General features: G+C 37.8%; 35 protein-coding genes, 15 long non-coding RNA genes and 3 other non-coding genes across 103 annotated transcripts; 22 read left to right on the forward strand and 31 right to left on the reverse strand.

The window, feature by feature from the left end:
- Nucleotides 1-480: 480 nt before the first annotated feature.
- LOC122415308 (sodium-independent sulfate anion transporter-like) lies at nucleotides 481-14,510 on the reverse strand. 4 transcript variants are annotated; one of them, XM_043427325.1, is made up of 9 exons: nucleotides 14,385-14,510; nucleotides 9,107-9,297; nucleotides 8,754-8,891; nucleotides 7,679-7,957; nucleotides 7,192-7,501; nucleotides 6,274-6,576; nucleotides 5,944-6,178; nucleotides 4,817-5,049; nucleotides 481-1,196 (listed from the first exon to the last, which is right to left on the reverse strand). In XM_043427325.1, exons 1-9 carry the CDS (start codon nucleotides 14,431-14,433, stop codon nucleotides 1,147-1,149), a joined length of 1,788 nt encoding a protein of 595 aa, XP_043283260.1. In that variant the 5' UTR covers nucleotides 14,434-14,510; the 3' UTR covers nucleotides 481-1,146. The 4 variants fall into 4 exon arrangements, with proteins under 4 accessions (XP_043283260.1, XP_043283284.1, XP_043283275.1 ...); XM_043427349.1 differs by lacking the exon at nucleotides 14,385-14,510 and adding an exon at nucleotides 11,495-11,625; XM_043427340.1 differs by lacking the exon at nucleotides 14,385-14,510 and adding an exon at nucleotides 10,853-11,232.
- Nucleotides 14,135-14,216, reverse strand: TRNAS-AGA (transfer RNA serine (anticodon AGA)). Its single transcript has one exon. It is a non-coding gene; the product is annotated as a tRNA-Ser (tRNA).
- A 1,148-nt stretch (nucleotides 14,511-15,658) lies between the features above and the next one.
- Nucleotides 15,659-15,740, reverse strand: TRNAS-GCU (transfer RNA serine (anticodon GCU)). Its single transcript has one exon. It is a non-coding gene; the product is annotated as a tRNA-Ser (tRNA).
- Nucleotides 15,741-15,859: 119 nt separating this feature from the next.
- Nucleotides 15,860-20,055, reverse strand: LOC122411191 (uncharacterized). Its single transcript, XR_006261107.1, has 2 exons — nucleotides 19,607-20,055; nucleotides 15,860-16,145 (listed from the first exon to the last, which is right to left on the reverse strand). It is a non-coding gene; the product is annotated as an uncharacterized lncRNA (long non-coding RNA).
- Nucleotides 20,056-20,416: 361 nt separating this feature from the next.
- TRNAT-AGU (transfer RNA threonine (anticodon AGU)) lies at nucleotides 20,417-20,490 on the forward strand. The gene has a single exon. It is a non-coding gene; the product is annotated as a tRNA-Thr (tRNA).
- A 5,298-nt stretch (nucleotides 20,491-25,788) lies between these two features.
- LOC122411192 (uncharacterized) lies at nucleotides 25,789-35,267 on the reverse strand. Of its 2 annotated transcripts, XR_006261112.1 has the most exons (6): nucleotides 34,269-35,267; nucleotides 33,408-34,162; nucleotides 29,113-29,354; nucleotides 27,646-28,848; nucleotides 27,283-27,365; nucleotides 25,789-25,912 (listed from the first exon to the last, which is right to left on the reverse strand). It is a non-coding gene; the product is annotated as an uncharacterized lncRNA (long non-coding RNA). The 2 variants fall into 2 exon arrangements; XR_006261114.1 differs by lacking the exons at nucleotides 25,789-25,912; nucleotides 27,283-27,365; nucleotides 27,646-28,848; nucleotides 29,113-29,354 and adding an exon at nucleotides 32,179-33,082 and having other exon boundaries at nucleotides 33,223-34,162.
- Nucleotides 26,317-39,506, forward strand: LOC122411162 (sodium-independent sulfate anion transporter-like). Of its 4 annotated transcripts, none has more exons than XM_043419756.1 (11): nucleotides 26,317-26,776; nucleotides 31,053-31,437; nucleotides 35,262-35,497; nucleotides 35,602-35,803; nucleotides 37,090-37,310; nucleotides 37,428-37,773; nucleotides 37,959-38,261; nucleotides 38,447-38,592; nucleotides 38,831-39,001; nucleotides 39,112-39,265; nucleotides 39,455-39,506. In XM_043419756.1, exons 2-11 carry the CDS (start codon nucleotides 31,245-31,247, stop codon nucleotides 39,493-39,495), a joined length of 2,013 nt encoding a protein of 670 aa, XP_043275691.1. In that variant the 5' UTR covers nucleotides 26,317-26,776; nucleotides 31,053-31,244; the 3' UTR covers nucleotides 39,496-39,506. The 4 variants fall into 4 exon arrangements, with proteins under 4 accessions (XP_043275691.1, XP_043275699.1, XP_043275717.1 ...); XM_043419764.1 differs by having other exon boundaries at nucleotides 26,317-26,646; XM_043419772.1 differs by lacking the exon at nucleotides 26,317-26,776 and adding an exon at nucleotides 28,759-28,866.
- LOC122411186 (uncharacterized) lies at nucleotides 35,799-37,539 on the reverse strand. The gene is made up of 4 exons (XR_006261106.1): nucleotides 37,402-37,539; nucleotides 37,071-37,302; nucleotides 36,540-36,674; nucleotides 35,799-35,936 (listed from the first exon to the last, which is right to left on the reverse strand). It is a non-coding gene; the product is annotated as an uncharacterized lncRNA (long non-coding RNA).
- LOC122411180 (uncharacterized) lies at nucleotides 38,104-41,711 on the reverse strand. 2 transcript variants are annotated; one of them, XR_006261105.1, is made up of 6 exons: nucleotides 41,570-41,711; nucleotides 40,792-41,177; nucleotides 40,401-40,677; nucleotides 39,992-40,157; nucleotides 38,437-38,665; nucleotides 38,104-38,243 (listed from the first exon to the last, which is right to left on the reverse strand). It is a non-coding gene; the product is annotated as an uncharacterized lncRNA (long non-coding RNA). The 2 variants fall into 2 exon arrangements; XR_006261104.1 differs by having other exon boundaries at nucleotides 39,992-40,170.
- Nucleotides 41,712-46,224: 4,513 nt separating this feature from the next.
- Nucleotides 46,225-48,376, reverse strand: LOC122419053 (piggyBac transposable element-derived protein 4-like). 3 transcript variants are annotated; one of them, XM_043433309.1, is made up of 3 exons: nucleotides 48,209-48,376; nucleotides 47,958-48,048; nucleotides 46,225-47,886 (listed from the first exon to the last, which is right to left on the reverse strand). In XM_043433309.1, the coding sequence occupies exons 2-3, from the start codon at nucleotides 47,994-47,996 to the stop codon at nucleotides 46,288-46,290; spliced, it is 1,638 nt and encodes a 545-aa protein (XP_043289244.1). In that variant the 5' UTR covers nucleotides 47,997-48,048; nucleotides 48,209-48,376; the 3' UTR covers nucleotides 46,225-46,287. The 3 variants fall into 3 exon arrangements, with proteins under 3 accessions (XP_043289244.1, XP_043289242.1, XP_043289243.1); XM_043433307.1 differs by having other exon boundaries at nucleotides 46,225-48,048; XM_043433308.1 differs by having other exon boundaries at nucleotides 47,958-48,376.
- Nucleotides 48,377-48,520: 144 nt separating this feature from the next.
- LOC122419055 (galactokinase-like) lies at nucleotides 48,521-51,407 on the reverse strand. Its single transcript, XM_043433311.1, has 6 exons — nucleotides 51,096-51,407; nucleotides 50,539-50,722; nucleotides 49,914-50,056; nucleotides 49,386-49,680; nucleotides 48,801-49,122; nucleotides 48,521-48,676 (listed from the first exon to the last, which is right to left on the reverse strand). The coding sequence occupies exons 1-6, from the start codon at nucleotides 51,255-51,257 to the stop codon at nucleotides 48,604-48,606; spliced, it is 1,179 nt and encodes a 392-aa protein (XP_043289246.1). The 5' UTR covers nucleotides 51,258-51,407; the 3' UTR covers nucleotides 48,521-48,603.
- On the forward strand, nucleotides 50,611-52,106 carry LOC122419063 (uncharacterized). The gene is made up of 3 exons (XR_006262804.1): nucleotides 50,611-50,735; nucleotides 50,829-51,080; nucleotides 51,394-52,106. It is a non-coding gene; the product is annotated as an uncharacterized lncRNA (long non-coding RNA).
- A 287-nt stretch (nucleotides 52,107-52,393) lies between these two features.
- On the reverse strand, nucleotides 52,394-65,791 carry LOC122419052 (transcription factor Sp4-like). 4 transcript variants are annotated; one of them, XM_043433304.1, is made up of 4 exons: nucleotides 65,191-65,791; nucleotides 64,166-65,097; nucleotides 56,563-57,051; nucleotides 52,394-56,090 (listed from the first exon to the last, which is right to left on the reverse strand). In XM_043433304.1, exons 3-4 carry the CDS (start codon nucleotides 57,030-57,032, stop codon nucleotides 54,788-54,790), a joined length of 1,773 nt encoding a protein of 590 aa, XP_043289239.1. In that variant the 5' UTR covers nucleotides 57,033-57,051; nucleotides 64,166-65,097; nucleotides 65,191-65,791; the 3' UTR covers nucleotides 52,394-54,787. The 4 variants fall into 4 exon arrangements, with proteins under 4 accessions (XP_043289239.1, XP_043289238.1, XP_043289241.1 ...); XM_043433303.1 differs by having other exon boundaries at nucleotides 64,166-65,791; XM_043433306.1 differs by having other exon boundaries at nucleotides 63,762-65,791.
- A 471-nt stretch (nucleotides 65,792-66,262) lies between these two features.
- On the reverse strand, nucleotides 66,263-67,467 carry LOC122419060 (uncharacterized). Its single transcript, XM_043433324.1, has one exon. The coding sequence runs from the start codon at nucleotides 67,465-67,467 to the stop codon at nucleotides 67,096-67,098; it is 372 nt and encodes a 123-aa protein (XP_043289259.1). The 3' UTR covers nucleotides 66,263-67,095.
- Nucleotides 67,468-69,527: 2,060 nt separating this feature from the next.
- Nucleotides 69,528-72,180, forward strand: LOC122419062 (uncharacterized). The gene is made up of 3 exons (XR_006262803.1): nucleotides 69,528-69,762; nucleotides 69,911-71,103; nucleotides 71,198-72,180. It is a non-coding gene; the product is annotated as an uncharacterized lncRNA (long non-coding RNA).
- Nucleotides 72,181-74,828: 2,648 nt separating this feature from the next.
- LOC122419064 (uncharacterized) lies at nucleotides 74,829-77,155 on the reverse strand. The gene is made up of 2 exons (XR_006262805.1): nucleotides 76,114-77,155; nucleotides 74,829-75,365 (listed from the first exon to the last, which is right to left on the reverse strand). It is a non-coding gene; the product is annotated as an uncharacterized lncRNA (long non-coding RNA).
- A 12,862-nt stretch (nucleotides 77,156-90,017) lies between these two features.
- Nucleotides 90,018-90,778, reverse strand: LOC122419066 (uncharacterized). Its single transcript, XR_006262807.1, has 2 exons — nucleotides 90,670-90,778; nucleotides 90,018-90,493 (listed from the first exon to the last, which is right to left on the reverse strand). It is a non-coding gene; the product is annotated as an uncharacterized lncRNA (long non-coding RNA).
- A 183-nt stretch (nucleotides 90,779-90,961) lies between these two features.
- LOC122419065 (uncharacterized) lies at nucleotides 90,962-94,703 on the forward strand. The gene is made up of 2 exons (XR_006262806.1): nucleotides 90,962-91,087; nucleotides 93,769-94,703. It is a non-coding gene; the product is annotated as an uncharacterized lncRNA (long non-coding RNA).
- A 4,377-nt stretch (nucleotides 94,704-99,080) lies between these two features.
- On the forward strand, nucleotides 99,081-105,097 carry LOC122419057 (actin-5C). Of its 2 annotated transcripts, none has more exons than XM_043433312.1 (2): nucleotides 99,081-99,308; nucleotides 102,940-105,097. In XM_043433312.1, the coding sequence occupies exon 2, from the start codon at nucleotides 102,962-102,964 to the stop codon at nucleotides 104,090-104,092; it is 1,131 nt and encodes a 376-aa protein (XP_043289247.1). In that variant the 5' UTR covers nucleotides 99,081-99,308; nucleotides 102,940-102,961; the 3' UTR covers nucleotides 104,093-105,097. The 2 variants fall into 2 exon arrangements, with proteins under 2 accessions (XP_043289247.1, XP_043289248.1); XM_043433313.1 differs by lacking the exon at nucleotides 99,081-99,308 and adding an exon at nucleotides 101,538-101,677.
- A 145-nt stretch (nucleotides 105,098-105,242) lies between these two features.
- Nucleotides 105,243-112,012, forward strand: LOC122419054 (transmembrane protein 104 homolog). Its single transcript, XM_043433310.1, has 6 exons — nucleotides 105,243-107,626; nucleotides 107,797-107,918; nucleotides 108,397-108,481; nucleotides 108,760-109,125; nucleotides 109,314-109,491; nucleotides 109,809-112,012. The coding sequence occupies exons 1-6, from the start codon at nucleotides 107,588-107,590 to the stop codon at nucleotides 110,510-110,512; spliced, it is 1,494 nt and encodes a 497-aa protein (XP_043289245.1). The 5' UTR covers nucleotides 105,243-107,587; the 3' UTR covers nucleotides 110,513-112,012.
- Nucleotides 112,013-112,414: 402 nt separating this feature from the next.
- TBC1D16 (TBC1 domain family member 16) lies at nucleotides 112,415-120,802 on the reverse strand. Of its 2 annotated transcripts, none has more exons than XM_043433299.1 (5): nucleotides 118,570-120,802; nucleotides 117,470-117,809; nucleotides 116,374-116,799; nucleotides 115,414-115,707; nucleotides 112,415-115,120 (listed from the first exon to the last, which is right to left on the reverse strand). In XM_043433299.1, exons 1-5 carry the CDS (start codon nucleotides 119,405-119,407, stop codon nucleotides 114,724-114,726), a joined length of 2,295 nt encoding a protein of 764 aa, XP_043289234.1. In that variant the 5' UTR covers nucleotides 119,408-120,802; the 3' UTR covers nucleotides 112,415-114,723. The 2 variants fall into 2 exon arrangements, with proteins under 2 accessions (XP_043289234.1, XP_043289233.1); XM_043433298.1 differs by having other exon boundaries at nucleotides 118,561-120,802.
- Nucleotides 119,161-127,694, forward strand: tzn (tenzing norgay). 5 transcript variants are annotated; one of them, XM_043433319.1, is made up of 5 exons: nucleotides 119,161-119,277; nucleotides 125,413-125,528; nucleotides 125,754-126,099; nucleotides 126,328-126,431; nucleotides 126,759-127,694. In XM_043433319.1, the coding sequence occupies exons 2-5, from the start codon at nucleotides 125,445-125,447 to the stop codon at nucleotides 127,029-127,031; spliced, it is 807 nt and encodes a 268-aa protein (XP_043289254.1). In that variant the 5' UTR covers nucleotides 119,161-119,277; nucleotides 125,413-125,444; the 3' UTR covers nucleotides 127,032-127,694. The 5 variants fall into 5 exon arrangements, with proteins under 5 accessions (XP_043289254.1, XP_043289251.1, XP_043289252.1 ...); XM_043433316.1 differs by having other exon boundaries at nucleotides 119,165-119,186; XM_043433317.1 differs by lacking the exon at nucleotides 119,161-119,277 and adding an exon at nucleotides 124,957-125,082.
- LOC122419051 (ATP-dependent DNA helicase Q1-like) lies at nucleotides 121,240-124,806 on the reverse strand. 2 transcript variants are annotated; one of them, XM_043433301.1, is made up of 3 exons: nucleotides 124,666-124,806; nucleotides 124,259-124,337; nucleotides 121,240-124,017 (listed from the first exon to the last, which is right to left on the reverse strand). In XM_043433301.1, exons 2-3 carry the CDS (start codon nucleotides 124,314-124,316, stop codon nucleotides 122,267-122,269), a joined length of 1,809 nt encoding a protein of 602 aa, XP_043289236.1. In that variant the 5' UTR covers nucleotides 124,317-124,337; nucleotides 124,666-124,806; the 3' UTR covers nucleotides 121,240-122,266. The 2 variants fall into 2 exon arrangements, with proteins under 2 accessions (XP_043289236.1, XP_043289235.1); XM_043433300.1 differs by lacking the exon at nucleotides 124,666-124,806 and adding an exon at nucleotides 124,519-124,660.
- Nucleotides 127,135-137,218, reverse strand: LOC122419059 (high mobility group B protein 6). Of its 4 annotated transcripts, none has more exons than XM_043433322.1 (5): nucleotides 136,923-137,218; nucleotides 128,447-128,738; nucleotides 128,282-128,352; nucleotides 127,842-128,187; nucleotides 127,135-127,373 (listed from the first exon to the last, which is right to left on the reverse strand). In XM_043433322.1, the coding sequence occupies exons 2-5, from the start codon at nucleotides 128,588-128,590 to the stop codon at nucleotides 127,263-127,265; spliced, it is 672 nt and encodes a 223-aa protein (XP_043289257.1). In that variant the 5' UTR covers nucleotides 128,591-128,738; nucleotides 136,923-137,218; the 3' UTR covers nucleotides 127,135-127,262. The 4 variants fall into 4 exon arrangements, with proteins under 4 accessions (XP_043289257.1, XP_043289258.1, XP_043289255.1 ...); XM_043433323.1 differs by lacking the exon at nucleotides 136,923-137,218 and adding an exon at nucleotides 129,311-129,465; XM_043433320.1 differs by lacking the exon at nucleotides 136,923-137,218 and adding an exon at nucleotides 129,165-129,465.
- LOC122419048 (uncharacterized) lies at nucleotides 130,502-161,373 on the forward strand. 2 transcript variants are annotated; one of them, XM_043433296.1, is made up of 4 exons: nucleotides 130,502-130,967; nucleotides 152,327-155,548; nucleotides 155,921-156,206; nucleotides 156,991-161,373. In XM_043433296.1, the coding sequence occupies exons 2-4, from the start codon at nucleotides 153,140-153,142 to the stop codon at nucleotides 157,173-157,175; spliced, it is 2,880 nt and encodes a 959-aa protein (XP_043289231.1). In that variant the 5' UTR covers nucleotides 130,502-130,967; nucleotides 152,327-153,139; the 3' UTR covers nucleotides 157,176-161,373. The 2 variants fall into 2 exon arrangements, with proteins under 2 accessions (XP_043289231.1, XP_043289232.1); XM_043433297.1 differs by lacking the exon at nucleotides 130,502-130,967 and adding an exon at nucleotides 145,168-146,793.
- A 502-nt stretch (nucleotides 161,374-161,875) lies between these two features.
- Nucleotides 161,876-179,610, forward strand: LOC122405666 (uncharacterized). Of its 3 annotated transcripts, none has more exons than XM_043410585.1 (8): nucleotides 161,876-162,304; nucleotides 170,259-170,600; nucleotides 170,682-172,409; nucleotides 173,344-173,510; nucleotides 174,368-174,530; nucleotides 174,606-174,869; nucleotides 175,163-175,384; nucleotides 176,591-179,610. In XM_043410585.1, the coding sequence occupies exons 2-8, from the start codon at nucleotides 170,472-170,474 to the stop codon at nucleotides 177,041-177,043; spliced, it is 3,126 nt and encodes a 1,041-aa protein (XP_043266520.1). In that variant the 5' UTR covers nucleotides 161,876-162,304; nucleotides 170,259-170,471; the 3' UTR covers nucleotides 177,044-179,610. The 3 variants fall into 3 exon arrangements, with proteins under 3 accessions (XP_043266520.1, XP_043266521.1, XP_043266519.1); XM_043410586.1 differs by adding an exon at nucleotides 176,100-176,121 and having other exon boundaries at nucleotides 170,259-172,409; nucleotides 176,591-176,742; XM_043410584.1 differs by having other exon boundaries at nucleotides 170,259-172,409.
- Nucleotides 179,611-179,677: 67 nt separating this feature from the next.
- On the reverse strand, nucleotides 179,678-185,299 carry LOC122405699 (uncharacterized). Of its 4 annotated transcripts, XM_043410595.1 has the most exons (8): nucleotides 184,305-184,876; nucleotides 184,116-184,211; nucleotides 183,874-183,986; nucleotides 183,582-183,778; nucleotides 182,513-182,931; nucleotides 180,907-181,612; nucleotides 180,307-180,541; nucleotides 179,678-179,939 (listed from the first exon to the last, which is right to left on the reverse strand). In XM_043410595.1, the coding sequence occupies exons 1-8, from the start codon at nucleotides 184,340-184,342 to the stop codon at nucleotides 179,734-179,736; spliced, it is 2,010 nt and encodes a 669-aa protein (XP_043266530.1). In that variant the 5' UTR covers nucleotides 184,343-184,876; the 3' UTR covers nucleotides 179,678-179,733. The 4 variants fall into 4 exon arrangements, with proteins under 4 accessions (XP_043266530.1, XP_043266539.1, XP_043266556.1 ...); XM_043410604.1 differs by lacking the exons at nucleotides 184,116-184,211; nucleotides 184,305-184,876 and adding an exon at nucleotides 184,913-185,299 and having other exon boundaries at nucleotides 180,907-181,618; nucleotides 183,582-183,800; XM_043410621.1 differs by lacking the exons at nucleotides 184,116-184,211; nucleotides 184,305-184,876 and adding an exon at nucleotides 184,913-185,298 and having other exon boundaries at nucleotides 180,907-181,618.
- A 1,811-nt stretch (nucleotides 185,300-187,110) lies between these two features.
- LOC122405718 (lactosylceramide 4-alpha-galactosyltransferase-like) lies at nucleotides 187,111-194,420 on the reverse strand. Of its 2 annotated transcripts, none has more exons than XM_043410634.1 (4): nucleotides 192,884-194,420; nucleotides 191,112-191,508; nucleotides 188,811-189,021; nucleotides 187,111-188,580 (listed from the first exon to the last, which is right to left on the reverse strand). In XM_043410634.1, the coding sequence occupies exons 1-4, from the start codon at nucleotides 193,074-193,076 to the stop codon at nucleotides 188,311-188,313; spliced, it is 1,071 nt and encodes a 356-aa protein (XP_043266569.1). In that variant the 5' UTR covers nucleotides 193,077-194,420; the 3' UTR covers nucleotides 187,111-188,310. The 2 variants fall into 2 exon arrangements, with proteins under 2 accessions (XP_043266569.1, XP_043266578.1); XM_043410643.1 differs by lacking the exon at nucleotides 192,884-194,420 and adding an exon at nucleotides 191,583-192,793.
- A 6,074-nt stretch (nucleotides 194,421-200,494) lies between these two features.
- Nucleotides 200,495-659,473, forward strand: twin (CCR4-NOT transcription complex subunit 6-like twin). 2 transcript variants are annotated; one of them, XM_043433500.1, is made up of 10 exons: nucleotides 200,495-200,663; nucleotides 202,183-202,498; nucleotides 202,821-202,996; nucleotides 617,973-618,041; nucleotides 639,371-639,683; nucleotides 646,247-646,398; nucleotides 652,856-653,086; nucleotides 653,327-653,504; nucleotides 653,740-653,879; nucleotides 653,997-659,473. In XM_043433500.1, exons 2-10 carry the CDS (start codon nucleotides 202,191-202,193, stop codon nucleotides 654,071-654,073), a joined length of 1,644 nt encoding a protein of 547 aa, XP_043289435.1. In that variant the 5' UTR covers nucleotides 200,495-200,663; nucleotides 202,183-202,190; the 3' UTR covers nucleotides 654,074-659,473. The 2 variants fall into 2 exon arrangements, with proteins under 2 accessions (XP_043289435.1, XP_043289436.1); XM_043433501.1 differs by lacking the exon at nucleotides 200,495-200,663 and adding an exon at nucleotides 201,250-201,446.
- LOC122419185 (uncharacterized) lies at nucleotides 234,845-330,841 on the forward strand. Its single transcript, XR_006262843.1, has 3 exons — nucleotides 234,845-234,904; nucleotides 311,953-311,992; nucleotides 330,705-330,841. It is a non-coding gene; the product is annotated as an uncharacterized lncRNA (long non-coding RNA).
- Nucleotides 264,392-272,862, forward strand: LOC122419176 (putative uncharacterized protein DDB_G0271606). Its single transcript, XM_043433499.1, has one exon. The coding sequence runs from the start codon at nucleotides 264,875-264,877 to the stop codon at nucleotides 267,350-267,352; it is 2,478 nt and encodes an 825-aa protein (XP_043289434.1). The 5' UTR covers nucleotides 264,392-264,874; the 3' UTR covers nucleotides 267,353-272,862.
- Nucleotides 306,524-307,664, reverse strand: LOC122419184 (uncharacterized). The gene is made up of 3 exons (XR_006262842.1): nucleotides 307,310-307,664; nucleotides 306,919-307,208; nucleotides 306,524-306,653 (listed from the first exon to the last, which is right to left on the reverse strand). It is a non-coding gene; the product is annotated as an uncharacterized lncRNA (long non-coding RNA).
- LOC122419183 (uncharacterized) lies at nucleotides 442,309-445,297 on the reverse strand. Its single transcript, XR_006262841.1, has 4 exons — nucleotides 444,788-445,297; nucleotides 443,628-443,771; nucleotides 442,816-442,923; nucleotides 442,309-442,709 (listed from the first exon to the last, which is right to left on the reverse strand). It is a non-coding gene; the product is annotated as an uncharacterized lncRNA (long non-coding RNA).
- LOC122419182 (uncharacterized) lies at nucleotides 549,831-597,921 on the reverse strand. Its single transcript, XR_006262840.1, has 3 exons — nucleotides 597,242-597,921; nucleotides 550,058-550,171; nucleotides 549,831-549,966 (listed from the first exon to the last, which is right to left on the reverse strand). It is a non-coding gene; the product is annotated as an uncharacterized lncRNA (long non-coding RNA).
- Nucleotides 640,330-650,669, reverse strand: LOC122419181 (uncharacterized). 2 transcript variants are annotated; one of them, XR_006262838.1, is made up of 6 exons: nucleotides 650,413-650,669; nucleotides 650,152-650,277; nucleotides 649,622-649,826; nucleotides 648,433-648,694; nucleotides 640,829-640,935; nucleotides 640,330-640,421 (listed from the first exon to the last, which is right to left on the reverse strand). It is a non-coding gene; the product is annotated as an uncharacterized lncRNA (long non-coding RNA). The 2 variants fall into 2 exon arrangements; XR_006262839.1 differs by lacking the exon at nucleotides 650,152-650,277.
- On the forward strand, nucleotides 650,684-652,377 carry Yip1d1 (Yip1 domain-containing 1). The gene is made up of 2 exons (XM_043433502.1): nucleotides 650,684-651,101; nucleotides 651,596-652,377. The coding sequence occupies exons 1-2, from the start codon at nucleotides 650,879-650,881 to the stop codon at nucleotides 652,150-652,152; spliced, it is 780 nt and encodes a 259-aa protein (XP_043289437.1). The 5' UTR covers nucleotides 650,684-650,878; the 3' UTR covers nucleotides 652,153-652,377.
- Nucleotides 659,474-659,729: 256 nt separating the features above from the next.
- Nucleotides 659,730-661,878, reverse strand: mRpS24 (mitochondrial ribosomal protein S24). The gene is made up of 3 exons (XM_043433503.1): nucleotides 661,618-661,878; nucleotides 660,549-660,735; nucleotides 659,730-660,100 (listed from the first exon to the last, which is right to left on the reverse strand). Exons 1-3 carry the CDS (start codon nucleotides 661,636-661,638, stop codon nucleotides 659,811-659,813), a joined length of 498 nt encoding a protein of 165 aa, XP_043289438.1. The 5' UTR covers nucleotides 661,639-661,878; the 3' UTR covers nucleotides 659,730-659,810.
- Nucleotides 661,879-664,981: 3,103 nt separating this feature from the next.
- On the forward strand, nucleotides 664,982-671,165 carry Gnptab (N-acetylglucosamine-1-phosphate transferase subunits alpha and beta). Its single transcript, XM_043417677.1, has 7 exons — nucleotides 664,982-665,257; nucleotides 665,988-666,409; nucleotides 666,643-666,854; nucleotides 667,058-667,793; nucleotides 668,114-668,285; nucleotides 668,593-668,780; nucleotides 669,465-671,165. The coding sequence occupies exons 1-7, from the start codon at nucleotides 665,105-665,107 to the stop codon at nucleotides 669,772-669,774; spliced, it is 2,193 nt and encodes a 730-aa protein (XP_043273612.1). The 5' UTR covers nucleotides 664,982-665,104; the 3' UTR covers nucleotides 669,775-671,165.
- Nucleotides 671,166-671,750: 585 nt separating this feature from the next.
- Nucleotides 671,751-676,596, reverse strand: LOC122409820 (uncharacterized). Its single transcript, XM_043417664.1, has 4 exons — nucleotides 676,290-676,596; nucleotides 674,902-675,650; nucleotides 674,648-674,803; nucleotides 671,751-672,836 (listed from the first exon to the last, which is right to left on the reverse strand). The coding sequence occupies exons 1-4, from the start codon at nucleotides 676,417-676,419 to the stop codon at nucleotides 671,826-671,828; spliced, it is 2,046 nt and encodes a 681-aa protein (XP_043273599.1). The 5' UTR covers nucleotides 676,420-676,596; the 3' UTR covers nucleotides 671,751-671,825.
- Nucleotides 676,597-677,127: 531 nt separating this feature from the next.
- LOC122409832 (uncharacterized) lies at nucleotides 677,128-680,631 on the reverse strand. The gene is made up of 5 exons (XM_043417690.1): nucleotides 680,250-680,631; nucleotides 678,950-679,208; nucleotides 678,350-678,597; nucleotides 677,889-678,242; nucleotides 677,128-677,684 (listed from the first exon to the last, which is right to left on the reverse strand). Exons 1-5 carry the CDS (start codon nucleotides 680,503-680,505, stop codon nucleotides 677,533-677,535), a joined length of 1,269 nt encoding a protein of 422 aa, XP_043273625.1. The 5' UTR covers nucleotides 680,506-680,631; the 3' UTR covers nucleotides 677,128-677,532.
- A 2,532-nt stretch (nucleotides 680,632-683,163) lies between these two features.
- LOC122414692 (hsp70-binding protein 1) lies at nucleotides 683,164-686,394 on the forward strand. Its single transcript, XM_043426226.1, has 5 exons — nucleotides 683,164-683,399; nucleotides 683,525-683,756; nucleotides 684,239-684,641; nucleotides 684,808-685,045; nucleotides 685,601-686,394. The coding sequence occupies exons 1-5, from the start codon at nucleotides 683,356-683,358 to the stop codon at nucleotides 685,809-685,811; spliced, it is 1,128 nt and encodes a 375-aa protein (XP_043282161.1). The 5' UTR covers nucleotides 683,164-683,355; the 3' UTR covers nucleotides 685,812-686,394.
- Nucleotides 686,395-690,213: 3,819 nt separating this feature from the next.
- Syn (synapsin) lies at nucleotides 690,214-799,445 on the forward strand. Of its 4 annotated transcripts, none has more exons than XM_043433767.1 (11): nucleotides 690,214-690,249; nucleotides 707,078-707,559; nucleotides 707,775-707,786; nucleotides 709,885-710,239; nucleotides 713,949-714,202; nucleotides 715,628-715,763; nucleotides 715,876-715,980; nucleotides 786,787-786,992; nucleotides 788,487-788,751; nucleotides 788,909-789,161; nucleotides 792,073-799,445. In XM_043433767.1, the coding sequence occupies exons 4-11, from the start codon at nucleotides 709,952-709,954 to the stop codon at nucleotides 792,264-792,266; spliced, it is 1,701 nt and encodes a 566-aa protein (XP_043289702.1). In that variant the 5' UTR covers nucleotides 690,214-690,249; nucleotides 707,078-707,559; nucleotides 707,775-707,786; nucleotides 709,885-709,951; the 3' UTR covers nucleotides 792,267-799,445. The 4 variants fall into 4 exon arrangements, with proteins under 4 accessions (XP_043289702.1, XP_043289700.1, XP_043289701.1 ...); XM_043433765.1 differs by lacking the exon at nucleotides 690,214-690,249 and adding an exon at nucleotides 690,483-690,903; XM_043433766.1 differs by lacking the exons at nucleotides 690,214-690,249; nucleotides 707,775-707,786 and adding an exon at nucleotides 690,484-690,903.
- LOC122419330 (uncharacterized) lies at nucleotides 701,416-704,172 on the reverse strand. Of its 4 annotated transcripts, none has more exons than XR_006262872.1 (5): nucleotides 704,064-704,172; nucleotides 702,748-702,822; nucleotides 702,462-702,630; nucleotides 701,945-702,352; nucleotides 701,416-701,578 (listed from the first exon to the last, which is right to left on the reverse strand). XR_006262872.1 is itself a non-coding variant. In XM_043433776.1 (5 exons), exons 1-4 carry the CDS (start codon nucleotides 704,137-704,139, stop codon nucleotides 702,313-702,315), a joined length of 360 nt encoding a protein of 119 aa, XP_043289711.1. In that variant the 5' UTR covers nucleotides 704,140-704,172; the 3' UTR covers nucleotides 701,416-702,126; nucleotides 702,285-702,312. The 4 variants fall into 4 exon arrangements, 3 of the variants coding, with proteins under 3 accessions (XP_043289711.1, XP_043289710.1, XP_043289709.1); XM_043433776.1 differs by having other exon boundaries at nucleotides 701,416-702,126; nucleotides 702,285-702,352; XM_043433775.1 differs by having other exon boundaries at nucleotides 701,416-702,178; nucleotides 702,285-702,352.
- Timp (Tissue inhibitor of metalloproteases) lies at nucleotides 716,379-766,066 on the reverse strand. Of its 3 annotated transcripts, none has more exons than XM_043433772.1 (5): nucleotides 765,354-766,066; nucleotides 727,840-727,969; nucleotides 723,987-724,069; nucleotides 719,955-720,194; nucleotides 716,379-718,161 (listed from the first exon to the last, which is right to left on the reverse strand). In XM_043433772.1, exons 2-5 carry the CDS (start codon nucleotides 727,967-727,969, stop codon nucleotides 717,940-717,942), a joined length of 675 nt encoding a protein of 224 aa, XP_043289707.1. In that variant the 5' UTR covers nucleotides 765,354-766,066; the 3' UTR covers nucleotides 716,379-717,939. The 3 variants fall into 3 exon arrangements, with proteins under 3 accessions (XP_043289707.1, XP_043289706.1, XP_043289708.1); XM_043433771.1 differs by lacking the exon at nucleotides 765,354-766,066 and adding an exon at nucleotides 747,779-748,337; XM_043433773.1 differs by lacking the exon at nucleotides 765,354-766,066 and adding an exon at nucleotides 728,643-728,767.
- Nucleotides 738,193-744,234, reverse strand: LOC122419331 (uncharacterized). The gene is made up of 3 exons (XM_043433777.1): nucleotides 743,809-744,234; nucleotides 738,361-738,540; nucleotides 738,193-738,269 (listed from the first exon to the last, which is right to left on the reverse strand). The coding sequence occupies exons 1-3, from the start codon at nucleotides 743,973-743,975 to the stop codon at nucleotides 738,257-738,259; spliced, it is 360 nt and encodes a 119-aa protein (XP_043289712.1). The 5' UTR covers nucleotides 743,976-744,234; the 3' UTR covers nucleotides 738,193-738,256.
- Nucleotides 799,446-799,694: 249 nt separating the features above from the next.
- Nucleotides 799,695-801,950, reverse strand: LOC122419328 (leucine-rich repeat-containing protein 15-like). The gene is made up of 2 exons (XM_043433769.1): nucleotides 800,885-801,950; nucleotides 799,695-799,833 (listed from the first exon to the last, which is right to left on the reverse strand). The coding sequence occupies exon 1, from the start codon at nucleotides 801,933-801,935 to the stop codon at nucleotides 800,922-800,924; it is 1,014 nt and encodes a 337-aa protein (XP_043289704.1). The 5' UTR covers nucleotides 801,936-801,950; the 3' UTR covers nucleotides 799,695-799,833; nucleotides 800,885-800,921.
- A 6,985-nt stretch (nucleotides 801,951-808,935) lies between these two features.
- On the forward strand, nucleotides 808,936-814,628 carry LOC122410039 (POC1 centriolar protein homolog). Its single transcript, XM_043418070.1, has 6 exons — nucleotides 808,936-809,645; nucleotides 810,496-810,645; nucleotides 810,762-810,980; nucleotides 811,165-811,372; nucleotides 811,679-811,933; nucleotides 812,388-814,628. Exons 1-6 carry the CDS (start codon nucleotides 809,571-809,573, stop codon nucleotides 812,477-812,479), a joined length of 999 nt encoding a protein of 332 aa, XP_043274005.1. The 5' UTR covers nucleotides 808,936-809,570; the 3' UTR covers nucleotides 812,480-814,628.
- Nucleotides 814,629-818,120: 3,492 nt separating this feature from the next.
- On the forward strand, nucleotides 818,121-860,481 carry LOC122409626 (uncharacterized). Of its 8 annotated transcripts, none has more exons than XM_043417388.1 (12): nucleotides 818,121-818,483; nucleotides 819,016-819,211; nucleotides 822,761-822,925; nucleotides 841,576-841,703; nucleotides 842,093-842,218; nucleotides 844,666-845,020; nucleotides 845,368-845,539; nucleotides 845,648-845,747; nucleotides 845,896-846,070; nucleotides 846,902-847,045; nucleotides 847,224-847,469; nucleotides 853,740-860,481. In XM_043417388.1, exons 1-12 carry the CDS (start codon nucleotides 818,127-818,129, stop codon nucleotides 858,926-858,928), a joined length of 7,353 nt encoding a protein of 2,450 aa, XP_043273323.1. In that variant the 5' UTR covers nucleotides 818,121-818,126; the 3' UTR covers nucleotides 858,929-860,481. The 8 variants fall into 8 exon arrangements, with proteins under 8 accessions (XP_043273323.1, XP_043273799.1, XP_043273402.1 ...); XM_043417864.1 differs by lacking the exons at nucleotides 818,121-818,483; nucleotides 819,016-819,211; nucleotides 822,761-822,925 and adding exons at nucleotides 833,407-833,839; nucleotides 834,032-834,377; nucleotides 836,380-836,891; XM_043417467.1 differs by lacking the exons at nucleotides 818,121-818,483; nucleotides 819,016-819,211; nucleotides 822,761-822,925 and adding exons at nucleotides 833,407-834,377; nucleotides 836,432-836,891.
- Nucleotides 849,012-853,262, forward strand: LOC122410111 (uncharacterized). Its single transcript, XR_006260854.1, has 5 exons — nucleotides 849,012-851,483; nucleotides 851,962-852,194; nucleotides 852,279-852,550; nucleotides 852,627-852,804; nucleotides 852,888-853,262. It is a non-coding gene; the product is annotated as an uncharacterized lncRNA (long non-coding RNA).
- Nucleotides 860,482-977,094: 116,613 nt separating the features above from the next.
- Nucleotides 977,095-977,965, reverse strand: LOC122419325 (trypsin-3-like). The gene is made up of 2 exons (XM_043433763.1): nucleotides 977,917-977,965; nucleotides 977,095-977,837 (listed from the first exon to the last, which is right to left on the reverse strand). Exons 1-2 carry the CDS (start codon nucleotides 977,963-977,965, stop codon nucleotides 977,095-977,097), a joined length of 792 nt encoding a protein of 263 aa, XP_043289698.1.
- Nucleotides 977,966-979,077: 1,112 nt separating this feature from the next.
- LOC122419326 (trypsin-like) lies at nucleotides 979,078-979,818 on the reverse strand. The gene has a single exon (XM_043433764.1). The coding sequence runs from the start codon at nucleotides 979,816-979,818 to the stop codon at nucleotides 979,078-979,080; it is 741 nt and encodes a 246-aa protein (XP_043289699.1).
- Nucleotides 979,819-1,133,184: 153,366 nt separating this feature from the next.
- Nucleotides 1,133,185-1,136,118, forward strand: LOC122415332 (uncharacterized). Its single transcript, XM_043427376.1, has 2 exons — nucleotides 1,133,185-1,133,786; nucleotides 1,133,973-1,136,118. Exons 1-2 carry the CDS (start codon nucleotides 1,133,708-1,133,710, stop codon nucleotides 1,136,111-1,136,113), a joined length of 2,220 nt encoding a protein of 739 aa, XP_043283311.1. The 5' UTR covers nucleotides 1,133,185-1,133,707; the 3' UTR covers nucleotides 1,136,114-1,136,118.
- A 57-nt stretch (nucleotides 1,136,119-1,136,175) lies between these two features.
- Nucleotides 1,136,176-1,139,577, forward strand: LOC122415336 (uncharacterized). 4 transcript variants are annotated; one of them, XM_043427391.1, is made up of 10 exons: nucleotides 1,136,176-1,136,422; nucleotides 1,136,899-1,137,139; nucleotides 1,137,230-1,137,415; nucleotides 1,137,629-1,137,706; nucleotides 1,137,781-1,137,903; nucleotides 1,138,218-1,138,298; nucleotides 1,138,373-1,138,495; nucleotides 1,138,599-1,138,840; nucleotides 1,138,978-1,139,146; nucleotides 1,139,293-1,139,577. In XM_043427391.1, the coding sequence occupies exons 2-10, from the start codon at nucleotides 1,136,899-1,136,901 to the stop codon at nucleotides 1,139,430-1,139,432; spliced, it is 1,383 nt and encodes a 460-aa protein (XP_043283326.1). In that variant the 5' UTR covers nucleotides 1,136,176-1,136,422; the 3' UTR covers nucleotides 1,139,433-1,139,577. The 4 variants fall into 4 exon arrangements, with proteins under 4 accessions (XP_043283326.1, XP_043283342.1, XP_043283350.1 ...); XM_043427407.1 differs by lacking the exon at nucleotides 1,137,629-1,137,706; XM_043427399.1 differs by lacking the exon at nucleotides 1,136,176-1,136,422 and having other exon boundaries at nucleotides 1,136,874-1,137,139.
- The last annotated feature ends 13,856 nt before the right edge of the window (nucleotides 1,139,578-1,153,433 follow it).

The raw sequence follows: 1,153,433 nt of genomic DNA on the forward strand, positions 1-1,153,433 counted from the left end.
TTCTAACTGAAGCGTTGAGTTTTTCAAACAGAAATTTTTCTATTGATTTCCGAAAAAAACTCGACTAATCTCGCATCATAGTCGGGCTTTATTTCGGATTCGTTTCATAAAAAATCTTGATAAGGTGTCCGTACCAAAACATATGAAGATAAGAACACACGCGCAGTATCGATCTGGTGACGAATGCGTATGTTTCAGCAAACAATCTCTTCTAACAAATGGTTTAACTGCATTTTTTGTCACTTTTTTCATTTCTGTTCTATATCCCCTTTCGACACCCCCAAAATTTTTTATCTTTCGATAAAGCAACCACTTTTTCACACTCTGAACACTTTACTTACTTCCATCGCTAGGGTGCAGTTATGTTTTGAAAATTTTTAACTCTCTTTTTCATCTCCAAATATTCCTCCCACATTTACTGTCAATTTCAAGAATGTTTGAATATTGTTTTGAAATTGAACAGATCGGGTATAAAAAAAATTATAACGAACACTGTACATTTATTTCGAAAATAAGTTTGTAGGATTGTGAATACGTAAACGGTTTGTACATATATGTATATCGATGTAAAAATAAATGCTAATACAATGCTTGGAAAACAGAAGAATGCAAAAACCTTACGATTGGTTTCTTCCTTAAAAAAACTATATTCTATAAAACTTGTTCAACTTCCATCGACAGATTATTATTTAAGACATGGCTATGAACGGACAGAAACAAAAAAAATGTATCACAACTTTTGGGAAAAACCACAATTCTGTGTATTTACGTTCAAGATCTTGTTTTCAAAAAACAAAAGCCTAATTTGACGAATACCTGCACATTTATTTCGTGCCTCATTTCATAGCGGTGATGCTCAGAAAATATAAAATTTGTTTTTTTCATCTTTCACGAATTAGTGAAATGACATCGCAAGTCATTGGCTTAACAAAATATGCAAACTTAATCTATGTGAACGTCAGCTTTTGACTATTTTCATGGGTTCTTTTACAATTCAGAAATATTTACAATGAACTTTGATGTTTTTCGACACCAATCGAGAACACCAAAACAGCTGTTCGTATAATCGTATTACAACGATCTTCGTTTCACGAACAATTCGATCAGGAGCGAAGATATTTTACCAAATAAACGGAGGCTGCTGCTTCACATGGTCCTCACCTCGCAAATCTCCTTCGGCTGGCTGCAGCTTTCGTCTGTAAAATGAAACGGTATAATCCGTAGAAGTCAATTTAGTATGAAAGCATTGGACGTATTTCTTTCGTAGGATAAACGTCTCTTCGAGGCAACAAATATTCATGGAACCTTCGTTGCAGTTTGGTACAAAGGGTAAATGAAAATAAAATAAAAAACCCGGGCACACAATACTCTTTTACTATTTATGTATGTACCGTGGACGATTTTGTGCCTCATAACTCTCAACAGGAATATCCGAAAATATCCGGGCGCAGCTTTTCCTCAACTGCGTTGGTGAGTATCAATTTTAACAATTCCGCACTTCGAAAGCGAAAAAAAATAGTACGGTGTGAGACAGAGAGAAAAATAGAGAAAGAAGACCATAAATATTCGATTGGTGGGCGACTCTCCAGTAAAGAATCGACTATAAATGCATCGGGAAATCCATGTAGAATTGACATGGAATGTTTTTCTTCATTCTATTCTATATACTGGAAATTTTTTCCACGAAAAAAAATACCACAAAATGATTTACACTGTATTTTTTATGTTTACTAGATTCTTGCGAGATCAAAGGCCAACTGCATAAATTCACTGGATTTCTATGATTTTTTTTTAATAAGTTTGTAGCCTACTGCAGGGATCAAATTCTAAGGCTACTGTTTCAGAAATGTTTGCCTGGCATTGTACACAATCACCTCCGATACACCGATGAAAAAAATTGGTTTTTTCGAGTGTTCACAATCGTCAACGATGTCAGAATCGAAATATTTTTTACAAAAGTGAAAAATGCTGTCATGCTGAACTTCGAAATTAGCTTACTTAAGGAAGTTCACTTGAATCTAATCGAAATCGAAAATTTCGACTTGAATAACGACACAGACATTAAAATGTAGATGTGCATACACATATAAATAGAAAATGGCTGTTGTCACATTTTTCTTGACGATTTTACTAGGAAAGTATTTTAATCGCTATCATGTCACACTATCATCGCTATCAATTCACACGAAACATGTTCGAAACATGTTTGACGTGATTCTGAGTCGAATGAGACGAAGTTGTAATGACAGAAAAAAAAAAATTTCGAAGGTAGTAGACTTCGAAAAAAATCGAAAATTTTCGAAAACTTCAAAAATCGAAAAATCGACCTCCAACGATGGGTTTGAAACATGTTTCACGCGATTCTGAGTCGAATGGGACAAAGTTGTAATGACCGAAAAAAAAAAATTTCGAAAGCAGTAGACTTCGAAAAAATTCGAAAGTTCGAAAGTTTTGAAAATTTTCGAAAACTTCAAAAATCGAAAAATCGACCTCCCACGATGGATCCGAAACGTGTTTCACGTGATTCTGAGTCGAATGAGACGAAGATGTAATGACCGAAAAAAAAAAATTTCGAAGGCAATAAACTATGAAAAATTGGCAAGATTCGAAAATTTTGAAAAATTTCAAAAATTGAATAAATGACCTCCAACGATGGGTTTGAAACGTATTTCACGTGATTCTGAGGCGGATGAGACGATGTTGTAATGACCGAAAAAAAAAAAAATTTCAAAGGCAGTAGACTTCGAAAAAAATCGAAAATTTTCGAAAATTTCAAAAATTGAAAAATCGACCTCTCACGATGGGTCCGAAACATGTTTCACGTGATTCTGAGTCGAATGAGACGAAGTTGTAATGTCCGAAAAAAAAAAATTTGGAAGGCAATAGACTATGAAAAATTGCCAAGGTTCGAAAATTTTTTAAATTTTCGAAAATTTCAAAAATCGAAAAAATGACCTCCAACGATGGGTTTGAAACATGTTTCACGCGATTCTGAGTCGAATGAGACAAAGTTGTAATAATAAAAAATTTCCGAAGGCAATAGACTATGAAAAATTGCCAAGGTAATCATAATATTAAAAATTTATCAATCTCAACAAATAAGTTACACATTATTTCAATAATTGCGAGAATAAATTTTAATCATTTCTTTGATCATGAAAAGAGCAAAAACGTTTAGTTGCTTTTTCGAATCACAAGTAACGAATGATCTTCCTTAATGCACGAGTAGACCTTCCGGATCGAGAATCCCTATTCGGTAATATCGCGAGAGATGATTCAAACGAAAATCTGCAATTTATGTTTTTTCATAAAAGAAAAACAAAGTGAAAAATGCAACATTTTCTTTCTCGCCAGTGATTTTCAGCAAGGTTTTGTTAAATTCGCCTGGAGTTCCCCGTGTCAACGAAAGCTCGAGGGTGCTTTTCAAACTTAAGTAGTCGAAGCGGATTCTCCGCCGGTTTCCCAGAACGAAATGCATACGTTAACCGTTCGTATCAATACTGCAAGCATGAAAACGATTCTAGCCTTTAAAATCGTTTCACTTGCTTCACCCGTCTGTAGTCCGTATAAATTTTATAGCCATTTCAAGTATCGAGGGATCGTCTCGTCCATAATAAATAGAATTTATCCACAATGAAAAAAATCGAAGACAATATTCATCCGGAGATTTTCTCTTTTTACCCAAGAAATTTATCATGTAAAACGTTTCCTAAAACTCACCTAATGAAATGAATCAAAAACTCAAACTCCACGAAAGCTCGTCGAGCACGAAGTCATGCACGAGAACCGTTGAATTACATCGTCATCACAGATTCCATTAAGTTTTCTGTATGCCCGTACGAACGAGTCCATAGACATAAGAAACCGTCGAGCCCGCGCTTTCATATATGAAGTACTTTAGTTAAGTTTCGCCGCCTTCAATCCACAAGCTCGAGGTTACTAAAGCTGCAACGGTGTGACCCAAACTTTACAGGAGTTCGATAGTGGCTCGAATGTTACACAGACAAAATGCTGCAAAGCCAAGAGAGTCACGTATCGGACCAAAGTCTGCTGGATCTCGCGATCGCCTTTACTGCCCTTTCGACCGTGTACCTTAAGGTTTGAGAGAGACTTTCTCAGACCACCGAAGACTGTGACCATATTGGGCTTGTAATATCGTGCCCGATTCCAGCCAGCTGTCACCGTACACATATGTTTATATGGGGCTACATGGTAAGTGCTGCGCACTACGTTCGCTTTTACATTGCACCCGTCCTCGAGGTACTCGCATACGAAGCATTGTTCAATAGATTGAGTCTATCGGCTAACCCCAACGGACCGTAACCATTTTCGAGTGTGGTCTACCTGTTAGAGTTACGGACCACTGGATAACCGCACGTATCGAGTAGTCCAACTATATTCACGAATTGTTAGCCTTTATTATTATTGTTCTACTTGTTCGGATCGTTATTCGTATTGATATTGTTATTTTTAATGGGCATAAGTGGTGCGGTTGCTGGAAGGGATAAAATGAGTATTATCGACGGTATACCACGTGGGAAAAAACATTTGTTGCTTCAACAAAACTGTGTTGGATGAATCGATGGTTGGATAAACTTTGGTTGATTTAATGATGTTTTAACCGCGTTGTCGGGAGTACTTATTCGGACTAGAGAAGCGATTGATCGGATGATTGAAATTTCGGTTGGAAAGGACGATTTGTTCGGCACGATTTGTTGATGGAACAGAAATTTATCTTGAATCAACAATTATTTTTTTCTATGTTAAAAATAAGTGTGAAAAATTGACGTGTAAAACGAAAGAAGAAATGAATTACCGGTGAAAATAGTTTCAAGACTTTCGCTCGTGACGAAGCTCCGGGACAGCGAATTGTCGTATCTGGTCAACGTCGCTTTTGCCTCCTCGCCCCAATTCCAAAACACCAGTCTTTGACTCCGACTTTCCAAGTCGAGTTGAAGGATCCTCAAATTTTTAGCGACTGTGGCGTCTATACTGTGCACGTGAGCTCCTTCGACGACAACTGGTATCGCGCCTTCTCGTCCATCGCACCTTGAAAAAGAAAAACTTTTTTCATTCCTCGTACTTTCTTTTTTTTCCTTCGGAAAGATCATTTTAAGGTTTTCCTTTCACGAACCCGAATATTCTACAAACAACTGATTTTAAATCACAGTAAAGTAAAAGTGCATGTGAATATTTAATAAAGAATTAAAACTTTAAAAAATCGTAAAATTTATACGGGCGCTTAAGGATATATTGCACAGGCGATACAATGTTGCCATGCTAAACCATGCTAAAAACATAAAAAAATTCAAAATGATCAGAATTTTATAAAATTTGGTGAACATATTCTTTAGTGCCAAATTTGACAATACAAATTTTTTAAGATTTTTCTTCTGTACAGTTATCGAGTAATTGATCACTAAAGTTCACGTGTATAAGCATAGCGTTTCCATATATATAGGTATACATTCCGGGCATAAGAAATCTGCTTTAATGCGTAATTACTTGATAACTAAACAGAAGAAAATTTTGAAAAAAATTGTGTTTTCGCACTTGATGTTGAAGAACATTATCACCAAATTTGATCAATTTCTAATTATTTCGACTTTTGTATCATTCACCCTTAACGAGATTCCATCATCGCCACATTTCTATATAATTAATATACTAAATAATTCTTAATTCCTCATGCAAATGTCTCACAGATAGAAAAAAATATATAAGAAATCCATAGCGACTATAAAAATGAAGGGTTACCGAACGCTTAACAGAGATATCAACGATAGAAGTTGGAAAAATAGCAGAAGCTTTTCCTACATAACCGCGACTTCTCAGAGGTTAGCGATCAGTCCAAATTTCGAGCGCCCCAATTTGCGCCACCAAAAGATACCCTCATGCGAAAGGAATACCTTAACAGAACGTAAAGTAAATTTGATTTCGTACCAGGACATAACAGTTTCTCTTAAATACTCGGCAGCGGGAAAGCTCAACGATTGTTGCGGCGAGACCAACAATAGGTTTGTCCGAGCAACTGTTTTCTCTTCTATTTTAAGTCCGGGCTTTGCGGTGGAATAGAGTAATAATAGAAGATTCAGCACAATACCGACTGCCATTCCGTAATCCAAACTCCATACGAGGCACGTTACGAGTGTTACAGCGAATGGGAGAACGTCGATTTCTGGAAAATAATTCATGAAAAGTTACAACCATTGACAATAGATCGTCAATATTGTCGTTCTTTTCCAGAGTATTTTTAATGCCGAGAAAACTCACTTTTCGTACGCCACAACACTCCGAAAATATGAAATTCGAGCATGTAGAACATGGCCACGATGATGACAGCGGCAAGCGACGTTTTCGGTATGAATTTGAACGTCGACGTCAGAAGTCCACAAGCAAGAAGTACGAGCCCACCTGTCACTATGCCCCCCATAGGAGTTTTAACGCCGGAAGCATAGTTCACGGCTGTTCTAGTGAAACTTCCGGTAGTGGGCATCGATCTTACGAAACTTCCGGCCAAATTGCAAAAGCCCAATGCCAGCATCTCCTGATTAGCATCCACCGACCTTCCTTTGGCTGCAATAATTACGTGCACTCGAAATACGTGGGATATCGAGGGGAAAGTTATATCTTAGGATTGGAAAAAGCGGAGGAGACTGTACCTTTAAAAAATCAAGTGAAAAATCAAAACAAAATCATAATGACACGATTGACGTTCAGCCAGACTTTAGAATGTGAGGCAGTCATGCGAGAACGATATAAGAACATGATCCGATAAGTTACGTTTCACTAACCCTGATCAAACTGAATACCAAATTCACTGGAAGACAAAATTGTTTCAAGGTTTGTCGGTTCGATTGCAAAAATAAGAAATCTTTCAAGCGAAAATAATAAAAGTGGAATTTTCATCGAATGGAAATATTTCATTTCGAAAATATTGATTTCACTCATCCCACTTTACTGCATCTTTAAAATCATTTTCATCCTCGAATATATGAAAAAAAAAGAATCGAATAGAGAAATACATAACGAAAGTGGAAATAGAAATCACTGTCGAGTTTTTGTCACCAAAAGTCAAAACCCCACATTCTTCTGCATCTTTTTAATTTCAACGAATCACAAGGGTCATGAGAATCTGTTACAACCAATCAAGCACCACGAATTACAGTAATATTTAAATTTCTGACTTACCAAAAGATTTCGCTATCGCTATGCTCTCGAGTATCGAAATCAGTGGTACTGTTGCCAAACTTGCCCCAAGTTCGTCGAACATGTCTTTGAAATTGTATGTAGCATTACCGATAACGGTAGAAAATGGTGGTGGTGTGAATGGTGGTAAGCCTCCAGTTATGTTTCCGATTATCGTGAAAGGCGCGTGTCCGTTAATTGAAAGTAGGTAAGCCAACAGTATTCCTGTAACGACGACGATTGCGTTCCGTCCGAGTGAAATTAGCCACATGCACTTTTGTAACAATGTGCCATTCCGATTTTGGGGCAAATGCTAAATTTCAGTGGAAACGAAAATGATTGAACGAAAATTTTCGAATGAAATCTTCACACTCGTTTCAAATGCAGTTTGAACAAAAATTGAGAAAATTGAGAAATGAAAGTTCTGTAAATTCGTCACAGTCCATCAACGCCAATAAAATAGTGAATAATTTACTTTCATTTTACGTACTTTGAAGATAACCAGAATAACCATGCAAAAGACACCGAGAACACTGTCCCAAAGAGCCACATTTTTGATATTGTGAAAAAGCTTTATAATGGCATCGATGAAAGTCTCGCTGCGACCTTTAATGCCCAACAGCGTGCCAATTTGCGACGACGCTATTATCAACGCGGCTGCATTTGTGAAGCCACAAATAACTGGCATACTAATAAAATCGACTAAAAAACCAAGCCGAACTATTCCCATCGCTGTGATCACACAGCCGCTCAGAAAGGACATGAGCACCTGAAAAATTCAATAGCAACGTTAATTTTTTTTACAAATTCCATCGACGAAAGCTCCAGCACAATTAAGGAGGGTGGATCACGAAATCAAAATAATCAGAATATTATAAAATTTGGTGATAACATTCTTTAGTATCAAGTATACAAATACCATTTTTTCAAATTTTTTTACCACACGGTTATCGCATAATTGGACGTTAAATCGAAGTTCTTATGCACGAGATGTATAACTGTATATATGTAAACTGTATGCTTATACGCGTGAACTTTAGTGTTCAATTACTCGAGAGCTATGTGGTAGAAAAATCTAAAAAAAATTATATTGTCTTACATGTTTTAAAGAATGCATTTATCAAATTTTATGAAATTCTTATCATTATGAAATTCTTAATATTTTTAGCATGGCATGGCAACATTGTATCGTTGCGATCCACTCTCCTTAAGATGATCGATCAATCGGTAATCACAACCGTGAGGGCAAATTTTGAAAAGGAAATTTTTCCACATCGTTCGTCTGATCGAAAAAATAAAAATGTCATCGGATTTTTGCAATCGTGCTGCGTACGATGACATTTTTATTATTTTAATCGGAGGAACGATGTCAAAGAGTTTCAATTTCAAAAATTCGAGGTGTGATTACCGACTGATCCATCATCTTAATTAGACATGCAATGATCCAATCACACATTTCATTATTCGTGAAAATATCTTATTGGACATACTTTTTCGATGATTTTAGTTCAGTCACAACATTTTTTTGCATTTAGTTCTGTAAATGAAATCGTCAAATGTTTTACCGCGAAATCCTCGTTATTCTTCGTGACGTAGGGCTGTACCAGTAATGCCATTATCGCTGTCGGTCCTACCGTTACGTCCTTACAACTACCGAATATCAAGTAGACGAAGCAGCCCATGAATCCACTGTACAGCCCATACTGAGAAAGTTTTCAAATGCTTCAATTAAGGAAGTTCAAGCGATATATATTTTATAATTCCAAGTTAATTAATTGAATATTTGCGTGAATTATAATATTTCCACAGTTTCAAATCGTGTTTTTAACCACCGATGTGAGGCTTTCCGATTTACAAGCTGACATTTTCGCAAGTTTTCAAAAATTTTGACACAACATTTGGATTTGTATTTCTATACCTGTGGAGGCAATCCTGCGACAACGGCATAAGCGATGCCCTGAGGAATCGCGGTTAGACCGACGGTGAGTCCGGCGAGAGCATCTTGAAGGCATTGGCTCCATGTGTAGAGCGGCAACCATGCGATGATTGGTATTCTACGACGAAAAAAATCTTTCTTCTTTTCTCGTGGTACGACGATCATGTCTCTCCCTGCGTTTAAGGTGTTTATTGGAATGAGAACAAGCATAAATAACCCTCGCATGAGCTAAGAAAACTCCATTTCGTAATGAATTTAAGGCGCTTTTGTCACATTGTGAGTAACACGCAAACACTTGATGAAAAACCATATAAATTTTCCATGAAAATTTACATTTTTTTGGATGTCTATTGAAAATAAAGAAAGAAGGGGAATTTCGCTTATAAAGGTGTGATACGAAGAGTTCACTGACACGGAAGATTCTATAGACAAAGACTCATTGAATACCCGGTTATCGATTGGTGTTTCAGCGAATGAAGTATATTTAATTTCTGCACAAACCACATTCAATCAACCCACTGTATTTGAACATTCGCATATGTGAATGCGAATAAAAATTTTCCAATTGAAACGAAAAATAAAAACATTGCAAATATTCACTTGCCCACCTGATGATCCGGGTCGTGTGGACCCAGATCGCTACGCACTGAGAAAAAAAGTCATTGCAACAACGAAATCTGTTACGTGTTTAAATTTAAAAAATTTACCAAATTCAACATAAAGTGCAAAAGCACCATTATTTTTTTCCAAATTTTCTTCTACATAGTTATCGAGTAATTAAGCATTGAAAGCAAAGTTCTTATACCCGGAATGATACTTATAAAATATATATTGAAACGCTAAGCTTATACACGTGATCTTTCGTGCTTAATTACTCGATAACTGTACAGAAGAATAATCTAAAAAAAAACGTATCGTTGAGTTTGGTATTAAGGAATGTGATGACCAAATTTTATAAAATTCTGAACTTTTTGAAATCTTTTGTTCTTAACGTGGCTTAGCGTGACAACATTTAACGACTGTACCGAAACTCCTTAAATGGAGAAAACTCTTCCAATAACATCGATTGCTATTGAATCAAGAATTTTTGTTCTCAGTGTACGAATTCTCAAAATCAAAACGATAGAACTTACGTCTAGTGACAGGTGCGTAGTTAACGTTTTTCATCTTCGTAAAATGATATTAAAAGTTCGAGAGCGTGCCGTAAAAAGTGACCTTTTAGCTCCGTATAGAATGAGAAAACTAAGTATGTGCTATGAAAATAACGAGAATGTGATATCGAATTGACGAGGGCACGTAATGTCTCATAATGCAGTTGCTGCATCGAACATGCAGTTATTCTTCACAATTCGTGTCATCAAGTTATGTTTTTTATTATTATCACTTTTTTTACGTAACCACAGGAACTTATGAGTTTGTATCGTAACTTTTTCAATTACAAAGTAAATCGATTATAGCATAAACAGAGTTTGTTATCCAAGGAAAATGGACGCGCAGGGATAATTATTGTCTCCAAGTCCCATAAATGGCCCATGGAGCTGCAAATGTCACAGTTTCACAGCCAATTTTCGAGCCTCACAATTAACGGCACGAGAAACTGTTCGAGCACAATTAAACCATGTGATGCCTTGTTTCTAAAAAATGCTTTGTCATCATACTCGAAATTAAGCAAAACAGGATATCAAAGAGAAGGAAGATAGGCGCAGAGTGGGGCACTTTGATACGAACCAGTATTATCGAATATTTCGATTATTTTCTCTACGAATCAGAAGCTCGTCTCTTCACTTATCATTCATGGAGTATCCATCGTTTTCGGCTTAATGTAAAGTCCACTCGCAGTGCTCGATACCGCAAAACCGGTAAACTTTACACAAATCAGGCCGATTGAGCATCGGGCCAGAGAAAATATTTGCTTTTATCTGTTGACCCTCTGGATCATTAAAAATGAATCACTGTACACTTGATTTTCTATCATAATTAACGCATAGTCCTATATTTTTGGCAATAACGAATCGTGGATAGTGTTTACGTGTTTACAGTGAAAGGACAACTATCGTTGCTAGGTAGAGCCGAAGTGAATAAACCGACCGGGTGCTCGCGGATAAAGAAACGGGGAAGGTATTTCAAGTGGATGATTAACCGGCTATGATAAGCCCTATAAATCCCTCATTCCGATAACACACTCGCGCACGTATCCACGCGCTCGTGCTTTTCGCGGTTACTCGAAAAGAAAAATAACTATCTCCGAAATTTAGTGCCTCGCGTGAACGGCCTGTGAATTATTTCCACGTTTCATCACAACGTCGAAAAGTACGCGTTGGATGTGAAAGCGAAAATAAATAAACAGTTGTAATTTACAACTTTTCTCACCGTTTATCGAAGACGTAGGAAAAACACAACACTTTTTTGTTCAATATCAATATCGAATCACACGCTGTCCGTTTTAGTAAGGATCTCAAAATAGATAAAAATTCATTTACCAATGACAAATATTGTCTGTGTGAAATAAATGTTTTTCTCAAACGATCAAATTTTCGGAGACCGCACGACGATAAACGATAAGCTTGCGATTTTCAAATTCAAGGAAAAAAGTTAGGCTCCAGTCCCAGACGATTCAGGATGCAATTAGCGCGACAAAAGAATACTCTCTGAAGTATAAATTGTTTTATCTGTGAAAAATAAATCGGGAAGTGTAACGACGACTGTTCGTCACGAGACGAAATGAGTTTATTGAAGTCAATCGAGATAAATATCTCAACAAATAATACCATTTGTTCTCGTTCTCAACGAAAAATGCATTTAGCTATTCTCGTGAGCAGACGTCACATGAGTTGTCACGAGGAGGCATGTGTTCGATCGGTTAACGATTTACTTTATCTCTTCGTGTACAATATACGCTTATATTTACATATCGAATAAAAAACCCAAAAAAACGAGTTATAACTTGAAAATGTATCACGTTTTATCGCATCATGTGATAATCCATCTGAGCTAACAAAAAAACGATCAGATAATTTGTATAATCAACGAGCCTTGATGTCGACGATTTTATATGTTTTTATATGAATTGAGTATAACTCTGGCAATCGCTGGTCAATAAAGGGACTTAAAGGTACAAAATAAAATTCCCAATAGTTATACAACACAAACATTATCGTTCCCTCGCTTAAGAGCAGCGGAAATTAGTGAATATTATAATGCACTTTGATGTGTCGAATGAAAACGCAAATGGAATGAATTGAACGAAAAGCACGCGCAAAACTTTATTTCGGAATAAAACGAGCTTCTGGACAAACAGCGTGTTTGAATTTTTATCGTTTTCTTGGATAGATCAATCAGCACGGTCGTTGACTTTCACTTACGAGACTCTTGACTGCATACCAATGAATCTTATCTCGTCGACGCTTTGAAAATGGAAGAATTGTTAAGCAGTGTGCGGTCAAAATAGTCGCAGGATCGTAGTTTTTATTTTTTCATTGAATTTTTTTTATAATCGTTCAGGAGAAAAGTATTTCCATGGGTTTCATACTGGAAATGACGATTTCCACTTCTTCGGTATACCCTAATATCGAAATACTGCAATGACGAAGATGTTTTGGCGATGAGGAAAAACGTCCGAATTTCATGCGTCTGAGTAATCGCCTTGAATAATAACACTTGAACACATAAATGCATGCAAAATGCAAATTGTTTCTCTTGGACTGTGCTTACACGGAGGGAATTAAACGGCAATATTTAGCGTGATATTCGCTGTAAAATTTACCGGATACATTTTACTATGGGGACAAGTTGACGAAAAATATTTATTCCAGTAACGCACTGTTAAATTTTCAATATTTTGCCGAATTTTCAGCTTTGTCATAGTAAATATTGCAAATAGTGAAATTTACGGTACGTATACTAAAATTTACAAACCGTTTAGTGAACTTTACCGTGCATTACGGTAAAATGTCTTTGTCCCAATGTAGCTATCGATCACCCGCTTCCAAATTCCGTAGCACACTAAATCAGTGATTTGCACACTTCTATAAAGGGCTGAGCATATAAAAAGAATGGGGAAATAGGCCGATATAGCGACCACATACCCCTGTCATGTTCCTATTATTGCCGCATCCTGCCATAAACATTCGTACGGAAATTTTTACGGTGCAGCGCAGTAAAATTCACCTTGACGCTCATGTAATATTGCGACATAAATATTGAAATAATCTTCAAAAGTATACGGCACCTTTAACCGGACATCTCCTTTAGACATACTTTTAAACATATTCCGGTAAAAGTTCCTACTTTGAAGAATGAATGTTATTTAATGTATATAGGAAAATTCAATTTTTTCCCCATCATAATATCATGAATTGCAGCTCGTCACCGCTCTGTCGTTATTGGACGGTAATTTTTCAAATTCGTGTATTTCGTGACTTTTTTCAAAATAGAAAATATTTAGTTCGTCATTCGATATAAAAAGGATGAACAATTGTGACCGAACTAACAATGCAAATTTCTACAATCGATACCGATGAGAGTCGAGTTTAATTTTATTAACGTTTTTTTTTGCTAATTCGAGCAAAAAAGTGCGGATTCAAATCGTGGAAGATTCAATTATGGAGAATCAATTTTCCAAAGTATTGTTTCTATTTGCCAGTTTGTCATTTACTTCGTCAGATATTTTCATCTTTGAAATTGCATTGCACAGGGTCGTATTTGTGACCAACCAAATTGAGGAGACAAACGCAGGTGGTAACAGCGAGCCTGCAGATTGTGGATATAAATTAAAATATTGCTTTATCGTAAACGCCTGAGTATGAATCATCAGACCTTTCAAAAATGTCTGAGAGGTCTCGCTAAATTGCTATAGAATCTAAAAACTGAATACGTTCGAAAATAAAAAAATTGAGCATTCACAGCTTTCGTGCTCTTTCGATTCTATAAAAATTAAAAAAAAAAATTCACCTGATTTTGAAATTGACGTTTGACAATTTGTAAAAAAAAAAAAAAAAAAAAAATTTGCTCCGCAGTCGGTAGGACTCGAACCTACGCTCCCAGAGGGAATCTGATTTCTAGTCAGACGCCTTAACCACTCGGCCACGACTGCCTTGAAATGTAATACGCTGTATAACACATAAAGGCGTGCAATTCAGTAAAGAAACATTACACGATCGAAATTAATAACTCGAATGAACACGTGACGCATTAAACTGTCATAGTTTCTCGACATATAAGATAATTTTGAAAAAATACTGATAACATTGTTGAAACTTACTTTCGAAAAAATGAGTACGTTCGTTGACTTCGGCATGTCGATTTGACATTATTAAAATTTATTCACCTCATAAAATAACGTCTCCATCTAAACACAGAACTAGAACTGCGCGGCATTGAGCTATTGAATGTAACTATGCAATGTTTTTTTTCCCGATTTTCCATTGAATCTTTGATGGAAGAACGCCACGCAATTTAATGATAAGGAAGAAACTTATTTTATCGAACGAAGTTATTTTATCGTGAGCGATTCGACCGTCGGTCATGTAGCGAGCCGAGCCGATATTCTTGTAGTTAGATGTCCGTCCATGCTTCTGAGCGCTGTGAATGTTTTTCTGTAGTTTGTTTATAGTTAGTATTAAAAAAACAACAATCGTAACGTATCGATTTTTTAGAAATACTGGTAAACTATTAGCACAAAAAAAAGAATAATTGCGAAAGATTGAATTTACGGTGGTGGTGCGCTAAAGAGATTTCCAAAGCGGATAAGAATAGCACACGTCGTGTATAGTTAACCTACTTGGCGTTGAGAGCCAACGTTCAATCTTCATTAAACGCTGAATAATACCGATTGAACGCGATATATCAGAGTAAAAGGACGAGGTGCTTCATGATCTCTTACGTCCTTGAGTGCTGTCAGACAAAATATATGTATGGAAATAATGCTTTCCCTTCATCCTTTATCTCGAATGTCCTATGAATATTTTACGACGCGGAATCTCTTCGTTCTAATAATAGAGGCTCGTGAACACTTTTTTTATCCGCGACAGCAACATATTTTTCTTTCAATAAGTAAAAGAAGACTGAACTTATCTCGGCTGCTATAATTTATAATCGATTAGAAATTAGAACTCCAAATACGTTTTTTCCTCCAGTTGTTTCTCATCATATGGGGAAAACGTTGGCAAGTATAAACAGTGCGTTTGTAATTTATTGTAGCCCCGTGCTGTCCACGTATATCATCTTTCTCGTATGACCAAATGCAAAACATTTGCAGCTACTTATCATTTTTGGAAAATATGAGAAAATGAGGAAAAAACGAAGAAAATTATACGATACGAGGAAACGGTGATCTCGAGGATAGACAATTTCTAAAGATTTTCTTTCCTAGGTGTTTTTTTCCGACGAACTTTAACCTTCAAAGTTTTTGCGCGCCTGGAATGCTAGAAACCGAAATAGTTGAAAAAGCATGATGAACTAACGCGAGGAAACTTGGAAGTCTATTTTTATCTCAACGTTTTGTTTTTTTTTTCTCGCGACGATAAAAAATGCAGTCGACGAGGATGGGATTCGAACCCACGCGTGCAGAGCACATTGGATTAGCAGTCCAACGCCTTAACCACTCGGCCACCTCGTCCTACGGTGGCTCCTCTTCACGGTGCGCTTCTTCATTCTGAGCGGGGCTCTGTACTCTTCATTATACGTTTTCACGAACATTGTATTTCGACTTTGGCAATCAATTCATAACAAATCCAATTTGTATCTTCATGCTCTTGAATCTTAATTTATTTTTTCATTAACTCAATGAAATATTTTCGAAATTATCTGATTGCTAACAGTTTTTCCATCAACTTCTATCTTACAAATGAGTCCATTTGACGTTCCAATTTTTCAAGTTGGATTTCTGCATCTTTCTCATTCCATTGAACTCATCTGTGCCAAATTTTGGATTTGACTATCTTTCAGCCTTGCGGACACGCTTCCGAGTCAATACACGCCCCCGACTCCTCCCCTAAAGTTGCCATTTCTCACGTTGTAAGTTCTGAAAGAAATATCGATGAAATGCTGTTAAAAAAATGCCCAACAAAAACTTTTTAAAGGTCAAAAAAATTACTTCCTCTAATATATTTATTCTGTTTCTTTACTAAAATATTATCGTATCAATTCAATCAAGCCAAGTACGGATGATGTTTGTTTTTATTTTTTTCTTTCACAATTTAGAATGAAAATTCAAGCTTTTGAATGAAAACTTGGCGTGCATGGTTTTTCAAAATAACCTAAGTAAACCATGCACGCTAGTTTATCAAATTTTACTATTTTACGTTCTTCTTGCTCCTTCTATTAAAAATGAGTTCGGTAAGCTCTCCATCGCCCTGTATCAGCAGCAAATTGAAAGAAACTTGAATTCAGCTACATACATAGGTACGTGTGTATACATGCATAATATTGTGTCTATGATTTTTGAAATCTAAGGACTAAACAGTACGCCGGTTAAAATATTTTTATTACTTTTATATGGTGTAACGGTACGCTTTTAGACGTCACCCGCTACGCGTAAGTTCGAGCTACTAAATTTTTAGGAGCAGGCATGAAAATGAGCGAGAGATTAAGAGTTTGTGTATGAAAATATAATAATCGTGTTTATTCACAGTAATTTTATTAAACAAATGAGAATGTGATGCAAATCGTTGGTGTTTCGTGGTATAAATGAAAATATTTCCCTAATTTCAATAAACTTGTCCAAATGTATGATTTCTTCCTCTAATGTCAAGAAACTTGCCCAATTCCGAGTTTCGCTCTATTATTTCAAGAATTGTGTCCAGTTTTAATTATTTCTGCTCTCTTTTGCTAATTCTCGTAAATTCTTATCTGTGAGCTCAGAAATTAATTCCTAATTTTCTCGATTTTCAAATTTAATCAATCCAAATAATCCCTTGACTCTATACAAATTTAAACCGGAATTTATGGTTGGACTCGATATAAATCGACTGAGATTGATTAAATCAAAATAATTTTTTTTTGTCAAATAATTTTCTGAATAATCGAAATATTTTGATAGAATTGAAACAGGTCTCGCTTCAAACAAGATAGTGAGCCTCTGTGCTTTTAAAATGAACTATTTGTGCTCACAACAAGAAAATCAAAATAGGTCAAAGATAAGGGCCCTATGCCAAGAATCTCCCTCTCAATAAGGAATGGAAAGGTTATCACCCTCGAATCTTTGAACTGCACGGAATCGCACAGTCCCCCTCCCTCTCGGTGTGATCGGAAAGGAATTTCACCCTCGAATCTTTGGCCTGAACGGAATCGCTCAGTCCCCTCCCTCTCGGCGTGAAATTTGGAATATTACGGGTTGGTTGGTTCGTTGGAGCTTGTTTTCCAGAGTCACTACCTCTGTACTTGAAGCGAAAGCTGATTCGAGAATGAGCTGCCGCGTGGCTGCTCCGCACGGTCTTTTATACTCGTTCAGACAAAGAAATAATAATGATAATTCAGTCCAAAAATAACTCAAACTTTGATTCGTTGAGAAAAATAATCTCCAACCAGAATTTTGCTCGCTAAATTCACTGATTGGCCAACTGATTTCTATTCGTACGTGGGTGGACAAGCTTGAGGCTGATTTCCCTCGCTTTTGAGGGAATAATGATCTCTAAATAAAAATAAGTGTTTTTAACATCTAAAAATCATATTTTACTTTTTTAAGCTTAACTAAATCAAATTTTCTTGTTGCAATTGTTAAATTAATAAATTACGATTAATTTGGATCTTTTTCCTGGAACCAAACGCTTCTTCATGACTGGCTATTTCCGTTGGATCCAGCACGCAATAGGATTTTTCTGGACAAGTTTTATCTAGACTTTCTTAATTGTCTTTTAAACTGAGTTTTTTATTTATTTTGTTTGGTTGAATCTTGCCTCGTGTAAAATGAAATTAATTGTGTCATTGGAACATAAAATGAATGTAAATGTCAAGGAAAAGAGTTTTTCTTTATAAAGCAATAGCCTTCACGCCAAGCCACAGAGAGTCGCATCGAGCGGCTAAGTGCGAGCTCGCTCGGCGCGAGGTTCAAATGTCATATTTGGTTCGAATAAAAGGGAGTGCCGTTTCAATGGATATTCAAACTTCTACTTATATTTTGAGGAACCTTTTTTTATCAAATTTATCAGACTATTACATCTGTGAAAATTAATTCGGTTACTTTCCTTTTTACTATTTTGACATTTACTTTTATTTTCCTGAATTCAGTGTTCTTTTTAATGAAATAGAAAGCTCAATAAAGTCGCTGCTGGCACAGGCCTACGAGGAGTTTATTCACCGAAAATATTTTCAACACTAATTAATTTAAAAAACCATCAATACATTTTTAATGTCGATTTTAATATTTTACACGCTTTTTTTTATCGTTATTCTTGGCGATATGTGAGTAATCATCGAACCGTTGGTTACGTAGGAAAACGGAAGAGAAGAAAACAATTACTATTCGCATCGTATCACTGGACGTGTTCAAGAATGAGGAATAAGAGGCCACGCGCGTACATCCGTGTCTGACGATCGTTCGTCGTGCAGCTTCTGCAATTCCGGGATTTCAGTCCGCTCAGCGACCTCGGCACCACGGCTTACACAACTTTTCGTTATTTATTGTTTCTCCAATCACACTTCGTTCTCGAGAAGGTTGGGGCGATCGGAAACTCGGCGGGAGGCGAGGGGGCGGGGCGCAAAACTGAACGAAAAGAGTGCTAGTGAGACGACCCGGTGTCATTTGAGCGTCCCTTCGAAAAACAATGAATTTACTTTCACCTGTTTTGTCACAATGTCTGAGGAGAAAAAACTTCGCAGAGTCGACCGAACAACTCTGATGCGTATGATCGCAAATGCTATTCCCGTCACCTATTCACCAATATTATCGTTTCCTTCTGATCTTGAAGGCACGACACTGTTTTAAAAGGAATTTCACGATTTTCTTTGAAATTTTAAGGTAGTTCATGCACGAAACGATTTTATTAAGAAAATCTTAAAATCAATGCAGAGTTTAAATGGGTAGTCGACTGACACGCATATCAAATTCGTCTTATTGACGAACCCCTTAAACAAAATTGGTAATGAGCACTCGTAAAACCTCACATTTGCTTATTTCGGCATTTTGTTTCTTCTTAGCTTGGCCCATCCCTGTCACAGCCTTCTGTCTATTTATTAATACTTTTTTCTTGATCCATTTCCCTTTGTGTTTACCCTTCGCGCTCTCTAATGCAATTTTTTACATAAAAAACTATAGTATTTTCGCCAGGGACGAATGGAATTTCGGGTTCGGTCAGTGATGGATCCCCGATTAATGAATGCCTTATAAATAAATATCTTCATACTAAAAATAAGTTGAAAAAATTTATTTACAATTTCGAATTAATAACTCTGACATTAATTAAAAGTGATGTTATCTTTCGTTAGACAGTAAAAATCGATGCAATTTAGACACCCAGAAAATACAATCCTTCAGGCATAATCTACCTTAAACGACGAAAAACGTGGCGAAATTCTACGTCTCTGAGCATTCTGTAGCACAGAATGCGGAGCGTCGCCGTAAGCATTCGAAATTCGTTTCATCCCAGTGGACACGAATAATCATACGGTGGGAAAGAGAAAGAGGGAGACACACAAAGACGACAACGCTGAAACCGAATCCACAATAAAGTTACTTTGGGTTCAACATAATCCCCCACTACGTTTTTTTATATTTTTACTAACTGGTCTACCGCACTAAATATATACCATCGAAACATAGATATAGATTTAACTTATCTATAGATAAATACTCGTGTATATGGATCACGAGCATGTATATATATATAACATTATGTAACGCGATCGTCGTGACCTCTTTGTTTATTACAACGGAACGATTTTGTTTGTTTAATTAATTTAATTGGATTATCCCATAAATAGTTTTTTTTTCTCAATTCGGCAATATATCAAATTCAGGAAACATTGATAAAAAAACTTTTATACGCTGACGAACTTGCAAAAATTTCGTTGTTCCGTTCAACGTGCATTCTTTGTTACTCTCTCACGTAAGTATGCATTGGATTTTTTTAGCTTTCCAATGATTTTCAAGTTACCATACTATCTTAAATTATTCGATCCTTCTCGTGAGGAAACAGTCTGGCTCGAACACGTACGGAAGTTAATCGTGTGTGACGAGGTTCTTGAGGCATAGAGTTACGTTTTCGAGGCATGCTCGAAAGGAATTTCATTAAACTCGAACGACGCGAATTTTGTTGCGCAAACTCATGAGATTCCCTTTGACTTATAAACTCAACAGGCGCCGTGGCTTAGTTGGTTAAAGCGCCTGTCTAGTAAACAGGAGATCGGGGGTTCGAATCCCCCCGGGGCCTTCCCAGTGGAATTGAATTTTTTTCAAAACTCGTTCCATTTTTTCCTGCCTCGGTTTCGATTTTATAATCGAACTCTTTATTCACTGACTGTATAATAAAAAATATTGATTGCCGTTTTAGTGTAAAAATGCCGTACATCGGACAGCTGGCAACGGCATCTATGAGGTTTCCATCGCACTGAACACATACGCCTTAACACTGGATTCGATTCATTCAGTTTCGGGGAAAATTCTTCACAATTGTTGCAATGCGAACGCGTATCTTAAAGCTTCGAGCTCCAACACAATAATGCTTCTCGAGGAGATTCCATTCTGGATGCAAATGACCGAAAACAGATTAGCATCGTCTATATGACCGAATTGAAAAGCATGACGAACCTTCTGAAAATCTATGAAAGCAGAAAAAATTGATAGGTAGACTTCGAAAAAATGTTCTCTTGTTCAAAATCTCTCGATTTTTTCAAGTTCGCACACTGGAAAAAATAATAAAGAGGATTAAAATTGCAGATTTCTATGAAAAGCTGCAGTGGATTTTAAGGCCTCCCTCAGCAGAAAATTCAGACTATTTTATTGGGTTCCATGGACGCTCCAAGGATCGTGATGAAATAAAACTTTTACGTCAGTTTCAACAACTCATTTCTATTTAAATATGAAATACCGACTCGCCTGATTCAGCGTCGTTTAGTTGCTCGGATTTAAACATTCCATCAATTCTGCTGAATCCACAAAAAATACGTTTTTTCTCATCACTAAAAAAATCCTAACGATTTTTCAGGCCATTTTCGTGATGAAAATGTCTAGTGCGGAACGTTTACGAGATCATCCATCAAATGGTATAATACTTTGGGGCCTTATCAGCGCACGAGTGCAGTGTAACCAGACGTCAGCTGTTCGAGGATTACGTAGTCGTTCAGGAATTACGAGCAAAATGCACGAAGTGTATTAAGTCGGAGCTATCGCGATACTCTGCAGATTGTCCATGTACCTGCGATTTACGATCCGCGCACCAAGTTGAACGAATAACAGCAAGAATTTTTATTTCGTTTTTCCATTTACGTCGAAATAAGTGTTTACACGAAAGTATTGCCAGACAAATTTCAGCGAAGCGCAAGGCTCGTCACGCGATTATAATACCACAGAATTTTATTGACGATTTCCAGTCATGCGTTTTGTATATTCGACTTTCGACGATCGCTGTTTTTTTTCCTTTTAACTCGTCAGTCATTTTCACACGCAGAATAGCCACGATACGAGCGAGTTAATAATGATTGACAGTTACAAGAGCGGGAAGTAAAAGACGGAAACGCCTCGAATACTTTTTCTGCATTTTTTCAAATGTTGGAAAAAAGGAATTACAAATAATACGAGAAATTACAGAAAAATAGTATCAGGAGCAAACGAAGAATAATAAAAATCACAAAACAAATTTAAATCAAAAAAGTCAGTCAATTCCCAACGAGAAATAGAGAAACTAAAAAAAAATTCTACTCGCATCAACAAAATGCCTTCAAAAGATTCGAATCTCCGCATAATCCGAGTGAGAAATAACGAACGGAATGCCGAAAAAATAAAAACAAACAAACGCAGAAAAAAATTCGACGGAAATTGAGCAAACGAAGAAAACAACATTTTCTCAGGCAGAATACATTGCGACACTTTCCAATGAATGATTAATCGATCGTCGCCATAAGAGTGTTTTTACTATGTGCTTTGGAAAGCGATACTGTAGAGGTATCTATAAAATAAAACGTCTCTCAACGCATATAATGTTGAGCAAGCCTTTTGTGCCAGGATCAATACAAAAATTCGTCGTGATAACTTGCAGCGATTTGGTAATAGTAAAGCACCTGTGACTTAAGGAAAAATGGAGTGAAAGGAAAACTTTCGATCGGGGTTCTCACACTCACGCACAACATCTCAGCACTTCGTGGTTCGTCACACTTCGAGCGTCGATGCTCGACACCCTCGACGGACAGTCGGATCTCTTCGGGTCGGAAAAATCGAAAAAATTGATTAATCAATAACTCTGATAATGAGAAGATACCGGGAACTCGAAAAAACGGAGGCTTCTAATTACAACGAAATGATGATGAATTTATGGAACATACCAGAATAACAGTGAATGAGAACAAATAAACGGCGAGAATATTTTCCCTGACAAGGCAAGTGTTCAGGTGACGACGATGCGCGTGAAGAGTAAACACGAACAGAAAATTCGTAATATTTCACGACTCGTATGCACGTTGGCAAACAGTAGCGAAATGCGGGATGAGGCTCAACGCTGATTGTAAACAAATCACCAAGCGGCAAGGGTACCTTCGTCGCTGTGGAAGGGTTCGTGATACATAGTTTTACAGCGAAGCGTTAGTTCACACATTGGTGCGTTGCCAACGTTTATTGGAGGCCGCTGAAAGTGGTATTAACCTGGGATCACAGGAAAAATCGTACAGACAATTCGTAATAATTAAGAAAGCGAAATTACGGAAAATACCAAGATTGCTGAGTCACTAAAAAAATCATCTTACCGTACCCCCGCAACCTGGCTCGAAAAAGTTACATTTAGTGGTTTACATGAAAGTGTAAACTCTCACAAAAAATGAGCTGCCCGCTCGCATATTCGAGGGGTGGAATGAATTCCTAAAAATCGATGGTTTTCTCTCGTTTTTCGCTGATATCTTTGAAACTAAAATAGATACGGCAAAAGTTTAAATGGCAAATTTATTCATTTTTTAGTGCTCTGCAACAATATGTAATCATTTTATTTTCATAAAAAACGCGTTTTTGTGCAGCTCATTTTTCGTCAGAGTTTACATTTTGGTGTGAACTACAAAACGTAATTTTTTCGACCTTCCTCGTCGATGGAATAAACACGAAGAATAAGACTCAACAATGTGATGGAAAGAATCCGAGGAATCGCCGAACGATGCACAGGATTCATGGTAACGATTTCGTAGGTTCCTCAACAATTTTCTAGCGCAAACGATCGTGTCGGAACAACAGTCGTTCAGGCCTCTTGGAACACTCATTCTCTGTTTTGTTCCACTCGAATGTCTTTACAAATTTTCGCGAAAGGCAAAGCCGATGAGCCATGAAAAATCTTCACCACTCAATTGTTTTTTTTTTTTACGAAAAACGTAATCGGTGGCGCGTGTAGATGCATCGCACCGAGACTGCGAGATGAAAAGAGCCACGAGGAGGAAACCAAGGTCTCCAGAAAGTCAAGGTCAAAAGGGGGCTCCCCAGAAGAGAGCGACGCAACGGACGAGATTTTTTCGCTTTTTTCTCTCCTGGCCCCTTGCACGACAGAGTGTAAACAGAACGACGGGACACGCGGTGACGCAGTTTATACGGCAACCCGCTTCTTCTTTCTCCTTTTCGTTTCCTCTCGCTCATCAACATCGTTACAAAGGGTCAGAGATCCCGCGACGCAAAATTTCAAGTACAAAGGTTTGCCCTGCAGGTTGCCCCTCAGTTCGCACATGCGATCAAACTTTTCTGCACGCGCATCGGGTACGGGAACCCACGGGCCTGTAAACCGTAAAAACATTGCTCGATTGTGCCACGGCATGGTTAATAAGAACGAGAACAAGCCCAGCTTGAGAGAAGTTCGAATTGAAACGGAGTTCTGCTTCTTCCAGCGCTTATGCTCCAATGAACTCGCTACCAGTTTTGCATTCACTCGCTTTTTTTTCTCTCCTCGCTCTCGGCCCGGAAGCCCATCTCCGTCCCGATAATAATGCCGGTACCCAAACGGGTTTCAGTACAGATGGCGTTATTACGGTTGTCATAAAATTTATCATACGTCACACGCTTCTTATTTATTAGCAAGCGAAAAAGTACAGATGCATTTGCGAAATTCTCCGTTGCCGCCTATTAATGAAACCGGATTATTTTCTATCCTTGCGACCTTTCGCTCGATTTATTTTTATTTTCCCACTATCCGATCCATTCGTTTTGGTTTACTTCTCTAAACAGCTTCGAGCTCTTTCGTCAATGCTTTCGAGCTGTTCGGTTTTCAACGTTTCCTTTCCTTTCGTTTTTACTTGAAAAGAAATCATTTAGACGCGATGACGAACAATTTCGGTAAATTTTTCCGTTCAATTTATCGATTCTTCGAAAAAAAGCCAGTTTTTAGTCAAGTGGAAAATATGTTTGTCATTAGAATAGTGAGACTATTAGCTCTAAGCGCGAAAAATAAAGTGTGTTCAAATGTAGTCTAATCAGTTACACAACGTTTTTGTAGACTATCGCACCCTACATTGTGGTCACTGATGTTTCGTAAGGAAAAAAAGAAATGATAAAAAAACACTGACAACCGAATACGCGATTCGTTTTTATCTTCATCTTCCTTGTTTACGTTCACGTCGGTCTGTTATAGAAAGGATGCAGAAAACTAAGGAGCAGTGAAAGGAGATACCTGCTGTCGTTACAAGTTTCTGGCCGTATAATGCGCAGGAAAAACAGCCCATGCACGTGTGACGTCCATGACGTCGTTATATCTATCGAACTAAGCTGGATATCCTGTATACCTTCGAGGCTAACAATAAGACACAGAAACTCAATTCTCTCCCGTCTCTAGAAGATGAGATAGAAGCTGGGCGAAGTTTTCAAAATGAATTTCCGAGTTAAGGGGCTCACCTGGTGCGGCAGCCGAATTTCTTGGGGTATTTTCGCGATTTTTTTGCGGCGAGGGAAACAAAAATAGACCTTTGAAAGTCGAAGGGTTCGTTTATTGGTTTTTCAACTCTGTGATAGAATCTTTTAACTCTGATATCTCGGGTTAATTCGGTGTAAAACTACTCCACAGGAACCCATGTGTTTCTCCATGGTCTTCACGATTCCGGGGGATTGGTTAATCTGAGATGAAAATACCAAAGAACGTTTCGATTTGTAAAGTAGTTAATATCGCCTGAACTAAAATCATGCAGAGATAAATATTGAAGGATTATTGAGCTAGGAAAGATTTTTGAGAATTGAAATTTTGTATATTTCGAAGCGCGAAAATCCCTTAATTTTTAAAATTCCTGTACGATTTTAGTTCAGATAGAAAAACCAATAAATGAAGCCTTCGAATTTCAAAAGTCTATTATTCTTTCCTCGCCGCTAAAAATTGCGAGAACGCCCCAAAAAATCCGGCTGCCACACACAGTGACCCTTCTTGTAATTTCACGAAATGTGCTCATTTTATTCGTCATTCAAATTTCATAGTTCCAATTGACAGTTGAAAGTACAGAGAATAAAATTGTCCGCATTATTTTGATGACGAATACCGAAACCGAAAATCCATGAACATTCCGGTCGAGCGATTTTGGTTTCATGAGAGAAACGAGCCTGTGCTCGAATGTTCGAAAATCAGGTTAACGCTCGAGTCCCCACGGCTAATTCTTTTGTGCTTGTCCACAACTCGAAATCTTTGAACACTCCTATAGAGGACATACGAACCCATGAAACTACGACTAATCTCCATATCGCTGTTACAATCATGTTTACAAATAAATGTAAATAAATTGTTGAAAAACGAGATTCTCACTAAAAATTAAAGGACCTTGGATCTCAAACTGAGAAAATGCGACACTTTTTACAGACCATGTGTACAAAAATTATTGAACTTTTAAATATAACGACAAGGCGTCGAGTAAAATATGTTGTCGAGCTCAATACAGTGAATCACAGTAGTCGATTTTCCCCGAAACGGTTAACAAAAATATTCAATAACACGGAACGAATTGCAATGGAAGAAAAAAAAATGCTTAACGCGAAGAGTCGTTGTTCAGAGGTAAAAAGAGCACGTGGCGATGTTTTGAAGCATTCACATTGCAACGTTCGTACGCATAAAACAGAGAGGCGTTCAACCGATGCGCATGCGCGGTCGATCTGTTCAGCAAGCTTGCTCGCAGGATCTGTCAGAGAACGAACTTGTACACTGTGCCATACGAGAAGTCTTGATTGAAACCGCCGGTGACTTTAGACTCGTTCGGACGTTCTGTAAGGACGTTGATAATTCGTCGAGCTGATTCCGAATCGCGGTGCGAGAGAAATATACTTTAAAGTTTAAACAGAATCGCGACGCTACTTAATTATTGGATACGAATGAAAAAGTTTGGATAAAAGTGCAAATCACGGTCCTTAATGTCTTCGGTACACGAGTGATTTGAAGGTACGAAAAAAACTGTTTCCACGATTTAATCACGACGAAATGGACCGAATTTTCACAAACATGGACTATCGAAAACCACCGCAGTGATTACACGAAACAAAGTTCTTAAAAAATCCGTTGAAATCCCATGGTACGTTAGAAATACACTAAACTTGTCTACAATAGATTTTATTACCTCGATATTCCCAATTTATCGTCACGTTATAGATGCAATCGAAAAAATTACGGAATCGTAATGGACAAGGTTGTTGGAATCGAAGTTGCTAAGATCGAGGCTTGCTACCATTGAGATTGTCAAGGTCGCCAATGCTCCGATCGTAATAGCTAAAATTGCCATTGTTTAAATCGAAATTGCTAAAGATTTCATTCTTCAACCATCCAAATGTTCGATTCGAAAATTATTACTTCATTATACATTCACAGCACGAACTGGAGGGAGCCATATTTTATTTAAAAAAAACGAATGCAATTTTCAAATTATCGAACCCCAACGCTTCGAACGTGAACAATTCAAAATTAATAGGATAAATGAAAAAAAAAAAAAAAAATTAAATCCAACAAATTTAGCCTTTTTAATCAAGGTTGTAATCCGTATCTACCGAATAACTGAAAATTCTCTCAGTCGCGATACTTAACCTTGCTTCTATCACACTCATTTTTTGCTTGAATATTTATTCCACCGGGACTATAAAGACCTCACTCTGCATTACGGATCAAATCTGCAACAAGCAAAATGATTTTCAACCTGACATCGAAAAATATTACGAAACACAGTTTATTGTGGATTTATCAACAAAAGTCGCAGAAAAAATATAATTTCCCGTGTTTACGAATATATATATTCAACAATGAAATGAAAACTTTTTAAGGTAGAAAGTGAGTCATCAATTTTATTCGAGTGGAAATTATAAAAAGATTCATTGCAATTCTTCAAAGCATCGAATTTACGAAGCATTTTTGAAAATTCCAAATTTTCAAATCCCCTTCAACTTGACTTACCACGAATCGGCTCGAAATTTTTAGTCTCAATACCGAAACTCAACGGGAAAAAATCCTGTGGACTGACTTCCATATCGACTCAATAATAATTCGTGTTGACTCTTTGAAATCTGAGCTCGTGTGACACTCACGTGCTCATAGAGAAAGCAACAGAACGTCCGGCGATTATACACGCTGGCATTATTATTATCGTTATAGAGACGCGATATAAGTTGCAACAAAAGCGTGGCACCGACTTAACCCAAGCACTTGGATTGGAAACATTGCTTTTAATGCTTCTCCACGAGGGTCGTAGGATGCGTTGATAAACTTTCAATACTAATGTTTTTATTTGAAGAAAGAAACGTTTCCGTTCGTCCATAGCAATATTACGCGGGGGAAAGGAATGAGAAGATGCGTGGGTGTGATTCAGTGGCTGACAATGCGCGTGATCGAAAGGCAGACTCGTGATTGACGTTTGCACCATCGCACCTGTTGATTCGAAAACTAAAGTTCCCATTTGGTAACGACGACCCAATACGCAATGTTTATTGTCAATATTTCATTTTCGAAGACCGGAAAGTCTCGTGACATTTAACTAAATATTTTCTTTATCATTACGTTTTTCAACTCATTTACTAACGTATTCAGCTCGCATATTAATGTCGAAGCTGGCCATTTATTCTGACAGAGAATAAATCGATTGGTCAAAGTTTCAAATGTTTTTCCAGATTTTCAAGTTTATCGAACCGTCTGCGACGAATCCAGGGTCGAGTGATCATTCGAAATTGAGACGGTCGATGGAATATTATAACACGATATATAAATAAATTAAATAAATAATATAAATATAATAAATTAAATAAAGATAATATCAATAAATTCTTGGAATGTTTCGTTCGTCTGATCCATCAGCGATTGGTCGATCAATCTTCTCATGTCCTTGCGTGCCTATCCTTGCTTGTCGTTTGAGTCGTCAATTGTTTAGCCGTGTCGAATCAAAAATGACGATCGCCCGAGACGACTCGTGATCTTCCTGTTATCTATTTGTTTTTCACATGATTTCACGAGTCAGGGAATCTCTGCGTATCGTATTGGTATAAGAAAGAGGTTTTAGTCTCATCCGGCCACATTTCCGTCTGTATTGTGTAACACGGAACATCCTGCATCGCACATTAGTCTGATTTTTGCTTTTGCGAACCGAGTGACGCCGATTGGTATAAACTGCGCAAATATTCAAAGGTACATTAGATTATTTAATGTTTTACAATATTTTTCACATTCGCTATTAATTTAGTTACAACTTTGCAGTTCGCCGATACATTGAATTGACAAAATTTCGAAAACGATTGTTCATAATAATCCACTGAATAATCCAATCCTTGAAATATTTTCGTGCATTAAACATTTTGTTGGAAATTTGTCTGCACATAATTATGAAAAATTCTTCGTTCAAATATTCAAAAATAATTAAATTTGGGCCTTTACCGTTGATGTATACTGTCGAATAAATATTGCTCAACTAATCTCAATTCTCATTGCTTTTCCATCCTCGTGAATAGTCCGCTTTCAATAGTTGTTGAGTGGTCGCCGAGAGCGAGCACTTCGACAGGTAGTCGTGTGCATAATCTTCCGACAGTCATCGCGCTATCACATGCGCTATGAAGTAGTGTACCCAACGCTGCATTTCATTGTAAACGTATCTTTTACCGGACGGTTCAATAGATCCGCTGAAACCAAAGAAGCAACGTACGATTTAACACAATTATTGAGTCGGTTATTACGTAGAAAAATGTGAGGAATTTATTTAACGTAGAAAAAACGAATTTTTTGTTCGCTTCGAAATGGCAACGATTCGAACGATTTCGTTGAGCGCCCGTCACTTCGAGAATTTAAAAGTTGAATGAATTTTTCCTAATCATGAAGACACAAATTTCGCGTGTTTTCCCTAAAGCGAAAAATGAATTTTAAAACAGCATTCATGATGTTTATTTATTGAAAGTTTTATCAGAACTTCGTTGCTTGATAATTTCACAATAATTTTCTTAATGTGTGTTATCGACCGGTGCCGAATGATAATTTCACACACAACAAACTACTTCGATACGTTAGTGATCAATCATACTCCAGCTCCAGTGGAAAATCATATTTTTTTCTGATTCATTAAAAACGAATTTTCGACGAATTGTTTTCGCATAAAAAAACCCCTTTCCGCGTAATGAGATGCTAAAATTTGTCTAGATCACCTTCGAGTAAAATCACGGTGGCTCGTTCATAAAATCGTTTTAAACACGCGCACGCTTGAATAAAAGTACAAACAAACAAAAATTGCATTACAATGTGCAAACATGAATGCTACATTTCCAACAATTAATCTGAAGGCAGAGCCTTCTTGCAAAACAAGCGTGTCAGTGTTGAGGTATGCTAAGTCATTATTAACGGGATAAAATGAATATCGATAAGGCTTTTGTCTACATGAATAATGAATGGAAATCAATAATAATGTGCATAAAAACGTGGAAGTTCCATTTGCTTCTTTTTCAATACCATTTGAAGCACTTTCTCTACTCATCTCTCCACATCTAATTGTTCTCATTTAATGGGTTCTCATTTATCAGCCACAAAAATAGAATCATTTTACTCCTCTTAAGGGGTCTACTCTAATTAGATGGGCAAAAAAAAGACTGTTTTCACGAATTTTTTTGAACGGTATAAATCATAAATATGGATATAAAAAGTGTTAGACCTGAAAATTACACTTTTAAGATACACAAAAATTTTTTTTCATTTTTATTTCACTCAGTTTTCGTACGGAAAAATGGGGCGAAGACGAGTCGAAAAAAAAGATGGGTGTACGCTATTGATAAAACCTCTGGAATGGATGATCGGGGAAAAAAAAATTGGTTTAAGATTCTGTAGGGAAATGGCTATAACGCGTAACATACGATTTTTTATTTTCTTAAAAATGACAAAGTGACGATCATTTTTCCAAAAAATACGAAAAAGCACGTTTTTATTCATCGTTTTTTGCAAAAACAAATAGTTCGCTATAGCTATGACCATAAAGAACATGTGGTAAAAATTTGGTAAGGATTGGTTGAATAGTTTCGGAGATTTTATCAACGAGCCGTCCAAAAACGTAATTTTGAGAAAAAAGTATTTAAACACAGGCAGGTACGCGGTGCCGCTCTCGGCAGTGCGTTTTAGCGCTCAGACAGCCGAGTAAACGTCGCTCAAAAGTACACTTAGACTGCTCGGATATTTATAAAATTTTAGTATGATACTTTTAAATATGTATACTTTCGAAGGATGCAATAAAAAAATTGATTTTTCGAAAATTCTATTTAGGGTGGACCCCTTAATATTTATTTTGGCTTCCACAAATTTTCTCTACAAAATTCATTGACAGTTATCTCTGTTGTTCACAGGGTGGCAACCCAACTCATAAGTGGAAATGGAAATCACCTTTTCTTGAAGGAGCAACAGCGAGGTCTTGCCCAAAGAGTCAATTTTTCTTTACGAGTATTTTAAAAGTCGTCATCCTACGCATTCTAACTTGATCGATCATTCCAATATTTGCATAAACGTTAGAAAGTATTTATTTTTAAAAAAACGGGACAATGGCGAGATACGAGATAAAAAATGATTACGATCGTGAAAATCGGCGGGAGGTCAGACTCACTGGTTACAGCGTACACGGTGAGCCGGTGCACAATGGCAAATCGAGAACTCTAGATTTAACTAGAGACATCGAGGATAGACTCGGTAATGCAGAAGATCCTGAGCGTCGAACGAAATCGACTAACGGAAACGGTGAGTTTGATCAAGAAAATTATGGAGATCAATTCCGTTTGCAATTGTCAATTTCTCGATTCATTCGAATATTAACCCTTAGTGTGCATCTGGGGTCAGGTTGACCCCAACATTTTTTTCTCCCATAATGAATAGCATTTACAGATGAGCATCTCATAAGTAAAACCCCCAATATTAAGAAATCGTTATCCCCTCTCTAAAAGTAGGGAGCATAGCCACTTTATACTCCAAAATAAATACACTTTTTGGAACGGTTGCAAAGTGAACTATTTTTTCCTTAAAGCATGAACCCTTGTCTGTAAAACTCTGTAAGGATTTTTTTCAAAACTCAAAATTTAATTTTTTACGAGAGATTTAACCGAAAAAGTGCCGTTTATGCGCACTATCAACTTTGAGCACGTTTTTGAACAATGAAAAAAGATTTTTTTGGAAATCCGACTTTGCAGCCTCAAAGTTGGATCAATTCACTGCAAAAAGTGACTAAACCTTTTATTCCGAAAAGCGCATAGTTACCGAGATATTCGATGTCAAAAATGCCCTGGGGTCACAGTGACCCCGTGTGCACGAAATGTCTCGCTGTGAAGGTGTGCACACTAAGAATTAAAACATTGTATTATTTCGTAATTTCTCTTGAAGACAGAACATTTCTATAGATAAAAACACTCGTGGAAATAAAATTCTCGAAGAAAATTGAAAAAAAAAAACGTACACACAATCGCTGTTTTAACATCAATAGAAATAGTTGATTTTCTCTCATAACTAAGAAATTGCATGACCATCGACAGGATCTGGAGAGAAAAATCGAGCTACAGAATGCAAAGTACGATCGGATCCTGATACCAAGTAATGATAAGCGAGCGTTGTTTGTATCGACGTGAATGACGTACGCTACATGTAATTCATGATATTTTATAATTGGCATCAAGAGCGACATGCATGGTCGTTTTAATTGGACCGCAATTTTCAAACACTCGTTTGTTCATCCGTGCAGGTTTATTCCATTGTTGTCTTGCACGAAGAATTTATCAAAAAATATAAATCGTGCTACTGGACTTCATATTACAGCACTGCAAGAAAATAATGACTCGTTTATTACGAATTTCGATCGACAACGTTCAAGAGATAAATACATTTTTAAAGGTAGTAACGATCTCCTCAAATTACGAAAGAGATTCTATTCAATGGGATCGTACAGTGCTCCATTTCTTTGAAGGTCGCGTAGCGAATAATGAATTATTTTCTGACATAGGACATGCATAAACGGAGATAGGCATGGTGTACGCTTGCAGACCATTTGTATAATTTGAAACCACACGTCGAGTCTCATTTTTCCAAGAGATGTAAACGACACAACGAGACCAAATGAAATATTCAATTGCTGTCGTGCACTCGTGCGAATGAAAAAATTCAAATCACATGATTTTGCCCTCTGGCTGTGTATTATTTACTAGTTTTATACGGTGATTGACCCAAGCAAAGAGACTCGACGTTGAGATAATGGCGTTAAAGTACTCTTCCAATTACGACGTTTTAATCAATTCCCAAGAGATCAACGTCCTTTAAAGAAGACGCTTGTTCCGACGTTAATATTATGTCAGCAGTGTCAGAGCGTGTGTAGTCAAGGGGGCCAATTAAAATCGCGTATCTGTAAACGTAAATGTGAGCACGTCATAAAAGTGTAATTTATGAATTGGTCAAGGCATTTCTCGGAGCAGTCACCTGCGTCCGAGGCTGACCTAGAGACGCAAAGCCTTCATTACTGATACTTATTATAACCATACTTACTCCGGACTAATATGAACGAACGAGCTGAGCAATTTTTCAATCGACCCTGCATAAACAACGCGTGCAATCTCCTACAATTGAATACTGAAATCGGCATCTGTTTCGGGCTCAATTATTATTTTTTAATTACCCCTGGACCAAGGACACGGATGGAACGAAGTATCATTTTTTATTATTCTACTCACGAGAGCAGAGTCCGAGTAGCCAAAAACATACATCAGGCATTCCGGTCTTGCTCTTGTCAGAAGCTTCCGTCACTCTTCGCCTTTTCTCTCTCTCTCTCTCTCTCTCTTCTTCCCTTTCCCATCGGATCTCTCCTTCCTCTATCTCACGAGTTTGCAAATTCGTCGACCCTCTTTGCTCAGTGGTAAAGTGATTTATATTTCCATGTAGAAAAAGTCTGGCAGCCGGAGCTACTAGTTTGCGTAGGATTGCTTGAGACCTCGTGAGTAAACGCGTGAAGCGTTTCATCTTTCACCTATTGGATTTCTCCTTTCTCTTTGCTTAATATCAACGCATCTCAATTACGAAATGAATCTTCTCGTGAAAACCGCACGAATCAACGGGGTCTCATTTGTAATGAGGCAAACTATGTACGAGAATTCAAAGTTTTTGAAAATTATGCCATGTTTCAGAGTCGCTCCATCTTATTGGTTTACTCAATCAATTCCGTTCACTCCTTCTCATCAAATTTTTGTGTTTCTAGCCTCCGATTCAACTTTCATGATCAGCCTTTAATTCGTGCATCAAAAGTTCTTAAGATGAGCCCGTTGATTAACTCTGCTCGGTGATTTTTCGATTTTACTGGCTGGCTCTGGATCACTGCGTTACTCTTGTTTTGTCCAAACCTCTTTCCATTCGTCTCTGAATTCTGAATCACATTCTCGAATCTGCCAACGTTCTCGCTCACTTTCTGCAGTGAATCATCCCAAATCCTCGGCTGCAAAAGTTCAACGGATTCAATTAGTCTCTTTGGGAATACAAGAAAAATGATCTCGTTTTTTGGTCATTGCACAAAAGAGAAGTGGGACCAATCGCAACATTACCAAATTACGAAGCGCGAACGGATGACACTCGTAAGAAGTACTGATTGTTGCGACAGCGTATTGCCTCCGATCGACGTATGCGACACACTTTACTCAATGTCGTTGAAACCGAATTTTGACACAAGGAAGGTCGAAAATCCTTTTTCATTATTGTAGCCTTGCAGTGGATTGTATCAACGACATTTGCTGCCATTGAATTCAAATTCTGATGGCCTACGAGTGAAGCTACGTATATCAATGAAAATTTAAATGCTGCAAGAAAAAACTCGCCAATGTGGGACTGTCGGATGCGCTCCCAATTCACGTGACGCTGCTGCGAACCCATTTAGTGATTAATATCTCAAATTTTAGGATTTTCCTAAAATTCCGATTTCGTTCGATGAATCCGGAACGCCGATTGGGCAAGCAATTTTTGTGGACTATTAAATTGCGCCAGAAAGTTTAATCGAATCGTTTGCATTCTGTGGGTCAATTAGCATCGCGGAAATACGTAAACGTCCTGGACATCGTAGCAGGTGTGTCTCGACGTACGAAAAAGTCGATTCGGTCTGTGGTAGATTCCACGTGACGGCACAACAGCTTGAAATACACATTCGCTAAGTGAAAAGTTTGCCAATCGATTTTTCGGAACGTCGTAAATCAATAAGATTTCCTGAACTTTTATTTCACCACTCGCATACCATCTGGCACGCGCGACTTCATCTTCTTTGCATCAACTTTCTAAATGGGCTGTGTATTGAAAAACGGATTTTATTTAGACTCCAGCGAAATCCAGCGATTCTAAGTATTAATAAGAAATTTAACGTTGAATCCAAATTTTAAAATGCATTTTTTAAGCATCTTTCAATACCATTCGACTTCGAATAACTAGTTAAGAATAGTTCACCACAAGTATCAATGAAAAATACGGAGATTTCAGTCCCGTTAAAAAAAAAAAAAAAAAAAAACAAAATTGCTATGGATAAAAAGGTTGTTATTTCTAATGAATTTCAGCGCAATTCGACGTCGAAGGAGGGACCACAAAATCACCAGCCGTAAGATGGTTGAATCGAAAAATCAAGAGATCGTGTCAAATGAAATTATTGTACAAGAGAATACCGATACTCGATTGGTTACCAAAGTATCGGAAAGATTATATAGCCAACGATTTAGTGGCCGGTTTCACGGTCGGTCTAACGGTTATTCCTCAAGCTATTGCGTATGCAAACGTCGCAGGACTTCCTTTGCAGGTATTCATGCGATTTGCATACTAATGAGTCCAAGTGATAGCTTCAGAAAATTTGAACGAATCTGCTTTAAGCTGAAAACTGATTTTTGACGAACAAAATTGCAGTACGGCCTTTATTCGTCGTTCATGGCATGTTTCGTCTACACCATCCTTGGTTCCTGTAAAGATGTACCCGTGGGTCCAACAGCCATAGCGGCAATATTAACACGAGAAACTCTTGCAAAAGCGCATCTCGGTCCAGATTTTGCGGTTCTTCTGACTTTTATTTCGGGCTGCGTATCGTTGCTCATGGGAATTTTACAATTAGGTAAGTTACCAAATGGCAATTCTCCCATTACGGTAGAGCAGAATAGAACGAAGAATTCCTTGAATAAATTATGCAATCCCTCGCGCCAAATTGATTTTTATTCGGTACCAGCACGTACGGAAGTTACGCAATCCTAGAAAAAAAAATCATAAGTCAGTTTGGTGTTATAAATCACGATGAACGGAAATTCCAGCTGTTCAGGTCGTGCTTGCACAACAAATTCCTCAGCGTAATCGTTTTGTTAAACCGAAATTACTACATCACGAAAGCAATCACGCAGTTTTTCACGTTTCACAAATGAGTTAACGAAACGCACTAATCGCACCTCGATGCAGCTTCTAATGACAAAATTCACAAATGATCATTAACCGGCCAATGCGAACACAAAATTCATTTCAAATTTACGTTTTTTTTTTCCAAACGCTTGAAAATTATATATTTCTTCTACGTTTTCGACTCCAATATTTCAACCTTTACACTTTACCCTTTTACCCTATTAGTTGTGGTTATACAATGAAAAAAATCGTCCAAAAAATCCTATTGAAAAGTCAACGCTAAATTCAGATAAAAGAAAGAATATTTGCAAAAATTAGTGAGTTATAATTGAACAGTAAAAAAAAGTAGAGGCAACGGTCAATTTTGCAGCCTCTAATTATGCTGAATAAGAATACATTTTACTGTGGAAAAAGTGCAGTTGATCAGTTCGAGGTATTCGCCTTTTAAAAAATAATTTTACCGTTACCGAGCCTCAGATGACTAAACACGAGTCGAGGCGGTTTTAAGACCGAATGGTATCCGACACACTTCGACGATCTGCAATCGTCACTCTTTTGTTCGAGATTCGTCGATTCTTGAAACGCTTTAAGAATAACTGCAAATAAAAACAAAAGCTATTCAAATGTTCGTCGATAATGAACGCAATTTTATTGGGAATATTAATATTCGTAATGGAATAATATTCATGAATGAATTTTTTTAATTGCAATAGCTTTTTCTTTGCAATAATTATCTATAATTATTCCGTCGTAAAATAATTGTTTACGACGTTTTTAATCATCTAGCCTGTTCAATTCAACGTATGAAAAAGTATAGCGCTATTTATAAACGAGGAAAATAGGTTGCATCGTGTTAGCATGCACTTAAGTTTATCGTGTAAAATTATCTCGTTATCATAACTCCAAAACGACTGGAAAATTAGTTCAGTCGATCCGTCAATGTGGGCCATAATGAATAACTCAACGATGCAATATTCTACTAAGAAGTTTACCATTTTTCTGCCCACTAAGGTTTTTTGATCGATTTCATCTCTGGGCCGGTCTCAGTCGGATTCACTTCAGCTGGAGCAATAATTATAGCGACAAGCCAGGTAAAGGACATTTTGGGAATCGAATTCACAGCTGGAAAATTCCTCCAGGTCTGGCGACTGGTATTCGAGCACATCGGCGAGATAAAGCTTTGGGATACTTTGCTAGGCGTCGTTTGCATGATCGTGCTCTTCGCTTTGAGGGTCAGTTTTGTCGAATAAGTATTCAATCGCCATGAAATATTCTCATGCGTGTTGAACGATTTATTGAACATTAACGATTGTAATAACTCACGACGAATTTTATTGGCGATCGAACAGAAAGTCAAGGACATTCCGGTGATATCGAAAGACACAAAAAAACCAACGATTCTACAGATCATAGTTTCCAAAAGTCTTTGGTTCTTGTCGACCGCACGTAACATAATAGTTGTTGTCATCTGCGGTGTAATTTGCTGGATTTTGGAGAAACAGCTCGGCTCATCACCGGTCCGACTCACCGGTCACGTAAAAGAGGGTTTTCCAACATTCGAAATTCCTCCCTTCGAGGCTCGTATCGGTAATCAAACTTATGAATTTCTCGATATGATCTCGGTGATAGGATCCGGCTGTTTCGTTATACCGTTGCTCAGTCTCCTTGAAGGCATCGCACTCGCCAAAGCATTCTGTAAGTAGAAGACATTGATAACAAAACAAATTTCAATTTTTCCCAGGGAATTATGTTGCTATTTAACTAACGCAAATTCATTTATCACTTTCCATAACCGATATTTGTCAAATCTATCACAAACCTCTTCAAGCTTATTGTACCAATAAAAAATCTTGGAACTGCAATATAATTATTGCTTGCAGCGGATGGCAAGCCCGTCGACGCGACTCAAGAGATGCTTGCGATAGGAGCGTGTAACATTGTATCTTCATTCGTACATTCAATGCCAGTCAGTGGTGGCCTCAGTCGAGGAGCAGTGAATCACTCCTCTGGCGTTAAAACAACCCTCGGCGGTGTTTATACGGGAATTCTCGTTCTCGTATCTCTACAATTCCTCACACCTTATCTCTATTACATTCCCAAAGCTGCCCTTGCAGCTGTTATCATCGCTGCGGTTGTCTTCATGGTTGAGCTCCAAGTTGTTAAACCTATGTGGAGAACAAAGAGTGAGTTACAACAAACTTTTTTCAGAGTTAAAAAAATAGATTTTTTCGTCTCGAAAGAAGACAACTTTTGCCATCCTTTGCATGGTCTCTTGCATAACCATGAATCTAACCAATAAGAATTCCTACTTTGTTTTGAAATACTGAACTGTATACGATAGAACCGAGACTGACTCACCTTTTTTCAGAAATTGATTTGATCCCTGCTCTTGTAACTTTTCTCTGCTGCCTCTTCGTGCGACTAGAGGTTGGCATAATGATTGGAATCGGTATAAATCTTCTGTTCCTCCTTTATGCATCAGCGAGGCCTTCGTTACGAGTGCGCAAAATAACGGTGAGTTGAGAAACATTGCTTTCCTCATTTCGAAAACAGGTCCATAGGAATTTTCATATGCGTCCGAAAAATTCTGGAATCATGAGTGTTGTTATTCAAACGTTCCATGAAAAAAAAAAACGTAGAAACATTAAACGAGGGATTTTCTAATTTAGTTGGAAGAATAATTTCAATTTCTTTCGTTCAATTTCAATCACTCGATCTAGTTAAAAATAATTTTTCATCACTGTTATTGAAGAGTACCAATGGTTGCGAGTATTTGGCCATAACTCCGGACAGGAGTATCTCATTCCCAAGTGTCGAATACGTCCGTGCAATTATAAGTAAACAGGGAACAAAACAGGGAAACGCAGTGCCTGTTGTGATTGATTCAACCCACATACAAGCTGCTGATTTCACTGCTGCTAAAGTGAGTATGAAATATTTTGAAATGCAAAATCAACTTACAAGAAAATTTTATCAAATAGAAAATACAGGACAAGTAAGTGAAAAGAATTAACAGATATCTGTTGTTTTCAGGGAATAAAAAACTTGATTGAAGACTTTACAAGTAGGGGACAACCACTCATTTTTCACAATCTCAAACCGAGCATTGCAGCGATATTTAAAGGTGTCAAACCATCCGCTTTAAGACATTCTTCTAACGACAGTGAATTGAATGATATTCTCAAAGGTAAATGAATGATTAATATTTTTTTGTAATTCACTTTTTTTTGCACAAACAATAATTGTATTTTCTCAATAGCTACTGGTTAGTCATTAATTTTGTAACGTTAAGTTCATGTAACAATGCAAAGTTCATTTGACTCAAGACTTTTCCATCTTCTTCAACTGTTTTGTGTATCGATTCATTTCTCGGCAGAAGTTTCAACTATATCGACAATATCAGGGAGTAGACACTGAAGAGATGAAGAGAAAAAGAACAAAGCATCGCAAATAATCAATAAGAGAAACAGTATTAGAGACGAATGGTATTTTGCTGGATTCGAAGTGCCGAAAAGTCTCCAATGATTATGATAAACGGTAGAAGCCAAATGAAGAAAACGACGGAACAGAGTTGCGGCATCGATGGTACGATATAACTAGACGATAATCGATACATGGAAAAGACAAATCTACCATTGACACGTGTACTTGATTTTCTTAAATTTTAACGGAAATACATTGTTGTCGCTTAAAAAACTGAGTTTCATTCATTTTCCATTATTCACTAACGTACTCAGAGAACGGTGCTTACTGACTTTATCTTAGATGGAAGTTGTGTTTACTCAACATGATATAAATATGGAAGAAAAAGAATTTTTATTTCATCAAGAATGAATACACTCTCAACATTTATTCAGTATCATTCGCTCAAATTTCTAACTAGCTGACATGTTTGTCATTTTTATTTTATTACCATTGCTTCTATTCTTGGTAATTATAAAGAAATGAGGCTTCACCTCAATGCAGCTTATTATCGTTCATTATTAGTTGGAAATTATCTTTGTTACAATAGTTGGTAAAATTTCTTTCCTGGACTCAGCGCCATTGTGCCGGAAGCCATCCAAAATTGCAACGAAAAACTGAAAGCATGATCTTCCCAGTGTAGATTGTAATATGTGCCATATATTTTTATCCAAATTATGAATTCCTACAGAAGCTTTGCTCACGTGTGAACGGCTACTGATCAAAACTGTCTAGTTTAATTTTATATTAACTAGAAACACTTTCAAGTTCTTGAGAATTGAATCATCTTGTTGAATACTTATGCAGTGATCGATCTTCTCTAAAATTAGTTTAGTAATTGAATAATGATTAATTATTACCTCCAATATTACATCATTGGCAGTTTCGATAGTGACTTCTATACCTGCAGCGGAAGCAATGCTGCACCAGTTTGGCCATTTATTAAACCACAACAACATTGTCTGATGCAAATGCAGGTATGATTGAATAAAAGATTATTTAGTTTATCATCATTGATCGACCCATTTTATAACAGGAAGGGCTATTTTCCTCTGGTTAACATAAGACTAACAGTGATCTTCCTCTCAATCCACAAGCCTGTACCACAGATCTGCAAGGTTCTGCATTTGGCATTTTCTGGAAAAACAAGTAGCAAACTTTGTTATCTTTCATTATCGTAGAGTTTATTGTAAAAATAAAAATAAAATTTCTTATGAAACATCTTATACAAAATATTAAAAACATAGATACTTCATTTCCATGCAACGCAAAGTCTCACACAACCACAGTGAACGACGCTGAAGTTTCCAACGTTGGAGTCCAACGAAATGAATGAAAATAAAATGATTTATCCATCAGTTTTTTATTTCACGAATCATAATTGTGTAGATTGAAAAAATACAAAGTACAAATTCGACAGGAAATAAATTGGAGAATTACTGGAATTATTGGACAGTTTTTTAGATCATTTCGTTGGACTCCAACGTTGGAAACTTCAGCATCGTCCACAGTGACGTGTAGCATAATTCGATGTTTTGCACACGCATCCTTTCCTTGTTTTATGGTTCTTATTTGCAGGTTGCCGCAAAAATATATTCGTCCTTATCTGCACAAACAGTGTACGGTCCACACCAATCCTGTATTTTATGGAAAGTCCATCACTTAAAAAAATTGATATTTGCAAAATCAAAAAAAAAAGATCTACGAAATTGGACATGTAAATATTGAGGTGCCCTATGACAGACACATCCAGTTGCCTTTTCAAAAATTAGATAGGGAACAAACTGCAGAAAAGTTACAAGCACCACCAAAAGTGTGAAATTCTCTACCTCTGCCCGTGAAAACTATTAAACTGTGTAGAATTTTTAATTTTCTCGAGTATGGAAAAATCAGTTCTTTTAAAATTTTGCACGTTTTTACATGGCATTGTTGTAAATGAGTTTTCGAATGAAAAAAATTCTGTAGAAAACGCCTTAGCAAGCCGACTATCATAACCTATTTTTATGTTTTTTTTTCAAATGAAACTTACATAGTTGGCGAGATTTTCGCCATCCCGGATGATTCTTTGATAGCACACACGATATACATACAATTTAAATAAAATTACAGAACAATAAACAACAAAACAGAACACTGCAAACAATACAATTAACAACAAGGCGGGAATCGCCGTGAGATATACGTGTTTTATTTGAACTGGCGCAGCTCTGCTGCGATCGATTTGTTGATCAATCAGGGTACATTCTACTTGGACGCTGACAGCGTTAATAGCGCTATTTTGCGCTCGACTTGGCGTTGTAAACGCTACAAGCGTTTAGATGGGTGCGTTTATGGCCGTTTTCTCCGACACGGTTCGAATTCAGTTCAATTTTTTTCATACAGTTTCGAGATAGGATGAACCGAGTTTAAACTCAAATTAACGTCGGAGAAAAACTGTCAGCGTCCAAGTAGAATGTACCCAAAAATTTAACCTAACGTCCAAGTCTAGTTCAAAATAAATTAACACAGATGTGACTACGGTCGTTTTCTTCGATAAAGAAAAAAGATACGACAGAGATTCTCCACTTTGTTGACAGTCTAGTAAGACACATTTACATCTTTACCAGAAACATTTCAACCGAAATTTGATTGCACAACTACCACATATCAACTCTGCAGAACATTTTATTCGTAAATCTATAAATCGCAACTACTGTATCATAAAAATAAATAATATGAAAATATTATATCTAACGGTTCATTGTTTGAAAAAAATACTTCCATGAAATATCCAAACGTCATCCTGACGTTCACGTGTTTTGATCATTCAATGGGCAGAATGTCTACATTTGTAATATGAAAATCATTTTTCATATTTCGCGCACTCATATTTTTAAAAAAATCGTTGGTGCAGTTACTCACGGTTACAGGAACGGGCCTCGATCTTCTTCCTACCTTTTTCTCCCGCGATCCTTGCGATCTCCGTTTTCCTCGACGATCCTCTCCCTCTCTGTCTTCCTCTACGATCCTTTCGCTCTCCCTCTGCCTCTACGATTCTCTTGTCCTGCTCCATGGTTCTGATCATAAAAAACTTTCCACATATTTTCAACACACTTTTCTTCCAATGTTTTTTCGTCCTCCCATGTTTGGAATTTATCATTTCACCTTTAACTTTTGTTATCACTTCACCGTATCGCAGAAAATCGTAATCGCGATTCATTATCACAAAGTTATATTTCCGCTGGACTTTTTTTCGAGAACGAACTTGGGTTTTTATTCACCAAAAATTTAACTTTATACCGACGCGAGAGAAAAAATTCGTTATAATTGTACGACCGATTAAATACGAAGATTAACATAAACGAAAAAATATCCTCATTTGCCTACCCTTCCCTAGGTTTTTTCCCCAGAAAACCGTTTTTGCGCAAATGGATAAGCCAATATGTCGAGTAACAGAAACAATTGTAGTGACAAAACCTGTACCACCGTTTCATAGAGAATCGAGTGTGCCCGCGTGCGTGCACGCGTGGTCGGTTGCTCGCGTTCTATTGTTAGCATTTGACTAGTAAAAACTATTCGTAATGCTGTACATAGCTGCGGTTATACGCGTTGCGTGCATTGCTTAGCGTGCAGCGTTTGCAACTCCGACTTATCTGCATGGAATCTTGCCTGCGCGACTTCAAAGTGATACAGAAACTGTATCGAGCTCGGAACTGTATCAAACTATCCACTATGGAGTAGAATTACTGACTGTCCGTCTTCGCTTGCCGACAACCCCATGGCTTTAGGACCGTGCGTTAGGTGCTTTGCTTTGCGTTGCGTTGCTCGGGGTATGCTTGCATCTTAGCTCGCTTGCGAACACGCGCGCGTGCGAGCATACACAAGACTCTCGAAGCTATGTTACAGGCGTCACTAAACTCTTTCTGTTACTGGCCCTTGCCTCGATACTATTTTTCATGAATTACCAAAATTTTATAAATAATCATTCATGTGCAAATTTTTTAATAATAATAACATCGAGTGCGAGGACTTCTTTATCGGCTTATCTATAGTTGCGTCAAAAAAAGGAATCTCAGAAATTAAAAAAAAAATGTATGACAAGGAGCGAATCATTATTTTTTATTAAATTTCAACTTTAATATTCGTTACGTTGTGTTTTCGTGACTTTTATCGATTCGCACGATCTTAAGTTCTTTTATTTTGTAATTTAGATGATCGATCAGTTGCTTCAGCGAGATTGAATTTACTATTAAAATTATGAAATAACTGTTAAAGTTAAAATAATTGATAAAATTATGATTGCTACCAATTTTTATTGATTTCTATTTTATTTGTTTATCGATTGATTGAAAAAAATTAAATCGTAAAAAACGATTATTTTAGTCATTCACGATAAAGTAGGATTCCACGTGTCGTATTTCGTGCCCCGTTTTCTCAATGCACTGGAGAATGTACAATGCGTAGCGATAACAGCGCGCTCACGTTCCACGCCAGTCCTCACCCTACCCCCGCCGGGCGGTGAGTGAAGCGAAAAGCGAAACGTGTTGTGCCTCTCTCCTGTCTCCTGTCCGGCCCTCAGGCCGGAGCTCCCCCTCCCAGTGCGCGCCGAGCGACGTGAGTGAAGCGAATCATGTTGCGCCTGCGCCTCTCCCCTTTTTCGAGCTCCGCCCGGTGTCCGCCCGTCTCCCCTCTCTCCCGCTGGCTGACCGAACGCCTCTATCCCCACTCCGCTCTGCTACTACGCTATAGCGAATATTCCAAACACGACCAAGCGTAAACGCGTGAAACGTAAACACGTGAAGAACAAAAACAAACCGAACGAATTATCCAAAATCCATTCGAAAATATTCACCCATTAATTGCCATATTATCAATACACAAAATTGTATGTCCCGAACCGTTGAATAAATTATGATCATCCATTAAAATTATACATTATTTGTGGCGCTCTAATATTTATATATTAAGGTATTTTTATCAAATTTTAATTAATATTTTTTTATTTTTAACCTGGAAAACTACTTCACCAAAAGAATTGAGGTAGTGACGCAATATGATAGAACATTTTTGGAGTAGAAATATTTTCTGGTGGACATTTTTTAAATTATTTATTTTCATGATACAGTCGTTACAGTTTATACATTTACGAATAGAAATGTTCTGATAGAGTTGATATGTGGTAGTTGTGCAACCAAAATTAAATTCATGGTGTAGTTGTTAAGAGGTAGTATTTGGTCATGGTAGAAATATGAAACTTAATTTGTTGGATGTAGATGAATTTTGGTATAGATGTTTCTGGTAGAATTAAATTTTGGTAGAAATGTTTCTAGTCGAACTGTAATGAAAATCGATCTCATATATCAACAATCTTTGTGCTACCTCCGTCGACAATCGCGGCGCCACTAGTCAGTCTGCGAGAAGAGGGAATAAGGGGTACATTCTACTTGGATGCTGACAGCGTTTTCGACTTGGCGTTGTAAACGCTACAAGCGTTTAGATGGGTGCGTTTAGAATTGTGTTCTCAACACGCTCCCGACTGCTCCCGACGTTCAAGTGGTTGAACGCATCCACAGAGAGAATCGTCTGTTATCTCTGTTATCGTACTACTGCTTGTTTCGCTGTCTTCACTTTTCGATGAATCCAGTGTTATTTCGTCGAGTAATTGAAAAAGAACAAGATCACTTGTTGATTTTGCCATTTTGTAATCGCACCAAGTCGAACATGACGTGAACGCAACCAGCGTCACCGCGTTCACTTCAAATAGCGTTATTAACGCTATTAACGCTGTCAGCGTCCAAGTAGAATGTACCCTCAGTTGCTTGAGTGCGAGAGAGTAATAACTGCACACGGTTCCTCGACATCCTTGATATTTCGAGAAAAATAAGAGTTACATCATCTTTTCTAATAAACTGAGAATATATAGTGTGTAACTTATACTTGATTTAAACATCAAGCCTCTGAATACATTGCCTGATTGCCTTAAGGTGGTCTATCAGTATTGTGGTCGGTATAAAAAATAGATGAATTATTTTTGTTACGAATATATACTTGGTACGGCGTACAAAGGAGAGCTACACGCGCCAGCGTGTGATTTTCGAAAAACGCGTAACCTTTTTCTGTTCAAGACAAAAAACCTTTTGGTTATTTCGCTCGCACTCGTACTGTCATGGTAAAGTCCCAATAAAACATTCAATTTTCACCCTATAGCAAATAAATGATGTGGGTATGTGAGAAGATACTACGAAAGCATGGTATAAGTTGAGAGTTTAAAAGCACACATCTAAACGGTATACCTCTTTAGGCACTGAGGGTGAAAAGTACCCAACACAATTCATTTTCAAATATCTTGGTCCCTAATAAAGTTACAGTATTTTTTTTTTTTCAAATTAAAGCTCAAAAAATTCTGCGTAAAATAGACCCAAGATTGAATTGATTGGTGTTAATTGAAATAGATAAAAATATCATCGAAGCTGAAAAAAGTGCCTTTTTGTGAATTTTTTGTTTTCATTCCGTATCTTCAATTTTAATAGACTGAAATAAAAAAAAATTATAGTGTTTTAGAAAGCTAAAAAAGCGCTTTAAATAATGGTACGATCAGTTTTTTGATCCGCTTCAAAAATTATAGTTATTTTACAACTTGAATGCATTGAAGTGGCGTATTCTACAAAGTAGATAAATGACAGGTGTTTAAAGAAATCAGAGATCTATTATTCATTGTAATCTTTATTTTTCAGCATCAAAAATGCAAATAAACACAAAACATGTATTTTAAGTAGAATTTTCATTACAACACTCTATGCACATAGGGCATCGATGTCTTTTGCACATAGGTTTTTCACACTGCGGACACATTATCGTTGTTTTAACTCCTAATGAATAATGACAATATGAACATCTTGTTTTGGGTATTGGTATGACTTCAGAATAATTAACAGTAGGTGTTTCGTAATTAAGAAGTTGAGCTATTGCGCTTTTAATATTTCTTCGTAGCTGTGGAATCCTATGACGCCTAATTAGTAAAGGCTTTATTAATTCAAACGACAAATCTTTCATGAAAGTCAATCTGGTCTTCTTTTCGTCTACATGATTTAAATTGTATAAAATTGTTGAATTAACATTAGCCATGTTTAACATTCCGTAAAAAACTTTTAAGGGCCACCTTCTTGTCCGACGTGCAACTGTATATAATTTGCAAGCTTGATCGAATGAATCCGTTCCACTTTTGTGTTGATTATACTGTAATATTAATTTTGGTTTTTTTGTTTTTGGATCAATTTTGGTATTTGTACTATTGCTTGAAAGGATCAAAACTATTTTATTTCGTTTTGGAGCATAGGATAATAAAGTTTGATTATTTGCGAAACAGTATTTAGTTGTTGATGGTGGTGCCTTTTCTGTAAAACTACGCGGAATTGCTTTTTTATTTTTACGAATAGTACCGATTGCTTTCAAATTATATTCATTCAGGAGTATCTGAAATAAACCAATTGACGTAAACCAATTATTCATTACAACTGTCCGATTCGAATCCCGAATTGGTTCTACTAATTCTCTTACAAAAAAATGTGCAAGTGGTTCATTACGTTGTTGCGTTGTTTTTCCTAGATATGGCACAGCTTTCATCATGTAACACGTTTTAGAATCATTCAACATAAAAAATTTAATACCATAACGATCAGGTTTGCTCGGTAAATACATTCTGAAAATGCATCTACCTTTGAATCCTACCATTTGTTCGTCTAGGGTACAAATTTCATAGGGTCTGTAATACTTTTGACAATTTGTAATAAATTTATCCCAAATTTCTCGTATCAGAGCAAACCTATCAAGTTTCCGATGATTTTTACGGGTATTTTTGTCATCAAATCTGAGACATTTTGATAGAAATTGAAATCTGTGAGAAGACATTGTAGCTTTGAATATTGTAACTGAAAATTCTTCACCCCACAACTCGTTTACATTTACTGCAGGTTGTTTCCTGTATCCTGATATATACAGCAAGCCAATCAAAGCTTTAATCTCAACAATATCAGTTTTATTATGATAACTCAAAAGTTTTTCCATATTAGCACATACGCGATCTATTTGTTCATTAGTATGGACAACTATTATATCGAAAATATCTTCTGAAAAAAGATAAGACCACGTATCAATAGGTGTTTTAGCTTGACAGGCTTCTCCAATAACTCCGGGTAAATGTAGTGTTTTCTTAGTTTGTGAGAGACGACGTACGGCAGGTTTTAGGCTCCATTTGATTTTATTGTCCCCTTGTCCCCTCAGAACCGAAACTGGACGACCGCCGCTCGGCTTTTGTTCATTGTCAATTCGACATCTCTTTCTAGTACGTCGTAGATTACTAGTAGATAGCTGGAAAATATCGTGATCCGAATCGTCGTCATCTTCACTTTCTGACAGAGATGAAATTTCATAATTTTCACCTTCACTTTCCCCGTGGTCTTCATCAGTAATCTCGTCATCCGTTGTTTCGTCGTCAATAAGTACAGTAGAATTTCTCCTTCGTTTATTCATCTAAAACAAATATTACAATTTACAACACTATCTAAAACGTCTCTAAAAATATTTTATATAAATCAATATATACATGAGATATACATGCATATAAATACATAAATATACATATGCATGTAAATATTTTGTGATACAATTGTAATCATAATTTATTACTTACTATAAATTTCAAAAAAAACTCTCATATGATCCGAGAAAACACTCTTAAGCACTTAACTGACTACACTTAACTGGCAAACTGGGTTAAAAGTACCCACAAGGTTCCGCGCTTACTGCGTAGTAATAACTGAATTTCACCAACGGCTATTGAACATGCCTCAACAGGCCTCAATGGAATATCGGTGGAGGGGAAAGCCCTTTGTTGAATACCTACAGAGCATTATAAGAAAGTAAAATTTTGGGATGGGTACTTTGTACCCAGTGTGCTTGTCAGGGGATAAGGAAATGTTCAAAGTTGCGATTACACATCAAATTTTCAATGGAATCGGGTACATTTCAGATTCAACTTGAATTTTCTTAACATTCAAATTTATATAATTGCGGGTATTTCGATCTTTACGTATTAATATCCAATCGTCGAGCTCCGTTTGCAGGTTTTGCAATATAAAAACTGGGGTTTCCGGGATATCTGTAAAAAATATAATTTATCAATCACATGTTTGATTTTTCTAGCTCGTTCCTCTACACCAAATTTCTTAACATAAATTGTCTGTATATTCGAGTCTCCACCTTTTTTTCTTTTAAGAGCATACTTTTCTTTAATTCGTTGGATGACAACGTCGACAGAATCTTCTCGAAGTAAAGTTACGGTGCATCCGCCGAAGCCAGCGCCGGTTAATCGACTGCCCAGAACTCCGTCGACTTCTCGTGCTGTCGATACCAACGCGTCGAGCTCTTTCGAAGACACTTCGTAATCGTCGCGCAGCGAATCGTGACTTTGATTCATCAAAGCACCGAATTTCGTGAAGTCACTGGCCTGCAGCGCCGCAGCTGCCAATTGAGTTCTTTCGATTTCACTGATAACGTGACGGGCCCGTTTTATCATAATTTCCGATGCATTTTGAGCCTTTAGTACTGAAATCGATAAAAAGTTTATAAATTCAATGTAAATTACCCAAATTTATAAAACCAGTACGAAATGAGGAGATTGAAAAAAGCTTTGATCACGAATGACACTTTTGAAAAATTATGAAACAATTACATCGATTTACGTTTTTTACAAAACCAATGTTCGCGGATAACTTTGCGATTAATAATCTAAATTATTATTCGTCAGATAAACGTTGTTTTTGTTTCAAAAATAATTCACAGAAAGTCTGAAAATTGAATAAAATTACCTGCCACGTCGTTCATGGTTGCTTCTCTTAAACTTTTCTTCCCGAGTTTTTTAGCCGCTTCGTAGCAAGCGTCCCGTCGCTCGCAATACGCGCTCGAGCTCAACTTGTGCGGAGCGTTCGAGTTTGTTATCAAAACAACGTTATTCCCTATTTCCATGGGTATTTGTACCGTAGACAAATCGCGACAGTCCAAGAGAAGGGCGTGACCTTGTTGGCCCATTGCGGATATAAACTGATCCATTATACCACACGGAACACCGGCGAATTCGTGTTCAGCTTTTTGACAAACCAAAGCCTGAAATTAACCAAAAAAAAACATGTGCAAAATATTTTTAATAGTTCTTCCACAGCAATAATGGTAATAGTAATGACAAGAGAAATGTTTTTCGTCCTTCGAATCTTCTTATTTACTGTTCAACATCATTCAACTTTTCCTCGAAGCGTCACTCTGTTCTTATTACTGCCTTTTTTATTCTTTTTCCACTATTCATGACAAATTGAAGTGAAAATACTAAAAAAAATTCGTACTTTTTCGTGAGGGTCCGTTGAACTGTTCCCTGTCAAAGCTTCGAGAAAAGTGTACGTTGCGACTTCGAGCGCGGCTGAACTGCTGAGACCAGCGCCAACGGGTACGGTTGAAACAACGACCGCATCGAATCCTGACGGAAGACCTGATTGCAATGGATTCATCTTTATCTGAGATATGAATGAATCTGGCTCGAATGTGAAGTTAACAAGCTTTTTCCGAGTCCATGAAACTATTAATTGTCAATTGAAAAGGGAAAAAAAATATGCCATTGAAAATTTTTTTTTTGAATAGAGAATTTTCATTTTTTTTGTAATAATGCGATTTTTGTATTTTTTTTTTCTTCCAATACGATTAGATATCTGTCAAAAAATGTTTGACAAATTGTCGACTCTTGTGCGAGTTTTCCAGCACTGAGCAAAACGCATTTAGCACTAACTTTAAAAAATTCAGTCGTTTGTTTCGATTTTTCGAAGCAAACAAACTATTTCGATCGGTGATAACATTTTTTATTATCATTGGACATAATTCTTGAAATAATGGTTTTCTCTGCAGGTTTTAGCAAAATATTGGCACTTTTTGAGTGTTATTCGCGGCAATAATCAAAGGAATTATTGGAGATCTTACAATGAAAGTTCGCAATGCATCCTTTGACGTAATTCGCCCACTTGGGCTCACCAGGTTTCACCGCTTCTCGGCTGCTAACGTCGAACTCCGCTTTACTCGTCGCTATAGCGCCGCTGACAGAGATGATGGTACATTTTTTATGATCATTTGGTTTGCCAGCTATGACGGTAACCATCGGAAGAGCCTGAAGGAAAAAAGTAAGAATGGCAATCGCCAATTATTAAAGTAGCTTCACCTTCCTTCGATTCGCTGATTCACAAAACGAAAAACGTTTTTTTGTTTTCACAAAGTTTGGAAAAGAACCAAGGAACTGGGGGACGAGAAAGCAGACGACAAAAGGGATGGTCGTTAAGGCAGAAATCTTTTGGCAAGTCTGTAATAAAGAGAAGAAAAAAGTCAAGAAGATTTCGTAACGAGCGAAATCGACACTTTGACCTTGGCAAGGTCGTTCGAATGGCTGAAAAGTTGAACGATTGTGTTGGAACGATTTGTTGTGAATATCGCATCGAGTTTTCGATTGGAGCTGTATAAATGAGTTTAAGGTGTGTAGTTTTTACCATCGGCAGTACGAAACCTTCGTTATAGTCGGTGTGTTCGCCGATGAGATTTACACGACCCGGCGCACAAGCACACAGCGTTGCATTTTCGCCGAATTCTCGGGCGAATGTTTGCAGAGCCTTTATTCTAACATCGTTAACGTCCATTGTTTTCTCAGCCATGGTCAAGATTTATGATTTTTTCAACAAACTTTCGAGTACTTCGAGCCCACGAAGGCAGCGAGTGAAAATCGAAATTGCAATAGATCCGCAAGAAAACCTTTATTATCGACTTGAATGTTTTTCCCCCCAACTGAAGCAAGGCTCGTCGCGACGTCTCATTCCACACTGGACTCGATAAACGCACGGAGCCCCGAGCCTAATGAACGCTGATTGAGTCAAAAAGGCGATTAAACTTCGTATCGCTCTACCACAAAGAAGCTACTGCCAACTACTACTAACATAAGCATCGAGGCAAAACAGTCTGCAATCATCTTTAAATGGACTTCGCCACGGAATCAAGTTCTGTAAATATTAACCGATTTCCATCAACTAAAATCGAAATAAATTTCAAAATTAAAGTACCGCTCCATGTCTCAAAATCAATTAGAATTGCCGAAATTAATTCATTAAATTCTTTGAGAGTTTATGCTCGAAATTATAAACCCAATTTTCTTCATTCAAGAAACGCAAGCTTAATAAATAAATAGTAAAATTACTACGCTACGACGTTAATTCAAATATTTGTCAAAATATCTCGATTACCAAAAGGATTAATATTACTGGAAGGTATTTTACGACTTTGACGGTAAAACTCAATCATGCTGAATATTGAGGGAACTATTTCACGTTCTAATGAGCATTCAGTTCATTATTTTTATATTAAATGTACGTTTTTATTTTAGGTTCTTCTGTTTCTTTTTTTCATCCAATATTTATGTAAGTAACAATGAAAATGTCTTATGAACTATCCATAAGGACTACAATAATATCTATATATTAATAATAATAATAATAATAATAATAATAAAATAATTATATATTTCTCGTAGTTATACCCACTGCCTTAAATGTGATTCTTATAATAAAAAATGATTTTTTCAAATTATTTTCGTTCACCGCCGCTTTCTCTCTCGTAAGTGTTTTGTGTAATGGATGCAAATATTGATAGAATTTTTCCGAACAAGTAATAATATCATGAAAATGTTTCGTCGCTTTATTCTCAAACGCTCGGACTCACCGAAACGACAAAACATTTCTCCAGAAGTTTTTATTGTTCAACTTTACCGGTATGCTATTCATTTGTTCTTTTTTTTTTCTTTTAATCACTTCGTCTTTTCGAATCGAGGAAACTCGATGGATATAAACTTGTCCAGATTATTTATAGGAGGCGATAAAGAATTACGTTAATTATCGCGAGTTTGTGTTAATTTAATGGAGAAAAAAATTAGGAAAAAAAAAGAAAAAAAATAGTGTGGAAGTAATAGAAATAGTTGCAAAAACAAACCAAACAAAAATAAGGTGCAGCGAAATATAGGATAATCGCGCGACACGAGAGGCACGCGATATGTGCAATTTTCTTTAGCAACTTTTTCTCACGAAAAAATTGAGCGTAATTATCGTCCGTTTCGGATGTAGATCGTCGTTCACGTCTCCATTTATCATTCATAATTATATTATCGAAAAATGTGATGATGATAATCGAGCCTTTCTCAAGGTCCTCTAAATCCATAACGACTTGGAATAAATATGCTATTACCCTATATTTGCTCGTTAGAGAAAAAAACGATTTGATCAACGCTATAGACGATTCGCATAATCGTATACACGTTATTTTGGATATTTATATATATATTTTTCTTTTTCTAATCATTTCAGAGCTCTTCCGTACGGGTATAATCATGAGCTTTTGCAAAAATATACATCAGATCATCCCGCAGTTTTTTCTCTCTTACTTTTTTTATCTCTCCCTCTGTAAAAAGGTTTTCCAACTATTCGTAGACACCGAGATCACAACTCTCGATTTCTGGAAACGGTTACTTGTACTCGGGTAATTTCGTAATTTATTTTAAAAATTCTAATTGTTGGAATTAGAGACAAGAGGAGAATAAGAGAGAGAGAGAGAGAAAAAAAAGGGAGAGATTGATAGACAGGGCGAAAGAAAAACCCTTTCGTACTTCGCTATTTACCACGAGGCAATATCCCACGGAGGATTTTCTTTACAAACAAATTCGTTCTTCACATATTTACATAACGCGATCGCACATAACTTTTCTTTTCATCGCGCATCATTCTTTTCCCTTCAACATACTCTGCTATATATTTTTTGTTTTCCTCGAATTCGCGCTCCGCTCCATTTGCGTATATCGTCAGGTTAAGAATCGACTTTCTTTTAACTCCGATTTTCCGAGGTTTTTGCAAGATCGAAATGGAGAAAACGCACTATCGTAATACGAGATTTGTCGCTCGGCTTCTCAACCACTCAGTGTGTCCCGTTTGCAGAATCCAAAAAAAATGTACAATTTTATATATAAATATTTGTATTTATATACCAATTTATCAATTTTCATATATAAATGTTGTATTTATATATTCATTGTAAATTGCATATTGTATGTATTTGTGTCAAATTTTATCGTTCAGTATAAAAGCAACCAATTCGATTCAACGGCAAAAAAAAAATTATTTATCGAACATTTTTGCAATTGGAATGAATGATGTTTGTTTAAAAATAATGAACTTTCTTTTAATCTCGTGAGAACGAAATTTAAGACTGTGAGATTTGATTTTGTGGATAGCTTTGAACCTTTCGACTAGATGAGAGACCCGTATGGAACGAGGGATATTCTTCAGCTGTGTGAACTCCAGTTGTCGAATGTAGAACACGAATAATTAGAAGCAAACATGAGGCAAATCACACACTTCGTTTCTGAGCTCCCAGCACAGTCAAGGAGTCAATAATATTTGGGAATGTGAAATATTTTCTGTACAGTTGAATTTCTCAAGATATTGAACACGTTCGAAGGAATGACGAAGCGTGATTTGCAATAATTCGATTAGTGTGCAGCAGGAAAAATGGCAATTTTCCAAAATTTTTCGGATGCGTATTTATGAAATAAGAAATCGCTTGAATTTGATGAACGAAGCGTTTCTCGATTTCGTGTTCGTTTTAATGAATGATTCTATGCTCAAAAATAGTCTTTATATTAAAACAATTATCTTGATTACAAATGACAATCGTTCTCTTAATTTCGAATGGCGAAAAGTGGTCAAAATATTGCACGAAATGCTACTCAATATTGATATCGAGTCCTCGTTTGAAAAGCAGGATTTACATGAAACAGCCGTTAAATAGAAAAAGCTGCTGAACGAAAGCCAGTTAACACAAATATTTCAATATTCACATACGCGTCACAAAGAAAGATGGAAGTATTTGAAAACTCGTTTTTTCGGCATTTGCCTCGTCGGAGTTTCACCATAGAGATCGAAGAAAATATAATATTCAATGTGTATGAGCACGACGAGTGAACGTGGTTGGAGCGCAACGAGCGCGCACGCTACAACGCGTACGCGTTCAATTATTCGTTTTCCTTCTTAATTCGTTACCCTCAAACTTTCAAAATCGATCGAGACAATATTCTCGAAGTTTCAAATTGTCGACGATCGTAACGACAAAAACGTCCAAGTTGAGCATCGAAGCCTCGAAGCGGTCGCTAATGTTGTTGCTGTTGATGATGCAACATTGCCATCGCCCCGGTTTCAGCGGCAGTCGGTAGGACGACGGTCGATTGTTCGCTGACAGCGATTTGATGTATTTGCGCTTGGGAGCCTTGGCCAACTTGAATCTGTATTTGAGTCAATTCGGGGACCGTTGTCTGTTGAAGTTCCGTTTGTTGTTGCTGCTGTTGTTGCTGCTGTTGCTGCTGTTGTTGTTGTTGTTGCTGCTGTTGTTGTTGCTGCTGCTGCTGCTGTTGTTGCTGCTGTTGTTGATCAGTTTGTTGTCCTTGAGAATTATCAGCGATCGCAAGAGGGTCCTCCTTCGCTCTCTTCGCGAGATGCGATTTAGCGTGTTTTCTCAAATGATCCTTCCGGTAAAAGGCCTTGCCGCATTCCGTGCATACCTCGGTCTTCTGTCCCGAGTGTATGACAAAGTGTAAATTAAGATGTTCTTTCCGTTTGAAACCTTTCATACAAACTGTACAAATAAAAGGCCGGTCTGGATTATGTCCGAGTTTATGACGCTCCAAATGTTCCTTACGCTTGAGGCCGGCGCCACATATGTCGCATATAAACCTCCTCTCGATCTTGTGACCGATTAAATGTTGCTCGAGTAATTCTTTTTGCGGATAAGCCATGTTGCACTGCGGACAGCAGAAGAGCGTTGTACCGTCCAACGCTGAAACTATGCTGACTTGACCGGGCTTCGGTTTTTTAGGCTTTGGTGGTTTTTTCTTATACTTCTTCTTGCGTTTCGGCTTTACTCCGGGTTCCTGATCTTCCGGTACGTCTGGTATTATCTCGGTTTCACCACTGGCGACCGCCATTTGTACAGATTGATCACCCGAACCTGCGCTGCCCGATGCATCCATACCATCAGCACCCAAAGGTGATGATTCTATCGTTGCCTCGCGTTTTATCGTTTCCGCTGAGAACTTCAAAAAATGATGCAAACTCAGGGGTAACGTACTGGCCGGTAATCGCGAGAGATAATCCGCAACGGTCGAACCGGGTGCAGCAAGACTTTGCCACGTTGCAGGCATCGACGTTATGAACTCTTCCGTACTTGGATTACCCTGATTCTTAACCGTACCCCGCTTTATCAATGCCACCGGTGTTGTGCCCTCTTTAACATCCTCCTTCGAATCCTCAATTGTCTCCCGTAGTATGAGATCTTGAGGAATCTGAGCGACCACTGTCAAACCCTCCGGGGCTCCTGGCAATTGGACAGTTTGTTGAATCGTTTGCTGAGCTGTCGTTGTTACCGCTGTCGATGTGCTCTGAGTCGTTTGATCCGATCTGTAATCCATGTTACGAAAAATTTTAAATAACGGTATTGTTTATTCAATAAATACTGCGTTGAAACTCGTTTAACGGGCTCGCATCGTCTGATATTTTCGCTAAAAGCTCATTGCAATTGCTTCATGACTCTAAAATCAAATCCATTGCATAAGCCATCACTGAATACTCGCGATTCAGGGTTATCGTGAGTAGCTGAAGATCCGAGCCATGTTAAAACACGTAATTTGCAATGAAAAAATTTCATAAAATTCCCGAACATTTTTCAATATTTCTGTTTTAAGGGCATGAAGGTTGCAAAAAATTTTTTTTAATCCTTCTTTTTTCGTCATAAACATGCCCACTTGGCAAAATTCACGTAAAATTACTCGGATCTCCAGCCACCCACGATACCCTAATCGAGTTAACGTTAACATTTTCATAAGAATCGAATGAATCTATCCATCGAGACTCGGAAACAAATGATTCTTACGTTTGGGTTGTCGCAACGGTGTTTTGAGGTTGAACTTGAATTTGAACACCATCGGCTCCTTGCTGACTGTAAGCTACGGTAAGTACCGTAGCACCTCCCTGCGGAAATTGTCCGAGGGATATGGGCGCCAATTGATACTTTGGCTGATCACCGTTGTTTCCGCTCTGAGTAACGTTTGGATTGACCACCTGAATCTGTACGGTCTGTTGCTGCTGAGTGCCATCTTTGCCAGGTACAGTTATCGGCAGTGTTATTATCTGGTGCTGCTGGTTGTTACCACTCTGAGCGACGGTAAACCCATTCGGGTCTACGGGTCTCAGATAATGAACTCCGCCCTCGCCACCGGATAATACACCGACCACTTGACCTCCCGTCGTCAAATTTTGGGCGAATTTTGCAGTTGCGAACTGGTGAACCGTGCCCGTTGGCAACGACCCAGTCGTGAAGCCCGGGAACGGTGTAAAATTCATTTTTCTCTATTCCTCAAATCTGTAACACAAAAAATTACAAATTAGATCATCGAAGGAGCACCTTTCTGGCGTTTTCCGTATTACTATGCTAAAAATGATTCTTCTCCTGTGATGCAACACATTCAGTCATTGCAGGGTAGAAATCTATTTGCACTAATTTCGTTAAACATTTTTCCTGTTCTAGATATTCGAAGGACAGTTTTCTGACTCCTGGAAAAGTCCCAGCTGAAGCATGACAGTGAACCAAAAACTTGATGGAATTGTAATTCCTTCGTATTACGTTCATAATTGAACATAGAGAATAATCAGATTGAGAGCTTTCCAATAATCGAATAATTGGATATCGCAGCGATAACTAAAGATCACGTCGTTGAAACAGCCTCAGCGATCTTCAATACCAAATTGCAGTTTAATTTGAGGGTGACAAGGTCAATGTCACCAGCTAGTATTTAAGAAGCTCATTGTATCGAAGGGTAAGGGAAAGCTGTTTCTCTCCCTACCCCAACCCTCGGCGCGCGCGTCATCGCGCCCCCTTTCCCTTTCCACGCTTTTAATCCATCCGAGTCAGAAAGAGAGAGAGAGGCAGAGAGAAAGGGAAGGAGAAATAGGAAGAGAGCTGAAGAACAGAATACAGGAGACCAACTCTCCACGCGGTAGTTGAGAGGAAGGGGTTTTCGTAGATTCACAAAAGAGGAGGGGCAAGAGAGCGGGCGTGTGTATGCGTCTGTGTGTAAGCGAGAGAGAGAGAGAGCCGGAGAAAGAAAGAAGACGTTGATACTTCGCGCTGTTCACCCACCACTAGGACACATCGCGAGGCGAACGACAAACGGCGACGGTTTGTCCCGCCAAGAAGTAGAGGGAGGATGCAATGTCCAAGGAAGGGAAACCAGTGGAGGAACAAGAGAGGGAGGCTTCGTACGAGAATCCGGTGCTTCGGCTCAAACTTGAGGAAGAAGCTAGTAGAAGAATAACTCCGTGCAACACTCGACGGGCTGACAGTGAAGCAGATTCCCCGGAAGCCTCCGGAACTCGGATCTTCGAGCGAAGTCGACAAAGCTTGTCACCATTCTTCTCGGAAGCTCCTTCGGATTTCGTCCGAAGAAAAAAAAAAGAATTTTCGATTTCGAACATCGACAGACCCCTGGCTTTTTTTTCAACGAGAGACTCGCGTGCCAAAACGAGGGATTTATCGCCTCCTTCTCTTCCTCCCCCTCCCACCCCAGGGCACCAAGTCACGGTGCGTGAGCAACCCACCATCTCGTTCGACGGCTCGGACAGGAAGAGGGAGGAAGAAGGGAGCGAATGATGAAGAGAATGAGAGGGAGTAGAGGAGAGAGAGGAAATAACTGGCAGGAAGGGCAGGAGAGAAACTCGCGGGTGGTGGTTGTGTCGACAGAAGTGGTGGTGGTGGTGTGAGAAATACCGCGTGTGGAGGAACCGAACTCCCCCACCCCGCAATTTGCCCTACCTCTCTGCTGCTCGCTACTACTGCTGCCCTGGGCTCGCATTTCTACCTCCTGCCGCTGCTCTCTTTCTCTTCTCTCTCTCTCTCTCTCTCTGCCTCTGAGCTTGTTCCGGGAACAGTGCAGGGAGGAAAAACCTCCGATTCAACGGATCTCTTTCGCTTCGAGCTTCTCTAAGACTCTCTAAAACAAGCGCGAAGCGACTGTGCTCAGGAGTTACGAATTCGCGGCGAAATCCGGACGTGCACGTGTAAATAAACACTCGGCATATTTATATGTGCATGGACGAATATATTTGTGCGTTCCGGAGAGCGAATCGACGGGTAGATTACCCACGCCTCTCGGACACTCAAAAGATTCGATTTCGAAGCGTGATCGGAGGAATTTCATGGGCGAAAATTGTGAGGCGTCTTCGTCGAGGCTTTTTCACAATTCCGACGAAATTCCCAAACAGCTTTAATCGCAGTTCGATTCGCTTTAGGAAATAACTCGTCACAGTGAGTTTTTGAGCCTCGTTGGTTTGTCGGGGGAAAAAAGCAACGAAGGCTCCAACGTGCAAGTCGGTTTGTTTTGGCGAGGCTCTTCCGATGTCGATGTATCTTGGCTCTTCCGCGGCAGTAAAATGGTCAGGGCGAAGAAGTCAGAGGCGCGGGGATAAGAGAAGCAACCCCACTCCATAGAAAAGCTGAAGCAGACAGGAATGAAAAGAGAGAGAATATCTGCCACCACCGCGAACAAGAAATTCTCTCTTCAGGGGTAGGAGTCGGGGGTTTATAGCCAGAGCGTTTGCCACGTGCTGGGGAAGATGTGATCGGAGAGGAGGAAGTGCCGTGTGTCGACGGTGGTGTTGTATTCCACCACCGGGGCGAATAGTGCTTCGGGTGGGAAAAGCGGGTAAACCATCAAGGGAGGGAGGAGGGCGGAGGGGGCTCACGAGATAGAGAGGATCGGGCAGCAAGCGACCGGCTGACGGAGGTTGCTCAAGTGTGGCAGTGGCCCGTCAGACGCCGCGCTTTCTCTCTTGGGGGTCGCGCGCGGGCGCGCGCGTGTCTCCGATTATCCTAAGAAAAGCTCCAGTCACGTGGGTACAATAAAGAAAATGAGATCGTTGTAGTTCGTAAACGCGACTTTTGTTTCGGTCAGAATGGAGCCACCGTTGCGGCTCCTCGCTTTTTATTGCGATCCATTTTATCGAAACTTGAAATACTTTGAACTCGTGAGTCTTTCGAAAGGATTCGAGCCGGGCAGAAATTTTGTATTTGCTTTTTTATGAAAGGAATCTTCAAACCAAGCTTGTTCGTGATCATTATTGAAATTCTGTCGATGAAATAATGTCAGTTTTTCGGGAACCACATTGCTGGGACTTGTCAAAATGATTTTTCTCGACAAGATTTATTCTTCGTTAAGAAAGTTTCTGAAGAAATTATTCCACTTTCATGCTCGAGTGTATAATTATATGTTTTGATGAATCTGGAACGTTTTCAAAAGCAGAAAAGCCACGAGGCAAAGTTTGGTCACGAAACATCAAAACAAAAATGGGGGCGACGAAGTTTGTAACCAACTTAAAACGAATAAAAAGCACGTGAAAGAACAGAACGAGAAGCAAGTGTCTCCGAACGTTCCGGGAGTGCAGAGTTGAGAGGTGACAAGGGTGCGAAACGTCTTACAAGTGTCCTCGGTTAGCATCGAGTTAAACTCATTTATTTGATTTTTTTTCCCGTCCCTGCTCTACGAGAGCGCTTCCCTCTCTCGTGGATCTTCCCCACAAAACCCCCAGAGAAGAAGAGAGAGGACACGAGGGAATATCCACCACTACGATCGCGACGTCGAGGTTTGCCACCGCCAAGCGTACCGCGAGGGACGCCAACGTCGCCGTAGGAAAAGCCTCGCCGCGCCGGGACGCCTCGTTGGGAAGGGTACAAAAGCACATATACACGCCACGTACTTCTGCTGCCCAACGGTGGGACTTTCTCGTGCCGCTCTCTTTCTCTTCAGGGGGGCAACACAGGCGTTAGTGCTTTGCGGAGGCGGTTGGAGCGAGAAAATCCAAGATAGAAAGAGAAAGAGAGAAATTCTGAGGCTCGAGAACTCGCGCTGTGAAGTAGGGGTAGGGGCAAAACGCCAAGAAAGAAGGGAGAATGCAACGGTCGACGCTGTCCTATATACGTGGTTGAGCGTTTTTCCCTCGTCCCTCTTCTCGACGACGAATAATACTCGTCTCGCTCACTCTTACGAAATCATCACTACGCTCTAGTCAAGTTTTACTACCGTATTCACTCTCCCTCTCCCTTTCTCTCTCCCACACCACACAGACACACACACACACACACACGCACGCACGCACCCATGCACATAAACGAGGAAGCGCACACTTTGGGTCGCTGGGAGTAAGCCCCGGATAAGGGGGAGGGGAGAGGGTTTCGAATCGGGAGAGGACACACCGTGGGAGCACACAAGCTTCAACGGGGGTAAAAGCCGAGAGAGAGAGAGAGAGAGAACATTTCTGCGAGTGGGAAACACCGAGACAACCGACGAACGTATAGAGAGACGAGGAACGATTACGACGAGATAGAGGAGCCCTTGGCATGTTGTCGCGAACACACCAGGCTCGGCAAAAGTCCCTCGGAGCAGATCTCTTTACTCCTCAGTCTTTTTTACTCACTCGAAAACCTCGCGAAGTGTGCAACGTCGGGCAAAAAGAGCGGAAACAACTAAATCTACGTTCGCGGATACTTTTCTCTTCTCGTACGAACGGTTCGAAGTAAAACTCGTCGAGACTTACGGAATTCATTGATCGACGAATTAATGTGGTTTTCTTCGTTCTTTTTTCGTGCCATGCATTCTCAGTTTTGCGTTATCTCTCTTCTAGAAGCATTTTTTTGACTAGATCTGTTCGCTATGTACAATGTTACTGTGGACTAGATATTTTGCTTTTGTTTTTTCTTCTCGGACTTTTAGACTCTACTACGAAATATTATTATTGGTCGTGATTTAATGTGACGAATGACGCGTTAAAACCGAGGACTCTCGTATCGAGTCTTCGGTTGCTTGCCGCGGCCACGTAGCTACCCGAATAACTGAGGGAGCGTCGAGAAAGAGCGTCACTGGCCTTAGCCATACACCGCAGACACGCGCGCATGTCGTCATGATGGCGGCCGAGGCCGCGTTTTCTCTCGGGCTGCTAAACGATATGCGGGTTTCCAATTTCTGTAGAGACACTTGCGAAATAATGGGACTGGTGCACAAACGTGCCAACAATTCAACGAACTCAATTACTTTTTCACTACTTTCCAACCGTACAATTGTTTATTCTCATAAATTTACACAATTTACATGTCAAATATTGAAAACATAATTTACAACACACTACGTGACGAACGTGATCACCATTTTCAACGAATCACGTTTTAAAAGTCGAATCGGGGAATGTAGGCCGAATAGAAAGTATCAGAGACGTTAAAGTAACCGTTCGTCTGCATCCACGGTGTGACGTAATGAACGAGAAACTGCGCAGTTATGGGTAATAAATATATGTGTAAAGGAGTATGGATTGAAATACCTAGCAAGTAGAAAATTTGATTGAAAATGGCGTTGGATGACGCTCGGAGAAAGAGAATACACCCCTTCAATATAACTGCGAAATCTGTTCAGCGTATTTGTGTTTTTTTTTTTTCAAAATTTACATGTCGCCAAACTATACTGCTAATTCGTCAAAGCCCGTTAGGACGCTCGATGATTCATTAAGCAACTGCGTCACCGGATACGCGGGGCGTTGGTCGTAAGGTAGGAAAGATGTGTTGAAACAAAAAAATACACACGCAGTGGACACGTCCATGCTTTTGAGATTGGAGATACGGGCGGCGGCCATGTTGGCCGAACGAGATTCGTGTAAGAGCGGCCGCGTCGCACCGTACAACGTGGCGCACAGCAACAGCTGCGCCACGACAAAGTAGTCCCAACTTCAACAGCTACGCTCTCTCCCTTCGCCTACGAGCGAAAGCTAACGAATGATTCAAATGTGGAACAAAACTCAAAAAATAGGAGCTCCCGAGATTTTTCTTGCGGGGATAGATGGATCATAATAAGTTTGTACAGATGGTATTATCGCGACTCCCACTCTTGATTGTCCGACTCTGGGAGCGGGCTTCTCGCATGTTCCCAACCGTTTCTCGGCAAAACGGAGAAGTCGAGCCAGAAGCGAGAAAGAGAGAGACGCGCGGATATAGCGGGAGAAATGCGAACGTTGGAGAAGGCGACGCTACGTGTAGGAAGGGACGCTCAAAATGGCGGACGATTTTTTCACAGACAGAGTTTGATGAAAATGCTGCGGACTAGCAGCCAATAAATGACAATGAATCAGATGGATTTCCGACTTGAATAATTCAAACGAAAATAAGTTAGATTTACGAGCGTATTTAGAGATAAATCAAGCCAACACGAGATCAGGGAGCGTCCATTCTCTCATCTTGACAAATACTCTGTTTCACAATCGAATATCAGAACGTAGATAATGCGCGAGGATAAACAATATGGGCGGTGAATGATTGGAAACCGAGGTCCCGTGAAGAGACACAATGTGCGTATAACTCAGATTGAAGAGTTGCGAATGACAGACGGGTCGTGGTACGTCGCTGCTCTGACGCAGAGACTTGGAAGCCCCCAAAAGCACGCAGGAGGACCAAAAGACGAAAAAATCATCACGAAGCAGAGGAGAGAAACACTGAGGATGACTGAAGCGGAGAGGGGCCGAGGCAAAATACTGAGGAGAGATTCAGAGAGAGAGAGAGAGAGAGAAAGAGAGAGAAACCTCGGAAACACGGGGGCACCCACCACCACGCAATTTCCAACCCCACCAGACCCTCAACCACTGTCCGCACCTCCAACCACCCCACCAAAGAGCCCGGTTGGGATCTCCCCCGAGCTCGCCCGTGTTTGTACCCGGAGCCAGCAGCACGTCGAGGGCCCCGCGACGATTTTAGTATCTTGGGGTGGGTGCTCTCTGCTCTGTGACCAACGTGTTTCGCGTTTTCTCTGTACAATATCGCCCGAACGAACTTGTCGACCATTCACTTCCTTCTTCTCAATCACACAAATTCCGCGGATAGAAATAACATTACGAATTCCCGTGTACCGACGTTCGAACCGAGGAAAAGATAAACGACGCTTCTCCGCAATAACAGTTAACAAACGGATTACGGAGAGAAACAAAAACGGAACACAATCGTGACGAAATTCGAAGAAACGCGTACAACACTCGCGTACACACCTGGTGATAAAACACTTGTGCAATACAGAACTGCGAAAAAACGTGAAATTTGCTTTTTTCGTTCCTTTTTACGAATCCGGGATCCGAGCTTGACAAAGGCTTGTCACGGAATAACCAAGTGTACACGGGTTAACTGTCTTGTCGAACGAGTATAGAACAGCGGCGACGTCGGCGGCGTCAACGACGACTTGTGCGACTGTCTAACCATTCGTACTTTCGTACGAAAAATATTCAAAACAACGCAAAGAAACTACCAAACACATTTTATTTAACACTCGTACTGTTTATTCTCAATTATTCAATCGTGAAGTACCTTATGAATCCACGAAAAAACAAAACAAAACAGAAGGGAATACATACAGAATAATATTCATGAGAAACTTTTATGTATACGTCCTACTTACAGAGACTTTGCCGTGGCACTGTGGACTCCGTCCGTCCGCGTACTACTGCCGCGAACTCTCGTGTGTCCGCCGCCTCGTTGTATCTCTTTCTTTCTTTCACCGGAGCGCTGTCTCGTTCGCTCTCCTCGCGTCTCTCTTACACTCACCGAGTAGCAGGCTTTTATTCTCCGTTTCCCTCGCACTTTTCGACGACGCGCTTCTAGCTCACAGAAGCCCACTCGCTACGAAATCTCTTCGCGCTTATTTCCTTTCAATATTCTTCTGCTTTACTAATCGAGTGTACTCGAATTGAAAAAATACAATTTTTATAATAAAATTCATTAAACGTTCCGAGTCATTTTATCAGCAACATTGACTACAATAAATGGTTTTCATCACAAAAGTAATAATAATGAGGTATCGAGGATATTGGAATCTTCTGTGACAAACTTGCTGTCTCGTTTCATGCTCCCGATAAGACTGAGTGTCTTACTTTCCCATTTCTCTATGCGTGGATATGACTCTTTCTCTTTTTCACTCTTTAAGTCAGTTTTTTTTCAAAGCTTAAACACGTAGGAACGCTGAACATTTTATATGCTTTTCTCTATCGCGCTCTCGTACTTTGCTTGACGGCCGTCAATGTTCTAATGGCGCTGTTTCTTCTCCCACTCTCTTCCTTTTTGCTTCACTCTTTTTTCTCGCTTCCACTCGTTCGCCTAGAGATGCTAACGCTCTTCTGGGATTCTCGTCACGCGTGTGTTGTGTGCCTCCGGTTTGAGGTACTTCCTCTCTCCACTATCTCGAAGCCGCCACCACCACAAGTTTTCAGTTTTTCCGAGTACGCTATGCTTGGAACCGCACGTACATGATTTAGTATTCTCCGCTGCTTTATCAACTGATGATCACTAAGAATGTCCTTCCGTTTTATCCGGTCCCCGGGCCACGCCGTCCGACTATGTGATTGTTAAAAAAAATGTTGTTTTTCGTTAGAAATTTATTAATAATCGTAAATACAAATATCTTGAAATGGAATTTGGAAAGCGCACTTCTCGCGTCCCGACACTCGTGGACTGTGGCGAACAACTCCTCGAGTCTCGCCGACAACGGGGAATGAATTCACCTAACGGTATATGACCACCAGGCGCGTTACACACGCGCGCGTCTTCGGGTAACCTGGAGTTCGAGTTCTCTCTCGCTCTCTCTCCATCTCTGGCTTGCAATCGTTTTCGCTTCGTCTCGCTCGACTCGTTTTCTTTCCGGCCATTCGCCGCACTTGGGAATGAGAGCGAGGTGGACACGGAGTAAGAGAACGTGAGGTAAACTCAACAATGTCGAGGACGCGAAGAGCGATTGTACTAAGAACCGTTAATGCGTTAATAATTATGAGTTTCGTGGTCATCCGTTCTCTCAACACGTAAAAAATAATACATTTTTTTCTTTAATACTAATTGTCAATTTAGCTTGTGGTACACGTATCAGTGAAATATTACAAATTCCTGTGCTACAATAGATTTAACCATTACGTTTTATGTTGAGTGCGCACGCGCACGAATCTATTGAATCTAGTGAAATCATCAGAGAAATTGAGACGCCAAATTGAATTGTCGAAAAACAAAGCGAAGTTAAACTTCCACGTAGACTACCGTTCCATTATGAAAGATCGTGGAGTACTGGGGCCAGAGTAACGGGAAGTTTGCAAAGAATGAATCGGTGAGGAACATCTGTTTCTTGCTCGTTCGTTTCGGATCCCCTCTTCGACGACACCTCTCACTCGAACCGGTGGTAACCACGGCGACTGTTTTACCGTCGACAGTGGCGCTCCAGTGGCCAGTAAACGAACTAGTTGACGCGCCAAAATTGAAAATCGTAATGATCGCTCGTATTATAGCAGAGCCGTGAAAAATATATCGAAAATGATAAAAATTGTGGAAACAAAAAGAATTTTTCATGTTCTGCTATTTCTATCCTTTCAATCGTAAAAACATGAATGTGTTCTGTTTCTTTTGCTTTCAATGAGACTTCAAATTTCCTTTGCAGCTTTTCACGAGCACAATCACTTGGCCAATTTTTTAAAATTCTACTTGAATCGCTCAGGACAATTAATCTCACCAACTCCCGTCTTGCTTACCATGTTTATTCAATCTTTGTACATTTCGGATAGATTTTCAGTACGATTGTCTTTTCGTTTCTTTTTTACCACCTCTGAATAGGTGGTTACTTTTATCACAAAGAAATATGATAAATTATGCAGATTCCTATGAACACATGCATATTGCAAAAAGAAAAAAATCGACGATACGAAGGAAGTCGTTCACTGTAATAACGTGAGCCATTATTAAAAAGTGTATAAAACAATTTCAATAAAGAGATCATTGCGTAATCAATACTTCGTTTTCATTTTATTCGCGTGACATCATATCGAGACAAAAACGTTTACCTATTGGACAGCTCTTCATAGTCCCCATAGCAGGTCCTATCAATAATTAATGGAAAAATATTTATAATTCATCTTAATAAAAATAATTATAATAATAATAGCTAAATATACTATTCATTTGCTCATCCATGAAAAGAGAATGGGAAATATTACGATGTTTTCAGACGTGAACTTGGCCTCTAATATATCCAGATCGAATTATTCAGTTCTATAAATAATAATAATAACAATTTCAATTTATTGATCTTCAGAGACCACTAAGAAATTGTCTCGGCAGATTATGATCGAACTTTGTTATGTACAAAATAATATGAAGACGATTGAGCCTTAAATATAAGATTTTCCGATGAAAAAAGGGAGAGGAGCACCGCGAGTATGACATTGAGAAAAAATATCAAGAATATATGGCATACAGAAATTTCTCAACCGCATAATGGAACACGCTTGCTTCTGGAGCGGAATAAATGCTCAGGAACGATAATAAGGCTTGCAGGAAATATTCTCAAAAACACGATTATTGTAGTTCACTAAAATTTGGATGTCGTTGCATTCTCTCGACATATAGAGAATACAGGAGCTTGTTGTTTTCATAGTAGAAAGGATTGTCATTAGCATCCAGGTCTGGCCTGTACTCTGCACTGAACGTGCTGCTACCAGAAGCACATCCGTCACACGATGAGGAACTCTGCGACGGCTCCGAATGATTTGGCGATGGCATGAAGTTTCGATTCCGCCATTCGGCATCTATGTTCTCAGGATTTGATGGAGCTTCTCGTAGCCCTGATAAACCATTTATATGCAAATTGTTTATTCTTTTGCTTAACGGTGCAAATTCACTGATTTCCTCGTCCGCATTTCGCCCTCGCTTTCTGTAAAAGCAAAGCATTTTCCAATCAGTCTTTCTTACATTTGAAAGAGAAGGATTTCTCTTACTATTCTGTTTTTCATTAGACATTTTTGAAGTAATGAATTCGATACTGAAATAGTTGGAATTTTATTTGTTAGTCAAACTACAAAAATGTCAATGGAGCTGAAAATGTGAGAAATCATTCATTAGAATTAATTAAAGCTCACAATGATAAAGGTTAGAACTAATATAAATAAGAAATTTGAAAGAATTTGTGTTTTTTCAACCGCTTTACGAAAATGGGGTGACATTAAAAAATTATGGTGGATTCGTTGCTTATTTTCAAAGAAAATGAAACAAAAATTACGACAATATCGATAAGTTAGAATAAAAGGTGAAAAATCGACTGAAGAAATTATGAACCATAGTTTATAGTGTAAAATATTTTTCCATTCGACCATTATATCATTGGAAGAGGATGTAAACAAAGCATACTGACCTGTTAGCTTGTGTCATAATTGTATATGGATTCTAAAGCCCTGGAGGGCTTACGACGTCAGTCCTTTATCTTTTTCAGCATTCTCGTTTCTATTCGTCTTTTTCTCGGTAGTACACGTTTAGCCCACAAGCTTCCAAAAATTGACTTCCATAGGTTTTTACCGTTTTTTGTTTTTCGCTTTGCCTTGGGCGACACAGAAATAATATATCATCAATTTCACACGATAGCCCAGCCAAAAGCCTTTAGTAGTAATGTTTGTGCTGTTATGAATCCACCAGTCACTCACTGAATTGCCTGAAAAGTATCTATTCCATACACCGCAGTGTGCTAGCACAAGAGAGAGGACTGACACTCCAAAATCACTGAATGATCGACAGAACTTTTCTCACTGCACGGTTTACGCCTTGCATCAACGGAGATTATTTGCGTTTCGCATTTTACTGTTTCGTACAATTCAACCACATCTGTCTGTTGTTAGATGACAGCACACGATGCAATCGAATGGGGTATCGGGTCCCACAGTTCAGGGGGTTCAGGGCAATAGGCAGCTCGAAGCCCAGAAAATAAAAATAAAAAAACAATTCAATTTCTTCATTTTACAGCCTCGCGGCCTAAACCGTTTTGGCCGCTGTTCTCGACGCTCAAGAAATGAATCAATTATTAGCTCTTCGTGTGGGATTCGTTTTTTTTCCATAACTCAAATTATTTGGGTGGACGCAAGGATACCAGTGACCGGCAAGAGAACAACGTATGTCTTATATTCACAGTCGGTGCAGTCGGAATCGAAACTTTTAACATTGAAGGATCACGCGCAAATTGCCGTAGATTTTTCAAAAAAACACATCGTATAGATTCACACACGAAATAATGTATGGAGACGTTTTTTCTTTTTTTGACAGCTCCGTGAACTTGAGCTAATTTGGGTTTTTTGAGATTTTTAGTGTGTAAATCTTGTCGGGCTTTCTCGGTAGTTCGCGTATCAAAATTGACGCTTGTCGGAAATTCGTTATATAATTATAAAAATCAAAAACAAAAATTCATGCGAAGTCAGCTGATTTGCGCGCTCGTGTCGTTAGTCGATCGCAACGAAATTTGTAAACCGGAGTGCTACATGAGAGCAGCAAAACTCTATTTGATCTGCAGTGGACACAAAAAATTTTAAATAAAATATTTTCAATCAGTTTTCATTGTTTTGTTGTACAAAATAGAAACCATTTATTGAAGCAGAAATTAAAACTTTCGTTAATTAGAATTACAAATTATACGCAATTTCTCAAAAACAAATTAATAGAAAAAAACAAAAAAAAAAAAAAAAATCAAACGAAGAACTTTTGTCGAATTCGCGATGCACGAGCGACTAAACTTGCATGAAAGGGGCCGACTTGCCCTTTTTTCTCTTAATAAACTCATCTTAAACTAGCGTCGCTTTTGATCCGACAAGTGCCCAACGAACGATTTATACTAAAAAATAATAAAGCAAATCCAAAATGAATTGGCCGAGTTCACGGAGGTCAATTTGACTCGCGATTACTAACCGCCTTTCCAGCACACAGATGGCGCTCGAGCAGCGGGCTGCTGGATCACTTTGCTTGCCTGTAAGTGTTGTCAGCTGGGAAAATAAAGTGTCAGAGTTTCTCTTTTCTTCGAACTACTGATCGTTCAATTTTCGTATCCTCCCAATTATCATTTTTGAAAACGTCCGAACAATGATATACCAGACTGAACGAGAGGAGAAAATACGAGATGAAATGAGGCAGAACGTTTCTAAACGGCAGGCACAAGTTTATTAGAAGTAATACACTTTGGAAATTCAATCTAAACATTGAAAATAAAAGGTAATATTGATTCCCCTTCCAATTATTCGTCAAAAGACATCTGCGATGAATTTCTCACCAATTTATATGAGTTTTTGAACAAAAATAATAATCGAGAAAATTCACCGCAAATTTTCGTAAAAAATTGCTCCTGTGCCTATGGCAAAAGATCAGCGACCTCGAGAGCGATTGCTGTAAAGGAAACAATGGGGAGAGATAAGCCCACATCAGTTGTCTTTGGAACGGTGAAACTTATTGACAAAGTGAAAGAGAAAAACACTTGGTCAGGAAAAAACTTCGAGGCCGTGGGTTGTGACTGCGCTCGACCATTATTTCGTCTTTGTTAAACGAGACAAAAAATGCATTTGGTATTCACTTTGAAATATTTCATTTTTAAGAAAAGCCTTTTTCATTGTGGCTCGTTAACCGAGGCGACTGAAAACCCGCTCGTTTCGTCTTGCTTTTTCGTTCTTTAGACAGTCAATTTTTTCTTCCGCACACCAAGTCCGCTACAATAAAAACGTGCACCTTCAGTGGAACTGTGATTCGCAACAGTATCGCTCAGTAATGCGATACGAATAGTGAATCATCGGGGGAGCCATACTCCTTAGATATTGCGTTCGTTTTAAATATGTAACATACTTTCGTGTGCGCGGATTGAGAAGGATGATAATGGAGGTTCGCGGAGCGAAGTGAAAACATGACGACGAGAGATCGCTTCTCAGCATCGTGATTCATCTGTGCGTTAAAATCACGCGTGTTGAACTACGATAAGGACTACTGCAAGATGGCCAGAACGACGAGAATTTGTAATATGTATTTTTTGCATGTACGAGGAATTCAGAACCGAAAAAATCTTTTATTTACGAATTATTATCCAAACTTATCGCTCTGTGAATATAAAAAAAGCCTAAATGCAAAATAGTGATTTGCGGATGAGAAAAAACTGACGGAAAATTCATTTCGATTCTCATGATTTTTGGTTTTGAAAAATTTGAGGTTACGGTTCAACAGAATCGACGGGGAACCCCATACATGTACTCACAGATGTGCTCTGCGAGTATATTCTCAGTAACGCTGGTGGAATACGCGGAGGAGTCATTCCCGATGACTCACACTCGTGTGTAAGCTTCTAGTTTGGTTCATTCATCGCACGAGCCAAGGAAGTACTACAACAAACTGATCGATTCAACTTCGCACTACGTTTCAATCAATTTTCCATTTTTTTTTCGTTCTTTCTCATTTCATCACCGTCCGCCTACGGCAAAGTTTAGAAAAATTCACTTCGCACGGAAATATCGTCAATTATGTTTTAAAAAATACGAAAAAAGCATCGAGGAAACGAATTTCTCGACTCGAGACGTACGTAATTCATTTTTTTCGATCGAGCCTTAAATCTTCTCGGTGGCAGAAGATGCTTCTTCAAAAAATATTCATGCAGCATTTTTGTTTTCAGATAAAGAGAAAATAATGGCGGATGATGAAAGTGAATAATGTAAATGTCCGATGACAGGAACCGTACGAATCGAGAAAACGTACAAAGAAATATTTTAAATATTGGTTACTCAAAAAATTTGCATTTATTTGTACATTTCTAGAGTTCAATCTAGCGACTGAAAACTTTTTGTTATCGAGTATTATTTTTTCTTATACCGTGTGGTCTTCCGGGACGTGTGGTCTCGGAGTTTATTCCTGTTTCCTCTGAATCACAGTCAATTTACATCACGAGAAACCGAATGAATCACATTTTCTGATTTACTGAATGAAAAATTTTCATTTCGAACTGTCTACGCATTCGGACGTAAACATTCATACGTATTTTCATAAACGGATCAATTATGACAGCAAATTTGTAGCGTTATCCTGTGATCTTCCATAGTAAGTGAAATATATGAAGCCCCTGATACGCATCGCGAATGCGCGATTCTCACGCATCGTCTGTGCGAGTTTACGCACAGTCGCCGAAAGAGGCAGCACCGTCGTCAAGGCTCCGAGGCGCAGCACACGCACACGACTCGTCCTTTGTCGAGCGCGTGTGGAGCTGTTACAAAATTGAGTCTCTGAGAAACTTCGTAACCGTGGATTATTCGAATTTGTGACAATAAAAAATTCAATTACATTTAACGACTTGTTTTTATTCATGAGCTTTATTCCCATGGTGCATTGACGAAAATCGAATGCTCGTCCATGCAGAAAGGAGGTTAGGTCGCGGTCAGAATTACAGTCGCGATCATAATGAAGAGGGAAGTATTCGAGAATGCATTTGAATGGTGAAGGAAACCCTGTTCGAAGCTCAACAGCAGTCACGGTGGGCGAAATAATTAGCATATCAATGCATCTTTGTTTTTCCTTGTCATGTGCGTCGTGCCAATATATATTTTTTGATAAACATGTATATTTACTCTCATTGATGATAAACCTTAAAAGGCTGGACCTCGAACGATGCCAAGTGTCTGGAACGTGAAGCGACACGATACCATATTCGGTGCTATCCCGCACCTACTCTTTTGCGCGTTTTTTTCTATGCTATATACATGTGTATTCTCACAAGCTGGCTACTTAGTCCCAGCGTGGAAGCTTGTGTGAATGCCATTTGTTTTTTTTAGTCCTCTCCAACGAAACGGGAACGTGGGTGTGCAGATGCTCTCTATCGCTAAACAAGCTACTATACGCCTCATTATGAAGCGTTTAACCATAGATATCGAGAGTCTCGCCGGCAGTCGCTCTATATATACAGATATAGTCACGTACGCATACGTTCGGTTTTCCTCCTATAGATGTAACGAGTACGCACCCTCCGTGACACTATAAACAGCAGCGCTCCAGTTACGTTAATTCAAAAAAGGGCTGCTGTGTACTCACCGACAGACATCGATCAAATGAACCGGAAGGACCTGTTCGGTAAAAATCGTGTCAAACGGTCCCGTGACAACTTGCGAAGGTTTCGAAAGTCATAAGAGCCGTGCCAACATATAGAAGCTTGTGGGCATTCGGGAAATTATTCGCCTCGCAAAATCGATGTTTTTTCGTGCTGCCGTTCTTTCGGGACGGTTTATAACGCTGCTTTTTCGACACGTAACGTGTTATTAGTGCTCGAAACCCATGATTTTTTGGTGTTACTCAGTTTCGTTGTTTCAATTATGTTTTTTGTTCTAATTTTTTTTTCGTCCGGAAAGATATTATCGTGAGTGGGGGTTATGAATTCTAGGCGATAACGCGTCATTCCCGAAACTATAAGATTATAGTTTTTTTTTATCGCTCAATAAATACGCAAGCATCTGGCGAAAGGACGGGATGATACGAGGCTCGCTTTTCTTCTTTTTATTTTTTTCTCACTCCGGTATACTCGAGCATTCGACAGGAAGTAAACGCCCAGTTTAGTATTCTTTCGGGCTACGCCCTGCACAAGAGTTACGGAGTACGAATATCCAATCTTTTGTTGTTTCCTTGTCCACAGTATATTAGTAAATTACATGCTACAGTACTTAATTATGTTTGTACGAAGTTCGTGCTTGCATCACGATCGCTTTGTTGTATGATCGAGATTTAGGCTTTTCCTCGTCACCGAAATATCGTGGTTTTTTTTCGAAGACACCGTGGCGCCATCTGCGTCAAACTTCGCTGTGTAGATTCGCGTGAAATTTTTATTGTTTCACGTCTGATGCAGGGCTGTCCGTGACATTAGTCAGTGAAACAAGTTTTTAACGAGTCGAGAGCGGAGAAAGGACTTCAATAAATTCATCGAACAATTCGAAGTATAGGGAACGAGCACGGGAGAAGAGCGTTTAGTGGCATATGATAAATATAACCTCAAAATAGGGCGATCGAAAAGTTTCCCCTGGTGGCCGTGACGCGCAACCGTACGTTGGTTTATCGCGTGTTGAAAGTTTTGTTTTCGCTTCGTTGACAACTGAAAAAGCTGCAATTACAAAAAAGAAGAAAGTAATTCGAGTCTCGACGAATATTCTTCGATCCCCGTAAAACGATAAATTGCGATGAGAATTTTTTTTGAAAAAATTAATGCAACGATTTCCCAGCATTCCGTGGATCGAACTCGGCGCATCGTCGTTTCACCTCCGTCAACAAAAAAGGAAAAATTCAAAAAGAAACGAAGAATCTGCTCGCTTTTATTTCAAATGACAAACAATGCACGTCGACGAAGGCCCGCAGCAGACACGAGTAATAAGAACGACGAATCAACGAAGCCGGAAGTCGAACACGTCAGCAAAGAGGGGCGTGTGACTCCAACTCGGCAACGAGATCGCATGTACGCCGATGTTTCAGAGCAGGAGCCACACGACACGCGTTGCACTCAAGTAACGATGACGAAGAGCTCGCGAAGCATAAATCGAGTTGGAGAGACAGGCTCACACACCGATGAAGGGCGAAAACGAATGAGGAGATTTTTCGAATTGATTATATTGCCAGACCCGAAATTGGCCTAGGTCGTTACGCTGGCTCTAGTCACGTGACAAATAGCATAATATGTATAAATATAGTTGATGCTGCGATTCGGTCTAGCGAATAGGAAAATATACGGGGCGATCGATGCGAAGTGGATATTTTTCTGTGAGTATTTTCAACCACTAATTTCAATCATCCTCGATTTATCTGACTCCCTTCAGACTGCATTGACACGACGAGGAAGAGAATTGATTGATCGATCCCATCCACGAACCTGCTGAACCGTTATTTTTTATTTATTTTCGTTCCTCCAGCACTTTCGATCGGTGAAAAAACGTCGCAAAATCACTATTGAAAGAAAACGAATAAAAATTCGGCACAAAGTAGTAAAAGCATTGAAATTAATCGGTAAATAAAATCAGAGGTTGAAGGTTATAAAAGCGTGTGCGTTTGGCACGGAACGGTTTGCGACCACGATCATTATTATTGTTACGAGAGCGAGCATGGGACGACTTAGTGCTCCGCACCCCCACGATGCTCCTACGTCGCTTCTGTCGCTTTCTCATCGGTTATTCGTCGCAGCTTATTCGGGCATTGCGGGCTAATGAGGGTCAAATATCAATCCAAACGTTGTCGGAAACTTTCACCGATTGGGGAGAAAAAAATGTATAACTGCACGCGAATAAAACGTATGAATATTTTTCAACACGAATTATTCACAATTTTCTACGATTACATCAATTAGTGAGTGTCAATCATCGCAAAAGTAGCCACATAACCCAGTTTTTTCACAATTTTCACAACCTTCTCTCGAAATCATTCGCCTGAGTGAAAAAGTGAGGAAAAATAAAAAATCGTCCATCTTTTTCCACAAACTTTCAGCAATCACGCATCCGTCTTACGCGACTCGCATTACCCCGCTCCCTCCATTGTCGAGTCTCGTGTTGCCAAGCTCCGCTCTCTCCCCATCATCATGGGGGTTCCCTCAGCATCTGTATATACGTATATATGGCATGTAGTTGGACAGTACAGCGCAGACTAAGCATGGGGTGAGTCATGGTGGCGGGCCATGAGCACCCCCAACTTGGGCGTGGTGCAGACTCCTATGCGGACGTCTCCCATCGATCCCTCTCGAGCTACGAGCTCCCACGTTTCCCGGAACCCCATTGCCGTTTGCATTTCGTCTATTCAGCCTGATAGAACGGAAGTGCAATGATAACCTAAAAAACAAGCGTTCGTATAAATCGCTGTTTTGGCGTTTCATTAATTTGCTACGTTATTTGCGTCGAGCATTTATTTCTCCATTGACGAAGCATTTTGGGGCCATTTTGGTTTTTTTTTTTTTTTTATTCATAACCTCGCCTTAGATCGTTCACGCTCGCTCGCGTCTCCAATTTTCAGGCTTGCGAAATTTTTTTCTTCGTTTCATTATTTTTTTATTCCTCGCTTCACTTGCCCGAGAGTCTTGTGACAATGACTGAAATAAAAATGGGTGAGTTTTGCTCGGGCATTTCCGTAATTTGAGTGTTTGAATAATTGAGCTTTGAGAATACGATCGAATCGGCTGCTTCAAGTGTGAAGCACATAAATTGCTAAATGGGACGGTTGTAACGTTTTTGTATCGACAGTCAAGAAACCACCGAGGATTTGAACTTTCCGCATTGTTCTATCGTGTCGTCTTAAAATCGAATCTACAATTTTTTTAAATGTCTTTTTTAACGCTTAGTAATAAAAAAAAATTGTCAAAATTTTTAGAAAATTTATTTTGTTGAGAATTGCATGCTCCGCGTCCGCGAAAAAATTCGCAGTGAAATCTCTTCAGCAGAGTTCCCGAGATTTAAATACTCGGTCAAAATACCTCCAGACGGGGAGGTAAACATATTCGTTTTCCTTGAAAATTTCAGTGTCGATATTCGCATGCTCGATTTGGTAATAACAAAATATTACGAAACACCGAATTCACGTTACTCGTTGATTTTCCGCAAAGATATTGCTGATGAGCGATAAATTGAATTCCTCGAATAGCCACGTGTCGTCGAAGTGACAAGATACGGCGACAAGGTTGTGTTGAACATTTTTCGTCGTCTCTTTCCTCAAAAATGATCATAGAAGCTTGTAAGAAAAAACGAAGGTCTCCGTCAATTACACGGTACGATCGTGCCTTATCGTCGTTTCGCGTCACAATAAAAATGTTCGCTGATAAGTGCACCATCTCACGTCGAATTGTTCAGCCGTCCAAAAAACAGCGTTGAAAAAGAGTCTAAACCGCGGTTAATAAGAAACGAGGCTGGTGACTCAAGTGTATTTTGCTGAATTGCATAAATAAGCATCGAAGAAACGATATGTCGTATAATGTTTGGTAAACGGAAACAGCCACCACATTTGTATACGTTAAACTTTACAGCCATTATATGTTTGAAGTTTATTGAAAAAAAAAAAATAAAATAAATCAAAATGGTTAAATGATTTCACAATTCGTTTATCATTTTAAATGCTGATAATCGATTCACAGATCAAAAAATACTGAGGATCACACGTTCGTGACGATAAATAGTTTAGAATAATTTTGAAGATTTTTCAAACTTACAGATAAACATTTTGAAAAGTGTTGAAAATATTTAGTTTCAATATAGTTAAAAATCATCTTTCCGATCGTGGAGGTTCTGCGATGACAAGTCAAAAATAAGTAGCACGAGATTGAAAAAAACCTTGAGATTGTGAGTATTCCATGAAAAAATAATTTCCAAGCCACCTTTATTCAAATTCAGCCTTCAAGAAGTAGTAAGCAGTAATTCATTCGTCTTTTATATTATTTCTGGAGGCTGCTGATAAACTTTTCAGGTTATAGTAAGCGCAATAAATTCAATTGACAGTTGTGGTTATGTAACGTAGTTTCAACGACGGATAAAAGCAACAGAGGGCGCTGTGCCCGCGCTTGCGGAGGAAAATAACACTCATCATTTCGATGAGTGTGGACATCGAAAATTCTTTTCGTACATTATCATAAAATCACTGACAAGGAACATCACTTTGGTGTCCCCCTCCGATTTTCTTGAAACTGCTGTATGTGAAAGAGCATTCGAAAGTAAGAGACACGTATTTTTTTTTATCGGCGGAAAAACGGTTTTAAGGGGTGAAACCACCCTTGAAAGTAAGGCATGTCAGGGGGTGATTTTGCAGTTTCACCAGCAAGCACTCAACAGATTTTGATAAAACCAAAACCAAAATGTTTCTTATCTGAAGTGATGAAAAGTTCACCCTGTGCACGAAAAAAAAAAAAAAAAACAGGGGGTTAACCACCCTTACATTCTTATATTTCTCACGCCACAATGAAAAGGAACGAATATGATGGAATGAAACGGGTTCTATTTCCATGAAAACATGAAAATAAAGTTCACATGTTTTTGCATTTTTGCAAAATAGCAGTCTTAAGGGGGTAAACTACCCCTTTTTTGAATTTTCGTACTGTATGTGGCTTATTTCTGTTTTACATGTTTTTGCTGATTCGAAATATTATAATAATTTCGAATCAAGATTTTCTGAGGTATCAAAGTCAATACAAGACTCTGAAAGTGTGAATCTCCCCCACTCGATTTTCCTCTTTATTCGCTATTTCAAAATTTCTCCCTGCATTTCGTTCAATTTGGTTGCTCTGCATCGAAATTACGAATTCAATAATTTTAGGAACGTATAATGATCGTATTGACCTCAATCTTGGCGGGCAAGGGAAGGAGGAGGGGAGCCATTTGATATTTACTACGATTCAACTTTGAAGTCTGAATAAGTCTATGCTGTTGATCTTGTTTACTAACGAACATTTTTTAAATGAAACTTCAATACACATTAACAATTCATTAACCGTCTCATAGTATAGAATCGGATTTTATTAGATAAGTACATATATCGAAATAAAATATAATAAAACCTATCATTTCCAGCAATTATGGCTCATACGTTGTACAATAATGATATTCATCAAAAAAATGTTTCAAACACAAAGATTTTTTGCACCATGCACATTTTATAATCGCTATATTATTGCAACCAGGTATTTCACAGTGTGTTTTTGATTGACCGAACCCAAAATCAACAGGATTTTCGAAATATTCCGGTTTTTCCGTAATATAATTACTTTTAAACCATGAATATTTGAAAAGATTGATATAGCGTGGAGATGACAATTGATTGTGGGCCAAAGATTGCAGTTTGATTATATTATTCCTCAAATGTAAATTTATATCAGCATCCACTAATAGAACACTATCTGAAAAATGTCGTACAAAATTTTTCCATATCCTGAATCCAAATACATCAAGCGGTTGAATTTTTCCAGTTGTACCTTTTGGGATAATCATTGTGATGATTTTTTTATCATGAGGGGTGGCTTCACGTACAACTTTGGGGCAGTGTCCACTCCAGGAATCAATCAGTAATACATTGTCACTTCCAACATTCGGAAAAAAAACTTTTTCCATCCAAATTTTAAAATGATCTGTAAACATATAACAAATTATATATTTATAACTATATTTTGGAAAAAGTTGATGCACCCTTAACGATAATACGCACCGGAAGTAAGTTTCCCAGATTTCGATGCTGTTACTATGACGTTATCTGGCTTAAACAATTCGTTCGTTACTCTCGGTCCAAATTCACCTTTTGCCTCCTTTAATACTATGAAAAGTGGAGAAAGTAGTTTCCCGTTGGCATTTATTGTTGGCTGAATCGTGTAGCTATGGGTCGTTGAAGACACTGATTGTACAACGCATTCAACTTTTTTCGATCCTTCCATCGCTAAAGTTCGTGCTGAATGGATTTCCAGTTGAAAACCGCTTTGGTCCGAATTATATACATTACTTGACCCATACTTTTCTATTAGTAATTTAACATCTTGAACAAATTTGTCCGCATTTGTTTGCAGAAGCGCTTCTTCCTCCACAGTTTTTCTCGTTATAAATTTATTAATTTTTCTGGAAACAATGCGATGCGATTTCTTAAATTTCCATAGCCAGTTATGAGAAGCTTTGAATCGTATATCTTCATGGCCTATTTCTTTCTGTGCCTGTAGAGCCCACTTTCGAAGGTCAATATCATGAACAATGACACCCGCGTCTACAGCAGTTTTCATATTCCGTAATGTGTATTCAGAAATTCGAGCAAGTTTTTCTTTATATGTACCACCCTTGTTCAGTTGTTGTGCCCAGCGTCGTAACTGCCGTATGGATTTTACAGATTTGTATTTTTGTTTGACGGTTTCAACACTGTAATTCTTTTTTTTACCAGATCTCCAATATTCAACAGCTTTTTTTTTATAATCATAGCTCAGCTCATCGTCACCAGAACAAGCGTCGGAATCGACATCATCATCCTTTTGCCATATCATATCTTCAACAGCAATTGCTTCGAACTCTTTAAATGGTTCTTGAAAATCAAGAGTTTCTTCCTGTATCATCTCAATCCCGTTGTAATCTTGCATAGAATCGATTAAAATTTTTTCGAAATTCTCCTTCATCTCTATTTCTGCATTATTAACAGGAGTTTGTGCAATGTTCATAGCTTCAAATGTAGCCAGTAACAATTTGATAACGTTGATTGGGTTGACTTTCATGCTGGTAAAAGTAGTAGGCACAATACACCAAAAGCACAGAAAAAGCACGCACGATTTGGAGCTCACTCAAAAATGCACTAGTACAATGCTAATGGTTACCGCCTTCGAAAATAAGTATCGAAAGAAAAAAATATTTATTAATCTCACGATGCCTGATAACGTTTTTATCTGATGCATGACTCAAGAATATTCGGAATGACTAATGTTATTCGGTGTGTGAGAATGCCAAAAATATCAGGTGATCATAACTACTTGATAACATTTTTATCTAGCACAAACACCGGGATCATATGTCTACGCCTCTATTTTTCCGCCAAAGTTATGAAAGTGTTTTATAGAGGCATTTTTATCTGTAGCATGGTACCTATTCATTTACGTGCAGTTTACAAGCTTTCTATGATCACCGAAAAAGTAGTTGTGAGAACTTCCCCCCCCCCCCCCCCCCCCCCCCCGCCAAACCGACACCATCCAGGTCAATACGAGTTTTATATGTTCCTAAAATTATTAAATTTGTAATTTCGATGCAGAGCAACCAAATTGAACGAAATGCAGGGAGAAATTTTGAAATAGCGAATAAAGAGGAAAATCGAGTGGGGGAGATTCACCCATTCAGAGTCTTGTATTGACTTCGATACGTCAGAAAATCTTGATTCGAAACTATTATAATATTTCGAATCAGCAAAAACATGTAAAACAGAAATAAACCACCTACGGTACGAAAATTCAAAAAAGGGGTAGTTCACCCCCTTAAGACTGCTATTTTGCAAAAATGCAAAAACACGTGAACTTTATTTTCATGTTTTCATGGAAATAGAACCCGTTTCATTCCTTCATATTCGTTCCTTTTTATTGTGGCGTGAGATATATAAGAATGTAAGGGTGGTTAACCCCCTGTTTTTTTTTTTTTTTTTCGTGCACAGGGTGAACTTTTCATCACTTCAGATAAGAAACATTTTGGTTTTGGTTTTATCAAAATCAGTTGAGTGCTTGCTGGTGAAACTGCAAAATCACCCCCTGACATGCCTTACTTTCAAGGGTGGTTTCACCCCTTAAAACCGTTTTTTCCGCCGATAAAAAAAAATACGTGTCTCTTACTTTCGAATGCTCTTTCACATACAGCAGTTTCAAGAAAATCGGAGGGGGACACCAAAGTGATGTTCCTTGTGAGTCACGTTTAAGCTGAAGAGCGAAAAATCTAAGAGCACAAACTGATAGCTGTCTCGATTATTGTGAAATAGCGTTTATAAAACTGCTGTTAGATTGACTGGGCTAATGCGCGTTATCGTAGCATGTAGTTGCTCTTGTAAAGGCGATTCTGTGACTGACGTTGACTCACCCGAGTCGTCGTTTCGTGGACGAGGTATAATCTTCGTGAAACTATGTCCGTACTATATTATTATAACAAACTCTTCGCACAAGCTCGTTGCTATTTCAATTTATACGAGATATCGAAAGAAATATGATATGTGATGACACTGCGCTACCAGAAACAGAGCGAGTATCTTTGTGTCATTCGCCTCAAGCTGCTCAACGCTGCAAATGAAAGAATCGTAGACTGCAGCACGAAATTTCTTCAGGACAGCGAAGTTGTTTTCAACAGAGTGGAATATTGATCTTTTGTGAATATTTGGCGAGAGTTGCGTTGAATTTCGTTTCGATCAGTCGAGCCATCTGGGGAAATATTTCCCTCGAAATTACACAGTCGAAAGGCGCGTGTGCTGCGCGAACAATTTCGAGTCGTCAGCGGAGTGACACAGTCTGCTTCTGATTCATTCGATGTCTGCGCTGTGTCGCCCCTCTGTGACTAATTACGGTAACCGAATACGCCTGAAGGCAAACAAAATTCGGTAATTAAGGAGTCTCGACTACTTTTGAGGAGGGTGTAATGGGATATTTTTCATGATTCTCCGGATTAATGAAACGATGAGTGTCCTAATAATGGGTGAAAGTGATCACAGACATTGTTTGATCATCACGTGGATATACGAATAAATTTTCAGTTTTTTCAACCACTCTTGCTCTGTTTGCCTTTTTATTTTCATTTTTATTGCTCCTGCGTACATCCTTTTCAGTTTTATGAGCCCTTTCCATCACTTGACCCTCACTTTTCCCTTCACTTTTGTGTGCTCGTTCACGTGAACGCCCCCCCCCCCCCCTCTCCCCGTGCAGTGTTGCTCGCAGGACTCTCGTTGAGTGTATACACGAGAGCCAAGTAAAATTGCTTACGAAAAACACGACATGGACAAAGTAAAATTGTACGATAGAAAAGAAAAGATCGTTATCGTATTCTCGTTTTTAATCCAAATGATGAAAGTCTCAAATTTATATGAATCGTAGTTCAGTTGTATAATGCAACGATAATTTTCACAGTTACACTTGTACCAAACATAGTGGATGGGTTTTCGTATTGCGCGTTGCAGAAAAAAGATTTTTGTTGGATTAAAATTTTGAAAAAGCGGTGAATCACTCCTGCGGAAGTATAAAACTATTGGGCATTTTTTTGACAACAAAACTCTCGTACAGAGAAACGTAAAAGGTTACAGAATAAATAGGAGACACGATTCGGAATACAACGAAGCCATAACGGCCATTTTTATGCGTCCGTTTGAGGAAATCGTAATGTTTTCTACGTAGACGTTACTTCTTGGAGAGCTGCGCGTAAAGGCAACGAAACCCGAAAAAAAACCATGTAAAAAGTCGAGGTGCCAAGATGTCAGCGTTACTACACCCCTGGCACGTTGCCGAAATGTCCGGATGCTATATCCCCGCGGACTTTATAAGCTGCGAGACACGCCATATCGATGTGTGCGTACGTATTTAAGTGTTTATATGTAGGAAGTTTGCACGTAAAAATGAATCTTCCGAGGGTGACAAGATCCATGCCTGCACGCGTCCCCGGAGCCTTTTTTGGTATCTCTTCACGAGTGCTCCATACCTGCGATTAGGGATGCCGATCTAAGGATCGATTTTTCCCAAAATCGATTATTAACCAACGATTAATCGATTTTTCAGATCGATTCTCTCCGACTAATTAATTATTCGAATTGATCTTTCAATTGTGAGATCGATTTTTTAATACTGTTTTATTGATGATTCGGAAAATTTTTCCCGTGAGTCGTGAATCGTGAATTGAAGAGACGCGAGAGTACGAGACCCGTGCCTGTGAGAGAAGTGGCGCTACTAACTACTAGCTAGCTATTCAATCTCCCCTTCCATTCACACTTCACAGTTACAGTTTTATCACACTTATTTCTCATTTTTTATTGATATTCACAAAATCGATTCTGGGTGAATCGATCTCTGAGTGCTCAATTTATTATGGAATTGATTTGTTGTACCTCAATTCGATTCGATTTAATGAATCGATTTTCTTTCAACAATCCGACATCCCTACCTGCGATACCGTACACAAGCTCTCGTCGTCGTAAGTCAGCATAATCTTGAAACGCAAAAGAACGAAGCACCCGAATCGGTGGAAGACGCTTTCGAGTCTTTATAACGGGCCGACAGGTGGCAGACTGAGCGAGCCGGTTCTTGTCTGTTGTTTAACCTCATACCATCGCGGGGACGCTGTTTCGTTTTGCCGGTTCGTGATTCTTCACTCGCCTTTTACCAAGTTTTCTCGTTTTCCAAGCAAACGATTTTTTTATTCTCGGACAATAATTCATCATTACGTTTTTTTATTGGAGCAGTAGGATTATTTATAACTTTATTTCGTGCGTAAAACTGGCGAAAGTTAGCAATAATAGAAATAGTATGAAAACAGTTTCTACAATAAAAACGAGAGAATCTCGAAACGTCTGTGCTTAGTTTCCAGCTTAAAAGTGTGATGAATCGTGAAAGTGTGCACGCGATTTGATTACAATGTTTCTGTGGGAAAAAAGAAACTTGGAGAAATTGTCGAAGCATAGATACTCAACACGAAAGAGTATTTCTATAGCTATATACATATGTCAAAATACACAGGAATATACATAAGCGTACATTGGGCTTGCACAAAACGCACTATTTTATAGAATTCGCACATATCATAAATTTTATTACCATAATGAATACACGTAACGTAAAACGGTGTCGTAGCTACGTAAAAGCTCTTCAACCAATATCGCCCCAGCTGTCTTTAATAATTCTTTAACCTTCCCTTTTATCGCGATGGACGTAGGATTTGCGAGTGAGAAGAAATTTCGTGATTTACATTGCAAATCGTTAATTACGGCATGCATATCCGCCCTTTGAGTTCCCGCTTCGTTGGGAACTTTATATACGTATATATAATAATGATAACAACATACGTGAAGAGAAACGGAGATTGGGTATTGCGAGGGAACACGCGGTGAAACCGTCGTACGATTCTCTCAGGCCATTACTTACTTGCTTCTTGTTCCCCTGCTGTTATTCACGTCAGATCCCATGACTCTTATGCACGTTGAAAATATACGTATATTTGTGTGTACTAAGAACATAATATACATATCTGCAGTATTTATACACGAGTATTAAACTGTGAGAGATCGTACATCAACTTTGCCATTCCGCAGAGTCAATCGTTTCTAACCTCTAAAGATCTTGAACTTGTAAGTAAAAATGTAGAGCGCCACGCGCACACTCTGCATGTTAAACAGTGAACTAGTACAGCCACATATTTTCGTACTGGAATGAACGTCTTCGATGTTCGATTTATGGGAGCAATAAAAAAGTTTCGTGAATTTCGATAAAATATTTGTTCTTATTACGTGTAACTGCATAATTAGCTAGTAGATTTAAATTTTAAATTTCGTTTGTTCGATGCATCGGAATAAATGAAAAGGAAAGTCACAGAAATTGTATTGGGGTTCAAAGTGTCATGAAGTGTTTTTATCGACGCCCTAAAACTAATCACGGCTGTGCTAAAGTTGTAATGAAACGGAAATGTTAACTCGAAAGGTCGATTATTATGTGCGGCGGTCTTTACCACGGTGCATCTCGAGTAGGCTCGGGAATTTACTTCTATAGATATAGCGAATGTGTAAACAACTGTTCGGAATATTAATCGGACTGAGTTAAACGAAAGTGCTGCCTCCAACGGCGAACAATGGAAAGTAATTACTTGAAATTCTCAATTTCAATGTTTACTGTCGAGACAATTGTATCAAAGAATAAATAAGTCAAAATTGAGAACACAGGGGTAGCGTGGACATTTGACATTCAGAGAGCATCCTATGAAACTTACCATGAATATTTAATAACGGATGCTATACGAAGGAGATGTATATAAAAGAATAAAAATAAAAAATGTACTAAGCAGATCTGTAATTTTTTCATTGTCGATTCTCCCAACGTCCCTACATCAACGTTGTCACATACGCTCGACGAGACGCCTGGCGTCTCCATCCCACAACTCCAAGTATACTTCAAGTTTTTATTTGTTCTTTATTCTTTCCGGTTTTCCGTCCCATGCTCTCTCTCTTTTCGTTTTATGCTCTTTTTTGCGATATTAAACTCCCTCCCTTTTTTTTCTGCACTCATTTTCTCTCTGTCTCGCAGTTCTCACATCTTTCGTTTCTTTTTCACTGTCTTGTTTTCGATTCGCTTTTCTCCTTTTCTCATTCCTACTCGATGCATTTAATCGTCTTCTCTCGTTCTCTTGCTCGTGTGCGCTCGCTTCCTCAATTTCTTCGACGAGTTCCATCACCACGCGGAACTTGGCAAGTAGAAAACAGCAAAAAACATGAAACGCGGAATTCGCAGCTCCATTCACCAGCACCCTTTTATAACCTCTATCTTTCAGTCCTCAAACTCAAGCTAACTCTCTTGTTGACGCACGCGCGAGGACAACCGGATCGGATGCACGCGTTTCATTCAAGCACAAGTATTTTTATTTTGTTTTCCTCTGATCTCTTCTCGTCGTGTTCTTCGAATAAGCGGCGAGTATATCTATCTGGCAAATCAAGACAAGGAAGGAGCGAGGTTGAGGGAAAAGAAAGACGACGACGGCTCCGAGATTCTCGCACGAGGAATCTCACTCATAATCTTTTCAAGGGAATTCGTGAGAGAGAGTCATGCACATAAACGCGGTCACAACGAGATGTCGTTAACGGGCGGGACTTCATTTTACCGTTACTCTACCGAAGCGACTCGATAATTCCCGGCAAATCGATGTTTACGCATAACCTTAAATCTTGAGATTGACGATTTTTATGAGACAATAATTATAGTTGACTTTTAGTGTACATTATTCAGCTCAAATCGATTTGTAAACGATAATTAATCGATAATTTTATTAAATGTCAGTATTTATAAAGAATATGGACATTGAGCGAAAACAAATATTCCAAAATAACTGCCATCCTTTATCGTTGGTTTTCAAAAATAAAAGGAATCCATCACGCACATTTCGACACTTGATTGACGACTGACATGTCAAGGGTCCGTAATAGTACTGAGAATCGCGTTTATAGAGTCGTCGTTCCTAATTTCCGGCAGAAAGAGGAGAGAGAGTTTCGTAGCATATACCTGCGCACATTCGTCCTTGGCGACACGAACGCCCCGAGAATTTACGGCGAGCGGATAGACTTCCCTTCCATCCCAGCTACCACCAACGGAAATAGCTATTATTTTTCTCTTGCACGACTGAGAAACGACATCTTGAATACAAAGTATCGTAATATCGAAAACTTGCGTTAATTTTTCGAATGTTCCTTTCCAATGTGTTTTTCTTACCCTTCGTCTGACGGTTGAGAGCGACGGTTATAAAATATATTTGAAAAAAATACTTGACGATCGATCTTCGACCGATGAGTTATCGATGTCAACAAATTTCGTGCCCCTCTGCATGAGGATTTCCACGCAATTTTTGTAAAATAATTAAACTAAAATCGCAATCGGCCAAAATGTTTGATTTTAACGGATTTTTCACTTTTCGCCCGAAAGAACTCGCACTTGGAAGGCACTGCGCGCGTGCATTTTCATTAGTGAAATTCCTTTTCGGCTGAATGAAAACTCGGCCAACAAACGTGGTTGAGCATTAGCATAGACCAGCAATTTCGTTCGTAATTTTATGCAAGAGAGTCTAAAGCTCGTGTCGAGCTAACAACTTGCCCATATCACCGTAACTGTGCTTCTCACTGCTACCTCGTACGCGCTTGTCTACGTTAGATATGCATATTACACATGCCTATCTGCATGCGTGTGTAATACTTCTTTTTTCGTATCTCGGGAACGGAGGAAATTTCCGTTTTCCATTTGAGTCTACCTTTCTTTCACGACTCTGAGCTAGCCTACTTTCATGCGTTTATGTAGCTCAACGAGACCTCGGCACTCGCCGAACCGATCAGTGTGAAACTCCAATGTGTAACAGGTATTGAGAGCATTGATAAAATTTCGTTTGTATTTTTCATTTTTTCTTCTCCAATTAATCACCGAATTTCTCATGGAAATTCATCGGGAGCTGCACTGGGTAAAATTATTACACTTTTTTTCTGGATTCAGTCGGTCAAAAAAGGTTATAAAAGTCTTTGACTTTATTCATATATTCGAAGGATTGTCCCGTGAAAAAAAGAGAATATGTCATTTTTGTATAAAACTTTTAGTTAGTACTAATTACATTGGGAAATGATGACGTTGTTTTCTCGAAGACTAAAAAATAAGTTGACCTAACCTATAAATTTCCCGAAAAAGCAAATTCCTTCAATTGCGGAAATCCAGCGAGAGCCGTGAGCACAAAGTGCCACTTTCGAGAAGAGGAACGTTAGTGCAAAGTGAAAGAGGACGCACGAGGAAGAGTTATTACACAATTTTCAATTTGCACCTTTTTATCATCGTATGGTGTGCATTCTTCTCGCGGTGAAGTGATTTTCCATGCGAATGGATATCGCTCAAAGTCACGTATTATTAACCGATGTCTTTCATGGGTGATCAACTTTTCTCGGGACGAGGCGCAGAGAAGAACGAAGAGCGGGAGAGACACGACGGTGAACGATAAGTCTCGTACGAGACGTCGGTCGTTCAACTATCGCGTGGGTTCACGACATTGAACTTGTATTGCCATGGACGCGAAAGAGAGAAAGAGGGTGGGGAGTAAAAAATCGATTTACCCTATTTATTTTTGACGAACGTGCAAAAAACATTCTCCGAGTGAAGATGTTTTTGGTGAGATATACGCGAGGAGATTGAAATTTCAGTAATGTCGAGATTACCGTTGGTGTATTCTCGACTCTCGTCTTCGTTAATTACGCCGGCGACTGTGCAGTCATGGTCTCTTGAAGCACACTCCGAATCCAAATGTTTTGTATATCTATATTCGCATTTACATTAGCGCACCATCTGTGAGGTATTCTCGAGCTTTTGAGAGGCTCCCTTCAATATTCCTGACGTGTTTTTTTCATCGGTTCGATCTCGGGCGAACTCTTCACGAGTGTCAGTTTTATCATTTCTGAACGGGTTCCGTGTATATAAAGGATCGCCGAAGTAGGTATAAATAAACAAATGAGTCGAAGAACAACCATCCATCCGATATTCTGCTGCGATCGTTCACATACGGGGAGATAGGATAACGAATCGAGAATAAAAATTTTAACTACGCTCAACGGTCCGCTTTAGATGCGCCGGCGCACGACGCACAAGGGATAGAAAATGGAGAGGGTCGACGCCAGCGCCCGTGGTGGCGAGTTTCGGACTACAGATTTCGTCTCTTTTTTTACCTTTCCCGTCCCGTGTCAGAGATATTCTACACACGAGATCGCACCTTTCTCAATAATCGATGGACTTGACTGCATCTTAAAACTAATTGTTTAAAATAATCGTCATTTCTTTTCGTGAGATATTTTCTTTCAATCCATATTATTATTCGAAATCCGGTATACGAAAAAATGTACTACAGCGCCGATCTTGTTGATCAGTATTTGTGGTACAGTAACGGTGAATTGTGCCATATTGATATCGCGTTTTTAGCACGTGCATGCATTATCAGAAATGTCAGAGAATAAACGCGCGACCAGTTTTGCCTCCTGAAATTTCGCGAAATACATCTCCGTTTTGGTAAAAAAAAGTGATTCCCGCGAATGCTCGACACACGTGTATGTAAACTCTTTTTTTTTCATACACACACGCGCACTTGTTTGAAGCAAGTTGTGTTTCGCCGCTTGAAAATGAAGAGACTCTCGATCGAGATTATGGGATGCATTAAGGTCGAATTGAGATACACGCATATATTTTTGAAACGAGAAAAAAGGAAGTCCCTGAAGACGACATGTACGACGCCATGTTTGGCAAACATGAAAGATTTTTCTTTTTTTTTTGGCGATGCGATCTCTGCGACCGTGTGCCGAATCCTTGACACGCACGTGGATACAATATGTATATAGGAGGCTTTCACACGGAACACACACGTCGGGAGGCGATGGTCGCCGAGAAACGAAGTCAAGATCGCATTCGATTTATGACAGGGAAAAATATATGGCCAACCCCCTGCACTTAAAACTCCAACGGGGTGATTCAGCAAACGTCCAATAGTTTCGGCGACAATGTCATCGTATGTGAAATTCCATTAGAGAACATTTTGACATTATCGGAGAGGCGATGTCGGGTCATGAAAAATAGTGAAGAATGTGATAAATATTTAAACGGACGACGACGTGATTTTAGCCAGTAAAGCGGCTAAAATCACGTCGTACGGAGGAATTTATTGGGAGACAGTTATTTATCTATAAAAATCGACTCCATAGCAAATAAATTCGTCACTTTGCTTTGTCCGAGTTAGTTCCTCTATGAATCGAAGAATTTTTCGATTTTCGTCTACCGAATAAAATGAGAGAATCCGTACTTTCTGGTAATGGAGTTTTCACGACTTGTAGGGGAATAACAGTCGCACATGCCACGTTGAAATAAGAAACACGATTTCCTCATATTGATCTTACGTCAAGAGGTTAAAAAATACGAGTCTGAACAAAGTTGAACTCTGAGTTACAGCGAGTTGTCGAAAATAAAAAAGTCGAATGTCTCGACGCATAATATTCGTCTTTTTTGTGTCGCTATTGTAATAATTCCTCGGAGAAAAATAGCATTGTAGCATGTAACAGCAGAATATGTATGCATATATGTGTGCTTTCTTAGCGGATGCTCCGCGGTGACGTCGACGACTGCAATCGCGAGTGACACACCCAAAAAAACCGGATTTTCGTTGAGACCTCGCGTCCGGGGGAACAAATAAAGTGAGAAAACTGATAGGACCCGGTAATAATCTTGGGGAATTCGACGTAATAGTTTGGGCGTAATAATAACGCATGTGGACGTTTGAAGAACTGAGTCGAGTCTTCAGCTTTATTTCGGCATGAAAAAAACACTTCGGGGAAAAAATTCGCGGTTATACATTGAGATATATGAAATGTCATCGAGAAACGATAGAAAAAAGCAGAAGAAAATTGGGAAGAGGGTTGGAATTGGAAAGAATCTCGTTCGTAGATTCACAACGTTACAAAAAAACGTCTGACGAGACTAATCGTTTCGTCCTGCCGTGAAAAACTGACTTACTAACGGTTACACGCCTCCGCCTGGTGGCCGCTCCCAAAACTACAGTACCGTAGCTCCATCTCGCTAAATTTTTTATCGTTTTTCAAACGTGTATGCACAAGTGTCGATATACGTATTTATCCGTCAACGACATTTTCAAATTTGGCTCGATCGAGACGATATTCCGGATTGTCGAAAACTGCAGATTTCCACCGTTCGTTGTGCGAAAGAGATTAATGACTTTTCTCGTCGAGACTGAAAATTTAACAAGTTAGAGAAAAGTATACTCTCAGTTACGCTCTAGCTAACGTGCGCGCATGTCTCAAGGCTGGACGCGCAGTGACCTCACTCAATGACGAAAGACGTTGGAGAATTCTTGGCGTGCCTCTCTCGTACACGTTGAACGATGAAAAAAAAAATGCGACACTTACGCTGGAAGAATAATTCTCTCATTGAATCATCGGTTCGTGACGTGGAAATTCTCGTATTAGTATAAGCGAACCGGTCGCCTAAAGGACGAGCCAACAAAACGACGACTTATCAGAGAGCCTCCCCGTCGTTTGTTTCTCGCTCTTCGTCTCGGAACTTCTTCTCGTTTATTGCGCATGCGCCCACAAATTCGCAGATCAGCACTAAATATAGCCACGTCGGAGAGCGAAGTGTTATTGAATTCCAATGCTGGTGCGTTTATAATGAAAATACAGTTTTCGTGCGTAAGCCTATCGAACCTCGACGTGGCTCTGTATTCACTGCGTCTTCAGATATCATCGATTAAAATGCCTCGATTGCCAATCATGAGAGAAGGATAAGTGGATTATTGGAACGAGGTCTTCAATTTTATGACTCACGGTACAAATACGTCGCGCTTGAATAGGTTATCAATTTAATCTTTATCGTACCCGTAGATTTTTAATCCCCAAAGTCCCTCGTGTTATAAATTAACAATACTTTTATCAACAATAAATTCCTCCTTAATATATACAAAATTGACAATTTTCCAAATAACTTTCCACAATTTCTGACTTTCTGATCCGATTATCTCAAAGTAAAGTCTAAAGGAAACGAAAAAAATAAAGCCAGAAATTCCGATCGATTTAATCACTCGGTCATCCGCGTTCGAACGTTAACGAATCGAAAAAAAACGTTTTCGATCCTCAAGGCGTCCGCAGAGTTGATTCTGCCACAGGAACGAATAGATGCATTACGAATATGCACATTAACGTAGGCTCACGCACACGCTGCTGTGCCTGACTGATTGTGAGTGTCTCCCAGTCGCAATCAACCTGTCCTGAAAACCCAATGGCCCGCGCGACGTATACAAATACGTATATACAGAATACAGAGATAGGAATATATGAGCGGAGAAAATACGGTCGGGTGTGTATAGAGGAGCTCGCCTCGACCTTGACGACCGAATAAGGACTCTTCAAGGTCTTAGCGGCCTTGCGTAAGGCCCCCTTGATCGTGCCATTGGCACAGCGATTAATCGATTACATGTGCGCGATCATTCGAGTCTATTATTTTTTTTCCCGTCACAGCTGTAATCCTCCGACTCCTATTTCGGATTTGGTCTATCTTCGCTATCAAAATTTCCCCTTTTATCGCGGAGCGACGATTGAAAGAAATACAAAAACTGAAATTATCTCATTTCATCTACGGTTTCGAGCGATTGCAAATCCCAGAAATGACACCGAATCATAGTGAAATTTAGTTTTCTGGTTTTTCTGTATTTTCATAAAAACTCGAAAACACCTGAAATTTTAACACAAAAACGTGGACTAATCGTCGTAACTTCGAGATTAAACACGGAGACGCGAACGATTACGGGAAATAATATAAACATCCGAGTATGTACAGCCACAGGTTTTTACGCTAATTAAGGGTGCATAAGCGCCATGGCATTCTAATTTTTTTGTATATTATAGTCCAAGCTTAAAACTTAATCTCTGTGAAATTTCAAGGTCTCTTAACGACTCTTTGATCGAAATATTTTAAGTCAAAAGAACCCAATTTTACGTGTCATATGTAGCGACAATTACTTCAAAAGCCTGTATAACTTAAAATTTGATGTATTTTTATATCAGATGTTAATCATAAAAAACGTCCATTATATGCATTGAACCCTGAGGATTTTAACGGTTCGTTAAAAAAGGGTTCAACGGACATCTGAATTAGAAATATAAAGTTAAAGACGACAAATGCTCACGGAACCTCAGGATTTCGTGACCCCGTGAAGTTTTGGCAACGTCGCGCAACCTATAAATGTAAACATTTGTACAATGCTCTATGGAACTTTTTTGTCGTTATGGTAAGCTCGAACCTCGGCTGTCAACTGACTACGTCTGATGTTGTCAGACGTAAACATTTCACGCTGCACTACCGAGTCGTGTTAAATTGTACCTGATCGGAATTTCCGTACTTCGTGATGCAATAAAAATCTGAAAAAATTCAGCAACATTTGGAAAGTTATGAACTACAATTATCAACAATAATATTGCCCAAAAGTTATTAATAAATTGTTTAACTAAATAATTTTTTAACAATTTTACGGTAAACCCTTGTTTTTTTTTTACGAATCGAATGTGCGCATTTTTTTGAATGCTCATGATTTTTTTCAGAATTTTCGTGGATTTTTGAAGTTGCCTTTTTAAAATTTTTTAAGTGGCTCTATTTGTACATTTTTGATCCAGTAACCTTGAGACTTTTCAAAACTGATGGTAAATATGTCTTCTAAAACATATCCAAAATTCAAATAAAAAAAAATTTTTTTCAACATTTTTTCAAGAAATTTCAAAAATCCACGAAAATTCGTAAAAAATTCATGAGCATTCGGAAAAATGCACACGTTTGATTAGTAAAAAAAACAATAGGTCACCGCAAAATTATTGAATAATTAATTGTTTAAACAATTTGTCATTAACTTTTGGGCAATATTATAATTAACAATTGTTGTTCATGCCTTTCCAAATGTTGTTGAATTTTTTCAGATTTTTATTGCATCACGAAGTACGGAAATTCCAATCAGTTATAATTTTTGGTCGAGCTATCCATCCAGTTATACCTTAATAACTCCGCATAAAATCCTTTTCGTAATGAAATGAACTTGAATATTATTTAGCATTAAAAAATCATTACAAGATTTCTTAATAATATTGTGCTATACACGATTGCCCGTGGCAATTTCTTTGAAAAAAATATGCTCAAAGACTGTCAATTGACTAGTACGAACCGCTTTTACGTCCTTAAATCACAGGTACATCCACGTCGGAAATGATATTATGCACCAGGCAGCGCGGCGACGCGGTCCAGTAAAAGGCTTGAAAACTGTAAAAACAGAGCGTCCCTGCAAACGTCAAAGCTCCTCGTTACTTTTTATTCATTTCGTGATATCCATTAATTCGCTCCGACAAGGGCGTGTCCATTCATCGATCTATGCACTGTATATTTATCTATATACTGTGTACACGTATATAAATACAATCGAATCTCTATATTGCACTACTATAGAGAAATCATCCGCGTATCTATAGGTTGGTTACGTCTGGCTCCTTGCTCCTTCCTCGTTTCTCTCTCTCTCTCTCTCGCTCTTTTTCTATCTCGCGAATGAGGAGCTGTATATACCGTTGAAATCAATACGGAATACGCGAGGCGCAAGTTCAACGCACCGAGGGCGACCGCGGCAGGAGACGAGAGATACGGACTCCGGGGATGGAAAAAATAAAGAGATACCGAGAGAAGTACTCGGGAGCTTCGTCCGGGAAGACTCAGACTCTCAGGAGATCCATCCCACAGGACGTGTACGTATGTTTGTGACTGTGGGAGAGCACGAAGAAGAAGAAGAAGAGGAAGAACGCAGCGAAATGTTTAAATGTTCACGTGATTTACTGTAAATTCGAGGGTTATTATCTAGCGTGAATATGCCCGGTTTATAATAATTGATTCTTTACTAAAACGTGAGAAACTAGAATAAATAAGTGAAATAGAGTTCGATGGATAGTTTGTTTCGTTGCTCAATTTTTATCGATCAAAAAATCAGTCGAGTGAGCTCACTTGTAATTTTCGAAATCGAAAGTCTTTGAGATTAAAAAAAAGACCGATTAAAAAAGGCTCAGCCCACGTAGGACGATGGCAAAAATCGAATGACAGCGCTTTTTTGTTTTTTTAGATTTTTAGAATTTTGATTTAGAATTTTGCAGCTGGAAATTTTGAAAGTTACATTTTTCCACACCCCGATCGAAATAATATAAATATCAGCCCACTTTTTCCATCGCCCTGCATGGGCTAACGAGCCTTTTTTTAATCGGTTGATCTGTGTCAAAGAATTTCGATTTCGAAAAAACACTCACAAAATTCTAGGTGGAGTTCGTACGTCGATTTTGTGAGACCTTGTCGGATGTATAATTCTCATGTTTACTCGCTGTCACGAATCTACAATTTATTCGAAATAAACAACTATTTATTGTGACTCCTGGTTTCAATCTTAATATTAAATTAACTTGAATTTCAATTTTTTCAGATAAAAGAACCTTAAATATTCTTCGTCAATCAAGATCAACGAATAACATAAAATTCGTAGGTGCGAGAATAATTGAGAGAAAAGTTCCACAGAAACTTTATCATGTACTGGCTCATGTCAATTTATCTGCCTCAACGATTCATTCGAATCCCTTTCCCTCCGTCATCATTTTTCTCTGAACAAATATTTTCATTAAAACTCGTGGAGGCTCTGAGAACGGCGCAGTCCTACAATAAGGTTAATACTAGACTGGAGTTTTCTTGCTCGAAAAACAAAGTTTCATTTTTTCAATGTCGAAGGTTAAGAAAATAATGGGAAAATCATGTTCCCTAGAAAAGTGTTTATTTTTATTCGAGTATCGAGAACGTGAATCACTCGTGGTATCGACTAGGTGTAAGTCATGAACGTTGACTTGTGACTCATGCGATGTGACATGTGCTCGATCGAGGCATCGGAATTTTCGGAACACTCGTTATTGCCGATTCTCAAGCACTTATTTCAGCCTCGTAAAAAGAAATGTTCAAGTTCAGTTTGCCAGTTGAAATTTGGTGCTTTCAAATGCTTCGAGCAGTAACGAGAATCAGTCGAAAAGAAATGTGATTAATTTCTGGTAGAAAATTGGTAAAAATTGTTTTTTTATCGTGAAACAGAAAAGTTTTCAGGTTAGGTTTGCTTTAGAAGATTCAAAGTACGAAGCAAAATGGAGACGCTTTTATTCTTCCGAGCTCTGGTTACACTGAGTTCATTAATCCGATATGCAGAATAGGAAACTTGTCATTTATCAGCTAGCTCGTGACTGGATTCACACATGTTTAGTCAGACACGAGAGCGACTCGATATCTAGGGATATTGATCGTTTTGTTGCGAAAGCCCAGTCTCACGTCCTCCCAGCACAGTGAACGCCCTTTAAAGCGCATTGTGCGACTGGCTATATAGTTGTCTACGGTTCGGCATTTCCGTCGCCACGTGATTTCAGCATGGGAGTTCACTCGATGTCTGCCGCAGCAGGACCTCCCGAAAAAATCGATTGCTCGGTGGTGCCCTCTACGCTCAAAGTTTTTCGTGGCAACCGCCCTCGAATGACATTCTTGCGTGTCTGGATAGTGAGCATTGGCACACGTATTTTCGGGAAGATTTGCCACTCAAATATATCGCCGAGAATCCATCTTTTTTTCGTTCTTTTACAATTTTACATTCTCGAATTTGAGGTTATGCGGATTTGCAGATAATGTGCAGTCGCACAATCCGTTTTTTTATTTCTGGAAAGAACTAAACGATGCAGTCGAAGAAAATAAATATATGAACAGTGATCGAGAAAGAAGGAAAAAAAGAAAACGGAGCTCGTACGATCGTTCTCACGGAGAAGCGTGATTCCGATCTCGCACGCCCTCGAATCATTTCTTGACAACTAGCGCCGCCGTCGTCAATTTCACCAACACCCTCAATTCACACAATTATAGGCCCTTTCGTGACGTAGCAGCTTGATAGCCCACTGTCACTTTTGCGTCGCCCTTGAAATTCTATTTTTAGGCCTTTAGTCGGGAGACTCTTGCGCGTCTTAGTCTCGGACTTTGGCCAACACGAATGCAGTCGCTTAAGCTCCTCGCGAATATCACCAAAGTGCACGGGTCACTCGATCCTTTGTCTATTTTTATAAAACTATACAATCTTTATTTTTTGGTCAAATTTCATTCGGAGTTGACCTCGAAAAGATCAGAATTTACACAATCACTGTACACTCAATTAACTAAATTTTATTAGCTGCGATGATGATATACTAATGTGTTAAAAAAAACCACTTATCACTTGCAAATTGGTAGTCCAACAAGAGTAGATTTATTTGGAATACACGGGACATGTAATTTTTAAAGAAAAATAATGTCGCATCACTTCTATCGCTTGCGCGTCCTCGAACTCTGACGCCCTCTACGTAACATCGGCTTACGAAGCAGTTTTATTTTCGACTGTATACTGTCATGTACTTTAGTTCTACGGCTACAAGCGGGTTCGTGAAGAGACCGCAGTGGTACACGAAGCGTCGTTAAAAGTATGCTTTAGGTTATATCCTCTTGAAGCCTCGACGAGTTTTTTCCTTCGTTTTCTCTTTCCTCTCGTGCGAAGGGCTCGGAAGGCTCGCACTCAGGGTGCCCCTAGTCGAGTTCACTTGCCTCCTGTATATGTGCTACAGAACCAAAAGGGAGAGAGGATCATCGCTCGTGAAACTCTTTCTCTTCGATCCTCTTGGTCTTTCGGACTCGAGGTAGAGTAGACGAAATTCCGAGAACGATTTGGGCTCCGTTGCGGCCACGAAGCAGCATCTTCGTCTCAACAGTCTTTTTCGATATATTCTGAATGGCCAATGCGTCACAAAGGTCCCCTATGCACTCGTATAATGAGATTTTCACGCCAGATTCCGTAACACTCACTGAACGTATTAATTTAGCACTGCGTGAAGCTTAAAACTGTTTCGTTTTCACCACTTCGCCGGATTTTTCACTTTTGTCACTTGTGTTTTTACAGTCCTTGTTTTTGGTTAGAACGTACAAATATAAGTTTTGCTCACTGTTTCATTCGTTGAAAAAAATCCAGATCGGTATTGATAAGACCACGCAGGGTGGAATTCTCGCAGCGATATAGCGCTGTCAAGTGCGATGATTCGTTATTGAAAAATTCCAATGAGTTTCCTGGATCCGTTTCGAAGCAAACGCATGATTCACGCACACACCCCGCGGTATCACTTATGTCGTCTCCCTCTTTTCGCAAACACCCAATGCTTCGTTTTCCACGAGCTTATCGAAGGCTTTCGAAGAGTTCAGTAGCGTGACGATAACGTCTGGCTTTCTACTTTCTACGCGGAATTTGGCATGAGGATTTTTTCCCAATATTGAATGCGATAACTAATGACAGAGAGCTGGAGGTTAAATTTGTCTCAAAAAATGTACTCTGTGGTATTGATTTTTAAATAAAACCAAGCAGCAGTCAGATTTTAAAAATTACTTCCTCACGGGTAGCTCATTGTGAAGGATCATCCATTGAAAAGTGAAAAAAATAAAAATCTGTCACGTTTCTGAAACGAGCCCCATCAATTGAAAGAGAAGCTTTGACCATCTCATCGGAGTATGCACGAGTTTATCAGTTTTTACGGCCCCACAAAGAATGAAATGTGTAAATGGCTCAGAGGCTAATTGGGATTGCGAAAGTTACAGCAGTTTTTTTTAGATACATGTTATCTGGGCTATCGCTCGAGGTCTTTTATGTATTCATCATAGACTTGCCTGAGAAATGGATGCAAATTTGACCCCCGACGCGTCAGACATCGCGAGTTACGCCCTTTAATTTTTCCTAGGTCAATATTTGGTGTGGAATATTTTCTTAAAAAAAGGGGCGTCGATTGAATGCTCGGCTACGCGAGTTGCGACTTTTCCATTCCAACCTATCGATGGGTGCATTTCCAACAAACAAATGGACGCAATTCCGAAATTTCACGAGTCGACCGACAGAACTTACGTCTTTGTGTTTCCAAATCCGAAAATACGTTTATCAATATCCTTACAACGAAAAGGACTCCGATTAAAGTCTCGCGAGCGATCATTACGCTCTTTCGATCATGAGTCATCGATATATACACGGTGTACCGTATCAAAGCGTCGGTTCACTGGTCTCACGGCTCGGACATTCGTATCGGGGTGTTTGCGTAAGTAAAACTGGGTTCTCATGTATACGTTTACGAGGCAGAATCCTCACAAACACATTCTCGTACGAGCTCTGACGGTTAGTCAGGACTCCCCTCGACAACAACGTGTATATACGCTTTCCAGGAGGGCGCATTATGACTTTTCTCTCTCACTCTTTCGTGCTCGATCACGATAGACTTCTCACGATCGTTTTCCGTCTCGCTCGCACTCCGGTAAGCGTACACTTTGAAGCGGCATTTGGAGAATCTAGCCGGCAGCCGGTCGCTCGACCAATCGGAGCACGTCTCTCGTTTTATGCCCATATATGGCAAGAGAGACGTGGTGGGGTCCCTGGTGGGGGTACAGACCGGCCTGGACGATTCCATTCGCTATCACCAAAGAGGGGTGTTAGGTAAGGCGTTCACTCAGATATTTATGTTAAAAATATTTTTTCCGGCACTTAGACACAAACAAATACGATTTGCAGTCGTGTCAGAAATTTTGCTACCCTCCTCGAACCCCATTGACAATTTTATTTCAATTGAGTTAGGGTTTATTTACAAAAAACTGATGACGGGTTTGAAAATTGTTCGCGGGTATGCCTACCATACCCACGGGCAAGTCCACTGGTCACGGTGCCGGCCTGCGATCTTGCTCACAGTGCTCGCAGCTCGCGTCCGACCTCGACTTACACGAGAGTTCTCTTCACCTCGTTCAACGTTTCATTGCTACAATTATTATACCGAGACTTGCAAATAGCATTTAAAATTCGTGCTAATAACTCACGAATCTTTTGTATTTATATTAATTAGAAACAAAAAGCAAATCAAACACTCGTGCAACCGTTAGCTCGAGATCTTATTCATCGTTTCGTGAAGAGGTGAGTCCGATTTCAAATTCACGATTTTCTCTCTGTACCTCGTTTTTTTTTCTTTCAACTGAAAGTTAGTGGTTAGTTCGCGGATAAAAAAATATTTGACCGTCGAAAATTGGGAAAATTTCGAGTGGATAGAGCATGACGAAAATGAAGGGAGATTGCGGTTTTTTTGTTGATGTCGAATCGTTCGTATAATGATGGGAGAAAAATTGCCGGGTTAACGCGAACGCCGGTTACGGCAGCCATGATGGCAGGGCGTTGCTCCAAACCTCGTGGATTCGAGAAATCATTTGTACTATCATTTCCAATATCATCGATTGGCTCATTGTAGCTGATCGCATCGTTGACACATAATTTAACAAGAAAAGTACGACATTTTGCGTAACGTGTTTATCGTAAAATTAAGTGTTGAAGAACTTTTGCTCGTGTAATCGTCATGTTATTAATGATACAACGACGTACTGATATTAAGTAAAGTTTAGCGAAAAACACCATTCTTGGGTAACTTTGTTGATTTTTAGACATAAATCGTTGACACCCACGCCGGAAATTGAGCCGGCTTTTCAACGCCACCGCCATGATGGCTGGGGCGTTGCTCTGACAACTTAACCTCGTCCTCTAGCTCGTCAATTATTGCAATGCCTGTTTAAGGCTTCCCATCAGTTACTTCCCTTTTTTGCGTTTTTTTTCTCGAGAGAATTCGTTGCTTCGAGTTTTCTCAACTTGACGTCAGGCTGTCGTGAAGGTCAGCAGGTGGTTAGTAGTACGAGAGCAAGTTCCATGGCTGCAAGGTGGTCGAAGACGTGGCAAACCTATTATTAGAAACACGTCGCTTTCCTTGTCTTTCTCTCTTCTCCTTTGCCTAGTACGCTTTTCATGCTTGTAACTAATACAACCTTGCCATCGCTATACAAGTGTTCCATTTATAAATTCGAAAGAAAACAACAAATCCGAGCCTCAGGCGCCTTGAACTTGGAATTTTTAGGTTGCGGACGAAATTAGATTTCATTCAGCAACGTTGATCATTGCAGCCACGTTCTCTAAAACCGTAGTTTTTTTTTTTAAATTCCTCTGGCACACGTAATTTCTGGATCTTTGCCCAGTTCTTGGGGACGGTGAAAGACGTCTTCTGAGAAATTCCTCAGGAGGTCGTTGTTCCGTTAGTCTCATCTGTCTTTGTTTTTTTAATAACCCTGTAAAATTCTTGGTTTTCGGATAGCGTTTGAATAATCGAAAAAATAGGTTATGATCGAAAATTTGACTCGGTGGTAAATTGGTGGAGTCACTCGTAATTATTTTCGACAGTTGAACTTTCAATTTCACTCAAATCGTTACACGACTCTTCATTTTTAATTAGACAAATGATATTTTGAATATTGGTAGCAGTGGTCTGTCGATATATCTCGGGATCGTGGAACGCGTGACACGTGTTCTTCTCACGTACGACGACATGGGCGCTTATATCACAAAAATCTCGTTAATGAAAAAGAAACAGACATTTTCCTATTTTTTTCACGGAATTTTGGAATCGCTATCTTATCACGATAAGCTTGAAAATTTCACAACTGCTTTGATACGGCAATACCTCGTTGAAATGTCGGTCACAACGGTGATAAAAAAAATAGACTTTCGATCGAATTATCTGCGTAATTACCTAGAAAAAATATTCGGTATTTTTTTTTCTTCATTATCTCTGAAAAACTCGTGCAATTTTGACGGAAAGTGCATTACGAAGTATTTAAATCAGCCGTTAGGAATTAAATCGAAAGAGTAATTTTCGTGTGGGTTTTACAATCTCTTTTACAAGAGCGGAAGTTCAGAATATAAATTGTTCACCGCCGCAAAAATATGAGAAATCAGTGAAATGAGAAGAAAGGAGAGAAAAAAAAGATTCATTGATACTGACAACCGGCGTTTTTGCGGGCTCCAAGGGGAAGAACGCGGAGGAAAGTTTCGGTCAATTTAGTGGAGATGCACTCGAACTACAGTGACGTTTAGAGGGGATGAGTCGCGACGCGGGGGGAGTAGTAACGTATGTGTTGGACAGGGACAAGGGGGGAGTTGATACCGTGTGGGGTATCTTCCTTCCCTCTCCTCTCTCCCCACTAGAAAAGCCGCGTTACCATATATGGTAAAGAAAGACGGGATTGGTCGAGGGTGTCTTGCCCTTATTGGTTGAATCGACGACGTCTCGTGGTGGGGATAGAGCACCAAAAAGCGTTGGTACTTTTTTCGTATAATACACTGCTCGCCGGTTCGAGAAGCTACACTCTGTGTTCGGTGCTAACCAAAGCTCCTACTGTGTGCGCGACAGTCTGTAGTGTTACGTCTCTTAAGCTTGTACATAAATTTTTTACGCTCGAAAGCAAAACGTAAGTTCCCTACGACGAGTAAAGTTGAGAAAAATACGATTAAACTCATATTAATAAAACATCGCGAAAAAAAGGCAGAGCGAACGGATTGATAGTACAGCGAGCTCCTCAAGTGTTTGTTTCTTCGAAATTCTCATGTTAAATACGTAGTTTGACAAGTCGAGAGTGAAAATACTCCGGAGGTCCTGAACGTGGGCGAGAATTCCGTATAACTCGGCACGCCATTCATTCATCGGGCTTCTTTACTACGTTTGCACGTTCCGTGAGATTAGTCAGTGTGGTTGGTTGGAGAATTTCTGTACGGACTCGCATCGATAATCGTGAACGTTATTTTACCTTTTTTTCACCAACACTTCGTAACTACAGTGCGCCTTATTCGAAGTGTTTCGTACTGTCGTTGGAACGTACAAGTTCGCCTGCTTGCCGTTAGGTGTTTTTATCTCGTGACGGTAACCACCACCGTTGCCATGTTTGTGCTGGATCTATAAATTACGTTATCTATGTGAAAAACCAAGGAAATTACGAAATTCTACGAGTCAGGATTTTCTCGGGCGTTACTTCAATCGTGTTTTAATGGTTTACCGTATGCGTGGAAAATATCAGTTTTTCAGTGGGAAGGGAGGGGGAAGAGTTCGAGGAGTATCGACCGTTAAACCGCGCCGGGGCTGGGCGGGGCAGGGTGCGGTCCTCGACGACGCTTGCCGATTTATCCGATCATTTTCACTCTTTCAAAACGAATCCAAATAAAAAATCACTTTTCTCGATGGAGTAGCTTTTTTTTGTGAGATCGATTTAATCTAGAAATAACAACGACGATTCACTCGAAATGAAATCGTGGTGTTCACGGCCGCCATTTCGAAGAAGTCGTGTAGTAGCGTCACGTGGATGAAATGATTATCGGTCCATGCTCAATCCCGAGACTTCGGATCATTTTCGAACCTCGTGTATTTTTAAAACCATTCCTGCGGAAAAGTACTTGAATTTGTAGCCCGTCGAGATTTTCCAAATTCAGTCAAAACGCATACGTCATTCACCAAAATGCACATTTTCAGTAAAATAATCTGAATGTACTTGTCGGATGATGAAAGAAAAAATATTTTTAGGAAATGTTTAAAATCTTGAAACTCTGCGCGACGTGTCCCTTCGGAAGATAAATTTATTTGGAAAATCTCAGCTTTCTTTCAATTGTGGAAAGCATATTGATATTGAACAGGGTAATAATTTTAAATATCGTAAATAAAATGATTGTTATTTGTTTACAGATAAAATCACCACAGACCAAAAATGTGTGACGAAGAAGTAGCCGCACTCGTCGTTGACAATGGATCCGGTATGTGTAAGGCCGGTTTTGCGGGTGACGATGCCCCAAGGGCGGTATTCCCGTCGATCGTTGGTAGGCCACGTCATCAAGGTGTGATGGTGGGTATGGGTCAGAAGGACAGTTACGTAGGTGACGAGGCTCAGTCAAAGAGAGGAATATTGACCCTGAAATACCCGATCGAGCACGGAATAGTGACGAATTGGGACGACATGGAGAAAATTTGGCATCATACTTTCTACAACGAGCTCCGTGTAGCGCCGGAGGAACATCCGGTATTGTTGACCGAAGCGCCATTGAATCCAAAAGCGAATCGTGAGAAGATGACGCAAATAATGTTCGAGACATTCAACACCCCGGCGATGTACGTCGCGATCCAGGCAGTTTTGTCGCTGTACGCGTCCGGTCGTACGACCGGTATCGTATTGGATTCGGGTGACGGTGTATCCCACACCGTGCCGATCTACGAGGGTTACGCGTTGCCCCACGCTATTTTGCGTCTCGATCTTGCCGGTCGCGATCTCACCGACTATCTCATGAAGATTCTCACCGAGAGAGGATACTCGTTCACGACCACCGCCGAGCGAGAAATCGTCCGCGACATAAAAGAGAAGCTCTGTTACGTTGCTCTCGACTTCGAGCAGGAAATGGCCACCGCCGCATCTTCCTCCAGTCTCGAGAAGAGTTACGAACTTCCGGACGGACAAGTTATCACCATTGGTAACGAGAGATTCCGCTGTCCCGAGGCGCTCTTCCAGCCGTCGTTCCTCGGCATGGAAGCCTGCGGCATTCACGAGACAACTTACAATTCCATCATGAAATGCGACGTCGATATCCGTAAGGATCTCTACGCCAACACCGTACTCTCCGGAGGTACCACCATGTATCCTGGCATCGCCGATAGGATGCAGAAGGAAATAACCGCTCTTGCACCTTCGACCATGAAGATCAAGATCATCGCGCCGCCCGAGAGAAAATACTCCGTATGGATCGGTGGATCCATCCTCGCTTCTCTCTCGACCTTCCAACAGATGTGGATCTCCAAGCAGGAATACGACGAGTCCGGCCCATCCATCGTACACAGGAAGTGCTTCTAAGCGCTCATCCACCTCTCTTTTTTTTTTACTCTACTCTCTCCTGCTCTATTTTCTCGACATTATTTCATCCGTGTAGATGGTCGATTTACGCTAACCGAGAACAACAACCCGGCGGCGGAGAGAGATAGGTACACACGTACACACAAACGATCCACACACATACACATTCACACTCGAAACATTCGAATTTTTCGCATATTGATAAGTAAAGAGCGGCACTCCGACATCTGGTGATGTATTTCGTGAACCAAACATTCCGTTTTTATTGGCCTCCCGTACACGCGCAACTTTTACCCCGAGTATTGTCGCCGCACGCTTTTTCGATCTCTCGAGCGCGCGCCCGTGTGTACGACTCCGCCATTTTGCCAACTCTTTACCGAACCAGTATTGCGTCGTGATTAAACCTGCGAGCGATTCCCGATTATTTTATGTCTTGGGCCTTTTTTCCTTTCTCGTTAAAACAAATACGCATCTTTTTGAGAAAGAGAAATTGAGAGAGAAAGAGAGAAAATAACTAAGCGCCGCTCCGATATTCCAAGGCGGACGTAACATCAACTTCCGCGTTCCCGGTCGCGTCGCACGAAAACGGACATACTCGAAACGAGTTTTATTCCAATAATTAACTGAACGAAAGGAAGGAAAGAAAAAAATGATAAGTAAACCGGGACAAACCTCGCGCATCCTCATTCTCTTCATCGTTCACCATCGAGAACACGCGCTGATTTTTTTTTTTTTGTTTTTTTTTGTCAACATCCGAATGTCGAGCCTCCCGGCTCAGTCCGCGCGATTCTTTCATTATATTAATATTATTATATACTTTATGATTCCAAAAAGACGAAATGCATTACAAGATAGAACGAAAAAAAAACAATAAATGAAAAAAAAAATGAAAGAACGATTATCTTGGATTTGTGACCTCGCGAAACACGAGAGCCAGTTTGTATTATATACTGTAATTGGAACAACAATGCCAGTTCACAGTGTGAACTAATCTATTTCTACGAATTGTGCTTTTTTTTGAATCTTCAGTTTGGCTACATTTACCTCGCGACGTTTTCCCTTTTCCCTCATCATTTTACTTTTTTATTCCTTGATCCAAACACGAACACTATCGAATCTCGTTTTATTCGTTGATCAACGATTCCGCGAGGTGCGCTTGAGATTTTTTTCGTTGCTTTGTCGATCGTAGTTCGAGGTCAAGATGCATGTGGGTCTGGAGAAGACGAGACCGACGCGGAGCTGCTTCCGATATAATCGAATTATCGTTTGAGGTCAATCTCGTCTTGTCTTCGTGCGCAGGTTTATAAATATTTGAAAAAAAAAAAGGAAAACTGAATCGATGCATTCCAATATCGATCGTAAAAATAAATTCTCGAATCGTCTGTGCCACTTTTTCATGTTCAGTATCGAGGGTGAGAATTTTTTGAATAAAAGAAAAAAAACGAGTCACGCGAAGTCAATTTCGTTCGATCGCGGACTCTCATTTCGTACATTCCGGGCTGAAATTTAATGGGAAAAGCCAAATAATACGAAGAGTTTTTTCTAGTTTTCATTTCCCTTCATATTTTGTACAACGTTACCGAACAACGTCGAAGAATAAATAAGCTAAGATGAAACAAAAAAACCAAGTCGGGAATACTACTCTTTGTAATAAGATAAAATGAAAAAAGGACGCCAAACTGCGAGGGCTCGAATATGCGAAAAAAAATGAATAAAAAGTACCCTCTTCCGGTTCTTGCGCCAAGGACAAACCAACAAATGCTCTTGAGGGTATTTTTTGTTTAGAAAGAACACACGCCAATGAAACGAGTTCATTATGTCTGCAAAAGATTTGATGAACGTTCGCTCAAGTTTGATATGGAAATATGCTGATAAAACGCGATGGCAAATATACGCGTATCGGTGAACAAGGATATGTGAGAATATGCATTGAAGATTTCGAACCCCCTGCAAGCGTAGCCAAAGTATTATAATTTATTCCCATTGTATTGTGCAAAATCTTTCACGTACACAATTTTAAAAACTATAGACTTATGGGATTAATAAACATCTTTGAAAAAAAACAACAACAACAAAAAACACAAAGGTCAACTGATTTCCGGCATATACGATCTCTCCGCGATTCATTTTGTGAGTTTCCGTCTTCGAGTCCTCGGATGTACATCGAACCTAAAATTTCCGACATCTGCATTTTATTCTACGCTCTAAAATTTTGCTGATCAATTTAACGTAACGTTATTCCGCGAGTAACTATAACCTCAATAACAATTTCAAAGAAAAATGATTATTCGAACACGATCATCTCCGTAGCTGGGCATCGATTATTTCGGGTTGCTTATTGGTTGAATCGAAGAAGGAGAACGAAAAATAACCGTAGCTTTTGTACCGTTCAACGTCATTGGATATTGTAACCTAAGATCTGTGGTATTCACCTACGAATAATTATTCTAAGTAATTAGGTTTATATTTTCAATTCAATAATAAAAATTATTTTCAATGAACGAACATTACTAGAACGCGAAGTCTGCGTGCCCTTCGTCTTTGTCTCCTCTTCAGCACCGTCTTTTAGGTTTGTATGCATAAATTTAATATTTTTTCAATACAAAATATCGACGTTTCAGGCGTCTAGCACACATTTTGGAATCAATGAATTTATAAATAATGACGCGTTAAAGCGAATGCACTAGAACGAAGTCATTTTTTTCTGATCGTTTGAAAGACAACTCTGATTCCACGGATCAAATTATTTTGCCACGTAACGAAGTTGAACATATTGGCAACATCATTATGGTCGTCATAGGATTCTAGATACCTGTGGTTCATGATATATATTCGAATTTCGAAAAATACCAGACTCTGGAATATCAGCATCGATCGTCAGCAAAAAAGTTCAAACACTAAGTCAAAATCGTTGATAAAAATAATGAATTAGTGCGCATGGACAGTATCGCCGCATGTGGTAAAAATTGGAAGCTACCCGATAAATAAAACTGTGCCATATGGGAATGTCAAATCAAATTATTATGTTTTAGTTATTGATAAATCTCCTGAAAGTTAATGTTTCTTGAGAGAAGGAAAAATAGATGATGAACAGTGTTTTCAAAAGGATCTTTCAATCATCTATAAATGATCGAATGAATCTCTTTTAACCGTGATATCTGTGATTTTTTTATAAAGCAACGTTCTGTCAGAATGCGCGTGAATTTTTGAACATGCGCCACGTCAAATTCACGCAAACTCCCCGTCCGTAAAAAAATTTGAGGTGGACTTTATTCAAGTGCTTTTGCGCACAATGGCTGCCACATGTAACGAACCACTATAATAATAATATACAGTCTCTTTGTGTAACACAAAGAATATCACTCATGTGTCCGTAAAGTTTGATGTTTTTCGGATGAAACGCGAGCGAATGTCATTGTTTGAGCTTTGGCTCTCGTGAATTAAACACATTTTTTTTTCTCGGTTGATCAAAATATCTGGTCAAGTGACAATAACATGCCTGAACAAAATCCAGCTGATCAGTACTCGACCTCGGTGAGTTTTATATTGTGACAATTCGACTCGACATTGACAGATGGTTGACATAACCTCAAAATAATAATAAACAAACTATGAGTACTTGATTTACACTGTGGAGGAAAAATTCGATGGTAGCTTGTTTTTTATTTAGTTTGAAAACTATTCATCATCGTTTTGGCTCACAGGTTGGACTTATATATATTTTTAATCTCATCGTTGGAACTGGAGCTCTTACTCTTCCAGCTGTCTTCAGCAGAGCAGGATGGGTTCTTGGACTTTTGGTTATTTTGATCCTAGCTTTCATAAGGTTCGAATAAAATTTTCTGGTTCCATCACATTATTATTGTTTGTCCTTCAAAAATGCTGGATGCGTATGCTCTCAGAGAAAAACTATGTTGAATTTCAATTATGGTACTCTGTGATGAGATGAATATGTGGAAAAAATTAGTTGTTTTTTGAGATTTAGTACAAATGGATTTTTATAAGTAACAATGCTAAAATGGTAAAAAATTTAGTGCCATAAACTGTCTATCAAAGTAAGGACTGCTAAAGACCTGCAGAGAATTTTTTTTTAATTTGAAAAAAATGTTTGTACCAAAAGCTTGTGGGTAACTTTTTAATGGATAATTTGTGGTGGAACAATTCTGGTGGATTCACAATATCTCTGGAAGTATTCAATTTCAAAGACTTTATCAAGTTACTCGTTTTCAATGGAACCAAATTGTTAAGTAGAGATACATATTTTTACAATATTTTATATAATTGAAATATTCTCTTTTATCAAGCTTTATCACAGTGACCTTTGTGATCGAAACAATGGCATCGGCCAATGCAATTCTCACCTGGCGAAACATACAGAATCGAAAACGAGTAAGCACTATTGATTATGGATATCCATATTGGTTCAAGTGTTTTTCATTTCTGTTGCAGCAATGGTAAAGATTTCTTGTAATCATTTTCAGTAAATTTTATATAATATAGAAAATGTTTGTTCAATGATTCATCTGATATGAGTTTTTTTGAGTGTACAGTAAAATAATTTTTCATCAGTAATATCAAATAAATGAAGTTCATTTCATGAAAGTTGATTTTTTAACAGAAATTAAACTCTTTGAATATACCATATTAGTACTTATTTTTTTTGTCAGACTACGGGAGATTCTTGCGGCTCCAATTCGGATTCAGAAGATACTCCATTGGTACCGCAGGCATCGGGAAGTCCAGAAAAAGCCGATCCAGCCTATCGATACTATGTGATAAACGATAAAATTGAGTTGGGAGAAATGGCTTCGATATTTTTCGACAAAACTGGGGTTACGCTTTTTTACGTTTGCCTGGTTGTTTATTTGTACGGAGATTTAAGTATTTATGGTGCAGCTGTGGCTAAATCCCTTGCCGATGTTGCTTGCACTTATCAAGCTCCAAATTTTACCTGCAACAGTACAATACCTGATACGGAAATCTGCTGGGAAGGCTCACCACTCAATCGTCTTGATGCCTACAGAATATTTCTCGTAATTATTGATCGATCAATATTTTTTTCCAGTAATAAATATTAATAATAATTTCCCGGGCCTTAGAGGTCTCGATTCTTAAAATATTCGAATTCAGGTTTCAAATGACAAAAAAATCTCTGTATACAGCCAAATTTTTTCAAATCGTCCCTGATATTTCCTTTAATTTATATTTTTTTCAATTTCAGACCATTTTCGTACTCACTCTTGGCCCATTCGTTTTCTTCAACATTCAAAAAACAAAGTATCTTCAGCTTTTGACGTCGCTGATGCGTTGGCTCGCATTCGCAATAATGATCGTTTATGCATCAAGAATTCTCATAGTCGAAGGTCCCCAAGGATCACCTCCTGCGGCGAATATACTTGGTAAGTTGAACACTTGAATCTGAATGTTTTACGTTGGAATAAAATTGTGCAATAAATTATCGGCCATTTAAAGTTTAGCATTCGAAGCCGAGCATTATTACGATTCGTGTATTTTTTACTATTGTATTTTAATATTTACACAAGAAACGTTTGAGAGGAAGAACCTGAAGAAATATTCTTCTATGAAATCTATGAAAGGAATGTGCAGTCATTTATCTCTTCTACGCAAATGCTGATGTCATAAGCTATAAGAAAGAAAAAACAACTTGACTCTTTGATCACATCATGAATATTGTAAATTGGTCTTTTTTTCACAGGAATTCCGGCGCTGTTCGGTGCGTGTGTTTACTCGTTCATGTGTCATCATTCACTGCCAGCTCTGGTGGCTCCGATCACGAACAAAGCAACGTTGAATCGTTCGCTATCGGTCGACTACATTCTGATAGCAATTTTTTATCTTCTGCTCGCTTTGACCGGTGCATTTGCTTTCCAACATCTGGACGATCTTTACACTCTGGATTTTGGTCCTCGTGGATCGGGCGATTGTTCAAAAAGTACGAATTTTTTCATGGTTATAACGGAATACTTTTTAGCTCTATTTCCAGTGTTCACGTTGTCTACAAGTTTTCCAATAATAGCGATAACCCTGAGAAACAATTTAGAGTCGTTGTTTCTCGACAAAGAAAAAGTTTACAATATTTTTCTGCGCAAACTTCTCTTTCCCATTGTCGCCGTTATTCCACCATACACGATTGCTATGATAACGAAAGACTTGTCGATTCTGGTTGGAATAACCGGATCTTACGCCGGTGCCGGTATACAATATTTGATACCAACTTTTCTTGTTTATTACGCAAGAAAAAAGACCGATCGTGTAATCGGTCTCGGGGTTATTAATAAATTTTCAAGTCCATTTTCCGGTAATTGTTGGCTCGGTTTCGTTATCGTTTGGGCGTCCGCTTGCATGGTCCTCGTCTCGGTGAACTTGATAGAAACGCATTTTTGGGATCGATCGACCTGACGAAACTTCGATCAAGTTTAAAGATTTTAACAATCTTTCATTTCGTGATGAATTTCTTCGAATTAGATATAAATAACTTCGTATTTTGAAGTTTTGAAGATTTTCGTTGGCGTTGTAAGGTCTGATAGAAGTATCCAAAAAGTCAAATCGTACAACACGTAATACTTTCCAAATTAATTGTATTTGATAAGTTATTTACACTGTTTTTTTTTTTTCATACATGCAAATGAATATCTCAGTGATTGCTCAGTGGCATAGATTACATTCATCTTTTTAATAACACAATGTTTGAGAAATATTATCTTTTGATTTTCGTACAAAATGGGATTGTGAGTTGGCTCCATTGGCCAACTGGTCAGTTGATGTGATTCGATCGAATGGGCTATGATTCGTGATTCAACGAAAATTAATGCTACATTTCTCTCGAAGATAAACCCCTAACTAGCACCTGTAGTTTTCAATTAGAACCTAAATGCACTGAGGGCATATAAAATTCAAATGCAATTGATTTCAGACATTTTCTTATTGAATCGAGCTAGAGGACCATCTTCAAGAAAAAAGTCCACCTCTATTTGGTAACATGAAACTTTGTTAATCTCGGTTCAACTCGGAACCGATACACCTAACCAATAAGGGTGGAAAATTTTTAAAAATCAATATTTTCTCAATGATCAGGAAACTGAAACATGAAAATTTGGCAGGGTGTCGCTGAGATATTGCATTTCTTAAAAACTAAATCAAAGATATCGGTCATTTTCAGAATAAAATGATAACTGCAATTGTCTTCAGTGCTTGTTATGAGCAGAAATCGTGTTTAGGTATATGCAGAGATACGTATTTATTAAGGAGTTGTCCCATCGAAAAATGGCTGTATTTTGTTTGTTTGCTTCTATAGAAAATATGTTTCCTTCAGAAACAGAATAAGAATCTCGTGATCGACAATATATTATAGAAGAGATATATTAAACTGTACAGTAATAAAATAGCTTTGTATCTTTGAAATGTATAATTTCTCCATAACTTTCAAATAGTCATTTCGATGTTTCAACGTCGAATTACGTAGACGATTAAATGAAAATATTGAAAACTCATTTATTTTCATTGAAAGTGAGTTAAAGATGAATTCCTTTAAAGTTCAGGATACAAAGTTCTTCAAAGCCAAACCTGCTGCTGTGCCAGTGATACAATTTTATAGATCCCTTTTCCGACTGCGGTTATGGTCGAATTTGTTTTTCGTTCTAGAAAAAAGTGCGACGACCCGGTTTTTTATGAGCTTTTTTCTCGCCATCGGAACGTATTTGGTTCTTTGAAGATTTTTCTTATTTTCAACTGTCAATAATGTAGCTCGTGGAACGAAAAACGTAACAAATAAACAGAAATAACAGATACTCGTATAAGTCTGACGTATGAATATGTATAACAAAAAATGTTGAAAATATGTATATACATAATGTTTAACTGTCAAAAGTATATAATAAAATGTATATTTTCGAGTGGAAATTTTTTAAGTGTTATTTGGAAAAAAACTTTCAATCGTTTCCATTCATTTCATATTTTCAATCTTAATTTAACTTTGAATTAATGGAATTCATAATTTTATTTAATTATTTAATTTCGATCAATCTAATTATCGATCAAATTTCATATGATAAATAATTACGATTAATTTACTAATGTCAAGCATGAAAAGTTGAAATGTTTTCAGTCTCGAAATTCTTCGTCTTGAATATTCTCATTGGCGTTGAGACATACATACCTGTTTGTTCTCCTGATATTCGATCGACTTTTATTTCATTTCTGTATAAATTCAACAAAGAAAATCACTCGTAGCTTATTATTTGATCATATAATTTGTTTTATTTTCAATATCTATATATATATTCATATATATATATATATATATATACTCTTATATCGTTTTATTACTCTTATACTGATAGATTTGAGGCGTAAAAGATCGTAACACGAATAGATTTCTCTCCAAGACTTTAACAACAGAAGGTAGCACAGTAAAAGCGCCGGTCTCTTAGTTTATCCTTTTGTTCCATTTTACTTTTTTTCATCTCTTTTCTATCACATCGCTCCATTAACTTCCTTTCCAAAACGACATAGTTCATGTTTGATATTATCGTTGATCGAAGAGTAACGAAAATTGGCGAGTGTCAATAATAATAACCGAAACTTGGACCGTACTTAAAAAAAAGTTTTACAAAAATTGACATTATAATTCACGTACATCGACTGCGAAACTTATGTATCATATTTAGCTGAGATTTAAGCGAGTGAGATCTAAAATAAGACTTTTCATCCTTTTCTTTCTTACATAAAATTCAAATTTACTAAAGTACAGTTTAATTATATCGCTATGATGATGATGATTACATGGCGAAAATGTTTCGGCGAAAATTCATAATATATATGTAACATGCTCTCCGCTTTTGTGTATTCAGTTGAGTGTAATATTTTGGCAGGCACATGTGCAGAGATATCGTGGAAGGAAAAATCTTTCGATTCATCCCTAATGTTGCGTTCTCTTTTTACTCTCGTTATTATTTTTTTCAGTTTTGTTTATACTATTTTGTATATCTTTGGAACTGAGAACTCCAGTGTCGTTAATTGACCAAAGCGATTCCAAATAATTGATTGATTAATTGGTAGCGTTTCTTCGTTCGAAATATTCCTTCCTAGGGCAAGTTTGATTTCACTTCGATCTCCATAAATACATATTTCTATTTGTATGTGTATTAATCCTACACTTACTTTTTCTACATTTATCGTTATCATTTGTTTAATTCTATCTTAATAGGTCCTGGTGATTGGTTAGAATTTAGTGCCAAACCAGTATTGGCACTTTGTGTCGAGCAATTTTCCCGCACCGTTTGGTAATAATTAAAAATGTTTTTGTTTCTTCTGCCCAAATTCTCAGCTGTTAGAAGGATTTTTCTTCGCATCGTAATTCGAGCTGATTTTACAAGATCTCAGCAAAATCGTTTTTTTTTAATGAATTTTTAATGATATTTGCCCAATTATCATCCTTCATTGATCTTTTCGTAAAATAAAAATTGTTACGAAGTTTCTTCACGATTTTTGTTTTCGTGAAACATCAAAATTGTCAACTTCTGTTTATTCTCATTAAGAGTGCAATTTTCATTCAATTTTCCATGGAAAGTTTTCAGTGCCAAATACCTCGAAGGATGGAAACTTGAACCATCGATAACGAATACAATCATACCGTAGCCCGCGGAACTCGTCGCATCATTTTAATACAACTGAATAATAAAATAAAGTAAAATTGGAAAATTCAAATTTTGCGAAATCTCGTTTAGAGCTCTTTGGTCGCTTCAGTCTTATCTCGTACTTGCTAATGTTTTTCCTTCTTCTTTTTGTTTACCGTACGATCGACTTTCAATATGATGAACTACTCTGAGGTGTATCTTTTGTTGTTCGTATATTAATCGCTGTTCGCGACTGTTTTTAGGACTAGCAAGGTACAAAATCGGCTAGTGCGATATGTGTTTGATGGATTTTCGTTGATAAACGATCGTTCTATTTTTATTTTTATGCGATAAAATTTCAATCCCATTATTTCAGTGCCAAAAGTACAGAGCACACTGATCGTCGTGGTGTTATTTTGACTCAATCTCGCAAAATGTATCTGTCGTTGCCAAACAGTTTGAGCTAAAAGTTTTTTTCTTCACAAGTCAGTAATGGACTGAAAAAAAACCATCATTGAAGTGTCACGATCGATTATTTGAAATGCAATCCTTTCAAAGGGATGGACAGACCGTTCCAACAGAAAGAGTTGGGTGAATGTCAAAACAATCCTCTTTTTTCTTGATCTTTCAATAAATTTCTCAAAAAATTCCTTGAAATGTGCATACACAGTGTCCATAGAAATCGATAAATTTATTCCTCAAGTTGGGAAGAAATTTCTCAACAGTTTTTCAATCAATTCACTGTGCCAACAGTTCGCTGAGGACTCTTCGCTATCGCTAATGCTGAAAATCAATATTCACAATACCTCAGCGACAGTGGAATCGTTTTCTCTCAATTATTGTCAATTGGCTGAAGACTCCAAGTTTATTAGAAATCTCGGTGTGCGTGAAATGTTTTAAAAAAGCTCGTTTGGACATAAAGACGTATTTTTACGTTTAAGACAAAGTAACACCGAACTCTCCAAAATACTCTGAACTCGTGGCAGCGCTGGTGTTTTAGTACTTAGACGATTGGTAATTTTCGACGTACGGGCATGGCGAGTCTTCGTGACCAATGCACTCGATAACCGGATCGTGACTACTGTCCCACATACCCGGACCGCACTGACGACACAAGCCCGCCAAAGTGCAAGGTAACCGATCCAAAAGGCGGAAATGATAAAGCAGACCACGAGCTTTCCTTATTATGACATTTCCGTCCATGTACATCGCCAATGAACTGAAGTGCAACAACATCTCGTCCGTTCGTAAATCTTGGGCTATTACGTCGTCCGCGTAAACGCACATTATCGCGAGACAGAGAAATAAGTGGAAGTAGTCCGTGAGGTAATTAACCCAACAGGCTTCCCACATTACTAATGCAACTTCCGTCGGGAATTCGCGTTTGAGGCATCTGAAAGCATAGCAGGTCAATTAACGCTTAAACTCGATGGCGAAGCTTGATAATCAACAGTTTTTCTCAAACTTATCATCTTTTTCTAATAAATTTATTCAATTGTCTGATCCATGAAAAGAATTTCTTTTGATGCGTGTTTTTTTCAAATTGGTTGATTCGCTTGATTAAAAATAGTCATTTTGATGATTGTGCTGACTCTTTTCTTCTTAGGAATGTTGAAATGGGAGAATTTCGGTGCAGTGGAAGGAGGGTGAAAGGATTGAGTAACTTTAACGTCTAGAAATACTCACAAAAGTATCCAACGATGACAGAAAAGCAGCTCGAGCGCATCCGCGTGTTTTTCGAGATGGGAATAAAAATCGGGCACCATGACTCTTATCAATTCTCTGAGATAGCATAAATTGCGATCCATATCTGTGTCAGTCGGTGTACAAACGGCCACGGATCTCTGCATCAGACCGGCGAAACACCAGAAGGCATCGATCTCTGAATTTAATTCGGCTAAAAGCGGTGCAAGCAGGTCGGACATTCCCTGTGTATAGCCGAGACGACAGTTGTAAACCGCGTAATTGAGCAGTATGTTCCTATGAGAAAAGTAAACACGATCGACCGTCGTAAAAATTACTGTTGTTGGGAAATTCGTGGTTTCCACATCGTGACAATGAAGAATAATTTTAAATTACAAATGTCTCAAGACAAAAACTTTGACATAACGTCATCTGTATTTTTTGTCCGTTAACTGCGTGAAAATATGTTTTCGATTTTCACCAATGTTACCAACTGAAAAAGACTGTCGAGAAGTAAAAAGATCATTTTTCTTCAATGCGCATTTAAATTCAAAGAAAAAAGTATTTTTCCCATGGCAGCAATGACGAAAAAACAGTTTATTTTTATTCATCATAGAGTAGAACCCAAACGTGAACCAATGGACCAAAGAACTTGAAAGCATCGAATAAAAGTTTTTTTATAGAAGCACGAAAAATTCTGCTTCTATAAAATTCTGCTTCTTCGGATGTTTGTGAAAGCAACGAACTTTCGTTTTGGGAACTCCACTATTCGATCGAAAAACAATGTTTTTTTTTTTTTTTCATATTGAGCAAGTATTTTATCGAGTTTTTCTTTCAGTTGGTCACATAAATTCACTTGAATCCATTTTTTTTAATCCACTTCTACTGTTTGGAGTTCAACTGCATTTAATTATTGTCTAGCTCACGATATAACGTATCGATGGATGATTTAAAAATGTTTACTTCATTATTTCGATGTTAGGATTGTCCTCTCCAGCGTAATAAGGATTTCCTCGATCAGTTCGAACGACGTCTTTCTCAACGATGCAAACGACATTGCGCCAAAAGCGTTCAGCCTCTTCGGGGCTCATTCCGTATCTCTGTCTCTCAATTTCATCGTATTCTTGCCTCCTTATAGCATCGATTTGTTCTCGGTCGTCGTAGGTGCTTTGGTACGAGTAACAATGCAGCAAAAAAGGCCAAACTATTTTTCTCAAGCCCGGTTCGAGACCACCAAAGAAAATGCCTTTTCGGAGCGCAAGATCCTCCTCCACTTGACCACGTTCGTTGAGCAAATCTTGCCAAGCCAGAGAAGTTATCATCGGTACTTGACCCTCCTCAGGATGCAACTCGTCTCTGCTCACTTCCGGTCTGCACACCATGAAGTGCCTTCGCATAGAGAAATTGTTCATCGTTTACCACCAAATTTATCACTCCTTCGATTCACTTTTAACAGGAAAAAATTTTTGAAAAAATTACAAGAATCTAAGCTCGCAGCGAGCAATTGAACATTTCAACTTTACTAATATTGGGATTAAAAATGGCTCGTTGTGTAAATATAGCATTAGTTATAAATATTTAGGATAGATAATGCTAGTTTTAACAATAAGTTATATTTGCTGATGGTTCGGTCCAACTTGTAGTCATCGAAACTTCTTTTTTCTTTTATTTCTTCTCTTTTTGTTATTTTATTTTATTTTTTTTAATTTTTCGCCAGCTGCAAAACGCAACTACTTCAATTTTTTGTTTAATTTTACGCAAAAACACTAATGATAATTGATATGCATTAATGAAGAATGTACCCCCCGGTTTGAAAATTCAACACCAGATGTCTCACAAATTTTGTCAGATCCCAATTGATGGTCAGTCATCGATCAATTTCACGGTTCATTATCGATGTTTAAAAATTGAAAAAAACTCGAAAAACGTTGAAAAATTAGTAATATTCCAAAAAAATGGTGAAGAAAGTTTTTTAGTAGAAACAGTAATTTATGAGAAAAAAATGTAAATAATTGTCAACTGTGATTGATGGAGAAAAAAACGGAATTTCATATCGAACCGATAAGGCAATATTTCTTCTTGATCCGTGTCTTGTCGAGGGTAAAGAAGTTGATGCCATTGATGCAACGTCGCGGCTAATCTGTCCAATCCACCGTGATGAAAGTGGAGAATTTTGTACTGACTTTCACGACTCGCCACTACCAATTGTCCACTGGTACACGCAGGATCGGCGAAGAACAATCTCAGCGATCTCATTTGACTGAGATCAACGGAGAAACGTCGACATCGATGTGCACGACGCAGTGTGACGGGAGACGCGGTTGCGCTCTCGGGAAACGTGAGATTGTGCTGGAGAGCCAACAACTCTGGGGATCGCATCCACGTGGGAAATTCTTCAGCTGCATGGAAAAATTTTATCTGTACGTTTTTTTCGAATTCCTTTTTAACCCTTAATAGTCACACGGGGTATATCGGACCCCAGCCGTTTTTCGACCGACGATACCAAATAGAAACGTGCGAGGATCTGGGGTCCGATCCATCCCAACGTGACAAATTTAACTAATACTACCTGAAAGCGTGATTTCTCAGGTTTATAGAACGAGTTGATTTTTTTTTTATTATAAATTACGATTTCTGCATCAATTTTTGTGAAAAATGTCATTTTTCCTGCATTCTTTTCTTTGAAATTTTTTTTAATATTAAAAATAACACGAATAGAATAAAATTGTTATGGTCGTTTCTTAAAGGTTCAAAATACATTGCAGTATTTTTATTTTTTATTTTTTTTTACAGTTTTCCAATTATTTATCGTAAGGGTTAATGTGGTTAAATTAACGATGCATGGTACAAAAGTCTAAATAATTATAAATTGATCAAATTTGGCGATAATGTTCTTCAACATCAAGTGCGAAAACACAATTTTTTTCAAAATTTTCTTCTGCTTAGTTATCGAGTAATTACGCATTAAAGCAGATTTCTTATGCCTGGAATGTATACCTAAATATATGGAAACGCTATGCTTATACATGTGAACTTTAGTGATCAATTACTTGAGCTCCATAGTGGTGTCATTCATGAGAAAAAACTAAGTTTGTATTCAGGAGTTATCTTAGATATAAAAAGAAAATGAGAATAGAAAGCATTATTTACAATGATTACCATCCGTTGATCCCCCAATGGAAAGGCTACAGGTCGATGTCAGAGACATGCTGCGACTTTTGACACTGATATCGTCGCGCAAAGAATTTTTCAAGTCCCCAGTATCCACATTTCGACGATCCCCGGAACAGCCATTTTCGAAAATTCTTGAATCTAGTGAATCCGATCGCAAACGATGAGCTCTGGTATTGCATAGTTTATCGTCATTCGAAACTTTTTCATCGGTCTCGCAATTCGATTCACTATGCTTATCCGTTTGTTCCGAGTCTACTTTCGATACGGGGTTATCAATTTCCGATATACCAGGGACGCCCGGTTTTTCCGTGTCTTCCGTCTCCGGTTTGTCAGAGGACTCAGCAGTGGCGCCACTCTCGATGCTTGGTTTCCTCGATTTACCGCCAGAACATACCCTCTCGCAATCGCTGCAGCTTATCGGCTCTTTAACCTCCAAACAAACGTCCAATCGTTCGTCCTCGTTTTCGTACTTTCCGCCGTTCGTTTCTTCTGGTATTTTACCGTGTGGATTATTACAGTGTTGATTTTTTTTAGGCGTCAGATTTTCCAATGTCGTTGGATGTTTTCTTAGTGTACTGTTCGGTATCCAACTCAGATGAAGTGTAGGTACATTCGTGTTTTTATCCAGTTTGCACGTCAATGTCATGTAACCGGGATGATGTACGACGTCGCAGTGTTGTCTCAACAGCGTTGGTGGGTGCACACAGACATTGTTTTTACAAAAAAGGGCTTCACCATCCTGATACAATAACCTACGACAGTCTTGATTACCGTCACCTAATATGTAACTGCTAGCTTTTTTCAAAATACTTGGTAGAGGCATTGTTGCTAATTGTGTCACTGTCCCTTTGAAATCGACTCGAGTTTTCAGCTTATCAATAAACTACGCCATATCCGATTCTCATCTTTCCAAATGAATCCATTTAACGTCGTTTCGAAATTCCACTTGCCTCCCCCCTTCGTGAGACTATCTGCTAGAATTGTTTGGTCCTCGCAAAAATATTGCAAACGTAAATTCGGGCACGTTGAATTTGATGGGAACACGAGAAAATATTCAGTTGATTATTCACAAATATTTTAGTTCATCGGAGAGTGGTTTTCATTATTAAAAAATATTTTTGAGCGATAATTCAATAGTTTTGTAAAATTCCTTCGCTTTCGAATATTTATCGATGGCAAATTTTTCGTTAACGTGCTCGCCACTGCTCTTCCGTTGATTTTTAGGCAACTGGGCAGTTTATCCACTTTAAATAAGTTCTTATTTTATCAATTGATTATCTTTTTTTCGTGCACGATAAAATTTTATTGTTGCACGACGTTTTCCGAGCGAGAGCACCGGTCGACTGAGCTCCAATTATTTCTTTCGGTTCTATTGTGAACGAATTTTCGTACTTTCAGCCATCACGTATATACATACACTCGTATATTTGATGTTACAATCGCATATGTTTCATGCGTTATCGGTGTCTATTAGCCTCGTTGCATATGCATATAGTTGATAAAGTCTGAGGCTACGAAAAGAAAGAATCGTTGGCGACATCTGTGTCAACCCTTAAGCACGCGTCGATTATTCGTTAGACCCGAAATTTTTTTGCGACGTTACCAAATCGTGAACACAATTCATGTTTTTATGTAATTCCGGTCCGAACCGAACCTTTTGAAGACCCATTTGTTTGCGAATTTATTTTGTGAAAATTCAACGAAAAAATAAACAAATCGTTGAAGCTAGTCGACTCTTTTTTCGCTCGAATGTGAGAAACGAGTTCGATAAAATGGTCACGTTAATTACAACCCATAAAATTTTAGGAAGAGCCTGAAGGTTTCACTTTCGTACACAAGGCAGATAAAACCAGTCCGATGCTTATTCAAACGTAATCGACGTCACGATTATATTTATTTATATGACATCCGAGCTTGTTTTAAACACAAAATTCTTATCAAGATCATCGTAACGCGTTTAAAAATATTTCTAAAAAGAACTATCAAGTTTCTTTGCTTTTTTTTTGACACGTCTGTTTGAGGAAATGAAACAGACAATGTGCTCGTCCCGAGACTCTACCGAGTCTTCGATAATTTATTGTTTACGTCGGCGAAAGAAGAGACTTTTCTCGGCCAATGGTTGTGAAGGTACTGACGCTCGTTGCTGCGCGCTTTGACAACATACGAACGAGAAACACGTAAACACACCCACACTGAGCAGCGGTGCTACACGCTATCCAGGATCAATATTTCCATCTGATCCCGTAGGGTTATATAGTTACGTGTTGCCCTACTACCCGATCAAACAACCTTTCTCTCATACCCCGTCGCGCATCCACGCAAAAACCACATCCTCCTCTTTTTTATTGATCCCTTTGCTCTTTCCTCCATTTCCTATTTATTTTTCAATCATTTCTGTCCTCTCGTCAAATCTCCAAGGTTTCTTCGTCCGCGTTTACACTGGGTTGAATTGTGGATACGAGTTTTTCCATTAACTACTTTTACCTTGAAAAAATACTTGAAAGAATTCATCCCACCAGAACTGTGGAGCAACTGGTTGGCATGTTTTCCTCGTTCGCCCTCCTCCACATCATTCTTTTACCCTCTTATTTTATTTCTTCGTACAGGGACAGGTATCGAAGGACATTTTAATACCTAAACGTTTCAGTCTCTAAATTTAAGTTGGAAATATTTTTTATTTCACTTATGACTATGAACAAAAAACTGAATGTATATCATTAAAAGTACATGGCGTCAAGTATCAGACGGAAATTTTCAACCGACCGAGGCAAGACGTGTATTTTCGAAATCGGGCGATTTCCCCTCATTCTTGAACGTCAAGTCGTCGCCATTTTTTCAATATATTCATATTTAATCCCTCCAAGAAATATTGACTCTAGATTCCGTTTACTCAAATTTTCTTTTCAGCATAAAAGTTCTATCGTAGGTGATTATGGCGTTTAATTTAAGCCATTCTCTCTCTTTTTTGACAACTAAGAGAACGATATATGATAAAGTTACTTTCGATGAAAATTGAATATAAAAAATCTAAAACAATGAGAAAGTTTTTAAAAAACGTCAAAATTACGTTTGCTTTCTCAACAACGTGGGGTGATTAATTATCCTGGTGTTGGAGTCTAGGGTCGAATCGTCGTCGGATGGTTGCTGCACACTGCACACGTCATTGACGTCACTTCCTGCTGCCGCGAAATCAGGCGGTACTACTCTAAAATCTGCTGCCGGCAGCGCTGCAAGCGTGTTACCGTTGAAGCACGTTGCGACTTGATGATTGAAAATGACCATCGTACAAAGACATTCAAAAGAAAAAAATATTGAAAATACGAATTACATTTATGAAAGTAGCCTTTTGATAAATAAATTTTAAAAATAATTTTATAAAAGTATAAAATAATCTTGAAATTACAAGTGTCGTGATGAGTCGACATCGTGGAGAATTGGATCACATTTTTTTCAAAGGCTCTTCAGGCAGAAGAAATCCGACGACGAATAAAATAAGAATTATTCCTTTCCTACTGAAAAACATTTTTCAATGTACCTTTCCGAATGATGAAGCTTAACATTTTTCCATTCGCTCTATTGCTTCTCTTGTATTAAAAAATGACGTTTGATTAGAAAAAGCTATATTTCAAATAACTTATAATACTGTAAATCAAATGTACATTATTTCACGTCCAGAAAGAGTTTACAGTTTAACATTTTCATCGCAATCGAACATGATTACGTGGCTGTTGTTAAGTGCAAGTCCGGATTTGGGTCCTCGTTTGAGATAAGTTATAGTAGAGTAAGCGGCAAAGTGAAAGTCTTCCTGAAGATATCCATTAACAAGAAGATGACCGACGATGGACTCACCAGTTTCTCTACTGAATTTTGGTACCGGAACTGAAGAGACTCTGGAAGTCGTAGCACCCTTTCCGTACCAAGCATCAATGAGTTTGAGAGGTGTGAGTCTCGTTTCGCTTTGGACAGCTTTAGTCATTATTTGATACAATTGTCGACAATAAGGTGCAACATCAACAGATTTTTTTTTACAACTGTGTCTGCAATGGTCGCACATTTGAGAGCAATCGCTCGGAGACCATTTCTCTTCGAAATGGGTCGCAATGAGACTCCTGCGACACGTGGTCGGATCGAGACAATATTCGAGAACTTTGTAGAGATTCTGAAGGCCAACTTTGTCTTGAAAAACCATAGTACTGAGACGAAATATATCAGGCAACCGATAAAGTACTATACATGCTGCTTTTCTTCCATCTCTCCCTGCTCGTCCGCTCTCTTGGTAGAAATTTTCCATAGATTTGGAGATACAGTGATGAATGACGAATCGCACATCGGGCTTATCGATACCAAGGCCAAAGGCGATTGTCGCTACGATTGCTTGATATTCGCCGTTGATCCACTTGTTGTAAACTTTCGTTCTAACGTCAGCCTCGAGAATCGCGTGGTAACAACCCAATTTCAATCCCTTGCTTCGAAGATCCGAGGTCAGTTGTTCTGCTTCTTTTATGGTGGTCGTATAAATTATACCGGATTTACCCTCGAAACGAGTTTTCAAGAGATTTTCAATCATCGAAAGACAATTTGCTTTGTCGGATGGTTTTCGTCGTACTTCGTAGTACAAATTCGGTCTGTTGAATGATGCTCGAAGTACCAGGCAGCCTTGAATATCCAGCATTTTCTGAACATCCACGATTATTTTTGCTGGCGCTGTGGCAGTCAAACCTAAAATAGGAACGCCTGGGAACATTGATTTGAGAATGCCGAGAAATTTGTAATCTGGGCGGAAGTCATGACCCCACTGACTGCAACAGTGAACCTCGTCGATGGCAAATCTATTGAGTCTATTGAGCTCAAATGCTTTTTGCAGTTTGCCCATGAAACGATTCGACTTTGCCATGTATTCAGGAGTCACGTAAACTAATTTCAAAGTCGAATTTTTATCAATTAAACCGTTCATTACAGATTTCACATCGTCTTTATGAGCCTTCGAGCTCAGCATTAATGCATTCACTTTGTTTTTATGCAAACCTCGAAGCTGATCTTCCATCAGAGCTACGAGCGGGGAAACTACTATGGTTACCCCTTTTCCTATCACAGCTGGCAATTGGTAACACAACGATTTTCCCCCTCCTGTTGGCATAACCAAAATAACATCTTCCCCTGACATTGTAGCGTTCATAGTCGGTAACTGTAATTCTCTGAGCTCCTTTATCTTGAAGGTGTCGGTGAGAGTTTTTTTCAGATTCATTGACCATGAGAAATCTGATTTTTCCCAATTTTTCTTTGACACGGACAGACTTTTTTTGAGTAAAGCGTCATCACGAAGCTTCTGCTTTCGTTGGATTAAAATGCTTTTTCTGTCTTCCAGCTTTTGTAGGTCTCGCTCAATTTGACGAAGCTCAAAGTCTATCGCATTTATTTCATCTTCTTCTGTCGCTATTGGGAATAGAGAAATTAATTAATATATATGATAGGAAGGTGACTCGCTGTCTTTTTAACAAAGTAATTTAAATCAAGTGGAGTATAGTGAATAAGTATGCAGGAAAGCCATCACAAGAATTGTGAGTTGAAGAAATTGATTAAATTATCTTCAGGGAAATTTAAAAAACATTTTTTAGTATGTGGCTTTGAAGCAAAATTTTGCAGTCTGATAAATAAAAAAAAAAGTAATACAAACCATGATATTCGTCATCATCGTCATCAATAACCATAACATCCTTTGATGAGCTTGACATGTTGCAGTACAAAACTTTATCCTGTGAACCAATCAATCATAGCTAACCTTAAATGGTATGTTCAATTGCTGTCCGATTTCATCCAAGATTGAGGAAAATGTAGAATCATTATTTTCATGCACATTCGGATGATGAATCATTTATTGATGAAAAAAAAAATGATTCATAAAAAGGGGAAATAACAAATGCCAAAGTAAACTACCTCTTTTAACTTTTATTCACACTGTGAATACACGTTTGTTTCTTAATGTAATTCACATAACAAAATAACGATGTAGTTCAATTTTTTAATACAAAAGACGCTATTTGCTTCGCAAAAAAGAATAAAATCAAAAGCGAAGTCAATCACCTCGAAATGTTTGAAAATATACTTTTCGCCGGTTCGTCCTCTGTAGTGCCGTTGTTCCGATCAGCTGTTCATTGAGTCAAGAGGTTTTATTGACACCTGGGAATTAAAAGTATGAAGCACACTTCAAATGACAACTAGAATTTGTTTCGGTGATAAATAGTGTTCACAGTATTTTTATTTGAATATTAATGTTCGATAAAATGTGGCATAAAAATATTTATATAACAGGGAATTCGTCGTTCTAATTTGAGGTCTGACCGGCTCAGTCAGATGAGACGACGGCCATTTTCATCTTCTCCACCGTCCCCACTTTCTTGTTGTGTTGTTATGATTTTCATTCTGCACTCAGTCTGGTAACGAGCGAAGCAGAGGTCAGTGTTCCTTTGCCAAGCAGTAGCAGTCGTTACCCGGTACCAGGCAAGTAACGATACGAAAAATTTTCCATCGCTCCATCCACACGTCAATCATTACTTTTTTGTTCTCCTTATCACGATGCACAATCATTCGTGACATATATAAGCAATAGTAGTCGCGTCGAAGTGTAAAGTCATTGAAAACTTCGTAGAGTTTCTTTAGGAACAAAACGAATATGTTTAACGCTGCATTACGTGCTTGCCCAACCTGGCTCGAGAAACAACTCACGTGCGCATATTTTAAGGGTAAACATATTGTTTACCTTATTCATCGAATTTCCGAAGCTCTGGTATATTTATTTATGTTGGGTGTGTGTTTAATTGATTGTTACAGCAAAAAGTATCAGTACTAACGGTTTTGGCAGGATGCATAGTCAAACTACAGAAATCAAGTCAAAGGATGCGACAATTCATGTTCTTTCTGCGTTGCAAGACAATTTCATGTACCTGGTACGCAATCTAGTATTCTAATAATGTTTTTAGTATTTGAAATGTTGAGAGGATAAGAAAATTTAGAAGTGACGAAAAATCACTCAATTCAAAATCACAAATGATCTTTTTGATACTTGGTATCGAGACTCTGCTGCGTCACTAAATACTTTTAAATTATAATTTTTTCTTCTAATTTGAATTTTTCATTTAAAATGAAATGTTTTTATTATAATTTTTTTTTAGATCGTTGATCCAAAAACAAATGAAGCTGCAGTCGTCGATCCCGTTGATGCAAATGTTATAGATTCTGTTGTTAAAGAACACAATGTTAATTTAACAAAAATTCTTACTACCCATCACCACTGGGACCATGCTGGTGGAAATCAGAATATGTGCAGGAAATTCAAAAATTTAAATGTATATGGTGGGGATGATAGAATCGAAGCAATAAATTGCAGAGTGAAGCACGGTGATATAATCAATGTCGGAGAATTGAAAGTGGAGTGTTTAGAGACACCTTGTCATACAACGAGTCACATATGTTATTATGTCACTGGACCAGAGAAAGACACACCTTCTGTATTTACAGGTACAACATTTAATTATTAGAATTAAGGAAATGAAGATTATTCAGTTGTTTCGCCATTATCTAAAAAAAAAAGTAAAAGTATTATCATTACTGAATTACTACTTTTCAACTTTTTCATTTACACTTTGTGTACAGATGTCAAGAGACATGCCCAATTTGTGCATTTTAAGCTTTTTTCTGTCATTGCTCAGAATTTTTTTTTACTAGAATTATTAAATTATTTTCAAGGTGACACTCTCTTCATTGGTGGTTGTGGAAGATTTTTCGAAGGAACTCCTGAGCAAATGCACAAAGCTCTCAACAAAGTTCTCGGTTCTCTACCTGGCGAGACGGTGAGAGGCTTACAGAAAAAGATTGCTATAATTTGTTGACCTGTGACCTACAATGTATAAGACCTCAAGCGTAGTAGAGGGTTGAAATTCAAATGGACTTGAAAAGATGAAACAATGAACGATGTATTGTAGCATATCCGAAACGTTCGAATGACTGAAGAAGTACTTCTATGGATTTTCTAATAAATTTTTTTTCCATTGGTTTTTATTTTTATGGGTCTACAAATAAGAATTAAAACCATGTCAGGATTGAATTATGCATCATGAAGTGAAAAGTACGAACGTATTATACGGTGATTTAAGATCGCGTGTTTTTTTTTGTTATAGAGAGTGTTTTGTGGTCACGAATACACGTGCGCGAATTTGAAGTACGGCCTCGCGGTCGAACCGAACAACGAAGCGATCCAGAAAAAGTTGGAGTGGGCGATAAAAGAGCGTGAAACACAAACTCCGACTGTACCAAGTTCGATTGCTGAAGAGAAACTCACAAATCCGTTTATGCGTGTTAACGAGGCGAGTGTGATGGAACATGCACAGACAACCGATCCAATTGAAACCATGAGATCTTTGCGCAAGGAAAAGGATAGTTTCAAAGCATAATGGAATTTCGTCTTGACTTCAAATTTTTTGTTTTTTTTTTGTTTTTTTTTTTTATATGCCTAAAACGCACAATGTCCAGAGAATAATAAATAATTTGCTTCCATTTTTAAAAACAATCAAATCGATTCGTATAGCTATTCTTTTTAATCGGTATATCACTCAAAAATCCGTGATTATAGAATTGAGAGATAAAATAATTCCTTTTCGTATTTACAGATATGTTTCCATTATTTAAGTTATGTTTAATGTTGGCTGGGAAGGCACGTCTTCCACTTTTTTATTGTATATTTGCATTTCCGCCACGTATTTTTCCTTGGAACGTTCATACATGTCGTAATAAACCTGAAATACAAAAAAAAAATGTTTATCCAAATTTCGAATGTGTGCGTAAACGAATTGCTTGATTAATATATTGTACAAATAACATCTGAAAATTTTTGTCAATGTTGGGGTGAGTTTAAATCTTTAGCTTTTCGAATAAGCGATTACAAGTACTTCCGAGTAATTATTATCTCATAATGGACAACCAATATACGAAGAATCCACATATTTTCATTTTATCTGAAAAAATAATTTACAAATGGTGATCAGATCTTTGAATTTTTTGGAGTACCTCAGAATTTTTACTCTGTAATGAAACGCAATAAAAAAATGAAAAGCCCATTTATAAGCGTTATGTTTAAATATCAATACATTTTTTTTGGAGGGTATATGAAATGGCTTGGATGAAAACTGTTTCTAAATCAGTTTTAATTACAATACTTCAGCTCTCCATTGAATTAATATCGTGATATCGCAATGAGTACAAACTTTTTTGTCTTCGGAGGTGAGTGATTTCCATGTAGTGGCGAGTTGTCTCGTCAATTCTTGTTTACTTGGTTCAGGTTCACCGGCGAGTCTTTCCATAACCCTGGGTCTCTGCTCTTGACAGAATTGGAAGAAAGGATTGGCCGGTCTCTTGGGAGCATTCGGATCAGCCTTCCCGCTTTTCCGTTTTGCTCCTTTCTTTGGTTTTTCTTCTTTCACGGCCTGTATGCTAGATTTTGTTGGTTTTTCAGGTTTTAAGGCAGTCTGAAAGACACTATTTTCTTCTAATACCCCCATTGGTGCTTCTCGCCATCGATCACCATGAGAATCCAAACGGTCGATCAAAAATCTACTCGGAAATAATAAGTAAATTGAAACTGACTCTATAAATTGTAAACATAACCTAGAAAACAGGTTTTCAAACATAACCTATGGAACATTACTTTTTTTCTTTTCTCGTTCGTTTCAACAGTTTTCTGACTCTTTGAATTCGATAAACCAGTCTCTCGTTGTCCTGCGTTGGACATAACATTGAGTTAAGGATAATTAAATTGTGAAATTGATCGTAGAGGTGAGAAAGTTTGTGACACATGACTGTATTAGCTAACCTGCTGCAAAACTTCGCATCTGTCTAGCAAAAGTTGATATTTTTTTTTGTAAATGTTGAATTCCTCAGGTTCGGCATCGTACTCGGATTCGTCAGAAATTTCACTTTTCACCATTGGCGGTATGTACATATTGTTTTCTGTCATTTTTGCCGATTATTTTTGTTTGGTTTATGCCTGTGTTGTAGTCGTGTGTCACAAAATAAAATATATCCGAAAAGATGCTGCACGGCTTCGGTTGGTTTGTGTCACTGAGATAAGGCTAGGTTGCCATGTATACTCGATAGAATAGGATCTGCGATCAATGCAATTATTTTTATTCATGAAATTATAGCATTGTTTCATAGGACCTTGGACGGATCAAGTATTCTGTGGAAATTCTGATCTATTATTATTTCTTTTCATACACTGTTTCATTCTAGAAATTCCAGAAAAAAACACCGCAAACATTACTGTTTATTAGAAAATGTTCATGGTTACGATCGCCACCTACAATTTATAGAAAATAAGTGACGCGCATCAATTTTTTAAGAATTTAAGAATTTTTTTTTAACAATTGATTGTACTAGCCAACTTTGCAGGAGAATCCATGTTTAATTAATATCCGTGATTAATGTCCAAAATTTGGATTTCCGCATGCAGATATATTTTTCTAAGTAAATTCTGAGGGTTATCGTGAAGTAACTTCTTATCTCATGAATGATTTTATTTAAATTCATACCTTGAAATTGAGCAAACTCCTTTTCCTCTATTTAATTTTATGATCATTATTACACAAATTGTGACCTACTTTGTACCCGCGGAAGAACTCATAAATTGTCAAAAAATATATAGACAGTACGAAGTCTGTAACGATTAAAGTATTACCAGTTTCCAGGTTTATGACGACACAAGTCAGCTGGAGCTGAGCTCGAAATAATTCATGAGCAAGAACTTCCGTACATATAATTAAATGTGTATATAACGTGAAGTTGGTTCGAATGCAGTTGTGAAAACGCCCGTACAACATCGAAATCGTAAAGACTGGTAAAGACATATTTAAGACGTCTTTTAGACGTGAAAACATCGTATAGACGTCTTGAATACGTCTTTACGATTTCGGTGCTGTACGGGCGTCATCATATATTATTCAAGAATAAATATACAAGAATACATATATGAGACGAAGAGTAGTCTATATATATATACTGCTCCTTCCGGTGATTAACAATGGAGCCAAGGGAATTACGTTATTAAATTATTATTCAGTTATTAGACGGTTTAATGTGGATTCACAAGAACGAAAGAAGCGTACAGGAAAAAAGATGAAGAATGAAAAAGACAAAGAGAGTTTTTTTCTTCGTTGAACTTTAGGGCAGTGTGTTGTACTTGATCGTACTATAGATGGCTCGAAGCAATTATGCACCCTGAAATCTGCGAAGTTGGATTTTTTTACTGACAGGGAGGAGGACGGAACAAGTCTTGTAGGACGACCGTGCAATGAATATTTTCTGTGCAACTACATAGGAGTAGAAAATGCGACTCGTTTTTGTAATTTCTATTATCGTTGTTGTAGCCATATTCAAGAAATAGTGTGTTCAATGGCGTAGTTGAGAATTCATGTGCATATCACGAATATATAATTCTTCCCGGTGATTGTTCAACGATACATGCTTGTGAAAGATTTACGTATTCCTGAACGATCGGCTATCCGGAGGGTTAATTTATTGAGGAACATTCTTACACGTTTCGGAGATAACGTTGCATGTTCGTACATTTTGTTTGATATGCGTGATGAATCTTTGGATAAACGAAGGAATTCAGTTGCTTGAAAACGAAAAAGGTTGGTTACTTATTAGCGAAATATTTCGTTGCGAATGCAATCGTTTCAATCACTTTTAGGTAAGGTCGGTCAAAGTTCAAAATTATCCGCGGGAAAATAGTTCGACTCTGAAAATTCCGACAGAGCGCGTTCGAGAGTAACCGAGGGTTGCTGCAGTGGCGCATGCGCAGAGTCTAAAAATTCACCCCTTGGCCACTCGTGTCTCGCTGGTAGAACCAAAAAACCCATACGTACTTGTATTCATCTGCGAGAGTTCGTACTCGACTGTCGTGCTTCGTTCCTCGCGTATTTTTTTCCTTCGCTCATTCATTCGAGAATTCTTTTCGAATTGTTTTCTATCAATCACTCGTGATAGTTTCTAGAAGCCGGGTTTATCGTCGTCGCACTGTCATACAACAGAGTTTTTCGTCGTATCTAGAAACCGAGTGTCGCGACTATTTTTCCAACGATAAATAATAAAACGTTAAAAACACACGCACACTTGCTGTAGAATTGAAGCTCGAGAGTGTGTTAAGCGACTCGAATACAGTTTATTTTCCCACAGTAATACGTACTACTTCGATCGCTCATTGTTGCCGTTTCAATTTATTGTTTTCTTTTTTCACTCTATTAATCTTGGTAAATGATCGTCATTTAAACATCACACATAATGCAGTGCATCGCAGTTTTTTAGCATCTACTTACGAGTGGCCGAGCCCTTTGGTAAGTCGAGATTTTATACTTCATTTTTTATTGTCTGCAAATACGCAAAAACTTTTCGTAATTTTCGCTCATGGATAGCTCGTTTTGCTGTGAGTCGAAACGAGTCTTTTGTTTACTTGTTTCTTTTTTAACGTTTATGTTATTCGCACTGAAGTTATTCACAGTCACGGTGCACAGTCAGTTTGGTCCTACTGATGCACGTCCAAATTCTGAAATCTTTTTAACCCAAATTGTGTTCGATAAAATACTTCGACCCAATAACTGATGGGCAGTTTGTTTACGGTTACTTTTCGAACTTACGGTCATCGGAGTGATAAATTATTATTATAAAAAAATACATCGTTGGGATGAAAATAAATTGACTCATCTTTTAATAGCGTTTTTTTTCAAAACTGTCAACAGTCACTGCACAAATGGTTCCTGAACAAATACCGTTGAGAAATAAGTTTCTGACAATCCCTTTCGGAAAGTAATCATTGATGAAAATATTCTCAGAACCGTAGTCAAATAAATTTACACAAGCACATGGGACTCCGGTTCGAATGGAATGATGGGAAAAGTATAGTGACGGAGAATTTTTTACCGGCGCTATTTTATACGAATCGCAACCGCAGATCGCACGTTTCGTACCTTTTGTTTCTTCTCCTCTAGCCCCGTTGCGTGACCACGAAGTGAATCTCTACTTTCAACGTTACAGCTGTTCCTCGTACTTTGTTATTGTTTACACTTTTGGTTTCGTTCATCACTATAGACATTTCAAAACTTTACATCCATTTCTTTCTTTCTCAATTCAGATTTCAATGAATCAATACGCGAATGAAAAATTGATTGATTCAATATCAATAAAAATAAATACCGACCCCACCGAGGATGGAACCTTTCATTTTCTCTAGAGCTCAAACAAACTTCGATTTCGGAAATTCGTACGAGAAGTGTCGAAGATTAGGCTTTCGCGAAAAAAAGCTTGAATGGGTCCGATTCACAGGATACTTTTGCACAACAAAAACTAAAAACTTAGAAACCTCTAAATTGAGAAAATGTCAAAAATAATGATAAAAATAAAAACCGCAAAGATGCGGGTTCCAGCTTCGGAAATTCATCCGAACTGAGTGATACTCAATAAAGAATTTTTTTCCAAAATAATCATCAACTCGAAAGACCTCGTTGAATATGCAGATCGAACAGCTCAAGCCTCTGTCCACAAAATCTTAACAATACAAAGTTGGAACATAATGAAAGATCGATCGAAAGGGAAAACCTTTCACGCGTACAGTTTCACGTATTGTAATAACCGTTATGCATTCGTACTATCTTATCAGAGAATACGATACGAACGCGATACATGTTACAATTCAGAATCACATAACTTCTATATGGGTCGTCCCATTTGAAGTAGTTTTATCACAAACTCATTGATAAATTTTTCTTTCCAACTTCACTGTCAATTTACTTCCTGAAAACTTCCTCAATTCTCACTGAGACACTCGTAATTCATTCGGTTTTTACACGACGCTGAAGTTTCCAACGTTGGAGTCCAATGAAATGAACGAAAAAAACGTTTGTAATTCACGAATTTTTTATTTCACGAATCGTTGGTGCAGCTTGAAAAACTACGAATCGCAAATTTGTCAGGGAACAAAATAGGGGAATTACTGGAATTATTGGAGAGTTTTTTTCGATCATTTCGTTGGACTCCAACGTTGGAAACTTCAGCGTCATATTTTTACTCGTCCCAATAATTCTCACAATTCGCAAAAATCGTTTCACTTGAAAAATGGTATGTTTCTTAAAATTCCGTCTCCGTTGCTCACGCATCTTTATTTCGTAATGTGAAAACATAAAATTGCTTGTTTCATTCGAAACGGAGCCTTCCGGACGTTTTGAAAGTTCCGTTTGACATGGAATGATCGATACGTCACAGCAGCTACAAAAACGGCCGAGCTTCCTCGTTGATCTGATTACGAACATACGTAAGTTACATACGAGTGGCTCAGGCATATCGAATTAACGATCGCTCGAGGCGCGAGATCGTATTCGTGACGTGCGTTTTATGTTCAAGGTCGATGCAAGGGTTCCTTTATTCTTTGGAAGTTGAATGAAAAGTTCTCTTCGATTTCTCGCGCTGTGGAGGTGCATTTATCTCGACTCTGAGCTTAGGGCTCGGCAGCAAAAGGACAAGCGAATGTCCGCAATGCAGAAGTCGTCGTGCTGTTTTGCTCAGGACGCTCCCTACACTCTGTAAACAATTCTATACCCTTCCGTTCCGTTTACCACACGAGCTTTTGCTCGCGTATATAAACACGCGCGCACACGGGCATGTACATCGCTACGATTCTCAAGGTCGTCTGGCACACGTTATGGCGCATAGATGAAAGGAGCTAATCGATCGCCTTTTTTTCTGCAACCCCCTGATCCTTAAACTCATAACTGCCACTAGTCGCTTGTTTATTGTGTGTTCTTCGGTTTCGTATTTGACTTTCAAATTTTCTGCTTTACATTATTTGTTTATTTTTTTTTTCATATTCCAACGACGACACTGTAGCCGCGGTTCAAACATCGTTTTTTTCTGATCCGACAGGTAAAAGGAAGCACTTGCTTGTACGGTTCAACTTGTCACTGATAAATTAATAACGACTGCATTCGCAGTACTTTGATCATGAAAATTTTTCAGCTTCAAAATTCTAGTAAAGGGAATTTGAAAATTCGTGAAATTTCTCGTTGAGTCGACTCACAAGATGAGTAAATAAAATAAATCTTGACGATAAATGCGAGGTCGGCAGGGCTTTGGCGATCGGCGAAGCGGCCCGAAGGGAGGTCAATACTCGGTTGGGGAACCGCACATTGACTGCCGAGTGCGCGGGTAACAACAGCAGTTATTCTGAGCTCTTGGTAACGTTAAATTATTGTGAAAATGTGGCAGCCTGTGTCGTGCTCGTTCCTTGGGCTGTTGCTTTGGCTCTGTGCGACAATTCGATACAGCAGTGCGCTAGTAAAGCCCGACTGTAGGCAACACTCTTGAAGGGTTTCTTGGAAACATGGCACTTATGAAAATCGTTAAAATGGAGTTTAAGTGAGCGGAGGACGATCGAAATGAAATAATCCCCGACATGCGATCTTACAGTGGGCAAAAGTCATTCGAAATCTCATATTTAAGGAAGATCGTGGGTTACTTGTGATATGAAGCTGAAGTTTGTAACGTTGGAGTTCAACGAAATGATGTAAAAAAACCCCTAATGATTCCAGTAATTCTCCAATTTTGTTGCCTGTCGAATTTGAAATTCGTAGTTCTTCAAGCTGCACCGATATTTCGTGAAATAAAAAATAATTGGTGAATTACAAATGTTTTTTTCCTTCGTTGGACTCCAACGTTGCGAACTTCAGCGTCGTCTTGTGATTAAAAAAACAACTGAACTTTTTTGCTCTTTTCATCATCAAATAAACCGATTAAAATTTATTCTCGCAATTATTAAAATAATTAGCGGTTAAAATACTTTCGTAGTAAAATCGTTAAGAAAAATGTGACAACAGCCATTTTCTGTTTATATGCGCATTAGGGTGTGTCGAAAAAAATAGATATTTTTTTTTCGGGCTCCACAAGCATTTTTCTTCTTATTATGCCAAACGATGAAGCTAGCCGAAAGGACAGCCCGAAATAAAATTATTTCGGCCGGCCCACCGGATACTTCAATTTTTCATAAGAATAACACGTGAAAAAAAAACGTTGGTGAACATTGTTCCATATAATCTGTAAAAAAAATGGTACAGATATTCTACTTACGTATTTTTCTAGAGAATCGAATTCCCTACAAAAAAGTCCTTAGAGTCATTGGCCTAGAACCAACCATTTAACGGCTATAGCAGTTTGAAGTTTCTAACGTCACCTAGCCAGATTTCGCATGTATCATTTTCTATTTTCGAGGTCGCTTCTTTTAACGGTGCTGTTTAAATTGGGCTGAAGCCTATGTTTTTTTATATTTTTTAAAAACTAAGCAACAAAGTAGCAATTTTAGACTGAAACGGTTTGGCATTACGCCAAGGTGTGCGCTTACAGTGCTCAAACGGTTCGGTATTACGTCAACATGTAGTTATAATAATTCAATCAATTCAATTGTAAGCACGGGAAATAAATTGAACTGTTTTCTCTCTCTCTCTCTCTCTCTTCCTATGTATATTTGTATCTGTGCATTTGGTTTGGTTAATTGAATTTCATAATTTATTCAAAAAAATAATGGAAAGACAAACAATTTATGTCGTTCATTCAAACAAATGAGAACAGTATGTACCCGATATTTTTGCCTAGATAACAATCCTAGAAGCTATTTTAGAAAAACTATACTTAAAAATAGTTTTCAATCCATTTTAAGCAGCAGCATTAAAAGGAGCGACCTCGAAAATAGAAAATGATACATGCGAAATCTGGCTAGGTGACGTTAGAAACTTCAAACCGCTGCACCCGTTGAACGGTTGGTTTTAGGCCAAAGACTCTAAGGACTTTTTTTGTAGGGAATTCAATTCTCTACAAAAATACATGAGTAGAATATCTGTGCAATTTTTTTTACAGATTATATGGAACAATGTTTACCGAAGTTTTTTTTTTACGTGTTATTCTTATGGAAAATTGAAGTATGGGGTGGGCCGGCCGAATAATTTAATTTCGCGCTGTCCTTCCGGCTAGCTTCATCGTTTGGCATAATAAGAAGAAAAATGCTTGTGGAGCCCGAAAAAAAAATATCGATTATTTTCGACACACCCTAATGCGCATGCATATCTATATTTCAAACCAGCTGGCTCATGATGTCGTCAAACCTTCCACCGTTTGTGTCGTTATTACTCGCTATCCTCAAATAAGTGTTTTTCTTTTTCCATTCCAAAGTCATTTTCAAATGTTTTTGGCTCTTCAAAGTTGGGAGGGTCCTGTTTCATTGGGTCCAAAACTTTGCACAGGAAGTGTGTCTGCCGTAAGGGTCTGTAAAACCCTTAAAAAAATGTGATTTTCGTTAATTGTTTTCTCGATAACTAGACGGTAGGCTCTACGATAATTCCGGAAGTAGATGCACGCTGTATATTTCTAGGATATTTCCAAATTTCAACTCTTAAAGTTGGAATTTTCGATTTCCATTATATTCTCGTGAACTTCCTTAATGGTGCGTTAATGAGCATATAATTTCAAAGTAAAGTCTCGATGGGTATTTTATGGGTTAAATCTAATAAGCATTTAGTAATGGCAAAGAGAAAAATGTCAAGAGTTATTTTTATTGTTGATTGAATCGATGAGGTTGATTTTTATTCTCTACAAATAAAGGCTGTTTTTTCTCGGTTTTTTTAATTCAGTGATTGAGTCGTTTTTTGTTCCGCAAAACAATTAACCAATAGCACTGACAACTGTTTGATCGTTTATTCAACGTTCGACGATGATCCATTATTGAAACTTTGCTTCGGGCGTCACGAGGAAAATGTAATATTTTTCCCCCGTTGTCAGCTTCGTGGAAATTTTTCTACCTTTTCATTAAACGAGAAATACAGCGTTTTATTCTTCGAATAAATCTGCGTATCGAGACTTTGGATAACTGGATAAGAAGTCGGTTTTTTCGCTACGGTTTCTCCGGGAATTTCCCGTCTCAAAAGTGCGCCCAATAGTTCCACGAAATTATTAGTTAATATTTCTCCGATTGCTTTCTCGTTTCATTATTCGATTCGGTATAATTCGACGACGCTGAAGTTTGCAAAGTTGGAGTTTAACGAAATGAAAGAAAAAACGATTTGTAATTGACCAATTTTTTATTTCACGAAGTATCAGTTGCAAGTGGAAAAACTACGAATTGGAAATTCGTCAGGGAACGAAATTGGAGAATACTGGAATTATTGGAGGCTTTTTTTCGATCATTTCGTTGGACTCGAACGTTGGAAACTTCAGCGTCATTATAATTCGAAAAATATCCAATCACATTTACTCACAAGTCGAAATAACAATAAAAATCCTTGATTCGTTCGTTTTACCACTTCACGGTGTTCAGAGCATTCTGGATTTTTGTTTTTATCACAGTTTTGTCACGAGCAGGTAATTCAATGACTCTAATGACGTTGAACCACCGGAAGTGGATATTCGCGCGTTGCAAATCGTGTCGAGATTTTTTACGGAGAGGAAGGTGATACCGAGAGGAGTTGATAAAGATCGCAAAATATGGAATGCGCACAATAGCTCAAAGGTGGAAATTTTCATGAAACAACTTGCCATTCGTGACAGCGTACCATCGTACGCAGCGACTGCGCAATGGTTGTGTAAATCAGGGCTTCCTTCGATTTTATAACAACGAGGAAAATTGCGATAGAGAGGAAAAAAATGTGAAATTCCAGGTAAATCTCGGTCGTGATCACTTTGCAGCTCGATAATTAATGATCAACTATTGCACAACTATCGATCTGGAATCGCTCCGCGACTGTTTTTTCTCCGCATACTAAGTAAAGATTAATATTTCTATTTGTGGATGCATTCCTTGATCGTTCGAGTGTCGTTGGTGCCTGGATACGAGTTCGAGCCCGAAAGGCATCCGAATAAATTTTTCTGCTATTCATTAAAATCAAGGACGCTGAAGTTTGCAACGAAATGAACGAAAATAACGTTTGTAATTGACCAATTTTTGATTTCACGAATCATTGGAGTAGAATGAAAAACTACGAATTGCAAATTAGGCGGGTAACAGAATTGGAGAATTACTGGAATTGTTGAAGAGTTTCCCCGACCGTCATATACGTAGCATGCATGAAAATATTCGTTGTATTCGACCACCGCGGACTCCAATGTCACGTTGAATGAAATAAAAAACAAAACTCGATAAATCAATGTCCCTCACTGCTTTTTCGAACGCCTTTGCACCGAAAACGAAAAGGTCAGTTTTAAATCGCCCTTTGTTCTTGTTGCTGAATCTGTTGTGCCCTAGATTTGCACACTTGAAATAACGCACTCATTAGTAAGCGTTTTCAACGTAAATGTAGAATGATGAGGAAATAATCGAACGTTTGTGAAGATCCTCGCAAAGGGACGAGTTATCAAGGACGAATATTTAAGGGATTAAGGCCAAAAGAGCTGAACTCCGACTCGATACTTTTACAACAAGTAAACAATAAGATTGTTTAAAAAAGTTACGAATTCGAGGTTTATTTGCCTCAAGGCCAATCGTTCAAGACAATGGATCTTCCTCGGAGAAGTAGAGAGAAAAACGACGCTGAAGTTTGCAACGTTGGAGTCCAACGAAATGAACGAAAAAAGCGATTTACAATCCACTCATTTTTTATTTCACGAATCATTGGTGTAGGTTGAAAAACTACGAATTGCAAATTCAGCGGGGGACAAAATTGATGGCGCTGAAGTTTGCAGCGTTGGAGCGCAACGAGATGAATTTCCCATTCTGTTACTCGCCTAATTTGCAATTCATAGTTTTTCAGTCTATACCCTAATGATTGGTGAAATAAAAAATTGCTCAATTACAAATGTTCTGTTCATTAATTTCGTTGGACTCCAAAGTGGCAAGCTTCAGAGTTTCCAAAATTGGAGATTTACTGGAATTATTCGAGACTTTTTTTACATCATTTCGTTGGACTCGAACGTTGCAAAATTCAGCGTCACAGAGAAAAACAGGTCGTGAGAAGGAGTTGTCGGACAGGCACAAAGTCAATTGTTTACTTCGATCTTCCTTTGTGTACCTACTGGGCCATTTAACGCCAGGACGATTGTTCGCTGACGCAGCCCGAGAATGCAAATCATTCTGAGCCCGTTTCTACACACACACATATTTCACACTTTACGAACAATAGCGAAGGACTGAAGCGACCTGGAATCTCTGGATATCGATTGCCCGTATGGAAACAGTGATGACCGAGGGCAAGAGGAGGAAGAGGGGCACGAAGCGAGACTTTTGATTATACTTAATCGACCCCGATAAACTCAAGGAATTGGATACGATGGTCGCTTGCAAAAGTCTTCATTTTATTCCGCTCTTCGAACACTTTGTGTACTCGATTTTATAACGAGCATCGAACAAGCGAAATGATTCGAACATTTGAAAACTCTTTTTTCATGAACGACGCTGAAGTTTCCAACGTTGGAGTCCAACGAAATGAACGAAAAAAACGTTTTTAATTCACCAGCTTTTTATTTCACGAATCGTTGGTGCAGCTTGAAAAACTACGAATCGCAAATTTGGCAGGGAACAAAATAGGAGAATTACTGGAATTATTGAAGAGTTTTTTTCGATCATTCCGTTGGACTCCAACGTTGGGAACTTCAGCGTCATTTTCATGAATTTTCCTATGTTATTGGAAGACGGAAAATTCTCAACGTTTTTTTACAAACGTTTTACTCGGAGCAAACGATTCCGCGGTCGCTCCAACCGCATCTCTCGATCCGTGATCACATCTTGACGTCAAGAATTTGACAATGTCCAAGCGCCGTCTCCAAATGTGTCATTTCTCGAGGTTCCTTCATTTTTATCTTGCTGTCAAACTTTAACGCCCCGACAAAACGCGACGATTTATTCGCCGTTCGGGGATGCGTTTTTGCCGCCGCTCTGTTTGGGCTCTCAATCGCGCAGTTGTGTCTCGTTGCGCAATCATTTCGCAATCCTGCATCCATCGCATATTTGTTTGAATCTTTTAAAAATATCACAATTCCCAAGCCATTTCTTGTTTGGCTCTGAGACCGCATGAATTGTTGAATAGAAGTTTTATCTGGGATCACACTTCTGCCCACGTGCGATTTTATGCTTAAAAATGCTAGAAATACTGAACCTGCAAGGAAATGAGCATCGTGGGAGACTCCAACTTATGAAATCCGTCGGAATGGTAAATAAATCTGCATTTTCGTAGAACAATTCGTCGTTAAATATTGCTCGTTAGAAATAGACATTGATTGAAAGCCAATTTTCGAGTCATACTCAAAAACTTACGAAAACTTACGAAAAGAGCTTCAGGAGTTGAAATTTCGCTAGTATTAGCAGGACCATCGATTGGACAAGTGATCCGATTCCGCTTCAAATCCTATAGCTATGCGCCATTGTAAGCTGGAGAACGAGTTATTTAAAGACCCTGCGCAACCGTGATCGACTGTTCTGTACGAATTTTCACGTTCTTGCGAAGCAGAGAGGGTGCGCTGAGGTTCACCGGAGGGAAACCGCTGGCAACAGCTGATATTGATTAAAAAGTGGGAAATTATTGAAAAAGTGAGAGACGAAGGCGAAAGGGGTCGGAAGATGTGTCAATTAATAGACACAGATGCGACGGAACTCGGTGGCACCTTTTATCGAAATTCGATTGCATCAATAAAGCTCGCGGTCGCAACTTTTAATTAATTACCAGCATCTCTCGCGATGACGCACATCGTTCGAGCTTCGGTATCGCACGTACGTATACACAGTGAAACTTTGCACCGCGTCCCGACAGACAATATATAGAATGGAGAGTCACGTGCAAGTGTGCTCCGCGTCCGTGATTTGTTGGCTCGTTCGAGCGTAAGTGCATCTCTGAAACTCTCTGGCCCCGAAAATCGAATGAATCCCATTCCGTATATGTATATACGTAGGAATATTCGGCCATGCAGAGTTATGGAGCTCATATTCGCTATCCGCGTATAAATATATCATAAGGAAGATGCGCATGTATGTGAAGCTCGCTCGTGTCTTCTCTTTGGCATAAATTTCGGTCTGATTCTCTGTCGGTGATTCTGACACACTGTGCAAGCGAGTTTGGAGTCTCCTTCATCGTCCCGTGGCACACAGTCGACATGAGTTTTCTCACAGATCGCTTTCTTCCTTTCACTGTTATACAAGATACTTGAAAATACGAAAGGATTATTTTTCTTGTTCTTTCAAAAGTTGAGATGTCTGAGCAAATTTGTGCTGTCGAATCGATCACGATTCTGTGTGCAAATAATATTTTTGCAATCGTTTTTTTAGGTAGTTCGTGCACGAAACTATTTTATTAAGAAAGTTTTGAAATTTAGACAGAGTTTAAATGGGTAGGCGACTGACACGCGTATCAAATTTTAAAGGGTTCGTCTTATTGTTTATTGAGATAAACGTGTTTAAATATAAAGAAAAATTCACAGAGTTATAGGGACTATGTGTAAAAAATTTAAAAAAAAATTATGAAAATGTACACAATAAGAATTAAGCATACAATGAAGGTTTGGGAAAAAATTCGAGAACGTTAAAGATTGAACGATATTGGTAAAATGAGCACTCGTAGCCTCACATTTGCTCATTTCGGCATTTTTTTTCTTCATAGCCTTCTCTCTTATTCTTATTAAAACTTTTATCTTGATCCATTTCCCTTTGCGCTTTCTAAAGCGATTTTTAACATAAAAAACCATAGTATTTTAGCCAGGGACGAATGAAATTTTGGGCTCAGTCAGTAATGGAACCCCGTTCCATTAATGGCTTGTAATTTCATTCGCCAAAAGATAAATTGAAAAAATTTATTTACAATTTCGAATTAATAACTTTGACATTAATTGAGAGTGATAATATATTTAATTAGGAAGTAAAAATCGAGCCAATTTAGACGCACAAATTACGATCCTACGGACACGATCTACCTCAACCATTTCCGTACTTGGCATCGAGCTTGCGACGGGTCTTTTGAATTTAGGTCCATAATCCTTTCAAAACCTATTTTTAGAAGATTATAGAATCAAGCGATACAGAAGGATTGTTACGAATAATTGTATTCGTCGAATCCTGTGAGACATAAGAGCTTGCAATAATTTACAGTCACGTTGCCGCACGTCTGGGGCTATGCTAATTATGAAAATGGAGTGATGCAATAATCGTTGAATATCTATTTATCTGTTCACAAAGCGATAATTCGGAGTTAAAATAGAAATTGAGTCGAAAGAAAGAGTAGCGCCGTGGAGCAGTCGACCAGCGAGTCATCCGCTTGATATTTACTGGGGCAGACAGCATTATTGTACCGGAGCTTCCTCCTCACCGTCAAGTCTCGACGTGTGTCTCGTATAAACACTTTGGGTTGTCGACTTTTGTCTCTTTCAAGTGGCGGTAAATCAATAGAAGGTGTGTGTGTGTGGATATAAATATTTGCAAACATCGATGCGTACTGTTAGAAAGGCCGCATTGGCGTCTTAGATCGATCACTTGGATCAACGTTTCAATGCAGCACGTGAGGTTTTATGACGTTTAATAAAAACAGCATTTTCGCCAAACGCCTATTGTGACCGGAGGAAGAAAATTCGTTAACTGCATTTATTCGATCGTTCGAATCAACGATTCTGTGCATATATTTTTCCGAAGATATCCATGTCCTTGACCTTTTTTTCTCTCTCGATTTTTTGAATATTTATTTCCAGCGGTATTTCGAGAAACCAAGTTCATCTATTTCATGATCGACCTGAAAGCCTCTCAATTATTCATTTAACCTGAGACTCCTTCGTGTGAGTAAAACGTTTTTATTTTTATTACATCGCGACACGTGTCAAGATGAGTCGCTGCAATGTTCGTTCGTGATAGTAATGATTCTCCGGGCTGATGCTTACAAAGTAATCGCATTTTATCAACGCGAATAGAATCGATTTAAACTTAAGTTTTTGGAGCACCGAAATAGTTCGGGAGTAGCAAAAATTTGGTGGAGGAGCAAAGAATTTGCAATTCGTAGCTTTTCAAGCTGCATCGATGCTTGGTGAACAATTGTTAAATGGCAATATGTTTTTTTCGTTCATTTCGTTGGACTTCAATGTTGCAAACTTCAGCCTCGTTTCGTCCGTTCCTTTCGTTTGGAACAAAATCCCAATAATTTTTCTGCGTAAAGACACATGTGAGAATTGGAAAACGCTTTTTACCTTTCATTCGATCTAAAAAATTTCCGTACACAGCTGAGATAAAGCAATGAGTAAAACTGTGCGCTGATTTCAGACTTTACAACGCCTTTTCATTCCTTATCTCACTTCTTTGATGCATGCTCGCCTGCTCCAGCTGATCAACTGTGTCGTAAAAGCCCGCGGGGATGGATATTTCGATCGGTATCTTCAAATCGATATCGAAATGTAAGAGAACAAGCTTAGAAAAAGATGTTGACAGTCAAAAAACAATGCGACTGAATATCAAGAAATAAAAACAATTTCATGGATGATTAGCTTACGTATTTTTTTTTATATATGAAAAATATTCCGATTCACTTAACTTTCGGGAGTATATCGCAACCAAAAATCGACCTTAAGATCGATTCGAAATATTTAACGACGCTCGTGGAATAAATAATTCTGCTTTCTAAATTCCTGTTGTTTCGAATGTCACAAACAATTTTTCAGTATGGACGTGCCTGAGTTTACGTCCGCAGGGAAATCTCGTGAAACATGTTTTATCAGAAACGAAATACAAGGACGTTGTCGAGGTCTTGAGTCTGGCGATTAAGCAATTCCGAAACGACAAAAAAAAAAAAACAATTCTCCCGTTGCATCTCAACGATGCAATGCCACGGCATCAATATATTGGATGATCCCTGTGTTTACGTAAATCACTCGAGAAATATGAGTTGATCGCACGTCCGTTGCCTCACGTTCACGAAAATTGACAATTGATACCTCAATCAATGCTAATGATCGTGCGAACTCCCATTATCATCCAGTTTCTCTCTTTCTCTCGCTCTTCCTTTTCCGTTCAACCGCAGCACACAAATACCAAACGTCTTCTCGACTGTGTATTGAATCAAAGTGATTAGGGAAACGTCCTCGTCTCGTCAATCATTTTATGATGACATTATTTCCGTCATTAAAAAAATGACTTTCAAAACTACCGGTCTGTCGTAATATGGATATTTCACGATTATCTCTGGCGGATCTTTAAAGAAAAAGCTGTTTATTCCGGAATCCTTACAGGAAGTATTTTATGTTCGGGTGCAGCAGCATTAGCGCACCGCCTTTGGAGACAATTTTGGAAATGAATTGTGACAGGAGCATGAAGATGTTTAGGGAAGCGCGTGAACTCAATGGCCTGGAAACCGAGATTGATGGAAACTTTAGAATTCGAACATACAGAAATTCTGAGGGATCAGTTGCTATTACTTCGTCCGACATTACGTCGACTATAACTCACGCACGTTTTATCGTTCGATTGTACCTGAGTAATTAAGGTCCCAAAAAATAGATATAAACCAATTAAATCGTCATATCTCTTGCCGAGGATCATTTTTTCGCTGATAAATCCCTGTTCGGAATGAGTTCATAATCTGTGCTCTAAAGCTTATCGAATCTTATCAAAAAAATGTTCGTTACATCGCTCCGTAACAGCAGAGCGTTTGATTAATCGTGTGAACATTTTTCTATTTCGGTCATTCATGGGTTTCTTATTTTTTGTAAGATCTGAAATTGGTTCAATACAAAAAACGCAGCTTTTTTTATTAGGATTGCACGAAATACCGAGAAAAAACTCACTCACTCGAATCGGGTTCACTGAATTCTTTATTTGACAGAAATTTTTTTACCTTTTCGAATATATCCAGAGCATTTAAGGGGGGTCCTGCTTTAAAAAGTCAACAAAATCGATTGTTTTCAGGAATGTTTTTGTATAGACGGAAATATTACCATTTTCATATATTCCTTCCATACGAACTTATGAAAACTCGAAAAAATTGCGAAATTCTGTATTTTTAGTGAGTTTGAAAAAAAACGCATCTAAAGAAGAAAAATGTCGCTTCATCGTCCTGTAAATATAGAATTTCGCAATATTTTCGTGTAAATATATGAAATTGGAAAAAAAAATTGGAATTTTTGTTCCAAATAATAATTACTCAATCGACTATCTAAAGCAGGACCCCCCTTAAAAATTGTAATGTTTAAATAATGAAAATATGAAGAAGGAGCAGAGAACCATTTTAAAAATTCTTCCACACATAAAATGTCCCATTTATTATATTCCCGTTGTAAATACGAAACATTAATTTTTCAATATTTTCCTCCTTTTCTCAAGTGGTGTTAAATGTAACACTGAAACTATGAAAGTATACACGAGATATCGAGATTGAAGAAGATCGTTCCAATGAATCGTCTCGGAGTATCGCACCTCTTTATAATCCCGAGCTTACATTGAAAGACACGACGAGTGTATGAAAAAGCTTGTTACGAGAAAGAGAGAGGAGGATAGATTCGTATATGAAAGAGGACGCAGAGCGGAGCCGACTATCAGTATTAGCCAGGCAATCCTCTCGTGAAGCCGTCAAAAGACAACTCCACTGAGTGTCGGTCTCGCGAGTTCTCGCTTACAAATCTCGCGTTATTAAGTTTTTCTTTATATTCACACGAATTATGTATTTCTAACCGGAGAAAATATACATTCGAGTTTTTCGTGTGACTGGCATCGCGGATCGTTGACACAGTCGTTGTAGCCTTTGATCCGAAGCACCATAAATATTCAAGACAAAAAACCGAATATCAGAGTCGAGAAATCCCGCTAATCCGACTGGATGAGAGCTCGATTTTCGTTAACCTTTTTTTGTTTTTTTTTTCTTTTTTTTTCCATAAAATAATTATTCTTAAGAAAATTGTGTGGGAGTCGCGTTTTGTTGGGTCAAAGTTCGAGAGTCCGTCGCATTCTTCTCTTTCTCTCTCTCTCTATTTCTGTTTGTTTCTTCATTTTCTCTCTCTCTCTCTCTCTCTTTCGCTCTCGAATACTTCGTTTCGTCTACTTCTCGAGGAAATTTCTCTTTATTCGACGAATCTAATCGCAATGAGCGACGAGTAGTCTCGATAAGGTCGAGAAATCCATCCTGCTGGGCCATATTATAAACACATTAAGCGATGTGGCCAGTCTTCGTTGAGGCGTTAAACGAGAAAGCATAGTTCGCCATTTTCGGAAGAAACATCTCCGGACATTAGCATTTAAAAAATCTGGCGAGTTTCCAGTGAACGAGAATAAATTTGAATAAAAACTTGATAGAAAAAAGAAAAAGACTAGGGAGCCGTGTGATAACGTGATGTCCGTGCTTTTGGCCAATAATCTCGTCGTGAGGCGATTTCGCAGGACGTCGAATCGTGGATCGACCGGATTTAAATCGGTATGACCAAAATAAAACGTAAACAAAACGAGAATAACACAATTTTGTAAATCATCGATACACTAAATATTTATAGAAAATTAGTGAGGCGATCGTTCAGATCATAAATCGCGAACACGCGCGTCCCTTCGGTTCTCGTCTCGGTGATATAATAATCGACTTTACGTAACTCGTTAAAGAACAATCGTTTAAATTTTATAATTCGTCAGTCCAATCGAGTTTGAACTGCATTTGTGCTTTTATTCCACCGAAGGATACAGCTCGACCACGTGACAAATTTTATTGGGTGGTGCGTGATTGAAAACCTCAACAGGCCGAGCATCTGAAGCCGGAAACAAACATCCATTGAGATCTACTGAAATTTGAAGCAGGAGAAAAACAAAAGCACGCTCAACTGGTGTCACGAATAATAAATTCATCGAGATTCATTCGGTTCGATTGTCCTATCACGTGTTTAGACACTCGACGATACTTTTCACGCGCAACTGCAGGCTCTTGGATTAATAAGTCAACTCGCGGAGTGCTGCATACGACCGAGGCTTCAATTTATCAATTTTCTTTCCATTCGATTAAACTCACGAACGAAGTGCTTTTTTATTTCTGGACCTCATCATTCTGGCGAGAAACAAAATATTTCAACGAACACAAAACTATATTTTGGAGGTCGAAGGTGATCGAGTCGAGCAACGTGATCGAGAAGTTTGGAGGAATGTTCGAATTGCAGCGCTCAAGAACCGGAAATGTACTGGCGTCATGCGGAAATTTCGTAATGGTTTGTTGTCAATGTTACTATTGTTAAACGGATTAATAGCGACGAAATAATTGTTTTAATTGTCCGCGAACTTGGCGCTTCTCGCGATGACAACCGCGTGCTATTAAGCAGCCTTTCGTTTCCTCTTTTTTGTTCCCACTTTTTTCATGTCATTCCCCTCTTCGTTGTTTGCCAACCGATAAGAAAGTGCCGCAAGATTAAACGCACTCTTGTGGACTCTCTTCTCGTTCCTCCCACTCTCGTTCTCTCTTTTCACGTATACATACGTGTCGTCAAAGTGCTTCTGTACTCATTAGAATCATGCGAGTCCATCCGAGATGAGTAATGAAAAGAAAAACGTAAAGATTAAAAGAAATTCGAAAACAGTTCCAAGAACATCTGATCTCGAAGGGAGACAGCCGAATTAGAAATTATTCTGTCGCTACGATGGGATCAGAATGCGAAACGAGTTTAATTAATCAATCAGTATGAAAATAATGCTCTATTGAGTTCAAGTATGAAGCTGTTTATCGTCAAATAAAGTCGCATCGAGAATACATTCGAAGCTCCAAATAGGAGGGCATTTGGAACAGTGATGGAAAGAAAATCATTTTTTTCGGCGTGTTACGCGCTCGCTGTATTCAAGCTTTTGTTTTCAAGAACCTTCGAGTCGAGTAAGAGCGTGAGCAGCGCTTTTTATATTCGTTTTTAAACTCTTCTGAGAAGTTGCGAACCAACGTAAGCGAGTGTTCTGAAGCACGGGCGTAATTATTTCGCATTGACTTTCTACATCGAGTCTCTCTTTGGGAAAAATGAAAAAAGTTGGAGTTTGAAAAAAACTTTGGGTGAAAAATGGAGCGAGACTTTGGGAAGTTAGTTCAGCATTGAAGGACGTAAAAGTCGGTTGTAAAAAGCAGATCCGTGGCGTCTGACTGGCGCCTTTTCAAGCCTGCCCTCAACACCGCTGCGTGGACCCTACGAAAATCCCATTCCATTTTCCCTCTCATATCCATTTTCTCGTCGTCAAGCTCTCTTTTTCTTTGCTTTCCTTTCGAACCGAAACTTCTAACTCGCAAAAAAATTCAATGACTCGTATCCACCTGATTTTTTTTCTCAACAGTTTCGACAATCAATTTTCAAGACAATCGTTGATTCTCTTATTAATGATCGAGCTACATTCTTATCGATAAAATATTGAAGTATTCAACGAAGAGCTTAATAGTTACCTCTTCCTCTGGGATGAACGCCGACGCTCTTTCGATTCCCTAAATCGTTTGTTCCCATTGTTTCCTTCGAGAACTTTGGAAGGAAGTTGAAGCGATATATATATAGGACATCATACGAAAAATACATTAGATTTTATTATTCCAAATTAATGAATTGAAAATTTACGTGAATCTTCTTGAACAGCGCTTAATTATATGTGAAAAATTTGGAGAGGTTTCACCGCCTGGTTATCGAGATATTCATTGTTGAAAATGACAAGGTTAAACATGGGCTCTTATATGGAAGCTTTCAAAAAATTGCTAACTTCAAAAATAAATATCTCAATTTCACGACGGTGAATCATCGGCATATCCCGCCAGAAGTTTAATACTGTCTTAAGCTTTCTGTTTAAAAAATTTTAATGTGCAACGTTGGAAAATAGTTTTAACATAAGATACGCTTCAACCTCCTTAACTGATTCTTTTTACCTCTCACAATTTTGTCTCGGTGTGCACCGTTGTCAATCTCTTTGTAGGAGTTCCCACGGGGAGTTTATCTTCAACGTTTCTTACGAAGTTTATTCGAAACGTACACAATAACAACGGAGCATATAATGAAGGATTGGGAAAAAATTCGAGACGATTGTCTTACTAGTAACAAAAATATATTACGTTAAAGATTAAACGAAATTGGTAATGAGCACTCGTGTAACTTCACATTTGCTTATTTCGGCATTTTGTTTCCTCTTGGCTTGGCCCATTCCTGTCACAGCCTTCTGTCATTTTATTAATACTTTTTCTCGATCCATTTCCCGTCGTGTTGTCCCTTTGCGCTCTCTAAAGCGATTTTTTATATAAAAAACTATAGTATTTTAGCCAGGGACGAAGGAAATTTGGGGTTCAGTCAGTGATGGATCCCCGATTAATTAATGGCTTGTAATTTCATTCGCCAAAAGATAAGTTGAAAAAATTTATTTGCAATTTCGAATGGATGACTCTGACATTGATTTAAAGTGATTGTATCCTTAATTTAATGATCCTTCGAGCACCTTAATTGGCGTCATCGTTCACCTTCATCGTTCTTCAAACCGGCTTTACTGACCAAAACTTGTGTCGTGAGAGTCGAGTCGCTAGTCTCATGAGATTGTACACACACACACACACACACATACACAGAGCGAGAGCTTGCAAAAAGAACAGTGACTCCACGTGTGCATGCTCCGAAAAAGAACTCCGTGTATGCACTGAACGCGCGAATCAGAGAAACTCGATATAAAACGAAACGTCGATAGAGCTTCGTGGGTTCAAACGTTATCTCGCGGTATTTCCTTCTCTCGATCTCTTTATTCATAACGTTATATTAGCGCACGGTCGTGATCCGTCACTAGCGCGATCGGAGCCACGTGGTCCGGAGAAAAATGTTTCCTTTTGGAAGAAAACATGGAAACATTCGTTGTTCGTTGTTGTGGAAAATAAATTTTGCATTACTAAAATGGAATTTGAATAGCTCAAGAAACTGAAAAATACATGAGTCGTTCCCTTGCTCGAAATCGATTTATAATCAGACTGGATCAAGAAAATTATCGTAAAGTCAATCCATGCACGAAGTGCGCTTGGATTTGAGACTTACTTGAAATTTCATGGTTCATGGAGTTCAGAAAAAGTCAACATCGATATTGACAATATTCGAAGATGAACGAGACGAAAAAAGGGAAACGCTCGTTTCGTTGATGGCTAATTCAGCGACACAGAATTTTTCGGGTATCGATGGCCACGCGCCAGTGGCCGTGTATACGTTACGTAAAAAAAGACACACTTCCAAAGTCTCGCTCTGCGAGTTTACCACACGAAAACAGGCCTGAAGTCAGTGATTTACAACCGCCTTCGTTATCTCCGTCGCCCATTTTCAATCTTATTATCACGAATCGTTTTTCCCCCTCGATACATTACTTTGATATATTTTAGTTGGTTTTTTAAAAAAAAATTCGTGACGCAATCGAACCTATTTTTCACAGGTATGCACATCTCCGAATAACTCAAAATCGCGTTAGTCGACGTTGAGACACGTCGAACTTGCGAGTGAAAAAAGTTCGTAGCCTGGTATTGTCTTGCCCATTTTATTGCGGTCGAAGTAGTGTCCACCTCAGTGCCTCTGATGATTAACCACGAGTGCGTGTTCTCACATTGCTGTCCGGGGGATTAGCTAATTATCCGCTGTATCATCGGAGTTTATTGCAGTTCCACTTAACCCTCGGCTAATGGATAAAACGCGAGGGAAGTCGAAAGAAAGTATGACAGTAATCTAGCGAACTAGTCCAAATTCGAATTCCCATTTTGATTTTAGTCGCAAATGAAGAATAAACATTGAAGTTGATCGCTGTTTCGAACGATTGTCCGACGACGACGCCGAAGTTTGCAACGTTGGAGTACAACGAAATGAGCGAAAAAAATCATCAATTTTTTATTTCAAGACAAAGAATACGATGAAGGTTGGAAAACTACGAATTGCAAATTAGGCGGGAAACGAAAATGGAAAATTGCAGATTGTGTTTTAGTTTATTTAGTTGTACTCGAACGTTGAAAAATTCAGTTTAATATCGAGAGCGTAAAAGATCGTTTAACGTGAACGCTGTTTTCAAACTGTTGCGACCGTTTCGTTGAATTTATTAATCGATGAAAATTTTCAGAGCAATATTATTTGCGTATCTCAGCCAACGTTAATATTTTTTCGTCACCGAATTGGACTCGCTAGACAGAAGAATGAGGAAAATTGTTGGAGGAATTTTGCGAGTCGTGGTGTTCGTTTCCCATCAATTTTCATCAGGATTGATAATCCCGCCCGACACCAAAACGGCTATTATTTTTACAAGTTGGCTCGAAGAAGAGCGACCAAAAAAGTAACCACCAAAGATAAAGTATTCGATATTCTGAGCACTGGAATTACATTTTCATTCGAGTGACGAACGACCAAGAAATTTTGAATTTAATGTTAAAAAAACCGTTGATTTATTGAAGAACGTTGAAAACAAGCTGGCGGTTAGAAAAACACCCCTTAACATGTATAATATCCCACATCGGTCTGTGTACGTATGTGTATATGCTTTTTGGTAGCTCCTCCACGTGGCTTGGCTACGTCATCGGTCGAGAGGTCGACGCGGATCGATATCGCGACGTTGAATAGTCTTACTCTCGCGCTTTTATTCTCCGTCATACGACGAGGTTTGATAAACGAGCGATTTGATATCGTGATAGGAAAAGAAAAGGTTCAGGGACAGGGAACAGAGCTCCGCTGATTTTTCAGCGTATTTTTATCGTTGTACTCTTAACTAAATCAGATTATAAAGTTATGAACGAACAGCGCTAAACATCGATCGGTCCCTACTATTCCATGCATTAGACATTTTCATCGCGGGATTTGAATTTCTCATGAAACGTGAAAAAATATTGAAATTTTAACGTTACGAATGAGTGTCTTTATCATTGAATTTGAATAAAAATGTCTGTTCAAATGAATATGAAATGTTGTGACGGAGGGCGAACTCCCTCGGAAACACCCTTAAAAAGCAAAGCACTTAGCGCGAACGACGGCATCACGGTGGAGAGGCGCAAATCAACTTGAAAGTACGAGAAACAAGCTCTATATTTGTCCGCCTGTAAAAATGTATTTCTAGTTAAATAAGTGAATTATGAATGCACGAGCATGATTATTGGAATGTCAACTAAATGGAATACTCATAAATTAGGGAGGAACGCGGGGCGACTGCGTGAGGGGAAATTCGATAAGAAAAAGAGACAGAAAAGGAGTTAGTGCGTCTCACGATATTGTACATGGTCACAGTTAAACTCGTAAATTGATAGCAACTCAGGCACAATGAAGTTCATTTATAATCGCCAGTCGTACTAACTCGAAGCAGCGCTATTCGACGGTTACGAAGTGCCACGTAGATGGCTCTTCGCGATCAATTTCTCGGTGTATTCTACGATGCTATTGCTCCACAGGCGCATTCTGAGTTTATCTAAAAAATATCACTTTTCTCGTTTTCGGCGGCTACTACGACAAAAAACTCGATTTTTTCTTTACTATGTCGTTTTTTGTCGACTTTACTGGTGTCGTTGATCCATGAAATATTCGACAAAATTTTCCCAAATTTTTCGTCATTGCGTTATTGTGTCACGTTGCTTTTCTCGGTACAAGGAATGTCCGCACGATGGTCATTGAACCACCGTTTCGGTGCATCTCCACTAATTGATTTTCACTATTTCGAGTGAAGCGCATTAGAAAGAATCGAACTTGGAAGAGTACTTTCCCACAGTCAATAATTGGAGCATTTATTTTTGTTAATTTGCAGTGTAAACCGCAGAATCTGAAGAAGTATCGTTCGCCGCATGGGTGCCTGGGTTAACGATCGTTACGTGGAGGCGGGAGCGGTCCTGAGGAAGCGTTACTCAAGGACAACGAGAACGACCAAGACAACGAGGATAAAGAAGCGGTGTACAAGGTGCGATGGTGGTGGCATCAGTGAAAAAGCCTCGGCTACGTGCGCTTCTTCGTCGTCCCTTCAGCCGTTACGACGTCAGTTTACAAGACAGCTTTACGGCTGGCCAGTTTTACCGTTGTATAAATCAAGGACGAAACCAATAATAATAATACGAACGCGATCTGCTACAAAAAATTAAATTAAAACGTCCCTACACACACACACACACACTCACACACTCACATTTACACACACCCACACACACACGCGCGCGCGCACACACACACACACGCGCGCACACACGTACACGCTCACGCACACAGGCACACACGTAAATGTACGTTGAACCTTTTCACTCATACGATAAAAGCATAATTGTGTAAACGTAAAGCGGAAAAAAGTACTGCGAGTGCGAATCGGAGCGTATAAAAGAAAAGAAAAAGGGAATTTGGAAAATTGTGCTTCGCGCGAATGAATGAAATGATTAGTTTCCGTAAATTTTCGATTATAACGTAATAATTTGCGCGTAGTCTCGTAAGACAAGATCCTCTTCCGGCATTATGATCTTGGGGGCTTCCTCGGCACGAGGGCGCGTGTAAAACTTGAAGAGCTTCATCCGGAGGTAAAGAAAGAGAAATAATAAAATAGTTGTGCGATAGAAAGAGCCAGACGTTTTAAACGAACATGGCGAGCTGGGCGAAATTCAACGGCGACGAGAGACCGATGATCGAGCCTGTTGTTGGCCTTGAGGCCAAGATCGAATGGCCCGAAGACTCGACGAGAAACCTTCGGGAACAAAAACCTCCGCAGCCCTCATCAGTCTCGTTGAATAATTCGAACAACGCTAAAACTGTTCGAGAAAAGATTGCACTGCAAAATGTGAAAGATGAACGAAAATCAATGAAAAAAAAGGAATTAGCGGAAAAACTCGAGGTTGATTCGAAAAACGAGAGTAACGGGGGCGAAAATGGTTTCGTTGGGAAGGCGGATTCACCGATCACGGAAGAGGAGCCTTTGGAGTTGACGAACATTGACGAAGGGACGAGAATACTGAAGGACGAGGAATCACCGAGAGAAAATTTGAAAGATTCGGTACTTTTGATACGACGCGAAGCTAAGGAAGAATTAAGTCGTGAAAGTTTGAAACAACAAACACCGAAGCGACCCAACAGCCTCCACGGATCTGGGCCACCGAGTCCTCAAAAGTTCAAACAACACTATCCAGAAACAATGACGAGCACCTTGTTGAACGTCACCAGCGGGAAAACATCGTCGAGAGTAAAAAATTCACCGAGCTCGAACGGAGACAACTGCATCGAGACCGAAAACAGTACAGAAAAATTGGTCAACGGTAAAACAACTGGCGAATCAACGTCCAATAAGAGCGTACTTCATGTACAATTCAATAAAGATTCGAATAAACCATTGGGAACAACGAACAACGAAAAACAACAGGAACATCCTAGTCCATCGATATCGACTTCTACCTCGAGCAGTTCCGAGGATAATTCTAGTCTCGGACAATTTTCCGAAGCACGACCACCCGACGGTGGCTGGGGTTGGGTCGTCGTCGCTGCCTCTTTCATGGTAAATCTCATCGCGGATGGTATAACGTTTTCCTTCGGTGTTATATTTGTCGAATTTTTAAATTACTTTGGCGAAGGAAAATCGAAGACGGCGTGGATCGGAAGTTTGTTCATGGCGATGCCATTGTTGAGCGGACCAGTGGCAAGCTTTTTGACGGACCGATATGGCTGTCGAAGAGTATCCATAGCCGGAAGTATTCTGGCAACTGCCGGCTTTGTCATAAGTTCATTCGCCAGTTCCATGGAATTGTTGATATTTACGTTTGGCATTGTCGCCGGTTTTGGTCTCTCGCTCTGTTTCGTTGCTGCGGTTGTTATCGTTGCTTATTATTTTGACAAAAGACGCTCATTCGCCACTGGTCTGTCCGTATGTGGCAGTGGCATCGGCACTTTTATATTCGCTCCGGTGACGCAATATTTATTGGAGGAATACGGCTGGCGCGGGACGACCCTCATACTTGCCGGCTTGTTTCTCAACCTCGCTGTTTGTGGCTGCCTCATGAGAGACCTCGAATGGACCACGATCAGAGCTAAAGCTAAGACCGCCGAACGCCGAGCGAATCGAGAACGCAAAAGAACCACGAGGGTACAAAGTTCCAGCGCTGATTCATTCTCAGCCGCGAGCAGCTCTGCGAACGCAATGATTATCGAAAGTCTGCGACTTCAGGACGAGGAGGACGGTGGAAAATTGTTTTCGAGCCTCGTTTCTCTGCCCACTTTCGTGAAAAATGGCGAAAAAGTGCCTCTCGAAGTTCTTGAACTTTTGAGCACGAGGAAAAATGTTTATAACGTTTTACTTCAAAATTATCCTAGCCTGCTCATTTCTTCCCGAAGCTTTAGCGACTCCGAGGCCATCAACGAGACCCCAGCGAACAATCAATCCGTCGAGAGACCCAACGAATCCCATCCAGACACCAAAGACGACATCAAAAAGAATGCTGTCAATGAAATCATCCTCGAAGTTCCATCCACAGAGGCGAAGCAGGACCTTTCGACGAAAGAAAAGAAAGAAAATTCTGATAAAAATTGGCAACATCAGGATGCCGCCTACTTATGGTGGCTCAAAAAAATCAACCCCGATAGTCCTCTCAAAAGATCGGCCACCTTGGAACCACAAAGACGTTTACCGACTGCTTATCTCAAAGATATTCGCGTTCACAGGCACAGCTTGACTTATCGCGGTGCCATGCTGAATATCAACAGATACAGGCTCAGAGCTTCGAGTTGTCCTGATATTTATCGTAATTCGATGACCACCATCGCTAAAACGAAACTCGTATGGTATGCCGGACTATGGGAATTTTGGGATCTCGTCGTTGATATGCTCGACTTTTCTCACTTTGCTGATCTGCGCTTCTTATTGTTTTCCATCAGTAATTTTTTGCTCCACACGTGGTACGATGTGCCTTACGTTTATCTCACCGACAACGCCATAGAAATGGGATTCAGCGAGACCGATGCCTCGATACTCATTTCTGTTATTGGAATCATGAATATGACCGGTGAGGTGAGTAACTATCGTCATAACAAAACAGTCTGGAAAACAATTATTTTCGTTCAATTATAGAAATTTTGGAACCGCAATATTTTGAATTCGTGTTTCTTGCTACGTTCGAGTCTTAAAATTGCCATGATGCCAGTCAAATATTTTCGCAATCGTATTTATGCTACAACGCAATTTTAATGACATCCAAAATAGATAATCAAGCAAAAAAATACATTGATGCTCGATGAAGTTTCATTTAATTTTTATCAAGAGTGGAAATTATTTTTTTTCGACAAACTTGAAAATATCGTGCTCGTTATTACCACTGTAATTTTCAGAATCTAATGCTTTTTATATAATTCAAATGAGAATGTACGTTTTTTTTGTTTCAAGATATTTCTCGGATGGGCAGGTGACAGAGCTTGGGTAAACGCTTCGCTCGTTTATGCCGTTTGTATGATACTGTGCGGCGCGGTAACAGGCCTCATACCATTGGTAATGACGAACTACTGGGGCCTGTGCACAGTTTCCGGTGCTTTCGGTCTCTTCATAGCCGCGAATTACAGTCTTACGAGTATTATCCTGGTCGAAGTCATAACTCTGGAAAGATTCACAAACGCCTACGGACTTTTGCTTCTCGTGCAAGGAATCGCCAACCTCATGGGGCCTCCGCTTGCTGGTGAGAAAAAGAGAGATACAATTTTATGCAAACATTCTTCAAAATGTTTGTAGAACTCGAATGACATATGACAATAGAACATTTCCAGTCGAATTATTGTCCACCAAAAATAGTAATTTTTTCACTTCCAATTCAGAATTTCTATTCCGTATTATCCCATCGTAAAATAATTTTAAAAGAAAATTCATGCGAGCCTCAGGATCAAGTCGATTTTACGAGAAAGGCTCTTATGTCTGTGAGATATATCTGTATAATGAACAAATTAGTATGGCACGCATCAAGGGCCGCAAATAGCAAGATCAATTAGCGTTCCAACCACCCACGGGATATCTCTTGAAACCGCATTCGTTTATGAAGCCTCACAATGCCATCCATCGACATTCCTGCGGTATACAAACCTTGAATGAGGAGGAGCTACCAAAGCTCAATTCACGAATTATACCATTCCAATTCTTATTTGAGTTTGCGAAACCCACTTAATTGGACACGGCTCATTAATCGTTCAATTATCGTATATCAGCGAAGACGGTTATTCATATTTTAGTTAAAAAATTTACGTTGATGTTTATTAAACTATGGTAGAAAAATTGATTTTATGTTCTTTTCGATAAACAATTATCATTATCGATATACGTCCAGTATCCAGTTCTCTATTTCGTATCAAAATAATTGTCAACCATTCACTGGTGCTGAAAAATACTGTGGAATTAATAAGTTATTCTAGTAGTTTAAGATCGTCATAACCGAAAGATGATTGGTAAAAAATAATATTTTGGTATTTCAGGATGGCTGTACGACATCACAGGAACGTACGACCTGTCGTTCTACTTGGCAGGTTTTTTCATCGCCTTGAGTGGCTTTTTGATGCTGGTAATGCCGATAATAGAATTTTACAGAAAATGTAAATCACGAACGAACAACGAGAAGCCATCGACGAACAGGGAATTCGTCGAAATAAACAGCGTCTGAACAGACTTCCGACAAACTGCCTCTCCGAGCCTAGCAATTGAAAACAATAATGCTTGCGAATGACTCTGAACGAAAAACCATACTTTGGTTCAGAGCCAAAAAGAAGAAGCAAAGAAAAAAAATATAGAAATGGCAAAACGTCGAACACGAACAAACGACGATCGCCGATTTTCAAAGGAATTAAAAAGAAGCAACAAACAAAAGATGCTTGAAACATTTGTACGATTGTCTTCATTGAGGAATTGTCACATATAGGATTTTAGCGTAATTCTTCGTGACATCACGATTTTCGTCAACATTCTTACGAGTATTTGAGCTTTACGAAGATCCTTTCTCACGCTATTTGCGCAAAAAACAACCTCGTTATTCAATCGTAGAGGTAGCGTGTGTTATTGAAAAGCGTTTACCACACTCGAAATCTTCACTAGTATAATTCATATCGAATTATCGATATGATCATAATAATAGTACTGTTAATACTACTATTAATAACAGTGATGCTAATGAAACGAGAAGGAGCGAGGTGAGCGTGCTCTATGGAATTGTCGTACGATAAATATTATAATAAAGGTACAATAATATCATAGTCGACCAATTATCTCGTTTTCTCGTTGACGAGATTTACCATACTCTCTCGTATGTCTAACATCGATTAATGAAAAAACTCAATAGATGAAGATAAAAAAAACCAAAAATACAAATTAAGTAATAAACGCGTTTTTTGCGTCGCATTAACGAGGACAATGCGAAGAGTTATATGACAATTTAGGAAGGGTTACTAACAGCGACCTCGATACTCGTCTTTCCTCAATTTTTGAAGGTCCTTAAAGGAAATAAAAACAGGACGATAATCATAAAACCAGGAACCAGCGATTTCAAATCTAGTATTAGTCGATACTCGATAGCGTTGTTGTACAAATATAGAACGAAAATGCTTGCGTACGAGAAGATTCAAAGCTCGCGAGAAAAACAAATAAAATCGTGGCGAATGTCATGAACGATCTTTACGAAACGTTGTTCACCGTTACTTTGTGCCCTTTGAATCTGTCGACGATCAAGATATTTCGAATCTCAGGATATTGAATGCTATATATTCCGTTAAATATATATATATATATATAATATAAATATATATTCATTGAACGAACGCCGTCGAAATTACTATGACTTTGATAAAGATTCATTAATCAGTCATAATTTCGGGCATAGCACATCCTTATTCTTGTTCTCGTCTACCTATTCTATGTGTTGAGAATGTTGTATGCGGTCTTCATAAATTATCTTATTTTATCAGAATTTCCGTGCTCTTATATTGTCAAAATATTGTAAAAATCCACGATTTTGCAAAGAATTGGAATCAGCTGATTGATCGTTTTCTTATTAAAATAACAAAGCATTTCAAATATTCAGTTTGGTTTTGGTCAATCTTCGAGATAACTGCTTACAAATTTGAAGAATCCTGTAGTACCGAAATCCCGATGGAATAATGTACTGGACGGGAGAGATACTTTTCGCATGCTTGATCGATGAATGCTATTTCATTTTTTAACATCATATTCGACAAATTATATTATCTAACAAACAAATATTTTTTTCGTCCCGCGTGCCATTTGTATAAACAAAATGGTCAATTGACAAATAACGATGTTGAGAATGGTGTAAAAAAAGAACAAGTGAACACGCTATACTTTCTTCCACTCGTCTTGTAATAATTCAACATTTCGATGTGAACCGATCTAACCACGAAAATACAAGCCCACACACATGTACCCAAACAAACCCAAACACAATATTCATGTAAATAGGCATACATGTATATATAGCTTTTCTGTGATGACACCAAGATAAACCAATATAAATTTTATGAATCTTGCAAAAAAAAAGCCCATAGAACTTATAAACACATCTATTTCAATTACTACCGTAGCGTATGCGCGCGCGCTCTTTTTCACTGTAGCCGCATCATCCGATGACTCGGAGGGAGAAGAAAAATGTTGGAGAAAAAGCAGTATATTTCTATAAAACTTCTCTTTAAGACTAATGAAACGTCATCGGGAAGGGAAACGTTGAGAAGAAAAAAATATTTCAGTATTTCATTTTATCGTTAGAGCGTAGATACCAATTTTGTTTTTAATTTTTATCGTTATTTGTTTGTTTTTTTTTTTAATTGGGAAGACGAATATACGCACGCACGTTCCACGACGGTGGCAAATTATTCGAGAGCGGCCTTATCGGCGTCTTTAAAATTTACGGAGTCATATTTTACTATAAAATGAGGAAAAAAAATGAAAAAAAAACTGAAAGAAACAATAGCACTGAAAGCGGTGAGCTTGAAAGATTTCGGTTTATTTAAACAAAGTTAATTTTTCAACGATCACGGAAAAGTGATAGAAAAAATTGTTTCTTTGGTAGATCCAATTATTTACTGATGCGACTAAAGATCCTGTCGCGATCGGTGTGTGGAGATTGCAAACAAAAAACGGCGGAAAGACACATTTTAACATGTTGGAAATTGGAGTAGAAACACATTATGCAAACATGCTCGTTAGAGCGAGAAACATTCATAATCTTTGTTGAATCGTTTACTTCTATCATTTATTTGGGTACAAGATTAGCATTTGTAGAATAATTTCGTAAGAAAAAAGGCAAATACAGTATCGGACAAGATGATTGCCTAAATTGGAAATTCACTCGATTTTTGAGTGTCGTCGTAGGTTTTGACGAATCGGATTATCCGGAAAAAGTAGCTGGAACATCAGACTCACGACTATTAACGATTCGGGTAAAATTTTCTCATCGCACTCCAAAATTGAATATTTCAAGATTTGCATATACCTGCGACAACAATTCCGCCGTTGTAATCTGTTCCGCGAATAGTTATTCCGAATTTATTTATTATCATCTTAAAAATAACGAAAAAGCCAAAAAGTAATGAAAATTACGTATGTACAGTTATTTAAACACGAGAACAAAAATCGTGGGAATCTCTCGAAAGTGGCTTAATTAGGAATATTCATTCAGCATGCGACCCTGGTGGCGAGAGTTAGTCAGCGACTCAATGAATTGACTCAATTATATGCGCAACTTCTGGGCCTGAGAGGCCCGAGAAAAGTGTGCAATTCGCTATTTTATTATCGATAGAATCTTTGTATTGTGTTTCAAGTCAAAAAATGAAGAAGAAAAACAAACTTTGAAGAAAATCTTAACTCGGAGGCTCAACGTGTTCGACTAGACAGCCACGAATACGTGTGTGCTCTTAGGGTCGAGCGATTAAAATAATGTGAAAAGTATGATAGACCAAGGATGGAAAAAATATGCATGCATTAAATCAAACAATCATTCAATTACGATATTTATGGGATTATATAAGTCTGCGATTTTCAGTTAATGATAAACATTGTAGACTTGTTGACCAAGGCTCCTGTCACTGCGACGCCAGGGCCGATGTTTTTAATGAATTATCCCAATACCTTAGATTATGGATATCATTATTACGTCTGTAGACTTACTTTTTCGACTAGTACACACTACACCACAGAGACATGTGAGCAGCAGACACACGTGAACATACAAAAATACACGAAACATGTAAAAAAAAAAAGAAAACTTGTATTATCAAACCCACGTGAAATGGCGTTGATTGTTAATCGCCTCGTCTTAATTCATCAAATCGAGATTAATTCCTCATTAGATCAGGTTTTATCGATAATTATATATATGAAAAATAAATATAAAAAGAGAGAGTTTGAATGATTATAGTAATTATGATATATAAGAAAAAAAAAAACAAACCATTTTCGAATTGTATACATACGTACGTAGTAGTGATACGCGATACATAAATACGAGAAAGAAATCTATTTCAATTAAAATATATAGAACATATTTTGCCTATGTGATTTTTAATACCATTAAAGCCGAAATATCCTTATTTATTGAAGAATCAGGGGAGCAGCACGCGTGGCCCATGCGTCTCAAACTTTCATCCCATCCGATACGCGATGGTAAACACGAGATCTTCGATACAAAGTACTGTGACAAATCCTTATCTCACCTAATGATGTAGAAATATTGCGTCATCGTTCCAATTCGTTTTGAGCAACGACTATAAACGTTTTTTTTTTGTTTTCTTTCGATAATTCGTGTATGCGATATAAAATACAAGAAATAAATGATTTTCCAAACTTTCTTCACTCAATGAATTCGAGTTTACTGAAATTCTCTCGAGCGGAAGTCGCCATAAAATTCACGATTTTCTCCCATTCTTGACCGCACTTTGCGTCATCGTTTCCCTTTTTTTTTTTTTCAGCCGATACGAGGCTGCTTTTCATCCGATTTCTCTCGCATAAAATCCAGTCCCGAATATTGTTCGAGTCTGAAAAAAACCTGTGGAAAGGATTACGTCTTACCGTTTTTTTTCTTCTCCAGACGCGTGTAAATCTTTGGACTCTTATTTACATAGATGAGCGTTACACTGAGATCAGAGAGGAAACGTTATTTTCGAACGAGTAATATAATAAATCAAAGTGTCAACGGGACTTTTGACATAATTTGCGAGATCGTCTGTCGCGGTCATGGAACGCGAGGATTTCGGTATTACAAGTGCGCAAGACCGTGTGCTAGACACGAGAGACATGCGCTACGAGTTCAGGTGTTAGAGCGTACGCATCTTCACAGGGATTCCCAGTGTACGATTCGTACTCTCACGGCATAGACGCGTGTGTGGCGCTCCGAGCGTTTTTCAATAGCCGATCATCGGTTTGAAATAATAATAAATATAGAAATATTCGATTTAATGAAAAACGTAAAGGAGGATAAAAGGAGAGCCATCGACGGATCGGAACGCCCGCGTACCACGCCGGAATTTCAATAGTTTTTTCTTCATCGGTAACCATCGATCGATCGTTTTGTATATTGAGTTACGAAAGAAACGAAAATAATCAAACTTCGAGTCCTGGACCACCGGTGACGTGAGCTTGGAGCTTGCAAGGAGAAAACAAGGGAAACAGTTCAATAAAATTAGGCCGGGAGAGTATCATTCAACATAATATCTGTGAATGACGTGAGAGAAAGTCCTGCCTCGAGGACTCGAGAATAAAAAAGCACACCGAGGACTCGGGTTTCCAGTGGTGAGTTATTAGCTCCCCCTCTTCGTTGGTCCCTTGAATATGTACGTGTGTTAACAAGTGACGAATTAAAAGAAGCGTGTTGTTAGAAATATTACAAGAAACGTTACACACATACGCGCAAACACGAACGCATCGACACTAAATGTTTTATGCACGATTTTGTTTTAGCATCGAAATCCTTTTGTATTGCAGTTGGCACTGTGAGATCACTTTAGATTTCCTCCCTTCTCTCATTCTCCATCTCCATCCTCTGTACACGTAGTGGCACACCCACTGCACAATGAAGAGGTGATTATTATTTGTTTATACACCACAATAAATATCATTTTTACGTTTGTAATCTTCGGCATGTGCATTTTTTGTTTCATCAGTCGCTATCAATCTTTTAGTTGACTCCTTTTTTCTGCCTTTATAATTCAATGATAATGCGTGAATCGAGACTTTCATCGCGCTTTGTTCAATCGGAGCGAATAAGCTCACAAACGTTTCGTCAAACATTTACATGGGTGAACTTGTCGCGACATTAAGATTATTTTCTACTTATCTCAAACCCTCGAGCCTCCCTTTCTCAAAGACGGAATAAGACACGTGTGAGAGAGAGAGAGAGAGGGAGAGATATAAAGAGAGCAGGAGAGGAACGGAAATAGTTGAGCAAATTGATTTATACGAACGTGTGCCTCGAGACTGTCAATCATTTTTTTACATTCACGAATATTTCTTTCGAATCTCTCGCTTGTGTGTACAGATATAGAAATAGATTGTATATTTTCCAGCAACGATATCTTAACGAGACACGATGATCGACGCGATAACTCCCCGCTCGATCACACTTTCATGAAAGTCATTTCATGAAAATACGTATCGACATTTTGCTACGATTAGTCAAGCATATCACCTCGCTTTTTAATGTGTCAGGGACGCCATTGCTCAATGATTTTGGACGGATTTCAATTTTGCCAATGAAAGGAATCTCTGATTTCAGGAATGATTTTCTCCCTTTGTTCATTCATTCGATTTCGCATACATTTCACATTTTGTCTATGGCTCCCTCTGGCATTATTCGAATTTTGAAATATTCTCGATAGGACGAAGCTTGCAAATATTTCTGTCCGATACAATAACCCTTGGGGCCGTCGACGTTGAAGTTTGCAACGCTGGAGTCCAACGAAACGGACGAAAAAAGATTTGTAATTCACCAATTTTTTATTTCACGAATCATTGGTGTAGGTTGGAAAACGACAAATTTCAAATCCGGGAGGAAACAAAATTGGAGACTTACTGGAATTATTCGAGACTTTTTTCAGAGCATTTCGTTGGACTCATTTCGTGCAGTGCTCATCCCATTCGTCTCGTTACTTCCGTTCGTATCGCATCGATATCTTCGAAATGATCATTTATTTCGAAAGAGCTCGCTCCATTCTTGGTTCTTGAAACTTCGTGTAAATAATATCCTCAAACTTTCACGCACTCCATCAGACCATCAACGATTTCGTTCATCATGAAGTTCCTTATTCTCACACGATAGTCCGAGGAACAAAAATGGAAAACGCGTCTCTTGAGTGGAAAAGGACACGAAGACGACCTTCGAGGTTTTCCCACAGGACAATGACTCTTGTACCGTGTGCTATCGGTTTCGCCCGATATCGCACCGGATTCTTCGCTCCGTCAATTGACATTTACTCATGTTTATCTCCAGCGTGCTGATAAAAGGTTTCGCATCTGTGCGTCGAAGCACAGACGAAAATAAAAAGCGAGAAAAGGAGGGAGAGAGCCCTTTCGATTCTTGACACGTCAACTCGAAAGAAAGACTTGCATACACACGGAGCTTTTTTCGCACAAAAGATTACGAGCGAGTGACCCTGGTCATCAGAAATCTCCTGCTTAAAGTATATAGTACGACGCTGAAATTGGTATAACGAGATTAGTGTCGTGCAGTGCAACTCATTGATTAGTCAGCGCGAGCCTCGTTAACATACACTCGAAATAAAATGTAGCATTCTCAACGTCACTTATATACTTTGATAGAAGAATGTGAGTATTTATTTTCGAGCGTGTCGTGATCCGAGAATTTTTCAAGGCCACATAAAAAGTAATCAATTAGACACGCGTTGGCGCACACAGACGCACAACGAATGAAAATAAAAAATTTTCTTTATCATCCCCTCCGGGCATGATTGATCACCGAGAGAAACGTATGTATACGTTTGTCGACATTTACAAGTACTCAAGAAATTTCTCATGATTATACTGCTTGATTATAAGGGAGAAACACTTCGACTGGGGAATCGTGAAGTAACGATTGGATAATAGATTTTTATTAGTTCGTTAGCAGGTTGTAAACCGAGAAAAAAAGTCAGAGGGTGCCAATGAAATGTATGATCATCACGAGGTTAAACATGATTGAACGAAAGGTTTTAGATCAAACTGCAGATACATTCTCTCCGAAAACATTGCGGTTAAATGAAGAAACCTTTTTCAATAACATCAAGTGCTATTGAATCAACAATTTTTTTTTCCAGTGCACTACCAACTTTTTTCAATTTTTTTATTTAAGTGTAACTTTTATGAATTAATGGGCTGGAATAATGAATGACGGAAGGTAATCCAATAAACTCCAAGTTTATTGAATTGACGTAACTACATTCTCCGAGGCTACAAAGAATTATAAAAAAATGCAGATGAGAAGATGCTAGTTTGATATATTTCTGTGGACGTATGTGCCGAGAATATGGTTGTCGTAAATCAAACTCGCGCGCTTCGAAGGAAACCCGTTGTATGTGGAATTTTTATAGTCGTGTCTACAGTAGCGTGGGTTTTGCGTACTTAATTCACTGGGATTGCCTCATTTACAGGCGTCCCTGTAAATGTACGTACGTTCACTGTACGATGAATTGGTATGAAATTTTAACGAATTAAAACTGCTTACTTCCGGACGTTCGACAGAACGAAATAACGTTGAGGACGCGTCAACGCGTTCACAACATTTTATCTTACATTCGGTTTAATAGCATTCCTTCCTTCGATAAGAGAAACAAAATTCAAGTTGTGCATGATAATTATTGACGTTGAGGAGATACGATCTCGTATTCGAGTTACGATATTATGGTGAGCGTCTCGAAAACAAAATTATCGATATTCCAGTCGATCGTACGGAGAATCATTGCTCGGATTGCCGTTCCTCAAAACTCACGACACCGAAGTTTGCAACTCGAATTCAACGAAATGAAGGAAAAAAAAGATAATTCATTCGCCAATTATTTATTCCACGAATCATTGGTGTAGGTTGAAAAACTAAAAATTGCAAATTCAGCAGAGAAACAAATTGGAGATTTACTGGAATTATTAGAGAATTTTAAAACATCTCTTCGTTGGACTCCAACGTTGCAAAGTTCAGTGTCATCAAAACTCTACTTATCGAAATAAAAAAGGCAACGCGTACGGTTCGAAATTCCGATGAAATGTTTCCTAAATTTATTTATCCACTCGAAGCAAAAATATATCGATTAATAACGGTGCACTCATGCCGAGTGTGTTGTACCATTCGCGTGCTCACACTACTTATTCATCTCTCAATCGACGCTTCAGACGCTATATGCCTGACGTATCGATTACCTTTACTACTTGAGTGAAGCGACGCTGAAATAGGCGCGTTTCAGTCGCCTCCCATGTACTTTACCTCCCGTCGTAAATACTACTTCGATCATATAGTAAAAGCTATTTTTATAAAAGGCTTTGTATCATCGCAGGATCGAACTGTGATTGATCCTTTTTCTTTTCCAGCGAGATGTTCTCCTGACTAAATATTTGCTGCAAGCAAACCTGGAGCATTTCGATTTGTTTTATGTCTGGGGTTTATTTATTAATCACGTTAATGACTTTCGCGTTTACTGAAGCTCGCGATTCGATCAACTTCATTTCACATGCTATTGATTATCTCGAATATCCATTTACTGAAACGGTAATAAACAATCAAGTTGAATTTCACATAGTTTCGATTGTGCGATGACAATCGTAAAGAAAAACGTTGCTCGATGGGTTGCACGATAAATCAGTATTTCAACGGAGATTCATGAACACCGATGAATTTAGCTAGCTCAAAAACATTGTAAGAAACTCCATTAATCAGTGCGACCAAATCTGCATGAACCGACGAAATTATTCTCGAATCGATACTTTCGTCGGCTGAAAAATCCCACAACTCGACAAATTAGTATAATCGAGTTTGCGCACAGTGTTTATGCAATCGACTGATTCGTGAGCTCGAAAACAGCAAAAACATTTTTTCAATGACTCGGCCAAGTTTCGTCTCGACGCTAAAAATCTCTTGGGGAGCGACTGCGTCGGAATCGTCTCGTTTCACCCAAAGTCTTTTTGCGGCTCGTTCGATGTTGACGCTAAACTACGGGCTCTGCGAGCAAAAGTTTCTCCTCCCATCCACGAATCTTCCCTCTCGAAGAAAAAAGCTCTTGCGTCACTGTTTCTTGAGGCAAGAGAAACGACGAAGGTTACGAAGGAGCCAAAGACTCGGGAATCGGAGGGCAGACGTCGGCGAAATCGCCTGAAATTTATTCACATTCACAAAAAGCATGCTTTTTTTCTTTTTCAAATATACATACTTTTTGTTATTCCCTCTCTCGTGCTAACCAAGGCTCTCGTATGGCGGTCCGGAGACTTGAAAATCGACCGGTCGGTAGTCATGGCAACACCCTTTTCAAAGCCACCCATTTACCCTCGCATCAACCCCCATCCATTTTATTCGTATACGTGTATATATACGGAGCGTTTCATCCCTCTTTACTTTTCTTTCCGTCTCTCTTATCCTTCTCTCTGACGCATGTTATGCTTGGTGGTACGTCATAAGTAGCCTCGTGATCCGTCCTCGCATGTAGTTACAGTTATACGTTCGTGGAACAGTACTAACTCGAAAAAATAAGAGTTTCAATTTTCAGCTGATTTTTCATCCCTGCTGCGATTTATTACTCGATATCTCCAGTTCTGACTGGGCACAATGAATTCTGAGAAAAAAGACATTCGTTCGTAACCACGCTCTAGACATCGGGATCGATTTTCATGTTTCTTTGCACTCGCTGTTTCCCGATATTTTTTTAATCAATTCTACTCGATAAGGTCCCTCCGAGATATAGCGACATAGTGCAATTCATTATTGATTAGCTGCATTCGTTGTACTCGCCGGTACGAACGTGATAAAAAGCAAGAGAAATCTTTCGCTTGTTTTATTGGGTCAGGGTCCCAAGATAAGATTTTTTGGACGTCCAATTAACTTACTTGACTTGAGAAAGTTGTGGAAAGTTTGTGAATAATTCAGGGTTCTTCTGTGCTTTTAGATTCTCAATTATATAATCGAATGCGGTTGTGAATTTACGATGATTTTGTTGTAATCGTTTTTTCGGCATTGAAGTTTCATACGTTGTCATACAGTGATGGAGTTTTGTTTTTTAATCGCAGAAGAAAAGTAATTCAATCTCATCGTCCGGATCCTTGGTGACGCTTTCGAGGAGCGATGACTCTTTTGTGTCCTAGTAGCTTCGACATGCTTAATAAAACGTTACGAACGTTCCAACTTATTTCCGCGCGTCGGTAGATTGATGATGCTCCTGTAACAATTAGCTGAGCAATCATCGTCGAGCAGCCAATGTGTACCTCGACGAGTAAGAAGATTGCACTCGTTTTAGTACCGATGTAATCTTCTGTAGATTCGTTTGAAGAGTGTTCATGGAGCTTCATCCAAAGTAAATCGAGGGTTAATGATCGAGGCATATATTTACCTCCTCGAAGATTGGCGGAGTCCTAATCGAGGGTTCAAATCGCAATTATTTTGTTTTTACATTAGTCGCGCACGTGTTCGGCACTTGACTAACGGTCGAGAGATCGTTCGCATACGGTTTTTTCTACTGAGAAGTGCCCTCGTCCATCGTCAGCTATTTCGTCAGTGAATACTAATTGGGCTTAGAGCAATCAAGGCTAGATGGTAGATAGCGTGGCATAGAACAATCGTAAAAACGACTGTGAACTTAAACTTAAAGACGTCCCTCCCTGCGACGCAGATCGATGACCCACTGGCACAAATCGCATTGACCTTTCGTTCATTTCGTGCATGTTTACGTAACATGTATACATACAGGATGTATAGGAATCCAGCACGTTTTTCTATGTTTTCACATTTAATTTCATAATTACACGAACGTATTGGGTAAATTGTATGAATATATTCATGAGTCATGGGGAGGGCGTTTTTTGCGTTGGGGAATGGAGCTCCGGTGCTTGGAAGGGAGTGAAATGAAATTTCAACAGTCGTAGGATTAGAGCGACTAAAAATAGATTTTTATGCTTCGTTGTCAAATTAAAATCCTTCTTATTTGAGAATTAAATATGACGCAGGTGAAATTACGAGAGTAAAACGAAGATCATGACAATAGCCACAAAACTTGGAACTACAATTCTTTATTCTTTTTTTTTGTCTGAGTGTGTATTAAAGTAGTTCATGCATGAAACGATTTTCTTAAGAAAGTCTTGATATTCGCACAGAGTTTCAATGGGTAGTAGACTGACGAGCATATCAAATTTTAAAGGGCTCGCGTCTTATTGGTTATTTGGATAACCGTATTTAAATATGAAGAAAAATACACAGGAGTATAAAAAATCGTTTACCTTTCCATATAACGAATGAACACTTCTTATGAAAGGTTGGGGAAAAAATCGAGACGATTGATTTACAAGTAATAAAGATATATTACGTTAAAGATTGAACGAAATTGGTAATGAGCTCTCGTGTAACCTCACATCTGCTTATTTTGGTACTTTGTGTCTTCTTGGCTTGGGCCATTCCTGCCATAGCCTTCGGTCTTTTCATTGATATTTTTTTATTGATCCATTTCTCTTTGTGTTTTCCCTTTGCGCTCTCTAAAGCGATTTTTTACATAAAAAAAACTATAGTATTTTAGCCAGGGACGAATGAAATTTGGGGTTCAGTCAGTGATGGATTCCCGATTAATTAATGGCTTGTAATAAAAAATTTATTTACAATTTCGAATTAATAACTCTGACATTAATTTAAAGTGATGTCGTAAATATCGATCCAATTTAGACACCCATAAAATACAATCCTTCGGGCACCTTAATTGCAAAGTTTGAAAAAAGTTGTTCCAAATTCCTCCATGTCGGTTCATCACTTAAGATTTTGAGGCGGATTCGAGAAAAATAATTCATCGATAATCTCGATTTACGCATATCATATTTGAATTCCAAACACTTTCATTTGTGTTAATATTTCATTATTTTCAGCCTCATTTTTTGTTTTACTTTCAGGATATTTGTATAATTTTATTTTCGCTATTTTTATGCGTACATATTGCGTAGGTTATTGACTTAATTAGTATTGTAATGTTTTTGTAATATTTACGGTATATTTGCTCACGTCCAGTTTCGCATGCACCTTCCTACGCCTAATCTCGCATGTTTGCCCGATATGGTTATTTAACATTACATCGATGGTAAGTGGACAAAAAACGCAACGAGTACAAGTTTTTCGCTATCATTGACACTCGTCCGGTGGAATAGTAATTTTTTTTTTTTTTCTATTGCATGTTGCACTCGAAAAAGCTTTACCAAAAAATACAATAAAATTTTGCAGTTTTACCGACAATCACTAATTTATTAATGGCGAAAAATTTTTATGCGCTGATAATAATCGATACATTTTTTGCAGTACTTTGCCTTCGTATGATTTAAAGATTTTCATCAACAACATTGTATTTTTATTCGACAAGCATTGTACAAATTAAGCCAATGAAAAAAAATGATGCATCACATTCATTGTCAAGTTTCATCAATTTAAAATCACATCATCATCATCAGCGATTGTGAGTCATGAACTAAAATAAATTGTATTTTTTCTTTTTTCGAAAAAAAAAATGAAAAAAAAAAAAAAAAATAGGCCACGAGACCGCAAGGAGCGTGTATGCTGAGGCATCCGACAATCAAGGGCCCGTCAACGACCGGTTGGGAGGTCCTTATGGTAGCTGAAGATTCGACGAGAGGCATCAAGTGCAAGAATCAAGAGCTCAAGGGCTGGCCCCGTCGTTGGAGTCACACGTCGGCAAGCAACAGTTATATTTAGAAAAGCGAAGATTAGCCGACATATAATATAATGTCGGAGAGGAAGAAAAACTTGCTAAGTGAAAAAAGCACGAGGGCGACTTCGACGAGTTCGGGGCCATCGGAACTGACGAAATTGGAATCGATCGCCGGTGGAACGATCGGCAAGCATAACACGGGGGTATGTGTCACTTTGCCCAATCACTGTAACAACAATTGCAACAATAATAACAACAACAACAATAACATCAGTACGAATCAGAACAATAGTTTGACGAGCCCAACGAGAAAGGAGGGTCTGTACGCGAAGAAGGGAGAAAGTAATCAGAGACCGAGCATATACGCGAGCAGAGATCACGGGATATCGAGAAGGGACAACGATTCGTTTAATTCGATAACGAACGAGGCTAGAGACCAGCTGAAGAGGGGACCGGCGCCGATCGTCGTTTGGCAAAATGGAAGCCCAACCGTGTTCCCAAGCTCGCCGATCAAAACACCCGAAACGATGGATTCGTCGTCACGAACGAATCACGAAAACGAGGAAACGACGAGCAGAACAACAACGCTGTCGAAGAGTTCAGGAATCGGGCAGGATTACATAAACACCGAGGATCTGAGCAGTCTCGGGGACGAACGTTTGCTGCCATCGACACCGGCCCTAACGATCGATCGCAGTGTCGAATCTCTCTCAGCCGATAAGGAAACTTATCTCGACACGAGCCCCGAGCCCTTGTCCATACGCTGCAAGGATCTCAGCCTCGGAGATGATCTACGAGATCGCATCGAGCTCTTGAGTCCTGGAACGGATTGCACCGAGGATCGCATACCGGCAACCCCCGCTGACAGTTATCTGACATCGCCGAACTTGACGGTCGGCCCAAGTCCGACCGGCAAGAGTTATACGACCATCGACAAATCATCGATCGACTCAACGAGGCCACTGAGCTCCGAAAAAACCCACGGCATTCTGGTACACCGGAAATATAACGAGCCCGAAACAACCATTACCTCAAATTACAATTACAACGATAATCATCCTTGCGAGGTCAGATACAAAGATTCGATAGATGGCTCGGAGAGCGTGCTCAATGGATACGCCGCCGGTGACGACGTCGAGGAAAACGAGGAAGACGTCAGACTCCCGAACGGAAGAAAAAAACCTAAAATTCCTGACGGTGGATGGGGCTGGATGGTCGTACTCGCCTCCCTCGTTATATCGATGATCGCCGACGGTGTCTCATTCAGCTTTGGTCTTTTGTACATAGAATTTCTGCAGGCGTTTGGCGCATCCAAGTCAAAAACCGCGTGGATCGGCTCGTTGTTCATGGCTGTACCGCTCCTCTCGGGTCCGGTTATGTCCGCGCTGGTTGATCGCTACGGTTGTCGAAACATGACTATTTTAGGTGGTCTCGTTTCGGGACTTGGCTTCGTACTTAGCTCGTTCAGCAATAGCATCGAGGTAATGTACCTGACCTTTGGTGTCATTGCGGGACTCGGTCTGGGTCTGTGTTACGTAACTGCCGTCGTGAGCATAGCATACTGGTTCGACAAGAAGAGAACTCTAGCTGTAGGTTTAGGAGCATGCGGTACAGGCGTTGGAACGTTTCTTTACGCTCCAATGACGACCTTCTTCATAAACGAATACGGCTGGCGCGGCACCTGCTTACTGCTGGCTGGCACCTTCTTCAATCTCATCGTTTGCGGCACCGTCATGAGAGATCCCGAATGGTGGGTTCTTGAACAAGAGAAACAGGCACTCGGATCACCGAGGAAATCCATGGCGAGATCCGAAGGCGGAAGATCCTCGACCAGTCAGTTGGAAGAGTTTCCTGGCGTCGAGGAACTTAGGAGATTACTCAAGAGTGGAAAAGCACCGGAATATTTGTTACAGAGTCTCAGAACTAGCACCGAAGCTCCGAGCAACGGCGAGGGTGGTACAACTTTCAGAAGCGTCGTCAATTTACCAACCTTCGTCAGACAGAGCGAAAAAGTACGTTTCGTCTTTCTCAAACAATGCTTATTAAGGTGGAACGGTAGCATGTTTCGAAAAAAAAGAGATTTTTATGCAAATTGGTAGATACGTTCGAAGGTGTGTAAACTATTTGCTCGCGAAATTTTAACGGATTCGACCGTAACGATTCTGAGAAAATTGAATTAATTTTTTACATTGGATCTCATGGAAAAGCGAAAAAACAACGGAAAAAAACATTGAAAACCTACTGTTAAAAAAGCCACGTTTTCATGCACCAATTGTCAAGATATAACTCTCGTGGAATTTGCAACGATTTCACCGTACCGTTTATCTGCAATGTGCAAAAGAATATGAACAAACGAAGTTTGTCTCTTTCTTCTGGCGGAGACAGCTTCAAACGCGGCAACGTCGCATCCATCAACGCATTCTCGCATAGCTATATATAAACAGTGCGACTTACAGCTTGCCCTTGAGCAGAGCAGCCAACAGTCAAAAACTGAAGTCATAACCCTGCGTTGCTGCTGTCAATGCAAATGTTTGATATTTTGAAATATAAAACAAGAAGTTTTTTCGCCAAAATGGTTGAAATTTTTCATCTAAAAATACACGATTATCATTTTTTTCATGTAAATTGAAAACCAGAAACTAAATTCACTCGCAGTTGGTAAGACGAGAGACTTTCCATGTTAAAGCATAGGTTAAAGCTCTCTCTCTCTCTCTCTACCGTTCTACCTTAATCTTCCTTGCTGGTATTGCAGTTGTTAGAACAAGAGTCTTCGTGCATTTTTACAATCTTTCGAATGGATAGTCGAATTTGAGACAATTGAGAACTGAAAATGAAGCATCTCTTGTACTGCATTACTGACCAACAATTTTATACTACTTTCAATTCTTTGCTCAAGCTCATCGCAATTAATGGAACCGTTCTTTTTTTGCCTTTTCCTACTATTAGGTTCCTCTGGAAGTTCTAGAATCACTCTCGGGCAATTCGAGATTGTATAACGTCATTTTGGAGAATTATCCGAGTCTTCTTTTATGCAGAAGTATTTCGGATAAAAACCTCGATGACTCAACACCAGAAGTATGCAACAATAAGAGCGGCGTTACAATGTCCATGAGGTTACAAAACTGGTCTGCTATCTGCATCCTGCACTTTTTTCGTTTATTTTTTAGTATTATTATTTGAGCTAACAAAATACGAGGATAAGACAAATCGTGTTTTCTATTCAGCACTAACAAATGGAGTATTTTATGTTTTATTATTTTTTACCGCCCTCCGTAGATGTTTCATTATTATTTGATATTTTGTTTTTTTACGAATGTAATTATTTCCGTTTTCGAGATATTTTCAAATAAACTCTCCAAGGTTTTATTTAGTTTCATTTTGCGTGTTGCACAAGCTGCATATAAAAAAAGTGCATGGAAAAAATTAGAGCTGAGTAAATTTTTCTGTGAAAATTATGCCAAACATCACCATAAAATACTTTGGAACGTGCACAAACAGTTTTATTATTTTCTCGATAAAAGTTGAAGTACGAATTCTTATTTTCATGGAATGAAAAAAATGTTGTTTATCGAACAGAATTCAATGATTTCAATGAAAATATGTGAATTCGGTTATATTTTTTTTTTATCAATGGCAAACGATTCAATTCATTCAACGCAAGGGGATCAAATGTTTTTTTTTTTTCAAAACGTTAATATCCATAAATTTTATAATGCTGCAAAATTTTTCAATTCATGTAAAACATATTTGACTAAGCATCAAAATTGCTAAGTTCGATTGGGAAAGTTGATTTCACGATCCATGAAATTTTGGTGCATTCGATTGGGTTTCGCGAGTGATGAAGCTTGCAGGTCTGCTAGCGTTTCCTATGTTTGCCTTAGTGATTTTCTAAATAGAGATTTTCCTGTGTACTTCGGATTGATCGAATTCTCTTCGGAATATGCCTGATCAAACGATTTATGCAATTCAGGATCAAGCAAGCTACGGATCAAGCAAAGCAGCCTATGATGATTGGAAAAGATTCTCATCCTGATTCCCATCATGCATCCACGAAAGTTCTCGCTACTCGTAGAATGTCGAAGAAGGATCTCGAGCAGATCAACCCACTTCTTGCAAAAGAAGTTGCCCAAGCTGTGAGTAGGATGATTATTTATGAACGTGGAGCTTTGGAAGATGGTACAAACGAATGATTTTTTTACTTGATACAGGTTGCCGAAGCTGAAAAAATCAAAACTCATTCGAGGCACCATCTCCCGGGCATCGGAGTTGGAGTCGTGAGGACTGATTCGCTTCCATGGCTCAGACGACAATTCAATACGAATACTCACTATTTCAAGGATATTAGAGTTCATAGAAATTCGGTGATGTACCGGGGTGCAGTTTTGAATCTTCACAAGTACAGATTACGAGCGAGCAGCTGTCCTGATATTTACAGGAACAGCATGACTACTTTGGCAAAGGAAAATGAAGAGGTTCGTTTATTAAATTCATTTTACCATTTTTCTTGTGATTTTTCAGCCAAACGTTGTTCAACTATGAAAAATTGGTTTTTTTTCGAGACGCTCAGGCTTCGGAAATTCAAATTTATTGGTTACGATAATCGTTGAACTGAAAGGAGAGTATTTTAACATTATTTCTTTCAGCAGAAACGAATTTTCGTTTTCGGAATTGAAAAAAATGTTTTTCATCTTTAAGTTCTCTTGTGCTTCGTACCTTTTACAGTTTGATGAATATTTAGTAAGTAACGATGAATGAATTTTGACAGAAATGGTATAGCGAATTGGTGGATTTGCTGGAGGGCATGATGGACTTTTCGATGTTTCTTGAACTTCATTTTCTCCTGTTATCGTTATCGACGATTCTCTTATTCACCTGGTTCATCGTGCCTTACTTCTATCTTGCCGAACACCTTACCCGCAACGGTTATTCCGAGTCCGACGGGGCTAATTTGCTAAGCATCATCGGCATTACAAACACGATTGGAATGGTGAGTTGCAAATATTCCGGTGCATTTTGCCACTTCATTTGAATAATTGAATACTTGACAATCCATTTAAAATCCAATTTAAAAATAGCCATTCTATCCCCATAACGGGAGATAATCGGTTGGATAATCTCTACATAATAAACTGATACTTTTCGAAAGATTATTTTCTAAACATCGTATTCATAAAAGGGAAAAATGTTGGTAAAAATCCTGATTTGAAGGGTTTTTTTTATCTCAAATTCGAGAAAAATTTATTTCATTTTTGGACACAAAGCTTTCTTCATCCAAAAACTATGGTCACAGCCAATCTAATTAGTCTAATTTCGTTAAATGATTCGCGATCCCAATGACAGCAATGTGCTAGAAAGAAAAATGCAATTTTTTCTTCAATTCGATTTTTTCAAAGCAAAAAAAACGAGTAAATTGTAACGTATTTCAACACTTCGAGAAGTAAGGCCTGAAGCATTTGAATAATTCATTTGGCCAGAATAACAACCGTTCTCTTCACAACTCTACTCAAAAACAACGCTGCTCCAAGCAGCCCTACTCTCAAATTTGCAAAATCAATACAACCCCATGTCTCCTCTCGTCATTAATAATCTGTGTTATCCGCCTAGACACGTTAAAGAATAGAGACATTATTCGCGCATAAAATAAAAATCTTTAGAGTAGAAATGTTATCAAGTAGATTTATAAGAGTAGATTTATGTTGCAGCAAGTCAACAATTCTACTCTCAGTAAGTGTATCCAACAACAGTTCTCCTCTAAATACATGTTTAAAGAGCGGAATTTTTATCGAGTAGAGCTGTGATGAGTATACTTATAAATAGCTGCTAGTCAACAACTCTATCGGTAGCCATTCTCGATAACTCCGCTCCTTAATAACTGCGGATCTACGTAGAGAACGTCTACCCTCCTTAATATATCTACTCCAGTGTGATATTTAATCCCCAATATCTCTGCTCACGATGATTTCAGAACATATCTTATCTTGATCAGAAATATTGAAGATTATGGATTATACATGAATAGACGTAGAGATGTTATGAATTTCGGAGTAAATATTTGAGCAGCAGAGTTTTTTTCGAGTAGAGTCGTTAAGAGGGTGGTTCTTATTCTGCCATTTGTTTGCTCTAGCAATTTTTCCAGTAATGTTTTCTCGAATCCTCCTTCCTGTGAAATAACAATTGTCCTTTTATTTCGTAGATCGGTCTCGGTTGGGCAGGTGATCAGCCCTGGATGAATGTCAGCAAGACGTACACGTGGTGTTTGATAGCATGTGGTATAGCGACGATTCTGATGTCGATATTTACGCATCATTACGTGCTGCTAATGATAACGTCAGCCGCGTTTGGGTTATTTTTCGCGAGTAATTTTAGTTTTACGCCGGTAATACTAGTCGAGCTTATACCATTGGAAAGATTTACAACGGCGTACGGTTTGAGTCTGCTGTGTCAGGGTATAGGAAATTTGTTGGGTCCGCCATTGGCTGGTTGGTTATTTGACGTGACGGGCTCATGGGAGTTGTCGTTTTTGATGGCCGGTGGTTGGATAATACTGTCGGGTTTGTTAATGGGTATTATACCGTACACGAAGAATCGTAAGATCTGGGGATCGGGTCCTGTCGAAATGGAACGAGATAGAGACTGCATGGCGTAGATTTTTATGAGATTTCAACTCACTCAGTTATAGTCTTATTCGTATATAGCAATGTAAAGAGGGGAGAGAAAAAACGAATAACCAGGTAAATTTGCGATCCGAATGATTCTGTACCATAAGTGTGTTATTTTTATTCGGTCGAAATTTACACGGGATTGAAACGAGAGTATCAGAGAATTCGTTGAACATTCTCTCACTCGAATTTCGTTCGATGATACGTTATTGCTGTTAAGTTTCAATTCGATCAATATTTTCACGTTATTTCTAGCCAAGCCGCTAGAATCTCTTAGAAGAAAACAAATAATAATGAATGTATATTAGCAAGTGAAATTGTACAGTTTGAATTTGGAGGAAATTATATACTTGCCAGCGTCCAGGATTCATGTTGTAATTAATTAAAAATATTGAATTATGTCGCGTTATGATCTCTCCGGGAGCCTTCGTTTCCTTCGAGGCTTCTTGCGTTTGCCATGGAATTATGTAATAATATCAAGGAATTCATTTGATTTATTGGAACATAGCACGAGAGTTGCGTGAAAATATAAGTGAAATTGGTGCTACTTTAATAACATGCTTCTTGACGGTAGTGTCGTTGAATTTTATCGCTGATGCCCTCTGTATTGATTCTGGCCATTAAAAACTCTGTTCAAACCACGAAATTTACATTTCGGTGGAAAATTTGAAAGTTTGTTTTTTCTTCACAACATTTTCGATCGTTTTCGGCACGATTGTCGTGGAATAAAACGTCTATAAATGAGTCGCAATAATTCACCGTATTGAAGTTTCGTTAAAAAACGTACTTGAAAATATATATATTTTTTTTCAAATAGCAAAACCAGTATCCCGTACAGTTTCCTCCACTTAGATTCATAATTATAAATTTCGAAATTAGTATTTATTCATCTTTCGTGCAATAAAAAAAGAAATGTTTTTCATCTCGAATAAAGGGCGTTGGTGTTAAAATTCTTTGATACTCTTATATAAAGGACCACCTTGTTGAACGAAGAGTCGATCGAAAAGATGTAGCTGTACTACATACGCTTATTATGTTTTACGAACAATGAGAATAAATTTATTCATCGAACTGTCCGTACATACGTATTACATAAATGAAATATATTTACAAGGAATAAAAACAAAAAATAAGGATAAGAGAACGAAAACAATCCTGTCGTCAAAGCGGATCGTAGACAATCCGTGAGCGCGTTTAACGCAATGCATTTTTTGGAGGTTCAATTTTTTCGCGTCGATTGATAGAATAGAAACTCAATGACCCAAGAAAACAAACAAACAACAACAAACTATGAAAATAAATTGAGCAAAACGAATAAAAAATAAAAAATAAATAAAAAAAAAAGAAAATTAAAAAAATGACGAGAATTTTGGAAGTTTTACAACCGACCGTATGCCTTCAATTAACCAAGAAACTAGAAATAACGAAAAAGAAGGATTAGAAAAGGGAGAACTGTAAAGAATTTTAGTCAATACAATATAAACTCGATAGCTAGTATCGTATGTCCAATGTGTAAACTTTCAAAGTTGGAATTATTATATATATATATTATATATGTATATATATACATATACTGATGGTATATATACAAGTCGGATCTGTGATGAACGTCGACTCTGAACACTTGAGACTGCCAAGTCCTAGTATACTGGGCCTATATGTAGTTCAATAATTAAACAAAAAGAAAACCCAGCCATAGAAAAAATAAAAAAATTATGTGAAGAAAAAAAAGGAAAAATTAGTCGAGCAATGAATTGCACTATCTCGCGAGAATTTTCTGAAAATTTATCGCTCGGACGACTCAATTGGTGGTAAACTAAAAATGTTGGCAATTTATGATATGATCCAGGACACTCCAAGTGGAATATCAATATTTTTTAACTCAATAATAAAAACGATATCGTAGTGTAACAACAACAATTTTATTACACAAAAGTGTAACGAGCAAGTATATTTTTGCTGGAAGTCCCAAACATTGGTCACCGACTCATAAACCTGATCGAATGAAATTGTAGTTGTTCAGTGATTATTTTCATGCGTCGCAACGTTCACAGTCATCCCCTCGCCAGGACTAAACGAAAAATGATGATATCGCGGAGTAACAAAGTGGCGAGTAATAAACGCAGTGGTCGATTCTTGACTGTGAATAAACTTTCGGACCAACGAATATGTTCGTTCGAAAGTTAATGGAATGACTTTTTTATATATCTTCTTTACTTAATTAGTAATTCGTAAGAAACTTTTTTTACTTACGGAGCTGACAATTTTCAAGAGGGAATTAATGAATTGTTGATTCTCCCACTAGCTATGATTGGTCACGAAATTTCAGAATGGAGAGGCCGACTGAGGCCGACTATTCGAAAAATAATAAAGCAAAGAGATGTTCTATTGTGAAAATTGAAAACTCATTCGTTATCTCAGATAAGAGGGATCTTCGCAGGTTCTTCTGTCGAACGAATTGATCGATTCATCATTAAATTCTATTAGAAATATATACACCTATTATATTTGATGTAATATCCTGCATCGGAAAATAAAAAAAAAAACAAACAAACAATTTTCGAAATTTGTAATCAGACGTCCATCGCTAACTCTACTTTTCGAATATTCATAAAACCAAATTTCTTTTCGAATTCACTTCCTTTATTCATAAATATCATTTTCACAATCTCGTATCTCAGTAACCAGGAGAAGTTGTCGGGCTGGCTGGTCCCGGACTCGGACTTCCGCTCGGCGTTTCCGGTACACCGAGCGTTCTCGCCAAACTCTTCAAGCTTCTTGGGAAACATTTCGTTATTATCGAGTGTTCAGGCCCGAGTATCGCGTCAGCCATGACACCGAGGCGTGCCCCACTCGCGTGCCTGTGAAGTGTCATTGACATATCTGTAAAGAAGGAGCTCGATCATTTTCCTGTCTTCTCGTTCCACTCGTCAAAAATCTCACGTCGAGGTCGATTGTTTTTAAAGTTTTGTTCGATTGGTATACGAAACTTTAAAATACAGTCGAAAAAGCTTTTTAATGTTGAAACCGGCAGTAATTTATAAAATATTTCAATCATTCCCAAGAAAAAACTTGTGCCTGAATAATTGACGTCTCGATTATTCGACGATAGCGAGGCCTCGCACGCTCGTTTCCATCTAATTAGCCAAGTTTTACAGTCTGCCAGCTGTTTTCACAAATTCGTTATTCTCGATCCGCTAGATTATTCAAATCAATAACAAAGTGTGATGACAGACTGTGGCAAACTTACTACAATTTCCCTGGGGAGGACTCCAATAGACAACGGCATCAATGCCCTCGACGGGCATATCGCCTTCCACGTGGGTGAGCGACAGAGAGTATCTTCTCGACAAATGATTGAGCGCTATTTTGAGAAACACGGAGGGCAAGCAGGCCGTTAAAAGTCCTCTCGAACTTTCCGCAGCTGTTATTGCGTAAATAGCGCTCTGTCGGGATCGAGCTTCTTGCAAATTTTTCTTTGTCACCTGAAATATTAAATTGCTGTTATTGTGCTCAGCGCGTATGATAAGAAGTTTTAATGTGATACGTTTATCATTTTATGTTTCCAATGAGGGTTCAATGAGCGTACAAGAGGAGTTGAAAAAAATGTTTGAAAGAAAAAAATTTTTAGTTTTGAAAAACCGGAAAACGTACACGGAGAACAATTGAAAATGAACGACGAATCATTGATTCGAAAAAATGATTAATAAAAATGTTTCATTTCGATCGGAGAATTCTTTGATTTTGTAATTAAAATGATCACCGAATCGAAGGAATTTCGTAGTAAAACTTCATCCTCGATTTTGGAATTTGACAAGCTGCCGGAAAGAGTTTAAAATTTCTATAAAACCTGTAAAATCTCAACAAGGTCGTCCTCGAAGAGTGGCGTTCTCGTGGGCAGTGCAAGACAGAGCATGCCTCTGGGCGTGTGATTTTTGACGAAAAGTGCTCTCTGACTGACGAAATTAGCAGTCGCGAGAACATTCTCTGGCATCTCGACCCCCGAAGATTTGAAATATTCTTTCAACGAGCCCACGACCGCCGTCAATAATATTTCGGTTTCGGTGGCTCCCGTGAGGTTGGAGATTTTTCCTAAAATATCCCCGTCGATTTGGTCCGACCACGCGACCACTTTACGACCGCATGGCGAAATTGTTTGCAAGCTGTTCGACTGAGCGTGTTTCAGAAAAATTTCGTCGACGATGGCCCGCGGGGCTCCAATCGCTATCCACGTTATCGAGAGTACTTCAATGCTCGCTTCCATCATGAGTGGCAAGTAGAAAAACAGCAGCGATGTCAACGTTTCTGGATACTGGTGCTTCTGACTGGATCTCAGGGCTCTCAACTCTCGTAATATCAAAATCGGGGTTTTGAGAGTAAACGTTACGATTATGTAACAAGCCCATTCCATCATCGAATAAACCATGTTGAAGGGATTCAGTACCCTGATTATCGCACCGATCAATATGGTGAGACTCAAATTGCGTTTCGTCGATTCTCTTTTAAATATTGGCCACACTTCTGGAACGGTGAATCTCTCAGATTTTCTGTAATTTCTAAACCAGTCTTTGTCATTGTCAATATACTTTCTTCGGAACACTCAAATAGTATATTGAATCATTTGCTTTTAAGCTGAGTAATTTATGTTAAGGTAGTTCATGCACGAAACGATTTTCCTAGAAAAGTCTTGATATTTACACAGAATTTCAATGAGCAGTCGACTGACGAGCATGTCAAATTCTAAAGGGATCGTCTTATTGGTTATTTAGATAAAAAAATACGCAGGGTTATTGAAACTATGCGTTAAAAATCGTTTATCTTTTCACATAACGAATGAACGCTTCTTTTGAAGTTTATGAAAAAATACACAACAACAATGAAGTATATAACGAAGGTCTGGAAAAAAGTTGGAGACGATTGTCTTACTAATAACAACAATATGTTACGTTAAAGATTGAACGAAATTGGTGAAATGAGCACTCGTAACCTCACATTTGCTCATTTCGGCATTTTGTTTCTTCTTGGCTTGGGCTATTTCTGTCATACTTTTTTCTTGATCCATTTTTCTTTGTGTTTTCCCTTTGCGCTCTGTGAAGTGAATTTTTACATAAAAACTAAAGTATTTCAGTCAGGGACGAATGAAATTTTGGGCTCTGTCAATCATGGATCCCCGTTTAATTAACGGCTTGTATAATTTCATTCGCCAAAAAATAAAATGAAAAAATGTATTTACAATTTCGAACGAATAACTCTGACATTAATTTAGAGTGGTAATATCTTTAATTAGAAAGTAAAAATCGACCGAATTAGGACACCCATAAAATACGATCGTACGGGCATGATCTACCTTAACAGGATCGATGTTTATTTTATTGAAAATTTCAGTGTCAAGATTATTCGTGTGGATTCAATGTTTTGCGATGGAAATATTAGTAAAAAATTCATTCGATATTCACCTTCCGCACTCTTTGAGAGTCGAAACAACAGCGATAACGAAAATTTTGAGAAACTGGAAAAGACCCGGCGGCTTTTTGAGGATCTCAGGTTTTTCGATGGGATCGTTGTTGCACAAAAATTCGTTCCAATAATTACTGAAGCTCTCGGTCAGCTTCTGATGGAGTTTTGGCAAAGCCGACGGCTCGGTGTACAAGTTCGTGAATGGAGAATCGATCTCCTGACATGCCCAGTTACCGGGGGAGTATTTTAGTGGCAAAAAATCGGCGAGGCTGAGATGCTCTTGGTCTAAGAGCAAGTGGTGTGCTCGAACGAGGCAAACTTGGCTCTCTTGTCCACTCACCAGGCAATTTATCACGTGAACTTGCCAGGGCGATTGAGCCGAGGGTAGAAACTTCGAAGTAACGTCACTCACAAAGTCCTAAGAGTCATTTTCTTTCAACTCAAGCTATTTCGTAGATAATGAGTATTAAGGAGGTTGAACCGTATCTTATGTTAAAACTATTTTCCAACTTTGCACATTAAAATTTTTTAAACAGAAAGCTTAAGACAGTATTAAACTTCTGGCGGGATATTTATTGTTGAAGTTAGCAATTTTTTGAAAGCTTCCATAAGAGCCCATGTTTAACCTTGTCATTTTCAACAATGAATATCTCGATTACCAGGCGGTGAAACCTCTCCAAATTTTTCATACATAATTAAGCGCTGTTCAAGAAGATTCGCGTAAATTTTCAATTCATTAATTTAGAATAATAAAATCTAATGTATTTTTCTTATGATGTCCTATATATATCGCTTCAACTTCCTTAAGTAACGAGAGAAAAAAAACATTCGTTAATAAAAAATGCTACAATTTTTCATCATTCAAGTGATCATCACTCATTCGACTGTTGAAACTTCTCACCCTGATAAAATTTCAGAAAAAAAAGCAACCATTTCAACAGCGATTATGAACCACCACCATGATACAGATTAAAAAACTCATAATTTATGAAAAGTCTGGAGTCATTGATTTGGAACTGCTTTAAAATGACACTCTTGGAAAGAATTCTCAATGAAAATAATATTTACCTGGATATTTGTATCAGAAATTTGACGTCCCCTGTAATAACATGGCGAACTAATGAGATGATCATCCATAGAAAAATCATCGAGATTTTTCCAAGCATAAAAACCGAATTTAGTGGTCAAACCCATCCTCATGAATGGTCTCGTCGTTACTAAATGGGAGAGATGGGATCTCACGTTGTCTCCAATCGTCTTCCCTTCTATGAGTAACGTGTAAACGCCCTGAGATAATAAAATAAACGTTTCAAAAGGATTCTCGAAGGGTAATGGAATGTAGGGAAAACTGATCGTTCACCTGATTTCGTCCATGGTCGAGGATACTCTGAATACTGTTGCTCTCGACGAAAACGTACAGAGGATGTCTCCATTTGGCAAAACGTAGCCAACACCTTTTCGACCACTTGACAACTGAAATTTCAACTCGTACAGTTTCCATTTATTATTTAGGGATTCTCTCTATCGTTGGATTGCATCGAATCTTAACACACAACTCTAACAATATTACTTTTATAATATTAATTACAATATTACACATACAAATATCCAAGACGTTCAGTCTTATATGAGTGTAAGATATTTTCAAATCGAGGATATTTTGTCTCAGGATCTTTTGACCGTACACTCAATTTTGGGCTGGAAAGTTGAAAAAATTTTTTTTTACCAAGACCTCGTTTTATTTGAACAAGTTTCCATCATTTGAAAAATGGGAAATCTTATGAGGCGTACGAGTTAGTTAATGATGCAAATTGAAGGAAAAATCTCATGAAAATTTAGCGTTTCGCGGCTTAACTGGGTCAGCGAGATTTCTCTTTGTTTCCAGTAATAATGCAATCGCTGTTCTTTTCAGTGTTTTATACGAATGATACTGCGTAGACTCTTCGAAGCCGAGATAAATTTTTTGAACGAGTTCTTCCGAGCTCCCCGTTTTTCAGAGCGAACAGATCGCACCAATATTTTAAATTAATTGTGCAGTAAAATGCCACCTTTTTTGTCACTTTTGAAATTTTTCTTTAAAAAAGCATACAACTTGGCTGATTTGCAATGAAATTTTCACTCGGAAGCAACGACGATTAGGATCGATAAATGTGTTTGATGTCAGAGACGAATTTATCGGTGATTATCAGTGATTGAGAGCGAGAGAGAGTTTTATCATCGAGACAAAAACGTCATCATAAAACGAAGAGTTGAATGAAAGAAAAACAAGTTATTGGAAGATGCAAGCTTCATCGAGGACAACAATAAAAGACCCTGATTGTCAAGAGTGACGTTGAAACGTTCTGCAAAAAAACCATCTAAAACTATCGCGAACGAGTCGTTACTTCGGAGCAATGTACCTGCGTAACTGGTCAAAAGTAATGGAGCGAATATGAGGCCGAAAAAAGCGCTGGCGACGACATCGATGACGAACTTTAAACCGAATAAATTGGACATTTCGAGGTTCGATCTCGCTAGAGATTTATCAACAGATTACTTATCATCACACTCTAGTTCCATTGAGATTCGTAGTCGAAAAGAATTTTTGCAATGCACTATTTCTCTTACACTATGGGAAATGAGGTCAATACGATCGAAGGGTGAAATTACAATTTTTGAGATACATGAGTGCACATATGTTTACATATCTCGAATATGACAGTCAAGGATCGCGCACGAGATAAAATTACGTAATTATAGCAGCGAGTATACAAGACACGCGAGCACGAAGCTTCGAGACTGAAAGCGTCGTCTCGAGAGAACGATCGTCTTCGTGGATGTTGATCAGTGACCTGTGACCCCACTTCCCAAAGGAGGATTCGGACGCATGTATCGGAGATAGAGGAAGCTCGTTCAGAAACAAAAAACTGTGGAGACGTTCTCTTGGAACTGAGGGAGGGAATGCCTCATTTTTTTCTCCTTTCATCTGTTCCGAGAGGGAGGGAGAACAAGATAGAGATCGAGTAAGAGAGGGAGAAAGAGAGAGAGAGTGACAGACTCACGTCGATTACGAATCTTTGTACAAGACTTGGAGAGATTTGCTCGAAATTGTTACCAAGTCTTAAGATTGCATTGTTATCGACGGCCTTTTCTGTCTTCCTCCTCGCGGCCTTTGATCGCTCTTTATACGTCCTATATTTACATTTTTTTTCATTCGATTTGCCAGCGTAGACGGAACAATTCTTTAATCTGCCACATCCCACTCGAATTATTCATTTGAAATAGTTATTTCAAGTCAGTTATGATTTTGGACGATGAATGGGTCGTTGAACATAATATATTATTTCTAATATCGATACTTTCATGTTTTGGCTTATTTTAGGTTGCATGTGAAACGGAAGTTCAATTCTCCAAAAGTAGAGTTATCTTCGTACTTCCATATCTCGCCCGCTTAATTTTCCAATTTCAAACATAATTTTCAAGGTTTCCTGTCGACGGAATTTCCAAAAAAAGAAATTATTTTGTCACTTTCGATCATTTTTATAAAATTGCTGCAATTTTTTTCTATACAGAATTACTGAACCAGTCACCACTTTTTTCTCGTTTATGAATTTGCTTTTAACTGGCAATTCATGTATGTTCAACATGAAAGATTATCAAAATATTCAAACTATTATGCGACACCACTTTCGTGAATAAAAAAACACTTAATTATCGTATTTCATCCCTCGAACGGTTCGTTATCATCGGTTCAATGGTTTTCGAGTGAAAAGTAATCAAACTATCTTTAGCAAACGGATCTAGGGAGATGAAGATTTTAAGGATGATCGACCTAAATGACAGAATTAAAATAGCTTTTAAGAAAATCTGCAAAAATAGAAAAATCATTCGAAATAATGACGTAATGTCACAGTCATTATTTGTGGGTTTCTTTGACAAATAAGATAACATCAATAGTAAAAAAAAGTTATTTCAACGGAACCTCGCAACTTTTGTTTTGTATCTTTGAAAATAATTTTTATATCGAAAGAAGTGATGCCTGAATCACTTTTGTTTTTACTAATTGTTCGTTGATTATCGTCACATTAACGTCTTTTTTATTGTCCCCGTTGAATGGTTCCGATGACCTGGTCGCTTCGAGATTCAGGATCATCGCAAAGATCACACAGTCAAAAAAATAAAATATGCTTTCGATTGTGGACTTTGAATTCTTTGTTGTCTTCGTATCAAAGAACTGTGAACTTTATTGATATGGGAATGTCTTCGATTAACGTCGATAAGTAGAGACGAGTTATTTCTCAATCGATAGTTCATTCATACTTTTGTATAATATTTCGTGTTTTTTTGTCTACACCATTAGTGCTTAAATAAAATAAAAGATGACGGTTTTTGTGCTCATTAACCTCACTGAAAAATAATTCGTTTTTAGCAAAAAATATTGAAGTACTCTGAACAATGGATACTTTCTTAGCAAAGAACTTTCTTATTATGACGAGGAAATGTTGACCTCCATGTTCCATCTAATTCAATGTTGAACGACATTTAAGCATATTTTACGTGTTCGCCGATGTTGGTCATTGGCATTATTGCTATTTCGAAACAATTAAGAACGAAAGACTCAAGATATTTAATAAATTTTTATTTGTTCAGATAGAAACCTACATCTCATTTCATGACAGTGATGGGCTTTTTTGTTATTATTCTTTCTATGAGCGACGTACATCACTTCTGGCGGGTTCGGTAAAACTACGTTTTGCAAAACAAAAGTTGATCCACACTTGTGGCAATTTTGTTTCTTCCAGTCACTGTAGTCATGAACTTTGAAACAATCTAGTTGTCTATAATTTTTCGTAGATAAATAATTATGTAGAGGGGTGACCTGAGCTCGAAAATACGTACACAAAAAATACGTACTTTAATACTAAAAAATGCTTATTGAATATTACAATTAACATTGAAATAAGTAGTTAAAGATTTTGATGACACATTGTAACGAATCGTTGGCATGTTTTCCAAAGATATCGATTCCATTTATTCTTATTGCTATTTAAAAAAAATTCTCACTTTCAGTGTAAGAGTTTAATCGATAGTATTCGCAGTCTTAAATTTTCATTTAAAATATATACTTTATACCATTTGTATCGACCTTTTTGTTTGAGATCAACTTCACAGCTTCGATTAACGAAATGACAGTTCTCTCGAAACAGCTATCTTTGTTATGAGCAAGTGTTTCGGAGCCTTTAGAAAACACTAAAAAAACTATACGCGTCAAATTTGATAAAAAAATTAACCGATAAAAAAGTTTTTGTTACCAAAAGTGAATTTTCTGCCAACACAGTATCAGTTAAGGTTTATATAGGCCTGAGTTTTTTCGTTAGTTCAAATTCCTTTGGTAGATATCGTCCGAGTAGATTTTATACGTAGGCATTTATTCAACTTTTAGAGGTGCCCCTCGTATTAATTTAAATGACGACAGATAAATTAATGACATGAAAAAATGAACGCGAGTATTTAAAGATTCCGAAAATTTGTATTTTGACGGAGGATTGTTTTGATATTTTTTTACTTCATTTTTCTCTCAGTGATATTCATTGTGCCAGCATTGAAAATTTTGCACGCTCTTCTCAAATGGCACTGCCATAGTATAAAAGTCGATTTTCGACCGAACGTTTCTGTAGTCACTTACTTAGTACTAATGAAAGAGCTGACAAGTTCACGAATGTATAAACGGTGAGAAACGATAATCACGTCGGACCAGCTGACATTAATTGTTTCATCGTTTGAAATACTTTTTGTACGTTTTTTTGTTTCTCTCGACTTACAATGTACTTCCACTGTGTTTGTAAACTTTAGGACAATAGTTTTTGGCAACAATATCATACGGAACTCCGCTGCCGATTTTGACACTCTCTTTGGTACTGAATTGGTTCCACACGTGTATTGCTTTGGCTTTGTTTATTTTCTTCATAGTTTCGTTTTTATTGTCTTTTTCAAAATACTGCTTCCACTTTTTGTACTCAATTGGATAAAAAGCTGATGGGGAAAATACTGTGAAACCGTGACAACGGGATTTCGTCATGTCCTTGGCCTGTGAAACAAAATTTTCAGAAATATTATTTACAACTGCAAATTTCATATTCCAAATATTGAAAAAAGCTATCAAAGGTGCTCGAAGATCCAAGTTTGGAGCAGCAATGGCAGTTCAGAATATTTCTTGATTCGACAAAGAATTAAAACTCAATTTAAATAGTGACATTTTCATTAAACTCCTTTTCTCTCAATGAGCCGATAAAGCGTTTGATTTGATTTGACCCTTACATATTTAATGGCGCAAATTTTTTGAAGAGTCCTCGTTATAACGCCAGGTCCATTGTTGCCCCAAACGTCACCGCGAAAGTTTGTTTTGAGATCGCGAATGCAAGCATCAGCGAATTGCCGCCCGAGGCCATTGGTCCCAAAGCTCAAAACTCCTGCAGCAACGTCCTCCGAGTCCTCGGCACCGGCAAAGTTTGTTAACCCATCCAGAGATCTGTGTACCAAAAAAAAAAAAAAACGTTCAAATTTCCGTTTATATTCAGCAGTCAAAAATATTCGATGTTTACTCGACGACGATAAAAATAAAAATTTTCGAAATGTCACTTTTTATTCAAAGAAAATTACAGATAAAACTTTTAATGCGGTCAACAGGGAGCTTTCACTGCATTGAAATGCAGAAATAGATTTCAGCACTCCACACAATTGAGAAAACATTTATTCACGGTTTGTAGCTTCGACTCACATCACAACTGTCAAAATCTTCCTTTCAAATTATCCTGTTCTATCAGACATCGAGGTACGAGGCTGAAGTTTGCAACGTTCGAGTCCAACGAAATGTACGAAAAAGAGTACCAATTGCAAATTTGGCAGGGATTAAAATTGAAGATTTATTGAAAGATCAAACGAGTCCGCCGAGGGCGGGCGAAGTTCGATCACAATTATATTCCGAGCCTCGTTCTCGAGATTACGACAGTAATCGAGAATATCTTACGATGTAGTTACCCTCGTAGTACGCTAGATGTCACAAACGTTTAGAGTCCCGAAAAAAGAAATCCCTCTGTAAAGAATATTGATACGTTGGCTGTGAACCTTGAAGAGGGCTGTGAATAGACTTAGCATAAGAGGACACCTAGTGGCTTTTACTTGTACTTTATAGATATTTGATAAAATCAAAGATTAAGGTTAAGGAAATTTGTATACAACTACTAGTGGCTAGATGGGAAATTACTACTCCCAAGGCCTTCCTCATTTATTTTTGTACTTTTTCTCAATAAAAAAAAAAAAAGAAAGAAATCCCCACCCTTCTCCGACGGGTGCCTACTACGCACCTCATATTCTTCAGAGTAAGTGAAATTATCTTTTTTTTTTTTTTAAAACTGTTCGGTCAACTCAAGGGATATAGGGAAGGGGAATAAAATTGAAGAATTTTCCTTGGGCGGGATTGTAATGGGAAAGAAAATGCGGGAACGCATTTATCTGTTCCCGCATTTTCTTTAACTGCTTTTCTAAAGAGGCTATTATTACCTCCTTATTCTTCCTTTTGGGCATTTTTATGCTGTAAAAGCACCCTGTCGAAATTTTGTATAAACTAATCCGAATAATTCAATTACAGTGGATATACTCTTGATCGCTCTTAACACGTCTTTACTCTAGCGCACAACGAAAAGATATGAGGTGCGTAGTAGGCCAACGGTCGGAGAAGGGTGGGGATTTCTTTTGTCGGGACTCTAAACGTTTGTGACATCTAGCGTACTACGAGGGTAACTACATCGTAAGATATTCTCGATTACTGTCGTAATCTCGAGAACGAGGCTCGGAATATAACTTAAATTATTCGAGATTTTTTTTTAGATCATTTTGTTGTACAGCGTCATCGTCAAAGTTCTACGTACTTTAGCTTCACAAACAGTAACAGAATTAACCCTTAATAGTCACACGGGGTATATTGGACCCCAGCCGTTTTTCGACCGACGATACCAAATAGAAATTTCGAGAAAATGGGACTTGTGGTGCCCTCGGTCGATAATTTGACCCTTGAGAAGAGAGCCTCATCGTTGTTATTTGAAAGGGCCCGTTAGTTTAGTTTTGGTAGTCGATCAAGTCAGACCGTGCGAAGATCCGGGGTCCGATCCACCCCAGCGTGACAAATTTAACTAATACTATCTGAAAGCGTGATTTCTCAGGTTTATAGAACGAGTTGATTTTTTTTTTTATTGAAAATTACGATTTCTACATCAATTTTTGTGAAAAAAGTCATTTTTCCTGCATTATTTTCTTTGACATTTTTTTTAATATTAAAAATAACACGAATAGAATAAAATCGTTATGGTCGTTTCTTAAAGGTTCAAAATACATTGCAGTATTTTTATTTTATTCTTTTTTTACAGTTTTTCAATTATTCATCGTCCCCCAATGTGAGTGGGGTACTTTGGACCCCGTGTGACTATTACGCCAGAAACTTGAGGTGTGACTAGTAAGGGTTAAGAGAGTTTATTTCTCAACACTTTATTCGTTCAAATTTGTGCTGCTGATACTCAATCCATCGTCAGAACAAAGAAATTGAAGACGATCGTGAGAACTTACGTGGTTACGACAACGTCGAGGTCCAAATAAATTCCTCCGAATTTCCAAAGTGTGAGATATCTGAGTATATCGGACATGTGGTTTTTGGGCCATCTACTGGCTCTGAGAACACCGCTGCTGTACCAGTCCTCGAGGGGCGTATTTCGGACGTAATCGTCCATGAGTATTCTTCGTACTCTTACATTTTCGTAACTCGTCAACTGTTGTACGATTTCTCTAGTCCCATTGGACAATTTCGATGGGGATAAGATCAATAAATAAACCATCATTTGCGGGTTCATTAGCGCTGCTGACTCGACAGCACACGCTTCACGCGACGTCAGTGATATTCCTTCGTCACCGAAACACGATGTTTCGTGAAAAAATATGCTCCTCCCGGGCTTCGGCATCTCTGGCTCTGAAATCAATTTTTCCAAGGATGAATACAAACAACATCGACTCTTCTCGAAAAAACAAACCTTGCCTGCTTACAGAGCATAACAATGTTTACGTGGTATCAGTTCGTTTGAGAAATTTATTCGATCAAAAAATTCGCAGTGAGCACAGACGAAGCATAATTTCTTCAATTCGTTTTATATTCTTAACCAGCCTTCCTATACAACTGTCTTGACCTTTGACTTATTTCTTAGGAAGAATTGCCATCCGAAGAGGAGAAGGAGGCCACATTTTCTCAGGTCACCCTGAGAAATCGATAAAAACAGGCTGGAAAGTACTCAGAAGCTTTATGCAGAATATTTTATGTTTCGTTTGATAGCTCGAATTCGCATGGAAGCTGCGTGAACTAAAAACGTTCCAATACGAACGAGTATTATCAGGGTCGCAAACAAAAATGATTTTTGTAATTATGTTATGCTACTTATTTGCCAGTTTCCTTCACTGTTTGGTATTGATCCCTTTCCCATTATTTCCGAGGCCATTTTACGCCGACGGTTGTTAAGGCTGAGCCTAAAGTTCCGACTCATGAAGAGGCGTTGAAAAATACAGCAGGTTATTCGAGAATTCGTATGCGCAACTTGTTTTATAAAATGCTAATAATAAAATTCTGAATATTCTAAGTTTCTAGGAATAAAATATAAAAACGACGAATAATTTATCCTGAAATTCTAAGAATTTGTATAAGTAACGAGGTACATTTGAACGTCGATGAACTTCTGGATAATTTTTTACTGCTGGTCAAGTGCTTTGAGCATCGAACTCGCAGCTATTTTTCATGTTCGTCGTTCATCATCTGGTATAGCATTTTATGTAGCGCGTACCATAGCTTCTTTCTTTACCGACCTTTACTTGCATTGATTTAAAACGTTTGCGCCATAGGCCGCTATGACTTTGAAGCGCTCCCGTCGTTTTGTTGTCGCCTGAACAAGGTTATTCTTTTCATTGCATTGTGATTTTTTCTGTCGATTTCATCTTTTTTTCCAACGTTCTAAAATAGCACTTGCCCTTTTTTTCAATCAACTTTGTTATCTTCCGTAAATCCAACAGTTGCTACGTCGATCTTCGAAGGGCCTGCTTCCTTTCAAAATCTACGAGTGCCTAATTACAATCTAAAAGTCAATCTTTTCGAAGTAATGTGTGGTTCGGGAGGAATTCGAATTCGACTCGGTTTCGAATGGAAAATTTGAAGCTTCTTGGTTACTGACAAACTACAGTACAGAATCAATTTTTCTTTGAATTTTTAAGCTTCCCTGAATCCGAGTTCTTCAAATGATAAAAAAAAAAATGTTCAGCCGAGTAGAAACATCAGTAGAGTTCGCATATAAAAATGAACATACCTCCCTTGGAGTTGCTTGCATAAAAGTCTTGGACTCCGTGCATCGTGGATGCCTCGACATAGCAGGATATTTCGTGGCCGTTGGAGAAGCCAAAAAAGGGTGCGACCCGCGTTACGAATTCGTGACTCGTTACGAATATAAACACAAATGCAAGGGTAGCACACAAAAATACATAAACGGGTCGTTTCCTCATTTTTTAAATGTTTTCCTCCCGGTTACGATTGTTTCTACTTTATTCCCACGGCAGTCATTAATATTGCTTCTCACTTTAGTACTTGTTTCAATGGATATCCATCGAAATTATTCGTGTTCAATTTCGTAGTTGTCGCGGTTATTTCCTTCGGAAATTCAATTCGAAAGATGCTCTAAAAGTCAATCACGTGTTTATACAATTTTATGGTGATGGCGATCCGATGATAACCCTTATTCATCAAATCGTTTAAAGATATCATCCGAAATTCGCAACTTGACTATTCACAATCTCGATTATGATTTCGGTCAATCTTTTCATTCATTCCGTCGTGTGTTTGCACAGTCGAGCACGCAACATTATATCCAACGTGGAACATGAGCTTGGTCAATCTATTTCATTCGTTCCGTTGCGTGTTTTCACAGTCGAGCACGCAACATTGTATGTAGAAAAAATCTTTATTTCGTCGTATCCATTGATTCCGATCGAGTCTCTCATGAGTACATCCGCTTGAGAATTTAATTGATGGAATGATTCATAAAGTTTAAATCCACCACGACATCTCGAAATTCCCAAGTTCGTGGAGTCCGTAGAGTCGAAAGTTCAGTCAACGTTTCCTTTCATATTCAATCACCAGTTATAATGAAAACGAATAAAACAATTAGAGGCTTAAAACACGAGTGACCTGCTATGACCTTCATATCTAAGGAAGGACTAAGCGGCATGTAACACTCTCGAAACACGCCGGCGAGGTTTTTTAACCCACAAAACGAAACAGTTCGTTTTCTAAGACGGTAAACAAAAAACTTTCGCGTTCACTGTTTTGAAAAATAATTTAGATGAGCAAATGGTTGACGTTTTTTTTTTACTGCATGATTTTATGAAAACAAAGAATGCTGTTGTAAATTAAAAATACGAATCACTTCAATTTGATGAACGTGTATCCATTCGTTCAAAACGTTACTTTACACCGCACTGGTGTTTATCACAAAACATTGAAAATCGAAACAAAACAAATCACAACACCGAACAATCCATGACTACGGACATCAGCGGCGATCAACAAAGTCCTCTGTTACAGATTTTTCAGAATGCCTCGTAGAATATATGTAGTAACACTCCTGTCAGTAGTATCCAGTTCACTTTCCTTCTCATGTCGTGTTTTCTTGTTTTTTATTACTGCTCTCTATGACGCGATTCGCCACCGAATGATCTCTCTGGTCTACAGTAGACCGAGTGACTGCTCCTCCATCCCTTTCCCACTACGATGGCTCTCTCTCGCTCTTTTTCCGTAGATGCGCGTTTGTCCGCAGTCGGCTCTCCCTTTCGCGCCACAACAAAATCCGAGCGATCGAACCTCTCTAACACGACGCATGCGTCTTTATTCCGAAGTGATGATTTGAGCTCTTACTGTCAACGAAAAGCCTTTTTACATGTTTTTCTTACTTCTTACTCTTCGATTGACGAAACAATTGGGCTATTTTTTATATCCATAAGCAGCTGATGAATATTTGTAAATTGAGGTTATTAACTGCACCGTTGAGAGCTTCTACGTTCGTGAGGGTCACGAAAATCGACTTTTCGTAAATATTTTTATTCTCTGCAGTGTTGCCCTCCGTATGAAATCAACAAAAACATAATTCTTCTAGCTCTTTGTCCATCCAAATTTTGTATTCCCAGGAATAAAACAAAATATTTTTTGCTATGAAAAAAATTGTATTTCTCTTCAGTCTTAAAAAATGTTCGAAAACGAGTCTACTTCATATGCAGCTCGAAGTGAATTAACCTCAAAAAAAAATGAGCAGTTTACAATTGCAAATATCTCTTCGCAATGTTGATGCAACGTTAAAGTTTACTGTGATAAGAATATATTCGTAACAGTCGGACTATAGAGGCGTTTTCACAAAAAGTCTATACGATGATTGATCGACTTAGCTTACTGAACGGCATAAATAAAAGATTCGATCACATTTCGCTATACATACTGATACACGGTATAAATACGAAGAACGTCGGCTTCGCTTTAAACGCGCGTGGCTCAACGCGTCTTCCGACCCCCACCCTATCTTAGTGTCGATTTCGAACCCCCTGGTGCTTTATCTTATTATATCTCGAATGTAACGAACGTTCACAATCTCGCTCTCGGTTCCATCAATGCTGTACAACATTCAACAAAGAAGCTATCGAATCGGTGCTTCGGAAATTCCGAGTCGCTGAATGATGGTGAATTTAAACCGCTCGCAGTTCCATTGAAACTAAACATAAAATGCTTCAATTATTAATAAAGCGAGCGAGTACGAAAAAAAGTGTCGACCAGTTGAAAAAAAATGGTCACGATTGAAGCATCGACGAGTTTCCTGCCAACAATAAATTCTCCAGGTTCGTAACGGCCGTGCCTGCGGAAAATGAAACGACGATAATTCTGACGTTGCTAATGAGTCTGAACTGCGTAGGCACAGATAAATAAAAAAAATGGAACGAAAGATTACGCACAGGAAGTTTCTTTACGGTTGAAGCGCATATCGTTTTCTATTTGCTCACGTGGCCTCCCGAGCCTGTTCACCGTGGAAGGAATGACGTCAGACATCGCGCATAGTATTTTCAATTCGGAGACGTATCGCTCCGAGGAGCAACCTACCGACGGGAGAAGGCGCTTAAACGTTTCTGATAATCAATTGCATCAACTCCGTACCTCGTTAACCGTTTGGTCATGGACGTTTCGCTATTGCGATTACGATAGAATTATGAACCGTCGACCGGTGGGGATGAGAAACACGAAGAGGAAGAAAACTCAGTTACGACGATTTTGAGACTGAATATTCGACACTGGACGAAGAATAAACTGCGCGATGTTTTGATTTTTTTTTCTATGCTACTAAAACATAGTCCCCCGTGCCCTTGAAGGAGCTCTGTTGAGAGACTAACGGGTGCTGGCGACAGCGTAGAGGTTCCTCGCAGGGGTCACCCAAAAAAATCGATATTCCATTGTGTAGTAGGAAACGAACTGAATTTCTCGGGACAGATGGTTTCGACGGGTAAGTGCAATGTGACAGGGCGGAAATGGTAAGGAAAATGTTACGTCGGTGAATGTGGCAATCGAGGAATGTCTGTTTTCATCGTCTGACTGATTTTGTTTACTTTTTCAAGCAATTTCGATTCTGCTCGTTGTTCACTCACATTCGTCGCAGTGTTCGCGTTAATTAAATCGTGTCACGCTACATGGCAAATACAGTGAATAATTGTACTGCAGGAAATCTTATCGAACGAATAGTTGGAGCGTGCCGTCTGAAAATAGGACGGTTGGCATGCCATTTTTAGGCCCCTAAACGAAGCAGGGAAAATTTTCTTCGCATTCGACGAACAACGTTTCACTGCAGACAAAAATGATACCTAAGTCTCGCCAGGAATAAACATGGACTGCGCTCAGATTTCTTAAGGGGAATGAAGCCCTGCCGACTTCGAAAACGTTCGTAATGTACTCGCATTGTTTCTCCGGCAGTTTTCCTTCAAAGGGCAGCGGACTTACTCGCAGCTCCTCTGAAAATGTGATCGCGTTGCCTCATGAAAACTGCTCGCGTCGCACAGGACGTTTCGCTTCCCGAAGTTTCGTTACAACGTACTCTGCGGCGATGTTATCACTCTTTTGTTGTGTTATGGAAAGCGTTTTGGGACTTTCATCTACGTACAGGGACAAGCACATTCGAAAGTGCTTCGGACTCTTGCCGATTATTCTGACTAAACGATTGGCGATGAAGGTCCCTTAAGTTCTATGACTGCAGGAAATTGAATGACGTGGGAGGCATCTGGCAAGTGGCGAAGAAAACTCTGAGCCGACGAGCCATTTTTATTACACCTTCAATCGCAGCACATTTCGTTGCTGTCAAAAACTCTACCGTGGGTCACGATTATTTTTTATTAGACAACGATAAATTTCAAAGGATAGTCCATTATACATTTCAATTTGATGATATCAATTAAAATTCATTTCGTTAAAATGCTTGTGAACGCTCAGATACGTCACACGGTCTCATGAATACTTCATTGAAAATGAAAGAGCCACGTGCGAAGGCGCGTGGTCGTCTTATTTTTATACTGCTTGAAAATTCCATTTGTAAAGGTTCATCATAAACACTGTGCGAGCACCCTCGAAATTATCCCTTCTCGAAAAACATTGACCGGAATATATATAAAATCTTCGATATTTTCGACCTCTGATGAAATCCACAAATTCCTTTTCCGCCAAATTTCAGTAAACACGTAGGAGATTATGTGCATGTTGAATCACTTCTCCCTTAGATTCTCGACGTGAGCACAGTTGCATGTGTTCGGGATCGATTACGCGAACGCCTACAGCACGACTTAACGGGGTGTAGGAAATTTGTTTAATAAATGAAATCGGGCTGTTTATTACAACCTTCTAAAATTTATTTTAATCTTAAAACTAGTCTTGACAAATCTTTAACATGAAAAGGTAGATTATATAAACTTGTGAAGACTATTGTTCGAGTGACGCGAAGGAAGAAGAAGGATTACAAATTCGCGGAGTGTTGCACGATGCGTTGGGTTCGAAGATTCGTGAACTACTGGTTATTTTAATGGTGGATAATGAACTCGAAGAAAAATGTAGAAAGGGAAGGAGGGTTACAAAAAATATGGGAAAAAACTTGGAAAAATCCGCTAAATGGTTAGACAAAGATAGACTCTTGTAAGCCGGACCAAATGTCGCGACTTACCGTAGAAAAATGTGTTTCGGCTTCAAAGGTAATGCTTAAATGACAAATCGAAATGGGTAAAAATTATAAAACTTAAGGTGATCTATCACTTGCGCGAGTGTGAGAGAGATAACTGCAAAATGGTTGTACGGTTTACTCGGACACCCTTGATTTTTTGAGAAAAATAAAAGTTACACCTTGTTCTCTGATAAAATGAGAATAGCGTGTAACTCATATTTTCTTTCAAATATCAAGCTACACGGAATAAACCGTGCAACAGGATTTTCACCGACTGAACAAGTGACAGAGCACCTTAATAAGATGCTGCGTAGGCGCGATTTTTATGAGGGTCGGTTCGGAAGGATTCTCGGCTCGAGGATTATCGCGCGTACGCTCTAGCATTTTTTCTGACCAGGGCTGGTCAATACGTGTTGAGACCGAACAGCATGTGTCTTCGGTGAGATGAATAACCTCAATCGAAACGGTCAAATGTGTACGAAATAGTGCCAAACATTATAATTCTTACCGGCGTTTTACATCCGTCTCTCGATTTTCCATATTTTTTCTTGATCAAAACTGTATTTGCAAACAAAAGGAGGAAGAAAAATATCGCAGGCGTTTTTATTTCATGTCAATTATCACTCGGCTAGTATTTGGGACATTGTGGATATGGTTAACGCGTTAAATGATGGATGTCAGCCGATATAAAATACGTGCATCGGTGCGGAACAAATGCAGTAATTAGTTTTCCCATATGAAGGACGTTTCGCTTCTTCGACTCCGCCTCATTTTGTACATTCCCGAGAAAATACTGATACACGTATAGCTTGGATACAGAGAGGAATTAAAAATGAGAATGTGATTGAGTTATTACTTGACCGGACATCCATAATGACAGTTCGGACGAGCGATTGTATAGGGAAAATGAACGATTCAGTGCAGATAAGGCAGCACGCAATGCTGTTTTGTTGTCGCCTGATGTTGAATTGACGAAGAGTGTAATTGAGAGCAATAATCGTTGGTTTGAAACGAACACGTAAGTTTCTGACCAGGAAAATTCATTATTGTTACGTCTGACGCATACACTGAATGTCACGAGGTGACGGAAAAACTGTGTCGGGATTCATGTATTCCTTTAAATGTTACACGAAAAAAGAAAACGTCATCGTAATAACGAGCGAATTTCGTATTGTTCATCGAGCAATAAAGTAGGAGGTTATGGTTGGTTTTCGAAATCACACAAGTAATTTTCGTTGACATGGTTTCTTTTACCGGTTTATGGTAATTTTTTGTTAGCAACCTATTTGACCGGCGGGAACAACTGTTATCAACGGTCGATAAAAAAGTCAATTTGGCACACGTACGTCTCTATCGGAAAACATCTACCCGAAGTCAATTCTACCAGAAACATCTCTACCAAAATTAATTTCTACCCAAGAAAATATTTACCTTTCACCTTAAATTTATTTATAATACATTTTTACCGATAGAAACGAGCTTTTACACATTCGATAGAGTTGTTATGGGGTAGTGTTCGATCAAGGTAAAAATGGATAAAATTTAAAAGATTTCGGCAAACACGTAACGCTCGTTTAATTCGGTTGTCTTACATAAAATACTCCGAAAGAAAAGTTTTAATTAATCGAAACCCACGAACTAATGACAAAATGTTCAAGATATTGAAAAATAGTAAAAGTTGATAGAAAGGAATGGATTTGGTACAGTTGGATCAACAGTCGACTGTTTCCCAAGCAAGTTGAAGCGTCCCAAGCATATCGACCACAAGCGTTGGATGCTTGTATGAAAGCCATTGGACAATTTTTCATCTTTTCGACTCGGCCGTTATGGAAGAGTGCTGGATTTAAAGTCGAAGTGGCGCAGAGGCTTTTGCCCGTTTTCTCCAACTTTAATCTGAGTTTAAACTCGGTTCATCTTATCTCGAAACTATATGAAAAAAATTGAACCAAGTTTGAACTGCGTCGGAGAAAACGGCCATTTGAGAGGCAAATTTGGCGGATGCTTTGAATTCATTGCTTACAATAGGCTCTTCTAAACAGATATGCCTCATCAATTTCGATTTATGACATGTTTACATGACTCCTAGACTCCTACAACAAGGTAATTATGCACTTAACGCTGTAAATTAGAAAACGTAATTTTTGCGTTTCTTCGAAACTATTATTCTTTCTTATTTTTTTTAAATTTTCATCGGAAGCAATTTCATCATGTATTTTATTCTTGATGAATCTCTTCGTTATCATTGAACGAAAAAAATGTGAGAAGTTTTACAAGATTACGAGTCCGAAATATGTAATGGAAAATTTTAAAACGTGAGCTGGAAAACACTCTTATATCTAATGTATTAGTGAATTTTCGATACAAAACAGCGCTTGAATCCGTAAAGCTGCTGTTTATCAACATTGCATGCATAAAGAATATACCCATTGAGTTTAAAAAATACGGAGGTTTAAAGTCGTTTGTGGAATAAAGATACAGATCTCTAACTCGATACCTGAAAACCCGAAACGTGATAGAAGCGTGTAACGTTGGCGATAATGCGCGTCAACGTGTGGTCAGCGTTCGCGACCCCCCCCCCCCCCCCCCCCCGCTCGCTTGCCGCACAAATGTAATCCGGTAGTTGGTTGGTTGATGCTGCGTATGTCCAGGCAACGATTCGCGAATTCGTCGAGTGTCGGCTGCTTCGGGAAGTTCCGTGCTACTAACATTCCTATCACAAGTTTGTATGATACGTGATCGGTGCAGTTGATAAATGGAGGATTTGTGTTTGTCAAGGTAGTTTTTGTTTACGCGTTTCATTTACACTCGGAAAAACAAACTCCCCGTGCGGTCTTGTGTGTGCGTTGAGAAGTAGATGAAGGTGCGTAAAATAAATCATTTGTTTTGCAATTACTTTGAAATTTCAAATTTTATTATTATATTTTATTGCTTGAATGAAAAAAGCATTATCCCCAGAGTTAACTGTGTGTTCGAACGATATATCGTTCAACGCTTACTGTGGGAAAAAATCATCCTTTTTCCAAACATCCATAAAACGTCTCGATGTCCTGACATAAAACATAAATATTTCATGGTGAAACTTGTTGTTCCCAGTACTCCGACTGACAGACTGCTTTGTTGTAATTTCGAAAATCGAGAGTATGTGGCGAGTTTGAGTATTTTAGTCGCCGGTAAAGCTCGTGTGACGAAAGTCAAAGTTTTTCAGTGATAAACCGCGAGAAATCTATTTCTTTGTAAAAACAATCGGTGGTATTTTTTTAGGCATTTTTTTATAGCCATGAAAATCCACAAATCGTAATTATTGTGACATAACCTTACAAGTTAACGGGCCTTATTTATCGTTACGACACGATTTCGTAGCGACGAAAATAATACTTACGTCGCGGTTTTCCGTAATTGTGCTGAAACTCGTACATCTAACCTAAAATGCAGTGGAACAGTAGAGTTGTGAAACTAATTACGAAATAAAATCGTCGCTCCTTCGAGAATCTGATCCATCGAACTGTGAAAACACCCACTATTCTCAAAAGTACAGATGTTATCCATTACTTTTTCTGCAAAGTCAGAAAACAAACTGTCGCATTCCTCCGTAATCATTTCAGGGTTAGGACACAGCCTCTAAACAAACCGTTTCAGTAAACAGGTATCAGGCCAAAGTTGTACTACAGCCGTAACCAAGTGAACTAAAGTTACCTTCATGCGGATTTTGTCGATTGAAAGCAGAATCTTTCCTGAAAATTTCAACGATAAATTTTAGTATTTACGCCAAAAAAGACACTTGTTGATAGATCTAGAATAGAGCAGAAAAATTTGAATTCCTTTTCCGATTCTTACTTATTTTTCTGGGCAATGAAACTAAATGATAATTTCATTAATGTGAATTGACTAGCTTAATTTTTCTCCAGAATTTTTTGGAGTACAAACGTTTGCGGTGATTCAAGATTCAATGATATGAAGATTCTCCAATGTTTTTTTTGGACTCCTCCGTCAACATGGCCCTTCCTCCAATTGTGGTTCGTTGCGAGAATTCCTTTATGTGGGAGATTCCCGTGTTTAGAATCACGGTAAACCAAACACAAGATTTCCTTGCTCCTGTTTTCCCTGTATGCTCCTTCTCATCAAATCATATGGGTTGGTGTCAACGAACATTGCCAGTTTCTTCTTCAGGAAATTTTCTCCCCTTCCTTTCTGAAAGGAAGAGTTACTGTTTTTCAAATCAAAACTCCTGTCCATTTTCCTGCCTATCCCATGATATTTTATTTAAGCAATAATCTCAAACTTTGAAACCATCCCTCGACTCCTGGAAAACCACCAGAAATTTGTTGTAGCAAACGTGTTCTCTATTCGTTTCTAATTTTCTTTATTCTTTGTACCAAAAGGATTTAAGATGTCCCGCAATAATAAGGACAAGTATGAGAACTCCAATCCGCGCCGAATGCACACTATCATGTCAACGGAAGATGCGAATTCGGGAAAGAAATCTTATTGGCCGGAGCTGGAGATAACAGGAAGCATAAGGAATCTTAGTCCGAATATGTGGCAATTGACTCATTTGACTGCTTTGTATCTCAATGACAATAGTCTTCAAAGGATACCATCTGAAATTGGACGTCTTATACATCTGAGAACTCTAGATCTTAGTAACAACAAACTTCGTAGTTTGCCTGCTGAGCTGGGGGATCTCATCTATCTTAGGTACTAATATACGTCTTCTATTGATATTCATTTTTCTAAATCTACAACATTTGATAATTTTATCACGAGTTCATCGCATTTGGTTGTTAAAATAGATGATGTCACCGCTCATTAAAACATATTTTGCAATAGCAATTTACATTCCTATCTTGAAGGTTTGAAAAGACCTTATGGGACTTTGGAGTTCTAAGTGATTATTTTTTATTGATATGTAATCTAGTATTCATTTTTTTACATGGCAACTATGCTGTAAGATAAAAGAAATAATCGATCTTGCAATTAATGTAGTTTTTAATGAATTTCGTGTTTTTTTATTTCACAGGGAGTTGTTATTGAATCAAAACTATCTTCGCGTGTTACCGTATGAAATCGGAAAGTTATTCCAGTTACAAGTGTTAGGCCTTCAAGGAAATCCACTGAGCAAGGAAATGATGGCGTTGTATGGAGAACCATCGGGGACCTACAAGCTGCTGTCTTACATGCTCGACAACTTACAAGGTCAGACGAATTTTACGTTATCAAGAATTTTTATTAACGGGCTCAATCATACCATTTTACGATTTTTTTAAAATTCAACCCTGCCATACTGTTTTACCGATCGAGTAAACAATTTGGCAAAATATTCTTCAGATGGCGTTACTAATGCCATGAAGAATTGGACTACAAGAGGAGCTACATTTCCATGGATCTTACCACTAATCGCTTCATTCACAATTTTCGAAAGTCCACAATGGCCTTCTTGTTGTCTCTTTTCGGGCCATTGTTAGGGGTTAAGAGATTGCGCTTCAGTTGACTTGGAGAAATAATGAAATTTTCAACTGCTGCGACACGATTTTATCGAGGCTTCTTGAACATATTTCTGCGATACTTCTATTCATCGATATAGCAATTAATAGTAGAGTCCTACCAATGAAGATTTTGTAATGTCCGTTATTTGTAGATTACCACTGAAGATTTGTGTAAGATTATTTTCGATTCGCGTAAAATTATTTGAGAAGAATATCATCTTCTGAAAAGTGAAAGGTCTGCAGAGTTAGAAACAATGCTTTGAGATGAATTTCAGTTACATTGAATCTACGTGGTTAAACTTCACGATTCCACGTTCCCCGTTCATAACTTCCGGTTTGTGTTTTCTATGTGAATAATAATTTTCACGATTTTGTTGCGAGAATATTTTTTCATATTAAAGGTGTAATTAATATTCAGAATTGTAGCAATTACATTTACTACTTAATCTCAGAATGAAGGACGGATAAAATTTGAAAAAATTCGAACACTTTGGATATTGAATGGCCAGATGATCGTGCAAAAGGGCACTTAACTCGACGATAAGAAATCGACATTTACTTGGAGGAATATCGATGAAATTTGCTAAATGATCGACTACCTCGCCCTTCGTTGGGTCGTGTTCTTGATAACAGTAGATTTTATCCACTTATAAGAGAAAGGGGGAAAAGAGCATTAGAGCAATGCTGGATAGGAGCGAAGAAAAGAGAGAGAAAGAGAGCAGAAACGAGAGGGAGAGTGTTAAAGGATGAGAAAGACAGAGAGACACGCCCGCTTAGCACGGAGCACATTAGTGCCTACATAATTTCATTTCTTTTGACATCGGGGTCGAGTGGGTGTGCCAAGACGCGCGCAGGCGCTTGTTCCTCTTGCTTGGGTGGGTGGATAAATTGCGCGGGACCCAATGTTTCGCGGGTACACTTTCAGACAGGATGTGGCCTAGGCAAAGGAAAAAGAAAGATGAAAGAAAAGACAAAAGTATCGAGCACAAACAAGGAAGCGGGTTAAATGATCACGTGGCGCTTTATCGAAAGGGATACGAATAAGATGGATACATACATTGAAATGGAAAGCGAGATACTTCGAGACGGTAAAAGGGCGTTGCGGGCTTCGGGCCATTGTGTACAATATTTTTTCCGCAATTTATTCACCGATTGCCTGAAAGGTCGCCGCTGTACACGATTCTTATTCTTTTTGTGCCTTTTATTCATTTTCATATTTTTCATCTCTACCGATTTTTCACCTTTTTTCTTTATCATCTCTTTCCTCTCCATTGTTCCCTGACTTTTACCATTCATTTGTAAAGCACCGACCGACTGTGGCCCATCATCTTCTCGCCGGATTGCTACGGTCAGACACGACTTATGACGTTCGGATAATCCTAAGTCCTCGTGCCCAACACATACACTTCCCTGTGGTACCCATATTTTCCCTTAGTCATCCTACATCTTCACAACGCTTTACGCCCTTCGTATACGTATAACGTCTTCTCTGCTGCATACAAACGCCCCTCTCAAACACGCAGGCTCATCGATTATTTATAAAATTGACATACTGCAATTTGTATCCCTTGCACAGTGACAGGCATTCGTTGTTCAAGTTCGTATTGAATTATTAAATTGAGGACACTCAATTTATAAGTAAAATTCAATACGTTTTTCGGGTTATTTCTTCTGCACTCTTTTACGTTGTCGGTCGCGTCTCGTGCCTTGTGTCACTTATAGTCTTGGCCCTTCATCCGTCGAATCACTTTTTTGTATAAAATTCTTCACATCCTCTGTCATTCCTCGCATCACAAATCTTTTTATAATACTTTTTTTTTTCTATACACACTTCAGGTAAACTACTTTTCTCTCCTACCTTCCTCTACACGAGTTCTCAATGCCTGCCCCCTCCCTCCCCTTCTTCCCTTGAGTTCAAAGCACTAAGCTGAATTTAACTCTTGTCCTCGAGATCTTGACTTTGTATTTGTGAACGGAAGTTAAGCGGCTCGAGTGCACGCCTGCATGGTTATCCCAACTCTGCACTATTATGTGTGCATATACATATTTTCGTGTGTAAAGGTGTCCGTATATATCTCGGTATGTGCAGGTACCTAAACTTATGTCACTGCATATACAACCCACTAGAATTTCGGTTTACTACATGAATGCTTAACCTATTTTCCTTACGTACTTGTATTTATACTAATGTCGTATACGTACTCGAATGTTTTTCTCTTATGGATGGTTTTTCTCTCAAGTTTTGATTCGGATTCAATCGCAGATTTGGCAATTTACAGAGGTTATTTGATGACTGCTCTCTGAATAATATTTTGCAACTGTGATATTTACTCACAAACATAAACTTCATTTTGGGGCGATATTTGTTAACCATTTGGAAATTTTGCTGGACTGTAACGAATGCTATTTTAACCCTTAATAGTCACACGGGGTATATTGGACCCCAGTCGTTTTTCGACCGACGATACGAAATAGGAATTTCGAAAAAATGAGACTTGTGGTGCCCTCGGTCGATAGTTCGAACCTTTGAGAAGAGAGCCTCATCGTTGTTATTTGAAAGGACCCGTTAGCTTAGTAGAAGATCTGGGGTCCGATCCACCCCAGCGTGACAAATTTAAGTAATACTACCTGAAAGCGTGATTTTTCAGGTTTATAGAACGAGCTGATCTTTTTTTTTAAATTGAAAATTACGATTTCTACATCAATTTTTGTGAAAAAAGTCATTTTTTCTGCATTCTTTTCTTTGACGTTTTTTTAAATATTAAAAATAACACGAATAGAATAAAATCGTTATGGTCGTTTCTTAAAGGTTCAAAATACATTGCCGTATTTTTATTTTATTTTTTTTTTTCAGTTTTTCAATTATTTATCGTCCCCCAAAGTGAGTGGGGTGCTTTGGACCCCGTGTGACTATTACGCCAGAAACTTGAGGTGTGATTAGTAAGGGTTAAATAGTAGATTATAAAAGTTGATTTATAGTCGATACCGAGCCGATGAGCTATTGAATTTCATTTTTTTTACGTTATATTATTCTTTATTTATTTTTTCTTCTTTTCGCGCAGTGTTGGATTGGAAACTTTCCAAAAACCGAGCTAGCTCTTCAATTTCCGAGGAAGCCTACTACTGTATGCTCCGTTCCGCTTTCCCTTCTCTCGTGCCGCCAGCTCTCGGTACATGTATATATAAATACAAACATTAGTGGATACGTAAATCGATCGCCTCGAGCGTTCGTCTGGTGTTCGTCGTTGCATGCGATTCGCTCTCTTTTGAGTAACGTTTTTCTTTTTTCTTCTTCTTTTTTTTTTTTTTTTTTCATTCTCCTCTTAAGCAAGAAAAAGAAGTCTTTCTCGTCGAAATTTATCGAAATATCCCTTCCGGCGGTGGATTGAAACGTACCGAGGAGTGCACCTCTTTTAGCTCGTTCATTCAACCCCCGCATTCCTTCGGTTTTCAGGCTCTTCTATCAATACGTAAACTACATACGAGCATCCTATAATCGACAAAAGCCATTGGCAAAAAAATACTGCATGCTTCGCGAACTAACAACTTTTCGACACATAGACGTCAGTTTCATACTAAATCTTGATCGCATCTTTTTCCTTCTCAGTGTCGATAAATTCGGTCGTGTTATTGCTCATTTAAATTTGAAAGATATGGCTTTTGGGAAAATGGAAAACACGTTGCACGTGTCAATTGGATTAATCACTTAGGTCTTACGAGTATTGATAGCTTCGTTAGAAATAGGGACGCACTATGGCCGTTCAAGTTATTTTCAATTTTACTTTTTTTTTTTTCTTTCAGGAACGAAATTTCGAAAATAAGTTTCCATTCTATGACGTTCAATTTATTGAAGGTTGCTGAGTATTGAAGGATGCGTTGTTCGTTATTAAAATGAGACAAAATAATATCGACTTTTGACAATCGAGTGACCACACATTTTTTACAATCTCTAGAGAGACGTGGCGTCGTCTTGATGCCAAGTATCAAAAAGATAGTTTTCAAATGACAAAGGCAAACGTTGTACAGCACATCAATATATGTGATTCCTCAATCAGCCATGCTCGATCAATTGGAAGTTGAAAATTAAATTTTGAACTCTCAATAAATTCACCGACGTCACGTTTCTCGTGTTTTCAGCTCCCTTTCAGTTGTGACAAGATAACACGATCGTTTTTCGTCGTACTTTATATTTTAAGTAGCAATAAAAACTAGCTTCGAGTTTCTTCGTAACTATGTAGATATTCTCGAGTAGTGTGTACATAATATTGTCTAATAGTTCGCAGGCTTCTAAGCTGTGGTGAAATATTCAGCACCCTCTGTGCTGCAGTTGATGATTCGTTCAAATAGATGATTGAGTTTGTGTACTTATGTATAAACAGCAAGACTTTAAGCTTGAGTAGTTTTTCGTCAACAGATTCATGCAAAATGTTATTTATTATTCATGAATACACGATAAATGAATATTGTGCACTTTGGGCTGGGCACATTTTAACAACGTAAAACTCCACGATAGTTTTATCCATGAATCATGCAAATATTAAAGGTTCTGAAAGAATTATGGTGAATTAACTCTTGCAAAATTATTTCCGAGCGGGGTTGCGAATGATCCATTATTTTTCGTAATTTCTCATGAAATTCTGCTGGCTGATATTTTTAAAGGTAGAAACTTAGGGATGCCAAGTAACTAGCATTTTTTCTTGAAATTCAATTGAACAGCAGTTCAGATAAGCCTCAATACGGTTGTGATATCAAAAAAATAATGCATTTTGGTAGCAACCGAGTGTCACTCGATTTCTTATTGCAGTGACGTTTATGACCCTCGTAAATCGTAATAAGTAAGCATTATTCAGTGGTTTTGGTCTCGGTTGTAATAAACAAATGTTGGTGTCAAAGATATTGTGAACGGGTCGAAATTATTATTACTATTTAATTAACACCATTTGAGCAATCTAACCCAACGAGAATTATTGATTGAGGTTCGAGTGCTACCACCAATATTATCAGGCATAAAAATGTCACGTGTAATGGCACTTCTTTCTATCGGCTATTGCCATTACATTGTTTCGTCTAAGGTAATCAATAAGGCTTTGTCGTATAGGAATTTGCAGTTTATCTCGATGTATTTTGATCGCTTTAGCCACTTTTTGGAAATATAAAATCCCCAATTTACCTCAAGAAACCACGAAAGCGTCTATTGTATAGCAGACTCAGAAATCTCCATATCGTTTGTTTTCAAGAGAATTTGAGGGAAAATTGAGATTTTTATCGTCTTGGATCGAGGTTACGATCAAAAGTGATCAATAGTTTACTGTATCCGCGTTGAAAATATATTCAAATGTAATTGAACCAGGATCACTATAAGATTCTCTACGTTTGATTCATTTCAACGAAAATTTTCGAGTATCATACAAAAGTGTAATATTTTGTACCCTTTCTGCGTACAAACGTTGATAAAATCATTATTTGATTTGTTTTTTAAAAAAATTTTAAACAATATTTATTTAATTGATCACTGTAATGAAAATTCTTAACTATTATTGTGCACAGTAATTTTGTAACCTTTTAAATTTGTTACAGAATTCCTTGTACATATACGTTTTGAAAGATACAGTGATTCGCGTAGGAACCTCTGAGTATTGGCAAACCCTCCGTCTCGTTCACGTTTGTTTATTCCTAGTGGGAGGAACTGCTGAGAGTAGAAAGCTAATTATGATCGTGGGGCCGACTTATTAGCTCAAAAATAAAATTGCTCATATATATTTATACAAAGATACGGTGCTGGGTATGGATGTGCGAGGAAAAGCGTGGTGGCCGCGATCTCGATGATAGAAGATTAATACGCGATGAATGCCTGCAATGTGGAATGATCTAGTGTGGAGCATGAGCACTACTGCGCTTGTTCCCCATCCTCTTCTCCTTGCGAAGGCGCAAAGTTGTCTTTTTATTCGTTCCCGCTTCTCGTAGAAAGCTGCGAGAGTTCTACTGATGGATCTTTAATCAAGAACCTTCCGCGCACCTCTCGCGGTCTTAACCGCATGAAAATATACTTTATTTCTGAAGAGGGAGCATCGAGGAAGAGAGATGGACAGATTGACAGAGGCAGACGGTGAGCGAAAAAGACAATGAGAGAGACGAAGCGAAAAGAGAGAGCTCGAGCGTTTCCGCAGATTAAGGTAGTGTCTGGAAAATTGTTTTGTCGTGTATTTACGCCTGTAACGTTATTCTCTTCACTCGGTTATTCGAAAGCGTATTTTTTAGGGCCAGGAAACGTGAATATGAGGATTTCTCTTATTAAACTCATCGCTGATGATTGCACGTTACACGCACTCATTAGGGTATAATTAAATTTTCATTTCTCAACATTTCGTTTTGTATTTTTTGCAAATCGCTTGTAATCAAGATCTTCAAATCTTCAACTCATGAGCTTTCGTTGCTTTTATATTCTAAATAATATATCGAGAAATGAAAAAATTACCATTCTTGTTCTGTATTTAACTCTGGACAGAAGCTAATCGAAAGACAATGTCTTTAAGGCAGATATTAATTCCCCGTAATTCACAATACAAGAGCAGTAATTTTTAGTTTGCGGATAAACTTTTCTAGCAATTGAATGGTTCGCTGAACAGAGCGAATTAATTATCGCAAAGACACACAAGGAAAAAGTTCATTCTGTGATAAAACTGTATTGATCTTCGGTAAAAAGGAAAGTGTGCCCGACAGTTTTTTCGTCAATTCGGCCAGTGAGGTCAGTAGGATAACTGGACAATCTCCACCGTCGCTGCTTGAACATCCAGGTCTCCATGTCGATTCTTCCGGTCTTTTCATCGTGCGATCCACGATCGTCGTATCTTTTTATTTACTCGTTTTTTGTCATTATGACTTCCGATCACGTTACACTACGGTAGGTTGCTGCATATATACATGAATAGGTAGAGTTCTGCGGAGGTGAAAGGATTTTCGCCAGAAATATATGAGGCGAGATTCACTGCCGGCAAATGCCCGCTACAACCAACACAGGCGGTTCGGGTGGTAGTATCTCAGCCGTGTAATTACGGGGCCCCATGGCGTTTCGCTTCAAGTAATATGGAACAAAAGGTTCCTGGGTTGCGTCGAAAAGGAGGTAAAAAGTAGGTGAGAGGGCAGACAAAGGGAAAGTACTGCGAGCCATTAGACCCAAACCTTTTGTCGATATTTATTTTTCCGAATAAACGCGATGAGAAATGTCTATCGTTACAGATGGCCATCGAAATTTTCCAATTCCCGAATTTTTAGAGCCCTTATACGCAACATATTATTTCCAAACTCTTTTTCGTCCGCTGTTCGTATACAAAGAGAATTGCCAACTTTCCAAGTGCACATTCATCATGGAATCCACGCGTGCTACTTCGAGCATCATACATTAGAGTGGCATATTGCCGGGAGGTTTTGGAATCCTCATGGCAATGTCGATCCAAGCCATTAATGCGAGAGAGTCATGGCTTCGAAATACATAGATCGCAGGCAACCGTATATAATGAAATGTACTCACGTTTGAAACCTCTCTTATGGCTCACTTTCTACTCACATCTATAATACAATTAATACATACGTACGAACGACCCGTAATACTCGCGAGAGTACTTTCCGCGTTTCTCTCTCTTTCTTTCGAATTGGAGTTAAAACTGACGCGAGTAGTTACAAACGCTGCTCTTGAATGAAAACGGGGATCATCCGTTTTCGCAGAGCTTGTGATTCGATGGTGGTGGAAATTGCTTCGAGTGAAGATTTCAATAGATTAAACTAACGAACTCTTAAACTTTTACACTATTCACGATCGCATTCATGCAACGAGATCGTGCAGTACAATTTTTTTATTCCAAACATCTCAGGATCTGATTCTCAGTATTGAATCGATTCGGATCATCGTTCAGACCGATAATATTGTGGTTATAGGTATTTTACTGAGAAGTCTTTCCATTTACTTTCGCGTATTGCTTCATTTATATATAACTCATCTTGGTATTCTAATAAGGGTCATTGATGCCGACTCCTATGCAATTTCATCCGCTTCCTCTCATTTATTCTTCATTTCATACGTAAAATCAATTGTTACGTTCTCAGTATCGAGAACTTTGTTCCTAGTATTGCGTGGAGAATAAAAATAATGAGTGAGTCTCAGCCTCTCTCCTCTTTCGGTATGAATTTAGAATAAATATCATGATTCTTGGTTGAAAATATATAATGGCCGAGCATTTTCATCACAGGTGTAATTATACTCGGCTAAGACCGTTGATCGGGGAATTTGATTAGTTCATAGAATCCGCATCTGTCTTGGTATTGGTAAAATTGAATTTCGTTCATGGAGTGGAGAGCAAAATAGCGATTTTCAGCAGTCTCCGAAGTTGGTTTGTAATCAGATTTTATCGACGAGGTAGCACGAAAGTACTAAAGATTTGCCACCTGACTTCTGACTTCACACGGAGATTCTAAAATAGCCTGTTCGAGGATCCAAACATTAATTGACCTCGTACATGTTTTTCCATCCCAAATAAAGCTGGCGTGACATCCAAAATTAGAAAATTCAATTTGAACGTGAATTCTTGAAGCGTTTCGTTGAAATTACTAATAATACGGATACGGACTTCACAAATGCACTTTTATTTCACAGTCTTATATCAACTGAACTTGAACTACTTTCGTTTTTCTTTGCCACGGACAGGATTCTGTGCAGGCATTGCTAGACGTATGGCTACACTATTCTTTGGATTGTTTGTGTACACGCGACGCGTATATGTGTGTATGCATAATCGATATATATAGTTGTGGAAGAAGGAACATTAGCGAGGAATTCCGAGAAGATATAACTCCTGATCGTTTCATCTTGTTACCACAAGCGGAAACCTTGGCCTCGGTTTCGCTAATTCGCTTTGAATGCTGCCTTCCATTTTTTCCTTGCTATTTCACTCTCCATGTATTTCTCTCTGTTTTGACGTACCGATGATACTCTCGCGAGTAACCTCGAAATTCCGTACAATCATCGGCTATCGGTACACAGTCATACGTGGGATCTTGGAGAACGAATTTCTCGCTGCTTGTTATTCACATTTTCGCGTAAATCAAAATGATGTTTGCCAAAAAAACTTTTTTGAACCTGCTTCCGAGACGTTCTATGAGTTTTCTATCGAATGAAAACAAATGAAAGCTCGGATAGGGTTCGAATTCATATTTTTCAATGAATTTTTTTCACGAGCATGGTTACAACGATGAAACTAATATTCAGTGGAGAATTTTGGTTATGGCAATAATAATTTTAGCTGGTATCCAATGGCTTTCGTAGCTCAATGTTATATCAGCCATGACACAAATAGACATGCGCATATATAGGATTTGTTTGCGGATTTATCACTCTCGTGTGACAAGGAACACATTTGTGAGAGCTGAAGGAATTCGAGTGTAGTCGAGAGGCAATCGATTCTGAATTTATCGGCGTTTGCGAGGTACACAAAGTTCTTGTCTTCGTATAGATTTATACATATATAGAGTGGAATGTATTTGTGTGTTACATATGTATATATAACGTTTTTCCTCCATTTACTCTGCAAAGAGTGACCGTAATACTTTTCCTATACGTGCTTCCGGGAGTTCTCCATTCGCCTCTTCTCATATGTAATCGACTCTCGTTCATCGTTGTCGTTTCGAGACTTTCGCTTCACAATGTTCGCTCAAAAATTGGCCCGTTTTCCCTCTTACCCATTTAAATATAGAGTCGCAATTAACGTATTCGAAGCGATCTCTGAGCACACAGAGAACCACCATATTATTCCCGAGCACGTTCTTCTCATTGAAATAGAAACATCATTTATCTGTACCAACACACTCGCAAATATGAGACGATTAACGAAAACGAATATTTTGTGAAGCCCCGATATCGCTTCTGCAATTCCGCAATTCATTCTCTCCTTATGATTTTTCTTACCCATTTTTTCGTCTTGGCTCGTTTTCCAAAGTGACTTTCCAATTACTACAGATCACTCTTGATCACAAATCGTTCGTCACATCCCGAGTGCACGCGTTCGCGAAATCGGTACGCATTTGCAGACAACACACTTTATCTTATCGCCAAACTAATTAGATCCATTGTACGATTGATGACATTCGCGATAGCCTGCAAGAGCCACCGTCTGTATATCAGAATGACGAGTTTGATTAGAACCACCGAGCGGAATTGCAATAATATCAGAATCCTCGTGTACACGCAGTTACAGTTTAATCACTGTTACGCCAAGTCCATAATTATAAAGACTTGGTGTTAGTCGAATAGGTCATGCAAACTTGATGATAAATTTCCTCGCGATTGTATGACATTCAACGACGTTATGCACGAATGATCAATTAGTAGACGAACAATAACAACAAACGTGAAAATAAAAAAAAAAAAAAAAAAAAAACATCACTCTAAAGATTTACATGCAAATAAGCCATTTTGAATTTTCTCATTACGCTTCCGCGCAGAAAGAAGTGTGTGGATATTTATATTTGTTATGTCCATACATTCGTATAAAAACCCGACGAAGTCACCGATCTTTTCTTATCTCTCATCCTCTCCCGGAAACGGGTGTACGTTATTTTCGTCCTTCGAAATTCAACATTCAGAGCAGCAACGTTGATATTCCACGCTTCTTCTCCCCTCTCGCGTACTGTGAACCCACTGTTATGCACATACATCAAGACGTCGACCCATTTCCGTGCCACTTTCACACATCTGCTGGCACAGATTTGTCCGACGCCTTTCCTCTCCGTGTGATCTCGCCCCACGGGTATTATATGAATCTCTATTCCACGTTCGCTATAGTCTTTGAGACACCAAACTGCTTGAAGAAATTCTAAACCAAAGACGTACATTGAGACACTGTAATTGTGTTTCAACAACGTCCTGATCGGTCCCCAGTTTTTTGTACGCTGTTCAGTAAAGTATTTATCTATATTTTATTCAATTTTACATACTTTCAGCGTCGATTGTTCTTATTGAGCAAAAAACAAACCGGAAATTACGGTAATTCGTTTCTTGAGTGCTGTGTTATAGTTTCGAGGGTTCCTGGTGAAAACTTTGCAATTTCTGATCCAATTTTATCTTCAATGCTGTGATTGTATTCCTGGAAAGTTTCGAAATTACAATACCGAACACGATTATTATGTTATCGTAAAAATGATTTTTACAAGTGTGTTCAAATGTACTTTTGCGCTGGAGGTATAGCAAAAGCAATTCCTAATAAGGGTATACGCGGAGGGAAATGAGAAAAAGTGAATTTCACTGCGCCGTAAAAGCGCAGACCCACGACACTTTTCAATATATTTTTTTTTTCAACGTACTTAGAAGATTTGACTTCCTCGTGTTCGAATATATTATTTTTTTAATAGTCATATGCGTTTACGATACTCGTGAACGTTGATCCATTTCCTAGAGCCCCGAAGAGGACTCTCTCTTTCTCTCCCTCTCTCTTCCTCTTGTTTGGCCCCGATCGTGGTACTCTGTGCCGCTCTCGCATTCGTCCGCTCATTGTAGAAAGTTTATTAAATGTCGTTTTGAGGTCAGATCACGTTTACACTGCACTAACACTAACCTCCGTTTCATTGACGGTTCGAGTCCTTTCGGAGGGGTATTTGTGATTATTTGGATCATTTTACTTGATTGATCTTCGTATGACGCCCACCGCAGGTTTCATCATGGATGCATTGACAACTCCAATTTTCAAACACGGACGCAAAAAACTGTGAAAATTGACAGGATTTTTATTAAAAATGCAGCATTCGGTTATTTTTTTCCCGACTCGAATGATACAGCCGAATAGTGCTTTATACGTGTGCCAAAAAAGATCGGTGTATAAATATAAAATAAATAAAATACTGCATACTCTTCCCAGTAAAAATTTTAGCGCGAAAGTACAACACGCCATCAGCGTGCACACTTACTCGCGTCGTCTTTTTGTTAGTGCCACATCCACCCACTCACATTATCCTATAAATATAGAAATAGATGGATGAAGGAAGAGAGAAAGGCGAGACACAGTTGTTGGCGGGTGAGCAAGGCAAATGCTGTACGTACAATTTTCTACCTTTCTCCGGAGGCAGTTTGGTAAACGAGGCGAATCAAACGATAAGGCATTCACTCGGTACACACACGATATTATTTTAACCGTTTATGCTTATATATACCTCGAGATGTGTGCGCGCGCGTGTGTGTGTGTGTGTGTGTGTGTATAGAATACACATTTATATGTATATTTTTATATTACGAGACTAGAAGAATCGAAAGATGGGAACAGAGGCGGTGAGAGTGAGGTATGAATGTTCTGAACAGAGAAAGAGAGCACACGCGGATGGGCAAATGTGGGTAGTGGGCAGCCACCCATTATAAATCGGAGAAAAAGACTTGTTATCGTCGAGAATTAACTGGCTCGACTCTTTCCCACGTCTTGTTGTTTCACGGACTTTTATCGCACTCTCGTGAAAAACGCAATAGAGCGCGAATAAAATAACTTTCGCAGTCACGTTTCCAACACGCATATATATGTACATATTTCGATGTATATGCGTTTTCGTATGCATATATATGTATGGGAGAGAACTGGAGAAAACTAATCGCTAACGTACCCGCGAGGGCGTTTTTCTACTCCTCCTTGTGCTAGTTTGTCTCACTCACTCTAATGCCTTTATTCTTTCTTCGTGTTCTTTTCATCTTAATCGCAGCTGAACCGTGTACTCGGGCCAGCAGATAATTCGAATGAATTTCATATCGATCGGATAATAGTTAGCTTTTTCATTCGAATTTATCGTCACGATTATGTTTTGAGGTGCGTTTTGGAATGAGTATTTTCAAGAGTTTCTGCCAAATTCTCTTCGTTTCATGATAATTTGCCTCAATTTGTTAATTTGAGACTTTATTATGGAATATGAAATCCTCGGACACCCTTGCAGCTGACGAGCCTTCTGATCTCAACCCCAAAATTACATTCCTTAATATCGAAATAGCATTCATGCTCACGTGTAAATAACGAGGCCTGTGTCTTCGCTAAAATGTCAATTTTTCAAATTTACAAATTTTGTGTTTCATGGTGTAAATGTTCCTTCTAGTCTCTTCTATTATCCGTAATTAATATTGGATATCATATACCGGTAAGGCGTGTGCGTAAAATATCGTTAAACGAATGTCTGAGTCAAACAGGAGAAAGAAAAATTGATACTCAATACAAGCGTCGGCGATAGCTCGCATATAATTGTAACATCAACGCATGCGATTCTATAAAGTGTGGGAATGTAATTCGTAAATGGGAATATACATTTATATGGGTTGTCGATCGGCCAGGATATGCGGTAACCAATCACGAAATTACAGTAAATGCGGTATGCAGTGCAGACAAGAATCGTTTTTCAAACTGGATTCTCATAATCCTTACAGCTGGTTAGCCACGAAGCTATTTCTAATACAGAGTCCTCCGGCTTGATTCGACGGTAAAAGGTTACGAATGGGAGTGAGAGAGTACAAGAGAATAAAGAAGTAGAGAAGAAAAAGGAATGAAAAAAGCATCATACAGAAGACTCTCGTGGCAAACCGACCGCTCCCAGTTGTCACGAGCCTCGCTTTAAAATCCATGTAATTGATTAGGATGCCTGGGAACCAGAAAACAGTCGTGAATTTATTTAAAACTCTTGTGATTTCAAGTAAATGCGCTGCGAATGGATGGGGGGTCTTGTTTTATTACTTAGTTTTTCTACCATTGTTGATTCTGCAATCCCATAATGTCGAAATCACGTTTGAACCAACAGACTCGAGTATGATTGTAACGTGAAAGGGCAACAACAGATTTCGTTTATCACGTACACTTATTTCTCAATTTAGATGTGATTATATTTTTCTATGAAAAAAAAAAACACGAATAATAAAATAAATAATAATTATAAAAAAAAAACAAAACTAATAAAAAAAGGAATTTCATGTTCGCAAAGAAAAATTGTTATTTAAGACACGTAAAAAAATAATGTTTGGAGAAGTGGCAGGTTCGATCGGAAAGGAAAAATAATTAAAGAAGCAATATAAAATGAAGTGTATTCACAAAAAACGTTTCGATATACACATTCGTCACAAGGTTTGTTTGAATTATCTTTGTATTACAAAATAATGGATGGAACAGGACATCATTAGCGGTGAATATCGATTGCCAATGATCCGTATAGTTACGGTATCTTTAATTATCCTACCCTTGTAAATGAGACACTTAGACGGAAGCGAATGGCTCTTTCATTTCGAAACTCGGTTTCAACAGCCTCCTCAACTTGCGCAGCCTGTTTGACACGCCTGTATATCTATATGTGTATAATCCAGAAGTACTATTAACAATAGAATGTAGCCTCTCGGTGTGAACAATCTCGGAAGTACGGCCTACTTGCTCGCCGACTGTCAGCATCACCAGCAGCAGCACAATCGCACCAGCATTGCCCGAGCGTATTTTCCACTTCGACGAACAACAAACAGGAACGCCCGGCAAACCTTGTTCTCCTTCTCTGCTTTCCTCCAGCTGGAGCTCGTGCCCTCTTTACCGAAAGACCATTTCGAGAAACTTTAATGTAGTTTTCGTGGCAGCACGAGACTCTAGCTGCTCCCAACGCCCTCTCGCGGTCCTCGAATGTACGAAAAACGTGTACATTGTGGTAGCACTGTAGCGATGAGAGCCACGTCAAGCTAGGCAGGATGGGCTTTTGTTCTTAGTTTCGGAATTTTCTTAAAAAGTTGCATTCTACTGGATCTTGCATGTCGAGGCGTTGCGCTCCGCGCCCTTATGTTTGCCAGTGTGAATCGGAGTTACTGTATACGTCCATAAATATACAAGTTTTGGTTGCCTTTGCCTCGGAGTTCTTCGAGTGGCTACCTGTCAATTTAGGTCAGTCGTTCTCTTCAATTAGGTTTACCGAACTTGGCAATTGCAAGATGCGGCGCTTTCTTTACGGGGGGGCTTGTTCGTGAAAAGAGACGGGAAAAGTTTCAGGAACCCCGAGGAAGAAGATAGGAGATAATAAGAGAAAGAGAGGAAGGAAAGAGGAGAGGGGTAATGCAGAGAAAGGCAGATTTGGCTTTGATTCTCATGTCGTTCGCGTGCTCATTTCTCTTGCTCTTTCTTCAGCCAGAGGCAGCTCTCCGTATAGAGAAACTGCTTTGCTACACCAGGAACAGCCAACATTTCGCAGATTCCTTCAATTACACACTTTATTCTCTTTTAGTTTTATTGCATTCCTAGATCCGTATGTCACAAAACTTGGAGAAATTTGAGAATATTTCAACTAAACTCTTAACTTGGAATCTATATTCAGAAAGTTAAGAAATGTTTACGTATATTTCGACGCTTGTCTACTCATGTTCAAACTAATGTTGAACAGGCATTTCTTTTTTTATTCATAGCCTCGAGTCTTATTCGATAATAAAAATTTAGACACGAGCACACAGTTCAATAACCGTTTCCGCATTCGTATCGAATAGGCTGATTAGTTGAAAACTTCATCCAAAATGTATGTGCCAGTGAATAATATTCACGAATTTGATTCACGTGTCGCAGATTCGCACATGTTTTTTGTTACTCTGCGTATTGCAAGCATGTATGAGGCAACGATTCTTTCTCCACCGTTCTAAATTAAATTCAATGCGTAGAGTGCAGTCTCTCTATTGTTTCGCTTAATCCCTTCTCTAATCTTGTTACCTCGTCGAGCCACGCCTCGACGACTCGTCCAGTTATATATATACGTTTTGCACATACACGCATTGTACCACCCCCGGTCTCGCTTTACCCCGATGAATAGACGTTAACGCGAAAACCCTGCAATGTGTGGTAAGTAACATCACCTCTCTCTCGTTCTCTTTCCTCATCGAACGAATAACAGCATAATGCACGGCAAGAGCGAGTTGACTAAATCAGCATTAATCGGTAGACGTATCGGAGCGTGCCTGTGGTAAGCTCAAATTTACACTCCCCTGTTATTTCATTTAGTTTAATTCAGACAAAATTCGCTCGTATAAGAAGCATACAGGAGAGTCGTCTTTAATATTGCGTAGCAAGCGAATTTTTCTATTCTGCTCCCCCCGGCTCTTTCTTGCGAACTTCAGCTCAATTCATACCCTCATGATTGGATTCCACGTGAGAGATGTTGTTCTGATGTAGCCAACGAAGAAGACATTTTGTAAGATTCGCTTTAATAGCTTAGTAGTCTGACTTCTATAGTTTTGTTTCGTAACATTCGATTTGATGTTCGTCCACAGGAATTTTTGTCGTTGAATCAAACTGACTTCGAGGATCAAAATTGACCGCATTATCATTCTTCTAAGTACTGTGAGCAATGTCTGTAAATATTCGCATTAGTACGCGAGTGAAACTAGCATTTCCAAGTCCGTGGGATAGTAATCGAAATTTTCGAATTATCCCCCCTCCCCCGCCTCTAAATATCCAATTCTTCTCTTGTTCGGCAGAAGGGGAAAAAAGGAAGCATGGAATCAAATTAATTTTTACGGATTTCGCGTACATTAGAATTTTAATAATTCTGTTCGTTTTACACTTTATCTCTCTTTCGTTCTTTTTATGTTATCAATGAGAGTTTATCATTTTTAGCCTCCCCTAATATACTAGCAGCAGTAATTTAGGTTTTATCGCCACAGTATTGAGCTTCATTTATTCACGTGTGTGTGCACTGATGTGATAACGAAGAAAATTAGCGAGGTTGAGAATGCCACAGTTTTGGATCTACATATCCGTCGCATTTCGTATGAATTTATGTATATCCGACTTATAATATGAGTTTGAAAAATTCACTTTATCATTAAAGTATTTCAGAAGTTGAATCGTTACACAATATTTTTCCATTTAATTCAGAAAAGTTATCTGACTTTTTCGATGGGTTTTCCCCCCGACGTTTTTGAATGTAAAAATTGTGCACTTGGTAATATATCGTTCAATTAATCGAAATGAACAAAATTTCAAATCAGCTCATAGAAAAATGGCTAAAATGAGCGATGATCTGTGTTTATATATAAGAAACCCTCGTAACGACATCGAACGTTGAGTTATCATGCCATAAATACACATCTGCAGCCATCTGGTGTGCACATACGCAAAACCTGAGCTCTTTCTGCTCGACTTTTCTCACCATGAGATCGTATTAGCGATGCAAATTGTAGTGCCCGAGAACAAATCCCGCCTGGAGCAAAGCGGCGCCCATGCATACTCGTGTGTGCACATAAGAGAGAGAAGCACATATAAATAAATGTATTTGTAGTACAGAGTATATATGGCGAATAGTAGAACAAGAGAAACGGAAACCTCGTGCGGCACTATTCCGTACGACTGGCGACCGTACTGCGGTTTGCTGATATTAATAACGGAAGCGGTACCATATCATTGGAAACTTCCCGCCCTTCCCTCTCTTTCCTCTCGGCTCTGTTTCACTACCCTTTTTCATAAATCCTCCACACCTATTCCTTGGTATAACCAAGACTCATTTGTGAAGTGGGCTATGTGCGCTTGCGTACTGGATCCTCGTTGCAATATGTAAGTCGTATGCACCCAGCCAGAGATTTGGGGTTAAACGAAGAGGGTGCAAGCTTTTGGTGAACTTGCGTACCCTTTCAGTTCTCCTCATCCTGTGTGTTTCCTGTTCTCGAGTTCGCCCATGTAGCTGTGTGTGTGTGGGTGCGTATTTCTATTGCATCGTACACACGGAGATACATATACTTTAATTCTCCGCATACCAACGGAATTAGCTCGAATCACACCCCGGAAGTCGACCTGTTATTCTAATACTATGTCTGTGAAATCTTAGCTCGAGATGCTGGTTCAAATTGTAGCTCAACTCTCCTCTCACCGCCCTTCTCTTACATTTAAAGCCTTTAACGTTATGCTCCTTTCCTACTAGGCGTCTTATTGCTATACAGCTCATCATGCTACCCAGTCATTTGACAGGTTCTAGTTAATGATCCAATAATAAAAGGATTTGGTCCATTGGGTGAAACGAATGAGGTTATTTCCAAGAAAGGAAAAAATGTTAAGGGGCCCAGCATTTGCAGGAATGATACGATTTATCGGGGTCGGAGGAATTGATATGAATCTATCGAAGCTCAGAGTTCACGCGACGGTTGGTCAATAAAAAAAGGAAAAAAAAAAAATCGATTAAGAAAAAGAACCACTTTATGTTTACGGATTGAGAATTTTTACGTTTTGAGATTGAAAGGATGAAAAATTCTGAATATTTTAAGCGCGTGTTCAACACTGAGAAGGGCCAGTCCCGTACGCGTGACCTCCTTTTCGCGAGGTTCTCTTGGGCTTCTCACTCGACCGAATCCTCTTTTCCCGTGGGGTGAGTGGAAAGGACCGGTATTTGATAGCCGCACGTGCTGCATACGGGCTCATTCGAATATACAAAACACAACGGAGCAACAGCATTCTCAGTACCGTACACAGGCACATAACGCTCGTTGAAATTCAAGGATCCTTCGGGAAGAGAAGAGGTTCTGTAAATACCGTATAATAGTTCTTCCATTGTATTCTCTTCAAACAGATCTCACAACGTGAAGAAGCATTGACCTAACAATAATGTCCTCCCTGGGCATCGTGGATTAGAAGGAATACAAAAACTCCACGAGGGAGTATAAAAAAATAATTAAAAAATCGTACTTCAAAAAAATACGCGCCGTTGTGATAGTTTTATCGAAAATATAAGGACACGTGTGACCTTTGGCGGTGTGTCTGGGCCATTGGTCCGAGATTTACAACTTTTAATTAGTGCAGACTGATAACGAATTGTACGATTAACGAAAATTTTAACTCACACACACGCTCTCCTGGATTTTCGATTTTCATATCAAATTTTCTCGGTTCACGTTGCATTTCAATGGTTCGGAGTTTTGTCCAGATAAAACCGTGTCAAGTGGTACTGAAATACATGTTAATGCGAACCCATATTATCCTCGAATTTAGCCTGAGCGAATCTAAGTGACAACGTGTCGTTCGTGATGGGAAAAAAAATATACAATGAATATCGGAATATGAAATATAGAAAACTAGGGCAAAACGTGGTACTTTCCAGAAAGTTAGTTTGAGTAGCTGTGCCTGTTTCGACGACCAAGATCAGGTATTATTCGTGACGTAATTCTATGCGATTTTCGGGGAAAAACATTTCTTTTCAATTCTTTCAATTTTTTATTTTCACTACAAGTTTCATTGATTTATAAAAATATTGATAAAATTATTCTCTAGTTTATAAATAGTTGAGGGGCTAAAGAAATATGATGGTCGAATTTTGATGCATTTTGTCTACCTCGTTACACGTGTAATCGATAAATCCATCACATTTTCTCTCAACTTTGAATAAACAAACAAATATAAAATTTGCAAAAATAGAGAAAAAAATTCGTAATTTCCCATGTACCCCGTTCTGTTATGGTTTCCACGACCTCGGCATTTTTCTGCCTCGATGATCAATTGATCTGCTTTTTTCGCTTGTCAAATGACGCCCTTATACGCATTTCTCTTGCTTTCCCTCCCTTTTTCTGGTCTTGAATTTTCCGCCTTTTTTCTATAGCGTGCCAGGGCATAATGAACAACCATATCGATCAGCAACAATCTCTCTCTCTCTCTCTCTCTCTCTCTCTCTCTTTGGCGTTACTTCAGAGCTGTGATTTATTGAATCATCGCTTTACTTCGCGAACAATTTGCTATCCAGGTGTTTTTGATCTACATATTTCGCTCTCGTCTTTTTTTATTTCAACAATCGACGATGATTGCCTCCGAAATTTCTCACCTTCGTGACCATTCATCTTTATTAATTCAACGAATACGTTCGTGTTGACAGAAGATTTAAGATAATACAATATTCCCCCACAAGTAAAGCAGTAATTATGAGCCACCTTAACAGAGCTGTAGAGACCCAGAAAGCCGAAATATAGGGGCGACCTGTTACGCACGAGGTTCGGAGGACTCTGTATATAATAATAGCAGTGCAATATACGCTACTTCTGGAAATTTTCATTTGCACTGCCAAATCGCTCGGATCTTGGCTATCCGGATCTTAATAACCTAGCTGAATATTTAGAAGATACATATTCCCTCTGAAGTGATATTTTCATTAGGAGCGAGTGTCAAAACTAATTTTTTTTTGCACCATGTCTGATATCTTTGAAAATATTCTGTCTTTTTTGCGTCTTCGGATCATCGTTTTTTTATTAATACTTCCTGGTACAAAGACTCCCTGGCCCTGACCCAATGACCGTTGTAAATCACTCTAGTTGCTCGCAGTGTGTGCGATTCGCCGCTCTTCGGGATCGTAAACTTGGCACTGGAAACACTCGTTAGCCAGTCCGCTCTTTGCTGTACCATCGAGTCTAGTGCGGCACTCAGATCTTCTTTCATGTCTGCCTTGTGTATCGGCCCCGTCCATGTACACATCCGAGTCGAAGCCAACTGCTTCATTGCATTTTGCGCAAACCCATGCGAGTTTTTCAGAAGAACGTTCTTCGGCAAGCCTCATTTCTAGAATCACCGCTACGAATCGATAGCCTTGCAGAGGCCGTAGATCTACTCTTGTAGATCGTTAGTGTTGATGTTTTGCCGTAGCAAAAGATGCAGATAAACGAGAGGATGGACGTGGATAGATCGAAGTTGAAGGAATACACGGCCTTGGAGGAAACCGCCCAGCTAAATTCCGAAAACTTCAGTTACTGAAGTGAACTCGGAGATCAAGAAAGATTTTCTGGTTCCTCCCCATCTCGGCTCGTTTTTATGTGGTAACACGCGCACTAAAAGCGTAATCTATCAAAGTCCACTCGGAGGCATGTGCTGTGAGAAAATGTTTGCTTTCAATTTTACTTTGTTTACTACTATCATTCCGATTTCATATGAATTGATGGATTTTAATGTTGATGATTTGCCTTAGATTTTCTTCATTGTTCAAAATCGAATCTAATATTCAACATGAAAGTGATTTCCCCGTTCACGGATGAGCTTTGACTAGCGTCCTGACGAAGTTAGATAGTTGAAGATAGCTGCTCCCCCTTCGTACTATTTTTCACGAGAGCCCTGGAAGGTTTGGTAATCTTGTAGGGCTCATGTACCACCGCTACGAACTTTTTTCTCCAACAGTGTTGCGGACCAGTTGACTTTATCACGCGATATCGTTCACGTGATAAAAGTTTTTTTTACCTGTTGGTATGAGAGTGCGGCACACCACAAGGGTGACTGTGTTTTACGAGATTGCATAAATCTTTCGTGTCCAGCTGAGCGAATTCAAGAGTTACGGAAGGAAAAGGGAGAGAGAAAACCATTGACTTGCTCGATCTCGAACGTTCGAAAGTACTTTTGGGTTGGGTTTTCGTGGACCATCCCAGCAGCGAGGAGGAAAGACCGTACAGCTCCGAGTAGTATGTCGCTTAAGATTTATCTCTTCTGGGCACGTTTGAACAGCAAGCTTGAGAGCGAGAGAGTGTGCGTGCATATGTGTATGTGTGCGCGCGTGTGTGTGTGTGTGTGTGTGTGTGTGTGATATTGAGAGAGGGAGAAAGCGGGACAAGTGAGTAGTGGGGAAGAGAAAGAGTGAAGTGAAGGGTATGAGAGTAAGTACCTAAGTGACAGAGGAGTCGCAGCAAAGTACCCACGGTAGTTGTGGGGTTACACGAACGTCAGCTTTTCGATGCTTCTATGTTGAGCTTCTTCCACGAAAACTTGCCTCAGTATACACCTACTATCGACCTTTTGATCTTGATATCTAGTACTGGCTCACCAGTTTTATTGTAAGTTGTAGACTGCAGTGAAGCTACGCCAAGTATTCGTCCTTTTTAGAATGGAAGCAGCGCGATTTGTTGAATGTATGTAAGCGAAGGTACCCTAGCTACGGCGAATATCTGGAAGGGGCCGAAGAGCTGGGACAGCACCATCACCCTAAAAGCTTCATAAACCTGTCGGGAAACTTCCAATCGTTACGTAACTTTGAAGTAACCTTGAATGCTGTGACGAGAGTTGCTCGTTCTCTCTCAACGATATCTGTATACACCGCTTACCCAGGTTCAATGACGAACGCTATAAGTTTTGGCGTTTTACTTCGTTTGGAATTATTCAAACGTAGTACATCACGGAAATACACAAACAGAAGTGGAAAGTTGACACGTTTGTATGAAAGAAAATATTCGATGATGGAATCGAAGCACCTTATTTTATTCAATGCTAAATCCGCCCATTTTCGGAAGTCAGGGAAAAAGTGATATCAAAAGCGCTTTGGTCACTTCATTTTTTTATGAGTCAAATCATCTACTAATGACGACGTTTCAGGTTGGGGAAAAATTCACAAATCAAGGGAAATCAATCAACCTCGAGCATAGATACGCCTGCGCACCTCTTGCTTTGCCTCGTCAAACATTTCAAGTTTTTAATACTTGGGCTCGAGATTCTGCTGTCCGTATCTCTTGATAATTTTACTATAAAAATTCACTGTTTTGTGTCGTTGAGCCACCATATCACCGAGATTTTCGGAGGAAAAAAAAATTCCGAAAATATATTTTTCTCATTTCAGGAGAATTAATTTCAAGAATCTATTTTGACCTTAGAAAGAGAAGTTTTAAAATATTTTCACCGATTTTCACCCATGTCCCATAAAAGTAAAATCGAAGTGTAAATCCATCAGTGTTTTTTCTAAATGGTCTATGACCGTAGCAAAAAACGAGAAAAAATCGATGAGTTTCTCCGCATCAAAACTCGTATGTTTGCTTGAACTTTCGACGTGAAGCGAGTGGTCCGGAGTTTCTCCAGGAGTGTACATTTTATATGTATATAGAGAAGTCGTGCATTGGAGAAATAGGATCGTCCTGCAGTTAAGTGCTATGGGTGTTGAGCAATGTCCTGGTGTCTCCAGCTATTTGTTCTGCATACGATTTTGACACGGTGCCCTGGTGAATAAAGTTACTCTTGTGTTGAGTGTTTCCAGGGAGCTCATTGGCCCAGTGACAAAGTGGTGGCCCATGTGGTCCGCGGTAGTCGAGCGATAAAGTATCTGACCTAAAATAAAGTGAGATAACGTCACAACCACCGTTCGACTTGCTTCAGAAAATATGGAAATTTGTATCGAGTAATTAGGTTAGGCAATAACATTCTTTTGGTTATCATCCAGCCAGAATTTTTGTCGTTCCTGATGGGATTGTTGCTGATGATAATGGCGTTGCAGTGTCGTAATTAAGCCGAGAAACCAGTGGAAAAAGTGACTCTGGGAATATAGGCTTTCTAGACTATGCACTTCTCTCTGTTACTGTATAAACAATAAACGCTTTTGTTTTTTGATGATGAGCCTCATCCTAATGACATCGAGACAACAGACGCCTTGGCGAAAAACAGCCAGTCATTTAGGAACGCAAATGAGTCGCTTATTCACACAGTTATTCTCATTTCTGACGACCTAGATTCACGAGATGATGATGCTTTTCGCACTTTCAAAGTTACAAAGTAACACGACACGAATTATTTTCAAAATGTAGAAACTCGAGTCTTTCCATCTCATCATAAAACGAATTGAAAATTATTGGTTTATCAGGTGTTATAGGCCTTTTCTGGCAACACCGTGTAATATGATAAAACATTATGAGCAATTGACTAAAATTTTTCGTAAACATTAATAATTCGTTTGTTAGAACACGTGCTCTATAGTACGTTGAATGTTCGTTCGGGGTATCTGTTGCTCACAAAATTAAAACAATATAACTAATCTGATTTCTAAACAGATAAAAAACCTCGGCGAGAGGACATGTCTTTGTGGGTTAGTAGGACAGTGCGTATGTTTTTCTTTAAATTAATCAATACATTTTTTCTCATACTCCATAACCATTTATTGACTTGGGTTCAGTTCAACTTTCACATTTTTATCGTTCAAATATGTACAAACTTGTGTCGAAGCCTCAAAGCATCCTATTGCTGACCTGAATTTACGATTGAATTTCTCTCTGTAGCGAGCAGTTGGTTTTTCGTCCTTACATTAGGTAAATTCATCCAGGATTTTTCGCTGATTATTGCTACTACGACGCAGTTGAATGTTACATCGTTGATCATTGAAATTCACTTGATAATTTGGGGCCTTTTTCTGTGCCCATCTACGTGTAGCTTAACCATGATTTTTGTGTCTTAAGAAAATTACAAAACTTATTCGTCTTCTCTAGTCGCGTACGAGCATGATTTATGATACATTATTTTGGCACAACGTTCCGCGCAAACTTTTTCGTGATGCTCGTAGAGCACAGATACACACTAACACGCGCGAAGAAAACATTGGTGTATGTGTTGGTGGATACGCAGAGTCCGCGTTTTATATCTCGTTTACTGACCCTCGCGAAAGTCGCCTCTGGGTTCGCTGATCGTTAAGCCCATTCCGGCAATGTCAAGGTGATTTGAGCGGTCATAAGCAGAGTCGACGAGTGAGATAAAACGGCCCGGAGCTATTTTACGTCTAGCGTAACCAATAAGCGAAGCCTGGCGTTTCACCTGAGTATACATCCTGCTCCAGGCTATATTCTATTTGCATCTGATTATTCTTGGCCATATAATAGGCTATCGTCGCTTCGCATCTTCTTTGTGCCTATCGCTCGCTTATTTATTTTAACTCCTTTTTTTCCGTATCTTTTATATTTTCCTTCTTCCTCTTCGTCTCTTTCTTCAATGGCGTACGAATTTCAAACGAAGAAATTCGGGACGTGAACTCTTAGAAGCCTACGTTTTCTATCCTGTGTACGATGCGGATGTCACTGTTTACCGAGTCCTTCCTAATCGTTTTGAAATTCGAAGATAAAAACGCCCATCTTTTTCTCGCTTTTGTGATCAGTTGGCTCTGCGACGCGCTAGATAAATTTACGTTTGTGCCGCGTCTCGTATGTATGTCTCTAATTAGTGATAAAGTATGCATATATAATAATATTTATGCTTCGAGTATTCTGAAAGGCTCTACCTAATCCTGTGGTGAGTTTCAATTTATTCATGAGACATTAGGCCGCGTCAAATGAATTGGGGAACCGAAAGTGGGCGTCCTACTTCAAATGTGTCTACACCAAGATTCAGCCTCGTCAGCATAGAACCTAGAGACTATATATAGAATCATGGATATTTTTGTCTTGGCATCATTTTTTATTTGTAGCAATTTTGTCGATCATCGTAACCACCTGTCAGACACTTATGTTTGTCTTACATCTAAAACTTTTGTACTCAGACACGTGTACATGTGAACTATCGTGAAGCGAAATCCGTAAGCAAGTATAGATTGTGAACGATGTCTAATGACATTTTTATTGTTTTAACGATGATTTCGAACATCGCAGCAACGTTCACGATCCAATAACTTATTTTTTTCTGTTCTTTTTTCCCAGTCTTATTATATCTCATAAAAGGTATTACATGACTGTTTTTTTAACTCTCCCTCTGACAAGTAACATTTCGCGTATACTTTTTATATATACATGCCACGTATCATCGGCCGGTGAACTATACACGTCCTATAAAAGTGGAGGATAAATTTTCCTCTCAGTTTTTTCCTATACTATATCTATACACAATGAGGGAGAAAGGAAGGTGGCTACGTGCCCGGAAATTTGGAATCTTGGTATCGACAGTTCGGACTTTTCCAATTAGAACGGACGGAGATTCATGACCGGGCGTTGGGCCGTGAAAGCCTCACTGCGTTGCCGAGAATAGCGGAACGAGTGAAAGAGTGCCCGTACTTTTTCTTCTCGCGCTCAATTTTGGAAATTGTCTCTCTCGCCCCCACGATCGTTTCCGGAATCTAAAATCGCAAGAGTTTTTCTTCATGTTCTTTGTCACATTGCTCTAAATGGCAAATCGCTGAATTTCGAACACTTTATTTTGCGACAAACATTTTATATGTGTATATGCATCGACTCCTGGCATACGGAATAATATAATTCAAGTTTCCATGTAGGTCGACACCTACGAGTTAAGCCTTTTTGATCAAAAGTTTTGCAAACAAAATTTATGGTAGTTGAATTCCGGTGGGAAACGGGATGAAGTGAACATGTCGTCGTCATTCGCTTTGTAATCAAATTCCCGAACACGTTCCAAGGGGACCGAAACATTCTTGCCCACTCGTTTGATCGAGCTCTCTCTCTCTCTCTCTCTTTCTCTCTCTATCTCTCTTTCTATCTTTCTCACTATATTTTACGATATTCTGTGCTTGTGGTTTACGTGTTGTGGCCCCTCAAGATTTCTTCATGTTCCAAAATTCGAAGTTATTCAGTCTTCGATCGTTTCACCCTCGAGGTCTAAAGCTCGAGTCTTCGGGTCTATAATATTTTAGTGGAATCTACGTCCGCGTTGGGAAACCAGGTCTTCTAAAAAATGAACTTGTTTTTCAATATCAATACTGATATTGAAAATACTGATCCTCAAAGCTTTCACATTATTTATTAATTTTAACTCGACATGCAACATTTTATCAGGTTCAGATTTGTGGGTGAAAAACTTTATTTACAACTTTGTTTATTGTATATCACGAATGTGGTGTGAAAATATTGATTGAATCGTATGAATGAATCAGATAAATTAAAGCCTTGTTCCATAAATTACTCGTTTCCATCAATTTCATATGATGCAGTTTTCATTTCGCGAAACGAGGCCACCGCGTATGGAAGTTCACGTAGTCCTGCGTATGGACGGAAATCACGAAGAACTTGTATCTTCATCACGATCCTCCATGATGGGCCATTTCGTACTATTGTTAAAACTCAACGGTTCTAGAGCCGGTGTGATGCAAGAGTGCTTAAGTTATCAGATTCTGCAATGTTAATCTTCATTCGCAGGATAATAATAAAGATGATATTTGATAAAAAGGTTACATATTGTCGTAAGAATTTTTACTGCTTTTTCATATTCGGGAAATGGACGATAAAATCAAATTATCTAAAAACTGATGGTTGATTCGAAATTTTGATTTTGATACACAGTAAATTACATTTCAAAATCAATTTTATGAATAAATCAAGAGTTTTATGAATCCAAACTTATCCAGGCAAAAGTCCATCATAAAATATTGAAATGTGCGACAGTGTTGGCTGCGGAAACAACCTGTTTACTGAGAGGAGACGAGACGAGAGGGGAAATAAGAGGGTAACTTTCTCCGGTGATTGCCCCACTAACCGCAATATAACCGAGCCGAAGATTTCTACGCCGGCGTCTCACATACATCATAGGCTCTGGCGTAAAACCTTGTTGAATTCCGTCCTTTATCCTCGACAGTTTTCACTCTCTCTCTCTCTCTCTCTCTCTCTCTCTCTCTTTTCGCTTCCATCCTTTTATTATTTCCCGGGATTGTTTGTTGTTCCTGTCCCCTTCATCACAGTTCAGCGATTCTCTCTACTTTTCTTCACAATTTTACTCCAACGATCTCATCCATCAATCTAATCTGATTTTTTGACGCATTCTCCATTCGAGCTCCATTCTATTTTTAGTAACACAAAAAATGATTTTGGTGTCGATGATAAATTTTCACGTTGAAGTGAAGTAGTGTCGAGTTTTGAAATATTAAAAAATGTATTATATTGTAATAATACTGTCACGGTTCCCCCCTCTTGCATGTGCATGCAGTCGTCTTATTGCTAAAATGAAGATCTTATGTTCCTTGTTGACAACGATCGTCCTCTGTGATAAACAAGATCAAAGACACAGAAGACGTACGGACAAAACGAGACGTACGAGATAAATACAAAAGTGGACTTTTGTACTTATCTGTACATTAAATACTGTTTTTTTAATTACGAAAAAAGAGTTTTATGGGTTGAATATATTTCGCAGCAAATCATATCTATGAAATTCTAAATAAAAATATATCTTATGTTAAGATAAATAAATTGCAGTAACGTGAAGATTGAGAAATTCGATTTCTCTGGCGTGCTTCGTTAATATAAATCACCAGGAACGAAGCTCCTAAAGAATTGAAAATTGATAGACACATCACTTTTAATTTACGATAAAATACAAAATTGAACAATTGTTCCAATGTAGAACGTAGTTACATCTGCTCAGGAGCCACTTGTTATTTGTAAATTCGTCTAACCGAGACGAGTAAAACGTTCTTTTTTTTTTGAACTTCCTTAAAGTTCTTCTGTTTTTTTTCTTCTTACGATGGTATCGTGCACCTCGCTTCATCTGAAACCCAGGCTTCTTCCATCGTGCTCTTTTCTCTCGTCTCGAATTTTCATTTTTCGTGTTTTGAGCTTCGGGGCTCTTCTCAGTTGTAGAATATTTCCAGCATTCGACTCTGCCAAGTTCTTTTAATGTATATACACGTACATGGAAAGATTGTAGATATATACTACTTGCTTGTTTTCCATTCGTGCACGAGTGATCTTTTCTATTTTCTTTCCAGTTTTCGTACTTTCACAGAGAGCAGAAGACTCTAGCACATAAAATGAAATATCCTTTTTATTTTTTTATTTTCCTTTCCCTTGTCGTCTATACACAAACGGTGAGTTTCATTCGTCAACACTTATTTCCGTAACTGCGTTTGCTTCCATTATCTTTACCATCTCCGACGGTCTACTATATGCATCAGTCCGGAGGGCAGTTTTACGAACGTTAGTCGATAAAAATCCGTCTGATGAATTCCATCCAAATTTACTTACAACTATTTAGTATATGTTCGATGAATTAATATGTTCACCGGTCCGTTAATATTGACATTTATTTATAATGAAGAAACCAAAACTTTTGTTCTTAAGTACATAAACTTCTAGGGGAATCCAAATTTTTCTATTCATACTTTTATTTGTGATGCTTTTGAATATCTTTCTCTCGAGTATCTTTCTCTCTTCTCTCCTGTCCAACATGAATCCATTTTCCAACATATTCCTGTGTGTTCTCGATCGTTCAAACACGACTCCTGAGACGCTGGCTAATGATTTGAAAATAAGAGAAGAAAAGTAATTGTAGGTAACTTTCATATGTTTATATCCATATACGTACGACGGAGCAGTTTTACTAGTATTGACTTTTTTTATATCCACCACTCGTGTCGTCGTGAAAGTCACCTCAACGTATCTTTTCGTAGGATTTTTCATAAACACTTTTGCTCACTTTTGATCATTATTTTTTTGCCACGTTTGAATGTTAGACATTTATCCCCAAAAGCGGAATCGCAAAATTTTGAGTGTAATTTAGTGTAATTTAGTGCACAGGGTATCTTTTGATGAAGAAACAGCTGGAGAAATAAATCAGGCAAAGTCTGAATTATTGAAGTGCTTTTTTCCACTCGAAATCTCAGAGTAGTATGAAAAATGTCGTGGTTGAAAATAGAACCGTTAAAAAAAAAAAAAAAAAAAAAACCAATTAAAATTGATCGATTCATTGCTACAACAGCGTGATATTAAGATGTATAACTGTGATATTGTTGAGGAAATTACTTTCAGCGGTGTGGCGAATTGTTGAAAAAAAAATTTGACTGCATTCCTATTTCTGCTGAGTTTTTTCCCGAGTCTTTGACCGCCCGGCACTCTGGAAAATTGCTCCACCTCAAAGATGGACCTCCAACAGAAATCGATTCTATGTACATAAGTCTAAAATTTCCCTCCGATTGAAAAAGTTGGAAAGGTACATTTGTTGACCTCCGTTTCCAAGTTTTTTTTTTCTCACAAATATAGAATACTCCCGGTGGCTCGCTTGTAAAAATAGCTGAAATCAATATCAGCTATTAGGATTCGTTACCATTGAATAACCGCAACGAAATGGGAAAAGATACTACTCGTCGGAACGAGAAATTCGGAACGAAATTCTTTTCCTCGGCACAAATTTGGGGAAGCAAAAGAAACAGTACGAAAGCGTCCGCGGCGATGAAGAAATTTTTTAATTTATCTATTTCTTCATTTATGAATGCACATTCGAAGCCAAAAGTGGAAAAACTTCCCATAGGCTGATCTGATGGGAAGTACCAAATAATGATAAACAGTGCATGATTTTCTGACATCCTACTTGATGGTCATTGATTCAATTATCTCTGGGTCATGATAACATTCACCGAAAGTAATATTCGGTAACCGTGTGTGAAAGTCTCATCGAGTTTCCATGTTTACAAATTTTGTCTCAATTTGTTACATTTAATAGAAATATGTCGAGTTATGAGGAGCCTCTTACAACATGCTTAATCCAAAAATAATATCTTTGATGGCTAATACAACTACGGTGGATTTCGATACGACTATAGTGCGCGTGTAAGAACTTTAGAGTTCTTGCTCGTGCAGAAATAATCATTTCAGTTTTGCTAAGAGAAGTTCCATTACAAGTGATGGGTAATCACGATTCAGCTAGAAACTCAACAGAACTTCGATTATTAAATGGTAACTGTAGCTCTAACGTGTCTGCATTTCGTGCTTGGATGTTTATATAATCCAGCTATTTATTGCTAATAATTCGACGTATACACACCTGCCTATTCGTCAGCTTATAATTCTTTGCAATAAGTTAAGTGCTCGAAACATCTCTAAGAATAGTTTTCCGAGAATTCGAGGCAGATACGTTTTTCTTCGCATTCTTATAGTCACTGATTGATTGAAGTGCGAAAAGTTTCAAAGCTTCTTAATATTATAATAATTGGAGAATTAGCAATTTTTCGAACGCCGAAACGATGGGTAGAGTGAACCTCGAATACATTCATTCCTATCAGTCATTGTAAATCTCATGGTATGAGAAAATAGCAAGAGTCATTGGACTCGGGCGATATTCGAGGTTGGTGTGCATCGGAGTGGTTCTCCTCTTTAATTACGAAAAATAGAGGTGAAGAGGTCATTTTAGAAATGGGTTACACCCGCACAAGGTCTTGGGTCTCTTGGCATAATTCGAATCGTTGTGCGATGTAGAATCCAATAGAGAAGTTGGTAACCAGGGTTTTTGTCCATCCCAGTCATGCTCTCACGATATGATCCGAGTACCGTCCTCTCTTTCCTTTATTTCCACTCGTTATCTATACGTACATACATTTGTTAACGAACAATATAGTAGCTCTGTGGGTGCTCTTAGATATCTGAAATTTTACATTATATCTACGTGCCAGCTCGTCTCGTCGCGTTTTGCACTGTTGAATTTTCCATCCCCGCACACAAAACGAATCCTGCTAGTCCTCTCGCCAACCCGATCTCATGTGAAAACATTTTTTTGATTACATTAGCGAGAGTAATAGTAAAATAAACCATACTGGAAATATATTAAGCTTCGTAAAGCTCATGATTATATTGGACGATAAAAAAAATGAACAACCAATATCCATTTAAATAATTTTTTTGTTTTCATTGTTCGAATATTTTCAATAGAATTTGAGATTTGAATCGGATTCATTGTAATGAGTAATCGGTAGGTTTAATTAAAGTGCTGAACAGAAAAGTTTGACACTTCAAATACCAAATCACAATGATTTGTCAGAGTTTTTTTTTTTTACGTATATTAAATGTTTTTATATATTCTCCATAAATTTTATTCAAGCTACTTTGTTACCTTTATTTCTATTTTGCTTTTTTACAGGTAAGCAACTTTGACCCAAAGCTTCGTGCTCAAGTTTTTTTGTCGACTCGGTTAATTCTTCCGATTCTGTGAGTATCTCTTGTTTCATTTATGAATAGATGAGTATTAGGGTGTCATTTCGTGGCGATATATTTTTTTTTAACGGTGGTGCCTCAAAAATCTTCAGTTTGTACCCAAAAATCAAACTGTGCAAGAGGAGGAGGGGGCTGTCGAAGAATATTTAGAGGTCGTGTTTTGCTATTGAAGATTTCCATTTAAATAACTCGGAATTTTTTTTTTTTTTTTTACTATTTCTATTACCCTTTTGCGATTTGCCTTGCTGCAGTTAATTTCGAAACGGCTATTCATAACAAAGTAGATGCTCTACAAAAAAGTCCATTGAACCAAGTCCGTAAATTGAATAATTTTGCAGATTTCGTCGGTTAAAATCAATTTTACATGAAAGTTTGTATTCAAATGGCTCTACCACGTGGACTAATGATTGTACAGGAAAAATTCAAATGCCAAATTTGTAGACAAATTGGAATTCTAAAAAACCAGTCATGTGAAAGAAACTCGTAGTCACTCCTTTCAGAAATGTGGACGAAATACTGCTATACTTGGTGGCCAACGCTACTGCTCGTTACATACAAATTTTCTTACAAATATAAATTTCTTTAAATACAAATTTTCATGTAAAATTGATTTTAACCGATGGAATCTGCAAAATTTTTCAATTTACGGACTTGGTTCAGTGGACTTTTTTTTGTAGAGCATCTACTCTGTTATGAAAAGCCGTTTCGAAATTAACTGCAGCAAAAGGCAAATCACAAAAGGGTAATAGAAAGAGTGAAAAAAAATTCCCGAGTTGTTTAAATGGAAATCTTCAATAGCAAAGCGCGACCTTTAAATATTCTTCGACAGGCCCTTTCTTTTGCACAGTTTCATTTTTGGGTGCAAATTGAAGTTTTTTGAGGCCCCACCGATAAAAAAATATTGAATAAATGTTTATAAAATTGAAATGCCTACGTGGATGCTAGCAATGATTCCCGTAACCCAATTGATTTTCGGACCCTTTGAGAAACACTTTTTCGTACATTTTCAATGTAAAAAGTCGAAAAATTAATTTTTATTACTATTCATTGATGTAAGGTGTGCAAAGAATAACGCTGCAAAAAGTTACAGCTCTACGAATGCACTTTCGCTAAAAATAAGGAAAAGGCTCTTTTGGTAAAGACATTTTTCCCACCGGCTATAAACCAGCTTTTAAAGTATTTCCGCGTATGACGAGTAGTCCAAGCGTGAGGTTCATCCTACTTGAATTGTCTCTTTTCTTTTTTCTCTTTCTGTTTTTGTTCCATTTACAGCAAAAAAGAAAACGCGAGAAAAATATAGCCAGAGAATATTGTGTGAGTGTGCTGCGTGTGTATCCGAGTGTGTATGTTTCAACTTCTGCTTTCATTCCCCTCTCGCGAATTTATGCACGTCACAGCGCGTTGTAAATTTTAACGCATGCTCAACGCTAACATAACTTTACCTACGGGAATTGCTTAGGTTCGGTCTTGCAGAGCGTTACTCGCTATACGCGTGGGAATAGTGACGATGAGTTGCGACGGTCTATGAATTTTTGAAGAAATTAATGATACCTCATCGGAGTCCCAACTTTACGTAATTTGGAACGAACTTCATAAAAGTTCTTTCGAAAATGTTTATTTCGAGAAGTCCGTAGGGTTATGAATGAAGTATTTATCTATGTAATGAACTGCGCAGTGTCGTTCGATGGTCAAAATGACTATTTACTCTAGCAAATTTAATCTAAGAATGGTAACACTTTATATTTCAATAGGAATTTAAATTCCTATTGAAATTTCCTATTGAAATTAGTAGCGATTTTATATGATTTATTTCATTGTACTCAAGAAAAAGCAATAATTGATCAAGTGAATTTGTAGAATTTTCATGTACTACTTCAGTCGTTATTATCATCTCAATGAACATTCATCTTGCTATTTTTTTTTGTATATAGTTCTTTTTTTTCTGAATGTCTATCTCCCAATAAGTGCATGTGCCATGTCTCATTGGATAAATTCATGGGAGAGGGGAAGACCTCTGTAGGAAATTAAATAAGAAAAAGGCATATGGACATGTATAGCTGTGAAGGACAGACTAAATTAGATTGGGAGGCTTTAATTAGTCGTGAAGGAACTCCTCCTTTCGATTAGGAAAACAATGAGGTAATCTTGGTCATCTTGTGCCATCGTCATTTATCAGCCTAGTTCCTCTCTCAGAATTAGCAAGTAAAAAAAAAGAAAAGATAAAGAAAAAAACAAACAAATTTATTTGTATTTTATTATAATTACTTTTTTTTATTGTTATACTTATTTATTTATATATTGATGTGTTGACTGAAAATAGCATGTTCCCTGTCGAACCAAGGAAATAAATATCGTTACAAATGATATTATAGTTTGTAATGGAAAATAGGATATTTGGTTTAAGCCAAGACTTTTGAAGAATCGTAATGTCAATTTTGGTTGGTACTAAAGAAGGAAGGATACTTCGACAATATCATTGGAAAGAGAAGGAGATTTCGAACTAGAGACCATTGTTATAACGACTCTAAGAATTGCTCCTCCGTAGCAATAATGGTTTCCAAAATATCTTGGGATTCAGAGAATTTTAGAGAGATGACACTATTAACCGTTTGATTAAACATCAGAATAAATCTAGAGATTTCAGATCGGTCAATATCTTGAATATTAATCACTTGAGGAATGAATGGAACAGCACTGTGTTCGGAGGAGGCGTCGTCAGAGTCCATTTCAACTTGATTAGTGATAGTAGGAGAGGTAGGAGAACGGGGAGCTTTGGTTTGAGTAGACAACAATTTAGCAGAATTTGAGTGCATACGAGCTTTTAGATTGGATTGGGAAAGAGCTCGGGAAGGGGCGAAAGAAATGCCAGGCTTATTGGGCTTGGGACTTTCATAAGTTTGAAAACATAGGTTGTTGTCTTTTTTAGAGGAAAAAGTTTTCGATAATGGATGAGAAAAACGAAAATTTGCTTCAGTCTGGTTTGTAGGGACCCAGGAAGAGGTGATAGATCTCAATCGAGCATGAGAATTTGACTTAAGGTGGATTATTGAGACTGAGAGGCTAATAACCTTCTCTTTAGCGTGAAGCTGACTTTTGGCTTCTTTGAAGGAGAGTTTGCTTATGAATTGGAAGTTGTTTATCTTTTTGTATGAAAGGAAAGTTGGACATTGTTTGAACAGAAGAGAATGGACTTTAAGAGAATTTCGCCAGAAGAAGTTTTTTTCTGTACAGTCTGATAAACTGTGGGAACCAGAACATTTAAAGCATCTTTCGCTCTTAGATCTGCAATGTTCTCTCGTGTGACCAAATATAAAACAGTTGAAACAGATTTTAGGTGATATGATAAATGGGATGACTTTACGTCTGTTAAACCAGATCGAGATCCATTTCGGAAGGGTCGGTCGTTCAAAGTAGATTTTTAATGCGTAGGTGGGAATACGTGCAGGAGAACCCTTCAGAGAGGATTGAAAGTTCGATTCGTTAGCTTCTTTGGCAATACGCTCGATGTGAGTGACTAATGTCAGAGGGAAAACTTTTAAACCTTCTTCGATTTTCTCGATGAACATATCAGGGTCGATCCCTCTAATTATGCCCGGAGAGAAAATTCTGTAATCTAGAATGAAAGCAATCCAATTGGAGTTGAGTTTTTAAATCCCAAACTCGATTAGAGAATTAGCCGAATCAGTATTGTCAAAGATCATCCAATTCTCATTGGATGGAGGTTGCCGATGTTATTATCCGCTCAGGTGTCCATGACCCGGACGAGAAAAAGAGCAATAAAGTTGGAATTGTAGCGATTATTTATTTGTCTAATGATTTGGTCGGGAATCTGGTTATCAATTAAGGCCGGCTTTTTTCTATCGAGAACGCAAGTATCAGAGGTGATCTCGTCCGGGGAAGAAGTGATTTCACGATCTCTTTTCTTCCTATTAGAAGGGGATATCATTGTAGAAATAGGGGATTTGTGCGGTGGAGAGTATCGTAGATTGGAGGATTATATTACAGAACCACAAATAAAAATTCATTTAGTTTATTTATTGTGATAATTGTTCTATGCAAAAAGGTTGTAAGTTAGAACAGATGAGAAGAGCATGGAACCGATGATGTTATTGCATAGGATGAATATGTTTCCGTTTAATGTTATTTATACGAATGGGAGACGAGTTCAAAAGTTCTAGAGTTAAAGAACTGCGCGCGAACGGAGAATTTCAAAGAAAATAGATGGCGAGATATAATTTAAAAATTAAGACAATTGGAGGAATTTAATGCTAGCTTACAAGTTAAATGCTTAAATAAAGAGAGGAACAGGCAAAGGAAATAACAGTCAAATTTGCAAAGAAAGCAAAGACATATTTTAACTAATATTAAATAAGTGGAAAGAACATAAGTGAAAAGAGAAAGGAGCAAGCAGCGATTGAGTGCTCGGAATTATTTAAAATAAAATGCTTGAGCTCAGAGAACGAGGGGGTATGATAATAATTTTACAATGTTTTTTACAATAGAGTATGAGCCCCTTGTAATAATAAGAAAAGAAGGAGAAGCAAAAACTTACGAATTAAGGTAAAATTAATGCACTGGAGTGTAATAAAGGAATAAAGATTTCACCTGTTTTGTGAAAAGACAAGAAATTGGACTGGTAGATCAGGATCGATGGAAACGATTCACGAGACAAGAAATAAAGAAGTCACTTATATCAGAGAGAAAACATTCGAGTATATCGATACTGATAATGTAAATGGTATAAGAATTGAATAGTCAACCACACGGCAGCAGAGTCTGCTTTCGAATCTTAGAGTACAGTTTCTTCATTATTCAAATGTTGCGTGTTGCGTCCCGCAAGCAGGGAAGACGGCTTGTTGAGCCATTTCGCATCACCGCGGGAATTTTGAACGAGACGGGAATTTTGAGTTGACACAAGGTCGACGTATTGCACTTAGCGGGATTCCGTAAATCCATGCTGTTGTATTCCGTAAATGGAATTAATGTTGTCCCTCGGCCACATACTGGTGCCGTTTTCCTCTTTTTTTCTGTGTCGTTTCGTTCTGTGCTCCTCAGGCCTCTCCAGTTTTTCTTTTGGTCGTACACACATACAAGCACACCCACACATCTGTACATTATTTCTCGACTTAACGCGAGTGTTAGGTCTTTCACGTTATATTAAAAAAGAATCCACGAATGGATACCGCGATGGCTATGTACAATAACAACAAGCAACGATCGTGACGAGAATGAAAAATGTCTGATGCGTTTCGTGCATCCTTGGATAATATGCGGCGCAATGCCGAATGCCAACACGAACATGAACAGGCCTCCCCTGGACCTTTTTACACGACGTGTTTTGTAAGTGTATGCGCATGTGTATATTGCATATGTTTTTGCTGCTTGCACGATCTGTATTTTAGAATAGCCATATTATATACATATATTTAAAGATCGTGCGATGCAACTGTTACCCACCTTGCTTACATGTCCCTCTGTTAGCCCCGGCTGTCTTCTCCTTCCTTCTTTCCTTCCTCGTTTTCAGGCCTCTCTCTTTCTTCCTTGTCAACTTTTACCTCTTCCTTTACCACTGTTACGTATCTCAGGTGCCTCATGTGTGTAGAGAAAGTACTCCTGCGACCTATACAACCAAGTAAAGTTTGCACCCGTCGTACGTGCGTGCACCACAAATATAAATAAAGAAGAACTATTCATACGAAACTTGGGGGCTTACGAGTGTCAAACTTGAAGCTATAGTCGAACAATTTGTGACTCCACGACACGAAGATTTGTGGTTAACTTTATCGATGTAGTCCATAAAACGTAATTGAATAAAGTTTTCAATTATGAATTTTTAACAGTTGTTAATAAGGAAATTGGAAACGGGTTCGTGTTTTTCCGCTTAGCTATGGTCTCATGGAAAAAGCCAGAATAAGTGAGCTTGCACCAATTTATTTTGTTCCAGTTGAAATTCTCATTATTGACAAGTCTTATCCATTCAGATTATTTTTTTAAAGTTAGTTTGATCACTCGCCCACACACACATTGCTCACGCTCACATGCACATACAATTTCGTTTCCTTCATTGCGGGACTAATTTAAACTTTACAGTACCTTCGGATCCGTTGGTCCCGCGTAGGCTCTTTCAGATATCTCGAGATCTTTTTTCATAATTTTCAAACTCTAGTAGACAGGTCTTAACCATCTCCCCTTTGTGCCTTTTTTTCTTATTTCCCGAATAATCTGTTCTCAGCGGCGTACGTCTCTTAATTCTCGTTTTCAAGACTTGTTACACATTGGCAATATTTTGTATCTTGGTGACTTATATATACAAAATAGGGGAAAAAGTGCAATACGCTTGTACAACAGCATTCTATTTTTGAGAAATGGTTTTTTCATCTGCGTGCCTTTATATTTCCGAAAACCAACCGGGACTATGTTACAAAATTACGCCTTTCTTTATATGCATACCATATTGCGTATGCTTATTTTGTATTTCCACGTTATTCATCCCCCACCAATCCTATGTATTGATTCGAACACCAGCTGGGACCCTCCTTGTGTTGCTGGATCACAGCTGCCATTTACCCGTGTTCCACATATTTTCAATGTGTCTTTATTATTCCTCATGTTTTTGGATCGTTTTTTTTCTATCACTTTTTTGCTTAATATTCTTCTTGTTTATCAGACCTTGCATGCAATGACTATAATAGCGCTCGACACAAGCTGCTTTCTTTTCCATTCTTTTCTTCATGTTTGAATTGAGTTTTTGATTTGCTTCCCGGGTTAGTGTTAGATATGATGAGCAATTAGTAGAAAAAATTTCATAAATGCAAATTCGCTAGGTTGGTTGTACCGTTACTAAAAGTACGAAAGTATAATGAGGTCATATCTCTTGCTCAAAATTGATTAAGGATAGAGTCTATTTTTCTTAATATCAACCATTCGAATTGGTTGTTTTAAGGCCACTGTAAAAGCAACTATCAGAATCAAGTTATAAGTTTGACTAGATGTTAATAAATTTATTTTTTGTTCGAAATGCATCGGCTAGTTTTCCTTTGAATAATTCCTTTGAATCCTAAAGGTAAGGCTTAGGTATAATAAACATTCCCGATATCTCTCTCTCTCTCTCTCTCTCTCTCTCTCTCTCTCTCTCTCTCTCTCTCTCTCTCTCTATCTACAGTCGTCTATTTTCTACATTGTCCGCCTGACCACCTCGTTGTATCAATAGATCTTTATGCCCGGGTTGCGAGACCTACCTTGAAACGTCTGCTATCCGAATTTCTCTTCTCAGCAATGAAGCGAATAATCTCCATGCCATACAAAAATAGCATTCTATAAATGCCGGGGCGTTCGTTTGCACGATGGAGGGATGTAAGTTTGAAACGCAAAGATATACTTGCCCAGGTTTCCAAGGTGGCCCACTTCGATCAGGCTCCTTCAGGGTACAAATCAGTCATTTTATGCATCTCAAATTTTAAAACTGAAAGTTTTTGCTACACTCAGACTGATAATACTGACTAGTAATCAGACTAATAATCACTCGTGATGACAAAATACTAATCGGATCATATCCTTCGGATTGTTAAATTTGTATGTTAAAGATGAGTGCTGTATTGGCATTATTTTAATAGATCTCATTTATCGAACTTGCTTTACTACTTTGACTGAAGAACGTTTATTCAATTCCGTTAAATTCGTCGTGTAAGGGTCATTGGATCCTGTGGCATGGTACAAATCATTAAAGCTCCTTGGATTCGACCTTTTTCTTGAATCGAATTAAACGTTCCTTAAAAAAACTATAACTAGTCGTAAGATTATTTTGCAGCATTCTGATTTCTTTATTCGACCGAGAAGCAAAGCTTTGACACATTTTACACCGTCGTCAAGCGTGAAATTGGAAAGAGTCCTTGGCAATAACGATGCATGGCCCATGTAATAAAAACTAATGGCTATTAAAATGGGTGTACGTTCAAAGAGTGAATCGCTGTCTTATAGTACAGAGAAGAAAACAAAGAAAAATAGAAAACGAGAATGCTTAAACACAGTGCTAGAACTGGATCTAGACGATTAGTAGGACAACTAGAAAGAAATCCTGGGGGTTCGACACAATCTGAGAAACTAGAATTTTTGGTTTCCGATTTCTTTGCATAATCGCTATATCCTTACTTGAGGCTTCCTTTTCTTTAGTCTTTCTCGATCATTTATTTTATATTCTTTTTATGTTTTATTATTTTTTTTATGATCTATCCGGTTACACTTAATTCTATGTGGGTCACGTGAATACTCTACTTGTAAACATTGTAGAGTCACTCGGATACCGATCTCGAAAGCTCCCTAATTGAAAACGCAGTCCTTATATCGTTGCCTCTACCTAAAACTCAACATCTGATATGACTTGGGCTAGGAGAGAATTAATCGATTGGCTCTGGGGACCGTAAAAAAGGGTGGTGCACTTTTTCACGAAGTTGTTGAGTAGTCGAAAAAAAAGTATAGTCATGGTTAGAGAAACGTCTTTAGAAAGATGAACCATGTTATTATCACCGGCTGTAGCTTAAATTCCAATTAAAACAATGCGATTCGGTAGTCAGTGAGAATTTATGAAAATTAGTTGATTCAATGTTTCGAAAAAAGTTCTCGCTTCCTCATATTCAGAATGCGCTTTGGAACAGGAAAATCTACGAGTATTCGTTTATGCTCTTCCTGTGGATTTTGCGAAACTATCGGAAGAATAATCTTAGCTGTGCCTTTTCCTCTTGAAAGGCAGACTTCTCAACAATCTCATACCCTTAAGTTCAGCATTACTTCACGGACCTTAGTGCCAATCGGTTAAGGCTCGTTCAATATGAAAAGAATCAGCCTTATCCAGGAGCTGATAGAACTTGCTACAACATTCGATTTTACTGATCTTGAATGGGCTAATTTACGCCTGGAATCGACATTACGATAAGTCTTGCGATTCCAGTACACACGATTGCATGTTTAGACTTTATATATATATTGCACTTACGAGAATGATCGTCCGTTCCGCCACTAGTCGTTGAAATCCGTCTCGAGTGCAATCTTCACGAGTGCACAGTCATCATCGTCGTCGCTTTTATTCTCCTCTCCTTCTCAAGAAACTTGAAAAGAGCCAACTTTTCAGCTTTGATTTAACTCACGCTCTTGTTTGATTATATTCTTCTTCACTTCCTTTTTCACCTCTCATTTACGTACGTTCACACGTATACACGTTGAAGCGTTGCTCACTCACACATTGCAAGCTTATAACTTTTCGCAGATCTCTCTCTTTCATAGCAAGTGCGTCTTCTTCTATATGCACGATAAACTTTTCTTAACACTCGATAGTGGTGGACTGAAGGCGTCCCTGATAAGTAAGGTTCAAAAAGGAAAATTTTCTTTCAACGATCACAATCACGACAACGAGAAAGATGAGATTTTTGTGACGTATTCTTCGACTACCAAGTTTCATTGATTGCTTCATAGTGTTCGACGTTCGGTTATTGAAAGTGTTGAAGGAGTTGAGGACGATGCCAACCGGCAAAAATATATTTCTTAGAGCATTGCCACTACTATTTACGACCACTACCGTCAACCAGTTTCTTCTGCACTTGGTCGCTCAGTGAACGAACGATTATTAGGGCACTGTGTGCTTAATCCGCTCTACCGATGCAGTAGTATATATACCCGATGGTGTTTTATTTCATTGTGTATGGCGATCCTCTTTCTTCTCTTTTGTATAAAATTTTGCCCAAGTCACTCCGGTGAACGTATAGTCCCGTACGATCACGTTATAGGCAAATACCTATTCTATATGCCAGTCGACTTTACTCATCTCATTTTTTCTCGTCTGATCGATCCCACAATATGAAGTATTTACGCGGAATGTAGGAATTGAGTGGAGCCATTTGAAAAAGTTATTTCTCATTGCCATGTTTCATTTAAGCAACAATGTGTACTTCGTCCTCGCATAAACGTAGTTCATAACTTGTAATATGGACCTTTTTTTCTATGTTTCACCTCGTTAGAGGCTGACTGAAAAAACTGGCAGTTAGGGCGACGAGTGGCTTTAGAATTTGTAAGTGAACGCGCTGAAAGAAAAGAGATGAAGTAGACATATGCACAATATCAGCCGCTCCAGATCTCTGCGGGCAGAGAATTCTATACCTTTTCCCTTCTGCATATTATCTTCAGCCAGGAAACTTTCCAGCGTACACTCTGAAAAGACCTCCTACATGAAGTGCCCACTACCACTGGCTATAAAAATACGCGTTTCCTATTTTCGCATATATATTTTTGTGCGAAACGAATCCCTGAGATATTTGTATGAAATTCGTAAAACGAAAGAGAGCGAGAGAGAGAAAGAAAATAAGAGAGAAGGCAGAACGAAAAAATGTATGCCCGATGCCCAGGCGCAGGTTTACAACCCTCTCGGAACATCCCACTCTTTACATGTACATCGGTCATGATTTTTTTTTTGGTACGTGCACTCATCGCATCTTGTTGGCTGTCCTCTTTTCATCGTTTCGTATTCTGCCTCATCCTACGCTTCGGAGCTCCCGTGTCCTCTTTCCTGTCCTATCTCTTATATCTATAGAAAAAAATAATTCCTGAAGCAGATAAATTATGATCTTTAGGAGAATTTCATTTCCCATAAAAATGTAGTACAGCTACTTGATAAGTATGAAATTCATCATGTTGAAGTTCGTATGAAAATAATGATGAAGATTAGTTATTACAATCGTAATTTTCATTATCATTGCATTCGTAATTCTATAAAAGCAAATGCACGAGGTGCCCTTCATTTTTGGTTTAATTTCTTCCTTAGTTTGCTCCCGTTTACATTTATATCTTACGAACACAGAAGTATTTTTATACATTGAAAATCATTTCAGGACTACACGTCGGTGAACTTAAGCGGATCATCCGTAAAGTATTTTAGATCAGTGTTTTTTGGTTCTCCTCTTTACATATTAGCGAACACTAATCATAAACATTTTTTTGTATAAAGACACAAAATGGTGGGTTTCGACCTCATAGAATTGGTTTTCTTATTTTTTCGAAGATGATTAATGATTACGAAATATCCAATATTAAATAGTTACCGAAAATTTGAATACGTAAATATTAATTAGTCGAAGGTAGCACTTGTGCTTGACGTATTCAGTTGATCTTGGATTTATCGTTTAAATGGTAAATTGCACATACCACTTGGTCGAGAACCGAAATTTCGAATAATATATTCGGCCTATGTACATCTTCTTGCTGCAAATACATCGTATTAGTAGACCGTTTCGATTTCGTGCTTTCACGTGTTTTATCTTTTTATTCCTTCGCTATTTTCCTTTTCTCTCTCTCCTCCTCCTCTTCCGTTTCTCTCTCTGTCTCTGCGTTTAACTTTCTCCAGACGAGAAACTTGGGATTTGTTCAGACGTCCGACGAAATCGAGATATACATGAGCTGTACAGTGAAATGAGAGGCGTGGGAACTACCGGATGGATACACCGAATCCTCCCATTACCCTTCTCTGTCTCCCTCAGTTTCTATACCGATAGCACCTATTCAGAATTCGATACGCTCACACGATAGGTTTCTTTAACGAGATCTTTTCACGTTATCACTTGTTTTTTTTTGTTCTTTTTCGTTCAATTTGTAAAAAGAATGAAAACATTTTACGTGGACGTATATCTTATTTGGCGAACGGTGTTTGTCAGTCACTTTTGAGCGAATTCTAAGTAACTCATTCGTATTGGAATCACGTCGTATTTGATGGGAAGAGGGCTCTACGTCATTCTCCTTCTCTCCTGTCTTTGTCTTAGACTTCTGCCAGAATACTATTTCTCCGTCTCTTCTTAGTAGCTTCTGTGCACTCCCGTCCTTATTCAGTACTGCTTCTCCTAGTCGCGAGATCGGAGATCTTGTCGAATACATGTGACCCACAATTCTCATGTCGTATGTCGTATCGAAACTATGGCCAGTGTATGAAAAAATGAAAGGGAAAAACAAACCGACAACGCGATCAGTCAGGGGCGAAGGAGAGAAGAAAACGTCTCGTGATATCTTCCTTTCGTATAGTAAAGTTGTTGTTTACGGAGAACCGTGATGCAAAGGTCTAACGTACAATACGTCTCCGGTATGATACTTAGTAAGCACAAGTTAGGAAGGCTTTGATGATGTAGATATTGGAGAATGATTTGTAGATAAATTGTACAAATTGATTTCGTTAACGACAAAATTTGATTCATCAGATTCATGGTGTCGGTTGATTCACAAAATAATCTGTTTGCATTTATTGAGCGTTATGCGAAGTATTTTTTATGTCACTGGAATAAATTGCGTCAAGGAAGAAAACGTTTTAAGACAAGTTAGGATTATTATTAGGATGCTTTTTTTTTTTAGAGATGACTGTATTTAGTGGGCTGAGTGTAAATGGTCGTTTCTGGAAAAATTCCTTTTTAACGAAACGAAAAATGGTGATCTCTGTCACCAATCGCTCGCGCAATCGTTATTTCAATGACCCTGGGTTTTCCTTTTTTCTGTCCCCTCCCTTTCATTCACCGAATCTATTTTACCTTCCATTTAGTCTAAATGTGAATGCAATTGACTTTTCCTGCTGTTCGCATTCAGGGAAAGTGCAGAAAAACTACAAATAACCTTGCCGAATCAGCTCGTATCTGATGAACGCTTTCAGGTAGCAATGTGGCCATGCTTCAGTACGGCAACCAGGGGTGCATCAGTTGTGATATTCCAAGTCAATTGAAACACGACTGGAGTGCCTCCATCCCCCAGATGCGAAGCATCTATGGGACGATTAAAAATGTTTTCAGCACTTGAAAATGTTTTCAAGTGTTTGAAAGTTCTATTGCAAACGCACACATTCTTGGAACTATCGAAAATGGTCATTAACTCCGGATTCGTTTTTACGTTGCAACTACTAAGCGAAAAAACTGAAGTATCGATCATTAATGCACTTTTATTATCGTCCTATGCGCGAAAACTTCCCGGCTGCACGATGTGGGAGATTATCTTTTCATTGTACAGGGTCATATACACCACTCTGATTTTTATCTCAAATATTGAGATTGAATGGTCTTTGAATTATTTTGGGCAATCGTAGCGAAGAAAACTTTCTTCAAATGTGAACTGAAATTTTCTCTGAAGTTACTCCCAACTCAATTATTTATGTTTGAAGAGCAATATCGGAAGCTCCCACTCGTTAAAATATTCCGTAAAATCGTTTGATCCCCGAAAGCTACTGCACTTAATCTTTCTCAAACACTATTCGGTCCATAATGTGTGAACCGGGTTTCTATGATTAGTTTCATTACTTATCCAATTTATTTAATGTTTCTTGGCAACACTTTTTGCTCATGATATGCTCGTGGTTATTACTTGACGATGTACAAATTTATCTTCGATCCTTGAATAAACTAGCCACTGTCATCCATCGAAACCAGCATCTGCGTATACAGAGGCATCACAAAAAAATGTTTTCAAACTGGCATATGCGGAAAGGACTGCCTGAGACTTCTTTGCCTGTTAACTTTGTGATGTGGGAGTCTGAGTGATGGAAAATGATTGATGGTCTTTACTTCCACATGACGAACAATACCGGTGAGAACGCTGCCTACCGCCAGCCATATTACATTCATGTGCATTGGAGTGTATTGCAAAAAATAATATCTTTTTCGGGTTCCTCCAACCGAAATAGTTAAAGAACTTTAAAAAAGTAGCCATCTAGGCGGAGAGCTGGGAAATGATTTGAGTTACACTTTCATAAATACACATTTTCATAAATATTCAAAAATGCGATGATTCGATAAAGATTGTATATCACTATTTGTAAAAAAATCTTGTGGATATGTTGCTCACATGTTGTTGCTGAGAAATGAGAGCCAATTACTTTTGATGATCCGTATCAAAGCAATTGTTGTTTGAAGTTCAACGTATGTGAGAAAATTAACGATTTTGGAATAAAATAATTTTTCTCAGGACCGAATCGTTGAGTTGTAATTTGTAGAAATCTTTCTATTCCCTCAAAAATATAGCTCGCATTTAAAAGTAGCTGAAATTTTGTGTTTGTGAACACAGATGTTGCGATTTTAATCGAACTCTGAGCAAGAATTTTTTTTCCCATTTTATCAACATTCGAACATTGATATCGAATTAGTTATAACTTGAAATTCAAGATAAGACATTTATTTCAAAGTGAGCGCATGCAATTCCACACGCACGCAAACATATTACATAAGAAAGTTCTATTGACTCATCAAAGGATGCATTCTACTGTGAGCTTTTCACCACCCTATATCTCCCACACTTTTTTGGTATTATTATTTTTTCCTAATTTTTTCCTAACTATGTTTCTACCTTTCCATGGTCTCTATTTTCTTGCCTTCACTTTCATCTCGTATAAAATTACTCTGGATTTATAATCCTTTTATTGCTAACCAGTCGTTAAGTTTGAGAGCTCGGTGTACATACTTCGGTCTTTATACCGCTGTCGAGCTCGGAGATGATCGTCGCTTCCCATCGAGTTCACCTTTTTTTTATCTTTCTCAAAAAAATGTACGATTTATGGGTCCAGGTCCGAGAACATTCCGTCGAAGTTACATTTACAAATATGTATATTATTGTATATAGTCCAAGTTAAATACTGTTAATATAACCTGTCCCAAGAAGAAAAAGGGAATATCAATGTGAACAGCTTTTTCGCGTAGTTAGGTATATACGCAAAGAATACCATATCATTTCGAATGGTTGTGTCCTACTATTTGTGATTTTCTTGAAACTTTTCGACTTCGAAAATTTTTCCATGTAAGAGGTATTTGAATCGATTTATAGAACTTTATCACGTTTTCAAAGAGTTAAAATTAAAAAAAAAATGAGTATTTTAAGAAGTTCGGAAACGTTCTCATTGTCAAGTTCTCAGTGGCAAGTCAGTTAGGACCTTGGTTAAGTCTCGATTATTTCCCCCTTCATTCCAGTTGAGATTCCAATATGGAAGTACGAAAGGCCCCGGAAAATTGTGCATTGATTTCAAGTCAAAATTCCCTCTAAGATGTTCTTTATTCAGGCAAAATGATATACATAACTCGTGTGGAATTCTAACTTGGCAATGAGAGCGAAGCCGTGGGTAGAAGCTAGTGAACTATGAAACTGTAAGTTTTGCGATTTTGTAACGCGCATTACTGAGATTCCATATGCCAATCTTCATAAGACCGTATTGCAGGAATCTAAGAACCTCCTCACGTATACTGGCGAGTATTCACGAATGCAGGCTGAGCATCAACCGTACAGTCGAAGAGTTATGTGTTTGATAGTATATACAGTCGCGTTCAATTGAAATGCAACACTTGGTTTCAACCCGATCTCCTGCGCGAATTGACAGATTCGGAAACAACATGATCACGTTTTTTTAGCAGTTTTCCGGTTTTCAAACGAGTCTAGTCTCGTTTGAACCGCCCCTTTTTCGTGCCGTAGTCCTTGACTGATGTGAGTTATTAGCCCTTGTAGAAAAAACTGTTTTTCGGAAATTTCTCGGAATCTCATCGGTATATTTTTGTCTAATTTCAAAAAGAACCTTTGATATAAATTTCTCGTAACCTCAGGAGTTTACATATTCTAGAATGAGCTTCTGAAATATGGTTCTGATAGACTTCGCAAAAGATAAAAAATAAAAAAAGATTTGTTTTGTAAAAAAAAATCGTTCCGTTGTTCTCGAATCGGCAAGTCTGCGCCTGACATCGGGTTAAGGAGGGTGGCTACATTCGTCAAAATGATAAGAAATCGATCAAATTTGGTGATAATGTTCTTCAACATTAAGTGCGAAGACAATTTTTTTCAAAATTTTCTTCTGCTTAGTTATCGAGTAATTACGCATTAAAGCGGACTTCTTATGTCCGGAATGTATACCTATATATATGGAAACGCTATGCTTATACACGTGAACTTTAGCGATCAATTACTCGATAACTGTACAGAAGAAAAATCTTAAAAAATTTGTGTTATCAAATTTGGCACTAAAGAATATGTTGACCAAATTTTATTAAATTCTTATCATTTTGAAATATTTAATGTATTTAACATGGTTTAGCATGACAACATTGTATCGTCGCTAGCCACCCTCCTTAAAGCCGCGTGTTTGTTTCAATTGTATGTGACTGTATGTTAAGGTGTGTCATTCCAGAGCAACATGGTTTTACGATTCCACTGCAAAAATCATTCGTCTGTACCCATAAACAAATTGCAGTAAAAGACAGATCTTGTAAAAAAAACATTCCGAGTTTTTCAAGTGGATCAGAGTTCTTTGCCGTTCTTTTGATAATGAATAAAAAAAATATTTCAACCGATATCGAGAAAATTTGGATTATCTATAAAATATAATATTGCCATTTATTTGACCTCTAGACGAATAATGAATCTCTTGAAAGTTAAAATCGCCCTTCAAGAGTCGAAGGGTGAATTCACGATTTGAGTTCGTAAGGCGAGTACATCGGTTTGTGAATCCTCTCGCTGTTAGGAAATAAATATGACCTTGGCAAAGTAGAAAGTAAGCTCCCTACAGGAGAAGTCGAAGCGACGGTATACATGCAAACTGTCATTCAAAAAATCTCAAGCTCCAGGATTTAACAGATGCCGTCGACAATCCACGGTAGTTCGTATCTCAGTTAAGTAGAAAGTATCATCCATGCCTGCTATATTGTGCGTCTATAAGTTGCCTTCGTTGACCATGCAACAAGATTATAAATATCGGCCGACTGGACGACAAGGCGGCGGCGGATAGAAAGCTTCAATCTTTTCTCAACAGGAAAAACGTATATACATATGGGACATTCCACGCTGATTCGACCGGGGTCTGACCTCTCGACCCTTCCGATTTTGTCTGCAATTTTCCATGACTTCTGAAAAGCAGTCAGGATTTTTTTTAGATTTTTCCGGTGCAATTTCATTCACATATCATTTTTTGAAAAAAAAAAAAAAAAAAAAAAAAAAAAAAAAAAAAAAAAAAAGTTTAGCTCAAATTCAAAAATCGGAAAAAATTCACATAAATCTCATTTTTCATATGAAAAATATTGAGCATTGAATCAAAGTGGGTACAAGTGTTCTTCCATTGTAAAAAAGCTTTTTCAACAAAAAAAGTCGAAAAATATAGAAAAAACAGGGCTGGACTGTTGTTCAATCATATTCCTATCGAGTAAACCTAAAAAAATTCCTGAGTGCTTTTCAGACGTAATATTAACTCATAAAAAAATTGCGAATAAAATCGGAGGGGTTGAGGTCGAAACCCGGTCGAATCGGCGTGGAATGCCCCATGTGCATATGTAGATGTGGTCATATATACCATAAAGAGTAAAACAAGACGAGAAATAGTCACGGGAGACGGGAAGTCGAGGACCATCGTTCATCAATCACTCGTTCTTCTTCCTTCTTTCTCTCTCTCTCTTTCTAGCTTGGACTATAGTAATGCCGAATAATCTTACAGAAAAGAACTTGGTCGATTATGTTACACGCGTATGTATTTATATTCGAATTAAGATAGATTCAGAGTGAGACAATAAACGAATGAGAAAAAGTGTTGTAATAAACATCGCACATTCACAACAAATATATATCGATATTTTTTGAAAGTTTCTCTTATCCGATGATGAGAGGAGTTTAGACATGGCAAATCCTCCATCGACAATTATATTTTTCTCTTTACTTGTACATGACTTGCATCGTTGCTTAGCGAAAGAAATTCACTGAAACCTATTTCTCTGCGAGATTCTTGAGTCGCTCGATACATAAAACCTGTTGCGTGCCCTTGCCTATCTTAGTTAAGTTTTCATTTATATAATGTATAGTTTTTATTTTAGGGGAGATAAAGGTGTTTTTTTAAATTGTATTTTACTCATAAATAAGTGTGTTGGATTGAACACGTAAAAAAATATCCTGAGAATTTTTATTAGTAAAAAAAAATGTTTGCGTTTCGGACATTCGATTTCCTTCGAATCCCATCACTTGGGTGTCATAATCAAGTTATGAGATCGAACGGACCCCGCATCGATTGAACGACCTATCTAGTGAGAAAATGACCTTTTTGAGCACTGAGATCACTCAAATGAGGGTTGGGCGATAATAATTGGGATGGTTTGTCGCTACCGAGGTTATTTAATATACGAATAGTTTCACAGTCCTGTCCGTGGGCGAGCAATTATACCTTTAAGCTACCCTAATACGGTTTCAGCTCTGCCGTTAAATCCTCATTTTCCGTGGGAACTAGGGGCATATAGACTTATGCCGCAGTACTCGGGTTGAAGGTTTATTGCGACTCATATTAGATCGTACACGAATGAGTTTTCATTAGTAACCCACACCGAGAAAAGAGCGAGGGAGCCATATCTATTTAAACATTGACGCAGCGTTCAAAATACTCGTTTTTGGGTAGATCGATCTGTATTAAGCTTTTAAAAGTTGAATATTATATGTTTTTCTATATATACCAAGTATAGCTTTTCGAAGCATTCGAAGTCGTCGACTCTTGTTGGATTACTCTATTCAATCGAAAGTGCACAATTGGCCATCGGTATCGCTACTTTGCTTGGAAAACGTTAGGTGAATATTTAACGTCAGCATCCTGGGTAAGGAGAAATTTTCTGTGAGTGCACGGGAGTTATAAACGGAAAAGTTTAACCATCTCGAGGAGAACTCTTTGATTTGTCTCTTCCGAGTAAGCCGTCCAAGAGTGGAGGTGGGTTTTAATGAAATTGCTTAATCTACCATTATTTACTGTGCTCTGCACACTGGACTACGATATTTATTCTCTTGCAGCTCGTATAAATACCGGGAGTAAGGGTTCTTCTCTTGGTAGTGGTGGTGGGGCCAACATAACCGAAGCTAAGCGTCGACGATATAGTACCTTTCTCTCTTATTTTCCCTTTCATACATACAGATATACGTATGTCTGACGATAAGTGTATATCGACTTTTAACTTGGTACTCTTTTACATTTAACAATGTAGGAATAGAATGAAGCATACCGAAAATATATAGAGACGTTGATAAAATGAACCTAACGTGAGACCGAAAATCATAATAAAAATAACAATGTCGTGGGTTATTTTTTCTCTCTTTTTTTTTTTTTTTAATTTGAATCCGTTTTATTTTTTCGTTTTTAGGATAGCGATTTAATATACGTAACTTTTACATTCAGCTTAGTTTAAACTGAGAACGCACAGAACAATACTCTGTACCCTCTTGTTCCTCAGGGAAATACGTCGAGAAGCACGGGAGGTGTTGAGAGAATCAGAAGAACAGCTCCACCGCGTCGCGCTACATGCTTTGCGAACTTTTATTTTCTACCCCCTTTTTTACTTCTGTCCTCTATTCGCTGGTTTTCTTTCATCGCTATGGCACCGTCATGTATATTTCCATTTGATAGATTAATCCGGTATAACGGTGAGGACGTGTCTTACTTTCGAACAATTCTGATCCATATATTAGTGACGCTATCAGGAAAAAGTTATCTTTGAAAAATATACAAAAATAACGATATTTTCATATGGTTAGGGAAGCAAGCTTTTATGCCCTTTAGGAAATTTCCCTTGTGGGGCAGACGCAGTTGCGAGAACGACGGGCGAACCTCGGAAGCTTTTTCATTGCTGTATCACAGCGACTTTCGTGTGCGACTCGTTTGCACGTTTCGTGAACCTTTTTCATCTTTTTTCTTTTGTGATAATAGAAAAACTGAACTATTTTATTTTAATCTACCTTACAAGGTGCGTATCTACCTGAAAAAGTTGCGAATGAAGCTCGAAATACTATATCTTATTGAAGTTGATTTAAAAAATTACATTTAACCTAACGGAATGGACTGCCAGTTACCCTTGCATATTTTTTCACGATTTGGTATACGTAATCCGTGTTTCTGTCTTTCATGATGACGCTGAAGTTTGCAACATTGGAGTCCAACGAAATGATGTTAAAAAACCCCTAATGATTCCAGTAATTCTCCAATTTTGTTACCTGTCGAATTTGAAATTCATAGTTTTTCAAGCTGCATCGATATTTCGTGAAATAAAAAATAATTGGTGAATTACAAATGTTTTTTTTCTTCATTTCGTTGGACTCCAACGTTGCGATCTTCAGCGTCGTCTTTCATGATACATTTGATGACATTAATGACTAGGCAAATGTAGACTTGACCTGTAAAGAGCGTAGGCCCAATATGAAAAAAATGTTAATAATATTCTTCTGTCTCAAGAAAATTTAACATTGAAATGAATTTAGGAATTTAATACCGTCTTTATTCAGTCTATTTAATTTCAGAAACTTCACCTATTGAATTGAACCCAAAACTTGAACGCCAAGTTTTTGTATTGTTTCTGACCAAATTCGTATAAATGTATATCGTTAACTAATAATGAAAATGTCAATTTGTAATTGGAGTAGGGATGTTAAACTTTTGCATTATTTTTTTACTCCTGAAAAGTCTGTGTCGGAATAATAAATACGATTTGATCTTGCAGTGTGCGATGTGCAGATTGAATACATTATACACAATTTTTATCGTATGTATATAATTTGTGTTTTCTTCTCGTAACAGCACGCGCAGCCTTTTCATAAGTTCGTGTGCACTTTTTAACAAGATAATTTGCAATTATTCTTCTCTCTTCTCTATTCTTCTAAAAGGGTATGAGATACAAGAGTACGTTCCCACGCGATCGTGTACACGATGTGAGCATATTATGACGATAGTCCTTCTCATTCTCTACGAGCAAGTTACGAAAGAAGAGAAAAAAAACGTGGAGAACGAGAGACAGACGTAGCGAGGGGTTGAAGAAGTAAAAATTTCAGGAGGACCTTTTGAAGTACACTTACGCTTGTACTATTGCAATGTAAGCACGAGCTTACATTGGACAAAGTTTTAGGGTAGTTTCATACACCGTCCGCGTCGTTAAAAGTTGAATGGATCTACTTTCGTATCGCATCATGGAGTGTGCCCATGACTTTTCTAAAGTACTCTGAGGAATTCGATTGCATTGCATACTTGGCAGTACTCAATGTGTACTTCAGAGCGATTTTTATGAATAAAACGTCATGAATGTGCGCAACAAACGAGACTACAACTTGAACGATAACAAAAAAAAAAGATAATTATTTAGTATCACGGCACCAGTTGTAACCGGCTTGTAAATTTTTTTATGCCTTCTTTATGACCTAAAAAAAATATAATTAATCTAAGATGTTGGCGCATGACCTTTTTTGAAAAAAATGCAACTTTTTTCATCACGATCAATCTTAGTGAGAGAAAAAGGAAAAGAAAACATGATAGGAAGGTAAAAATAATAAATACTAAATAAGGAAAATGTTCTAGACTCGGTCAACAATACCACTCACACATCGAAAATGCTCCAAACCCACACAACGATTCCGTACACACATCGAAGGTGCTCTAAATTCACCCAACGATTCCGCACACGGACATATTCACAAATTTATGATATTTCGTCCAAAAAAAAAAATTTTTCTTAAAAAAAATCATGCGTCAACATGACATAACTATTAATGACTTTTTCAGGCCATAAAGAAGTCATAAAAAAATTTACAAGCCAATTACAGTTGGTACCGCGATATTAAATATTTAACGGCTCCCAACCTTTCCAAGTTTCTTGTCTTTATATTTCGACCAAAAAGGTACTCGAATATGAGAAAAATGTCGATCTCCAACTGACAGTCGGTGAGATAACCTAAAACCCAAATCGAAAAATCAAGTCGAATGTTTCCGTTCTAGGCAAAACCCGCCGGTTAATATATGAACTAAAAATCTTTATTCCGATAAATAAATGTTAATTGACTGTTTGAAAATCGAAACATTTCAGTACATTTTCAAATAACGCTGCCTTGAAGTCAGAGTGCAACGGAAAATAAGCAAATCCTAGTGCAGTACAGAAACCTAGTGCAGCTTGTTTTCAATTTTGAAATGAATTTTGAACAAAGTTAATACCCTCTTTCTCTCTCCAAGAGTTCCCCTCATTCATCCTCTGGACAATCGGGAGCACGTGTTATTTCAAAAGTTTTTTCACCATGTGTTTCAGCACGTTAGATTACATTTATAGCAAGTATTTCTGTCGGACCGTTATTGTCGATCTTCTCGAATGCGATTTCGTTGGAGATCTCATCATTCGGATATTGAGGCCTTGCGCAACTACCATAAACTTTATGAACAAGCAATTCTCGGATTTTATTCGCAATACTCGATTTCCTGACCACTTTCTCATGTGCTCCATCAGTTCATTTTAGGAATTTAAGGATAGATTGTGCTTTTCTGTTTATGTCAGCCAGTTTGTCGGTGATTTATTTTTCACAGAATTATTCGTCATTTTTTTTCGTCTATTTAAACTATTTGGCTGCAGTTCGTTTCTCAGAACAATCACGAGTCCCAGTTTTTTTTCTTACGCAACACTTTGAGAAAAAACGCTTACATGGTGTTGAAATCTGAAATGTCGGAGCCCAACGAAATGAAGGAAAAAAATGAATTATAATTTTTTAATTTTGTTCCCTCCTCAATTTATAAATCATAGTTTTCTAACTTACATCAGTGATGATTGAGATAAAAAAGTGAAAAATAACAAGTGTGCTTTTTAATTTATTTGGTTGGACTCTATCGTTGCAAAGTTCAGCGCGGCAAACGTTTACGGTTTCCTTCAAACGTGAGGGAAACAAAAATAAGATGGAATTTTATCACAGATTTCAGTATTCAGGCCTCGTTGGGCATGTTCTGTAAGCATCTAAGTGAAAAAAATAGCTGGCATAAGGATTGAAGTGAAAGTCATAGGATTCGCAAGTCATATATAGGATCAGTTAAACTCCAGATGTTCTGCTTGAATATATATTGTTCTTTTCAGCGGCTTGGTATACCTTGAATGCCCTCGCAAAGGAGAGAACTTTCAAACGGAAAGACGTATTATTCATCATCTTCGATATTCTTGTAGGACCTTTCTGGCTTGATTCAATTCCTATAGAAATCAAACTGGAATCACCGCGCGTGTACCGTTACCATTTCCACGGGTGTATCTGAGGCTGAGGATATTTATAGCCTAGACTGCCAACACATAGTGCACAGTACGGGAAAAAAGAAAGTGAGAGTGGTAAAAAAAATACATACTGTAAAATCGTGCTTAGGAGAGAGCCCATTGAACTTTCCCTTCGGTTTTCAATGATACCCGTAACGATCGTTTTCTATCTGAGTTTAATTCGTTCTCACCCGTCGTTTCTATATATGTATTTTTTAATACATCAACCAACGTATGTGCTCATAAATATTTGTAGGTACCCTTCCGGTGCCTATTTTTACAAGTACAATAAATGAACATAAAATTCCGGGATGCTTTTTTCCAGTTCATCCTTTAAGTTTGATTTTGGTAAATATCATTTTTTCCATATTCATCAACGGTCAAAAATTTTGTTTAACATGCTGATATATCTTCTGGTTTTCCGACGATTGAGACCTGCTGTATTTGACTCGAGTCTAACGATTGCCTATAAACAATGAATTAAAAACTCCTCGTTTGGATGATATAATTGAATTTTTTCCACTCCATACAACGCTAAAGCCACTCTAACGTTATCGAAAGATGCCCTTTTTCGACAATCTTTATCAGGTGGTAGAAAAGGTAATGAACTAATAAAATTTCGAGAGTTATTAAGCACATATTTAACTGTAAAACCAACAATTATGATTGAAGCATTATTGACGCGTGTTTGAATAACGAGGTTCAGTTTTCGACGAAAAAAAAGAGATAATTAGTTGTTGATGAAAAATGTTGAAATGAACTCACTGCAAATTCCGTATGTATTTCACCTTGGAATGTTAGTTACAAGATATAGTCAAAAAATTAATAAAATATTTTGTCTCTTCAAAGTAAAATTACCAGCTATTGCAAAGTGCAACATCCATTAGTTTTGATGAACCGTAGATAGTGCGGAAATAGAGAGAATACGATGCACGCTGTTCGATTTTTCTCCTTTGACTTTTTTCGTCCTGGGTGGTTAAATTGTACGGAATCTTTCTTGCGATCCATTAGTTTGAATTTTTTTACTCTTCTTTCGATGAGTTCTCCATCTAAGAGGCTGGGTGCCAGCGCGTGTGGGTGCTTTCGGACTAGCTTTTCGTAATTGGTGCATAGCTCATGCGCTGTGTTCTTGACCGTGCCAATCCCTAGATCTTTATGCAGAGTGGCATTAGAGACGTACCATGGAGTATAGGATTCTCAGCGTCTTGGACTGGAATCTTTGCAGGATCTTGATGTTGGAATTACTGGCCGTAAATCAGATATTTTTTTTAGTTGTTGATATTATGAAATGATGCAAAATTTTGATAACTTTTTATTAAAAATGAATCTAAGAAAACGAGTCCTTCGAAAAATTAAATTTCTACTATCGATAATTTACTTGTTCTCCTATTGTATTGGCGACATTTCTGACTTGCTAAATGTGTTGATGTTTCTCGTCGTTGGTGATATTGTCGACGTTATGGCATAAAGCCGAGGGCAACTGGAGGAACGAATGAAAAAAGGTGAATAGGGTCGAAGTTTAAGCCTCGTATTGGAAATGAATGAACGGAAAAATGGAGAAGGTTGAACGAGCGAAATTCTGCCTGGAACACGTTACAATACAAATGTCTGGTTATGTGTACGTGTGAGTGAGCGAAACGTGGAAGGGATAAGATACTATAGTCGTTCCGTTCATTCGATATTTGGACTCTGAACAGTCGCCGGAAACTAGTGCACACTACAAGTTTAGCTATTTATCCACTGTCACGCGCGCTATCCACAGGCTTTCTACCTTCTCTGCAACGACGAAAACGACCACCGCGCACTTCCTTCTTAAGTTCGCCAACGTCACTTCCTTGCTCGCAATGTTGTATAACATATCGCCAAATTGGATATTCTATTTCTACGAGTGTATGCTTATACACGTGATTGTGTAGGTACATGGATGTGAGGAAGGGTTCCTTGGGTATATTGGTGCTGTTGCAAGAGAACTTGCCGACTCTTTGCCAATCGCTTGAGTAATATCTTTTTCTCTTTCTCCCGCGCTCTCCCCTCCTCCTTTAATCTTGGAAGGAGAGACAACGATTGTTCTCCGAGACTTTAGAATACGGCATCGTCGAAGAAGTAGAGAGCGCATAAGAGAACCAGGGGATCTCAAGTCTCAGACAAAATTTTCCTGAATTTGGCACGACTTGTACCTTACCGAATTTTGTATACATGTATATCCTGTTTCCCCGAGATTGGATATGGATCTGGTTTATTTCCTGTCTTCAATTCACTTCTAGTCGTATTTCTAACAGCCAGTGAATTCAATGCTAAAGAAATCAAGATTAAAACTGAACGAAGAAGAACAGAACTGTCGAGACTTTTCAATTTATGTAAAATTACCCAGCATGCATTTGTTTAGATTGAAGTTTTTCGGTAAATGACGAAATCGTTTCCTCGTGTTTATGAAATAATCGTGCAGAAATTTTACTCTCTATTGACATTCAGTTTCAATATTGAAAAATCATCAGCGTTGTTGTGAAACTTGCATTTGAATAAACTAAATAATTTCCTATCACATCGGAGTTGCTTGATTCACATTTTTTCTCGAATGTGAAGGCTCTAAAATAACTTCATTTCAAAAAATCTGTTTTCCCTTGAACGACAACTTTTTCTTATCATTCTTTTAAAAAGCAATTTTGACATTCAGTATGCAGCACTCTTTGGAAGGATGAATTGATGTTATACTAAATCATCTTCGACGTTATATCACGCACGGGCTTCCGAGTTACCTTTCTTTCCCTTCTGCCTTCTTGGTTCCCTTAAACCGTATCGATTCTCTTGTTTTGCTTCTATATTTCTCCCCCTACTTCTTGTAAGTTTTGACATGCGTATAAATCGCGTACTTTTCTGGACGCTCCGCATTCTCACTTTTACACAACGTGTCATGCCTCCGTAAACACTTCATGGCCTCGTTCGCCCTAATGTTACGTAATCTGATTTTCACGCTTTTTTCTACTTTCCCCTCGCATAAAACCAACCTTATTTTTTCCATTTCCAAGTCCAAGTAATCTTTCCTTGTCATAGACTTTTCTTCACTTTTGAATGAAATATATTCAAGTCATCGAATATCTTTTATGTTCCGAAATCTTGACCCGGTTTTACTTGGAATCTTTTTTTATATTTCTGTACAAAAAATACTTACGTGATATATGACGTGTTGTTTTATTTTAGCCAGTTTCTTGATTTTGACATGAGCTTGAATCGTTGAAATCCCGTTTATACCATCCCAAATATGTTTTTCACATATTTTTCAAGTGGCAAAAAAGTCAAATCTTTTAGGAAAAAGTGTTAAGACGTTGTCGCATCTTCGAAGTCTCATAGTTTACGAGTATATATAAATTTGTTGTCTTGTACTCATTTTACCCCGTAGATATCTTATTGTATAAATAAGATTATTGTAAAAATATAACATATTGCATGGGACAGCGTAATTTGTTTTCAAACATCCCAATTTATTCAGAATAGAAATATTTTCCGATAAGAAATATTTTGGAGTAGGATATTTCAGTATGTAAGAATAACAATTTATCACAATAGGGTTAATTGCCACGAATAGAGAAATGTAGAATCAGCTTTTGACGTTCTGTGCAGACTGTTGCAGCGGGGTGTCTAATATCTTTACCCATGACTTGATGTTACTTTTTGTATCGTAGGGCGAATACTGTGTCGTGTCCAACTACTGTAGCATTATGATCAGAATTCAAGCACTGATCGGTAATTTCGATTTATGTCCTGTTATCGCGAAGCATGTACATGCTGAGAACAACCTAATTCGGTCCGCGCTTAGAGATTAAGCCAATACATGTCGAGTAATGTATTTGAGTTTGTATACGTACACTCGCTCCAGCATCACGGTCGATGGGAGTAGAAGTTTACGCTCTCTCCCTTTCTCTAGGTTCATCTTTCATTCCTATTGGCTCTCTAGTGAATGGATATCGGAAACATTAACATTGGCCATAGATGAACGATATTCTGCTCAGTATGGGTTGACATAAATTTACTTGAAATTCATTGAATTCGTGGGGCAGGAGTAATGGGTTTCTCTCTCTCTCTCTCTCTCTCTCTCGCTTTTAGATTTGTTGGGTAACGACTCTTTGTCATTATACCCAACTTTTCGCGAACGTGTATAAACAGTATGGATGCGCTTGAGTCTGATAATTCTTCCATGGCGTATTTTATCATGAGCCTTTGATTGTTGGAAGAATTCGTCTCATCACACGCTTCTCAATTTTTGCTCTTATTAATTCCTTCATCAAAATAATATCACAGACACTCTATGTTAAAATGTCACTCGTCCTCTACCATTTAGGTTTGACAAAAAAACGTTTGTTTCTCGATCTGACGCGTCTTGTAGCCATAAAATTCAGAATCAAATAGGACATTTCGTGCCCGATTCATCAGCTAGAATTTATATTTATTAATTCCTAGTCTACAGTCTTATCGAAAATTGCATGGACACATCAGAAACAGAAAAACAAAAGCAAGTAGTATTCTCCATCCTTTGCGTGTGTAGATAATCGTTATCATCGAAAAACAGGAGACAGAGGAAACTGATGTCCCGTCTTAACGCACGCGATGAGTGAGTACAGTGATGATGAGTAGGTATAATGATACGGTGCATTCAGAGGTGGTAGTCCAAGAGTAAGCGTATACTTAGGTATACACATTCAGCCAGTCCTTCTCTGTACATACAAAGTAACAGTGGTAGAAGAAGAGAAAAGGAGAGAGAGGGAGAGAGAGGGAGAGAGAGAGAGAGAGAAGAGAAAGATAGAAAAGCAGCAACAGTAGTAGTTTCGCGGCCAGGAACTCGTCGAGCGTGGCATCGTGCTTCGGGCGATCGACGACTTGTGACCCACTTCCGACCGGTCGCCCTAGATGCGGGGGTGCACAGTCGGTCGCTGCACTCTCTTTTTTATTTTCTCTATCTCCTCGTTCTCACCGTCTTTGTCGGTGATTCAAGATACAGTGAACGTCCACCCGGACGTATACCGAAGCATCGTGTACACAAAGACACCCATACACTGTTTCGTAGATCTTTTGGTATGGTTCTTTTTTCCAGTCGCTTTCTCCTGACTCGGTGGGCGCCTTTCTTCCTCCCACTTCGCGACGAAACGAGTGGGGTCCGTTACACACGGAGCTACCTCAGTTAACTTATTTTTTCACTTCCTACTTTGACCGCATTCTCTTTCATCCGTGTGTGTAGGAATTGGAAACTAATCGAAGTCTGATTGTAACTGATTGGAATCAATTATAGGTACGTCTTCGACAAAACTATTAAATAATAAAAGATTCACAAAATAAATACTTGTTTTTCTGATTCAATGTATATTTTAATCTATATCGGTACATCCTCTGAGAAATTTCCATCAAAATTATACGATGAATTACACCGGTATTTTTACAACCCTGGGAAGATCAACACTTCAAGGGCTCTACTGTTTTTCCTGCGATTCCCTGCAAAATCATCTCAGTTAAAAGGAACATAGACATTATTAATATGTATAATAGTGATTATCGTGCTGATTAAAAATGACAACTGTAAACTTTATTGCCTGTTTTTGATTTACAGTTCGAAGATAAAGTCGCACAACTGGGTTTTCTTGAAAATGCACATGAAAATATTGTAGGCAATCGAATCTGTAAAAAAAGGGCTTGAAAAAAGATTTATTTCGTGATTGCAGATTTTCTTTATGTGGACTCTGTAAAGAATGAAAGGGTTGTGTTGAGTTTCCGAAGTCAGTTGCTGTTGCTTTTTTTCCAATTCTTCATGTTAGGTCTATACACCAGTTGAAGGCGTCTGAAAATCGAACAAGCTTGATGTGGATATCCAGAGTAAAACGGGGATAGACAGACAGATACGTGCTTCTGTCACTATCTGTTCTGTATGTTGCACTGGGATGGATAGAAAGAGATTGAATATCCGAAAACTCTCGAGGTACACAGTGCCATAGACTACCGGGCGAGTTTCGACATTTGGCTCTCTGGTAAATTGTGGTTGGACTCCGGAAGGAAGAACGCGTTGTACGTAACGGGTAGGAAAGTCCTCCCTTTTGGGAACGTCGAGTCGCTCTATCTCCGCCGGATCGCGGAGAAGCTTTTTGGTTGGGAGAAGGGCTGAAATTCAACGTACCATAGAGTACTACTCTGTGCAAAGTTTACCAGCGATGTTCGGACCACAGTGAAAGAGGTGGATGTATAGACGAAGAGAGGAGGGAAGAACCGAGGACCAGGCAGTGCAACGAGAGGGTTTGATAGTATAAAGGACGCCGGAACATTGGCGTCGGCTTTGGAAGTGGAGGCGTCGGTGTACAGGCAGAAGCGCACAGCAAAGGTTTTGCTGCAGTGTGCATGCCAACGGTCGTAGCGGTGGTGGTGACAGTAGCGTGGTGGTGGTAGCAAGAGTTAAATGGAGGGGGATTCGATTCTCCACGTCGCGCAGAGCTAGAGTAGTCAGAGACGGTGCGCGCAACCAAAGAAGCTTTAGTGTCGCTCGGTCCGCGGCTACGTTCGGTAGCGAGGCCATCCCGCGCGTTCACGGTTCCGTATCGATGTTTCATCATAGTCATCGGTAGCCGGAGTAGTCTAGTTTGTACTTTGAATTCGAGTATCGAACTATAGCGACAAATCACTATCAGAAACCATGTATTTTCAAAGGCCTGATATCCATGAACACGAAGAAAAAAGATAGTATAACGAAATGAAAATTAAGTGATGTGATACCGAAACATTCCTAGGATCGTATGTGATGTGACAATTTCATCAGTGAATTAACACATTAAAGTTGATTATCTCAGTTCTCATCAAGAAATTTTGTCCTATATCAATTGTTATTAGAAGAATTATATAGACCACGTTTAAAAGGAAGCGAGCGGGCGGTGAACGTTTGTAGTTCATTTGTAAGATGAGCCCGGCTTCTCAGGGTGCATTGGAAGTAGAGCGTTATATCGGCAGTTGTTTGATATCGTCAAGTGTAAGAACGGCAGCCGGTGGAAAAACGTTGATCCCTGGTATAACTAAGAAGCAGCAAGAAAGTTCATCACTGCGTGTTAAGCATCAACGGGATTACACTCCACAGGGAAATTATTTGCCGGGAACCGAAAAATGTCAATACGGTACTTGGACAGGTGCTCCATTGATCTCAATGACGTCGAGTCCACGTAGATGTAATCAGCAATCTTCGCCACCTCCCTGTCAAAATAATCATCAGTCGGTGCAACAGCAGCAAGGACAACAAGTACAAACGCACATGCAAAACCAAAGTCCACTCTCAAGGCTCGCCATTCACACGCAAGGAGCCCCACTTATACTTGCCGGTAGATTTCACAATCGTGGAAAGATTCAGTCTTGCACCGGGATGAATGGAGCTTCGATGAATAATTCTGTAGCCAATATCTTAAATGCTAATATCAACGTAAATGTAACCAATTACTGTAATGGTAATGGTATCGGTGTTGAATCGGGAACCGGTAATTCAATTATCAATCCCGCTGGGAAATACATTTCTTCGCGGAGTTCAAGATTCTCTGAACCGGTGAGAAAACCTCAACAACAGCAACAACAAGCGCAACAACAGGCTCATCCAAAAACGGAATGTATCAATGGTAAAGTTGACGGTACTAACATAGCTAATATCGATTCGCTAAGTATAGCGAGTGACGAAAGTTCAGGCTCAAACCATTCAGAGAACAGTCTTCCAAGAATCATAAAACCACGAAAACGAAGAAAGAAGGACAGAAAACCAACTGGCGTGACAGTTACAGAAGTATCTTCGAAGATTGAGGATCAACAACAGCAATCATCGCCGCAACAACAAATACAGCACAATAATCAGCTACAGCATCAGAACCATCCAAATGGCACTGGTATTTCCGAACAATCAAGTATTGTGACTCTGAAACCTTACGTGCCCATATCTTATGAAAATAGATACGAGCATAATCGGGGTCACAGAAGATCACAGCCAATGATTAAAGAAAGTTATACACGTAGTCAAAATCAAAACGTTTCTTGTAACGGCCCAATGCAGTTGAATCAACAGCAAATGAATCACCAGCAACAAGATATTATTGATACCAGGCAGCATCACCAGCAGCATCAACATCACCAACAACACCATCAGCAGCAGCAGCAGCAACAACAACAACAACAACAACAACAACAACAACAGAGGTATACGCAACGACATGTGCAAGTGAAAGTGCTTGATGACAACAAAAATGTGATTATGCCGATTTTACCAGCGAACACATTAGCACGATCAATGGCATTGCCTTCGAAAGGAAATATCGTCGGTACCAGTAATTACCATCATCGAAATCACTATCACATGGCCCATCATCATCATCACCATCACCATCACCACCACCAGCGCAACGAGGGTAGAAACGGGAACAGTAATAATTCTGCTACGATTGTCGGCAACGGAAATGGAATTATCAATACGGTCCCGCGTCATCGTTATGCGCAGCATCAATTATCTCATCCGCAGCATTTGCAAGCATCGCAACACGATTTTGAGCCAATGTTAATGGGTTGCGATGATAGTGCCGCACTTATCGACAGTCCATCTGGCTCTTTGAATTCGGCTGGTTGTCAATGCCGTTACTGCGATCCATCGGGACTTATTTGGGACGTAGATCAAAATGTTTATTCCCCGTTTTTGACACCTCCTCATGCTAGTGAATTTCCTGTCACTGCAGACTATGGAGGCTCCCAGCATCATCATTTTAACCATTCACCACTGTTCCTATCGTGCACAGAATCTGCTATCACCTGCCACGAGCAAGTTGCACCAAAAGGTTGTGAATTCTATGAGCTCCCTGACTCCCCAACAATTGCGCAACGGGGTCCTAATAATAATAATTGTCATCGAGTCTCGCGATGCGTCGAGACCGGCGGCGCTAGTACGTGCTCCAACTCATTAACTGGTAATGCCCAAGTAACGTCTGCCGTTACGATGCTTAGACGAAGCTGGAGCGACCCTTCGAGTTATTTCAGTGAAGAGATAACCGTGCCTAGTCGGGATGTTGGCGTGATAGGTGATCGAGGACAAGCTGAGATCACGCGAGGTCGAAGTTCGTGGTCTGGTAGTTCCGCTCCTGGTTTGTCTTCGAGTAGCGCAGCAAATTCACCTTGTGGAAATCACGTGAATTTGCCGATCTCGTCGCAAGGGCTCGAAGTTTCGACTGAAATAGTCACATCACCTAATGGTCATCGAGATTTGGAAATCAAATTTTACTCCTCATCCCCAAGCGCCCAACCGATTGAAGATGATAAATCGGCATTTCCTGACGATGGTGAGGACTTCAGCGATATATGGAGCTACCATGAGTCAAAACTTCAACAGGATTTTCGAACATTGCTTCAAGCTGAAGAATGATATTTAGTGTGAAGAAAACTACGTACTCAGAACGCTTGACACGTTCCAAGCAATAGTGTCTAATACTTATCTCAACGACCTGTTCAAATTCAACGAAATCTGTCGAAAAAGTAGTACGTGTCGAGAATATAACTACAACAAATGGGACATACTTGTGAAAAAGCAATTGACGGGATGAGGGAACAAATAAAAACATTGGACTTGATTGTACAGTTCTACAGGTTGATTTTCGATGCGAACATTGAGTGATCATTGACACGTCCAATAAAAGCGACTGGAAATTGGAGATTGTTCTTGCAAAGTGCTTCAGTGAAAAAAAAAACTATTTGGGAACGCTCCTGTGCATTGAGACGATTACCTATGTCGTTGTTTGCATGCCAGTTGAAAAATACCAGGCTTTTATTATTGGTTATTTCGTAATTCCAAAGTGGCTATAGGGTCTTCCAAATACCCATGTAACGGTACATAAGAGCATTAAGTATCTAACAATGGTACGAGAAACGTGTTAAGAATTCAAAACGAAAGACAAACTTGGTCACAATGGTCAAGTTCCGAAAATTAGTGTATGTGTATATGCACGAGGTGGTAAAGCGAGCTATTACGATCATGAGAGGATCGTCATTCCGTTTTTTCCCGCTGAAGCTGTGGCAAGTGTTCAAGTATTTATTCGTGTGTATAAGAGCGCGATATATGTCAGTTCTGATAATCGAATCGTAGGGTTGTGTCGGACCTGGGATTGCTGTTAGTCGCGGAGTGAACTGTGGTTTTACAAATTCTTCTTTTGCGTCGGACCCGTGACGCCTGGTGAAAAAAATCCGAGTGTATGCTAATTCTCGGCGCACAAAACGACATGAGCCAGATGTTAAGTTGAGAACGATGCGATCTATAAACGTGATTGTGATGATTCTCAGATGTTTCGCTGTTTGAATATGCGTGAGCTCTCTATCACACGTTGCGTCATTTTTTCGAGCGGGTCTCGAAATTTGTGCAGACTTGAGTATCAATGGTACACGCTAATTTCATTCAAGGTCCATTCGTCGTTAAATCTAGAACAGCAATGCTGGTGGTTTTTCTCTTTATCACCACAATCGTGGAGATGCTATCGACGCGATAACGATATTGCAATTCAATAAATTGTTAACACCAGCATCAAGGATCAACGCAATTATCGAGGATCATCATCGTAACATCGCCGTCGACAATGACTAAACGGACAAACAAGCACTTGGTCGCAATTAGCGGTCACTAAGGGCATATCGATATGTCTTGTAAAAATTGAATTAAGATTGTAAATGATAAAACCAAACCTAAACAATGTAAGCATGTATCTCTCTGAGAAAATGGAACGAATGAATGGTAGGATGTTGCAAGAGTTCAATCGAGTTTAACGAGATACTCAAAAATTCGTGTTAACTCGGTATGTTGTTGACTAAACTGACGACGGTGTCTTATTCTTTGTATAACGTTACAAAGGGTGGGATTATGGACCCTGGCACACTAACCCTTCGTTCCTCTCGTTTTTTTCGTTCCACGTAGTTCTGTTCTGAAGACTGTTCCCTTATCAAGCTCCAACTAAGAAAGTAGCCTCTCTCGAGTAAGTGCATGGCACATTGTAGCAACGCGTTTCCGCCTCGGGCATAAACGTGTTCTACATTAATTGCAGCAGCTCTTGTGTTTAAACTCTTATAGTTTTCTTTTTATTACCCGTTCTCCCACTTGCCCAGCCTTGTATACCTTTTCTGGTTTCCTTTTGCATTTTTTTCTCGCTGAACGCCAAGCGTATTGTACCTACCGCATCGCTCTTCCGTCCGATATTCGTTCGTTTTATCCTACTTTTATATCTACGTACTTGAGTGCATACACAACATTCGGATCCTTTAAATGCAGTAAAGTATTCTCGAACGTGGTCGTCGCAAACGTGTCATCGATTGATTAATTTTGTGGTTAACGATGGGATCTCGCTGATCTGGGTGGAGTCTTCTGAAACCAAAGAGCTATGTATGCAGCTCTATCCAACCCGGTACACCTGGTATAAGAGGTTTACCATCGACGAAAATTAGATCGAACTCTTCCGATTATAAAATATCTTCCGAGCGAAATTCAACAATAAACTTTTCACGGTGATCGAAAATGTTGCTCGTGGTGTGTGATTTTACGTAAATCATTCATAAATCGGGCTCGAATACAGTACGGAAAAATTGAATGGATAATCAAGGTGGGCATTGAAACGTATGAACCATCTTGCGTATTTATTAACGGCTTTGTCTACAGGTATAGAAGCGTAAAACTTTGGTTTGGATAACTCACTTAGTCGAGTCGGCGTCAAAGACTTCATTGTCTTATCTTCAGGCCGTCCATTGATTAATGGCACCAGCATGGTAGTCCCGCCTGTTGTGGGTCATGCAACTGTGATAGTTCCTTTACGTCGTAACTTTTGAATTTTCCATGAGCTGATGAAACAACGTAATGTTTTGTGAGTTTTTTATTTAAAATTGAAAATTGGAGTTTAAGATCTCTCTCTTGCTTTCTTTATTTCGATTAAAATTCTCGATACTTTATCTGGTTCAATCGACCTCTTTTTTCAGTACTTTGCTTTCTTGTTAGTATATCTTTGAATTTGTCTTTTAAACGCACGCCAGTGCTGTTAACTCCAGAGGGGGCGACTGCATGGTATACGGAGATTTCATTTCAAGCATTTGAGCATCGCGATTCCAATTACGGTATGAAACATTTGGAAGGACTTTGAGGAATCTATAAAAAGGGTTTTATTGGTTAACCTGTTTGTTCAGAAACGCTTTCATTGCAATGATTTATTTACGGTAATTAACACAATTTATTAATATTCAATTGTGATAGATGATAAAACAATTCATTTTTTTTATATTCCTTTAGTTCACTCTCTTTGTAGGAGACGTGTACCATGGTCCTAAATTTTCACATACCGTTTCTACGTTCATGAATACGAAGAAGGAATGTAAGCTAAAGCAAAATATAAAGATACACCGTTCATTTAGCCCGATTTCAGATCCAAAAGTTTTAGGACAATTTCGATTGTGTTGAATTGATGTGAATAATGAATCAATCGAGCTATTGGAACTGAGCAATCATCTAATAATGACGTTGTGTGACGCAGTGGAGACATTCGCACCTTCTGACATTCGTAAAAATTCGTGAAAAGTAAGAGAAAATACGTAATCGCGAAGTAGGTTGACGAACCTCAAAATGTTGAATTAATGGGTAACGAAATGTCTAGGATTCCGTCGTCCGTTGTCCGTTTGTTCTTGCAAATGTGTGGCTGCCATTATATATGTGAATATAAGATAATTACTATTACTCATATCGTCGACTAATGAAAGGCTTCTTTTGTCCTCGCACCGAATAATTACACTGCGTGATGACAGTATTCGATGGCGAATCGCACGTTTTGTCTTGATTGCAAAAATGAAATGCAAGAAAGCTGAAAAATAGCAAAATGAGTATGTTTTAATGATGTTTTATCGTATAATACGTACGATGTAATCTCATACTTTCGCTTATTTTTCGTCCAAAATTGTAAAAGAGATGCGAAATACAGTGAGTGCCAGAAAAATTATGCTATCCAAGGACGCGAAAGGGCAAAAAGAAATCTCCAGTTTGGGTCAATCGATTTGTGATAACTTCACTTGCAACAAGTAAATTAAATTTCTCAAAGAAAACAAGGAAAAACTTAAAGTTCAATTTTTAAGTTCGATCAGGAAAAACTCAAAAATTTTTGTCTTTGGAGATTTTTTTGCGGCGGAGAGGCGAGGCAGAAGGAACTCGTTAAATAGAGGATATCGTGATTGAGACATCGTAGTCAATGAATGATAAGTAAAGTAGCTATAAACCGAGAGGATGAAAAATTCCTTCTTGAAGAGCGAAATAAGATCTTAGAATGACGTGAGACATTAATCTGGGGGATATCGAAAATCATTTCTATCCTGCTTTCTTGCTCGAGTCCCATTTTCCATTCGTTTAAAAAGAGTTTCCAGTTTCTGATTAAAACTATCTATTGGAGGAAACAAACGAATCACGATGGTAATGATTTTATCTCGCAGTTACGAAACTTATGTTTGTGGGTTTACAACAATCCGATCGTCCGGATTCGACGCTTGTCGAAATTGATTGAGAAGATGAGAAAACTGTGGTTCCAATATCATCGAGTCACTTTGTTAAGAAAAAATAAACGAACATCTTCGCATATGGCAGAACAATTGATTGGTTGATTATTAACAAATTTGTAGCGTGGCAAAAAATCAGCGTTTCAATTTTGTAATGTTGTATATCAGTATTGGAACACCAGTCAAACTTGAGATTTCTTTTAGTTTCAACGACTCGACATTGTTGACATGATAATCTCTTTTATATTCAATCAGCGTATGTTCTTTCATTATTCCGTTTTATTTTGATCTCTTCCCGAGCATTTGCAATTGCTGCAGGCTCATATATGTGCGATTGGGGACACATTGTTTTGTAATATATTTGAATGTTTGCGAGTGGGTCTGGCATTTACGCGATGATTTTCAATCCCGAACGATATCAGGGTGAGCGCAATACTCGCCCTCCTCACGTCCGGGCATGCGCACTTTGCAAGTGTAGTGATACGTAATGATATCCATAAAATTAGCAGTTAACTAAAGACATTGCAGGAGGAGAGGTTTCGTTGTATTCGACTCATTTACATCGATACAACAGACATGGACATATATTTTATATTTGCTCTTTGTCACTCAATGCAATGCGACTGCGCAGTTACGGAGGGTTACACAAATTGTATCTAAACGGGGCATGGATACGGGGCGAATTATGAATAATTGCACAGAGTCATCAAAATATTGGTTCTGTGAAATACATTATTGAAAAGACGTTGAGAAAATAAATCTAAAAATTTGTCATGATTCAACAATTGTCAAATGAGAAACAAAATTGGGCGACGGTCTTAAGGGTGTTTGTATAGATTATTGACTGAAATGATAATTATACATATAATCATCAAACAAGTGAGTGAGTGCAAACGGGAATGTATGCGTGTGTGGACCACGAGCGAATTCTAGAAAAAGACTTCGATCGGGGCCCAATTATTATTACAATTATTAAGTATGTTTCGATGATCGTTAAAATGATTATAACAATAACGATGTTTAGCATTTTAAAGACCAACTTGAAGCTATGATCGAATCTCGTTATAAACGAGATCTTTCTGATCCACCACCGCTGAAGACGAATGAATAGAAAATATCCAAATAAAAACAAGTTTAAACAAATGTGATTCAAATAAAATGAAATATAAAAATCTATTCGGTGGAACTATTCATTGCGATCATACATAAACATCCGTGTTTTTTACTTATTTTATGTCTAGTAATATCTTGTCGCAGCCAGTATAGTGAAAAAAGAGTGAATCACGTCGTAATGAAAAAATAAAACGACAATTGACACAAGTGAAATAATGGAATACACCAAGAATAAAAAGTCACATTTACTGTTTGTAACTATGAAATTATCTTGATTTTGAGTACCCAACTCCCAAAAGCCTTTAGAGATTTATCTTCTTGGACCGCTGTTCGCTTTTTTTACACAACCCTCCAATGGGCAAGTTCATTTCAATTTTCGGAAGTAACTGAATTCACAGTGCTCGTTGAAGAAGGATCTTTCAACATCATCATTATCAGAGAATGAAAAATGGATTGAGTTGATGATGATCAACAACTCGAATCATATGATACGTTAGTCTAATGCTAGTTGACCAAATTTACATTTTTTTTTGTAAATTAAAGTGATAAGTATTCGAAGGATGAAAAATCCAAACAAAGACCACGGCTAATACCGCAGCGAACAAAGGAGCAGTCGAAAAGTTCGGTCCAGGGCTTTTTCTCGGATAGCCCGTAATTTCCGGCGTAGAAAAATAAAGTAAAAAAAAGTTTCAACCCCCGGGCCACAAGCCTCGAAACAAAGGTGTCGACGTAATTGGAAACTTTACACCTCGTTTTCGCGTTGTCCAACTATCCTTCTGCTGGAGAAAAAGAGCAGGTAAAAAAAGGCCGGGAGGTGGTGAGCAGCGGTAGATAAAATGAGTGAGAGCCTTCAGAGTATGTTCACGCAATTTCATTTTACCTTCAAGTATTTTATCCCGCTCGTCCTCTTATCTTTCTCGCTCTTCCTCTGTTTTGACCTCTCTAAATGTGTATACATTCACCACTTGCTATTCTTTTTTTTCTACAAAGTTTTCGGAATCGTTATAAGACCTCCGCCTGACCACGTCTAAACACTTTTTTTTTTTTTTTTTTTTTTTTAATTAACCGTCTCATTCTCATTGCATTTGCGCGAGCACAATAAGTTTTCCAAATTGCTGCAGCAAAATTCCATTCTATATGTAGCCAGCTTCTTACAGCGGCATCCGGAAAATCGTACTATAAAAAAATAATTGCAAAGATAACAGAAATGAAGGGGTAATAAAAGTAAATAAACATATTTCCTGGATGATTTGACTTCCAACCACACAAAACTTTGGAATTTCTGCGCTACTTTGTTCTTCATATAATAATTTCTCTTCATCTCACTCAGTACACTTCGCTTAATTTCGCGTTTCTTGGAATGATGTCGGATGATGAGAAAAAAATTTCTGCTCACCTTTACAGTCACCAGGGGTTAAAATAATCCCAAGAGAAACTTTAACCTAGAATTTTTAAATTATAGGCTCCCGAGGAAGTCGGTTAAATCATTGCCAAACTTGGGATTTTTTTTAGTAAAAAATAGTTTTTTCTTAAACATGGCCTCATTGATTTTTTTCCGCCATTTTGAATATTAAATAAAATTTTTTTCTCAATTTTTATGATATTCTTCTCGAATGTTCATATGTCGTACGGAACGATACTAGGAACGCGGCAAGCGTTTAAACATGGCTGGGGTCATTCCGACCCCGTGTGACCAGCGGGTTTTTCCTAGAATGTGCGACTACGGAAGGTACAAAAAAATATTTTCCAATAAAAATTAACAATAGTATCTTCACTTGGTTCTATACGTGCTTTTCTGAAGAAGCAGATCGATTGTATCTGCTCTAATAACATTCTTATTAAGTATCCAAAAAACAATGAATATTATTGTTTCTCAAAAAAATTTTTTATCAATTCGTAAAACATAATAAAGTTCACTTTTAAATTTATTACATTACCATAGATACGATTGATAGTAGAAAATTAGCTGTAACGCTTCAAGTTTCTTTCTAGACCGTCGTTTCTTTCTCAAATCTTCACCAGAGTGAGTCATCGGTGAATACGATGCTGCGTTATCTCTGATGCAGTGAGTCGATACATTTATTGCAACAATAACTTGACTTTGGATTCATTTTCACATAAAGACTGAGAGGATATTTTATTCATAATTATAAAAAAAATTGATGGATACAGATTGTTTAACAAAGTTGAAGAAATTCAATCTCGAGTATTCAGCGTCACACCCTCCTTTCTTATAACGTAATTGAGCCCACGTGAACCCGTGAAATGACTTATTCGATTTTTTAAAACGCTCCCATCACGTTAAAGTCTTCTCGAAAGAAGGCACAAGGTAGTGAAAAATGAGTAGGGAAAAAATAGTCATAAAGTGTGCTTTCTAGCGTGTCAAGCGAGGATGCCCCTCGACTCTGTATTCGCTCTCATTGTTCGCTTTATCTATATAATACTCCTTCCGCACAGAGTTCCGGTAACAAATCGCTTTCTTAACACGAAACTCTTTTAAAATAAAGCCTCACAAAAAATTATTAAACAAATTGTGATCTCAGAAAGAATGTGACTCTAAATTCTATCTGAAATTTAATTCAAACATCACGAAAAGTCATTCGATTAATGTTTTAAAATGACTTAAGGGACTTTCGTAGCAATCCAACTTTCTATAAAAAACCAACTCTTACAAAAGCCCACAATAGGTAAGAGAGTTGAAAGCTACCAGTAACAATCAAAGGGAATCCATTTTTAGTTTTCTTCAAGTGAGAAAGGTGCAATGCTAATGATGATGAGCTTCGAATTATTTCTTACTAGCGTTTCTCCTTTCCTCTTTCATAGGAGAGAGAGCAGGCTCGGAAAAATCCCAAAAGTCCGATATTTGAAAAAATTCTTCGTTTTGCGGAGTGAATGTCTATCGTACAATAAATGTACGCTGACACGATCTCGGGGTCTCGCCTCATAGTATTGCGCTAGACAATCCGGAGCGTAAGTGGCTCATGGTGAGGGTATTCGTTCTTGAATGCAGAGTCGCGCTATCTCTTTGGAGCGTAAGATAGGGTGATTTTGGCTCCAGGCGAAAACCCACCGACCAGTGCACGAACCTGCACAATAACTTCTTTTAAGAAAGGGAGGAGAATCCAAAAAATCTTCAAGTTCTGCTATTTGAATAATTCACTATTATTCAAATAACGAAACATTTCGAAATAAACTGGAGACTCTTGAGTGAGCACCGGAAAAAATAAAATGCTGTCGTGAAATGACTCACCCTAACATATCGCGTACATAATTTTCAAACAAGAAAAACTGGATTTTAAAAATCATTCCGAAAAAAAAAATAATTTTTATTTAAAAAATCCAGTGTATTTACAAGTACTGTGTTATACATTTTTTTTCCAAAATTATACATTTTTTCTGACTTCCATTTTTCGACTGGTTTTTGTGTTACCGATATACCTATTATAGAGGACAAATTGAAGGTACAAAATGAAGGATCAAGAGACGCGGTAGCGGCTCGACGCCAAGTATTAAAAGGAAAATCAGCAGCGCGTAAAGAAAAAGCCAGCGCCAGCCCTGCCGCACTCTTATATACGCGAATATGCCGATTTTTGACGTCACAGAGTTTTCAAACGGCGCTTGCGGACAAACCATATTATTAAAAATTCACAATTTACTGTATTCTATAGAATGTCATAACAGAGAGGGAAAATACGATACACAAGTCGACTGTTTTCATGTAAAGCTTGGACAATAATTCAGGTATACATTGTTCTTCAGTCGCTTGTATTTTGCGTATATTTCATGTGACTCAATTTTTTTTTGTGACATCCATCAGCTCCCTCTGCTAGCCTCACTTTTCTTTTTCACTTTATAACTCTTTGGCTCTTGCTATAGCTTTCGCTCCTCATTATCCATCCATTCATATCCATGGCTCGTCTCAGTGTCAGAACCATCATTGGATTTTTTCTGACGGAGAGATGGGTAAAAGTTTAAGGTTTTTAGAGATCAAGAGCCGCGGTGGAGACTTGACGCTAAGTAAAAAAAAGCTAGCGCGAATCCTGCCAAACGTATATGTAAAATTCTCAAACACGATGGTTTTTGGGAAATAATTAGTCATCGATCGTGACATTGTTTGAAACAACTTTTATTTCAAACTTATTAGTTATCTCATGTCCAACATGACAAAAAATTTGGTAAATATTTACTACCTTTTTTCTCTACTGCACCACGTTTCTGAAATTTTTTCCTCGAACTCATATATGAAATTATTATGTAGAAAATCGGATTAGGGTGCTTCAAAAAAAATCGATATTTTTTTTTTTTCGTGGGCCGAAGAGGGGTGTTAGTATATGTAAAAAAAATGACTTACTCAAATTTTCAGATCTTTTGAAAAATATATAAGGGTCCCTCAAACGACTTTTGTATTTTTTTTCCTGTTTTGGGGACAAACGTCATGAAAAAAATCATAAATCGTTATGCAAACATAAAATGCACTTCTCCCTTGAATACATGAAACTTTACCTTTGTGTTGAAAAAAAAAATCATTAATTAAACGGTCCCTCAAATGACTTTTCTGTTCGTATGACATTTTTGTTCGTACTAGTGCACTTGTACTTGTTACATTGTAGACCGTAAAGCAATATAAACAGAGCTACTATGACCACGACAAGGACGAAGCTCAACAGCTACATGAGCTAGTGGCTTCGCAAAAAACATGGGAAAAATATGCTTCATATTCAGCGCAGAGAAAAATTATTTCCGAGCTAAATATTCAAAAAACATATAACATAATTTTGCAATGAATTTGCGTAGTATACTGGAATACACATGTTCAGCGCATTATTCCAATGTATTTTATGCTCACAATATTTCACTTATTCAACAAAGAAAGTGCATTTTATGTTTGCATAACGTTTCATGACATTTTAAGACTTTTTCCATGACGATTTTCCTCAAAATAGGAAAAAACATAGAAAAGTCGTTTGAGGGACGGCTAAATATTTTTTTTTTAATCTCAAATTTTGGGAAAGTCACTTTTTTTACATGTACTAACATCCCTCTTCGGCCCACGAAAAAAAAAAATCGATTTTTTTTGAAGCACCCTAATATATATATATATAGAACAGTTACAAGATGGATGTACTGAGTTTATTTCAGGCCATTTTTGGTATAATTTTTTTTTCATATAGATCACCATAAAAAATATGGTCCATATATTAGCAAAGTCTTGGATACTAAAAAAAGTTGAAAGTTATTTCAATAATAATTTTTCTTGTATTAGGCTCATTTCCATAGATCATTCCGAATTTACTTTGCCACCTCGTTGATAAAAAAACTTGTGTTGTAAAGATTAAAGTCTTTGCGTATGGATATTTATGTGTAGTCTTTTTATTTGAATTTATAGTTTTTAGTGGAAGCCGGAAGACTTTATGGATCGTGAATTCTATCGTGAATGCATTACGAAATTAACACGTCAACGTCTATTTGTAATTTTTTACAGCGGAAGATTATTGTGTATAATTGAAATTCCAAATTACTTCCATTCAAATTAATCGATGCTGAGACTTAACACCAAACCAACGATGGATTTTCTCGTTGTACGAGACCTCTTGAGCGACATTTTTCAAGCTTTGCACTCAAGATGTAGCAATGCCCGGGTGCATTGAAGATTAGTTTCTCCTCCCTTCACAAAGTAAAAGCATCTTCAAAGTTTCACGAAATAGAAAAAGCTTTTCACCTTTATTTTGGAGTATGTTTCCAGAAAAATTGTTGAACTTCTTGCTCATTGGTTTTGTCTCATTGTTCGGTTTGCCCCATTGGTTTTGTTCAGAAATAACTATTGAAAAAAATACAAATCGCCGTTATCTAAAAAACTTCGGATTCTGAATTCAGAATGAGGTACTTTTTTTAAAATCATTCTTACCCACCAGAATATTAAACAGGTTTGAAAAATTAAATAGAGAATGAAAAATGTACTTGGAATTCTGAAAAAGAAATATTCTTATATAAAATACTTTACAGTTGTTAGTGTAAAACATTACTGTGAAATAACTGTTGGTGAAATTCAGTTACTTGTTAGAATGGAAAATGTAATTGCTGAATATATATCAATCGATCCATTATTTATCTTTTAAATGAAATTTCTTAAAATAATATGTTTCTGGAAAACTTCTTTAAAAGTTCAATTTTTTGTCAAAGGATTAGTCAACGCTGCAGTCGTGACAGTAAATACTTGCGTAAATTTAAAGGTTAGCTAAGGCAGCACGGTTCTATCCGGTTTTAACATAAGGAAAGGTTTTGGACTAATCTCTTTTGTATATGTATATAATATTAGTATTCTCGTCCACTGGATAAAGGTAAATGGCAGTCGAGCGTCTTATCAAACTGGGTTTTAATCCGTTCGTGACTGCTTTGCATAAAGCTGCATGCTTTGGTCCTATATTGCAGTGCCACAACAGTTTTCACAATGCCCTCTGATGCAGTCGCGGTCCCGCGTGCCTTCAGGACGGTAGATTTTATTCCGTTCCCCTTTTTTCATCCCGTTGAAAAGAAGTCAAGAACGTTTTTCCATTTTTGAATTCATTGCTTCCGACCTCTCGCTTTTTCAGGATCTGATTTTTTCTTTTTGTCCCTCTCACACAATTCTTTGCTCATTCATCCATTCGCTATTTGCAGATCTGGGTTTACCTTTAATGAAATCTTTATTATATAAGAAACGACTCGAATATTATTGTTTATTCAAAAAAAAACCTTTAAATACCCGCAAAATGGTTCAGGAGCTCCGGCTTCCGTAAATCCGACTACAGCTTTCCTCAAAAAATCATTATCGAAACATGTATCTCAGTCAGTTCATCAGCAAGGGGCGAGTAGCTTGGAGACTCTTCTCTATAGAATAAAATTATTTCAATAACTGTTCATGGTTGGAATTTGCATTCACTTATTTTACCATGTCGAAAATTACTTGAAACTAAATTCTTCACAGCAGGGTATTTAAAAATTTTTGGAAATATAAATTGTTATTAATATTAAATTTCCATATATTTTTTGTGGAGATTGCTTTATGAAAGGTCGAGGGACATCGAGAGGTGCACTCGAAAATGTCAAAAAATCGTCCTACAATCGAGTACGAGTTAGAAGAATATAGTTTAACGTTGACACAAAGAAGTCACAGAAACTGAAACAACCGTATGTGTGGTCAATAAAAATACGTGTTTATAAGTTTTTTTCAGTTAGATTTCTAAATTTCATATTTTTAATCTCTTCAAAGTTGAATCAGGCCTCGTACGCTGAATGGTTTTCGTCTCGTGTGCGGTCAATTATATTAATGGAAACAATATCAGTGGACAATGTCACTATCACATTTCTTGTTCTTCAAACAGGAGAAAATATAAAGCCTCATCGAGGAACGCAGGTTGAAATTCTCGTAAAAAAATCATTGAATGTCAATGAAAAAAAATGCGAATTAAAAAGAACATTTAAATACAATTATTTCATGATAAGCACGATTAGCCATGAGTAAATTAGAAGTAATATTTTACTTTTACAATAGAGACATCGTTATTATAATAACACGCATGCATCTAAAAGTTTCGTAAATTCCATCGCGAGGTTGATGTAGGTACGCAAACAAATAAGCACCTTTCGCATTAGCTGCAACGCCAGATGTTTTCGCGCGCGGTGATTAATTTTCCCGCCGGGCAAAAACTGATCGTGCATTTGTGCCAGTCAGCAGATCAGACCTAAGCCAAGGGCATTATGTAACACGCTCGTCGTCACGCAACTTTCCGTCCAGTTCACGCAAAACCCGCCCAATCTCGGGTGATACGATGAATTACGTACTTGGTTCTTTCGGTACTGTATCTTGAAAATAAAGTACGTTTACACGAAAGAAAGTGATTGCGACGCGTTCGTTATTGAGCTGTTTTCGTAAAAAAAAATTGTTTGCATATCAAAGATCCTTGACCGCACGCTAATTGTCAGAATACTACCTTTGTCATGAAGAATAGATATATCGAAAATGAAAAGTGCTCTTTGATCTGGATGGTATAGCAATAGAAACTACACGAAAACCACGAACTCGCTTTGTCAAGATATTACCATCGTTACGAGTGTTCACTACTAGCACAATTCTATCCATTAATAAATATAGCCTGTTATATTCAACGGATTATAAAATAATCAATGATGTTCATAATTAGCACAGAATGTACAAAGATTCTATTGGTTAAATTCTTAGAATAGTTTGAATAAAGTTTCATAAAGCGAAGAAGCCGTAAATTTCAATGTTGGATCGTATTGGAATAAAACGATTTTCGTGAAACTAAGCGAGTACGTAAGATTCCGAATTTGTTTAGCGCGCAGCAAAAACCAAATGAAGTGTTTTATCAGAGCTACGTGAGTATTTTTTGATGAAAGAGGATAAAACGGTGTAGAATACGACCACCGAGTGACACGCGAACGTACACTGTGCCGATCCTACGGAATTGTTGGTTGGTAGTGTTAGAAAACCAGAGCTAATTAAAACGTGATGGGCTGGCTCGAGATAGGCCGAACAAGTTTAGCGAGCATCAGGACTGAGAAAAATAGTAAGATAAAGGAAGGGAGATGGATTATGGTGTTGAGCATTGCAGAGGATTCTTCGCCGTCTCTGAGCCCCTTTGGGTCAAGGGAATTAGAGGGGCTGTCTGGGTGCGCACAATGTTGGAACAAGGGTTAGAGAAATTGGCGGCGCATGCAGCAGGGTTTATGTGGGAGAGCTAAATAAAAGCTCAGTAATTTAATGCTCAGGGGCTTGCACTGCGGCTGCTTGGTTAAATATCAGTCATCTTCGTGGTACACTACCGGTTCCGACCAAAACGCTTCATGCAATTATAACCGGGGGATCAAGTCTTCGTCAATCTATGCTAGGGAAAAACATTTCATATACGAAATATCCTAATGGGAAATATGGCTTACACGTATAATATGCCAAATGATTCATATTGAATGTAACAATACTAATTACACAAATTTTATATAATTCCTTTCTTAAAAAAGACATTTTGATATATCGAAATGTGAAGCCTCTATTTGTTGCCATGGTTTTGTTTATTCGTTGTCATGGCTAGTCATATTAAATACTTATTGAATTTAACAATGATGATTAAGGGTAACAATACGATGATTATAAAATTTGAAAGCTTCTGGATCGATACTGTGTAATGTTTTAGCGATTGTTGACGTTTAATTAACGTTACAGTTTGCATCGTCTGGACTGCATTTGTAACAATAATGTCTGCAAAAACTTTAAGTGCAGATCAATATTTTAGGTATATGTAGATATGCTATTATGTAATTTGTTTCTGAGTATGGCTATATTGTGCGTGAACATATGAGTAATCATTATTGATCTTCAATTTTCTTCGATTGATACTACGAATCGTACTACGGTTCATGTAAATCTTTGATGTATCATTGTATTAGTTTGATATGAGCCTGTTCTGATTAATGTATTTGTTGTAGATGTATCTCTCAGGTTCATGCGCTTTGTCTTATCACACGAGTGATGAGGACTTGCTTGACATTTGACACGGATGAGGGTACCATGTAGGTATCGGTATTCGTGTTTAGGTATGCTTTGCGTGTGTTTGTTTTATTCGTCGTACGGTTGTTCTTGTGAGTAACTTACCCCTGTTACTTTTTATTTAAATTATAAAACCATTTTTAGTGACCGGATTTTTTTGCGAACTTGATACAGTATTGCTTCAGCAAAAAATGGGTACACCCAAAACTCTCAGGAAAGGGGGCGGTCACAGAAACATGGAAATCAGTAAAGTGCGTGGGACCGAAGATAGATTGTGAAAATTGGAAAAGGCATTGTCCGACATGGGAAATAACCGAAAACTTTTTTCCTAATCATTTTTATTAATTGTCTTGATGATTTATTGCGGAATTTTTTATATATTAAGAAACAAAAGAGCAAAAATCATCCACGAAATATAAGGTATTTTTAGTTACAACGATTTCCATATATAGAAATTGATTGTCATCAGTGTTTCATTTTTCGAGGCATACACTTATTACAACGAGTAAATAACGACCATAGCTCAATCTTGATAAAGATCTTTGAAAGGGTTGAGAAAATGTTGTACTTTGTAGACGTGACTGTAGTTTGAACACATTCTTAAAACTCTGTGGGGCGTCGTCCAGGCTCCCGTTCACGAGCCAGCAAACGTCCCTTGAGAGCTTTACCGCCGAGAAGGAGTTAGATCTCCCAGTCGAAGGCAGGCAGACTCACTTAATTGTACTACACAGAGTAATCTAACAAACTACATGCGCTGTATACATTGTATCCGGTGATTAACTTCTGCACGATTCAAGCACTCGGCACATCGCGGTTTCTGATAGTTCTATCTTCTTCCTGTGTCAAGGGAAACTGGCTCAGCTTGAAATGTAAAAATTAAAAACAAAAATTTTTTTTTTTCTGTCGAATGTACGTAATTCATACTCGTAGCTGCAATGAATTTTGAATGAACTGTTTCAGAAAGTATCACTTTACGTTATTGTCTCAATGAAAAAAAAATAAAAAAAAAAAAATAAAAATCTTTTTTTCGTTTCGAATTCATGGGAAACAGAGAACAAACGGACATTGCCAAGAAAATTGGTTCCATTGATTCACTTGTTAGCAGCTCTTGCTATATTTCCATATAGTTGAGTTGAGTTCGAATATAAATTATTTCTTTTCCTTTGTATTAAGTTTTCTCGAACGCTTCTCTAAACTACCTGAAGCTCTAACGAAATTGTTAATTTTGTAATTCACAAACTAATGAAGCTCTTTGAAAGAACAAAGGATTTACAATAAGATGAATGGAATCTATGTTATAATAATGAAGACAAATAGTTATTAGACTCCTTACCTTACGGCAGTCAAGGTGGAACGGTTTCGGAGGGTTTTCGAACTTTCTCGAAAATTGTTTCCTCCGTATATTAATTCATTGATTATAGCATTTTGCAAAATTTTGCCGGGTCACATATTTTTCATTCATTCCTTCATCCGCTTGTGGCTGTTCAACACTTTGTAGTCCAAAGTATACTAGAAATTGCAATATTTAAGGAGGTTAGATCACGAAATAAAAATAAGAATTGGCTGAAAAAATATTAAGTTCACGTATAACAACAAAAGACTTGTGCAAAATTTTAGATGTTTTGACCTCGTAGTTTTTTAGTAATTGTTGAAATTCCGCTGTTACGCATTAGCGCTTATGGCAATCGCAATACGATCACTAATATTTCAAGAGAATGGAATTAAAAAATAACAAGATGTTCGTGCAAAATTTAACGAAGGAAGAATGGACTTTTAGAAATGATTTGATGTTGGATTTATCTTTCTCTGCCTCATAGTTATTGAGGAATGAATGAAAACTCGATAAAATTTGAAACTTGATGCTTACATTTCCATATCGTAAGAAATGTGGCATCGCTGCGCGGGAATTTGAATGTGTAGTGTGTGCTTGTGAAAGCAAGAGCACGAAACTCGGTTGAAGCTGACGTGAGCCGAGTTAACCCGAGTGACCAAAAGTATAGTATAGATAAAACTTGAGCAAGTGCGCCCCCATAACCTCTAAATCCACGACTCGCTGCTTCGTTTCCGGACTACCATCGTTTTCTTGCCTTTCTTCTGTACTCACTTCTTTCTTCCTTGTTTTACCTAATTCCACTTGTTTCAATTTTAACTTGTATTGTTTTTCTGTCATGAATTGTTCTTTCCACCGAAACTTCGATATTTTCTCTCAATTTCTTGCGTACTCAAGATGTGGAAGATACACACCTAATATATAGTCAGTCTTGGCAACATCAGAAAATGGATTTGCCCGTTGCCGCGTTTCGACAAGTCATATACAAATGAATTGAAATATCTTTATGATTGATTTTTCAAAATAATTTGCAATCTAATTCATCTCATATAGCTAAATTATTATCGATATTTAATCGGTGCAGAAAATTGGCTTTACAACTCAAAAAATTTAGATCTTAGCAGTTGGTAATAAGCTTGGGCTAGCGTGCATAAGCATAACCGTTTCCGTCTCACCGCCTGCCCCGCAAACTCGTGATCCAACCTCCTTAATTTTTAATGGCATTAAATGGAGGTGGCGATCGCTACAACCATTTCTTTATCATTTCGCAATCGTCTTTAGAGTAACCGACGAAGAAACTTTTTTGTTTTTATTATATAAATCCTACCTAAAAGTGAATAATTCATGTAAAGATCGACGGAGTGATAAGTGAAATTATATCATGAGAATTATCGAATGCCCATTTTTTGAAGTCATTTTCATTAAGGAAACACTACGATACAATAGTGCATTTACCAAAAGCGTTATATTGAAATCGTTACGAGCACGTGAGCTGCATGTATACTCGTATATTTTTGTGCAGAGTATTTCATACGGTGACGTGAACCATACAGGGTAGCCGATCAGAACGAAGAGACGGTTTTTCAATGAAACAAGGAAGGTAAAAGCTTTTGCATTGTGCCTATATCCATAATCGATATTTTCACCTCAAATATATCGGTATACAGATAGATTTTTGGGAACGAATATACTCTTTACCGTCGTTCTATGCTTTTCTACCCTTTTTACACGTATCGATACCAGTGGATATAACTTTTTATGCGCTCGCTCTCGCCATCATAGAAAACCGCGCTCCATCCAAGAGTACATATATATGATACCGATAGAACCCGTTCGCAAAGCTTTTGGCTCTTCTACTTTTTGGCGCTTTGTCTTTCTCTCATTTTTCATTCTGCTTCGTCTCATTCACTCTCCGGTGGTCTCGTGGTCGGATGTCTGGACTGAGTGACGATAAAAACTTGGAACACTCTATCCTCTATACAAAATCAGCATTCACAAATATAAATAGGAGCCACACATGGACGCACACAGGATGTTTCCCCTTCATTTATGAGTATGAGTGAATTACGCTGCCAATTATTCGCTAAACATTCTAAGGTGCTATTACATCCTGCTGTCGCGTAAACTTGTATATATAACTTCCGATGAACATCCACAGGTATGCTTAATGAATTTCATTTTAATATGTAGGTATATGCCTCCATGTTACACTCCCAACCAAAAGTATGGATATGTTAGATGGAAAATCAAGCCACGCTGAATGTCTGAAAGCTCTATAAAAAAGATATTTTAATTTCTCGAATCGTGTTGTTTTCGTGAGAATAAATTTTGTCTTTTTTAAATAGTTTTTGCCTTTTTTTTTCTAACCCATTACGCATTATCAATGAGAAATGTTTTCCACCTTTTTAGAATTGGATTCATTACTTGTGAAAAATATTTATCATTAACATATGAGTTTGTTCAGTCTATTCATACTTTCGGTTGTGAGTGTATAGCTCTGGCACAAGTGTGCGAAGATATTGCATGTGAAGATATACCAGATTATATACAATTATTCCCAATCTATACCTTAACTCCTTTTTTCATCATTTCCTTTTCTACTGTATATATGTAGAGAGTCGCGACAAAAGCAGTAACTTACGCGCATCAAGCGTCCTAATAATATCCCTCACTCGAACGATTATCATCCGCTGAAAGGTCCTTGATGTTGTATTTTCAATCTCATGATCGTTACCTCACATCAGCTTATATCAACGAAACGGAAATATCCAAACTGTCGTACGGAAAGGGAATTAAGCCTGAAATTGTACCTCTTCTAATTACTGGTGAGGCTGCGGACTCACCATTGTTTACACCAATTAATAGAACCTTTTTCTATACAATGATTCGTTTTTCAAATGCGTCTGACACACGGAACAAAATTCTGTTGATTTTTTTTCTTCAATACACAGTTGCTCACTATTCTGCTTGAACGTGCATGTTTTCTGGAGTTGCTATGTATAAAAATAACACATTTTTATCTTTTCCAAGCCATGGGTACATTTGTAAATACAGCTATAGATATTCAATCCGCGTTCTCAATGACGACATTGGGTTACGTTCAACCGACGAATAAAGTACGGCGCCCTTCCTCACTTTTTTTTGTAGCCCATGATCCAATATACGCACCGGACGCGCACGTACAAGGTACACCATGAGAACGTACATGACAACGATGGGACTCGATCATTTCTCCCCTTTTAGGCCTTTGTCTCCCTCTTCTTTTTGTACTTCTCTCCTAGGATTTTTGTTCAAACTGTGAACATGTCCCGAATTTCAAATATGGAAAATCGGGGCTTGATAAGAACTTAACTTTATTTTCTTGTAAGGCTGTTTATATTTTATAATGCAAGACAATTGAAGGATTTTGCAAGTGATTTTACAAAACGAGAATGCGGATAAAAATTATCGTATTTTGAACGATTAGAAAAAAAAAAACATCGCCGTCCATATCGTTTCACTATTTTATATGGAAATTTATTATCAATCAGCAACCCAAAAAGTTTACCAGAAGCGTCATCCTCTTCCTTAATTGTATGACTTTCTTGAGTTATAAGAAGTTTTTTTTACTCAAATGAAGGTGAGAAAAATCTCTGGTAAAGGACATCAAATTCGACGGAACAAATGAAGTAGAACAAAATAAGGACTTTTTCATTCATGTGTCAGCACTTTTATTCCGAAAATCATAAACATTTTCTTTCTTAGCGTTATTTAAAGTATTTTAATGAGAAATCTATTCTTTTTTATCATGAATATAATTCACGATTAGCCCGAATCGCCATATCGCTGAAAAACTAACAAACTCTATTCATGTACTCTCTATTTATGCGCTGTCGAAAGTTTTGCATGCACCATTTTAATCGGGCTTTCTGGTGATATTTTGGAAAGTCTGAAGATAAGTGCATACTGGTATACAGCTCACTTAGATTCCGACCGAAGTGAAATGTTGAACTTACAATGTTGATAAGTAACGTAGAACTTTCTAAATACCATAAATTCCCGAAGAACACCATGGATATATTTTCAGACTTCTTTGCGTTGATACTTGGTCAATGCGAGCGTTATACTTAGGGGTGTTTTCATCGAAAGCATTAAAAGGTAGTTTTCAAATGACTATGGCAAGTCGTGCCACGTATCTGAATATAATATTATATACACGTTTTTGTTTGGCATTCGACATAACACCAGAATGCTTCATTTTATGTACCCACAAGGTATTACGCGCTTTGCATATAATGACGTGTAATAACGCATCGGGTGCGGGTCAACCAGGTACCAGCAGGATACCTGGAAGCATTTTACATGCTGATATCTATATGTATCATACGTAAACAGTTATATGGAGTTTCTGGTCGCACGTCTCAAGCATGATTCGTATAAAAAACGATTCAAAACAACGCTCCTAAACAGAATAAGCAAAATCAGGAACGGAATTGTATATGGAATTTGTAATAAATTTCATGAAACACAGTTCTTGAGAACCTTATACAATTCTTTTGAACGAATTCAGTATCGTGGTAGTTTAAACGTACATAAAATATATTTCTCGCAATATATTGAATGATCATATTTGGCTTTGAGTACGAAAACTAAAAAAACATTGGCGTTCTGATGAAGAAAATGTCTGGTTTTTTTTTCTAGATTGATGCGATCAATCGTTAGAATCCTCTCTGTGTCGAGTCCATTGCACTTATTGGTTTTTCTCTCCCGTCACTTTGCTCGTTTTATAGCATTTCCTACCTGTATTATTTTTCTAGGATCAAACATTTTCCTTACTGTATATTTGTGAAATTCATTGAGTTCGGAGGAAGCTCGAGTCTTCATAATTCTAACGTTGTTCCAAACGTTTTCCGTATTATTTTCTCAGTGTTTGTGTAGTAGAACAAAATGCATATGCCCAATAATACATTTCGTATCTGAACTCGTGCAGGGATTAATCGAAAAGAATATTCGAAATAGGTATTCATTCGCGCTTCATAAAAATATAGATATGATTTGAAAGCTTTTTTGTTTATTTGTTTTACGACTTGTAGCAAAAAATTCTACTTAACCGAGCGTTGTACAAACAAGTACGGGGAAGCATAAATCTTCTCTTTGATGCTGTATGTGTTTCGTGTTCCTGCATTTTTATTGCTTATGCTATGAATACATAGACAAGTTATCATGATCAAAGCGTTAACGAGCACCCCGAGGCATTTATTTTTTCACTGTTCTGTCAAACGCCCCCTTAAAAAGTTCTCCGATGCTTGTTTGCTTGTGCGTATACATATCGTCTAATAGTACGAGCATCCGCATATAAATCATAAACCTACAACTTAATATTTGGGTGATTTTAGGTGTAGTTTGTATCTGTATATGTATTATTTCTTTTTTTCAATGTCCAGAATTTATTTCGTGAATTTTCTTTCTTTTTTTGGACGTTCATGAAGTTTTGCCAATCTGTTCGTTATATATCCCCGGATTGGTTTAGTTTTTTGTACATTTGTTAATTCGATATCGTTAGCCAAGGTGAGCCCTATTTTTGATCAGGAATCACAGCCAGAGTTGTCATATTGATAAAAAAGTAGATAAAACATCGTCAGTGAACGTGATATCTTTGGTGTTAGAAACTTTTACTGTGGAGTTGAAATTTATGTCTAGTGATTAAAAAAATAGGAAAATGATCAATACAATAATTCGATTCCACGAAGCATTTTTAACAGAATATGGTCATCGAACTTTCATGATTTTGACTACCGTTGAATCACTGGAAAATATTGTAACGAACGAGTATACCCTTGTCTTCATTGTGAATCAACGACGTTGCTAAACGCACTCCATAGAAATTCTGTGACGAGTTTGAAACGGTTCGAGCCGGGCGCACTTCGTTCGATTGTAACGATTATATCAAAGTGGTCAGAGAAAACGAGTGAAAAGTTGGCTGCTTTTCCTTACATCACAGGTTTCGGGTCTTATATATTTTCCTCCAAATAACAAGTTCGAATTTTGCAACTGCTCTCGTGACCTCCGCTGTGAATTACGTGGATCGATTTGTTAGTGGACAGGATAGTTTTTATAAAAAGTCATTTTTTCCTTAAAACGGTTTTCCATATCTTATGTTGAATCAATTTTTGACGAGGACTCTTCTGCAGAGAGCAATTAAAGTCGGGTTTTTCAATGATCACACGCACTATAACTTTGTAGCGATTGGAGAATGCTTATATTTTCGAGGTTACTTATATTGTAAAATATACGATTTAACTTGTTTCAAAATAACCCTTACGATCCATCGTAACGGAATCGATTGAAATATTTTGCATGCAGTCTGATATTTCTGGAGATCTGCGTACCTATGAACTTGCTGGACGTATAGTCTGATAGACGAACTTTTTCAAAATCAGTCTTTTATAACTTTTCGAAAATTCTTATCGATATGAGACACGAGTGCATGTAAGGTTCTGAACACAAGAGAAGAAAAATGTCTAACAGAATCTGGACAAGTACAGACGTGAATATTCGATATCGATATCGAAATTCCTTCAATGCATCATCTGGATCGCCGTGATCTTATAATCAGAGAAAACGGAATTGCTGGTTTCTACACCCGTTGCGAGGACGTGAATAGTTGCTGACACGTAACCCAGATACGTACGCGACAAGTTACTGCATATCCTTTCTTTCCCTGATCACCCTTGTCTCCATCCCTTTTGTATCTCCTTGCGTGTTCTCGTCAATTTTTTTTTACAAAAACCATACTTTTCGAACAACCGGTTTTTGGGAATTAACCGTTACAAACTGATACTATCGTCGCTAACGAACTCCATTGAAATACGGAATATTGTTTCAAAATAGTACAAACTGCCACGGCTTAATAAGCTCAATGTGTGCTTCGTAACTGTCCAGTCTGGTATAACTGCACTAAACTTTGTGTTGTGGCTTGAATCTCCTGTCAGAAAGACCACAATCCCGTCCTCTCACGAGCATTCTATCTATCTCTACATTTCCAGTGGATACGAAGTGCAACCAATAACAGTATGGTTGGTCTGATTTCATACAGACACGTTCGGATATGTATGTATGTAAGTATGGACTATGTGCAGATATATCTTCCAGGGTAGGGGTAGTTATATGCCCTTTGAAATACTTCTCTAGTAAGGAATAATAGCCGCGAAAGACAACACAATATTTGTGTATACGTTGTCAGATACATGCTTGACTTATAAGCCAAGCATATTTCGGTGGATATATTAACTATCTGTATTATATACTATATACAGAATTATGGCGAAACTTTCATCGCTTTCCCTCTTCGCAATCCGCTTCATAAATCTGATGTAATTTATATTCTGATATATACACTACTGCACTTATAGATATCTCCGAGTCTCCCTCCGTCGTGATATGTCACGAACGATAATGTGGATACGATAGCGCTCCAATGGAAGATTCTTACCAGGAATGAAATTTGTAGACTTACATTAGACGCGCAGTGAACGTTGTTAGTCTACAGTGTACCAATATATACATCGTATAACTCACAAGCGAGTGACCGAGCAAGCAGTAACGCTGTACAGCGCGACGAGTAAGTTTGATTGTTCCAAGGATTCTCCATTATTTTGATTCATGTATGCTCGTTTTCAGCGAATCGGTTATATTATTTTTTTTTTAAATATAACCTGACAATTAATGGAGTGGAGCTTCCTGATGAAAAGATCGTGGGAATTAGGCATCGATGACAGATTATTTCGACATGAACTATCATCGGGTTTATCTGTAGAGGAAAAATTGAATGTGACTGTTGCTTGGATGTGTCTTGCGCTGATTAAAATATTTGCTTTCGTTCCATTGTCTCATTTTATTCGTCACATAACTGTTCGCTTGAGTACATTCAATCCTTCTGACGACGTTAATCTTGTAACTAGTATTTCTTTTTCAAAGCTCTGTACGATCATGCACTGCTTTGTTTTGTTTTACTAATCGATGGCATTATTTTCAATGTATAAATATGCAACGACAAATAACTTTCATTAAACTACTTGTAGGGCCACTTATTTTTAAGAATTTGTTTCAAATGTCCTCATGGGGTATATTGTTTTTTAAATTCATTGCAATGAGCTGAAGGAGTGGCCACAGAATTAAGGAGTTTCGGTACAAAAGTTTAAATATTAAGAAATTGATCAAACTTGGTGATAATGTTGTTCAACATCAAGTGCAAAAACACAATTTTTTTCAAAATTTTCTTCTACTTAGTTATCGATTAATTACGCATTAAAGCAGATTTCTTATGCCCGGAATGTATACCTATATATATATGAAAACGCTATGCTTATACACGTGAACTTTAGTGATCAATTACTCGATAACTGTGTAGAAGAAAAATCTTAAAAAATTTGTATTTCCAAATTTGGCACTAAAGAATATGTTCACCAAATTTTATAAAATTCTGAACTTTTTGAAATTTTTTATGTTTTTAGCATGCTTTAGCATGGCAACATTGTATTGCCTGTACCGAAACTCCTTAAGTCCCACCATACTCTAAAATTGCAGAAGTATTTTTCAAAGCCACTATATTTCCCTATGCGCTAATAGATACATTGTATTTTTACGAGTGTGAGAGAAGAATTTTTTTTGCTGAGTTATAAGTTATTAGCATCGTTATAGAGACTTGTGAGTCTCGATTTGACTAAGCGGTCACTCATGACCTATATAGTGATCTATGTAGTGATCCCTAGTGTTAGTTTTCGTGAAATTTTTTATGATGTTACCCGATAGAAGAAATATCCAAACTACGTACAATGTAACTTCATGTACAATCAATATCCCAAAATCGTTTCACTGCGTACGTTGCCTTTTTTGCAAATGTTTGAATCCGTACGTTTTCAAATTTGTTCATACTTGTCAAATGGTCACATGGTTAAAGTTAAAGAATGTTTGTTGACGGTGAACTGGAGTTCAGCTTTTACTGTAGAATACTATTACGCGTGGTTAATGAATGGCATGCGCTTGTGATGGATAAGCTTGATATGCATGTAGTTCAATTTTATGCTTCCAGCACAGTTTTCATCAAAGAGCTAGCTCTAAAACCCGCGTGTCCATTTGGTCGTAGCTTTACTTCTATCGCAACTAATTCTGAGTTTGGCGCGCACTTCATTCTTCAATACAAACGTATCACTGAATGATCTCATTTAATCAAAGAGGAATTGACACTCAAAATACAGATCGTAATGTGACTCATTCGTGAATTATCTCACTTTCAAAGCTTTCAACAAAAATACCCATGGGGTCCTTTCTTTTTTTATCTTGTTCTCATTCTCTCTTTCTTCTCATCTCTCTCGTTAAACCACTCGAGAGAAATCTCAATCGTGTCGGCTATTTTCTTGAATTGTCTCAATCTTTGAAAAGTTCTGGAACACTTTGCGAGCTTGCTATACATGATTTGACATAACCCACATATATAAAACTCATGTCTACCGGAAAATCCAAGTAAAAATAAATACGCATAGAAGTTTTTTCACAGTCTTTTTATGGAAAATGTTAAAAAATGGAATTCTTAAGGTTTGAGGTAGCTTGACACAGTATGCAGTCCTCCTATGTGCGGTATTCTAAATTGATATACTTTGAAGGAAAAGATAAGCGTCTCTGAAAAAGTTATTCCACCATTGGTTATAAAAGTCTAAATGTTCAAAATGATGGCTATTGCTCTCGACCACATTAAATCCTAAAAGTGAAGAAGAGTTGTTGAATGTATGATAAGTTCATTTCAAATGTCTCAATTGTAACGATCGCTTCAAAGTATGGCTGTCTCCATCAAATGATGATTTCAGATTGAGAACCGCCCGTTCTGTGTTAGCCAAGTGTGAAAGGTAGTTTATTTTGTGACATTAGTTCCGACTTCTCTCTTAAGAAGTCCGGATATTGATTATTCCTTTTAAATTTACCGTCGTTTCAGAGCTTGTCAGTAGACCGGAAGCAGTATAAAAATAGGAATACGAGAGACAACATTCAGAAAATGTGACCAAAATAATAGCGCTATAGATGAATTTTACGTTTTTTTTTATTTCTAAATACCAATAAGTAATTATAGTTCGGAGCTGACGAAAATGATGATTTTAGAAATAATCAAGAGACGCGGTAGCGTCTCGACACCAAGTATAAAGCTACCAACAAGTTGGAATATAAAGCCGGAATGTTGAGGTTGTTGTGGGGTCTAGCCCGCCGGGGGTGAAGTAAGAGGGGGGGCGCCCTATGCTTATACATGGGGTCGACTGATTGTTACCAACTATCACTATAAAATAATCGTCATAATTAATATATGCTTTTGGACAGTTTTTTTCACGTCTAATCATTAAAAAATGCATTTTTAACAAATTGACGATCTCAGGAAATATTCTTATTAATTTAGAAAATTATTTTCGATAATTTTTTATACCTCAATTTGTGTCATACGAATTGGCAATGGCGCAAATCACGTTATGCAATAGCGGTCAGACACACAGAAAAACAGAACACACAGAAAAAAATTCAGCTTGGTGGTAGCATTTTGAGCTGGCCCCATAACAACCTTAATCACCTTTTTTCAAATGTGAAGCACATAGTGCAATATGAAAGATCACACATTGTTTTGATGAAAGAACGCCAGGTTATAGATATACATCGATATAAACAAAACTTGTGTAAGACCGAGCGAAACGCTGTTCGTTTAGTCGTTAAACGTGACGGTACTATGAAAATTGGCGTCGATAAAGTTTAAAGGGTGTTTATGAAGGGCGACGACGTGTCGAGAGAATGTACACAAAATATTGAACTTTCACGATTATATGTGTAGCCATAGGTTACACAAAGTTATAAAAAAACACAATGCGTACCATATGTGCACACAAGTATACTTACTCGTGTACCTACATGTGTAGAAATTGGAGCATTTTAATTGGCTGTATTGTCATCATCTCTAAGTTCAAAATCAAATATTTTGAATAATCAAATATTTGAGTGAGCATACAAGTTGAATGGCAAACTTTTTAGACTCACAATCAGTGCTACAGAACGATTTGATTCATAATGCGTAAAATTCGAATAAGATATGACAGGATTATGAAAAAGGTGACATTTTTGCTTTGGTTCCTGTGTCGCAAGACCCAATCCCTAACTTAGAGGACAATGAGCATTAAAATATCGGTTTCCTCTTGTTGATAATTTCTGCATGTGTAAAGCAGCATGAAAAGGCACTACCAATGAATATTTCAAATACTTGCAAATATCTAATAACGGTCATTACTTTATAGGTTTCTTGATAATTAACAAGATATATAAGCGTATATTTTTTAGTAAAATGTTATTACCAATAAACAGCTCTATATCCATTGAATACTGGAGAAGTGATGATAGCGATAAAATGCCCGTTAGTTCGACAGTCAGGATGTTATTATTTTTTAAATTTTCGCACCTTGGTGCAAGTGTTTGTCAGCGTACGCGAGTATAAAAATACAAGAGATAAATTTAAGAACGGAGTAATTTTCAAATCCAAGGGTTTATCGTTCAGGTATCTCTTGTGGCCTCAGGGGATAAAAAGACTTTAATACGCAGTAAATGTGCTCGCACCATGGCCATCATTGATCGTATGCCCGACGTCGACCTTAACAGCGAAGGAATATTAAATATCCCGTACGTTGTCACGACTGAAGGTGGCGTGTGCTCGTCTCTTCGAATGGACGATATATATATACACGTATGCATATATGTATATATGGCATTCCATATCAAGTACGCTCTTACAAATACACCGTAGTACATCGAGATACTATGGTAACACTTTGAACGAGAGGTCGTTCGTTGACCCTGCGACATGAGACTGTTGTTGCGTGTGGTCGTTTCTCACATCTCCCTCACATATTTTACATATAAAAAAATGTAGACATATTATTTCGTTTCGACGAATTTGAGACCCTACAGAGTTTTGGTTCGAGATTCAAAAAAAAAAAAAAACATGACGTGACTAGAATTAAATATCCAATTCCTTCGTCTAGTGATGTATTTTTGTTACTGAAATTTTCCCAGATGAATTTGTAAGAACAATCTGCGGATGGAGGACATCGGACGAAACCAGCAACAATCGACTTGAAATATTTTTATTTCATTTCGAGTCCGCATCCATGTAGTAGAAGCTCGTGTAGTTCTGCATCTGTTCAAATATATCAGCAGTGTACGCAACTTGAGGATGTTTAATTTGATATTTTTTTCGGCTTTGTTACGTCTTTTTCGTTCACCAGATGTGAAAATGGATACTTGAAAATTCGCGACCGTTAAAGATATACTTCATGCTGGTAATGAAACTACGCATATCATTAAAAAAAATGCAAGTGCGCGAGACAGAGGAGAGGTGAGCTTGTCGATGAATTATTGCATGTAAATTGAGTCATGATGGCGCGCAGTGTCGTATGGGACACGCAGATTTTCTCATAACCGAAAAGTGTTTTTACCAAGGAGGAATAGACATGAAATTGTGATGAACGAAAACCTAGTGGTGGTATATGCATTTTCAATTCCATTAGGAAAATTATGTATTCTGCTAGTCGTCTCACCTGTGTGCTATTTGAACTGTGGGGAAATTACACGGAGCATATCCAAGATAGAATGCGAAATATTTGACCTACAAATGCGAGGAGAAATGAAATTGATCTCGAAGCAAAAGGTTCGAAAATAAATTGCGGCTAGAAATTTCGGAGTGAGAATCAAGAGGTAGGCAAGTATCGAAAGTGAGGAGGGATTTGATGGTAAAAACATAATGAGCGAGAGGCGCAAAAATGAAAAAAATATTTCAATTCGAATTTTTATGATCTATATAGTTTTTTGCTTTTACCTATTTCAAGAGCCAGGATCTATTCACCGGAAATTCTCGTTAGGGATTAGTGTACCGGTTTTATAATGACGTCATTCCGCGATGATCGACTCCACCGAGTGCATAAGTACATAGCAGAGCTATGCGTACATACACACTCGAGAGAGATATAAATATTTACGGGCTCGTTTCCTCTTCTTCAATATAAAATCATCGATTTTGAAACACGTTTTCCTGTCGATCATATCATGCATATATATAATATTATATCGAGGCAAATACCCACTTAAAGTGTAGAACCTGGTCAGTAGGGTGGTCCGTGCATCAACGACAACTGATTTGCATTATTTACACTTTCACTGCGATCGTCTTTGCGTTCCATATGAATAATAAAAAATTTACGCGAGTTGTAAATACATATCGTCATGAATATGTATCACTTTCCTCATGTCCTTTTTCTTTTGCTTGTGCCATTTGAAAGATTATAAACATGACCTGTCGGTATTAGCAGAATCCGGCTCAAGACATTTGCTTCGCTCATTTGATAAGGACAGCATCCTTATCATATTTCGTGCTACTATTTTTTTTTTACCGCTATATCGACTGAGACACAGACTAGATTTGTAAGAAATCTTTATTATTTCATCATTACCCAAACGTGCACGATGAAAGTGTATGCATAGTAAAAATTCAAAGAGTTCATAAAAATTTTTCATGGAGTGAAAGATGTGTTGAATCTCTTCGTGCGTAAATTTATATTCAACTCGGTTGTCGTACGGGCAATGACGGAAATCCCACTGGGAAATTACTCAACATGCAGGAATTCTTGTGGTCTTGATCCTCTTATGAGAATATTCGTACAAGTTACATGTACAGACATATATGACGTCGAAAAAGTAAGAGTAAACAGCAGAAGAGCAAGTTAATATGTGTGGGCGAACAAGTTATTATTAATAACGTTTGACGGTTCTCATCTGCCAGTGCACATGATAGTACCTATGCTTTCATCCCTTGAAGCACACAGCTTAAAATTCCTGTACATTGTACACTATTCCTGTACATGTGTACATACTATATTTCCTATAAGTCTAGTTTTGGCTTGCCACGAAATTTCTAGCCCTACTAGATAGTCTTATAATCCGCATAAACCAATGTTAATCATTCACGTAATCAAGGTTGTCTCAGGAAATCATAATAGGAAGAACGAAACATGGAATAAAGTTGATTCAATTTATTTTTTAACTTATTTATCTCCACAGGAAGGTACCTTGATTAATTTCTCTTGCAGCTTTACGGATTGCGTTGTTATGTGAATGAACTTGCTAAAGCGGCATCTACTTTGCATAACAATATTTTTCAATTGACCATGTTATCTAGACTCGCTAATTATTGGCATAAGATAATCATACTATGAGGTCGAAGTAGAGTACTTGGGGATAAATTTTGTGAAGTAAGCTCAAAATTTCGACAAATATTTTATAGTCGAATTTTGTAATTTTCGAAATTCTTCGATCGTAATTTTTTAAAGGTTTGGCTATTTAAATTCTCAACTCTATTCATCGACTTTTTGTAAATTCTAGACTCAATTTTTTTTCATCCAGAACCACGATTTGGAGAGAGTAAAGGTTGAATAAAAATGATAGTACATCAAAGGGTTAATTTGAGTTTTTAATTGATGTCACAACGATCAAGCAACCGGATTGCTGTTCAAAGTTTCAATGCATGAATATAGTGAACTGGACTCAAAAGATATGACACGAGTATGTTGAACAATTTATAAAATCCGAGTACTGTGATGTTCTGTGGAATAGTCAAGTCACACGTAAGTGTGAATCGGCAGGCCGGAAAATGGCTTTGATTACGAACATCGTTATTTTCATTAATATCATGCGAAGATACCAAGCTATGTCTGCTAACACGGCTATAGTTCACTGATGTGAAAATGACAGAGACCCAGCGATTTGAGGCATTCCTGGCATTGTGCCGATTTCAATGAAGATTGAAATGTCGTATTGCACTGTCATTTTATTGCTATCTGCTACATTATTGTTCCATATTCACTGAGCAGTCACCCTTGTCAGCAGTATGTCAAATGGAGAATGGAGATCGAGTGCGTTTGATCATAATATCTCAAAATATACACACAATCAGACATAGTCAAATTCGCAAATCGTTAAGGAAAAAATATAAATATGTAGCCGACTGCATTAAATATTCGAGATTTAGTTATTGAACGGGACTCACTGACATATTTCTTACTGTCGTATTAAAAAAAATATCTCTAAAATTTGTCGCCATTGAATTGGTTTCGTGACTGAAGACACTTTATTTTTGTACCCCCGCATCGATTTAATCATTGGTAAAAGAATGGTCCGTGCATTATTAGCACGACCGCAAATAAATTGATCATTCTTATTCACATCGATATGGGAATGTCTTATCGAGGCCTAATATTAATTTATGCTGAAAACTCATTAATACGGTACGATAGGAAGGGTTGAGACTCAGGAGCGTTAATTACTTATGGAAATTGTAATTAATTTTCTAACGATCACACACGTGGTGCGCCCTATCATGAAGCTCTGTGGTGATAAAATTAATTAATTTCTCATAGGTGGGCTGTTCATGTTATTGATCTAGTCCATTGCTATCTTATGCATAGTAATGCTGACTTACGAAGACTTGTATTGCACATACCGAAGTTTCCGAATTATTAAGGAACGTGATTTTTCATTTGTCAATTCACAGATATTATATAATAACTTAAAATATTAACAATCTTGGAATAACGAGAGTTATTATAATTATTTAAAAATCACAAAAATGTGCTCTCCCATTGTATGGAAATCCGGACATTTTACTAAAGTGAAAACTTTCACTTCGCACGATATTATTATTGGGGAAAAGTTTACTTCATACAATAGTGCGGCTTTATATGCGTGGAGGCTTTTGGGCACTAAACGGCAGCCAAAGGACACATGAACTCCCCGTGTACGAGCTTGCAAACACATTACAATTCCGACGATTATATTTTTCATTAAAGCGCTTTCAAATTCATTTACGAATTTTGAACCGGAAACTCTAAATAAAAAAGTATCTTAGGTAAATTTCAGGGTAGCGATCACGGTCCTGGGCAAATGATTCGGAGGTGCATGGAAAACCTCAAGAGTCCGCGCTCAACGAGTATGTGTAGTGTGCGGATGAACACGGGACATTGCAAATTTCCCGTTCTGCCTTACTGCACTCGTAGCTACCACTTCCATCCCGTGTTCCACTCAGTGGCCCACTGAGGATTTCCACACTTAAACTACGACGAAACGTGTGTGGAGTGATGGTCTGTGCTTTCGTTCGTTCTGCGCTGTGTGTTCAGCTTCTTGACAAGCTAGTAGCTACACAATAACGCTTCACTAATGTATACGTATACATGCCTTAATATATACAGCATTTAAGTACGTATATAAATCTATATATACATTTATGTGGCATTCAAATAGATCGCCCAACAGTCCGTAGTGAGGAATCGCCACTTGCTCCATGCCATACTTCAACTCGTCCTGTATTCAGCGTCCTTATTATTTTGATGGTCAATTGTAACAGAAATATAATTTTTTTCGAACAAATGAATTTCAAAGCATTTTGAAAGCAAGCTAATCGCGGTGGCAACGCTAATGCTGAGGAAAAATTTTGGGAAGAATTTATTATAATGATATGGGAATAAAAATAAATTGTTACGCTGGCATGAAGGTGTTGCCCAGCACATTTGCGCTATACATGCCCTTTGTCACTTTTAATCTGATGAATATCGACCGTTTATTTCCCAAGAATCGCGTTTAGTTTTTAAAGGACATCAATCGGTCTAGGATAACGTACGAAACACTGTGCAGTAGACTCTTCACGTTAAAAGGTATTTTTTCTGATGTGCCGTTGCTCAATGTGCTAATGTGTTTGAAACATGGATTTTTTGCCACCATCGCAGTGATACATTTCACACTTTGCTACATGTCTCTTTGTCTATTGGTCATTTTGCGTCTGATCGCGGAACTAACATAAATTATGATTTTTTTTATTACGCGGAACACACAACGTTCCATGGAATTTGATTATCGTTTTAATATTTGCCGTTACGTTATTACCGCATTCTTCTTTTCCATTACATGTAGCCAACATCATTTTCCTTCATAAAATCTTATCTTAAATTCAGTTTGCGTTCACAGTAGAGTTCAGAACTTCACTACGTCAAAGTTAGATAATTTAAATATAAATTCTTCGCATGTCCGTGAATTCTCAATCTATTCACGAAACTAGTCATGTATAAGACTTAAAAACGGAATCTAACCCAATCATTATAATTTTTAGAGATGACTTTTGTTTGATTGATGAGAAATAGAAATGAATGAAAATGAGAGAGCATTCATGATTTTCTGAATGCTCGATTACTCTGTTTCCTCTTTATTTTGACTGTGATGTAATTTTTACTATGAGCACGTGCGAAATTGTTATCTTTCACGATTCTTTCATTCTGCCATTACTCCACGATTACTCTTTCAAGCAGTTTCTTTCAACTAAATCGATATTGCACATGTCGACTTCACTTGAGCCCCGTTTCCTACACCAATCTCACTTGCTCTTTCAAGCTCTTTCTTTTCCCCTTTTTCTTTTCTACTTTGCTGACATACTTGATCACAGTGGCTGACTTCCCTTTTGGGAAAAACCGAACGTCAATATGGCTGGTGTATACTCTACCCTGGCGCTTGAACGAGCGAGGAACGGTCGGGAACATACGAATATGTGCACACATCTTTACACCCATGAACGAGACAAATACATATGATGAAAAGCTGAGTAAATGGGAAGCTCCACTCAAAATCCGCCTTGGGCTGTAATAAAATTTAAGCTCATATAGAAAAAGGGGCGTTTGAGGAACGTCATTGACGATCAAATTCTCACTCCAACTACATCAATAACTACGAATAGATATAACGATGCATGTACATTGGAACTTCAGGCTGAATTTGAGAGGTGACTGTGTTGGTGACTAGATAGCTCAATTTCCTGAACGCCATCGCCACACCATCCCATCTGGCTCATGACGTTAGCCACAGGTCACTGGGATCCACCAACGTGAAACTCCCAGAGCTTCTACCGATATTACGTCTCGCCGTTAAAATCACTTCCTATTTCCAATGCTACACATGTCCATATATATCTCCATCTCGCCCTCCGGATATCACTAGACGTCGTCGTTGTTCTGCGTCCACCGGTGGTAGATGTTCGAGCCGAGAACTTAATTTGGATCACCCCGGAGCAAATTACATGTTGGATCACGTGTGAATCTTACGTTTGCTTTCCAAAATGGAAGATTTAAGAAGTGAGCACGATCGAAAGAGCTAGGAAAATTGTTTTCTTGTTGCGTTTGCAAAAAAAAAAAAACAGTTGCAAATGGACTTGCACTAATCAAAAGATGTTTTAATTCCCATAAATATCCAAATATTTAGTGGAAATCAAAACAGACATACGAAATGCTTTTTGGAAATAATTACTTCGAACTTCATAAATTTTGTGAGAGAACTAATTCCTGTGAAGGTTTTGTGTTGTACATTGATTGATTTGTTCTTGAATGTGAGCAATTTATATATTTTTAAAAATTTATTTATTAAAATATTTGTTTACAATCAGTTTTTCTCAGCAGCTTGTTTTCAACCAGCTCAATATACTGGATAATCCATCAGTTCAATCGCTGTAATTTTCTTTTGACGAGCATGCACGCACGTATCCATTGGAATTGGGATCGTATACATCTCGAGGCAAGAAACTTACGATTTAAACTCCAATGTTGAAGTCCACGAGTCAAGTCAACATGATAAATACATATACCAGCTACGATTAAAGAGGGATGTTCAATTCATCTTGAGTGACTTGCAAAAGTTCAATGCACGATTTCGGCATCTATCTTTGCTGTCTGTTTATAAGAACTTAATCCGTTCCACATCGGTGAAAGTGATTAGAAATCAACAAAAAACTGGTTTCGCATTGATTACTGCATACAAAAGACGTCTTCAATGTATGCTTCTGCAAAATTCTTGGTGAATAAATAAATGTTAAGGGGATGAATCAATCGTAGTGTGCCAACACTGGTTTTACTGCTATCAAGCGCGAACCATGTGCTCCGACAACGATGTACTCTGTGTGATAGTAAATTGTGACAAGAAAGCCCCAGAACTTGAAAATCAAGCCAAGGAAAATTGGTGTTTTCTCCAGTTGAAGAGCATAACGTACGAACACGCGTGCATGCACATATACACACGTCTCCAATTACGTTGGACTGTCTTAGAGGACGCCCGAAGGTTCAAAAGATCCACACGAGAGTCGCTGGTTCTGTTTTTCAATCCCCCGGAGGGTTACACACTGTAATTGAGCGGTTTGCATCCCAGAAACGCTGCGGATATTGAGAATAGCTAGTACTCCCGCTGTTGGCTGAAGGCAGGAAGGTTTCTGTCTACAAGCATTCACAGACTTTGCTTTATATCGATAAGCTCATCCTAGCTATATACATTCCTGTATAATCCATAGCAAATATACGTAACTCGTGTTGGTGTGGTACAATAAAATCAGAGCGGTCTCGACATGTTCGCGACTCTATGCAGTACACCGAAGTATCAGGGGCACGCAAGCATCGCGATCTTCGCGTACCACCCCGTGAATACCTTGCGATCCAGTAAATTGTCGGAAAAATAGTTCGTTCCGTCACTATATATAAAAGGCATCAAATTACTTGCCTGAGATGTTACTTTATTTTACTGAATGTATACTTATTTATAAATGTACATCAATTTGTTATTAACTTTTGGGCAATATTATTATTGATAATTGTTGTTCATAGCTTTCCAAATGTTGTTGAATTTTTTCAGATTTTTATTGCATCACGAAGTACGGAAATTCCAATCAGATATAATTTTTGGTCGAGCTATCCATCCAGTTATACCTTAAGCTAGGCCTCTGATACTTCACATTTTTCTATTTTATAAGGATACTATGAGGAAGTATACCGTTTTATAATAAAAGTGTAGACTCGCATAGGTAGCCGGTCCATGCTCATCGTCACCTTGCTTCGATGATTCCGTACAAGAAAGTTTCCTAGTATAGCATCGTCCGATGTTTTGACATAGGTACTTGACAATACGTTCCACGTTCTTTTGCAGTTATTCTAGAAGACATGCTTATTTTTTCTAGTTTTTGTTTAAAGAAGTAAAATTGTATCAAACTAATTGTGTTATCGATAGCAATGAGAGTACGGAGAAATAAATTAATTGTGAACCAATGTCGTATGTGCACAAAAGTACGTTTTTATTTCTTCATTCCGATCGTGAAAAGATTAAATTATGAATGTAGTTAAACTACACTTGATTATCGCGCAGTGCATCGAATCAAATTGGTAATACCAATTAAGTGAGCAAACTCCGATATCAGTTGATTGAAGTGTCTTCAACAATGCTGTGGTCAGGCCAGTACTACTACTTCGTTATTATAAAAAAAGATCGTCGATAAGAATATCGGAAATAAATCATAAGGACATTTATTAATAACTTTAGTATGAATTTACGTCGAAATATGTCACAGACGTGAAGCAAAGCTATATAAGTTAATTAAAATGGACATTGGGGTATACTTATTATTTTCTGAGGACAATTTTTCATTCGTAGCAATTCCTTTCATTGTGCTTCCTCGAGTCTGATATTTTCTCTTTTCCTGAAATTTCCTTTCGATCCTCTTTTTACAATTTATCAAGCTCTCATGAGCAATTACGTCGCATTGAAGGTTTCAACAGAACTTATCTGAGCGGAATGAGCTTTCCTCTCATGCTGTTCTCTCGTGCTATCATGTATTTCCGCAGAATCGACTGAAGACAATTATACTTTTGTCTTTTTTTCATCTTTTGTCATCGAAGTTTCGTAAAAGGTCCCGGCGCGCTACGGACGTAATGAACTCCGAGATTGCGACCTATACCTCATTCTATAAACGTATCTCCGTCTTGTTTCAAACCCAAAAAAAGAACTCTTGCTTGGAGAAAATTTTCAAAGGATGCGATTATCTCGTCTAAATCCCATTTCCTAGTAGTGTGTTATGTTGCACAGTTGTATTGTTAACGGTTCGAAACACACTCACGGTGATAAATCTTCTTGAAGGTAAATTGAACGGTTCCGTACGCCTGTTCTATTGTAATTTTTTTACCTACACTCTCTCTCTCTCTCTCTCTCACTCACTCTCTCTCTCTCTCATCACATTTTCTCGGTTGAGCAATATTGAACATCCATAATACCAGATCATTCATTTGCATTCTAATGCTGTGAACTGCAGTGTCCAATCATGCTCTATTTCACATACGTGTCTTCATTGCTTGTAATATCATTTCTCTCTAAGGATCCTCGAGATTCCAATTGAGTCGAAAATTACCGAGCACTTGTTTCTTTACGTTTCTCTAAAGATTTTTTTGGTAAAACAGTTCGTGTTGATGTATATTATGCAGTCGATGTAATATCAGGAAAAAGTCTTCCCATTCAACCTTGTTGTACTTTCGGGCAGAGATATTTATTATTCATTCATGGCTGCAAATAGCATAAAGTCGTTATCATGATTTTTAAATGACAAAGAAAGTTGGTGCATATGGGAATAGTGAGACTTACAGTTCGAATTTTAAGTATGTATGTGTGCAGCTTGGGATTTTGCGTCTAAGGCATCGAAATTGTTGGCTCTCATTATAATAGGACAAAAAAGGAGGTCAGAAAATTAGTTAATTTGTAGCAGCGCAGGTTGCTGATTGCATCACTCACTGATCTTCAAGTTTTTCCATCTCCATCGTTCGTATGAAGTTTCATATTGCGATGAGAAGTCACTGGGGAAAGAAAAAATCCAGCGTAATTCTATATCTTCACTCGTTATTATTTATTCCTGTTCTTCATTATACAGCTTTTCTTGCTCTATATTCGACTCGGCATTTCCGTTATGCGTATACTTTATATTTTTTCAAGACTGCACAATACACTACTTTCTGACTTTCGTATATAAATGCAGAACATATGGTAATGAATAGTGAATACTCGTGATAGTTAAGACGCACACGAGTTATACTGGAGTTCTGTAAGTGAACGATGTTCTCCGAATTCTACCTCAATTCATGCGTCGAGCTTTATTCATTTTTCAGCAGGAAAATCTTCATTTATTTGACCCAATCAATGATTATAAACTTTATTCTAATTTCAACTGACACCTCCTATGACATACCCTGTAAGTCGTTCCACCAATATTTTGAGTCGTACCTGTTGAAAGGTTATGTATGTAGCAGTGTGTTTTCGAGTTTGGCATATTCTCAATATCTTATATTTCTATGTGCTATTATTTTTTGCGCTTCAAATCAAATCAGCCCCGGTAGCGAGATTGGTCGGCAATCTTGCTGGATGCGGATAGCAGCAGCTTCCGTCGTCGTGTGCTTGCATAGTCGAAATCCTAGTTTACACGATGTTGAGCTTTCCTGCATTAGCTTAACTTTCTGCACGTGAGACAAAGTCACATTGCGTGAGGAACGATACAACTATAAAGCCATTTCAGTCCAACTCGTGCTAACAGAAGTGACTTCAGTGACTTAGGACTTGAGTGTCACGATAATCTAGCGCACTTGCTTCGAAATTTATAAAGTTTAAGCGATCCAAAGTATCCGCATAAAAGCGCGTGCGAATACATTTCAACGAAATATTCAAGTTTTATGTGGCATTGAACGGCACTTGAATAATAACTATAATATATTTATTCTGTTCTTGCTACATATAGATCTTGTCTCTCAACCTCCAACGATATCTTCACGCTGCAGTCCTTTTTCATAAGGGCTGTTGAGGTAGTGGTAGGAAATATCAATTTTCAGAATCCAGATATTTAATCTTAGCTCAAATTCGGAAACCTACAAGTTCATGACTGCATTTTATTCAAATGTTGTTTCTCTTTTCTGGATTGAAAACGATTCACCAAGGCTAGAATATGCTCCGCGTACACTGAGTTTCTTAGTGGTTCTGGACCTCGAGAAAGGCGCCACGTCTGGAGTAGAATTCGCCACATTGCGTCCCATTGGCAGAATTGCACTATTCATGCATGGCGTCGTGACGCCCAATAACTCTTTGGCTCAGCGCCTGCCTGCTTTACCCGTGCGTCGCATATTTATGTGCACCCTGTATGACCTATACACGCACGAGGGTCCGGGATGTAATAGAGCTGTGCGCCATTGCAAAATCCTTTGGAAGTGAGATGTCGAATCTTCCAAGAATATGATTCAGCGTCTGTTTATTAGAATTTGAGTGAAGTGAGAGGACTGAAGTTAAGTTTTAACAAGAGCTAAGCAAAACCTTTAAAATAAAGTTTCGACCTTCAGCAAAAATTCATATACTAATTAGGTTGGTGTATACTGGTGAATTGATGAAATAATCATGTAAAGCCAACCCTATAGATAAGAGAAATAAGAAGAAAAGACTTTCAATTTATTGACCTGCCCACGACATAAAAAATATGTAATAGTCAAAAATGTATCAAAACTTTGAGGCTTACTGTTTTGTACGTTGGAACGGTTTTCTATCGTTGTGATCAGATCTGAAGGTGGATTCCACGCGTTCCGGTAGGTTGATATTTTCCAATCCCTTGCACAGCGCGTTCGATGTAGATCTTGCTTTCTCTTTCGTATTAGATGTGCGTATTGGATTTCACAAGGTTTCTCCGATGAGTCTGCGGGGAATATACAGGTTGACACATTGACGTCGACCAGTGATATGATTTTACTTGAGCCTCCGACTCACAGCTTGATCTCGTTTTCCCTATTTCTCTTCCTACCGGGTATGTGTCTATGTATACAAAAGAATAGTCTTTATATGGATATACAAGTACTCCTTACATCCTCACATTCTATTTTTTGCTTTTCTGACTGGTTCAAACATTTACATACCGACTCGTTTTCATGTGTTTTTCCACGTGATCCCATAGAATCGAAACTTCTGTTAGATTGCGTTATACGTCCAAGCCAAAGCTATCTTTGGTCCTCGTATAAACGTGTTCTGGGCCTGCTGCCGATGCAGCTTCTACTTTGCAACTACGTACAGAGTACCATTGCTACGAATCGATCGACCCATTTTCGAAGTGATTGATGCAACTCCCTGCCAACGTACACGCTACTTCGTCAGTCGTCTCTTCATCCCTCTAAAGAGGGATGGCGTAAACGCCATTTTGGTCCGCTCTCTGGGATTTATAGAATAAACCGAGAATCTTGAATCCTCTTTCCAAACTTCTCTTATCCCGTCTATCCCAATTTGATGGATCAAATTTTTTCTTTCTAATTGAATTTGTTTATCGCACAAAATGTTTTGTGTACACGAAGTGCTGTTGAAATGGTCAATATGAATCATCCATTTATGCATAGTATTACTAGAGAATACCTTATCTCAAATTAATCTGTTTTTAATTAGTAATGTCGGTGATGAAGCGTGAAGTTATTCAAGTCCTTTCTGGTACAACGTGAAAACTCCCGAGCGAGTCGACAAGCTCGATCGCGTTGCTTAGATATTCTCAGTGTGAGCTGAGAGTTCACTCGAGATTCACTCGACCTACTAACTTCGATCGTTAACTACCTCTTTGGTATATACCCATATGGACACTTCACACCCACGTCACTATTGACCGATTTTCTATAATAGAGGTAGCTCGGAAAGATTGCTAAGATCTTGTCTTTCTCACCTCGATGAAATACATCGTGACTCGCCATCACGCGACAAACCCGGATAAATATATAACTTTGTACCCGGCACTGAAGTAAAAGCATATCGGCGTGTATAATGACGAGAGGTCTAAGTTTACGTAGACAAGGAGAGTTTCTCCTTGTGCGGTCAGCAATAAAGTGCTGAGATGTGCGAGAGTCAACGTTCCCCCGAACGAGAGGTGCCGCTCTCGCGCATAGCCAAAACGGGAAAAAGTTGCACAAGGGTCAAACGTACATCGTCTCGCTGAAACTACAAATTACAAAACCCGTTACTATACACTTAGACATGTTGCATCGCGAAATGTACACACAGTTAAGATAGTGAAGAAAGCGTACGAGCTATTTTGTGGATTCCAAAGTGCGGATAAGGCTAAGTGTGAAGGAAAAAAAAATAATAAGATAGATCCGTATAGATAGGGAGAACGAGAACCCAAATGGGAGGGAGGGAGGGGGGGGGGGGGAGAGATGCTGTTCGCAAGGACATGGACGAAAAGCAGTGAACTTTCGCGTATTCCGTTTCTTCCCGATTGCTCATGAAGATCGATCCCTAATCACTTTTTTGACTCTTTCTAAACGCCCGAGGGGGATCCACGAAGAGGGAAAGATAGCAGAATAGACGGAAACAGAATGAACATACTATACCGTTTCATCTGTGAAGGTGTATCGGAGAGAACTCCGTATTCTGGGTCCGTTGGAAGCGACGAAAAAATTACGATAGAGACATTTTTGTTGAGTCTTGACTAGATGGTCGTCCAGAAGTGGAAGAATGAATGAAAAATACGTTGAAACGACTTGGGTTGATCTAAATAAAGCCAAACAGTTGATCTGGGAACTTGGGACTCTGGAACGGTTCATCGTCTAGCCCATCACACAGTAGTACTCCAAGAGAAGTGTAGATCTCTCCAATTAGCCTCTGCGTAGCTTTACATCCCCATATAGCTACAGACCTTATCTCACACGAATATATCTATGGCGTCTTTTGCTTCGAACAATAATCTGATCATCGTATCGACGGCTTATTATCCAATTTTCAACATATAATTTTCACGTTGGTTTTTAACATTCAAATTCAAATTTCTACATTAACGTACTGGTGCCTGGGTGGTGACCTACATATTGTAAGGTTATTACTGAGCTAACACATATTTTTATGGAAATTTAATAATATTCCTCGTTTAGAGTGGGTAATTTTTTCCACATCGTCTAATAAAATATACAGGACATAAATTAAAAAAATTTTATTAACTTCAGGTTTGAGATATGTATTTCGTCGTCTTAATTACCTTTTGAAGCGTTTCAATTATTTACCGAAGCGTCGTAGTTGATGTCAAATAATGAGCGACTAATTCATTATTTATTTCGAAATAATGAATGAGCGCCAACGTTTATTTTCTAAAGACTAGGGCGCATCCCGCCCGCTGAGGCGCGCGAGCGGTTTTCTGGTAGCATTGCAGCGCTCCTTTAAGGAGGGTGGCTATATTCGTCAAAATGATAAGAAATTCATCAAATTTGGTGATAATGTTCTTCAACATTAAGTGCGAAGACACAATTTTTTTCAAAATTTTCTTCTGCTTAGTTATCGAGTAATTACGTATCAAAGCAGATTTCTTATGCCCAGAATGTATACCTATATATATATATTAGGGTGTGTCGAAAAAAATCGATATTTTTTTTTCGGGCCCCACAAGCATTTTTCTTCTTATTATGCCAAACGATGAAGCTAGCCGAAAGGACAGCCCGAAATAAAATTATTTCGGCCGGCCCATCGCATACTTCAATTTTCCATAAGAATAACACGTGAAAAAAAAACTTTCTATATATATTTAATATATTGAATAAAAAGAAGTTCAAAAAGGTTTAGGATCGATGTTTTATATTCGCTGTCACAATTGTTTGCTTACCAATTTGGTGCTTTCTGGATTACAATATATTAGACAAACACCAAAAAATATTCGACGTGAACAGCAAAGTTGCTCTGAGTAAGTGTCAAACAACTTGATGTACGTGATGAAATTCTTTGATTTTCTTATGTAACATACCATTTCTCCAACTTCATATTTCGAATATAAATATTAATAATAATAATCAATATTTGAAATTTTTTAAATACGTATGATATTTGTCAACAGGCGTTCTGCATGCTGGTTTGGGATACACTTCGACCAACAAGCTCTTTCAAGAATTCAACCTGCCTTTTATGACTGCCTTCACGTTCAAACGATATGAGAGAGAAATTGGTGCTTCCATGGAAGACATTGCTAAAGACAGTTGTAAAGAGGCTACGGAGTTAAAAAGATTATTGACGGTTGAAAACTTGGAGAGTTTACAAAAAACAAGCAGTGTTTATTGTCGAAAATGGAATCTGTATATATAATTTTGCGACTGAATTATCGAGTTCGACGAAAAATTGTTCGACGGAGGATTCATGATGACGAATGTTATCCGTGTGAATGAAACAATAAATATGACTTCAACAATATTTTATATTCTTACTAATATTCACTTATCATTGCTCTCATTGTTTCAATTTCATTGCTCATTTATTCCTTCTTTTACTTTTACTTCTATGCAGGCCTCAATAATTGCAGGGTGATTTTTTAATCAAGAAATCGGCTTACTTGCTAAAAACTTGCAATTTAATCGTGAACATGTATTGATTCAGGAAACGGCACATGGACGCTCAAACTACTGCGATTATTCGTTTCCTACGATACGGCGTATAGTAAGAGGCTCCGGGCATCAATACGATAGTCTAAACGGCTATGCTGCAATAATTTGTTCCGAATCTGGACGCATTTTAGATTATACGACTTGAAATAGAAAAATCGTCTATGTGAGTTGAGACGACAAATGATTGTCGTCTCAACTTTCATGGCAGTGCCAAAACTGCCCCGGCGATGGAGGCAGGTACTGCTGTTAAATTGGCCACCGGTAGTCGTATATTGCGCGAAAAAAATGTACATCTTAGAGTTTTCATAAGGGACAATGATAGTAACAGTATTCGAGGAGTTAGAGATACGAGCGCTCACACCGTCATAATACAGTCGGATAGAAATTATACGACCAAAGGAGTTAAAAGTTTGCTATACAAAACCGTCAGTAAAAAAGAGATTAGAGGCTTTACTACCCATGCAATCAGCTATTTACATCGCTGTTTCGTTTATGCATTTGCAAAGAACAAAGGAAATAGCGATAAAATGTAAGGAGCTGTGAAAAACATTCCATATCGTGCATTCAATATGCATGACAATTATGAAGAATGATGTGAATATGGAGAAGATGCTGAAAATTATCAACTCATAACTATTCTCAGCAAACAATTAAAAAATGACAATTTGTTCAAAGAATTGGTCTCAATTTTTGAGAATTTGGGAAACAACGCGGAAATATATTTTCGTGTCCAGCATCAAGTCAAGCTATTGAAAAAAGCTGTATGATGTTTCTCGTCAGAGTCATCCGACTTCCGATTAGCATGTGCCATGGGCCAAAAAAATCAAGGAGAGGGTTATGTGCAACATGCCTTGAAAAAGGTCGGAATGAGTCCTGGCTTCTAATTATCAAAGCATACTATGAGCGTACTATGAAGTCTCATTTCAGGGCAAAAAAAAGTAAAACAACCATCGCTCATGGTGAACGAATCGATTCACACAGATCTTCGGCTATAATTTAGAGACGAAGATATTGATAGTACCAGAAGTATTTACCGGCGAATGTTTGATTCTACCATTCGCGTTCCCACTATTTGCTTTGTACCTAATTTCCAAGACCGCTTTTGATGTCACGACCGAATAAAATGTAATTTCCTTCGACTAACCAATTATTTTCTGTTGTTTCAGGTAAGGATCAAATACTCAAACTGACTCGCCGGAAATAGGTGTGAGTAATTATCAGCCATTATATTTCCTATTTGCTTGCCGTTTGGTATGTTCTTTGCGAAACGTATAACACGAACTGTGGCTGAGCTACCAAGCGAGGTTTCTACTCTCTAGGAGAAAGCTAACTAAAACTGTGTAATCGTCGACGATTACCATCTACCCTCTCACTTTGGCTCGTTCTTGCGCTTATATGCCCGTTGCGGTTAATCCAATGATTCGTTATATGGCGAACAAATATTACGTATAATTAGTCTTTTTGACGAGTACACATTGCACTTACAATTCGTCAGGAAATGATCATTCGTACCTCCTCTACCGGGAAAAATTCATTTTTACTGCCTCTTCTTCTCTGCCATTGAGTTCCAGATTAAAAATTCACCATTCTCCAGAAAATAGAGCCCTCAACTGTTTGTTTGAACTCGATGATGCTGTTCAGAGTTAGTGTGGGGTCTCTTATTTTATTTTTTCATTTTAATTGAGCTTAGCTCAATGCATCTTATAAGTTCACCGAGTTCACCAAACCTTCATAGATTTACATGTCCGCCATTGTTCTGACCTAATTTTCTTACCATGCTATTTATCTTTCATTAACCAAGTTATTGGACCGTAACTCGCATATTGAAAATTTCCCTGATCCACGCATTGATTTTTGTAGCATCAGTAATATTTTAAATGTTTTTCTTATTAAATATTAAAAACATTTGTTTTAGGGTTTCATATTTAGGCACGTAGATCTTGATAGAATTTTTGACAAATTCAATGAATTTATTTTCCCCACGTCACATGTGCGAGTTTATATCTCAAGAAAGAATTTTTTTCAACCATATATTCTTTTGGTATTCACCGTTGAAAAAGGTTGAACCTAAAAGCGCGAATTCTTAGCATTCTTGAATAAACTGAATATAGGATAGAAATTTCCATTTGCGACGATTTGCATGAATGAGTCGATTTTCGGCTCTGGCCTTTGATCTTATCGTACCGTAGTACTTGTGTAATATGATTCGTTATTTCGGCGAGACGTTTGTGACTATTTCAAACAAAAATCGAAAATTCATGACCATTGCTGGGAATAAATTTTACTCAGTTAGTTATCGGGAATGTAACGAATCATCAAAGAGTGATAGTTCTGCGTTTTCCATGTCTATCCTTGGCGATGGCCCACACACCTTGTCACATTTGGAGCACATCGATCTATCAGCATTGAATTTGATAAAATTCCTATCCAATAATTACGATATATAAAAAAGTATGAATTCATGTCAACAAACTAATAGTCTCCAGTTCGGCGAAGCTCATTTTCAAACAATCGATCAAATTCGTTAGTTCTGTTTTTTAATGCAGCTGATCAAAAAAAAGAAACGAGAAATCAAAAGTCGAAATTGAAAGTATGAGTGTTTTATTCTGTATTTTTTGCACCGCCTTTTTCATCTTCCGTTAACTTTTTCAAGATATTGAGTTGGTAAATTCGTTGCAACATTTGCTATTCCGACATCGTCGAGAGCGGATAATCAAATATCCATATTGGATTTAATAACGGTGTTAACATTCACCTGGTGCGAGAGAGTACCGGTATCGTATCGAAATCTGTAGGTCTCTGTCTCTCCTCATTCTCCTTCCCGTCCCTTCTTTCTCTCCATCGGTGAGATGTCTGGGTACACACGATTTTTCTATGCTGCTTCGTATATATTCTTATCTACACTTCTAGTTCAAGATACAAATCTGTATATCTATATATATTATTTATTCACATAAATATAAATGTATACTGACCAACCATTGCTCATCTCTTGGCGTTGGTAGTTGACCTAGTTCAGACGTTATTGCACCTGTAACCTCGGTCCACCATTGATGCGCGAAAGACGGTGATTTTGCTTATTGCACTATCACTGCAACTCTTTTACTGCACTTTCTCTGTCCACGTCTTTTTCCCGTGACCATATCAGAACTCTTTTTACGATTGTTTGACGAAAAAAAATGACGTAAATGTGTTTTAATATTTTTTAAGATTTCCTCATTAAAAATGCCGTGATACTGACTTTGATATTAAATTCTGGAACGTATAAAACCTCCATAACAAAATAACACTGGTAAGAACGTCAACTATACGATTCGCGATATGTTCCCTGCGGTTTTAAAATAAATTGATATAAACCTTTTAAAATATCGGTATGTTACTGGACATGTAATAATTTAATTTACAAACTCTAGCATTCGTCTATGAATAGAAGCAACACTCACGTCTGTCAAATGTTTTTTCACCAAAGATGCATCGAAAATTCAACTTTCCGATTTCCGTGTACTTGTTAGCCTTGCCTTCGCCTAAGATAACAATTCTGCCCGCGATTTGAAGTAGTCTAGTTTCTCTTCCTGTGTGCGTAATGTATTATTGCTACAATTGCACTCGATTTCGTTAAATTCATTAAAATTACGCCACAAACCGGAAAACTGAAGATTGAATTTTTATTTTTATTAAAAAATTAAAAAAATATCGGATATATTTTCACGACTGATTTCCTTTATCGAGATTCTTGTTGGTTAACACTCTCACATATATATATATAATATGACAGACCAATAGTTTTTTATAGTATGAGTGTGCTAAACATGGGGGTTAGACCACAGGAAAACCGTCGATTGCATGTAGCTATAGCCGAAGTCGTTGTAGATGCACGAACGTATGTCAATAGTATATAGTTCGGTTCGACTACGATGCTAATTAGAAGCTGTAATCGTGCTTGGCATTTCTCCTTCTGGCCACTCATTCAGTCAGAAAATTATCGCCCACCCTCCATCGAAGTACGTGGCGCAACTTCGTCCCACGCTCGCTTTTACGGACATGATTATCAATGATCGTTACCTGCCGTCTCTCTGTGCCTATCTCTCGTTCGTTCTATTCATATACAGAAAGCTGCTCTCCTGCTGTACGGCTCATACTGTAATGTTGCGCCTCATGTGTGCCCTGGCTTGTAGCCAAGAGACTGATAATGTAATATCTGCCAGGGTCCACGTCAAAACGGACCTGCCCCACACACTGGCACATCACGCTTCAGGGCACTGGGTATATGCGAATCGAACGTGCTGCCCTCACGACACCGCAATTACCTCGTCAAATATTCACGATCCATCTAGGTCTCGTGCGCTCAGAACTAAAAAAAAAAATAAAAAAAAAAAACAATGCGTTATTACGTGGATCAATCACAATTTCCATGTGGTCGTGAATCATAACTTTTGTCATCCCTATGGGTCTTTGATGCTTTCCGCGTACGGATTGAGGAAAAAATGCTAGCAAAAAAAATGTTGCATGATTAATTTTCACTTTGGACGGCAACTAGTAGAAATTTCACTCATTTCTGATCGTATTGGAATGACTGATAGATAATCGATATGGAAGCGATAAATTCCGAAGGTAACGGTTGCACTTTTATCAAGGGAATTTCTATACGAACGGCGGAAAGAGACGATGGAAAAAGAAGAACATGCATAGTTCGGTAAAACCCTGAAAATAAATTTCGCAATGTTTTGGTTCAGCTCACGTTTAAAGTTAGTTCTCCTCAAATGGTAACATATGTCAGCCTGCTCTCATATTTTTTCTCTAGTTTGTAAGATTTCGAAATGAATTTATGTCAATTTACGCTGAGATTTTACAGTTATTGTCGTATTATTCAGAATTTCTTTTACATATAAATAGAATCCGGTGAGCGTACCTCTTTCAATTGTGATGGTCGGAAAGGGTTTACTCACCGTTGTTTACAGAGGGCTCGTATAATCGACAATATTTGTTATAACAATATAAATGACTTATCTAGTTAGCGCTTGAATCCCTCGGTGGCTCTTACCCTGGGACTAAGGCGGACTTCGATGTGGGAGAGACGTCAGGTTGAATATTCTCAGAGACTGGCCAGTCAATTAATTGATGATTTCTTCGACAGTTCCTCTTATTGTCCAGCCTAGTCGACGTCCCAGAGCGAAGACAGCGAGCGCGTGTTCCCAAGCGGCGATGAGAGGGCGATTCCCCTTCTCCGCGGATAATGATTTATTAAAATTTAGCATTTGGGCGCTGTGCGCCAAAGATACCCGCGAAAATTTGGATCGCAATTAACGACGAGCTCACAAGTTGTACCGATGTACTGATGTAACTGATACAACTCTTACTATAGAAATAATTTGAAGTTGTCGGTGTATTATAGAAAAATCCGAACAGAGTCTGAAGCATTTCAATAAAATTAAGGGATAAACATTGTAAGGAAACTCGGTAGTCAGCTTAATATTGAACTATCGAGAAAATCATGATAAATATTGAATCAATATAAAATACATTCGTACCGCTATTCATTATTTCTTACTACGTTTTGTTATTACTCTAGGGAAAAAATCCATTTTTTTTTCCAGTCAGTGACAACTAAAATACGTTGTTTTTCATTGTACGCTCTTTAATGTTATATAAAATGACCAATTTAGACTAGTTTTACGTGCCTCGATGATTAAATTTCACTTGCACATATCAGTCTGATACGAATGTATAGGAAACTGATGATGAAGGGTTCTATCAATATCAGTATACAGGGAAGGACAGGAGTGCTAATGGGTATACATACTTGTGGTATTCACGAATGCATAATTGTAGTACCTTCAACATTCAATACTGGAGTATATATTCCGCCGCACATCGCATACGAGGTGGCGATCACCGGCATGTGCCCAAGCCACGAAATATGTCTGTAATTAAACCCCATAATCCATGCGATCGCATGGCCATGTAGATGTCGCGCACATACGCTACACTTGAAGAGAGCTTAATAAATTTGCTGGATGCTCGTGAACGTATATATCTCACTTTTGCAGTTTCCTTAAAACCTTGTTATTAGCTTATGGTAAAAGGTTTAAAGTTCAGTTAAAACATAGTCTCTACTAGCCACTTCTTCATAAAGTTTCACTTCGTACCCGTTGACTATCGACAGTCTTGTTAAAATTGATTGAGGTAGCTGTTAGGGGTTCGGTCCAAAGAAAATTAGGTCCAAGTGGAGTTAAGATTTCCCCGTAAATGTTTTCCAACTAGAGCAACTATCGTAACAAGATTCATATCGAAAGGCACATGGCTGTTTGGCGATGCTTCTATATACTATTCCCACAGTTTTGGACCACGTGCACAGCTTCTGGATAACTGTCATCTAGATGCTTGCCTAAGTTCTCTTTCGGTTCAAGTTTTAATCATAGTTTACTCCACGTTTCGATTCATCGTAAGGTAGAATGTTGAAGTTTGACCTGGTTTCGAGCATTTTCCCAAATTTGATTACAGTGTACTATGACACCTAACATTTGATCATCTATCTAGCGTCAATATGTTTCCACTCATAACACTTCCAATATACACAGTCGTCTCATTCCAATCAACAAATGACCATACGATTTCAAAATGTCCTTAATCATGATAGAAATCATAAGATTCTATGATAATCCAAGACATGTCACTGAAAGGTGAACCGGAATTTGTAATAGGTCTGCTGACATGTTGCGAAAGTATCTGAATCCCATGCAGAATCAAGGTAGCCCCAGAAAACATTTCTCCGGTCTTAGTGGAGTCTCGACCTAAATTATAAGATTTTGAAGTATCTGACAGCGACGAAATAGATCAGACTGAAAGAAGTTACGTTGGATGGCTATTACTTTAATTACAAGATGAAGATCTACCTATGACGGAGAAATGTAATTCAAAGTTACGGAACCCCTTCGAGTTCTTCCTTTGGCACGCCTGTCCTTTTGTACGACGTTAACGGACTACATGCGGAAGGTTCATATATAGAGAAAATATTGTGTAGCGGAACACAATCAAACGCTATTTTAACACCGATGACCCTGAGTTTCTTCGATATATTGATGTAACACTGAGACAAATTGACCCAAGCCACTTTGCAATCTACTTATAATTGTTAATGGAGTTCGTTCAACAATTGTATGTCCATGGCAAAATAACCATCGAGCTACGATATCGAAAGCTACATGGTTCATTCCTGGTGAACAAATAAATTTTTCTCGTTGGCCTGTAAAGAATAGAATTAGAATTCAGTTTCTGCGGAACTGTACGCAGCTTGAATTTTATTTTTCCAAAACTTTGGTTTTTTCATGAATTCAAGGTAAGATATTCTAAAAAATATACAGGAAAATAATTCAAACATTTCACGTGTCAATCATTTCACGAACAATTCAAGTTGTTGTGTTCAAATTTTACAGTTTACAATGCTTCTGATTGCAGAATACATTATTAAAGATTTCTACTAAAGGCGTTGGTTTTAATAATTTTTCATGATTTGAAAATAATGTTCACACCTTTGTTACACATTCAAGATATGATCACGAATAGTGCGAATGACGAAGGGTATTTTGCAGTGGGGACAGGGTCTTGCCATTTCTGGTCGTTTTCCAACGAATAGTACGAGTGACTTGGCCGTTTGTGAATCTTGTAATCCATACGTTCCATGGTATAACCAGAATCATTGATACTGACCACGACTCCCACGAAATGGTATCGACAGTCAGCTTAAACTTATCGCAACAAACAGTGTGACTGGATGTCTCAACGGCTCAATTAGAAAGTTGTATCCGTTGTATGCCACGTCGTTGGTCAAAGGATTGAAGATAGAGCTGTAGTTTCCCGTCCGGTCGAGTACCCGATAGAAGACTCGGCTACGCCGCTTCGTGGCACGCGCCATTCAATATTCCAAACACATATATGATCAAACGCTTCTGTCTTTTAGTTGGTTTTGTTGTAGAACTCGATTATCTTGAATTTTTAGGCATCGCTAATGCTGGTCTTTTCTTTTTGCCAACAATATTATTAGAACGATTCTTTTCCGCTTCGGGCAATGTGGCAATAAAACTAACTCATCTGAATGATGAAATCGGAATAAGCTGGCGACGTGAATTTCGTTATGAAATCCCTCGAAAGATATTGACGCCGTGCTAATACGAAAGTGATTTTCTAAAGACTTCAGACCGAAAGAAAAGTACAATTAGGATTATAAACGATGTTTCTCTCCGTTGTGAATTACTCTATCCATATGTCGCAGCTTATACGACCCAGGCCAATATTCAGTCTACTCGCGGATAGACCTAGCCAGATCGATCTCTACAAAACCTCCGATTGGTATCATGGCGGCTGTTAAAACGGCTCCTCTCCTCAACTCCACGTCCATGACCCGTAAAACAGATAGCGTGCTCACGAGCATTTACGACCCCAAACACATATAGTTATATGTAAATTAGGCTTTGCACTCATCATATAGATATGGTTTTACGCGCATCTACATTATACTGCTTATAACATACATATATGTAGTTGAGTGCTTGGATGAGGTAGATATGGGTGTGGGTTATGGTACTTTCAAATAGGGATGCTATGTTATGTGAGATACCATGTTCGAATCCAGGAAACTATAGTGGTATATAAGATATGTCATGCTAGTGCTATGGTGCATGAGTAGGAAGTCTATTGCGAAAGATGGAGCGACTGTAAAATTTGCAAACAGCATCCTGATGCTTCTGGTGATGTTTAGGAAAGACGTCGTGTTCTCCTAAGCTCGTCATCGTTTAAATGGGAGTCATGAAAATTTCTATTTTCGCTATGCATTTCGATAACGGTTGCTTTATGATGGCGTGTTACACTCGAAAGATGAAGGTACATCGATGTTAACACGTCCAAGTAAGATCGGGGCAGCTTTTTTAGAGTGTCCAGAAGAAGCAGCGACGTAAAACTAAAAAAAAAAGCTGAATTTGTGATGGATGCGAATGCCTCTAGTCTTGCAAGATCCTATCAATGGAAATGCGTAGTACGTATGACAGTGCAGTCACATATCTTGTAACCGTATTTCTGTATAGATATTATATATATGTATATAGCGCGATATAATGTATTCACGCACGCGCAATGTTCATAGAGTGTTCATCAGCTAAAGTGCCCGAGAGCGGCCTCGTATCCGATTGAGCGCCGAGCGTGTTATGATTTAATTACCGGCGTATTATATCACGTTATTCAATTAAGCTCAGCTTCAATATATCGTCTGAACGTACGAGATGGGTAGACACAAGGAGAAGAGACGAAGAAGGATCCATACAGAGCGGATAAAGCAAAGTGGGAGAGAGACACGAGGGACCGGTTCCAGAAATTTCATTGGTATATGTTTGTATTCTCTTCTGAGCCGTTTCCTCGGGAATTAATTGAACAGATAATCCACGAACTAAGCTCTCACGGGCGACCACTTTTTATCGTTCATTGTTCAAATACACAATCGGTTACTTCTCATTTCTGATGAATCAACTATCTCATAATCGTCTCTATTCGCACAGAAGATGGAAATGTATGATATTGAAAAAAAATTACGTGTGCCGGAACGTTGACAGAAATTAAAGTGAAATGAAAAGCTGACCTTCTACTGAAAAAACGTCAACGTTAGAAAGTTCTTCTCATTACGATTTTTATAGCGACGACATTTCTCATTACGTTCATACCGAAACATCTGAGCCATGACACCTGAAGTAGTCAGCACGGAATGAAGCGGCTGTCCAAACTTTGTACGAGGCAATTTTTTCGCCTTCTTGGATAAACATTTGACGAGGATGTCGTAAGACAGGAGCTCAACCCTAGAACAATGGCAGGTGACCTACATAGCTCGCGGAATTTAACACAGCAATAACACTTGGAAAGGAGACATATGTATGTACACGTATAGGATGCAAAACAAATATCTACATATCGTGCGATGAGTTTTGAGTTCACGTCATTCACCGAGTATGCTCTGAATTAGGCAGAGGCGCAGCCTCCCTTGGTATCGCCTCATCCAGCTGCCTCATGGTCACTGTTATTTTGTGAACTGTTCTGAAAAATATATATGAAATTTGAAAGGTCAACCGTCATCGCACACAAAAACATCCTTACGCATCGTACTCTCGTACCATAGTTTTAGTATTTCTTTCGACTCTCGCCCAATTTACATTTGTATTCATCAAGTTATTCCATATATCGACACATACAGATATGAATGTATACTTGTACGTGTACATGGCGTAAAAATCTTTCTGCACGTATCATACTCGGACGTATGTGAAAATCATCCACCATACCAACCGTATCTATTTCGTATAAAAAATATTCCCAACATCTCGCTACGCTGTCACTACGTATCTACTGCAATCTTCCACCTGTCGTTACCTCTCACGTGAGCTACGTACCATCGTTTTATTTGCCATAACAAACAAAAATCACGCTCCACCAGCTTTGTCGATTGTATATACAGTACGAATGAATATCGACAGGTATCTGAAGTCAAACGCATTTTGAAAAGGGTTGAAAAATTGTATGTTCAAATGATAGAATGCACAATACAAAAAGTCAAATTGTCATATTATTTTCAGGCATAACTCTGATAAGAAAAATGCCAAATCATGATTAACGTTAAGGTACCTCTAATTGATTGGCTATGAACAATGTTTGCCTACCGTTTATTGATTATATCTCCCACCGGTAAATTGTTTTCAAACTATTAGATCTGGAAACACGAGATGCGATTAAACAGTATAATCGGTTGGTATTTAATGATAAAAATTTTCTAATGCATGGGTTTACACGCACTCCCTGTGCGTCCCTTATTCAGCCAGGTAAAAATTCCCTAGAGGGTTTACTACAACGACGCCAGTCATATATGTGCAATCGAGATAGATAATACATAGTTCGACGCAAGTTAAATCGATTACTATTAACTGACTGAAATATAGGGCATTGTGCAAAATTACACAAGCGCACTGGATGCACGACAGAAGAATTTTTTTTTCAATGTCGTTGTATTAAGAAATCATAGCAGGTGATTAACGATTCCACCGTCTACACCGATTATAAATGATGTAGAGCTGAGAAGTTGATAAATTCGATGAACTTGGTGAGTTTTCGGCAAAAGTCTCGCTGAAATTTTGATGAGATTTTCTCGCTTTTCGAAATACAGGAGACGTCTAACAATTTGCTAAGCTAAGCGGATTGATTGGATCATACTTGAGGAAAATACTCGTCGTTAAAAAGTTTTTCGTTGAAAATTATTCATCCATTCCGAGTAATAATATACATCAAATCAGCTTTCTCGCTTTTTTAGAACAAAAAGAAAAAAAATCAATTGTTTTTCAAATATCATGGAATTTAAAAAAAAATAGTAAAAATTTCCAAAGTCTTGAAAGCATTCTTTTTAGCTGTTTGTGTGCAGATGTATGTGCGCACGCCCGTGTGCCTCCAAACATAGAGTTGAATGATAATTGAAATAATGAATACTGAAAATTTTTCGTGTTTTGTGACCCTTTTACCTTCCTTCTGACACTCATAAAAATAGAAACAGTTGGTTTGAACAAAATCGTGCTTTATAGGAAATCAATCCTTGGAGAGCAATATCAGAAACTCCTCGAGAATGAGCGAAAGAGGTTCACGAGAAAGAGAGATCAATAGTGGTTATCGATTAGTACCATGATCCTTCCTCCTCCGGGTGTTCTGACTAAATAGCCTGGAACTTATCTCTTCCGAGGTCGCTCCATTCGACTCACCCGGCGAACATGTATATACCTTCATATCGTTCTCGTTACCCTTGCTTTCTCCTTCTTTCCTTCGCAAGCCGTGGGGTGTCCGCCAATTCGATTACGAAAACTCTCGTCCCGGACTTTCCAATTTTTGAATCGAGAAGAGCCTCCGATCCACGGTGGAATGGAATTGTGCCATATTGCATTTCCCAAATGTAAAGGAACTCCGTGATCTCCCTGAAGCACAAAACCCCATTGCACTTGTACCATGTATGCTGTCAATATTGTCCCCTCACTTTTGCCGTGTATATCTCTGCGCGTGATATGTGCCTTAAATCCCAGTATGCAAGCCTAGCCCTTACGGCTGGGTTCAAGGACGGTATTGGGGGTCGGAGAAGAGAAGGAGAGAAGACGGTACCGTCGCCTGACGTCCATTGTACGTGGCATGATTTATGAGAAGATCTCCGGAGAGTACGGGGAGACCGAGAAGGGAATACGAGCTATATGAGTACGCGGTAGTTGTCTGTACACAGGTAACTCTAGCACGTAAGCTAAGGCAGCTTACGTGCACATCACGTGTATTCCCCAAGCTCAGCAGTCGTCGCTGAAAATGTGCTAGGAAACGGCGGAACTGCGCGCGTGTTAGCGGGGGTGCGAGCGCTCTGTGTATCTACGTGTAATACGCGTTGTGCGATACTTTGTTGATATTGCCTCCGACAGAAAACTCGAGAATCCGTCAGGTACTGTTATGTATCTTGATACCACCACGAGCTCACCGAGACTTCAGAATACAATATTCGATGCACCTTTTCTGTAACGTGGCGCTGGTGAGTCTGATGGAATTAGATTATGGTCAGGTTGAAATAAGCAAGGAGCTCTATTCAGCGATAGAACCGCAACGCCATGTTTCGTGTAGGCGACTTAGATTTTATTTGAAAGATAACCATTTTCGTATTTCACGGCGTTACTCAAATTATTTTTTTTTATTAAACAGAAAATTGAACAAAATGACATGTCAATTTTACTCCCACTACAGCGAATTGTTTTATTCAGAGAAAATATAGTCTTGGCGAAGGCCTCGGGCCAGCAGACAACAGGGCTGTCAATGTACCTATCCCGAGACTCTAGCGAATCTCTTCATATCTTTGTGTTTAAAATATCATTGGATGTAAGAAATCTTGGACAAGCTAATTGGTTAAGTTTCTGACTTTATTCTATTAACAGAACTATTGCACAGTGCTATTAGAGGGGTGTAGTGAGATGGCGTATTCTACTCCACGTCTCGTCCAAATCTGCCCCAACCCTTCTCGCCAAATCCCTTGCCCTTGGACATAGGGCCCCATTGTACTCCCTGAACGAGGCGATGTGTCCTTAGGCATCTTCTCAAGTGTAGGTGATGACGTCACCAAATCTCTCGCCTTACGAGATAGCATCGAGTATTGCTTTCATGATGTAAATTTTCTTTATAAAATGTACATGTTCACTTTGAATCGATTTGAATGTTTGCGAGATTTTTTCATTTCCCGAATACTTTTATACGTGTTATTCGAGCATACTCGATCGATACTTCAAATGGTGACAAAAGCTGATTCTAGCGATATCGAGAAGATTTCTACAAAATCCAGATTTTTATAAGAAATAAAAAATAAATTCAATGCGATCTATGAATTTGATCCGTTTTTTTTTTGGTAGGGGAAAATAAAAATTAGGGGATTAAAAAAGTGACAGGAAATGAAACGAATCACGAAAATCAAAATAGAGAATTCCGATCACGATAGACAGAAATATCTCATTTCTGCCTTCAATATACACATACAGGTAATATCTGGTTCCCTACGAACTTGCATTGTTATCTTTTAATTACGAACAAAAGTTCTCTTTACAATAAACTTTAAAAAAAAAAAATCTAAAGCTCAAGTTGCCGAGTTCACGATGTTAGTCAGAGAAACACTTAGAAAAAATTTCTCTTGAGAACACAATCCGACTGGGAAGGGAAAAAAGTCGTTTTGGAAACAACGTACTCTGGGTTATAAGACACTCGTAAAAAGAAAATTCAAGATTAACGGAATAAAACTGAAGGACATCCTTCTAAAATTCCGTTGATTAAATTCGTTAATATCTGCTGTGCCAGCCCAGTGGTATAAAAAAACAACTCTGAAACTTTTTCAAACTTTAAAAACTTTTCGTGTATATAAGTCTAGACATGTCGAGTTTCTAGACCCTCTAAGAATTGATTCTTATGGGTGATAGATGAACTTTCAAGGAATACGTTGATAAATAATCGATGACTGACAGAGAAGACCGAATGGATAATCATTGCCCATTTCCGGTCTCCCTTTACATTAACGACGTCCATGATTTTTCATGGTAACTATTTTCTATAGGATGTTACATGGAGCACGAATTCTGTACGAAGCATTCCCTGATGAATTCCAGTATACGAAAAAAAATCGCATTTGCACGATGGTTTTTGACGGTTAAAAAAGTTTTTTATATTTTTGCTCGAATTCAAAGGTACGTTTCTGGAGGTCCAAATTTCTTATAAAAAGAATTGATCATTGAATCTTTTTGTTTTTCCTCATGTCAATACGTTCTGACCAAATTACTGTTATTGGGTAGAAAATAGCGATCTGTTGTATTGTATAATCTTTCAACGATTGAGTAAATTGCTTGCAAAAATCGCACAATGATCGCTGGAATTGTACTAGAAATCGGTAATGCAATAATGAGGAGAATTAATTCAATGATTAACTATGTTTTGTGGCTGTTAGGATTGGGTGAAAATAAACGGAGCAAAGCTTTAGAACATGCTTATCGATTCCTCAGGCGAGATAATACACGAGACCATTGTACGCTATACATGAATTTTCTTCACTGGTGGTAAGTGGACTATGTGTTTTTACCTCGCAGCACGGGAGCACGCGATGCAGCATTTTTGACCCTCCTTTTCTCTTCACTTCTCTACGTCCACGAGTTCTGCTTTCACAAGGATATTCTTTCGTATGGGCATTGAATACAAACAGTATATCTATAGATAAATGTATAGATTCACGTTTGGCAGAGCAATGCTCGACCTCCCAGTTTATCTGCTCTCTTCGTTCGCCCTCTTCCCCGTGTTCTGCACCATGCGCCTCATCGGTAACGGCCCAAACTCTCTTACGGCTGTTCACCACCCGCTACTTTCGATCTAACGGACCTCTCCGAGGGTTTATGCAGATCAAGCGAGCGTGACGTCCGTACACGGCACGAAAGCGCCTGTGTTAATTTATACATACACATACACGTTTATATTGGGGTACGCATACACGCATATACATTATACATCTAGAGAATGGAGCATCACTGCAAACAAAATAAATACTCATACGAACATTCCAATCTTACTTATAGAGCACAACAAAATGACGATCACTATCACACACTTGATCTAGAATTCTCACATTGAATTTCAATGTGAGTCAATGAAAAAGTTTTATTTACCGCATAAAAAAATAAAAATTCTCACATCCAATCATCAAATCGTGATGCCGAAACATCCTAAAATTAGTAAGTCAGTTTCTTTTATACCAGTAACATGGGGAGTCACAATGTCGGATTAGATCGCAAATTCATAGTTCGGATATGAGTCTCCTGGACGAGGAATGCTCTCCGATATTGTGAAGCTCGGGTAAGTTGAGATATAAAAAATACTCCGCTATGCATTAATTGCCCCGAATAGCTGTGCATACTAGAAGTTTTTACTTTCGGTCATACGTAGTGCAATACCGTATAGATTACCGAGTGAAGGCGATCGCCTTCTATGTACGATCGGCTATGTACGCACTCTTAAGAATGCAAATAAAACGAGTAAGCGTCGCAGAGACTAGCGGGAGCTGTGGTAATATCGAATCATGTAATTAGAATCGCTTGGTGAACGAGCATGCCGGCACTCAAGTTCTTTTCGATAAGCCCGAGGAATTAATTCACAAGAAATAATCTCATCGTCGTCATCGCGTTTCTCTGTACCTGAATAAAAACAGAGAACATTTGAGCACTTTTCAGCAGTATTCAACGTCTATATATTTATATAGTGAAAATTCACGATCCACATACCATATATTCACTAGTCTACAACAGATATAACGATGATAACGTATCGAGCGGGCGTGGCTGTGCTGTGGTTTGAGATTATACGACGGACCTTATGTGCGCCGAAGTAATGCTTTTCTTACACAAGAATGAAAAGCTCGAGGCGATGTTAGGGCACGCGTCTTGCTTGGTAGCTTATACCTTTGGCTTCTACTTGCATTCTACCGTACGTCAACGACCACCAATATTGGCAAATGCCACTCCTCGACAACGATCTAGGAAAATGATTTCTTTGCCAGCTGTTTTCTCTTTGTTAACGTTTTGGGTAGCAAGGGATCAAGAGAGAATCAAGTTTGTCCTGGGTGAATGTGATTCTCGAACGAAAATGAGAATAAAACTGTTGATAGTAGGAAAATTTTATCAAATAATTAACTGCACGTGGCTGTCAGTAACATCTTTCCATCGTATCAAATAGTATCTCGTGATGTAGAGAATCGTTCCCTGGTTAGTTCGCTTCTCGTTTTTAATTGGCAGTTCTATGCGCACTGCTGTTACTCGGACTGCACATGTTGCATAAGGAAAGTATTTCAACTTAGCTTCACGTCTAACGTTGCTCCTGTTCCACCCAAGCATCGTATGTGTGAAATTCTTATGCTTGAGTGGAACACTTGCGCAGAGAGGAAAAAACCAGTGCCGACATTGAAGAGGAGGAAAGTCGACTGGAAGGGCTCGACAGTGGAAGAGAGTGATTTACCGCAAATTGCCCGTACCGCCAGACGCATTAAGGTATTGGGAAATCGAATGTTCATGTGGCAACGTCATGTGCAACGTAAAGAGCACATGATTCTCATGCTCACGCAGTTTTTTACATAGTGGATACTGACTTTTCCGATCATACATATGTGCCCAGCATGTTCGCAAATTGTGAATATTGCTCATATGTACACGATGGAAGAGCTTTGTCTAGAATCATTTTTTATGCTAGTTATGTATTTGTGCCTCGCCTATAGTGGCATTCTCGATGCTCAGAGAAACTGACATAAGACTGCAACCGCTTTTGTTGGTCACGTCGTAGTCGTCGCCGCAAAGCGTGATCGTGCCGGGCCGCCTTTCTCGTCGATTCATCACTTACGTGCTTTGAGTATTCATCTTCGATTCGTAGTCGAAACCCTGCGCGTTCTTTCATTCTTTTTCTCCCGCTCTATCTAGCGTCCGGACGTGTCGCTCATAAATTAATCTGTCAATCATTTTGAAAAAATAGTGCGTGAAAGATTGATTTTACGTACTTAAAAAGAAGTATTACTCCGTAATGAAAAAAGCTGTAACACGGAAATAATTACTCTTTAACACAGCGAATTTCACCTCAATCCTGTTTGCCCGATTTCAGTTCAGTAAATCATGAAACTAGTGAATGAAAAATGTGAAAAAACCTAATCTGTCAATTCGAGGATGGGGTTTCCCCGTTGAAAATTCACATTACGCGCTGTTATAACAAATTTTATCTTTAAAAGCCCCAGTCAGACTTTTTATTTTCTATTTTACTCCAATTTTATTCTGTTTTCATAGTCATCAATAACGTACCTACCTAAATTTCATGATTACGAGAGAAGGGAAAAACAAGAATTCGAACGACGTGCTTTTGTTTTATGTTACGATATTCTCTTTTTAATGAATTCACTAATTTATATCGAACAGTTATTGCGTCGAAGACAGTATGTTATCGCTCTCGTAATAGGTTTGCCATACCGCAAAACGTTGTGGTTTGTGAAGTAATGTGACATCCGACGTGTAAACATCATGCAGAAACATAGGAATGAACCGTCCACTAACTCCCAAATAGTTTTGCATTTCGTTATCCATGCAAAGTCCTTTAGCGTCGCAATAAGCGAGTACGGTTGTTTTTCTTTTTTACTTTTCATTCAACAAACCACAAAGCTCGTCGAATACTGCGGCAGTGGAATGACGCATGACGAAAATCTATCTGAAAACTCATTGTCGTAACCGTCTCTGAGATTAATGAGTTTTATGAAATAAACCACGCTACATACATATTGTGGTCATTGATAGTTTCAAAACCTGGATACAGTTGCTATGTGGACTTAGGTATCCCACTTTCCTCGATGGTGCAGTCATCGAGAGATATTATGACATTATCCCATCATTTTGGGATAGTGTCATAATAGCGTTTTCAAGAGCTGGCATCGATGTCTTCATTTATCGCTATTTAAGTGGTGTATTAAATTCTTTGTGTGCCCAAAATATGGAACTTTTTCTGAAATCAAAAATTCTACAAAATCGTGTACGCCTTTGAAAAAATCAGTCATGACTCGAGTAACACTCGCTGAAACTGCATTATTTGCAAGATACCTACAGTTTCGAATAATCAGAAACGTTCTGTTACGATTTTTTTCTAGGGTTATTATGTTAAAAGTTGCAGAGTCGCATGAAAGCTAAGGAAAGTTTTTTTGTATAAGGAAACTTTGTTTGTACGGAAGCCTTTCACGGGAAAAGAGTAGTGTGAGCTTGAGCGGTTCGAACGAAAAAATCGAAATTTCATTGTTGACCAAAATGGATATTTAAAATATAATGCCGATAACTTAATTGGTCTACTGTATTTTTTATTAATAACCTTTACATGTTTCCAAAATCAGTTTGTCTGTAGAATAAAGGATATACCGTGTACTTTTTCAATTTACATGATGTTTCAACTACGTTAACCCTCATTTAAAAAAAAAGCAAGAACGACGACTGATTCAGTCACGTTATCGACGTTGTTGATTAATTAGAAGACTTGATTCGAGAATTAGTACTTTTCGAAAATCAATACTGTATAAGTGGGAAGCATTGCTCGTTGTTTTACGAATTTTCATAGAAAAACGTAGTAGATCGAATTGAGTTCCACATTGTCGGTTACTTTTGCCAAAATGTAATCATAGTTTATTCCCCCACCGATTTTTACTCCAGACCATAGTGAAATTTATTTACACATAATAGGAGATGAAGCAATTCGGTTTTCATCGCGTAAAAACACAAGTGTACATAGAAAGGCTTCGAGCGAGGCTGGGTTTGTTCATGAGCGGCCTTTGTACCCACGGACTTATACCATTCATCAAACATTATTTAATGATAGTCGTAAGACATATTTGTGATCAAGAATGTTAATGAAGGCCGAGTTTCGGTTACATTGCACTCGGAAACGGCCTTACTAAATTAACTAACTACAGAAAAGTTCGTTGCAAAAATCGTGTGAAATTCTCTGCGCCGAGAATGCTTACTGCTTCGGTACTTAATATTAAAAAATTGACACATGATAAGGGTAACCTACTTTTCAGCAAAGAGATACAAATAAGCTCGTTTGTTTTTTCTTAGACTCACCAAAATTAACCCCTAAGCTCGAGGAAAGCACTCCTCTGTTGTAATTTCAGTAAAGTACAGTGCAATACTTGTATTTCTATGGGCAAAAGTTAAATCAGTGAAGAAAATTTCAGTGAGAGTGCACGCCCTCTTTCCTCTCAATGAACGGTGCTTGGACACGAATCAACGGCGGGCTCTACTTGCACTTCAGATTTTATCGAGTGGTATATGCTATAATGTTTACTACTCTACGAAGCACTGCCGGTCGTTGTTTATACGAGTATACCTCTCTCAGGTGTCTACGAGCGTTAAATACACACATCAGCGAAGTAGCCGTTTGACCCGCAAAATTCTATTGAAGGTTTATCCCTGTACGATATACTGAGTAATCTCGCACATAGTCTCAAAAGAGATCAAGTAAGTAGGATTTTGTGGCTTTTGAGAATCCATGATAACCAGTTTCCTGGGCTGGGCGTACCGTATATTTGTGGCGGGATGATGCTCTTTCCTTTTAAAACCACTGGTATACGCGTTGCAAAGACGTCTCTTTATTTGTGTTAACATTGCAAAAGGAGATAAAAGTAGAGCGGAAGAAAAAAAGCTAGAGCTGGGGAGAGAGAGAGAGAGAGATCATAGCTGAGGGTAGGATTGGTAAATATTAAAATTCGAGAAGAACCGTTAATCGCCCTATTTTATTACTTCTTTCCATACCTAAGATTTGACGTAAAATAATTTTCTGTTTTCAGGTATGTGAAGAAAATGAGTCATTTCTGCTACTATTGCGGTGTCATAAAAGTAAGACAAACAGTTTTTATCAAATTTGGTATAAAATTATCAATGAAATCAATAAAGCAATCGGTATTGATGATTCCCGTGGGTTTCATTGCGCATTGCTATTTTTGATCGAAGCTGCAAATGAAAATCTCGTATATCGGAAACGGTTGGTTTACCGCTAATTTACTCTAATGATGCGGCAAGTAATAATTGATCTACGAATAGATAAAAAAGGAGAAAATCTCGGGGATGAACATGCTTCGGTTCACATTACCTTGTGCAGAAAATTCGATAATATTCATGTTTCGCATCAGTCATGAAGAATGTGTCAGGGATGTGAGAAATAAAAAAACAAAGACATAAGTGTTCTGATTTGGGAATAGTCCGACGTTTTTGATGTTTGTGAATCATGTAAAAACCAAAAGACATCGAAGCTGATTACGAGAGGAGGAAGAGTATGCGTTTCGAGGTACCGTTTTTAGATGAGCTCGTTCTCTTCTGCCAGTCGAAGCCAAAGATGCTAGTCAAATTGCCATGGGATCGGCTAAAGTGCTCCTTTTTCCCTTTTTTTTTCTTCATACTATTATTTTTCATGCCGTCTGTAATTTCATTCTCGCCTTTACTCTGAAATCTATACTTTCAGTGTCTTTAAGTTCTTTTCTTGCTGATAGCTATACGTCTATCTTGGCTCCTCTATAGACTCAACGATCGCATTGCATGCGAGAACTGATCGCGTTGAATAATATTTCGATCAAGATGAAGCAAAAAGAAAGTGTAATCAGGTTGGCAAGCACAAGCTCACTGTGCTCGACATAGTTACTTCGACTACTTGTATTCCATGAACTTTTACGAGGCTCTCAAATTGTGCATTGTATGAATGCTTTGGATATAGGTTTTCAACCCGCCCAATCGATCTTCGCCGGAAAGGTGTGTTTGATGGTTTCCCGTACTAGGTCTGCCATTTTTTTTTATCGCACAACGACGAAGGCTGCTTCGATCGAATCGACTTTTCGCATTACCCAATAACGATACATACACCTAGGAGAATGTATGTTCCAGGTCTCTAAGCATACACATTTCTTATCTCACCTACGTTGAGCTAGAAAAGAGTAGATGTTTCACAAGATACTGAATACTGAATGTGCTTGGTGGACATTGGATCGGAATTTTCTGAGTGGTCCTTAACACTTTTTTTCACAATAAGATTTTAAGGGGAGGTTTCTGAGAAATTGAATAGAAATGAAGGTGGAAAATACAGAGAATCTAGCAGATCGTTAGGTCTAACTGAGATTGTTATCCATGCTCTTCGAGATTTATATTTTTTGTAGAAACCTCTATTTGCTTGCTAACGTAATAAAATATCACAATTGGATTGATCTTAAGAATACTATTATTGAAGCCTTATCAACTACACAGTACTCGTGATTTATTGTTGCTAGTGTTATTTCCATTATGATTGTTGTTATAATCATTATCTTCTATTATAATCGAGTCGAGAATGAAACTAGTGGTCGAAATATCGACCACTAATTTGGTCTGGCACTCCACTTGAAAAATTCATCGATATAAAGCACCGAAATCGTATAAAAAAGATCGATTTCAACGTAAAAATCCTCCTCCTTAAAAGTTTAATGATGTTTTCTAACATTATGGAATGGATCATGATCATAAATCATGGATTATAAAATTTATCACTATTTTTTTCATGTAAGGTCTCGTTTATGCTCTAGGAAATTTTGACATATTTTCAAATTGAACACACCACACCGTTGTGCAATTTTATAAGTCTTGATCAAGATATTTAACATGGAACATTGCTCAATATAACATCAATTATTCTTATCATCTTTAAAAATCAATATGCCCCGGTTGGAGCTTCATAATAGGAGTGAAGGCTTAAACTTGTCCTAGTGATATGTGCATGACGGATAATTTAGGGCTAGAAAAAAAAATCACTAGACCAGGTAGCCGTCTGGGTGGAAAATATGCTTGAAGGCCGCCATCGCATGAGCTTCGACATCATCATCAATGGGTCTGCTCGAAGTCGTGACCAACGTAACTCAAAGGCGTAACTTACGACACTAAAGAAGCTATATATATGCAAAGGAAAGAAAGAGAAAAGAAAGGCTCCCGCGAGCAGCAACCACGGTCAACGAGTTTCTCGACATAGCGAGGTCGGGCCCGCATAGCCCACCAGTCTAGCCGGGTTTCACCGGCACTCGGCTTATTGCTAATTATGCCTGAGATCGTGGAACCCCTCTGTGATTTACACCGAGAATCACCAGGGAACTTTGGATCGTCCCAAGTTGATATAGTGTAAAACCTTAAGATTCGAAACCACCGACATGCCTCGAACACTATTTTCGACAGTTGAGGTAATGTCCCCATTGTGCATTCTAAGTGTTCTTCCAATTCAGCATTCTGTTATTTATACGATTTATTAATATACCAAAGAAAAATACGGATTGGAAGTTTGCAGCTATTGGTAGTTTTTACGATTGTATAAACTTATACATGCCTTACATCAGAAGCAGCAACGCCTCTTTGGGAATCTCTTCTGCATTGCCTTCGTTAAAACCTGCTTGGAGGCTTCGTGCTATGTGTGGAATAACTTATTCGGTAATTGCCCTGAAGGGTTTCACATCAAGTCATCGTCAAATATTTCTTTTTGTTAAACTTCGTCGTTAGAAGATAGCTGATGCACATTGATGATGTTGCACGTTGAGTTGTGTTCTCTTTGGTTATACGGCGGCATGCTCAAGTGATCGACAGGCATGCTTGCTCGCTCATACACTCTCTCTCTCTCTCTCTCTCTCTCTCTCTCTCTCTCTCTCTCTCTCTCTCTCTCTCTCTCTCTCTCGTAACACAAGTCTAATCACGGGCAATGAGTGTCCAGGGGCGAACGAGATGAGAGAAACGAGAACCACGAGAACCGCGCTATAATCACACGGTACGACACTTTAAGTATACCGCGTCACACTTCATTGGCGTACAAGGGCATTAGTTTCACAGCAAGAGCTACAGAGATTAAAGCCGCAGTTTTCATTGAAGTAAACTCTTTCGGTAGACACATATACGAGATGGTAATCTTCTATCGGTGATAATATTATGTGTGAGCAAGGTGAAAGGGCAATAGGTGCTTTTTTAATCTTTGATAACTTGATCTTGCTCATAATGGATACTCAATATGGGTATACTTGAAAATTAAATCATACTGCACTATCTTAATAGCAATATTACAGAAAAGTTTATGGTTTTCAATTTATTTCAAATCGTAACTTCATAATATGAGAAGTGAAAATTGTATTTCCCTTGTATTGAACTTTGTTGTTAGATAAAAATGTCAGTTTAACTATCTATTTTATTTCTTCATGTACGTCATACAGAAAGCTTTCTAAAGAACGTTAAATTTATTGCAGTTCTGAATATTTTATAGCATTAATTAAGGAAGGGCAGATGTAAATTACTTACAGATACTTGAATCGATTTTTGGCCACAAGTTAGATTGCATTGCATTCTCTTACAGGCAAAGTAATTTTGTTTCAAGTAAAATTTTTCTGAAGATATTAGTTCCAATGTGAGTTGCTCTATTCGTCTCTAGTTTACAATTTCACCTACACATCGTGTTATGTCTGTATACGCATGAATGCAATTTGCATACGTATGTACGTGCTCGTAAACCTCATGCATATTCGCGTAGGAAGATAGATTATGTGGAATGCAGGGTGTTTTAAGTTTGCCACACATGATGTTTCAACTTGAAATCATTGGGCTCGCAGTCGAGGAAAAAGCCGGATGATCGCCGCTTCTGTCCAGGAGACGGGCTACTCCGAGTTCCCTTTCATCTTGTGCTATCCTCGAGCATCTTTATCGCCGACAAATTCTCGCGCTCAAGAAACTATACAGAATAGGGCGCAACTTGTATATAGATGCACGTGTTCAAGTTGGAGTTTCTCTTCTTTCTATTTTCCGTGGCGTGGAAAGTCAAGAGCAGACCACTTGGCGCTGATAGTACAACTCATTCGTCTGGGGAACATCAACGACTTGCATATATATAGCATCGTATAGCAACAGCACTTCATCCACACAGCTCAAGATATGTTAATTCTCCCAAGTCATTTCTTGCATCTTGTTTTTACTTCCTTCTACACCAGAGTATGTATACCGAGTAATAGAGGCAGTCAGGTGCATCCTTATCAATTAATTCAAAGCCCGGTATTACTCTTTAAGTACACCTTGATCGATGTCCGGTAGCGGATACTCAACAGGCCTGGCTGCAAGAATCTCAATTCCTCAGTATCGCATGACGTATCGTATGGTGTCGTTAATTCACGACACGTGGACAGCTCCATTCGTCACTATCGTACTGCAATAACAAGATGCCTTCGACTGAGGGTGGTGCACTGCGCAATTCAACGACAGCTATCGAGGAACGAAAGATCTGCTGGTCCAGTAATAGATTTTCTCATTCTTCGAGGGCGAACCCCAACAGTCATTGGCATTTCATAGATAACGCCTCCGATATTGGAACCTTTATAGAACGTCGAATGGCAGTGTATTTATATCATATAAATTAAAATTTGTCTGCTTGAGGATCATGTTTTGCTGTAGTCGACTACCGGAATTGACAGAAATCTTCAAATATATCGATGGCAGCCAGTTGAGTTTGTTAAACATCTTGCCTTGAATTCTGGAACTGAAGTAGAGCTAAAACAATATTACTATTCATTTTGGGAAATATCAAATGCTACCAGTGCAGATTGTTGTGTAAATTAGGTAAATATCCGATTAATTGCTTCAATCCAAATGTTAATGACAATTAAGTCATCTCTGATGATCTTAACTAACATTGGCAGGAGTTTCTTGAAAATTATACGATGATAGTTGGTATCAGTGTCTTTATCCTGCTTACAACCCAGGGTTTTGTAGCATTCAGCTTTTTTTATCTTCCCTCTTTTTTCGCATTTCACTTTTTTCACCGCTCAGATATTGTTTTAGCTACCAATCACTGCACTGCTTACCATGAAGTATAAGTATTTTCCAGCTGAAGTATGGAGTTATCTCTTTCCTGATTCTCGAAAGCCGACTACCTGTGTGAAGCGGCACGAGTCGCTTGTGCCTCCGCTGTTGCAAGTATATAAGAGATGAGAGTGCGTTCATCACTTGTACGTATCCACGAAGGAATATAGAGGCCTTTTTCTCGCTATATTTCTTCTTACTTAAACGGGCAGGAGAGCAGAATTCTCGGTAGCCTTGGAAGCTGCTGAAGTGGTCTGAGGTACAGTAGTAAAGAGGAAAGTATATAGCCTGGACGATCATCTAAACGCGATATGTCAGGATCGTGACGCAAGACGACTCACCTATGTATCGAGCAGGGTCTCTTGGGTCCCGTGCGACTCAGAGCACATTCGTCTTTCTCTACGTTGTGATTCCTATCACTGATAAGTATATATTATACTACGACATCAGTTAAATCTACACACATAACGCATCGACGATTTCTCTAGAGAGGAAGGGACGAAAACACCGACTAGAAAACATAACAAGTTAGTAGACTGTCGTTGCAGCTTTTTAAACGACCATATTTTATTTTTCATCATGTTTTTTCAGATTATTGGAGGACTTTGTTTTTTCAATGGACCCCATGTAATTGCCATTTCGGCATTACGTAGTCCGAATCTTTTTAAGGACAAGGTCCATTACCAGAATGCTCAAATTATTTTGGCATATGACTTTGACTATGTCATCTTCGTTAGTTGGTGCGCGAAAATTGTTTATACACATATAATATGCAATTATTGCAACAAAAGCCGTGCTGGATCCAATTTATGAATGTGCGTTGTTATGAGCGAAGAGGTGAACCAGCCAAAGGACATTGCGAGAACGATTCATGATATGTACTGCAAATATGAATATAGTCAATTTATATACCCAACAGAACAAAGCTAAATGCGTCATGTCGTATGTGACTTAATAGTTCGAGGCTTGATTGACAATCAAGTAGTGCACTTTACTGCGAATGGCAAAAATAACCAGCCAATCTCATTATTCAAACGGAAATATAATTACATACTGCGAATGTGAATTGTACTCATCTCATATGATGCGTTAATCTCGAACTGTTTGTTCTGTCCGGCTTAATCTGCATGTGCTGTTCATGCGTACAATGCATCATGTGCGGCGTGTTATAGACGATCTTTATGAAATGATTATCGTGATCGTTTCGCCCTTCCAATTACAGATATTGGAAGATTTCCGTCGGTTTGTACTCATCTGCTATCTGTTCTCATTTTCACACCGTGTGACGCTGCGATTCTACGAAATTGGAAATCAAGTTACTCCAGTTTCCATTAAAAATCGCTTATGTTTTTTCTCATTACTGCAAGGATGGATAAACGATTGATATGTTTTCAGTAGACGCCATCGCATTTGATTACTCTGTGAACTTGCTCAACGGTCACGTTTTTAAGTGTCATTTGATCAAGCTTCATCAATGGTTTCGATAGACTTCGTTTGTAATATCGAAACCCCTAACAAGACGCTTATGGGCGATGTCAGGACTCATTGAAATGTGCTTCTGCTTCCATCCACTTTCTCGTCTGTTAAAAATGATTCAGATGCTTCATCCATCATTTTGTGATTGCTGATTAAAGTCATTTGCACAAATCTAAAAACTCAGATTGTGTTTGCTTTAGAAATGATGCAAGTGTATCACCCACGTGGATATAGAAAATCGATTATGCAATATCCAGGTACCTGAGAAGGTTCTCGTGTGCCCAATGATAGGCTTGTGAGTGCCTATCCATACGTATTTACGTATGCTCGCACACAGAAGAGTTGAACGCGCGTTACGGTAGCCGCATTCCTTCGCGTATCTAATAATGTTCAGTGAAAGTTCCTCTTATGCATGGTCGAGCGTGTTTTGCACACTCTCATATATACATGTATTCATGTATACATGTATACGTACAGTCGCGAGCTAGTCTACTCCAAGAGCCAGGAAATGGTTGAGGTTCGTTGAAGGTATATACGCATACTTGTACTCTATGTACTGAGTGGAGTTGGCGCAGCTCATATACCGGGACATACTTCACTTCGTGCCAGTCCAGATAGTCACGCCGGTTATTTCCTCCACTTTACTGTTCCATAGATCTGCCTGCATTCGCATCATATACATATACAGATATCCATATATGCAATCGTGAACTCTCATCCCAGGCTTTGCACATGTCAGCAATGAGTACGTCTGTGACGGCACTTGCCATCGTCACGATATATCATTTCATCCATGAGACGATCAACGCTTCGCGTATTGTTCTACTTCTACAGAGGCAGGTGACAGTTCTGAAACATAATTTCTATGCTGATGTATTGCCCATGTACACGGAAAATGATAACATTGTGAACTGTAAGCTTATGTGTGATTCTTGCCATGAAACTTCGGCGGATCATTGTTGTTTTCGCTCAGATTGATAGATAAAAAAAGCAGCAGCAACCTTTTTTCCTTTTATAACTTGTGAAAAAGGCAGAAAAATTCGCAAGTGTTTATGATTCGAACCGCTATGTTGATGCACGAAAGACGAGAATGTTATGCTTGAAATTTTATAGTCAAAACGATAAGTATACTCGTTGGCCATAATTATGGAATTTAAAGTATAACTACAAGAATTCATTTCCTCAAAAGTAAAAAACATCAATGATAATTTGGGCCACATTATTCGAAATAAAATGTCTGGGACGCAACCTTCAAGCATATGTACGATACCACGGAGTGCGTTGGATATAACAATACGAGTGAGTCCACGAATTGCAGATGAATCCTCCAAGTCCGAGACTATTCGAGCATGCATGACCAAAACATGACACACATGCATACCAGTTGTTTGGTATGTGAGTCGTGGGCATGGTTTAATTTGTATGTATAGGCAACCACCTGAAACAGACATACAACAAGCAGATTCTGGGGTCGGGATCGCGGAGGAGAATTCTCTATTGACCAACGTTGCACTGTTTTCCAATGACTATCCAATCTTCACAGAAATTTGAGCATTGTATCGCAGTCTACTTCTATTTCTGTGTTCCTTTCAAAATACGAAGCTGCACGGTCCAGTGCTAGAATTGATTGCGAACAAAAAGGTCAATGAGGCCAAATTTCTGTTGGAAGAGAGAATGTTAGGACGCCAAGAATCTTTAGCATTGTAGTATACCGTCTCATATTTCATCACAGTACTGTTTAAAGGCATAAAGGATAACATTTGATTTTCAATGGGAAGTGATTCACGGAGCATGGAATAGTTTGTCTGACTATCATCCTCTGTTTATCAATTCATGAGATAAGTTTGATGAAAATCATTGAACTGATCTCTAATTGTTGTCGTTCTCCATTTATTCTGTGAATTTTTTTTTTTAACTGGATATTCATGTCGTAACTGTAATGTTTTTTTTTTTTTTTTTTTCTATGAATTCAATAGATTTGAAGGCAAAGCAGGAAGCTAACTAATAAACTATTTTATGAATAAATGTAGAAGAAAGTTAGAACATCTAGAACAAAACTCATTGCTGAAATATATTGGTAAGGTTGGTGGACGCAACAAGTGCAACGGCTCCATCAATCTCTGTGTGTACAACAACACATGGTGTACGTTGTACCGAAGGCTGAGAGTCTGTGCAACTACATGCGTGGGCACTCTCTACTGGCGTGAGAAACGACGAGCTTCGACTCTCGGGAACGAGCTCTCGTTTAAAAGGTCACATATCTAAGATTTTCTTGAGCCCCACTGAGTTCTTGCGGACACTATGCAGGTTGAGATAGAATGAATGTATACATAAGTGTACGTGCATACGTGTTTCTGTGTATGTATGAACTTTGCAACGTTGGATAAAGCTTGAGAAAAGTAAGTCGAAGAGACAGAAAAACAATAGAAAGTGAGTTGTGACATTCAGTGTTTTTCATAAGATATCACAGTCAAGTTAAGGGTGAAAAGAATACAAGAAGTGAAAGGCACATTCAACAGGACCGAAAAAACCATGTGAGATGACCTGATTTTATGATGCTATTTCCAGGTTGGTCGAGGTTTCGAAAGAGACTTCAAGTCTGTATCAGTAACATGAGATTTAGGAGTCCAACTACATCATTCATAAAACCGTTTGCTGAAAATAACCTTCAAATCTTCTGATCCAATTTTCATAGTTTTTTCACGATCCGCTGTCTCTCCATTGTAAAAACACGATTGTTTTTCGTATTGTTTCGTAAGATCAATGATAAAGATCAAGGCCTAGGATCAGCGGCTACGTAACGAAAAATGAGACAACGCACGAACCGCTGATGGGAAAAAACACATTTTGTCTATCGGTCGATGAAAAGTTTGCGATATGCCATTGGTACGTGACCTCGTTTCGGTGACATTTATGAGAATGACAAAATGGCTTTATGCCATACCGTGGGATGTACTAACTGTATTGTTTTCACACCCCACCATGTTTACCACTCTAGAATATTCTATGCAACATCACACCATTGTGTTAGTGGGCATATATTTATATTTTTCATGATAGGACCTTGGCGTTCTTTACCAGGCAGGTGCTTTTCCACAGTTTCAGATTACAACTCTTTTTACGGACCACTAAACACAGATGTGACTTTACCATGCACCCACTTATAATTCATCCCTGGTTTCTTTCTTTCCTCCTTGTCTGTCGCTTCTTCCTTTTCTCTCCTTTCAACTTGATGGCAAATCTAACACTGACACGATGAATGTGCTGCAGCAAAGCTGCTCACTCATAAAAACAACGAAAATAGACAACATATGGAAGAAATCAATCTCTCCAGAGTTCAACGATCGTCGGGTAATACCTCGCAGTCCATCGAAACTTAACTGTTACCGAGAAATTTGGTTGAGTTTCACGACGAGTTCACTTGAAGTTACGTTCCGAGAACTCACCTACTATATTTTCTCCGTATACTGTTTTTTTTTAATTCACATTTTTTTCATTGTCGCACCTGCACCCTTTGTGATGTAGTTATATTCTAACGAAAATTCAGTTTCCATACTATTGTATTGTGTATAAAGTTTTGTTACATTTTTATATAAATTTCAAGAGTGTACCTACAACTGCAAATACCGACTACTCAAATCGGTCAACAGTGTTTTGAGGACGTAACGTTTATACTGAAATTATTATAGATTTACATGGAACTATTACAGGCAAAACTAAACAATAATCCGTGTATAAAAAAATAGTTCAACTTGTTACAAGCACAGCCACACGGATACTGATAAATGAAGAAATATATTAAAATTCATTTGATAAATTTGAAACACATTTCATACAGAAATATGCACAGGAGAAAAGAAAGAAAACAGTTCTATTACATTTTACAATGCCAATACCTTCTACGTGTCGGCTTTTCGCAGAATTGTTCGTATAAAAAAGTTCCGCAGTTATAAACCATGTTTATACGTACGCGTGTGTACTTTGACATTTCCTGCTTCACACATTTTGACTGAGCGAGTACGACAGGAATGGTGGTAATACGTTTGAAAAAAGCTACAAATTGACGTGACCCAAATCTGCCACGTAGATATTTGTAACCAATAAAATTTGAACAACGTGTGGAGAAGAACATATTGGTTGCGGAAGCCCAAGGGAATGTATGCATAGATATGGAAACTGTAACTTCACTGGATGGGCCACCAAATTTTTGTTCTGTTTGCACAAATAGCAAGGATCAAATATAGACGTGGTTGCGAGAAATATATATACAACCAGTTCCTCGTTCCTACCTTTTAACTCGATTCTCATACTCTCCCTCCCAAATGACGATTTATATAGTATATTCCGAACTTGTGAACGCGGATAATAAAATAAAAAAGGAGAAAAAGAGTGGCAAGGGCATAAAAAGAGAGAAAAATGATGCCCAGCCAGAAATTCACTGGACGATCAACAGATTAACGAAGAATTAATCATTCGTTAACGTGGTCTGTTGAGGATTTTTCATTCTTCAACCTTTTATTAAATCCCCAGTTATTCACATATGCAACCTCATGTGTAAATAATACATTAGGGTCAAACAATGGAAGAAAAGAAGACATGGAAACACAGTAAGATTCACACAGTGCTGATCAGACACTGGATTTTTTTGCGTTGGATTATTCTCCATCTCTTTCGTGTTCATAGATATTCACGTGTAAATTTGTGATGATCTGAGAGGGGAATAGGAAACATAAGTTTCTTCTTTCTTCTTATGATCTTTTTTGGTTTGACGACGGTTTACCCACGGGGAATTTTGAAACTGGTAGACAAACACGAGAGAATCTTGGGTTCGAGTCCATTGGGATAGCGGTAGTACTATCACCATTGTATAATGGATTTTTACACTGATGCTTCGTCACTTAGATTTTTTGTTTTGGTTTCCTGACTTTCCCTGCGAAAAATAAAAGAATGACAAAAATTCCATAAAAGTTCTGCTAAAAAGAAGGTCTCTACAAAATTTTTAGAGAGGCAGAATATTTTGTGCAACTTTTGCGGATTCCTCGAGAGAATAGGTTCATATATTTTCTGATACGTTAACATATACAGTTGATGTGTATCAATGGCACATATATTTGGTTCGTTGGATGAATCTCAAGAGGAAGAAAATCCATGTTTATCAAAGTTTTTTTATTATGTACTGTCACAAGGCCTTCATGAAAGAAAAAAGAGCTTAAGTGACGGCTTTTCTACCATCTAAAATATCTCACAAATCCAATTTCATTGTAGCCACCATTCTTGCCTTTACGCATATAAATACTTTCATATCTATATGGGTGGAAATATTTTTCCCCTACTTGGTTATAGCGAAGAATAAATAAAGGCTCTCGTCAAGGACCCAGGTGCTACCCAGCCATCCACATCTCGTTGGAAGAAGGTAATATAAAAAGAATAAGAACGGATAGCAACCCTTCGCGGGCGATGAGCTGCGTAGGCGGGCACAGAAATGTTTACCGCGCGTCGTTCATCCTGTTCAAGTAAATGCGAGATTGAAAAGGAACTTCATCTATTATGTATAACCCTCCAGACTTGCCACGCGCAGATTTATACGAATTCGATGTTCATCCATGTCGAATACAATAGCAGATTATATACATGTATATCTGTCTATGTGTGTATGTATATATACACTGCAGTGTTAAATTTACACCAACTGAACCACGAGAGCTTTGCGTTCCTATCACGTTGCAATAAATATTGGAATATCGAGGGCATGCTCCGATGCTCCTCGTGCCATCCCACTTACTCCAAGCCAAGTTATACATATACAGTATATTTACATGAGCGCAAGGTAGAGTAGATCTACGCTGTACTTATCGTTTCTCCTTCCTCCAATAATGGGAAAATCTACAGTAGTGTAAACCTCATAGCCACGGGCGATGTACTGCAATACAATGCAATATTCTGTGTGCTAGATACAAGGAGGAAGTATCATTGTGTACTCTGCCACTCTCTCCTTCTCCTTCTCGCTCTCGCTTTCACAGAGAATATGCGTTGCTCCTTGCCACGACGGACAGAGTGTTTCCTTTCTCGATAAATGCTCGTTTTTAGACGCTGAATACCATCAGCAGTGTATCAACTGATACAAATGTACCGGAGCACTCTGTCTGGATTAAAATTTATCTCTAAACCCTGCACGATAAGTATCCTTGTGGATCCATTTTTATATTTCATCATGCAAATTCACTCGCACATGGTACGGAGTATTCACGAAATAGAGCAACCCCCCATTATCAAGGATGGAACTATGTGTAGCTCATCGATCACGTTGCCTCGTAGCTAACCGCAATACTTGTGTTGTTTTCCTTTTTTTTTCGCGAATCCGACATCTTATACGAAAGTATGCTTGGATTTTGTGTATTGGCATTCGTATTTTTACAATGCTATTTAGTATGGTTCGAAAAATGAGTTTCCTCGGGCTGTTGATGCGTGTTGTATTTTCGGTCCATCCTACTTTCTTTATTTTCTTGAGTTTGTACTTATCGGACGCAAATAATTTTTGTCTCGTTCTCCAAAATTCTTCCGTCCACATTCATTCATTTTTGTCTAAATTTTTGGTTACTGTTTCATCTTTATACTGTACAGAAACTTAAGTTATTGTTTTTGATCCCCTAAAGAGTATGAGCAGCTATTCCGTATTGATTTTCAATTATTACTATCAATTTATTGCAATGAACTTTATAAGACTTGATCTAGGAATGAGACACCCTCATGTCTTTCAGTCGGAATTCTTGTTGATTGTCTAGTATGAGAGCGTATACCCGTTCCTCAGCGGTGGAGTGTTTTGCATCACAAAGCTCGTGAAGAATAATCCGAAAGACGTCAGCTACTTGACTTCCTTTTTCGTCCCTGTAACTTATATTCATATAATCCAGAGCTACCTCCTGTCGACGATATATATTTTCACACCCGGGTACATTCGGCCTCGAGCGTTCTAACATCGATGAACTATCGATCGATTATAATCTGTCGGTTTGCGTCAGCTTGGAGTCGATACTAGTTTATGTTTCCTTCTGCTTCTGGATGAGAGAATCCTTCAGCCTGTTCAACGTGTCAATTAATATTCTCGCAAAAATGATTTTACAAAAATAAGAAAAACCGTAAAAAATAAAATTGAAAAACTTCAGGGTGATTGCAAAAAAAAAAGCAGATAGTGAGAAATAATCGCAGCCAGGAGCGCCAAGTAGAACGCGTGTCTCAGTGTCGTTGGTTGTTGGGCGTGCAACTTCAAGCGCAACCGCAGAAAGTGTTAGTGTGCCGTGCAGCAGTACTTACCCGGCGATCCGAAAACACTTTCGCTCGATGACTATCCCCGTCTCTTTCTACGGCAAGGAACCTGCTCCGCTGGTTGCCACGTTGGGTCTGCCCCTTCCGTCTTTCCCTTTCCTTACCTTTGTTACAAAAGGAAAAAAAATCTTTTTCAGCGTTGCCACAGACCTATAGCAAAGTGACTGGAACTGATGTAACCGCTATGGCGCTGGAATTTTGCGTAATTCATTATAATTTGATATCCTTTGAAAACTTTTAAAGTAGTCTTTTCGTATTGGGTTTCTCGTAAATATTTCGTTTGTAAAGGACAGTGGACTCGAGAAAGCTTAGAATCGCCAGGAGTAATGTTTGACCCATAACATTAGATATCTCGGGACAAAATAATGCAGATCGATATTTATAAAATGTTTTTATCGAAGACCCAGGAATCTAGTTCCCAGGAATCGCATGTTGTTGAAGTGTTAAGGAGTTCTCTGAAAGAGGATTGTGGTATTTCACGATGAAAGGTACCAGACGGGTCAAAGATATAGCGACTATGTTTTTCTAATTTCCATAAATCTAGGGGAATATACGACCTCACGATGATTTAGCCAATGTCCAAATATACCAGCTTCACAATAAAACAAAAAATAAAAAATAGTGTGAGGTGTTATCCAATTTTAGTAATGTTCATTCATTTCGCTTTCTTTATTGTGGGATGTCAATTTTGAGTTTTTTTTCCATTTATCCCCCCTTGAATCAAACTTCGTTTATTACGTTGGGCACCAATAGTGGTAAGCAGCAATCACGTTGGGACACCGAGTTTCATAAGTTTGTTACGTGCGCCAAAAGGTGTCAAGAGACTAGCAACGGTAAGTGTGACTAAGTACTTGATGAATATTTTGCTCCGTTGTGCATAGCACCTGCAGGTTATTTTCGTATTACTTGAGATGCAATTGATCACAGTCGTGACGCCAGTGTACCACCACGTAATGCATCATTGTATTTTGTAATGTTAAACGTCACCGTTTAAATTTCACCTAATTTGTGTACAGTAAGAAATGTGACCGGAAAAGTTGAACGAACTGAAGTGAGAAACATTACTTTATGCAATTTGAGACTCAACACTTTACCAGAGCAATGCTGAGTTAACGTTTTTACATAATACAGGCCAAACGTAGACGCAAACAAATTGCTTCGAATAAGGAAGGTTTGAACTGATCCGCCTCAAACAATTGTCTAAAGAATGTTGGTTCCTTCATATCAAGTAAAAGATTCTTCAAGGTGAACAGTTGTCCTCGTTATATCTTGAGAGCTCCTGATTTTTATACGAGCATCACAAATGTTCGTGAAGAACGACGTAATAAAATGTATCTCATTATCAGAAAAAAACAGCCATTCGGAATAATGGCTACAGGAGTCTAATGCTTGTCTGGGACAGAGGATCTACAAATTTTTGTTTTAAAAAGATTTACATTGCCGATGATATAGAATTGAATATCGCGACCTACATTGTAAAATGACCATTTTACATCGTCATTATTTCATACTTACTTAACTCTCAACCAAGAAAGACAGTCTTTGATTGGTGAGAAATGGAAAAATGTTTGTTTTCGTTTTGCAAATATCTGCCAACAATTGCATAGATCATTAATTTCCTAAATAGTACGTACTAAAGAATTTTATTATATTCATTATACGATATTTTATTCAACTCATCTCTTTATGAAGGCCCCTCTTTTTCATTATAAAAAAAAAGATAAAGTAAGAGTGCGTGAGGGCTCGCACGACCTCTTTATTTTGATACTTGCATTGAGCGGCTACCACAGCCCTTAATGAGCAACTGTGCAGCCCTCATCTGGATTCCAATCTTGTAATCACGATAGGATTGACTAGGTCATTTGAAGTTTATTTCAGTTTACTTCAGGCCAAATTCTCTTACGTTGCCATCGCCGTCCGATTATATAAGCTCTACGAATCCAAAAATACGAAGACAAAGAAGATACGTGGCTAATGTACGCCTTTCAATTTAGAGTGTATATACTGACTAATGATAAGCATACTGCAATTTTCAGTAATGAAAGATCGTGACCCATCGAGAAAAAATCTCGATTTCGCAATCCCAAACAAAAAGAAGACCATGACTGGCGTTGATGGATCTTAAATTTCGCTGACATCAAAGGGTTCGGTGAACATTCTCGCCGTATAATTGTCAAACCCTGCCACAGACCGCCAGGGCTACCCTGTTATGTGTACATATACAGGCGACCATCAGTACCGTTACAGGGTTGACATCGACCACTTTGTTAAACGGGTTTTCCTTTTGGCTTACAGCTCACTCTATGTTTTCCTCTTGCGTTTTACCCTACCAAAGACCGTTTGTTCGAACTACAAGTTGAATCGTTCAGTTAAATTCGCTTGATATACCACATTAACGTAGTTTCACACCTCAGTTTACAAAGCTTAATTGCTTTGATGTTTTTTGCCTGATCATTTGATTTCTCGGCTAAGGTTCATCAGTCTGTTTTTGGGGTGATCACCGATCGCTGATACTCCCAAAAAATGAATCAATTCTAGTTATATATTTGATTGAATTCAAATGATAAACAATTATTTAGCAACAGAATAGATGAGTCATGGGAAGGGTAATCAGCGAGTGTTTTTTTCTATGGTTTGTTTCTACTAAAAATCGTTTGATTTAGTAGATCAATGTTTGGTACTTTTATTCGAAAGTTCCGGTTTATCTTTCACAGATATGAACTCGTCATTGGAAGGGTCTCTTTACCTTTCGATCACCGACCGAGTTGTTCATACCAAATATCAAAAAAATAAAATATTGTACGTCACGAACATATGCAGCTAATGTCTCTTCGATCCTGTTTTCAAGAAAACATTACCATTTCGGCTTATTATCAAAGCTATTGTATTATTGACTGTTTCTATGAGCAAAACGGGTCTTGTAATGATCCAAGTATATACATTCGCATCAGCCCTACTGACATCTTTTTCCTGCTTCTTTTGACTGTTCTATTTTTATAAGGTTACAGGTTCGCGAGCAATTTGACGGAAACCAACTAGGTATTTTTACCGACTACTGAAATGGGAGTGGTACCTAGAAACGCTCATACATTGGTTGTTGCCAACCGGACGTGAACAAATTGCTTGACATTCACGCCTCGAATAACTCTCAAGGGTTGTTAGCATACGAGTTCTCGACGCTCGTATCTTCCCAGTTTGGTTAGAGGTATCTAGCTTAAGTGAGGAGCGTGCGACACTAGAACGAAGGCACTGAAGTCAAAAGTTTTAGTGTGACTGGGGAAGCTTCATCCACCTATGGTGGGAGGTATCAGGTTTTCCTGGTCCAATTGGCATAAAGAAGACAGTAGCATCTGTTAGTATATACGCCCCTGGAGAAATCAAATTCGTTTACATGAGAGACAATCTATGGTGCACGAAGGAGCAAACGACGTCCGTTCTCAGGTTGCTTTGACACTATGAGCTGACTGATCTGCTAGTCTACACAAGCACTCACTTGTTCCCGTTCTCACTCAGTTACACTTTTCTTTTTACCTCTACATTTTTTCTACGACTATTTTTCACTGTGTTGTTCAAATGTTTTGCTTTTTCTGGCAGTGTACACCTCCGATTCTAGAGCTCGAAATCTCACAGGTTTATATTTTCGTTTTTATTTGACTTTGCTCTCAGAAATATTCAGAAGGATGAGATTTTGTTACGGTGGTACGGTCGAATATAGAGATACACGCTTGTTTTTGCATATAACATTGCTCCAATATTTATTCGTAGCATTGTCGTTCTTATTTGCTCAAATATCCAATTACATTGACACATTGCAGATTCTCGCTTATAATTTACCCACCTGCATTTATTTACGCAACTGTGGTTCTGAAACTAATATTTCCTTGTATTATTCGCGGTGCGCCGGGTGGAGAATTATGAATTCGAGAGCCCTGTTAGGTAACTGGTTTAAATGTATTTGAAATATTTCATTACTGATAGCTATTTTTAAACATTAACTATGTGCATTCGCTTCGATCGGATTTTACAAACACACAAATGGTACATGGATATCGGAAAAGCTTTTATACTCTCTGCAACATCATATAGAATACTGAAAAATGCAACATTGGCGGCCACCGTAGTGGCTCAGCGCCAAACAATAAAATAGAAAATGAGAAAACTGCAAAACCGGCATAAGCCCGAGTCCTGCTGTACCTCGTTATAATTCAATGTAAAGTTTTCCAAATATTTTCGAAATTACATGTTATGAGAATAACCATTGAATGATGTTCAGTTTAAAGCACTTGAGACACCGTTGCTCTATGCCATATTGTCATTCTAACCTTACGGGCAGATCAACCAAATGGTATTGGAAAGATGAACCTAAAAACTGGATTCGCAGGGGTCGGAAGAAAAGCGTCGTACCGATGCAAAGCATTTATTGTGTAATCTCTTCCCACGAGATGCTTATAGCTTGAGCATCATCGGAAATTCACTGAGTATTATATCTGGACTTGCAACCTTCAAAAGGTAGCGACTACGCGACCGACAAAAGATCTTGTGATCTCAGTGTTTTACGATTGTCGCGTGAGTGAGAGAGCACGATGATGATGTTCCACAGTGCCAGTTCTCTTCACTTGGCTCACAGAAAGAGAGCTCGTAGGTTTGCTCGTGGTAATTGAGAAAGAGGTGCATTCATTGCGCAGCTGTAGCATGACTGGAGAGAGAGAAAGGACTGGAAAAAATGAACGGTGCGGCGAGAGGATAGAAACCATAGTATAAAACTCGCTGAAATTATATAGAAAAAGAGGTGGTTTTGCTTTTGCCTTTGGAGGTTAGATGCTTTCTACCCCTTGTTCTTTCAGACTCACGTCTAACAGTCGTTGGCCCTTTCTTGATCCTATATACGCTCTTTCTTTTATTATTTCTTTCTGCATCCTCAAAGAGTATGTATAGTTATCTGAGCGAGACTTCATTGCAGGGAAGGTGGAAATATCACCCTCGTCCTCCCTCATATATCTCGCACTCGAGAATTTTCGCACGCCTGATGAGTTCCCGTCACGATTCTGCGGTTGCTGAGAAAGATACCGACTTATACCACCTTTCGTTTCACCTGTGAGGGAGCTTATTTTCTAAGACGGTTGTTGAATAGCGTTGTAAATTTGCTCTCGCACTTTCTTTAGCTCCTCCGCTCTTCGCGTACTCCAATCTTCACTTATACATTTTTTGTATCGTGAACCCTTTTTGATGTCGCTTATTTTTGTCCAATTTGAGTACTTATAGTACCGTACAAAAAAGCTTTGACCTTTGTATCAACACCCACACACGTTTATTTCTTGAATTTTGGCCTGGCATTTGGCCTTTTTAAAATATTTTTTCTTTCCGTATTCAGGTTTTGTGGTTCGGAATAATAATGGCGCAGGATAACGTACGAATGCATGTGCCAACGTGTGACAGGAAACGGTTGTTTCCGGCATTTCACAGCAAGCATACTTTCATATTGCTGTCATAATAAAAAAAAAAACTCACACATCTTTCATTATAAACAGAGAAGAATGCTGGTGTTCTGAATAATAATCATCTCGATAGTAAATGTAATTTTATATATTAATCCATTGTAAAACTAGTCAAAGTTTACGTGGATTTCAGTTAATAACTTCCTTGGAAAGCACCCTCATAATAAGCGTTCAAAATGGCTCTTCATAGCGTGCTGTCAGTTTTAGCGTTGTACTCTGCTGCTGCAAAAGCCGCTCATCTAATCTGCACATCCCAGAACATTGCCGCTTTCGCTTGCTGTGTTTTACAACCGCAAAGGACTGTCCACTGTGTTCGTACGATGAGAATCCTGACGCAAACGTTCTCCCGGAGGCTACACGAGCTGACCAAACGACCAGTTTTACCTTCAGCTGCCATGTAACTCGAGTGTGAAATAGTTGATTGCTACTAAGTACCAGTAGGACACTCGTATATCCAGAGACTATCGTTATGAGTTATTTTACCGTGAATGGTATACATTCGTACTGCTAAACCCTACGCCATTACACTGTAAGCAGGCTCACTTACAGAATACCGTTCTTCAGTGCTATCGTTATAGATGACTGATTTGTCGCTGATTTTCAATATAAAGGAAAGTTTTCCCTTATCAGACACTATGATGCGTTTGCAAGATTGAATGTTCATATTTTTCATGCGGTATTAACTGTATAAAGCACGCATGTAAAAAAAAATCTCATAGCACATGTTTGATGATCAGATCGAATAACGTGGTAGCGAGGTTGAAGCCAAGTATTGAAAAAGAATTTCATATTCATGTTTCATATTATCCTTCCTTATTAGGATAATGAAAAAGCATGTGGACCTCTTCGAAAATTTGTAATCAATTAAATTTTGCGAAAATAATGTTTACATGATTTTGTAAAAAAGTTGGAAACGCGGTTTTCGTCGCAGCCTGAAATGATCTCTATCGACTACGCTCTTTTGTAAATATACTTATTGAGTTCCAACAGCATTTTTTTGTCGTTACCGTTTGAGTTGCCTCGACTGAGGCGCAATGAAGCATTAAATCGACTGCTCGACTATTTCATTGGTACAGTATGCCAAAATCCACTGTGTTACTTGCATCATTTATAGAGTTCCGAATCTTATCTGAAAATGAAGAAAACAGATTAGCTTGCGTCCAATCATTAACGATAACCATTGTATCTGCAACAGTTAGTTCCACCTGACACAAGGTTTATGCAACACAGTGACAATGTATCGCTGTGGTGCTTTACCAACAGCTCTACTCCCATAAATCTGGGCGTCGTCACCCTTAATTGCAATTTGGCTCGACACTGAAGCTGTCTCGAAGCTGCTGCGGTAGTTACAGTCCCGTTATTACTTCTCCTCAGTGAATGAGAGTAAGTTTACGCGAGAAGCCTCTCCTCCATATCCGTACTGCTGACGTATACTGAGACTTTTAAGTATGTGCATTGTGCATCAGTATTTTCTTCAACGCGAAAGTCTTTTCTGATCTTGCTGTTTCTTATTTTATAGACCATCAAGCTCTAGATGAAGCTTACGACGCGTGCGCAGCTCTCGTATAATTATAAATTGAAGGGTGTTCGTATTTTAAACGTACAGTATTGAATTTTAACTGGACTGCTTGCACAAATAAAATCAATCAGTTATACTGAAATGCCATTTTGACTGATTTTCCAATGACCAAGAAATATTTTGTTTCGAATTTGTCGTTTGAGTCTGTAGAGTCAATCGTTACATTTTCAAAAATAGTTGATATTCCCTCTATATATCCTCTTTCCACCGTGTATGCTCTTCTCGATAACTTTAAAAGTGTATTCAAATCGTTTTTTGCGGTTGCAATGAACTGATTTTATATTTGTAGTAAAATTTGTTCGCTGCTGGGTTTTTTTTGTACGGTCTAATGGTATGTTGGAACAGGAAACGTTAAATATCCATGAATCGTGGTAGCGTATAATATTATGGTGTACTTGAATTATGTGTATACAATATATTTCAACTCTATAAAATGATACGGGAGATCTACTTGTAAAAACAATGCATGCAACTACATCTATTTCAAGATTAAGCCTTGAGGGGGCTTCACCCACGACTGGAGAAAATTCCGACGCAGGCAGCTGAGCGTGTTGGGCGGTTAGAAATGTCAGTGTTTCTTGATTGAAATGTTTCTTATGAAGGCCTTTTATGCTTAGGGGATTTGTATGAAAGCCAGTCGATCTTTTCAGCTGCATATGAGAAACAACAATGTTTTCATCAGTCAAAGACTTCCATTAGAAAATCTAGTATCTTGACTGAATTGTCGCTCGAATTATTATAATAACGATCCACTGATATCTTTTTAACACAATTCAATGAATAAGATTCGTAAATCTTTCATTCACGAATATAATACGTTGAAAATATTGTATTTTTGGGAAAAGTTTTAAACGTGAAATTCATGGGGTCAGCCTGCAACAGGCAAGCTCTGTTTTTCTGTTCTCTCCTCGGTAGTATTATTGTTTGTACAAACCATCGTCAAATTGCCTTTCCACTGCCGGTAAAACCCTGAACTTTTACATTCGTTGTGCAGAGTTCGGTGGTTGAAAAAATTCTATTCATATAACACTGTTTGCAGACATTGGTTCTTTGTCGTATTCCTTATAGTATTGCGAGAAATAAAAGGTATTACGGATCCTATTTACTTCTGTTTCTTATCATCCTCCTTTGGTTCTTTTTTTTTATTTTATATATAGAGAAAGACCAGGCAGTACGTAGTTCTCTCCGCAAGTCTTAGCAAGTCTCAGGCGGATACAAGATTCGAACTTTCTGTTGAAAGTTTGACCCGTCGTCGTAATTCCGAACATAATACTTACGTAATATCCTGATAGTAGGGTGGTCCACGGAGTGAGCTTAGCTTCTTCAAAGTTAGAGGGCACCCTCCGTTATGTATACTATGATTGTTATTTATTGCGGTATATGGAGGAGACTCCTGTAGGGTTGCTGAGTTGAACGAAGGCCAATTGAAGACAAAGCATCAAAATAATCGTGAATGGAGCCTGACCTGTTCTAGCATTTAGAGTGTCCACCCCTCGGAATGTTATCTTTGCTACTATTAAAACATGATGTACTACGCCGGACTAAAAATTTTTCTCCAAAATGCGTCACAAAGATGAGCTTTGATCCTTCTGCTTTCGTGCGCCAGCTTCTTCTTCCCAAGCTTACAAATAACACTTATCTCGTTTATTTTGTATTCGTTATTGTTATGTCCACGAAAACAGTCATCATTGCATCCATCCAGACTGTACGACGCCATGAAAACCACATTTTTCTTCTCTGCCTCTTGTAAATGCCAGACTCTCCTTCCTCAAACTCAACCCGTTGCAGTTGAGCCATAATTGTAGTGGATAAGAAAAGATAATAAGAGGAATCTCTGAAACTTTTCTGTTTCTCGTGTTCTCATTTCGGACCCGTTGCCAGCATACACAACTCTACACTCTACTGACGTCTCTGTAGCTTGGCAACGATCTTTGCGCGCACAGTTTTTGTTGGTCCATATACTGTGCGGCTTCCGGTATTTTATAAAATCCGTCAGTATACGCTATTATCATCTTTTGAGATTGGTGCTACCGATTTAATCTCGAATACAACTATTTCTTTGTAGCAGTTGTATAACTGAAATATTCCTATTGTTTATTGTACTAATCCACTGGCGAAGCTTGTTATACCATTTTTTTTACTCCGAATTGATTTTGGAATTTTTATCAAACGCTGCTGCTTTCTTTGTCGTTTGATTTCCCTGGTTGTTAGTTATTGGGTTAATTCTACGAGGATTAACTTATTTTGCGATATAAATATTGTCGTGCGCAATCTATATGATACTTTTGATGCGTTTGAGTCCATAGATGAATAAATGATTTGTTAAAGGGCGTGTATTGAACATCCGTTAGATGACTACTTCAATTAGCGTACTGGAATTGAATGGACGAACAATTCGGATCATTCAGGAGCATGTTGGAGCCGCGTGGGTTCCGAGAATTTTGTTGAATGCTTTGTAATCGTCAGGTCTCGAACGCCTCACTCGCGCACGAACGGAGAAAACAAAGTATGAAGAGATCAAACCATGGAGCCCCGTATAGGTTTAGAACTAACAGCCGGGCATTGCGGTGAAAAATATTTTCATTCCGAATATTTCACTCGTAAGCGGGAATAATGGGAAGGGGGAGACGTGGGACGTGTGAGAGGTACGGAAAGCGCGCGCGGGGTTATGGAGAGAAAAGGAAGACGTCGAGAGGAAACTAGCTCTGTGTAGTTTGTGAACGAGGATTTCGCGCAGGTATGTGCGAAAATCAGACAGGGAACAATGGCACCGTGAAAGCGGCAAGCGAGCGTGGCATACGCGTTTGAAAACAGAACAACAAAAACAATTGATTGAAAATCCGGAGTTCGGTGCAAGGCGTGCTTGCTGGTGCGAAATATTTTTTTCCCCTTTCTCTGCATCTCTTTCCTTCCCTGTCGCTCTTTCTGTTCGACTATTTTTCGCTTTCCGTTCAGCCTTCTTCCGTATGCCGAAAACCTTCTCATCGTCGCCATGAATTCGGGCTCAATACCTCTCTGTGCCTACATTTTTTTCGTTCTCCTTTTTTCTCCGTCACTTCTGCCACCTCCGTCGTTTCGTCATTTGTTCGTTCGTTTATTCTGGCGTCTCAATTATCGCTCTGCTGCTGTGGAAAAACGAGCGCTTATTTTTTTTATAGGCACGCCCACCGCATAGACGACACCCTCTCATCTGCGATCCACAATTCTGTGCATCACGAATTTTTCATACTCGTCATTATTCAAGGGAAGTTGAGACAACGAAACGTCCCTGTCAGGTCTGTCTGATATTTTATAGGAGAGTACTACATATTTGCTTTTTGTCACGTTTCCTCTCTCTTTCTATGTATACGTACACGCGATATGTATACGATCTCGTCACAGTTGTCACATTCGTCTTTTTCATTTGGAAACAAAAAAAAGCTTATCCCTTCGTCACTGCGTACCGCAATGGCGCATATGCACACGTGCGTACAAGCATAACTGGGCATCGTAAACGTCCCACACGTTCATTTTGCAACGCAATGTCACACACGGGGTTAGTGGGCGATCTGTTACCAGGCTCGGGGTGGAGTTTGAACGGAGCAGAGAGAAACCCATCTGGCCGAAATGTCGCACACTAACGGCTCACTAAATTCCATTCGTTACGACATACCACCACCCCCGGTACGATCCCCTTCCACTTCTCACTGCTGTTTTTTTTCTCACTTAGGGTTTTCACTTCTATCATAAGCGTCTCGTTCACATTTGATATTTCGTCTTCCTTTTTTCTTTCATTGCTAATATTGGTGTTTTTGGAATAACTCGTCGTCGATTAATTATGCGGTTTTCGTGCTTTTTTTCGTTATTCACATTTTCTCACGCGAAATCATCCAGACTACTCCAGTGTCATTGCAATCCAAAACTCAGCCGCTGTATCTGTTTCGTCTATCACTAAAAACTGCAATCGTCCGATTATTATCGCAACCTTTACGTGCGTTCAGGGTCCTCGCGTTCCGTACCAATCGTCAATTTGGTTAACCTTTGTCCACAATCAAGTCTGTTCCGTTTCCAGCTTAGATGTTTTACCGTTTTTTTTTAGTTGTTGCTCACCATTTGTAGTTATGCCTGAGCTCAATACAAGTGGGTATGTCGCGATGATGTGCACTACCTTCACCTCTATCAACTATTCGCTCGCCTCGTCATCAGTCCGATTATGTAGCAAAGAACTTTGGATACGCATCTTTGAAAATCTCACTTCCTGCAATTGAGAATTTATAGAAAGATTTATCGCTCAAGGTCCTTTTTACATCCGTCGCTGTGCTTTTTCTTAGCGTTTTTGACTCACGTCGATATCCCGTGAGACTCAAGAACTTGAGTCACAATAAAGAAAAAGACAGCGAGGGTAAGGATGAATCTCGAAAGATAATCGCCATTCAGAATCTACAACATTTTAAATCCCGTCTCTTAACGGCAACGGCGCTACCAGGGCATAAAAGACCGCAGAACCCCGACTTCTCCTTTACGAAGCTCCGACGGTTAATACTCTACGGAGGGTCACCGGAACACACTCGTTTTCTTTAATACATCAGTGCCCACTAAAGTGGACCGCTCGTTGCACAAGCACTGAAACAATGAGAATGATATTCTGGCACTGGTCGGGGAAATATTTTTTCTTTTATTTTAAGTTGAAAAGAGAAGATGAGAATACGAAAGCGTTTTAATGAGTTTCTAAACGGGCGAATTAAATCCTATGAAACGAGGAAGGCTGTCGTGTCAGCAGCAGCCATTTAATTAAGTCCGTCTCGGTATATCTCGCTTGCCATTGATAATCCACATAATTATAAAGTAAATCGTCTTTTGGGATTAGCACAGGGAACCCTACGATATACTTTTGTATTTTGCCTCTTCTATTTGACACATTTCGACGGAGCTGTATCATAGAAACAAAATATTTAAATGGGACGAAATTTTCAAATGGAAGTTAGGAGAACATTCAAAGATCGTAGAGCTTTTATTCAGTGCGATGTTAGTGATTTAAAAAAATAATTAACATGCCAACCATTTAATTTGAGTAATGTGGGATGAAATTTTGTGTGTCGTGTGAATGTAATTTCTATATTTTATCATATTCATTCTGATTTAACAGTCCGAAAAAACGTATTCAAATAAAAATTCCATTAAAATTTCCATTTAATTTCATACGTCGACCAGATGCGATGAATGTTCTGTGAATAAATGACATTTCAAACACTATTTTCGTGTGGAAACGAGTGACGATGTTTAACTGTTCTATTTTCCCTTAACATTTCATCAACGATAACCGACATGGTAGCTGAAATAATATATGCGATCGAACCCTATGAAACGATGAATACCGCTTTCCCGTCTATACGTTCGTATGTGCTCTGTCAATCACGTAGCGAAGGGCGACGAAAAGAATCAAATCTGAAATAGTGAAACATTCGCCAAAACTCGAGTGGGATCGATCGCAAGATTCCCTCTCGTCCTCTCTCGCAGCAACCATCAATGGCCTAGTAATGAAACAATACAACGCAATGCATCGCTGCAAGAAAATCAATTTATTGTCAAACATTTTTCCATTTCGAGCGCTACAGCGATTCAAGAATTACCGACCTTTGTCTCCGGCCGTTGAGGCTGCTTTCGCAATTCATTTTATATTTTATCCTTCCGGCAATATACTCGAGACCTTTTTCCCTATGAAAAACTGTTCTAAAATTGCTGGGTAAGAAATTCCGACCCACCATCAATCTTTAAATTGCATTTTTTTTATTTCTCTGGGCATCTGATTTGTAAGCAAACGAGCGCAGCGGTTTGTACGCATGAACTCTTCTGCTATTGACTTTTTTCATCGTACATAATCGCGGCATTAAATTTAACATCAACTGATGGTTTTCGTATGGAAACGAATTAAAGAAGCGGGTATAAAAAAAAAATTAAAATCTAAATATACGCAGGTGTAAGACTATAATTTTAGATCGCCCGTTTCATGTTCTAAATGTACTATTAATTTTTATTTATTATTAAGCAACAATAGACTGGTAAAAATTTAATCATTTCTAATATAACGATTTTTATGTGACATAGCGAGCGCTTTGTGCCAGCGTTAGCTCCGAGGCAAGTGATTTTATAGCCTGGTCAATCTGTCGCTCACACAGGTATTTGCTCGTTTGCATCAACATTGTTATTTTTTGCTCTTTGTAGCTTTATTTGAATTCGTTGTGACCGGTAACCTGTGCTGTTACTCGACGCACGTGCAGACTACCTACACCACTGATAATAGTCATACATACATGTCGTAACAAATGACTTTATTGTAACCGGTTCGATAGTAGAGGGCACCCGATTTAGCCACCTGGTTAAGTAAGCCCACGAAGCGTTTATCACATCAACATGGTAAGAGCACTTTTCGAATGGATCAGTGGAGTGATTGAGGGAGACACTAAACCTAATTATCATAAATAATAATAATTGGCCGATAAAAATTTGAGTCTTTAAATGAACGATCGGATTTAACTCGATTTTTATTCGAATACCGAAAGTTCTGTAGGAATTCGTCGGAATTATTTTCAACGCAAGGACTTTTACGTCATTATAAGCTTTTATACGACAATTTTGGTTGCATATAAGCGTCATTAGTTAACTGGTTAAATTAACCCTGCCTTTATTAACACGATCCTTCCCGACTCCATGCGTTATTATTCTAAGAGGAAAACGGTAGAAAAAACGAGTGTTGTGAATTTTTCAACCGAGACTCAAAACGTTCTAAAGGGACGAATATATCCCTCGAGAAGAAAGTGCCCCATTTTCCGAGCTTCAGTTGTTCAAAACATAATGAAACTCAATTCACAATGTATTCACGAGTGTGGAAAGAATGTTTTGTTAACATGAATGTAAACCGAGCTTTGAAAAATAACATTAGAACTTACTCTCTCCTCGCTGCGTACATACGGTGACTTGACCGTAGAACAACAAAATTCATTACTATTATTGTGCAAAAAACCGTTTATGTGATCAGTCGTTTTATCGTTGCCAGTAATTACGAAAGCTTTGAATAAAAAATTCTTGGATAATAGTGGGCTTTTGTTTTTGTCTGAATAACGGTGCAATGGAACGCTGCGGTTTCATTCATCAATAAAAATGTCAAAATGGAACAGAAAAAAAGTTTATAAATTAAAATTTTTCAGAATTTTTCATGCATGTTTTCTCCTCGACTTTATAATAAATATTAATTTTCGTATTTTTTCATACCAAATCCAAACACGCTCGTGAGCAGATTGATCAAACCGAAAGAGAATTTGCTTCGATGGATATTCACCATCTCGTTGGAAAGTCCTCAACATTGAGGATCAGATACTTGCTCGTTTTTGTCTCAGCATACGGTAGAAGTCCTTAAACGCCGATCGGATCCTCAGAGGTGGCGTTTTTTTATAATAGCACACAGCGACGGCGAAACTCTTTTACGCGGCAACCGTTCGCGCGTCTCTCTGAATAATAAGTGCATTTTGTACGTTTTATCGTTTGACAATCGAACGATCGGTGCCGAGGCCGTCTGAATATAAACTAAGGAATCTGGAGCACCATGGATTTGTTCTCAACTCCTCCTTTTTCCCCTGCTGATATACCGGGGATTGTTCTTGTGCCTGTAATAGCCACAAATATTTATCATGTTCTCTCCAACAAATGCCGTGAATTTTCTTCGACTTCGTATCACTCACCGAGTAATCCGAACTATTCTGAGGAAAACCATCAAAAAAAGTGAAAAGTGAAAGTATCGGAGTCGGAAATAACGAAAGCTACTCCACTGTGAGCAGGACGCCGCAAATGTCATCTGTCACATTGTATATGACAATGTTGAAAAAGTTTATTCGATACTCAGTCCTGATAACCGAAAATTACACAGCGCTGCATTTCGAACACTGGAGTAACACTTAGGCTCAGTTTTTACATTGTTTACAATATAAATATGACTTTTAAATGATGAAGCTCCCATCGAAGATGTTTTTCATGTTGGTTCTCTTCATTTTTACCAACGAAACGGGATTTTGTGCACAGCTGACGGGGAGAACAAATTCGAGAAGTTTTTTTGAAAATTCACAAGTAACACGATTAAATAATGGCTAAAATGTATTAACATCATGCATATGCATGATGAGCTATGATACTTTAGCAATTGAACGAAAAACGTTCAAGGATTCCGCAGCTTATTGAGATTGAAAAGTCCAAAATTTTACCGATAGTTCTCAACGTACTACTTCCCATGGTATACCACCTGTTGCGATAACGTAACTAGAATATCGCACAATATTGAAAAAAAGAGTGAATAACAACAAATAAAGAAAACAAGTGAAGTAATTTATAGGTATCAGCACATGTATGTTTGGAATAGTCCATTAACACCAACTCTGAATGTGTTTACGAGTATGTGTATGTGCGAGAGTGTGTGGATGTACGAATCGTTTGCCAAGAGCTGAGAACACACGCGGCAATTGCAGAATCATGCACGTGCGGAAATATTTGAACAGTCTGTATGTACATAGAGCATGAGATGGAGAAACATAAGTATATGATGGGGAAGACTACGGAGAGTACAAGCTGTTGGTTTCACAGCGGGAATACTATTAACTTGAGTTGCTTGACTCGGCAATGAACAGTTCGCGGTTTCGCGTTAGCATGAAGAACGTCGAATTGTCTTTGGTATCTAGAGAGGCAGCAAAGTCTCAACGCCAGGTTACACATATTGTCTCAGGATTTGTGAGGTTCGAATACGGTGGTCCACCCTTGCACTCCAATTCAACCGAACCCAAAATCCTCGGCTCATTCGCATTATCCTATTCCCAGTTCTTGCATTCGACATCGATAGTAGCTGTCTCAAATGTATCAGGTATGCAATTGAAAAGAAAATCCTTTTATGAATTTAATTCACGAAAGATTTTGGGTCACTGTGAAATAATTTTGGAGGGAAGGATCCGTTGCTTTGTCAGTATACAGATAACACGAAATTTACTGTTTCATTCGTACTCATAAAATTAAATGTATGAAATTGATCTCGATCCGATGGTCCATTCTACTAGTTTTGGTAAAAAAAAGTAATAAAGTCCAAATGAAAATAAGAATCCTAGAAGTATTCTTATTAACTCGACAACTAACCGACACAGTTCGTTGTCGTCGCGGTCCGGAAACGATGTAGGGAATTTAAGATCCGGTCAGTGAACAAGGTTAGCACTGTTTCCGCGGTGTACGTAATTTCTTCAACGGCATCGGCAGGTAACCCAGAAAAATAATTAGCTTTTTCTACTCAATATCTTCTCACCGCCACGAAATAGCCTTATAATAATTGTGAATAATTAGCTTGGAGAAACAGTTTTTGAACGGTCATTACAGAGACGATTACTGAGGTCGAAAATGCAAATCGAGAACAGTCATATAAAAAATCTAGGTAAAACCACATTGTGCAATGAATTATCAGTGGCTGTTGTATTTGGTATTAATCATAGGATTATCATTGATTCTACCAGAGGGACTAAATTTTTAGTCGAGTTGATCTCATTGCTGCTTGGAGCTACGGAAAATACTCCAGCTTGCAAAGTAAAACTACTTAAACGAACACCCAAATATTCAATTTCCGAAAAATTGATATTTTCCTGTTAAAATAGTGTAAACAATTATAATAATCATTCACGGAACATTTATTCACTCATAATTTGGGCCTTATAAAGCAGTTTTTGGTCTTTGTAGCAATAAGATTTAGATATGTTTCGTCCGTATAAAAATATTTGATTTTCATGGTTAGCTAAGAATTATGATACTCAAATATGATTCGATCATTTGTTAAGTAGAGGTTTTAGCAGCAGTAGTCAAAGTAATTTTTGCGAAATTTCGATCTTCTAAAAAATTTCTTAGATAAAACCCCAGTGGCTTTGGAATGGCTTTTATTTTAAATTCAAATGAGATAAGGGTTGTGACACAGAGCACGAGGAGAAAAAGTGAGAAAGGGAGTTCCGTTTACGTACATATATACAAGAAGCAATGGGCCTGTCACCCATCCACGATTCAAATAATAAACTCCAAGACTCTGTGGGGAAAAATTAATATAAGTTGGCCGCGTTCTTGAGAGCATTCAAGCGAGTGGTTCCTGCAACAACGAGAGAAGAAGAATTGAGAGAGGGAATAAGGGAAAGAGATCGCGCGGCCAACTTATTATACTCGATCAATCATCAGCTTTCTTCTACGGATGAAATATAATGGCTCCCACGAGTGGCACCGAGCATAGGCGTCGTGGTTCACCCGCTACAGCAGCCTACAATCGCGTCCTCCTTCATTTTTTCCTTTCTTTCTTGTTTCTTATCCTGCTTACAAGTAAGTTTGAGAATGTGCTCTTTCCTCGTGTACACTTTCATGTAAAACAGAAGATATGATATTGATTCCTTTGCTTTCTATGTCGCACGACAAATAGACAAACAAATAATCAAATACTTTCTGCACCCACGTCACAAAGACTTTCTTTTTGGTAGTTTTGAATGGACACTCCACCCATACAATGATTATCTTGTGAAAATTCTGAATAAAATTTCATGAACATACGAATGATTAAAATCTAAAATCATGACGCTAATTTGCATTTAAAATCATTCAACTTTGATTAATAACTTCAACAGTGCCGCTACACGAAAAATGAGAATTCGAATGCACGTGATACGTTTGCTCATGCCTGTTTGCCTATGAATGGATTATTCAATTCCACTTCAACGGAAGTGAACTACTTCCGTTCTCCTACTTAGCACCTGGTAGGACTGACATACATTGTAGGTTGAATCAGCTCACAACAAATAGCTCCATAATTCCTGACCAATTTATCATTCACTCATGTATGATAATTCTCCGCTCTCGACGATGTTATTTATACTAAGCGGTATCCACGACTGAAGAAAAAAAAAAGCAGTGCCCAGGCTGATTACAGTTATTGCGAAAGCTTTAAATCTCTCATACTATTACTATCTTTATATATCGTTTGCGTCCATGTGTCTTACGCCACTGACTGAATTACCTTGTAGAAGTTACACGAACGTTGTTTAATATCCGGTAATCGTAGAGTTAGCTTCATGATTGACGTGCTCATTGATCGACGCCCTCTTTAAAAATAGTAATAATAGTTAATCTATTCTAACTCGCCAATTAGTAGCAGAAAGTAATCGGATGTATTAGCGTCATTACTTCATGCCACTTATTACGATAAATGCTAGCGTAAAATGCCTATGTTGAATGAGAATCCGATCTTTGCTAATCTCAAATTCTTTCGCGCAGGTGAAATAACAGTCCAGAGGGAAACGAAAATAAGAGATTGATATTCATGTATCCATGGTGGAGCAGATGTAATGGTGCCCCGTGGGGGAGTCGAGTTTTACGCGTGTGTATATAATCTATGTAATACATACAAGCGGTATATCCAGGTCGCGGCCTCGCCGGACTTCCAACTATCCAGTTTACGATTTACCATCCTAATTGGATGTCTCGTACAATTTATAAGATCGCTTTACAAGTGAAGACCGTTTTGCGCAGAGCCTGGATCTAATTCTTTCTGGCACAGCAGGAGTGTTCCTTTCCTTACTTTTTCCTCATCCGCCTGTCCTTTCTTGCGTATATTTTCTATGCATTTTTGTAAGTTTCTGTTCCACCTTTTCTTTTAAGCTTAAAGTTCCTCAAACCGTCTCGAATATTTCATTTTTAAACGTGAACGTACATCTTCCTATTTCTTTCCATGACGGAAGCGTTGTAGTCTGTGCTCGTATTTTCCTTCGCATCGAAATAACAGCTCGGAAGTATTCCAATATTTATTTCCCAAATGTTTTAATGAACTCTTAATAATATAAAGGGTAATAATCTTCTGAAAATTCTTTTGAAAATCGTTTCTCATTTTGATTGAAACGTCATTATAAAAACTGTGTAGTTCAACATATTTTTTGGTTTGAAACAGAAGAAGAGAAAGATCTCAGAAAACTATCGTATTCGAATACATGAGCGGAAGGGCTCACGCTCGTTTTCTTTTAATTCTAATCGTTGAGTCGCTACTGCGACACGTGATACTTTATCGCAAGAAGGCTCGATCCATGGCGCATTGAAAGATTTGCTCCAATTACTGAGTACACTTTATTATTACGTCCGGTTCGAGAATGTAAAGAAAATGAGCTTTCCACTGTTGATCTATTTAACAGCAAAAGAAACTGGTCTAATCGTAGCTTCGGATAATTTCCGCGCAGTAACTATTTGGAGTAGAATGTATCAATTGATGACCTTCCGGTCTGGCATCACAACGAGAGTATAGCTTCCGGTGATTGTCTAGTGGATCACGGGGCATGCTCCACATCGGGGCGTTACCGAGTTGCCTCAGTCTCCATCTCTTTCTGTTAGAGTCAAACGAAACGGCAGCTCGCACGTAACGATGCATTGTACGCATGCATTTATGTGAAAACGATATAGAGCGCACGGATATACTGTTATAAGCGACTGCCATTACCGCAACTTGTCCGTGAATATCGTGTACCGCGCTTTCATCTCTGCTCTTTCGCATCAGATGTCCAAACATTCATTCATCGCGAGATCCTATAATTTGCATCCCAATATACTCGTTCAACAATAATTGTATTTCGTGCCTCTTCCTCGAGATCACTTGGTAGTCCTCCACTCTGTGCCGATCTTACCACCTGTTTAAAGCTAAAAAACGAGACAGTGGCTCCCTCGCGCCCCCGCGGCGGCCACTCTCGGACACTATTCTCATTCTTCATTTTGGTGCCGAAGGAACCACACACTCGTGAAGGGAAAAAGGAGTTTTAGTTTCAGAAGAAGGAGAAAAAAGAGAATGGGAAAGAAAAGTGACGAAGAAAAAGATCTTCGTGACCGTATAAAACGGCTCGAGAAGAAGATGCGGAAAACGAAAAGACGAAAACACCATAAGAAACGTAAGTTAGCCTATATTTTGTTCCAGATCAACTCGACGCCGTTACAACGGAGGCTCGTGAAGCATCCTAGTCGCACTCGATATCTCTCTCAGGCTCAATGGTTAAAGAAAAAAAAAAAAAAAGATAAAAAATCTACGTCAGGCGTAGTATGTCGCAAAGGAGGGTGGGTCAGGCCCGCTCTTCTAGCAGTTCAGGACTGCTAAATGCGAAAAATGCTATATTAGTATCCAAGGGATATTGATATACATTTGGAATGAACGAAACTTTTTTCCTTGTTTCTGGCCGTAGATTATGAATATTCATCGTCAAGCAGCGGGGCGACAGAGTACGAGGAGAAAAATGAGATTGAGAGAGAGAGACGATCACGTTCACGTGTGTCAAGACGACACAGAGCTTCACGCTCACATTCTCGTTATCGTTCTCGCTCCCGCGACAGCGTACGTTCACGCGTGTCGGGGCGACAGAGAGTTTCACACTCACACTCTCGTTATCGCTCTCACTCACGCGACAGTTCACGGTCACGTTTACGCACCAGGTCGTACGAGCATGAAGGAAGCTTACACTCGGTCCAGGAGCATAACCTTAATCAGGAGCCTAGAAATGACACAAACGAGGCGACAGATAATGTGAGCGCAACGGATAACACGAGCGGCCAGGCCACTCGGTCCTCGACTCGGTCGGTAGAAAAAACAATAGAAAACCCGTGCGGCAAGGCCACACAGTCGGTAGAAGAGGACATAACGCTGGACGAGGAAACATTACTCGTTATTGGCAAACGACTGCGTTCAGACAAAAAACTAACAGAGCCCGTGCACAAAGACATACAAATTCGTTGGGAGGAAATTTATAAAGACGGCTTGCCAAAGGATATAAAAGCCGAATTGTTAAGCAAGCATCCCCAACCGGTCAACATCGCATTCTTAGAGGCGCCGAAGCTCAATATAGAATTAAAGTCTTCAGTGCATGAATCAGCTGCGAACCGAGACAACCGACTGGCTGAAAAACAAGAAAAAGTGACCGTTTGTTTATCGGTATTGGGCTCGATTCTATCCCAACTTTTGAAAAAAGAGGAAATAAAATCGATTGAGCTAATCGAAAAAATAAGCGATAGCTGTAGAATTCTTGTCGATTTACAAAGAGACGAAACCTTAACACGACGCTCACTGATCATGTCCAACATTCGAGCTTCATTAAGGGAGACGCTCAAGACTGCGGAGGTTGATGAATTTCTGTTCGGCAAACAGCTTGAAGAGCAAGTGAAAGCGGCGAAGCTCCTCGAAAAATCGACCAAGGAATTGAAACTACCAGAAAAAACCGCTACCAAACACGTGACAAAAAACTCGAGGGGCCCGCCTCAGCAGACGAGCAGGAAATTCATACAAACACGACCACCACAGAGAAAGTCGTGGGGCGGGCATTACAAGCAACGCCAGTTTTCTCCCCGCAAGTCTTACTCAACGAGTCACAGGTCGCACAGGAAGCGGAACTAGAGGAGGTGAGTAGTTCGGCTGGTCGGCTGAAGTTCTTTACCGAAAATTGGAGATCAATCACATCCGATGAATTTATATTAAACACTATAAAAGGATTTAAAATACCATTCAAATCAGAGATTCGTCAAAAGCAGCAGCCCTGCGAACTCTCGTGGTCAAATAAAGAAATTAAGGACATAACAGAGCAAATAGATAAACTGCTGCAAAAGGGAGCAATTCGAAAATGCGATGCGGAAGACGATCAATTCATATCGAGAATTTTTCTAACGCCTAAACCCGATGGATCTAATCGGCTAATATTAAATCTTAAACCTCTTAATGAGTTTATAGACACGTCACATTTTAAAATGGAAGACAGTAGAACGGCACAGAGACTTATGTATCGCGATTGTTACATGGTAACGATAGACCTTAAAGATGCGTATTACCTCGTGCCTATTGCGAGCGAGCATAGAAAATATTTACGCTTTTCGTTCCAAGGTCAAATTTTTGAATTCATGGTGCTACCATTCGGCTTGAACTGCGCTCCGTTAATTTTTACAAAGATTATGAAACCTACTGTTACATTTTTAAGGAAAAAAGGACTCATGTCCGTTATATATCTCGACGATATATTACTGTTCGGTCACTCGGTAACAAATTGTTTAGACAACGCCAATCAAACAATAGAACTTTTAGAAAAGCTTGGGTTCGTGATTAATTATGAAAAAAGCAGGTTATCCCCATCGAAAAAATGTATATTTCTAGGCTTGTGTCTAAATTCCGAAAAAATGCAGGTCGAATTACCTCCGGACAAACGGCTAAGCGTATTGAAACTAATTCGTAAATATCAAAAGACCAAAAGATGTAAAATTCGGGATTTTGCTTCATTTATTGGATCTCTTGGATTTTGTTGTCAAGCAGCGACATATGGTTGGGCATATTTGAAAAATTTCGAGAGAGAAAAGGTTAGAGCACTAGAAAAAAATCATGGCAATTACGAATTCGTTATCGAAATTAACCCCGAGTTACAAGCTGACTTCAAATGGTGGAAAAACAATATACTCAAAATAGTTAAACCAATACGTAATTCCAAATTTTCGTTGGAAATTTTTTCGGATTCATCGTTGACGGGATGGGGGGCGTATTGCAAAGAAGAAAAAATTCACGGTTTTTGGTCTCAAGAGGAACGTAGACTTCACATAAATTGCCTAGGGTTGCTTGCAGCCTTTTTTGCGCTGAAAAGTTTCGCAAAAAACTTGAGCGACTGCAATTTACTGTTAAGAATTGACAATACAACAGCAATTTCTTACATCAATCACATGGGTGGTATGGGCAGTAAGAAATTAAGTGAAGTAGCAAAAAAGATATGGTTATGGTGCGAACGTCGCAATATTTGGCTTTTCGCTTCATATATTCAGTCAAAAAGTAACGGTGAAGCGGACTTTGAATCTAGACGATTAGAGCCTGAGACGGAATACGCACTATCGGAACAAGCCTTTCGGAGAATTCGGAAAGTATTGGGCAACCCGGATATCGATTTATTTGCTAGTCGGACTAACAAAAAATGTAGCAGTTACATTTCATGGAAAAAGGATCCAGGGTCAATTGCCGTTGACGCGTTTACAGTTGACTGGACGCGTTATTTCTTTTATGCTTTCCCCCCTTTCTCGGTGATTACTAAAACGCTAAGAAAAATAGAGCAGGAAAACTCACGGGGTATTTTAATAGTACCGGACTGGCCGTCACAACCCTGGTACCCGTTGTTTATGAGTATGACAGAATCGAAACCTTTAAGATTTAAACCAGACATTGATCTACTTCGTTCGTCTAACAGAGAACCCCATCCACTGTGGCCACAGTTGTCGTTGATAGCAGGGATTTTATCAAGAAAGCATTAGCGAGGAGAGGAATATCTGATAGGGCAGCAACAATCGCCTTGGCCTCAGTCTCTAAGTCAACGTTGAAGCAATACGAATGCCCGATTAAAAAAATGGCGTCAATTTTGTGTTCGAGAGAAGTTGGACCCCTTATTGATAAATTTTACAGCACTTCAAGATTTCCTCGCCGAAGAATTCTTTAACGGAGCTTCGTACACGACGATCAATTGTTATAGATCGGCTATGTCATTTGTATTTGGCCCGAACGTTGCAGAGGATCCAGGGATAAAAAGAATTTGCAAAGGCGCATATAAGATTCGTCCACAAAAACCCAAGTATAATTCTACATGGGACCCGAAAGTGGTACTCGAACGTCTGGCCAAATGGACACCAAATAACGATATTTCATTGAAACAGCTGTCTAGCAAACTAGCGACACTGTTAGCGTTAGTGACGGGACATAGAATACAGACATTGTCACTGATAAACATTAATGATATAAATGTATCAAACGACAGGATAGAAATTAAGATCCCTGCGCAAATAAAAACCTCAGGGCCAAAGAGAAAGCAGCCCGTACTAATCCTGCCGTTTTTCGATAAAAAAGAGATTTGCGCTGCGCAAACGTTACTCGACTACCTAAAAGTAACACAAGAAATTCGCGGAGAAACGGAAATTTTATTTATATCATTCAAAAAACCGCATAAAGCAGTGGGTACGCAGACTCTAAGTAAATGGATCAAAAAAGTATTAAAAGAGAGCGGAATTGATACGGACTGTTTTGGAGCATATAGCACCCGGCACGCTTCGACATCTGCGGCAAAACGCGTGGGTGTCAACATTGATACGATTAGGGCAACAGCGGGCTGGACTAACGAATCCAAAACATTTACGAGGTTTTACGATTTAAACATAGTACAAGATAAAACAGAATTTGCCAAGGCTATTTTGAATTTATAAGATTACTATGTAAACGTTACTATAATAAACACGATCCGGTGAGTTATAATATCAAAAAAAAAAAAAAAAAAAGAATTAACTCGTACATGCTAAGAGTTAAATAGGAATAAAGTTTCGGTTCAAACGTGAAGTGTAATAACCGAAACAGGGAGTGTGTTGAGTCGTAACGTAACTTTAAACATCTACCAAGTGATCTCGAGGAAGAGGCACGAAATACAATTGACCGATTAAACGAACTTACCTGTAAGTGAAGTTCAATCGTAATTGTATGAAGGGCCTCTTCCGAAGAGATCAGTCCCGCCCATAAAAATAAGGCAAAATTTTTCCTTTGATCCCATAGCTGATTTAAATCAGCCCCATACACGTTACGACAGACTTTGAATAATGAGAATAGTGTCCGAGAGTGGCCGCCGCGGGGGCGCGAGGGAGCCACTGTCTCGTTTTTTAGCTTTAAACAGGTGGTAAGATCGGCACAGAGTGGAGGACTACCAAGTGATCTCTTCGGAAGAGGCCCTTCATACAATTACGATTGAACTTCACTTACAGGTAAGTTCGTTTAATCGGTCAATTTTTCTTTCATGCATCAGTCCGTCTTAATTAATGTTCATCGCTCATTTCGAAACTTTATTGAAGTAAAAATGAAGCGTATCGAGTATGTTTAATTGTAAATTCAAAAAATTCTATTTCGCTTAATAGAGTTGTTCTCTTTTTCTGTGTCTGATAATCCTTATAGTAATACTCTATAGAATACTTGAAAACAATGACTTGTTTTCTCCAGAAAGGTTTTATTTCTCTGGTTGTGAAGCTGAATTAAGATTCGTCGCAAAGTGTCCTGGCACTGATGAACAAAAACTCGGAGGGACGAGAGCGTCCAATCAGTGTTAGTGACGCTCGTTGATGTTTTTCAACGAGAATATTGTACGGCGGTCTCGTTTCATCAAAAGCTCCTTGGTAATTAGTTTCGTAACAAACATTGCCTCGTTATTCGCCTCTGCGACCCATGCACGATAGCAAAGGAAACACCTTTGTCCGTTTCTCTGCCGCTATCTCTGGGTCCGCCTTCATCTAGTATTCGAGCGTGTGGTTCGCAACGGTGGTGAAATGTGAAGTCTGAATGGTTCTAGAGAAGAAAATGAATCGGTGAAGCATAACAATGATGAAAAACGGTAGAGTGGAGCTCATTTCGTTGATCCTACTGACACGCGGCTTCGATTAAATCCGTTCTTTGTTGATCCCCATTTTTCGCAGATGTTGGAAAATCGTTGCTTAATCTCTGTATGTGACACTTCAGGTCATCGAATAAAAAATTGACCCTGGAGTAACTCCATCAAGGAATCTTTTTCCTATACGCCTCTTCGTCGACTTCTGAAAGAGTAGTCCATACTAAACGAGCTGTCTCAACGACCCAGAAAATGGCTCTGGTCATAATTAAAGCTGGAAAAGGCTTTTCATCCACTTCCTCGTACGTTTCCCTTATTCTGCTCTTTCGTTTGGATCTTCTGAACGAAAGAGAGTGAGAGAGAACGTTGGCCGGATGAACAAGCATCCGCTGGGGACAAGCCCATTCAGGCGTGCTGATTCGTTATAGCGCATGAAACGGAGCTTCTCGATTGAGGATTGAGAAACAACGTGCTGAAGCTCGTCGACGATGATGAGAAAAATTCGGGTGGAGCCATACATGCCCAAGCATTTATGAACCCTGGTTTGTAACTTTGTAAGGAGGCATATCATTAGCGAAATTTTGTGTGTAATCAATGTGAGAGCGAAAACTAAATCTATAAAATAGTCAAGAGAACGCGAAGTTGTCTTTTTATTGGCCGGCAGGTGTATTGGATATCGCTTATTTCACGAATTAGTTTTTCATCCAGTGTAAATATATTAACCAGTCACTTGACAAATTCTCGCATCTTCCGGTAATATGTATGTCGGATGAATGTCGGTTACCCATGATGGTTGGACTGGTCTTGTACCTTCGGAAGTGCACCGATGTATTTACAGCCTGATGCTTTCGCTTTTGCCTGCTCTTGGAAAAAGACACGTGCTTGTGTCAAAAGACACAGCTTTGTCACAAAAGACACACACACATACACACACACAATTCTTTTCCTTGAAATGCGGGTTGTTAAAAAAAAATTTTGAGCATCAATTGTAAGAAATTATTACAAAGAATGACCGTTCCTAAAATTTTAACGACGCGAGTTCTTTTAAGGGTGGAATACTTCGTTGTAGTTTCCGAAAGCCTCAGAAAACATTTATTTTCTTTCCTCTGGTCTCTGATCACTTTGACGGCAAATGATATTCCAATATTCGCTAATGGAAGCACGCAGTATCGTGGATCGTTGCGAACGTGAAACGATTACGTATAGGAAACATATTAAACTGTAATATGGTAACGTAATAAATGGCATAAATAGATGTATCTGCCACACATATAGAATCGAAATCGAAAAGTGAAGTAAAGATATCGGAAGTTCCGAAGTTTGCTAGCCGGGCTATTAGATCAAAGTTGGCCTCTTCTCGTGGTACTCGTCAGTGGATTATTGCCGGATTTCCTCACAGTTCGCCAAGTTTGATTAGGTCGAGCTGCACCTATAGCAGAGCCCATCCGAGGGAACGTCTACTGATCGCTCTCTACCTCGCTTTCTCTTTTCCTCGCTCCCTCTTTCTCTCTCTCTCTCTCTTAGTATCCATCTATCGGTCTTCTCCCTATCACTCTCGATACTACCAATTCATTGGAAGCAATATTCAGAGCAGCGGGAAAGCGAAAAGATAGATTCTTTCAATTTTCGTCGATCCATCTCCGAATGCGAAACTCTATTCTCCTTTTCACGAAGGATAAAAGCATTTGTGATTAAAACAAAATTCGAATTTTGTTCTTTTTTTACTTTGAAAATCTGCCACATTTCAAATAAACCATAATACGAGTGCTGGAACACCACTTCATTCGTTTTTTTCTCGATCTCACAAGATGCTTCAATCCAAAAGTTTTCAATTCTTTGCAGGTATTCAAATTCATCAATAATGAAAATACGTATGCTTCTATACGTGAGCAGAATATTTTTCTTCAGTTTTAGAAATGTGTTACTATATTGTGCTGCTGACTCTTCCACCTTGCCCCTTTCATAATGTCATCCGTTTATCATAGTGTGGTGGCAATGAATATGCTGGTCGCGTATGAGAGCTAATGACTCCGAGCACCACTTTAGCTTTCTTTTCATCATATTCTCGAAAAGATCGGGTACTTTTCTTGTTCAAGTCTTGAATCAAAACGCATAAAAACTCATAGTGCCTACGCGTAGTGAAAACTTTGTTGTGGAAACTCATGCATACACTCGGTCCATGTTTCAGTCTCAACGACATATTTTATAATATTTTCTATTTCTCATACAACCTTTTGAGCTGTAGCGATTATAAGGTGAAGTTAGACAGTTCAAAACATAATATCAGCTTTCTGACCAAAATAGGAAACAAATGGTTTCAGCTTTCCTATCATGCCCCGAAGGCAATTTGAACGGAAATTTGTGAATATGAAAATAACTTTGAAATTTTCAAACAGTTTCTACTTGAAAATGATTCAGTTGACCTTGAATAGTGATTTTGCATTCGGCTACTTCCGTTGTCGATATTTTTTCTATCATACATTAGAAGATACTTATGACGTTAATAATTGTTATTCCTCCTGCATAGGCATAAAAATTCTCATTTCAAGAGATAATTTAATCATATATTCAATGCGAAAATCATAAATAATTGTTTGTTTTGCTGGAAAATTCCACTCCAAATCCAGACGAACGTCACCAAGCGAATTCACTGAATCGAAAGAGTAAAAATCAACTTTCGTTCTCTTTGTGCCACGCTGAAGTTTTATCGTGATTCAAAGAAGAAAGAGATTCTTGTATATATACTTAGCACTTGAAACGGTAATTCGAGTGTGCGGACTGTTTCTCGAGCCGTTGGCGATTTTTTTTTCTTTTCCCTCCGACATCCTGTTATGAAAAACGAAGAAGTAGTTTCTGCTCCTTGCGGAAGCGTTTCTTTGCCTTGACGAAGAACGACGGAAGTCGAAGAGAGCTCTCAGCGGTCCGTCTTGTGTACCGTTTCATATTTCATTCGGAATCTTTGCAAAGTCCTCCCGCGTGGTTTACGAAACGCTCCAGTTCTATCCTCATCAGATATCTGTTTTTTCCCTCCACTCCATAGATTTTTAATTGTTCCGTAATTAATAAATTTCTAACTTTCTTCGCCAGTAATAACGTCACAAGGGCAGCTTTATTTGTCATCGAGCCACATTGATGATACTATGCATTATTTAAGTAGAAAAAGTTGGACCGTCTAGAATCTAGTCGATTGTATATTTTTTTCATACCCTTCAAAATTGCAAGAAAGTTAATCACATTAGTTTCACCCTACATGTATCTTCGGAGGGTACTAAAAGTTTGTTTCCTCTCCTAAAAGTGTTGAAAATGTGTCAATCGATTTTGAGAAATTATTTATTTCGTTGTAATTTTGCTCATTTATATTTTGTTTGGTTAATATTGCTGTTAACTTTACACATGAAATGTATTTTGATGTAACACACGAGGAAAATTATTCAAGTTTTGTTTGCTGGATTTTAATTAATACAGATTAGTTTGAGTTTTGACTTTTTTTACAATTATAGGAAATATCAAGTTATATTCGATATTACGACCAAGCACTTTTCTAACGTATATTTCGACAATAATTTATCATGTCACATCATTGTGAAGAAGGGAAGAGATTAAAAGAGTGGAAGACCATATTATTGGAACACATGCATGCTCAAAAAATAGAAAGATGACCGATGTTCGGATACATTCCGAGCAATATTGGTGTTCAAAGTAAAATATTTCGGAAGCAAAATGTGTCGCACGTTAACAATGATAGGCCGATGAAGAGGCGAAATTAGTTACCTCTCAAGCATTCGAAAACAGTAACAATAGCAAGAGCGACCCCGACCGGGAGCGAACACGAGTTGCGTGATTTGTATGTGCTCGGTGTGTGCCCGAGGCCGGAATTAGTAGGGTGATCTATGCCCCGCGTTTCGAATTAAATCAGGTGCATATTTCGCTTGATAAATGGACGTGTTTAAAACCTACCGCGGCAATAGAGCACACAGTCCAGACTCTGCTGTCGCTCCTCATACCCGTCCTACGGTGTATATATTTATTTATGTACGCATACTCTCTTCTCTACAATGATTAAACATGCTCGGTGATTGTCGTTATTTTTCAATGCCCTCGACAATTGTTGTAGAGCATCAACATGGAACCGGCACACACATGAAAAGGCTCCAAGAGCGTGAACGATTCGGGAATTTAATGATTTATTGTTCGGCAAAAATTGACCCGGATCCACGAAAAACGATAGAATGTTCAACAGAAAACAACGATGTAACGGAGGGGAAATTTCAATTTGCTTTGCACCTAAATCCATCTGTCAGGATTGCCATGTGTTTATCAATCAACATCATTTTGAATGATGGGTAATCCGTATTTATTCTATGAGAACGTCAGAGATTTTGCCAAGTCAAATATAACTAAAATTCGAACTGATTGAAAATCGGGCTGTGCTGCGAAATTCTTTTGGTCATTCTGTAGGGATAACTGGAATTTGATCCAGATGTTTATATCGACAAAACAAAAACACGTAGTCGCTGAATTTTAGAAGGAAATCGTCGTTCAAATAATTTTTTGATTAATTTCGAAATCCCTCTCGGCTAGTGATTGCGTAGATTTACCGCGAGTATCTCTCTCTTGAAAATAGCTATTGTGCCATATTAATGGAAGAGTCTTGTTGAAATTTTTTTATTTATTGGTATCGAGCTGGGATCCGTATTTACCCCAGTAGCCTTGATTTCAACATTTTGTTGTTTTGTTGGCGTTATAACTCATTTTCACCCCGAAAAGTATCAATGACTCATGCATGTTCGTAGATCCGAACAAAACACAAATACCAGTTTGCAAATCCTCTCGGTGGTGACATAAATATGCTGGATTCATAATTTCACCGTAAAAGTTATCGATTAACTTCATAAATAATAAAGAACAAAAGGTTCGCTCGGTTCACGCGAAAACAGGATCGTTATTATTTTCAATACTTTCATGTCTTTATCATAGCAGCTGCACATCGGGCATATTTGTACGTCCCCGAAAACAGCAATTGAAATATTGAGCCATATGGAACAACGCTACAGTTAATCTCATCATAGTTATCGATACGAGTACGCACTCAAACAGCCGTATTTATTTCCAGTCATGAATAGCTGCCATTCGCTCCTTCACAGAAATAACGAGAGTTCTGGAGTTTGAAGGATCGAGAATCATACTTTTTTGTATTATACGATACACTTTTTTTTACGTATAACAAAACCAGCCGTATTTCGACGCCACGTACTACACGATAAGAGCAAAACGTTTTTCCATGATTGCATTTCATGTCCGATTGTCACATCGAGTTGTAGATATTTTATGTTGTTCAATTTTTTTTTAATAAGAATACCCAGCAGATGTTGGTTCAATGCCTCATGCTTCTCGTTACGTACCTGCGCTCTTCTTCTTTTTAACAACATCAGAGTAACCATAATTTCGCTAGTTCAAATTTCCACTGTGAATTCATCAGATACCAAACAACTCTGCCATTGAATGTGGCGAGCTACGAATCACCGTTGATATTAAATCTCTGGAAAATTATAAAAGATAAAAAAATCATTGAAATCTAATAACATTGATCGGACGCGTGAAAATTCATATTTTTTTCTATTGTTTCATTCGTAGTATCGTAAACCGATTGTACGTCAGATATCGATCCGATTTATTTGCAGCCACATGATAAGAACGTTTTTGGCACGATTAATGAAACTGGGTTGCAGGAATTCTTTCTAAAGAAGTACAAGTTACAGATAGAGTTGCTCATCAACGAGACGTATAAATAAGGAGTAAGAGATGAGTTTTTATCGATTGGAAACGAGGCTAGGTCGAGCGAGCAAACCCGATGCAACGAGTAGCCATAAAACATCGATCCTGTGTTCGGAGACCAAGACGATAACGGGAATATAACGTATGAGAAACAGGTAGTTATACGTCTCACGTCTTGAGTCTCCAATACGATTTCACGAAATGTCCAGACAGTCGCATGCACTCTGATTATGGTATATGTCACGCTTGTATAACATGTTCTCTCTGTTATCTCGGAGATTTTCCATTCTTCTCGAATTTCCCCATCGCAACTAGATAAGCATTTTATATGCATAATAAAGTAGTCGTGATATTGAAGTATTCGCGTTCTGTCGTCGAAGTTAGTACCTCGTATAAAAAGCGTTTAATGGGCATAAAAGCATATGCGCCGGTGTAAGATTAACCCGCTTTAAATTTATTTTACGAGAACAAACATTTTTATATACTCGTGTGGCCATAAATGGATTATTGTTTAAGAAATAAAAAAATAAAAAAAAAATTATTTATCGTGTTTGTAGATAAACCTATGTCCAAAAACAGTTTCTACTCCTTCAAAGAGGTGCTAGGTACTTGTTAATTATTCAACAAAGTTTGCATTGAGCAAGTAAGTTGAATGGGATCGAAAATAAAAAGTATCCACCTCAGTATGTAAAATCCTGTTAACGAAAAAATATTTCGTTAACAAAAATTCAACTGAGATATTTTTTTTTACTGTAAAATATGAATAAATTGTAAAAGCTTCTCGTCAACAATTCTCTCTGGCATGCTCAAACGAGTATTGCAAATATATCTGTCATTATCTTGAGATCGTTAAAAGCTTTTCTCGAAGACGAACCACAGCAGGAAAGAGAGAAAGATAGAAAAGTGGAAACATAAAATCCCGGGGGAGTGAAAAGCAAAATCGAGGAAACGAAGAAAATGAGAAAGGAGATTCGTACACCGACACAAAACCTTTCATTCGATAAATCATCTTGAAGTTACGTCACAAGCAATTTCATTTCCCGAGAAGGTAGATATTATTATAAAGTGAACGGCTCCGGCGCTGGAAAGCGGACACGAATAAGGTAGACGTGAGAACACTCGACGTCGAGACGAATCTTTTCGCTCTCTCTTCACCGCTTTCTTTCCCTCTTATTTATTTTTTCTTTTTCTATACCAACTGCTCGTCTTTTTCCTGGCGTCTCCTCCGCGAATTTCGTGGTCGCGAGATAAGAGCAACCCCACCGTCGTTTTCTTTTCCATTTTGTGCCGTAGGGCTCTGCGGAGGCTCGAAGATTTTTGTGAGAGCTTTGCTCACTCCTCTAGCTAGAACCGAAAACTCGAGGCATTTACAGATATCACTCGTGCATATTAATGTATAGATTGTTACTCAGCATGGCGTATCGGAAAAATTCGTGTCACTGAAAAACGTTTCATATAAAAAATAGCATCCGATCCACGGTTTCCGATTTTGTATAGTGTCAGAACGTCCCGTCGAGGAAAATTCAATATTGCCGTGACATTTCATCACATAAACTATTCACCAAAGATCACCTAAATTATATCACTAGCAATTTTATATTGACGTTTGAGCTTTCGGTATGTTAATTGAATCTTATAATTCGTGCAAGCTGTCTCATCACTGCAAATTGATAAATATTCATTCACTGCAATCTGCAGAATAAAAATACCATAGAAAAATACTGTTTGTCTCTGAAGATGCTGAGAAACGTGAAAAAAAAATCACAAAGTTACTGTGAGTCTTTCTGGAAGATGTAAGATTCTTGTAGTGTGTTATTTTTATTACTCGTATTGCTGTATGTTTTCATATGTTTTTTTCGAAAACATATCAAAAAAGCTAGTCCTATTCTCCATGTTAGCGCCGCTAAAAAAATCACCTTACAATTCAAAAATTGTCAAAGCGATGTTTCGGTCCCAAAGAAACCTTTCATGCAAATCTTTCGATATGTTAACATGAAAAAACTTGAACTGTAAGCAAATAATTCATGTGAAACATCCGAAAAAGGAACCAGTAACTTTTCGTAGAATTTTCGGCTTGCACTGGGCGCGTTCTAACAATCATGTTTTCCGATTTTGCAATTTCATTTGTTATGAGTAACGTAAAAGAATATAATTCATTCTCACACGATTTGTGTTGACACAACATTTATCTTCTGCGATAAAATCTATAAATCAGCTATAACTTTGGAGTTCTGTACGTTCGATCTATCTATAAAGTTTTTTGTCGTCAATATGAACAGGTAACCGGTGTGCAGTCTGTAAAGGTATTTATCTTGCTTCAGAGTCTTGGAATGGAATTTCCGTTGACCAAGTCAAGAGTTGGGAAGTTGAGAAATTTTAGAAAGCTTAATATTTTCGGGTGTTTATTTTCCCGTGATTGCATTTTCCGTACATTCATGAATGGATATCATTCAAAATAAATTTTGCTGTTTCCTTCAATGCAACCGAGACAAGTGCTTTTCATGAAATCCACCACAAAGCTTGGACTATTTTGAAAATCAAGATTTTTCGTTGCGTTTTAACGACGTGAATTCCAGACTTATGAAAAAATAAGTGGAAAATTGTGAGGAAATAAGCTGAGCAGATTTGATGAAGCAAGCCTAATACATTAATGAATGTCTAGCTGGCCCGTGTCCAGAGAACTGGATAATGTCGTGTCCGCATTCTGACCCGTTGACTGGAATGCTCAAACACAATATATATAGAAACACGAGACAATGTAAAAAGAAAAAAGCCATGCAGGATGGCTGGAATAGACTGGTGGAATACACGCCATGGAGGAAAATTGAGCCAGTGAAACGAGAGCATCAGTAGCGAGTGCTGGTACATTCAACCCTATATAGAACAGACAGAGGGCAATTAATCTTGGCAACGATGCTGGCCTCGAATACCGTTGTCACAACAGCCTCTCAATCTTCTCCGTCGCTGTCTCTTTTAAAAATTTTTTTGCACTCTGAGAAACAGACGTTAATTGATCCAGGAGTATTGATGTTATAACTAGATCCCCTTCGGATAGGCAGTCATGTCGTCCTATTTTTTGGATTGTTTTAGTATGCAAATATCTTGAAATGAGCATGTCCAGCTGATCGAATTCCATGGCGCTTCATTCGAGTACCAAAAACTGCAAGGTCACATTGTTCGGATTGTTCATTACACAGAGCTTCGTTGACTGATTTAAGGGCATTCTCAGACAACCGTACTTGTGTTTAATCCGTTTAAAGCCCCATTCGGTACGATCGCGGGAACAGTTGCTTGAAAGATTCAACATCGAAGGCTCTTCATCGCGTCTTAGAACTTTAGATGAAACTTTTATTTGAATTGCCGCGTTGATGGGAAAAGGGGGGAGGCTGGATGCTTACATTTCCTACCTTAGAAGATTACAGCCACCTTATCATTATTAAAATTGGTTATTTATGATAAATTTCATGATTATTCATGATATCAGAAGAGAAAACTCTTCAATACCATTTTAAGTTGAAATTATATATTCGATGAAGTGGAGCAGTACAACAACTCTGAAATCGGTTGAAAACATTATTTTTCCGAAATATCTCTAATAGATCTTTAGAATCTCTATGACGAAACTACTCCATTCCGGAATTTCTGTATTTTGAAAAACTTCATTCATGGAAAGCAATCGACTATCACAATATCAGCTACATTGGTTTTGGTTTTTTTTTGTTCACGAATAAAGATGTTTTCGAATACAGAAAGTCCGGAATAGAGTTGTTTCGTCGTAGAAATTTCCAAGATGACAAATGTTTCAGAAAAAGGATGTTTTCAACCGATTTAAGAATAACTTATTTATTTCAGAATAATGTTATCGAAACACCTTTCCTAATAAAGACTTTTCCTAACAAACAGTTTATTCAGGAATAGAATTTTTTCGGAATGGAGTTGTTTCGGAATGGAAATATTTATCGTTGAGTTATTCCAGAAGAGAGAAATAAAGAGTTGAGAACCGTCGACGTTCGCCATTCTTGAGACTCTTTTCGTTTATGCATAATCGGATTGTTCGAGTTCTTTTTTAAATACACACCACTTTACGTGAGCGATGTTGAACGCCCGAATCGTCTACCCAGAAGATTTAACTCCGAATGAATTTAGAAGTAGCCTCAGATGACTGTGAAAAGTAGACAAACAAACTAAACAGAGTGTTAGAAGAGGTAGAGGGGACCTGAACTCAAACATGGAATGGTTCGAAGCCAGTAGGTCGAATCAGCGTATAGATCGAGACATAAAGGGTTTACCGTGTATATACGGCAAACGACATTCTGTTCGTCCTCAACGCGATTGACCGTGTGCTGTACCTCAACGGGGACCCATTGACCCACTCGGTCCACCAGCTTGACCAAACGTCCAGCAGCTGCACGTGTGCATCTCATCCTCATCTCCGTTCCTCTCGTCCGCACATGTACACGAAGCGTTTTCCTTCTCTCTTTCTCTTCTCTTTCTCTCTCTTTTTCTGTCGAGCCCGAGCCATCGTCAGCACTCAATGTTATACCCTCTTGTACAATATATACAGTGCTTTCGAGCTTTGCCACGCAACCCTATATACATATTCATCTAATTTGAATCAGTCGGGATGACTGGCTGCGAATCGCTTCCGTTCGGATCATGAGGAAATCTCCTTTACTGTTTTTTCTCCTCGTATCAAAAACTTTCTCTCAGGCTAAACTTTGGGTATTTCCCCTCAGTTTTTCTTGACAAATTCTGTCTTACCGAACTTTGGTACCAAATGAAGGTTTATATGATAACTCCATCTTGTTCGATCATCGTTATTAGATTGAAATGAAAAAATGATTAGAAGCAAGTATTATCAATTTCTTTGATACTTCTTTGTCGGAGTCAGAGATCATCGTGTCACAATTATTTGTGAGCTTACAAGAGATGTGGAAAATGAAAAAAATGGAATTTAGTAATAACTTGGAAAATATGCATTGATAAGATTGTTTCTTATGTGAACATTAGCACACCGCACTTAGAGAACCAGGTTCTGAGACTTGACACCATTTTATCTTTTCATAATCTTGAACGAATTCAAAGTTATATTCAAACGAACCAATTCGTTTGATCCCCGTTGGATATCTGAAACAATGTAACGGTGTCGTCACATCGAGGTACACATAAATAAATATCGAAACTTTTTAGCTGTTTGACTTTCAAATATTTTCCGTGGAAAACAGTCTATGAGTTATTTTTTTCAAGAAACGCGTTCGTTGACTATGCATAGAGAAAAAGTCTCACGAGGGTGAAGCGGTAGGATATCACCGTACGACTTTGAATTTATTGGACTCCACGGTGGACTAATGGACGCTAAACGCTACAATTTAACGAACCGCTCGAGCGTAAGCCAGCAGGTAGTTGCGCACTCTTTTCCACTCGTAGCGTATTTTCCAGGGACCAATGCTGCAAGAGGACTTTTTCATTCCATGTTTTTTACGGTAGCTCGCTGTCTCTTGCTGCCGGGTCTTCTATCGAGACGGAAGCGATAGCGGAATACCTCACAGAGCTGAGATATTGATGGAAATGAGATTTCCAATTTTGCCATGGACCCTCCCTTTACCTCGCTATTTTCTTTCGATTTCAAGAAGTCTGTTAATGCATTTATATATTACTCCTGCACTCTCATTTTTTCTGTAATACTCGCAAGACTCATTTACTCTTTCGCTTTTGATTTTGTTAAATTTCAAAAGATAGAAGAAAAATAGTGATGAAAAGCGCACGTAAAAGCGCAGCGGATAAATCCATGCACGAATTACTTCGTTATTACGCCTCAGTTGACTCTCAATGTTGATGCTTTGGATGCTTCCTGCAGACAATTTGCAAACGGTCACCCGTTAGTTTTGACTCCTTAGGGATCAGGCGTCTGCATAGGTACTTTTGGTAGTGGCTTTTTAAGGTGTTTTCTTCCGCTCTCTGCACATGCGATGAACTTTCGGACAAGTTGGGCGGAGTATAATAGCAATGGGGTGTGTTAGAGGCGTGGAACAAAAGGCGTGGATACGCAAAAGTATCCAACAAGAAAATATAGAAATCAAGAGCATGGGTGAGAGGAAACTTGAAGAGAGGACAAAATAGAAGGGAAAGTAACTTTTTTCCTTTTCCCTCTTCCTATTACTTCTTTTGTGCCTTTTCGTTCTGTCTGCATGTCTGTCTGCCTCTCCCTCTCTCACCCTCTCTCATTGCGCCTCTTTCTTTTCTTTTTTTATCTTTCTCATTCTCAATTTTGCTAGCCATCGGAAGTGAAACATTGGTTCCCTTCGTGAGCAGATGGAATAGCGCCAAACTATCTACGTATAGCTACGTATAGTTTCTCTCTCTCTCTCTCTCTCTCTCTCTCTCTCTCTCTCTTGCTTTCTCTCTTTTTCTCCCGCCCAGTGAGCCCGATTCGTCTCTATCGACTGAAGATATATCCTTAATTCTAGAGTTCACGGAAACCACACGGATAGAAAATGCGTCAGTAGCTTTCCTTCATTTCTTTTCTTTCTCTATGTGACCTTTTATACCTTTTCTTGCGTGAAATGAAAGCAGAACGAATAAATGGTAGAGTTCTTGAGAGAAACTAAGAAAGAATGAGGAAAAGAAAAAACGAAACTGAAAGACGAGTAAAGAAGTACGAAATGGAGGATGAAGCCCGTAAAGCTCGAAGCTGCATTATTTGCTCTCGTACGATGAGGTTACCGACGAGTGAATGGTTTCTTCAGTGCTTCTTATTGGCCCATAATTCTTCTCCGTAGCGTTAGATTAATTGTTTGAATTTACTTGCCTAGGCCTCTGCCCTTCTCGAAGTTATGCGCTTCTAGAATGGTATATTTCATGTTGACTGATAATTCAATTTGTAGAAAATTCTCTGTTGGATACAGATGTTTCATATCCGATTATTCGATAATCCATATATTCGAAATTATTTCAAAATCATTTGTACCTTTCTAGTATCAGACCGTAGTTTGTTGTTTTGAGCGAAAAAAAGGAATATTTTAAAACGGTAGATATAGCTAAATCGAAAATAATGATTTTAAATAATGATTGACAAAGTTACACTAAAAATTTATGTTTCATATGAAGAAATAATCGGTTTCCATAATAATTATAATAAATGGTAAACAATATCGAAGGAAATCCTTATTCAATGATTGTTATACAATTCGTTAAATATTCCGTGAGCGTGAATTCTCTGTGAGCACTATCGTACGGTGAAAATTTGGGCACACCCGAATAGCTCCACATATACGTGCAGGACGGACTTCAATCCAATGTAACTCGAAATCGGAGCTCGGTAAAAAGTAATTTCGAACAATGGTAAACTCGAAGCTCTGTCTTTCACAGATAAGAGAAGCTCGACAAACGCGGGGGTGAGGAAATACGCGTAAACGAGTAAATGTCCGAAGAGTTGAATCACGAATTTTTTTGCCAACTGACGCAAAATCATTTGTCAGTGTACAAAGAGTTTGACGTTTACTTTTTTTCGCTCCTGGTTTTTTGGCTGAACATTCAAACCGGGCTCTGCGATCGAAGCTTCGGGGCCCCTCTTTTATCCTCCGCGTACGTGGCTTTGCTCACTGAATGTGAATTGATTGCACTCAAACGTCGAACTTGCACGGAGCATCGGCAATCGAACTCTCTTCTATTTTTTACGTTTATCTTTTTATTTTTGCTTCTTCCATTATTTTTATTTTCTTTCACAATCTCCCCGGTGCATTTGCAGTTGAACGATTAATAGTTCTTTTCTCTTGAATGCATTTTGTATTCTTGCACACGTACTTGACATCGTAATATAAAGCGAATGAAATACAAGAGATATCGATCAAGCTTATACTATTTTTTTCGATGAATATCATTGACCAAGAATCGTTGATTTATTGGCTCGTTGAATTTATTTTTATACCTACAAATCCAACTCTCTTCGAATCGTCGTCTCTCAAAAAAGAACTTTCGTGTTTCAAGTTTATACAATACACTTTTTATTGATTGAAAGTTGCTTTGATATAACACTTTGTGTAACAATTATTATATATTGAGAAATTATACATATTTTTTGTTGAACACGATGATTGTGAGATGGCTGATTGTTCAATTGAGATGAAACTCCGCAATTACGGTTCAGTAAACCAATTGTCATTTTTAAAATCAATGTAATTTAAAAAAAAAAAAAATCAACGACGATATTGATGCGATTTTTCATATTTTTAAACTTCAAACAACATCGGGACGAAAATATTTGAAGAAATTGAAAAAAACAATAAATTAAAAATAATCAGAGATCACATTTTGGTCAATTCATCCTGCGGTATCAGGCTTGAATGTAAAATTCAGAAAACTATTAGTGAACATTCAAAAAAGGTAATCACAGGGGAGCGCGAAAAGCAATGAAATAAAAAAATCAACAGTATTATGCTGCAGGTTAAAACATTCCCGAAACTTTTTCACGTGCACTATCCGCGTAAATTTTCGATCCTCCACGCGTATAGGAAGTTTTTAATATTGTGGAAAATTCATTCACTTCAATCTGCATCTGGTAGCTTTTGTTACTTTTTTAATGTTAAAAAACTTTGAACAGAATTGGCACGTATAACGAAATGGAAAAAATATATAGCACGTAGTATAAAAGTCGATAGAAATTCCGCATTTGTTCGGGAGAACACGTATAGCCACTAAATAAAACCGGGTAATGGATACATTTGATCGGTTTTTGCTGCGTCTGCTGTTCCATTTGAAAAAGCTCACCTCGTCGATTGTTCAGGGTGTTGCATGCACTCAAACGCGTGACATAGAAGTCTGTGTATGGTATTATCTGTAATATGAGGGTGAATCGTCCCGTGCTGTGAGCACTTTCGGAGTCGTTGAGGATGTACGTGAATCGCTTTCACTGCCCATATCGTGATGATGAGAAAGGAATTGTCTGTCTCCCTCTCTCGGGCTATCACCATTTCTCTCGATTCGCAATATCATTGCGTGAGTGACGCCACTTGGTTAACGCGTTGCACAAGTTTGCTGACGCATGAAAGCGCTTCAATCACCGTTAATTGAAGCATTCCTCGGATATGCTAGAACCCCCAGAAGAATTTCTGCTGCGTGATTTGACTATTCAATCGGGGGGTGTTAAATGAACACGAATGTGATCTGAAAGATAAATATCGAGAGAAGTAAACGTGGAAGAAAATTATACAAACTTTTCAAGATTTTAGCAGTTGATTTTTCGAAAGTTCATAGAAACGTTTTATTTGGTCGAACTTGTTCTAATATTATTTGACGCACTCACTATTTATAGTTTCGAGTTTTCATGAACAGTGATAAAATAATGAAACTGTCAATTCGTTTCTTCTTCATTTGTCCAAGAAAAGGTTCGTTTCGACCGGGAAGAGTTGAGAGAATTCCATAGGGAAGTGTACAGGCGACGGAAAATGTTCGATGCTCGTACTCCAACAAACATGAGAGTTATTGCCAATTATTATAACTAGGGCGGTTCGATTCCGGGACTGATAAAAAAAATCCAACAATATCTCATTGTTGGAAACACCAGCGCTGGTTACCAGTTACTGCTACGTTTGCCCGTCCGTATCGTGTCATCGAGCAAATAATATTTTCATGATTCATCGTTTCAGTAATTAAAAAATTCAACGCAATAATTGAAGTACAATTTCCATGGAGTTATTCGTGGAAGGTTAACAACCAGAGCTCTCTTTTTATGAGATCCACCGCGGATATACTTGAACAATATCCAGTTTTTTGTCCTATTTAATGTATTTTTAAGCTGATGCCAAGTCATCAACTACTGATGAATCATCTGTTTTTTTAGTATCTTATCTGACCACACAATTTTCTAGTCCGTGAGTGTTAATTGTTTTCGATCGTCTTATCCCTCGAAATGTCTGCTGAAAATGGTCAGAATGGGAGTGAAAAAAGAAAAATGATATGAAAAACCCAAAACCCTTATATATGGTGCTTATATATGAATGCCTTTCTCAAGAACAAAAGAAAAATGACGCATTGGAGACGCAGGTTAACCCTGTACTCGGTGTCTTTATGCTTCATGCATAACAAGAAGGAATATACTCGACGTGTTTGGCTCTTGGGACTCGTGAATGCAAGACATAAATTCTGATGTATGCGTCGTTCTAGATTAAACTGATACACGCGTCTCTAGCAGCGTTTATTTTGTTTTTATTATGCTGAACAGTAGAAATTCTTGTAATAACGTTTTTATTCAGCATTTCATCGTCAAATAATGAAATCAGTATATATTCGAGAGTGAATAACGGGAATAAAGGAAAATTTCATAAACTTCTTGTTTCGAGTAAATGTCTAACTGTTCGACTTTATTTTTTTCTGCAAAATTCGATCCGTATCTCAAGTTTCCCATTTCTCTTCATTTTATCGTTGAATATATAACATTTTTCGATATTTCCGACACAATTTTTTCAAGAAATTTAAAACGTAAAAAGAGATCCCTCTTTTGCATTGTTTTGGCAATAAGAGAATACAATTCAGGGAATACGGAGAATAAGATAAAGAAGATTGCGGACCACGATCTTTTATATTCCGTTCTATACGTTCTACGTACACTCGATATGTTTCCATGTTTGTTCTTATTTATCCGCTTCTTCGTATGTGCAAACACAAATCAAAAATTTCTTGAGCGTTGCCAAGTTTTCCTATTTTCCTTTTCAACGTGAAGAGTCATCAAAATACAAATGGAGTACATTCCTCAAAGACATATCAACTTTCAATACAATTTGTATGATACAATTTCGATGAGGTGGAATTGACCGGCGCCTATTCGAATGTCGATTATGAAAAAAAAAACTACAAATTTTGGAAAGTAGTCGATGAAATATAATTGACGTTGCGTATAGGTTGGAAAATATGCACATCAATTGAACGTTCCGATACAATGAAAAAATAAGGGGTGGAAAAAATTTCAAAAATAAAAAGGAACTGAAAAGTTTTAATTTATTAATTGCAGATGAACATTTATCGACTGAAAATGAAAAAAAAAAAATTCATTGCGATTAAAATTTTTCGAGTAATCATCATTCCCATATAAGAGTGAGAACTGGTTTCATACCGTATCTACTGACAGATCGAGCCTCCATAGTGTTTTAAGCCGTGAAGCAATTAAAGTTAATGAGCCCCTAAGGAAGGGTATAACCTTTTTTATCTATATATTTATGTTAATAGTGAATCTTCGTAATTATTTTCAATGATTTGAAGGTTGAATGAAGTTTCTGGATTCATTGCCTATTGGACCCGAACTGATTCACTTTAAGTGGTGATTACGAGCTTTAACTCCCAGCAGGATAAGTAACATCGACCGTAATGACATTATTCCACTTGTACAATGCTATAATGATGGTCGATTGCGTGGGTGCCGCGGCAGAGAATGACCGTTTGTTTTATCCGGTACAACGGAGCTGTATCTCCTCTACCTCGATTTGCGGCTCTGTGTTTCATCCTGTGGATGCAGAATTAACGGTGAACTTGGAGCTCTACGTAGATTCTAACATCGTCATTGGCACGTTTAATTGTGCATCTGACCAACATGAATTATATTATTTACAATAGCAATTGAAACAATCTCTGCGCCAACTGAATTTTAAGTAACATTTCATACCTTATATGAAATATTGGATTCCTCAATTTGGAGAACAAAAAAGTAGAAGTTTATGAAACTTGTAGTTTCCGGCTTTGGTCAACGATAATATTTTATTTAAAGTAGATCATGCCCGAAGGATCGTATTTTATGGGTGTCTAAATTGGATCGATTTTCACTTCCTAATTAAAAATATAATCACTTTAAATTTTTATCTCCGAGTTATTCATTCTAAAATGTAAGGAAATTTTTTTAACTTATCTTTTGGCGAATGAAATTACAAGCTATTAATTAATTGGGGATCCATCACTGACTGAACCCAAAATTTCATTCATCCCTCGGGGAAATACTATAGTTTTTATGTAAAAAATCGCATTACAGAACCCAAAGGGGAAACGCATAGGGAAATGGATCAAAAAATAAGTATTAATAAAAAGACAGAAGGTTATGACAGGAATGGCCCAAGCCCAGATGAAAAAAAATGACGAAATAAGCAAATGTGAGGTTATACGAGTGTTCATTTTACCAATTTCGTTAAATTTTTAACGTAATATATCTTCATTACTAGTAAGACAATCGTCTCGAATTTTTTCCCAGACCTTCGTTACATACTTCATTGTTGTTGTGTACTTTTCACAAACTTCGTAGTCCCTGTGTATTCTTCTTCATATTTAAAAACGTTTATCTCAATAACCGATAAGACGAACCCTTCAAAATTTGTTGTGCTTGTTAGTCGACTACTCATTTAAACTCTGTGTAAATTTCAAGACTTTCTTAATAAAAGATCGTTTCATGCATGAATTAAGGTTGGCAGGTGACCAAAATCGTTGTTTTTCATTCAGCTTTGCTACAAATTTCTTAAAATTTATATTCCATGATGATACAAAGTGCTGGACAACGATGTGAATCTTCACCGAATGCACCGCTACGTTTCTGGACCAAGAGCAAACTATAACGAAGTTGAGGATAGGTTATTTCAGTTGTTTTCTTCAAGTACACGTCTCTTACGTGGTAGGTACACGAGTCGTGACTGTCCTCGCCCACGTGTCTTCTCATACATGTCTCTTTTCTTATTTTGCGTGATCTACAGTCTATAGCACACATAGCGTTCGTTTGGTCATCTTTTTTCATATCCCCGTTTCACGGTCTTTGCTTTTCCTCTCAATGCTCGTTTTATGCTCGTCTGTTGCATTCTGATTCGAAGTCACGCCGTTTCGATTGCCCTAGAGCGATCAGTGTCCGATCTTTACCGAGTTTACCTCCCCCTCAGTCTTCTATAAATATTTCCTCCCCCCCCCGTCCTTGCTATTACACAAGCTCCACGATACGATGAGGCCTCTACACGCATCCATCCTAGTTAGAGCATACCACCGGGTACTCGGGCATCTCTTCTATTATGTATCACAACTGATTTGAATTTAACGGTTGCCAAGCAGTGCATTGTACGTTGCCGAGCTCTAGTAACTCTGCGTATATGAAACACACCGGGTATACTCCGAAAGAAAACGTCGACATGATCTACGGTTATTGGACAATATTCACCCGACTCCCTGGAGTCGAATAAAGCAAGTCGATCGGGGTATCGCCACTGGTACGGACATGATATACAAATGGCAGAAATATCATAAATAACAAAAAGTGCTGTAACAGCTGACGATTGTGGAGACGATGACGATTTTTTATTCTGGAAAAAAAAACCAATCGAAATAGAATCTATAAACTTTCGATCAATGACTCTTATGAACTTTTATAAAGTTTTATTTCGCACATGTGAGGGAAAGAGGGGCAAAGTGGACCCCCTCCCCTTGGAAAATTGGACCTTTTTCCATATATATTTTCATAATAAATATTTTGAAAATACCATTTCTACTTTTTCAGGAAGAAGAAAGCGACTGCTGTGCACTCCTTTTCCTTTCATATGCAGTTTTTCAATGCATATGTCCTCATACTGACTATTTTTTTGCCTTATATGATCATGTTGATTTCCTCTTATATTTTTTGCACATATACTAAATGTTTTGGATCGTGGCTACGAAGACAGGTGCAAAGACGAGAGTTTTAAATTTAATGTGCATATTTTTCGTTTGTGCCTGAATTCTTGTATACAGTGAACTCGTGAATGCCCAAGAGGATGATGATTATTTCGAAGAAGTAACGCTGACCCGGTAATCCAGGATGCGTAGCAGACTCGTAAGAAATAAAGGTATAGTTCAGTCTTTGGTGTTACGTCGACCAGACTCACGACTCCCCCTGCAGTAAAGTTGCATACCGTTTTCTGAATACGTACATACTACGACGGTTTTTTTCGAGCACCGTAACTTGGAGTGCTCAGGTACAAAGAATGCAGCTTCCTCCCTCTTGCCCGTTACTTCGGCCACACTACACTCGTGTCGGGCCTGCCAGCGACGAGAGTTTGAAAAATTAATATTAATTTACATCCCGAATAGGGCAGGCCTGGGTTAGTAGGCCAACTTTTGAGACTTTTACTCGTGAAAGAAGGTAAAAAAAAAATGAAAAACACTCCTCTGAACAGTAGGTTCATTTCATCTTCTCATGGAAAACTAGATGCGTAACGTAATTTTTCGTTTTTTTTTCGGTGATTCATTTTTTAAGCAATTAGCTCTGCGCGGGAGTTATCAAAGGTTCGTAGGATAAATCACGAATTTATTAAAAACATGTAAAAGTATCGGTTTGACTAGAAATAACGCGAAAGGGTCGTGGTAATGAGACCCCCATGCAAATATTTCATTAGATTTTATCATCTGTTGGCAACAAAATTGTAATACGGATATTGAAATGAAATATGCTTTCAAAGTTTGATTTTGACATTGCTTCGTTTGGAAACAGAACATTGTACTCCTCCGATGACAGAATAATTCGTCTTCATTCATTCTGTTAATTCGATTCGAATTTTTTGGATTTTCGAAGAAAATCTCCAGTCCTGAGTACGCAGTCGTAATATTCAATGATCTAGAGGCTTTACGCTGCATAAATGTTGAGATATCCAAATACTACTGGAATAAAGAAGTTCCGAAGTGTACCCCATTCCCTGATTATCATTTTCTAGATGGGAAAAGATATTCTGGTGAAATACTAAAAGGTGGTGTTTCTGGAAGTACGCGATCGTTCTGAACAGTTGACACACTCATAATTTTTAATGTATAAGTAAGTAAGATGTTAAAACTTTGAGGGAATAGCCCTTTGGAGTGTAATAAAAAAAAAGTTTGGTAAATTGGCTTTACAGTGCACCTCTTATTACTCGGTAGTTTAAATGCATTGATATAAATATGTATATAAAGTCTGTAATTCGAATCAGCAGTTTCGGGGAAGTTCGAGTCGTTTGTTCGTGCAAACACATTCAAGGTGAAGAAAGTCTTGCCGAAAGTAGCGACACTTTAATAGAATTTCCGGAGTAAAACGGGGTTGGAGAATCTATATAAATATAGAAATACATGTACATAAAGAAGTAGCAAACGTGCCCGAGCAAATAATTCGTTCGGCTTGGTTATAAATTATGTAACTGGTCCACTAGAAAAGACTTCATGTAGGGAGTAGTCGTGACGATAGCTGCTCGACGTATTGGATCTCAAGGATGCCCATTTGTATGTGTGAAAGTCGTGCGTTTACTTTTCGTTACACAGTGCATAGAAAAGTATGCCTCTTGATGTACGGGAATAAGAAAGAAAAAAAAGACGAAGCTTGAAAGAAGCAGAAAGTTTTTCAGCTTCGAAGAACATAAAATTCGTCCCGGGCGCGAAAGTAGCGCGGCGAGATGAGGAAGAGGGAGGAAAACTTTGGGATAGGATAATGCGCGTGAGGCCTTTAGCAGTGCTTTCCTTATACGCGGTGGGTCTACGTGGGGTTCGCAGTTATATAACGGTGACGGGTAGCCTTGAGGGAAGCTCGGAGGGTATTATATAACCCCAACCTCGAACGGTTTTACTGCTCGGGCGCGAAAAGCGGCGCCAGTAGGAAATTCGAGTGGTGAGAGTTGTCTCTGATTCCCAAGTTGCCATCGCTACGTGGATATGCTCCTATTTCTTCCTTTTTTACCAACTAGTACATACTGCATTCAAAAGAAAATAAAACTTTGACCACCGTGAAAACTTAATTGAATTAACGACCGCAGAAACGTCGTGGAACTTGAGCGACGAGGGCTTCCTCGTTACTAAGAGTTTTTTCAGTTCATCACTCTCATGAAAACGATGAAAGTGGGAGTAAAATGGGAAAGATTTATATGTCTTCGTTTCTTCTTTCACCAAATGAAGTGCATTTTCATGGCCAGACGTCGACATCACTTGAGAAGCCGTGTTAAAAGAATCAGTTGAAAAATGTAATACCTTTCGAATTTTCGGGCTCCTTTACTCATCGTTTCGTTCAATATCAGTAGTTTATTTATCTCGGTAAACTGTAAAATAAAGGAACCCGCGCATCTTATTTTTCCTGTTTATTTTCTTAAAAGTCATTCAACTTTTTTAACAAAATTACTGAATGAACGAGCGTTTCGTAAATTACACCCTGGTACCAGCGTATTTTTTTTTTTTTTTTTTTTATCAACTTGTTGATTCGTCGAACATATTATTTCCCTAACGTAGTTTCCCCTGATGTACATCATTAGGGAATTTGTTCTCTAGCATGCAACAAGTAATCATTGCTAACGAATAACTAATGAACGAGTAGCTGCATGAAACACGTCCTGCACCACTTTTTGCCATACGTACGACATACTTTTCGCTGCCGAAGCATTATTATTACTTGAAATTGAAATTGGGGAAAAAAAAACGAAACCCAATCTTTATTCCGAATTCCGCCACTGTATCATTTTGCGCATGCACACTAGCGGTACACGCTCCCCCACTCTCGATCAATCCCTGGCACTCGAGTATAAAAAATCGTGAGGTGTGACAAATTGTGCCACTTGCCAAAGTCACTCCGGCCAACAACTTTCTGGGTGCAGAGTTTTATTCAGTCAAGATTGAACTTGAATGTTTCTCATTTTTTTACCGTAGAGCTCAATAACTTTAGTCATATTCAAATTTGTCTCTCGAATCATTTACCGCTGATGCCATTTTTTTAAGCTTACTTTTGTTTTCTTTCGATCCTTCGAAAATATCTCCTCTTGCCTGGTTGACAAAAAATTATAGTTTGTTGAAACCGAAACGATAATTCTTCCACGAGTGATTATTTTGTTCTCAAATGATGATTCGAAAGATTTCTTCAACCCTCGTTGTGATGTTTTCTTTATCACTGATCGCAAAGGTTCTTATCGTTAATCTTTGCTGACCGCAGAGATAGTTTCTTGATAACTTCTGAACTACCCTGTCCAATACTTTCGAAATGTTTGCATCATCAAAGTGCCTTAATTACTTTTTACTTTAATATTCTTCACGAAATAAATTCTGGCTAGAAGCGTAAACGCTCTTCAATACTGCGCAATAATCGTTTTTTTAATTCATCTGACTCGAATTTGACGACAATCGTTGAGCGGCAACCGTAAAAATAATGATCTTAAATCTTCTCTTAATTTTTCAGAAAAAGGAATAGAAAACGAATAGTTTCCTTTCGTCTTGAGACGTTTTCCACTCTTTCTCACCGGAAAACAGCCTACGGACGATTATTTTAAACAACCGGTCGACTCAGGAATACAAAGTGGGTTCTTAGGTAAATGCTCGAGTTTCTCCAACCCTCTCAAAGCCGAGCAGGCAAACCTGCCGCCTAAAGGTTTTCCCATTGCTGTTCTTGCTAAGTACTTCCTTGAAGATCTTGAATGGATAGGATATTCTACATTGGGTAAAATGATTCTCGAAAAATTCGAGAAAAAATCATGAAGAGAGTACGCGTGCAGGGATATTTAAACCAAAAAATTCCTTGGTTTCGCTTGTCTAATGAATTCCGAAACTTGCAAAGTATTTGATTTTGAAATGGATCGTAAAATAAAAAATTATTATTTCACCCACTCGCGAAGGGTAAAATGTATTCAATGACACGTTCTACGCTGTTACGAGAATATTTTCTATTACAAAGTGAAATTGATAGCAGATGGTTGCCGTCTATGTTATACTACAGCATTTCCGCCGAACGTTTGTTCTTCCGGTCAAGTTCTCATTCATTGCACTGTCTTCTGGTCTATGTAATATAAAACGCATTTAAATGAACGTATCGTGGTCATCGACTCGTGTCATCAGCGTTCTATTTTCTCACATTAGCGATTTGTTGCATGCTCAGCAAGCTCTTATTTGTTAATGTCATAAATTTCATTGAGGCACTCTCAAGTCGATAGAATTCATCGACGAATCAATCAATTTTCATATGTTAACGGCAGTTCGTGAATTCGGTCGAAATATTGTATTAACGTCAAAAACAATATCCAGCACTAAATACTAATAATAACAAAACCTGCTCCAACGTCTCGCTGGTTTCAACAATTTTAAATGAAATATCAAATCTTCCTGTGAAAACCAAATAACGTTGGTGTTTCTGGACCGCTGCCAGAACAAAATAACAATTCCGGTGTTGGCTGGATCTCTTATATTTTATGCTCTTTTGCGGTTCTCCTGTAAATGTTGTGCGGTGTAAGAAACAATGACAGAGGTGCGCGACTTCTACGGGATAAGAGTCTTTAGGTTTCATTCGCGCTCTTCGAAACACATGGAAGGCCTATCTTGAAGAACGTTTTAGTAAAATTTTGTACCAGGCAAAATGGCTGCGGAAGCCTCGGTTATACCGGAAGTATGCTCTGGTATGAGAGAAAGTCAAGCATATACAGTACATTGTGTAATATATGGCGGATCTGCGTCAGAAGCGACGCACTCATACGAATGCACGGAAGTTGGGGCTAGAACGAAAGAGAGAGAGAGACTCTTGGGCAGTTTTCTCTGCAAAGACCTTAGCAATTGAGTACGAGATGGCAAGTTTGCCCAGAGCTCTTAAAGTTGAGGGGAGGGGGCGCTTGAATGCGTTCGAAGATTATATATATATGTACGTATGTGTATATACTATACATATAAGTACACAATGAGGTCTATGTACAGAGAATATACATACGGACGCGTAACGAGCCTTTTAACGGTTTTACTGCTGGCACGTGGTTTTACGAGCAACGCGCTGGGGTTAATAGCCACCTTTTGCGCCGTCTCCCGATCTCTTTTTCTCTTTCGCCCTTCCGTTCTTTTTTATTCTTTATTTTTCAACCTCTTTTCTCTCCGATTCCTCGGAGACCTTCCGTTTCTCATTCACAAGTTTCTCGTGCACGAATCTTATAGTGAAAAAAAAACACACACACACGCGCGCACAATGAGATGGATAGATATGGCGAATGAAATTAACATCACAACGATGAACCAGCTTCGGAATTAAAAAGCGAGTTTTGATGAAAGCCGTTTCGCGAAATTGATTTTTTTCTCCAATGGTAAATGGTGTTCTGAAAGTTTCTTAACTTACTAACTATTCAATATTTTACGCACAGACTAAATGGGTTTTAGCATAGGGTGTATTTGATATTCATCAGAACAGTGTTTAGTCATTTTTAACGTGTCGCTGAATTTGTTATGAAGTGGCTAACTGTTCATCCTGAGCTTTTCGTGATTATTCTGATCTGCAAATGAAGTAGAAACTTGTTCCGGCGTGTTAAATTTTTACAATCTTTCAACACATAAAATCTCGTTTTACAGTGCGATCGTGATTGTCAGCAATGGAATGACGCACCGGTGAATTAATTGCTAAATTATCGTTATCTTAGGTGAATAAATTCGAAAGTTTATCGAAGGCTGAAACACTGCAGAAGACACACGATATTCAGTTTCCTCCATCCGTACTTGCAGTCTTCCTCTCCCTTCCTCCTTCGCGCTTTTACGTTATAACTTGCGAGTATGCATCGGTCTCACTCTTCTTTCCCATTGAGACGGATTTCACGGCTACGCGTAATTACACGTTCGAACGGCTCTTAATGGCTCTCGAGGATTCAAGCCGGTAATTGAATCCAGATTCTACCGGGGTGCCACTCTCGCCCTCCCCCTTACTCGCTCGGGCTTTTACTCGCTCTCTTTCTCTCATCTCTGAGCACATTTACCGGATTCTCAGGGGATATCGTAGCGGGTACTCGCTTAAAACTTGCCCTTAGTAGTTTGCCCCCTTTCCGGCAAACCTTTACTCTTTTGGGAGCATGCATCGCCACTTTATAGTTGATATAGAACGTAACTATTGTATATGTACTCATAGTTTACAGGTCACAGTGTAGCTTCATTTTATGTGAATGGATGCTCATGATAGCTTCTCCAAACTTGGCAAGTGCAAATAATCCTGTTGATTTGGTAGAACGAACAACAGCTATGTTACAAAAACAAATACTCGCCATTAATGTAGTAAATTTTAAATCAACTCCGCAAAATCATTATTGACCCTTTTCTTTTTGTTCGAACGGTGCTCTCCCTGGGTTTATGGTTGATGATCTCTGAGTACTGGTAACGGAGGTGCATTTACAGCTCACCAATCGGGAGTGGTTGCCTTTAGGCAACTTCAAGAAATACAAAAGAAGTGAGTAAGTGCCCTGGGTGCGGTGAGGACTAAACAGTTCCACTCGGTACTCCACAATTTTTCTCCGGTTCAAGGATCTTTGGGGATCCCAGAGCGACAATACTGACGAAGTTTGCAATATTAACGCTAGAGAACTGCATTGTCTAATAAACTCTCTTAGTCAAGAGAAACGAAAAAGAAAGAAATCGTTGTAGCTTCTTCTGTTAGTACCGTTAATAGCTTACACAGTGGCGCTATTCTTCGCTCTTGTTCAGCGGTGATTCTTTAAGCTCTTGATGGTTTTTCCAATTCACGACGCTGAAGTTTCCAACGTTGGAGTCCAACGAAATGAACGAAAAAAACGTTTGTAATTCACCAATTTTTTATTTCACGAATCGTTGGTGCAGCTTGAAAAACTACGAATCGCAAATTTGGCAGGGAACAAAATAGGGGAATTACTGGAATTATTGGAGAGTTTTTTTTCGATCATTTCGTTGGACTCCAACGTTGGAAACTTCAGCGTCATTCCAATTCGGTATTTACACGGATAGTCTGGTGCGAATTTGGACCACCCGGCTTGTCAGGCATTGACATATCTTCACGCAATAAACAAATTTCATGGAAATTTTCATATATCCAAATATTTTTTTACCACGTCATCAAAATAACCGAAATTTCGGGAAAAAAATTAACTCTATTCAAATGGAAGGTAAAACTAGTTCCAAATTTCAATAAATGAAATTCACGATTTCACGAAATACGCCACTTGTTCCTGCTAGTCGGGACTTATCCACGTGAGATGTGCAAGAACCAACGTATTGGTTTTAATTCACACCAACTTGTGTACATATCTAAATGAACTAGTATTTATCCTGGAAACGGACTTGGTTATTTCTACGTTTGTATGGTTGAAAGATGATCCTGTGCCCTGCAGCGTTACGGAGCCGCACCATCTGTTGACCAATGAGCCGCGACAACATCGAGCATTGTGTAAGCTATGAAAATAACTGTTCCTAGGGTTTGCCAATGACTTCAATTGGCAACAGCGATAAGAAACGTGTGAGCGGAAACCCGTAGTATAGAAAAAACACTTTCCACTGAAACGATTCTAGTCTCGAAATTGTTCAAATTTTTCTTAACATTTATCAATAAAAGTGATGGATCGATAGTGTTAGGAGTTGAGGTTAGAAGCGAGCAGAAAATTTGTTGTGAAATAGAAAAACTGAAAAAAAAAGAAAAAAAAACGGAAACGAATTAACATTAAATCATTGAAGGTGAATTATAAATTAATAAGAAAAATATCAAGGTGGAGTAATTTTATTCATAGTCAATATGAAGTTAGTTAGGTTTGATTGGATTGGGAAATTCGTTAAAATCCACCAGTTTGAATTGTAAAGATTCGAGGATTCAAGACAAGTCGTAGAACAAAACGGAAGAGAATGAAACCAGTTGTACGACGCGATTGCACTCGGTCTTGAATCAACATTTAAGGAGAAATTATCCATGAATTCGATTCATAGGACTCAATAGAAATGATGCACGACGGGTCTCATCGAAGCGTTAATATGACCCAAAGAGTTCGTTTGACGCGAGTTTTCCTGGTCGTGCATCCGAAAAAATGTAAAAGATGCAAATAAATATACCTGGAGTTGAGAGCGAAGGACAATTGATGATTAGTTTCGGTTGAAAGAGTCAATTAGGAGACGAATTCTTTAATGTGCGGACGATTGTCTCAAATCCAACTTCTTTTATGGCTTATTAAATCTCATTTTATTTATTTTGTGATATAACCGAATCACGAAATTGTTATTCAGCGAACGGAACTCGATTTTTTTTTATATTCTGGTAGGCACATCGAGAAAATCTCCTCTCCTTGTTTTTTTTCCGTTGCTAAGCGACTAAACATTCATCAAAAGCGAATCTGTGATCGAGGTCGGCCGAATTATCTGAAGTTATCGATGTGATGAAAATTCAGAGATAACGTGGGAAATAGATATTTCTTTATTCAAACATGATTTTAGTTTACATATTTTAAACAGATAGCGAGAATCGTTCGTGACCGCACATTCCATCGTACCATTTAATATTCTCAATTTTTATTTCACTCGACCACATTCTTCGTTTAACGTATTGAATTACAAATTATTTTCCTGGCAAACGGTAAAATAGCTGGCTTAATTTTTGATGAATATCATATTGTAATAAATCAAAATCTCCGTTCCAGAGATGTTCATCCCTTTATAGTACAAATTCATGAATTTTTCGATCTCAGGGATCCAATACGTGCAATTAATGTTTCATGCTCAAGTACTTGAAAGTTTAATGCCTGAACCACGGATTTCCATCGTGTGATATGAGTTTTATATGGTTATATCAACTTCATTGACATGATTTGGTTGTAATTAGAGTCAAAATAAATCGGAAGCTTTGCAATCAAACATTAATAACTTAATCGTTTATACGCATATTCGTTGAAGTGAATTCTCAGTGATTTTGTCCCGTGAAATGGATTGAAATACATTGTATAGCAGGCGTTGCGGTTGAGAGCCATGATATTGTAATCTAGAATTGTAATTTTGTGAAGCATGTCAAAAGTACGATTGAATATCTCCTGCTTTATTTTCATCCCAATGTTGTCCCTCCCTATTTTCTCTTGGACCTTTGACTAAGTTTTTTTACTCTTCATTTTCATTCATCATATACATAAATCTTCAGTTATTTTAGATCTTTATTCATTTTAGATTGAACAGAACATGAAAAACATGTGCTTGTTTATCGATGTATAGGCATAGGGAAGAGTGTGGCAAAGCTGAACAGCCGAGCAAAGCAGAACACTGCCTCGAAAAAGCGGAAACTTTTATCTTCAAAACTTTAAAGCAGAATTTCATCATTGCACTCAAAATGATCATATACTGCTTTCAAAGTATCGAAAAAAAAATTTCTTTTTGCTTTTTCGAGGTAGTGTTTCGCTTTGTCTGGCTGTTCTGCGTTGTCCCACTCTTCTCTGTATGCATAATTTACAGAAACTCGACTTGTGGTTTCAAAAGACGAATCTACCGAAATTCCATTATAAAAAATTTTCCAGGCCGAATCTATTTTCTGTAGTCTCATAGAACCTTCCGTCGAGTTGACTATACTATAGCTGTTCAAAGCGCCCAGGTTTTTTCTTTTCCTGCATTTTTACTTTTGCATGACAGCAAGCAGATCCATTGTTACCGGGTTTTCTGCTTAGCTCGTCAGGCTTAGTTTCATTTGGTTGTGCGTTTACTCGACACGACAATTCGACATGATGGCCAAAGAGCGAAAAAGAGAGGAGAAATATAAATAACGGGCAACCAATGCTGGACAAGCGAGAGGACCGTCGTGTATGGATGCGATCCTTTGTGAATCTTCCCATTTCCCGATAATGGTTGGTGCATCCAATTTTTCCGGATATTTGTCGAACGAAACTCTGCAGCTTGTAACCATTATTCTATGCTCCTGTTGCGAAAGTCGACATTTTATTCCTCTTCCATTTCTATTTCATTTTCTATTCGGTTTTTTTGTAACGGAAGTGCCTATTCTATTCGTTGGAGTACGAGATTTACGATTGGATGTACAAAAAACGATGATAAAAGTCCTCCAAACTAAATCGTGGTTTTTTATTGCGATTTTAAATGCTAGCATTAAGAACGTATATAACTGCTCTGATTATCACCCGAAATTCCATCTGGTTCCTCATAATTTGCTCAACCGATTTTGCTATTACCATAAATTATTACATTCCAATCACTCTTTTATTCGATTGATTAGAGCTTTGGAAATTGCAAGTAGCCACTTCCCCACGAATGATGTTAAAAAATTCCAATCGTTTACATTCCATTGTTTCGACTAACCGTCAGTATTTTGACAGTGTGATGTAATTCATTTTTGAAAAGTTGAAAAATCAGGTTATAACTGTGTCTGTAAGTTGACATATAGCCTTTTGGACATATGAATTATGCGATGAGAAATCGCATGGCTCACGACGCCTTAACTCGTCGCAAAATCCCTTTGTGACAGACACATCCGTTGTTGGAGTTCCGGTTTAGATTCCAGGAATATGCGGGCTTTCAGAACTTGGTAGCATCTGTTGTCTCTGTATATGTTACACAATCATAGGAACTGAGTCATATAAGACCGTATGCCCACGTATCCTTCTGGAAAGACGTGTGCGTGTGTGTTAGATAGCTCTTGTTTCCGAATAGAACGTCCGAATCTCGGATGGAAACTGAATCTCAGTCCCATGACTAGAAAGCCTGATGTCTACTGTTCCAACCGAGCAATTCACTAAAATAGAATATTCTCTGGAGATCCAGTGTCTCTCTTATCCTAGATGCACCGAGAGGAGTTATATTTCCTGGATATCTCATGTGTTTCTTCAACTTGTATCTGGATGGAATAGCATATCAATTAGATATTGTGCTAGACAAAGCAGATCCACTTTTTGACGATAATGCGGAAAGATTGACCGAAGGAATATTTTTTTTCAATAGAATCCGTATTATGTGAACTTAACCACTTACTATTCGATAACTGTTGTATTTTTGAACCGTTTATTTTTGATGGAACAACTTTTCTGATAAACGCTCTGCGCATAGTATATGAAAATTTTAATTACACGTTCATATGCAAGGTGACACAGCAAACCACGAGGCAAAGGAGCAGGATATCCGCGCTTACACGAGTCTCACCATGCATACAATCGTTCTTTTTGGATGTCGTGCGCCCCAAAACTCTCAAGGCTGCACGGTTGTCACATATGATTTCAAACCCTGGGGCTGTGTCTCTCAACGACGTCATTTCCAAACTGGCTGGCAACAGAACAAGTCACATCGTAGATATACATGTGGGGGTACATGAAGCAGCAAGGATAAGATGAGGAGAAAGCTTCGTCGCTTCGCTTTCAGAACATTACAAATTATTTGCGACCTAGCTGACGTTGCTGTCGCTGCCGCTGTTGCCTCTGCTGCTGGTGGGTGCATCTACCCTGGCAAGATTGGCCTCCTTGCTCTTCTGCGGACCACAAGAACTTTCACAGGAAGGCAAGGAAATAACGAGAATAGATGGCTAGACTGGGAGAGAAGGATGAGTGAAATAATGAAAAAGGAACCTTGGAACGGGTAGCAAAGTCAAGGCTTCAATGAAACCTTAGATCCTTGTTACTCCAGTTACCACCAAGCGCGATCCTGCATTTATTGTACTGCTGATTTAACTTTCTAGTGGCACCAGCAGTGTGTATTTCTTAGGAATTTATACTCAAATTGGGCTACTTATAGCAAACCATTTCACTACCATGCTGGAAGGGTGATTCGGTGATTCGCCGACTGGAAAATTATTAAACATTACAACGCATTGCAATCCTTTTATCTCCCATAAAGGGATCTTTTATACACAACATTCATCATTGAATATTGATGATCGATACGACCCCTGATAGAATAGTACCGTTTGCTCAGTATGCCGAGACACACAGCAGAACATTTCGTTCTCTTATCTCATGTGTGAATAGAACCGCTGTACTGGTAAGATTCATGCGCTCTGCTCCAACGTACCAACTGCTATAACGAAAGAGTAAGAAAATTAGAAGAGAGGAAAGACCGAGAGAGAGAGAGAGATCCGGGGATGGCTGCTCACATCTTCCTCTAGGCGGCTCATGCACTGCTCAAGAAGGCCCATATACATATAAAATCCAAGGGGAAGAACGCTTAACCCCGGAGTAGAAGGTTTTTTCCTTTCTAGTTAGCCGTACGTGCTTGAGGGAACTCTTCTCACAACGTGGACCCCAAGTAGCCGAGCGCCTCCTCTCGAGCACATACAATGCGTGGACTTCTAACGCTCCTGTATGCATGTGAATGTCTGTGTGTGTCAGCCCCGAGGATTGTGGATAGCCAAAGGTCTTTCCTCTTAGGTTCTGTCTTTCTTGCACCGCAGCGTTGTCCAGCAGCGTGCATAGCCGCGACGGGATCCACTTTGCGTTTGCTCGGCCTGCAACGGTGAAGTGACCCGTCAGACACCCATCAACGCCTCGGAAATGTTGAACAACCGCGCGGACCCCAGCGGCTCTTATTCGACTTTTTTTTCACTGTCATTTTCTCATATACCTCGATTTTTCTTTTTATCCGTCCTTTTCCCCCAGCGTTTCGTTTTTAAGAGTAGTCCTGTTGATTGTTTGATACTTCTATTAAACGTGCTTGCATTTTATAACCAATTGTATTTAGATAAAACAAGTTCCAAAGCCGTTTCTACGAAATTAATAAACTTCAAAATTATACTCTAATTTATTTAATTTAGGGATCGAACGGTAATTTAAATGTATTAAACGACTACGTGTTACTTAAATCGAGTAGTTTCAATGATAATGATGAGAAGAGGTGAATGAAGTTCTGTAAAAAATTATTCTTCGCTGAAATCCAGTCTCCAGTGTCGGTCGCAATTATCCAAGAACGGCTTATCGTTAGTGAGAAAAAGATGCTCATTAATGGGGTGAAAAAATATGTTGGTGATCGCGTTCGTGAACTCTCTGACCGGAGTCTCGTGCACTTTAACTGATTTCTTGAAAGGTTCAGCCATATACACGAGGAAAAACTTCCCTCCCATGGTGAGATGTACGATCGGCATGCATATATTCCATGTTGCGAATCTCCCCGAAAGGCACGGTCACCCACGTCTTTTCTCCAGGGTCAGTTTACCAGTTTCCAGGCCCGTCCATTCGTTAGCTATACGTACGCGTGAGCTTTTCGCGTGGTGGTTGGTAGCGTTTCTCGTTCCTCCGTCATACGCAGCTTGTACACGGTTATATACATACAGAGCAATATGAATTATTCCCACAACAACCTACAATTTCATTCATTCGTCGACGAGCCATGCTTCAACCCGTTACATAGAAATATTTCACAGGACTCAGCTGCAGAGAAACGTTAATTTTCCGAGTTAATGTTTAAGTTTGTGTCCGTATGTATTTTCTACACGACTGACATACTCCAAAGTTTCTGTATTCCTAACTTTTTTTTCCATGAAAAAACACGGATCAGTTCGCGCGTCAAGAACGAACAGATTATATGGTTTACGTGTCTGTATGCGTCTCCGTGTGTTGTATAAGTGTACACATCATTCGTCGCTGTCGCGGACCGTCTGTTGCACGGATTGCGGATGTCAGCGATCAAGTACAGGACACACTGAGCCATTAGCTGTCTTTTTCACGGGTATATAATCTCTCATCCAGCGAAGGCCCACGAGCCTCTACAGAACGTATATTATAACATATGTAATCGTATAGAAGAAGCTTTTCTTCCATGTTTAGTTATAAACGTGTGAATATAGATATATGCGAGTTAATGGCTTATCATCCTTAAGCCAGACTTGCACACATACCTGTAATACGGAACATCGTCTCACCGATCTCGCCAAACGCAAGTTTCTTTTCTTTTCAGAATTTAACTTAAAAAACTTTCGCACCTTGGATGACTTTTTTGTTTTTTTAATTATATTCATAACCATGTGAATCTCTGCAACGATAAAATAATCGTCCGGATTCAAAATTGAGCTTCCACGCACTTGCATAGTACATTGCAATCATGCACGCTTGAAACTGGAGTGAATGCACTCGAGGTCCAATTGGGAAAGAGTTTATTTACGAAATGGCGATAATTTATTAAGAAACTCCGATTCGAGAGTTATTAAAACTTATACGAGAATTGTATTTATAGAGGACACTGCAATGCCATAATTTTAAATATTTCTTTTTCATATGTGAACTGGGATTGTTCAAATTCAAGAGAGCCATTTGAATAATGATACTGTGAATTCATAAGTTTCTTTTAAATACATTTGACATTTGAAGTTGTAAATGTATGATAAACATATTTGGACAACGAATTTAGAGAATTCCTAGTGAATCATTGATGTCTCATAAATATGTGCAGAAATTCTTGTGTGAAAATCGAGTCGCCGGTGGAGAATGTAGCATACATGAATGACTATCAAACAGATATTTGAAAAATTCAAAGTTGGCACGGTACACCCTTGGGTATGTTCGTATATATAGACATAGTCGTTGATAAATTTATATCTATAGCGAAAGAGCAACGGGTTATGGCTTCTTTGTTAGTTCAACATTTCAACTTTCTGGAATACTCTGCTTGCAATATTGAGTCTTGATGTTGGATCCCTAGAGAGGTTATTTTGGCTTTCATAATATAACAGAAAGAGAGCGAGAGAGAGAGAGAGAGAGAGCTAAGAAGCTTCCTATGAAGAAATAAAGTGGAAGAAGGAGAAGAAGAAAAAAAGAGTCTACGAGCTCTCTTTAAAGTTGCTCTCTCTGACTTGACTCACCTACACAAATATATGTATATATGCATATTACAATACACTCTGTCGCTCTAGCGGGTTTGACTATGACGAAGAATAATATTAACTGGACCACAGCATCTTCTGTTTCCACCTTTCTTATTCGCTCTATCTTTCTCGATATTTCTTATACTTCCTGTCCTTCTTTCCTTCTCATTTCGCAGGCACTAAACTCGCAGGCAATTTCATGAACCACGCGCCGAGCAGCAAAAGTTTTTAATTTCTTTTCTTCTTTGTTCAACTCATGTATTATAACCACATGGTTATATATACTTTTCCTAGTGACGGAGTCAACGTTCAGAGATGAAAGCTGAACTTCATGAATCTTATACACAAGGAAATACTCTTTTTACGGCACTTTTATGGGTTGAGTTCTAAATGTTTTTATTCCTTTTTTTTAATTACGCGAATTTTTTAACATCAGAATCATGAAACTGTGTCAATTTGAGTAAGTGCATTGCTTTCTCACTATCATTCGCTTTGCATTTATCATCATTTCCATTTTAACATCAAATCTTTTTTTTAGATACCGCTCAAATTTCTATAAAAAAAGTTTGGAAATAAAATTAAGATCCAAGATGGGAGGGGCCATCTTTTCCAACTTCTTGATACGAACCTCCATCAGGCTGCTTAATTAATGATATAAATATCGTCGTACTGCTAATGCCAAATTGATGTTGATTTATTGATGTACAAGAGGTCTCATGATATACGGTCGATCCGGTAATGAGCTAAAGGAAAATGCCGGCAGGTTTTTGATGTTCCTCGCATATATGGGGCAGTGTGTCTTCACGCCTCGTTGCTTTTGATGCTCTCTCAACACCCCAATGGCCTAATTAGTTATAATATTTTATAATTGAGCTCACGTATAAGACCGAGAGTTAATTATCCGAAGCCGTTAGATTTTCTCGGCTAGGCTAATCGCTCATGAGTCTCTCGAAAGAGGACTCGTGTATGCGTGCAACACTGTATACTGCATAATAGGTAGTTGGGTTTGTAATAGCCATTTATCTACATATACGGATCTGAAATGATGCATATATTAGAGCGTTTCGATGGAGATTTACATTTGCTTAAATTTGCCAAAATATTTCGACCAATTTGGTCAAAAGTCCCTTCGAATGGAGGTTTGCTCGTGTGATTGATTCAAAGCTACTTTTCCAATTGTCATTTGATTTTTTTCATGAACTCAGACGATCAACGCAGTTAAAAGTTATAGTGAGAATGAAATAAGATCGTGTTTTAGAAATCCAAAGTTTTTAATCCTTTCTTATATTGAAAATGGATGGAGGAGTAGAAAATTTCAGTGCGCATTATAACGAAAAACATATTATTTTCTTTTTCATTAGTTTTTCAGGAAAGAAAATGGGCACAAATAATCGTCGATCATTGGATTCCCATCATTGGAATCGATCGTTTCTCAAACACTTGTCATTTAAAAAACGGAAATTTACATTGGAATATTTCCCGTGCAAGTGCTAAACGTTTATATATCCTGACGTCAAGCGAGACATTGAACGGCGATTTTCTTTATCGGAAAAGTTAAGAGGAACTATATGTGTGCTCTCTTCTGTCTGCCCCTTCTTTTTGCTGACCGCTAATTTTCTCTTGAGTTTTTTTTCTCGTTTTGATAAAAATAAGATAAATAATTTTCATAACGGCTTCATCCATAAACCACGTAATTTAAAAAAGAACATGATTATAAATAAGAATTCTTGAAGCAGTCGTGTAATCAAAAATTTACCAGGGGAAAACGATCATTGATAATCTATTTGAATATCAATTTTACTAGAATACAGCAAAATATTTCTGATCGTCTCCCCTATTTTTACGATATTTTCGGTGCTGAATCTTTGGAATGCTTGCTAAGGAACTGATTTTATTTGATGAAGAAGCTTGCAATGCTCAAACCCAAATGAATAATCAAAGTCTCTTAATTATTCATTATTTTTTTCTAATCAATGATATTTCTATTACCAAGAAAGTCCGTTATATATGTATTTTCGCCGAAGAACGGAAATCATCTTTCTAATGTCGAGAGTGTCTCTTTTATTTATATTGCGTAGTCGTACTTTTCATATTCGTGTCATTATTAATATAGAATATTCACGCGTGCTTTTCTTTTAAACGACACAGATTACGTCTACCTTGATAATCCGTTTGCATGCGGATCAACTGAAACATGGCGCAATAATTGATTGATGCTCGGTAATTAGTGATTCCGCCACCTCATGACTATATTCGCATTCATAAAATGAGATACGAGCCCAACGACCGTTTATAAAACTTGCGTTAATTCGTGTAAAAATATTTGCCTCTCTTGAAGTTCTGCTTATTACAGATACGGCGGAAACATGAGAGAATATCTGTTGAGCTCAATACGAAATAATTACTTTGAAATGAGCATCTTTATGGGAGAATGTTCGAATGAGAACACGATAGCGTAATGAATGAGAGATTTGCACGCAATGAATTTCTTGCTACTTCAATGTTTTTCTCTTATCATATGATTTTTCAGCAGACAGAATTATGGAAAATGAAATAAATCGAAGAATTCATTGTTGAAAAGTTATATTTGAGCTCCATCCCATGTGGGTTTATTTCGTATCTCAATTATCTTTTATTTACTGGTCTTTATTCTGCAAACGTGTGCCTTATTTTGCCGACTTACGAGGATGCAAAATTCAACGAATAATGATACGTTGTTTAAACCCTTATTTATTAACAAATGGTCTACATAAAAGTTTCTTTTTCTGTTTTTACAGGTAAGCGGTGTTCAATTACAATGACCAAATTCACGATAATACATGTAACTTCACCATCTGGAAGCTGACGGTACGTAGCATAATTATATTTTATGCAATCTGAAAGAGGATTGGAGCGGTCGAACGAAAAAATATTGAAAAATAGGAAAAAAATGCAAAATAATGAGAATCCTATTTCTACTTATGAATTTCGTGATTGTGAACATTTTTGAAAGAATTTGTTCAAGTGATCTTTTCTGTTCCGTGCAGAATTCACAGTCAATAATAGTCCAAGCGTTGCATTACGCCCCAATGGATATTATGAGATCGTTAGCGAGTTCTTGAAGCAGGTTTTCGAATAAAGCTTCGAATTTTTTTCTCGGGGACGCTACATCTCGATAATACGCGCATACACACACACACACACAAACACACAAACACACAGCGATAGTACACATTCTTGAAGAAAAGATTGTGGAGGATTTTCGAGAGGGCATCCCCTGGCCGTACTCCGTATAATTATTGCTCATTTGTCTGATTTGTGTCATTAGCGCGCAACGAGTTCATTGATTAAACCGGTCAACGGGGCGGTCCGCAGGATTTATTTCGTGCCGTAATTACATTAATCCAACAGCTAGACAGGAGTGCAGGTTCGCGCGCTTGCGCCATCGCTGTCGCGTCATATCGTTCGGTCATTTAATTACGGTGCCGTTTTAATTGGTGTACCTTTTCCTCATTAGACATGTGGCCTCGCAGCAGACTCCTTCGTCGTTCTCCCCTTCTTTATATATCTATATATACAATATATAGGTATCAGAGCGTACGAAACGGATGAGAAAACCTGCCTCCCAGGTCGAGTTTTCTCTCGCGCTTGATTATCCATTTCTGCTTTGGCACTCGAAGCCTCATTTTTTATCTGATATACTGGCGCCCTTGTCACCGTGATTATAACAATAATAATCATATACCGCGCTTGTTATTATGATTATGAAACGCGCGTTATTGCTCGATGAACTTGTAGCAATTGATTGAACGCGAGGACGAATGGTTATCGGAACAGGAACGTGACGCGACCGACAGGCCATCCTTTCCTATTTTAATGATATCCATTACATGGATTTTCTCACGATCACCACTTTTACTCAATACTGCAAAACTTGTAAGCCATCGTTCCAGGATGTAATCTACTTAGTACAATATTACATTTCTTATAGTTATTTTACTTTTACATCGTACAATTTTTCCAAGTATTTTGCGACTACTTTACGGTTCATGATTTAGCTCACATCGCACAATATTTTTATCGTAATTTCGTTTCATATCTATATATTATTCATCCCTCTGTACGTACTATATACATAGAGACATCATCGTGCTTACTGTAGATAGAACGTGCTGAGTGTACCATGGATTTGCCAGGAGATAATTGTACCGAGTACTCTTCTCGTTTCTCGGCAGCTTCTCATATACTATTTTACTTGTATACATATATGTGTATATACATAAAAGAGCAAATTGCAGTTCGGGCTCACAGATGAGCCTACAATACTGAGACGCTCTAACGGGATTTCACGGGCGCAACAAGCAAGTGTCGTCGGCAAAAGAGCATCATCTTGTTTCGGCGAATATTAGCTTGTCATTAGCAACGCGCAATTCTCACTTCTTGCTTCTCTCGTTTTTTCATCTAAATGCGTCAACATTTTCCATTCCTTCTTTAATTATTTCATGAAAATCTCAATGAAATCTGATTTATACCTCTTTCTTCTTAACGAATTAAATCTTTTTAATGGTGTTACAAGTTACGGGAAAATCAACGAATCAAGGGATACAAAAGCAGAGACGGAACAGCTACTTACACTTTTAAGTGTGTCGTTTCGTGACACTGACCCATGCTTAAGCTTAACAGGCTCTATAACTCGTGAGCTAAAGCCCGTGACTTTAAGCTACTACATATATGTCTTGAAGCACGAGATCAGGAGAAGAGAGAGAAGCGTGATGATCGCGGGTAAAAGAATTGTTGCGGAGGAGCGAGAAAAGGCCCTCTCGGGATACCCGTTAAAGTCGTGGCCTTTTTCACGTCTCATATATCTCTTCCGGACTCCGACTCACGTACATATCACACACACTATATGTACGAGAGATCCTCCATGATCTTTCCCATTTTTCTCCATCGAGCAATTACATTTTCTTTACTTGGTAGATTCCACTAGTGCTTGAAAGTGTTTTGAAACATCAATAAACCGAAGCATGCAGAAAGTAGACATTTTTTACCATAAGCTTTCCTCGGGTCTCCGATTGTCTGATAAAAAATGAATTTACGTTAAATCGACGAATCAAAGATATCCCTACGATCTGTCTTGACGTATAACCTGCTCCGAATAAGAATGATGTTGGTCAATCGAAATTTTCGCGATTTTTTCTGCTTCCATTCACTAAAAATTATTGGTCAATAATGACGGAAGTACTGAAACAACGGAAGAGGTTACTGGGAGCAGCCAAGGGGAATGAGGAAGAAAAGGAATCAAAGAAACTGAGAGACTCGGGAATTGGCAACAACTTTGCGGTTCAGCGCGTACTGATACTGTTTGAATCGTTGGATGATTTATGTTTTATCCTGCGTGTGTATGTTCGTATATATCCGTGTTAGTATATGCTTTGATTTATCGATCTCACGCGCAGGCTTCTCTCCAGGAGGGGTCAGCAATGATTGTGAGCTTGAGAACTTTTCATTTCCGGAGACTCGGCAGGTGAACCTTCCGCTCTGAGCGAGTTTTACAAGAGTCGAGTCTAAGTTAATTTTGCCGTTATATATTACAAGCCCGGTGTTAACCCTTCGCTGTCAAACCCGCTGGAGCGTAAAATCTCCCGTCGAACACGATTCGCTAGTTTTCTCGCAAAGGGTTAATAATTTCAATAATGCGTCTCAGTTCAGTTGGGTTCATTCTCGAAATTCCCAGAACGATGAAATTCTTATTAATACGAGCAAAACCCAGTGGACCCAATGAATCAATAATAAAAATCAAACTTTCCTAAAAATTATGAAAAAAACCCGTTTTGTTGTTCCACGAATTATTTATATCGCGTGGTTGTACAGAAAATTTTGAAGCAAGAGAAAGTGTCTCACTGATGATCGTTCACGAAGGTGCAACAGAAAAGCTATGCCAAAAACGGATCGAAGACGATTATCATCTCCCGCCTTCCGTTTCATTGGTTTCTGATTCTTCGGTGACAAGCTGTTGAGACGTCGATTTCCGGAATATATAGGGCTGAACTGTAGACTTGAACATCCATGGACTCGTGAGCTTTATTCATAGAGTTTTCTCGAGCACACCGGATGCACAGACGGTATCTTTTCGCAGGTATGTAAGTCGTAGTATGAAATACATGACGTTGCTAGATGCCGGTGGTGCTACTTCAGACTTCCCGTCTTTTTCAAAACGACCGCGGTAGGGTAAAGTACCCAGTCGCCAGCCGCGTACCACTAGGCCGTCTCGCATGTGTGCGAAAAGCTTCTTCCATGCTCCTTCCACTCGTCCAGAGCAAGGAAAGGGGCCGACTACTGGTGCACCGCTGGTAACTAGGCACTTTGCCCTATCGTCAAAATATATCTATACATGAGAACCGTGAATGGCTGACAACGCTTGTCAGGTACAATCGATGAACCGGCAGCTGCTTCTCGCGAGGAACGTTTCCGCCTACGACGGATTATTGGCAATACGTCTCTCGTATCGCTTCCATACGTGTATAGTAATATGCACTTACGCTTGAAGCCAATGTTCGTAGTGATATGAGTATAGGCGTATACACAAAAAAAAATATATCAACGGCATATAAAGCATGGACGCGGTTAAATTGTACAGTACGTGCTCGAAATATCTAGCTGTAACATCATCGCTTTTCTTAGTTTTTTTTTCTCATAATTGAACGCTGCTACGAATTCGGGTCATGTGACTGAAAATGAGAGAAAAAAATGGTCCAAGAACCGCATGTCTCTCGGCAGGGCACTTTTAGAAAATGATTCGTACTCACATGACGACTCGTTTGCATGATATTTTGGGAAATAGTAATACCGATGAAAATTTGGAATTTGAGGGTATACCGAAACGGGCGAAGGTCAGTCGAAGATAAGATTTTATAATTCATCAACCGCTCTTTGCTCGTCTATTTGTCGGTAATTCTGGGTTCGCTATCGGCCAACGTTTGATTTCATAATGTTTTCAGTCTGTGAAAGATATCAGCGAAAATAGGGTCGTTTTGTAATGATGAAGGAATAAAGGCTGGGTCTGTTAGGGTTGAAGGGAGAATAGGCAGGAGAAATAGAAGTGAAAAGTGGCCGGGAAGAGACAGGAAACGTTGCTCGACTGCAAGTGCAGCGATCGCAGTTCCGGGTTCTCGTACATAGTCTCGAGGTTCACACGACTGCCATTTTGCAATGTTGCACGGCTTACGCGAATCCCTTTGTCCCCGTGAGAGAAGTCTGGACCTCTTTTCTGAATCGTTGAGATGTTCTCAATGGGCGTTTACGAGCGCTGAGCGAAAATACCCAGTGAAACGTGCAGCCCTTTTTTCATTTTGTCGCCGATCCCTTCCGTTTTTGTTCCTTTTTCCTGAGTTCCTTCCTCTTTTCTTGTCTGCAAATGAACCCAGCAGCTCGACAATTCTCCTGTATTTTAGGTCACATACTCCTGAGACTGTAACTAATAAAACTCCGCTTTCACGTTTATACGGCTTGAAGTTACCTAATCGAGTTCGCAATGAAAATAAAACAAGTTGTCTAACTTCCGTACCCGGAACAACTCGCGTGTATCATTTCATACTTTTACGACCGTTGATATTGATACTTGATTGCGCCTTGACCCTCGTAACTATTCATTGATCATGACAAGGCTCCGTTGAACGCAAATATAATTTCACTCTCGTTGACTTATGAATTGTTGTATCTTTACCAAAATAGCACCCAATTTCGTGTAGTGGGACGAAGTCTTGAGAAAGTCACTAACGTGTACGGTCAATCCAACTAATCCAGATGATATACATGCAGCTTAATACTCAAGTTTCAGAGTTTTATCTATTGAAGTTCATCTCATAAAAGCTGATCTCAGGGTACTACCGTTACGTCTCATTCCCTTAATATAATCGTCTACAATGATTATACTATTTTCAGCAAAAGAGAGAAAGAATGCACGAAAGAACTATGTGACCTGAGAGTCTTATAGGAAAAACGATGATGATGAAAAACTCCAAGAAATCCGTTTAAAAACATTTAACGATCCCCTTGAATAGCGAGCCTGCTCATGTACGAGATAGCTCGAACGTGTGGCATGATTATGCAGGCAATAAATACATCTGAATGTGTAGAATTATATGAGCATGCAATATCGAACACGTGCTTTGTATGCTTGTCGTAATTTTGTATTCTAAAAATTTTTTTGCATTCAAAAGTTTTAGCTGTCGTGAACTTTCCTTAACGAAAAGAAATTACGTCGTGCATTTAGGTAAGCTCATTATATAGTTATTCTTACCTGAGGCAACAATTTCCTCGCTTCATCTTTGAAATGGTTTCAGATTCATCAGCAGTTTTTTTATTTATCGGGGAAATGTGTTTATTTTACTAACATCGTGATCATAACTGTAATTTTTCTCATAATTTATGGTGGAACACGTAATGAGAGAGATTTAACGAATATGATTTATAGAAATCATGACATGGTTTTTCAGTATTTAAAAAGTGAATTAGACGAAGGCAGATTTAATAGCAACTCGAGAGGAAATGGTTAAATTCAAAAGAGACTCCGCATATGCTTCGCGTAACATATTCAGAAAAATGAACCATATTGCCCTTCAAAAAGATCTCATTACATCGGGCCCGAGTCTCCTCGTGTACTACCTCGTAACATTCGCGTCATTACGTCGCTTCTCAGACTCATACGTCTATTTTCTCTTTTCCCTCTTTCTTTTGAAAGTACCCTGGCGTTCTCTCGTTATCCACGGTTCGCCGGCCTTGGCACCGTTCGAATAAAAAGCTGACAGAGACGTGTTCGCTATGCGACCGAGCCATTATATTGCGTTGTAACGGGGGTGATGACAAGACGATCATAACGGAGTAATGTTGGACCAACGGAATAGTTTTTGTCGCATATTTAGCCAACCTGCCATTACTCCACTGTTTTTAGACCATTTTTAAGTCATTTATCAGCGTTCGTAACAAGTGTTCACTATTTTTCATTTGTTAAAACGAACGTAGCGATTTATCTATTACTGTTCAACGACGAGTGTGCTCTTTTATTAGTTAATTGGAGTTTTCTGAAGTTTGTGAGCTTTATTTAGTAACGTTTACTGGAGCCAATGCGAAACTAATTAATTTACTGTAGATCCGTGATCAAACATTCTTAGTAGCTAGTATTTAAATATTGATCCGTGTTCTATCGTGCCTTTTGCATAAACTGGAGCTTACTCTAACTGAAGTTAACTCGACCGGAATCGATTCTCTGACCTAAATATTATAGTGGAACTTTGCATAGCTTAAACAAAGCAGCAATTTTAAGGATGTTTGCAGTGCCAATCAACGAGCGTTGCCCTCCTCTCCTTTTCTCTTGGTTGAATGAATGTGAATTTCAAATGGACCCATTGCCATTATCCTTGCAAGTTGAGTTTATCGTAGGTTTCCAAGGATCTATAGTTTTATAAATTCAACAATAGCAGCTGTGGGGCTTCAATATTAAATAATTTTGGTACTTTCATCACCTGCATGTTTTACAAAACTTTCGTCAGGTTTGACTTCAGTTGTTGGAGTGGTCCAATCATGGGTCTCTTTATGTTTTAAATCTGAATGGAACTCGACAGGAAATCTCACTTCATTTTTTATTTCTACGTGTACTACGTCAACGATCGATAATCATTAAATTCGTGAAGTATTTCATGTCTGACCTCAACTACTCCGGAACAAAAGTTTCGTGAATATCGCAAAGATTGATTTGCTCGGTTCGCTTTTTGAACTAGTAGCCAATGGAATTCCAGTCCGATCGGAAAATGCGTTTTCTCTATTCATTAAACGTCTATGTACAGTTGCTCTCTATCGTTCTCGAGTTACTAATTGTATTTCACCCTCACCTGTTCAAGGAACACAGTCCTTTTTTCTTGTTAAAAAGTCTTTTCATTTTCTCATGTTACGTCTTAATCTCGAGTTTACAGCACCAAACAATTTTGCCTTCTCTTAGTTCGAATGAGTTATCAGCCGATGACAAAGCAATCGGGAAGTGAAAAGAGGATGACTTTATTGGTTAACCGAGATGTAATTTCTTTTAAGAACCAGGAAGAAGTGCAAGCGCAAACGACGAGAAGATGACACGAAAAACTTTCCCTCGGTTTAACCGCGAAGGCACTCGCTCAAATCTATCCGCTCTCAAATGTATATCATTTTCTCGCGCAAATCAATCGAAACTCTATTCGGTGAAGGTATATAACGATTTTGCTAATGCTTAGCTGAAACCAGACAAAATAGAAACTTTATCCTTCACCGTCATTATTTTTCCATCGAGATTCACGGAGTTTTTAACAAAATAATCCGCCAACATCAGTTTGATATTCACCGCATTTTTCCATCAGATTTTTACCTACTTCGCTTTATGGAAACTGAAAAGGGGTTAGGAACTTTGAGACCCTTCCATCACATCGCAGTCTTACTCTTATCCGCTGTTTCGTTACCGATTCGTGCTTGTAATATAGCCACAACACGTGTCTTTGTACGGTCAGAAGCGTTTGTTGCATAAAATAACAAGCTGGCCGGTGTGTCGCGGTCATTATGCAAGGTATCGACGCGTGAGTCCCAATGGCTCGAGGCCTTCTATATATGTCGATGGTAATCCCGCAGTCTCCTCTCGCTTTTGCTCGACAACACATCCACCGCGCGGTTTCCGCTAACGATGCGGTACGGACACGTGCGTTGTACTCACCCACGTCTCAAGTGTCATGTGCACCTTATCCACTAGATCGTACATTTATATCTATCTGTATACGTGTACAGTTGAGAGTGCACACCTTAAAGGGCCTTGTAACATCACCGAACGGTGTATCTATATTTATACTTTTGAGACAAGTTGATATTGTTACGTCTCCTTAGAAATGAGGGTAATATTAGAGAGCACTCTATCATGGTCTGGAAATGTGTAGTGAAGGCGAATTAGGGAGGTTTCTATTCGAAAAAATCTGTGATATCAAAAAATTTCATTACTTTGAACGTTGAACGAGTTGAGATTAGTCGAAGTACGGTTAATTCTTTGAGAATCAGTAGTAGCATGGAAGACATTATCGAAAAGAATTTCACCATTACTTTTCCACTGAAAATTTCTCTCACGTCGTAGTTCGTTTTATAAAAGACGTGGCTTTGCATATTTTCCCTACTGGATCGCCAGTCTGATTGTATGAATTTACTTTTAATTATGATAATTAACGCAAAGGGCACTGGGGCTTATGTCTCTCAGTCTGTACCCACTGCGCGTCGGTGAAACGACAGATGGTGAATGAGAGAGAAAAGCTCAACGGGGGATTTGGATTACGGTAATGAAGAGATTAAATATACAGGTACATAATTAGTCAGGCGGCAGAATGGATAGTAGAACTGGATGTCTGCATTCGCCGCTTTAAGGGCTCGAATACACTGACGAAGAGGTTGTTCCATTTTCGGGCCAGAAACACAGAGTTACTTTCTTTTGCTGTTCAGGTTTTTATTCCACCCCTTTCGAAGCACGACAGTTAAAGCTGAACGTCGTTTGTATTCGTCCTATTGTTTTTTAAGTAAATAGTAAGAAATGCACATCTCGAGTATTTCCACTGGACAAATAAAACGATGGTGGAAAAATTAAGTAAAATGAAAATTATAGGTCTATTCCACTGAGTATGCAATCCATCTCCCGATGGTGCGATGGATCCCCGATTAATTAATGGCTTATAATTTAATTCGCTAAAAGATAAGTTGAAAAAATTTATTTACAATTTCGAATTAATAACTCTGACATGAATTTAAAGTGATTATATCTTTAATTAGAAAGTAAAAATCGATGCAATTTAGACACCCATAAAATACAATCCTTTGGACATGATCTACCTTAAATGCGACTTGGGATTAGAGTCTCGCGCCGAAAATCTCATGTCACTTCCTCATACTGACATATTTTCAACAATTTTTTTTCTAGTTATGGAAATGCATGTTCATCTCTGTAATTAATGCAGGGGGAAGGAAATATAAGGAATTGCATGACCCCTGACGATATTGTATCTCATAAAGATGTTATCGATTGAATTATACGTGCGTGGTACGAAGTCAATGTAATCGAAAGCTGATTATGTTAAGTGTTTATATTGTCTTAAAATATAAATCCATGATTGCATTTTGTTGAACGTTCACATAAAATACACGAAATCATTATCGAAATGATAGTTAATAATTTTGATATTGCGTATAGTCGTTTTAGCCCAGTATTATAAATAAAGATTGCTCTTGCAGCTTTTCAGCTAATGCGTATTTCAGGAAAATAATTCCAGTAAGCGCAGCAATTGTTTATTGTTTTCCTTAACTCAGTTCGTGACGCATAACGTATCGAGATCAGTACTCCAATATTGTTAGCGAAGTAGAACAAAGTCGAAACGAAGATCCCAAAACAGCACTTCTTCCTTTATGTGACGTTAGCTCCCAACTTCCCTATTAAATTAAATGTCTTTTTGTTCTGCACAATACCAAGGAATCTTCTCGTAAAGGAGAGGATCGGGGCTTGTTCCATCTAAAACCAGTATGTACAGTGACCGCACGGGCATAAGGGAGTACTTTTTCCTTGAGCCAAATTCCCCTTGGGGATCGTTATCGGAATGCTCAATGGACGGCGAGAGATACTTGCGGTTTCAACCATGACGTTATTTTTCCCGAAATGTTGAGTTTCTCAAAACAGGATTTTCCGATATTTTACGGTTGCAAATATTCAAAAGATTTTTCCTAAGATGCACTTTCATGGGAGGATAAACCTGACGATTCAGTGACGAACTGCTGACTGGGCTGTTGTTTGAATCGAGTATTTTTAGTAACATACGAAAAATAAGAGAAGAGGCATACTTTTTGAAACTCTGTTGATTTTTGTAGCAAAATCGAAGCATAAATATAGCACACCCATCGCGTAATGCAGTTAGAGAGTTCAACTGTTTTTAATGTAAATTTAGAGCGCACGCGCATATTTACGTTTTTTCATATTGACCTAGCATGTAACGATGCAAATTCGTCATAAATTTTTCGACGAAAAAGTCTGCACAAGAATTCTTGTTTTTCCCCGGATTCTAAAGCAATCTCGAAGCTTGGTGTATACGTCGACCGAGTTAAATTTACAGCTCGACGTATTTATGAGAATCGCGTGTGCTTGTCGCGAGAAGTAGAATTTTTGCCCCAGCACCGGCTGTTTTATTCGAAATCCCATTATATGTGAATAGAAGACATTTTACTGGACAAACGCCGTTATATTTTCGCATTATTCCTCTATGAGACGACCGTACAGAATACAGAAAATACTTTTGAACACACACATTTACGAATCACGAAGCCAACAAAATTCCCCTAGCTTCGTTTATACCGCGAATCGTTTGACAAAGTTGGACTCATGTCTGTCTAAAAATATCGTTGATTTTTGCTGCTCAAAAAAGCCTCATTATTTCATCATAAAACTCACGTTTTCGCAAACAATTGCGTGATGAGTCGTTATTAACGGCGAAGCAACAGTGCTTTTTTTCTCATTCGATTTCGTGGTTGCGTCGACATTTCTGTCATTTTATGACAATATGAGGATATGAAAAAAAAAAAAATGACGAATGCAAAGAATAGCCAGAGATAAATACACACTCGAAAATCGTTTTCGACCCATAACAACGTGATCGAGCGAGGTCAGCGTTATTATATTTAATTAAATAATGAATCGCAAAATGGGACGAGCTTCAATATCTTTGTCCATCATTTTTTCTGGATCACAACGAAACAAATTTTCTGTTAAAAAACGAAAAATCATAAATCTCTTATATCTCAATGTATAAAAGTGCATGTCGCAAGATTCGCACTGGATTTATGTACATCATTGGTGCTTTTCTTGAGTCTTGGAACGGAATTATATTTTTTCTAAATTAAGGTATTGATGTCGTATGATTTAGGTTCGAAATGATCCTAGTTCCACTTATACGGTATTTTTTTATGTTTCTCACAGGCGTACAAGTTTCATATAGTTTGCATGTGCACAGGAGAATTGCTCCCTATGGCCCTATCGCTATTCCCTTTCAGAAGCGATCAGTATGTCTCTGGCCAGCATCCAAACCGCTAGGAATTAGAAAGTTTGTCATCTCGAATGGTTGAAACCTCTGAGGTCGAAGATAGTGACGCTTCGAGGAAGGATGAAGCCGCGAGAGGGTGCAATTCGAATGACCATTTTGCGCAGGGTCGTTGAAAGTGACGATAGGAGAGTTTGGTGAGGAAGGAAAGCTGGTGAGAGAGTTGCATTATGCAAAGCATTCCATTCGACGAAACGGACATGTGGAATTCACGAATGTAGTGGAGGGAAGAGAACTCGACAGTTAACTATTTGCATACAAGCTATCTCGAAAGTTTCATTCAAATTATCAATAATTAGATCGCAAATTCCTGTGGGTAAGTGTGTCATCTAACATTTCCCTCTCGAATGCACCATCAATGAGACAATTACTAACGAAGAACGAAACACGATAGTCCCGAGATATTGCTCTAAAACAATTGAAATACACACTCACAATTCAGGTGACAAAGATAGAAAATTCAACGACAGAAATAACTCTACGGTTTCGAGTCTTTAGCAGTCCAAGCGTGAAAAATTTGCCACTCATCTTTTGAGAATTCGCTGTAGCGATATTATGAGTAATAGCGAAACAAGCCGCCCTACATCTTGAATGCGTAGAGAAGCGAAGGCAGCTACTGGGTGGGTATTGTCCCATCCTCACCTTTACTCAGCTGATGCCTTTCAGCTTCTGCGTTTCACCGTTACATTGTCAACAAGTTCCCCCTCTTCCAATCCAATTCCTCCATTTTTTCACATACACAAGTGCGTGCGTCGATCTTCCGGTTGGTGTGAGAATGCTTGACAGTTTATGCTTTTGTTCCGCTTGCTCATACGTCCTCTGGATCGCTTCTCGTTCATTATACATATATATGAATGCGTGTATATGACGGCGTCTATGGAATCGCAGCGTCCTCGTCAGCAGCTTGTAATTATCGTGTGCGAACTCCGTATAATGGATGTCTGGGCCGGGAGCAATGAGCGCGTATACAAAGGGGGCCTCATACACGTGTGAGACGTGAACGTTGGCGCGAGAGTAGTGCTGTAGGTCAGTGTACCGGTTTGACGTAGTATACGATAGAGCCGTTGGCTATTTCCATCATGCGGGACCCCGCCAGTCAGCAGCAGCCTTACTGGACATAGAACCATGAAGCATCAAGATTCGTATACACTACAGCTCTATCTATAGCCCGTAAAGTATTTAGCGTTATAGAATCTATGATATATTTACTTATCAACTTGGAGTGAGAGGGAAAAGGGTAAAATATGAGACGAATGCCCTGAGAGTATCGAGTGGGGGGGATAGAGAACTGACTAAAATCTAACACGAAGACAGTTGTAATACACCATTCAGAATGAGAATAATGTTGTAAGTTTCTCTTTGATTTCAGCCGTTACGACTGTCGTCACCTTTTCTGTTTATCGAGGTTGTTCGATTATGCGGGACACTTGAGATCATTAGATCAAACTTGTCGTGGCAACGAGATGCGTTCAGAAATGTTGTTTCGTATCAATTAAAATTATCGAACGTGCACGTGGCGATACCCTATTTATCAGATAAAGCTTGAGGGGAGAAATAACAGTTGTTCTAATATTTTCAGTGGGAGAAAAAAAAATAGTCCAGCATCTACTTTTTGAGAAATAAAAAAACTGCGGCATTACGGACCAATGTAATTTTATGCCCGATTTCTCTCTGAATCGTCGTTTTTGTTATTAGATCTAAATATCCAGTTAATATTGAGATTTTGAATAAAGTTAAGTGTTGACGTTCAAACTGGATGACTTCTACAACAAAAATATTGGTAATCATATCTTTCATGGATCATCAATATTTGAAGTGGTAGAAGAAAATGCCTTTCTTATATTCTGTAAAAAAATATGTTTCTTATCAGACTCGCGTTATGATTGAGTAGGAAAGATACACATTTGTGGCAGCTTTTTCAGTATTCAAATCTTACAGAATTGTAAACAGCATCAAGAGCGCTAGATAACCAAAACGTTTGAATTGAATTTCACGTAATAAACTAATCTGTCGGTGTTCGTCCTGCATATTCTGTCAAGGATCCAAACAACGGATCCTCAATGCCTTTTTACCCTTCGCTGTCGAGACAGTGAGTCAATGAAATTTTAATATGGATAGATGTTTTGTATTTCATAAAGCGTATCGAATCAATTGCCAATGATGATTCGGAACTGTGAAGCACACTGGGATGTCATTTTAAATCGATAATAGGTACTGATATGCAGCTTGTAATAAATAAGTGCATGACTTTCGGTATTATTTCAATGCTTCTCGATGAGTACTCATTGTATTCAAAATATCATGTAATTCATCCGATCCCATTCGTACATGGGACGTTTCGAGGCCACTGGTTTAACGGACGTGACTTTATATAGCTGTACATTTATCGTTGAAATTAATTTGAACACGATTAAATGAATTTTCATCGAATTACTTGTTATTATTATTGTTAGAGTTCCAATAATCCCAGTGATTAATTGGTAAATCAAATTTGCATTATACCTCTACCTGACAGTACACACCGATATGAATTTATTTTGATGATCTTTAATCAATAATACTGCAACGAAAGAGCACCTCACAGACTTTCAAACAAATTTCTCTACTCCAATAGAGACTGCCATATGTAGGACATACTTTTCCGAAACAATACCCAAGATAAATCGTCGTGCTGACGTATGAACTCACGGGCACTGTTATATGAGGAAGGAAGCGAAGGAAATTTCATCACATTTTAAAACGTGACTTAATAAACAGAATATTGTTGATAAACTTATTGATAAAATAATTTCGTATTATTTTGAAAGAACGTGAGTTCTATACATTTCTCAATCGATTTGGCGCAGCGTATGTGAAATTGTAACTGTACGAGTGTATTTACTTTATCTATGTATTAAATTGTATTATAAATTTGCGTTTAAGCATCCGTACTAACATTTTGTCCGTGGTAACTTAATCTACCGAAAATTTACTAGCGAGGCAAAAGCATCCGCCAGATCTTCGCTTAAGCTTGCGTGGATTCAGCCCACTGAGATATATATAGGGGTGTGTGTTTGGATGAGGAAGAGAGAGAGAGAGAGAGAGAGCGTGAAAGAGGCACTGGCTCGTTCAGTACTAGGGAGCACAGCGGCGGTATTAGCTTTTAATCCGGGATTCTTGCATTAACGTTGCTCCGAGGATTTCAACCAGATGTATATTTATATCCAAAAGATGTGCAGATTTTGCATTTCTTATAACCACATTAAAACACGGAACGAGAGACTCATTGGATAAAAGAACGACTAGAAAATCGGATTTACGGTAAGTGAGTGTAATGCGGTCAAATATTACAATTGAAACACATTGCTAGAACAATTCGAGGAAAGTCGATGAAGTTCATTTGATTATTTCAATTCTTAGTGTCCAATTAAATTCCATGTTTCGGACGATTTTAATGTCACACATGTCGAATGAATTCAATAAATTTATGAGCACGAGGAAATGGCCGTTAACGTTAAAACTAAATGATTTTGGTTACGTAATGTTGAGATGGCAAGAATGAAAGGAAGAGTCGTTAATTATTTCCTGGATTTTCAGTAATTCGTAAATGTAAGCAAATATTTTATAGATAACCCGTTATGCGGTGTCGCGCTGGTGAAATGTAACTCTGTTTCGCTTCTTTTGCCTGACAGTAAACCTCAATTCACTTCCACTTCCTTCTTCCTCGCTCCGCGCAGCGTTTCCGTTTACTTAACATGAAAAACCGGTGCGGAAAGTCAGACAGAAAAGTCTCCCGCAACGATGCAGTCTCCTGAAGTTCATGGCAGGGGATCTTTTTAAGAAGGAACGAGAATAAAAAGCAGCGTGGAATGTTTCCGGCTCTCGAAGCTTCAAACGCATCGAAATGTCTCTGAACTTTTTGTCGGAAAGTTGTCGCGCTCGCAATTCCAAGAAAAGCCTGCAGCCCCGATGAGAATAAAAAAGGGTCGGCTAAAAATCAGCCGCAGAGTGATTACTTGTCTGTTATCCGTAGACGTGTGCGAAGACTCGGCTCGTAACGTTAATTGAGGCTGGTGTGTCTTCTGGAATTTTCTGACGTATTCATAGGGGTTCTCCGCGTTTCGCTAATAATCCTAACGGTGCACACGGCCGCTCCGCGTTCCGTCAAGTATATATCTCGAAAGTAATTCCAGCTGTGGCCTCTAGAAAGTCCAGACCGACAGGGCCAATGCAAGCAGCGCAGCAGAAGCAGCCACAATATAATCCCCGTCAGCATAGCACGGATGTCTCGCGAGATGATCACCACCATTATGGTACGAGAGATAGCCATCGGCTATCTTGTTTCGAGGAAATAACGACGCGTCTCGATTCATCACCCGTTCTGTGCGCCCACGCCATAGATTCCATATATTACGATTCGATAAGGAAGTAACGACGTGCGAGAAGCCATTGGCCTATCCTCGTCAAATGGGATGTGCTGGGTTCCTTTCTTCTCTCTTGAACTCTTCAACATATGGGTAAATCGATCTCGTCGTGCATATACGCAGGCTTGATCACTATCTATCAAAAGGTGTTATCTCAGTTCACCAAACACAAAACAAATCATTCATTTTTCACCAGTTTCATCTGAAACTCGTGAATAAGGATACGACAAAAGTTTTCGGCAGTCGACTGCACTGTTATCACCTAAATATGTTTTCAACGTCAGCTCAGGGCTTCTCATCTCCTAATATCATTCAAATGTTTCGATTAAAGTGGCATGACTTAGAAGAAATGATTAGCGCGATTATGACCGAAGTTAACTCTTCTGAATAACTTGTTGTTGATTGTGTTTTATAGCTCAATTTCTAAAGCGACTGAAATCACTTTTATAGTGTCAGTATAAGATCGTTCAAACTCATTTGCGCTTACATTGAGCGACGAGTTCAAGCGATTCTCTGATGCGGTAAGGAGCCGCTTTCTTCGACGAGACCATTAAAAGTATGAGAAGGCAAATCATCTCTAATAATATCTTATTTTCAAAACCCTTTATCTAGAAAAGACTTGACAATTGTACGATATTTCTGTTTTCTGATTGGAGGCTCTGCATACATGAGCATTGATTACATTCCTAATGAGACTAAACAGAACAAAATGTCATTATCACGCACCTGTGTTTTCCCTAAACTTCACATTACACGTTTATTATTAGCGAGGTTGAAGTATAGGTAACATGTGAATTAAATTCCACAAAGGCCGAAACGGATTGCGGTCCTCGCACGCAATTGGGACTCTGTTTATCTGGAGGCACTTTCATTAGATTCCGAACCAAACAGAGAATTATTCGGCAAGTTCTCTCTGTAGAATTTTAAACGACTAGTTGGCTAAAATGTAATTTGAGCACCGGCTTGATTAGATCGGGAATTAAATCTAAATAATGCCATTCTTTGGTCGTTTGCTTCATCAGTTGTATCGTCGAAAATGGTTTGAAATATAATCAACACCCTCAAACAAGCGTGTACGTCGTTTGAAGAATGAGGCATTTGGGCAACGACAACAGCTTTTATCCTGAAAACTGCCTCGTCATCGAGGACTCGATGAACACTTGATGAAACTGATCTTCCAAAAAGAAAGAGTGGACCCAATAAGAAGTCCGCTTTGACGAAGATAATCACCTTTTTTTACTGGCCAAGACGATGAAGGAGGTACGACGCATGACTTTTATTAAAAGTCTTGCTTCATTGAGGCTTAGAAACGAAAAACTGTTTTTCCCTTCACGATTCAGGCTCACTCAAATACTGCGCTGTTGCCTTTAGCCTTCTCTGCGCTTAAGGTGCTTTCGGAACGGCTTGTTATCGACGATTATCGTGAACATTACCAGCAATGGTTTCAGACCTTGTGTCCATCTTGGTCGTCTCGTAACGCAATAATTGATTAATCGATTCGTATGTGTGCGACTTACAGCCCAGTCAGCCAATCAAAATGATTACACACCGAAGATGATACCGTAAATATTAACGATTAACCGCAATCCGGTGTTATTCTCACACGTATGTTATACCCATATAGGTACACCCATAACTTCCCATACGATGATATAAAATGAGCCCATATAGTTGAACGCAATATATGAAGTTAAAGGTGGTTGTAATACCAGTGTGGGCGGAGCTTATATCAGCTCAGTATTTCGAATAAATGACGTTGCTCTTTTCGTGTACGAGGCTTTTCTCCTCTTTAACAGATAATCATTTATCCGTTAAGCACGAAAGTCGACGATGTACAACGTTTTTTTAATATATTAAACTCCTACTTCGGTGCTGTCTTGTCAGTACAGAGATTTTGTACGAGGCACGTTTTATTTATCGACCCATATGACACGTCATCTTTTATGTTTATGATAGTTTATTATTGACTCGATTTGAAAGCACAAGCCCAGTAAGGATCTTTTGAATTGTATAATGGGAACGGATTTCACATTGAAACGGTCTTACAAACACGCTCTAATTAACCAACGAAATATCAGTGTGCAAACAAATCCTCAATCACAATCTCCCGAACGTGTATTGATGGATCTATGTTTTTTTTGGGTATTGTACTCTAGTTACAATGGCGCTTGTTTGCAAATGAATGTACAGTCGGTTATACATTCGAGAATGAAATGAAAAATCCGAAGATCTCATTTGCATGGCCCATAGCCCTGGTGCCGGCTCACTGACGTTTAGACTGACGTTACTATATTTTCAAATGTTCCCTATGTATGCATGGGATGGATCGTAAGGGAAGCGGATTTCTGGCAAAATAATAGCATCGGTGCATTGATTTTCGCTCTAATTTCTCGTACTTTAAACCTAATGAATGTACAATATGTATATGGATGTGGATTTATACGAGTATATACGTAAACGCGAAACGGGCGAGAGCTTCCAGATCTGCTTTTCATTCGTTGGTTATCTATATAAACTTGCCCTTCAGCACCGCTATTAAACCTTCATCCATTTTCAGTCTTGTATTAGCCACATAGACCGCGAAACGATAATTAATGCGTCGAGAGTGCATCCGTTCTGTCTCTTCCTCCCTTTTGTATATAACTATATTTAGTATATTCTGGTATAAATTATCCATGTCTCTCACGCGAACCGGTGGCACATATATTGATAAACGAGCTTCCCCAGCGATCTTTCCCGGGCTTACTATAACGTCGTTCCAACACTGTGCGTTTGATTTCGTAACATGCGCTACGGCTCTCTCTTTCTTTCTCTACCTTCCTCCCTCTCTGTCTTTTTTCTTTCTGTATGCAAGCGATCTTGAACTTCGCATCTTCTTCAATTCCCGAGACGATCCCGAACGATGCACGGTCGTATGCACTTCCGGTTCACGCAGCACGTCATCGTTCCGCACCATCGCTTTTTCATCTGCAAATATACTGGTTGTTCCAACTTAGAGGACCGCGTTGCTTGAGTTATAAGTTTAGGACTGGCTTCCTGAGATCATAATATATAATGTTATTTAATCAAACCTCCTATTGATGAATTATCGGTTAAGCGTGTACGGCTCCGTCCACTTGAATAGTTACCACCTCATTAGAGGAGCGAATCTCATTAAAAAAAACATATTCGATTTTAAAAGTTTACGTTTAAGCATTGGTTGCTGAAGAACGTTATTTTAGACGTTACTAGAACTGCTTTAGGACTGATCGATCTTCTTAAGGAAGTTGAGGCTGTACAGTCATTTTTTTTACCCAAAAGTTATGACCTGTACCTTTCAAAAGTTAGGCCAGTTTACAATTTGGCAATGTTGCATTCACTTTAAAGAAAAGTTGGGGAAAAAAGACGAAAAACTGGTGAAAGCTCAGTCGAAAACACGAATGGTGACAATCCTAGACTCAAAAAACTGCACGGGAAACAGATTATTATTAATATAATCTCAGCAAATCTCCTAATAAATCTGAAAAAAATTGACATTATTCAGCAAGCCTTGCTCATGTTGCCCAAAAAATTTCATATTTTTAGCATCATTTTTAACGGAGATATCACTGAATGTGTCTTGACTTCCATAAGATTACATGTTATTTGGCCCAAATTGTTATTGATTTTTCTCAGCAACAACGCTCCTAAACTGTCTGAAAATTTAACTGAGTTTTTTTTACACTTCACTTTATAAGATGTAATCGGTTTAAAAGTGATGACATCATTTTCATTCTAATGCCTCAACTTCCTTAAGTACAATTATCTACACAAATTGTCACATGCATGTACCTATTTTTTTAGTTTGAATATATTTCTTTGTTAGTTTGGAAAAATTTTTCCACTCTCCAAAGGACCTTTAGACTCTCGTTCAATACTTCCGTGGCTTTTGTACTCATTTCTTTCTCCCAACCAGCCTTTCTCTTTCTCTTTTTGCTCGTTATACTTTGTCCTTGATGTGAAATTAAAAAAAAATAAAAATGGTAAAAATGGTTGTCCTAGCTATATTTCATCCAGCGAGAGAAAGAGCCACGCAGCTGCGCGTGAGCGTGATCATTGAGGCGTGGCGATAACGATGCTTCGATGTAACGATATCGATAACACGGATTATCTTCCTCCTCGTCTAGTTATACCTGTGGGACTCCTTTCTCGTTCGCTATATATATATTTTTTAGCATCAATTCGGGCCAATGGAATTTCCGGATTCTACAATTTTGCATTATCTTTCGTTATTTAAGTTGGCGCAACAAATGATTATGTTAATTTTAAAATACAAAGCTAATGAGCAGAAAACAAAAATTAAATGTTGGCAGAATTTAAATTGATTAATTATGCTTGAATCATTTGTTTTGACTACGGCTAAGTACTAAGTTTCAGGGCTTAGCAAATTTTCTCGGCAGTTGAAAATATAGCCAATACGAATTCTATTCAAATAAAAGGCATGTCTGGCCTCGCTAGCGTCCTTTCGTATTGACTTTTAGACCCCAGCTTCTTCAGGGTGTTCTTTTTATTCATTCGAAGTCGAACTCAGATGAAAACTTGGAAAATAAAACATTTTTTTCTCATAATGAGGGTTCGTTCGTTAAGAACATAATATTGCATAACTTTATTTCACTGATTCAATGATACTTCAATTTCACCACCATTTGTTAGTCGACTACTTAGAGAAGTATCCGTAAAAAGTTTTCTCCATATACAAATTGCCGGAAAAATGATGACAAAAGAATGTGAATAAATCTACCACCATTAATTTAATAATCTTGCGTCGATGGAGTTGAAGTAGTTGGGTAACGGAGATCGTTCAGGCATCTATTCTGCCGGGGGAGAGAGCTTTGGGTAAACAGCATTGAAAAGAATACGAGAACAGGATAAGGATGTTTTGAGACACTGTTGAAAACGTTAAAAAATAGTCGCTGAGAGCACCTGCATATTTTATTGACAAAAGCGTCATCATTATTTTACTCGTTTTCAGAGCTTGCAATAACGAAACTAGTAAATGTCAATACCACGGTATAGACAAAATAAAAAATAAAATATGCGAATGTTAAGCATTCTTTTTTCTCTGGTTTCAATCGGTCTGATTCTTTTAACTTGATATTGTACCATGGAAAATTAACTTCGTCGTGCTTATAAGCGTAATTATTTTGTCTTCATGGCCCGTGTTCGCCTGTCATTATTCCAGAAAATAATTAGATACGCCAACGCGTTGTTTCTCTAAAGCGAAAGGAGAGAGAGGTCAACAAGAAAAAAAACCACTCAATCCTAGTCGTGAACCTGTTTTTGCTCTTCAGTAATACTGCCATTTTGCGTATAAGCTTGCATATGTGGATATACAGGGATTTACAATTAAGAGATTTTTTGGTTTCGTTGAACTACATTTAAGCGAAAAGCTTTTCCGCTCGTTGACTTTTCTAAAGAACCCATTTTCTTGCTTCCATTCTCATGGTCGACCTTTCCCTTTATTCTGCACAAAATTCCACGTGTACGCGTGGCCCTTTAAAAATAATCAGCTAACCGTAGTTCCTTGAATAAAGAAGTACTTTCCTGTTGAAAAATGGCTCTCGACGCTTCCATTTTCCTCCATTTCCCAAGAAGTCATTACTCTACCGTATGAAGCGGTTCTTCCTATCACATTTGATTTTTGTAATAAAAATGGCATTTCAGAAGGTTGACAAAAAACCTTATTAACGATGATGGTTCGTCGCAAAAATTCTTCGTTGGCTGTTACTGATCTGAACGGCATTTATGGTAAAAACATATTTGAAAAAAAAAAAAAAAGAAAAAGATTGTCAATTCATTCAATTATAATCAGTTTCGATCTTGGGAAATTCTAATGTAACAAGGTTGATTGACTTTTATATTTCTATATCCTTTGGGTGAAAGGGTGATTTCATGAATTTCTTTTAGCTGGTATTGAAGTTTCTCACCGGCACACGGGTGTTATCGTCGTTTCCGGTTGCACAGGGGAAAATGCAACGGCAATTGAGGAAGAGAAATGGAAATGAGATCGTTCGGAGTGAAATTGAATGTAGAAATTTTACTGGAGCAGAGCCGAGTACTGCAGCAGGCAGAGTTTTCGTGCGCTCGGTCGAACATTGTGGTCTTTTCGCCGACTGGCTGGTCTCTGTTCCACCTCAACAGCCTCAATTAGTCTACCTCCGTCACGGCAGGAAATAGAGAAAGAGCTTTCTCGTTCATGTTCGAACCCTAAAACCACCCTTCAACTCCACAGGGGCTCCATTGCTCCGTCGCGTTTCAAATTATTTCAACAATTACTCCTTCTCGTTCTTGACGAATTTAGTTTTCTGTTACTTTAAGAAGTATATAATATGTTCATCCCTCTGTGTTTCAGGAAATCTGGATTTCTTGTTCTTTCAATTTATTAGTTTGAAACATCAATATATCTATAAACTTATTAAACCCAACTATCAGCATCTTGAAAAGTTACTTCTTCAAAATAATCTTCCGGACGAAACGCCAACTTCACGTCTTGGTTCGTGTCTGGTACGGACACAAACAGAAGTACGAATAGGTAAATTGAAGGATAAATTAAAAAAAATAATAATAATTAGGAATAGAACATTTTTTCTAGGTTCAGAAACGTCTAAAACGATAATTGAATGTTGTTATAATTTTTTATGCCTTTTACTCACGTGTCTACAGATGATGTTCTAGTGTGTGAAGAACGATTCACTCGAATTGATAATTGACTCGGCTTAATGACGACATCTCAATTCCATTTTCTCTGTGCCGGTCCAGACGATAAAATCCCACTGGAATTTTGTAGAGCTTGAATTCTCGTTCTCCCGTTGATCGGCGAATACAGTCACCTCATCCGTCGACAAATACCTTGTCGAATCAGTGCTCGTTCGGCCGTTGGTATACAACACAGAGTGCAAATTCGTTACATGGAAACGTATGACATATAGAGTGAGGATAGATGGTGAAATCCGGAGAGTGTGCAGAAGGTAGCCGGGGATCGTTTAGCAAACGTTTATTTTCACGTTCCCTCGCAGACTCGATCGGTAGCGCCCTGTGTGGCTTATGCAGTTGTGATAATTGAGGAGTCACCTTTTTTTTCGCTACATCGCTACGAAATAACGATACAAACCGATTGACCATTCAATTTCGTTCGTCAAGCACGGTCAAAAAAGCTGTGTACTCCAATATCCACAGTGTACAAGTTTGCACACGTACACAAAGACACCATTTCAGCTCCAAAATTTCATCCCCGATGTACCAGGATTCTACTACCGTCCCGATAAAATTAATTGAATGAACGCGATATGGAATTTTGCTCTCCGTTGCGTTCTTATCGGACTACGAATCCGAATCAAATCTTCGCTGCAGAAACTCCGCCGGATGTACATACATATATTCATATATATAGCCAGTTCCAGACCATTGGCTTCTTCCACGAGATCTCCATTTACCTTCGTCCTTCAAACGATATCTGGAAATTGAATTTATCCATACAGCTGTACGTTGTGCATTAGCAATCATTGCGTTGAGATGTACAAGCCGGTTTCATGACTTTCCACCAGTTTACATGATCCCCCGTTTCTCGAATCATTTACAAAATCTCGTGATCATCCATTCCTCGATTATGGCGCTTATCCGGAATTAAGTCCTACGATATCAGATGACTACAATGAGAAATAAAACAGAGAAGTCTTTTATTCATATACGAAGAAATTCTTGATAAGAGCAAACATGATCTGAAAAAGTAAATAATGCGTAAAATGATTCTCACAATTGCTTCGCTATCTTCGAATCAATGAGTTCATTTGAATCGAGTCTCAAGCGTTGGATTTATATACAGTGATGTGATATCATCACGAGTATGCAATTTGCTGGTAGCCTTTGGCGCGCGTATGTCCATGTCTCGTCGTTTGATATCGCGTTGGGAGTAAACGCGGTCGCAAGGAAAGAGGAAACCCGCATCAACAACGTCGAGTACTATGACGACAACGAGTACACGAGACTAAGGCAGCCATACAAGTGCGAGCCCGTTAATCCAGCAATTCCATTAGGTTGAATCCCATGACGGGGTCTCGTAAAGTTTCAACCCCTCGCCAGACAAAAGAGGAGCTCTTTGGTCTCACCATAATTAAATACCGTCGAATGACTCTTCCTACGTCCCAACATTTACCAGAGCTTTGATTAAGAGAGATTTCCGGACGATCGATCGTTCGAATAATGCAGAAGACAACTCGTCAAATCTTTTAGTACTTCGTTCTTACCGAGCAGCCTTTTGTTTTTATCAGCCTACTCAAATGTTTACCATTCAATTTGTAAGTTTACAATAAAAATCTGTTGGTTTCGTAACTTAGAATTTCCCAAACTTAGCATAAAATAGTTTCATTCATCAATTGAAATACGTATTTGGGTTCGTAATCTTAGAGACTATAATTATTTCAAGAATGCATACCTTTTCCTGTTGAATTCTCTGGCTTAGGAATGAAAGTGTGGACATGTGTTCGGGTGAAGTAAAAACATGTTTGACTACTACTTTCTTGGCAGCTATTGGGTACAGATTAGCCAATCAACGTATCCAATGCCATTATAACGTAGGTTACGTTATGCAGTCGTCAGATTGTCTTATCATTTGTATTTTCTTGAAACGTTTGCTTGGAATTTCTTTCATTGTACTGTAATGTTCTTAACGAGTATGTAAACGATAAGTTCTAAATATCTTATCTATGTGCACATTAGAATTTCACTAAAAGCCATAGCTGCAGTGTATTCGAAAGAACCCACTCTGAAGCTTTGAAAAACCTGTAAGTGACCGGACTACAATGGAAACTAGGATTCTTCAGCGGATTGAAAAGTGCTGGTGCACGCTAGCTGGACAGCTCGAGCGAGCTGAGCAACATCCATCGACATATAGACATATAAGCTGTTCCAAGAGTACGGTCGTAGCTGCAAAGGATTTTTCCGTGCAGCATCATCGATTTGTTTGCCCTGTGAATTTCGGGGGCAACTTGTAGAAGCTTCCTATATCTGTAGGTGAGCTCAATCTCTGGGCGAAGTACAAAAATCGAAAGAGCACACTCTCTTCTCCATGAACTCTCGTGGAGAATAGCAACCATCGATGGGAGAAAATTCCTGTGAAGAATTCCCGTACACAATGTAGCTGCATGTGTGCTGCGAAGAGAGGATCCCGAGCGTATCAACGTGTGCGAACGTGACAGGATTCATAGCTAAAGCTCCAAGAGTTCGTATATACTATGACCGTTGGATTGTTCGAGAGGTCCCAGGGATTTATCGAGTCGGACTTGCAGTGAAAATTCATCCGTGCTTGTTTGAGTTCTGAGGAAAAAAGAATGATTAAACGGGGCAGATTCGGGCTCTGCACATGGTCGTAGGAAAAAATAGCTTGCAGCTATTCCATACCGCATTCGTGGAAACCTGCTTGCTCCCCGATACGGATGAATGAACATTCTCCCTGTTTTAGCAGCCGAGGAATCATTAAAATATCGATGAAAAGCTCTGTGGGATGATTAACTGTCGACGCATCAACGATGAATTCTACAATCTTACTAATGCTGGCAAATGTGGCGTAGCTAAACCACTTGTAGCGACGATAATAATGGGAATTGGTGGAATAGCCAGATTTTTTTTCAAAACGTTTTTTCTTGGCTTTACTAGCTGCAGCCAGTTGATCTAGTCATGAAGCTGTTTTGATCAAACCATTTTTAAAAGATCTGCAATTAAGATGAGAGCACGAAACAACGACGTGAGTAATAACTACGCGTTCTTGGCTTCAGTGCTAACTTCAGTTACAACGAGTTCATCTTCCATAAAAAATTACCTTCACCTTCGCAACATTGGCATTTGCCTTCCATCGCTATTTTAGGGATTTGGATTCCGCTGACGACATTGCTAATTTTTCTCTTTACTCGCAGTATGATGATTATCCAAGTGGTTTATCCAAGTTCGTTTCGGTCCTACAGCCTAACCGAAGCCGGTGCGATTACACGTCATCCGTCGCTGTACGTAAATCGCTGACCCGAAGACGCACGCATGTGCGCCTCGGGCATGCCCCTACAGCAAAAAGGAGGCGCAACGAAGCTGAGACTAACCGATGTGCGAACGTTTTTTGCTTCGCGGGGCGCTCTCGTGGCCTCAGAGCTTCTCATAATTCACGATAAAGGAGCGTGAAGTACGGCCTGCTGCTGCCGCTGCTCACCGGTAGCCCGCAGAGAGCAGCTCTCATGATCTTCGCGTTCTTCTACCACCGGTGTGTTATATGTAACAAGCCCTTGCCTCGCCCTTCCTTTTTCCGTTCGCACAAACATACGTATATTAATGCCCATAGGCACCGGTACTCCTAGCTGCAGAGAAGCCAACTACCCGAGGGACTATCGGGGAGGAATAACCCCTGGCCTTGCCCCCATTAAACTCAACGTGGCAGTGTTGCCAAGTTTGTTCGTGTTTCTCAGTGTACAAGAGTGCGAATATGTGCAAGAAAACAGAACTTTTCTGTAGCTCTGCCTCCCATTTTTTCCCCTCGTACAAAATTCTTCCTACGTCGTTTCCTACCATCCCCAATATATGCCACTCACCCTATTCAGATATACGTATACACACGTGCAAACTAAGGTATAAATGTATATATCACATGCATTGCCTATGTGCTCTATATCTCACGCATAAAAAATGAGACGTGTAAAAAATATATGAATTTTGTGGAAGGTACATATAACACAGATGGAAAATATAGGTGACACATATTTTAACGATGAAACGTTCCGTATCCTCATCTATATTGCTCTATATATCTTACAACAACTTTTATCTTTTCTTCTTGGACAGCAATCGGCGATCTCATATTTACGTTGTTTTGTACTGTACGCCATTGATGCATGTTTTTCCACAAGGAATGAAACAGGGTTACAACAGAAAGTCCAATATTCCGGTGCCAATTTCTATTTGGGACTCGTTTGAATTCACAACATACGTTTTTATGGCGGGTTAGTTTTTGTTCGAGTAGAAGATACGTTTCAGAGAATAGTGAAATCTTGGAAGAGTCTATAGAACCTCTGGAATACTCGGCCACGTTCCATCCGCTATGTTGAGAAAATAAATGAAGGGGGGGAAAAAGAAAAAGCATTAAAAAGGATGAAGAAGGTTACAACGTTGCAGCGGAAGCTGTAACGTTCCACTATCTTTGCCATGGCATTTCCTTCCTTATTTTCCTACTTCATCCCACCTGCTTTCCCCTATTTTTATTTTCATTTTCTACCCGCTCTTGTATTCCCTTCCTACTGCTTGTGAGGGATTTCTCATCGTTTTGCATTTTGCGCATTTCACCCTATTTGCTTCTCTGTGCGGTAGTGAGCGCGTATGTACGAGCAACTGTCTCGTTGGCATTATAGATTATGACCGAGAGTGGCCAACCGTAGCGGCGTTTCAGAATGAAACTTCCCATCCGGTTTTTGCATATTAGTTAATGTACTTTGCAATTTAACTGAGATCCAATTAAAGAAACGACTATTAACGTTTCTTTCTCTCATTTTTTGTCTTCATCTCTTTGTTTTGCTAGCTCTCTTTCACTCCTTTCACGCTCTCTGTAATGTTCGAGCTCGATATTTCTATTTTGCTTCCTATACATCTTTAAGGAGTTTTTTCTGCTCCTCTTCACCTCTCTAAGGCTAGTACGTATACAACGTAAGACAATTGCCTTTTCGAAATAATCACATACTCGTAAAGGACTGAGAAAACTCTCGGAAAATCCAATGCCACTTTTGTGACCACGAGTCCTGATTATTTTTACAATCAGGAGCTGCTGTTCATTTGTCAGCTAACCTTCATTCACTGCTTGAAATTTATCTGTGTGCAACGATTTATAGATTTCTTTAGATGATTCATTCATAGTTTCTCATCAATTAAAAAAAAAATATTCAGCTTCGACCGGTTTGATGGGCGTTCCCCTTTCAACTTTTCATTTTTTTAAATGATTTTTATATATGATGAGAATTTCAGGGTGGAAAAACTGCTGGAGGTGCACAATCGATCGAACGTCCTCTTTCTCAGTGCGAAATCTCTCGATTTCTGTGCCTTTGTTTGGTATTCCAACGATGCGTTGATAAGCACATTTTTTCACAAAATATGAAAGTGTTTGTATTCCTCTCGGACGACATCGAAGCGCTACGTGGCGGAGACACGTATCTCGGCGGGAAAATTCGTGCTCAATGTTTACGTGAACTTATGACCAAATTATCCAAAGCGTTCAATTACCAAGATATTCATGCTCCCATCTTCCATCCCCCCTACTTCGCTTTCTCTCTTTCTCTCGCATTCTCGAACTTCGTGAATAATTCATAAACTCGCATTTGGTAGCGCAAAATGTGAGTATGAATAACAATAGGACGCGAAGCGAAAAGCTTGGATAATGTGAAAAGCACAATAGCCGGAATCAGGGAGACGCTCGGCTTTGGATTTTATAACACAGTGAGTGGATCATTGTATATCGGTGTTGAATGAAAAAAGGCAATATCCTATATGGGAATGCCTTTTTTCAAATTCTTCCATCATCGACGTCACTAGTGACATTGTTTGACTATATAACTTGGAATTTCATACAGATGAAATATCTCCACATTAGGATATAAAAATGTGCATCATAAAAACGGTGTATCAACTTCCTTTTCTACTTTTAATGTCAATACATCATTACGCGGAGATTCATTGAGCCTTTCAATTTCCATGTACTTTCCCTCCGAGTTATTGCGATATCGGAAATGTATCATTTTCTTTTGATACGCCATGCATCGAAGTGAGTTTTTTTTCATAAATACTTTTATTATTCATAAATATATGAAACGTGTCTTTATAATACATAAGACCGTAACGTATATTTTCTGCATGCACGGACAATACACGATGCAAGCGCGTCCGTATATACGCATTATAAATACTGCGCAGAGAGCTCTTCTGTTTTTAATGAATTTTTTTGTTTCCCTGCATCGTTCTCTTCTCCGTCGTAGGCGGCGTCTCCTTTTGGATCCCTTGGGCGGTGACAAGATCTAGATATGTAGATATATCCACCAACCCTACGCGTCATGTTAGCGTCGTAGTAAATAATTCATCGGGTTCAAAGTACCTGAAGGCTTTTGCTGCGGATATGAGTACAGTATATACATAACGATGGGAGCTTGTCTCAACTGAATCTCGGTTGGCTCAATGCAGCAGCGAGTGAAACCAACTTTAATGTATCTATACGTGCATTTACAATAGTATGGTGCACTTTATTGCAATTAAGGAATGTTTCCTTTTTTACATATACCAGAGGATGGATGGGAAACAGCTAATACCGATCTTTAAATGATTATTCAATGAAGAAAGAAAAGAGAATTGATTTGCTCTCAAGGGTAGACGAGGGATTTCTAGAATAATGAGGCTTACGTGAGATATTTAAGCTCCAACAATTACCAGGTTGAGATCTTATTGATTATATTATATGCGCGCATCACATACATAGGATGGAAAAAAATCCAGGGAATTTTTGAATTCCTATCATCAACGATGGCCCAGAACCTTGGCAAAAACTTTCGAAAAATGGCACCGCCGTGCACTTGTTTACGTTTGTGAAGTAACTTTTTGGTACCTTCTGAAAGCTTTTCTGATGTTGTACATCACGAAAAGTGCGTAAAATTTCTATGAAATGTTTGCAAAAAATCAGCAAGCACATATCGGGATATCCGTTGCTGCCAAGACACTGCTGCATATTAAACGTGTAGCCGGAAACTGAAGAGGTTCGTGAGCATATATCGATCGTGTTCAAGCGTGTGTTATAATTATATCGAGTTAGAATTTTTAACTAAAAATTACATAAGACCACGATTTTGTTTTTTTTTCTAACTCCCATTGTCACACTTTTGCACTGACGGAAAGTGGACAAACGAAACCAAGGTTTTTGGCACTTCGAAAAACATGACAGAAAGTAATAGGTCGGACCGACGTCTGGTGTTGTAGCGAGGAAGTATACTCGGTGTTCTTTGTCTCTTTCCATTTTTTTTTCTCTCCTTCTTTCTCTCTGACTGCATCGGCGCCAAGGAACAAGTTTCCCTATTCCGTTGCCAAGTCACGTCGTGAGATCTGGTAGCTTGATTCGAAAAAAGGAGGCTGCGCTATTTCCTCCTATCCCTGTATCCTTCTCTCTTTCTCATTCTCACGGAAATCGAACTTCCCTTTCCTCACTCTTGATCTATCTTCAGTATTTGTTGTTCCAGGATTGTTTCTAGATGATATTGATGATAAAGTAGTTTGTGTATCAACAACTGACTGAGTGTAATCAGATTCCAGAACGTTTCCGCTTTGTGAGAAATTTCGTGAAGTTTATTTTTCATTTCAATTTCTTCTTTACGGAAGAAAGAAAGCAATTTTCATTCGACTTGACAAACAACTCCGAAATTAAGTGAGTTTTCGTTTTCGCAAAAGGTTCTATATTCTTTTTCGCATTTCGAGCTCGAGAACTCCGTCTTTTTTCGATCGTTTATCTTTCGGTAATTTTGAGAAGAAAACTTCATAAGTCTATATTGGAATGAAATGTTGAACTTTTCAAAGAAAACCGTGAAATCTTCAGAATATGACGATCTCATCGCTCCGTCTCACTTTGCCGCAAATTTGATCCAGTTATGGAACGTCGAGCTCTGAGTGTTTACCCTATTTCTCTGTGGTCCAGAAAACGATGAAACCTCTCCAAGCCAACCGACCCGATGAGGGTAACGAAAACAATATTTACGGAAGAAATAACAACACCAGTGAAAAAGAGAGAAAGAGAGAGGTACAAACGCTACGTATACGGTCCTTCCAATTTCCTGGAATGGAACGAACGAGCCAGCAGGTGTTTCAGCACGTGACTCGTGCACATTATCCCTTTCCCGACTCAACGAGTACGATATTCCGATTTGACAGCGCAAAGGGAAAATCTCCCCGTCACGCGTCACTTTCAGATATGAAAAACGAGTTATTCAGTGTAAAGGCTCATGATTTCGAAGTGGAAACATTCACTGTGAGCAAATCACGAATTGTGGTAACTCCAGTCTTCCATTTCACTTGAAAAATTATGCAGCAACAGTTTTCAATTGTTACATGTGATTGGAGAGCTTACGTTGTCGATAATGGAAGTTAATGAGAAATGAAATTGCCGGGATGGAGCTGAATCGAAGAAAACCGGAAGGAGTTATCTGGATGAGAATTTAATTATTGCATCGTTCACGTAATCGAGCGATGTTTCTTTCGTGACAGTAAATAAATCATTATTGATAATTTCGAGCTTGAATTGTGCTTCTGTTGATCAATTTCGATGAAATCAACTCGTTCTGACAATCATGATTAATGTGGAATTTTGTAATTTCGCTGTCGATAAAATTTATTATTTGATTATTACTGAATATTAAGATTACTCTCTTATCGCGTTGATATATGTAAATTTTACAACGTGGAATGTGTAAAATTACGGATTATTCTACGTAATCCAAAAAGAAGAAAAAATTCTACGTTCACGAATGAATAAAATGTCTTATCGTCCCTGCTATCCCAACGCTTCAGTCCATCATAACACATTGTACCACAAATTTCGCAGCGAAAGTTTACCTTTGATTCCCGTATGGGGAATAGAAAATGGATGATACTCGGCGTATCATCAATTTTCAGATACGTTCAATAACCGATTCATCTTCCAGGTTTGAATGTACAAAAACAGATCGATAAGTACAATCCTCTGTGTTTTGTATCCTGGCCAAGACAAAAATTGTACCAAAAGAGAAGAAAAAAAAACAATCATTCATGTGAAATTTGAACGTTATGGAATATCGGATGAGCGATTTTTATCGAGAAAAAACAAATTCCGTAAAAATCCATTGGATAAAACCGACTCTTACAAATATTCTATCGGAAAATTTTACATATTTCATAAAAGTATAAAGTCTCTCCAAAGCTTTCCTTCAAATCGGATCCCTTATTCCGAACGTCGCGGTTGGAATTGCCAAATCGATTTCTCCCCAAGTGCAAACTCGTCTAACACCATTCTGACGGAATTGATCCCTTGTAATAGCCGTGACGATGATTTTGTGCCGCCGATATGAAGGACTTGATGTGCAGCGCACGAAGGTGCGTGCAGTCTCGATAATTAATCCTGTCTGCGTGAATTTTCTCTCGTACCAGGTGTTCTATTCACTTGTTCAAAGTACGAGCGTACAGTGAGGTCTACCCATGCTGGATATCGCCAATGTATATAGTACACGTGCAAAGAGCTTTGACGGATTTACTCTCGAGCGACAGCACACGCGATAAGAACGCCTGCAGCTCTCCTCGGATATATGCAGCCTAACAACATTTAACCCATTCACAGTATAACTTATGTCATCCATACACATACATAAGTTTAATCACATACGTGTATGGATGCGTGCTGGATGCAAGGAAATTTCTGGTGAAGGTGCTTCACTGGAGGTGCATTTGCTCGCAAGCATCTCCGGAGTCTAACGAATATGCTGTTTCTCGTTGCGACGAGCTGCTATATGCGCTTGTAAACGTCGTCATCCTTTATTCGTATAGGTATAAATTCATTACGACCAAGTTGAGTGTCTTCAAATACTCCCATCAAACCTGATAATTCCTCTTCGGTCACGAGGACCACCTGCCTCGCGTGAATGATCATGGCCCGCATTGGAAAATCACTGCAATTTATGTTCAGTAAAACGATTAGTCCTGTAGTGAGAATAAAAAAAAAGAAATCATTTGCAAATATCTGTAATATTTAACGACTCGCCATTTATCGCCTTTTTCCAATTTTTCCTCGCTGAAACTTGTTTCAGGTTTTGTAGGTCTATGGTATAGGAAAGGAGGTAACACGATCAGTATTACTTCAACGTGGGACCTTTTTTTACGTTCAATATAAGCCCAGTATAACTTTTCGACACGACCTTGTTTTATTCCTGTTATTCGTGTCTTTTTATTTGTTCTTTTCGCACCGAATATAATTTGGCCCAACTGTTTTACTCCGTATATAAAAGGGGGAGAAACGAATGAAAAAGACTCGGTGGAGCTGTTAGGAGATAGGAGAGGCTTCGAACCAAACACAATGAAGGTTGAACTAGGAGGAAATAATAGTCCCTTGAGAAAAAGATAGAGCTGATCACCCAAGCTTCAAGCTTTTGAAGAGGAAAACTCTCTCGAACTCTGGGGACTTGTCCATCATTTCTTTTCTTACCTTTTTCCCTTCCTGATTTTACCTTCTGAAGCTTGTGAGGATGCCAGACTCCAAGGAGGAACGTTATATCCATTATTGTCATTGTACACGTAATTCGACACACACATACACACGCATATACCGATATCTATCAAATGATAACTCTATGTATGCGCAAGACAAAAGGAGCATTATACGCCCCACTCAGTTTTATATTATGTGCTATAGAACACCCCTAGTACCTTGTTTTCCGTCTTTTATGTTTCTGATGATGTGCCTTGGAAGCCAATATCAAGAAGACTGCCAAGTTCACTTTTTCCAATGTCTGCAACTAGGACCGTTCTTCCTCTTTTGTCTGATTACGTTTTTTTCTTTTTTCTCTTCGGAAAACTCGCTTGCTTCTTTTTCTCCTCGTTAATGGCCCATTCTTTTATAAAATCCTTTTAGCATCCCGTATAGTCAGTGGCCGGAAGGTCAAAACAATTATGTAAATTCACCACGAAAATGAGAAGCATTTCAATCTCTGTTCCTATATCAGAAACGTGACTGCCACACACCAAACTTTGAACGAATTAAATCGATTTGGTTATTTCCACTAATTATTTGGGGCGGTCTTTTTGTACGGTCTTTTCCATGAAATTCACCAATATAATCAAAGGAACAAAAGAGCCTTATTACAGAGAAATATTGAAACGCAAAATATTGTTAAAATAGTGTGTATAGTCTTTAAATGAATATTGTATTACTACTAACACGGATACCGTCGTAAGACTGTTGAGATGTGATAAAGAATTGATGTAATAAAAGAAAGATGAAGAAGAATTTGCGAAAAAAGAGCATCAGGAGAAAAATTCTAACGCTCAGACAATTTCTTGAGAATCCTACAAATCATTGTGAATCAGATGTTAATATATTCAGCGATTTCACGTCTCGTCGAAGGACGTATAACCCTGAGGTTCGGTTGTTCGAAGCAAAAGAAAAAACGTCTGGTGAAATATTTCATTCGGTTTGAAATCGTTAGCTCCGTGTCTCACCTTGATAAATTCTCACAAGGTTGTACTGACCCACATATCTTATTATAGATCATTGATTGATCGTGATCCAGGAGGTGTTCGGATGACTGCGCAATTCTGGTGGACCAAGCTGGGTAAATGGAATAAAAAACTGACCACGGTTATACGTGAAATGAGACTGTAGTATTATAATACCTTTTGCAAGAGGATTTTATGTAGTAGCGAATCGAAACGGCAGAAGCTTTGATCCTATTGGATTCGTTCTCTTGCTCGCTCGCCTTCGACTCTCAATCCATAAGACCTGAAGATTTTTATCCCTGTTGAAATCTCGTCGAGATAAATCACGAGAATCTCATTCGGCCCAGTAAGCTCCCCCTTCTTTTCCTCTTTCCTCCTTTTCCCACTCCATCTTTCTCTACAGAACGATTTATCGCTCAGCGTGCACGCATTTACGAAGAATGTTCTTCTCTCGGGTATGGAATTTTCTCGCATCGTTGCCACACACCGCCGATCTCATATTGTTCGGCTTTATTAGTGCGAATGGGTTTCTCTTGCCTCTGATATAAGGTACCCACGCGATATAGCAGGAAAATGAGAAAAAGAGCTGAACTTTTCCAGTTCAACCGTCTTTTTTCCATCTTTTATTACCACTCGTTATTTTTATCTCGCTCTAATTTGATTATTTCACGGAATCAAAAAAATTTCTAAGAACAATGCTGCTCTCTGATCTGCACATGTAGAAATATCATGATTGATTGCTTACTATAAAGTGACAATATTTTTTAATCGAAACACGCACCTCCTACAGTTTGATGGAAATGAAGAAGATCCAGGTGAATTTAAGTGAGTTTTAGCTATTTTGTTCCAATTATGTGACAAACTTTTACTCTTTTATTCGATTTTTATATTTGATAAAATTAATGAAGTTTAATAACTTCACAAGAAAGGGGAAATCGACCAATCTCGAGTAACGGTACACTCTCGACTCACTCTGCCTACAAAATTTTTCTTTTTAGAACTTGGCGTCAAGACACTGCACCGCGTCTCTAGATAATTTCATTAATTTTTATATCCCATTCAATGTCCAAATCTATAACTTCACTTTCCATTGCTATATCCCTAAAACTCAATATTTAATGTACCAGTTATTTTTTGTAATTCACGTTATTGTACTTCAAAATGAAGAATTTATATTAGAAAACTGCGTAAACGTTTCAGGGGTATCGTGAGAAGTGGAAAAATTACCGAATGAATTGATTTTTTATTTATATTTGGTATCTGGGTCAGCAAACTATTATCAAATATTTCCACGTCATACCGTATAACAGTATCTTGAGTATATTGTTTGACAGAAAAGAGGAAATTGTAAAAAAAACATTATCGGTACAAGTATTGCAATATCATCTGATGTCGGCTTTACTAAATTTGATGAAACCTTAAAATATATCAATCTGATGTCAGTATCCCGTGCAGAATTTTCTACCTTCCTTCCTTCCATCTCAGTGAAGAAAGTTTTCTGGAAACACACTCTCAGGACATCGATCAAGCCGTTTTTTCTTAGCTCCAATGAACTTGATTCGATCCGATCTTTTGTCCGTTAGAAGCCATCGAGAACCTCATTGGCTCGAGGTTAACATATATGGATGCTCTACAAAGGGTGAATAGATTCAATGTACAGGAGCAACATTTTTCACACGAAAGTTTCACGTTGCTTTTGTATTTTGTGTACGTGAATAGGAAAATAAATTACATACTCCATTGCGAATTTGTTGGTGTCACAGGGCGGAATGATTGCACGCGGGCTGGATTCCAACCTCTGTAGAGTCCGGGACACATTCCTCTGTACTAAACGATTCACTAACCTGTTTGTCCACAGAAGATCCATTTAGCATTTAGCATACCTACAACTGTGTGGTTATTCGTTCGAATATACAGGAACGCATGCAATCGTTATATCACAGATCGAATAATACTTGATTTTAGATTCATTAAGGAGATTAACGAAACACGTGATGAAAAATGATGTATACGCTACAGCATGTGAACGATGGCCAGAAATTGAATACGTGCAAGTTGAAACCAACGCGTATGTAAGTGCGATTAAGTGAGCACGTTTGTTGCACTGTGCACGATACAAGTAGAAATTGCAGTAGTGCATTATGTAGTTTTGGACTTTTTTGAAAAATTGAAAAACTGAGATTCACATAATTTTGACCACGTGAAACTTCCTCACACTTGAGATTTTTTTATTTTTCAAGTATAAAAGATCAAATTATTATCAATAAATGATTGTTGTGCACATGCTCATACATTCTAGTATTTGAACATAAAACTTCCAACGTGAATTTGAACGGAATATTAACCTTTCAATACTCTTCATAAGGATTTAATGATTTCCAACGACTCCAATGCAATAATGAGACACTCCTGATCGACAAATTAGCAATTTATTACCATTTCTGTTATACACCCGTCATTGATATTCGTACAATAGAATGATAATACATATTTAAAAACTATAGTAACGCCCTAAATGGAAAATATGTGTAAAGTGCTTTATACGTACGTTCAGATTCATAATGAAACGACGCGAATACTGAGTTGGAGTTCTTCTGTGTACACACTTCACATCCATGCCATTGGTTTGACAAACCGTATTGATTTAGCGCTACATATCGCTCAGTATAAATTAAACGATGATTGAATTACTCTGGAATCAAAATTTGATTGGAAAATTGTTGATGCAGTAATTCACTCTTCCATGTAGTATAGTATGTGCTTCGAAAAATGCGAGTAACCAAAGATTCTGACCATAGATTTCCACGTGTTGCAAAATCGGATTCAATTACAATGCAATAAAATAATTATGCTTCTATACCCTCGTTGGCTCATTATAAATGCAGAATAATGGAGCAACGTTGGTTTAACTTGAGAAAAAATTCGAGGTTTACTTTTCCACGGGTAAATATTTTTCTCACAGGAGCCGATTTATACATTTCGGTCCTACCTTTGCATTTCGTTATCTTTGCTGGGGTATATACATACATTCGGGCGAATGGATGGTACGTTCATGCAGACACAGTGTTATCGTGACAAATATTGCAGATGGTTAGCAAATGGAATAGGTGAGTTTCGTCTTTTGAAAGCGCAAACTGATGTTGGAGCATAGCTAAGAGGACGTTGACGTTGACCAAGAAAACGATGAGTATGATGACGGTAAAGATACGCGGTTTCCACGTGTTATACCGACTCTTTAAATTGGATTATACGGCATCCGACGCTTGTGTGTTGACCGTGCCGATACGATGTTCGAGCTTGAGTCAAAAGAAATCTCTGTCATTGTATATTTAACGTGCACATGTACGTGGTACGATAATTCAAAGTAACTAGGATGACACACTCATTTGAAAGACCATAAAAAATTATAAAATGAATTACATTGCGAGCTTCTGAAACCAGAATATATTAAACGTAACGCGCAACTGAGCATCGATCGAGCAATACAGAAATGAAAGTAGCGAATGGCGCTTGGGGAGCGATTCTCGAAAAAGTTTCCTCAACGTTCAACCCCTTTTCACCCCGGAAGCAATTTTCCGTGCCTAGCCACATGATTTCTTTTCTTCGTTTTTTACTGTCCCTCGCCATGCCTCATTGTTCTTTTTTTCAATCTCATTCTCTTCAATTGGAGTTGTTGAAGGGCGCAGGAGCTTTTCAGCATGTACTCACCCTGGTTACTTTGTGATTGTTATTTCGCCTTGAAATGTACGAGTATTTTGAACAGGCTCATTGTCGTAAGTATTTGACACTGGCATTGCAGGAGAGCTCATTCTTAGTAATTTCGCTTTTTACGCCAAATAGCGACAAAGATGAATACTAAAGATTCCAGTAACTAAATTGATCGTCAGTTATCGCGCGAAAGCCTCTTTATATTTAAAGCTTCACGTGCAAAATGGCGCTTGTATATTGCATACGACTATCAGGACTATATGTGCACCGAGAGAGAGAGAAAGAGAGGGAAAGAGAGCGAAAGAGAGAGAAAAGCGAGATCGCAGGACGCTCACGTGATTCATGGCTACCCCGCCGGTACTCTCGGTTCGTACGATAACGAAAGTTATTACGCGACTCGGTCGTGCATGTCGACAAACCGTCGGCGATTTAACCTCGGTCGAACGATAGCAGGGTGGCAAGCGGGGTGGGGAGAGAAACACGAGGAATTATTACGACATTGCCTAAGCGTAAACTCTCCTACATCCGTTGGTGCTTCGCTTCGTGCCGCGCGCGCACTATCCCGGTGATGCACACACTGGTCGTCTTCATCGTTGTTGCCAACGTTTTGCTCTTTTCAAACCGGCGCAGCAGCAACAACAACGAAATAAGATGGAAGGGTAAAAGACAGACCTGAACGCGCAAGAGCTTCGTTAAACGAAACCTGTTGCCTTGAATCCCGTCTTATTCAACGGGGGAGAGTGAGATATCGTCACATAAACTTTCATATCCTTAAGAGTCTCCTTTCTGCTGCACATCTCTGCATCTAAGTTACCTCACATAAAAATCTCATGAAGAGCCAATTGATTATAATCCTACTGCGGCCTCGAGTATTCTTTCATACGAGTACGAGAGCACCGTGTACCAAGAATGAGAGCGATGCATGAATATGCTCTGAGGTGATTGCGTTTACAGGATAACAAAGATATGTTTCGTGTTAGTATGTCAGTATGCTTCCCAACGAATCCAAAGAAAGTGCCCTGAAAAACAATGCACATGTCGGCCACTTACTAGACACTTTGAGCTCAAACTATGAAACAACGTTTTGGACATTGACCCATGTACGACAACAGCTGCCCAGTCAGATGTAAATTCAAGTCTGTAATAGCAGCCACCAGTTACCTGGGCATATACGAAAATCTCTACAAAGTCAGAACACTGCGAGTCCAGTATGGATTTTCAACAAGACCAAGCAATGTTGTTCAATCTCCATGATGGTGCAATATATTTGTGAAAGAATATAAAGTTCACGCTAAACCCCGGTACTGATAAAAAGGATGGTTCGACATACGGAATCACGGGGGCGTTTCAACGTTACTATACTCCATAGACCAGTCCAAGTTTCTTGAAGGAGTTCCGCTGTTAGCAGTTTGCTTTCAATATCCATTTCGTCGTTCTCTGGTTTGGGACGCTTGCGACTGAAAGGGGAAGCGACCGCGTGAATATTGCGAAGCACACGTCCAAATAAAAGAAGAGAGAAGCTCAGAATGTACAAGCATGGAAAGCTATACGGGGATTTCAAGTGGGAGGAGAGACGAAAAACGCACGAGAGACGAATGAATGAAACCATTCAGGTAACATGTTTATGCGCTCTCTGTGCGACAGCAACAGCGGTCGTGACGGTATACACAAGATACACGCTCGTCGCCGTTCCTTCGTTGGCTCGTGTTCAAGCATTTCAGCGCGAATGTGTACACATATACAGCAGTGTACGGACTCCAGTCGTGAAACGAAAGGGATGCTGGAACGGCGAGAAACCACTCGACACACCCGCTGCTCATTGAAACACGTGATATTTTTTTCATTTTCACTCATTACGTGAACGCTCTTCAACTATATCATTTATATACAGATTGCATGCGTTATGAAACGAAAAACATGAAATGGTCAGAAAAACTTGTTCTGACCAATTTTCCATAGTGATTCGGGGCACCAATTTTCAGACGACCGCGAATAGAATTGAGAATTTCAACTTGACACAAATCTGTGGGCAAAAAATTGTACTAAAAGAATACCAAAAATGAAAAATGACGGAGATCACTCTTTCACGTTTGTGGCAGTCAAGTTGGTAGGAAACTAAGCTTCCATACCAGGAGCAAAGTTTTTACACTGTGCAACAAATTACAATAACCGATGTTGAATAGAGCTCATAGTCTAATGAATAACTCATCGACGTTATAAAAATATTCAACACTGTTGCGGTATGTTTTAAGTGCAAAACATCGCCCTGGGATCTAAAAAGGAACTGCCGGTAACGTTTATAGTCGAGCGAGGCTAATAGCTAATGTACATATGCATATTATATAGACATACATCGATAAAAATTGAAAGCCGATGATATCTTGGGGCGGACAACACGAGCACCGTCGAAGCAGCAGTCATGTTCCTGTTAGGCGGGGTGACAAGATCGCAGGTAGATTCTGAATGGATAATGAGCTCAAGATAGAAGAAGGAAAGGGTGGCCCGATGAAGATCTCGTCAGTTCCGCGTAATTACCTCCCACACACGTGGCTTCTCGAGCGCGGATAGTACGTTCGCTCGGTAGTGTTAAGTCGCCCCGGGACCACATCGACGGTATACGATGAGTGCATGGACTCTCTTTCACCTTGACGTTCCTTAGTAACGATTCACAAGGAGGTGATTTCTTATACGTATGTATATACTATCATAGCTTGGCATACGTTGTACCACGAGCTCGTATACGAGAAACCTTCGTGTTCTTACAACGAGAGAGCCTTATATTCACCGGGGGGACTGTGACGTCTCTATGCGCGCGTGCCACGTACTACGTATACTCTTGAAGGGAGAATTCTATGAGATGGGTTCTGGCCTCTTTGTATTTAACTGATGATTATGCTTCTCGTTTGCGTCCGTTTCGAGATCACGCGCTATCGCGCTTTCGCATTTCCGGTTGACTGTGCTCTGTACAACATTTTATAAAATTTATCGATTCCAAATTTTCGGTGGAAATAGAACGAATAACTGCGAAATTTTTAGCAGATAAACTCGCACAACGTATCATGTTTTTTACCTATAAGTCGTTTTGTGCATCAGAAGCATACTGAAAGAGGAAGAGACAGGAGAGTCGATGCTATGTAATGTGCTACACTTCTACTAGGTTCTTAAGAATTATTTTCCCAGAAATTTCTAAGAGTAATGCAACCCTTGCGTCAGACCGTAGCGAGATACCGAGCGCAGAGATATTCCAGCTTGGTACTCCAGATAAATTGGTAGCAATAAATCCTCAAGTTGGATCATGACTTTTTATCTACTCATATCTTTATATAAGTGGAAATTATCCCATGCTATGATTTAATAGGGCAAAATCAGGTTGGTTCTTTCGCTGCTAGTCCTGTTGGTCCACGCGACCCTCGAAGCAGGAGCAGAATCTCCAAAATATGCGGTGCTCATCTCTTGTCCGGACTCAACTCTTATAAAAATGCGTGCATCAATGTCAGGTAATTGGAAGACTGAGAGAATTCTTGTTCAGGTTTACTGCATACGTATGATTCCATTGCATAGATCTTTGCGTCGGCGGCTATATTCCCTAGTGCAGTGTAGATCGGCACCACAGACACCCTACTGCTACTAAGTCACCGTGGTGAGCTCTCACTGCACGAATCACGTCGTTGAGCGTTCTGAGCTGCGGCGCTACTCGACTAATTGCAGAGGTGGATTCTCGAGGGTTAACGATAAGACGACCCTCTCTGTACCCCCGTGCTTCGCTCTACCATCCATCGTTAGCTCGTGGCGCATTTCCGGCGTGTATCTACATCCCCAGTAAGCCCGTTAAGAGAGGGCGCCCAGGATGTTAGAGCCGTCTGTAAGGGCGACGATGACGAGAGAGTCAGAGAAGGTCTCGCAATAACGCGAGGAAATTGCGTTCTCCACCATGTTGTACCGATAATTCACAGTTTACATAGTACCCCATGCTAGAAACCTCGTAGCTACGGGCAAGGGCGAGTAATTACGTTGGAAAATAATTCATATATGACGAGTTTATATTTCATTATCTTCACGCACAATCTTGAACCAAAAATGGATGCGACATTAAGATTAATTTTTTAAATGTGGCCCTAACTGCATGAAAACTTGTATCCAAATCGAAAAAGTTCTAACAGTACAGTATTGCTAGCATAGCCTTTATAAAAATAATAGTGGATGAGCATTACAAAAGATCATATGATGTAAGACCTTTTCCGGAAGCTCATAGTCACAGAGAAGAATCGCAGCCTCTCTAACTGGACATCATTACATTGATGCTCACTTAGCTATTGAGCTCTGAAGCCGCTGTATTATGAAAAATGGGCAGTCGCTTGGCACTGACGTGCACAAATCTTCCCAGTGGCAAGTAGGTTCATAGGGTCTCAACTTTTACTGTTCTACCTCAGCTAGAGTTACAACGTTAGCAATTTGAAAAATTGAAGCGATCAAAGTGAGACTACTTCTTTGCGGTTTTTTCCTCCCATTTTCATGATCCTACCCTTGTTTATAGTATTTTTCTCCGATTTCTTGCCGTGTAAAATACCAGTAAAAGCATCTCTCCTGGTTTCTAAATTAATACAATATAAATGCAAATTAAACTGCACCACAAGTCTACCATGCCATGAATAACAAGCGCACTCTGTTACGCGAAAGAGTTTTGGGCTAAAAAGGAACGAAAATAATCCAGTGAACTCGTTCCACGTTGGTGCTTCGAGTCAAGGTTCGTGCTCTAAGCAGATTCGAAATAATTGGCCGAATGTGTTGAAGATTCATCCCGTCACTTGCCAATTTATTTAAAGACAACAATTGACAAACTTAGGCTTTATTGATTGCAGTACTTTGCAACTTGCGGTAGAGAATCAACTTATTCATGTTGAAAGCTTGATTTCATCCATCACATGGCCGAGAGCCATAACATCATGATGCAACGAAATACTTCAGAACAAACTCATTGAATTTTAGAGTTTTGTAATAATAAAAACACAAACTAAGATCGTACACCTGCACCTCTTGACGTTGAAGCATGAAAGCTTGAACCCTGCGGCCCAACATGTATCCACATAGGCACACACTTGGCTCGAAGTGGTCGTAAACTCCACTCTGAACGCGCAGAAGCTTTTAGCAGGGCTCATCACATTTTTCCGCTCAGGTCGTTCGGAAGTGGTACTTGGCTATATACACCGGTGTAGTTCATGCGGCTCTAGTTTCCGTGGTGCCCGAAATTGCTCTGCTGTAGCGAAAGATACACACCTTCGTCGTGAAAGACGGAAAACTGTAATCTAGGTTGGCCTGTTTTACGACCGTCCAAGAGCATAATGTGAGTCCAAACGAACAAGCACGTGGGATTCTTCGCTTAATGAAAGTGAAGTCTATATCCATGATTGTACGGTGAATGTGTACGAATTGGAAGCCAAATTATTTCGAGCTATACAGTTTGTGTCAACAAGTGACCTGTTTTTAAAAATCTCGTTTTGAAATGCCACGTACCTAAATGAGCTTTCGATCTAACATATGTCGAGACGATTGTAAAATGATGTACCGACAAGTTCTAATATAAATCTGCTAATATAGATTTTTAATATAGCTTTCGCTACTTCAATTACCTCGTTTTGACTGCAAAACATAATCAACGTTAGATTTGTGATATATTTTTAGTAGTCTGCGTTGTATTTGTTCTTTCATATCTACGTAGACACGATACACTTCACGGTATTTCAAGTAAATCAAGTCGATCAGTTGAAAGACGACGGTATAATCTTCGTATAAACCAAGCGGTCCTTTTTTCAAATTTCAGTGGCCACGATTTTAACCGGACCAGGACCGGAGTGGCCGAGTCCAATTAACGAAGTCAAAGTGCTAGAGATCGTGAGCTTTCACGAAACTGCTATTTATGATCTGGAGAGGTTTTACAGAAGTTGGCGCGCGAAGAAACCTCTCGAGGATGAAAAAAAAGGGTGCTGCCAGTGACAGGAGAAAGCTGATGATAGTATAACAGGACTTAGAGAGTGCCACACTTCAGAACCCTCGGGCATAATATCGGATGAAAACTTCAGACCAAGATAAATGCCGAGTTCAGCATGGCGTATGTATACGCATTGGGATATGCTGCTCCATGTTATATCTTCAAGTACCTATATCTGTATCTGTGTCACATAGACGATACCCTTTATCCTGCATGGGAAGCTATAAGACATAGACATTTTTCATACTCTACTGGTCCAGCACTCGACTCCAGCCTGTATAAATATTCTCTTGTCACTTTTTCTTTCTTCTTATTTATCTCCGTATTCACCCCTCTGCAGTTGAACCCATATAAATAGAGCCCCTAGATGCGTGACTTGTTCAAAGACGTTAGACCGCTGTCTCCTGCGCTCTAGAAGTCTTTTCATCTTAGATCAAATGAGTAATCGACTTGTCGAGGGACTGTAAAGCTCATTTTCAAATGGGCATAAAATACTGCTTTACCTATGGACTCTCCCTCATGGTATATGGACTATTATGCGTGATCTCACTGTGATCGAGCATGATAGATAATCTGGCAAGTGCCAGATAGGGAGACGCTGCTATTGGCAGTGACCATTTTTGATGGCGATGGAATAGCAGCCTACATGCACTCTGACATTTCCATGTATGATTCCTGAAACCTGCAAGTGCAATTATTCACACTTTAAGAAGGTTGAAGCGTATCTTATGTTAAAACTATTTTTCAACTTTGCACATAAAAATTTTTTAAACAGAAAGCTTAAGACAGTATTAGACTTCTGGCGGGATATGTCGATGATTCACCGTCGTGAAATTGAGATATCTATTGTTGAAGTTAGCAATTTTTTGAAAGCTTTCATAAGAGCCCGTGTTTAACCTTGTCATTTTCAACAATGAATATCTCGATTACCAGGCGGTGAAACCTCTCCAAATTTTTCACACATAATTAAGCGCTGTTCAAGAAGATTCACGTAAATTTTCAATTCATTAATTTGGAATAATAAAATCTAATGTATTTTTCGTATGATGTCCTATATATATCGCTTCAACTTCCTTAAAGATAGCCAGAATCTTCTTTGAAGCGCGTTTCCCAATACTTGAGTTGTTTCTTTTTTCATTGACATTATTTTTATTCGTGATATTCATCGATTTAGCAAAATCTTTTCTATTTTCGCTGATTGACGCGGTGGAGCGCATTAGTGAACACGTGTCCGGGATGAATTATCGAAACCATCGACTCCTTGCACAGATGAGACGGAGTGAGATGAGTGTTTTTGCCGTTCTTTTAACACAGAGAACCATTGACTATAATCCTCGTAGCAGCTCTTAGTCTTCTTATTCCGTTCTTCCTTCGTCTTTGTCGATCCCTGAACTCGAGGCGCGTTTGGATACACAGTGCAATTAAAGCGTCCGCTAACGCCAGTGCCGATTGAGCAATCGATCCTGGATAAAATGAACGTGGATATACCTCGTTGGAAAAAAGAACCTGAAAGAAAAAAAAATGTGAGAAGGTCCCGGCATCCCATTAGAGTAGGTGCTATAGGGCTCCTGAACGAACAAGCGGAAAGGGAGTCTCTTATCGACCGGGCATTTATTCTCGCTGCTGCTCCTTTAATGGAGAGGCCGTAATCGCGATTCAGCGCAATGGCAAAAACTTGGAGTGGTACAAATCGAATTTAAAAGCAAAAAAAAGAGAAAAAAGAAAAACGTAATTTATTCATGCAGCGATCAGCACGTATAAAAAGGCTCGACTGAATTACAAATAGACGGAAATTTACAATCCTGCTGGTGTTGAACGCTTTCTCAAACTAATCTCACGAATTTTAGTCTTGCTCTACTCCGTTATAACTGCATAAAATTCTAGTCAGAAGTAGTTCTAAAATGAGCCAGCATCCCGCGTCAATTTAAGGTTTGTAGCAACTCTGTTGCATACTTCGACACAATCATATTCTATCATCATGTAATTATATTGCAGCACAGAACGAATAATATCTGTACATTAATGTTCACTAGCGCTATTGGATAGTGATCCGTATTAGAAATTGATACGTCGAACACGACAAAGATCGCGACGTCGTTCACTTCACTCGTAGTTTATATATACGTTAAGCACTGCTTTCTCGTCTGACAGCATATGAAGCAAGCAGACTCCTTGATGCCATTTTTTCCTCCAACTTCGTAATACTTCCCTTTCTCATTTCTTTAACTGGTGTTTGCGCGAACATTCGGCCTGAATATCTCGCAGTGATGCGAGCGGTTCGGCACGCTATGCTACACTCTAGGGACACTGCGGAGGTTGTCCTCCCGTTAGGTGACCGGCGTCCGTCTTCTCGCGGCGATCATGTCGACGAGAGAAACCCTCTTTGTCTCTCTCCCTCTCTCTCTCTCTCTCTCTCTCTTTGGATATAGTAGACAAGGCACCCTTTTGAGTTGTCGGTTGCCGCTCATTGCCATATAGTATACGGTGACCACGATTGCATACCGTCCTTCCCTCGGTATACATACGGGAGAGCATGAGCATTGACCACCGCATGTAAGTGATTTCCGCGTGGAACCAAGCGACACAAATGTCCAACGGTTGAAAAATACTCGTCGACGACGACCCTCATCCGCGTGCCCTCAGCGGGCTCTCGGGGCCCACGTATACGTGCTCTCTAATTCGTAAGCTCACGACTTTGTATGCATGATCACCACAGGTTTTTTACGACGTCGACACCATAATCATGTTTCAACGATATCGATGTTAAGTTGGTCGTTGCTAATATACGGAACAAATCATCATCATTCATTTTTGATGTTTGTCATAAAAATATATTCTCATTGATTGCTCAGTTGGTAATTGATTCGGTAGCCTACCATTCGAGGTTGATATACCTCTTAAACCACATTTCAGTTAATTATACTCTACGTTGAGAATCAGAAGCACTCATTTCGTTTTATATACGAATAAATACTTTTATTACGCCGAATCAATATCACGATTCATTTCCGGTGAGGATGATAAATGAGTGAGAATCAGGATTAGCGATCATTCGCAGTTTGCGAGTCTCACACTGCGCAACGCTTCTTCAATATTCCAGATAGAGGAAAGATAGTGTAACATAAACAGCATGAAAATATATAACTACGCGGAATTGCTGCAGAGCTTGCCGGAAATGTACCTTATTAGCCCACACTGCCGTTTGCCGACTATGAACTATTGCGAAAGGGTGCTCAGAAATTATATTACGGAATAAGCGTGCGCAGTAGCGTACCGTCGATCGTCGAACTCATATATACGAGAGTATATCTTTATCCGTTATATATATATGTATACAGAGACACAAACACAGTACGGAATATCCCACGTGAATTCCCAGCAGTGCCTAACCATTGAACACCGCCGTCTTGTATGGCTATTAAGCTGCCAGATGGGAAGCAGCGTTAATTATCAAGGGGTTCACTGGACGTGGCAAGAAACCGATCGGTACAACGAAGAAAGCAGCGAGCCCCGCGAATCCACAGAGTGCGCGATTGCCCTTACACTCTCGCGGGATATCGGAGATCTCAGAGCACTGCGCAAACTTAACTCCCGGTTCAATATACATAGAAGCATATACATGCGCGGATAAGACATTGGCGCGAGCTCACTTCGACGCTTATTCCGTATCTTTTTTCGATAGCATTGATATATCGACATCGATTGGATTCTGCGATACTGCTCCATGCCTCCCAGGCGAAAGGAGAATCAAGAAACCAACAAGGAGACAACCTGTCGATGTCATTTGTAAGGTAAATCGAATTCTCGGTAATAAGTCGATCCGGCACACTTTATATATACCTGATCCTCACCACTCGATCTGGTCAGCCATACGGGGCGATGCTAAGTTGATCTTGTAACTTCTTGTTTCCCATGAAACGTTCTATTTATCGGAGCACCCGCGGGTGAAGTTGATGTTGATTGAACCAGCTTCTACCATGCCGTTTACGCTCTTCATTCGATTCGAAGTATCAAATATTGAGAATATATCAAGTATCCGGACAAAGCACAAAACTTTCATAAACTGCCATATATGTGAGATGGTCTGTCGTCCGGTTATATTATTGATTTTTATTTCTTCTAAAAATACCAATCCGAATATCACGCTGTAGGAACATATTCGATTAACTTTTAGAGAACTGGAAAGCCGATATACCGACTCGCCCTGTGATATGAACTTTGTATGTAGTTGATACGTGACACCAGACACTAATTTGAGCACTTTTTAAGGGCGATTTCAACTCTCAAATCCCGGCCGTCTAAAGGATAAAAAGTCAATAATTATCTGCACAAACAATTGGATGTAGGACCTCAGGATTTATACTCAAGTGAGTTGCATTCTGAAGTTGTTTCAATTCTTCATCAAATTTTTTTTATCGCTAATACATAGGCTCTTCCAATAATTTTATGTCAGTTGAAAAGAATCTAATTAACGGGGTAGATTCATGCAAAGCTCTTTACGTGAAAGTCCTCTATGGGTTTCCTCGGAACAATTTATTTAGTGCACTGAGACAACCATTTGTATCACTAATCTAGCAAGACGAGCTAAATTCAGCGTGAATATGAATCGAGAAAGACGAGAATCTAAAGGAAAACGTGGAAAGCTTAGAATTTCGAATGAAGCTGTTCATCAGATGCCAGGAGCCGTAATAGGATCGCAAAGGATTTACATTGACTTTGATACCTATAAGGGTATCAAACGCTTCCCTCGATATCATTAGTTCCTGTTTTCCGATTAATTGCTGAACAGTCCAATGGCACAGTCTCAGGGGTTCAAGTCTCACCGACGCTTTCCAACAAACACCAACGAATCGCATTAGGGAGCAGCATTTGCGGTAGCCAAACTTTTTTTGACTCGTCATTCCCTGGCATGTTACATACTTACTATTACTAGAAATTAACTGTTTACTTCTTCTCTATCGCTTTCTATACATTTTCCTTGACGCCTGATGTTTTCCTTGCACATATTCTCTCCGTGAGAGAACCTCTGGGGTTGTTATTATTCAAGTCGGCGTGGATCCTTGAGATGCTATTAACGATCGACTATAAAACGTGAGAGGGAAGGAACAAGAAAAGAAGAAGAAAGCAAGGTGGGAGAGCGTGTGTTCAACCACTTCGTAGACGTTTAATACGCACGCTTCTTTTTCTCGTATTGTTCCTCAACTAGTAAAACGTAGCAACATGCTCTAATCTTGCTGGAGCTCCCGCGCGCTCTTTGAGAAATCAAAAGCTGGCATGCAAAAAATCGTATATGTTTTTTTCTGCGCTTCGGGCGCAATGAAAGTACACAATAGCGCCGACATCGTGAGTCTGGAGGACTAAAAAACTCTTCCCTCGGTATTCAGCTTTTGCTTTTTTTTCCTGTGCTACTCCATTCCATATCGTAATTTTTTTTTCAAATTTACGACTTCAACTGCCGTTTGGATTCATCGAATGATGAAAAAATCCACAGAAAATCTAATTCGAAAAAAATCCTTACCCTGTAAATCGATAAAACTGACCTTTCATTTTATTTCTCCGGTGCACTGAATGAGTGTCCGTATCAGCGAGCAATAATCTCAATGGCACACGTACAGTAATGAGAATGATAGTGGAAGGAAGCAGTATTCGAAGTTGAGGTCGCAATCCATTCTCCTCGTTCGTGGTGGAATTCAATGGGCGCAACGATCGTCATCCACACTAAGTTCGTAACGGATGCCCAACTCCGTTCGTGTTTGCTCGTCGATGACGCCCTCGTTACGACTTCGTGCTCGTGGTAAGAAGTCACCGGAAAATGTAAGCTCACGTTGTTTGCCCATTGTGGATAATGCGGCTTACCGTCCACTTCATTCGAGCACCGTTACGAAGTGGTCTGGACCCCGCCGTAAATGGTCCTACATCCTTTTGAGCACAGGCTGCGACATTGTACGATGTGCCACTTCAGTTCAGTCGCTTCTGTCCTGTAAAAAAAGAAGCTTCTGGCTCCTGGTCTTGAAACGAGGCACGTGGCAAAATTGATGTCCACAAAGACAAAATGATTTTAACTCTTTTTATTAGTGCTCAGCAAATTTTTTATAAGTTTATTCATAAAATTTGAAAAACTATCAGTGCCCCTTGAAGTTGTAGCTTGTCTCGAAACTTTTCAGTTTAATATACAGCTTCACACTTGTTCGCCTCGCTGCAGAAATTTAATCGATACGATCTAGAAAGCGCCTGGTTAGTTAAACAATGATGCAAGCAGTTGGAAACATTTTTAGGCGATGCATAAAAATATCGAGATCACCTCCATGTGTTTTGCCTCGTGCATAGAAAATACGTGCATTAATAGTTGCTGTAAATATATGGAGGAATATGGCAAGGGGGGATAGTCGATGCGGGACCGGGATGCTATACATCGTTCTTGTAACTCGTCCCTTTCCCGCATAACTTAGCCAGGTGCTCTACCTCGTGTTCGATACAGGGTATCGTAACATTACTATAAGTAACTTGAGTCACGTTCGAGCACGAAACTGCACAAATCGTTTATTGGTATAACTGTACAAACACGAAGCTCTCGTTCTGTCTCCCTCATTCTCTGTTGATATTATGCGAAAGAGCTCTGCATCGTGTTTATTCGAACGTGAATTTATTACAGGACGTGCACTACGAGCCAAACGCAACAATGGTATCAACGCTCGGTCGATATTTAACGTAACAGATAGACGTGCCCCTTGTTCGGACATGATCTCATTTTCTGACAGCTCACGATTATACGATCGTAGTGATATTTCATATGAATATCGATATCACATTTGCATTATACTAATCGACTTCAAGCTGGAGAAATTATATCGCTAAAATGGAGCAGGACATTTTTCTGAAAAGTACAAATATCGTTTCGATTATAATTTGAGTAATTTTCGAAAATCGTACTGTACAGCGAAAGTTTTCCTCGATAAAATATAGGTTTGATTAATCCATGCGTGATGTAACGCTTTAGGCAATCTCTTAGGGATTGCACCATTCGTACATTATTCTTCATTGAAGCCAGAAAAATCTTGCCGTTCACTGCTTTTTACAAACAGAAAGAATTTTCCGAATTTCGTTCCACACTTATACACTTTATTTATAGATCAATTAAATTAATGAAAGCGGACCCCGGTGCCTGAAAATTGGTTTACCGAGTTTCGTTCATACATAACCGACATAAATCATATGCTGTGCATGCCGTAAAGCAAGGCGTGTGCGCGCGCTGTGCCAAATGGTAAACATCAAAGTGGTTTAGTTCACACATCAACGTGCCTCAGTAGGCCTCGCTGAATTCAACCATTGAACGAAGAGATTTCTCGCAGCTTGTGGGATATTGCAAGTAAAGAGTATTAACATCTGGAAGCGCAGAACTTATACTTCCTGAAATAACAAGCACGCATTATATATTGCCTACCGTGGATGAATATTTCGAGGTTACACTGCCTATTTCATATGAGGAAAATACCACACGAGCATCCATGAGAGCCAACACAGCACGTAGAGTTTCATTTGAGAAATGTTGGTAGGTACGGTAAACCACGGATCTCGGTATGCTTTGCGGCTCTGTTCCTATGAACGATGGTTGAGTTTGCGAGTAGTCAATATTGATCGTAGCATGCAAAATAGCTTATGTGTAGAATTTCGGGCCCGGCGATACGTCATTCGCTCTGAACAATTTCAACTTTTTTCATAACGACCACATCTTATTGCAATGGAAAAAAGTGGCAACGGTGGTGCGCCTTTCGAATAGCTGAACAATCGAGATCCAATGGAAAAGGGAAACATGCTTTTTACTTTTCTGACAGGACAATGAAAGTAAACACTCCCGTCCACTTACAATGTTGCTCTACAGTTCTGAGCGAACGAACAATAATTCATTCGGTGATTCACAAATTATAGTAATCGCAGGGATGTTGTTAAATACATATATAGAAAGAATACTGGATTCGCGGCATGCTCGAAGCTGTTGTTTTCTTCGGTATTTCCCAACGTACTTCACATTGGTCACGAGCTTCTTAATCGCCCATAAATTTCTGACTTTATTTTCTTCTACTCCAGCTTTGTCTCAAGCTTTTAGGATTCAAGTTTCTTAAACTGCATCACGTGAATATGAATTAATTCTCCGATTGCACAAAACAGAAGATCTGCGTGAAAAAAAAAGAGTTAAGTGCATAGAATGAGTCTCATAGGGACGAAATGGCCGACTCGGCAAATACAACTCGTACTTTCGTACTTCATGGTTGAAAACTGGCGGCGCTTAAGCTAAATGAACTAATAACCCTGAGTGTTTATGCCGTACATTCCAATTCCTATTAACATATTTGAACTCTCCTCATTTATTTGATCAAGAAAGCGAACTTAATTGAATCCGGATAATATTCGCCTCTTGTTTGCATTATAGGATGACGAGGAAACTATTATGGCTTTGAGAAAGAAAATGACACAAACAACCAGAAGCAATAAAAAGTCTTGGAAACCTTGACTATAAACTGCAACAAACTGTACTATTAACACAGTATAATTAAAGACACACAACTTGCGGTTGCGGTTGCGAGGTATTTTGCAGCAAAGTGCTTTTTACACATGCTGTATATTTGTATACATGTACGTGTAGATAACAGCCACAGTCTTCCTTGGCATTAAATTTTATTAAATACTCTTTGTTTTTCTTCGCTCAAGCTAGATTTCCCTCAATGTTTCCTTCTTAAAACTCTCGCCTGTTAAAACATAATCATCGTCATCAAGCAGCGAATTTTCAAACCTCCCATTGTCGCGGCTTTTTTTCCACTATCTGAAATTGCATAATTTATACCTTCATTAGTTTTTTCGCCCCTTTTAAAAGTACCTTTCACAAACATCTAACTCAAAGTACGTAACGAGCCTCGTCTGCCTGGGTATATAGTGATTCCGATTTGTTTCTTTCGATGTGAACACAGGTCTTGTTATTTGTCAATTATTACAACAGTCGTTCATGGAGAAAATCTGAAATAAATCATACTTTCTGTCTCTGTCTCTCTTCGATTGCAACCCCTTTCTCGCATCGTTTTGTCCGGTCCAACCTCATCTTGCAGTTTGCATACATACCAATCGAAGGAATTTACAAGGAACCCAGACAGCCCTTGCCATTAAATCGTTCTCCCTTGCATTATTTTATTTTCGTACGATCGTCTGAATCGAGTATTTGGATTTACAAGAATGCATTCACTTCGTGCGTGCAAGAGTTCATGCGCACATAAGAGCGCACGTTCACAAGCAGGTGGTGGCTACGAAAACATTGCACGTCGGCGCGTAAGAAAGTGGTAACAAACGAAAAAGAAAGGGACGTGGATACAGCGAGAGAAGAGAAGGGACGAGAGAACGAACCATTAGTCACGTTTACGGAGATCTTGGAGCAGGAAAATAAAATCGTTTAACTTGGAAAGCGTAAAATTGGTATACCTCCTGCTACAGAAAGGATCTTGGGAAGATCTCGTGTATTGCTTTTACCAAGAAAATCGTAATAAGATCGGGGCTCTGTACCCACACACAAAAGCGACTCTATGAGAATACGCATACACATTGGATGAGGTAAAGTCTACTGCATATACGATGTAGTTGAGCTGATTGTGCAACGTCGATTCACGTAACTTCTCGCTCAGAAATTTACCACTTTCGTATCGAATAGCCCTTTTCGCCGCCGCACCCTGACAAAACCTCCATCGTCTGAGTCAGATTATCGTACAAAGCTATACTATGTGGAATCACGTCGCAGATTACCTTTTCCCAAGACAAACAATATTAATACTGGAACGACGAGCGAGAGTTCGTCGATCATTCTTTGCTCTGGAGAACTTGCGCACACGCGTGTGTAGAAGTTTGTTGGTTTAGCCCTGTCTAGCGGAGGATGTGAAGCCCAAAAGTTGATAGATCGATATTTTAAATAGCTTACAAACGAGTTTCTAATCTTTCAACGCATGAATATCAGATTTCATAAAAAATCATGAAAAAATCGTAAATCTTTGTTACAATTCGGTATAGAAACATAGATATTGAAGAGTATCAAGTTTAATGCATTAAAGGCCTGAAAACGACGTTATTAGATCAATAATAACGGTTTGATTTCTTTTAGTATTATGGGAATATAAAAATATTACACTGCGACCCCGATTCCATAAATCCTGGTTGATGAAATTTTTCCCCACATTCTACCAAATATCGATCAGTTTGCGCTCGATGAGGGGCGCATCTGGTCCAATCCAACCGCCCGTCTAATCCGCAAAGAGTAAAAAATAAACCGTGCGCATCTCTTCGATCTTTGTTTCAAGTTCGATGCGAAACTATTTCCGCACCACTGTTTACAAAATCGGGGTCCCAACGTATAAGAAAATAGAAGAAATGGAAGATTTTTTTGGTGACGTGATTGATGAGAATATATGAAACATAAATTGTTTCGCATTTTAATTGGGTTTCTTACTTTTTCTCGTTTGATCGTAGCCTTCCATTAATATTGCCATTTTGTCATACTTTCTCGTTACATTCTTTGCAATTGAAACGTTAACGATGAAAAAAAGAATGACGCAAATTATACGCTACAACGATTTAACCATTAACATTTCCTACTTATTCGGTCAATTCATTATATATGATCGTCGATTTCTCGAATGTCGCGTTTCGTACACACACTCATTGACAATTGTTTAATGAATAAAATTGCTTTGTTTCTATCACAGAACAATCATAACAATGTTGTTTGCCGGGAGGCATTAATGAGAGAACGAACACTAAAATCTGCGACCACTGGCACATTTCGCTGGGAAAAAGTCTTTTAACGTATACCTTGATGAATGCTCAGACAGAAATAGTATATTAGCCATTGAAAACATAAACAAAAAGTAAAAAAACACACAAATATATCACACAATAATACAACAATATTATTTGTACAAATAAATAATTCATTGATAAATGTCTGATTTAAAGTCTCATGATAGTTAACAATTTCTATATATGAATATTTCCCGCTATGCTTGACAATTTATATGAATATGTGCTTTCCTATGAACCTGGAATCTCGAAATACATATAGGAAATACCTGGTATAGCGGGAAATATTCATATATAGAAATTGTTAACTATCATGGGACTTTAAGGTCGATCCCCTGCGACAGCCCCAACCAAACGTTATGTACCGTCTGCATATTAAAAGGGGGTTGATAATTCGTTCGGATCGTAATCAATAACTTTGTAAAGAGCCTATATACGTACTCGGTGCCAGCAGATATAGTACAAATATCATTTGCTTTCGTAAAATTTATTCTAAAAGTATTTTTGATCTGACATCGCGAGTAAATTTTTTGACGGAACTATCCGGGATACGCTTCAACACGCAGAAAAGGTTGACTGCACAGACGACATTCGCTTGTTCGCTTGCAAAATATATCGTATGCAGCCTAAACCTTCGTACTTCTCGAAACTATATCTGTCAAACTAGATGGTCAATCACCTTGATTTTTTTTTCACAATATCTGTGATATCCTGCTCTAGCTCCTCCTCGTTTTTTATAAACTTCCTAATTTTAGTACTAGCGGTAGTAATAATGTGCTGTTTGCCTATGCATGGTCCATATGTTGCGTGTTAATTGAGTCAACTTCAATTACATATATCTCGGGTTCGGGATGGTGAAACTTGTTAAAATTTTATAGAGGTGTTGTGCATATGTTAAACAATACGTATGCCAAATTTAAATAATTTCCTAATTTAACTGTCTCGTGGAGGAACCACCTTAAATCAGACATTAATCAACGAATTATTTATTTGTACTAATAATATTGTTGTATTATTGTGTGATATTTTTGTCTGTTTTTTTACTTTTTGTTTATGTTTTCAATGCCCATCGCCCCTCCTCACGATTGCTAGTAATTATTATTGAACGTACTTTTGGCTACGGGATCAAGAAAAATATAGTATACAACCCGCGGCCCAAATGTTGGATGTCAGGAAATCCAACTTTCGGGCCTAGGGTCGTAATATACTATTTCGAGAATACTTTGACGTATACAAATTAAAGTCAATAAGCTGACTACAGTTTCCCTTCAAGTAGCCGGAAATGTTTGCAAAATACTGAAATACCGTTTGAAACTGGCCAAAGATATGCAATGCTCTTGAGAGTAAAATTTATGTGGAACCGACGGAAAGTCTATATACATTAAATAGCCAGAAGGTTCGCCTACATCCTCTGCTTTGCTTTACCTTATTACCGAATTCAAAGTGCTTTCCATCGTCCTTGCAAATACGTGACAAGTACAGGCATATATAGATTATGGACCAGCGCACACTCGGCACATTTCTTTCTCACGATCTTGCCAAGTTCTCTTCACTTGACTTCTTATACTCACAAACTGTTAGAAAAAGTGTGTGTGTGAGAGAGAGAGAGAAAGAGAAAAAAACGTACTCTCGTTTACCACGAATCAGCACCTTTGGATGCTGCTGCAGCAGCGCCATCGAGAGGACATGCACATTTCTCTTTTCCACTCTCACTGGCTCGCGCACGTACACACAAGAACAAACGAACCCCTGGCGTGTGTTAGCATGCCGCTTCGGGGTGATAAATAGCGAATAGCCACGAGAGTGAGAGTGAGAATTCGTACCCTCTCATGCCTCGTGCTTCCCCTCTCTCTCTTTTTCTCTGTCTTTATTGAAGCTTTTCTCGCGAAGAGCGGATTGCTTGCGAGGCGATTATCGAGTTATCGGGGCTCGACCACCACAGCCCGTCGATCCCATTCTCTTTTCATCCTCATCTCCCTTTCCCTTGTAGTTTCTCACTCACACGATAATACTCACACACATACATGCACAAGTACGAGCACAAATCTTCATTCTCGCATTCCTATTTTCCCAGGGCAGCCAGCCTGTGACGCTCGATCGGCTCGATGCGATTGCTTCGAGATTTCATTAATTTTCCTGCCGCTCATCCGCACCAACACTACATTGCTGTTTTTCTCGGTGTATATCCTTGTCATTTTTACCATCGCTCTATCCACGGATACGCGGGGCTCTCACTCTAATCCATTTCCAATATTTTCAGCCACAAATCGCGCTTTATCGGAACTAAATTTGACAATTTATTCATTTTTTCAATCCATCGCGATTAAACAACTCAAGCTATTCGAAACTCATGACGAAGGACTGTAATTAGAAGATATATCGCGTTGAATAATTTGAGCATTTGTCCATGCTTGGACGTTTTTTCGAAGGATACAACGAGAATAAGGATTCATCGACGTCATTCTCAGTTTATAATTTACATCAATGATCGTTAGGATTGAATGGAAATGGATGGAAAAATTACTCGAAACGAGTAAAGTAAACGAGCGATGCTTGGGAGCTTCCGCCTTCGAAAAATTCCATCCTTTTCTCGTTTACTAAAAGTGTTTTGATTGCTAAACTCGATTATTATCCTTCATCCGAAACTCGTGCAGAAAAATGTTTAAACTCTAAGCAGAACATTTGAGGACCCAAAGTCCATCACCGAAGTTACTCACTGGCTGGCCTGATTTTCTTTTTCGTATTCAGAATTTCTTCTCTTTACTAATTTTCAATTTCCGATCATTCGACACGAAATTATTATCCTACTTTGTGTAACGTTGCCCACACGGAGGTTACGAGTTTTAGTAATCAATCTTAAAAATCCCAGAGACTGATCCGTTGCAAAAAAGTTGCAACACTGAGAGATGTCACGAGAAACGGAGCGTTAATTGGTAGCGGGAGTGATAAAACGAAAACCCCGAGAGATTAAAAGGTCTCAATCGAAGAGGAATGAAATAGAACATTGATGAGCGCCAGGGATATTGAGTGAGCTCGAGCTTCATAAAATCGTCTGATTAACGAAAGTGCACTGATAGAACCAGCGACGGTTAACTTTATGATTATAAGCTCTCTGCGTTCGGTTATTGTCAAAGAATTTTTTCTAACTCCGAAGAAGTTGAGCATAATGTATCATTATACAGGGGAAGTCGCATCAACCTCCCTAACAATTGATGGAATTTTTTTCGACAGTTTAATTTTTTTAATTGTTCAAACTGTTTTTTTTTTTTTTTTCATTCTGCCATGTACTCACGCTATGATTGGTTCTATTTTCTGTTGTAGGTAAGAATCATTTTGAATGGACCAGATTTTCTTCAGGATTTCGTTAACCTGATACAAAACAATGACGCACTGTGATTTTTCGACAAAGTAGCATCAATGAGAAATAAATTGTTGATTCCGGTAAGGTAAAATTAATCAAACTGGATCTTCGCAAGAATCACTTTGATGCATTTTATCGTGAAATCATTTTGTATATTTATCGGGACATTGTTCAGGCCTGATTCTGCATTCTTGGCGATTAATGACTTCATTCAGTGAGTATGAACTATATAACATTCAATAGCAAAACTTTTTGAAACGACTTTAATGGTTAGAGCCGTCAGAACGGTGGACTACATTTGTTGGCCTTTCGCTGGTACGCGGTTCCACACCTTACTTCCAAACGCTTCTTTCTCTGGCTCGAATCGTCCAATTTAAATCTGTCTCAGATGGTTCTCAAACCTCCAATTGTTTTCAAATGATTGTTCATTATTAAATAACGAAAAGAACAATCTATTTATACAGGATCCAAACAAATCCATGTGCTTCATAAGATGAAGTTTCATAAAGATGAAAAAATATCTTTCTTCGTGTTAAAAAATAATGTGTTTAAAGAGAAGAATTGATGGTGACACGTGAAAATAACATTGAGTCAAAATAACATAAAGATAAAATAACATCCGATAAAATAACACAAATGAAACAAAAAAATAACGTTCGAAAGAATAAGTTCAGAGCACACTCGCTTCCGCACATACATCGAAAGGTGTTCCGAACACACGCGCGCGCGATCGAGTGTGTGTATCGATTCCATTTTTATCGATTATTGAACACGAGAATGGATCTATAATATTGACGATGATGATATCGATAATGGTGATGAGATTAATGTTATTTTGACATCATGTTAATCTTAACACATTATGTTATATCGGTGCTGTGTTATTTTTGCTTCTGATGTTTTGACACTGTGTTATTTTTACATTTTGACGTTATGTTTTATTGACATAGTACTGAATTGATAGAAGTCAAATGTACCGCCATATCTGCTTTAATTCAATTTGATATTTTACGTAAATGAAGTTTTCGTTTCGGAAAGTCTTTTATTTTCAATTCGGTTCGCGGATGTTATAGGCATTGCGCAAGATTTCCAGCGTTTATTATTCCGCGTTTCCATCCAATGGTTAATTATTTTCGTGATAATGTTGTCAGAGAATATTGCTCTTTTAGGGAACATTGCAATATTCTCGGCGACTTTATACGTTGCCGACAAAGAATTATTAATTGCAAACGAAACTCGACTTCGCGTTTGCACATACATAATAATTGTAGCTAAAATTCAAATATTCCGACGTTTTGCTGTGTCAGTGATTTTCCAAACACATTTACGCACGGGCTTATCCTTTCGAATGCAAAATTGAACATATCGCGCTCGACTGTAACTGACGCGTGGTATTTTCAAACAGTACGCAACGAGTAAGTGCGACACCGTAACGATGTAACCGATAAAACCCGGTGGTCATTTTCCCACGATATTCCAATAATTATCAAGCAAATTTGATCTGCATATCCATTTTCCTCTTGACTCTTGATGCAAAATCGTTAATAACGGGTGACATTAAATAGGGGATAAAAGCATTAGAAATTCGGTGGATGAAAAAAAGAAAATCGGCGATGCAGTGGAAGAATGATTTGGCAATAATTGTCGATGAACACTTTTTCCTAGCTAAATTAAAATTTCCGTTAGAATCAGATCAATGCCATTCACAATTTTAAGGATGGTGCATGCCGACGATCAAGCACAGAATAAAATAAATTCTGAATGGTCTCTTTTGAATTTCCTACGAAGAAAATATCCTTGAATTCGGTAGAAATCTATAGTGACTCCAGATATCTTTAGAATATAACGAGAATTCTGAGACGTGAAACGGAGATGCGAGGACGGAGCGTGGTGTATATTGAGGAAAATGCTATAGAAGAAAATAGGAAAGAGGAACAAGGTAAGGTTAACGTTCCTGGCAGAACCTGGTATCTCCTCCACTTCTAATTAAACCGAGGGTTGACTCATTACCAAAGACGAGATTAAGTTAGTGGAAAAGCTGGATGCAAACGTGAGGAAAAGAGAGAGAGAGAGAGAGAGAGAGAGCTGGGGTGGCTCCAGTTCTCAGACGAGAACGCTTCCTGTCTGCCTCATACGCGTCTTTGTGTACACGGTATTACTTTATGTGCACACATATTCGAGCGAATATATCAAGTCGTCTATATAAAATATGTATACGAGGTATTTCAGCCAGTATTCATATTCGTTCAGTCAAAAAATGTTATCACTAACTGCCTCGTTTCGAACTCAGTAACTCGATATCGATCGATGTCGTAAAAATAAGTCGAATTAGTACATGATTTTAGCCCAATAAGATTTCGAATGGAGGAACCATTTATGTGGAACATTAAAACGAGGTTGATGATTCTTGTCACAAAAAGCTTGGCCATAGCGCGGAAAAAAGTTCGAGTGAATCATCTTTATCACGTGCCAAAGAAACCGTGGATGTAGGTATTTCTGTTGAAAGCCAAAAATATACGAGGCGACTAAACAACTAAAGTTTATGCGAGAACAAGATCGATGACACATTTAGAAGTTTTCTTTCCACATTTGCCCTCACTAAAACTAGCTAAGTCTAAGCCACATCAAAGAAAAACGTTGGTAAAAAGTGTATCAGTTGGTAAAGAATAACCCATACGTATTCGAGCGAGCAATGTGAATGTAAGCCTTGATGACTCTTCACTGAGGTACTCGTACACGTCACTTCCTCGTGCGTAATTGCATTCGTAGGGTTGCATCGAGAACTCGTGTTCTCCCTTTAGAACGCTCAACTTCTTCGACGCTACATGTGCATCGTGTATGCGTAAGCCACCCTCGATTTACTCCAAATAAACCCGACAGATCCTAATGAAAATACAGTCATTGGCATAACAGTTTGGTTATTTCTGTCTCCTTCAAACCCCTTGATGTGCCTTGGGGACTGGCCAATCTCTGCAATTTGGCTCAAAATTGTTGCTCTTTGGAATCGTCGTCTCGCTGAATTGACGAAAGGGGGATGAGAGAGCCACGTTGATTTCTAACTTGACACTTTACTGAATGGCAAGTAAATACTCCCTTCATGTACAGCCAGGATGCTTACTTCCGGCTTATATCGTTGTTCGCAAATTAATCACAACCATGGAAAACATAGTCGCGACTCTTGCCAATACGGTTCAAAGGAAATCTTTCGCTAAATATCATCTGTCAACCATTCAAAGCGTGTTATATTCAAGAAATTATCTATTCACCCCTGAATATGCCTTTAAATAAAAAAATAACGTACCACTTCTTGTAGTATCAATTCCAAATGATTTTTAAGTTTTTATGAGCTCGCCGTTGCTACGATCAAAAGTTGGCGGGTATTTTTGTCGCATAGCGCCGCAATTGCCCGATTTTTCCAAATTTGTATCTGTGGAGAGAGGGGAATCGCCCTCTCATCGCGGCTCGATTTCACGCGCTCTCTCCCTTCGCTCGGGTACGTTATCGAGGTGGATCGTCAATAATCATTATCAAGGAGTCTCAGGATTATTTCTAAAGTCGACTGGCCCGTCATACCGTACGAGATCCGATCTTTTCTCCATTTTATCACCGATTGACCCCCTCCACAGTTTTCTTTATTGTACATGTGACGAGCATCGGATGTATGAGTGCGTGAGGATTGATAAATGAAAAGAAAAATCGAAAATAATAAATGAAATTGAAAAATTTTGAAAAGAGGAACCTAAATTTTTGACGAATTTGAATAATTATTATTTGAGTCAATGAATTATCAGTGACGGGTGTGAATAAAGAAAATTACATACTGTCCAAAACCATAAGTTCAATAAACCTCAACAAACATTTCCTTGACGCGATACTGTATGCTTTGAATCGTTGATTCTGCATCTATATTAATTAAAGAACAAAAATAACGAGAAATGCAACGAAGGAGCGAAATTTCGATTGTTTTTTGGTGTTCAACCAATAGAAAAGTTTGTAGAAAACACATCGTATACGTAGAAAATTCTACAGAGGGCGCGACCTGCAGGGCAACATGACTACCTCGCAGCTGGGAGGATTCATGTCCTAATTAATCCACGAACCATTAATAACGCTTTAATACCGTCCTGAGACCAACTTCGAAGTTTACCCGCCATTGGTAGCACATATCTATGGATATCTACGCATATATGTGCATACGTATATGTATTACGTGTAAAATCGTTGGACGCGAGTGTATGCTGGCTGACTACATAGAAGCAGAAATCGAGAACCACGGCAGCACACGCTTGCGAAAGAGATCCATGGATCCGAGAGCACAGCGATATTATGCCCGGTATAAACCGATCGTTCGTCACGATGAGCCGACTATTTACGAGACTCGTGGGAGAGAAAGAGAGAACGAGAAAGAAAACGAACGATTCTTCTCTCCTTCGTACTTTTATTTTATCGTCCGACAACTCTGAACCGTTATATAGCCTTTTCATCTTTATTCTACTCTCATCCTCCATATTATTTGTTTTTATCATTCGTCATGAAGCTCGCCGTATAAACAATACTATGCTAAAATCGCGGAGAGACGCGGTACTTATTTTTACATTTTTTGTTACGTTATCTTCGAACGCGACTTAAATTTATTTGTCTTGTTTTTTAAGAATTATGGATGAAGGAAGAAATGATAGAAAAATGAATGAGGTCGAGCGGGACAGGTGCCTGCGATCGTCATCATTTTTATTTCTTTCAAAGCAATTCTTTTTTTGGAAATTAACGTTTCCGCTTGGCTCCAATATTGTAGTTATAGGACGATTTAGTCTTCTTTCGATGGAACCTTTTCATAGAGCGTGTGAAAATTAGAGCCGCAATCGTTGTGTTTTTTTACAGTTTTCTTACTCTACGAAACGGGCTCGTTCTCGGACCGTTCATTTGCTCGTTCCCTGATGCAATAAATTCTATAACCGTATATTCGACGAGAAGGTACGGTGCAGATATTTCCACGATTTATCCCGTCGATAATTATTAATGATGCGCCAATTTTATTCAACGGTCAAATTAGCTGATGTCGATTCAAAGATTCATTGACGAAACGTCGCGTTATTCGTTTAGAAAAAATTAGGGATTTCTCATTTGAAGATTGATTCCTCACCTTGACGTGCCGGAAGCAAAATTCAACAATTGGAAGTGCAGTGATTTTTTTTCATGAGCGTACCAAAACCAAAAATGGGGGTCCAAATTCCCACAAAAATTTTTCAGTACCGTAGACAAACAATTTTTCTCTGGACGCTGGTAGTTGCAGAATTAATGAACCGAGACAACAGTTCAATCGGTGGATGACCGGTAATAGTAAGGCGTCAAAGATCCCGAGAGAGCATCGAGAGCAGGCTGCGAGCAGGTTCGCGTTGTTATTGTTATTAACACAGAAAAATAGAAAGGGAGGTTTCCGTCGCGGATGAGTGCAGAATTTATCAGTTTTCCTCGCCGTATAATATTTCTCAGAGGGCGATCCTTCATCTACCGATATTCGTAGAACGATTGTGCACAATGGATTTTGTAACCGAAAATAAAGTATGAAGATAAAAAAGGGAAAAAAGCCAGCAGCAACGTTATTATTCCACCGATAGAAAAACACGATTTACATATAATTGACGAAGAATCTGTGGGTGCAAAAATTTCCACGAAAGATCCCGGATTTAAAGGGAAAATCGTTTAACCGATGGTTTTCTCGTTTTGAAGGAGCCGACAGTGGCTGAACTCACCGCTCGAAAGTAAGTGCTATAAAATCGAACGATGAGTAAAATTGCTACACGATAGGAAGGTGCGAACAAGATGCATTGATTACCAAGAAATAAAGATGCCCTGAGGTAAATATGAGGTGGCAGAGAAACGTGGTTTGTTTTCTTCGTACAATCGTGGTTATCAGTAACTACGTCGAAGGTGGAAACTTTGTAAGACTCAACAGGCGTAATTCAATAGGCCAGAAAAGCTCAGCTACGCCTTCTTGTACCTTAGAACTCGATGAATAACGAAATAAATTCATCGAAAATATATGTATTCTCTATACACCGACTGTGTTCACTCTCAAAAGGTTGTCGTTGAAAAAATACCCTTGTTAAATTCCGTTCTCTACGCCTTTATGACAGCCAAGTCCCAATATATTTATGTGTGTAGCTTGTATATATAATTTATAGTATGCTGATGCAGCACGGCAAGCTTCGTTTATGGCGCACCTTCGAATAAGTCTGGTGGATAACAGAGTCTTTTTGATTGCTCGTTCGTTCGTTCTTCCTGGCTTGAATGAGATACGCAACGAGGCGTATCGACCGTCGATGTTAGTGATGCTAATTACGCGTCATTTCTCGTAACATTCATGCATACCACTCCCTCGTGATGAAAAAAAAATCAACAGCTGAAAAGTATTCACAGCAACATAGAATATCGTTGCATTGAATTTGAGATGACGAACGTGACTTACGCCCGATTCGATTCGAGCTAAAAGTATCCTTCAAATGTCAATTTTTATCGACACAGTTGCCGCTATTCTCCATCCACATAACATTTGTACTCGGATCAAAATATTATTCTGAGAATGAGAGTCTTATTTACAACTCGGTATGAGTTAAAAAATATTGACATAATGATTCAGTAAACACTTCCGTTTTAAACAATCGTAGCTCAAGATCCCAACTCCTTAAACATTGAACCTCCTTCGTTCCTGGGAGATGAAGAAAAATGTAAAAATAATAATAATTTGATGAAGGTATAACATTTATGGATATAAGTGAATCGTAACGCTTGAGTGTTTCTTCTTGGATTTTCCCCCGGCATTGGTGAATTTTTCTCCACAAAACATCGAGGAGATCAGCGGGTCGAGATTGCTTTCATCATTGTATGCCTGTTACGTGCCCTGCCACCAGTGTCGTTATACCGTCGACGATGTCGACCTGCAAGACGACGAGAATGAAAGAACGGCACGGCGAGGAGTTTCATCCCAGTCGCTAAACTTCGACAGCGGGAAATAGTATATCCCCTTTCGCTATACATAGACAGAATGTTACGATCCGTGGAACATATAAATCATTTACAAACTGAAGGGCTCAACTCATGAAATTTTGAACTTAAAATCCACAGCGGTTATGCCCTTTTAGTTCGAAATTGCAGATTTATATATACGCTATTCGTGCTCGACGTCTTGGCAATATACCATCTCAGTGCGGTGCAGCGAGAACTACCGGAAAAGAATCGAAAGAACGTTGTTATTGGCATCGGATAGCGAAGGGCGGGTCGTGGATAACGTCGAGCTTTAATTGCCTCGAAGGCCCGCGGGCTTGCGGTTTTACTTGATTTATTGTTTTCTTTTTTTTCTTCCCCATCCTTTTCCTCCTCCTCTTCCACCTCCACCGCTCGTTCTTAGGGTTTTTAATCGTAAACTTTTTCCCGAGATATTAACAGTTCCGTGCTAGACAGGATCGATAAATAAGGGAGATAACTTTTTAAACTTTTGCGAAAAAGGTACTTTTGTGCTTATTTTCTCATGGCCAAGCATTTCTATCTTGGTTTAGGCTATGTTCGTTTAAGTTTTTCCAGTTATATTGCCTTTATCGAGAAATACGCGGAAAATGCAGCTCGAGTTTCTTCCGAAATATATTGGTGGAAGCCGCAGTTATTGGACTGTTAATATTATTTTTTATTTGCAATCCCATCGTAATCATCGTTCTTGATTAAATATTTAAAGAAAGTAAAACCTCTTATTCTCGGACCGGCTCGGACTATTTTATTGTCAACATCGTCACGTTTGTCAAACCCTTTACGGCTTAATTATTCTTATGCAAACAATAAATGAGAATATAATATCGCACGATACCGTTAAATATTCTACGGAATTTCAATCCATGTATTCGTCTGCAAATTCTTTGACAGCCCTCCCATTATTTTCCGAATTGACATCAGCGCTTTGCTGACCCATCGTCGTTATCGACGCTTGAATTTTCGGCTTTCCCACGGACATTGGAGCGTACGTCCTCTTCGACCGTGGCTGCGTTGTCTGTCGAATTTCTCACGTCGTACGTGCCGTAATCGTATCCGCAAAGCGGGCAAACCATACGTAAGCTCTTATCGCGGTTAATCATTAACGGTATGAAGCACAGTGGCCAACATCTGAAAAGTCGTATCGCACGTTACGTAAACACATACCCTCATATGAACACACGTACTCAAGTTATTTGAACAACTTAGTATACTACAAACGCCGCGTTAAATGGACATGCGTTTGCCTGGGATTCCGTAAACGTAGGGAATTTCAGCTTGAAATGTCACATTCGTCGGATATTTTCATTCGCTTTTTTTGCCCTTAAAATGCCGGACAGCCAAAGAATCACGTGAAACTTTTTTTTCATTGTATTTTTCACTGTGACGTCAGAAAATAAGTTTTTCAACAAACTCGTCGTAATGAAATACCAATTTTGTCATTTCGAATCTACTCATATCATTTTTTTATGGAATCCAAATATGGAGTCGCTAAGGGTGTGTTCCGGAAGTTCAACTACCGCAAAATTTCGGCTACCTTATATTCTATTAGCCAACAAAACCGATCCCTGAAATAAAAAACCTGGTTATTTATATTTAAATTTTTCTTTTTTTTCCATATTATTCTGCTAATTTTTTTCATAATATTCTGCTCGTGAAAAGTAACAAGCATTTTTCTCGTACACCTAATAAAGTTGGCCATATTTTTCAATAATGCGATTCAACTTTTTTTAAAACGATATTTTTGGAGAGACCCTTAACATATGTTACATCTACATAGTTTTATGCTTCTTTTTCCTTGAATACATGTATGTTTAAGCTTTTCTCTCGAGCACGTTCATCCGAGGCGATTCTTATCTCGAGAACGGAGATCCTACCGAGGGTATTTTCTGTAGCCGTATGTAACTGTGATTGCTCTGTAATGGCAGTGGGATGTCGATCGTCGGCGAGAACAAGTTTCTATGTCTCGTGGGAAAAAAATGTACAAATTTTCACGAGCTGTGATAGGAGAATGGATGGTGTTATAACTACGTTTTTTATAACTTTTAGGCACGCGTTTGAACTTTGTAATGAGAGTAAAAATTCAGTCGACGAGCGTAGATGAATAAGAAAAAAACATTACTCTGAAGATTGGAGAGATCTTTGGAGGTACTGGGAGGACCGTGAGAAAAAAAATAGTACGAAACTTTAAAAAGATTCATTCACTGACCCCAAGAAACAAATTGCACCAAGAGTGTCGTCCTCGAATTCGGGCCAACTCTTCGAGAATATGATGGGCACGATATCTTGGTTGCAAACTGGGCAGAACATCTTCTCTCGGATATAATTCTTTCGAATATTATCCGCAACTCTTTTCCTTGCTGTTTTCGTCGACGATTTCGATTTTTTTCCTGTCAGTTGGAATTTATTTGCGATATTCTTCAAAAGTTGAAAACGTTCTGTCTGTAAACGATTCAAGTGCTACATCACGGTTCAACGCACTAAAAACCAAAATCTCTTACGAGCTAAATGCATCAAGTTTGTCAGCTACTATTGCTGTAATCCAATAAACAAATATAATGAACGTTAATGGAACGTCAATCAAATATACAACGAAATTAAACGCTCGTAGTAATCAAGTGTTTCGTGGAGAATCCCGAGACTTTTCAACTACATGTATCCATCCTTTGTATAAATTAAAACGTATACAGATAGCAACTGCCGTCTTCGCTTTCGAAACTAAGTTGACGTATACCGTCGTGTTCTTGAACCGAAGCAGTACAATTCATCACAAAAGAGGGTGAGAGGCATGAAAGCTTTCGCGATTCAAGTTTTCCCTTACAGTTTCGTAAGCACTGTGTTTCACGTATATATATCTGTACACTGTGCTGGGTTTCTCGGTCTTGCGACTTTTAATAATGCAAGCGCGAGTGTTCGTACTCGCATTACAGAAATCTTCCGCAGCCGAAAACCCCTGAGTGGATTAAGTTCGCGGTAAGACGATTATCCACTGAGGATGAGAGCATGTGGTGTCTATATATATGTATATACTTTCACTAATATATATGTATATACAGTTGGAAACGATCTTATGGAACACCAAGAATCGTACAAGTGCGACAGAGAGAGCCTGAGTCACGGATGAACACGCGAGACGTCCATTCGTTTCGGCGGATTAACCCGGCGCAAACCAAGTTTGGCCTCTTGCTTTCGGTCCTCTCCTCTTGTAGACATTTATGCACAGATATAGGTACATTTGGGAACGCAATTCTCTCGATAGAAAAGAGCCAACCGACCGGAAAAGCTCATGAAAAAAAGGCTGCTAATGAAAATTTGTCTTCGAAGCAATGTCTGGTTAAGAAGTTAAAAAAATTTGCAGAGGTAGGAATTTCAGACGATGCCAAAATATCTGATTTCTGATATTTTAATAAAACGTTCAAATTTTTTATTTTCGAGAAGAATTAAGGTTGATCATGTATTTTGATATTCTTATCGAATTTCGATTTTAAGTTCCAGTCAATCTGACGTTGATCGTAGCCACGCGGAGAGAATCACATTTGAAAAATTACCGTCGAGTAACGATAGTGCGGTGACGAGCTGCAATTCATGATTTTATTGTGGGAACGAAATCGAATTTTCCTATTGAAAAAATAATATTCACTGTTCACAGTAGGAACTTTTACCGAAGTATTATTTAGTAAAAATTGACGTCACGGTGAATTTTACCGCGCTGCACTGTAAACATTTCGTCGCTATATCGGCTTATTTCCCCATTCTTTTTATATGCTCAGTCCTTTGTTGCAGTGTGTAAATCACCGTTCCAGTGTGCTACAAAATTCAGAAACGAGTGATCGATACCTACGTTAGGGCAAAGACATTTTACCGTGATGCACCGTAAAATTCACTAAAAGTTTTGTAAATTTTAGTTTACGTACCATAAATTTCACTATCTGCAATATTCACTATTATAAAATTGAAAATTCGGCAAGATATTGAAAATTTTGCAGTGCGTTACTGGAATAAATATTTTCCGTTAACTTATCCTCGCAGTCAAATATATCTGGCAAATTTTACAGTTAATGTCACGCTAAATATTACCGTTTAATTCTCTCCGTGCAGGAAAATTAATGATCACCGATTTTCCTCGATTCGAGGATTCGTCCGAAAGCACTTCTCAGATTTGATGCAGTGTTTGGACGCGGACGTAGCGGTTGTTCGGGTCGAAATGAGAAACATTTTCGAAAAACGTGTGCTCCCGTATTCTTTCTAATTATCATTATTATTATTTTTGTTCTTTTTAGAAGCAAGTGCATTCTCACATTTACAATTTTACTCTCCCTTTGAAACAACTCGTGGTCTAGTCGACTGACAGACTCACGTTTCGCTGTACCCTCTTCGTTGTGTATCTTTCTCTACTTTTTAAAAATTCTCATCACTGAACATTTGGTTTAATTCAAAAACTCCAGCAAGCTCGCTTTGGGATATTTCGGACGAGAGTTTTTTTCCTCCTCGCCTTTGTATTTCAGTTTCGCGTACATACTCCGCGCGGGGGAGCTCGAATATACCATTCTCTAAGTGCTCCCTTGCAAAAGTGAATCACAAAGAATGTTCCAAAGCGTTTTTCAAATCCCTTTCCATTTCAAGATTTAAATGCAAAAGCGCGAATGTGTTCTACTGTTAAGCACACCTCCCTCCGAGCATTGTTTCGTTGAAATTTTTTCAAAAGTACCTGGTTAACGTTCGAACGTTGTTCCTGAATTACCGGTGGGTGTTCTCTACCTATGTGATCCAACAGCTTTTCGGTATCTTTGTACTTTTCGCTGACCTGATTCTCACATATGGGACACCACGTTATGGTACCATTATCCCGTATCGTCTGCTCTTTATCTTCCATGTTGGAACGCGGACTTTGTTATGACATTATTATACGTTTTTAAATTTAATTTTTTCATGTTACTTTCTTTTGAATTTAATCATTTTGAAGATAATTTGGTTCATTCTAAACCACTTAATCGGTGTTCATTAAAAAGTCTATAAACTCTGACTTGTCATTTTGTTGACTACATTGACACGTTTATTAAGTGCAGGGAAAACGTGACATTCGACTCGGGTGAATGTAGCGGCGTCCAGCAATCGCTTCGGAGCTAAAAATCTCTTTTGTTTTCATTTTCGAGCCCATTTGCGACAGCCATCATTGCAATGGTCGTATATTGTATAAAATATTGTAATAATATGTAATTTTTTAAATTAAAATCGATAAAATCGACCTGTTACAATATACGTACTGTAGTAATAGCACTTTGAAGATTGATACGCGAGTTGTGAGTGTCATTTGAATCATTAAAAGAATAGTGACATTAGAAGTCGTATTGAATGACAAAAGTAACGGTAGAACATTCCAATGCAGGTTGCTGCTTTTTTAAATTTCGCGAACGACTCAGTGAAATCACAGCAGAGGAAACTTTTATCTTTTCACATACTTATATGGCCGGAGTCTTTATTTCGTCGAGGGTTGGGTAGCAATAACTTAGAGCTCTCGGTGTTGCACAGTCAGCACATTCGAGTTGAGTTTGTGAAACTTGAGGGTTATATATTTATATTACCTAAGAGTTTTATATGAAGAACGAAGGAATTTTAGAAGATAGAATAGATTTTAGTGCTGGCATTCATGGCTGGTAGGTAAAAAGGAGATATAAAACGTGAGACTTCATTTTCAAAGTGCTCGCAGTTTTATCTATTTGTTTCTGGAAATATGTCTGACAAATTAGACGAATCTAACAAATAACGCGAAATGTAAAACCCCCGAATCTTTGTTGAACGCCCTATTTTCGGCAAATCGAGAACGGTTCTTCAGGGAAATATAATTCCCTACGCCGAGAGCAGAGGGAAATTCAACCGGAGTTTCTCTCGCGTCGTTTCGTAACTCACCTGAATACAGGATAACTATGTGTGTCTCTAGAGGTGTGCGGAGTTTGAAGTCTCTCATATACTGTTATCTCAGTCTGTTTCTTTCGCTTTCTCTGCCTCTATATCCCTCCACTTTGCTTCTTTTACGTCCATTCCTATATTCCCTCACGATCCTCGCGTCACCTCTTCTCTGATTTTCGCCCCACTTGAGCTTTTCCCTTTTGTTTTCCGGTATTACGCTCGTCATTCTGCCTTTCCCGTTGTTTATTCTGTGCTTTCTGATACCAATCAAATGTTCTTGAAACGTGCGTGAATGATTTTTGCGACATTCGCATCATCTACAAACCCACGCTTTTTTATATTGTTCAGAGACCAGGGACACTACAAAGACAAAAAGAGACGGAGTATGTTGGTTTAGGATTACCATTCATCGTGTACGTCCAATTATCGGGATTTCCATTCGGTGCGATAATAATTAGAGTAATGCCGATATGTCTGTAGCGCATCGTTCTGGTGCAAGTGCAGGCGTGACAATGCGCAGGATATGACGTTTCAACGAGATGGACTTTGAAACATCGCACAATTCTCACCAATCTCGTGTTTTGTTGTTTATTTTAGTTCAATGTGTGTCATCAGCGTCGATATGACCGCGATTCGCCAAACAAATTTGTTTCAGTTACAAGTTTTAGTTACAGTTTTAGTGGTCTGATCAATGTATGAAAAAAAATTCGGAGCTCTTTCGTAAAAATAAAAGCAAACGAAATCAAAATGTTTATTTCATCTTCTCGCGAATTGCTATATAAAGAGGCAAAAGTGGGTTAAACAAATAATTTAAACTTCTTGCGAAATCGCATAAATGAAATGACAATCGCGCAGTAGCATATAAAATCCATAGAAAAAAAAATGTGATGTTCCATAATGAATGTGACTTTGAGAAAAGTACAATCAAACCATTATCGAGTTAATAAAAAGTAATACATTGTTTTAGCAACAGTGCATGCATATTGAATTTACTCTTAGAAGGACGCTTTCTTTTTATTTTTTTTTTATTTCTTTTTTTTTTTTTCAAACTCGTTCCATTAGTCGAGCACCCCTATAGCTGTGGTGCTATAAGAGGAGAGGAAGTTGGAGGAAACTCGGCAGTGGCGAGCAGTTATTTCAGCAGAAATCGTAATTGGTGCATATAGCTGGTAGCCACTGGTCAGTATTTCATTGTCAACGAGCACAAGGGTTTTCCACGAGGCGAGATGCTTGTACAGAAACTCCTACCTACCGCACGACCATTACTTCTTGTTACATGCGTCTATATATATGTTTCCCGCACAGCCGTGTCCCAAAGTACGCATAGTTGTTCACATCTACTAACAACTTCTTGTGTGTGTACATATGCGAGAGACTATTTAACTAGAACAGTAAAATTTCCACCTTCGGTGATTTGTTGGTGTACTAAGCCAAGTCAAATCGTATTTGTGTCACTAAACGCGGCGTTCGGTATTCGCCCACGAAATTTCACTAGAAGAAAACGAGGACTTCGTTAGACTCTTGTCGAAACGTAAAAAAAACGTAATGCTTGCCCGCATTCGAGAAATATCGATGGCAAAGAAAAATACAAAAATCAATAACGATTTAATTAGGGATCATGATCCAGTGGTTAATGTTTTTCACATATTCAGACAGAAATCATGGAAATTTTGATATTTTTTCTATCTGATAGCTGCATCACGTTTGTCTACGAGCGATGAAATCTTTTTTCATTGGGTACCAACGTACATACGTGATGTGAGTCTCATTTCCTCCCACATATACTCATGCATTTACACACTCTTCTGTATATAAACGTACGTATGTACATAATGTACGGGTATTTATATATACGCAACAAAACGCTCGTGTATATATAATATGTATATAAAGGCATTGCATTTGGAAGCTATTCTCGGCTAGCACAAGCACGTGCTTCACGTACAACATTCTACGCCCGCTGGAAACTAATTGGTAAGTATTTAACTTGCTCAAACGTAATTAGAAACTCGCCGAAGCTATTTGCACGTTGGCTGTTGTCGTCGTACTCATTTCGACGTTGAAGCTCTACAAAGGTGGCCTGGGGAGGGAGGGAGAGAGAGAAAAAGATGGAGGGTGGGAGCGTAAAATTTTACGTGCGATTCCCGGAATACGGAACGTTGTAGCCCGACGGGCGTCTCGCGACTCTTTTGTTCCTAGAGACTATTACATATAGATATAACACGAATGTATATAAATATGAGCTTTTTATAGTTCAGTTGCCATTGGGTAAGGAAGAGTTTGTAAAGTGCCCTTCGCACTTCTCGACATAATAGAAAGTAGCAGCGTGGTGGAGAGAATCGCACGAGCGAAGCACCCCTACGAGAAAACGAAAAACGTAGGATGGAGGAGAGTTGCGGAGCGGAAAAGATTTTGCAAGAAAGAGGAAGAAATCAGGCGAGAAAAGGGTTGACGAGCGAGTGAAAGTTTATCGTTATTGTGGCTCTTCACGTAATGGAATAAATGTGTACACGCGAAATCGGGAGCCTCTACTGAAACGCCCCTTCTTTGTGTTCAAAGCTATATATAGTTCTCGATGTACATATATACGTATATGAAGTACACAGACAGCTACACACTTTTGTTCCCGTGAACGGAATTGGAAATGAGGGGCGGACTGAACATTTCACGAATTCCATAGAAATCCACTTGTGACCTCACTGCATCGTGGTCAAAGATGGACGCGCTATCGCCAACGATGCTTATATACATATTTTCCTACAGGTATAAGCAATTTATGTGCTTGTAAAAAAAAAATAAAGGCGTTGACAAAATTTCGTGAGCAGATCACGCCACAGACTCGTCGGAGAATAATGAATCAGCCTATCCCTCGCACCGATATATATGACGCATTTTAATTTCACTGTTTAGAATTGCTGAATATTATTCACGCCAATTTGTAGGCTCCTGTATTTGCCTACTGTCTGGTGTCGACCGGCCATCGCTAAAAACCGCTATGAAATAAGCAATTCGAATCGTGTGATGTTTCAGTTTCTACTACTCATCAGATATCGCGATGCATATTGAGTATCAAAATCATTTCTCTCAAACTGATACTTCTATTGATAAATATTCATTTATAAAAAAGATTCAACTTCATAGGCGTACGTTATTGCTTCCGCCATAAAATAAAATTGCAAAGGACTACTCTAGCTGATCTAATATCAGTCTGAAAAAATTTCGGTTTTTAATTTTACACGAAGAACACGGCGACAAACTTTTCTACTCGCAGGATTCGGAGCCTCGAGTCTGTCAGGATGAGTTTTTTGCTATGGGTCTGTCACAGTCGATTTTCTCTGTACTCAACAGAAATATCGAGCTGACTTCGACATCCAGAGTCGTTCTTAAAAAAAAAACTCTGTTTTTGCTACATTAATAATCAGCATCATATTGTTCGTTATGAAAAACGATACAAAAGTTGCGATACTTTCACGAACACAACTTGCCTATTTTAGCTATTTTTCCTTACGAACAGGTCAACGAACGAGCGATCGAAAAGTTGGAAGATGTGATGGATATAAAAATGGACCAGCGGCCATTGAAATGCTTGAATAAACGATTCGTGAAAAAACAAAGTGGGAACAACATGCGGTTAATGGCACGGAACGTTCAAAGTGCGAGGACAATTTGCACTTATCTCTGTTTTCCTGTATTCCAATGGATTATTTCTTTCGTTACTTAACTCTATGAACTCCCATGAAAAATAATTATGATTACATCGGTTTTCTAACCGGAAGGGTTAAGCTTTCGGGATTTTTTTCGTGCTCAAACATTTTTTCATTTTTTATTTGCATAACAGTTAGAAATCATGAAAAAAAAAATATTGTGGAAAATTTAGCGATATCGAAAAAATCGGCAAGTTTTATTCACATTCTTGTGTATTTTTGAGTTTCCTAAAAATTTGCCTCTCATTGTGATTGACAATAGAAAATCCATGATACAAAAATTGGGCGCTCTCAGTAACATTTAAAAACAGGAAGAAACCGTGACAGAAACGTAGACACAAATCTGCGTTCAGCACCGAAATAGTTCGTGATCATATATCAATGAAATAAAATGATTTGTGAAAGCTCGAGATGAAGAAAACAAATGGTCGAGGTCTGAGAGTGACGCTGGTGGTGAACGAGAGAGGCGATGTCAGTAGGTCAAGAAATCGGGTCGGCCATTCAGTAGTGAAGGCGAGTAAAGAACGGACAAGGAGAACGGCGGGGGTGAGAGACGGAGGGAGAGAGATAGAGATGCACAGAAGAAAATGCGAGCGCGGAAGAAGAGAGAGTGAGAGAGACAACTCGATAGCTGCGTCTGTGTACCAGTGAGTAGAGAGGGCGGGGTACCGTTAGCTCGTCTGCAGCTCCTCTCGCAAAGCCTTTTTCTTTGCTTCGCTTCTCCTCGGTGAAGCTGCCCCGTCTCCGTCATCGTCGTCGTGCTCTCTCTAGCGTGTCATCACGCTCGTGCGTTTCCTCTTTGTTGACTATAAGTGTCTCTTTCCATCACAGACGGTGAACAAAAAAACAAGAACGTTTTCGTACGAACACAACCGCATAACCGCATTAGCAAAACGCCACGACGAGATCTTTTTCTCATCCTGACTGTCTAGTCTGTCGTTGTTATTATTATAGAATGAATAATAAAAATAAAATTGTATGCAACCAAAGACACAAAGCGCCTCACTACTGTACGTATATACATGAGTTCTGCACAACTCTAGTGGATTTCAATTCTTGAAACTGCATTACGTGCTCTGAAAAATAATTATCCGAATGAATAATCTCTTCTATGCTAGAACGCTTTTTCTCAATACTTTCTCAATATACTTATCAAAGCTGTTAACACATTTTTTGTAATAAAATCTACGGTTATATCATTGTTAAATAAAATTTAACGTCTCGGAGACGTGTTTTTTTTTTTTTTTTCATTCTCACAAAAAATATTGTGCTGATTGTAAAGGTAAAGTATCTCGGTGACGCGCAGTCACAGCTATTTCGAGTCCATTATCCGACAGCTTAAGGTAAATCATGTCCGTAGGATCGTATTTTATGGGTGCCTAAATTGGGTTGATCTTTACAATTAAAGATGTTATCACTCTAAATTAATGTTAGAGTTATTAATTCGAAATTGTAAATACATTTTGTCAACTTATTTTTTGGTGAATGAAATTACAAGCCATGAATTGAACGGGGGGATCCATCACTGACTGAACCCAAAATTTCATTCGTCCCTAGCTAAAATACTATAGTTTTTTTTTTATATAAAGAATCGCATTAGAGAGCGCAAAGGGAAATGGATCAAGAAGAAAGTATTAGTAAACAGACAGAAGCCTGTGACAGGAATGGCCCAAACGAAAAAGAAACAGAATTCCGAAATAAGCAAATGTGAGGTTACAAGTGCTCATTTTATCAATTTCTTCCAATCTTTAACGTTATGTATCTTTATTACTAGTTAATCGTTCATTATATGCTTCATTGTTACAGTGTACTTTTTCATAGACTTCACAATAAGCGTTTATTCGTAATATAGAAAGATAAACGATTTTTTACGCATAGTCCCTTTGCCCCTGTGTGTTTTTCTTTATAATCAAACCCGTTTAATCTAAATAATCAATAAGACGAACCCTTAAAAATTTGATATGCGTGTGAGTCGACTGCCCGTTTAAACTCTATGTAAATTCCAAGACTTTTTTAATAAAATCGTTTCGTGCATGAACTACCTTAAATCATTAATGATCTTGTCTTGTACAAACCCAAGGGACAAGGTGACTCGAATGAAATGATAAAAATACCAATGAAAAAGAATAATTGCATTAAAAGAAGAAAAAATATGTCAAAAATCAATTAATACAAGTGCAAAAGCGATCTGACACGTGGAAATAATCATGCCTACTCCGTAACGATCGAGACAATTAGCGCAGCCAAAGTTTCCAATGATCCTGAACCGTAGTACTCTCACTCACATGGGGATCTCGTTAACGAAAGCCAGACGCTGGTAGAGAAATACATTACTGATGCTGTCAATCCAATCAGTTTTGTATTTTCATTCGTTCGGGGTTCCACTAGAAGCACGCGAACAAATTTAAACCTGCAAACGAGAATGATCCTTTCCCACATATATATGTATGTATATAAACTTTGAATGGGGCATTTAGACTTATAAACCAGTAACGCACGAACGAACGCGAGTGAAATTCGTTTCGCGTCCGAGCTCAGTGATTGATTCCACGGATTCAATGACCGCGAGCCCACGAACAAGCACTTCATATATCTATATATACCTAGATCTATATACTCATAAAGACACTACTTTTATATACATATATACGTAATAAAAGCATATAATAAACGCGCAATGATCTTTGTCATGATGATGGGAATCAGGCAGTAGAATGATCTGGGGAATAACGCGGCCACCGCACCAGTCCCGATTGTAAATCTGACCACAGAGCAGAGTGCATAGCATAGTACACGTTTCGTATATACAGGAGGTGGGAGCGATCACGCGGGTAATAAGCCCCCGGTGAACAGTGGCTGGCATTTCTCACCACCGCATGGGAAAACATATCCCTTCGACAGACGTCTCTTATATATCCATTGCCTGGTTTATTTAACCATAATGATACACATTATTATTATCATCAATTTGGTTATGACATGATAGAATTTATATTTCACGTGGGATGATTGCTCACTTACAAAATATCGTTGCTGTTGATGGGAATATTTGGAAAAGTTTTTGAAACGCTTTCACTTTGGATGTACAAAAAGGACAAGGAATTTTTAATTAAAATCCACTACTCGCTACCCATACATCCATGTGCAAAAAGAAATTTTTGTGGAAACATTGTCACTGAGCTTAGGATACCAACTGAACTCGTCTTACTTATTGTGGTTTATTTGTTGTGGCTTATTCGAATTCTCCGAAGACTCTTTTGACGTTCGATCCGATGTTGAAGACGAATCGGATTCGATCACCACATTTCAGCCGTTGGATTACAGTGACGACGATGTTGGAAATACCCACTAAAGCTCCAAAGCGAATCCAGGGAACGTTGTTCCGAATATTTGAGGCGAATTTGATTTTCCTTTTTACGATTGTTAATCTGATATTTTCACGAACTTGTTGATCAGTCGTCTCATTGTCTCCTTTGATTATAAACAATAATGATCCAGAAACTGTGAGGAATTCTCAATGAATTATAAACAAATTTTAGAGTCAGGGTAGTTAATGTTGGGAGCCACATCAACGGAAAGACAGTATTCAGACAGATTTCTTCAAGGCCATAGTTCATATCCGAAAACACAATAATATCGAGCGACGTAAAACCAGGAAAAATGTGAACAAAATTTCATTCATCCACAATCTTGAAGCTCTTGACTTCTCTCAAACCATTAGCGTCATCTTTTAACGGTATTTTGATTCTGTATTCGACATTTACACGAATGAGAACTAGTTCGATTCGGGAAAGTTAACATCAACGTATCAAGTTCTAGCAAACAGAAGACCAAAATCCAAAGGACTCAGTACGGTCGGCACGTATATAGCTCAATGGTACATACGTTAATTTGTTGACTGTGGATCGACATACATGTGCACTTGAAAGGCTCAAACTGCAAAGGGCTTTTCCCACGGCCACTCGAACATTACACATTGTTAAGATACGCCTTTATTACGTCTTGCCGTTAGAACGCGTATATTTAGCAATGCTCCGATGCGAGGGCGGATGCAGTCTCTGCTCAGTTTGCCGCAACTATCGACCGCAGGCATAACACGCCGTTTCGACTATTAACGTCGAACGTATTGGCAATAATACGTGGTTAGACGTTTTACGCTACCACCGCGAGGTCTCACGTCAAAGCCAGCGTCACGTTCAGTAAAACACATACATATACGTACTACATTACAAAGGGGATTTTATGTGAAACTGTACCATTGGAAAATCATTTCTTTCGATTCATTGAAATAATACCTGCTTCGTTTTTCTCACTGATATCCCTGGCTGCACGAGACTTGTTTCTTACGTGATCCTGTTCATTTTTTTTCAAACATGTTCATGGGTTTTCACTATTTTGCTATCACATTTCGATCATTCTGACAGTCGCTCCAGGTTTCGGCACTTTCAATGTTCAACTCAAATTTTTTTGAGATCCAATTCAATGAATAGTCTCAACGTTATATATAAAAATGTTTCATCATAGGAAGCGCATAATTCATATTATCATGTCGCACTGCGTTATTGTTTTCATCCGAAAAATTTGCAACAAATCGCAGCCCCTTCATTTTCACGAGTAAGGGAAAATCGACCGATCTCGAGTAAAAATACACGGCCCCTCTTAACTCGCTCTGCCTACAAAATTTGTCTTTTTAATACTTGGCGTCAAGATGCTGCCGCGTCTCTAGATCTGGAGAGCTGACAATGGTAGTGCTAATCACTATTTATATCTGTGTTATGCAATTATTCAAAATATTGTTGAACTATCAACAAAAAAGTATGAACCATCGACAAAAGTATCGATGCATTTATTTTTGGCGATCAAAAGTTTGCGGTTTTCCAAAAATTGCTCAATCTCAGCAAATGCATGGTAGATCGGATTGGAATGGGATCGGGAGAATGTGATCAACGAATGGATGAGAAATAAAATCAACATTTCGACGACTTTGAAAACTCATCGACATTTTCAGCTAAAAATAATTCGAAAACAATGAGAAAATATAATAGTAATCGAACAGTGAAAAGTTTTCCAGCAGAAATTCTCTTTTTCATTATATACCAAAGAAGTTTCATTCGAGGTGAAAAAGCGCATACACGTGGTGTGTATAAGGAACAGCAATCATCCGAGCTCGTTCCATATTCGTAGGGCCCTGTGGGCGAACACAATCAAACGCAAACTCTATGCAGTATCATTTTGCAGGTCTCTCTCTTGCTCTCACGATCACACACGTGACCTACTATCGCGAATCTGACTCGTCAAATACACCATCACCATTGCCGAACCATCGTCGTCGTTCTGCACCGATGATTCGACCAGTAATCGACCTGAGCTTAAACCGATTCCCATAGACAAAAATTTCGTTTTATATTCCCGAGTAACTCAGGTAAATATTTACTGGGAATAAACGTTGCGGAAGTTATGACAGAATTTTTTGCTTTCGAACCGATTCACCGAACTTTTTATCGGATTCCTAGTTTCACTGATTTCACCGATTGATACGTCGGGAATTCATTTCCCGATGTTTCTACAAATTTATCGATGATTCCATTCGACAGATATCGAAAATTATTCCCCAACTAACAACAATATAATGAAAAGTACAAAATAGAAGCACAAAACACACTCGAATAAATTGAATATCAAAAAGCCTGCTGAACTATCACTGTAATCTGATAAACTGTCACATCAATTTTCAGTCGAATCTCGGTCAAACCTTTTGTACAGATCAATATCTAAAAACAAAACACGATAATGACGTCATACGAGCTAGAAAAAATATTCATCGCATTCTTATTCATGATGAAGCAATTACAAGAGGGTTTCAATGATTCCATACTAAAGACTGGACGGTGAAACATCGCTATCAGTTACTAAACTGATCAGAGATACCTACGTCTCCCCATTGTTCGCCGTAAAGGACAATTTGTACCGTACGACAGGCAGACAGGATCGAGACGGCGATTCTCTGTTCTTCCTCTCTTCTTACTCTTTCTTTAGTAGATGACCACGAGCATGATACGAAAAACCATACCCAGCCAGCTTGTACGATCAGAGTCGTTGATTAGAACACACTGATTGCAAGTGTGTCGCGATTGACCAACGGTACTCTCTGATCCCACTTCCCCTCGAGATGTTGAAGTGAAATACATTTAAGTTAAGATATATATAGATATAGACTTTAAGGAGAGTGGTGATCTGTACGAGTGGTGAGACCCTGTCATTGCTTCTGCCACGGATTATCTCAGACCAGACGCTCTCCTCTATCTTTCTCAATCTAGATGCCGTAGCTTGTCCGGGGTCATACGACCAAGCTGTGTAATACTATTCTCAAGATCGTTGCACTTATTCCCATTCGTGAAAGAGCGTCGTCGTCTCCCCTTCGCTCTCCGCAGGCTGCAAGATGACTCAATCTCTTTTCTCAGCCGATCCTGCAACTTCTCGTTGACCATTTGACTCCGTAGTTCTCGAGCTTACTATCGTATTGATCTTCTCATATTTCCGGCACATCATTTCCAACGATACCAAGTTTCCCATAACATTCAAAGATCAACAGATTTCGTTTAGAAAAGTTTTTCTCGTTATTCACGCACGAACGCTACGAGCACTTTCTATGCTTCCGCATCAAATTATGCGACCGACACTTTCTGTCGACGAACTATAAGCGGTGAAAAAATTATGCAATGAATTATCTAGCGCATAAGGAAGCTGGACTCAAACGCTTTTCGGTCATCTTTTTATCGCGTACATTGAACTATTATGTTGATTTTATTTCTCAGTTGCATATTTTTGACCAATTTTATAATAGATATTGGTAATGAAACTCGAATAACTGACTTTCGTATTCAACAACACACTTAAGCAATATTTGTACGATTATGGCTCGAAAATTACTGATCTGATTTTAATGATACTGTAGAAAGAAATTTATTTTTAGACCAAGTGATATTCTGACTCGTTTAAGGGCTTATTTTTTACCACTTTCTTTGTTTGGAGATACGGAACCGTCCATTTCGATTCAATCCGATTAAGGTAGTTTGTAGTTAGTATTCGTTGTGAAATATGTTCAAAAAATCATTCAAATTATCGTTAATGATTATTAAAAAAATATTTGGTTACGATATTTTATTAAAATCTCATAATTGCTCGTGATTTTTGAATTTTTATATTTTTTCTTTTGCGTACGCCCCTACAGGAATACAGGATCTTCATGTCGTATGCACATTAGGGTGTGTCGAAAAAATCGATATTTTTTTTCGAGTTCGACAAGCATTTTTCTTTTTATTATGCCAAACGATGAAGCTAGCCGAAAGGAGTGCTCGAAATAAAATTATTTCGGCCGGCTCACCCCATACTTCAGTTTTCCATAAGAATAACACGTAAAAAAAAAACGTCGGTGAATATTGTTCCATGTAATCTGTAAAGTATAATGATAATCATGGCTTGTTTCACGCGACAGGGTTGCCACGCAGCGATCCTTAAAATTCTCCCACTCAAATTCTCATACGATTTTTATTACAATAATTTTTTTTTTCAAACCAGACTGTAGATCATGTATTTTTAATTCATTTTCTTGAGAAGATACTTTAACACTGTGTTTTTTTTTTAGTTAAAATCGTAAGAACCACTCTCAAGTTATTTCGATACATATTTTTCCTTTGACGATTACCATGTGTTCAGATGGAGACACCATAGAACTTTAACCTGCAACATCTGAAAAACTTTTTTTTTTTGGTGGACTACTTTTTTTTTTTTTTTTTTATCGATTCGTTAGATTTTTCTGCGCGACATATACTTTTTTCAAAATTTCCCTAAGAAATCGTATTTTGCTGTTGAGCAACCTCAACACGAGCAGTATTAATGTTTTATGTCTCTGAAATTTTCGAGCTAATCGGAGAAAGTTGAAGAATTGAATTTCAACGCTTGTGCAAAAGCCCCAATGAAAGGAGAAGTTGAAATAGCACATTCGTGTTTTGAGATTGCAAACAATAACGAAACGAGTGAGTGGAAGATGCACTCGGACATAGGGATTCTAGGTCAGTCGAACGATCTGGGTCTAACTGGACATCGCGTTTATTTTCGCGTGTGTATATATGCGTTGAGCTGTCTGAGCAAGACTCTGTGTGACACGTTTTTAAAGTAGCGAAGCATTACGAGGCTTGTAATGGTGAGTAAACCTGCCGCGTCGCGTGCGAGGAAGTAAAAAAGTGAAACCCACGAGGTCTCGGGTCGTCGTGAGTCACGCGAGGATCGTACAATGCCCGAGGATTATTTCTCCAAACACTGAGCAAGTTTACAAGCGTAAATTCGACTCATAAATCGTACTGTGTGAATTTCTATTCCCGTCATATCAAATCATCGTTCCTCGTTTGTTCTCCTCATTCGACTATTTTTTTCTAATAAGTCAATTATTGTACAGCTAAGTATCCGAGCGGTTGATACATATTATCAACGTTATCAATAACGGCTTTCATACCCATCAAATTCCCATCTTCATTTCAATATATACAAATCGTACATTTCTTACTCTTTCACATTTTATTCATTCTTGAGCTCGGTTTTATAATTTTATCAAATTTATTAAAGTTTTTTCCATTCGGCTCAAAGATGGAATTAAATTTCATCTTTGAGATGACTCACAAGTCGAGTCAGAGCATACGCTTGGTATTCTACAGTCTGTAGAGCTTAAGAAGTAAAATATCGAACGTTGCCTCTGTGTGAAAATTGATGAACGACCAAGTGGTTAAACTGACGCTGTCAAATTATGGGATCGGAGAGGGATGTGAGGTAAATAGTAGTCAGTATATATGTACAAATATGCATGTATAGAAGATTATTACGAGCAGCCACCACCTCTAGATACACATCCATATTATATACCTGCATACATTTTTCCTTCATTTCCGTTCTATTATGCGATACGAGAATAATAGCTGTTCAAAGTTCTTTCACATTGAGAACGCGTCTCCTGCTCCAGAAGCAGTTTGTTGATATGTCGTTCTTCTTTTTCAAACTTTCTGGTGTTTCTCGTGTGCCACGATTACGCGAGTAAGCCCTTGACGGGCTAAATCTAAAATCGATCCGATGACGAATGGCTTCGATTTCCGCGACTATTCACTCGACGTACCTTGTTTTTTTTTTTTTTTTTTTTTTATTTTATTTATTTCCTCTTTTTCAACCTATAAATCGTTCATATATTTTTTTCACGACGAGTAAGCGTAGTTTTAAACGAATTTCTGTAAATAAAATATTGCGGAATATCGAAAAATGTTGAACGCATCATTCAATTTAACTTCTACCAATATCAAACGGTTCATCGCATCTCACGATGAATATCATCAGGGTTCTAATGGTTCAACGGAAAAATATTACATAAATCGATATTTGTTTAATCCATCGCGAACGGTATTCAAATCCAGGGCTCACATTACACTTAAAAAAATCATAAAATTGATGGTTATTTCATAGAATTAGCAATCGTTAACGTTCTGCAAACAGAATAGTGAAATTTGATGTTATTCTGTAAAGTGCGGAGAACTCAAAAAAATTTTATCTCAAAATGTGGTTTCTGAAGAAAACAATAACTATTATGAGTAATTGATTTGCATCAAATATATTACAACGAATCTATGCGAAAATTTAGTTTACTAATTTACGAAAAATTAACTGCAGCAAAGACTCGTTGCTATTGACTCTGTTAACTTGTTAACTTTCTGAAAGAGAGTTGTTTTATTCTTACAAGTGATGAATGACTCACATCCCCTTATATCACTTAGTGCCGCCGTCCCTGTTCGTTCGCCGAGTTTCCTCATTTTCCCTGAACATCTTAGCATCTACATCAACCTACTGACGGAGTAATCCTTATCGAACACACGAAGTCCATTAGCTAAGGCACCAAATAACTTAGAAAGAGCTATACGTTTAATTAAATGAAACTACAAAGTCGTACATTTGAACTATTTCGATATCATAAAATGAGAATCATACGTTTAAACCGGTTTGGCAGAATAACAACTGTCCTCTTTACGGCTTTACTCGAAAACAACCCTGCTTCAAATGGCCCTACTCTTAAATTTGCAAAATCAATACGATGCAATAAGTCTCCCCTTTTGTCATTAAGGAGGGTGGCTACCGACGATACAATGTTGCCATGCTAAACCATGTTAAATACATTAAAAATTTCAAAATGATAAGAATTTAATAAAATTTGGTGAACATATTCTTTAAGGCCAAATTTGGCAATACAAATTTTTTAAGATTTTTCTTCTGTACAGTTATCGAGTAATTGATCAGTAAAGTTCACGCGTATAAGCATAGCGTTTCCATATACATAGGTATACATTCCGGGCATAAGAAATCTGCTTTAATGCGCAATTACTCGATAACTAAGAAGAAGAAAATTTTGAAGAAAATTGTGTCTTCGCATTCGATGTTGAAGAACATTATCACCAAATTTGATCAATTTCTTATCATTTTGACGAATGTAGCCACCCTCCTTAATAATCTGTGCTTATCCGCCTAGACACGTTAAAGAATAGAGACTGTAACAATTTTATTTATTTTTCGGTATTTCTTCAGCATAAAATTTGAAAAGAAACTAAGGATGGCGAATGACAGTTTTGATTCAATTATATTTTCGTATTGTCCTCGATCAAATATTCCAAGCGATCTCACATAAGTTAACCGTCGCGCTCACACTCTCACTCTCACTCCTCACACACACATATAGACACGCCTCACAATATTCGTGTTCGGGATCAAGTTTACAATTCGGAGAGAAACTTATCTTAATGTATCGCTCTCGGTGAATCGTTGGCTCCTTCCACTCCGGGACTCGGAAAAACCTCGATGACAGTAAAAATAGGCAGGATCTCGGAAGGATCGATCTCCGTTGATTTTATAGGCTGGCCACACCCGATGTCTTACGTCTTGGATATTTCGTCCTTCGTCAGACAATCCTGTATTGTACACGTTAGTCCGATGACGGTCCCGGAGCGAAAGAGGACGAACGCTCGCTTATTCTCATTTTCTCGATGGGAGAGGAGCGCTAGCTTCCCCACTCTCATCTCAATGACGAGAACAAGATCAATACGATCGATGTCACAAACATCGATCAAGTTCAATGGGTCGAAACGTCGTCTGGCGCGAATACAAAATTTTCACATCTCACAAGACGTTATTCATGCATAAAATAAAAATCTCTAGAGTGGAAATGTTATAGAGTAGATTTATAAGAGTAGATTTATGTTGCAGCAAGTCAACAATCCTACTCTCAGTAAATGTATTCAACAACAGTTCTCCTCTAAATACAAGTTTAAAGAGCGAAGTTGTTATCGAGTAGAGCTGTGATGAGTATAGTTATGAATAGCTGTTAGTTAACAAAACTCTATCGGTAGCCGTCCTCGATAACAACTCCGCTCCTTAATAACTGCGGATCTACGTAGAGAACGTCTATTCTCCTTAACATATCTACTCCGGTGTGATATTTAATCCCCAATATCTCTACTCATGATGATTTCAGAACATATCTCATCGTGAGTAGAGATGTTGAAGATTATGGATTATACATGAGTAGACGTAAAGATGTTATGAATTTTGGAGTAAAGATTTTAGAAGGAGAGTTGTTTTCGAGTAGAGGCGTAAAGAGGATGATTCTTATTCTGCCACCGGTTCGATGATATGGCAAAAACATGTGAATCGTGTGAATTAATGGAAGATGTTCTCTGATAATTCGAGTCGCGAGGTTAATCAGTCAAGGATGATTCTTCGTAATTTTTTCCACTCATTCGGTAGACTTATTCCGCGTGACTAATATTCAATGGTATTCCGCACAGGGCACATTTGAAGGATTCAAATGCGTCACTACTCAGAATTATAACATTTTCGAAAACCGTGCTGGATAAAATGGAACGTGAAAATTGATTGCAAGTGGTTTCACTTGCAATGAAGGAGTGATGTTAGCCTGGAGCTTGTTAGTCGTCCGGTTGCGAAAAAAAAGTATGTCACCGAGTCAATGCACCTTTTTCCTCCATTGATGGGCCTGCCACCCGTTTTCAACTTCAAACTCGGCGATTAACTGCTCTCAAACATTCCAGTATAGATATGCACATGGGAAGCCGGTAAAATATAACGAGATCGAAAACTGGCTGTTAACTCGAAATATTGAATCCATTATTACTAGGGTCATAATAAGCGGAAACGAAAATTGGGGTCAAATCTCATTATTATTAAGTAATATCCATGATTTTTTAAAAAGATGAAAAAAAATCTTCAACTGTAATAGAATTGAAATTCTGTTACAATCAAAGAAAATCAATTTTGATTTAATCACAAAAATTTCTTTAAAATTCGAACGGAATTCACAATGATAATTTTCAATTGAGCAATCACTGAGAAATAGAATTCACCCAGTAAAGGTGACGGATATAGAACGCGCAAAAAAAATGGAGCGATGACTACAGGAAAATTTTTCCCGGCGGAAATGAGCGAGTAATTTTGTTTCATCCATTATAATTCTATTATTTTTTCTTACCATATTAACCGATAATATTTCGGACCACTATTGGACCTTTCAAATTACATTCCTTGTCACATTAAGCTGATATTCCACTAGGGTCCGACGGAATTTCACTTACTCTTTTCCTTCACGCTACCGGTTCATCGAGAGCGATTTTTTTTCGTAACACTCGGAAGATGAAAGAAGGTAAAAAGAGAGAAAAATAGGGCGAATTTCCGTGACGTGACCACGCGGTCTGCTGGTACACGAACAGGCAATCATATAAGGAGAAGTGTGCTTTTATTTCTTTTTGTTTCCTTACCTCGTAGAAACCTGTAGGTAACGATAGGTAATTGCTTTCCTATCCAACTCTTTCTCTATTTCTCAACCCCTATGCTTCCTTGCCGATAAATCGCGTTCTGTGGCTCAGCTCGGCATTTACCGGCTACTCAATAAATCTTTAAGATCTCTTTTTCTCGGCTTAAGCTCTGTGTAAATTAATTTTTCATCGGAGTTCAAATCGTCAATTGAAAAAAAAAATGAGAGGGACCGAATGTTGAAATCGAGGAGCGAAAAAGAAAAAAATCGAGGATACCCAAGAAAAAATAGTATTTCCAGCATCGGATTGAGTAAACTCGGCATCGATTTCCTCTTTCTGGCGATTGAAAAATCCGCTGCAATTTTTATTTTCGTGTTTTTCATATAAAATCTGTTTTTCCGTTATTCACCGAGTCTCGTGAATCGGGAAAAATGTTTCAGTGAAAAAAGAAAAAAGACACACACGAGGTAGCAGGACTGACAAATTCTCTATGTCATGATGAACTAGCAAGACAATGGTACGAACGTGGCAGTATTGAGTTCTCATCGTTGAAACACAATACACCATATTTGTTTTGTCAATTGGTTTTTTTCTTCATTTTTTTCATTTTTTTTCAAATAAACTTCGCTTTTTTTGGCAGAAATAGTTTTTTCATCCGATTGTGCCACTGTTGTAACCAAACAGTGTGTGTAAATTTTAGACTCCACCAAACAACGAAAAAAAAATCCATCATATTCCAATAATGGGGGACTTCCAATACCATTACTGCATACCAATTTCTAGGCTCTGTAGAATACTGAAAAAGCTTTTTTCAATCGGACTTGAAAAACCTCTGAAAAGTAAAACGAGCGTGGTGTTCTGAATCAATACTGTGAATGATTGGAACGTAAAAGAATTGAAGTCGATTCCATATACGAATGAAACGGAAACTTCACCTCGGACCGACAGTCTGTATATGCGTAAGCGCGTTCTCTTCCGATCATTGCAGTCTTTATGGTTTCAAATTCGTTCATCACCGGCGCCGAATTTTTCCGTTATCGCAATGATTCCACGCTACTGTGGGTTTACCAAGAACATTTCTTTTCCCTTCTGAAAATCTTTCTGAAATCGGTTCTCTTTGTTCAACATTTTTCATATTTTTATTTTCGATTTTATTTTGTATTCGGAGCATTTTACCAATTATTTTATTCATAGAAAAAAATTATTTTCGTCCTTGTATACTTTCCAATATCCACAACGATGCATTCCCTAATTACCATTCTGAAAAATAACGTTTCCAGTAAAATTTATCCAAAAATATCCAAGTTATTATCACATCGGCGCTAAATTCGAGTCCGAGTCCGTCTCCTTTCGAAAAAAAGATTGATCAGCATCGGATACTTTCATTAAAAGATTATGCGCGTGTAAAAAATAAACATGCCGATTCCACAACACTCTATCGCTCCACGTTTTAGCGCCGTTTAATTCGATAAACCGGCAACTCTAATGTGGTACCATACCAAGCTACCGCAAAGTCCATTAACGCGTGGATCATAGTGCACTTTATGTCTGTTCCGAAATAAGGAAGCTGAAATGAAAAACAATCGAATTTTGGGTTCGGGTGTTAAGCCGCACTGAGTGGGCCCATGCATAGTCAAAATTATTGCAAGATGTCGTTCGCGCGACAAAGTTTCGATTGTGTTGTAACATATTTTGTAAATAATACGAACAAATTGATTATTGCATGTGACTTTATGATGAAATATTTCATTGAACCAAATGCGGTTTGAAATTCATTTTTCTGTTCTTCTGAATAATTACCAAAGAAAAATAATTCAGTTAACTAACTGTACTGAACTTTTTAACAGGTCCATTCTGTTGTTCAGACCAAAAATTCGTATGTATTTTACGAATATTTGGTGGTACAAAATCTTAATCAGCTGATTAAATATCCTGAGAAATTAACCAAATGTCGATAGTTATAGCAACAAAATGATTTTTTGAGCCATTTTCTCAATATACAATCAAAGATCTGTAAACCTTAACTGTGTAAAACTAAAAATAGTCAATGGTTGATTCAACAAAATAAATTTTGACCAAATGAATTTTGTTGGATCAATAAAATCCCGTTTTCAATATGGCATCTGCGCTGTCATATAAGAAAAATACATTCAATTTCCCCTTCCAAGTCATAGTCGTTGGAAAATATTTGCTCATTTTTTTTAACAACTTCACAAACCGTTTTATTCCTATTTTCCATTAGACTCGTCAGTAGCATCAAAGTTTATTTGAATTTTAAACTCGACGTCAGGCTGTTGCCGCAGCTCTTGATTTCAACGTCGAATCTTCAGTATTGGCGAGAAACGATGCTGTCTAAAAGACAAAACGAAATTCCGAGTATCCCCCTATAATATATCGCCGATAGAGCACATTCGAAAATAGGGACCTTATTTGGTCGTAAAAAACATATTTCATTGAAGATTGAAAAAGTCGAATTCCGATAAAATATTGAAAACCGTAAAAATAAAATTTGGGTGAATGATTTATGAACTTACTAGGGTCGCGTCATAAATGGTCGAGGAAGGCATGGACTGTGAGTCATCGATGATCAAGACGAACGATGCCAAATTATAATTTGCGAGGGAAAACTGAGATGAGAAAGTCTGACGTGATCACTTCTCGCGTCCCTCCTGTGACCCAGAAACACACTTATATCGCTGTTCATCCGATCTTTTTCTACTCTTTCTCTCTCTTTTTGTTTCTGTTTCTGCCTCTCACTTCGTCTAGGCCCCTCTCATTTTCAGTCACCGCCTTTCGTAGTTATCACCCCATCAAACTAGTTCTGTAGGAATTTATAGTCGTACGAACATAGAATACGAGGATTAGTTGAAGCAGGCTATAGTGAATTCAACTTTCCAAACCAGTTGAGCAAATTGAGCGTGAAATAGTCACGGATTTTCTGCTTCCATCCAATTGAAATATTCCTCGATTTTACTTGCGACCTCTTCTCTATAATGTTCATAAATGGTTAACCAAAAAATTTGATATTTTTAGATTATTTGCATATTATTATTTTTCAATTCTTCACTAGGAACCGCAATAAATTCGATGTGGTCGGGATATCTAACTGACACAAATTCATCAATCATTTTGACTAATCTTCGAGATTTTCCGAACCGAAAATGAATGTCGTCATTTTTGCTGCAACTTTGCCAACGAAATACGATTTTTCGATCACCCAATTCAGTTGGATACGAACAATTCACTCACTCACTCATCTTTCTAAGTTTTATATTTTTTATTAAAGTTTTTAGTATCATTTATGTATCGAGATGAGTCGAAACGACATTGAGTGAAGTCGTTGCGAAGCACGCAAAATCGACGAACGACGGGAGTCGTAAAGAAAGTGATTATTCTCACTTACTTCCAGTACAGAATGCGTACAATAATGTGACGTCGAGATTGCGCTAGGACGAAAATGAAGGTGGAGAAAACTCGCCAAGAAAAGTTGAACTTCTGGTGTAAGTTGAACGCGTAAGATAGAAAACAAGGGAGTGGAAAATAACGTAAAAAGCTTTTCTTCCGGCGTACGAATGACGTGGTACAAACTTTGCTTGCACGATTCTTGTCGCACACAGTTATTGCGCCAAGAGCGTTCAACGAATAGGGTAGCTGAGAAATATATGAAGAGACTGTTTTTGTTCTGTCGTCTATTCTTTGGAAATATGGCGCGTCTTATATGTTTTTTCCTCTTTTCCCTTGGGCGAATGACAAATTCCAGAACGTAAATGCCGAGATATCCTTGACGTTCGCGCAATATATGAGGTCAACGATTCTTCGTCTTTCATGCGTTATAGTCATGAAAATATTAATATGCGGAGCATTATTATATTGATGGATAATAAAGTAGATTTATTTACACTATTTACTGTTTTTTTTTTATATTATTGTTCAATGAAAATATATCGTGACAGCCTGAAAATTCGAAGGTGTTGCGTGTCACACGCTGAATAGACTTTCGTAAAACTAAGATTTAAATTATTAGTTTTCCAGTGTCAACCCCAGAGGCGTTGGCTCGGGTAAAAGGATCGATCTTCGGTCTGAGTGAGCAACGGATGGGGTTCAAGAGCCATCACAGGGACTGTCCACTGCGTGGCGACCACGTGCATGGCTCATGAATTAACTCTTTTTTGTGTTTTATTCTTCTAAATCTTAAGAAATAGTGCTTTCTTTACATTTTTTGCTAAAAGATGTTGAAACTTCCATCAATTCGTTCTATCAATAAAAATACCGACGCTCATTAATTGATAAATTGTTGATTCTTCATTTAAAAAACGAAAAGCCACTATTGCGAGTACCCGCGTTGTGACAGTAGTACGAGTAAAGATCGCCACTTCCTGGGATTTACGACCCCGACTAAAAGGTTTGGTTGCAAAAATTAAGTATCTCGCCGTACAGAAGGATACGATATTTTTCCATTTTTTCTCCCAAGCATTGCCATTTCCATAGCCTATCGACCATTATTATTCCCGAGATTTCCAAGTGTGATAGGCTACTTTTCCTTTTATTAATACGAATAGCCAATCAGTAAAATTCGACCGTGCGGATTACGGCTTCATGGGATTTGAAAGTCTATCGATTTCCATCCATTTCCTTCCTAAACGGATTGGCACTTGCCATTTAGAGAAATTTGATGTTCATCTGGCTCATTATGAGCTATTCCATTATCCGAATTGCTCTTGGTAATTCGACGGTTGTGAGGTTGTAACCCTCGTAGATAACACAGTTCTTATTCTGTACCAATGGATTCTCAACCACACAGTCAATTCTCCAGAATTCAGGAGGAAAACCATTCCTCCGAATTTCTCGGCTACGCTGCTTCGTGATCCGAGACGGAAATAATTCTATGATCATCATAGCTTCGCTATTTTATGTAGCCGAGTGCATTTATCGTTTATATTAAGATCTTGAATGGTCTTGAATGAAAGCTAGGGTTGAAAATCTGGATTAATTTACTACAATCTCAACACTCATGAACTGACATCATCATGCTAATGATGACTGCATCAGAAATAACACGAAAAATCGTCTTTTGATGGATCGAGACTTTTTCTCATATTTACTCAAAGCCAATAAAATCGAGTATGCGACATTATTTTTGTGTAGTCCTAACCGCACTTGATCACTTTTTAACTGATTTAGATTCTTCTTGAAAAAATAGCAAAAAGGCCCTTCGAAGCTGGTCATCTCACTGTTGATAAAGCTTTTTTTTACATTTATATAGCAAGAACAATTTATTGTAACACTTACTTTTCATTTCCCTCGGGGCTGCTTTTCCTGTTACAATTTCATTCATAACATAATTTTTATAACTCTGAATGTTTTCTTAACCGGAATATACGAGAGTCAGTGAAAAGAAGATTCCCCATTATTCAGTGAAATTAATGCCGCACTCCGGACACAAGCTCAAGATCTTTTTCACGTACATGGAAATAAAACTTGAATGTTGGCAACTTATATTTTCTTTACGTCCCTCCAGTAAACTCGTATAAACTGGAGCTGTTTCAGGTCAAAGTCAAACTTTCGCTATTTCTTCACCATTTATGATGGAAAAAGAAAAAACGAAACGTAACATTTCGTAAACTTTTGTACACTCATTTCGTTCCATATAATTATTCGCATAGATCCTACAGAAATTCTGATGCTTCATTAAACAACTCCCATGCGTTTTAACGCAAAACTCACTATAAATATGTCGTTTTTCCCTGTTAAGAGTTAAAAAACAATGCAAAGTACAAAAATGAAGGACAATGAGGGCGCGACAACTTTTAATTTGTTTTGAAATAGTCTACGTATGAATGCGATACACTGGAAGGCTGTGTGTATGTGTTTTTCATCGACGATTGCTTCTCTCCGGTGTGCGGTTGCTCGCAGATTCATAGAATTTTTTAATAGTCGTACCGAAAAATGTTATGTGAAGGCGAAGGACGAGGGAGGGGCTGGCGCATAGGAAGAAGACTTTCGTGCATTCGTAGACGATCTTTCATACCGAAAAGAATGTTATTACCATTTCGGTATACTTCCAGTTTCACATCCCAAGTATGATTTCCTTTTTTTGTGCACGTAGAGTTGTCATCGTTCCCTTTATGCAGTTTTCATTGTAAAATTTTGCTTCCAATGGCCAGAAACTTGTATTTGGAGCAAACAAATGTTCTCTTTACTGCTGAATTTGTGAAGGTTTATCAGACATTCAAGACTTCCCGGTTGTCAAAAGTTCAACTTAACCCATTCAAAACTTATTTCCGAATTTATTCAAAATTATTACTTCGAAGATCATCGTGAAACAAAACACTGTAAAAGGACAATCTTCGGAGAAATGGCTTAATTTTATTCAACAAAATTATTATTCATTTGAAACAAAAGTATTGTCTATCCATGACGATGAGTTCTTGAAACCGTTTCGTTTTTACGCATTTCTAATTAAGGTTATCAAGGGTTTCATAGCTGCGTTCGACGCTACTTTGATGGCATTGCGGTAGTTGATAGCTCTAAAACAAGCTTTATAGTCTTCCCACTCGAACGAGAAGCCAATGCCTTCTGATGCTTAATTGAAATAGAATCTGCGTCATAGTGCAGAAGTGATTCATATTTGGCCCTGCATCAAATAGTGAAATCAAAATGTTGTACAACGAGGAGCAAACCGACGTGAAACTAAACACCGCATTACGCCGGAAGTCTTACTCATTAATCCCTGGACAGCTCGCCTCGATAATTACGCCGGAAACCACACTGAAATTCGTTGTTTCCTGACCCAGTTTTGACAGCAACCAGATTACTTTTTATGCATGTCTGTCAAACAAAAAATTGTGACCAATTATTAAACGATTTGAGGCCAATTATAATGATTGGAAAAATACTTACTTCAAATGGAAATAAAAGAGCTCGCTTCAATTGGCCATTATCAGAATAGGACACTCCGTTAGAGTTCATTGTGTGCGGCACCCACGTGCGACTCATCTCGAAGTGGGCAGCGGCTTACCACAGCAGTCTGCGTGCAGGACGTTAAAACGATCGGAGCATGTTTTATTTATGACAAACGGTAAAAGTGCCGATCACAAGACGATTTTTTTAAGCACTAAGAACTTTTATTAATCGAAAAAAAAACCCTTTTTAAAATGATCACGGTTGCTTTTGTTGCGCCTTAAACTCTCGCATTTACTATTTTGTGATCGCTCCATTTCCAGCAGCGGCCTTATAAACGTAAAAAATGTCCTGCGTTGAAATTCATCAAAAGTATAACCCAACAGTAAAAAAAGAGGACAGAATAAGGTATGAAGAAATTGCTTTTTTATCCGTATCGCGAAAGTTTATTTGTAACAAAGAAACTTGGTAATGCATTTGCCGTTAAATTTATGCTCATTCGGAAAGGTTCATACGCAGTCGAGCGTTAACGAAGGCGCCATTTGTTTTTACGGAGTTTGAACAGTATTTCTACTGAATGTGAGTGTTTATACCAGTTATTAAGTGAAGAAAGTGAGTGCGTCACTAAAAATGATTCGTTGAATGGAGCACGGCGGTGATATTTTCTTTGCGTTTAAAAATATTTCGGCTTTTTAGCTTTATTTCAAAGCGCGTGTTAGTTTAGTTTGGAATTTCATTTTTACAAGTGCATACAGACGAACTATGAAAAAGAGTTATCGATTCGCCGGAGAAAAATTGCGAATGAATTCGTTGGAAGAAAATACATTTCGTGGAACTAGTTTGACTTCAGTTGTAAGCAAATTAGGGAATAACGCCAATCGAAGAAGAAGCAAAAACATGGTGGATGTTGCGAGTAAAGATCCGTAAGAGAAGTGTAAAACGTTTGAAACAGGAGACTCAGACAAATGAGATAAAAGTTATCGAGAATTTACTGCCCGCATAAATGTTTCATGCTTTTCCAATAGCTGTGCTGTATTCATGCTCTGGATATAGATGAATTTTTAGCAAAGAGTTGGAGCTGCACTTGCTGAAGAATATTGAGCATTGCACTCTGGGCTTATAATAATAAATTGACATCATTCGTGCCCTTTGCATGCCCGAAATTTCGATGAATTTTATTTATCATTATGGAGGAAATCCGGTCTCGTTCTAAAGGATCATTGCAGCAGAATTTCAGTATGTTCGCACAGTTCAAAGGCGCTTATACGTTCCGCTACGAGAGCTTACTCTACATTTTCATCTTTTCCTTTCATTATTCTATTTCGTTTCTTTCCGCAGTTGTGTTGTACACATTCATAGGCATGAACACGCATCGTTGAAATTCATTCGGCTCGTTTAGTTGAAAACTCTTTGAAGTATAGGTGAAAACAGTGCCAGAGCGTACAGAGCAAAGAGGAATTTAATGCTGCAACGTTACATTACGGGCATGTCGAACACGAGTGCAGGCTTGTATTTATAAATATGCGCGTCCGCGTTTTATTGCATTTCTTCAATTCATTGTTTTTTCTTCTTCTTTATTTTATTCAATTTTTTTCTTCTCGTACGACTGCATGAACTACCTGGTAGAAACGTTGCGCATCTATCGATATATGATGCCTAACACGTACAAGCGTCCACGCACACATATACACGTGACTTGGAACTCGCTCTCACATCGACCGACCAGAAAAGAGGGTTACGATCTTTCCAACGCATTTTTTTCATCTTTTTCATGCCGTTCGCAAAGCAAATGCAGTGCACCGCATGCATTAAAATATATCGATGCAGAACCCTCTCTAGTTGCTGGCGCTCTATGATCATCCGGGCGCATGTGGAATACCGTTTCGTTCGAGACGCTCGCGATTCCCGATATCGGAACGACGAGAAAAGAGAGTGCATTCGAACCTTAATAAATAGTATATATAAACATATTTTTATATCCATAAGCAACAAGGTAGTATTTGAAAATCGATTCTGTAGATGAAGCATCTGTAGAAAGAAAAAGAGAGATTGATTTGATGTAATTATGTCTTAGACCATGTCTATGAGGCAAAATGGCACAATATACAAAAGAATAACAAAAGTAAATAACAAAATAAAAATAGCAAAAATGATCTGATTTACAATGGAATCGTGACAATAACAATAATAAAGTTAATTACAAAATCTAAATCATTAGTAATGATAATAGAGTAAAGCATAAAATTATATAGTAGAACAAAAATCATGAATAATAAATAACAGTAAAATAATAAGCAAGGATAAACTAAAAAACGAAAGAGAGTGCAAAATCGTAAACTAATAAAAAAAAAAAAAAAAAATGATGTTCCATTGTAACGTGATCAATGACGATCTATCAATGTTGAAATGGTACGTGGAGTTTTGGATTTCAACGCCAATTGGAATACTGGAGAGCGTGTCTTTTTTTTATTGAGCTTGGGAAGCAATGCGAAAGCTTCAGTTTACTTCGTTAGGCAGTTTCGAATAGTTTTTTTTTTTAAATTGTTTATTTTTCGTGAAAGTAGACACCTTCCAGAGAATGCAGTGTCCAATTTGAAAACTAGAGGTTCAGAATCAATTACTAGGAAGAGAAAAGTTGTTTGCATTGGTATCAGATTGCGACTTGAATTATTAGAGATATCAGCACAAATTCAATCTTCGGCTGCTCCGTTCGATATTTCGATAGAAAAAATTGATGAAAATAAAGTTACTCGCAACGTATCCAGACGGAAGTCCGAATAATTTTTTACTCAATATTCAGCTTTGATGCTGATATTCCCGGTGCAGATAGTTACTGCCTCTCCCTGTATAAATTATAATAAGCCAAAGAGACATGGCGATCGATGGGAAGGTGATTACTTTTTTTTTTTCTATTAGACGAATATAATTTTATCGATTTTCCTTTGTTCGATCATGAATCGAGGCAATGAAAAGGTAAAAAAAATTTTAACGTTTCTTTGTTCCAGGTATGTAACTCCCTGAGGGGTCTCAGGAGGTGTCATAACGCCTTCGCATTGAATTTATTCCAGTCGAATGTATGCTAGTCTGCGTCAATACATTATTCGTTGCGTACCTTGTTCTTCCGTGGGTGAGTGATTGATAATGTATCCTCTATAGTATAAGCTTTTTTAAAATTCATTAAAAAACAATAACGATTTATCGATAATCGATATGTCGTGTATCAGCGAGGATATGCGATGTATGTGAAGCGCCGTTTCTCTTCCATATTTTTCATTTTTGTTTGGTGCGTTTTTTATTTATTTTTTTTTATCGTTCCACTGTTCTTGGAGGCTTGGCGTATGATGTGGCCTATATCGTAGTCTCTTTTTTTTTCATTCGTGCCATTTTCGTCTTGATGAACGTCTCCCCAATCCGTTCGTTGTCGAGTAGCCAGTTGAAAATTGAGGAAAAAAAACGTAAAAAAGGAAGAAGAAAAAAAAAACACGGGGACATTGTAAAAAATGGTGATCGGTTTTAGGCGGAGTGGAGACAAAAATGAAGAGAAAAAAAGAATGGAAGAGGAAAGTTCTCTAAACGACACAGACGCGCGAGAGATGAATTGAAGTAAAGATTGATGAACGCGACCTCGTTCAATCTTTTTTTAATACATAGAAGTTCGATAGCGAGGGAGTACATTTTGATTTATTCGTAATTTGTTTATTCCGGTAAAATATTTACGAACATTAAAAGCTTCCATCAGTCACGTAAATATTTAAACTCATGTTTTTTTTATTGATTTAATGCAGATTAACGATCATTATACTTTATAAAACTGAAAATAGACAATGGTGAACTCGAATCGAGTCGTCCTTAATTTTGCATCCATCTTTTTTGCAAATAAATTCATTGCTTTTATAAACACGTAATAAATTATTGATTCGAAACTATGTTGGACTAGTTTTTGTAAATAGCCGTTACGTTAAGTTACGTTTCCATGCAGAAGACGTAAATAACTTCGAAAATTCATATAACACTGTGCTGGAAAGGTATTATACTCAAGCTGAAAATTACAGTAATTTATTTTTTGCAGTGTTCCGTTTATACCTTTGAGTGTGAATATACAAAGTTGCATTAATTAAAGGAGAAGCTGGAACACATAGAATGATGAAAGCTTTTCTTAGAAAAGGTAGACACTTATTATTAGTCTGATGCACGCATACGGTTATAATAGAGAGTAAAACAAACTGCTGTACATACGATACGAAAGTCATATCTTCATGTGATATTTGTAGTTTGTACTTGGCACAGTTATTTCTGGACGGTACAAGGAGAATAAAGAGAGCTCAAGCGTCACTTTGAGTTCTTCAAGGCTCTTCTTTGCGAACATTCTCACGCCCAGATTCCTAGGTGCATAGTTTATCTCGACTTTTTTTAACCTGTTATAAAACGTGACGTAAGTGGATCACAAAAATATAGACATGCTGCATTCTCTCCGACTCAATTGATATAGACAACAATTGCAGACGTTATGCACCAGAGAATTGCATCCACCATCTCTTTGAATCAGCTGCCCAAGACATAACTCTCTTCTATGACTGTTTTCTTTCATTATTAACATCAAACTCTACATTACCTTTATGAATTATCAATAGTACTCACAGGACCAGTTGCTGTAATGGCTTTATGACTCCGAGGTTTTTTTTCTGTCATCGAATAAAACACTGCTTATTTTCAGCCCCCAAAAACTTGATAATAAGACACTTTGGAAATCGAAATACTAAATGCAAAGTTGAGGTCAGAAAATAAAAAAAATGATGTTTCTTCGCCTCAAGTAGGGTAATCGAATGCCTGAGACTGCGTTGAAATTGTTGTCGAGTTAAATTCAATTTGAACTTACGCATTAACCTTTTAAAGAGACGAGGATTTTTACGTCGAAATCGACCTTTTTTACACGAAATTTGTGCATAATGTTCATGCATTTTTTAAGCGAAGTACCCGACCAAACTAGTGGTCGATATTTCGACCAGACCCGTTTTTTAAAGGTTGACAAGAAATCAATATCGATCGAGAGCACACTTATAATTCTTTGTAAAGTTTTAATGAACGTAGTATAGTAACTTCCGGGAAAAAATGATTTAATATTAAATATTTTTCTCCTACTTTCTATACTGATTCTGTGTTCTTGGCACAACAATATTGTAGAATTTAGAGGGAAAATTGTAAACCAGATATTAATGGAGAGAGCCAAAGCCCCGTAAATGAGAACCACATTTAACAGAAACATAGCATGTAATGTTGCGAACTGGGCTGAAGTTTGGTATCCGCTCATCCATAACACATAAAAATGCCCAGTCCGCTATAGATAATGAATAAACAATGGGTACCATGAATGATAGCCGAAACGTAACTAGCTTCGTTTATTAACATGGCAGATTATGTAAACGGAAATAAAGGATGAAGGCATGGAATATTCTGTGGCGATCTAACGGAACATTCGATAGTGTTGTATGAACTGATGGATTCAAATAACCCTTCGGAGTTGGAACATCGTGTATCTTTTTCGTCAGAAAATACAGTAGATTTTTGAAATTTGAGTAGAATTTCAACGAGTTTTTAGTATCTTCGTATTCCGCACTTTGTCACGAAAAAAAAAAAGATTTTTCAATAAGCTTTTGCGACCATTGGAACGACAACTATATCCACAAACATAAAAAACTTGATAGAATTTTGTAGTATTTGAAAAAGAACCCCGAAACCGAAAAAGTATGAAAATTCAATAATTCTCTGTTTCCATATCTTCCTCGAAGTAAAATGAACAAGCAACGACGGGATACAAAGGACGAAAATAAATTTTAGTTCAAACTCGTATTGAAAAGCTCCAGAGAAGAAAATTCCAAGTCGATTGCACGTATAAAGACGAACGTCGGTAGTTAGAAATAATTACACTTGTTGAAATTGCCCTTAATGACGTACCAATAAAAAGCTCATGTGCGAATCCGTCCAATCACCGAGCAGAAGCATATGAAGCCGGAATATCAAGACGCGGTTGAATCTCTCCATGCTTTAGATTGGAAACGCCTTGTTAGCATTATAGTCCTCGTTCTCATGCACAAAGGACAAGATCGATTTTCCTGTAAGTGCTGATCAATGCTATTAGAAAGGCATATTAGATCAATAATTTCTGCAACCTCCTGATGTATGTGCTCGTATGATTCAGTTTGTTTACTGTGCAACATCCTGATTGCGAGTTGATTACATAATCTTGGTCTCGATCTTTCGACACCGATGGCTAGTGATGAATGGTTGAAATAAAATTTTTCATTTCACGAGAGCCGAGGAATAGAGAGGAAATTTGAGGAGGAGCTTCCTCAAGGGAGAGCGAGCTTGCAAGGTTTACAGACGGAGTGGATGCCATTGATGTGATTATCTCGAAATTCATAGATCCACGTTATCCTCTCATCCGCATCGGTTCCACTTTGTCCCAATGAGAGGATCACCTGCTTGGAGGATCAAAGGCACACTCAGTCGCATTGCTTTTCGAGATGAAAGGGCGTAATAAGCATCTATTTCGAGATCGAAATACCGTGCAAACGAACTACGAACTATGGTGCATAGAAATGTTCGTCAACTGCTCGTCTCGAAATGACTTGCGTACTCGTACTTACAATGCCAGCATACACGAACTTTTGTTCATTTTATCGTTTATTATTTCATATCACTTGCTTCATCTGGATTTTTTCGTTCCGAACGACCCATGAATCATTAAACTAAGACCCTGCTTTTCATTGGTCCATGTCTAGCCGCGTTGCTATTTATTACCATGGAAAATTGCAGCTGCAAATAGTAAGTGCACGTATATGATGCTGGCCTTTCTCTGATTCGATGCGTAATTGACTTTAAACGGGAGTTTCCATGAACACGTCGTTTATAATTCGATTGTATAACCGTACCAAATATTCCGTTATTAATCTCTGAATGTACTCTCTCCCAAAGGAGCAAAGATACACATTAACATATACATTCATGCGGACATGCATACACACCGAAGCACATAAGCTCCCTTTCCCTCTCTTTCTTTCCCTCCTTTTATACATACGCACACGCGGGTGCTTCAGGCACATGCACGTGCACTGAAATATACGTATAAATGAACGTTGCATAACGGCCACGGACCATGGGTTCACGTTTGTGCACGAAAGATCAAGATCCTCCACAGCCTGCAGATTCACGGGTTCAATTAAAATTCTACACGCGCACATGACACAGGAGATAATTCCGGACATAACAAGCCCTCCCGGTATCTGTGAAAATAGACATGCGTGTTGCATATAGCACGGAGGACGATCACGTTATCTTGTCCGTTGAATAACCTAAAGTTTATGGATACCCCTTTTTGGAACAACGAAATGATATTTTGAAAGGAAATTTAATAGACGTTATACATTTTTCCTGACATTTTTTATTTACATATCTCCAGAGTTATATGTGGCTCTGATTTAAACGAGCATAACGTTTAGAAACGAAAATCTTCTTGCGCTCCGACATGAAATTCTTCATATCATTATCCAACGATATGCTTCCAACAAATGCGGAATTCCGCTAGCTCATCATATTAATGAATCAGTTCACTGAATAGAAATAATACTTGGGTGAAAACTCTTTTGCACACAAAGCATTCGCGAACCGAGCTTTTTTTCCAACATTTTTTCAATAGATGCATTCTTTAGGCTGACCAGGTTAATCAATAACGGACACGTGTCTGACTATCGCTATATGAGAGATGAGGCTCACGTGTTTCAGGGGATTTTGAACAAAGCTCTGACCGTAAAAAATGCTTGTGATCCGTTTAGCGTTTCGGTAATCTCTGGCTATGACGATGTGTTAGCTTCGCTTCTCTGTCTCTCTTTTTTTTTATTCTTCTTTTTCGTTCTACCTCGGTTTTTCCCACTTTTTATCGTGTCAATAGATATAGGAGGTGAGGCCATATCCATTGGTACCCTGAACGGACTTAATAGTTTCAAAAGAACGAAACTTTATTGAAAAAAAGAATCCACTCTGCGTATAACTGTGGCAGGTTTTCAGTTTTCCTTGTTGAAAGCAAACATTTTTATGAGCATAACGACTTTTTCAATTTTAAGAAAGTTCCACTCCCCTGTTATTGGCCTCAATAAAAATAGTACGAAAACTGGCACGACTAGCTGTGGTTTCTCATCTTTGGCGAAAAAACTAACGACTTTTGCTTCCGTAAAGCTTTCTATTTTTGAAGTTGACTTCTGACCTTTCCTCAGAAATCTTGACACAGTATGGTCGCCTGGTACCACCACTGCTTTTCGTGCCTTCCAAAATGGTAAACGTTCAACGTTAATCGTGTTTCTTTCCACGAATAACCTTGATGCAAGTTTTTCATTGCTTCAGAAAATCGATTAATTGGGTATACGTTTATGCTTCAATAAATTCCAGACCACGATCCTTCGTTCTCGCAAGTCCGCAGGAGTATAGAAACAAATGATTCAAAAGTCAGTTTATTCATATGCATTTGTGAACAAAAAAAATTTAAATGAAAGAAAGAAAATTAAAAAAAAAAAACATTATTCTGCATATTCATGAACTCATCTGCATCTTCGTCATGGATGCCGAGGAAAAGAATCTTCAACGGTTTTTTCGTTGAAAATATCCATTTAAAACAATCGGTAACGAAACGCGTGTCAAAGAAGAAAGAAAACACAGAATTTCCATGTAATTTAATACGATTCTCGAAACGTTGCAAATGAAATGGTGAAAGATAGCCTCACAACTATACACTCGCCGGATACGTAACGGATGTAACTGTGGTGGACTAGAAAAACCGTTTCCCGACGAGCCATAATATTGGCGGGAATATTTTAATATCAATCTTGATACCGAGCGCGACGAACCTGAGCTCCTGTATGTACTCAATGTATGCAATGTAAAATATATGCACATCGACGAGTTCTCGACTGCATCGCGAATATTTCCCTGCAAATCAGACTCGTTTATCCTATACATATGTGCACATATAGTTATAGCCAGAGTTGCATATTCCGTGTCTAGCGTTCGATTATCACGAACAAGGAGGCGCGAATGTGCTCGGCATAGGTAATTATCGGTCTATCAATATTCATTTACCATCGAATGCGGGTATACACGACAGGCTTGCATACCACGCGATTCAGCTCTGTCCGCACTTAGTACGTGGACATAGTTATATCGAGATTACGTAGATCGTTGAGAATACTGAAGGCGCAATTATCATGTTTGATATGACAGTAGATCGTCTGTGAATTTCGACCAAGTTTCGCGAACTTCACTTTATTTTTTAGTATAAAACGATTGTGCGCAATTGTAGAGCCTATTAAATTTGGTAAGTCTTCGTCTCTTGGTTACCACGCGCTAATATTCTTAGATTAAATTATTCCTGGAGCCAATAGTTTCCTGATAGAGGGCTCATGGCAATAGGAAGCTCTTGAAAAGCTCCTCGAGGATCGAAAACGATGAAACTTCGCAGCTGCTAAAGGGTGGATTCATTGAAGGCGTTAGTACTAGTCGACAGGCTTTGGGTCAGTCTTCGTTCTCATGACTATACACAAAGCAGTAGACGGGACTATATGTTATAAAGATAATGGATCGTTTAGTATACGATCGTATCAGAAAATACGTTTGAGAGAGCTAATACAACAATGTCGCACGTCCGAGTCAATCGTTTGTCCAATATCTCGAATAATATCTGGATAGAGCATATAAATCGACGTCTTAACGTTCTCGAACACAGACTCGATTCTCTTTCTCATCTCAAGATGCAAACACACACGGTATAATGTGAATGGGGTTTAGGGGCACGTACGGGGAAAAGGCGGGAAGAGAGGAAGGGAGTACGGGGAAATGCGCGAGAGTCATTTCTAAGACCGAAGATGAAGTCCCCGATAGCCGCTCAACGAGACTTACCAACCGATCTCTTATATATACCAGCTTGAATGCTAATTATCTGATCCGCGACGAGCGAGAAAACGCCGCGTACATTTTACCTCGGATCTAACGTAGACACTTGCACACTGCGCTGGATCTGTATATATAATGTAATATTATACGTATATATTCCTGGACGCCGGCTGTCGATGCAGAGGGTGCAGAAGCAATACCAAGATTATTATCGGTAACTCTCGGATGGCGTAATCTCGTCGTTCGATCAGCATTGGTACACGAAGCGTGCCATTTACGCATGCCCTGACCGATCGTTTTCCATACGAATATATCGTTTCTGCGTATATACAGTGGAACTTGCTGAATTCGAGCAACGTTTAACTCCTCGATCTTCCTCGAGCAGGTCGATTACAATGTTGCGAAATATTTTATTTTTCTACGATTCATCGCTATTCCGAACGCTGTGGATAAATATATAAGCGAATTTTTTTTTTATCACCTTTTCGTTCGCATTTTTCTTTCTCTGCTCATGCATTTTTTGCAGAATTTAGCAGCTCGAAAATCGTTTGGATCAACATTCATTTCTGGGGCATTAAACACGCAACATTTTTTTCACCTGTGAATTGAAATCCGTTCGATGAAAAGTTGGCTGCGCGTTAAGACCTTAATAATCGACTCTCATAAAAGCTGGAAAAACGTGCTTGCAAAGAGCTCACAGACACGAAGCCCAATACTGCTATTGATCGGTCATACATCATGGGAACCACGCATACATCATCCCCTCTATTTATTTTCCTATTTTGAGGACACAACGTTTGTGAAACATCTCACGTTCGACATAATATTGACAGGATGCTGTGTATGCGGACGTCCACTGATGACTCATATTAATGACCAACTTCAATGGCTGCTCTAATTTATGCTGGCACATTTGCATTCATCCATTTGTAATATTAGATAATGTCAAAGCAATCCCAGATACTGAAATAAATCCGCATAATTTTTTACGTAACTGCGATTATGTCACTTAAAAATCCATGAGCAATATTTCAAATTGGATATGTCGTACATAGCTTCCATCTTCTGATAATTCCTAGTAGTATTCTACGGTGATATCATTTCGCATTGAGATTAATGTGCAGTAAAAAGTATTATCGTGTCGTTTGTCAGTGTCTTCGTTTTAACGAGTTTTTTTATGTTTCATAAACTATTGCTGTGAACCACCAATATTGCTTTTGAGATACTAAATTTTGTAGCAGATTATTAGATTAGCATCGGTGGGAATTGTATCTAAAAACTCAGCTGCCCACGTGATTACATGATTTCTTTATTCTCTCGTCATCTGTTCGAAAGTCGTACAGCCATAATGAAAAAAAAAAACCATCCAATAATGATTGTTGTTATAAGTTTGTGCAGATGTGGAATTATGTGAATGATGCGTTTTTAACACAGATTTTAAGGAGTATCACAACTATTAAATCCCAGATTTGGCAATCAGCGCAACGCAAGAGAGAGAGAGAGAGAGAGTGCAAACGACCACAACCACAGGGATTGATGTTACAACGATGTTTAACGAACCTCGCCCTACACCGTGCGAGAGCGAACCCAATTTTACTCGACGTAACATACTTGAAAGCTTGATAACCGCGAATATCTCGTACTCTCGTTAACCAGACAATCTCTACCTGCTGTTTGGCTCAACAGTCTTCTATAGCTACAGTGTGCAATACCCAATCTTACACCTCCTTCCTCCGAGCACATCCTCCAGGGAAAAGCCAAAACTGCTGCTCTAGAATTTTGTCAAGCAAACTTTACACCATTGTATTAATTCATCGTTCGCATATTCACCACGATCCACTATTTCCTACGTGATCCCTCGCGTAATGCTCGTGAGATTCGTATTCCCCTGGCAGCAATATGACGAAATGATGAAAGCATTCTCCTCCTCGTAACGGACTTCGGTACTTCTCGTGTTCTCGTTCCTGATTCCCAATGAACTGTACCTCGTGCCTAATTGCGACGAGGATCATAAAGGAATCTCATTATCCTAGATGTATTCAAATAAATGCTAGTCATTTACACAATCACGCATAAATTTGTTTCTTTTATTTACCCCATTAGAAACTCCGAGACGACACATTGCCAATGGGAGGGATTAAAGATTAGCAGATGTACGTTGTACTTTCGCGTTCCAAGTCTTTTAATGCACTCTCGAATTTAATTTTTTCCGTTAATTCTCCAATTTGAATCATTGCTTGACACAAATAAAACGAAATTTGAGTACACATTTTATGTTGAACAGAGATTTTATTGACTGTAATACAACCAAGAATGTGGAATCTCCATACAAACATAATTAGAATAACAGAGTGACAGAAGGTATTTTCTCACAATATTTATCCAAATCTGATGTCTGCTCTTGTATGTCCTCAATCAAAAGGCCTGACAACCTACTAATTTGTAGGATTGACGATGATTCTTCTGCAAAGCTCGAGTTCATTCTTCATCACTTTTGATGTGGAAACAAAAACCTTGTGAGGCATGAGAAGAATTATTCGCCCAAATATATTCAAACCGATTTTGTAATTTATTCCGAAAACACCCTCAATGCCTACTCAGTGTGCAGTCGAAGAGTGTAATCCTATTACGTCGCGTGCATATACTGTTTGGAATATGTCATATCTCCGCATATTTCGTCCGATAATCTATTTGTTGGTTGAATCCTCGTTTTAAATTTCCAGATGTCGAAATAACGATGAAAACTTTTAAGAAATCATATTTCTTTGCCGTTGTACAGCGCTTTGCGAATTGATTTCGAACGAACTATGCAGCCTCGCGATATAAAAGACTTCTCCGATAACGAGGCATCCACTTAGCTATAAAATAGAAATATGCGTCTCTCGATTCCCCGACTTCGACGTCGTTACCGAGCCCTCAACCATTCACCCGATACTTCATTGTTTCCATAAAACATTTTTTTATCGATAAACAATTAATTGTCTCAATCGTTTTTATCCACTTGTCCAATTTTGACCTCGTCATGAATACCGATTTCCGGTACTCTACTCGAGTCAACAATTCGAGGGCATTGATCGCTTCATCCCCCCTTTTTCAATTCGCTCACTCGCATTGTTTATTTAAAAAGCAAAACGGACCGCTCTCGAGTGTGATTATATTCTGGTAAATAATTTATAACGCATTTGATTTTCAAATTCTCATCGCAGTGTGAAGATGAAACAAACACGTAAGTTGATAAAAAATCGTCCCCGTATTTATACAAAGCTACGGTGATTCCTCGTCGACTTTTTAGCGTGAATCCTTAAGAAAAAACTTCGTACTCGTAATATCAGTAAGGACGAAGAAACGAGTGCAACGGATTGAAAAAAAGGGAGCTGGAAATAACCAAAGAGTAGGAGCTGCTGGAGCAGACCGGGCGATGATTGCGTTTATGCGGAAGAATGGAGAGGCAACGCCATTTGAATAAGTTCACACCGAGAGCAGTTTGTATATGCAGTTGGGAACGATATTTGCAGTTCATCGCCGACTACCCCTCCTCCATTTCCAACCTAAAGGGGAAAGAAATCTAAGCACAAGGTACTTATCTGTGCCAAAGGTGCCGAGTAATCGAATGGAGCAGAGCCAGCTACGCGCCAAACTCTGGTCTTATATATAGTATATGAGATTCGTGCAAAAGCAATTTCAGTTCTTACAAACCAAGTCCGATTCAGAAGCTCATGGAATATCATAACTATTCTCCATCATAAAAATTGACAGCTGTCATTTTCCTGATTTCAGTCATTGCCAAATACAATGCATATTGTAGACATGAAATTGTAATGAATAATTGATTTTCCCAGAAAGGGTGCCAAGTGTCTGTAAACCGGCGATACATTGTAATATACCAACTACACCGATTTGAATTTACCGCGTTTCGAGGGTCGATTCGATAATTTAGAGTGGGATCGATTGCTCTCGGAATGATAGATTTTACTTCTATTTGGTAAACGAATTAATAATCTCCGTAACGTCAACCGAATAACACGTATATTTATATCGCCGATCTCGAAAGAATTCTCCGTCAAACACACATCAAGAGCCCAGGCCTGGCAACAAGGAGGATTCCAGATAAGTGAAACGATTTTATCATAAACGCTCAGAGCAATATACGCAATTTAAAACAAATTTATGTACCCGATCAATCTCGAAACTTTATAAAATATTACGATTGGTTGACGTGTAAAAAATAACTAATAATAATAATATCACATGCTAATGAAGATTTTCAGTAACATTTGTCATAAGTGTCAACAATTGAGATGTGTAATTATCTCCGTCTACCAAGCACAAGGCATAAATGAGACTGAGAACTTTCAATAATGTCCGTTTACGAGTCGTCTCCAACACTGAAAGTCAATGAGACTTTATATTAAATTATCATATTTTCTTGCACATGCACTGAGGCTTCAGTAATTTTATGATGAATTTTTAACATGATGATTGAAACGCACCTCTTATTTGTAGATTTTTTAAACACTTTCATTTGACGTGGAAGGAATTGAACATTGAGAGCAAATTCAGATATTTATGACGACATTATGCAATCGCACCTGGTGGACTTGAGTGTACCTTACAACTTGAGTGTTTGTCCTTATACCGACGTTCAGTTCCGAAGCTAGTTTCATCACCGTTTTATATGTACGCATTCGTATACCTAGTGAAGTCTCGGTTCGTAGCAATGAAACCACGTATAAAATGCAAAGATAACTAGTCACCCTAACTAGTCTTATTTATGGAGTCTACGGGTCCCTAATTGGCGGTTTGACGATGCAAAATAAGCAGCTAATTATTTTTCCAAAGAATTTTTTAGCATTCGATGAATCATACATTCCTCGTTTAAGAAGCTTTCATCGAACGTGTTCGATTCGCAACTTTCTGATTGACAGAAGCTTCATGCATAGAATATTACTTCATTGAAAATCAATTTGAATACATTTGATTCAGAACTCCTCGGATTACTGTCGAATAGCCGTTTTATGAGAGCTCGATTTTTTCAACGGTTAATATCATTTATTCGATAAATCTATATTCCATTAAATGTAGAGATGTGAATTATTCAGTTAAGCAATAAAATCGACACGATAGCGTCATAATTTTAAACTTACAATCTATCCTTATAATTGCACTTTTACACCAACGACATTTAACAAATTTGTAAGAGACTTGTCCGCTTTCAGCAGCTGTCGAGAATTCTCGCTAGAGCTAACAGATTCAGAATACCCATCATGATCAATAAACCTTGGCAACATTCTCTTTGCCTCTCTATCATTCTTACCAGTTCTGCCCTCAGCCTTTAGAGCGCATTTCCCCGGCGCGTCTTTTTGAGCACATGCACGTCGAGTGCTCTACGAGGCTTTCATCTCGTCAAGCGTACGAAACGAATCTGAAGTGATTGCGAACGATTTATTCTGCCGCGCTGAATGACGACGTTTGCACAGGCACACAGAAAGAACGAACACGTGGAGATCATCGCGTGGAGACATCGACATACGATGGACAATAAACGTAAAATGTAGATGACATTCAACGTAAAGACTCAAAACTTCCGATCGAAAATAAATCTGAATTTCGATGGTAATTAACATGGAATAAAACTTTTCTAGGAAGAAATTGACCTTTTGAAAAAAGCATTATTCGGCAGCTCTTCGAAAGTTCAGTAAATCGCATTCTCGCCCCGCCGACATTTCCCGAGATCACGCGAGCGCAAATTTATCGGGATAGAAAAATGCACAAAAGCTCAATGCATACAATGTGAAAATCAAAGTGAGAGTAGAATAACGGAATTCTCGCAATATTTCTTGAAATGTTGAATATATGAAAAGGTGTATGAAGGAAAAAAGGTTGGTCGGGGTTATAAATGGAAATTTCACATGGAAATGCTCGTACGAGTATATATAACTATAGAATACGTGCAATATTACATGTTGGTATATACACGGAATGTAAGCGAGAAGTGCTCCCCATGTGTCTCTTTCCATTTTCATCAGGGGAGGCTTTCGCAGTAACTCGGGTAACTGCAACGTACAACACGGATCGCTGGAGGGAATGTTCTTCGGTCCACCGAGAAATTCCTCGCGATGTACGGCACGATCTCGTTCTCAAACTATATATTCTCAGCAACAGAGTTAGCCACTCGATTTACATATTAACATACGACGCAAAGAGACCTGACTCTCGATTCCAACAAGATCGGAGCTATGGTACTCGTTGAATCGACCCGCTGGGGTTTCGAATTACTCCTGGTAATCGTATCTTCCACCTGCTTGCTTATTCGTTACAATTCCATCCTCTTTTCCCCCATCGCCCGCTAGCATTGGATTGAGTTTCAATAACTTTTTGTCGATTTTTACTCCGCGCGCGCCAGTGTGCGCTACGTGTTCGGGGCTGTATCCAGAGAGATTTTTCGATTGAATTTCCTTTTCACTGCGAACGTGAAAATGACCGTGCTCTGCTTCGAGCTTTTCGATAACGAAGCGATAGTGGAATTTTCCGGAAGATCAACATCGATCAGATGTTCAGTTATGTGTAAGAATTCCGGATTCGAAGACCTGCCGGTGGGTGCGGTTTTTCCGATAAATTTACTCAGTAAATGTATGCCAAGGGTGCAGCTTCATTTTTTAAATATTTCATTGTGAAAAATAGTTCTCCTGCTCTTACATGTGCTGTGGGCTACGCTATTGCGAGGAAGCACATTTTAAATTGAAGGAATTTTACAAATAGAGTGAGAAAAACAAAACTGTACTGTCCCGATGACAGTAAATATTTTCATAAAACGCAATATAATTCGCGCGAACGCAGTTATTTTTCAGAGAAAAATATCCCTCGATAAACTTACTACAATCCGAAAGTAGTGAAAGAAGTTAAGCGTACAGAATTTTTCTGCTTTTATACGCAGTATTTTGCAAAGAAGCGATGAAAAAGTTTTGTCATATTTTTACGAGACCGAGGGTGGTAAGAGGCCGAGCGTGAATACGCTAAGCCGAGACTGCTGTGAGGCCGGAGGATATTAACTCAGTGGTGCATTTTTTATTGGATTAAATAGTCTCCTTGGCGAAGGTGTAAACTTCTCTTTAGCCAAGGTGCAGAAGGAATCCAGTCTTTGTTCGGTGTTGTGCGCATCCCCGCGTATATACGTGTATCACGTAGATGAAAAAGCGACTAAGTCATACGGCAAAATCCATGGCTCAGTCTCTTGTTGTACCGAACCACAAATATATACAAGTATAATACGCTTTGGGCAGCAGCAGGATGAACCGCCATAATCATAAAGATAGCAAAGGCGAGTGAACTACGTCGTTTTTTTTCCTAGAATACTTTGGTAAGCCGCAGTCTTTCATTAGACTAACCTCTGGTGCCAGCACCTATCTCATCTTGTGACAGTGAAGGACTCGATAATGAAACTAAATTGCTAGGTACGCTAGGGAGAAACTGAGTGACCGATAACGGAAATTCGATAAAATATAAATATCTTTGATATCGGTTTCTCTCAAAATTCCCACAACTTCCTTCAGTCCCATCGGTGAAAAAAAAAAAAAAAACAATCATTCGACAGAGAATTTTTAAATTAGTCTCCAGTTGAATTTTCAAAACCTGAAATAACTCGTGAGCTCCGTAAATGATGAAATGGTATTTCAATTTTACCACCGCGAATCGTTTTATTCAGAGAAAGTATAGTTTCGGCGAGCTCGGGCCAGCAGACGACAGAGCTGTCGTCCCGAGACTCTACCGAGTCTCTTGATATCGATTTTTTAAGGAATGAGATTATCTCCTTCGACGCTCGCAGCCGAATAGAGATTGTTCAGCCCGAAATGCGTACGTGTAGCAAAAGAGCTTTCCTATTTCGTTTACAACTTCTTTGCGACTGATAAATCAGACAGGGTTGCTCGTTCGTGTTAGTCTAGCGTACTGGAACCTCGGAGGGCTACTAAATAATCAAAGTTCTCTTATAGTCATCGAAAATCAGGTCCGAAAATCAATTTTTCAAAATAGGAAGCGTTTGTCTGAAGTGAGTTGAAAATTTAACATAATTTGGAGTTTTTTCCTTTCTTCCCGACCCTAAATATCAAATTTTCCGTTATCAACTGCTTCGTCCCCATTTCTTTCGAATTCTCTGAATCCATTAAAGCCTATTCATAAATATGTACGTGTTATATCTACGTAACGAGGTGTGCAATACTGTCGTAGTTCGGAAATGCGCCGGCGGCGTCAACTTCCCCATCCAACGACACAACAACAGGCTAATACTCACCAGACACGAAGAGGTTCCACATCGTTTTGAGAGGATGCACTATTTCCAAATGGCCTTTATTCCCGCTCCTCGTTTTTTACCCTCTCTTGTCTCTTTCACTAGTTCTCTGATTCTCTTTGCTCAAAAGTTCCCGCCAGACCCCGGTGGATGAGGGGTAGGCAAACAAGCGTGCATCCTGAATCAAGGCCACGCGTTCTATACCGAGTATTTCCTCGTTGTCTGTACCTGAAAGCATCTTATGCGCGACCTAAATGACCAAGTCAAATGTAAATTGTCCTCGCTCTCGACCCAATGACTTTCTCCTTCCTATGAATGTCTGATGCTCACAAGCGAAGATATAACTCCCAGGTTTCTTTACCGTAAAAGAATCCTACGAATGAGAAAAAAAAACTGCAACGGAATATAGGACAACCGTACGACACTAAATGACATTATAAATTTGGAAACTGGGTCTTTTTGTAGCGGATGATAATTTTTTAACAGTAAACGAATATTGGGTTTTTCGAATGTTGGATTGATGGTTGGAGTTAATTTGAGATTGTTTAATTGTTTCAAGTTTTTACCTACGATTGATGTTTGCGAAAGCACTTTTCCACACTCAAATAGTCCTTCACAAGAGCGTTCCTTCCTATGGAACGGCTTTTACGAGAGGATATATTTGATTAAATGAAGGGAGCATTGATATTCAATGAGCAAGGAGAAGCGATGAAATCTGTATTCAATCATCGAGCCGTGTTCGTTATGCTGCGGTATAATATCCGAGTTTAGAGAGATACGTCATAGATAGTTTAGCAGTAAGATAATTCCATGTGCATACTAGAATTAGCGTAGAACAAACGTATCCAATTACCCATGAGGTTTCTCACCTCGACGGGTGGAGATTTCTGCTTTGATGCGACGCGAGCGTACATGAGAGACATGCTATAGCAGAGTGGGAAGGGATTGATCGGAACATCAGAGTGCCTGAATCCTCTTAGCGGCCAATACGGAATTAGCATCGTGATGGGAGAGGATCGCAACTCTCCAGTCGTTGATGGAATCTACACGTGCTTCTACCTCACACAGAGGCAGCCCCACACCGATACATTTACGCATGTGCATTTATCAGGCGCATTAAGTTATGTATTCATGGACATATAATTTTGTTTCTTTTTTAAGTTAGTAATACATTGGACAAGAGCACGGAGGAGGCTGCGCACTACCCTAGCGTGGATGCGCATGCCCACCCTGAATATTTCGAAACGCACGTAAACAAATGAAATTCATTGGAAATTCGTATCAAAAGTTTTCCAACGAGTCAATTCCCTATTCTACTATGCACTGCGAATTTGAATAATTTAACGACGTCATTAAAATCCAGAGCTTGAAACATCAAAGCGATCTGCCATTGCTTCGATGCCGTATCGCCGTATTTCCAAATGTCACATTTCATAAAAAGTGAAGGAAAAAAATGATATCCCAATCATATGTATATACAGCCGAATGTGCGTGAGAAATAAAAGGCGAATATCAGCCCAAGTCCTTTACGTGAGCGTGATAACGCCCTCTTCACGTTCGAAAATCTAACAAGAGGGTCTCGTAAAGGGATTCCGATCCCCTTCGCCTCCGGTTAAAAAATTCAAAGCGTTATATCCGTGTCTGATAAGGGTGTGCCAAAAGCCTGACAAGACTAATAACGACCCATATCAAGGTCTTATCAGGGTTCTGAATGTCAAGCTCGAAATTTTCAACTCCGTGTACGGCTCTCCTAGCCCGCATAATGAAATGTTATTGGCGTCATTAGCGTCTAGTGTGCACACTATATAAGCGCGCAGTACATAGTACTAAACATCGTTGTTGGCCGATAGGGGACTTTCAAAGTACGCACCCCGGGTTGTTGTATACACGTTGCAACGAGAGACCGAGGGCGATACAACTAACTTGCAAAATCCATATATCGCTAAGACCCCATGTCCAGCATGCAATTGTATGGGGACTTTTGCTCGGAATTGAGAGTCGCTTTCAAGCTTCGTTTCTCTTATTCCCTACACTAAACTCGATCAGATCGACCAAATGCTTGAACTTGCCTAACACCAAAAGAATTTTTTATAAAATTTAACATTTTTCATCTTGTGTTTTGAACTCCAGCGAATTTCTATTCACCACTCCAGCGAAGCTGTAGGCAACAGCTCTTATTTTTTATATTGCATATAACAATGTTTAGAAATTATTATCGATCGAAAGCGCTGTTCTATCGCAGCCAGAATGAACAATGTAATGCGTGCATGTAATATAGATAATGAGAGCAGTTTGGAACACTGTGCAACGTGCGAGGTGCACTCATAAATAGTATACAATATTTGGCTTTTGGTATATGTCATGAAATCAATACTAGAGGCTAATCACAGCGGTCTCGTGTACACGCGAATTTCGTACGGGCGCACATACCTTAATGTATAACTGTATACATTTGTATTGAACAAATTTCCCATATCTAGTTCCGCAACGTTAACGAGATGATTGGACGTGCTGGTGGTATAAACGTTTGGCGTGTGCAAGCTGCACTAGCGATATGATTAGACACGTGAAATATATGATAACGTAGGAACCTTCACGTTGCACGAAACTCCAGCCGTTTTCGTTTACGTGGTTATAATATTGAAAATACGCGTAGTTGTGGTATTAAAGGGAGCAAATTCCAGTATGATGTTATATTATTACATGAGAAAACATCCCTTTGCATCGTACAAATGCTGTCATAAATAAACATATTTATATACGTATCTCAATATATGTGTGCAAGGATATATTTGCTGATTGCTGAATCGTAGATCTGTCACGTTCATTGCGAATTAAAATACAACGTAATGCCTAGCACGCCATTTCTATTGGCATATTTATGGGAGTACAATATAAATCGTATGATTTAAGAGAACAACGATATTCAAATCCACTACAGAATGTGATGCTGAATAAACGTCAATTCTGAATGAAGCGAAAGTACCTATCGCGGTATCGCAGTTTAGTTGGAATTCCACTAATCGTTCAATGATACTCTGTGAAAGAATTTGTAAATATTTTCATGAAAACGTTCGAAGAAGCTTGAGAAAGCGGACTAGAGAAGATCGGAACGGAGAATTTGGTGATGGTCACCTCGAAAAGTATCGAGCTTCTCCGCAGAGGAAGTTGATAGGCAAACTAAAGAGTTACGCTCCATTTTGGCTTGCGAATTATATTCACATCCGTTGCATATTATTGATTGTACTGAACTAGCTGATGCGTCTGAATTTTCCTCTGAAAGAGCCTAGGATCTGTATTGAAATAATTGAACTTTTGTGACCCCGCAACATGCACTGTAGCCCAGAACTCTGTAGCATCAAGCAATGCTACACGCTGTTCGAACCGTCCCAACTTTAATTGAAGTCAAATATGCCATCTGGATGTTAAAGCTACCAAAAATATTCCCTCAGTCAGATACTCCGCTCTTTCCACTGTTCTCTATATACAATACAAAATGAAACAGATATGGAAGCCCGTCAAAGGATATCCAAATTGAATTAAATTGCACAAAACGAATAGAAGCACGAAAACGTACAGTTTTTATTTTTTATTTTTTTTTTTTATCAATGTCATTTTCCATTCAACTTCCAACCGGTGGGAACGAGTTTGAAAGATCATGTCAATTATAAATTGAACATTGCTGGAGGATTGTACCGGTCATAGAAACATACGTAATATACATGCGTGTCCGGAATATAGCCTCTGCTAATTACACACTTCCATTGCAGCTTTCCTGACTTTTTTATGTATCAATGCAAGAGACGTGCTTGAGCTTGTGAGCATTTCCATATGCTTTTTCATGTATGCGTGTATGTGTGTTTCTTCCAAACGTGTGATGGGCATGATAGTTGCGGGAGGTCTGCCAAATTTTCGAGAGATCGTATATTCTTTATGTAGGCACTCCGGCTCTCGGTCGAGCCCGCGCAGTATGCGGACGAAACAAACAGCAGCGTGGCGAATAAAGCGTTCCATAGTCTTCGCTCGACGAGATGCTCAAGCACGTACGGTTTTCATTTTTCACGCTGCTATCATGCGAGGGACTCCGTGCATGAAACGATGACTAGACACTTTTATGCGCGCAATATCCTCAACGGCAAGCCTCTTTGTTGATATATCTACATATATCTATGCCAGTGCAGATATGTATAGGCAGACATATCATACGAAAGGACCTTTCCTATACTACTGACATTAACCGTTGCATTCCCTATGCATCGCCATAGACTTTTGTTCACTCTTTTGCACTCGCATACACACACTCACTCACACACACTCGTATGTACTCTTATGTATGTGTTTATATACGAAAGATTCTGCAGGTTGGAGTTTTCTTCAGCACGACCAAATGCTGCGAAAACTGACCCCTTTTCCCTTCGAGTTTTATGCTCCAAGCCATTACCGTGTCAGTAGGGAGTACGGTTGCACGTGTCATTAAATGCTTTTGTCCTGGTTTGGAACTTATAGACCCCAATGGAATGCGATTCGAAGCTTTTGCTTTTCACGAAATTTTGCACTTTTACCTTGCCTTAAAATGGCTACCCATTCACAATGAGTCTCAGGTTTTAAGTGCCTTGGAAAAGAAGAAAGAATATTTTATTCGCGATACAAAGATAATAGTAATTGTAATGATGATGGAACAGTTTTAGTTGCAAATATTTGTTTGAAGTATTTTTAACAATAATTAAAACAATGAAATGATAAAAAACAATCTCATTTTCTGTAAGTTTCGAGCTCCATAAAGTCCATTCGGTATACATTACATTGTCTGTACTATTTTCAATTTCCCTTTTCTCAATTATTTTAATGATTTACATCAATGAAATACTTGAAAAAAACTTTCAATTCTCCCTCGTCATTCATCGATTATTGTCCTAGTTCGATTGAGAGGGAACAAACTGTAACGAGTCGAAAAAAGTTAGATGAATCTGAATTTTCTTCGTCGTCTAGAGAACTCATTTGGAACACTCAGTTAAACTGTGCCATTAAGTACGAGTTCAACTCATTTCACGTGCATTTTCATTCTGTAATGAATAATTTAAGGAAAAGACCCCGATGAGAGTTGGCTCATATCGAGGGGCTCTAAAAATACTCAATTCCGAAAGAGTCGCATACGTAAACCGACGAGAAAAATCGTTTAAAAAAAAACGTGATTTTATATTTCACATTACGTCAATCGCTTTCAGCCTCGAATAAATAATGAAAAGTCTTCGTGAATTAATATTTTTAAAGCTGCGTCAATCGCAACATCGCATCGTCTTACTTTTGACCTCACGATCTCAAAAATAGAGCACGATTAGTTTCAACAAGAAGGAACACTTTCAAGTGCATTGAAACGTGAACTACATATGTGATTACGTTACACCGTATATACCAATAGAGCTTCGAAATTGCGCCACATTATAGGTTTTTCACATTCTGTTTAAAACTGTGTCAACCCAGAACCATTATTTCATGTCGTGCGCCTTAAAAAGCGAACTTTTCGTTTAAATATGTTAACGAAATATCGTTTGTTTATACTCTAGATGAGAAGTACTCGGTACAGAAGATTTTTTATTCCATTTATCTTATATATCATTTATAATAATTATATTAAATGTTTTATACAACATTGGATACATGCGGGTTTGAAAAACCCTCAAAACGTTTTTAATTAGAAACATCATGAATCCATGTTTTGGAGAAGTAGAAACGATATTCGAAATTTAATTAATATTCGCGTTCCAACTTTACACTGTGAATTCGCTTTTTTTTCTGGGGTAATTGGATTCGATGTTCCATGACTCTCAAGGGAGGAGAAATAAACGTGGATTTTTTTACGAGCACTGTCGAAAGTTCATCCCCGTAATACGCACATTTTTCATAGTATCCAAACACATTCATATACACATATTCGAACGAGTATTTATGTATATATGTAACACTGAACAATTTTTTTAATTAACGCTTAGCCACCGCACTCGTTTGGAAGAAAGTGATCCAAGAATGTGAGCAAGAGTTATGAATCCCTCAAGTAAACGATTCTATTGCAAATATACTTTTTTCTCTTTTCTCTCCACCGGGGAATATTACGTTTTAGTCTCTACGGCAAACAGAGGATTTTCCTCGAAGTAACGGCTTTGGAAGTTTCTCCTTTGCGGACAATATATATAAAATCTTTCACAGAGATCATGTTCATTCATTGGGCCGTAGCTGTGGATTTAAAGACTACTCGTGGAAGGTTGTCTTTTTCATTGTGTTATCATAATTGTCTTTCCAGCCATTCAGATCGATATAAATATATTTTTTTTTCAAAATCGAATAAACTTTTCACCGTTGTGCGTGATATTTTTTCCTTATTTTTCTTAATTTTTATCTTATTGTGATAGCCATTCGTGTACGTATGATGGACGATAAATTTTATTCACACCTCAACCACGACATTGACACCCCGAAGCATATTAACCGCCCGGCATTCCCCCAGCAGCACTCACTTCTTCCTCGAGATTAAATGGCTGCCAACAAGGAATTCTCTCGCTCATGCAACCAAGTTCTTCTTGCACGATTTTATATCTTTGTCTATATACATTGTACCCTCTCTCGCTTTCTACTCTGTCCCTCCATTCCCCTTTCTTACTCTCTTTTTCTCGTGAAGCCATCAACTCCTCTAGCACCCTTGCCTTCGGCAACCAACCTCTCACACCGACTATAATCCTTCGACCCGCTAATGTGCCGCTGCTCTTCGAGTATACACGTATACATACAACCGCGAGGTAGTATTCTGCCACGTCGTTATTATACCAACCCCGTGGATCTTCAACGGTATCCATAAATTCGCGAGCAAGAAGACCCGCCTGCATCTCTACCCTTTTGCGCGACACCACCGTCTAATAACTCGCTCTCATACATTATACATAAACGGTTTTGGTATTCATTCTCTCGTTTCGACGCTCGCGCAAGACGACCGGCGCCGCTGTCATAACTACAAAACCTGCACTTGTTGTATGCGTACAAACGAGTGTTAGGTACGCCAGGAATAACACTTTGATTTTTTTTGGCTAGAGTAAGTGACTGCGATAAAGAATTTTGAAAGAGGATGGAATGCAAATAAGATCAAATATATTCATTCGGCTTTGTATCGTCTCACAGTCGAACCCCATTGATTTTGTTCGCGTGTCACGAAAACTTGACTCCCAAATTCTACAAATTGAAAATTAGCAACTTTGCTGTTTTTTAGATTTTCCAAATTCAATTATGTCTGCTGTACCCTTGCAGCACTCTTCAATCTTCATCTTTCCCAAGGGTGTCCACATGCCACAGTGCTCCGTAATGCAGCTACTGTACCTGCCAGCAGATGGCTGGTGTGGGGGCACAGAGATTCTAGGCGTGTTCAGCTAATATGAGTGATTGCAATCTGCGGAGCAGTAACACGTCAAACCTCATATACTGGGTGCTCTCTCGGCTTGGTGTTGTCCGACTTGCTTCCTCGGTAGACATCGCCGTAGCAACATGCTACCAGTTAACTTTCTCTCTCCCTTCGTCCTTTTTTCCTCGTCCTCCGTCTCTCCTCTTCTTGCGCTCGTGCGCCGCCCAGATGTTTTAACAAATGTGGTCCAGTCGAGGCTACAACCTTCATCAAGGGGGATAAACCCGATAGCATCGCCAATCTTGTCATGGCACCAACCTCATCACTGTTACGATCACATTGCTGCATAGCCCATCTCATACACGCTTTATATTCCCCTGAACCCTTCTCAACATCTAAGAAGATGAAAACGACGTTTCGCTAAGACAACGCAGAGAGCGTAGAACGGCTCACTTCGAATTACCATTTACCAAAGTATCCTACGCCCTTCGTGACGCGGGGAGAAAGTAAGAGCTTTTACCACGAACTGGGATTGCCATCGCGCTTATCACCGCACCAATTTTCACGCTAGCCCGGCCCTCGCTGTGGCGCTCTTTTCCTCGGGATATTCTTCCCCGATCTCCGACCAAATAATGTCAGTCCGAACGTCAACCTACGATGTCGTTCTAATCACTTTAAGCGTCGAGAGGAAAACTCTCGTAGAGTTTGCACGTTGACATCCACCGAGCGAGGTGCGCAAGTGAATGCAGTCTTCGTGCTGCATCAAGACGCTATGGGGTGTCAGGGAAAGTGCAAGTGGGACGGAGGAAAGAAATTTGCTGATTCAACACAATTTTTCACCAAGTCGCAGCGAACAAATTCAATTCGTTTATTCAACGAAATTTTCATTCGGTCAGTGACTTTTTCGTCTATCGAAGGAGAAATATATTTTATTCACTAAAATTTTTTCATCGACCAAGAATGCTTTTGAATCAGCAAGTTTATTTTATCAGTGAACTGCGAAACTGTTTGAGAGGCATTCCTACGGTTTCATCACTGTCTTTCTTTTTTACTTTCTTTCGACGAAGTTCAGCGAAATCAATGTGCATGTTTTGCCGATGGAATACCGCTTGAAGCTGATCACTGTGTCAAAATGAAAATGTGACTATGAAATTTCATTGCGCCGAGCAGATCGTCATAATCAATGACATCTTAAATTGCGGTTAAAATACCGTCTGAAGTAGGTTTATTGGAAATCGTTAATTGCCCTATTATTAGGAGATTCTCGTTGACGAGAGCTACTTAAATTCTCACAATCAATAAAATTGTCTTCTTAAGAGATTCTACAGCTTTACGACCCATCGTTTCAAGCTCCTTTCATTTTACGTATACCGTGAATCAATATAATTGAATGGGACGGAAGTTCAAGTTACCGACTGCCATTACTAGTGCAAAGAGTAAGTCTTGCACTCGTGTTTGAAATTGTAATTTTCAAAGAATCCCATGCCTCGACACTTCCGCCTCTTGTGATTTATGATATAAAGAAAAATCATATTCCCTCCCAACTTTGCATTGCATTCTCCTATTGAACATAATTTCAGACACAATTGGAATGCATCGATACCATTTAATGTTCGCATCCCTCATTTCGCCTGAACAATAAATACGTGCCAAAGGGAGTGGCTGGTCAAACGAACGATGATTCGAGTTCTCCTACGCACCGATGGAAGATTCGAGTTCGAGCCAAAACACTAATGAGGATTCGAAAAAAAAATCAAATAGCTGAGCAATCCCAGGTGGTTCAGATTCTACCTTCATAAATCTATGCCCGAAACACCTCTCCGTAATGCCGGAGCGTTTAGTGTTCGGCTCCGTGTGTGTCCCGTCGTCGATATTTTCATCGTGCCAACGAGAGTAGCTCCCTATTCTTGTATCCGTTCGTTCACGGCATGACAGCTGAGGAGGAGCTTCCTAAGCTTCTTCTGTGGCGATGTTTGATTGTGCTTCTGGCTGTTTCAGCAAAATTTTTTGCAGTCTCTTCACCCGCGGCAAAACGCAACGCAGTCGAGGATAAATCGACTCCGTCGCAAATAAGTAGGTTCCAAGTTGCTCGGGGAAAAACGACGTTAAGAAAGAATTGGGATACGAAGACAAACGTGGTCGGGCCACACAGACGAATATTCGAAGAGAATAAACAAAATAAACCAAAAAATGATTTACGTTTCGTCGATGTAATGCTCTTTGTACGTGACACCAACACCATGTCCTTACCACGAGGAGCGTACAAACGCGGTGGAGTGTTTGTGCAGCAGCGATACCTTTGTACGTACACAATGTTGAATGTCGCATTTAGCAATGCGAAGTGACGTTGTAGGATATGCGTTAGCGGATTCTGTAACGAGTCGTGTCGCCCGTATATGCGTCCATCATCTCTATGATCAATGAAGACTCATCGTTATTGATGCTCGTCAACGCATGGATTTTCTAAATTAACGAACCACTCCCGTCTTTCGAATATCCGGTAATGCATGTTCATCTGTCGGTATACAGTGCACAGTAGAGAGAGTCAAAAGGGCTTCTGCTCGTGCAGTTGTGAGATTGATGGGCCAACATTCGAATCGAGTTATGAATGCGAATACAGCAGTTACGCCATGTCTCTCTCTTTCTCTTTCTCTTTCTCTCTCTCTCTCTCTCTCTCTCTCTCTCTCTCTCTCTCTGCGTCCATCTTTTTTGTTTCTCGATGCTTCTGTACGCGCGCGTGCATGTGTGGGTTCCCGTCTGTGTATCTGTTTCTTCGTTTCTCTCCCTCGTTATTCGGACATCATAGACAGCGTATGGTGAACAAACGTGCCTGAGGCACAACCCGTTACGTCAATTGCTGTTCAATAGCTACGCTAAATCTAATCCGACGTTCAGATACGATATAATGAATGTTTTTGATCCTTTTGCTTTTTATTTCATACCCTCTTTTCTGTTCATATGTATCTGTAGTTTTCTTTCTTTTTTTTTTTTATTTTTATTTTTTTTTTTCAATACCTTCGATGGAAATCCGATCTCGTCAATCGCGTCCAGTGGCCTCGCGTAGATGGAAGATGGAATGTACACGCGACATTAATAGCGAATTCGCAAGTTGGAAAGTGATTGAAAAATGCCTCGGCGTCTGTTTATTTCTATCCTTGTGGCCATTAAACGGTCGAATCAGTCCCATGGACTGCTGCTCGCTCAATCATTCCCATCTTTTTGCAACGTGAATCGTATTTTTTGTTTATTTTTCTCTCAATATCGAGAAAAAATGTTGTGATAAACGCTTGAAACTCTCGTACCTGCGTCACCTGAACACCCTGCTTCTATACATGATCGTGCGCTCTGAAAGAACCTCGAGATGAATGTCTCTGCAAGTCCGCGAAGCGTGATCGAAAATCGGATTAAAGCTTTCCTTTTATCTTCTTCTTTTGTACGCATTGTATGAAGGCAACGGTAAATTTGAGATGACTGATATGAGTCAAAGGACATATGGCGAGATTCATCGATCTTCGTTTGTACGAGTCCACAATCAGCGGTGTAGCCATCTTTGGATTACATGAAATATGAGTATCGTAGCGCGATTGGAAAAATAAAAGAGTTCAACTAAATCTTTATCCCTCGTTGCATGTAAGCGGATAAGAAATAAGGATCGGGTTATGACCGATTTTTCTAATTTATTTTTATTATATATATAAAAGAAAATTTGCTCTGTCTTCACTTCTTCAGACCTATAAAATATTATAGTTTCTAAAAACATAAAAAAAAAGCACTGAAGCATAAGCCATTTGCCTACAAAGTATGAACGTCCGCTGGGCAGCACGTATTGATCTTACGTTTCCTTACCGAGTTTCCCTTTGCATCTTGGACCTATATTTCCATACCATTTCCCACCAATTCTTCCTACCTTACGTTTACTCAGGTAGCTGAAGTTTCAAGCTCACTTGGTTCACGTTCGAGCAAATCTGCTTGTGTCACATCTCGAAAACCAACGTCTCACGGGGATTGTTCTCAGAATTCTTTCACCGAATACGCGCAAGAGCACCAGAATAGAATGATTTTATCAAACGTTGTTTTAACATTTTTTATATCAATCCGCCGTTGATTTATTATGTTCTGAGGAGAAAACCCGGAACTAATCAAAATCGTATTCGCGTCTCAAATCAAATTATTATTTCAGCTGTCGAATTGAATTTCATATCCAACATTTGAATGCATTTGTTGGATAATTCCAGTTCTGACTGAAGTTCATTTTTCAATGAATTTGAATAAATTTTAAATAACCCTCAACCGTACGTTTTCTGTTTCAGGTAAGTCTTCACATTCCGAGTGGCGTACATCATTTTCATTTGCCATCGCACGAGCTCTCACAATCTGTGTTTTCGTGCACAGTGCAATAATATAAGGTGAGTCTTCGTGAATATGTAAGCGCGTCGGATATGAGGCGTTTCTCGGGCCATTCTCGTCGAGAGCATCGACCACGCCCGATTACATTTTTCTTTCATTGTCATGGTCGCTCTCGTGAACGGTCATTGTCTCTCCCGAACACGAGACAAACGTTTCAACTTAAATGTGTATATCAGCGAATGAAATTGTGTGTTACTACGGAATTAAGATTAGCCCCGGAAATACAATGATACAATGAATACAATGATACAATATCTGTAAAAAATGTGATCCCCCATTGTCATTTCACGTCGATCCGAAGACCCTGTCACACTGTACCAAATGACAAGTTCCTTCGTCTTTATCTTAGCATCTCCTGGCGAGACTGACGAGCACACTCGTCTTGCACATTATAAAATAAGATGAAAAAAATAACGAGACGAATTGTCGTGTACGTCGTAGTCGTATCAGAAAGAATCGCCTACGCCTGCTTTCATCGCGGGCTCCGAATCACGTGTATTATTATCTCGGCCTATGAATATAAAGTGCGTTTATATTCATTACCATCGCAGGCTTCTCCAGCGAATAACAACAAAAATTGAATGAACGCACAACGAAATTTATCTTTAGTTAAATCAACATAAACACTTCTTGGTATAACCACTAACCACACATTCATACTAAAAATCTCAGACCTTGCGAGAACGAAGCAAAAGAACACTTGAATTAATGTTTATTCATAAATTTCGTCATTGTTTAAATCGTTTGCGGATCTCGATCATCATGAATGCATGTTGGCTGAAAATCTCGATTCCCACAGATTTTAGGCTCAGGGGATTTTTCGCTAAGGTCAAAGCTGCTCACATCCAGCTGGTCATCGACCCCTGGCTGCATCCAATCTCGATATAAATAATGACAATCATGATTTCGTCACAGTGTAGGTGTGTAGTCTTGCCTCGTTGGCTGAATGCCCGTTATTACAATATAAAAACAATTTTAAAAGAGTGGACTTTAGACCAGGAAGCAAAAGGAAAAAGTTATAGCGAGACTGTAATGATATGGAGCGTTATGGCTCCGATGTAATCCGAACTAAAATAGCTCGTATACGGTCCTGTATGACTTAGAGCATACGAGAACTAGATTTTGATAGACCATTAGACACGGTAAACTACGGAAGAGGTCTCCTCTTTCTCTCCTCGTGACTCCATCAGGTTCTCTCGCTGGCTGCTGTTTGGTGTACATGCTGGTAGCTGAGAGAACATTTAAAGTATACTTCTAACGAGCTGTTTGCCGGAACGTCCACTTCAGAGTCTCTGCTCGCTACCTCATGTCCGCCTTGGTTTCCCTCCTCTTGTGCGCTGCTTCTTGTCTTTTAACAACTCCGTCTCTCTTCACTTGACAGCGTACAACCAAGTTTATTACTTACATGTATAGGCACATATGTGTGTATGAGCTTTCCGCAGCGATGGAGGTTTGCCAGAGAGCGAACCTCGAAAGTGCCCTGGCGAAGAGGAGAAATCTCAAAATGACCGCGAGGCAGTCACGAATTCTCTTACCCTCAACGGTAAAGAGCTCATTTTCAGAATAAAAACAGATTCTATCTTTTTGTCCTACTCCGCAAGAACCGTGGACAGCAGTTTTTTTCTACTGCTATGTATAATTGCCCAGCAGTTATTTGCATCATATAAAAATATGACTCGATTCGAGATCATTTGGGTGGAAAAAATTAATTCTACATTTCTGTCATACGAAAAATAAAGTTAGTCAAAATGTATTACATTTATTTCAACATTTGCAATATTTTTAGCTATCCCTCCGTATATCTGTACGAACTCTGACAAAACTTGGGTTGTATACATATAGGCACGCGTGGCGAACACGTAGAGATTTGCACACATCGTGAGCCGTGACAAAGCGAGAGCTGGACTCATCCTTGTGCTCGGGTTATTGTCGGAAGCTTCTCTATATACGCGTGAAACACTACATACGATGCGTAATATCGTGTTACAACAGCAACACACGTACATTTTTGTATATACATATATCTATACTTCTGAGTAGATTCTGTGTAGTACGGCCATTTGCAACAGTGAATACGACTTCTGGGTGGTAGGTCGTAATTACCATAAGTCGTGAAATATGACTTCATGATGACGCTCGAGAGAAAGAGAGAGAGGGAGAAAGTGTAACAAATGAAACAGGCGGACGGGACACGACTGTTTGCAGCGTGTGTTTCATGCGTGCAATAAAACGCCATCGCATATGCACCGTATTCCCTCGTACACACCCTTTTACATACGTTCCGAGTCCTCTGCGATGAATTTAGATACATAGCTCATGTGTGTACACATCGAGCATCTTTATTTGGAGAGTGTGGTGTTTTTGTAGTTGGTAAATTCGTCTTGGGAGAAAAGTCAATTTTCCATTTCATGTGAAATATGCTTTCTGGGTTATGGGTCAATGGGGGGACTTTTGCGAATTATGTTTTTTGTTTGTTTGTAGATACTTCAAAATGCTTCGTGGCGCGAGAAGGAAATGTAATTAAATTGAAAAAACTGAAAAATTTAATTGAAATAATGAAAATTGAAAATACAAATCAATGATTTGTTATGTCGGTGTATTTTTTTAGTTGTTCGAGGGTCTTTTCTATTTACGAAAACAAAGTATTATCCGTTCGAGAAATAGGCCTCTGGTAGTATTGCAACTTCGATAAAAAGTAAGAGAAACTTATACACGCATTCGCCCCTCTCTCGTAATACACTTTTATCCATAAGCTCACAAAAAGTACATGACGCTTGGAACGTAAATTCACAAAAGATTTGCGTTACATAAGGAAGATACATCCGATGTGAAATGGAATCCGCATTGAATTAACAACACTTCGATGGTCGTACAGCGCAGAGTAAAAAGTCGCTCTCTCGGCATGAAAAAGGGAGCTGTGTGTGGTGGTATGCTGCTTGTAAATCTATGTCCGAAAACTTTTCGAAGCGTAAAAGAGTGGAAAGGAAAAAAGAAGAACGAGTGGAAAAGAGAAAGAAAAAGATGGGATGGGTCACCAGACAGACTCTGTAGCCGAAAGAGCAAAATGCATCACATGTTTTTCGTGAGAATCTCTTCCCTCACACCTTTATATATACATACACATATCCGAATATATATTCCTCTCATCTGTGTGTTGAAATGTATAAGAATCCGGGGAGAGGTTGACAAGTCGGATAAGCCGATAAGGTGTTTGGTCTGTGAGGTGTTGAAAAGTATCGAGATTCTAAGGGATAAAAATAAAAGAAAACGAGAGACAGAGACGGAATAACGAAGAAAGAGCTTCGGAGGGTGCAACCGCAACTTTTTCGTATGTTCCTTCGAAAGGACGACACACCGTGCGATGGAGTTTTCCGACCCTTATGCTTCTCGCTTTTTCTTCTGCTTGCTCGATCGTGCACTCGGGTTTTTGTCATTTTTCCTTTTCCATACGAAAAATAACGAGTTCCAACAAAAAAAAAGTACAAAAGAGAAACTTTTATGACGACACCGTAGCAAAATTGAAATGTTCCGTTCGACGAACACAATCCCAAAAGACTTTCTTCAAACTAATTTTGACAATTTTGTGTGGAAAATACTAAAAATTGTCCCGAGACTACCGAGTTTCTTGATAATTCGGTGAACACTGTCTTAAAGGGTGTCTACCTTAATTAGACAGACAAAAAAACACTATTTTCACGAATTTTTTTGACCGGTATGAATTATAAATATGGATATAAATATTGTTAGGCTTAAAAAAACACTCTTAAAATACACAAAATTTTTTTTTTATATTTATTTTACTCAGTTTCCATACAGAAAAATGGAGGAGAAAAGACAGGTCCAAAAAAAGATGGGTGATAAAATCTCTGGAATGGATGATCGGAGAAAAAAATAAAAATGGTTTTAGATTCAATAGGTAAATGGCTATATCGTATATCATACGATTTTCGATTTTTTCAAAATGACAAAATGGCGCTCATTATTTTCCAAAAACTACGACAAACCTCGTTTTTTTCATCGTTTTTTGCAAAAAACAATAGTTCCGCCCAAAACTTGAAAATTCGTATTATATGCGCTATAGCCACAGTCATAAAGAACACGTGATAAATTTTAGTAAGGATCGATTCAATAGTTTCGCAGATTTTATCAATAAGCTGTCCAGAAACGTAATTTTGCGAAAAAAGCATGTCGCTCAAAAGCACATTCAGACTGCTCAGATCTTTATAAAATTTTAGTATGATACTTTTAAATATGTATACTTTCAAAAAATGCAATAAAAAAAGATCGATCTTTTGAAAATTCTAATTAGGGTAAACCCTTAAGAAAATATGCGTCTTTTCGTTAAAATTTTTTTTCTCTTTTTTTTATGCCTCATGATATACTGATTTATCCTGAACTTGGAGAAGTTAAGCCATTTTTTCCGAAGGTTCAATATACCACTATCGCGAAAACCAGATGCGGCTGAAGTTTTTTTCAACGTATATGTGCCGAGTGTCGATATAGTGTTGAGCTTTCGCTCATCTCTTCGCGTCTTTCGTTTCTCGTTACTCTTCCGTTACATCCGTTCTTAATGACAGAACGATTTCCGGGCTTTCTGATATCAATGTATATGTATAGATTCTTCGCACGCTGCTGGTATAAAGCCAAAGCGGATAAAGTTTTACCGCGATGTTATTGCTCGTGTGAGAGGAACGTGCGTGCTTAAACTTTTGATTTACCGCATGGCGGGACCACCAATAATATCTGAGGGGCGAAAATCGTCGGGAAACCTTATCTCGAGACTCGAAGAGTTATGTTAAACTGAAGATATCATTGCTCAAATTGGGCTTCAAATAATGAAAATAATTCATGGTCCAACAATCTGGATTCAAAAATTGTTCTGTATGAATTATTGCTATCGTAAATTCAGGCTTGATAAATTTCACAAATCAAAAATACGAAAAAAAATACAGGGAAAATATGAATAAAATCTGCATGGAAACAGTACAAATATTACTGCATTTTTTAATTAATTTACTACTTGACAAAACTATGTTTTACTCTTTCACTACAAGCTTTTCCAATTAACGTGAAAACATTTCTTCGAGCTCACGAATCGTAAATATTTGCCTGCAATTTTTTTTCACATAAAGGATTCATTTTGCATACAGTAAACAAATAAACTCGGTGAATGCTGTATAATGTCATGAGAATTTTTCTCTGATTCAACACGAAAATTGAACTGTCCGCGAATAACAAAAACTTTGTCATACGTACAGAGAGTACAACACAAAAAGAGCCGTAGCAGAGAAATCTTTGTCATGAAATCGTTTAAATGGACTTTGTCTGTTTCGAATTTGATATTTTTCTTTTATCCTTATTTCGATAAACATAGGCGCATGCTATTGAACAATGATCCTGGACAACGTGCATATATCGCGATCGGTTAATTGAACAGGGAAATAAATTTGATAAAACGAAACTCTTTATACTGCCGAAAAAGACTGCGGTTGAATGCACGAAACGTTGCAAACGTTCAGAGTAGCTCCACGATAAGCTTCATCTTAAATCGATTGAATTTCACCTCTCGTATAAGAGTTGTGTATGGAAGGAACATGAGATTTAACCTAAATTTCAAAAAGTCCTTAATTCCTGTATAGTATCCAATTCTCTGCTTCAAACTTATCGGGAAAAAAGTGTTTTTCTTTTTTCAAGCTTGAGATATTTTATGATAAGCGTCGAAGAAACTCGAGTGCATCCCTACGTTGGAAGATGAAGAAAAAATTGAGTGCACAGGTGCTCATTGTGCACGGTCAAATTTCTCACAAAAACGTAATGCAATATTCATACAAAAATAGACGTCGTTTTACCCGATCGACCCCACGAACTTTTATTTCCGTCGTTATTCCCATCTGTGTTAATTTATTCACTTTGAGACACGAGTACGTGGAATAGGCACAGAAAAAAAAAGAACTTCGTCAAGACCGCAATTTCTCATGCATACATTTTTTCGTTCTCGAGGCGGGAAACGAGCAAAAAGAATTTTTTATAATGGTACTAAGAATGCATGACTGTTAATCCAGTTCTTTTTCCATTAGTTTATTTTAAGTTGTGACTACAAAAGCAATTTGGTCGGTGTGATAAATGTAACCTGGCCGGTCAATCCTGAAAATGGAATTTTACGGTTTGCTGTATTTTCATACCGGTCAACGAGTGGAAGCTCGTCGAACTCAATCAAAAATACCAATTACACGTTTCAAGTCTTCCATTTTTCAGGATAACGCTAATTTGATTTTTCCATATTTTTATACTCTCTGCAGGTGCTCAAGAAGTGCGCTCATCTGAAAGAATTCACAGAAATTATAAAGTACATTGCACAAAACAGAGAAAACGGGTACATCGAGATATCATGCGATTAAACTTCACAACGAAAGGAAAAAAAGAGGACCGTTGATTCCCTGCTTTCTATTCGATATTTCGGTTGCAAAGGCGGCACACTTCGAACTGCTTTTGTAAATGATCTCACGTGGAAAATTATTTCTTCATAATTTTAGTTCGCCTGCGAACACGCGATCCCCCCGAAGTTACTTGTTTGTTAAAAACAATGATAAAAAGAACAACTCTTTCTTGAAAAATAATTGAAAGTGAAGAAAAAGAAAAGTCTGATTTTTCTTACGAAAAATTTCCTAACTAAATCGTTATAAAATAGAACGATTGCGCCTTCTAAATCGAATGCCCATTGCAAAAAATAAATGAGCACTCACAGGCATAATTTGACAATTACAATTTTTATATCCATAGCCGTATTTATTCGTGAATCTCCCCATACGTCTGTTACTGCAGCAAAAAAATATTTCAGCTCTTAGAATTGAGTCCGAAGAAAGAGAGAGAGCGGCAAAGTCTTGTCTGCCATAGCACACAGCTCTAATATGCACTTTGATGAAACATCTTCTTCTTCGTGGCCGATTAAAGTCAGTCACATGTATATTACAAAATATGAGAGACGATGACTTGAAAGCGCACTTTACGAAATGACACAGCCGGAGTGTATTACATCCCCGTGTACAAAGGTCTGCTTTAGTAGAGATAATGCAACCCTCTGTAGGTTCATGAACGCTTTGATATCGCCGGAGCAAAGAGCAGGATACACATGAGAGGGCACGTCCACGAAAAGGACGACAAGTAGACTGAATCTTCTTGGAATATCGTCCATGTTGAGACATGCATAAGGAAGCTTATGTCGTTGTATGGAGTGCAATATTTATTGGATGTGAAGGCTGAACTCTTTGTCGAGGTAGCGAGCAACTTCTCTGAGAATGTATGAAAATTTACACAAATGTAAAATGGTGACATTGGAGTGAACTAACTTTAGGAAGTAAAAGTTCGTGATCAGCATTTGAAACTCTTACGACTGACGAACCAATTCGTAAAACAGTGAATACAAAGGGGTGAAAAAATATGGCTGAAATTGTAATTAAATGTGACAAAAAAGTATTTAGAAATTACTCTCAGTAAACTGATGCAGACGCAGGAATTTATAGGAAACTTACTGTCCAAAGAACGTAAAAAATTTATTTCTGTTATAAGAACAAAAAACACTGTGATGGAAAAATGCTCAACATCAATCTCGTGCGACGCTTTAATTTAGTTTCGTACTTTATGAACTGTACGGACACGACATTTTTATTTATTTTCTTCGCTTACAGTCTTTATTCTATATTCAACAATGTCAAGGAACCGGTGAAGATTTCTTCAGATTTCAAGGTAAAATTCTGACTTTCATATCCGTTGGGGTCCATTTAACTGTCTATCGCGATCTTCGCCGTATTTCATTTTAGTTCTGGGTGCAAGAATGAAATGCATAAAAATATTTAATACGTCATCACGCGTTACATGGCACATTAGACATATGCGCATAATTAGTATTCGTCTGAGTTGGTATCGTTGCATGAGATGAGCTACGTGTACATCCTACGTTGAAGATTTAAATATAATGCTTGGACAATGATGCTCGGAGCGTAGGACGGAAATAACTTTTCCATTTTTTTTTTTCAACATGCGTCAGTAAAATGCATCATAATCGTGGCGGGTACACCCTCGTCCACGATTAAAATATTCACTGTGACGAAAAGATATTTCACGGTTCACAATCACCGTATAATAATAACTAAATATCACGCTTTAATCGTCTATCGGAACGTTCCCTTGAAATTCTATGAATAATATCGAATTTAGAATAAATTGGAAATCCAAATAAAATGGTTGAAATTTGCCTTGAAGCTTATCGCAGAGAAAAGTTGTGTTGAATTTTTCTACTCTCTCTTTTCTTTTACTTCTTTTAGAAATTGGCATTGTTCACAAGTTTTTATTTATCTGACCTTTGGGAAGACTTTACACAAATCAAGCCGAGCATCACTAGATTCGTCGCTTTTGACGTTCTGCTGTTTCGATAAGCAAATCACGACTGTCCCCATCTGCAATTTTAGATGAATGTCTCACCGAGGACGATCACATTTCCAAATAGTATCAGAAGAGTTTCCACGAAAAATCGAATTCCTACCAATTGACGTGGCACGGTACCGTGTGTTTGTTTTGTCATCGCTAGGGAGCAATGATTGCAACCTGCAGGATGCGATCGTAAAGTTTTTGTGATAGACTCTCAGCAAAAAATGAAACGAGATGGAAAATTTTTCGATTTTTTTTTGTGTTTTCTGTAAAGCTGGAAGTTCATACAAAATGGAGAATCCAAAGGAAGCATTTCGAAGCTCGAAGTTCCGAGTTTCAAAATCTATGTGCATTTCCCTTATCGTACTCGCATGTGGGAATTAAGGAGGAAATCACGAGATCAAAATAATCTAATTTTTTTCAAATTCTCCTACTCCAATTACCCTAGTGACTTTACTGTCTTCTTTCTTATGCTGATTTTGCTGAAAATCTCAATTTCGGTAAAATTTATCATCTACCGCAAATTCTTATCTTGTGTTACAACACCGAGGGATTGACTTTTGTCGATACGTTTGGGGGTTAAAATTGGAAAAATGAATCGATAAGTCGTTTGTGCTCCGTCTTAGAGCTTTTGAACCCACTCGAATTTCGAGAAAATATCTTTTTTACAACGTACTAACATTTTTCATGGCTTCCAAGAGTAAAAAAATGGGATTACTTTAACCCCTTAATATACATATACGAACCTATGCACGCGCTTTGATTTCTCAATTAAGGTCCACGGGCAACGAGGCACTCGACGACGTCGGAAAATTGAGCGGATCAATAGACGGACTCCCTTTTCCCACCTCCGTACCATCGCGGAGCTATCCTCGATACTGAAGCACCAGAGGGGCTATAAAAATTAAATTGGCATCCCAGAAAATCAACTCTCGAGGGCTTGCTCACCCCACTGGCAGATCCTACGTGACTGATCTCGTTCCCCTAAGCGTATACCTGTAAATATATACATATTCATATATAGATATGTCGTCAGAGAAACACGGAATTAAAATCTAGGAGACGAATATGGGAAACTGCAGAAAAGAGGAAAAAAGGAATTCTCGACGTGCATCATCCGCCCAGGCACGGGGTTTTGGCTGATGACATGACGAAGGAGGCTCAAATATTGATTACCACGTGTGACTACAACCTACGTCGGTGGACGCGCAATTCTGCAGGCTCGGAAAATCTCTTGACTCCCTGCGATAGAAAAGTCAGAATGACTGAAACAATAGGCAAAAATGTTGGTTCCTCAACAACTTTTAATCTCTAGAATCTAACAAATTGAAGCTTTAGCTTTAATTTTTTTTCTTTTCCAACGACATCAAGCGTCGTATTTACGATTATGACCTTGGGGATTTAATAATTTACGAAAATCAAAGTCATCAATTACCTCCGATGGTTTCTTATGGACCATTTTTTTGAGATTCGATGATATTTCCAGACTTCTGTACTGGATTTTCATTTGGAATTTATTCATTAGTGCAGTTTGAATTATCAACGATTTCGATTTTGTGACAACAACAATCGAATGGACCTTTGGATTCGGAATACCTTTAAAAGTGAAGTTGGATGCTTTCGTCCAGCTTTCAACCTTGTTTTCGCGTCGAAACAACTTCGACCATTAATCTTACAGTGTGAAAAAATGGAACTGGTGAAATTTTGAAGTGTTCGGGGCTCCCAATTCCCTGCTTCAAGCTCGATGGAGGGGTTGCCTATAGATGTGGTTAGTTAATTATTCGATAAGACTTCAGTATCGGCATCTAAATTGCCAGTTTCACGCGCTTTAACCAATATTCTTCTTAAATAAACGACCCCTGAGGCAACAACTCCTGTCGGGATATATCTTAATAGCTTTTCAGGGTGATGAGGAAGTCCGTTACTATGGCAGTAATATCGACGTTAAAACTATCAAGGATCTATATTCACGACGTAATAAACAAAACCTCGTTGGTCCAACGAGACTTTAACTTCAGACCCAACAAAGAAGCAACTCTTTTACAAGAATGAATTGCTTTCGAGTTTTTTTTTATCTTTTCCGAGGTGTGTAGACCCAAGTAAAAAAAGAACGCTGCCATAATTGATGCCCAGCTGCACGTATTTTACTTTCCCTGCTCGTTTTTCTTCTTTCACCTTGTTAGCCTCCTCTTTTTTCGTTTTTTTTTTCTTTGAACGCCTTTATCACGTTTCTAGGTGGGAACAAGGCGAAAATTTTAAACTTATCACAATGAGAATAAAGTTAACATGTCATAAGACCACATTTGATCGATCTTGACATTATTCCAACTGTGCACGTTTTCCATAGCAATAAAATTACAGAAAAGATGAGAAAAGTGAAATTCTGACGGATCTTCAGTGAAATATTTAGTGAACTGCGATATCCAAGCTTAATGTGCAATCCAAAATGTTTCCACTTCAATCGCAGGGTTTTTGGTCTTTTTTTTGTCGAGGAATTTAATTCCCAGGTATGTCCTATGACTTCGTTTTTCTCATAATTCATATAGAAACAGTACCAGACCTGCGGCTCAAATGATAAGAATTGAAACCAAGATTACGTTCAATTAAGAGACACGCGACGAAATTTAGACTCGTAGGTAGTTTGGAATATTCGATTTTCGTAATGTTTTTACCCCAACGTGTATTGGTGCGGGGAAAATATTCGAAAGTTATTTTCATCTGTATAAACATGAAATCTGTTTGACTCTATCGAAATTCACTGTATCAAGTTTGTAGTTAAATCAGCTGCGGAAAGAACATCTTCGGGTCTGAAACTTCGAAAAACTGTGAAGATCGATATTTTTCTACTCTGCCCGGTGTCTTTACCTCTTACCGGAAAAAACAAGTAACCAGTGAACTGTAGACACGATGAAAAGGAAGGACTCTGACTGCGCCCCTCTTCAACTCGATATTGGCAAGGGATTCTCTCTCCTGCCTCGACGAGAACTTCATGGTGAAAAGAAGAGCATGAGAGGATGAAAAAGAGAGAGAGGGGAAAAGAGACAGAGATGGAGTATCAACTCTCCGGAAACTCTCTGGTGGGCAACTTCCAGGAAAACTTGGAACGAAAAGTCAAATAGTTTCTCGTGGTGTGCTGAGGAGCAGGTACGTCCATGGACCAAACATGTTCGAAGTTTCCACCTTATTTTAACAGAAACTACAATATATATATATGTGTGTGTGTGTGTGTGTGTGTGTGTGTGTGTGTTTGAACATCCATCCGCATTTCAGACTTATTTGCTGTGATGAGAGCATGTTCAAGATCGTCTTGTTTGATACGTCCAAATACTTCAACTTCTTAATACAGAATATCATAAAGTATTATTAATAGCATTTTACTTGAAAAGTCAATCGAATACATTTTTTTAATTCGAATAGAATGCATAATTATTTAATTCAATGGGATCGTTCTATCGTTAAATATCAATGCTTTTAATAATGCTGAACAAAATGTTTTTTTTTTTATGATGCATCATCATCGATGTATGAGGGAGGCAAGTGGTATATTAGCTGACAAAATTTTTGAGCACTTTGAAAAAAAATGGTGACGACTTTGCTCACTTTTTCTCGTTCTTTTCTCATTTTTCTCTATGATAAAAGGATAAAAATTTGAAACTGGAAAAGAAACGTGCCAAATCACACATGACGTTATATATTTTTTCACTTTTATGCATGAAAACTCTCCACTAATTCCGCAGCTTCTAAAATACCTGAAAGATTCACTTGTCACGTTTATCACGTAGGATATTTTAATGAACACGATTTTGTGGCGCTTCTCAAAAGTACAAACGTGCTGAAAAAGTGTCATTCAAATTATACTGCTAAAAGAATCTTACTTCAATACATCATATATAATAAAAAAACGGAATCCATGTTATTTTTATTAACATTGTAAAAAAGCTTCACGCAATCGAAGCCACGAACGAAAATCACTGCGTGTGAAGAAGTGTAGTTTGAGCTTCGGTCGAAGTTTGATCCCTCGAAACTTTGTATTCACTGAATTAAATATTGTGGAATTAAAAAAAAGAAAGTAATTTTAGAGGATTTATCAAGCATTGGAATTTTGAATTAGTCGTCGAATTTGGCTGAATATTCACCGTGAAAAAAATATCGTAACGAGTAAACTATAGTGAGTTATAGAGGAAGCAACCTGATAACTTTAATTCTCGAAATAACGAAACGAATGAAAATGTGGAACGATCCAAGGTTTGTGATTTCGATTGAGTAGACTCGAGTACTGGATATTATTACACGGCAGAATTACTTGGTTGAAGAGACTTAATGAAAACGAGCTGGTCAAGTGTAGTCGAGATTTCAGTAGAGTCTTTGGGCTCAAGTTGATGTGCCTTGAAAAGCAAGTGCTCTATTCGCTCGAAGTAGACACAGGAGATGGTGGTCCGACACTGACGTGGCTTCACTTCATATAGATACACCATTCGCTTGTAGTTACTCATAACTCTGAACCACAGCGTTGCTAATTACTACGCAGAAAGATGAAACTATTTGACACATTAATTAATCTGTTTTTCGCAGGATTTGATTATAATACAGAAAAATAAAAATGCATGAAGCATTTTGTGCGGGTGAAGATCAAATGTTGGAATGATTAAAATTTCGAACAGCTAAAATCTCGAATTTATAAACTTCGAATGATAATATGGAAACGGATAGATTCGACTAGAGCTTTGAATGCCGAAAATAAATGAAGCAGAAACTGCAAGGTTCGAAGCACGATTACATCGAAAATAGAATGTAACAATCGCCCATAGGACGATGACTAAAATATCGATTTTTCGAAAATTCGACTATCACTCTTTCCATTCATAAATTACTACAGTCAGCGATACTGTGAAAATTGACAATTTTGAAAATATAATAACGAAAGACCAAATATTACTGAGGTTGAAATACTGAAACACCAAAAAGTCGAATGGTCAAAATAGCGAAACGTTAGAAAGTCGATCGATCAAAATAAAGAAATGCAGCGGAGCTCCAAATACACGCATCTCACTCACTTACTTACTCAAACCGGTGATCTTCAATTTTAAACATCGCCATTTTGACTTTCGCCTTTTCGAGCTATCGCTATTCCGCATATCTAAGTTTTATAGGCTCGAAAAATTTACTTTCGATTTTTTGCTACTCTATATTCTGGTCTGTCTGTAAAACAATTACTCTCCATTTTGAATTCGAAAATACGAATTCAAAGAAGGAATTTTTGATTAAACACGCAATCTGCTGAATAGTCCATCGGGAATAAGAATTTCGAATTACTTATTTTTCTCCAAACTGATATCACAACTTTTAAAATTTCGAAATATCGACCGTTCTACAATTCAGTTATTTGACATATTGAACCCCACCCATTTTGTGCCAATCTAACGACCGTTTTAATTTCTTCCTGGCCATGGGTCTATATCGGAAAAGAAGTTGAAAAAATGTTAGCTCACGTATATGAATAGAGGAAATATTGATTAGTATTTCCTATACTGGAGAGCTTGTATGACGGTGTTTATGTTTATGTTTCTAAATAATCTGGTAAAATAACCAACAAACAAAATAACCATGAACAAAAAAACCGATGAACAATGTAACCCAGGAGCAGAATAACCACGAAAATGATAATCGGCATTTAAAATGAACTTTAAGTTTGTAATTACTGGAATATGAAAAATAATTGAAATATTCGTTTGAAATATTGATTGCGGATAAATATGAAACCCTATGCGGGATTTTCTTACTAGATTCTAAATGCTTGATTAGAAATGTATTGTTCATAATGTTTAACATCTCGAGATGCTCGAGAACACCCACCCTGCAATTTTTTTCCCTCCGTATTGGCAGGTTCGTGTTTTTATTTGTTTGTTAGGTTTGTGTATATCGATTATATTCATCACGGTTGTATTGTTCATCCGTTTTTTTTTCATGGTTATTTTGAGCGAAGTTATTTAGGATGGGAACCTTGTATGACTTCAGAAAAATGTAGAGCTTTTGGGCACGCATTTTGTTACTTTGTTTCATCGTTTTTCAGTTCTATCCTGCGACAGGTGGTTGGCTTCGTGTTTGGACATGAATCCAGGCATCCCAAATTTTGAAAGGAAAAAATGATAAAAATAAATTCCTGAACGATTGTCAATCAGGTGAAAATTTAGCTTCTAGAGTATGAACAACCATTTTTCCAGATTGAGAAAAAAATCTGAATATCACATTGAGTCACTATTTTTGAAGATTTTCCTTCAGTTGTCTCATAAAAATATGCGAGCAAAAAATTTGTCACAGATCTACAAAGTTTTGGCAGAAAGCGGTAAATGGCCTAATATATTGAAACTTGTTTTAGTAAATCCAAAAGGAACGGGACAGAACACTCACGACATCTGTTCTCAATTAACAAAAACACTAAATCCATCTGTCAAACGATTAATCCAACTTCTAAAAGATGGAAAACTATTGACAAAGAATTATTTGAATAAATTTCCCTTACTGTGTTTTGCGGGTGAAATTAGTCCTGCTATTCCGAAAATAAAAGAGTTTTATTAGGGCGAAAAGGAATTTTTCGTTTGTGGATTTCACACTGTCGCCTAGACATGAGTAATAAATTGTTGCAAAAGAAAGAGGAGAAGTGTCGTAAGGGTAATTTTAATCTTGGCAGCTCTGCAAGTGGCTTGACGTGATGGAACGCTAGTGGCATATCACGTTGAAAATATTCTCCCACCACCTTACATTCTCCCGTTAATGAACATTCCTTCAGTCTCTGCTGAGCCCTTCATCCGTGCATATACACGCTCGCGCGCGCGCGTACACAGGAACGCGCACACGCACATACAAATACGCACGTAAATAGTAAAGTTGAGAAAACTCCCGAGCTTTCTAAAACTTTCAAGTACTCTGCTTCCATCATACGTTCATTCATCACGTCACAACCCCGTCGCAGACAGCACACAAAAATTTTCAAGAGAAGTCTCTTCAAATTCAACCTTCGCTAAACACGCTTCCTGAGAGTTTCAAGCTGATTACATGCATGAAAATGATCCTGGCCACCTTCAAATGGTTAATGCAGAAAAAGACTCACTCAGAATGAAGATCCGTTTGAATTTACTAAGCTCGTTGAGTCGATTACTTTCCAAATCAAATTACCAAAATTTCTATGTGCCTCAATCAAAAAGCTGTAGTCGAATCAAATAAATAATCCTATTTGGTCCATTCGTTCGAGTATCCGCGTTGAAATCTCTCATTTCGAATATTCTTATTGGACATGGACTGTCTAAGAACAGACGGTTGTAAATTTTTATATAGGCCGAGGGTTGTAGGCCCATGGAATTAAAAAATGATAATGAAAGTGAATGTGCTATGAATAAAACTAAAAATACTTTTTGCATCTCAACAGCACGCTCGTCAAGTTCACTATAGAACTTTTTCTGATTAAAAATCGAAGAAATAAGTTTTTGATTGATCATAAATATTAAAATATTCAGATCGAAGGGAATCATTTTTAAAAGTTTAATAGAGTTTCATTAGGTTGTAGGGCAAAGGGGGAAAAACTAATTTGATTGAACCACAGCCCTATTGTACTGACTAGAAGTTACAACGATTGATGATTCAATATTTTCATGGTTTTTACAAAAATAGAATTTCGAGAACTCCCATGAGCCAATCACGTATATTTCAATACATTATTATTCAGAGTTTCCGGTTTAAATTACCCAATTGAGTATAAACAGCAGCTTAGAATGTACTGCCAGTGTGTGGCTCTACAAATATCACGAGTTGAACAGCCTCGGATGAAGGCAACGTCTGGATGGGTGACCATTCACCCTCAAGCATTGCTCACTGAGCGGGGAGCAGTTTTTCCCAATTCCTGACGGTGCTAATCAATCAAACTCATCAAATATATTTTTGCCTGTTTCGCCCGGCTTTTCTAGGGTTTTTATTGGCCCTTGTACACGTGCGATATATGAGGAAAGAGCAACTATGGGTAATATTCCAGAAGGTCTCGCAGGAACGAGAATAGTTAATAGTGGGGAAAAGCGGGATCGAAATAATGAAATTGGTTCGTTTAAACCTGAAGGGCGTACGCAGGAGCCATGAAAAACTATGCATGCACGATGAACATGTGGAATTGAAGGATGGAATGTTGAACGGGAGGATGATACTACAAATACCTTCGTTTATAAAGCGCCCCGGGCCCTGAGTACCGAGCTTAAATTTACGCTGATTTCTATCGTGTCAGCTCCCTTTATTCAATATTATCGTTGATGTTCTACAACTAAATTTGACTACAATGCTTCCGTAAAAGGTACAAATGGATGGATGTAAAATGTGCAGCATGCACTACCGATAATTATGTACAGGCCAGGAAAATCGTGTTTACATATTGCGATATAAATGCGATGCTTGGAAAAGGAATTTAATATCATTTTTGTCCCATAGACACAGATTTTCTATGAAAACACTTGCAATCAATTATGTAATTATTGATTGCGGTACTTGGAAAAGCAATTTAATATCATTTTTGTCGCATGGACACAGATTTTTTATGAAAACACTTGCAATCAATAATGTAATTACAATTTTCGAAATTAGACCTATCGATCGGTGAGGCTTATCGGAAAATGGACATGTTCATCGCTGATAAGAAACAGTTTCATCTGAGCAGGGCGTTCAATCCGTCGTATCGATAAAGATCTTGATGAGGATTTTGCGCCTTCACAGTTGAGCTTCTTAGAAAAATGCGTTACCTGAATCAATAAGGATAACATCGAAATTTTATTCTTTCTCGCAATAAGACATTTCCGAGGAACATTACAATCCGATTTCCAGCTATTCTACTCGCAACTGAAGAATATGCTTTAACGTCATTACACCATAAAAAAGAAAAACAACATTCTCCCTCTGTTTTTAACACATTTCCACTAGAATTAATATTAATTTTTCCATTTTCTTATTTCTTATTTCCGGAAAACTCTGCTAATGGCGTATTTTTCGGTTTTATATATATTACGATGTGGAGTGTGAAGCTGGATGAGTAGTAATGCTTAATAGACGCAGAGTTTCCACGAAGCGACAAGCGAAGTGTATGGTTGAATTGGCAAAAATTCGCGTATTTTAAAAACTAAATAACCATGCGTATATCGTCTGATGAACTCGGACGTAATTCTTTACAGAATATGGAATATTCTGGAAAATTTTTCTCTCTATGTCGACATTCGTATACCGTAAATTGTATTGCAAAAACAATGAGAAATATTGAAGTCCAAAATAAAAACACTGTTATAAATAAAATGTAAATTCGTCACTCAATTTTTCATTTTCCACTGCACTTGAACAAGAAATTTATAGAGCTCTCATTGAAATACGATCTTTTTTTGTTCAGCGATAGAACTCTCATAGATTGGAGTTTCAATATGTTGAGTAGGGTCACTCCTTAATTTGAACGTACGTTGCCAGTATTTTTCAGGTGGAAAGACCAACATAACCTGAATTCATTGAAAATTTATTACGTATGATTCATATACAAACATCAATACGTGTTTGGCTTGGAGCTATTCTGCAGGTTCTTCAGCTGTTGCCCACTTCTATATGCGAGCGGGCCAATTATATGTGGAATGCGAGGCATCCATGAACTTGAAGTATTTATGTATTTTCTATGCTCCTATAATTCTCTTCCTTATTCTGTCTCTCGGTTTGTGACTGTTCACAACACATAATAAGTGAACGCCGTGATTTGGGAAGCACAACTGCATGTTAGCTCTTCTCGCTGACAACAATTTCCGTGCTCCAAGCCCTTGTAATTCCATATGCTGATGCGTTTGCCAACCTGCAGCTTGTTTACACATATACACACGTCCCCATGACACCGTTCTACTCTACCTATAACAAAGCCCACTGAAAAAAATGGACTGTTATTTTTTACTGACATTTTTATGAATACTTAACAGTTTTGCGGATCAGAAGTGCCTTCTGGGCGTAAAAGACTATTCCTAGAATACTCCTAGGAATATTCCTAGAAAACTTACAAGTTCCAGTGGTGGTGGAATACTCCAACGTCATACGTGAAAAATCGCATATAGGTTTCATCCTGTCGAATAATGAAGAGTATGCTCATGGCAGTGCGAATCGTAACAAGCACACGAAATGACACTCCAAACTTATCTGCATCAAAATAATCCAAACATCTAGGAAAAAAGTTTTTTGAAGTTGTTGGAAACAAATATGAATGTAAAAAATGTCAAAATTATCGTACATTGCGGCGTGTTTGTTTCGTAAAATCCTTTGCAATTTGCCCCTCTTGTTTGCATATGACATTTCACGTTCTGATACGTTATGGTTTACGCGTCCAAAAGAATTGCAGCGTGCACTGTAAAAAATGCCAATAACAGCAAATTTTTTATGACGTTCCCGATTTTATACTACTACAATTATGCAATCACACGGACGATAGGTTTTTTTTTAAAACGATGTACGTATTTTTACATTTTCGAACTACAATCTTTTATGTATGTCGTTTAATGGTTTTTTTTACAATTTTCAATATCTGCAAATACCATTTGCCCATCATTTTATTTGCTGTGCGTACTAAATATTTGACTGGAGGCACTGCGTGAATTTTACACGTCATGTCCCTTGGGATCCTTGGTATTCATTCATTATTTGCCGCTATGTCGTTTTTTACTATTGAACATCGAGATTTTACAGTTCGAATCAGCAGTTATAATTCATAAAAAATGTAAAAAAAAAAAGAATTATAAATCTGTGTAGAAAAAAAATAATAAAGCTCTACAAATTTTAATGGCCTTGTTGAACTAGCATAAAAAGTGAGTATCGTAATGAGAAGAGCGAGGAGCAATTGAATAGAGAGTGAATACGTTTTTTTTTTTTTTTGGAGAGGGAAACGAAAAACAAATATACAATTCACGGATATACGCCCACCCTCCTCAGCAGTCTAACTCCAACTTATTCTCTAATGTTAAGTCACGTACCCAATTACTCGTATCTGTTTTCCATCCATCCGTGCTTTTACATTTTTTTTATTCTTTATTTTTCTTTTAGTATTTCATCGTCGTCGCACAGTCCCGTCAAATCTGTTCTATCAACTTTTATATATCCTAATCTTTAAATTTACGATTCATTCGAGTGCTTGAGTTTCAAAAATCATTCTCCGCAAATAGAAGTTGCGAGCATTTAAAAGAAAAACATTTCCCATTCTACATCTGTATAACATTTTTAGTGGAAAAACATTGCGAAATTTTCCAATTTTCAACAATGTTTTTCGTTGAGATTTTAATACTTCGTTTGAAGTACGAATCATCAATTTTTACGAACGGGTTTTCCTTGAATGCATAAGCAATTTGGCGAGAAAAATAATTTAGTGGCAGCTTTTCATATTGTTCAGTCGAGGAATCGAAATCTAAAATTGCTGCATGTTTTCATAGTGGGATTTTTGACATCGGAATTATTTCCTATCAAAGTAATTGAACTTCCGTTTCATTAATCACCGAAACCTTCGGCCTGATGTTACAAACTTTAAAAGTTATAAACGTCATTTCAATTCCAATGTAGCCTAAAAAAAAGTCCATTTTTTTCAATCACAATATGCTAGAAAGACTTTGGCGAAGATACATTTGCGCTAACAAATTCATTAGTTTTTCACATTACCCAAATCCAAACATGCACTTCCGATTTAGGAAACAATATTTTTGCAGGATCAAATATTCTTGTGTTTTGAAAGCTTTGATACATCGATGCAAAATAAACACACTGTGAACTGGAATTTCACTATGATAAAACTTTTTTTCATATGGAAATCTCTCAGAACGCGGAATCCTCGTGAAAGTTTTAATACGATTTCTATTCTTTTTTGAAACTGTATAAGGCGACGAAAACACTCATAACACACAGCGCATCATTCAAATATGTGCATGAATACGAGAGAGAAATTGCATGCAGCCATGCGGAGCAAAAAGCATCCCTCGCCGACCCCCAATAATCCCGTGATTGCGACGAGATCACGTCAATCCGATCTCCTGGGGATTGTTCGGATATTCCGAAATATATGTGCTGGCTGATTTTTTCTCTCTTTTTCACATCGCATGTGAATCACGCTTCTTTCAAATGTTCATCTTGCACACAGTTCAATTTTAAGGGGCATAATCTTTTCGAGATTCGAAGTAAACTCGCTTTGTTTCTCGACGCACTTGAAAAGCTCGCTCACCGTTGTTTCAGTCAGTTTTTCTCGCAAGTTGGCTTACTTGCACCAATAAAATATACATCTTGAATAATGAAATGAAATAGTAAAGTAGCTGCATGAAATGCTAATAAAACAGAGGCAAAGATACGTTAAAGGTCCTGCTTTAGAAAGTCGAAAAAATCGATTGTTTTCGCGAATGTTTTTGCATACATGGAAATAAATTACCGTAGCAAACTTTTCGGTATAGTTTCGAGGATATTTAAAAAGTAGAAAAATATCGTTTTAATGCGAAAAATACCAATTTGTACATGGTTCATGCGCAAAGTCTGATTGTCGAAGTTTCTCAGCCGTGTATATTTTGGAGATCGTAATTATTGTCTGTAACGAAAATTCTAAGTGTTTTTCTCTTTTCATATATTTTCCTTCCATATGAACTTATAAAAACCCGAAAAAATTGCAAAATTCTGTATTTTTAGCGAGTTTAAAAAAAACGCTTGTAAAAAAGAAGAATATCATTTGAACGTCCTGTAAATACAGAATTTGGCAATTTTTTCGGGTTTGTATAGGTTCATATGTAAGAAAAATATATGAAAATGAAACAAAAATTTGAAGTTTTCGTTACTGACAATAATTACAATCTCCACATTGTACGCAGCTGAGAAACTTCGACAATCAGACTTGGCGCATAAACCATGTAAAATTTAGTATTTCTCACATTAAAAAAATGTTTTTTTTTTTTTACTTTTGAAATACCCTTGAAACTATACTGAAAAATTCGGCATGATGAGTTATTTCCGTTTATCATAAAAACATTCCCGAAAGCAATCGATTTTTTTGACTCTCTAAAGCAGAACCCTCCCTTCACAATGCCTCCCTTCAAATATTCGCTTCTGAGCTTCTTTTCACGTGTGTTTTCAACTGAATGTATGTGGATAGGGAACCGTACGGGTTGGAACGAACTCGACATTCGGTATGCGAGCGGCAAATGATACCGAGGATATCTGTAGCGTCAAAAAGAAATAAAATTCGATTTCATTCCGAGCATGGACAGAAACACAATTAGCACTCTGAGAGCCCGCACCGAAAACGTAACAGGCTTCTATTCGTAATGAATTTCCTCTCCGAGCGATAAAACTAGGAAAAAATGAAAATTTCAGTTCTTTACTACAAGTACGATTTTCCCATGTGGGTGTAGCACGACTTTCTCGTGTGAGCGTTAATTGAATAAGCACAGGCTATCATCGGTGTCCAACGCTCCAACTCTGAACGCCCGTAATGAACCTATCGATTTCCTACGTAATCCGAGGCAGCTTTCCCCACGATTGTTGAGGAATTTCCCATAGCAACGTACATAAATAAAGACCGTGGTTAAAATAAGGCTCATTGTATTAACATGCTTCGCACTAATGCGTCTTAACCACTACCTTAACCCTCGTCATTTCAACGAAACAGAATAAAAATATTATCAAAATGATAATATTGTTCAAAGAGTATAAATAAATGAGCGATAATAAAAAAAAATTACGTACTGAAAAACGGACACAAGGACGAAATAGCGTAACGGGAATTTAGACGAGTAGACAGCAAACTCGCTCCAGAAAACCTACGCAAATAATAACTCTTTCGGTCGCTATTCCAGGGCGATTTCTCTCGCTCTTCCTCCGCGCACCCTCTCTCGAGAAAAAATACCCCAGCTCGTCAAAACAACGCTCTCTTTGCCCCTTTCACCCCCGTTTTTTTCTCGCCTCGTGAGCCGCGAGCTTTGTTCAACTCGGGCCAAAACAGATGATGAGATGGAAAAAAATCGTCGAAAAAAAACGAAAAAAATAACGACAAGGAGTAAACTACATGTGCAAACGAATACGGGCATAGATAGAGGAAAAAGAGAAACGAGCGTATTATACGAACTGCCCTCGGAGTGAGCCTCTATGAAGAGATGCCAGAGAACTATGGTTTGTAAAGAAAGACCACAAATAGAAAAATGTACAAACCATTCTTTTCGTCTTCGCATATATACTTCGGGTCTCCCTTGCTACAATGGCGTATATGAAATTATACGAAGCTTGGAGAATAGAGAATGTGTAGTTTTCGTGTAGATCGGTGGAAAGAGTAGCTGTAAAAAATTGCATACGTTTTTCATTGATATGGAACGTTTCGGGTCACTTTGACGATTCTCGTATCATTTTTTATAGACCGTATGGTTTACGGTATTCGAGAAATTATAGTTTTGATGCGGCGTTATTTTCGCGTATTGCACGAAAAATGGGCACGTGTATGTTGAGAAAAATTATCTTTTCCAAAACACTCCTAAAATTCACGATTCGTCTTTTCATTGCCTTTCCCCTTTATGATGATTACCCGTGAGGAAGTACCACACTTCCCTATAACACTAATCCGGAGACCCTCAAGGAATGGAAATATCGTGATGCATATGTGATGAGAATGTGAATTAATCAAAGGGAAGTTGAACATTTCGCAATGAGATCGAGAAGCTGTCTTTCGCCCAAATATTATCAACAGTCTGGAAAAAAACGTCTCGATGCTTAAGGTAAATCGTGCCCGTAGGATCGTATTTTATGGGTATCTAAATTGGGTCCATTTTTACTTTCTAATTAAAGATATCACTCTAAATTAATGTCAAAGTCATCAATTCAAAATTGCAAGTAAATTTTTTCAACTTATTTTTTGGCAAATGAAATTACAATTCGTCCCTGGCTAAAATATTATATATATTTTAATGTAAAAAATCGCTTTAGAGAACGCAAAGGGGAAACACGAAGGAAAATGTGTTCAAGAAAAAAGTGTTAATAAAAAGACAGAAGGCTATGACAGAAATGGGCCAAGAAGAAACAAAATGACGAAATAAGCAAATGCGAGATTATACGAGTGCTCATTACCAATTTCGTTCAATCTTTAACGTAATATATCTTTGTTACTAGTAAGACAATCATCTCGAATTTTTTCCCAAACCTTCGTTATTTTATTGTGTACTTATTCATAAACTTCGTAAGAAGCGTTCATTTGTTATATGGAAATTATATCTCAATAATCAATAAGACGAATCCTTTAAAGTTTGATACGCGTGTCAGTCGACTACCCATTTAAACTCTGTGTTAATTTCAAGACTTTCTTAATAAAATCGTTTCGTGCATGAGCTACCTTAAATCAACCTATCCAAAGATGAAAATTATTATCGCACGTTCTCTCCGCATGTCTTTTTCCTTTCAAAAAAACATGCACGATCCCATTTACTTTTTCTTCACTTCGTCGCATATTTTTCAGATCGAAAAATGACTTTTACATATGTCGAAAGGATTGCATCAGAATTGAAAGAAAGAAATGAATTCCGTTAGCGTGGAATGGACCGGTAAAGAATGGATGGATGCGGAGATGGAGTGATGAAATTTTACGAAAGAGACTGAGTGAGGGGACTACTGTGTCGTTTGGTCCGCGGTTAAAGCTGCAATCGAGCGATCTCAGTGCACACCGGTGATTGTTTTGCCTGTGAATGCATATTTGCATAATAACAGCCCTCGACTGGTTGGAATAACTCTTCTTCACTTGCATATTGAAATGGATGTATAGATATATATTCGACGTTTTGCTATATTCAGAGCCAAAGAACCACTTGAAAATATGACTTATGGGGTCTGGCGAACCTCCTCGTTTAATGTCCAAATGCTGCTGGTGCATGAAGCGAACGAAAGGCTAACACCGTTTTTGCACGCTTCGATCAAACACACATAAAACACAATGATTCAATCAGCCAAAAGATATATCAGAGTTTCATTCACTTCGCCCTTATGGCGGATAATCATAGCAAGATTTTTTTTCTTTTTATTTTTTTTTTAAATATAATAACTGGCCAAATCAACAGAGTGACATGTAAAATCTTAATCATTGTAAGAAAGACTGTCGTTTTATCGACGTTTTGGAAGGGATGAGAGAAAAAAAAATCGGGTAAGATGAGGCAACGTCTTGGGGTTTTAATACGCACTGGGGAGCTCAGCAAATCCTTTTCGTCTTGATATACGTTGCTTGTAGAGAAAGAATACAGAGCTTTCACGAGAGCGAAAGGAGGTGGAGGGATGAGCGGAGAACGACCGAGATAAAGATTCTTGTGTTGAGATAAGACGCGTACACGCTACAGGAGAGCTTCATCCGTCGCGAGATGATGCTCACGATTATTTAGCAGGAGGAAATCATTTACACATTACGTAAACGACGCGATGGAGAAGCCAATATCCATATTTAAATTGCACTTATATGCATAGACGTATGAAAATCTAGATACGCGAGTGCATTAGAACGAAGAAACCAATTATTTTGCAAGCTGCGATACACGCAGGAGAGCTCAAATTAATGAAACATCCTTGATAGCCTTGTTCAAAATACCTCAAACGAATAAACGTTCTAACCAAGATATTGAATGTTTGCCTCGGCTGACAGGTAATGGCCCATTGTCCTTTCGTACCCACGCACGCGTATGTACATAATTGTAAATCCGTAAAAATAAGATCACACAGAGCCGTGAAGATTGTTCGTCTCGGAGTGAAAGAGAGGAGAGAGAGCGTACACAGAAACGTACACGCCCCACTAGAATGCAGTCTTATCTCGTTTCCCTCGTAAAACTTGAGCGTGACACAAGCAGTCCTACCATACTTCGCTTGCCCGCCAGCGCAGGTAGATCGTAAAAATAAAAAAATCAAAATAAGATAAAAAAAAAAAGAAAGAGCGGAATAAAAGGCTCGGTATAGTGAGAGGTGAGAGGAAGCATTTTTACTTCTTCACGAGAGCGCTCGCAGTAGAAACATCAACGGGACAAAAGGTATACCAGACGGATATATATATTTATATGTCGGTGTGGCTAGGTATGAGCTTCTGCAGTTGCATCCCCTTCTCTGGTGCATTCACTGCACCGGTGCTGCTGCAGCTTCGACGCGGAGCGAAGCGGAAGGAAGGGAGGTGTATTGCGCGGTGGCTTATGCCTCGTGGTTAATGCGCTACATGTTTTATGATCCGGATATGCAACGACTCTATAAGCCTCCTCCTTCTCTCTTCCCCCTCTCCAGCATGTTTATATACACATTGAGGGTGCTCACGAATTTACATATCCGTCGTTTCGGCGATTAATACGAAGCGTAGATAGCGAGACGAACGATAAATATATTCTCGATCGGTTTTATATGTCAAAAATAAAACGAGCAAGCTTCACGAGAGCGTGTCTAATGGGGGACAAAAAATAACACGATTATAACGGTACGTCGGATTATCGTAATTGCTAAGATGAAAATTTATGGCTTAATGAACTAGTCTGGTGGATCAGCAAATATTTCATTTTTTATCAATTCGATATATTGCAACTATCACATCGTTTTATTTCGCTCAGCTAAACAATTTTTTCGCTCCAATAAATCAACTCTCATAAATCGGCTTTTACAGGATGACGCGATTTTATTATATTTTTAATTAATGGGATACATCGATTTGAAATTTTATGAGATCTTTTTAGATAAAAATACAGAATATTTCCTATTCGAGTTAATTCGATAAAATGTTTTTTTTTTTTTTTATTATTATTTCTTATACTCTAGCAAGTTATTTTAATGATTATTTTTATCATTTACGTTCTCTTTGGGTTTTGTCAAGCTCACTGCATCACTTGAATATCACTTTCTTCTCCACGTTACTAACTTTCGTCTCCTATTCCACAGCGAGACCCCTCGAACTGTTATTGGCATCAATTTTTCCTCACGAACTACTGTATAGCGTTTGCCAAAGGGCTCAGGGAATCTGTGGAAAATCTAACCGATATAAGCAACTATGCTTTCACTAAGTTTCAGGCGGTTAGCACAGTCAGAAACTGCTGCTGCTTCACCGCTCAACGATCGATGCTGAACGGTGAATGAACTTCGGAGATTACCACGGCCACACACCGGCCGCATACACATCGCTGTCTCCTGAATACGAACTATATCCCATGGCCGAGTAATAGTTGGCAAAATGTTTCATGCCTCGTATCGATCTTCAAGTTCCACGAGACAGAGAAGACCCTATCGTCCCACCAACTCTGTCATGCATCCAGCCAATCTTCACCTGCTTTCTTTCACTATATCTTATCATCTCATCTTTTACCTCATCTGCTCTGATGCTCTCGATCCTTCCTCGCTCCTTCTTCGTGCATATATACGTATAACGGACTTATATGAACGCTGAATCCTCGCTTGCTAACGACCCTCGTCAGGTTTTCTTCTATCCTGGTGCGCAAACTGTCACCCACCTGGCGGCTCTCTTATACGAGCGTGGTTCCATTACGCCAGATACGTATGTAGATCGATATGCAAAAAGTAAGATAGTTAGATCGAGATAGAGAAAGAGAGAGAAGGAATGTTGAGAGTCTAGACGTTCCAACGAGAAGACACTGGGTTTTTTCACGTTGAACTATAAATCGTACTCGACTCCTTTCATTAACGTTTTTTATGATATTTACTCCTTAGATAATACTCTACAGGCTTTTGTCACAAATATGAGTTTGTCACTGTGAGATTCGATTACAATAGTCTAACGAATATGAGTATTTAAGGGCTACGTCGCGTCACGTTAATTGTTTACGGTACAGAGGTATTAATTATAGTTCTCGCGAATTATTTTTAAGAGCTCATTCGTCAGAAATTTCGCGAATTTATCTATAGAACATTATCTATTTTAAAATCTCAAGCCTCCATATTTCACACCACTACTTTCGAGCTTTCACTTGTTTAGCTCATTAATTTGATTTATTGGACTGAGAGTTCTGGTTTTGTGCACTTTTCTGCTTTTTGGTTGAAACTATCGTTAATTATGTTGTATGGAATATGAATAGTGGAATATTTTTCGTTTTCAATGGAACTGATCTTGAAATTATGGGAAAAAGAATTCAAAAAGTTTTTTGGTCAAATGTAAACTGGATTGTTCGTTGATTTGTTAATGATCGAAATAGTGAAAATCTATCAACGCGTGGAAACAACTTCGGGTTCGTAAACTAAACGTTTTCGAGCTCGTCGTTTCGTATTTCTCGTTTTTATGTCGACCAGCACTTCCCACCTAATGTACACATGGAGATGGCCCCAGGCGTTTGGCCCACATATATATATTTATCGAAGCAAACATCGATAGAGTGCATATCAGGATCGAAGTGGAGTTCCAAACACACGCGTGTTGTGTACCTTTAATGGGCTAAGCCTGTTCGTCGTGTGGCTTCGTCGTTCAGCTTGAGAATACAGCTGAGGTGAATCTAAGCACGATAGAGACTCGATTTCCCGCTGGATTTTCAGACTTAACAACACGATTGTTTACTTAACCTCAAGCTCGTAAGATCACACTCATTTTTCTTCCAAATCCTTTTCAAATGAATTTCCTAGTTTTCCACTCTAAAACAAAGCACTTTTCCATTATTTCCTACGAAGGCATAATACAGTTCAGGGAATACCATGAAACCCGCGATGACTACGTTTCAATAAATGCAAACGAATAAATTTGACAGGATATTGAAGGTTCGTTTGCTTGTAAAGCTGTTCAAAAGTTTGAAGAAAAACGTTATTCTTACCCCCTCGAAGTGAAACAGAGCATAGAAAACTAAAACGAAAAATACAAAAAAAAAAAAAAAGTAAAAAGTAACAAAAAGTTGAAGTCACCCAAATATGACACGTGACCGACTGCCCTTCCCCCTTGTCATATAACATCGAAGCTACCGAGACACATATTTATTGAAATGATAAGACGAAAAGAAAGCTCTGTGAAGGCACTTAGTTGGTTACACGTCGAAAAGAAGAAAACTTTCGTCACGTTCGTCTCTGTGTCTCCTCCCTGAACATGGATTTGTGGAAGAATATGTTTGTGTTGATGTTTCGGCGTGTGTATCGAGAACTTGCGATCTTTGCGAAAAAAAATTGCAAATCAACGTCACCTCGCTTCCACCCTGTTTATATTTGACGCAGGTTCTCCGCTGTCTCACAAGTTTCATACCCTCATCTCCAGAGACATTGAACTTTTTCCCAATTCTTATCTCATACGCACGATACCTTGAAATTTTTCTAAACTTTTTTTTTTCATCGTCTGCGGATTTCAAATAATCTTATTGATTCGCGTTTCTTCCTTCGGAAATCCTATTACATTGCTCGGATATTAAAACTCGCATTGTTGCGTATGTACACAAAAAATTGTGAATCTTTCGTTAACAGCTAATACAACGGTTATTACTCCATGTAAACTTTGGAATGAATTACTACGCAGAAAGACATCTCTTATGCTATGAGAAGAGCGGAATTTTATTACAGTCGTTCTACAAACACTGCTCTGTAACTATTCCCTGTTCCATATGAAATGTTGTACAGGAAAGACGTGGTGGATTTGTTCGCATAAGAAAGTACAGAAAAATAGCCTCGGGTCTGTATTTCTATATCACTCGCGTCCACACATGAGCTTCGCTTTTGTTTGAAACTTTTCTCTTGCTTTTTTGAGGATGATCAATCACCAGGTCGAGTCCACGACTCTGACTTGAAATTTTTATATGACGTAGATGAATATCTTACGTGACGATTAGCAAAATTTGGGCTAGATTGACCATCTAGTTGTTTTGTAATTAAATTGCAAAGTCGAGGATTTTGAGGCACCGAATACACGACGTTTATGGAAAAAGATCGACCGGTAGTGCCATGAACACGGTTTTTCTCGTTCGAGTTCCAAGTTTAGTCATTTAAAAAACTATTTAGGATAAATGGGTCACTTAGAATTTGGTAAAAAAATTCAAAAATCGTACCTCGCCAGGTTTTTAACAAAATATTCTTACAAAAAAGTTTTGATTTCCCGCTGAAAATTGTGAGAACGACGAAGTAGTATTCAAAAAATGGCAACGTCACAACTAATAGATGATTCCGCCAGCGGTCATAACCTAGCTTTACTTCAAACACCGATACAGGATATTACAATGGCAACGTTGCCAAGTGTGTTTTGTTTACAACTCTTGTATAGAGAAAACTATGGAGTCGTTGACGATATAATTTTTTCGGTTTTCACGAATTACACTGTGCTATGAAGTACTTACGTACCGGTAATTATGCTTCTTAAAATCGACAACACGAATATTCAACACCGGTAAATGTAAATCAGAACAGCTCTGAGTTAAATAATTTTGGGCTCTTTTTTGACTCCGTTTTTTAAGTTCTTTAAGTTTCGTGTTATTAAAATGTCTTATTTTCATAATTGCCCCATAAAAACGGAGGTTTTCTTTGAAATCATTCGTTTAAATATTATTGGAAATTACTCTCAGGTTTTTTATTCAAATTCATGAACTTCTTCGTTGTAAAACAGTATAAATTTGTAATCGAAACAAAAGTTCCTTTCGAAATATTATGATCCTCCTGAAGTCAACTTTATTTTCCACTTCTTCGTAACACGAAAATCGTGTTACACAGTCCTAACATTAATGCCCGAATGATGCTGAATTCAATTGCATGATCCTGTACAATATGGAGCACTCTTCAACATGAGCTTGAAGAACAACAATGCGCTCGTTCTTTTTTCGACTGATTTGGTGGGCAATCCTTGTATCGCAAGCTCTTTTTTCCTTGCGATAACAGTATCAGTGTAGAAACACTCGTAGCACGGTGGAGAACTTGCACTCATTCGGACAAGGAGTGAGGTACAGGGACAAGCTGAGAGGAAGAGAGAGAGAGATGGGAAATCGAGAGCTCGAGGATGCTATCGCGACGGGACATGGGGAATCGAGAGATTTCCCCGAGGACCCGTGATGCTCGTAATACTATTACGTTGTAAAATTTAGAAGGCTCTACCAATTCGTGAGTAGATGGGCAATAGAGCGAGTGAAAGCGCGGCGGGACAGAGGAGTATTTCAGTACAGATATGTGTATGGTGTATATGTATTTTTGTATGGGTCACCAACCTGGTTGGGTCGAAACATCGAGACTTTTTTTCGTACACAATCATTGAGCGCGATACCCTCGCTGGTGGTACAAGAGGTTTATTCGTCTCCTTTTTACAATGTTGGACGTCCTCCGCGCGTTCTTCGTTCTTGAGTTCAAAGTCCTGAGAAAATCTTTTATCTCTTGCGTCTTTTTTCTCGCGTTCAATTTTTCTTACGTTTTCCTTATGGATCCCCTGCTCGTTTCATCTCGAGCAACGCGTACTCCGAACTCCAACTAAACTTCGAGCGAATCAACTTTTCCCTGATCACGGTATAAAAAAAACCTCTGCAGAGCAAATGTTTCGTATAAGAGATCGAAGCTTTGATATTGAGATTGACATTTGAATGTGGTTTATGGCTAAAGAGTGTGTGGCGAGTGCTCACTGTGATAAACAGAGATTCGACTTGTGTCTCGGCTCCAAGAGAATCCAAGACCGAACTAAAGACGATTTCAAAAACCAAATGGTTGTTTCTAATAGATGCAATCTTCCTCTACCTCAGATGGAAATTTGAAATTTTCAATCTAAAGTGAAATGAGTTATTGGATCGTGTTTTTGACGAAACGTTTTTGTGTCCACCGACCCCACGGTCGGGGCAAGTTGACACAAGCATTAGGGCAAGTAGACGGGTGGGGATCAAATGTTAGAATAACTAAATTTCGAACAGCTAAAGTCTGGAGTTTGTAAAATTCGAATGATAATACGAAGACCGATTCGACTAGAGCTTTGAATGCCGAAAATAAATAAAGCAGAAACTTACAAGGTTCGAAGCACGTTTACATCGAAAATAGAATGTAACAATCGACGATGACTAAAATATCGATGTTCTACTTATCTCACACTGTTTTTTTGACCAACAAAACATTCTTACCAGCAAATTATAGCGATAATTGAAAAAAATACTCTGCACAATTATAATTCAATACATATGATCTTTCAGGAAGAGAATTATTGTAATAATTGGAAAAAAAAATCAAGGATGCAAGAGATAGATAAAATTGACGTAAAAATTTGATTTTGTACCGGGATTTATGAAAATTCTTCGCTGTTTCTAAACGACGTGTCGTTCCGACGCGTTGAGACATATGAATGAGAAAGAGGTTACAATCAACGATTATATCAACACACAATTACACCAACCAGGCGTTCCGTAGTATGGATGTTATTGTTTATTAGTCAACTTGCCCCGTTGGCCAACTTCTCTACGGATAAACACAATGGCAGAGGGCTGATGTAACTGCGATTTCTCATGGATGAAAAATTAACACTTTTATCAGAGCTTTGTACATAGAAAATCAAATGCATCACAGTGACCCGCTCGATGAAACCGATTGCTACACTTTTTTCATCCAGTTGGTTTTGAAATCAAGGGATTTTATGTTGAATACTCGAATTTCTACACCCCAAGACCAAACAGTGTTACCTTTATCTCACTAAATATAATCAGTAATGTTGAAACACAACGTGAGAGCTATGCCTTTAAATTTCGTTGTATTTTTTTCCACATTTCAATTATTACGATGGGATTTCTGAATTTAACATTCACCATTTTTATCGCTTTGCAAACGTTTTGCATTTCCAATCGAATCGTGTTTATCATTTTCAATCTAAGAATCGAATAGGATTTTCAACTGTCATATAAAACATCCAAATACACGGAGAGAAAAAAATAGTAAGAATTACTATGCTGCCATGGTATTGGGGTTCTATATCACCCATTTTGAAGGTTTTTACCAAAAATATTGTAATTTCCAAGTCAATTCTGAATGAAAATTTTTAAATTGCGTATTTTGCTGTAACAAAGGTTTAAACTGTGTTATTTTTTCCTAACACAATTCACTAAGAAAACGTTGTAAAATTTATGTTGACTCGATGATGAACTGTCAAGTAGAATTATTATGCCGTTTTGCTATACTTAGTACTGTTTTCACAATTGAAATTTACAGTTGAACATAGTATAATTTGAGGAGCTCGAACACAAGCATCGATCATACGCCAAAGTGTTTAGAAATTTACTATGGTAAATAACAGAATTTCATTGGCGATTGTACGATAATATATCGGTATACATGTGTACCGATATATTTATTTTGACATCACTCATCAATTTTCATCGAGTCGCTTCACAAAAAAATACTATGTATGTTCGTAAGAATTAATAAATATTACCTATATAGAACCCTACTTCTAAGGCACCATAATAGTTTTTAGTGAAATTTTCTCTCCGTGTATGATCAGACACGTTGAAGATTGAAATCTCGGAGGTTGTCCATTTTTTTTTTAAATTTCTGGACAAAAGTATATAGTCGAGCCTGAAGTTGACGCACGTGCTATTTTATTTCTATTTCCGAGAACACTTCCTGCAAAGAAACTTCCTTCACGATACTCAACATCCCACGGACGTGATTCGTAGGTACAAAAGGTAGAAAAACATTCATGTCAGATTCAGTGGATGTTCGGTACTGCGATGGCTCCATCACGATTCCATGAAAAAATACAAAATTGAATTCTGGGCCTGAGTTATCTCGAATTTGACTGTTTTGAAGCACGAAGTTTAGCACATTTTCTTTTATGAAAAATTAAAAAATACTAGAGCAATTTTTATATTTCCACCATTCCCAATAATATGAATTGACGCGCGTTCGTTATATTTCAGCACAATGGAAACCCATAGAATATGAACCGCAATTTTTATCGGTTACTGTAAAATCGTCACATTTTTCAAGACGATGAACTTTTCACCAGGCACTATTTTATGAATGATAATCGTGCACCGTCGTATATGGAGACGTCAAACACCAGCATAAAGTTCGAAGACGAGTTGACACTATGTATTCGGTCGGCTCTTGCATACGTTAATCGAGATCGAGTGCATGCTTTATCGATCGATTGTTCAACGTTCACGAAAATGTATGCATGTGTATATACAGGTTAACCGAGGCAGTGGAAACTGGCGCAGAGAATAAATCTATGTATGCGAATAAACATGCATAAGGTGCTACGAATACTGCGAAATCCATGGGAAATTCAAACCGTAAATGGACGAATATGGATCCGTTTTACCGAAAGTCTTCTCAGAACTAAGAATCGTGAAGCCATTTCCGAAAACAACGATTCCTCGAACCATAAAAATGGCGACTGTGTTCGCTCATTTTCTTGAATTCAAGGAAAATTCCGAGGCAGATCGGCCTATGGATTGAGCACAACCACATGTTTGTATACACATCCATGTCTCGTTCCTGGTAGATTGACCACACCAGAGATGAACGGCTTGTGATTTCGTATTCACGCCGAGATAATTCCCTCCTGTTCTCCACTTTACTCCTTCTCTGTCTCCGTGCTTCCATCGCTGTACGAAACACTACACGTCTGTGCTCCGAACCGCTTGCAACCTAGCCACCAACGTGGCACGCGGGTTTCTCTCTGTGCCCTAACAATATCAAGTCTCACTGTGAATTGCCCCATGAATCTCTCGGAAACGTTTATTCGCGAACGGCACGTTACTCTCGTAGATTTAGTGCGTTCGTTGGACACACCTGACCAAACTCGACGTCCGACAATATACACCTATATATTTATATGCATACCGATACACAAGCGCCAACGCTTCTGTCTTGTGCTACCAAGTTCTCGGGCTGAGCCTATATCTGCTTCGAGACTCGAGGCCCTGTTCCTGATACGGTATTTATTGATATAAATTACTAGTTGATTCGAGCGGAGCTCCTTCGGTCTGAGTATTTGGTTTTTTGACAGAATCGTGCGAAACCGCATTTACGAACGATTTCTATTCAGAATCGTTGAAAATTTCAGAGGCAGAACGAATAGATACTAAGAAAAATGGCAAATTAATTGAATTTCGCAAATTTTCAGTACACGATCATTATCAAATTATGAAGTCGCACCGGACAAATGAAATTGTTGAAAAACTAAATGGTCAACAAGTTTATTATTTCACAGCGGTTTCAGAGCCATATCAGATCATAAAACGTCGGTTAGTTCAGCAAGGATTTCGTATTGTGTATTGTGTGGATGCCCCACCGTCGTCTACACAGGTATACAGAGCGGGCTGCTGCGCAACCGTAAGAGGAAAGGCAAAAGACGGAATCGTGGTTCGTTCGCACTGCGCGCATTGCTCAGCTTGCAGGAGCACACTTGAGGATGCTTTGAATCTGCCGCGGGATCACTATAGCATATAAAATGTATGCTTTGGTGCAACTCGGGCGAAACTTGGAACAGTGGCTATTTCGTAGTGGAACAGAGAACTCGATATACGTTGGTGTATGTGTAAATAAGGAATTATAAGGCAAGAATGTTTGTACATGGTAGACCGTTATCAGACAACATCCACACGCCTTGAGCTATGTACTTCGCGCCTTCATTTCACTTTGAAATTTAATTGAGCATGCTACACGATACCTTCCTGGCAGATACATGTATCATTACTCAAAATCCTGAATTATTTATGGGAGAAAAAAAATAATAGATACCAATGAATTCATCCACGGACGGATTATAATTTTCAATAAGATTTTATAAAAAAAAACTGTGCAATTGGGGGATCCAAATATTTAAAAAGTATTCGATTCCAGCGTGTTGATGCACAAATCGATTCGTTGTTTGTTTTTCTTTTTTACTTCCATGCAAAAATCGGCCCTTGCATGGGAAATTTTCACCTGTCAATCATTTTCGAATATCACCGGGAAGTTTCAAAACAAAAAACGTTGGGATACGCATAAAAATTGTGAATACTCAATTTTGTACTGCGAAAACAATATTTTAGCTGTTATTACTACGAAACTTTTTATTCCATACCTCGTAAAAAAGTATCTCTACTTTTTACGAGTCGCTCTGAAAAAACTAACAATCACGCGCCATTTCCTTTCAAATCGAAACTCAGGAGAAAAATATAAAACTAAAAATATTTGAAATGCTATATTCCAACAATATGAATTGCACTGACGATGCTTCATTGGCGAAAATACTCTCCTCGTCGGTAAGAAATAAAAATAAAATTTCAATATTTATTTTTATAGAAATTCGATAAATGTGTATCCAGAAATAATCTGAAATATAGGATGTCGGAATATTACTTCGGTCATTTCTTGAATATAAAAACATGAGAAATTCATCCAAACCAAAAGTGTCAGATCTTATGAATATAAATGGATTATGAAAAACCCCATTCAACTCTAGGCTTCTATACTGTATGTCTTTACTTCTATTTTCACATCGACATGAATCAACTTCACCCAGCACTTTGCAAGCTCACAACGATATGATTATTTTTCGAAAAATATTTTTTTTTAAATTAAAGCCAAAACTGTTTTTCTAAGAACAGTTGTAGAGGTAGGAATCTCAAGTTAATTCAATCTCAAGTTAATTGATCGCGAGTTGAAGAAAACTCAACTCGCGATCAATACATTCGAATAATGTAACCATAATGGAGGCCAGATCCCGTACGATCGAATGAAGAGCGGACGACAGTTAACCAATACAAAAGCAAGATAACTTCGTGTTTTGAGTTCACCACAGCTGAGCCAAGATCCTACTGTTCGACGTAAAATGGACACACTGCATATCCATATGTACCTATGTACGCTATGGTTTTGCATGAGCAGCATGGCCTTCCTCAATTCCATATACGTATACGCATGATCCAGGATTACTTGAGCGTGTTAACATACATTGGGAAAACAAAGTATCGGTGTGCCACTCTCTGGCGCCGTAAGATAACCAGCGTGTCGTTAATTTGACCATCCCCGATAACAACGAAGCCTTCTATAGATGTACCTCGACGTATATACATTTATATTCTGTACACGTAAGCCGCATAATGGCACATCCCTTAATAGACAGCTCTCAATGCACCAGAATACTCTGAAAAAGTAATAGAAACCAGTCTGTGGCTTGTAGAATGAAGAAAAAAAGTATTAAAAATCGTCCATAAAAAGACACAAAAGTAGGAGGAGATAACTCATCATTAATTGCGAATTGAACATTATTTCAACGGGCTAATCGAAGGTAGTAAAAAGGCTGAATTTAATATGAATCTCTTCGCAATTTCTAAATGAACGTTTGAACGATAGAACAGGTTTTAAAAAATCAGTGTCGGTTGGAACGAGATTTATAAAATCGCGTATAATCTTATGAATAACCATAAATGCCAATGAAAATTTAATAAAACTGCTTTTAGATAAATACTCTCGAACTTGAATTGTTCACTTTTATTGTTGTCTGCAGTCTCCTACGCCTACGATATATTTTTCAAAACTGATGTTTTAAAAACTACACCGTTAGGAGGTTTTCGATATCTCCAAAACAAAAAATGATCTTTTCCCACTCTCCCACTCTCCAAATGAAAATGCATAGTCAACCTAGCACCTCAACTTTTCCCAACTATCTTCACTTGTCGGACGTCTACTTTTTATTTTCGAATACAGTCTTATAAAATCATGATGCAGAATGTGAGTTTACAAAATTTTCACTATACATCGAGAGCACAATTGCCAGTATAAATCATAAAATCGTATATTTCTTATTAGCCGCATGCGCACTCCTCATTTTTCAATTATCTCCGTGACATTTCCAAATTTCCAATTATTGCACATTTGGCACAACGTGAATTTCACGCGTATGTAAATCAAATGATCTTTTCACTAATCTGCGATCGGAGCGTGAAAAGTTTCTGCATCAATACCGGCTTCCTGTTATCGCTATATAATACATAATATATTCATATATAAATACATATACGAATGCGGAGAATATCCGAGGTGCCATCGCTTTCCACACGGGAAATAACGAAGCGCGTTTCAAGTTTGCTGGCTTGGTGAAATATTTTATGAATATTCATTGGGCTTTTTCCGGTTCTGATATTGTGAATTAATAGGACATATCCGAAACGGTTTACAGCGATACGAACGATATTTTTTTAATCGATGTCACATGGATTGTATGCCTGTGTATGTGTGTGTGTGCGTGTATACGTGCGTGATACTAACCAGGTCAAACGTATCTGCTGAATTCAGCGAAATCGGTGATTATCTTTGCTATCGTCGCCAACCACCAATGCCCATATTACGTAACTATCTACGCAGTTACATATACGTGTAATGAAAGCTAACAATGAAACAGTCCATACGAGTCCGTTATTTGTGCAAATATTATCTTTTCTTTTCTGTCAATTTTTTTTTACGAATTTATTGTTTCTTCTAAAATGCATACAGATTTCAAAGGAACGATGAGAAATCGTGTCCAGTGGTTTTTTAACAATTATAAAAATGCCGACAATACCCAAGTTCAATTGACTTTCCAAAGTTTTTCTTCCCTTTAAGGATTTTAAGAAAAATCATCAAACGCTCATTTCGACTCAATTTTTGAACGCTTTTATGCGCTCAGCATTATTCCCTGATGTGCATTTCACTTCTATTCGCGTATGCCCCACCTGCAAGGCTTCACTTGAATTATTCTCGACCGTATCGCATTTGCCGGGGGTAAAAGGAAACTGCGGAAAACCTTACTGATACAGCCGGTGTGTAATTAATCTCCGTGCGTTGCGATACAAGCATGTGCAAGTACGACCACTAGAGGCGCCTCGGTACACCCCTTTAATTCGAAATGATACACGGATCAGCCATGATCGTGTCTTCTCCATCATTTTCTCGTCACCGTTCTGGTTCACTAATGTCATCGTATATTTAGCAACGTCCGACACTTTTATTTCCTTTTATTCTTCAGCATAAGATCATTTTGCCTTTTTTCAAGGCCTGTGGAGCATGAATTTTTCATCGAAACGATAACACGAGATTAGCCATGTCGACAGTGCTCAAATGAAAAGAATTAATACGATGGGAAAGAGGGTAAGAGTAAAGCCTCTCTAGGTACAATAAAAGAAAACCTTCAACTGTTACCTAGTTATATTTTTCATCTCGACTGAAATTAAAAAGTATCCCCGCGTGAATTGAACTGACTGAGACAGAAAAAACTGTAGAAACATTCCCAGTGAGATTCGATCATAAAATATAAAAACCATATAGAAAAAGTTTCATCGTAAAAAATCATTCAATGCAGGTTAGCATGCACTCGATTCATGTGAATCGTTATTGCAATAGCCGCCAGCTTTGCATAATATGAAGAAAAACGATTGAAACGATTTTGAAAAAAACGAAACTGGGAAGATTGCCAGGCAATAAGCGTGACTTATGTCCGTCCTTCGATCGAGTTTCCATCATTCGTTACCGCAAATCCAGCAAAGTGTGCTTTCGACTACATTCAAACACGCGCCCTGTCTCATCGCCTTTACTCTGCCAATGCACTAGTCGAAAAAGAACGAGTTTCCCCAAAACAATCTTACACACGAATGTATTTCACACAAAAATTGATATGCCCTGGCTCCATTAACTTAATAAATTTACAAGAATCTTTCACAATTTAGTTGAACAAACTCTACCATTTCTCATCGCGCTCAGAAAAATCTTTGGAGCCACTATTTTTATCCAACCGGATAGATTCAGTTCGATAAAGAAATTTCAGCCCGAACGGTGCGGTTCAGTATTTTATGAGTATACTTCACCAACTGCATTGCTCACAATTTTGAAACTCTATAGCTTAGCATGGCTCATGAACATAGTATTGGTAAACTATATATTTACACACAACATGGACACATGAAACGCGCTTGTGTATGCTAAGGTACCGGACCACACCGCGCACTCGATCCAGCAGCTGTTGTGGTCGCTCAGAAGCATCACCACTCCCAAGATATACCATGCACTTTCCAATAAATGTGTACGTATATGTATGCATCCAGAAATATCCGTAAATCATTGTGCATATATATATGTATATCAAGATAAGAGCATAGTACCATCGGCGGAGTCCAGCTCCTGTCCCCTCTTCGCATGTACAAACATCGATAGGCTCTCTCCCGCGCCAATTATTTTGTCCTCTCTCCGATTGTACGTCGCGCGAGATTTTCTCGCTGTCGCGCCCCCGTCTCTCGCAATATGCATCGCTCATCGTGTATGCGTGTATTCATCGTACTGAGCTCGGGCTACGGCACTACGACCGTGAGAGGATCCAATTATAGAGAGGAGATGTGTACGCAATGTATGCACAGACACACACATACCATAGACGAGTATAATATTCTATGGATACTCACTTTGTCGCGATGTACGCACCACCAATCGTACGAAGGTACTTTGTCGGTACACGCAATATTTTTTCCTGTTTTCTACCTCGATTTTTCGTGCCCCTTCGATATCTGGCTCTGTCGACCTCACTCCACGTTTGCCTCGCTCGCTCTCTTTCTTTCACGCGCGAGAAATCTCACGATTTACATGCGGCCTCTCGTGCTTCCTATCTCTTCGCACAAATATCTACCGAGAGTCTGCAGCATCCCATCACTATAAACACATCGACCGACGAAGGTCTCGAGAGCCCAATTGGAAATCGACTTCGGAAAAGAATGAGATGAAAAGAAAAATGATTTAAAAAAGCGTGGCACTGATAGTTGGGGCTAATGAAAAATCGATCTTCTGCAATCGGCACATTGATCCGTTGAAATATGTGATAACTTGATAAGCACATATATCAGTAAATCCAATATCATTCGTCAAACAATATATGATTATTGAGCTTCCTGAAATATATAGAAAAAAGTATAAATATGTGCAAGTTCATTAAGTGAGAAAGAGAAAACTTACATTCATCTGCGTGTATGAGAAACGTCTAACGGAAAAGGGGACGACACATTGTCACTCGTATACCATACATTTTTCCGGATTGTGATTCTAATAGAAGTGACAAACGAGTTTGGCTTGCTTTTAAAGATGTACGAGTACAAGACTAAATCTTAAATGGCATTCCAATTTTTTTGTATGTTAGAGTCTATAAGCTCAATACTTAATCTCTGTGAAATTTCAAGGTCTAATTAACGACTGTTTAATCGAAATATTATTAGTCAAAAAGAACACAATTGTACGTGTCACCTGTAGCCACAATGGCTTCGAAGCCCGTATAATTCAAAATTTTATGTATTTTTATATCTGATGTTCATAATAGAAAACATCTATTATATGCATTAAGCCCTGAGGATTCTAACAGTTCGTTAAAAAAAGAGAGTCGACGGACATCTGAATTAGAAATATAAAGTTAAGGTAGATCATGCCCGAAGGATCGTATTTTATAGGTGTCTAAATTGTGTCGATTTTTACTTCCTAATTAAAGATATAATCACTTTAAATTAATGTCAGAGTTATTAATTCGAAATTGTAAATAAATTTTTTCAACTTAGCTTTTGGCGAATGAAATTACAAGCCATTAATTAATCGGGGATCCGCATCACTGACTGAACACGAAATTTTTCATTCGTCCTTCGCGAAAGCACTATACTTTATGTAAAAAAAAATCGCATTAAAGAGCCCAAAAGGAAAACACAAAGGGAAATGGATCAAGAAATAAGTATTAATAAAACGACAGAAGACTATGACAGGAATGGCCTAAGCAAAGAAGAAACAAAATACCGAAATAAGCAAATGCGAGGTTAAGAGTGCTCGTTATAACAATTTCATTCAATCTTTAAGCTAATATATTTTTATTACTATCGAGACAATTGTTTCGATTTTTTTCCCAAATCTTAATTATAAACCTCATTGATATTGTGTACTTTTTCATAATCTTCGTAAGAAGCGTTCATTTGTTATATGAAAAAATGAACGATTTTTTATGCATAGTCCCTATAACCCTATGTATTTTTCTTCATATTTAAACACGTTTATCTTAATAATCAATAAGACAAACCCTTTAAAATTTGATATGCGTGTCAGTCGACTACCCATTCAAACTTTGTGTAAATTTCAAAAGTTAAACAAAAAATCGTTCCGTGCGTGAGCTACCTTAAAGACGTCAAATGCTCACGGAATCTCAGGACTTCATAACCCCGTGAAGTTGTGGCAACTTTGTACAACCTGTAAACGTATACATATATACAATGCTTTATAGAACTTTTTTGAGGTTATGGTAAGCTCAAACCTCAGCTGTCAACTAACTACGTCCGATGTCGTCAGATGTAAACTTTTCATACTGTACTACCGAGTCATGTTAATAACTGAGCATAAAATTCTTTCCGTAATGAAATAAACTTAAATATTATTTACCATTAAAAAAGCCATTACAAGATTTCTTAATAATATTGTGTTATTTATGATGGCCGATGGTCATTTCTGCGAAAAAATATGGTCATAGACCGTCCATTGACTAGTACGATCTGCTTTAACATCCTTAAATATAACTTAATTCCAGGTCTACGAGAAAAATATTAATCCAGACAGAAGCGAACGGAATAGCGTTCATTCGGAGATCAAAACGATCTGTAAACAAGTAGAATGACCGTAATTTTTTATCACATTTATTTTGACTGATAGAAAAATGACTTGCAACCATTCGAAAGCCCGTAAAATAATTTCAATTCAAAATTACGTCCCAGTCAGACAGTCCGTTAATCCTGCGCCAGTTGTCACACAATCAAGTGCTACCAACGCGTCAGGGCCAGAAATTTGATTTTACGACTCGCGATGATGATATATCGCGCCTACTTCGGTACTTTCACGACCCGATTATTTGTTCAAGTCCTGATATCTCTTAGAAAAACTTCAACGTCACTGCTAACAACTTTAGGCTTACGATTATAAACGGTCATGTTGAGGGGCCAGCATAAGATGGAAGTCCATTCATCGTACGATAAATGATCAGCTCGACGATTTTCATTTCGTTTTCAATTCAATCCCACACTTTTGGGGAGGATCGGTGCGCTTAGCAATGATTTACCGAGTCCCTACATGAGTACATGTGCATGGACATTCTAAAAGTGTATCGTGAGGAAAAATATGACTGCGCTTGTCAAACGCGATGTGTATCTATTGAATAAATTCAGAGTTTTTGAAACAGAGATTTGACACTAGAATTGGGCGACAAAAAAAGTGCAACTGGTTTAGTTTTTCTCAATTTCATAATAAAAGTTTTTAGTCATTCGTGTATTGTAATGATCGTGATATCGAAGCACGATTTTGATTCTTCCTGTTTTATTATTGCCCGCTGCCGTTATTGACTGTTAATCACAGATAACTTCATATTGAATACACAAAACGAGTTTGCCTGCTGTCACGGAAGCTTCGGCAGTCACGCAAATTTCTCTCACGTTCAGCCGAATGTCAGTCTCTGTTTTATCCTCCCATCACACCCGTGACGCGATTGTTAGGTTCATCATGGAAAAGCTCACATTCATTCAGTCTCGAATTCGGTTGACGCTGCGAAGAATAAAAAAATGAAAGAGACATTTGTGAATTCGAAAAACAATAATCTCCATCAAGTCTGCATCTATTTTTGCCATTCGAACTATCCGCATTTACTAGTTTGAATATTTTATTTATTCGCATATTCACGTATTTTCTTATAACGTCGAATTTTTCATTGCTAACATCCTGTTTAGATGCGCTTCCTCGTTATGACATGTAACTTTTCCAACTGAGTGCCTTCATTTTACCTCGTGGAAGATAAATATTCGGTGAATCAGCAGATGCTATTTTTGAATTAAGCATGCAGACAAATGGCGTCGTTCTACGTTTGCAAAGTTGATACCACTAACCACCAAAGCTTATCCCCTAAGTTATAAGGCAAAGCAGCGGAGTTCTAGACGTATCAACATTGAACCTAAGAATTCAGGGTTTGTTCCAGAGACTGCGTATCTAAAGCTAGATCCAGCTGAAAATGAGATATTCTGGAAACATCTGAGTCATGCCAAGGCCGAGGCTCTCTCCTGCGTACGTACTTCCACCAAGATTTTGCACCGTAACTCCCCCTTTTCTCTTACTTTATCCGTTCCTCTGCAGCTTCGACGTGTGAGTTATGGTACATTGTTCCATCTCCCTGGTGTACTGGCTGCGTACGTCCAGTTGGCGTTCTATGCCGTGCTGTCCAGGGAGCCACAAACCTTACTCCACTGTATCACTTCCAACGTTGGCTCTCTCTCTCTCTCTCTCTTCCTTCCTCCCTCTTCGCCAACTTCTCTCTCGCGATGTGGTCAGCAAGAGCGTATATGTACGCACTTCGATCTAAACGTCTTGGAGGGTGGCATGTAATGCAAGAAGCTCTGCATGCTTCGTCGCTTGATGCAACAGAGAATAGGCAGAGTCTGATTCAGCGGAGCATGTACGTAGACATTGGACATTCGACCGTTGATGGTGAGCGTCGTCCTGGATTTCCATTCCTCCGTTAATGCGATGTTACGTCATAGAGTGCGGTCAGGAAGGACACGAAAGGAGGATACACACGAGCTCAGATGTTAACGAGCAATCCCACGAGCCCTGCCTGTTGGCCTCCGGTTTATCGATATGTTCGTGAACACTTGTAGATCTTGATCTTGTATCCGATGGACACAAAGCAAAGAAGTGATATCATGAGGGTTAAGGAGAGAACCGTTCCGGAGTTGATGTTGTTTCACGCCGGTGGCCGAGTGCTGAAATGTAGCCAACATAATTGAAGAGAGAGACAGAGAGACCTGAGTAAGACTAGAAATCCCATGAGTATGTGCCGAATCCTCCACCAGAACTAACTCCGATATTAGTAGAGTATGAGACGTGACGCATGTACACATACAATGCAGCACCTTCAGCACGGAGTGCAGCTTAACTGCTTCCTCGTTGCTTGCCTCGATCACATCTCTGTATCGTCCGATTATGACCGCGATACAGACCCAACAAGGTATAGTCCGATGTATTATGCTTGTTTGACGTTATACACCAAGCCAGTGATCCCAGAACTATAGATGGTGGACACAATCGGTCACGTTTGATAGACTTCATTATACGTTGGTAATATCCAGTTATTACAGCTTTTTGAACTCAATGCAATGTGTCATAGACACGTGGGACATACGCGGTACGAGTCCTTCTTGCCGAGGTCATTGTTGATGTAGATTAACGGTTTTATAACGCTTTCAACGGTACATATTCGAGTCGTCGCTTCATTCAATAACTGAGAGGACCAATCCTATGGATAATGGGTGGTTTCAACTGGTTATTAATTTGTAGCGTCTGTCCGAACGTGCCGACTTGAAGCTCAGGGTCTTGTTACCGTACGAGCTTCTAGTATGCCGATTTTTTTTTTAGAATCTATGAACCTTCGTGCATGACACCGTGTGGGTTGACCACAATTAAGAGCAATAGGCCTGGTAGTCTCTGGTTAATCCTTCTTATCTAAACCATTGCAAAGCTATTGCAACACTGGGGGAAAAAATAACATTTCTGCCCGTTTCGTTTGAAACGATCTCGTCTCCTTTCTGACAACCTTCTAATGCTGGTAGTAGCTGCAAAACGATGATAAGCTCGACATTTCTATGCTTTTGTTGGAGATACTTAAGAGCTGGTTGATGGACTACCATTCCGGGTGTGGGCGTGGAAAGATGTAGACCACGGGCATCCCATAGGAAAGTCCCGTTATATAGAACTCAGGACGTACCGGATATCATGAAGATAAGAGTTGCGTGTTAGTGAGACGAGCAGGACGAAAAAATATCGTAGGGTCTTCCCCGGCTGATGCCTTAATACCCGGACGAAGCATTGTTTAATCTTGCGATAAAGTAGGAGTTTGCCTGAAACATCGTAATTCCATCATGTGGCCCATCCGTGAGCATTGCTCATCAACACCCTGACGTTGAAGCACAGAAAGCAAAAAAGTAAACCCCGGAAAAACTTCTCCCTCTTGGTCCATTTTATTTTTCGCATTGCTCTCTCGTCTCAATGTTTCTTGTAATAGAATAGACGATCTATATACCATACACAACAGTAGTTCCTTCGCCTGTGACAGCAATATAGTACGTGTTGCGTGTCAGACTGTAAGAAGAGTCCTGTCTACTTCGTTATATGCACTTCAAATGAGACCCTAGCCTGCAAGTAATTCTCCTTCAAGAAGAAACAGGCTCTCCGCTTCTTATTGATTTTTTATTCTCTTTTTCACGAAGTAAGTTTCGTGTTTCAATCTCGTGTGCTTGAACATATCCTTCGCAGTGATCGACGCTAACATACATCGTTCTAGTAGCTTAAATATAGCTTTAAAACATTACGCTCGAATTTCCACTTTCTATTTCCATTTGCGTGGTATCGTCGATCCATCGTTTCGACCCCGATGATAAAATTCCTTCGAAATTTGTCTACGTCGTTCATTTTTATGAACTTTAACATTCATGATAGGAGAAAGTTTAGTCGATAATTTCTTACGCTTTCACTGGAAGCTTATACTTATCTGACTAATCAATAATCACCATCAAAGGCAACGATGAAGGCTCCGCAGTTGGACTGTCGATCTCGGTTGGTTTATTTGGTGGAACCTATGGAAGATTCATGGGTTTAGTAAAAAAAAAAACTGTTCCATTTTACTTCACACGTAGAAAAGAACATTTTTTTGTGTCCTTCCATTGGCTTGTTCGTTGTAACAATGAAAAGTAAAGAAACCTTTGCCAATCATGAACATTCCTTTTATTGCACTACTTCGGTTTAAATTCTTGAAATTGTTGACTTGGCACGGAATTCCAACGGACTATATTCCTACACACAGAGGTCTGGTGAATGTATGCGGTCACGGTTAATATTTTTACACGAATACAAAACTTCTCGTATTTTCTCCAACATTTTTTCTCTTTTTAATCGAATAATAACGGCGTTAATTCCACTCTTTTACGTTATTCCTTTTCTCTCTCTGGCCTCTTTATTGAATTTAAATGTTCGCCGGCCTCCTTTTCTCTCTTTTCTCTTTCTGGCTTCCCTGCTCTCGAGTCCGCTACTCTAAACTAAGCTCTTCGCGCTATAACTCATACAGCACGGAAGCGCGAAACTCTCCCCGGAGGATATGACGTACGTGCATGCGGTGCTCACTAGAATTCCAGAACGTTTGAGCTCTTGAGATGCTCACTAAGTCTAATGGAAATTCATTGCGCCCAGGGTTAAAGGAAAGAATAAAAAAAATAAATAAATAAGTGGAAGAGGTTACGAGGAATTTTTTTAGTAACACAGAGAGTGAAGTTTCAGGCAAGCTATGTGCTGGAGAAATACTTGTGGAAAACAGCCGGACGTGGTTTAGCTTCTTCATCGTTCTTTGCGAGTCTTTTTATCTCTTCGTGAATAGAACCGCTTATCCTACCTGTTGTATTTACGGCAATACTTGATGAGAATGCCATACCCAAATGCAAATAACTTTGGAGCATAATATGTCAATGGATAAAATTGATGTCCATCCGCGAGCTTGACTCCCTTTTAAATTAGCCAAAAATTTACGCAATAAACCGATATTCCGTTAAAGTACTAACTTTTATGGTAAGAATTTTTACTTGAATTTTTCAAAATCGCCGCATTGGTCAATTATTCTGAGCAAACGAAAAATCTCGACGATGCCTTCATCGTTTTGTGTATATTTCACTTTGAACACGTGAAGGGGAGATATCGCCCTCCCCGTTGACGTTCTCCTTCGTACAAGCTGATCTCGTCGTTCACGCAATGGACAATAGCTGATTAAGCCGCTTCCAAGTACACAATGTCCCAGCCAAGCCGAGCGGGGAGAGCAGGGCTACATCGGCACCCGCGATGATGCTGTACTGATGTTACTTGGTGCTTTGCGAACGCGCCTCAGCTTCAATCAGATAGACATACGAGCCGCCGTGAGTCGCTTTCGTACCGCCGCAACAGAATGAGAATTATAGCTTAGCTGCTGGAGAGAACGACCTAAAGGCATCGTGAATCCAGCTCGAGAACGCGGTCGGTTAACTTGACACGAGAGTGGAAGCGTAGGTGGCTTTGAACGGTGCCAAGCAGTCTGAACAACCGCACCTAAGATATAACGAATATTTTTTTTCATTGGTAAAAACGTTAAACGGTCATGAAAATCAATTGTTTTTTGGACATAGGAAAGTAGAAATGTTTTATTTCGGAAATGAACTTTCCCACAATCTTGAGCACAGTACACCGTTCAATTTGGGCTATTCGTATTTGCAAAGTTTCATTTGTACAGGTTAAATAGTGACAAAGCACAGATAGAGGACAAATCCACCGAGGCCCGTTTCAAAGCCTGGCTACTGTTCCATTAATCATTGAAACGCATGGAGCAGCTCACTGAAGAGCATTACCTCCAAAGCTCCTCAAATGCCCTTCCGTTATATTCTTATAATCATAATCGCTTTGTCGTTGAATCCGCCAGAATAGTACGCTCCTCGAATACATTATCCACAATCATTTTAGTGCACAGCGATCGTTAAACTTTCCTCCATTATTTCCAAAGTATATTACGTTAGAATAATGGGAAAATTTGAAATTCCGTAGTGCTAAATATATTAGAGTTACTAGCCACAAAAGGATTGTCGGTCACATTCATATCAGAGATAAAAACAAAGAGAATCCGTAATGAGCTCTCACATTCCAGGGGCAAAATATACTCGAATGTATACTCTGATGATGCTTCACGTCCTTTACTTACGACTTCATGAAAAGCTACATGATGAACTGTATCATAGAACCAGAGTTGAGATATATAATCGCATAATCGACAACAAACACGACCTTCTCGATTCTCTGATATATTTTACTCACTTTTCATCCGTTAATTATTCTACCAGTGAGTAAAAATACATATAAAAAGCTGTCATCTACAATGTGGGTGCTGGAAATAGTAATTTTGCACTTGAATCAGAAAATGAACGTAGCAATTCACAAAAACTGAGGCATTTCATTGTTTCAGAGAGGAGACTAAAGCCATCTAATAAATTTAAAAATCAGAACTTATTCTCGGGAATATGAAATTGCGTTCGGCAGAGCAGAGGGTTCGTTTGAGGCATTACCTATTGAAATGGCTAATTAAAATAGTCGCATTATCATGAGTTGGCTCGAATTGAAATTTCACTTTTCGAGTATCATTGCCTTTAATTCTGCAGTAAAACTTGAGATAAATGCTGATATTCGGTTATTTCGGTTGAAGCAAACCGGAATAGTTTGCTATCACGATAAAAGTGTTTAATCTCGCAATTTTCAAGGCGTTCACTTAGGTATAACCCATTTACAAAAACTGGCAATAAAAGGTACAATTGAATATGGAAAATAATAAGGGCCTCTTTGTCTACCGGCGGCCAATATAAATATAAAGACGCTCACTATAGCGAATTCGTAATTAAATCTAACCGAGACCGAACAAACGCAAAAGAGTCTGTCGAAAGGAGTGTAGGAGGTATAACGTGATAGAGCGGACGAGAAATACGTGACAAAGACACCGGTAGCCGGAACATTGGGAGCAGCAGACGCGACAACGTAGACACGGAGTTTCGCGCTACGCCGTATGAATCCAAGAACAATGCGACGAGTGCCACAAGCCTTCGAATTAAATACCTGAGTTCTTGGAGTGTCTATGTGCAACGGACTTGAAGCAGCAAACTGGTATAGTCTATGGTGCGCAAGAAATGAGGAGAAAGAAAGAAAAAGAAAGCAACAGAGGAAGAGAGAGGGAGAGAAACAAACAGACAAAGAGAAAAAGAGAGAGAGAGAGAGAAGGAGGAATAAAAAGAAAAAGAGATGGGGACAGGAAACAAGAAAGACGGAAAAGTAGAGAGAGGAAGAGACAGGAAGAGACGAAGATGGAGAGACAGGACAGGCATTGGGAAGAAAAGGGAATAGTAATGGATGAGTAAATCAGAATGTCGAGGTGTGATTGTACTCGTATACCAATGGGCTATTCTTTCTTTTTCTTTTCCCTTTTCTTTCTGTCTACGTTCTCTTTCCTCTGTTTTTTTTTGTTTTTTTTTATCTTCTCTTCCTTCTCTATTACTTTGCCTCTACCTCTCATCACGTACACCAGTTTCTACGCGACGAGTAATACTGAAACTTTCCATTTAGCAAACTTACGAGTCCCTGGCTACACATATAGCACACATCTCTACCGGGAATAGAATTCGTAAGTGATTCCCCGTAGCTGTATGAAGTTGCCCGTGCAGAAGGTAACAAAGTGCTCTTGACAGAAATGAGATATAAGGGTTAATAAGGAGAGAAAAGTAGGAGGTTCGTTGGAAGAGCACACTACATAATCTCCAATGGAAAATAATGTGGTTCAAATCCAGATTAGACCTCTGGGTAGATTTGTTTTCCAGTGGAAAACAGAAGCTACTCGAGTATTGAAATATAAATTTATTTGGTTTTTCATTAAACTTTAAAATTCGCATAATCATCACGACTGTTATATCATACCTTATGAAAACATGGCGCCGGTTTCTCGAGATATAATTCGCACAAAATTGAGGATTGTAGGATACCCTCCGTGTATGACCTCCTTGAAGGAGGCACTCGAGTCATTGCCAGAGCTGATATGGCTCGAAATATGAACAGAACTCAAATAACTCAACGACATTCAGCCGGCAATAAATCCTTAAGGAGTCACCTCTTTTTTTCGACACAATCGTCATCATAAGCTTAATATATTACGTATCACTGCAAGAAAAGGTCGAGCTTATATCTGGCAGTAAAGGTCGAAAAGAAGTTTGAATAAATTTAAACCATCGAGAAGTGCGAAACTATACAGATAAAAGAAGGGAGTCCATCGAATAGGATTATGAAAATCGAATCAACGCCCGGGGCCGAAGATCTTCCCTCGTAATCCACCCACTGGTCGCGAGACGTCGCGAACTATTTTCTGTGTATAGTGATACTCGTCAATGCAAATCCCTTATCCTTCGAAACTTTATCGTCTCTCCCGAACAGAGAAAAGTCTCTTTAAATATCTTTCACATTTGCTTTCGAACCGTACTTTACACAGATCTTGGTTTAATTGTCTTTCTTACCGCATCACATCGAGCGATACATGGATGAATTATATAGCAAATCTCTCAAAAATTGTAGCACGGAATAATGAGAAGTGTATTTTTCGAAATTTTCAACTTTTATGAATCGAGAAAAGAGAAATGGAAAGACGATTCAGATTTTTCAATTAGTCAGTCAAAAATCCTCATTTGTCCACGAAAATAATGTTTTGGAACTATCCTATAATGAAACAAAAAAAAATTCTTTATATCAACGTGAATAAATCTGCGCCGGCATCTGTACATGAATTCCATATTTTTTGTCCCGTCTTGGAATTCACGGACTTCATGTTCGGAATGCCTTTACTTTGCGAGGTGGTTGACTGAGTACTAAATTTACAAATAGTGAACGGTAAACGTGCCGAATACAATAGTGGCTTCGCTGGAAATATGACGGAATATAAAAGAGAGAGAAAGAGAAAAATAGACGAAGAGATTATGTTTATTCGAATGGTGACGTTGACGCACGACTCAGGTGTGTGTTACGTAACATACAGGATGGCCTTGCCCTTGTCCATACAAGAGAGAAAAACCATGGCCAAGTCTTTGCCGAGGTGAGCTCGAAGGTTAGAAATGCCGGGTTTATATTCCGTGTTCACTCGTATAATAATCATCGTCTAGAACGCTGATAATCTTAAGGGCGTATCGTTCAATGATTCATGCGCCAAGCTGCCTCTCCAAAGCCTTTTTGCTTCCAATCATTTGTTATATTGACGGTGAAGCGAGCATGCATAAACTAACAATACACATATAGCGGTACCCAACGATATATACAAACGCAAGACTTTCCGGATTCTATTAATTTACATCTAGCTCCGACTAAGATGGAGACCATCTCTCGGACACCTTCGAGATATTGTCTCTTGAATAATTTCACGCAACATGACGTTTCTTCGTACCTGGAAAATAGATACTGTACATGTACAGCCTCTTATGTAAAAGAGAAATTATGTATGCATGTAACGGCGTTTTATTCAATACACACATATAGAAGCATGCTGAAGTCAATCCTAGAGAAAAGTGAAACACATAAAACGAACGATGCTTTTTTTTGCTATAACATCCATACATTATACAGTGCGATAAAATATCGGTAAATTTGCCGATGATATTGATGTATTCGGATAGATAAAAAAATTATGACCTAACGCGCAATTTTTTTTTTTTTTGTTTGGAACGCAGAGAATATTCCAAGTGAGTATTACAGAAGTCGGTCTTTAAGGTGGTTCATGCACGAGACGATTTTCTTAAGAACGTCTTGAAATTTACTGAGAGTTTAAATGGATAGTCGACTGATACGCACATCAAATTTTAAAGGGTTCGTCTTGTTGATTATTAAGATAAACGTGTTTAAATATGAAGAAAAATACACAGGGTTATAGGGACAATGCATAAAAAATCGTTCATCTTTCCATATAACGAATGAACGCTTCTTACGAAGATTATGAAAGAGTACACAATAACAATGAAGTTTATAATTAAGGTTTGGGAAAAAAAATCGAAACAATTGTCTCGGCAGTAATAAAAATATATTAGCTTAAAGATTGAATGAAATTGTTATAACGAGCACTCTTAACCTCACATTTGCTTATTTCGGCATTTTGTTTCTTCTTGGCTTAGGCCATTCCTGTCACAGTCTTCTGTCTTTTTATTAATACTTATTTTACATAAAAAGCTATAGTATTTTTGTCAGGAACGAATGAAATTTCGTGTTCAGTCAGTGATGCGGATCCCCGATTAATTGATGGCTTGTAATTTCATTCGTCAAAAGATAAGTCGAACAAATTTATTTAAAATTTCGAATTAATAACTCTGATATTAATTTGAAGTGTTTATATATTTAATTAGGGAGTAAAAATGCATCCAATTTAGACACCCACAAAATACGATCCTTAAGAAAAAATTAATTTCTCAGCTGGAACAAAGATACTGTGTAGAAATTGCCCATATGAATTTTAATATATGAAGTTCTCTTGTGACTATACCTCGAGATTGTGTAAATTCGACAGCACGAGAACTAACCAGGTGAGAGTTCATGTATAATTGATTGTATATTTCGTCCTCATCCAACTATGCCTTCAAGTCCCTTGGTGGTCTCGTATAACTAAGTTCTGATTACAGAAATCTCTACTTGAAAATATATACCCTACGAATTAAAGCCGTTTCATAGGTGTCTAGGTCACGACGCATGTTAAAAGTTCAATAGTTGCGAGACAGAGTTTCTCAATTCTTTATGAATGAGAAATTATTCGTAAGAGGAAACTTGCGAACTGAGTCGATGTTTTTACGTTGCTTTCGGCTCCTTCTTACTGCATTCGTTGACTTGATGAAATTCTATTAAAATGTCTTACTACCGATCCTAAAATTTACCTCTTCATAGGATACCGCAGGAACGAACTCTCATAGTTTTCATGAATTTTCATTCAGTTTAGCTCTATTTTTTTCCTCATATAACTACGATACGAGATCGCAAACTTCGACTCGGGTTCCCAATTATTCTCGCATGTTCTATTTTTATTTTCTATGTTACACTAATGGACACGGCGCTTGTTTGGTTTTTAACGAGTAGTAGCGCAAATTGATTCCCGCATGGCCAACTCATTTGCGGTATTCTGGGTTCACCACCATCGAATCGAATGTTATCGTTGTATATATATCAATTCTATATTTCAAAACCTGAACCATTTCGATCCATGTGGATTGCATTCTGGAAGTTCCGACGTATTGTAAACCTCCGATGTATTCTAATTTTTGCTTCAAATTTATTATTCAATAACCATTCGTTTGATGAACAAATAACCAAAGAATGATCAATCGCAAGAATTTTGTCAGTTGATGTAGCAGTCGTTGAAACGAAAAAAAAAAACAGAAACGAAGATAAGCCGAAGAATTTTATCTTTCTTTTTAAAAAGTGTAGATCACAACATTTCTTGAGCAAAAATTCACGACCAACCAGGAAATTCAAAAAAATATTAAAAAAAAAAAACGTTTCCCCAGTCAAGCGCCGTAATGACGTCCTTCATTCGCAAAGAGCAATGGCCTCAATAAAAATCATAGAATATCTGTTTCTTTTAAAATAGTTCACCAGAAACCCCTGTCACTTTTGAGCAAGGTAAACATTTTGTAACGTCCGTTTATTACTTTCGCCTCTAAATCCCTAAATTTTTCAATAAAAGCTATATTTAAATATTTTTACTAATAAGTAACGAATGAACAAAAAATTTTAAGCCTCGTTTCATCCTTAAAATTTATTCGTACCATAATTCCTCAACAGTCCCGCAGTTTTGACATCATTTAAAGTCAACACATTTCAAATGTTTTACCACTTGAATCATTGCAATCAAGGTAATTATCGTGCTTAGTCCCTCCGCAATTTCTCAAAGTACTCTCGCGTCATTTTTTAATCCCATTGGCTCATCTCAACCATTTCGCTGGTTCTACGATTTCATCATTTCAAATGATGATTTACCGGTACTGTTTTACATATTTTTTCATTAATTTTCATCCGCATATATTCATGGGGACAAAATTGAAGTGAAGAAAAACGAACGTTCTGCTTCGTCTCCCTTGGCATTATTATATTCACGCGCACACACACGCCTTGGAGTTCTATTTGCAGAGAAATCGCAAGTGAGATTCACGCAGCGTAATATGAATATACATACACGCACGATATACTTGGACAAACAGCAGCGGCAGGCGCGACAAATTTGCCGCGCGATATCGTTGATGGGGTTAGATTAATAAATAATCATTACCCCGGTAATAAATAGCACATGTAGCCCCGGGTGTCTGGCGAGAATAGGACCGGCTCGCGGCTGTTACAGAAGGAGCGATGGGGAATGAGCGAGCGAGTGAGAGAGGGAAGGAAAAGGCAGGAAAAGGTGCCAGTGCGAGGGGTGTCCCTCTATAATTATTAATGGTCGGTACCTTCGGCCTCGGGCACGATGAGGACCGCACGTGGAGTTGTAGAGCTCGGCCATAAGCTTTGCGATCTCTGCAACTTCGTGATTATTTCATATATAAACGGGAGAGTATAAATTCCGAGCAGCCTTTTATTTCTCTCATATCGGCATCGAAATAACTGGCCCTCGTACTAACTCATTGTTCTCAGAATAACTTGAGCCAACACCTCTATTTTTTCTTAGACAATATTCACTTTATGGTCTCGGATATATTACGAAATTTGAACGCACGATACCGCACCAGTAGAGTGCGAAAACTTTGAATTTTTATTGTTTCCTATATTTTTTGTGAGAAGTTCATTTTTTCTCAGTTTATTCTACTGTTAGATATTCGAGCTGCGATAACTCAGGAATATTGAATATTGCGAAAAAACAAAATGCTAATAGTTTTGCATCATTTTGCAATATTTATTATGCATTTTTCATCAATCCATTCCTCTGATATTCTCTCTATTTTCCATATACGATTTCGTCCGTTTCACTTATACTTGTATGCCTGTATAATAGTTATATCTCAACTAGAGAAATTGCATTTATTCATGCATATACGTACTGCAGTTATCACGTTGAGATACTAAACACCGAAAGAGCTGGGTGGGTGTCACGCATAAACTCGCCTCCAGGGCACCCTACTGATTTATTATCACCAGCATGAAAATAACTTGGGAACTTTCTTTAGCATTTCTACGAGTGGCATTATCAAAAAATATTTTGCAGTGTGCGTGCGTTATAAAAGATGCCAACTTTTAAACGATCCAGCCAAGGGCCATAAGTGTTTTCGACACTCGATATTTCTTGAAATGTTTTTATATTTTTGAAAACAAAAATTTACTGTCGCAGCTAACTCGCGAGTACGACATTGAAGTTTATTATTTTTTTCCTATTTTGGATTTTCGTGAAAAACGATAAAAGTCAAATGGAAACATTGTTTTGCTTTTTGTAGTTTTGTATAGTTTTTTTTTTTTTTTTTTTTTCGTTGGAAAATGTAAGAATCACAATTTAAATAAATTAGAAACACGGTACGATCGGAATTTTTCTACTTGGAAGACCGAAATCAAAATGGGATAATACGAAAAACAACTTCGCTTGGGAATGTATATAGAAAATCGATTGTATTTCGTGTCAACCAAACGATTTAGAAGAGATATTACTATTGAAGTGAGAAGAAACACGTTAAAATACTTGAACCAATCGTGAAATAGCTAGCCATAAAATCCGTAGCAATAGTGATTGGATTCGATTGAAAATGGAGATCAAAATTTGTTCGTGGTTTTATGGATACTTCTATACTTTTTATCTATTTCTTTTGCCTCGGATAAGATAGCAATACTTTTGTGTTACGTAAAATGTATCACTTGGCCAAGTTTCGAAGGAACTTCACTTCCCTCGTGGTTGTTACACCGTCAAAACGACAGTTGGTGAAAGTTAGCTTCAGATTGAATTTCTGTGCGACGATGCATGAATATTTCACTCTTTTCGTCACCCTTTCCACACTATCCACCGACGTCTCGAATTATTTTGTGCAAACGTCTACTCCGAATCTCCGAGTAAAATTTCCCAATGTATGATAGTTTGACCCGTACATGAACATTCTTGAAGGGGACACCGTGACATACGGGATTACGGGTATATATATATTTATATTAATTAAATTCGTACAGGCATTTCTGGCGTATATATTAACCGCACTATTTTCTTACTAAAATTCACAGTAGGATTCAAGAAATTCTTACAAAATTGAATATTCTCAGCACTCAAACTTACGAATGTGTTAAAAATTCATAAATGGAAATGTTTGTGAACAAAATAGTTTTCTATTATTGAAAAGTGGACTTTGGAAAATCAGATTCCATCTGAAACTTCAAATATGACTATTTTTATTATTATGACAAATTATAGGAATTTATAAAAATAATTTTTATCTGCACTGCATCAATTGAATGAGAGAGACTTCTGTACAGCATCCAAACAGGTACAATTATTCAGACTACTGTAGGAACGAGATAACCCAAAATTCTCACAGAATGCTGTAAACGACAAAGCTCGCTTTTGCCTTTTGCTCCTATGCTCGTTCACTCAATGCAGTGCTCACTAAACACAGCCGCACTACAGTATGCTGGATATATATAAGTGTCTGTACATGAGCTTTTCTGCATGAAAGTGACATCGAAATTATTTCAAATCCAATTTTATTTTCCAATGAAGAATTTCAGATTAACTGTTGGTGCAAATGGGAACGTACGTTTTTTCTACATTTTTTGTAACATTCAGTTTGCCATAACTTGGTTTGAAAGTCTTTCATTTTTGTGTATTTTGTTATAACACGAGCCATGATTGTTTTCAACTGATTTTATTTAAAAATTCCGTGCCGATGGGGGATTCATATTACAAGAAAAGCACGTAGAAAACCTAATAACACAATCAATCATTAAAAATCTTGTACCAATAATGTTTCAAGTCTTTTTGAATAAGTTTTACTGCGAATATGCTTCAGTGACGGTGCAGCAGATTGAAATAGGGAATATATTTTTTGTAACTCATACTTGGGATGCCCGATACAACTCGTATTCTAACGCAAAGGAGTATCGCGGTTTCATAGCTTTGAAGACCACATACATAGCGGATACATTACCGAAACTATTTGCTTGAGGAAGTCTGAGAGTTCTCGCTGGTTTGTAAATTCCTATGTACGATGTACACAGGTATTGTATGTATATAACGCGGTAATAGCGGTTCGTTTGACTCAACTGTCTGTTTCACTTTTTGTTGTGTGTGTGTGTGGACTTTTGTCGTTCGTAAACACACGTCTCCATATCTCGTTCTCCGGACTCGTTCATACCACTCTCTTTTTCTTTATTCTCTGTAGTTTTCGCGCGTAATATTTACTGTCGTTCCATTATGAAAGACCGTAACAAAGCGATATTCGTCGGCTGTTTGTTCTCGTCAGGGCGTACGTACACTGCTCTTAAAACGGTGAAAAGCAAAAATTCCTCGCAACAGTAGTATCAACGCTCAGAACAAATGGGCATGCGATCGATTCGACATCAAAGTGGAACGTTATTTGGAGAAATATATTCAGAGCAGCAGTGCGATCAGTGGATCTTGCGCTTTGTATGAGGAAAATGAAAAACTAAGGCTCAAAAAGTAAATTGATTTTGCAATATCGTTTACTGAAAGTCGTTGAAGACAATTATTCCAGGGAGTGATAAATTCATCGATAATCGATTGACGAATGACCAATGGGAGGCTCGGCGTAAGCGAGTTGAGCGTAAACGCTGCTTCCGTCCAATTTTGCCTCACGTGTCTGACCACGCGATTACCATTTCCACTACAAGTAGGTCATAACCGATCCCGACTGGACAAGCGATCCACTCAGCCGGATTTCTTGATGGTGATTTCAGAAGTACTGTATCAAGTACTATGTTCAGGATGAATTGGATTGTTTACACTCAGTAATCATTTTTAAATTACTTGAGTCAATTCTGCACGACAAAAAATCGAGTAGTCACTCTGCATTCGTACAATAATATAATCATATGTGAATTTGGCTGCGCAATCAGGAATAATACAAATTGTCAAATATTCTTCTTTTTTTAAAAAGACATTCTCATGAAGGGGGGTCTTGCTTTAGCATGTCAAAAAATCGATTGTTTTCAGGAATGCTTTTAGGATAGACGGAAATAACTCACCATAGCGAACTTTTTGGTGTAGTTTCAAGGATATTTAAAAAGCACAAAAACATTTTTTTAATACTCATTTGTACATGGTTTATGCGTCAAGTCTGGTTGTCGAAGTTTCTCAGCTGTTTACAGTGTGGAGATCGTAATTATTGTCTACAAGAAAAATTCCAAAATTTTTTTTTCATTTTCACATATTTTCCTACCATATGAACCTATAAAAATCCGGAAAAATTGCGAAATTCTATGTTTGCAATACGTTGAAGTGATATTCTTCTTTTTTAGAGGCATTTTTTGTTTCAAACTCGCTAAAAATATAGAATTTCGCAATTTTTTATAGGTTCATATGGGAGGAAAATATATGAAAATGACAAAAAAATTGGAATTTTTGTTGTAGATAATAATTACGATTTCCACATTGTACATAGCTGAGGAATTTTGACAATCAGATTTTGAGTATATAAATCATATACAAATTAGTATTTCTCACACTAAAACAATGTTTTCCTACTCTTGAAATATCCTCAAAACTATATGAAAAAGTTCACTATGGTGAGTTATTTCCGTCTATGCAAAAACATTCCCTAAAACAATTGATTTTTTTGACTTTTTAAAGTAGGACCCCCCCTTAAATCGAATCCCATTCACAGAATCAATAAAAGTTGACATTGTAGCCAACCTAGCCTATGAAAATAAATGAAATGAAATCGTAACTAATTACGAATAAAAAAAAAACTATGAAAACATTTCAATACCTTTGTTTGAATATTCAATTTTAACATCTCGTGATCTTGAAAATCATGATTTATTTCCCAATAGCTTTGCTGCACGGTAAAACCTGTGCCGAACCACGCACGCTCACGTCATTAAGCAGAAATGCTCGAGAGAAATGCTTGATTGATATCGAAGCTCAAGGAGCATTTGGCCGATTATTTTTCACCTGAATTTTAACCAATGGCTGTTGATCATTTGGAATTCGGATTTTAAAAAATCACGATTATTAGTCGAGTGAATACGTTAGCAAAACGAATGTTTCTGTTTGTGAAATATCGCATCGAGCATCGAACCGATATTTATGATTTAGTCACTGAAAATGCCAAAACCATTCTTCCCCGCAATTTTCCTAAATGAGGCAGATTTTTTTTTTTACCACTGATTCCATGCCGCATTACTTCGCGCATTAATCCCAGTTGAACAGAGCTTATATAAGAAACTAGACTAATGAGAACATGGGAAATTAACGTGTAGCATCGCCATACGACTCGTGTGTACCGAGAATTATGGAGCTGCAGGTGCACTTACCGTATACCAAGTAGTTCGCGAATACACATAAATATATGCGCTACATCCATATACACGTATATGTTAAACATCTTACAGTTTCTATAGGTACTCGCGCGGTGTACTTTCCACGAATAGAAATGTCCAAATTAGTTCGGTACGGAAATGTTGGGAGTCTCTTGCATACAGATTTGAACATAACATGTACGAAGTCAGTCATCTCAATCCTCGTTGCCTTTGCGTGCATAATGAGATGTCAAGAGAAAAGGAGGCTTCCAATCAATATTTGTACCAATGATATTTCATCAGTTATCAGGGATTGATGAGTTGCATCTTTTTTAACGAGCAATCGAGAGCGCAAGTCGTCCTTTGACGATTAACCTTCTTTGCACGGAGAGTTAGGTATTTGGGAATAAATTAATGAGAAACAGTTGCATCACTTTCATAGAAACTAAGAACGATTTCATTCGGTATAGACAAGCTGCTCCGATGCGAGCAGCTCGCAGTTCGTTACGAATCTGTTTCTACAAAAATGGTTCAAAATAATGGAAGAAAAAAAGTACCCCCTTTTTACGAACTGAAGAGAAAATTCGGTTGGTTATTGCAATGAGAAAAACGAGGGAACAAAAACGCGTATTCAAAAAATGTGAAAAACTAAAAAATACTCGCATTATTCGCGTCGCAGCAGTAAGAGAGTAGCGAATCAAAGTATTTTTTCATAAGAAAAAACGAAAATTGGTGCATTCGATGTATTTTCATGGCGATATTCCGGGTACGCGTTGATCCATAGAAATTTTGATCTTTTAATCAATCTTTCCTGCAAAGTACCTTCTTGTTCTCGGAAGACATTCATCTCTAGAGGTTTAAATTGGTATTTCTTCAACTTCGAGCCCGTCAAGCGGAGAGCTATTGCGACACGTTCGATCAATTACCGTTCACAAAGGAGCGATCGACTTTCAACTGTACTCCGCCTTGGCGCGTCTTTTCATTTCCCTTTAATTCTTGCGAATATTGACTCCTGCACGCCTCTGTACATTTATTATTAAATTGTGTGGTGAGAGTTTTTAGATGGACGCTTGAAAAAATTCGGGAAGACTTGAGCAATTTTCTTGATCATTATCTCCGGCGTAGTAGGTTGATTAATCATAATTTTTTAATTGAAATTTCAAGGAATATTTGAATCACCAATTATAATGATTTGGCATAGTAATTGACGTTTTGTAATGGTGATGTATCGAGTAGGTTTGAATCAAATTAATTTGTTCGACTCAAACTTTGTTTTTCTTCCCATTACTCCGTTTCTCATAAACTATAATAATAAAAAAAAAAGTTTATAATTGAAATTGAATGAATCATTGTGCATTCATCGTACATTCTGCATCTCAATTTTCTAACGAGGGCGAGAAAAGTTCTCACGAGATATATTCACTGGGTCATGAGTCTCGTAAATAACGTAAACGCGCCTGGAAGAAAACAACATTATGAATTCCCATCGGCGTATTTTCTTGCCTCCGGCGTGGGCGAAATCCTTTCTAATGTCAGACTGTTCGCACATGCATGGTTCGCAGAGTTTCTGTGTTTAAAAAATCGTGCCTGGTCCACGGTAGCACATGCATGCAAAAAGTGGAAAGATATGTGAATATATGAATCGAGAAAGAGGAACGGTGTGAACGTTCAAATAAATTCTGTGGTAGACTAAATAATCACTTAACGATTGTTCAATTCAATGAGTTGAGAAAAGACAAATGTTTGGTTTCAAATTTATGCGTTGTATACTCCTTGACTTGAAAAAATCACGATCGGTTATCAATCGTTAAAACAACGTAAATAAAGTTCAACAATATTCGACAAAGTAATAATTATCGAATATTAAAAATTAAAAATTAATCTTTTTAGAAACTTCAAAATTTTACAGTCAAATTTCATATTGGAGGTTAAAATAACTCGAATGAGCAACTTGCTCTATTTCTACTAATTTCAATTCAAACTGAATCTCTCGAAAATATTACCCTTGCCAACGATAACCAGAAATTCTTTTTTGAACTGTGACTTTGAAAACACTTTTTGCATTTTTCATTAACATTTGACTCGTAAAGCAGACCTCCCATCGCGGATTCGGAATAATTATTTTAAACACTTGGACACTTCGATTCGAATTTTTTATTCCTTTAATTTTGCCTTTCTCAAAAAGCATGTTTATTCTGGATTTGGAGTGTAAAACTAAAAGGAATGAAAATAGTAATAAACAAAAATGTGAATTGTTTTCATTTACAAATATGTAAAAAAAATTCTTCGTTTCGAATCTCAATGTGCTTTTTATCAATACATATAAATTGAGCTGCCCACAATTACTCTCATTTATTTTAGCATTAGGACTCATATTTTTCCGGTCATTGCATTAAATATTTCGAAAAAATTGTAAAAAAAAAGAATCCATAATTCCGGCTGCGCGCATCCGTAATTTTTTCATCATAAATAAATAATATTAACGCGTTCATATTACGGATGAAAAATTCGGATGAAAAATTCATAGGAGAGAAAAATTGTCAAGGTTTTCGAATAAAAATGTGGCGAAAAATGGCTGATGTACATCCCAGCCTATTGTGGCTGAAACGTCTCTATTCGTTGGCGATTTTTTCATGTTATAAAAACGAAATCACGTCGATAGATTATTCATCAGTCCTTCCGAAATAGAAAAAAAAAAATCACGGCTTAGAACCGATGATGCGATAGTGTGCTTTTAATTCATTGATGGCCTCGGGTACACGGCAGAAAATTCAGGACTAAAGGGAGTTTTTCTCTCTCAATACAGCCGGCTGCTGGTCTCCAGCTATTTAAATTTTTTATTGTATACGGTCGTAAAAATTCAGCGACTACTCCGAGCTCGCGTTGTTCAATATCCTACGAGAAAGGTTCATTTTTTCTCACTCCTAAACAGAAACGAAAAGAATCATGCTCGCTTTTTTCGCATCGCAAAAACAAGGTATAACAAATTTTTTCCCACTCGCTAAATTTTGCTTTCTATTCTTATGGCCTGCCGAAATGAGATATGGAGCAACGACAAAGTTCTCAAAGTGTGAACTGAGATAACGCAAAGTAAAATTAAAGACATACACGGGAGGTTTCACATGGATTGGCCATTTTGAAATTTTTTATCCTCTCCCGGTTAAAATTTTTCGGATTATTTTGTCCATTAACTCATAACCTTTCAAAATTTATTCCTGATATCTCGGTAAAAAAAAAAAGGAAAAAGTAATTTTGAGCAGAGACTAGTTTCATCCGTCACTTTACTAGCAACATTTTATCGTCAACGTTTATATGAGCCATCTCAAAATGTGTGATTTTTCGTAATGAAGCATAAAAACATCCATAAGACGATTCCCTTCGGAAAATATGAGCATTTCCGAAAGAAAAATTCGATTTCGTCCATTTTCGGAAGCTTTAGGATCATTTTAAAAAGGGAACCCCTAAAACAGATTGAGTTTTTTCCCTAATTTATGTGAAAAGCAAATCACAGATTTTCAACAAAAAAAGTACAATTTTCTCGTGTAGTTGATGCAGAACTCAAATTTCGAGAGGAATTTTGAAAAAGAATCGTATCTTGTGACATCTCGAGTAAAATAAAAAAAATTCGGACGTCATTGATTTGTCACGAATTGCCCCATACATATTATACGTATACATGAACACGCGAACGTGTGTAACTTTTTATCTGAAATCGCCCAAAGCGAACCTCCATTATACTTTACACCTTAGAGACGTTTTATCTGCATCAAATACGACGATAAGTTCCACAAACACTTTTCATCGTTTTTATTTACAAATTTAATGTTTTTTCGAAAAACAAATCGTACTTTACAATGTCCATTAATATTACATATATTGGGAGAAAATATTTGTTTATGTTTAACCGAAAATATTCTTTTGTTCTGTTTCAGGTAAGCGAGTTCGATAATCGAATCAAGGCGTTCGAACTGCGAAGGTATTTGTAGAATATTGATAGCAGAATTCATTTTACTATTTTACGGAGAAAGACTATTTTTTATCAAAGTTTAACGAAATTTATTTTTTCCCCTCTACGCGTGTAGCGAATACTTTTCTTTGGGTTTTTCCTTTTTTTTTAGTTCGCTTTTAAATTCAAGCTCGTCCAGTCTCTGCGGAATAACTTCACTCTTTTTACAATGTTTTATCCCTTCCGATCCGAAAACAAACAATAAATTCAACGAACTGTGTCTTGAATTTTATCGAGTGAAACGGGTCGAGAGTAAATATACGCCCTCGCCACCGCCATCTACCTACGACAACTTTTTGTAGATACGACACACACACACACATACATACACACACACTCGCATACAACACACTTGCATCGACAATTTCTGTATCGGTCCTCGAGAGTGGGTAACAGATTTTAGCGAAATTCGTACATCGAAATGCTTAAACAAAAGTTTGCGATACTTTGACCGACTTTTACCACATTTTATGGCTAGTGCCACGTAGATCTTCATTCGACATCTAGCTCAGTTCCCCTCGCAAAATATATCTCAACTTCGCAAAGATTTTCAAGTTCGACTTGCTCCGAAATCAACTACAACGTTTCATCAGATTTTCAAAACCGGATTTAATCTTGAGAAAGTTCAGTATCCATATTACCCACTAAACGATATTAATTTTCATAATTTAACCGCCAGTGATTTGATTGAGCACAGTTTTGTAAAAAGAAAAATCGACCGCGATGAAAATGAGCTCACTGGGAGCCGTAATAAAAAAACGAGTCGCTGATTTAAACGTCCGCTTTATTGCGTCGCTCGATTAATCAGTTTCAAATTAAATATCACATCACATTCAATCATGCAACGTCGATGACTTACTCGGAAGTAACACTGGCGTCTTTTCTCTTCGTCTTTTCTCCGTAATACAACTTTGAGCTTGCTTCGCATTAGCTTGATCGAATTTTTATATATTTTCCTGAGATGAAACTCGCTCGCGAAAGTAATTTCCTTACAGATTGAATATGCTAATACAGCCTGTTGCTCAGAGTTGACGATCAAAATTAGATAGTACAACCTATTCATAGGCTACGCATTTAGTGCAATGTATATGTAGATCGCTTCGCAAGTTTTTTACGCGTTCATACATAGGTATACATTACAAGTTTGAATTGTGTGCCTATCAGCAAGAAGAAAGGCCTCAATCTTCCGCGACCGATCGCTATGACGATCAAAGAATCAATCAAGTTTCTCCGCAGCCCAAACGAGATGAAATTATCGTATGAAGATGTCCTGCGAGTGTTCATGACCATCAATTGAGTGTATGTGAATTAAATGTCTAATTATTAGCGAATATGGGTTTTTTGTTCACTTGGATTTGTATAAATCATAAGGGAAGCCTCGGGATGGCCTATTGAGCTAAACTCTAATCAGGCGCTATTATGCAATATTCTATCAAGGTCCTGATAAAGTATGCCTGGGAATTGATTATATGAATATGATTGGGCCCAGCTTCGGCAGGAGCTTATTGAAGTATTCGTTGGTAGGGCCTTATTATGGCAAACCTGATCAGATAACCATTTCAGGTTTACCTGATTTCAAAGTCATTCTGGAAAACCCACTTTCCTTAGTCACTGCAAAAGATGCACAGTAATTAAGGAGTCTACCCTCATCAGAACTTAAAAAAAATCGATTTTTTTATTGCTTTTTTCAAAAGTATACATATTCGAAAGTATCGTATTAAAATTTTATAAAGATCTGAGCAGCTTAAGTGTACTTTTGAGCGACGTTTACTTGGCTGACCGACGTTTTTTTCCAAATTAAATTTTTGGACGGCTCGTTGATAAAATCTCCGAAACTATTGAATGGATCCTTACCAAAATTTGACCACATGTTGTTGGTGCTCGTAGCTATAGCGCTTATCATACAAATTTTGAAATTTTTAGTAGAACTATTTTCTTTTGTAAAAAACGATGAAAAAAAACGTGCTTTTTCGTAGTTTTTTGGAAAAATGGCCGCCATTTTATCACTTTTTAAAAAATAAAAAATCTTCTCCATTTTTCTATACGGAAACTGAGTAAAATAAAAAAAAAAACATTTTTGTGTATTTTAATAGTGCAATTTTCAGGCCTAACACTTCGTATATCCGTATTTATAATTTATACCGGTCAAAAAAATTCGTGAAAATAGTATTTTTTGGCCGTCTAATTAGAGTAGACCCCTTAACGAATATATTTTAGAAAAAAGTTTTGTTCACTCTTCGTCATGGTTGTTTTGACCACTCCATAATTCGGATACTCACTCCGATGATAGAAAAATTAATACATTTATGTTCGATCTCTAAAATATATAATAAAAAAAAATACTTGGCAAGAAGATCTAAGAAAAATTCAATTTCCCAGAAGCTTGTGCGATATTATTATTAATTACAATTCTTAGTTAGTGCATGGTTGATCGATTCGATGTTAAAATTGAATTTGACGAACCTTCTTCATCGTGTTTATCCCGAGGGTTGCATGAAAGGGGATATCAAAGGAAGGAGAATCCTGATGACATGGAAAATCGTGCCTCTTGAATTATAACGACAAACAGTGCGTATCAGCTCCTCGTAGATCGATTTCTCTTCCATCACAGTCCTTGTCTCCCTGGCATCCTGCCTCTCGCCAAACTAATTTAAAAAGTCCATCACTTCAGGGTGCGATGGTAGCGTAACAGATCTGCAAACAATCAAAAGTTAATTACAAGAATTTTCTGATAAAAATGCGAAGCGATTTCCTTTGCTATCCAAGACGACTCTGATCGTGTTTGAGCTTGGCCTACAGCCTTTTGACCCCCGTTCAGAATGTCGAGACGAATACTGACAACTATTAGCCACCCTTCAGCGATTGGCTAGTCCGCGCAGTAAAAGGTTGCGAGAAAAACGAACGAGAAAATGAGAGGAATGTCAATAATGATTTTTGCTTGTTTTTTTTTTTTTTTTTTTTTTTTTTCATCTTCCCGGGTGACCAATCTCTGTATCGTTTAACCTTCTCCCCTGTCGGCTATTCGAACTCAACGTTTATGAGTGAACGCCACTGTGTGTTGGATCTCGATGAGCACGCCGCGCGATGAGCGAAAAACCGGATTGTCCGCGTAAGAGTCTCTTGAAACACTGCTGCGCGTTGATGCGCTTCGATACATACTACGGATCCACTCTTGGCCGCACCGATGACAAGTATCTCGTAGATATATTGTGCTCTCGTGTGTACCTCACAAGAGCACAATTTTTCTAGGCTCATTCAACTCTCGCTGACGCGCCTCATACCTCGAGAACTCGACTCCCTCGTTCACAACTAATGCGAATCAAAAAAGCACCATCGTTTACGTTTTTTTGCCTGATCCTCTGCCACGAGCTCGAGTCGTTAATCGTCTATGAGTCTCGAGAGCAACTGCGAAGGCGCAAGTCTCAAACGTGAAAGTTTTACGTTCCGAAGAGCAGTTAACCGTGGCCAATTATTAACGTATCGCCATTCTTTCAATATATGGGTATATAACGTCTCGTTTATATATAGAAAGTCATTTGGCACATAGAAGATGGCGATCAGACTTTTTTCAACGAAAACTTATATCGTTGCCATGTATTTGTGAGCGTGAAAAATCTCTAGCGCGCAGAATGTACGAAAAAACTAAAAGTTTTGTATTTTTTATCTCGTAATCAACCGAATAGATGAGCCGTTAAATTTTCTCCATTATCCATCCCCGTTGCCCGTACCAAAAGTGACGGTTCGATCGCGTGTTCCGAGGGTCAGTATTTTAATTTTGTTTTTCTTTAACAACTATTGGAAATTTTGACTCAGAGATCCGAAATTCAGTGGATTGAGAATAAGGGGAAGAATATTTCTTAGGCCTTTTTCACTCATTCCGTGCAGCTGCTATTCAACTTTAAAGCTTCGTCTAAAATTCAATGAACAAAAAATTCTATAACTTTTTCAATACATTTAGCACAACGCTGGGGTATAAATTGCCGAAAAACGTCGAAAAGTTCATGGGAAATCATGGAAAATTGGTAACGAAACACGAAAACTAATTTGCTGTTTTCCCAAGCCTGCCAGTTTCAGTTTCGTCCGAATTTCGCTTGATAAATTGGCGAAATTGTTCGTTATTTTATAAAATAAACAATTGAATGGAATTGTTTATTCTCTCGTTCCTAAGTGAAGCTCGTTCCATGCAACACAAACAACAGGTATCGGCCCCAAATGCGAAGCACCAGGAATCGGATAAAAGTATCAAAAAAGTTTCGCAACAAGCGAGCTTATTTTAATCATGCAATTATACCGGGTTGAAGTCAAAGGGCCCTTCGGAGGCTTTAATGTGCCCCTTTCGCGTTATTTCACTGTCGTTAAATTATACACGGCAGGAACTTTTCCCCCCCTCTAGTTGACTTTTGCTCGCAGCGCTATCTTTCACGTTCAATTCTCTATTTTCCAAAGTGCATTTGTGTAAACCCATACCAAGTCCCTTTTCCATCTTTTCCATGAGGCTTGGGAGAGCGTGCGATGTCACGAATTTACAAAGGAATTGCTTGTTCACAGTAGAAAATTCTAAATAAAGGAATTTCGTTTCTCCCGACAAAGAGAAAGCACGGAGCTTTTGTTTGCTCCGGTTTTGTGTTTCTCATCCGGTTGCGCTTTCCCTTTTTTTTATCTGCTTTATCTCAATATAACCTAACCTCACATTCCTATATACGCGTCTGCCACTGCAATACCTGAAAATGTTTCTTCACGATTGTCCTGATCGCCGAATCCGTTTTTTTTCATCTCTTTTATTTCATCATCCTTGCATTCTTTACTAGCTCTTCTTATCCGCAGGGAGCGTATTTGCGTATTTGCCTTCCTCCAAACTTTCGTGTTTTTTCTCCCCTTTCGGAGAGATCCGATTTAAACCAGTTGGTTGCCTGCGTTGCTCTTCTCCAGGCTGACATAACATTTCTTTTTATTTAAATCTCCCCCGCCGCCCTCCACTCTCCCCCCTCCCCTGTCTCGGTCTCTTTGTTTTCCTCTTCAGTCTATTGCTTTTTGTTTTCTCTGTTTGTTCTTTTTCTTTTTCTTTTTTTTTTTTTTTTTTTTATTGGTAAAACACTGAACATTTGTTCGAAGCATATAAAAGGTAACGCAATATCGAAGAACCTCCAACTAACGGGGTGGATGTCGAATAATTCGGGCGAACGAATTTTCGTTACAGAGGACTAAACTCGCGAAGCTACCACTCTGTGTACACCGCACTTGTTACATAGATTGGCATCGAATTTCTTTGTTGATTTTGTTGATTTGCAATTCTACCTGTGCCTCGCTCATCCCCCCCCCCCCCCCCCCGCCCCTCGCCATCTCGCGTTCTTTTCATTTATCTCTCTTTCTCTATTCTTTCCTATTGTGTTTCTCTCGCGCATTCGCTTCCCTCAGCCATCACCTCCATTTCCGGCTGCTGTTTTCACATCGCCGGTAAAATTCGCTTTCCGTGATAATTGTAGCCGAGCGCAGAGAATTGCCGGATGCAAGTTAGCTAGAGGCGTGGCTGTATTTTTTCGACCATCGAAAAAACGAGCCAGAGAGTGAGGGAGACAAAGCAGCAAGAGAGAGAAAGAGAGAACTCCAACAAGCCGGGGCCAACTGCCTCATGCAAAGCTCGCAACTTTCGCGACCCTCCAATTTCCGATATCGTGGAGTCCAACACTGCGGAGCTTTCCCGCGAGGCTGGATCAATCGCTAATTCCCAGGGATACCGGTCAGGAGGATATCATATCCGCCGGAAAAACCTGTATACACGCCTCGATATACACACACTGTGCAGCAAGATTGAACCGATGAGGTAATAGCCCAGACTTGCTCAAATAAAACAAAACTGTTGCACAAACGTGATGGCGAAAGGAGGAAAAACCGTTCGACACTCGATAAAAATTCAGCAAATTTACACCCGAGTAATTTTCCATTTTCAACGATCTCAAGTGTTCGATCGAAACGATACTCAATAGCCAGCTCGATAAAAAGCGATTTTGTTCATTTCGTACTCATCTTTATGCAAGCTAATTGGCTTGCCGTAATTGGGATTGCCATGAAATCTCGATAATAGGAACAATCACTTCGTATTTCTTCTTCTTCCGTGAATATTTTCATTTGTTACTTCACTATTGTTTTGGCTTGTTTGTACTGGGATATTTTTGATTACACGCGCAGTAGCTGGCATAATTGAGCTTCACCGCTCCATGCGGTGCGACCGTTTTTCACTTTTGTCGAGAGTTACTATTTCCATTGCAGATTTGATTTTCCCTGCGTGTTTCCTAGCCAACTTTTGAAACTCATTTCGAGATGCGGAATTACGGCAGCAGATGAAACAGGATTTGTAAGACCCCCTTTGGCGTGACCTCAACATTGTCGCTTTTCCATTCGTCAGAAAGGAGGAAAGAAGAGAAGAAGGGAAAGGAAAAGAGGCAGAGAAACAGTGAGGAAGAGGGAAACAAAAATTCGTAGAAAAAAATGGGAAAGTGAGCGAAAAGGCGGTAGGAAAACTCGTTGCAAGTAAAACCGTAGCAGACTCGTTGTCACTCCAAAAGACAACTCCCTTGCGTCGCAAATTTGCTCTCAACAACTTTTAAAATTCCGTATTTTTTCTTCCTTCCACTGTTTCCTTACCTCATTCCCGTAAATCTTGGTCATTTTTTTTTAGTCTGATTTTAACACCGTCCAGTTATTTTACAGCTTGTTCAGCTCCCGGAAATTTCGAGTTTTCCAACCATTTTTTGCTTCCAATGCACCACCACATGTTATTTATTTTTTGTGTAACCCTCTCTCCTCTCTCTCTCTCTCTCTCTCGACATACGCGTACATCAGAGACTTTATTTATTTGCCTCAAGATAGTCGCGAGCTTGGACGAAAAAAATATGAGTTAACCACACGCATAATATATTGCAGACATGAATATTATTATATTTGTTATGTGCCACATCACGATTGCGGTAAGAACGTATAATTTTGGCTTTAAATTCTCTTGAGATAAACAATCGCTTATGCTAATTACCTTGGTCTAGCCGCAATGTACACGTGGGAAATAACAAAAGGAATGAACGAGTGGTATACGGAGTGTGCGTTGTAATTAATGCATTTGTGACGACCCCGTCCATGGATATAAGTAAACTTTGAATTTGTATTTACGAAAATGTTCACAAAAAAAACTGCCTGAATTGCGTTCAGTTGACTTTCCTGAAGAATCCTTTTTGATGTCGTTACTACGGAGTTATCGTTCTCGTAATTTGAATTTTGAAGGAAGCTCAAACCCAAGATCTTCCTCATACCATTAGAGAAAAAAACTCTTTTAAAACCGGCTGCATTTATTTTCATTTGTGCGGAAAGTCTCGTCATGAAAGAATGTTTATAAGCCACCGGAGAACTTGTCTTGATAGGGGTTACGAGAGAAATCTACGAAGACAATCTATTTACGTTAGACTTGTTTCCACAAAGTCACAAGAATTCTTGCGTCCTTGTTCTCGCAACAGCTTCCTAGATGAACTCACGCGCGTACTTATCCTGACGACGTTTTAGCGTGGGCGAAAATATTCAGTCTCTCTATCTGGCTGTGCAATTTTTATCGTCGTAATAACTCTCAGCGTTTATGGTAAGTTTTATATGTAAAAAAAGAATAATAAGAAAAGCAAAAAATCGCAAAGTACATTCGGTAAGAAGAGTAGTCCGCTTATCCGTATTATATCCTAAAAATGACTGTCTCGTAAAACTTATACGCCAGAGAAAAATCTTGATCTTCGTGAGAGATTGGAAAAAAAATCAATTACCTCATCCCCTTTATGGAATGTCTCTTTTGGTCTAATGTTTGTAATGCAGAACGTCGTCTTTCCCTGACGGGATATTGCACCTGCGACCGGATAGGAAAACGTGTCTTTCTACAAGCAACCATGTGTATTGTACACCAACATATTTATATTGCATAAAGCGATGTACACACATAAATATATACATATACGTACACAATCATACACCAAAGAATAATACAACTCGTAATTCGTTGGCATGACACGCTCTCCTGTAACCGGGGGCGAATGGTATTTGGTGTCATATTTCAGAATAATACTTGAGGGTTATGCGTCTGCAGTGGCCGCTCTCTGCATACTAAAATAATCTATACATGTGCACACCTCGATACGCTACAACATTTATACACAGTTGTACGTGAAAAGTACGGGCCTGAACCTGGGGAGACACCTTCAAGTGTCGTACAAGACTGGCGGAACGTGACTCCGAATTAAGAAAAACATCGTACTTCTTGCCATCTCTCGTATTTGAAGTTTCATATCGAAATTTCCATTGCTTTTGCACACGTGGATCGATGATACATTTTCCAAGACGTATACCGTGTGGGATGATTTTTCAGGCTCTGTACTCATCGTGCGGAATCATTTTTTCGTTAAATATCAATTTTCCAACGTCTTCAAATATTAGACTCAACTCATGTTTTACCGAAGCTGTTACTATCAACCGGTATGAAAATCGACGCAATTTCACTACTTTTTACAAATTTATATTCTAGCGGTACACGGAGAGAAAAAAATATTAAGAATTACTATGCTGCCATGGTATTGGGTACAAACCAATTCTTAATGAAAATTTTTAAATTGCTTATTTTGCTGTGACAAAGGTTTAAACTGTGCTATTTTTTCCTAACATAGTTCACCAAGGAAACGTTGAAAAATTTATGTTGACTCGATGATGAACTGTCAAATAGAATTATTATGCCGTTTTGCTATACTTAGTACTGTTTTCACAATTGAAATTTACAGTTAAACATAGTAAAATTTGAGAAGCTCGAACACAAGCATCGATCATACGCCAAAGTGTTTAGAAATTTACTATGGTAAATAACAAAATTTCATTCGCGATTGTACGATAATATATCGGTATACATGTGTACCGATGTATATTTATTTTGACATCACTCATCAATTTTCATCGAGTCGCTTCAAAAAAAATTACTATGTATGTTCGTAAGAATTAATAAATATTACCGATATAGAACCCTACTTCTATGGCACCATAGTAGTTTTTAGTGAAATTTTCTCTCCGTGTAGTATTGCTTGGAATACGGTTTATGCAGTTTTAATTAGAAGCTCTGTTCAATGTCTTCCTTTTATGCATGTTCGAATATTCATTTTTTTTGAGGGCTCATGAAAATTTGCTGAAAAATAAATATGATACCGAAAAGTTTCAACAGATTTTTTTAAAAATAAGGTTTTTGAATGAGTAGCCATGATGTAGGGACGATCAATTGCAGGTTCGTTTGAAATTAATTCTACGTTTTCGACAAGTTTACCAGTAGTGATACAACAATTGAATTCAATCGGTGTCGTTATTTTATTTTATTTTATTTTTTTTTTTTTTTATAACCGTAGGAAGGGATGCAACGCGCGAAAAATTGATAATCAAAAATGATGATGATGATTACATTTTGTAGAATACAATATTTTTAGTGTAATTTTGATAACATTACTAGAAGCACTGTAATGCTCACAAATAATGTCGTTTTTATTTTCATTCGGAAGCCAAACTGCAGTCACCAGTAATTCGAAAATAAAAATCGAATGAAAAGCGACTCGTTATAATGCATCTTCAGTTTTATTTGGCCTATAAGCCCAAATTGAAAACAGCTCGATAGTAGCTTCCGTAAGCGTTGGAGCGTGCGGAAAAAACAGTTTTATTTTTCGTTTATAGGGGCAATGCCCATAAAGAGTTCAACAAGAGTCAGCGACTAATTCTCTCCGCACATTTCCCAAGGGAAAGATGTCAGCCCGGGTGTGGAGAGATCTCGCAAGAGAAAATACAACCCTCTATATGGTTACTCTTTCGCTCTCTCGTTTGTGCTACATTTGCTCTACCGTTCTATACACGTTGTGAAAACTTATCGCTATCCCGGAAACATAATCTCGCTTCGCCGATCGTACTCCCAACATTTCATTAGTACCGGAACACACAAGACGCTTGCGCTTTGAATTCTAAGTGAACCACATATATGTGTACATATATGTATATAGATGACAAAGGGTTTATATATATATGGGCGGCTCGTACTGTAAGTGAATTCGACTTTGATTGCTCGACCGGTGCCAAATCTGTAACGCTCCAACATCTGTCTGTGTCCTTCTGGCTCACCCCTTCAGACGGTTTACTGTTTGCTCTCCAATTATCCCATTCTCCGTTAGCCAAGTCTCTTAAAGAGCAGCTTGTGATCACGTGGATCAGATCTTTCGACGCTTAATTCCGTGTTTTCGCGGTATTTGCGCCCTCTTTGTGGCTCCATCCCACGGCTCAGTACTAAAATCTCGGTTCAGATCTATAAAAATGATGCGAGTGTCTGATATAGATGAAATAAAAACCATAAAGTTCCATTCGAAATTAAGGAGTCTACCCTAATTAGACGAACAAAAGAAAGACTATTTTCACGAATTTTTTAGATCGGTATAAACCGTAAATATGGATATAAAAAGTGTTGGGCATAAAAAATACACTCTTGAAATAAATTAAAAAAATTTTTTATATCTATCTTACTCAATTTTCGTACAGAAAAATGGGAGAGAAGACAGATCCAAAAAAAGAAGGGTCTCCGCTGTTGATAAAATCTCTGAAATGGATGATCGGAGAAAAAAAATGCTTTTAGATTCAATAGGTAAATGGCTATGGCGCATATCGTACGATTTTTTATTTTTTTTTAAATGACAAACGCGGCTATTCTTCCAGAAACAACTCCTACAAAAAAGTACGTTTTTTTCATCGTTTTTTGGAAAAAAATAGTTCCACTCAAAATTCCAAAATTCGTATGATATGCGCTATAGCTATGGTCATAAAGAACACGTAAAATTTTGGTAAAGATCGGTTCAATAGTTTCGGAGATTTTATCAACGAGCTGCCCAAAAACGTATAATTTTGAGAAAAACGCGTTTAAATAAAGGCAGGTACGCGGTACCGCACCGGGCGGTGCGTATTAGCGCGCTCAGAAAGTCAAGTAAACGTTGCTCAAAAGTACACTCATAGACTGCTCAGATTTTTATAAAATTGTTGTATAATACTTTTAAATATGTATACTTTCGAAGAATGCAATAAAAAAAAATGATTTTTTAAAATTCTAATTAGAGTGAAGCCCGAAAAGAGTATTTAATTCCGTAAATGTTACTCATGCTCGTCGCTTCTGTACCGTGGAAAGTCCTTAAATTACCAACGGGATTCACATCTTCACAATTCGTTGTTAGACAAACATATGTTCGGATCTCGGTAGGTAGCAAGAAATTTTATACAAACGCAGAAACTATTACGTATTTCAAGATCATGTGTGTTGGGAGGAAAACAATGCACGAGAACGAGAAACTCGTGTACGTTCCAAGGGATCTGGCCCATTGCAACTTCCGCGTTTATCAGCTTCCAAGGTAAATTTTGCGAATTATCTCACGATTTGAGGATGTGTAGAAAGCGCTGGATATATACTCTGAGGAACTCTCTGCACAAACGTACGTTCGTATACAATAAATAGTTTCAACAAACATTAAATCTTCTGAAATGTGTATGCATGCGAATGAACTTAAGTTTAATTACGAAAAGGCATACTTGAAATGACGAGACTCCGTGAGAACTGCATGACGAAACGAGGAAAATTAGGAGAGCAAACGAATATCAAACAAACAAAAAGGTGATTCCGCGTCGCAGGACAATCAACTTCGTCGTTGGTATTGCACGTCACGTTCCAAGGTTATTCATACATTTATTTTCAGAAAATCTAATTACAAATTTATTACAGGACGTAGTTTAATATTTTTTTTTGTCAATAATTTCATTTAAACAACGATTTGAAATTCGAAATGAAAGCTTTCGTTTCAAAGTACTCATTTCAGTACTGAATAAAAATCGAGTTTTAACCGATGACAAAAGAAAATTCAACTGCCCAAATATATTTACTTCCCGAAATTCCCAAACGTATTTCCATTGTGCACAAGCATAGAATATTTTAAAAATGATCATTCGATCTCTTGATTTCAAATTCCTAAATGAGAATTTCCTAAAGTGATCGAATGTCAATATAACGAAGTATCTGTCCATGAATTCTTCCAAAGTTTATTCGGCTCATGTAATTTCGAGCTTAAAGCACTTCTGCATAGATGAATAAGTATTATCGAGCCCACTGGTAGAGCCCACTGGTTCTCTCGCTTTTTTATTCCTTTTCTTCTCTTCTTGCTTACTTAACTTTAATATCGGCTGATGCTTGACTGCCTTATCCGGGCTAATCGAGTTTAGGATGAGTTTATCAAGTTTCACGATTTCATTCTCCATTCTTCCTCTCCTACCAGATGAGAAATAATATTGGAAATATGATCCGCATATCCATATATACGAGTTGTATATGTAAACGTGGATAATGAATGTTTGCTCTGTCCCCCAATTTCTCACTCCAGGATATTCCTATTTTCTAACTAATCCCAGTTGTTCATTGTTTTCTCGAGAGTTCGTGTTTTGTTGTAAGCGCATCTGTAGGGAGGGGAAGCTTGGGTACTGCATATAGGTAAAGAATGAGGCGACATATATGACAGTGTGCCAGATATTTTGTTCACGATTCGTAGCAGCACCATCGCAAAATCACTTCTTGTTACAGAACATTTCGTACTCTGTGAGTCTCACGATGATGAAATATTGTTTCAACAGTCACTTATTGGGCGTTGCGTCTCTTCACCATTATTTTTTAATGAGCATTTGGCCAAGGAAATTCTTTTCCTTATTTTACAAAATTTCTAGGTTATTAGGAAAGTTGTACGAAAATAGTTTTCTCACAACGTTTTCATGAGGATTTCCTATTAAAAGCCATTTTTGTGTTCTCCACTCCATGTATTTTCCTTTCACACCATCTTCCCTGACGGTTCTCATACCAAAGACTATTTTCTGCGGTTCTTCGACGCCCAAGTTTTTCAACTCGCAACTTCTGCTAAGAAAACTTCACGATAAACTATTCGATTATTGTCGAAAGAGGATTTCTCAAGAACTCCATCTTTCCCATTAACGTCCCCTACCCTCACTCCCACTCCCGCTCTCTCTCTCTCTCTCTTTCTCGTTCCCTTTATTCCTTCCTCCCTCTTGATTTTATGACTGATGCAAACGAAGAAAGCTCAAACAAGTCTGAAGAGCGTGGATCTATATTCAGGAGTGTCCCCAACGATCTTGAGGTTAAAACTTTCGTCTTATCAGAATTCACTGTAATGAAGAGCTTAAAGCGTAGATAAATATCATAATTTTACTAAAGAGATTGTACCCATACATTTAATAATCTACACTATTGAACGAACTGTACAATTAAAGTTTTTCATTTAGCAGCGAATATTAATAGAAATGACATTACAATGACATCAGTTAATTATCATCCAGTTGCTGGGTCTTAAAATGGAGAATCAGTTCATTCGATCTATTTAGCGATTCGAGCCATCACAACATTTTGTGATGGCTCATGCATTATCAGTTGACGTTTTGATATTGACGAAAAGTATTTGGCACTGATAGAAAGTATTACTCGTCAAAAAATCTTCATCAATCCTTATAACACGTTTATGAAACTCAGCACATGCAAAATAATAAAAAAATCATAAAAAGATTTCTTCATCACCACCAAACCATCAAACTAGTCAATTTATTTTAATTTTAATAAAAAAAAAACAGATTATCTTGTAATATAGCATCAAAAAGCCTCTGCCCGTGATTATTATAAAGGAATATGCCAAACGGAAACACAATTGTTTATAGCTCGATACGATATAATTAAATGAAATTAAAGTAAATCCAATTAAAATTGAAAGCTTACCCAGCCAAGCACACTCTTAATACCCGAGTATGACGATTTTTCGGATTTCCTTCATTATTATCGTTCAAATATTGTGGTAGCTGAATATATTTTTTCGTATACCTCATAATCCGTGTTCTATACCGTAATAAATCGCCTACCCACCTGCTTCCGGACACACAAACAAAGCATATTATCAAAAAAAAATCTATTTTTTTTATTCCTATCATCATAAAAATTAAAAAAACCAGTTGATCTAGTAGTTTAAACTCTTTTTGTTTTTCATCATATTAATTTTCCGTATTAGCTGCGACGTGTTAATCAGAAACCAGAAATAAGATTTTCATTAGACATGGTTCAAAAGCAAACGTTAACTTTCTGCGAAGTCTATGGAGTTTATCGTCAGACTCTCGTCTCGATATTCAACATTGAAGCTCCCTATGCAGTGTATGATTCATGAGCTGGAATAAACAAAAATTTTCACAATAAATGTCAGCGAATTTTTTACACACCTCGATTTGCTTCGGCCTCCGTTGTTGCTTCCGCGTTCACCCATGAATCGTACGCGTGGTAATAATGCAAAATCGCGTTGAGAATTACCGGAGCACTTTGGTACATGTGACACACGTTCGAAAACCTTCAATGTGGTGAACGTGCTCGTATTCCAATATGGAACGGTTGATCGAACGGTAAAGACTTGTCAACGTGAAACGATAATTTATTCACAATTTACTCGATAAAGCATTGATTCCAGTTTGCTGAGCACATATTGTCCTGCACTATTCGAAGAATACGAAGTGCCGTTTTCTTTATTTCCTTATCGCGAAAGCTTTCGTCCACATTTGCTATATATTTAAGTCTACGTGGCTCCATAACTCTAGTACACGATTCTGTATATCTGCACAGATATCTACAGACCACATGTAGTACGTCGCTATCGTTATGATTAACGAGCTTCTTCGAAGCAGAGGAACGGTATTCAATGTGCGAACGGAAGTCACGATTCGGTATCATAAAATGTCGTTAACACTCGCACACATAAATGTATGTGGAACCAGATCGAAGCACCCTCCGCACCTGTGGAGTTTCGTCCACACTTTACTTAATCATTTTATCGTAATAATATTAGGAGACAAGAAAAATTTTTGACTGATATGAAAATGCTGTTGACCGACTGGACACTCGATCGAGATTCAGTCGATCATGTGGACACATATTTCGTACAATTTCATCGTGACCTTCGAAAATGATTTTGTTGAAACAGGATTTCGGATTCGGAGATGTCGATTAGTGCTCTCGTGTACAAGTCTACCGACCCTTCATCTTAGAAAAAATGACGGTGTGCAAACTCTTAGCTTTGCAGAGTCTCGTTCATCTAAGCTTTCAACCTCTACGGGTTTGAAATGAAGTTTCGTTGATGCGCCAGATACACTTGATAGGACCGAAGGTGTAGATGGGAAAACGAGAAATACTTTGAGCCACCGTTACTTTGATTTTGGACAGATGCAGAAGAAATGAATTTGCTTTAAAAAAAATGTTGATCGGGCACAGAGCTTGAAAGAGCGTAGGATTATAGTTTTTTCTGTTTGACCCCTTTAGTTTTATCTTTTGTGACCTTACGCCGATTCACGCGCATTTCTCCAACACTTCTGAGGAAACGATACCTCTCTGTCTTCATTCCTGCATCGCGTTACTGCAGAATAGTTGAATCTCTAACAGCCCCATAATCAACAAGCGAAATAGTCCAATAAAAATATATTCCCATAAATCTTGATAATGAAAAATGCTCCATTAATGAGAACCCGAGAAGGGTTAAAAGGCATGCCCGCTTCTTGTAAGCACGGTCAGCTTCGAGACGATGCGAAGCTTGCCTTACTCGCGAGCGCTCAATAATTAATAAAGTAATGAGCGAGCAGTCTTTGAAGGAGAGAAGAGTGAGAAGGCTTTCGTGTAATGAACTAGCTTAATGAACGCTGCCTCTGCCTGAAAAAGGATGTAACCCAGTCGCTCTCCAACATCTCGTTCTCCGCTGTTTCTCGCACTCTATCTCTCGTCGTAACGTCCACGTAGATATTATAATATGCTTTATCCGCTACCGTCGTATATACATTAACAGAAGCGGCGGACCACCATCGAGGCGCAGAGCTTCGCGTATCCTCTCTCGTAATTAAAACTATGCGATCAGCAAGATTATATCTCGGTGGCTGAGACGTGTCACTTAAATTCTGCAGAGTCAGACATACTTGTAATAGCGAATCCAATCGCCGCATTTCAACAATAAACAATCGATCTCATAACTGAATTTTTTTAACTCGAATATCACTGCAGCTTAAAAACTTTTGTCGTCATTGCTAATGAGTGTAAATGGTGGCATTGTACGCGATGATGTTTCTCTTCGAACCATGCGCATCATCGATAATCTACAGTGTGTACGATTGAAATCAATATTTTTTTCGAACGAAGCTTCACCCTCTCGGAGCGTGTGTTGCTTCTACGCAACACGCGCTTCCAGGCCCCACAAAACTGCATCGGTCAGTAAGGTCGAAGTTCTAACTGCCTGGTTCCATCAAGCAAGGTTATATTGCACCATAGAGACTTCTAAACCAAGAGATAAACTGCTTAAGGAGTTTCGGTACAGGCGATACAATGTTGCCATGCTAAACCATGCTAAAAACATAAAAAATTTCAAAAAGTTTAGAATTTTATAAAATTCGGTGAACATATTCTTTAGTGCCAAATTTGACAATACAAATTTTTTAAGATTTTTCTTCTACACAGTTATCGAGTAATTGATCACTAAAGTTTACGTGTATAAGCATAGCGTTTCCATATATATAGGTATACATTCCGGGCATAAGAAATCTGCTTTAATGCGTAATTACTCGATAACTAAGTAGAAGAAAATTTTGAAAAAATTTGTGTTTTCGCACTTGATGTTGAAGAACATTATCACCAAATTTGATCAATTTCTTAATATTTTGACTTCTGTACCGAAACTCCTTAAATCTATCGAAATATGGATATGAAGCCGGCGTTTCGTGTTGAGTTGGCGCTGTGCGAAAACGTGCTTTAGTTATCGCAAAAGAAAAGTGAGTGCACATTTGTTTTTCATACTCCAAACTCTGTTTAAAGGGAACCTAGTGTGATGTATTTAAGGTGTTAGGTGCTAGATTCATTCGTAAATTTTTCTGATTTTAAGCCCCAAGTACGTGGTATACCCAACATACGAAAAATTCATATTTCCCAAAAAACAAAACTAAAATTTCACAATGAATTCGAAAACTAGAAAATATTTTGAGATCAAATAATGAAAGGAATAATTTTCCTTTAACGTGAAGTAGGGCTCGGTCTGAGAGGGTTAAGTAAGAAAAAAACGTTCACGCATTAAGTTGACAACTATTTTTCTCGATTTTTTCTCGTTGATACTTTGATTTGAAAAAACTGACGAGTTCCGAAAAATGCTGGTCATTTGTATTTGAGTTTTTAGAATTTTCGGCTGGATCACTCGTTTGAAAAAAGTATTGCGCAAAATGAATATCTGAAAGAATATTTTGAGCTTTCTCAAAAAATCGATCGATTTTCAAAATAAAAAAACGAAAAAAAAAAACATTCGAAAGAAAAACTCTCGTACTCTCGGTAAATGTGCAAAATTTTTCTCGCACACGACACGGTAAAGGGTTAATCATGGCTCAATATTCGCTTCTGGCACCCTTTCACGTTATTTCTCTTTACGTATACTTTCCCCTCTCGCTTCCGTTCGTGTTCGGCTCGGGGCCATGAACTCTCTGATCTTTCTTGGGCTCAAAAAACTTTCCCTCGACCGGCGTTACTTTGAATATTAAGGGGACCTGGGAGGTAAAAGGGTCTTTCTTCTCTTCCTCGTTGCTAGATTGGTTTTCGTCGTTAACTTCCGTTAAAAAGTAAAAACATAAAAAAAAAAAAACAAAAAATTCCCGAAGAACCTTGCAAGTTTCATCAATTTTCTCAATATAAATAAAAGAAAACAAAATAACTTAAACGAAATAAGTAAAACCAAAGAGAATCTGCTCCCACCAATTCATATTGCAAAATGAATGACATTCGAGCGTTCATTGTAATACAAACTCGAATAGAAGAATAGTTATAATACCAATGAAATGTCACGCAAGAAATTCATCTCATGAGTCGCAGAAACAAGCATCATTTATAGAATTATAATTCAATATATCGAATGTGCTCACGACGATAATTAGTAACAATATTTTTAGCATTTTATGCGGTGCGAAACTACATCCATTATCTAATTTTGTAAATGATGTTTGTTCCTGTATTTTCATAAGATAACTTTCCTATCTGAGACATTCGATTTGTGCGTCAACGATTAATTCAAAAAGTCATAATTCCTCCTCGCTTTAGTGCTACAGTTGTCGGAATTAATAAAGTATACAGTGTCGCTTCACGTCTCGAGCACTCGGAGACTTCGTACACGAAATGATACATATCTTTGAGGGCAAAGACACAAACTGCTTGCCGCAGAGCACGTGTCGAGAGCGAACAAATTACGAGTCGAGAATTGTAACGTATGTAGCAGAGTTTTCTCGTGTAGGCGTCTCTCAGCTTGAAACACCTTGGGCTCTCTTCCGAGTATACTTATGTACGTATACAAATACGATAAAGCCAAACTTCGTCCAGTCGAGATCATAATGGACAGGAAATTGTTGAGTGCGAGTTTGTAGCTTTCCGGATACATAAAAAGAAGAGAAAATAGAGGAAGAGAGTGAGAGCAAGGGAATGGTTCACCAGTAAATGTCAGGACGTGATATTTCACATTCCCATTTCATGTAATTAGTCACCTTGATCGTATTTTTGGTCTTTTTTCTCGAATGCATTCTCATCGATTTATTTTAATGGGTCTTAAAATTCCAGTAATTCGAATGGAATGAGCAAAGTCGAAGAAAAATCGGACGAATTCTTTAGTACAGCATATGTTTGAAACTCAAATAAAATGGAACTAAATTTGAGACTTCATTGTATAGTTACGAAAAACCGTGGGGGAGTCTATTTTTTCAAAGTAATTTACCAATTTCCAGACACACCGATGATTCAAGAGCAGAGCAAAAAAATCACGATTACCAACGCGAAAAGAAGAAACTAGTAAAAATGTTCAAAGTGCTGTTCTCACTTCAACAGCCCAAAAACAAAGGGACTTTTTCGATGAAATTTGGTTATGAAAAAACGACAGTAAAAACGTACAAAACTTTTTGTCATCCCTCTGAAAGAAGGTGCAGTTCAGTGGTATGTCGAAAAAAGCCGAGCCAATTGAGTGAAAGCTCTGCCATATTGCTTCGTTTTTTTCGAAAAAGTGTTTTGGAAAAAGCGTGTAAGTGCTCCATTAAACCGGCTTCGAGAGCGACGCTGAAGTTTGCAACGTTCGAGTCTAACGAAGTGAACGAAAAAAAACATTTGTAATTAACAAATTTCCTATTCCGCGAAGTATCCGTGCAGGTTGAAACACTCCGAATTGCAAATTCGACAGGGAACGAAATTGAAGAATTACTGGAATTATTGGAGGGTTTTGGAAATCGTTTCATCGCACTCCAACGTTGCAAACTTCAGCGTCTTCTTCAAAACACGAGACGATTTAGTTTACCAGGCAATTTTTCACCTCTCGCAGATGGTCTCCAACATTAAAACCATTTTATTTGTTAATTAATGTCCTTAAATTCCACCTTTTGGATTGGTATACTTTGCATATTAAACGCTCTAATTGAAGTAATAAATATTGTTGGCATTCATTCTCTGTTATTTTTTTAAAGAATAACCTTATGTATATTAAAATTAAAAAGCGACTTAACCGCAGCGCCTGTACTTATCAATTATCATAGGACGCGCCCTTCTGACTCTGAATATTCAATATATAAATATACATACGTCGTACATGTGTTGTGGAAATGGTGAGTCTTTGTATATTCATGTATTTTAACATGCCAGCAACCACGAGCTCTCGTCTCGCCTCCATAACCGAGAGACTCTGAATTGTTAATTCTGATTATACCTTCACCCCTCCTCAATCTCTTCTCTCGACTCGTAGTCGTACGTTCTGTGAACCTCGCCATCCCTGTTCCAACCCCTCTCGTACACTCGACCTACACCCGAGCTTTAATGTACCCTCATTTACGTCTGGCCTCGTGAGTTATACGTCTCAGACTTCGAAGACGTTAACGTGACTTCCAAGAAGTTGTTGCTGGCTCCGCTCTTTCTCACCGCATTCACTCCCTTTCGTAGACCTACGTGCTTTCCTCTCCTGTATCCTCTTTTCCCTCTCGTGCCGTATTTCCTCGCTCATGATTAGCTTACACACTCGCGAATACGGACGATAATATTCTAAGGAAATCTCTAGTAATTTTAAAAATTAAACAAAAATTCAATTCACCACATTTTATTGCGTATTGAAAGGCAACCAAGAATTACACTTCGCTTCCTAAAATTTAATTAATAAAATAGAGAATAAAATTTCTAAAGATGATTCTTTAATTGCACGTCCGAGCGCAAATTCCTTCGTTTATTCGAATAAGTTTTTCATCGAAATGGTTAATTCGCGCAGCGAAAGGATCTTATACGATCTGCCGTTACGATTTCTCGAGGCACAAAACTCCGGGTCAATTTCCTTTGGCCTCTGCCTCACCTACATTTTTAATCGACATATATTCGTGAATTAGTCATTGCTCTTTTCCGCGTGCGCGTTATATGTAAGTAGTCCAGGCGTTCGTCGTTTCGTCTGCTTTATTACGGTCTGAGAAGAAATACTGGAGAGGGATTCCTCCGATAAGAAAAGTAGATGGTGAATATTTAAAACGCTATTATCTCCTTAATTCTTGAATGATCAGAAAGTCCCGAATAAACACTGCACGCGAATATCGCACGTTTAAACTTGGGCTCGTAATTCGTAATAAACGCTCGTAACAAACACACTTTGCGATATTTTTTCCGCACGTAATGGAAGCTCGCGTCACGTATACGAACGGGGATCGTATTATTTTTGAATATGCTTTGAAAATTGGTGCCACAATGCAAGATTCACGATGGGTTGAGGAAATCGGGAACAAAATATGCGAAAAGGAACCGCACGAAAGCGTATGCTATACAGAGTCATTATTAAATTAGTTTGATCACTTGAGAACCCTCCTGTGGGACGAGCGAGTCGGTCAAACGGTAAAGAGCGAGAAGATCGCCATCAGGATAAGCGACTACGAGAAAGGGCTTCATCATCATCATCAATTTCGCTTACGAAATTAACGAGCATCAGTGCCCAGCGAGAGCGATACTTTCGGAGCAGATTCGCCCCGCCGTAACACGTCGGGAGAATTGTCATGATGGCGTCGCGATTATAAAACTAGAATGAGGGAACCTCTTCTTTTCAGTTGGAAGCATTGACACTCCCTCGTATTGAAGGGGCCAAAAAAACTCGAGAACGATAACGAAAACCCTACGAGGAGAGTCATTAAAAAAGGCTATTGAATGGAAAAGTTTCTTTGTGAAAAATCATTCGTAAAATCTTTTGATGTTTTTTTTTCCGGAGGTTCCACGGTCTTAGGTCATCATTGTTGGGTGGTCAATTAGCTAGAAGACCGAAACGGTAATTTGAAATATCGTGTTTATTATTTTTATAAAAAATTAATAAACACTTACATTGAGAATATTTTTATCATAAGAACGTAATAAAATGCTTTAAAAATATCATAAAAGATCAAATTTATACTTCAACTTGACTAGTTAATGATTGAGTCTGACACTTTAAATACACATAACCTAGGGAACATTGTTACTGTGCGATAAAAAGTTTAAGTTTTTTCAAAAATAAATTTGGCGAAATTCCCACGATTCTCGACTTTGCCCAAAGTTCAATCAGCCGTTACCAGCAGTCCAACGTAAAGCAGACATCCGCTTTCGACACGTGAAAAACTAAAGTTTTTTCATCTTTTCTTTCTTAAAAGCCCCGTAAGGTAATGTTTTTTTTTAAGAAACGGAATCTGTGATAAATTTTCTTCACGATATAACTTTTCCGAAGCTCCAACACCGTACAATTTTTTTACAATTAATATTATTGTGAATTCTTCCTTAGGGTATCGTGTTAAAAACTCAATATTGTAAATGAAATAATTGAAAATTTTGCCCCGTAAGAGGCCCCGGAACTGTGCTTATCGTCATCAGGGGACCTTAAACTATCATTTACCGCAAAAAAAGTGGAGCTTCACCGTACTTTATGGAACGACCGAACTACTTTAATTTTATTTGTGGTAACAAACAACCGAGCCATTTATAGCAAAACAATTTCGCTCTTGAACTAATCCACTCGTAACTGCTAGGGCTATCCGGTTATTAATAGCGGTAGTGGTTTGGTTCAAAACGCCCCAATGATAGGTCTCTACCATTTGATTAGCTGTTTTCGGCTAGAGTGAAAATCGGTACGAGCACTAGGAACCAAATACCCTTCAATTACTGCTTCTATTGGGGTGTTCGGACCCAGTGAATCCTTCCGATCGATTCTGATATTTCGATTCAAGGGTCATTTTTACTTAACGTATTTTTCACGTCTGTTGATATTTTTTTCATGGTAATTGTTTCCATCAAAGTTTAATTATTCACATTCAACGCTTACCAGAATAAATTTCCATTGAAAATTCAACTTTAATGGTCGAGGATAATGTATTGAGAGAAAAGTGATGATTAATGCATTACTGAATAATGAATCGAAAGAAAAGTAATGATTAATGCATTACTTTTTTCCATCGAAAATTTTGCCACCCTGTTCGCAACTAGTTCACCAGCTCGAAACTCAGCTCTGCGCTTGGCCTTTTCAGGCGAAATAAAAACGCCTGACGCCCTTCTGGCCCCATTCAAGTGATTCAATGGCTTGACTGTATCGTGCTGATTCACAATTATATTCCTCGAAATATTGAGAAGCCGAGATGAAACGTGATACTCACTTTTTGAAAAAAAAAAAAAAAAAAAAACAGTGTTTGATAAATGATGGAGCATATTCGTTTACACACTACGTATCGAGCTGTTATTTTTTATTTCAGCTTATTTATTTATTCAAAATATTCGATATTCGTCAATCGGATTAAATAGACGAACACACGTTTTTACTCAAATCCTAATCAACTCTTTATCAATCTATTGCAAGTTGTTTGAAAATTGAATTTAATTAGAATTTTAATAACTCGTTTAATAAACGTAAATTATTTGCGTTCAAAGCAAGTTACGAAATATTATCGACGTTCAAACGCGACAAGTAGCTCTTTGAACGCAATGAAAAAACCTCGAAAAGTGAAAATACCCACTATCATCAATTCACCGTATATAATCACCCCTATTTGCTTTTGGTTGCAGTAACAGCGAATCATCCACCACAGAGGCCATGGATACCGTTGACCAGGCCAAACAGGACGAGACCCACATGTGAGTATAGCTTTGTTCCTGCTGCACACATACATTCCTTTGTCTATATATTTTTCCCTTTGTTTCTTTCAACGAATTCAAATCAATTAACCTCAATGAAAACGGCAATCTGAATTTCGGACGCTTTGATTTAATTTACTGTGGCGATGAATATGTATTCGCTACATCAAAGTGACAGTCGATTCAATTAAACCGAATAATGTTCCTACTCGTGGTTATGAACCATCAACTCATACTGCAAACTTTCATTTGAATTCTTTGTGTTGAAACATCGGAGATTAACCGAACATTCAAAATGACCAGGATTTTTTCAACACATAAATTTCAACATAGGAAAGACCGAGGCTGCGGTTGGCTAACTTTTCAGACTGTTGCTTGTAATCAAGGAACTAAAGACGATTTCAAAAACCTAATAGCTGTTTAGAATAGATATGCGACCTTCCTCTATATCAGATAAAAATTTGAATTTTTAAATTTAAAGTTTTTTAATTTTATTTTTTGACGAACCTTTTTGTGTCAACCGACCCTACGGTCGGAGCAAGTCGACACAAGCATTGAAGCAAGTTATCTATTGTACTATTTTTACCCGACAACCAACTACGTGTTAGTGAAATTAGTAAAAATGGATGCTTATCAATATTATTTATTTAATGATTCGAACAATGAACACAAAATTTTGACATAAGTGAATGTTAGGATAAATTTTGTCCATAAGTGTGAGAAAAAGGAATATTTGAGCCTCATCCTCGTCATCAAAATCAGAATTACAGTTTCTACACACATAGAATATTATGTTTTTACTGGCACACCTTGAGTAAGCCCATTTAGAGCATCCATGTACGTCGACACACAACCAATCCCATACCACTGTTCTACTTACCCCACACTGTTTTTTTTTAGCAACAAAACGTTCTACCAGCAAATTATAGCGATAATTGAAAAAAAAACTCTGCAAAATTATAATTAAATATGTGATCTTTCATGTAGAGACTTATTGCAATAATTAGAAAAAAAAAATCGAGACTGCAAGAGATAGATAAGCCAACTGATGTGTTAGCCAACCCCATACCACTGTTGGCCTACTTACCCCACACTGCTTGTTTTAGGAACAAAATGTTCTACCAGCAAATTATAGCGACAATTGAGAAAAATACTATGCACAATTATAGTTCAATATATGAATATTCGTGTAAATGATTATTCTAATAATTGGAAAAACATTTGAGGCGTGTCGTTCCGACGCGTTGGAACACTTGATTGAGAAAGAGGTTACAACGAATAAGTATATCAACCGGGGGGTAAATGTTTAAATTCCGCAGTACGGATGTTATTGTTTATTAGTCAACTTGCCCCGTTGGTCAACTAGCCTCGGTCTCCCCTACATAAAAATTTTATTGCACGATAATTTTTTCTTGATCCATCGCTCTTTTTGTACGTCATCTGCAGTCGTATGCTCACACAAGTATACTACAAGCAGCTCCAAATATTTATAAAGTCGGTAAGAATTTCTTTGTTGCTACGCAATACCAAAAGCTAAATTTCCACTTTGTAGATTGAACATAATTTTTCAATTGTACAAAGTTTTTACACTATGGCCCTATTCATAAAAGGTATGAAGTGTCAATTACGGACCGCACTGCCAGAGCTGACCCCGAAATAGTGCAAATATGAACATTCGCTTGCGAGTGCTCAATAAAGATAATTCATAAAGTGTGACTATGCATACGGCCTTTTGAAACGATGATCGGAAAATTGCCGTTATTAACGGTGCGTTACGAGAGTACGAATGGCGCAAAGAAAGATGATCGCGCCCCTCGGGTAAACGGCTCCAAGTACGCAGTGCGAAAGTTTTATGTTTTCCTTTTTCCCAACTCTTCGTCTAGTCTCGGTGCGTATATGCGATGCTATTAATGTCCGCGCCCCAGCAGCAGCTACTGTAATAGAAATGATGATAATTCTAACAACTAAAATAACAACAATAATAATGTTAGTAAGGATCTCTAATTGATAATCGCGACGATAAACCGTAGGTGTGGCGTAACTGATTAAGAATATATCGTCCGTAGAATCGAGTCATCTGTGTATTCTCGGTACTGTAACAGCAAGCGCGTATTTTTCCTGTCACCGGGTGATGAAGTGCCGCAATAAATATAGACGAGGAGCCTGCGTAAACAAAAAGAGCAAAAGGGAAACAAAAATTGATTGAAAAAGAGAGAAATAAAAGAAGAAAAAAAATTCCATGGCGCCAGCCATAGATAACTTCAATGATATTTTTCCCCGTGACAGAAAAACAATGTATATCAATTTCAAGCAAAATGATAAAACATTGATGAAAACCGTGTGAAATACAGCACACTTTTATCATGTATATCTTTTTGTATCAAATTTCCTATCTCTTAATTCATCCTTTGGTAACGTTTTCATGAAAAATTGACATTTTTAACTAACTTCTTGCAATGAAATCGGTTCAAATTCGATGGCGTACTTCGTCATATGGATATAGAATGAAAATATAACTGTTGCAGTGACTCACGTTGAGAATTAAAATGCTCGCTGAAATGTCCGAACTCATCCTGAAAAAATGATTCCCTTCCAATCAGATGTACTGGGAATTAAAAAAAAGCATGACGATGTACAAACATTTTCGAACTAAATGGAAGTGTAATACTTTCAAGAATGACTAATTACGGCTTATGCTTATCATGACATTGATAGAAAATCTAATGTCAATTGAAGTAAGACAGTCATAAGGGCCCTGCGAGAAGTAACAGCCATTGGCGATGCGGAAACCTCGATCGTTTGTTTTGGCATGCTCTCACTTGTGTGGTCTTTACAGCTATGCCCGTGAATGGCTGCATTAGCGTGAGTTCCGGCATATAGATATTTCGTATGTGCAGACGTATAATAAACCTCTCATGCCGTTTACGATGCAAGATTATTCTTCGCTCGTATCTGCTCAGGATTAATAGAGTGTACGGACTAAAATAAAATTCACAATTGCTGCGAATTTGGGCCATCGTTTCGTTTAATTAATATCCTGAAATCTGGGGCTTAGGGGCTGCCTCGAAAATTGGAAGAATCGGTACAAATACTTGTCAGATCATATCGACGTTACATTTCTAGACACAAGTTAAATAGTTCGAATCTTTGAGAGATCCGAATCTGCGACTAACTGGGATGACAGTCGCAGGTGAATTCTAACACGAAAATTGCGTTTTTACAATAGAAATGGGTTATGGGTTTAGGATAAAATGGGATGAGGATTGTAGTAAAACTACAAGTAGATTTGAAATCACCAGTTTTCTCTAATTTATTGGACCCTGCCTTCGATTCATTTTTCTGTTAAGACCTTATATACCCTTGTGATGGGCGGAAAAATCGAAATTTTTTAAATTATATATTCTTCGAGTACAATGCCTGAAGAATATTCTCACGAAATTTCATAAAGATCGGAGCATTAGATTCGTAGCCATCAGATTATCTCAGAATCATATTTTTTGAAAAATATACCTTTGCGGTGGACACGGTTACTAAAAACTATTAATCCGCTCCATACCAAATTTATATCACTTATTTATTATAATAATAACTAGAGCTTGGTTAAAGGATTTCGTATTTTGTTGGAAAAAAAATTGTAACGAAAAAATCGAAAATTTAGCACCTCAAAAAATGAATTTTTTATTAAAACTGTCGCTATTTTTTTCAATTCAAAATTTTTTAAAATCCTTCGTCCAGGCCCAAACTATTATTATAATAAATAAGTGGTACAAATTTGGTATACATTGGATCAATAGTTTTTTAGTTAACATGTCCACTGCAACTGATGCTCAAAAAAAGGTGCTACTGGAGTACAGCTGGAGTTGCACTATTTTGAGAAATTTTTTGGTGAAAAAAATTGTGCGATCACATGAAAAAATGTACTACTGAATGTCGTTCACAGTTCTTCAATAAACATTTATTTTCTTGTCGAAAAAAAATCAATAAAACCACGTTTTTCCGCCCGCTGCAAGTGTAAATAGGGCCTTAAATGGCACAAAATAATATCACTCATACTTTTCGCTCGCCTCGTGATACCTTTTATATACGGTTTCTCGCAATCGGTAACTTTTTCCAGCGATACGTCGTCAGTCACACAGTCACTGGTTTTTGAATCCTCGCATCATTCCTCTCACTGCGAATTACGGTTTTTCCTAGCATTTTCATGAGAGAGCAAAAGAGCAAGAAAAACAGAGATCAAAACGGTATACAAAAAGAGTGAAAAAGTAAATTCGTGGAGGGAACTCAGTTTCTTGAATAGATTTATTACGGTGTCCCGTCTTTCCGGAGTCCTGAGCGCGCAGTGCATGCCTTCTAGTTTCCAAACGTTTTGTTGTCTCGGACGAAAACACTCGTGCTGCAAACTGCGACATCTTTAATCCGCGCGGTGTCATTTTTGCATGATTGTAACCGTCTGGTGCCCCGAATGCGCGGGAAACGGCCGGAAGACAGAATAAGCTTTGTCAGTTGTACAGAGATACAGAATAGAAACAATAAATCATTTCATTGGAGTTTCATTCGCTATTGCATTATACCGTTATTCGCAATGCTATCGCCATGGCATGATGCATAGCAGCGTTTGACTGAAACAACTCCGCGCGACCGCAATTCCAAAGTCGAATCACGAGAAGAGGTAAAAGTTCACGGACGCAATGTGAGCCGTAGACACCTGCTGAAAACGATAAATTTGTTGATGAATTGCCACCAAAGAGTCGATGCTCTCGCAGATTTCCGACGTCTAGCAATTTTCAGATTGCGATTCACGCTCGTGGAATATTAAGGAGTTCTAAATAGTCACCAAGGGTCCAAGTAACCACGAATTTCTGCGTACGTGCACGAGATATTTCCCACGCGAGTAGCACACAGCCTGGGAAATACCCGCGACCACCGTGTCAATCTCCGTCAATGCGAGAGCACGATATTTCTCTTAGGATTTCAAATGCATATTGACGTATAGGAATATGCATTGTTTCAATGGATCCTCCCTCCTCCCCACATCGGAATTCGAGAGAGACGGCGAAATATTCGTGTGAACGCACACACGCTGCTTCGTCGAACGGTGCTTCATAATTACTCGATACTATCATATGCAGATTGCATCACTGTTTTAACGTTCACCGTTCCGAACGTCACTGCTCACGAAAACAATGAATCCGTGGCGTATGTGATTCGTCACAGGAGCAGTACTGGAGGAATTTCATTGAGAAACGATTCAAAGATCGGATCAATCGATCGATTATACGTGCAAACCGATTTGTGAACCTAAAAAATGTGAGGTACTGTTAAAAGCGTTTTTCAAAATGTGAAAAAATGAGGAACGGAATGTATGAAAAATATGTGTGGAAAGTGTCAATGTGTTAGATAATAAAATTGTAGAACGGTCGATATTTCGAAATTTTTGAAATTGTAGTGTCAGATTGGAGAAAAATAAGTAATTCGAAATTCTTATCTCCGATTGACTATTCAGCGGATAACGTGTTCAACCGAATATTCCTTCTTTGAATTCGCATTTACTCGAAAATGTGTATTTCGATAGTTTTTATTTCGAATGCAATTTTAACAGACCATACGAATGTCAAAGTTCATATTTTCGAATTCAAAATGGAGAGTCGTTGTTTTATAGATAGACCGGAAAATAGAGTTGCAAAAAATCGAAAGCTAATTTTTCGAGCCCATAAAACTTAGATATGCAGTATAGCGAGAGCTCGAAAAGGCGAAAGTCAAAATGGCGATGTTGGGAACTGGAGATAACCAGTCTGAGTAAGTGAGTGAGTGAGACGCGTGTATTTTGAGCTCCGCTGCGTTTCTTTATTTTGATCGGTCGACTTTCTAACGTTTCGCCACTTTGGCCGTTCGACTTTTTGGTGTCGTTTCAGTATTTCAATCTCGGTAATATTTAGTCTTTCGTTATTAGATTTTCGAAATTGTGAATATCAAGATTCACACTATTGCTGATTGCAGTAATTTATTAATCGAAAGAGTGATAGTCGAATTTTCGGAAAAACGATATTTTAGTCGTCCTTCTATGGGCGATTGTTACATTCTATTTCCGACGTAAACGTCCTTCGATTCTTCAAGTTTCTACTTCATTTATTTTCAACATTTTAGTAATTCTAACATTTTATCCCCATCCTATGGAAAGTAAGGGAATCCCAGGACTGCACAATTACCTTGATTTTCGACTGGACCATCGCCCTTATCTTTATACATCGATGCATGCAATCGTTTATTCGCGCGCATTCAATACGTACCCATTTACCAAAAGTCACAATTTATGACGCGATAAACTGCGAGTTTTCGCCTGCGATTTCGATATCGCGGATATCAGCGTATATGTATCATCGTTTTAAATACATAGATGCAGTAGCTTCGTTTATTTATCGAAAAAGAATATATATTTTTTCCCAGCTGCCCATGCTATTTTCCGTGCATAAAAGCTGGCAGTTTATCTGGATTGCTTAACCCCTGACAAGCACACATCTAAACGGTATCAACACAATTCATTTTCAAATATCTTGGTCCCTAATAAAGTTAGAGAATTTTTTTTTTCAAATTAAAGCTCAAAAAATTCTGCGTAAAATAGATACACGCCTCAACAGGCCTCAATGGAATATCGGTGGAGGGGGAAAGCCCTTTGTTAAATACCTACAGAGAACTATGTAACATAGTAAAATTTTGGGGTGGGTACTTTGTACCCAGTGGGCTTGTCAGGGGTTAAAATTGAACTGGAAAAAATAGTCAAGGATTTCTTTTCTAGAGGCTTTTCGATGCTTTATCTTTTCGTCTTGTATTAGAGATATTGGTTTGGTGAAATATATAGGGATTGACGTAATTACATCCGACGCTCCCATCTGTCAACTTGACAGGGCTAAAACTATCCCTCTGGGTTGACTTCGCCTTCATCCCTACACGCTCAGCATCACTGACAGGGCGTGAACATCGAACCGAAAGAGAGGGAGAGGCAACGAGGAACGAGTGAGAGAATAAATATTTCAAGAGTAGGAATGATGGCAAGTGGAGATGTTGAAATATGGGGATGGAAAGTATCGACTGAAGGCAATGCGCTTGCTGGCAGAAGCAAGGAGAGTTGACTGTGTATTTCAACAATTATTTTATGCCGAAAGAAAAATCGATTTTCTAATGTTTACTGAAAACGGATGCGCGCGTCCCGGTGTGTTTTCGTGACTCCCATTGGAGACTGCGCTATGGTTGTTTCTCATCCGCTCGCACCGCAAGTGGAGCTTAAATTTTATTGCTTGTGGTTTTACCAACGACGAAACTCTCGTCCTCTCCAGTTATAACACGCGGAAGCGTGGCTCGCATTTGCTTTTCCGACGCTATTTTTTTTTGCCCACCTCGATTTTATCCTCTTTTTCCTCTTTTTGTACGTCCAGTCTTCATTCCCCAATGTCGTCGTGGACAGCGTGCGGTCTTTTTCCAGATGCGCTTTCGGCCAATTAGGAAAACTCATGCACGAAACTCCGGAAAATCGCGTCTCGCTCCCTCGAGAGATAAACTCTGTTCTTTTTTGTTCATCTACCTATTTATTTTTCTCGCGAAATAAACAGTGAGTGGATCCGCAAAAACTGGGACTCGTCCTCCAGCAGGAAAAGTCTCGGACCAACAGCCATGGAAAATTTCACCAGCCGGTGGATTGGAAAAACAAAGTTGAATAAAAATTGCCTACTCGGCTGATTTTCTTTTTTTTTTTTTGTTCACATACGTAGAGCGTAGTTATACAAAAAAAGCCATCAACACCCGATGGACGGGTTCCGCAGTATTTTTTTTCGTTTTTTTCCATAGCAGCTGGCGAATCCGAAATTCTTGGCAGCATGAGCGATTGATCATAGAAAAAGAACGAAAAAGAAATATTTTACGCGTTGTATCGAAATGTGTTTCCAATACTTTTATTTTTCTATCGCCACAGCGCTTCTTGCCCGAGGCTTTGAGGATATTCAGTATTCTCTATTTTTATTTCGAGATTGTTACCCCCTACGCGTAATTTCAGACTGATTTTATTATCATTGTACAATACTTCATTGACGACAAAGCCAAAAATATTGTCGTGTATTTTCAAGTGCAACTGTTAGTTCTATTAAATTCAATTATCCCCACAATCAGATTACCACAGACGTCAATTAGATTGACTTTCATAAAAGCATCGTGCCTCACGATCACCTGTCAAAGTTTTTTTTTTTTCTCCTCTCGAATGTCAAGGTTTGCTCGTACGTTTTCATCGTTTTCATTAACACTCGTTCTCGTTTTCCTTCTCTCCGTTTCTCCATAAACGGTGATGATTATTTTTATTTATTATTTTTTTTTTCATACTTTTTACGATTTTCCTGCTGCAATAATACACCAAACTGGTTTTGCGATTTCTCGTTGCATTGAGGCAGGTCGCGCGCGGGGGCCTCCGGGATGCCTATTATATAATGTATACGTACGCGCGAGCATAGGTGGTATACTCGGTTACGACGGCGACCTCCGGCGGGGCCACTTCATTAGCTAGCAACATATTTCTTGCGTGCACACCAGCAGGATAGAAGAGAACGCAGCTTATGAATGAATGAGCGACCGCATGCTGGGAGTGCGTGAGCGTATCGCAATCGTGACTTCGCCGTAGATTTTTTCAACCGAATAATATATAAATATACGCGCATATATTCACATACGGAATATTCACATACGTGTAGGCATAATAAAATATAATATATTCAGTGCTTCGCTGTACATAATTATTGATCCGAGCGATTGGACAACCGGAAAATATGTTGTTCGTTACCAAATTTTGGTTGTGTCTCGATTTGCGAAGGGAGCGACACTTTTTTTTTAAAAAATACGCTCTTACTCATGACCTGTCTCGGGAAACTTACTTCTGTTTTTTGATGGGTCATAAAGCCCGCGAACGTAGTTATCGTCGTTAAAATATCAGGATTATTTTCATCGAGGTTATTACACGAGGGTATAGTGGACTCGTTTGCTGCAAAATTGAGTTACCTTCCTTCGATGCGACGAGGTATGATTTTTTATGGTGAATGGATAATAACTGTTAACTTTATTGACTATTAAGTTGAGTTGTACAATCGCTGGAAGATAAGCGATGCAGAATTTGGAAAAATTTTCAAGCGAATGTAGTGATGCTCCAACAATACGATTTGGCGTCTCGAGTAATCGGCAGTTTAGTTATTACGAAAGGAGGACTACGGAATTGAGTATTCTACTAAACCTAATAGAATTTCAATCGAAAAAAACGTCGAAATAAATAAATTTCGTTCGAAAGAGCAACGCAATCGATTTTAATGCAATCACTCGGTAATTTTCCGCGTCTAAGCTGCAAAAAATCATGAAATTTTCTCTCCTCTGTTCGAGATCGTAATTTATCATTATTAAATAAAAAAATAAAAAAAAACATAAAAAATCGAACAGTGTGGCGGCGGCAGTAACATACGAATGTATAAATATCTTAAAGGTGTATAAATTTTTATGTATACGTTGTTCACACACCATCATAATTCTTCGTGACAGAGTAGCTGCTTCGCGGCTTTACTACCCGGCGCCTCACACTCGATATCTATTTCTTTCTCCCTCTTAAGTCTCACGAGGTTCGAATCTTCTATCCGTATCGTAAACCGATGATGGAGCACGTACAAGCCAAGATCGACCTTTTCACGGAGCCATAGTAATACAGCTATATATTTTTATATTGCGCAATATACATTAAACTAGATCTCTCGCACTGACCAGTCGATTGCGTCCGAGAAGAAAATAAAATACCGTATAATATGGTAGTATTTGAAGAAGAAGAGAAAAAATAAGAAAAGTGTACAGTTCGAAAGAATACGAGAATAGACACAAAAAACAAAACGTAATAAGGTAAAGAGTCGAAGAAATAACAAATAAAATATAAAACTGTTTCATATATCTATAATCATCTCAATAGAAAGTGTACATTCTTCCTCGTTCATTTAAGCTTTTCTCGTATCGTAAATCGACTCGATAGCTTCCCTTCTCACCCTCGCTCAATAAAAAGGGTAAAAAGAGAGGATGAAAGCTTTTACACCCATGTACACGACGATCTTCCTTGACTTTCGATATCCTCTTCACGCCACTGAGACCCAGCACCGTACAAAATCAAATTGTCCAAGCCTGCTATAGAATCGTGTATGCAACACGATGAGGGTGTATTGAAGCAGCCAGAGCAAAATGGGACATCGATAAAAACAGCGTTTTTTTCGTCAGATACGGCCAAATCAACGGCCTTTGAATGTAAAATGGAGCTTCGGAAACGTTGTTTCACTAGTTGTGCTGTGATAACGAAGTTGGAGAAAAAATATGAAAAAATCACTCGCGTTAATATCGAATTAAAAATCAATCGTAATTTCGGAGTCTCCTGCGTTTAGTTTTCCCTGACAACTAACCATCCAACGGACTTGTATCAATGAGTTCAGGATCTGTTTAGACTTGAGGTGCTTCATTCCTTTCGTTTGTGACTTGAATTTGTTTGATAGGTAAATTAAAAAACGGAGTGACTCAGATTCTCGTAGATTTGTCGATTATTGTTTTCTCACGAAACAAAAATGTTCTCTTTTCTTTCGTTACTATCAGCGACAAAAGACAGATGCTGGGGAGTTTCACCAAACAATCTGTCACAACGTACTTCTCAACGGTAAACACTTAGCTAAGAGGCTGAAGTGATTAACAGGCCAGTAGATGCTCCCCTGCTCGCATGGAATGTACTTTACGTATATACGGACTACCAAGTGTGGAACCAAAGTCCGTTGAGTGTGCGAGGGTCATGTTCTTGTTGTTCGTCCCTCTGATTGCTCTCCCCGTGCACGGAAGGACGTTCACGATGACCTCCCCGATTACCTTGCGTATCTACAAATTCATGCTCTGTGTCTCGTCACCTCTTCCTTCTTCGTTCCTTTCCCTTCTCCAAATGTTCGACTAATTTCGTTCAGATTTTTTCGCACGAGTATGAAACGCAGAATGCGCAACTTAACTTCTGCCCCTTTTTAGATTAAGGTGGATCATGCCCGAAAAATCGTATTTTATGGGTGTCTCAATTGGATCGATTTCTACTCCCTGATTAAAGATATAATCACTCTAAATTAATATCAAAGTTATTTATTCGAAATTGCACACGGAGAGAAAAAAATAGTAAAAATTACTATGCTGCCATGGTATTGGGATTCTATATCGCCCATTTTGAAAGTTTTTACCAAAACTATTGCAATTTCCAAGTCAATTCTGAATGAAAATTTTTAAATTGCGTATTTTGCTCTGACAAAGGTTTAAACTGTGCTATTTTTTCCTAACATAGTTCACCAAGGAAACGTTGTAAAATTTATGTTGACTCGATGATGAACTGGCAAGTAGAATTATTATTCCGTTTTGCTATACTTAGTACTGTTTTCACAATTGAAATTTACAGTTAAACATAGTAAAATTTGAGAAGCTCGAACACAAGCATCGATCATACGCCAAAGTGTTTAGAAATTTATTATGGTAAATAACAGAATTTCATTCGTGATTGTACGATAATATACCGGTATACATGTGTACCGATGTATTTATTTTGACATCACTCATCAATTTTCATCGAGTCGCTTCACAAAAAATTACTATGCATGTTCGTAAGAAATAATAAATATTACCGATATAGAACCCTACTTCTATGTCACCATAATAGTTTTTAGTGAAATTTTCTCTCCGTGTAAATACATTTTTTCAACTTATCTCTTGGCGAATGAAATTACGAACCATTTATTAATTGAGGATCTATTACTGACTTAACCCGAAATTTCATTCACCTCTGGCAAAAATATTATAGATTTTTATGTAAAAAATCGCATTAGAGAGCGCAAAGGGAAAATGGATGAAGAAAAAAGTATTAATAAAAAAACAGAAGGGAATATATGACGGGAATGGTCCAAGCCAAGAAGAAACAAAATGCTGAAATAAGCAACTGTGAGGTTACGATTGCTCATTTTACCAATTTCGTTCAATCTTTAACGTAATATATCTTCATTACTAGTAAGACAATCGTCTCGAATTTTTTCCCAGACCTTCATTATATACTTCATTGTTATTGTGTACTTTTTCATAAACTTCGTAAGACACGTTCATTCGTTATATGGAAAAATAAACGATTTTTTACGCATAGTCCCTATAACCCTGTGTATTTTTCTTCATACTTAAACACGTTTATCTCAATCAGGAATTTCTTACGAAAATCGTGTCGTGCATGAACTACCTTAATATAAGAGATGATCTTCCGGAAATGTATCTCTGTAGGTGATTTCGTACTGAGACGTTGGTGTTAGTGTTCAGACTCTTATTTCCATTCAAAGAAATTGCTTCATTGTAAACGTCAATAAAGTTCAGGATATGTGATATAGTGGTAAATTCTTTTAGGGAGCAAGAAGCGACGCACAATTTTTTTTCCCATAACGACCAATATCCAGTAATACTATTTGGGCCGTTAATTCCCTCGCCATTTGGAGAGTTTTGTTGCCCAATGAAAGGACCCTCGGTTTAGTTGCCGAAGGGTAAAAAACAAGGGAAAAAACATCGTCGGGAGGAAAACAGGAGAAAGGGTGAAAGAAAAAAACACGCAGTATTCTTGATCTTATTAGCTCCGGTAGCGTTTCTTCCTCGTTTCTTTCTCGACCCTTCACGTTTTCGAGAGTGTTTCTACCCGCCTTTTCTATTCAAGAGTAACGTTAACAAGATGTTTGTCGTAATGAAGTGAGAAAAATTGATTAGCTTTGAGCACCAACGGCTTCTGTACTCAACCTTTTTCCTCTGCCGTTCTCTCGGCTCGTGGATTTTTCCCTCCAATTCTTTCTACCTCAACATCTTCCGTCGCGATTGTTATTTTCGATGATTTATCGAAGCGTGAGATTTTCATCCGACATTCTAGAGATTCGGAGAAAACTCAAGGAAATACAGAAATACATTTAATGATGTAACGAACAACGAAAGGAAGTTGCTTCGTTTCTCCGAATATATTAACCATTCGTTTCTAATAAAAATAAACAGCCTCTCTTCCTTTGTCGATAAACTTTCAAATTAATCTAACCGGGAAATTCGGTCCGGGAATTATCAGTAACACAATCTAACGATGTTGCCAAATTCCAGTGCGAATGCTGCACAAGTAAAAACAACTATAAGTGTAATTCTTGATATCTTCATAGACGATTTAACGCAGCATTGATTCTGTGTGTTTCGCATTATTTTATATGCAATTTTGCCAAAATAACCTCTAGAAAAACGCATTTCAGCTTTAGTGATGAATAATTCAGATAGTAGAAAATAAGAGGATTCAAAAAATAATCTAATTATAATTATCGACGCAAGAGATCCCCTTTTGAATTTACTGATGAAAAAACAATCCGAGACACCCGGCATGTATTACTAACAAACTCTCGTGCACTTGACGGTGGACCAAATACATTATCGAATTATCGATAACACAAAACTCGATACAGAGTCATTGCGGCTTTCAAAGTATAGTTTCCATTATCTCGATATAGAATATCTACAGATATTCCTGCCTCCTTTCCAATACTTCCGATCGTCTGCTAATGCGGTTTTATTCTCATCTTCTGGAGGAGTTTTATCGATCTTATCGTTGTACTGTATTGCGCCTTGCGGTATCGTATTCGCAGACGAATTTAAAGCATTAGTTGGGTGCGCTATTCCATTTTACAAGTATACTGCCTTCGATAAAACAACCAAATAGACTGGAGTTGTTTGCGACTTCCTGATCTTACGAAAAAAATTCAAGTGGCGCAGGACTTGTCAAGAATTTTCAAACTCATCATCCTTTTTACTCATGCTTTATTACGGTATCGCATTTGAACGAGGGCCAAAAGAATATGTGAAAAGCCTGGCTGATACCGCTCTATTCCCACCGAGGTTCGGTTGTTCCCTTCAGAAAAACTGCCTCCGGCAGGCCGATCGATATGCGAGCGAATAAGCTGTCACCCAACTAAATATTGACCTCACCAAAATTTGGGGCGATGCTCAACTCGCTGAATCGTTGAAGACTGAACCAATTTCTTTCACAATTCATTTCTTGTATCTTGCCCTTCAGGCTATGACAATTTTCGCCTGCATCATCCATCATTACAAAAACGTTTTTTATCAAAACGATTTTCGTCTTGATTATATTTTTTAAATGAAAATTATTGATCATGGTTTTTGCAGTCCCATAATTTATATTACGTTTTTGCACAGTTATGAGTGAGCCTTTCAACTGCAGGTATCATCATTAATCTTTCATTATTTGCCGCGATTACGTCATCTCAACTTTTTTATCTTCAGGTAAAGCAGTGCACGAATTTTTTAAGGGTCCTTAAATTATCGGCGATTCACATTTTGAATTAGATTTTATTAACTTTTGTTCTATTCTGGGGGATTCAAAATAGGAAATAAGTTTAATGTTAAGTGGCTTCAAGACAGTTTTACCATAATTTTATTCCGAATAGTTCATCGTCCTGATTTCTTATCGGATCGAAGCAAACGTTCAATATTGTTTGTCGGTTGACATTCCAATCAGTAATCCAATTGTTCGCTCCACCGGCGGCAACGGATGATCATTACTTGATCATTTCATGCGCTTTCGTTGTTCTTTTTACGAATAAAACAGTTGTTCTACCCACCCCATCAGGTTACTGCTTATCGTCACAATGTCCCGCGAAAACATTTGTAGAAGAAGATGCTTTTAAGAATTCTATTGTGCAACGTTCATGCCGAAGTTTAAAGTGAAATATTAAGGATCCGAGCTCAAAGCCCGGGAAACAGTTCCGGACGACCATTACCGGGGCATATCACACGCAACATCAAGCTCGAATAATGTCCTTTTACCACGACCAGAGCGAACGCTTCAACAAAAAGGGGATAAAATGAGCCAAAATTACGATTTCATTCATCGGTTCACCTCATCATGCAATTTTCTCGTTCAACACACAGAATCATAAAAAATATGATTTTTCTGAAAAGCTTTACTCTTATTGAAATTTTTCTGTCGGCTGAATTTTTTCAAATTGCAGTACAGCCAATTAGAATCGAAAAATGAGCCACGTACGTACGAGAACGAAAAACCAGTTTTGTGGTATTCCTGATGTACAATTATCATGCCCAATGGCAATTATTTCATTCGTAAATACTCAGTAAGAAGTGTATTGCGGTGTATAATTTTAGAGTTCGAGGTGAAATGATCATGAAAATAGAAATTCGAGGGAAGCTGTAAAGCGTTTACAGAGGCGATTGCGGACAACCCGTATATTTACGAATATAAAAGAACGTTTACGAAACTGTACTAAAACGGGGTTTTGACCGCTTGCGTAACCACACCCATCTTGAGAGGGCACACACAATTTAATTTTATCTTCTCAACGAACGGAGTCTAATTTTTAAATAAGTTGATATTTTTTCGCAAGGTACTTGCCTCTAGGTTAATTAGACGATCTGAGTAGAAAATGTAATCTCGATATATTTTAAAAACCTGAAGAGTTATGATGAGTTTTATCCCTAATCGGAATCTCCGGTACCCTAAAAATGCCACTGATTCACGAATACGATAAGAATTTGTTAAAAATAGATTGATGGATATTGATGGTGGTAGATTTGCCATGAAATTTCTCACTTCATAGCTATGTGCTCGTCCGTAGCTGTAGCAATTAAGCTAATGCATTCGCGGATATATCTTCACGTTGGTTATCTTCCAAATGGCCAAGGGGGTTATTAACTACGAGCTGTACAAGCTATGAGAGAGATGACAGATACAACCTCAGGCACCTCTGGTCTGGAACCGTGTACTCCTGCGAATTCGCCTGTGTATCTCTGCGATCCCTGATGATACTCTTCCTCTTCCACCTCGCAGTTGCTCTCTCTCTCTCTCAACTTCCATTAGATTGTTGGCTACTGAGATGTCACATCTTGCGATTGATCCTCGCGAGCGATCGGGATATCAGGGACATCTTCCATATACATTCCTGCAACGACGGCTGAGCCTTGATGAGAATTGAGATAATTATGAAGCACGAGTAGTTCCGGGCCAGAGAGACATCCAACAATATCTTACAAATAGCAAAACACTGCATATTTTCAGTTATAAATACTGAGGAAATTCGTGTGATAGAGTCTATTGAGTCTGGGAACAAGGAACATGGCTTACGAGGAAAAGTACTTTAGTCTCCGCCTCCAATTTTCACAGTCTTTTTATACGTTCATTGAGAAATAAGAGACACGTATTTTTTTATCTGCTCAAAGTTATTTTAAGGGGCGAAGCAACCCCCAAAGTCGGGCATGTTTTGTATCTGGTGCAGTGTTTCATATAGAAGTACTCAACCGATTGAAATAAGAACCAATTGCAAAATGTTTCTCGTGTGAGAAAACCTATCCGACACGACCGAAGCACTGATATACAGTCTTTGAAAAGTTAAAATCCTTTTATTGTCGTCGTACGTCGACTTATAGACTAGAAAATAATTATTCCGCATATACATCGCAGTTGCAATTATAAATTTATTGAGAACTGAATATCCCGATGTCATCAATGATCGAAAGCTTTAAGATTTTTGATTCTCGAATACTTCCACCGATGCACATACGTAACGAATGTTTTGAATAATGCAGAAACTTTGATCATTACATATTTATCATCACCGTAAACAGACCGGTTTGAAAATTCAGGACTATCGATCTCCCAAAAACGCTGAATCCCGATTTTCAAATGCCCCCAAACTCATTAGCACCTGCTCCATATCGTTCATTCACAATGAATAAATCGCTCCCATATAGCAGTACTATATTTGTTTATCGCCGCGATATCGGCGAACGACGAGCCCCTCCCCATCTCTTTTATATCACTTACTCTCAACCGTATACAGTTATTTACACCCCATACAAACCAGGTTACGAAATAACTTTAGCAACCTCCCACAGTGGCCACTATTCGAGGGGAATCTCTATATGCGTCGCCCGCCGCGTCGTCGATGTTCTCGCGTTCGCCGTAATAGAACTACTGATTTACTGCGATTGCACCACACGCTGCACCCGAGTCGTCTATCGTCCCTGGAGAAGACGCAGGAGACCCCTTTCGGCTTGGAATTAGTTCGAATATACATACTCTATGTACACGAGTATCTCTATATCTCTGCGTACACACGTATATTACTGTTGAATTCTCGCCTAACGGAACTCGCTGAGAACGATATAAGAAATGGACGGTGGGATTTGTCGATCGAGTAAAATCACGAAAAATGTGTTTCAGATTTTCCCGAATTCCCGATACACTTGCACAGCTGTTATATCGACGATCCGGGACTCGCAAAAAAAAACATACAAACGCTATCGTGCTCTTGAAGAGTTGCTCCTTCGATTTCTAAACTCAATCCTCATATGCTCCATCGATAACAAGAAGTGGATCGTAATAATACTTGGTTCCTATATATCCAACGAAGCGAAAGAATTGAAAAATATCGTTTCACATATATTTCTCCCCACGCCTGTCCACCTTCTCTCCATGCGCCCTTCCCCCAATCCACTCTATTTCCTACGATTTCGTGTAGCTCTAGCGTATATAATACATGGGAAAAGTGTCTTGAGGATAATATTTTTCAACGGTGAAAAATCATCCTGGGGAATTCGCAAATTGTCGATGGAAAATACTTCACATCATGATAAAACATCGTGGAAGGGCGTACCGGTTTTTACCGGAGGGAGTAGCTCCGGGATCTCCAACCAGTGCTGAATGCAAGAATTTTCATCTCCGAAAGAATCCGCTGCACTTCTTTTGTCTAGGTGAAAGGTCGTTACATGCTCCCGTCGAAGTTTTCATGAGAAGAACGAAAAATGACTAAAGATGAAGCTCAAGACGAACGCAGGAACTGCGGTATCAAATTCTCGAGTACAAGCAATTTGAGCAAATGTTGTGAAAAGCGTTCATTTCCCGATATTACATTTTTCAGAGTGACAACAGCGAAACACAAAGTCTTACGATTGATATAACTGGCTCAATTCGCTTGGACTTCCTGAACATGAAAAAAGGCTTAAAAAGGGTTAACTGTTGTCACATTTAACATGAAAATGAACGTGATAAAGAAAAGCTTTCTCACGTGTTCGCTATCTTTTTATTTTCCTAAAAACTGGAATTCCTTCTCACTGGCCTTTTGCGATGATCACCGCGTTGTTTTGCCTGCCACCGTCGTAGCCATTGCGCTGCGCCGTCAACGCCTTGGTATCGCTTTTCGGAGTCGTTTATCCCAAACCAAGATGCCTAAAGCGGAATATCAGCACGTTCCTTTATTCCACTTTCGGAAAATCTAAAATGCGTCAATGTTTTCCGGTTCGTTACTCTGCCATGAAGACTACGCGACCCGGCAGCGTCAAAGATTGAGATGATTCTCAAAATCATTATCTTCAGAGTGATGAATTGAATCGCGAATGAGATGGTTGTGCAGGTTGAATCACGAAGCCTTTCGCTGGGGGAGAAATCGTGTTAAGACTGCGTATCAGCTCGAGACACTCGTCCGACTCATATTCAGAATTTTCACTGAATCTTGAATCGGAGATACGCAACTTCGAGTCGTTTGCACGTGTCATAAGTTTCGTGCACTTGAATACGCCAAGGGAATCACATATACATCGATAAACAGGCGTGTGTGTATGCACAGGCAGAGTCACACTTGCGCAATACATTTAACGTACATCCAGCAATACCAGTTCGTATATTTACTGAGCTGTGAGAGCTACGTGTATACCCTTCCGACGAGCTTGACAATTTATGCATACATCGGTCGTAATGCTCCACGGTACACTTTATGCTGATCCTCTTATCCTCCAACGTCAAGGCTCAACCGCCTTTGCACTGTCATATTAGGCACGATACTAAGACCTTTCAACCTTTTTTTTCATCATTGTCATGATCATAAAATACTTTTTGCTAAACTATAAAACGAATAGTTTCGTCAAGAGCAGTCAGCCGTTTGAAATTCCACGGCTTTCGGATCGGATGTAAAAGGAATGAGGTGAAGACACTGCGCCAGCTATCAAGCTTCCTCCGAAATCAAATTCCTCTTCGCAATTTACTGGTCGATTACTTTACTGCAGCACTTGTCTTTCACTCGTTTGCTTCAACGATTTTACGTCGGAGCTTCGTAAGCTTAGGCTGACATACGTAAGAGACCGGAGACCCTCTCATTGTTTCACTGCCTCCGAATACAAAGGAAGACGAGATACGAAGTTACAGGGCGAGAATAAGGAGCAGAAGAAGTTAAGACGAAGAGGAGTTACCATTCGCAATGGTCCGTGCGGTCACGGCAAAATTGCCAGTAAGATGATCGGTTGTGATCGGAACAACAGCGAGTATAAGATTGAACGCCGAAGGAAATAGAATTGGGATAAAGTGAGTCGTAAACGATCCGACTGAGCATTTCATTGCAGCAGTAAAATCAAGAAACTGCGTGTGTCCGCGAGTCTGATACTCCACTGCCTTATGCTACGCGATTATTCCTCGTCTCTTTCCTTCCCCCACTCTCTTCGCTTCCCTAGCTCTTTGTCTCCCATGGCTCGAGATCTTTACTAAAAGCTAGCGAGACACCGGGCAAAGTTCGTTTCGGAGCCAGTCATGGAGCGGCAACGACGAGACATTAACATCCACTAGAGTCGATTGCTGTTCACCAACAAATGTTCCAGGAATCTCTGATCCGCTGACTCCATTCAGCACTCGGTAGCTTCAGAATGCTCGCAGCCCACGTGCCTGTGTGTATACAAGAGCTTGTATGTGGATAACTCGATTGTGGCTCCACAAACGGACGTAACCAATGCGCCTCGCAATATGTTAAGTAAAGGCTCCACGCCCTTTTGATTTTGCAGTACTCGAGAGAAACATGTACCTGCCGAATATCTACTCAGAGAGAATACCATGACACAAGGTATACCCAGCACCGAATAGATGACGCATCCAAGATCCTGCAGAGACCAAGAGTTTAATACCGGCTCACTTGCCCTATTGCCTATTCGTAGTTCAGGCTTCGTGCCCTCCAGCAGATATCCCCGCTCGTTGGGACTTAGGATGACCGAAGGATACTCGCGAGTAAATACCAGTCCAGCAATTTAGGATGTGTGCTGTATTCCGAAATGCGATTGCCGCGGGCTAACCAACCGCATAAGCGCCTCTTCGAACCAAACCCGAGAATTCTCTTCTCAAGAGAGGCGAAACACCACTTTAGATCTCGCTGTATATCTGTCTTAGGTTAATATCTATAGTCATATTCTCTGTCGCGTATAAGTTGCGATACTAGCCCGCTGCACGACTTACCGCTCGCAGGATTTACCAAAGTACATTGCGCAACGAGAGTTCTAAGATCGCTCGCGTCTGATCCTGATTTGCGGTGAGGAGAGGCCAAGTGAGTGCACCGAGAGTGAAGAAGCGGCGCACACTTGTAGTGTCTCCTTTAGAGGGAATTAAATCGAACGGGATTACCACCAGCAAATTGCCAAACAACTTGAGAAGTTTCGTTGCCCTGGCGCATTTCGAAGCATCGAATTCGAACCACCGCGGGAAGAAACAAAGCCCATTTTCGAGGACAAAGCTCAAAATATAGATGACAGTTCTCACCCGTTTTCCTCACGTGTTTCGCACACGTTTAAATAGTCGTTTCTCTTGCTAAGCCTCAATGGCCTCTCCCAGAATACCCAAAAACCCTTAATTCATTGACTTTTATTTTATAAACCATTAAACCCATAAAATAAAGATTCCGCCCAGTCGGCATTTTATCGAGATACCATTTCAGATCAAGTCCGATTCTACTCTCCACTGGATCCCACTAAAAGACGCTAATTCCCTGAAAGTTTTTCCCTCGATAGTCACACCAAAAAGTTTTTATCTGGCTCTAAGATCGAGCGCTTTGCACTAGAGCTTTTCTTCCTATTTGAGGAAAAACGATGGTGCTAACAATCAAAATAATATCCAGGGCGGTATTATTTTTCCTGCGTTTGATATTATAATATCTGACTGAAGAAATTGGAACTGAACGAATATTAAGAAGCAATGGAATTAGGGCACAACGTCAAACTCTTTGGCACGGTTGCTGAAAATAATGCGGACATTTTTTCCGCCAAAAGACGAAACAAAATGTTTGAATCCGTTTTTATGACTGCACAGTAATCTTCCAACATTGTTTCCTTCCCCATATTGCTTCGATATTTACTGATACGAGAACTTCTGATGGTAATCAATTTCAGAAGCCTAATAGAATATTTGTATTTTATGATTTTAGGCATATTTACGGTGATGTGTTACAACGTACTTTGCGACAAGTATGCGACGCGACAGATGTACGGTTACTGTCCAAGCTGGGCCCTCGACTGGGAGTATCGGAAAAAGGGCATACTCGACGAAATACGTCATTACGCGGCTGATCTTATCAGTCTTCAGGAAGTCGAGACTGATCAATTTTATAATTTCTTCCTGCCGGAACTAAAGCACGACGGTTATGACGGGATTTTCTCGCCCAAGTCTCGAGCGAAGACGATGGCTGAGAACGACCGCAAATACGTCGATGGATGCGCCATTTTCTACAGAACAGCCAAGTAAGTGAACATACAAACGGTCTTATGCTTGCAAACGTTTCCTCGCCCTCTTTCTCCTTTCTTCCTTATCGCGCTCTACAATTCTCTTTTATTTCTTTCGAGAGGGTTTTTTTTTTATTTTTATTTTATTTTATTTTTTTCCGTACACTCACCGATAACCTTTACAGCACTATGTGGTATCGCCTAGTTCGCGGTTTCTCACTCCATTCCTTTTTTTACTCGCCTCTGGCGTCCCTCTGTACTTGTCGTTGAACGATATTCGCAGCGAGAGAATGAGAGACTCGGTGGTGCAGAAGGTCGCAAAGAGAGAGAGAGAAAAGAAGGAAGAAACAGTGGAACTGAGAAAAGACTGGAAAGAAGGAAAGGGCGAACAGACTCGTAGAGTCCCTTGGGGCGCTCTGCGTTCGCGATCGATTCGGGAAAAAAGGCTTCATCACTCTCAGCCACAAGTATAGTCGCGGAGATGCCAGTAGTTTGAGGTTTGTGCGGGAAGCCCAGCTAAACTCTTGGTGTCTGTAGCACTTTTTCACCCAGTCATTTCTCATCGCTTATCTTCCCATATTTATATTTTACCAGTTTGCAATAAAAGCGAACATCGCCACAGAACGAATAACCTCCCACATCACGGCAAATGTCATTCTGTTTCTCAATGATTTACCGCACCAACCTGAAGCAGCAGCGACACCGTGTACTATGTGTGCAGGAACATCAGTCACGAGGCCACCGACAATACAATACCTGAAAAGTAAAGATACATGGCACAAAATGACCTCCCAAAGGTCCCAGAAACGGCGATCGCAAAGAAAAATAAAAAAAAAACAAAAAAAATAAATAAAAGGAAGCTGACAACAGCACCCTTCAACAATTGCTCATTCGTAAACAGCTCTTATCGCCCACAGCAGACTTGTTGACTTAGTTCTGTACGGTTTCCTCCCCCGAGAACAATGAACCCTACAACAATATCGATTCTGTGCCCTCGCAGTGTCGCAGGGCTGTTCCCTCTGCGTCAGCAGGTGCAAGATCATTGCGTACACGTTTCTCAAAGCCCATTATCCCGACGTATAGTAGCATGCGAAGCGGGGTGCAAGTACTTGACGCCTATATTTATATACGATAGAAGATAGCGAGCTGGCAAGTATACTTACACGCAATCGCGTTTCTTTGTCGCGGTTCCCCCTATTTAAGTATGTCCTCCGGTGAGGTTGGCTTCTGGGATAAGGCGCTGTCGCACCAGAGTATATATCCGTACTATCTGCAACATATCGCGCTCTATTAATGTCTCGTAAAGTATATATCTCCATAACGAGCGCAGTCGCGGCCCTCAGAAAAAGTAACCATTAGAGATAACAACGTTTAGTGTTGCATGCCCAGTTAGAAGCGACGAATGGGCGTATCTACCGTTCATACGCTTGCCAGCTATTCTTATTTTTAGGCTCTATATACGCAGAGAGTGTATTTATCTCATTAAAGGGAAAGAAAATAAAAGGGATCCGAAGGAAGATACGAGGGGGTTGTTTTAAATGGAAAAGTTGATCAAAGCGTGAAAACAATGTGTTAGAATTTACTTAGCAAACTTCCACAATGCTCTGTCTGCAAAGCGGAAGAATTCAATATTTTTAAAAGCTCTCCCTCGTTTCACATAAATTCTTAACTAAAAAGGATCAAAAGAACATCCCATACACACGCTTTTTTCTTCGATAGTATATAAGAAATGGCTGCCGAGAGGAAGGAGAGACCACGAATTCGGGATGAGCTCAAACTCACCAGGAGTTCAATTTCCGCCTTTCCTCCCTCTCCCCTTCCCCCCCTCCTATCCTTTTTCTTCAACTTTCCTGCTAGAACAGCACTGCTCTCGAAATATATGTATACACCTCCATATATAAGCCCCACAGTAGCACGGTAGCTCGCACTCAACCCAAACGTCTTGGCTTTCAAGGCGTTCACGTGGCGATTGCAATTACCAATCGCCACTTTTAAATCGGAAACTGCAGTTAACGTTCCCCAAGTTACCGGAGACTTTTCCACTCCTTCAATGTTCATTCGAATCCACGGGACTACATATTACATAGATATAACTCGTTCTCTGTGTCCCGTAATTGCTGAAAGAAGCGACCAGAATCCTCAATACCCAAGAGTCTATTGACCGAATAGCTTCTAACCTGATTCTCTTGAAGCACGATCTACCGTTATGATCTTTTGTCTGCTGGCTTCGATGAATTATCTAATACCGAGAATTCAACTTAGCGTCGCCATGAAGAATCATTCAATTTGTCACTAAAACTTGTTGGAGGTTAAACAGCTTCAGTTTCAAAGGAACACCATTTTTTTCACTTTATTCTTATTTTTACCAGCTGACATTTTCTAACTGTGGAATTGATTTTTCGTATTGAAGGTTTCCTCAAGTGTGGTATGATGCTGAAGTTTCCAACGTTGGAGTCCAACGAAATGATCGAAAAAAAATCTCCAATAATTCCAGTAATTCTCCTATTTTATTCCCTGCCAAATTTGCATTTCGTAGTTTTTCAAGCTGCACCAACGATTCGTGAAATAAAAAATTGGTGAATAACAAACGTTTTTTTCGTTCCTTTCGTTGGACTCCAACGTTGGAAACTTCAGCGTCATAAGTGTGGTCACCATTTTTTATATGTCAAATGAATGATCAAAGTGTCTGGCATACGTAATAATTTCATCATAATTACACATAATTACACATAGTAATAAACTTTTCATCTCGTTTATAATATTCACGTAACTTCCCAAGACTAAAGTTACCCAATGCTTCTGAACTGTACTAAGATTCGTACGATTGATTTTTCACGTAACTGGCATCATTTCTGAACCTTGAAGACCCGATACATCTACGATATGAAACTTACTTGACGCAACTTTTCCATTACATCAATATTGTGTGTTCGATCCACTACAAAATAGGGGAAAAGATAGAAACCACTTTTGTGTATATATATTGTGTCTGCGCTAAAGTGTTCAAAGCCCACAGCAAACAGATGCATAAAGTTTCACGTTGGATATGAAATGCCTACGTCGACGTCTCTTGGATTCCGATACTTTGATCTCACTCCTGTGAGCGAAATGGAGCGAAACGTTTATGCTGCTCCGAGTTTGGTAACTCAAACTAGAAACTTTTGCATGTGTATATATATATGGGCATATATACATACTTGAATATGTATATGGACGAGAATATGTATATTAAAAGAGCAGATGGTTCTCTTCGTACGAGTGCAGTAACATAACCAGCTAAAACACGTAGATATACGTTCGACGCGGCGATCTTCTCCTTCGTGTGTCTTCTCAGCTTGTCTTGACGGTTAGAAAATCGGCATTTTCATGGCAATTCGTCACATTATTCAAGCTCGATAACCAACCGCAATAAATAAATCTTTAATGCTCTCTTTCCGAAGTGTTCATGGCCAATTTGATATAGAGGTGCCAACACATAACACGTATAAACAGAACATTTGTTACGGGGGGAAAATAAAAGTAAAATATCGCGAACTCGGGGGAACGTATGGACATTTTTATCATACTTATTTATACGGGGCTGAGAACACGATGTTTTCTCAAGATAGCGAGCAGAAAAACAATTTTGTTCGTGAAAATATAGGAGGTTCCGCGCGAAAACTTTCAGTCAAATGATTTGAAGGAATGAAGTAATTTTTAAGTGGAGAATATTTGACCATTTGAACAATTGTTACTTCCATCGAAAACAGCTACAAAAAACAAGTTTATGTTTGAGAAGTTTCGAAAGATGGAAAGAAAGAATTTCGTTTTTTCATCTCGCTCGGAAAACAATCTCGCGGTATTTTTTGGACGCGTTTAGAATAAAATTCTCGTTAAAGTATGGCTTTTATAAAGAATATGCCGGCACGAACATTCGTTATCCGGATTGACACTCGGGCGAATGCATGTAATTGGATCGATGCGCAGAGTTCTAGCGAAACCACGAAGTTTTTTCTTATGCAGGGCTAATATCCAACGAGGTTTGCATCCGGCAAAACGACGCCGGTTATGCAATGGATATATTACGTGAACGAAATCTAAGGGTGCATTATAAAATCCCCCAAAGTGCTAAACCAGCGCGTTTTCCTCCAGATTTATCGCACCAACTTTTATGACACAGCTGTTAACTCTCTGAAGCGTTATAAGTGTTCCTGTCAGCTTCCTCTTTCCCAATCTCCCGCGCACCCTACGCCTTTCGTCATGTGCTTGCTTTATTATATTTACGTCGGAGTCTAGTTCTCTCGTAAACCCTAAAGCATTTAGTTTGCAAATTGAACACTGTAAACGTGGACGAATTAATTGTTTAGCGTAAAAAACTTTTTACATAACGCCTCCATTGTACTTTCTCGCCGACATTAATCACTCGAAATATCCGTCTTTTAATACGATGTATCCGTCAGAATTTCATGGTTCCAACGAAATTACTAAATTTTCATAAAACTCGCCACTCCTGAATCAAACCTGGTCAAGTAGGTCGCTCGATAATACCAAGACCATTGGAGATTCAAATGTTCTTTTTTATTTGAGTATACGCCAAGCTAGATGAGAATTCACTCGTGTTTTTCGTCCCTCGTTTTAAAATTTTCAACTTTTTCAATATTCACTCTTATTTACAATCGCCATCTGAGCTTTGTATTTAAAAATTCCATTATTCTGCAAAATACATTTTCAGGTACCGATAGCTTCACGTCATGATACAATAATGTTAAAATAATTTACTGAAATACCAACGTCACTAGGAATAAAACAATAATAATCGAGTTCATAATGATTCCAGGCAATAATTGCTTCAGTACTGACGATAACCGAACCTCAAAATGACAATGACAAACATAATTTCCAGCACAGACACCGCTTTCCAAACTCTTTAAGGTATTCCTTCCACGAACCCGAATATTCTACAAATAACTGGTTTTAAATTACAGTAAAGTAAAAGCGCAGGCGAATAGATTGGCGAAATTCCAGGTCAGGTTATCGAACACATTTAATGAAGAATGGAAACTTCAAAAATCGTAAAATTTATACTGGAGCTTATGGAGATTCCATCGTCACTACATTTCTATTCAATAATTCATATACTAAATAATTCTAAATTCTCGATACAAGCTGTCTCACAGATAGAAAAAAAATGTAAAAAATCCATAGCGACGATAAAAATAAAGGGTTACCGAATGCTTAAAAGAGATATTAACGATACAAGTTGGAAAAATGGCAGAAGCCTTTCCTATATAACCGCGACTTTTCGCGAGTCCAAATTTCGAGTGCCCCAATTTGCGCCACCAAAAAATACGGTCATGCGGAAGCAATACCTTAACATTTTACTGGCTAAACTACTCCAAATGTTTTTCCAAAGTTTTCAATCATTGAAAAATGATGTAACAACTCGAAAAGGAGAACTTCAGGTGTGAATTTCTTTATGATAAAAGTACGAAAGAGATGTCGATGGTAAAGATCGTATTTTTTTATTAGGATAAGTACCCTCAAGATTCTAATGAAATTTCGTTGTTCGAAATTGGTCGAGTAACACGAGCTGTTGTCGAGTCTTATCAAATTATTTTCAAGAGTGTGGTAAAAAGTAGTTTCCAGTTTTGGAGTGAGCTCCAGTTGCCTGAAGAACTGCTGCTGCCTTAAACACTGTGACGGATCGAACACCACTGCTAATCGCTTTAGACCAAACAACACCGAAGAAAAGTCAAATAAAAGTACGAAATGAAGAAACGATTGTAAAGCAGAGCTCCTAGATAAACAATATAATTTGGAGAACACTCTGTATGCGTGTTGTACTCTAGAATGACAAAAGACAAATCAAATTCGTGGTATTTCAACTGCACCGCGACCACGTTCTATCGGGAATGATTTTTTATCAATTCGGTTGAGCTCGCATATAAGAAAAGGGGCTGAAGATGATAGCCCTCGTGTGCCGGTTTCGAAAGGAAAAGGCCGTGGTGCGACGGGGGACGTCTCTTGCAAGGGAAAAGTACTTTTGGACTTACGTGCCACACATCGCAAAACGAGATTGTATTCCACACGTAGTACGTGATACGCCTGCTTGCTCAGACAATTTTTTTTTCTATTTTCTTCTTCTTCTTTTTTTTTTTTTTTTTTATTCTCGTTTTTTTCATTTTTATTTCTTGAAACTAGATCTCGTGCGAAAACCTCGAGGGCTCGAGGTACACTTTTATATATCAATATCGAATGGTTCAAGAGAGCTTTTTCCGGAGCAAAACCTTATTCCTATAGGTCGAGAGCGACGCTTGACGTTGCAAATATTTTCCCAAACTGCTCGATCGCATCACCATCTTCGTACCATTTATGCATGTCAATATCCATATATATCAGCGTACTATTCAACTTAACGTATCATGAAAAATTCAATGTACGTCTATATTTATATTCTAGTAACTAAGTATATATATATATATATAAAGTATGTTCCACTACGCTCATCCCTCTCGAATATCCGCAAGAATATCCGATAGTTTCGTATGATAACATACGCTCGCGTGTATACCTATTGAATTGCCCGGATCGTATTTTTCCAGATTCACTCTGATAAAAGACCATCTTGTGGAATTCAATCAATTGGCAATGGCAAATGCAGAAGGTTCGGACAATATGTTGAACAGAGTTATGCCGAAGGACAACATCGGGCTCGCTGCTCTTTTAAAAACGACCGAAGCTGCATGGGACAATGGTAAGTCGATTTGATTTTTGATAGTTTGAGTTTGACAGTTACGTCTCGTGATACGAGTGAGAAACTGCATGTTTGCGATAGTTGTGCATAACCTGGATACGAAGCGACAGTTTCCCGAATGAATTCGGACGGAAAACGTCATTTTTAAATCAGCGCTTTTTCTGTACGACATACGTATTTTATCGAGAAATCAATAGTTTCACGAGGTTGCTATACACATAATATTTTGATGAGGTTTGAAAAGTAAAAAAGTTCGCTAATTGTTGAACTATCGAACAACAATTGATCAGGGGGTCGTTTAAGATTGAATCGATGAAGTGGAAGCGCCGACATTTTTTTGTGCATCTCTCAAAAAAAATGAAATAAGAAGGAAAATGCGATCGCGATAACGACGACGGGTTTGACGCGAGCGCTTGAAAAAACTAAACTTCATCGATAATCTCGAGACTCATTAAACCGCTTATTCCTCCCTGTGCAATATCTGTGTGCAAAGCCCCTTGTTTCCTGTCCCGAATTCACCATAGAATTTCCTTCGACACGGAACAATGAAAGTTCTATCGGAAACGAGGAAGGGCGAGAGGGGGGAGGGAAAAGCAAAAAGTCAAAGTAGTTTTAAAAAAAGGAAGAGCTCCGAAGGAATGGGAAAAGTAAGGGAAGACGAAGATTAAGAGGACCGAGGGGACAAAAGTACGATAAGAAGAAAAAGCGAAAAAGATAACCACAGAGGGAGAGAGTAAAAGAAAGTACTCGATAAATTTTCACTGGATTCTGTGACCCACATTCCTATGTAGCACTCGTCTTATCGATTCGCTAAACAATTTACTTCATCGAAGACAAATGTTTTGAAAATCTTGATCGATAACATTTTTTTCAACACTATAACAACAATGTAGAAATATTTAAGGTAGATCGTGTCCGTAGGATCGTATTTTATGGGTGTCCAAATTGGATCTATTTTTACTTCCTATAATTAAAAATATTATCACTTTAAATTGTAGAAGTGTAAAAAGAATGTAATTGTGCATAAACTTCAGCCCTGAATTACCGTCGAAACTCATTCACTCGTTTCGAGCTCGATTAATTGTTCATTAATTCCAAACCGACATTTAATTCGATTGATATTTTTCTGTTCTTTTATCACCGAAGGTGATTACATACCTGATATAGAAAATAAAAAAGTTTTTATAACTTCCATTTTCTTCGGGTGCAGGCTCTGTTCTCGATAACGTCGGAAGAATGCAAGAAAAATGTCTGGAGCTGTTTTCCTAAGGCATGAAAATTGTTGCAAAAAAGTCTTCGACGACACTTTGCTGTCGTTGACCATTGGTCTTGGAAGCAGCTCGAAAAACGTCACAGTTTACGAGCCTCGGAGCCAACTCGAACGTGCAACAATCCGTTTTCAACCGGTTCCCATCACTCGAATTATAAAAAACTGCTTGATACCTTCCTACTCAAAAATGTGACACTGCAAAAAATCGATCCAGCTCATTTCCGCTTAATCTCGAGCCGCTTTCGACGCAAACAGCGTAAAAGTACGCGCGTTTGCTAAATCCAATGATCCAAGAAGACTCAACGAATGTTATTTCTTCTTTTTTTCAATATTTTCCATACGAAAAAACCACTATGAGCTTCCCGATTTGGCCCACGTGCACAGCATCTATCACTGAAATTGAAGCGCCCTCTATAAACGCGTACTCATCCGTAGACACATTTATATAATGCGCGTTGAAGTAGCCGCGAAAGACGAAAGAAAATAGGGTTAAGAGAAAGTGGACAATAATTTCGCACCAACGTTGCTATGGTTAACGAGCCACGGGATACGCGTATCTGTAATTCAAGCCAATTAACGCGCAATCGTGCGTAATTGATGGGGATGCTGGAAGAGGCTATAGTTGCATAGTGGCACGCAACGCGTGCACTCTGAGCTCGCTTGAGGTCTGCGTAATAAATTTGTGTGTCTATGTGTGTATGTACTAAGGAGGGAGAGAGAGAGAGAGAGAGAGAGAGAGAGAGAGAGAGAGAAGTGGAAAAAACCTGGTGCACAGGCTGGCTGTGCCCTGTGAAATCTCTCCGTGTTTTGCGGCTCGTACCGCCGCGATCTATCCGAACGATTAATATGCTCATTGAAATACGATCGGTGCATTAAGGGTTCGAAGAGAGCTCGATGTTGCACTCGATTTGCTCCCGTACTCGACTCAATTATATCCCTCGGTTTTAATCCAGAAGTGCAAAAAAAGGGATGCTGTCCGCTCGCGCTGGACGGTGAATTTCGAAGATTTAATTACAAGCTTTTCATCTGTGAAAAATAAAAAATTGAAAAACAAAAAATGTTAGAATGAAAATTTATCATCGAGTTATTTATTTTATGGGAAAAACCGTTTATAATGAATGGCGGGTTGGATTATTTCAACAGAGGAACGATCCGGTGTGAAATAAATCGCCGACCTCGTCGATGACTCGGAAATTATCAGGGGAGAAGCAACGCGAAGCAAAATACGTTGGAAATGCGCAATTAATTTAGCGAAATTTTCAACGTTCACGAGTCGGCAAATGGTTTTTTGAATGAAGGAAAAAAAAAACATTTACCAAAGGTACGTTCCGAGACGCGTCGGGCCGTGTCCGAATAATGATAACAACCCTTGAAAAGTTTAGCCAACAGCAAGTTCATTGATTACGAACGAATTGCTGCTCGCGCGGACTATTTTTGTTACGGTGTAATCGAGCACACGTCGTTAGGAAAAAAGTCATTCCGTTAAAAATGCGCTAGGAGTTTTGATTTTAATTACCTCGCGAATGCGGCCGGGTAATCAATTATTTGCACTCGAACCGTACAAATAATTGCCTTTTCATGCCCTCATCGTTCCTCATCGCACGTTACAAAGCCCCTTTATATAAGCTACACACGTGGATATACCTGTTTAATGAATTCAGTTTTTTCACCGATTGCTCGTGTAATTGAATGCTTAATTGAAATAAAAACTCGAAGACACGTTTTTATGTGACCATTTTTGTTTATGGTGTGCAGTAAAGTTAGCATCTCATTGCTGTTTGTACATCGCAATGCCAATTTAAAATTACATTGACCAATTAACTGACTGGACTGACATGCAACACGTTCAAGAATTCATATTACACTTTTGGACCGAACGTTATAATTGAGAAATATTCACAAAAGCATTGAAAGGAAAAAATAATGAAGCATTAAATGTGACAGAATACAAACCGTTTGTTGACGCGGAGAACTGTCATCGATGAAAGGACGCAAAGATGGAACGAAATAAGCGAGATTTTTCTACTCTCAGATTTCCGGGTGCCCAAAATCGTCGTAACTCAGTAAGCGTTGAGCGAACGTGGTAAACATTTTTACTGGCACGTTACACTGCCAGACTTTATGAATCTTTATTGATTCTCTTAAGTTTTTAACACATCTAAAACATAAAAAAGTCGTAGATAACGGTGACGTCCACTGTCGTCTCGTGTATTCGTAAAAATATTGGACGTATTCACGTCGTAAAAATGTTGGGTTAATATATAAGTAGGGTGGGGGACACGAGAAAGAGAGAAGGATGCTGGATAATAAAATAATATACACGAAGTATGCGCTTGGGCTTGGCCTCGACTGCATATCGGACCAACACTAGGCTTCGATCGTGCAAAGCAAGTTTGCTTTATAATTGACGAGCTCTGTACACTTCGTTGACCATGGGAAGGTTAGGAAGAAAAAGAAAAAAGATAACATGCGCGTGCGTTCACCTGCCAATCGGTATCTTGCAAATTCATCTCGAGTGCGCGTCGTTCGCACGACTCTCGATGAGTCTGGCAAATATTTCATCTCCTTCTTTCTTCTTATCTTTTTTTTAATTGATTCTTTGACTCGTACTGTTTTCCGTTGACGAATGAAAAAGAGAAGGTGGAGAAACATAAACAAGAAGTTCACTTTTTCGACATGGTGCGAACTGATGCGAACGATTATTTTTGTAAATATTGAAAACAGTAAATAAAACGATTTCTTACGATCTCACGATACTCCGCCACTGGCTTAATTGGGGAAGAATAATTGATCATGAAACACCGAGTTTTCAGTATTTACATCACGAACACTACATCAGAGATCAGAGGCGTAAGTTTTTATGTGCATTACAAGAAATGTGAACGGATTAGTCATTTCAAATTTTTATCATACATACTGTGAGGATACCGAGTGGCGACTGAGGGAACTAAACATTCACGCGACTCGGCCGACAGTGGCGCTGACGCGAGATTTTGCTGGTTTTTACGTTGCAGCGGTGATTCTCGTTATCGGCGGACGGGTACATCCAACGAAAACGAAGAAAAAAATGTGTGAACAGTGTGAAACAGCTGACATATGTGTAGTATGTGTGGACGTATAATTTTTTATCGCTGTCATCGTGTTTCTGGATTTCATCAAAATTCTAGAGTGAATTACGAATAAAATAGTTGAATAAAACGACGAGATAAAATGTCAGGCTACTCGGGACAAGAGAATTATTGGACCCAACCACCTCAGGGACAGTATAACTTCGAAACGTTGGGTTTTGGTCAACCTAACCCACAATTCGAATTCCAAACGTACCCCGAAGAACAAGCCGGGGAATATTCACCTTATACACAAAAATCCTTCTTAGATCCAACGCAAAATGCATACAGCGGTGAAATGATGTACCCTGGCGACGATTTTAAAGGTTTGTTACATTTTTAATGTTTTATCGAAAATATCAAGTCTATACTACGTGAATGTTTCGATAAAAACCTTCTATTGATTAACTCTTCATTGACAGAATCCTTATTATAATCGTATTTGATCATAATAAAAAAAAAAACAATTTTTTGCAAAATTAATTTTAAAAATCTATAATAAAAACTCTTCATGACGAGTATATTGTAAAAAAAATTTCTGAACCACAAGATAACTCCATTTTTTTCATTCTCATTTTACAAAATTGATGCCATACTGACCAAACACATCACAGTAACACCAGTAACACAATGAAAATAACTGTTCATTTTTATATTTGGCTCTCTCAAATCGTTAATTAAAATAAACTTATTAAATCCCAAAATTGAATGTAAAAAAACTAAATTTCATAGAGGATTTCAGGAATCATTATCATCACGATATAATTAATGAACTTGTTGAAAATAGAAGTCTAGTAAAAGTAAATCATTTATTCTTCAGCGACGTCCGGTTTTGGAGAAGAAGATGAGCCGCCACTATTGGAAGAATTGGGCATTGATCCAGATAGAATAATACAGAAGACTCTTGCAGTCATGAATCCATTCCACAGAAGAGGACAAATGGATGATGCTAATTATCTTACACAAGATTCTGACTTGGCCGGTCCTGTGGCTTTCTGTCTTGCATTGGCTGGGTTCTTACTACTCGCAGGATCAAAAGCTCATTTTGGATACGTTTACGGACTCGCTGTGACTTCCTGCCTCTTAATGTATATTCTACAGTCACTGATGAGCAGTACAGGAAATATAACACTTGCCTCAGTTGCATCAGTCCTCGGCTACTGTCTTTTGCCTGTCGTCGCTTTAGCTGGCCTGAGCATATTCACAACTCTTCGTGGACCTTTCGGATTGATTCTTGCCGCACTCGCTGTCACTTGGGCTACTCTGTCTGCGTCCAGACTCTTTTGCGCAATGTCTGGAGAAGAAAAACAGCGGCTTCTCATTGCTTATCCCTGCGTTTTGCTCTATGGAGTTTTCACACTCATTGTCATATTCTGATTTATATAAAGGAGAAGTGTTAAATTTCAACAAATCACTTATTATAATTGTACATCCCGTGATTCGTTTACAATTGTTCGACCCACATTATTAATATGAACTTGTATTTATGTTCATATTCGCTTACTATTTCTCTACGTCATCATGCCTACTCCGAGTTCAACAACAATGTTATTTAAACTATTTGTAATCGTTTGTAAATAAAAAAAAAACGCCTTGAATTGACTCCAGTTTTTGCTTCCTTGCTTTTTTCATTATATATAACAAATATCCACAATGACTTGGATCATTTTAATACTAATTGTATTCGCCTTACAAGTGGAAAAGTCACTTTTGCACATCCTATTCCTTTCATAAATTCGATAATATACTATTTTCCATATCACAAAATTGCTGTCAGTGTACATAATTGTTGACCACTGTCGTCCAATTGGAGAATCAAATTTCAAGTTGAAGAAGTTTGTAATAACATTCAAATGAGAAAGAGGAGATTCTTTTGATGTTTTTCTTAAGTACATAATAAAATATATCATCAATGTAGAATAATGCGTATTGTAAATTTGTATGGATCTCGTTAGTTTTTAACAACAAAAATTTCCAAAACTCAAATACTTGTCATACCCATCATAAAGAGTGAATGAAAATTTGTTGTGAAACAAACTTATTGAGATTTGAATTATAAACTTGAAATTTTATCTTGTAGGTCTCCCATCGGATCCTGCTCAAGTTCAACAACCGATTTTAGTTTGCACAGCGCACATCCATTGGGATCCAGAATTTTGTGACGTCAAGCTTATTCAAACAATGATGCTCAGTAACGAACTGCGTACAATATTGGACCAAGCGGGACAATCTTTTCGACCCGGTCACAAGCCCGACTCATCCAATGTTCAAGTATTATTATGTGGCGATTTCAATTCATTGCCTGACTCAGGTGAGTCATTCATGTTTCGCACAATCATTTGCTGTACAGAATTTTGAATAAATTCAACTTTGAGAAGAATCTATCCAATTTCCATGTTTTGTTTAATTCTTAAAAAGTGAATTATTGAAAATATGAGTTCAATTAATATTTCGGATTGAAGAGAAATCTTCCAAATTTTAAATAATTAAATATAAACATGAACAAAAATGAATTGGTACATTCAACATCCTTTTTTTTATGTTCTCACAGGAGTCATCGAGTTTTTGACATCAGGACGAGTATCATCCGATCATCGTGACTTCAAAGAATTGGCGTACAAAACGTGCTTACAAAAAATATCCGGCTGCGATAAACCAAACGAATTTACCCACTCATTTAAACTTGCTTCTGCATATAGTGAGGATATCATGCCCTATACCAACTATACGTGAGTTCATAAAAATATACCTATAGAAATTGAATCTTAATCGATACTTATTTATAATTCAATGATGTCAATCATTTTTTTCAAGAAATTAACTTTCCTCGCTAGTTTTTAAACCATTTGAAAATCATTAGAAAAAAGTTTAAAATCGGACATGGATATTTAAAAAATGAAAAATAAATGTCGAATTGATGAACCAATCCGTGTAATAATTAATGATTGTTATGAAATATTTCAGATTCGATTTTAAGGGCATAATAGACTACATTTTCTACTCAAAGCAAAGTATGGTGCCCTTAGGTTTGCTAGGACCGTTGAGTGCCGACTGGTTCCGAGAACACAAAGTGGTCGGTTGTCCACATCCTCATATACCATCCGGTAAGTAATTTTTGTTTGAGTATATAAAAAAAAATCATTTGCATTGGGTGTGGTTTCTGAAAAATTAACGATTCATCGACGAAAATAATATCAAAATTCGTTGGTTTCTTCTTTCAGACCACTTTCCCTTGTTAGTCGAACTGGAAATGACACCGACGGCAGGGACTAGTAACGGTTTGATCTCTCGCAGGTAGCAGCCGCTCCGATCTAGGCCCAAGTAAAACGAAACAAAAGAAAAATAACGGAACGATGAATATAACATTAACGATAACGATAGCAGAAGAAATAAGGAACACAGAGACACACACATACACAAAAATAATCCCCATCACTCCTCTTTCTCTTACATTCTGACTCCAAAAAAAAAATCACTCGCTCTCGGCTAACAATTAATGAGTAAAAAATAGCGAATATTTGCGTACTCCGGTTCGTCGCACATTGAAAAAAGATTGAGCAAAAAACGAAACGTATAATTGACACATGAAATAATGAGAATAATTCTGATGACCAGGTGACAGGAGTCGTGTTGTAATGCGTTTAGCCCATGTATAGTGTATTGCATTTTTAATAAGTAACAAGTTTACGTTAGATTCTTTATCCCCTCACTAACCATACCTGTTGTATATCTTGAAACATCAATGATCATCTCGTAATATGTAGATACCTATTTTCCTACAAAAGAAATTTAAACGAAAAAAAATGGTGAATAACGAAGAAGAAGAAGAAGAAGAAGATGAAAAGATAAATAAACGCGAAATATTCCGATCAAACCTCTGTGATATTGAGATTAACAATTGGAGCAATTTCACATATTTATTAAACGAATTAGCGTCTGTTAGAAGGGCTCCTCTCGATCTGTCTCCCTTGAAAACCCTCCCTTGCAATCTTCCTAAATGTCATTACAACATTCTCCAAGCCAACTTTTTGATAAGAATGCTGCCATCCATTGAGACAAAATAATGTATTTTTAAAAGTAAAACAAAAACAAACAAAAAAAATGATGATGATGAAGATGATGAGAGAAAAAACGAAACAAAAGTGAATTAAAAAATAATAATTAAAAAAGAAGAAAAAAAAAGAAAAACAAACAAACAAACAAACGAACATACACGCTATACTGGGCTGTGCGAAGTGATTGGAGTTGACTTAAACAATTTCAATGCAAGTACAAATCTGTTCTTATTGGCCACGTATATTGATAAAACAAAAAAATTAACATAGAATACGATATAATGTTGAATAAGAGTTAATAGACGATATTGTAGCGAGTTTAATCTGTAAGATAATGATGTTCGCAATGTCGCATATACATACACAGCATTCGTAAAAAAACAAAACATTGTACTTACATGCTTATACATATACTAATATATATATATAAGTGTGTATGTACTTTCAAACAATATTGTACAATGACGATTCAGTTAACAGTTCAAATCATGATTCGTTCGATAAGATTTCAATATTTTACATTTTACGAACCCACGATTAACTCATTGAAAATATTTCGCGAATTCGTTAAACCCAATTTACGATAATCGTAACGATGGACTTCTAATATCAAATTTGCAAAGTGAATTTTTTTGGATCATTTAAATTTCAATCTCGCTTCTTTTCTATTTCAAACATATGATAAACTCAAAAAAAAACACTTTTCATGACATTATTCAATCTCTGTAAAGAGACTGTAGCATTGGAGAATTGCATACTGTATTGCTTCTTGATTTTTGACTGAACTCTTCGTCCTCCGAAAATAATTTATATCGACTTGGTCCACTCTGAAAGTTGTATTCGCGTTTTGCGAACAAAATTATTCGAAAATTCGACATTGCATAAAACTGAAATTATATCATGCGAAATATGATTTCAATTAAAATTAAGTGAGGAACTATTAATTGATTAATCGTAAAAGAAAAATCCATGTGGATAAATTTAGGCAAATTGTTTATCGTGAAAATACAATTTGGTTGATTTTACTCCGCAGTCGGAGTTTGATACGAGAAAATTGATCATTCGAACGTTAATCCGAATTGGAAAAAAGCTATATATAACTCAAGACCATTTTCATTGAAATAATGATGACTAAGTACGAAACAATTGAGTGAAATGAGTGGTACACGCGTAAGTTTGCCCACATGATTTCGTGTAGTAAATTGTTGTATAAAGTAGATGACGACATAATAGTTTTAAACTAAACGTATAGTTTAAATGCCCTATTTGTATATTGGTTGATCGAGCCTCGAGTTGTTCCTTTATTGGTGTCTTTTGCTTGTTTCCTTTTTTCATACACTTCAGAATCGCACAAACGAGATATTTCAATGAAAAAAATATAGTTTTTCATCGGATCTCGGGCCTAATACAGAAAAATATATTTCAACGCATTTTGTCGAATCTTCCAAAAATGGATTTGTCTAAATTCCCAAACCTATAGAATTTCTGCGTAGATTTTAAACAAAGCAAACGAAATAACTGTTCCGAAACGACGAACCTTTTTTTCTTTTATCCTCACCGCTCGTTCAAGCTATAAAAAATGGTAAATTAAGTCAGAACTCAAACACAAATTTAAAAAAATGAACAACTCTCGTTGCTTTAAAAAAACTTGGCTCATCAAATTATTAAAAATCTCAATGAATCAAATAAATTTGCTTTTGGCATGAACTTCTTTAACAATTAATGTCAAAAATAATTGCTACGAACGTAAAACACCAAGTAAAAATATGGTTCGCGTAAACTGAAGCTAAATTGATCGTTCAGTGAAAATAATTTCTATGAGTTCCGAGAGTTGTTCCTTTTCAGTGCGAACCAAGAAACAACGGTTCAATTAATTATGGATCATCTCATAGTCTTGATTAATTATAACGAGTTGCATGATTGCAGATCATCATTGGTCTTAGATTATAGTTGATATTAGGTAGTCTTTTTTTTACTTTCAATCATTCTACGTCATACACATTCATGAGCAAAGCGCTTTGCTGATGCCGGAAAACATTTGCATTTTGATTTTCGTAGATAATATAATGTACGACATGAATTTTTGATTCAGCTGTAGTTAACGAATTTCAGTCAGTCTCGATTTGAATGCCCGACACTTCGTACACGTAATAAACGAAAAAAAAGGAAAAGAGAATAACATTCTCGTTACTTTGTTGCAACTTAATTGTTTGCAAATTATTTTATAATTTATTTAATAAGAATTCTTTTACTAGAAACTCCTATGATTTTATAATACGGCATACGTTGTCTTCGTATAATCTATTATGTAAATTATTATTTTTCTTCCTACGATCCATCAACGAAATTTGAAAAAACAAAAAAAAACAAATTCATGTAACGAAAGCTACTGCAACGAGCGCTAATTTAAGCAAACTTTTTCTTAGAGTTTTCCCTGATTCTGAAAGGAAAGATAATAATTGGCATGATGGATTTTAAAGGGTGAGCACATGCGACTACAATTACTTTGAGTCATTTTTATGAAATAATTGAAAATAAGCAAAATGTTGAAAGCCCACGTACGCAAAAAATCCGGTTTCAGAGTGAACAAAAGTTTTCCAATTCCTTTAAAAAAACAAGAATCTTAAAATCACACACACTTATTAGTCTCGGGAACGAGATAGAATCGAGCGAGCAATTTTTGGCATCAATCGACAAATAGCTGGAACCAAATTTTACACACTGAAAAAAGATCCAAACGTTCATAATACCGTGTGCCGCTCCATGAAATTTTCTTTCGATAACGAACATCTTCAACTTGAGACTTTGCCGATTCTCTCTCGAAAGAAATATGAAATATTTAAAACAATAGTAACGAAACTTACTGCAAAAGTTCAACCCGCGTTTATCATCCGACGATTGTGCTTTTTATGTTGCACGAATTGACTGGACTCATAAATTTCAACAGATCGTAATTAAACATGTCCCCGAAAAAAAGAACAATTTTCAACTTCGAATATCATCTCTTGAGCTTTTCAGAATTTGTATCAGTGCACAAGTGTTTTCAAAAGTACTTCGCGTGATAAAATAAAAACTAACGAAAAGAAGAATAAAAAAGAAACGAAGAACCTTGTTGAAATCAACTGTTACTCCGGTCGTTCGACGACAAAAATAAGAAGTAATCATGTATAGACATGTACATTTATTACATATATATATATACAAATATACATATATATATATATGGTGGTGTGGTGCTAAGACGAATGGACAAAAGGAAAAAAAATGTCTGATGAGTAACACGATCCCATCGATAAAAACGTACGCTTTAGCACAGCACAACTTGGCCTGTAGTTGTATAATAAGAGCGATATTCGATTTAGGTGAGAAACAAAAACCCAAACGAAGAGAAAAAAAAGAAAAAAGGTATGCATTGTAAGATTTCCATTTTTTTGATCTCGGCTCCATCCATTCGAAAAAGGTCTCGCGTTAGCTTCCAATGATGTTTATTGAAAATAAATAAAATTCACATCTCAATTAATTACACTTGAATGCAATAAAACGAAACAAGCCTCGAATTGACTTTGAAAGGTGAAACAAACTCGAAATATCTTTTTAATTACAATAATAGCAATTGTTACATCTGTTGTATCTGCATTGTCATGATTGTACCAGGCTCACTTCTTTTCGAAAATTCGTGTATTGTTTTCGTACTCTACTTATTGCCCGGGGGCATTGGGAGGGGAAGTGTAGTGAAAAAATGCAAAAGAAAAATCGAGGAACACTCACGTTGGAATCGCGATTGTTGTGAATAGAACTCAGTACTCTTCATATCAGTAAAAAAATCGCAGTACAAAACGAAACCTGCGATCCGCGATAAATTCATCTTCGCAATTCCTCAAATTTAAATTTTTTTCGATTGTCCTCCGTACAAGTTTTACAAAGCATTTCTTTCGTTTTCTTTTTCTTTGCGTAATTTTTCCTTTCACTGGACTGTACAAGTTGCACAATTTAGTCTGTCGTAACTTGAGTTTACCTTAATTGTCTATGAACAAAAAAGAAATTGTATACTCGTAACCGAAATGAAAATGTGAATTTATAATTAGTTTAATATTTTTCTACACAACTGCGATTCGTTTGTCAAAGTTTTCTTCGATCCTAGAGGAACTGATTTGTTTTGTCCTCCTTCCCTCTCCGAGGATGCAAGTGTGTATGTATGCGCGCGCATGTGTGTGAATCGATTTCGGAGCAGCGAATAAAATACTCAAAATACTCAACATAACAAAAATAAAACAAATACGAAATTCAAGTGTAACAGTACAAAATAGGTAGCTTTGCGAGACCTGGACGGATATTAAAAAAAAAAAAACCATGTTGTAAAGGCATATAAGGGATAAGGGAGTGGTCTAGTAAAATTGACAAAGAAAAAAGAAACAAACCAAGAAGAACTTCGTTGTAGAATTGCAATTATTTGTAGGATCTACTTCTTTCACATTTCTTCTTTTCTATGCCTCAGTTTTAAACATCTACCTTAAGGGTAGTAGTGGTACTTTACTGTTTCATTAAAAATGCAATAATTGTATATGGGCTGCATTTTGAATCATGATCGAATGTAACGATTTATTGAATAAGGATGAATAAAACAGAAAATAAGAAAATGAAAACGAGTTTAGTTAATTTAGTATGAATTTTTCTTTCATATATCCTGTGTGCACCTTTTTCAGTTCTTCCGGCTTATCTTATTCTTCTAATTTTTTTTTTCACTTATTTTCACATTTGCTGGAGGATAAAGAGAAATTATGGAAAACCTGACGAATATGCAAACTGCAATGTTCGTACTAATAGTTGGTCAGTATAATAAAAACTCCCAACTGAGTATCTTTCAAGGGCAGCCATGGAGGTTTCCAAAAATATAAACGATTTGCAAGCGCTTGTTTTTATTTTTTATATTTTTCTAGCATCTACTTTTTTCCATTATCACAATATTTACAAAACCATTTATTAGACATACGTAAAAATCATAGATTTAGGATCAGTAATAGATTGCAATTCCAATTTGACGGGACATTGGAGTATGTAACTTAAAAATTCCTCTGTATAACCGATGAGAAAATACACTTTTCTTGTTCCCAAATTTTGCTTAATTATACCAGCTATTCTGACAATATTGTGCTGCCTCTTAATTATTATTTCACTGGCGAATACGTTGTGCCAAGTGCCGATCATAAAGCGTCGAATGAAGACGTCCTCGATTGCTGTTTCAGATGGACGATTGCCACCCAAAATATTAGCTGGAAGTATTATTATTATAAAGCACTCATTTGGAGTGACATTTTAATACAAAAATACTAAACGTTCTTGCCAAAAATTGAATTTTTACTGATCAGAGTAAATTGTTTTGTCACAGTGGACAATTTAGACTTGCTAGACTATATGATAAAAATGGCTAGAAATTATTATTCTACTTTTTTTGTTTTGACAGTTATGATGAAAATACTATTTGCAGACAGTAGAAATTCAGAACAAATTTTGTAGAGAAAGCATGAAACCAACTTAGAGTTTGAATAATTTTTTAAATATTCATTATTCCTACATTAAAACTCTAATGTGTATCACAAAAAGCTATTTTATTGTTAAATGTTTGTTGTGACATGTTCCAAGTGATATTTTTTCACAATCCTTAGTGCATCCTGATGAATCATTTTCAGAATTAATTGCACATAATCAGGGTCTACGTACAAGTGTTCCACGAGTTCCATGCCTTTCTATGTGCAATGTAATTTGGTGGATTGGCCATTTCATACGTTAGAGGGCGAGTCTGCTTCGGGGTTGCTTTGTATCGACCAGACACACTCTTTGATGCAGCAGCTGAGACGTGAAAAGATCTTTGTGGTAAAGATGTTTGAAGTCGTAAACTTCGTATAACCTGATAAGCAAAAGTTCAGTTTTTGTGATAAACAAAGTAAAAGATAATAATATACTCAAAGAGCATTCCAATTTTGTAAAACTTTATAATGAGCATGAAGAAATATTTTCCTGGATTCACTAAGAATTTTTATATTATATTATTTCTTAGGTGATCTAGAGTCTTGGTAGCAAATCAAGATAAGTACATTTATGTTAAACAAGTCATTCCTAGAGACTCTTTACAAGAGCAATCGTGTTTCCATAAATAATTACCCTGACTGTTCTGTACCATAAAACGTTACAGGCACTGTAAAACTGTAAGCTGTATTTCGGAAGAATGCTACAATGACTTTTTGATAGAATAACTTTTTACGATATACTGTGAAATGTTGGGTTTAATAATAGTCATTTTGCTGTTGTTAATATACTTTGTGTTACTTGAGCTGAATAATTGATTTTAATTTATAAAAGTGTTCAAATTTTCTTCGTGGGTTAAATTTTTTGATTTCAAATGGAGGCAATCCAATCTTATATATGAACCCAAAGTTATAAATAAAAAACTTCTATCCACTCCTCAAACCAAAATGGAATTCAATTATTCTAAAATTATATACGAAAAAAATACTAATAGAAAACCACATTATTGAGATGCTTAGTATATGGCTTATAAATATTTTTAAACATAAACCTATAGATATTTTACAAGATTGTTAATCCGCAAAAGTACAAGACTTTAAATTAAAAACTAAATATGGTCGTGATTAATACGAAAAATGCTACATTCAAACCTTATCGTTTCAATGAATGACAACAAATTGAAAAACATCAAAATTTCAATTTATCTCGTCGCATCTTTGGTTATGATTGTTATTGAAGTTTGGATTGATAGGATGTCACTTACCGTTTGTAGTGTCAGTGTCATCGTTTTAATATTATATTCACCGTTACAATCAATTAGATAAATTATTTACGCGATAACACAGTACTACTTGCTCGTCGTCCGCACTTTGAGATTTCAGAAATCATGAGCAGATGAGCGACCTGATCTGTTACCTAACCTGAAAGGACTGGAATGGTACCGCAACGAAGCATATAAAAGGCTGCGTTTATTATGTCAGTTACTCTTTGGGTACATTCTACTTGGACGCTGACAGCGTTAATAACTCTAAGGTGATCTATCACTTGCGTGGTGCTTGCGTGAGTGCGAGAGAAATAGCTGCAAAATGGTTACACGTTTTACTCGGACATTCTTGATTTTTTGAGAAAAATAAAAGTTACACCTTGTTCTCTAATAAAATGAGAATAGCGTGTAACTCATATTTTTTTTCAAATATCAACCTATACTCGGAATAAAACGTGCAGCAGGATTTTTACCGACTGAACAACTGATAGATCACGTTCATGCAACAGCAGCATGAATTTAATTTTGATTGCACAGCTACCACATATCAACTCCACCAGAACATTTCTATTCGTAAATGTATAAACTGTAATGACTGTACCATGAAAATAAATAATTTTAAAAATGTCCACCAGAAAATATTTCTACCCCAAAAATGTTCCATCATATTACGTCACTACCTCACTTTTTTTGGTGAAGTAGTTTACCAGGTTAAAAATAAAAAAATATTAATTAAAATTTGATAAAAATACCTTAATATATAAATATTAGAGCGCCACAAATAATGTATAATTTTAATGGATGATCATAATTTATTCAACGGTTCGGTACATACGATTTTGTGTATTGATAATTATGGCAATTAATCGGTGAATATTTATGAATGGATTTTGGATAATTCGTTCGGTTTGTTTTCGTTCTTCACGTGTTTACGTTTCACGCGTTTACGCTTGGTCGTGTTTGGAATATTCGCCATAGCGTAGTAGCAGAGCGGAGTGGGGATAGAGGCGTTCGGTCAGCCAGCGGGAGAAGAGAGGGGAGACGGGCGGACACCGGGCGGAGCTCGAGTCAGGGGAGAGGCGCAGGCGCAACATGATTCGCTTCACTCACACCGCTCGGCGCGCACAGGGAGGGGGAGCTCCGGCCCGCGGGCTGGACAGGAGACAGGAGAGAGGCACAACACGTTTCGCTTTTCGCTTCACTCACCGCCCGGCGGGAGTAGGGTGAGGATTGGCGTGGAACGTGAGCGCGCTGTTATCGCTACGCATTGTACATTCTCCAATGCAATGAGAAAACGGGGCACGAAATACGACACGTGAAATCCTACTTTATCCTGAATAACTAAAATAATCTTTTTTTACGATTTAATTTTTTTCAATCAATCGATAAACAAATAAAATAGAAACTAATAAAAATTGATAGCGGTCATAATTTTATAAATTATTGTAACTTTAACAGTTATTTCATCATTTTAACAGTAAATTCAATCTCGCTGAAGCAACTGATCGGTCATCTAAATTACAAAATAAAAGAACTTAAGATCGTGCGAATCGATAAAAGACACGAAAACACAACGTAACGAATATTAAAGTTGAAATTTAATAAAAAATAATGATTCGCTCCTTGTCGATATACATTTTTTTTCTTTAATTTCTGAGATTCCTTTTTTTGACGCAACTATAGATAAGCCGATAGGGAAGTCCTCGCACTCGATGTTATTATTATTACAAAATTTGCTCATGAATGAGTATTTTGGTAATTCATGAAAAATAGTATCGAGCCAAGGGCCAGTAACAGAAAGAGTTTAGTGACGCCTGTAACATAACTAGCTTCGAGAGTCTTGTGTATGCTCGCACGCGCGCGTGTCCGCAAGCGAGCTAAGATGCAAGCATACCCCGAGCAACGCAACGCAAAGCAAAGCACCTAACGCACGGTCCTAAAGCCATGGGGTTGTCGGCAAGCGAAGACGGACAGTCAGTAAATCTACTCCATAGTGGATAGTTTGACACAGTTCCGAACTCGATACAGTTTCTGTATCACTTTGAAGTCGCGCAGGCAAGATTCCATGCAGATAAGTCGGAGTTGCAAACGCTGCACGCTAAGCAATGCACGCAACGCGTATAACCGCAGCTATGTACAGCATTACGAATAGTTTTTACTAGTCAAATGCTAACAATAGAACGCGAGCAACCGACCACGCGTGCACGCACGCGGGCACACTCGATTCTCTATGAAACGGTGGTACAGGTTTTGTCACTACAATTGTTTCTGTTACTCGACATATTTGGCTTATCCATTTGCGCAAAAACGGTTTTCTGGGGAAAAAACCTTGGGAAGAGTAGGCAAAGAAGAAAATGGGGATATTTTTTTTCGTTTTATGTTAATTTTCGTATTCAATCGGTCGTATAATTAAATAACGAATTTTTTCTCTCGCGTCGGTATAAAGTTAAATTTTTGGTGAATAAAAACCCACGTTCGTTCTCGAAAAAAAGACCAGCGGAAATATAACTTTGTGATAATGAATCGCGATTACGATTTTCTGCGGTACGGTGAAGTGATAACAAAAGTTAAAGGTGAAATGATAAATTCCAAACATGGGAGGACGAAAAAACATTGGAAGAAAAGTGTGTTGAAAATATGTGGAAAGTTCTTTATGATCAGAACCATGGAGCAGGATAAGAGAATCGTAGAGGCAGAGGGAGAGCGAAAGGATCGTGGAGGAAGACGGAGAGAGAGAGGATCGTCGAGGGAAACGGAGATCGCAAGGATCGTGGGAGAAAAAGGTAGGAAGAAGATCGAAGCCCGTTCCTGTAACCGTGAGTAACTACACCAACGATTTTTTTTTTAATATGAGTGCGCGAAATATGAAAAATAATTTTCATGTTACAAATATAGACATTCTGCCGATTGAATGATCAAAACACGTGAACGTCAGGATGACGTTTGGATATTTCATGGAAGTATTTTTTCCAAATAATGAACCGTTAGATATAATATATTCATATTATTTATTTTCATGATACAGTCGTTGCGATTTATATATTTACGAATAGAATGTTCTGCAGAGTTGATATGTGGTAATTGTGCAATCAAATTTCGGTTGAAATGTTTCTGGCAAAGATGTAAATGTGTCTTTACTCGACTGTCAACAAAGTTGAGAATCTCTGTCGTCGTATCTTTTTTCTTTATCGAAGAAAACGACCGTAGCCACATCTGTGTTAACATATTTGGAACTAGATTCGGATGTTAGGTTAAATTTTTGGGTACATTCTACTTGGACGCTGTCAGCGTCCAATGTACTATGTACCCAGATATGCCGTGAAGCCCATGGATCGTGCTATATACTACTACTACACTACTACTGTTGCAGAACACACACATGTCTGACCGTGATGTGACAGTGTGTAAAAATGAAAACCGGTGATTTGATTAGATATTTTTGTGCGAATCCCGTATCAACACAGAAAAGAATTGGTTTTTCGTAGCGATGACAATTGCATCACGTATTATATTTGTTATAATGAGCACATGGAAACTCATACAACGTCGTTGTTACGACCTTCTTTCTCACAAATCTTCGTTGCTTATTGTTCTCGTTGCATTCACTTGCATCTTTGTTGGGATTGTACACTTTGGAGAGGTTAGATTCCGAACAGTATTCGACGATATTGATTGTTTTTTTAAATATTCCGCTGTATTGTGATTCATCACTGGTTTTTTATTGGAAAGAACTTTGTTTTAATTTAGTCGAATTTTACACTCTATTACTTGGTTATTCAGAGTGAGCAATGATACATGGATGACAGTTTGAGGTTACCAGGTGGAAAAAACATTTGATTAATGAAATTGTAAATTAATATACATATATATAAGCATATACATTAATGATAAATTGTAAATCAATATACATATATACAAATATATACATTAATGAATACATTTTGATTAAACGGTGGATGATGAGACACCCCTAGCGGATTGTACGACCAGGAAGCGGTGGGAAAAAGTACAAAAACGACCGACTTCGGTCGTTTTTATACTTTTTTCCACCGTTCTCTGTTGTTTTTGTACTTTTTTCGACCGTTTCCTGGTCGTACAATCTGCTAGGGACTTTACACATAGTTTTTCCAACTGCATGAAATAGCGGAGTAAAAACTTTATGCAAAACGAAGGATACCCGGCTAAATAGTTTCAAAATTTCATTAAACTCAAGAGGAATCTGGTAGAGTTAGTTTTTTTTTAAAGCAGTTTAGAAATAAACATAGAAAAAGTTGTTATTTCATCAAAAAAGGTTATTTTAATATTTGAGGAATTTTATTTCGAGTGTTGTAGTATTATTGAGTAATTTGAATCCAGATTTGTGAATCTAGGTTTGGCTCGCATGGAGCAAAGAGAAGTACGAAGCAGTATTTCATTCCTTCAATGACAACATCCTTGGGACATCGTTTCAAAAAAAGTTATGTCAACATGTACCAATTGATGTTGTCTATACATGGGTCAATGGAACGGATCCAATTTTTACAGACAATTTACAAAAATATGTTTCTGTATCGAATGTGAATGCTGCAGTATCCAGATTTAATGACAAAGATGAATTGAGATACTCTTTGCGCTCTTTGGAAATGTATGCTCCATGGGTTAGACACGTATATATTGTGACTAATGGGCAAATTCCCAGCTGGTTGGATATGGATAATCCAAGGATGACTCTCGTCACCCATGACGATATATTTCCTGATAAAACGGATCTTCCTACGTTTTCTAGTCCTGCTATAGAGAGTCATATTCACAGGTAGAAAAACTTATGTATTTTCAAGTTCATTTGTTCTTCAAGATAATTTTGATTTATAATATCCAATGTTCAAGGCAATTCTGGGAACTCTAGGGAAGCTATTGCTCTTTTATGAAATGTAAATATTTTTATAGCTTTTGAATTCAATACGAGCAATTCTGGTTAAGCATACAATGTTTTTAAAAAGCTATTTTTATAGTGTTATGTTTAAAAACTTGTACATAAATTTTCAGAATCCCCGGTCTTTCAGATAAATTTCTATACTTTAATGATGACGTTTTTTTGGGTCGGGAAATATGGCCCGAAGACTTTGTGACTCAAGCCAATGGTCAGAAAGTCTATTTGGCTTGGTGGGTACCGGATTGTTCAGATGTTTGTCCATGGGCCTGGGTAGGGGATGGAGCGTGTGATCCTGTATGTAACACAACCATCTGTGAATTTGATGGTAATGATTTTTAACTGAAGTAAAATATCTTCATTCGAAAGACGATTTATTCAGACAAAATTATGCTTTACAAACTAATCAGAGTAAATATATATTTTTTTAAGGTTTTCAAAACTAAGAAATTTTGCTAAAATTTTGATTGTTGTTTGATTGTGTGAATCATTGAATATGGATAATGACTTTTACTGTTCGTATCTATACAGGTGGAGACTGTGATACAAATCACATACCAACAGACAGCGAAGGTTTCGAAGACGAAGTTGATTATCCATACAAACTCTTACAAAATGATCAGCTCAAAAGTCACGAAGCCTCATCTAAACTTGTAGATATTTTGAAGAAGAAAAAGAAAACGGGGAGAACCACTTTTCCAATGATGGAGATGACTACGATGACACTTGGAATCTCGAGAAATTTGAAATCTTTGAACGGAAAAATGTCTAATTTCACTAGCACTTATAGAACCGCGAAAGAATTTTTTAAAAATTATGCTCCTAGCGAGAGTGTGACGAAACGTAATAAATTTACGGATGAAATCGAATCCGCAGAGAAACGCTATCGTAACGACGATATAATAAACATAGTGCACGTTCAGAAAGAAAAATACAACAAAATCAAACCGGTTCATCAGTTCAAACACAAATCACGGCGTTTGGACACTTACGCCGAATCGTTATTGTACGTCAATAGAATTTACAATACGGCTTACGGGTTTGAGAGACGGAGAGTGCCTGCTCACATGCCACATCTTCTCGATAAATGGGTTATCGCTGAAATGCAAGAAAAATTTGATAGCGAATTTAAAAAAACGTCGTCCCACCGAATTAGAAGTTCGGAAGATATGCAATTTGCATTTTCTTACTTTTATTATCTCATTAGTGAAAAACGTAAAGCTACTGTTGGCGAAATATTCGAGACGTTTGATACCGACAAATCGGGGTGAGCGTAACAAAAATGGTTTTATTGTTCTTCCAGTTAATTCTCCTTCATAAAAGAATTTCAAACATTAATTCACTACAAGTAATTTCTGATCGCGTAAAGAAATTTATTTCAATACCTACCCTAGTATTGAATGTATTCTCTCACTTTCTCCCTCAATTTTCTCCTCAAGAATTAACGCAGTTTTACAGATTTTTCTTCATCGTAAATATCATTTTGTTTTTCAAAGTGTATAATTTCCAACTGAATTCGTATTTTTTTATTTGAAAAATCTCATAAATAATCCATAAATAATAAATCAATATATGTGTACTCTATAGAACTTGGTCCGATGGAGAAATTAGAACACTGCTGACGAGAATGTACAGTCTCCCGTTGGATTATAGTTACGTCACTGAATTCGAGAGTGTCATAACGAATTGTTCAAGTCAAATAGAGCTCGTCGTAATACCGGATCCGCCATCGGGAGAACGATATTTGGACTCTACACTTGTAAGATATTACGATACGATACATGTTGTCATTCATGTATAATATTATGATTTATTAATATTTTCGTTGAAAACTGCAACTCCAATCAAAGGAGCACAAAAAATAAGTTGAAACAATTATTATTGTTTTTTTTTTTTTTTTAATGATATTGAGTGTAGAACACATAGAATGTATATGTTCTCGTAAAATATTCTTTTAGTCAGACTTTTTTTTAGCTAAGGCTTGCAACAGTATTGATATTTTTCGCTCTTTTTCCGTCATCGTTATTCAGTTCTTGATTTCATAACATTGTGCTTTACTATTTCAGCCGACTGTTTCGAAAGAACTGATAATAAAATGTCAACCAATTGCAAACAGACTTCTCAAAAAGTTTAGCGATCGCAGACGTTACAGTCATGAAATTGTAAAAGCGATAAAAAATGAAATTTTTGAGATGTTGACGAGCAACATTTCGGCTACAGTACAAATTTTGGACGAAATTCGCCGGGAACCAAAGTGAGTACTCAATTTTTACTGTGAAAATAACAAAAATCTGAAAAGAATAAATATCATCAAAAGAAAAAAGAATGAAACTATTATTCCGATGCAAATTTCCTAAATGAGCCAGAGAATCACTTTATCTAAAAATCACAAAAAATTATCGTTACTAATATCTTATAGGAGACTTTCGAATAGTGTCAAAATTTTGAAGGTGTCGAATTTCTGGTATCCTGATATTAGTAAAACTGTTCATTCAAGCCTTAGAAATTTCTTATACATGCGTGATATGAAATGTTTCCACTAAAATTGTAATTTAAAAAAAATTTATCACATTTTCTGAGAAAATCGAAAATGAAACAAAATCGTCACAAAAATCGCATTCGCTGAGTTGATCTATCAATTGCGCGAGTGGGAGAGATGGCTGAAAAGTGGTTACATGGTTTACTCGGACAAACTTGTTTTAATTTCCGTTTAACTTAAAAAAATGTGAAAGCCAGATAAAGAATAGAGATAAAATGAACAGCTGTAATTTTTGTTTTTCTTCATTTGTTATCCTTAGTAAATCGTTCAATTAAATTATCTCTGAAGGGTGAAACAATTAACGTAAGCAAAAAAATAAACAACGTAAAACAACGTGATTCACTGTTGAAAAATATAAAGTAAACCGTGGACTAAAAATAGTATAATTTATTTTTTCAGAAAATTTATATGCCTCAACGACGATATGGATCCAACGAGACGTGCCGAGAACGAAGTGATCCGTGCACTTCTCCATGACTTTTATCGCTCGCTCTATCCGTTGAGAAGTAGTTTCGAACTTCCGATACAATACAGAAATCGTTTTTCGCACCGTCACGAACTTTTTGAATGGCGAGCCGGTCGTATGAGAGCGCGGAATATTCTAATACTCTTCATAGCTCTTCTACTTTTCATTACGTTATATCACGTATTTTATAATCAAATGCGACGATTGTTTCGCGTACGTTCGTTGCCAACTCTGCTCGTATAACAACATATACAAAAGCTCAATCTCATTTACTTTTATGGGTTTTTCAACGAAGGCAAAAATCTATATGCAAAACAACATACGATGTTTGCTGTTTTCAACTTTTACGTCAGTTAATAATAATTCTACATTATATTGATCTCGAACAATCCTCATGTATGCTCAAAACATATTAGTAATACGAATATTTGCTGTTTTAGAATAGTTGGTTTGAGGTACATAGATTTCATTTACAGAGGATATAATTTTGCATACAGGTTTTTGTCACAGGAGCTGATAATTTCTGAAAATGCGTTTATTATCACTAAGGAAAACCCTAAACATTCTATAATATCAATAGGATTACTATAATTTTTGAAGAATCATGCATTTCTGGGAATGAAGAAACAGCAAAAACTGGAAAAGTCATTTAAATTGTGTTGAGTGTTGCGAGTCGACCTGTATCAAGAATATTTCGAAAGCTCGACTTTGTTGGAATATTTCCCCACAAATCTTTTGTGATAATGGTTCGTAAAATGTTGTGATGCATATTTAATTAAACCATAATTTTTATTTGTATCCAAAGTGATATGATTATGAAAACAGGGCTCAAGTGTTGTAGGGATTGTACAATATTTAAAGACACTATTAATTTTTTTTTACCATGACATTGTGACTGTTGTACCGACGAAAAGTCGTATCTATTCTCCATTTGTCTCGAGTCTCAATCTAGACGTTAGCGTACGTAAATCTACTGGCAAAAGGTTAAGTGCAAATTTTACAAATACTAGTCACATAAAGCCCGAGTACCCTGTACATATCGGTGAATCAAAATATCAAATGATGTTGAAGTTTGCATCGTTAACTAGAAATGACGATTTCTATTTGTACGTATAATGGACAATATTTCATCAACTTGATGTAATGTTAGCTCATCTCACATTTATTATGAGTTATACAGAAGAAGAATTTGGGGCAGTTCTCATGTGAATGGTCTTAAGTTGTAAAAAAAATGTTTAAGTTTGAGCTTATAAATTTTAAACGCTCATAGTTTATTGAAATTATCATGAACTCGAATCATTGTTATTTTTGGCAACTGATTTTAGAGAAATCAGTATCAAAGGCCATTTCTAAATGTGAATATGAGCTTTACGATTATGTCGAAATACTACGTTTATCTTAGGCACTGTGATTGATTCTGATCACGTGAAGTGCTTGGCAGTATAATTTTTTATTCGGAGACGTTGAATTCATATGCAAAATATTTGGAAAGGTTTAAAATAATCGACTGTTGAAGATGTTGTGGGTGAACTGTATAATTTGTCTTCTGTACCGTAAATTAACCAAATTTCCTGATCGATAATGAAGTTGTGATTCTCACACAAAGTTGACGATTAAATACTACGAAAGTGTTATAATGCTTTTTTTTATTGAATCTTTTAGGTTCATGGTGATAGAAATTGTATGAAATTTAAGACATCTGATAATTAGTTCCTTCAGAAAAAAGTTAGTCGCTTCATATTGTACGCTAGTACAGCTTTCAGGTGTTTTGAAAATTTCATACTATTTTGTATAATTAAACGATTAAACGAACTTACTTGTAAGTGAAGTTCTATCGTGATTGTATGAAGCGCCTCTTCCGAAGAGATCAAACATGTAGTACCCCTAGGATGCACCGATGTCACCACATATTTAAAGTCTATATAAACTTTTTTACGTTGTTTGGTTGCCTTAGCAACCCGCTCTTTACCTCATATTTTAAAGTGTTGCCGTAACTATTGGGAAAAAACTTCAGATATTATTATATAATTCTGAATCTGGGTAATTATTGGGTGGGAGTGATCTCTTCGGAAGAGGCGCTTCATACAATCACGATAGAACTTCACTTACAAGTAAGTTCGTTTAATCGTTTAATTGTATTACGCGCCTCTTCCTCGAGATCAAACATGTAGATGTTTAAAGTCAGTTATGGCAACTGAACTAAAGTAGATAATCCGTAATAATCTGTCATTTCATTATTTATTATGAACTGATTACAACCAATTATAATTAACAAAAAACAACCAATTAATCCTTCATTCCCTCCTATCAAGAATGGCTCTTGCAAACGCATCTTTATTTATTGAAACATTACGATCATAAAATTTCGCAAACGTACTAGATTTAGATGTCCACCCTGCTGCTTTCTTGATAGCATCAATGCTCACTCCTTTTCTTTTCGCAGCCGAAGTTGATGCATGTCGTGTACTATAGGCATCGAATATATCGACGTCCACTCCACTTTCACCGAGTGTACTCTTTATCCATCGGCTTAATGTTTGACTCGAAACTGCCTTAAATGGCTTTTTTGCAGATATAAACATTCTCGTTTCAATTTCACGAATGCGTTTTGTTCTTGTAATGTACGTTTGGAGCGCTGAAGCCGCGCATATATTTTTATTTTCATAAAAATTCGGAATAATTAACGTCGGTTGTATTCTATTTTTACCCGACGTCTTAATTGTATCTGGTATTTTTATTTCTATTATATTATCCTTCTGTTCAATATTTCTTACGTCAATAAATGATAAAGTTTGCATACGTTGACCCGTGATTAATGCAAGAAGTGTAACGAGCTTAAATCCTAATTTTTCCAAAGGCATTTTCTCATTATCACCCCATTGGCACACGTGATCCAAAACTATTTGTGGATCCCATGTTGAATCATATTTTGGCTTTGCTGGGCGAACCTTTGAAATAGCTCTGAAAAATCTTTTGATACGATAATCTTCTCCCAATTGAGGACCATGGAGCAGCGCAATTGCTGACCGATATGAATTTAACGACCCGAAAGATGCATTATTTTTATACTCTTGTCCGAGAAAACTAATTACTTTTGGTACATCGTCTTTGTATGGATTAATCCTCAATCCTTGACAGAATATCCACCATTTTTTAATACCACTATTATATTGTTTAATTGTGGAATCCGAAATAGACGATATCATAAGATCTATCACTTCCTCAGGTATTTCTTTTTTCTTGAAGGCTTCCCTGATAGCGTCCCGACAACCAGGGTAATCCTCTCCCACAGTGGGTGTTGTTGTCTATTTAATGATTGTAAAAGATTAATATTTGGCTCAATATAATATGGTTCACTATCTAACATTGCCATATACAATGGAAACCAAGCTTGAGCTGTCCAATATGGCACCACAACAATTCCTCGACATTTTTCAAATTTGATTTTTTCCAATACTCGTAAAATAATTGAAAAAGGTGGGAAAGCATAGAAGAAATAATTTTTCCATTGAAGCGTAAATGCGTCGACAGCAATAGAATCTGGATCTCTGAACCAAGACACATATTTATCACATTTTGCGTTTGATCTTGTGGCAAACAAATCGATGTCCGGTTGCCCAAATCTAATTACAATCTTCTGGAACGTCTTACGTGTTATTGCATATTCCGTTTCTGGTTCCAACCGTCTTGATTCAAAATCTGCTTCTATATTCTCCTGAGATTTTATATATGATGCGAATATCCAGATACGCCTCTTTTCACACCATTCCCAAATCTCTTTAGCTAATTTGCTTAAACCTCGAAGTTGAATTCCACCCATTTTATTTACGTAAGCTATCGCAGTCGTATTATCTATTCTTAATAATACATCACAATTCGTTAAATTTGAGGCAAAACACTTGAGACCAAAGAATACGGCTAATAATTCCAAATAATTAATGTGATATCTCTTGTCACGCTCATTCCAATGACCGTTAGCGCGCTTGCCTTTACAATATGCACCCCAACCCGTATTTGATGCATCGGAAAAAATCTCGATTACAGGTTTGAATTCTTTGATCGTAACCTTTGCTGACATAATATTATTTTTCCACCATAATAAATCGTTTTGTAACCGATCAGAAAGTATCATCTTTCTCTCATAATTACCAGAATTTTTCTTGAGAGCTAAAAATTTTTCTCTTTCAAAGTCCTTCATATGGACCCAACCATATTTTAAGGTTGTACAACACCATCCTAACGTTCCTATGAATCCTGCAAATTCTCGGATAGAACATTCTTTTATTTTCCTGAACTTGTTAATTTGTTCAAAAATACCATTTCTCTTTTTTTCCGGTAATTCTATTTCCATGTACTTGGAATTGTAATCTAAACCTAGAAATTTTTGTGTCTTGGATGGAAACATTTTGCTTTTTCGTTCATTAATTACGAAACCGAGATGCTCTAGACAAGACCGTGTCTCAGTAAGATTTTCTAAACATGCACTATAAGTGTTACCCATTAAAAGAATATCGTCCAAATATATCACCGAAAAATATCCTCGTTCTCTAAGGTAACTCACTACGGGTTTCATAATTTTTGTAAAAGTGTACGGAGCTGAACTGAGGCCAAAAGGTAAACACTGGAACTCATAACAAACGCCTTCAAAAGCAAATCTCAAAAACTTTTTGTGAGCCTCTGCGATTCCAATTAAATAATATGCGTCTTTTAGATCGATCGTTGCTAAGAAACAATCTTTTTTCATCATTCTTTTAACTGTTTTCCAGTCTTCTAATTTAAAATGATCTGTTTTCACGAATGTGTTAAGGCGTTTAAGGTTGAGAATAAGCCGATGAGAACCATCTGGTTTTGGTACCAAAAAAATGTTTGATAAAAATTGACCTTTCATTGGATCGCATTTTTTAACAACTTGTTTTCGTATGAGTTCACTAATCTGCTTTTGAATTAATACTTTTTCTTCACCAGACCACTGAGGTTCGTTTGGTGGAACTGGTTGTGTTACTATACCAGTAAATGGAATTTTATACCCATCAATCCATCCCAAAATTGTTACATCAGTTGTAAACTGTTGCCATTGCTTCTTAAACTCTCTTAACCTTCCCGCTAGCACACTTACATCTATCGCCGTTTGTGTCGTTCCGTTTGAATGTTCCTCGATGAATTGCGGTTCCGATAATACGATCCCTTGTCTTGTGTCTTGTTGGTTGGTCTTTGCCCGCTCACCCTTGTATTTGGAACCATCATCTTGTAACGATAACTTCGGGCCGGGCTTCTGAAGTTTTTTGAATTTTTGTTTATTTGATGTTTTGTCGTTTTTGTTGTTTGTTTGAAATCTTGTGCAGATCGTTGAAGCGCTTTTGATGTTTTTACTTTTTCTTCAAGATCTTTCCCGAATAACCATTCATTCGTGACTGTATCCTTCAAGGTTTCTCGAATCGAAGGACTTATGTTCCTCAAGATCAAACTCTTACGAATCTCCGTTTCGTCATGTTGAAGATCCGCGAGAAGATTGGCCGTGCTACTTAAACACTCTAAAAGTATCAATTTTTCTGGACCATCCCCCTTAAGCACAAGATCTAATGCTCTTCCCAATGCAGCCAAACCGGTTCCAATTTTTGTCTGAGTTTCCACAATTCGTTCATCTCTTTTTACAATGTTAACTTCCAAAGAAGCTTTAACCTCCAAATTTAATTTAGGAGGATCAATAATTTCGCAATTTTTTGGTGGAGAATATTTCTTCAAAATCTCTGATCTTTCTTCATCTGGAAGTCCTTTTTTAATAACATCTTCCCATCGACTGGCCAAACTATTATGAATTGGCGGCGCTAATGTTCTCTCTTGGATAAGACGTTTCCCAATAAGCCCAAGAACCTCTGGTTCTAGAACGATGTCATTCGATTGTGTCTCTGCACCTTCTTCTCCACTCGTCAATGAATTTTTTCTTTCTTCTGCATTTAACACAACAACCTCTTCTGTTTCATCATTCGCGTCCTCTTCAGATCTCATCGAATTTCCGTCAGATATATCGTCCCTGCCCGACGATTTCGACGAACGCTGGTCTGCAACGCTTTTTTCGTCGCTAAAATTGTCAGATTCTCTCGAACAACGTCGCTTTCTTCCTAGATAACGAAAAAATTGAAAAAACTATTCAACAACTTTCATTGTTTTACAGGTTAAGTCTCATTTCGAAATGTACATCACATATGTAACCATTTATTACGATATACGAATTCATCTGTGTATATTCTCTGCCGGTTGTACCGACCAGAGATAAGTATACCATCATCAAGAAACTCTGTAAAATCTCGGGACAGTTACATTGACCGCCCTGTCGTCTGTATTAATACACACGTCAATCTTTTCACTCTCTCCGCCGGTTGGACCGACACGAGAGGCATCACTTGACCCAAATTCACCTATATCTTTTATCAAGGTTAATTCTCTCTGCCGGTTGGACCGACAAAAGAGTTTTGGATTCGTATGTGATTTCAAATTCCAAATCTGCGTACGACCATTCGAAATTTTTCTCCGCCGGTTGGACCGACACGAGAAATGTCATTCGTAACATATCCTCCTTTATGTTTTCCACACAGGTTAATTCTCTCCGCCGGTTGAACCGACAGGAGAGCTCGGATTACATGTGTGATTTCGTATACCAAACTTATGTATACCAAACTTATCGTATAATCACTCGAATTCTTTATCTCCATTTAGACACGCAAAATATCGATTCACACAATCGATTTCTTTCTACTTACTATGATTTTTCGAATGTTTGTGTCTACTTTTTTCTCTCAATTTCTTATCCAATCGTTTCATCAACATCCTCAAATCTTCTGCTTCTCCTGACGAATCTTCAGAATCTTCTGAATATTTCCTTTTTCCCATATTACGGATTTTTTATTTATTCGCTTGTGGCTTAATCGGCACAACGAAGAAGAATGAGGTAAAGAGCGGGTTGCTAAGGCAACCAAACAACGTAAAAAAGTTTATATAGACTTTAAATATGTGGTGACATCGGTGCATCCTAGGGGTACTACATGTTTGATCTCGAGGAAGAGGCGCGTAATACAATGAATATTTTGAAAGTGTCAGAATAAAGAGTAAAAACTTTAAAAGTGTTGAAAAAATTGTTCTAGCAAATCGGAAAACAAAAATTGCCTGAAACAATTCTGGTTTCCCCTTCGATGCTGTTACATGATTCAAACATTTATTGTGAAATGATAATTTGTTTATTAATTTCTAATGCTTTTCTATTCATATTCAACTTTTTTTTCTATCCAAGTTGCGAATACAAAGTTCTGTATTTCGGACCCAACATTTTTCTATATTTTGAAAATGATAGCTTTCACCAAAATAAGAATGAATTAATACGTTTTATCTTAAATTCGACGAGTGCTTATAGCGATGATTTTTTGCCCAACGAACGAAGCAAGTAAGAAAACTTTGTCTGTTAATGAGAAGAAATCGCGAGCCAAATGTGCCAAAAATGTTGTCTACTTTCTAAGCACGGGAACTGATAAATTGACCATTAAAAATAGTCTTTACCTCACGATAACGGGAAATTCAGTCTAATCAATATCCGTACGTACCGTATATGGAGTGAATTTTTTTTTAATAAACTATTTGTGAGTATGCAGCTAGTTAACGTCACATATAATAATCATTTTCAACAAAATTTTTCTACACATCTTTTCTGCCACTGATGACTAAAATAGTACATGGATAATTCCTAAGTCCAGTCACGTTTTTCATTTGATAATAATTGAGAATAATAATTAGCTTTTCGTTGAATTTTGAAGATTTTTCAATTACGTTACCAACGGGAGAAATGTTTGAAAAAACCTAGTTTCCTCGTTTTTTTTTTTTTTTTTTTTTTTTTTTTAAATGAAATTGACGAACTTGTTATCAACGAAAGGGTGTGATTGATTCGAAAACGAGTAACTTTTCATGGAAAACGTGATTGGCTCTGGCAAGAATTAACCACGTTTATTTTTTAGATTACGATCTCGACAATTCAGAACGGTCAAGATTCGGACATTGCAAATGCCGAAGATTCCTTGGACCGACCATCCCTTCCTGAAGATTAGCGCATTCGGTCATCCATATTGCTACAGCCGCAACTTCTTCCGGAGTCAACCGTGGACCTATGCCTGGAAAAAGATTCACTCGTGATTAATGTTTTTTATCTTAAAGGTAAAATTGAAAAAGACCGTTGAAATTTTCATTAAAAACGAAATTCTGATCATGTGTTTTGTTGGATCCAGAACAAAAAAATATCAACATTATCTTTTGTTTTCAGCATAATTTTAAGTAAAAAGTTGAAATGCTTTAGTTTTTCTGGAAAATTGCCAAACCTGGAATATTCGGATAGTAATTCATAAGGCTAGTATCTTCGCTCTGTAATTTTTTCCTTGCATTCTCCGAGTTTTTTCTGGCATAGTTTTTGCCATTCTCGTAAAAATGACTGGTCAACGTAATATCTTCAGAACTCTCATCACGACTTTCTTCCACCTTACTCGTATCTTCCTTTTCAGACTGTTCGCAGGTTTCTTCACTGCGCGCATCTCCGGATACATTTTTTCCTGATTCTTCTGCGCCTGTGCTCGGTATTTCAGACTTTTGTGAACTTTCTTCCGATATATTTCGTTCCGTTTTACTGGAGCTACTGACAGAGCGATTGGAACTTTTCGGCGTCACGTCTGGTGTCTCTGAACAAGGAAATTGCAAAATATTTTTAAATTATCACAATGCAATGAATTCCATTTGAAGAAAGTAACGATGAATCGGTATTAAACTCGAATTTTGGATACGTTACGCTTAGTGTCCGAGTCTTGCTCGTCCTTCGAGGAAGATTCAAGATTCACATTAATATCCGCCTCTGTGTCTTCACTCGCAATGGAAGTTTGCTCGACCGTTTTTACTACATTGGTGTCTCTGCCGAGGGTACAAACTTCTTCCGGCGGACATGGTCCATTGTCAGGTTTATCGAAAATCAAGAATTCCGAAGGATCCTCGTCGAACGATTCTCGCTTACTGCCATCGCAGCGCAAACCGGCAAGATAACTTTAAATCGAATTGTTGATGGACCCACGTTATTAATATTTTCGGAAAGATTCCTTCCGTTAATAGTAACTTCCGACATGATTTAACCGCGAATATAATTATTTACAAAAAATCATCCAAACGTAACTTTCACAGACCATTCGAAAAACGTGACAATAGCGAAGCAATTCCTGCGGATTCGGAACGATGGAAATTTTGTTTTTGTTTCTGGACTTCAAATTTTGGAGAAAAAAAAAAACGTTCATATTTTCATTTTCTTTCGGGATTCATGCATTAAATTTCTTCAATTACCGGAGCAGTTTCACCGCGAAATTCTTTGGAGTTTGGAGAAATGGTTACATTTTCTAATTACCCATAAATTTCCATGAACAAAGTAACTGGTATCATCGCCGAACCGCCATCGGGCTCGAGTGTAAAAAGCTCGCATACCATGAGCATCGTTTCGAAAAGACTCGAGCCCAGAAGACCAACAGCTATTGCCAGGAACTTCTTAACCTGGCATTTTTTTCGAAATTTACCAATGATCATAATGAGATTGAGGTCTCTGCGATCCAAACAGAGATCGTCCCATCTTCTCAGTATTGCATCAATCGAGAGTGTTTTGTTATAATCTGTAGTATTGAAATGAGTGACTTTATTAAGGAGGGTGGATAGCGACGATACAATGTTGCCATGCTAAACCATGTTAAATACATTGAAAGTTTCAAAATTATAAGAATTTAATAAAATTTGGTGAACATATTCTTTAGTGCCAAATTTGACAATACAAATTTTTCAAGATTTTTCTTCTGTACAGTTATCGAGTAATTGATCACTAAAGTTCACGTGTATAAGCATAGCGTTTCCATATACATAGGTATACATTCCGGGCATAAGAAATCTGCTTTAAGGAGTTTCGGTACAAAAGTCTAAATATTAAGAAATTGATCAAATTTGGTGATAATGTTGTTCAACATCAAGTGCAAAAACACAAATTTTTTCAAAATTTTCTTTTACTTAGTTATCGAGTAATTACGCATTAAAGCAGATTTCTTATGCCCGGAATATATACCTATATATATGAAAACGCTATGCTTATACACGTCAAAATTAGTGATCAATTACTCGATAACTGTGTAGAAGAAAAATCTTAAAAAATTTGTATTGCCAAATTTGGCACTAAAGAATATGTTCACCGAATTTAATAAAATTCTGAACTTTTTGAAATTTTTTTATGTTTTTAGCATGGTTTAGCATTGCAACATTGTATCACCTGTACCGAAACTCCTTAATGCGTAATTACTCGATAAATAAGCAGAAGAAAATTTTGAAAAAAATTGTCTTTTCGCACTTGATTTTGAAGAACATTATTACGAAATTTGATCAATTACTAATTATTTGGACTTTTGTACCCAACCTCCTTAACAGACAAGCTTTTTATACACTTTATAATATTCGTCCATGCATGCACAGCAAAATTTTTAAGAAATGAACAATCATTTTCACGTTTTTTTTTTTGAGCTCGTTACACACAAGTACGGTATGTAATTAAAGTTGACTGATTAGTGATGAGTGAAATTAAGAAGTGAGGAATATTATAGAGCACAAGCGCATCTATTTTGTATTTATCGGTTCAAGTGTATTCGTTGAAAAGAAAAACTCAAATAACTTGCCTCCAAGTTGACGAAGTAAAACTCTCAAAAATCCAAGAGTCAGGCCGGAAATAGTTTGTGGCAACGGACACTCGAGTCTGATTTTCGTTGGTGGCTCTTCGCCTTGAGCAAGAGCGCGAAAGTAAGCGCTAGACCATTTTAATAAATCGTACGGTTGAGTTCTGATAGCAGCTTTGCAGAATTGTTTCAGAATAATGGGTAGTCGGGGTGGCACATTTATTTGACAATTGTTAAAAGCACTCTCGACCATTGGCATCTTAGCGATAATTTATTCAATAAAAATACAAGAACTTCAAACGAAAATATTTTATTTCAGAGATTTCAATAAATATTGTTCTATGATACCGATTGATTTGTAGTAGACGAAGCGAAAGAATGGAAGAAATCAGCGAGAATGGGGTCTGAAAGAACGCATGCAAGTACCACTTTTGTTGGGGTGCTTTCGTTGTCCCGGCAACGCAATAGTTATAGGGCGTTCCACGCCAAAAATTGGCCTCTTTTTAAATTCATATTTTTTATCTTATTATTATTTTTTTTTCGAAAACAATTCTTTTCTTCGAATATATATAGCTCTGTGGAAAATTAAGCAAAACTCATGTGTGAGGCCGGATTAAAATCTTTTTTTTGTAATGACCTTTCGTTTGAACATATGCTGAAGATTATGAAAAATTATTTTTCAATAATTGCTCGCGTACGTTTATGTGAAAGTGCTTTTCAGATCACAAATTTTGAGTCCCTCATGCATTAGCTTTATTTAATTTATCAACGCCTTGCAGATCATTTTAAAATTGAAACTCTCATAAACAATGGAAAAATTAAATAGAACGGAGTATTTTCTCACGATGATATAAGGATTCATCAAAAAAATAGACTCTGTGGCTTAACGGATCAAAAAGATATTAATTATTTATTTCTTAATTGCATCAAAAAGTGGTCGATTTTTTCGCACGCATTTTTTATGTTTATTTGTGTTTTATTTAGTGACAAATCTGGTACCGCACAATACTAATTGTATACCTATATATTCCCGTGATCATCTGTTCATGCTGCAAAATATCATCATAATTGTAAAGTGACAGTTCACCGTTGTGTTGAAATTTCATGTTTTTCGATTTTTCAAACGGTAAAAAAAAATGTTATTAGTAATTATTAGCGGATTTACCGTGCAGCGTTTGTATTTTTAATGGTATATTTATTTTGTATGCTAATGAGGTTATTAAGATCGCGAATTTGACAGCTCACTGATATGTAGATACCCGATTTTTTGGCTCTGTGAAAAAAAACATAGACGACCAGAAAAATATTTTTAAAGTTTTCTTGATGAAAGAGACAAGAAAAAAAGCCAACCAGTGTACAAAAGAGAAAAAAAATTTGGTTCCAATCGCTTTCTCGATGCTTTTCGTATTGATGCGGTCAAATGAAATATTATATATTAGAATGAATGAGAGATTTTTTATACCTTGAAAATATAAACCGGATTCTGAAAGATTGAAAAAAAATCCATGCCTCTGCATCTTTGTCATGGTTATAATTTTCATCAGCTCTTTCGGACATCATAGATTATCATTGTCATTGTCATTATGTTATTTTATCAAAATTGGATATTTTCTCTATTTCTGAATAAAACAACCCGAGTAAGGGACTGCAGAGTGCACAAAAAGTCATCAAATAAACCTCAAATACAGGATGAATGCTGTAAAAAAACTAGAGACAAGTACCATGGAAATCAATCGTTGTACGACTTTTCATTAAAAACAGAAAACGTTGTTAAGTAAATGCAGAAGTTGCCAAGCACAGTGGATTATAAACAAAAAGAATTACAACGGAAGAAAAATTGGAAAAAAATGCATTCATTTGACATTTTCAGTCTTGAATAAAAAGTCTTAGCGCGATTGATTTCCATGATTTTACAGGTGGCTGTCTAAAAGGCATAAAAATGTCTCTAGTTTTAAAAAATTACAAAGACCGAGGGGGACTGAGACAAAAAAATTGCTTAAATTTATTTGTTGATAATTTTTAACTTTTTAAAAGTTTTCAACTTCACTATCCATTAGTTTCGCTTAATTTTTATCGTTACATATATTTGAAGAAACAAATTGGGATATTTTTTAAAAATTCATGGCTGACAGAAATTTTAACGTAATAAAAAAAAATCAGCTCAGTCCCCGTGAGTGAGCTCTTTTCGGGGGGAAAAAATCAATAAAATAAAAAAAGATATTTTAAAAAGTAGCTGATTTTTGGCGTGGAACTTCCCATATATTGTACTCAATTGTACTTGATTAAATGTGAAAGATCGAACGGGAGTTTGAGATAAACGTTTCAATTCAGAAATTAGTCGGCGATGTCGCCGTGCTGTTTTACGTGACATGAAAGAAAAAACATCTAAACATCTCGTTCTCGTCTGTTGTAAAAGTAGTAAAAATTACGTCAAGTATTATAATAACTCGTACCTTAATTTGCAAAATATTTTTAAAAATGAGTTGTTAGAGTAACCAAGTGGAACTTAAAAAAAAACGGAGCGGAAATTGAAAAAAAATGTTTACTCTTGGAGAGAAAACGGGCATTAGTCAATTATGATGATTGAATGAGTTCTTAGGTTTTTAGCCAGCTGAAAATTTTCGGTTTTTGAGTGAGATATTATTGGTTTGGGTTCGTTTCTGCTTTCGAATTGTCACAATCATCTATCATCGGTTGAAATTTGATTGAAGAAAGTCCAAGAAGTAAAAATGATACTTGCATGGTGGAAGGAAAAATCCACGGTTGATGTCAAATAAATGTTTGGGAACGGAGATCGGTCTCTACTATATCGATCATTTTTCACATTCCTAATTCGTGAAAATTCATTATTGAGCCACGAGAGAACGTTTGGATCTAGTTCCGTTTTACATGCTCTTTCGACTTTGTCGATTCGAGATTCGAGTTTTCAGTTGGTGAATGTGACTGGTCACGACTGGTCGTATTTTCTAGAAGTTTTGAGTGTTTTCGTCTAATAACCAAGTTACAAGACACGTGTATATATATATAGTCGCATGTTTATGTACATCTAAACAAGTAATGTTGGAACAACCTTGCTGTGAGGAGACAACAATTTGAACTGTGAAGTTTGATGGGTGCAGTGCATACGCGAAAAAAAGATAACAATATGAACAGGTAAGAAGAGTATGAGATTAACGTTGAAAAAATGCCTATCTTGTAATACGTGTTCGTGTAGGTGGTTTGTGGCCTTGAAACCGATCTCGAGAACTTCGTCTCTTATTTACCTTTTTTGTTGACAGCAACAGCAAAGATTCAAACAGCCCATCCTCAGGCGAGAATGCAAGCAGTAGAAGGCCACTTTCCATAGAAGGTCCGCGTTACGAAAATGACGCCGACAGACAATCCCTCCAACTTATGCCTAATCAACCAAGGCAACCTACTAATTTACCAGGATTGCTCAGGTTTGCTATGGAAGCTGCTCAACCTGAAGGGGTGCCTCATTCTTCGCACGTTCAACCAATTGACGAAGAGGCAATTTTCTTATTCATTACTTTCACTTTTTATACAACTTCTGATAATCTTTCATCATCATTCAGATCAATCATTTCAGCAGAAATAATTAAATACAGTCCATTTTCTCAGTTAACCGTCGATCGGAAGGCCGATATATCGGCTTGCCCTGTGATATGAACTTTGTATATAGTTAAAGTAAAACACCTTATTTCACTGCATGTGAGGTTAGCTTGCTCATTTTTTTATTAGATTGGTCAAACTATAATAATACTATTTAATAAATTACGAAAAATAAGTAAATTTTCTTATAATTTGCTTTTCTGGCAAGTTATAAAAAAAGTCGATGATGTTATTTCAAGATATTCAAAAAATTCAAAAAACGAATATCATGGTTAGGAATTTATTGCAAGGAGTAGAAAAATAAAATAATAAAATCAATGTTACCGTTAATCAATCTAAAATGATATTGAAGAAATGAATAATTGATTTTTTTTTTACAGAGGAAACAATTTCTGACTCAAGCTCTGAACTCTATGACGGTAAACATAATAGAAGAGCTTCAAAAAGCAGTGAAAGTATTATCAAATGTGGTGGATTTGGCTCCCCATGATGATCCTTCAGAGCATGAATTAGCTCTCGAAAGGATAGCCGATTCTGTTGACAACATGGACATTGCAAATGATTTTTACAAAATCGGTGGTTTTGCTATATTCGGACCTTGTTTGAATTCGCCGCACAGCAGTATAAGGTGGAAAGCTGCAGACATCATTGCTGAGCTAACCCAAAATAATCCTTTCTGTCAGGAGAGAATATTGGAGATGGGATTGATGCCTATTCTCTTGAGTATGGTGGACACTGATGATTCGGAACAAGCAAGGATCAAAGCCTTGTATGCAGTTTCCTGTAAGTTGAGTACATTATTTGAGCACGTGATAATACGAATACTCGTCTTTTGATTGATTTTAGCAATTTTCTTGAAAAAATGGATTTATTGTTAAAAATATTCAGATACAAAAATGTGATATTTCTTTTTTCGTAAATTCAATTATTCATTGCGTTCTCTATTAAGGTATCGTTCGAGGTCACCCACTTTCTCTTCGATACATGGATATCAACGATGGATATTCTATTTTATTTAGAGCAATACAGAGTCCGGTAGAAAAATTGCAAGTTAAATCAGCGTTTTTGCTTTGTGCTCTTTGCAATCGAGATAATGCTGGCAGTCTGAGGGAAACTCTCGTAAGAATGGGCTTGATAGAACAGGTAGCAGGACTTTTGACAAGCGGAAGTCTCTTACCAGACACAAGGTAAAATAGTTCGTAGAAACAATACCCAGTTTTAATGTAGATTAAAAATTATAATTTTCATTTTTCTCCAATTATTCAATAACAAATTCGAGTAGTTCTAGAGGAAACTGTATTTGAATTGGTTTTGAATAAGCAGTGCCAAAGTATTTATGACTACTAATAAGAATATAATTTTTCTTCCATCCCATCATCAAAGTCCACTTCCAAAAGTATCTGTGTTGAGATATATTTCTTGGATCAAACGAGAAAAAAATTTCTGACGTTTAAAGTAAAAGAGAGAAAGCCAGAAATCGAATCTGATTTAGAATTGGTTTATAGAAATTTCGGTGGATTTTTTGAATCTTGTCCCCAATCATTTTCTGATTTTTTAATTTTCTCCATATTGAATCCCATATTTTTGGTCTTGGGGAATTAAACAAATCTTCCTTATCAATTTTTTTTTATATTCGATAAAAATTTCTAGTCATTCACGATCATTTAGAATGAGGCCCAAGAGAGCGCAGAATTTTTCATTACGTGCAAAATTCAAATTAATTTGTATTTTTTTCTCTTCAGAGAGCAAATGCTGGGAATATTAAAGGGTTTGACGAACGACAATTATTTGGCAGCTCTGCGCGAATGTCGTCGACCCGAGCTGTGTTTAAAATTGACCCTTGAACGTCATTATCGAGAAACGAAGGCCGAGGAAAGCATCGATGAAGCTGAAACGTGTCGTTGTTTACTCGATCGACTATTTTCCGATCGTGATATGGGGCAAGAAAGATAGTTGTTTCTCATTAACTTCCGATGAATCGAAATTACAAATAATTTATGTGATTGATTAATTATGCTTCTAATATTTAAATAATCGAAGAAACACCGTGTAACAAAATCTATCGAATATCACGTATTTTCATCAACTTATTCCAACGTAGAAATTCGAAACTACGTGATGCAAGTACAAATAGATTATTCGAAGTTCTTTCTATTTCAAGATTTATGTGAATCAAAAATTAAAAACAAAATAACAATGCCTGACGAAACTAACAGATCATTAGAGTGAAATTTCCCTCATGAAAGTTTGCTTCAAAGTTTTCGGCGATAAACTTTGAAAAAATCGAGGACACGTGAGTCTTTTTTTGACTATTCATACAACTTAAATTACTTCCAAAAAGCGAATTCTCGGAATTTTTCGAATGGCACTATTGGGGCTGGGAGCTTCAATTTTGTTGAGATCATTTATCTTCGAACTTCAATACCACCGAGCAAAGAGTACAAAACTCACGAAGCTAATTGTATATAAATAAAATCAATAAAATGTACATTCATTCGCTTCGAAATAAAAAAATTGCTTTTTTGCGTTTACGTCATTTTCGAGTCTTTAATTCGATTTATTAGTAATATAAAAAATGTATAGCAATTACAGATGCGAATTCGTCGCTTAAGGTTTCAGAACCCTGATTATTCAACACGATCGTTACGATAATCTCAAATAAATATTCCATAATTATTATATTTTTTTACATTTTTTAGCTTTTCGACTGATTCGAACGCTTGGATGGAATAAAAATTTTCATTGAGTTCAGAATAATAATTTTCGCGTATACTACAAGTAGAGTTTCCTTACAATAAAACAAAAACCATAAAATATTAATGATAATTTATCGACTGATTGGTGATGAAAAAATACGTTCATATTCTCGTTGCAGGAAATATAATAATATTTCGTGTTACTTTCATTACAGGCCTAAGTGAAAAGTATTGAGAGATTTAAAGAAATTTAACAAATTTTCTGGACTTTGTCATTATAGTTTTACAAGTTGAAGTTTGAAGTACAAAAAAAACGAGCAATTCCTGGCATTCTCAAATTAGGTATTAGTTTTCTCACCGATTTCGAACTGTGGAGAAAAAAAGCTATTGCAACGTCTTCGAATTAACGAACAGTCGTCCGGTGCAAGACTTTTAGTTTTGCGTAAGACTAATTTGTTCCACGTCACCGGAGGGATTTAGCGAATAATCTATCTCCCATAGTTTTTCTTAAGTTTGAGAAACAAAATGCGATAAATGAATGAACTTTTTGAACATTCTGAACTCGTGTAACGTCTCGAGCTGATTGAACAAGGATTATGTCGATGAATCGGTGAGGTTTTTTTTTTTAAGCTCGACAGTTTTAATTAGTCTGCGATGCGATCAATTCTTGTCGCGTTGGCTGAAGGCAAAGAGCCGAGAACATTCCATAATTACAAAACGAATGAAAATGTCCGTGTCGACGTTGTAGCTGGTGTCTGAAAGTCGAAGCTTTGAAACTTTGGTGAACTGAGACTTTCAGGAACGTCAACGTTTAATATACAAATGATTCTTATCCGTAATTTCACCGACGTTTTCACGCTCGGCTACTCGCCGTTGCGAGGTTAAAAGTTTCCCGTAATTTGTGGATCTACACCTTCGCAAGTTTATATTCTCGTTTAATTACGAGAAAATACAATTCGACCTAAGTCCCTTAAATACTTTTTTCGAGCCATAACACATCTTCAATAACTTTTCCTCGTCACGAATTTTCTTATCAACAATGATAAGGAAAGAAGAACAAAACTATATTATCGTAATGAGCTTGAAACTCGCCTCTTTCATGATAATGCGAAGAAACGTTAAAGCTGAAGTTTATGCAAAGTCCTCCATCGAGGTAATAGCAGTAAGCTCGACTCAATTATGAACAAGATTTTCATCCCTTGAAAAGTGGAGCTGCATGTACTGACGCGTGATACAGCCAACATAAAACTCCATATCACTTTTTTATTTATGTTACAATCCGAAGTAAAAAATTAACGGCTTTGTTCTCTCAAACCTTGAAATATCTCTCGATGCTCCCGTCCAATGCTCCTTCAGCAAATTTTATGATAAAGTAGACAAATTTGTTTTTTCTTTCTCAAGCTTTTTGTCCCTATGGAAGCGAATATAGAGGACGCAACGAAAAAATTTCGCGTTTTCAACATACCCACTGCAGAGATTCAATGAGAAATTAGTTTTCTTTTTTTTTTTCTTCAATTTTCATTATCTTAGCAAACGTTTCTTCGTGAAAAGTTCCGGACGAAATGATCGATAACTTTAATAATGATTGCATTACTTAGTGGACAGAATTGACGCCACAATGGTTATTATTTCTGTCATGATTAGGGTGGCACGAAAATTAAAAGTTTTCATAAAATCGAAGACATATCTCCGAGGAATATTATTGCACAATGAATGAATCAATGGAAGAGTAAATTGAAAGAAAAAAATCTTAAAGTATAAGGAGAAAAAATAGCGCAAACAGCGAGCAGCTCAAAGTAACTTGGACCAAATATAACTAAACAGAGAATGAGATAGATTGACAGGACACAAATAAACGAAAAAATAAGTTAGATTGTGTGGCAAGAAAGAGAAAGCTAGGAGGTGCTTATGATGAACCAAGTCTACCGTAGATTGATTACAAAACCAGAAAAACAAAGAGTGAGCAAACCATCAGGATAAAGTGGGTACGTTGGACGAATTCGGCACTTTTTCAAAGGGTACGATTACTTTTTTCAAGCAGCGCAAGGAGAGAGCGACTTTTGAAGAAAAAAAATGAAAAAAAAAAAAAAAATCAAGTATATAAACTACCAAGTTTTCAATAAATTTGGTGTTTTAACGAAGATTAAAAAATGAGCCAGAAAGGATGAATCGAACTCGCGTAATTATAGAATAAATCGATTGTCCAAGGACAGAGACTGATTCGGTTGAGCGTGGAAATTCGGACTTTCGGAGCTACGTAAAAAAGATAAAGGGGACAATGGTCCGCCGGCAGAGTTCCAAGTTTAGAGAGTGTGCGAGATTCAATGAGGCTGCACACGGGGTGTTAAGCCCGTGTGCAAAGCGAAAAGTCAAGAGAGGGTTGGATTTCATAAAATGGTATAGTAAGAGGGATTGGAGGATGGGAATTCGGTGTCAAGTTAAGGAGAATGGGAAAGCACACACACACGCACGCACGCACACATGAGAGTTAAGCGAGAGCGGCCCAACGTTTACGGGGTCTACGAGGTTTCCTCATGGCTGTTCGGGTTCTCTTTACTTTTTTTCCTCTTCTCCTGCTACATGGTACAGATATACGGCAGAGTGATGCAAACGACGGGCGAACGAAGCGCGTGGTTCTGACACACATACGATACGCCCCAACCTACGCCATGAGTATGTAGGTGACTTGACAAAAGTCTCGATACAGTCATACGGAGGCCCGACGTCACGTGTACGAAGCTGATATGTACGCGTCTGCACGGATTTTAGGGGTAGTGGCATGAATAAAGGAGGGTCGAAAGGGATGATTGCAACGGGGGGAGGCTTCTATCAGCTGCGCAAATCCTGATTTCAAATCTTCTCTCTCGGCAAGGTCGATTCGTTGCGCCTTCTTCCTTCCTGCTCCATCATTGTTTTCCCATCTTTCCGCAATCCTTACATTTTTATTTCCTCTTGTGTCGTGCCACTCCCTTCCTCTCGTAATTTTCTATCGCTCCTGTTGTCTACATCATCAATTTTCTCTCATCCGTTTGTCGTCCTGTCAAATTTCCTGCAATATATCTATCGTTTCATTTATCCCTTAAAAAGTCCTCTCTTTAGTGCTCCGAATTTCCTTTTATTCTATTGTTTATCCACTGATGCTGTTCCTCATTTTGCTATTGTTATAAAACGCCTTTGATTATATTCTATTCACTCATAAATATTCTTCGTCGCTTGGGCTCATCCGCTCATTCATTTGACGACTTTCCTGCATTTATTTCTTCCGAAATGATTTCTCTCTCTTTTTTTACCCTATTTACGTAATTCGCATAAACTTTTTCTCTTTCCGAACAAGCCGTCTAGCACTTCCCAGCTTATTACTTCTTTCCCGGACCACCGGGCTGCCCCTCGTCTCTCGAATCTTCTTCCTATGGTTTTCTCCACCCTCTCCTCCTCCGCCCTCGCCGGCTTTTCCGTCTTTCTCCCTTTCTCACCCTCAACTTTCACTGTAGTGAGCCCCCGATGAAAATGAGCCGGGAACCCGCTGTGATCGTTGATGCTAGAGCGCGAGCGATGGAAAATGTTTAACGATAGGGGAAGCGCAGACGCGCTTATATCGACCGGCTCGTGCAACCCGGGGCGACACCCTCGCGTATCTCTAGCAAGCCTCACTGTTTCAACGGCGAACTAGTGGGTAGTACACACACACGACATAGGTAAGTCGAACCGTACGGACCTCTCTCTCTCTCTTGCTTTTTTGCCCTCTTACAGTGCACACCCTCGAGGTTGTCATTGTTACATTGCGATGAGCCTGCTTAACTTCTTCTATTCCTGCAGTGACAATATTGCTGTTAAGTTAGATTCCAAGCCTCGCTTAGAACGGCGAGTGGAAGCCTGATATTACAAAGGAGCGTTGGGTGGTTCGTGTTTTGGTCGATGAATTTCGAACTCGCCGCAAAAAGCTACGACCAACGCCGGACGTAACGAGTGCGCAAAATCGAACGATTCCCAGTACGCAGACGTGACCCGCGTACCAGTTTCACGTGATCGCGCTTGACTTCCGCCACCCCATTTTCCGCCGACGGAACGTTTTCTTGGGAAAGATTTTTTTTCCCTACCTCCCTTAATCTTCTTCTTCATCTTACTTATTGACGAAAGTTTTCTTCATACTAAATATCACCGTTGTGGAACACTTCGACTTTGAGCTTCATTTCGCTTTTGTGCTTCGCATTCTCTCGTCACGTGAAGTTCCGTTATTTTCTCGTCAGCCACTCGGGAGAAAACCTTCTTATCGTTATATTACGCGCGAGAATAATCAAATTGAAACGAATACCAAGAGAAAACACTGCTGGAAACTATAATATTTCGAGGTAAGACAGGTCTAAGTCGGTAGAAATAAAATCCTCATTTTCCAAACCGTTTTATTTCTGACAGCTCGATCATCTATTTTGTTGACAATTTTAACTTGCAACAGTTTCATAAAAAGCTCATTTTTTATTCATTTTTTCCTCCTCCGAACTTTATCTTGATATTGAAAGTATACAATTTGCATTGATATTATCGATTGGAACCTGTCAGAAATGTGGCGTGGCATTGATTTTTTCCTTCATTCATAGCCTGTTGAAATATCCCACAAAGATTTCATGAAAACATTTAGAAGATCGATGCTCAGTGCGAATTAAACTCGAAAATAATGCATCATAGAATCTCTTAATTGTCCTGACGAATGACCTTTAAATTAAGACTTAGTGTTTGTCACGTGAGTCCTGCAACGATACTCGGAATGCTTGAGAACAGGGATGGGCGATATTCGATCTGAAAAACATCTTCCGATAGTTTCGGTTGTATCGATTGCACAATAATTAAATAAAACAGATCTCAATGTACCATTTCGATTCCTCGAATACGACGCGAAGATTTATAGTAAACGTTTCGATCAAAGAAATAAAATTTGACAGGGATTAATTGTTCACATCGGATGCACAGTCACGTCTGCGTACTATTGATGAATGGCCATTATTTTTCAAGTTAACATTTACATTGAGTTTGTAAGGATTAAAGCGAGGCTTCGATCAAACAGAATCTGTCATCGGTAGGCGATTGGAATGATTTTTATCAAAGTAATGCGTAGCATGGAACGAATTCAATCTCGTTCTCATATTTTTTTTCAATGAAATATCTGAAAAAATGTTCCACTGCAAGGGGTAGCTATCGAAGTGTGAGAACGACACGGATACAACATAATACTTTTCATACACGTGTGCATGATTGAAGCTTGATGGAAATGACGATTGAAATTCGGTCCGTCACAGATCTGGAGTTTGACCAATCCTCATTCGAGTGGTACAAAATCGTTGACTTGATTATTGAGTATCGTTATTTGTGAAGCTCTACCAATTGATGTTTTCATCGACACGGTGAGATTGAGTTTGATTTCAATCACACGAATTCGAATGGGACGCGTGTATGAAAAGTGCATCGGAAGCTTTGAAGATACGTTCGGTGAATTTGAGTGACCATCGAGATTCAGTAGCTATAAACGATTCGATGAATTCGTTTCGTATACTCGGAATAAATAAATGCGAATAAAATGGAGCGTGTAAACGACTTGAAAATGGATTGGAAATAATTACGGGAATTAATGAGCGATGGTTTATGAGTTTACTCGATCAATGATGAACCTCTATCAACAATTGAAATTCGAACGCAATATCAAAAGCCGCAGATCGGTCAACGATGTTTCTTGATGCTTGTTCGTCCTAATTGCAATCTTCGTTTACCCGATTTTTGCACTCTCGTTCTTTTAATTACGCCATTTTTCTTGCTTCCTTATTGCGAGCAATGAATTTCGTTTAATTACACCTGTTTTTGAAATTTCTCGCGTGTAAAATTCGCACGCATAAAAATCGTTTGAAGATGAAAATAATCAATTTTCCGAGTGCATAGACCTGGAAAATTGACACCAATTTTCTTTTCAAATGCAGAAATACGACAACGTGTTTTCTCTCATGTTTTTTCCACGTAAGAATGCAATCCCGATGTCGCACGAACGTTATTGGAAAAATAAATTGAATTCCCGTGGAATTGTCGTTTCCACACACCGACATTTCTTTTCCTGCGACACGCCACGGCAAACACGTGTATTCAGGCCATCTTTGCTCACCGTGTCTGCCATTTTTGACTATCGATCGGATACTTAATCACGCGTATTAAAAATTCGCGATATTGATCACTGCGATAATATGTTAATTGTATTAAAACAACGATTAATAATACAGCTTAATATGCAAAATCGTTCGCGTGTTTCGTGACCGTTTATCAACCACCGCCTCGTAACCACTTGTGAGAGTCTGCTTTTATTCAAACTTTCTCCAACGTTTTCCTGCTCTGATTCATAAAATAGTCGTTGACAAAAGAAATGGAATGTATCGCAGAACGAGATATTTCATTCAATCGTTTCCCCCCAATATATTGCTTCAATTCGTGTGAAACATTTAACGAAATTGTTACGTTGACGATCAACTGATTTTAAGAGATAAGTAATTTTTAGTCCATCGTCAGATTAACGCTGCATTACGACTCTTCGAAATAAGATGCATTTCAAGCCAATTTGTTAGAAAAATATTCAGATCAATATTGTTGAAATTGTTTATAAATTATTGTACATGGAAAATGACCTGCTCGAGCATCGATCGGGAGTGAAATTTCATTCTTCCAACGTGCTTACAGTAATTAGAAAAATTAACGAATATCGATAAACAAAAGTTGACCCTTTGCGATTAAAAGCGAACGTTAAAAATATTGTCTCAAATGCCATTAGTTTATGGGGTACAAGATTTGATCAATGTTGAATTTACTAAAAAAAATAGATTAGTGCACATTGACTCAATGAATGAAAAAAAAAAAAAAAAAAAAAACAATAATTGTGCCGTTTCGTAATGGAGCATTATACAAACACTCGTATAAAAAATAATGAGATATATTTCGATGGTGAAGTCGCATGGCGTAATAAGATATTTCATTAAGGTTCGTAACACTATTCTTAAAATCTCCATATAAGTTTATGGAACCAAGCGAAGTTGGAGTTATATTGACTATCAAGAAAACAATGCGGTGACAGCATGAATTTTTTAATTGTCGTGGTCAGGGAACAAATAATAAAAAGTATATGAATGTATATGCTGAATGAAAGAGATGGAAAAAGCTGAAGCGTGAAATCTCATTAATGGCAGAGAAGTCGAGGGTCGAGTGAGTCGGCTTGCCCCGAGAATCCTGAGAATAATAGAATATATTCTTGGTACGAAGAAAACGATTTTTTCTTCGGAGCCTCCTTCATTTATCATACATGTATATTTCGCGGCCTTTTTTTTCTTCACAGTCTCGTTCATTTATCATACATGTATATTTCGCGAGTGCTGGGTTTTTAGCATACGATCCCCCGAATCAACTAAGACCGACATTTTTTTAGACTCTGGCGAATGGTCAAGCTTTTGTACGCACATTATGATTTTATTCGGGATTGTCTCAAATTTTCATTTTGGATGTATCTTTTATTTTCGTGCACGGAGAAAATAGTATCTCGATAGCAGTATTCGAAGAGCATTAACAAGAATTGTTCTATAATCCACCATAGTAAAAAAAGACCAATACCCATGTCTTTTATTCAGAAGATTCAAGAGTTTTTTTTTCTCCATAAGCATAGTAAAAAATGTTTTCAGTCACTTGAAACGTTTATTAGTATTTTCATAGAATTTACTATGCTGACAGTCAAAACTTGTGATTTACAATACATTTCGACTTATCAGTAAGTGCTAGTCTGACACGATGAATAACACTCGAAAACAAAACGAAATATAGTTCTCACGTGTGCATCACTTTTTGCTATCCACATAAAGATGTTTAGAATTGAAGGGACGAGAAATTGGAAAATTATAAAAATACTATGCTGTTTGTAATCGGTGCCTGAATACTTTTAAAATTCTTGAAAAAAAATATATTCCTCGCTATTCAAAACGAATTTGTTATCTCCGTGTGGATACTGTTTTGCTGAATTAAAAAATCTCTCATCGGTTCTCATTCGAATGTCATTTTTTTATGACGAACTCATCACGATTTTAGATATCGATCAATCACTAGATATAAAGTATATTATTAAAAAAACTTATGGATGTTTTACGAAGGGAGTTTCTGCTTGGGAATAACGGGAAAAAGTGGACAAAAAATGTGCACGAATAGTAAACATAAAAGAGGAAGCATTAATCCACTGAACCAGTTGCTTTCATTGGCCTGAGGATAAAATCGAATTACCCAAGTTTGCACGAGGGCTTTGTGCCACCAGGGATAATATACAATTTTTTTGACAACTCCCCATTCGGAGCAGTTAATTGAAAACATTTTTTTTCCGGTCTATCATCGCAGGGAAAGATAATTCAGGCATCATGAGGAAAAATAAAATAAAAAGCTGTTATAATACTCCGGAGCGAGGAGTGGCCCTTGGGCTGTTTCGAAGATAAACAGTCCGGTGCGACCGAACGAATTAGCGGCCGAAACCTCGTGGAGAGGTTTGACAGAAAAAGTGCATCTTAAGTGTTTGATTCGAGTGTAGAAAAAGCATGAAAAGCATGAGACGATTCTGTGTTACGAAGGAGAGAAATCTGACGGAATAATGCTCAAAACGAAATTAGCCCTCGTGCTGTTTTTGAGTCAAACAGTCGAATACGATTGAGAAAATTAGCAGCCAAATCGTCGCGGCACTGAGAGGGTTGACGAAGCGGTCAATTGTCTGACGCGGATTTAATTAATGGATTAGCTGTTTTTTCAAGTCGGATGTAAAAAAAATCACATTACGGAGAAGCTCAAGATTTCAAGCCGTATGGCATATAACGCTGTAGAAAAAATTCTCATTTCGCATTCTCCCCGGTGGTCCTCGAGGAAACTTGAAATCGGGCCAGAAATAAAAGAGCTGCCCAAGCAATTTTCAATTGGATTCGCGCCCGGGGGCGAGATTTTTCTCATCTCCTTCCCTTCTTCCTTGCTCACACTCTTATCCATTTATCTCTCTTCAGTATATACACATACATAGACAATCGGCTTACCAATATTATACACCCCTTCAATTTGGTCAAACTCGTAAGTCCTTCGAAGCCAAACTTTCTGACGCACGTGAGACTTGGATCGATTTGAAGAAGGGGACGACAAGCTTCTCGTGATCAACTCACTCGCTGGCTTGAACTTTGGCGGCATTTTTCCCTAATTAAATTCTGAGTGAGAAACCCTCCGTATTTGGAAAGATTTTTTTGCCATGCCTCGAAAAAAACGTCTCTTGAAAAAAATTCTGTTATAGAATACATAAATTGATAAAAACTGTTGCGAAGGGATTGTCGTTTGTATCCCTGTTAAAAATAATGACACTACCGCGAATTTCCGTATCTGTTTGGGTTTGTTTCAGTGAAGTTTCAGCTCTCTCAAACTTCCAGTGACAGCTTCCCTTTTCGAATCGTTTACCATTGTACGACATCTTATTAGAAAAAAAAATTTTCAAAATACTATACCGATCAATCGCTCCATCACTGTGATATTTTAGATTAAGGAGGGTGGCTAGCGACGATACAATGTTGCCATGCTAAACCATGTTAAATACATAAAAAATTTCAAAATGATAAGAGTTTAATAAAATTTGCTGAACATATTCTTTAATGCCAAATTTGACAATATAAATTTTTTAAGATTTTTCTTCTACACAGTTATCGAGTAATTGATCACTAAAGTTGACGTGTATAAGCATAGCGTTTCCATATATATATACAGGTATACATTGCGGGCATAAGAAAGATGCTTTAATGCATAATAATTACTCGATAACTAAGCAAAAGAAAATTTTGAAAAAAATTGTGTCTTCGCACTTGATGTTGAAGAACATTATCATCAAATTTGATCAATTTCTTATCATTTTGAGGAATGTAGCCACCCTCCTTAACGTTCCATGCGGATTCCCGCGACTCAGCGAGTTAAACTAATGCTTTGTTTGTTGTGTTCTCTCAAGAAAAATTCCAATCTTACTTTTCGACCTTTCGAATCGTCTGATTAATTCGTCTGTACAGTTTGTTTTAGAGATTCTTTCGATGGGATTCTAGAACTGCTTTTTCTTATGAACTAACAAAATAATTGACCATTGTTTATTCCTGTTTTCGACAAATTAATTAATTATGACTAGAGTATTCCACGCTTCGTCGAGGATATTTTTTTTCGTCGATTGGAAATCTATTATCGATGATGTGTAGGTGGGAAATGAACAAAATTTTGGTTGCGAGTTCATCGGAAGATTAAAACAGTTATTCAAATAAGAGATTTCTAAAGCAACGTTGGACTTTATTGAAGATGAACAATGATCTGAGAAATTATCGTTTAAAGAGCTCGCAATTGAAGGTTTGATGGCCATTAGAAATTCGAAAGGTAATTGGGAACTTTGAGGGTATATATAAGCTTTAATTTTTACTAGACTTCCGGCTCGTTTTCAACACTGGAATAAGGAGCATGAAAAACGATTGCGGGGGTACATCAGCATGCACTCACTTTCGAACTTCGTCCTTTCTAAAGTCTCGTTGAGAGAGATAATAGCTGACCGGTGTACTCGCTGACTTCGTCTTTTCATCTGAATTTCGAACGGCACGACTAAGTTCACCGGCTGCAGTGTTGTACAACTTTTACCTCGAATGCCGGACACGGTATTGTCGGTTCAGAATTATTTGGCAGTGTATTTATACATGTACAGACTGAGCATTGTATTTCGAAGTCACGTTTAATGTCATTCCTGCTGAAAGCCCCATAAAACTTTCTTATTAAAGTCTTTCAGGTATAGGAATGCTGGAATTGTTTTTTCTTCACATTTCACATTTAATTTTGAGGATGTATTTGAAAAAATCTTACCTCAAAATCAAATTTTTAAAGAAATTTCATACGTGTGACGAATATGTAATTAAAGTAGTTCGTGCCTGTAGGATCGTATTTTATGGGTATCTAAATTGGATCGATTTTTATTTCCTCATTAAAGATCCATTAAAAATCCACTTTAAATCAATGCCAAAGTTCGAAATTGTAAATAAATTTCACTGACTAAACCCAAAATTTTATTCGTCCCTGGTTATAAAATACTATTATTTTTTATGTAAATAATCGCTTTAGAGAGCGCAAAGGGAAATGGATCAAGAAAAAAATGTTAATAAAAATACAGAAGGCTGTGACAGGAATGGGCCAAGCCAAGAAGAAATAAAATGCCGAAATAAGCAAACGCGAGGTTACGAGTGCTCATTTTATCAATTTCGTTCAATCTTCAACGTAATATATATTTATTGCTAGTAAGACAATCGTCTCAAATTTTTTCCCAAACCTTCATTATATACTTCCTTGTTATAGTGTGCTTTTTCATAAATTTCGTAAGAAGCGTTCATTCGTTACATGCAAAGATAAACCATTTTTTACCCACAGTCTCTATAACCCTGTGTATTTTTCTTCATATTTAAACACATCTAAATAACCAATAATACGAACCCTTTAAAATTTGATATGCGCGCCAGTCGACTACCCATTTAAACTTTTGTGTAAATTTCAAGACTTTCTTAAGTTTTGGGCAAAACAAGTTTAAAGTTAGTTTCAGTGAAAAATCATTGAAAATTTTTCCAGCCAATCACAGGGGCATCGTTACGTTTCATGTTTATTTTCGAAATCCATCAAAATATATAACTCGATTTTGTAAAGTCGAAAAGTCAGAACTATCCCTAGAGTTCAACATATTGTAAATTTTTTTTTCTGCCAAATTATTGATTTTAATAAAAATCTGCTAATCGATATCATCGGTCAATCGTATTTGTATTGAATTTTTATTAGGAGGTAATTTATGCATGGATTCTTTTTTCACCATTTTTTCGTGCAACGGTGCGTAGTAATTAATGGCTTTTATTCCGATCAAGTAAAATAATTATCCTCGAAATAGCAGTTCAGAATAATCCAGAAATCTCTGTTCGAGTTTTTCTTCGTTCTTCTTCCCTTTCTCACCGTCCTAACTTCATTATATCTTCGTTCTCCGAGTACATCCGATCCTTTGCACAATCTTCTGTATTCGATGGAAGGCTTTCGGCCACATTCACATAAATGTATGTAAAGCGTATATAAATATCTCGAGGCACTAACGAACTTCCCGAAAGGAATATATAAAAGAGGCAGTTTTTTTGCTTCCCTCGAGACGCCATTACGTATATAACGATGGTGTTCTTGACGTTTGACCTTTCGTTCAACAGAAAGTGAGCGAATAAAAAAGTGTGGTTAAAAAGGAAACAAAAAAAAAGGAGAATGAATAGTTGTTGAATAAAAGGTATGAAATAAAAAAATAGTAACGCCAGAAAGAAAGGGGAAAACGAGGCACGAGGCAAAGTTTGTTCCTTCCACGATGTAGGTGGTACGACAAATTGCTGTTTGCCCTCTGCTGCACCACGGGACACGCTCTCATCCCCCTTTGGCCTATGGGGTACGGTAAACCCTTTTCCAACTTATGCAACAATATCTTCCGACACGTGTGTCTTCAACGTGTACGTGTACGTGTTACATACCTACAATAGGAAAGATTTCAACGTTTTATGTAACACACGCCTAGGCTTTACAATCAGCCTTACACGATCCTGCTTTCATGAATCGCAAATTAATTCCGACTTTGTAGTTTCGCTCCGCAACCTTCTCTCTCTCTCTCTCTCCTGTACACAACTGTGCTATCTGAATGCGTTTATATATGTATAAATAATGGTAGGAGGTGTCGAGAGAGTGAATTTTCATTTTGTACTGTCCTTGCATTTGTATTCGTGCTTAGCTGTATACGCCAAATTGCGAATAGACATAATATGTATAAACAACGTATCATTTCGTACTCGGTGTGGCTTCCCTCAAATCTCCACACGAATATTACTTGAAATACTGAACGGTACGGAGCAGATTTGTTAGTTTTTGTTATAATCTATGATCTGTACGTTTTTGGGGGGCTGTACTTGAATTTGATTGTAAAAAATGTAGTGCAATCATAAAATGAAATAAATCATTCAGATGGGAAAGTAAAATCTTTAGAAGTATGAATTTTCGAGAGGCAGAGCGTTTTTTCATCGTCTCGATGAGAGCAATATTGCAAAAGTGATGAGTGAGTTTTTCATATTTTAGGAAGTGTATGAAGTTCTAAATTATTCCGAGACTATGTAAGATATTAAAAAAAGTTTCATTAAATCGGGAAATACACGATCTGTGTCGGAAATCGTTGGAATCACCGAGGCATGTGCGAAAAAGAGGTGTGAGCCGGATCAGGGAAAAGCTCATCCGCAGCAGTTGGAAAAAGCCTCCGGAGAATTCTTTTTGCTCTTGGAATGGAAAAAGACAGATAAAGGAGAGGATCTCACGATTTTTCCTCGCAGCTTTACGTGTTGCCCTACTCCCTTTATGGTACCCCCCTTGGTGCACATTCACGTAGCTTAATTTTCTATATCTACAGAGATATATATACGTGTATACATGAACGCATGTGGGTATGTGCACCGTCCGAACGCTTTTTCTTCCATCTTACATTCTGTCTCTGGCAGGGACTCAGCTTCGTGCTTTGTCGAATTAGTTGGAGCGAATAAAATTCCTGAAGCGTTTTTTTTTTCATCTCAACGTTGTATCCTGAATTCGAATGAAAGCCTTTTTCCATCGTACTATTTCCTCAATAATACTTATATATTGCTCTTATTCGTGCTCTCTTTTTATCTATTTATTTCTACATATCCGAATATCCTTATCGAGATATACCTGTGTTTGAATGTGTGCCATCTTCTTATCGATGAACCAACTCTTCTCGTTTTTTGCTTAAAAGCAAGAGACGAACGTCTCTTGCTTTTATTCCTCGGAGATTCTAATTCACGAAGAGCTTTCTTAAAGCTCGTATTTTGTGTTCCATATCTCTTAGATTTTTATATTAAAAAATTATAAATAACTTTGGTATATCACCTCACATTTGGCTAACTTTCGCGCATTCCCTTTTCCTGCTTGTATCCCGGAAAATTGAAGAGCTTATACGATCTTTGATGAACTTCTCGCTCGACGTTTGTGCTCCGTTTTCCTTTTTCTCACTGCGTATATTTTCACAAAGTTATTATAACTCAGAAATTTTCTTTACACAAGAATCTTAGCTCTGATCGATGTACTTCTTGGGTTCAATGTTGGAACAATGAAAAGCTTTTCAACACTTTTTTCTTCGGCTATTAATTTTCATTGTGTTTGGTATTGTTCGGAGTTTCTTCTTCAACATTTTCCATTCACATATAAAATGTTGACACTTTGATTTATCAACGAAATGCCAAAAAGATTGGAAGTTGACGCGAATCTAATGGAAATCGAAAATTTCAACTTTAAGAATTGAAATTCTAGAAAGAATTGAAAATATTCTAGATATATACAGCGTGCATTTATTCCCGGAATTATTATAGGATCTACCGTTTAGTTGTTGAGAAAACAATTAAGGAAAATCACATTTTTTGAAGGCTTATGCACAGGCTCTTATGGCAGGCGCACTTCCTGAGCGATGATTAGAATTTAATGAAATAGAATCCTTCCAACTTTAAAGAGCCAAAAACGAGAATAAGAAAATAGAATGCTTTTAGATATCAGTGATGTCTTGAAAAAGCCTCGTTACCGGTGAAAATGACTTGGGAATGGAAAAAGAAAAACACTTAATTGAGGTTATAAATAGAAAATGGCTGTTGTCACCTTTTGCTTGATGATTTTATTACGAAAGTATTTAAACCTCTATCATTGTATGTATAAAATTGATAAATCTCAACAAATAAGTTATACATAATTTTAATTATTGCGAGAATAAATTTTGATCGTTTCTTTAATCATCAAAAGAGTAAAAAATTTTAGTTGCTTTTTTGAATCGCAAAAGTAACGCATGATCTTCCCTTATAAAATGAGATTCCGATTCAATGAAAATTCCGTTAAAAAGAGCTCATTCTCGTTCACGACATTTTTGGAATTCTGAAATTAAATATAAGATTAATTAGAATACTGTGATTAAGTTGGAAATTTATATGAAATTGATCCGGAGCAAGACTAAGCTCACACGAGAAGAGAATCATCACGAAACTCGTGTGAGACGATGATGTACTGTGTAGTCTTGCTCCAAGTAGAGAATTTGAGAACTGAATGATGAGATACCACTATAGAGGTGAAGTAATCGACATGATAAATTTCAGGAGGAACTTCATTACGAGATTAATTGAATTAGAGAAAAAACACGAACGAGCAATCAAAATAGCGATAGAGTTAATCACACAAAAGTGCAGTAAGATTGCTCCAACAAAAGTGTAAATTATAAAGAAAAAATAAGTTTGTTTAGATTACCTGAGGGAATGTTGACCAAATATAATCAAGTGAACGAAAGAATATGATTTATTAAATCACCTCGATCACTCGTTAGTTCGAATACGCACAGGATGCAACGGTTAAGACCTCAGGAAATCACCTTCACGATTTTGTACAAATTCGATGACGTTTTTTTAAACGTTTGTCGAAGAAGAAGCTCCCTCCAAGCAAAACAAAACGTCTTTGTTTTTTTATCTATAGTTCTCCATATATCTGAATAATTACCATTCAAAAGAACAGTGTGACTATCTTCATGGTCAGCACAAACTTTTTTTATTTTTATAAAATTAAAAAAAAATTCAATTAAGCAAATGAAAACCTTTTTGATGAGCAATCAGGTTATGGGTTCAGTTGATAGTTGATCCTGAGGACCCGCAATCATTAATTCTGTAATAAGAAAACAGTTTATTGTACTTTCCGCCAGGCCTAGTAAAATACCGACTTTCCAATGAGCTCTCTCCCGTTTTCTTTCGCTGAGGTGTCAATCAGCACGTACCTGATTCCATCAAATTTTGGATGCATCGTATAGTCCGAGCGGAGAGAATGGGCTTTAAAAGGATCAAGGCTCACGAGGACGCTTCCTCTCGTTAAACTGAGTCCTGCGTCAGACGACCCTTGGTTTTTTATACCCCTGCTCAGAGTGCGCTGAATACATATCCAGTTGGCTAAAAGACCAACAACAAAGGATTTTCTGATTTAATCACCGGTTGTCGGTTCTTGTCATTAGTCGACCGCCTTATACTCGCCAGCGGCTAACGTGTCAGATGTCTAGGATATCATACCATTCCGTTCCTTCACTCGCTTTGTCCTCGTGTCCTGTCTGAGAATCCCTCCGGACGGAGCTTCGCTCGTGTTTTCTTAACCACAGTAGCAACGATAAGAAAAACAAGAGATAAAACAATGGCTTGCAGCGTAAAAATAACGTAAATAAGTGAGGGATGGGAGAGATGGGGAGACGAAAAAGGAGGATTCGGGGTAGTAGCATATGCGAAGCAGAAAGTCGTCGATCGTTGATGATCATTTTTTTGTCAAGTTATCGATTGAAAGGTCTTCTATTAACCCTACACCTCATGTGCCTTTTTTCATACCCTCAACCTCATGACCGGGGTTTGAACGCACCCCACTCTTTTTCTGCTTATAAATCCGGTCCTACGATGCTAAACTGACTTTATCCTACACCATTTTCTTCGTTTTTTTATAACGAAAAGAATGATGTACGATAAAACTAATTTCAATTGAATTTATATATAAAAAAATCCGTCGATAATCAGTCGATAATGTCGCTTGTTAGGACGGGAGCGTAGTTTGAAGTTCGCGTGGGGTGTGCTCACACCCCAGTCATGCGTTCTAGGGTTAAAGGATGACGTGCCAAGCTTTAATTCGAGTTTCCGTATTTTGTAAGCTTATTCTCTACCGACACCACCGACCGTTGTTTCTCGAGAGAGAAAAATGCAAAATCCTCTGTTGTAATGTTGGTTCCGTGTGTTTAAAACTCCGGCTCAATCAGGAGCCAAAGTAAGGAGAGCTGAGATTGAGAGACTATGAATGAGGTTTTAAGTGCGCCTTTTTTCTTCCTTGGAGTGGAAAGCACCAGGTGAGCTTGCTCAGGCTTCCGTGTATACACGAATGCAGGTTAGCCATTAATATTTCCTGTTGTCTAAAAGCAGGTTGGCGTCGACGACGATATCCCAAGGCGTTTTTCGTTTCTCGCGTCGGCACTCGCCCCGTCGGTTTCGTACCACTTACGCCAGAACCCCCGTGTATACTTCGTATATATAATGTACTGTGCAATACACCTACATGGGCACGTATACATTTTTACATACGTAGGAGCTTGAGCATAGTCTTTGGACCCTTCTCCAAAGACTAGAGAATAGAGAAACCGAATCGTTGGGTGATGTCTACCTGCATCGTGTATGAAAGAAATGTCAGTTTGGGCGTATGCGTGTGTATACGTTTATGTGGGTCGATACGACGACAGACACGCCGCTTTTACGAGAGTCTAGGGTGTGCGGGCGTTGCCTCTTGTACACGGTCTCTTTGCCTTAAAAAATAAAAAAGCGCCCCCTTACCATGCGAGCACATCACATGTACTAACCTCTTTTACTTCCTTGTCCGGTTTCTCTTGCTTTTTCACTAATTCCACATTTTCCGCAAGATCTTTCAGCTTTCATCTCCCTCTTTTTTCTTTCTTCCTAGCCCACTCATTCCGCACTTGTCCCTCCCGTCTTAGTGCTTTCGTCATTATTTCTTTCCCCTTTAGTTTTGGCTATTTTTCACCATGCAGCCTCTCTTTTTAACATTCTTCCGAAGCCTTCAAGTTTCTTAGCCGATTAACATGCATTTTTATGTTTATGTCCACGGCTGCAGAGTTCCCGTATATAATGTATTTACGAACGAGATGCGGGAGCGACCGAAATCCCCATTTTCCCTCGCTTCTATCTTAAAACCACCCCGGATCCCCTCTCTTCTTCTTCATCGTTCTCCTCAACGTGCCCGGAAAGTGCACTCTCTCTCTCTCTCTCTCTTTCTCCCTCTTCGAGGATGGTGAAAAAGGGTGAGAGAAAAAAAAAATAAACGAGAGATCGAAAAACTACAACCGAGTAGCAAGAGCAACTGCAACTACAGTGCAAATAGAGAAAGAAACGCGAGCATACGAAAGAATAAATATAGTTTACGCGAATGTTACACAAGTCAGACAAAAAGTAAATGCTAGCCGTTACTACTACTTCGCTACTAGTCTGACAAAAAAAATACACCATTTTTTCATCTGGTACGAGTCCGACAAAGAGAAAATGCAGCTTTTTCTTCCTTCTTGTGTTTCGTAACACCGAACCTTCGTATATAAAGCCGTAAATCTGCACTATTCGGAATGGAACTTCTCACTCGTCAGTTAGAAAGAAGTGAGAAAACGCTTTGACGAGAATTCACGCGTGACAAAAGTCGGAATAGTATGTAATAGCACTCTCCTGCTTCGTGACGAAGCATTGCGTGATTTTTTGGATAACTCGGACTTTGAACGACGCTATTATTTGGTAGCGCGGTGGGAAAGTTCAATTTCATCGAAGGTCACTGACAGTACAGCCAAGTGGAAACTCTCGACGCTCTCGAAATTTGAGTTTCAGTAGTGGTCGTTTCAAAACTGGCTTCAAAGTTTCACGTCGGAAATTTTATGGTTGACAGTAGAGCGATGACTGTTGGAGTTTGGAAAAATTCTGGAAAAAACCCCGAAACGTTGAAGGAAGGGAGAGAAAAATGTATGTTAAAATTAATGGCGAGAGGAGGAGCTCAACGGATAAATTTCAGGCGGAAGAGAAGTCGGGAGGATTTACATTTTTTGGAAAAAAGTTCAAGTTGAGAAATGGCAAAGCGTCGACTCGCGAATTTCGCTCAATATTATTCTTTCTCTGAATTTGCATTTTATGTATGAATTAATTAAAAGTTATAGCGAAGAACACGTCAATGAGGGACAGCAGAGAGGGCAAGAGGAGGAAAAAGTATGTTTGTATAAGAGGTTGGGGAAGGTAGAACGAGAGGCTTAGGCATGTTGAATGAAATTGCTGGATTCCGAGTGCGGAACACGTATAGAGGCTTTGTATCAATATTAGATCAGTGAGTGGTCTTGTGCCAGCGCTGATGGTCAAATTTCTGCACGAAATATTTCCCCAAAATTCACTCGTGCATGCTGCGCCGTTGCAAGAATTCCTATTCAACTTTTACAAAAAATCGAGTGCATGAATATATTCCGAGCCCGTAGGGCTTGACGCGAAAATTCCCACAACAAAATCTATTCAACATGACGCGATATAACTTTCTCGTGCTTTTTCGAGATTCAATTTTTCTATGATGATCGAAAATTTTAAATATGGCCATGGTAAAAAAAAAAAAAAAAAATAATAATAAAGGAAGAGTAAAATTAACCACTGAATGATCTGGAAATAACTTGTTTAGAAGAAAAGCGAGAGAACGAAAGGGCAAACATTTTTAAAATCACTATGCTCGAAATTTCTTATACAATAATTATTCCGATAATTTGAATATCGTAAACGACGTTTTCGAAGGAGTTTAATGAAATTTATGATTGTGGAAGTATTGCAAAGTCAGGGTTGATTCGTTTGCGGGACCTCGGTGGAATACTTTTTTTCACCAAAGTTGGTGGTAATCTTTTGAAAAGTATATCTCCTTATGGCGAGGCAGTTTCTTGAAACCTCAGGACGATGTTATGTACAGATAGGGGTACGTACCGGAAGTTCACTCCCGGCATAGACTTCGAATGCATACATAAGTGTATGTGTTGCCTCGGGTAGCTTCGATTATATAGTTTCCCCGTTGACTCGTCGGGGTTTCGTAACTTCGCCAGAATCGCGCGGTTGCTCGAAAGCTCCGTGGAATGCATAAACTTTGACGAGCTTCTATTGATCGTGTTTCACCCGTTATGTGTATAGAAAGCGAGAGATACAAGATCATCCGAGCAGTTCAGCTTGTTATAATGAAGGAAAGGCGCAAAAATAATAGGAATCGAGGAATAAAAATAGGAATTGAAAGAGCAATAGGGCGAGGGAGGAAGAAGCACTCGGACTCAACTATGCGGTTGCGTACAGAACTACGGATTTCATTTAAAAATCTTTAACGCGTACATGAAACAATTATCCAAATATTTCGGGAGATTGCGACACCGAAAAGCATTTTAACAAAAGCAATGAGGATTGAGAAAGCATATTATTGATGGGCTTGCGATCAAAATTTTCAATCGGCTTTATAACGAATGTTGGAAATATACTTTGGAAAAACTTCAACGGCAGCAAAGATTTATTTGAAAATGTGGAGCATGAACCCTCGCGAAAACTGATTGATCAATTTGGAAGAAAACTTTAAAAGGAAAATGAAGTGATCAATTATTTGGAGTTCTCAGTCCATAATTGCTTCAAGCGATTCAGTCGATTTCCAATAACATAGAGAGTAATTGATCACTCGAGAATCGCGATGAGGGCTTCGAAAATCGGTTAGAAAACGATCTTTGCTGTTGCCTTCCCAATAATCATTAAAAATGTGATTGAAAATCAAAATGAAAGACTATATTAAAAAAAAAACTTTTCGTATTTGTCATTTCAGATTTCAACTTGGATTGTTTATTTTATCCTCTTTATCCTCTCTTAGTTGACCCTTTGATTTATAGTTAATTTGTGTTTGAGTAATTATTTGAACGACTGAATATCATCGCGCAAGAACTTGAAACTCGACCGAAATCAGAGAAGCAAAGAGGAAATCAACGCCGAGGCAAAGCAAGGAAAGAGATCAGGAAACGGAAGGAAAAACGATAATATATATCTACGGGAAGGAACAGTCCACCGAGCTTCGGAAGTAATATAGTGTGGGCAGGCAAAAATAGGAGGAGGAAAAAATCAAGATAAATAATTAAAAGCTCAAAAGATTCGAGGAAAAATTAGTTGAGATAAAAGCGAAACTAGAACCAGCAAGATTACCGGACGCGGCGGGTGCGCCAAGTATTGTGGAACTGCTCCATCACCCGGCACCATTTCATTCTCCAGCTTCCGTCAATCCTTCACAACCAATGTCAACTACTTGAAACGAAGGTAAGAGTTCCGTAAGATCTTTTTCCAATGAGAATGAGAATCAATGAAAATTTATTCAAATAAAACCATAAACAAAACGATGTTGCGCTCCAACTATCGATCTGATTCTTGTGCAATTTTTTCATGGATTCATGTTATATTTATTTTATTTTGCGTCATGTAAGTTAATGTAATATAATTGTTGTCCGAGTGATCCCCACGCATTTTATCCGAAGGAGTCTCGACAGGTGTGACGAAATTATTTATTGATGGTTTATCATACATAGACAGTTTTTCATTCCAACCCTAGGACTCCGGGTCGCGATACGTTTGAACGAAAAATCCCGGTTCTTAAAGTTTCCATCCCTTGGGAGACGCACCGCGTTTTTTCAAACGAAAAATCGATATCCGAGGGGATCTCTGTACGGAGACGGCGTCTCCAATATTCCGTCGAGTAATGAAAAAAAGGAAAAAAAAAAATTGTAAACGTCTGAATGATGAATATTCAGAGAATGACGTGGGGTTGAAATATTGGGGTGTACGAAAATCCAGAGTGGGCTTTTCGTTGTATACAGACGTCGCGGGGTCCTAGGGTTCATTTACACTGCGATCCGGATGAGAGGGTTGTAACGTTTGTTGGACCGGATATAATCGAATTACTGGTCTGTAATTATAACGGTTAGAGGGCAAATTTATTTATCGTTTAATCGAAACAGAATGCAATAAATATTGATGGGAAAAATAAAATCTTCTCGTCTGGATTGTCTCGCGAGTGTGTATCCTGCTTCTTGTTCTCGTACAATAAATAGCTATGCTCGTATATTATTTATTTAATGTTGTTAATACTGTTACGGTGTTGACATTATAATACATCTTCAGTGTCCTTGACACAAAAAATAGCACACAAGTGTGGGCACCGTACAAGATCGTTTATTTTAGTAGCACAAACAGTTCTATATTCACGCTTGAATTCACTGTTTTTTTTTCTCTATTAACGTTGCTATTGATTTCATTACTGATGAACGAATTGAAACACCCATCGTACGCCAGATTATAGTGGCTCATTAGAGAATTGAGATTGAATTAGAAACTGCCTTGTGATTTATCGGAGATTGCAGTTGGGCTGTATTTTGTGGCTACACAATTTTGTTGGGCATGCTTGAATCGCTCACTGCAAATTTCTCATTGTTAAGTCCCCGGAGTGTAGACTGTTCACTGAAAATTTGAAAATCAAGTTAGAATTTTCAGTCGCGATGAAAAACACTTAAATTTTCGAATCGAAGTTTATGCCACAAAAAGAAGTCCGAAAAATCCGTTATTTTTTGAACGCCGCTCTTCTCTCGTGAGATATTTTGCATGAAATTAATAAGCTGCACTGTCAGAGATTTTTGTGAATATACTCGTTGGGCGCAACAAAATGTGGTGAACGTAACGGCGGAGGGTTGGTGTTGTTGTTGTTGCAGTCCGCAACGAAACAATACTCGCATTTACGTTTTCCACGTTGTGATGTTGTCACTAAGTTTATTACCCTGAAGAAAGCGTCATAAGAATTCCACGCAATGCATTTTCCATGCGCCATGCAGCATCTAAAATTCTCGGCTTCGCGAGTCCTTATCCACAAGGCAACAATAATCGTCAAGCTATTTTTTATTCATCGTTCGAAGTCATATTTCGGAGAAAATAAAAGAGTCTGCGAAGCAGAAAAATGCTGGCTAAGTACATACGAAATTCGTGATTCATTCATAAAACAAGATTAAGAAAAAAATACGTTTGCTTTTGGTGGATACGTTGAAGAGGTCTTTACGTAGCCTCCCCCAATTGGTTCGGCGACGTTCCGCCTGTATATATTATTCTCTCCACCGGTGTTTCATCCTCGGTATACGCATGCGTTAACCAGGGTTCACGACCCCGTGTCCCGAGCGGCAATCGCGAGCACCAGTCGTTCGCGCGATCATCGTCGTGCAGAATCGTTGTCCGCTGCAACACCGTTTTTATTTGTATTTTTTTTCCTTCTCTTTTCTTTTCTTTTCTTTTTTTTTTTTTTTTTTTTTATTCTTTATTTCATTTTAATTTCATTGGGTTTTCGCGTAAATAAGTTGTTCATCATCGATCGTCTTCAGCGTCAACCTCGCCCATGTCACGTTTTTCTGCATCCCTTCATGCTGTTTGATGACGTCATCGGTTGTTGTTCTGCTTTTTCATCCTCTCCTACTTCTTCTTCGTCTTACGAATCGACCATAATTGTACATATTAATGAGGCGTCAAACGTCACTATTGCTCGTGACAAGATTTTGTTGGCAACTTGTTCGTAAAAACAGCATAGCCATCAAAGATTCTCTTCTCCAGGTTCTCGTCAGGGGACCTGAGCTCGGAACTCGATGATGAAGCAAACTCCGAAACCGGGGTGGCCCCCATGGGAAGACAGGACTCGTCTCATCCCTATCAGGGAATCCCTGATCGACCTCTTCAATCTCAACCTGGACCCGTTCAGCCGGCTAATCAACCACCGGTTCCCGGTGCACCACCAAACGTTCCCGGCTCCGTAGCACCTCCTGGACATCAACCAATCGGTTCCGGGGGCGATTTGAGCCTTAACCTAAGACCAAGCTCGAGAACGACCAGTGCACCCTCGTCACCTGCTAAAACCCGGGAAACTCTTCTACAACGGGTTCAGAGCTTCACCGGGGCTGCGCGCGATCAGGTTAGCACGACTTGACCTTTTTCTCCATATTTGTTAATGTGTAAGCGTAGCGAAAGTGCGAGTCATTTCAGTGGGAATGGATCAGTGCGTTTGAAAAATGTGGCAAAAAGAATTGTCCGAAATACGTTGTTTCGCGAAATCGAATCAGTGGATTTTTCGGGTCGCACGCAATTTTTATCTCAATCCCATTAATTCATCAGCGTCTTTCAAAGGCCATTTTGTAGCCACTCGTTGTTCAAGAAAAAATGGCTTTAAAACAGAATCTCGTGAAAATGAAGTACTGTATTCTTCGGATATAACGAGAAATAAGTCTCCCTTAACAGTGCGATCATCAGCTTTTTCCCCAATGACGAGCATCACCGAAAACACCTTTAATGAATGTGAACATTCTGTGAATACGAATAATCGGCAGTTTCGGAAATTGGCAAATAAGTTTTTCAATACCTGATGCCGTCGGATATTCTTGTTACGTGGAAATTATTCGCAGAGCGGGCCGGTGAAACGCGGTTGATTTTGTCGGGTTCTGCGGAATAGAATAATTGGAAGGTTCCAATATTGGGATTTAATTTCGTATGACAGTGCGCCATGTTTCGGGATATCCCAATTTTCTCCTTTATTCGAGTTGTCGCATATTTGCTGCCGCTCGCAGTGTTTGAGGTTTGCTGAATAATTGGTTGGACCAATAAAAAAGTTCTTTGACTGATGAAACATTTTTAAGGGTCGCACCAGCAAAGTCACGTTATGATTGATTCACGTGAGCTCGTAATTAAAAAAATTGAAACAATTCATAAACAAAATGTGATAGCGATGGATTGAAAATTCCGATAATAATGATGAAACTTCATAGGGCTTCATTTTGGATTGTATATTGCGTAAAACGTTTCGCATGAAAGAGCAAATGTGAATAAAAAATTAAAACCGTGATCCACGAAACGACACATTTGACAAAATTGATTGATTTTATTTTTTAATTTAGGAGTTTTATATTTTTATAGAAATGCGCCGTATTGATTTCTCTGACCAGTTGATACCCGACTAATAAGAGAAGCATCGAGGCTAGAATCGAAAGAAGTAAAAAAAGTTACCACCCAGAAAATTTGTTCTGCCGCAAAAGTTATTTTTATTTTATTTAATGAATGTTGAATAACAGTTCTGGCATTAAGAAAGAATGCTCGTTTCATTGAAATTTCATTAGTCGAGGAAGAGGAATTAGCGATTCTTTTGAATTAATAAAAGTGTTTCCGAGTGGTGTTACAACATTCGAGACATGACGCAGAGGGCTTATTGTCGTCGTGGCAGTGCATGAAGCATGGAAATTTGTCGCGCAACTTCGGAAGAGAGAATGGGAGTGACAAAAAGTATGTGGTTTCAGGGTTACATATATTTAGCATCAGGAGCATCAGCAGCATTGTGCTTTTACTTGGTTTCGTCGGGTGTACATTTTGGCGGGGTAGCAAAAAGTCGTCCTCGACGAAAACCCTCATAAACTAATTGGGCTTTTATGCAAATTAGGGCAGAGACCACAACGCCAGTGCACGCGAACGCGGCAGCATGCCAATTTGCCTCGGTCCGTTAGTGAATTTTTTTCGTCTTGTTTTTAGTTTTTTGTTACTTCTTTTTTTCGGTGTCCTGAGCCCGAGCCGGTGAAAAGCGTTGCAAATGCTTCGCTCGGGTCCGCTGCGGTGAATTTCGAAGCTGTGTGTATGCCTGAGAGAAAAAAAGTGGGTGGTAAACGATTTGGATAGGACCACCTGGTTTCGTGGAACCAGAGGTTCGGCACGTGCGTGGTACTCCAAATTTCCATTGGCTAAATGGTCATTGCGCTTGTGACCTCCCGAAACTCCTCTTTTTTCCCTTCTTTTCATCACCGCGGTATGCACGAACTCGGTTTTTATCACTTCATTATATATTTCTTTGCCTCTTCGTCTCCTCTTATTTTTTATCACTGATTAACAGTGATAAAGTCACTCATTTTCGCGTTTCAGCTGGAACCCAGTTAAGCCATAAGAGTTAAATTATGAAGATTTTTCAAATTCTTATGCAACAAAATCACAATGAAAAAATGCATGAAGCGGCGACGATTCTACGGTGTCAAAATTTTTCATCGTTGCCCGTACATAAAAAACTATTAAGAAATATACATTTTAAACCTCTCATTTAAATGCCATCAATATTCACGATATTCTATGCATAGTAAATAATTTATTCGAAACAATATCCATAAAATATTCAAAATAGTCTATCAAGTTTTTTAACATTCCTGTTAAGGAGCCGTAAAGGAGTTTATCAGGCTTCATATATGTTTGACAAACAGTAGCATATGTTGAAAGATTTCTTGTTCATTTCGAATTTATCAGGCAAATAAAAGGTTTACCTCATCAAAGTGGTATTTAAAACCAGGACATTTCCTCCGTGCCGAAAGGTAGTTTATACGTGAGGTGGGTTCCTAGAGCTCGAGTGTTAATTCCAAATTTACAAAGGCATACATGAGGGGTTAGATGACGTCGGAAACAGGCTGCTTTGATGTACCACCGAATCGGTGTGCCAAAAGCCACTCCCTTCCTACCCATCCCCCATTTCTTCTCTCTTCTCGATCCCTCTCTCCCCTCTTTTGCTCTCTTCCCCGCCCCTCTCCTCTCCGTTGTCTACAGTTTCGATATAATGCTATACAGCTGATCCACTATTACCACAAAGCATTGCTGGGTCAGGACAAACTTGATCGTTTATCAATACGAATTGTAGTTGTCACCCATAGTCGCGAGAGTTAACCCGGTAGTTCAATTAGGTTAGATACTTGGTCGGGATTGTGGAGCGTTACACAATCGTTCGGTCTGTAACACGGTCCATATATCGACCTATCAATGATCGAATCCAGCAGCAGTTTCTCAATTAATCCGATGAACCATAGTTTTAATGTTCTCGTGAGTCATCGTTGAAAGTTTTATCCTCGGCGCTTACGGTTCGCAATCTTATTGACCTTTGTGCAGGAACATTCATTGGTGTAAATTAATTGATTAACACTCGAATGAAATAAAAACTCAAGTTCATGATCAATGGAAATTGTGCGATGGAAATTCACACCCAATTTGCAGCCTTCCCTTTGTCGGGCGTATCGCGATTGTCGATCGAAATTGCGTAAAGATTATCGGAGTGAAATTTTTCGACGATCGTCAGTCCGGGTTATCGTAAATTCGAGGGTTTCGGAAAATCGCTGAATGTGAGGGGAGAAATATGATACCGATGGTACCCTGCGCACGGAACATTTACTCAAAATACCGTTGTTCCACTTTGTTGCCATTTTTTTCTTAGGGTGTCACGCTCCCTCAAATCAAACACTCTCGAACATCAACAGAAACTCAACAGAATCGGAGAGGTTGATCGAATATATTCACCCGCTGGAACGTTGTTTAGACATTTAACGAAACGCGGTTTTTCACGTTACTCGTTTCCTCATTCGACTCGTGAACCGCTCGAAAAATAAAGAGTGTATGTCAGAACTTAAATCTTTGATAAATAATCTTCCTTGTGTGCTGTAATTGATTCGAAGAATTTATCGTTAAATGAAATTTCCGAATGACGAAAGGTACAACAAGCAAAGCTGAATTCTGGGAAAATAGTAAACGTATGAACAGCGAATGAAATGAAAATGGAATTGGGATAGTGCATTGACATATTTGTTTGCTCTACTTTTTCTTCAAATTTGTTCCAGGGTGCTTCAATCCTCGGGGCCGCGGTGGCTGGCACGACTCGGGGTTCGTCCTACAACAAGGATCGTTGCTTTACTCTTCTCGTGATCGATGATCAGAACACTGATTGGAGCAAGTATTTTCGTGGTCGTCGAATCCACGGAGATTATGAGATTCGCGTGGAGCAGGCAGAGTTCCGGGAGTTGTCATTGACGGCGAGTGAGGCTGGAACGATTGTATCGATGGCGGTGTTTCGTAACGGGACGAAGGTCATCAGGTAATGAGAAAATCTGGAAGTACTATTGATGGCTCCCCTTTCCTTCTCGAAACGACTCTTTCCAGCCGTTCTCCCCCTCGTAGAATATTCCGGCTGAAAGAAATCATTTCTAGCGAAATTACGTTTGACGTAACGGAGGACCGCAAATTTGCATGGAAAAAACAAACACGTTTGACCCGATCCCCATAGCGAAGGAAGAAATTCGATCATTTATTAGCGACCATTTCGACAAATAGTTCCGAGAACATGATGTACGATGATCAGTGTTTTGTTCACGCGACGCAAAGTGTGCTGGCGGAAACATTGAATTATTGGCCAACAGCTATAATTAGAGTTTCTCGACGCGGCGAACACGCGCGGATGCAGAAGCATTGGTCGCCATAGCGGGCGGTAAACATCGCTGTATTGAATAGCCATGGACGCTTTTATCCAGGCTCGATGTACAGACGGGACGAAAGTATGATGGTGCTCGGGAAAGAGGTATATGGCGATAATGGCTCGCAGTAACGTACGGACTTCGGACGAGAGAGCCACTTCCGGTTTGAAGAATGTTCCAGCCCTGCTATACAAAACACAAGCTCTCTGCTGACAATAACTCATTCGTTCCCGACCCGAGCCTCACTTTCGAACGCAGTGAGTGAGGACTTTGGAGAGCAAATGCGCGTATCCTGCGTATGCGAATTAAAGCATATATATTTGTATGATTCTTCATATTAGAATATGCAAATATATATTTGTATCAACTTGAAATAAATAGGCTGGTATAGGCGTTACAGTAAATACAGGAAGGACGAGTCACCCACGCGGTAATTAAGCTCTGTAGCGTATAAAAGAGGTGGTTGTGGGTCTCTCGGAATTTATGGTTTTGCAGTTAATGCCGTAGCACCCGGAAGTAATGGCTTACGTGCTATGATCAACAGTAGACTGTCGCGTTGGACTTGTTCGGCTCTGAGAGTCCGCTCGTAAACGCTCCGGGTAGTTTGGCTCCATCAATTATTATTCATTTTCAGAAACTCTCGCTTCTTGGATTGCTCACATAATAGTTACAATAATAATGATAATAACCGTGAAGAATTTCCAAGATTAACCCTCTCTTGCGGTGACAGTCAACCTCAGGAATCCGGGCGAGACTGTTTATCGGATTTCTAATTAGCTCTCTTTGATAACGGCTGCTCGAACCCACTCGGCTTGCTACGACATTATAACCCTCGGTTTTCGCGACAATTTTAGTGAAAATATCGTTCAGGAAATCTTCGTCACTCGCTTTACCGAGTAGAAATAATAATTAAATTATAATCGCGATTACTCAGCTTGTGGTTTCACGATGTTTCGCAGTTCGCGACTATTCAAGTCTCATATGAACTGAATGAAGTATCTTCGCAATGCTAAGGTCCAATTGTCGTTTTCTTCTGACTCTCTGAACAGATCGTTTAAGCCGGATTTCGCTCTGGTCCGTCAAAATCTGCGGGACGCTGGGGAAAATTACAAGAATCTTCTGCTCGGTCTGATGTACGGGAGTGTTCCAAGCGTTAACAATCTTTCAGCGATTTACAACTTTCAGGTACGTGAATTCGTTTATTTTAACGAACATTTTCATACACCTCTATGAGGATTAAAAATATTAGTAATTATCTTTCGACTCACGCTCGATTCCATTGTATATACTTCTGCAGGACAAGCCGTGGGTGTTTGCGCACTTACTGGGGTTGCAGAAACGTCTTGGAAAAGAGAGCTTCCCCTTGATAGACCAAACCTTCTACCCGAATCATCGCGAAATGGTGAGTCCCAAGCGAGCTTTATTTTTTAGTGGATTTTATAGTGAGCAACATTTGGTACGAAACGAAGAACGAATGCTCATTGATCCGTAAGAATTATTGTTGCCACGGAATTGTCGTTCTGGAGCATCGACGTTGCGCATCCTCTGCTGAGCATTTTATTGTGCTTGTGAAAAAATATTTCCGCTGCGTCACTACCGCAGCAAATGGAGTGACCACGTAAAAAGTAAAAAAAAAAAAAAAGCTTTTAGCTAGCAGACGTTCATTCTTTTGTGTCAAGTTACATCGTACAAATATTGAATGATTTCGGGGAAAAGTTCGCTCGAATTTTCATCGCGCATAGCAACGTCGTTACAGAAATTAAAGGAGAGGAGCAGAGAAAAAAACGTCGCAACAGCCAGTACAATCCAAGAGCGAGCTTCGTATCGTTTATCTTTTTTATTCGTTTACTTTGTTTTCAATTCTCATTGCGATATTCGCCAGCCGTGACATCGAGATATATACTATTACAACATAAATAATTCAGCTCCATTGAAAGTGATAAGCGTCTACGCGAACACGTATACGGCATAGAGAATTATATCTATATTTTTTTCATTCTCATCCGAGATCTTCGAGTCTCTCCGGTATTACCGCTGAGTGAGAACAATCCATTTGAGACGAGCGTATCACGTTTTCCGGTCTGCGTGGCTATTCGAGAACAATCGTGATAGCAGCCGGATATCGAATATCCGAAATACAGACACGTATATCTGCTTATAAACGCTTACAGAGATGCCTATATCCGTGTGTATTCCTGCAGATATATGCGTGTGTAATCGTCGCAATTTCCCTCTCTCTCTTACTACGGTTCGTTGCTTCCAATGTAAACTTGTGCTCTGGAGAGGGTTGTCGAAAAATCAACTCATCGAAGCTGATACGGAGGAAGATATAATAAGGAAGTAGTAGAGAACGAGAAAAGAACGATCGTTTATACACACGACGCGAAGTGTGCCCGAAATGGAAGATCGGGGGGTTTCAAAAATCGCAAAATATATTTGTATTTTGTACTTTAATATTGCCATTAACGAGACTGCGACCACCTTGATTAACGATCGTATCAATCGTTTCATTTCTCCAGATAAGTTTTTTTTCGATCGATCAAACAATTATATGATCAGAGTTTGAAATGCATTCGGACACGTCCGTGTGACAGGGACGATAAAAAAAAAAAAAAGCATACGCAGAGGGATCCCTCTCAACGACCAGATCACGCAGATTCTCTAAGCACGAATGTACAAATAATAATAACAACAATTAATTATAAACGATTTAACGCGTTGAACTGAAATTCGCGAGTCTAATACTGGGTTGAAACGACGTTACGTATTCGTCCGAGTCATTTCAATGAATACACCAAAGTTAAATAACATAAATTAGCCGTATATCTTATACCGTATTTATATACGTTTTGCGTTTTTTTCTTACTTTTCATGAGTTTCAACAGTTACGAGTTAGACAAGAAGAATAATTTAAATATGCGCAATATACATGAGAATAATAACTATTTACATTGTTGCGATTGACGAATCGTTCCCATTTCGGGGAACAATTCGTCGTGTCAGTGAATACGAGCCTCTATGAAAAATGCAAAAACACCAAAAAAGTAGAATATCCTGACTCGAGTAATCGAGGGTTTGCCAAGGGACATTCGATACGCTGAATCGGAGGTCGTTCGATTGAACATCGATTCAGAAGGAGTCGAAAAAGTTAGTAAAAGAATGATGAATCTTTCGACAAATGATCAACCATGTGAAATAACAATCGATCCAATTAAGGATGCTTCGAAGCAAATCGTGGATCCAACATACGAAATGCACTATCGTCGGTATGCAGTTGGGCCTTGGTACCAATTTTATCTCCAATATGCACAAACCTACGGGCATGTGCACTTTTCTAAGTGGCATTTTGTGGCTCGATGACTCAAATCTCCCGTGTTCGATGCTGTTCCCGATGACGTTGATGCTGCATTATGCATTTTTTGTACGCGGGCGACGGTGCCCAAGAACATCCTGAGCGACCACGCATGCAAATACCGTGACTTTCTTGGCAGTCTTGCGGACCTGGAGTGCTTTCCCATAGACATTGCTTACCACCTGTCGACTCGAATACGACCCCTTTCTTCCACCACTCCGTATACGATATCTGTAAATAGCGAATATCGGTTTTCTTGTATCGCTAAATTTCCATCGCAACACCATCGTTATACATTTCTATATCCTTTTATTATCTCGAGGTATGACCATTTGCATAATATTTTCAAGAATTTACGATTAGAAATTCAAACTAAATCGTCATAGTAGTTGTGTTGGGTGGGGTTCGCTATTTTGATCGTCGGTGGGGGTCGAAACAGCGAACGATCAAATAGCGAATTCTGTATATCTATATATGCATATATATAGATATACAGAATGCCTGTTCGCTATTTTGATCGTTCGCTGTTTCGACCCCCACCCGTTGTGTTTGATAGTGCATTCATTACGCGAAGGCAATTTTGTTTGTCGTCACGGGAAAAAAAAAAAACAAGAATGGGTATATTTTTGTGTTTTCAAACGTTGAATAGTTTTTCTAGTTTTTGTTATTCTGGCAGTAATGAGTTTCAACTACATTTGAGTATTATTACGTGTATTAATGTAAGTATGCATTTTCGGAATTCACATTTGCATAGAATGCACGAGAAAACTGGAGCCAACACAGCGTGGAGGACTGCGGGGACATTCTTTGTAATTTTAATAATTTCTTGCTAAACTCTTGGAAAAGAAGGTTTTTCTTAGTGCTGAACCGACGGGATAATGTGAATTCCTGATGTTTACGTCAGGAACAAATGTTCGATGGAGATTCTGCCAGAAGCACCGTAATTCTACGTTACTTTAAATTTCTGCAATTTTTTTCTTTTCGTTTTTCATCCAACAGTTCGAGATGCATAAAATATTAGGAATATATAAATTCACATTTATGGGAGAAGCGAATGTGGAGAATATATATTTGGAATGGGGATGTGGAAAATATGAAACGACAGAACCCGAATGGTTTTCAATGTTGAATTATGTGAGATATGCCTTCGCCGATTAAATCGATCGTGGGTTACGTGTGCCACAGGATAAATATGTACCATCTGTATGGAGCAAATACGAGGTCATCCAGTGGGAGCAAGAGGGAATATCGCGAATGAAACGAGACGACGTGTGGTCTGTGCCAACGTCGTCGTTGTCGTTTGAAGTTACGTAGGTCCTTTGAGAGTACGAAAGTTCAGGGGTCACTCGTACGTGTGTCGGTGTGTGCGCGCGCCTGTGTATACCGCAACAGGCTTTCTGACAAATATACCATAAACATTTTAGAGTCGACATGGACAGTCACATCTGGACATAAACTTTTCTTTTCTACGACTGAAATGTTGGAAAAACTGACGATAATGAAGTGAAACAGACTACATCTAATATTGAGCTCGCGAGCTGCTCCGGAATATAAAAGCAGCGTTATGATAGAAAATTTCATTCTTGAATAACAAATTATTAACTGAAATTTTATTTTTTCAGAAATAATGTTCTCATGTATTTTTTGAGGGTAAAAATAACAAGTGTGTACCGAAATAAAAATAACATTTTTTCCCTCAAATACACGGTTAATACACTGTCCATCGTCGGACCAAGAATCAGTTGCTTTTTTCGGGTATTTTATCGTTCTTCGACGTCGAATGCCATAATTTCCCGTATCTTGAAACCGTATAAATCGTTTCATCTGAGGTAAAAAATTTTTATTCAATTGTCTTCAAATTAAATATTTGAAAAAAAACTCCATTATTGAATCTCACCAGCGTACGAGTAATGCATCAAAATAAAAAGGGCTATTGTAATATTTGAATAAAATAATTTTTCGTGTTTGGGTTCGTTCTATTTCGAGGGTAAGATGAAAGAAAAATGATAATTGTTGTTACACACCTGACAAGAGCAACCGTCATGGTATAATTTACGAAAACCCTTGCGCTGACGGGGTGTGACCTCTGACCAAAGCTTCCAGATGTTGCAAAGTGATAGACTTGGCTTTCCACCGATCATACGTCCACCGACGACCCACGTTTTACCCGGGTTGAGGAAGGGCACAGCGCACATGTTGTCGGTTGCGGGTGACCAGAGCCAAAGAGGTTTCCGTTCCAGGGCAATTCGTGCTTTTGGTATCGCCTATTAACCAAAATACACGGATTGTTGTCACGCTCATTACGAATTAATGAGAATATTGCAGTTAATTAATAACGTGAAAAGAGACTGCGACATTTCGTATCGATCAATTCTTCTTTCTTTTCATTTCATCACTGTCCGGGGCTTTGAGAATGCATGTGTCGTTGTATGGATTTCGACATCGAATCTTGATATTCTTTCATCAAAAATGAACACTTGTCAACTCTTTCATGGTAATTCAGGTCGGAAGAGAATCAACTGATAATAATGCTGAAATATAGAAAGACATTTGAAAGAGCCTCACAAATGTAATAATCCTCTAAAATTAGTGCAATTCCGTTTCACCTTCTCTGACAACTTTTCAAGGTCTTTTTGAATGATTTTTTTTTTTATTGTGAACGTTGGTATATTCATTTCTACTTGGAACATGAGCAATAATTTCCACATTGGATATTGAAAAATTTACCGAACATATGGAAATCGAATAGACGAATGGCAATGTAATCAGTGAGAATTGAAGCGAATTCACAGTGAAATCGGACAATCTTTGAAGGATAATTGTGTGAGGAAAATTTGCTTGGAAATAGCCTCATGACTCGTGCACCTCGCAATGCGAATTTCGAGGTAGAAATGTTGGGTGTGTACGGTGATGTGAAAGGGAATGAGATGAGAAGAAAAGGGCCGAGCCCTTTTGCGAGTATCTCGTCGTTATCGCTGTGCCTTCGACGACCTCTCGACTGCTTTGCACGGTCCATAATTACGAGCATGGGAAGCAAGGGCGATAAATTCAACTCGTCGATGGTGGTAAACTGCGTTGGTATACTCATCGATTCTCATGATATGTATAGCCATAATATCGACTCTGTACAAGAAATTCCATGTCACTTCGACAAGCCGATGATTCGTATACTCGCAGATTTTTAGCAAACTGCTTCATTTTTCTACAGGGGTTGATTTTTTCTCCTTTACGATTTTGAACTGTAGTTTTGGAATCTTACAGAGGCGATTAGAACACTTTAGTCGTTATTCGTCATTCGGATTACTATTTAAAGCAGATTTCTTTTTATTTACGTCAGATTTGTTACAGAAAATATAGTTGCGCACAGGGAAGGAGTTTCCCTACCCGGATACTCCTTAAGGAAGTTGAGGCATTAGAATGAAAATGATGTCACCGCTTTTAAACCGATTGCATCTTATAAAGTGAAGTGTAAAAAAAAATCAGTTAAATTTTCAGACAGTTTAGGAGCGTCGTTGCTGAGAAAAAACAATAACAATTTGGGCCAAATAACATGTAATCTTATGGAAGTCAAGACACATTCAGTGATATCTCCGTTAAAGATGATGCTAAAAATATGAAATTTTTTGGGCAACATGAGCTTGCCGAATAATGTCAATTTTTTCAGATTTATTAGGAGATTTGCTGAGATTATATTAATAATAATCTGTTTTCCGTGGAGTTTTTTGAGGCTAGGATCGTCACTGATCGTGTTTTCGACTGAGCTTTCACCAGTTTTTCGTCTTTTTTTCCCCAACTTTTCTTTAAAGTGTATGCAACATTGCCAAACTGTAAACTGGCCTAACTTTTGAAAGGTACAGGTCATCACTTTTGGGTAAAAAAAATGACTGTACAGCCTCAACTTCCTTAAAAAAATTGATAAGGACACGCCCTGAATCGGGAATGACATTAGCGATGATGTTGGTCTCAAATATTCTTAGATTTTTCTCCCAGAACAATTTTACTAAAAGTATCTCGAACGGACAAAAAAATTGACATGAAATAGCTTGAAATTTTGAAGCTGAATGATTGAAAAATTGCCTTGTGAAGATCCGTAAAATTTTGGTCGCCGTTGGCAACTACTTCCACACATCGAGTTACGATTTGAAAACTAGATTTTTATGATAAATCGTCTTGTATAGATAATTTTTTTTCGGCTTGCCAGGATCGATGTGGCGAGAGCTCCAAAGTGCATGTGTATATACTTATGCACATTGGACCTCGAGTCAAGAGGATCGGCGATTATTCGCTTCGAAGCGTTTGCCGACGAGACAACTTTCACGATCGGTATTTGGCCCGGTCAACAGAGCGAAAGAAAAAATAAAGATCGTGAAAGCTCTCGACGAAATAAGTTATCGAAGCGTGGAATTCGCGACGAGGAAATACGCGTTGAATTTCCTACTTCGATTTCTATTCGCTTTCCGAATTATTCCTTTTCCGAAAATATCAATCCGCAGACACGATTTTTTCTCATGTTCCTCGAAAGAGAACCCATCATTTTGTACAGCACGAGAATAACATCATTTTTTTATTTTTCCATGGTTCGCCATTTCCGACGGCTTTAAAATCTCACTTCAAGAAAAATGCAGTGCACTTGACCGATATTACAATCGCGCTTCGGACGACTTTATCCTATCTCCTTATCCTTCTCATTGAGCAGGATAGAGGATTTCCGCCAATTGTAGCCTCTTAACTTTTTTTTTCGAAGACTCGAAAACTTCCTTAGGATTTAACTCATCCCTTCGAATGTATTTACCAATTTTCCAATGGCTCAATATCGAATGAATGTTCCATACCAAGATTACCGAGTCTTAAAGAACTTTCTATATAATAATGCAATAAGTTTTTCAAAATTTAATATGAGAACAGTGGGTTCAGGGGAAGATACAGAAATTTATTAAGTTTTCAAGTATACTTTTGAATCTTTCAAGAACAACATCTTTCGAAAAATATCCTGCGCGTCGTTGGTATATTTGCTCCAAAAAAGGTATTCGATACTTCCTAGATTTTCTTTAGTGCTTGTGAGCTGTGGGCGCGAAGAGTATCTCTACCGACGACGGATGTTTGTTTGGAAATTTGCGGCACAGACATGTTCAACGAGGTTTAGAAAAATGATGTTTGTCGAAGGGAAAGCGTGTCGTAAACTGTTGCGATCGATCGGTTAAGGGTATTTGTGTTTCTGACTACTCGGGTATACAAACACAGGAAAAAAATGGTTTCGTGTGTGAGGAAGGAAAGGTGCAAAAGTTTTGCGCGGAAAACGCTTCCGAAAGTGTTACAGAAGTGATTACTTCATAGAAACGACAAACTCGTTGGAAAGAGGTGAGTCGCTCCGGCGTCATCGTCGCCGGCGCCGTCACAGCGTCTGGATCGCAAATTCTATGTTCTGAAAGGGAATTTCAGAGATTCGCGGAGAGAACGTAGCTTTCATTTTGTTTGGCTTTTCTGTTATGCTCGAGTGTTCTCGATTGGTGGCAATTCAAAAAGACCAACGCGATATTTCAACGTTATTTGCACGATTTCAACGTACTTTACGTTGTTACAGAGAAACGTTGCAGTTTTCCCGGAGTTGTTAACTCAATCAGGCATATAATCAGGCGTTCGTAAGAGGAAAACGAATTAAATGCATCCCGTCGAAATGACTTGCCAAATTTCAAGTTCGTATAAAAGTTTGTGCCCGCCAGTAAGATTCATTGCTAAATCAAATTTATAAATTCATTTTACATCTTCATACGTTGATAGCGGGGACTAAACATAGCACAGAAGATCACCATATATTTAAGTGGGACGTGGAATAATATGAACACAATGGGGATGACCGATACAAAAATTTAAACGCCTAATTCAATTTATTTGACTATGCGACGATAAACGAAAAATATTCTTATACTAGTGCGACATGAAATAACCTCTGCGTAGAGTGATCGTACGACGAATCGGAATTAATCTCGAACTTAACGAAACGTGATGATAAAAAATCATTTAAACTACAACTACGATGTATTTGGAATGTCACAGACCTTAAAAACGCGATGAACTTTGACTTTGTAGGCAACTTCATGATCATTAACCTTTAATCGTTGTTTCACCCTCACGACAGCAACTGCAAAAAATAAATGCAACATTATTCCCTGTTATTTAAATCCAGTGAAAAAAGAAGTGTGTCAAATAAATTAATAAAAAAATTGATGGAATATAAGAATCGATCTACTCGAGACCCTGCGAGATTTGGAGGCTGATTAGATACAAAAAAATTATTTCTCTGAGTCATTATATTTTTGATAGTACGTCTTGTTTCGCGGCAATGTTTTTTTTCCCCAGGACTCTGTTCATCAACCTTTATCCTACTTCGTGTCATCGATTTTCCACGAGTTTTCCCGTTATATCACACTGAAGTATACCCCCATTGTAAGAAGGCAGGAGAATTCACGTTGAAATATTCGCATCACTTAAGTCGCTTCCGGGATCTGCAGACAATATTTGCCGAATTTTCGCGTTATGCATCCGGGGCACATGGCACGACGCGACGTGCAATGAGAATTTCATCAAAAATACATATACGTATATTTTGCGAGTGGTTGCTGTCGTCGAGTGTACGTATTTGTAAGCTCTCGTCGGTTCCCGCAGTGAAATCTTGACAATTTTTTTCCCACCCTTTGGAAAATTCTTCGGCGAGAAATGTCTTCCGGGTCTGTGCACACTGCATATTAAATCTCATTCTCCACGGTACTCGACTGACAGCGTTATTAAATGGAAAGGAGAATAAAACGAAAACGAAAATTTTTTTAATACTCGTTATTTTCACATTTTTTCCAATTGTCAGGAAATCGCAACGAAATTAACTTTCATTTCGATTTCATATGGTAAATCGTTCCAACCGAGATCCAAGTTATTATTCTTCATTTTTAAATCATAACCGATATGCTCAGCCGCATAAAAGTCCACCATCGTTTCGACCGCGACGGAAGCACAGCAGCTTTTTTTTACGACCATTGGACTGCAGCTAAAATCGGTACAGGAGATGAACCCTCGTTTTTTTTCACCATAACAGTAAGAATACGAAAATGACACGCAATTTTGATTTAAACGAGGATCGGAGTGAATTACGACGAGGGAATCGGAGTATTAAGTCCAAACGCTTATAACCGCGTTTCACACTCGACTCGGAAGGGTAGAGATAGTTCTCGGAATATATACAGTCTTGCTCCTTCTTGGATGCTATGAAAGGGAAAAGCACTGCTGTGGGATAATCCCTTCCCACATCAACTGCGATCGGAGCAGTACATGTCTTTTTTACTCACATATATATACATAAACACGCGGACGCGTATCTATGTATGCAGTATATTATTACTTCTCATAAGGCGTTACGGGCGAACGTGAACCGAAAGTTCCCAGAGTAGAATTCTGGAAATGATTTCTCGAATGGTGCGGGCTTTGATCGTTCGGAAAGCAGCGCGAGAACACGACGTTTCCTAATCCCCAAGCGAATAGTATAGAACCACTTTCCTCGCAAAATGAACGGATATAAGAGAAGCGGATGTGTGCCCACGACGTACGTGTTTTTCACATGGGCATCGTATATGTATATTATAGATATACTCAATGAAGATTGAATCGCGAATCTATATGTGCGATTTATTTTAAGATATCACTTTTGTTGAAATCTTAAGATTTTATTGAAATTTAAATATGGTGTAATAATAGCCTTCGTGGAGTGACTGTTAAAATTTCAAATCGATTCACCATTTAGCTTTCGAGATATTCGAGATTAAAAATGGCTCATTTTGCACGCGATGCCCATACCTAACGCGTCACTGGATAGCACTTTGTTTACATTTTTCATTATCGACGCTAAACCGATTTTACGATTTTAAAATAAAACTAGTCGTGCATTCGGTACTATTGTGGGATTAATATTCTAAAAAATGGGAATTTTTGACCATCTAGTTTCGGAGATATTGGATTATGAACTGTGGAAATTTTACGTGACGCGGAACGGGCGCATGACCAGCTGTGACGAAGTGGCAACAGTGCACGCGGTGCGGCGAACTGATGAGCGCAACACTAAACAATATGAAAGCTTTTTTTTTAGTGTTCGACCACCTTTCTCGATCGAACTGCCAATTGAAGACTTCCTTCGTGACGAATAAATAAGATTTCGGGAAACGCATTGACATTTTGATGCTCGACGCTATAGTAATTAATGGAAAACGGCGTTGTCGCCACGATTACGAGCGTGCATGAGCCTATTCGTGCATGAGGCGTGATTGTGTAGGGCGGGCAAAGTGTACAAGCTATGACAAAACTGTGTAGCCGGCAGCACCGTATGAGCATTGGATTTTATTGAACACCGCAGCCAAAACTTTTAGCTTGTACGTGTGCATGCAGAACTACCTTAAACTCGATTATTCGAGCTCTTGTATTATTTACGAACATGTTTAACTATATTTCGACTTTTTCGTGCAAACAAAAATCCGATTCGGCCATTTAATCACTTTTATTGCCGCAAGTTTCTCCGTATCCTTTATACTTTTCCCATTTTTTCGATCTCATCTCGTGCATGTTTTTTGCCCCGGTCCTTCCTAATGCACTACCGCAGTGTCGCAGTCAGCGCAGATGATTGAAGGTTTAGAGGATCCGTAGGAAATCTATGCCAATACATTTCGCCATATTTTCACCGGACAACGGGTCGTCGCGATATCATCAGAAACTGATCAGACAACCTGTCGCCGCTCAGTGATCGATGCTTTATCCGATACTCGGCTGAACGTCCATCCCCACCCAAGACTGTTTTTGGAGAGCGACCAACACTGAAATTGCGTCACTAACGGTGCCCGGGATATGTTGCTTGTTTAAAATGTTCAATGGGACTGGTACATTTTTCGAAATTCATGCCAGGAAAAAATGCAGTGCGATATTTGCCGGATAATAGCTTTCCTAGATTTTTAAAATTGTTGAAATTCTATTTTGGAGCGCTTTGAGAAAGTAACAAAGGAATCTGGACTTCGGAAATATGTAATTATAAAATTAAAAGTTTATCATTTCCACTGAAGGGGTCTGAAAATTCAGTAATATATATTGATGAGCGTATTAAAATGATTTCATGAATAATTATAATTATAAATAATTTGAGGCAGCGGCGAGGGGGGCGGGGCGGGGCGGGGGGGGGGGGGGGGGGGGGTCAGTTTACCACGTTCAATTGAATCTCGTACGTGTCTCCACCTCCGTATTATCTAGAGCGGAATTAATCCTTTAATAGGATTACTGTAGACGATAGGCTTGGTAATTCTATGTGCACAGTATTGGCGCCGAATATTATAAGTGCGAAGCGCTTTTCCACTTTTTTTACACTCTAAAACCCCGCGGCTTCTGTGATTCGCCTAATTTGAATTCCACACATCAAATAAGCGTGTAGTATTAGTTTTGGATTTTTCGAATTGTACGCATTTCTTCACGACTTTCACTGGAATTGAATTTCCATTTGATAAAAATTTAAGCGCATTTACTCCAGTAAAACGTACTTTTTTTCTAAAGAGTTTTGAATTCTTATACAAATATATTTTATCGGCTGTTGAAAGGTTAAAATAGCACTGAAACGTAGCTTCAATTCTCCGAGAGAATGTTATTTTTAAAATAAAACTTTGTTCGTAGTTCGTAATGACGAATGATAATATGATAAATTTGGATGAATCAAAAGTGGTTAGACTCTTGGAGTGTTGTAGCGACGTGGAGTGCTTCACTCGTGTTCTATATACGTCACAAAATGGATATAATAAAATAAAAGCGTATTACGTGTCAGCTGAAAGGTAATATAAAGCTCTATACGTAATTTTGTACATGCAGAAGAACATTGGTTGAGATTTTAATTACCGAAATCCGCTTGACAAAATTGGGTCTGTGGATGCTGAAGTGTACAGGAACAAGCGTCTGAGAGAGACACGTGGCTCAGTAATACGGCCAGCAGCGTTGCCAATAACGTCAAACGCGTTAATCGCCCCATCTGAAATAGCAAAAAAAAACGAAATCTCATTATCGAAATGCGGTTGTAAAAACTAGAGAACACAAAATCGCACGAGCTCGAATTCACGTGGAAAGAGCGTTGTTTTTCTCATCAATTTTCTCTCCTCTCCATCAGATTTCTGTCAACGGTGCATTAAAAGGTAGCAAATCGTTTGAGCCCGATCGAATGCCATGAAAGGATAGACTTGTTTCGGTATTTTATTTCAACTGAAAAACATTGAACATGACTGGTAAAACGAAAAATTTCGTATGTTTTTTTTGATGACGAGTACAACTCAACACCGTGAATGCGTGCAAGAAATAATATCAAGTTCCCTGATAAAACATCCCGCGGGTACTCAATCGAAAATCCGTCTCAATTAAAATTTCAATGAGAACGAAAAAATACAGGAGAAAATGAAGGAGAAGACCGAGGAGAATGTGAAACAAAATAGCCCAAGTGCTATCAGCTTTTGCTTTTTATCGCGGTAATGCGGTGGGGAATCGATTATCGGCCGTCAAGAAATGTACATGTTTTCTATATACATATACGTATACGCGCATTATCGATGTTTAACGGATATTAGAGTTTGTGACGCTGTGAGGCTTCTTGCCGTTGCAATTAACACTCGATCTTGCTGATGTCCTAAATTGGGCTATGTATATGTACATACTTGGCAAAGCTTCCTTTCCCGCGTGTAATCTTCAACTGTACAGAGCTCGTTACTGCCAGTAGGAAAGCTGTAAAGAGCCCAGAGGCCAGCATGTGCTCGGGCTTCGACAGTGTCATATAGGTAGAGAATACCAATTTATCCACCTAATCGTTAACGGTTCAATTAGCCAAGTTGATCGATCCGATCGGTCTTCGACATCGTTGTCGGGCGTTGTCCGCCGATTGCCTGGGCATATCTTGAAGGCAAACTCGTACGGATAGGAAATATGATTATATATCCTCTGTGTGTGCGTGCGCGCATGCGCGTGTGTATCCGTAAGAATTGAGTTCCATCACTGTATGTATTTGTGTATATATACATGAACGTTCCATTATTTCTCTTTTTCTTTGGGACGGTGACGATCGAGCAAAATTTGCAGGGAACAAGAGACGCCGGTTCTCGTTATCGGTCCTTTCACAAAGAGAGAGAGAGAGAAAGCAGTAACGAGCCGTCGTCTCGTAAACGGCAACTTGAAACCCATCCTCATTAATTATCTATTTGCCAAGTCATTCTCTTCCTTTTCGTTTTCCCTGCATAATAGATACGTACGAATTTGATGATAAGTCGTGCACACGCGGTATGGATACAAGACACCCTTAGCAATTTCCTCCTTTCGGTACTGTTTTTTTAATGAACACTTTCGATCGATGTTGGCTGTTACGATTTTTTATGGAGGCGAATACGTATACACATAGATATGTTCTAATTTTATACTTAAATCTGAATAATGCTTGTTTGAGGATACATGTATAGAAAAGAGTATTCGTGTATATAGGAATCGTGATCAACTGGTAGGATGGAAAGTAGTCCAATTTTATCAAACGTCACAAAATTGCAACAATTTCTTATACATCTTTTTGTATGAATGCGTATGTGGGATTGGTTGATTGCCAAGAGGAGTTCCAGTTTCTTGATTTATTTTTACAAGTTTATCCTGGAGGGATAATTAGCTAAACGTCTTAATTGGAGGGGAAAGTATATATACACGTGGTTGATACTGCTTTTATAAGTAATTCTCGTATCCTACTTTTTGCAGTGCATTTCAAGCAATCTCTCTCTTTCTCGCGTGTCGCAGTCTTCCCATATATGATGCAATGCTATTATCACTTGAGCGTGTGTTCGTGTTATACATGTATGATTCTCGGTGTACGTACGCTCTTCGCTCTTCGTTCGCCAGGGACAATTCGTTAATCAAGAAATTAGCCTCGCTCCAATTGAGACTCTTGAAGCTCGAGTGTCATGAAGACAAAAAGATCGCGACAAAGGGAAGATGAGAAGTAGGTATGGATCTGGAGCATCTCCGATGCCATTGGCTCTTGTCTGTTTCTGTGACTATTGACTATTCACAAACCTGATGAGGAAGAGATCGCATACAAACGGACTTTGGGTGGCCGATGCGTCCATATGCATGTATGTACATTAATGGAATGCCTAAAATGCTGTGCTGCTGGTCGCGATGGTGAAAAGCTTCCCTGGAAATTCGTGGGTAGCCCAGTTGTTGAAAAACACAATACGAAGCTTCTCAGCAAATCATCATAGCAGAGCTAGAGATGGTACACAGTGAGCCGAGATTTGGTCCATTAATCGTTGAGCCTTGGACCACTGTGCAAAGCTTTCGACTAATTGAATGGAAAGAGAGAAAACTGAAGGCAGGCGAGAATGGAGAGATGGAGAAATTGCAAGCTCGATGTATTAAGTATGCGAGGAAGAGATGAGGTGGAAAGGGGCGAGGTTGTGTTGAAGGTTTGACAAGACTGACGTCGCTGCAAGCTCCCCTGCTCTCGGTTTATAGACGCCAGCTGGGCCACCCCGGAAACTAAACATAGAAACTAGACGATAACCGAGCTGTGCGTAACTATATGTCTATAGAAATATATGTGGTTAACCAACGACGCACTGAAGCATCCCATTGACGAGACAAATATACATCGTTAACCCGGACCGAAATACTCCGCACTGTTACGAGAAATCTCATAACGCGTTCTATATATCTAATATAACACGCTTCTCAATAGTTCTATTTTACATCAGATACTTTAACTTGCTCTGATTACTATTCCGAATATATTCATTGATTGTTACGACACTTTATAAATAATAACATCTATTTGTAATACCGGTGCTTATTCACGTTCAATGATCTTGGCTAATCAAGAATGTGTTTTTCATTTTTTTCTCATAGAATTCGACGTTCGCGAACCTCCGACTTACGTCGCAATTTGAACTTTATTTGAGAGAGTTTCAACAAGATTTTAGGATTGATTATACCCTGAGAACTCCATCCTCATTTTTTAACGACTAATCAAAAGCATTTGCAAAAAATACAGTACCTCTGAGATGAAAAAAAAAAAAAAAACATTTTGTCATAGTAATCCAAGAGAAGTAGGCATATTATTTGTTTTAACTATTCTTTGCATATATACTGAATCGTGTATACTAAAAAGGAAGCTTTTCGATTAAAAAGCGTTCACATATGCCCATTTGAAATAGTCGATACGGTGGGTCATCGTTATTCGCACTTCTCTTTCTGAGTTTTCGAACTTTCGTCCATAATTCATATTTTTTAAAGTAAATTGACGAGTTAAGAGCACGCGCGAACAATTACGAGGTACTGTTTCATTGAGCTCACAGCTAATTTGTTTCCTCCATAAGGAGTCAATCACTTTCTTGAAGTATCCCTCTGAATCAGCTGAATATATAGCGAGGAGAAATTACATTTCTGTGGATCCGAAGATCACGCTTCGTAAACATATTTTTCTTGAATGTAATATTTATAGTTTTTTATTTTTATTTTTTCATTGGACACGTAGTTGGAATGATTGTAGTTAAACCGTGGGTTGATTGGACCGTAGCTTGGTCCGTTTATCCTCGTAATTCTGTTGAACATCGAGAGTTATAAATTGCGAATAGTGTTTACATAGGGTGCACTGGTGATGTGTGTACACGATTAAGCTTCGATCGGTGAACGCCTCCCGAAGGAACGAAACGGGTCTGAACAATCGAATGCGCAAGATATACACCATTCGAAATTACTGTATACATATACGATACACTCTCACGTACTCTAATGCGATGTTGGCGCATCTACTCACAAACCTGGCAATCATAATTTATCGTACGTCTGCGTACGAACGAGTAGATATACTATGAAATGCAGTGCGCATGGTAAAGACTTGGAATTATCGGTGATAAAGTTAATTTAATTAGTTATTACTCGGGGGTGGTTTGAATATTTTTCATTACATTTGTTTTATAATGCGCCGGAATACGAAATTTCAGGAGACATTCCGCTTGCATCAACAACCTGAGACTATTTATTTAAGGAGGGTGGCTACGTTCGTCAAATTGATAAGAAATTGATCAAATTTGCGGTGATAATGTTCTTCAACATCAAGTGCGAAGACACAATTTTTTTCAAAATTTTCTTCTGCTTAGTTATCGAGTAATTACGGATTAAAGCAGATTTCTTATGCCCGGAATGTATACATATATATATGGAAACGCTATGCTTATACACTTGAACTTTAGTGATCAATTACTCGATAACTGTACGGAAGAAAAATCTTAAAAAATTTGTACTGTCAAATTTGGCCCTAAAGAATATGTTCACCAAATTTTATTAAATTCTTATCATTTTGAAATTTTTAATGTATTTAACATGGTTTAGCATGGCAACATTGTATCGTCGGTAGCCACCCTCCTTAAGCAAAAATCACGAAGTAGATGAACATCGTTTTTCACCTTTCTCTCATACAGTAAAACCTCGATTTTTTACCATCTAGGGAGCGGACTGGTAAAAGGTCGAGGTTCAGTTGGGAGGTGTGGCTTGAAACGTCATAGGGAGGGTTGAAACATTGGGGTTCATGCGCGCGTAACCGTAATGCTACGTGGCTGAAAAAACTTGAACTAACCTAAAGGTTCTGGTGCGTTTCGAGGTTGTATGTACTGTACATACCCAAAATCGCGCGTTCCGATTGCGGGGTGGCCGGCGTGTTGAATTATGGTGGTGGGGATAAACAACGCCCGCTAATACTATTTACTATTCCCCTAGCCAAACGATTTTTGGTGGGGGCAAAGAATCAGGGGAATGGTAAAAAAACGAGGTCTCGATGTATTCAGTTCATACTTATCAGTGTGATTAAACATGTTTCTGGCATGATAATTAGAAAGAGTGATTGCGACAACTTTTCTTTCAATCTCCAAGACTCTTTAAAAAGCTTTTGCCAAATGTTGAATCGATGCTCTGATGTGCGATTATCCTTTCATAAAAAAAGAGTTGGTCACGAAATCTCGAAGTGCGAGTTATTTTTGAAGCTGCTATAGACGTACGTCGATTGGTTGTCGATGTTGTGCTCGTAGTTTGTTCATGTGCGTATTTCACATCGTAGAAAAAAGGAGGAAACAATTGCAATACATTCGATCGCGATCGCGTCAGATAAATTTATTTAGCGACGTAAGAGTGAAGTGATGGAGTAATTTAGTAAGAGTGATCTTGCGCAATTACTATTCGACCGTAGGTACCGTGATTTTTGCAATGAACTGTTCGGAACAATAGTCCTGAGTAATATTTTTATTTAAAAAGTGTTAAAACAATTAAAGACAAGCGCGCGCTTGCGCGTGCGGTTGAATGTAAAACACGAAACTCCGTATGATTTTTCTCCTTGTCAATAACTCATGATTTTATTGATGCACTTGTGCTTGACGCACTTATCGTACGAAATAAAATACACAACTGTCGCGTTCGATTCGATTCTTTCATTATAGATGAATTAGAAGTGTTCTGCGAAATAAATTTTACGATCGAGGTTTATGACGCATGAAGTTCACCGTTGCCGATGTGAATTTGCCAAGTTCTCGTTAAACCGTCAATCTCGCTTAAATACGTCTACACATATATAACGGTCCACGTAGTATATTTGTAAAGGACGAATCTTTTGTTCCGCCAGGATGCTTTCGGAAGTTGAAAAAAATTGTTCGATCGTATTCTTTTTATCGCCCACTACTGCTCCGTTGTTCTTTTCTTCGCGTCTCCGTCGATGGTAAATCGAGAGACTGGAATCGCGTCGTTTTGCTCTGAAGATCGAGGACGTCAAGCTCGAAAGTTTCGAGAGTTCTTCCCGTCCGGCTGCGTCGTCAACCTCTTTCGGGGCTGTACCTTTTCCTGTTTTTCTCAATGGCCAGTAATTTCCCGAACACGATAACGGTTACATATATATATATATAACGATAAACGACCGATCTATCGTTCGGTCACTTGCAGTCGCATGTCACCGAGACTTGGAGAAAAAAAAATAAAGATTTTTCTCGTTGTGCGACGGCGAACTTCGATTCTTTCCTGATTCTTGGACAGCTCCACTCGTTCGATAACGTCACTGTACCACTTTCTTCCATTCGATTTATCTGCACTTCTCGATATACAACCATCGACTCATACTTTTTCACGACTATTTACACTGTAAAATTCTTTACTGATAAAAATAATTTTTTACTTCGGTTTATATGAAATTATTTTTTCTCGTGATAAAATTTTCCTTTGAAATTCGTCCACAAAATATATCTCTGAAACATTTTCATATAAAGAATCGACTTTCCAAACACAAAGAATAATTTTATATTTAAAACTCATTCTACAATATATACAATATTCATTTGGAAAATTTCATTCCATATCGATTATACTCCAGACGTAAAAGGCACTAAAGAAATGCGGTGAAGAAACGTAACAGTTGCTTCTGAAAACACCGGAGTTGGATTCTGAATCAATTTCATTTTTCCTTTTAGCTTATTCATTGTGCTCTTTTTCAGCATCTCTGTTTAATTTTTTATTGAAATTTTCCAATCAAACATTTTGCCACTCGTTGTTCTTCTTTACGTTTATTTAACATGATTTTGTATTTTTATTTTTGTTTCCTCGTTATTTTCTCTTATTTCTCGTAAGATTATTTAGTTTATCTTTAGTTTAAGTTTATTTTTATTTTTAGTTTTAAGTTTATAGCCTAATATTGCTTTATTTATTTCGTTGCTTATGCTTTTGTTTTTTTGTATTGTTATTTTTTGCCCAATGGTTTTTCCGTGGCATAATAAATTCTTTCATTCTTTCATTCATTCTTCTGGAAAATATTATTGTTTCTGGGGTGAAATGTTTGGAGTTCGCCGCGCATTCCTCAAGATCCAATCGCCCGATGGGCATTCGTAAAACGTTGTGGCACATAATCCATTATGTACAAGAGAATGATGATGCTCTCCGAAGGAGATACGTTCACCAATGACAGTATCGCTGATCCTTATCTCGTTGTAACCTCCTGCCCTGAATTGAGGCCGTTCGCGTATGATTTCGTATCGCGATGTTTCCAAACGAGCATTGAAAACGAAAAACAGATAATTCTTTGACAGGAGGATGAGAGAAACGAAATGGGTCGAGTAAGAGCAAAAAGGTACAATAGCGCAAGATGGCCCGAAGCCAAATTGTATAAAAACATGGATACATGCCTCGAAGATTCAATGTGTTTGCAGATGGTGCAGTATACTTGGATGTAACTAGAGAGGGAAGTGTGCAATAATGCAGCAGATAAAAAAAAGCATATCAGTGTTGGTAAACGTGCGACTTCCGGTACGAAGGATATCGGAAGTTGCAACGAAATGTCTGCCACTATTTTTTCGTGAGATGCATTGAACGTATATACATTCACACGAGGAACGTAACTTTTTTCCAGTATTCCCATTCCGTCAACACAACGAACTTTTGTCCGGAGTCCGAATCCTTTGCTCCTCCATTATATATAAGATGGAGTCTTCCAAAGTCGACGGAGGTCATTCGGCGACTGGATCGGACTCCCAAGAGGCTTGGAAAACTTGTATCACGTGACATGTTCGCTTTCTGAATGTATATTATATATAGATATATAGAAATAAATGCAGGGATCTGGTCGCACTAGCACGATCTATTGGAAAGAGAGCAGACCGGAGCGGAAAACGTTTTGTCCTTTCACGTTACACGGGCGCGCTCCTTTCGCTTGGAAACTTTGTTCTCTCTTGTTGTACGCAAGACTCGTTGCTGGCTGACCCCGACTTCATCCTCATCGAGAATCCTCGGATCATTGCAACTTTTAGTGAAAAAAACTCTTCGTACTCCCGAGAAATGCTCCGGGGCTACGACGAGAGTCAAATGGGCGGTGTATCGGAAGCCAGTACATTTCTAACTTTCCCACTTTTCTTGGGTCACTCGACTTCCCTTATTTTTCCTACGTACTCACGTCACACGTCGCACACACACAATATATGGAATGTTTCGAGTTGTCTATAATTGAATTGAAGCTTTACGATGACAAAAGAGGTTCACAAAAGTACTCATGTTACTCGTTAAAATATATAACCATGTTCTGCACTCGCTGCCTCATAAAATTTACGACTACCATTAGAAAATTTACGATTTTTCATAATTCCTTGAGCTGTTCCGAAAGCTTACAAAAATAAGGAAGTAAGTCATGATTTTATTTTTTCTCTACTGAAAAATACGAGAGAATCGGTATCTATTTTTGTATCATGCTGACGTCCATTTTTTATCCTTCCATGATTTATTGCTTTCTGTTTGGGTGAAAATTCAGATCGCTGGCGCCACCCTGCATTTAGTACGATGAAAGCGGTGACGTCCTGACACCTTGGATACGGGAAAACTTCAGCGACGGAGTTCCATTCTCGTTATTTTAGAACTATAAATTGGAATAATTATAGAAAACGAGATGAAAAGTCCCGATTATCAAAGTGACTCAATGATTCTAAGGGACTTATGAAAGTTTTAAGGAAAGATAATATACCAAGGGTATGAGCTCGGAAATTTTTCATCTCTGGGACACGCGTAATCTCTGCAAAATCGCAAGTTTTTAAAACATTCGCAGCACGCTACCACGTGACGTTCTCATCTTTCTCTTTGGTCGTTCTTTCGAGAAGTCTCGAAGAATTATAACTCCGCTGTCGGCTCATTGTTTCCGCGTTACATTCCACGCAAAACGTTCCCATGTCCCAGCTTCAACTTAAATAGCGCGGTGTATAATCACGCATCTATGTTTGTATTCACGAGTTCTTGTCCTTTGCACTTTTCCGCAAAGCCAACGCCGTCATGGAAACGAAATTATTGAGGATAAAATGCGCGTACGACTTTACCCTTCGTCCCTGCAAAGCCGTACCGAAGCCCTTCATAACTTTCCGGCTTTTTCTCCTTTTTTTTTTATTTCTACCGCACTGCGTGTAACGAATGAACAATTTTCGGTCTCTGTTTTACAATTTATCGCGGCAGTGAAAAATGCTGGAAATTTTTCTACTCCACGAGATCAGTAAAGCTCGAGAATATTAAGAGAAAAAGCTGCTGGTAAAAAGAATTTCAAAACCGTTACATTATTTTTCTTGTAAATGCCGTGGAACTCAAATTTTTAACAAGCATTTTTACCAAATACTTGTTTGCATGTTGACAATAAATTATTTTGAACCAATGCCGTGTTCCGGCCGAGTTCCCATTACTTAATTCGCTGAAACTACTTTTTCGTATCACTAGTTTTTGCCAGCTCGAATATAAAAGGCAAAAATTTTCGAATATTCGACATTTTGAAAAGATATTATTTATCGAGGCATTCATATAGGAATTTTCAATTTCAAAGTCATTCAACACTCTGCTCTTCCAAATCAGAATGTGAGAAATTCTTGTCGACATTGGCGCTCGTATAAAATCGATTCTTTCGAAACGATAAAACGCGCTCGAGAGACTCGCGACAATGAAACGGGGGCAGTACGTCGGATACATTTATGCGAATGATCGATATCATTGTCGCGTGCATGGGCACTCCATATCTGTATACGTAGGAAGGCAAGTAAGGTCCTATTTGTTTATTGTCTTGTATACCGAGAATCGATTCGCAAACGGCAGTCCTTGCCATTATTTGAATGACGCGCGAACTACTTTTGTTTGGCAGTGCTTATGGAGCCGCTGTATCTTCAGTCTGAAAGCTTCTCCAAGATTGATTGTTCTCTGCAATTGATATTGCAGCTGTGTGCGCCGCGTTCAATAACGTAGAAAGTTGACGTTGTGCCATTTCGTATCATCAAAATGCAACGGAATGCGAACTCTGCTTCAGTCTCATTATTTTCTTGATCAAGTTCAAATATCACGAAGGTAGAGAAGGGTTCTAGCAATCGTGGAAAAACAAATTTTCCTGCACTTAAATTCGGGTAAATAAAATTTTGAAGAACACACATTTAAGAAGCTCCGAATTTCATCATTTTCGAGAATTTATTTCATCTATTGGAGCAGATTGAAAAGATCAACAATCGAGAAAAATGTGAGTATATGACGGTTGGATAAATTTGTCGCTCGTAGATTCATAGTTGAAAAATTCGCCGGATAATCGTAATACATCATTGATCGCGTCTTGGGTATAGTAAAAATGGAAGATTACAGAGATCACAAGATACAGAGATCTCTAGATATATCTAATATCGAACGAAACCCATCTATTGAGTTGGCGCACGGTTAAAGACGTCATCACTCGTCTTTCTGATCGATTTTGCTCTCGGTCTCTGAATAGTTATTTCGTCCATCTACGCGAACATGGGAGATCACAAGATTGATTGCAATTCAATTGGAAATACGAACATGACAAAGTATCATTGTAATATACGATGCACGTACGTTTTTCCACTGCTAGTTCGTCCCATATGACGCATCGCAATGTGATGACCTCTTGTTCGACTCTCCCTCATACATCGAAGAATTCGTGGGTACAGTATTTTCTCTCGATACTTTGCGGCATGATTCATCGTCACTGGGTATCCCCGCCATTTACCTGTCCAATTTCTCTCGCGCAGCATTCTATTTTCAGACCGAAGTATAATCATCAGCAAGTTCAGCAATATTCCAGTTTTTCTTTTAATTCGTTAAACTCGCAAAATGTTATGTAAAAATGGTGGAATCCGTTGATAAAATTACGAATTTTCTTGAATTAATCACCTGAACACGGGAGAATTGTTCATTATTTTCATTTGAAAATATACGAAGTTTGGTGGCAAGCAGTCGGTTAAATAGCATTTTGATCTTACAAGATCGATCAAAATGACAGCGTATCTCGAATGTAAATTAATTGACACGCGTTAAGCGTCTCTTCAATTTCCAATAATCGATTTCACCACTCTTATCCCCAATGTCAATCTATTAATAACTAGTGACAGCTTACAATCGAATTAGAAGATCGATGATCGAGCGATCGGATGAGCGTTGCTTATCGTTTTTCTTTCTCTGACCATTGAGACTTCATTTTTCAAGCTAGATAATTTACATTTTGGTTGTGGCCAGGTTGGAAATGATTCACGGGCAAACTCACTCTTTTATCTCGTCACGATCTAATATTCGCTCCTCGTTCGTCGTTTCACGGTAGACATCTGAGTGAGCTCAATGAAGAATTGCGGGGCTAAGACACGTACACAGCATCACACACGATCGATTGGCATGCTAAGTTCGACGTCCTAGAGAGCACGCGACTCACGTTCCGATCCGATTAAGACCGGCAGCTCTCTACGAGTTTATGCGCCTGATTCATCCTTCATCTTGTATCAACATTTCTCAGGATCACAGCCGCTCTTTTGTCATTTTATTTTTTGGAGCGTCATTGTTTTATCGAAGATACTCTCGCGTCAACTGAACAGGCTATTACACCTTTTTTTGAAAACTGTTTTAAATTAATCCTGAGATCGTAATGAACCAGTAGAATTTTTATTTTCATTTTATACGACCGAAAAGTTTCTTAAAAACTATTTTTTATTTATGATTTCGAATTTTCCCGCGGAAACTCTAGCCTCCATGCTGTTTCTGTTTGAGACGTCACTCCGTTAGCAAACAATGCGACTCCGAAAGACCAAGTAACAACAAGATTTGTGAAAATATTGAGTTACAATGTATATCATTGGTGTCTTGTGCCTGAATGCAATAATACAGGTGTAAAAAGGCCACAAAAATTGTGGATTCATTGCCACCATCAACGTATTCATCATTGGTAGATTTGTACTTTCTACTTTCACAAAACCGTCTCTCAAACCGTCTCCCATACAGAAGTTCATTTCGAGATAGGGGTGAAAGAAAAAGAGAATAAAATCTTTGCGAGTTAGCCATCGCGAGCATAAAGAGCATTTTGTTCAACATATAACGAAGAAAGAAAAAATTTATTGTGGGGAAAAACGGTGGAAATGATATTTCCGAGCTTTTTTCATGACACGATTTCAAACTCGAGCATGGCATGAAACGCCTGAGAATAATTCTTTTTTTAACAAGATAACTTTCTACCTCGTAATAAACTTACTGTCTTTCATCGCAAAGTTCAAGTGGCTCGCGACAGTTTTAAGGTCGGCCTTAAGCGTGTGCGAGATTGGCTTGCATAAGAGGATTTCAGGATGACAGCTACGGTACATTTATTTCGTGCTGTATACGTGCGAAGAATAAAACCGCGTGGGAGGACATTTTTCCACGATAACACGTACCACTGAGTTCTGCGTTATTTTTTGTGCACAAATATAACGTGACTAAATTTTGTTCACAACGATTGAATAGTTCGAGAGAACTGATGATCGAGGCGACTAGTTCGTGATTCGTCCTCGGATGAGAATAACTTTTTCAGGCGAATACTGATATAAGCTCAATAATTTAACAACAAGAATTTAACACAAGTTGGAGATTTTTTAATGGAAAAGAAAACCACGAATAAAGTTCTGGAGTATCGATCATCAAAATTGTCCCTAACACCAATCTATCCCTCGTAGTTTTAGATCCTTCAATCGTCACATTATGTGGTAATGTACAGTAGAAGTTGTTGCAATTAACCTTAACCCTGGTATACGACATTATTACACAAAATGGAAGGTTGTTTAAACGTTAATGGCTGTCAAGGCGTAGCACATAAACATACTCGCGTACACGGATGTGTGGGTCAGTGTTGCTGCTCAGATTGCACCTCGTATTTATGCTAATCAAAGTATGAGTACATTTACTACGACATCACTACCCACTTCCATGCATACTTATATTCTATCTTATATATGGAGGTCCACGTTCGTAAAGATATGTATATATATATATATAATACGTATATTGTTGATGCGTAGAATACTTCACCGCTAATAATATAATGGGTGCGTTCTTTTGGAAAATGAATCACACACTTCACAGAAGATTTATTCACGGAGTCATCAATTCTCCAGCCGTTACCAATTTCAGTGATTACAAGCTTCGTTCGTAGAATGGAAATCGCTTTTTCAAAACATTTATTCCGAAATTTATTTCCGTGCTTTGTTTATTTTTTGACCTTTTCCTTAATGGATATTGGTTCTGGTAAAGAGTGCACTTGGAGTGAACTAATCGGATCAACGATGTTTTTGCTCCTTGAAAGAAAATGCAAGTACAAAACCTTACCATTGATGCTGAATCCGAGATATGATTTTTGGACATTAAACGTTTTGTGTATGCGAACTACTTAAGGGCGGGCTAACATCTGTTCGGTGGAAAATGGTCCAAGATTTTTTTTAGACGCTACTGGTAATAGCGAATCAATTTTATTGATTGTGACATCATGTTACAATATATAAACAATATTACAGAAATTTTTAAAACCCGAACTCGATGGTAGCAAATCTTCAGGGGCACTTTAGACAAAAGTTGTCCGTCGGTGAACAGAAATCTACTCGATCGATCCTTTTGAAATTTGGCATGGTACTTCCTTGCACAATTAACCAGATATCTACGAGAATTTTTTTTTCGATTCTTTGCATTTTTTGTGACACTTGTAAGTGGAAACACTGATTTCCGCCTAAAAAATGAGCCTATTGTTATTGTAAAATTAATAATTATGAAAAATTGGAAAAAAACTCTCGCAGATACCTGGTCAATTGTGTAAGGAAGGAACATGCTAAATTTCAAAAGGATCGGTCAAAAGGAAATCTACTCAGATTTCGATTTACATTGTTTACAACTTTTTTCCGAAGTGCCTCTGCTACCATTAAGTTAATTACTGATATTCGAGTTTTTTAAATTCAGGAAATCTTGTTCATACATTTTATCATGATGAGACAATCAATAAAATAGATTTGTATTATCTGTAGCGTCTAAAAAAATTCTTATGATTTTTTTCGTCGAATTGGCGTTATCCCACTCTTAAAATTGCTCGGTAACGATCGCTTTCTGACCACTTCCAAATTCTTTCATCGCTCACTTCTCGATGAAAAAAACACATGCCCAACTGTCGATATTGGAGAAGAAAAATTTGACGTCATTAGTTCAAAAATCCATTTTTTCATGGACCCCTCTTGAATTTTTTGAATCGCGAAATTTCCGAAGCTTCGAGACGTTAACAGATATATCACTTCCGGTGTTGAATTCATTTCAGTGATAGAAACACATGTTTGTTGCAACGTTTGTGAGTTTCTTTGCTGTGTTGAGCGTGAACAAAACTAATAAATAAATCTGAAAAAAATCGAACAATTCAGCGGTTATTATTGGAGTAGGTCCACACGGTCGCGGTGATGAATAAAAAATTGTGCTGTCACGGTAAGAACGAAGCTGCGGTCAGCAAGATAAGTTGCCATAGAAACGAAAATACGTATATACCAAAGGGAGAAAGGAAAAACTCTTGGGTAACATGATAACTATAGAGAAGTTGAATATTTCGTGGAATTGTCGGTTTGCAAGATTCGCCAAACTCTCTTGCGCTTACGTTTTCAAAGTTACACTCTCAAATAACCATCAAATTAATATGTTTTACTTTTTTGAAAATAACATAAATTATGTGTTTAAGTGAAAGTAAGGTATTTTACACCATGTAAAAAAAAATATAAAACTGCATATTTATGATAGATTTCGTAAAAAGTAAACGAGAAACGTTAAAATTAATTTATAAAAATGCAATGTAAATTTTATAACTCAATTTTGAAAATTGTTTTTTTTTATCTGCCTTTCAAATGTATAAAACGCCATCCGCCATATTGGATTCCAACGTGACGTCACTCCGATAGTAAACAATCTAGATTTTTATCGTGCGCTCTGGGTTATTTTGAAATTTTACAAGTTATTATCACGTCTATAGACTTTTATCATTTATTTTATTAAAATCGCATCATGGAAGACTGTTTTGTGAAAGCAGAAAGTACAAATCTGTCAATGATGAATACGTTGATGGTGGCAATAAATCCACAATTTTTGTGGACTTTTTACACTTGTATTATTGCATTCAGGCACAAACACCGATGATGTACATTATAACTCAATATTTTCACAAATCTTGTTACTTGGTCTTTCGTAGTCGTATTGTTTACTAACGGAGTGACGTCACAAACTGAAACAGCATGGGGACTAGCATTTCCCCGCGGAAATTCAAAATAATAAATAAAAAATAGTTTTCAAGACACTTTTCGGTCTTATAAAATCAAAATAAAAATTCTACTGGTTCGACACAATCTCAGGATTAATTTTAAAGTTTTCAAAAAAAGGTGTAATATCCTATCGCTCTTTATGAGGCATTTCATCTTATGTCACGTCACTATTCATTATCATGCATTTCGTAAATGGGAATAACTCTCGCTATAGATCTGATAAATGTGAATAAATTTTAAGGGTTAGGGATACGCGATACCGGCTAACCCGGTATCGCGTATCAACAAATTCGTAGGAGTGGAAAATCAGATGAATTTATAAAAAATGATTATGCATGAAATCATGTTGGACTTCGTCGGGGTTAATGAATGCGCGGACAAAAAAAATGACCAAAGACCAAAACGTTGACTTCGAATAATGATAAATGAGGCCGGGATTTTTTTACCGTTCCGCCCAATGTAATCGAAACTCCGTGAGAAACTTGAAAAAAAAATAAAAATGAAAAACAACGTTCGAATGCATCGGATACGACGGAAAGTTCGTGTTATTTGGAAGTAGAGAAAAAAAAGAGAATTTCGCGACACCTCGCGCGTTCATCATAATTGCGTACACGCCCAGAGTGAGAGTTTTTTCTCTCTCCCTCTCTTTCTCTCCCTCGCGGTTCCGCATATTCCCAGGGAAAAAAGTTGGACGGGTTTACGTAGCGTTCGAGCGTATAAATTTACATACTCATTAATGCCGCCGTGACCGTGTGGCCCGTGTGTTCTTTCGTTCTTGGACAACAACATATCAACATGCATTGACGCCGGTTTGACGCTGTTTCTGATGCTGCTGCTACTGGCGTTGTGGGACGAGTCTCTGTTGCCAGGATATATTCGTTTTTCCGAGTTCTCCATATACAACCAAGTGATATATTACTTTTGATCTGGTGTTTTCAATCATTTGAAACTCTCTAGCTCTCCCAATTAAGACATATTTTTAAGGACAACAGACCATACGTAAGACGCGAAAACAACCGTTCCAAATCATATAAAATTACTCCTTTTAATTGAAAATCGAAGTCAAACAGTTGCAGAATTATCAAAAATAAAACATTTTAATAACGAGGGACAATTCAATTATGTTTATGAAAAAAATTCGATACTATCATGACTCAAACTGGACGAAAATTTTTTTTTCGGTATATTTCAAATGTAAATTTAATTGGCACTAAGTGGATAAATTGATTATTGTAGTTGCACTAGAATGAGCTAACTGAAAAATCTTCGCTGTCGATCCGGGTGCTCATTTGACTCGATTTTTATAAATGAAATAAATGATGTTAAGAATAAAAGCATTATCGAAAAAATTGGAAAAAACCAGTATTTTTCCCAATGGGATATCGTGAAATTTCGATATGACACTGTCGTTATTCTCAATACACTGTTTCAATTTTTTCGTTTGCTTTCTGCAATCGCTTCTCCGAATCAGTGTTCCAAAATAAAATAATCGGCCTTTATATCGTCTGATTTCCATCATTTCATGATACTTTGTCAATTTGAAGAGTAAATTAACACTGATGATGTTCAATGTTTGATTGTTTTGGATGAACAGTCTCGTGGCAGTCACGCGGATAAGTTGGTGAATATTTAAACATCACGTTCGCCTAAATTTGAGGAAATCGGACTGTTTCATCCAGACAATAAACAAGAAACAACGTCACCGCGTCAATTGTTTCCAGAGTAATTTGCCGTGCAATTAAATTCGTTTCCCATCAATGAAATATCTGCATATAAATCAAACGTTTTTTTTTTCACCCTGCAAGAATTTTTTGCCAACAGGGGTTTGTATCCTAATTAGTCATTAAGGGTGATCGTTATTTTATCAGCGAATGTCGCGAGTTTTCACGCGGCCGTTAATCGGAAACTCATACCCAATTCGTGCACGAACTTTTGACTCCAGAGTTCGCTACGTTTGAACTCGTTAATTTTATTTTCACCATAAAAGCAAAAAAGCAAACATAGTAGGAACAAACCTCTTTCCGGATTGAACGTTTTATGACGAGTGCTAGCGAGAAGCGACAAATTAGTTGCACAATTTTTAACAGTGAGCTTATTGCATGAGTTCTCTGGGGGTTATGGAAATAAACTGTTTTTTTTTCACATTTTTCAGCCAAGCTGTTGCGTAAGGGTAGAGTAACAATTAAATACATTTCATGCTAGTACCAGAGTCGGAACTTATCGACGTTTGCGATGAAGCAACGTGGGTCATTTTACCCTCGTACTCGTTAGCTCCGGTCTGTCACTATTTTTCTGGTAGTTTTTCCACAATAATAATATCAAAATTGTTAATATAACAGAACTGACGACTCATAAACACGAAAGAGTTTTCCACTAGAAAGTCTGAATGTGTAGTAATGCGGTGAAACGTAGAATAGAAAATCTGACTTTTCGATCATGCATAGCGAAAAAATGAATTAATTCTGTCGGAATATTTGATCGATTTCAATATTCAGTTTATATTTTCAATAAATATTGTTGCTAAAAATGTGAAATTTTATTTTAACGCTCGGCTATTGACGAATGAAATGACACGGGCTTAGTACTTGATACTTGACGCGACGAGAGCTTGGAGAGAGAAAGCGATTGAGAGAGACAAAGAGCAGCACTGGAACTCGAAGATGTAGAAACGCTGCTTGGAGAATCCAATTTTATTGCTTGGTTTCATTAGCGGGTGTGCAATTGTAGCTCTGTGCAACTCTTCTACTCGCGATTATGGCTTAGGTATAACGAACACAAGAGACACATAGCTCCGAGTGCATTGCGGTTCTCTCCCTTTGCTGTTCCTAATTATCACTCCGCAGACTAAATAGCGGTACAGTGGCTCTCAATGTTGCTGTTGCTGTTAGGAGCATTTGTTGTGCGAGTACTACGAGCGAGCGACTGTTTATTCTAATTTTCTTATATCGTACGAAAAAGTCAAACGGTGCAATAAATGCAGCTGCGCACTCCGGTATTGCTTTCTAATTAATTAGGGATATCATGAAAAGCCCTTATTCCAATCATCTTGAGCTATCAAACCGTAGGTCATAAATTGGCGGATTGTTAGTTGCGATGCTTGGGAAATTTCATCCCGCGGATTATGTTTAATGAGAATAAATTGATATGCATAGATTTATGAATACACGAGCAAGCATCGTATTTCCCAATAGGACAAGAATGAAAGATCGTTTTTTATCACAAATTTATTGGGCTATAATATTTTCTTGATATTGCAATTCATTCAAAAATTTTACGACTACGGGGTGTTGCATGGAAAATGCATGGTCCACAGATGCAAGTGGTTTTTTTCTGATTCAAAGCCGGGATAAATTTTTCGATAATCATCGGATGCCACGTGAGTTTGATTGTTAGAAAAAACTTCGAAAACACAATTTTGCCGACTGCGAAGTAGACAAAAAATGACAGTCTTGTGTCAATAATTTTCAATCCACTCAATTGTCCGCTTATCGTCCTGGATTCAAGTATTCTGCAACCGCATGGAGATCGAACAAGATTTCATCTCAATGCTTTGGTGCCAGATCGTGTGCAGAAATGTTCCAAAAAAATATTGTAGTTTTCACCGATTTTTGTGACGCTCTTCTTATCGAACTCGAAGCAGTAACAAAATATGCGGATCGCCTACGTGACAGATTGCTATAAATACATAAAAGAGCTGCAGCCGCACGTCTTGCGGTGAGATATTGCTGCCACCGTTTCAACCGAACTCGTTTTATTGCGAGATATTTCGACCGCATCAGTACCGTGTAGCCGTGTGTGACGTCACGTGATAAGGCCGATCTCTTCGCTCCGTGTACACACTTTGAATTCGACATGTTGTGTGACTCATATTCGTCGTCTCAGTATCGTCTCTGATTTAATCTTGTATCAACTTTACTGATTAACTGCTGTTTAATTAATTCGGATATGCACGCTTGGATAGCGTGAGTGCATTTTTTATTGTTAGCAAAACACTTATCCGTTCCTGTTCGATTTAATGAATCACGTTAGACGACGTAGACTGATCAGCGAAGAATATTTGACTTGGTTTTTCCGAGAATTTGTTAAAGCCTCTTTTCCACTTGTACAAATATTAATCACTCATTTTATAAAGAATAATTGCTAAGAATAGGGCAGATTTGACGAAGATCGATACGAAATGCGGATGAAATTCTATCGCGAGAGCAGGCGATACAGGGAAAAATTAGCATTAATGCGAACGACAATGGCTCTCGTTTCGATAACCCGTCGTCAAATCGATAACGGTCGATACAGCGGCACTGTCATTATTCACCTGATCCAATCGGGAGACCCCGCATTCGCGTGTATACAAAATTACAAACACGTAGACATTGGATATTCGATTGAACGAGCGTACCTACACGCACGTACACATACATGTTTTTTCTCGGCAACGAGTTTATCAGGAAAGTGCATCGATGTATTAGTAAGCAGCCAATAGCAATCACGAACGTGATCGGAGGCGTGTGGTCAAACGAAAAAAGGCATATTCCCAATGAAACAGTGAGATTGAATTCAGAATTAGAAGGCTACTTGAAAACTCGATTATACCGGAGGGAGCAGGACTCCGGAGCGTACGTTACAACTTGCGGATCGGTAAAACCATTCGTCTGTCATGTACCCAAAACAAAAGCACGTAAAAAAAAGCCTTAATAACTCACGTTTCTGTCAAGAAAAGTTGAAAGTAAAAAGAGCGATTCTCCCGGATTAATTCTCGTTTCTTCGCCCTCACTTCCGTATATTGCACTCCACGACGTGTACTTCTATATACCGATAATATATAGCATAAACACACTCACAATAACCAAATTTTCGTACATATACACAGACGGAATATATACGGATAAGAAAGTTGAGAAACTCCCAGGGGAGTTTCTTTGCCGGTACGGAGCCCCCGGGGCTTTTTATTCTCTCTGCGCTCCGAATGAATGGAATAGCGTGCTCGTGAATATAAGAAGGTAAAGGAAGCAAAGAAGAAAGGAAGGACGGAAGGAGTGAGCAGAGAAAGATCCAACGAGCGAAAAAAAATGTTGATAAAAAACGGATGGAACTAGGAAGATACGGAGTGGATGGAAAAAAAGCGCGCACAATGCGCGAAAAGAGACGCTGAATTTTCTCGCCTCTCCTTACGATGTATATCGGGTCTAGGGAACTCGCGAGCGCGTCAGGTGGCGGACACTTCTAAGTCGCGCGTCAAAGCAAGACTGGCCCAGTCCCATCGCATTACCCGGCTATTATATTCCGGGCCAGCATCCGCATGCTCTCCGCACGCGTATTTATGTGTGTATATATATATGCACACGCACTCGTGTATATATGTATACGGGAGCGGAGGCGCGCTTATGTACGCATCAGTATATACTTTTGTGTGTACGTGTACGAGATCGACTAACGCGTAATGCTTGGTGCAGTCGCCGCGGCAGATCAGAAGCTCTCGCGGTGGGCGAGGGAAAAGTAGAAAGGGAAAATATACGCGAACGAGAGCACATCACTCCGCTGAGAAGTGCATATTTTTTAATATCAGTTGAGGCAAGCCTTAATTCATCATGAGACGCTTATTTTTATAAAACCCACACCCTTTTTGCGTTGGATCGTCATCGATCGAATAAATATGGGAACGACTAGCCGAACGAAGATCTGATTTTTCGCTGATATCTGCGCGTCATTACGGAAACCCAAACTACTTTTTTTTTTTACGAGATTAATACCGATTTTTTGATTTTTTTTATATCGACGCTTGAAGACAGAAATTCTGAATTTACATCCACTGAGTAAATTATCGTTTTATCGGTCATCGATCGACATATTCGGAATTAATAAATCGAAATGTTGTGAGGCTAGAAGTTTTCGTACGCTCACGCTTTCGACGAGGTTTCATTGAGTTCCCTAAAATTGTTTTTTGGCGCAGTGTTTTTGCCCTTCGACGGACATAATTATATTCTTAATTTGTGAACGACAGTTCTCGTGCGTGACAGTCGAGGATGATCGAATGGAAAATTATGGCGAATCGCCACTGACCTCGACTCGCAATTGATATGCCAAAAAGAATATGCTGCCACAGGCCAAATAAATGCCATTATATAACATGCGAAACGTTGAGGATAATAACGAATAATAAAATAAACAGCGAAAATGAGCAATCGAGTGCCACGCCGGTCGGGCACAACAACAATAAAAGCGACTACCGCGCGTCCTTACAATAATAAAATAATGCAAATAAGAATAATAATAAACAATAATAAAAGTAACGAGAATAATAATAACACAGAGGATATTTTACTATCAATGAGATCATCGCGGGAGGGCGACGTCGTCTGTTTATCATTTAGTTACTCCCTCACTCTGCCCTTTTCATTGAAGTATATCTCGCGTGGTCCCTCGATGAATTGCGGCTTCAATGATTATTCGAGGCCACGATATTCTCTTCTTTCTTCCTTTCTGGGTCGGTGCGACTCAAGAGTAAGATGATCTTACGATTTTATGATCCATGCAAGATCATCGCTGTCGCGTGTGTTTTGCTGTATAAAAAGTTTTCTACATGGACCATTGCGTTACGTCTGCCCAAGTGTATATAAATGTATAGGCACATATTACGGTGTGAAACGCGGGAGAAAGCATAATAATCACAGGAGTGAAGAGTGTAGTATGAAGCAAGAGGTATCTGCACACATATACAGAGAGAGAGTTTCGTTCACGCGAGCCCTCCTGAAAATATTCTCCCCCTCGTAAGTAATTCTCAGTTTGAACTCGGACCATTCATCCGTCAATCTTGCTCCATTGATCCCCCGGTGGGTTCTATATAATACACAAAATCATACATCTCCGTATACATATATAGATTTGATCTCGTTCGCTGCGGGAACGAAGGATGTTGGCCGATTTTGATGTTGGTAAGAGAATGAGGAGATGTCAATCACAATCGCCTTTTTCGCAGGGAATTCGCACACCCTTTCTTTTTCTCTGGTGCTTTCTCTCTTCCCCACTGTCATGCCAATTCCGCATTTCATGTACTCATTTAGAGGAAACGTTGTGTGATTTATGCCTTGGAAATTCGTGAATAAGAAGCCATGATTGGATAGTAATTCGCTATATCGGATGTTTTCAATCCCAAAGCATTTTTTCAACTTATTTACCGTGATAAAAAAACAATCTGTTAATCCACAAAATCCTTGTTCTTCGTGCTCGCTTAATCGTACTCAATTGATGAAGGTTGTTCCGGCTTATTTGAAGCGATTTTTGGATGAATATCACGTACAATGAAACGAAAAAATTTGAAACTGAATACAATGAAAAGAAACGGAGTTATTTGTATATTTATTGAGTCCTCAATGCTTTGGGTCACAGAAAATTATTGCTTCTCAATGACCTAGTCGCTGTGTGTTCCACCAAACTTCCAATTTTATTATTCCGGTGACATGAATTATCCGATGTTTTATTCAGCCTCGCTTATCAAATTTGCCTCTTGCTTCACGAACCTTTAATATTTTCAAACACTTCATACGTCGCATACTTTCAATCGAGTGCACACTTTGAACGGATATCATTTCCATCGATATCCTTAAAAAAATTATGATCCCTCCGGAACCTGTGAGTCCCAGAAGCCTTTATATATTCGAATGACCAATGTTCGATAGGCACACATCTTCAACATCGAAAGTATGCATAGCCACGGATTCGCGTTTCGGTGTCAATCACATGGTTCTCTCGTTGTTATATCCGAACGAGCTTTCGAGGGCTTTATAGTTTCGTTTCTGGTCGGCAAGAGTATCTGTATGTGTGTCAAGAGAAATATCGATCGTCTGAAGTACAATGTGTCATGTTGCACACACGGGCACACATCCTCATACGCATACAATGTCCCATCGTATAAAAAGACGAATATATATGTGAATACTCACACAAATTAATATAGGATGAGATTAGTTGGCTTAACCTGGGCGTATGGGTGTAAAATGTGTGCATGTGATGCGCGTTTGTTGCTAGAAATTGGGGTAAGCTCGAGCTTTGCACACTTGGTCCGCTGCTGGAGCGACGTGCGTGTACCAGAAGAAAAAGGGGAATCGATAGCGCGAGCAGCACAGTTTCTAAAAGAGGAACGACGATTGCCATAGCTTTTTTATCTTTTCTGATGCTATTTTACGATTCTTCGAAGACGACGAATCCATGAGGTTGTAAATCAAACGATTTGCCTCGATACGTTGTCTCCGCTGGGCGAGCACCTTTTCCAATTTTATGCACATTTCACAGCAGTAAATGAGTAATAATAAAATTATAATGATACATCAACACAAGGCACCGGAGGCTATCAAGGTCTGTATTCGTTAGAGCAAACATATTTCTTTCGTAAATATACGTTTTTCTTTTATAGCGATACTTGCTACGAGTTAGACCTGCTCGAATGCTTCTCATAATTAGCAGGGTAATAATCATATGTTAATAAATTATTATGCTTCCGGTGAAAAATACGTGGAAATACTACCTTCGGGTTTTGTTTTTATATATATAGTTGCTTCAAAAATTCAAAGTTCACAGTGAAAAAAGGGATGGGTAAATTAAAAAAAAATTGAATTCTTTCAACTCAAAATTACGATAACGGGTGACGAAACAAATATGGAATTGTTTCAACTCTGGAGTAATCATTTTTATGAGCCACTTTTTCGTTTTTTGTCCGCCATCTAACACATAACGAGTTAAATTTATGAATCCTTTTTTTCAGTCAAAAAAAATTAATTATAACAATCGAAGTGTGATTGGATTGAATAAATATGAAGTAGTTAATCTCAATAAAAGTTTGTAGTTACATTAACCAAATCGGTTTTATTAGATCAACTATTATACGTGTTCCAGTTTAACTAAATTTGATCAATTTTAACACGTTTTTGTTGATCGCATTTGGGGAATCAAATTTACCAATTCTTCTTTTCAGTGCAGTTATCAAAATGACTAGTCCATTGATCTTGCAATTCAGTCACGATCGCAAAAGATTTAGAATTATAAATTCGACTAAATCGAGCCAAATATTCGATTTTATTGTATTTAACGAGTTTTGTTATTTCATGTAGACTTTTCATAGACACGCCCGAATACGACACCTGAAACAGCGCGCGTTCGTTAAAACGACAGTGTTATGATCGTATCGTGACACGTATCGCAGCTTCCTCTTATGTGATACGAAAAATGCGTCGTTTGTCGATGACGACGAGAAACTTTTTGCCGCTGCATTTCAGTTCGAGTCGAGAGTGTGGGCGCAGCTGAGCTCCATCTCCCTGCAGTGCGAAACTCGAATTTGGATTGACGCACGCGAACAATTTCGTTTCGTGACATCATTCCCGAGGCTCCGACACATTGGTATATGGACGTACGTCGTCCTCGTATGTCGTACATAGTTAGCGAGAATCAGCGATATGTTTCAGTCGTCACAGGCGAGGTATTGAAAATAACCAGAGTTTTCTTTAAAACGCATAGAAATCGCACATTTTCATAAAATTTCTCGGAAACTGTGAATCGATAAATAAATTCATGCGAGGCGACCTATTTAGACATTTCTCACCAGTTCGCGGGGCTCACGAATACACAACTTCTCGAAATATACCGATCGAGAACAAAACTGCGGGCGTGCTTATGAATACCATTTTCTTTAGCATACATCTGCACTTTTCTGTAAACACTTTTTGTTGCTGTACGAGATTTGACGGCTCTGGAAGTAAGTGAATTTCTACGGGAACAGAAATCAAACAACGCTTCATATTTTTTTCCCCAAAAATTCATCGAATGTGGAGGAAGCAATAAAGAATATCGAAAGGAATAATCTTCTTTAAAAATTCCGTCTAATTTTAACACGACAACAGTAAAGTGTTGAATAAAGTTTATCATGTTTTTGTGTCCACGTGTATTTTTCGAATGAAACATCAAAGTGGTAAGAGGAGCGGTTTGAAAATAAAATCGGCGTCGGAATGTCGTCATTTCAAAGACATCCTTGACCCGGCTTTTCCGAGACACATGAATCGAGAGTTTTCCCCTTAATTTTTATATCTTGTTAATTTCCGGTTAACCATGTAAGGGTATCTTTGAACCGCGACTTTTTTCCTTCTCAATTAATAATACCCAGAAGTCGTAACGGAAGATCTGAAAAATCCGCTCTCGCCTAATTCGCGAGCGCGCGCGCTCTTCTTATCTCAAATCGCGCGACTTCTCGTGAATGAGATTGTTGACCGGTGAGTCATGTACCGAGGAGGAGAGAAAAGGAGGGGAAATATTTTGAACGTGGGGGCGAGGCGAGTATACGCGACAGAAAGAGACGGAAAAGACACACACGCGCGTGTACACGCACAGCCGTGCGAACACCCACAGAGAAAAGGGTGAAAATATTTTTGCTTGGGACGGCGGAATGCAAACGTCGTGTCTGGATTAACCTCAGTCAGGTCGTTGAGATTTTATAATCTATACACATACATGTATACCTAAAGCCTAAAATCTCGAAGAATACTTATGTGCTACAGATCTATATACGAATATGTAAATAGATATAAATACAGACACCGAATTTCGATAATCCGAAGTAAATAAAATCTGCGCGAGGATTTAATTCGGGCGTGGTCTCTCCGAGGCCGGAGAAATATTTATTTGGCACGGTATTCGAAAGACACGAGAAAAGCGAAGCGATAAAAAAGAAAACAAAACTCACAAATCACACGGTATTTATATCGTCTATAATTGGCTCGTTTTTTTTTCTTTTTTTTTTTTTTAGTGTGTAACTAACAGCCACGTTTTTTCTAGTCCCGTGTGCCACAGACTAGGCAAAGCATTAAGTAAAAACAACTTCGACGAGCACACAACATGCAGCAACGATACAAACTTACTGCAGCAATTTTGAAAATTGCCACATATCGATTTTATTAAATTTATGAAAAAAAAAAGAACGATTTGAAACATCCATCACCTCGGTTCGAATCTAAATTCAAATAATTCGAGGAAAGAAACACATGAAAAGCTCACCGTGATTCGTCGCTGTTTGTCAAAGAAACAAGGGCAATATCCGCGTGTACGCGCGCGAGAACATAAAAACTTGGAGCGTTGTAAATGGACGGTGTTTCCAGCTGTGGATACTTCGTGGTTACTGAAAATCAATCATTTTTCCCGCTCACATGGACACGAGATTGTGTGCATTAGACGAATGGGAATGTCACGTGTACTGCTCTACATACTCGTGGATGCATGCGCGTATCTTATACATAATTTATACATGTTCATTGCGCATAGAAAGTGCGCATAGATATATGTAGGAGTTTTAGGAAATTTACGATCGCGGCCCTGTTGGTTCAGGGCGTGGATGAGAGTTCTGTAACGTGAGCGCGATAAAAAGAGAGAGAGAGAGAGAGAGAGAAAGAGAGAAAAGGGAATGAAGTTTGTAGTATTTTTGTTTGTGTCTGTCGGTCTTTCGTAACAAAATATATGTTATGCAGAATGAAAGCTTTATAAAGCAGAAGGGATCGATGAAAAGCTTGCCGCCCCTCTGTTTCTGCTGTTGCTGTTTCAAACTCTCCTCGCCTCGCCCAGGAGGCGATATATACGTATCTAAAAAATAAATTTTTCTCTGGTTTTTCACGACACTGTCGTAATTTATTCGTCCTCGTCGTTATATATTTCTCCCGGCGTATACATTTCGTAACAATGCGCGGACGCGATCCGACTCACAAAATCCCAAGAGAATCATGCAGCTTTTTTGGTGCACTTCGCAACAGGGTATAGATATAGCTTTGCGTTCGGACGATGAAATGCATTTAAAGTTGTATTGCAAGGTATAAAAGTGTCGTACTGAGTGAGTAATTTGTTGCTCGTTAACTAATTTTTTCATACACCTTCCTCTAAAAATACTTGCTCTTCGGGTAAGCACTTTGTTTTTTCATTTCATTCGATCATAAGTTCACGTTGCTGTTGATACGTTTGGGAAAGCTTCAATTGACGTTCTATTTTTTTCTCAAATGTTAAAATACCTTGGATTTACTTCCCAACAATTCTGTTCCCCGAGATACGAAGTTTCAGTGGCTTTTTTGGAGTTTTGTTTTTCAACGCCCGCCTTATGGTTGTTAAAATCATGAAACGGGTCGTCGTTTCGAATCGCGAAAAAGCTCCGGATACAAATGACTCTGATTGGCCCGAGTTTTTTTTGCTACCCGTACGTTCCGACAGACGAAATGATTTTCTTGGTTTTCTCGCAACCCCATCTTTGTTTGGTCCTTTATTGATGCGATATTTTTCCTCCTTCGTCACATCTTCCAGAGTCTCGTCTTTTTTACACGCACGTTTCTACGACGTGGACCATTATAGAATTCCCGGAGTTCGCGTATGGACGAGAGCAGCGTGAGTAAAGACCGACCCGCTCGTGTATGTGACGGAGAGTGTGACGTAGTTCAAAATATCACTCTACTGTCGTCACGACATGACGGGACAGACGATCCGGCGGGTGATCAAGTATTTCAAGAATCTCACGAGAAAAAAAAAGGAGCGAGAGAGGAAAAAATAATAAGCAAGATTCAATACTGAAGCATCCGCTTTGAATCAAGTTCGTTTTGGTCTTCGTTCTTTAGACATTATTTTGGAAATGGTATGTAAATGAATGGAATAAGTTGTTTAGAATTTACCTGCACGGAGAGAAAATTCCAGTGAAAACTGCTATGGTGCCATAGGAGTAGGATTCTGTATCGTAATATTTATTAATTCTTACACTGATAAGAAATGAATAAACGAATAAAATAGTTTTAGAACGAACTGCAGATTCATTCTCCCTGAAAACATTGGAGTTGAATCAAGAAAACTCTTCCAATAACATCAAATTCTATTGAACCAACAATTTTTTTTTCTCAGTGTATGAACATGCATAGTCATTTTTTGTGAATAAGCGAGAACTCGATGAAAATTAATGTGTGATACCAAAACAAATATATCGGCACACATGCGTACCGATATATTATCGTACAAGCGCGAATGAAATCCTGCTATTTACCATAGTACAATAAACACTTTGGCTTCATCGATGCTTGTGTTCGAGCTTCTCAAATTTGACTATGTTCATCAGTAAATTTCGATTGCGAAAACAGTACTGACCATAGCAAAATGACATTAATAATTCTACTTAGCAGTTCATCATCGAGTCGACAAATGTTTTACAATGTTTTCTCGGTGAATTGCGCAGGAAAAAATAGCACAGTTTAAACCTTTGTCAGAGCGAAATACGCAATTTACTTGGAAATTACAATGTTTTTGGTAAAAACCCCCAAAATGGGCGATGTAGAACCCTGATACTATGGTGGCATAGTAATTCTCACTATTTTGTCTCTCCGTGTGATGAGAATGATGTGCGTATGAAAGGCAAAAATTTAACAAAAAAATTTACAATTTAACAAAATAAATATCGAAAGCTCAGAAAAAAAATTTTCGTCAACTCAGATGAGTCAATGATTTCAAAACGAAAAACCTCAAAACTGTACTCTTTGAGAAATTATTATTAACATATTATTTCCGCAGCGCATATGGTTTTCACAATAGTTTCAAAGAACTTGTTGAAGCATAGCAATAAATTGACGAATATCTGATGTCTTGGGTCTCGTGAATAAAATTCGCGATTCCTAAGAACCAATGAGATTTGGAATACTTCGAATGCATTAACATCCTCTCGAGTTGGTAATTGCGCAAAGGAATTAATTATGCAAACATTATGAAGAGCAGAGAGGAAGAAAATGATATTGAACGAGTGTCTGTGAAAACGTGATAAGTGGAGTGACGCAAAGAAAACATGAAAGAGACGAAGGTGACGGAACAAACAAACCGGAAGTTTCATCGCGGAAATTGATATCTGGAAAACAAGAACGAGACTAGGGAGAGGTTCCAACCAATCAAATCCACGAGAGCAGGAAATTCCCTGTTTTTATTTGCCGAGCTGTCGACACTAAGTGTTATTTTTCCACTATATTAATTAAGCTAAGGGTCTCAATTCTTATTCTTATATTTGATGATGCTCATCTCCACCCAAATGTTGTTTATCAAGGAAAAGGACAATAGCATATTGGCTCGTAAAGTATACTCTGCACGATACTTCGATAAAAGTCCAATCGCAGATAGAGGGGTGAAGAATAAAAATTGGCGGATGATTCGATCGATGCTGCTCATGAGTATTTTGACGAAAAAAACTTGAAGAACAAATAATTATGTGGCATAAACAGAAAAATGGTGGATTTTATCGTTTGTAGTGTAAACTCGTAAAAAGATAAGTCGTGGAATGAAGGAATACGTTATTTCTGTATGGAAGATTATTATTTTAATCATCACTATTTCTGGGTATGTATTGAGGCTGGAGATTTTCCGGAATGCGTTCAAGTGAATGATGTAACGGGAGAAACCGTGCGCAAACGGCGAGAATCACATGCCGAATGAGCGCGTACAATTTCTCGTAGAGTCGTTACGGCAACGTGTTTTATTTCGTAACGCGCGCGCGTATTAGTCTCGAGTGTATAAATGAGAGCAGATGAAAAGAAAGAAAGAGTCGGAGTAGCGAAGGATTTTTAGGGTTGACCTCGGGATAACGAAGTGGTTTTCCCTCCTGACTCGTGATCTTGACGAGAGCAAACGTACTCAACACACTGTGAAAGAACCCTCGCACTCCTGACCGAGTCCCCGAGCTGAAACGTTACGAAGAAATAAGATCTCCGGTTATTTTCATGTCGTCAATTCGTGGCGAAAAAGACATGGTTCAAGAGACGGACTCGTGTGAAGGAATGGAATTCCGCGGACGCGGAGCAGCCTCTCTGTATGTGCCACGTACGGCGCACGTTCTACGGATGTACGCACCGATGACGGAATTTGGCACGAGAACCATCGTCACGCAGCCTCCTTTGCTCCTCACGTCCCGTCTTCCCCCTCTCTCTATTTTACTCATTTTATCTTTTTTCCCTCCGTATATCTCATTCGCTCCGAGGCCTCGGCCTTGAAATACAAACGTGCCCGACTCTTGCCGTATTCGGCAAAACACTTTTCAATTATTTTCTCTGCCCTTGGACCGCCACTCTTGATTTCCATGGCGGATTTCTCATTAACAGTTTGCTGTATTGAGTGAAATGTTGAAGTTGAATAAATAACTTTTATCGAGAACCGACAAAACGTGCTCCTCTAATAAATTCGTTCGTGTGCAGTACATTGCGAATTCTTAGTTTTTCGTCCAAGATTTTTTCTTCCTTTGCAATACTTATCTGTCAACACGTGCGGATACGAAAAAGTTATTAAAATGCAAAAAAATCGTGCGGTCGATCCGAACCAGAATAATTCAGTCGCCTGCCACGGTTCGTTTTCATCCATTCCCATGACAGATCAACCCTAGTTGGCATTAGAACCGTAAACAATTAATCGTCGTGCGTAGAGTCCTTTGAACTTTGAACCGAGCGCTGTGACCGCGGTCAACAGACGCTTCGTTCACGACTTTGCGCCCATCGTCGTGATTCACCTACAGTTGGGCATGCATGCGTCTGTGCATACATAGCCGCGCATAAATTTGCAAGATCGTTGTAACATCGATGCAGTTTCAACTGCACATGTAATGCTAACGCTACTACTATGTATATTCATTCAAACGAGCATTCGTGGCGATCATTCCACCTCGCAGAAATTCCGTAAACTTTCCGGTAGTAGAAATATTGATGTCAATTAACCCGAACGTAACCGGGTTTCGTTTTACTGCAATCGTTTTACTTTGCTGATATTTATTATTCTCAATTGAGCATTCGAACTCAAAGAAAGTTCGTTTTTCCGGCCTTTCGATCCTATTGCAGGGACATGTGAAACGTTAAGGAGGGTGGGTTGCGACGATACAATGTTGCCATTAAGAACTTCATAAAATTTGGTAAATGTATTCGTTAAAAATATGTAAGAGAATATAAATTTTTTTAGATTTTTCTACCACATAGCTCTCGACGAGTATTTGAACACTAAAGTTGACGTGTATAAGCATAGAGTTCACACGTATACAGTTATACATCTCGTGCATAAGAACTTCGATTTAACGCTCAATTATTCGATAACCATGTGGTAAAAAGAATTTGAAAAAATTGTATTTGTGTACTTGATGCCAAAGAATGTTATCATTGAATTTTATCAAATTCTGATTATTTTAATTTCGTGATCCACCCTCCTTAAATCTTTTGATGTCCAAAATTTGCTGGATATCGAGAGAAAATCATCGTCATACAATTTATTTTGGCTTTGAGTTTATTCGAATTTCGATGTAACGCAAAAGTAAAAATTCAACGAATTCTTGATTGACAAGTTTCTGCGATAATTAAACATCAACGCCGACCTACATTTTCGATATTCGACACTGAAGCAATCCGGAAACATTTCATCCCAGAAACAAACCCTTTCAAATCATACGTATGAAATCCAGGATAAAAGAGCGAAAATACTCATATCGATGTGAAATGGCCGAACATGTGAAGTGCACAAATATGCATGCTTGCATGCATGCACCGAGAGCGCAACGGAATTGAGAGCAAGCCTGGAGAGGAGACCGGCTGGTTGGCGCCACTCTTAGAACTCTACCTCGTTCCTCCTTTCTCGGAGTTTCAACGTCGTCGTATCAAACTAACGCGCCCAACGGGACCTCGCATGAATATACATATGTATATTTATCCACATCCATAAGCATAGGTGTTATGTTATATGTTCGTACCGATATACGTGGTTTCTCAGAGTCTCCGAGCTCCTCGAAAATTCGTTGGCCTCATCCACGTATGTGTAAACGAACGATAAATTTTCTGGCAAACATCTCTCTTTTTTACGGACGATCGCTCCAAAACGATATTTCTCGAAAATATTTTCAACCCGCCAGCATTGACAGGCATTTAGTACAAACCGAATGACACTATAAAAAATATGAAATTCGAGAATTGATGTTTTTTTTTTTTAGAAGCTTCCAATTGCAACGATATTTATTTGTTGAATTTTGATGTTTTATTAACAGTTAAAATACTTGTATTGATATTGATTATATTCGTAAATTTCTCAACTTCATTTATGTGTGGCTCATATTTCGATGAAGAAAACGGGATGGGAGATAAAAAAGAGGACGAAAAAGCCATCGAAAAGAGTGAGAGGAGGCGAGGACGAATAAATAATAAAATGAGAAATGCGGCGACACTGGCGTTGCCCGGACAAATGCATCGAGAGCAAGTTTACGTACGTGCCGGAAAACCGACGAATTTTGTGTGACACTAAAGACGCGATCGTTATACGACAGTTTCTCTGATGAAATTCTGGGCTTTGCAGACTTTCATGAAACGTCAATACTCTCAGTCCCCATTACGCCGTTTCCCTCTTTCTCTTATATTGAAATTTAGCCATTTCCGCAAACTATTTAGTCCTCATCTCCAATTCACTGACGAATATCTCTCGAAAATCGAAACTCGAACCTCCGGCTACGAGAAACTTTCTCTATTAATAATTTTGTCTTGTTAATGTCGCTGTCGTACGTAATGAAGTTCTGTTGAAAGTACACAATAGAGATATTTTAATCTCGTTACGCGCATGAGTTTGTGTAACCATCACAAGCGCGATACGAGTATCAACTGCTTCGAACGATCGACCTATCGTTCAACTTTCCTCATTAAACGTTCGTGGATGGAAATCTTTCTTCCACGCGCAAGTTTGGAATTTCCGTGTTTCCTTTGCCTTCACAATGTGTATACCGAAAATGCATGTTGAGGGTTTTTCGCATGTTGAGGGTTTCTGAAATACATTTCAAATTAGCTCGAAAAATGCTGTCAATAAATTAATAACTCTAACGACACAGTATAATTTCCTTCCGACAAAGTTTTAGTGTCCACTTTCATTACGAGACGTGTTTTGGTCCATTTGCGATAGTATGAGTGTATTTTTTTCTGCGTTCAATATTCCCATGAATGAGTTACGACATTCGTTCGCAATCGTATTCTTGGAAATACCTTAACGATAATCCGACACGCGAGCCAACATATTTCTCGACAAAAACATGGTATTCCCAGAATGAAATCTGATTTGAGTGTTGAAAAAATTGATACGAATGATCGTAGTTTTTGGCAGCTGGGTTTTACTAAAATGAGCGCTTTCCAAAGAGGATCAAACTAACGATGATAATTCACCTTTGATCTTGGACGTTGCTGTATCGCGTTGTTATTATACGCGAGCTATACCTACATCGTGTTACACCACGGTGCGGGTATTTGACGAGATATTCGATATTTGACGAGCGGGAGAATAATCTCATCGGAAAAGCTTGGACAGGCCCTCGGGAATAATAGTCGATAAATATTTGACGCGAGTTGGACGTTAACGAGTAGATGGGGAAAGCCCTTGACGGAGTTTCCGGGACGTTTGAAAGTCCATAAGAGGATTATAGATGTCGCCTCATTCCCGTTCGTTGTGCAAAGCTTTCGGAGCTTTCCTCGCGCACTCGAACAGTGGAAACATACCGGAATAATATTCGCGCCTTGGATGCTGATGAGAGAGACGAGCGTAGCATTTATCTTTCTGCAGGGAATCTCATTTGCGCCAGTATATTCACGCCTTGTTTCATCTCCGGGCTCGTTGCCGTTTTAATCCCTTTTTAATTAATAACTCACCGGAGTCGATGGCAAAACATTACACAGCGAGCTATTTTTCCCAGACCTGTGCCGTCGACAAATCTCATGCAACAGAGGCTTTTGCGAACTGCGTTTCGCATCGAAGTATCGAGCCGAATAATAATAACGGCGCGAGTGCCTTCTTCCGGATTCTGAGCGTTGACCTTCGATTAATATTTTCCACGTAAATCCTCTGAATAATCGTATTTTTACAACTTTTTCACCGAACGAATAAAATATCCTTTCGAATTGTATTTCCTCGACCCCGTTCTCCGCTGGAGAAGGAATTCCATGAAATCCTATTCTCCGCGGTATGGAATGCGCGTTACATTCGATCCCAGAAGTACGAAGGAAAAGTGGAAAGAGTGGTTGGTGCACATATTTGTACACAGATAGTGCCGAATGAACGATGGGAATTGAGGAACAGATGAAATTCATTTTATGGAGAAGCCATACGATTGATGACCAACGGCGATTGGGTGGAACGTACATTCATCTCTTCTCTCACTTTTTCTCGCTTTTTCTTTTCCCTTGCCAATTCATATTGGATGGAGAGCTGCACTCTGCGGAACACTAGAGAATCGTGATTTCTTTATACGAATCGAAAAAATATATAACTTCGACCTCAAAGAGAATTGAAAAATATTTCTTTCAACTTCGTTCGAGCGTCCTGTTCCAAGAGTCCGACAACGGGGGGGGGGGGGGGGGGGGGGGGACATGCCCAGTTGGATACCCAACGCATCCATGTGCACGGGTTCCCATCGTTATTTCGTGAAATGTTTGATAATTGAAAACGTGATGTAAATATCTCTACCTTCATAAATGAAAACATAATTTTTCTTTATTTACTCGATCAACAAATCGATACGAATTGCATACAGATTGGAACGAAATGTTTGCCAGGCGACGCTTTTTCGTCGGAGGAGTGCGAGCATTACCGGACGATTTCGATCGGCGAGAAAAAGGACAACTCGTCGAGAGACTTTTCGGATTCGTTGGTCTCAATTTCGTGGAATCTTCTCAGAGCCCAAACCTTCAAAATTGTACTTAGGGTACCGCGTTGCTGTTCAAACATCCACATATATCTACGTATTTGCAGTTCCTGCAGCAAAACGTTTAAAAAGACATGTACAACTTGATATGCACACGTCTGTTCTTTCAATGCGCGCGAGGTTTATGTATGAAGGCGCGAGGTGTTGGACCAGAGTATACCAGCTAGATTTCTCGTGTACAGCCTTATCCCCATTTTAATCGATGCGTAAACACACTAAACGATATCTTTACTGTCCCGTTAAATGCGCTATAACCGAGCGTCACCGTGCAATATCTTATATAGACTTTGCAAATATGAACATACACGGGACATTCCAGATCAAATCGACCACTTTTGAACCCGACACCTTTCGATTCGGCGGAAACTTTTTCATCTTTTTCTACTGTACTAAAGAAATTTTACAGAATTTTTTCAAATTTTTTTCCCCGACCCAAAAATAGTTATGAATTTTTCAAAAAAATGTCGTACAAATCCATCTTCAACGTTTTTTTTTGCGAATTTAGTAGAAATAAAAACGATAATTTTGGAATGATTGCGCCATTTTTTATTTTTTTTCTCTTTCATCCATAAGAAACTTTGACGTTTTCTACAATTTTTCTATTTCGAAGTCGGATCTTTTCGCTTTCTATTCTTTTTTTGCGTTACAACAAATTTATTCTATCAATTGAGCTTATTTCTACTGACACTAATTTGAAAATTTTGCAGGATTTACTGAGAATACCTTGAAAATTGAAAAGCAGTGATAATTGTAAAAATAAAAATCGGTAATCATGGGAAAAATTGGCATTTTTGAAAGGGGTCGATTTGGTCTGGACCGCCCCATATACATTCATTATAACTAAACGCGAGTTTCCAGTATACAGTTGTAGGTATGTTTGAACACAACGTGCAGACCGTGTAAAAGGATAGTGTTACGTTTATCCAAAGGAAGCAAGAGCTGGAAGAGTCGTTGAATCCAGACAAACGAGTTGTCGATTTTTTAGATGTTTTTCCGTCGAGGTACGGGACACAAAAATGAGGCAAACAAAATGAATTGCGAATATGGGAGGTGTACCGAGGAGGCTTCACCGCGATATGTGCGATTCGTTATCAATTTGTGTGCATAGATTTTTACGAAAGTCCGAACCGGAAGTCCTCGATTATTCGTCTCGATTTTCATTGAAGATTATATCTATAAGAATTTTCAATGGATGCTCACTCGTGATTATTGTACACCGGTGGGCTCGATGGAGGCTTATTCAATGGATAAGTCTCACGGTGGACATTTTTTCGCGATATGAGCGCGACGAGCACAGGCTTTAATATGTTTTTGTATCTTCGCTACGCGAGTGGGCATATACAAAGTGCGAATCGATGTTCACCGGTTCTCGGCGTACTTTTTCTCCCATTTCCAAAAGCGTATCGCTCTTTGCGACGAATGAGTTTTATGAAATTTCAGTTCTCTCCGCAGTTGTCTCCAGTTCGAATGAAAAATCAGGTTTTTCATTGTATTAGCAATTCAATATGTTGACGAACAAAATAATCTGAACGAACGTCGCACGGACAGACCGGAGGACTCTGGCCTGGAAAAAAGGACAATTGTTGACCCGTCGACTCTGGGAGACGAGTTCGGTTTTGGCTCGACGTAGGGGAGATTGCGTAGAAATCGAGCGTTACGAAGTGTCTCTCTGCACCATAATTTCATCTCCATAGTATATTTTCTCTCCGGTGTTTTTTTTCCCCCGAGAGTCCCATACGGTCATCTTCCTTTTCTTCGGCTGTCGTAAAAATGATGTCAGATCTCATAAACGTGTGTTCCCCTGCATACTACGATGAGAGTGTCTATATACGTTACACCGCTCGCGAGTCTCGCGTACTCTCATCCGGGCCCGCTTCTCATCTCTCTGTTTATCACTCTCAAGACTTCGCCGAGGGACACACGAGTCTGAGAAGGGACCAGGAGAAGCCGCTTTAATGACGTCCGACCTGTAAATTGCACAGAGAAAAAAAACGACTTTCTCCCTCTTCGTATACATTTATATATAAATATGAGCGTGTCGGGTGTGTGTGCATGTGTACGGAGGCAACTAATAATGCTCTGGCCGAGGGACCATTGCATATATTGTAACGTCGAATGTTCATTTACTCCGGGAAGTGACGAAAAATGAAAAAACCTTATCAATGATTTAAAAAATCGCTCGCGTTTTCCTCTTTTTTTCTTCAAACGCGTCTCCGGATCTCCGCCCGTTTTCAATTTACGCTTACAATGCTCGTATATTTCGAATCGAACTCTGTGCTGTTTTTAGCTTTTCTTTGTCGCGAAAGAACCCTGCAAAAAGTGGAAATGAAAGAGAGGAAACGAGGAAATTGTGAACGTCAAAGCCATCTTTGACAGAGAGATGTACGAAATTTAGCTACGTGTTTTACACCAGTGCACATTTATACAAGTAAACATGTATATATGCATGCACAAAATATTCTCTTCATTAATGTCTACAGCTGATGGTTATACGCACACACATATATATATATTTATACATGGACTCTTTTATTGCTATGTACCTTGATAACTCTTCTGGACTCGAGGCTATATATATCCTCGTTTCTCCTTTTCCTCGTATTTCCTTTTTTTACTCTCTCTCCCTTTCTCTCTCCTCCCACCTTCCGCTATCGTTTCACTGATCACGAAAAGCAGGCACTCTCATCTTTTCATCGGGACGTAGTCGTGAGCAGGGATCCGGCGAGTCAACATCACGATAGCAGTGTCAATAACAATAATGACCCAACATAGTTTTACACGAAGAGAGTCGTACACGGCATATGAAAAACTCTGGACGCAGCGCACTATTGGATCGCAGAAAGAGCACGTTATTGAAGAATTAATTAACGAACATCTTTTATCTTGTGCGCACTGAATCTATGAATGTTGACTTTTCAAACTTTTTTCACAGTCATTGATATTCCTCGGGAATGCACGTTAATCTAGCACTCTATAAATATCCTTGAAACACGTGGCTCTCGGAGGTACTTGTTATAACTTTTTTTCACTCGTTCGTCAGATCGGTATCGGTGGAAATTTGATAGTTCGATAAGACTCGAATTATTTATCGATTTCCCTATCAATCGACAATTCCATGTTGTTTTCTACGCCGCTATTTGCGCGATTATTGTTCAATTTGATCTCTTTTTGTTTTTCCAAGCACTGTTGCTCGTCACGGGAAGAAGGAATTATCCTTGAAAAATTGAAACGTCGCTCGAGGTACGACCGTTCGCGCGCGAGCTTCGAAAAGCAATGCTAACCCTGACGACACACGACGGTCTTGCGGGCTCTCTCTCTCGTGTGTTCCTTCCTTTCTCGCATGTATGTTCTGTTCGTGTTCTTCACTTGTTATATCACTATATATACATGTATGAATACATATGTATATATACATAAATACACGAGAACGATTTAACAGTCTCATCTCCGTCTAGTTGGGCCGATGGTGTATCTCGCCTTCTTCCTCACTCTTGTTTGCCTTGCCGAGAATTCTTTCCTCATCTCTCTTTCTCTACTATAACCGAACGTGAATATGAGCATTTCTCTCTTTGTCTCTTGCACGCGAGCTCGACATTACACGGCCTCGATCTTCGCATCTCGATCTTCTATCATTCTCATTCTCACTTACTTATTTCCTACCTTCAAGATCGTGTTTTCTGTCTTTGTTTAGCTTTCTTTGACGACCGAGAGAGCTTTCTCTCCCTCTCGGTGTCTTGCAACGTTCTATTTCTCGCTTTTCCTTTCTCTCTTCCTTCTACTTCGTCTCCTACTCTCTCTTTCTCACTGCGATACTGTTCACTTCTTTTTATCGACTGCCTACATGCAAGACTCGAGAAAATTTGGCACATGAATCGAAAGTACGAGAACGATTGTTACAATTTCGAGGTCTATAAATATTTTTACAGCTCCAACCATCCTGGAACCACTGAATATTTCAAGAAAAGTATCGTGCTACGTCGATTTAAAAATTTCAACTCTGAAAAATAATCTCCCCAAATATCTGAACGATGTTGAATCGTAACTTTTTATAAATCGATCTCATAAACAGAAATTATTCATTCATTCAACTAGGCTTTGAATAATTCACAATTTTATCAAATATTCGGATAACACTATATCTTTGAAAAAAAATCGTAATTCGTTCACAATGCGACGACGATTTGCCATCTACGTGTATGCACACGCGCGAGTGGCTCTCTCGTTCGAAAATCTCAAGGGCCACGCGTCTCATTGGGGAAAAAAAAAAAAAAAAAAAAAAAAAATACCACAAGGCACACGCGTTCCTCAATGTGGCGGTTTGCGACACCCACGTGCTCGCCTCTCGTGACGGCGTGAGCAGGCTGGCTATGGAGGAGAACAGATCGTTCCGATGCTGGACCGCATATCAGCGTCTTGCCGGCGCGCGCCACAACGTCGCGAATCAGAAAGCAATCTTCTATATTACTATGTATAGTATAATGTAATATCAAGGGGAGGAGAAAGGGGGGAGAAAGAAAACGCGAAAAGGAGAGACCAAAAACCGGAATACCTGATTCGACATGCTTGAAAGTACTTCTATATCGAAGTAATCGGAATACGAGATCGAAGGGCGAGAAATAAGGCGGCTGCTGTGTTGCTCATTTGCTTCCTTGTTCGCGACGACAGTGCACCAGCTCGGTCGAAATGATTTTATAGTCTCAACTTCGCAGCAGCATGCATACATTTCAATGGAAATACGCACGAATATACGAGAACTCGTGACTGTATTTCCTCGTGTTTGAAAATCGTCCAATTGTTCTTCCGATTATTTTTCGGAGACTTGAAACCGCCAAATTATTCGTTAAGGGGGGTTCTGCTTCAGAAATCCAAAAAAGTCGATTATTTTCGGGAATTTTTTCGGATAAACGGAAATAACTCATGACAGCGAACTTTTCGGTATAGTTTCAAGGATATTTCAAGAGTACAGAAACATTTTTTAATATGAGAAATACTGAATTGTACATGCTTTAAGCTCAAAGTCTGATTGTCAAAGTTTCTCAGCTGCCTACAACGTGGAAATCGTAATTATCAGTCTGGAACAAAAATTCCAACTTTTTTTACATTTTCATATATTTTCCTTCCATACAAACCTGAAAAAAAGCCCGAAAGAATTGCGAAATTCGACATTTTTACCGAGTTTGAAAAAAAAACGCTTCTTAAGAAGAAGAATATCACTTCAACGTGCTGTAAATATATAATTTAGCAATATTTTCAGGTTTTTACAGATTCTTACGGAAGGAAAATATGTGCTGAAAATGGAAAAAAATTAGTAACTTTTATTGCAGACAATAATCACGATTTCCCCATTAAAAGCTGAGAAACTTCGACAATCAGATTCGGCGCATAAACCATGTACAAATTAGTATTTCTCACATTAAAAAAACGTTTTTGTATTTTTTAAATATCCTTGAAACTATACCGAAAAGTTCGCTATTCTGAGTTATTTCCGTCTATCCTAAAAGAATTCCCGAAAACAATCGGTTTTTTGCCTTACTAAAGCGCAGGAGCCCCCCCTTAATAGCAAATATTTATGAAGTGCGGAAGGGCTCTCATACTTCTGAAAATAATGATGATTCATCGATCGATAAAAGTTTCAAGCGTTTGTGGTTCCTAAGATTTAGGCAACCATTTCGTCATTTCGTTGGATCTCATATTCTTGAAAACTCTGCTAATGATTAGATATAAGTCAAAAAAGACATCGTCTCGAAAATTTATCAGTATTCAATCATAAATTCATCAACTTTCGCTGCATTTTGAAAAGCTGGTTTGTATAACAGCGTCGATGAATCTTCAGATGTTAAAGTCGTAAAATTTGTTTGATATATTCGAGTGATAAAAAAATTTTGGAAAAGAGTTATTGGAATAACGTATGGCGAGGGTTAGCGCTTGGTTAATTTCGAATTCTGTTTATAAATATATGTATATATATTGTGTGCCTAGCTAGGAATACTTATATCGTAGTGCAGAAATAGTACTCGTAACTGGTACAGCGACTCGTTCCGTCCCGTAAAGTATATTCGTCGCTATGACGAAATAAACCGAATAAATATACCTGACGAAAGCCGGAGAGAAACGTATCGAGAAATTCATTGGAGTTGGTATTTATCATCGCTGGACGTGGAGCTGTAAAAGCAAATTGACTGGCGATCGTCATTAAGTGGTTTTTTTATGGTCCTACATGCTTTTGGAAAAAAAAACTTATTCAATGGACCTTCGTGCACTTATCTGGTAGTGCTCATTTCTTTACGACTCAAATTATAGATTAATTTACGACCATTTTCGGGCTTGAGAGCAGGATTGCCGTATCTGTGGAAATTGATTGCTCGCACCTGCTATTAATACATTAAATTTTCATGTATTAGTGCGATTCTACTTTGTATTTTGGATCGCTTTTCGATTTGAATAATGTCTGATTCATATCATTTGGATGAGAATCGAATACGCTGCGAGGAGATGTTTTTCTTCGTTTTTGCGGAAGAGTAAAATTGCTAAGAGTCACTTTGTACGATGGCACGTCGTGGACAGCGTAAAAGTAACGCTTCGAATGTTTGTATATCAACGAAAATTCCGGATCTTGTAACGTATCAAAGGGAAATTCTACATTCAAATACCAACTTGGGCACTCGCTCTCGACGGTCATGCCTCTTTAATAATATCTCGCAAGCGAACGGGATTCCGTTGTGCACATGCGTATAAAGGGACTGAAAATTCGCTGTGTCGTTTTCCGGGAATTTCCGTCAACGTTATAAAAGCGAACAGAGAAACCTTCGCTTGTTCATCAAATGGCTACCTGGAAAGCGATATGAGACATGCAGGAGCAGCGAAGTTCAATGAATAAAACTGAAACCATATCAATTCGACGCAATTCGATGTTTCATACCCTCAAAAACATTTTCCATCTCCAATTTCCGATAAAAGTGTCGATTTACGGCATCGCATAAAAAAATAAAACATACGAAATTATTAAAAAAAATGATAGCAATAATAAAGCAAAGAGAAGAGGAAATCGATTTTTTCTCCAGAAGACAAATTTTCTATTAAATTTATTTCAAAATTGGGTCATTCCGAGAAATTGAAAACGAGCTGGCTTGTTATCGGCTCGGCACAAAATTATCTCATTCTTCCGGAATTCAGCTATACAGCGGACCGTTTGATTATCACTCATATTAACGCTCGATAAAATAACTATTACGGCGCGTAATTGGCAGACCCTAAAATCATTAATGGTCGACGCTAAAACGTTTATGAATGTGCTTATGTTTAGGATTGCGTTTGAAGTGTCCGTTTGTAAGTTACGAGCATCCCTTTATACGGGACATACACGCAGGATCTCGCGACGATAATGCGGTTCCGTCGTAATCATTGCAAACTATGCTTCAGTGAATGCTGCGGTTATACGAATGATTTACCGACACTATGTTCGCCTGTGTGCGTGCCTATGTATGGAGTGTCATCCACTGCACTTATAAACGGCGTTGCTTTCATTTTGTAACCGCACTTCTGAGTTATTATAGACCATTTTATACACTCCTCAAACAGGCTCCATTTTCATGATAAATTATTGGTGAACTCGTGATATTTTCTCAAAAAAGTATTTTATTCTCTATGTCTTTAAGGTAGATCATGCACGAAACGATTTTCTTGAAAAAGTCTTTAAATTTACACAGAGTTCAAATGATTAGGCGACTGACACGCATATCAAATTTTAAAAAGTTCGTCTTATTGGTTATTTAGATAAACCTGTTTAAATATGAATAAAAAGTTCTTACGAAGTTTATGAAAAGGTATATAATAAAACAATCGATAATGAAGGTCTGGGAAAAAATTTGAGACAATTGTTTTACTACTAATAAAGATATATTACGTTAACGATTGAGCGAAAGTGGTAATGAGCACTCGTAACCTTACATTCGCTTATTTCGGCATTTTGTTTCTTCTTGGCTCGGCCCATTCCTGTCACAGCCTTTTGTCTTTTATTAACACTTTTTTCTTGATCCATTTCCCTTTGCGCTTTCTAAAGCGATTTTTTACATAAAAAACTATAGTATTTTAGCCAGGGATGAACGAAATATTCGGTTCAGTTAGTGATGGATCCCCGTTCAATCAATGGCTTGTAATTTCATTCGCCAAAAAATAAGTTGAAAAAATGTATTTACAATTTTGAATGAACAACTCTGACATTAATTTAGAGTGATAATATCTTTGATTTGGAAATAAAAATCAATCCAATTTAGGCACCCATAAAATACGATCCTACGGGCATGATCTACCTTAACGACCGAAAGTAGAATACGATCACTCGAGTTTTCGAGGGTCAAGAACTCGAAAAAATCGTTTCCAAGCATAAAGAATTTTTTAATAGCAGTGATTTGCAATATGACGTACTCTTCTCAATTCAATCATCGAGAAAATATTCGTCTTCTATATTCCAGACGATTGATGTAAGATTGAATGCACCTATAATTGGTAGTTTTGCCGGAGTGGAGAGACCGATTCAAAAAATAAGAAAAAACATAAAAGAGCTTCGCAGTACTACCAGCCCGGTACGCCTATATTCGTTCCATGAAGAAGAGAATTTATCGATGAGTTTTAAAACAGGACCGTAGAAAGCCCGCAAAGCCACAAGAATCTTCTTTCTCGTTCTTCACGATTATACATACACATACATTTTTTTTATTATTTATTTGTACGTGTATACATACATATAGTAGTCCACAGGCAACCTCGCAATAACGAATGTTCAATCTGTCCAATTAAATACTCGAGTATAACTATACGTACAAGTTCGGGATGAAATCAATGCCGAGATATGCTCGAACACGCAGACACAAGCTCAACAGTGATGAGAGGCTGCGAACTCACGTGTCTTCACATAAATCATAGGCTTTCTGTGATATATACAGCAAGCTGGAATAATCATACTCTTGCAACTCCTCTTGAATGTGCCCTGTGAATGCTCTTTATAAATTGGAGCAATTTTAATCATTTTTCTGACCACTAGCAAACTCTCTGCTATTAATTTTGACACAATAATGTCTCGGGTCTTTTCTATTGGTCGTTTGGGAACATTGGTCTCCGAGTTTCCTGATTCAGTCAACTTATAATGTGGAAGGATCTACAAATAAGGTCTCACTTATTCGTCGTCGTTTAACTCTTTTGAGTCGAGTAGGATTCAAACATTTTTTCACTCAAAATTTATTATCGTAACGTTTTATGATTTGGTGTATTGTTAATAGCTGTTTCTATCGTATATAAAAGTACGTGGAAGCGGTGCGACGAGTTTCAGAATTCTCACAGGAAGAAAATCGATGCGACGCAGCGAGGAGCCATTACGATCGTGGCCGCATTTTATCGCACATTGTTTTAATGTTGGAAGCAGTTGGTGGGTTTTTGTAAAATACTATTGAAAAGAAAATGGCTCTTTTTTTATCCGTCTGTACGTATTTTGTGCACGAGAAAATATTCAACGTCTCTCGTCACACATTTCCAACGAAATGCGCACGTTCCTAATTTTCCAGACTGAAAGTTTTTCTTGGACGATTTGCCGACCCTACTTATATGCTAGCACACGTTCAGTAAAATTTTCCTCCACAGCAGGGCGAATCGCTATTCTCGATCATAAAAGAATTTTTCCTCGGAAATTGTGTACGAAATTTACGCCCTTTTTCGTCAGTGAATGCGCGATACATAACGAAACTTGATACACATTTATCATCTCTCACCCTCAACCCATCAATTTTCCGAGCCACGTTCTACGGACCATTGTTCAGGAAACTTTCATTCGCTCCCACCCTGAAACTATTATATGCTGCTCGCTCTCCCAGTTTCTTTTCTTTTTTCTTTTTTTTTTTTTTTTACTCACCGGTTCTATTCACTCTAACTTCTATTTAGCAATGGGATAATCCCCGGACAAAACTTTCTACCTAGATTTTTTTCTCGCCAGGCTTTTGCTTCATACATCGAAAGATCCTGCTTGCGAGAAAAAAAAAATCACTATTCGCTAGAATACGAGGCGAGGTAGATTTCCTAGCTCTGGGAACATTTGCCTTGCCTACTGATCAACATTTTCCCATACCACGTCCCTCGGGGATCAAAAATATTTCGATGGATCAGTCACGACGTGATCTTCGCAGTCTTTGCAAAAGGTCTGCACATTCTGGGGAAGAATTTTCAACTGTTTCAACAGACAATTTTCGTCGCAGATCGATAGCTATTACTTTTTTTTCTATCGGGCATGTCCTGCCCTTATCTTCATTGCGAATTTAAGCACATATATGTGCACGCGTATAATAACGGGGAATGATAATCTTTGGATCTAAATTTCGGCCCAATCCGTGATCATTATCGTTCCGGTCACGCTCGCGACTGGGACGGCCTCAAATTTTGCACGTCCACGGGAAAATAGTAGCCATGTTCCATTATCAGTTGAATGTTCGTGGTTGTAAAAGCACATATGTCGGACGTTAAACGACATTTGCGCGTAATCGCAACGTGAAATCTTGAAATTAATGCAATGTCTCTCCCGCGAAGAACACAGGAGGATGGGAGAGAGAGGGAGAGAAGAGAAGAGAAGGAGGAGGAGACGGAAAAAAGTATCGCATTAATGCTAGTTTTGACCCCGGTGCATAAGGCATTTGAATATTTTATTATTCATGCATAAACCGTAGTTGGCGCAAATTTTAACCTGGTTTCATTTATTCATCATTTCATTGGACTTGAAACTTTATGGAATTTATTCCTCGAGTTTTATAGATATCGCTAATTCGTTAAAAATTGTTGAATTAATATTTATTACAGAGATCACGTGATCGAATATTTCCTCAATTAATCACGTGGCTGAATTAATTTGTAATCACTCCATACTTTGTTCCCTTTGTCATACATGAAACACAGATTCGTGCAAATTCGAAGAACTTACAGTCCCTCATTAACGAGAGTGTTATTCCTTGGTCAATTTCGGCTTGATCTTTTTCCACTCACGGTTTTATAATCGTGAATCCACGCAACGTAATTCAGTAAGACAAAGAAATTAAGTTTCTATATATGAACTTATTTAATCTTGTTCCATTTGTAACGTCGGCTAGTTTTGATGAAGAGTTTTCAACGATCATTCAGGATAATGTACACGAATTTGAAATTTTTTTTCAAAATCATTTTGGCATTCAATATCGAAGCTGAATACTTTTTTTTGCCGGATTATATTATTTGCATACAATCATTGTTCAAAATGGTTAAATGAATACGTAATTTTCTATATAATCGACGGTGAATTTTGTAATGTGATTTTTGCCAAAGTATAATTATGATTATTGAAACATATGAAATTGAAAAACAAGAAAAATTCAACTACTACGATGTTGATGGGTTTTGTTTTTTTGGGGGTTCATGTTGAGTACGAAAAAATAGTCTTGACAACACAAACAGTTTGTCACCAATTATTGAAGTGACTATGACGCAGTTGACTATTCAATGTTTCGTTTGAAAAGGTTACGGTGAAAAGTTACAATTATTAGTCATTATCTACACACAATTGGTTAGCGATATCCACATGCAAAATTATCAACCTACGAATCATACATCTTTTTGTATTAGTCGTCTCACAGAATTCTAGTCAGGGTTATATGTCGATTTTGTGAGACCTTGTTGAAATTTATGAGTTTAATGTTTGCTTGAGATCATGAGTCTGTAATTTGTTCGAAATGAACACCTATTTATTGACAAGTGTGAATTTAATCTAAATACCCCATTAAATTTCCATTCAAATCTTTCCAGATGAAAGAACCACAAATATTCTTCATCAACCAAGAGAAACGAATAATCCAATATTGATCCTCTATTCAACAATCATCGTTTAGTCAAAAGTATATCTTGGCGTGAGCACAATATGAATGAATTTTTGATAAATTTTGATGGAAATTAATTCATTTTGTCTTTCAAAAGTTTTTCGTTGGATAAATAATAAATCGCTTGAACTAACAACGGAATATTTGATCGACGGTTCTAATCGGACGCTCGAGTCATATCGACTGGTCCTCATTTCGCTTCCTTTATTCGCGGTGAATTCACAGTAAATTTTAATGAAGATGATATTTCGAAACAAAAATCGTAGTCTACTTCAGCACCACCTTTTATTTATTACGAATACCACTCATGTATCAAGAGATACGTTTGATACGTCTGCCGCTCGATGTGAAAGATCCGTTTAACGGTGGATATCGGGAACAAACGTCGGCATTCACGATAATTTCATGAAACGCTCGGGTATGATTTAATCCCAGTTCCACTGGCTGTTGGCGAAAGGGAAGCCATAAGATTCCATAATTTCCGTCTAAGTGAACTTACATTCAGCCTTTTCACTTTGTATAGTTGTCGCGGTACACACACGGTAGTCTGATCCCATATATGAACCATTCCATCTTTAATCGTTAACTCCGTTTCCATCAGTTTTGTTATCCCATCAGCCTCCCTTTGAAAATGGACGAACGAAATACCAAACATACCCAGGAAAAGTAAAAGTTGTTTAAAATGAATAACAATATTTATGTCATTCCAGCAATTTGTATACAAACGATTCTTTCTCGCAGGCTTCCAAAATTTTACCAATAGAAATTCAACTAATTTCATTCGAGATGAAATGCCAACATTGTTTTTTCCCATTACCAAAAAAAAATTTCGCTCCCACAAATATCGGTAATATTTTTTCAACCACTTCGATGAACGTAGCCATCGTCGAGTCCGAGATATTTATATTTTTCCCAATCCTTTTGCAAAAACAAATAAGCGATTGGGCTACTGGAAAATGATTGGAAAATTTGGATGTCTTGCGACTCAATAAAATGTTTGTATTTATTCGAATTGTTATTCCAAGCAATAAAAACTCTGCACAGATTCGGTTGATGCTTTGCATTTACCCGTATTTCAACTTTTTTTTCGTTTTCACTGTCAAAGAATAAAGTTGATGCCGCGTGAAACCGAACTTCCTGTAGAATGCGTGAGAGTTCGCATTATCCGCTGGAAAACTCTGATTATGCTTCGTGTCGGCCGACACGCTATTGGTCACATTTAACGTATACACGCAACGTGATATCTCATGCGGTGATGTGTCCAAAGGGATGCGAGAGAGGCTGCGAGAGCACAGATCGCTCGTCGGCCTCGCGCGCGCGAGCTTGTATCATGTAAATCGCTGGGCTACTTTACAATCTGGTGCAAGCTACGCTTTCGCAACATGTTGGCAAAACCCACTTATCTCACATGGATGTATACGCGGGTACGTGGGTACTATTTTCTGGCCACCTTTACCGCGTTGAAATTTTATCACGATCGATTCTCGCTTGCGTGATGTTCGTCGATCGTCACTGCCCAAAACCATCAGTCACGGTTCTGTTTTGAATGACACTTTGACAATAAGATCTATCCAACAAGCCACGCTGGTCCAGTGAACGAATTTTCTTCAATAGAGTGAAAAATAATTCACTTTTCAACCTCGATTATAATTCTAAATAGAACGGGTGGTTCCAAAACAGAAATAATTGCAATTCGAGTGAATGAATTTACAATACGGAGTCTATTAAATATTTACGCATAATACCATAACTATAACTGATATTTGCGTAGCCTCGAATTATGATTCACATCACGGCTTTCATGAAAAGTGACGTGAATTAACGACATTTAACGTCAATCGATTATTACCAACGTTACACGAGAGTTCTTATCTTTCTAGTTTTTCTAGAAATAGCCTCAAGCACTAACATGAGTACCGAGAATGTACAGGGCAATCGAGGAGCTGGGTTATTTGTGTTCGACGATCTCCCAGCTCTCCCGGAACGGTCGTTTCACTGAAGGAATTTATTACTGTTAACAACAATCAAAATTCGAATGGTTCGAGCGTCTGCAACAACACATCATTTTGTAATGAATCCCAAGTTCCGGTTTATCATAGAAATAAAATCATCTCCTCAATAATTGAAATGCACTTTGTAGTAATGTACTGCGTTAAAAACTGAACGGCCCACGAAGATAGACTTGCACACAATTAGAGTAGCCCTCTGAGGCAAGAAATGGAAGCAATGGTTTTTTTTAAATATTTTCCATCTTTTATCATAGCTTTATATGCCAATACGACGAATACCAAATACAAAACATTCAAAAAGTACGCAAAAGATGCGAAAGTAAATCCACATTTACAAACATCGTTATTTGGCAAAATACATCGTATTATACGTAATTACATAAATACACGTTATTACACAAAATACGCAAAAAAATGCAAAAGTAAATCCATATTTACAAACATCGTTATTTGACAAAATACATCATGTGATGACAAACCACATAATCAATATGCTATACTGAATGAGTCCGATAAGGTTGTTCATTACTTAAAAATGTACAACGATAATGCAGCAAAATAAATCACCTTTACAAAACCAAAAACCGCACTATTAGAAAGTATCATTTTTTGTACCTCATCGCTCTGTTCATACGTTTGAAACAAAATCTAAACACACATTCTTAGAATCATCAAATATTGAGACGTATTATATTAAGGATGTAAAAGCGGTTCGTACTAGTCAATGGACAGTCTTTGACCATATTTTTCCAAAGAAATTACCACGGGCAATCATATATAGCACAATATTATTAAGAAATCTTGTAATGATTTTTTAATGGTAAATAATATTTAAGTTCATTTCATTACGAAAAGGATTTTATGCAGAGTTATTAACATGACTCGGTAGGGCAGTGTGAAAATTTTACGTCTGACAACATCGGGCGTAGTCAGTTGACAGCTGAGGTTAGAGCTTACTATAACGACAAAAAAGTTCCATAATGCATTGTACAAATGTTTACATTTATAGGTTGTGCGAAGTTGCCACAACTTCACGGGGTTGCGAAATCCTGAGGTTCCGGGAGCATTTGTCGTCTTTAACTTTATATTTTTAATTCAGATGTCCGTTGACCTCCTTTTTTTAACGAACCGTTAAAATCCTCAGGGTTTAATGCATATAATAGACGTTTTTTATGATTAAACATCTCATATAAAAATACATGAAATTTTGAGTTGTACAGACTTCGAAGTCATTGTGGCTATATATGACACATAAAATTGTGTTCTTTTGACTAAAAATATTTCGATTAAACAGTCGTTAAGAGATCTTGATATTTCACAGAGATTAAGTTTTAAGCTTGCTGGACTATAATATACAAAAAAATTAGAGTGTCACCTAAAATGGAGCCTAGTGCTTATACGTCCTTAACGTGTTTGAAATCAGCGTAAATAAAATCCATCGGGGATTGAAAAAGGGATTTTGATATTTCTACACGAAATAGCCCATGCTTGGTACATAATATGCACAAATATGCAACTGAGGGTGTGTTTCAGCAACGAGACAAGACAGAACACATGTGCTTGTATGAGTTTCTTGTATACGACGTTCCGGAATCCCGGTTATTATCGCGTAGATCAAGGAACGTCAGCTCACTGAGACATTTAGGCTAATGGCTCATGCCTATCAGACCGTCTGATTTGCAAGCTAGTTTACACACTCCTATGTTTATTTGTATGTATTCTAGTTGCGTTTCTCACTGTATGGACAGAGAGCACACGTCGTGTATCTGCATATAAATATAACCGTGTACATATTTATCAGTCAGTGTATTTGTATACGAATATAGAGACGTCGGAGCCAAATTAAATCACGTGGAAATTTGGAGTATCCGCATTCCTGAGGCAATCGCTCTGTGCTTCGTATAACTTACCTTCGCAAACTGCCACCAATTCGGTAATTAATGCTTCAACTTATTTTTTATAAGACACAGTCGTCAAATCGATTGATGAATTGATTAACTGTTTTTAGGAGCGTGGATAACTTCACTTGGGATTTTCGAAATAGAAATTCTTTTATACAGTTCGATCGATTAAAAAAAGACTCTGTCAGCCTATGCAGGACGATGGCAAAAATGGGCTGAGAGAGCAAAGAATATCGATTTCGAAAATGCCAAGTGAGGCTAGTCGACTGATCCATACTCTTAACACGAAACACATTTTTCGGTGTTTCAGCTTCCGTGGGTCCTGAAGCTTGAAGAGAGAAGTTCCTGGTGTAGATGATATTGTTTTTTTTGTGATTAATTATTCGTGAATATATGAAAGAACAGTGAAACATTGAAAGCTTGTTATTTTGGTAAGAACAGAAGGTGGAAGTTAGAATTTAGACACGAGCGATTGAATGTACTCTGAGAATCGTTATAGTTCGGTACACCGAGCGTGAAATTCATTAATATTTTCCATTGAACTGTTTCGTGATGAATAAAATCGATGAGAGAGCAGGTCATCGTTAAAACGTCTATTTTCAGTCTCTACTTTTAATTGAATGCTCTCCGTCGTTTCACTTATTTTTGATAACCCTTTTTCGAGGTCAAGAATGTATAAGCACGAACATACAGCGGTCCAAATTCGCACAAAGTCTTTCAAATGTTCGAGTCCACGAGCACATTGCCGGCTGTACGAGTTATCGTCGATGTGCACAGTGTAATCGTGCCAGGATATATGGCTGAGGAAATAATTAAATTTGTCCGGATCGATACTACCGAGTGCTCGTGGTTCGAACCGCCATGATTAAATTCGTCGAAATTAATCGTATTCCAACCGTAGGATGGTCCACGCGTGTGCACTCGCAACAGTTGCAACTTCGAAATCTCTGCCTCTATCGCTCGGTTCCCCCTTTGTTTCCCTCTCTCATTCGGATAGTCATTTCTATTAGGTTATCTCCTGTCTATAGCTCATATTTGCAAACGTTCTGCGGACATCTCGCATACGTAATTCTCTGAGTACATAACACTTTATATTTATATCTATATGTTACTATATACAGATGTCTATTCGGTTAGTAGATATAATCTACATAGAAGTAACTGAAGCATTACAAGGTTTGTAGACTGCCCAAACCTCGTGCGTTAAATTACAAAGCCCGACCCATCATTATCAAATTGGAAACGACCAATAAACACAAAACTGCAATTTCCATGATTTAAATTATCCGCGCTTTCATTTCTCGTACAATTATTTATTAAAATTATGCTTTTCGTCTGACGACTATTAATTGGCTCCCATTTTCCTCCCGTTCGGTTTTCATCACATTCTATGCTCGAATTATTGTGTTAACTAAACGGAAAATTCAATTTTTCGCTCTTGCAATAAGCTTTGAGAGTAATTGCGCTAAAAATGTCATCTTATAGCGGAAGAATTAAGAATAAATGAAGCTCTGATAGGAAGCTTAGTAATTGAATCTGGGCTTACACATAGTCTCGTGGCCGCATGTCGAATGTGTGAGAGAGTTTCATACAGCAGTCAGAGAGTTCCTGTTGGTACAGAGACGTCAAGGACTTGAAGAGGCAAGTCGCACGAGCTGGCCTGATTTATCGTGTGTAAATCTCACGTCTCAGTAATCGTAGCATATGTTATATATTCTCGGTGCATTTCGTTCAACGTCGCACGTGTATACATATACACTGCCATTCAAAAGTTTTAGAATCATAATACCCTTCCTTTGAATGTACGATAAATTTGAAGAATCTCAAGTAAGATCTCAAATAGTCGTACATTCATATAAAAATCAAGACTAAAGAAGTGAAAAAAAAACCGAGAAATGGCAATATAAGAGTGTGACCTCTTAAATTCCGATAAGAAGATAAATTAATCAGAAAGTGTTAGTTGTCAGTTTTTGAGGAAACGCAATATATCTTACTGTGGAAAACTTAAATTTTCTTTATTCATTATGGCAATTCTAAATTGCTATTCCAAACATTTGTTATTACAATTCTGAAAAAATTGGTAATCAAGAGAATGCTACGAACTTTTATTTGTTTTGTTGGTTTGTTGTACAATGTGTGAATGAAAAAATCAATGGAAATAATTCATGAGACAAAGATGGGCATTGAGATGAAATCTAAATTATGGATGCAGACAGAGTAGTAAAAAGATGGGAAGATGGAAATAGCGTGATACGTTGAGGGGGTGGAGTCCACGAATCCTGCCAACGGCGAACTTTATCTGAATGTTTCCTCATTCTTTTTTCGATGTTGCAGATTGTAAAGTGTTGTTGTGTACAATTTGTTTTATGCCTCTTTAATCTTTGACTCATTTTTATCTTCGAACCCGAAGTGAAGATTCAAACTGCGAGAGACTTTTCCCTGGAGGTGAAAACTGCGACGTAAAAACGCGTGCGTGCATCCGCATATTCCTCTGGCGTCGCTGCTCGTCGTTATGTTCATCGTCGTGTGTCGTCTCTCGTGTCCTCGTCCTGTACAAGTTCCCATCCTTGAGGACGACGCTAGGAAGAGAGGAGAGAGTTTGCCTCCTCCGCCTCCTTCTCCTCGACGAGCCCAGAAAGAGAAAGAGAAAAATTGCTGCATCCACGTTCTTGTGTGCCTTCGGGCTTCGGAAGATATACGACACGGTCTTCAAGACACACGCGTTACGACATTTTTCTTTCTCTTAAACTTTTTTTTGCACTCTTTTTATGTACTGCTGAATGTACTGCTTCGAAGCGATTCGTAGACGCACCGCGGATGCACACGCTATAGATAACGCGCAAAGCTCCAGGTGGATTGAGAGAAAAGACGATGAACGTCATTCTGCATGAGCGGAGTATACGCCGAAAGAAGGATTTGGATCGGTAGCCGGGAAAATTCGAGAATCAATCGATGTCAAATGACAGAAAAGAAGAAAACCGGAGAATCCGAGATCAATGAGAGAAGATAAATCGTTGAAGATTTATGGTTCATTGAAGGGCAAAAAAGTCGGGCGTAAATATGTAGCTGGTTGATGTTCAGCCCCTTGTTAATTATAATTTTTTCAGTTAGACTAACTGAATTTAATTAAAATGTCAATAATTCGAAGAGAGCCCGCATACTTTGTGAAGATAAATGGATTCAATGATGCAGCAAACTCCCGTGATCAATTTTCTCGAAGGATTCTCTTCGTATCGATGATATTCGATGATATCGGACAAGAAATTTGATCTATCAGTAAAATCAATGAATCCGATTCCGGAGTATTGTTCACTATCTTGAAAATTTTCAATGATATCCTGGTGCTGGTTAGCCTAAGTGGTGGAAACGAGCATATCTGGTTGCCAAGAGAACATGGAGGATAACTAGTTCTAAACTCTCTGGATGGCTGAACTCTGTCTCGTGCTAAGTGGCCACAACGACGTAGTACTGAAAGGTTCATCTAATGCAGAGCAAAAGAGAGAAGAGTCGAGGGAGGAATGAGAAGCAGAGCGAGAGAAGCGAATTTACCAGCAGACAAGAGCGGTTCATGATCTTGTGGCTGTGCTGTACAAGCTTCCATGTACCTAAACCGTGGATGCAAGAACTTTTCTCGGTAACGAGTTCTCTTTCTCTTTTAGGGGTGACGATAGTTAACTGATAATGGCAAAGACAAGAGCCGTTGATGCGACCGGCTGCTTAGGCATGGTAACGAGTGAGGAAATAGCGACAGCATTTCGTGTTGGGATAAAATAAATATTTTCATCTCTCTTTGCTTGTTCGCGTAATCGATAATGAGGATTCTAAATATTTTATGCTACTACTAACATCCATTTGTATTGATATAAATACCTATGAAAATAGTCACCAAGTCGATGGAGCATACAATGTACTGTTCGGAAATTTGTCGATTACCATGAGAATTGGTCCTTGAAAATTTTTAACAAACTCACAACTTCGATTGTCATATAATAATAAATCTGGAGCCGCGGCTGGGGATGTGGAAACAGTAAAGAATTCAGGAATCAAAGTCTTCCTTTGGCAAACCAATGACATGGAAAAAAACTCAAATTACTTTAACGATGCACAATCCACTCAAAACGAATAAAGGCATCACGTATGAAACATTATAAACGGCGGAGACGAAAAGTTCATTCATCATATCCGTGTCTGCGAGTTTGCGATTTGTTAAAACAGCAAGATGAGAATTGATAGATCTGTCGCTTTCGAATTAGAACTTGGTGAACAATTCTCCAACGAATCGTACACTCAAAGGTTAAATAAATCATTGTCGATCCCGCTGCATCTAATAGACTGCCCACGCTTTTTCTCTCGTGTCTCCTGTTTCCATTTTATACACTTTTACCTGGGAAATCTCTTGGTTTTGTGCCATAACTCATGCCGGTACATCCTCCGCTCTATTCGACAGAGATTAGAGTGAAACTTCAGAGGAAAATATACCTTCGAGTGCTGTCGAAGCGGAGAGGATGAGAGAAAAGATATTCAAGAAATTAAAGTATCTTCCTCCACGCGAGAGATAATGTGTACGCTGTACACATATGTATACACGATGCTGCAGGTCCTGATAAAGTATATACAGTACGAGTATATATCAATAGTGTAGCTGTGACGTTGTCACGTCGCGAGAGAGGAAGAAAGAGAAAGAAGAGAAAAGTGAGAGGTAACGCTTGGATTTTCCAATCAAATGCAATGAGAGAGGCTGCGGCATCTCGGGCCCGAGATCTCTGGAGTAAGGACATCATCATGAGAAAGGAGGGCTCTTCGCCTACGGCCAAACACGGCGCCACAGCACGTTTATGGTGGCGCTATTACCCACGTTGATCTTCCATCTCGTCTTCTTTTCTATATATTATACGATACGTATATGTTTTGATATTCGTATACGTATATAAATACTGGTGAAGATTGGGATGTGCTGTTAACGACGTCTTGGAGTCGCCACCGTAGCAGCTCTCGCAGAGTTCGTCTACAATAATAACGCCCCCGCGATCATCTCACGTCTTTGAAATTTCTTCGTTTCTTTCTTCTTTTTTCCTCAAAGATGGGTGTATATACACGGAAAAAGGAAAGAGACGCGTGAGAAAATTTCGTTGGACCATCATACTGATGCTGGGATCCAGGGAAATATTGAACGCTCTTGAATAAAGTTTCATCGAATCTTTGTATCGGGTCGGACGCTTCAATGAGGATTTGATATAACGACGAAGTTTGTGTCGCTGAAGTGCAGTGAATTTTGCATTTCTTCACCTGCTGGCACTTCAAATCGATTAACATTATTCAGATTATAAAAATACTTCGAATGTGCCAGTCTTTTTACATGAATATGAAAAACTGAAAACACATCTGTTATATTGAGATTTATTTTGACTGCTTATCCCTCAGTTATTCGCTCAGTTTTCTCAATGGGAACAATGACTCATCATTGCGACTTGTGCGTATACAAAAATGCATTCCATAACCATATAAAACGTGAAAAAAAATCATGTGATGCAGATGCATGTGCGGAATGGAAAAATCTTTGCTGGGTAATATCTTTACTCGAGATTGCTCGATTTCCCTCTACTCGTGAAGCTGAAGTAGCCGCCATTTGCTGGTTATTTGTCGGATTATGTTTGTATATTCATCCCATTATTGTGAAGTACCAAATCAATACGTTAGATTTTAATAGAAAGATGTACATTCATTCTGAACAAGAACACTGCAGTCGAGTCAATAAAGGTTTGAATTTTTCTCAGTCCAAAGTGGAATTACACCCGTTTTGACAGTTGACAAATTTATCGTTGAACGTTGTTGTGAATTAGAGGCGAATCGAAAAAAAAGGTTGTTGAACGGAAGAAGATTGATAGGGACAGATTTGCGGAGTGATCAGTGTCGTAAATCGGACCAGAGCGTTTTTCCAAATGAGCGGCGTAACAGAATGAGATGGAGGGGGGGAGGAAGCGCGAAAAAAAGAAAGTGGTTTGAAGCCATTGCGTAAATTTTTTATCCACCGTTCTCAACATGAATTTCCCGTCCCGATGATTGAGAGAGCACGTCTTTTTTGTCCGCACTCTTTCAGCCCATTAATCTCGAGCTGTGAATTGCCTCTTCGTCAGTACGCCTATAAAAACGAGTGGATAGAGGAAGAGGAGATCCCGTAAAAATTTCGGCGTTGAGCTGTGTTCGATCTCCCCATGGAATCAACAGTGCTGGAAAACGCTGACATTTCGATTATTTATGAGACTCGTTGCCGTACTTTTTGTCCTCGACTAATTAATTTCTTCCGTGTGAAAATTCGATTTCAACTGCATACTGCATCCGAGAGAAAATTGATAGTGATAGCCAGCTCATTTGTTAAACGACCAGTCTCCTTCCGGTTAATTATCCAATGAACTGCTATGTGAATTCAAAATGAAAGTTCAACATCGTAATGCATCTTGTGATAATCGTGATAAATATGATGTCAATAATGAACACAAATTTTATGACTAACGAATGAGAAATTCGAGAACATCAGGCAGCCTCCAGGCTGCTTCATTTTTCATTCAGTTTCTTCACAAATCGAATCAGTCCAATAAATTTACTTATGAATCATAAACTTTTCAACCCTGCGTTCTAGCTTTTGCACATATGTAACACGAATTCGAGACACAATTGAAATCGTTGTTTCTACTCTGACGAATGATTGGGAATTCAGTGATGAAATTTTCTAGCTTGGCTTCTGGTTCGACGATCCTTGAATCGTTCGTTTTTTTTTCAATCAAATCCTGAGTATCGTTCAGAGAGTTATCCTCAATTGTCCATTGCAATTCAGAATTTTGAAGCGATTATGCTTTAACGTGTATAAGAATGATTTCAACCATTTTCGAAACATTCTTGTTAAGCTGAAATGTAAATTTCAACATGCACAATAAAAATAACAAATCGATGTGACGTACTTGTTCAGAACGATCGTGAAAATTTTGCATGGACCAATGGGGATGTTTTTTTTTCTACGTTGGGCACACCCTGCATAAGGCTCTTCCCCAAACATCCTGCTCCATCCGACAAGAAAGCCTTAGCTGAAAAAACACTCTAGGGATAATATTTTATTTGTAACGTTTTCGGGAACACCCTTGTGGCTCATCTTTACCAGACTATTCCATCACTTCGACCCTATTTTTCCCCACTTTACTAAGTTTCGTGCTCTCGTGAAATCTCCTGTCAGTAAGGCTCGGTTAGTGCAATCAGGGACTGAGAAAAACTGCCTCCCGTTGAACGATCGATACGCAAGGCTCCGCATGCACCCATTGCTGTCGATAATCAACGGATGATATCGAGAGCCGCAGCAGAGGCCGCTTTCGAAATAGCATGCGTACATTTTTGGCATTAATATTGCTATTCTTCATCGATCCTGAAGACACTATTATATTCCCTTAATTCTTTCAAAAATAAAATTATATCGAACGACGAAGACGAAAATTTTGGAAGCTGCCGATTACAGTCCGAGGTGTTTTGGTTCAGCATAAAAAACAATTGAAAAGAAGTGCGAACAACAAAACGTTTGCCGAAACTGGGATTTTTAAAGAAATGCCTGCGTGGCTTTTTTGTGAAAAATTGGCATCCGATCGTTCTCTTTCCTTCTTCCACCATTGTAGTGAATTTTGATTTATATTCCTGTTATTATTTGATGAATTTCTAGGAATAAAGATCGATCGTTTCGCATTTTTCCTTTCATGCACCGTCGCCGTTTTTCACAAAACGTGATGCTGTGTAATTTCAATTCTCTTGCGAAAAAACAAACCCTGTCTGAAAGTTTCAACGAGATGAATTGAGTAGTTTTCGCGAGTCAGTAGCAGACAGACCGATGGATGAACTGACTTTTTTATTGAGCAGATTTATCTTCATAACCACTTTGCGAGGTTGAAAAGTTTATAGAAGCTTTTTTGGAAACGGGTCATTGCTTCCCAACTCAGTTATATAGCGACATAGAAACAATGCGAAACTGGCGATCAAAGATTCAAAACAGCAGAGACCACACTTCATCCGGTCAATTTATGTACACGCATATATATGTATACATGATCATAAATTCTCTTTATGTAGAATATTTATGGATTCGCTCGACGCACTGGAGCTTTATATATGCGTTCTAACGGAGTTTCCCTCTTTTATGATTGTTACCAGGTGAATGCGCCTCGTTATCCGGTCGTGGTTAAGCTCGGTCACGCTCACGGTGGAGTCGGCAAAGCACGCGCTGAGAACCTTCAAGAGTTCCAAGATTTAGCCTCACTGGCAGCCATGACGACCTCATACTGCACCGCCGAACCTTACATCGATACCAAATATGACGTTCACGTGCAGAAAATTGGAAACAACTATAAAGCTTTCATGTAAGTGCTCCGATGGGTACATCCGGCTGTAAAAACTTCTTCAACGCTTCAAACGGTTATTATGATGCCATTTTTAATTGCATTTTTACAGGCATCTCCCTGAGCTCGGGCTTATTTTGATGGTTACATTGTTCTAATAGGCGCGCTCACTCTGCGTCCGGTATTGCAGGTTATTTTCTGCGAGCGGTTTAAAAATTGAATCCCTCAATACGAATGTAAAACTCATACAATTCGGAATCCAGTCTCCTCATGCTCGTCGCATTTTTAGTTCTCGTTCTTCTGTATTTTAATTGTTTAACCCATTTTTCTCGTCACAATAAAACTCTCACAATAAAACTCTCAAGCTATTTTAATTCAGATGAAGCTATCATTTGAAGATGAAAAATTGTGTATGGATCGAAATTCAATGACCTAATTTATGTGAAATTCATTGGGAAAAGTATTTCTGCGAAAACCCTTATACGGTTATTAACGTCGTGATACGAAGTTATTTAATAACAGTATTGAAAAAATGAGAATCTCTTATACGATAAATTTCTGTTTGAATGACACGGAAATTTGGCAAACATGAGATGACTCGTCCGATCGAAGCGAAAGCTGGAACAATTCACTTTTGGTTTTGGCATTCCATCCCTTCTCGATTCAGTTTATACGTTCATAATCTCGACGAGCGAACACGAATCAATTGAGCTCCCTGGGAGGCAATCAGTTCCGCGATATTGGCCGTTTGGTCGCGGTTTATTCGTGCGACGAAAACCCTCGCATTACCGAGCAAACAACCCTCCATTCTCTATCCGCCAATCCACTACGCCGACATAACACTACCTCCAAGAGGTTTCTCTCACTTGTGTTACCCTTGAGGGGATATCATCGTTTCACCGATCATACCCTTCAACCCGGCTGAAAGATATTGATCCAATTGAAATAGGATTATAGTACCTTATCCTCGGATTATATTTCAATTTATTTTTGCATTACGCCCTTCGACAAAATTTATCAAATATTTTACGAAGCTTTTTTTGAAGGATCATATTTTCCTGGAGGCTATTTCGGTTCTACGCTCGCGCGAACCGAAACCAGTATATTTCTCCGGAAGCCTTCTTTATGCGGAAATACATTTTTTAAATTGATCCGTCCTCTACAGAAGCGGTTTGAATTTTTCCACGTGATCTGGCTACTGTTCTCATCGCAGTCGCGAATTCGAGTTACGACATTATTTTAGACTTTTACCAATCCTACGGATCGATTGGGCAAAAGTCAAATATTCTGCGTGTAGCGAATTCGAACATTAAAAGAAAGTTCCATCGCTGCTTATCGCGGGCTGATATGGAACGACGAATCGGCAATTGTGTGAAATCATGAAAAGAGATTTTGAATCTTATTCAAGCGTTTATTAATATTACTGGGAGAACTGGTTTTTAGTTTTCTTTTAACATGGAAAAAAATAGTCTTAATACATAATAATGGCATACAATTTCGTGGACACTTTCACAGGCGTAAGAGTATCAGCGGTAATTGGAAATCAAATACGGGTTCAGCGATGTTGGAACAACTAGCAGTGACCGAAAAGCTTCGCGCCTGGGTCGATCATGTGTCTCAATTGTTCGGTGGTCTTGACATTTGTGCGATTGAATTGTTAGTCGGAAAAGATGGCCGTGAATATATAATCGAGGTCAACGATAGTGCGTTGTCTCTGATGGGCGATTCTCAGGAGGAAGATCGTCGTCAAATCGCTGATTTGGTCGCCGCAAAGATGCAGGTGACTGTTTTTTTTTTAAATCCGTCAACGAGTGTTAAGGAGCTCTCAATTGCTGAGCTCGTTTTGTTGCTGCTCTATTGAGTTTTGTGAAATAACTTAATATAGGCTTAAAATTATAGGAATTTCAGATTAACAAAAATTTTTTTTTCTCCTCAAGGCATACTGTCGGCCGCACAGTGTTCTGACAAAAACAGCTTCAAGGGGTTCAATGTCCGGATCTAGCCAAGCAGCCAGCCCTGTTGAAGAACGTGGACCTCCGCCTGGACCAGCACCGGTACTCGGATCTCATGGTAGTATGGGCTCAATGGCCAGTATGGCCAGTCAAGGTTCAATGGGATCAACTACAGCTCTCGCAAACGATGTTGCTACGTCTGACAGTCACCAACAACTGCAACGTCGTGATTCACAAGGTACGAGTCAATTGAATTTAACGGTTTCATCCCAAGACGAATAAATTCGAATGGACGAGCGATAAATGTTTCCCTCTCGAAGGGAAACATCTTTGTTCACCATTGGCGCAAATAATGAGACTTTTTGATACATGATTTTGATCTACGATTTTCTTTTGACTCAACACTTATTTTTGCAATCATGATCGATTTTTCCTGCGTTTAGCCTCCATACTTATCGAAGCTTATTAGTTTTCATCTCAAATAAACGAAGGACCCAATCATAACAATGTATTCATATTAGCGAGCTACAACACTAATATTTTTTGGGTACGAGAATTGTTTGGAAAATCTTTGTCATTCGGAATGAAAAAGAAAATGCGTAGTTTTCGAGTTACATTTTCTACATGGCTAATTGTAACATATGCGATGGTTTTTAGTGAAAAATGTTTACCGCAGCAGCATTTCGTTACGAGCTTGCAAAATGAATTTCGATTGATAGTGAGTTACAAATAATGGATCAGACTACGATACTTGCAAAATAAAAATAAAACAAATCAACACAACAATGCTGTGTTCGAATTTTCAATGCTGCTCATTCCGATATCACTGAGTTTTGTTGGCATACTTTCATCAGTGATTCTTGTCTCCCAATTTAATTAGTGGTTTGAATTATCAGCAATATGGCATCAAAGTGACCAAGAGTAGAGCACCTGAAGTATAATGGTCCTTTGGTATGTACAGAACGACTATAACGTAGAGCCTTGTGGGTGTAGTAATAGGTGTATGTGACGAAGTACGAAGTGAGCAGTGCCCAATGGGCGTGACCAGCCCGGTTACCTTTGCCGATGGGTATTAATTGCTCAGCTTTCCATCGAACTACTTGGGTGGCGGTTATACACTTTTACGTTTTCTGATAAGGCCCACCTAATCTCGAACAAATTTTTTTCTCTAGTACAAGTTCGGCTTTTGTACTAAATCATTGAGGTTTCAATTTTTGTGTTGACCCTCGATTTGCCTCTTTCCTATGATCTGATACACCGAATCATACATTACCGGCATAGTAACAAATATTCGATCCGCGAGCCATTGAACTTTTGTTGTTATTACGAAGAGCTAAATTTATGCCATTTCGATTTAATTTATTACCATTTGATTCCGAGCATATTCATCAACGTGTTAATGTAATGAATATGCCGCAGTAATGAAATAAACCACGGTTTATTTAAGGTAGTTCATGCACGAATCGATTTTCTTAAGAAAGTCTTGAAATTTACAGAGTTTAAATGGGTAGCCGACTGACACGCATATCAAATTTTAAAAAGTTCGTCTTATTGGTTATTTAGATAAAAGTGTTTAATGGACAAAAGAATATGAAGAAAAACACACAGGGGCATAGAGACTATGCGTGAAAAATCGTTCATCTTTCCATATAACGAATGAAAGCTTCTTATACAAAGTTTATGAAAAGGTACATAATAACAATTGAGTATATAATAAGGGTCTGGGAAAAAAATCGAGACGATTGTTTTACTAGAAATAAAGACATATTACATTAAAGATTGAACGAAATTGGTAATGAGCACTCGTATAACCTTACATTTGCTTATTTCGGCATTTTGTTTATTCTTGGCTTGAGCCATTCTTGTCATAGCCTTCTGTCTTTTTATTAATACTTTTTTCTTGATCCATTTTCCTTCTGAAGCGTATTTTAGCCAGGGACGAATAAAATATTGAGTTCAATCAGTGATGGATCCCCGTTCGATTAATGGCTTTTGTAATTTCATTCGCCAAAAAAAAAGTTGAAAAAATGTACTTACAATTTCGAATGAAAAAGTCTGACATTAATTTAGAGTGATTATATCTTTAATTAGGAAGTAAAAATCAACCCAATTTAGACACCCATAAAATACGATCCTACGGGCATGATCTACCTTATAATCATTTTGCTTGAGATAGAACGACTTTTATCTTGTTTTTCGCACACGCATAGGAATTTCCTCTGGGCTTTGGCGTTATTTGATCACAAACTTAATCTCACTTTCGCCACTTCCTTTATGCTTTATTCAATTGGCGACGTTTCAGTTGATTTTCTCTCACATTTCTATTCCTGGTCATCCAGAAATATCCATATATTATAACTTCAAATTTTATTTCATTATTTGGAGAATTTTCAACGTAAATTACGGTATCCAAACCGGTTGAAGGATCACTATATTTAGCTTCAAACGTCGTTGCAATTTTTTAACGAGTACATCTGCATAGAATGCGATTATCATATTATAATATATAAAGAAAATTTTCAGCCCTCCTTTTCACCGGATTAACAGTGATACGAACATCGATGTTTATCATACGTGAAAATATTGAGGGTTATTTTAGGGAGTTTGGGTACAGGCGATACAATGTTGCCATGCTAAACCATGCTAAAAACATGAAAAATTTCAAAAAGTTCAGAATTTTATAAAATTTGGTGAACATATTCTTTAGTGCCAAATTTGACAATACAAATTTTTTAAGATTTTTCTTCTACACAGTTATCGAGTAATTGATCACTAAAGTTCACATGTATAAGCATAGCGTTTCCATATATATAGGTATACATTCCGAGCATAAGAAATCTGCTTCAATGCGTAATTACTCGATAACTAAGTAGAAGAAAATTTTGAAAAAATTTGTGTTTTCGCACTTGATGTTGAAGAAAATTTTGAAAAAAATTGTGTTTTCGCACTTGGCGTTGAAGATCATTATCACAAAATTTGATCAATTTCTTAATATTTAGACTTCTGTACCGAAACTCCTTAAAACGGATAAAATTTCGATTTCCCATTTTCTTTAGCATTTAAAAATATTGAGAGTGCTGCTGCAGGTCGATAACTAATTTCAAGAAGCTCGAACCAAAGACCTTTATTTTTCATTCTCGGTGATGCAGTGTCTCAATCGAGCACAGTAAGCAGCGGCGCAGCTCCGCCGAGTCGGCGCTCAGACGAGCCACCACCCTTGCCACCATCGAGAACACTGTTACATCGCCAGGGCAGTCAGTCTCAGAGCCAGACCGGTGAAGATTCCGAAGACACAATGACGAATCTTCGTAAAACATTCGCCGGTATATTTGGCGACATGTAAAACGAAGGTGCGAGCACGGGGCCTGGGAGAATACCAATGCCGACGAATTGTCAGGAGAAAAAGTCAACGGGAATTCCTTTGACCGATGTCCCGGCTTAAAATGAGATATTATCGACGGCAAATTTTCATTATGACGATTGCAGCACCAGTTTACTTTATAAAGAACTAAGTTTTACCGTGAAAAATCGAGATTTAAAATGAAAAATGAATGAACAAAGGGAAAAAAACGAAAAATCAGTATTATTTCAATGTCCCTCCGGGGCTTTGTCAGCTAAAATAGAAGGGTGCTCGAGATAAAGAGATTTAAAAAGCATGACAGCTGCCGTCGATGACTTCTTATGGGTGGTTCACGTGCTCGCATTCATTCACGAATGATCATAATAATATTCATATATTATAACGATTAATCATTTGGAAAAATAATAATGAGAAAACAGTAATAAAAAAGAATTAGAAGGTCTAGCGCACAGAGTTAAGGTGTGTATCGTTCTGATATGCGATAGACTAACAACAAACTACATCGTAACTCGCACTCGCACATTTCCAGATTATCGCAGTGGTTCACAATAAAAACATGTTTATTCCACATGATGGGAGCTCCCATGAGGCTAAGCGACGCAATAGTTTATTATTGGCGTTCCACTTGTTGTGTTGCAAGAACGAAGGGCGTTAAAGAGTGGCAGAAAAAAGAGATTTTTATTGAATAAAAAAATAAAATTTATCTCGCATATATCCGAGAAAGCAAAATATTGTAACGAAAGCTTTGATTTACGAGTTTTTCGATTGTAACCCGATTCAGTGAAGAATAAGGCTCCCGAATGGCTCATTTCTGGTCAAACGTACTTTTTTCATAGGGAACAAAAACATGGCGAACGTTTCCGAAGATCGCATTCACTCGCATGGATGAAATTTTGCCTCGAAAATGCGGGTGTTCAAATACAAAAGCGCACAAATAGTTTTTAAGAAACGAAAACCAGAACAATTGTATCGTCCCCGTTGGTGAAAACATCCTGCCACGTAAGAAGAGGATGAAAACGAAAAATACATAGTTGAGAAACGAAAGTTGAGAAGCGATCGATCGAGGCTATTTGTGAGGTCATGAGCTAGAAGCGCTTTGAAGAAAGAAATTCCATCTTTGATCATCGAGCCAATATTTGAACGGGGAAAAACATCGAGCATCTCTCGCCAATTCGATAAATCAAAGCCTTTCTTTCCACCGCCTTTGCCATAATCTGCAAATGTCTGATCAATGCGTGACTAATGTAAATTAGACTTTTGATAAAAAGACCGAGTGTACGAAGATCAGGATTGATACCTAGGAATTCGAAAGATTGTCCTGGACAGAATGCTAAAAAAAAGAGAATATTTGTCGGCGTGATTTTAAAGAGAAACAGCACTCGAGCGCATAAAGATAATGGAAATAAATGGAGAAATGGAAAACCAGCTGGAGGTTGATAGTATCATAACGCATATTAATTGTATACGAACGAAAGAAAGCAACGATTTTATTCGAACGAATGAAAGTGTGGATAGAAGATACGATATCTACTTGGAAAAAGTAAATTGCAATTCTGGAAAAAGACAGAGTCACGAAAGAGATTGCTCGATAGATGGGATTAAATAAAGTGTGAGAAAAAACGAATGGCGTAGACTCGGTCAACCATAAGGAAAATCTCAGGGGTGCCTCTGCTGCACTAGATAACCCAAAGAGGGGCAAATAAAATAGAAAGAGGGGCGGATAGTGAAGGGAGATAAACGAAAAAATCAGATAAGCATCTGAGCAGTAGAAAATTACTAATGGGGAGTAAAAACTGCAGTTCTCCATCGTAACGGCAAGTAAAAAAGAGAAAAAAATATGATATCAAGAAAAATAGAAACTTCATTTAACACGGAGAAGGGACTCGCCCTTGGCCGAACAAAAAATCGTTCTGGCTGAACGAGCGATTTTTCACATTAATTGAACAAGTGTTCGATGCTTCGATCCGTTCGTTAATTATCAATCGCTCGTTATTGTTAGTTATTCGGGTCGAAAAGAAGTACGAAGATAGCAACACACGCAATGTTATTCAGTTGTCTATCCTGTTAAAGCGTGTTTTCAAATATTTGTGTTAAGTTTATGTCTAGTGTCACAAAGAGATTATTGAAAGTTTCATCGTTTCATCAATTTTTATTCAAAGTTTTTCCTTTATCGTTATAGCTGGTTTTTTGTTAAGGGAGATGTTGCAACGGTTTTTTGTTTTTGTTTGACATTAAGATACGTTATGGATACCAGCTTTATTATTATTGTTCTCACAAATGAAAACGTAACCTCAATACGAAATATTATTCAACATTATTCCCCTCACACACACACACACACACACACACACACACACACACGAACAAACTGGTTGAAAAATGAATTAACTTTTTGTTATCTCTTTAGTTGAATCTAACAGCGAAATATTGCACCAACGAAGGTTCGATGGTGGATCATGAAAGAAAAGAGCCTTTAAAAAATAGGCACCGGTAGAGCGAAGGAAAATACGAATTTCACACGGATTCGAACCGGATGATTGCACTAAATATATATTATATAAATTGGTCGATTGATCGCCGATATAGACTTCTATAATCAAGTCGTACCTACACGTATTTAATCGTTAGACGAAAGTGCTAAACTTAATCAAATAAACGATTTAGCTGTACACATTTTTCGTTTTTTTAAGCGCGAACGTTGCTCGTGAGGAGTCGCCGGATTTTTTCAATCTCAACATTGATGAAATTGACGAGAAAATAGTGAAGAAGAAAAAAACAAAAACAAAAGAAAACAGAAATGACAAACAAGTTGGAACGAGACGATGACACCCGTCACACGTCATTTTTTCTTCGATATTCATTCATCATTGTTCTTTTCAACCGCGCCTTGTCTCGAAAGAAAACAACGTAATTCAAGTTCGCAGCAACAAAAAACGAAAAAGATACTTACACTTCACGTATACAAACAAATACACGCGCGTACGCACAGCACACACTTACGTACGAACACGTGCGCTCGCACGCGCGCGCGCGCACACACACACACACACACGCACACGAGACACGTACATTCGCAAACACGCGTGAGCGCATACGCGCGCACACACATGCACACGAATACAAAATAATAAAATATATAAATGTCGGTTGTAGTAAGATTCGCGTATTTCGTCGTGCTATAGAAGGATCCTCGGAGTCGATTCTCGATTTTGCATCGCAGCGATAGAAAAGAGTTTTTCTTCAGCGTCGTAACGGAAGTTGAAGAAATATAGGATAGCAACGATCGAAGATAAGGTCGCTCGATCGAAACGGGAGGAGAGCCGGGTCCAAATTCCCAATTCCACAAAACTAAATCTCTGTACGTGTCTTTATCTTCAATAATCATTGATAGATTTTTAATTATTACGAGGAAAAACGTTGAAGTGAATGTTGAAAAAAAGAAAAATAAGAGGATTGAGGAAGAAATAAAATGAGATGGAAAATAATAATAATAAAAAATAACTAAAAATAGTAACAGTGTAGGAGTGCAGACGTTTGAATCGCGTCTGCAACCGTAACAGTTACCTCCTTGATTTCAACGCGTGCTAGCCACATAATCGTAAACGAAATACCGACATTCATAAATATTGGTAAAAATAATTAAAAGAAAAACCACAGACACGGACACACACACACACACACACACGCACACACACACACACACTTCCACGTGACACTCGCACACGGACAAACAGACACATACTCACGCAAGAACAAAATATATAACATTGGAAAACTACCCTATAAACACAGTAATACATACATATAAACATAGACGTATATACCTATATATTACATTATGATTACATACACAAATATATACATCATCAAACGGACGTGTGACAAGTGTATTATTGCATGCATTATGATTCTTGTTGCGGAGTGAATGAGCGTGATGACCACAGTATAATTGATATATTATCGTATAGCTGTAAGAAAAACCTGTCGTGTGTATGAATGGAAAGGAGAACATGAAGGATTTTTGTGTGGAATGCGATGAATCGATTGACCACAATCGATTAAAAAAAATATGAAGTTCTTTTCGTTGTATTGTTTTTGTTGGAATGAAAAAGTAAGAAGTGGAAATGAGTTTGAGAAGAAAATCTCTACGGTTTGATGACCGTAGCGAGGAGAAGAATAAATATAATAATTTTTAGGCGGAAGGTGATTGTCACTGGCAATTTATTCTGTGAAGTTGAGAGGAGTCAGGTTGAGAGAAAATAGAAGCAGGATAATTGCAATAGTGGCTTCACTCTTTCGCCAGCCTAATCGTAGCTGTAATGATACATCGATAGTAATAGTACATCATATTTAACGAACAATTCTCGTGGTTCCCACAGCAGGCGGGGTATTTTTCCTCCGGAAAAATACCTTTAAAGCTAAGGGAAATACTAATTAATGTTTCTGTAATGCGAATAGACTCGTTGATGAGTGTTTAATATTAAGGGAAAAAATAGTTGATTAGAATGCATGGCGCTCGGGGTGGCAATGAACTTGCGACTTGTAACTTCCGTTTGTTCGATCTTTCGGTCGTTCTTTTTATCAAACGAATATATAAACGATAGATAAACGAAAGGACGACTCGGCCGAACCAACGGATTTTCCCGGGAATCGTGATCGTGGGGGCAAGTATCAATTCTACGTGGAAAAAAACAGCATGAAATTCATGAAAACACGTGAGAACGATCCACGATCATGAAACGATTCCAAATCGGTTTATACGTCATTTGACACGCATAAAAGCGTTGAAATTCGAATAAAAAATGACAATGAAACAGGTAAAACTGCACCGACGCCAAAGCATCCGAGCGATAAGTAACGCTTTAGTTTATAAGCATCGTAAACGAACAAAATACGTCTATATATGCATGAGTTAATGAATAATAATAAATATATGCATGGTATCGGTATAATGAGGTCATAATAATATATAATTATCTTATTAAATCACACCAATGAGAACGAGATAAAATCATGAATAAAATGCGAGATCTACCTGTCGTCGTGTTATTAAGAATTATCAGAGTTTGGAAAGACTCTAAAATTAAAGTTAAGCCTAATAAGAGCATTTATGTGGCCAGGAAAGCCGTATTATAATATTATTATCGATATACATTAAGATTTGTAGTGTTATTAATAAATATTTCCTCTTTTTGTGAGTTATTATAAGATCACGAAGAGAGGAAAGATTAATTAGTGATTCTAAGTGAATGTGAGCTGTAACGTTTGTTATCCGAGACTCGAAAGAGATTCGTTCGAAGATGGAACGAAGGCTCTCGCGCATCTTTCTCTCTGTCGTTGAATACCCGACGATCTGTTTTTACACACTGGAGTTTCATATGGCCTGGAGAATCGTCCGCACCCTTCGTGGCCAAACACGAGCGCTTTTACAGAGAAACTTCAAATTCAGATTGCCAATGATGAATATTGGAATCCGTCGATTATTCGACTTTTTCTGCTGTAAAAGGGAAAAGGAGAGTGATTAAAACGGCTGTCAGCTTTCGACAACGCGCCTAACCTTCGCTATGCCCGAGTCGGGTTTAAGCAGGAATTTTCAAGTTTGGGTGTACTCTCTCGCGGTCGAGAAAAATCGCGTCTTTGACGACTGTGAGTTGAAGGATTATCGAGATCACCCGTTGAAATATTCGCTCAAACCATCGCGTTGAAGCGTCTTTTTGTTTTGTCATAAAAGATGCGCTCCGGCGCCCGAAGACCGCGTGCTGCTCGACGAAGACAGACGTTTTTTTCAACCACGCGGAGGTCAAAGAGAGCCTCTGAGGAAAAGGTTCGAATCTCTGGAGAGTTTTGGAGATACAAATGAAACGATACTGTTGCACCCGCAACTTTATCCACTTGATCAGCATAAACATCGATGGGGTTCTAACGAATCTATTAAGAAATAGAATAAGAAAAGAAAACACGGTAAAAATCGATTTACCGAATTAATCGATACTTACTGCCGATTAAACGGCACTCGAATGAATGATAAAAATAATATTAAGTCTAATTATAAGAACAATAACGATAAACAAGTATACATTAAGGATAAATATTAAGTAAGAGCGTGAATGAAAATACTCCCAACTCTTCCGAATAGCCGAGACGGAGGAGTCAAAAAAGGGAGATTTGGGTTTTAATTTAAGGTTATTTAAGCATTGGATCGAAGAATATTTCTCGTCGGTCGGGGTTGATCGTTAAATTCGAAGTAAAATAAGAAACCAAACCACATAGGAATAATACGAAATAAGAATAAGTTACGAAAACCGTAGTTCTAAGCGACTTTTAAATAATATTGCTATATCCAGTAAAAAAACCTTCGTTGCGAAAAGGAACTCAATCAGGTCGTCAGTACATAACTTAAAACGCGGACGATCGTGATTGTTTTTCGCTGAACGAGGTATAATACGAATGATTCAAACAAGTCCGTTCGTTCGGGAAAATTATGAGAATCGAAAATTAAAAACGATTATTCGAGCGCAAGACGCAATTGCATAAACGATTGCGAAGTATTCTTCAACGAATATGGACGAAGTATTTATTACGAATTATTGATTTTGATCAATTAGGCTGTTGTGAAGTCTCGATATTGTAGCATTAACTATGTATACACATATATATATACAATATATATACGAATACGTATTAATTATAACTATAACAAAAAAAACGAAGAAAAAACCAAAAAAAAAAACAGTTAAGCGCTAATCTCTATATATTTAACGTTCCATTCCAAAGTATATCCTTACTGAAAATGTTGCTTCCTCCATGTGAAAGCAAAAAAAAAAAACGAAATCTCCCTCCACTCCTGAAAATACCTGTCGAAAAAAAAACTTTTTCGATATCCACCTGCCGTGTTGCAAGTATTAACCAACTAAGAATACTATTTATAACTAATACGAAATCCAGTCATCCTCGTCGAAAAAGTTGTAAGAAACTGAAGACGAGTTAACATATATAAAGGTGTAACGAAAACAATGAGAAAAAAAACAAATATACCCTTTGAGCCACGTTAGAATCGGGACACGTTGTAACCGCAGTGTTCTGTAGATCTGATCTGTTAAATATATGGTTAAAGTATTATGTAAGCTGCAGGTAATAATAAATATCGAGATAAGCGTAAAAGTGTTTATTTATTCAATACACCACATTTCTCCATTAAATCATCGTTTTTTCTTGATTAGTTGATTTTTGTAATTGATTTGTCAGGTAAACTGTGCACAATTTGCGAGGAAAAATATAGTAAGCGGTGTTGAAAACGAGGCTTTTGGTGAGGTCGCGCAACTCTCGAAATTCACTCGTCAAAATAATGTCTTGTCGAGCTCCGTGTTGAGGGAACGATTTCGGTACATTCCACCTCGCGATACCTCCCTGCTGAACGTCGTACTTCGCGCGTAATAAGCTGTTGGAACGGTGTGAACTGTTGGCGAATAATAACCGTAATCCATCGAGGTGCTTCGGTAACAGGGATGAGGCAGTGGACTCTCTTCTTGACGATATCCCTTGAAAATTCCTTCACAAAAATAAATATAAGTCTCGTCAATACGTAAACTACGAAAATCAGCTGCACGGAGAAAACGGATTGGTTTTTTATACAGTGAGAAATATATTATTTTAAAAGAATTTTAAAACTATTGTTGGGCACCGATTATAGCATTTTTTGAGTTTTGTACCTTTCCGTCACTTGAATTCTATAAACAGCTTTATGTAGATAGCAAAAAGTAATGCATGTGAGAACTATATTTCATTTTGTTTTCGAGTGTTATTCATCGTGTCAGACTAGCATTTACTGAAAGGTATTGTAAATAACAATCTTTTTTACCATGCGTTTAGTTTCTTTTCCAGGGTTACTCGAACATGTTTTACAATATAAATATTTGAAGTGACTGAAACCATTTTTTTACCATGATTATAGAGAAAAATACTCTTGAGTCCTTTGAATAAAAGGTATGGGTTTTGGTCTTTTTGCTACGGTGCGGATAGAACAATTCTTATTATCGGCCTCGTTTTCTCTGTGTGCTTTTTTCTTTGAGTCTTATTCAAAGGTTCTATTCACTATTTTGGTAGATGACATGACGTTGAAGTTTGCAACGTTGGAGTCCAACGAGGTGATCTAAAAAAGCTCTCCATGAAATTCCAGTAATTCTTCTGTTCTGTTACCTGCCTAATTTGCAATTTGAAGTTTTTCAGTCACCAATGATTCGTGAAATAAAAAATTGGTGAATTACAAATGTTATTTTCGTTAATTTCGTTGGACTCTAACGTTGGAAACTTCAGCGTCGTTGGATGACTGTGTGTAATGAAATTAAAATGAATAGGAGTTTTAAAAGTATTTGAATAGCAGTCTCTTAATGCATGAATAAAAAGCTTGATTCGGAAGATCGAGGGAAAAAATGACGCTACACAAAATTGAAAAATTGAATGGGGAAAAGATGGATTTCCCGATACGTAAATAAATAATTGTTGTCAAATAATTATTTCACAAACTAAGTTTTTGTTTGAAGCTCGGGTGAATTCGCCGAAGAGAAAATTGAATAGATAAAAATAAATGAATAAATATTTACATAATCACTAAAAAAACGTGCAAGTAGAAATTCGGACTCAATGAATTCGTTGACAGACATAAGGTTCCTGATAACTTCCACCAACGCATTGAAAAGTGCCTCGAACGTCATGGAACTCCCTGACGAATTTGCCCTCGACGAGAAAGCCAGGTTCGATACTGGCGTTGGCGAGTCCTCGAAATATCATGAAATCAATGCTGAGGGGTTCATTGTTGCCAATGAAGAGGACAGAGAGTTTGTCCAATCCGTCAAAAGTGTTGATTTGTAAAAGACTCGTGATGCGATTTCCGTTGAGCCAAAGTGATTCGAGGGATTTCATGTTACGAAACGAGCCCGGTGTGACGCGTTGCATCAGATTTTTGCCGAGATCCAACTCGTTCAATTGATCAAGACCTCGGAAAATATCGTTGTGAAGATCGGCGATGTTGTTTCTCGAAAGGTACAAGAGATCGAGATTGGCAAGCCCGTTAAAAGAGCCGATTGGCAGATTATCGATTTCGTTGGAATCCAGAGCCAAAGTTTCCAATTGTCGAAGACCGCGAAACATGTTGCGTCGTGGTGAAACGGTATTATTCGTTATGTACAATTCACGGAGGCCGGAAAGACCTTTCCACACTCCCGGCGATATCTTCGTCAAATAATTATAATCGAGCAGAAGAGTTTCGAGATTCGTGAGCTTCGCGAATGCCTCATCCTCGATCAGGTTAATACGATTGCTTTTAAGATCGAGATACGTAAGTTGTTCCAAATTATTGAAAATACGCTTCGTTATTCTGCACAGTTTATTCTCAGATAAATATAGAGCTGTGGCGTTTCTCGTGTCGATAAAACTCTCACCGGAAATATCGGTGATTCCATAATTATCCAAATGGAGCTCAACGTCGTCGATCGTTTGTACCGCGTTAATGTCCTCGAAACTTACGCTCACGAGATTCGAGCTCGAACTTGTACACACCCAAAGATTATTGTACGAGCGACAATCATCCGCCTCGTCGAGCCCGAAGCTCGCTGAAAAGATCGAGCACAATAATACGAGCCCACGAAACAACATATCGCTTTCGATTCACGCCGCTCTCTCGCCTTTATTCGCCAACTTCAAGAGCACGACTAAATTAATTGGACGATCTTGCATGAACTCTCGGGCCCACTATCATACGCAAGATAAACAATAAATAAATGTACATTGGAAAGAATGTACTATCGAGTGAAGACAACGCAACGAAACAATTTATTGACGATCGTTTCATCCTCCTTATTTATCACAACTCTTGAGTCACTGCACCGTTTATCAGAAACTGCTTTTCCTCTTTTGTGTATGCACGTTTTACCGATTACTCGTTCTTTCGACTGTTTCTGTTAACCCTTAGTGTGCATCTGGGGTCAGGTTGACCCCAAAATTTTTTTTTCACATGAATAGCATTTACAGATGAGCATCTCATAAGTAAAACCCCCAATATTAAGAAATCGTTATCCCCTCTCTAAAAGTAGGGAGCATAGCCACTTCATACTCCAAAATAAATATACTTTTTGGAACGGTTGCAAAGTGGACGATTTTTCCCTTAGAGCATGGACCCTTGTCTGTAAAACTCTGTAAGGATTTTTTTTTAAACTCAAAATTTAATTTTTTTCGAAAGATTTAACCGAAAAAGTGCTTTTTACGCGCATTATCAACTTTGAGCACTTTTTTGAACGATGAAAAAAGATTTTTTTGGAAATCCGACTTTGCAGCCTCAAAGTTGAATCAATTCACTGCAAAAAGTGACTAAACCTTTTATTCCGAAAAGCGCATAGTTACCGAGATATTCGATGTCAAAAATGACCTGGGCTCAAAGTGACCCCATGTGCACGAAATGTCTCGCTGTGAAGGTGTGCACACTAAGTAATAATAAGTACACACAGTTGTGAATTTTTTTGACAAATTTGTTTTTCACTACATTTTCATTTTTCTATTTCGTCGTGAACGATGAAAATTGGAATTATTATTGGATTAACGATTCTTGAAAATTGTACTAATTTTTGCGTTAAACTTCCTGTCAAATTCAATACTCCGGAGTGTTCGGGAATTCCGACTAATTTTTATCTGTATTGATTGATGAAATTCTAAAGAACTGGCTTGGCTTCCAAAGAATCGCCAAGACATTGGACAAAGGAGATTTTGAAATTTTTATTTGAAAAAACTAATGAAGTTTCACAAATTCAAGAGTAATTTTGATAGATTTCCTCTTACAATCAGAACTCCGAATACTCGTGAACGTTATAAAAAATTATATTTCTGTACCTCCGTTAGAACTCGTATACTCGAGCGTCCACTAAATCCAGGAAATGTTTAGCTTTGTTTTGCTGCAACAATGACGCTACTATATCGTAATAAGACGTCAAGACCAACACTCCCAAGACCCTATCTGGATTACGTCGTTATAAAAATAATCTATTTATCGGTACGTTCTATAATTAGAAATATCAGAAAATAGGGAAAAGCTGGGATGAAACACCGTGGAAACAAGTGCATTATTGATCGTTGCACCGAAACATTTTTATGTCAATTCAATGTACAAATCATCGTAAAGACGAAAGGGGCACAAATTCTCCATCAAAACATTCAATGTTTTTTTGAATGAATATATTTCCGAGTAGTTTAATTCTGGTTAGGCATCATTGGCAAAATATGGAATTTCGGGAATACGTGAAGAGATATTTTGATTAAATAAATTTTGGAAATTTTCTATTCGTACGACGTACGACGTATTTCATCACACAAAGCTGTTTACAGTCACGTTTCGTTTGATCGGACGTTTTAGAAACTATTCGGAATTTGCGAGATTCTTTCCAACTCAAGTTCAATAGAACTAAGAAAAAAGGTTTCTATCGAGATTCAGAATGAATGTCAAAGCACTTAATTTTTGTATCGTTCATGTTATGGATATAGAGAATGGAAAATTTGCTGAGAGAAATGTTTTTTTTTTCATCGTTGTAAAATAACTCATGAATTTCGACTTGAAAACAAAATTTTGTATATTATGAAAATGTTAATGAATTGTACAAAGACGAGGCATGACAAAAAGTGCGGGAATCAAAACTTACTCGGGTACATAAACCGTAAGGGAAGATTGCAGGTCCGATAAATATCGTCGGTTCTTGGTCCAGAACTTCCGCAGGAAATTTGCTTGATATTTTCACTGCAGGGACACGGACACGGCATTTCTGGCATTCTACACCGATGTCTTGAATTTCAACACATAAAGCCACGAAATCCCTGCTTCCTTGCAAATCTATTTCACTTATTTTGACCGCTGGCACTATAAACAGTACGATTGTTTACGGAAAGAAAAACTCGGTGCCCGTTGCTACGGTAACATGCATTTGAAAAATGTATTTTGAAAAGTTCGTTGAATTAGAAACGTTCATTTTGTTCGTTTTGAAGAGCAAAATCGCTATTGCAGCACTGGGTTGACGGATCTGGATCGGAAGGAAATCGATTCTTTTACCATGTTTGACAAAAAACTGATTAAACCGCGATCATCGAAAAATAAGTGGAAAACAAACAACTTTCGTGGCGTCATCTACAGGCTTTTCTTCACAGTCGATAGGACAGATATCGGCATTGGCTACTGAGCGGTCCGCTCTTCTCTGGGTACATTCCATTTGGACGCTGACAGCGTTAATAGTGCTATTTTGCGTTCGACTTGGCGTTGTAAACGCTACAAGCGTTTAGATGGGTGCGTTTAGAATTGTGTTCTCAACGCTCCCGACGTCCACGTGGTTGAACGCATCCACAGAGAGAATCGTTTGTTATCTGTTATCGTACTACAGCTTGTTTCGCTGTCTTCACTTTTCGATGAATCCAGTGTTATTTCGTCCAGTAATTAAAAAAGAACAAGATCACTCGTTGGTTCCGTCATTTTGTATAATCGCACCAAGTCGAACATGACGTGAACGCAACCAGCGGCACCGCGTTCACTTCAAATCGAACACGTTTTATTCCCATTTTCTCCAACGTTAAGGAAGTTGAAGCGTATCTTATGTTAAAACTATTTTCCAACTTTGCACATTAAAATTTTTTAAACAGAAAGCTTAAGACAGTATTAAACTTCTGGCGGGATATACCGATGATTCACCGTCGTGAAATTGAGATATTTATTGTTGAAGTTCGCAATTTTTTGAAAACTTCCATAAGAGCCTATGTTTAACCTTGTCATTTTCAACAATGAATACCTCGATTACTAGGCGGTGAAACCTCTCCAAATTTTTCACACATTATTAAGCGCTATTCAAGAAGATTCACGTAAATTTTCAATTCATTAATTTGGAATAATAAAATCTAATGTATTTTTCGTATGATGTCCTATATATATCACTTCAACTTCCTTAATCTGAGTTTAAACTCGGTTCATCCTATTTCGAAACTATATGAAAAAAATTGAACTGAGTTTGAACCGCGTCAGAGAAAACGGGCATAACGCTGTCAGCGTCTAAGTAGAATGTACTCAATAATTTAACCGAACGTCCAAGTCTAGCTCCAAATATGTTAACACAGATGTGGCTACGGTCATTTTCTTAGATAAAGAAAAAAGATACGACGACAGAGATTCTCAACTTTGTTGACAGTCGAGTAAAGACACATTTACATCTTTGCCAGAAACATTTCAACCGAAATTTGATTGCACAACTACCACATATCAACTCTGCAGAACATTCTATTCGTAAATCTATAAATCGCAATGACTGTATCATGAAAATAAATAATATGAATATATTATATCTAACGGTTCATTATTTGAAAAAAATACACTTCCATGAAATATCCAAACGTCACCCTGACGTTCACGTGTTTTGATCATTCAATCGGCAGAATGTCTACATTTGTAACATGAAAATCATTTTTCATATTTCGCGCATTCATATTTAAAAAAAATCGTTGGTGTGGTTACTCACGGTTACAGGAACGGGTCTCGATCTTCTTCCTACCTTTTTCTCCCGCGATCCTTGCGATCTCCGTTTTCCTCAACGATCCTCTCCCTCTCCGTCTTCCTCCACGATCCTTTCGCTCTCCCTCTGCCTCTACGATTCTCTTATCCTGCTGCTCCATGGTTCTGATCATAAAGAACTTTCCACATATTTTCAACACACTTTTCTTCCAATGTTTTTTCGTCCTCCCATGTTTGGAATTTATCATTTCACCTTTAACTTTTGTTATCACTTCACCGTATCGCAGAAAATCGTAATCGCGATTCATTATCACAAAGTTATATTTCCGCTGGTCTTCTTTTTTTCGAGAACGAACTTGGGTTTTTATTCACCAAAAATTTAACTTTATACCGACGCGAGAGAAAAAATTCGTTATTTAATTGTACGGCCGATTGAATACGAAAATTAACATAAACGAAAAAAATATCCCCATTTTCTTCTTTGCCTACTCTTCCCTAGGTTTTTTCCCCCAGAAAACCGTTTTTGCGCAAATGGATAAGCCAATACAAAGACAGTTAAAGGTCTACAAGTCAATGCTTTTATCCGCTAGATAAGCTACCTAGAAGTTGGAACAACCCGCCGTATATCGAGTAACAGAAACAATTGTAGTGACAAAACCTGTACCACCGTTTCATGGAGAATCGAGTGTGCCCGCATGCGTGCACGCGTGGTCGGTCGCTCGCATTCTATTGTTAGCATTTGACTAGTAAAAACTATTCGTAATGCTGTACATAGCTGCGGTTATACGCGTTGCGTGCATTGCTTAGCGTGCAGCGTTTGCAACTCCGACTTATCTGCATGGAATCTTGCCTGCGCGACTTCAAAGTGATACAGAAACTGTATCGAGTTCGGAACTGTGTCAAACTATCCACTATGGAGTAGATTTACTGACTGTCCGTCTTCGCTTGCCGACAACCCCATGGCTTTAGGACCGTGCGTTAGGTGCTTTGCTTTGCGTTGCGTTGCTCGGGGTATGCTTGCATCTTAGCTCGCTTGCGGACACGCGCGCGTGCGAGCATACACAAGACTCTCGAAGCTATGTTACAGGCGTCACTAAACTCTTTCTGTTACTGGCCCTTGCCTCGATACTATTTTTCACGAATTACCAAAATTTTATAAATACTCATTCATGTGCAAATTTTGTAATAATAATAACATCGAGTGCGAGGACTTCCCTATCGGCTTATCTATAGTTGCGACAAAAAAAGGAATCTCAGAAATTAAAGAAAAAAAATGTATATTGACAAGGAGCGAATCATTATTTTTTATTAAATTTCAACTTTAATATTCGTTACGTTGTGTTTTCGTGTCTCTTATCGATTCGCACGATCTTAAGTTCTTTTATTTTATAATTTAGATGACCGATCAGTTGCTTCAGCGAGATTGAATTTACTGTTAAAATTATGAAATAACTGTTAAAGTTACAATAATTGATAAAATTATGACCGCTACCAATTTTTATTGGTTTCTATTTTATTTGTTTATCGATTGATTGAAAAAAATTAAATCGTAAAAAAGATTATTTTAGTCATCCAGGATAAAGTAAGATTCCACGTGTCGTATTTCGTGCCTCGTTTTCTCAATGCACTGGAATATAAAATGCGTAACGATAACAGAGCGCTCACTTTCCACGCCAGTCCTCACCCTACGCCCGCCGGGCGGTGAGTGAAGCGAAAAGCGAAACGTGTTGTGCCTCTCTCCTGTCTCGAGCTCGGCCCGGTGTCTGCCCGTCTTCCCTCTCTCCCGCTGGCCGACCGAACGCCTCTATCCCCACGCCACTCTGCTACTACGCTACGCTACGCTACGTAGCGAATAGTCCAAACACGACCAAGCGTAAACGCGTGAAACGTAAACACGTGAGAAGAACGAAAACAAACCGAACGAATTATTCAAAATCCATTCGTAAATATTCACCGATTAATTGTCATAATTATCAATACACAAAATTGTATGTACCGAACAGTTGAATAAATATGATCATCCATTAAAACTATACATTATTTGTGGCGCTCTAATATTTATTTTTTAACCTGGAAAACTACTTCACTAAAAAAAGTGTGGTAGTGACGTAATATGATAGAACATTTTTGAAGTAGAATAAATATTTTCTGGTGGACATTTTTTAAATTATTTATTTTCATGGTACAGTCGTTACAGTTTATACATTTACGAATAGAAATGTTCTTGTGGAGTTGATATGTGGTAGCTGTGCAATCAAAATTAAATTCATGGTGCAGTTGTTAAGGGGTAGTATTTGGTCATGGTAGAAATATGAAACTTGATTTGTTGGGTGTAGATGAATTTTGGTATAAATGTTTCTGGTAGAATTAAATTTTGGTAGAAATGTTTCTGGTCGAACTGTAATGAGTCGTTTAACACGAAACCAACTCTTGAATTCAATTACCAACAAAATCGAGAGAATCTCTGTCGTCAAATCTTTCGAAGAAAACATCTCTTGCGACATCTGTATTGACATTTGGAACTAGACTCCGACTTTAGGGTAATTGTAAGTTGTTGAGTTCTGCATAACCAAATCGATCTCATATTTCAACAATTTTTGCGCTACCTCCGTCGATAATCGCGGCGCTACTGATCAGTCTGCGGCAAGAGGGTGAAGGGGGGTAGTACATTCTACTTGGACGCTGACATCGTTTTCGACTTGGCGTTGTAAACGCTACAAGCGTTTAGATGGGTACGTTTAGAATTGTGTTCTCAACGCTCCCGACTGCTCCCGACGTCTAAGTGCTTGAACGCATCCACAGAGAGAATCGTTTATCTCTGTTATCGTACTACTGCTTGTTTCGCTGTCTTCACTTTTTGATGAATCCAGTGTTATTTCGTCGAGTGTAATTAAAAAAGAACAAATCACTTGTCGGTTCCGCCATTTTGTAATCGCACAAAGTCGAACATGACGTGAACGCAACCAGCGTCACCGCGTTCACTTCAAATCAAACACGTTTTAGCGTTATTAACGCTATTAACGCTGTCAGCGTCCAAGTAGAATGTACCCTCTATTCCTTTATTTGTTTCCAGGTGCCGAAGAATTTTTTTCAATCTTCACTCTGGAACTACGAAATGTTTAATTGTGTGTACTCATCAGTGCAAAGGGTGCAAAGGTAATGATGAACACGCGGGATAGAAGAGGTTGAAATAACGGAACTGTTGGGTCGTTGGGTTGAAGCATCAAGCCGTCTCATCTGCGTTTCACCATTTCATCGAGCTTCTGTTGCTATGGAGGAAGGGAGATAGATGTCGCGGTCTATACTTTCTTTATTATTTATTATGTTATTGTGGTGTCGGACGTCGGAATTCGAAGCGAGGGAGACAGAAGTGAAGCAACTGTGTTTTCCGTGGTGTTTCCTCACGAATGTATTTCACAATTCTCACGATGCTTTTTCAACAACGATAAGAAATATCTACCAGTGTTGTTTCCACATGTGTTTCAAATTAACTGAATTGAGAATAGTTTGTACGTATCGACGGAGAAATTGATCGGAGAGGGAGGTTAAAATTGTCAGGATGATGCTATGTAATTACAACTTTTGGGTCAAATGCCCGATAGATCGTTTATGGGACTTTGGTTAAGTGGAAAAAAAGTACAAAGTTTGTTAGCACTTCTCCGGAGTTATCTGAAAAATTTCATCATTATTGAGATTGAGCATCGTAGGATTTTTTGAAACGGGCCTACAGATCTATATTCAGTGTGTTTATCGATAAGAAAATGCAACAGGAAGGAACGCCGAAATTCCTCAAGTGCCATCAGGGCAGCGTTCGTGGAGTTGCTTTCAGTCCCAGAGTAAGAAAAATTAATTTTTCAAATATAAAATATTATTCTTGAAATAACGTATAAAAATAGCAAGTTGTTTACGAAAATTTCTCCATGTATAGATGAGTCAGCTGTTCCAATGATTGAAATATATACCATATTCTCTACGAAATTTTCTAACATTTCGAAACAGAAAAAATAACCAAATAAATAATTGAAGAAATTTTAAGAACTAGCTCCATTTAAGATGTTATATTTCATCAATATATTCTGATGGAATTAATTCTCATGAAAAATTGTACATTTTAATTATGGTTATACCTGTATTTTGATCATAAATTATTATATATTTTGCAATTGGTACAACTATTTTTTAAAAATACAGAATGTGTTCTCAATTATATTCATTTTGTGGTGTGTCTACAATTTTCAAAGATTTATCATTTTCAGTCACTTTGTTCAAATTCTGTACAAAATTCTATAACACAAAACTGATTTATATTTCCGTCACAGTTGATCATCATTGGACTCTGGATAAACTTGTTCTTGATTCTATAGGCTTCAAATCATACTTTTTCCTAAGAATTTTTTAAAAAATATTTGTAATTTGCCTTTTCATCATTTCTGCTCATATCAATTCGATTCATACATATTAAAATGTGGAAACTTTAAAAAATAATATAAATATCGAGTTCACAAAACATTTACATTAATTTCAATATCATTCATGTATTAGAGCATTGAATTTTTTCCCTAAGTAAATATTTTACTATATTTATTAAAAATATTTCTAATGTTTAAAATTTTATTCTTTGTTTTCATACTGGTCATAAAAACTTTTTGTTTTCCAATTCTTTAATCAGAAAATCTTTGGTTTCAGGATCGATATCTTTTTTGTTCAGGTGGATATGATGGCAAGGTTAACTTTTACTCTGCTCTGCGAACAGAGTTTCTCATGTGTTACGAGGTGACACCTTTGACTCAAGCTAAAAATGTAAATGCTGTACGTTTCACCTCCGATGGGTCAAGGGTACGTGAAAATGATACTCAGTAAATGAGTCGAGAATTTTGATTGTATAAAAAATATACAATTTGATCCTTGAGTAGAAATAAAAAAAAATTTCCATCTATTGCGCATTCTTAAAGGTTCTTGCAGCGACGAATTCTCGAAGGCTCGTCGTAATAGATGTAGAGCGAGGAGAACAAATGTTGGCATACGATAATTGCACATTTAGTGGGAGAAACCGCACAGGATTGGCTACTGATCCTTCAGGACCAAATTTAGCGATATCTGTAGCACCAAATGGACGAGGTTTGACTCTTATAGATTTGAGGATGCCTTTGCCATTGGATTTAGTTTATGACGTGAGTATAGCAAAAGTATCACTTGTCTGATGGGGGTACGGAATATGGAAGCTGGCGGATTACGATTCTATACAAACCAAAATAAAATAATTGAGTCGAAATATAAAGACGAATGAGAGGAAAAGTAATTATGATCCATGTTCGATAGTAAAAAAATCACTTAACAAAATTATCATATTTTCAGCTACACGGCTCAGTTATAAGAGATATATGTTTTTTACCATCATCATGGCCTTGGCAAAATTCTATACTGACTGGAGGATCTGACGGTACGTGTAAAGTTTCGTCACCTGACGGACGCGTTTTACACGCTTTCCAAACTGGACACACAGTCAACACCGTATGCGCCACACCTGAACCTTTCAGTAGAACTGACGAGGATGGTTTTTACAGTAGGCTCAATTAATTACTTCGAATTGACTATTCTACTAGAGTTTTCAATAATTTTTCTGATGCTCCATTATATTTGAGTTATGTTCTAAAGGGAAAAATAAAAAAATATTGCGCTTTCAATCATTATACATTTTATTATATTTCCATTTAAAATGTCCCTTTGTAAACTCTATTCAAAATTTATGAATTTATTACGATCGCATCATTTTAAGTATTGACTCCGCTTAAGGTTACTTGATCTGTGAAACCACAAAAGTCTCGCGGCGATCGAGTTGAGAATGCTACTTTTTTGTTTTCTTTTGCAGGCTTGATCATGAGCGGTGGCGATCTGGTATCCGCGTACGTGCCAGATTCGGGAATACAGCAGCTTTTAAAAGAGCAACAAGACTTTCCAGTATGGAAGTTGAGATACACTTCGAACGGAAGTACTCTTTATTCCGTGTGCGATAACGGTATTTTACGACGTTACAGAAGATATCCGGATCATCACGAGTATCTCGGCGAAGTGTATCGACATAAAGGTGATATTCAAGATCTCGATGTTTCTCCGTACGACGAATGTATCCTTTTTGTCTTCGAAGAGTGAAAAATCTCTTTTTATGCTATCCGAAAAAGTTTAAGATGGATGTGACTGAATTTTTTTTGTCCAATCCACCCAAATCATTGTCATTCTTTTCAATTTCGATTCAATTGACATTATTAGAATTCAATGTACGTACAACATTTTTGTGCCAGTAACTTTGATATCTTTGTTTGAAATTTTGAGCATTTATGAATTGCCTAGTCTCATTTTTTTCAGGTTTTTTTTTGCATAAGAAATTTCGTTTTTTCATTCGTGATAAATTTTTAGAAAAAATAAGTTTGCACACTATTCACCATTTGTGTATGAAACCGAATAGTGCCTTAGTGAAAAAATGAAATTTCGTTCCATTCCGATACGTTACCATAAATGATGAAATTACAAGACCAGAAGCAAAGAAAAAGAAATTAAAAAATGACCGATACAATAATCAGATATCGTTACGGCTTCCAAAGATCGTAGCGTCGGCGTACTTCTGCTGGGCTCGCCAAACCACGGTTTCACCGAATACATCGAGCTTACATGATCCACACTGAAACGCACAATCCGTCTCCGTACTATAAAGTTCTATAATAAGGGCCTATCATTAATGGTATTGAAGTTTGCATCGTCGAAGTTAATTCTGATGAAATTAATCAAGGCAAGAAATTAATTACATATGTCGATTTGTAACTTTTCGCCGAATGTACAATTCGCTGTGATAAATATCATACAATTTCCAAGATTATTCGGTTGGAATAAATAACGATCTGTTGACTGGCTTCAGACGGAACGATTCGATTTTTCTTCAGCTTTATTCGCAGGACCTCATGAAAACAAATTTTCATTTGATTTGTTTCAAACGTTTTTTTGCTATCGGATTTCTTTGTTCATTGAAACCTATATATAATATCGCAAACAATCTGGTGGAAACGAAATAAAATCGAGTCATAATAAGAATCGCATTTTTCCTTTAGTGCATGAATTTTTTGTCGGAATAGAAGGTACATGGTTCGGAGAGAAGCTTAAGGCGCCATTTAAATCTGAGAAACGAAAAAAACGAGTCTTAAAAGTTCGTTTTCCATTCTTATTTGACTTTGATCTCCCTGTGGTCTTTTATACCAATATCTATCGTGTGTCATGGAATTTTTTTTCTGTATATGGGTTTCAGCTTTTTTTTCGGCAAGAAATAGATACAATTGAAATTGGAATCTCTCTACTAATCAGTTCATTTGAAGCTGTCGGTAACCTGATGTTCCGCACAATACTTGTATATAATTCAAAATGTTTATTCCATCAGAATGTTTTTGCGTTTTAGTTCCCAATCGTTTGATAATAGGAGAAGAATCGAATGGCTATGTTCAAGTTTTTACTATTTTCACAGCCGAAATCTGCACTTGAAAGGAATCGGAATGATTACGCAGCTGAAAGGAGTGTAAAATAATAATAAATTATATTCGTTGTATTAAAACGGTGTAAATTTCAATGTCGTCGATGCTGGAGAATCGCGATGCGTTCAAATTGTTAATATTCGTGTATTAAAGTTGGAACCTAACGTTACTGTTAAAATACATAGTACATTATCCCTTCAAAATGTTTGCCTACCTCGACATTGGGTATTTCAACATTGAAATCGTCAAGCTTGCCTTTTATTCGTGTATTAAGGGCGAAGCTTTTCCTTGGGTCGTAAGAGATTTGTGAAAAATTGAGGCATCTCTGGGATTTCAGAATTATTTATTTTCAATTATATTCGTATAACTGTATCTAACTAACTGATAAAGAAATTAATTACACGAAAAGTTTTTTGAAAAATAACGAGCCAATTTTTATCGCAACGTTAGCGACCGAATTATTATTCGTTATTTTTACATTTGTTCACAGAAATTCGAAAAAATGGAGTTTTTTTTCCATTTTCTAACAGAAAAGTCAACGCCACGTTGACAAAGTTCCTACGGCATTCAAGAAAAGTTTCCTAACGAAAGTCTATTAGAGAATTCCTGAAAAATTCCAACCTAAAGGGAACATTCCGGGAAACTAAAGACACTGAAATGCAACTACAGATTTATTATTTACGGGTAGAAAAAAAATCTGATTGTTAAACGAGTAGTTATTCGAACAATCGTTAAGAATTTTGGATAATATAAGAATTAAAGGTCTTTTGGGAAACTTTGATAATAAGTTTTTTTTTTGGTTTTTCGAAAGCCACAATGTAGTGATTTTTACAGCAAACGATAATTTTGGCCGAGATGCATAATACGAGCGTTTTTCGCAACGAACTCGATTACATTATTTGTTGTATGTAAATATGTAAAATGTTTAAAAAAATAATGTAAAATTCAATTTCAGTTATTGGCGATTCATGAATTTGGGCAAATGTTTTCAATTAGTAGATAAAATTAATGAAAATATTGTTCTTTTTCATTGTTTTTCTTTCGTCCACCAATAATTGTAATTGATGGACTGTAAGTCATTAAACACGTGAAATTCTCGTGTCAACGTTTACGCGTATCTTGAAACATCATCGCATCTTACGTTCGTTTAATTCTACAAAAACTATGTATTTCGATCGGCGTTTTTGGGCTTATGACAATCTTCCTTATTAATCAATGAATTAAACAAAAAAATTGTTGTTTCCACTGTTTTCGAGTTGTGAAAAATGTGAAATATGCATTTGATTAAAAATTATGTGAACAAAATCTCTTTTTTCGCAGAAGATTTTAATTTTTACCCATCTTTTAAAGATATGCCGTATTTAAAATAATTTATAATCGAGGACTCGGTGTTTTTTAATCGTGAGATGTTTTTAAACTAAGGAAATAGCGACGAGTAGAATGAGTTTTTGATAAGAAACGACAAAAACGAAGTGTGAGTATTCACAATGTGTGAACGCACCGTGGAAGCATAATGTACGCGCTTCTGGCAACTATTATCATTCACTCCGCCTCGTAATGCAAAACATTAGATACGGGTTCCCTTCCAGACTTTTCTTTCCATTTTTTCCCTACTTTTATTCGACTCGTCGATAGAGGTGAGGTCAATGCGCTAGTTCGCAGCCAGCTCGACTCACCTGTGTTCTGTGTTTTATTATTAGTTTGTTATTTGTTCATTCCAAGTGTTAAGCTGATATGAAAAACCGTCTCGGCCTATCAATGGAACTTTGTGAATCGGTCAGTTTATTCAACGGAATCGTTTAGAATTTTTTTTAATGGAAAATAATATTATGAAAGCATGCATAATATGAAATTTCTAATTTTTAAAGTGACAGAAAAAAATTGAAAAAATTTAACATTAAATATTTTCAATGAGCTGTATTTATAGTTGACCAAATCTATTCAGTGACTTTGGACAATTGATTGCGTCGATCATAAATTTTTTTAAAATGATCCCAATAATTAGATTTTTTTCCAATCGTCACAATGATTTTTCATTCAGAATGCGTTTCAAATGCTAGGTATTCGGATCTTTTAACTACTGGCTTTCAGCTTAATGATCCCCACCATGAACTCGTTACGTCAGTCTGCTTACGGTCTTATTATCGTGTGACTTCCAGTTGCGGTCCGGACATCATTAGTGAATTAGTTCGGACACAAATATCAGTTAAAAATGAAAACCCGTCAATTGCTGAGATCCGAGTGAAAATATACATTTTGATTTTATCAAATTTCGTTTCATTCGTTGTTTTCAGAAAATTTATCCCCTGCATATACTGAAAAACGGTATGAAAATGGAGTGAACTTGTGAAATGTAGAGATAGTGAAAAGATAAGAAATGCAATTACGAGTTTGTCGCTTATTCGTATAACATGTTCAATTTATATTTGCCTCGTGCAATTCTAGGCTCAAATTATTCAATTTTTATTCAATCATCAATTCAGTATTTGCTTAATTTCATATCAATTGAGTCGAAATTTAATGAAACCATCATATTGATTGTTCGATTGAAAATAATCAAGAAAAAAGTGTCAATAAAAGGACAGAAGGCTGTAATGTGACAGGAATAGCTCAAGCCAAGTAGAAACAAAATGCCGAAATAAGCAAACGTGAGGTTACGAGTGCTCATTTTATCAATTTCGTTCAATCTTCAACGTAATATATCTTTATTGCTAGTAAGACAATCGTCTCAAATTTTTTCCCAAACCTTCATTATATACTCCATTGTTAATACGTACTTTTTCATAAAATTTGTAAAAAGCGTTCGTTCGTTATATGGAAAGATAAACGATTTTTTACGCACAGTCCCTATAACCATGTCTATTTTTTTGCATATTTAAACACATCTCAATAAGAAATAAGACGAACCTTTTAAAATTTGATGCGTGCTTGTCAGTCGACTGCGCATTCAAACTCTGTGTACATTTCAAAACTTTCTTAAGAAAATCGTTTCGTGCACGAACTACCTTAAATATATGATATACAATAAAATGATTGACACTCGTTAGTTTAATCGATTTGTTAATCTTCACGTATTTCTTATTCATTTTTAATTGTTATTGGGTTCAAAAGTATTGACATTTTTAAATAGTGTTGAACGGTTGATGTTCCTGCATAATTGTGCGCAAGTTCCTAGATACGATTTTCAACTTTAAAACGTTTTCCGTTTACGATAAGTAACGCCAAGGCTAATTCTACAGCGTCCCCTGAAGTGTTAGGGCGCGCTATAACTGCGAACTACTTCGCGAAACATCATTATCTCGGCTCAATTAACAGCTGCGAAGGATAACCAGGCAGACTCTTGGAGTCGAATTCGTTATTAGTACCATGAGGTGAAATCTATTTACAGTGAACCCTCGAGAATTCATTAATCAACTGCAGATCGACCAATCTCACTTGTATTTACTAGACGACGGATCGAAGACGATAAACATATTTACAACATCCAACGCTCTCCGTATTACATTTTTTTTCACATGCCTTAATATCATTTGAAAATTTTAGTTTCTTATGTTTTTTTTTTTTCTTCAAATGGAACAATATTTTTTTTTTATTTAATATTTATCAATACGATATTGAAACGGTAATAAAATAATTCAAACCCGATAACATTCAGAAGATGAATTCATTGAATTTCATGTATGGCGTGCAATCGTCTCTTGGTGAAAATTATTTTCCACCGGAATTATTGTGAAATTTAGAAAAAAATAAAAAATAAAAAATAAAAAAAAAAAAACTCGTCACTGAAACAAGCTTACCGTCAGTGTCACATTCGCAATTCGATTGGCATTCATGAAGACTCGAAAAAACCGAATATTCTAAAAGTGGCTGTGATTGGTCGTGAAAATGTTTGACATGGCGAGGTTTCCGTATTTTTTATTAATGTTATTTCACTGATCGATTTCTTGATTATTCTGGTTAACTGATTTAACTCGAAAGAAACTGCAATTAGGAATGGAATATGGTTAATTTCGATGAAGATCGCGCGAGAGATTGTGGCCCTTTAAATCATTTTGCAAAACGAGTAATTTTGATTGGAAGGTTAAGAAAAATATAATTTCGTTCGAGCTGGACAGCTTTAACCTCTCAGCGGTGACGAGATTGAAAAAAAATCGTTGGAATATCCTTGAAGATTCTTTCATGATAATTTAAAAGGAGTTTAATCCCTTTGAAAAAATCTGCATCTCTGGTTTTCTCGCTCATGGTTGTTCGTCGACGAAGCACGAAATAATCTGAGAGAAAACGATTCCGATTCGAAGGGTCTCGCACGTCACTATATATTCAATCATTCAATTCGATAAGCGCTCTTAGATCACATGACCTGACGCACATGTTTTCATACACATTTACAATTTATAAAAATATCGTAAAAACCGAATTCGAAGACGCATACCGACTGTGACAGTTACGGATCACGTCATTACAGGAAGTAGAGGTAAAGAAGAAAGATCGTTCAAGTGTTTTTGAAGACGAAGGTGAACGGTGACGACACTTCTGTTATGAAAAATGATTCATGTTGATATTTCCCCCATAAATTCTTCCTATTCTATAGACTGTTAAAAAAATTGATGTGGAAGTTTTAGTGGAAAAAACTTCGGCTGAAAGTCCTGTACGAAGTGTTAGCGTTATAATGGGCTTAGTTTATTAAATTTTTATTAAATTTAGTTTTATTAAAATTTTTTTTTTGTTTTTCATATTTCCGATAGTATTGAAAAGTTTTTTTTCCTAAAGTGACTGGATCAAAAGTTGTGCCATAATCTTAACATGAAATTGATCGTGATGCCGCACAGTGAAAATTGTAACATCAATTATAATGTAAAATGCGTTTTCGTCGAGAGCGAAAGACTTTTCGGCGACGTCGTCGTGACGCGACAAACGCAGGATCAATTGTGCTCCGTTCATTCTCCATTTTCATACGAGCCGAAACGAAAAAGTCAAAACCTGCGGAAAAAGTCCATCAAAGTACCGGACTTGATGCATCTAAACACGAGATCTAAACACTACGGATTCGATAACGTTTTAAAGAAGACTTTTCTCAATGACACAACGAATTATATATGGAAAAATTCTTTGGGGACTGCTGGAGGAATTATGAAAAACGGTGCACAAACCACGAAAAAGGTACGATCAACAGATATTTATAAATCTATAAATATTTATTTTAACAATTCGTATTCATCGCCGAATAATGTTGGAATTTATTAGTCAATTTTCACAATTCGTCAACCGTTACGCTGCATATACTCAAAAATTGTTCCAGTGCGATTAGAAATTTTATTACATTTATAATTTTAAGTCCCTTGTGGGAACTTGAGAGTGATTTCGCCACAACATTTGTGGCTATAAATAATTTTCTTCATTCACAGCAACTGTAATAATAACTATTAATTAATAACAACTAATAACGATAACTATAATAATAATTAAAAAATACAAAAAAAGATTCCAATTTTTCATTCAGCTCTTGCGTTACCCAGACGAATGAATTAAATGGAGATACTAAAATTGCTGTTTATGCCATGAGAAACTTTCAAGTAATCGTCGTTTTATTAGAACATTTGATAAAAACGCTCGTAACGCGACTGTCGACGTGTGAACAATTTTAGTTTCAATACTTTTGCAATTGACATTTGAAAAAAAAATTTCAATAAAGCCTTATCCCCTGCCCATGCTGAGAGAGTCTATGTGCCAAGAACTCGTAGTGACATCGTTGGTTGATCAATTGTTACTGGATATTTACGGATATCCGAGGAGCGAGAGAGGCCGTTCGGAAAGCGATTCTACGCTATCGTCTTACAAGCCACCACCCCACCATCCACTCCTTCGCAAGGCTCTTCTTTTCAGAAAAAGTAAGATCGGTAGAATTTTTTATTTTTAGAACATTAACATAATGTACGTTTTACTGGTTTTGTAACGTTTCCCATTACAAACATTTTCACTTATTATGTATGAAGTAACCGTTAAATTCGAAAGTTCCATATCGAAGAAACTTTGGTTCTGCAACATTGTTGAAATTATTTCGATAATTTATAAACAAGACACTGATACTAAAACAACTCGTGGTAAAATGATTTTCCCTCGTCATAATTTTTTGCCCTCTTAGACCGAGGCCTATTTCACGTTGAGGGAAAATTATTCCCTTTATAATTATTTTATCTCAAAATACTTTCTAGTTTACGAATCCATTGTGACATTTTGGTATTTTTTCTTGGAAAATACGAATTTTTGAATATTGGGTGCGCGCAGCACCAGGTACTCGGGGAGGGGGGGGGGGGGGGGAGTAAAATCAGGAAAATTTACGAATGAATCCAGCACCTAACACCTCAAATACATCGGCTTCCCTTTGAAAGTATATAACGTTTGGAGTATGAAAAACAAATGTGTACTCACTTTTCTTTTACGTTAACTTAAGCACGTTTCCGCACACAGTGCCAACTCAACACGAAATGCCGACTTCATATTGACATTTCAATGAGTTAAAGCACTTTATTTCTTGGTTTAGGAGTATCTATGGTGCAATCTAACCTTGCTTGATGGAATTAGGCAGTTAGAACCCCAACCTTACTGACCGATGAAGTTTTATGGGGCCTGGAAGCGTGTGTTGCGTAGAAGTAATGTACGGTCCGAGAGGGTTTAAGATGATGCCTTATTTGATGATTTTTAACGAAAATTCTTCGGATTTACGAGGGTGTAAAAATAATAAAACGCAATATTAACTCCATTGAAGTATCGAAGTTGAAGTTTCCAGGGAACAGAAGGAATGTTTTTTCACACTTATTTTTATGCTGGATTGGAATCAAAGGATTGATTTAAATTCGTTCTCAATTATTTGTCGGAAAGGTAAAAGGGGTATGAAAAAAGTGACAATAGCTTTAAGCAAGATTGATTGAGGTTGGAAATCGGTCATTTGATACAGGGTGAATCTCTCTTAATGCTATTCCCCGACCAGTCAATATAAGAATAATTTTGTATAAATTACGATTGAAATCGACCTTAAGGAAGTTGAGGCTGTACAGTCATTTTTTTTACCCAAAAGTGATGACCTGTACCTTTCAAAAGTTAGGCCAGTTTACAGTTTGGCAATGTTGCATACACTTTAAAGAAAAGTTTCGGGAAAAAAGACGAAAAACTGGTGAAAGCTCAGTCGAAAACACGAACGGTGACGATCCTAGCCTCAAAAAACTGCACGGGTAACAGATTATTATTAATATAATCTCAGCAAATCTCCTAATAAATCTGAAAAAAATTGACATTATTCGGCAAGCCTTGCTCATGTTGCCCAAAAAATTTCATATTTTTAGCATCATTTTTAACGGAGATATCACTGAATGTGTCCCGACTTCCATAAGATTACATGTTATTTGGCCCAAATTGTTATTGATTTTTCTCAGCAACGACGCTCCTAAACTGTCTGAAAATTTAACTGATTTTTTTTACACTTCACTTTATAAGATGCAATCGGTTTAAAAGCGGTGACATCATTTTCATTCTAATGCCTCAACTTCCTTAAGGTAACTCCTGTACTGCATGCTAGTCAAATGAGTGTTAAATTTCCAAAACGCTTTTAGACCAAGTTTAACGTACCGATTAAATGTATTGTTAGTGGATTTGTATTACAGCATATATCTTATTGAGATGTAAAAATATTAAAAACGCTAGTTTTGCAAAACCATCAACTGATAGATGTAAATTTCCACGGTGACACATTTTCACTGGTATTTTTCAAAGAATTATCTGCGTTTTTAAATCGATTTTATTGCAACAAGTCTCATTTTGTTCGTCAACTGGTCCTCTATGAATCCACCATATAGTTGTTTTTTTTAACTTGATCGTTTCATTGTTGCAGCTAAGTGCTCATTAAGTGAAAAAACTTTTTCATTCATAATTTCTGAAGAAATGAGTTCAAAGGAAAATCTACGTGGTGAATTCGTAGAGGATCAGTTGAGGAACAAAATCAGACTTGGTGCAATAAAGTCGGTTAAAGATGATTCTTGGAAAAATACCTGTGAAAATGTATCATCATGGAAATTTGCATCTATCAGTTGATAGTTTTGCAAAACTATCATTTTAAATATTTTTTCACGTTAATGAGATATGCTTGGATCTACTAACAATAAGTTTAATCGGTACGTTGAACTTGGTCTAAAAGCGTTTTGAAAATTTAGTACTCATTTGACTAGCATGCAGTACAGGAGTTACCTTAATGAAGTTAGTTCCTTCGTAATTATTCGACCAAAACCGATTTGTAAAGTCAGAAATGAATTTTTTTCAATCTCTCTTCGAAAAGAAGAAGAATTTTACATTTAAAACACTTGCTTGTAAGCAAATTGTTATAAAAACATGCAGCATCCGTCTTAATTGGTGGTCTGGCGGGCACTTGGTCGCCAGAAGCTGACGAGGCTACAGACTACTGTCGAAGGCACACCGTTGACTATGTAAAATAGTGGTGAGTAAAATACGTATGGGACGTCAAGTAACTGACATTTGTAGAGAAAAGACTTTACACGTGGTTAGACTAGACAAGAACATAGTAACAGATACGACGTTCTGTCTTGAAGCTCTCATGGAATATGTACAACTATATATATCACGTGCATGAGAAACTATGCATAGGATCTTGAGCGAAGAGCAGGAGAACCTTCGAGCCTCGTCGCGACTCATCCCTGCACAAAGTCGCCCCTATCCCATTGTTAGGGAAAGCCACTTTTGCTTTATCAAGCTACGTGAAACCACTTCAATTTAGCAGCATCCACTTCCACTTTTTCATCCTTCACCTGATGTCCATACAAACCCACGCGATCTCGGTTTCGTACAAACTTCAGCCGCAGCTCTGGAAAATTGATTGCCATCCATCCAGCAACGCCTCTGTACAATCTGCCTTTTAGTGATTATCATTATTAGCGTGCAAATGAATTATATCCTGTTAGATTATTTCATACTGAAACTGGGATAGGTGACGAAGATCCTCGTCACAAACTTCACTCGTTATTAGCAGACTAACTGACTTTATAGAGTGATAGTTAGGGGGACAGAAATATAAAATGATATTGTATTGTGTCAGATCCACTTCATGATCGGACCATTGTAATAACTTTGAACTCAAATTCCAATGAATTCTGGAATTAATTTGAGTGCAAATAAATTGTTTAAAATGCAACTCATTTAAAAAAGTGGTCCATTTTAACGGAAATTTTTAGATATACAAAAAAATACTGGATAAATGATAATTCTATGTGAAGAAAAACATATTCCAACTATTAAAATTGCACGTAGAAAACTTTGAACAATTTGGTTTTAATCTTCACTTTCCATCAATGCACTTGTCAAGAGCTTCGTTGTTCTTCGTTGGATTTCTTATTGGATCATGGTTTCGTAATTAAACTTTTTTCTTATCGCAGGTAACGAAGAACTTACAATTGTGTTGGAAACTTTGAGGCACTACGTAAGTCATACCGGTGGGTTGCTCATTCGTCAATTAAGGAGAAGGGATTATCTGATAGCCAAACGGGACAAGCAATACGATGTTATCACTGCTCATCTGCAAGCTCACAGTGCGAAACGAAGTAAGTTATTTGATGCTAGACATCTCGATCCTATTAACAATGACGTTGTCCTAAACTTGGGATGGATCTTTCATGAGATTTATTAGATTTTCTTTAAGCACTCTAATGTATATATAGTAGTACTGTTGCGCTATTCTTGCCTACTGCTCTCCCTCACTCTTCAACTACGCTCGCGCGCTCGGCTGTTTCTTGTGATTTTCAGTTTCATTTTTAACATATTTCTCAACATTTTAATAAAAAACCAAGATGAACGTTTTAAAGTATGAGAATTCCCCTTTCGAAATCGTTTTGGTAAATTGAAATCGGACCATGCCTGTCGCATTTAGGTCTGTTGGAAAATTGCATAGTAAAAAATTCAAATGGCCACAGATCGAAAACTATGCATTGGACAGTGTCCTTTTTTCGCATAAATATTAGCTAAAGGATCTACGCTAGAGCTAAAAAAAACCGAGTTGTGAATTTTTGAAAAAACTACATTTTCGTCGGTTTTTAGTAGTTTTCTTCTAAATTAAGGATCCAATTGGGTCGTTCGACCTCTCATTTTCTTCGTATTTTTATTCTCTACAATTTTTCTATTGACACCATTACGACCACCCTGATTATTTTCATTTTATAAGCAAAAAACTAAAATAACAACGATTTTTGGCATACAATTGTTAATAACAAAGCTATAAATAAGTAACTCGAGTGAAAAACATGTAACTTTGTCATATGAAATTATTCTCCAAATAATGGTGTAGCTGGTTTTCTTCTAACACTTTTTACACGAAATGCTCACTCCAAATCTTTGAAGCTTGTCCTATACACGAATTAAGTGAAATAACACTTGTCAAATACTTCGGTTGATATTTATTACCAAATATTTCCGTTGGCATTTTCCTTTTACATTGTACTTTCTTGCATAGAAACTTTTCATTTTCGTTGTTTATGGTTTTTGAACTGATTCGTCATTTTATTAAGCACTCAACATTGATTGAACTTGTTTGTGAAAGGCGGTGAAAGCTCACATTTGGTCGCACATATTTTGATGGGATTCGAATAATTTTATATTGTTTTGCGAAACTTAACCTGAGTTTTAGGCGCAGATTCACTTGTGTTTTATTTATATGATTAAACTTTATTTATTCATTGAGCAATCCTTTTTAGTTTTCCATAGAATTTGCGTTTTCAAAATTCTTAGAGTGGATTTACACTCGTGAAAAAACATGCAAACGGTAATCGACAAACTTACTTTTTCAATATTTCTTCTCCCAGTAGAAATTTCCGTGTTATTTCTTATTCGTTTCGAAATGGAACTCGGAATATTATTTCTTCAAAAAAATTATAGTAATGTAATGAAATAATAGTTATTAATTGAAAATGGAGATTTTCTTTGATGTTGTTTTGTTGGCCAGTGAGTCCCGTGAAACGAGAAAGAAAACAGAGGTAGCTGGATTCTCAGGTAACAGAAATGCGAGTACTCGTGTGATGTGTGTAATTGGATTACATAGAAAAAATGTCCTTCTCACAGAAGAACTGACGATGGATGTGTATGAGAAAAGTGACTTCACGTTTTAATTAAATTTTTGTACCCCTTCTTTTTCTGATATTGGAAATATTCATAAATATTTAGTACTTTCGAAGTTTCCCGAATCTGTCGATATTATGGAAGAGTTTGAAAGTTGTAATGCACAATGGATCAGCTCCTTTATAAAAGAACAAAATAACGATAATATTATAGAAAAAATCAATTTGAATGATTTTTCTTAATTTGATCACTTTGGAAGTCATACTATGAATATGGGGAAAAATTTTGTGATTGTAGTTTTTCTAATGCTGGAGAGTTAACAGGAAAAGCAAAGGGGGAGGGGGGGGGGGGGGGAGACCCTTCTTTGTTCAACAATCGATCCGAAAAAATCCTTCTAGATCTAACATTACTGCAAGCTCTGTGTTAAATTAATAGTCGAAATATCGAGAACCATTTTCAACCAGAATTCTCAGTAAACAGTTTTAATTATTCACTGATAAATTATTGTCGGACGCACTCCTCTATTATTGAGTGTCAAGTGGATAAGGGGTAACGAAATGTCTCGTGTTCGACCTGGTTGTGAAACATAAAATCATCTTTGAATGTACTTCCGAATTACTTGTTATTTTCAATATTTTCTAACAGCGCTTTGGAAAATAATCGAGTGTCCCGAATTGCATGTGAAAGAGCTTTTGTTTATCTGTAATATCACGACTTAGGTTTAAAGACATCAATAATTCGGACCAAAATATTAAATTTGAAAAAAGATATATTAGCGAAGCAGACACGTTCGAGAACGATGGCTCTCGATTAAGTGAAAATGAATGAATAAAAAAAGTGTTTTTGAAACAAATTGTCATTTTGAATGAGAATTTGAGTTAATTTTTTATCGCTCAGTAAATGTTAGATATTCCAACATGATTCCTTTGTTGAAAAGAATCCTTGAGAATAGTACCAAAAGTGAAAGCAATATGAAGTTGACAAAGATCAACTTCCTGTCAAAGTATCTCTATTCAAAGAAAGAAAGCAACGATTGAAATTAGTTAGGCTTATGTTTAATAAAATCAGAATTAAGAAGTTCTTACTCTCTGTGGAATTTTTTGTGGGTTATAAAATGCACAATTTTCGAGACCTTCACCACGAATTTTTTTTTTCTCCTTAACCGTTCAGCACTATGTATGAAAAAAAATACTTCCTGATGTTAAAGATTGATAACTCATTAAAAAATTTAATGCGAAAACTGGTACTCACCTGTTCCACTTGAAACTTGGGTTAGAATATAAGTTTGACAGTTTTCATCGCGTCACTTGAGAAAGCCTGTATATAACTTGAAAGAAGCATTCTGTGTTGTGTCGCTGTGGTACAGTAGCTAATCGGATGTTCTGGATGCTAAACGCTCCGTTGATTGCCTGCTCCTCTCAACTTTTGTACAGCCTCGAGAGGATATTGAAATTGAAAATAAAACTCTTTTGTCTGTCGAGTACGAGTCACAGAGTTAACTGGGCTCGTTAAGGATCACTGGATCTGAGGTAAATTAATTCAAACTCCCGTTAGTCCGCATAGGCTGTAGTGCAATTCAATCCTTTTATGGTTTAAGTTTGATTCACTGGAAATATATTTGTCGGCAAATCAAGTGCAGCATTTTGCTATGGGTCTGTTCATTATCGAGAAATATTTTTTTTCTTTTTCCCTTCCCTTGTTTGGAATGAGGAGCAAATCTTTTTCAATAATTTATTGGAAGCTTTTCTATATTTTATAGATTCACGAGCATTTCAAATGGAATTTTTGAAATTGGTTTATTCATTGATCCTTAACAGGGTTTTTGAGGAAAGGAAAAGTTTTGGACGATCGCAATTTAATTTATTTCTTTCATCAACCGGTGACAATCACGAAATGCACTCATTCGATCAATCAAATACACATCTTGCAATATTTCGTTCGCCAAAAGAATCATTATTGCTACGGGACAAATTGAATTTGAAATTATGAATTTTTAGCATTGATGTGAACCATTGAAGTTGAACCCTGCGCCATGGAATACGTCAACCCCAATTTATTCCTTTGGTAGGAGAGTCGAAGAACATGTCTGTGAGGATCATAATGCAGTCAAAACGTGATGCAATTCTGTGTCATTTGGACGATCATACGTTGATTAAAATTCATCGAGAGAATTTTTTTATCTTACCTTTTGTTATATGCTTCCTGTACGTGTGGCACGACGAAATTTCTCTACTCCATTCGTGTTTTTGGGGATCAATGGCCTCTGCATTGCGGCTCTTGGCTGCATTTGCGAACGAGCTAAAATTTCTTTTTCTCTCTTTTACACGCTTCCTTTACTAATAGTAATACATAAAAAAAAATAAAAAAATGGAAAGCAAGCATGAGTCTACCGAAATTTTTGCAGAGACATCGTTCCATAATTCTCCGAACGATCTTTTTACTTTTTCCGATAATCGCTACGGTAATTCACAATACAGAGCAAGAATCTTTTAAGGGTCGTCTGCCAGGTGTTGTAAAAAAATTTTCCTCGGACTTTGAAAAGTCTTCTCAAACAGGGTTTTTGCAACTGGAGGTATTCTTGACATTTATCAAAAGTATTTTTTCCAATAATGTTTATTTCCTATTGGAATAAAGACGTTTTCTGTCCACAGTTTCAATCCTTCGAAACTCTCTTCCATGTAGACTAAATGCTCTACTAAAATGTCGGATTACGATCGATCGGGTTTCGCAAAATTGTTGTAACGCGGGTATGAACAGCGTAAATATTAGCATTTTAGGTGTCTTTGTTTATCCCTTTTTATAAAGTAAGGTTGTGACGCGCGAATTAGTTGTTCATTGTTATCGCTTTTGCGCGATTCCGATTGGTTCTTGAAATACGACCATTGTGGGGCTAAATTAATATGGAAAAAACAACGTTCATTCGTCCCATCAAAATAAGAGCTTGGAATTCAAACCATCTTTGACATTTTGTAGATACAGTTTTGCTCGACTCGATTTCTCGAAGATTTTTCGAATTGGACATTCCTTCAATAGTTATTAATGAGTTGAATTATTAAATGTAAATGAATCCTGGTAAAAATAAATTCTATGATTAAAAATCGGTTGAATTGATTTACATAAAACTTTGTACACGACTTTTGTACGGTTACAAATACTCGAAAAATTAAAAAAAAAATTTTATCGTATATTTTTGCCCAATGCCATGTTGAAGACGGACGTAAGGTATTTTCAAAATATTGTTAAGAAAAAAATGGCAACGACTTGAAAAAAAATCAAAATTTTTGTGAATTTTTCAGTACAAAATTGTTTATACAAAAAAAAGTTAAAAACCGGCTATGTCCGACTGAAAAGGTAAACGTTATCTCTACCTTGAAGTTTTGGAAGAGTTCAATCGAACTGATGGTCTCGGCTAAGATCAGTGTATATTGGCTTGATGGCCTCTAGTACTGTTTTTAGTGGTACATCTTCATGTTCAAAATAAAGTACCAAGTATAGGATCATTTTGTGACTGCATGGAACCAAGAATTTGTCTCTTTAAGACAGTTTTCGTCCATCAGTTTTTTGTGTTCTTTTTGAATACTTGAAGTTCGAATTTTCACTTAAAACTTGAGATTTATTTGGGGTGTGAACCAATGATTTATAAAAAAAACTAATTTTATTTTTTAATTTTACACCGTTTAAACCCTTTAAACTGTGAAATAACTGAAATGGTCTGTCTTTTTGAAATATGCCACTAAAAATCTAATCATTTCAAAAATACAGATTACAATTTTAAATTAACTGAAAAACGTAAATTTCTTATCTCATGACGTTCGTTTGGCATGAAGCCTTCCACTGGTAGATCAAAAAACCAAAAAAAAAAAAAAAACAATCATTCCAATTTAGGACGTACGTTATCTTGAACTCTAAAAAAACACGTTCGTTATCCAAGCACATTCGCTGAGCAATAAATGAAAGGAAAAGAAAAAAGTTTGAAGTTAAAAAAAAAAATAAAAAGAAAACAAAAAAATTACAACAAAAACTATCTTATATGACATATTTATTATTTAGTTAATGATAATAACTATGTGAAATTTTACATCCACAATATTTTTTGTTTCTTTTTAGCAAAAGCATTAACCAGTATTGTTAAACGACCAGGAATATAATTGCTATGAAATTATGTAGATTAGAAGTCTATTTGTTGGGCAATTCGCCATATGGCGGGCCCACCAGTAAAGAGGTTAACAAATCCGATAACTTTCCTTTTGTGTCTCATGAAACCAGAATTTGGCTTGAGAAAAAGTCTCGGATTTGTGAAGGTACGTTCGATAAACGTAAATTTTCGTAAAATGCAAGCGCCAAAGAGAACAAGTTCGCTCTCGGTGATTCGGGAATGAAGTGAGAGTCTTGGTACGATGCACTGATCAATAATTACGCTTTGCCGCTTGCCAAGAAGCGACATAACATGCGCGCATGCCCCAGTCGCGATGTAATATCGCCCCATACCATATGGCCATCTTCTTATTCTACACAGCAGGATATAAATATATATCTGTGTTCTTGGGAATAAACTTTTAATAGAGATTCCAAAACCTCGTGTACATAAGACTGTCCCTTTCGTATTTTCCGTCTTTGGACCACAGCTCCATCTGTTTACATTTTCCTTTCATCTATTTTGCTCTAACCATACACTTATGAACATTTCACCTTCGACATGGGGTCAGCATGGCTGGTGTACCGAGTCATTGGATCACGATTCCCAAATCTTTGCTCCATACAAACTTTGCGAAAGTTACATGTTTCATCAAAATTGAGTGCTTTTTCTTTCACTTGCGCGTGGTTACGACTTGCAAACAACGTGATTAACTGAGTTGTAGTACGATTTCTATACTTCTTGTTTGTTCAGTAATTTACTGCACTTCTTCATAAAAAAAAAAAAAACATGACGTCATTCGAACTTTGAAATCGCATGTTACTGCCAATCGAGACGTTAATCGCCAATTTGTTTGAAGAATCGAAATCCCTTTGAGATACGAGTTTAAGGGGAACTTTGTGTAATGGTTGTGAAAATATAAACAATGTGAATTTTAGTATCCTTATTCAGTGAGAAAATTAAACGATAATATTTAGTATGAAATTCACTGTAAAATTTACCGAATGTTTTTCACTGCGGGGACAAGTTAACAAAAAAAAATTATTTCGTGTAACGCACTGTAAAATTTTAAATATTTTGCAGAATTTTCAGTTTTATAATAGCAAATATTGCTGATGATGAAATTTACCGTACGGATACTAAAATTTACAAAACGTTTAGTAAATTTTACGGTGCATCGCAGTAAAATGTCTTTGCCCCAATGTAGGTAGCCATCACTCGCTTCCGAATTTCGCAGCACACTAAATCGGTACTTCAACAAAGGACTGAGGATATAAAAACAATGGAGAAATAGGCCGATACAGCGTCAACATACCCCTTCCATGTTACTATTATCGCCGCGTATTCTGGCATAAACATTCGTACAGAAATTTTTACAGCGCAGTGCAGTACAATTCACCGTGACGCTCATGTAATATTTCGAAATAAATATTGAAATGATCTTCAGAAGTAGAGTACCTTTAAACGGACAGTTCTTTTAGACATTCTTTTAGACACACTCCGGTAAAAGTTCCTGCTTTGAATAATGAATGTTATTTCATGTAAGGGAAATTTGCATTTTTTCCCATTATAATATCATGAGTTATTTCGCTCATATTTCGCTCGTTTATTCGTTTTCACCGTGACCTTCACCAGGCCGCACGTGGCCACGTGCGGATCGATTAATAAGCTCGTCGATCCATGACTTCTCTCGATCTCATCCCCCGTTCCGCTCGAGTGCCCACACGATCGTAACACGCTCGGGGATCTATAAGTTCTATCATTTATCCTCGTTCAACGGCGATTTACAACCATGGAGAAAAGCGAGCACGAAAAAAAGTGAGAAAAGAGAGAGAAACGTCCATGCACGGGTGCACCATTGCATCATCATTATAGAGTTGCTAACCAACGGAAATCGCAAATTACAGTTCCTTTACGGTTCAAATCCCGGTTCGAATATGCTTCTATCAAATCCAAGACGATTTGTTTAAGGAGGGTGGCTAGCGATGATACAATGTTCCCATGTTAAATACATTAAAAATTTCAAAATGATAAGAATTTAATAAAATTTGGTGAACATATTCTTTAGTGTCAAATTTGAAAATACAAATTTTTAACGAATTTTCTTCTGTACAGTTATCGGGTAATTGATCACTAAAGTTCACGTGTATAAGCATAGTCCATATATATAGGTATACATTCCGGGCATAAGAAATTTGCTTTAATGCGTAATTACTCGATAATTAAGCAGAAGAAAATTTTGAAAAAAATTGTGTCTTCGCACTTGATGTTGAAGAACATTATCACCAAATTTGATTAATTTTTTATCATTTTGACAAATGTAGCCACCCTCCTTAATAAGTTCACTCACCAAATATTTTCTTTTAGTCGATCCAACCAAAAGGTTAATGTTGATGGAAAATAATATTGACAATCATACATTCAATTCAAATTCATTCACTTAATGGATTACCAGGAGTTGCAATATCACTTTTTATTTAAAAAAAACACCATCGAACGTTTTTCAGCGATGCTGATTTCCCAGCCAGAAGGAGAAGAATATTGAAATAATTTATGGAAAGAATTCAATTTTTAACTAACAATTCGAAACATTTGATATTATTTCATGATCGCTGATGATGAGAATTTAACCGATAAGCCACTGTACTTCAATCGTAGCTTAGGATCATAATGGTAAATGAAGAGTAGGAAAAACAGGGGCTATACTTGGTCAACGGGGCAAGTAGACTAATAAACAATAACATCCCAACTACAGAATGTAAACGTACGCCCGGTTCATATAAATGTTCATTGTAACCTCTTTCTCATCTTGTTTAGGAACAGTGAAGAATTTCCATAAATCCAGGTACAAAACCAAATTTTTACGTTAATACACGGTCTTACATACGGGTCTTGAAACGAAGGTAGTGGGGGTGGCTCTCTTAACGTGTGCTCAATTATTTCACTTTGTGCCCGCCAGATCGGCGTTGTGATCGAGGGATGGATAATCAACGCATGCGCGATGCATTAATAGCCCTAATAAAAAGAAATATTATTATTATTGTTGTTATAAGTATTGAATTTCTATGAATAAAAGTAGTTAATTAATATGATTTTAAAAGTAGTTAATATGAATATTATTATGATTTCATTATTATGAATGGAGATTATAGGCAAGAGTATTTACGGAGGTTATAAATGAAATAAACGTATGTAGTTTGAAGAAATACGGAGTTTCTTTTATTGGTTCACCAATTTTGACATTTTTTTTTACTACAAATTTTGGTTGTAACTTTCTGTTCTCTTGAAGAACATTTTGCCTCATACGCAAACGAATGTAATAAACAATCGCGTATATACGATAAATTCTTCACCGCGGGACCGCACATGGTTTAACCATTTTCGTTTTTTTTTCATTTCAAACGTCTCACGATAAGCACTAAGAATTATAGAAATTCAATATAATATAAAAGTACGGAATTTATTTGTCGTACTGGTATGACACCATATAACGCACTCGCTGCTTTTAGTGATTTTAGGTTAGATAATTGTTTAAAAATAGGTTGCACGTTTTCATCCCTACCACATCCCTACCTACGTACATCCCTAGATTGCAGCGCCACGCCACGACCATTTCAAACATTTAATACACGGACAATAAGAGAACCACGACGTTCTATAGAAAACTGGCTACGTTTCATGACCTGTATATAAAACCGTGCGTTAATACTGTCTATCTTCTGCTGCCTCGATTTTTTTCCAATTATTACAATAATCTTCTACATGAATGTTCATATATTGAACTATAAATGTGCATAGTTTTTTTTCCGTGGGGATATGAGGTTGGTTGACATATTTGTTGACGTACATGAGTGCTCTGGATGGGCCCATTCAAGGTGTGCCAGTAAAAATATAGCATTCTATGTGTGTAGAAAATGCAGTTTTGATTGTGATGACTAGGATGAGGATAAAATATTCCCTTTTCTCAAACTTATGGACAAAATTTATCTTTACATTTACTTATTTTAATATTTTGTATTCATTGTTCGAATCATCAAATACATAATATTGATAACTATCCGTTTTTTATTAATTTCACTTATAGGAAGTTGATTATCAGGTAAAAATAGTAACATGGTCAACTTGTCCCAATGCTCGGGTCAACTTGCCCCGACCGTGGTGGGGTCGGTTGCCAAAAAAACAGTTCGTCAAAAAAGCGATTCAATAACTCATTTCGTTTGACATTACAAAATTCAAATTTTTATCTAAGATAGTGGAAGGTTGCTTCTATTCGAGACAACCATTTAGTTTTTGAAATATCGTCTTTAGTTCTTTGTTTACGAGCAATAGTTTCAAAAGTTGGCCAACCAGCCCTTGTTTCCCCTAATCGATGTAAAAATTTTACGAAATTGTACAGTCTCGTGAATTTTCACACGAAATTTCGATACAGGATATGAAGAAAAGTTTTTCGAATTAAAATTCCGACACAGAATTCAAAGATATTTCGCATTTTGTAAGAAATTTTTGGAAACATTCACGTTGAACAATTGGAACTTCCATTCGGACAGATTCATTGGATTTGGTAATTTCTAATGATAGATAAGGAAACACAATACGAGGAGTCCTGACAATCGGAGAAAATAAGGAAATATTGCAAATAAAAGTTTGATGAAGAATCAAGTTTTGATGGAGTCTCGCGTAGGTGTGTAAAGAAAAAGCGTACTTCTGAGAGGGGTGCGCTTCTATCAGATCGGCGTTCAAACGCATGCGTCTTATGCGGTGAATCTTAAGTGAGCAGGGGAAGGGGACGGAGGGTTGACATGTTACATATCGTGATGGTCGAAAGTCTGTGGAATTGGGCACAGTTTGTGCTTGGATGGTCGACGAGCTGGTGATTTAGATAGGAGGAAAAAACAGAAAGAAAAAGCGAGAGAGAGAGAGCGAAAGAGAGTACGTTAAGGGGGAGAGTCGGGGCTCTTTTTGACGACAGGCGAGTGCTTGCTTGAAGATACAAATAAAACGTTTACAAAAAAAAGTCAAAAGGAAGTAGGAAGGGAGAGTAACAGAGGAAAAAGCAAGAGAGAAAAAGCGATGTGGGGACAGGGCTTGGAAAAGGGAGAACGAGGGAGAGAGGGAGCTGGAGAAAGGAGGGTGGCAATGGAGGTGGCGTAGCGTGGCGCGCGCGCAAGTTGTTTCGGTCTGAGTTCTCGTTTCTGTGCACAGCTGATTCGACGACGTCGACGACGACGACGATCAGCGAGAGATATTTCGTCACGTAAAGCATCGTGTGCTGGTGCGGTTTTCATTTATTCACGTAAAAACCTTCGTTTCTTCACTTCTCCTCGTTACACGTGTGTCATAGCAGTTTTCCTCTTCCGCTCGGATCTTTACTCCCTTCGCGTTTTCCTTCGACGGACGTTGCAATTGCGAGTGTGCGAACGACGAATATATCAGTTTTTCCTACAGTCCTGCGGTATTTCCACAGGATGTAGCGACAGGATCCGCGCTGGAGAAGACACACGAGGCTGCCCATGACGACCCACAGTCTTCTGAGAAAGCCGGAGAGAACGCGCGAGAAAGAGAGAAAAAACGATCGAAGTGAAAATAGTCAGTAGATACAGACTATCGTGCTGGCGAAATGCACCTACCGCAGAGAATGTGATGTTTTACTCGGTATGGTTTTCGACCTTCGTTTAGTGCTTATTTCACGTGCAATATTTCAGTGACACGAAAAAAATCTCGTTTTTCAACCCCTCTTTCCGCTGGTTCGTACTGATATGAAAAAAAAACCTAAAAATACGTACATATTTCCATATTCACGTGAATCTAGTGTATGTACATGTAAATTATCTTTTATATTATTTTATTACACATATCTATATGTATATACCTGCATGTTTATTTATGTACATAAAACACACGTATTATGAATATATGTAATGCTATTCACTTCCACATTGGAATACTGCGGACATGTGTTATATGAATATACGTTATGCTATTCACTTCCACATTGCAATACCGCAATACAACGAAATTGGAAAAGGCTTAGTTCCATTTCTCTCAGTATATTAGAAAACAAGCCTGCGGCAACGAGAAAAGCCCCAGAGCGTCGAGACGATGAGCTCGAGCATCAAAGAGAATAATCAAGCTAACACTGACATTGGGAGAGGGGGGAATGAGGGTTTGATGAGTTCTCGATCCTTCAGACACCAATCGCACTGAAATCACTCTATTCACACATAAGTATTCAACCATATTGAAAATGCATATATAGAAATATACGCGTGCACGTGAAATTATGATGGTGATGATGAATTCATGACTTTTCGAATTCCATTGATCAAACTTCACAATGACAATTGATGCTCACTGGAGGCAGTTGATCAATTCATGCTTATTTATATAGTCTCAGCGTAACTATTAATCATATTTTTATGATAAGAATTTTCTTTTGATGACCGATTAAAAGTGCCTGAAATTTATCTACATCAATGAATAATGAAAGACAGGAGATTTATCAATATTAATATTCATTTTTAGATCTGAAATTCTCTAGTAAGTTTCTGCCTTTCATGATGATTCTCTCATAGCTAATGTTTATGGATATTTGTATGTGACTAGAGTTTTAACGATAGGTACAATTTGATAATATTCGCTGCACGGTTTCTCCGAAGGCCAAAAAGATAGTGTGTTGAGAGCGACAGCTGTGAGCTTTATCGAAACGAGACTAGCTAGGGTTGTATGCGTAATATTAACATATATACATATATCGCGTGGTCGGCCTTATGCAGCCGGAAAGCCGTGTGCGATAAGTCCACCAGTAGTAGAGCAGTCCATCAGAATTCCAGCTTTAAAATATCGAATATTTCATCCAGTCATTTATAAAAAATTTCAACAAGATTTTTCATTCCGAAGCATCGCATATATTTGAGCGGAGTTACTCAGAAATATAAATGAGGAAAATTTGAATTGGTTATTATCCGACTGCAATTTAAGTTTCACGTTGAAGGTAGCTTCTTTGAAATTCTTACGGGAGCATAGATTGTGGGCTGGTAAGGAAAAAAGTTTGCTTTTGAATACTTTGATTGTGGGCGGTCAAAGTATTCGAATTTGAAAAAAAAACAAAATTTTTAGGTTAAAGGTGATAGGAAATTAGATTGGGGACTGATTTTGATGGCGAGAATAATTCGCATGCATTTACAATTGCTGCATGATTTCGCACTGTTTCTCGGTCACTCGGGAACGATCAGCCAATGAGTCGTTAACGAGCCCAAGGGTGAAGAGACCCTGTCAGGGTAGCTGATCAATCCTTATAGGCGAAACGAGAGCAAGTCACGTTGGAATACCAACGAGAACGCGACGATAAATGGAAATTTATTCCCTCATGAAATTGCTCATAAACACCTTATCGCCGCTTCCTTATAGACACGTTTTTACGAAATTCCTTTTCGCTTGTTCTTGCTTTGGTATTTTCTTATTATGGAACGACGCACAGAAAAACGTTAGAATAGGAATGGAGTTTGAAAGGAGGGTTTAAATTATCGGAAAATGGTGATGTAAAAGAAAACAATTGAATAAACTATGACAACATGAAATTGAACATTCACAAGTTTGAAGAAGCATCCCTTATTCTCATAACTTCGTTTTTGAATGGGAAGACTCAAAATATTTATATTTTTCAGTTTAAACGTTTTTCGAATTCTGACAAGAAAAACAGCAGAAAAAACGAATTACGAATATGTACATATAACTGCTGAGAAAGAAGGGGGTTGAAAGAACTCAAGAAAAAATAATTGCTGATATAAAAATCGGTGTTTGTGTAAATAACAGAAAAGTCTTTGGGTTTTCACTGATCTTTCTTCACTCCGATTCGGATTAAAAGGATCAACGTGTTTATACTTTAAACCAACGATGAATATCAATGGAACGGACAAAATCGTGCGATTGAGAAACGAATACTAGAATTTTCCCAGTGTCAAAGTGAAATATTACTGAAAGATAGATGATGTGCCGGACGAAATTGAAAAAAAACAAGAGCAGCCGATTTCGAAAAACATGACGCGATTAAACAATCGCTTACAAACGCCAAGAAAAAGAGTTTGAGGACCAATTGAGATTGGGTAAGCGATTATCGAAGACGTTAAGGCGACGAAAAACAGCAAACATGAGACGCGAAAATGGTTAGTTAGGACGAAGAAAAGCGGAGTGCGAGCGTGAAAGATGAAGAAGAGAACAAGAAGTTTCTAATTGGAGAATGAGCGGATTTTTCAACTCCTTGAAGAGCCTCGCGTCAGGAGCCGCGAATGCTGCCAGCTCTGCTGCGAAATATCAAGGGGAGGAAGGTGATAAATTAATCTATCAACTTATTTGCAGTGTTTTTCACCATTTTATCAACAGAACGGAAATATAAAATTGCACTCGTGCTCTTGTTTATTTTTCGCTTCATGCACCATGATAATGAACATTTTTCTATTGATTCTTTCAACTGCTATGGTTCAATTGGAAACGGAGAAGAGTCGGCTTAATATCTTTTGACCCATTACGATATTTATTTGAAAAATCATTGCAGTAACACGAATCGTTTGATCGAACTAATACGCAATAGCAATAAAAAAAATACTTGAGAGCAAATTATAGTATTGAAAGTGAGAATCATTGCAACAGCCTTTTCGTCATTTTCCAATTTTTCAATCATAAAGTACGTTTTTATTTTGAATGTGCACGTTTATAAGTTTAACATCGATTTTGCTGTCACCGTAATCTTATTCAGATACAAACTTTATTTTCCACTCTCAAATAAATTCGATCAAAGTGTTCTGGTTGATTATTGGAATCTTATATGGATTTTATATATATATATTGGATTTTACTTGTGGATTACAAATCCATTTTTCAGTCCGCAGTCCGGAAGTACTCAAACAAGAATAAATTCTATTTTTAAATAACCGTAAATTTGTATTTTATTTGTTCATCAATCTTTATTCCAAATTTATTGACTGTCGATTTAAGAAAAAAATCGACTTGCATGTACGTATGCATTTCTGTATATTAAAAAGTAGGGATGCATTCGTGGTATTCAGAAAATATTCAGGGCATCGAAGTTCATTCTCGAGAGTTTGAATACTCGGAGAACTGCTTTCTATGAATGTGAATTTCCTATTGGAAGTGGTTTATCGACACTTTTCTCTTCCCATTGTCGAGCTTTCTCGATTACAACGACGTAAAGTAACTCCGACAGTATTGAGAACATTTGAATTCAGAAACATTCAATTTACGTAGTATTAACTAGAGCACTCAAGAAATTAATGAGCTCTTATGTGGATATTTGTAAAATATTAATATGAATTATACGTACTGATTACTGGAGTCAGCCAATTCTTTTAACTTTTTTCCCGTAAATTCAACCATTGACAATTTAGAAAGTATCATAAAAATTACTGAGAATAAAGATAGTAACTGAAATGACGAATTGGTTCGTGGGAAAAACTCTTTGCTGTTGCTTTCAATTGAAAAAAATAATTATTTCTGGGAATAATCTTTTTCATTTTATTTTTATTTTTATTTTTTTTTCATATTTCAATTCCACTACACTTCCTAAATCTGTGCACGATCAGGGTTGTTGCACTAAATTGTTTGCATGTTTTTATTCAAGTTAGGAAAAATCATACAACTGTCGCTTCCATGAAAAATATTATTTTTCTCGCAACTTGCTCTAAAGATTGGATCATTCTATTCAATCAATTCAATATATTAAAAATTGCATGGAATTATCAGGGGTGATTCTCCTCGTAATTCTCGTGGCATCAGAGTTCGTATAGTCTGTATCAAAGGACCTAAAAAAAAATCGAACTGTCTGCAACAATGGAAATAATGGCGAAATCCAATAATCCGAAAATACGTGTTCTCGTTCATTTTCCCGTGAAAAAATCGAATGAGGTCAGGTTTCGTCGAAATAAAAATGTCATGTGGAATTACTTCATTTCTATTTTGTTTTATCTGTTACATGTCCATGACCTGCGTTGTGCGAATCTTCGTAAATGATCCAAAACGAAACCCTCTTTTTCAATAGGTTCTTTTGTTTCCATTATAGAGAGCGATTGCAAGAGCAAAGTAACTTTTATTTTTTCATGTTCTGTTACGCGAACTTGCGGAATCATTTTTTAAATGGATCTTCAATGACGAATTGATTTTTTTCAATCGACTTGTTCTTTTACCTGACATTGCCGTTTTTTTTTTCTGTTGGTCTATTGAAATATCGTTTGAAAAATGTTATCACTGAGTTGAAATAAGCAAAGGCACTGTTGGTTGAATTTTTTCGTATTTTTTATATTATTTTGTTTCTGATAGTTTCATATAATTTTTTAAACCTATTAAAAATTCATTTTTATATTCTAAAAAGAAATTGACCTTGCGCATAATATCAACTGGTTTTAGCACTTGAATTATTTATTGTCGTTCCTCTCAATTTGAGAAACTTCACCGTCGCCCGACGATTAGAGACCTCCGCGTAAAAAAATTGAAGATTTCTCGTCTTCGTGAGATATTATGTCTACGACGTTGAGTACGTACACGTCGCGAGTATTATTCAATTCGACCTCTGACTGCTGAAACCTAATTTAATTAATATTTAATAGGGATTCGACTCACCAGACTGCGAAATAGTAGAAGAGTCTTCATTCGTGTAAAAGACCCACACTGACATTAACATAAAGCAGTAGAGGGTGGCATATGAGCCAAACAAAACGAGTAAAGCGAACAATGTAACATGATATTCGAAGACTGATATTCCACTTGAATTCTGCATTATTTCAACCAATCTTAATTCAATTCCATGAGCGAGCAGTACGATATTTACGCTTTATTTAACGCACGATACAAACCCTTGAAAAGCTTCCCTTAGACTTTTATTATTTAAGGACAAAACTGTCCGTGCCAGGAATCACTTGTTTTTCGGCCAGAAAAACATTTCTCAATTGTCTCGTCACAAGACTTGCTTTTTTTCATATCATGCCGATCAAATTATCGTTCAATAATAAGTAAAATTTTTTATTTCCGAATCTTTTAAGGGAGTAAAATCAATGGCCGCACGAGCTTTCTTTTTCGTCAGAGCCCTGCTCTCGTTCTACAATCCATGAGGAGTTTACTCACTTGAAAAACAAAAAAATAGCCAAAAAGACGATCGTAGACAAGGCGTCGAGTTTCAAGATGTATTATCGCCTAGTGACGCGTCTAGTCAAAGATATAATGATCCATATGAATAGGATGGATGAAAAAAGTGTGTTTGCCACCCTCAGGCATAAGTATGTATTCCAAGTTCTCTACAGCAAAGTGTATACCGGACGTGTCTACGTCAAAGACGGAGCTAAGAGAATAGCGTCTGGTTCATAGACAACTCGTGTTGCAGACTTTGACCTCCTGCTCCTCTTTGCAGCGTCCTCTCTTCCATTGTCACAGGCTCGCTCCTCGTTTCTCGTAACCGAACTAAGCAATGTCTTTTACAAATTGCTCGAGTTGTCTGAGTCTCGCCTACGGACCAAAAGGTTTATTTTTGCTTCACAACAGAGAGGGAGGGTGCGTAGCGACAAAATGAGTCTCAATTTATAGTAGTGGGATTAATTTAGATCCAATAAATAAGTTAATGAAGATTCACGTCGTAAATATTCTTCCCTACCGTTGTTTACCATCATCGTAGTGTCGTATTACGCAGTTTAATCGCAAAAACAGTTTATTACTCACACACCATAAAAAGTAGTATTTTCAGAACACCCAAGCCAGATCGATTTGCGCTGTAATAAGCTTTCAATTGTACTGGTCTGATCGTATAACCTTTATATAATAGCGATCCGCGCTGTGGATATTTAGTGAACAATAGCCCAGACAATGTTTTCGATTCAAAAGATATTTCATTAAGCAAACTATAGTAGAGCAAATTTATTAAGCGAATTATAGTCGAAAATAACCTATTCGTATTCCCAAAACACAGAATTCTGTTATCCCTTTGTTAACTTTACATAAATTTATGGCATTTTTTAAAAATGAAATTCTTTTCATCATTGAATTAGCAAGTATTATTAAGCACAGTTAACGAAATACATTATTCGCATATAAATGCGTTTTTAACTGGTCATATAATCGCTATGACAACGAAGGGATGATGCACTACTGGAGTATTTTGACACGATGGAGAAATTATGATTTTAGTATTTTTTTTTTTAACGTCTTAATTTCGATAAAAATGCTACGCATTAGAAATTACCGTAAATTGGCATAAGTAACTGTGAGTGGAAAACGATCAAACGATTACAAAGTTTGGTTGAATTTTCGTTCAGACAAACGACAACGAGTATTTATTCTTCCCGTCAGGGGTTGTTCAACAAATGCCATTCAATTTCATTTAATCAATTTCAACTATATAGACGAGGAACTGCTTAATGGATACGACCCGCAGGGACGGAATCTATTGACATTTAAAGAATGTACAACAAGGATAAAATTCTGAAGTGTAAATTCGTATGGTTTGCGATTTCCGCCTAAGGTACGAGATAACACGAGTGGGCGTACGAGATTCATTGAGAAACGTTGCCGTATCCGTGAATAGTTTATGTCTGCAATTTTTGTATATATCCGATCATCGATTTTAGTTTAATGCCACCTTCTTTATCTCATGTTTCGAATTCAATATGCTTCTTCATCAGAGGTAAAAACGGAAATTTTCTAATATGATTTATTATTCGTCGATTTTCTAAGTATGTGATTTTTTGTGTTCCAAAGACGCATTTCAAAAGTATTTTCCAAGTTTTTGGAGTTCAAACGCAAAGTTGCTCCGTCTATTTGCTCAATGTAGAGATATCTAAAGGAGGTTTAGCTGTTAGGAAGTTCAGTTTCAATTGTCACGATAAAGTTGGAACGTTAACGTGAGGTCACTTTCTTCATCAATCATACAATATCAATTTCGGTGTTCATCATCTTTACCAACGATAAATTCCACTTTTTATTCATCAACTCATTGAGGATTGAATTCAACAGGCGAAGACACGAGAATGCGATTTAGCCTGACCCCCCAACCTGGTGAGAGTGGCTTTACACAATGGTTGGATGCCATGAAAATGGTCGCTCGGTTGCAAGGTGGAATACCACCGGAATTTCGGAAAAGAGTGAGTCCCGTGATCCTCAAGTTTACTGTCATGATAAAAGACTCGTATTCCCTGCAATTCATTTTCCTTCTCGAATGAAATGTCAACTATCGATTAGAATTTGCAGGAGACTTTGTTGGTTTTAATTTTTGATGGATTTATCATTATGTAAGAGTTATAAGATCTTATAAGATTCATGTATAGATCGAGGAAATAATTGCGGGAAAGTTTTTTGTTCTTGACATCGTACTAAGAATCTCATTGCACGAAAAATAGGAAATAATCGCTCTGTTTTAAAATCGCCTTTATGTAGATTCTCAATGAAATGATTTTACACTGCATTACAGTAATTATACCATCAAATTTTTAAATCCAAACGTATAATAAAAATTTTGATTGGTGGTGAACAGTTGTGGCTGACATTGGCAGAACGCCATCTAGATCAACGTGGGGTAGATTGGAAACAAGCGGAGAAGCTCTGTTTCAACGAGTGGAGCAACCCCGACGACGAGGAGCTCGGTATACAAATTGTAAAGGTAAGGAAATAGTGTACTAGGATTAGGATATTCAGTTGATTCGTGAAAACTTTCGAAGAGAGGAATTTCACCTCTTCCTAATGACCTACCATAACGACACGTATTTCTGTCACTCTTTGCCACTGGAAATCACTCGACTTTCCTCCCTTGCGTCTTTTAAGGAGTTTCGGTACAAAAGTCAAAATATTAAGAAATTGATCAAATTTGGTGATAATGTTCTTCAACATCAAGTGCGAAGACACAAATTTTTTCAAAATTTTCTTCTACTTAGTTATCGAGTAATTACGCATTAAAGCAGATTTCTTATGCCCGGAATGTATACCTATATATATGGAAACACTATGCTTATACACGTAAACTTTAGTGATCAATTACTCGATAACTGTGTAGAAGAAAAATCTTAAAAAATTTGTATTGTCAAATTTGGCACTAAAGAATATGTTCACCAAATTTTATAAAATTCTAAACTTTTTGAAATTTTTTATGTTTTTAGCATGGTTTAGCATGGCAACATTGTATAGCCTGTACCGAAACTCCTTAAGTCAAAACTCTGAAAGTTTCTATTTTATTCTGAATAACTGTGTTTCAATACACACTCTCTGCTTCGCTTGCTTGATTGCTAAACCGCTTCTTCTTCTCATCTTGATGCTCTGTATTTTAAGTTAGCAATATTTAGTTTTATTCTACACTTTCGCTGGACCTTATTTTGGATCACCATTGTTTCTTGTATGAACCTTGTCTCCAATTTCATCCTTACAAATTTCTAACTATTTTAATTTTCTTATACTTATTTAAGTTGATATCCGTACCAGCTTGTATTACAATAGTTCATAATTTGTTACTTCAATCACTTATTATTTTAATTATCATTTGTATATTACTTTATTATCTTTTTTCTGTCATTTATCTTGCTTATGTGCCCCAACGCTCGCTAGGGTTAAATAAATAATGAATCAACAAACAAACAAACCCAAACAAATCTCGATTTCCTTTATGTTTATTAGCGTTTGAAGTATTTTCAAATTTCTCACACTACTACGATACAAAACTTATCCTTGTTTTAAAAATAACTGACGTCGAACATGAATCAGAAAAAAACGTTAAATCTTTAGTCCAAATATTGTGCAGGTTTTGCCTTGAATAATAATTATTAGAATGGTGGATTTTCAGTTCGAAACTTAACGAACGGAATTACTAAAGGACAAGACATATAATCATCTTTTTCCGATCGAGCGAGAACCGCCGATACATAAATTATTAACGAAAAATAAGTTAAATAACGTGCGTTACAATTATTCCTATTTTCGTATTCGCAGAGCTCGGATTTCTGGTCGCCCTTGCGAGTAATTTCTCGAGAATCTACAGCGCCCAACAATTTATGAACCATTGTCATGAAATTCGTGTAATAAACACGAGCCTGTAATCCCATATGCACACACGCTATATTTTCATCTCTCTCATGGATTAATAGTTTCTGTTTTATGTATGATGCATCCCAGCGTGGGCAATCTCATTAAATCCGCCAGTATTCGTTAACAGTTGAAGCGTGCAACCGTGTATAAAGCTTAATATCTAGAAAGACAATTGAAGCGAATTTATTTTAACAAGAGAGCAGAACACATTTTTATTTTATTTCTCACGATGATTTTTCAACTGAATTCCATTCCTTCATAGAAATATACGAATTTCTTCGTTATATTTATATTTTTACGCAATGTTTTCTGAACTACATTCATTCGCATATGTTGATCCGGATAAAAAACATTCACTAGGCACTGAAAGCATCAATTACCAAAGCAATTATAGATAAAGTAAACAACGTATGAGTTGAATGAGAAAAAGAGAATCGAAAATTACGTATAAAAATGCAACTGCTATATCTGAACTGGAAACACAGTTTTATACAATGTTTTGATATACGACCTTTATGGGTATCAATGGTAGAATAGTCGTGATAAAAATGTATGATGCAGGATGGCATAGTGCAAGATCCCATATGCAAAAGAATATATTACGCAAAGCATTATCCCGAGTTCTAAAACGAGAGAATTATGCCACGCAAGCTATATATCGAACGGAGGAAAGTTCACACCTATATCCATGAGCTTTTTTACTTTTTAATTTTTTATTTCCTACGATAACTTATTAGTCGTACTATATTATGATAATTTTATTTAAATAGCTATGCGCTTTCATCATTCGGTGTGGATAGAAAATAAATCTGTTGTGCTCGCAATGGTCGATTTTTTAACCGGAACTCCATTCACTTGTTGTCCTTTTAGGAACCGTTGAATGATATTTTCGTTCGCTAATTTTCGTTTCTTGAGCTAACTAGATTGTTGGAAAGATCTTTCGCAGTTCTAAGCCTATTTTCACGCGCCTGTTGATTCTGCGAATGTCCCTCTAATGAATATTTCGAACTCTTGATAACTGGGAAATCCTTACAGGATCTTCACCGTACCGGATGCAGCTTGTTCTGCGGTGCAGCCGGACGAGACAATCAAGCAGTATTGCGTCGTGTACTCCTCGGATTTGCACGTTGGAACAAATCTGTCGGTTATTGCCAAGGGTTGAACGTGTTAGCTGCTCTCGTTCTCCAGGTTACCGACCGAGCGGAATCTTCTGCGGTCAAAGTCATGATCTATTTGATCGAGGGCGTTTTACCGGAAGGATATTTTGCCGACAATCTCCGTGGCCTCTCCATAGACATGGCTGTTTTTCGTGATTTGTTAAGAATGAGATTGCCAAAATTGTCGAGACACCTGGAAGCCTTACAGAGTGACGCCAAGGATAAAGCCACAGGTGTGTGCAAGAATTTTTCATAATGCCGAATTCATTCATATTCTTTGATTCTTCGTTCCGCTTCATGTTTGGTTTGCATTGACTGAGACCGAATTTTCATCTCTAATACCACTTTGAGAGCTGCTTTTAAAACACACTACCTTCGAAAGAAGAAAACCAGGCCTGTGTCTCACTGTTTCGTACGAATTCGTGGAACATGCGCAATATTTCAGTAAAAAATAAACTTGAACTGTTTAAGCTTCATTCCATGTTCATATCCATCTGGGAATACAGAATTTTAGTCATAACGCGCTCTGAAATTAATATTTTTTCATCTGCGTATTTCATGGATATAACGCACATTTCAGGGAGCAGTTACGAACCTCCGTTAACTAATGTTTTTACGATGCAATGGTTTCTCACCCTTTTTTGCCACTGTTTGCCACAAGAAGCTGTTCTACGTGTTTGGGATTTGATTTTCCTCGAAGGTGACGAGGTTCTGCTTCGAACTGCTCTTGCCATCTGGGAAGGAATATCTGAGTACGTATATTTCAAAAGTAATAATAAATTACCTTAAATGTATAAGTGGATTTTTCGAAAAAAATTGAAGCAATATGATTATATGAATATTCGTTTTTTTTTTTATAGTCGTATTATGACGGTCACGTCTGCTGATGAGTTCTACAGTATTATGGGTGTTTTAACAAGAGAAATGCTGGAATTCACAGATGTTAATAATCTCATCAAGGTCAGCACTGTGGCTTGCATAACTTTTCGCATACTCACTGGGGTTTCTCGATTCCGATGGATAATTATGCGCACTTTTTCGAGTTTTCTCTTTCAATATGTTTATTTATAGATATTATTTTAATGAGTGGTTTGATTTTTCCCGTTAGACTATTGTAAATATGGGACCGTTGTACGGGGTTACGGATCTCCGTGAAAAGCATCGTTATAACATAACTCCGTGGGCGCGCAGATTAAGTGACGAAGAGGACACAGACACCGAAGAAGAAGAACGAATGGCCGTAGCAGCTGCGATGTTCGGAGTTTCTCAACGTTTCAAAAAAGGTCTGAAAATCTTTGATTGAACCGTTTCCTATTTTTGAGCTCTTCAAATCCATGGTACATATACAGACCGTGAGTAGACCAATGGTCTCATAAACTCATGGTGACTTTTAGACTCATAGCAATTTCATCAAATTCGACCGGGGCAAAACGGGATATTTTAAAAATTGCGAAAATTATTATTATTTTTTATTCTTAAAACGAAAATGAAGGAATTTTGAAAAGGATGATAATTGGAAAGTGGGGGGAAATTTTGAAGCTATTTTCATTCCCACTGCTTTTTAAAAGGAGCAGTCAAAGTGCATTGGCTTAAAATTCTGGCGAAAAACAATTAGCGTTTTAAGAGGTATATCTCACCGGGTCCGAAGAAAAATTAATTTTTTTCTTCGAAAATTGCAAAAAAATACATTAGGTTTTCCGTTCTTTGAGAGTGAGTATTAGGTAAAGCTTTCCAAACTTTCAAAAAGCAAGATATTTCCTTAGGTACCCCGTTTTGTCCCGATCTCGCCTGCATAATTTTTTCATATTATCTTCTTTCCGGTTTCGGACTTTATGAATGAAAATGAAAAAAAAAGAGTTTCGACTAATGTAAACCGAAAGCTTACTGTTTGAATCTTAAATTTATATATTTTCCATCGATCTAGGTTTTATTTATTTATTTTTTTTCATTAATGTTCTATTTGTTGTTCCACATTGACCATCGTGTACTACATAATTGTTTGAAAACCATCAATAAAAGTATAGAGATTTCAGAAAATGTATGGGCGTTAACATGCTGTTCTTACTCGAAAAATATCACACAGGCTCATGTAAACAAATCACAATTTTTTATAGATCGATCAAACGCGTCGTCGAGTGCCTTGCAGACGATAGGCCCTACAAGTGACAGAGAGAGGCTAGCATTAGACATAAGTACTCTCAAACATCAATACGCCAAATTGCGAGAACGGCAGCGTCAAGCTCACATAATTCTGTCAGGTAAGATCGGAGAAAGCGCATCACGCTTGGAACTTGGAGATGAAACGCTTATATTCACGTCTCGATTCGGTTATTACTTCTATGTAGCTAATGATTAAATTACTCTCCTTCCATAAGAGGACGATCGCAAATGAATGTCGAGGATTAATAGTATTTATTTTTACGGACTCCACTGCAGCTGCATGCGCAAGGCAATCTATGGTACCGAGCTCGACTTCCCAAGCGATGAACCATCTCCTCGTTGGTAAGAGTGCTTTGGTGAGCGCAAAAACTCGTCAACTCGGTCCGCCGCCTGGTGCTATACCACCGAAACCGAGGGTAACAGCAACTATCCACGGAATGAGGGCGCAAAGTGTTCGCAAAGACAAACAGGGTGTGACATTGCATTGGAAAGATACGAAGAAGTCGAAGAATGAACTGGAAGGTAAAGATTGATCATCGGACTCATTGGTGGACAGGTGGAGGATCACGAACTAGAAGATTTTCTAACGAAACTAGTAGGAGCTTGAACTGTTTTTATAGTCACAAAGTTCATTTGCTGATAATGCTAAATTTTGCCAGGTTTCTGTTATTACCCTGAGTCGATACACTGGATTTTGATTCTCTTAATCGACCAATAAAATCGGGCACTCCACGCTGTCGATCATATTCTATTTTACCTTCTTCCGTCCAGTTATCCACTGGATTATCTCACTGTCCCGCCACCTGTTCGAAGCCAATAGGCACGAGTATTGACCCAAGTGCGGCATTTGGGGTCAACATCCGCTCCCATCTATCCCGACCCAGATATCAGGTCGAGCCACAGTGCAACCTGTTCCACTCCATCTACTAGTCTCGTAATAAAATTCATTCCGTAACGCAACCTCCACTATCTTCGCACTATTGATTTGCTAACGCAAAAAGAATCATAAAATATTTCCAAACTCTCAACTCGAACCAGAATTTCATTGTTTCTTTCGATGGATATCTGAACGTACCGCATAAAGCTGAAAATGCTCAGGTAGTGAATAAAATCCGGAACAGTGTGTCGGTGTGTTTATGGATTAGCTCATCTCAGTCATGCCCATGTAAGAATTGCCAAGCCTGACAACAGGCCCAAGTCTTGGCCAATATATGTTTGCCGAGAATAATTCGCCTACATTTGGGCCATGGCTGGATCAGTATTGGCTGCCATTATCATTATTTTTTTCGTCGTCGCCATTATTCAACCAACACTAGGCCGATGCGCTACTGCCAATTATGGGCCAAACATCAAGAGCATATAATGATGGGCCATCATTATATGCCAATTATTCACCAGAATTATTTATTTTGAACAATTGCCATTATTAAACCGATGAATGGCCAACACGGGGTTGCCAATCATCGGTACAGAAAAGTTTAACGATTTTGGCCTATCATAGATTGCCTTCTCTTATTATTATTATTACTATTATTATTTTCAGAAATGATAAATCCATTTACCAATGGCAATTTTTTAAAATGAAATTTCCCGAACCGCGGTGCTATAAAACCGATCCATAGAAATTACTGTGGTGACGAACACATTGGTCATCGGATGCCCCCCCCCCCCCCCCCCTTGCTTCTCTTTACCACTTTCGAGCTATCCTGTCCCGCGCGACTCTGTGGTGGGGAAAGCGATACCTTTGACGATTTTATGTTAATATAGCAGTGACCAGTATATATCGAATCAAAAACATCTCATTTGAGCACCGTGTCAGTGTATATGATAAAATGTCTAAAAAATATTATTGGCTCAAAAAACATCGGGAATTGCAAAAAAAAACATTGTTATCGGAAGAAAAACTCGATAATATCCCGTCTACTAGTTTTGAAATGAACTACGAAGAAAGTGTCGTTAAAAGTTGTGTAGATGTAGATGAAAATAAAGAAATAACTTCTCCTCTAAATAGTGAAAATGGTTATGAAGAAATCTGTGAAAATAATAACCAAGTTGACGGTGAGAAAAGTTCTGATACTATTGTAGGACTAGAAAATAAACTAAAACATTGGTGTTTGAATAACTTAGAAACTCTGTGCTTAAATGTTGTGACTGATTTGTTGTTAGTACTTCGAAGCGAAGGGTATACAAATCTGCCATAAACTGCACAGACTTTATTAGGCCCCAAACACAGCCGTACTTTACAACAAATGCGCAGTTGTAAAAACACCGTTGGTGAATTTATCTATTTAGGCATCGAGAATGGCCTTAAAAGAGTCATATCACAAGAATACACTAACGACGAGATCACTGTATTCATTCACATGCATGGCATGTCACTTTTTAGAAATTCTCCAATACAAATGTGGCCAACGTTTATTAAAGTATTTCATAGAAACTTCTCAGTGAAACCTTTTGCTGTTTCGATATTTTGTGGTGATTCTAAGCCATATAGTATTCATGAATACTTGGAGAATTTTGTAGAAGAAGCAAACAAGCTCATTAGAAATGGCGTGACAATAAATGATCGACAATATGCGTTCAAGATTTTTGCAGTAATCGCAGACAGTCCTGCCAGAGCATTTTTAAAATGTTGCAAAAACCCTAGTGGATTTTATGATTGTGAAAGGTGCATCACAAAAGAAATGACTCAGCAAACAAATATCAACCGAAAAAAGGGAAACAAAAAAATGAATAAAAGAGTGTATCCAGTAATGGATTGCGAGCTTCGAACGAAAAAATCTTTCGCCGACAAATAACAACCCCAGCACCATCGTGGTGGCGAAGAAATAGAATCACCACTGCTCTTGCTGACGGATTTCGATCTCGTCAGGTCTGTGGCGTTTTGTTCAAATGCATCTGATGGATGAAGGTGCAATGAAATCTTTGATCGAAAAGTGGATAACAAAGGATAAAGCTACACGTCTGAAAAGTACTGACGTGAAAAAACTCAATGATCGCTTGGTTTTATTGACACCGGATATACCTTGCGAGTTTCAGCGGAAAAAATTCACTCTCGACTACATCGTGCAGTGGAAAGTCACACAGTATCGATTCATTATTGTGGACCGAGAGTCTTGAAGAATATTTTGTCCAGTAGCATGTATAATCATTTTATGCTGCTGTTTGTGGCGTGTCGTATACTCGATAGTGACGAATTATGTTAGTGTGACCGCTCGAGATTATGCTAGAACATTACTGAGAAAATTTTTTGATTTGCCTTCCATCATTTTATGGGAAAGATTCTCAAGTACTGAACATGCATAACCTTATTCACGTCGCTGATGATGTAGAACAATTTGGTCTTCCTTTGAGTGATATCGCTGCGTACTGGGGAGAAAGTTTTATTGGCAAATTTAAGAAACTTATCAAATCGAAAAGAAAACCATTGACGCAAATCGTAAATCGCTTAGAGGAACTCGAATCGAGTGACAGACTATTGATGAAAAAAAATGCGATATATACGTGTATCAAATAGCTAAGAAAAGGCAAAATATTTTCACCGATCAAAGAGAAAAACGTGTGTGTGTGTGTGAACAGCGTGAAAATAAAAGAAGCTACATTCAAGAATAATCATCCCGATAACATCGCACAATTGGATGATGGAACAATTGTTAAAATCAATAAAATATTTATGAAATGTGACGAAGAGGAAAAAAACATATCCAATAATGATTGTAATGTAACATTGCATAATTTGTATTTCGAAGTTTGTGCAGCGGAAAAGTCGGACGATGTATTTTGTTATCCGACTAAGTCATCAGATTTGGGCATTGTCGCTATGAATGGTTTTTCAAACAATCAAAAATATATTTCTGCAATTCAAATTAAGCAGAAATGTGTGTATCTTCACGATGAAAACCAATACTTCGTAATTCCGTTACAACACGTGTGAATGATTGGACAATGTGAAATCGACAACGACGTAGTTAACATTGCTGACACGCCTCTTACCACCATATAAAAAAATGTAAACAAAACATTGAACAACGAATATACTGAGACGTGGCGGAGAGAGGGGAGTGTCGAGCGAGAGGACCACACGCTAGAGCGAGGCAGTTGAACGTGGATCTTTGACGAAATAGCGAACTAAGGAAAAATCGAACGACTTTCTGAAAAGTGTACAATTATTATCATATTTATTTCCGTGACGTGTGGTGTTAAGACTGTGCGATAATTAAATTTTTTTTATTGCATTTTTCCCTTGTGTCAGCTTATTAGTTTAACAAAAAAATTGTTGAAAAAGTCAACGAACAATGTCCGATTCCCCGTCTCAATCAACGACCAATAAAAAATATCAGTACGCGGTTGTATGGTTTCAATCGGAAAAAGTGACCGAACTCGTGCCGTTATCATGGGTATACAATGAAGTGGGGCAAGATTTTTGCTATTATCCTCCGAAGAAAGATTACAAATACATGGATGAATGGTTGACTTCGTGCGCTGACCCTGGGACACACTGGAAATCCTTTATGACGGAAGTATTATCGCGAACGAGTAAGTAAATTTTAACAATATTTTCTCAACGTCTTTTTCGCCGGAGGAAAAAAAAATCTGTTGAATTCGCTATCAATACGAATTTCAACATGATTCAAAATATATAGAAAGTCGTACATGTGTGCACTATCCGGACTAAAGAGTTTATTTGGATTTATTGACAAATTCTGTTGTATCAAATCATTTTCAGTAACTTAACGTTGAATTTTTTTTCTTTTATATACGAATTGAATTCGTTCATTTTCTCAAATCATTGTTTGATTAAAAAACACGTTTATGAATTTTGGGTAATATACTATGAATAATTATCGTTCCCAGCACGTCAAATGTTCTTACTTTGTTTTTAATTTGTATTTAATCACAAGTACGAAAATTTGATTCAGTTTAATTTTCGGATGGACCGAACCAATACATCCCTGAAAAAAAAATGTACGAAATGAAATACATATTATTTAATAATTCATTTCATTTTCGTCAGAAACTTTGGAGAAGGGCAAACGATACTTGGAACGATCCTACGATACAAGGAACATTGAGACTACCGATGGCGAAGATACAAATTTGTCAAAAGAACCTGTTATCCTGTCAGGGAAAACAGTTAAAAAATCTCTCCAAGATGTACCGACCATGTTTTCTTCAGTACAAAAAAAAATAACAATGATGATACATTTGCTGCGAAAAAAATCACAACGGAGAGTCACGCTATACTTGGTAAGTTTAATATTGTTTATTACATAATTAAAAATTATTCGATATTAATTACAAATAATATATAATATTTTATACGTATTATAGAGGAATATTTAAACAACAAATTTCATCAACTGGAGATTTCGATTAATTCAAACCTGGGTAGCATAAAGCGAAGTCTCCTATACGATATCGAAATGAAAACGACTGCAGTGAAGAATACCATTATCGCAAACGCAACGAGCGACAGAGCTCCTAATTTCATAAATTGTTCAGAGGCTAGGGCTGGAGTTGGTTCTACCTTGCCGATAAAAAATCTCGATGATTTTCTGAAATTTGACGCAGCTCTAAAAAACGATGAGAAGAGAAAAGCCTTGGTAATTTGAGAGTATAATTCTAATTGCGTGCGGAATTGAATTTTCTTTTTCTTAATTGTATGCATTGTATTTACAGATGACTCTTTATCGGGTTCTCGTATCCGGAATATCCCAGGCAAAAGATTGCATTTCCAAAATTATCGTCGCGACAATAACAAAATCTGTCGAGCTGCATTACTCAGGAACTGGGTGCATTATTAAAAATGTCGGGAAAAAAAACTTCAGTGCAACGGCGACCTATGGCTGTCTCAAAGGTTTCGAAACTTTCTATCTAAAAAATTGTTTATCAAGTCTATTGTTTGATTTCATAATTCGTATTTCTTTATTTCTGTTGCAGATACACTCTTGGCGAAATTTGGAGATTGTGGCAACGAAGTAAAAAATTTGGAGGGAAGAGTAGGCAGATGGCTGTCGGGAGCCTGCGATCCTCGATCGTGGTTGAGCCGCTCGCAAAAATTAAAATAGTTTGCATTCAATATTTGTTTTGTTTCGTATAACATGGTGCTAATATTTCTTTTTTTCATTATGCCATATGGTTTTCTTTTTGGTATTTTTGATTTTTCAATGTTCCAATTCATTCCAAAATTCCTTTCATTCGAATTTTATTTAATTTCGTTATGTTCAAAGTTTATCATATTTCATTTCATTACGATCAAAGTTTGTCGTATTTCATTCATCTTTGATTTCAAATAATTTTCAATAATAAAATAACTTCAACAAAATGTGACTGTTTCATTTAAATTATTTGTTCAATTAAATGTTTTATATGCAGTCGTCATATGCAAAATTGAAAGAAATTCTATAACTTGAATTCATTTATAGAGTAAATAATACCGTATGGTTTTATAGTAAAATTATTGAACTATGCATATAATTTGACAACTGCATATAACGGTAACCCTTTCAATACTATTTTTTATTATTGGGCCAGTATTACTCCCATTGATGAGCCAATATTCTCTCTATTAATGGGCCAATATTGCCTCCATCAATGGGCGAATATTGTTTCCATTAAAGGGCCATGACTAGAAATCAATGTTGGGGCCAAGCTATCATCCGTCTCTGATCCATAGCTGGGCCAGTCATGGTCGCTGTTACCAAACCATGACCGGAATAATGTTCGCCGATGCCGGCGCAATATTAGCCCGATTGTCTGTTCCTTCATGGGTGTTTTTTTTTTCTTTTCCAGTTAGAGATGAGACCGAAACACCGTCGAGCATGGTGGATTCACCCGAGACTATGTCTTCAAGTCTGACTTCCCCAAAACGTGGCAGTGCCAATGACAGTGACAGTGACAGCACTTCGACCGAATTATGCGATGAGCCTGATCGCTTGAGCGACGTTGACAGTGAGGAGCCAACATCAACTTCAGACTGTTACGTAATGGCAACTGACGACGAAAAAAGTCCACGTCCCGGCCAATCACCTGTTATTGGCGTCACACCCTCGTGTCAATTTCCTGATGAGAATTCAAGCGATCGACATGATGCAGCGTATCTCGAGGAAGAAGGCTACCAGAAGGATCCTGAGAATAATTCTAAACAATTATTAACGGTCGAGGGATCCTCTTCTTCGATTGCGATGATAACTGATCAAATAAGACGGTTATCGGCTAGTGACGACAATAATTTATCACCGGTTAGTCACGTTGAATCCGTGGAATTGGACATGAAAGAACTAGATCAAAAGGTCGGTTGTGGAAGCGAAGGTGCAGATATTGGGACAGACCGGACTCTCGAGAACGCAACAAGGATTGTCAAAGACTTGACCATGTTACCAGTTATTCCTGATACTAAAGAATCTACACAAGATGGTTTTTGTGCCATGGAAAAGAATTTTGAATCCTTAGATAGATACAATTTTTCAATTAACTCTGATAATTCGGGAATATCTGAAACATTGATGGATTCTGCGATTTCATCAGCAACTGAATATCACGAGGTTATAGCGATGCCAGTTTCTTCGGTCGCAACAAAAAATACTGATGGAAGTACAGATACGATAGTTAACTTTGGCACAGCCAATCTGCCGTTGAATATTGAAACCACACGGTTAGAAAGCAGTTCGCGGGAAACTAATGATATTTTCAATTATGAATCGACTTCCATTAGTCGTGCTAGTCCCGAGAAAACGAGTCTTCGGTTAACAGATCTAGTGCTTTCTAAGTGCTCGAAATATGAAAATTCAATATCGATAGCGTCTCTGAATGATAATCCGACCGAAAAGAATATCATTGAACGGACATTTCATCCAAGGTCTTACGTCATTGGCCATTTGCCGATATCACCGACAACTGTCGATGATAAACTCAATACAACTTGTAAAATTCCGCCTTCGACTGAAAAAGTCAGGATATTGAAGCCGGAAACCGACAGTTTCCTGGCTGGTACGAGCGGTAGTTTGGATACGAATTCAAAATGCATCGCGCAGGCTAGCATCTCGAAAGAAAATACTGATTCCTCAGAGTCACTGACAAAAAACAATTGTCCGCTAGATAATTTAGCGGCATCGAAACGTGATAACGAAACCTGCACGAGTGTGAGCAAGGGTATAACTTCTAACGAGACATTCAGCATGAACAAAAGAGTTCCTGATACTTTAGAATCTTTTTCTGCCACCTCTAAACCGAATGACAGTCTTACCTATTCGGATACCAGCAGACAAATTACACAAAGTTTGGTCAATGAGCCTGAGGTTAATGTCCCAAAATTTTCTGCGAGATCAATGACTGGGAAATCCGAAAGGGAGACGAGAGATGTGTCTTCAGACTACGATTTTGACGTGTCAATTAACACAATATCTTCAGAAAAAAATATTTCACAGATGATAGAAAAGACAGTGACGGTGCCGATGAATGAAATACCAATGACAGATACTCCGAGTCCAATTGGAAGCGAAGTAAAAACATCTGAGTTGAGCTCCAATTATGTTTACCAAGATGCGATGTTGACTAAATTCTACGAAGACAAGAAAAAAAGTCCGAAAACACCGGAAAGCGGAAAATCTTACAGTTCTGGGGAAACTATGGGCCCGGATTCGAGAAATTCAAGCCTGGCTACGAGTCCCCGAAGTATAACGACAGATTCTCGAAATATATTGATGGACAAGTCCGCACGTTCGTCATTCAGTTCAGATTCAAAAACACTGACTCTTCGGTCATTAGAGTCTGAAAGTGGCGTGCATAATAAAACAAAATTGGACATAAAGTCAGATCTGACAAGACCATCGTTGGAAAATTCGAGCCCTTCGACACCCATAAGTACGGACTCGTTGAAAAACAAGTCCGAGATAAGTCCGAAATTTGTAATAAGTAGTTCCAGCGAATCGTGCAGTCCTGGAAAAGCGAACAAGTCTTCCGAAAGATCATTCAGTTCGGAGCTGCAGTCACCCGTAAGTGCCAATTCAATAAAGTACCGAACAAATTACGCAGATGGGCAGGAACACTTATCGGAATCACCCTTGGACATTTGTTCCGCCACGTCACCTTTCTATCCTATTGTAAATCCGAATCAGAAGACACCTTCGCCTTATAGCACAACGGAGAAGCAGAGCACGAACGGCAACAGTGAGGAAACTTCACCGGAACAAAGATCAACAGGTTCGAAGGAAGAAGGAAATTCTTCAAAGTATAATGTGAAGAGTGTGTCGTCGGGAGTTACTCGGTGCAGTGACCTTAATAAAAGTTCAAAGAATAATGACGAGTACGATTCAGGTAGACCTTTCGAGAAAGAATTGGCTGAAACATTATCTAGTCTACCGTGTGATAAAACGAAAAGTGAGAGAATAACGAGCAGTCACTACAGAGAAGGCTCTGAACTCGACAGTTACAGAAGTAAAGAAATAGTAGTAGAAGAAAAAGAGGACATGGAAGAACGTTATATAGAAATGGATACAGTATCGCCTCTGCCACGTGACAAATACGACGCGAATCGTCCCGCATTCGTCGATAAAAGTGGTTCCTTCAAAGGTTTAGGTTTGAGCGAATCCGATGGTAAGTATTCGGTGAATACGAGGGAGAATTTGAAACCCTTCGAGAGGAGTTGCAGCAGCCTTGAGAAGAGATTCGGTAAGCTCAAGTGTTCGCCATCTGTTGAGGAATTGATCGTTGACACGCACAAAAAACGATCGAGTGATATTCTCCAAGATATAAAACATTTGGAAGAAAAAACTTTGAATGATGGTACAGCTGATACAAGTATGTTGACACGAAAGACTGGATACGGTTGGGAAGACTTGAAAAATCTCGAAGCTCGACGTCAGGACAATTTTAGTGATTCGGCAAGTGAATTTTCCCGCGGCCGCCCCGACCCATCGCGAATAAGTGTTTTTACGGAGCCACGTAAATCTTATGTGGTTGAGCCAAAGATCGATCTTGACGAGGGCAGTGAAAGTATACTAAAGAATTACGCGAGGAAGAAGAGCAACGGTGAGCCAGACGATGATTCAGAGTCAAAAATAGGAGTATGGACCAAAGTGAAACCACGCGCTGGTCGTGATAACGGTCGGAGAAGTAGCGACCGTGCATTAAAAATAATACAAGAGAACTCTGCAATACTGCACAAAATATTGACTTGCCAGGCGAAAAAGCGGCTGCCTGACCTTGAGGAGATATCTAAAGAAATCACTATAAGTCCGATAAACGAGGAAATATCGAAAATATTCAGTCCAATATTGGAAAAAATGGGTCTGAATGAGCATGAAATAAATGAAGAATTGGCGAGGATAAATTTCAAAGATTTCGATCAAATGACTACAGCGAGCGGTTCCGTTAGCGAGTTCGATGCTAAGATAAATGACGAATTGTCAAAATTATCGTTGATCGATGACACAGAGATCGTTGATAATATGGCCGTTGAAGATGTCATATCACGTGATTACCTAGACACACGGGAGGCTTTGATCGATCGTCAAATCAACGAAGAACTTTCGAAGCTTCTCGCAAATTACGAGAAGGATTCACCGATTTGTGTTGTTGGTAATCGCGATGAAATATCCTCCTGTCAAAATCCCAGTGAGATCGAAGCTCTCGATATTTCGAGTATTTCTACCAACGTCTTCTCTTATCCGTCGTCGAACGAGTCGATGGAAATGAAAACGGATCTCGATCCGATGCAAGACACGGGAATTAGCGGAGATAAATTTTCACAGTACAGCGAGGATCCGATGATGAAGTTTGGCAAACCATCGAAATACAGTCTCCGCAGTATGTCATCTAAAAGCGACATTGATATTTATCAAGAACTCGAGAAACTCGATAAAATATCTTCAGGTGAAATTTTACCATCTTCTGCCTCGATCATACCTCAAAAAATTATATCACCCATGTCGTATCCTTCCGAATGTCCTGTTTATCCGGAAGTGCATCCATCCTCCATTGATTATTCTATAAAACCAGCGGATAAAGTTTTTGAGTCCTCGCCGATGAAGAGCCCCTACGACACGTACAAACCTTACGATTTTAAATCTCGAATTTCACCCCGTAAAACACCCAGCAATCCTTATTCGGCACGTTCTTATGATAAACCAGCGATGGACGACCATTTTGACTTTCATGAGAATCCGACCTCACCCTCGAGCCTTTACGATCTCGGTGGTACCGCCAGTTCCCTGTTGACCAAGGAAACATTGGAATTCCGTGTGAGATATGAAGACGAAACATCCAAAGCAATAAGGAACGATGATTTTACGTTGGAACCTTATCATTCGTCTTTAGTGGATTTTGATCGTGGTGCATCTTACTACTCGAACGAATCTCCCGTCTCGTTGAAACGTCTCGAGGCTGAGAGGAACCTTGAACAAACTATAGTTTCACCTCTCAATTGTTCGTACAAACCTCCCGATTTGTACACTCAAAAGTACGACTCCGCATCACCGAAAAATTATTCGTACTTGAAAAATCCAACAGAGTATGAGACATCGTATAAAGTGGATGAGGAATCTGTGGAAGCTGGCTCTTATTTGAATCCCAGACGTAAAAATTCTCACTCTCTCTCTCCGAGTTATCAATACGACGCTCGTGATTTCAGTGCCTCGATCAATCATCCCTACGGTACAGAATTGTCTCATAACCTCGACGAAGCCTCCAAAAGGACTTTCTTTCATTCTGAAATACCAGAAACGATGAGTCAACTTGTTAAGTGCCCGGAAAACGCGACTTCAAGAGAAGCATTGAATTATCGGAAAGCTTCGTTGAGTCTCGGACCTCTGGATGGAACGTCAACTCGAATATCAACTTGTCTCGAAACTACACCAACTCCGAAATCACTCTTCAGTCCATTTCCCATAAGAAACTCTTCGAGAAAACCGAAAGAGCTCGGCCTTAAGCTCGGGCTTTATTCGCCATCGAGTCCTAGCTCAAATCCACTCAAGCGGTCATAGATTTTATTCTGATGAAGATCGAATGGAAAAACTAAGGAGATAAAAATTTTCGAACGATCTTATTAGCCACGGCAAAATTGCTCTAGTCCAAAAGTACAATTTTTCCTATAATTTATTAACTACTTTTTATTCGTGATTGAATCTTGAAACGCTCGATGATGAAGCATGTTCATTGACTTGATACACTATTTTATTTTTTTTTCTTTCATTTCTTTTCAATGACGATCATCTGATCGGAGTCTTTGATTATTAATACTGAGCACAACGTCCGAGTAAGATCATCGAAAAAAAATCGGAACGACGGCGTTTTACGTCGATAATTGAGGGATAAACGATAATTCTATAATTTATCTTGTATCAGATGTCTTGAGAGAATGGGCCTAAGAAAGAATTGTTCCAGAAAAGAGGGGGTGTGCAAAATCCTACCGGAAATGAGATCCGTTCGTTAGAGACGAGGGGTAAAAGTGTTTCTACATTAATGGGCGATTACAGAGACAAATCTCGCTTGAAAGTTTCGTAGTTGTTGGAATTTTAATTATAAGTATACGGGATTAAGGAGGGAAAAAGCTTTTTAGAGACGTGAAATTATATTGGATACCGTTCCAACTTTCATGTTGGATTATTATTGGCTTGATGCGAATATTGTTTTTTCCAGGAGGAGAAATGAGGTTTAATATTTGAAATGCTGTTCCTCGATGGTTGGATACCATTGCTAATCATAATAAACAATGAAGAGAGAACAATTTAAACGGAACCTGATTCGGTATTAGAACGTTGATTCACGTGAAATCAGATGCGGTTATGTTAACATCTTTTCGTGAGGTTTTTGATAAAAGAAAATATGAACATTTTTAGAACTCACGATAAGAATTGCTTTATGACAGGCTCATTCAACTACATAACGAAGAGGAGAAAAATAAAGTATTTGTATGAGATGGCGAATCAGGTGGAATTTTGTGTGGCGAATTAGAATGAGAGTGTACGTGATCCTTTGAGTTATTGTGTCAATTTTATTGTAATTAACTAATTTTTTAATTGTTGATTTTTTATCGAATGTTGTGTTACCTTGAAAGTATGTTCGTCCAAACAATGATATACATGTCAATGTCATTTCACTTTAATGTAATTACAATGTCAAATAAGTTGTTTGAAAAGGAGATAATATTTCGTTCAAATTATAACACAAGAAATCACGTGATTGTTATGAAAGTTTTGTAATGCAAAATGGACCGAGGTTCATTGTGATGAAATCCTGTGTCTTGGATTGAACGAAAATTAATAGTATAATAGAGAACAAACGTGGTGGGTCGATCCTTTGGAAGAAAAATAAAAGAAAAAAGACATAAGGTAGAAAGATGCAATTATTGGAACGCGCTCATTACGATTGCTTTTTCGCAATCGCCTGTAAATATAGTTTTTGAGCACGGTGAATTTGAGCGCCGATGTAAGACTGTAATGTAATTCGAGGCGTGGAGGTATATTAGTGTCTTGAGACAGAGGCAGAGAGAGATTATAAGATGCTAAATATGATAAATAAATATATTGACACCTAAGTTGCGTTGTTGTTTTTTGTATGTATACCTCATTGGTTAACAATTTTTTTTCGTAAGTATGCAGTTTGGATCCTTTTTCCGAAAATCGACGAAAGCATTTTTTTTGCTTCTCGAAGTTGTTGATTGGACTATAATAAGTAATGATCCGTCGGAGGAGGCTGACATTTTCACATTTTCGATAAAAACGATAAATTATGGAGTTTTGAGGTTGTTGAAAAAATGTGATGAAATAGGGAATATTTGAATCTTTTGGAGTTCACATTAGGAGAGGTAGACACACAAGCACACACACCCGTGCGTACACACGCACTCACGCGCGCGCACACACACACACACGCACACCTATTCTGGGGTGTACTTCCGAAAGCTGATAACCAAATAATGACAACTGTACACACATCGAAAGTGTTCCGAACCCACCCAACGATTTCGCACACACATTGCGTGTGGTGTCCGGAACATCTTTCGATGTGTGTGCGGAATCGCTGGATGGGTTCGAAACACTTTTGGAATGTGTGCGGAGTCGTTGGATGGGTTCGGAGCACTTTCGATATGTGTACAGTCTCCAGTGGGTCTCGAACATCTTTTGATGGGGGTGCGGAATCGTTGGGTGGGTTCAGAGCACTTTCGACGAGTGTGCGGACCAGGTGCGTGTGTCCACCTGTCCTAATGTGAACTTCAAAATATTCAAACATACCTTCTATTTAATCGCATTTTTCCAACTTCAAAATTCTACAACTTATGCTTTTTATGGGAAATTTTAGCCTCCCCCGACGAAATTTCATTAATGGTGACTAACTGAAACAGTTCATGCTAAAAAAAATTAGTCGCATTGATTTTCGGTAAAGGACCCAAACTGCATACCATTTTTTCTTATGAAATTAGTTTTTTGGAGTAAAAAGAATAATAATCCAAAATCAACGAATATGAACTACAAGTCAAATGAATTTTTTCACTCTATGGAATTTTTGATTGAATTTCCTTTCTCAATTCGATAATTATAAGTATAGTACGCATACTCTGTGATCATTAATTCCTTTGGAAGTTTGAAACAATATTAAAAACAGTGAATAAACGATGGATAGTGTAAATTCAATAGATCTGATACATTATCGTACATGAACATCGATTCGAGGATTTTGAGGTATTTCCAAATTTCCTTTTCTTATACTACCCGCTATGTTCGCTGAAATCTCACGCTGACTGCATATCCGGTTCCATATCCAACCATAATTTGAATTCACAATCTAGGCTAACGTTAATCGGGTGACTTCTCCCGCCAAATGGAGTAGATAGTAAAAACTTGGATAACCGGTGTCCCTTGCGTGCCCCGCACAAGTTACTACGTGGAGATTAAGCTACAACGACGACGGGAAGAAATTTAATCAAGTTACTCCGTCCCACGTTCTGGTGGCCTTCTCACTCGAATTCATTCCTTCTCGTCCTTTCTTGCTCCCTATTTCTCTTCCTCTCTCTACCTTCTTGGCTCTACCTATGCATATATGAAGATTTCTCTCGAACTTGCCTACCTTTACTCCCTCTTTACTCAAGTATCTGATATCGCCTCACTTATACGACCCCACAACTCCTATGTATGAAGTATACATACATCTGTAGATGCTATATACATATATATAAAGTGGGCAAGCGTCGCGTTATGAAATGTCCCTTATTACTCCTTGCTCCAAGAACTTTTCGCTTTCATTGAACCTTTACGGGACCTAAACTGCAGGAAAAGGCGCCGAACAGATTCACCCAGGACACTCTGTTTCAAAATTTAATGAATATTCATCCGTAATGAAAAAGAGAACGTATAGATTGGTCCAGAAAAATGAATTGGGACTATTTTAAAAAAATTGGCTGCACAGAGACATTGCGGAAGTAGCCGAAAAGCTTCTTGCGAATATCCTATTTGCAGTATATATTTTTTAATAGCATTATTTAAAAGGCTCTTTGGTTTTATCGATAAAATCTTTGGAATTTGACATTCTCGAGAAAGCTACAGTGCAGGGGTTGTAGGTATGATTGAGGCTGCGTTCCGCTTTTAGTTAACTTTTGCGAAAACGTGGCTTCGCTCTCTACTTTCTATCATGAGGGAAAAAGAATTCGTATAATCTTGAAAATTATGGTTATTGCTAATGCGAATCGCCGCAAATGGCACTTTTCATCGGCGTTTCGAGGGAAAATTGGCTAGAAGTAGTTTCTAAACTTGAAAATACTTGACCTGGCCTAACGTCACCATTGTAGACATATACATATATGTATACAGCGTTGCTACTGTGAGAGAGGGAAAGGTGTCGTAAAGTTATCTCGGCCAATCGAGTTAAGAACCGTTCGCGTCATGCCCAAGGACAATTTAATTAAAGTTTCACACTTGCGGAGTGAAAGAGATCGCATGAGTTCTCGGATAATAGCTGCTCTCCCAGACTCGGATATCCAAAGTCAACTTCAAATACATTTCGAAGGGACGATTTTCACTCGCGGAATTTTCCGGAAGAAACTTCGAATGATGTCCTACAAAATTACTACTCTTCAGAATAGAAAGTCAACTGGATATTTTTTTCGGAATTTAACTTTTTGCCCGAGGTTTGTGTCGCAAGTGAAAGCAATGAAAATTCCAAAACCTTTGTCTTATCAGAAGTTTTTTCATTCGAGAGATATGAAAATTTTTCATTTTTATTACACGATGAAAATTTCCATTTTAATTTGAAACTCCGAGAAATCTCGGAAAGCTTGATGCGACTTTGATAGGATTTTTTTTCGATATAAAACTTTGTAAACAATGTAAATTGTCTCTGGGTTTTTCCTTGGTGTTATTATACGTGGTGAAATAACCAAGACTCCGTTTCAATTGAAACGATAATTGGTCGATCAATCAATGCAATGGGCACACGTATTATTTGATGTCACGAGCCTGCTTTATTGAAAATGGCCTATTTTTGTGAGCATTTTCTACCAATCGCTATAAGAATTTCCAACGTTTAGACGACAAAGCAAACAAAAGAAAAAGGAGAATTATCACTGGCAATTTGTATGTTTCTGAGAATCGTGAGTTCTTTCGTTGGCTCCATTGTTGTCGGGAGCGGAGATCGCGACGAAAAACTTTTATCGAATTCTCTGTCCCTGTTCCGCCCAGTCTCTTGCATTCCACTATCGTTTGGCCATTTATATCGAACCCTTTTCTTTCCTTTAAACATCGAGATATTGTCGACCCGCTTTCTTTTTTTTCTCTTCTTCTCCCTCTCTCTATCCTGATAAAACCATTCACGTAGTTTTTTCGCTTCCGATTTTTGCCACAAACTCGCATTGTCCTCGAGTCTTTGGAATTTATTGTGAAAGATCTCGTGGCACACGCCACTGTGACGTTCGTAGAAAGAATGTTCACATTGAATAAATACGACAATTCCCCAAGTGATTTTACCAGTCGAAAAGTCTCTTCGGGAGTTATAGCTCACTTTTTCTTCTATTTCATTCTCTTTTTCTTGTTCTCTTCATCGTGTTTCATACCTCATGTATTTCTATACATCTATATCTCGAGCTTTTGTCCGAAAATTGTGAGATTTTTGAGCAAGCAACGTTGACTCCCTTTAATGCGAGTCATTAAGAAAGACAATAAGCCATTGTGTCGCGTGTATTTTATTATTCGATAGAGAAACGCGACAAATCCGAAAGTGGTTACTACAGACGTATTAACGAGAGAGAAAGAGAGTGGAGTAAAGTCTACGTTTACCATTCAGACTAAGAGTATAAAAAGTTAGTAGAGCTTACTTTATATTTTATTAGCTTCGTTTATTGTTAAAGCATGTGCCAATTTACATATTGGTGCTCCATTTCCACTTAATAAATGTAGAATGGAGAAGAGGAAAATTGAACGGGTAGTAAGAGTGGGGGGAACCCTCTAAAAATGAGATATTTTTTTGGGATTAAACAAGCTGGGATTTTTTACGAAATAATTATCTGCCTTTTGAATAATTTCTTCTCAAAGCAGAATCATTTTTATGAGTTCTACAAGTTAACAAATAGTTTTCTCTTTCTGAGATTGAGCCGGGTTTTTCACATCCTGATTTTGCAGCATAAAAAGTAACAAAAACTACTAATTGTATTTTCCAAAGTGTGTTCAAGGATGATGACGATGATTTTGCCATTTTTTCCATACTCGTAATGTTATTTCTTCTTTCAGGAGCCTTATGCCAATGAGACGAAAACCATGCTTTACAGAGACGGGACACTTTGAGAAGAAAAATAAAAGCAATCTGCATGTGACAACTTTCAAACAATTCACAATAAATTTGAAGCTCGCAATTTTCGGCTTTTTTCAAATGGGCGTTTATAAGGAACTCGGTTATGTAAAGAAATAAGATTTCCCCGGATAGAATATTTGAATATAAATCTGCCGAAATTCGAAATCGTTCTACTACTTGTTTTGGGCTCAGGGGGGATGTAGGATCTATTTAGAAGTTATCTAGAGTCGCACTTGTTTCCTCACTTGTCACACGAAAAAAGTGGTTCGTATACATTTGATTAGACCTATCACAGCGTATTCTGTCGCGCTAAATCCAAATTCGGAGGCAGATTAATACACCCTTAAAATTTTAAGTAAATTGCGCCAAACTGTGAAAATGGGTGGGAATTTTGAAAAATTATCGTTTGTATGTGCTTTTCGAGTTTGAGCGCGAAAATTGGAAGATTTTCAAGCAAGCAAGAACGACACCCTTTAATGCAAGCCATTAGGAAAGACAATGGGGCATTGTGTCGAGTATACTTCATAGGGTATAGATACGGAAAGGAACCTAAAGTAGTTACTATAGATGTATCAACGGAAGAATGGAAAGGAACTTGCTCGATACGCTCCTTCACTAAATCTACGTTAAAGCCACACAGATGAAGCGCATATAGCGTTTACTTAATATTTAATTGCCCTCGTTTTCGTGACGAGAAAAGCAAGTACGAATATAGAATATTTCCCTGGTCCTGAATCTATACACATATAGCTGGAAGTATTCGAAGCGAGGGCCGTTCAAGACGCGAACCTTAAAAGTATACGGAAGCGCTCGAGACACAGGCTAATGAATCAGATTAAAAGCTGAAAAGAGTTAATATTATAATTGCACCGACTCCACAATCATTCTATTCCCTCACTCTCTTTCTTGTCTTTGTCCTGTACGAAAACAGAACTCTTTCACACTCCCTGCCTCTTTATCCAAACCTCTTTTCTCTTGCAAGCTCTTCCATTTTACTGACTAATTAAGATTTCTTTAAATGCCTCGCACAGACCCACGCCAAAGCTATTCATTTCCGTCTCCCGCATTTTCTTCTTTGGTGCTAACAAATTTTCTCACTGAACCTCTCTTATCCACCGGATAATATAAGAATGCATCATGCATATTGAACGAAACGAGAAGAAAAAGGAAAATTCTGACAAATGATCGTGTTCATTCAAGAAATAACGTCACATACAGACTCCAGCCCAAGGTAACTGACTGAGCATCCCAAATTTAGATAATCATTCATAGAGATTGGGAAGGTCGTCCAGTTTTTTTTTTTTTTTTAACTAATTATAGGACACTAACATATTTAATTGTTTCTTCTTGTCATTGTAGAAATTTCTTTAGTTAACAGTTTATTCCAGTGGATCGTATAGTATTGTTTTTATAAACAATAATATCGGTGACGATGATAATAATTTTATTATTATCATTTGGAATGTTTCTAAGTGGAGAATTTCAGTTCTGTCATTGTAGTGAAAACAAAAACTGATTTTCTTTTTATTTTCCAAGCTTTCCAAGCTATACTGTTCCCGTATAATATTTATATCACATAATGAAAAAATCGTATCATTTTATTCATCATAAGAACCTCATATAAAATGATTTTGCTGTCCGTCATATAATAAAGAAAAGTAAGAAGCTACCCTAGCTAATTCTTATGAGTATTTCTCATCAGAACAATGATCCCTCTCGTTTTTACCCTCTATTTCGTCAACCAATTTGTTTCTTTTTGTAAAAAATACACATTAAAATTCCGTTCTCGTACGATGGAGTCTCTTCCCTGGGTACTCGGTTAAATTTAAAAAAGATCGAATAAAAAGCAGGAGAGTACTGACGTGGTTTGGAGAGGGTGAACGAGCGAGTGACAGTGAAGAAAAAAACAAGGAAAAGTCTCGGAGGTGAGATGAGAAGATCTTGGTGAGTTACATAACGTGGAAACCAGGAAGCTGGCGAAGTAGAGGGTACATGGAAATGCTGAAGAGTAAGTTGAATAGCGGAAAAAAAGCATGGGCAAAATCGCGCATAGTACATGGTAAACTGGCAAGGAAAAGTGGAAGAGACGATGGTGCACCAGACAGAGAATGAGGAAAGGGCGGTTGAGCAAGAGAACCGGTGGAATAGTAAAAAAAAAAAAAAAATGAAGAAAAGGGAAGAACAAAAAATATGAGAGAAGAGCCAGTGACTTAGAGCGTCGCAAGCGACTAGTTATGGAGATCTAGTGACGGTGCCTGCATTCTTAATCAGAAACCATGCACTTTTATCATGCAAGCAAGAGGCGTTACTTTTATATATACTGGAAAAAATTTCCTGGTTTCTGTACACATTCCCTGTACAAATAACTTGTGATTTTATGTAAGAACGTGTCAGCTAATTTATAGACATTTCCTTTTCTAATTTTCGATCGAGCCAAATTTATAGTAATTCTTAATTGCATTTATTTTTTAATGACCAGTGAGATCAGTTCAGGGATTTTTGTTCGGGATTCGAAAAAATGGCAGCTCTTTGCAAGTTTAATAGCAAAATTTATACTTACTTTTTGATATTGGAAATTGTGAATTTAATTTCGAATTGCTGCAGTAGCCTTATGGCTCGTATTATTTCAACCTGGAAAATAATTGTAATAAAATAACCAGTAGCTCATTAAATATTTTATCAAGTACTGGCGATGCATAGCTGTCGTGACATATAACGAATTAGGTTACGGAAATTCGTCGAATTCCTTGAGATTAAAATGTTTTTCTCGATGGACGAGGCAAGTTGTGATTGTACTTACGGACGCATTTACTTATTACTCATGAAAACGAGCAGCACAATAGTTCATTTCCATCACGAGTGTATGCTTTTTTATGGAACCAGGAAACTCTGCAGAGCTTCATGGAAGCAAAAGAGGTTTGGCTTGTACGAACACAAGGATTGAACTCTTGATTAAATAACACTATTCTGTGAGAGGAAATCTCTTCAAAAGTTTGTTCAATGTCGTCAAGTATGAACGCACAACTTTGAATTCTGTATAAAAAAGAAGTGACATCGTCACAGTCGAGATGCGCGGATTCACTTGATGGGTCGTCCGTAAACGAGAATTCACTTCGGCAGTATTCAGAGCCAGTGATGAAAAATGACATGAGGAATAAAGAGCTGAAAACGAGGATTCAACTTCCTGAGAATAAAAAAACATAGACGTACCAACTTGCCATGCTGTATGCTCTATTAACATGTAAAAATATGAAGATTGGTGCATTCGTTGAGGACGGATAAATATATGTAAACAGAGAGGCTGCTTCGTCGACTCGATGGAAAACTCTGAGCGACGCACAACCAAAACCTTTTTCTACTGCTGCAGTCTCTCATATATATATATGAGCGACAGGATATTCGGGTTTATATACATATCTACTTTCAGACTCTTCTAAATGCACATCCGAATATCCTGTTTACCGTGTGTTGACTGTATACTTCATTTCGTTCATAGAAAAAAACCCTAGAGGGAAACACATAGAGAGCTTTCTTGCTCAGGACTAGAGAAGCTACGAAAAAGGAAAAACGGAAAGTATGTCCTTTCCCATAGCACAGTCGAGTTTCGGTTCGAAATATAAAGAGGGTGTGTATGTGTGTGTGTGTGAGAGAGAGAGATAGATAGATAGGTTTTGCTGCTCGTGGTACAGTTGAGCAGATTGAAAAGTGCAAATAGTGCCACGTAAGCATCTACAGCAGCCCTATAGAAGCAGAGAAAAGCAAAGCGGACAAGAACGAGAAGACTAAAAAAAAGGTAGCAACTCCACGCTGGTCGTGGAAGCTCTCCCAAAAGACAGGACACCGCGATGAAGAGAGAAAGTGCAAAGGGAAAGGAATCCGTTGAATATGTTGGACAAAGAGACTTATATGTAAAAAAAGGACTCGCGAAAAGGAAACTGTAGAGTTTTGCACGTTCTCCTGGGAAAATGGCGACGGCCACATCTTTCTCTTCATCGCTGTTTTTCTCCTCGGAATTTTATTACTCTCTTTCTCTATTTCTTTATCTTTTTCTACTTAGATTCATTCAACCCGTATTTTCGCTTTATTTCTTCATTCCCTTGGTCCCTGTCGACAATCTAACGCTTTCTAATCGTGAATAGGAACAAATTGGAGACCACATCGTCGATGGGGGAAAAAAGGAGATAATGCTCAACCAGTTGGGGCACAGCCACACGGCTTTCCCTCCCAAGGGTTCGTGCGTGCTTTTCTTCCTCTCTCTGATATTTTAGCATCCTCATTCCCAGAGAAACTGTTGAATTTTTGCTTTGCACAGAACACGACCTCTCTGACCTTTATTCCCAACTTTGTCTCCTATTTAGGCCCCTTTTCGTGCACTTTCTCATCTCTTTTATCCCTGATTTCTCGATCTCCTTCATCATTTCTCTCCTCTATTTTGCTTTTCTTGTCATTCCCTTTTCCCTTCATTCGCATCTTTCTACCGTGTACTTTTTTACTCCTCTTCCTTCAAGCTATTTCCAGACCTCCTTTCACGCACATTTATTATACGATACCTTTCCTCGCGTCTTTGTCACACACAGACGTACAGACACACGTTTACAAACTTCTCCCTTAGATTCTCGTCCAGGGATTCCTTACGCTATACTTCGACGAATTCAATCTCCATCCATTTCCATTTATACTGCGAGATGAGACGACGAGGTGATGGAGTCCATCGGAAAAACGGAAAAGGCTTCAAGAGAGAAAAATTTGGGCTTCGCGATGAAAAGGAAGGGCATTGCCACAATGAACCGTGCAGCCTCATCTTCGAAACTTCTTTCTCACCTTCTACTTCTGTATACCTTCGACCTTGTACAGTAATAGGATGGTACTATTATAGGATATGGTTGAGTAGGAGAGACCGGGGCAAAACGGGATACCTAAGAAAATATTGAACTTTTCAGAAGTTTGGGAAGCTCTGTTTATTTTTTACTCCCAAAAACTAAGAAATGTTCTGGAATTTTGTTCAATTTTCAAAAAAAAACAAAAATAATTCGAGGCAAAACGGGGTACTCCTCAAAAACGCATGAACTTTTTTTACTATGATTTTAATTTAATGCACCTTGGGTGTATTTTACACCCGTAACCGAGTGCTTCCGACTTACCGCCGTAAGCGTTGAAAGCGATCTCAGCGCTTACAGCGTTCAAACGTAAGTCGAGCGCACGCTGTGAGCGCTCTCAGCGCTTACAATGCTCGGTAAATATTCGGAATTTACCCAACGCTCTAACGTACGTCGAACGCACCCTCTGTAATTCAATTCAAAATTAATGATATGAATAATAGCGAAGATTGCCAACGTTTACTTTGTAAAAATTTGTATTGTTTGTCCACTGAATCATGGATTCAGTGCCAAAATTGTGCAGAGTGGACACATGATTCGTGTGCAGGTGTAACCACACATGATGGTCTGCAAACATGTATCTGCGATAACTGTCGTAGACAGTAATCTGCGAGGCAGTAATCGCAGATTTACAAATACTTTTTGTATTCTGTACAAAAAAGTTTTCATTTTAAAAGTGATGTAAAAAAAGAGAATTTGAAAAAAACGAATTTTTTGAAAAAAAAATCAAAATCCAAAAAAAAACAAGATATTTTGGAAAAAATATGTTTCATGTTCTTTTCGGACTAGGATAAAAATTAAAAAAAAAAAAAAAGACAAAAAAATTTCTCTCATTTTTCGGGTATCCCGTTTTGCCCCGGTCTCCCCTATATATGAGTCAAAAATAGAAAGAGTAAAAGAACGAGAAAATATAAACCCATGAAGAAGTCTCGACTTGGAATTGCAGATGATGCGTTCATCGGAATAGTATCCAAGCCGATTCTCCGAGGGCACTCTTATTGATGCTCTTTTGGATGAGATTTTTACAAGCAATGGGTGTGAATAATTTCGTGTATAGAATTTGTGTCTCCCAAAATGCAATAGAAAGGGCGCAAAATATAGAAAACTTCCCGAAATAGTATGGATGATGCCTTTATTGTCGCTTTCTCAAAACTGGGATTAATTTCTAGTTTTTAATGACTTCCCTTCGTGATTTAATCCTCCAACTCTTCTCATATTTTATTATTTTTGCTTATACTCCTGCCAACCTTGTGAACTTAAATTAAACCACCACAAAAGTGGCTTAATTGATATTGAGTTTATTATATTCAAGACTCGAAGTAAATTATATCAAAAACTTGAAAAACGGGCCTGAATAAGACAACAGAAATTTGAATGAATACATTAAAGTAATAGAAGGATCCATCAAAATGAGTGAAAAAGGAGAAAATTTCAAGATTTCTAAATATTGTATTACTTAAAAGTGCACTCTTGACATAGATCTTTAGCATGCAAATGTGCCGAAAGTTCAGCTCACCTTGTGTGTATGCACTTCCTTGAAAAGAATTTTATCAAAGTTTTTTTCTTGCTTTTTCGAAATATCATGTGAATAGCTTTCCTGTACAACCAGGCAAACTTCGGCTCGACTAAGTCGGAAGTCATGTCGCGAAAGAAACTCTTTTTCACGAATATAGTATCACAGCTCATCGCGACATGCACTCTCGAGATTGGATTTGACAGTCACTGCGACATTTTTCAGGCACGAGAACATTAGCCAACAACATGCAATGGACAGAAAAGTTGCAGGCATCTGATAATTTCTGAAAATCCCAATCAACGTATGCATTTTTCCCCCTTACGTATTGTAATCAACTCGAGATAATTCATATAAATAATATTCTACGGAGTAAATGCAGAAAATAATGAATCCCATAAAGTCCGGGAGACACGCAATGAAGAGACACGTAGCTGGTATAACTCATCATATTTCTTCTGAACGCGACCGAATTATACTTATAACATAAAAAGTGGCCACGTGGTCATCTTTATGTGCTTAAGAGATAAGATTTTTTGCTTTCCATTCGCCTCTTTCATATGAAAAATATTCAGTAGGGCGTAGTAATTCAGTAGCATATAGTAATGCTCTTTGATAAATTATCTAACTTGAAGTATTGAGTATGGCCACAATTTTCCAAAAAGAAAAAATCAAATGGACCAGAAGGGAATTTGCCAATTTTGGAAAATTTTATGGTGCGATGAACAAAATTTCATGACTTGCTTATATTGGTTGCATGTTGTTGACGAGTATACGTGAATGTAATCCAAATGGTATTATTCTCCCCAGTGGAACGGATTTGCGAGGAAAACGTGGGTTTTTATATAGATCTATATTCGTATGTTCTATGTATGAAAACTTTTGTGTAGAATATCGTAAGCTTCCTCACCCGTTCGGTAGCGTTCCACGAAGGATTTGAAGGATCGTATTATAATCACGTTACTCGACGTCCTTTACATTTCTAACTCGTTGATTAGAAGTCCGGAACCGACGGAGCTTGCTGCCAACAACGTTTGATTGATAATCCAAATCCATCTACCGTCTGATAAATAGCTCTTTCCGGCTGATCTATTTAAAAGTGAACATTGTTCGAATTCATCCTGCACCAACGTGGTGAGTCGCAATTTAAATGCCATCAGATAAAGCATCGTATAAAATGATAATAAAATTTTTAAATATGACATTTTCGAAAATTGCCAATTGCCGAAATGATAATCAGTCATCGAAACACCTTTAATGAGTCTTTTCGATAATTTTTAGGAACGTAAAACAATTAATTGAGCATGGAATCTGCTCCTTCCGAAAATTAAATTTCAATCATTTAATAATGATTCGAACAGTTCTCAAGGCTTTCAAAAGTATCGAGTTCATAAAAGAAATATCATTGAAGAAGGGATGAAGCGACAGTATAAGCAAGATTTGGAAATGTTTAAATACCAAACAAATGTGTGCTCAAGTATCTGACTCATCAACCTAGTAATTAAAACACAAATGACCAACTGTTTAAAAAAAAGGATAAATTCCCATTACAAATATAATTCCACTATAAACTTATAAAGAATAATGAAAAGTACAAAAATATAAATAAATAAAGCATAAGCTTATTCAGCTTCGCGTTCGCGAACACAGAGCAAAGTATCAAATTTAACGTACATTAAATGCCTTTGGAAATAAATTGATCTAACTAGGGTGGTCTTCCGCGCGCGGTTCTGCCAAGATAATTCTTCTCTACATACATATATCAATAGTTATATGAATGCACTTAAGAGTACATACATATATGTATACATATTCAGTGGATGGGATAGAATAGGCGAGATCTAGATGGCATAAATATGGCATATCTTGGCTTGCTATCTGTTTGCGCAAATGCGTAGGCAAGCGTATAAAGAGGGAATGGAGGAGCATGAGTTTAACGAGTGAGAAAAGAAGAGAGCTTAAGAGCGAGTAAGGGAGAGAGCGGTGGAGGGGATAAGAGAGATTGAAAGTAAAATCCTTTACCACTGTTCGTTATAATACCCGATGCAACTGCTATGTGTTTCGATATACCATCATGGTAATTAGACTGGAGATTTCACGAGTGGACTCCGAGCTCAGGAGGAGAGGACCGGTCATCGTAACTTTCCTATTCAATTACACATCTTCCCGGCTCTCATGTACATCGGATTCGCTGTCCCTTTCGCCGACTTTTCTCTTTGCCGCGATCGCTTTTGTCGTTTTTATTATCGTTCTCATACTCGTTTTTCCCGCTTGTTTTTGCATTCAACTCTTGCGAAGGTCTCCATTGAAGTCTAAGAACACAATCGCTTAGGTAGAAATTTCTCCCAGCGAAATTCGAGCCAAGGGCAGCAGCCTTTTATGTGCACATGCAGAGGACATTGTTTTCGCTTTTCTATCGCATGGAAGCTCAATAAATTATTTCTAGAACTACCATTATAGCTCGTCAGTGAGTAATATATCATAACTGCGCTTGTTCACTACTTGTCGATGTTGTGTTCGTGTGTCTACCTTCGTTTGTGTCTGGGGTTAATTAGTCCGTGAATATTGTAATTATTGTAGTACTGCTTGCTCGAGGGTGACATTATGAAAAAGAGCTTTCGCGCATCGAGGTTCGAACCTGCAGAGAGCGTTAATAATCTCGTTATAATACTGTAATAGTGCGCATTATATATGCCTCCAAACGCTTTCTTTTAACTCTCGTTAATCGCAAAATGGCTTTAATCGAGCTGAATTTTCCTCTGTCATGTATGCACGCGTGTAAATTCGGTGAATTATGATATTATGACTTCGCGTATTGACGAAATTTAACACGACAAGGAGAAACATATTGCCTAGTAAAAAGTCAGGTTTTGAGTAGCTTGATACATTTAAGAATGCGTGAGTAAGCACAGCAGGAGTTATTTTTTAAGCAGGTTCGTTAGCTTTTCGAATTTTATTTTATTAATAACGCACTCAATTTAATATTGAGTTATACAAATTTATATAAAAAGAAGTTCTTTGTTTTCCTGCTTGACTTTGCGTGACGAAGGAAATATTCAAGCCCCGCACGTGCAAATTCGTATTGCGATATTTTTTTATTGAATTGTGCTTATCTCAAAGAGTCGCGATAAATCTGCATTAGCCTTATACGTCGGATAATTTTCTATACCCATGGGATTTCCATTTTGGCAAATGGCATGTCTATGTATAATGTTGAAAAGGATGTTTGCTCGCATATTCAGTGAGCATAAAGGGATTGCGGACAGTGGCAAAGTAGTACGAGATTTTATGTAAAAGGGAGAGACAGAGGAAGAGTAGTAACGCGCAAAAAGCCTCTCATTGCGATACGTTTTGTATACATGAGGGTATACTATATGTGCTAAAAGTATACCAGGAGATGATTCACGATATGGAATCGTCTGATGAGTTGCTTCATTGTGCATTTACATCGCTTCAACGAAACGCCACGATTATTTTGCCGCCACTGTGCGCCTCTTCAACTAGATTTAATACAAGATCCTATCTCAAAAGATACTACGCTGGAGATTTCCATTTTTTTTACATCTCCCGCGAGCTCCGCGTTGAGAAACGTGCAAACATTCCACGAAACATTATTCGTGATATGTATCAAAGTAGGATATGAATTATTCCGTGAATTTTAGATTTTTATAGTCCATCTCGATCCACTTGAAATCCTTCGAATATAGCGGTTTCGGGCTCTATCAAATTTGGGTTCGGAACTATTGTAACCTCGAAAGATACAAGAACGTAATTTTTCACCAAATTGCAGTTGGTTATCATGCCGAGAAGAGAACTTCAGAACTGCCTCCCATTGGGCGATTTGGATACGCGAGCCGCTGTATGGCTCAGCACTTAACCTACTCTCAGGCTCGTCAGGTATGCCGTCTATCTTGGAACGTCGGAATATGTATTTATTATTCCATATGATCATGTTTTCAGAGAAAGAGAAAAAGGAGGGTAATGGGCAAATAAAATTCAGCGATATTCAACTATGAATTTTATCCGCTTATAGAAAAAATCTAACTAGCGCTGGCAAAATTTTCTGACAGATCCATAATTTTAATTTTGAGAGTGCTACACGGTCCCTTTTCCCCGTCCCCCTGGAGTTTTCGTCCGGACGTACAGAATATCTGACTAGACAGGGCGATACATCATTCTGAGAGTCAAAAAGCTTCTCGCTCCCTTTCCCTTTCTACCTCCGGTTTCCCGGACTTTTGCGTTTCAGCGAGCTATCTCATGGACGCTGTTGGAGATTCATGTCGATGTTGGAGATTCGCCCGCGATATAACGAGACCAATCGGCAAAGGCACATTGAATTCGACGCCATCGAATACGCAGGGCAAAAAAAAGGGGAAGACGTAGGAGTTCAGAGGAAAATACGAGCATGAGTTGTCGGATCCTCTCACAGAAAGGCCCACGTCGAGCACGTATTTTTCTCCATCTCTTTTCTGCTTCACTTCGCATCTCTTACTTTTTTTCAACCACTCGCTGCATCGATATTAAGATATATCTCCTCATAATCACGTGTGCTTGCTTATGCCTCGAAATCCTTTACCATTTATCTCTTTTCAAACAAATATCTGTAGATATATAGTTATTTGTGATAACCCGACTGAAGTGTATTTTAAAGTTCAAATATTCCAGCGCTCACGCTCTTAGTACATAATAAAATAGCGCTCGCATGGTTGGATCGATTTTTCTGCTTCTGAATTAATTGGGATTGCAACGTACAGAGTTTTTTTCAACCCACTGTTTCAAGTCTATTGATACAGGAGATAATTTTTGTTGTGGAAAAAAAATAATATTGGAGCGAAGAGATTCGATGGGAGCATAAAATGAACCAGCATATACAGGGTGGTTTGATGACAGATGGCAAGAATCGTGGATGAAAGTGAAACTGTTTATGCTTGAAAGCTCGACGAGTTTGAAGGGAATAGCTCGTATGTACATATGAATGGTGTGGACAAGGATACACACAAGTAGATATGTGTAGACAATATTTGTAGGTGGAAAAAGGATGAAATGAAGAGTAAAAAGGAGCAAGGAGAGCGGCAACGAGATCTCGTTGTCTCATTGTTTCCTCTCTTTTTTTCTTTTCTACTTTCTGTCTCGCTATTTCATGTCCCAAGAGTGTATCTGTATGTTTATATACATGCAATCTTCTGCACTCTCTCGGAAAAGAGGAAGAGGAGCGCGGGACTTGCGGAGGCGGTCGAGTTACAGCCACACGTGAATCCACGCGGATTTTGTATCCTCGGTACAGAGCGATATGTAAAACAAGCTCGACGAGTATACGCTGCTCTTCTCCTGGTTATTTTCCTCCCCTCCGCTCTATCCTTTCGTACGTAGGCATACTTTATCGTTGGACAGACAACGGCGCATTTGGTTCACTCTTTTGGTATCGCTCTTTCTTTTTCTATATGAAACATTTTATCCATTTGTGTCCACGTATGGGCAAAAAAGCCACACGAGAGTGCGTGCTCTCCTTCATCCCATGAGTCTTTCTGCTTTTACGGTTTACAGGCAAATGCGTATGCTGCAATACTTCCAACCGCTTTCCTCTCTTTATACATGCATATTTCTTGTCCATTCTTTCATAAAACTCATGAATTTCCCATCCCTATTTGGGGATTCAGGATATTCAACGCTCTCTGATTTTATCACTGATATGCGCTTTTCGTTTATCAGCACCGAACAATATTTTATTTTCAGAATAAAAATTAATCTCGTCTCCAATGGAAGGTCTTTTATTTCCTATTTTTTTGCACATTTTACCTTGAGGCTAATACAGCCATAGGAATATGATTCAAAGTAAACTTGGGAATTACAAAAAGTCTTAAGGAGGGTGGATAGCGATGATACAATGTTGCCATGCTAAACCATGTTAAATACATTACAAATTTCAAAATGATAAGAATTTAATAAAATCTGGTGAACATATTCTTTAGTGCCAAATTTGACAATAAAAATTTTTTCAGATTTTTCTTCTGTACAGTTATCGAGTAATTGATCACTAAAGTTGACGTGTATAAGCATAGTGTTTCCATATATATAGGTATACATTTCGGGCATAATAAATCTGTTTTAATGCGTAATTACTCGATAACTAAGCAGATAAAAATTTTGAAAAAATGGTGTCTTCGCACTTGATGTTGAAGAACATTATCACCAAATTTGATCAATTTCTTATAATTTTGACGAATGTAGCCACCCTCCTTAACAGACATAAAGTAAAAAAGGGGGTTTTACGTGCCTTCAATTGTTCGCATTCGTTCGCTCGCAGGCATAATGGAGGTGCTTTTTTTGTAGTTATCCGATTTACTTGAAAAGTGCCCTGAGCCCGTGAAAAAACCCTCGAGTATTTTTCTCTTGTTGTCTTCGTTGATTTTATTTCATGTTTAGCTTTTGCCGGGTTGGACGAAACGAGACCTTCTGCGAACAGCTCTTGAATTGACCAATCACATTGTTTTTATTTGATAAATAGTAAAAGAACGAGGCTTGGAGAGTTTTTGGCGAGCTCTTGGACATGAGTCTACGCCTAAAAACCTGATTGTCGTCTTCAACACAACGACATCGCGCGTATAGGTTCAAGATTTCGTAAACAAAAATAAATCTCTATTGATCATTGAAATCGCATCATCGTACGAGTGAGATCAGAACTTACGACTCCGATCGGTTAAAATATTCAACCACGCGGCTTTAGTGACACGCAAAAAGCTACACACAGCTTTTTGGCACAACTCAACTGCGCTTTTGTGTAAAAACTCATAGTAACAACATTATTGCAAGTTCAATTGATAGGGTCTTGTTTGAAATAAGCAGAAAGGCAGTTGATACATTTTTCCATTTTCAGGCGACTATCTCTGATAGTCCTAATATTTGTCAATACAGTATAATAATTGGTATAATTTTAACGTATTGTATGCTAGTTAAATGAGTGCTAAATTTTTAAAACGCTTTTAGACAAAGTTCAACGTACCGGTTAAATGTGTCGTTAGTGAATTTGTATTGCAGCATATCTTATTAATATGTAAAAATATTAAAAACGATAGTTTTGCAAAACCATCAACTGATAAATGCAAATTTCGACGATGACACATTTTCATTGGTATTTTTCAAAGAATTATCTGCATTTTTTGACCGATTTTATTACATCATTTAGGAATTATTCAGGAATTAGCATTCCGTTTTGTTCCTTCTCTATGAATCCACCATGCCGTTTTTTTTAAATATTGCATCTAAATGTTCATTAAGCGAAATAACGTTTCATTAATAATTTCTGAAGGAATGAATTTCAAAAAATCTACATGATGAATTCGTAGAGGATCAGTTGAGGAACAAAGTGAGACTTGGTGCAATAAAATCGGTCAAAAAATACAGATAATTCTTTGAAAAATACCAGTGAAAATGGGTCATCGTGGGAATTAGCATTTATCAGTTGATGGTTTTGTAAAACTATTGCTTTTAATATTTTTTCACGTTAATAAAATATGCTTTAGCATATCTATTAACATTACGTTTAATCAGTGGGTTAAACTTGGTCCAAAATCATTTTGAAAATTTAGCACTCATTTGACTAGCATGCACTACAGTAGTTACCTCAACATTATTATAATAGTTATTGAAATTTTGGTATGTGCTAAAAAATCAACATCATCATGCAGATAACTCACATTGCTTGAGCTTACAAAAATTTTTAATGTCTCTTACAATGTTATTCAAGTTGTTCGTACAATTTTCACGAATGATTATAAACACGAGGAAACAAGGAGCGAAGTCTTGATGTGTTAAAGCGTTTGCGTTTTGCATTATCGAATCTGGGATGCTGCGGCGTGATAACGCGAGAGGGTTGTATAAACAACTACACATGCGCGCACATACACACATACGTAAACGCATATGCATGTAAGTATATCGTAGGAAGAGACAAGCCTGGGGCAACAGCCTCGAAACTGCACAATTCAATTTTACGCGTATAAGGGGATGAGAATATGAAAGAGAGAGACGCAAATTCTGATTAGGAGTTCTCTATGAAAGTGTATACATATATATGTATGAAAATTGTGTCGAATCCAAAAGAGGGAAACAGCTGAAATTGTCTTTAATATTAACGAAACGTGTTTTCACCAATGTGCTTTGATCGGTTCTCAAAAAACTCGACATCTCTTTGTACCAGAGCGGTCTTCATTAATATTCTTAATATAATTGGATACTTTCAAAACAATTGAAATGCTCTTTCCATCACCTCGTTGTTTGTGAAAACTAAATTTTGACCCAATGACACGTTTTTTATTCTTAAGAAAGAATTTTAAGTTTTGTTAATTACTGATAAGGATTTTTTTTAACGATCTCTATTATATATGTTTAATTTTTCATAGATAAAAATAGCAGATGCAGTTATCTTGAAATGAGAAAATAGTTATAAAATAAAAAAGTAGTGATGACTTTTTTACGGTTATAAGTATTCTTCGATTGCAACTATTTATATAGTCGTCACGTTTTCATTGTTGTATGGATTATTTTCATATCAGAATCATTAATTAATAATCTTATCAATAGACTATTTTGCAAAGTTTTATTTGACTCTTAAATGATTTATTTTAACACAAAATTTGTTGGAGTATTATGTTATCACACAGAATTATGTCAAAACGAGGTTTTTTCTTAATGGCCAAGTAGAAATGAAATTCCGGCGGCAATGTCCGTTCTTAAAATTCATGAAAATAAGGAAATTAGTAAAGTCAACGAAACGGGGAAACGTTACATATACATATATATGGTCCAGCGAAAATGAGGTTCATTTAAAACGTCCAAGTGTATATGGGTTAATTGGGTAGGGTTGGCTTTAATGAAGAGTAATTGTCAGTGATGATGAAGGCTCTAATTAGAGAGGTAAAAATATGAGTTTTCGACCTTTTCGGTTTGCTTCTAAATCATTCCATATATTCACTCTCTAGGATCCTTCATTAGCAAATATTATTTTTTTCTTTGAATACATTTTTACGAAGTGAAATTTTATTCTTCACCACTATTATATGCATTCTTAAGAGCATGGATCAGTCGACTAACCTCACTTGGAATTTTCGAAATCGAAATTCTTTGACACAGTTTGACCGATTAAAAAAAGGCTTTGTCAGCCTACGCAGAACGATGGCAAAAATCGACTGACAGAGCCTTTTTTTAATCGGTCCAATTGTGTCAAAGAATTTCGATTTCGAAATTTGCAGCTATCTCTCTCGCACTCACGGTTGTGATATACCGACTGATCCATCCTCTTAAGCGATACTAAAACAAAATCTGCCTCAAGTCTGAAGAATTTTATGATCTCACTGTTTCGTATTTATACTATAAATCAGTATGGTCAGCGCCGGACAGGCTCGGATATTTCTACTGTGTTGTATACAAGTTTTTGGAGCAAAGATGTTGTTCGCATCGTGATTTGTTCCAGAACATTCGATTTGCGCATGCGCTGTAAAGCACGTCTTTGTTTCGTTGATTTCCCGAATTTATTTACAATGCTTTATGATAAAAGTATTTAATTTTCCGTTTAATTGGACTCTAATTGCATTATTAACAAAGATCGCAATAGAAATCAATTTTCGATGTTTTATTTTGAGTTTTCTACGCTTGGAGCCGCTAGTGTCGCGCACCACGGCTTGTTTCGGGCCTTTGTTTCACTGCTCAAAATGGCCGCCGTCTTTCAACAATGATGCGGTCAGTTTGGTCATTGCACGTGTTCTCGAAAAACATCGCGTGTATCGCGAAGTTTTTTTGAGGTTATGCTCGGTCGCGTTTCGATCGAGATACGTTGCATTATCTCGAAATACTATGGTTTAGTATCAAGCCTTCAGATTTTCAAGATTTTTTCCACTTTTTTCATTATTACTAGTACATGGATTTTCTACTTATGCATATACGTTCACAAAAAGCGATTGAACCAACATCTGATTGAATCATCGATGTCTAATCAAAAGAAATACTTATTTGGAGTCTTTGACAAAACTTCGAAATGGGCATACTGCATGGGATATTTAATGTGAAAGAATTTTTCGGTGTGGAATCATGCAGTTGAAGATGAAATAAAAATTAAAGTCGGTCGTTCGATAAAGTACGGTCTACTTTTTTTCGCGGTAAATGATAGTTTAAGGATATATTGCACAGGCGATACAATGTTGCCATGCTAAACCATGCTAAAAACATAAAAAAATTCAAAATGATCAGAATTTTATAAAATTTGGTGAACATATTCTTTAGTGCCAAATTTGACAATACAAATTTTTTAAGATTTTTCTTCTGTACAGTTATCGAGTAATTAATCACTAAAGTTCACGTGTATAAGCATAGCGTTTCCATATATATAGGTATACATTCCGGGCATAAGAAATCTGCTTTAATGCGTAATTACTCGATAACTAAACAGAAGAAAATTTTGAAAAAATTTGTGTTTTCGCCCTTGATGTTGAAGAACATTATCACCAAATTTGATCAATTTCTAATTATTTCGACTTTTGTATCATTCACCCTTAAGGTCCCTCGATAAGAATAAACACAGTTTCGAGTTTTTTACAATTTTGAGTTTTTAACACGGTACCCTATGGGAGAACTCACAATAATATTAATTGTGAAAAAATTGTACGGTGTTCGAGTTTCGGAAAAGTTTACATCGAGAAGCAAATTTATCACGGATTCCGTTTCTTAAAAAAAAAAAAGAAACATCACCTTACGGGGCTTTTAAGAAAGAAAACATGAAAAACTTTAGTTTTTGACGTGTCGAAAGCGGATGTCAGTCATTACGTTGAACTGCTGGTAACAGCTAATTGAACTTCGGGCAAATTCGGGAATCGCAGATTATTAAATTTATTTTTCAGACTGACTCATGTGCTTTCGTTAGTCTAGTAGCTTTGCTTTTTTTTTAATGAATTGACCATTCCTTTTTCTTGGTGCCATTGCACTGATATAAACTTTCTTTCGTACAATAAAAATGTTCCTTAGGTTACGTGTATTTCAAGTGCCACTGGTACCGACTCAATCATTAACTAGTCAAGTTGAAGTATAAATTTTATCTTTTATAATATTTAAAAAGCATTTTATTACATTTTTATCATAAAAATATTCTTAATGTAAGTGTTTATGAATTTCATTAATAATTTAAATTTTTAATTAATTAACATAAAGTAGTTGCAAACTTGACTATGGCCGAACTGCTTTAATTCATTTTGACGAAGGAAGAACGTTTATGACGATGAAGTTCAATACAAATTTCAAAATGTTCACGTGAATAGGTTCAATAGAGGCAGGGTCAAAAAAATGTTAGAAAAATCAAAAATAAAATCTACGCAATTGCATAACTGTGTCAAAAAAAACACACACATTAAGCAGTTGAATCATTATCAAGAGACTTTGTAGAGTTTTGGAACAAGTAGATTGACAGCTCTGTCGTCTGCTGCCAAACGTGAGCCAAATTTAATCTCAGAATAAAGCATTCTTGGATTCTTGGAGTGACCAAAGTTCGAATAAGTCTAAACCGTAAAATTTTGGATAACTAAGGAAATTTTCTTGAAAATAAATGTTTTAATTTCTCGACACATCACGTTGCATGTTTATGCAGCTGGGCTGGTATGTTGAAAGTTTTTTTTCCTTCGCCAGTTGAGGTGGCACAGAATTTATAGAGTCTGGATTTGTACGTCTGCCGACTATCCTACTAGTGTGAATAGTACGCTTGAGGTAGCACACTGATAGAAGAATTCGTTGAAAATAAGTGGTGTACAAGAAATTTAATTTTCAGGATCAGAACAAATCTCATAATTTCCAAGGTATTTTCACAAACAGGTATTCGACGGATTGGATTATCGCTCAAATTTTAGCTCAATTTTTACTATTTAACATATTGTGGAAAAATTCTCTCCGAAAGATTTGTTTTTTTAAATTATATTGATGATTTAGATGTTTTTAATACTTACATAGCTTTTTTGAGCATTTTCGTTCATTATGTTGAAAGTTTTTTTTCCTTCGCCAGCTGAGGTGGCACAGAATTTATAGAGTCTGGATTTGTACGTCTGCCGACTATCCTACTAGTGTGAATAGTACGCTTGAGGTAGCACACTGATAGAAGAATTCGTTGAAAATAAGTGGTGTACAAGAAATTTAATTTTCAGGATCAGAACAAATCTCATAATTTCCAAGGTATTTTCACAAACAGGTATTCGACGGATTGGATTATCGCTCAAATTTTAGCTCAATTTTTACTATTTAACATATTGTGGAAAAATTCTCTCCGAAAGATTTGTTTTTTTAAATTATATTGATGATTTAGATGTTTTTAATACTTACATAGCTTTTTTGAGCATTTTCGTTCATTACCAAGCAGGGTCAGAAATTATCCGAAAAATCACCAACATAATTTGACTCGTTGAACGAAATAATCGTATTTTTGGGCTTGGTTGAAAATGTGAATTATCTACTTCTATGATCAACAAGTATACCAAGGAAATATTCAACAACTGGTCAAAATGATTACGAAGATTGAAAGAGTGTATAACAAAAGATTAATTAACAGTTGCAAGAGAACAATTATAAGGTGGAAGGTTGTTTAATATGTCTAATGATGACTCAATTGATGTAAGTTGAAACACTCCGTGAGAATCAACTTGAGCTTCGCCGGGTTGTACGGGTCTCCTTAAAAACGGTTCCTCCGTATTTCTGTACAATAATTAATAATACGGAGATACAAGTTGCCGGTACAAGTTACGAAACTCGAACATGAAACTCGTTGTATGCTGTTCTAGTTCTCCCTTATTGGAGATAGTACAGGAGGAACGGGGTGTATGAGGGTCTCCATCACGACATTGAGGACGACAAGAGAAGAGTATTGATAATGGTACCCGAGGGCCTTGCACGTGACTCTGGGCATTCATAATATAACCGGTGCAGCTTATGAACTCCCTCATATATTTGGCCCATATTTAATGAACTCTGCAAAGGTTTACTTACATAAGAATTGAAGCCCATAAAAACAAAATGCAGTTGCTTGAGGAGACTGAAGAGTTTAACGAGTTTACACGAAGAATTTACAACCTTCGAATAAAATAGTACCAACCATCTCCTTTCCTTCATTTGCTCTGAAAATTTTTATGAGAGACGACGGTGCTCGAAACTCTTAAGACTACCCGTAAAACTGACAAACTTTCGGAAATTTTTAACCAATTAATTTTAAACCAAGCTCCTTCGTTCGACGAACACTATACCTATAAATATTCAATGATCTTTTCAGTTCACCGAGAAGCGCACGATTATGGCTTCGAGATACAGGAAAGTAGGTGGTTAATAAATTTGATGAAAATAGAAAAAGTAGCTTATCATTTCACAACATTCGAGGCCCAGCAATAACTGCTTTTTATTATAAGCGATAAATAATTCAAATAATATGATCCATATATAAAACGTGACTTATGTGGATTGAGGTTAGTGCAATAATTTCACACTCCTTCATATTGATAATTTATGTTTTTGGTTTACATAGATAATTATGAAGATCTGCAAGAAAGAGCAGGCAAGTAAGAGAAATAGCGAGAGAGAGAGAGAGAGAGAGAGAGAGAGAGAGAGCGAGAGAGAGGGATGGCGAAAATAAGCGAGATTCGCTGCTCGATCTCCAATTCTGGAGCTTCCATTCGAGAGAAGTTTCAATTCCCCGAGCCAAATGGGTTTTCCACTTTTGCCCGAAAGTAAGACAAACCCATTACGACGAGGCAGAGATGGGCCGTTTGAGAACAATGGGATAGGACACTCGTCGAGTTTCGCGTTGGTCTCTCGTGGCTAGAGAAGGGAAATAAGGAAGAGGAAGAGAAAGAGGCAGGGAGGGAATGTCTCGTTCAAGACGCCGTCGTCAGAGGACCCGCACGTTTTCTACCAGGAGAAAACCGCCCTTCTCATCGCTTTTACTTCTCTCCGAGGCGCGCGGGTAGTAAATTAGAACAATCCCATCACCAAAAAGTACAAATACGTAACCAGGAGATCTTGTCAAGATGATGTTGTCTGAAATGGTGGCGGTGCAGATATTTTCTGAAGACTTTACGCGACGGTGTAAAATCTGAAATAATGGCATAAAAGTGAAGGCTGATTAGGGTGCTACCTTTAAGTTATTCTTTATTTAGGTAAATGTTTCAATTCACTTATATTCATGGCAGAAAAGAAGAAGGATTTGCTATTAATTGCCCTTGAAATACTCAGGGAGCTTAAAATCTTGGGTCTCCTTTCTCTACGGGATGTAATTAAAACCTTCTGTGTTATAAACTCTTGCCTGAGACGAGCGCAGCTTCTTGGGGTATTATTATTGTACTTGATAAAATCGAGACGAAACATTTCCAGGTTTGCAAAAGTTATTATTTCATGAATAGACGGTTGTTAAAAATATTATTTTGCACAACCTGCACCACTTGAAAAAATACACTAATATTTTCATGTCTGAATTCACAAGAAGGAATTCAAACAGATGGGAATTCATTATTACATTTTCACGAGTATAATAAGGCAAAGACGAATAAAGAAACACTAATGGAATGTTGAATTCGATGCGTGGTGTACAAGAGTTTTGCTGCTTCTTCTTTGAGTTCCTACAATAAAGAAATATAATAATAGCAACCGAGTGAAAGAAAAATGTTTACGCGATAAAATATCGGTGGGTTTGTGGTTATGACGTTAGTGCGATCTCCATTAGCTCATAGAATTTTATTTGATGGAAAAGAGAATGGCGATGGATATCCACAAAGTGATTGAAGCGAAACTTCGAAACAAGGATTTTCTCTTTCTCTTTTTGTATATAATTCCCGTTTTCCATTATTTCTCATTCTCTTGCTTCTCTCATCCGATTCATTTAATCTATTTCCACGGATCTGGTATCGCGAATAATCTCGTCCAAACGGCTTTTTCTCTTTTTCTCTTTCTTCATCTGCATCTATTTGAGCTTCTCATCAAGGTGCATATCCGGGAAGCGCAAAAGAGCCTTGGATTATGGTATCGTTGGTAAAATGGTTTTTGTTCTCATTAATAACGGTTATATTAGCAGCTTTCGAATATTTCATATCTCCCGTTTTTCTTCTATTTTCGACGTTTCAAAAGCTTTGGAGATGAAGGGAAATTTTATATTAACAGCTCTTGAAATATACAAGAATATAACGGCACGTAACATAGTCTAAGAGATGAAACAGTTTTTACGTAGCTTCTCGATCTCTTTCATACGGTTCATTAGTGCCATAAATTGCTTTGTTCCTATTTTTCCATACTGACATGTGAATTATCTTTGAGACAGACCGAATTTTTAATATTACTAGGTGAGTCACAGACGCGCGCTCCGCGCACGTCATTTTCTTGCATAGCGTCATTTTTTATTTATTTTTACGTGAATTAATAATTCAACTCATTAATAACTATTGAATAACTATTGAAAGACTGTCCAATTCGAAGAATTTTCGAGAAATCGAGTCGAGCAAAACGATATCGACAAAATGTCAAAGATGGCTTGAATTCCAAGCTGTCATTCTGACAGGACGAATGAACGTTGTTGTTTTCCGAATGAATTTAGCCCCACAATGGTCGTGTTTCAAGAACCAATCGGAATCGCGGAAAAGCGATGACAATGAACAGCTAATTCACGCGTCACAACCTTACTTTATAAAAAAGGATTCTCAAGAGACTCGGTTGAGCCTCGATACAAATACATCGACAGCTCTGTCGTCTGGCTGGCCCGAGGCTCTTTAAAACTGTCTTCATACTACGTTAAATTGTATGTTAAATTGTACAGTTATGCCATCGAGTCGATGGAACAGCGGTTTTTTTTTAAATCTCTGATTAAATTCAGTTCAGTTTAATACGAATTGTTTCAATTTTTTATAATGTGACTTTCGTAATTGATCTTTTCTCAATTCTTAATTATAAATCCTCAATTTTCAATACCACCCATCTCTGCTTTTCATTGGCTTATCGAGGCTCATTTCTAAGCTCGAAGTAATAATGATGACGGAGTTCGAAGTCGACTGCGTTTTGATTCTGGCTTTTTGATCACTACTATTCAAACATAACTTGAATCAAATGAAATTAGAAATATTGATCATTTAGGCCGTTAGTTGATAAAAAAGGCTTTTCTCACTTTTAGCTTTATCATCTTACTGAATTGCGCTTCATCAAATATTCTAGAAAAAAGCAACTTTGCCTACACACAGAAACACGCTTGAATTGGATATTCTAATTGGCCGTCATTCATACTTGTGGATGAGTTAATATATGACAGGTCTTGAAGGCTGTGTGAACAGAAGAATGATGACTTTTCGACCAAGGAATCATAATTGCCTGCATTCAATTGTCTAATTTTTTTTTAACATCATTTGATATGGAAAACCTAAAATCCATCTAAAAAAAACTCGATATCGACAGCGAAAAATATCTTTTTACGAATAAAATTCAATGATGATATACGCATGAAAAAATGAAGGAACATCAGCGAATTGCAAATCTGTCCAATGGTCACGTTGCTCATCTATTTCATCACTCTATGCCATGCAAACTGGATGCAAATTCACGTCAACTTTTGTATCGGATTTACATAAAATTTGCCTTGTCTCATCGGACGCATTATCGGGCACATTCGTGTTTCACAGGGGATTCAACTTACGGGTTCGGAGAGGATCACTGGAGCTCGCACAGGCAGTGCATGTATGTAATATACCTTCGAGTTCTTGAACTTTTGGTCACACGCTTGTATTATGCCGCGAATGAAACGTTAATGACAACCTACTACATGCATGCAAATATATATTCATTTCAGTATATTTGGCGTCCACTCTACACACGTTGTATGAGTTTTGGCTCCACTCACATCCTTGCTTATATGAAGAGAAAAAACGTCATAAACTTCGTTGCATTCTCTATCCGGTTTAACTTGTCAAAATATTCCTTAACGAGACGAGCTAGCCAAATGTTTCATGAATCCGAACGAACACCAGAATTTACGTAAGAAAATTCATTACGAGTCACAGAGTTGTATATACAGCATATTATTATTGAAATCGCGAAGCTTAAAAATATGCTGAATATAGCACAGGTATTTTCGATTTTCCAGGAATTTTATCAGTTCCCAAGGATTACCGCATTCTTTTTTATATTTAAGGTATTCCTTTCACGAACCTTGAATATTTTATAAATAACTGATTTTAAATTACAGTTAAGTAAAAGTGCATGCGAATAGATTGGCGAAATTTCACGGAGATTCCATCATCATTACATTTCTATTCAATAATTCATATACTAAATAATTCGAAATTCCTGATACAAATTGTCTCGCGGATAGAAAAAAATGTAAGAAATCCATAGCGACGATAAAAATAAAGGTTTACCAAATGTTTAAAACAGAAATTAACGATAGAAGTTGAAAAAATGACAGAAGCAGAAACTTTTTCTATATAACCGCCAAAGGTCAAAGTCAAATTTCGAATGCCCGATATTTGTGCCACCAAAAAATACGGTCATGCGAAAGGAATACCTTAAAAGTACCATTTATAATGGAACAAAATCGTGGGGCAAAATGAAATATAAAATGAAAACGTGCTACGACGTATGTGCTCTGTTCTTAGTCGTTGAGAGACAAGTTGAGACGTTGACGTTCAAATGTCAATGGGGTCTGGAAGACGAATACTGCCCACAAATCATTGAAATTTTATCATTTCATAATATTCAATTGATACTGGAAAAATTGATTGTTCTAAATGAAAAAAAAAAAAAAAATAACATTATTGTAACAATGACAGAGAATGTTGAGAACCATACATTTCCAATCTTTTGTACTCGGTTGACAGATGTTTGCAAAGGATCGACGAGAAGTTTATGTAAGTTTCAAAGACTTGGCCTCATACTTGAGTAATCGTGGGCAAATAATTGTCAAGAGTTTAGTATATAAAATTGGGACCGAAGCTAGATATCGGTGGAGTTTATATATCCTCGGTAATATTAGTGCATATCTATATAGCTAATAATATGATATGTATACCACGAGGCGCCGGGAAACTCCGGCTGTCGCGCACTTGGGAGAAATTTTACTTCCGGAAAACACTTTTGGTGTGAGCTGCTCTGGGAAACTTTGCCACCGCACGAGCCGAGCGTCCACGTCATACCATTCTATCCTTACCAAACATACGGTGTGTTTATACTGATCTAATTAGTCGAGACAATTAGTAGTTCGGCGAAGATCTAGTTAGAAATTATTCGCTACGGTGCCTCGGAATATTGCAGCTCAAACTGCTTCACTGAGTTTCACATTTTGCTTTCAGTATCGTGGAAACTGTGTGAATACTTTTGTAAAAAAAAATGGAAGTATTAGGATTTCTAAATGATTGAATAATTACACGTCATGTTTGATCTATGATGTTAACGATATGAAATAATACAATACTTGGCGTCAAGACTCTACCTCCTCTGCGGATTAACCAATGGCGTGAATACGATCAATCATAGTCTTATTTGAAAGAGTAAAGACGAGTGAACATCTGGGTTCTTAATTCTTCGGTCTCTCTCCAAATTCATATGTCACTTTTCATCTTATAACTTTTTTCGTTTAAATTTTTCACCACCTGTTCCACTGAGACAGAAAAGAAAACAATTCGAGTATTAACTTTTTATAAAAAAACATTCATACTCTGATTTTAGAGGTCCCTAATTTCTTTAGCTTATCCGTAGATTAATGCAGCTTGCGTTTAGAAACGTGCGATAAATGGGCCGTTTCGCGAAGTATTTGGAATTATACATGAATCTTTTTTTTTGCTAAAGCGTTTGTATAATACTCGGGCGTGCTGCTCTCGGACAATGAATCATAACTCTTGGCTGGAAACTTCAGCGACCTGGTTGCGATAAGGAAGAGGCAGAGGGAAGAGAGAGAGAGAGAGAGGGAGCGAGAGAAGGAGAAGAGAGGGTAAACTTTCGACAATTTATGGCCATGGAAGTTTTCGTCGGCACGATGAGGCAACGGCAGTATGTGTGTAGGAGGGAAACGACAGCGTTTATTACTTTCAGCTGGTATTCATTCACCTCTGCTTTTCGAATGGAAGTCAGCTCGACCATAGACAGAGAAACGTACGGGGTAGAAAGGAGAATCGAGCAGATGAAACCCACGCACAAGGGCTTAAATTTTCCATTGGATGTTGAGCCAAGAGTACACAAACTACACGTAGATTTCTTGTCTGTAATTTCGCTAGTGATGTCACATGGGTAAATACGTGGTTGAAATTCAGAGCACATTATATTACGGGCCAAAACTTCAATTCAACCAACTCTCGTACATATCAAATACTTCCATAGTGCACACTCTATGGGTCCAAAGTATACGGGTGTAGTTAAGGATGCATATACATGCGTATACACAGTCTGAATATATTTAAGAATGTTCCAGATTAGATGGTCAATAACGTAAACTTGAGATCGCGTCTGAATTTTCAATTGAAAAGAATAAACAGCTTTTTATAATTTTACGGTGTTGATCTTGATTTACTCGAACACCCGAGCACCTGTCACGAGGAGTTGAACATTTTTTTAAGACTCTAGTCCATAACCCTGGCCTGATTGTTACAGCCTCAATATTTATTTGAACAAAATCTACTGCAAACTGTAGTTGGACAAAAACTGCAGTTGGAAGTACAACTGCAGTTTTTCATAATGGACTGACTTTTCGAATGGTTCGTTTTGACTCGTTTTAGCGTTACACTCGTGAGTATGCGGAGCGCCTGCATAAACAAGTGTATGTGTACGAGTTGTTGTCGAGCTCTCAAATTTAATGAGGTCCCCAACGGGACGTGCGCAACGATAGGGTTTCCATTTGCACGATTTAAAAAATAAAGTCATAAAAGAAGGATGAATTTTTGTATTGAACTCACGCAAGTGGGCTATGTTAAAAAAAAACAATTTTTTGCGTAAAAGGTCTCTTTTCCATTCGTTTAATTTATCGCTCAATCAGCACTGCACCATATCCATCCGTTCTTGGATTAAATTCACTTGTTCAGTTTTCCAATTGTTGCCTAGCCTCGTGACTTCCGTTGTTTTTATTTATTCAAACGATTTGGTTCATCACGAGTTTTCAAGCGAATGGAATAATTTATGGCTGTCATATAGCTCGAATATAAAGCTGCCAGGGGAGAGATAAGCGAAGCCAGGATATGATATTCGAGTGGACGATCTATCGCAGGTCGAACGAAAAAAAAGACTGGTACAAGGAATTGTGAAAAAAGTAGGTTCAAAAATAAGTACTGAAAAGTATTAGTAGCAGAAAAGAAGAACAATAGGTAGGAAGAACAAGGTTGAAAAATGCGAGTAATAAAATTGTTACTTTTGTGTATACACCGAAAGATTTTCACGCCCCGTGAGATGTCCCCGCTCCACGGCGTCGTCGTCTCCGTCGGGTCGTCGAGAAAGAAGCAGTGAGTATTTTTCGGTACATTTTACGTGGAACGAAGCGGAAAACCGGAAGGACGTGGCAACGGCCAAAAGGAAATCCCGAGATAAATCTTAGCGGCGTTATGCCCGGCGTGTACACATACTCGTATACTTATATGAAAAAACTTATGTGTTTGAGAGAAGCGTTCCCGTAGCTTTTTGTTGCACATATAAGTCGGTAGAGAAATAATAACAACGATCCACCAAATGTGAATTCACGGGTGGCTGTTTTTCTTCTTTGTGTGTAAATCGTTGTGGCTACTTCGCACGCGAAGAAGTCGATTTCGTCAGGACAAAAATAAAGAAGAAACAGAAAAGAATGAAAATGAGAAAAATGTATTCGGGAAATGAATTCTACTCGATCTTCGCTTCGAGGGTATCGATTTGTTTCCCTTTTCTGTCTTTCTCTCGCTAACCGTCGAGATTCGAGGGTAAGCGCGAATGGGGGCTATGAAACAGTAAGTAATAAAATAGCTGCTTTGAGGAAAATTAAGTGAAGCGAGAACTATGAAAAGGCGAGATAGACTCATGAGGAATTTTGACAAAGTTCCAGCGTATTATGGGATGAAAGTGAAATAGAGTAATGGTATTTGCAGAAAAAATTTAGCGATGGAAAGCGTCTTGGATATCGTGCCATCCGACGCCATGAAATGAGAGAAGAAAACTGAATAAACACCGACGCCGGGGGATGACAGGCGCTGCTAAAAGAAGATAAGTTAAGAGATAACGAGACGAACACTGACAGGCACTCGCTTTACCTGGCACTCCAAAAACAGCGTTCAGGATCGGTTCAACAATTTTGAGAAATCCATATTATGAAAACAAGGAAAATCGTAAATTACTCGTCAGGGTATCACTTTATTTCGTCTCTCTTCAGGGTCTCGGAGGTCGCTGAAGAGTTGAATCATGCTAGAACACGTAATTTACAACGAAAAAATTCGATAAAATTCCCGAGCATTCTTTAATACTTTTACTTTAAGGGTATGCGATGAAGATTACAAAAAAAAGTAAACAAATATTTCCTTTTTCGCCATAAACCACTTCACAAAATTCACAAAAAATGGTTCGGGTCTCCAGCGATTCACGATACCCTAATCGGGATAAAATATTACGAATTTGTCATAAAAATATTAGTAATTATCTGATCCTAAGATCTGTTACAATCTCGATAAACTTGGTACAGAAATACACGTTTGGGTTATGTATTATGTTGTACGGAAATGTGCTTTCAACTCTGCGAATACTTCGACTTCTCAATAAAAATAATATAATTAGCACTGTGCTCAAGACCAATCACAACGTTTTTAGAAAAAGAGACTTTTTACATTTCGGTGAAATAGAACATAACGAAATTAAAATTCAATATGGAACTTTTTGCAATAAAAAAAGTAGAAACGGTGACGGTTAAGAAAAGTTCTTCGTGGAAAATAGCATAAAGCTAACCATTCTAGATCAACAGAAATAAGCATTTGTTTAATTCTCAGCCTCAAAGTCCACCCGGACATGAAAGATTTTGGGAAACCTACTTTTGAATTTTTGAATGGTGATAGTTTTTACATACATTTTAAAAGATCGAGTAGGGATACTTGAGGAGTCTAAATTTGAAATCGACTAGAGTACCAAGAGTGGGCTTAGCTTTGTATAGTCGCTTTAAAATACTCGTTTTACTGACATATATTATACGTGCAAGCTCCGAGAGTCGCTTGCAATAAACGAATTTTTCAGGCTAGTTGCAAGAGTTTTGAAACCCGCAACACCGTGAAATTGTGCAGAACTTTCACTCCCCCCATCCCGTTCACTCTTACCCTGTATTCTCATACCAGGTATGACATAGTTCCACAGACCATGAAGTTCCCCGGAGGTGAAGTAATTAACCGGAACTGCCTCGCGGCGTAGCGCGAATTTTTTCGTTCGCCGTCATTTTATTTTTCCTCTCCTTCTCCGCAACACTCTTGTGTTCGCTTCAAAGTTTAGAAGCGTATAAACTCTCGTACGCTTGAGTTTTTGCCTCTTGCCGCTCTCTGTGGATGGGCACGTAACACGACAAGCGCATAAACGGTCTATCCATAAGCAAATGTCACCAAAATGGCCTTCTGTTTATATTTCTCTGCTTTTTAGTCTTCCACTTCTTTTCGTGCATGTCGAAAATGGTTTGTCAGTTCATTTTTACATTTATGTATGTATACCATTTTTATTTCATAAAATGCGAATTAGTTGGGTTGTCAAAAATCAGTGAAATTTAACTAATTTACGGGGATGGGCGAATCCGTCAATTGACTCGTTGATCTTTCTGTATTTAAAGACCCAGGATCGATAATTTTCCATATATGTGGAAATGGAATATCTCGTTGCAGGAGGCATAAAAACAAATAAAAGATTATTCAATGAAAAGACAAGAGAGCTTGGTTGTGAGAAAAAGACAGAAGTCGTTGACAGGAAGTCAAACGAGACCGTTGCATTTTGAATAAAACTAATTGATTATTATGAAAAGTCTTAGTATCGTTATTTTGACCCTATATATGAAAATTCCAATATAAATTATTTTTCCGACTATCGTGAATCTACAGGGTGGAAGTCATATGAAATGAAGATTACTCTAGTTGTTCTATAACACTGCAGTTTGTGGAGGCAGCCCTTTTTTTGCAACCATTTTGAGGCACCTCAGCAGTTGTGTAGGTGCAAAAAAGACGGCTGAAAAGCCTTTTCTTATTTTTCACAGAGTCGTTTAATATTTTGAAAAACGACTCATCCCAAGTGTAATAAGAAGAACGTCCAACATTTATTTTTCTCAAATAATCAACTATGACAGAGACAAACATGCAGCACGAATTTCGAATTTTGACCTGTACAGAAGTTGACGATTTGAACGCTGAAATATGACTTTTCAAAGATGATCATAATAGCCATAATTCGCTGTATTCCACACGAACGTATCCAGGCTCAGGAATCAAATGTAATCAGCAGATTCGCAATCGATTTCAGTCCGTACATTAATTTGAGTGGTTTATACTGTACATAAATAAGTAAAGACGAGATGCATGGCATCAGTCGTAATTCTCGTAGGTAAAATCTTTCTTGTTACAAGGGGAAAGACTCGACGCTCATTTTACTCTCAAGCGAGTGAACATAGCAGAGAGGGTGAATACGCAGTTAAGGGGCAACAGGATCACACTGTTTTCCCACATCGTTATCAGCAGAAGTGAAGTACTTGTTTTTTGTTTTTTTCCTTTTTTCCCTTTCGTTTCCCACTGTTCTTCTTCAGACTGGCAGAGTTCGCATCTATATGTACCCCTGAGTATAAGTAGTAAAGTACGAAACGCCCCTCGCGAAAGAGTCGCGACGCTAGGGTAGACCATCAGGAGGGTAAAGATCTTTTGTTACACGAGAATCGCTAACCTTCGGCCAGCTCTGAGATCCTTCTTTCTCGTCAGGAGAAATCGTTCCTCTTCGAGGGGGTGTGCAACGACAGCCGTTACTTTCCCGCAAGGGTGGTTGAGTTCGTTACCAATAGTACCTCCTGTGTATGTGTGCTGAATATACGCTATCTAGAAACTCATCAAGAACGACACACATGTTTCCCATCAAGCTCGAGGAGCACTCAGCTTGAGGGTCACCAAGAGACTGTGTCGTATGTTGAGAACCGAATTGAAGAACTTGTACCCTGCAGCTATTATCCTCGAGTTTCAATCCATAATTAAGTGATGAATGAGAATCTCTAAAAAATTGTTCATTCGTGTTGATCTGTTGAACGGAACACCAAGGTAAGGATCAACATAAAATACACTAATTAGGCATTACAGATAATTAAATTTGGAGATGGCAGATTGAACTATAGCTGCGATGAATTAACGGCAGTTTCAGGCATAAGCATGACACGGGATGGTGCTTGTTGGACCGGAAAGTTAATATCAAATCATTGATGGTTGTAGCGGATAAGTTCCAAAAATTCTTATAATTTAATGGCCAATTATGTTCAACACACTTTTTCATCTACTCTGCCATTAATTCCTATTTTACTCACCTTAAAGGATTGTTATGAAATATTATTTCTCTGAGTACTTGGAACGTATTTTGCCCTTCCGAACTATTTTTTGGAGGCTCATTCGAAATTTATTTCCGTATCCAATTTTTTGGCATTGAGAATACCTTGAATCCAAGAGTAATAAATTTGTTTTCGTGCATTGATATGAAGCAGACTAGCGGAATTTCATCCAGCAGAATTCTGAACATGCGAAAACTCCAATTTCATGATATTCTGGAAAAGAAACTAAAACTAGAACTGTTTTAATGCAGTAGCTTTTCAGTGCGTACGATTCAAAAATTTTGCAACATGTTGAGGAACATCGTACAAAACATTTTGTACTGAAAACGTGTATGTGACTTTTGATGTTTCAAATATTTTTACTCAATAAACTCAACAAAAAAAAACCCTTTTGATTGACGATTATTTATCGAACTTAGGGATGATAAGATGGTGGATATATTCAAAAAACAATACGGAGGTAATCGTTTATTTTGTGATAAATCATCAAAGCTCCAGTTTCATTGAACAAGGAAGGCCCAAGATCCTTTTGTTGGGTCATATCAAGTCAATATTGATCACTCACAATTCATTATAAACAAAATTGCGGTGTACAAAGCAATTTTGAGGCCAATATGGGCTTACGGCATTCAATTATGGGGTACCGCAAGCAATTCGAACATCGAAATCCTGCAAAGATTTCAATCTAAAGCCCTCAGAGTAATCGCGAATGCACCATGGTACATAACAAATAAAAATCTCCATAAAGACCTTGGAATTGAGACAGTGAAAGAGACGGCCCGAAAACTAAGCACGAGCTATGAGCAAAGACTCGCAATTCATCCGAATGTGCTAGCGCAAAATCTCCTCAACAGAGAAAACATCATCAGAAGGCTGAAGAAGTTCAAAACACTGGACATAATAGAAAGATTCCAGAACAATGTTTAAAATCGTGTACAACGTCATAGAAATAAGACCTATGTGTCAATGTAAGGATGAGTATGTGTCAATGTGTGTGAGTGTGTAAGCTGCGTGATTTAAAAAAAAAATAAGATACGTAGAGTAGTGCAAATCAATGGATATGCCCTCTAAACCAAAACATTGTAATGAAACAAGACAACTATTTAATGCTATATTAATAGCAGCTTATAGTTAACACTGGAAAAGTTATAAAAAAAAAAAAAAAAAAAAAAAAATAAAAAACAATTCATTATACATCGAAACAATCGGTCATGACATAAACTGGCTCTGATATGTTATCTGTAAGAATGAAAAAGATGATACCATGAGCTGTCGTTACTCAGCATCTTCCACCCCGCTTTTATTTCGCCCTAAAAATGTTACAATATGGAAGACATTTCCAAGAACGTCACGTTAGCGCTTCACTATTTGATCAGATCATCCAGATGATTTGCTCTTTTCAAATGATGTCTTCTGACATCGTTATCAGTGCGATTGAACAATATGGATATACAATTATGTACTGTGCCTTGAAAGATTGAAAACTCTACTGGAAAATGGTTGTTTTTCATTGCATGAATATGAAATTTATTTGAAAACACTATTGATTCTCTGCCCGAGTTAATTTCGTCTGCTTCATTCAATAGAAGAGCGAAATACGAACATCAATCTGTTGTGAAATATGCAGTGCAGTAATTTTTCTTAGAGCTAGAGTCGTGTTTCATCGTTGAGAAATATGCAACATGGACGGTTGAGTACTCATAATAGAAGCAGGGGCTGTATACAATCGGCGGAGGAAGTTTTCGCTCAACATGATGAGACTTTTCTCTCTCACTTCCGACTGCGCGAGACGGATTACAAGCGAACCGTATGCGAAATGCATACGGTGAAAAACAGCTTTAACAGGATAATCCTGAACATTCGCAACTCTATGAGTGAAATAGAGAGAGAGAGAGAAGGAAAGAAAAAATGGAGAAAAAGTGGGAGTTGGGAGGATAGCAGTATTTAAACGGATTAAAGGTACAATGGGGCAGAGTCCAACACACATATACACTCGGATACGCACGTACATGTATAATATGTGGTCCTATCAGTCCCCAATGGAGCAGTCATAGGATATATTCAGCCGTATATACATTTTATACAACAGTACATAGCTATTGTTAAAAGTGGTGAGCGATTCAGCAGGACCGGTGAAAGTTCAAACGTAGTCACATAAACTTTATTTCTGGCTGCTCTTTTACCGCGTTCGTTCATCCTCAGTGTCGCCACAAGCAACAAAAAAAAAGTTCATAGGGTTGAAAGAACGAGGACACTGAGTTACCGAAACGAGACACGAAAACTCCGCCATTGTTCGGTTTCTCATGTCCCATATATATATCATTCTCGTAGTTTTTCCTAACCACGGCCAGTCTGACTTCGCTTTTTGCATGTTGTATTTCATCTTTCTTTTTATTTCGAATTTTCGAAAGCTTTCGTTCATATCTCTTTTCGTACGAGGCCTACTGAATACACGGTTTTGTGTAACTGAAAGGGAAAGTTTTATTTTTGGAAATGGCAGGTTTTTCGAATGAATTTCCATACAAAATTTGAAGAGGAAATTATCGCTCAGTCTGTAGAAAATAATTGGAATATTTCCGAATGATTTTATTCGATTCCGTGAAAATAGCAATAAATCATGAAAAATTGGGTGATAAAAGATATCCACAGTGATTGGATGCTGGTCAATTAAAAATGCATCTACAACGCATGATTGTTAATTCTACTATTTCGAAATTTCTATCGTGTTTTTGCGACCCCGCATTCCAAGTTATTAATGAAAAAACGTAGTTGTGATCGGATGAAAATTTCATGTTTCGCTGATATTCGATTTTGTTAATTTTGCTCCGTGTATTCATCCCTCCTTTTTTTCATGGACAGTAATAACAGTGAAAAGAGTTATATTGTGGGAAAGTGTGGAAGGGGCAGGCACGGGTAGCAGGACATTTATTGAAATTCGAGGACCGTTACTATTGCTCTTGTCGCTTCGACCAGTTCGAAGCTCTCGTTGCAATTCGTAAATATCAGAGGCCGACGGTTTAACCAGTTTCTCTCTCTTTTTCTCTTCACCCTTGTGTCCTTGTACGAGCCCTAGCTTGCACAAGTTCCTTCCTGAATGTACCACTTCCACACTGCACTACCAGCATACACAGAGAACTCAAATAATTATACTAGCGGGTGCGGGAAACGCATCGTGCGATTCTATATATACACATATAATATACCACATATAAATATATATCTGTATATGGGATTCCACTGTTTGGTGGCGTTATACCCTCGAATCTATTTACACTTGGAGCATAATACACAGCCTGGAGGGTTTATACGCTCAGGGTGAACGTTCGCCGGGTATATGTGCGAAAGCCTCGCAGTTTCACCCTCTAAAAGTAGGAAAAGGGCGTAGTTGGCTTTTCCTTGCCTATATAGACGTATATTCGATGTACTAGATCGGTAGAGTGAACGAAGCAAGATAAAGGTACTCCCGAAAATTCCATCGAAAAAGTAAAGTGAAATTTCATTTTCTCATGAGGACCATTCGTGTACGAAAGCGGCGGTAATAGGCAGGACGAAAAAGTCCCATCTAGGCGGCTTGGAAAAAGGGATGATGCAACGCAATTACGCAGGAGCAGTGAAAGAAAAGAAAATAAAAAGGACACGGACAAAAAAGATCGGCTATAGTCGTGCTACCGTACATTTTAGTAGAATTTTATTATCAGAGATAAAAAAAAGTACTTCTCTTAACTTCGAAAAATGAAAAATCAAATTGAGAACGAAGTTTTCACAGACTAAAGAAAACGTACGTTCGATTATTAATACAAGATTTTTATTTTCTACCTCAACAATATTTCATTGTTTATCTTCGATAAGTTGAATTTCAAATTGCATTTCGATAGAACAGAGTTTCAGTATATTTATTTCTCGATTTACGAAGGGTAAATCTTGGAATGTGTGCATACGCAAGTATATTGGGAAAACAGTGAACAATGCGACAGCGTGGAGAATAGAGAGGAATAAGTGAGAGAACACGAAATGACATCGTGAAAGATTTGGAGTGCGACGCGGAGCACAGGATAAACCTTTCCAGACGGGGGGTAGTGAAGTGGCACAATAGAGAGGACGGCATTTCTGCTGGAGGGTTGTAGGTGAAAGCGCCAAGTGCGTAGAGGATTTTGCTCACCGTATATACATGCATCTCTGCTAACGCATTTGTATGTGTGTGACGTTTTGATTTGTGCTGACAATCACAGTGGCTCTCAGGATTCTTTCACAGTTCTTCGATCGCCGACGACGAAGGGGATGAAAATATACGAGAGGGTGAAAGTCCGCGTAGACAAAAGGAAGTGTGAGCGCGTCAAAAAGTACGTTCGAACGCTCTTGCTTGCGCAATACACTGTGTTTCTCCACACACACACACACACACACACACACACACACACACACGCGCGCACACACATACAAATACAGATTCCTGATTTATATCCATACAACGCGCACACAGATTTATATAACATACTATATACGATCAAAGATTGTTATATATTGCTTTTTTTTCCACTTTACCCCTTTCTCGCAATGGCTAACACAAGGGTGGGGTAGCGCTGCTGATGCTCGGCAAATATTGCATTGGAAATAGTTTGTTCATCGAACGGAAAAAATAAGTGTAAGAAAAATCCCCACCCCGTAGACACACACACATACTTTTGAAAATTTCAAATAATAGACGAAGCCATCGGATCAATTTAGTGTGTATAGTTTGTCCGTTAACTTGCATGTTTCTGTATAAGACAGTTGTGAATTCTGTTATCATGAATGTTTTCAATTAATCATAACTATGAATTCACTTGCAAATGGATGAACTGTTGATTTACATCACTAAAAAATTGCGTCACTAAAAATCGTTGCAATATGAAACGGTAGAAAAATTGAAGAGAATTTAGGTATATTCTTCATTCTGTATAACACACACTGGTTAAGTTGATTGTTGTGACGAAGAAGTGAAGGAGTGAAAGATTTTATATGAACAATAAGCAAGCTAGCATGCATACGAACAACACCATTCGAAAGATCGTTTTACGACGGAATTCAAACGATCTCTTTTTTTTCCATTTGCGACTTTTTTACGTACTCTTTTTTATGGTTTTCCATTCGATGCCTTTTCGGGCACGCGATCGTTGTGCCTAAGGCTGAAGTGCGAGTACGTCTCTTAATTGGTGGGTTCTGTGCCCGATCTCGGCGCATCTTTGCTAACATATACACGTATTTTTTTCATTATACATCTGTATATAGTTCACCGTGAATTCGAGTCGAGGACCAGATCGGCGTATATACTTCAGGTCCTTCGCATTCTGTGCGAAACTGCCTAAGGATATCTCCCTGTCCGGCCGTATTCGAGCCACGTCCAAAGGAACCTTCCTCGATACCCTAATGAAGCAAATTTGCATCTATATACGCGACGTGAGTGAGCAAGCAAGCCTTTCTCAGTCACAGCTCCAGAGAGATACGAGAAACGCGAGACATTACACGAGCGTCCATCTGACGAGTCTGAGGTGCTGGACCGAAGATGCAATGAAACTGATTTCAACACGTTAATACGAGCAGCCAGCCTACGTAGTGTCTGTCCGGCTCCTTTCTTTTTCTCAGATACGATAAATTTTATCTCCCTATGAGATCCGCACCAGTGGAGCGTTTTTATTTTTTTTTTTTTTTACACCGAAATTATCTGATCAACGAACCACCTCTCGGCTCGTTTATTTATCAGAAAAAAGGGTTGTCTTACCGTAGATTCATTAATGCGAAAGGGAAACGTGAAAGTGTGTTATGTTCCATTCACTATAGGCGCAAAAAAAGAGTGGTGTATATTAATAAAATAATGAAGAAAAACATGAAACTTTTATTTGATACTTTGATTATAAAAATCGGATAAATGAATCCAAAATGGAAGAATGAACCTGGTTTTGCTTATCGTTTGTTCAACGATGTGAAAATTATTACAAATTTTCCTTAGGAATACCGTTCACTTTTATCGGCTTAAAGAGTAAACAGAATAATTTAATTGAATCAGATGCACCGCTGTGATAATGAAGAGTTGCCGTTACCTATATTGGCAGATTCCCGCGACTTTTCGAAAATAATTTATCCCCTCCGTATACGAGCAATTATACTTAACTCTTCACAGTCTGCAGATTTCTGCTGGGTCGGAATCAGCAACCTTTCATCGGAGAGTGAATAAGTTTCAAACGAGTTGGAGGAAGGAAGAGAAATTCACGAGGAACGGGAGGAGATGGATTTTTAATGAGACGCCCTTTCGTAAGAGGATCGAAGTTGAATGTGACGTTTGTAATATTGTATCAAAGCTCTGCGTATAGGAAAAGGGATATCTTGTTAACACGCACAAGCTGAACGCTTTTATGGCTCGTGGCAGCCAAGAATAGATGCTAAAGGAAATCGGTCCAGTGTGCAATAGCGATGATTACAGTTTGTGCACAGGCTAGAAGATGGCGCTTCGTCGGCATAGGACCTGCTATGGAATAACCCAAGCGACAAGAAGATAGATGTGTCTGCACGCCAGAGAGAACCGAGTCGTTGCTTTGGGCGAGCTTGGATTCGCATGATAATGATTCAGTCGCAGCATCAGCAGTAGTAACAGCTACGTCTCACAAGCCTTCAACCGTGCCATGGACGTTTACCACGCCTAACGTCCATCCTGTGCAGCTCGCAAAGTCCTTGGTTTCTATCAAAATATATGTACCGCTTGTCCTTTTGAATATGTTTATATGTATACATTGTTGAGAGCACATAATACTATAACACCACGATTAGAAAGTAAAGAGTTTTTTAATTTTTCTTAGAATTTCATCAAAATTATCCAGAGTTAAATAAAACTCACGTTAAATTTAGGGTGAGGATTTTTTAGGAAGTTTTTCCATCCATGTACAATTTAAACTTTTGCTTTGAATTGGGAGGCTCCTCGGGAACCGACGCCCGTTCGAAAAAAGTTTAATGTCAAAAGAATCCTGCTTTCCCTCTGAGTACCGAGCACCTAAAAACCGTGCATGGACAAAACAGACCTCCTTGACCCAGCAAGCAGTCTTTTTACCGCATGAAATAAAATTTCAAAAAGTATGTTATAAATATCTCCTCATGAATGAAGCAAACCCTCATTAGTGCTCACATTTTTTTGCCTCTCGATGATGTTGAGTAAACGAAAACGTAAAAAAAAATAAGCTAACGTCAATGTGCAGAAAATCGTGAGCGACTTACACGAAACCGGATATCCATTAGTCTATTTTTAATCTGGAAATTGTTTCATCAAAGAATCAATGACTTTGTTTCTTTCCTTTCAATACGAAAATAAATGTTTTCAATGTTTACCAACTCGTTTAAATTCGTGTTCTGCTGTTGGAAGTGTGTCTTGATTTTATTTATGGAGGGATTTCCACGTCATCGAGGCTCAAAAGGACAACTTGCATACCGCAGATAAGCAATCAATCAATTTATTCTCTTTCCAAACCGGTCTCAAAGCTTTTCGTCACAGTGTGTATATTCGAGTAATGAATATACAGCAAGTTTTCTCGTGTCTACGAACAGTTGAACGAGAAGCGAAAAGCGCGATAGATCGTGAATGAGGGAGACGTCAGGGGTGTGGAACCTAAAAAACAAGAATCAAGCTTCGTTTGGTTATCTCTCGTTTTTTTCGTTAAAAGGGGGAGCTGGAAAAAGAGATTGCGGAAAAGACGGAGTAGGAATGCAGATACGTGGATATGGCAAACGTCAATACAATACCCAGGTATATGTATTTACGTGTTACGCTTTTACGGTCTATTTCGGGGTGTGTCTCTCGTGGGGGTTATGCCGCGATAAACTCGAGGCATATCAGCAACAACAAAGCTCGGTCGGCTTCGAGTTTCAGAATGAATGGCCCCGGTAGCATAACTAAGCGCTGAGAGACTCGCGAGGGATATATATCGAGATGAAGTGCACCGTTGTTTGCGAAAAGAAAGAAAATAGAAAAAAGCAGTGTGGAGTGTGCCAAAGCACATAGCAATCGCGGAATTGCGCTCGGCCTAACAAAGATAGGAGAGATTGGTAAGAGAGACGGTTACGTACACATTCGAAAGCATATACGTACGTATGTTCGACAAACAGGTCACGAGGCCTTCCGCAATATCCGCCGACGAGTAGCAAATCCAACACACGAAAACGCTGTTTCCTGTTTCCACGTTCCCTATCTTCAATAGAGGTCGGTATTTTCGTGATACTTTCCACACATCTTCATAATCCCCATACTTCCATTTCACGCCTTTTTAGCGGAGTGTATATTTGACGTGCACTATTAACAATCTTTTGTTTTGTCTTTCAGAATGCATTTGCTCATTTGCGAATTTCAATGATCTATTTCTCGCAGCTGAATTGTGCGCCTTTAGAATTTTTATATTGGAATCGAAATATATATATGATATTTTTAGTGGTAGGAGTTCGAAATTAGTTTTCTATGAAATTGACAAAATATCTTATTCTTCTTTGAGATTCTTCAGGCCCTGTGCAGCGGTGACCTCAGGATAAGTTGCGTCAGAATCTGGAGGATAAAAATTCTCACAACAGATTCAACGGAGGCAGAAAAATGAACATCGGTGGGTAATTTAACGTAATATAAAACTGGAGTGCTTGCTCTGCTTTGATGTGACAAAAGTTCCATTCAGAGGATTATTGGCGCATTTGAATATTTTTCGAGATATCGAATTTTTTATTTTTGAGCATGGTCAGCTATACCTATATGATATCGGATGGGAATATCTTTGGATGTGTTTGTGGATAGATAGACACACGTTCGCGCGCATACTTTGTCATGGAGAAATTTGTAAAAGTTATGCTGCAGTAGATTTTATGAAAAACTGTAGAAAACCACTTTTTCACCTTTTTTCAAATGGACATCAAGAATGGAAAAATGCGAATTTTCACTAAAAGTAAAATGTGAGCTTTTATGGTGCGTTCATTCCCAGTTTTCAAACCCATCCTCGGATTTCCTGCGCGGTAATTTGTTGCTGAGATTTTGTTCACTGAAAAGAAATGTCTTTTTTTACTCAACCATCGATATTTCTGGAAATAAAAATCGCACGGGAAGGCTTAAAAAACGAAATCCAATTAATCGTAAATGAATTTACTGTTTCACTGTGTAGGTCCCGAAACCATCATATATAGCAATTGCATTTAATATTTAGACAGGAAGCAAACAGGTCAATATCTCGTTGCCCAAACTTCTCAACTATTTTATTGGAAGCTCAGTATGCTAAACTGTATTCCGTTGCATCTTCTAATCTTAGTGGCTCGAAATTAGCTTTAACATTGTCCTTCGAGTTGATGTATGAAGCCTTTAGCCAAATTGGACGTTTCTCGCTTTATTCCAAAATTTTTCTCGTCATATCATTTAACCGTTCAAATCTTATATCACCCATTTTGTTGATATATGCAATTGCAGTGGTATTATTCAACCTCAGTTTAATATTACAACCTTTTTCTTCTTTAACGAAACACTTTCGTACGAAAAAGCTCAATATTAACTCCAAAATATTGATATGAAGCAATTTCTCTTCTCTGCTCCAAAATCCATGCATTCTTTTGCTTCTATAAACTGCTCCCCATCCTGACAGAGAAGCGTCGCTAACAATTTCATACGTGAACTTCTTCGTTTTAAAAGAATTGTAGGGAGAACCTAAGGTATTCAGCCATCAAGCGAATTCCGATTGTAACGAGTCTGGGGTTTTCATCACTTTTTCATAACAGTCAGAATTCCTTGCTAAAGCGAGAAATCGAACTCTCTCAAATCATTTGGTATGACCCAAACCATATTTTATCGCTGGACACCAATTCTAGTACGAAAAAGGAATGAATATAGAAAATAATAGAGGGTTGATGTGCCCTGAGGGAAAAAAGTCTGAGACTTTAAGCTGTGGTTTCCTAGTGGCGAGCAGGGGTATTACATGATGATCTTAAGGAAGAGACGTGAAATATAATTGTTTTTTTCTCGATCCAGGGGTGAAAATTAGTGTGATGAGAACAGTGTACTTCTTCTTCGATTAATAAATTTCGTTTCAAGCCTTGGCTTAGCGATGTAATTGGCAGTTCATCAGGATTGTCTTTTTATCTCTTAGATCGCCTAAAATTGCTATTGTTTTATTAAATACACATTATATCCATCTTCCTGAGTACCATGAAGTCATCATAACTGAGATAAAATTGTATATAAATATCACATATGTTGGAAACATCCATATTTTGAATGATAATAACTATTTCATAGCTTATCTTGAGCTGATAGGTTCATTTTTTTATTGAAAAAAAATCCAATCTTTAATAAAAATATTTTTTATTTAGTATTAAGTTTGTAAAGCATGTTCTCAACCGAATAACGAAGCTTTGCAACTTTCCACTGAGAAAAAAATTTTCTACATTTTCGGGGGCGGGGGGGGGGGGGGTATTTTCGTTTTGCCCCTACTCTCCTCTTGATTAAAATTTGTTATAATATTTTATGCAACCTATGATAAAAACTAAATATTTTTTTGATTCTTTAACCAAACGTCAAAGGTTACCTTGAAATCGAAGAAAGACCTATGTTTCAATAATTTTTTTTCATATAATTTTTTTTTTGAGTGGCACGAGCAATGAAGTGAAAGTTATGGGGGATAAAAACATCGATTTATTTTTCATATTTCTGAGAAAACATCGTAGGAGTATCTTGTGCCGTTTCACCGTATTTCATTAGCTAGGAAAGTACGAAGGAAAAGTGGGATAAAAGCGAGAAATACGAAGTGCAACACGGGTTCTTTTGGCGCTCAAAGGGATGACTGGGAGCAGTCAGCCAAGGTCCCAAAAGACGTTTCCTGCATCTCATTTCACTCTACTCACGCTCTGACATCCTTTAGGCAATTAGATTCGAGAGATCTTTCCGCCTTGTCGTTTCCGGCAATTTCTTCTCATGAAGACGTGACGCGGGAGAAAGACCAGGCACCGTAGAACAATTCCCTCATCTGTCTCACGCTTTGTACGTCAAGATTGAAGGGACGCGAATTAATCGATGATGGCTTGTCTCTATCGTCTCTCCAACTTTTTTCCCCTATAAATAGAATAAAAAGAGGGGCTTACTACGGAACACTATTTTTTGGGCTTTACCGTGTAGCATGATAAAAAATAGAATGAAAACTTGGATATTATGCATGATCGAAGTACCCAAAAAATTAAAAAGTCGGGCAACATATATATTTCTTTTAATATTTCCACAGTCAAATAAATCCTTCAAATTTTGGTGTAGAAAGGGGTTTAAGGAAAGGAAGCTCATTTAGAATACAAAATAAAACGTGTATAATGCGTGAAATTAGTTGCACTTTACTAGAAACGAACAATATTTCAAGTCATGTAATATTTATGTATGAGCCACAGATTGAAACGTACGGAGTATTGATATGTTAGAATATAGAAATCAGTTGAAAAAAATCATAGTACTTGCTCAGTACAACGTATAGGAGCGGCAATGCTAACGACGGTATCATCGGCGCGAACCTCATTCGATGTAGGTATCGACTCTATTTTTGCGATAGGCATTATATAAAAATTGTTTCCCCCTGGCTTTTTTTGCCTGTTTCTTCAGACGTTATTAGAATAAAATGATTTTCACCTGTTCTATTTTTATATAAGATTTACTGATTTCGATTATTACGTGTCGATTCGCATGTGATGAATTAGTACTAATAAGGCAGTCTTTATTATTTTGGAACTCTTACGTCACGGGCTATTCTCATTTTGAACCCTCATCCTTGACTGTTTTTCTTTGTACATGAACGTGGGTTTGATTTTCTATTCGTTTTCTTGGTAAAAATCCAAAGCTCTCTTGATACCAACTTTCCTGTACTTTTATGTACCTTTATGCACGAACGGAGACGACACAAGGTGATTGCAAGGGCGTCGATCTCTTGCAGCCCTTCGGCTTAGCTTCAAGGAATGAAACGAAGAGATTCCACGCGAGAAAGACAAAGAACTCTGACAGTTTCGTTTTATTGGAAGTAATCTCTTTCTCTTCCTGTATAAATAATGAGAAATAGAATAGTGAGTTAAACATGAAAGGGAAGGAAAGAGGATATATATCTATGTAACCAGTGAAGAAACGGTATTATATGTCGGAACCTTGGAATACTGATGGAATGAAAGAGAAGACGATGAGAAAGAGTCTAAAGGAAATGAGGGCAAACGTTCTCTTGCTTCATCGATCTCTCGCAATTAGGAGTGAAACAGCCGACCCGTTTTCAATACCGTCATGATATACGGGATAGCATTTTCAACGATTCTTTCTTAAAGGTACAATGATGGGTAACGAATAGCCTCCGGAAATAATGAGATCTGGTAGAATTCCAAGGTGAAAATCAAATAGACTATGAGATAAGTATCCTCAAAAGAGAGTATTTATTTGTCACTTTGGAAAGATATTTTTCATTGCCATGCAGCCATTGTGTTGAGATAGGATTCCGACGAATGTCAAGTACGCAACCACATCAAACGAGCTTTGAAAGTGGGCTGATCGAACCTGTGATTGATAATCGGGTATTCGGTTGCACAGCCCTTAGTTTCGCCTCCATGTTCGTCCCACATAGCTATAGCTTCGAATGCGAGAGGGTAAACATGTGCGTTTAGAATGCTCTGCTTTCTATCAAAGTGCTGAATAATTTGCCTGATAATTCACGAAACCCGCACTAATCGATCTTTCTCTGAAATTCGACTCATCTATGAAAGTGACGCTAATCAATATACAGTTCGATTGGCACGAATCATCCACTTATTCGTTTGAATGTGTTACACGCTGACCACTAGTTTTTTTGGCACAATAAAAAAAGGGAGAGAACAAAAGGAAGGAAACGTAGTAAACCGACTAATAGGGTACCCGCGAAATTGATAAAGTATTATTAGGTTTCCTTGATATTAGGCCACAATATTCTGGAAAAAGGGATGCGATTATAACACTCTGTATCGAGAGACGGGTGAAGAAAAAAAGTGTTTGGCGGAATACAACTCGCGGCCGAAAGAGAAATGGACGGCACGTGTACTTCACTATAGTTCTACGATGCTATGAGCTGCAAGGCCTTCCTTATCGCAGGAACAAAAAGACAAACTTACAAATGAAGCCAGCATCCTGTGTTGTAACACCAGCAACAGCATTTACATACTGTGTTGCTATGTGCATTAGGATATTTTTAGCAAAAGAAAAAGAGGCGTAGGGATTGCACTACCAAAGGATTATCCAATAGCAAGAAAGCAACTAAATGGGGGCAAGGGTTATTTAAATCAGGTCAAACGACGTTCAGACAGCCATTTATTCCGTTTTTCTGTAATCGTCACTACGTTCAGTTATTTAAAAAAGTCTTTTTCACCACACATGCGCCGAAAGTTCAACTTTCCGAAATCGGAAGGTTGGATTTTCGGTGCATGTGTGGTGAAAAATAGTATACACTCCACGGGAGTGAAATTAGACCACCTCAAACCGCGTGCTTGTCATCCTCGCCTTCGGCTCGGGTGACAATTCTGCTCGCGGTTCGAAGTAGTCTACTTTCCTTCCTTAGGTGCGTTTATATCGAATTTTCGCCTCGATCAAGACTTATAAAATTTTCATAAGTAAACGCGAATAACTTCAGTCTCAATCGAACACTTCACGAATACAAATCCCATCAACCAAACCAAGATCTAACGCTTTGTAAAGTCTAGAAATTAATTATAATCAATAAGTATTGTATATTATCAATCGAACAGGTTTGTAACCTGAATCCTCTTACAACGACGATTTGAACCGGACAATTGTAAAGCAAGAAATTAGGAGAGATCCGACCAAATAAAATAATCTTCAGTCAATTATCGAGAAACCATCTTGTGAGTACTTATTTAAATATATATAATTTACGCCAAAATTATTCGTTCACTCCCACATTCGACAGACGTGGCTCTCGTCCCCGGGTAAAGGAATTGAGTGTCTTGACCCGAAAGAAGAGTCAATGCTGTGTTGGATTCCCTACTAATTCAATATCTTCTACTGGAACGTAACAAATGTTACTGATTTCGATGAGTACGAACTTTCACTTTACTGATATCGTGAACCCAAATTGTCCTTAAAAATATCTTCATTCGTTGCATTCGATTACTCAATTCTCGATAGGTAAGTTCAGCGATCAATCACGTGGTCATATATTCTTGGGGAAGAACGCCATTAGATTTTACGTGATGAGAATTCTTCGCTAATTTCGTGTTCAATTATCAAGTGGCGGGAATATATTTTTCTATTCAACCTAATTGGAAAACTATTCAGGTTCGGAGATAAATCTCGGTTAAATGGCCATTCAGCCTTGATTACAAACGTGGAGTAGCATCTCGAGTGCTTGTTTTACAACGCCTGGAATATCTACTTATTGTCCATTTCACTTCAACTGTACCTTTTGGAATTCGGATCTTTTTGAATTCGTCATAATATATTTACAGGCTTCTGAATACAAGAAATCAAGATTTGTTTACTCCACAATATATCAAATTTTATAATTGTTACTAGAAATCAAAGTGCATACTAAACTATTGATGTGGGTACAACACTATAGATAAATAATTCGTGCGCAGGTTGTGACGTTGACATTAATGAGAATAATATAAATTAAATTTTAGAATTGAAAACTCTCGAACTTCTCATCTTTATTATTCTTTCAAGATTTTTTTTGATACTTATAGTTTAGAGTCATTGTAATATATCTATCATAACTTGAAGTTCGTACAAAAAACTTTTATATACTTACCGAAATAATAACAGAGAATACGAAACAACAAACGATTTAGGTGTCTGAGCCAAGCGAAATCTCGGCAAATTCGATTAACTTTCCATACTTCGTCGACTCAATATACAGTTTCTTTACATTCGTTCTAAAAATCAGGCAAAAATTACGAATATTTTCAGATACCATTGGATGGTCGATAAATGTTTAATTTCCTATTGCGCGCCCAATCAAATTCAAAACGACGATACTTAATCTTACTCCTCTCGAATGGAATGGAAAATCCAGGACATGGGTAGACCGTGATGAGAGGTGAGATGTAGAACAACTTCACCCAGGAAGATACTGAAAGAGCTAAGAAGGAAGAGATTCGAAGTCAACGTCGTGAGAGAGAACGGAGTGACTCGTCGGCTCTGGTCGTCGTCGCTTTCTCTTAAGCGGTTCTCTTTCGAGCTCCTCTTTCGCCTCCATCTCTTGTGACAGAAGGGATGAGATAATTAAAATAAGAGCTTCGTAGTTTCACCGTGAGTGAATGCTATCGCGCGCGAGCGGTTAACCTTGCCAGGATCTGAAGACATTTTGGCACTCTGAACTTCGTCTTTCTCCTGTCTCGCTCGTGAGCTTTTCTGAAAATACACGTGTATATATAAATACGGCACTCGGTCCATCTTTGTCACTCCATCCCGACGCAGAGCATTCAAAAGTATTTATCATATATATAGATTCCACAACTCTCCGAGTTCTACGTCTCGACTTTTTAAATTTATTCGATTTCTATAAAAGTCGTTTGAAAGTGACTCAAGAGGAATTTTTATTTAAATATGGCTTTCGCTACGCGTCATGCTAATAGATAATGATTTATGTGATTAATGTTAATATGAACTGTCTCAAATCTCATATGAGGATCTATTTTTTTCATGCCAGTGACCAAAATGAAATTTGATACAAGTATGACCCGTTCCCATTATTAAGTAAAATTTAACTCATTATCAGGTGCATCGTGCTCTTGGATACGTATTCGCGGAAATGTTTCATACTTTTGAGATATTCTTTTCACCAACTCGAATATTCTACAAATAACTGATTTTAAATTACAGTAAAGTAAAAGTGTATGCGAATCGATTGGCCAAATTTCAGGTCAGATTATCGAGCATTTAATAAAGAATTAAATCTTCAAAAATCGTAAAGTTTATACGGGAGCTCATGGAGATTCCATAATCATCACATTTATATTCAATAATTAATGTACTAAATAATTATAAATTCCTTATACAAACTGTCTCATAGATAAAAAAAAATGTAAAAAATCCATGGTGACGATAAAAATAAAGGGTTACCGAATGTTTAAAAGAGATATTAGCGATAGAAGTTGGAAAAATGGCAGAAGCACAAACTTTTCGCATATAACAGCGACTTCTCAGAAGTTAGGAATTACTCCAAATTTCGGGTGCCCTAGTTTGCGTCACCAAAAAATACAGTCATACGAAAGAAATATCTTAATAGGTGTACCTTTACGCTGAGAAAATTACGTTCGTTCAAATGATTATTTTTCCGAAAAAAACTGAAACTCGACCATTTTTCCAACCGTCATAGGTCAGGTATGAGTTATCATAAAAAAATGTACCGGCTCCTCAGTGGAACGCCGTCAGTGTTATAAATATACGAGTATATAGTATCGAGGGCTGTAGCATTAATACATATATGTATGCTGAGAACAGTACGAGCCTACCGCGTCTCATGTTAGTCTGATTACTCTCCCGTAGACCCAGATGTGTGGTTTGTTGTTTCTACCCAGATAACAACGAATGTTAATCCCCAACCCTTCGCGTTTATATGTAGCTTGGTACACACATGCGTAACGATGTGTGTTTGTGTGTGCTACCCCACGGGGAATACTCAGCGCTATGCTTACCAAAACCCCGTCTCTTTCTATCGTGACGTTTCTACTCGGTTCGCTCGTTTTCCCGCCACTTCGCTCCCAACCTCATAACGCTTCTCTGCCGATGTAAACTCCTATCCAATTAAAGCTACATGAGAACGAGAATGGGGATAGACAAACTCGTAGATCCTGCTGGAGCACATTCACGTAAATACGTAAATTATTTGTACATTGAGGCCTTATGTATATTGAGAATCGGAGAAACCGGAATATTGTTTAAAACATTGTTTATGAGAACTTTCGAAAAACGCGAGATACATTTGTGATTAAGGTCAACAAAATTTTCCTCAACGGCCGTTTTTCGAAATTTTCACTTATTTCCACGATATTTTGGAATTTACTCGAAATTTTGGAGGAATATTGGCCAATCTGACCCCAGATTCGGCTTTGGCATGTCAAAATACATAGAGATAGATGCATAATTACCTGTTTTTGTGATGTTTTGTCTTTACATTTTTTATGGTTATAATTTTTCGCGTCCAAGCTTTCTACTTTTGTAAATTTTTTTGTTCTGCTAATATTTATTATGAGGTCCCAAAGGCTTCGGATGTTTCCACAGGGCACTCGTGACTCTGTAAAACCGTATTGAACAATTGATTGTTCTTCCGAGTAGATGTACCAAAACTGCGATCGTGGAAAATCACTCCGTGTCGGTTTAAAGTCAAAAGAGTTATCAGGAAATTGTGCACCGGGCCGTTTCCACTGCAATCTATCAACGTCGAAAAATCAAATTGAAACTTGAACTAAAAATACAAACACTGCACGGCAAATACACTACCAATTACTAATAATATGTTTGTCGTTTGGAAAATTAAAAAAAAAACACTTTTGAATACAACGGTGAGTTGTCACTTCACAATATAATATTTTGAAGCATAAGCAGATTCACGAAAATATGTAGATATACAATTTGTATTATGGTACCAGAAAAAAATATAGGTATAAAAAAATATGTGCGAAAAAATGCATCATTTTTCGATGAAATTTAAAAATAAATAATTCATATCTTTTCCATGTGTTAAACTACAGAGTTCGAAGAGGTCGCGATCGAAAGAAAAAAAATATACATATATACGCCAACTTGCAGTATTTTCTGAACTACTGTAATTATTTAATTATTAATGAAATAAATTTTGAAAGTTATCGAAAACAGCTGAAAAACATTACCGCTCTTGTAAAGACTCTGGCAGCGACTCGTCAAACATAAATGTACTTTTGTTTCTGAGTCGCTGAAGCAACTTTAAATATGAACGAAAAATTTCTTTTAAAAGGTACAAAACGAATACCGAGTGACGGGTCTGGAATGCCCGAATCTGAATTTATCAAGACGATTTGATCGATCACAAAAAACAAATTTCTGTCTTTGCAAGACGATGGCAAAACTAGGCAGGAATTTTTTTCTCGACACGCCCATCATATCCTATAGTAAATTTCTGGTACATCAGACGTCGCACCCTAGAATCAAGTTGTCTTATTACACTACAAAACTACCGACTGGGAACAATCATGTCCGTAAACATAAGACAGGACTATGCTCAAGATTGAAGATGTCGCGTAATCGACTGTGTCCAGTATTTCCGTTATCTCACCCGTCACACGAAATTGACGCAAGCGTTCGTTTCTTTCATTCCAGAAAGTCTCTATAAATGCCAACTAATCTGGCTTCATCTGGATCCAAGTGAATGCCACCTTGTTGATGATATGCCAGCCCAGGCCTACGAGGTTTACTGACATGTCGTTCGAGAAAACTTACAAAATAATTATACTTTCTGTCAGGTACAGTTAAGCAAAGTGGCGAGTAGAATGAAACATGTTACGCAGTGAAATTAACCCTGTTGAACGACGAGATGGGGTTACAGACAACTTGAATTTGTATGTAGCTGGCATTCGGTGCAGTATATTTTGGCAGAAACATTCACGACTGTTAGGAAGCTGCCTTCGACTCAGCCGTGGATTGTTTGGTGAGGAAAACACTTTGCATTTGGCCGCAATGTACAACTCAAGGGGCCACGTTTCGCTAGTGGTCACATCCAACCTTACTAGTTTAACATTGCAGTGTGTGCGGTGAATGAGATCTTGTGCTTCGTAAGCTTCTCATTCAACGTATTGTTCTAGATATTATGAAACGTAATCTGTCAGAAAAATAAAACATATTTTTATTCGGAAACCTGTTGAAAGTCCCTAAAGACTACCAAGTACGAGTGGCAGTGAATCTATTTTAAAATTAGTTGGTTTTTCGTCTAGTCTTCAAAATTAACGAGGAAACTGTTAAGGGGTATCGCGAAAACTTCTGCAATTTAAAAGTTATATGGTGTGGTTTCATAACTCGAAAACGATTAGTCGAACAAAAAGAATTAATCGAAATTATTTCAAAGGGTTACGATACTGTAACGCAGCTCCGGCCATAACTGGCGCTATCGGTTTCGTTATTTCATTCGTTTTTATGAGAATATCCCAAACGAGGTTATGTCTGGCTTGCAGCTATCATTCGGTGCCAAAACAAAACACTAAAGTGAAGAAATTTTTGTCCATAGATCGAAATAAAGATGGGGAGAAAGGACGTAAGCCAAGTAAGCGAGAAAGAGAGAGTTTCTTTTACGAGGTATCGTTTCGATGATGGTGCGGAACCATTTTCTTCTCTGCTCGCATTCACATAGATTTCTATGCATATAACACTACACAGGGTATCATAAACGAACTCGCCAGTGGCTTTGTCTCTTTACGATGTTCACCATCATGTGTGTCGTCGTCGCTTGATCGTTGTTTCCCAAAGGTCATCAAGCCAAATTCGCGCTCGATATTTTTACTTCAGTTTAGTGTTCTAAACACAAAAAAATCACATGATCAGAGGAATATTTTCATCCAAGCAGTGATGGAATAGAACGGGATCGCTTTTTCACTAATTGTGTAAAATATTACTTAAGTGTGTCTTATAACTCAAGTTATTCATGCTACTGCTGTGGATTAATAAAAAGTAGTGGAAAAAATTGTTTCTCCTATAAAACACCGGATGAATTCTGATTGAAACATTTCTATGAAAATCATTAAATCGGGATGAAGATTATTAATAAATTTCCTAATATTACTACATGTCTAAACCTGTAGGAAAAAAACGCGCTAGAATTCAACGTGCAATAGATGGAAAGAAATTTGTTTTGTGTGTTCTCATAGTTATGGCAGAATAATATTTATAATTTTTTTCATACACAACATTCGAGTTTGAAAACTAAATTTAAAAATGACCCATTGTAAATATTAATTCAACATTTGGACTTTGCATTTCTTCCGGGACCTTTCAGGTTTTTCCAATCTCAATTATGAAGAACGTAACATTGCTTTTTATTGATCTCATTTGAAAGTAAAGCTGATGTAGGAAAGATTTCTCTTGAGGTTCAACCGGAGCATAGTTAATCGTACACAGAGGTAGAAAGAATAATGAGATCTCATAACGATATTAAGTAAGGCGAATTTGAGTGAGCCCTGCTTGGCAATCTCCCCGGGCGCAGTGAAGGCATATAATCCAACGGAAGCAGCAGCTGAAGCGGACGCAGTGTGGGCTCTGGGCCTCTCAATTTCAGTGCGGCTCAAGGGAGTTGCCGGGGATTGCACTGCTGGACGAGTGAGTGAATGGAAAAGCTGAAGAGGGGAAAGGGTTGTTTCGTGACGGTTACAGAGGAGAGGTTTTCCCGCTTGGTAATAGATAGAGTAAAACAGTCAGAGAGAATGCACCGCTTTGATGTTTATGAGATTTGATTATAGCTTCGCTGACCGTAGCCTTTCGCCTCCGTCCCGGCCGCGCTCGTCGCAAGCGATATTCTTGTGAGTCATTTTACCATGTATGTGTAAAACCGTGCGTAAAGAAATGTTCATGTCAACCACAGTATCGTATAGGGGTATGTAGATAGCAACAATCGTCAAAATCCTGACGAGAAAAATTTGACGAGAAGGCAGTTGTCCCGGTTAGTTCCACTTGTTTAGATGCGTCCTTTGCTACAAACGAAAATCGAAATTCCTACGCATCTACCGATAACCAAATTATTTATGACGGTACGTTGTACCTGAAGAGTTATGGCTCGGATGAATTCAGGACTGAAAAGCAGTTCTATGGGTCTTCCCTCATTGGAGTTTTCTATTTTCGCAGAAATACAAACGTACGTGGTGAATGAAATTGTTATATTAATTTTCTTTCTTTCTTCTTCTTTAATTCCTTAACAATTTTCGGTGATTGTTATTGCAGATTTGTGATCATTGTTTTATCTGGAACTTTTGGATGATAATATGTGGAACGATGAATGAGATTCAATAGTATTCGAAAAATTGTGATCAACTTTATGTTTCTATTTTTTACGAGTACTGCGAATATTTCAACGTTCGTTTCTGTTTTATATAGCTTTGGCTTACTACAGTGTATTTTGTTGCTTTCCGGGCAAGGTTTGTATCGAGACTCGCGAGTAAATCGCGAGGTTCACCGAATCGCCACAGCCAGATCTGTTCCGGAATTCACCTATATTGGAAAAAGCGTTAGATGAAGAGAAAGTTGGAAAAGGTAAAAGAAAGCAGTGGAAAAGAGAGATGCTGGGATTACAAATCGAAGGAGATTGGGGAAAACCGGCTGCCAACTTGAAACGAGCCTCGAGCGGATTGGGTAAATTCGATCAGCGTATTGCCGCGCAAATGTCATCGATAATCCTCCGATTTCTGCCTGGTAGAAACAGGTGCAGCTGGCATTGCAAGTTTGGGATATAATACACCGTAAATCTAGAGGAAAGTTGCTGAACTTGTGTGGAAAGAGATTGACATAGAATAAAAAAATTCTAGCTGCTTTACAACTGGCACATAGCTACACATATACACATGAATTTCTGCATGCGATGTGTGGTACTAGCAGATACTATATCTTCAAGTAGCCCAGGATGTAGATACGAGGTCGTAAATTTTCGACGTACTCGTGAGTGGAAACCCCACGAGATCCGTACTTTGTTCGCAGTGGACTAGTTCACCGGTACAGACCTTTTGTAAAAATTACAGATAAAATATAACCCTAGAATTCTCAATATTTGGACGGGCGAGCTTGAAAAATTTCTGTTACTACAAATTTCATATATTCCCTCGTACTTTGCTGCATTAATCACACGATTCATAACTATTTCTGCACTTAATAGAAACGCATTTTATCTGGAGATGGAAATTTGAATATTAATATTGGTTGGAAAAATGATAAACTGACGACGTGAACAATCTCCTAAGTCGTTTTCCATCTTCTACCATTTTTAAATTACTCGAGTAAGCGCTTGTGCAGAGTACATATACTACTATGTAAAGGATGGAGACAGAAACCCCTTAGTTTACCTAATAGAGCGCAATCTCGTATTTGGTTGCGGAAGCCATTTCCCTAAAGAGCATCCTCCGTTGCGCTGGGCATAGCACATAGTGTGAAACTGAGCTAGAGTGGCGTGTGACCGTAATGGAATAATTAAGCATTAGCATTGGTGTTCTGGCGGCACTCGAGACCATCCAGAGGATGTTGGACTTCCTCCATTAAAGCATTTATTTTCGTCTCATTTTATATAGAACATATTAGATATATTACTAAAATGAAGTTATTGAAATTTTTCAGATTTTTCTTTGAGTTTTCATTAAATGTAGCTTTATACGTAGCTAAAAAAGGTCAATCTCTCAATAATTTTTTAAACCATAGTCCGATAGCTCATTTTGACAATATCAACCAGAAAATTGAAATTTTATTCATAGGTGATTCAACCCAGTCGATTAAAGTGATCATGATGATGTTTTCTTATCTCCATTATCACTTCCAGGTGTTGATTCATTACCGTCCTGGAAAATTAATTTTAATTTATGGCCAACCAGAAATACGCTTACGTTGCCGTACTTAATGAAGCGTCCTCTGACGTTTCCGAGGCCGGTTTCACATCTCCATGCACAAAGTGAACCGCAATAGACTTTTTTGAAAACAGAAAAAGAAGAAAGAATGGTTAGTTAGTGGAGTTTAACAACGGCGAATATTGCTGAATTATGATTTAATACACGTATTCATTTATGCATCAACGGATGTCTATACGTATATACAAAACCCATTCAATAACCTATAACAATAGCTGTTTGTACACTTATTGGTGTACGAAATAGAGACGGGCGAGAAATACGATTCGCTTTTAGATCGATCATTCTACCCCAGGGTATTTGTACCCGGGTAGTCTGAAGGACGCTCCAGTCACATGAGCGGTACGTGCAACAAATTTGCATACGAATTATATTTTATAGCTCCCGGAAGGGAAACGAAGTTAACATATACGACAGAGAGTGATATACATGTAGAAAATGAAATAAGTTTGTTCATGTACAGAAAAGACAGAAAAACAGTAACAGCAGTATCATTATGTAGTCCTCTTGTCGCAAGAGGTTCATTGGAACGATTCTATTTGGAAACAAACGATGAAAAAAAGTAGCATATTTCTAGATTGCGTAATCAGTGAATTAGAAGAAGCCAGTTCGAGTGGTAAAATAATAGTAAGGTTCCTCAACAAAAAGGATGCTTTAAGATCTGAAATAGTATCAACACCAGACTTGATTTAAGACATGACTAGAACTTGTCCTTGAGGACACGGAAGCGGAGATTCGCTCCGGATGTTTTTACATCTACAGTATCCTGACTGAGGTTATATAGTCGTAGTAGAACCAGCTATTCCGTGAGAGACTATATAGTTCAGAACAAGAAGAGTCAGAGCGAACGGGGTTTGTCTTACGCGTTAACGCGACATGAGCTTTCGTTCTGTAGAAGCTAAAGCTTATTAGATTCTCCAGGACAAGTAGACAAAGATCAAGCTAGAAGAGGCCAGTCGAATCAGAGTATGTTCGAGCAAGACAGAAAACAACCCCAGCAGGAAGTCTTGAGGATGGTGACGGTGCCTGCGTTCGTCTCAGCTCCTCCTTCCTCTGTTCCAGTCTTCGTAGCAGGCCCCGGGCTACCTAGCTTTCCAGTTGAACCGCTGTAAACCCAAGAGCAAATACAAACAGGCTGATTGCCCTCGAAGGTCCCCATTCGCCCCTAACCAGTGATTAAACAGGCCAATCTGCACCCGCTATATCTCGTCGCATGCGGGGCAAGAGGGTACCCGGAACTCTAGTGCTCATCCTCGTTCTCGCTCTCTTCACTTTGGAATTACTACTACGTGTGCCGTTTCTACTGTGCATTACTGTTAAGGCTTGATACTATGGATTTGTACTCACATGTACAGCGTACTGATTGAACGTGAGTGTACATACACCTGGTTTTGAACAGAAACTCCGCTTCCTTCAACGCTCCCGACTGAAGGCCGTATATCAAGCAACGCTCGATATATATAAGCATGTTTGTTTATAACACTCTGTAACCAATCCATATGAGTAAACCTCACGATTTTCTGGAGTTGACTAAAGAGGTCAGTTGCGTTAGTACGACTCTGTGCAGGAGAATGGGAACTGGTTCGATAATCCTTGCGCAGCAAATAGCAGGCAACTGCTGGAATTCAACATGGTTAGATATCACCTGTAAGTATAAATGAGAAATAGAAAAGGTCAGCAAGGAGACTACCATCGAAGACAGCGTGTCACGCCGCAAACTGAATATCCGGGCAGAACACGCGGCATCTTCGAGATTCATTTAGGTGCATGAAGATTGCGTTTGGCTCAGATCATGTAAATTCATGAGACCCTTGCCACCTCGACATTCGACCAATCTCTGCTGGCTTTCCTTGTTCCTTCTGCTTCGCACCAATCTCAACAATCTCTAGATCGCTTGATGTCACTAAGGTTCCTAAGCCCTTTTCTCATCCCTTCAACACTCCAGGAGCTTGTCTTAGAACTTCTTCTTGCAAATTCACTTTACTGATGAAAAGGGGCAACGAGATCGGCAAGATTTGATTTACCATAACACTCGTAGTGGAATTCTGATTCGCCTTGGGGTTCGACTCTGTGTCAAGGCGTTATAGATTATTTATCATTCATATAAACATGAGGCTGTTGAAAATTTTTACTTCTCAACTCTCGAACAGTAAAGGATCGTAGAAATTGTGTTAGTCAAAACAAATTCTGAACGGATGGGACAAGTAGCTCACTTCCATCTGAATACTCTCCCGAAAACAACCAACAAACATTGTTTTGATTCGAGCTCTACTTGAACTATTTGGACTAGATTAATTGGATTCCTAGATATGCTGCATGCCTAAAAAAATTTTATTACAATTGAGCTAAAGTGATGACCGTAATAGCAGCTCTTCGTAATTTATTTCTGAACTATACACACGCGACCTCCACTAAGATCCTGTTCGTACCTTCTCCTAACGTCTGCCAAGATTTATGTTTAGTATCACACTTCCACGATTTCTGTGCCCTCTGACAAAGTTCAATTGCAACGTTCTTCCAGTTTGCAATCATATAACTGTGCAAAAACTACGGACATGACGTTTTGCCACACTGCACGAGCTCGATAAGTATACAGCGTAATGGTTCTTCTGTTATATCTCGTATGTAAGTTGAATCGATCCACCAAAGGCCCTATGAAACTTGGGTAAGATAGCGGCCCAAGTGATCGAAAATTTTCCTGGTTTATATTTGGCGTTAAAAAGGAGAAGATTGCGAGCATACATAAAACGTTGGAGTATAACATAGGAGGCGGGATGAAAGAGATTAAATCGTTCTCTTTCAAGTCCTTCACTGACAAGGTAGGTCGAAACGGGCTCCCTTGCGTCCTCCGTTCCAACGATTTACATTGCAACGTTTGTCATTGTCCGGGTACCAGTGAATGTCAGTAGTTCTGCACTGAGTCAAGAGTGCAACGCGGGAGGCTCTCATAGTGGGTTGCTCAAGAGCTCTCGGGATCGCGGCTGCAGCATTGTACTAGTCCGGTACACAATGCTCGTTTTTGCTCTTCTCTCTTGGAACTTTGCTCCCTCTCCCTTTTTAGCACTTTTATCCGGTACTCCATGGCGGTTCTCTCATTCTGTATCATTCTCTTGCGGACGCGCAGAACGCTTTCGGGCGTCCACTTTTAAATAGTTTAGTCCCACGTTTAGCCACGCTCGTCCATTATTTAGCCTTGGTTATTTATTATGAGAAATCTCGTCATCTTTCAAACACTTCGCTTTGGACAGAATGTTCTTCAAGTGTGAGAATCATTGTTAGAATTCATGATTTATTGTAGTATGATAGTTAACAACTCTTCGCAATTGGCCTTCAATTAATCACTGAACTTTCAACGATATTCCTGTAACTTTAATCAATGATCACAGTTGTCGGAAAACAAATCAAACATTACGGATTAGATCGTCGTAGAAATCAGAGATTTGACGATAGAACCATTACATGTAATAAAATTAGTGAATCCGGGAACGTCTAGATGTCGTCTATCAGGAGTTCGTGGGATACCGTTGGTCAGAAATAGTCGTTAAACTTTCTCGGATGTTACCATCGCTGATGCTAGTTGTGGCTACCAGTTGTGAAACACTTTGGCCGAAGAGTCAAGCTTGGCGAGGTAAACCAGTGGGTATTAGGAGGGTTCCGCAACTATAACGAGCTATATGGGAGCTTCCATGTAAAAAAAAAGAAATCCATGTTTCGTACGAGAAATTCTCAACGTTCGCTTCAAGAGGACGCTAATTAATTTAATTACGGTTGGAATATAGGGATACGGCAAATGGTATCCAAGCAAAGAGAAAGGCATTCAATACATGAACACCGATTGCAAGGAAAGGTAAAGCGAGCAGAGAGGACCAATCGAGTTCGGATAACGAAAAGGGAAGTAGATCGAGAGAATGAGAACTGTCGAGAGGAGAGAGAGAGAGAGAGGAGAGAGAGAGAGAGAGGAGAGAGAGAGAGAGAGAGAGAGAGAGAGAGAGAGAGAGAAAGTTCCGTGAGCATGGAAAAAAAGGCTTGAGAATAGCAGAAGGACGGAAGTATACGGACTATGTATGGTCTAGATATGGATAGCTAGTACAGGGGAACAGAAGGAGATGCAGCGGATGTCGGAAACAGAGTGGACGCGATTACACACAGACTAACTAGCAATCAGGAAGCTGTCGGCCAAGTTGTGCGCGCAGCTTACTTCCCTCGACCTGGCTCAACTAAATCCCGCAGCACAACCTAGGCACAATGAAACGATAAACCCTCGAGCGTTCGGCTTATAAGTTTTATGTACTGCCGTTATACATATATGTATGTGTACATAAATATTTTATATGTATGCGTGATATAGTAAATGAAGTCACCTAAGCAAGTAACTCTGTCCAAAACAGTCCATCGGTCAGGTTCGATAGAATTCGTTGTTACAAAAGTCAAGCTCTACAATGTCAAGTGCATTCCATTTATTTAAGGCTGATATGAATCTTCGATAGTTTTGAAGTTCGCAGAAATAGCAGGAATCAACATTAGGAATCGGGTAATTCCCTATACTATTTCAGTTGAATGTGTCGAGATCAAGGATATGAATTGAGAAATTTTCCGGAGCAATCTGCAAGTTCAAAACGCCCATGGATAATAATGCTAGACCAAACAAAATGGAAAGTAAAAAGAAAATAATTCGTACACGCTCAGCTATCTGCACAGCGTGCTAACAATTGGTCCATTTTATCATCGGGCACAAATAAACGTATATGTAAGCGATTGTGAGAATTTCGAAAGGGATAGTAAGCAGACAGTTGGCATAAAAGCAAATCGCGATCGAATCTCAGTGAGGAAAGGGAGAAAGAAAGTGCGGTGTAGCGGTTTCCAAACGTACTTATCGCTATCTGAACTATCCATTTAGATCCTTTGGACCGCGTACGACTCTTGCCCAGCAGGCGAACATTCCGAATAGGCGGAGATGAGGGAAGGGATCGGAACCGGAAGAGTTCCTGGAATATATCCCGCAGACTTGGAACGTATTACTGAACTTTCGATCGGTGCGATGAACCTGGAAATGGTATGGTGCTGTGAAAGCTGGAATAGTTCAGGCACTTCGATAAGAATCTTCTTTCGAATCAAGTAGGATTTCGTACGCGGGAAAAAGCAGTGTGGGGAAGAAGAGTGGCAAGGCTTAGAGTACTTTTTCGCGAAGACCAGAGCCGCGCGAAAAGTAGAAATCGTCGAAAAAACTAACGGGGCTAAGGAATAGATAAAAAGACGGAAAGGAGTAAATGCAAGCGATGGAAATGAAATGAGAATAGAAGTTACCGATGAAAAAGTTAAAGATCAACGATTGCTATATGGATATCAGCATTGGTTGATCTTTGACTTTTTCCTTAGGTTACTTTTGTGTGATACGTAAGTAGTACGTAATACCCAGGCATTCTATGTCACTGAACATAGCTCATGGCCCCTGCTTCTTTTTGAGTATTCTTCGTGTCAATCAGAACGGATTAAATTTAATTTTCATGCGAATGTTCGCATGAACATTATTTTTGTCTTGAAGAGTTCGAGAGAAACATATTTCTTAACATTTTGGCTGCGTCACGATCTCGGAGAATATTTAGTTGGAATATTTCATTGTTGATTCAACTGCTCTATAAAAGCACTGATTCTAGTATTAAAGAAATTGATTGATACAATTTATGAATAGGTTTTCTTTATATAGAGATGGAGACGAATTAGTAGGATTTGTGGTGAATTTAAAATCTAGCGCCAAGCGCACATAGGTAGGGACAGTCGACTGACCACCGTTTACCCCCTCTTAATTGTAGAAATTTAGGGAGATCGTCTCGCTCAAGTAGTTAGTTGTCTCTGGGCTAGCCACAAGCATATACGAAAATAATAAAGTTATCATATCCATATTGTCTCCTGTCTCTTTTCTTGGCCATCCACGCATCTAAAGACAAGATAAATACATGGGTTTTCTGGTTCGAATAACTAATGATTAACCGAATTATTAATAGTTCTACTTCGAAGTTGAATAATAAAAAATCCACAAAAAAATAAAAGAAGAAAAGACAGAATTATCACAGATTTGCCCTTCACATCCGAGTTAATATAAATATCTATATAATAGGGTGTCTTGAAAATTCACAGTCGTTTCCGAGTTATGAATTCTTTGATAGCTCGATGTTAATACATTCAATATATATTCGATTGATCGAAGTATAATAAAAGTTTTTTGAAATGTTCTCTTGAGTCGCATTTCTTGTGATTGGCATTCTTTTGCTGTGGATCAGAGTAACTATTGGCGTACTCAATTGTTCGCATTAATAATCGACTTTTTCCACTTTATCTCTCATATTTCCAGAAAAATTTTTCACAATCGAATACGGGAACGCTTACAGAACGACTTAAGAGCATGGATCAGTCGGTATATCACAACCGTGAGTGCGAAGAAGGTAGCTGCAAATTTTGAAAGTGAAATTTTTTCACACCATTGGTCGGATCGAAATAATAAAAATGTCAGCCAATTTTCGCCATCGCCCTGCGTGAACTGACAGACCCATTTTTTAATCGGTCAAATTGTGTCAAAAAATTTCGATTTCGAAAATTGAAGTGTGTAATAAAAATTAAAGTGTGAAGGATTCTTGACCCAAGGATTACTGCGCGTACGCTCTAGCATTTTTTCTGACCAGCACTGGTTGACACATGTTGAGACCGAACAAAAATAATTCTCATAAACGATACGTCTGAGCTATTTACCAATATAAAACAGCAATTCACTGGATCTATACAGAAGGTTTGTCATGATTTACTTAAAACGTCCAATGATTACGAAAGTGTGAAATGTTCTCAAAGCATGCGAAATTGAACGACTCAAACTGATCAACACCATTTGTTTTACCGTTTCAAAATACTTCATTCATAGAATTGTTCTACTCATTTAACTTCGTTTAGAGAAACTCGCGTTGTGTAGTAGACTTAGAAAAAAATTCGTCAAACAGCCAACTGAATAAATTTGGAAGCTATTTATTCTGAAATATTAATTTCACGTTCGATAGTAACTTTGTCTATTATATTGGCAGGCTGAATGGCTGGGCAACAGTACGAAACAACGTGCTCTTGATAAAGTTGCGAATATGAGAAGCAATCTTGGTGCTTGTAGTGAATTTATCCTCAATAATGCCCTTATAATGAGTTTCACAACGACATTTCATTAACAGACGGTTTGTCAAGAAATAATAGTATAACTAAAATCATGAACATGATGCATTCAAATAAATCACTTAGTACCATCGAGGAAATCAGTGTGGCTAAATGTATCGATTTCTTAGGAGTTTATTCGCAATACATTTGGAGCGATAACTATGTCGGTAAGCTTCGATCGATTACTTACTTTTTTTTTTGATTATTTTGTAAATTTGATAAAAAGATTATTTTGAAAATCAATAGAATTAATGGAAACATTTGAATGATTTGAACAATTGTTGCTCAGAGAATTCATCATAAACCAATAATAATCAATGACTCACCGCTTCATACCTCGATAAATGATTCAATTTAATCACCCATAATAAACTCGGCGTTCCTTTTCACTCGTAATTAAATTTTGTCCGAATGTATTTAATGATTCACAATTACGACTTTAGTTGTACAATCTGTGCAGGCATCGGTGCTGGATTATATACGGACGCTTTCTACAGCATTTATCAACCAAAAGCTCTGAATTACGGAGCTTTTGGATAAATAATCGGTCACGAAATCGCTCATTATCGATGCTATAGGCATTATGATGAAAATGATCATCTTAATCGATGGTGGGATTCCGAAAGTAATAAAACGTACGTGGAACGTACCGAGTGTCTTATTAAGTAGTACTAAAACTATCGAAGCGTATTGTAACTATAAAAAATCGAAGATCTCGAACTCCATGTAAGTGGTTTTGATTTTCTACTCATACACATGTCGCAAAAAAACCATCGTTTTAGTACTTACAGTAAATATTGTTTTTTTTTAAACGCTCGCAAGAATTAATGAACGATGAATTTTCATTTTTTCTCGTAGTGCCTTAACGAGTTTCCCAATATAGCCAAGGTCCTATGAAAATATTGATCATCGCACTGAGAAGTTGTGATAAATTTTTCAGAAGAAATGGGAAATTTTCAAAAAAATGTTTCAGCATTCAGTAAAATCGACCTATTGTATTATATTTGGTAAAAAAAGCTTGATCATTGGCCATTTCTTTTATCGTACAGCTCAAGTTTTCATGATTGTAATTGAGAATGAATTTGAAGATTCTGCAAAACTGGCTGATTGGATTTGATACAAATCCACAAGCATTGTTACTCCGGTTGAATAGTACATAGAAAGCATCATTAAAAATATTTAACATTACCTAGCTGAACGGTTTCTTAACGCGAGGTGATGACATGGCGGATAACGTGGGAATCAAGGCGACATATTTTGGGTATGTCAAATGGGCAAATGAGAATAAGCGCGAAAAACATTTGCCGGGATTGAATTATTCACCGAGGCAGATGTTCTGGATTGCCTTGGCCAACAGCTTCTGTTCAAAGTATACCAGCCACAATTTTTGAGGAGTTGAATTTACGAAGACGCTCACTCTCCGAGCAAATTTCGAATCAATGGACCTCTCTCGAATATATCAGAATTTTCGATCGATTTTCAATGTAGTTTAACTTCCAAAATGAATCCCGTGGAAAAGTGTACCATTTGGTAAGCTTTTCACGAACACCGCAGCTCGTGAAATAAATTTTGCATGAACCTAACTTCTGGTTGACTAGAGAAATATAAATACTTATGAAAATTTCTCAGCTTTTCTTATTGAAAAAGGATAAAATCGATAGATAAAAATAAGTCAGTACGTCTATGATGATCGGAAACACCACTACACAGTTTTCAAGTTTCTTCGCTAACACAGTATACCTGTCAGGGATCGGGAAATAAGTATCTTCGAGGGTCAGTAGTTATAGGCATCTGCGATTTACGCTTGAATTTTTGAGTGACGAAAAAAATATCAGTATTACTAGGGTGTTCCGTCATTTCCAACTTTTTTCTTCAAAAAAGACGCGGCAGTGACTCAACGTCAGAAAATAAAAATTTATATGAGTTTCGCTGCACCGTTATTTTTTTAGACACATTTTTCTAGAACTTGGTCTTGGTTTTTTTCCGAGTAAATCCATCCATAAATAAATCGTTCATTATAAATAAAACATATGTTTCGTTCGTTATAAATAAAACATATGTTTTATTTATACGAACGATAAGTAGTTCTTATTAGGATTTGCTCAAATGATATGATGACGTCTGGTTTCAAATGTTAAAATCTACACGAAAAAGGTGGAGTTGGCACTTCACAGACATACAACACATGCCCATATCACATGTATATGTTGCGCTATATTGGTTCAACTATGCGTCTTTGTTGGATAAATAGAAGTATATTTATAAAATATATTCCTATTGTTTGCAATAGAAAATCTGATTTATTAAATGGTTTTATATTTCTTCGCTTTCGCTTTATTATTTTCTCGTTTTTTCTGAATCTTTTTTATCATTGAAAAAATAAGAAATATGGTCGGTCGAGAAGTGCGTGGGTGTTTAGTCTACCGGACGCGTCCATCCAAGTGCCATAAAACTATTTGCCAATGGCGTCGTAACTTATTGTTATGCCATCACGGGGCAGTCGCTATTCTTTACGTAGCCTGGTTTTTCCACTACAGTGCTGTGTACTCAATCTTTATGAATACCCGTCTTGGGGCGCGTGTCTCGCACTCGACGCGAAATATTTTTCCCTCGCCCCGGTATAGGAAAACCTTCGGATGGCACGTTCTCGCTTTTCCATGAACTTCTCGACCCCCCTCTTTGTCCAACCAATCTCTGTAAAGCGACTGAGTCGGTGCGTTGTACGACTTCTCTTTTTTCCTTATATTTTTCCGCCATTCGTCAGACTCATATTCTTTATGCCAACACTCAAGAAGAATGTAACACTCTGCGTTATTACATCACGTCGAGATTTTCACTCGAACCTTTTTAAAAAATATTTTAGTGCAGAAATCAATTTTAGTCGAATCTATTGAATGTTTTTCGTCACTATTTCGTCCACGCAGAAGAGTTTTACCCTTTCAGCATAATGGCGTGTAGCACAAGATTCTGAGAGTGCTGCCATAGAATCCATCAGCTGGTAGATCGTTCGCAAAGAGCAACAGCAGCCCGCAGAAGTCATGGGTTGATCGAAATTTGTAGTTTTCGTATATTTATTGTTATAACGGATTCAAAAGTTATTTAAAGCAAGTAAAATTTTTTACCCTCGTAGAACAGTTTGCGATCAGGATTGGAGTACCGCCAAATTCATAAGGTAAGCTAAACGTAGTGGAGAAAGACAGAGCTTTCACTGGTGTGGAGAAAAAGTATTTATTCTAGAATTCTAGGAATTCCATTAAGCTTTCGTGAAAGTTTCATTTTACACCAGTCTGTTATAAAACAGGAATAGGGTTTGCGATAAAACGTTTATTTGATCAAAAAACCAGATGATTCGTCGAGAAAGCCAAAGTTTATAATGAAAGGCACAATTAACTTTATAACCGTCATTTCCTAGCACTAGCAATAAAAACAACAAGAATTGTAAATCGGTATCAAGAGACTTTCTCCGGTTTTATATCGACAAAAATCGATTTGTCGTCGACTTTATTATCATCCGGGTTTCCTTATCAAATCCCAACGCCGTGTCGTTCGGTTCGTCCAATCGTTGTATTTAATTTAATCTCAAACAGTTTATTGTGCGTGGCCTTTTACACAGCCATAAAACGGTCGTTAAGGGAACATCGACAAATAGGGTGGAAGTTGAGCAAGAGAACGGAGTACAAAGGAGAGATTTAGTGTCCCGCCTGTATCCTTTTCTACCCTTTTACTTCGTTCTCTGCCTTTCTACCGCGCATGATAGCCCTTCACTTCACCGTGATAAAAAACGTTAAAGGATTTTTACTTAAGTTCTCGTTTAACATACACTTTCTCAATTTATCCATAGAAATTGGCTCGAGACAATGACATGAGGAAGTATTGTACAGAAAGACTTGAGCTCATTAAACAGACAAGTAAATGAGAACTAGCTGACTTGGGTCTTGTAGAATTATATTCAAATGAATTTGACCATTTTCAATATTAACATTTTTTGAAATGCAGTTGTTGACATCATAAAAAACAGTATGAATCGGCCATGAAAGCAGCGCTTAATTTAACTTCATGCCACTTTTCTGCGTTCAATGTCGCATTCTTAGCTCAGAAGAAAAGAAATAATTTGAAAATTAGCTGCTCGAAAAGAGTTTAATCCGACTATACTAAAAATGATAAGATGTTAGGGTTTTATTCCAAACTTATCTTGTTAACAAAGAGTAGCGCATAAATGAAAACGGAAACTGTCTTGCGAGGGCCTCCGGCATTGCATGACCCGTTTTCCCCATATCCGAGCTTCAGATTTCTTTTTGGTAGCTCGGAGGGACACGGAGACGTTGGACAGACGACGCTGTTCTTGAGTTTCTTATCCTCTCAGAAAATACGTCACTCTCGGCGACAGGAGGGTTGGGAAACACCATAGATATATTTTAGTCATGCTTTGCAATATATACCCGAGAAATACATTACTTCACGTCTATCTCTCGTTGCAACAGAAGTCGTTTTTCATCGTGTATAAAAGTATGAGACCACCTTCGAAAATAAGGATCAAATTTGTTCAGAGAAACATAAGACAAGCGAGATTTCCGGTAAAATGTTACCGCCGCTTCTTTGGCTGGCGATGCGTCGGAAGAAGCTTCGCTTTGTCTTTGTCCTTTGGTAGAATCATTGTTCATAACCTACTATTTAGCGTTCTCGTGTAGGTGTACACGAAAAAATCACGTCCATCATGTGCATCCTTTACTGACAGCACAATTTTTACGAAAATTTCAAGCTACAGATCCTCATTTATTTGTTCTTGTATATCATTGAACAAATGATACATTGATGGGCATTTGAATAATAATATTTAGGCTCGAGAGACGACAAAGGCTTGAAGTACTATCAACACTCAGGCCAATGAGAACAAAAGTGGCGAAAATTGACAAACTGGAACAAAGTTCGCTATGAAATCGAGACACTTGAAAAAAAGGATAAATTCTGACATCTCAGTTTCTACCAGTGACTGGAACAATTTTTTTCTCAGTTTTGAAGGGAAAAATATTTTCAACAATTTTCATTGAAAACATTTTTTTCCATAGACTTTAGTATGGAACACAGATTGACTTGTCTGTCATGAAAAAATGACTCGTCATATAAACCAAAAGTTATAACGTGTCATAAAAACCACAAATCTCATATATGAAAACGACACAAACCGATATACGTGTTAGCCACTAATCAGAGTCGTTGGGGTGGGGGGATGTGTTCGAAGGACAGGTGAATACTCGGTTATAGAAGCTCAATGTGTGATACTCAGCAAAATATACAGAATTCAACGCACATGGCAGTATGTAGACGTTGGGACAGTCTCGTTGCATATCTCGTGGATAGTCAAGGCTGACGTTGACACGTTTGAACAAACATGAATGCATATACGCATATATGGATGTATATTATGTATATTCAAACATATATGTATGTCTATTCTACCCCTCTGGTGTTACACGATTTCCCCACCATTAACATAAGCACTGCGTATCTTGTCACTCGAAGTTACTCGTTGCATATATAGTGCGTCTCGTGCTTTTGCCATTCTTGTACCATTATACCTATATACAATGCATGAAATCTGTCCAATGGAAGGGCGTTAGTCCAAGGATTTAGCACGTAAATGATCGTAGATTGACTCTTCCGAGTCGCAATCATATAATCGCGTAAACATGCATTTCTAAGCGCGCCTATATATACCCACACGCATGCATATATTCCAGAGGACTTTGAGGCCGTCTCTCACGAGTAACGTTGGTCCATTGTACCGTTCGCGTCTGTGAGAACCTCGTGAAATGCCCAAGTGGGTTGGATCAGCTACTGAAATCCATAAGCGAGAAGGAGGGAAAGAGAAAGAGAGAGAGAGAGAGAGGGAGAGAAGAGAGAGATCTCTTAGTCACTGGGAAGTGTAATGCCATTGCTGTCGGCGGAATGGGGCGAAGAGGACGTCAGTGTGAGGCCAAGTGGCACTTTAATCGTGACGTTGAATTGCATCTTACAGAGATACAGCTAGTCCTCTAAATTCCTGACAAGTCTCGAAATTAGTAGTTATGATTATTCGAGCCTCATATAATACCATTTGGTCGCGTACTTGGTTGGAGTTATTTTGATGTTTAATGAGATGGAAAATATAATCTTAGACCTGCAACCACAGTTATGATGAATGTTTTTGTTCATTGGTCAACGTTCGATTATATACCATAAATACGATAAGAAAAATAAACCGTGAACTGCCTCAAATTCGGGGCTTGCTATATATTTTGCACCGTGACGTGTCCGAGCATATGACTGCCCTATTATATTATTAAAGTTATGTGTAGTTGAAATGAAGTCGTTGGAAATGAAGTTCTTCTGCAAAACCCGCATCCATATGAATAATTCACGATTGAAGGAAATAAATTTTTTCGAAAACTGGCTCATTATTTTTATATAAAGTTGAACTCTTGATACAATTTTTATTAAAGTTGTATCCTCGAATACTTTTTCACGTCTTTATGTAAACGCTTACAATGAAAGCAACCCCCTTAAACCTCTGAGCGAGTATTTAACAGCCCTTTCTTTAATCCCACTTCAGTTGATCTACGCTGTTGATTATACTTTCGTAGCCAAGTTCCCTCTTTTTCTGCTGAATAGTATAAAATTTAATCATGAATAGAATAAAAATATAATAAAATATTTTATAAGCGAAATTATGATTCTGCAAGATTTTTCTGCGGAAATGAGATTAAAACCATTGGAAAGAAGCAAAAACACGATAGGTAATACAACAAAAAGTTTGCTCACCCTGAAGACTGGCGTGAAAATTCTTGATTGTACCTTAATTTTTTTTTGCTAACAGTAGAAATATTTTCTCTCTTTTTTCATCAAAAAATATGGTAAAAAACCAGCGCGGCAAAAGAACGCATTTATTCTGTCCATTTCCGAGAAGTTGTTAAAATTCTAATAAAAAATTCTTGAATTTTGGGGAAAAATCGATTGGATCAGCGGCGAAGAAGAAAAAATTCCACAGAAAGATTTAGAGTGGCTGCATGTGTGTTAAAACAAGAAGGTTTAGCAAAATGAAAAAAGGAACTCACTTGGCATGGAATGCCTCTGGTAGATGCATGTGTAATGTGTACATAAAAGTAGTCTGAGCGAAACTAAACGGACTACTTCTTGTGCCCTGTATGTTCTCGACCTATATATATTATGGGAGAGTTTGTCATCGCACACGTTGGAGCACTGCTCGTGATGCTTCGTCAACTCATCCAAAAGTCTGAATAAAACGAAGCAAGCGAGGGAGGAATTGGTAGAGAGTCAAAAAAAACAGCGACAATAACGTCATGAATAAAATAGAAAGTTTGAGGGCGTCGAAAAAAAGTTTTGGATTATGTATAAGAGGTGAGAGGAAGAGAGTGACGAATGGCGTAGCCAAAAAACTCTTCCTTCGCTGTCTGAAGCTTACGAAGCTGCTTGAAGTAGAAATATATATAACTTCATATTATATACATATCAATAGTGAACAGAGACAGTACATGAATATAACCGATGTAAAAAATGCTTGAAGCTCTGAAGTTTTGAGAGAACTCGAGAAAAACGAGAAAAGTGCATATAGCGGTGTAAAAATGAGGCAAAAGTAAAAATTTAACGTAAATGGGAAATGTAGAAACTATAAAAAGCTGCTGGGCTGAATTATTCACGCGTGAGTTATTAGCTTTTCAATGAATTCTACGCTCGGGGCGATCAAGTTTATGATTCGCATGAGGATTCCGAGGATTCCGCCATGTATATATAAATTTATGCATCTGTATTTATGGAAATCTACATTAAGTTTACACATATAGACGAGATACTGCTCAGACAGATTTACATTTTTCTTTTTTTCTACCCCCATAGAATAATCCGTCAAGAAAATGTTTCAAATTGACGACGATGAGTGTGATGAAAATGAAAAACTGGTTAGCAGTCTCATTCGATGATGATCCATAGTGACACTTTTCATACTACTTCAGTCCGATTGTATTCCTCACATGCTACATTCACGCAAATAATCTACATCTACGAGAACAATAACAGCAATATGACGATGACGAAAATGACGTTAATAATTACAGTGTTAACATCCGAACAGAGTTGATTCAAAGATATTTTTCGAATATATGTAATACGACTGAACTCTTAGGTCAAATTATTTTTAATTATATTGTGGTTGGAATTATTTCTAAAACTAAAGAGAATTTTTGGAAATAAAGCATCTACACTGAGACCCCTATTCTAGCGACACCCCAATCGATGACATTTTTTCTACAATGTGCCAAATATCGATCTGTCTGCGCTCACTTGATTTGTTACGAGTACGATGCACCGACGACGGTCCCGCTCTGGTCCCAGTCCTGCTTCGAAATTTTTATGTGTTTTATAAATATGACAAAGTCCGTAAAAATTCTACAGTACGATAGACTCTAGTTGTGTAAATAAATAAGGAGATGAATATGAGGAACACATTTTTGAACGTGAGCTTTGCCAGATTTATACATTGTTCGTAAAGTATCTCTCACAGATTTTGATTGTTCAAAAGTTAGAACATTCGATCCTCATAACTTTCCATCAGTTTGAAATATTCGTCCAAATTTCTAATTTAGACTGCTCTCAATGACGAAACCATCCAAAGCTTGGGCTGTGTGAAAAATTTTTCGAGAAAATGTCAAGGAGAATTCCTCGACTCGTTCAAAATAAGAACCAGCCTCTATAAAATGTCACATGCAGCTGTAAGTAGAAGCATTCTCTCAAAATCATTCTCACATGGACTTCTTCAAATCACATTTTTTATACTTTTGTTCATCTTTCCTTTTCTTGCTTGAAACATTCTAATAGTGAGTGTATGTCGTTCTTTTCTTCACTTGCTTTAACAAGAATCACGAAGAATTCTTTCGACTTGTTTGCTTTGAGACGATAAAACGCGGTTTTCAAATCCTCTTGGATTTCTTCCCATTGCTCTTTCAGTTTCTCAAGTTCATGTGTGTGTGTATGTGTTCTCGATTCGTCGTTCAACTCGTCTCGTTTGTTTTGTGGTTTAACTTTCGCTCTTGGTCTCGCGTGTCTGCCAAAAACCGCAACTGTTTTAACTCGAAACCCGAGCTTGTGTTCGCTTAGGTCAAAGTTCGCGGTTTTTTTCCTTGTCGTCACATCAGACACTCGAAGGAAGCTTTTTTCACATCAGCCTCTCTTTATTTTACGTCACGACACTTCAATGCGTACGTGCATTCAACGAATGCATCTTCTCCTTTACGGATGCTCCACATTTTTTCACCACAGTTCACAGAGCCCCGAAATCCTAACATAATCTTCGCTTCTTTGTGAACTCGAAAGAGGAGTATGCGATAAAACATAAATTCAACGGTTTTTCAACGTTTGTACGTGAAGAATTCTAAAATTCTGCCCCTATTCGTACCGACACAAGAGGCACTGTGTTTCCAATTTCTTCTTTCGTTTTTGTCTGAGAACTCCCTACTGGCACGCGTGCCACTAGAGAGCATCCATTAAGTAGGTATAGCAGGGTAAAATCAGACGTTGCGGGGCAGCTTACCTAACTTTAGAATGATGTTGGATTGTACTAAGTGCAGCAGGAAAACAAAAAAGGCAAATCACCTGTAGAAGGGAAGAATCGCAATGCAAACTTTAACAATTTTTTTTGCAGAAAAACGACACCATTTTCACGTATCGGACGTCTATGTTTGGAATATAAAGTTTCGATTGAATGAATTTTAAATTAATTGGTATCCAATTCCGTCAAAACTGCTATTACACATTGACTTAATTTATGAGCTCTCCAGAGAAGAGAAATTGGCGCAGAGCATATTGAAAATTCTGTTTAAAATTCCAGGCATTTTCAACGATCGTGATAACGGTGCTTTTGCGTTGAACTGTGTGCGGAGGTACAATGTAATTTTTCGATGCAACCCACGGAAGCCACCACTATTGGGCGCGGGAATAATAACCGGGCTCTTGGAGACATTTGTATGATAAAATGGCGGAGGAAACGATAGCCGAGGAGGCGAGGTCATTTTCGATAATAGTCGAAGGAAATAGCGATCGAAGATATTGCTTCCACCGTTGAACTTCTCTGCTATGTACGTTATGAAACACAAAGTGTGGGTTCTCAGCACGGATCGTCCATAGACTATCAAAAAGCTTTTATTTCATTTTAAAAATTTTAAATTTATTTTCTTTTTTATGGGAATCGTATCTTTTGATAGAAAAAAACTTCTTCAGCCCACAAAAGCAATCTATGGCGTCGCATCCACGTCCTTGGCCTGTGTTCCTCATACCGATAAAGGCAAACTTTTAAATTGTCGTTCGGTAGCAAAGAACTCTTTGAAATCTCGTCTCTCGGAATTTGTCAAGGTAGACGGAGACCACAAAATCAAAAGAGAGGAAAAAGGTCCACTGCATCGAATTCTGGAAGATTAAAATTCCTCTACGATCGCTATAAATTCCGTGAATATAGACAAAGTTTCAGTGGGTATTTTCTGTACAATATTTTCTCTGTGTTTTGTTCAATGAGTGAGCCGGTATGTTGGAACTTGTATGATCAGCAATCAAATATTGCACAATTCAACCACTCTGCGAAGTTCTAATCAATTTCGATTTCAAGTGTTCAGAAAAAGTTATTCCTTCCAAAATTAATAATAACATTATCGATTACAAGGATTTAAACTGAAAATTGAAAAAGACCAAATTACCAGTTGAAGCTACTGCTGGAATACGAAATAATTGTACGGTACGTGAAGTTATATTTGTTACTAAAACTGTTGAGTCAAATTCGCTGCCAATAGTAGTTTCCAAGACGATACGAAGGCTAAACTATTTCCTTACTCTATTCTCACCGGAAGAATATCATTTTTGATTTTTCCTAAAATATTATAAATTTGTAATGATTTTTATGAGCTTTGCTTGAAATTTTTCAACCAATATTCTGTTCCAGCGATATAATCGAAATTAAGATAGACGAGTCGAGAAATTTTTGAGTAATCGGTGAGTACGTAGATTGATATAAGGTATAAAACGAGGGATATTAATGGGTGCCCAGGAGCAGTGGGTAATTTTCGGCTAATAAAGATCTTTCTCAAACGAGAGTGAGGGCTGGGGATGAATTTTTATTCGTGTGCTTGAGCTCGGGGGACGAGAACCACGCCGATCAGCAGGTGCATGAGAAACTCATGGGCTATTTGATAGAATTTGGTACAACAGCGTTTGCGATCGTACGATGAGACAAAAATTATCGAGCACCAAAAATTCCTCTGAGACATAATAGACCCTTTGCCTTCTACGTATGCAGGTTGCAACTTAGGACTACACGTACTAAGTGCGTATGAGTATAGTGTACAGTCATAGCCAAAAGTATCGGGTATCGATTGGCCAGTCTCACGAGGAAATAAACTCTCGGATTCTCCACTTTTCCAATCTAATGTAAAATAAAACTTATTTTCATGTCCATTCATCACGATGTTCGACAGGACAGATGTACAGAAAATAAAATACCACAACGCAGAAAACCATGGGTGAAGAGAACACAGTAATTGCAAGCTATTGGAAGGTTCATAGCAAGTCACTATTGATGTATATAGTACACTAAACTTGAAATTTTGAATTGAAATTGAATTGATTTAAGGTACTTGATACTTTTTGTTAAGGCTGTATGTGGGGCAAGGAAGGCGTGCTGTGGCGGGAAGCCCGCTAGCAATCGTCGAAGGGCGAGCGAGTTACACCCGACGAATGTGCGTTCTCGCCAAACTTGCCTCAGGTGACGGTCAAGACCTAACGATCAGTAATGGCGGGTGAACGACGACAACAAGGACGAAAGACGGAGATAAAAATACGAAAGGAAAATAAAAAAAAAGTAGTGAAGATCCCGATTACCCGATTATTTCATCGTCGCTCTCTCTTTTCTCTCTCTCTCTCTCGTATACACATATGCTTGCGGAGCTCTTTCGTGATGCTGTCTTTACAGCTGGAATCCTGACAAGTTTCCGCGTATCTACGTACAGCCGGCAGCCATTACACACGTCAACGTGGGCGTCGAAGGAGAAAATGATTACATTAATTACAGAACTGGACCGGTTGAGTTTGCATTCTTGGGATCCTCCCTACAAGTCTTCAGGATCAGACTCTTTCTCGTTCTCTCTCTCTCTCTCTCTCTTTCACTGCAACTTTTTTATGCACTGGAGTTCCTTGTGGAATTTCTTGATCGCTTATTACTGGCTAATTGAGAATACATTAATTATCGAAGATCTTGTTGCTGGATCAGTTCTGTAATGTACCGCTGTCTTATATAAGATTTCAATATTACGTAGGACGTGATCTCTTTCTCGACGGTTTTGCATAAATAAAATTGTAATATTGATGGAATAAAAACGAGACGATCGTAAACGTTTTATTATTTTTTATTTCGGTGCGAACGAAATTAACACGTAGAAATAAAAAATTTTATGAGGTATTGGGGATTTTATCAGATTTTATCCGATCCTTCACTAGAAGTTCACGCCCGCGGTTTGTAGAATTTCAAAATATTCAACGATCTATGAAGTCACTTTGTTAAGGCTTGCGACGAGTACGTTGAATCATTTATTCATAATACGATCACGATTTCCTACTACTGTCTTTTTATTTTTCATCCTACACAACAAAAAAGTGTATGGAAATATATTCGAAAACGAATCCATCTATCGGCACTTCAAGCAAATGACTTTTTTGTTGTTTGGGATTTTTAATGTGCGAAAATTGCACGTGGCAAGGTAGTGATAAACTCGGAAACTTATTCGATGTATCTTCTCATGATTGATGATCGGACTGAAATGTTTTCGCCTTTTTCGTTTCATTTTTTTCATTCTCCTTCACCCTGTCTCTCACGCATTCTCTCTCCCATTCTGCATCGTATAGAACTAAAAAAAACGTATGTTTGATCCACAAGCATACCCGTTGTTCTCCCAAGGTATTTTTCCAGGGAAATTGGCGTTTGATAAATCGTTATTTTCCACCGCCGTATTCAACACGCGCACAGTTTTCTCCTAACCACTGTAGTAAAAGTAAATAACATGCTATTCTAACCATATCTGGAAGACGCTATTTTTTGGAAATGGGCGCACCGTATTTTTAATGACTACTTTCCATAAATTCTAAATTAATCATATCAAGTAAGGAATTTTTGACGATTCGCCCAAAGAATTTCAAACTCAACAAGATATAAAAATCATTGTGCGTCTCATTAAATTTATGACGAGAAAGCGAAAAAATTAATTTTATTTAGATTAAAATAAAAATCGACTTTTAATATATAATAGTTGAATAAAAACCAGTGACTTTTTCAAGTAGCCAAAAAAAATTGACACCTTCTTGTCAGATACAGAAAAAAATAACGGGGTCATATTGTAAAGTCCATTATAAATGATGTATTAAAAATAAGTGAGTTTTGTATGAATATTCTATCATGTTCCGTGTAATTTCGTTGCCAGATTTTTATCTGACAACCTTTTTATCAAGCCTGACGAACTCTTTGGTGGCGTTCGACTACCACAGCGGTCCAGTCTTTATTAAAATCTGGTAAAAAATTTTCGATACTCTTTTATTCCGCAAGTTTCCTTTGACGAGCACGGACGTGGTAGGCCACGAAGACGAAGCGAAAAAGTTCTGTTTAATATAGCTTTCTACTTTACAGTCCGCTGTAAAAAAAATCTGCGCTTTGTCTTATTTGTTGACCACTAAAAAGAGCTTGAGAAGTAGCGGATTGTTCTCATATCCAATGATTGGGAACCCTTCGGATTTTTTTTTTTATTACCATTTCTCAACAAATTTTCTCAATTGAATCGCATTTAGGCGTGACAGGGAAAATTTCGTTGGATCATGATGCAATGATAACTTTCAAACGTAGTGGACAGAAATCGAACAAAATTTGTATGAATTCTGCTGCAATTATATATTCGATACGAAAGTACTGATGACGCGTAATAATAATTAGTAATACACGGCACATTTATTATTAACGGTATATATGATAAAGTATATTTGTCGATGTTAATACAAATGATAAACTTCGCACCGCTGTTCGGAGATAAACGTACATGCGTGTATAACCCTCCCTCGGTATACCTCTCGATCGCGTTATACTTAGATTTATCTGGCGATACACCGTCAAAATGGAAAATTATTCGAACGAGAGCGTTTGTCCACCCCGGATTTCCGTAGCCGTGCGCTTCGTGCCGTAAACAATGAATTCATAGTCGATAATTCAATTGTGGGCGCAGTGCCACGATTCTGTTGCTCTCACACCTACCTATACCGTTACATGCTAAATTTCTATATACGTATATTTATGTAATAAAACATTGAGTATATCGAGCGGACCATGAAAGTACAGAATGTAAAATCGGGAAAAAAAAAACTCGATTTATTGAATGGAACGATATCAGTTGAAAAAATAACGTTATCATTTCTCCTTATACGGAAATTTGTAAGCGTTGATCATAAAATGAAAACCTAGTTCTTCATTGGGATTAAAACGAACGTACAAAAGTGGTGCGCTATCACATTACCAAGTCTTTGCTCCAATTTCACAGTCTGATGAATATCAAATTAATTTGGTCATTAGTCTGCTTCATTTGATAATTATTTGCAAGCGTGAATAATCATGATCGAAAAATGGTCTACCCAGCGATAATTGACACACAGTTTTGTGTTCCATTCATAACTGTTGACATTAATTTGAACCTGAGTAGACAGGATGGTATATGCTTGAAAAACCGCGAAAATTTTATATATATATTTTTTTTCATTTAAAGGATGGAAAGGACTGCTTTCAAAATTTTCGAGAAAAATTTTGAAAAGGAAAAATAAGAAGAAAATTTGAAACAAATGAAAACTGAAAATGAGAAGAAGTTTTGGGGAATTCTGTTTTTTTGCGACTGCCTTTGAAAAAAATTTACTCAAAGCACAATGGATTGAAATTGCTGTGAAAAAGAAATTTCACAAATTTTGTAAGGCTCATTCTGCCTCAAGAATTGAAAAATTTATTTTTTTTTTAAATTGCGAAAATTTCGTCGCGTTTCGTAGTGTTGGGGAGGGAAAAAAAGATGGAGCTTTCCAAGCTTTTGAAAATGATGTTTTCTTAGGTACGATATCTGGGCAGAACGAATATGCTTATTTCACAAACGATAGGTAGCGTAGTGGATAGGGTTCGAATCTCGGTTCAGATAGGAAAATTTATTTGGAATCAGTCTGTTACACCTATGTTCGAAAAGTAATAGGTTTGAACCAATAACCAACTCTGAATCGATATTAATTTTGTCGCTTCATTTTTATACGTAATAATTTAATTTTGCTAATTTTTTAGAAAAAAAAAAATGTTTTAGTAAAATCATTTGTTCGGGTAGCAAATCATTTGTTTAGCTAGCAAAAACATTTACTCGGGCAGTAAATTTTTTTTACGATAATATACAATATGCTCACGCTCACGTTCTCCTAACAAAAATATTCCTCTCCGTGTATAATTTATCGTTTATAGGAATATGAAAAATGTCTTCACAAAAAAATAGACTCATTCATTCACTGCATATTTGTTAAGTTCATCGTAATAATCGGTATCTTTAGATAAGTATCCATTAGTTGTAGCGTCATATTTTGTAAATTGAAATAAACATTTATTTACCACACCAATTTATTTATCATACCAATAAATTATTTTGCATTCAACCATATTATTTTGTTCGACGTATTCGACTATTTTATTTGGTTGAAGCATCAAAATTTTGAATGTTTCACCAATATTTCATTTTCAGTATATATTTTACCGAAAAAAGTCATTTCCCATTCAAGGACCAACTGCATAGAGGTAGTTTTTGTTGATGTAGTTATAGAGAACTTGAGGCATTGGGCCATGAAATCGTTTGTTGTTTAACATTTTCATCAGCACGAGTTAAAGCAAACAATTGTGAGAGTTGAATTCGTTCCTTACATGCATATAAGACGATGACGAAATTTCTGTTTTTCTCAAAATTAACAAAATCCTCTTAAATTCTTTTACTGTTTCTAAGGTTAATAGAGATTTTTCTCGTCGAGCTCAAAAAAAGGATATAACATATATATATAGATGCATAATACGAGGTCACTAACGATGTTATACTATGCTACAGAAAGCTCGCTACCTCGTTTGGCCTTTCGTATCTGCCTTAAAACAGTAAAAGAAAACAGTAAAAGATAAGACGGTAAATGAGAAATCCGACCGGTGAAAACGGGCTGGGAAAGCTTCGTAGGAGCAATTGAGTGTTCCTGCGCGTTTCTAGTGAGTACTTGGCCGTTCTGCTTCTTTTTTTATTCACGTATAGCGAATGCGTCGACATTGGCGTTGCTCTTTTTCTTCTATCTCGAATAAAATGTTTTGCTCTCTCACGTAGCTGGCGAGCTTCATCATGAAAAGAATGGAGAAGACAAGAATAAACCAAGTGCGATGAAAGAAATAAATACGGGTATAAGGATATATACCTTTCGTGTACAAGAAAAAGCAAAGTATTCTTTCGTTCTCGTTTCACGAGAAACACGCAAGAGCTGCGAAACTTTTTCGTCCCATTAATATATTACATCAGCAATTCTTTCGTCAGGAACCACTCAAACCTTCAAATAACAGCGAGGGATGTCTATTTGTCTGTTCATACTACAAACTACCTTGAAAATTTGTACCAACCATGAAGTTGTGGTATATTTTAATGAGATACCAAATACTTCATGTTGATTACGTAGTCTGGATAAAATGATTGTTTTTTCTTTCAATGCACACTTATCCATAAACTGATGTGACAAAATCACTATGCGTTAAAATTTTATATGTAGATATATGTAACTATGATTTAAATGTGTCATTCTGTATCTGTAAATCTGGTGTCATGTCCGACTGTAAGGAATTTACATATTTGTGTATGCAGAGAGTATATAACACTTGTAGTTTTCCACACATCTGTACGGTCACCTAATTCGCATCTTACTAGATAAAGAACTCATTATGTGTATGTGTGCGTGTTTGTGAGCCAGTGTGTTTGTGTGCGAACTGATTTCCTTCAAATCTGCACATAATGCCGGCAATGCAGTTGGAAATCAGCTCAAACAGCTAGAAATGTGCCAGAGATCGACAAAAGGCGCATATATAGATTAAAGATGTTGCAAAATACAATTCTCTAAACTTTCTCTAAACTTTAAACGTGTGTATGTCAAAACTGCATTTTTTGAGTGGCCCGAACTCATAATTCGAACAATTTTCAACCGATTCACTTGAAATTTTGCGTATATCTTAAAAATTACATTGTCATAGTTAAGTTTTTATTAACAATTATCTGACGATTTTTTAGGCAAATTGTTTATGTTCCACTGTAAAGTGCACTGTTCGGCCTAAAATCAATATATCGGAAAAATCCTACGTACTTCTATAGCAGTTGTTATGTATTATCGAGAAATATTCATTGGTTTTATGTGCTTCAAAAATTACAGGATCTGTTAGTCCGGCGATGGAACATAAAAAAAAACGTCACCAAAAAAACGCTGCCACCATTTGAGAATGGATCAATTTATCAAAATCGCTGTAAACAGATAATAGTAACATATAGTAAAAATCCGTTTTTATAATTTTTATTCACTTCGTAGTATCTCTGAAAAACAATCCCCAAAAAACCTATTTTTTCGGTCTCTAGGACCTTAACGAGACTGTATGATCTCAACAGAAGTCGTTCCGCTTGAAGAAATACTCTGCTTTTCTACTATCTTTTTTCTGTCTTATTTTCTGTTACGGAACGTCGGAAAACAATCTTTTGTCGTTACTGGACGCACGAATGTCCGGTTGTGTGACATCGAGCCACATCTTTTGGTGCGCGATGGCACATCCTTCGTACCATATACAACAAGAAAATATGTTCACCAAAGTACACCAATTAATGTGTCATTATGTAACATACATAGAAAGAGGAGACCGGAGCAAAACGGGGTATTTATCGAAATATCCTGCTTATTAGAAGTGTGAGAAGCTTATCTTTGCTTACCCCCAAACACTCAGAAGCGTACCGTAATTTTTGCAATTTTTGAAAAAACAATTTCTTAGAATAGAATGGGGTACTTCTCGACAATTGGTGAAATTTCTTTTTCCCTACAATCTCAATCCAACACACCTTGACTGCTCCTTTTAAAAAGCAACTGAAACAAAAGAAAATTAGAATTATTACAAAATTACTTATTTTTTCGAATACTCATTTTTATCAAAATTCCTTCTTTTTTTTCCTTTGATAGAAAAAATACATCAAATTGCAAGAACGAGCAAAAAATAATTTTCGCAATTTTACTATACGAGGAAATAATATGAACGAAATGTCGAGACCATCAACTCCGAGTCACGTTCCTGAAACGTTAGCACGAAGGCCTGGAAAGTCCATTTGTATTCTTTCTATTGTATGAAAAAGTATACTATATACAATAATATAATTTGACACACACGAGTTCGACTAGCTTTTCTACACGAATGGACACGTAGTCCTGCCACAGCAAAGCATGCTGACACACAAAAGTATCGTGTATCACCGTGCAAGATAGAGGGCTTATACGCGTAATTTGTATGACGCGATGGCAATTTGTCCACTATCAATTGTTCTCTAATATATTTATATTCATACCATACATACGTGAATATGAAACCCCTCTTCTGGTATTTGCACGCGATACACAAAAACTCGGAGTATGATCACGATTGTATACTCGCAACTCGCCTACGAAAGAGCTGAACTGCGACACACATTCGTACAAATTATCGAGAGTCAGAAAAGGGAATTTTGGTTAATAAAATGCTCTCTTATGTTCTGATTCAATCAAATAGCCACTGTACTTTTTGTAAAACAGGATCCAGACGTTCGAAGGATATTACAGTTTTTATTTTTTATCCATTCTGGGCATGAATTTATTGAGTCACTGTATGCGGGTGAAAACTACATACGAATCTGCATACGATAATGGGTACGTGGCGTTCAATATGTGACGCTATGGAAAAGAACTCTTACAAACTCATCTGTCTTTCTCTTTCTCTATTACTTTAGCCACTTTGATTTTCGTAATTCTGATTACCAAAAGACTGTTTTATTAGATATTATCAATAAAAATTTATCCTAAAATTTGCAAATATTGAAATGTGAATACAAGTTTGGAGGAAAGTTTTGGCGACACAAGCAATCTTGTTTTGGACGACTGAAGTTGAGAATAATACGTAGGAAAAGAAAAAGGAGAGCGAGCACCGTTTTCACATCCCTTTTCCAGATGTAGCCTACGTATAAACGTATGTATATATTGGAAGAAAATCGAGCCCGAACAAATTTTTCTTGGAGGTGAATCGCGATATGGCGTGTCCCACACGACGTTTGCGAAAACTTTCGTGGGTGGAAAATTTTTCGCGACATCCATATCGCCTGGGTTCTTTCAGCATCTAATTCTGGACACGTACTCCAGTTGCCGGTGTAGTATGGAGGAGCACGACCGGTAAGACCGAGAGTAGTTCACCCTTCGGGGGTTTCTTTTGGGACCTGGCCACCCTCAACAGCAGCTACTTCGTGCTACGTGCAGCTTGGAACGAGCCATTCGCTCCGGAAATATTCAGATGGTGAATATGACATGGAGCGAGATGAAAAAATATAGTGAAGAAAATATCAAACTAGAAAAATTCTTAATTGGTGTTATAATGAAAAAATGCACAATCATAAATATCTGTGAACAAGCCTGATGGCAGAGGAATAAATTATGCCTTTATTACGTTACTCTTTGTTATTTCATGAAGAATGTTATCTTCGGTAACCGAAGCAGCAGTGAAACTTTTGTTTGTTATTTTTTATTCTACAAAATTTTTCTTCCGTCCAACTCTCTTTCCACTCTTGTGAATCTCCAAGTCAACGATCGCGAATCTTTAGTCCGTTCTGTTTTTATAAAACGGGATTGTTGAGTCAAGAGTTCTACAGCTAATACGAGGTGAACCGAGCAAGGAAGTCTAAGAGAATAGCATAAGATAAAGGTGCCTGCAAGAGGTTAAGGGAATCCCTCCGCTTACTTGCTTCCAAGGCGGTGAATCCCGGTGAGAGAAAATCAGCATAGAAGCTGTAAGGATCTTCTCTCACCCTAACCACGTACTATCCTATTCTGTCTGACGGTGAGTTTTAGTATAGCAACTGAATGTGCTCTCTTCCCTTTCAAAGTCTTATTTGGTCTCTCTTGATCTTCATCACTTGGTCCCATCGGTTACTCTCGTGCCTTACCCCATTTCTCTTTCTCCCTCTCGATTTCTCTTCACCCTTCCTTGGTGGTTTCATTCGTTTCTTCTCGACAAAACCACCCCGACTCCAATGTCTTGAAGCGAACTTCCCGAAATTTTGGTCCACCTACCATCCTCCGATAAGCCACAAATGCAAATCTGCCATTTCCCTTTGAATGCTGAAGTCACGCCGATTAGAGCCTGTAACTTAGTGGGTTCAAGCCAATTCCGGAAGGGACTTGGGACTACTAGCTATATACGCTCTGCACCACATTGCATTATTGTAGAATATTCTGCAGATGTCGAACACTTTATAAAAATCAAGTTTTGTTGCAATTAGTGTCATCTTTGAATATAGCATTGACAGCACTCAAGCGCTTTTTATTTAAGTATTATCATTTCCAAAGTATACGCTTCAATTTTACTACAAATGTCATAACAGCCAATGATAAATTCGGTAAATATTTACCACAAATTTTCCTTGAATATACGTTTTGGAAAACGCTTGAAATTCATGGATCCAACGGTCTATTTATCATCTGAATTATATATGATTAGCACGGTCAACTGGACCCGGATATTGGCTCCGTCTTCGATAGTTTAGATTAGAAATTGATTGCAGACGGAACCAACTCTCAAGTCTCTAGTGAAGTACACATACTGTCGACCGTAGCTTGTAACTAACAATCTGGTAAGTTAATCACACAAGTGGAGAAGCACCAGATTAAAAGGACTATATATAGTACTATCAACGTTTTTTGTTTAATCAAATTTAACACCCTGTTGTTGTTTGCAATTTAATAGATTGGATAATACGATTAAAACATCAACGACTAAAGTAACGATGAAATTTCATCACGTTTCCCTCTGTATACTAGATTTTTGTGAAAATTCGTTGTTTTTAGGGACACATGCATTCATGATCGAATAAGTTCGGATCAAAAATGCCTTCCAGTTGGAATAAATTTTATTTTTCGAAAACTTTATTTTGGAAATCACACGAAACGAATCATGTCTAAATGGACTATTGATGACAGCATTTGCTAGTTTGTAAACAACGTTTTTTTAAAATAGTTTTTCCAGTTTGAAAGTATTGGTTCGACCCAGCAATTATTGCTATTCGGAAAGCATCTAAACCGATGCTACATCAAATGTATGGATATTCAACTTCAAATGAACCCAACAACGCTGTGATATGATGGTATTACGAGTATATGGTACCGTATCGTAACTTGTACATCAACGGAGCCACGTAGGAAGTGTAGTCAAAGGTTCCGGAAACAATGCCAGGTGCATACGCATGGAGTATGATGCAGGGGGGTCATCAGTGACAAATTATTGTCCGCGTGTCTATAATACGTGACGATCAACAGAACCGTGATTACAGAAGGCTAATTAATCACTAGAGAGTCCGTTGTGAGTCGTTATCATCGTATTGCACGTCTGTTTCACAGGGCTTCTATGAATATCCCTATATTTCCAATTTTGCCATGGTAATATCGTAATGTGACGCAATTCCAAATGAAGCTTTTCTCATTTTATCGGTTATTAAAATAGTAAGTAATTAACTGCAATTTGGCAGTTGAAGTAGTACGTCCTGATGCCATTTGATTTTGACCGGTCTGTTGAAACGCACAATTATATATTTTTTAGTAAACTTCCAATGGCAGTGAAGCGGAAATAGTTTAAAATTGTCCGATAATTGAGTTCTTGAATTGTCATAAAGTATATAATGATCGCGGAGAGAGTACTTTCAACATTTAAACACATGAATTCTCAAGCGGCAGACAATTTATCTCCATGCAATAATTCATGTTTTGTATCAATGATTTTGTTGATGAGCTCATACGAATGTTGGATCCCTCGGGACTCTGGACTGTCACATCGGGAATGTTAGGTTTGTGCATCCACCAGATTCCACTGGAGCATTCGTGTATTCTCCTCCTTTGGTTTATACCTCCATATTCTGGCGACACATGGGTCGGTCACAAATGTAGGTAGAATGTGCATGTACTAGATTGCATGTATGCCTATTTGAATAATAAGTTGGCCACTGGTTATGCAGGAGAACCAAGCTATGTGAGAAAAAGAGAGAAGGGGACGGGGCAAAAGGGGAAACATATACAAGAACGATTCACGGATTGCATCGAGAATGAGGCGATTCTTATTCCGAATTTGCCATTGGGGTTTCGTCTCCGGGGCTTTCGATTCTGGGCTTCTGTGCACGCGCGAGACACGACGATGCATGGGCAGGTAGCAGTAGAATCGGAGGAGTTTTAAAGGACGAGAGGGGTATAAGGAGGATGAGAAATGAAAAGGGAGAAAGGAAGAAAGAGAGGCAGAGCACATGGAGCTGGCGTTCTCCTCGGTCCTTCAGGAACAACAGATATACATATATACATCAAAGCGTGCACTCAAAGATATATTTATCCCTATGTGTATATAAGTATACACGTAGAAGCGTGCGAGCACGGCGGCGATGCATGTGGACGCGCGTTTCGCGTTTCTCTCGTGCATTCTTCGGCTGATAAATCGCCCGTCCGACCTCGATGCGGCTTCGACATGCTCGAGCACTGTTTATGCAGGAAGCTTCTTAAGTGTATCGCGTAGAGAACAGGGATCGAACGGGTCGCTGAGGTACGGTAGCTTTGCTTCAACTCTGCAAGGAAGAAGAGGCTCGGCAAGGGTTGTACAGAAACGGAGAAAGATGTATACAAGGAATAAGGAAAAGGAATCAAAGGAAAGGAGCGAGTAAGAAAGCAAAAGTGAGAAAGACAGAGAAAGAAAGAAAATAAGAGGGTGGAATAAGCACACATGTGCTGGGAATGAGATGGTCGACGTAGCTAAGAGGGAAAAGACAGAGAGGCTAATATTACAGATGCAGGAGATGTCGCGGGCGCTCGCGCGAGCCCGCCTTCAGCCACACTCATCTCCATAACGGGTTGGGTATCCTCTACCGTGTGCGAGCTTACTAACATACCTTCCTTTTACAATATATGTGTATATATGTATGTACTGTCCTTATACTTACATATATACGCCCTCTGTTATATGTACTTCGATCTTTCTGTTCCTCTTCCTCTCATCCCGGTATGACTACGAATGCTGTTCTTGCTCGATGGTTATGCTAACGTACGCCTTCGCGTGTACAAGAAAAGACCGACTAGAATATATACATGCTAGTATGTCTGTATAAGTGTGTGGGTATACGTATAAATATACCTACATAGGTACGATTGAACGGACTAGTAATATCTATTCGTGTAACTGCATCGAAGCCAAAGCAATCGCAGCGGGTGCCTAACTATCGTACATATGTAGGTACGTTTGTACATAGGTTTGGATCCGCACGAGGTAGAAGTTGGTACGGCAGAAGATACATTACTGACCATCAAAGCTCGCGAGGTGGTCTATCCTGTTTCACGTTGTTCCGGACATCAGTGGCTGAAGCTCATTCCTGCGTCGCTACAGGGATTCGTATGTACGTATGCAATTATCTATGCATATCCGTATACATGTGTGCTTTACCACCAACACTTGAAAGAGACATGTCCAACGCAGGCTGAAAAAGTTGTCATAACGCTTCATGATTCTTTTCACGCTCGGTGACTACTCAACTAAGCATTGAGCAAGAATGTTACTGTGTGCAGTGGAAACATCGATGTTCCTCCGTTGCCTTGAGTGGAGGGAAGGCATGAGTGTTGAGAAGAGGGGGAAAAGGGGAGGATATAAATTGTTCAAAAGCAGACTCGCGGTCGGATTGCCATAGAGGCATTATCATCATTTCTCTCCTCCTTTCAACATTGTCTTTAGTCTTCATTTCATACAGGCGATTTCCATCAATTTTTTTTCATCGTCGAATTCCCGGCCGGGATTTCAGAAGGTCTCTGGTATCTCGAACGAAGCTTACAAATCATTATACGAGAAGTTATTTAAGATTAATCAAAACTTGATTGGGGGTAGACAATCATCTGTAAATAAATTGTTAAACCTCGCAATAGTTCAGATACTTAATATCCTGACCGAGCAAAGTTTTTAAATCGCCCTCCAGAGGACGAGACCCGAACTTACCATATAAAAATAATATAAACTGCTCGTGCTTCTCGCGAGCAGGTTAATTTTAAGCGTTCTTACTACTTCCCGAACGTAACCGATGCCAATACATTGTCAAGATCAATTTTATTAATTCTTCAAAGAATGTTTTTCAATTTCTATAATTAATGTGAGAATCGATGAACTACGCCATCCATCTATGTAAATTAAATTATTTATATAAATATATATAAACTAAAGAAAATTTCATTACAACTGTCTCATATTTTATGTTGGTTCATGGACTCATCGAGACAAAAACGTTATTTTCCGCTTTTCATATTTAATTTTTAACACAGTCCTATCATGCTTACAGTTTTTTTCTCAGAAAAATGTTGTATTATGATAACCGAAAATACCAGCAAAATCTGTGCTTTCAATTTTTTACTTATTGTATACGCAAGATTTCTCAGTTCACTGGTAGTACATTCGTGGTGCCAAGCGTAATTCTAATGAGATGGGGTGACAAAGTTCGAGTTGCATTAAATGAAGGGGTGATGGACAAAGTACATTCGTTTGTGTTTTGATCATTTTATTCATGATGATGCATTAGTGTTCAGTAGACAAGAATATAGAATCATGGCGCCGTCTTTCTGATTTCATCAATTGGTACCCTACATCCTTATGTGTTTCTTTATTTTTCAAATTTCTCCCAACGAGTTGATATTTCAATGAATTTGTCAGGAATCTAATGCTAATTTTAAATTTACGTTAAAATAGTGATAAATTGAATGACAAATGGCTCAAGAAATTAAAATTGTAACCGGTCGTGGATCAAGCAGGTTAGTCAATTACTTTTCGTTATCATTCAAATCACGTCCTTGTTCCTATTTGAATTGTTTACAATTTAAATAGTTTATTTGAATTTACTACAATCGGGAATATGTTAAAGCGAAAAGTTTGAAAATTATGGAGTGCAATATTATTTGAAATTCATCTCTCGATCGATGCATTTATGAAGTGCCAATCAACTGAGCAGATAAGGAAAATTTGTGTTTTAAACACCAAGCAATTATGACCGATTCAGAGTTCCAATGCAAGTTTTCTCTATACTGAGTGAGCTATCTCTCGTGATCACGTACCGCATTTACTGTCACCGAGAATAATCAATATCTCGTCAAGGCTGCATCAAGCGAAGAGTAGCTTCAGAACCCTTTGGATCAGATTCAGAATCCTGTAATCTAACTACCCCACGAGCTTCAAACGTGACTTCTCCGACTTATTAAACATACTGTTGAAGAGGAGAACGTAACTCCGGATGACCAAGCAGCGATTAGAGAAGCTGGCGGAATTCAAACGTGCATAATGGGAAAGGCAGGCATAATTCAAGCGCTGGCTTCTTAGCGGTGAGCCACGAGGCGCCTACTTTGCGACTACTATCCTCCCTCATTTCCCAGACCCCTCGACACGATGAATCATCGTGGCGTGTGGTCCGGACACCGGAGACGGAATAGACCCAATGAAGTTCTCGTCGAGAGCACGAACGGGAATGAGCTTGTGCTAGATTCCACTAAAAACACGTAACAGTTTTATCGTTTAAGGTAATTTCTCTTGAACATCAGTCTTTCATGCGTTGAATTGTTTTGAAATCCGATTCTCAAGACAATGTAATTCACAATCTCATGAAAATTTGAAAAAAGATGAACCAAGGCATATTTGAAAAACTGTACATAATTTGATAGGACATTTTGTATAATGACAGCCTTCGCACCATGATCTTTTCAAAGCTTTGACCAGAAAATGTGTGCGGGTTATCTGTTGACGTTGAAAAATTTGACAATAGTTATACTTCGAATAAGCCCAATCAATTGGTCAAGTAAAGAAGAATTCACTGCATTTTATCTAAAGACTTTATTTAGAAGAGACAAGTAAAATTATATTTAAGCAAGTCGTTCCCAGAGATTATATACAGGAGCGATAGCGTTTCCAACTATTCTTGAAAACTTTCAAATTTTTTTTCTTTGATTATGAAATAATTGCCGTAGTTCATAAATCCATGACCAAAATACCTCTCTATAGGTATGTTCGCGTTAATTGCACTCTGCACTCGCGAGTGTAAAAGAAACTAGAGTAGTGCACTGGGGAATGCTGGTGAGTGTAGCGAGTGTAACTAAGCAGCGCGAACGCGATAGAGCCTGAACGTGAAGATGGCGGACATCGTTTTTTCTTTCAAGTATCCCAATAGCCCTCAATAATCAAAAACTCAAATTACTAATACTTCGTTAACGACAACGGCGCAGCCTATAAAGGGTAACATGGTTATTCGTTTAAAATAAACAAGTATTTTGTTAATTTCTCTTCGGAATGACCAATAAGACGAATGACAGTCGTCATAAAATTGCATTTAATTTTTATTATTTCAAACACCAGTTATATATACAGATGTCGCATAAAATCTTTTGGCATCGAAATATAACTGAGAACAAATTATGTACATAAGTTGGATCGTCAAATTCAAATTTAAATTAATTTCCGGTTATGTTGCACAATCCATTCCAGCCAATAGTGTGCGTGGAAATAGAACCTGCACTTTTTACACTCGCTCCAAACCGAGTGCAGAAAGTGCAGAAACAGTGTAAAAAAGTGTAGCTGCACTTCTAGCGCGAACAGCATCATCTATCGTCATATATCCGGTAAAACGAACGCGCAACTCACGAAAGCGCAGAATAGTGCAGAAAGTTCAGCCAGCGTGAACAAACCTTATGACACGTGTGCGGTCGATGTACGGCTTCGGAGGCCTCCCGTGGACGGTTCTCATCGTGCGAATGGTGGCCCTCTAGCCGCGTACTGGCTGACACAATGTATCACAGAAGAGGAGGTGCATGTTTTAGCACCTCTGGTGGCCGCGCTTGAGCGTGCTTGCACTGCCACTCGAGGGGAGATCGACCATGCAGGCACCGGCTGTATTGGCAAGGTTTTCTGCAGTTTCCCTTCGCCCTCGACAAATGGAATACAGTGGGGAGTAAGTCGGCTGCAGCCGTAAAATAGGGAGGGGATTACAATGGAAATATGGGGGGAAATCGTAAAAACCTAAAAGTTTATCGAGGTGGTAGACCCAATAAAAAAAAATTATTTTCGTTTATGGTTTCTTTTTTTTTAACTTTTGTGGTTATATTTTTTTGGTCTTGAACTGTTATTGTAACGTTTTGTGTTTTTATTTTTTGTGGTTGTATTTTGTTGCGTCCATATTTTGCTTCCATATTTTGAATTTTACAGGTTCGATTTAATTTATCAATTACATACGGATACGGTTTTTGAGGCTGATTTTGAGGGAAAGGATCAAGCTACTTCTTATTCATCATGATCATTTCTTACCTGATTTGCTTTTTGCGGGTTGCGTGTGTTTCATGAGTTTCTTTTTAAAGTGCGCACGCTAAGTTGGTTTTTGTAGAATTGCCTATATACTCGGATGGTATATTCTCGAGAATAAAATCACGGAGAGAATAATATTCGAAGGAGAAACGCCGGTTGATCGAATAACCATTTGTTTCATTGGTTTAGTTTCACGAAATAAATGGATTCTCAATTATTATTCGTTAGCGAAATCAATTGAGTTCGCACAGTAGAGACTCCACACAAAATGGTATGAGTTAAACAATATCTTTTCAAAGATGTATTTAATCAGAAATAATGATCAGTTCGTGATCGAATTTACATTTTAGCTGCGTAAATCACACACCAGAGGTCCGCATTCACATTTGTTATATCAGAAATAACGATCATCTACCACAACAATTAAAATGTAGGGAGTCAATAATTACGTGAATACAACGTCCACTGCACCAAAATCATTGATAAAAATTCTTCCATTCCAACGTATAGAAGACATTCAAATAGTTCGAGTCAACGTGATCGTCCGTCAACAAATTGAACAAACTCCATCGATTGAATATAATTAAAATGTATCATTATCGAGATATAATTTGATTGAAATGAAAGTTTTTGATACTCCAAGTGAGTTCAGCCAGCGATAATTCCATGATTTGTTAGCATACAGGAAATATTTATTTTGTGCTTCCATTCGAGATTCTCTGTATTATATACACGCACATATACGAAATAAAGTTATAATGATAGTGAGTATAAAAGCGTCAAAGATCGATGTCGATGAGGGGGATGCGAGAGCAATGAGAAGGGTTGCAGTCGGTAAGCACAGAGCGGTAGAGTACACCAGTCAACTGTGGGTGCGAATTGGAATGAAGGGAGTACGGCTTTGGGTCCACATGTCTGCGTGTATTAAAGGATGAGAAGCATCGGGTGTATGTTTACACGTGAATTTGTGTGCGTGAAAGAAATTATAGAAGGGGGCGAACGTGTACAAGCGACACTTCCTGCTGATTGGTAAACATACATATTTTATCCAGCTGCGCAGCCAGATAACGCGTTGTCCCTTTCAATTATTTTTCTGTGGAATCGAATATAAAACCTCTTCAGAGATTTACACATTTATATATACAATAATATACATATTTATAAACATGAGTAAAAAATAATTATAGGAATGTTTACGCACACTGCTTAATGGTAAAAAAGGACAATGCATCAGAGTTGATGAGAATAAAACGATGAGAGAATGGTGAACGCCGAGAAAACGCAGAGTGGTGCGTGCTCGTGTTGAAAATTGGCATGGGTGCGAGTACAGAGACTACTCGGTTGAAATGTAATCCGAATTAAAATGAATCCGCTGATCGTTTAGAGGTTTCTAGACGCTTTTGGTTCTTCATTAGTCGGTCCCCATGTATTTTTGTTTATTTAGGGAATAGAAACATTATTTATTTAAATAATAGGTATATGTATAGGTTTTACGTATTTCATAGAATACGTAAAAAAAAAGTGAAAGTAAAGCGACGAATATAAAATATATTCTGGTTATTTCGTTTTTACTTCACCTAGAATATTATTTTTTCAATAATTGTTTTCTCAGATTAAAAAAACGAATAAAATCATCCCAACATAGCCATGAATGGGAAGTAGATCACGGAAGATAGATAGATATTAGTATTTGAATCTGCTATGCATACCGAATAACAAGGAGTTTCACCATCGCGAGCTTATATTCGAAAACCATGTACGCTCAGTTTTTGTGTAATCTTTACAGTGAAATTGAACGGTTAATATGTGTAGATACGTGTGTACATGTAAACTTTATTGGACGTTCGATGTTCTTACTTAGCATAAAATCATAACAATTTCTGCATAGTTGCAGGGTTTCCTTTAGAAGCGTTTACAGTGACGAACCCTTCAATGAGTACTGTTTCAGGAATGCGTGATTCTCTATGGCAGTCCGTGGATTATTTATCGTTCTTGACTATGTTGAGATGATTTCATTAATTTTTTATCACTTCGCTACAAAATGGAAATGAATATGTGTTTCCAATGTGCATAATTGGGATAGATTGTTTCATACGAATAAACAAAGATGTGTATTTTTTAACGATTGTATTTCGCGCCTCTTCCTCGAGATCAGAGTGTAGTACCACCTATTTTATGCCGATATGTTCACATTCTTCAAAGTAAAATAAAAGATTTTACCTTAGCAACCGCTGTTACGTTGTTCATATATACGTCATTCTACTTTTTTGTGCTGATAGCGTCACATCACAGTAATTAAGAATATTAATTTTCTTAATAATTATCAAGTATAATACACAATGGGCAAGAGGAAACACAAAGCCAACTCCGCGGACGAAAAATATGATGCAAAAGGTCTTGGTAAAAGACTAAAACGTCTTGAAAAAATTATAACGAAACTCGTATAAGCGAAAATAAGATGAAAGACAAAAATACACCAAAAACGTCTAGCAAGGCGGGTGTATGTCCATCAGGTCTGGAAATAGCGAAAAATATGCTTACTCCAGTTTTATATAAGTATTCAAATGAGATAACCTCTGCAAGGTTTTTTCTCAAAAAGAATACGTATATAACTAGTTTTTTCTGACTCTTCTTGCTAGGAGATCGTCAGAAGAATGGTTCACGACGTTCTTCAACTCCTGGGCGTCGTGGACACGAAAAAGATTATGATGACTCGTCAGATCATCATTTTTTGGACCACTATCACACTAGTGATAGTGAAAAATCGTATGACTCCCAAAACGATATTCGAGATCGAAGTTTAAGCCGTGAGGAACATCATCCTCGGAAACATTTCGAGGAGGAAGTGGCTATTGGAATATCATCTAATACTCCTTCAACTTCTCAAAAAGATCTTCATGGTTGTCCGGACATAGAGGAGAAAAATGAAGAAAGTTCTCTGGAAACGGAAAAGCAAAAAGAGGAAGATCTTGACATCGAGGTACTGCAGGTACTTGGTGATCGGTTGTTACCGGAAAGAATTTTTGATCCCGCAATACATAAAGATTTAGCTATTCGTCTGCAGGAAGTCCTATCAAAAGGGCTACCAGTTGACGAACGAAAATCATTGATCAAAAAATTTAATCTTCCTGAAAATGCGTTATTCATGGATCCGCCAAAATTGAATTTTGAGGTTAAAGCTTCTTTGCAAGACGCGATAATAAAAAGAGACACTCGTATTATCGAGAAACAGGAACGGATTTCTGCTGCACTTGCTGGTTCATTAAAATTAATATCGTTGATGTTAAAATCTTCAAACGAAAAAATTATGATGATAGAAACCGCGAGTGGTGTTCTCCGAATTTTGGCGGACTTGCAAAGAGAAGAATCCGAGATACGTAAAAGTTTGATTTTAAAAAATATTGATATTTCTATGCGTGATACCTTAAAATCAACAAGCGTTGATGAGTGGCTCTTCGGTAAAAATTTAGAGGAGAAGGTAAAAGCAGCTAAAGTATTAGAAGCTTCTAGCAAGACATTAAAACCAAAAGTTCAACAAAGTCAGCCTTATGATTCAAAAAACTGGAAGGGTCCGCCACGTCGTACTGTGTACAAGACAAAAACTCGGATGACGTCGAGTGGGCCAAAATCATTCGATCGGATGAAATACGATCGAGATCGAAAACAGGATCGAGATCAGAAATCGACGTATCGAAAATGGAATCGGACGAATTTCAGGAAAAAGGAGTAAATTCGAGTGATGTAGGTATATTGGCTGGCAGATTAAAAAATTTTAAACATAACTGGTTGAAAATTACTACCGACAAAACAATCTTGAGCTGGGTTAGTGGGGTTAAAATTCCTTTTAGAGAACCACCAATTCAATCAATTCAGGTACAAAAACCTCACTGGACTGCAAAAGAAAAGGGCATAATTTCTGATCAGCTGGCAAAACTTATGCAAAAAGGGGTAATTGAAGAAGTTGAATCTGTTGAGGGACAATTTATTTCGAATATTTTTACGGTACCAAAACCGGACGGAGGTAATAGATTAATCATCAATCTTAAAAACCTCAATAAATTCATCGATACAGACCATTTCAAGTTAGAAGATCAAAAAACGGTACGACGTCTTTTATTCCCAGGGTGTTTGATGGCATCATTGGATATGAAAGATGCGTATTATTTAATTCCAATTGCAAACGCAGATAAGAAATTTCTCAGATTTTATTTCGGGAAAAAACTATTCCAATTCACTTGTCTTCCATTTGGATTAAATATCGCTCCTTATGTTTTCACGAAACTGATGAAGCCAGTGATAGCTTTTTTGAGATCACGAGGGTTCATGTCAGTCATTTATCTCGATGATATACTTCTACTTGGAAAATCATTCGAAAGTTGTAAAAAAAATATCGACAGAACTAAAAATCTATTGGAAAAATTGGGCTTTTTAATTAATTACGAGAAGAGTAAGTTATTCCCAAATTTAAGACAAAAATTTCTGGGACTTATTTATGACTCATCAAAAATGACAGTTGAGCTTCCTGATGATAAAAAAAGAAGAGTATTGAGTTTAGTGCACAAGATGAGACACACAAAAAGATGCAGAATAAGAGCCTTTGCGTCAATTATTGGGACATTAGAATCGTGTTGTGCAACGCTAAAATATAGCCGAGCACATATGAGATCATTTGAAAGGACTCGAATACTAGCTCTAAAATATAATAATGACGATTTCGATAAATATATGGATCTCCCAGCATCAATCAACAATGACATTAATTGGTGGGTAAAAAATGTAGAATTCGCAGCGAATAAAATTCAATCATTTAAACCCTCTATGGAAATATTTTCCGATGCATCTCAGTCAGGCTGGGGGGCAGTATGCAATAACAGTCGGACCCATGGTTATTGGAGCATAAGTGAACAACAATTACACATTAACGAAAAAGAGTTATTGGCAGTCCTTTTTGCTCTTAAGTGCTTTACAAAAAATTCAAAAAACGTAGATGTATTGCTGAGAGTAGATAACACTACAGCAATTGCATATGTAAATAAGATGGGTGGTGTAAGTTTTCCAAGATTGAATGATATTGCGCAAAAGATTTGGAACTGGTGTGAAATGAGGAATTTATGGATTTTTGCTTCGTACATTGCTTCTAAAGATAATATTGAAGCAGACTTCGAATCTCGTCGTCTTGAACCTGAAACGGAGTATTCTTTATCAGAAGTAGCATTCAATTACATTATGAGAAAATTGGGAAATCCAGATATAGATTTATTCGCATCACGTACAAATGCGAAATGCGAATTATATTTTTCTTGGAAAAAAGACCCAGGGGCATTGAAAGTAGATGCTTTCACAGAGGATTGGAAACCTTTTTTCTTTTACGCATTTCCTCCTTTCTCTATTATTCTGCGGGTATTAGAAAAAATCAGGATAGAAAACAGTAGAGGAATTATGGTGGTACCACTCTGGCCAGCTCAAGTTTGGTATCCAATTTATATGTCCATGTTAGAGTCAGAGCCAATATATTTCGAACCTAAAATTGACCTAATGTTATCTTCGAATAGTCAAAATCATCCAATGTGGGAAAGGATTACCCTGGTTGCGGGAATCTTATCAGGATAGCTCTCCAAGTCAAAGAAGTCCCCGCAGAGACCATGGATATTATGATTTCATCTTTAAGTGAAACATCAAAAAAGCAGTATGATGTTGGACTTAAAAAGTGGTGGTTATTTTGCAAGGATCGCCAATTGAATCCTCTTGAGGGGTGCATCTCAAATATACTTTCTTTTCTTACTGAAGAATTCAACAAAGGTGCGTCTCATGGATCTATTAACAGCTTTCGTTCAGCTATTTCACTAATTTGTGGACCAGAGATTGGTGAAGATCCAAAGATCAAGCGGTTTTTTAAAGGAGTGGTTCGACTCAGACCTCAAAAACCTAAATATAATTATACATGGGACCCATCATTGGTTCTAGATTGTTTCAGAAAATGGGGGCAAAGTGAGGAGCTAACGTTGGAAAAAATTTCTTTGAAATTAGTCACGCTTATGGCTATAACAACAGGTCATCGAATGCAAACTTTGTCGTTGATAGACATTAGAAATATAAATATAACACAGGATGTTATTAACATAATGATTCCTGATAGAATTAAAACATCAGGCATTAACAGGGCTCAACCTTTACTTGTGTTACCGTTTTGGAAGAGTGAAAAAATTATTTGTCCTGCATCAACGTTGGAAATTTATATAGAAAAGACTAGAAATTTAAGGAACGAGGAAAAGAATCTCTTCATTTCGTGGAAAAAACCCCATAAAGCAGTCTCTTCACAAAGTTTAAGTCGCTGGATAAAAAATGTTTTAGGCGAGAGTGGCGTTGATACTAATAAATTTACTGCGTATAGCACTAGACATGCATCAACATCGTCAGCTTACAAGAAAGGTGTTAGTGTAGACTATATTCGGAAAACTGCTGGCTGGACATCGAAGTCGAAAACATTTGCACGTTTTTATCAGCGAGAGATTGTTACAAGCGATAATGAATTCGCTTTTTCTATTTTACGTGGATAACAGAGACAATATTCACGTATGATCGATCGTGAATTTTAATTTGTACGGTTGATTATTGTATTCTGATTAATAATTCATACGTTGTTTAATTACTGTTAATAACTGTTGACTGTTATTTATTTCTTTATAGCCGTAACATACTTTGAACAACTACACTCTGATCTCGAGGAAGAGGCGCGAAATACAATTATTTGATTAAACGAACTTACCTTAAGTGAAGTTCTATCAAAATTGTATGTAGCGCCTCTTCCGAAGAGATCAGACTCCCACCCTATCATAATCCCAATTATCCTTCTTCTTAAAATTATATTTAATAATAAGGACACCCGTGGAAATGTTACGGCATAACTTGGAAGTAATGACGTATATATGAACAACGTAACAGCGGTTGCTAAGGTAAAATCTTTTATTTTACTTTGAAGAATGTGAACATATCGGCATAAAATAGGTGGTACTACACTCTGATCTCTTCGGAAGAGGCGCTACATACAATTTTGATAGAACTTCACTTAAGGTAAGTTCGTTTAATCAAATAAATATTCGTACATATGAATGTAGCTTTGAAGTTGTCCGGATCGTAATTCATTTTTTTTGTTCATAGTTTCTAGGGTTGGGAAATATTCACATCAGAGAACTTCATATATTTGTCAACAAATTTAGGAGCTATGATATCTCAAAACGATCATATACATACTTAATAATAAGCTCTTCAGTTATCACCTTGTTGGTTAATCATATGAGTCGACAGGGCTCTGCGAAATTTCCAAAATATACCGAACTCCATTGGAAATAGCACCATAGCAATATGGTGCTATTCAATAAGCTCGAAATCTTCGTTCTTCTGCAGCTCAGTAGATACATGTCTCCCCATACAACGATTAGATAATCAAAAATCTAACAGCATATGTCACTATGCGTTAGTTCATGAAACTTTTTAAAACTCTCTTCAAAATTATATAACAACAACGGTATACTGTCGATCAAATGAATAAAAAATAAATTAATATTCATATAAAATTTGGAATCAACATTGCAGAAGTATAGCTAAAAGCCAGCTTTTATGGTATGTATGTCTGTGATGGCCGTTTCACGGCAAATTTGCCTGCAAATTTATTTAATCTGATTCATTGCTATGATTCTTAATGTGGCTAAATCCGAATATATTACAACAGAAGGTGTATAACCAAACAAGAGTGCGTTGAAATTTTCTGTTAAAACGGATTAAATTCGTTGAGACATGATATTGTGAACGTGTAAATTTCGTTAGAGGACGATGTAACTTTCACTTCTACTTGGCTCTTCAGACGTGACATATTCAATTGTAGTTAGTATAAAAATTAGGACGACATCAAATGCCATCAGTCGCAAAGCTTAAGAGGATGCGCGGAAGCGTTAGTCTTCGTACGTCGACTGTTTTCACTCTCCCTTTCTCATCTCCTTTCCTTCCATATTTTAAGTGCTATAATGAAGATTTCTAATGACATTTTCTCACCCTATGAACCTTGAAACTGTCACCGTCTTGTGCTTTTCGTTACAACGAAATCAGTGTTTTCTTCAAGTCAGTCTCTGGCATTATTCCGACGTCGAGACACTTCATTTTCGCACTTTCTACTCACGCTTTCTCCACAAATGTATTACGTCGTTGAATTTTGAGACTGAATTGTGCAAGGGGACTCCCTTGCCACCTTGGTATCGAAGGAAAATACCGCTCAGCAATGTACATCTTTCGATATGTTTGTATGTACTTGTACTTTAAGTTAATTACTCAACACAATATAGCTGGAAGCCTGAGCGACACTGATAAAGCATTTGACAGCTCGTCTTATGTCAGAGAGTAGAAAGACTCTCTCTGGAGACAATGCCACCCTTCTCAAGATAACGAATTTTCCTGAAGTTTTATACTCCATATATTTTAAGAACTTCAATTGATGAGAACTTCAAAGATGTTTTGTAATATTCCGAGCGAAGCGAGTTCTTTATTTTATGATCTCATTTCCACTTGGTAACAATATTTCATCCTATTATTGTTCCTATAATATGCTTTTTCCAAAATTTAGAGGAGCACTGTTATCATAATTCAATTTAAAGTAAAATATTTCATTTTTTATATCTATTATTGCACTTGCCGTAAATCCAAACGTAGGTAAATCATATCAAAATCAATTTCATTGTTATTTTCGAGATTTTTTCGTACCACAAATGTTTTTCGAAAAATTTTCCTTCTTGCATATTTGAGTATGGACCAGTAAAATTATTGCACATGTATAGTTATCGTTTCTCGAACAACATTCGGTTTACCTTTGCTCATAGGGAACACAATACAAGGGATATATTCAGTTAGTTTAGTTTTATTCTTGCTGTCGCAAAGCATGCGGCACCTAAATAACTCGAAGCAATAGCTAGAGAACTGCAGCTCTGAAGGAAAGGACGAAAATTAGTGTGGTGCCAAAGCAAAGGTTCTCGTGTCATGAAAGCCCAAGTGTGAATTATGACACGGGTGATGATAACCGACAACTGAGAGAGAAGCCCATTGTCTGAAACGACTATCATGTGGTTAACGCTTCGCAGAGAAGCGGAGACCAGTATGACATCACAAACGGAAGAGATCTTTGAAGTCGTGCGGTTTCCGCGGGACCTGGAAGCCCACTATTATCATTGTTGTTGGTTCAGAGATATTACTATTTTCTGGAGTAGCTCTTAATGCGATTGGTGTAAATTAAGTTCATGAGCGTTTAATTATTAATCAGTAAATCTGTATTTAATACTCATCGGTACGATAGTCGAAGAGTTTTTAAGATTCCATTGCTATCCAAAGTCACAGCATCGAAACGCATGAACAATCTTTGAAATGGCAGAAAGGTTATGCTTTCTACTCTGCTCAAAATTCCTTCCATACTTCATGCTGTAAATAATATCTATTTTTTATGATCTATTTGCATCAGTACAATTCCAACTATTGCAGCTTCGGCTCATTGTCAGTCCACTACTTTGACGATTCTTAAGAAAATTAACAACCTCAATTTCAAATATTCCATCATCCATTTTTTAGTCTATTTCTAACAGTTTTTATCCGGCCAAGTATGTTGGTAGGGATCTTACCGTCATCAGGATTATCCCTGATCATGATTAGAGTATGAATTCTTCGTGGTATCATTGAAAAAAAATACAAAAAAGTTTTTTTTTCAAAAATGTTCACGTTTTTCACGATTGACTCGGCCATATCTTTTTTTCTTTATGTCTAATCGGAATTTCGAGCCAGTATTCTGAAAGAGCATAAAATTCTACCTCGATATATCTGAAAACAATATTTTTTCAACGCCGATAACATAAAAAAAAATCGCGTTGAAAGTTTGGTAAATAATCGGGACGCTTGGGCGTTAATGGGTTAAATACTTCAACTGTTGATGAGATTCTAAACGAAATTTAGAGCTGCGATTATTTTTAGCAATTTGGTGGAAATGTTAATTCAAAGTTTTTATTAAATTCAATTTATTTCGAAAATAGAAATTACTCGCGCATGTGCGATGTGAACATCGGTCTATTCGACCAATAGCGACTCCACCATAAAAACAAAGTTCCAATCAGCGATTTTATACAGAGATGTGTTCGAGATTAAATGTCTAAACCAATCAGAAAACTGGGAAAAATCCATCCGAATTATTATTATTATTATTATTACATCGTTGTTCATGAGGCAGTCTTGTTTCGAAAGTCTGACTTATAACTTGCTTTCACAAAAGAACACTCAGAGAGCAATTAAACACGGAAACAACAAATTTTCCTCCCCGATCTAGTGTGATCAGAAAAGAATCATTTTTTTGTTTGTAAAAAGTGACTGCGAAATTACTGAAAGTGAAAATGAACTACGAAATTTATCATTTTGTATCAAGGCATAAAAAGACAATTGATTTTTTTTTAAAGCGATCACAAAATTCTTGAATTGATATTTTTCATGCGAAAACAAAATATTATTAAATAAATTTCAAAAACACCGCATTTTCGTTTTTCTTTCGTGCCTGCTCTTTTATTTCAATAAAAAGCTCGAATTCGCGAATGGCGGTGTGCACTGGCACGATCTTACCGTTACATTATATATATATATATTTTCATACTTTTTTATCTCTATATCGTATACTTTACAACATATTTTGAAATATCGGAATAGCACTTGCGCATCCACTAGCTTTGAATACGTATATGTGCGAAAACGAGAGATCGAGAGTTTTGACAAGCGAGGTCGATATAAATTTAACCGGTCGACTGGCTCCTCGGAAGTGCACGAAATTTTTAAATATGCTTCTATGGCTTGCGTCGGACTACGGTTAATTGAATCTGACACTGAAGTACATTCGAAAGAGCCGGTGGCTTTACTCGCTCACATACATAAACCCGTGGATATAGCATCAAGAGATCACCAAAGACTGCACTTGTTTTAGATAGAAGCATCGACATGCATATAGATGTGTGTGCATTCATCGAGATTCTCGTATATGGAGCAGGGATAAAATAAAATTTCACTTTTCCATTTCCTTCTCTCTCTCTCTCTCTCTCTCTTTTTATTCTCTCTGCCTTTTCCTCTCAATGTAGACATCAGAGCGTACCGTGATGAAAAGCTCACGTTTATGTATGATACTCTAGGTCAGAGGGCATATACAGCTTCGACCAAAAGTATTGTGCACCCAACAATTCGTGTTCAAACTGAGTCAGGCATTTTTATAAAAATAAAAAACTAACGAAGCGAACGCGTTTTTTCTCTATCCCATTTCATAAAATGTGGTTTTGAAAAAAAGTAGGATTTCCTCTTGACCGAGTCAGCTCTTAATAAGAGATCGTTAGTTTCAATTTCGTTTCTGAAAAAAATAACTAAGTCGATCTCAATTTCTTTTTTGCTCGTTTTTTTAAAATTCTTGATCATGATAACGGTTCAATGTTTTAGTAAAGGTTACGATCTAATTGGTAAGAAGCAAAATGGCAAAAAATGCCTTTTTTGAATACTGTGTCAACTTTAGTCCAATTCAAAACTCTGTTTATTAAATTAATATTTGATTTATGTCGATTGCGATATCAAGATGTTAAACCAGGTATAAATATTAGAAAGTACTTAATATTTTTAGCTAAACCTGTATCCTGCAAGATTACTTTATACATGCGAATCCATTGCATCCATACTCTGTGCATGCACAGTACGCTCGCTTTTTATTTTTTTTTTTTTTACCTAGCTACCGACCTCTTTTTTCTTATTCTCTGTTGCTCCGTTCGTCTTTCGTTTATTTTATTTCTATATTTTTTTGTGGTCTTTGCTCTCTGCATTTTTTTTCACTTGTTTTATATGCATATCTACGAGGGTTACTTTTATCTCACAGTTGGCCGCGTTAATATTACCATCTAAACTTTGTGACACTAAAGTGACTTCTACCTCAATCAGCCAAATACCCAATGAATCATGAATGATGAGTTAAATTATAATTCGTTGACTCACAGGAGAAAATTTTTCAAAAAACGAATTTCTTTTCTTCGTATTTTCTGAAAAATCTTGGAATAGAGCAACGCAAACACTCGAAACAGTATAAACATTGTTTGCTATAGATCCTGGCCTGAAGCTCGTAGTTTCCGGAATACTTGTACCATTGAAATAATTCAACTAACTAAGCACATGTCCTAAAGCTCATCTGGGAAAATCTTCGTAAAAAATTTCACGGAGGGCAGAAACCATCGCAAAGATATTTATCCGGCGAGTGTAACAAAATAAAATGAATATAAAGAACAATGAATAAGATTGAAACCAGTCTGGATTCCGCGTTTATAACAATATCTATATTAATATAAATAAATGTACGAGATCATGCACGTAGCACACATACATGCGAGTACGTAGACTGTAATACCGCGGGGCTACATCTCGTTAGTAAGGACATGAATGTACGCGCATACTCGTAATTTACCTCAGCCGTAGTACGGGGATGAGTGTCTATATCTTTACCGCATACAAAACGTGAATGGAGAATCTCGCTCGTATTAAAAGACACGTTACTATATACGAGGTATATTAGTAACATTTTCCCCTGATGCACGCACGCGAGTTAAACTAAGTTACAATTTCGTTTCTTAGTAAGCGTGTTGCTGCAGCTTGTATACTCATATTTATTAGTGCACATACATCTTGCTGATTTCCTTTCTCGTTTGTCTCTGAGCTTCACTTAGGTATACGCGTAACTTCAGGCCTAGTGTATACACCCGACGAAACTCAAGGGTTACTGTGTATACGCGTAAGAAGATTCAAACGGATCGTCACACAGTTATACACTGAATTGTTTCTCTTTACCATTGTATACGTCGAGAAACGTTTAGCGAGAATTGCATTGAAAAGATGTTAGCCATCATAAACAAAGCATATTTTGCACGTTTTTTTTTTCAAGTAAACGTCGTGATTAATCTGTTTTTCGTTAGAGTGCTTTTAAAAGATTTCTTTTACGACTTGGAAAGAGGATTTTGTTCAAATAAAGGGGATGGAATTTTTAAATGTGTTATTTAATTCGTAAGAACAAGTGTGTTTTCCAGTTGATTGAGGGACAGAATTCATTGTTATGACTTTTCAAGTGATAATGGTAATGTTCGAATGTCGAAAATGTTTGCCCTCATATTAGTTTGCGGAACACGCTCCACGTGTCCGAACAATTTACATCCAGTGTACCCGCAGGCCATCATCCTCTTTACATATTTATCAAGTGTGATTTATCTCAATTCGTGATGTCCTTTCGATTCCTGTGCGATTGGATTATCGACGCAAAATGCCCCGAAGACTAATATCGATGGTTCACTAAATTCCTTCCCGAAAAGCTAAATGTACACGATTGGGCCGAGCTCAAAGCGAAGCACGCAGTACGCAAATATTTGTTTGGTTGTGTCCTCGATGAATTTCTGCCTGAGATATTCATATGTGTGGTTGGTTTTCTTCGCTTTCGTGTCTTAGTCGAATATTTGGTTTTTGGTAGGTGATTAGCAAGGCACGAGTATGTTCGACGAAGAGTTAAAACTAATTTAGCATAATCAATTCATCACTTTAATTTAACATTGTAATCAATGTAGTTCTATGTTTCAATAAATATTTGATATTTTTTATATCATCAGTTCTGGAATCGATGGAATGAGTTAGCACTTTATTAATCCAAAGCTACTCAACTGCAATTTACAATTTCCTAGACCGACGTTCCTGAAAGGTTCTTCACTAATGTGTTCCACTCTTTCCTGATTCTAATGCTCTAATACACCATGCTGGAAACGATTATCAGCATGAGAAACCGATGAAAACTGTTTCATCCGTCATCTAATAAAAATTAAACTCTTCTAGGGTGCTCAGCTTCCGCAATGACTCATTGAACTACTGCGGAATTCATAAAATTATCGTTGTCATTTATTTCACTTTTCAATTTAAAGAAGTGTTGAGATAAAATTAGAACTAGGAAGGATTACTAGTCATATAGTCATTTACATGAAGCCACGAATCCCGGGGAAAAAATTATATTATCCCGTTGTCAACGAGGGATGATCGATGGTCGGCGAAATTGAAGAAAATTGCGGCCTACATCAAAGATCGAGTCGCAGGGATAAGCCTGCGAGCGGATTCAATCGGTAGAGTGTAAGGGGCCACGTCCTAGAGTATTGGATTAAATTATGTCCCCGTGTAGTTTCCGTGCTGTGCTATACCGTACCATCGAATGACTCATCGTGAATAAAGTAGTCGGATCAATGACCCCAATTGCACGAAGCGAGCAATTTCAATTTGTCGTTCAATATCGTCGTTATCTCGTATAATCGAATCGCCTAATTACCATCGCACGTTTCTTTTATTTCTACGATTCACGGGAAAAAATTGCTCTTTATACAGCCTGAAACGTCGTTCATTTCCGTTATTTTCATTCTGAGAAGGAAGACTATATTAAAAAAAGATTTATCAATAATTGAATCGATTTTTTGCACAAAAATAACATGAATTTTTTTTTCACCGCTCCCGTTTGTGCCGGAATTGAATCGGTACGATCGATAATTTGGTGGACCATCGGTTTCTCTAACACCTTTTAGAATAATAATGCAGCTTTATTTCCCGAGCAAACTGACGCGTAAGCCGGTGTTCCAATCCACTCAGGATTGTTGGTGAATTAATCCTTTTCCCTGCTGCCTGAGTCGTTGTTAAGGCTGTGTTCGACCTCGTCGTTCATAGAAAATATATATATACACCCTTAGCAGAACAGTTATTTCTCTAACCAGTGGTTTCGTGCTGTTAGTATGTGAACTTGGATCCACGCATATATAAACATACTGGAACCAAAGGCTAGGGAGAGAAAATCAGACCGCGATGAAAGAGGAGAGTGATAGAGTAGAGAATTGTCGCGTTTCTACGCCGGTCGTCTGCCACGCCAAGTGTCTCGGTTCCCACACGTTTTCACTCTGCTTTCCGCACAGTTCGACGATGCCAGGCTTTGCTCTTTTCTTTTCTCTCGCTTCTTCCTTTTACAATCTGCTCTCAAAGCTCGAATGATCTGACCCTTTTTTAAATAGTGTCTTTTAGATTTCTTCGAGATATATTTGAGTCTTAGATAGCCATTCCATTGAGAAAGAAGTTGAATAAGAAGATTCGAACGTTATCGAGTTTTTTGATTATTGAAAATCGTTGACTAATCAAAGATGTAGTTATGTGGAGCATGTTCCTCTTTCGTATTCGGAATGGATTGACCTAAAGTGCAGTTTTTCTCGTTGCTGTTTAAGCTGTGTAGAATATGATTTATGATGACGCATGATGAATGCGCGGGTATGAGAATGTACTTCACTATAAATCTTGTTGTTACCTCTTTACGTTATGCACGTCACCTAATATCGCTCAGTGATTGTAAAACAAGAAGGTAACGGCAATGGTGACGAAGCTTTTCGTCTTCTATATTCACTCCTTCTCTCTCTCTTTCTCGCTCTTTCTCGACTATATTTCGAAACGCGTTCTCACTTTCTGCCATTTATTTCTGGCACTCTTTACTAACCAATCTTACAAATTCTACATCTGGCACTAATTTTAAGAAGGGTTTATTTGGTTATCTTTTTTTCCTTGAAGAGAAAGGAAGCCCTTAATCTTAATATCATTATATCTTAATATATTAATTTTAGATATTAAGCTCAGTCGTTTTAAGTATACTTTATACTCGTGTGTATTTTTCTTTTTTTGTTCTGTGTAACTTGTTTACCCAGATATCAATCTGGTGTTTCTCCATTTATTCATTCTTAGTAATCAAACATATTTTCTTGTATTTTTTGTCATTTGCCTCACGGATAATTGCCCAAGGCATAATAAACTACACAACCAATCAATCAATCTCTCTCTTGCGTCCGAATTTCCTTCTCTGGTTTTCTCTTCCCTGCCATTCGTATGTATGTGTATGTGTATGTGTATGTATGTATGCATCTTCTTGACTTATCACGGGACCTGCAGAACATGCAGGTATGCATCTCACTTAAGAGCGCAAGCACCCTCGTGGATTTCCCATCAGTGGAAGGCTTAGTGTTTTCAGTAGAAGAGGCTTTAAAGCTCATGTGTTAGGTTTGTCGCTTTATAGGTAGTTCAAAAAGTATGGTCAAAACTGCAGCGGTTGCATGGACCACCGTTTATCAAACGGGACAGTTAACTTGTCATTTCTCTCCGTAAAGCATCGCTCATTAATTGTTTAAATAATAATCATAATTACGAGGTCATCTGACGAAGGAATATGAAGACGAAATTTCGCAAGGTAAATGGTTTGTAAATTTGAGACATTACTTTTGAGACTCTATGTATTCTGTCTACCACTCGTTTATGCTGTGTGTTACTCGTTCACGTGTCTAACCACACCAAAGTATATAGATTTCTGTCCGCATACTATAATCGTAGATTTTCAGATACTCATAAGCAAACATCGAGCAACGTTTATCGTATTACACAGAGAAGCACATGCATACCTCGTGAAAATAGAAACGCATCGGATGGAAAATCCACTGGGAAACGATCGTTGACGATGATGCACTGCTGTAATTAATGTAAGCTCCGCGTGTTTTACAACCCTCCATGAATATTAATCTCTATAGTTGTTTCGCAAATCCGATATTTGTACCATGCAGTCGTTCAAGTTGCTATGAATTAAGCTGCGGAGTATTATAATATAATAATCACCAGTAAAAAATGACGCTTTTGCTAAGCTTCGTGAGCTTAGCGTTTTTAAACATTTTTTTTCGTTTCCTAGGTCACTATTAATTGTAATATGTCATGTGTTTTAACTTTTTTTTCTACAAATAAGAAAGGAAATACCCAACGATGATGGTGTTGGAAATATGGAGTGCATCCTTCAGTTGAAATGGTCTAAAAAGTAATCTGACCTTCCGATGGATTGTGAGTTTTCCAATCATTGGATTTCCGATAAAGAACTTGTGAAGAAAATTGAGTCCAGTTGACCGATGAAGCTTTCAGTGCTAAGGATGACTGTCTTTCTCGGACAAGCGTTAGACTGTAGAATAAATTGGACTTAGGTTCCAGTCAGGATGCTGATGTTCAATTGCTTTATTTTCCAATTGGGAGAGGGCACTGAGGACGCCAAGGTGACAGCAACTCGACGGCATTTGATTTTCCTCTTCCGTGCTCCCGACATGCTGGCGTCAGATGGAAAAACTATTGCACCTCGAATTGCTAGTTCTGTATAGATGTGCTAGTAAACTAGCACATCTATCGAGTGTCCTAAAATTCATGCCTTTATTATAGGGTTCCTATTGATATTGTTATATTATGAGATGATTATGGAGATGACTTGACCCGGATACAAGCCGAGTAGTACTTTCACAAAAACAAAAGAATTATTATTCTGAAAGAATCGCATTTTTTGACATTGTCTATTCCAATTGGTACGTCGTGCGCGCGCGCATGTGTGTGTGTCATTAAGATATACTTTTTTTTATCATGATGAGTATAATCGAATCAATAAAAGAAGTGTTTCACCAGGAGGAAGAAAAGCTATTTCCTATACAAACGAACTGAACGAACTTCGGTTGAAAAAATTGAATTCAATCCATTAATGGATCTCTCATTAGAAGTCTACTACAGCTCTGGAAAGCGAGAGGCTGCAATCCATGAGAGTTTTATCTTGGGGAAGCTGCAATTTTTAGTGAGATCAAATGAAATTTCGAATTCTGTGCAATCCAATCTGCTTTATAAGTGTAAGAGTTGAGAACCTTACAACCGTTAGATTTGGTATTTGTTCATGGACGGAAATGTGACGATAGATGTTACAAGGATAACCATTAATTAATATTCTTCGTGATATTGTGGCACCTCATGTGCAGGGGAAAAGGATCAAAATTACAAGGGAATATGCATTGAAATGGGCCGCGGCAAGCTTGTGGAATCAATATTCGTTTTAGACGCTTTTGTATGCAAACCTGAACTAGAAATAAATCGTTATTCTTTTTTAATATCTTCTGTTGCAGCGCCGAAGAAAGCGTATTTTTGCACTACGCTTTAAAATAAGAAATCAGGGCAAACGAACGAAAGAGCTCGTTTTAACTTGATCCTAAATTACTTCAATTTCAAGAGTATTCCTTTTTCATGATGTCTAAATGTCACAAATTATGTAAAAAGAGAGAAAGGATAAAACGCGTTTGTTTTTCAAAATCGTATTTACCAGCGACTTTTTTTTACTTATTTATAGATATACATTTACTACTCATTGTTTTGTGTGAATGTTGAAATTACCGTTTGTTATTTGTTAAAATGAAACCTTTTGGTTTAAGAAAACGTATGATTTCTGAAAAACAATAGGAATTTGATTGGGATTTAGTGGTTAGGATGAAAAATATTATGATAATTGATTTAGAGCAAGACTAATCTTACACGAGAATAAAATTTTCACGAGACCCGTGTGAGACAATGATGTACTGCGTCTTGCTCCAGTTTGAGAATTCGAGAAGCGATTGATGAGACATAACTACAGAATTGAGGTAATCGATATGATAGTTTTTGAGGAGGAACTTCATCGAATTACGCGAATTGAAAAAACGCGAGTGAGCAATCGAATAGAGCATAGAGATTAGCACACACACAAATACAATATGATTATTCCAATAAAGGTGTAAATTATAAAGAAAGGTTAAGTTTTAGTAGATTACCTAACAAAATCTTGACTAATTGTAATTCAAGTGAAGGAAAAAATATAATCCACTAATTCATCTCCATCATTCGTTCGTTTGATCCACACAGATGTAAATCTCGTCACATTAAGAAATCTTTTTGTTCTTTGGCAACTCAAGTACAATTTTAATGGTGAAGACGTAATTATAACACAAAATATCGATTTCAGATAAACTGATTGAATATTTTCACGATATAAATTTTACGTCCTTTTTCACCGTTCGTCGGAGAAAAACTGCCTCCAAATAAATAAACGTCTTTACTTCGTTTGTTCCTTTTTTTCTCTTTTATATCTATATTCATCTATATATCCGGACTAGTCAAAGACAGTGTGACCATCCTCACTGTTAACACCATTTAATAATATTAATACTCAATTCAAAGAATCAACCATTTATCAACCAACAAGTTTTTTATTTTATAACATCTTTGAACTATTATTATTCTACCTAGAATGCCCGTCCAAACAATGATTAATTAAATTACACAAAGGTTTGGATTTCAGAATATTCCTGTACACCATTATACTTCTTCCATTGCTTTCGAAAAGGAAGATCTCGCTGAAGTATTTCTTGAGTTGGTGTTTCTCGGATATTTTTAGTGCGTATTCGTATATAAAATATATTCAACCGATTTCGTGTATAATGAAAGGACAAGCATTTTTCCAATTGGGTGGAGTTGTCTGTTCTAGAATCGAGGCAAATGCGGCTCGATCATACAATGGCGGTTACTTTTCGATATAAAAGATTCCGCGTATGGTCGCAGCAACGAGATAAACACGATGCAAGATGTTCGACGTTCCCGGTCGTCGTATTCGATATTATATATACGCGAATCATCAGGCGACGAAGAAAGCGCCCGCGAGGCAAAACAGTTAGCGAGAGGAAGAGCCAATGCAAAGGGAAAAAGAGAAGGAGCACCGGACCGAGATAGAAACTACGAGGCTTGGCCTGCGGTTTGGCGTTCAAGCTTCGACTATACACCACTTGGCTTTGCGGGCACGTATCCTTGAAGCCTTAGGCCCTGCTACGTACGCGCATCACGCATCTCTCAGCTTTTTTTCTTCGTGATACCGCTCGGCCGAGTGGGTTCTGGTGGTCCTTGTCCATTCTGCTCTCATCTTGCTCTCACCCTCTCTCGCTCTCTCCGTCCCTCTTATTTTTCGAGGCTACTCCTTTGCTCCTGTTATTCCGCGTCTTTTTCACAATTATCTTGCCCCTTATCTCCTCTCTGTTCTTCTATCTGATAAGCTTCGCGACACAAGATTACCCCATTTTTGTCGCCAGTTCGAGAGGAACATTTTTCTTCCGCATAAGCTGTTCAAAACTCGTGAAAAATTGAGAAACAATATTTTTCAGAATAAAATACACAACTACTCAGAATTTCCATTGACACAGAGGGTTTCTACCCAGCAGAACGAGTATAATTTTGAACTCGTAAATAATCGTAGTTTAAAATTTTTCACCTAATATTGAGACCAGTAATGTTTTATTTTATACTGTTGTAGCTGAGAACATTCCTTAAGCATTTCACTGAATAATCACAATTTTTTTTTTCGATCACTTCAAGTATTTCAGACTTTAGGGTAGTTTCAACCAAGAGGGTAGTCAAGTGAGTAATGCAAAAGAGATGGTGTGACAGAGACATAAGATAACGGAAGTAGAGATTGTGAGTTTTTCGATTCCGAAGGTTTCTGGACGGAATCTAAATTACGAAAGAGCCACGAGCAACCAGAAAATAACCGTAGCGTGCGAAGCGGTTTCCACCTTACTACCGCTAGCTTTTAAGACCTACTTCCTCTGCATTCTCCACTCGGTTTTTATCATAGTTTTTTTTCTCACCCCCCATTCTGCTAGTAGAGATTTTTCATAGAGCGTGTACCGTTTAGTTGCGACCAGACCGGTCGTTTTGCACGTTGTTTTCTGCAAACGTGGATAAAGACGCAAAATAGAGTAGAGAAGAAAAAAAAGAGCATGCAGCAACCGGAGACTACAAGGGTACTTTTTCTTGTTTTGTATTGTGAAAAAGATGGGAATAAAAAAGAAAACGAGTATCACATAACAAAAACATAAATATCACATAAAAAACAAAACGAGTAATCAAATATTATTTCAGAGCGAATTTTTCTTCAAGAAAATCAGGACATGAAAAATGACGAAACGAAAAATAATTATTATTATCTTATGATTTTGTATTGATCACTTTCGTGAATAAAACAATCAAAACCTGGTAACGATCGTTTCCTTAATATTTCATAATTTTGGAAATATACGGCAACATTTTCCTTTGTTCGTAATCAATAAAAGCTATTTTACCATGCATATTTGATCGGAATTGGAAGGTAGAAATCTGGTAATTTAATCATTTGTTTTAATGCCTTTTCTCAAGTAATCAATAATCGGCATGCACTAGTCACACATCAAGGGTTCTTGAAACGCGTGATCAATTAGGCAAACGGTTTGAATGCCTGAATTGATGCGTCACGTTTAAATGTATGCATCCGTTTAAATTTTGGTTATTTACTTTGCAGGAAATTTCAGAGTAACTGTCGCGGAAGTGGAATGGTGGGCTTCGTCAGCTCGATAGTTAACGCCTTGGGGTGAAGTAGAAAGCACGGGAACGAGGGAGGGAGAAAGGGCTTAAGCAATTTGTTATACACGTATATGGCAGGGCTTTGAACATGGCGAGGTACGAGTATTCAAGCTATTTGGGAAGGGTGACGGTGAAGTTTCTCCAGTTGCCACTACTCCACCATCCAATGCTCACTCTTCCGTCCATTCGGGTTCCTGATGGCACTCTTATTCCTTCCTTCGTTCCGCGGTGTTGTTGTACGTTGCTAGTTGTTTCTTGTTAATTCTCGCTACAAAGTACTTAAGGTCTAGAAATGAGAGAAGAAAGGTTGATGGTAAGGAAGCAGGACTCTTGATCCTCGCAGTCGTTGATGGGCTACACGCTGAACAACGCCTGGGAAACGAGCATGTGATGCAGTTTCGTAGAGCACAAGTTTGGTATACGCTCTGAAAAGCTCACGTAGCAAAAATAAAAGAATTTTTAAGAAAAACCAAGTTTTTCTTGGCTTTGTATGAATTAAAGAAAATATTTATGCATTAGACTGGCGGAGGTAAAACTTTCTTCTGGCGTCCGACCCTTTCTTCTTAATTCTTAATTCTTGTTGGTTAAACAATCACAGTATTTATAAATATAATCGACGGAAGTTTATGCTCGGTCGTGAACAAAAACGCTTCTGCAATCAATGCCAATGCTCTTGCCCATTACAGTGTAACTCAACAGTTGTCTCTCACTGAAGTTATGTTCGTTTTAGCCAAATTATTCATTAGGTTTTACCCAAAATTAGTGGATTATGGCGTGTTGTGCAAATGGGAATTATCTATCGGTCTAACTCCAGAAAATTCAGCAATCAGGCTCATTTTTTCAACAGGCTGGAGATTTCATATATACTTATAGAGAAAGTAATAGTTGGGGCGTTCTGAAATGACAACGATCTCATATTTATGTTGGATTATTCGAAAATATATCCCAGCAACTGCATGCAGTTTCCTGTTTATCTTCAACTCAAGTGCTCTTCTTGTTTTTCACTTTTTCGTTTTCATTTCGGAGGTATTCGTCGCCAGTTTTCTTGCAAACTCAGCATCAAGATCGAGAGGGATTGTACGCGACACCCGCACCCGTGGACTTCTATCTAGCGACGGGTAAATACCATCCCATCTTTTTCCCTCAACCTACTCAATATTGACACCCTTTTCTACTTGCGCACGCGCATTCCAACACAAAACCTTTCGCCGTTCTCCTTTCTCTTCATCACTCCTATCTTCTCTCTTTCTATCATTTCCACCTTCACATTCTCATCCTCTTTCCGATATAGCACCTTCAGATGAAAAGCAACCTCGTTCGCGACGAACAGAAGATGAAAGGATGAAGTTGTTCTCGTTAATCACGGATTGGGGAGCACGCAATTGTATCCACGAGCTTTTGCCTGCTGTGTAATTAAGTTCGATAGCATACCAGGCGTTTCAATCGTCATCGACAGTTCGGGGACGCATAGCTTTTTGAGGATTTACCCACAACATGTTTGTATCATTTGATATGTGTATTGACGTGGGATGAAGAGTTATACCGCTTATATTGTAAATATTTTTCTAAGATACCGAATTGAAATGATTTGTTCAGAGAGATAAATTATTGATAGTTACAAAAAAGCCATAATTCATTCAAATTTCATATGGGGTCCGTTTAGAAATCACATCGTGATGGCGTTCATTCATACAAAATACTGTGATGCTTTAATGAGCTTGCATAAAATATTGAATATTTGCTGCAAATTCAACTTGAAAAGCGTCGTATGGATCTTTGTAATTATGCTTTTGTATAGTACATCATTGTCGATCCTGAGAAATCTGGTGAATTAAGTTTCAAAGAGAACAAAAGCAACTGAACTGTAACCCTTAAGAGACTTTATAGACGCAGAACAGCGTACTTTATAAGTTGCTTGTATCTCCTTCCATCAGTCCTTTTCGCTTCGTATTTTGTTCTTTCGTATTCTTAATTCATTTTATTCTTTACATAATGAGGTAATCACAGGCTGTCTTCATGTAATTAGATTCAAGTAACAGCCCATAAAAGTTGTACCCTAAAGCTCTTATCCACAAATCATTCTGTAACAATATAAAGGCGTATTAGTAGGTAAAGAGAGAGAACAGAAAACCAGAAATTGAGGAAAGAGGTGGCCATCGACGAAAATAGAGCACTGAGTCGATGCCTTACATATGAAGAACACATACGAAGAACATTACATCGAGGCACCTCTCCAAGGATTGGCGTGACGACGAAGATCCGTCAAGGAGTGATTACTGTCAAAAATCTGGTTGCACTCAACCTTCGCTACACGATATCTTCACGGAATTTCGGAAACGACGACGACTACAGCACCAGGTTGAAAATTCTCCACATGCACACGTATTCTTTCTCCCTCTCTCTCTCTCTCTCTCTCTCCAATTAAATTACACCCAAATATAACCGACAACACATATGTTAAATAAAAAATAAAAAATCTACTCTTGTTAATAGTTTTAAGATATTTGTAATATTTATGAAAAATCAACACTTGACTCATGAGAAATAAAAAAATCATTACAATTTATTGCACAAACTAAACCTTCAAATGTCGTGGTTCTTCAAACACTGGTATTATTCCTAATCCAATCTCGGTAATAAGCAACGTCAGCGTAAATTGAAGCTTCTTCTCGAGGAGCACAAGGATTCGATCCCCAAGATAAGATACCAGCAAGACGCCCATTGATGGTGAGTGGACTACCTAGATCAGCTTGGATCGGACAAGGTCCACTTCCATCGTACACAGCACATATTTGACCCGTGTACGAAAGTTGCCCGTGTAACCAAATGTTACATTGGTATTTTGAAATAATCGAGAGGTCCAAATTTTTAGGACTTTGAACATTTCCGGCCGAGACCCAGCCGCTTAATATGGCGCTTGACCCTGGAAGACTCTCTTCATCTTGGTTATATAGTTGTATGGGCTGAAGATTTTCATGAAACTCAAAAGGTTTTGCCACGCGTAGGAGAATAATGTCATTGACACTTATATTTCCCTGTTCATTTATGAAATACCAATCATAATACTCCAGCTTGTCGATTGCCTGATGTGAATGAACAGTCCCAGCTTCAAGTGCACGGCCAGCACGAATAACCAAAGATGCATTTGGCTTCGGCCTCAGTCTTGTATCGAAACAGGAGCCAGCAGTGACTACCCATTCGTTTGAGATGATGCTTCCGCTGCACCAGTGCTGATAACTGTTGTTTTTCTCATGGTAGAATGCGAGGTCAACTTGAAAAGGACGTCGCTGAGAAGAAGCCACATGATCGCCTTGTACATTTTGCAGCCCCGATAATAAACTACCTAAAGATGGAATTAATACGTGGAGAACAAATTAAACAATGTAACGAGTTATATAACGTTGAATCAAATTCAAACTCACCGTTAGCGAGTGCAACAAACAAAACACTTGTAGCTAGCAACTTTGACATTTCTAATGGTTTATGAGACATGAAACTGTACTTATTGAGGATTCCAACGATCTCCTCTCATATATACCCTAAAAATGTGTCGTTCCCCACCACTAGCATCATCAAAACATCATTCACTTTTTTTTCAACTAGATAGTAATAGTCGTCAGCTGACTATAGATAAGTTGCTCAGACTTTCATGCATATCGCTCTTTTCACGATTTATGCTTTGTCTGATAAATTATTGGGCTAGATATGTCGTGATCTCGTATAATGCTTGATGTTCCTACAACATCAATATGATTTATTCCCCTCTTATTGAGGCTACAACGGTATTTTTCTATTTTATTGATGAATTTTCGGTCGTAGCGATAGTCTTATTTTATTTATTTCAACGCATGATAAATAGTTGTGAAGATAAGATTTCGAAAAATTTTTCGTTATGAGCGCAAAGATCGGTGATGGAAACTTGACTGTAACGCACGGATACATTTATCGATAGAAAATAATGTGAAACCGAAAAAATTTTTTAATTTAAAGATGATCTTCAACTAAATATCTCGTTGACCGGTTTATAGAATCAAAGAAACCAATTTTCGAAATTTCACACAGAGCCTATGTGCCTTTCTTTACGTTTATTTGATCATACATTTTCAGAAGACACAAAAATTGACAACGTTATCAATGATAAAAGTATTCGAATAAAAAAAACGACCAAAAGGTGAATCAAAGCAATTGATTTGGCACGTGGACTATCTTTATCCATTTGCTCATCATCGAAGCTTTAAAGTGCAATATCACTTTATTAAATTAAGATAAAGATTCTAGAGTTCACTAGGAGCCAAAGTAAGATCGTGCAGGTCCGTAAAGTCCAGAGAATTGACTACCAAACACAAACCTGATACTCGGAGGCTCAAAAAAACATCGTCGTTCATTAATTTTTTATTTCTTTTATTTTTCGAGTAATCATGAATCAGTAATATTAGAAAACGCCATTTCCTCTTAGTGTCTTCGAAATAAATCTTTGTCAAGTACTCAGGGCTGACAGAATCCGATGGTTCGTGTAGTGTAATGGTCGGGGTCAATTCAACGGGTTATGATCTCGTACGGGATTCAAAACAACTCCTTAACGTTCACACACCGCTTACAGTAGTGATCCACTCGCGGTATTTCGCTACTGGCGTGTACAACATTATATAATCCATAGATTCATCAAGATCCGTGTAAATAGGACGAGATAAAATACCAGCAAGTGCGTGTTGTTTGTGACCTATTTCTGAGTACACAATGAGGGGTGCACCTGAATCACCAGGACAGAAATCCTCGCAATCCTCGGGGAAATGAACGCAGATTTGTTCGCTATTCGAAATCTCTTGATTTTCTAATAATGTATCACATTGTTCCGTTGCAACTATGGAGACATTCATAGGATCGAGTATCTTGGCATATTCACACCGAGAGGTGACCGAATCTCTAGATCCCCAACGACCAACTATGGCAGTATCTCGAGATGGAACCTCGTGTAGGGTGTACAAAGGCACGTATTTTACAGTACTACTTGTGCAGAATGGATCTTTGACGCGTATCAACATGATGTCATTATCGAACTCGCTCCATTCGTCGTTGCTGAAGAGCGGATGAGGAATAGTATCGTTAACTCGGTGGTCCGAATAATTACCCTTCTCGTACTCGATATGACTACCTGCTTGTACAACCTTGACATTAGAACATTGCGCCGTCGTTAGAACCCATCTCTCAGAAATAATACTTCCACCACATTGATGAATAAACGTGTTTTCTGTGTTATAGAAGCCTATGCGTACTTGATAGGGCAGCTTCTCGAGTATCTCTACGTATTCTGGCAGTAGTTTCATACCTTCGGAAAGAAATAGATAAGAAGTAATGAGACTACCCCTTAGAACAATTTTACTTACTAATTGAGTGAGCCGTGGCGAGTACCGTCGTCAACACGATAATATTCAACATTTTCAACACTGACTTTGAAAATTTCAAACGAATAGCTAGTATCTCTTTCAGCGGGTCTTATATAGCCTTTGTAAAAGTTACGTGGATACGTTGATTTATATTTGTCAGTGAATTCGTGGAAACGTTTTATTGAAGAACTAGTGTAGTGGTGTTTTTTGGCCTTCGCCATGTATTTACTCAACTGTTCGAGGAATAATAGTCAAGATTCGTGCTCAAATTCGTATCTTAGTGCTTCTCGTAAAAATCGGTTGTCGGGTCGTTTTACAAAAGTAAGTTTATCCTAATCTTGCTGAAATTCAAACAATCGGCTCATCATCATAAAAAATATCCGTTATTTACATCGATGTCTACGCGTGTACAGTGGAAATAATTGATGTAATTCTTCTCGGAGCATCAGGTGACGTTCTATTTCACAATTTGTGTAAATATCTCGTGGAATCAAAGAAACCTTGGGCAATTAAGACGTGGATTAAAACACACTCCGCCAAAATCATAAAACAACCTCCATTATTGTCATGCATTCGATATAGAGATTGAACGTATCCTGATAACAAAACCTCGAGAAACTTCTTGATAGCTAAATGTTTAACGAAAATTTTAACTAAGTAAACTGAATTTGTGTTATTCCATCAATGCCTTAATTTCGAGAGAAACCTACGTTTGGATTATATGAAGGTTGTAAATACCGAGACACTTCCATTCCACATAAATTAATTATTTTCAACGGTCATGATTATCATGCATTCATCATTATTGCATTCTTAAATGCTTTCAAAAAGTATTTAATATTCGATTCGCTTGTATGTGGCAGATGCGAATTTAATAGGATGACAGAAGAAAAAAAAGAAATCAAAAAACGTAAAATGAAATGAGGTACACATAATCCAAGTTACTGCAAAGACCATCGTAATTCAGAATAAAAATCTGGTGATCACGCTCTCATCTACCTTGAGAGATTTGAAATCAGAGATACGTTTCATGGTGTACGTGCCCGGAATAACGTCATGATGCTTTGGGAGAAAGATTCGAGAGTCCGTGGAGCTCGTTCGACTTTTATCGAAGTAAACGAGAGCAGGAGGGTGCAAAGAGTAGCTGAGAAGGTAGAGAGTATTCCTGTGGTTTAATCTGGAAGCAAGTCCTGCTGATCGTAGAGTATGGAGTTAACCATCATTGAGCGAACGCGAATTGTGCGATGGAGGGTCCAAATGGGAGAAAGATCGAAAAAGATGCAGAGATAGTAAAAAAAGATCGAAAAAAGAAGGGAGAGGTGGAAAGGGAAAAGGGAGAGAGAAATAAAGAGTAAACGATACGTGAGTATATAGGTGGACTAAAATCTCGGAGGTTACCAGCCAACGAAATTTACGATGAAACGCGGCGGCCGCGCGCGACTCACCTCTTTCCCTGATAGTTCTTTTACAGGCCGAGCGTGCAATGTTGAGCGAGCCAAGCTCCCTCGCATTTGCATAACGTTTACGGAGCAAGGTCGTATCGGTGAATACGTCACGATCAGTTAAAATTGGGAGGAAGATTTATGGAACATTGGCTCGATGTTGATAGAGAAAGGAATAAAAGGAGTTAGAGGAAGGGGTCGGGAGGTCCATACAGGGAGAGGAGGGAAGACAATACTACCCTTTTCGACCAACTGTTCGATCCTCCAGGCCATTCAAGTCTATAAACCTTTCCAACTTATTTATTAGACATTATTCGGTATATCCGTTTGCATCTGTTTCGTGCTTCGAGTAAAAATTCGTAATAAATCAAAGATATGGATCATAGATAGACAATATATAATGAAAAATCGATTCAATTACCATAATATCATACATTATCTGATGTATTACTGGTAAATGTTTCTATTTCTCCGAGCAAACACGCAAAGGGTTGCAAGCGTGATTAATACGTGGCACGGGATCGTTCCCAGTTTGACGATCTTTCCAAATGGCAACTATTTAAGGTAGTATCTGCAATCGTGAGCATGAGCCTCGGTTAGTAATTCAATTTTATGACCTCTAAAGTCGATGCACGCTTGTACAAAAATTTAATAAAAAGGTATCTGTAGGTAGGGTGGGTAAATCAAAACATCGTTGAAGATGTCATTTCTACTGTGTAGAGAAGGGAGAAAGCAAGACATGAAAAATTATCCTCGCGTTGTTATGTATTAACGTTATCGTGTGGAGTATCGCTTCGGGCAAAATGGCAGGCTGATGCATTTCACTTGAACAAACGATAGCCCGTTTAGTTCCATAGACTAAACGAGTTCTACAAGATCGGTGTTAGTGTGCACAGGAGTCCTGAAGGGTGGATACTTATACATGAGAGCGTTAGGTTTGTGGAGGGTTGAGTACCTGAGGGAGACTGTGGGGTTCAAATATGCAGACATATTTCTATGTCTATGCGCACACCCATATAGACTACATCTGCACCACGGTCAGAGTTGAATTTTGCAGTGAGTCCCCCTGAAGAAGAGTCCGACTCCGATATTTCGTAGGCAATGTGTTTCAATCTAACATTTGGGATGGTGCTCATTCTCTATCTCCGCTGGATTGTTCGAGAGCAGGAAAGTGAGAGAAAGAGGAATAGGAGGAATGAGAGTATCTGCGAGAAGGCCATAAGCGCGATTTCAATATTTTATGCACCCCATGAACTCTCGAGGTTGAAGCTGGGGGAGAGTTAGAGGGCACGAGTGGATACGATGGTCGTACAAAGTACGATGGTGTGCGTAAACGGAGAAAGGACTTGTTTCAAGGATGTATGTGTGTAGAGGAATGTACCATACTATACCCATGCTATACTTTAGCTCCTGGTATTATCGTCTCTACCACGTTAACGTTCCATCCTTTTCTACATTTCTTTCTTCCCTTTTTCTGCCAAGTCTTTTGTCTCTAGCTTTCTTGTTTTCTGCTTCGTTCCTTCATTCACGAGGGGGGGAAAAGGACGTGGATACATGACGTTTTTCCCCAACGCAAGGAATGAGACCTCACCATGTTCATACGAATCACGTAATACTTTGAAAACAGTCCCCCTGTTCGCTACTAAATTCGTCTTTCCTGGTATAAATACGTGCAGCGATATGGATGCATATCCGTATATCTATGCAATGATGAACGTGTCTTAGTGTAGAAGCTTTTGCGAGTGCGAAAGCTTGGAGACAGAATAAAAGGGCGAGGACGCAGAAGGGGTGGAAACGTATATTCGAAAAAAGAGGAAAAGCGGTGAAGAGGTACGCATGTGCCATGGGCGGATGAAGGAAAGAATCACGTTTCTTTTTCCCTTGTTCCTTTAGTCCTTCAGTAGGGTTGAAGTTCCATACACATATAGATATATATTTTTACAGAGGTATTTCACTTGTACAAGGTGTGCTATATACCCTGTTATGTCTGTAGAGTGCAGATTCAACCCTTGAAGTTTGCAGGAGGTACGTGCGCTTATCCCAGCAAGATGAAAGAAAATCAATACTTAACGAGTTACTGAACGACAAGAGAGAAAACGAAACAGCTAAATTCGAGGAAAAACTTCACGTCTTTTTTTACTGTGTACTGAATATTATGGGTGCGTATATACACAGATATACTTCGACTGCATTTTTGGTTCAAGATGCTGACAGGCTCTGAGGAATAGAATAAGCAGGAGAAAAATGTGAATAAAAAGACTAACTGGGTAGCGAATGAAAATTCGGAATAAAAAAATTAACGTACACTTCTAAAACGCTCCCCTCTCATTGGATTTGTTCAGTTTCACTCGCGACACATTATCAAGTTCCGCATATCTTTTTACATACTTTTTGTGTTCGTAACCGTTGGGCATTAATGTAGTTTTGATGAGGCTCTATTTTTTCCAGGCTCGCTTCATATAAACTACTGTGAAAACAATATGAGATGAAAAACAGATGACGAGAATGCTGTTTGGCCGTATTCATATTGAATTTATTATCGAATTACCGCCCTCGATAGAATTCCAGAATTTCAAAGTCAAAAGTTCTGCATAAAAATGTTTATGCAGTATTTACATTGAACGGTATGAAAGTAGAGTTTTCAGAAAAAATGAACAATTTTTAGCCCTCAAGGGCTTGCTCCTCTCTCTTTCTTTTACTGTGCGAATCGAGAATGTACACGCGTTCACGCCCCGAGGGTGGGATAGATTTTCTCAGAATAAATTATACGGCAAAGAGTGATGGCGAAAAGCGCAAAACTCCCGAGGCTAGCAACTTCCATCCCTCCCTTCTCTCTCCTTTCTCTTCTTCTCTGCTCACCCCCTCGTTTGGTCATTCCACGCCACCACCACAACCACTACCAATATATCGCATCGACGAGGCTCGCGTACTCGATCCTCGCGAGAAGATATGGTCCGTGGAAAATTACACATATTGCATTTCAGCATCGGCTACTTCCGTACGGGAACGTGCAATTTAACTGAACGGCTCTTGCTCGCTCATATAGATATTCCTTGCACTTCTTTTCTACCCTTCCAACCCGTCGGTCATCTTTTTCTATGCACGTTGGAGTACGGAACCCTCTAGCATACATGCATGCACGCAGCCGAGCATTCAACTTTCGCCGTGAAATGTGTACATATGCATGATGCGAAATCACCGCTGGAAAATTCGCCCTATGGCACATATCGAATCTGCCACGAGTCAGACTATCTTTTTCTTTCCTGGTTCCGCATAATTTCTTATTTTCCTATTACTTTATCTGCGGACACCGGAACTTGTAGAGGGTTGACAGACTTTTTTCTTTTTTTTTTTCTTTAATGATTGATCGGTTCTCGTTCACCAGCCATACCAAGTTCGACCTTTATCTCGGTGGGAAAAGGCTTTCCGCACCAGATCATTTATTGTGAACGTGCTTCAATTATTTTTAGATAATCGATTCAAGGGCTCATCGTAAATATATTGAGGCTATGGAAAAGAGCGATAGTTAATCAAACACGTTGGAAATTTTTTTCAGAGAGCTCTTAAAAGAGCTAATGTCGATTTTTATTCAAATTTTTTAGTTCAATAGATCGATATCATTAGATAAGAGCATACATTTGTTCAAAGTTGCTTCAAAACCCTTGAAAAGGATTAAACATTTGGAAAACTCTTACCATTAGAGATATAAATTTTGTAGCGCCCGGTATCCCGAAGGCCAGTCGATATTGTATAAATGTGCCAAAAGCCGATAGACATCAGCAGCCATTACTTATCAGGTTTAGTCATCCTGCTCGCACTTCTCCTCGTAAGCCTCGAAGCGTTTAACCTCGTCTCGAAAATTTTTCAATTTTTTATTATGGTCATATATAAGTCCACTGTTGGAAGCTGCACATTTTCAGTGGTTGTATAGCCACGTCGATCCAAGGTCACGTGTTCAACGGGGAATTTCCTTGATCCGTTGTACCCCCAGCCTCGTTGCAAGCCCGTTCATCTTTATCTTGTTGCTTTCTCGTTCAATTGTTTTTTCCTTTTTTCTCGTCTTCATCTTCGTCTCTTTCTCGTTGTTATTGTTCTTCTTCTTCTTCTTCTTCTTCTTAAGCTGCTTCGTTTTCTTCGTTTTCCGTATTCGTTCAACAATTTCCACTCATCCATTCTACCCCAGAATGTACGAGAATCTATACGTATTTATAAGGTGGTTCCCATCCATCGAACTGCTATTCGTCTTTCTTGGCGGCACAACATTGGCCTTTTTGTCCCTGTGCTACGAACTACACCGCGGGGATTGGTCATTGAACGCATTGACCGATCTTTTTTCCTTTCTCGTGGCTCTTATTCTTTTGTAACGTGAGCGCAGCTCTTCGCTTAACGAGGAATGTTAACAATTCAAAGGTTTACTTGGAAAAGAAGGAATATCGTACGTACGTACAAAAGAGTTGCTGAATATACTCGTAGGATGAAACGGGACGCCGGTACATGTCATAAATTATTCAGAATACGAGATTCCGGTAACCCATAAAACAGTGGAAAAAACTTTCGATATATTATACGCCAATTGGAACAAAGCGTTTTTATTATACTGGATAAAAAGCTTCCTCGTATTTGCAAATTAACAACCGCAGTCTTGAGTACATCGTCCTGTTTTTTATTTATAACCATAAAGAGTTCAAAAGAAATGACAACCTATAAAGCTAAAAAAAAACTGATTTCAACCCGTAGACAATGAACCACTTCACGAATAATTCGATAAAAAATTTAATCAGTGTTCATGTACTCCACACAAAGTAAATTTTCCCATCTTCAGACATTTGTTGATAACGTAAGGATGCCTTCTTGTAAATATAACGGTTTCTCATAAAAAAAGTGACATATTATACTTTTGATGGAGTAAATTGAAAAAAATTTCGAGAACACGAAGCATGTTACGAGCGAAAACTCATGACAAGAGTCATCCAACGTCAATTGATGATTTAATTTTCAAAGAAGTATTCTTTTTTGGAGCCAGAGTTCTCATATCACTTTTTTACTTACATGGCGGAACTTATTCCCTGTGAGTTTGTTGATATTCTGTTATGGGGTGCGTATATTCTTTAGTGAAATATCACTCAGCTGAAAGTTTCATCGGTTGCTAAATAATTTACAATATGTTCCATAGTTCTTGTTTACGTGAATTCATAAATATATGTGCGAGCCGCTACCGCGTCTCTTGATGTATAGTTAAGAGAGCAATTTCAAAAATACAGAAGACATCGAGCCAATATCGAATGAATCTTCGCTTATTGATTCAAGAATTTCTTCCATCGCGTGCTCCGGTGATTAGTTCTCACGAAACATCTTGCTTTTTCGTCTCCATCGAAGGCACGAATTTTACCTACCTGTTATTACCGATAATGACACAGAGCCCGAGAGATGAGTGCCAAATGGGAGACCCTGTGCTACCGATATTTGCAGCGTTTGGGCAAGAAAGGGATCGATTTTCAACAGGAGCGACAGTGTCAATTCCACAATAACTTCACTGAATATTTTTTGAGATGTATGATTTTCTAACTGCATGTCGTACAGTTATCACATTGCATTCGACCAGTGTCACAACATAATATGGTTTGGCATCGCAAATTTCAATGGTATGACAAAAATTACGAGCAGAGTATTAATTATGCAAAAACAAGGATCATTATTATTGATACGATAATATATGCATATGTAAATTTACGATCTTTCGAGCACAGTTGGCGTGATTATCAGGTCACACGAGATCAGAGCTTGGGGTGTTGAGAGACGGACCGATAAAGGATCGTTCGAAAAATCAAGAGACAGAAGGTAAGGCTGGAGGAACCAAGAAGCAAAGAAAAGAAAGGAGCCTGCATGGAGTATAAATCAAGAGCCCATCTCATCTGTTACTCATACTTGGTCCCTATATTTATCCGTTATCTTTCGGAGAGACGCTATCGAATTCACGGATCTTTGAATCTGTTATTCCACCACAGCGACAAAAGGGCTTGGTTTGTTCGAGTCGGAGTAGTTTTGCTCGACGTTCTTCGACATCAAGTTCGTCCTGTACGTCGAGGGAGGGAGCGATACTCCTCCTACGTTAACCACAGTTTATTATGTATTGGTGCAATGCTCGTTTTTTTCTCAAGCATTTATCGACAATTACTTCAGAGAACATTTCTCGGTACAACGAACCACGCGCGGTCCGCTGCGTGCGCACCTCACACTTTTTGACTTTCGTATAAGTCCCACCTCAGGCGCTGATACTTATTGAAAGACCAAGATATTCGCCTCTTTTCCACACGCCAAATTTGCCAGCCTTGTACGAATCCTCGACAACATCCATTGAACTGTTATTCTTCGCTCGTTTTTTATTTTATTTCATTTTTTTCGAACGCGGAGAATCGGTAAACTCGTAAATAAAAGGATGTCCGCGAGTCAAAGACTCGGCCTCGATGAACAGGAAAGACGGGATCAGCTGCAACATATTTTTACATCTTGGCACGCAGCCGAATTACGGGAACGTTGTACTGTAACAGCGCCTCTTATAGAAACGGGGTTTGAAATATTTAATAAAAAATTTTTTTTTGGCACTACAATTTTCCGGATAAATGGCCAATGTTTTAGAACTCGTTTTTAATATTGATAGATATAAAATTGAATATAAGTATGTATGTGAAGTGCATTACACATATACGAAGTCTCCAATTTCAACAAGGATTACCTTTCCGATATTAGATAATGGAGAGAATATCAAAAAGTGATACGAAAAACATGCTCATAAACATCTATATTCAAAAAAGAAATTCGATTCATTCGCTTCGGTGAATAAAGTTTTTGAAGATAAATGATAATCTTTTATGAATCGACAGATCCAGCTTTAATTGGATAAAGATCCGCAATATGTTGAAAATTGTGGAGAGTCGCTGAAATTTTTAAATGTCTTCCCCCCCCATGAAGACTAACTCAGACTGTTGTCATTTGCATCATACCTATTACATATGAAGGCGAGGAATGAGAACAATCGCCGGCGTGATGCAAATCGCTTAAATTGGAGATATATGAACAATACAGTAGTAATAAGAGGAAGATCATTTCTTGAACGATATTGGAATGGAACAGTTCTTAAGTGGTTGTTAACTAAAGTGACTTGATGAATATTCTTAATGAGACTGTCGCTCGATCTGGATCTCTTCGAGGTAATAATAAAGGATTGGAAATGTCTTCGCCGATGGTAAATGAGATGCAGATCGAAAAAAAAATCGAGATTGAAAAGAGGACGAACTCACGAAGACGAGACGAGAAAAGGAACGTGGCAGCTGTCGTTAGGAATCTTGATTCGACGAATCTTTCAATGCTCCTCGTTCTTTATGCCAGCTGCTCGTTGCAGATCACGTCTCGATCTCGTGGTCTGTGTGGGAGGTCGATCAATGGTCCTAAATGCTATGCTCCTCGTAAGATTCTTTTGTATGGGAGATACACCCTTCGCGAAATATTCGCGGGGAAAAAAGAGTTTAGTCGCAAATACGCCTCGAGGTAGGCAGGTGTGATTTTAGATGAGTTCTATCGACATGAGCGCACATACACACAAACACGATGATTTGAAATTTCTTTTCGATTGCCTGCATGTGCATAATTCGATTTTTTAAAACTCAAGTCCGCAAATAGCTATTGGAAGTGACGATACTTCTTTCAACGGGGATCCTCCATATTAAAAGTGATACCAAGCACGATTAACAAAGATAGAGAGAAAGGGGAAATATTTTTTCAACCATTTCCAACCATCTACATACCAGTTAGATGTCGTGTTGAGTTCAGTCGTGCTACCGACATCAAAATAAAATTCAATCGAAACATTGCTTCATAAAAGTTATTATACGATTTTTTGACACTATTCCCTAGTGAGTATTATTATTATAGTATCATGTAATTGCGTCGTCAACGTTATGGATGTCGTGTACGAATAACGTTCGTGCGAAATTCTAATATTAATGAAAAGCACGTTACATGAGTTATCAGGAGAGTGGAACATATAGTTTGACTCGGCATTGCGTGATTATGTCTCAGCGCTTCGGGGCAGTTGAAGGCTCCGAGCTCATGTCCAAGCTCGACAATACGATGTACCACGTAACGTCTCTAGCGATTACAGAACTCCGCAGGCATGAGCATTGGAACCGAAGCACTGGAAGCATAACCACTAAAAGGGAGATGGAGTGAGAAAACGGCGGCCAACAATGTGCATGCTCGAGCCCTAGTTCACAATACAATTCACCAAGGTGGCCGTATTTTTCAGGAAAATGTATCGTCCCCGCGATACGCGATAATGTGGAGGAGTATGAGTGCCGGCAAAAGCATCGACATTAAATGTGATATACCCGAGGACAATATTCTGGTAGCTGGCGGCCAAGGCAACTATAAAGAGCTCGGTAGTGCTTCAATACTTTTACATTTATATTTAAATGTGCTTTACTTTCATATATGATATATGTAGTGCGTACATAAAAGTTGAAGGAAATACCAGAAATAAAGTAAGAAAATGTAAGGAATTTTGAAAACCGAATGAGGTAGAGAATTTGGGATAGACGCAATCGGAATTTTGCTTAAATCAAAACTTTAAAAAAGCTTTATTTTTAGATATTTTATTAGTCAGATGATTAATAAGATATAATATACAGACGATCTTAGAGAAATCATCATCCGGGATATTTTGAGATTTATGTTTCAGTGATGGCTGATGAACAGTATAAGAGGTCAAGCGGGAAGTTGAGGCCGTACAGTCATTTTTTCCCCAAAAGTTATGACCTGTACCTTTCAAAAGTTAGGCCAGTTTCTAGCCTCAAAAAACTTCACGGGAAACAGATTATTAATAATATAATCTCAGCAAATCTTCTAATAAATCTGAAAAAAATTGACATTATTCAGCAAGTATTCAGCTCGTGTTGCCCAAAAAATTTCACATTTTTAGCATCATTTTTAACGGAGGTATCACTGAATGTGTCTTAACTTCCATAAGGTTACATGTTATTTGACCCAAATTGTTATTGATTTTTTCTGTCTGAAAATTTAACTGATTTTATTTTACATTTCACTTTGTAAGATGCAATCGGTTTAAAAGCGATGACATCATTATCTTTCTAATGCCTCAACTTCCTTAACTAATCTTTCACAACATCACTTTGCGAATTCCGTCTAGTTAGTGTCGTGTCTCACAATACGACTCGTACACGAAAGAGAGAACGAATCTACGAAGGTTGTAAAAACATTTATATAAAATGATACTCCGCCGTTGGTATGGTATTGCCGATCCACACTATCGATGGCGGCGCTCGTGTCCCTCGGAAAAATGGCGCTATTGGAGTGCAATTTTGACAGTTGTGCATGATTTAGCATTGGAAACATGGACCAGTCGTATTTAAAACTCAAACAAATTTATGAATACGTACATTTTGCTGATAACTGCTCCAAAAACCACTTAACGACATTAATATTACGTGACAGGTCGTCTGCTTTGCACTCTAACAGCAGTTCAAGAAAAACCCGCGAGGCGTCGCATGCTTATAGTGTGGATCGCCAATAGTAATTTCACGACTTTTCATTTTATATTTTGTCATATTGGCTGTTCATTTTTCGTTTACTCGTTTATTCAAGTTTTGTATTGTGATTAGAATTTTTGAATTTCTCTACATTTAAATCTCGTGAAATGATAATGTAGACATCGAGAAGTGGAGCCATACGAAACTTCAAAGAGAGAGTTACATTTGACCACTATGTATAATAATAATTCATGGCATCAATGGTCGAGTAAATCGGTTTACTGACTCGAGAAAGCCATTTAAAGGTTCGTGGTTTAAAATTTGATATACGACCGTATGAAAAAGATTTGGGGATCGGGAGGAAAGGTACGCAGAATAAAATTAAGCTTTGAGTAGTACGTCGAAGCTGTACCGATTTCGAACGTTTATCGATGACTTACTATATGGGATGGAATAGAACGCAAGGAAAAATGGTTTCGTTGAGAAAAAATGGAAACCGCATGCGTGATCTTCAAGGACTTTTCAGCTACATTGCACACATATCTAAACACATTATTCACTGCAGTTTGTGATTTTGAAGCTCTGTGACAGGATAGCGCAGTCGAAAGTGTTTTCTTTTTCCCAGTGCCCCCGGAGGTAAAGGGTAAATCGTAAAAATCGTGCAAAGCCGTAGAGATTAAAGGATGAATAAAAAGTGCAGGGAATTGCAAGAGGTCTGTATAGATGATACAAATATGTATCAAGGGAATTTGAGCTCGGTAACTGGGATACAGACGAAAAGTGAAACTGGCAGACGGCCAAGTTCAGTACCCCTACTCATCGCCTCCAGCGTTTCGGAGGGCCTCGACATGAGAGGAGAATCGGAGTACCTCATCCCATGAAGTCTAGACATGGCCTACAAGTCGTAAGCATCACTTTTGAACGTTCCTCTGCCGAAGCACTCTGTGCCACTATCATTGTATCGACTCTTTCTCTGTGTGGATACGTGTGCATGTTTGATTTTGGGCCATTGCGAGTAACACGATTACCGGTATCTATCTACCGAAACCACCAACACATTGCTTGATCCTATATACGACTCTTATGGTTGGAATCCCTCTAATCTGTTTCGATATTCTGCGGCCCTTTCCACGTTTTCCAAAATTATGTTTAAACCAATAACAGGGAGAAATATGTCTCGATATACAGAGGTCATGTGGTAGTTATTTGTAGGACTATCTGCCTACCAAGTTACTATAATAGTAGAAATTATATCTGACGCTATCTCTGTATAAATTGCTACTACCAATTGCATGGGAGAGAGAGAGAAAGGAAAAGAGGATTGTTTGCTTCTCAGATGTATTGTTCATTTATCGAAATCAAATCCATTTTCAAGGCTCAAGCTTCGAAAGAGAAGGTGAGAGAGACATGAAGAGCTTTCCGCTACATTTCAACGTAAACAAGTTGGGCAGAGGATGCATCTCTTCTAACGGATACCGGCAAGTTTGAATGGAAATGATAGGGTGAGTGGCTTCCTTCTTCGTGTTCCATTGAATTTCAATAACAAATGAAACTAGTATGGATCTCAAAATGTTACAATAGATTAATGCAAGGAAACAGGAAGAAGTCAAATACGAGAACTATTGCTGTTCTCTGTGGACAGACATTTTACCTTTGGTACCTGAGATTTTGATTCAAGAGTCGCCTGAGAGTCAGATTTTTTGAGATTAGAAAAGGACGTATGACTGTAAACTATTGATCTTCTTTCATTGACTACTATTTTTTTTCCAAGCAACGTGTTTTCTCCGACACTGAAAAAATTTATAGAGTCTACTACGTCGGACATCAAAAAACCCATATTCGTCTACAACTTCCGAATGTTGAATTAGTTTGTTAGATATGTAGCCAGGAAATTTGTATTAAATTCCAGAGAATGGGCATCTTCTGGATAAGTAAAACAACCCGAGTGAGATATATATTGCAACGTACCATTCGCGAGACGGCCCGAACCCGTTGAAACAACAACTACGCGCAACAACGACAACCGTCCGCGTCATTGTTCATGGGTAGCGCTTTAAACAACGCCACATGTTGAAATTCAAACTGAATTCCGTTTTTTCGTTTTACTAATTCTAACCATCCTGATATCCGTTTTAAGCGCAATTAGAGTCAAATTAATCGGATAAATGAGCAGAATCGAAATGAAGCGGTCACGAAATTGATTTTATGCAAATGATTCAGTAAAGTGCGATACAAAAATGCGTTTGACTGCGCATGCGCAAATCGAATGTTCGAGAACGACTGCAGACGTGAACTTGTTATTTTCGTTATTTTTTTTTAAGCATGTAATTGATCGAAATTATAAAATCAAATGAATCAGGAAATTAAACAATAATAAAAGCGATTAAATTATGACAATTTTAACATAAAACGAAACTGAAAAAATGAAAAGCGGTCTTTCGCATAACCGGTGGTCGAGATTAGAAAAAATTGAGCGACCAACTACAACTCAATAATCATGGCATTGAGCCAATAAGAAGGGCTGTTGCAAATGAATATGCGCAGACGAGGGTTCGAGACTATTTCTCGGCGCTCGAGATTTTTACAATGGTAGAGGGGGTATAAAAGTCGGTGCGCGACCGATTCGATAGGCAGCTTTCCCCGACCTTAAACTCCAGTTCAGATCTCCTAGAAAGCTTCCTGACTATACATTCCATCCTCTGGAAATCATAAAGCCTTTCTAACCTATCCTTTATTTTTCTTTGGATGCCCGGGATATTGGCGGCATTCGGTGGTGGTTTTCATCCCGTTGTCCGACACACGCTCCCTTTATTTTTTTTATCTTCCTTTTAATTACGATTCTGAAAAACGGAGGTGTTTATTTGATTAATTTTTATTTTTATTAATTTTAAAATTGTAACAATTCTAATCGGGATTGGTCTGATTCAGATTAATTAATTTAAGAAAATTTAAATAATCCAAAAGGCTTTTGTATTGATAATAAGAAAAAATGTAAAAATAAAATTGCTCTTGGAATATTTATTACGCAATAAGTAATGCAACCAAAAATAAGAATCCAAGAGGCAGCGGTATGACTTAAAGTTTATGTTGCTTCAAGAAAAAAAAATCAGAAAGAATTGTAAGAAGCGTATTAAAACACTGTTCGATTGATTTAATCACAGAATATTCGTTTTTGAGACACCAGAGACATAATTTTGGTATTTTTGGAGGCGTTTTCGAGAATTCAAGATCACCTTGACTTTTTTAAATGTGATGGTATTTTTAAAAATTATTATCTGCATAGAGGATGTTGAAATGAATTCAAAAACCTAGGATATTAGACAATTTGAAATAAAAATAGTGTCAGTAGAATTTAAAAACTTATTTTTATCGCAAATCCTCGGTAGTCAATCAAAGGGATATTGGATTCTTTTCACGTAGGTTATTATGTACGTGTAAACAGTTTCGGTAGTAAATTAAATACTACGTCAATGCTTACGTTATTATGTACGTTTAAAGGACATTTCAATAAGTTTTCAAGTTCAGATAAACATGATAAAATTAGTATCGATAAATCGGTCAATCGAGGAAATTCTCCAAGGACAAAAACCGTGTATGGTGACCGATACCCCGATCGGTCTTCTAAAGAGCCTCTATATTCACAAAGTATTAATTTTATTCACTACACCGAGGATTTGTCAATTTAAAAAAGTCAACGTGACCTCAAATTCTCGAAAAGGCCTCCACCAAAAAAAAATTGATTATTACACGTTATGATCCTGAACAACTTTTGTCGAAACAATATTTTTCTATCTTCAAAAATATAAAAGATATTTCGAGTGCTAATTGTGTTATTGCGCCACCCTGTATATATATATCGATGCAACACAGGCGAGCGAAAAACATGATAGGCGTATCTATTATGAAATACACGGCAAGTGAATATTTGAGGATAGAAAGGGGCCGTAGGCCAAACGGAGAAAGCGAGTAGAAAGAAAAGAAGGACGAGAGAGAAAAACGAGTGCAGCTCGCTCGCAAAAGCTTGGGAACCTGGGGCTTGCAAGCTGGCTAGGAATTTGTTGCATCGCTAGAAAAGAAGAAAAAGCACGCGTGCTAGCCATTTTTCTTCGATGGAATGCGCCCGTAGCCAGCAGAGAACCGCGTGTTTGGCTTGCAGTGTGGGGCCACTAGAAAGACCAGCTTGTATCCTCAGTTCTGTGAGGTCGCCGATAAAGTTGCTTATTAAAATTTCGCAGGATAGCGACAAAAAAATTCGCCGCTTTGCAGAAAGTGCGCAAGTATACCATGACGGAGTATAAAAGAGGTTAAAAACGGATTGGGGCTAGAGGATTCAAGCTCGTGAACTCCGGTGACCACGTAGTCAAGAATGTTGAACCCCACTACTATTCATTACCTAATAGAAATAGCGCATTGTACGTGTACAAGCCACAAAAAAAAATCAGATTCCTCTCTTATAACTACGTCCGACATTATTCGGCAAAACTTTTGAAACTCTTTTTGTCCTACACCTACGAACAATTTCACGTTATTTTGCAGATATCAAGGAAGGAAGTAGAAAATGAACGGAGTCACGCAACCCCAAACCCCTATAACGGTCTCTACGAGAACTTTTTTATCTCATCTTCTTTCTTTTCTTCATTTGACACATACGTCTTTCATGAAAATTTGGCTATTGAAGAACGATAAACAGATTTAACTTGAAAAGCAACGGAAAATGGCGTAGTTTAAAAACGTGATGCGGGTCAATTTTTACTATTGATCTTTTCTGAATATGTTGTCTCGGCGTTCCTGGGTATAGTATCAAAAGTGTGGTTACATCACCCAATTTCGGGTACAGATAACATTGCTGGATCTCTTACCTTTTCCGTTCGATAACTATCTTTCAGTACTTAATGTTAGCACGCTGCTGGATCTCTAAACAGATTTTTAGTTTGATTACTCACAAGATCGACAAGCAGTAAAATGCAGAAATTGACAAAAATATATAAGTATGTCACAGGAGCAATCAAGTGACTCTCGCCAACTTGGAGTGCAGACAGAAAGAGAGAGAAAAGAAGAGAGAGAAAGAAAATGATAGGAATGCAGAGACATGCGAAAGCTAAAAGTAAAACAGTTGAAGAATGTAGAGGATTCAAAGGATATGGTAGAGAGGAATCTTAAATAGAGTAGAAAGCGGAAGGGAAGATGTACAACACGTAGAAGTGTTAAATACTCTTAAAATACTTTCAGGTACAATCATCAGTCCTATACATTATTTTATTTGTCCACATGCATATAGAGTTATGCAAAAGTCGACAGCGACCATGTCGTAGTAATGAATTGCTCTCGCATGTTCTACCCCAACCATAACCCAAGCTCGTTCGCTCGTCTTGCACTAATATCTACGTCACGATGTACATACCATCATCATATATAAACTCGTTGGTCCAATTCAGCCGTTGGCAACGTACCCTTCCGTTTATTACGAGCCGTTATAATCCCAGTTCCTGCACACCGTTACCAATGCTCAGCTTCAACAAGAGTTTGACTCATACATGAGCCAACGCTGTCTCGATTACACTCGTTTCATTAGTATACTAGTACATGGGCAAGTCTCTATCCGATTCACCAGTTCTCGTATCAACCCTACTGAACATCGCACACATCCGCAACTAGTTCCATGTACACAAATTGGAGGAAAAAGCTTTCAGCTTCCTCGGTAATGGTTACGCTCGGTTTACCGCCACCAAGATACCCCCTACTTCCTCTCTCCTTCCCTCGGCCTTATGCATCACCATATACAATCCATATAAATGCAATGGGCATGAATTGTACCGATACTAAATTAAGACGATTCAATTACCGGGCATATCTGTTACAGCCGTTTGCTTTGAAACTTCCTCTGAGCATACCCTCGCGAAAACCCTCTAACAATATTTCATCGGCATTCTCGCAGAGTACTCCTATCGTTTGTAATCAAGGGAAATTTTAACAGTTTTCTTTTTGTTAAACCGTATTCAAATGACGAAGTATGGTAGAAAAATAGTAACGAGGAACATGCGAATAAAACGCGGATCGATTACCTAAATTTATTTATTATGACGTACGATAAGTAGATATGAGATAGGTTGGAAAACTTGATGTTTATTCCAGTTTCCAAAGATCGTTTTGATGTACCGATCGTCATGCGAATCTACTATACAAAATGTACAATAATCTTTTCTAATCTGCATGGAAGATAAAAATAGGCAGGCGTGAACTCAAAGAAGTTTTTCTAGTGTTCAATATTCCTGGTAAAAAAAACGTTAATAACTCCTTCATCATTCAATTCTACGCAAAGCAATTGAACAACTTTGATTGTTCTTCTGAAACTGGTGCATCGATTGAAGACACCTTCGTCCTTTCCAACTACCATTGTTGATCGAGATCTGACTTGCCTTTTTTGCGTCAACCTGTAATCCTATTCGTATTGTTGCCAAGAACCTTGCGTTGTTTCCGCTGGAATTCTAGAAGGCCTTTGACAACCCAAGAATCCAAAGGGATTTCATGCAGTTCCCTTTAATCCGGGTTAAATGCCAGGGGTCACGTCGAGGCAAGGGTATTGCCAGAAGCTACGTGGCAAGCTCGGAACTTACACAACTTTTATGGACATAAATTTCTACACATATACATATTATTTAGAGATATATACATGACATAAAGTCATACAGATGAGGTTCTCAAGGTGCAACTATACGAGAAACGAGGCTGCTGGCTATTCCATCTGGATCAGTGACATTCGGAAGATCTCTGTAGATCATGTAGCCATCGTTGATCTCATCTACTCTATTTACTTGTCTCTACCTTGTCCTAAATCATCTTAAAACTTCTCTAATGCCCTACAGTCGACGATGAAACACATGTAAGACTCCAATCTTGGTTGAACAATCTCTGCAGATCATTGAATTCATTAGGCAGTGAATTCCTGAGAAGTCCTTGAAGGGCAAATATTTTTTTCTGTCCTCCGGGCCGAAATTGTTAACTATTATGGGACTTTAAATCAGACATTTATCAGCGAATTGTTTATTTGTTCTAATAATATTGTTGTATTATTGTGTGATATTTTCGTGTGTGTTTTTTTACTTTTTGTTTACGTTTTGAACGCCCGCCCCGACCAGCAAAACCTCGGCTTCGCCTCGGTCCTGCAAAAGTCGGGCAGGCACCCCCCCCCCCCCCCCCTCGCCATCGCTAGTAATTATTGAACGTACTTTCGGCTACGGGATCAAGAAAAATAGTATACAACCCACGGCCCAAATGTTAGATGCCAGGAAATCCAGCTTTCGGGCCTAGGGTCGTAATATACTAATTTTTAAGACATTCAATTTTTTTTTTTGAATCATCATCATATACGTCACACGAACATGATTCCTGTCGTTCCTTAACCTCATTTGACAGACAGCCTTTTAATTATCGTAATATTTATATACGAGTGACGAGCTTATCCAAATTATATTATTCCATATTATTAGCCAATTTAATGAAAGCGTGTGTAACCTCTCGGATGCAGTGAACCGCAGGTATTAATCGAAATATCAGAGGAAACCCAGTAGGATGATCAACGGTGGACAGTAGAGAGCTGGAAAGCGACGGTGAAAGAGCGGCTTTGAGAAGGGGAGGAAGGATGGGAAACGTGGGTATTCTATTAATTCCGTGCAATTAAACCACGCGGAAATGTTCATTATATGATATATCTAGGTCACTTTGTCGTGTCCAGAGAGAACAATGGGTGACCAAAAAAATTACTCGGCGATATTTCAGTTGTTTGTTTAGCGGAATGATCGTGGCTCGTGAATAACATTTCTCGCAATATATCCAAGTGATGTTAAAACAAATAAAAAATAATGATGATATCACTGTGGGCATGTGGTATTAACCCACATTAGAGCTTTTTTCTTTCCACTTTACAAATTTCGTTTTTATTATTTCTCTCATCCATTGCGCTTGCATTGAAGTTTATGACCACAAACCAGTAATTCGACGTTGCGCAATAAAGCTTTCACCATCCGCATTTTCACATATTAACGCGTTTTCGCGTATACTTTGAACTATCGATTTATGTGTATTGGAACATTGTAAAAATATTTCATATGTCTGAAAGTATGTACAACACACCTACCAACAGTATTCACACTTTTCTTTTACGAAGTTTTCATTCTCTTTTTTCTTCACATAGAAGAGATTTCTTTGTATATATGTAGATATCGTGAAATGCAATCTCCGATTCATGGCGTCAACATTTCGATGAAATGCAGTGAGATATCCGATTTTGTGACATAAACCTTTTTTGCCTCGAGGCCAAAAAAGAGTGGTACATTTGGAAATGAAATTATCCCTACAGAGCGCAAGTGTGGTGAAAAAATAGGACATTTCTCGCGTTTCACAACGAGAATTTCCAAATGAAATCCCAGCCCGAGTACAAAAATTTGCGTGGTCATGAAAAGCTTTTTATTTTGTTGATTTTGTCACAATTTTCTACGACATCGTAATTTAACAATCTTTATGAACCGGAAAAAAGATATAGTTTGGAATAAATTATTAACATATTCATGACATAATTATGAAATCCAGTTGGCAGATCAGAAAATACAAGAATCAACGGTAACCTCATAATTCGATTTCTTTAAAGAGATACGTGGATCTTTAACACGGAGGAATACATGAAATTTATATAATTTAATTTTTCTCTCTCCCTCTCTCTATTCATTTGTCATTGGCTCATCTAGGTTTTAAAATAAATCGATCCTTTATAGGCTAAACTTGTTTATTCTAAGTCTGAATTAATTTGCCTTGAAAACCACATGAGAACAGGCCGACTGCTTATATTTGGCTTTGAGTCGTAGTATTCTTGACCTTTAAAGGACGGATCTGGTCGAAATATCGACCACTAGTTTGGTCGGGCACTTCACTTGAAAAATTCATCGATGTTATGCACGAATTTCATTTAAAAAGAAAGGTCGAGGCACTTATACAATTACGATTGAACTTCATTGAGGTAAGTTCGTTTAATCATTAATTGTATAACTTAAAAAATTATTGAAAAAAAACTTTTTTTTGTTTATACATTTTTTTTTTAATTTTGCGATTCTAAGTTTTTTTTATTTCAATTTATTTCTGCAATGTTTTGTGTTTGTATTTTTTGTGGTTGTAATTTTTTGTGTCTATATTTTCCTTTTTTTGTCATTTTACTAGTCCGTGACCTAATGCGTTTATAGAGTTTTGTATTTATTTGGCGTTTCCTTTATTTCAATTGAAAGTTTTGCAACCATCGATCTTCATGATTTTCCCGGTTTGGCTTGAAGTGAGATCTATAAGTTTAGTGAGTGCGAGAGCCGCAAAGTAGTTAGACAGTTTATTCGGAAATCCTTGATTTTCAAAAAAAAAAAAATAAAAAAAAACAGTAAAAATTACACCTTATTTTCCGATAAAATAAGAATAACGTGTAACTCATATTTTCTTCCAAATATCAAACTATTCGAGATAAACCATGTAAAAGGAATATTGCCGACCGAATCACTGATAGGTCACCTTAATTAATGATTTTCATTCAAGACAGTTTATTTTTTATAACTTTTTGTACGGGATTGCTTCTTTGAGGGGACTTTTGAGGGGAAGGGTTGAGCTATACGATCGTGATTTCTGGAACAATCTGGTTTCTCGGATGACATATTTAACGAGAGATTTTTGTAGTAATATTTTATTACAGGGTTTTAGTTACTTGAAAGCAAGAGTTTCATTAAGGGGTTCGGTTTATGTAAAGTTAACGTGAGCAATTTTTTTAAGCGTGTGGTGAATTGGTTTTTTGGATAGTTTTTCTAAACATCATTTTTTTTTAGAACAGTTTTTCACATCTCAAGTTGGAAAATTTTTTGACTAGGACTATCATACAGAGAGCAATTGAAGTCGGGTTTTACTAGGATGGTTGTCCAGCTTCTAGTTTTTTCACAGCATATCCCATTTTCTCTTGTGTTACCATTTTACTCATATAAACTCAAAACAATGACTAGTGAATGTACCAATATATGCCTATTATATAGGTAGGAAAATTTAACATCAGCAGTGAGTAACGATGATAAAATCATTCGCTACCGGAAAAGAAAGTTGTGACAAAAGAAATTTTCGTATTGGTTACTGCTCATTTAATTCGTATTGAATGTCAACTATTAGTTACTCCTCCAAACAAGTTTCATTTTTTCTTGAATATTTTTGCTCCCAATTGTGACTAAAAGGGGAAGAAGCCTTTTTAATTAAACCCCTCGAGTGATCACTGAACGATCTTTAACACAAAAAATAGAATACACTTCTTGTATACAGATTCCATAACGAAATATACATGAGTTCAAGAGCACGTTCTCATCTCGGACGATAAACTTTCACGTCGAACTTACCATTAAGATTTTGATTGGTTATTGATCGCGGAAACTGGAGGCTTGGAACGAGGTGATAGAGGAAGAGGGATTTATTCCCCTCTGGGATGTGCGAAATCGACCATCGTGGCGCCTACAAAATCCGCTTCTTTACGATTTCTCATCATCTATAAATATATATATATATATATATTTTTTTATCTGTACTACGTATCTGTCGTCCTATTTTCTCCCCCACTTTAAATTTCAGGCTTTCTTACTGCGAGTAGAACAGATCAAAATTCAAAGGGATTTGCATGAACTATAAGAGCTGTTTTTGTTTAGTCATCTCATATTTTCTGGCACTATTTTTTACAGTTTTGTTTTCAATTTTGACAATATTTATTCATTGTAATTTCAGAGTATCGATACTTTCACGTTCAGTTCTTAAACAGTTTAGGATTTTCCAACATTACTATATTTTTCAGACTAAAAGAGCAGTGGGTTTCGGCATGCCCATATTTCCCAATTAATTCGATTTAATTAATGTTCATTTGAATAAACTTTCTTTGTAATTTTCCCATTAATTATTAGTAAATGAATGATTTTTAATTAGCACAAACGAAATGAACTTTTGACTCGGCGCAGTCAACTATCAATGTTAAAATTTCTAATAAAATTCAATGTGAAAAAAGGTAAGGAACATTATTTCAGGAAAATCCACTTTCAGAAAGCTTCAGAAGGTCGATAGGAGATCAATTAGTTTCACCATACGTCGAAAGAATCAATCTTTGGTTTGCTATATTTAAGAATTGTGAGCAGGTGCATTTTTTGAACATTTGTGTCAGAAGATCGTTGAAATAAAAAGAGAAGGACCAAGCTGCCTATAAGAAGGCAATTCAGCTAGAGAAATTGTAAAATTTCTCTATGGAACGGAGAGCTTAAGCAAACCCATTCATGGATAGCATGAAGACTGAGTGGAAGAGCGTATAAAGGGTATGAAAGGATTGAGTTGATAAAAGCTGCAATTCCTGGCGCGCAACGCTTCGGCAAATAAGTTGATTCTCGTTCGCCTCTCAGAGGTGCGCGGAATGGGAACGTTAGAATTTGCGAGTGTATATAAACATCTCGTGCTGTTGGTACTGTAAGCTCGAACAGTCGAATTCGACCTCAGCCCAAATGGCCAAAAGGTGTTCTCCTCTTGAATTCCTCTGCGATCGCTTTTCATCAATACCACTTCCAATTCCTGTACTTTTATCCTCTTCATACACTAGGATTCGTGCCATGCTGTTCAAAATAGATAATAGATACCGCTCTTGAAACAGCCAGATAAACATAAGAAAGTCAATATGAAATGGAGTCAAAGATAAGCAGAACACTCACTGAATAACGATAGTTACATACTCAAACGTATCGAAAGTTCCTTTACAAAAAAGAAAAATATCTAAAAACATCAATACGACTCCAGAAAGGAAACTTGAAGAGTTTTGGTTTATTCCATTTTGAAAGTTATCTTGAAAAACAGTATTGCAGGCGAAAGTTCAGCCTTCATCAATCATCCGTACCTGATTAACGACTTAAATTTAAAATTCTTTTCTTCCGCTTCTAAAATTAACTTTAATATATTTTCTGCGTTATATTGAATAACAAGCGAACTACGTCATTACCGTGAATAAATTATGGGCTTCGTATAGACACTGTGAGTGACCTACAAAAGCGTTGTGGGTGTAAGAGAGCGAAAGTTTGATGTGAAATACCCGTGACTCTTTGATTTCAACAAATGTCCCGCAGACGTACGAATTGTATGTGACCGGCATTTCGCTTACGTATAGAAGCGTACATATAACACCACTGAAATATCTGTGTAATTGAGAAACTTGCAGAATTTCGATACAGTAAATGAAAAGCTCCAAAAGACTCTTGCCTCAGTCTTAAATTATCCAAGGGGTCCCATAAATACACACGGCTATCGTATGCAAGGTGAAGCAATACGGAACCATGTAATGTGTAACCTCCTTTGGCCCTCTCACCTGTCCCTCATCTCCACGTCGACGCTCCTAACGCGAATTTTTCTTCCGGGTACCGATTTAATTTTTAGTCTTCAAACCATACTCAAGTAATTTCGACATTAATCTTCAATTCTTTCTATTCACTATTGTGAATGGAATAAGAAATCCTTTCGAATTAGTTATAATGTTCGCAAGATTCATTGATGTCCAGTTTTTAAAGAATTTTAATTGTATAAAATCTGTGTACTTTCGGTTAACTTATTTACTGATCCATCTGTAAATCAATTAATATCCAACAGGTGATCAGTTTAATCACATGATGTGAATCTTTACAGCCTGGATGTTACAAAATAAACGACCGAATAATAATTCGAATGGCCTTTTTCAGTCATTGATAATTAGGTTTCGCATTACAGCGAAGCTATCCATTGCTTAATTGATAAACTAAAAAATAGATCATTTAGATGATGGATCAGTGGGTATATCGTGAGTGCGAGAGATAGTTACAAATTTCGATTTTCAAAATTTCAAGTGAGGTTAGTCGACTGATCCATACTCTTGATATGCATTGTTCGAGCACTTTCATTATCATAGTTTTGCTAGGGTTACAAAATAAATGGTGAATAAAGCATAGAGCAGCTTAAGCTATTCAATGAATGTATAAAGTTCATATAGAGATATTGCGAATATCGAAGTGGAAGGGAAATCCTGAAAACGTCTAAATTGTTGATTGTTTTTTTTTTCTTTTTTTGAACAATGGATAATTTGGAAGATACGTAGAACACATGGGTGGATAATGGCGATGTGCAGGGGATGAAAAGGAAATATGAGGGTAAAGAAAAAACGGTGGAATGATAGGCTAGGTCCACATGATAGTCCGTGAGTCTAGTGACCGAAGAGTTTGGATGAAGGGGTTTCAGTTGAATATGTCGTTGCAAGAGATTCAGTATTACAGGGGAGGAAACGAGATAGTGTTGCAATATAGGGTGAATGGATGTGTAAAAAGAATGAGCGGAAAAGAGCGAGGATAAAATGAGGACGAGTGGTCCCATTACCAGACTGAATACCTTCTTTGTTATCATTGTTACTCTCTATCTGTTTCAGATAACCATACCGATGGACAATACGGTTACAATGGACGTTGGAGAATAAGCTACGTTTAAATTAAAACGAATCGCATCGTATACGCCGATGAGACTGAACCTCGTAACTAGGATAGGCTTTGTATGTTCTAATCGTGAAAAACATGGTTATGTGCCTGGTAGACAGATTGATTAAATAAAAAATCGTATAACGATCGTTTTGTGGTTTCCCCGCCATCATGTTATAAGGTTCATCCCTTTCTGTTTATACATTCCCGCAGAATTCTAAATTACAAAAAAAACTTATGATGAAAGTGCTCTTGGTCTCTGAAAATCAGTTCATTGTGTGAAATTCTCCGAATAATAATGTCCTAATTCAGACAACAATGAATCCTGAAATCATTTCATTGTATAGTGTGTGATACAATGTATTCGAGAGATTTTACGGCAAGTGGGCAAGCACAGGTTTTAATTTCGTTGCTATTGTATCCGTAATGAATCTACGTTACATGGTATCAAGGCAGAAGCAGGGTAGGAAAATAGCGTTGTTAATCAACTCACGAAGGATAAGCCTAATCGAATTTACCCAAAACCTAGTTCTCGTAACTCGGCCTAGTAAATGCCAAACTCTACGTAGAGATAACATCACATTTTCATGTTCACCGAGTGTTCTTTTTCCCACACACCCTTCATCGTTAATTTTCCTTTGTTCCCATTCCTTCGTTCGTTTATGATTTCTTTTATCGTTTATATTACGCTCTCTCTCTAAAAACTTTTGATTTTGTAAAAAAAACTCTCGATCGTTCGATGACAAAATTCAAGAGATGACCAAATAGTACGAGAGCTCACGATCAAAACTATTTGTATCTTAGCAATACCTGGTCATTTCTGCTGTGTTCCAAAAAGGCAATCGGTATTATAACATCTGATATTGAAAAAATAAATAGATTTTGTCATTTCATGACGAGAAAGTTTGTTTTCAGAAATTTTGTGCGTAGTGTATAGTCTGAGCATATTTTTAAAAACGTCAAAAATTTTAGCCAACCTTTATCATAGCTGGCAAAAGCCTCAGTGTTTGCTACACACCTATGGCAGGAAAGCTTTTTAATCTGGAGTGATTTTGATGCCGAATATTCTGAATCCGACACTGATTAAATACGTACGTTAAGATTGTGTGACTTTAAATAAGCAGGAAACTTTATCCGAATTTCCTTTTGTGCCATTTATTTGAGTCCTTCAACTTTAGTTGTATGTTTTCGGATAAACTCTTTGTTAATCATTATCTGATAATTTGAGGGTCTTTATAATACGATATGCTTTAATATGCCTGAATACGGTTTTTAACTTATTTTGGAATATCGAAAATTTTTCTGATGAAGAAGGTGCTAAACTAAATCATTCTGATATACATTTTTTCTACATCTGGATAACTCATTTCATCACGTCGAACAATTTTCAGAGAGATTGAATTTTTTAACATTTTCAAAATGGTTTCGAAATTGATGAATGTGGCAAAATTTTCTTCTAACAAATATTTTTTTTGCATCGATCCTTCGGGCTCGCGCTACATTACAGATCACTATGATACAGTTCGGTTGAATTTTTTGATATTTTTGAAGATTCGGTCAGATCAAACGCTACACGAAAATTTTCTAATATATTGGTATTTTCGAGTTCAGTATAATCGAAACGTGCTTTAAGACAAAAAGTATTGCTATAAGACGAAAATTTTGATCGTGGACTCTCGTACTAAAACGTTTGTCGTAGCGGCTCTAAACTGTTTTCATTTTCATCAACAACCTTCTATTTCTCTCATCCCATAGAGTTCTAGTATAGACAGGTGCTCGATCCATAGTGTGGAACCCGAATCAATTTGTGCTCAATATCTCAATATGAAACACCACAAGTGGTGATTAGAAACATCAATTATCTTGAAAAGTCTGTCATAGCGTGGTGGACAGGATTTCCTTCTGGTAATGTGCAATTATCACAACCACTTACTTAATTAAAAAATACCACAAGTTTTATAACTCCAACCAGCAATAGCATTATTATGATAAAGTTAGAAAATGTTTCTTTTCCGAGCGACGATTAAGACATTTGTGATAGTTGCTTTTCCTTTTAAAATTTGTTTGTCCGCTGATATTTGGTCCTAATATAAGTAGTCTCAAATCAAGAAAATGCATTGCTTCATATCGAAAGCTTCTTCATAAGAATCGGATATTTAAAATACTAGCACTAATAATAAATAAAAGGGAAATAATATTTGAACGGTAAATATGCGTTAGCACAAAATATTCTCGATGCAGGCAAAATATTTTTCTAATTTACTTGAGATATTTAAGATTTTTCTGAGGTGTTCCACAGTAGAGACCTTTTAATGACGAATTATGACAAATTTGTAGCATACAAGAACTTTCTTCCTTCTAGTTCTTCCTCCAAGACGAAATGCTCCTCGCTTTCCTCTGATTTCCTACTTATATACAAAATACTTTGTCATTCCAACTCTCGAGACTCTTATCTGTCTCTTCCATGGAAAATCTACAATTTCATTAAGCAATTAAGACGATGAGGTAAAGCTTAGAAGTGGAGGTACGTGCTTCGGAGACAATTGAAGAGAAAGACCGGTCTTTGTATGGCTCGGGTACTATATTGATAATTATTAGTTTCCTTGATTTTATTTCCATCATAAAGGAGATCGTAACCTTTCAGTTGAGAAAATGATCTCAACAAAATAAACAAAATTGTATTAATCCATTAAGTTGAAAATATAATTATTCTTCAGAACATAGCAAAGGTTGTATACGCATTAGAAACGATTTGAAAAAATGCTAATTCAATTAATCTATAGTTGATAATCGATGGATATTTTTATTAGAATTGGCTGAGGGAAGTTTATCTTTCGACCTTTTACGTAGATGGACTTTGAATCAAAAGAGCTTTGGCCTTCGCAGCAACAATCACGATTAAGTGGAGAGGGCTTTGTCGTATAGAGCGGCGACCCTTCCGATGGGGACATTGTTTGCGTTAGTACCGTGCGAAATGCAAACTCCCTCGGATGGTACACGAGAGGTTCGTTGGAGGGGGAGTTACTCGAATCGATAAGCGATACTAACTTCATCCAAGCGAAGTGGCGTATGTATATAAGAGCCAGCGTAGATACGACGAACAAGCTGTGTATATGTACAGGCGACAACAACAGAGTACGTTCCGTTTAAACATAGGTAAACTCCAAAAGCCCTGACAATGAGGAAGAGAGAGGCCACATTCTCCCTGGGAACATTGGACAATTATATTACGGATAATCGTGCATAATTTACATCTCAAGCTCGGAATTGTAATTGCGAAATCCCCATCAAACTTAAGCCAACAATCGTTAGCGAGAATTTAGTGTCTACTCAAACTAAGAAATTGTACGAGCTCTCGTATCTGTAGTCCGTTGGTAGATCAGTGGATTTGCAATTGTAGAGTAGATGACGACATACAAGATCTAATTTCAGTGAATTACAAACAGCAATTATCATGCCAGGAGATGCCATGGTTATGGATATGAGTTGTACTGAGTCTTCGATTGGAGAAACCCGAGATACATTGACTCCTTCTACAAGTGACACACAGCAGCCAGCGAATCGCGTCATGAATGAAATTCTTTGTGTATTTCATAGAAACGATCTACTGCAAACACTATTTCGTGATTAAAAAATGCGTTTAGACCGCGGTCTTTGCTGTCTAGCAATTGCCACAGTTGTCATAATGTCTTTGACTCTTTTTGTGGTATCTCGCTGTCAAATGGTCCGAGTACAACGGGCGATCTCAGCGTTCAATAAATTTATTGATTTTTCCGATTGCTTTAATTATTAGCGATTTTTATAGAAGATTGTATTCTAAAGACATTTTAGCATCGGTACCTAATCTTCGTATCCTAAGTGATTGGCAACCTTTCAAAATGTATGAATACTCTCGAGCTCTTGATAACCGTAAAATAGTATGAAACGAAGATAAATTAGAAGATCATGTGGTTAGACTAGCTGCGAAATAGTATGTTTGTAAACGCAATCTGCATGTTTGTGAATTTATCTTCAATGCAGCTTTCCTATGGCCATCGTTCCATTAGAGTGATCGAATAAATTCAAACGAATATGTCGAACTTTTTGTGATTTTGAGGAGTGCTTACAGCCAATAACACAATTAATCGAAACTGTATTTAATCTCAATGAAAGCTGTGCACGTATATTTTGTCTACTTACGACAACGTCAAACATGATTTTAAAAAGTGTTCTGCAAGAGTGAGAAAGTAAGAGATGAGCTTGAATACGAATTTGACAGGTTGAAATTTGCATGTGAAGTATTCGAGAGACGGCGAACCGACATATCAATCAATGACAATCAAAGCTGTCTGGCGTATAATCTACAAACTTCATATGGGACGTCACGTAATCTTTTACGTGTCTAAAAGCTGTCGAATTTTTTCACTTGACAAAGCAATGTATGAGTTGTAGGTGGTTCTCGAAAACATAGAAATATTGTACACCGTTCGGTCGTGAAATTCCTTTCTAAGTGACATCGATCGGTATACATTTGCAAAAGACACTATAGGTTGTCAAATAATAAATAAAAGTTGCAAAATCGAATTGCAAGTTTTTGTCTATGGAATATGTTGGTAACAAAATTCTTCACATCATGAAATTAATTATGATGGAAACAAATGAAAAATGCAAGAACAACGAATTTCGAAATGTTATTGATTTTAAAATATTATGTAAAAAATGTTTGAAATTTCGAACTAGTTCAAAACGTGTCTTGCGCACCGAAAAGTCTTCATGAAGCCTTTTATGCACATAAAGTAAACATAACTCGTTTAGAACAATTTGTTGAAACACACAATCCGACGAATTCTATGTAATATCCTCTATACTCGAGTCAAAAAATTTAGCTGACAAGTTTTTTACAGTGTCTCGTCGCTAACTGTTAAGAAAACAATGTTTAAACGGCATAGTTAAGGTAGCAATACTGTACTTGATATTGGTGGAGTTGGTTCATAGAACATTTTCCAAAAATCTTTGACAAATTGTTTTTTGCTTCTTGACTAATTGCGTTGCCGATGAAATCTGAAAGCTGATCAAGAACAATGGCCGCTTTGGCCATTGAATATGAAATTAATCAACCTTTATATACAATAAAATCAAGAATTGAGTTTATGTTTAGACCATTGTGTCCACGAAGACCGTCGCAAACGAACGTGTTATCGAGCACGAGTATTTAAGGGATTAAGGCCAAAAAGAGTTGAACTCCAACTCAAGACTTTTGAAACAAGTTAACAATAAGTATATAAGCAAGTTACAAAGGGGTTTAGTCGCTTCTAAACCAATCGTTCGCAATTTTGTCCAAGACTGCGAATTTTTGGTTAGTCGCTACTTTTATTCATTCGGTCATTTTTCCCCACTCTTGCGATTTTATTCTGAACTTTTTCTGAAAGTTTCGATGGTGAAACCGAGGGTCGATGGGCTCGCTCGGGAAATAACGACGTTTTGCATTTATGCTGAGTGATTGATGTCACAGTAGCCTTATTTTGTGGGTGTTAATTCAGGACACAACAAGACATACTATCATTTGATCGATTCCATTTTTCACGGATCGAGGAAAAAACAAAACTGTAGAAACATTGGATGAAATTCTCATCAGAAATAAATTGATCTCGTTATAGAATACATTTTTGACACAACGAAAAACTGTTAAAAGCATTTTTTCGATCGATAATTTACCTCGATGTACTCGATTTACGTCGATGATGGTCGATCTATGGATGTTTCGAAGTGCGGTTTAGATAGACTGGTCAGTCGAAAAGTTCAGCAAGCCCGAACCGCTCGTTAGCGGCAATTCTTCGTACTACAAACTTGGTAAGAACGAGCGTACGTGGCTGAAAGAGTAGTTTCTATCTATCTCTGTGGGTAGCTCGAGGGATAATAAGAAAATCGATGAGAGCTTTTCCCCAGAGTACGTTGAGAGCAAAATGTACGAGAAATAAAAAGTCGTGTCCCGTGTGCGTGGACGCCTAAAGGATGTATGTACGTACATGAAACGTGAGTGGATTGTTGGACGAACTTTGATCATTTAGGTGAGGAGAGATGAGTTGAAAAAGAGATGGCAAATGATGGTGAGTGAGGAGAGCTACAAAAAGAGCATTCGATATCCGTCAGCATTACACGACGAGGAAAGTAGAACGTAAACGAAAAAAAAGCATGAGTCAACACAGAGCTTTATGTACACCTTTGTGATTGTTTTCACGTTACAAACAATAAGATTTTTTTATTCGATTGTCAAGAATATTGTGATAAATTGTTCTATTACACACGTTTATGGCGCTCGGTCTCCGAGGCACAAAAACAAAAAAGAAAAGGAAATAAAGAAACGAAAAAGGTCATGACCTTTTTCCAATTTATAACACCCTTCGTACCGCTCGCAATGGAATTGTAACGAAAATTGTTTTAAAACTCGTACATCAACTCAAATGAAACGGCGTGTTGGAGAGGCGGCAGGAGAAAGGGATGGATTCGTGTTTTTTTTTTTTTTTTTTTTTTTTTTTTTTTCATTTTTTTCATTTGACCTGCGAAATGGTCAGAAACGGTACAGGTGGAAATTTAACGAACAAAACCAAGGGTTGCGAGATAGCTAACTCATTCCCTAGCGATAATAATACTTTTCTCGTATTCCCCCGGAATGTTCGGACTAATTGAGACTGATGCCAAACATAATCCGATTAATTTTACGCTCATACATGTTTTTCGCTCAAATAAAAAAAAAAAAAAAAACATACACATTTTCTTATGGACGCGCAATTTGTATTCGTGAATTTGCCCGTGTTTTATTATTGCTTTTGTAGCATGGTGCGATAATTGAAGCTTTTCACACCGATCGACGGATGCGAGAGTGTTACCCAATTAAGCTTACTCACGAAAAACTTCAAATAAAATTTCGCGAATTTCGTGTGTGCCATGTTGAGCATATACCAACGGTTTTACTCTCGCTGAGGAGATGAAATACGCGTGGAACAGCTTTTTCCTAAAAATTACATAAAATTCACGAAGTGCATAATGCTTCATTCTATTTTTCTGATACAAAAACGGAAGAAGAGATGAAGCGTAATGAGTTCGCGTAAAGAAAGGAAAAAATTGTAATACAGTGCAAAGTTCATGTTGAAGAACGTTTTTTATCAAGTCTCATGAACTTTATTACTTCCCTTTGAATCAAAACACTTGTAAATATTCTTGGATAAAAAAAACACCATCTCTCGATGGCTCTGTTGCACCTTCGTTTGCAACAACTTCCTTGAAATGGGTGAGTTGGTGTATCTAGAGTCGTCAATATTATCTGTTGATGAAAATTCAAAGGTCTCGAATCTTTATCATTTTCTTTTTTTGTGTACTTTCTACAACATCCCGAAGATCGTAGCATTTCTATTCGATATCAAACAAGTTTTATTTTCGATTAAAATGAGTTGAGAATCTTCCCATTCTATCAGTTTTAGTCTACTGCATGATTTTTCGCTAAGTTTTTTGAAGCAATTTTCGTAGTTCAAATATCCGTGTTTTCTAAAGTTTACGTTCGAATTATCGTAACAGAGCAAATTCTATGAAATGAAAGATCGCAGATTTTATTTCCTGTCTCTAATTAATAACTCATTATAGCAGCTAATAGGATAATGGTATTCCGGAAACAAGAGAAGATGTTCCGACAGAGAAAGAGTGAGTGAGAGAGTGAGAAAGGGGGCTGTCGGAAGGGAGAAGGAAATGAAAATGATCCTATGGGAATGTGTCTACATCCTCGGTATATTAGCTGAAATTTAGTGATTGAAGTAGGACATAATGTTATCCCGTCAAGAGCCCACCGCCGGTGATGTTGGCGTCCAGGGGAAACGAAAAAAAAACCAGCAAGAAAAAATTGAGTTTTTGTGTCTGTGTAGTATCGCGCGCGTGTGTGTTTGTGTGTGTGGGGGGGGGCATAGAAAATGCAATGGTAGGGAGAGATCTGCATAAAGAGTCATGCATATTCTCATTCGCCCGAGAGGAAAAATCTCAATCTATTTCGCTTGGGTGGTGAACGGTGAGTAAAAATGGAAAGATTGAAAAAAGAGAAAAATAGAAAAAAGAAAGTACAAATCCGCTTGCTCAAGCAATGTCGAGACGTAGACTATTTGGATGCCGTCCACACGGCCGTTACTAGACTTCACATAATCTTTACCGAATCTGGCAAAATTGCACTCGTAAAGAAGATGGGCAACGAGACTATGCACTGAATATAGTCTTCGCTTGGTACAAGATATTTTCCTTCAAGCCATGTATCCCTGTATTCGCTCTCGTCTCGATGGTACATTAATAAATATATATAAAAGTAAGCACGGACGAGATAAAATGAGCACATGAAAATTTCACCGGATATTTTAAGCACACCACGATAAATTTGCATTCCAATTTTCCTAAATGCCCGACGACTCTATATGAGCGCCTGAAATTGCTTACAATAAAGCCGTTACATTTTTCATCTAGTGTATTACAACACCGGCGTCTTTTCGGCAAGCTACAAAAAGGAGGCTTAGAGATGGCTCTATCATCGAACTTCACATTCAAGTCAATCTCCAACAGTGTTTACAATGTGATAATTGGGAGGACCTCTTCCCACCATTCCCCCCTCCACAAGAGAAGGGTCACTGTGTATATCTTTACCCAAACTACTTCTTATTCAACTCTGTGATTTTTTGCACAATTTCGTTTTTCAGGTGGGGTGTTTGTTGAGAAATTCTTATAGCAATGTTTTATTACAGGGGTTTAGTTACTCAGAAGGAAGATTTTTATTGCAGGGTATGGTTTACCATTGTAATAATAACGTGAGCAGTTTTATAAAAATGTATATTGAACTGGTTTTTCGAATAGTTTTTGTAAACATCATTTTTTTCTCAAAACGGTTTTTTATGTTGATCCATTTTTTGACAAGGCTTACGTTGCTTCACTGTTCTGAGAGATCCTGTCTAAGGTTCAGATAGACTTTTCAAATCTTATTTCATAGTATTATCTCGTAAAAAAATGAAACGAAAACCATTAGGTGAATCGTATTTTTTCTGGCAAGAGAAAAAAAACAACGACGTGAAAATAGTTACGTGATCGGACCGAGTTGCAATCGAGAAAAAAATTACCTCGCACTTGAAAACTAATTATTATTATTATTCACATTGTTGTTAACAAATTCGTCAATTGATCGATCACGTTTTTGTATACCTGTTTTACAACATTCACAATATGAACTTCAAGAAACCATTTCGAGAAGCACAATGAACTCATTTTCATACAAAATCATTCTTTCATCTTTTATTTCAAATTGATCCCATGGATAGATTTCGAATTTTTTTTTAGTTCGACTAAAGTTCTCAAAAAAATCTGCTCTTGAAAGACAACATTTTTCGTCGAATGAATCTTGTGATGAATTCTTGTGATGCTAAATTCCAGTATTTTACTTTCAATCATGGTGGATGTAAAATTATAATTCATACTATCCAGATTACAACGGCTATTGTCTTTTATTTGACTGTTCAAGATTGATAGAATTATTAATATGATTATTTCCTTTATAATAATAATTGGAAATAATTGATTTCCAATTATTTCCTTAATAATTGGAAATCAATATTCCTCATCAGAGTGAAAGTAATAATGTTAGTAAAGTGTCGGTGAGTCTTGTATAAAATATTTCCGAAAAACCTGCACCAGCCAACCAGTGTGTGGATTATTGACATTGTGACATTTCTGCAAAGTAAATTTGAATAAAAGAGTAGCCCTAAATGAATAGATAATTTTGAGGTAAAAGGTATTCTCTGTACGCTGTCGTGGCATGAAAACTTTACGAAAAATCGATTGAGCGCAGCCAATTTGGAGTCTTATCCATGTCACGTCTAGCGTCTACTTTTAAATTCGGCAGAAGAAAATCTTCGTGGCAAATGGATTCATGCTGGAAATAGTCTGATTTTCCCCAAAGATTTCCGATGCTGAGTAGTATGGATTTTCCAGTAGTTGACTATTGTGCTTGAGTGGTTCAAGATGCCGATATTCTAACACGTACGATGGCATATAAGGTTAAAAACTTCTACGATGACATATTATATGATAAAAATATGTAAATTTGAGGATACATATGTATAAGACGCTGCTATGTATTTCTGAGTCCTTGGACTACTAGGTCAAATGGGAAGGAGCCAATGCCAGACTGATGTAGGGTCATACTACTACTGACTATTGCTCTGTTGTACTTCACGTCGAGAAAAAATGGTGAAAGCTGAGTAGCCAACCGATTCATAGAGAAGTCTCCAGTCTATGAGATGCACCTCGCATTTATGTACGAATAAATATACCTATGTACAAGTATATATAGAAATATTTGCGAACTAAGTGGTAGTACCTCGAGAAAGCAACGAGGAAGAGGTGGCAGCGAGTGGGCGGAACTCCAATATTCGAAATTTATATCCTCTCGTAACTCAGTCTGTTTCTGCACCTAATACCAAAGGAGATTGAGAGGAAGAGAGAAGGAGAAAGAGATTGGGGAAGAGGAAGAGAGAACCCAAGGTTGGTATGTCCTGTATACGGAAAACCTACCTATCGCATCAGTAGAGGAGATAACACACCACGGACGTTTCTAGCAGTCTGTCTTGTATGCTCAAGAACTCATGCTACCGGCTGTAGTTGCGGCTTGACCGATATCTCTACGTTGTGCAATTCCTATCGGTTATGCATATCTGTATAGAGGCTACACTATTTTCCCAAATGCTTCATTCCTGGTCTACCCTGTGTTATCCCTTCGGCGGTTCGCTCACAAATGTACACTGTATATAGCCAGGTTCCAAATAACCTAGAAAGCTCTCATGAATTAATTTGCAGCTCAAAATCCAGGAATACGTTCATTCTATGACAGAGTCATATCCCAGCTCCCGTTGAATCTTTAGTTTCTTTAGCCTCTTCAGTTTCTAATTTCACTTTACATTTAGTCTATAGTCACCCTAGCGAAAAATATCTACCCAGAAATAATTTACACTTAGGTCTTCGTGTCTTGACGTTTTTTTCATCACTCATTGATAGTGATGGGTAAGCGCGGATGAGAAACGAAAAGATTCCAAATATAGAAACACTGAATCATTGATGATCGGTTTTATCGAGGATCGTATTCGGGAAGATTTCGTTGGTTGGCTTTCGAAAGTACCGATTCATTGAAAATTGATATCAATTATTAATTCGGCGTTGAATCTGCTTCGAATCCTCGTGTCAGAGATGTTCTTCCGTAAATGAGTTAGATGCTAAAATGGCAACGGAGTATCCGAAAAATGCAGAGAAAATAAAAAGTGTAAAACCAATGCATTTGTAGAAAAATCTTTCCGTTCTGTCATGCGTCATTAATGATATACAAACGAAACGGATGTAGAGCCAGTCGGACTGTATGTTAATAAAAATTTTCTCAGTCATAGGGGGTTTGCATCTTTGAGCTGCATGAAAAGACGCTAAAGAATTGAGGGGAAATTCTCTCTGGTACGGCTGAAATGATGTACCAGGGAGTGCAAAAGAGGCGAGAGTAATAGTGGGGAATTGATGGGGTCGTGGAAAAGCCAAGTCCATAGAGTAGAGACTCTAACCGTTTTCTTCTCTTTCTCGCGAATGGACACGGTGGAACGATAAATTCGAGTGATCGCATATTTCACTGAGAAAATCCAACGATATGAGAAGCAGAGAAGAACGCAGAGCACGGACTCAAAGGAGCTTTTTCAGAGAAATACAACTCCTTAGGGATTAAACATCTTTCGACTTCGCGTGTCGTATATAGTCTAAAAAAAAGGAATAGTTTCATGTACCAACTATAAGAATTTGAAGGTTAGAAGTAAAAAGGCATGCATCCCGTCTTTTCTTGTAGGAAGCTAAAAACGTATGAGAAGCAAATGTATACAGCATGCTACCCTCTCTTCTATGTCACCGTCATTCTTCTGCCCATACATTCACGCATATATATGTGTGTGTCTGTACGCTTTCGTGTACCTGTGAGTAGAAGGAAGAGCTTCGTTTGCTTCTGAACGGCGCTGCAACAGCCACTGCCCTATTTTAATGGATAGTCGTAAAATATAGGGGGTAAAAAATTAAAAATTCATACGCGCTAAATTTAAGACTCCCGAGTTGGTTGTACTTCACCGGAGACGCCTTACGGCGTGTTCTTCCGCTCTTTTTTCCTCGTTCTCTTTCTTCTCTGCCATCTTTATCTTTTTTCTCACGCTCTCCATCCTTTTTTTTCTCTCGGTCTTTCTCCAGGTGACTATAGTTTCATTCTTTCATACTTGCTCTAATCTTCCATCCCTTGGCTCAAAACTCACCTTGACTTTCTCACTTCTCTTTTACTTTTTTCTTCGCCTCAGCATATATTTCGCAAGGCTCTGTTCACCGGAGATTTTTTTTACGACATCGTCTCTTCAGGTTTCTGTTGCGTGTGTTATTTTTTTCGTTTTTATTTTTTTCTTCACTCGCTTCTTTCTCGTGTAAGTACACATGTTTCTATATGTATATACATGTACATATTCATGTGCATCTACAAATCTCATATACCTTCCGCTCCAGGTTCAAGCCAGTGTGCCTATTTCGCCTCGGACTTACGACTCACGAAAACGGAAACACGAAGCCGGAAGCTTGTACGTCCGAGATAAGGGATGGAGCACCTCCACCCCCATCTATTTTTCACTCTCTCGAACTTTTCTCGACAGCATGAGAGAAGTACAATCAACCATATCAACAAGTACGTTTTTCAAGTAACTCAAAACTTATTCTATAAACGAATTTAATACAAAGAAACAAAGTTGTAACAATACCCAGAGTGTTTCTTTCAGTCCCGGCCATAGAATTTATTTTGTTGGTATACTCGTATCGATGAAGAAATCAAACGAGAATATAAGTAAGAATGAACGCAACGTCAAGGTCAATGCAAATTACTTTCATCGCATTCAAAAGACTTTTTTATGGCGTCGTTGCCGACGTCGTACAATGGATTTTTTATGGTACATTTCCTTCTTACAACGTGCAAAGACATTTCAGCAAATATTGTTTCGAAAAACCTATCATATATGGATAGCTTTTCATCGGCTACTTCTTCTTGCTAACTTGGTTATCCTATTTTATTTTCATAGAAACAAATGGATAAAAGTGTACTCATCGTCATACTTTTCATATTGATTGGTAGATAAAAACAAGGACAAAATGATCCACCGTGCATGCGCTCTTAGAGGAGGTCGATGTCTTGTAGTCCGAAGCTCTTGTTTGGAAATTTCATTTTCCTTTCAGCTGAACACATATTCGGTTAATTTTCTATTTTCCCATAAGCTTGACGACTATACATATGTATACGGTAAAAAATCCCAATCTCGTTCCTCAATCTTTCCTGTGAGAGATGAAAGATGTTAAAACACATACACGTGTTCACCATGACACGATAAAGTATCTATCAAAATTCAAGTATCCTACGAGTATCGAGTATTTTTTATTTATTTAAAGAACGTTTCTTTGTAGTTCCCGTATTCCAGCATGAAGCTATCCAAATTTTATCCCTTACAAAAAAACGATAGTAGTTAATTGCTCATTGCGATTTTCTATTTCACAACTCGTGAATCATTCAATGTGCAGTGTTTCGCCCAATTTAAACAACTTTTTTTTCTCTCACTAACGCTCACTTCTAGCCGATCTCAAAGCTCCATTACCCATAAACAGTACTCATCTGTATTCATTAACCACACGAAGATTTCCTCGAGCTTATTGATTTGGCAAATCAATATCAAACTTTCACGGTTCTGCGAATTAATAATTCCAAGTACATTCATCAATTAGAATAGATGGAGAATAGAAACTGTGACACTTATCCACCAATTCCGACTGTTTTCATAGTTCATACATATATATAACATATATTGGCTCAACACACGTGGCTGGAAAGCTGCGTAGAGATATTATATTAGCCGCAGGGAAATTGTAATCCGGATTTGGCCACTCCAAAGCTTTCGTTAGCGTTCCCGTTAGACCGGTATGGCGCGAAGTTGACACTGGAAACAATAACGACGATAATATTCTCCTGCACCTTGGAACCGTTATATGCAGATTTCGTTATTACGCCAGATGTGACATATCTCGGCCACAAGCTCTTGATATACAACAGCAACATAGAGGTAAGGGTTCCTTGACATTCTTACATATATAGATATGATTGTGGAAACTCTGGTATGCTCTTGCTCATAGAGCTCGAAGAGCAAAATGCTAAGAGAAGAACGAGAGATAGGGAGGTGAGGCAGCGTTGGATAGTTAGCGTAACATTATTGTTGCCGCTTAATAGTTATCGCAGGAAACACCGGTGAGAGTGTCCTTTGGTAGCTAACAGCTACAGCTTTATGTAGATATATCTACTACAGAAAGTATATATGTATACATAGTGTTGTGGACATATTCCTATACGAGATGAGCAAAGATGTTAGGGGTTATCTTATACAGTACAGAACGTGGCCACTGAACGTGATGGGCATGTTCAGAAACATAAAATACATGCATATTCTTTTAGGGAAAAAAATAGCGGTGAGTCCACAAATGAATGTGTGAGGTAGGAAGCACATTGTGAACCAAGCATTTGCAAAATTTGGAGAAAAGCGCATCCAAGAAATAGCATTCGCTGATATCAACGCTTCGAAAATCAAGTCGAATGTGATTTTCCGTGTCATCTACGAGAAAGGAGGTTCGTGATTTTTTCCATCATTCTGATGCCTTGTCAAACAATGTTAATATTCTCGATCAACTTAACAATCAGTTTTCTGATGTTTTTTTTTTCTCCCAAAGTATGGTTATACAGCGTGTGAGCTCTGTTACGATCGATCGTGTTGGTCAGAATGAAATTAGGTGGTTAAGGTCACCTTACTTATACACACGTGCACATATAAGCATGGCAGAGGTAAGACCTCGAATGGTTTTACAGCGAGCATGAGGTAGCTCTTTTCTCTTGACCGTGTGTCTGTGTCTGTGCTAATCTAGAAAGCTCGTAAATCCTTGTTGTACTACCGAGGCTCCGGGGCGACCACCGTGGGAGCAATTAAAGTGTTCGAAAATTGGTAGAGCTGCCACTGCTTTCTGTACTGCGGCTTGCTCCTTTTAGGTCTCGAGCACGCGTCCATATTATATATATATGTATTAACTGTTACGGCAAAGCTTTCACCGATAAAACGAACGGTGCGAAACACGTTCCGCTATATATCGCCCGCTGCCTCTATCCCGCGCACCCTTTGCCTCTTGAGCGCGGAGCTTTTACGCCCTGCGACAGTCTTGCACATTTCTCGTTCATGTATAACAGATACGTTTACAAATAAATTTATCCAGCGGAATTCCTGCACGTATGGTAAATCCATTAGGAGATGTCTGTGGTGGCGTAATCTTTTTTTTCAACCCGGGCCAACCAATAACGCGGTGATCCTGAGTTGTATCAATTACGAGTTCATCAATTTCGAATGACAATGAATAGTAAGGGGAAGCGGGGTATGCGGCTGTGATCACCTAACGAAAATTGATCAAAAAAATTGATCGCCGTATACAACCATAAAATTAAAATCTATGAAATTCTATAAAATTTTTTACAAACATATCATGCAGAAAATGCGGCGTTGTTACACTTCCGATCTGCCTCGACCCTCCCGGTAATTCTGAACAGCTCAAGACTTCCGCAATTCTCCTTCGAAAGTTATTAGCAATCACCCAAAGCTACGAAATATCGCAATTATATCATCAATAATAATAACGAAAACACTCGAATGCACTCGAAACTGGGATGTAAATAACATTGAAATCACTCATTGCATAATTTTATCAATTTATAAATAATCGCACGTAGCCAGAAACCTGGGAATAACAGCAAACAACAAACTCAACTACAGCAGCCACCTGCAAGCCCGGGGAACAAACTTATAGCTAAGGCAGCACACTTTTAGAGCCTCACATTTAAAAACAGGACCGTCAGAACCAAAAATCGTATCTTAGTCAGCTACAAAGAAAATGGAACTCAGAGAAATCGAAACTCCAAAAATTTCAGCAACAAGTGAATTAAAATGAATCTCTATATGAAGAAATAAAAATCATTAAAAAAACCACAAGACATAAGACACTTGCCAAATAATTCAGAAACAAACAAAAGTGCATAACATTGGGTAACTCATCAACATACCACATCTCAAACATCTAAAGCACGTCACACATGAAGATAATAACAAAACCAAAACCCAGCAAAACAGAAAATTATAAACAAATGAAAAAAGTTGATTCAAAAATGATCTAGAATGCACCTGGTTGAGTGAAGAAAATGTATTGTAACACTATATCGAATAATGGGTGTCCAATTTTTTTGCGCACAATTTTGTAAACCATTTCCAAGTTTATGCGTTCTTCTAATGTGAATAAACGCAGCTTTTTTCACCTTCCATCTTTCAAGTAGGAAAATGTATTTCGTACACCGTACATAGCACTCAACGTTGTCAAGGCAACATTTCTGCGTGGACTTGTATGTGTGCGGGCAACCCTTATCCTTGCAATTTCAACGAGGACTGGGTGATATCAAAACGTAATTACACTCTACGTTTAAACGAGTTTGCGAATACGAGTTATTGCGTATGCGATTAAATTTGTGCTATGGCGTGCTCACGCGTCAAGAGAGAAAGAAAGAGGGAGAGAGAAGAATGGTTGGAGTAGAAGGGAGTGCATGAATAAGAGTGAAAGGAGGAAGATTTCGAGTGGGAGTTTAGGGTTGAAACGGGTGAATGTACGACTGCGTCAAGGAGTCTGCCACGCTACATAAAATATATAGATATCTGATATTTTGATATCCCCCTGTCCTAATTTTCAATTATTTAATGTAGAGAAATTATTTCCTCTCATTTGAGTATTTTAATAATTTAGATCAATCGGAAATCTACTTTTGCAATCATCAATCCAAAAAAATTTCGACAAATTAAGCAAGTGCACACAGTTTTGAGTTGCAAAATATATTTATTATATTTTCTATACATACATACATTTTCTGAAGTTTCAATAAATAATTATAATATTTTTTATGCAATGTTTATCTCTATCATCAATTAAACGTATTATCCTGGATCTACAATCCTGGGTGGGTATGAAAAATCAGAACCTTCTGTTTATTCCGAGTCATTGTCCGATTTGAGTAAGTATAAAATAGGTTTCTTTGAGTTTACACGATTTATGCACATCCCGAGAGCGATAAGTATATAAGAAATGACTTATGCTACACGTAAGGGTCAGAGTAATAGATGTTATCGTGGGCAGCTGAATAAACGCATTCAAATATCATAATACGAGACAAGAAACGAAATCACGTTCGAAAGGTTCCCAATTATTTTTTCTTCCTGCCATTATAAAGAGACTCGAAGGTTGGTAACTGATTGCAATTTGCAAGTGAGTGCTTCGGATCGTGTGACTACGTAGTTGAAAGTAAATATTAACAATGGTTACTATGGGATACGTGAAGCAATGATATACAATTTATGAATGATACCGATTGTACGCTCTGTTGCAAAGACCCCCGTAGACTTTACCAAGCACCAAACAGAATGGCCTGAGGGTACAATAGTCGCCCCAGGATATCTGGAATCTAACAATCTCCAGCACACTATGCACACTCTCAAAACCGCCCATGACGTATTTAGGATACATAATTATGGATCTATCAACGTGTCGACACAACGTAAAGAGCGAAATCCACCTTCCATGTTCGCGCCCTGATGAATTCAAACGAGTTGAACATTTTCCTAGTATAGACATCCAATCCATCAGGATCCAGTTTTACGATCTAGCACGTATTTCGGCAATAGGACCGTAGGATATTTGTCTAAATCATTAAAATTCCAAGTCAAAATCTGATGTTCGTACTTCCTCAGAAGAGTAATCCGGATTAATGTGCAATCTACATTTTCTTGAGCAAGACCCATGGATTCATTCAAGCTGATGAGGGGTTGACAATTTTTTTTCTGGAAATGCTAACAATAGACATAACAATGCCCATCCAATGTATAAAGATATGTTTACACATATTCGCTGTTTCAATCTAAAATTTCGGGATTTCACGATCTCACTAAATCAAGTACACGAAAGAAATTCCATTAAAAATTAATTACATAGTCTTTGATACAAAAATTATCATTAGCGCAAATGTCATTCTGCATTATTTACATGATGTCAAACATCATGTCAGCCGGCATATTAGCATACGCCACGGTTGCCAGAAGTCTTTTAATAGTTGGCGCCAATCCGTTACCACGTCTGTTGGTTTAAACTAATCTGATATCTAGGCCAAACGCCACGATTATAATGTACTTACAGCGGTTCGGGATCATTTTTAACAGTTGTAAATTCGTAAATGCTCTCATACCGCTGAAGGACGGTCGATATTCATGGATCCTTTATAAGCGATATCTCATTTTATCCTACCACGTATTTCACACCATGTACTTCAGAGAAACACTCTGATAACCGAAGCATTAATTTCAGGATCTACCTCGCATTACGTTTCTATAGGATGATAAAATAGTCATAGAGCTTCAAGAAAAGCGATACAAGATAGACATAAGATAGTTTTACCATGACAGTTTGTCGAGGTGTACTTTGAGGTGCGATAGTTTTGGAGGCTTCGAGTGTCACGATCGACAACGCCAGTTGGTAAAGGTGGTAATGGCTCGTAAAGTAAAGCAACAGCCTTTGCGGTCCCAGTGGAGTTCAGTCGTATATATTTATGTATAGAAAAAAGCTTCTTTATGCTCTTTTAGAACCGGAAGTTTGCTGTGACCTGAGAGAACGATCTTGACTCTTCTTATTTACCTCTCTATGGCCCATCGGAGGTTCCGAAGCTTGAGCATATAACGAGACCAACTCACGAACATTGCCACACAAAGCTTCTGTTTCCATGACTCGTACCTAATTTTAGAGTATGCTACAAAAAAGTACTTCTCGTTTCTTCAACGAACGGTTTGAGTACTGTTTTTTTTCTTTTTTTTGAATGAACATCCTCCCCTTATATTTAAGATTTGCAAACGACGCTGAAGCTATAGAAAATATGATGTCCGGTTGGTGTACGATTTTCATGTTCGACATAAATTTACATGAGGAATCTAATCCTGCACGTTCAAATGACAGCAGGCTTACTGAATTAGACTAGCAATGAGCACATGTCGCGAGTATTTGGCACGCTCATCGTAATCATTTTGCAACTTTAAGCTCCGAAATGGTATAAGATGAATCAAATGTATTCATTAATGTAACAGGAATGAACATGGAACACAAAATACGACAGAACGAAAACAAAATTAAGGGATTGTATAAAGCACACGGAGGTTCTCGAAATATAGAAAATTTATAACCTGAATTAACACAAAATTCTACTACCTTCTAAATGGTGTGAAAGAATGGATAGAATCATGAGCCTGGCTGAATTCCTGTAATTAGTTGACTTGCAATTTTCCCTTTACCCGAAACAGAAAACAAAAATTCGATGAATCTTTCCAATTCAACGAGATTGGACAACACCTCTCAATTTCGGCATTACATCTATTGTACTAATTTCTATCTCGATCGATCCTGAAGCTTAAATCGCCTCTTTCAGAATATTCATTTCACAGAAACCCCATGAGAGCATTGCTTTTAATTGCTCAGATTGTATACTTGACTTCTAGCATATTTATGTTTCAGCAAAATAAAGAATCTTTAATTGTTAACTCGTGACATCAGCAGGTGGAATTATAACAAATTTTTAAAACAATAGATAACATTCTTCGATAACTCTTCGAAGTACGTTCAGGTATAAATGACATGCTGATGCAAACTTTTGAATGTCCGGCCCGATACACCAGTAACGAGACACAATTCCGGTTTTGTGCCCTGAAAGAAATGTCTTTTAACATTAGTATGAGTTTCCATGTTGTACTGATATATTCCATAGGTACGGGATGTGTATTTGCTGGGTAGAAAATGGGTATCATATACCAACACGGCAGCCGTGCGTGGCAACACGTGCGTCGATGCAAAACACATAAAGCTCTGCTGAACTCCACATCAAGTTACAACGGACTCTCTTCGTTGGGGTACGGAAATCCGCAAATGGTGGGACTACCTCATTTGTATCTACTCCATTAAAATGTATACATATGTTGTAATAACAAATATATATATATAAACTCATTCAATATCACATAGGTATATATCGTATAGGTATATAAGTCAGTCGTTACAGCTGATTTAATAGCAACGTTAGCTACAACTAGAAGCTCCGGGGGGTAAAGGTTGCACATATAGCCCAACAAAACCGAAGGGGCCGATTGCTCTTCCGTACCACTGAGTACACTGTTGTATAATATCGATTCAGGACCTGATGTTCCATAGAACGCTATGCAGGGAATTCGTACAAACAATTTTTTATGGTCGATTCCACGAATATTTGTAATAAATTGAAATTTATCAGCTCTATGAGGTTTTCTACCTAATGATAAGATTCAACTGCGAACCGTGATTAATTATTTTTATCCGTTGGTTGAAAACTGTTTGGACTGTTACCGTTGTTTTTAGTGAGACTTTTTAATTATTCGATTTTTTCTTTTCAAATAATGACGTTTAGGTTTTTTCGGTTATGATTATCGGTTGTTGAACCTGTGTTATTCCATCAAACCCGAATGGATGGATTGTGCATTATTCCTCACTGTATTGTTATGCAAGTTGCTACGGAATTCTGTTTCATCTGTATATAAGAACGATGATAGGTTTGCTTCTTTGTTAACTATCGTAACCGGTCGAGATATCTGTTTTTTTTTTCAGGAAACCAAGCTTTTTTGGAAAAACACTTTGCTTCAATATTCATTTTATACTCGATTAATTTGTCGAAAGTGGATTTCAAAATATTCAAAACATGTAACAATATTAAGTTACAATTGATAATATCTTTCAACATCGTCTACATAATGAACCGTATAAATGCATGCTATCAGTAATTATTGAACCATCAAAAAAAATAGGTATAGGTATACAAAGTGATATCCACCGCATAGAGGGTAGGTGATAGGGGCGAATGGTGGGGGAAGGTCCCCCTACTTGTGAAGAGGGGGAAGCCACTGCCCCGCCCACACACATGCATACAAATAAACCCAAACACACACCGCCCTCCTTTTTGATTTTTCGTTCCAAAGTTCAAACAGTTAAATAGCGATTTTTCGGATTATATACTTATAATACATCCATCCATTTGTTTATTTATTTATTGTTGGAATTCGTTTGTGTGTGTATGTATGTGTGTGTGTGTATGGCTTCCTCTCTTCATCTTTATCGGGATTGTGATAATATAACCTTCGCCCACCATTCCCTCCTCTTTTCCCCTCTACCTTTACCAAAAAATAAAATCGATATTTCGCATTCAATTGCAAATGAGAAGGTATATGTATGATTTCCATATTTGTGGACTATCACTATAAACAAAAAATTTAATAAATTCTAAAAAAAATCAAATTCATTGGATCTGTTCGATCAGAAATTACACATCAAGCATTCAAATAATTTCAGTAATTCAACAATTTACAAAGCATTATCGAATGTTGGAGAGCGCTCCATTGGAGTGGAACCTTTTCACAATTGCAATCGTTTATCCAATCAAAAATGGAAAATAGAAAGATTACTCTTCCCCATCTTCTGATCTGCATTCCCATTGAGGTATGAAGCGAATAATTATTAGGGACGTTTCAGTAGAGTGAGGGGAGGTGTAACCTTTATACGTAACGATACATCTTTTACGCGTACTATTTAGTCCAGTGGTGTTCCTTTACGTTTTTTAGCAATCACTTTCGGTTATGGATTATTTGAATTAGTAAAATAATATAAATATCGTTTTATCTACTCGCTCATACTCATATGTGTGCGTAATTCAGAGATAACCAGGCAATGACAGGCAAAAAGTTCTCAAATAAATCGATGGCATTTATTTCATCATCTAAAAGCATACTTGGGAAGAGGTTCAGTTTTATCCAACATTGTACTTTACTCTTTTCAGTTACAGATCATAAAAAATGTGTGGTGTTGAAAATATTATTTGGAACAACGTACCTGTTCCTTCTAACTCGAAACACCCCATATATAAATGTATAAAATACAACAATATATAGATATCCATATTGTTATTGCTCATGTTACACCCAATGGCTCCCATCCTGCCATGAGTCTCTTATATATTTCACATCCTATAGATCTTCCTGGAGTATGTAAAAGAGCGAAGGTTTGAAATGCATTTACCCTATGGTAGACGAACCTTCGTTCTGGCCTCGTTGTAAAGTGCAGCGATACGCTAGACTGACTCACTGATGTTCGACACGAACGATGCATCCTCTCTCGTTCCATTCAACTAGTCCAACGAATACTCAATGGGCTATAACATTGCCCCTAACCCTTTTTCGTTCTCACTCTAGTGATTCCATGTCACGGGGATTACAAGCTTCTCAAAAGCTGTCATTAAACTTTATCGTATGATGGGATGGCCAAAATTAAGGGCATATAAAAATAAAATATGGCAGATTATCATTTTCAAGCGACAGTTGATACGATCGAAAAGCGGTCAAGTGGATTAATTCGTCTGTAACTTTCAATATGCATAGTTTCAGAAAATGAAAAAAAAAATTGGTGAATAATTTGAAAGACGAATTATGACGAATTGAACATACTAAATTCATCGCGATCAGTTTTGAAGCTCAACTTTCGAGAGAATTTGAGAAGGAAATGTTGGGAAATAGATTCAACTTTACTGGGTAAACTGGCTGTTTTTCTTGAACTTTTTGTGAAAATATTGGGCCGGAGTTGAAGTGCTCTTTCATTTACAAAGAAAACGATTGTATATTCTTAGACATTGCGGGCATGCAGTCCTTCAACGAGTCATTTGGCGCGTCTGAACTCAAGGAACTAAAATACAACTGTGAACACAGTTACATTCACATTTCTATTTATATGATCCCAATAGAACCTACGCACTGTATGATCTGAAGGAAACGAAATAGGAGTCGCTTCTGTTGCCAGGGTTAACCGTGTCTTAGAGTTCAACAAGACATGAGAACCCATACTATCTTGAGCTTAATATAAAGCTTAACATTTAAGTCTGCATTGATGTACGATGCACCCATCGGCAACAGATGTCATCTAGATGGACCGAGAGAAAATTGTGAATGTGCGAAACTTCGTCTCTCTGGTTCTCTTTTTTTCTCTTTATTCAATGGACTTTCCTCTTCGTCTTTAAACTCATGCAACTGTGCATTTACCTGAAAATGTATCGACGAACACACTCCGTATGAGGAGTGTGGGCGAAAAATATTTGAATCAATAAAGACTCATCAGCATATTTGTTAGCGTCACTTCTATCCGTCCTACGTTCATCGACCCTGTTTTACCTTCTCAAGGTAGGCGAATCAACCTTTCGGCACTTCAAATTGATCAAGACTTGACTATTCCTCCCATTCACTACCTTACAATAATGACATAACTTGAATTACTCTCATCATAGAATCTATGTGTATACTGCATTTTCTCTATTTATGCCATACTTGCTCTAAGGTTGACTAGATCACGTTTTTTATTAGAAAAGGTATGATTCTGTAATTCATTAAATTCTTTCCTATTGGAGACTCGAATAGTTGGGAAATCGATTTGTTGATTTAATATCGTCAACTCATGTGTCCAACGATACATGCCATCATAGAAAAAACGTATTATTTTACTGGTCATGTAAATACGTCGTACAGAATTCGATAGAATAAGAATGGTGATCAAGAGTTTTCAACTGCCCGAGACTGCAAATGAAAGATCTTTTCGCTGACTGTTAATTAATCATTGTGGAATTTGCAAGAAAAAGATTAAGCAGCGAACAATCGTGAAACGAGAATAAAATACGGGAATTTATCTAGAGTATGAGAATTGTAAAAATACGGTACATTATTCTAAAGCTCATTGTGCCAAAACGGTAAGAAGTGCAGAAAAAAATACATAATAATTCAACTCGAGAGAACGAAAAGATCGGTGTATAAGCCACTGGAAAAGAAAAAACATAACAGCAAACTCGGATATTCCTTTAATCCCGTTGGTCTAGTAAGATATAAAATATTAAAAATTTGCAACACTGCTAACTCGAAACACTGAATTGCATGTCTTTACTTTCTTTATTTTTCTTTTTTAATGAGTCAGAATAGACAGTGAATAAAAAATTTCAAGAGTGTCGATTCAACAGTTTTATTGCATACTTGGACCCAAAAAAAGAAGAAATGAAAAGGGTCGATTTGATCTGGAATGCTTTATATACATATATTACTGGGTAAGCCAGTCATTATAAAGCCATTATCACAGTGGGAAAAAGAAGAACGAGGAGAGTGAAGACGTGGTGCGAAAATACCGCATCAAATGCCCCCGCGCATATTCATGAGAGAAGAGCGACGAAAAAATGAGAGAAAAAATATATAAAGAAAATCGAGAAAGGAAAGCGATAAAGAACAAAGATGAAGTCGTATCGAGTGCGAGAGCGAAAATGAGACAGTGCGAATAAGAGTTTGCCCGCTTCCGACTTTCTCCTTCCCTTTTGCTCCCCCGAACGCTAATGTATTCGGATTAGTCGAGTGAAAAAGTCCTCGCAAGGAGCTTTCCGTATAAGAGCTCAGTTGCCGAAAGCGTCGATTCTCTTTTAAGCAAAAGCATCTTCTTTTATACAAAAAAAAATATATATTGAAGATTTATTGTTTTTCATCGTTTTTGAATCCATACTTGGATGCTGATCTCTCCCCTATCGAGTAGCATATCTAACAGTATTATGCAGATTTTCTAATATTTGGCATGAATGTACAAACGATACGTTTCTGGAGCTTCCCTGAGAAAATCCAAGTGACGTACGAAATAGTATGAAACTTGATCTGAAAATATCTTACGATATTTTAATCTCGAAATATGCAGTTTCAGTTTAACTGGAGTCTATTTAAATTTTGAAATCTTATGACATGTTCTAACTAATCCAAATCTATCACAGAGGGTTTACTATTTATGTTAAATATTTAAGAACATTCAATATGTATAATGTATTCTTTTTACACAATTGTTCTTTGCCTCAGAACGAACCTTCGTGTTTCGGATTCCATACAGGAACACTACCTTCTTCTCTTTCTACTCACGGAGTGAAACTGACAGAATTTGAAATCCGGCAGTACCGTTCTCAGTGATACGTTACGTAACATATGTAACTCTGGTATCCGTCGTTTGTGCAAAGTGTGGAATACAGTGTTGAAGGATTGGAAGAGTCGAATAATTCGGGAGAACCGCTACTACAAAAGAATTAACTGTTATATAAAATTCTCTCAGAAATCTTTGAATACGGAATTTATACGAATTAAGTGAAATATGGATGATGTAAATTATTTTTCCTGCTTCGTTCTTCGAGATTACACTACAGTACGTCTAATCTGTACGATATTATACGTATTTTCAGAAAAACAAAATAGGACCCAAGTCCCTCTTTGTTTTGTTTGCTTGTCATAACAATGCTCATAATCTTTTCAAGTACTTAAAACGTCACAGGGTCAAAAATATATACGTTTACTAATATGGGATTTTTCATCTTCAACGACTAAAAATTACGGTCTAAAATTATGGGAAAATCTCATAAAAAGAAGCGATTCTGCACAGATGAAGAAGAGTCAAGCATCGAGCCATAGTCTGCGGAAAGCAGTGATCACAAACCGATGATAGGTCCGAAAAAACAAAATTTTCTTTTTACAGATTCATAGAATCTTCAACATTTTGCGAGAGAACCCCAGATGAGGTTTTGGTGGCCACAGCAAAGGAAACTACACATTGATTTGAGAACCGAACAATAGCGAAATGGACATCGAACCGGAGTTGGAAGAAGAAATTCTGGGAATCATGGACGAGGATCCGTTCGAACAACAAATTGGAGAAATTCCCAATCCGCTCGAAAATATAATCAAGTTGGAAGGTTTGGCTGACTGAAGGTTTGCCAAGAGATCAGAAAAATGGGATTCTGGTAAAATATCCCGGAACTGGAAGCTGCTTTGTAGAAACTCTGGGGTTGAACTTTGAAGTAAGCGCGGCCACGAACGAGACTGCTGTTGCACGCTATTTGTATTTTGAATCTTTACAAAACGCTAAATAGAGACCCGTGTTATTGCTCTTTGCGCGGGGACGTCATTTTTTGCCGAAACAATAAGATCAGATTGATGAAAAGATTAAAATCATCGAAAATTTATCAGACGTCCGCAAGCCATGGACCGATTTGCATCACGCTATTGCTCTGTCGAGGACATCTTTTATATGGTGCTAGGTCAACTTATCCCTACAATAGTAACCTGAAAAAAAATCCTCGTACAAATATACTACATAAACAATTATCATTAGGGTGGCGCAAAAAAATCGACTATTTTTTTTCAGCGTCTCCTATGAAAATATGTTAATTTATCATGTTTCAAGAGCCCCCTCCAAAAATCAAGTCAACAAAAAAATTTTTAAAGGTCGCTCAAGATTTTTAAAAATTCCAAAAATAGTCGAAATATGAATTTTTTTATTTAAAAAAATTTTTTGCTCGATACAGCGAAATTTTGTACCGACAAAACCAATGAGTTTCTGAAATTTTCAACTCAAAATATTCATTTTAAAAGGTCGCTCATAATTAATTTCATGAATATGTTGAGTTGAAAATTTCAGAAACTCATTGGTTTTGTCGGTACAAAATTTCGCTGTATCGAGCAAAAAATTTTTTTAAATAAAAAAATTCATATTTCGACTATTTTTGGAATTTTTAAAAATCTTGAGCGACCTTTAAAAATTTTTTTGTTGACTTGATTTTTGGAGGGGGCTCTTGAAACATGATAAATTAACATATTTTCATAGGAGACGCTGAAAAAAAAAATAGTCGATTTTTTTGCGCCACCCTAATGATCATGTATTCGTATGATAGGAATATAGCGTATATAGCGGTTTTCAAATAAAAAAAAAACGAAAATAATGACATTTTTTCCATTCTTAGGTTATGCGCAATTCTGATCTGAACAAATAATTAGCAACAGAATACTCTCCATAGATCGCGTAACGTTTAGCAGTTTCCTAAAAGTCTAATGCTTCATAGCATATGTTAAATATATGTAGTGCTCCGATTCAGGATCACGCATCCACTGAGATGTCTTGGGTTCCATAACAATTACAACATAACAACATATGCTCAATTTGATATTAACTAGCTAGAGATGCGGCCGTGTTCTTATACACATTAAGCATTATAGTATTTGGGGATATTCGTGTACGGAAATATTTTGTACTGGGTTATTTTCACATTATGATATTTCGTGCATAGGATATTGCTAGGGTATTATTGCTCGGTTATTGGGCATGAGATATTTAGGTCAGAGCCCCTTTCATCTCTACTGGTTTACCGAAATAGATAAAGGATATTTTGGAAAACGTAAAAATCGGTTTGCTATTGGAGCAAAATTAGCTGAGAGAATCAAGGAAGGGAAATCTATGGAGAAAGTTGAACAGGAGGGGCGAGCGTCGGATAATATCAAGACACCAATTTTACGATGCTTGAGCAAATTTAAACCAGACCTGTCCACCCATAAAAACGCATCAATCAAATCGGCAGGGTGCTGAAGAATTCGACTCCCGAACAACAGATCGCGAATGTCTCCTTGCGGGGGCCCGATCTTGTCAAGTCCTGCAGCGATTTCCGCGGAGTCTCACAAGAAGACTCTGCAAAAGAGTGCACATCACAGGCGTCATGTTTCTGCATCCACTGAATTCCAACGAGGATTAGACATAAGAAGTAAAAGAAAAATGGCTGGTCGGTCAGAAAACTTAAAACTTTTCACAACTTTTTATAGACCGCTGTTGATATCAAACCGGGTTGAATTCGCATCGACGGCACTGGGGAACATGTGACAATGATTAAGATAATAAATAGTCGAAAAATTGTCGGTTGTTATCAGAAGAACTATAATTGAAGGATCAAACAAACTTACCAAGTGAAGTTTAATTCAAAATTATGTGAACGCCTCGTTCGAAATAATCACATCTCTCTCAAATTCCTACAATACTTTCCCCGTAATCGATAAACAATTTTCGACGGACTCTAAAAACTGTGAACGTTGTTATAACAAGTAAACAAAAAAAAGATAAACTTGGGTCTTTTTTTCTCTTTGATAGTAACAAATAGTAACAAAAAGTGACAATATCGTATGGATTAGACGTACTACTACTACGTAATCACCTCGAATGAGGCACCAATATAATTCTAGATCGGACTTCACTCGGTAAGTTCGTTTGATCCTTCAATTCCAAGAATATGGATGAGTTTTATTGGTGTATGCAATTGGTATTGAAACATATATGAGTCCAAAACATTCTGTTTTTTTTACACTCTTAGCGCTCAAGATTCTCTAAACTTTCAACTAAACCCTTATCGAAGCTTATTACGCTTGAAATATAAATGACTTATTGTACATTTCCATCTTCCTAGACGAGACGAAGGTAAATTCTATAAGTCGGTAGAAACAATTAGGTTGATGTGATTCACCTTATCAGAAATTCGGGTGTACTCTCTGCCATATTCGTGCTATAGACTTATGCACGTCTATCGCATGGTCTGACGTGGTAATTAGAGTTGGCGAATTCGGCGAATTGTGCGAGAACGAGAATCAGGAAGGCATAGAAGAGTGAGTGGAAGCCAAGGGAGAGGCAAAGAAGCGGTAGGCTCAGACCGAAAATTACATTTCATTATACAGTAATATTATGGTACTATGTAACTGATTGCTACTGATGTCAGCAACTACTACGGAAAACGTGACGAGTGAAAACTAATGTACGTACGTTTCATAATTATATGTATATGTACGGATATATGCACTTGGCATCGAACTGCAACTGCTTCTCTCGATATAAATATATGTATTCATATTTATTATATCATACAGGGAGGTATTCAGATGCATGTTTCGTAGTCAGTGCACTGGGTTACATGTAATTCCATTTACATAAAGTTCCTTCATTTCACGCCCCAACAGTATTTTAGTGAACTCGAATTTACTAGCATTATAAATAAATGCTTTGGAGCATAATTTACACATGATCATTTTATAACAAGTGCATGTATGATGTACAATTATTTAAACCATTCCCGATATTCGAATGCAAAATAAACCTCAATCACCAACATCGTATTCATACTGGGATGCTATGAATTCGCTATATACGTAAATACTTTTATGTGCAACAGTGAAACTCGGTTGCCAGCATATAGAGGTATTTTGCATCGATACGAGTTCCAAATAATTTCATTGATGAGTCGAATATTATTTATCGATTCATTTAGGAGATGAGGTTGTAAAAAATTCAAAGCGCTTTAATTATTTTTTTTTGACTGACTTTCGCAAAATAATATTGATCTGTATCGTAAATATGTTGTTACAACCTTTCTATCGGGTTGACACTTCCATGATTGTTTGGGGAAAATTTAAACTCATAACAGGATAGAATTTGAATGCAGGAAGGTGATGTGAACGTGCTATATGTTTGTGGATATATTTATATATATTTCAGACCACATCCGTATTCAACAAACTACGAGTGGTAATGAAAAAGAGAAGAAATGGAGTGTATAGGAGAACGAGGTGAGGAAACCTGATCGCAGAAAAAGAAGAAGGCGCTCCAAACCCTCGAATGGAAGAGGCTAAAAAAATGTGACGAGAGAGATATGGAGAGAGAGAGAGAGAGAGAGAGAGAGAGAGAGAGAGAGAGAGAGAGAGACGAGATAAGAAACTCTCCGAAATGGAAGTTATAATGGGGATAAGGTAGTAGGTAAAAAAGTGAGAAAGAGAATTAAAAAGAGAGAGCGAGAGAGAAAGAGAAGCTGCGTGCTGTCGCCACGGCGGATGCTCGTAAATTCTCCACGCCCGGTTCGCGCGCGCCAGCGAGACCAAAAGTGTGGAGAAGTTGGGAAGAGAAGTCTTGGGATCGCGAAATAAAGATAGAAAAACGCGAAACGTGCATATAAATGGGCAGATCCATTACGTTTCGACGAAAGTGTGCGCGCTTAGGTCAGCGATTTTGATGCTGATTTTTTCCTTGAAAATACATCGGGGAAGAAGATGATCCCGAAAATTTGAGCTCGATTCGATCAAACTCGGTTGCTGGAGAATTTTTGAAAATTTCAAAAAGGTCCATTTTTGGATCATTTTCAAAAATTTGTATTTCAGCTACTATATCACTTAGAGATTTCGTTCAAACGAAATTTTTTCTGTGAATCTCCTATACTTTGAAGAAATCAATACATATTAGTGATAAAGTCAAATCCGGTAGAGCTGGAAGGTAATAATTAAACCACTGCATCAATAAAATTTTACCTATTTTTAAAATTTTCTCAAGCCTACAGTTGCCAAAGTAGAGGGAACAGCTGATGTTTTTTATGAGAGTGTATTCTGTTGATATTTGCCCTACTTTTCCTCAATTCTCTCGATTTCGTGACTATAGAGCCATCCAAAGATCATCGCTATGTTTTAAAATATTTTTAAAATTTTTCGGGATGTTCGAAAATTTATAACTCGGATCCAAGGATGATTCCTAAGCTGAAATTTTCAGAGCTTTTTGTAGGTTTAGGAGAGTTTTAAAAACAGGTAAAATTTTGTTGATGCAGTGATTTAGTTGCTATCTTCCAGCTGAGTCAGATTTGAGTCTATCACTAATATCTATTTTTTTTCTTAAAAGTAAGAGGTTCACAGAGGATAATGCCGTTTGAACGAAATCTCTAGGTGATATAGTAGCTGAAATAAAAATTTCTGAAAATAATTTAAAAATTGATCTTTTCGAAATTTTAAAAAAATTCCAGCGGCCTGGTTTGATCGAATCGAGCTCAAATATTCAGGATCATCTCCTTTCCCGATGTACTTTCAAGGAAAAAATCAGCACCAAAATCGCTGACCTAAGCGTGCACACTTTCGTCGAAAAGTAACGGATCTGCCCAAATATGTAAAGGGAACGGTATTCAGAAGAAGAAATGTGAGATGAGAGGAAAATAAGAATGTTCAAGAGAACCTGAAAATTATCTCGTCCAGAAGACATCAATGGCTTAGAAGTGGAGATATTCCCTCAATTCAGTAAGCTAGCTTCAGGTCATATCCGTGTAAGGCCTTGGAGGCATTTTATGGCAAGTAGTCGTCAGAATGTGACGTCTAAATAATAAAAACATCTTTTCACAATAAACGGTTTCGAGAACATTTGACTTAAATATAACATTTGGATGGTCTAAAGAACGCATTATTTATTTTATCTATAATAAAGGTGCTTGTCCAGATTACCCTTGATATAAATCGGCCTAGGGGAAAAATCAGATTGATGAAAACATTGATGGAACTTGACTAAGCGTGTGCTGCGATTATCTGCTCGAGGGAAATCATTAACATTTACCCTATTACACTCGCTATTACATTTACCCACAGAATCTCAGATTGCACAGAACCTCATTGTCGATGCTTCAATCATTGGCAGTGTCGTAATGAGATCCTCTATAAAATTGTTTTCCCAACCCTAAACTGCAAACTTATCGCCTACCGGCAATCCAAGGTTAATATCTATTTATTTCATCTGTAGTTTCTCTTGGTGCACTCCAGCGAACACGGGAAATCATGTACCGAAGGACATGCGCATAGCGTAGCAGTGTGCTCATATAATAATTCATGGACTAGGAAACGTGTATTTGCTTTATACTGTGACGCGGTGCAGACCTTGGTCCTTTAACTCAGGAATAATATTCAATATTGATATAACGAGATTTCGAGATGCCTCCAGGCATAGAGAGAAGCCGAGCTTGAAATGTATGAGAAACGGTACTGATACATATGTCAATGGCAACGATTTGTCAAGTTCTATGTATGTACTTACCTGCACTATGCATGCTTTTATCTCCAATGTAGCGTAGAATAATAATACATTTGAATTTCAGATATATAATTCTATTTTCCGGAAAACGTCAAATAAAGTATTCAATTGAAAGTTAGAACGAGATTTGCTGCTCCTATATGACGACAGTTTTCATAGTTTTCTATTTATTCAGACACGATACGTGGAAATGTGGGCAAGAAAATTCGGCGTGGTTATCTACTTACTGAATGGTCGAACCAAACATTGTTTTCGAAACCCTGATGGAGGATTTTTTTCCATTCGAACATATATATCTTTTCCTTTCATTTTTGACAACACTTATCGGCTAGTCTAATCCAAAATCTATTGTGGTTTTGAAGATGCGCGATATTCCATAAAAAAATATTAATTTATTAATTTTAATTATATGTATGGCGGTATTCGGCGGATGTGATTATATTATATTGATATTTCAGAGTTTTTGTGAAAATATAAAAATTTTTAATAACTGGAAAATGTAGAACATTCCAAAAAGAAAATTGACTTTGTACACTAGATTGAAACCAGCGTGTGGCACTTTATTCCATGCGAATTCGAGGAGATGGTCAAAAGACACAGTTGAATTCTGTCATATCGATGTAATTACTCTTTCATATTGGTATGTATACAGCATGGAAGCGTCATATCTGTATATGCATGAAGATGGCTAGAGGAAAGGATAGAGGTTGTAACGAAGAATACACGTATAGAGAAAGGAAAGCTAGACAGAACATTTCAAAGACCACTCGCACAGTAATGGGCCACGACGTCTTTCCAAGAACGTTCGTTTCATTTTAATTAAAGATCTTCAAAGATATGCAAATTTCATGGTAAAGCCCTTTTGAATTGCAACACAAGGAAACAGGGAGCTTTGTGCTTCGAAAGCTTCCACACACAAACGGACTCAAAGAGTTTGTGCTTATAGTTCACTTGTATATTTACCTGCATTTACGATTTGTAATGCGACCATGTAACAACCATGTATTGAAGAAAACATCGAGACTGCATATGATGCTACGATTCACCCAAATGAGTGTGGTTGAACGACCGTAACGGATAATGGAGTTTAAATGCACTGCTTTTAGAGGTTTTTTACATATGCTTTTTCTATTATTCGTATGTGAGCTAACAGGAGATTTCTCAGGGTGTGGTTGGCTTGAGCCCAATAGGAATGTGTATGTTATAACTCAACGAATTCAATCTTCAATCGAATTGCCTGAAAGTAAGATATTTTTTTTATCGAAAGGATTTTTCTACTACAATTTGCAATGGCAAACAGTTTGTATGTCCCATTAAATTGTTATTATGGACAATTTTTTTTTTGGTTTTTGAAAAATTTTCCAGGATTGGTACAAAAGAATTGAACGATGAAACAGAGGAGTATTTGGGCAAAGAAAAAAATATATTACATGTCTCGTTCTCGATGGTAGTATTGCTTTTCATGCTCGAATTCAAAGCATATCCATGCAAAGTCTGAATAAGAGTCTAATCGTATGCAATAAAAATAGCCGACGTTTTTACACGTCGCTATATAGCAACACCATGAGGACAGTTACATACATGTTCGAATACATTGCGAGCTCATGGTTAGTATGTATAATGATCGTTTGTGAGAAAACGATATAGCTTCTTGGCTGTTATATGTTGAAACGAAACAAGCTCCCACCGGAAAAAGATGCAGCGCGCGAACAGGCGTGAACAGATTCAAAGAAGAGTGGCTCCCAAGTACTCTGGTCGTTTAATCTTTAATATTCGTTTTTAGAAAGAGTGTCGGTGCAGCATAAAGAGCTATGCATAACGAAAAATCGTGATAAAGTGCGAATATCAGAGAGCGGAAGAGAGAGAAAAGAAAGTTGGACCGATACGGATGCTCGTCAAGCAAAGTGTGATGCTTTTTCGCTGATCGTTTATTGCTTGCCTCCGGTGCGAGCTCGTGAATTTCTCGTTATTTTCCGATTTTCTCAGGCTATTATATGACTATAAAAAAAAACTGATACAGATACTGCCGGCGTTAGTAATGAAAATACTGCTGTTATAGGTGGTAAGGATGGAGCCCCTTTGAAAAAATTCAGCAATTCTGAAGACCATGAAGAATAAAAAAAAAACCATGATTACAGAATGGGCATACAGTTTACTATTATTGCAGATAATATATTTTTTATTTGATTTGAAAATAATATACTTTTAATCATCCTATCCCATTGTAATCTGTTACGTTCTATTGATAATTTATAATAATGTTAGATTTTATTAAAAAATCGTAACAAGGCCTCTGTGAAATTCATTTTGTGCTCTTACGCATCCTTCATCACTCAGTTTACTCGTGGATCTAATTTCGTAAGTAGCTGGTTCAAATTTTTTAGGGTTTACTGTGACTGTGTTTTTTTGATAACGAGTTAAAAAGGATCATTCTTTTCCTTTTTCCAATACATGATGAATAGGATTCGGATATTAGAGAACTTTGGCTAAACAAATTGTCAGTTTTATAAAATTATTGAATTGTGATCGAATTATTCTAGATATTTTGAAGTGAAACCTGTTAAACAATCGTGAGATGTAAAACTATTATGGGATTGTATATATGAGGTAAACATATGGTTTCATATGTACTTCGAATACTCGTTTGTGAAAAGTTTCTTTGTTATTATTATCGAATGATTCAAGTACGTTCTTAGTTTAGAGACCATTTTCCAAAAACTACTGATCAAAATTTTTTTATACTAATGATAATATAACGATTATTACGATATCTAAAATGCGTGAAAATGGAAAGTGCTAGGATTGGTTAAATTGAGCAATGTCAAATAAGAAGAATACCGTCGTGGAAAAATTGAGAAAGGCATTGGTGTGGACTTCTCGATAATTGAGGGATAAAAAGAGACTTTTATTTCCTCATATTCTCTCTTCGACAGTCGGTGTCTTTCGTTCTTTATCGCGTATTGCAGGAGGATCTTCTTATATATATGCACCACGTTACTTCTTTCTGCTCTTGTTCATATAAATACATGTATACAGATGCATTAAATTGAAAGGGTTAAAAATAGATCGAGTTCGCGGCGAAGTGATGCGATGGATGTGGTAGTCGAATTTTAGGTACAATCCAAGGAAAGGAATGGAAACGGAAGCTCCATTCTTCGAAGAACGTGAGTTTGAGAACAAGCGAAGGAACAAAAACGAGAGGGGAAGAAAAAAAATGATAGACTCGTTTTATTCATCGACGGTAAAACCTTTACGTCGTACATGCAGTCTTTTCTGCAAGGGATTCTTTGCTCGTGACCCTCAACGATAAATGAAACCAAAATATTGGGACAAGTTTGACAAAGGGCTCTTTCAATTCTCATTCTTACCTGCCAATTTCGAATCTGCCCCTTTATAAGTTTAGTTTACCTGTCGTAAGGCTATACGTCCCCTTATATTTATGGATTTCGTTTTAAGATTTTTTATTCCATGCTCAATGATCATCGAATATTGATTAGTGACGTGGAATTATGAATGCTATGATTGAATAGAAAGTTACCTAGAAAGAGCATAAACTAAAATCAATTATTTTACTAATCAATAAAATTTCATGCACTTCAATATATTATTTATTGATTCTCTACGCTTGATCCAATACTGCAAAACCTAATATTTTGTTCACTATGCAAAAATGAATATACCAGCATCAGTAGTTTATATCTAAATGTCTGAACCTTAATATTTTCTATATGTAATTGTAGGGCCGAATTCAATAAATTATAAAAAAAACTAACACTAGGCAATCAACAATTTTCTTACAGTTTTTTTTCTTCAGAAATATCAAGTGTTCATAAAACGAGCAAGGGTTACAAATTTAGCAATAATACTGAATGAATTGATCCAAAATTCATGAAACTGTCCACAAACAGAAAAAAAAGAAATTACTACGAGACCCAATTTCAGAATAGCGAACATACTATTCTATACGGTATAGTTCTGCTAACGCGAATCCAAAGATCCTCATTGCTTGTGGAAGGCGTTGGTAAGAACAAACGGCGCGAAGTGGCAGAGGGCAGATTCTGTCAGTGAAAAGCAGTCGTAAGGTAATACTGACCGGTTTTGAGATGCTCCTGCTTCATTTTTTTCTTGCGCCACTCCGTCAGTACATATGCATACTTGGGCATGAGATCTGAGAGGATCGAATTTATTCTCCGACACGTCGAACTATTTGTAATGCGATCCCTTTCACCGACACAGCAACCTAAAAATGCCATGTATATGTGTGCAGATACGGTGAGAAGAATGTGGAAAAGGAATAAAAGAAAAATCTTATGTAGAGTCTGATATTTTGACAGCAATACTCCCGTCGTCCCCAAAACCCTTTCTCCACCCGATCCACTCTCATCGTCTGGAACTTCCGGCATAGATAACGTTTTTACGACGATTCGTAAGGGAGGAATCGATTTCACACATATGGCTGTATTATACTCGATATCTATATATGTATATATATAGCGCAGTTTCTTTGAATATATTGAATAAATCTTAAAGATCATGCCTGGATCGGAACGCAATACTTTTGAAAAGAATAAGGGAGCGTGGGGCAAAGCGGAACGACCCCCCCTTTGCCCCCCGAGCCCAGGAATTTAGAATGTTTTTTCTCCATTGGAAAATTGTTAAGTTTAGTCATTCGATTTAGGACGTACTCTGAAAACTTAGTAATTAATTTATAAAAAATATATTTTATTTTAAAATGGAAATTTTCTCTTTTTATTGATAAATCGGTTAATTCGAAATAAGCGGCAAAATAGGTACTACGATTGAAAATATGGATATTTGATACGTATATAATAATTTTTTATCTCGTTCAAAATAACTTTATAGTGGTCTTATGTGTTTTTATGGATACATATCTGGAAGCGAGGAAAATCACAGATGGTTTGCTTTTTTTTGGATACACTAATGGAAATGTACTTAATAAAAGAATAACAGTTCTACTCATCGAATTGTATTGCTTCAACGTATCTGATATGTCGTCAAATTGTTCAGTTTTTTGATGAGGAAAGATATTATTTTTTTTCTTTAATGAATGTTCAGTTTTACAATAAATATGACTCCTTCAACGCTTATCTTCGACTGCGTGAGTAAATTTTCTGATATTGTAATAATTTTTTATTTTTGAGAAAATTCGATTCTTCATGGAATCTCAACTTTTACGCAGATGTTTTGAGCAGAATGATGAAATCCTGCAACTTTTCATCAAAAAATAAATTTCCACTTCTTGGGGGGAAGAGGTCGCTTTATTTACCCTACATATTTTTTGAACCCATTCGAATTTATATAAAAATAGTGATTTATGGGCAATATAAAACGATGTCTGTGGCATTTCATAATATCAATACGCCATAAATCACATACAAAACACGGATGCATGCTCTATGAAGCTAATTTTTTCTATTTTAAGATTAAATTAAATTATCAGAAATAATAACACGAAATCTTTAAGAAAAAGTCTTTCAGGAATAAAAATCCCAATTTACTACGATAAATTCAACAAATCGAAGAAGAAAACAGGAAATAAAAAAAATGTGTGCATAATAATAATAATATTTGATTAATGTTTGAGGTAAATCAGAAGATTATTCCCCTACCCTATAACGACTGATTCTAGATCTGCGCGTCACTTTCTATCGAGGGTAAAACCTCGGGCATCCGATGGCCGACAGGCTAGTCAGACTGATCGCTGCCATTTTTTTTGTTGATTTCGTTGAAAATGTTGTTAGATCTTTTGAAGGACGATGGAATGTATTTATGTCGTCGTTAAACCTGACTGAGATAAATCAATGGCAATTAGGCGAGGTACTAACGACTTTTATGAGTAACTTAATTGAATTTTATTAAAAAAAATGAATTCAAATAAAATAAAATTAAAGCACATGTAAAAGATAAGATTTTTCAAAAAGTTCTGAAGAGAACCTTGCTATACTGAAACAGACGTTGCCGAGTGCGGGGAGATTTTATCGTCTTTCATAAAATCTTCAAATAGTGTCGAACGTTGATGAAAAAAAGGATTAAGTTTGAAACTACGGTTGTTTTACTAACCAAGAGGAAAATAAAAGCTCTGTGCTATAGAAAACCAACGGAAAAGAAAACGTGGTTTTACTACTCTCTCCTACAGTCATAGTGCATCAAAAATCAACTATTTATTCATCCTTTCATACTAAAACCATAAAAAAATAATTAACTCGATACTGAAAAAAATGGTAATTTATCAAATTAAAATAACTGTCTATTGTAATGCAAAACAACGTTTGAACGTTGAAAGTTTTCATTGTGTCCCTCGATATGTGGAGTCTCATAGTACGTTTACATCAGCAGACTTTTCGTTTCATTCGAGCCAGTATTTTGGAGCTTTCTGTAAATAAAGCTTGACATATGAAAAATTCGGATTCGAAAACGTGCTTTTCGTTTAATCAGATAATACCAGGATTAGGGTTTTGAGAGAAACTTTGAAAGGCACGGAAAAAGGGAGCTCGTAGAAAAGACGGAGCGAAGCAATATCCCTCGATAAATCTTGGTGGCGCGCTTGGTGGCCCATGCTGGGACTCAAAGAATCAAGCTGAGAGAACACATCCCTTGATTCGAGAAACTCGTGGTGCACAGGCATGAAATCCTTTGACTGTGTGTTGTCATGTAGCATGTATGTACCTGAAAATATAACTGACGAGAGGGAGGGAAAGAGACAGAGGAAACGAGAGAAAGAGAGAGCCAGTACTTGAGAGATGGGAAGGTTTTCTCACTACGAGGCAAAGGTGTTTTGGTCGCACATTAAGCTATAATCCAGGGTGCACAAAGTGTACATATATATTCGTACGTATATATGTATTAAATTATATAGATATATCTGCACAAAGTGGTTGGACACCCGCTAAGGTTCTGAGGTACCGATGAGGTTATGCTACCACGTCATGGCTAAGAGCCCCCGAGACCCCCTTAAGCTTTCGACGAGGAGAGAACAACAACTCCATGGTGCGCCCGTTAACTCAACTGGAGAAGTTCGCTCGAGTAGAAGAAAGGGGAAGAAGAAGAGGAGAACGAATATGCTCGACACCAGTTGAGGAAAGCAACAGCATACTTCTTTTTTACTATTTGTAGGACAGAGATCACGGTCAACGGTGTTGTATGTTTCAACGAAGAGTTACTCTCGACCATGTATGACCCTTGGATTCGCAAACCTTTTGAATTTGAACCATTCTTAACAGCTGGATAGTACAAGGTACTGCAGTCACTTCTTTTCAACCCCTATCACAATACTCCATCCTTTAAGCTCACGTTCTACAAACTTTTACACCTAATTAATTGGTATAAAAAAAACGTGTTAAACGAGCAAAAAAATCCGAATCGAGTGTTTTATACCATAATCGATTTATTTGGGAAATGAAAATATTTGTGAGAGAAATTGTGAGACGAAATATGTTTCGACGAAGAGCACTCCAAAAAAAGATACCCATTAATGTAGGAACCGCCTGTGGTTTGGTCATTCCATGTGACACGTACAGCCCTGAAAGGCTGGGATGACATATAGAAATGTTGACAGAGTCGATCGCAATTTCCGGGAAAATAGTTTCTGCGATAGAGTTCCGTCGTGACTAAACGACTAAGTAAGAAAACAATTGAAGTTATATGTTAGCTATGGGGAAAGCACAAAAAAGAGACAGAGGCCAGTGAAATATAACAGAGAAGCAAGCTAGTTTCAGCTCCAGCAGAAACGAGGGAAAGATGACGTGGATGCGCTGCGTCGGCGAACGAGGACGGAAAGCGACGTGGGATTCGACAACGTCTTTTTCGCTCACCAGTGAAAACTCTTTTGGTTGAAAGTATAGAGTAGAGTTGGGAGTCAGTGAGAGGAAGAATAGCACTAAACCATGTGTGTAACTCATGCGAAAAGAGATGGTTGTCGGTGGAAGCGATGGTGGATGGAAGGAGACGCAAAGGACAAAGAAGGGTTAGACTCAATGATATATACATATATACACATAAAAACATTCAAGATTTCGATTCTGTGCTCTGCTTGGCTGCCCAGGGTCTTGCCGACTCCAATTGAGCTTCAATAATTCCGTGGCGGCGCGCCAGGGAGTATTCCTCGCAGAAAGTAAACGCCTTAAGACTCCCAAGGAAAGTCCAAAGGGTCAAAACGGAATGGGGACTATGGAAGCTACGGCGCGGAAAGAAAATCATGATGGAATACAAGATCACTCGGGCTGGAAGGAGAATGAAGCAAGAGAATTCACTGTGGGAGGACAGATCTGCAAAGCAGTTTTCTCAGACCGAAAAAGTCCTGAGAACATCACCATCATTGTGTGCTTACAGCTAACGTGTTTATCGTATGCATCCGTATAAGAGCAAAAGAAAATCCCGGAGGAACGTCAGAGAAGAAACTAGAAATAAAAGAGCATCCAAAGTCTCGGAGAAAAAACCAAGTCGGCGCACGTTAGATATAGAGGTACGAACGAGTTGAAAAGTTTACTCGCTCGAACGGTGATGTATGGAGATTACGCGTGCGTGACTTGCTAGTAGCTTTCCCCAACTTACCTGATATTTCACAAAGTAGACTCCGTCATTTTTTCATTCAACGGAGCATTCTTCATCGTTAACTTATTGTTCTGTGCTGCATCTAACGAGAAAAAACAAAATATGAATTTGGATACATTTTTGTCCGATATTCTGAATTTTGAACATCTTGTGGAATTTTGTAGTCCTAGTAGGACATTTTTTTTCATCGAAGCGGTAGAGTTTTTTGGTCTAACGAAATTCCAGATTATTTTCGTCTTTGATATGCTAAAAATTGTTGATGAATCGTTCGAAGAAGAATTGTTTGAAAAATGGTCCATTTGTGTAAAAAATCTGTTTATTTTTGTGTGCAAGCACACATATCTGATTAGTCTCTTTTCTAAGAATTATTCATTTTAATATTGCGAAAAAAAAATCTGATCTATATATTTTCCACAAGAACGATTTCGATTTATATAAAAAGTTCAAATATACTTTTATATTCTATTTTTCTGTTTGTTCGTGGTGATTTATTGGAAAGATTGTCGTTTCTCAGAAAAAATGTGGAAACCGTTCAACTATCACTGAGTGTTGCGTCGTCCTTTTTGATTCTCCCTATTCACCGAAGTTTTTTTTTATGATTTTGATGGAGGAAGCCATCGATGATTACTTCAGAACCGGATATCGAGTCTGTGAGTTGGTCGCAGTTGAGCTCCGGCGGAAAATTCCATGGTCATGCGCCAAATCGTGAGCGAAACTTCGCGAAAACTTTGACATCGTTCGTTTTATTTTAACCGGCTAAAAAATCGAATCCGTCGATGTTGAAGAAATTTCTCCAATGAACGTTTCCGAGACTTTCGTCGCGAGGGAGCGAAAGAAAAATTTTACGGATGAACGCCTTTTCAAGCCTTGTACTTGACGGCGCCGCGGAACAATTTTACAAAACCGGTAGCAGTGACCCAAATCTCATTTTTGTCTCTAGAGGATTCAAAAGCTTGATTGACAATAAATTGAAATTGATAAAATGAAAAGGAATACTTCATTTGAATCCCTGGCGATGAAATTGAATCATGAAACTAATTAAGATTAACTGTTTCTAGTAGTTTAGAATTAATTAGTGTAAATTGCAATTGGTAGTTATTCAGAGATTTTTTATAGCACAATAACTTATAAATGTCGTTCTTGAAACAATCCATAAACATTTTGATAGATTTAATTTTATCTCGGATGGAAAATTCGACCGGCTAGACTTCTACTGAGTTGAGTTTATTTTTGTGGGCACATCAGAAACCAGGAAACCTGCACTCGCTCAGCTTTTGAGGCGGGAGCGAGTGCATGTCATCCAATAAAGAATTGGCTTCGTTCAGAAGCGTTCAACTGATCGTTGCACTATTCAACGTTATTGATCACTTATTTGAGTATTATGATGATAAAATAATGGACCTTAATTTATTGATTTTTAAATTGAGACAAAAATGATTGGCGGAGAGACAATTTTCTGGAATTATTCTTGAATCAATTCTGAATTTCATAGAATTTTCAAGAAATTTTAAATTTTTATGTGAGGAAAGTGGAATCGATCGTTCTGCAGCCTCTGAATATTAACTTGTCAACTCATATACGGACTCGACTCGAAAAACATGACTGGCCATCATTCGCCCGAAAATCGGTCCACCTAAATTAACTTCCAACAGAATACTATTTTATATAAAAATGAAAAAACAGAAATTCGAAGCTGAGTTCGCTGTATTCGTTGTAAATAGAGAGTGAAAGATGTTCTGGGATCGCGATGGATCGCACTCTGCACTTGATGCAATGATAGATGGGTCAAAATTACAACCACTCGCTTTATAAATGGATATAGTGAAAGTATGTTTATATTTTCCTATAGACGTATGAAGTACATATGGAAATATTTGAATATCAGCGTGAAAGAGGGAAGGGTGTTTTTAGACGAGTGAAATGCTCCGTGTGTGTCGAACTAGTCACAAAACACTCCAAAGTGCTTTCGCATGTGCTTTCACATGTACACCCGCTAATAATACGCTCAGCGTTCCACACGTAGTCTCGTTTCCTTCCACATACATACTCCCTCGCTCTCTCTTTCATACTTTTTTTTGCTGCGATTCAGCGCGTGTACAGGATTTCCAATGTTCTGTACATTGATACACAAATATGTGGGCGCTGGTGAGTTGGCATGATGAGCCTTTGTATACCAAAATTCCAGAGGCCTGTACGACAAGCCAGTAAGCGTGTAAAACAAATCCAAGGTTTTAGTGATATTACAAAGTGGTGGCTGCACGCTTACGGGGTTAATTCCACAGGGCTAACGAGAAAGCCCTTTATGCTATTTCTCTCCCTGCTTCACTCCACTCACCATCATCGTTCATATTTTGTCAATCCTTTGGAACTTCTACAAAGCCTGCATGGATGAACCACCCTCACGAGAAGCGTCCCATCAGATCTCAGTTTTGCTCGTAAAGCCATGCACCACTTATCGTTCAGCAAACCCCGCCAAAGGTTCTCCCGCGGTGTGGCACGCTCTCTCATACTGTCTCGTTAAATTATTCATCGGCCTTGTCATAACGCGAGCGTATTAACATTTGCCTCTCGCCTTCTCCTTCTCTCTGTCTCACGTTAACTCTATATACATTCAAATACTGATTATATATATACGGCCCTGCTCTAGTTGTGCACTGTAAAATTAAGCCCCTATATCTATACTTATGAGAGCACTATTTAAGTTTCACGGAGAACAAAGTTTCCTCATCAAACCTGCATTCCTCATCTCGATGGAAAGTGGAATGAGGATGCTTGATATCAAACCGTCGAATAATTTGTTTATTTCATATTCTTTCTAAAAGTCGGATTGAAAATTTGTTCAGCCTTGAGTATGCATACGGTTTTTAAATTTTCAACACGTCGTAATTACGTGGCTTTTCGAAAACCCGTTTTCCCTGACGCGAAAAGTATGCTGTCCATGGGTTAATCGAACTCGTGTTGTCGATTGATCACGCAATCCACATTAAAAATCGATCAGAGAACTTGTGACATTGAGGAAATGGTTAATATACTAGTCAATCGTTGCTTTCACCGAGGAGACCAGCAAGAGTCATGGGATAATTTGCCTCAGACGATTAAATCTGACAATTCGGTATCGAGTAGTTTAGCGTGATTTCCTGATGGCTCAGGAGCGCAGGAGTGAGATTCTAGTGGTAGCAACATCAGTGAAGGATGATAGGCAAGCTTTATCCAGTGTGCTGCAGTTGCGCCAGCTCGTGGCTTCGGAACCACGATTGAATCAAGTGGACAGTCTGAACCCACTGTGAGACATGTATACACGTCCCCAGATATACATATATACATATACATACATAAGGACCGATACAGATACATAAGGACTTGGAGGTTCAATCAAATCGGTACGGAACTCTTGGTGTAATCAAACCGAGGAAATGGCTCGATAGGGATGATAACTCATCGGTGATTGAACATTATTGAATCACACCATTCGTACGATTTATGGTTTCTAGATATGGGAACGATCAAATGTTTGCCATACGAAAGAGGAGATTAAAATAATTAATGGAATTATGAAAAAAGACAAAATCCACGTTACTCGTTTACATTCGAACACAGCATGTTGGATATTTTAGTTTTCACTGTTACGCGCTTCGTAGGCTCGCATGCACTATTTTCAGCATTGCAATCACAACAACGACTGGAAAAAGGTTAATTATGAAAACTCAAGATATATGAACCAATGAGTGAGACAATCGCGACGTCTCCTTTGTAACTTGACAACATAAAGGACAAGAAAACTTTGGTATTAAAGTGAGCTCGAATGGGGGAGAGTCTGAGTGGAGATCCTGGACGGAATAAAGGCGAAGTAAAAAAAGTATAGAACGAGATGGAAATTTAAAATGAAAGTTTACGAATTCATTACGGTGGAATGGCGGTGCCGGAAGGTTTAAGGTTCAGGTAGGAACAAGTTCAGTTGTGAGTGGCTGACTTATGGGTGGGTTATTTCTGGGGGCAGAGGGAGGAAGGCTATACACTCACGTAAGTCTTTCAATTCTTCTTTTTAATTTTGCAAGACGACAATGAACCCTGAGGCCTTGGAAAGATGCTACTTCTCTCATTTTGTTTGAATGTATAATAATGAATATAAAGAATACATAATTATATGTCTCTTCTTCAGGATATAAGAAAACTGTTAAGTAACTAACCAAGCAAGGTTAACGAGTTTACAGTACTTGAGATATTCTTTATAAAAATAAGGATGTCTGGAGTGTGCAAAGCTACAATGACCGCGCAACATTGCCGCATAATTATTCTAATTTTTATAACGAATCCCACAATTCCCCTCATAAAAAAGCTGCTACTGGCTGATATATTGAAAATAAACAAAATATAATGCACAACTGGCATAAAATAAAACAGATTCAAGTGTGGGCGTATGGCTGCACGACGGAAATAATGCTCAAATGCGGCGAATTAGTTTGCAGAGACAGCCTTTGGGAAGGGTTGGTTTTCTCTTTTACATTATTCTGCTTTTCTCTTTCTATCTTACGCTGTCAGAGACAATGGAAGTCCCCATTAAATTCTGACAATAAATTAGAACCTATAAATACGTAGTTCACTAGGGAACTTGACAGTAGTGCTGGGAAGGTCGCATATACCACAACGCTGCAGTAACTACCAACCCCGGACTTTTGTGCACCGGTAGTTCACTATACATAACGGAAAAGGCAAAGCTTTGCGCCACAGGGCTCTTTCTCTGATCCGGGGTACTCTCTCCTCGCGAAACGTAACTTTTCTATTATTCTCTCACACCCTACCTCAACAAGGAACACCCTCAACCAATGAGCTTGGATCACTCCCAGACTCTGAAAACACAACCGAGAAAACCTAGACCACCCTCTTCTTTGCCCTGTTACATCGCTATTTCCTTACGCCCTGCTGCAGTTTTGCACTCTACCCAAGTTTTTAAAATGTGCCGTCTCTCACAACCCCCTTTGTCTCCCTCCGTTATTGCTAGCCTCTTTCTCAACTCTATTCGTTTCTCGTTCACAGGGAGTTTTGTGCAGCAGCCACCGCAATAAAGCTGTGCAATGATACAGCCGTTTCTCTCTTTCGCTCTCTTTTTCGTTCGTCAAAATATACTTTCTCTTCTGTTCTTTCTTTCTTTTTTCCTCCCTCCGTTTCACTCAGTTTTCTGAACTCTTTCTCTCAACAAGCACCTCGCGAAAAGTCTCATGAACTCACGTACGTTTCGCGCATATCAAACGTCCTTACATTGCTTTCTTATTCGTATATAAATAAATGCATAGATATCTATTCTCGGTTTCCGAGGATACAAGTAATATACCTGTAGTTTAAGTACTACGCGCGATATGGAAATAGAAGCATTTCTCTCCGTCCTTCACCCGCCTCCTCTCTATAGCACTTTCTTTTGATTTTCTTTTTGGCTCCGTCCCTTTCTCCGCTCCCCTCTGCCACTCTCTTTCATTCTCCCTTCCTTGCTAACGTAGACTTTCCAAATGCAGAGCAAAGTGAACAAGAGAATCACCCTGAACTCCGGAAATATATATACCGGATCTCGGGGGTTTTGTTTATGTGCGAAAATTGCATTTTCCCGCGGGATAACGCGCGTGTGGTAAGAAAGAGAATATGAGAGAATCCAAGAGATGTAGAATTGGAGAAAGAAAAGCATTGAAGTTGAGCGTGTATATGAAGGAAAAAAGTGTGGGCAGAATAAATTCACCTGTTGTTGTATTAGAAGCCTTCTGGAGTATAATAGAGTACCGGATTGTATCGCTGGGGCTGGATTTTTGTAATTCACTCCGAATGTTCCTCACTGGTCCATGTTCCGTCTGTGTTTGTTACGTTTGTTATTTCATTTCATTCATGAAATTCAGACAAACTAATATCACTCCCCCGGCACTTTTCATTACCACCATTTTATCTTGCATATGCAATTACACGTAATTCGTGCAAATGGTATCCCGCCTTCCATGTGAGATAATAAGACTAGCGTCATGTTACCGTACGCGTGAACATTCTATTTCCGAGGAAACTTATTACGTTTTAGTTTCACTTGAATTTGATTTGAGTTAGTATATTTTATAAGGAAGTTGAAAACTTGGTCTTCATGATACAAAGGCGTTTTTTTTTTCAATTTGATTATATTTTTTGAGATTTTGAACCACTCTGTAATTATAAATAAAACAGGAATTAAAATAATTTGAAAGAATAAGAAACTAAACGATCTTCCATACCTTGTCATTGTCGACTCATTAGAGATGAGTAAAAGAAACAACAGAAAGAGGGAAAGAAACCTGCTGCATAGATCATTCGAAAAAAAAGAGTTCGTTACATAAGACGAACAGTAAAGATCAATGAAGGTTTTGCACACATCTATATCGCTCCTGCATCTTCTCATTATTGCAAAAATTTGAATGAACCTTCAATTATTGAGCAAATTCAAATAAAAGAAAAATCATGTCCCTGAGAGATTTTTTATAATAAAGGTTTTCGTGCCATTTTTCTCAAGTCCTAATTGATTGCATTCAAAATTTATAGACATTTGTGTATAATTGAGGATTGATCAAACAAGTTCAACTCACTAACAAAACGATTTTTCGACATTTTTTGTTATTATTTACAATTTTATTCCAAATGTATGCATGAACGATATTCCATCGATGACGGATTTGTATCCAGTAAATTGGAATATGTGAAGAGCGTAGGCACTCGATCTACTGAAAATTTTTTCTCTTAAACATCGTTGCGATTAACGAGCCAAATAGATTCTAGATTCAGATTCAGCGCGTCACAATAATACACAAAGAACGTACTCGACCTAGATCAATAAAACTTTCCTCATACTCATAATAATAGTGATTTTTTGCAATTTTCACTCGCATTATTAGCGGTTTTTTGCTATTCACTCAATACATTAGGGGTGCATCAGCCAATCTGACCCCAGATTCAGATTCAGTGTCTCAAAATACATAAAAAACGTACCTGATTTCGATTGATTAAATTTTTCTAGCATTCATAACTGCGATTTTTTCCCATTTTAACGTCAAAATACATAGGGATAGTGGGTCTGGTTTAAGGTACAGAACACTTTTTTGTGTGCCAGTATTATCGATATTATTTTCAATTTAATGAATATATTAAATTTGAACAAGTTGTTCGATATAATTAAAAAAACAATTTTCAAGAGCAATAAAACATAAATGAATATGTGTAGTCCAAAAATTCTGTATTCCTGACAATAATTCACCGTTGGACTAATGACATAAATTATTCTGGTCCACATGTGACACTTTTTTTCTCTCCTCCCGTTCAAACATTCTCTCTCTCTCTCTCTCTCTCTCTCTCTCTCTCTCTCTCTCTCTCTCTCTCTCATACGCACACATTCTCTTTCTTTATGAAATTCTCGTGTTCCGAAAGTACAACGAAGTATAGGGACTGAACATTATGGCACTGTGTGCGACTAAAAAAAGAGGAAGAGAGAGAGAGAGAGAAAGTCACACATGTGTGCGCACTAATTTCGAAAAGCAGAGAAACATAGCGATGGAAACTTTGCACGAAGATAAGTTGGGTATGTATTCAGCGAGACATACCCAGACGTGTATCTTGGTAACGTATGTGAGACACGGTTTTGTGCAGTCTTATTGCGGTGTCTCAAATCTTGGCAAGTATTGCACTCACGCGGTCCAAGTTCCTGGACACTTCCATACATAGAAATATATGCCTATATGTGTGTGCGTGTATATGCTATAGTTGAATACCTTTGCGATTACATGGATGTACGTTCATCGCAGGGGGTTTCTCAGAACGTGAACCACGCGGCGTATATGCCTTCGCAAGTTGGGTTAACCCTGGATCATACGTTGAATTCTGCATGAAGATGAAAAGGACAAAGTGCCATTTTGGTTCACACCACGTGCACATAACGCTTCTGCAACGAAAATTGTAACAATTGTGAGGAATGTCTCTTCCTCTGTTTCTCGTCACTTTTAACCGGCAATTCTGTACCGGTATTATCAATTTTATATTAATTAAACATATAAATAATATTTTAGAAATGTGGTAAATTTAATTTGCGGAATACACACGCAAACTTCAAAATGACCTTTTATTCCAACTATTCCAATGAGCGCCCTTCTATTTGCATCATTTCTTCTACTCCAACTACTCCAACTAGCTGGTCTGAATCATTTCATTATCCGTAGTAATGATAATTTATTTAAGTTTGTCCGTATCTATCTTGCAGTGTGAATTTAATCAATATCATTTTCGAATTATTTCTCAGAATCATATTCATGGCTGTGAATAGCTAAGCTATATCTGAAGGTGGAAGTAGAAATGCTAAGTGGAAAATCGAGCGGTAGATGATAGAGAGAATTGGGAGAGACGAATTGAAGGAAAATTGTCGTACTCGAGAGGCTGCGAATCTAATTAAATACACGAAAGATCGAGAGGGAGATGATTAGAAATTTGGGTAACTTGAAAGATATGATTATAGGAAGACTTATTATCGTACTGCTCAAATACGAATCTGGCTCTTCAGCTCAGAATTTTTTGCCGTCATTAGTAATATAGAATTTGGAATAAATGAGACTCTGAGAAATCTCTTGAAGCATTGAAGTCGAAATATTTTAAAGATGCAGCGACATGTCTGGTTTTTACTTAGAGAATAAATGAATGAGGTACTACAAAGAAAGAACTTTTACGAGTGATATATTTACTGTAATATGCGATAATTATGATCGCAAAATTATCTTATCATGCTGTACTATATCGTGATTTGGGAATAGGGCAATCCCATTTTATGGTTCCTACAACGAAACATGGCTAAATATTAAGAGTGATGGTCATGAATAGTATCATAAATTGGAAAAGAGTATATTAAATTGAAATTAATATTCGAAAAACCTTAGTTAGGTTATTTAGGCTCAGTTAGGTCAAAGATTTGTCGGTATAAAATGGAACATAAAATTTTTTGCAATTATCATAAGTACCAAACGTATTCAAGTTTCAATTTGCTTAACTTTGAATCCCATCCGTTCGAACCTGCAGAATATCCGTCAACGCGAGCAATGAAGGTTCGATGGTATTTATTAGTTGGTAAAATAAAATTCTTCAATACTTCCGATATGGAACGTCAACCCAAGAGTCCCTTTGAAGTACCTGGGCGCGATTTGTTTGCGAAATTCTCAGAAATTTTTTTCAAGGCGATCTATCACTTGCGTGAGTGCGAGAGAGATAGCTGCAAAATAGTTGCACGCTTTACTCAGTGTAACTCATATTTTCTTTCGAATATCAAGGCTACTCGCAATAAACCGTGCAGCAGGATTTTTACTGACTGATAGATCACCTTAATCTCATATTCTTTCGTGCGCCAAAAAAAGCACACGCTAATGAAAAATTTAGGAAAAAATTAGTGATATCAGCGATAATACAAGAGGAAAATATAACGAAAAACGATCGAAAGAAAGGGTCAAGAATTTAGAAAAACTGATTGTCGCTAAAAGACACAGAAAATGAGAAAGAGTGAGTAATTTGCTCGTTCTCTTTAAATACATCGATTCATCGTTGTCATCCATACGTGTTCATCCTCGAGTCCTTCGTATAGACGCTAACCTGCATGAAAATAAGATATTTTCGAAACTTCAGAAGAATTTGTTTTTTCAAACACTTTAAGGAGGGTGGATCGCGACGATACAATGTTGCCATGCTAAAGCATGTTAAAAATATTAAGAATTTCAAAATGATAAGAATTTAATAAAATTTGGTAAATGTATTCTTTAAAGATACATAAGACAATGTAAATTTTTTAGATTTTTCTACCACAGCTCTCGAGTAATTGAACACTAAAGTTCACGTGTATAAGCATAGAGTTAACATATATACAGTTATACATCTCGTGCATAAGAATTTCGATTTAATACTCAATTATTCGATAACCATGTGGTAAAAAAATTTGAAAAAAATTGTATTTGTATACTTGATGCCAAAAAATGTTATGACCAAATTTTATAAAATTCTGATTATTTTGATTTCGTGATCCACCCTCCTTAAAGCTCTAACCTGAAAAATGTTTTGTTCGATGGATTCATATGCTTACAATCCAAAGGCTCTAATCTTGAAAGCGTCATTGAGATATTAATACACTCTAGTAGACTCTAATCTCCAGAGTTCGTACGTTAATATAGGAAGAAGATGAGCAGAATCACAACGAATTCATCATTCATCATCGGAGGTGAGAGAGCGACGTGAAAGGAGTTAATACGATGCAGAAACTCCTTTAAACACTTCGATTGTTAAGTTTACAGGAGAAGATGAACAACATCATTGGATATGTCTTCTAAAACATATCCAAAATTTAAATTTTTTTTCAAAATTTTTTCAAGAAATTTCAAATATCCACAAAATCTCTGAAACAATTCGTGAGCATTCGGAAAAATACACACATTTGATTCGTAAAAAAAAAAAATAGGTCACCGCAAAATTATTGAATAATTAATTGTTTAAACAATTTGTTATTAACTTTTGGGCAATATTATTATTGATAATTGTTGTTCATAGCTTTCCAAATGTTGTTGAATTTTTTCAGATTTTTATTGCATCACAAAGTACGGAAATTCCAATCAGATATAATTTTTATTCGAGTTATCCATCCAGTTATACCTTAAATACTCCTCCTCGATCATTCGTTCCTTCGTGACAATCTTCGCGGGCAAACTTTGCTGGAAACTACAATGTGATCTATCGGATAAGAGTCGTCTCTTAAAATTACGATCGAACTTCCTTTCAGGTATATTTGTTTGTTCGTTCCATTTTCTGGCGCGGGTCAAAATAAAAGAGCCTATAAAAATAAGACTGGAAGCAACCATACCGAAAAATAGAAGAATGCATGCTGTGGGCAAATTGCTCGGGAAACTGAAGAGGAATATAGCGTCGTTTTGCACAATCCGCTTTTTGAGAGGCGAAACAATGACTAGCCAGCAATAGCGCACATTTTATCGAAACGATCGAAACGATTGCGTGCATATCCCGATGATGGAGAGAAAACAGTACATATTCATTTACGAGTCAGGTACAACGGTCAAATACAACATTCAATCGCGTTTTCGATGCTAGTCATCGGAGCTTGATAAAATGCTATATTTGCATCGAATAGTCTCTCTTCATCTAGTTTTCTCCCTTTTTCTTTTTTTCTCAATTTCCCTTACTGTGAATGTATCAATATTGTTGAATGAACAATTCTCTTTTTATTGAAAGCTTACTGCTCATTGAATCTCTTGATTCCAATGGAGATATGATCAAGCGTGTTTTTTTAATTGTTCATTTATTTCCAGTTCTCAAAGCTCACGCCTATTGTCATAATTAAATCGTGCAAATTCATCTCTCAACCATTTGTGATACGCAAAATGAATTCAAAGTTCAACAATTCAATTGGAGATCGGTGGAAATATAATTAATCTACTTTTCAAAAAAGTAATCAAAGCCACTGCTGTACTTTTTCGGAAGATTGCTTCTTTGCGATGATTATACTACGACGTTCGAACGACGTTCCATTCTCAACGATTACATGTAGTAGTGTTACCTTTGCTTCAATCCACAAAGTTTAGAGTATGAACAATTTAAAATTCGCGTGTCTTTCAACCTGAAGTATCGGTAAGAAGAAGAAACGGAAACGCTTGAGGTCCTCTTCGATAAATGGAAAAAGATAGGAAGAAGAAAATGTTGAAAAAGTGCAATAACAACAGAAATGGATACTCTGACAACCCTTCTTCGTCATCTCGTTAAGAAAAAAGCTAGTTAACGAGGCTGCATTGGTCCAAAGTGATTACGATATAGTGTCCAGTAAATGTAATTGATATAGAGTTACGTGTTATTCTCATATGAAAAAAAAAAAAATATATAGCACGTATTCAGGTAAATGGCGACTCATGCGGTCGCACAAATAGCATCCAAACAGTAGCCGAAAAGGAAGAGGAACAAAGTCTCCCAAGGAATCTATGCCAGACTGCAAAATTCTTCAACTTTTGTGAGAAGATCCTAATGTTAAGTCAGCGGCTCACAGTATCTTCATATGGAGATAAAAAATTGTTGGAAGATTTGTTGGCAAGAGGGCCTACCGAAAGAAATTAGAAAAAATATAATAAAAAAGTATCCCCGTGAGGAAGATTCTTACACTGAGTCTCCAAAAATCAAGCTTCAAATCACAGCAGTACTGTCTGAAATTGTCAAGAAATGCAACCATCACCTTATCGATACTCGGCAATGCATTGGAACAGCTGTCATACTATCAGTGCAGCTATGTCTCGCTTGCTCGAGGAGAGAAAAAATGTATTTATCAGATAACATTATTGGAATATTTGTCTCATGTGGAAAAGCTGCTATATTAGGGCCCGATGTCTCATAATTATTGAACAAAAAAATGTTGCGAATAAACTGTAAACTAAGTGACATACGATAAACAGCACGCTGTGGAGAGACCATCAGATTGAAAGAGGTATGAATGGCAATATTTTTATACTCTAAACGTTATGGATTGGACCATTATCATGTAATCATCTTCGATTGAGACGTCTTCATATAAGACTGATCGAGCTTCGCCTACCTTCGGCGGACTCGTTTGATCGTGTTACGAAAAAATATAGTACAGAAGTTGTAAATTTTGCACACCAGAGAATTAAATCCAATTCTTTATTAATTTTAAGAGCTTGAAAAACGTATTTTTATGCCATCGTGGGCACAAAAAATACTGACACTTTTCGGTGCACACACCCGCACATATTTTACATAAATGTGTATATTTACATCGCGAGGCAAAAATAGCTCGCAATAAATTAAAGTTTACGAGACAAGTGTCTCTCGCGTAAACGTGTTTCCTTTGGTGGTCATAAAAATGTATTTGAAAAATGCTGCTCCGTAGAAGCTCTGCAAGGTAAAACATTGTTTTTTCTTGTTGTCCCTGCTTGTGTTCAAAATATAGCTCTGGTATACTCAGTATATGAGAACGGATAAGCGTTATTGATGATTTTCGGCATTTTCACAATGGAGATTGCGCAAAGATGTTACGTTTTGGCTTTTTGACTATACGGATTATAAAAAAAGGTGGATGATTTTGAGTTCGTTTCCAACAAGGAATGATTTTGTGTGTACAAAATAAAAATAAAAAATCATGAGAAATGGACTCTAAGAAAATTGGAACGTTTCTATTGCAAAGTTTAAACCAACACTCCCTTTGGAGGTCTCAAGGATTTCGAGGATATTTTTGTCTTTTGGGAGATTTTCAAGATGGATAAGCTTACCAGAAATTCCAACAAACTTGCAGAGCACTCTTAAGTGTAGCAAAATCATTCAACTGAATTATAAAAGACTATAACCCTTTTGGTAGTAGAAAAAAGCACACCTTTATGCTGTCTTCCCGGAGAGAAAGGCATAAGGCTGGCTTCTCTTTGTTCCGCCTTTGTGGAGTCGTAGCCAATGGCCGAGCACGGTAAAAGCTCTAGCGAAGAAGGGGTTTGCAGGGCTCCAAAGGCCTGAATCGATGTAATGCACGTAGAATCGTCCGAGTGTAAGTCGAAACGATGCCAATGGCACTTCGCTCGAGAACCGGTATGTGAAATCCCCGGAGAGCCCTTTGACGTGGAGTTTCCGAGAGCTTTTATGCAAACCGAGAATGTGATAACGAGTGAAACGAGAGCAGAGAATTTCACATTGTATAAACTGACGTTAATAGTACGATCTTATGAGGAAGCACTCGATGAATTTTTTTTTTCACTTTTCCTTAAAATTGCTTATCTCCTTCCCTGAAGAATAGGAATTGTTTACAGCTCTAATATTTTTTTCCAATTTAAAATAATTGATAAACATATTAAATCTCAAATTTCACCATAATAATCAAACAGCACTCGTTATTAATTATTCTTAGGGATAAAAATTTAAAAACGTAGTAAACCTACCATATTACTGGTATACACGTAAATTTTGAGAATCGAAAGAGAAAAAAGGCTTCCCAAATTTAAAGTATTTACCTACCTGATGAATTATTTTTTCGATTCTCCTCGGGACGAGATTAACTGCGTCTATTATTTGCATCACATATAGTAAAATCGTTCGTGATATTTCTCACCGTTTTCACAAGAATTTTTTTGTCACCTAGCATCATTAGCATGTTTACGCAACCATGTATTTTATATTGCATATAAATTTGGTATCGATTTGTCGTTTTCTGGGAATGTAAAAAAAGATCGCGGATCCAGATAAGCTGTACTGCATGTAGCGTACGAAATAATCAAGCTGCAAGCATTTGAAAAATTTCTTTGTATAACCCTTTAGAGCATTTTTATTCCTTCTCTGTTACTATACATTCTTGTGGTTCACGGTCTCAGCTTGAAGACTGAGCACTGAAAAAGGAGTATTTTCAATAATTTTGTTTTATATGATATTGTATTTTCGTAAAATTTTTCGCTCGACGGATGAAGCTTAACTTTTTTTATGTATCTTGATTCGCTGAATCCAAATATCACATTTTTTTCCCGAATATTCGGGCATTCGATAGTTCATAACCAATTGTTTTAACAATTTTCTAAAAAATTATAGTTTTTCGGTGTGAGTGAATTAACTTTTTTTTTATATTTTTGGTAATTTAGAAAGGAAAGTAATCTTTAAAAAATGTTGCTGTAGCTAAAGTTTTTGCGTTTTAAATTATTGAAAATTCTGAAAATAATTTTCAAATTTTACTCTTGATTTATTTATAGAAATACTAATTAAATAATTACTTACATCAAATGATGAATTCTTGGTCCATGAAACAGGACTTCTGCCGATAGATTAGCTTCTAAAATGTCAATTTGCTGTTGTCTTCAAAGCCTTCTCAAGAATAGATTTGCAAGATATGCTTTACTGCGTCTAACCATACTGCGTGTAAACATTTTCGTCTTTTGTTAAGGAACTTCTATAAAGTAATTTTGGATATCCGTGAAGTCGATAATTTTCCATAATATCTTTAATCACATTGCCATTAATTATACAAGACGGATATGTTCTCACAATTGTATACCATATTCGTTATATTTTTCGATGACATTTTTGAAATTCATTGCCATTTATTTTAAAAAGTCTAAAAATTTTTTTAAAAAGAAAAGTTATTCCATGGAAACCACATGGGAAACATAAATAAAGAAACAATAATAAAAAAAACCGTACATCATATATAACTACTTAATGTAATGCAATGTCATGTCTTATAAGTTAAAATCTATATATGTGTATATCTATATAGAATTGGCGACGACATATCGTTATATGCTATGCTATTGATTATCCCTATACGTGTACCATAGATTATGGGAGTAGAATGGGCGTGTTATCCCAAATCGTTTGCACGTGGCGTTCGCGCACGTATTTCATTTTTCTTACCTCTTTTCTGCTCGTTCTCCTTTTCCTTCCGCCCTATTCCATTTTCTGTCCAACTATGTATGGGGCAATGTGAGGTGTTATAATAATGTACGGTTTATGGGAAAAATAGGAGAGAGGCAAAGTTAAAGGCAAAACGCTCAAGCCGCTTTCGTACGGGTTCATGAGAAAATCGTGGTGAAAGAGATGAAAAGGATTGACCAAGTAGAATATTATGTGGATTTAGGATTTTCAGCCAATATACGCGAAAATTTTTGGAATGCACACAGCTCATAGCGATGGAAAAGCTTTGAGCATTGACGTGATTTTGTTACATTAGTTGATGAATGGTACAGAAGATAGAACTGTAAAGTTCACTATAATAGTGACTCGAAGAGGAGTCTCGTTGAGAAAACCTGGATGTCGCGATGAACCACTTCAGCACGCATTGCATTAAGGTGGAACGTTACCATATATATAAAAAAAAGGGATTTTGATTCAAATTCGTAGAAACGTTCGCGAAAGTGTGCAAACAATTTGCTCGCGAAATTTTAACAGGTTCGACCATACCGTTTCTGAGAAAATTGAATTAGTTTTTTACATTAAATCTTATGGAAAAACGTAAAAAAAATCGGTGAAACACTACTGTTAAAAAAGCCACTTTTTGATAAAACGAACACTGGTATATGAACCAATTGTCAAGATAACTCGCGAAATTTGCAGTGATTTCACCGTACCGTTTGTCTGCAATGTGCAAAAGAAAATTAATAAACGAAGTTTGTTTCTCTCTCTCTCTCTTCTGGCGCATACAGCTTCAAGCGCATGCATTGCTGCTGTCAAAGCAAATGTTTGATATTTAAAAATATAAAACAAGAAGCTTTTTTTCACCAAAATTAGTAACATTATGGTTGAAATAGTTATTTTTTCATCTAAAAGTACACGATTATCATTTTTTCCATGTTAAAGCATAGGAGTACCCCTCTCACCGCTTGCCTTGTAAAAGAGATACCGCTCTACCTTAAATAACATCATTCGAGTAGCGTACCCAGTAGGGTTAGGCGGCTCTTTAAGTACATCGTGCAAGTCTCGTGCTACGTTTAAGTCCAGTTCATTCCTATAGATTCACTAACTTGCTTATGATACTGTGCTTGCCACATGCATCCACACACTCTTGTCAAAATATGTGAGCAATGTGTTCGAGTATGGGGTCTCGCGATTCCACGCGCCTTTACGCACGTCTGAACCGATGCATAGCACTCCGCGTGCCACGAGCATATTCATGTGCGTTCATACATATCCACGCGCATATCAACCTCGCCGCAGAATGCCCGGAGTGTGCGTGATGCGTTTTCACGTTCGCGCGCTCCCTCGGATCATTCGAAATTGTTCTCATCCTCCCCAACCATCCTCGGAAATAAATATGTACCCCTCTGGCGATCTCACCAAAATAAAGACCACGCAATAAAAACGCGACTCATCAGGATTTTCAGTTCTGTGTTCCCTCCATTACACGCTGCGTTTACTGCCAAACTCAAACGTACCAATAAAACATTACAAAATATTCGATGAATAAGATTCTTCACATAAAAAATATTTATTTCTAGCTGCACTATTCGCAACACTATTAGCCGTTACGCCTACAGTAAAACATACACTCGTGTATAAATTGCAGACGAAAAAAATCAAATATATATTAGGGGTAAAAAATTCTATCGAGCCCAATTTAATACATCAAAATTCCACTACTTTCTTGATATTTTCATACAAACGTTATGGTTTTGAAGTCAACACATAAATTAATGTGGAAAATCGTCGACTTAACGAAAAATCAATAAATTTGATCAAAACTTTTCAGAATCTGACATGTATACTGGGGTGATAAAAAAAAAAACAAAAATTTTCCTCAAAGTCGCAAGTGATTATGTTAATACGTAATGAAAAAGTAATTCTCTCAAAATTTGAGCCATTTAAAAAAAATTTTAGAGGTGGTGCCAACGACGTAAATTTTTTTCTTTCTTAGTAAAAAACAACGATAAAAAAAGATTGATTGTTTGGTGTTGCAACGGCAAAAGTGAGCACGCATTCAAGAGTTGATTCTCTCAAAATGTTCAGCTCGGAGGAAAAACATGCATCTAGAGTTTTCCTCCTAATGGCTTTCTAATTTTTTTTTTTTCATTTTTCGTAAACGTCTCGAGATAAAAAAATTATTCGCTCTGTTTTGCAGGTTAACATGTCAGCATATCATAAAAACATTATTTTCTCAAAATTTGAATCATCTGACAAACTTTTTAGAGATTCCCCCAGTGGAATTTATATATTTTTTCATAATCCTCCTTCGTTAATGTTAAAAAATTGGTTTACGATAGTTTCTCGTCGAGATATTCAATTCTCAGTCCACAGAGAAAAGTTACAGGGTGCCGTCTGATACTTTTGGCCAAGGATAGATAAATTTTGGGGTGGGGGCCAAAAGTTAGAACGACAAAATAGCGAACAAGGCATTCTGTATATCTATATATGCATATATTTTGCTTAATTTCCTTCATTTCTGTATCAACATACGCACCAATTTACACGTATCATAATTCCATCACTTTGATAGTTCCTTAGAAAATTCAAACCATACTATTTGTATACCGTAACAATATTTATGTTGCTGCACGTTAGCACAATTTTTTTCTAACGAATACGTGGCACATAAAGCCACCAAAATTTTCGAGGATTTCATTCCATCGCTTAATTATTCAACCATCATCAGATTTTTAGTTGAACCAATAATAACCATCCCATGGAAAATGCACACGATTTTTTTCCCGAAATCATGCTGTAATAGGTGTCTTGAGCACGCGTTTTTGTACCGAAAGTACTCGTAGGTGTACGGGTAGAAAAAATTTTTCTCGACCATACTTCACGTGCAGCTGCGCGTTATTACCGACGTCTCTGGCCTGAAGATTATTGAGCGACTCATGAAATTTTCTTGGCGTGTGCAAGTACGAAAAGTGTGCACTCAAGTGAGGAACCCTTTTGTGCACATCAGTACTGGGATCATTATTGACGAGGGCCACTGGACCCTCTCGCCTTTTCCCGGTTTCTCCCTCCTCCTTTCTTTCCCTTGTGATTTTTTTACAGCAATATTACGATCGAGCAGTTGCACATAAAAACAATTTGAGTATTACGAACAAGCGTTTTTGTCCAACATCCATTATTGTTTTTATATTTCCGAAGGAGTGAAGGATGTGGGACGTCGATCTTAAATTTCACCCCGGGGTGAAGCTAGAACGAAGAAGAAACGAATTTTGTATCAACATTACGACTCCTGACTGATAAAAAGACGTAACTTACCAGGGTTAAAGTATCGAAAGTCATGAATCATTCTTTTTTAAAACCACAAGTACGTGAGCATACATGAACATCCATACAGTGTCCTGCCAATAACGCAAAATTTTTACAGTGTAAACAAACAAAAATTTGGAATAGGCAATTTCTTACTATTATTCCGACGCTCAGTATTGATAAATTCCATGATAAGTTCCACCGATTACCGTTCACTTGTATCACAGAAAGAAAAATAAAAGTAGAAATAGGTACCTTAGATTTAAGCGAAGATTCGCAAGCGCTATCGACCCAACATTATTACTGCTCTACCGCTACTACCGGATTGACTGTATTCAATTGTTTATCACTTCGTCAGTAGAGAACTGGAGCGGGAAATCACACTACGGAGATTTTTCTTCAAAATTTTACTTGCAGACCCATCATCATTGGAAGCTTTGGAACAAATCGCGGGACATCCTGTATACTGTGAGGCACGAAACGGCAGCTCAAGACTCGTGGGACGAAAAGCGGCAAGCACCAGCCCAAGATGATTACTCCCGTTTATGCAGTTCAGCGGAGGCTTGAGGGCGTATTGTTTTTTTTCTTTTACATTTTATTTTCTTATGATATCCACGCCGCTCTGTGTAATGGTTCTTCAAGTCAGCCGGATTCACTCCGCAGCCGTCTCACCGTCACTCTCGAGGAGACTTTTTTTCGCCTCGAAGACAAACCTGTTTTTTTGTCGCTTCCATAGCAGTCATCAGGCACTATGCGTACCTGTACATAAGTACGCAGGTTATAGAGTACCAAGGCAGATGTGAACTTCACTCAAACCTGTCAGACGTAGCGTACTATTATATTAACCGTGATACAAGAGCATGGAAGAGTATACAACAAATTATTCCGTGAGAGACGTAATTAAAGGAGTCTTCAATCCTGAGCGCTACCGTTATGAAACCTTTTGGAATCATTGAACTCTCATTTGCTTCAAAAAGCTTAAGGTCACATTAACTATTTTTTCTATTCATTTCAATAACGTTCCTCAATAATCATGCAAAATAATTATGCTCATATAAGGATACAATAAAAAAGGACGCGTCACAGAAAAGTACAACATCGTATGAGTTGGTTGAATATAATTTCAGACCTTTTAGAATCGTGCTTGAACTATCTTAAATAATTTTATAAACATAAAAAAGTCAGCCGTCGACTTTGAACATGCTCGAGTTCTTTGGAGCTGAGAGGCAACCGAAAGTGGAGACTCACATCGGAGAAACGGCACCCGAGCTATCGATTCCAGTCTACGTATACTTCGAAAACTGGAAGTACCAGAGTATATACGAACTAAGGGGTGAATCGAAAGTTCCAAAACTGCATTAGCCCCAGTAACAGGTTCATTGAGGTGGAAGGGATTGAGGGCGTAAGCGCCCAAAAAATGAAGTTGTGGAAGGGGCTTGGCGGGCGCATATACAAAGTTAAAACGTTTCTATAGATATCATTGGAGCTTGCACTGCCCATGATACGATGTTTTCTCTCAAGTTGACTTTCACTCGATTGATACGACTGAGCTGATTAACAAGAAAGCTACTCAGGGCGATCTCTCGCGCTAATTGTATACCATCCCGTTTGCTTGTATACTATTCTTGTTTCAAGGTGCCTAACACCTTTTTATCTACTTCATCCGAAAGTTTCCTCTTTTTCTCGTTATAGTTGCATTCATCCATCAGTTTATACAAATATTATCCTTCTTTCCCGTCTAGCTCCGCCGGTGGTTCATTGGTGAATAGGCCACATGATTGCTTGGACGATATTTTCTCGGAAGCTTAACAGAAGAATTAAGTTTACCTAGTTCGTAAACACTCTGAATCTTAATTACTTTTCAAACGAAGCCCTGTATACAGTCATTGAGACAGCTTTATATTTACACCACAAGGATGTATATGGTTGATAGCAATTTTTGTGCTGATTATTTATTTTGAAAGGATTCTCGATGGCAGTTGTTAATAACCGTTGTTCGATTCTGCATATTTCCGAGTCATAAACCGCTCTCGCTCTCTCCCCCTTTCGATCCTCTCTCAGCATATAAATCGCAATAATGAAATTATCGGATAGTATTAGCAAGGCACACGAGATTTAGAACGTAGGAGCACAGAAGCAATTGTGTTTTATTATAATGATTGAAAGCTTATACAAGTCACATTGTCGGATTAAAAAAAACAAAAAAAAAACACCTTAGAGAGATAGTAACTGAGGGTGTGCGAATAGCGTTAGAATCGAATCGAACCGATGAGTGATATTCGATCGAAAATTCGAATCGAATATTCGAATTACTTAAACAAATGAGGATAATAATTCTCTCTATCGCAACGACGAGATATTTCTCTTAGCGTACAATTTTTGCAGCAATATTTCAAGTGCTGTAAAAGTAAGATTTTCCAAAATCGCGGAAGAATCTCTTCACCATGAGAGTACCTTTCTTCATTCTTGGTATATAAAGATTGTTTTTCGAAATCCAGCCGACAATACGAAAGAAAAAAGACCTTTGTGTACTTACCTCTATTCTAATAGGTACTTAAAGTGCCTATTAGAATACCACAATTTGAAAAAAACTAATGAACCTTGATCACACACGCGAGTCTAGTGTTAGCGACGTACAGTTCATTCTGGAATTTCATGAAACGGTACAGAATTAATGAACATCAACATCGTGGTTTCTCTATATTTTCAAGAATGAAAAATTTGGCGTTTCAGCATTCTATGGAGTTATGAGTACTTTTAGTTAGGGGATATTACGATACCTGTGGCCCCAAGTTTTGAATATGCTGAATCCCTCTTGTGGGCAGATTCTACAAAATTTCGAGCATTACATCAATGATATAATTATTATCCATTATTATTATTAATATTGGCTCAACAATATTACATTGTTGAGACGATGAAATATTTTGTTGCGTAGTGGACATATTCAGTTCCACGTATCGAACGAACACTCCCAAACATCTCATTCTCGTATGGCCCTTTTACTTAAAAATAACTCATGGAAAACATTTCCGAAGGCTATATTGCGTCCGTATATTTCGAATTATCCAGTCATCACGGCTTGATCACACGTGGTTTATTACAAATAGAAAGAACCGAATAATTTGAATTGGAAAGGTGTGCGATATGGGACAAAACGAGCGAGTTATGTTCATTTAAAATTCTGCTCTAACCGTCTGTCAAGCCAACAAAGAAGCATCCCTTTTGGTTCTCGCGCCGTTCCACAGTGATTGCATCTCCTGTGGTCATCCACGCCTCAGTTCACAGTGAGTCCTGTTCTCTATTTTTCTCTCCCTTTTTCTCTCACTCTCAATTTGTAGCTTGTTAGAGCCCTAAGTGCACAATAATAAAAGGTTTTAACGACTCAGTATACACATCGTTCAGGATCTTAGTCTAGCAAGAGAAAGCGATGCTCGTTATTGCAGTACCAGTAAAAAGTTCCCTAAAGAGCTCATGATTCCCCAGATATATATGTATGTACATACGTATGTAGTGCAAACTTGTAAGGTAGCAGTGAACATACTTTTATAGAGTACGATGTTTAATGAAAATATAACAAATTACTACGAGTAACGAAAAAAAGCTTTCATGACAACAATACTGCAAGCAACTTTTACTCATTTTCGGCTTGATCTTATAATCGCTGAATTCGCACCTCCACATGTATGCATCGTTCATACAGTCACGTCATTTGACATTCACGTTTTCTACTTATGATTTAAAATTTATAGCTTTTCATTGGTGGAAAAAACGTATTAAACAATAGTTCAGCTTTAGAATCTAGGTGTCAAGGAAGCATTTGTGAAATTCGTAAACAAAGCAATATTTGAATCTAAGGTAGTATCGCTGTATCAACTTGTAACAATGCAATTCATATTATGGACAATAATAGACGCAGTTATACATCAGTTCTCTGAATAGAGATGATTATATTTCATAAGTGAGCTGTGAATACTTGTAGTAATGTGATCGTTTTCGTCGGAACTCTAGAGAATAACCAATCGTGATTTAAGATAAACGAAGCAATCAACAAATGGCTAGAATTCATTTAGTATTATATATGTAAGTAAATAGGCCTTACATTTTCTTTGTCCCGATGGAGGGTAAGTCTAGAGGAATCGAGGCAGAATAAACGGTAAAGACGATGCAAGCGAATCTCGGAAATAATTGCAGATGCTCCTTCAATCTTGGCCTCTTTGTCACGTGGCTGCATATGTAATTCCACCGTCCTTGTGCTTGAAACCACCAGCCCCGTCACAAAGCAAGACGCCTCACGACATCGAATGTCTATAACTCCACAGTCGTCTTCCTTCCTCCCTCTCTTTTGTGATGTAATCCGTATTTTATTGTCTACGAGGGTAATGTGTATACTCGAAGACGTCAGAGAGTGCTCGGCAACACTCCAGGCGAATTCTCTTTCTCTCTTTCTCTTTCCCTTCTGTGGTTTAGCGTCACACGCTTTTACCTCTCCTGCTTCATCTGTTTCTCCTTCAAGTATATACGGCGCATATTCTACTCTCCCTAAGGCAGACACCCCTGTAAAGACCATCAAGCGGTCCTTGATTGCTACAACGGACTTGCACGGCAAGTACCACTACGGACGCCACTATTCCCTCTCTTTCTTTTTCTTCGTTTTCATCTTCTGTTCCATCTCTCTTATAGATGATGTTGCGTTCTCCAAATGTCCCTACATTGTAACAATCTCCGAAAATGCATTCCACGTGTTTGATTAAATGTCGCAGGTTATATATAGAGAAAATATTGGCGATTGGTGAGCTTATAGTTACGATATGTTCTGTCCCAACGTTGAATCAGAGTTCGAGAATGAATTGATTCAGAGGAAGGAATATTTTTTCAAGTGTTTCAAAAAACGTGAATTTTTGATGAAACCATAAGCCATTGTTTGAAATTCAGAAGCTATTTTCTTGCAACTTGGAATAGAACTTCAAATATTCTTTATAGCTTGCCAAGATACTGTGTAGTATGATAGAATTTAATGTTGTTGTTTTATTTATCATGAAAAAAATTAGATTCTTCACTGTCGGTACAGATGTAACCAAAAAAGTGAATCCGTTTTTTACCAAATATCTGATAATTGGCATATAATAAAGGAGGAAAAATATATCAATTTATTTTTCCGCGTCTGTTATTGAAAAAATGTAGAAGATCAAAATTTGAAGAATGGTGCTCGAGAAAATTGTAAAATACTTCTATCCTTGGTCTACTAAAAGTCTGTTTTTGTGGAAGCAAACTGAGTGCAACTTTTTCTTCCGATTTCATTTTACGACCAAAAACACCACGAAAGAAGATTTCACTTCTTCCATCTCCCTCAGAATCATTCGTCCTCATCTCAATTCGCAGATTTTTGAAAGACTTGGGGCGAATTAAGTGCTGAATATTGTAGACGAATTTGAAACTCGAAAGCTGAGGAGCGCTCCTCCCTTTCCTGATTTTCTACAGTACGTGATTTGCATCCTGTTACTTCCATTGATAAATATAAAAAACATACAAATTTATTAATTTTTTCGCGTAACTTGGCTTTCTAAAATACTCACAGAACTAAAGAGAATTCACCAACGAATGGGCAGACTACTGTACTAATGTTACAATTCAACGAACAACAATCTAGAAAGAAATAAAGATGGTATTTGATTTCCCGAGTGACGCAAGTAAATTGGATTCAGGGCTAAGCGAATCAAGATTCCCCGATGAATGCAGCAATCCTTTGCGGTCGTGTCTCTAACCTCTAACGCATATAAGCAGCGCGAACAAAATATCGTTCCCTGGCCCCCCTTCCAGACACGAAACGTTTTTCTACTAACGCGAATAGTATAAAATGTAAGAGATAAATTTAAATTTAGTCACCTGGACTTCTACCGCAGTGTATGTACAAACAGTAAACTTGGTGAGAAAACGGTAGAAAATCTCTATTGTGCGCGATGAAGATTTTCCCGAGGGTGCCATGGCTAGGAAAAGTGATGGCCCAACACTGCAACTCTAATTCCGTTGGTGATAGATACACTGAAAAAATAAAGACATAGCGACATGGAAAGGGGTATGGACAGACGGAGAAAAAATATGGCCCGGTCGAGGAATGGTTTATCTGTACAAAAATAAAATACGTGAAGGTACAGTTTTAACTGTACTTTGAAGTGATTAAAAATTTTGGATTGAAATTTTTCGAAACTACTGTTTGAGTGGTGACAACTCGTAAAAAAATTCTTCAATAATTAATCAAATGATGCGATAATGCATTTGTCTTTTGTTGAGTTATTGCAATTGGAATTACTTCAAGTTGTGTTCCAGAACAAGGTGCAATATAAATGACCCAATGCTCATCCATTCTACTACAAAAAGTCAACGTAAAAATCCGTAATGACTATTCATAAATATATATATATATATATATATATAATATATAGAAATTGAATGCCGTATCGGAATTTGGTATATAAATGTAAATGAGTGTTTTTGCGGTATGTGCAATTAAGGAGTTATGAAATTCTTCCCTGTCGGAACATCTTTCTCTGCGAGTCGTCTGCTGAATCCAGTGGGTTGGTATGAATGGTGTGAGCAAAAGAGAAAGGGATGCTGAGGATGTGAAAAGGGGTGAACGTCTTGTTGGGGTGGATGGCAAAGTATGCTGGTTGATGATTTATGACTTTTCGTTTGGTGAGAGGAGCCTTCTGATCTCAACTACGTGATGGATTCGCGTTGCTCATGTGAAAAAAAGTTCTTTAGCTTGTTTCTTTTCTCTTTCCCAATTGTCGCTGATCATGAAGCGACTGTCAATGTACAGAATCCATGACTTATTATTGACACACTTTGGGACGACTTTTTATTGAAAATCATTAAATATTGAATTGACATAATAATGCGCTAATTTAGAAAACATCAACTATATTAAACCTTCATATTTAGAACGGCGTTCTTTTTATATGGATCCATGTGAACGAACCGAAATTCTCAAAACATTTATATCATGTCAACGTTCAAAACGCTTTTTTATCAGAAAAATTAGATAAAGAACTGCACACTTGACCAATGATTTAAAGTTATAATAGTGCTGCGATCCGGAAATAGACTGAACATTGATAGAGTGGAAAAAAATGCAGGAATGGAGCAACTTTCAAGGGGAAATCTGCAAACTTGATCTAAGACTAATAATTTGATGACGCTGAATCGAATGGTCTAAATTATTTTGCGATCAACCCCCGGCAACATTAAGAAATTAGAGGTTGAAAGTTTAAAACGCTTACAATAACTCGAAAACTATTAAACTGATTGAAAAATATTTTATATGCATATACACGAGTATGAATTGACGGAACTCAACCAATCCAAAACTTCAAAAGCAGATGGTGCATATTCTTCAATGCGTTACGCGTTGAATGTTCCGATTGGTTAAATGAAATGATTTTTTTGAAGATCCTCTATCACGCGTTTGATACAGTAATATTAGCGAGAGGGAAAATCACGAGCCGTGAGTGTGTGAAATTTAGAAGTAAGTCGAAGCCGCGACAGGATGACTGTATATAATTAATCTGTCCCTCGTTGCTTGACCTAATGACGTACGATTATTCCCGTTTAATATACTCCCCGGTGTATGAGCGCAGATTATCTAGAGATGAGGCAGTGTCTTGACGCTAAGTATTAAAAAGAAAAAGTTTGACAACGTTTATGTCAAGACTTGGTAAATTGGTCACTATTCATAGAAAATTGGTCGAATGAAAAAAAAACTTCCATAACTTCCATGATAGAATTTTTTTCCTATGACTTTCAAAAATTTGATATTTTGTAGTTGTAATAATGTGGCGCTTCGATTCCCTATCGAAATTTTTGTTCCACAATGTATACAAATATTTCTACTTTTCGTTTTCCCTTCGAAGGAGCATGTATTCCTCTCACAGAGAACTATTTGGTAGTCGACACATCGAATTCATACCTAGGCGACGGGGGTTGTAGCTCGAAATTGACGATTGAAATTCGTAGTTAATTATCATGAGTATCAAACCACATCATGTATCCCGCAAAAGTAAAAAATCGCAGAACTACGAAAAATCGCGGAATCATAAAAATACGCAGGAACGACGACTTCGCGAGATCTAGAAACCAAAAAACTATGTGGACCGTATAAAATCCGCACAAAATCGTGGAACCGCGAATAAGATGCAGAAACGACGTCTCCGTGAGATCCAATGAACCGCGAACCTATGCAAACCGCCAAGTTTGAATAATGAACATTTTTTTTGTGAATGTTTCGAGAAAAAAAAATTGAAAGTATGAATGACTATTTTGGTTCCTAGTCACGCAAATTTAATAGAACCTATAATGAGGCACCGCATGAGCAATGTTCGAGCACTCGTGCATCTTCTTTCCGAAGAGTTTGTTATAAGATCAGAGTTAAGCTTGCAAAACACGTAGAAATGACACGGAGTTTTGAGTAACGAAACTTTTCAACATTTCAATTTCGCTATCGTCACTCGTGCAGTTAATGAGCTAGTCTAATGACTTTTAGCGTTTAACACATGACTTTCGTTAAGACGCGAAAACTAATTAATTCAATTTCGTTTGTCATTGTTTTTATGTTTTCCGTCTAGCGGCAAAGCTTGGACGAGTTTAACATTCACGTTCAACATTTTTAATACACACACAGACGGTTTTTGAACAAACTCTGACCTGATCAAACTAAAATATTAAATTATATGTTTTAGGTTAATTGGTCTGTTTTTGTTGTGACTGAATCAAAGGCAATGAAAGAAAAAAATGCAAAATGAAACTTGCTTACAAGTTTCTGTTAAACCTAAACAAAATTAATCGAATAAAATATTACGCACAATCGAATTATTTCAACTCTTTCATTATAATCAAATACGAAGGATTGCGGATTCATAATTTTCCGAAGTCATTCGTACATTCCATCCGATAGCTCATCCGCTCAATCTCAAAATATTGTTTTATCGTTTTTTTTTTTCATTTCCATTTTCTACATTTCGACCTTGGAAAAAGTCTGACAAACTTTATGTCAGGGGAAATTGCCCAATTTCGAGTATAGACACGCTGCTCATCTCTTTATTAGCCTCTTTAATACTTGACGTCAAGACTCTGACGGATCTCTAGAAAAAGTAATCATTTATTGATGAAAATTAAAAAAAAAGCGGTAAGGAAGAGACGATTGTTTTGATAGAGATAGCTGTATAAAGAAGTTTTCGAACTAACAGAAATTTCTTTTCAATCGGATATATTTTCAACCTTTTTTTTCATAGTTTCAAAACTTTATAACACATTTATTTTTGTTTAGAATTTTTTTAAAATCCTTTCGAATGGAAAATCTCCATTTTTAGATCTTTCATGTTTATTAATATTTCAATACTTCTCTAATATTTAAAAATGTTCCATTCGAATATTTATTTCATGCGGTGCATTTAGTAGATATTTACCATTAATCTACGTAATGCATGTGCACGCTCGTATTACAGGAATTATTCCATCACGGATACGCAGGATCATAAGGTTTTATTTCTCCTGCGTTCCCACGGACTTGGTTTCATTTTTTTGTTGCTATTTTTTTCGATTATGCATTTATTATTCAACTTTATCATAAACGAAACTAAACATAATTTATAAATGGATCGATCTTTACCTACCCAACTGTATTTAATATAAATGTGACATGTAGTACCATTAGATTATACAGTACCATTAAATTTGATATTTTATAACAACAGCACATACATTTAGAGGAATTTCTATCAAATAAATAAGCTCCAACTCTTGAGAATTCAAAGCGTCAGTTTATAATTTCGATTCGCAGCCTCTAAATAGTGTTCGACAACGGTACCCTTTCGCGAGGCTTCGTTTTTCGACATTAACTAAAGACTTTCAGGCACGATACATAAAAAAAAAGTTGCCCTAAAATGAGGCACCCTAAGATCAACTCAATAAATAATCTACACTAATTAACCAAGCAACATCTTGTGAGTACTCATTTATTCAAAATAAATGAAATACATATATCATCACACCTCAGGTTCATCTGTATGTCATCGGGGCCTACATCAATCAAACTCGCAAAAATCATTCTTGGGCTTTCTTATTCAACAAACATTACCCTCGTTCTTGGATAAAGGATGACTTGAATATCTTGACCCGAAAGAAGAGTCAATACCGTCTTGCGTTCTCTATACTAATTCAATATCTTGTACTGCGACATAATATAATCACATCGACGCTGGAAGAGTTAGGAAATGCAGTTAGATTTATTGATGTTAATGAAACTTGAATATGATGCAAAATCGATTTCCATCAAAAATTTGATACCCAGAAAATAAAAGCAGTTCGTAATGGCGCGGCTGTTTGGGCGCGAGGTCGTTTTGGCCCGGGAATGTTTGACCGCGGCGACGTTTCGTTCGACGACGTTTTGGCGCGCGAAGACATTCATCTGTTATTGAACCCAGATGATGGGGGCCGCAGGAGGTGAAGTTGGGGAGTTTTAAGGGGCGAAACCGCCCGAAAATGACTGTTAAAATTTTCAATTAATCATTAAAAGTATCAAATAATATCTCTTTTTTCTTTTTACAATTTTTTTAAATCAAGTCTCTCTTTTTCTCGAGTCATGTTCAAAGAAAATGCGTTCAAACAAGACTTCCGGTAAAATCTGACCCCGGTCCGTCCCGTATACAATGTATCGGTCCAATATTTAAAAACTACACTGTAGCAAGAACTTCTTCCATTCAAAATAAGTTTTCTCCCATTTTCAATTTTTTCCTCCTTTTTTCTCCTTGTTTAACTCGGCTCAATAGTTTCTACTGAGATTTTGTTCGGTTAGCATGGACAACGAAAAATCGCAAATTAATTTGGATCATACCGTTCTATCAAAACAGGAAGGGAATAAATACATTCACGAAGAATATATGTATGTTTTCGATAAATTGAGTGCGTGTGGGGGAAAAATTTTTGGGCGGTGTTGCCATAGAATGGACCATTGTAGAGCTCGAGTTCACACATCGGTCACTGCAGACGAGGTATATGCTATTTCTTGTTTTTTCTCACGAAAAGTTTCCTCAATTTCATACATATATACGCAAATTCTTTTCGTATGTGCGTGTGTTTAGAGTTTTGTCTATATAAGGCGCGATTCTTCGCTTGTATTTGTGGAGCTCACCAAGAAAAACTGTGCAATTTACTCGTGATTGACATCATTCCTTGATCATGGTTTTTAGTACGAGGCGGCTTGAATATTCTGTCGTCAAAATCATTAACCAACCAAGTATAAATTGAATTACTTACCATCAATGATTTTTTCATTATAATTGATTTATAACAACAAATAGAAATATTTGCAATCGTTTTTTTTTTTCAAAGAAAATTACGAACAAAAAGCCACACGTTGGTTAAAGTGTGCGCTAAAAACAATGAATTACGTGGTTAGCACAGATACGGAAGGTAGAAGCGCATCAGAAATCTACAATAGCAACGATATCGAAACGCTGGATATGAGTGATATCGGTGGTCATCCTGCACTTCCAGCTGTGGACAATACAATGACCGTTATAGATCCTTGGGGTAAGTTATATATTTAAAATTTTGCACTATCGTGAAAAAAGTAAAATGCAGCGGCATTCATACGATTTGAATTCAGAATTAAATAGTAGCAAAATAAAACCGTTTACCTACATTGCAAAATTTATCAAAATTCACTGCAACTCATTTTTGATATTTTTGGTAAAATGTTCAGTATATAAAAAAATTGAGGATTGCAAGAAAACATTTATCCAAGTCATTCGATGGTCTCTCAGCAACCTTGATTTATTTTCACGTAAAAAGTAATTGGCCACACCTTTACTCACGTACACACTCGCTCACATGTTTCCATACCCGATTCTAAGGCGCGAAGAGAGATTGATTGATTGATTGATTGTATATATTTGCCCTGGATAAAATCCATAGGGCTTGGAATAATTATAAAGTTATATACAAGTTTGTACAATATGTTTACAATTTATGCAGTGTGATTAAGAAAACAGTAAATAAATAAATAAGGTACCTGCAAAGAAGGTGTATTGAGTAATAGCTAAATAAGCTTAATATATTCCATAATGTAATCATAGAAATTAAATAAAAACAATACACAAAAGGTGATCAACACAATATACAGTGGCAACAAAAGATTAATCAGCTCATAGTTGAGATCGCTCATAATATAAATTAAATAGTTCTTATTGACTATTCGGATCTTCAAGATCAAACAAATGCGAAAACAAGCGGGTCTTGAAAATTTCCACAGTTGGTGAACAGCGTATTTCAATCGATAGTGAATGTCAAAAATACATTGCAGTCAGAACACACGAATTCCGGAAAGCAGTAGTACGGTGAATCGGTATACGAAAAACCTCAGGTTCACGACGTACATTTGCACTATGAGACTGGTTAGTGCGAGGAAAAAGCTCAATTAAATAATTGGGAGTCTGATTATTAAAAATACGATAAGTCATGATTCCAATAAAATAGAGTCTTCGTGATCTTACCGTTAGCCATTTCAACTGTCTCCGATATGGTGTAATATGTTCATCTCTTTTTAAATTGAAAATATAACGAATACCACTATTAAGTAATACTTCAAGTTTATTGTTAAGTTCTTGTGAGAGGTCATTATACACAGCACAGCAATAGTCAATCGGCGGAAAAATAAGAGCAACGACCAACATAGTTTTAGTTTGAGGAAGTAGAGCTGTACGATGGTATCGTAATCTCTACAACGCTAGGCTAACTTTGCTCGAGACAGTGTTAATATGTTTATTCCAGGATAGATTAGCTGACATAACAACTCCAAGGTTACGAACCTCATTGACATAGGGAAGAGCAATTCCATCAATTGTAATGAGAGGAAGCACCGAAAGATTAAGTCTCTTAATAAATTTGTTGCTGCCAAGTATAAGTACCTTGGACTTACTATGATTAAGCTTTAGACCATTATATTGACAGCATAGTTGGAGAGAGATTGATTGATTGTTTATTATTATGCTCTAGTTGTAATAACTATGAAGCAAATTATGACAAATTTTAACAATTTTAGTTTTAAGTTTTAAGTTTTAAGTTGCTAAATTACTAATATTTTAGTTAATATAGAAGCGCAAATGAGTAATATAAAGTAGGATGACTTAAAATAACTTAACTATCCTATCCTAGCGTTCACACATTATAATTAAGAGTTTCTGATCTAAAAAGATATGAGAAAAGCCGCGATTTGAACACTGAGAGCGAGCTAGCGGATGTCACTTCTTTCGGAAGACTATGCCATTGGTAGCCAGAGGATAGTCGGAATGAGTTATGTAGTGTCTCGGTTCTATGATTTTCTATGAGTTTCTATGAGAGAGAGAGAGAGAGAGAGAGAGAGAGAGTTTACGTGCTCAAGCTGCTTCCGTATTCTTCGTGAAAATGTTTGCTCCTTGTCGGTATTCTTGCCGCTAATAGTTCCAGGTGCAACGAAGTTCGGCAGGAAAGATGACAATCGCAAGATGGCTGTAATAAATCGGAGACTGCGACGATATTGGGTCGGGGCGAGATTTCGTGATGGAAAGAAAACTCGTAATGTTGGCGACGGTCTCAGCGAGATTGACTGATATTTTGTACAGAAGTCACAGGGCGCCGCCTTCCCCACTCCTCGCCAGATCATTGATGGAACAGTATCCAGTCCGAGTCCGTGATTTTCTGACCGCCAAATTTGAATTAAATGCGACGAGCTCACACGATACACAATGTAGCGATAGAAAACTATATTATTTTTGTAGAAAAAGTCCCGAATTTTGAAAAATCAAATCCGAACAATCCCCATGCAAAAATCACTCATTAATGAATATTTTCGCTGAATAAAGAACTCCGAGCCGAACCATGACTGCCCGCGATTTCCTAACAGCAGTGACTGGTCGCAACATTATCATACAGCAGTGGAACATTTTATTCCCAAAGCAATACGATTAAAATAGGTATCGTTCCTAGTCGTAAAACTAAAATGAAGAAACTAGTGAATGATAATACTTGGAAAAAAACTAATTAACTGAAGGAAATTAGTGTATCCACCATGTTGGTGAAAAGTGAATTAACGCTAAGACGTAAATAAAATAATGGAACATACAAACAAAAAAAATGTTACTTAGCAAGTGGAAATATTCTACGTGCTACGTGTAAGTGGCAGCGGACGTTCGTGCATGATATCCAGGTTGCTATATGCGGGGAAGAGAGTTTGCGGTTTCCCCGCGGTTTTGCTAGCTTTAAAAACGTGGCAAAGCGTCAATCGGTCTCCAGAGTTTGTGGGATGAAGATATTTATCACCAGACAAATATATTTTTAAATGTTTCATATTCAGATACACACATACGCGCGTCATTTCCATAAGTATCTTCATTTCCATACGTGGAACACAAAGGGTCGATCGTAATTAAGAGGGAAGCAGGAAAAATAAAAACCAATTTGAGTGTCATGCAGAAAATAAGCCAAACACGGGACAAAAATCGCGGAGAATCAATACAGTCTGACTCACCTCGTTATAGAGGCGTACATCTAACCATATATCCTTAAAAAAAGTTCATGCATAGGAAAAGAGATGGGAATCAGTGACAATTTTTACAGAATTGGCAAACTTTCTTCGAAGACTACTAGAAGACACTAATTATATCTAGTTCAATGCATTAATATTACAGAGGTTCTTTCGTTTATAATTGTAAACGAGTCTTTAATTCAATTGACGTAGTAAGTAGAGGAAATGATAATCAGATTTGGAAATACAATATGTTGTACAATCGTTCTTTGTTCGTAATTGCACATGAATTTGTAATTCATGTGACACTTGAAGAATCTGCTCTTCTGCAATCTAGGATTGCAAGTAATACATATTGGTGGTGGTTGGTGCAATTGTTTGTTTTGGCGTATCATAAATAACGGAAATATAATTTTTAATGAAATAATTTCTTTGAAATGCAATTGTCCATCGACAATACGCTCATCAAAATTTCACAACGAAGTAACGATCAATACCTTATTTCTTCTGAAGAGATTTTGCAACCCTGTTGGAAACCTGGTTCATGTTTAAGGTATGCTATCACGAAGATCACTTAAAGCGTAATCATACGGTTTATTTATTCATAATTGATAATTGAACAGAAAAAAAAATTCATTGAAAAATCTTCCAAGTAGAATCGTTAAAGTAACGATCTACTTTTGATAGAGTCATAGGAATGAGAAACTTTAAGTGATTGCTGTGCTTACGAAACAGCACAGGAATCACCTCTACTATTCCAGTTACTGAATCCTTCTTGATGTTAGAAGGATCCATCCCCCTTTATCTACAATTTTGTAAGCTAATGACGTAGCGGTATAACCGCCAAGATAGAGATGAGAGGGTCATCGTACGCCGGAACAATTCTAACCACGGTTTAACGCGCTGGAAGATATACCTTTGAAGTATTCACTCTTTACCTACACACGTACATGTGTGACCGTAAAAACCTATAAGGTGTCCAACAATTGAGTATCATTTTTAAAAGAACTGCGTCGAGTATGTGATTGAGAAGTGAAAAATTTTAGGCTTTTGTAGTCCACCGAAATGTCGATAGGTTTTCGATCACAAAAGTTGAACCAATCACACGCGTTCTTGTGTGTGACATCAAATCAAAAGTAGGTAAAACGCATATGATTTGCTGCACTCTTATACTCGAGAAATCATAAGGCCTGTCTCGATGAAAAGCTTGCAAAATTTTGAACTTCGGAAATCATTTTTTATTTCCACTCAAAGGATGACCTTTCCTTTCAGGGCACTCCGTATTTTCACGTATACCGAAGACATCTATCCCCTAAGAATGTATTCACCTCTGGTTTTCCTTCGCATACATATACAAAGGCATTATATGCCACTCTGCATAGGAGCAGCAACACATGATTTTGCCTCGCTTGCTGTGTGGCTCGTGACCTCGTGAAACTTCTGGTTACGGTACCATCCTCTATACATGTTGTACACTTATGATATATGCATCCCTTTTTTCTATACGTACATAGTTTCATGCTTTTATATATATGTAGACATGTATGTTCAGATGTATATGATCTGGCACGCAACTCCTACGCCTTCGATATTTAATATCCACATCCCGCGATCTTGCAGCACGCGGTGGCTTTAATGGCATAATCCTCGGGCGCAATATAAAAGCGGTAGTAAACTCAACTCGGTCGTACACTTTTGCTTATCCATACAGGCAATGTATTGCATTTACCAGTGTGTATAACTTATGCAGCATCCGTATCTACACATTTATTCGTTCATACACGACGTGGTACACGCATGCACTGGGTCGATGACAAAATGCAGCGTTTTTTACTTTCTTCTCGCCAGCCTCCCTTTTTTCAGGATTTTACGATCGTATGATTCTTAACAGGATTCCAATTACAATGTTCTTCACCCCTCCAGGGCTGCGGCTATGTTAGCAACTCGATGATTCATCGAATTATCGGGGGAACACGTAAAAGAAGCGAAAAAAATCCAGCATGTCAGACTTAAGTAGTTTTCAAAATTATTTGAATAATCTCTGATAATATTCTAGCATTAGAATGAACTTTATAATGTTGATAAACTCGTTTCATGATATAACATGTGTACTATTTATACTACAACGACAATAATTGCTTCCAACTGAAAAAAAATTATTTTTTTTTCAACTTTTTTTCAACAACAATTAAGCCCTAGGCATTTGACAGGCGAGAGGATGTTAATTCCGGTGTGGCCACCGATGGCTTTGTCGCTAATTCTTTTCTCATGAGAAAATAAAAAAAATGAAATCAAGTCAAAAAGACCATGCAGAGGAAGCTAATTCGCAAAGGATTTGCTCCTGTAGGATGAGCCAAGAGACATTTCCGTGGCAAATAAAATTCGCTGTGCCCGTCTCTTTGCATTATTAATATACGTACAGTGTTTTCGCCGTACACAGACAATCTCGGTTCACCTATCTTCCATGCACGACTCGCAAGTTCTACCAGACAATTTCATTCGGCTCGTGATTCGCACGCTCTCGGCTAATTTGCAAAAGCAAATAGTATACGGAGCTTTTCCCCTGTAAGCGCTTCGTTCTTTCTCCTACTCTTTTCTCTCCAGAGTCGGCTTTCCCGCACGCTGCTTTCTGACTAGAGCACCGTTCGTCCTCTCATTTCACTTGAAAGGAGCTTCCTTAAGAGTTGACTCATCAAGTTTATAATAGAAAATATATTTCAATGGGCTCTCGTGAAACTGCATCTTTATGAAATTGAATTAGTATAAAATAAACACTGAGGTTCGAACGAACGCACGTGAGAAAGAAGAAGTTGATTACCGCAACAAAATATTTATCGAAAAGTACGAAGCGTTTATTTATGCTGATATATTTTGAATATTTACTAGTTGTTATCACGGTTTCACCCACGCTAAGACAAATCGTTATTAAATATAAGTGGAATCTCAAGATAAATTATATAATGATCCGAAGAAATTTAGTAATTCTCTATTAATGATCTACAATTTGTTTTGCGTGCCTCTTCCTCGAGATCACTTGGTGGTCCTTCACTCAGTGCCACTTATTTAAAATAAATAAACAAAGACAGGCAGCCCCCGCGTCCTTGCGATGGTTGCTCTTGGATACTAGCTTCATTTAGGTACCAAACCTAAAACCACACATTAATAAAAAGGGAAAAGAAAAAGAAAACGTTTTAAAGAAAATAGGAAAGAAAAGCGACGAAGAAGATCTCTGAGACCGTACAAGACGACTCGAGAAAAAAATGAGGAAAAGGCAAAAACGAAAACATCAAAAACAACGTAAATTAATTTATATTTTGTTACAGTATAATTCAAGACAAGTACAACGAGATGGTTAGGGCCGGCAGCAGTATTGCATTCGATAGCTCTCTCACGCTCGATGGCTAGTCCAAAGAGTAACAGAAAATAGTATATTACGACCCTAGGCCCGAAAGTTGGATTTCCTGGCATGTGCGATATGAAGGCCGAGGCGAAGCCGAGGCCTTCATGTCGCACATGTCAGGGCATCCAACATTTGGGCCGTGGGTTGTATACTATTTTTCTTGATCCCGTAGCCGAAAGTACGTTCAATAATTACTAGCAATCGTGAGGGGGGGGGGGGGGGGGGGGGGTGGTGCCCGCCCGACTTTTGCAGGACCGAGGCGAAGCCGAGGTTTTGCTGGTCGGGGCGGGCATTAAAAACATAAACAAACAGCAAAAAAACACACACAAATTTCACACAATGATACAACAATATTATTAGTACAAATAAATAATTCGTTAATAAATGTCTGATTTAAAGTCCCGTGATGGTTAACAATTTCTATATATTAATATATTTCCCGGTATACTTGACAATTTATATGAATATGTTCTTTCCTATGAACTTGGAATCTGGAAATACAACATTATTCCGGACGACCATATTCATTTTATTAGTCCGGTTACATTATTTTATGTTTTCGCATCTGGACGAACAAATGTATGTTATTCGTCCGGGTTCATGGTAGTATAGCGCATAACATGAATGATGAAAGCTACGCTATACGCGCCCGCTTGAATCAAATAATGATGCTTGGCAACGAATAAACAAAATCATGGAAACGAATACAGGCTTCACATTCATATATCGAAATGTCTTTTTCTAAGAAAAGGATCACCGGCCGCAAAAATATCGTCAGAGCGCACTGAAGTTAGCCGAGTTAGCCGGCCACGAAAAATGCTCTTCCCGATCTGAAAAGCGGCCCGAAAGTGCGTACTTTCGGCTAGGGGAGCAAGAATAGTATATTACACACCTAGGGAGGGAAAATAGACTACTTCAAACCGCGGGCAGAATTGTCACCCGAGCCGAAGGCGAGGGTGATAAGCTCGCGGTTTGAGGTGGTCTAATTTCACTCCCGTGGAGTGTATACGATTTTTCTGTCCGACGCAGGCGGAATGCGGCAACTTCGGCCCGCGCAGCGGGCCGAAAGTTGCCACTTTCCGCCCGGAGGGCTGAAAAAATATTTTACTTCAAGCGTAGAATCTGACAGAGGAAGGTGGGCCAGGGTCACACTTCCAGCAATTCAGAACTGCTAGACATGCGGATTGATTTATATTTAAAATAAGCAAAATTGTTTTCTTTTCCGTTCTTCTCATTATCGATTACCGATATCCATCGTCATGCAGCAGCGATCGCAACAGAGAGAGAAAGAGAGAGAGAGAGACAGAGACGATCGAATTCACACGCTCTGAAGAAAACACGTTCGAGTCCACTCTCGTCAACATCCTCGTTCGCATTCTCGCTCAAAAGAAGCAATCGAAACATAAGCTGGTAGTAGTGATTCGACGGAGGATCATAACCTTAATCAGAAATCTACTTAAAAACAGGGGAAGGCGCGGGCGGTCAGGCCGCTCAGTCGGTGAAGAAGGACGCGACACTAAACGAGGATATATTACTCGTGATTAGCAAGGGACTACGGTTGAACAAGAAATTAATGCAACCTGTGCATAAAGATATACAAGTTCGTTGAGAAAAAATACATAAAGGCGAATTGTCAAAAGACATAAAAAATAGAATTTTTGAATAAACATTCTCAACCGTCCAACGTCGTATTTTAAGAACCCTGAAACTCAACGGGGAACTGAAGGCTACCGTACATGAATCAGTCGTTTCCAGAGATACTCGGCTCGTCGAAAAACAGACAAAAGTTGTTGTTTGCTTATCAGTATTAGGCTCGGTCCTATCGCAACTTTTGAATCGCGAAGAAGTAAAATGGATGGAGTTAATCGAAAAAATAAGGGACAACTGCAGAATTCTCATTGATTTGCAAAGAGATGAAACCTTAACACGGCGTTCGTTAATTTTATCGAATGTCCGGACTTCATTGAAGGAAACACTCAAAACTGTGGAAGTAGGTGAGCTCCTTTTCGACAAGCAGCTCAAGGAACAAATCAAAACGGCGAAACTACTCGAAAAATCACCAAATCAACGCTGAGACAGTACGAATGTCCTATAAAGAAATGGCGCGAGTTTTTGTACTTGAAAACCTTGTCATTAAATTTCACACAGTTTCAGCATTTTTTCGCCGAGGAATTTCGCAACAGGGCATCGTATGCAACGATTAATTATTATAGGTCAGCTCCGTTTTTCATATTTGGGCCAAGCGTCGCAGAGGATCCGGTAATCATATTAGTAGAAATTAAGATACCTGCTCAAATTAAGGATATATTGCACAGACGATACAATGTTGCCATGCTAAACCATGCTAAAAACATAGAAAAATTCAAAATGATCAGAATTTTATAAAATTTGGTGAACATATTCTTTAGTGCCAAATTTAACAATACAAATTTTTAAAGATTTTTCTTCTGTACAGTTATCGAGTAATTGATCACTAAAGTTCACGTGTATAAGCATATCGTTTCCATATATATAGGTATACATTCCGGGCATAAGAAATCTGCTTTAATGCGTAATTATTTGGTAACTAAACAGAAGAAAATTTTGTAAAAATTTGTGTTTTCGCACTTGATGTTGAAGAACATTATCACCAAATTTGATCAATTACTAATTATTTCGACTTTTGTATCATTCACCCTTAAGACTTTGAAACCAAAAGACTTGAAATCAACGCGAAAGATTTGCGGAGAAACCGAAGTTTTATTCGTATCATTAAAAAAACCGCACAAATCAGTAAGCACATAGCCCCTAAGTGGATAAAACAAGAAACAATTTTGAAAGAGAGTTGGATTAATACTGATTGTTTTGGTGCATACAGCAGCACGCGCCAGGCTTCGACAGCGGAGGCAAAACGCGTGGGTGTCAATATAGACACAATTAGAGCTAAAGTGGGATGGACTAAAGAATCCAAAACCTTCGAAAGATTTTATGATCTTAATGTCATAGAAGAAGAGAGGACGTTTGCCAAGGCCATATAAAATTCATAAAAGTACTATAATGTTACTATACACATTATCACATTAGTCTTAATGAATGTTATTGAAGCAAAAATAAATAAATAAAACTGAATATAATTCGTTCACGCTAGGAGTTAACCAAATCAAATCCCCGTTTCGAGCGTGAAATTAAAAAATTGGAGCAACAGTTGCCTTAATTCGTAACGTAACTTTAAACATCTACAAGTGATCTCGAGGAAGCGGCACGCAACACTATTAATCGATTAAACGAACTTGCTTGTTAATTAAGATCAATCGTAATTGTATGAAGGGCCTCTTCCGAAGAGACCAGTTCCCCCCTAAAAATAATACATGTTCTTTTTTCTCGTAACTGATAAAAATCAGTCCCATGTACTTTACGATAAACTTTAAACGATGAGGGTAGTATCCAAGAGCAACCATCGCAAGGGTGCGGGGGCTGCCTGTATTTGTTTATTAACTTTAAATAGGTGGTAATATCGACACTTAGTGGAGGACTAACAAGTGATCTCTTCGGAAGAGGCCCTTCATACAATTACGATTGAACTTCACTTGCAAGTAAGTTCGTTTAATCGATTAATTTTTTTTGTACGTACATGTAGAAATTATGTCATTTTTCTCCTCAGTTTCAATAATTTTCTATGATTTGCTCTTCACTGTTATTTACTTGAAATTTTTTTCTGAAAAAAAAATTTATTTCATGAGCCTCTTTAATATTTCATGAAAATTGCTGTAAATTTTCCCACACGGCTCCTTTCAAATAATTTGTAAATCGTTGATTAAATTCATTCATTTAACGATATTGTTTCATTATTAATAATAAACTTGCAAATTGTAGAGTAAACAAATAGTCAAACATTTATTCACGTTTAAATGTTCAAATAAAAATAAAATTGCGTAGACAAAAAACATGGCAAAAGACTCATCACAATTGGTTTCGCTAATTTCCATCGAGGAGCGACTAAATATTTTTGTTCTCTGCAAGATTTATGAACATAGACGAATAAAGATAGGAATCGAAATTGATTGCTCGAATAAATCGTCTTACAGCGTATTTTCTTGATATTCAAATTCGTATACCTCTCCTGAAAATGGAAAAGGATATTGAGAATTTTATTTTGCCACCTACCCGAATGACATCATATATTTAGAAGTACAATAAGTGTTGATAGAGTTCGCACTTGCCGATAAAATGTTTTATCTATTAGATTGTCACTCGATGGTACCCGTATATTTTCCATGCCTCGCCCTCTCTTGATAAACGACTCAGTGAGTTCGTACAATAATATCCGCGAGCGAGAGGGTGGAATTGCGTGAAGAGACAGAGGGGAGAGGCGAAGTCTATGGAAACGATTATCGGCGCGATCCAATTCCAATAATTGGCTTTCGCGATAGCCCAACGCAGCTCTCAATCAATTTTTACGATGACGCATAACACACAGACACACATACCGACGCATCCACTTATATGAAAGCTATATTACCGCATAGTCAGTGTGCACACACACTGACTCCGTGTTAAGTAATATTCTTCCCTTCTATTTTTTGCTGTCCTTTCAGTCTCAACTTTTCCTCGTCGTATACAGTATAGTTACACCACGGAGCGTTGACAGTGGCTCTCTGTTGATCCTTGCTGCGTAGAGGAAAAGTAAACGAACCTTTTCCCTCAACTTCTTTACGAGTATTCGATTATTATAGGAGCCCTTCTTTATGTATTTATTGCGCAACTTATACTCTAAGTGAACATATACAGTGGGTACCTACTCGCTGTTCACTCAAAATATCTAAAGTTTACTGCTAAGAAATAAGGCAGCAATAGCCACGTTGAAATTCTGCGGGAAACATATCTTTCTTCGAAGTGTAGCTCCAAGTGAAAATTGCTAACAACCACAACGTGACGTTAAGCCAAGATATTTATTTTTTGACAGTCAATTTCAGTAGAGCGACTGATCTTTTGTATTTTTAAAGGAGAAAATATTGATTGAAACGTAGATCATAAATAGAATTCGTAGTCCGTTGAATCGAAAAAATCTTTCGCTTACTTCTGAGGAATCCCCTAAATACATGGGTACTCTTATACTGTCGGTATATATTTGTCTGACAGTTTCCTGAAAACGCTCATTGAGAAAGCCATCGATACATGGAATTGGGAGACGAGAGAAGATTTATATGTGCTTGTATACACAATGTATACATGTATATATATAAGAGTATTTAGGTTATCGCTAAAACAGAAAAAAATCATGATAGAAAGATCGTTCACATTCTCTTGCTCGAATCGACCATAAAAGCCTAATGGAATAGATCGAGAGTACCGATGAAAGAAAGTAGATAATAGAAATTGATAAAAAGCTCGATAGCTCAACGAACTGTAGTCATTGGATCTTATTACATATATCGCTCTATTCGTCTATCTATCTCTACATTTGGACCTATAAAAAATATCAATAACTATATATAACGGCTTATGGATTGGTATATAGACATGTATGTGTGAAGCTTGTAGGGTTCCCAATCATAGGCGACTTCGCTTGTGCGAAAATGTCCAGGAATGGATATTGGTCCGGTCGTTTTTGTAGGAAGTTGTTCCATCAGAAGATTGAACTGGCTGAGAAGGGAAAATGTTACTAAATTTTATGTTTCCTAAATAAACTTCTGAACGTCCCCCATTTTGTTGATCTCCGTTCGCTCAGATTGATTTCCGCTCTTTCTTTCCTGGTCATCATGCTCAAGCTCAATATCGCTGATTTTTTTTATGGACGTATCAAGCACACGAATGGGATAAACTTCATTCGATATATGTCGGATTATCGTTTTGAAATTAATGATAAAAGACATTTCTGTCAAGAGCTCTTTTCGACGATCTCTTCTCATGAACAAACAGTATACCTCTATTAAATTCAACTAATTTATATATTTTGTTCCAAGTGTTAAAAGCCACGTGCTTCCTTGACTACTATTAGTGATAACGACGCATACATAAGAAAAATTTGAATTTCTTTTGAAATTTAGTTCTTGGTTTTTTGAAAAAAAAGCTTTCCATTCACATTGTTTTAACAGTATGTTTGTTCACAAAGTTGTCGACAGTAATTCCGACCACCGTAAAAAAAAATCTTGAGAGATCTTAAGAGGTACTACAAATCCATAAAAATAAATAATGTACAAAACGGAGTGGTAGAGAGCCCGACCTAGATCAAATCGATTTGGAATTCTCCGTACATAATTGAAGGCACGGAAGATGCTCTCTCATCGTCATATTCCCTTATCACGACGTCTGAGCCAGAACAATGAGCCTCACCATGTCGGCCTGATATTAATACATTCAAATTAGCCACTGTCGCTATAGGACGTGGTCTGGCGCTCATACACCAAATCACACATAACTGTAGATGAGCACATACGCAACATACGCAAAGGATACAGCTTCATACAGCAATGGCATTGCAAACGACGTGGGGCTCATTGTTACCGTCAGGATAATTGGCGGTGTGTATCCCCCCCCCCCCCCCTTTGCCCACAGACACAGACACACATATACACACGCGCACACACCCGCGCGCGCGCACACTTACACGCACACGTCCGGAAATCCGGAAAAGCTCCATATGTGACATCATGTAACACTCGGATATTCTTCACCACTACAAAAATGACTACAAAAATGCTGGATTTGATGCTTACAAAGACGCATGTATAGGTGCTACATATGAAATGGTTGTGCTTGCCTCATAACAGATTCTCCTATTGTATAAGTTGTTGACACACGTACACACGGTCGCTGGTTACGGCATGAAAATTTCTATGGTTGCATAACTATTTTGTTCGGAAAGCTTTTTACCGAAGATCTTGTTCTTTAATTGCTTAATTCATTCACGATCTTTGAACGGATGCACTACCATAGATTTTCCAAGTGAGATAATGACCGAGCAAAAAGGTATTCATTTTCATTATTGTTCTTCAGTATTTGTTCGCAAATTCACAACACAAAGAATCCCCCCATTTTGGGGGGACATTCTTAATAAAAATCAGTGTAACTACTATACTGTAACTCGCGAAATCAATTTAAAAACGAAAAATATTATCTATTGCTTTTTGATGAGATGCTAAGCCAACGTAAAATACAGAAGGATTTTCTGGTGGGTCATGATGAGATTTCTAGTAGAGCAGTGTTTGGGCCGAGGATTAAATTATCGAAAAGAATAAGTTTACGCAGCACCTGCAGCAATACACTTCCACTTTCTACATCAGTATGAATTAGGGGTGTGCGAATATTCGGAAAAAAAAAAAAAAAACACTTCCACTTTCTACATCAGTATGAATTAGGGGTGTGCGAATATTCGAATTTACCTATAAGTATTCGAATTTTCCGTTTAAGTTTTGAAAAAGATTAAACAACGTGTGAAAAAATATTAATTTTTCTTTTTCAGTAATTTCCAGTAATTTTCGACCTAAATCAGATATGTTCTTTATGTATTTTCCTGCGCTGAATTCGAACTGAGATCAGATTAGCTAATAAACCCTCTAATTTGCATTGATAAACCCCCTATATTCAAAGTAGCGATTTACCGTAATTTTCACCCATTATTAACAGTTTTTGCAATTTACTCAAAAAATTGGGGGTGCATCAGCCAATCTGACCCCAGTTCGGATTCGACGCATGCAAATACATAAAGAACATACCTGATATAGATCGATAACATTTTTCTCATATTCAGAACTGCCATTCTTTTATTATTATTCTGATTTTTTAAAATTAACTCAAAATTTTAGATGTATGTATATCGGTCAATCTGATCCCGGACTCGGGTTCAGCACGTTAAAATACATAAAGATAGATAAGTCCAGTCCAAAGTATAAACCATTTTTTTGTGTTCCGGTGTAATTATTCGAATAGTTCGAAATATTCGTATTATTTGATTCGAATTTCGAATCGTATTAAGTGTCAATTTCATTCTGTTTCTAATTAATTTATCTTCATCAATGAATAGTTTTTATGGAGGGTTAGGGGTGTTGTAATTTTATGTCGGTTTATAAAAGGAATGTGAGAAACGAGATAAAAAAATACAGAACAACAGAGAGCTTTTATCCATTTCTGATCATTAAGGTATTCCTTTCGCAGGACCGTATTTTTTGGTGTCGCAAACTAGGGCACTCGAAATTTGGACTAATTCCTAACCTCTGAGAAGGCGCTATTATATGGGAAAAGCTTCTGCTTCTGCCATTTTTCCAACTTCTCTTTTTATATCTCTTTTTAACATTCGGTAACCCTTTATTTTTATCATCGCTATGGACTCCTTACATTTTTTTCTATCCGTGAGACAGTTTGTATAAGGAATTTAGAGATATCCAGTGTATAAATTATTGAATAGAAATGTGTCGATGATGAAATCTCCGTAAGGTCCCGTATAAATTTTATAATTTTTGAAATTTTAATTCTTCATTAAATGTTCGATAACCTGACCTGAAATTTCGCCAATATATTCGCATGCACTTGTACTTTACTGTAAGTTAAAATCAATTTTGTGTAGAGAGTTCGGGTTCGTGAAAGGAATATCTTAATTAAATTTGTACAGATGTTCGTCAAAATATTTTAATATCGACGATTCGTAATTTATGTTCTACTGGCATATTTTCGACCATAGAACTCATTTTATTTAATTAATTCTGAAATGGGATATGCGGCCATATTTGAAAAGCTTCCATTAATGTTTATTTATTATTTTCTATTCATCACTGTCAGATGTCCGAATATTGAGATTATTATCATTATTACCCTCTCCAATCTTGCGGAAAAATTGATCGATAAAAAAGACAACAAAAAGAACACATTATATTATTGGATGGCAGATTATAAAGTGTCTTTTTGAAGGCATTGAATTCTACACGAATACTTTTCGGTGGGTTAGTCAACAGAATGTTTATAAAGGAACCATTAAGAAAACGAAATTTCAATTTGACATCAATTAGTATATCGGGTAAAACAAAAAGATGAATTATATTACACCAAGCTTTTGAAATATGATACAGAGGCAAAGAGGCGTAGGAAGTAAAAAACGCAAAGCATTCGACTGTGAAAAGTTGTGTTTTGCGGTGACTGTCTATCACACGTATACCTCGGGTATTCGTAGAAAATCTGCACGAATAAATGAGAAGACACGAAACGGAAAAGAGCGAAACAGGGAAGCGCGACGTGACGCTCGTAAGGAGCATGTGGTAAAACACAACAATTCCAAGAGGCAAATTTTCTGAAGGTACCAAGCTCACAAGAGACTTTCAAGGGCTGAGGAAATAGCGCTCTTGAGTATAAGAGTGATGTTTCACGAAAAGCTGGAAATGTAAGAGGGGAGAGAACAAATGTGTGCTTTCTGACGGCCCTGGGAGAGAATGTTCGCGGCATTTTTGCTGAAATACCATCTTTACGACGTTTTATCTTGTCTTTCTGAAACATTCACCCGCCTGCCCGAAAATCAACTGGTGAAGGTTGCTCAAAGACGAGCTCAAAGACAAGTATGAATTCTGTCAAAAAGTTGTAACGAATTTTTTCACAATCGTTCAATACAGGTTTTTAGAGTATCAATTCAATTGAAATTTTAGGTTTTCTAAAGTTACAAAAGAAGTCGAAAGATCCGAAAAAATGTTTCCATATTCGGATCTCAATAATCTTTTCTATCATACTCATCGTATTTTGGAAATGTTAACTATTATAGGCTACGAACCTTCAGGGTTTTTCTATTTAACTGAAATACTTAGTTGCCTCAAACTTAGTGAAATTTTGCAGGTCTAAATATTGTGCTGCATGGAGTACGTTCGTGCATGGAATTTCAACGAGTTCACCCCTCCCTCTCGTTTTCCGTGGCGAAATTTTATTTCGTGATTAGCGTACCGTCAAACATAACACGTCTATTTGACGAGCAACGCGTACTCAATTATGAAACTCATTCATTTGTAGCGGCTGCCTGTGCATTCTATTGTGCAATTACGTGGTCGCAGTGAATTATATAAGTATTACCGGCTAATAACCTCAAACAACATTAACACAAATGTACTGTTGTATAATTGATTCGTGAATAACAAATGGAGAATGTACGCGATACAAAGTAGCATTCCAGTTTAATTTTTATGAAGTAACATTATGAACAAGGCATGCACATTCTTAAATTTGCCACAGCTTTTCTAAACTCATTTAACTCCTGGAGGACAGCATTGTCAAAAAAGAATAAACAAAAATTGATAAATAGCTATTGTTGTAATTATTGAATTTTGATTATTTATAGATTTCATTATTGTGAAGGCAATTATTCATCATGATTTTATGTCCGTTTATTTTATTTTTGCCATGAAACAGAATCTTCCAAGAAAAAACATATAGTCGTCGAAGTTTAGTATAAAACGAAAAAATTTATCTCGAATATTCATTGACCTCAATCGAAGAACGAAAACATGGTCACATACTAATTGGCTTCATTTCGTATTCTGCTTACATCTGTAACTCTTTTGAATTGTAAGGGTAGTTTTCCTGCTCGGGAAAAGTTATTTTGATTGCCATGCGAGTATCGCCATTCAATAATAAAATTCCACAAATAAGCACAATCTTCACACGAATATATTGAATACGCCGAAGATTAAATGTTTTTAAAGAACAAGAGATTCAATATGAATGTTGTGCTTTTGCATTACGAGTTTCATATTCGTTCAAGAAAACACGTACGCACTTCGACTGTTGATTCTGAACTGTGCAATTAAATTCACGAGAAGGCGAGGCCCCCATAGTCCGAAAGAGAGAAGATCCATCTCGTCTTTTCGAAAGTAATATCTGCAAATTATACTCTGGCACGTTTGTGAGCCCTGTCTCAGTGATCGCGCACGGGTCCATCATCAGGAGCGCCAAGCTTTTCGCTTCATATATCCATGGAATAAGACGAGATGAGAATCCGTGGTGGACCTCTGAAAACCCCCTCCCCTCGATTCCTCTCATTTTCTCACTCTTTCTCTCGCCATCTCTGAGCTGAGCTTTTCTCTCAGGATTCATGTATAAATTGAACTGACACGGAGACACGAGACCCGGGGGCGACTGGCCTACCAAGAGCGACGTATAAGTATGCAGTCATCGTACACATCGCATACCCTAATATTCGTATACATGTATGCTCCGCGTATACAGCCAGAGTCAAAAATCTCAAGAGTTTCTATTGCTATTTACGAAAATCTCGAAAAATTCCCTTCGCAATCGATTACATTGTTATTAAAAATTTCGCATTCAATTAAATTTTTAAGTACATTGGACCGAATTCACGAAATATTATGAGACATCAAAAAGACGAGTAATGATCGTAATGTACTTGGCTCAAATATTAAACCGGAACAAAGTGGATACACTGAAACAAATTTTCACGTTTGAAATTTCCTATTCTGTCAATAGTCAATCGCTAATCGTTTTCGAAAATTGGCGTGTCATTGTGTCATTACAAATGCCTTGAGTCAGTAGATGATATGCCAAAAAGAGAACAATTAGCAGTGCCTATCAGGATGGGAGGTTAGGGCGAAATGGGCCCTCGTATACTTTTGACCAAGGCTGTACTCATATTGTTGTGTACTCTTCATATGATGGATATTTTGTAATAACAGGCACCGATGATCGCACATTCTCGCGCTCTCAACGCGGAAGAAAACGCTTCGAACGGTTCATACGTGCAAGTGAATACACACGTACAGGTTCCATACGTGGCTGCAGAAAGGTCAGCGTGCGGTACTGCGACCCTGAAGACTCCGAGGCTGGGGTCTCGTACGCTTGTACGTATCTTTTTTTTTCTTTTCTTTCTACTATATACCTCATGTTTCTCTTTTTCTATCTCTCTTTTTTATATATGTTCATTCTCTCCTCTCGCTCCTGTTCTTGTACTGTGGTCCTCTTATTTTCATGCTCTTTTGTTTTTACTGAACCGAAAAATAAACTCGTGGCTAAAGATATATTATCTGTACAATCCCGTAAAGTAAAATTGAAAAAATGGCCGGTCAAGAAAACCGCTGGGATGCACGCGTGCGACGCGGGATACAACTCCCCATTCGGTCGAAGATTCAATCAACCCTGTGAATTTTTGTTTTTTTCGCCTTACTTGACACGATGGAAATATTTGAAGAGCCAATCAAAGTACATTATTATAATGTTCTCGGGTATTCATCCGCTTTTGGAATTATGAGCTTTTACCAATAAGATTTATTGAATCAGAGTTGCAGTGACATCTATTTTTATTTTACCGTTCTGCGAGGGTATTAATTTAGCAGGGACGACAAATGTAAAACGTATTCAGTAATGTATACACTCGGGAATGGAGATGTCATTCACCAGAGGCGTGAAAATTCATTTACAGAATTCTCGTTAGGGGTTAAAGTAAACTTGACGGACGTTAACGGATTCAATAGTGGAACTTATAAATCGTAAATGTACAGAACGTTGAGGGAAATACATGAATTATACATTTTACATCCGTCTGTTGTGCATATATGTACGGACGAATAAAGTTTGAGCCGTTACGCGATAATAGCAGGACAAATTCTGATCTCATGTGTTTGGTGCAGTTTGGCATACGCAACGTCCATGAAAGCGTCGGTGAAACATTTTGTAAACTGCTCTTAAAGTTTCACACAACGCTTCACACACTCGACGATTCCACAAAATAGACGCAACGTGGCATTGCTGTTTCTCCTCTCGAGCTCAACTCTGAATTTACACATGTATAACCTACGATCAGTCGAGATATGGGGGTAAAGGATAGTTCAATTTTGGGAGATAGTCCAGTGAACGTACTACAACGAGCACTTCCTCATCAACTAAGCTTTCAACTCGATCAGAATATTCGAAATGTTCAACGACGTACACATGACATCGATTCTCAGTGAAACGGTCAATGAGAGAAGTCCTCATATGAGGAAAACCCAAACTCTCATCCCCGTTAAAGTTTCTTCGTTAGCTTCAATATTCTCGTTGATTCCCGAAGTCCTCGTTATGTTTCGTCGGCCAGTAGAATAGCCGCTTTGCATCGTATGTTTCGAGGCACTCAAGCTGTCATCTCGTTCGTAATCGCTGAATTGAATGGTGCTGCAAGATACGAAGATACACTTCCGGTTTTTATTGAAAGTTAATAAATAAAAAATGTTGAAAAATATCCGATTGAACAATTTTGTATATTTAAAAAAAATTACTCATTTAAAGAAAGTCGAGGCATTCAAAAGAAAATGATATCATCACTTTCAAGCTGATGACATCTTTTAAAGTGAAGTGGAATAAAAAATTAGTTTAATTTTCAGACAGCTTAGGAACGTTGTTGCTGAGAAAAATCAATAACAATCTGGACGAAATAACATGTAATCTTATGGATGTTAAGACACATTCAGTGATATCTCCGTAAAAAAGATGCTAAAAATATAAAAAAATTTTCCCTACATAAACAAGGCTTGCTAAATAAAGTCAATTTTTTTCAGATTTATTACAATATTTTCTGAGATTGTATTAATAATAATTTATTCCTACAGATAAGACAATAGCAGAAAATCTGGCAACGTTGCATTCTATCCAGTTCGTACGCAAGCCAGTATTCGAAAATACTGGCTTGCGAATTTCGAAAATACCTATCCACAGCTTGGGAGAAAATATACCGAAAAAGAGGTGGAACTGATAAATTAAATGAATTGAACCAAGTGAAGATCACAATTTATTGCATGCGTTTTTAACATCATATATTTTCATTTTCGTTTACATCACATATATTTTCAGTGTCAATAGTACGTATCCCATGCAGTTTTTTGAGATTAGGATCGTCACCATTCGTGTTTCCGACTGAGCTTTCACTAGTTTTTCATCCTTTTTCCCGATTCCACTTGGTTTACTCGCTGATCGAATACAGCGTCCGTAACTCGTTTCTTTTTCCATGTAAATAATTTCGCACCGTTTTTATCAGTCGTAATTTTTCCGTTTTCATTCATCATCCCTCGTTGAGAGACAACGTTGAATTGATGTGAAAGAGGAGAAGTGTACACGAGTCCACGCGTAACACACGTCTTTAAAGGGGATGCAATGTTGCCAAACTGTAAAGTAGCCTAACTTTTGAAAGATACAGGTCATAACTTTTGGGTAAAAAAAATGGCTGTACGGCCTCAAATTCCTCATTGAAAGTTGTCATTCGGTCATTCTATAAAATCACCCGTTGATCTTTTTCCCCGACCGAGTTGGCTAGTTATTACACTAATCAAGTTCTCTCAAGGTAACAAATATTTTTGAAAAATTTCCTCGAAAAATCCCGAAAAGACCATTTTTTTACATTTTTTTCATTACGAAAAAAATTATGCAAATAATTTTGTCCATAATGAATTAATTCAAAACGGTGGCTCGAATACATTCAGTTCTTCAAATTTCCGCTGCACACGGTATAATAAATTAGATCTATATGAATCCCATACCCACAAATTACTGTATATAGACATAACTCGTAAAAATCTGTGACAAAATATACCTGAGCGGAATAAATTTAGTATAAATTCAAGCGCTCCACTCTCTTGACCGATATGCTTACTTACTTTGGAGAAGAGGGTTCAATAAGATAGGGATAGGGATATTAACAGTGGAGTTTATACAGCCGACAAATTTATAGTTGTATAGCTCTATATACGTGGGAGCCATTTGGTCATAAAATCGTACATGGTCGTATGTATACTGAACCTCCGTACACACTCGACACTTTCGAGGCGCCGTAAATTTGGCGATGACAGAGGGTGGTGCATCCACTGAGGTTGAGAATGACAGGTAACGTGAGGGTGGCAATTTTCGAGTGCCAACATCTACACGCCTTTTTCTACTGAACTGCAGCCTCGTCATTGTTAAGGGCACTGAACCCGAACTCATAACAATTTATTCGGCATATTCAACTGCACAGAGTTCTTCTCTTTGTGCTAATATCCGACTATAAAATGAATATAATTATTTTTCTACCGATCCAATCAAATTCCGGACAATTCGAAAAAACCAAGCGTACTAGAAATCAAAAAGGATGATATTATGTTCATGTGCTACCGCATTCTATATATAAGTTTTGTTCTGCTTTTATCGTAGATGCAAGCATGGAAATACGATGCTATGGGGAACTCTCCGCGACGTATGTAGTCGTACAATCAACTGCCTACATCCTAGGAAAACACAGCGAGATCTGTGTAGCATAACTGAGACCTTGGTTTGCCATTGAGACTATATGCTCAGTTCATCACGGCTTATGTATTCGTCTGTATACCGACATTCATACATGTTTGTATGTATGTATTTTAGGTTACGCACTATATACATTCGTGATGCAGCTTCGTTCATATATAGGCCACGATATGCAGGCTCCACGATGCATGCAGGTCCTACCATTCTCCGTGCGTATACGCAACTGCGAACCAACCTCTGAGCCTTCCCTCGACGAGGGTGTAACTAAACAAGCATGTGAAAGCCAGAATAGGGTTCCAAGCGTTAAGTGTTTGTACAGGTAGTTGCCCAGCATTGTACCACATGCTACTGCAGTTCTATGACATCCCATCGCACATCTCATATAAACCATGCCTACCTATATATCGCGCGCAAATGCTCATATACTTCTTCGTCCGTTCGATTCCCTTATTTGATGTTGCAAGAGCCTGTTAAACGCTTTGTGGGCATCAATATATTCGAGAATACGTATCACGGCATCCACTGGAGAGACCTTCGGAACGTTGTGAGCTGTAAATGAGCTCAGAATTCGCCTTGGGACTTGTATACTATATATATGACGAGACGGACCATCAACACACGAATGATCGTGCTCCGTACGACAATTTAATTGATACTACGATGAGAGACCCTGATTGGTATTCCTTAACCTACTTAGGGTTTTAACCCTACACCTCATGTGCCTTTTTTCATACCCTCAACCTCATGACCGGGGTTTGAACGCACCCCACTCTTTTTCTGCTTATAAATCCGGTTCTACGATACTAAACTGACTTTATCCTACACCATTTTCTTCGTTTTTTTATAACGAAAAGAATGATGTACGATAAAACTAATTTCAATTGAATTTATATTTAAAAAAATCCGTCGATAATCAGTCGATATTGTCGCTTGTTAGGACGGGAGCGTAGTTTGATGTTCGCGTGGGGTGTGCTCACACCCCAGTCATGCGTTCTAGGGTTAATTTAGAAACCCGACCAGCCCCCCGGAATAAATGTCGCGCTTTTTAGACTAGGGCCTCATGAGGTAAATAAGTTAGGCCCTTTTTGTGCAGCCCCGTTGGAGCCATGTCAAAATTAGAATAATTTTGAAAAAATTTAATCATTCATTGATTTCAGATCGTATTTAATCCTATTTCATAAATTCCGTTACTCCTGATATTAATTTAGGCAGAAAAACTTTGCCACCTTCACCGGGATTTATACCTGCTTATCTACGCTTCCGTCAACTTATCCGCATAAACACGGCACCACTACGCTATTGTCTTGTCGGAATAATTTCACAAGAATTGCAATATACTCAGAATTTGAGAATTTCCATACAAGCAAATCATAATCTCTGTACCGTGAGGTCACAAAAACTGAACAACATATGGGGGACATTTCATGCTACCTGAACTTACTGTGGAAATTTCATTATCTTTTCATACTCCGTGAAAAAGATGGTCATGATTTTTTTCGGATTTCTTTATCAAGCCGTTCAAGCTGTACAGATTTTTGAAAATTGTAATTTTTTTTCAAATGTTTATAACTTTGTTGAATATACATCAATTTGGATTTTTTTTAAATGCTTGATTTTCGATGAACTTTTGAAAAATTCCACACAACAAATTATTATCATAGAATTATTTACTCTATATTAAAAAAAATTTTTATCGAATTCTCTTTTTTCAAACTGTTTGAGTTCTTCGATTTTTTTATAAATACAGTAAGACCCCGATTTTTACCACCTAGAGATCGTTTATCAAATTACGAAATGATAACATCCGTATATAGAAAAAAAGTGTGGCTGTTCGTATTCGTATTGAACGACCACGTACACCCTATCACTTTTGGGAGACCCTCTATGCTCTAGATGCAATGCTTGCACATACGGAATGATACCAAAGAGATAGGACAGAACTCTGCAACCGTGCAATACGATCACGTTGCTCCTTTTTCTTTAGGACACCGAATACGTACTAGACGCAATGATAGTCCACTTCCGCATCGGTCGAGAGGAGTCTTTTACTAGACGTCAGACGCAATGCTGATACTTAATTGAAGGACGGTTGGGTTTGCTGAAAGTATGTAAGGGAATCAGGCATGGAAATGAAGATTTTGTACCACCCGGGTCGCTTTTTATACTCGTTCAGAGGAGATTTTCGGGGGAAAACTGGAATGCTCCGGATTTCTGGGTCGTCTGTCTTTCTCTTCGCGCACTCCGAGTCGTGAGCGAGGTGCGTGTGTGCGTCGATGAGCGCCGCGGCGCGTGAAGTAGGATTTGGTGAGGTGTGAGCGACGCCGTTCTGAAATTGATTCTGTTACAGTGCATACGCATTTTTATAAATTGGTACATGCATTAAAAACTTCAACATTTTTTTCTTCTTACTGAGGTCTTTTAAAAATTATCCTTCTATGAACGATAATAATCATTAATCATTAAAGGATAATTGCTGAAAGATATCATTATGAAGGAAAAACGTTAAAGTTTCTAATGTATGCATACCTTTTATGCAAATATCAATGCAAAATTTTTAATTTTTAACATCAACAGAGATTCAGTCTTATTCGCGCCAAGACTGCGATACCTGGCCTTCGTCAGGGAAAAATTTTGATACTTGAATTATTTCAAGTCGGTATTTCAACTAGGTCTTTGAACATGCAGTTGCCACCAATATATCATATCTAAATAGGCAAGGCTCCGATGGTTTCATCCGACTTGGTCCTGGCTTGATTGTGGTGCCATTTCTTCACTTGTAATAGCAGGCATTTCCCGATTGAAGCCCGACTATGTCCTCAACGGGTCGTCATAGGTCAATCATATTTTGAATAAGCACGGCGATCTTGGCATTACCCGTTCGACTCCTAACCTATGCCAGTACTATGGTAACTCGTGATAGGCCATCCACGTCAAAGCCCTGCGAGCCCCCGGTTCACAATAGAACTGCCCTGGCAGTTTGTCGCACGAGGTTGTTGGAACGGCTTCGGATCCCTTTGTTAAATTTTTATTTCGAGATTTTCTTTGGTGCCCGTATGATATATGAATTTTTGGCCATGTACTTATTGTAAATTTGTTCAAGGAACAAAATATGAATTTTTGCATGGGATATTAGTAGAAACGAGAATTTGATTTCCTCGAAATAACGGCCCAGGATTACAAAAATTTATTTTATTTTTTTCAAAAGAAATTCATTTGTCACGGAGTATTTTTCTTTGGTGTAAATTAAAAATAAACTTCAAGTTCACTTCATGTAACCGAGATGAATGAAATTACAACCGGAAACTTATCGATTGAATGTCTGTGTGGAACCAGATGCGCCTATTATCATAAAGATATCATGATGTGTCAGGAACCGTTATATTGATGTTAATCAGATCCCATTGCGATGAATTTCCACCGTAATCGAATGTGCCACGTAGACGTTCATCTATCGTTGAATATAGAGTCACAGTAATTTTATGTGTTATTAAATGTTCCTCATAATGTAGTACGAAGCTGCGCTTCTTTATCCGCTGAAATTCAGTTCTAAAAAATGAGACGAGGAACAATTCGATATTAGCAAAGATTGACCCAAAGTAATGATTTTTAATTCTGTTGTTTTTTCATCTATAAGGTCTTATATCTATGATCCTTTCTTAAAAAAGACATTTCGATATATCGAAATGTGTAGCCTCTATTCGTTGCCATGGATCGTGGACAAGCATCATCATTGTTCAGTTTTCTTGCAACTAAAGCGGGCGCGTAGCTAAAACGCCCACGTTGCTGCCAGTATTCGAAAAAAGAAGATTGATACTTTTATAATCGGTGTATTAGCACTGTAAAAAAATTGTAACATATAAATCCACTGTGAGAATTATCTCGACTGTTGATTCGATAAATAATATAAGAAGTGAACTGGTGAAAAAAGCATTGCGACGTGACTTTTAGATTTGAAATTCAGTTCAATATCAAAGTTTATACTACCAAGCATTAAATCTGGGATGATCTAGATGTACCTGTAAATATCCATAGTATGAAAGCAGGCTCCACCCCAAACGAAGCTTTCGGTAGTGGCAACAACCCTTGTCCTTCTCATTCTCCCATCAGCTTCCAATACGCCTAAGAGTAATTGCACTCATCGATGAAAAGCCCACACAATTTTTTTCTGTGGTGCTTCCTTTTTTTCCTTTACCATATATCACGGCTGCTTTGATACTTTGACACGCGATCGTAAACAACACGAAATATGATGTATGTCGTTCAGCGAGATGAAGCGCAGATCCACAGAGAAACATTGCTAGTAAATAAAATCCGAATATAAATATTGCATGTTACCAAATAAATCCAATCTCTGCACGAACTTGTTCGTATTTCGTTGAATTTTTTAACTTTAGCACAACGAAACCAGTCACATCCTAAAACGAGATAGAGAAAGCTAGGGGGTCATACAACTGGGCTTACTGACGGAATGTTATGTAAACGAAACCATGCTTACCCGCTTTTAATCTCGGGAGAGGTAATTCACAATCGAGTCATTTTTACCTCAAACTTATTTGTATACGGGTAAGGGTAAACAATCGTCTATAATTAATTGCTTATTATTCGATGGGTTATGATATTTGAATTTTGAGAAAGTTTCCTGTAAATGTACTACTGCAAATGTGCTGGGTCTAATATCAATAGAATCGTAATAAAGTCATTAAAATCGTTAGTTAATGTCGTTGTGCCTATGATGCAGAAATTAGCGAATTAGCTTATCGAGATTGGCAATTCATTTCATCTTTAAATAGCTATGTTTCTTCCCTCAGGAACATGGATCAGTACAAAAAAGATATGAAACTTCAAGAGAACTTAAACGCCTTCGTCCAGTCAGCAGTAATTTCGAAAACAATTAATCTCACGGCACACTTTCAACTCGTGCTCCTTCATCCGGTTTGTATCTTGTATATAGCGAGCATTGATGCAACTATTATTGCCTCCCACTAACCATGTGTTTCCGGCCACGGAGTGGGTGCGGCTTAGCTCAATTTTCGTGTTTTCCGTTGGACAGCACCTTTAATTATCGCCACACGCAACACGCCAATTCTGTACGGCTAGCGCACTCCACTTGTTCTCTCTTGTCGGGAATAACCCCCGTATAAAATAGCTTCGTGTCCATCCAACAATACCCAACTGAATTTGTGCTGACAGTACGAATACCCGTGGGTGGCTTTAAAGATCTTCACACTCAGATAACTGCTCACACTTATATCCCTATGTTATTCTAATTAATTATTTAATATTATAATTAATTTGTTATACATTTCGTATTAAGCGAATTTCGTATTTCGAATTAAGCGAAATCTTAATTTTTTTTCATTGTTCTCATTCACTCAAATGTTTCATTCGCTCAAAAATTGTGTATAAAAAAACTCATAAATAAACTCGTAAAATTTTATATAAACGGAAAAATCATGGTAGTAGAGATCGCTCCGATGAATGACTGGAACCAATGAGCTATATCCATGAATGCACATTGGTGAATAAAGACACAATAATGTCTGCTGCCTACTTCAATAAAATAGAATGTGTCATTACTTTAAACGAATTGAATGTCAACACCATCGGAACTCTCATGCTCACATTTTACCGTGTATTGAGAATGCCTCATATGTATCACTTAATGCTAACAAAGATGATGTTATTGCAATGATTGATAAATTTATTTCAGTTTCGACTATAGTTCGACTATAGTTAGAGATATAAATCTTCAGACCCGTAATCAGGCTATTACGCATTATAAGAGACCACATGGAAATAGGCTGAAAAAAAAGTTTCCAACAACTTGGTAAACAGTATACTAAAATAAGAGAGAATTCTAAAAACAAAAACTATTCAAACATGAATCAGTTTTTCGAGCAAGACAAGGTAACCTCAGATAACCACTATGTAAATATTCTCGAATTTTTATTTCAGATCGTACCCACATCTTTACTATTTCTAAATAATACTTTTTATTGAATAAAAATAAAAAATACTACAACCTTTTATGTACTACATAATTTGCAATAAGTTTCTCTTCTATCGCGCGTAGATTCCACACACACACATGGCACACAATTTTTTTTTCCAACATAATATAGAGATTATGATGAAAAAAAATTGAATATTGATGGTAAGGAGGGTAATACTTGCATGGTTCTCGGAAACTTTTCTATAATAAATTTGCGTAAACCCGCTCCTATTTTTTTTTTTTTTATTTTTTTTTTTTAATGATTAGGTAGGCTTTTTGGATTATACGATGAACGTTTATTAAGAGAGAAAAATAAAGATCATTTTTAGGAGACGATAGAAAAGACAATTAACATGTGTGAAACATAAAACATACGTTATGGTTTTAATAGTATGATATGCAGCACCTTTTTTCAAATTTTCAAATTGCAAATTTTCCTCTCAAAAAAATGTGCCCCTCAAAGAGTTAAACAGATATATCACGACGGGTTTCATTTTTTTTATCAATTTTGCCCTTGAAGAAATCATAATTTTTCTCCTGTAATGTTTACTTTGATTTTGGACACAAATAAAATGTCATCATCATCTTAATTGAGGCGAAGAAAATGAGTTACGAAAATTTCGTATATATCTTCTGAATTTCCGTCACGTAAAGGAATTACACACATATGCGATCGTACAACTCGTATAACACAGTTGCCGCATACTCGGTCATTCGGGAGTTGGCCGTACGCTTCGCTACTCCCATGATTCACATTCGTAGCCATTTACATTTTAATTACGTTACGTTTGATAGCGGTATTAATTTTATCGACGGGTATGACTGCAGTAAATGTCGATTCATTTCTGGTTTGGGTTATCTCTGGTTCGTAGGTATTAGTACTATGGTCGCAAACGGAATAGCCGATACGTGATGGGAATTCTCTCCGAAATGTCATCAAAAAGTTTAAAACTTTGTCTTGAGTAATAATCGAACTTATTTTTTCGACCGATTTAGGAAGGCTGAAAAAAATCGATACGCATACTTGATAAAATAAATCTAAACAATATACAGATAAAATAATCTGGGATTCGATTGAATATTGATATTATTGACGCAACGAAAAAACCGCGCACCACTATGTAAAAATGTAAAATATGTTCAATCAGTAAAATATGAGAAATATCTTTGTTTTTTTAAATGCACAATTATTTCGATCGCATAGCAAGGGTATTAATAGTGAAACAAAGCTGTCACTTGAAATTTGTAGCAAAGTTATTGGTTTACGAACCTCATGTTATACGAGAAAATGACCATTACACGGTTGCTACATTTATTGACCCGAAACTGAAATAAAACTAAAGCGGAATGCAGGCTTAAGAGACCCTCTACGTCAGTAAGTTTCTGGGACAGAAATATATAAACTTAACGATATATGCTCAATCAAAATTTTTGCGAAGTCGTTAGGAGGGAGGAAATCGATACATAAATTCATCGACACGATCGGTCAACGAGAGACGCGTATGTTCGAGCAAACACGAGCGAGTCCGTACTCACTCGATGAAATTGCTCTCGATTTTCACAGGACATTTTCAAAGGCTTAAAGTGCCATGTGGCACAAATTGGAACAGCAAATACGGAAAAACGGTTATAAAATCGAATGAAATATTCAATCGAGAGAACGACGTCGTATATTGTTCATTCAAGCTGCTCTGTGGGCTTGCGAGGAAATCTGCCAGCAGTTTCGCTTGGCTTTTAATTGAAAAAATATTCATTAAAACCAAATCAATAGATCGTGACACACAGTCTGTAAAATGTGCGCCTTGTAAAACCACACGGAAATATTGGTCAAATTTATCATGGAATTAAAAACAAGGAATAATCGGCGTGTTCATCTTATAATTTAAACAAACACATACTGACAAATAATGTCGTGAAGTTTGCATGGATGTAAACAGTTAATTTAGGCAAATAATCCACGATCGCAATTTTACGTTTCTCAAAGCGTTTTATTTGCTGGACACAAGAGGTTGTCTTTGTTTGCAATTTGACGATGCAATGTTCAAACATTCAGATGTGTTAAAATGAACTTCCTTTTGTTCAAGGAAATTTATGATTTCTGAAAGGCGATAGGAATTTGATTAGGATTCTGAGATTAAGTTGAAACAAATTATGATAATTGATCCGGAGCAAGACTAATCTCACACGAGAAGAGAATTTTCACAAAACTCGTGTGAGACGATGATGCACTATATCTTGCTCACATTTGAGAGTTGAATTGATTGAGTAAATATAAATGAAGAGTTGCGATAATCGATATGATAGTTTTTGATTAGGAACGTCATTGAATTAGAGAAAAATACACGAGTGAGCAATCAAATAGAGCACAGAGATTGTCACACACAAATACAACATGATTGCCCCAATAAAAGTGTAAATTATAAAGAAATGTCAAGTGTCGTTAGATTACCTTATGAAATCTTGAATGAATGTAATTCAAGTGAATGAAAAAATATGATAAGTCAGCTTCATCATTCGTTCGTTCCACACAGATGTAAACTTAATCACGTCAAGAAACTCTCTCGTTATTTGGTAACCCAAGTATAATTTTAAGGGCGACGACAAAATGATAATTCAAAAGAACGATATTAGATGAACGGATTGAAAACTCCGACGACACATAAACTTTTTATCCTTTCTCACCGTTTTCCGAAAAAAGACTGTCTCCAAGTAAACAAACTTCTTCACTTCGTTTGTTTTTTTTCCCTCTTTTATATCTAATTCTCTATTGGCGATCCACACTACCGATGGCGGCGCTCGTGTCCCTCGGAAAAACGGCGCTATTGGAGTGCAATTTTGACAGTTGTGCATGATTTAGCATTGGAAACATGGACCAGTCGTATTTAAAACTTCGACAAATTTATGAATACGTACATTTTTGCTGATAACTGCTCCAAAAACCACTTAGCAACATTAATATTACGTGACAGGTCGTCTGCTTTGCACTCCAACAGCAGTTCAAGAAAAATCCGCGAGGCGTCGCATGCTCAGTGTGGATCGCCAATAGCATGAGCAATTTATCAGAAAACAAGTTTCTTTATTTTAAAACAATATTTTAAAGAAGATGAATGAAAATCTTCACCCTCTTGAAAGTGATCATCCAAGATGATCTTGGAATGCGTTGAAGTCATTAATGTTTTGTTTATGAATCTTTTAAAGTACACACCAGAAGTGAGTTAAAAATACGAAGAAGGGAGTTGTCATCGTTTCCTCGTTATTGTACAAACAGTTCAAGGAAAAACGAAAGTTTTTAAAAAACGCTTCAATTTATTTGCGAAATGTTTTTATGCTTTTGAAGGTGTTTGTGGACCGTGTTACCAGAAATTGAATCGAGGAGTGATGGACGATGAGTGAAAAAAAGAGATCAAAATTTGCCTGGATCATCAACAAAGTTCTTTTCTGAACAGCTCGTCCAACATGTGGTCGTCGGTGTAACGTGGCACGCGAAGTTATGTAAATCCATCGTAATAAAAGCTCATCAGACCTCTTCGAAAATATTTTTCATGACCGGAGGGCACGAATTACTTCTTGATCGAGTGAGAGACGATCTTCGAAGGTAAAAGATGTATGTTATAAAAAGTGTTCCAAGTCGACTTCTACCGCTGCTGCTCTCGTACAATTGATTGACGTTTATACGCTGGAAGTATTAGTCTCTATTAAGAATAAACGATCCGATGAGAATGGATACGATAAGATATAAATTGCCGAATTATTTCTCGACAGCATTGGGGAAGGGGAAATGGAGAGCACAGATGCATTGTATGAAACAATTTGGGAAAAAGATGGAATGATGAGACATCCTGGTCGACGGACAGTTTCGTACATTTTCGGAGATATCAGGGGAAACCGTCGAAAATTCACAACACATTTTTGTGTATTCATCTCTTATAAATAGAATAGCATGAAATCTATTAAATCATTGATACAATCGTGGATTATTGAATTTCTTCAAACGACCGATGTTTCGATGGCAACAATAGTTTGTGTAGAAAACTGAATAAACTTGAAGGAAAATTCTGATCGTGCATGATGTCTAGGGATCGCATGATGTAAAGTTTCTTCTAATTTGCAGTCTGTAAAATAAGTATATATGGAGTGTAAAAGTTCCATACTTTTCTCTTGAAAATTCTTCACGCCCGAGGCACACTGTTTGAAACAATGGAACCCATCTGAGGCAGCGCCTCTAGCGTTTCAAAAATCCGTTCCACGCCCCAAAAATGACTTGTTAGTAGGCGAGCTCATCCGAAATACCAAAGCTTGGGTCACGCTTGGTGAACATTTTGAGTCCCGATTGTAATCTTTATAACCCAAAAAACGTATAAAATGGATTTTCGTTCAGTATATTTGACGTAAACCGAATACATTTATCAAGATCTCGTTATTATAGTAGATTACTTGAATAATGAAAATAAAATGAATATCTTCCCACATTTTTATTTTTCTTTTTTTCAAGGAAAAAAAAGAAATAGATATTTGTTTCTAATCAGTACTAAAAATATAAATGCAAAACATGAAAAATTGTCTTCAGCTTTTATAATCAATGAAAATAAAAACTGAAAAATCATACTGGAATATTCAAGTCTAATAATTCTTCCGAAATTCCAGTCAACTTAATTCGTTCCAATGTTGCATTATTCGAAAATCATTTTTCTACACATGGAACAATAGAAAATAAGCATTCAAAACATCGCATCGTAGCGCTTTATTTGAAAACTTGTAAAGCGGAAAGTTTGCAATAGAATGAAGAGCTCCATCCCACCTTTTGAAACTCTTCGACTTACAGTGTTGAGAAATACGAGTTAAAGAGTCCGGATAAGGCAGAGAAAGAGAGAGAGAGAGAGCTAACGATAGTTGCCTCGGAGCGCCGCGTGAGATAGCCACTAATTAATGCGAGAGCATCAATCTGACGCGGCGATGCTCGAGAACGCACATCCACCCTTCCACCACCCTTGAATACGAATACACACATTTATTATATATATTTATATGTATCCATACGGATATTTATATATGTATGCATAGATTGGAGCACGAGCGTGTGAGACCACAGGGTACTTGGTGAGGGCGATTCCCAAGTTCCTTGCTTGTTTCCTTACGGTTCCCAGCCAAGTATATACACCTGCCTATCTCGAAATGCCGCCCCAAATACAGCCGAAGGGCCCTTAACAACCCCGTATGTGTAACACCGTGCGCTCGCTTACCAGCAGTGCGGCGGGCGGCTAACCACCTCGGCTGCCTACATCGACGACCAAAACGATTTGTAATCCAGGTGGTTGTAACCCGCGAGCCTGAAGATTGAGAAGCCCTCCTAGTTTATTCGATGTAAATTACTTTTGGCCCTACGGCCATCCGTATACATGTATCTGTGCAACAAGAAAAGTCAATTTATCGCTTGTAAATACATGAACGTTATGCAGTTAAGGTGAAAAGCACGTGCACGAAAAATCTCGCACTTGATTATCTGAGGGGGTTTGATTATTTTGCATTTTGAAAATATACCAAGATTTTTTAACGCTTTCCATGCAGACCCATTGAATTTTTTAATTTATTGTCTACCGTTCATTGTCTGAAAGATAAAGAAATGTAAATGTAGTGTGAATTTTTTCAATATACAAATTCCACTTTCTCAAGTTTCTTTTATCCTTGCTTCTCGATTTAAGGTAGCTCAAACCAACGCGTGGGGAGTAAATTCAGTAAAAATAATTAATAAAAAAATGACGAAATCTTATCTATCTAAGAACGATGTTAACAAATTGTCGAGCATTCTCATACTGTCGAATCAATTGAATACAAAGCGATTATGAAGTGAATTGGGAAGCGTATCGCCGAAAATTTGGAAAATATACAACCGATAATCGTTTCCAATATTAAGAAGAGTGAGTCATCAACGAGTTAAGGGAGATCCGAGCTTTAATCGGAGAATAAATTTACGAGTTCCACGTAGCCAGTTCACCATAAACTCGAACACTTTGTATTACGAAACACAGCCCATGTGCTCGTTGAAATTTGATTAATTGTTCAGAATCTTCGTACGAGCAATTAACCCAATTTATTTTTAATTTCAGTGCAATATTTTTCACAATAGAATGAAGAATCAGCTGAGTTTATATTATTCTAGTCATCCAGGAAATAATATAAATACAAATCGTGAGAGGAACGACTTTTGCGAGTGCCGAAATTAAAACAGAATTCATTATTCAATAGTATATTTTACATTGTTACCTTATTCATTCTATAATACAGTAGCTCTCTAGCAAAAAATAAACAGACTAGGTGTGTGTGTGTGTGTGTGTGTGTGTGTGTGTGTGTGTGTCCACTTGTCCCAATGGAATCTTCTAAATATTCAAATATAACCAATTTCGCGTATTTTCAATGACTTGAAAACCCCATAAGTTATGGTTTTAGTAGGAACTGTCAGAGTCGCCTCGGACTGAATTTCGTTAATAGTGTTTAATCGAAATAGTATATGCTAAAAACAAAATTCTTGCATCGACTTTCTAAAAAGTAACCAAACTTTTGGTTTGGTTACAAAAAGTAACCAAAAATTACCTTTACAAGGCTGAAAGTTTTTTTTTTGACAGAGCGATAATTAGATTACCTCTATATAGTAGGAATTAACAAATTTTTTAGGGCTTTATAACAGTGGAATACCTCTCTCAAATGTACATGTGCATTTTGTGCATACATGTAACTCACAAAATGGTTGATTCGATAGCCCCATCAAATTTCATAAAGGCTAGTGATTTTTATATACATTAAAGCTATAATATTTGACTTTAACGTTGAAATTTGTATTTTATCCACTGTGACTTCAAAAAATGTGTTTACAATCATTTGTGAACATCGGGTAAAAATAAACTTTCAGTCACACATTATACAAACAAATGTACTTCTGTTCTGCTCTTCCTCTTTTTCGATTCCATCGAGAGCATTTGGCGTATGGCCAATTCATTAGTTAAGTTTGTCCCGAACCACAAGCGTAATTCGGCACTGTCAAATAACAATGCGAATAAAAAGGAGGTCAACAAAGAAGTGAAACGTTGGTGGAACATCATGGTCACACGATGGATTGATTGTAAACAAAAGAATATCTGAAAAGCTCAATAAATCAATGGGCACGAGTTCATTACTGATTTTCTGGTTATTTTTGGATAACCGGGGTTTGAGTATTTCCAAACCATGAGTAAAAACGTTTTTTCTCTGCTCACTGGATTCGTTAGCGCATCCCTCATTGTTAAGGAGGATTTTTTTAATAAAAATAATACATTCTATGCGTCCTTGCGAGGAAGGATTCGAAAAAAAACATGCCGTTTTTAAATCACTCAGTTTTTCGAACGTATTTTCAACAAACATTTCCTGTGCTTTATTTTTAAAATACTTCAAAGTCAAGAGCTTCGGAGAAGAATAAATTGAAACACAGATAACAAACAAAATATCAACGAAAATAAGCACGTCACTGGCCATTTTGGCTGGTCATTCTTCTCGAGAATTCATGGAACCAATTTTCATAATATATTAAGGAGGGTGGCTAGGGACGATACAATGTTGCCATGCTAAACCATGTAAAATACATTAAAAATTTCAAAATGATAAGAATTTAATAAAATTTGGTGAACATATTCTTTAGAGTTAAATTTGGCAATACAAATTTTTTAAGATTTTTCTTCTGTACAGTTATCGAGTAATTGATCACTAAAGTTCACGTGTATAAGCACAGCCTTTCCATATATATAGGTATAAATTCCGAGCATAAGAAATCTGCTTTAATGTGTAATTACTCGATAACTAAGCAGAAGAAAATTTTGAAAAAAATTGTGTCTTCGCACTTGATGTTGAAGAACATTATCACCAAATTTGATCAATTTCTTATCAATTTGATGAACGTAGCCACCCTCCTTAAGCTGCAATAATTTAGATTACTCAGAGCTTAGTAATAGTTACGTTTTGATGATTGACACTTGCATATCGAATGACTAGGTGAACATGATAATTGCATCTTTTAAATATGAACTACACCGAGTTATATAATTACATACAGTCACGTCCAATCGAAATGCAACACCGAGTATTAACTCAATCTCTTACGTAGAGTGCTCTATCCATATTGACATCTTCAAATTAACGCGAGGTACGGAGACCAGAGTGATGAAAACTTTGCTATTACATTTTCTCACTCACTCCCGGATCTTTTCTCAAACTTCTTCGTTTTTCAAGATAATTCTTTTTTTTCTTCCCGTTCTGGGTGGCTATGTATACAGCTACTTCAAGTTTATATTGGCTTAATTGGTTTAGAGGTGGAGCTTCACTCTAAAGCTGAGCCTTCCTCCTCCTGTCGTCGTCTCCAACGCTTTTTAATCATTGTTCTTTCTCTCTAGTTTTTTTTTTCAATTTCCTAAACCATTAGAAAAAGAATGAAGAAAAACGTTTTTACCAAGAATCTATATGTTTCAAAGTTAATTTTCTTTTTTTTTCAGTAAAGAAGCGCTGTCGTCGTAGTTTTACCGCCATTAAATCTTAACTAGTGATCGAATATAGTTGGTGGGTCGAACGAAAATAAGAATATCGATTGTTCAGCCTCTTCGTGTTTCAGCAATTAAATGTTTGTGTTGTTATAAAAAATCCTTCTTTTCTACACTTTTAACCTCTCAAGGACCAGAAAGCTGATGTATCGGCTCGCTCTGTGGTATGAACTTTGTATACTGTTGATACGTGATACCAGACTAATTTAGGTGTTCATGGGCGATTTTAACTTTTAAATCCCGGTCGTCTAAAGGTTATCCCTTAGAGACATACATTTTTCCATACGTACAATCAGCTCAAAATTTTGTACTACAAGGCTTTCGGGGTCATTGATTTCAAATCTAGACTCAAAATTTGGAAATTCAAGATGGCGAATCCAATATGGCGGACCGATAATACAAAAAATCGTTTGATAGAAACGGAAGCGGGTACTTGGAGGTTTTCGGGGTTGTTAATTACAAATCTTCACTAAAAATGTGGAAATTCAAGATGGCGGATGCAATATGGCGGACGCATAATATAAAAAGTCATTTGACGGTAGTAACAGTTAGTGGTAGAGGATTTTTGGGGTTGGTGATTATAAATGCGGTCTTTAGATTGATGCAATTCAAGATGGCAAACATTGAAATTTTAATCATTGAGAATATCCATAAAAGTTTTTAGAAACTGAAGAAAATATCCGTAACATTTAGAAAATTTATTCTTTCTTGGCTCAACCGAGAGCTAACGATGAGGACGTGACGAATTTTTAGCTCCACTTTTTTTTAAATTTTATTTTATGACTTTTAATTTTAAAATTTTTTCTTCTTTAAATAGATAGAAATGTGGAGGTAAAATTGTTGTCAGAATCATTCTGAAAATTGATATTGTGCTAAGAAACAGTCAATTTGTAGAATCTCATCCAATTTTCTGAATTCAGGTGTTGATGTCAACCATACTTGACGTTAGGTTCATAATCAACAAATCCGAAATCTCCTGAGTATTTTCGGTCCACCATATTAGATCCGACATCGGAAATTTCCACATTTTTAGTGCAGATTTGTAATCAGCGAGTCCGAATACCTCCGAGAACCATCTTTCGCTTTCATCAAACGATATTTTGTATTCTAGGTTAGCCATAATGTATCCGGAATCTTGAATTGGGAATTTCCAAATTTCGAGTACAGATTCGTAATCATTGAGCCTCAATACTCCCTCTTACCAATTTTCAAGTTATTATCTTGGGTAGATTATTGACAAACGATTTTTTCCGAAAAAGGTGTTTTTTTGTTTCTTTCTTTACAAATATTATATTAAAGATAATTATTCCAATTGAACAGTATTTTTATGTTCATCACTATAATAACTACAAAAGTGCAAAAACCCGGATCTGAATACGTTAAAATGTGAATAAATGGGAAAAATTCAAAAACATCGAGGTGGTTACGTGGGTTACCACCATGCTTCGAAGGGTACATGTACAGTAGTTTGCTGAGGGAAAAAGCGTCGAGTGAGAAAAAATCTGCAGAACCGACAGAAATTCGTGTTTTTATATATTCACAATTTGTGGCTACACGAGGTCACGAAAAGCCGAGCGTCAAAAAGAGCAGAAAGTGCAAACCTGGCGCATAAGGGATTCATAGTGTACTGATTAGCGTACACGTTCTGTGATACGTGACGCCACCGCTGGTGCCGCCACTGCAGTATTCCACCGAACTCCATCGCTGCGATCCTCTCGCATAATCACTAATTGTGCAAACAGCAAAGCACGTTAAGCGGCTACGTACGAGTTGATTGTCAAAGGGGCTAATTATCCGAAATCCGATAAATAGGATAATAAGCGAGCGGAAGTAGGTATGGAGAGTTTACACGTGTATATGGAAGTATAGTTGCAGTATGGAGTTGCATGGACTGCAGATTACAACGACCCCTTTGGCGCTCTTTCTCCTGCTCTCTCTCTCTCTCTCTCTCTCTCTATCTCTCTTTTTCTCTCACTGTTTCCCTTATGTTCCCTTCATAAAGCTGTTGTGCACGTCCGTACTATTCGTTTGTTAACCTCAAATCAGTCGTGTGTCAGAATCATGGTATAATGCGTATCCATAGATATACATATATTACAATTTATTTATAGTGTTCATGGGTTTGTGTCAAATATATAAGAGCGCTTTGTTTCACCAACCACAACTGTATTGATACTCAATTATTCATGGAAAGGAATTTCTTTTGTATAAATGGAAAATTCATATTTTATTGAATCAATAACAGTAGATTCACCGAGTACAACAAAAATTGGGAATACCAAAACCAAAAAAGCTGCTGAAACAGTCACGAGTTTCCGCTATCATCTATTAACGGGGTTCTGACTGTCGACCCAAACCTAGGCCCACTGTTTACGATTGATTGAATGTGTGTTCGTTCGTTCCCTTTTATCCTCTCCCTTGCTGTATGGGTATATACGAGGATTATAATATGTTATATGAGCTGGAGATTCGTAGAATGAACTATATTTCTCTCTAGTAAGTTTTTCCTTTCGACTCCGATGGATGAACTGACAAAGATGGAAACGTAACACAATATTCATCGTGCACATTGAATGTGAAATTGGCCCGTTGGTGGATCGATATTCTTGCCACCTTCTGGCCATTCTTAGCTCCATATAATAAAATCAGGAAGCAGAATATCTTGAAATGCAGCAGGACGTATTAAAATAAAATTATTAAAGAGGCTCGGTCGCGGAGGGCTGGCTTCTGTGAGGCATGAGCAGTGCACCCCTAATTATAAAAATAAATAGATTCATTACAGTTTCGTCTTTTTCCACATTCATTGTGAGCGAAAATATTTTTACTGTTTGCGATCAAATAAGGAACTAGAAATTCATTTTGTTAACGAAGATTCATTTCGAACTCTTCGTTTCGTTCATCAAACAAAAAGGCATCCACGCAGTTTTACTACAACCATTTTTATCTGGTCTTTCGTTTTCGATCACTAAATTAAATATGAATGGAATTTATATCACTTGATTATTCGCTCATCGCGGTAGCTCGTTCTCCGAAATTATGATGAAATCGGTAAAAAGTCGATGTTGAGATTAGACCCTCCGTTTTCTAAATCACTGGCCAGTTGATTGTAGAAGAGTTTTGAGTCAGGAACCTTCGTTGCTATTTTACCTTGTTATGTAACACCACAGAGCAAACAGAGTAAGTTTTCGGAAATCTGCAGAAATGAGGTGTTGCTGCTCCTTTTCTTATCGCTCTATTATCAGTCGATCATTATCGCATGGAAAAATCGATTTATTGAACATCTTCCGGGACAATTTAATCTCAAATTTAAGTCTGTAAGACCTATGAGGATTACTCATTGGTCAAGGATAACGGATAGTAAAACAGCACAGGCTACGTTCAAATTGGATACGTTTTATAAAGTATACGTTAAAAATTGATTAAATGTAGTGTACAAATGCCATCTGCAAAACTAGCGCGACGCGCACGAATTTCTGGATAGCACGTTCATGTCATAAGGTCTTTGCCATTTTCCTGCGGATATCGATCCGTGTCAGACACCTTCCAGTGAGTGGGGAACTTCTCTTCCTGACAATCGTACGACATCTTCTTGTATCTGGACAAATTCAATCCGTATCTTCAAAGTAACATCACCGTTACAGGCGCTTCCGGTAAGCATATTATTATTATTATTATTATTATTATTAACAATAATGATAATAATTTTATCAACATTATTATTGCTTTACTTTCTACAAAACTGGTGGCGTATTGATTTAAATTTCCCTTTGGTACGGCTTGTCATCGCCTGTCTTTCCTTTCATGTTACGCATCTCTGTGACTCAAGGAATGTAATATCTATGCAAAATATGGATTTTCATGCATTTTCCATTGGGAAAATTGTCAGTATATGATACTCGCAATATTTCACGTATTATATGTTGTGCTATTAAATTGAGTCTTTTTTACTGTGTTCACGAGAATCTTGACATGTAATTAAGTTGTAAAATACAGAATACACAGCGACTGTTATCTATTTAAGCGATACAAATAATGGATAAAAAATCACTAAAATATTAAAGGTGATCTGTTATCCACATAATTCTAACGCCCATCGAAATATAATATTCTTAAGATTATTTTATTTTTTATACCCTCTACCATTCTACAAAAGGTGCATTGAACCATCATTATTGCTCATTGATTTATCCCAGATTCACAATAGCTGATCAAACTCTTGTTGACGTATGTGAAACACCAAATCGGTATCACCCCTCACTAGCCTTCCCAAATCTACTTATATATAGCTTGGAGAGAGCTTGAAATTTTGTGTAACTACAAAAACAGATAGTTCATCGAAATTGAAGATTATTTCACCAGATGAATTTTGAAACGAGTTTTTGGTCGAGTCGGCTTGCATCCAGCATTTTTTCCATACATTTTTTCATGACTTTTGAAATGAAGAAATTTTCTTCTGGTTATTTCAATCTTTTTCTAAATAAAAAATATCATAATAAAATTGATATTCACAAACACGAAAAATTTATCTTTTTGGATAATATGTTTTGCCTGGAAATTCGAAATGTTTTGGGTAAAAGAAATTGTGATTTCTGTAGGTTCTTCAAAATAGATCTCAAGTCGAAAATCCTTGAGCAATTCCAAGTCCCGGACATCACAGCTTAGGAGTTAGACGAACGTCTGCTTCTTCTCGTTTCAGCTGTGTACACCAGGAAGGAAGCAGGAAGGAAGGAAGGGTTAGGGCAGCTGGAAAGCTTAATTTGCCAGAGATAGTAAAATCCGTTGGATTTTAATGAATATTTATGAGATACATTAATGTGCGGTCCAAAGAATATTCATGAAAATCTTGCGAGAGCAGTTCCTCAGGCTCTTTTACCGGTTTGCGCGCGCACACACACACACACACACACACACATATCCGTTCATGTATATGTATTTACCATACCGTGTCCATGGAATCTTCGGAACACCGGAGAGTAGTATATGATGTACCTGTGAACCAATATGCCATTTCGTTAAACCCATCCCTGCGAACAACATTACGAAAGTTCTTGCAGAACAAGCCTGAAAAGAAATTGAATTGAGAGACAATTTAAATCATTGTCAAATAAGTAAAAATTTGGTCCAAGAAATACAGCATTTTGTCATTGACTCAAAGTTGCCTTTGTTTTTATGATTCGCGTTATTTTTTTCATGTGTAAAAAAATCGAATCCCTTGTCACGTATTCATTGTCCTTTATAGGTTGATTATTTTTGCCTCATTTATGTTTAATCTATAGAATGAATATAAATTTCCAATGTATTATTAAACAATTAAAATACGTCTTTCGTTCTAAGTTGCATCTCAATAAGTTACCAAGCGAGTTTCATTGTATATTCTCGGAATTCGTAGTCGTAACGGAATTTGGAGCTCGTTTAGCCTCTCAGAAGTTTTTCATCCCTCTGGGTGGCGTAGAAAAAAAAACAGAAAAGCATACATAACAATCTAGCTCACGTGTTCGTAAACCGTGAATTCCGAGTATCCCGCGGTTGATATATAAAAACTTTGAAAGGATTCACTTGTTCGTTCATTATGCTTTTCTTTTTGCAATTTGGTGAATGGTTTGAAATATTTAAATTGACGAGTACATTTTCTTTGTTTGGCTGCACTGCCTGATTCTCTTTGCGAATGTTTGTTAACATTGAAACTTTTGTTTTTACAGTACATTGTTTCGCTGGTACTTCCAGTTTATCATACCATAGAGGAGTGCAGAATGGTAATCGATCTTGCACGTTTTTCATTTTTTTCTGGGTATTCATTAAAACTCCCTATAAAACAGTCAAAATACACTCTTTTTCTAGATTTCAGTTTGCAAGCTATTTTTTAATGGGGTTTTGTCTGTCTCAAGTGAGTATTAAAAATTCACAATCATCTGCCTATTTTAAGACGCATTCCAAAGTTAGTAAGAATGATAAACCTACTTTGGTTTCTGCAATTTATGCAGATCGAAACCGCAATTCGCGTATAAGAAGTGTCTTGATGCTATAGACAACGTAGTGGTCGGAGCTAGAGAGGCTTCAACGTAAATACCCGAATAAACGTACTTGAAAAGAATTATATTTATTCCATCCGAATACAGCTCAAGCAAATATGAATTTTGCGAATAAATCTTCTGAAAAATCGAATACATAATTCTAGTGGATTTAAATAGATATTTTTTCTGTGTGTGATATCACAAAATGATTACGGTTCTTTATCAGTTGATGCGTCGCTCTTCTTCTATATCAAGAGTCAGCAAAATGTTATCGATAGGAGAACACTCCGCGTATATATGATCGTAGGTTGAAAAAACTTCCCGATTTTTTTATAGCATTCTCTTGGGACAAGAAAAAGAAGGCGAGAGAACGAGACGGAGTGAAGGCTGGTGCCAGCACAGGAGATTAAGAACGACATCGCCAACGACGATGTGATTTCACTCTGTTTCTCATTAATCTCGTAAATTGCCGTCTTGACACGAGCGAAAAGCTTTCGGCGAGATTTCCCGTCCTTCGTCCGCGTCGCTCTGTCTTTCACGTTGTCGCTCTATCCCTCTCTAACTTTTCTCCAATCTCTTCCCTTTTTTATTTTTTTTTCTCTTCTCAGCCAGGCCACAGCGAAGAAAGAACCTGTGACTAAATAATACTGAGAATATCGATCTATAAAATGTCGAGACGCGAAGTTGGAAACTTCAACGGTGATGGAAAAATGAATTTTACAAATGTTGACGATAACACAAAAAAACACTCATTTCTACATTCCCCGTGACAGAATATTTTTACCTTCTATCTCCATATATCCATCATTTTCTCATTATTGAAGAGAGCAGCATTACTCATCGTCAAATTTCAGGGAAAAAAATAACACCTCAGACCCAGCAGCACTTGTACAAAGAGCCTACTTTATCGCCTCTCAATTCGTCTTGAAAGACTGATAAATATACATTTTTTAAATAATATTTTGGGGAGCTCAATCACAACGGAATTTTAGTTTTCGTTTAATAGATTCTACTTTTTAACTGACAAATCAATACACGAAGTTTTATAAACGGATAGTAGTCTTATTATGGAAAATTGCTAAGCACAATGGCTGATCCATCCGTGTTACCCTTTCTAGATACAGCATTGATTATCGAACGAGTGAATTCGTCATGGTTGAGCCAAAATGCAGATTGTAGAAAGTGACACTCGCGCGTTGGGTAATTATAAGCCAAAGCTCCGGGAGGATTTCGTACCCCATAAATATTATAATAGTCTGGAACAACTAGTATAAATTAGACTTTCAACTGACTCTATCCATATTTAATGCTCATGTACTTTTTTCACAATACGTAGTGTGTTCTGTTACAGTCTACTTCGCGATGAAATGTTTCATTAATATACTTTACGTGGCGTCTACCTGCTGGCAATAATTAAGGGAAAAAGAAGTCTGGTAAATGTTTGAACGTACGAAGCCACGGATATAATGTGCCAACGTCGTCGCTAGTAGAAACAGGGCGTCAATGTTGAATTCTCTATCATGATGGTAATAATATGATCCTCTGACAGGTTGTCATACACTCCGATCAGATATACGTGAATGTATGAACCTATAGAATCATTCACTATTCATAGAGAGTAAAGCCCTTGTGGGAAAATGAACCATCATCTCAGGTTGTAACATCCGTTCAAAAATGCTACGCATATGTGTTTCATTGCGGTTGTCATTTAAAGTATTAAAAAACAATGTGAAATTCGTAGCAACGATCCTTTTCGTGATCTCAATATTATACCTTTGTGTTTGGCGTTTTTCTTTTATGGAGGAAGTAATATTTGAAATACATTTTCGACGTTAGCATGAAAACGCAAAGTTAGAAAAACTTATGTGAATGCGTACACGAAAGTAAACTACATTTTAAAAAAAGTATACATTAAAAAATAGTTCAGCATACTCGAATCTATGCTTCTATTGTGATAAGACCAAGAGTCTTGGAAAAAGTTATATTTTTCATTGGGAAGGAAAAAAAAATGATTGAAGAAGGACCAAGCAAATAAACGGAAAAATGGGTCAACGACCACAATATGCAATTTAATTCACGCAACCGACTAGAGCACCTTGTTCTTCTTTTGTGCAAATCTCCTCATGTGTGTGCGTGACTATGTTACTGCAGTGCGGAATGCACTCGCCGCCTATCACCACCGTGTTATTATCGACGTTTACGACCAACAAATGTCGAGCCACTTTGCACTTGGGTTTTAAAAGATGGAAAGAGAATTGCTTGGCAAGAATGGTGGTGCAGGAGAAAAAAAAGACGAAACAGAGTGTAGCGTCGGATTTCCCTTCTACTTTTTTCCTTTCATCTCTCCCCCGTTAACGTGAAATACATTGCTCCCGGTATATGAGTAATATAACGAGATCACTACGTCGTTATCCATAACTTACCGGAATCAGTTTTCAAATACATCTGAAAAAATATTTCACTAATTGGACCGTAGTTTGATATAGCGAAAGCAGTGGAAAAAAAACACATATTAAAATAACGTTGAATACTTTTCGTATCGAGAATAGTGAAATATTTCATTGAATGAATATTCAAATCATTGGATATTTTCAGACGAGCATGGCAATATTTCAGAACGATAAAAAGTTTTCGCTTGATGACGGTTTGGTTACGAAGTGTGGGAGTCATTATGGAGCTGTATACCTGAAGCATCAATTTGACCTAATTTTCGTGTTTCCCAGAGCAAGTATGTAGCTCAGGCTATTTCACCTTACACAATTTCATTATTTATGATGAAGTATTCCTTATATAGAAAAATCGAATTGATTGTAAGTTGCGACGGTCTTTCGAAGACGATAAAATGGGAGAAGTGTCGAGGGAGAAAAATTCATTGTCTTCGCAATATTTATGGGTTTTCATTATTCTTCGGAGTTTTGATACGCCTCTAAAATCTTAGCACTTATATTCAGAACAGAAATAAATTGCTGACGTTTCCATTCACATAATCGATTTATCGGGAATGAGGCTCGGAAAATAAAAAAATGGTAAGGAAAAAGTCGATTGCTTGAATCGCACGGTATATACTCGAGCGTCTCGAAGGATCGTAGAGATTTGTACAATGTTGCGGACACTTCCCGCAGGGTGGTCAGGTATCTCAAACGATTTTGTTGGTATCCATGTGGAACATGGCTTATCGTAACTTTAATCATGTGTAATGCATCGAAATCTGGAATCTTTTTCAATCACGAAAATGAAAAAAGTATGATAATACTCCTCATTTTACTTGTGCGTGAATGGAAAGAAAGACGCGATCGATTAAAGTAAAATTCTGAAACGATCCACTTAGTTAAAAAATTGTAATAAACTTTTAACAGTTTAAAGTAGTTGTAGATCCACGTATGGTCAATTATTTTCACTGTTTATTTATCAACCGCTTCATGAAAATTTTCTCTACGTGACTGTACCATTGAATGTCGCGAATTATCGTGAATATAAATAAATGTGAATCCGATAACAATCTCAAGAATTGTACGTGGTCGTTTCGTTGTTCCTATACAAATTCCTGTCAGATTAATGTGTCATATGAAACTTTGCCAATATGAACGTATGTATATGCACATCTGTATTTAAGTTGGAAAAAAAAGAAAGAAACTGGAAGTAGGGCATTATTTATAGTCGAAAATTTGCGCTGTTCACGGTCCATTTCACGGCATTCATATTTCTTTCGCGAATCACGAGACACTGACATATCGTCGTGTATACGTACATTTAACTCGAATTTTTCTGTGACTGCGAGCAGATGCCTTTTCAAACATATGTAAACTAAAAAGAAACACGAAACAGGAAAAACGTGGCCAGTGTGTCAACGGTTGGGTAAATGTGTCTAGCCAAGTAAAAATGTTGCTGGAGTTTGCGACGAGGCAGAATAATACGCGTTGTGCACACGTACACCCAGTCATACGTTGTTTCACTTACTTTTTTTAAATCATCTTTTCTGGCTTTTCCGCGTGGTGCGCTTATTTTAATATTTCAAGGTTTCCAACAGGTTGATGCGCATATTCGGTGTTTATCATATTCGTAATTCCATAATTTGGAACTCGAAATCATTTGCATATGCTACACATCTTGTGTTCATATTTTATCCCAAAATCTCCAATTTTATTTTTCTTTCGTCAGGTTTTTTCTACGCAGAATAATGTATTCCAGGAAAAATTGCTGAAAATCTTTCCGCTCTTCCAGTGCTCTTGTATAAACGGAATGTATAAACAATGGAAGCTCTCGTTAATAAATGCTTGAATAAACTGAGCGTTTATGAAAAGTGCCTTGAAATACATGTCAGAGCTTATTAATACTCAAGCATGGAGCTACGAAAAGGAAAATCTTGAAATAATTGACTGGAGATGCGCCAATCAAATTGTCGAGCAAAACGTGTATTCTACCAGTCTGTATCGATTTTCTCATTTTTTTTTCTGTCGCTACTGAAAGGAGCTTTTCTGTCACAATTTCCAACTTAAAAACAGTACAAATGCAGTATTTTTCTTGAATTCCATCAAACTGAATTCACGGCAGGTGATACGGGAATTATTCAATTTTCATTAGGCGAACGGGCCGAAGGTCTTAAATTAATTTAATTTTCTAATGAAATCAACTCAGTATTAATAAGCGTTGCTTTCAGGTCTTACCCCAGACTAAATCACCAAAAATAACATTTAGATATTGGGTTCTCAGCTAATAATTGAATATTCCATTTTATTGAGTTTCGCGAATTAAAGTCGACGGATGGAGAAAAATGAACAAAAACATTCTTGGGAAACATGAAATGTCTCATCAAAAAGGCAGTGGTCACCTATTCTGGCTGGTTTTTTTTTGTCTTTGCAGTATCCCTAAGGAAAATTGGGTTTTTGCATGTCAAGCGTAAGATCGCCATTCCTTAAATGTCATCAGTCAGCTGTCGCAATGAAACTACTAATTGTGGAAACTTCTTGTCACTAACTCACTTGAATTAGACAGATTCACCGCCATTTTCATTTTATTCACCCTCTGAGCTCTACAATAAGTCGACACCTCGAAACCTATTTACTTCCACCCCGATGAATCGTTTCTAACAAGAAAGTATAGTCTCAGCGAGAGCTCGAGTCAACGGACGGCAGAGTTTGTCGACGTACTCATCTCGTGACAGTCTATTGATACATCATCAAAATACGGAATATTGAAAGAACACGAAAAGAGTTTAATATAAATCACCGCTTAACCTAAACTCGACTGATGTATATAAATAAATACACACATTTTTTGAATATGTCCATATACAATAAAGTAATTGTGAAATACGTGAGCCAGTCATCTATAGCTATGAAAACTGGAGCAGTGTGAATTTACATAACAGTTGAATTTGCATGAGTTTATTAAAATTTTTGGCGTAGCCAAAAGTATAAGACCGTCAGGCATATCGTACGTGAAGGAGGGTATGCGTTACATCGACCGCCAGGTGCTCCTAATATCTTTTAATACGCGGAGACTAGAGAGTAAAGTAAAAGTGAGCGAGAGGTATATATATGTAATAAGAGTAGACAGCAGTATATATAGATTGTACGAGGACTCGCCTCTTACGAGAAAATTCTAAGTTGAGTGAGGGAGGAAGAAAAAGAGAGAAAAAGATAGTGCACGATTTGACTCGAAGTGCTTGCAGGATGGATGGAATAAATTTACTCGTTTCGAAAATTTCCTCATTACGATTTCCATCCAAACGTCTCACGTTACTCCCGAGACCTTGCAATCGCTCTAGTTCGTCCCTCCGAATCGTTTCCCATTACTTCTTTCAAAGAAATAAAACAAAAATAAACGCGATCTTTTTTATGTGTGCCATTTTCCTTGGGATAGTAAAGAAAACCTCTCGAATTTCATCGACTTAAAACTGATAACGATTCTTAAATTTTTCTTCGCCGAAAGTTCATTCCTGTTCAGGAAATCACAGTTAGTGCACCTGCCATTACAAGCATCCATTAATTTTAGATGAATTTACACGAAAGTATTAAAAATTGAATAATAGTTTAATCGAATCTTTTTGATAAATTTCAAACTTCGGTTAGCTTACTACGAGTGGTTTTTAGAAAAAAGCCTGAAAATAAATCCGTCGCTAAGAAACAGGTAGCTATGAGCGATACCTTTAAAAAATCAAGCACGACAAATAACTTTGTACACTCAGTTATTTTCATGCAATTACTCTCGAGTCTAATCTATGACTCTTGACATGACTTTTCTGCTTGAAAATTAGGGAAAAAAAGTAATTCGCACAAGCGGTGCCCCTAAAGACGAGTGAAAAATATTAACGAGACGTGATCAACGTCCGATAAGATGTTGAGATTTACGGGCGGTAGGTGAAGCAAAGTGATCACGCAACGGAGTCTCACCTCGTAAAATTCGGCCATTAATCATCGGATAATTACACGAGCATGCGATTCTATATGTAACACCACATGAGATTTGAGTCCACAACCACATGAAAACTACATACGAAAGTTTAACCATCAAAGACGGGAGAATAACTGGCCGAGTAAAAGTTTCCTCTTCGTTTCAATACAGAGCACATGCTCTCGTCTCGCTGTTGCTTACGATGTGCTTTTCTACATGAACACGCATACGTACACTGTAACACACACATTTTTGTATGGTATGTACATTGTACAATATTTTTAGTCAAGCTTGCAGAATGAACACTATTCAATGTGCATTAGACACAACGGTTTGCGAATTAACAAGATTTTAAGTCGCTCATGCGTGCACTCACAAATAAAAATTAGAAAAGATTCTGAGCTCCACCTCGGGAAAAAAAGTCTGGGGGAGAGACGAACCACGCAGTTAAACCAACTCATGTTCGCTTTAATCAACACATTCATAAGAAGCTTATAACCATGCGTTGCACGTAGATTTTTATCGTTGAAATTCTTATTCTGGTTTGTGAAAATCACGTGCTGTCTGTCCACATCTCGATTAGAAAAAATGATGAATATTTAAATTCGTGATATTTACCAATTGAATTCACTATTTGGATAATGCAAGCTTTGTCGATGAGGAAACTTTGTTTCAGATTCCAGATCGAACGAAAAGTAAGAAAAAATTCGTATGCACTTTCTAAACTTTATTCCCACACATGTTGCCATATTTATAGAAATTTATTTAAAAATGATTTTTGCTACTGAATTTCGGGTTTTTTGCGATTCATCTCTGAGACTACGATTATATGTATGTTTCCTTTTTCGGAAAATCAATACAGATGACGATGTGTACATTTTATTACAAATTAAACAATTTCGACTCCTCTGTTTAAATACCGAACGCAACAAAATTTTTGTGCTCAATAAAAAATATTTGCTGACGTAGGTCGGATTTTTTCATCAATTGCTGTATCAAACACATTTTCCTTCAAATTCAAAAATTTTTTCTCCAAATGCTGATAGCCTCCGGCTCGAATCGATGTGGAAATACTCCGTGTGCATGTGCGTCACTCGAAATGTATCAAGCAACTGAAGTATTAACGAGTGAACACGAAATTGATTAAAATTTTACGGACACACCATCGACCGAACATTTTTCCTGTTTTATATTGACGTGCCAGAGTGACATTTTTTTGTTGAAATTTCATCAAAAATATTTACGAGTCGATAGTGTAATCGCAGCAGAAACGAAAATAATCACGAAGATAAGTACTAGCCTTTGATCATTCGCCCGTATGCTCTCAGCACGTATTTTTTCTCTTTGCCCCTTCTAATTCCGAATGGTTACCGAACAGTGGTTGAATTTGATCACGCGCGTATCCTCATCCCCTATCGCACTATTTTCGTGGGCAGCGAATGAAATCAACGACTCTGCTGATTCAGGGGGTCAGTGGAATAATACATACATTTTTTCTTCTTTCTCCCCACACAATTTTTTTCATCTCTTATCGCTCAAGTGGACTGGAAATTGTTTGATCGTTGGCAAAAAATATCCTTGTCAATTATTGGGCCCATGATGGTATATAGTCTTGTTCAACTGTTATACGTTACCATAGCAGTCGTTGGTCACTTTGACACGTTTGTTTGCACGTATTTATAAATTAATAACTTAATTATCTAATAATATATGTTATTTTCATGACAGAATTTTGAATTCTTTTTTAAAGAGCCTCGTGGTAGAAGGGCTCCATTCATTTTTTACTATTGCCACCGAGTCTTCGACAAATTTCTTAGTTCATTGATCTCGCTAACACTGTACCATCATAAATTTCAATATAATGTATTTCGAATGCAAACATTTTTGTCAATTCGATGAGCAGTTGAAATATTAATCCATACGAAATTAATTGCTGAGTGATCAACGATTCAAAATGAAAGCAACGTTTGGGGGCCCTTAATTTATTGATGAAACAATTGCTGCATTCAATATTCAGTGAAAATTCAAGTGTTCGAAACTCCGAGAAGGATTCATCGTATATAGAACTTTTTTCTGCAGCAGCTTACCTCGAAAAAGCCATATTCCATCGGAATATTGTCGCAGACCGCAAATCCGTACGGCAGCAAGAATTCCAAGGACTTTGAAGCCTTTAAGAGATTTCAACAGAGAATGGTTGCATGTGTGTATTGCCTGACAGCTGAAGGAACGAGAACTTTTCTTTGGGGGCTCATGAGCTCAGACATCGAAATTGGAACTACAATTCAGTGGATTTGCCGTGTTTCTCGATGTTCCCGTGTGGTTCCGAGGCTCGACTGTGCGCGTGTTCGTGTATGAGCAAAAGTATTTGGGATGCTGCTAAAATCTTTTGCCTCGAAAAGACAGAATGTTATGCCCTTAAGTTTTCTTCTTATCCGAAAAACCTTTTCAGGATAGAAGTGTCTATGTAGTAAAGAAAAATAGAGACGTAAGAAAGAGCTTTCGATTGCTTTTTTCCGAAGATCTCGGAATGTGAAGAAAGCGATTTTTATATGGCGGCGATATGTAGCGCATATATATATATATATATATCTATATCTTTATATAGAGAAAGAATGGGAAAAGTGACACTTTCCCACCGCGCCTGAACGCAGGAAATACTCAAACGAAGTATTTCCAAAGACATGTCGAGCGAATCACGATCGAATGCTAGAGATATATAAATAGATATTTGTGTGTATATTTCACCCTAACCGTAGATACGAGATCTCCGATGTCTCAGAAGGGTGGAAAACTTTTTTCGTCATCTATTCCTCTCTTCGACAGAAAGATCAAACCTATTCACAGACAAAATAAATCTTAACTCTGCCAAGTAAGCGACGTCATCACGAGATTAACTATCACGTCTGAGACTTTTCTGAGCAGTTCGTATCTTACGCTTATACGTGTGCACGTGGGGTTATTTGATTAACTATTTGATTCAATGTGGTATACGTTACGGCAGATCAAAATTCATTCCTGCTAGAGAAAATAAATCATTATATTAGCCATTGAATGCGATGAACGAACTTGTGATTGTGTATGTAATGAATCGTGCCGATATTTTAAACTACCACATCAATTTTTTTGTTTATATAAAAATAACGCTAAACATGATAGAGTGAAATCATATTGGGAAAGCGATCAATTGTACCCGAAATAGTAAAACCTCGCTCGTAAATTAAATTTCATAAATGGATGGCAAAATAATTTGGAATATATTCCAGTCATGCGATAAGTATCGAAAATGCAGTGACATGGAAAAATTGCTCCAGTCTACCGTGCGTACATTGACTGAAATTGGTGAAGGGGGAAGCGATGAGAGGAGAAAAGCATAACTGAAAATCGAAATATATGGTAACGGAGTAAATAGGTTGGAAAATATCTGAAGGTAGGAAATTGTGCATCATGGACAACCTGGAAAGCAGAGACCAAACTGATTGTCGTAGTTGCCACCATCGAAAGGAATAAATATTCAAAACGGGAAAGAAAACTGACGAGAAATGTGTACATTGAAGTTTCTTACATTTATGGACCCACATGCATCTGGTTTTGTTCCTGCTTTCATTTCTCTCATCCATTAGTACAAATCGTATATTCTCTCTTCCTTTTATTTTTTTAAAATCTTTCGTAGTTTACATTTTCACACAGACTTGGACCCACGCACACACGCATATTCGTGCCACTTTTCTATCGCGAAAATGCACATTCATATATCTATAGCCATCCGGAAGTCCGTTGGCAGAGCTTTTCGGCTTGAATTTCATGAATATTTGCACCGGCTTGGCATCCTTAGCGTTATATACATATGTTGGTGAGTTCCCGAGTCTTTTCCGCTATTCACGCGGGTTTCCGGAAATATTCTATTTCTACCCCTGTTGATCTCAGGAAAATCCCGCTCTTTCGCATTTGTACAAGCTTTCCTTGCGCTTTTCCTAGTCTCTCGTCGAGACTCGCGGGCGCACCGATTTCTCACGAGTTTTCTTGCCACCGGCGTATATAGTATGAGCCCATAACGTTGTATGTGAAATGTTCTCGTCATCAACGTTCCGGAGCTCGCAAGCTCAACTCAAATCAAGCTTTGCACGGACAAAAGTTTCCATGAATGTCGCTTTACGATTTTTCAACGATTCTCCAATGATAATCCGGGTTTCGTTCCGAGCGGGAAATTCGTTCAGAAAAATTGCTTGCTATCTGAGGTAACTGCTAACGAAAATATGGAAGAATAAATTAAATCCAACGATCCTCTTTCTGATTGAGATCGGAAGATGAGATCCTAGCAGTTTAAGTAGCATGCATTCATTCGTAGCGACTTTTCTTAATTTACTTTCATTTCAACCCTTCTATAGTTTTTTTTTTGTAACAAAAGAAAAAGATCTCATTTGCCCCACTCTATTGAATCCAAGATGTTTATTTTTGTTTTTCAATTACGCGTCACCGCACGATCTTTTGCTTGGATAAAAATTTCATCGCGTGTAGCAAACGAGTAGATTGGACGACGGTGAACGTTGCTTAAGATTATTGGTTATCGAACGAGAAAAGATTATGCTATGGACGGAAGTGTCTTTTCACCGATTGAATCCCAACGCGCGGAAAGATTTTCCGGTGAGATAAACGAGGGTTAGCGAACTTAGGGTTGAGAACCAAGTAGAGGAAAAAAGGAGTCAGGTCGAGATTCATTTAAAGTCCCCGGAGTTTATATATGAGAATTTAGCTCTCTGTGGAGAAAAATTATAGAGGTACGCGAAGAGATGAACAGAAGATGAAGAAAGATTGGAAAAAGTGTTGGAAAAAGGAGACGGAAGTAAGAGAAAGAAAAGGCACAAAAAGTGTAAAAGAAAATTCCGTAGTTGAGTATATGCCGACGAACAATAGCGAAGCTCCACGCCTTCGGCAATGATATGAAAAGTTGAAACTTTGGATATTTTATTCGGTGCCAGAATAACTTTTAATATCCGGTCGTACTTATATCTACACTTATATATAAGTAATAATATATATTATTTCATGCCCATAGATATAGAAACGAGGCCCTTTATACCAATGTGTCCATCTTCTGCACTCATTTTTCTCTCCCCCCCCCCCCCCCCCCTTCGCCTTCTCGGTTCTTTTTTTTCCCTACTAAGATGAAGCAGAACTTTTATTCTCCGTCCATCGCCCCTGCTTAGTGAGAAGAGAAATCGCAAAGAAGCGGCCAAACACATCGAATCGAGACGATAAAACGAAAATAAAAGAGTTCAGTGGCAACAGTGACGACCTTAAAAAGATGACGCTTTATATAGTGATTCAGAATGAATGAAACTCTTGATATTTGACGATTTTTATGATAGAAAGTAAATGTATAAGAGTACGAAGGTTCCGAATTATTTTCATGATTATCGGATCGAGATATATTGGATGATGCGACGGATTAATTTTACGAATGATCGAGTGAAGACTCTGATTATTTATATACACTGAGAAATATTTTTAGTTCGTATTACCACATTTGCATGTTTCTCTTAGAGGATAAAAATACTTTTAAGGTAACGCCAATTCGAAAAAATATGATTGTACTCGCTACATCTATTTGGCAAAGATTTAAGGTAGACCAAGAACGGAGAATTTTAACAAAAAGAAAGAATTTTAACAAACCGAAAAAAAATTGATTTACCTAAGTGTGACTCAATCCTGGTACTCTTGGAGTTCGAGCCTGGAGCGCTATCCACTGCGCTACCAAATAATCTGTAACTGAAATTCAACCAAACTGGTATATAAGTCGTGATTACGGTTTGTATAGAAGTTTCGTTTTTCTCAGATATATAGTGTCTGATAGCGCAGTGAATTGCGTTCTAAACTCAAACTCCAAAAGTTCCGGATCGAGCCTTCCTCAGGTCAACCGTTTTCTTTCAATAGTTGAATTAGTACTTCGTTTTCGCAGAAAAACCATGTTTAGTATTAGTAGTATTTTTACTAATAAATATCCCTTGCGACACGATTGTCATATAACGATAGCAAATAATCATCAATAGCTGGAAACAAAAGCCTCTGCAAAATTATAAAAATTGTTCCTATTATAAAATATTATAATAATGCCTATTCATTTATCGATATTAATTACCATATCAATGGTAAAATTCAGTGCAGGTCAATCCAAACATGAATATGATACAGTATACTATATTTCTCATATCCGCAGCAACTTTCTTATAAAGTTACTTCCATTATCTAATTATTATGAGGATTTTCACCATGATTGTTAGTCACTTTTAAATAACATATGGTCATCCACACCATAGGGATTCCATGTTTTGATAATTACGACAGATATAGTTCAATAAACTATGAAAAAATTGTCCTAACAAACTTTTGTTGCATTTTACTATAAATGGGACAACTATACGTGTTTAGTAGTAGCAACCACTGCTTTTTTCTCAGTATACTGCTTTTTATTCGTACCTTCAATATACGCAAATGTACAAGAGGACTTTGAAAAGGCTTCTGCTATTCAGGTTTTCTGTAGATTTTTCGCTTTTTCCAAGTTGAAAGAATCAATTAAAAACACTTAATTAACATGTAAGTTTCTTGAAGGAAAACTTGCGCTCTTACAGTCGACCCTCCTACATTCGAAGCTTCTTGGGAGTACTTGAAAGTAGCAAATTAATAATTTGGTATACGGCAGCACTGGCTCGTTCGGTCGTTTATTCACAAGGGGTGCCACTTAGCGTTGTGGCGCTCCAGCACGAAATACCGCAACTAATTATTGCTTTAACTGACCCTATGAATAGAGAAAAACTCATCAAAGGGTCATGAAATCAGTAAAGAGTCACTGTGAATGAATACATTGAGAGCTCGACACTAATCGTGTCGAGTTGAAACCGTGGCTTTTCATGTTACGGAGCTCGTGATGAAAATTCAAAAAAGATAGTGAACAGACTATTCCGTATCGATCAATAAAAATTCGCAGTAACTTTTCCTCTCTGCAAATGGACAGAATAAGTCGCCAATATTTTCTAATGATCCATACGTTCTTTAAAAAAAACAATTAGCAACGATTCATTGATTTTCTCTTAAATTCATGGCAAAAGGGATTGATCCTAGAATTTTTTCCTGTAAAACTTTTATGTTTATTGTTAAAACGTATATCACTAATGTTAACATTTACAAATTCAATTACGTATTTAATCTTGTCGTAGCAATAAATGAAAGAGTATATTAAAAACGAGCACGAAAGATCGATAACCTGTCAAACGAGCTCAAATAAATTTCTCGGTACGACGACAGGATTTGCGTGTTTTTGAATAAAAAACTGGATTACGGCTCTCATCACCGGCTCAAGATGAACGTCGGAGAAGATGAAAAAATAAGAGGTTGAGGGTTTACGAGACAAGCCGCGCAACTGAGAAAAGTAGAAGCAGGGTTCGGCATAAAGGAGCAGCAAAATAAGGAGAAAGGGATGGATAGGCATCAAGAGAAAGATAGAGAGAAGAAAAGAGCTTTGGAAGTTGCTCGTTATAATGCTCGAGCATTCGCTCAAAACTTACTCGTTGAACAATTTCCGTACCTAACGAGATTTTCGTCGCATAAAACGATCGACGAGTAAGAAAAGAGGGTTTCGGTGTTGTACGAGGTGAGCGATTATGCCACAGGGTCCCTACTCCATTCCCCACACACTTACAAATATACGTAAAGTCTTTAACGCAACTTTCATAATCTGAAATGTAAAAAATTTTTACTTTGGTTGCATTTTTTTTTTATTTCGTGCTGCATATTTTAGTTGAGGAAATAAGATTTTTTCTATTTTTCAATGAAGCTTTCGTTTCGATCATTGAAGCAACTGAGTCAATTCTGGAATCTGAGCCAACATTGGATTCTCTGTGTATGCACAAAAAAGTAATGCTGATGAAAAAAAGTGATGGATTATTTCCACGCTATGATATATGAAGGACAAAACCTCGAAACAGAAGCTCGAGATTTTCTGTTGTCTTCCGTTCGGGAACCAAGTACTTAGATATTATACTTTCCAAACCGAATATTTTTCTTCGAGAAACGTTGACATATAGGGTCAGATATAATAAATTCGAAATTCTTTATTTTCAAATTGAATTTCAAATGAATTACAATATTTTTTTATAACGACTCCGTTCTTCGAGTTCACAAACAAAAACTGACACTTTTCTTGATATTTTCTTTTTCTTCACTTTCAGTTATTTTTTTAGAAAGCGTTGTTCTTTTTACCATTGCTTTTTGCAATGTGAACATATCACATTTCGAATACGTCTTCTCTTTCATGTTTCGTTCCCACAGATATATATGCAACTGGTCTCTATCATTTTAGTATTAAATTCGACTATAAGTACCAAACCAGAATATCAAACGAAATACTGAAAAAATACGTTTTAAGCTGAAATTATGACAATCTTTTTCGCCGTAACCAGAGTACGAGGTCTCATTATCATGAGGTCACAGTTAGAAGTCAAACGCATTGGGCTTAGATTACATGGAAGGTGAAAACGAATTTCTTTTTATCACTTTTTTGAAGCAGTAATTTTTTTCGTACACAAACAAATGTATTTTGAGCATCGATGTTAATATTGATTGAAGTTGAGGTCTTTCCTCTATTAAGGTGCGATGGAGGCATGAAAAAAAGTTTTCTCATCTCTCAGTGTTGTCTTTTGTACATGAATCAATAAGTTGCATGTGCTGTCCGAACACTCACCGCATTCACGAAAGAGAAAAATTTGCCTTCTTTCTTAATATCTTAATCTTACCCCTTTCCAGAAGAGAGTAACGACAGCCATATTGCATGGGGCCTTTCTTCAAGGTTTTTTTCTTCTCTGGAAAAATAAATGAGACCTTTTAGTGTGGAGTTACTCGCAATGTGGATGACCTCTAAACTCTGAGATACTTTTACCCTCGTTTTTCTCAGCTGCGTGTCCTGCACCTCTTGACTCCCCTTTGCTTTCTCATTTTCAGTATCCTGCACTTGCATGATCACGATTTGGAGCTGCTGCTGTGCTCGCACCTCACCAATCTTTCGGCAGCGTGGGGAAGCAACGTTGTGCTGCCATGCTACCTTAGAGAGACTTGGAGGGTACCGGCCAAGGGGTCGTTTGTTTTCCACAATCTGCAGGACAGTAAATTTCAGGCGCGTAGCGTGCAAGCCATGCACCCCGAGCCTTGATATGTCTGCGTGCAAGCATTTTAGTGTATTTGGATTCGTGTGAGCGTATTCGTGATTACAAGTGTGTAGCTTCAGCGATATGGCAAGATAGAAATGGGTCCTTGAAGATAGAGAGGAAGTGAAAAGAAGAGAGAGAGAGAGGAAGTGAGGCAGAGAAGAATAAAGGGATGAAAGCGATAGACCAAAGAGCGAGAAAAACTCGAGGTTATACACGAGTGTCCCGCCTAGAAATTTGTTAGGGTTCACCTGTTCATGATGAGGTCATGATCAGGTTTTGAAACGGGCAATCCTATTGTTAAAAGCCTGATGTGGCCGCTATAAGGTTTTCCACAATAATTTCCAAAACAGCCTAATCTAAAATGGCCCTGATCGGGTTCGCCTAGATAAGGCCTTTTTGACCGTTATCTCATTCAGGTCCTGCTCAGGCTCGACTTAATCACGCCATATGTGGAAATCCTTATGAGATTCCAGCTGGAATCTACCACAATACTGCCTTGACAGTACTTGTTCTATTAGGTCCTTCCAAGGCTTGCCTTATGACTGGCACAAACGCGTATTCGAATATGGTGAATAAGTTATATTCCATTAGTGTTTTATACGAGATCCGAGTGACAAGTTTCCAAGTGATTTTCAAAGTGAGTTTCCATATATTTGATGAAGTTTTATTCTATTCGTATTTTATAAAAGATCCGAGTGACGAGTTTTCAAGTGAAATCAAACAATAAAAAAATTTTATCTGAACATAAGTTGAAATGAATCGAGATGAGCAACGTCGGTATAAGGCGCGCATGCGTATGCGAAGATATCGCTCTATGCGTAAATTTTCAAAAGGTATGTACAATTTTAAAGTGATTTGCATTAATTATGTGAACGAATTAAAATTGACATTATACAAACGAACGAGAATTGTGTTGAGAGAATTATTGATACAAATTTGTGATTTTTCTCTTGGAAATTCTAAAATTGTGTCAATCTTAGCACACCAATCATTTTATTTTATTGTTTAATATTTCACAGATTTACATAGCCCGAGTACTAGTTTTGCTTCGGTAACTAGAGAAAGAAATGAAAACATCACAGATGGTGTGACAAAGATTTTTGATAATGAAAACAGTGAGTCTGCGACAAGTTCAATCAATGGTGGGGAATTGAATTTTAACAAACATGACAGCGAAGGGCATACTGATAATAAAGAATCCAGCGGTGATGAGCTAAACAGAGACAGCGATGGAAAATTCACCAATGAAGAAAGCAGCGAAGCAACATCTAATAATGAAGAGAGCAGCGAAGTAGAATCCATGAATGAAGAAAGCAGCGAAGAAAATTCTGACGGGGACAGGCAGTGTAATGAAGAAAACCAAGAGCGGAGAGGGCATCCTGTTGAAGAAAACACTGAAATTTTAGAACTGCGAAAGTGGGCTGTGGCTGCTCGTATTCCACAAACACAGTTGGATAAATTGCTTGAAATTCTTCGAAAAAGATTGTTACCAGAATTGCCAAAATCATCAAAAACTTTCCTCAAAACAACATCAGCAATGTATGAAATTGAAAAGTTCAAGGATGTTGATGGTGCTGAAATAGGTGACTTTGTGTATTTTGGAATAAAACACCATCTCCAAAGAATTGTGAACTCCAATTTGCACAAAGACAATATATTGTACCTGCAATTTAACATCGATGGAATTTCCCTGTTTAAATCAAGCAGTAAGCAACTCTGGCCAATTTTATGCAAAGTTTTTTCTGAACCCGACGTATATCGAGTTTTCCCAGTGGCTATATACGCCGGAATCGAAAAGCCGCACGTTGCGAACATGTATTTTGAAAAATTTAACAATGAGATGTTAGATCTTTTACGCGAAGGAATCGTTATAGATGGGACGCTACTCGAAATTCGTATTATGTGTTTCATTTGCGACAAACCCGCTCGCTCTTTCGTCAAATGCATAAAAAACCATGGCGCATATTATGCCTGTGAGCGTTGTACTGTTAAAGGTGAGAGATATGATGAACGTATAATCTATCCATCCACAAATTGCCCGGAAAGAACAAATGAAAGTTTTCGGAGACAAGAACAACCTGAACACCATAGAGGGGTCTCACCTTTACTAATCATCGCTGAACTCGACATGGTTATGCATTTTGTGTTGGATTTTATGCATCTTTGCTGTCTTGGCTTGATGAAAAAATTGCTCGAATATTGGATGAAGGGTGATCGAAAAGTAAAAATGAGCCACACAGGGAAATCAATTTTGACCTACATTTTACTTGAACTGCAATCGCAAATACCTCAAGAATTTCAACGCACAACCAGATCATTGGCCGAGATTGCAAAGTGGAAAGCAACGGAATTCCGATTTTTTTTGTTGTATCTCGGATCAGTTGTTTTGAAAAAAGTTCTACAAGATGACTTGTACAAACATTTTATGCTCTTGCATGCGGCTTGTAGAATTTTGTGCTCAAAAGACCTGGCGTTGAAATTCAATGAACAGGCAAAGACTTATCTTACACGATTCGTACAACTCAGCGAATTTTATTATGGAAAACAGAGCCAAGTTTTAAATATGCACTCGGTAATACATTTGGCCGACGATGTCAAAAATCTAAAATGTCCTTTGAATAATATCACCGCATTTCCGTTTGAAAGTTCATTAGGAAAAATTAAAAAAATGGTCCGAAATGGCAATCGTCCGCTGTCTCAAATATGTCGTCGGTATTATGAAGAATTTCTCGTTAATACAGATAAAACTGAAATACCACAAGCTGTGATAATAGTCTACAAAAAAGTCAAAAAAGGCATCGAACCACAAAGAAACAGAATAATAAAAAAGCTTCAATATAAAGAATTTACTCTGACTAATAATTCACCCGACAACACGGTAATGCTCCAAAACGGTCAGATTTTAATGATCAACGCAATATATAAATTGTCTAATCAACATCAAGAAGAAATTAAGATCGCCGGAAAAATTTTGAGTCGAGAAAAACCTATTTTTGAATATCCGTGTAACTCACAGACCCTGCATATGTGGAAGGTAAAAAAAACCAACATTAACAAAACTTGTGCTCTTCAAAATATTCAGGCCAAAATGGTGTGCTTGAAAATCGATGATGGTTCAGAAGAAAAAAAAATCTATGTAATGCCATTACTTCATACGTAAAAAAATGAGTTCAAGTGTCGACATTCTAATGTGTACTTTTTTCTGATTTTTTTCTCTATATGGGAATGTATATCTCAATTCGTAATTTGAAATTCCCACTTTATTTTTATGAGCAATTACCATTACCTCTGTGAGTGTTGAAACATAAAAAAAAATTGAAGTATGTATGACTGAAAATAACGCAGGAGACAAGAACAATTCTAACCTCAAAATTATCACATCGCATTTCGCGTCGTCGATACTGGACAGTTCGGAACAAACGCTTGAAGTTGGAACGTGTACTACCGTCATCTCAGAATTCGGCAAATCGTAAGTTTTTTTTCTTTATATTTATTAACATGACTTTTCCATGCATAATCAATCACTATTACGAATTTTCAATGATTTCACGAAAAAAAAACCTGAAAGTATAAACGGTCCAGAATATTGCTCAAAACGAAAATTATAACCTAAAAATGACCGCGCCATTTCGTTGTTTGCACAAACGGAATTCATGACCTTCGTAAGTCGAGATATCATTTATATTTCGAAAATGAGAAGGAAAAAATCAAAAGAAAAGATTTTTTCAAAGTAAGATACTTGCACAATAAATGAATGATGGAAAAACATTAGCAATAACCTCAAAAATTACGCGTGGTCGTGACTTGTTTGAAGCAAAAAAAGTTTTCCTCATGTCTAACGGTGTAATATGTATAATTTGTATAATTATAAAACTGTTTATAATAAGTAAAAATAATCATGATTCAAATAAGAAGAAAAGTGTCATATTTTTTTGTACTGTGTAGATGGATAACGTTTTCAAACTGGTTGAATTCAGAGAAGAGAATGACGGACAAAAAAAATCAGTCGATGTTATTCCAAGTAGTTGGATAGCTTATGATAAAAACACCGATGGACTCATGGCAAAATTTATGCCCCCACCATATGATGAAGAGAATTCAGCATTACTGCATTCACTTATCGAATGTTGTGCTCCAGCACCGGAGGATTGGCCAGCTTATGCAGTCACTGTACGCGGCAGAGCTAGTAAGTTAAATTACTTGATATTATTATTATTTCATCATTTGCCACTATATTTTTTCCTGAATATGTACCAATTTGCTTTCGACTTCACAGGAACTTATCAAGAAGGCTTGAAAAAATTGAGAATACTCGACCAAAAAGACCATGCATTCTCTACTGACGATGAATATTCTTCAAGTGACAAAGCTAGGATGGCAATGGAATCCTATAAAACGGGAGAACGGGTTTCTAACAGTCTTTGGGAGGTTCCTGAATTGACGGATGAAAATCTGAATCTAAGTAAGTATTTTTAGTTATTTAGTATATTTAGATATTGATTCTGAAAATTTGAATCCAAGTATTTTTTTGACTAGATAAGAATATTTGACTCAAAAAGAATATGAAAGGAAGATTTGTAGCCAAAGTTCTTTGTGATGATTTAACGGAGACTCTATTTCCATCATCTAGAAATATTTTGGAATCTGAGATCAATTTGATATTCATTATTTTCAGTATCCGAAACGTTTGAGCTAGCTACTTCGGAAACAGTATCTAAAACAAAAGAGAAAGAGTCGACAAAAAAGATCAAAGGTTTCTTGTAATTTTTTTTATATTCCAAAACATGGTTCTTCTCGTTTTTAACAAATAGAATTTCTAATTTCTAGTGGTGCAAAACAAAATCATCCCCGAGTCTTTTACAAGTACTCAAATACGACATGAGAGCACACCTCCTCTTATGCTATTTAACGACATGGTTTCGGTAATAAATGACTGTAATTTATTGAAAGGTTAGTATTTTTTTAATATGAAATTTGACTAGATTTTGACTCTAAAAATGTGATTCTAAATATTTTTTTGACTAGATAATCTCTGAAAATCGGATTCTGTTTTTTTTTTTTTTTTACTAGAGATTTGATTACATTTTGACTCTAAAAATCTGAATCCAAGTATTTTTTTGACTAGATAAGAATATTTGACTCAAAAAGAATATGAAAGGAAGATTTGTAGCCAAAGTTCTTTGTGATGATTTAACGGAGACTCTATTTCCATCATCTAGAATTTTTTTGGAATCTGAGATCAATTTTATATTTATTATTTTCAGTATCCGAGACGCTTGAACCAGCAGCTGCCTCGGAGACAGTATCTAAAAGAAAAGAGAAAGAGTCGACAAAAAAGATCAAAGGTTTCTTGCAATTTTTTTCATATTCCAAAACATGGTTTTTGTCGTTTCTAACAAATGGAATTTCTAATTTCTAGTGGTGCAAAACAAAATCATCCCCGAGTCTTTTACAAAGACTCAAACACGACAGGAGAGTACACCACCTCTTATGCTATTCGACGACATGGTATCAGTAATGAAAGATGGTGCTTCATTGGAAGGTCAGTATTTTTTAAAAATAAAATTTGATTTTGTAATGGGAAATATAATGCTCATTCGATGTTTCAAGTCAATTCCATAAATTTATGATTTTATATGTTTCAGATATCAAAGCAGCCGTGACTAAAGGTTTCTATGCACAAAGCCTTCATTTGGCGCAAATATCGACTCAACTAGAAGAACTGAAAATTATGTGTACAGAAACTGTAGCCAACAAGATGTCCGAGCTTCCAAACTTCAGCAGTCCAACCAAAAAACATAATTTAATTCTGCCATTAAAAAATATGCAAGACTTTATGGACTTCGAGGCTAAACTACTCGCCGATGAAAAATTTCGTAATGACATTGTGAGTTTGCGTTTATATTCAACTCACTATAAAAACTACTTCTCCACAGATTTTTCGAACTCAATTTTCAGTGGGAAAATTTTTTATTTTATTTTTATGTTCATTTATTATCATATTTAAATTTATTTATGTTTCAGATTGCAAGCATGTGGCGGATTGCTAGTATTTCCGTGCCAATGCAACAGACCGTACGGGATATTTTCAAAAAATTCATCTCTCGAGACATTGTTGTACAATTCACCGCAGTGAAGAATACGGGAAGAAAGCAAGTCCTTTCCAAAACTAAATTCTTCTCGTGCGTTCAAGGTATTTATTCAAATATTTTATATTTACTAATATATTTATTCAAATATTCAGTATTTATTCAAATAATAATTGGACGTGTATACAATTTTCACTATCTTAACGAAAATTAAAATATCGAGAATTTAATTGATATTTGCTGTTTTCAGATGTTGTTATCGCAAAATTCGCCAGCGACGAGAAGAAATCCGTAAGCGTCAAAGATTTTGAGCAAGCTGTTGGCAGAGTCATCAACAATGCCAAGGATTGGGATGGAAATCGGGCTATACGCCAAAAAAATTCCCAATAAACGCGTATTTTTAAGAATATAAAATTAGACTCTGTATCCACATGTTCCTCAAACTTGACAATTTAAAAAACATAATTTATGTTTATAAAACATAATTATTAATTTATATGTTACACATGTAAAAATATTTAAAAAAAGATTTATAATTTACATGATTGATTTAATAAATATTTATAAAATAATGATGTCTTCTAGAAGTATATTTGCACGAGATTTTCATGTAGGGACAATCTGACAGTAGCCTAGTCGAAAACCCTGATCACCGCCCGGTCAGATAACCTAATCAGGGTCTGTAAACGAGCGTGATCCGACCCGGGCCAGGGCGCCCTATTCGGGCCTGACCAAACAACCTGGTCATGGCCATTTGTTTTAGGGCGTAACATTTTGGAACAGGGTGTCATCAGGTGGCCTTACAAGCGCCTTACCAAGGCAGCATGGCAGCCTGACAATACCCTAAGGAGGTACCTAGGAAATTTTCTAGGCGGGGTGTAGCGCGATCTGAATCTGAGCGTCGACGGAACTAGACATAGCTGCGCTGTACGAAAAAGCGAGCTTGGGGTTGCCAATCCATGCCCGTTTTCCAACTTTCTTCCTAGCTGTTTCCAAGGAAATCAGCTGATCTTTCCCAAAGAGAATGACTACCGCGGTGGTTGTATACTGACGTTCGGTGTAATAGGGTTATTCGCAGTTGCATGCTAACCAATTTCACAAGAAAATAATCTCATGCTGAATAAATTCTCGTTTCTGGGCTTCCGGGCAAGATGCTTGATTTGTTTACATTTCCTGTTTTACAAAGTCGATCCCACGACGGTAGCGATAAAAAATGAATAATGGAAATCTCTTCCATTCGATACTCTGACATTCCTGGAGATGATATACTGATACGATTACATCAATAAAAGATGATATATCATTTATTGTGTGGTCAATATTGTTGAGATCAATGTAAAAACGAAACCAAATCGTAAGATTTTTTTTTCACAGTTCGTTTTCAAGTAAATTTTTCAAGTTTCATGGCTCTACGAAGATCGTGGAAATTCGTCGTTATTTTCATAAAATTATTTACATTCTATGTTCCACCAATATGCACGTACTGTTTACAATACGTTTTTTTTTTTCAAAAGAAATACATCTTTTCAATTGATGTGTATGAAATCTTGAGTAAGAAAAACATAAAAATGGGGATTGTGTTGAGACAAATCGGATTTTTGTTTCCTTTTTAGCCGCTGTTCAGATTTTGAAAGTACGAATCCTCGTGTAGTCAAAGGAGGATTGCCAATAGCGTGCAAGACGAGGAATTTGACACGTATGGACAACGGGGAAGATCTACCGGTTGCGAGATCGAAGGGGTCATCGTTTTCGCTTTCCTCGCGAAATATACTTTTGAAATGCGGATAACCTTACCAGGGCAATGGATAATATATTCATTAGGAGGGGACTCGTTACGATGAAGCGGTGCTGGTGTTCAAGCGTGGGGACGATGGCCCAAGGCATGAAGAAAGGGTGTGCAGAAGCAGAGGAGATAAATAGAACGGTCCACATAGCAGAGAGAAAAAGAAGAGGAGCGAGCGGTGGGAGGGAAGGTTTCTTCTTCTTACTTCAACTCCGTGGTTATTAGAGCATGAGCACCTCGACCTCGTAAAATATCCGAGCCGTAATATAGTGCGAAAGGATCTTGGCTCCTTGGGCTCTCGTCCTTGGCGTTCTTCTCATCCTCGCTCTCCTCGGTTCATCTCACTTTATCGTTGCCGCGAGCTCCAAGATGCGAGCAAAGCGACGCGGGACCAGGACCGGAGGAAGAGGGACTGAGAAGCGAGGGAACCGGAGGCTGTACGTGTAAACTCACGTGTATGGAACGTTAGGAGCGCTCGTAGTCGTTCCTACATGTATGCATATATCTGTATGAGTATGCGTTCTGTGCCGTGTGAGAGGTATCTTCAAAGGTGAAGGTACTCGGCGACATCGAATAATTTAGCGGCCGGATGGTAAGACACGTAAGAGACATTCCGATAAAAGTTGCATGCAGAGGCAACGCTTGCAATATTGATTGCTGGAACGTGTTACACTGTTGAGCTAGTAACCGGACCACCATCCCCGCACCTCCCTTCACATGAATTCTCCCGATACGCTTTTTTCCGTTTTCGACTTTCAATACGGTACCAGGCAAAGATCTACGAATGTGTGGCATTTTTCCAATAAATGCTACAGACCTCTTCAACTGCTTTTAACTGATTAATGTGAGGTAATGAAAAAACAATGAATATTATTTGAGCTTGGGTGCTTTTTTAGAATCTTGGTTATAATTCATCGCTCGCAGCATCGGAAAAAGTGCTATCCTTCTGACACGAGACTTCTTCCTTACGCAAAACTTCCCATTAAGCAATGCAAGCCTAAATATTTTCCAGGAATTTAAAATAGCTTTGTGCTCATCAACTAAAACTGGAAATAACATCATTTTCACGAATATTTTTTCTTTATATACATGGTGCTCCGATGCTCTTCGTGTTGGCACTACAAAGTTATGCGTGCGAACTGTATTGACGATGCTCCCTATTGATTCGTCGACAAGATAAGAGCCAACAGGAAATACATTGGGAAGTGAAGAAGCCTTAAAATGAAATGTCGAGATCCCAGCTCTATTTCGTTGCAATGATATACTGCGACCAACAAAGAGCCGTAGCGAACACTGGTCAATCGATTCCAAAGAATATCGCTGGCAAAATAACAGTGAGAATCACAAGGGACGCAAATAGTGAAAAGTACTACAGGTCTCGGATATTTAATATTGGAGTTCGATCTGAACTGACAGGATTGTACTAAGTCCATTACTATAACATACACAGAACGATGAATTCTCCTGATTTGAAAAAAAAACTGCAAATAAAGACGATTGGAATAATATTTCAAGATTTCCAAAATATGTACAAATGCACGTGATGTCAGATTTTAGATAAATAGTCTCCGCCACGAGAAGGTGATCCCGGGAGTTGACGAAATTTCAGCGTTGCACAACTTAAAATAAACAATCCGAAAAAGCTACCGTTGAAGTCGACGGATGAAATGAAAATTCCATAATGGAGTATCTAATATTTAAAAAAAAAAAAAAAAAAAAAATAGAAGTGGGTGTTGAGATAGTGAGGAAATCCGCTATGAAGTTATTCGCTACTAATATTCACTACAAAAAATCATCATAATATTTGAGATTGATGTAACTACACGGAGAAAAAATTTCACTAAAAACTACTATGGTGCCATAGAAGTAGGGTTCTATATCGGTAATATTTATTATTTTTTATGAACATACATAGTAATTTTTTGTGAAGCAATCCGATGAAAATTGATGAGTGATGTCAAAATAAATACATCGGTACACATGTATACCGGTATATCATCGTACAATCGCGAATGAAATTCTGTTATTTACCATAGTAAATTTCTAAACACTTTGGCGTATGATCGATGCTTGTGTTCGAGCTCCTTAAATTTTACTATGTTCAACGGTAAATTTCAATTGTGAAAACAGTACTAAGTATAGCGAAACGGCATAATAATTCTATTTGCCAGTTCATCATTGAGTCAACATAAATTTTACAACGTTTACTTGGTGAACTATGTTAGGAAAAAATAGCACAGTTTAAACCCTTGTCAAAAATTTTCATTCAGAATTGACTTAGAAATTACAATATTTTTGGTAAAAACCTTCAAAATGGCCGATATAGAACCCCAATACCATGGCAGCATAGTAATTTTTACTATTTTTTCTCTCTCCGTGTAAAATATCATCAAACTTTTCTACAAATTCATGGCCTTACTTCAATGAGAAGTTGCATAATAAATTGTTCATTGAAGACGTTTGGGTTCTGATTCTTCATTGTGGAACGTTGATAGGATATAGACCGTGAAACGAGAGTAGAAAATATTGTCCGAAATATTGAATGTGTGAAACACAAATCGATATATTTCTCGAAGCACCGCAATACATAAATGTATATCTCTATGTATGGATGTTTATATCGTATGCAAAATACAACGCTTCGCCTATCCTGTCACTTAAAACCAACCACTTTGCAAACAATCTGTATATGCATGAGCCATGACCTGGGGCAGCATAGACGGCGATTAATAGCCGGAGTGTCACAGAGCTCCGCAGCTGTGCACCGTTGCATCCTAATGCGCGAGTTGCATGTCTCCTCGGGTTCACTTGTACAGACGTTGGGTCAGAACGTCGACGATGTGACCCCGTCGAAATACAGATATATACATTTGCATAATGATGATACATGCTGTATAATAAAGCAGCAAAGTTTCGAACTGTTCGGTAGTAATTATCCAGCCGAAATATTTCCGATATTGAGCATTTGAATCTTTATGCATGAAATCAATTACATTTACATTTTTTTCATTTCAAACAGAAACTTTGATCAAACGGTCAAATTAGAATAAGCTTTTTTTTCACTAGCATCGCCAATCAAATTCCAGATAGAAACTGCATTTCACTATATCATTCTCCGTAGAAAATAGTTTTACTTTTGTGACCGATATCAAAATGAGTGTATCTTAACATATGAATTTCGGATCTGTCAATCCTTGCTGTTCAAAATTTAATGAATACCTTGAAACTTTCTCACACCCTCATTGTATTACCAATACTTTTTTTACATACAATCTAGTGGATTTTAACGAGGATATCGGATCACTTCAATTGCCTTTCTTAACTTCCATTTGTTTTCAATATCTTCCAACAGACAAGTCCGGTTGCCATTTATACCCGGTGCAATATCTACTGTGTAGTCGTACGGTAAACGAAAACGGTAAACGAAACTGTTATTGCAATATATTGAGTGTCAATTGGCTGGAATCATCACGTGACGTTCATCCCACCCACAGATGAAGTTGGGAGATGGTGGCTAAACGATGGCTGAACCAAATATGGTTCTGACCTGACACTGCTCAGCTCGAGAAATCACCTGTACTGCATGCTTATCGCTGTTGGATGTATTTGGAAGTTTATGTTATTTGTACTTGCGGGAGTTATAGAATTCTATAATAAAATCTTATATTCAATAATAAATATTTTTTATACAGAATTATACGAAACGTGTATCCATGACTTTTATCAGAATATTAATCGACAGGGGGTTTCTATATTTTATCGTATTTCTACAAATAGAAGTGTAAGAAAAGTACAAACCACGTACTTTTCGGGGTAACCTGCTCTCGTCAAAAAGCCTTGCCAATAAATCGTTTTCATAATATCGAGAGCTGTCTGAGGTGCACATACACTCGTCTACACCGATACACAAGTGCAGATACGAAGTTTGAAACTCTACGCGACAGAGGCATGAGAAGTGGATCGTCGAGGAAGGATGATTGCGTGGAATTTTGAAGAGAACGCAATCTCTTCGAACTCACTTGACGTCAGCATTTTTTTCAACACCATGAGTGTACCTCTATAAGCTCGGTTCTCTTTACGGAACTCTGGGAAGAAAATAATCTTTTCCATATTTGCCGCTTCCGTCTTTCAAGTTGCATGGTCATTAAAATAGGGTGAATGTATAAAGTTTCACCAAAAAATATGTAGCTCAGTGCGTGACTGATAAAGTTTTATCAGCTTTCGAATTTTTTCTTCTCGCTTTACTCAATGACAAAATATCGTTTTTGAAACATTATCGTCTTATTGAAATACAATTACGAAATACCGTAATTATGAAACACGAGAACTAACGTACCAAATATTAACATCGCGTCAATCGTTGTGCCATTTGCTTCGACGCAAGGTTGCGAAAAGTTTTCTCTTAATTCTTCTCATAACAAAACGTTACAAAGACAAGATGATTTTAATTCACGAGGATATCACGCAAATAAGTACTTCATAATGTTGAAAGAGCTCAGTATGAGGGTTTAAATTCCAACAGGACAATCACGTCGGAAAAGTGTTCCACAGAGCTGTATGGAACTGAAACGCACATTCAAGAAGAAAAGCAATGAGTGAGTGAGGGTGCGTTTAAAGAGTTACTACTGCGTACAATTTACTGGTTCCGTAAACTTTAACAAAACTTATTGCCGGGCAGCTATCCAAGTTTCTCTCAACTAGCTAACATTTAATCTGTGTTATATTCCATCCAACAGTGTGGTGGTGACACTGAGGTCGTGGCTCATTTTTACCCAATTATTCTCATAAAAATAGTCCGTTCTGTCAGTTTTAAATGTTCGTATGAGAGATTTTTTCCAATACATAACCAAATGTTACATAGCCGCTCGAAAACCATAAAAAATTCTTCGTTAAGGAGTTTCGGTACAGAAGTCTAAATATTAAGAAATTGATCAAATTTGGTGATAATGTTCTTCAACATTAAGTGCGAAAACACAAATTTTTTCAAAATTTTCTTCTACTTAGTTATCGAGTAATTACGCATTAAAGGGGTGGGGGTCAAAACAGCAAACGATCAAAATAGCGAACAGGCATTCTGCATATCTATATATGCATATATAGATATACTAAATGCCCTGTTCGCTATTTTGTCGTTCGTTGTATTGACCCCCACCCCATTAAAGCAGATTTCTTATGCCCGGAATACCTATATATATGGAAACACTATGCTTATACACGTGAACTTTAGTGATCAATTACTCGATAACTGTGTAGAAGAAAAATTAAAAAAAAATTTGTATTGTCAAATTTGTCCCTAAAGAATATGTTCACCAAATATTATAAAATTCTGAACTTTTTGAATTTTTTTATGTATTTAGCATGGCTTAGCATGGCAACATTGTATCGCCTGTACCGAAACTCCTTAAATAAAAAATATGTAAAATCCGTGAAAAATATAATTGTTGAAAAAAATAATGACGACAAAACAGTACAAATATCATATTGAAGGAAACGAAAAAATGTTTTCCAATCAATCTTTTTGAAGCAGTTTACCCACGGTGTATTCGTCCAAGCGTCACCGTGAATGATACATACGTTGACGTTTTTAATCTACAACAATCAAAACGTAATTTAAAAAATGAAATTTTCGACGAAATCCTCTTGATTGTACGAGCATATCAATTTCCTCAGGGATGAAAGTATTGAAATTGGACTCTTTTGAATAGCTGCAAAGTTTTTTCTATGACGAAAGTATAAATATCACTGAAAACCAAAGTGGAGTAGCGAGAAAACCTAATTCATCAAAGTATTTGAAGAATCTATGAACTCGTGAGCTGCTACAACTTTCAAAAAAGTGTATTAAAATTTTTATATTTTTCAATTAAACTGAACCAAGTTTCAGTAGAACCAAAGGTTCAGAGGTTAAGTTGGCACGCGAGACAAGAAACGTTCCTTCGCGGAACGTAAAAAAATCGTATACTGTTTTGAAAGCGCTCGCAATTTTGCACTTATCGGCATAATAGCTCATAAAGCTTCATATCTTCGCGTGCTTTATCACATTTATATGAGTACACGATGTTGCTGAGATTTGTGAGACTTTGTGGAGTCTCGAAATATTGTTATTGTGCCCTTTACGGAATAGAATAGGCCTATTTTCTCCCTTGTTTTCGTACTCGTTTCGTCAACGAGAAAAAAAGTCATATTTCGAGACGAAAGTTGGATGAGCCAATACAGTAATACTACATTTTCTGCGTAGTCGGCACTAAGGACTAAGGACACAGGTTGATATGCAGCGTTCGTCATTCTAAGTATGCAGAATGTCGTTCGCAAAAAAAAAATGGAAACAAAGAAAGAGGCCACTGGGAAAGGCGCGTCTAAAAAAAAAGGAAATATGAAACACACGCGAAGCGCATGTTGCCGAAGTGACACGGTTATTACTCTTCAGAGACCTGCTGGGAGTGAACCTGCTTTTGATTTATCGCGTTGCAATTTACATTACATATGGGGTATTTTTTATCGCTTCGACTGAACATACAATCATAGTCGATTGAAAGATCCGAAATAAATCAGTGAAAAAAACTAATGACGCTGAGAAAATTTGTTATTTTTCAATTCCATTGAACTCATAATTATATCACTTCATTGGGTGCGTTGTTTGTGATGGTTAATTTGATGAAAATAAAAAATTGAAAAAAAGTATTTCACCATCACTGCACATTTGAAACGAAAAAATAAATTTTGTTGAATCGTCTTAATTGTAAAATACTGATATGGTGTGAGCTGCTTTGGCGAAGAATGTCCACCGTATGTAGCTTTGCTTCGATCCTCGCGACGAAGTCGACCCCGTGGAATGAAGGAATTAATACGCGAGGGGTTGTGGCTATTGTCCCGGACTCGACCGAGTCGTCGTGGCTTACGACTTCCAGGCACGCGGCCATGACATGACCTGGCCAACAATTTCCATTAACCAACCGTTTCATTAGCACACACGAGACTTCTCTTATACGATGTACAATTCATCTACGATTCGCTGACTGATTATTTTCAGAACGGAAATGCAAAATCGTAATCTGCACAGTTCGTTTTGTATAATAAACTATGTAATCACTCGTTCAACTCCAGAATTATATTCCTATTCAAAATTGGGATTCTTATTCATTAATAAATTTCTTGGATGTAAATTTAAATATTGTAAGCAATAACAACGATAAATAAATTCAATGATAGCTTTATTACGTGTTATTATTTTAGAATCGATTGAACAATTTGATGAAAGTATAATAGGGTAAAGAAAATCGATAAACTTGTTTCATCATCCCTCAGTTATGGTTATGGACTTATAGAGCTGTTAGCATTGGAGAAAAACAATCGAATTTCGACCGAAGGTTGAATAAAGCGATCGAATTACATTGAAAATCGTTCGAAGACTGCCACAAAATTGGCAGGACTCAGCTACTTATGGTGCTGAAAAATAAAGTAAGTAATCAATATGCAATTTATAGAGACGGGCATGGAGCTGAGGAGAGTGAATAATTATAAGAAAATCAAGGGACACAGAAGAATAAAAGGGAACGATTAAACACGAGGAGGCAAAAAAAGGAAGTTTACTGTCGAAAAAGCTTAACCTTGAATTAGAGAGAGGTTCGATTGAATCGAAGCGGTGCAATTATGTTCTAACAGTAACGTTTCCAGTGTGAATAAGCGTTAATCTCCTATAATTGGTTCCCCAAGGTAAATGCCAAATTGGTTAAAAAAAAGAATGAAAAAAAGAGGCAGGAGATAGAAAAAGAGAAACGATCGGGAATGGGAGAAGCGAAAAAGAGTGGTGAAAGAGGCGAGGAATGAATAGAAAATCGATTCTCGAGGCCCCTTCAGCTATCTTGAAGCTTCTGCCTACGATCGACTCCCCATCCCCCTATTAGCACTTCGATATCTGCCATCGAGTTTTCGCGAGCTTGCGCAACCCACTGCAGTACTCTTTTCCTCTTTCTCTTCCTTTCTCTCCTTTTCACATCCTACAACCACCTTAATCTACGCTTCTCTTCATCGCTTTCATTCTATCGAAGCGCAATCGTGGTCTTGGAAAATCTACATTTGCTTCGATAATTGTAGTCCGTCGATTACATTCGATAGGTTTACCTTCGTCATTCTGAGACATAATGATTGCGTCTCGTTCTTCTTGCGGATAAAAGGAAAACCTACAAAGAAGGAATTTAGCGTAGTAGATAATTGGGAAAGAATAAATCAGCTATGATCAAGAACTATTGATTGATCGCAACGTATAATTAGTAGAAATATAGAAAATACAATATCAATTCAATTGGATTATTTTTGTTAAAATATTCGAAGTCGAAAATGAATCCAAGATTTTTTATACTATGGGACTTCAACCATATCACTGAAAAAAACAAAATGCTTCGGATTATTCCAACTCAGGCAATTATTATGGAAAATAAATTCAATCAATACATGATTTCGGTCTATTCACATCTGAAGAAGACTTGCATATCAAATTGCATGACATACATCAAATTTCAAATACGACTACAAAAGTACCCAGCACAAGAAGTTACGATGTTATAACACCTGCGTATTCGCACATATATGAAATTGCGGTAGGGCTTCTGATGGTTTTCAATATTTCTCTTAATTAATAATATTGCATTTGAACATTCTTGGAATAAATATTATATTATTAATTGATCAAAATTTTGAATGATGAAACCTGGTTGATTTTGCATGATAATGATAACGAGAATCAATTCGATGATGATCAGTCATATCTAGTTCATAATTCAGAGAGATTTATCGGGTGAGATGTGCAAGACGTTGATAGAGTTTCAAGGTAGAGATTGATACAAACGTGTGAGCCAAGAGTAACTCCATGTCTTGCACATTGCATTGTAAAATTTAATTGAATTGATATTAAATAAAACTCAATTTGTTTCAATAAGAATATGAGATTAAGAAACGAACAAATTCTAGAGTTGGATAATTGTATTTCCGTTGCATTTTCAATTCATATCGTCATATCTTGGTTAATGATCTCGATTCTACCACACTTTTTTCTCCAGTCAAGTCAATCGTTGTTGTTTTTTAAAAGTTTTCTTAGTAACTCAAAATCATCGATATCTTTATTTCTTTTTTTTACGTGACAATGTTCAGGTTGAGAGTGCATTTGTTATATATATTTAAAAATAGTAGGCAATGAGAATCTATATATTTGATTTATTGTTCAACAACTATTTTTAAACAGATGGATTTTTGAAAAATTATTTCGCATCGAGCGGTCACCGCACTTAAAAAAAAAAAGGATTACGCAATTACAAAATCAGGTTCATAATCAGTGAAGTGATAATAATAGCACTGATATAAAAATAAAACTGGATGAATATTCTGGGATCAGAGAATCGACACCAGGTGAAAGGGTCATTGATGGATTTCACGGTTTTAGTGAACATTTCAACACGCCCTGATTCCGATATACTGAAAGCCACTGGGTTATGAAGGTCCGCCACTCCAACTTTTTGCCTTTTCCTCATTTGGCTTGATGTTCGCCGTGTAGTGGGTTTTGACACGTATTTTTCCGATCGAAGGGCGATTGCTGATTTGACGGTTTCACGGGCATATATAGTAGTGCCAAATCACATGCACCATTGGATATTGATCAATCTTAATATTTATTCTAGCTCGAATATTCGTTGTTAAACGAAAGCTCTTAACCCAAATCTGTTGGTTGGTAAGGATCCAAAAAAGTTTTCATTTTTACTAGAGCAAAAAAATCAGCGAACCCCTATATTGTACAAGCAAAATTCCATAAGCTTGGAGGTTTTGATCGCACTTCAAGTGTGCATTTGCGGGAAATCGAAGAATTGATGGCAAAGGATCATTGGACCATTGCAAATCGAGTACACGATTTAGAATCGTTCGAAAGTCGAAGGGTCCATACCAGATGATGCAGTCAATAGAACAGTGTTAACTATATATACTTACTTGCTGGGCATAAACGTATATAATAACGGTAGGTTTACGGAGAAATATCCTTGAAAGATTGATCAAGAGAAAAGAGAGAGAGAGAGACGGAATAAGAAAATCGAAGGGTGAGAAAAAGTCCGTTTAAAAATGAGGTGCACGATATATGTAGAGGGACTCTTGCAAGTCGTCTTTTTGGCCCTCGAGCAATCACGTCGAGACGTCACCACACTCTGCCTCACCCCATTGCGCGAAGGAATATACCGTACTACCGTCCCCTGACGACAACGATGAAGAAGAGAATAAGATAGAAGGAATTCTGGCGCAAAAGCTAATGTGACGTGCGGGGATGATGGAATTTGCAAATCACCTCAGACACTCCGCTTTCCTTTGGTTCTCTATCCATCACAATGTGTAGCTCCTGCAAGCTTTCAATGACTGTCTTACCACTAATAAATAAATCTATACAGAACTCGATATCGTTCCTGACGCTTAAGATTTTAGTCTGTATAAGAATATACGGATGATCGTTTTTGAATTATATTTTGTTGTCATTCTTTTCTAAAATCATCTCTATTGCTTCTAGGTTTTATCTTGATCAGTAATCCTTGTTAACCCCGGCGGTATCAATATGAAAAAAGGCCGAGTCATAACCCCTCTTGCTATCTCATTCTACTACAATTCACCAACACGACGGTGTTTTCATAAATGTAGTTAGTTTATGGCTTCCGGTAATTTGCAATAGATTCGAGTGCATATCTATATTGACATTTGGCCACCTCATTAACGAACGTCTTTCCAAGCATGAGGAAGAATCCTTATGGACGATGACCTCTTACAGAAATTTCTATCGAGGAAAAAGCTTTTGATGTATTCGGGGAGTGAACTCCTGACTCATTTATCTATTAGTCACTCGATTAGACTTCTAAGTAACTCGATCGTCACTTCCGTTTCAAATAAATTAACGCTAATTGGGAACCAATAAAAGTATTTATCAAAAAAATCGTAGAGAATTACGGATATTCGATTACGCGTAGCATTTATGGATTGAGGCTCGATGTATCCATTATTTAATTTGAGCACCATTAAACGACATTCACTGGATTTCCATTCACGCAATAACTTTAAATGGTGCAAATTGTCGAGAATTAATGTTATCGAAAGTTCAACAGATTTGCAATCGTCGCGTCGTCCATTAATCATCACGAAAGTGGTTAACCACTCAGACACCTCTATATTCCTAAACTGCCTCTTTCCTCCAAAAGGCTTTCTCTGCTTGTGGGTTAACTAGTTGGCTGGTCCCAGGTGCGAGAATTCTACGCGCCATTCCACTGGTGCGACTATCGTCGCTCAAATTTCCCATCTCTCTCTTTTACTTTCTTTCTCTCTCTTTCTCTCCCTCTGTCCCTCGCTCTCGATCTCTTTCGCTCTAAAGTTCATCCCTCCACTTACACTTAGAGAGGCATCAATACATGCGCGTACCGAGATAGATATATAATGCTTTATCTTTGAAAGTGGGTGGCGTGATTGTAAGAGTTCCTGGGTGATTTGCACCCTAGTCGGTGAACCCATTCAGTCTCGTTCACCACTTTGAGAAGTATGATTTTTGACGTACCAACGATTAACCTACACTGTCTCCCTCTATGATGTAGGTACATACTTATCTCTCGCTGACTCGCCCCCTTTTTACTCGCATGCTCTACCGCTCTTAAGCATTCACTTGCGTGCACAGCTTCATATTGACATGCTTCGCACATCCCAATTTCGTCCACAGATTACACTTGAGTTCAAGTTTTATGTTGCATTCTAGACTACGCTAAAAATTGATTATAATTTATATAAAAAATAATTGACTTGAATGTGTGAACGAAATAGCTCGACAACATACTCGGGAAACTTTTATGAAAGGAAGTCTTTTCGACAACATCCAAGTCCGTTTTACCATATGAATTATTTTAACATCTACGAAGTATGAAGTGATCCATTATTTTCCATAAGTTCTCTTAGTTCGCCGAACACAACGGCCCACTATCACTCTTACTTTTCATCTGTATTGTTTCTTTCAGAATTCCATTACAAATCAATAAAGACTTATAGTTTGTTAGTTGCATACGGCTTTTTTCTCGATATGAATTTCTTTACTCAACTAAATTTAAATTATCAGCAGCAGTTACGTTATGGAACACTTTTTCTCAATTTTATGAGAAAAACTATTGCTCGAAAATCCATAATTGCATAGCAACTAAAACTTTTTTTAACGCGTTCAAATTGATATTTTAATTGAATTTAGTATTCACTATCTTATTTCCTTCCATTCTGTCTATATGGAATAAAAATGTTTGGAAGGCATTATTACCATTGGAAATAATTACTATTGTAATGGTCTATTTTTCAAATTTGGTAGCCAAAATGCGACCAGTAGTGCGACTGAGAAGCAGAATCTTGTATTTTCTTTCCGGTTTAGTTAAAAACGCTACACATTAATACACATGCATGAAATCGTTTTTTAGACGAACAGAATAAATCTAATTATTGAAATGGTTACAGGGCATTCTCAAAGTCTGTTATCTTGCCAACATAGCAGGCAACTTTCGTTTTCAATGATTACATTATGAAATTGAATGGTACGATACAGTCGTTAAACGTATTTTCGATAA

This window comes from Venturia canescens, chromosome 1 (genome assembly GCF_019457755.1).
Source record: "Venturia canescens isolate UGA chromosome 1, ASM1945775v1, whole genome shotgun sequence".
NCBI classification, from domain to species: domain Eukaryota; kingdom Metazoa; phylum Arthropoda; class Insecta; order Hymenoptera; family Ichneumonidae; genus Venturia; species Venturia canescens.

Bases quoted from the DNA above. Each gene is read 5' to 3' on its own strand.
- LOC122415308 (XM_043427325.1), bottom strand. From the start codon at position 14,433: ATGTCAAATCGACATGCCGAAGTCAACGAACGTACTCATTTTTTCGAA. The intron at 6,179-6,273 runs GTGAGTTTTCTC...ATTATTTTCCAG, and splicing joins AGTGTTGTGGCGTACGAAAA to AAATCGACGTTCTCCCATTC. The intron at 1,197-4,816 runs GTAATTCATTTC...TTCATTTTACAG, and splicing joins TCTTGAAACTATTTTCACCG to ACGAAAGCTGCAGCCAGCCG.
- LOC122411162 (XM_043419756.1), top strand. From the start codon at position 31,245: ATGGCGAGATACGAGATAAAAAATGATTACGATCGTGAAAATCGGCGG. The intron at 37,774-37,958 runs GTAAGTAGAAGA...TATTGCTTGCAG, and splicing joins CGCACTCGCCAAAGCATTCT to CGGATGGCAAGCCCGTCGAC. The intron at 39,002-39,111 runs GTGAGTATGAAA...TGTTGTTTTCAG, and splicing joins CTGATTTCACTGCTGCTAAA to GGAATAAAAAACTTGATTGA.
- LOC122419053 (XM_043433307.1), bottom strand. From the start codon at position 48,048: ATGAATAAACGAAGGAGAAATTCTACTGTACTTATTGACGACGAAACA.
- LOC122419055 (XM_043433311.1), bottom strand. From the start codon at position 51,257: ATGGCTGAGAAAACAATGGACGTTAACGATGTTAGAATAAAGGCTCTG. The intron at 50,723-51,095 runs GTAAAAACTACA...TTTTTCCTTCAG, and splicing joins AAGGTTTCGTACTGCCGATG to GCTCTTCCGATGGTTACCGT. The intron at 49,123-49,385 runs GTAATTTTATTC...TATCGATTTCAG, and splicing joins AACCATGAACGACGTGGCAG to TACTAAAGGCTCAAAATGCA.
- LOC122419052 (XM_043433304.1), bottom strand. From the start codon at position 57,032: ATGAATTTTACACCGTTCCCGGGCTTCACGACTGGGTCGTTGCCAACG. The intron at 56,091-56,562 runs GTAAGAATCATT...CATGGATTACAG, and splicing joins ACCGTTGCGACAACCCAAAC to ATCGGATCAAACGACTCAGA.
- LOC122419060 (XM_043433324.1), bottom strand. From the start codon at position 67,467: ATGCTTTGCTTTTACAGAAAGCGAGGGCGAAATGCGGACGAGGAAATC.
- LOC122419057 (XM_043433312.1), top strand. From the start codon at position 102,962: ATGTGTGACGAAGAAGTAGCCGCACTCGTCGTTGACAATGGATCCGGT.
- LOC122419054 (XM_043433310.1), top strand. From the start codon at position 107,588: ATGCCTGAACAAAATCCAGCTGATCAGTACTCGACCTCG. The intron at 107,627-107,796 runs GTGAGTTTTATA...TTTGGCTCACAG, and splicing joins CTGATCAGTACTCGACCTCG to GTTGGACTTATATATATTTT. The intron at 107,919-108,396 runs GTTCGAATAAAA...TCTTTTATCAAG, and splicing joins TTGATCCTAGCTTTCATAAG to CTTTATCACAGTGACCTTTG.
- TBC1D16 (XM_043433298.1), bottom strand. From the start codon at position 119,407: ATGCCTCTACCAAGTATTTTGAAAAAAGCTAGCAGTTACATATTAGGT. The intron at 117,810-118,560 runs GTAAATAATGCT...TTTTCCATGCAG, and splicing joins ATCAACGGATGGTAATCATT to CTGAAGAATTTCCCACGTGG. The intron at 116,800-117,469 runs GTTCGATATGAA...CTCTATGCGAAG, and splicing joins GAAGAAATATTGCCTTATCG to GCACTTCATGGTGTGCAGAC.
- LOC122419051 (XM_043433301.1), bottom strand. From the start codon at position 124,316: ATGTCAAGCTCATCAAAGGATGTTATGGTTATTGATGACGATGATGAC. The intron at 124,018-124,258 runs GTTTGTATTACT...TATTCCCAATAG, and splicing joins CGATGATGACGAATATCATG to CGACAGAAGAAGATGAAATA.
- tzn (XM_043433314.1), top strand. From the start codon at position 125,255: ATGTTTAACGCTGCATTACGTGCTTGCCCAACCTGGCTCGAGAAACAA. The intron at 125,529-125,753 runs GTACGCAATCTA...ATTTTTTTTTAG, and splicing joins AAGACAATTTCATGTACCTG to ATCGTTGATCCAAAAACAAA. The intron at 126,432-126,758 runs GTGAGAGGCTTA...TTTTTGTTATAG, and splicing joins GTTCTCTACCTGGCGAGACG to AGAGTGTTTTGTGGTCACGA.
- LOC122419059 (XM_043433322.1), bottom strand. From the start codon at position 128,590: ATGACAGAAAACAATATGTACATACCGCCAATGGTGAAAAGTGAAATT. The intron at 128,353-128,446 runs GTTAGCTAATAC...TGTCCAACGCAG, and splicing joins GATGCGAAGTTTTGCAGCAG to GACAACGAGAGACTGGTTTA. The intron at 127,374-127,841 runs GTTTGTACTCAT...TTTGTATTTCAG, and splicing joins TCACCTCCGAAGACAAAAAA to GTTTATTACGACATGTATGA.
- LOC122419048 (XM_043433296.1), top strand. From the start codon at position 153,140: ATGGCGAGCTGGGCGAAATTCAACGGCGACGAGAGACCGATGATCGAG. The intron at 155,549-155,920 runs GTGAGTAACTAT...TTTTGTTTCAAG, and splicing joins TCATGAATATGACCGGTGAG to ATATTTCTCGGATGGGCAGG. The intron at 156,207-156,990 runs GTGAGAAAAAGA...TTGGTATTTCAG, and splicing joins CATGGGGCCTCCGCTTGCTG to GATGGCTGTACGACATCACA.
- LOC122405666 (XM_043410584.1), top strand. From the start codon at position 170,472: ATGTCGGAGAGGAAGAAAAACTTGCTAAGTGAAAAAAGCACGAGGGCG. The intron at 172,410-173,343 runs GTACGTTTCGTC...TCCTACTATTAG, and splicing joins TCGTCAGACAGAGCGAAAAA to GTTCCTCTGGAAGTTCTAGA. The intron at 174,870-175,162 runs GTTCGTTTATTA...GAATTTTGACAG, and splicing joins TGGCAAAGGAAAATGAAGAG to AAATGGTATAGCGAATTGGT.
- LOC122405699 (XM_043410595.1), bottom strand. From the start codon at position 184,342: ATGAGATTTTTCCTTCAATTTGCATCATTAACTAACTC. The intron at 184,212-184,304 runs GTACGCCTCATA...TCAACTTTCCAG, and splicing joins TTTGCATCATTAACTAACTC to CCCAAAATTGAGTGTACGGT. The intron at 181,613-182,512 runs GTGAATATCGAA...AGACTGGTTTAG, and splicing joins ACTCTCAAAGAGTGCGGAAG to AAATTACAGAAAATCTGAGA.
- LOC122405718 (XM_043410634.1), bottom strand. From the start codon at position 193,076: ATGAGGAAACGACCCGTTTATGTATTTTTGTGTGCTACCCTTGCATTT. The intron at 191,509-192,883 runs GTATGTTCATTT...AATTGATTTCAG, and splicing joins TGCAAGCAACTCCAAGGGAG to AGCCAGAGATGCCGAAGCCC. The intron at 189,022-191,111 runs GTAAGTTCTCAC...TTTGGTACACAG, and splicing joins CTCGACGTTGTCGTAACCAC to ATCTCTGGATGGGTTAACAA.
- twin (XM_043433500.1), top strand. From the start codon at position 202,191: ATGTCCCGCAATAATAAGGACAAGTATGAGAACTCCAATCCGCGCCGA. The intron at 202,997-617,972 runs GTCAGACGAATT...TTTTGGTTGCAG, and splicing joins CATGCTCGACAACTTACAAG to TAACAGCGAATCATCCACCA. The intron at 653,087-653,326 runs GTGAGTCATTCA...ATGTTCTCACAG, and splicing joins CAATTCATTGCCTGACTCAG to GAGTCATCGAGTTTTTGACA.
- LOC122419176 (XM_043433499.1), top strand. From the start codon at position 264,875: ATGAGCCCGGCTTCTCAGGGTGCATTGGAAGTAGAGCGTTATATCGGC.
- Yip1d1 (XM_043433502.1), top strand. From the start codon at position 650,879: ATGTCAGGCTACTCGGGACAAGAGAATTATTGGACCCAACCACCTCAG. The intron at 651,102-651,595 runs GTTTGTTACATT...TTTATTCTTCAG, and splicing joins CCCTGGCGACGATTTTAAAG to CGACGTCCGGTTTTGGAGAA.
- mRpS24 (XM_043433503.1), bottom strand. From the start codon at position 661,638: ATGACACTGACACTACAAACG. The intron at 660,736-661,617 runs GTAAGTGACATC...TTTGCTTATCAG, and splicing joins TGACACTGACACTACAAACG to GTTATACGAAGTTTACGACT. The intron at 660,101-660,548 runs GTACGTAGACCC...TAATACTTCCAG, and splicing joins ATGGAACTCGTGGAACACTT to CTAATATTTTGGGTGGCAAT.
- Gnptab (XM_043417677.1), top strand. From the start codon at position 665,105: ATGACAATTGCATCACGTATTATATTTGTTATAATGAGCACATGGAAA. The intron at 666,410-666,642 runs GTAGAAAAACTT...ATAAATTTTCAG, and splicing joins ATAGAGAGTCATATTCACAG to AATCCCCGGTCTTTCAGATA. The intron at 666,855-667,057 runs GTAATGATTTTT...GTATCTATACAG, and splicing joins AACCATCTGTGAATTTGATG to GTGGAGACTGTGATACAAAT.
- LOC122409820 (XM_043417664.1), bottom strand. From the start codon at position 676,419: ATGGGAAAAAGGAAATATTCAGAAGATTCTGAAGATTCGTCAGGAGAA. The intron at 675,651-676,289 runs GTAAGTAGAAAG...TTCGTTATCTAG, and splicing joins CAAACATTCGAAAAATCATA to GAAGAAAGCGACGTTGTTCG. The intron at 674,804-674,901 runs GTAAAAACATCA...AAAAAACTTCAG, and splicing joins GGAAAGATCTTGAAGAAAAA to AAGCCCGGCCCGAAGTTATC.
- LOC122409832 (XM_043417690.1), bottom strand. From the start codon at position 680,505: ATGCCAATGGTCGAGAGTGCTTTTAACAATTGTCAAATAAATGTGCCA. The intron at 679,209-680,249 runs GCAAGTTATTTG...TCAATACTACAG, and splicing joins TTTACTTCGTCAACTTGGAG to ATTATAACAAAACACTCTCG. The intron at 677,685-677,888 runs GTTTGGCAATTT...ATCTTTTTCCAG, and splicing joins TTACTATCCGAATATTCCAG to GCATAGGTCCACGGTTGACT.
- LOC122414692 (XM_043426226.1), top strand. From the start codon at position 683,356: ATGGGTGCAGTGCATACGCGAAAAAAAGATAACAATATGAACAG. The intron at 683,400-683,524 runs GTAAGAAGAGTA...TTTTGTTGACAG, and splicing joins AAAGATAACAATATGAACAG to CAACAGCAAAGATTCAAACA. The intron at 685,046-685,600 runs GTAAAATAGTTC...TTTTCTCTTCAG, and splicing joins AGTCTCTTACCAGACACAAG to AGAGCAAATGCTGGGAATAT.
- LOC122419330 (XM_043433776.1), bottom strand. From the start codon at position 704,139: ATGAAAGCTGAAAGATCTTGCGGAAAATGTGGAATTAGTGAAAAAGCA. The intron at 702,631-702,747 runs GTATGATATCCT...TTGGTCTTTTAG, and splicing joins GCGAGTGAAGGAACGGAATG to CCAACTGGATATGTATTCAG. The intron at 702,353-702,461 runs GTACGTGCTGAT...TTCTTATTACAG, and splicing joins CCAAAATTTGATGGAATCAG to AATTAATGATTGCGGGTCCT.
- Syn (XM_043433767.1), top strand. From the start codon at position 709,952: ATGGGAAGACAGGACTCGTCTCATCCCTATCAGGGAATCCCTGATCGA. The intron at 714,203-715,627 runs GTAATGAGAAAA...CTCTCTGAACAG, and splicing joins AACGGGACGAAGGTCATCAG to ATCGTTTAAGCCGGATTTCG. The intron at 715,764-715,875 runs GTACGTGAATTC...ATACTTCTGCAG, and splicing joins CAGCGATTTACAACTTTCAG to GACAAGCCGTGGGTGTTTGC.
- Timp (XM_043433772.1), bottom strand. From the start codon at position 727,969: ATGGGGCGATTAACGCGTTTGACGTTATTGGCAACGCTGCTGGCCGTA. The intron at 724,070-727,839 runs GTAATTAAAATC...TATTTTTTGCAG, and splicing joins ATTTTGTCAAGCGGATTTCG to TTGCTGTCGTGAGGGTGAAA. The intron at 718,162-719,954 runs GTGTGTAACAAC...CGCTATTTACAG, and splicing joins ATGACGGTTGCTCTTGTCAG to ATATCGTATACGGAGTGGTG.
- LOC122419331 (XM_043433777.1), bottom strand. From the start codon at position 743,975: ATGGAGAACTCGGAAAAACGAATATATCCTGGCAACAGAGACTCGTCC. The intron at 738,541-743,808 runs GTATGTAAATTT...GTCTGAAAATAG, and splicing joins GGTCACGGCGGCATTAATGA to AATGCTGCGCGAGAGAAATT.
- LOC122419328 (XM_043433769.1), bottom strand. From the start codon at position 801,935: ATGTTGTTTCGTGGGCTCGTATTATTGTGCTCGATCTTTTCAGCGAGC.
- LOC122410039 (XM_043418070.1), top strand. From the start codon at position 809,571: ATGCAACAGGAAGGAACGCCGAAATTCCTCAAGTGCCATCAGGGCAGC. The intron at 809,646-810,495 runs GTAAGAAAAATT...CTTTGGTTTCAG, and splicing joins GAGTTGCTTTCAGTCCCAGA to GATCGATATCTTTTTTGTTC. The intron at 810,981-811,164 runs GTGAGTATAGCA...TCATATTTTCAG, and splicing joins CATTGGATTTAGTTTATGAC to CTACACGGCTCAGTTATAAG.
- LOC122409626 (XM_043417388.1), top strand. From the start codon at position 818,127: ATGAAATTGATCGTGATGCCGCACAGTGAAAATTGTAACATCAATTAT. The intron at 841,704-842,092 runs GTGAGTCCCGTG...GGTGGTGAACAG, and splicing joins CACCGGAATTTCGGAAAAGA to TTGTGGCTGACATTGGCAGA. The intron at 847,046-847,223 runs GTAAGATCGGAG...ACTCCACTGCAG, and splicing joins AGCTCACATAATTCTGTCAG to CTGCATGCGCAAGGCAATCT.
- LOC122419325 (XM_043433763.1), bottom strand. From the start codon at position 977,965: ATGTCAAAGTTGCTAGCTACAAGTGTTTTGTTTGTTGCACTCGCTAAC. The intron at 977,838-977,916 runs GTGAGTTTGAAT...TTCCATCTTTAG, and splicing joins GTTTGTTGCACTCGCTAACG to GTAGTTTATTATCGGGGCTG.
- LOC122419326 (XM_043433764.1), bottom strand. From the start codon at position 979,818: ATGAAACTACTGCCAGAATACGTAGAGATACTCGAGAAGCTGCCCTAT.
- LOC122415332 (XM_043427376.1), top strand. From the start codon at position 1,133,708: ATGAATCGAGATGAGCAACGTCGGTATAAGGCGCGCATGCGTATGCGA. The intron at 1,133,787-1,133,972 runs GTATGTACAATT...AATATTTCACAG, and splicing joins TATGCGTAAATTTTCAAAAG to ATTTACATAGCCCGAGTACT.
- LOC122415336 (XM_043427391.1), top strand. From the start codon at position 1,136,899: ATGGATAACGTTTTCAAACTGGTTGAATTCAGAGAAGAGAATGACGGA. The intron at 1,137,707-1,137,780 runs GTTTCTTGTAAT...TCTAATTTCTAG, and splicing joins GTCGACAAAAAAGATCAAAG to TGGTGCAAAACAAAATCATC. The intron at 1,139,147-1,139,292 runs GTATTTATTCAA...TGCTGTTTTCAG, and splicing joins ATTCTTCTCGTGCGTTCAAG to ATGTTGTTATCGCAAAATTC.